This window comes from Phaenicophaeus curvirostris, chromosome 3, assembly GCF_032191515.1.
Source record: "Phaenicophaeus curvirostris isolate KB17595 chromosome 3, BPBGC_Pcur_1.0, whole genome shotgun sequence".
Lineage (NCBI taxonomy): Eukaryota > Metazoa > Chordata > Aves > Cuculiformes > Cuculidae > Phaenicophaeus > Phaenicophaeus curvirostris.
This window is the reverse complement of record NC_091394.1, coordinates 40,062,396-41,215,828: the sequence shown is the minus strand read 5'-3', so window position 1 is coordinate 41,215,828 and position 1,153,433 is coordinate 40,062,396. Positions and strand designations below refer to the sequence as shown.

General features: G+C 41.5%; 7 protein-coding genes and 1 long non-coding RNA gene across 12 annotated transcripts; 5 read left to right on the top strand and 3 right to left on the bottom strand.

Moving 5' to 3' along the window:
- Positions 1-162,007: 162,007 nt before the first annotated feature.
- Positions 162,008-209,281, top strand: KIAA0319 (KIAA0319 ortholog). Of its 3 annotated transcripts, none has more exons than XM_069853747.1 (20): positions 162,008-162,168; positions 171,145-171,917; positions 183,475-183,658; positions 185,797-185,901; positions 186,555-186,652; positions 187,034-187,121; positions 187,662-187,754; positions 188,330-188,462; positions 190,361-190,589; positions 192,755-192,878; positions 194,571-194,703; positions 195,592-195,740; positions 197,968-198,119; positions 199,209-199,347; positions 200,604-200,763; positions 202,009-202,151; positions 203,136-203,258; positions 205,073-205,163; positions 207,030-207,118; positions 207,956-209,281. In XM_069853747.1, the coding sequence occupies exons 1-20, from the start codon at positions 162,120-162,122 to the stop codon at positions 208,132-208,134; spliced, it is 3,234 nt and encodes a 1,077-aa protein (XP_069709848.1). In that variant the 5' UTR covers positions 162,008-162,119; the 3' UTR covers positions 208,135-209,281. The 3 variants fall into 3 exon arrangements, with proteins under 3 accessions (XP_069709848.1, XP_069709847.1, XP_069709849.1); XM_069853746.1 differs by having other exon boundaries at positions 207,027-207,118; XM_069853748.1 differs by lacking the exon at positions 171,145-171,917 and having other exon boundaries at positions 162,016-162,168; positions 207,027-207,118.
- A 6,203-nt stretch (positions 209,282-215,484) lies between these two features.
- ALDH5A1 (aldehyde dehydrogenase 5 family member A1) lies at positions 215,485-227,366 on the bottom strand. Its single transcript, XM_069853168.1, has 10 exons — positions 227,133-227,366; positions 226,508-226,591; positions 224,733-224,903; positions 224,326-224,442; positions 224,040-224,183; positions 223,017-223,160; positions 219,965-220,123; positions 218,502-218,671; positions 217,682-217,740; positions 215,485-217,529 (listed from the first exon to the last, which is right to left on the bottom strand). Exons 1-10 carry the CDS (start codon positions 227,364-227,366, stop codon positions 217,324-217,326), a joined length of 1,488 nt encoding a protein of 495 aa, XP_069709269.1. The 3' UTR covers positions 215,485-217,323.
- Positions 227,367-229,124: 1,758 nt separating this feature from the next.
- Positions 229,125-251,904, top strand: GPLD1 (glycosylphosphatidylinositol specific phospholipase D1). 2 transcript variants are annotated; one of them, XM_069853092.1, is made up of 25 exons: positions 229,125-229,338; positions 232,166-232,221; positions 233,140-233,218; positions 235,126-235,223; positions 236,393-236,503; positions 236,796-236,844; positions 237,348-237,402; positions 238,361-238,468; positions 239,199-239,226; positions 239,312-239,451; positions 241,062-241,127; positions 241,647-241,767; positions 242,307-242,446; positions 243,082-243,268; positions 244,042-244,152; positions 245,177-245,251; positions 245,660-245,816; positions 247,316-247,457; positions 248,007-248,112; positions 248,207-248,300; positions 248,894-249,070; positions 250,043-250,203; positions 250,442-250,468; positions 250,561-250,611; positions 251,816-251,904. In XM_069853092.1, exons 1-25 carry the CDS (start codon positions 229,242-229,244, stop codon positions 251,891-251,893), a joined length of 2,514 nt encoding a protein of 837 aa, XP_069709193.1. In that variant the 5' UTR covers positions 229,125-229,241; the 3' UTR covers positions 251,894-251,904. The 2 variants fall into 2 exon arrangements, with proteins under 2 accessions (XP_069709193.1, XP_069709192.1); XM_069853091.1 differs by having other exon boundaries at positions 229,126-229,338; positions 241,644-241,767.
- Positions 251,905-252,799: 895 nt separating this feature from the next.
- Positions 252,800-712,846, bottom strand: MRS2 (magnesium transporter MRS2). 2 transcript variants are annotated; one of them, XM_069853744.1, is made up of 11 exons: positions 268,973-269,104; positions 264,862-264,935; positions 262,992-263,028; positions 262,251-262,363; positions 261,613-261,786; positions 260,775-260,905; positions 259,976-260,092; positions 257,830-257,982; positions 256,623-256,740; positions 255,740-255,853; positions 252,800-254,620 (listed from the first exon to the last, which is right to left on the bottom strand). In XM_069853744.1, exons 1-11 carry the CDS (start codon positions 269,082-269,084, stop codon positions 254,510-254,512), a joined length of 1,254 nt encoding a protein of 417 aa, XP_069709845.1. In that variant the 5' UTR covers positions 269,085-269,104; the 3' UTR covers positions 252,800-254,509. The 2 variants fall into 2 exon arrangements, with proteins under 2 accessions (XP_069709845.1, XP_069709846.1); XM_069853745.1 differs by lacking the exons at positions 264,862-264,935; positions 268,973-269,104 and adding an exon at positions 712,842-712,846 and having other exon boundaries at positions 262,992-263,029.
- DCDC2 (doublecortin domain containing 2) lies at positions 279,065-332,347 on the top strand. The gene is made up of 10 exons (XM_069853090.1): positions 279,065-279,494; positions 284,344-284,395; positions 301,000-301,076; positions 301,190-301,321; positions 304,559-304,705; positions 305,789-305,843; positions 307,587-307,788; positions 320,330-320,430; positions 330,360-330,704; positions 332,150-332,347. Exons 1-10 carry the CDS (start codon positions 279,202-279,204, stop codon positions 332,258-332,260), a joined length of 1,515 nt encoding a protein of 504 aa, XP_069709191.1. The 5' UTR covers positions 279,065-279,201; the 3' UTR covers positions 332,261-332,347.
- NRSN1 (neurensin 1) lies at positions 345,144-348,164 on the bottom strand. Its single transcript, XM_069853088.1, has 2 exons — positions 347,750-348,164; positions 345,144-346,747 (listed from the first exon to the last, which is right to left on the bottom strand). Exons 1-2 carry the CDS (start codon positions 347,936-347,938, stop codon positions 346,349-346,351), a joined length of 588 nt encoding a protein of 195 aa, XP_069709189.1. The 5' UTR covers positions 347,939-348,164; the 3' UTR covers positions 345,144-346,348.
- On the top strand, positions 448,279-452,475 carry LOC138718580 (uncharacterized). The gene is made up of 3 exons (XR_011337106.1): positions 448,279-449,363; positions 449,939-450,013; positions 450,418-452,475. It is a non-coding gene; the product is annotated as an uncharacterized lncRNA (long non-coding RNA).
- A 354,523-nt stretch (positions 712,847-1,067,369) lies between the features above and the next one.
- On the top strand, positions 1,067,370-1,076,070 carry PRL (prolactin). Its single transcript, XM_069853167.1, has 5 exons — positions 1,067,370-1,067,397; positions 1,068,940-1,069,121; positions 1,069,521-1,069,628; positions 1,070,613-1,070,792; positions 1,075,603-1,076,070. Exons 1-5 carry the CDS (start codon positions 1,067,370-1,067,372, stop codon positions 1,075,792-1,075,794), a joined length of 690 nt encoding a protein of 229 aa, XP_069709268.1. The 3' UTR covers positions 1,075,795-1,076,070.
- Positions 1,076,071-1,153,433: the final 77,363 nt, after the last annotated feature.

Below are 1,153,433 nucleotides of genomic sequence, written 5' to 3'. Positions count from 1 at the left end.
GCAGCTTCCCTGCGGAAGATATTCTCTTTGCCAAAATCGCCTTATTAGCCGCAGTTAAGTTACAATTCAGTACACTGTCCTACAGCTTGCTGTTAGGAGGGAATCTGCAGCTTGCAGTGAAAGCGCTTCCAGAGGGGAGTGTAATGAGGGCAAATATTTGATGGTAGCAGCTTCCCTGCGGGAGATACTCTCTTTGCTAAAATCGCCTTATTAGCCTCAGTAAAGTTACAATTCAGTACCCTATCCTAAAGCTTGCTGTTAGGAGGCAATCTGCAGCTTGCAGTGAAAGCGCTTCCAGAGGGGAGTCTAATGAGGGCAAATATTTGATGGTAGCATCTTCCCTGCGGGAGATACTCTCTTTGCCAAAATCGCATTATTAGGCGAAAGTAAGTTACAATTCAGTACCCTATCCTAAAGCTTGATGTTAGGAGGGAATCTGCAGCTTGCAGTGAAAGCGCTTCCAGAGGGGAGTCTAACCAGGGCAATCATTTGATGGTAGCAGCTTCCCTGCGGGAAATACTCTCTTTGCTAAAATCGCCTTATTAGCCTCAGTAAAGTTACAATTCAGTACACTGTCCTAAAGCTTGCTGTTAGGAGGGAATCTGCAGCTTGCAGTGAAAGCGCTTCCAGAGGGGAGTCTAATGAGGGCAAGCATTTGATGGTAGCAGCTTCCCTGCGGGAGATAGTCTCTTTGCCAAAATCGCCTTATTAGCCTCAGTTAAGTTACAATTCAGTACCCTATCCTAAAGCTTGCTGTTAGGAGGGAATCTGCAGCTTGCAGTGAAAGCGCTTCCAGAGGGGAGTCTAACGAGGGCAAATATTTGATGGTAGCAGCTTCCCTGCGGGAGATAGTCTCTTTGCTAAAATCGCCTTATTAGCCTCAGTAAAGTTACAATTCAGTACCCTATCCTAAAGCTTGCTGTTAGGAGGGAATCTGCAGCTTGCAGTGAAAGCGCTTCCAGAGGGGAGTCTAATGAGGGCAAGCATTTGATGGTAGCAGCTTCCCTGCGGGAGATAATCTCTTTGCCAAAATCGCATTATTAGGCGAAAGTAAGTTACAATTCAGTACCCTATCCTAAAGCTTGCTGTTAGGAGGGAATCTGCAGCTTGCAGTGAAAGCGCTTCCAGAGGGGAGTCTAATGAGGGCAAGCATTTGATGGTAGCAGCTTCCCTGCGGGAGATACTCTCTTTGCCAAAATCGCCTTATTAGCCGCAGTTAAGTTACAATTCAGTACACTGTCCTACAGCTTGCTGTTAGGAGGGAATCTGCAGCTTGCAGTGAAAGCGCTTCCAGAGGGGAGTCTAATGAGGGCAAGCATTTGATGGTAGCAGCTTCCCTGCGGGAGATACTCTCTTTGCCAAAATCGCCTTATTAGCCGCAGTTAAGTTACAATTCAGTACACTGTCCTACAGCTTGCTGTTAGGAGGGAATCTGCAGCTTGCAGTGAAAGCGCTTCCAGAGGGGAGTCTAATGAGGGCAAACATTTGATGGTAGCAGCTTCCCTGCGGGAGATACTCTCTTTGCCAAAATCGCATTATTAGGCGAAAGTAAGTTACAATTCAGTACCCTATCCTAAAGCTTGCTGTTAGGAGGGAATCTGCAGCTTGCAGTGAAAGCGCTTCCAGAGGAGAGTCTAATGAGGGCAAGCATTTGATGGTAGCAGCTTCCCTGCGGAAGATATTCTCTTTGCCGAAATCGCCTTATTAGCCGCAGTTAAGTTACAATTCAGTACACTGTCCTACAGCTTGCTGTTAGGAGGGAATCTGCAGCTTGCAGTGAAAGCGCTTCCAGAGGGGAGTCTAATGAGGGCAAGCATTTGATGGTAGCAGCTTCCCTGCGGGAGATAGTCTCTTTGCCAAAATCGCCTTATTAGCCGCAGTTAAGTTACAATTCAGTACCCTATCCTAAAGCTTGCTGTTAGGAGGGAATCTGCAGCTTGCAGTGAAAGCGCTTCCAGAGGGGAGTCTAATGAGGGCATATATTTGATGGTAGCATCTTCCCTGCGGGAGATACTCTCTTTGCCAAAATCGCATTATTAGGCGAAAGTAAGTTACAATTCAGTACCCTATCCTAAAGCTTGCTGTTAGGAGGGAATCTGCAGCTTGCAGTGAAAGCGCTTCCAGAGGGGAGTCTAATGAGGGCAAATATTTGATGGTAGCATCTTCCCTGCGGGAGATACTCTCTTTGCCAAAATCGCATTATTAGGCGAAAGTAAGTTACAATTCAGTACCCTATCCTAAAGCTTGCTGTTAGGAGGGAATCTGCAGCTTGCAGTGAAAGCGCTTCCAGAGGGGAGTCTAATGAGGGCAAGCATTTGATGGTAGCAGCTTCCCTGCGGGAGATAGTCTCTTTGCCAAAATCGCCTTATTAGCCTCAGTTAAGTTACAATTCAGTACCCTATACAAAGCTTGCTGTTAGGAGGCAATCTGCAGCTTGCAGTGAAAGCGCTTCCAGAGGGGAGTGTAATGAGGGCAAACATTTGATGGTAGCAGCTTCCCTGCGGGAGATACTCTCTTTGCCAAAATCGCGTTATTAGGCGAAAGTAAGATACAATTCAGTACCCTATCCTAAAGCTTGCTGTTAGGAGGCAATCTGCAGCTTGCAGTGAAAGCGCTTCCAGAGGGGAGTGTAATGAGGGCAAGCATTTGATGGTAGCAGCTTCCCTGCGGGAGATATTCTCTTTGCCAAAATCGCCTTATTAGCCTCAGTTAAGTTACAATTCAGTACACTGTCCTACAGCTTGCTGTTAGGAGGGAATCTGTAGCTTGCAGTGAAAGCGCTTCCAGAGGGGAGTGTAATGAGGGCAAAGATTTGATGGTAGCAGCTTCCCTGCGGGAGATAGTCTCTTTGCCAAAATCGCATTATTAGGCGAAAGTAAGTTACAATTCAGTACCCTATCCTAAAGCTTGCCGTTAGGAGGGAATCTGCAGCTTGCAGTGAAAGCGCTTCCAGAGGGGTGTCTAATGAGGGCAAACATTTGATGGTAGCAGCTTCCCTGCGGGAGATACTCTCTTTGCCAAAATCGCGTTATTAGGCGAAAGTAAGTTACAATTCAGTACCCTATCCTAAAGCTTGATGTTAGGAGGGAATCTGCAGCTTGCAGTGAAAGCGCTTCCAGAGGGGAGTGTAATGAGGGCAAACATTTGATGGTAGCAGCTTCCCTGCGGGAGATAGTCTCTTTGCTAAAATCGCCTTATTAGCCTCAGTAAAGTTACAATTCAGTACACTGTCCTAAAGCTTGCTGTTAGGAGGGAATCTGCAGCTTGCAGTGAAAGCGCTTCCAGAGGGGAGTCTAATGAGGGCAAATATTTGATGGTAGCATCTTCCCTGCGGGAGATACTCTCTTTGCCAAAATCGCATTATTAGGCGAAAGTAAGTTACAATTCAGTACCCTATCCTAAAGCTTGATGTTAGGAGGGAATCTGCAGCTTGCAGTGAAAGCGCTTCCAGAGGGGAGTCTAACCAGGGCAATCATTTGATGGTAGCAGCTTCCCTGCGGGAAATACTCTCTTTGCTAAAATCGCCTTATTAGCCTCAGTAAAGTTACAATTCAGTACACTGTCCTAAAGCTTGCTGTTAGGAGGGAATCTGCAGCTTGCAGTGAAAGCGCTTCCAGAGGGGAGTCTAATGAGGGCAAGCATTTGATGGTAGCAGCTTCCCTGCGGGAGATAGTCTCTTTGCCAAAATCGCCTTATTAGCCTCAGTTAAGTTACAATTCAGTACCCTATCCTAAAGCTTGCTGTTAGGAGGGAATCTGCAGCTTGCAGTGAAAGCGCTTCCAGAGGGGAGTCTAACGAGGGCAAATATTTGATGGTAGCAGCTTCCCTGCGGGAGATAGTCTCTTTGCTAAAATCGCCTTATTAGCCTCAGTAAAGTTACAATTCAGTACCCTATCCTAAAGCTTGCTGTTAGGAGGGAATCTGCAGCTTGCAGTGAAAGCGCTTCCAGAGGGGAGTCTAATGAGGGCAAGCATTTGATGGTAGCAGCTTCCCTGCGGGAGATAATCTCTTTGCCAAAATCGCATTATTAGGCGAAAGTAAGTTACAATTCAGTACCCTATCCTAAAGCTTGCTGTTAGGAGGGAATCTGCAGCTTGCAGTGAAAGCGCTTCCAGAGGGGAGTCTAATGAGGGCAAGCATTTGATGGTAGCAGCTTCCCTGCGGGAGATACTCTCTTTGCCAAAATCGCCTTATTAGCCGCAGTTAAGTTACAATTCAGTACACTGTCCTACAGCTTGCTGTTAGGAGGGAATCTGCAGCTTGCAGTGAAAGCGCTTCCAGAGGGGAGTCTAATGAGGGCAAGCATTTGATGGTAGCAGCTTCCCTGCGGGAGATACTCTCTTTGCCAAAATCGCCTTATTAGCCGCAGTTAAGTTACAATTCAGTACACTGTCCTACAGCTTGCTGTTAGGAGGGAATCTGCAGCTTGCAGTGAAAGCGCTTCCAGAGGGGAGTCTAATGAGGGCAAACATTTGATGGTAGCAGCTTCCCTGCGGGAGATACTCTCTTTGCCAAAATCGCATTATTAGGCGAAAGTAAGTTACAATTCAGTACCCTATCCTAAAGCTTGCTGTTAGGAGGGAATCTGCAGCTTGCAGTGAAAGCGCTTCCAGAGGAGAGTCTAATGAGGGCAAGCATTTGATGGTAGCAGCTTCCCTGCGGAAGATATTCTCTTTGCCGAAATCGCCTTATTAGCCGCAGTTAAGTTACAATTCAGTACACTGTCCTACAGCTTGCTGTTAGGAGGGAATCTGCAGCTTGCAGTGAAAGCGCTTCCAGAGGGGAGTCTAATGAGGGCAAGCATTTGATGGTAGCAGCTTCCCTGCGGGAGATAGTCTCTTTGCCAAAATCGCCTTATTAGCCGCAGTTAAGTTACAATTCAGTACCCTATCCTAAAGCTTGCTGTTAGGAGGGAATCTGCAGCTTGCAGTGAAAGCGCTTCCAGAGGGGAGTCTAATGAGGGCATATATTTGATGGTAGCATCTTCCCTGCGGGAGATACTCTCTTTGCCAAAATCGCATTATTAGGCGAAAGTAAGTTACAATTCAGTACCCTATCCTAAAGCTTGCTGTTAGGAGGGAATCTGCAGCTTGCAGTGAAAGCGCTTCCAGAGGGGAGTCTAATGAGGGCAAATATTTGATGGTAGCATCTTCCCTGCGGGAGATACTCTCTTTGCCAAAATCGCATTATTAGGCGAAAGTAAGTTACAATTCAGTACCCTATCCTAAAGCTTGCTGTTAGGAGGGAATCTGCAGCTTGCAGTGAAAGCGCTTCCAGAGGGGAGTCTAATGAGGGCAAGCATTTGATGGTAGCAGCTTCCCTGCGGGAGATAGTCTCTTTGCCAAAATCGCCTTATTAGCCTCAGTTAAGTTACAATTCAGTACCCTATACAAAGCTTGCTGTTAGGAGGCAATCTGCAGCTTGCAGTGAAAGCGCTTCCAGAGGGGAGTGTAATGAGGGCAAACATTTGATGGTAGCAGCTTCCCTGCGGGAGATACTCTCTTTGCCAAAATCGCGTTATTAGGCGAAAGTAAGATACAATTCAGTACCCTATCCTAAAGCTTGCTGTTAGGAGGCAATCTGCAGCTTGCAGTGAAAGCGCTTCCAGAGGGGAGTGTAATGAGGGCAAGCATTTGATGGTAGCAGCTTCCCTGCGGGAGATATTCTCTTTGCCAAAATCGCCTTATTAGCCTCAGTTAAGTTACAATTCAGTACACTGTCCTACAGCTTGCTGTTAGGAGGGAATCTGTAGCTTGCAGTGAAAGCGCTTCCAGAGGGGAGTGTAATGAGGGCAAAGATTTGATGGTAGCAGCTTCCCTGCGGGAGATAGTCTCTTTGCCAAAATCGCATTATTAGGCGAAAGTAAGTTACAATTCAGTACCCTATCCTAAAGCTTGCCGTTAGGAGGGAATCTGCAGCTTGCAGTGAAAGCGCTTCCAGAGGGGTGTCTAATGAGGGCAAACATTTGATGGTAGCAGCTTCCCTGCGGGAGATACTCTCTTTGCCAAAATCGCGTTATTAGGCGAAAGTAAGTTACAATTCAGTACCCTATCCTAAAGCTTGATGTTAGGAGGGAATCTGCAGCTTGCAGTGAAAGCGCTTCCAGAGGGGAGTGTAATGAGGGCAAACATTTGATGGTAGCAGCTTCCCTGCGGGAGATAGTCTCTTTGCTAAAATCGCCTTATTAGCCTCAGTAAAGTTACAATTCAGTACACTGTCCTAAAGCTTGCTGTTAGGAGGGAATCTGCAGCTTGCAGTGAAAGCGCTTCCAGAGGGGAGTCTAATGAGGGCAAGCTTTTGATGGTAGCAGCTTCCCTGCGGGAGATACTCTCTTTGCCAAAATCGCCTTATTAGCCTCAGTTAAGTTACAATTCAGTACCCTATCCTAAAGCTTGCTGTTAGGAGGGAATCTGCAGCTTGCAGTGAAAGCGCTTCCAGAGGGGAGTCTAACGAGGGCAAATATTTGATGGTAGCAGCTTCCCTGCGGGAGATAGTCTCTTTGCTAAAATCGCCTTATTAGCCTCAGTAAAGTTACAATTCAGTACCCTATCCTAAAGCTTGCTGTTAGGAGGCAATCTGCAGCTTGCAGTGAAAGCGCTTCCAGAGGGGAGTCTAATGAGGGCAAGCATTTGATGGTAGCAGCTTCCCTGCGGGAGATAGTCTCTTTGCCAAAATCGCATTATTAGGCGAAAGTAAGTTACAATTCAGTACCCTATCCTAAAGCTTGCTGTTAGGAGGGAATCTGCAGCTTGCAGTGAAAGCGCTTCCAGAGGGGAGTCTAAGAGGGCAAGCATTTGATAGTAGCAGCTTCCCTGCGGGAGATACTCTCTTTGCCAAAATCGCCTTATTAGCCGCAGTTAAGTTACAATTCAGTACACTGTCCTACAGCTTGCTGTTAGGAGGGAATCTGCAGCTTGCAGTGAAAGCGCTTCCAGAGGGGAGTCTAATGAGGGCAAGCATTTGATGGTAGCAGCTTCCCTGCGGGAGATACTCTCTTTGCCAAAATCGCCTTATTAGCCGCAGTTAAGTTACAATTCAGTACACTGTCCTACAGCTTGCTGTTAGGAGGGAATCTGCAGCTTGCAGTGAAAGCGCTTCCAGAGGGGAGTCTAATGAGGGCAAACATTTGATGGTAGCAGCTTCCCTGCGGGAGATACTCTCTTTGCCAAAATCGCATTATTAGGCGAAAGTAAGTTACAATTCAGTACCCTATCCTAAAGCTTGATGTTAGGAGGGAATCTGCAGCTTGCAGTGAAAGCGCTTCCAGAGGGGAGTCTAATGAGGGCAAGCATTTGATGGTAGCAGCTTCCCTGCGGGAGATAGTCTCTTTGCCAAAATCGCCTTATTAGCCTCAGTTAAGTTACAATTCAGTACCCTATCCTAAAGCTTGCTGTTAGGAGGGAATCTGCAGCTTGCAGTGAAAGCGCTTCCAGAGGGGAGTCTAACGAGGGCAAATATTTGATGGTAGCAGCTTCCCTGCGGGAGATAGTCTCTTTGCTAAAATCGCCTTATTAGCCTCAGTAAAGTTACAATTCAGTACCCTATCCTAAAGCTTGCTGTTAGGAGGCAATCTGCAGCTTGCAGTGAAAGCGCTTCCAGAGGGGAGTCTAATGAGGGCAAGCATTTGATGGTAGCAGCTTCCCTGCGGGAGATAATCTCTTTGCCAAAATCGCATTATTAGGCGAAAGTAAGTTACAATTCAGTACCCTATCCTAAAGCTTGCTGTTAGGAGGGAATCTGCAGCTTGCAGTGAAAGCGCTTCCAGAGGGGAGTCTAATGAGGGCAAGCATTTGATGGTAGCAGCTTCCCTGCGGGAGATACTCTCTTTGCCAAAATCGCCTTATTAGCCGCAGTTAAGTTACAATTCAGTACACTGTCCTACAGCTTGCTGTTAGGAGGGAATCTGCAGCTTGCAGTGAAAGCGCTTCCAGAGGGGAGTCTAATGAGGGCAAGCATTTGATGGTAGCAGCTTCCCTGCGGGAGATACTCTCTTTGCCAAAATCGCCTTATTAGCCGCAGTTAAGTTACAATTCAGTACACTGTCCTACAGCTTGCTGTTAGGAGGGAATCTGCAGCTTGCAGTGAAAGCGCTTCCAGAGGGGAGTCTAATGAGGGCAAACATTTGATGGTAGCAGCTTCCCTGCGGGAGATACTCTCTTTGCCAAAATCGCATTATTAGGCGAAAGTAAGTTACAATTCAGTACCCTATCCTAAAGCTTGCTGTTAGGAGGGAATCTGCAGCTTGCAGTGAAAGCGCTTCCAGAGGAGAGTCTAATGAGGGCAAGCATTTGATGGTAGCAGCTTCCCTGCGGAAGATATTCTCTTTGCCGAAATCGCCTTATTAGCCGCAGTTAAGTTACAATTCAGTACACTGTCCTACAGCTTGCTGTTAGGAGGGAATCTGCAGCTTGCAGTGAAAGCGCTTCCAGAGGGGAGTCTAATGAGGGCAAGCATTTGATGGTAGCAGCTTCCCTGCGGGAGATAGTCTCTTTGCCAAAATCGCCTTATTAGCCGCAGTTAAGTTACAATTCAGTACCCTATCCTAAAGCTTGCTGTTAGGAGGGAATCTGCAGCTTGCAGTGAAAGCGCTTCCAGAGGGGAGTCTAATGAGGGCATATATTTGATGGTAGCATCTTCCCTGCGGGAGATACTCTCTTTGCCAAAATCGCATTATTAGGCGAAAGTAAGTTACAATTCAGTACCCTATCCTAAAGCTTGCTGTTAGGAGGGAATCTGCAGCTTGCAGTGAAAGCGCTTCCAGAGGGGAGTCTAATGAGGGCAAATATTTGATGGTAGCATCTTCCCTGCGGGAGATACTCTCTTTGCCAAAATCGCATTATTAGGCGAAAGTAAGTTACAATTCAGTACCCTATCCTAAAGCTTGCTGTTAGGAGGGAATCTGCAGCTTGCAGTGAAAGCGCTTCCAGAGGGGAGTCTAATGAGGGCAAGCATTTGATGGTAGCAGCTTCCCTGCGGGAGATAGTCTCTTTGCCAAAATCGCCTTATTAGCCTCAGTTAAGTTACAATTCAGTACCCTATACAAAGCTTGCTGTTAGGAGGCAATCTGCAGCTTGCAGTGAAAGCGCTTCCAGAGGGGAGTGTAATGAGGGCAAACATTTGATGGTAGCAGCTTCCCTGCGGGAGATACTCTCTTTGCCAAAATCGCGTTATTAGGCGAAAGTAAGATACAATTCAGTACCCTATCCTAAAGCTTGCTGTTAGGAGGCAATCTGCAGCTTGCAGTGAAAGCGCTTCCAGAGGGGAGTGTAATGAGGGCAAGCATTTGATGGTAGCAGCTTCCCTGCGGGAGATATTCTCTTTGCCAAAATCGCCTTATTAGCCTCAGTTAAGTTACAATTCAGTACACTGTCCTACAGCTTGCTGTTAGGAGGGAATCTGTAGCTTGCAGTGAAAGCGCTTCCAGAGGGGAGTGTAATGAGGGCAAAGATTTGATGGTAGCAGCTTCCCTGCGGGAGATAGTCTCTTTGCCAAAATCGCATTATTAGGCGAAAGTAAGTTACAATTCAGTACCCTATCCTAAAGCTTGCCGTTAGGAGGGAATCTGCAGCTTGCAGTGAAAGCGCTTCCAGAGGGGTGTCTAATGAGGGCAAACATTTGATGGTAGCAGCTTCCCTGCGGGAGATACTCTCTTTGCCAAAATCGCGTTATTAGGCGAAAGTAAGTTACAATTCAGTACCCTATCCTAAAGCTTGATGTTAGGAGGGAATCTGCAGCTTGCAGTGAAAGCGCTTCCAGAGGGGAGTGTAATGAGGGCAAACATTTGATGGTAGCAGCTTCCCTGCGGGAGATAGTCTCTTTGCTAAAATCGCCTTATTAGCCTCAGTAAAGTTACAATTCAGTACACTGTCCTAAAGCTTGCTGTTAGGAGGGAATCTGCAGCTTGCAGTGAAAGCGCTTCCAGAGGGGAGTCTAATGAGGGCAAGCTTTTGATGGTAGCAGCTTCCCTGCGGGAGATACTCTCTTTGCCAAAATCGCCTTATTAGCCTCAGTTAAGTTACAATTCAGTACCCTATCCTAAAGCTTGCTGTTAGGAGGGAATCTGCAGCTTGCAGTGAAAGCGCTTCCAGAGGGGAGTCTAACGAGGGCAAATATTTGATGGTAGCAGCTTCCCTGCGGGAGATAGTCTCTTTGCTAAAATCGCCTTATTAGCCTCAGTAAAGTTACAATTCAGTACCCTATCCTAAAGCTTGCTGTTAGGAGGCAATCTGCAGCTTGCAGTGAAAGCGCTTCCAGAGGGGAGTCTAATGAGGGCAAGCATTTGATGGTAGCAGCTTCCCTGCGGGAGATAGTCTCTTTGCGAAAATCGCATTATTAGGCGAAAGTAAGTTACAATTCAGTACCCTATCCTAAAGCTTGCTGTTAGGAGGGAATCTGCAGCTTGCAGTGAAAGCGCTTCCAGAGGGGAGTCTAAGAGGGCAAGCATTTGATAGTAGCAGCTTCCCTGCGGGAGATACTCTCTTTGCCAAAATCGCCTTATTAGCCGCAGTTAAGTTACAATTCAGTACACTGTCCTACAGCTTGCTGTTAGGAGGGAATCTGCAGCTTGCAGTGAAAGCGCTTCCAGAGGGGAGTCTAATGAGGGCAAGCATTTGATGGTAGCAGCTTCCCTGCGGGAGATACTCTCTTTGCCAAAATCGCCTTATTAGCCGCAGTTAAGTTACAATTCAGTACACTGTCCTACAGCTTGCTGTTAGGAGGGAATCTGCAGCTTGCAGTGAAAGCGCTTCCAGAGGGGAGTCTAATGAGGGCAAACATTTGATGGTAGCAGCTTCCCTGCGGGAGATACTCTCTTTGCCAAAATCGCATTATTAGGCGAAAGTAAGTTACAATTCAGTACCCTATCCTAAAGCTTGCTGTTAGGAGGGAATCTGCAGCTTGCAGTGAAAGCGCTTCCAGAGGGGAGTCTAATGAGGGCAAGCATTTGATGGTAGCAGCTTCCCTGCGGAAGATATTCTCTTTGCCGAAATCGCCTTATTAGCCGCAGTTAAGTTACAATTCAGTACACTGTCCTACAGCTTGCTGTTAGGAGGGAATCTGCAGCTTGCAGTGAAAGCGCTTCCAGAGGGGAGTCTAATGAGGGCAAGCATTTGATGGTAGCAGCTTCCCTGCGGGAGATAGTCTCTTTGCCAAAATCGCCTTATTAGCCGCAGTTAAGTTACAATTCAGTACCCTATCCTAAAGCTTGCTGTTAGGAGGGAATCTGCAGCTTGCAGTGAAAGCGCTTCCAGAGGGGAGTCTAATGAGGGCATATATTTGATGGTAGCATCTTCCCTGCGGGAGATAGTCTCTTTGCCAAAATCGCATTATTAGGCGAAAGTAAGTTACAATTCAGTACCCTATCCTAAAGCTTGCCGTTAGGAGGGAATCTGCAGCTTGCAGTGAAAGCGCTTCCAGAGGGGTGTCTAATGAGGGCAAACATTTGATGGTAGCAGCTTCCCTGCGGGAGATACTCTCTTTGCCAAAATCGCGTTATTAGGCGAAAGTAAGTTACAATTCAGTACCCTATCCTAAAGCTTGCTGTTAGGAGGGAATCTGCAGCTTGCAGTGAAAGCGCTTCCAGAGGGGTGTCTAATGAGGGCAAACATTTGATGGTAGCAGCTTCCCTGCGGGAGATACTCTCTTTGCCAAAATCGCCTTAGTAGCCGCAGTTAAGTTACAATTCAGTACCCTATCCTAAAGCTTGCTGTTAGGAGGGAATCTGCAGCTTGCAGTGAAAGCGCTTCCAGAGGGGAGTCTAATGAGGGCAAGCATTTGATGGTAGCAGCTTCCCTGCGGGAGATAGTCTCTTTGCCAAAATCGCCTTATTAGCCTCAGTTAAGTTACAATTCAGTACCCTATCCTAAAGCTTGCTGTTAGGAGGGAATCTGCAGCTTGCAGTGAAAGCGCTTCCAGAGGGGAGTCTAACGAGGGCAAACATTTGATGGTAGCAGCTTCCCTGCGGGAGATAGTCTCTTTGCTAAAATCGCCTTATTAGCCTCAGTTAAGTTACAATTCAGTACCCTATCCTAAAGCTTGCTGTTTGGAGGGAATCTGCAGCTTGCAGTGAAAGCGCTTCCAGAGGGGAGTCTAATGAGGGTTAATATTTGATGGTAGCAGCTTCCCTGCGGGAGATAATCTCTTTTCCAAAATCGCATTATTAGGCGAAAGGAAGTTACAATTCAGTACCCTATCCTAAAGCTTGCTGTTAGGAGGGAATCTGCAGCTTGCAGTGAAAGCGCTTCCAGAGGGGAGTCTAATGAGGGCAAGCATTTGATGGTAGCAGCTTCCCTGCGGGAGATAGTCTCTTTGCCAAAATCGCCTTATTAGCCAAAGTTAAGTAAAAATTCAGTACCCTATCCTAAAGCTTGCTGTTAGGAGCGAATCTGCAGCTTGCAGTGAATGCGCTTCCAGAGAGTAGTCTAACGAGGGCAAACATTTGATGGTAACAGCTTCCCTGCGGGAGATACTCTCTTTGCCAAAATCGCATTATTAGGCCAAAGTAAGTTTCAATTCAGTACCCTATCCTAAAGCTTGCTGTTAGGAGGGAATCTGCAGCTTGCAGTGAAAGCGCTTCCAGAGGGGAGTTAACGAGGGCAAACATTTGATGGTAACAGCTTCCCTGCGGGAGATACTCTCTTTGCCAAAATCGCATTATTAGGCGAAAGTAAGTTACAATTCAGTACCCTATCCTAAAGCTTGCTGTTAGGAGGGAATCTGCAGCTTGCAGTGAAAGCGCTTCCAGAGGGGAGTCTAATGAGGGCAAGCATTTGATGGTAGCAGCTTCCCTGCGGGAGATAGTCTCTTTGCCAAAATCGCCTTATTAGCCTCAGTTAAGTTACAATTCAGTACACTGTCCTACAGCTTGCTGTTAGGAGGGAATCTGTAGCTTGCAGTGAAAGCGCTTCCAGAGGGGAGTGTAATGAGGGCAAAGATTTGATGGTAGCAGCTTCCCTGCGGGAGATAGTCTCTTTGCCAAAATCGCATTATTAGGCGAAAGTAAGTTACAATTCAGTACCCTATCCTAAAGCTTGCCGTTAGGAGGGAATCTGCAGCTTGCAGTGAAAGCGCTTCCAGAGGGGTGTCTAATGAGGGCAAACATTTGATGGTAGCAGCTTCCCTGCGGGAGATACTCTCTTTGCCAAAATCGCGTTATTAGGCGAAAGTAAGTTACAATTCAGTACCCTATCGTAAAGCTTGCTGTTAGGAGGGAATCTGCAGCTTGCAGTGAAAGCGCTTCCAGAGGGGAGTGTAATGAGGGCAAACATTTGATGGTAGCAGCTTCCCTGCGGGAGATAGTCTCTTTGCTAAAATCGCCTTATTAGCCTCAGTAAAGTTACAATTCAGTACACTGTCCTAAAGCTTGCTGTTAGGAGGGAATCTGCAGCTTGCAGTGAAAGCGCTTCCAGAGGGGAGTCTAATGAGGGCAAGCATTTGATGGTAGCAGCTTCCCTGCGGGAGATAGTCTCTTTGCCAAAATCGCCTTATTAGCCTCAGTTAAGTTACAATTCAGTACCCTATCCTAAAGCTTGCTGTTAGGAGGCAATCTGCAGCTTGCAGTGAAAGCGCTTCCAGAGGGGAGTGTAATGAGGGCAAACATTTGATGGTAGCAGCTTCCCTGCGGGAGATACTCTCTTTGCCAAAATCGCGTTATTAGGCGAAAGTAAGATACAATTCAGTACCCTATCCTAAAGCTTGCTGTTAGGAGGCAATCTGCAGCTTGCAGTGAAAGCGCTTCCAGAGGGGAGTGTAATGAGGGCAAGCATTTGATGGTAGCAGCTTCCCTGCGGGAGATATTCTCTTTGCCAAAATCGCCTTATTAGCCTCAGTTAAGTTACAATTCAGTACACTGTCCTACAGCTTGCTGTTAGGAGGGAATCTGTAGCTTGCAGTGAAAGCGCTTCCAGAGGGGAGTGTAATGAGGGCAAAGATTTGATGGTAGCAGCTTTCCTGCGGGAGATAGTCTCTTTGCCAAAATCGCATTATTAGGCGAAAGTAAGTTACAATTCAGTACCCTATCCTAAAGCTTGCCGTTAGGAGGGAATCTGCAGCTTGCAGTGAAAGCGCTTCCAGAGGGGTGTCTAATGAGGGCAAACATTTGATGGTAGCAGCTTCCCTGCGGGAGATACTCTCTTTGCCAAAATCGCGTTATTAGGCGAAAGTAAGTTACAATTCAGTACCCTATCCTAAAGCTTGATGTTAGGAGGGAATCTGCAGCTTGCAGTGAAAGCGCTTCCAGAGGGGAGTGTAATGAGGGCAAACATTTGATGGTAGCAGCTTCCCTGCGGGAGATAGTCTCTTTGCTAAAATCGCCTTATTAGCCTCAGTAAAGTTACAATTCAGTACACTGTCCTAAAGCTTGCTGTTAGGAGGGAATCTGCAGCTTGCAGTGAAAGCGCTTCCAGAGGGGAGTCTAATGAGGGCAAGCTTTTGATGGTAGCAGCTTCCCTGCGGGAGATAGTCTCTTTGCCAAAATCGCCTTATTAGCCTCAGTTAAGTTACAATTCAGTACCCTATCCTAAAGCTTGCTGTTAGGAGGGAATCTGCAGCTTGCAGTGAAAGCGCTTCCAGAGGGGAGTCTAACGAGGGCAAATATTTGATGGTAGCAGCTTCCCTGCGGGAGATAGTCTCTTTGCTAAAATCGCCTTATTAGCCTCAGTAAAGTTACAATTCAGTACCCTATCCTAAAGCTTGCTGTTAGGAGGCAATCTGCAGCTTGCAGTGAAAGCGCTTCCAGAGGGGAGTCTAATGAGGGCAAGCATTTGATGGTAGCAGCTTCCCTGCGGGAGATAGTCTCTTTGCCAAAATCGCATTATTAGGCGAAAGTAAGTTACAATTCAGTACCCTATCCTAAAGCTTGCTGTTAGGAGGGAATCTGCAGCTTGCAGTGAAAGCGCTTCCAGAGGGGAGTCTAAGAGGGCAAGCATTTGATAGTAGCAGCTTCCCTGCGGGAGATACTCTCTTTGCCAAAATCGCCTTATTAGCCGCAGTTAAGTTACAATTCAGTACACTGTCCTACAGCTTGCTGTTAGGAGGGAATCTGCAGCTTGCAGTGAAAGCGCTTCCAGAGGGGAGTCTAATGAGGGCAAGCATTTGATGGTAGCAGCTTCCCTGCGGGAGATACTCTCTTTGCCAAAATCGCCTTATTAGCCGCAGTTAAGTTACAATTCAGTACACTGTCCTACAGCTTGCTGTTAGGAGGGAATCTGCAGCTTGCAGTGAAAGCGCTTCCAGAGGGGAGTCTAATGAGGGCAAACATTTGATGGTAGCAGCTTCCCTGCGGGAGATACTCTCTTTGCCAAAATCGCATTATTAGGCGAAAGTAAGTTACAATTCAGTACCCTATCCTAAAGCTTGCTGTTAGGAGGGAATCTGCAGCTTGCAGTGAAAGCGCTTCCAGAGGGGAGTCTAATGAGGGCAAGCATTTGATGGTAGCAGCTTCCCTGCGGAAGATATTCTCTTTGCCGAAATCGCCTTATTAGCCGCAGTTAAGTTACAATTCAGTACACTGTCCTACAGCTTGCTGTTAGGAGGGAATCTGCAGCTTGCAGTGAAAGCGCTTCCAGAGGGGAGTCTAATGAGGGCAAGCATTTGATGGTAGCAGCTTCCCTGCGGGAGATAGTCTCTTTGCCAAAATCGCCTTATTAGCCGCAGTTAAGTTACAATTCAGTACCCTATCCTAAAGCTTGCTGTTAGGAGGGAATCTGCAGCTTGCAGTGAAAGCGCTTCCAGAGGGGAGTCTAATGAGGGCATATATTTGATGGTAGCATCTTCCCTGCGGGAGATAGTCTCTTTGCCAAAATCGCATTATTAGGCGAAAGTAAGTTACAATTCAGTACCCTATCCTAAAGCTTGCTGTTAGGAGGGAATCTGCAGCTTGCAGTGAAAGCGCTTCCAGAGGGGAGTCTAATGAGGGCAAATATTTGATGGTAGCATCTTCCCTGCGGGAGATACTCTCTTTGCCAAAATCGCATTATTAGGCGAAAGTAAGTTACAATTCAGTACCCTATCCTAAAGCTTGCTGTTAGGAGGGAATCTGCAGCTTGCAGTGAAAGCGCTTCCAGAGGGGAGTCTAATGAGGGCAAGCATTTGATGGTAGCAGCTTCCCTGCGGGAGATAGTCTCTTTGCCAAAATCGCCTTATTAGCCTCAGTTAAGTTACAATTCAGTACCCTATACAAAGCTTGCTGTTAGGAAGCAATCTGCAGCTTGCAGTGAAAGCGCTTCCAGAGGGGAGTGTAATGAGGGCAAACATTTGATGGTAGCAGCTTCCCTGCGGGAGATACTCTCTTTGCCAAAATCGCATTATTAGGCGAAAGTAAGATACAATTCAGTACCCTATCCTAAAGCTTGCTGTTAGGAGGCAATCTGCAGCTTGCAGTGAAAGCGCTTCCAGAGGGGAGTGTAATGAGGGCAAGCATTTGATGGTAGCAGCTTCCCTGCGGGAGATACTCTCTTTGCCAAAATCGCATTATTAGGCGAAAGTAAGTTACAATTCAGTACCCTATCCTAAAGCTTGCCGTTAGGAGGGAATCTGCAGCTTGCAGTGAAAGCGCTTCCAGAGGGGTGTCTAATGAGGGCAAACATTTGATGGTAGCAGCTTCCCTGCGGGAGATACTCTCTTTGCCAAAATCGCGTTATTAGGCGAAAGTAAGTTACAATTCAGTACCCTATCCTAAAGCTTGCTGTTAGGAGGGAATCTGCAGCTTGCAGTGAAAGCGCTTCCAGAGGGGTGTCTAATGAGGGCAAACATTTGATGGTAGCAGCTTCCCTGCGGGAGATACTCTCTTTGCCAAAATCGCCTTAGTAGCCGCAGTTAAGTTACAATTCAGTACCCTATCCTAAAGCTTGCTGTTAGGAGGGAATCTGCAGCTTGCAGTGAAAGCGCTTCCAGAGGGGAGTCTAATGAGGGCAAGCATTTGATGGTAGCAGCTTCCCTGCGGGAGATAGTCTCTTTGCCAAAATCGCCTTATTAGCCTCAGTTAAGTTACAATTCAGTACCCTATCCTAAAGCTTGCTGTTAGGAGGGAATCTGCAGCTTGCAGTGAAAGCGCTTCCAGAGGGGAGTCTAACGAGGGCAAATATTTGATGGTAGCAGCTTCCCTGCGGGAGATAGTCTCTTTGCTAAAATCGCCTTATTAGCCTCAGTAAAGTTACAATTCAGTACCCTATCCTAAAGCTTGCTGTTAGGAGGCAATCTGCAGCTTGCAGTGAAAGCGCTTCCAGAGGGGAGTCTAATGAGGGCAAGCATTTGATGGTAGCAGCTTCCCTGCGGGAGATACTCTCTTTGCCAAAATCGCCTTATTAGCCGCAGTTAAGTTACAATTCAGTACACTGTCCTACAGCTTGCTGTTAGGAGGGAATCTGCAGCTTGCAGTGAAAGCGCTTCCAGAGGGGAGTCTAATGAGGGCAAACATTTGATGGTAGCAGCTTCCCTGCGGGAGATACTCTCTTTGCCAAAATCGCATTATTAGGCGAAAGTAAGTTACAATTCAGTACCCTATCCTAAAGCTTGCTGTTAGGAGGGAATCTGCAGCTTGCAGTGAAAGCGCTTCCAGAGGGGAGTCTAACGAGGGCAAGCATTTGATGGTAGCAGCTTCCCTGCGGAAGATATTCTCTTTGCCGAAATCGCCTTATTAGCCGCAGTTAAGTTACAATTCAGTACACTGTCCTACAGCTTGCTGTTAGGAGGGAATCTGCAGCTTGCAGTGAAAGCGCTTCCAGAGGGGAGTCTAATGAGGGCAAGCATTTGATGGTAGCAGCTTCCCTGCGGGAGATAGTCTCTTTGCCAAAATCGCCTTATTAGCCGCAGTTAAGTTACAATTCAGTACCCTATCCTAAAGCTTGCTGTTAGGAGGGAATCTGCAGCTTGCAGTGAAAGCGCTTCCAGAGGGGAGTCTAATGAGGGCATATATTTGATGGTAGCATCTTCCCTGCGGGAGATACTCTCTTTGCCAAAATCGCATTATTAGGCGAAAGTAAGTTACAATTCAGTACCCTATCCTAAAGCTTGCTGTTAGGAGGGAATCTGCAGCTTGCAGTGAAAGCGCTTCCAGAGGGGAGTCTAATGAGGGCAAATATTTGATGGTAGCATCTTCCCTGCGGGAGATACTCTCTTTGCCAAAATCGCATTATTAGGCGAAAGTAAGTTACAATTCAGTACCCTATCCTAAAGCTTGCTGTTAGGAGGGAATCTGCAGCTTGCAGTGAAAGCGCTTCCAGAGGGGAGTCTAATGAGGGCAAGCATTTGATGGTAGCAGCTTCCCTGCGGGAGATAGTCTCTTTGCCAAAATCGCCTTATTAGCCTCAGTTAAGTTACAATTCAGTACCCTATCCTAAAGCTTGCTGTTAGGAGGGAATCTGCAGCTTGCAGTGAAAGCGCTTCCAGATGGGAGTCTAACGAGGGCAAATATTTGATGGTAGCAGCTTCCCTGCGGGAGATAGTCTCTTTGCTAAAATCGCCTTATTAGCCTCAGTAAAGTTACAATTCAGTACCCTATCCTAAAGCTTGCTGTTAGGAGGCAATCTGCAGCTTGCAGTGAAAGCGCTTCCAGAGGGGAGTCTAATGAGGGCAAGCATTTGATGGTAGCAGCTTCCCTGCGGGAGATAATCTCTTTGCCAAAATCGCATTATTAGGCGAAAGTAAGTTACAATTCAGTACCCTATCCTAAAGCTTGCTGTTTGGAGGGAATCTTGGGCTTGCAGTGAAAGCGCTTCCAGAGGGGAGTCTAATGAGGGCAAGCATTTGATGGTAGCATCTTCCCTGCGGGAGATACTCTCTTTGCCAAAATCGCCTTATTAGCCGCAGTTAAGTTACAATTCAGTACACTGTCCTACAGCTTGCTGTTAGGAGGGAATCTGCAGCTTGCAGTGAAAGCGCTTCCAGAGGGGAGTCTAATGAGGGCAAACATTTGATGGTAGCAGCTTCCCTGCGGGAGATACTCTCTTTGCCAAAATCGCATTATTAGGCGAAAGTAAGTTACAATTCAGTACCCTATCCTAAAGCTTGCTGTTAGGAGGGAATCTGCAGCTTGCAGTGAAAGCGCTTCCAGAGGGTAGTCTAATGAGGGCAAGCATTTGATGGTAGCAGCTTCCCTGCGGAAGATATTCTCTTTGCCGAAATCGCCTTATTAGCCGCAGTTAAGTTACAATTCAGTACACTGTCCTACAGCTTGCTGTTAGGAGGGAATCTGCAGCTTGCAGTGAAAGCGCTTCCAGAGGGGAGTCTAATGAGGGCAAACATTTGATGGTAGCAGCTTCCCTGCGGGAGATAGTCTCTTTGCCAAAATCGCCTTATTAGCCGCAGTTAAGTTACAATTCAGTACCCTATCCTAAAGCTTGCTGTTAGGAGGGAATCTGCAGCTTGCAGTGAAAGCGCTTCCAGAGGGGAGTCTAATGAGGGCATATATTTGATGGTAGCATCTTCCCTGCGGGAGATACTCTCTTTGCCAAAATCGCATTATTAGGCGAAAGTAAGTTACAATTCAGTACCCTATCCTAAAGCTTGCTGTTAGGAGGGAATCTGCAGCTTGCAGTGAAAGCGCTTCCAGAGGGGAGTCTAATGAGGGCAAATATTTGATGGTAGCATCTTCCCTGCGGGAGATACTCTCTTTGCCAAAATCGCATTATTAGGCGAAAGTAAGTTACAATTCAGTACCCTATCCTAAAGCTTGCTGTTAGGAGGGAATCTGCAGCTTGCAGTGAAAGCGCTTCCAGAGGGGAGTCTAATGAGGGCAAGCATTTGATGGTAGCAGCTTCCCTGCGGGAGATAGTCTCTTTGCCAAAATCGCCTTATTAGCCTCAGTTAAGTTACAATTCAGTACCCTATACAAAGCTTGCTGTTAGGAGGCAATCTGCAGCTTGCAGTGAAAGCGCTTCCAGAGGGGAGTGTAATGAGGGCAAACATTTGATGGTAGCAGCTTCCCTGCGGGAGATACTCTCTTTGCCAAAATCGCATTATTAGGCGAAAGTAAGATACAATTCAGTACCCTATCCTAAAGCTTGCTGTTAGGAGGGAATCTGCAGCTTGCAGTGAAAGCGCTTCCAGAGGGGAGTCTAATGAGGGCAAGCATTTGATGGTAGCAGCTTCCCTGCGGGAGATAGTCTCTTTGCCAAAATCGCCTTATTAGCCAAAGTTAAGTAAAAATTCAGTACCCTATCCTAAAGCTTGCTGTTAGGAGCGAATCTGCAGCTTGCAGTGAATGCGCTTCCAGAGGGTAGTCTAACGAGGGCAAACATTTGATGGTAACAGCTTCCCTGCGGGAGATAGTCTCTTTGCCAAAATCGCATTATTAGGCCAAAGTAAGTTTCAATTCAGTACCCTATCCTAAAGCTTGCTGTTAGGAGGGAATCTGCAGCTTGCAGTGAAAGCGCTTCCAGAGGGGAGTGTAACGAGGGCAAACATTTGATGGTAACAGCTTCCCTGCGGGAGATACTCTCTTTGCCAAAATCGCATTATTAGGCGAAAGTAAGTTACAATTCAGTACCCTATCCTAAAGCTTGCTGTTAGGAGGGAATCTGCAGCTTGCAGTGAAAGCGCTTCCAGAGGGGAGTCTAATGAGGGCAAGCATTTGATGGTAGCAGCTTCCCTGCGGGAGATAGTCTCTTTGCCAAAATCGCCTTATTAGCCTCAGTTAAGTTACAATTCAGTACCCTATACAAAGCTTGCTGTTAGGAGGCAATCTGCAGCTTGCAGTGAAAGCGCTTCCAGAGGGGAGTGTAATGAGGGCAAACATTTGATGGTAGCAGCTTCCCTGCGGGAGATACTCTCTTTGCCAAAATCGCATTATTAGGCGAAAGTAAGATACAATTCAGTACCCTATCCTAAAGCTTGCTGTTAGGAGGGAATCTGCAGCTTGCAGTGAAAGCGCTTCCAGAGGGGAGTGTAATGAGGGCAAAGATTTGATGGTAGCAGCTTCCCTGCGGGAGATAGTCTCTTTGCCAAAATCGCATTATTAGGCGAAAGTAAGTTACAATTCAGTACCCTATCCTAAAGCTTGCCGTTAGGAGGGAATCTGCAGCTTGCAGTGAAAGCGCTTCCAGAGGGGTGTCTAATGAGGGCAAACATTTGATGGTAGCAGCTTCCCTGCGGGAGATACTCTCTTTGCCAAAATCGCGTTATTAGGCGAACGTAAGTTACAATTCAGTACCCTATCCTAAAGCTTGATGTTAGGAGGGAATCTGCAGCTTGCAGTGAAAGCGCTTCCAGAGGGGAGTGTAATGAGGGCAAACATTTGATGGTAGCAGCTTCCCTGCGGGAGATAGTCTCTTTGCTAAAATCGCCTTATTAGCCTCAGTAAAGTTACAATTCAGTACACTGTCCTAAAGCTTGCTGTTAGGAGGGAATCTGCAGCTTGCAGTGAAAGCGCTTCCAGAGGGGAGTCTAATGAGGGCAAGCATTTGATGGTAGCAGCTTCCCTGCGGGAGATAGTCTCTTTGCCAAAATCGCCTTATTAGCCTCAGTTAAGTTACAATTCAGTACCCTATCCTAAAGCTTGCTGTTAGGAGGGAATCTGCAGCTTGCAGTGAAAGCGCTTCCAGAGGGGAGTCTAACGAGGGCAAATATTTGATGGTAGCAGCTTCCCTGCGGGAGATAGTCTCTTTGCTAAAATCGCCTTATTAGCCTCAGTAAAGTTACAATTCAGTACCCTATCCTAAAGCTTGCTGTTAGGAGGCAATCTGCAGCTTGCAGTGAAAGCGCTTCCAGAGGGGAGTCTAATGAGGGCAAGCATTTGATGGTAGCAGCTTCCCTGCGGGAGATAATCTCTTTGCCAAAATCGCATTATTAGGCGAAAGTAAGTTACAATTCAGTACCCTATCCTAAAGCTTGCTGTTAGGAGGGAATCTGCAGCTTGCAGTGAAAGCGCTTCCAGAGGGGAGTCTAATGAGGGCAAGCATTTGATGGTAGCATCTTCCCTGCGGGAGATACTCTCTTTGCCAAAATCGCCTTATTAGCCGCAGTTAAGTTACAATTCAGTACACTGTCCTACAGCTTGCTGTTAGGAGGGAATCTGCAGCTTGCAGTGAAAGCGCTTCCAGAGGGGAGTCTAATGAGGGCAAACATTTGATGGTAGCAGCTTCCCTGCGGGAGATACTCTCTTTGCCAAAATCGCATTATTAGGCGAAAGTAAGTTACAATTCAGTACCCTATCCTAAAGCTTGCTGTTAGGAGGGAATCTGCAGCTTGCAGTGAAAGCGCTTCCAGAGGGTAGTCTAATGAGGGCAAGCATTTGATGGTAGCAGCTTCCCTGCGGAAGATATTCTCTTTGCCGAAATCGCCTTATTAGCCGCAGTTAAGTTACAATTCAGTACCCTATCGTAAAGCTTGCTGTTAGGAGGGAATCTGCAGCTTGCAGTGAAAGCGCTTCCAGAGGGGAGTCTAATGAGGGCAAACATTTGATGGTAGCAGCTTCCCTGCGGGAGATAGTCTCTTTGCCAAAATCGCCTTATTAGCCGCAGTTAAGTTACAATTCAGTACCCTATCCTAAAGCTTGCTGTTAGGAGGGAATCTGCAGCTTGCAGTGAAAGCGCTTCCAGAGGGGAGTCTAATGAGGGCATATATTTGATGGTAGCATCTTCCCTGCGGGAGATACTCTCTTTGCCAAAATCGCATTATTAGGCGAAAGTAAGTTACAATTCAGTACCCTATCCTAAAGCTTGCTGTTAGGAGGGAATCTGCAGCTTGCAGTGAAAGCGCTTCCAGAGGGGAGTCTAATGAGGGCAAATATTTGATGGTAGCATCTTCCCTGCGGGAGATACTCTCTTTGTCAAAATCGCATTATTAGGCGAAAGTAAGTTACAATTCAGTACCCTATCCTAAAGCTTGCTGTTAGGAGGGAATCTGCAGCTTGCAGTGAAAGCGCTTCCAGAGGGGAGTCTAATGAGGGCAAGCATTTGATGGTAGCAGCTTCCCTGCGGGAGATAGTCTCTTTGCCAAAATCGCCTTATTAGCCTCAGTTAAGTTACAATTCAGTACCCTATACAAAGCTTGCTGTTAGGAGGCAATCTGCAGCTTGCAGTGAAAGCGCTTCCAGAGGGGAGTGTAATGAGGGCAAACATTTGATGGTAGCAGCTTCCCTGCGGGAGATACTCTCTTTGCCAAAATCGCATTATTAGGCGAAAGTAAGATACAATTCAGTACCCTATCCTAAAGCTTGCTGTTAGGAGGCAATCTGCAGCTTGCAGTGAAAGCGCTTCCAGAGGGGAGTGTAATGAGGGCAAGCATTTGATGGTAGCAGCTTCCCTGCGGGAGATATTCTCTTTGCCAAAATCGCCTTATTAGCCTCAGTTAAGTTACAATTCAGTACACTGTCCTACAGCTTGCTGTTAGGAGGGAATCTGTAGCTTGCAGTGAAAGCGCTTCCAGAGGGGAGTGTAATGAGGGCAAAGATTTGATGGTAGCAGCTTCCCTGCGGGAGATAGTCTCTTTGCCAAAATCGCATTATTAGGCGAAAGTAAGTTACAATTCAGTACCCTATCCTAAAGCTTGCCGTTAGGAGGGAATCTGCAGCTTGCAGTGAAAGCGCTTCCAGAGGGGAGTCTAATGAGGGCAAACATTTGATGGTAGCAGCTTCCCTGCGGGAGATACTCTCTTTGCCAAAATCGCGTTATTAGGCGAAAGTAAGTTACAATTCAGTACCCTATCCTAAAGCTTGCTGTTAGGAGGGAATCTGCAGCTTGCAGTGAAAGCGCTTCCAGAGGGGAGTCTAATGAGGGCAAACATTTGATGGTAGCAGCTTCCCTGCGGGAGATTGTCTCTTTGCCATAATCGCCTTAGTAGCCGCAGTTAAGTTACAATTCAGTACCCTATCCTAAAGCTTGCTGTTAGGAGGGAATCTGCAGCTTGCAGTGAAAGCGCTTCCAGAGGGGAGTCTAATGAGGGCAAGCATTTGATGGTAGCAGCTTCCCTGCGGGAGATAGTCTCTTTGCCAAAATCGCCTTATTAGCCTCAGTTAAGTTACAATTCAGTACCCTATCCTAAAGCTTGCTGTTAGGAGGGAATCTGCAGCTTGCAGTGAAAGCGCTTCCAGAGGGGAGTCTAACGAGGGCAAACATTTGATGGTAGCAGCTTCCCTGCGGGAGATAGTCTCTTTGCTAAAATCGCCTTATTAGCCTCAGTTAAGTTACAATTCAGTACCCTATCCTAAAGCTTGCTGTTTGGAGGGAATCTGCAGCTTGCAGTGAAAGCGCTTCCAGAGGGGAGTCTAATGAGGGTTAATATTTGATGGTAGCAGCTTCCCTGCGGGAGATAATCTCTTTTCCAAAATCGCATTATTAGGCGAAAGGAAGTTACAATTCAGTACCCTATCCTAAAGCTTGCTGTTAGGAGGGAATCTGCAGCTTGCAGTGAAAGCGCTTCCAGAGGGGAGTCTAATGAGGGCAAGCATTTGATGGTAGCAGCTTCCCTGCGGGAGATAGTCTCTTTGCCAAAATCGCCTTATTAGCCAAAGTTAAGTAAAAATTCAGTACCCTATCCTAAAGCTTGCTGTTAGGAGCGAATCTGCAGCTTGCAGTGAATGCGCTTCCAGAGGGTAGTCTAACGAGGGCAAACATTTGATGGTAACAGCTTCCCTGCGGGAGATAGTCTCTTTGCCAAAATCGCATTATTAGGCCAAAGTAAGTTTCAATTCAGTACCCTATCCTAAAGCTTGCTGTTAGGAGGGAATCTGCAGCTTGCAGTGAAAGCGCTTCCAGAGGGGAGTGTAACGAGGGCAAACATTTGATGGTAACAGCTTCCCTGCGGGAGATACTCTCTTTGCCAAAATCGCATTATTAGGCGAAAGTAAGTTACAATTCAGTACCCTATCCTAAAGCTTGCTGTTAGGAGGGAATCTGCAGCTTGCAGTGAAAGCGCTTCCAGAGGGGAGTCTAATGAGGGCAAATATTTGATGGTAGCATCTTCCCTGCGGGAGATACTCTCTTTGCCAAAATCGCATTATTAGGCGAAAGTAAGTTACAATTCAGTACCCTATCCTAAAGCTTGATGTTAGGAGGGAATCTGCAGCTTGCAGTGAAAGCGCTTCCAGAGGGGAGTCTAATGAGGGCAAACATTTGATGGTAGCAGCTTCCCTGCGGGAGATACTCTCTTTGCCAAAATCGCCTTATTAGCCGCAGTTAAGTTACAATTCAGTACCCTATCGTAAAGCTTGCTGTTAGGAGGGAATCTGCAGCTTGCAGTGAAAGCGCTTCCAGAGGGGAGTCTAATGAGGGCAAGCATTTGATGGTAGCAGCTTCCCTGCGGGAGATATTCTCTTTGCCAAAATCGCCTTATTAGCCGCAGTTAAGTTACAATTCAGTACCCTATCCTACAGCTTGCTGTTAGGAGGGAATCTGCAGCTTGCAGTGAAAGCGCTTCCAGAGGGGAGTGTAATGAGGGCAAGCATTTGATGAAAACAGCTTCCCTGCGGGAGATAGTCTCTTTGCTAAAATCGCCTTATTAGCCTCAGTTAAGTTACAATTCAGTACCCTATCCTAAAGCTTGCTGTTAGGAGGGAATCTGCAGCTTGCAGTGAAAGCGCTTCCAGAGGGGAGTCTAATGAGGGCATATATTTGATGGTAGCATCTTCCCTGCGGGAGATAGTCTCTTTGCCAAAATCGCATTATTAGGCGAAAGTAAGTTACAATTCAGTACCCTATCCTAAAGCTTGCTGTTAGGAGGGAATCTGCAGCTTGCAGTGAAAGCGCTTCCAGAGGGGAGTCTAATGAGGGCAAATATTTGATGGTAGCATCTTCCCTGCGGGAGATACTCTCTTTGCCAAAATCGCCTTATTAGCCGCAGTTAAGTTACAATTCAGTACACTGTCCTACAGCTTGCTGTTAGGAGGGAATCTGCAGCTTGCAGTGAAAGCGCTTCCAGAGGGGAGTCTAATGAGGGCAAGCATTTGATGGTAGCAGCTTCCCTGCGGGAGATAGTCTCTTTGCCAAAATCGCCTTATTAGCCTCAGTTAAGTTACAATTCAGTACCCTATCCAAAGCTTGCTGTTAGAAGGGAATCTGCAGCTTGCAGTGAAAGCGCTTCCAGAGGGGAGTCTAACGAGGGCAAATATTTGATGGTAGCAGCTTCCCTGCGGGAGATAGTCTCTTTGCCAAAATCGCCTTATTAGCCTCAGTTAAGTTACAATTCAGTACCCTATACAAAGCTTGCTGTTAGGAGGCAATCTGCAGCTTGCAGTGAAAGCGCTTCCAGAGGGGAGTGTAATGAGGGCAAACATTTGATGGTAGCAGCTTCCCTGCGGGAGATACTCTCTTTGCCAAAATCGCATTATTAGGCGAAAGTAAGATACAATTCAGTACCCTATCCTAAAGCTTGCTGTTAGGAGGCAATCTGCAGCTTGCAGTGAAAGCGCTTCCAGAGGGGAGTGTAATGAGGGCAAGCATTTGATGGTAGCAGCTTCCCTGCGGGAGATATTCTCTTTGCCAAAATCGCCTTATTAGCCTCAGTTAAGTTACAATTCAGTACACTGTCCTACAGCTTGCTGTTAGGAGGGAATCTGTAGCTTGCAGTGAAAGCGCTTCCAGAGGGGAGTGTAATGAGGGCAAAGATTTGATGGTAGCAGCTTCCCTGCGGGAGATAGTCTCTTTGCCAAAATCGCGTTATTAGGCGAAAGTAAGTTACAATTCAGTACCCTATCCTAAAGCTTGCCGTTAGGAGGGAATCTGCAGCTTGCAGTGAAAGCGCTTCCAGAGGGGAGTCTAATGAGGGCAAACATTTGATGGTAGCAGCTTCCCTGCGGGAGATAGTCTCTTTGCCAAAATCGCCTTATTAGCCTCAGTTAAGTTACAATTCAGTACCCTATCCTAAAGCTTGCTGTTAGGAGGGAATCTGCAGCTTGCAGTGAAAGCGCTTCCAGAGGGGAGTCTAACGAGGGCAAACATTTGATGGTAGCAGCTTCCCTGCGGGAGATAGTCTCTTTGCTAAAATCGCCTTATTAGCCTCAGTTAAGTTACAATTCAGTACCCTATCCTAAAGCTTGCTGTTTGGAGGGAATCTGCAGCTTGCAGTGAAAGCGCTTCCAGAGGGGAGTCTAATGAGGGTTAATATTTGATGGTAGCAGCTTCCCTGCGGGAGATAATCTCTTTTCCAAAATCGCATTATTAGGCGAAAGTAAGTTACAATTCAGTACCCTATCCTAAAGCTTGCTGTTAGGAGGGAATCTGCAGCTTGCAGTGAAAGCGCTTCCAGAGGGGAGTCTAATGAGGGCAAGCATTTGATGGTAGCAGCTTCCCTGCGGGAGATAGTCTCTTTGCCAAAATCGCCTTATTAGCCAAAGTTAAGTAAAAATTCAGTACCCTATCCTAAAGCTTGCTGTTAGGAGCGAATCTGCAGCTTGCAGTGAATGCGCTTCCAGAGGGTAGTCTAACGAGGGCAAACATTTGATGGTAACAGCTTCCCTGCGGGAGATAGTCTCTTTGCCAAAATCGCATTATTAGGCCAAAGTAAGTTTCAATTCAGTACCCTATCCTAAAGCTTGCTGTTAGGAGGGAATCTGCAGCTTGCAGTGAAAGCGCTTCCAGAGGGGAGTGTAACGAGGGCAAACATTTGATGGTAACAGCTTCCCTGCGGGAGATACTCTCTTTGCCAAAATCGCATTATTAGGCGAAAGTAAGTTACAATTCAGTACCCTATCCTAAAGCTTGCTGTTAGGAGGGAATCTGCAGCTTGCAGTGAAAGCGCTTCCAGAGGGGAGTCTAATGAGGGCAAATATTTGATGGTAGCATCTTCCCTGCGGGAGATACTCTCTTTGCCAAAATCGCATTATTAGGCGAAAGTAAGTTACAATTCAGTACCCTATCCTAAAGCTTGATGTTAGGAGGGAATCTGCAGCTTGCAGTGAAAGCGCTTCCAGAGGGGAGTCTAATGAGGGCAAACATTTGATGGTAGCAGCTTCCCTGCGGGAGATACTCTCTTTGCCAAAATCGCCTTATTAGCCGCAGTTAAGTTACAATTCAGTACCCTATCGTAAAGCTTGCTGTTAGGAGGGAATCTGCAGCTTGCAGTGAAAGCGCTTCCAGAGGGGAGTCTAATGAGGGCAAGCATTTGATGGTAGCAGCTTCCCTGCGGGAGATATTCTCTTTGCCAAAATCGCCTTATTAGCCGCAGTTAAGTTACAATTCAGTACCCTATCCTACAGCTTGCTGTTAGGAGGGAATCTGCAGCTTGCAGTGAAAGCGCTTCCAGAGGGGAGTGTAATGAGGGCAAGCATTTGATGAAAACAGCTTCCCTGCGGGAGATAGTCTCTTTGCTAAAATCGCCTTATTAGCCTCAGTTAAGTTACAATTCAGTACCCTATCCTAAAGCTTGCTGTTAGGAGGGAATCTGCAGCTTGCAGTGAAAGCGCTTCCAGAGGGGAGTCTAATGAGGGCATATATTTGATGGTAGCATCTTCCCTGCGGGAGATAGTCTCTTTGCCAAAATCGCATTATTAGGCGAAAGTAAGTTACAATTCAGTACCCTATCCTAAAGCTTGCTGTTAGGAGGGAATCTGCAGCTTGCAGTGAAAGCGCTTCCAGAGGGGAGTCTAATGAGGGCAAATATTTGATGGTAGCATCTTCCCTGCGGGAGATACTCTCTTTGCCAAAATCGCCTTATTAGCCGCAGTTAAGTTACAATTCAGTACACTGTCCTACAGCTTGCTGTTAGGAGGGAATCTGCAGCTTGCAGTGAAAGCGCTTCCAGAGGGGAGTCTAATGAGGGCAAGCATTTGATGGTAGCAGCTTCCCTGCGGGAGATAGTCTCTTTGCCAAAATCGCCTTATTAGCCTCAGTTAAGTTACAATTCAGTACCCTATCCAAAGCTTGCTGTTAGAAGGGAATCTGCAGCTTGCAGTGAAAGCGCTTCCAGAGGGGAGTCTAACGAGGGCAAATATTTGATGGTAGCAGCTTCCCTGCGGGAGATAGTCTCTTTGCTAAAATCGCCTTATTAGCCTCAGTAAAGTTACAATTCAGTACCCTATCCTAAAGCTTGCTGTTAGGAGGCAATCTGCAGCTTGCAGTGAAAGCGCTTCCAGAGGGGAGTGTAATGAGGGCAAACATTTGATGGTAGCAGCTTCCCTGCGGGAGATACTCTCTTTGCCAAAATCGCATTATTAGGCGAAAGTAAGTTACAATTCAGTACCCTATCCTAAAGCTTGCTGTTAGGAGGGAATCTGCAGCTTGAAGTGAAAGCGCTTCCAGTGGGGAGTGCAATGACGGCAAACATTTGATGGTAGCAGCTTCCCTGCGGGAGATAATCTCTTTGCCAAAATCGCCTTATTAGCCTCAGTTAAGTTACAATTCAGTACCCTATCCTAAAGCTTGCTGTTAGGAGGGAATCTGCAGCTTGCAGTGAAAGCGCTTCCAGAGGGGAGTCTAATGAGGGCAAGCATTTGATGGTAGCAGCTTCCCTGCGGGAGATAGTCTCTTTGCCAAAATCGCCTTATTAGCCAAAGTTAAGTTAAAATTCAGTACCCTATCCTAAAGCTTGCTGTTAGGAGCGAATCTGCAGCTTGCAGTGAATGCGCTTCCAGAGGGTAGTCTAACGAGGGCAAACATTTGATGGTAACAGCTTCCCTGCGGGAGATAGTCTCTTTGCCAAAATCGCATTATTAGGCCAAAGTAAGTTTCAATTCAGTACCCTATCCTAAAGCTTGCTGTTAGGAGGGAATCTGCAGCTTGCAGTGAAAGCGCTTCCAGAGGGGAGTGTAACGAGGGCAAACATTTGATGGTAACAGCTTCCCTGCGGGAGATACTCTCTTTGCCAAAATCGCATTATTAGCCTCAGTTAAGTTACAATTCAGTACCCTATCCTAAAGCTTGCTGTTAGGAGGGAATCTGAAGCTTGCAGTGAAAGCGCTTCCAGAGGGGAGTCTAATGAGGGCAAATATTTGATGGTAGCATCTTCCCTGCGGGAGATACTCTCTTTGCCAAAATCGCATTATTAGGCGAAAGTAAGTTACAATTCAGTACCCTATCCTAAAGCTTGATGTTAGGAGGGAATCTGCAGCTTGCAGTGAAAGCGCTTCCAGAGGGGAGTGGAATGAGGGGAAACATTTGATGGTAGCAGCTTCCCTGCGGGAGATAGTCTCTTTGCTAAAATCGCCTTATTAGCCTCAGTTAAGTTACAATTCAGTACCCTATCCTACAGCTTGCTGTTAGGAGGGAATCTGCAGCTTGCAGTGAAAGCGCTTCCAGAGGGGAGTGTAATGAGGGCAAACATTTGATGGTAGCAGCTTCCCTGCGGGAGATACTCTCTTTGCCAAAATCGCATTATTAGGCGAAAGTAAGATACAATTCAGTACCCTATCCTAAAGCTTGCTGTTAGGAGGGAATCTGCAGCTTGCAGTGAAAGCGCTTCCAGAGGGGAGTGTAACGAGGGCAAACATTTGATGGTAACAGCTTCCCTGCGGGAGATACTCTCTTTGCCAAAATCGCATTATTAGGCGAAAGTAAGATACAATTCAGTACCCTATCCTAAAGCTTGCTGTTAGGAGGGAATCTGCAGCTTGCAGTGAAAGCGCTTCCAGAGGGGAGTGTAATGAGGGCAAACATTTGATGGTAGCAGCTTCCCTGCGGGAGATACTCTCTTTGCCAAAATCGCATTATTAGGCGAAAGTAAGATACAATTCAGTACCCTATCCTAAAGCTTGCTGTTAGGAGGGAATCTGCAGCTTGCAGTGAAAGCGCTTCCAGAGGGGAGTCTAATGAGGGCAAGCATTTGATGGTAGCAGCTTCCCTGCGGGAGATAGTCTCTTTGCCAAAATCGCCTTATTAGCCAAAGTTAAGTTAAAATTCAGTACCCTATCCTAAAGCTTGCTGTTAGGAGCGAATCTGCAGCTTGCAGTGAATGCGCTTCCAGAGGGTAGTCTAACGAGGGCAAACATTTGATGGTAACAGCTTCCCTGCGGGAGATAGTCTCTTTGCCAAAATCGCATTATTAGGCCAAAGTAAGTTTCAATTCAGTACCCTATCCTAAAGCTTGCTGTTAGGAGGGAATCTGCAGCTTGCAGTGAAAGCGCTTCCAGAGGGGAGTGTAACGAGGGCAAACATTTGATGGTAACAGCTTCCCTGCGGGAGATACTCTCTTTGCCAAAATCGCCTTATTAGCCTCAGTTAAGTTACAATTCAGTACCCTATCCTAAAGCTTGCTGTTAGGAGGGAATCTGAAGCTTGCAGTGAAAGCGCTTCCAGAGGGGAGTCTAATGAGGGCAAATATTTGATGGTAGCATCTTCCCTGCGGGAGATACTCTCTTTGCCAAAATCGCATTATTAGGCGAAAGTAAGTTACAATTCAGTACCCTATCCTAAAGCTTGATGTTAGGAGGGAATCTGCAGCTTGCAGTGAAAGCGCTTCCAGAGGGGAGTGGAATGAGGGGAAACATTTGATGGTAGCAGCTTCCCTGCGGGAGATAGTCTCTTTGCTAAAATCGCCTTATTAGCCTCAGTTAAGTTACAATTCAGTACCCTATCCTACAGCTTGCTGTTAGGAGGGAATCTGCAGCTTGCAGTGAAAGCGCTTCCAGAGGGGAGTCTAATGAGGGCAAGCATTTGATGGTAGCAGCTTCCCTGCGGGAGATATTCTCTTTGCCAAAATCGCCTTATTAGCCGCAGTTAAGTTACAATTCAGTACCCTATCCTACAGCTTGCTGTTAGGAGGGAATCTGCAGCTTGCAGTGAAAGTGCTTCCAGAGGGGAGTCTAATGAGGGCAAGCATTTGATGGTAGCAGCTTCCCTGCGGGAGATAGTCTCTTTGCTAAAATCGCCTTATTAGCCTCAGTTAAGTTACAATTCAGTACCCTATCCTAAAGCTTGCTGTTAGGAGCGAATCTGCAGCTTGCAGTGAATGCGCTTCCAGAGGGTAGTCTAACGAGGGCAAACATTTGATAGTAACAGCTTCCCTGCGGGAGATAGTCTCTTTGCCAAAATCGCATTATTAGCCTCAGTTAAGTTACAATTCAGTACCCTATCCTAAAGCTTGCTGTTAGGAGCGAATCTGCAGCTTGCAGTGAATGCGCTTCCAGAGGGTAGTCTAACGAGGGCAAACATTTGATAGTAACAGCTTCCCTGCGGGAGATAGTCTCTTTGCCAAAATCGCATTCTTAGGCGAAAGTAAGTTACAATTCAGTACCCTATCCTAAAGCTTGCTGTTAGGAGGGAATCTGCAGCTTGAAGTTAAAGCGCTTCCAGTGGGGAGTGTAATGACGGCAAACATTTGATGGTAGCAGCTTCCCTGCGGGAGATAATCTCTTTGCCAAAATCGCCTTAATAGCCTCAGTTAAGTTACAATTCAGTACCCTATCCTAAAGCTTGCTGTTAGGAGGGAATCTGCAGCTTGCAGTGAAAGCGCTTCCAGAGGGGAGTCTAATGAGGGCATATATTTGATGGTAGCAGCTTCCCTGCGGGAGATAGTCTCTTTGCCAAAATCGCATTATTAGGCGAAAGTAAGTTACAATTCAGTACCCTATCCTAAAGCTTGCTGTTAGGAGGGAATCTGCAGCTTGCAGTGAAAGCGCTTCCAGAGGGGAGTCTAATGAGGGCAAACATTTGATGGTAGCAGCTTCCCTGCGGGAGATATTCTCTTTGCCAAAATCGCCTTATTAGCCGCAGTTAAGTTACAATTCAGTACCCTATCCTACAGCTTGCTGTTAGGAGGGAATCTGCAGCTTGCAGTGAAAGTGCTTCCAGAGGGGAGTCTAATGAGGGCAAGCATTTGATGGTAGCAGCTTCCCTGCGGGAGATAGTCTCTTTGCTAAAATCGCCTTATTAGCCTCAGTTAAGTTACAATTCAGTACCCTATCCTAAAGCTTGCTGTTAGGAGCGAATCTGCAGCTTGCAGTGAATGCGCTTCCAGAGGGTAGTCTAACGAGGGCAAACATTTGATAGTAACAGCTTCCCTGCGGGAGATAGTCTCTTTGCCAAAATCGCATTATTAGGCGAAAGTAAGTTACAATTCAGTACCCTATCCTAAAGCTTGCTGTTAGGAGGGAATCTGCAGCTTGAAGTGAAAGCGCTTCCAGTGGGGAGTGTAATGACGGCAAACATTTGATGGTAGCAGCTTCCCTGCGGGAGATAGTCTCTTTGCCAAAATCGCTTTATTAGGCGAAAGTAAGTTACAATTCAGTACCCTATCCTAAAGCTTGCTGTTAGGAGGGAATCTGCAGCTTGCAGTGAAAGCGCTTCCAGAGGGGAGTCTAATGAGGGCAAACATTTGATGGTAGCAGCTTCCCTGCGGGAGATAGTCTCTTTGCCAAAATCGCGTTATTAGGCGAAAGTAAGTTACAATTCAGTACCCTATCCTAAAGCTTGCTGTTAGGAGGGAATCTGCAGCTTGCAGTGAAAGCGCTTCCAGAGGGGAGTCTAATGAGGGCAAACATTTGATGGTAGCAGCTTCCCTGCGGGAGATTGTCTCTTTGCCACAATCGCCTTAGTAGCCGCAGTTAAGTTACAATTCAGTACCCTATCCTAAAGCTTGCTGTTAGGAGGGAATCTGCAGCTTGCAGTGAAAGCGCTTCCAGAGGGGAGTCTAATGAGGGCATATATTTGATGGTAGCATCTTCCCTGCGGGAGATAGTCTCTTTGCCAAAATCGCATTATTAGGCGAAAGTAAGTTACAATTCAGTACCCTATCCTAAAGCTTGCTGTTAGGAGGCAATCTGCAGCTTGCAGTGAAAGCGCTTCCAGAGGGGAGTCTAATGAGGGCAAGCATTTGATGGTAGCAGCTTCCCTGCGGGAGATAGTCTCTTTGCCAAAATCGCCTTATTAGCCTCAGTTAAGTTACAATTCAGTACCCTATCCAAAGCTTGCTGTTAGAAGGGAATCTGCTGCTTGCAGTGAAAGCGCTTCCAGAGGGGAGTCTAACGAGGGCAAATATTTGATGGTAGCAGCTTCCCTGCGGGAGATACTCTCTTTGCCAAAATCGCCTTATTAGCCTCAGTAAAGTTAAAATTCAGTACCCTATCCTAAAGCTTGCTGTTAGGAGGGAATCTGCAGCTTGCAGTGAAAGCGCTTCCAGAGGGGAGTGGAATGAGGGGAAACATTTGATGGTAGCAGCTTCCCTGCGGGAGATAGTCTCTTTGCTAAAATCGCCTTATTAGCCTCAGTTAAGTTACAATTCAGTACCCTATCCTAAAGCTTGCTGTTAGGAGGGAATCTGCAGCTTGCAGTGAAAGCGCTTCCAGAGGGGAGTCTAATGAGGGCAAGCATTTGATGGTAGCAGCTTCCCTGCGGGAGATAGTCTCTTTGCCAAAATCGCCTTATTAGCCTCAGTTAAGTTACAATTCAGTACCCTATCCTAAAGCTTGCTGTTAGGAGGGAATCTGCAGCTTGCAGTGAAAGCGCTTCCAGAGGGGAGTCTAACGAGGGCAAACATTTGATGGTAGCAGCTTCCCTGCGGGAGATACTCTCTTTGCCAAAATCGCATTATTAGGCGAAAGTAAGTTACAATTCAGTACCCTATCCTAAAGCTTGCTGTTAGGAGGGAATCTGCAGCTTGCAGTGAAAGCGCTTCCAGAGGGGAGTCTAATGAGGGCAAACATTTGATGGTAGCAGCTTCCCTGCGGGAGATTGTCTCTTTGCCAAAATCGCGTTATTAGGCGAAAGTAAGTTACAATTCAGTACCCTATCCTAAAGCTTGCTGTTAGGAGGGAATCTGCAGCTTGCAGTGAAAGCGCTTCCAGAGGGGAGTCTAATGAGGGCAAACATTTGATGGTAGCAGCTTCCCTGCGGGAGATAGTCTCTTTGCCAAAATCGCCTTATTAGCCTCAGTTAAGTTACAATTCAGTACCCTATCCTACAGCTTGCTGTTAGGAGGGAATCTGCAGCTTGCAGTGAAAGCGCTTCCAGAGGGGAGTCTAATGAGGGCAAGCATTTGATGGTAGCAGCTTCCCTGCGGGAGATAGTCTCTTTGCCAAAATCGCCTTATTAGCCGCAGTTAAGTTACAATTCAGTACCCTATCCTACAGCTTGCTGTTACGAGGGAATCTGCAGCTTGCAGTGAAAGCGCTTCCAGAGGGGAGTCTAATGAGGGCAAGCATTTGATGGTAGCAGCTTCCCTGCGGGAGATAGTCTCTTTGCTAAAATCGCCTTATTAGCCTCAGTTAAGTTACAATTCAGTACCCTATCCTAAAGCTTGCTGTTAGGAGCGAATCTGCAGCTTGCAGTGAATGCGCTTCCAGAGGGTAGTCTAACGAGGGCAAACATTTGATAGTAACAGCTTCCCTGCGGGAGATAGTCTCTTTGCCAAAATCGCATTATTAGGCCAAAGTAAGTTTCAATTCAGTACCCTATCCTAAAGCTTGCTGTTAGGAGGGAATCTGCAGCTTGCAGTGAAAGCGCTTCCAGAGGGGAGTGTAATGAGGGCAAACATTTGATGGTAGCAGCTTCCCTGCGGGAGATACTCTCTTTGCTAAAATCGCCTTATTAGCCTCAGTTAAGTTACAATTCAGTACCCTATCCTACAGCTTGCTGTTAGGAGGGAATCTGCAGCTTGCAGTGAAAGCGCTTCCAGAGGGGAGTCTAATGAGGGCAAGCATTTGATGGTAGCAGCTTCCCTGCGGGAGATAGTCTCTTTGCCAAAATCGCCTTATTAGCCTCAGTTAAGTTACAATTCAGTACCCTATCCTAAAGCTTGCTGTTAGGAGGGAATCTGCAGCTTGCAGTGAAAGCGCTTCCAGAGGGGAGTCTAACGAGGGCAAATATTTGATGGTAGCAGCTTCCCTGCGGGAGATAGTCTCTTTGCCAAAATCGCCTTATTAGCCTCAGTTAAGTTACAATTCAGTACCCTATCCTAAAGCTTGCTGTTAGGAGGGAATCTGCAGCTTGCAGTGAAAGCGCTTCCAGAGGGGAGTCTAATGAGGGCAAACATTTGATGGTAGCAGCTTCCCTGCGGGAGATAGTCTCTTTGCCAAAATCGCCTTATTAGCCTCAGTTAAGTTACAATTCAGTACCCTATCCTACAGCTTGCTGTTAGGAGGGAATCTGCAGCTTGCAGTGAAAGCGCTTCCAGAGGGGAGTCTAATGAGGGCAAGCATTTGATGGTAGCAGCTTCCCTGCGGGAGATACTCTCTTTGCCAAAATCGCATTATTAGGCGAAAGCAAGTTACAATTCAGTACCCTATCCTAAAGCTTGCTGTTAGGAGGGAATCTGCAGCTTGCAGTGAAAGCGCTTCCAGAGGGGAGTCTAATGAGGGCAAACATTTGATGGTAGCAGCTTCCCTGCGGGAGATAGTCTCTTTGCCATAATCGCATTATTAGGCGAAAGTAAGTTACAATTCAGTACCCTATCCTAAAGCTTGCTGTTAGGAGGGAATCTGCAGCTTGAAGTGAAAGCGCTTCCAGTGGGGAGTGTAATGACGGCAAACATTTGATGGTAGCAGCTTCCCTGCGGGAGATAGTCTCTTTGCCAAAATCGCCTTAATAGCCTCAGTTAAGTTACAATTCAGTACCCTATCCTAAAGCTTGCTGTTAGGAGGGAATCTGCAGCTTGCAGTGAAAGCGCTTCCAGAGGGGAGTCTAATGAGGGCAAGCATTTGATGGTAGCAGCTTCCCTGCGGGAGATAGTCTCTTTGCCAAAATCGCCTTATTAGCCAAAGTTAAGATAAAATTCAGTACCCTATCCTAAAGCTTGCTGTTAGGAGCGAATCTGCAGCTTGCAGTGAATGCGCTTCCAGAGGGTAGTCTAACGAGGGCAAACATTTGATGGTAACAGCTTCCCTGCGGGAGATAGTCTCTTTGCCAAAATAGCATTATTAGGCCAAAGTAAGTTTCAATTCAGTACCCTATCCTAAAGCTTGCTGTTAGGAGGGAATCTGCAGCTTGCAGTGAAAGCGCTTCCAGAGGGGAGTGTAACGAGGGCAAACATTTGATGGTAACAGCTTCCCTGCGGGAGATACTCTCTTTGCCAAAATCGCCTTATTAGCCTCAGTTAAGTTACAATTCAGTACCCTATCCTAAAGCTTGCTGTTAGGAGGGAATCTGCAGCTTGCAGTGAAAGCGCTTCCAGAGGGGAGTCTAATGAGGGCAAATATTTGATGGTAGCAGCTTCCCTGCGGGAGATACTCTCTTTGCCAAAATCGCATTATTAGGCCAAAGTAAGTTTCAATTCAGTACCCTATCCTAAAGCTTGATGTTAGGAGGGAATCTGCAGCTTGCAGTGAAAGCGCTTCCAGAGGGGAGTGGAATGAGGGGAAACATTTGATGGTAGCAGCTTCCCTGCGGGAGATAGTCTCTTTGCTAAAATCGCCTTATTAGCCTCAGTTAAGTTACAATTCAGTACCCTATCCTACAGCTTGCTGTTAGGAGGGAATCTGCAGCTTGCAGTGAAAGCGCTTCCAGAGGGGAGTCTAATGAGGGCAAGCATTTGATGGTAGCAGCTTCCCTGCGGGAGATACTCTCTTTGCCAAAATCGCCTTATTAGCCTCAGTTAAGTTACAATTCAGTACCCTATCCTACAGCTTGCTGTTAGGAGGGAATCTGCAGCTTGCAGTGAAAGCGCTTCCAGAGGGGAGTCTAATGAGGGCAAGCATTTGATGGTAGCAGCTTCCCTGCGGGAGATAGTCTCTTTGCTAAAATCGCCTTATTAGCCTCAGTTAAGTTACAATTCAGTACCCTATCCTAAAGCTTGCTGTTAGGAGGGAATCTGCAGCTTGCAGTGAAAGCGCTTCCAGAGGGGAGTCTAACGAGGGCAAACATTTGATGGTAACAGCTTCCCTGCGGGAGATACTCTCTTTGCCAAAATCGCATTATTAGGCGAAAGTAAGTTACAATTCAGTACCCTATCCTAAAGCTTGCTGTTAGGAGGGAATCTGCAGCTTGCAGTGAAAGCGCTTCCAGAGGGGAGTCTAATGAGGGCAAACATTTGATGGTAGCAGCTTCCCTGCGGGAGATACTCTCTTTGCTAAAATCGCCTTATAAGCCTCAGTTAAGTTACAATTCAGTACCCTATCCTACAGCTTTCTGTTAGGAGGGAATCTGCAGCTTGCAGTGAAAGCGCTTCCAGAGGGGAGTGGAATGAGGGCAAACATTTGATGGTAGCAGCTTCCCTGCGGGAGATACTCTCTTTGCCAAAATCGCCTTAATAGCCTCAGTTAAGTTACAATTCAGTACCCTATCCTAAAGCTTGCTGTTAGGAGGCAATCTGCAGCTTGCAGTGAAAGCGCTTCCAGAGGGGAGTCTAATGAGGGCAAACATTTGATGGTAGCAGCTTCCCTGCGGGAGATAGTCTCTTTGCCAAAATCGCATTATTAGGCGAAAGTAAGTTACAATTCAGTACCCTATCCTAAAGCTTGCTGTTAGGAGGGAATCTGCAGCTTGCAGTGAAAGCGCTTCCAGAGGGGAGTCTAATGAGGGCAAACATTTGATGGTAGCAGCTTCCCTGCGGGAGATACTCTCTTTGCCAAAATCGCCTTAATAGCCTCAGTTAAGTTACAATTCAGTACCCTATCCTACAGCTTGCTGTTAGGAGGGAATCTGCAGCTTGCAGTGAAAGCGCTTCCAGAGGGGAGTCTAATGAGGGTTAATATTTGATGGTAGCAGCTTCCCTGCGGGAGATAGTCTCTTTGCCAAAATCGCCTTATTAGCCTCAGTTAAGTTACAATTCAGTACCCTATCCAAAGCTTGCTGTTAGAAGGGAATCTGCAGCTTGCAGTGAAAGCGCTTCCAGAGGGGAGTCTAACGAGGGCAAATATTTGATGGTAGCAGCTTCCCTGCGGGAGATAGTCTCTTTGCTAAAATCGCCTTATTAGCCTCAGTAAAGTTACAATTCAGTACCCTATCCTAAAGCTTGCTGTTAGGAGGCAATCTGCAGCTTGCAGTGAAAGCGCTTCCAGAGGGGAGTGTAATGAGGGCAAACATTTGATGGTAGCAGCTTCCCTGCGGGAGATACTCTCTTTGCCAAAATCGCATTATTAGGCGAAAGTAAGATACAATTCAGTACCCTATCCTAAAGCTTGCTGTTAGGAGGGAATCTGCAGCTTGAAGTGAAAGCGCTTCCAGTGGGGAGTGTAATGACGGCAAACATTTGATGGTAGCAGCTTCCCTGCGGGAGATAATTTCTTTGCCAAAATCGCCTTATTAGCCTCAGTTAAGTTACAATTCAGTACCCTATCCTAAAGCTTGCTGTTAGGAGGGAATCTGCAGCTTGCAGTGAAAGCGCTTCCAGAGGGGAGTCTAATGAGGGCAAGCATTTGATGGTAGCAGCTTCCCTGCGGGAGATAGTCTCTTTGCCAAAATCGCCTTATTAGCCAAAGTTAAGTTAAAATTCAGTACCCTATCCTAAAGCTTGCTGTTAGGAGGGAATCTGCAGTTTGCAGTGAAAGCGCTTCCAGAGGGGAGTGTAACGAGGGCAAACATTTGATGGTAACAGCTTCCCTGCGGGAGATATTCTCTTTGCCAAAATCGCATTATTAGGCCAAAGTAAGTTACAATTCAGTACCCTATCCTAAAGCTTGCTGTTAGGAGGGAATCTGCAGCTTGCAGTGAAAGCGCTTCCAGAGGGGAGTCTAATGAGGGCAAACATTTGATGGTAGCAGGTTTCCTGCGGGAGATACTCTCTTTGCTAAAATCGCCTTATTAGCCTCAGTTAAGTTACAATTCAGTACCCTATCCTAAAGCTTGCTGTTAGGAGGGAATCTGCAGCTTGCAGTGAAAGCGCTTCCAGAGGGGAGTCTAATGACGGCAAGCATTTGATGGTAGCAGCTTCCCTGCGGGAGATAGTCTCTTTGCCAAAATCGCCTTATTAGCCTCAGTTAAGTTACAATTCAGTACCCTATCCTAAAGCTTGCTGTTAGGAGGGAATCTGCAGCTTGCAGTGAAAGCGCTTCCAGAGGGGAGTCTAATGAGGGCATATATTTGATGGTAGCATCTTCCCTGCGGGAGATAGTCTCTTTGCCAAAATCGCATTATTAGGCGAAAGTAAGTTACAATTCAGTACCCTATCCTAAAGCTTGCTGTTAGGAGGGAATCTGCAGCTTGCAGTGAAAGCGCTTCCAGAGGGGAGTCTAATGAGGGCAAACATTTGATGGTAGCAGCTTCCCTGCGGGAGATATTCTCTTTGCCAAAATCGCCTTATTAGCCGCAGTTAAGTTACAATTCAGTACCCTATCCTACAGCTTGCTGTTAGGAGGGAATCTGCAGCTTGCAGTGAAAGTGCTTCCAGAGGGGAGTCTAATGAGGGCAAGCATTTGATGGTAGCAGCTTCCCTGCGGGAGATAGTCTCTTTGCTAAAATCGCCTTATTAGCCTCAGTTAAGTTACAATTCAGTACCCTATCCTAAAGCTTGCTGTTAGGAGCGAATCTGCAGCTTGCAGTGAATGCGCTTCCAGAGGGTAGTCTAATGAGGGCAAACATTTGATAGTAACAGCTTCCCTGCGGGAGATAGTCTCTTTGCCAAAATCGCATTATTAGGCGAAAGTAAGTTACAATTCAGTACCCTATCCTAAAGCTTGCTGTTAGGAGGGAATCTGCAGCTTGCAGTGAAAGCGCTTCCAGTGGGGAGTGTAATGACGGCAAACATTTGATGGTAGCAGCTTCCCTGCGGGAGATAATCTCTTTGCCAAAATCGCCTTAATAGCCTCAGTTAAGTTACAATTCAGTACCCTATCCTAAAGCTTGCTGTTAGGAGGGAATCTGCAGCTTGCAGTGAAAGCGCTTCCAGAGGGGAGTCTAATGAGGGCAAACATTTGATGGTAGCAGCTTCCCTGCGGGAGATAGTCTCTTTGCCAAAATCGCTTTATTAGGCGAAAGTAAGTTACAATTCAGTACCCTATCCTAAAGCTTGCTGTTAGGAGGGAATCTGCAGCTTGCAGTGAAAGCGCTTCCAGAGGGGAGTCTAATGAGGGCAAACATTTGATGGTAGCAGCTTCCCTGCGGGAGATAGTCTCTTTGCCAAAATCGCCTTATTAGCCAAAGTTAAGTTACAATTCAGTACCCTATCCTAAAGCTTGCTGTTAGGAGGGAATCTGCAGCTTGCAGTGAAAGCGCTTCCAGAGGGGAGTCTAATGAGGGCAAACATTTGATGGTAGCAGCTTCCCTGCGGGAGATTGTCTCTTTGCCATAATCGCCTTAGTAGCCGCAGTTAAGTTACAATTCAGTACCCTATCCTAAAGCTTGCTGTTAGGAGGGAATCTGCAGCTTGCAGTGAAAGCGCTTCCAGAGGGGAGTCTAATGAGGGCATATATTTGATGGTAGCATCTTCCCTGCGGGAGATAGTCTCTTTGCCAAAATCGCATTATTAGGCGAAAGTAAGTTACAATTCAGTACCCTATCCTAAAGCTTGCTGTTTGGAGGGAATCTGCAGCTTGCAGTGAAAGCGCTTCCAGAGGGGAGTCTAATGAGGGCAAATATTTGATGGTAGCATCTTCCCTGCGGGAGATACTCTCTTTGCCAAAATCGCATTATTAGGCGAAAGTAAGTTACAATTCAGTACCCTATCCTAAAGCTTGCTGTTAGGAGGGAATCTGCAGCTTGCAGTGAAAGCGCTTCCAGAGGGGAGTCTAATGAGGGCAAGCATTTGATGGTAGCAGCTTCCCTGCGGGAGATAGTCTCTTTGCCAAAATCGCCTTATTAGCCTCAGTTAAGTTACAATTCAGTACCCTATCCAAAGCTTGCTGTTAGAAGGGAATCTGCTGCTTGCAGTGAAAGCGCTTCCAGAGGGGAGTCTAACGAGGGCAAATATTTGATGGTAGCAGCTTCCCTGCGGGAGATACTCTCTTTGCCAAAATCGCCTTATTAGCCTCAGTAAAGTTACAATTCAGTACCCTATCCTAAAGCTTGCTGTTAGGAGGGAATCTGCAGCTTGCAGTGAAAGCGCTTCCAGAGGGGAGTGGAATGAGGGGAAACATTTGATGGTAGCAGCTTCCCTGCGGGAGATAGTCTCTTTGCTAAAATCGCCTTATTAGCCTCAGTTAAGTTACAATTCAGTACCCTATCCTAAAGCTTGCTGTTAGGAGGGAATCTGCAGCTTGCAGTGAAAGCGCTTCCAGAGGGGAGTCTAATGAGGGCAAGCATTTGATGGTAGCAGCTTCCCTGCGGGAGATAGTCTCTTTGCCATAATCGCCTTATTAGCCTCAGTTAAGTTACAATTCAGTACCCTATCCTAAAGCTTGCTGTTAGGAGGGAATCTGCAGCTTGCAGTGAAAGCGCTTCCAGAGGGGAGTCTAACGAGGGCAAACATTTGATGGTAGCAGCTTCCCTGCGGGAGATACTCTCTTTGCCAAAATCGCATTATTAGGCGAAAGTAAGTTACAATTCAGTACCCTATCCTAAAGCTTGCTGTTAGGAGGGAATCTGCAGCTTGCAGTGAAAGCGCTTCCAGAGGGGAGTCTAATGAGGGCAAACATTTGATGGTAGCAGCTTCCCTGCGGGAGATAGTCTCTTTGCCAAAATCGCGTTATTAGGCGAAAGTAAGTTACAATTCAGTACCCTATCCTAAAGCTTGCTGTTAGGAGGGAATCTGCAGCTTGCAGTGAAAGCGCTTCCAGAGGGGAGTCTAATGAGGGCAAACATTTGATGGTAGCAGCTTCCCTGCGGGAGATTGTCTCTTTGCCATAATCGCCTTAGTAGCCGCAGTTAAGTTACAATTCAGTACCCTATCCTAAAGCTTGCTGTTAGGAGGGAATCTGCAGCTTGCAGTGAAAGCGCTTCCAGAGGGGAGTCTAATGAGGGCATATATTTGATGGTAGCATCTTCCCTGCGGGAGATACTCTCTTTGTCAAAATCGCATTATTAGGCGAAAGTAAGTTACAATTCAGTACCCTATCCTAAAGCTTGCTGTTAGGAGGGAATCTGCAGCTTGCAGTGAAAGCGCTTCCAGAGGGGAGTCTAATGAGGGCAAATATTTGATGGTAGCAGCTTCCCTGCGGGAGATACTCTCTTTGCCAAAATCGCATTATTAGGCGAAAGTAAGTTTCAATTCAGTACCCTATCCTAAAGCTTGCTGTTAGGAGGGAATCTGCAGCTTGCAGTGAAAGCGCTTCCAGAGGGGAGTCTAATGAGGGCAAACATTTGATGGTAGCAGCTTCCCTGCGGGAGATAGTCTCTTTGCCAAAATCGCCTTATTAGCCTCAGTTAAGTTACAATTCAGTACCCTATCCTAAAGCTTGCTGTTAGGAGGGAATCTGCAGCTTGCAGTGAAAGCGCTTCCAGAGGGGAGTCTAATGAGGGCAAATATTTGATGGTAGCAGCTTCCCTGCGGGAGATACTCTCTTTGCAAAAATCGCATTATTAGGCGAAAGTAAGTTACAATTCAGTACCCTATCCTAAAGCTTGATGTTAGGAGGGAATCTGCAGCTTGCAGTGAAAGCGCTTCCAGAGGGGAGTGGAATGAGCGGAAACATTTGATGGTAGCAGCTTCCCTGCGGGAGATAGTCTCTTTGCTAAAATCGCCTTATTAGCCTCAGTTAAGTTACAATTCAGTACCCTATCCTACAGCTTGCTGTTAGGAGGGAATCTGCAGCTTGCAGTGAAAGCGCTTCCAGAGGGGAGTCTAATGAGGGCAAGCATTTGATGGTAGCAGCTTCCCTGCGGGAGATACTCTCTTTGCCAAAATCGCCTTATTAGCCTCAGTTAAGTTACAATTCAGTACCCTATCCTACAGCTTGCTGTTAGGAGGGAATCTGCAGCTTGCAGTGAAAGCGCTTCCAGAGGGGAGTCTAATGAGGGCAAGCATTTGATGGTAGCAGCTTCCCTGCGGGAGATAGTCTCTTTGCTAAAATCGCCTTTTTAGCCTCAGTTAAGTTACAATTCAGTACCCTATCCTAAAGCTTGCTGTTAGGAGGGAATCTGCAGCTTGCAGTGAAAGCGCTTCCAGAGGGGAGTCTAACGAGGGCAAACATTTGATGGTAACAGCTTCCCTGCGGGAGATACTCTCTTTGCCAAAATCGCATTATTAGGCCAAAGTAAGTTTCAATTCAGTACCCTATCCTAAAGCTTGCTGTTAGGAGGGAATCTGCAGCTTGCAGTGAAAGCGCTTCCAGAGGGGAGTGTAATGAGGGCAAACATTTGATGGTAGCAGCTTCCCTGCGGGAGATACTCTCTTTGCTAAAATCGCCTTATTAGCCTCAGTTAAGTTACAATTCAGTACCCTATCCTACAGCTTGCTGTTAGGAGGGAATCTGCAGCTTGCAGTGAAAGCGCTTCCAGAGGGGAGTGGAATGAGGGCAAACATTTGATGGTAGCAGCTTCCCTGCGGGAGATACTCTCTTTGCCAAAATCGCCTTAATAGCCTCAGTTAAGTTACAATTCAGTACCCTATCCTAAAGCTTGCTGTTAGGAGGCAATCTGCAGCTTGCAGTGAAAGCGCTTCCAGAGGGGAGTCTAATGAGGGCAAACATTTGATGGTAGCAGCTTCCCTGCGGGAGATAGTCTCTTTGCCAAAATCGCATTATTAGGCGAAAGTAAGTTACAATTCAGTACCCTATCCTAAAGCTTGCTGTTAGGAGGGAATCTGCAGCTTGCAGTGAAAGCGCTTCCAGAGGGGAGTCTAATGAGGGCAAACATTTGATGGTAGCAGCTTCCCTGCGGGAGATACTCTCTTTGCCAAAATCGCCTTAATAGCCTCAGTTAAGTTACAATTCAGTACCCTATCCTACAGCTTGCTGTTAGGAGGGAATCTGCAGCTTGCAGTGAAAGCGCTTCCAGAGGGGAGTCTAATGAGGGTTAATATTTGATGGTAGCAGCTTCCCTGCGGGAGATAGTCTCTTTGCCAAAATCGCCTTATTAGCCTCAGTTAAGTTACAATTCAGTACCCTATCCAAAGCTTGCTGTTAGAAGGGAATCTGCAGCTTGCAGTGAAAGCGCTTCCAGAGGGGAGTCTAACGAGGGCAAATATTTGATGGTAGCAGCTTCCCTGCGGGAGATAGTCTCTTTGCTAAAATCGCCTTATTAGCCTCAGTAAAGTTACAATTCAGTACCCTATCCTAAAGCTTGCTGTTAGGAGGCAATCTGCAGCTTGCAGTGAAAGCGCTTCCAGAGGGGAGTGTAATGAGGGCAAACATTTGATGGTAGCAGCTTCCCTGCGGGAGATACTCTCTTTGCCAAAATCGCATTATTAGGCGAAAGTAAGATACAATTCAGTACCCTATCCTAAAGCTTGCTGTTAGGAGGGAATCTGCAGCTTGCAGTGAAAGCGCTTCCAGTGGGGAGTGTATTGACGGCAAACATTTGATGGTAGCAGCTTCCCTGCGGGAGATAATCTCTTTGCCAAAATCGCCTTAATAGCCTCAGTTAAGTTACAATTCAGTACCCTATCCTAAAGCTTGCTGTTAGGAGGGAATCTGCAGCTTGCAGTGAAAGCGCTTCCAGAGGGGAGTCTAATGAGGGCAAGCATTTGATGGTAGCAGCTTCCCTGCGGGAGATAGTCTCTTTGCCAAAATCGCCTTATTAGCCAAAGTTAAGATAAAATTCAGTACCCTATCCTAAAGCTTGCTGTTAGGAGCGAATCTGCAGCTTGCAGTGAAAGCGCTTCCAGAGGGTAGTCTAACGAGGGCAAACATTTGATGGTAACAGCTTCCCTGCGGGAGATAGTCTCTTTGCCAAAATCGCATTATTAGGCCAAAGTAAGTTTCAATTCAGTACCCTATCCTAAAGCTTGCTGTTAGGAGGGAATCTGCAGCTTGCAGTGAAAGCGCTTCCAGAGGGGAGTGTAACGAGGGCAAACATTTGATGGTAACAGCTTCCCTGCGGGAGATACTCTCTTTGCCAAAATCGCCTTATTAGCCTCAGTTAAGTTACAATTCAGTACCCTATCCTACAGCTTGCTGTTAGGAGGGAATCTGCAGCTTGCAGTGAAAGCGCTTCCAGAGGGGAGTCTAATGAGGGCAAATATTTGATGGTAGCAGCTTCCCTGCGGGAGATACTCTCTTTGCCAAAATCGCATTATTAGGCCAAAGTAAGTTACAATTCAGTACCCTATCCTAAAGCTTGATGTTAGGAGGGAATCTGCAGCTTGCAGTGAAAGCGCTTCCAGAGGGGAGTGGAATGAGGGGAAACATTTGATGGTAGCAGCTTCCCTGCGGGAGATAGTCTCTTTGCTAAAATCGCCTTATTAGCCTCAGTTAAGTTACAATTCAGTACCCTATCCTACAGCTTGCTGTTAGGAGGGAATCTGCAGCTTGCAGTGAAAGCGCTTCCAGAGGGGAGTCTAATGAGGGCAAGCATTTGATGGTAGCAGCTTCCCTGCGGGAGATACTCTCTTTGCCAAAATCGCCTTATTGGCCGCAGTTAAGTTACAATTCAGTACCCTATCCTACAGCTTGCTGTTAGGAGGGAATCTGCAGCTTGCAGTGAAAGCGCTTCCAGAGGGGAGTCTAATGAGGGCAAGCATTTGATGGTAGCAGCTTCCCTGCGGGAGATAGTCTCTTTGCTAAAATCGCCTTATTAGCCTCAGTTAAGTTACAATTCAGTACCCTATCCTAAAGCTTGCTGTTAGGAGGGAATCTGCAGCTTGCAGTGAAAGCGCTTCCAGTGGGGAGTGTATTGACGGCAAACATTTGATGGTAGCAGCTTCCCTGCGGGAGATAATCTCTTTGCCAAAATCGCCTTAATAGCCTCAGTTAAGTTACAATTCAGTACCCTATCCTAAAGCTTGCTGTTAGGAGGGAATCTGCAGCTTGCAGTGAAAGCGCTTCCAGAGGGGAGTGTAATGAGGGCAAACATTTGATGGTAGCAGCTTCCCTGCGGGAGATACTCTCTTTGCTAAAATCGCCTTATTAGCCTCAGTTAAGTTACAATTCAGTACCCTATCCTACAGCTTGCTGTTAGGAGGGAATCTGCAGCTTGCAGTGAAAGCGCTTCCAGAGGGGAGTCTAATGAGGGCAAACATTTGATGGTAGCAGCTTCCCTGCGGGAGATACTCTCTTTGCCAAAATCGCATTATTAGGCGAAAGTAAGTTACAATTCAGTACCCTATCCTAAAGCTTGCTGTTAGGAGGGAATCTGCAGCTTGCAGTGAAAGCGCTTCCAGAGGGGAGTGGAATGAGGGCAAACATTTGATGGTAGCAGCTTCCCTGCGGGAGATACTCTCTTTGCCAAAATCGCCTTAATAGCCTCAGTTAAGTTACAATTCAGTACCCTATCCTAAAGCTTGCTGTTAGGAGGCAATCTGCAGCTTGCAGTGAAAGCGCTTCCAGAGGGGAGTCTAATGAGGGCAAACATTTGATGGTAGCAGCTTCCCTGCGGGAGATAGTCTCTTTGCCAAAATCGCATTATTAGGCGAAAGTAAGTTACAATTCAGTACCCTATCCTAAAGCTTGCTGTTAGGAGGGAATCTGCAGCTTGCAGTGAAAGCGCTTCCAGAGGGGAGTCTAATGAGGGCAAACATTTGATGGTAGCAGCTTCCCTGCGGGAGATACTCTCTTTGCCAAAATCGCCTTAATAGCCTCAGTTAAGTTACAATTCAGTACCCTATCCTACAGCTTGCTGTTAGGAGGGAATCTGCAGCTTGCAGTGAAAGCGCTTCCAGAGGGGAGTCTAATGAGGGTTAATATTTGATGGTAGCAGCTTCCCTGCGGGAGATAGTCTCTTTGCCAAAATCGCCTTATTAGCCTCAGTTAAGTTACAATTCAGTACCCTATCCAAAGCTTGCTGTTAGAAGGGAATCTGCAGCTTGCAGTGAAAGCGCTTCCAGAGGGGAGTCTAACGAGGGCAAATATTTGATGGTAGCAGCTTCCCTGCGGGAGATAGTCTCTTTGCTAAAATCGCCTTATTAGCCTCAGTAAAGTTACAATTCAGTACCCTATCCTAAAGCTTGCTGTTAGGAGGCAATCTGCAGCTTGCAGTGAAAGCGCTTCCAGAGGGGAGTGTAATGAGGGCAAACATTTGATGGTAGCAGCTTCCCTGCGGGAGATACTCTCTTTGCCAAAATCGCATTATTAGGCGAAAGTAAGATACAATTCAGTACCCTATCCTAAAGCTTGCTGTTAGGAGGGAATCTGCAGCTTGAAGTGAAAGCGCTTCCAGTGGGGAGTGTAATGACGGCAAACATTTGATGGTAGCAGCTTCCCTGCGGGAGATAATTTCTTTGCCAAAATCGCCTTAATAGCCTCAGTTAAGTTACAATTCAGTACCCTATCCTAAAGCTTGCTGTTAGGAGGGAATCTGCAGCTTGCAGTGAAAGCGCTTCCAGAGGGGAGTCTAATGAGGGCAAGCATTTGATGGTAGCAGCTTCCCTGCGGGAGATAGTCTCTTTGCCAAAATCGCCTTATTAGCCAAAGTTAAGTTAAAATTCAGTACCCTATCCTAAAGCTTGCTGTTAGGAGGGAATCTGCAGTTTGCAGTGAAAGCGCTTCCAGAGGGGAGTGTAACGAGGGCAAACATTTGATGGTACCAGCTTCCCTGCGGGAGATATTCTCTTTGCCAAAATCGCATTATTAGGCGAAAGTAAGTTACAATTCAGTACCCTATCCTAAAGCTTGCTGTTAGGAGGGAATCTGCAGCTTGCAGTGAAAGCGCTTCCAGAGGGGAGTCTAATGAGGGCAAATATTTGATGGTAGCATCTTCCCTGCGGGAGATACTCTCTTTGCCAAAATCGCATTATTAGGCGAAAGTAAGTTACAATTCAGTACCCTATCCTAAAGCTTGATGTTAGGAGGGAATCTGCAGCTTGCAGTGAAAGCGCTTCCAGAGGGGAGTGGAATGAGGGCAAACATTTGATGGTAGCAGCTTCCCTGCGGGAGATACTCTCTTTGCTAAAATCGCCTTATTAGCCTCAGTTAAGTTACAATTCAGTACCCTATCCTAAAGCTTGCTGTTAAGAGGGAGTCTGCAGCTTGCAGTGAAAGCGCTTCCAGAGGGGAGTCTAATGAGGGCAAACATTTGATGGTAGCAGCTTCCCTGCGGGAGATAGTCTCTTTGCCAAAATCGCCTTATTAGCCTCAGTTAAGTTACAATTCAGTACCCTATCCTAAAGCTTGCTGTTAGGAGGGAATCTGCAGCTTGCAGTGAAAGCGCTTCCAGAGGGGAGTCTAACGAGGGCAAATATTTGATGGTAGCAGCTTCCCTGCGGGAGATAGTCTCTTTGCTAAAATCGCCTTATTAGCCTCAGTTAAGTTACAATTCAGTACCCTATCCTAAAGCTTGCTGTTAGGAGGGAATCTGCAGCTTGCAGTGAAAGCGCTTCCAGAGGGGAGTCTAATGAGGGCAAACATTTGATGGTAGCAGCTTCCCTGCGGGAGATAGTCTCTTTGCCAAAATCGCCTTATTAGCCGCAGTTAAGTTACAATTCAGTACCCTATCCTACAGCTTTCTGTTAGGAGGGAATCTGCAGCTTGCAGTGAAAGCGCTTCCAGAGGGGAGTCTAATGAGGGCAAGCATTTGATGGTAGCAGCTTCCCTGCGGGAGATATTCTCTTTGCCAAAATCGCCTTATTAGCCGCAGTTAAGTTACAATTCAGTACCCTATCCTACAGCTTGCTGTTAGGAGGGAATCTGCAGCTTGCAGTGAAAGCGCTTCCAGAGGGGAGTCTAATGAGGGCAAGCATTTGATGGTAGCAGCTTCCCTGCGGGAGATAGTCTCTTTGCTAAAATCGCCTTATTAGCCTCAGTTAAGTTACAATTCAGTACCCTATCCTAAAGCTTGCTGTTAGGAGGCAATCTGCAGCTTGCAGTGAAAGCGCTTCCAGAGGGGAGTCTAATGAGGGCAAGCATTTGATGGTAGCAGCTTCCCTGCGGGAGATATTCTCTTTGCCAAAATCGCCTTATTAGCCGCAGTTAAGTTACAATTCAGTACCCTATCCTACAGCTTGCTGTTAGGAGGGAATCCGCAGCTTGCAGTGAAAGCGCTTCCAGAGGGGAGTCTAATGAGGGCAAACATTTGATGGTAGCAGCTTCCCTGCGGGAGATACTCTCTTTGCCAAAATCGCATTATTAGGCGAAAGTAAGTTACAATTCAGTACCCTATCCTAAAGCTTGCTGTTAGGAGGGAATCTGCAGCTTGCAGTGAAAGCGCTTCCAGAGGGGAGTCTAATGAGGGCAAGCATTTGATGGTAGCAGCTTCCCTGCGGGAGATACTCTCTTTGCCAAAATCGCCTTAATAGCCTCAGTTAAGTTACAATTCAGTACCCTATCCTAAAGCTTGCTGTTAGGAGGCAATCTGCAGCTTGCAGTGAAAGCGCTTCCAGAGGGGAGTCTAATGAGGGCAAACATTTGATGGTAGCAGCTTCCCTGCGGGAGATAGTCTCTTTGCCAAAATCGCATTTTTAGGCGAAAGTAAGTTACAATTCAGTACCCTATCCTAAAGCTTGCTGTTAGGAGGGAATCTGCAGCTTGAAGTGAAAGCGCTTCCAGTGGGGAGTGTAATGACGGCAAACATTTGATGGTAGCAGCTTCCCTGCGGGAGATAATCTCTTTGCCAAAATCGCCTTAATAGCCTCAGTTAAGTTACAATTCAGTACCCTATCCTAAAGCTTGCTGTTAGGAGGGAATCTGCAGCTTGCAGTGAAAGCGCTTCCAGAGGGGAGTCTAATGAGGGCAAGCATTTGATGGTAGCAGCTTCCCTGCGGGAGATAGTCTCTTTGCCAAAATCGCCTTATTAGCCAAAGTTAAGTTAAAATTCAGAACCCTATCCTAAAGCTTGCTGTTAGGAGCGAATCTGCAGCTTGCAGTGAATGCGCTTCCAGAGGGTAGTCTAACGAGGGCAAACATTTGATGGTAACAGCTTCCCTGCGGGAGATAGTCTCTTTGCCAAAATCGCATTATTAGGCCAAAGTAAGTTACAATTCAGTACCCTATCCTAAAGCTTGCTGTTAGGAGGGAATCTGCAGCTTGCAGTGAAAGCGCTTCCAGAGGGGAGTCTAATGAGGGCAAATATTTGATGGTAGCATCTTCCCTGCGGGAGATACTCTCTTTGCCAAAATCGCATTATTAGGCCAAAGTAAGTTACAATTCAGTACCCTATCCTAAAGCTTGATGTTAGGAGGGAATCTGCAGCTTGCAGTGAAAGCGCTTCCAGAGGGGAGTGTAATGAGGGCAAACATTTGATGGTAGCAGCTTCCCTGCGGGAGATAGTCTCTTTGCTAAAATCGCCTTATTAGCCTCAGTTAAGTTACAATTCAGTACCCTATCCTACAGCTTGCTGTTAGGAGGGAATCTGCAGCTTGCAGTGAAAGCGCTTCCAGAGGGGAGTCTAATGAGGGCAAACATTTGATGGTAACAGCTTCCCTGCGGGAGATAGTCTCTTTGCCAAAATCGCATTATTAGGCCAAAGTAAGTTACAATTCAGTACCCTATCCTAAAGCTTGCTGTTAGGAGGGAATCTGCAGCTTGCAGTGAAAGCGCTTCCAGAGGGGAGTCTAATGAGGGCAAGCATTTGATGGTAGCAGCTTCCCTGCGGGAGATATTCTCTTTGCCAAAATCGCCTTATTAGGCCAAAGTAAGTTACAATTCAGTACCCTATCCTACAGCTTGCTGTTAGGAGGGAATCTGCAGCTTGCAGTGAAAGCGCTTCCAGAGGGGAGTCTAATGAGGGCAAGCATTTGATGGTAGCAGCTTCCCTGCGGGAGATAGTCTCTTTGCTAAAATCGCCTTATTAGCATCAGTTAAGTTACAATTCAGTACCCTATCCTACAGCTTGCTGTTAGGAGGGAATCTGCAGCTTGCAGTGAAAGCGCTTCCAGAGGGGAGTCTAACGAGGGCAAACATTTGATGGTAACAGCTTCCCTGCGGGAGATACTCTCTTTGCCAAAATCGCATTATTAGGCCAAAGTAAGTTTCAATTCAGTACCCTATCCTAAAGCTTGCTGTTAGGAGGGAATCTGCAGCTTGCAGTGAAAGCGCTTCCAGAGGGGAGTGTAATGAGGGCAAACATTTGATGGTAGCAGCTTCCCTGCGGGAGATACTCTCTTTGCTAAAATCGCCTTATTAGCCTCAGTTAAGTTACAATTCAGTACCCTATCCTACAGCTTGCTGTTAGGAGGGAATCTGCAGCTTGCAGTGAAAGCGCTTCCAGAGGGGAGTCTAATGAGGGCAAACATTTGATGGTAGCAGCTTCCCTGCGGGAGATACTCTCTTTGCCAAAATCGCATTATTAGGCGAAAGTAAGTTACAATTCAGTACCCTATCCTAAAGCTTGCTGTTAGGAGGGAATCTGCAGCTTGCAGTGAAAGCGCTTCCAGAGGGGAGTGGAATGAGGGCAAACATTTGATGGTAGCAGCTTCCCTGCGGGAGATACTCTCTTTGCCAAAATCGCCTTAATAGCCTCAGTTAAGTTACAATTCAGTACCCTATCCTAAAGCTTGCTGTTAGGAGGGAATCTGCAGCTTGCAGTGAAAGCGCTTCCAGAGGGGAGTCTAATGAGGGCAAACATTTGATGGTAGCAGCTTCCCTGCGGGAGATACTCTCTTTGCCAAAATCGCCTTAATAGCCTCAGTTAAGTTACAATTCAGTACCCTATCCTACAGCTTGCTGTTAGGAGGGAATCTGCAGCTTGCAGTGAAAGCGCTTCCAGAGGGGAGTCTAATGAGGGCAAGCATTTGATGGTAGCAGCTTCCCTGCGGGAGATAGTCTCTTTGCCAAAATCGCCTTATTAGCCAAAGTTAAGTTACAATTCAGTACCCTATCCTAAAGCTTGCTGTTAGGAGCGAATCTGCAGCTTGCAGTGAATGCGCTTCCAGAGGGTAGTCTAACGAGGGCAAACATTTGATGGTAACAGCTTCACTGCGGGAGATAGTCTCTTTGCCAAAATCGCATTATTAGGCCAAAGTAAGTTTCAATTCAGTACCCTATCCTAAAGCTTGCTGTTAGGAGGGAATCTGCAGCTTGCAGTGAAAGCGCTTCCAGAGGGGAGTGTAATGAGGGCAAACATTTGATGGTAACAGCTTCCCTGCGGGAGATACTCTCTTTGCCAAAATCGCAATATTAGCCTCAGTTAAGTTACAATTCAGTACACTATCCTAAAGCTTGCTGTTAGGAGGGAATCTGCAGCTTGCAGTGAAAGCGCTTCCAGAGGGGAGTCTAATGAGGGCAAATATTTGATGGTAGCATCTTCCCTGCGGGAGATACTCTCTTTGCCAAAATCGCATTATTAGGCGAAAGTAAGTTACAATTCAGTACCCTATCCTAAAGCTTGATGTTAGGAGGGAATCTGCAGCTTGCAGTGAAAGCGCTTCCAGAGGGGAGTGGAATGAGGGCAAACATTTGATGGTAGCAGCTTCCCTGCGGGAGATAGTCTCTTTGCTAAAATCGCCTTATTAGCCTCAGTTAAGTTACAATTCAGTACCCTATCCTAAAGCTTGCTGTTAGGAGGGAATCTGCAGCTTGCAGTGAAAGCGCTTCCAGAGGAGAGTCTAATGAGGGCAAGCATTTGATGGTAGCAGCTTCCCTGCGGGAGATAGTCTCTTTGCCAAAATCGCCTTATTAGCCTCAGTTAAGTTACAATTCAGTACCCTATCCTAAAGCTTGCTGTTAGGAGGGAATCTGCAGCTTGCAGTGAAAGCGCTTCCAGAGGGGAGTCTAACGAGGGCAAATATTTGATGGTAGCAGCTTCCCTGCGGGAGATAGTCTCTTTGCTAAAATCGCCTTATTAGCCTCAGTAAAGTTACAATTCAGTACCCTATCCTAAAGCTTGCTGTTAGGAGGGAATCTGCAGCTTGCAGTGAAAGCGCTTCCAGAGGGGAGTCTAATGAGGGCAAACATTTGATGGTAGCAGCTTCCCTGCGGGAGATAGTCTCTTTGACAAAATCGCCTTATTAGCCTCAGTTAAGTTACAATTCAGTACCCTATCCTACAGCTTGCTGTTAGGAGGGAATCTGCAGCTTGCAGTGAAAGCGCTTCCAGAGGGGAGTCTAACGAGGGCAAACATTTGATGGTAGCAGCTTCCCTGCGGGAGATACTCTCTTTGCCAAAATCGCCTTATTAGCCTCAGTTAAGTTACAATTCAGTACCCTATCCTAAAGCTTGCTGTTAGGAGGGAATCTGCAGCTTGCAGTGAAAGCGCTTCCAGAGGGGAGTCTAATGAGGGCAAATATTTGATGGTAGCATCTTCCCTGCGGGAGATACTCTCTTTGCCAAAATCGCATTATTAGGCGAAAGTAAGTTACAATTCAGTACCCTATCCTAAAGCTTGATGTTAGGAGGGAATCTGCAGCTTGCAGTGAAAGCGCTTCCAGATGGGAGTGGAATGAGGGCAAACATTTGATGGTAGCAGCTTCCCTGCGGGAGATAGTCTCTTTGCTAAAATCGCCTTATTAGCCTCAGTTAAGTTACAATTCAGTACCCTATCCTAAAGCTTGCTGTTAGGAGGGAATCTGCAGCTTGCAGTGAAAGCGCTTCCAGAGGGGAGTCTAATGAGGGCAAGCATTTGATGGTAGCAGCTTCCCTGCGGGAGATAGTCTCTTTGCCAAAATCGCCTTATTAGCCTCAGTTAAGTTACAATTCAGTACCCTATCCTAAAGCTTGCTGTTAGGAGGCAATCTGCAGCTTGCAGTGAAAGCGCTTCCAGAGGGGAGTCTAACGAGGGCAAATATTTGATGGTAGCAGCTTCCCCTGCGGGAGATAGTCTCTTTGCTAAAATCGCCTTATTAGCCTCAGTAAAGTTACAATTCAGTACCCTATCCTAAAGCTTGCTGTTAGGAGGGAATCTGCAGCTTGCAGTGAAAGCGCTTCCAGAGGGGAGTCTAATGAGGGCAAGCATTTGATGGTAGCAGCTTCCCTGCGGGAGATATTCTCTTTGCCAAAATAGCATTTTTAGACGAAAGTAAGATACAATTCAGTACCCTATCCTAAAGCTTGCTGTTAGGAGGGAATCTTCAGCTTGCAGTGAAAGCGCTTCCAGAGGGTAGTCTAACGAGGGCAAACATTTGATGGTAACAGCTTCCCTGCGGGAGATAGTCTCTTTGCCAAAATCGCCTTATTAGCCTCAGTTAAGTTACAATTCAGTACCCTATCCTAAAGCTTGCTGTTAAGAGGGAATCTGCAGCTTGCAGTGAAAGCGCTTCCAGAGGGGAGTCTAACGAGGGCAAACATTTGATGGTAGCAGCTTCCCTGCGGGAGATAGTCTCTTTGCTAAAATCGCCTTATTAGCCTCAGTTAAGTTACAATTCAGTACCCTATCCTACAGCTTGCTGTTAGGAGGCAATCTGCAGCTTGCAGTGAAAGCGCTTCCAGAGGGGAGTCTAATGAGGGCAAATATTTGATGGTAGCAGCTTCCCTGCGGGAGATACTCTCTTTGCCAAAATCGCATTTTTAGGCGAAAGTAAGTTACAATTCAGTACCCTATCCTAAAGCTTGATGTTAGGAGGGAATCTGCAGCTTGCAGTGAAAGCGCTTCCAGAGGGGAGTCTAATGAGGGCAAGCATTTGATGGTAGCAGCTTCCCTGCGGGAGATAGTCTCTTTGCTAAAATCGCCTTATTAGCCTCAGTTAAGTTACAATTCAGTACCCTATCCTAAAGCTTGCTGTTAAGAGGGAATCTGCAGCTTGCAGTGAAAGCGCTTCCAGAGGGGAGTCTAACGAGGGCAAACATTTGATGGTAGCAGCTTCCCTGCGGGAGATAGTCTCTTTGCTAAAATCGCCTTATTAGCCTCAGTTAAGTTACAATTCAGTACCCTATCCTACAGCTTGCTGTTAGGAGGCAATCTGCAGCTTGCAGTGAAAGCGCTTCCAGAGGGGAGTCTAATGAGGGCAAATATTTGATGGTAGCAGCTTCCCTGCGGGAGATACTCTCTTTGCCAAAATCGCATTTTTAGGCGAAAGTAAGTTACAATTCAGTACCCTATCCTAAAGCTTGATGTTAGGAGGGAATCTGCAGCTTGCAGTGAAAGCGCTTCCAGAGGGGAGTGGAATGAGGGCAAGCATTTGATGGTAGCAGCTTCCCTGCGGGAGATAGTCTCTTTGCCAAAATCGCCTTATTAGCCTCAGTTAAGTTACAATTCAGTACCCTATCCTAAAGCTTGCTGTTAGGAGGGAATGTGCAGCTTGCAGTGAAAGAGCTTCCAGAGGGGAGTCTAACGATGGCAAATATTTGATGGTAGCAGCTTCCCTGCGGGAGATAGTCTCTTTGCTAAAATCGCCTTATTAGCCTCAGTAAAGTTACAATTCAGTACCCTATCGTAAAGCTTGCTGTTAGGAGGGAATCTGCAGCTTGCAGTAAAAGCGCTTCCAGAGGGGAGTCTAATGAGGGCAAACATTTGATGGTAGCAGCTTCCCTGCGGGAGATAGTCTCTTTGCCAAAATCGCCTTATTAGCCTCAGTTAAGTTACAATTCAGTACCCTATCCTACAGCTTGCTGTTAGGAGGGAATCTGCAGCTTGCAGTGAAAGCGCTTCCAGAGGGTAGTCTAACGAGGGCAAACATTTGATGGTAACAGCTTCCCTGCGGGAGATACTCTCTTTGCCAAAATCGCATTATTAGCCTCAGTAAGTTTCAATTCAGTACCCTATCCTAAAGCTTGCTGTTAGGAGGGAATCTGCAGCTTGCAGTGAAAGCGCTTCCAGAGGGGAGTCTAATGAGGGCAAATATTTGATGGTAGCATCTTCCCTGCGGGAGATACTCTCTTTGCCAAAATCGCATTATTAGGCGAAAGTAAGTTACAATTCAGTACCCTATCCTAAAGCTTGATGTTAGGAGGGAATCTGCAGCTTGCAGTGAAAGCGCTTCCAGAGGGGAGTGGAATGAGGGCAAACATTTGATGGTAGCAGCTTCCCTGCGGGAGATAGTCTCTTTGCTAAAATCGCCTTATTAGCCTCAGTTAAGTTACAATTCAGTACCCTATCCTAAAGCTTGCTGTTAGGAGGGAATCTGCAGCTTGCAGTGAAAGCGCTTCCAGAGGGGAGTCTAATGAGGGCAAACATTTGATGGTAGCAGCTTCCCTGCGGGAGATAGTCTCTTTGACAAAATCGCCTTATTAGCCTCAGTTAAGTTACAATTCAGTACCCTATCCTAAAGCTTGCTGTTAGGAGGGAATCTGCAGCTTGCAGTGAAAGCGCTTCCAGAGGGGAGTCTAACGAGGGCAAACATTTGATGGTAGCAGCTTCCCTGCGGGAGATACTCTCTTTGCCAAAATCGCCTTATTAGCCGCAGTTAAGTTACAATTCAGTACCCTATCCTAAAGCTTGCTGTTAGGAGGGAATCTGCAGCTTGCAGTGAAAGCGCTTCCAGAGGGGAGTCTAATGAGGGCAAATATTTGATGGTAGCATCTTCCCTGCGGGAGATAGTCTCTTTGCCAAAATCGCATTATTAGGCGAAAGTAAGTTACAATTCAGTACCCTATCCTAAAGCTTGATGTTAGGAGGGAATCTGCAGCTTGCAGTGAAAGCGCTTCCAGATGGGAGTGGAATGAGGGCAAACATTTGATGGTAGCAGCTTCCCTGCGGGAGATAGTCTCTTTGCTAAAATCGCCTTATTAGCCTCAGTTAAGTTACAATTCAGTACCCTATCCTAAAGCTTGCTGTTAGGAGGGAATCTGCAGCTTGCAGTGAAAGCGCTTCCAGAGGGGAGTCTAATGAGGGCAAGCATTTGATGGTAGCAGCTTCCCTGCGGGAGATAGTCTCTTTGCTAAAATCGCCTTATTAGCCTCAGTTAAGTTACAATTCAGTACCCTATCCTAAAGCTTGCTGTTAGGAGGCAATCTGCAGCTTGCAGTGAAAGCGCTTCCAGAGGGGAGTCTAACGAGGGCAAATATTTGATGGTAGCAGCTTCCCTGCGGGAGATAGTCTCTTTGCTAAAATCGCCTTATTAGCCTCAGTAAAGTTACAATTCAGTACCCTATCCTAAAGCTTGCTGTTAGGAGGGAATCTGCAGCTTGCAGTGAAAGCGCTTCCAGAGGGGAGTCTAATGAGGGCAAGCATTTGATGGTAGCAGCTTCCCTGCGGGAGATATTCTCTTTGCCAAAATCGCCTTATTAGCCGCAGTTAAGTTACAATTCAGTACCCTATCCTACAGCTTGCTGTTAGGAGGGAATCTGCAGCTTGCAGTGAAAGCGCTTCCAGAGGGGAGTCTAATGAGGGCAAGCATTTGATGGTAGCAGCTTCCCTGCGGGAGATAGTCTCTTTGCCAAAATCGCCTTATTAGCCTCAGTTAAGTTACAATTCAGTACCCTATCCTAAAGCTTGCTGTTAGGAGGGAATCTTCAGCTTGCAGTGAAAGCGCTTCCAGAGGGTAGTCTAACGAGGGCAAACATTTGATGGTAACAGCTTCCCTGCGGGAGATAGTCTCTTTGCCAAAATCGCCTTATTAGCCTCAGTTAAGTTACAATTCAGTACCCTATCCTAAAGCTTGCTGTTAAGAGGGAATCTGCAGCTTGCAGTGAAAGCGCTTCCAGAGGGGAGTCTAACGAGGGCAAACATTTGATGGTAGCAGCTTCCCTGCGGGAGATAGTCTCTTTGCTAAAATCGCCTTATTAGCCTCAGTTAAGTTACAATTCAGTACCCTATCCTACAGCTTGCTGTTAGGAGGCAATCTGCAGCTTGCAGTGAAAGCGCTTCCAGAGGGGAGTCTAATGAGGGCAAATATTTGCTGGTAGCAGCTTCCCTGCGGGAGATACTCTCTTTGCCAAAATCGCATTTTTAGGCGAAAGTAAGTTACAATTCAGTACCCTATCCTAAAGCTTGATGTTAGGAGGGAATCTGCAGCTTGCAGTGAAAGCGCTTCCAGAGGGGAGTCTAATGAGGGCAAGCATTTGATGGTAGCAGCTTCCCTGCGGGAGATAGTCTCTTTGCTAAAATCGCCTTATTAGCCTCAGTTAAGTTACAATTCAGTACCCTATCCTAAAGCTTGCTGTTAAGAGGGAATCTGCAGCTTGCAGTGAAAGCGCTTCCAGAGGGGAGTCTAACGAGGGCAAACATTTGATGGTAGCAGCTTCCCTGCGGGAGATAGTCTCTTTGCTAAAATCGCCTTATTAGCCTCAGTTAAGTTACAATTCAGTACCCTATCCTACAGCTTGCTGTTAGGAGGGAATCTGCAGCTTGCAGTGAAAGCGCTTCCAGAGGGGAGTCTAATGAGGGCAAATATTTGATGGTAGCAGCTTCCCTGCGGGAGATACTCTCTTTGCCAAAATCGCATTTTTAGGCGAAAGTAAGTTACAATTCAGTACCCTATCCTAAAGCTTGCTGTTAGGAGGGAATCTGCAGCTTGCAGTGAAATCGCTTCCAGAGGGGAGTGGAATGAGGGCAAGCATTTGATGGTAGCAGCTTCCCTGCGGGAGATAGTCTCTTTGCCAAAATCGCCTTATTAGCCTCAGTTAAGTTACAATTCAGTACCCTATCCTAAAGCTTGCTGTTAGGAGGGAATCTGCAGCTTGCAGTGAAAGAGCTTCCAGAGGGGAGTCTAACGATGGCAAATATTTGATGGTAGCAGCTTCCCTGCGGGAGATAGTCTCTTTGCTAAAATCGCCTTATTAGCCTCAGTAAAGTTACAATTCAGTACCCTATCGTAAAGCTTGCTGTTAGGAGGGAATCTGCAGCTTGCAGTAAAAGCGCTTCCAGAGGGGAGTCTAATGAGGGCAAACATTTGATGGTAGCAGCTTCCCTGCGGGAGATAGTCTCTTTGCCAAAATCGCCTTATTAGCCTCAGTTAAGTTACAATTCAGTACCCTATCCTACAGCTTGCTGTTAGGAGGGAATCTGCAGCTTGCAGTGAAAGCGCTTCCAGAGGGGAGTCTAATGAGGGCAAGCATTTGATGGTTGCAGCTTCCCTGCGGGAGATATTCTCTTTGCCAAAATCGCCGTATTAGCCGCAGTTAAGTTACAATTCAGTACCCTATCCTACAGCTTGCTGTTAGGAGGCAATCTGCAGCTTGCAGTGAAAGCGCTTCCAGAGGGTAGTCTAACGAGGGCAAACATTTGATGGTAACAGCTTCCCTGCGGGAGATAGTCTCTTTGCCAAAATCGCATTTTTAGGCCAAAGTAAGTTTCAATTCAGTACCCTATCCTAAAGCTTGCTGTTAGGAGGGAATCTGCAGCTTGCAGTGAAAGCGCTTCTAGAGGGGAGTGTAACGAGGGCAAACATTTGATGGTAACAGCTTCCCTGCGGGAGATACTCTCTTTGCCAAAATCGCATTATTAGCCTCAGTTAAGTTACAATTCAGTACCCTATCCTAAAGCTTGCTGTTAGGAGGGAATCTGCAGCTTGCAGTGAAAGCGCTTCCAGAGGGGAGTCTAATGAGGGCAAATATTTGATGGTAGCATCTTCCCTGCGGGAGATACTCTCTTTGCCAAAATCGCATTATTAGGCGAAAGTAAGTTACAATTCAGTACCCTATCCTAAAGCTTGATGTTAGGAGGGAATCTGCAGCTTGCAGTGAAAGCGCTTCCAGAGGGGAGTGGAATGAGGGCAAACATTTGATGGTAGCAGCTTCCCTGCGGGAGATAGTCTCTTTGCTAAAATCGCCTTATTAGCCTCAGTTAAGTTACAATTCAGTACCCTATCCTAAAGCTTGCTGTTAGGAGGGAATCTGCAGCTTGCAGTGAAAGCGCTTCCAGAGGGGAGTCTAATGAGGGCAAGCATTTGATGGTAGCAGCTTCCCTGCGGGAGATAGTCTCTTTGCCAAAATCGCCTTATTAGCCTCAGTTAAGTTACAATTCAGTACCCTATCCTAAAGCTTGCTGTTAGGAGGGAATCTGCAGCTTGCAGTGAAAGAGCTTCCAGAGGGGAGTCTAACGAGGGCAAACATTTGATGGTAGCAGCTTCCCTGCGGGAGATAGTCTCTTTGCTAAAATCGCCTTATTAGCCTCAGTAAAGTTACAATTCAGTACCCTATCCTAACGCTTGCTGTTAGGAGGGAATCTGCAGCTTGCAGTGAAAGCGCTTCCAGAGGGGAGTGGAATGAGGGCAAACATTTGATGGTAGCAGCTTCCCTGCGGGAGATAGTCTCTTTGCCAAAATCGCCTTATTAGCCTCAGTTAAGTTACAATTCAGTACCCTATCCTACAGCTTGCTGTTAGGAGGGAATCTGCAGCTTGCAGTGAAAGCGCTTCCAGAGGGGAGTCTAATGAGGGCAAGCATTTGATGGTAGCAGCTTCCCTGCGGGAGATAGTCTCTTTGCTAAAATCGCCTTATTAGCCTAAGTTAAGTTACAATTCAGTACCCTATCCTACAGCTTGCTGTTAGGAGGCAATCTGCAGCTTGCAGTGAAAGCGCTTCCAGAGGGGAGTCTAATGAGGGCAAGCATTTGATGGTAGCAGCTTCCCTGCGGGAGATAGTCTCTTTGCTAAAATCGCCTTATTAGCCTAAGTTAAGTTACAATTCAGTACCCTATCCTACAGCTTGCTGTTAGGAGGCAATCTGCAGCTTGCAGTGAAAGCGCTTCCAGAGGGGAGTCTAATGAGGGCAAGCATTTGATGGTAGCAGCTTCCCTGCGGGAGATAGTCTCTTTGCTAAAATCGCCTTATTAGCCTCAGTTAAGTTACAATTCAGTACCCTATCCTAAAGCTTGCTGTTAGGAGGCAATCTGCAGCTTGCAGTGAAAGCGCTTCCAGAGGGTAGTCTAACGAGGGCAAACATTTGATGGTAACAGCTTCCCTGCGGGAGATACTCTCTTTGCCAAAATCGCCTTATTAGCCGCAGTTAAGTTACAATTCAGTACCCTATCCTAAAGCTTGCTGTTAGGAGGGAATCTGCAGCTTGCAGTGAAAGCGCTTCCAGAGGGGAGTGTAATGAGGGCAAACATTTGATGGTAAAAGCTTCCCTGCGGGAGATAATCTCTTTGCCAAAATCGCATTATTAGGCGAAAGTAAGTTACAATTCAGTACCCTATCCTAAAGCTTGCTGTTAGGAGGGAATCTGCAGCTTGAAGTGAAAGCGCTTCCAGAGGGGAGTCTAACGAGGGCAAATATTTGATGGTAGCAGCTTCCCTGCGGGAGATAGTCTCTTTGCCAAAATCGCATTATTAGACCAAGGTAAGTTTCCATTCAGTACCCTATCCTACAGCTTGCTGTTAGGAGGGAATCTGCAGCTTGCAGTGAAAGCGCTTCCAGAGGGGAGTCTAACGAGGGCAAACATTTGATGGTAGCAGCTTCCCTGCGGGAGATAGTCTCTTTGCCAGAATCGCCTTATTAGCCTCAGTTAAGTTACAATTCAGTACCCTATCGTAAAGCTTGCTGTTAGGAGGGAATCTGCAGCTTGCAGTGAAAGCGCTTCCAGAGGGGAGTCTAATGAGGGCAAACATTTGATGGTAGCAGCTTCCCTGCGGGAGATACTCTCTTTGCCAAAATCGCCTTATTAGCCTCAGTTAAGTTACAATTCAGTACCCTATCCTACAGCTTGCTGTTAGGAGGGAATCTGCAGCTTGCAGTGAAAGCGCTTCCAGAGGGGAGTCTAACGAGGGCAAACATTTGATGGTAACAGCTTCCCTGCGGGAGATAGTCTCTTTGCCAAAATCGCATTATTAGGCCAAAGTAAGTTTCAATTCAGTACCCTATCCTAAAGCTTGCTGTTAGGAGGGAATCTGCAGCTTGCAGTGAAAGCGCTTCCAGAGGGGAGTCTAATGAGGGCAAATATTTGATGGTAGCATCTTCCCTGCGGGAGATACTCTCTTTGCCAAAATCGCATTATTAGGCGAAAGTAAGTTACAATTCAGTACCCTATCCTAAAGCTTGCTGTTAAGAGGGAATCTGCAGCTTGCAGTGAAAGCGCTTCCAGATGGGAGTGGAATGAGGGCAAACATTTGATGGTAGCAGCTTCCCTGCGGGAGATAGTCTCTTTGCTAAAATCGCCTTATTAGCCTCAGTTAAGTTACAATTCAGTACCCTATCCTAAAGCTTGCTGTTAGGAGGGAATCTGCAGCTTGCAGTGAAAGCGCTTCCAGAGGGGAGTCTAATGAGGGCAAGCATTTGATGGTAGCAGCTTCCCTGCGGGAGATAGTCTCTTTGCCAAAATCGCCTTATTAGCCTCAGTTAAGTTACAATTCAGTACCCTATCCTAAAGCTTGCTGTTAGGAGGCAATCTGCAGCTTGCAGTGAAAGCGCTTCCAGATGGGAGTGGAATGAGGGCAAACATTTGATGGTAGCAGCTTCCCTGCGGGAGATAGTCTCTTTGCTAAAATCGCCTTATTAGCCTCAGTTAAGTTACAATTCAGTACCCTATCCTAAAGCTTGCTGTTAGGAGGCAATCTTCAGCTTGCAGTGAAAGCGCTTCCAGAGGGGAGTCTAATGAGGGCAAGCATTTGATGGTAGCATCTTCCCTGCGGGAGATAGTCTCTTTGCCAAAATCGCCTTATTAGCCTCAGTTAAGTTACAATTCAGTACCCTATCCTAAAGCTTGCTGTTAAGAGGGAATCTGCAGCTTGCAGTGAAAGCGCTTCCAGAGGGGAGTCTAATGAGGGCAAGCATTTGATGGTAGCAGCTTCCCTGCGGGAGATAGTCTCTTTGCTAAAATCGCCTTATTAGCCTCTTTTAAGTTACAATTCAGTACCCTATCCTACAGCTTGCTGTTAGGAGGCAATCTGCAGCTTGCAGTGAAAGCGCTTCCAGAGGGGAGTCTAACGAGGGCAAATATTTGATGGTAGCAGCTTCCCTGCGGGAGATACTCTCTTTGCCAAAATCGCATTTTTAGGCGAAAGTAAGTTACAATTCAGTACCCTATCCTAAAGCTTGATGTTAGGAGGGAATCTGCAGCTTGCAGTGAAAGCGCTTCCAGAGGGGAGTCTAATGAGGGCAAACATTTGATGGTAGCAGCTTCCCTGCGGGAGATAGTCTCTTTGCCAAAATCGCCTTATTAGCCTCAGTTAAGTTACAATTCAGTACCCTATCCTACAGCTTGCTGTTAGGAGGGAATCTGCAGCTTGCAGTGAAAGCGCTTCCAGAGGGGAGTCTAATGAGGGCAAGCATTTGATGGTAGCAGCTTCCCTGCGGGAGATATTCTCTTTGCCAAAATCGCCTTATTAGCCGCAGTTAAGTTACAATTCAGTACCCTATCCTAAAGCTTGCTGTTAGGAGGGAATCTGCAGCTTGCAGTGAAAGCGCTTCCAGAGGGGAGTCTAATGAGGGCAAATATTTGATGGTAGCATCTTCCCTGCGGGAGATACTCTCTTTGCCAAAATCGCATTATTAGGCGAAAGTAAGTTACAATTCAGTACCCTATCCTAAAGCTTGATGTTAGGAGGGAATCTGCAGCTTGCAGTGAAAGCGCTTCCAGAGGGGAGTGGAATGAGGGCAAGCATTTGATTGTAGCAGCTTCCCTGCGGGAGATAGTCTCTTTGCCAAAATCGCCTTATTAGCCTCAGTTAAGTTACAATTCAGTACCCTATCCTAAAGCTTGCTGTTAGGAGGGAATCTGCAGCTTGCAGTGAAAGAGCTTCCAGAGGGGAGTCTAACGAGGGCAAATATTTGATGGTAGCAGCTTCCCTGCGGGAGATAGTCTCTTTGCTAAAATCGCCTTATTAGCCTCAGTTAAGTTACAATTCAGTACCCTATCCTAAAGCTTGCTGTTAGGAGGGAATCTGCAGCTTGCAGTGAAAGCGCTTCCAGAGGGGAGTCTAACCACGGCAAACATTTGATGGTAGCAGCTTCCCTGCGGGAGATAGTCTCTTTGCCAAAATCGCCTTATTAGCCTCAGTTAAGTTACAATTCAGTACCCTATCCTACAGCTTGCTGTTAGGAGGGAATCTGCAGCTTGCAGTGAAAGCGCTTCCAGAGGGGAGTCTAATGAGGGCAAGCATTTGATGGTAGCAGCTTCCCTGCGGGAGATATTCTCTTTGCCAAAATCGCCTTATTAGCCTCAGTTAAGTTACAATTCAGTACCCTATCCTAAAGCTTGCTGTTAGGAGGGAATCTGCAGCTTGCAGTGAAAGCGCTTCCAGAGGGGAGTCTAATGAGGGCAAACATTTGATGGTAGCAGCTTCCCTGCGGGAGATAGTCTCTTTGCCAAAATCGCCTTATTAGCCTCAGTTAAGTTACAATTCAGTACCCTATCCTACAGCTTGCTGTTAGGAGGGAATCTGCAGCTTGCAGTGAAAGCGCTTCCAGAGGGGAGTCTAATGAGGGCAAGCATTTGATGGTAGCAGCTTCCCTGCGGGAGATATTCTCTTTGCCAAAATCGCCTTATTAGCCGCAGTTAAGTTACAATTCAGTACCCTATCCTAAAGCTTGCTGTTAGGAGGGAATCTGCAGCTTGCAGTGAAAGCGCTTCCAGAGGGGAGTCTAATGAGGGCAAATATTTGATGGTAGCATCTTCCCTGCGGGAGATACTCTCTTTGCCAAAATCGCATTATTAGGCGAAAGTAAGTTACAATTCAGTACCCTATCCTAAAGCTTGATGTTAGGAGGGAATCTGCAGCTTGCAGTGAAAGCGCTTCCAGAGGAGAGTGGAATGAGGGCAAGCATTTGATTGTAGCAGCTTCCCTGCGGGAGATAGTCTCTTTGCCAAAATCGCCTTATTAGCCTCAGTTAAGTTACAATTCAGTACCCTATCCTAAAGCTTGCTGTTAGGAGGGAATCTGCAGCTTGCAGTGAAAGAGCTTCCAGAGGGGAGTCTAACGAGGGCAAATATTTGATGGTAGCAGCTTCCCTGCGGGAGATAGTCTCTTTGCTAAAATCGCCTTATTAGCCTCAGTTAAGTTACAATTCAGTACCCTATCCTAAAGCTTGCTGTTAGGAGGGAATCTGCAGCTTGCAGTGAAAGCGCTTCCAGAGGGGAGTCAAATGAGGGCAAACATTTGATGGTAGCAGCTTCCCTGCGGGAGATAGTCTCTTTGCCAAAATCGCCTTATTAGCCTCAGTTAAGTTACAATTCAGTACCCTATCCTACAGCTTGCTGTTAGGAGGGAATCTGCAGCTTGCAGTGAAAGCGCTTCCAGAGGGGAGTCTAATGAGGGCAAGCATTTGATGGTAGCAGCTTCCCTGCGGGAGATATTCTCTTTGCCAAAATCGCCTTATTAGCCGCAGTTAAGTTACAATTCAGTACCCTATCGTAAAGCTTGCTGTTAGGAGGGAATCTGCAGCTTGCAGTGAAAGCGCTTCCAGAGGGGAGTCTAATGAGGGCAAACATTTGATGGTAGCAGCTTCCCTGCGGGAGATAGTCTCTTTGCCAAAATCGCCTTATTAGCCTCAGTTAAGTTACAATTCAGTACCCTATCCTACAGCTTGCTGTTAGGAGGGAATCTGCAGCTTGCAGTGAAAGCGCTTCCAGAGGGGAGTCTAATGAGGGCAAGCATTTGATGGTAGCAGCTTCCCTGCGGGAGATATTCTCTTTGCCAAAATCGCCTTATTAGCCGCAGTTAAGTTACAATTCAGTACCCTATCCTAAAGCTTGCTGTTAGGAGGGAATCTGCAGCTTGCAGTGAAAGCGCTTCCAGAGGGGAGTCTAATGAGGGCAAATATTTGATGGTAGCATCTTCCCTGCGGGAGATACTCTCTTTGCCAAAATCGCATTATTAGGCGAAAGTAAGTTACAATTCAGTACCCTATCCTAAAGCTTGATGTTAGGAGGGAATCTGCAGCTTGCAGTGAAAGCGCTTCCAGAGGGGAGTCTAACGAGGGCAAACATTTGATGGTAACAGCTTCCCTGCGGGAGATACTCTCTTTGCCAAAATCGCATTATTAGGCCAAAGTAAGTTTCAATTCAGTACCCTATCGTAAAGCTTGCTGTTAGGAGGTAATCTGCAGCTTGCAGTGAAAGCGCTTCCAGAGGGGAGTCTAATGAGGGCAAATATTTGATGGTAGCATCTTCCCTGCGGGAGATACTCTCTTTGCCAAAATCGCATTATTAGGCGAAAGTAAGTTACAATTCAGTACCCTATCCTAAAGCTTGATGTTAGGAGGGAATCTGCAGCTTGCAGTGAAAGCGCTTCCAGATGGGTGTGGAATGAGGGCAAACATTTGATGGTAGCAGCTTCCCTGCGGGAGATAGTCTCTTTGCTAAAATCGCCTTATTAGCCTCAGTTAAGTTACAATTCAGTACTCTATCCTAAAGCTTGCTGTTAGGAGGGAATCTGCAGCTTGCAGTGAAAGCGCTTCCAGAGGGGAGTCTAATGAGGGCAAGCATTTGATGGTAGCAGCTTCCCTGCGGGAGATACTCTCTTTGCCAAAATCGCCTTATTAGCCTCAGTTAAGTTACAATTCAGTACCCTATCCTAAAGCTTGCTGTTAGGAGGCAATCTGCAGCTTGCAGTGAAAGCGCTTCCAGATGGGAGTGGAATGAGGGCAAACATTTGATGGTAGCAGCTTCCCTGCGGGAGATAGTCTCTTTGCTAAAATCGCCTTATTAGCCTCAGTTAAGTTACAATTCAGTACCCTATCCTAAAGCTTGCTGTTAGGAGGGAATCTGCAGCTTGCAGTGAAAGCGCTTCCAGAGGGGAGTCTAATGAGGGCAAGCATTTGATGGTAGCAGCTTCCCTGCGGGAGATATTCTCTTTGCCAAAATCGCCTTATTAGCCGCAGTTAAGTTACAATTCAGTACCCTATCCTACAGCTTGCTGTTAGGAGGGAATCTGCAGCTTGCAGTGAAAGCGCTTCCAGAGGGGAGTCTAATGAGGGCAAGCATTTGATGGTAGCAGCTTCCCTGCGGGAGATAGTCTCTTTGCCAAAATCGCCTTATTAGCCTCAGTTAAGTTACAATTCAGTACCCTATCCTAAAGCTTGCTGTTAGGAGCGAATCTGCAGCTTGCAGTGAATGCGCTTCCAGAGGGTAGTCTAACGAGGGCAAACATTTGATGGTAACAGCTTCCCTGCGGGAGATAGTCTCTTTGCCAAAATCGCATTGTTAGGCCAAAGTAAGTTTCAATTCAGTACCCTATCCTAAAGCTTGCTGTTAGGAGGGAATCTGCAGCTTGCAGTGAAAGCGCTTCCAGAGGGGAGTGTAATGAGGGCAAACATTTGATGGTAGCAGCTTCCCTGCGGGAGATACTCTCTTTGCTAAAATCGCCTTATTAGCCTCAGTTAAGTTACAATTCAGTACCCTATCCTAAAGCTTGCTGTTAGGAGGCAATCTGCAGCTTGCAGTGAAAGCGCTTCCAGAGGGGAGTCTAATGAGGGCAAACATTTGATGGCAGCAGCTTCCCTGCGGGAGATAATCTCTTTGCCAAAATCGCATTATTAGGCGAAAGTAAGTTACAATTCAGTACCCTATCCTAAAGCTTGCTGTTAGGAGGGAATCTTCAGCTTGCAGTGAAAGCGCTTCCAGAGGGGAGTCTAATGAGGGCAAGCATTTGATGGTAGCAGCTTCCCTGCGGGAGATAGTCTCTTTGCCAAAATCGCCTTATTAGCCTCAGTTAAGTTACAATTCAGTACCCTATCCTAAAGCTTGCTGTTAAGAGGGAATCTGCAGCTTGCAGTGAAAGCGCTTCCAGAGGGGAGTCTAATGAGGGCAAGCATTTGATGGTAGCAGCTTCCCTGCGGGAGATAGTCTCTTTGCCAAAATCGCCTTATTAGCCTCAGTTAAGTTACAATTCAGTACCCTATCCTAAAGCTTGCTGTTAGGAGGGAATCTGCAGCTTGCAGTGAAAGAGCTTCCAGAGGGGAGTCTAACGAGGGCAAATATTTGATGGTAGCAGCTTCCCTGCGGGAGATAGTCTCTTTGCTAAAATCGCCTTATTAGCCTCAGTTAAGTTACAATTCAGTACCCTATCCTAAAGCTTGCTGTTAGGAGGGAATCTGCAGCTTGCAGTGAAAGAGCTTCCAGAGGGGAGTCTAACGAGGGCAAATATTTGATGGTAGCAGCTTCCCTGCGGGAGATAGTCTCTTTGCTAAAATCGCCTTATTAGCCTCAGTTAAGTTACAATTCAGTACCCTATCCTAAAGCTTGCTGTTAGGAGGGAATCTGCAGCTTGCAGTGAAAGCGCTTCCAGAGGGGAGTCTAACCAGGGCAAACATTTGATGGTAGCAGCTTCCCTGCGGGAGATAGTCTCTTTGCCAAAATCGCCTTATTAGCCTCAGTTAAGTTACAATTCAGTACCCTATCCTACAGCTTGCTGTTAGGAGGGAATCTGCAGCTTGCAGTGAAAGCGCTTCCAGAGGGGAGTCTAATGAGGGCAAGCATTTGATGGTAGCAGCTTCCCTGCGGGAGATATTCTCTTTGCCAAAATCGCCTTATTAGCCGCAGTTAAGTTACAATTCAGTACCCTATCCTAAAGCTTGCTGTTAGGAGGGAATCTGCAGCTTGCAGTGAAAGCGCTTCCAGAGGGGAGTCTAATGAGGGCAAATATTTGATGGTAGCATCTTCCCTGCGGGAGATACTCTCTTTGCCAAAATCGCATTATTAGGCGAAAGTAAGTTACAATTCAGTACCCTATCCTAAAGCTTGATGTTAGGAGGGAATCTGCAGCTTGCAGTGAAAGCACTTCCAGAGGGGAGTGGAATGAGGGCAAGCATTTGATTGTAGCAGCTTCCCTGCGGGAGATAGTCTCTTTGCCAAAATCGCCTTATTAGCCTCAGTTAAGTTACAATTCAGTACCCTATCCTAAAGCTTGCTGTTAGGAGGGAATCTGCAGCTTGCAGTGAAAGAGCTACCAGAGGGGAGTCTAACGAGGGCAAATATTTGATGGTAGCAGCTTCCCTGCGGGAGATAGTCTCTTTGCTAAAATCGCCTTATTAGCCTCAGTTAAGTTACAATTCAGTACCCTATCCTAAAGCTTGCTGTTAGGAGGGAATCTGCAGCTTGCAGTGAAAGCGCTTCCAGAGGGGAGTCTAACCAGGGCAAACATTTGATGGTAGCAGCTTCCCTGCGGGAGATAGTCTCTTTGCCAAAATCGCCTTATTAGCCTCAGTTAAGTTACAATTCAGTACCCTATCCTAAAGCTTGCTGTTAGGAGCGAATCTGCAGCTTGCAGTGAATGCGCTTCCAGAGGGTAGTCTAACGAGGGCAAACATTTGATGGTAACAGCTTCCCTGCGGGAGATAGTCTCTTTGCCAAAATCGCATTGTTAGGCCAAAGTAAGTTTCAATTCAGTACCCTATCCTAAAGCTTGCTGTTAGGAGGGAATCTGCAGCTTGCAGTGAAAGCGCTTCCAGAGGGGAGTGTAATGAGGGCAAACATTTGATGGTAGCAGCTTCCCTGCGGGAGATACTCTCTTTGCTAAAATCGCCTTATTAGCCTCAGTTAAGTTACAATTCAGTACCCTATCCTAAAGCTTGCTGTTAGGAGGCAATCTGCAGCTTGCAGTGAAAGCGCTTCCAGAGGGGAGTCTAATGAGGGCAAACATTTGATGGCAGCAGCTTCCCTGCGGGAGATAATCTCTTTGCCAAAATCGCATTATTAGGCGAAAGTAAGTTACAATTCAGTACCCTATCCTAAAGCTTGCTGTTAGGAGGGAATCTTCAGCTTGCAGTGAAAGCGCTTCCAGAGGGGAGTCTAATGAGGGCAAGCATTTGATGGTAGCAGCTTCCCTGCGGGAGATAGTCTCTTTGCCAAAATCGCCTTATTAGCCTCAGTTAAGTTACAATTCAGTACCCTATCCTAAAGCTTGCTGTTAAGAGGGAATCTGCAGCTTGCAGTGAAAGCGCTTCCAGAGGGGAGTCTAATGAGGGCAAGCATTTGATGGTAGCAGCTTCCCTGCGGGAGATAGTCTCTTTGCCAAAATCGCCTTATTAGCCTCAGTTAAGTTACAATTCAGTACCCTATCCTAAAGCTTGCTGTTAGGAGGGAATCTGCAGCTTGCAGTGAAAGAGCTTCCAGAGGGGAGTCTAACGAGGGCAAATATTTGATGGTAGCAGCTTCCCTGCGGGAGATAGTCTCTTTGCCAAAATCGCCTTATTAGCCTCAGTTAAGTTACAATTCAGTACCCTATCCTAAAGCTTGCTGTTAGGAGGGAATCTGCAGCTTGCAGTGAAAGAGCTTCCAGAGGGGAGTCTAACGAGGGCAAATATTTGATGGTAGCAGCTTCCCTGCGGGAGATAGTCTCTTTGCTAAAATCGCCTTATTAGCCTCAGTTAAGTTACAATTCAGTACCCTATCCTAAAGCTTGCTGTTAGGAGGGAATCTGCAGCTTGCAGTGAAAGCGCTTCCAGAGGGGAGTCTAACCAGGGCAAACATTTGATGGTAGCAGCTTCCCTGCGGGAGATAGTCTCTTTGCTAAAATCGCCTTATTAGCCTCAGTTAAGTTACAATTCAGTACCCTATCCTACAGCTTGCTGTTAGGAGGGAATCTGCAGCTTGCAGTGAAAGCGCTTCCAGAGGGGAGTCTAATGAGGGCAAGCATTTGATGGTAGCAGCTTCCCTGCGGGAGATATTCTCTTTGCCAAAATCGCCTTATTAGCCGCAGTTAAGTTACAATTCAGTACCCTATCCTAAAGCTTGCTGTTAGGAGGGAATCTGCAGCTTGCAGTGAAAGCGCTTCCAGAGGGGAGTCTAATGAGGGCAAATATTTGATGGTAGCATCTTCCCTGCGGGAGATACTCTCTTTGCCAAAATCGCATTATTAGGCGAAAGTAAGTTACAATTCAGTACCCTATCCTAAAGCTTGATGTTAGGAGGGAATCTGCAGCTTGCAGTGAAAGCACTTCCAGAGGGGAGTGGAATGAGGGCAAGCATTTGATTGTAGCAGCTTCCCTGCGGGAGATAGTCTCTTTGCCAAAATCGCCTTATTAGCCTCAGTTAAGTTACAATTCAGTACCCTATCCTAAAGCTTGCTGTTAGGAGGGAATCTGCAGCTTGCAGTGAAAGAGCTTCCAGAGGGGAGTCTAACGAGGGCAAATATTTGATGGTAGCAGCTTCCCTGCGGGAGATAGTCTCTTTGCTAAAATCGCCTTATTAGCCTCAGTTAAGTTACAATTCAGTACCCTATCCTAAAGCTTGCTGTTAGGAGGGAATCTGCAGCTTGCAGTGAAAGCGCTTCCAGAGGGGAGTCTAATGAGGGCAAGCATTTGATGGTAGCAGCTTCCCTGCGGGAGATATTCTCTTTGCCAAAATCGCCTTATTAGCCTCAGTTAAGTTACAATTCAGTACCCTATCCTACAGCTTGCTGTTAGGAGGGAATCTGCAGCTTGCAGTGAAAGCGCTTCCAGAGGGGAGTCTAATGAGGGCAAGCATTTGATGGTAGCAGCTTCCCTGCGGGAGATATTCTCTTTGCCAAAATCGCCTTATTAGCCGCAGTTAAGTTACAATTCAGTACCCTATCGTAAAGCTTGCTGTTAGGAGGGAATCTGCAGCTTGCAGTGAAAGCGCTTCCAGAGGGGAGTCTAATGAGGGCAAACATTTGATGGTAGCAGCTTCCCTGCGGGAGATAGTCTCTTTGCCAAAATCGCCTTATTAGCCTCAGTTAAGTTACAATTCAGTACCCTATCCTACAGCTTGCTGTTAGGAGGGAATCTGCAGCTTGCAGTGAAAGCGCTTCCAGAGGGGAGTCAAATGAGGGCAAGCATTTGATGGTAGCAGCTTCCCTGCGGGAGATATTCTCTTTGCCAAAATCGCCTTATTAGCCGCAGTTAAGTTACAATTCAGTACCCTATCCTAAAGCTTGCTGTTAGGAGGGAATCTGCAGCTTGCAGTGAAAGCGCTTCCAGAGGGGAGTCTAATGAGGGCAAATATTTGATGGTAGCATCTTCCCTGCGGGAGATACTCTCTTTGCCAAAATCGCATTATTAGGCGAAAGTAAGTTACAATTCAGTACCCTATCCTAAAGCTTGATGTTAGGAGGGAATCTGCAGCTTGCAGTGAAAGCGCTTCCAGAGGGGAGTCTAACGAGGGCAAACATTTGATGGTAACAGCTTCCCTGCGGGAGATAGTCTCTTTGCCAAAATCGCATTATTAGGCCAAAGTAAGTTTCAATTCAGTACCCTATCGTAAAGCTTGCTGTTAGGAGGTAATCTGCAGCTTGCAGTGAAAGCGCTTCCAGAGGGGAGTCTAATGAGGGCAAATATTTGATGGTAGCATCTTCCCTGCGGGAGATACTCTCTTTGCCAAAATCGCATTATTAGGCGAAAGTAAGTTACAATTCAGTACCCTATCCTAAAGCTTGATGTTAGGAGGGAATCTGCAGCTTGCAGTGAAAGCGCTTCCAGATGGGTGTGGAATGAGGGCAAACATTTGATGGTAGCAGCTTCCCTGCGGGAGATAGTCTCTTTGCTAAAATCGCCTTATTAGCCTCAGTTAAGTTACAATTCAGTACCCTATCCTAAAGCTTGCTGTTAGGAGCGAATCTGCAGCTTGCAGTGAATGCGCTTCCAGAGGGTAGTCTAACGAGGGCAAACATTTGATGGTAACAGCTTCCCTGCGGGAGATAGTCTCTTTGCCAAAATCGCATTGTTAGGCCAAAGTAAGTTTCAATTCAGTACCCTATCCTAAAGCTTGCTGTTAGGAGGGAATCTGCAGCTTGCAGTGAAAGCGCTTCCAGAGGGGAGTGTAATGAGGGCAAACATTTGATGGTAGCAGCTTCCCTGCGGGAGATACTCTCTTTGCTAAAATCGCCTTATTAGCCTCAGTTAAGTTACAATTCAGTACCCTATCCTAAAGCTTGCTGTTAGGAGGGAATCTGCAGCTTGCAGTGAAAGCGCTTCCAGAGGGGAGTGTAATGAGGGCAAACATTTGATGGCAGCAGCTTCCCTGCGGGAGATAATCTCTTTGCCAAAATCGCATTATTAGGCGAAAGTAAGTTACAATTCAGTACCCTATCCTACAGCTTGCTGTTAGGAGGGAATCTGCAGCTTGCAGTGAAAGCGCTTCCAGAGGGGAGTCTAATGAGGGCAAGCATTTGATGGTAGCAGCTTCCCTGCGGGAGATATTCTCTTTGCCAAAATCGCCTTATTAGCCTCAGTTAAGTTACAATTCAGTACCCTATCGTAAAGCTTGCTGTTAGGAGGGAATCTGCAGCTTGCAGTGAAAGCGCTTCCAGAGGGGAGTCTAATGAGGGCAAACATTTGATGGTAGCAGCTTCCCTGCGGGAGATAGTCTCTTTGCCAAAATCGCCTTATTAGCCTCAGTTAAGTTACAATTCAGTACCCTATCCTACAGCTTGCTGTTAGGAGGGAATCTGCAGCTTGCAGTGAAAGCGCTTCCAGAGGGGAGTCAAATGAGGGCAAGCATTTGATGGTAGCAGCTTCCCTGCGGGAGATATTCTCTTTGCCAAAATCGCCTTATTAGCCGCAGTTAAGTTACAATTCAGTACCCTATCCTAAAGCTTGCTGTTAGGAGGGAATCTGCAGCTTGCAGTGAAAGCGCTTCCAGAGGGGAGTCTAATGAGGGCAAATATTTGATGGTAGCATCTTCCCTGCGGGAGATACTCTCTTTGCCAAAATCGCATTATTAGGCGAAAGTAAGTTACAATTCAGTACCCTATCCTAAAGCTTGATGTTAGGAGGGAATCTGCAGCTTGCAGTGAAAGCGCTTCCAGAGGGGAGTCTAACGAGGGCAAACATTTGATGGTAACAGCTTCCCTGCGGGAGATAGTCTCTTTGCCAAAATCGCATTATTAGGCCAAAGTAAGTTTCAATTCAGTACCCTATCGTAAAGCTTGCTGTTAGGAGGTAATCTGCAGCTTGCAGTGAAAGCGCTTCCAGAGGGGAGTCTAATGAGGGCAAATATTTGATGGTAGCATCTTCCCTGCGGGAGATACTCTCTTTGCCAAAATCGCATTATTAGGCGAAAGTAAGTTACAATTCAGTACCCTATCCTAAAGCTTGATGTTAGGAGGGAATCTGCAGCTTGCAGTGAAAGCGCTTCCAGATGGGTGTGGAATGAGGGCAAACATTTGATGGTAGCAGCTTCCCTGCGGGAGATAGTCTCTTTGCTAAAATCGCCTTATTAGCCTCAGTTAAGTTACAATTCAGTACCCTATCCTAAAGCTTGCTGTTAGGAGCGAATCTGCAGCTTGCAGTGAATGCGCTTCCAGAGGGTAGTCTAACGAGGGCAAACATTTGATGGTAACAGCTTCCCTGCGGGAGATAGTCTCTTTGCCAAAATCGCATTGTTAGGCCAAAGTAAGTTTCAATTCAGTACCCTATCCTAAAGCTTGCTGTTAGGAGGGAATCTGCAGCTTGCAGTGAAAGCGCTTCCAGAGGGGAGTGTAATGAGGGCAAACATTTGATGGTAGCAGCTTCCCTGCGGGAGATACTCTCTTTGCTAAAATCGCCTTATTAGCCTCAGTTAAGTTACAATTCAGTACCCTATCCTAAAGCTTGCTGTTAGGAGGGAATCTGCAGCTTGCAGTGAAAGCGCTTCCAGAGGGGAGTGTAATGAGGGCAAACATTTGATGGCAGCAGCTTCCCTGCGGGAGATAATCTCTTTGCCAAAATCGCATTATTAGGCGAAAGTAAGTTACAATTCAGTACCCTATCCTAAAGCTTGCTGTTAGGAGGGAATCTTCAGCTTGCAGTGAAAGCGCTTCCAGAGGGGAGTCTAATGAGGGCAAGCATTTGATGGTAGCAGCTTCCCTGCGGGAGATAGTCTCTTTGCCAAAATCGCCTTATTAGCCTCAGTTAAGTTACAATTCAGTACCCTATCCTAAAGCTTGCTGTTAGGAGGGAATCTGCAGCTTGCAGTGAAAGAGCTTCCAGAGGGGAGTCGAACGAGGGCAAATATTTGATGGTAGCAGCTTCCCTGCGGGAGATAGTCTCTTTGCCAAAATCGCCTTATTAGCCTCAGTTAAGTTACAATTCAGTACCCTATCCTAAAGCTTGCTGTTAGGAGGGAATCTGCAGCTTGCAGTGAAAGCGCTTCCAGAGGGGAGTCTAACGAGGGCAAACATTTGATGGTAACAGCTTCCCTGCGGGAGATACTCTCTTTGCCAAAATCGCATTATTAGGCGAAAGTAAGTTACAATTCAGTACCCTATCCTAAAGCTTGATGTTAGGAGGGAATCTGCAGCTTGCAGTGAAAGCGCTTCCAGATGGGTGTGGAATGAGGGCAAACATTTGATGGTAGCAGCTTCCCTGCGGGAGATAGTCTCTTTGCTAAAATCGCCTTATTAGCCTCAGTTAAGTTACAATTCAGTACTCTATCCTAAAGCTTGCTGTTAGGAGGGAATCTGCAGCTTGCAGTGAAAGCGCTTCCAGAGGGGAGTCTAATGAGGGCAAGCATTTGATGGTAGCAGCTTCCCTGCGGGAGATACTCTCTTTGCCAAAATCGCCTTATTAGCCTCAGTTAAGTTACAATTCAGTACCCTATCCTAAAGCTTGCTGTTAGGAGGCAATCTGCAGCTTGCAGTGAAAGCGCTTCCAGATGGGAGTGGAATGAGGGCAAACATTTGATGGTAGCAGCTTCCCTGCGGGAGATAGTCTCTTTGCTAAAATCGCCTTATTAGCCTCAGTTAAGTTACAATTCAGTACCCTATCCTAAAGCTTGCTGTTAGGAGGGAATCTGCAGCTTGCAGTGAAAGCGCTTCCAGAGGGGAGTCTAATGAGGGCAAGCATTTGATGGTAGCAGCTTCCCTGCGGGAGATATTCTCTTTGCCAAAATCGCCTTATTAGCCGCAGTTAAGTTACAATTCAGTACCCTATCCTACAGCTTGCTGTTAGGAGGGAATCTGCAGCTTGCAGTGAAAGCGCTTCCAGAGGGGAGTCTAATGAGGGCAAGCATTTGATGGTAGCAGCTTCCCTGCGGGAGATATTCTCTTTGCCAAAATCGCATTATTAGGCGAAAGTAAGTTACAATTCAGTACCCTATCCTAAAGCTTGCTGTTAGGAGGGAATCTTCAGCTTGCAGTGAAAGCGCTTCCAGAGGGGAGTCTAATGAGGGCAAGCATTTGATGGTAGCAGCTTCCCTGCGGGAGATAGTCTCTTTGCCAAAATCGCCTTATTAGCCTCAGTTAAGTTACAATTCAGTACCCTATCCTAAAGCTTGCTGTTAGGAGGGAATCTGCAGCTTGCAGTGAAAGAGCTTCCAGAGGGGAGTCGAACGAGGGCAAATATTTGATGGTAGCAGCTTCCCTGCGGGAGATAGTCTCTTTGCCAAAATCGCCTTATTAGCCTCAGTTAAGTTACAATTCAGTACCCTATCCTAAAGCTTGCTGTTAGGAGGGAATCTGCAGCTTGCAGTGAAAGCGCTTCCAGAGGGGAGTCTAACGAGGGCAAACATTTGATGGTAACAGCTTCCCTGCGGGAGATACTCTCTTTGCCAAAATCGCATTATTAGGCGAAAGTAAGTTACAATTCAGTACCCTATCCTAAAGCTTGATGTTAGGAGGGAATCTGCAGCTTGCAGTGAAAGCGCTTCCAGATGGGTGTGGAATGAGGGCAAACATTTGATGGTAGCAGCTTCCCTGCGGGAGATAGTCTCTTTGCTAAAATCGCCTTATTAGCCTCAGTTAAGTTACAATTCAGTACTCTATCCTAAAGCTTGCTGTTAGGAGGGAATCTGCAGCTTGCAGTGAAAGCGCTTCCAGAGGGGAGTCTAATGAGGGCAAGCATTTGATGGTAGCAGCTTCCCTGCGGGAGATACTCTCTTTGCCAAAATCGCCTTATTAGCCTCAGTTAAGTTACAATTCAGTACCCTATCCTAAAGCTTGCTGTTAGGAGGCAATCTGCAGCTTGCAGTGAAAGCGCTTCCAGATGGGAGTGGAATGAGGGCAAACATTTGATGGTAGCAGCTTCCCTGCGGGAGATAGTCTCTTTGCTAAAATCGCCTTATTAGCCTCAGTTAAGTTACAATTCAGTACCCTATCCTAAAGCTTGCTGTTAGGAGGGAATCTGCAGCTTGCAGTGAAAGCGCTTCCAGAGGGGAGTCTAATGAGGGCAAGCATTTGATGGTAGCAGCTTCCCTGCGGGAGATATTCTCTTTGCCAAAATCGCCTTATTAGCCGCAGTTAAGTTACAATTCAGTACCCTATCCTACAGCTTGCTGTTAGGAGGGAATCTGCAGCTTGCAGTGAAAGCGCTTCCAGAGGGGAGTCTAATGAGGGCAAGCATTTGATGGTAACAGCTTCCCTGCGGGAGATATTCTCTTTGACAAAATCGCCTTATTAGCCGCAGTTAAGTTACAATTCAGTACCCTATCCTAAAGCTTGCTGTTAGGAGGGAATCTGCAGCTTGCAGTGAAAGCGCTTCCAGAGGGGAGTCTAATGAGGGCAAATATTTGATGGTAGCATCTTCCCTGCGGGAGATACTCTCTTTGCCAAAATCGCATTATTAGGCGAAAGTAAGTTACAATTCAGTACCCTATCCTAAAGCTTGATGTTAGGAGGGAATCTGCAGCTTGCAGTGAAAGCGCTTCCAGAGGGGAGTGGAATGAGGGCAAGCATTTGATGGTAGCAGCTTCCCTGCGGGAGATAGTCTCTTTGCCAAAATCGCCTTATTAGCCTCAGTTAAGTTACAATTCAGTACCCTATCCTAAAGCTTGCTGTTAGGAGGGAATCTGCAGCTTGCAGTGAAAGAGCTTCCAGAGGGGAGTCTAACGAGGGCAAACATTTGATGGTAACAGCTTCCTTGCGGGAGATACTCTCTTTGCCAAAATCGCATTATTAGCCTCAGTTAAGTTACAATTCAGTACCCTATCCTAAAGCTTGCTGTTAGGAGGGAATCTGCAGCTTGCAGTGAAAGCGCTTCCAGAGAGGAGTCTAATGAGGGCAAATATTTGATGGTAGCATCTTCCCTGCGGGAGATACTCTCTTTGCCAAAATCGCATTATTAGGCGAAAGTAAGTTACAATTCAGTACCCTATCCTAAAGCTTGATGTTAGGAGGGAATCTGCAGCTTGCAGTGAAAGCGCTTCCAGATGGGAGTGGAATGAGGGCAAACATTTGATGGTAGCAGCTTCCCTGCGGGAGATACTCTCTTTTCCAAAATCGCCTTATTAGCCTCAGTTAAGTTACAATTCAGTACCCTATCCTAAAGCTTGCTGTTAGGAGGGAATCTGCAGCTTGCAGTGAAAGCGCTTCCAGAGGGGAGTCTAACGAGGGCAAATATTTGATGGTAGCAGCTTCCCTGCGGGAGATACTCTCTTTGCCAAAATCGCCTTATTAGCCTCAGTTAAGTTACAATTCAGTACCCTATCCTAAAGCTTGCTGTTAGGAGGGAATCTGCAGATTGCAGTGAAAGCGCTTCCAGAGGGGAGTCTAATGAGGGCAAGCATTTGATGGTAGCAGCTTCCCTGCGGGAGATAGTCTCTTTGCTAAAATCGCCTTATTAGCCTCAGTTAAGTTACAATTCAGTACCCTATCCTAAAGCTTGCTGTTAAGAGGGAATCTGCAGCTTGCAGTGAAAGCGCTTCCAGAGGGGAGTCTAACGAGGGCAAACATTTGATGGTAGCAGCTTCCCTGCGGGAGATAGTCTCTTTGCTAAAATCGCCTTATTAGCCTCAGTTAAGTTACAATTCAGTACCCTATCCTACAGCTTGCTGTTAGGAGGCAATCTGCAGCTTGCAGTGAAAGCGCTTCCAGAGGGGAGTCTAATGAGGGCAAGCATTTGATGGTAGCAGCTTCCCTGCGGGAGATAGTCTCTTTGCTAAAATCGCCTTATTAGCCTCAGTTAAGTTACAATTCAGTACCCTATCCTAAAGCTTGCTGTTAGGAGGCAATCTGCAGCTTGCAGTGAAAGCGCTTCCAGAGGGTAGTCTAACGAGGGCAAACATTTGATGGTAACAGCTTCCCTGCGGGAGATACTCTCTTTGCCAAAATCGCATTATTAGCCGCAGTTAAGTTACAATTCAGTACCCTATCCTAAAGCTTGCTGTTAGGAGGGAATCTGCAGCTTGCAGTGAAAGCGCTTCCAGAGGGGAGTCTAATGAGGGCAAATATTTGATGGTAGCATCTTCCCTGCGGGAGATACTCTCTTTGCCAAAATCGCATTATTAGGCGAAAGTAAGTTACAATTCAGTACCCTATCCTAAAGCTTGCTGTTAGGAGGGAATCTGCAGCTTGCAGTGAAAGCGCTTCCAGAGGGGAGTCTAATGAGGGCAAATATTTGATGGTAGCATCTTCCCTGCGGGAGATACTCTCTTTGCCAAAATCGCATTATTAGGCGAAAGTAAGTTACAATTCAGTACCCTATCCTAAAGCTTGATGTTAGGAGGGAATCTGCAGCTTGCAGTGAAAGCGCTTCCAGATGGGAGTGGAATGAGGGCAAACATTTGATGGTAGCAGCTTCCCTGCGGGAGATAGTCTCTTTGCTAAAATCGCCTTATTAGCCTCAGTTAAGTTACAATTCAGTACCCTATCCTAAAGCTTGCTGTTAGGAGGGAATCTGCAGCTTGCAGTGAAAGCGCTTCCAGAGGGGAGTCTAACGAGGGCAAACATTTGATGGTAGCAGCTTCCCTGCGGGAGATAGTCTCTTTGCTAAAATCGCCTTAATAGCCTCAGTTAAGTTACAATTCAGTACCCTATCCTAAAGCTTGCTGTTAGGAGGGAATCTGCAGCTTGCAGTGAAAGCGCTTCCAGAGGGGAGTCTAATGAGGGCAAGCATTTGATGTTAGCAGCTTCCCTGCGGGAGATATTCTCTTTGCCAAAATCGCCTTATTAGCCGCAGTTAAGTTACAAATCTGTACACTGTCCTACAGCTTGCTGTTAGGAGGGAATCTGCAGCTTGCAGTGAAAGCGCTTCCAGAGGGGAGTGTAATGAGGGCAAACATTTGATGGTAACAGCTTCCCTGCGGGAGATACTCTCTTTGCCAAAATCGCATTATTAGGCGAAAGTAAGTTACAATTCAGTACCCTATCCTAAAGCTTGCTTTTAGGAGGGAATCTGCAGCTTGCAGTGAAAGCGCTTCCAGAGGGGAGTCTAATGAGGGCAAATATTGGATGGTAGCATCTTCCCTGCGGGAGATACTCTCTTTGCTAAAATCGCATTATTAGGCGAAAGTAAGTTACAATTCAGTACCCTATCCTAAAGCTTGCTGTTAGGAGGGAATCTGCAGCTTGCAGTGAAATCGCTTCCAGAGGGGAGTCTAATGAGGGCAAACATTTGATGGTAGCAGCTTCCCTGCGGGAGATAATCTCTTTGCCAAAATCGCGTTATTAGGCGAAAGTAAGTTACAATTCAGTACCCTATCCTAAAGCTTGCTGTTAGGAGGCAATCTGCAGCTTGCAGTGAAAGCGCTTCCAGAGGGGAGTCTAATGAGGGCAAACATTTGATGGTAGCAGCTTCCCTGCGGGAGATACTCTCTTTGCCAAAATCGCCTTATTAGCCGCAGTTAAGTTACAATTCACTACCCTATCCTACAGCTTGCTGTTAGGAGGGAATCTGCAGCTTGCAGTGAAAGCGCTTCCAGAGGGGAGTCTAATGAGGGCAAATATTTGATGGTAGCATCTTCCCTGCGGGAGATACTCTCTTTGCCAAAATCGCATTATTAGGCGAAAGTAAGTTACAATTCAGTACCCTATCCTAAAGCTTGATGTTAGGAGGGAATCTGCAGCTTGCAGTGAAAGCGCTTCCAGAGGGGAGTGGAATGAGGGCAAACATTTGATGGTAGCAGCTTCCCTGCGGGAGATAGTCTCTTTGCTAAAATCGCCTTATTAGCCTCAGTTAAGTTACAATTCAGTACCCTATCCTAAAGCTTGCTGTTAGGAGGGAATCTGCAGCTTGCAGTGAAAGCGCTTCCAGAGGGGAGTGTAATGAGGGCAAACATTTGATGGTAACAGCTTCCCTGCGGGAGATACTCTCTTTGCCAAAATCGCATTATTAGGCGAAAGTAAGTTACAATTCAGTACCCTATCCTAAAGCTTGCTGTTAGGAGGGAATCTGCAGCTTGCAGTGAAAGCGCTTCCAGAGGGGAGTGGAATGAGGGCAAACATTTGATGGTAGCAGCTTCCCTGCGGGAGATAGTCTCTTTGCTAAAATCGCCTTATTAGCCTCAGTTAAGTTACAATTCAGTACCCTATCCTAAAGCTTGCTGTTAGGAGGGAATCTGCAGCTTGCAGTGAAAGCGCTTCCAGAGGGGAGTGTAATGAGGGCAAACATTTGATGGTAACAGCTTCCCTGCGGGAGATACTCTCTTTGCCAAAATCGCATTATTAGGCGAAAGTAAGTTACAATTCAGTACCCTATCCTAAAGCTTGCTGTTAGGAGGGAATCTGCAGCTTGCAGTGAAAGCGCTTCCACAGGGGAGTCTAATGAGGGCAAGCATTTGATGGTAGCAGCTTCCCTGCGGAAGATATTCTCTTTGCCAGAATCGCCTTATTAGCCGCAGTTAAGTTACAATTCAGTACACTGTCCTACAGCTTGCTGTTAGGAGGGAATCTGCAGCTTGCAGTGAAAGCGCTTCCAGAGGGGAGTGTAATGAGGGCAAACATTTGATGGTAACAGCTTCCCTGCGGGAGATACTCTCTTTGCCAAAATCGCATTATTAGGCGAAAGTAAGTTACAATTCAGTACCCTATCCTAAAGCTTGCTGTTAGGAGGGAATCTGCAGCTTGCAGTGAAAGCGCTTCCAGAGGGGAGTCTAATGAGGGCATATATTTGATGGTAGCAGCTTCCCTGCGGGAGATACTCTCTTTGCCAAAATCGCATTATTAGGCGAAAGTAAGTTACAATTCAGTACCCTATCCTAAAGCTTGATGTTAGGAGGGAATCTGCAGCTTGCAGTGAAAGCGCTTCCAGAGGGGAGTGGAATGAGGGCAAACATTTGATGGTAGCAGCTTCCCTGCGGGAGATACTCTCTTTGCCAAAATCGCCTTATTAGCCTCAGTTAAGTTACAATTCAGTACCCTATCCTAAAGCTTGCTGTTAGGAGGGAATCTGCAGCTTGCAGTGAAAGCGCTTCCAGAGGGGAGTCTAATGAGGGCAAGCATTTGATGGTAGCAGCTTCCCTGCGGGAGATATTCTCTTTGCCAAAATCGCCTTATTAGCCTCAGTTAAGTTACAATTCAGTACACTGTCCTACAGCTTGCTGTTAGGAGGGAATCTGCAGCTTGCAGTGAAAGCGCTTCCAAAGGGGAGTCTAACGAGGGCAAATATTTAATGGTAGCAGCTTCCCTGCGGGAGATAATCTCTTTACCAAGATCGCATTATTAGGCGAAAGTAAGTTACAATTCAGTACCCTATCCTAAAGCTTGCTGTTAGGAGGGAATCTGCAGCTTGCAGTGAAAGCGCTTCCAGAGGGGAGTCTAATGAGGGCAAGCATTTGATGGTAGCAGCTTCCCTGCGGAAGATATTCTCTTTGCCAAAATCGCCTTATTAGCCGCAGTTAAGTTACAATTCAGTACACTGTCCTACAGCTTGCTGTTAGGAGGGAATCTGCAGCTTGCAGTGAAAGCGCTTCCAGAGGGGAGTGTAATGAGGGCAAACATTTGATGGTAACAGCTTCCCTGCGGGAGATAGTCTCTTTGCCAAAATCGCCTTATTAGCCTCAGTTAAGTTACAATTCAGTACCCTATCCTAAAGCTTGCTGTTAGGAGGCAATCTGCAGCTTGCAGTGAAAGCGCTTCCAGAGGGGAGTCTAATGAGGGCAAGCATTTGATGGTAGCAGCTTCCCTGCGGGAGATAGTCTCTTTGCCAAAATCGCCTTATTAGCCTCAGTTAAGTTACAATTCAGTACCCTATCCTAAAGCTTGCTGTTAGGAGGGAATCTGCAGCTTGCAGTGAAAGCGCTTCCAGAGGGGAGTCTAATGAGGGCAAGCATTTGATGGTAGCAGCTTCCCTGCGGGAGATATTCTCTTTGCCAAAATCGCCTTATTAGCCTCAGTTAAGTTACAATTCAGTACACTGTCCTACAGCTTGCTGTTAGGAGGGAATCTGCAGCTTGCAGTGAAAGCGCTTCCAGAGGGGAGTCTAATGAGGGCAAACATTTGATGGTAACAGCTTCCCTGCGGGAGATACTCTCTTTGACAAAATCGCATTATTAGGCGAAATTAAGTTACAATTCAGTACCCTATCCTAAAGCTTGCTGTTAGGAGGGAATCTGCAGCTTGCAGTGAAAGCGCTTCCAGAGGGGAGTCTAATGAGGGCAAGCATTTGAAGGTAGCAGCTTCCCTGCGGGAGATACTCTCTTTGCCAAAATCGCATTATTAGGCGAAAGTAAGTTACAATTCAGTACCCTATCCTAAAGCTTGCTGTTAGGAGGGAATTTGCAGCTTGCAGTGAAAGCGCTTCCAGAGGGGAGTCTAATGAGGGCAAGCATTTGATGGTAGCAGCTTCCCTGCGGAAGATATTCTCTTTGCCAAAATCGCCTTATTAGCCTCAGTTAAGTTACAATTCAGTACACTGTCCTACAGCTTGCTGTTAGGAGGGAATCTGCAGCTTGCAGTGAAAGCGCTTCCAGAGGGGAGTGTAATGAGGGCAAACATTTGATGGTAACAGCTTCCCTGCGGGAGATACTCTCTTTGCCAAAATCGCATTATTAGGCGAAAGTAAGTTACAATTCAGTACCCTATCCTAAAGCTTGCTGTTAGGAGGGAATCTGCAGCTTGCAGTGAAAGCGCTTCCAGAGGGGAGTCTAATGAGGGTTAATATTTGATGGTAGCAGCTTCCCTGCGGGAGATAATCTCTTTGCCAAAATCGCGTTATTAGGCGAAAGTAAGTTACAATTCAGTACCCTATCCTAAAGCTTGCTGTTAGGAGGGAATCTGCAGCTTGCAGTGAAAGCGCTTCCAGAGGGGAGTCTAATGAGGGCAAACATTTGATGGTAGCAGCTTCCCTGCGGGAGATACTATCTTTGCCAAAATCGCCTTAATAGCCTCAGTTAAGTTACAATTCAGTACCCTATCCTACAGCTTGCTGTTAGGAGGGAATCTGCAGCTTGCAGTGAAAGCGCTTCCAGAGGGGAGTCTAATGAGGGTTAATATTTGATGGTAGCAGCTTCCCTGCGGTAGATAATCTCTTTGCCAAAATCGCGTTATTAGGCGAAAGTAAGTTACAATTCAGTACCCTATCCTAAAGCTTGCTGTTAGGAGGGAATCTGCAGCTTGCAGTGAAAGCGCTTCCAGAGGGGAGTCTAATGAGGGTTAATATTTGATGGTAGCAGCTTCCCTGCGGGAGATAATCTCTTTGCCAAAATCGCGTTATTAGGCGAAAGTAAGTTACAATTCAGTACACTGTCCTACAGCTTGCTGTTAGGAGGGAATCTGCAGCTTGCAGTGAAAGCGCTTCCAGAGGGGAGTCTAATGAGGGCAAATATTTGATGGTAGCAGCTTCCCTGCGGGAGATACTCTCTTTGCCAAAATCGCATTATTAGGCGAAAGTAAGTTACAATTCAGTACCCTATCCTAAAGCTTGCTGTTAGGAGGGAATCTGCAGCTTGCAGTGAAAGCGCTTCCAGAGGGGAGTCTAATGAGGGCAAATATTTGATGGTTGCATCTTCCCTGCGGGAGATACTCTCTTTGCTAAAATCGCATTATTAGGCGAAAGTAAGTTACAATTCAGTACCCTATCCTAAAGCTTGCTGTTAGGAGGGAATCTGCAGCTTGCAGTGAAAGCGCTTCCAGAGGGGAGTCTAATGAGGGCAAACATTTGATGGTAGCAGCTTCCCTGCGGGAGATAATCTCTTTGCCATAATCGCGTTATTAGGCGAAAGTAAGTTACAATTCAGTACCCTATCCTAAAGCTTGCTGTTAGGAGGGAATCTGCAGCTTGCAGTGAAAGCGCTTCCAGAGGGGAGTCTAATGAGGGCAAACATTTGATGGTAGCAGCTTCCCTGCGGGAGATGATACTCTCTTTGCCAAAATCGCCTAATAGCCTCAGTTAAGTTACAATTCACTACCCTATCCTACAGCTTGCTGTTAGGAGGGAATCTGCAGCTTGCAGTGAAAGCGCTTCCAGAGGGGAGTCTAATGAGGGCAAGCATTTGATGGTAGCAGCTTCCCTGCGGAAGATATTCTCTTTGCCAAAATCGCCTTATTAGCCGCAGTTAAGTTACAATTCAGTACACTGTCCTACAGCTTGCTGTTAGGAGGGAATCTGCAGCTTGCAGTGAAAGCGCTTCCAGAGGGGAGTGTAATGAGGGCAAACATTTGATGGTAGCAGCTTCCCTGCGGGAGATAGTCTCTTTGCTAAAATCGCCTTATTAGCCTCTGTTAAGTTACAATTCAGTACCCTATCCTAAAGCTTGATGTTAGGAGGGAATCTGCAGCTTGCAGTGAAAGCGCTTCCAGAGGGGAGTGGAATGAGGGCAAGCATTTGATGGTAGCAGCTTCCCTGCGGGAGATAGTCTCTTTGCCAAAATCGCCTTATTAGCCTCAGTTAAGTTACAATTCAGTACCCTATCCTAAAGATTGCTGTTAGGAGGGAATCTGCAGCTTGCAGTGAAAGCGCTTCCAGAGGGGAGTCTAATGAGGGCAAGCATTTGATGGTAGCAGCTTCCCTGCGGGAGATAGTCTCTTTGCCAAAATCGCCTTATTAGCCTCAGTTAAGTTACAATTCAGTACCCTATCCTAAAGCTTGCTGTTAGGAGGGAATCTGCAGCTTGCAGTGAAAGCGCTTCCAGAGGGGAGTCTAATGAGGGCAAACATTTGATGGTAGCAGCTTCCCTGCGGGAGATAGTCTCTTTGCTAAAATCGCCTTATTAGCCTCAGTTAAGTTACAATTCAGTACCCTATCCTAAAGCTTGCTGTTAGGAGGCAATCTGCAGCTTGCAGTGAAAGCGCTTCCAGAGGGGAGTCTAACCAGGGCAAACATTTGATGGTAGCAGCTTCCCTGCGGGAGATATTCTCTTTGCCAAAATCGCCTTATTAGCCGCAGTTAAGTTACAATTCAGTACACTGTCCTACAGCTTGCTGTTAGCAGGGAATCTGCAGCTTGCAGTGAAAGCGCTTCCAGAGGGGAGTCTAATGAGGGCAAGCATTTGATGGTAGCAGCTTCCCTGCGGGAGATATTCTCTTTGCCAAAATCGCCTTTTTAGCCTCAGTTAAGTTACAATTCAGTACCCTATCCTAAAGCTTGCTGTTAGGAGGGAATCTGCAGCTTGCAGTGAAAGCGCTTCCAGAGGGGAGTCTAATGAGGGCAAACATTTGATGGTAACAGCTTCCCTGCGGGAGATACTCTCTTTGCTAAAATCGCATTATTAGCCTCAGTTAAGTTACAATTCAGTACCCTATCCTAAAGCTTGCTGTTAGGAGGGAATCTGCAGCTTGCAGTGAAAGCGCTTCCAGAGGGGAGTCTAATGAGGGCAAATATTTGATGGTTGCATCTTCCCTGCGGGAGATACTCTCTTTGCCAAAATCGCCTTATTAGCCGCAGTTAAGTTACAATTCAGTACACTGTCCTACAGCTTGCTGTTAGGAGGGAATCTGCAGCTTGCAGTGAAAGCGCTTCCAGAGGGGAGTGTAATGAGGGCAAACATTTGATGGTAACAGCTTCCCTGCGGGAGATACTCTCTTTGCCAAAATCGCATTATTAGGCGAAAGTAAGTTACAATTCAGTACCCTATCCTAAAGCTTGCTGTTAGGAGGGAATCTGCAGCTTGCAGTGAAAGCGCTTCCAGAGGGGAGTCTAATGAGGGCAAATATTTGATGGTTGCATCTTCCCTGCGGGAGATACTCTCTTTGCTAAAATCGCATTATTAGGCGAAAGTAAGTTACAATTCAGTACCCTATCCTAAAGCTTGCTGTTAGGAGGGAATCTGCAGCTTGCAGTGAAAGCGCTTCCAGAGGGGAGTCTAATGAGGGCAAACATTTGATGGTAGCAGCTTCCCTGCGGGAGATAATCTCTTTGCCAAAATCGCGTTATTAGGCGAAAGTAAGTTACAATTCAGTACCCTATCCTAAAGCTTGCTGTTAGGAGGGAATCTGCAGCTTGCAGTGAAAGCGCTTCCAGAGGGGAGTCTAATGAGGGCAAACATTTGATGGTAGCAGCTTCCCTGCGGGAGATACTCTCTTTGCCAAAATCGCCTAATAGCCTCAGTTAAGTTACAATTCACTACCCTATCCTACAGCTTGCTGTTAGGAGGGAATCTGCAGCTTGCAGTGAAAGCGCTTCCAGAGGGGAGTGGAATGAGGGCAAGCATTTGATGGTAGCAGCTTCCCTGCGGGAGATAGTCTCTTTGCCAAAATCGCATTATTAGCCTCAGTTAAGTTACAATTCAGTACCCTATCCTAAAGCTTGCTGTTAGGAGGGAATCTGCAGCTTGCAGTGAAAGCGCTTCCAGAGGGGAGTCTAACGAGGGCAAACATTTGATGGTAGCAGCTTCCCTGCGGGAGATAGTCTCTTTGCTAAAATCGCCTTATTAGCCTCAGTTAAGTTACAATTCAGTACCCTATCCTAAAGCTTGCTGTTAGGAGGCAATCTGCAGCTTGCAGTGAAAGCGCTTCCAGAGGGGAGTCTAATGAGGGCAAATATTTGATGGTAGCAGCTTCCCTGCGGGAGATATTCTCTTTGCCAAAATCGCCTTATTAGCCGCAGTTAAGTTACAATTCAGTACACTGTCCTACTGCTTGCTGTTAGGAGGGAATCTGCAGCTTGCAGTGAAAGCGCTTCCAGAGGGGAGTGTAATGAGGGCAAACATTTGATGGTAACAGCTTCCCTGCGGGAGATACTCTCTTTGCCAAAATCGCATTATTAGGCGAAAGTAAGTTACAATTCAGTACCCTATCCTAAAGCTTGCTGTTAGGAGGGAATCTGCAGCTTGCAGTGAAAGCGCTTCCAGAGGGGAGTCTAATGAGGGCAAATATTTGATGGTAGCATCTTCCCTGCGGGAGATACTCTCTTTGCCAAAATCGCATTATTAGGCGAAAGTAAGTTACAATTCAGTACCCTATCCTAAAGCTTGCTGTTAGGAGGGAATCTGCAGCTTGCAGTGAAAGCGCTTCCAGAGGGGAGTCTAATGAGGCAAATATTTGATGGTTGCATCTTCCCTGCGGGAGATACTCTCTTTGCCAAAATCGCCTTATTAGCCGCAGTTAAGTTACAATTCAGTACACTGTCCTACAGCTTGCTGTTAGGAGGGAATCTGCAGCTTGCAGTGAAAGCGCTTCCAGAGGGGAGTCTAATGAGGGCAAATATTTGATGGTTGCATCTTCCCTGCGGGAGATACTCTCTTTGCTAAAATCGCATTATTAGGCGAAAGTAAGTTACAATTCAGTACCCTATCCTAAAGCTTGCTGTTAGGAGGGAATCTGCAGCTTGCAGTGAAAGCGCTTCCAGAGGGGAGTCTAATGAGGGCAAACATTTGATGGTAGCAGCTTCCCTGCGGGAGATAATCTCTTTGCCAAAATCGCGTTATTAGGCGAAAGTAAGTTACAATTCAGTACCCTATCCTAAAGCTTGCTGTTAGGAGGGAATCTGCAGCTTGCAGTGAAAGCGCTTCCAGAGGGGAGTCTAATGAGGGCAAACATTTGATGGTAGCAGCTTCCCTGCGGGAGATACTCTCTTTGCCAAAATCGCCTAATAGCCTCAGTTAAGTTACAATTCACTACCCTATCCTACAGCTTGCTGTTAGGAGGGAATCTGCAGCTTGCAGTGAAAGCGCTTCCAGAGGGGAGTCTAATGAGGGCAAGCATTTGATGGTAGCAGCTTCCCTGCGGAAGATATTCTCTTTGCCAAAATCGCCTTATTAGCCGCAGTTAAGTTACAATTCAGTACACTGTCCTACAGCTTGCTGTTAGGAGGGAATCTGCAGCTTGCAGTGAAAGCGCTTCCAGAGGGGAGTGTAATGAGGGCAAACATTTGATGGTAACAGCTTCCCTGCGGGAGATACTCTCTTTGCCAAAATCGCATTATTAGGCGAAAGTAAGTTACAATTCAGTACCCTATCCTAAAGCTTGATGTTAGGAGGGAATCTGCAGCTTGCAGTGAAAGCGCTTCCAGAGGGGAGTGGAATGAGGGCAAATATTTGATGGTAGCAGCTTCCCTGCGGGAGATAGTCTCTTTGCTAAAATCGCCTTATTAGCCTCAGTTAAGTTACAATTCAGTACCCTATCCTAAAGCTTGATGTTAGGAGGGAATCTGCAGCTTGCAGTGAAAGCGCTTCCAGAGGGGAGTGGAATGAGGGCAAGCATTTGATGGTAGCAGCTTCCCTGCGGGAGATAGTCTCTTTGCCAAAATCGCATTATTAGCCTCAGTTAAGTTACAATTCAGTACCCTATCCTAAAGCTTGCTGTTAGGAGGGAATCTGCAGCTTGCAGTGAAAGCGCTTCCAGAGGGGAGTCTAACGAGGGCAAACATTTGATGGTAGCAGCTTCCCTGCGGGAGATAGTCTCTTTGCTAAAATCGCCTTATTAGCCTCAGTTAAGTTACAATTCAGTACCCTATCCTAAAGCTTGCTGTTAGGAGGCAATCTGCAGCTTGCAGTGAAAGCGCTTCCAGAGGGGAGTCTAATGAGGGCAAGCATTTGATGGTAGCAGCTTCCCTGCGGGAGATATTCTCTTTGCCAAAATCGCCTTATTAGCCGCAGTTAAGTTACAATTCAGTACACTGTCCTACAGCTTGCTGTTAGGAGGGAATCTGCAGCTTGCAGTGAAAGCGCTTCCAGAGGGGAGTGTAATGAGGGCAAACATTTGATGGTAACAGCTTCCCTGCGGGAGATATTCTCTTTGCCAAAATCGCATTATTAGGCGAAAGTAAGTTACAATTCAGTACCCTATCCTAAAGCTTGCTGTTAGGAGGGAATCTGCAGCTTGCAGTGAAAGCGCTTCCAGAGGGGAGTCTAATGAGGGCAAATATTTGATGGTAGCATCTTCCCTGCGGGAGATACTCTCTTTGCCAAAATCGCATTATTAGGCGAAAGTAAGTTACAATTCAGTACCCTATCCTAAAGCTTGCTGTTAGGAGGGAATCTGCAGCTTGCAGTGAAAGCGCTTCCAGAGGGGAGTCTAATGAGGGTTAATATTTGATGGTAGCAGCTTCCCTGCGGGAGATAATCTCTTTGCCAAAATCGCGTTATTAGGCGAAAGTAAGTTACAATTCAGTACCCTATCCTAAAGCTTGCTGTTAGGAGGGAATCTGCAGCTTGCAGTGAAAGCGCTTCCATAGGGGAGTCTAATGAGGGTTAATATTTGATGGTAGCAGCTTCCCTGCGGGAGATAATCTCTTTGCCAAAATCGCGTTATTAGGCGAAAGTAAGTTACAATTCAGTACCCTATCCTAAAGCTTGCTGTTAGGAGGGAATCTGCAGCTTGCAGTGAAAGCGCTTCCAGAGGGGAGTCTAATGAGGGCAAATATTTGATGGTTGCATCTTCCCTGCGGGAGATACTCTCTTTGCTATAATCGCATTATTAGGCGAAAGTAAGTTACAATTCAGTACCCTATCCTAAAGCTTGCTGTTAGGAGGGAATCTGCAGCTTGCAGTGAAAGCGCTTCCAGAGGGGAGTCTAATGAGGGCAAACATTTGATGGTAGCAGCTTCCCTGCGGGAGATAATCTCTTTGCCAAAATCGCGTTATTAGCCTCAGTTAAGTTACAATTCAGTACCCTATCCTAAAGCTTGCTGTTAGGAGGGAATCTGCAGCTTGCAGTGAAAGCGCTTCCAGAGGGGAGTCTAATGAGGGCAAACATTTGATGGTAGCAGCTTCCCTGCGGGAGATACTCTCTTTGCCAAAATCGCCTAATAGCCTCAGTTAAGTTACAATTCACTACCCTATCCTACAGCTTGCTGTTAGGAGGGAATCTGCAGCTTGCAGTGAAAGCGCTTCCAGAGGGGAGTCTAATGAGGGCAAGCATTTGATGGTAGCAGCTTCCCTGCGGAAGATATTCTCTTTGCCAAAATCGCCTTATTAGCCGCAGTTAAGTTACAATTCAGTACACTGTCCTACAGCTTGCTGTTAGGAGGGAATCTGCAGCTTGCAGTGAAAGCGCTTCCAGAGGGGAGTGTAATGAGGGCAAACATTTGATGGTAACAGCTTCCCTGCGGGAGATACTCTCTTTGCCAAAATCGCATTATTAGGCGAAAGTAAGTTACAATTCAGTACCCTATCCTAAAGCTTGATGTTAGGAGGGAATCTGCAGCTTGCAGTGAAAGCGCTTCCAGAGGGGAGTGGAATGAGGGCAAATATTTGATGGTAGCAGCTTCCCTGCGGGAGATAGTCTCTTTGCTAAAATCGCCTTATTAGCCTCAGTTAAGTTACAATTCAGTACCCTATACTAAAGCTTGATGTTAGGAGGGAATCTGCAGCTTGCAGTGAAAGCGCTTCCAGAGGGGAGTGGAATGAGGGCAAGCATTTGATGGTAGCAGCTTCCCTGCGGGAGATAGTCTCTTTGCCAAAATCGCATTATTAGCCTCAGTTAAGTTACAATTCAGTACCCTATCCTAAAGCTTGCTGTTAGGAGGGAATCTGCAGCTTGCAGTGAAAGCGCTTCCAGAGGGGAGTCTAACGAGGGCAAACATTTGATGGTAGCAGCTTCCCTGCGGGAGATAGTCTCTTTGCTAAAATCGCCTTATTAGCCTCAGTTAAGTTACAATTCAGTACCCTATCCTAAAGCTTGCTGTTAGGAGGCAATCTGCAGCTTGCAGTGAAAGCGCTTCCAGAGGGGAGTCTAATGAGGGCAAACATTTGATGGTAGCAGCTTCCCTGCGGGAGATAGTCTCTTTGCTAAAATCGCCTTATTAGCCTCAGTTAAGTTACAATTCAGTACCCTATCCTAAAGCTTGATGTTAGGAGGGAATCTGCAGCTTGCAGTGAAAGCGCTTCCAGAGGGGAGTCTAATGAGGGCAAGCATTTGATGGTAGCAGCTTCCCTGCGGGAGATATTCTCTTTGCCAAAATCGCCTTATTAGCCGCAGTTAAGTTACAATTCAGTACACTGTCCTACAGCTTGCTGTTAGGAGGGAATCTGCAGCTTGCAGTGAAAGCGCTTCCAGAGGGGAGTGTAATGAGGGCAAACATTTGATGGTAACAGCTTCCCTGCGGGAGATATTCTCTTTGCCAAAATCGCATTATTAGGCGAAAGTAAGTTACAATTCAGTACCCTATCCTAAAGCTTGCTGTTAGGAGGGAATCTGCAGCTTGCAGTGAAAGCGCTTCCAGAGGGGAGTCTAATGAGGGCAAATATTTGATGGTAGCATCTTCCCTGCGGGAGATACTCTCTTTGCCAAAATCGCATTATTAGGCGAAAGTAAGTTACAATTCAGTACCCTATCCTAAAGCTTGCTGTTAGGAGGGAATCTGCAGCTTGCAGTGAAAGCGCTTCCAGAGGGGAGTCTAATGAGGGTTAATATTTGATGGTAGCAGCTTCCCTGCGGGAGATAATCTCTTTGCCAAAATCGCGTTATTAGGCGAAAGTAAGTTACAATTCAGTACCCTATCCTAAAGCTTGCTGTTACGAGGGAATCTGCAGCTTGCAGTGAAAGCGCTTCCAGAGGGCAGTCTAATGAGGGTTAATATTTGATGGTAGCAGCTTCCCTGCGGGAGATAATCTCTTTGCCAAAATCGCGTTATTAGGCGAAAGTAAGTTACAATTCAGTACCCTATCCTAAAGCTTGCTGTTAGGAGGGAATCTGCAGCTTGCAGTGAAAGCGCTTCCAGAGGGGAGTCTAATGAGGGCAAATATTTGATGGTTGCATCTTCCCTGCGGGAGATACTCTCTTTGCTAAAATCGCATTATTAGGCGAAAGTAAGTTACAATTCAGTACCCTATCCTAAAGCTTGCTGTTAGGAGGGAATCTGCAGCTTGCAGTGAAAGCGCTTCCAGAGGGGAGTCTAATGAGGGCAAACATTTGATGGTAGCCGCTTCCCTGCGGGAGATAATCTCTTTGCCAAAATCGCGTTATTAGGCGAAAGTAAGTTACAATTCAGTACCCTATCCTAAAGCTTGCTGTTAGGAGGGAATCTGCAGCTTGCAGTGAAAGCGCTTCCAGAGGGGAGTCTAATGAGGGCAAACATTTGATGGTAGCAGCTTCCCTGCGGGAGATACTCTCTTTGCCAAAATCGCCTAATAGCCTCAGTTAAGTTACAATTCACTACCCTATCCTACAGCTTGCTGTTAGGAGGGAATCTGCAGCTTGCAGTGAAAGCGCTTCCAGAGGGGAGTCTAATGAGGGCAAGCATTTGATGGTAGCAGCTTCCCTGCGGAAGATATTCTCTTTGCCAAAATCGCCTTATTAGCCGCAGTTAAGTTACAATTCAGTACACTGTCCTACAGCTTGCTGTTAGGAGGGAATCTGCAGCTTGCAGTGAAAGCGCTTCCAGAGGGGAGTGTAATGAGGGCAAACATTTGATGGTAACAGCTTCCCTGCGGGAGATACTCTCTTTGCCAAAATCGCATTATTAGGCGAAAGTAAGTTACAATTCAGTACCCTATCCTAAAGCTTGATGTTAGGAGGGAATCTGCAGCTTGCAGTGAAAGCGCTTCCAGAGGGGAGTGGAATGAGGGCAAATATTTGATGGTAGCAGCTTCCCTGCGGGAGATAGTCTCTTTGCTAAAATCGCCTTATTAGCCTCAGTTAAGTTACAATTCAGTACCCTATCCTAAAGCTTGATGTTAGGAGGGAATCTGCAGCTTGCAGTGAAAGCGCTTCCAGAGGGGAGTGGAATGAGGGCAAGCATTTGATGGTAGCAGCTTCCCTGCGGGAGATAGTCTCTTTGCCAAAATCGCATTATTAGCCTCAGTTAAGTTACAATTCAGTACCCTATCCTAAAGCTTGCTGTTAGGAGGGAATCTGCAGCTTGCAGTGAAAGCGCTTCCAGAGGGGAGTCTAACGAGGGCAAACATTTGATGGTAGCAGCTTCCCTGCGGGAGATAGTCTCTTTGCTAAAATCGCATTATTAGCCTCAGTTAAGTTACAATTCAGTACCCTATCCTAAAGCTTGCTGTTAGGAGGCAATCTGCAGCTTGCAGTGAAAGCGCTTCCAGAGGGGAGTCTAATGAGGGCAAGCATTTGATGGTAGCAGCTTCCCTGCGGGAGATATTCTCTTTGCCAAAATCGCCTTATTAGCCGCAGTTAAGTTACAATTCAGTACACTGCCCTACAGCTTGCTGTTAGGAGGGAATCTGCAGCTTGCAGTGAAAGCGCTTCCAGAGGGGAGTGTAATGAGGGCAAACATTTGATGGTAACAGCTTCCCTGCGGGAGATACTCTCTTTGCCAAAATCGCATTATTAGGCGAAAGTAAGTTACAATTCAGTACCCTATCCTAAAGCTTGCTGTTAGGAGGGAATCTGCAGCTTGCAGTGAAAGCGCTTCCAGAGGGGAGTCTAATGAGGGCAAATATTTGATGGTTGCATCTTCCCTGCGGGAGATACTCTCTTTGCTAAAATCGCATTATTAGGCGAAAGTAAGTTACAATTCAGTACTCTATCCTAAAGCTTGCTGTTAGGAGGGAATCTGCAGCTTGCAGTGAAAGCGCTTCCAGAGGGGAGTCTAATGAGGGTTAATATTTGATGGTAGCAGCTTCCCTGCGGGAGATACTCTCTTTGCCAAAATCGCGTTATTAGGCGAAAGTAAGTTACAATTCAGTACCCTATCCTAAAGCTTGCTGTTAGGAGGGAATCTGCAGCTTGCAGTGAAAGCGCTTCCAGAGGGGAGTCTAACGAGGGCAAACATTTGATGGTAGCAGCTTCCCTGCGGGAGATAGTCTCTTTGCTAAAATCGCCTTATTAGCCTCAGTTAAGTTACAATTCAGTACCCTATCCTAAAGCTTGCTGTTAGGAGGGAATCTGCAGCTTGCAGTGAAAGCGCTTCCAGAGGGGAGTCTAATGAGGGCAAACATTTGATGGTAGCAGCTTCCCTGCGGGAGATACTCTCTTTGCCAAAATCGCATTATTAGGCGAAAGTAAGTTACAATTCAGTACCCTATCCTAAAGCTTGCTGTTAGGAGGGAATCTGCAGCTTGCAGTGAAAGCGCTTCCAGAGGGGAGTCTAATGAGGGCAAATATTTGATGGTTGCATCTTCCCTGCGGGAGATACTCTCTTTGCTAAAATCGCATTATTAGGCGAAAGTAAGTTACAATTCAGTACCCTATCCTAAAGCTTGCTGTTAGGAGGGAATCTGCAGCTTGCAGTGAAAGCGCTTCCAGAGGGGAGTCTAATGAGGGTTAATATTTGATGGTAGCAGCTTCCCTGCGGGAGATAATCTCTTTGCCAAAATCGCGTTATTAGGCGAAAGTAAGTTACAATTCAGTACCCTATCCTAAAGCTTGCTGTTAGGAGGGAATCTGCAGCTTGCAGTGAAAGCGCTTCCAGAGGGGAGTCTAATGAGGGCAAACATTTGATGGTAGCAGCTTCCCTGCGGGAGATACTCTCTTTGCCAAAATCGCCTTAATAGCCTCAGTTAAGTTACAATTCACTACCCTATCCTACAGCTTGCTGTTAGGAGGGAATCTGCAGCTTGCAGTGAAAGCGCTTCCAGAGGGGAGTGTAATGAGGGCAAACATTTGATGGTAACAGCTTCCCTGCGGGAGATACTCTCTTTGCCAAAATCGCATTATTAGGCGAAAGTAAGTTACAATTCAGTACCCTATCCTAAAGCTTGCTGTTAGGAGGGAATCTGCAGCTTGCAGTGAAAGCGCTTCCAGAGGGGAGTGTAATGAGGGCAAATATTTGATGGTAGCATCTTCCCTGCGGGAGATACTCTCTTTGCCAAAATCGCATTATTAGGCGAAAGTAAGTTACAATTCAGTACCCTATCCTAAAGCTTGATGTTAGGAGGGAATCTGCAGCTTGCAGTGAAAGCGCTTCCAGAGGGGAGTGGAATGAGGGCAAACATTTGATGGTAGCAGCTTCCCTGCGGGAGATAGTCTCTTTGCTAAAATCGCCTTATTAGCCTCAGTTAAATTACAATTCAGTACCCTATCCTAAAGCTTGCTGTTAGGAGGGAATCTGCAGCTTGCAGTGAAAGCGCTTCCAGAGGGGAGTCTAATGAGGGCAAGCATTTGATGGTAGCAGCTTCCCTGCGGGAGATAGTCTCTTTGCCAAAATCGCATTATTAGCCTCAGTTAAGTTACAATTCAGTACCCTATCCTACAGCTTGCTGTTAGGAGGGAATCTGCAGCTTGCAGTGAAAGCGCTTCCAGAGGGGAGTCTAATGAGGGCAAGCATTTGATGGTAGCAGCTTCCCTGCGGGAGATATTCTCTTTGCCAAAATCGCCTTATTAGCCTCAGTTAAGTTACAATTCAGTACCCTATCCTACAGCTTGCTGTTAGGAGGGAATCTGCAGCTTGCAGTGAAAGCGCTTCCAGAGGGGAGTGTAATGAGGGCAAACATTTGATGGTAACAGCTTCCCTGCGGGAGATACTCTCTTTGCCAAAATCGCATTATTAGGCGAAAGTAAGTTACAATTCAGTACCCTATCCTAAAGCTTGCTGTTAGGAGGGAATCTGCAGCTTGCAGTGAAAGCGCTTCCAGAGGGGAGTCTAATGAGGGCAAATATTTGATGGTAGCATCTTCCCTACGGGAGATACTCTCTTTGCTAAAATCGCATTATTAGGCGAAAGTAAGTTACAATTCAGTACCCTATCCTAAAGCTTGCTGTTAGGAGGGAATCTGCAGCTTGCAGTGAAAGCGCTTCCAGAGGGGAGTCTAATGAGGGTTAATGTTTGATGGTAGCAGCTTCCCTGCGGGAGATAATCTCTTTGCCAAAATCGCGTTATTAGGCGAAAGTAAGTTACAATTCAGTACCCTATCCTAAAGCTTGCTGTTAGGAGGGAATCTGCAGCTTGCAGTGAAAGCGCTTCCAGAGGGGAGTCTAATGAGGGCAAACATTTGATGGTAGCAGCTTCCCTGCGGGAGATACTCTCTTTGCCAAAATCGCCTTAATAGCCTCAGTTAAGTTACAATTCACTACCCTATCCTACAGCTTGCTGTTAGGAGGGAATCTGCAGCTTGCAGTGAAAGCGCTTCCAGAGGGGAGTGTAATGAGGGCAAACATTTGATGGTAACAGCTTCCCTGCGGGAGATACTCTCTTTGCCAAAATCGCATTATTAGGCGAAAGTAAGTTACAATTCAGTACCCTATCCTAAAGCTTGCTGTTAGGAGGGAATCTGCAGCTTGCAGTGAAAGCGCTTCCAGAGGGGAGTGTAATGAGGGCAAATATTTGATGGTAGCATCTTCCCTGCGGGAGATACTCTCTTTGCCAAAATCGCATTATTAGGCGAAAGTAAGTTACAATTCAGTACCCTATCCTAAAGCTTGATGTTAGGAGGGAATCTGCAGCTTGCAGTGAAAGCGCTTCCAGAGGGGAGTGGAATGAGGGCAAACATTTGATGGTAGCAGCTTCCCTGCGGGAGATAGTCTCTTTGCTAAAATCGCCTTATTAGCCTCAGTTAAATTACAATTCAGTACCCTATCCTAAAGCTTGCTGTTAGGAGGGAATCTGCAGCTTGCAGTGAAAGCGCTTCCAGAGGGGAGTCTAATGAGGGCAAGCATTTGATGGTAGCAGCTTCCCTGCGGGAGATAGTCTCTTTGCCAAAATCGCATTATTAGCCTCAGTTAAGTTACAATTCAGTACCCTATCCTACAGCTTGCTGTTAGGAGGGAATCTGCAGCTTGCAGTGAAAGCGCTTCCAGAGGGGAGTCTAATGAGGGCAAGCATTTGATGGTAGCAGCTTCCCTGCGGGAGATATTCTCTTTGCCAAAATCGCCTTATTAGCCTCAGTTAAGTTACAATTCAGTACCCTATCCTACAGCTTGCTGTTAGGAGGGAATCTGCAGCTTGCAGTGAAAGCGCTTCCAGAGGGGAGTGTAATGAGGGCAAACATTTGATGGTAACAGCTTCCCTGCGGGAGATACTCTCTTTGCCAAAATCGCATTATTAGGCGAAAGTAAGTTACAATTCAGTACCCTATCCTAAAGCTTGCTGTTAGGAGGGAATCTGCAGCTTGCAGTGAAAGCGCTTCCAGAGGGGAGTCTAATGAGGGCAAATATTTGATGGTAGCATCTTCCCTACGGGAGATACTCTCTTTGCTAAAATCGCATTATTAGGCGAAAGTAAGTTACAATTCAGTACCCTATCCTAAAGCTTGCTGTTAGGAGGGAATCTGCAGCTTGCAGTGAAAGCGCTTCCAGAGGGGAGTCTAATGAGGGTTAATGTTTGATGGTAGCAGCTTCCCTGCGGGAGATAATCTCTTTGCCAAAATCGCGTTATTAGGCGAAAGTAAGTTACAATTCAGTACCCTATCCTAAAGCTTGCTGTTAGGAGGGAATCTGCAGCTTGCAGTGAAAGCCCTTTCAGAGAAGACTCGAACGAGAGCCAGAATTTGAGGGTAGCATCTTCCCAGCGGGAGATACTCTCTTTTCCAAAACGGCGTTATTAGCCCAAGTTAAGTCACAATTCAGTACCCTATACTAAAGCTTTCTGTTAGGAGTGAATCAGAAGCTTGCAGTGAAAGCGCTTCCAGAGAAGACTTGAACGAGAGCCAGCATTTGAGGGTAGCATCTTCCCTGCGGGAGATACTCTCTTTTCCAAAATGGCGTTATTACCGCAGTTAAGTCACAATTCTGTACCCTATACGAAAGCTTTCTGTTAGGAGGAAAACTTGAGCTTGCAGTGAAAGCGCTTCAAGAGAAGACTCTAACGAGAGCCCGCACTTGAGGGTAGCAGATTCCCTGCGGGAGATACTCTCTTTTCCAAAACGGCGTTATTAGCCCCAGTTAAGTCCCAATTCAGTACCCTATACTAAAGCTTTCTGTTAATGGTGCTTCTGCAGCTTGCAGTGAAAGCGCTTTCAGAGAAGACTCGAATGACTGCAAGCATTTGATGGTAGCAGCTTCCCTGCGGGAGATACTCTCTTTTCCAAAATGGCATTATTAGCCGCTGTTAAGACACAATTCAGTACCCTATACTAAAGCTTTCTGTTAGTGGTGCTTCTGCAGCTTGCAGTGAAAGCGGTTCAAGAGAAGACTCGAACAAGAGCCAGCATTTGACGGTAGCAGCTTCCCTGCGGGAGACCCTCTCTTTTCCAAAATGGCAGTATTAGCCGTTCTTAAGACACAATTCAGTACCCTATACTAAAGCTTTCTGCTAGTGGTGCTTCTGCAGCTTGCAGTGAAAGCGCTTCCAGAGGGGAGTGTAATGAGGGCAAACATTTGATGGTGGCAGATTCCCTGCGGGAGATACTCTCTTTGCCAAAATCGCATTATTAGGCGAAAGTAAGTTACAATTCAGTACCCTATCCTAAAGCTTGCTGTTAGGAGGGAATCTGCAGCTTGCAGTGAAAGCGCTTCCAGAGGGGAGTCTAATGAGGGCAAATATTTGATAGTAGCAGCTTCCCTGCGGGAGATACTCTCTTTGCCAAAATCGCCTTATTAGGCGAAAGTAAGTTACAATTCAGTACCCTATCCTAAAGCTTGCTGTTAGGAGGGAATCTGCAGCTTGCAGTGAAAGCGCTTCCAGAGGGGAGTCTAACGAGGGCAAACATTTGATGGTAGCAGCTTCCCTGCAGGAGATAGTCTCTTTGCCAAAATCGCATTATTAGGCGAAAGTAAGTTACAATTCAGTACCCTATCCTAAAGCTTGCTGTTAGGAGGGAATCTGCAGCTTGCAGTGAAAGCGCTTCCAGAGGGGAGTCTAATGAGGGCAAGCATTTGATGGTAGCAGCTTCCCTGCGGGAGATACTCTCTTTGCCAAAATCGCATTATTAGGCGAAAGTAAGTTACAATTCAGTACCCTATCCTAAAGCTTGCTGTTAGGAGGGAATCTGCAGCTTGCAGTGAAAGCGCTTCCAGAGGGGAGTCTAATGAGGGTTAATATTTGATGGTAGCAGCTTCCCTGCGGGAGATAATCTCTTTGCCAAAATCGCGTTATTAGGCGAAAGTAAGTTACAATTCAGTACATTATCCTAAAGCTTGCTGTTAGGAGGGAATCTGCAGCTTGCAGTGAAAGCGCTTCCAGAGGGGAGTCTAATGAGGGCAAACATTTGATAGTAGCAGCTTCCCTGCGGGAGATAGTCTCTTTGCCAAAATCGCATTATTAGGCGAAAGTAAGTTACAATTCAGTACCCTATCCTAAAGCTTGCTGTTAGGAGTGAATCAGAAGCTTGCAGTGAAAGCGCTTCCAGAGAAGACTTGAACGAGAGCCAGCATTTGAGGGTAGCATCTTCCCTGCGGGAGATACTCTCTTTTCCAAAATGGCGTTATTACCGCAGTTAAGTCACAATTCTGTACCCTATACGAAAGCTTTCTGTTAGGAGGAAAACTTGAGCTTGCAGTGAAAGCGCTTCCAGAGAAGACTCTAACGAGAGCCCGCACTTGAGGGTAGCAGATTCCCTGCGGGAGATACTCTCTTTTCCAAAACGGCGTTATTAGCCCCAGTTAAGTCCCAATTCAGTACCCTATACTAAAGCTTTCTGTTAATGGTGCTTCTGCAGCTTGCAGTGAAAGCGCTTTCAGAGAAGACTCGAATGACTGCAAGCATTTGATGGTAGCAGCTTCCCTGCGGGAGATACTCTCTTTTCCAAAATGGCATTATTAGCCGCTGTTAAGACACAATTCAGTACCCTATACTAAAGCTTTCTGTTAGTGGTGCTTCTGCAGCTTGCAGTGAAAGCGGTTCAAGAGAAGACTCGAACAAGAGCCAGCATTTGACGGTAGCAGCTTCCCTGCGGGAGACCCTCTCTTTTCCAAAATGGCAGTATTAGCCGTTCTTAAGACACAATTCAGTACCCTATACTAAAGCTTTCTGCTAGTGGTGCTTCTGCAGCTTGCAGTGAAAGCGCTTCCAGAGGGGAGTGTAATGAGGGCAAACATTTGATGGTGGCAGCTTCCCTGCGGGAGATACTCTCTTTGCCAAAATCGCATTATTAGGCGAAAGTAAGTTACAATTCAGTACCCTATCCTAAAGCTTGCTGTTAGGAGGGAATCTGCAGCTTGCAGTGAAAGCGCTTCCAGAGGGGAGTCTAATGAGGGCAAATATTTGATAGTAGCAGCTTCCCTGCGGGAGATACTCTCTTTGCCAAAATCGCCTTATTAGGCGAAAGTAAGTTACAATTCAGTACCCTATCCTAAAGCTTGCTGTTAGGAGGGAATCTGCAGCTTGCAGTGAAAGCGCTTCCAGAGGGGAGTCTAACGAGGGCAAACATTTGATGGTAGCAGCTTCCCTGCAGGAGATAGTCTCTTTGCCAAAATCGCATTATTAGGCGAAAGTAAGTTACAATTCAGTACCCTATCCTAAAGCTTGCTGTTAGGAGGGAATCTGCAGCTTGCAGTGAAAGCGTTCCAGAGGGGAGTCTAATGAGGGCAAGCATTTGATGGTAGCAGCTTCCCTGCGGGAGATACTCTCTTTGCCAAAATCGCATTATTAGGCGAAAGTAAGTTACAATTCAGTACCCTATCCTAAAGCTTGCTGTTAGGAGGGAATCTGCAGCTTGCAGTGAAAGCGCTTCCAGAGGGGAGTCTAATGAGGGTTAATATTTGATGGTAGCAGCTTCCCTGCGGGAGATAATCTCTTTGCCAAAATCGCGTTATTAGGCGAAAGTAAGTTACAATTCAGTACCCTATCCTAAAGCTTGCTGTTAGGAGGGAATCTGCAGCTTGCAGTGAAAGCGCTTCCAGAGGGGAGTCTAATGAGGGCAAACATTTGATAGTAGCAGCTTCCCTGCGGGAGATAGTCTCTTTGCCAAAATCGCATTATTAGGCGAAAGTAAGTTACAATTCAGTACCCTATCCTAAAGCTTGCTGTTAGGAGTGAATCAGAAGCTTGCAGTGAAAGCGCTTCCAGAGAAGACTTGAACGAGAGCCAGCATTTGAGGGTAGCATCTTCCCTGCGGGAGATACTCTCTTTTCCAAAATGGCGTTATTACCGCAGTTAAGTCACAATTCTGTACCCTATACGAAAGCTTTCTGTTAGGAGGAAAACTTGAGCTTGCAGTGAAAGCGCTTCCAGAGAAGACTCTAACGAGAGCCCGCACTTGAGGGTAGCAGATTCCCTGCGGGAGATACTCTCTTTTCCAAAACGGCGTTATTAGCCCCAGTTAAGTCCCAATTCAGTACCCTATACTAAAGCTTTCTGTTAATGGTGCTTCTGCAGCTTGCAGTGAAAGCGCTTTCAGAGAAGACTCGAATGACTGCAAGCATTTGATGGTAGCAGCTTCCCTGCGGGAGATACTCTCTTTTCCAAAATGGCATTATTAGCCGCTGTTAAGACACAATTCAGTACCCTATACTAAAGCTTTCTGTTAGTGGTGCTTCTGCAGCTTGCAGTGAAAGCGGTTCAAGAGAAGACTCGAACAAGAGCCAGCATTTGACGGTAGCAGCTTCCCTGCGGGAGACCCTCTCTTTTCCAAAATGGCAGTATTAGCCGTTCTTAAGACACAATTCAGTACCCTATACTAAAGCTTTCTGCTAGTGGTGCTTCTGCAGCTTGCAGTGAAAGCGCTTCCAGAGGGGAGTGTAATGAGGGCAAACATTTGATGGTGGCAGCTTCCCTGCGGGAGATACTCTCTTTGCCAAAATCGCATTATTAGGCGAAAGTAAGTTACAATTCAGTACCCTATCCTAAAGCTTGCTGTTAGGAGGGAATCTGCAGCTTGCAGTGAAAGCGCTTCCAGAGGGGAGTCTAATGAGGGCAAATATTTGATAGTAGCAGCTTCCCTGCGGGAGATACTCTCTTTGCCAAAATCGCCTTATTAGGCGAAAGTAAGTTACAATTCAGTACCCTATCCTAAAGCTTGCTGTTAGGAGGGAATCTGCAGCTTGCAGTGAAAGCGCTTCCAGAGGGGAGTCTAACGAGGGCAAACATTTGATGGTAGCAGCTTCCCTGCAGGAGATAGTCTCTTTGCCAAAATCGCATTATTAGGCGAAAGTAAGTTACAATTCAGTACCCTATCCTAAAGCTTGCTGTTAGGAGGGAATCTGCAGCTTGCAGTGAAAGCGTTCCAGAGGGGAGTCTAATGAGGGCAAGCATTTGATGGTAGCAGCTTCCCTGCGGGAGATACTCTCTTTGCCAAAATCGCATTATTAGGCGAAAGTAAGTTACAATTCAGTACCCTATCCTAAAGCTTGCTGTTAGGAGGGAATCTGCAGCTTGCAGTGAAAGCGCTTCCAGAGGGGAGTCTAATGAGGGTTAATATTTGATGGTAGCAGCTTCCCTGCGGGAGATAATCTCTTTGCCAAAATCGCGTTATTAGGCGAAAGTAAGTTACAATTCAGTACCCTATCCTAAAGCTTGCTGTTAGGAGGGAATCTGCAGCTTGCAGTGAAAGCGCTTCCAGAGGGGAGTCTAATGAGGGCAAACATTTGATAGTAGCAGCTTCCCTGCGGGAGATAGTCTCTTTGCCAAAATCGCATTATTAGGCGAAAGTAAGTTACAATTCAGTACCCTATCCTAAAGCTTGCTGTTAGGAGGGAATCTGCAGCTTGCAGTGAAAGCGCTTCCAGAGGGGAGTCTAATGAGGGCAAGCATTTGATGGTAGCAGCTTCCCTGCGGGAGATACTCTCTTTGCCAAAATCGCCTTATTAGCCTCAGTTAAGTTACAATTCAGTACCCTATCCTACAGCTTGCTGTTAGGAGGGAATCTGCAGCTTGCAGTGAAAGCGCTTCCAGAGGGGAGTGTAATGAGGGCAAACATTTGATGGTAGCATCTTCCCTGCGGGAGATACTCTCTTTGCTAAAATCGCTATATTAGGCGAAAGTAAGTTACAATTCAGTACCCTATCCTAAAGCTTGCTGTTGGGAGGGAATCTGCAGCTTGCAGTGAAAGCGCTTCCAGAGGGGAGTCTAATGAGGGTTAATATTTGATGGTAGCAGCTTCCCTGCGGGAGATAATCTCTTTGCCAAAATCGCGTTATTAGGCGAAAGTAAGTTACAATTCAGTACCCTATCCTAAAGCTTGCTGTTAGGAGGGAATCTGCAGCTTGCAGTGAAAGCGCTTCCAGAGGGGAGTCTAATGAGGGCAAACATTTGATGGTAGCAGCTTCCCTGCGGGAGATACTCTCTTTGCCAAAATCGCCTTATTAGCCGCAGTTAAGTTACAATTCAGTACCCTATCCTACAGCTTGCTGTTAGGAGGGAATCTGCAGCTTGCAGTGAAAGCGCTTCCAGAGGGGAGTGTAATGAGGGCAAACATTTGATGGTAGCAGCTTCCCTGCGGGAGATACTCTCTTTGCCAAAATCGCATTATTAGGCGAAAGTAAGTTACAATTCAGTACCCTATCCTACAGCTTGCTGTTAGGAGGGAATCTGCAGCTTGCAGTGAAAGCGCTTCCAGAGGGGAGTCTAATGAGGGTTAATATTTGATGGTAGCAGCTTCCCTGCGGGAGATAATCTCTTTGCCAAAATCGCGTTATTAGGCGAAAGTAAGTTACAATTCAGTACCCTATCCTAAAGCTTGCTGTTGGGAGGGAATCTGCAGCTTGCAGTGAAAGCGCTTCCAGAGGGGAGTCTAATGAGGGTTAATATTTGATGGTAGCAGCTTCCCTGCGGGAGATAATCTCTTTGCCAAAATCGCGTTATTAGGCGAAAGTAAGTTACAATTCAGTACCCTATCCTAAAGCTTGCTGTTAGGAGGGAATCTGCAGCTTGCAGTGAAAGCGCTTCCAGAGGGGAGTCTAATGAGGGCAAACATTTGATGGTAGCAGCTTCCCTGCGGGAGATACTCTCTTTGCCAAAATCGCCTTATTAGCCGCAGTTAAGTTACAATTCAGTACCCTATCCTACAGCTTGCTGTTAGGAGGGAATCTGCAGCTTGCAGTGAAAGCGCTTCCAGAGGGGAGTGTAATGAGGGCAAACATTTGATGGTGGCAGCTTCCCTGCGGGAGATACTCTCTCTGCCAAAATCGCATTATTAGGCGAAAGTAAGTTACAATTCAGTACCCTATCCTAAAGCTTGCTGTTAGGAGGGAATCTGCAGCTTGCAGTGAAAGCGCTCCCAGAGGGGAGTGTAATGAGGGCAAACATTTGATGGTAGCAGCTTCCCTGCGGGAGATAATCTCTTTGCCAAAATCGCATTATTAGGCGAAAGTAAGTTACAATTCAGTACCCTATCCTAAAGCTTGCTGTTAGGAGGGAATCTGCAGCTTGCAGTGAAATCGCTTCCAGAGGGGAGTCTAATGAGGGCAAATATTTGATGGTAGCAGCTTCCCTGCGGGAGATAGTCTCTTTGCCAAAATCGCATTATTAGGCGAAAGTAAGTTACAATTCAGTACCCTATCCTAAAGCTTGCTGTTAGGAGGGAATCTGCAGCTTGCAGTGAAAACGCTTCCAGAGGGGAGTCTAATGAGGGCAAGCATTTGATGGTAGCAGCTTCCCTGCGGGAGATACTCTCTTTGCCAAAATCGCATTATTAGGCGAAAGTAAGTTACAATTCAGTACCCTATCCTAAAGTTTGCTGTTAGGAGGGAATCTGCAGCTTGCAGTGAAAGCGCTTCCAGAGGGGAGTCTAATGAGGGCAAACATTTGATGGTAGCAGCTTCCCTGCGGGAGATACTCTCTTTGCCAAAATCGCATTATTAGGCGAAAGTAAGTTACAATTCAGTACCCTATCCTAAAGCTTGCTGTTAGGAGGGAATCTGCAGCTTGCAGTGAAAGCGCTTCCAGAGGGGAGTCTAATGAGGGCAAGCATTTGATGGTAGCAGCTTCCCTGCGGGAGATACTCTCTTTGCCAAAATCGCATTATTAGGCGAAAGTAAGTTACAATTCAGTACCCTATCCTAAAGCTTGCTGTTAGGAGGGAATCTGCAGCTTGCAGTGAAAGCGCTTCCAGAGGGGAGTGTAATGAGGGCAAACATTTGATGGTAGCAGCTTCCCTGCGGGAGATACTCTCTTTGCCAAAATCGCCTTATTAGCCTCAGTTAAGTTACAATTCAGTACCCTATCCTACAGCTTGCTGTTAGGAGGGAATCTGCAGCTTGCAGTGAAAGCGCTTCCAGAGGGGAGTGTAATGAGGGCAAACATTTGATGGTAGCAGCTTCCCTGCGGGAGATAGTCTCTTTGCCAAAATCGCATTATTAGGCGAAAGTAAGTTACAATTCAGTACCCTATCCTAAAGCTTGCTGTTAGGAGGGAATCTGCAGCTTGCAGTGAAAGCGCTTCCAGAGGGGAGTCTAATGAGGGCAAAGCCCTTTCAGAGAAGACTCGAAGGAGAGCCAGCATTTGAGGGTAGCAGCTTCCCTGCGGGAGATACTCTCTTTTCCAAAATGGCGTTATTACCGCAGTTAAGTCACAGTTCAGTACCCTATACTAAAGCTTTCTGTATAGGAGTGAATCTGAAGCTTGCAGTGAAAGCTCTTCCAGAGAAGACTCGAATGAGAGCCAGCATTTGATGGTAGCATCTTCCCTGCGGGAGATACTCTCTTTTCCAAAACGGCGTTTTTAGCCACAGTTAAGTCACAATTCAGTACCCTATACTAAAGCTTTCTGTTAGTGGAAGTTCTGCAGCTTGCAGTGAAAGCGGTTCAAGAGAAGACTCGAACGAGAGCCAGGATCTCATAGTAACTGCTTCCATGGGGGAGATACTCTTTTTTCCAAAAAGCCGTGATTAGCCGCAGTTAAAGTCACAATTCAGTAACCTAAATATAAAAGCTTTCTGTTATGGTGCTTCTGCAGCTTGCAGTGAAAGCCCTTTCAGAGAAGACTCGAAGGAGAGCCAGCATTTGAGGGTAGCATCTTCCCAGCGGGAGACACTCTCTTTTCCAAAATGGCGTTATTACCGCAGTTAAGTCACAATTCAGTACCGTATACTAAAGCTTTCTGTTAGGAGTGAATCTGAAGCTTGCAGTGAAAGCGGTTCAAGTGAAGACTCGAACGAGAGCCAGCATTTGAGGGTAGCAGCTTCCCTGCGGGAGATACTCTCTTTTCCAAAACGGCGTTATTAGCCCCAGTTAAGTCACAGTTCAGTACCCTATACTAAAGCTTTCTGTTAGTGGTGATTCGGCAGCTTGCAGTGAAAGCACTTCCAGAGAAGACTCGAATGAGAGCCAGCATTTGATGGTAGCAGCTTCCCTGCGGGAGATACTCTCTTTTCCATAACGGCGTTATTACCGCAGTTTAGTCACAATTCAGTACCCTATACTAAAGCCTTCTGTTAGTTGTTATTCTGCAGCTTGCAGTGAAAGCACTTCCAGAGAAGACTCTAAGGAGAGCAGCGTTTGATGGTAGTAGCTTCCCGGCAGGAGATACTCTATTTTCCAAAATGTCGTGATTAGCCGCAGTTAATTGGTAAATCAGTACCCTGTACAGAGAAGACTCGAACGAGAGCCAGCATTTGAGGGTAGCAGCTTCCCTGAGGGAGATACTCTCTTTTCCAAAATAGCGTTATTAGCCGCAGTTAAGTAACAGTTCATTACCCTATACTAAAGCTTTCTGTTAGTGGTGCTTCTGCAGCTTGCAGTGAAAGCGCTTCCAGAGAAGACTCGAACGAGAGCCAGCATTTGAGGGTAGCAGCTTCCCTGCGGGAGATACTCTCTTTTCCATAAGGGCGTTATTACCGCAGTTAAGTCACAATTCAGTACCCTATACTAAAGCCTTCTGTTAGTTGTTATTCTGCAGCTTGCAGTGAAAGCGGTTCAAGAGAAGACTCGAACGAGAGCCAGGATCTGATAGTAACTGCTTCCATGCGGGAGATACTCTCTTTTCCAAAATGGCCTTATTAGCCCCAGTTAAGTCACAATTCATTACCCTATCCTAAAGCTTTCTGTTATGGTGCTTCTGCAGCTTGCAGTGAAAGCGCTTCCAGAGAAGACCCTAAGGAGATCAGCGTTTGAGGGTAGCAGCTTCCCTGCGGGAGATACTCTCTTTTCCAAAATGGCGTTATTACCGCAGTTAAGTCACAGTTCAGTACCCTATACTAAAGCTTTCTGTTAGTGGTGCTTCTGCAGCTTGCAGTGAAAGCACTTTCAGAGAAGACCCTAAGGAGAGCAGTATTTGAGGGTAGTAGCTTCCCTGCAGGAGATACTCTCTTTTCCAAAACGGCGTTATTACCGCAGTTAAGTCACAATTCATTACCCTATCCTAAAGCTTTCTGTTAGTGGTGCTTCTGCAGCTTGCTGTGAAAGCGCTTCCAGAGAAGACCCTAAGGAGATCAGCGTTTGAGGGTAGCAGCTTCCCTGCGGGAGATACTCTCTTTTCCAAAATGGCGTAATTAGCCGCAGTTAATTGGCAATTCAGTACCCTATACTAAAGCTTTCTGTTAGTGGTGCTTCTGCAGCTTGCAGTGAAAGCGCTTCCAGAGAAGACTCGAATGACAGCCAGCATTTGATGGTAGCAGCTTCCCTGCGGGAGATACTCTCTTTTCCAAAATGGCCTTATTATCCGCAGTTAAGTCACTATTCAGTACCCTATACTAAAGCTTTCTGTTAGGAGGGAATCTGCAGCTTGTAGTGAAAGCGGTTCAAGAGAAGACTCGAACGAGAGCCAGGATCTGATAGTAACTGCTTCCATGCGGGAGATGCTCTCTTTTCCAAAAAGCCGTGATTAGCAGCAGTTAAGTCACAATTCAGTACCCTATACTAAAGCTTTCTGTTATGGTGCTTCTGCAGCTTGCAGTGAAAGCCCTTTCAAAGAAGACTCGAACGAGAGCCAGCATTTGATGTTAGCAGCTTCCCTGCGGAAGATACTCTCTTTTCTAAAAGGGCGTTATTACCGCAGTTAAGTCACAATTCAGTACCCTATACTAAAGCTTTCTTTTAGGAGTGAATCTGCAGCTTGCAGTGAAAGCGCTTCCAGAGAAGACTCGAATGAGGGCCAGGATCTGATAGTAACTGCTTCCATGCGGGAGACACACTCTTTTCCAAAAAGCCGTGATTAGCCGCAGTTAAGTCACTATTCAGTACCCTATACTAAATCTTTGTGTTAGGATTGAATCGGCAGCTTGCAGTGAAAGCGCTTCCAGAGAAGACTCGAACGAGAGCCAGCATTTGAGGGTAGCAGCTTTCCTGCGGGAGATAACGCCATTTTGGAAAAGAGAGTATTACCGCAGTTAAGTCACAGTTCAGTACCCTATACTAAAGCTTTCTGTTAGTGGTGCTTCTGCAGCTTGCAGTGAAAGCGGTTCCAGAGAAGACTCGAACGAGAGCCATCATTTGATGGTAGCAGCTTCCCTGCGGGAGATACTTTCTTTTCCAAAATGGCGTAATTAGCCTCAGTTAATTGGCAGTTCAGTACCCTACACTAAAGCTTTCTGTTAGTGGTGATTCTGCAGCTTGCAGTGAAAGCACTTCCAGAGAAGACCCTAAGGAGAGCAGCATTTGATGGTAGCATCTTCCCTGCGGGAGATACTCTCTTTTCCAAAATGTCGTGATTAGCCGAAGTTAAGTCACAATTCAGTACCCTATACTAAAGCTTTTTGTTAGTGGAGGTTCTGCAGCTTGCAGCGAAAGCGGTTCAAGAGAAGACTCTAACGAGAGCCAGGATCTGATACTAACTGCTTCCATGCGGGAGATACTCTCTTTTCCAAAATGGCCTTATTAGCCCCAGTTAAGTCACAATTCAGTACCCTATCCTAAAGCTTTCTGTTATGGTGCTTCTGCAGCTTGCAGTGAAAGCGCTTCCAGAGAAGACTCGAACGAGAGCCAGCATTTGAGGGTAGCAGCTTCCCTGCGGGAGATACTCTCTTTTCCGAAATGGCGTTATTAGCCGCAGTTAAGTCACAGTTCAGTACCCTACACTAAAGCTTTCTGTTAGTGGTGATTCTGCAGCTTGCAGTGAAAGCACTTCCAGGGAAGACCCTAAGGAGAGGAGCGTTTGATGGTAGTAGCTTCCCTGCAGGAGATACTCTCTTTTCCAAAATGTCGTGATTAGCCGCAGTTAATTGGCAATTCAGTACCCTATACTAAAGCTTTCTGTTAGTGGTGCTTCTGCAGCTTGCAGTGAAAGCGCTTCCAGAGAAGACTCGAACGAGAGCCAGCATTTGAGGGTAGCAGCTTCCCTGCGGGAGATACTCTCTTTTCCAAAATGGCGTTATTACCGCAGTTAAGTCACAGTTCAGTACCCTACACTAAAGCTTTCTGTTAGTGGAGATTCTGCAGCTTGCAGTGAAAGCACTTCCAGAGAAGACCCTAAGGAGAGGAGCGTTTGATGGTAGTAGCTTCCCTGCAGGAGAAACTTTCTTTTCCAAAATGTCGTGATTAGCCGAAGTTAAGTCGCAATTCAGTAACCTATACTAAAGCTTTCTGTTAGTGGAGGTTCTGCAGCTTGCAGTGAAAGCGGTTCAAGAGAAGATTCGAATGAGAGCCAGGATCTGATAGTAACTGCATCCCTGCGGGAGATACTCTCTTTTCCAAAAAGCCGTGATTAGCCGCAGTTAAGTCACAATTCAGTACCCTATATAAAAGCTTTCTGTTATGGTGCTTCTGCAGCTTGCAGTGAAAGCGCTTTCAGAGAAGACTCGAATGAGAGCCAGCATTTGATGGTAGCATCTTCCCTGCGGGAGATACTCTCTTTTCCAAAATGGCGTTATTAGCCGAAGTTAAGTCGCAATTCAGTACCCTATACTAAAGCTTTCTGTCAGTGGTGCTTCTGCAGCTTGCAGTGAAAGCGGTTCAAGAGAAGACTCGAACGAGAGCCATCATTTGATGGTAGCAGCTTCCCTGCGGGAGAAACTTTCTTTTCCAAAAAGGCATAATTAGCCGCAGTTAAGTCACAATACATTACCCTACACTAAAGCTTTCTGTTAGTGGTGATTCTGCAGCTTGCAGTGAAAGCACTTCCAGGGAAGACCCTAAGGAGAGCAGCATTGATGGTAGTAGCTTCCCTGCAGGAGATACTCTCTTTTCCAAAATGTCGTGATTAGCCAAAGTTAAGTCGTAATTCAGTACCCTATACTAAAGCTTTCTGTTAGTGGTGCTTCTGCAGCTTGCAGTGAAAGCGGTTCCAGAGAAGACTCGAACGAGAGCCATCATTTGATGGTAGCAGCTTCCCTGCGGGAGATACTTTCTTTTCCAAAAAGCCGTGATTAGCCGAAGTTAAGTCACAGTTCAGTACCCTACACTAAAGCTTTCTGTTAGTGGTGATTCTGCAGCTTGCAGTGAAAGCACTTCCAGAGAAGACCCTAAGGAGAGCAGCGTTTGAGGGTAGTAGCTTCCCTGCAGGAGATACTCTCTTTTCCAAAATGTCGTGATTAGCCGAAGTTAAGTCGCAATTCAGTACCCTAAACTAAAGCTTTCTGTTAGTGGTGCTTCTGCAGCTTGCAGTGAAAGCGCTTCCAAGAAGAGTCTAATGAGAGCCAGCATTTGTAGGTAGCAGCTTCCCTGCGGGAGATACTCTCTTTTCCAAAATGGCGTTATTACCGCAGTTAAGTCACAATTCAGTACCCTATACTAAAGCTTTCTGTTAGGAGTGAATCTGCAGCTTGCAGTGAAAGCGATTCCAGAGAAGACTCGAACGAGAGCCAGCATTTGAGGGTAGCAGCTTCCCTGCGGGTGATACTCTCTTTTCCAAAATGGCGTTATTACCGCAGTTAAGTCACAGTTCAGTACCCTACACTAAAGCTTTCTGTTAGTGGAGATTCTGCAGCTTGCAGTGAAAGCACTTCCAGAGAAGACCCTAAGGAGAGGAGCGTTTGATGGTAGTAGCTTCCCTGCAGGAGAAACTCTCTTTTCCAAAATGTCGTGATTAGCCGAAGTTAAGTCGCAATTCAGTAACCTATACTAAAGCTTTCTGTTAGTGGAGGTTCTGCAGCTTGCAGTGAAAGCGGTTCAAGAGAAGATTCGAATGAGAGCCAGGATCTGATAGTAACTGCTTCCCTGCGGGAGATACTCTCTTTTCCAAAAAGCCGTGATTAGCCGCAGTTAAGTCACAATTCAGTACCCTATATAAAAGCTTTCTGTTATGGTGCTTCTGCAGCTTGCAGTGAAAGCGCTTTCAGAGAAGACTCGAATGAGAGCCAGCATTTGATGGTAGCATCTTCCCTGCGGGAGATACTCTCTTTTCCAAAATGGCGTTATTAGCCGAAGTTAAGTCGCAATTCAGTACCCTATACTAAAGCTTTCTGTCAGTGGTGCTTCTGCAGCTTGCAGTGAAAGCGGTTCAAGAGAAGACTCGAACGAGAGCCAGGATCTCATAGTAACTGCTTCCATGGGGGAGATACTCTTTTTTCCAAAAAGCCGTGATTAGCCGCAGTTAAAGTCACAATTCAGTAACCTAAATATAAAAGCTTTCTGTTATGGTGCTTCTGCAGCTTGCAGTGAAAGCCCTTTCAGAGAAGACTCGAAGGAGAGCCAGCATTTGAGGGTAGCATCTTCCCAGCGGGAGACACTCTCTTTTCCAAAATGGCGTTATTACCGCAGTTAAGTCACAATTCAGTACCGTATACTAAAGCTTTCTGTTAGGAGTGAATCTGAAGCTTGCAGTGAAAGCGGTTCAAGTGAAGACTCGAACGAGAGCCAGCATTTGAGGGTAGCAGCTTCCCTGCGGGAGATACTCTCTTTTCCAAAACGGCGTTATTAGCCCCAGTTAAGTCACAGTTCAGTACCCTATACTAAAGCTTTCTGTTAGTGGTGATTCGGCAGCTTGCAGTGAAAGCACTTCCAGAGAAGACTCGAATGAGAGCCAGCATTTGATGGTAGCAGCTTCCCTGCGGGAGATACTCTCTTTTCCATAACGGCGTTATTACCGCAGTTTAGTCACAATTCAGTACCCTATACTAAAGCCTTCTGTTAGTTGTTATTCTGCAGCTTGCAGTGAAAGCACTTCCAGAGAAGACTCTAAGGAGAGCAGCGTTTGATGGTAGTAGCTTCCCGGCAGGAGATACTCTATTTTCCAAAATGTCGTGATTAGCCGCAGTTAATTGGTAAATCAGTACCCTGTACAGAGAAGACTCGAACGAGAGCCAGCATTTGAGGGTAGCAGCTTCCCTGAGGGAGATACTCTCTTTTCCAAAATAGCGTTATTAGCCGCAGTTAAGTAACAGTTCATTACCCTATACTAAAGCTTTCTGTTAGTGGTGCTTCTGCAGCTTGCAGTGAAAGCGCTTCCAGAGAAGACTCGAACGAGAGCCAGCATTTGAGGGTAGCAGCTTCCCTGCGGGAGATACTCTCTTTTCCATAAGGGCGTTATTACCGCAGTTAAGTCACAATTCAGTACCCTATACTAAAGCCTTCTGTTAGTTGTTATTCTGCAGCTTGCAGTGAAAGCGGTTCAAGAGAAGACTCGAACGAGAGCCAGGATCTGATAGTAACTGCTTCCATGCGGGAGATACTCTCTTTTCCAAAATGGCCTTATTAGCCCCAGTTAAGTCACAATTCATTACCCTATCCTAAAGCTTTCTGTTATGGTGCTTCTGCAGCTTGCAGTGAAAGCGCTTCCAGAGAAGACCCTAAGGAGATCAGCGTTTGAGGGTAGCAGCTTCCCTGCGGGAGATACTCTCTTTTCCAAAATGGCGTTATTACCGCAGTTAAGTCACAGTTCAGTACCCTATACTAAAGCTTTCTGTTAGTGGTGCTTCTGCAGCTTGCAGTGAAAGCACTTTCAGAGAAGACCCTAAGGAGAGCAGTATTTGAGGGTAGTAGCTTCCCTGCAGGAGATACTCTCTTTTCCAAAACGGCGTTATTACCGCAGTTAAGTCACAATTCATTACCCTATCCTAAAGCTTTCTGTTAGTGGTGCTTCTGCAGCTTGCTGTGAAAGCGCTTCCAGAGAAGACCCTAAGGAGATCAGCGTTTGAGGGTAGCAGCTTCCCTGCGGGAGATACTCTCTTTTCCAAAATGGCGTAATTAGCCGCAGTTAATTGGCAATTCAGTACCCTATACTAAAGCTTTCTGTTAGTGGTGCTTCTGCAGCTTGCAGTGAAAGCGCTTCCAGAGAAGACTCGAATGACAGCCAGCATTTGATGGTAGCAGCTTCCCTGCGGGAGATACTCTCTTTTCCAAAATGGCCTTATTATCCGCAGTTAAGTCACTATTCAGTACCCTATACTAAAGCTTTCTGTTAGGAGGGAATCTGCAGCTTGTAGTGAAAGCGGTTCAAGAGAAGACTCGAACGAGAGCCAGGATCTGATAGTAACTGCTTCCATGCGGGAGATGCTCTCTTTTCCAAAAAGCCGTGATTAGCAGCAGTTAAGTCACAATTCAGTACCCTATACTAAAGCTTTCTGTTATGGTGCTTCTGCAGCTTGCAGTGAAAGCCCTTTCAAAGAAGACTCGAACGAGAGCCAGCATTTGATGTTAGCAGCTTCCCTGCGGAAGATACTCTCTTTTCTAAAAGGGCGTTATTACCGCAGTTAAGTCACAATTCAGTACCCTATACTAAAGCTTTCTTTTAGGAGTGAATCTGCAGCTTGCAGTGAAAGCGCTTCCAGAGAAGACTCGAATGAGGGCCAGGATCTGATAGTAACTGCTTCCATGCGGGAGACACACTCTTTTCCAAAAAGCCGTGATTAGCCGCAGTTAAGTCACTATTCAGTACCCTATACTAAATCTTTGTGTTAGGATTGAATCGGCAGCTTGCAGTGAAAGCGCTTCCAGAGAAGACTCGAACGAGAGCCAGCATTTGAGGGTAGCAGCTTTCCTGCGGGAGATAACGCCATTTTGGAAAAGAGAGTATTACCGCAGTTAAGTCACAGTTCAGTACCCTATACTAAAGCTTTCTGTTAGTGGTGCTTCTGCAGCTTGCAGTGAAAGCGGTTCCAGAGAAGACTCGAACGAGAGCCATCATTTGATGGTAGCAGCTTCCCTGCGGGAGATACTTTCTTTTCCAAAATGGCGTAATTAGCCTCAGTTAATTGGCAGTTCAGTACCCTACACTAAAGCTTTCTGTTAGTGGTGATTCTGCAGCTTGCAGTGAAAGCACTTCCAGAGAAGACCCTAAGGAGAGCAGCATTTGATGGTAGCATCTTCCCTGCGGGAGATACTCTCTTTTCCAAAATGTCGTGATTAGCCGAAGTTAAGTCACAATTCAGTACCCTATACTAAAGCTTTTTGTTAGTGGAGGTTCTGCAGCTTGCAGCGAAAGCGGTTCAAGAGAAGACTCTAACGAGAGCCAGGATCTGATACTAACTGCTTCCATGCGGGAGATACTCTCTTTTCCAAAATGGCCTTATTAGCCCCAGTTAAGTCACAATTCAGTACCCTATCCTAAAGCTTTCTGTTATGGTGCTTCTGCAGCTTGCAGTGAAAGCGCTTCCAGAGAAGACTCGAACGAGAGCCAGCATTTGAGGGTAGCAGCTTCCCTGCGGGAGATACTCTCTTTTCCGAAATGGCGTTATTAGCCGCAGTTAAGTCACAGTTCAGTACCCTACACTAAAGCTTTCTGTTAGTGGTGATTCTGCAGCTTGCAGTGAAAGCACTTCCAGGGAAGACCCTAAGGAGAGGAGCGTTTGATGGTAGTAGCTTCCCTGCAGGAGATACTCTCTTTTCCAAAATGTCGTGATTAGCCGCAGTTAATTGGCAATTCAGTACCCTATACTAAAGCTTTCTGTTAGTGGTGCTTCTGCAGCTTGCAGTGAAAGCGCTTCCAGAGAAGACTCGAACGAGAGCCAGCATTTGAGGGTAGCAGCTTCCCTGCGGGAGATACTCTCTTTTCCAAAATGGCGTTATTACCGCAGTTAAGTCACAGTTCAGTACCCTACACTAAAGCTTTCTGTTAGTGGAGATTCTGCAGCTTGCAGTGAAAGCACTTCCAGAGAAGACCCTAAGGAGAGGAGCGTTTGATGGTAGTAGCTTCCCTGCAGGAGAAACTTTCTTTTCCAAAATGTCGTGATTAGCCGAAGTTAAGTCGCAATTCAGTAACCTATACTAAAGCTTTCTGTTAGTGGAGGTTCTGCAGCTTGCAGTGAAAGCGGTTCAAGAGAAGATTCGAATGAGAGCCAGGATCTGATAGTAACTGCATCCCTGCGGGAGATACTCTCTTTTCCAAAAAGCCGTGATTAGCCGCAGTTAAGTCACAATTCAGTACCCTATATAAAAGCTTTCTGTTATGGTGCTTCTGCAGCTTGCAGTGAAAGCGCTTTCAGAGAAGACTCGAATGAGAGCCAGCATTTGATGGTAGCATCTTCCCTGCGGGAGATACTCTCTTTTCCAAAATGGCGTTATTAGCCGAAGTTAAGTCGCAATTCAGTACCCTATACTAAAGCTTTCTGTCAGTGGTGCTTCTGCAGCTTGCAGTGAAAGCGGTTCAAGAGAAGACTCGAACGAGAGCCATCATTTGATGGTAGCAGCTTCCCTGCGGGAGAAACTTTCTTTTCCAAAAAGGCATAATTAGCCGCAGTTAAGTCACAATACATTACCCTACACTAAAGCTTTCTGTTAGTGGTGATTCTGCAGCTTGCAGTGAAAGCACTTCCAGGGAAGACCCTAAGGAGAGCAGCATTGATGGTAGTAGCTTCCCTGCAGGAGATACTCTCTTTTCCAAAATGTCGTGATTAGCCAAAGTTAAGTCGTAATTCAGTACCCTATACTAAAGCTTTCTGTTAGTGGTGCTTCTGCAGCTTGCAGTGAAAGCGGTTCCAGAGAAGACTCGAACGAGAGCCATCATTTGATGGTAGCAGCTTCCCTGCGGGAGATACTTTCTTTTCCAAAAAGCCGTGATTAGCCGAAGTTAAGTCACAGTTCAGTACCCTACACTAAAGCTTTCTGTTAGTGGTGATTCTGCAGCTTGCAGTGAAAGCACTTCCAGAGAAGACCCTAAGGAGAGCAGCGTTTGAGGGTAGTAGCTTCCCTGCAGGAGATACTCTCTTTTCCAAAATGTCGTGATTAGCCGAAGTTAAGTCGCAATTCAGTACCCTAAACTAAAGCTTTCTGTTAGTGGTGCTTCTGCAGCTTGCAGTGAAAGCGCTTCCAAGAAGAGTCTAATGAGAGCCAGCATTTGTAGGTAGCAGCTTCCCTGCGGGAGATACTCTCTTTTCCAAAATGGCGTTATTACCGCAGTTAAGTCACAATTCAGTACCCTATACTAAAGCTTTCTGTTAGGAGTGAATCTGCAGCTTGCAGTGAAAGCGATTCCAGAGAAGACTCGAACGAGAGCCAGCATTTGAGGGTAGCAGCTTCCCTGCGGGTGATACTCTCTTTTCCAAAATGGCGTTATTACCGCAGTTAAGTCACAGTTCAGTACCCTACACTAAAGCTTTCTGTTAGTGGAGATTCTGCAGCTTGCAGTGAAAGCACTTCCAGAGAAGACCCTAAGGAGAGGAGCGTTTGATGGTAGTAGCTTCCCTGCAGGAGAAACTCTCTTTTCCAAAATGTCGTGATTAGCCGAAGTTAAGTCGCAATTCAGTAACCTATACTAAAGCTTTCTGTTAGTGGAGGTTCTGCAGCTTGCAGTGAAAGCGGTTCAAGAGAAGATTCGAATGAGAGCCAGGATCTGATAGTAACTGCTTCCCTGCGGGAGATACTCTCTTTTCCAAAAAGCCGTGATTAGCCGCAGTTAAGTCACAATTCAGTACCCTATATAAAAGCTTTCTGTTATGGTGCTTCTGCAGCTTGCAGTGAAAGCGCTTTCAGAGAAGACTCGAATGAGAGCCAGCATTTGATGGTAGCATCTTCCCTGCGGGAGATACTCTCTTTTCCAAAATGGCGTTATTAGCCGAAGTTAAGTCGCAATTCAGTACCCTATACTAAAGCTTTCTGTCAGTGGTGCTTCTGCAGCTTGCAGTGAAAGCGGTTCAAGAGAAGACTCGAACGAGAGCCATCATTTGATGGTAGCAGCTTCCCTGCGGGAGAAACTTTCTTTTCCAAAAAGGCATAATTAGCCGCAGTTAAGTCACAATACATTACCCTACACTAAAGCTTTCTGTTAGTGGTGATTCTGCAGCTTGCAGTGAAAGCACTTCCAGGGAAGACCCTAAGGAGAGCAGCATTGATGGTAGTAGCTTCCCTGCAGGAGATACTCTCTTTTCCAAAATGTCGTGATTAGCCAAAGTTAAGTCGTAATTCAGTACCCTATACTAAAGCTTTCTGTTAGTGGTGCTTCTGCAGCTTGCAGTGAAAGCGGTTCCAGAGAAGACTCGAACGAGAGCCATCATTTGATGGTAGCAGCTTCCCTGCGGGAGATACTTTCTTTTCCAAAAAGCCGTGATTAGCCGAAGTTAAGTCACAGTTCAGTACCCTACACTAAAGCTTTCTGTTAGTGGTGATTCTGCAGCTTGCAGTGAAAGCACTTCCAGAGAAGACCCTAAGGAGAGCAGCGTTTGAGGGTAGTAGCTTCCCTGCAGGAGATACTCTCTTTTCCAAAATGTCGTGATTAGCCGAAGTTAAGTCGCAATTCAGTACCCTAAACTAAAGCTTTCTGTTAGTGGTGCTTCTGCAGCTTGCAGTGAAAGCGCTTCCAAGAAGAGTCTAATGAGAGCCAGCATTTGTAGGTAGCAGCTTCCCTGCGGGAGATACTCTCTTTTCCAAAATGGCGTTATTACCGCAGTTAAGTCACAATTCAGTACCCTATACTAAAGCTTTCTGTTAGGAGTGAATCTGCAGCTTGCAGTGAAAGCGATTCCAGAGAAGACTCGAACGAGAGCCAGCATTTGAGGGTAGCAGCTTCCCTGCGGGTGATACTCTCTTTTCCAAAATGGCGTTATTACCGCAGTTAAGTCACAGTTCAGTACCCTACACTAAAGCTTTCTGTTAGTGGAGATTCTGCAGCTTGCAGTGAAAGCACTTCCAGAGAAGACCCTAAGGAGAGGAGCGTTTGATGGTAGTAGCTTCCCTGCAGGAGAAACTCTCTTTTCCAAAATGTCGTGATTAGCCGAAGTTAAGTCGCAATTCAGTAACCTATACTAAAGCTTTCTGTTAGTGGAGGTTCTGCAGCTTGCAGTGAAAGCGGTTCAAGAGAAGATTCGAATGAGAGCCAGGATCTGATAGTAACTGCTTCCCTGCGGGAGATACTCTCTTTTCCAAAAAGCCGTGATTAGCCGCAGTTAAGTCACAATTCAGTACCCTATATAAAAGCTTTCTGTTATGGTGCTTCTGCAGCTTGCAGTGAAAGCGCTTTCAGAGAAGACTCGAATGAGAGCCAGCATTTGATGGTAGCATCTTCCCTGCGGGAGATACTCTCTTTTCCAAAATGGCGTTATTAGCCGAAGTTAAGTCGCAATTCAGTACCCTATACTAAAGCTTTCTGTCAGTGGTGCTTCTGCAGCTTGCAGTGAAAGCGGTTCAAGAGAAGACTCGAACGAGAGCCATCATTTGATGGTAGCAGCTTCCCTGCGGGAGAAACTTTCTTTTCCAAAAAGGCATAATTAGCCGCAGTTAAGTCACAATACATTACCCTACACTAAAGCTTTCTGTTAGTGGTGATTCTGCAGCTTGCAGTGAAAGCACTTCCAGGGAAGACCCTAAGGAGAGCAGCATTGATGGTAGTAGCTTCCCTGCAGGAGATACTCTCTTTTCCAAAATGTCGTGATTAGCCAAAGTTAAGTCGTAATTCAGTACCCTATACTAAAACTTTCTGTTAGTGGTGCTTCTGCAGCTTGCAGTGAAAGCGGTTCCAGAGAAGACTCGAACGAGAGCCATCATTTGATGGTAGCAGCTTCCCTGCGGGAGATACTTTCTTTTCCAAAAAGCCGTGATTAGCCGAAGTTAAGTCACAGTTCAGTACCCTACACTAAAGCTTTCTGTTAGTGGTGATTCTGCAGCTTGCAGTGAAAGCACTTCCAGAGAAGACCCTAAGGAGAGCAGCGTTTGAGGGTAGTAGCTTCCCTGCAGGAGATACTCTCTTTTCCAAAATGTCGTGATTAGCCGAAGTTAAGTCGCAATTCAGTACCCTAAACTAAAGCTTTCTGTTAGTGGTGCTTCTGCAGCTTGCAGTGAAAGCGCTTCCAAGAAGAGTCTAATGAGAGCCAGCATTTGTAGGTAGCAGCTTCCCTGCGGGAGATACTCTCTTTTCCAAAATGGCGTTATTACCGCAGTTAAGTCACAATTCAGTACCCTATACTAAAGCTTTCTGTTAGGAGTGAATCTGCAGCTTGCAGTGAAAGCGATTCCAGAGAAGACTCGAACGAGAGCCAGCATTTGAGGGTAGCAGCTTCCCTGCGGGTGATACTCTCTTTTCCAAAATGGCGTTATTACCGCAGTTAAGTCACAGTTCAGTACCCTACACTAAAGCTTTCTGTTAGTGGAGATTCTGCAGCTTGCAGTGAAAGCACTTCCAGAGAAGACCCTAAGGAGAGGAGCGTTTGATGGTAGTAGCTTCCCTGCAGGAGAAACTCTCTTTTCCAAAATGTCGTGATTAGCCGAAGTTAAGTCGCAATTCAGTAACCTATACTAAAGCTTTCTGTTAGTGGAGGTTCTGCAGCTTGCAGTGAAAGCGGTTCAAGAGAAGATTCGAATGAGAGCCAGGATCTGATAGTAACTGCTTCCCTGCGGGAGATACTCTCTTTTCCAAAAAGCCGTGATTAGCCGCAGTTAAGTCACAATTCAGTACCCTATATAAAAGCTTTCTGTTATGGTGCTTCTGCAGCTTGCAGTGAAAGCGCTTTCAGAGAAGACTCGAATGAGAGCCAGCATTTGATGGTAGCATCTTCCCTGCGGGAGATACTCTCTTTTCCAAAATGGCGTTATTAGCCGAAGTTAAGTCGCAATTCAGTACCCTATACTAAAGCTTTCTGTCAGTGGTGCTTCTGCAGCTTGCAGTGAAAGCGGTTCAAGTGAAGACTCGAACGAGAGCCAGCATTTGAGGGTAGCAGCTTCCCTGCGGGAGATACTCTCTTTTCCAAAACGGCGTTATTAGCCCCAGTTAAGTCACAGTTCAGTACCCTATACTAAAGCTTTCTGTTAGTGGTGATTCTGCAGCTTGCAGTGAAAGCACTTCCAGGGAAGACCCTAAGGAGAGCAGCATTGATGGTAGTAGCTTCCCTGCAGGAGATACTCTCTTTTCCAAAATGTCGTGATTAGCCAAAGTTAAGTCGTAATTCAGTACCCTATACTAAAGCTTTCTGTTAGTGGTGCTTCTGCAGCTTGCAGTGAAAGCGGTTCCAGAGAAGACTCGAACGAGAGCCATCATTTGATGGTAGCAGCTTCCCTGCGGGAGATACTTTCTTTTCCAAAAAGCCGTGATTAGCCGAAGTTAAGTCACAGTTCAGTACCCTACACTAAAGCTTTCTGTTAGTGGTGATTCTGCAGCTTGCAGTGAAAGCACTTCCAGAGAAGACCCTAAGGAGAGCAGCGTTTGAGGGTAGTAGCTTCCCTGCAGGAGATACTCTCTTTTCCAAAATGTCGTGATTAGCCGAAGTTAAGTCGCAATTCAGTACCCTAAACTAAAGCTTTCTGTTAGTGGTGCTTCTGCAGCTTGCAGTGAAAGCGCTTCCAAGAAGAGTCTAATGAGAGCCAGCATTTGTAGGTAGCAGCTTCCCTGCGGGAGATACTCTCTTTTCCAAAATGGCGTTATTACCGCAGTTAAGTCACAATTCAGTACCCTATACTAAAGCTTTCTGTTAGGAGTGAATCTGCAGCTTGCAGTGAAAGCGATTCCAGAGAAGACTCGAACGAGAGCCAGCATTTGAGGGTAGCAGCTTCCCTGCGGGTGATACTCTCTTTTCCAAAATGGCGTTATTACCGCAGTTAAGTCACAGTTCAGTACCCTACACTAAAGCTTTCTGTTAGTGGAGATTCTGCAGCTTGCAGTGAAAGCACTTCCAGAGAAGACCCTAAGGAGAGGAGCGTTTGATGGTAGTAGCTTCCCTGCAGGAGAAACTCTCTTTTCCAAAATGTCGTGATTAGCCGAAGTTAAGTCGCAATTCAGTAACCTATACTAAAGCTTTCTGTTAGTGGAGGTTCTGCAGCTTGCAGTGAAAGCGGTTCAAGAGAAGATTCGAATGAGAGCCAGGATCTGATAGTAACTGCTTCCCTGCGGGAGATACTCTCTTTTCCAAAAAGCCGTGATTAGCCGCAGTTAAGTCACAATTCAGTACCCTATATAAAAGCTTTCTGTTATGGTGCTTCTGCAGCTTGCAGTGAAAGCGCTTTCAGAGAAGACTCGAATGAGAGCCAGCATTTGATGGTAGCATCTTCCCTGCGGGAGATACTCTCTTTTCCAAAATGGCGTTATTAGCCGAAGTTAAGTCGCAATTCAGTACCCTATACTAAAGCTTTCTGTCAGTGGTGCTTCTGCAGCTTGCAGTGAAAGCGGTTCAAGAGAAGACTCGAACGAGAGCCATCATTTGATGGTAGCAGCTTCCCTGTGGGAGAAACTTTCTTTTCCAAAAAGGCATAATTAGCCGCAGTTAAGTCACAATACATTACCCTACACTAAAGCTTTCTGTTAGTGGTGATTCTGCAGCTTGCAGTGAAAGCACTTCCAGGGAAGACCCTAAGGAGAGCAGCATTGATGGTAGTAGCTTCCCTGCAGGAGATACTCTCTTTTCCAAAATGTCGTGATTAGCCAAAGTTAAGTCGTAATTCAGTACCCTATACTAAAGCTTTCTGTTAGTGGTGCTTCTGCAGCTTGCAGTGAAAGCGGTTCCAGAGAAAACTCGAACGAGAGCCATCATTTGATGGTAGCAGCTTCCCTGCGGGAGATACTTTCTTTTCCAAAAAGCCGTGATTAGCCGAAGTTAAGTCACAGTTCAGTACCCTACACTAAAGCTTTCTGTTAGTGGTGATTCTGCAGCTTGCAGTGAAAGCACTTCCAGAGAAGACCCTAAGGAGAGCAGCGTTTGAGGGTAGTAGCTTCCCTGCAGGAGATACTCTCTTTTCCAAAATGTCGTGATTAGCCGAAGTTAAGTCGCAATTCAGTACCCTAAACTAAAGCTTTCTGTTAGTGGTGCTTCTGCAGCTTGCAGTGAAAGCGCTTCCAAGAAGAGTCTAATGAGAGCCAGCATTTGTAGGTAGCAGCTTCCCTGCGGGAGATACTCTCTTTTCCAAAATGGCGTTATTACCGCAGTTAAGTCACAATTCAGTACCCTATACTAAAGCTTTCTGTTAGGAGTGAATCTGCAGCTTGCAGTGAAAGCGATTCCAGAGAAGACTCGAACGAGAGCCAGCATTTGAGGGTAGCAGCTTCCCTGCGGGTGATACTCTCTTTTCCAAAATGGCGTTATTACCGCAGTTAAGTCACAATTCATTACCCTACACTAAAGCTTTCTGTTAGTGGAGATTCTGCAGCTTGCAGTGAAAGCACTTCCAGAGAAGACCCTAAGGAGAGGAGCGTTTGATGGTAGTAGCTTCCCTGCAGGAGAAACTCTCTTTTCCAAAATGTCGTGATTAGCCGAAGTTAAGTCGCAATTCAGTAACCTATACTAAAGCTTTCTGTTAGTGGAGGTTCTGCAGCTTGCAGTGAAAGCGGTTCAAGAGAAGATTCGAATGAGAGCCAGGATCTGATAGTAACTGCTTCCCTGCGGGAGATACTCTCTTTTCCAAAAAGCCGTGATTAGCCGCAGTTAAGTCACAATTCAGTACCCTATATAAAAGCTTTCTGTTATGGTGCTTCTGCAGCTTGCAGTGAAAGCGCTTTCAGAGAAGACTCGAATGAGAGCCAGCATTTGATGGTAGCATCTTCCCTGCGGGAGATACTCTCTTTTCCAAAATGGCGTTATTAGCCGAAGTTAAGTCGCAATTCAGTACCCTATACTAAAGCTTTCTGTCAGTGGTGCTTCTGCAGCTTGCAGTGAAAGCGGTTCAAGTGAAGACTCGAACGAGAGCCAGCATTTGAGGGTAGCAGCTTCCCTGCGGGAGATACTCTCTTTTCCAAAACGGCGTTATTAGCCCCAGTTAAGTCACAGTTCAGTACCCTATACTAAAGCTTTCTGTTAGTGGTGATTCTGCAGCTTGCAGTGAAAGCACTTCCAGGGAAGACCCTAAGGAGAGCAGCATTGATGGTAGTAGCTTCCCTGCAGGAGATACTCTCTTTTCCAAAATGTCGTGATTAGCCAAAGTTAAGTCGTAATTCAGTACCCTATACTAAAGCTTTCTGTTAGTGGTGCTTCTGCAGCTTGCAGTGAAAGCGGTTCCAGAGAAGACTCGAACGAGAGCCATCATTTGATGGTAGCAGCTTCCCTGCGGGAGATACTTTCTTTTCCAAAAAGCCGTGATTAGCCGAAGTTAAGTCACAGTTCAGTACCCTACACTAAAGCTTTCTGTTAGTGGTGATTCTGCAGCTTGCAGTGAAAGCACTTCCAGAGAAGACCCTAAGGAGAGCAGCGTTTGAGGGTAGTAGCTTCCCTGCAGGAGATACTCTCTTTTCCAAAATGTCGTGATTAGCCGAAGTTAAGTCGCAATTCAGTACCCTAAACTAAAGCTTTCTGTTAGTGGTGCTTCTGCAGCTTGCAGTGAAAGCGCTTCCAAGAAGAGTCTAATGAGAGCCAGCATTTGTAGGTAGCAGCTTCCCTGCGGGAGATACTCTCTTTTCCAAAATGGCGTTATTACCGCAGTTAAGTCACAATTCAGTACCCTATACTAAAGCTTTCTGTTAGGAGTGAATCTGCAGCTTGCAGTGAAAGCGATTCCAGAGAAGACTCGAACGAGAGCCAGCATTTGAGGGTAGCAGCTTCCCTGCGGGTGATACTCTCTTTTCCAAAATGGCGTTATTACCGCAGTTAAGTCACAATTCATTACCCTACACTAAAGCTTTCTGTTAGTGGTGATTCTGCAGCTTGCAGTGAAAGCGGTTCAAGAGAAGACTCGAACGAGAGCCAGCATTTGATGGTAGCAGCTTCCCTGTGGGAGATACTCTCTTTTCCAAAATGGCGTTATTAGCCGAAGTTAAGTCGCAATTCAGTACCCTATACTAAAGCTTTCTGTCAGTGGTGCTTCTGCAGCTTGCAGTGAAAGCGGTTCAAGAGAAGACTCGAACGAGAGCCAGCATTTGATGGTAGCAGCTTCCCTGCGGGAGATACACTCTTTTCCAAAATAGCGTTATTAGTCGCAGTTAAGTCACAGTTCAGTACCCTACACTAAAGCTTTCTGTTAGTGGTGATTCTGCAGCTTGCAGTGAAAGCGCTTCCAGAGAAGACTCGAACGAGAGCCAGCATTTGAGGGTAGCATCTTCCCTGAGGGAGATACTCTCTTTTCCAAAACGGCGTTATTAGCCGAAGTTAAGTCACAATTCAGTACCCTATACTAAAGCTTTCTGTTAGTGGAGGTTCTGCAGCTTGCAGTGAAAGCACTTCCAGAGAAGACTCTAACGAGAGCCAGGATCTGATAGTAACTGCTTCCATGCGGGAGATACTCTCTTTTCCAAAATGGCATTATACCACAGTTAAGTCACAATTCAGTACCGTATACTAAGGCTTTCTGTTAGGAGTTAATCTGCAGCTTGCAGTGAAAGCTCTTCCAGAGAATACTCGAACGAGAGCCAGCATTTGATGGTAGCAGCTTCCCTGCGGGAGATAACTTTCTATTCCAAAATGGTGTAATTAGCCACAGTTAAGTCACAATTCATTACCCTATACTAAAGCTTTCTGTTAGTGGTGATTCTGCAGTTTGCAGTGAAAGCACTTCCAGGGAAGACCCTAAGGAGAGGAGCGTTTGATGGTAGTAGCTTCCCTGCAGGAGATACTCTCTTTTCCAAAATGTCGTGATTAGCCGCAGTTAATTGGCAATTCAGTACCCTATACTAAAGCTTTCTGTTAGTGGTGCTTCTGCAGCTTGCAGTGAAAGCGCTTCCAGAGAAGACTCTCACAGGAGCCAGAAGTTGGTCGAACCTGCTTCCATGCAGTACTTGTGCCGAACAATCTGAAATTCTGAAGTGACACTTCCATAGCTATTCTGATGTTACAGTACACAAGCCGAGACTAAGAGATCTCCTAGTCTTGCTTTGCAGTGAAAGCGTTTAAGAGAAGACAGTGAGAAGCAACAGCATTCCATGCTACTGTCTTCCCTGCCGGAGACCCTCACTAAAGCGCCTTACTAGGAACAGTTAAGTCACCATTCAGTACCCTACACTAAAACATTCAGTTAATCGTGCTTATGAACCTTTCAGTGAAAATGCATAAAGACAAGACTCTAACGAGAACAAGGACTTGGTCACACCAGGTTTCCTGTGATACTTATGTTGAACGATATGACATTTTGAAGTGACGCTTAAACATCCATTCTGATGTTACAGTACACAAGCCTAGACGGAAAGTCCTCACAAGTCTTGTTTGCAGTGAAAGCACTCTAAGTGAAACATTCATAAGCAGCAGCATTCTGTGCTAGCATCTTCCCTGAGGGAGATACTCACATTTTGTATAGCGCCCAAATAGGTTCAGGGAAGTCATGGCTTAGTGCCCTAAACGTTCTGTTAGTTGTGCTTATGCAGCTTGCAGGGAAAGTGCTTCCAGAGAAGACTCTAACAGGAGCCAGAAGTTGGTCGAACCTGCTTCCGTGTGGCACTTGTGCTGAACAATCTGAAATTTTGAAGTGATGCTTCAATAGCCATCCTGATGTTACAGTACACTATCCGAGACCAAGAGTTTTCCTTGTCTTCCTTTGCAGTGAAAGTGCTCTAACAGAAGACAGTCAATTGCAGCATTCCATGCTACTATCTTCCCTGCCGGAGACACACACTTTTCCTAAAGCGCCTTACTAGGAGCAGTGAAGTCACCATTCAGTACCATATATAAAACATTCAGTTAGTCGTGCTTATGCAGCTTGCAGGGAAAAGCGCTTCCAGAGAGGACTCTAACAGGAGCCAGAATTTGGTTGAACCTGCTTCCATGTGGTACTTGTGCCGAACAATCTGAAATTTTGAAGTGACACTTCCATAGCCATTCTGATGTTGCAGTACACAAGCCGAGACAAAGAGTTTTCCTTGTCTTGCTTTGCACTGAAAGGGCTCTAAGAGAAGACAGTCAATAGCAGCAGCATTCCATGCTACTATCTTCCCTGCCGGAGACGCTAACTTTTCCTAAAGTGCCTTACTAGGAGCAGTGAAGTCACCGTTCAGTACCCTATACTAAAAAGTTCAGTAAGCTGTGCTTATGCAGCTTGCAGGGAAAGCGCTTCCAGAGAAGACTCTCACAGGAGCCAGAAGTTGGTCGAACCTGCTTCCATGCGGTACTTGTGCCGAACAATCTGAAATTCTGAAGTGACACTTCCATAGCTATTCTGATGTTACAGTACACAAGCCGAGACTAAGAGATCTCCTAGTCTTGCTTTGCAGTGAAAGCGCTCTAAGAGAAGACAGTCAGAAGCAGCAGCATTCCATGCTACTATCTTCCCTGCGGAGACCCTCACTTTTCCTAAAGCGCCTTACTAGGAGCAGTGAAGTCACCATTCAGTACCCTACACTAAAAAGTTCTGTTAGTCATGCTTATGCACCTTTCAGTAAAATAGCATAAAGAGAAGAGTCTAACGAGAACCAGGACTTGGTCGCACCAGCTTTCCTGCGATCCTTATGTTGAACGATATGAAATTTTGAAGTGACACTTAAACATTCCTTCTGATGTTACAGTACACAGGCCTAGACGGAAAGTCCTGCAAGTCTTGCGTTGCATTGAAAGCGCTCTAAGAGAATACATTCAGATGCAGCAGCATTCCGTGCTAGCATCTTCCCTGTGGGTGATTCTCACTTTTTTTATAGCGCCCAAATAGGGGCAGGGAAGTCACGACTTAGTGCCCTATACTAAAACGTTCTGTTAGTCATGCTTATGCAGCTCGCAGTGAAAACTCTTCCAGGGAAGACTCTAACTGGAGCCGTAATTTGGTCATAGCAAATTCTCTGCGACACTTGTGCTGAACGATCTGAAATTTAGAAGTGACGCTTTAACATCCTTTCTGATGTTACAGTAAACAAGCCTAGACTGAAAGTTCTATGCTTTTTCCTTTGCAGTGAAAGCGCTCTAAGACAAGACGTTCAAAAGTAGCTGCATTCCATGCTACTATCTTACCTTTCGGGAGACACTCACTTTTCCTAACTACGCCTACTAAGAAGCTTTAAGTTACAGGTCAGTACCCTATGCTAGAACGTTCAGTGATTCATGCTTATGCAGCTTGCAGTGAAAGCAATTCCAGAGAAAACTCTAACAGGAGCCAGAATTTGGTCAAACCTTCTTCCGTGCGGTATTCATGCCGAAAAATCTGAAATTTTGAAGTGATGCTTCAATAGCTATTCGGATGTTACAGTTGACAAGCCTAGACTGAAATTTCTACAAGTCTTGCTTTGACGTGAAAGCGCTCTAAGAGAAGACATTCAGAAGCAGCAACATTCAATAGAGAAAGATACTAGCATCGAATGCTGCTCTGTTTGAATGTCTTGTCCTAGACCACTTTCACTGCCAAGCAAGATTTGTAGAACTTTTCGTCTAGCCTTGTGTTCTGTAACATCAGAATGGCTATTGAAGGGTCACTTTGAAATTTGAGATTGTTCAGTAGAAGTCCCTCAGAGAAGCTGGTTCGATCAAATTCTGGCTCCTTGTAGAGTCTTCTCTTTATGTGCTTTCACTGAAAGCTGCATAAGCATGACTAACAGAACATTTTGGTACAGGGTATTGAATTGTGACTCTATTGCGCCTAATAATGCGCTTTTGGAAAGCTGAGTATCTCCCACAGGGAAGATACTAGCATGGAATGCTGCTGCATCTGAATGTATTCTCTTAGAGCATTTTCACTTCCAAGCAAGACATGTAGGACTTTCAGTCTAGCTTTGGGTACTGTACATTTGTGTACGTTTTAATAGACATTCTGATGTTACAGTACAGAAACCTAGTTTGAAAGTCCAACACGTGATGCTTTGCAGTGAAAGCGGTCTAAGAGAAGACATTAAGAAGCAGCAGCATTCCATGCTAGCATCTTCCCTAAGGGAGTTACTCAACTTTCCTAAAGCACCTTAATAGTTAAGTCACAATTCAGTACCCTATGCTAAAATGTCCTGTTAGTCGTGCTTTGCAGCTTGCAGTAAAAGTGCTTCCAGAGAAGACTCTACCAAGAGTCAGCATTTGATCGTAGCAGCTTCCCTGTGGTACTTCCCTGCCTCCCCTCCATCGTTCCAGAGACTAGCAGAAACTGCCTCACCTAGGGCTGCTAGTTCTGCAATGTAATGGACACCCCTAGACTGCAATGTCTAGTCACATTAAAATGTTAAGATGAGAATTGGGCCACTACACCTCGGGTGACTCTTATCACCTCCTCTACACACCAGGCAGAGCAGCTCCAACCAGACACAAATACACACAGAACACCAACACACACGACCTATGTCATGAACCGGGGACAAAAGAAGAGTTGCAGCAACAAGGAGGATTCCTGGACCATGCATGACAATGGGCAAGGTAATGGACAGGGCTCCGAGGATGAACCTACGGCAGCCCCGGAAAAGCAAAGAATCATGCATGGTTCCATAGATATGCAGCCGCAAGTGGCAAGATGAACAGGCAAGAAGCCCTTTTAAAGGCCTAAAGATGCAGAGGATGCGCAGAACAAGTCCCAGAACAGGGATCCAAGAAAACGGAAGACCAACTATCCCGGATGGTGAGGCAGGCTGCAAGGCCGCGGCAAAAGATGACTGACCGGATGCTTCCTAAACACAAGAGTGATCCACGCTTTAGAAATGCGAAGAAAGAAAAGCAGTGTCCCATCGACACTGCCTTGATGAGTATGAGCATTTGGGACCCTATGATGTGCGGGCATATGATATAAGGAAAAGCTAGAAAAACAGAAGGCTTAGCTCGCTGAAAAATGCACTGTCTGCTAGTAAAGGCCTTGAAGACCCTGGATGTTGATAAGGGAGGAGCTCATTAGCAGACATTCACTGATAAGGGAAAGCTGGAATGTGCACAATAGCAGAAGGCTGACTGCACCTGCAGCTGACTGCAGCTCAACCAGGAAGAGAATGCGCCTGCGCACAAGATTGGGTTCAGGAACAATTCATGAGGAAGATGAAGACTACTTCAGCCCTGAGCCCCAGACCGCAACACCACGCCTGCGCAAGTATAGAAGCAGCTTCTCAAATCTAATTATAATAAGAAGCGGGGAAAGGTCATGAATAGGTAATAGGCGCTTATGAATAGGCATGTCTTTACACTACAACTATCTGCTTGTTAGACCATACGGTGTGCAAATTAGGAGGATTACCCCCTCGCACCCACCGGCAAATAAACACGTACCTGCTTTATAACCCTTAACGGAGTTATAGAGTTTGATTCCGCAAAACACCTAGACATGGTGCCCAAGGCACGTCCAGCATGCCTTGAACACAAAAGAGGACATCAAGACCCACAGAAAATTTCAGACACTGCATGGTGACTACACAAACTAGACAACAACAGACACAGGCTGGAACTGCCCTGCCCATGCAGGGTTTGGGCTGAGAAGTAGGCCCCTCTTTCTTCACCTGACCAAAGAGCCCTCTCCCTGCACAGCCCTTTCCCCTAGGCTACCTTCAAAACCCCTCCCTGCTATCCCCAACCCACCTCCTGCTTCCCAACTCTGGTCACTCAACTTAGCTTTCAGAGGGCCACGACTGAAGCCGTCCTTGGCCAAAGCAGCTCAAATCATGTCAGCTAATGGAAATAAACCTGCAAGCACTGGGTTGCTCTTCAGCATCTGCAAGGAAAGCAAACAGAAAAACAGTGCCAAAACACGAGACCAATCCTGGCTTCAGGAGCATGATTCAAGAAAAGCAGTGCCCAATTGACAGTGTGCTGATGAGTATGAGCATTCAGGACCCTAGATATGGCATTCGAGGCACATCTGGCATGCTGTAAAGGATCCCTCATTACAACAGGATGTGGCCAAGACTGGGAGGACATACGTGAAAGAATCACCTTTTAAATGCCTAAAGACACAAGATGCATGGAAGGAGTCTCAGGTCAACAGGGATCCTTGAAAATATGTGACTAGTGATTGTGGCCGCCAACACAGGCTGCAAGGCCACAGGAAAAGATGGCTGACTAGAAATTTTGAAAATGTGAAGCCAAACCACACTTAGGTTATGATGCAAGAAGAACAGTGCCTAATTGGTATTGTACCTGTGAGTACAGGCATTCAAGACCCTCGAGATGCTGCTCAAGTCATATGCTGCATTCCTTTAAAGCAAAGCGGACATCAAAGCTTAAGAAACATGAAAGAGAAACAGAATATAAAGCACACAGCACAGACAAGCCGGAACGGCCCTGCCTAGAACATGCTAGCTTTGGGCTGAGAAGTAACACCCTCCATCTCTCCCTGCCCAAAGGGGACACTTCCTGCACAGCCCTCTCCCCTAGGCTACTTTTAAAACCCCTCCCTGCCATCCCCAGCCTTCTCCCCTCTGTCACACCCCACCCCTGCCCCCATCCCTCAACTTAACTTTCAGACCACCAGGAGACTTCCTCAGCAGAAAAAAAAACTCTAAGAGCATCAGCTCCCTTGGATGATCCTACAGTTGCCAGGTTCCGCTTTGCCATCTGCAAGAAAGCCAAAGAGAAAACTAAAATAGTGCCAACAGTCAGCATTGCACTGATCAATGTCAGCATCTTACATGACAACTTGCTCTGCCTAACTGCCATGTTCTTCCACTCACTTGCTCCACAGCAGTTCTAGTGTCAGATGCTGCAGCTGTTATCACCCAGAGTAATTAAATCAAGAGAATTACTGTCACACCTGTGAGAAGTCTGTCCCATGCTCCTTCTCCCTGCTACCCAGCTCATCTCAAATGCTCTTCCCATTCCCAAGGTGGCCCACACAGTGCCTGCCAAACCAAAAGTAAATACTATGTTGCCAAATAATACTTTGCTCTTCTAGACATACTCAACTTCCTCCTCACCATCAGCCCCACAATGATGAGAATAAGCCTGACTACCTCACCAGCACCCCAAAATTCTGTGCCATCTGCTAACTTCTCCCCTCCTCCTTACCACTGAAGTTGTAGGACCTGTAGTGGTGATACCCAGGACAAAAGAAAGATGAGCCATGGAGATCCAAATTCTAGGAAGTTACCAGTCTTAGTCACAGGAGTGAACAAAAAAAACTTGAAAAAATATTCTTATCAAAAACCAGTAAATATTATTAACACAGAAGACCTAAAACCACAGGGCACTCACCACACAGCAATGGAGACTGGAATTACAGAGGCAGTCAGCCAATGAAAAACTCACAACTGTGGGATTTGACTACTCTAGGACCTAAACTGGAAACTCAATGACTGTAAAAAAACATGGACAAGGTAGCAACTGCTGTAAGCAATAATAGAGCAAACCTCACTGGTAACTTCAGGAAAAATCCAAAACTCTATTAAATAAGGAGGCTTGCATGCTCACAGACCAGATGAAGAAGAGTTGCTCAGCTACTAACTGTTACAAGCCAAAATAATATCCAATCTCTTCCCCAAGAAATACCAAGCAAACAAGGGGCAGAATCCTGCATTGTAGATAGGCAGCAAGTCCATACCTTTAAGTAGCAAGGTCTCTGATATTCATAGAATCACCAGGTTGGAAAAGACCCACCAGATCATGGAGTCCAACCATTTCTATCAATCACTAAACCATGCCCCTCAGCACCTCATGCACCCATCCTTTACACACCGCCAGGGAAGGTGAATCAACCACCTCCTTAGGCAGCCTTTGCTAGTCCTCAATGACCCTTTCAGTGAAAAATTTTTTCCTAATGCTCAGCCTGAACTTCCCATGGCAGAGCTTGAGGCCATTCCCTCTTGTCCTGTCCCCCGTCACTTAGAAGAGGCCAGCTCCCTCCCCTCCACAACTTCCTTTCAGGTAGTTGTAGAGAGCAATGAGGTCTCCCCTCAGCCTCCTCTTCTGCAGGCTAAACACCCCCAGCTCTCTCAGCCACTCCTCAGAAGGCTTAGTCACCAGCTTCGATGCTCTTCTCTGGGTATTCAGGTGGATGGAGATAGGATGGACACAAATTTAGTTGAGAAACACAGTAAGTGGAAGGTACAGGAAGCAGAGATGTCAGATCCCTAGAGATTACTTTTTTTCTAGGGTAACTAATACTTTTCAACTCTTGTCTCAACCTCATCATTACCTCATCGGCCACAGAGAGACTAGAACAACGGACACCTGAATAGCACTTGCATCTGACCACCAAACTGACCCACGAAAGACTGATGAACCCATCTCCCTTTCCCCAAACCATTAAAGCCCTTTTCCACCCCTAAAGTACCAGAGAAGGAACCCTGCTCCTTCCTAATGGAACCCGCCATATATTTTAACCCCCTAACCCTTCTGTGCTACTGTTCCTTGAGAGCAGTGCTTCTGAACCTTTCCCAAGGTCCCCCTGGCTCCTTCTATCTTCCACCAGCCCACAGACTCAACTTCCTATCCTAGGCTGGCAAACTTAATTCCAGATCATTATCATCCACAAGGTGCTTGTTACAAACTGCACAGTCCCTAGGGCCAATACATCATCCCGCTCAGAATGAGGAACAAAAACAAATCATCCCATAATCAGAAACTCTAGGCAAAGCACCCAGAAAAAAAAAAAAAACAGAGAAGGAAATCAAACTGTTAAAACATTTTGCCTCCTCCAACACCCAATCCAAAATCACTGACAAAAAAAACCCATATTTACAGCTGCACATGCTGCTTAGCCTAGTCTTGTCCAACAGATACCTCAACTTCTTTAGAGAACAAAAAAAAAAACCAAACAATAACCCAAAAGAAAACAAAAAAAAAAGCTTACCAAATCAGCTTAATCTGCTCAAAAGCTACAAAGAATTGAAACAGCAACAAAGCCCAAATCTCATGGAAGACCAGAACCTAAATGACCTCCTGAGGCAAGGCCTGTGGCTTATATACCCCCTGGGCCTTCCCACCCACCACCTGTGAATGGGATGTGGTGAACCACCTCACAGGTATAAAAAGGGCCTGGGGAGCAGCTGTGTTTTATTGACTCTGTCTTACATTCTCAGTGACGACAACACTGCTACATGCCTGAAAGCATCCTTACAAGAAATAATGGTATGTGTGCTTTCACTGTATCATTTCTTGTTAGGACAGTGATGGGACTAGGTAACAAATGTTTTAGAGCAGGAATTGTTGGTTCCTTTCCTTTATTGTGCTGCTACAATTTTTGTTCCCTGTTATTCCAATATCTCTGCTCTTTTATTTTTCTGTCCTTTTTTCTCTCTCTCTTTTTATTTTTTCACGGTCTTCAGCATCTGTTCTCTGCCCACACTTTTTGTTTCCTTTTCCATCTTTGTTCTAATCTGCATTCCTCATTCTTTTCCTCCTCAATTTCACTGGCTTGATCCTTACAGTTTGTTTTTATTCTGTACCTGCAAATGCCTTGCTTTTCTTTCTCTCTCTTTTTTCTTTCTCTCTTTCCATTTCTCTTTTTCTTTCTATATCCCTTTGTATTGCTTACCGTTGCTGCTCCACCTTTTAAACTCACCCTGTAACTTGACACTCCACCTTGCTCCTCTTGCTGTTTCTGAATCTTTGTGCTAGTCCCTGCCCTTTTTTATAATTCTCTGTCTGTCTGTAGGACTCCTAGTTCCTCTCAAACAAGTCAACCTCACTGACACTTTCAGTGAAAATTTTTTTCCTAATGTTCAGACTAAACATCCCCTGGTAGAGCTTGAGGCCATTGTCTCTTGTCCTGTCCCCTGTCACTTAATAAGGTCTGCTCTCAGCCTCTTCTTTTCCAGGCTAAACAACCCCAGCTCTCTTAGCTGTTCCTTATAAGGCCTGTTCTCCAGCCCCTTCACCAGCTTCATTGCTCTTCTCTGGACTTGCTCGAGAGCCTCAACATCCTTCTTCTGGTGAGGGGCTCAGAACTGAACCCAGGATTCAAGGAGCAGTCTCACCAGTGCCAAGTACAGAGGGAGAATAACCTCCCTGGCCCTGCTGGTCACGCCATTTCTGATACAAGCCAAGATGCCATTGGCGTCCTTGGCCACCTGGGCACACTGCTGGCTCATGTTCAGTTGGCTGTCAACCAACACCCCCAGGTCCTTCTCCTCCAGGCAGCTTTCCAGCCAGATTTCTCCTACTCTATAGCACTGCACAGGGTTGTGCCCCAAGTGCAGGGCACAGGATTTGGCCTTGTTAAATCTCATGCCATTGGTCTCAGCCCAGTGATCCAGTCTGTTCTGATCCCTTTGGAGCCTCCCGACCCTCTAGCAGATCCACGCTTCTCCCCAGCTTAGTGTCGTCCTCAACCTTGCTAAGGGTGCACTCAATGCCTTCATCCAGGTCATTGATAGACATTGAACAGGGCTGGACCCAGCACTGAGCCCTTGGGGACCTCACTTGTAACTGGCCTCCAGCTGGAGTTAACTCCATTTCCCACCACTCTCTGGGCCCAGCCATCCAACCAGTTTTCCACCCAGGAGAGTGTGCGCCTGTGCAGTCCAGAGGCTGACAGTTTCCTAAGCAGAATGCTGTGAGAAACTGTGTCAAAGGCTTTACTGAAGTCCAAGAAGATCCATCCACAGCCTTTCCCTCATCCAGTAGCGGAGTCACTTTATCACAGAAGGCAATCATGTTTGTTTGGCAAGATGTGCCTTTCGTAAACCCGTGTTGTATGGAACTTACTGATAAGCTTCTTAAAATCGTACCTCAGAGAGTAAAATATTCACTGTATTCTGGACAAGTTTTTAACAAGGATTATTGGTACTTAATGGATAAATAATGTACATGCAGTTAACTTATATAATTTAAATCAAGCCTAGCCGTGCTACTTACATAAAAAACTTTCATTAAACCACCAACACATTACACTTAAGTCTCCCCGTGACAGCAGAGAACTTGGCTCTCTCGCTCCACTGTGTGTGCGGGGCACCCGGGCAGCAGTACCGCGTTTCGGTCACTCGGTGGCAGCAGAGAGATGGGTTTGACGCTTCGGGCTGCATTAGCGCGATTGTGCCACCCGGTGGCAGCAGAGAGACGGGTTAATCAATTCAGGCTGCGTTTCCCTCCGTCTATTTTTGCTTCTCTGTCCTTCAAATTCCCGTCATCCAAACAAAGATAAGAGAATCTCCTTCAAATTAGTAGGAAACGTTTTTACTTGTGCACCTGAACGGAAACCCCAAGGAAAGTTAGGACTTGCAAGGCTGTAAACAGCATCACTGGACTAAGATTTATAAATAATCAGGGTGAATCCAATTTATTTTAGTACTCTATTATTTTTACATGATTAACAGTCATTACATTACTAAATAATTAATCTTGTTATTAGCACATGATTAACAGCTATTTAAACGAAACTCTTATCTCACCAAATATAAATGCTATATGCTAAGCTGTTCTCAATTGTTCCTGTGAAATTCTGGCATAGAAAAGAAGCCTAGGCACCCTCTTAGTATTAAAATACACTATTTCTAGCAATGTTTACAGAAAGATGCATCAAGAGGAACAATTCTTTCAGAATTTATCACTCAAAATGCTTCTACAGACAGACTGTGCTGAAGTGAACACACATGCTTGTTTTAGGGGTCACAGGGCTTGTGTTGGGGCCTCCGGGTCAATTTTAGGGGTCTCTGTACTTGCTTTTTTGTGTCTCTGTTCCCATTTTGGGGACCACTGTACTTATTCTAGGGTGTCTTTGTGCATTTGGAGGGGCTGTGATCCCATTTTTGGGAGTCTCTGTGCCCATTGTTTGAGTTTGAGCCCATTTGTGGGACTTGCTGTTTTGGATCTCTGAGCCCATTTGGGGGGGGCCTTAGGTTTGGGGTTTGGGTCTCCAGACTTGGTTTTGGCATTTCTGTGCCCTTTTTTGTTGTCTCTGGGCTTGTTCTGTGGTTGTCTGTGCTCTTTCTTTGTGTCTCTACTCCTATTTTTGTGCTCTCTGTGCAGGTGTCCCCCCGCGCTGTATTAATCGTAGGCCTGGCTGAGTAAAGAGCTCTGACTAGAAATCAGGAAAGAAAGAGGAAAATATACCAACTCTGGCAGAAAGGGCAGGTAACTCCTGAGGACTACAAAGACAAAGTCGGATGGTGTAGAGGAAAGAATCTGAAGGATTAAAGACCAATTAGAACTCAGATTGGCCTGTTCTCTGAAAGATTATCAATATATTTTAAGAAGGATTTTTTATTATGAAGGAAGGAACCACGGAGAATTTCCATCCTTCACTGGATGCAAGGGGAACAATAGTGACCAAGGATGAGGATGGATAAGGTGCTTAAGGCCAACTTTGCCTCAGCCTTTAGTAGTAAGGCAAGATGTACCCTGGATACTCCACCTCATGAGGCTGCAGGTAGGGAGGAAGAACAGAACAAGGTTTCCTTGGTCCAAGAGGAAAGGGCTAGAGACCTGCTAGGCAAATTCAATATTCATAAGTCTGTGGGGCTAGAGGGGATTCGCCCAAGGGTATTGAGAGCTGGTGGAGGTGCTTGCCAAACCTTTTTGCATCATCTACCAGCAATCTGGAGGAATTCTTACCCCAATATTACTAATATGTTGCCTGAACTTCCCCCTTCATGCAACTGCTTGGCTGTGAATCTAATGATTAGATTTCTTAAGTCTAGCAACGGAGACAGAGCTGAAGTCGTCTCTGCAAAGAGTGAGAAAGAAATGGGCTTTAGCCCAAACTTAGAGTAAACCTTCACTAGTTGACATATGTAGTAGTAAACAAAATGGCTCCAGTAGTCGACTGGTACAGTCACACGTACCGCTGCTGAATCCACGTGGTTTCACAGAGTGGATCCTTATATCCAAGTTACTAGGACTTGTTCCAGAATTGCAACTGATAGGTCTTCAGGCCAAGAACCAGAGTATCAGTACCAAGGACCGGTTTAATGCTACAGCTATTTGCAATTTCCCAAGTGGAAAAGTACAGATCCCTCAGTACGTTGACTTAATACCATACTAACAAAATCGATTATTTATTCCAGAGTACAGACTGAATCTTGATGCCACATACAAATAATTCAATAATACATTCACATTTTAGGGCTACGAGCAGCAAAAGATTGTTCAAGTAGTGCATCAGTTAACAGCTGAAGGGGGAAAAAAAAGAGAAAAGAAAAAGAGCAGCCAATGAGATCTTTTCTGCTGGGAAAACAGACTGAGAAGGAATTGAAAACTGCAAGCTGTGACTTGGTATGATTACCTTCACTGCTCCAGGCCTACAGCTACTGCCCAAAATGTTTTAGAGATTTCAGAAAGCTTTGAGACCGATGGAAAACCAAGTGCCATATACTGCAAGGCTTGAGAGTGGATTTCTAGGCAGGATATCTACCATCACAAGAGAATTCAGAATTCCTAAAAGGAAGTTGCGGAGGGGAGGGTGCTGGCCTCTTTCCCAAGTGACAGGGGACAGGATGAGAGGGAATTGCCAGGGGAGGTTTAGGCCGGACATTAGGAAAAAATTCTTCACAGAAAGGGTCATTGGGCACTGGAACAGGCTGCCCAGGGAGGTGGACCTCCTTCCCTGGAGATGTTTAAGGGATGGGTGGACGAGGCGCTGAGGGGCATGGCTTAGTATTTGATAGGAATGGTTGGACTTGATGTTCCGGTGGGTCTTTTCCAACCTGGTGATTCTATGATTTTGTGAAACCTCTTTTTTTAGCAGTTAATTTGACTTCTCAGTATCTGACTTCCTCTTGTCCTCTTCCCTTTCTGTAATTACCTTTCTATTCTCTGACTTAAAGCAGCTTTGCCTGTACCCTGACTCAGTGTTTGTGACTTTTCCTGCAATAAGCTTGATGGCATCGTGTATAATTGCCTTTTATTCCAACACCTGTTCCTTTTCTTGCAATTACTTTCCAGGGTTCTCTCAGTGTGTATCTGCCATCTACATTCTTTCCTTTTCCCTGATTTAAAGATAAATAAATAAATCTGTCAGATACCCTCTCTGGGCAGTTTTCCAACATCCAAGAGTGAATGTGGGGCAGTAAGCTGGTGTGTATATACCTGCTATTGCCCCTATGCTTCCCGTTTGGATGCTGTAGCTGGCCACCATGAGGCAAAGGAGGGCTAATGCGTAAAACAGATGGAAGTTCAATTATCTCTGCACTTACTTTAGTGCCCTCTGCTTTGTCCCTGCTGTGTTCTCTCTACAGGCTCAGCAGCAAGGATACCAGACCCATACAAAAGATGCAGCATGAGAATTTAAGGCCGAAGTCTTGATCTGAAAACCTTTCTCAAAATAGCAACAGACATAATTTTTTTTCATTATGAAAGCACTTTACATGCTTTGACTACTCTCAGTCCTTAAGAAACTTCTTCCTTGAATGACATGGGAGAACAAAGAGTTTATGTCAAAGCCAAATCAAGGCTAGATCAGAATTCAGTAATTCCTTGAATGACATCTAAAACAGATACTGACTTAAGAATAACCTCACAGTGCAAGGATGTTTTAGTCCTTCAAAGATATACTCCTGGGGAACATTTGGTACAGTATTTGTACAACAGTGATCTATGTGAGGAGGTACAGGAATGTACACACATTTGACACAGTACACTGGCAATACAAAGTATTGCCCAGGGATGCACAAATGCTCTACATGCAGAACAACAGGACTCAATTACTTGATCTAAGTGTGATCAGAAAGGAAAAGGCTACAAAGAGAAGAGATCTCATATTTCCTTATCATATGTTTTGTATGTGGCTCTTTGCTTCATGTTTTATAATGATAAGACATAACTAATACCAAATGATTAATTTCAAGCTAGCTTCTCCAGGTATTAAATATCAAGTATTTTCTATATCGTGTAGGTAGGTTAGATTATCCAGCTACCCATAAACATTGTTTTGGTCTCCATGGCTACTCTGGTGATCGCTAGTGTTTTTCTTCTACAGCATTGGTTGCTAAAGATACAGATTGTTATTACATAAAATACAGCAGTTACAAGACAAGATTGCTGGGATACAGTACTGCATGCAGCAGTTAAATATAACAAATCTTGCTTTACACAGCATTTGAATCCTGAAGCATTCTCAGTGACGTTCTTTGAGTTGACCAGGTTAATGTTCGTTATAAAAGGCGAGGATGCTCACATAAGATATCCAACATAAAGATGCATATGGTATAATTACATCGCCTGAAATAAATCACTTGAGTAACTGTTGGCAAAGAGAGTCTGATCCGAGCTATATATATCTGAACTATATTATTCTCAAACAGAATTCCAACCCATATAACAGAAACTGAATCAGAGCAGACTGCTTTCTACATTTAAGGCCAGTATTACCTTAAAAACAGGGATAATCTCCTGCAGCCTAAACTATATCTATGTGTTTAATTCCTCTCTTTCCCCACCTGACTTTTTACAGAACAGCTTTCAAACATACTAGCAGGAGAAAAAGAACCCGGGGTGAGTTTTTTCTCACAGCCAGCACAAGCCACTAAAACCAGCACAAGCAAATAGTGCTCATACCATCTGATTTGCTGCATGCTCTCTTCTTCCTCACTAAGAAGAAAGAAATGTAATGAGATTTGCTTTCACCACTTATATCTCCTTCCTCTCCATAGTAGCTACAGCGAAAGAATTCATGGGGGAGGTGAAGACAGAGGGATAGCAATTTAACATTTCCAAGGATCCTGGACAATAAACCAGTTCTTTGTCAAAAAACCCACCAGTTTACATGGCCTCCTGCATTATGGGTACTTTGGTTATGTGTGCACATTCTGGACTAATTTGAAAGACACGAAAAAGACTGGTGACTGATGTCGTAGGGTAGGGTTTTAATTTGGGGAAGAAAGAAGAGAGAAAAAGAGGATTCAGACCTGTGTGTGACTTTGCATAATGTCTAAACTGTAGAAACATCTCTAGCATTGACTAATTGAACCCTCCCTTGAGGGAAAACAGCTTTTAAAACTCTTCTTGAACTACAATAAAAGCAATCATATTTAAAAAAAGAAACTAAGAGGGCATAAATGCTAAATGCTTTATTGACTACTGAATGGTAATCAAGGAGTACACCTTCAATTAAATACACTTTAAACCACTTAATAAGTAGCCAAATTGCTGACAAGGAAGAGTCAGAGCCCTTGTATCAGTTTGCCTCTTACATTGATGTAAAAGGTAAAATAACTGCTGACTATGGCAATTAAAAGTTGTAAGAAAACATCATACATACTTAAAGGGATAGAAACAGCAAAGTAAAACCAAGAAAAACATTCCTTGGGCTACAACTTATAATTTGATTTCTTTTTCTGAATCAATGATATGGTATTATGGCATCTATACATCCCAAAGGATTTATACAAATGTGTGAGTGTAAGAAAATGCACTAATTCTCTTCTACATTCTTAGTCTGTTTCGCCATTTCATAGCATCTCTGGAGTCTGAAGACTGTGAACAGGCACCAGGTGCTGTTGCTGGGTTTCTCAAAGGGGAACTGTATGCTCTGATGCCTTTGCTCTACTGTAGAACTGTCTTCTCTTCATTCAACGAAAAAGGCAATCTGTGTGCAAGAAAGTGAAGGGCACTGGATCGCATGTTCCTGGGCAGAGAGAACATAAAGGGACAATCACTGCTCACATCATCTCCCCCCTGATTTCACTATGATGACATATACTGCCTGACAGGACACACAGAGAACTTGTCTCTTTATGCCTCTGCTATGTGAAAGACCTCTTGCAAACATGCACAGATCATTCCAAAGCACTAGCATAGAGCATACAAGTGAATTATCTTTCCTGAAGAAGAGATGAGATAAAATCTGTGCCACGATATCTGGTGCTTTTGCAGTCAGTAAATTACGGATACAAGAAGTGATTACTATTAGAAAAAGCAGAATATTTTGATTTAAGTTTGAGTAGAGTTAAATTTTGTCTAAGCAGTTGTGTTTTTTTAAGAAGTTAGACAGACTGCGCCTCTGACAGCATGTTTTCTTTTACACAGTGTTTATCCAGACATTGTTCATTCTTTGAAGACGGTAACATCTCCTGTGCAGTGCAATCTGTGCTGTACAGGTGTGTCTTCTTTTGTAATCACCTGTGTTTGGAGCTTCTATATATCTTAAAAGGCAAGGTCAAGAAGAGCTGGAGCCAGCTCCAAATTAGCAGGAGTTTTGACTGTTGTGAAGTTTCATAACATTAAAATTAAACCTTGGAAAGTAATAGAATAGGCATAAGATTTCTGGGCATATTTATCCCATGCCTGTAAGTGAGATATACATTCTGTACTCAGTTCTTGCCTCGTTGCATACAATTGATGGAGATCACTCGTTGTGTTACGCAGGCCTGATAAAGCTTGCTTGTGTTCTAAAACTCCAAAACAAGTCTTATGGATTTTTATTTGCCTACATTTTCAGTATCATTTGGATTGCAGAACCATGCAAAGCATTGGAGGACAGTCCTCTTCCCTCACTGTGTCAATAAATCAACTCTCAATGCAGGCAGGAAGGTTGCGATGCATGAGAAATGTGGCTGCCTCACAAAGAAAATATGGCCAGGTTTCTTCTCTCTGCACAAAATTCCTCTTCAAAGTCAAGTGGCCTTGGTCAACACTGGAAAAAAAAGTATAGCAGTCTTCTCACCGATCCTTTTGGGTCTTTATTAGAATAATTCTTAGGAATTTACATGATCCTTTTTACTTCAAATAAGCAGATTTTTGTCTCCGTAAGCTGGTTGAAACAGCCAACACATGGAAATCACAGAAACTGAGGAATTAAAATAATTGGCATAACAACATATTGAAAAAAATATTCTAAAAAATATTAACAGACCACAGACTCCTTCATCTATATTAGGCTCCTTCATATATATTCACAAGCAATCCACTATTACTGTTTAGAAATTTAATTCCTTGCTTTACAGAGTAAGCACATGAGTTTTGGTCTCCCCATACTGAGGAAGATTTAAGTAGCTTCAGGAAATGTCATGAAGAGTATTGTTAAAAAAAGTGGGTAAGGTGGGAATGTGTACAGGAGGTAAAAAGAGGAGGTAAAAGCATTTGCATGCTCAAGAGATGACATTTTTACATCTTTGGAGCACTTTTTTTCCATAATCTTATAGCACCTGCAAAATAGCATTGACCCCAAGACAAGCACTGGCAATTCATTAAAGAGTAAGCAGAACTTAGCAATACACTAGCATCACTAGGAGGTGGAAGAGAAATTGGGACCTTGACAGGCCAGTGTAAATCAGCATGAAACCTTTGCAATTTAAGTTTGAAATTCAGAGTTCTTTGCATTTTATTTCACTTGAAAAAAGAAATGACTTGCTTAAAATGTTCGTAAGACAAAATTAAACCACCCCTCTATGGCACATGGACTTTCGTGGTAAGCAGAAAAGCAGCTCTTTCCGAATGGAAATAGGCCAATTATTTTGGAGTGCAGTTGTAAAAAGAAAAGAAAGGCACAAACCATTCTGCATGCTCTGACTGCAAACATGCCACAGTCCCTCAGCAGAAAATGTGAAAGAGGCAAGAACTAGGACAAAGCAAAACCAAAGACATAGAAATGCTGAATATTTGTTGAAAATCTGTGCTGAATAACAGGTACTCCTATGGAGACTTCAGAGATTATGCGGGGGTTTGCCAGCTAAGTAGTGTTGGGTCCCTGGCCTAATGTTTTGTAAGAAAATTGGAGAGGTAAGAATCAGGAGGAAGTTAGAAAGAGGACATGTATGCTGAGGGCTTGTCCCAACACAGCTTGTGCCAGACGGGTATTAACTTCCTTCTGCAGTCCCATGTAGCTAATCACTGTGGAAAAAAACTACCAGGAGCAGCGGTGTCCCCAAAGCACTGCACATGGACACAGAGCAGCCAAAAGCCGTGCAGGTGACAAAGGTCTGGAGTCCTTCATGCACCTTGATGATACAAAGGCAGTGAGATCCCACATTCTAGGGACCTTGGCAGACCAACAGGGATACTGCAGTCACCTTTCAAGCGTGGGAACACAGCATTGCGTGGCACAGAGGGCTCAGCTACCTTCTCATGAAAGCTTTTTGGTTCAACAACTTCAAACAAGAAAAGAAGAGAAGGCTGCGGGGAGATGTTATAGCAGCCATCCAGTACTTAAAGGGGGCCTGTAGGAGAGATGAGGACAAACTTCTTAGCAAGGCCTGTAGAGGAGTAGGAGTAACAGTTTTAAACTAAGGGAGGGGAGATTTAGACTGGATATGAGGAACAAATAGTTTACAATGAGGATGGTGAAACACTGGGACAGGTTACCCAGGGAAGAGGCAACTGCGTCATCCCTGAAGACATTCAAGATTAGGATGGATGAGGTTTCGAGCAACCTGATCTGGTTGAAGATGTCCCTGCTTCTGCAGGCAGGGGGTGGACTAGATGACTTGTAAATGTACCTTCCAACCCAAACCGTTCTATGATTCTAAGATCTTTTTTTTCCTTTAAGATCTTAAGACCTGGGAGCCTCTTGCTGCTTTATCTCCAGGAACAGCACCAAGGTCATGGTCAAAGTAAAACACTTTTGGGGTCATCCTGCAGGAGATTACATGGCCACACTGCAGCTGCACCCGCCATGTGAGCCGCCAGTGGCAGGCGGGGTGGATGGCACCAGGACCAGGACCAGGACCAGCACCATCTGTCCTTTGTTATGTACTGCCTCCTACTCCCAGCCTCCCTTCCCTGCCTCTTCCTCAAGATGCAGGTGTGGTGTTCCCTCGCCTTCCTGCCTGCAGGAAGCCCCCACCCTCCCTGGAACCAAACCTCCGTCCACGCTCAGGGGATGCTTCCCACCCCACTTATAGAATCATAGAATCACTAGGTTGTAAAAGACCTTTGAGATCATCAAGCCCAACTGTACCTGCCCACTACTAAATCATATCACTGGGCACTTAATTTACTTGTCTCTTAAATAACTCCAGGGATGGTGACTCAACCACCTCCCTGGGCAGCCTGTGCCAGTGCCTGAGAACCCTTTTGGAGAAGATATTTTTCCTGATGTCCAATCCGAACCTCCCCTGATGCTACTTGAGGCCATTCCCTCTTGTCCTTCTCCATTCCCTGGGTTGCTTCGTGGAGGTGGGGTTCCCTTTGTGCTGCCCAGGGTCTCTGTTTGAGCAGTGGTGCTACCAAGCAGTGATGGTGAGCAGTGCTGATGCTGTGTAGTGAGGCTGCTGAGCAGTGGTGGGCACTAGTGATGCTGCTGAGCAGTGGTGGGCACTAGTGATGCTGCTGCGCGGTGATGCTCAACGGTCATGCTGAGCAGAGATTGCTGAGCAGGGATACTGAACAGTGGTGATGCTGAGCAGTGATATTGAGCAGTGATGCTGAATAGTGATGATGGTGAGCAGTGATGCCGAGCAGTGGTGATGCTGAGCAATGCTGCTGAACAATTATGTTGAGCAGTGCTGCTGAGCAGTGATGCTGGTAAGCAGGGATGCTGAGCAGCGAGGCTGAGCAGTGATGATGGTAAGCAGGGATTCTGATCCGTGACACTGCTAAGCAGCGATGCTGAGCAGTTGTGATGCTGGGCAGTGATGATGGTGAGCAGTAATGGTGAGCAGTGGTGAAGGTGAGCAGTGATGATACTGAGCAGTGGTGATACTGAGCAGTGGTGGTGGTGAAGAGCGATGCTGGTGAACAGTGACGCTGGCGAGCAGCGGTGCTGAGCAGTGGTGATGCTGCGCAGCGTTTCTGAGCAATGATGATGTTGAGCAGGGTTGCTGAGCAGTGATGATGCTGAGCAGTGCTGCTGGTGAGCAGTGATGATGAGCAGCGATGACGGCGAGCAGTGATGCTGGTGAGCAGTGATGCCGAGCAGCTATGACGCTGAGCAGTGCTGCTGCGCGGAGCGCCCCGGCCGCCGCGCGCCGCCTCGGCGCCTGTTCCGGAGCCACCCGCGGCGCGGAGGCGGACGGCGTGGCCGAACCCCGCACGGCGCTGAGCCCTGCGGGAGGAGGGGGCTGCTGCCCACCCCCCGCCGCTGCCAGGTAGGCGCATGTGCGGATGGGGGAAGGCGTGCGGCAGGGAGTCGGGGCGTCCCGTGTGCTGCCCGGCTCGGGGGCCGTGATCATCCCCCGGGCTACGGGGACGCGAAGCAGCGGGGGCAGCGAGGGGGAAGCGGGGGGGGGAGCCGTGTGCGGGAGCGAGGGTCGGGCTCGGATTGTGGGGAGAAACGCGTGGGCGAGGGTCTTGCTGTTTAATTTGCAGAGAGATTTACATATATATATACACACACACACACATATACCAGTATAAACGTCATAGAATTGGTTGGTTGGAAAAAGACCTTTAAGATCATCAAGTCCAACCTCACCTGTCCACTGCTAAATCATATCCGTGAGCACCTCAACTACCTGCTTCTTAAACACCTCCAGGGATGGTGGCTCAACCACCTCCCTGGGTAACCTCTGCCATTGCACAATAGCCATTTTGGTGAAGAGATTTTTTCCTAATGTCTAACCTGAATATCCCCTGGTGCAGCTTGAGGCCATTTTCTCTCATCCTATCACGTGTCACTTGGGAAAAGAGACCAACACCCACCCCTCTGCAACCTCCTTTCAGGTTGTTGTAGACAGCGGTAAGGTCTCCCCTCATCATCCTCTTCTCTATGCCAAACAACCCCAATTCCCTTAGCTGCTCCTCATAAGACTTGGAACTATATATTTATATGTGTATTTATGTATGAATGATCACACGGCTTTGAGGTGGTGTTTCCTAACTGTGTGCATACATTTAGCTACATCTGATATGAGCTCAGAAATCATAATGTTGTTGTCTGTGTGTGCATACATATATTTGGATATTTGTACACCTAAAGAATGTAAGAATATAAGAATATTACCCTTGCCAAGTTGCTCTCCAGTCTTCTGTCGAAGTGCATGTTTGTTAGAGCCTAAGCATGTATTTATGTGTGACTGGTGAACATGGTGCTAATGTGTAGTACATGAAATGCTTTGTCAGATTGCAAGCAGAAGCTAAACAGAGCTAAGGAAAAGAAAATGCTATGTGAGATTTTTATATCACTGTAGTTTTGGCTGCTATTTACATTCTGATTGCTGTACAAAACCAGAAGACAATTCCATTAGTCCCCTGACCCCTTTCAGGAGCCTATCAGATAACCTACAAATAGTAACATAGTGAGGTAGCAAAATGAAGCATAAACTCCTTTGCCCTCTGCTCCTCCCTATCTATTTATGCCCTAGGAGCACTTTTATGTTCCTCGTGCTGCCTGGATGACAAGATAATGGAGTTGATATAGGATGTCCTGGCTTTTACACTGTTTGGGGTAGGTTCTGTATCCGGCTTTGCCTTTACACATCTTGTAACAGGAGACTGACCTTCAGGCAAACAACTCTTTGTTTTGTTTAATTATCAACATCTGTTTGGCAAGGTTGACTGTTGCAGTTGGTATTTCACAACTGTGCATTTTCTTGAACCAAACCTGAACTATTAAGAACCTGTCATAATACATAATGTTCGTAGGTGTAACTGCCCATACTGATTTTGGTAGCTTAGGTGGTGGGGGCTGAGCATTTTACACAGGAAAGTGTTTGTCTGAGAGGTGCAGGTAAGGCGAGAGCGTACGTGTGCAAGCTTCATGGTTTCCCTTAAGCCTGCACTTTACATTATTGAAGCTAATTGATGTTATGGCCATGGTCTGTGGAGGCTGTCCTCTGGGAATGCTTGCCCAGTTTAGTCTTTCCCCATCTTTTCCTTCAGGAACTACTGTGACTGGAGGTGCAATTTCATAATACTTCTGAAAGCTTCAAGTTTCACGTGCAAATCTGAATCTGTCACATCTTCTCTAGTTGCTTTAATAAGTGAGCTGTACTTGTATCTGTTCTAATAAGCTGCATGGAATGAAGAAGTTTTGGTGACCTGGAGATGCTGTGGTTTAGTTCAGCTTTGCATACAGCTGAGCTCTGGCTGTGTAGGTTTTGGATGCCACACAAGCAGGCTCCTAGTTTCAGTGTGTGAAGGTGAGGGAGTTTCCATTGACAGGTTTCTGAACCTGTTAATGAAATTTCCATCAGGTGTGCTTTAAAAACGTTTGATTCCCCCTCCTCCCTGCGTTTGTTGACATGGTATCTGTTTCAGGTGGAGACCTTCAGACCCTTTCCAGCTGTACCTTCTGTGATGTTGAATAAAGTAGGCTTGCTGTGGGCTTCTTCACATATTGGTTGTACGGATTTTGCTTAGAGGCTTTTCCTTTATGAAAGCACATGGTGATTCTTTATGTTTGCTAATTTTGATAATGGTACTAAGTGTATACCTTTAATATGAAACTGGCGATTGAAGATGGAGTTGTGATGCAGTGCTGTATATCCAGCAGTCTCCAATTTCAGTGATGTAGAGGGAGCACAGAACCATTGTAATGGATATTGTACCCACGGGGAGAAATCCTTCCTACTGTCAGGCAGGCAGTTAGCTTCCAGTTACTGTCACTAAGTGTCTTTCTGTAGAAATTTATAACCTAATTTAACTGCAGATATAGTTGCTTTTCTAATCTCTTCTAAATAGTACCTGATCTCTTCTAAATAGTGCCAGGGTATGACTTGTTTGTATTTTGCAGGATGATGAGACTTTGTACTGAGCAGGCAGGAATTCAGTCAGTCCAGTTGGAGGTAATATGAATGTGATCAGCCTGGTGCCTGTTTTCAGCTAACCTTGATGAAGGGGCAATTTAGCGTTTGTTTCCTGTGCTAATGCATTTTTCTTGGTAAATGTGTCCTCTGTGCAGTTTATTAACTCTTCTGCATGTTACAAGGAGTTCCACTGGTTATATATAGATGGATTTTAAAGAAATAAACTGTGCTCAGTCATCTGAGGTGGGCCTCCAGAGGTTTCCATCTTAGGGGAGTGTCTGTGTGCACACACGTGCTTTGTCTGTTTATAACACCGAAGTAGTTTACAGAACTACAGAGTTAAGGATGATTTCTGTGAACTTATGTCTTTAGGTCAAACAAGGATTTTTCCATTGTCCTGGCATGTGCCTCTACATTTTTCCGATGTAGTCCTGTCTTTCACAGACTACACTGATGGTGTGACACATGGGCTACTATTTTCAATTATGGAAATTGGATGATATACTTTTTGGGGAGTGGGTTTGTGCAGAGGATTAAGGGACAACACATGACCAATATGACCAAGTGAAGCCCTTTTAATCAGAGTTCACAACACATTTATATCTATCTTAGCTGAAGCAAGCCATTGTGTTACAAGCTGATTCGTCAATTCTCTTTTAGCAACAAATAATCATTATTTACGTACATTATTATACTTTCCCATGAGAAACAGCTATGTGAGCACTCTGGTCTACAAATTGATAGACTACGAAGTAACAAGTCAAGGACTACCGAGGAAAGCTTCCTGTGAGAAAGGAGAGGAGTACAAGACAGAGCAACTTTCTGATGATATAAAGAGAAACCTTATAGACAGCATGTCCTCTACTGTAACTGCTTCTTTTGCAAAGTTAGCTTTATTCAGGTGCAAAAGCTGGGTTGTGCATGTCTAAATATCCGTGCCCATTTTGATTTAAAAATTCTTCAACAGAGTTGTAGAAGTTCTGATTGCAGTTTTGCCTTCTCTGGCTTGGCTGCTTTTACACAAGTGATTGAAAATCACCTATTAGAAAATTACCTATTAGTAATTTATTCTTCTCTGGCTAAAATGGGTCAAAGACTTGAAGGATACTGCTAGTAAAAAGGAGATCTCTTTACAGAGTGGTCAAGTAAGCTTTTTCTCTGCAGGAGATGAGACTCACAATGAGCATAAAACTGGGCATGGCCATGTGGGTGATAAGACTTCCTCTTCTTCTCCCTGTCCCTTTCTTAGCTAAGAAAATTTACTCATTTCTCTGCTCTTATATCAACACACAAGATTTCAAGTCTAGAAATTGATGTGGAGCATCCAGCTACACAGGGTGTTTTCTTGAAGATAGTGAAATAGCAGGACATAAATTGAAAGGGTGTTTATGTACTTCACTTAGAAGATTTTGGCTTTTCTGGCTATCTGCTGTTGTACCCACACAACCTTATGCAAGCTTTTCTCTTGCATGGCATGTGGTTGGATCTCAGGCAGTGCCTGGGTGTTCAATACTCTAATCTGAAAAATGGTCAGTTAGCTTAGTTGGCGTTAGTACTTACATTGTTGAGCCAGTCTCTGCCAATGAATCTGTAAACAGCCTTTCAAGGCTACCATCAATTTATTGATGTATTGATGTATCAATTGTATTGATGTATCAATTTATTGATGTATTTAAGTAACTTCTAAGTCTGGTTTTATAACACCGTAGTCTTTTAATGCAAGAATATTACCTAAAATCCTAGTGTATCCACTTGACTTCAAGTGCCAGACTGTTGTTTCTTCTCCTATATGGTGTATTGTTAATTAGTGAAGGTTGTATTATTGAATCATGGAATCATTAAGGTTGGAAAAGACCTCTAAGATCATCAAGTCCAGCTGTCAGCTCAAGACTGCCATGCATACTAAACCATGTCTGCAAAATTTTTGAACACCTCCAGCGATGGTTACTCCATCACTGCCCTGGGAAACTTGTTCTAGTGCTTGACCACTCTTTCAGTAAAGAAATTTTTCCTAATATCCAATCTAAACCTCCCCTGGTGCATCTTGAGGCCATTTCCCCTTGTCCTATTACTTGTTACTTGGGAGAAGAGACACACAACCACCTCACTGCAACCTCCTTTCAAGTAGTTGTTCAAAGTGATAAGGTCTCCCCTCAGCCTCCTTTTCTCCAGACTAAACAACCCAAGTTCCCTCAGCTGCCCCTCATAAGACTTGTTCTCCAGCTCACTGGAAGGGAGGAGGTAGGGAAAATTGAGAGTAAAATTAAGTCAAGGAAGAAGGGAGAGGTGAGCGGAAAGTGCTTCTAAGATTTAATTCTTAATATTTATCATTATCCTACTCTGATTTGATTGAAAATAAACTAATTTCCCAAGCTGAGTCTATTTTGCCTGTGACAGAAATTGCTGAGTGACATTCCTGTCCCTATCTTGACCATAAGCCCGTCTTATATTTTTCTCTCCCGTGGCCAGCTAAAGAGGGGAGTGGCAAAGCAGCTTTGGTGGCATGGTCAACCTTGCACAAGACATAACGCCGTCGTTTTCAACAAGACCTGTGGGAGCCCTGCTGAATAAAGCAGAGAGACAGCTGCAGTTATAGATATATCCTGTAGCTGCAATAACTTCCCATCAGTAGGCATAGTTTTGTTTTCAACTATAGGTACCTATTGTTAGAAAATTGTGTGAGACAGGAAGGTGACTTTGCACAGGTCATAAGCATTGGATGGCTTTGTGATATGTTCTGCATCTGCTTAAGGCCCTGAAAATGGTCCCCTTTATTTAAATGCCTAGCCTGTGGCGGGTTTGATGCGGTGTGTTCATACAGTACTTGTTAATGTCAGCACTCCCAGTGTCTGCACACATACCAAGTTTTTCCCTGTGTTATTAGAGACTACTGCTACTGTCATGGAGTTCTGGTTTTCTTTCTCCTGCAGTATTAATATAATGTTTATGCTCAGCTGTTAACTAACTAGCTCAGATATTAATGCCTGTACAATACCTGATGAAAAAACTTGTTTGGATTCTTCACAAGGGATGAATGTCCTGAAGGATTGTCTTGTATTATGTTTAATAGGAACATTGATACATATATATGTATGTGCATGTATGTGTATATAAACACCTTCATTAAGTGTAGGATCACTGAATTGTTAATGCGTTCATTTACTCAGCCATCCTGCTTTTTATAAGAGACGCTGTCAGTTCAAAAATGGGAGGTTTGCTTTAGCTGTGACTTGAGCTTCAGATGCTGTTTCAGTATTTATTTTGGCAAGGTGCCTAGTGTGCTAATGACCAGAGGGAGATGAGAAGGAGATGAGAAGCCTCTGCTTGCCTTTCCCAGTGATGTTTTAAGGGCCTTCGCTCTCCTGGAGGTTCCTGGTGTCTGGCGTTACTCTCTACCTGCTTTCATGACATCAGTTCTTCCTGTCTCTGATTTCCTTAGGATGAAGGGATTCTGCTACACTTTTTATAATGCATCAGTGTACTGCCTTAAGCTGTATTTGTTATTCTGCAGCTCTAGGATTTGATTGTATTCCCGGTTACAGTTTATTCAGACCGTACATGTTCTTACTGTTATAGCCCTGGCCTAATTACATGTAAGAGGTGGCAATATAGTTCTACTTGGCCTTTCTCACTCTAAGGGAGAAAATAACTTGGGTCTGGATTGAAGTCCGAGTAAACCAAAATCACAGAATCATAGAATACCAGGTTGGAAAAGACCTACTGGATCATCAAGTCCAACTGTTCCTATCAAACACTAAACCATGCCCCTCAGCACCTCGTCCACTTGTAATGAGTAACAGAAAGTAATTTGCTGCTCAAGCCAACTAAATGAGCAGCGATCTTTCTGTTTCAAAGCACAGGAACATCTTGTTTGGTAAGAAGCACAGGAACATCTTGTTTGGTAAGAAAGAAGCCACAATGCTATCTTAACTAAATGCTAAAAGTTACCATGATAATATATGTTTTGTATATAGATAAGTATCTACTGAATTTACAACCAAGCCTTCTGAAACCTCCTGAAGCAAGAGTTAAGAGCAACAGATCACCTCGGGCCCCAGCAGATGTTGATTGGGTTGCTCAGCTTGCCTAACTTTGTGAGCCTTGGTGGAGCTGTGACTCCCAGGCCGCCCAGCGCTGCTTTTGCTTTCCTATCTAAATAAATAGTAAATTGATCCACGTTTGGACTTTGTGTTGTTAACTCAACTATAACACACTTGTCCCTTAAACACCTCCAGGGCAGGTGACTCAACCACCTTCCTGGGCAGCCTGTTCCAGTGCCCAGTGACCCTTTATGTGTAAAATTTTTTCCTAATGTCCAGCCTAAACCTCCCCTGGCAGAGCTTGAGGCCATTGAGCGGCTTGAGGCCACTCCTTGCTCCGACGTGGGGGTGAAGCGCTTCCCCCGCTGCCTCCTTGCTTGCTCGGTGGCTCCCGGGACCGGCGAGGCGGGGTGGCGGGGTCGCGCTTTGCCCGGCGCGGCGCGGCGGGGTTCGGGCCTGCACCGGGGCGGCCCCGCTCCTCGAGCCTCCGACCGGGGCGGGGTGGGGGGGGGGCCGGGAGTGTCCGGTGCGGTCCTCGCCGGACACACTTCCCCCGTCGGAGGCTCGAGGAGCGGGAGGCGCGGGCCCCGCAGGGTTATCGGGAGCAGGACGGCGGGAACGCCTCCAGATCGTGAGGGTGAAGGGAAATGGTAACGCGGGAGCGAGTGTCTCTGGTAGCGGTAACGTGGGAGGATTTAGACGAGGTGTTTGGAAGGAGTTCTTCCCCGTGAGCGTGGGCAAAGGTTGCCCAGGGAGGCCGTGGCTGCCCCATCGCCTAGAGGTGTTCAGGGCAAGGTTGGATGGGGCTTGGATGAGCCTGGTCTAGCGGGAGGTGCCCCTGCCCGTGGCCGGGAGTGGAACTGGATGGTCTTGGAGGTCCTTTCCAACCCAACCATGATTCTGTGATCTGTGATGAAATAGGAGTGATGATAGGAATGGTCGGACTAGATGATCTAGGAGGTCTTTTTCAACCTAGTGACTCTGTGATTCATTCTTTCTTGTCCTGTCCCCTGTCACTTGGGAGAAGAGGCCAGCTCCCTCCTTTCCACAACCTCTTTCAGGTAGTTGTAGAGAGCAGTGAGGTCACCCCTCAGCCTCCTCTTCTCCAGGCTAAACAACCCCAGCTCTCTCAGCCATTCCTCATAAGGCCTGTTCTCCAGCCCCTTCACCAGCTTTGTTGCTCTTCTCTGGACTCACTCCAGAGCCTCAATATCCTTCTTGAGGTTAGGGGCCCAGAACTGAACACAGTATTCAAGGAGCGGTCTCACCAGTGCCGGGTACAGAGGGAGAATAAGCACCCTGGACCTGTGGGTTACGCCGTTTCTGATACAAGCCAAGATGCCATTGGCCTTCTTGGCCACCTGGGCACACTGCTGGCTCACGTTCAGTTGGCTGTCAACCATTTGGAATGGAAGAGAAGGGGATTCTTTTTCGTTGGAAAGCTGTGGAGGTTCATGTGTTACTTGCCAAAAGATGTTGTGGTCCTGTTCAGTAATGGCATGTGTTTAAAAGATCAAAATGTTTGTATTTAGAGATCAGTTCAGAATCCCCCCTTCTGTTGGCTACAATGCCACCAAAAGCTGACAGCTGCAGTATTTTTAGCATACCTGCCTATACACTTCTCAATGCTGCTGTTCCTCATCTAATGGAGAGTGTGTTTGAGGTTCAAACTGTTAAGAGCTAAGAAACACCATAGCCATTGCCAACAGCACTGCCTGCTCATACAGGTACAGAAATAAGAGGCTTTGTGATATCAGTGAAGTACAGAGTTAGAAAACCAGTCTTGTGGCCTTATTTTTAACTGCTGGAATCTCATGGCTGGCTGTCTTCTTAAATTTTAATGTCTCTTGTGTTTGTGTGATGAAACTTGCACTTGTGTGAAACACTACAGTATTGCACAGTACAAGTAAGAGGAGTATTGCCTGCACACACTGCAGCAGTTTTTACTATCTTAGCTGTTTAAGAAAGCATGCTGTTTCTGCTGGTTATGTTCTCATCTGCGGATTGGAAGCTACACACTTAATTGTGTCTGAGCTTGATCCTAATATCAGGAAACGCAATCTCTTATTTTATGTAGTAACATCAATAGATGTGTAGCCACAAAGAAGCATGGGACGACACAGTGCTGCTTTTGTGTGTTCACTGTATCCTGGTATGATGTGTCCTATAAGGATTCAGTGAAGACTGTACATGCAGTCTAAAGTCTGGCATTTTGTAGGTTTGTTAACTCATAAATTTTTAAAAAAACAAACAAGCCACTCAAACTCCTGAAAAAGCCACAACTGTTCATTACAATCACCTGTGTTTCTGAAATCAGTACAAGTAATGCTGCAAAAAATCTGGATCACTTGCACAGTGTCTCAGTGTTGCCAGAAGTAAACATGTGGACTCCCCAGACAACCCTTTTGTAGGATTCAGAAGCTGCCTCCTTTTAGTGGCAGTGAGATTATAAAGTTGGCCTTACAGGGGGAAAAGGCCTGTAAAACAGACAAAATTATTTTTCTGCCTTCTGATGGGGTTTAATTCTGACCTCATGATTGTCTGCTACTGAGCCTAATGAAAAATGCATTAGGCTGAAAGTCTCACTTAGGTATCTGGTCCATTTGGCTGCTTCTGGAAAGGGTGACAGCAAATTCATAACATCTCAGAAACTTCAAGTTTCAGTAATAGGCAAATCGCCATCTTTTGGTGGATGAAAACTTTTCCAAATCTATGCAGATTTCCATAGAAACTGGAAAAAGGCTGTGTGTGAAAATATGGTTCTACCATAGTAGTATTTTTGCCTCTTCTCCCCCAAGGCTGCAGAGCTTTTTAGGGTATAAAAGGTCTAGCCCCCACCCCCTGATACTGTGTCTGTAACTCTTTTTATTTAATTAGTTAAGAAAAATGACTATAATCAAGATCAAATAGTTCCCTTCTGAGTTGGCACACAGCTGCATATGGTGCTGCCAAAGTTCGAAGCAATTCAGCAGATCATTTTCAGAAAGGCTGTTGAGGGTCTCATTTGTTTGTGCTTTCACATCTTCTACCGACAAAAACTGGGTTCCTTTGAGCACAGACTTGATCTCTGTAGAGAGCCAGCTCTGGTGGACAGGGTGGGTGCTGAAGCACAGTAATATTGTTGTTAGCTGAAAACTGCTTCACAGACAAAGCATTGTAGACTGTGCACACAAACAGTTTCCGACCAAGTGTAGGAAAACATCTATATTTAAAATCATATCCATTCATACCGAGTGAAGTGATTGAGTTGAGCCTTGTCTCACTGTGACATGTTAGAACATGTTCAGTACCTATCTCTTTGTCTCTCCCCTCCCACTACTGATGCCCAAACTAGAGGGTTAGTATCTTTTTTTTTTTTTTGTGTCATACTTCGTTTGTGTTAGTGAGTTGGAAATACTTAACTCAGTTGTCTGTTCTAGCTTTTCCTCTGTTCTCATTGTCAAAAACAACAGAAACATTCAAAAAAACTGTTGAAAGCGGAAATTTATAAAAAATTTATGGTCTGTATGGCTCTCTGGTTTAGTTTGAATGTTCTGAAATAAAACAATAAAGAAAACCAAACACTTTGAGTAATGTATTACAAAAAAATGTAGATTATCAGCATGGGCAGGTGTATGCTACTGAGGTCAGCTGGGAAGGCTTAAGAAGTGATCTGTTTTTGACCGGAGATCACTGCCTGCATAGCTGAAAGCCAGGATGGATTCACCAAGGGAAAGTCATGCTTGACCTGCCTTTTAGTCATTTCATTATAGAAATGTGGCTTGGTAGGTGTGGGGAGAACAGTGGAGATCACTTTCCTGGAGACCAGAAGCCTCTGCTTGCCTTCAGTAAGGCTTTTTACAATGTATTAAGGTTTAGCCCCCACACAGCCAATTTCAGCAGATAAAACTGAGCAGTTGGACTCCCAATTCCTTTCCGCACTCCACCCCCCCAGGGAAAGGGAAATGAGAGGAAAAAAGACTTGCAGGTTGAAAACTAAACTAAAACAGCTTTAATGAAATAGTAATAACAACAGCAACAATAATAAAAATATACAGATGTTTGAAATTGCGGCCCCACCCCTCAATGACTATATGTCACCACAGATACTGCAGGGCAGGTCGGGGAAAGGGTTGGGAGAGAGCTGGACACAGGAACTAGATTCAGGAATGCACAGATCCAAGACTGGGGCAACCAGACAGATGAAGTCCTCACTGGATGTCAGCCATTGCAGAAGAGAGCGAGACCCTCATGATCTCTCAGTTTTTTACCAAGTATGATGTATATGGGATGGAATAGTCTGGTCAGTTTGGGGTCACCTGTCCTGTCTTCCCCTCCCTGCAGGTGTAATCCTTCTTCATCTTTGACTTAGGGCACTCCGCAAGCTCAGGGATGGTCTTGGTTACAATAGGAATAAGTATAAGCAATGGCCTTTCTACATACCAGTGCCCCATGTTATCACTTATAGAGAGAAACACTGTCTAAAAGACATGCAGTTAACTTTCAGAAAACAAAGTTACTTAGGTGAGAACTAAATGAAGTTAGAAAACTGATTCTACTTTAGCTCAAACCAGAACACAGTGTCTCCCATAACATCTCCCATAGCTGTTGAAGTATGAGCTGTGTAAGCAAACAATAAGGGGGATTGAAAACTGGCTGGGTGGCTCTGCCCATTTTTTAATGATAAGTGGCACAAAGTCTATATGGAGGCCCTAACTAGAGGTATACCCCAGGGGTCAGTACTGAATCCAGTCCTGTTTAATATCTTTATTAATGATATGGATGATGGGGCCCAGTCTGTTCTCAAGAGGTGTCCAGATGATGCAGAACTGGGAGTAGTGGTGGATAGTCCTGAGAATTGTGCTGTCATCCAAAGGGACCTCAACAGGCTGGAGGAATGGGCTCACAGGAACCCTGGGAAGTTCAGCAAATGGAAGTGGCCATGGGAAAGAACAGCTGCATGGGGACCATCCATGCACATGGGATCTGTGGGTCCTGGCGGACACCAAGTTGACCATGAGACAGCACTCTGCCCCTGTCACAGAGAAGGCTAATGGTATCCTGGGCTGCACTGGGAGGAGCATCACTAGCAGGTTAAGGGAAGTGACAGTTCTCCTCTATTCAGCACTGGTAAGGTGGCCGCATCTTGTGTACTGTGTACAGTTCTGGGCTCCCCAGTACAAGACAGATACAGAGCTACAGGGGAGAGTCCAGTGAAAATGACAAAGGGACTGAAGCATCTCATCTGTGAGGAAAGGCTGTGAGAGCTGGGGCTGTTTAGCTTGGAGAGAACCCTTCAGTGTTTACAAACACCAGAAGGGAGGGTGTAATGAAGATTGAGCCAGGTGTTGCCCAGTAGCGGGCTAGCAGGCAACAGGCACAAACTGAAAGACAGGAGGGTCTCTCTGAGTACTGGGAATCACTTTCTCACAGTGAGGGTGACTAAGTACTGGCACAGGTTGCCTAGGGAGATTGCAAATTCTCCATCCTTGGAGGTATTTAGGTCTGTATGGACATGGACCATGGCACCTTGCTCCAGGGTCTGTAGGCAAGGTGATGTCCAGAAGTCCCTTCCAGCTTCAACCATTCTGTGGATTCATTGTGAGACTGCGTAGTTTTTTTCAGCACAGAATTAAACAATTTCATTTACATCACCTTTACAATGAGATAAAAAGATAATGCTCCAGGCTATGGGACCTTCAGGACTGACTTAGGCTGAAGTGCTCATTTCTGTTCAGTTGCTGATGATACTGTACTCCTGACACTGCTCAGGCATTGGTATTTCAGTGGCTGCTTTCTAAGCAGGACGCTTGGAATGACTTGGCTTAAGAAAACAAGAACTTTTGTGCTTTTTTGTCTATTACAGAACCAGATACTATACTTGATGGAAGGACAGAAAAGCAAGTGGGGAATGCAGGACAGTAAAAAACGTCCCTGTTGCTGAAGAGTTTGTATCATAAAAGTAGTACTTGGAAGCATCCAGACTACCTGTTGCTCTTTTGAAGGTGATGCCTTACTAAATTAGTCCCGTTCACCATAGAGGACCACAGCTATATGTGTTCTCTCAGGGGTTGCATCCTGAGAGAACATCTAACTACAGGTACCATAAGACTGTCATATTAGAAGCAGTGTAGTGTTATGTGGTGTGGTTTGGGTATTTTTGGTGACATTTATTTCTTGTGATCAGAGATAAATTTTGTAATTGTACAGCATATGAATAAACCGGGAGACCAGCTTAAGTCTTCAGTGTTCTAGCTGCTTTGCAGCTGCCTTAGGAAGAGGACTTTGTTGATTTTGGATAGAACAAAGATCACAAAAGTCAAGTTATCTTTTAAATCAAGTATGAAGCTTTCTGAAAATTAGTAATAGTTTTTCTTGATTTTGCAGAGAGCTTGTCCAAAGCCTTATCTCTTTGTACTCAGGACTCGGTTTTAAATCTAATTTATTCTTTTCTTTTCTTTTTTTCTTTTTTTTTTCGCTTTAGTGATCGTCTGTGGCCATTTTGCTTATGCCTTTGATACTGAAAATACTGGCAAATAAACTCTCTAATACTTATTTTGGAATTTTAGAAAGCAAGCATCCTTTATTGCAGCACCAGATGCATGAGGGATAATTCCACCTATCATGTATAGTGAGACAAGAGCTGGTTACAGAATATACTTGCCATCTACATGCCGGTGTATAACATTTCCCAGAAATCTTATGCATCTTCTTTTACTTTCCAAGGACAAATTTTAATGTTATTATGAGCTTTACAACAGCCAAATCTCCACTAATTGAGACAGTACCAGTTCTCTGTCTGACCTTACATTCTTTAGACAAAGAAACTATAAGCAAACAGAAACGAAACAGAAGACAACGCGTCTATTCAGCCCATATCATACTTAACACAAGATGTTATCATTTCTCAAGAGAACAGTGTCTGGAAAAACACCATCTGAAAAAAACCCATGCTATCAGAGGAACATTATGTCTGTAATTTCAAAAAAAATACAGTTACTTAAATGAGACTTAACGGAAGTTAGAAAACTGATTCTCCTTTAGTTTCATAGAATCATAGAATTGTAGAATGGTTTGGGTTGGACGGAACATTAAAGATCATCTACTTCCATCCCCCCATCTATGGCCAGGGACACCTCCCATTAGATCAGGCTACTTAAAGCCCCATCCAAACTGGCCTTGAACACCTCCAGGGATGAGGCATTCACAACTTCCCTTGGCAACCTGTTCCTCACCACTCTCATAGTGAGTAAATTCCTCCTTATGTTTAGTCTAAATCTGTTCCTCTCCAATTTATAGCCATTCCCCCTTGTCCTGTCACTACAAGCCCTTGTAAAAGTCCCTCTCCAGAGTTCTTGTAGGCTCCCTTCAGGTACTGGAAGGTCACTGTAAGATCTCCTCGGAGCCTTCTCTTCTCCAGGTTGAATAAGCCCAATTCTCTCAGCCTGTCCTCATACGGAAGGTGCTCTAGCCCTCAGATCATCTTTGTAGCCCTCTTCTGGACCCATTCCAACTGTTCCATATCCCTCTTATGTTGGGGATTTGAGAATTGGACACAGTACTGCGAGTGAGGACTCACAAGAATGGAGCAGAGGGGCGCAATCACCTGCTTCAACCTGCTGGCCACACTTCTTTTGATGTAGCCCAGGATATGGTTGGCTGCCTTGGCTGTGAGCACACATTGCCAGCTCATGTCAAGCTTCTCATCAATCAGCACCCCAAGTCCTCCTCCACAGGGCTGCTCTCAATAGCTTAAGCCAGAATATTTCACTTTAGTAGTAGTAACTATTTCTTGCATTATCTTGAGCAGAGTTAGTGTTTGTGCCACACCGCTGAGATCTTGTCAGAGCCCAGTGTTCTCTGACTGGGTTCTTTCAGGTATTCCATGTATAGAGGGCATAATATTTAATATCAGCTTTACTTATTTGGAGATACTTGATGTGACACAAGGTTTCTGATGTAGCGGAGCAGTACAAAACATACTGAAATCACAATGCAAATGTACATTACACTTGGCAAAATATAACAATGGCAGCATGCAGTTCAAGCACAGTACCACTGTGATTCCATTACTGATGTCTATAATAAGCTCACTGTTGCAACACTGGGCATCCTCCAGCACTCGGAAGGAATGCATGGGCTGAAACCAGCTAAAGCCCATAGCTGTCTTCAAAATTCTTTTGCTAGGTGTTTAGTTTTTATGCTGCATTTTGGGCTGAGCCACATATACATTTCCATTTGCTGGTCTGGCTAGATCACGGAAACATTTACAGTCTTTAATGATCTAAGTGGGAGAAACATTTTCACCATCTGTTGATCCACTCAACTGTTGACAAGTTTTTAACAATAAATAGCACCTAAAGCAAAGGCCAACCTTTGGTCCCTTTTGTGTTCAGATAAACACCTGCCTTGCTTTGCAAAAGCTGTGGTCAGTCACAGCCTACCTTATTCCCTGCTGAGCTGCGAGGGTTTCTTCTGTAGTTCAATCAACTTTAGCCAGAGTAGTGTGTCTAAGTAACTTCCTTCTTCCTTTTGGAAGGGAAAAAGGCAAGATGATTTTCATCGTATAAAATTATGCATGGTAAGGAACCTGCCAAGAGCAGCCAGTTAGCATTTCTATCACATATAGATACAGGCAGCTGAAGTATGATAGTCATTACTTCTACCAAGTCACATTTTGACTATCAAATGGAATTGACTGGGATACTCTGCCTTGAGAAGGGCTATTCTTAAAAACAAACAAACAAACAAATCCCAAAACATTGCCTGTGCTTTCATTTAAAGGAGTGGGTTTTGGCTGAGTATCTATTTAGGATTGTTTATGTGCAGGGAGTTGCGAGTCTGGCTAAAACAACTTCTTTTCTTGCATGAGTAGTGTTGCTTTGAACTATTTGTTCCTTAGTGGACCTCTTTGTTGCTTAGGCTGCCCTGTTTGGAGAATTTACTGTCCTGACAAGGAACGTCTACCTAGAAATTCTGGAAGCGTGTCTGCTTGGATCACCTTGATAGCTGGAAGAGAATAGCTTGAGGGCTGCCTCAAGAGCTGATTTAATATTGCATGAGTTTTAGCACGGACATTGCTGTCCATGATTCCTCAGCTAAGGGCACCTGCAAATTTCTGTTTAAAGTCAGAGCAAAACCTAGGGCTGGTTAACTGCAGACAGAATATTTGTGTGTTCTGAGATACCCAGGTGTGCAAATCTTTCTGGGACATTTCTGCATCTCCAATGAATGAGTTTTCCAGGTAGGTAATTTGTTCTGTACCTTCAGTTTGCCTTGTCTACTGTGTCATCCATCAAGAAGTCAGGAAGTAATAATAAAACCTGCATTTAACCTGCCTGTTGGCTTTTACTGTGACATTCTAATTAATGCTCACGTCTGACCTGTTTTTTCTGTGCTCTGTTGCAGTGCTCCATGGCCACAGCAGAGTACTGAGCAACATTAGTGGAAAACGACATTAAGACTTATAATTTCCACACAGCTGTTGGAAAAGCAGTTGTCACTGCCTTCCTGGTGCAGCATGGCATTTGGACTTGGTGTTCTCTGCCTGTTACTATGGGCAATAACAGGTAGGAGTTTACTTCTTGTGTGTCTGAGTCACAGAGAGCAAGTGAAGCAAATGCTCCTCAAGTATGTATGCAAGTGTGAATAAGGAGAGCTGGGAAATCTTGTGACTCCTCTGTGTAAAAAGTTCTTGTAAGGTGTAGCCTCATAGTTGGCCATTGATTGCAACAGAGGAAGGCAGTTTGGATCCAATTGGCTGTTTGGAGCAGATTTCAATAGGTCTGTTTCAGGGTAGCTGCCTGGGCGGGACAGGGTAGTGGGAAAGTTTGAAGAGTTTTACTTCCCTTTCCCTTGCAGGAGAGCAATTTAAGAATGATGCTTTGCTTCTGTTCTAAGCTACCTTTTTTTTTCATTCTGAAATATGATAAGATGGTTGATTGAGAAGCAGTAATGCATTTGTTTACATCTCTCACCTCACTATCTGCTCTACAGACACATATTTCCTTTTAAAGACCATGGGAAAGTCCTGTAAGTTTCTGTTTCAGCCACAGAGATAGGTAAATCATTTCCAAAATAAGACAAAAGAGAAATGATAGTAATTCTTAATACTGCCTCTGTGCCATAGGAAGAGCTAATCTATGCAGACAGTTTTGACATGGCAGCCACAGGACAATGTACGCAAGCATGTGGTTTATTTCTATAAAATATAGTGTTTGAATTCTAGTTGTGGAAACTGGCAGTATTTGTATTAAAAGGAATTGAGAAAATAAGTCAGTTATCTGGCTTTCATCTCCTGTAGGGTAAACAAGATTGGCTGTTCCATGAGGGAGAGCTTTGCAAATGTGCTAAGGCTTAACTTGACTACTGAATTTGGAAATGTTGGTTGGGGGTGATAAACAGTAACTACAGCTGTGCTCGTAGGTGGTTTGAAGTAATCATAGAATCATAGAATAGCTTGAGTTGGAAAGGAACATTGTTGTCTAATTCTAACCCTTGGATGTCATAGTGCCAAGCTTTTTGAGGAGAACATGTAGCTGAGATTTTTATTGCTGTAGTAAACAATGACTATGCGTTCTGTAAATAAATAAAATGGTCTTCTCTGAGATACTGAGTACCTATCCATGCCAGTATCTTACAAAAAAAAAAAAAGCACACCAGCTTTAATAGAATATCATAGAATCGTAGAATCGTAGAATCATAGAATAGTTTGGGTTGGAAGGGACCTTTAAGATCATCTAGTTCCAACTCCCCTGCCATGGGCAGGGACATACCACTAGATAAGGCTGCCCATGGCCCCATCCAACCTGGCCTTGAACATCTCCAGGGATGGGACATCCACAACTTCCCTGGGCAACCTGTTCCAGTGCCTCACCACTCTCAAATTCTTCCTTATGTCTAGCCTAAATCTGCCCTTCTCCAGTTTATACCTGTTCCCCCTCATTCTATCACTACAAGTCTCTGTAAACAGTCCCTCCCCAGCTTTCCTGAAGGCCCCTTTCTGGGGTTTCTTGGAACCCCCCCAAATGGAAGATTACTATAAGATCTCCTTGGAGCCTTCTCTTCTCCAGGCTGAATAAGCCCAACTTTCTCAGCCTGTTCTTGTCTGGACCCTCCTCTGGACCCGTTCCAACAGCTCCATATTCTTCTTATGTTGAGGATTCCAAAACTGGACACAATAGTCCAGATGAGGTCTCACAAAAGACGAATAGAGGGGCATATCCTTCACGTGCAAGTGGAAATGTTTGATTTCTATCTTCAATTGCAATTTTGCTATGATGTCTTGATTTATCTAAGATTGCATTCTGAATGCTGGCTGTATCCCTAGCCTCCCTCTGTATTTCAGGTAAAGGCACACAGCATTAGGGGTTAATACATTCTAGCATCACATATAATTTTAGTATAAACATTAGTATTTAGTTATTTCCATATGGATAATTTGCATTGTTTTCCATCCAATTAATATTAACTAAACTGGAAGATACTTTCTGATTTCCAGGTTATGTTTGCTGAAAAACATCAGTAGATGCTGATCTTTCTTAAGGACTTCTTTTTTGTGCAGGCTTTGAAATGAATTGACTCAAGCTCAGGAAGCTGCTAGCTGTAGTTTTTCTTTGTACGTGACCTTGTTCTTCTAAAGGCTACTTTTTCTTTTAAAAATAAAGTTTTTTCCTTACCACTTGCTTTAATTTAAGGTAGCGAGAAGGCTGACAATATAAGAAAGGTTTCTCATTGCATTGTTGAGAGAATAGAGAAATGGCCTTATTAATGAATATCTTCAGAAGGATATTGAAGAATATGCTCTGGTTTGTCAAAAGAAATTGTGGTGAGCTACTCTTTACTGTTTAGCTGACATTTATTTGTTTGGGTTTTTTTTTTATTTTGTGTGTTATGGTGTTTGACTGCTTTTCATGAATGTGATGCATTGACCTTGGCCAACTGACCGTCAGGTCACTTCCCCTTCTCAACAAGGTGGGAGAAAAATATGATTAAAAGCTTATGGGCTGAGATCAGGACAGGTAGATCACATACCAATTGCAGTCAAGAGCAAAACAGACATGATTTAAGGAAGTTAATTTGTTTATAATCAATCAGGGTAAGATAATGAGAAGTAAGAAGAAATCTAAAATCACTTTCCCTCCATTCCTCCCTTCTTCCTAGGCTCAGCTTCACTCCCAGTTCTTCACAGCCCTTCCCCTAAGCAGCCCAGCAGGATGAGGAATGAGTGTTGCAATCAGTTCATAATACTTTGTTTCTGCCACTTCTTCTTTGTCATACTGTTCTGCTGTTTCCCGACTCCAGTGTAGGGTATTTCCCACAGGATACAATCCTTCACAAACTTCTCCAGCATGGGTCCTTTCCTTTGAGTTCAGTCCTTCAGGAATGGATTGTTCCAGCGTGATCCCTTGCAGGGTCAAAGGTCCTGCCAGAAAATATGCTTCTATGTGGGCTGCTCTCCACAGGGCTACGGGTCCTGGTAGGAGCCTGCTCCAGTGTGGGCTCTTCACTGGGTGGATCATAGACTCCTTCAGGGCTCATCCACCTGCCCTGCCATGGAGTACTCCATGGGCTGCGGGGTGGATATCTGATCCACCATGGATCTCCATGGACTGCAGAAGGAAAACCTGTTTCACTATAGTCTTCCCCACAGGCTGGAGGGGAATCTCTGCTCTGGTGCCTGGAGTACCTCTTCTGCCTCATTCTTCACTAACCTTGGTGTTTGCAGGGTTGTTTTTCTCACGTATTCTCACTCCTCTCTCCTGGTTGCTGCTGTTGCACAGGGATTTTTCTACCTCTTTTTTTACATGTTATCACAGAGGTGCTACTAATGTTACTGATTGGATCAGCCTTGACCAGCAGTGGGTTCTTGGAACTGGCTCTGGCTGACAGGGGAACACCTTCTGGTGTTACCTCACAGAAGCCACTCCTACAGTCCATTTCTTCCCCCACCTCTGACTACCAAAAGCTTGCCATATAAACCCAATGCAGTGAAAAAGAAGGTGAGGTAGATCATCTAATTGATACATTTATCTACCACTGACTAATGTTTATGCATCTCAGGGGGCTTGAGCTTGGTGTAGCAATAGGTTTTCGTGTATACCATATGCTGTGCCTCTGTCACTTAGCACCACATGCAGTTTGGATGAATGACTTTCCAAACCTGAACATACAGCTCCTTGTTTCTCCATATAGGTGTTCTTTATGATGCCAGTCTCATTTCACTGGCTTGTATTCATTCGTTGAGGAAACCAGCTTATATTGAAATAGATTTAAATTATTCTAGCCATTAGTAAAAATTAGTAGTTTTTATGCTAACGCATCGAAGAATTATTTTTTTTCCTATAAGAGCTATAAGAAATTGCTTTCCATCACAGAAACTGCAGTTTACTTTGCAGCCTGGAATCCAGCACTTTGACATCAGTTCAGTCTAGCTCACTTCTTGGGGCAGGCAGAACTTGCAAATACTGCTATTGAAATGCATATTTGCAAATACAATAGTGTTCTCACAGCTGATTCTCAGCCTTCTCATACTGTGTGTTCATACTGCGGTGCTTTGTTCTGAGATTAGGCACTCCAAAAATATGCAAAGATGAATGGTAAGGTAATTGTGTGCCCAGGTGTTGTGCAGACTAGTCTCCTGCTTTTAACTCCATGCAGCCCAGGCATAGATTACATGACCAGAGTCTTTCCTGGACATCCTTTGCTTTACTCTAAGGGAGGGTGTTTCTAAATACATTACAAGCCATCGATTTTCAACAGTTTCACTGCTGCTGGTTGTGGACTTTGAATAATAAGGTGAAGACCCTTTTCTCCTGATGTATCTAACACATGAAACAGTGTTCAGGAGTGTCAACAGACACTTTAAAATGTAGGTATGTGTCGCGGTTTAACCCCAGCCAGCAACTAAACACCACACAGACACTTGCAGGATGCAGGGGGAAGAGAATTGGAAGGGCAAGAGGGAGAAAACTTCTGTTTTGAGATAAAGGCAGTTTGATAATTGAATATAATAATAATAATAATAACAACAACAACAAAAAGAGAGAGAAATAGAACCCAAGAAAGACAAGACACAAATGAAGAAACAATTGCTCACCACCAACTGACCAATGCCCAGTCAGTCCCCAAGCAGTGACCTCCCTGGCCAATTTTTCCCTATTTTATATGCTGAGTATGACATCATATGGTATGGAATATCAGTTTAGGTTGCTGTCCCAGCTATGCATCTTCCCAGCATTTTGTGCAACCCCAGCCTATTCACTGTGGGATGGGGTGATGAACAGAAAAGACCTTGACTCATCAGCACTGCTCAGCAATCATAAAAACATCCCTGTGTTGTCAACACTGTTTTCGGCAAAAATCCAAACCACCACCCCATATGAGCGATTGTGAAGACAATTAACTCTGCCCCAGCCAAACCCAGCACAATATGCCTTTGAAATGATAGTGGAACCACTAGCCTGGGGTCACAATGTGTTCTTTGTTAACTATTCTATCATGCATAGATGTTCTAGTAAGGTATTCTGGTTCACTCAGGTCTTTCAAGGGAGGCAAGATGGTATACTGCCTGAGTATGCTTTCTGAGATTATAGTGAGTTATACAGTATGCCACGTTATTTGACATTTTTCTCATCTCTGTTTGAAGTGGTCTGGTGTTTCCTCGTGGAGGGATGTAGTGGCTGCACTCATTCATTTACTTTTCTGGTCTCCAACTAGAAATATCCAGTGTCATTGATCATAGAATCATAGAATCATAGAACCACCAGGTTGGAAAAGACCCATTGGATCATCGAGTCCAACCATTCCTATCAAATACTAAACCATGACCCTCAGCACCTCGTCCACCTGCCCCTTAAACACCTCCAGGGAAGGTGACTCAACCACCTCCCTGGGCAGCCTGTTCCAGTGCCTAATGACCCTTTCTGTGAAAAATTTTTTCCTAATATCCAGCCTGAAACTCCCCTGGCAGAGCTTGAGGCCATTCCCTCTTGTCCTGTCCCCTGTCACTTGGGAGAAGAGGCCATCACCCTCCTCTCCACAATTTCCTTTTAGGTAGTTGTAGAGAGCAATGCAGTATCGCCAGTGCTGAGTACAGAGGGAGAATAACCTCCCTGGACCAGCTGGTCACACCATTTCTGATACAAGCCAAGATGCCATTGGCCTTCTTGGCCACCTGGGCACACTGCTGGCTCATGTTCAGTCGGCTGTCAACCAACACCCCCAGGTCCTTCTCCTCCAGGCAGCTTTCTAGCCAGACTTCTCCTAGTCTGTAGCACTGCACAGGGTTGTTGTGCCCCAAGTGCAGGACCCGGCATTTGGCCTTGTTAAACCTCATGGAACTGGTCTCAGCCTAGCAGTCCAGCCTGTTCAGATCCCTTTGGAGAGCCTCCCGACCCTCCAGCAGATCCACACTTCCACCCAGCTTATTTTTTTTATCCATATTTTTACATATATTTTTATCCAGTACTACAGACCTAAACATAATGATGTGACAGACAAGCCATCCATTGAGCGATCCAGTGTGCTCAGATGCTCCTCTGTAAATTAAGGGGAGAATGGGCAATGAACTGTTTTTACAGGCCAGATCTGGTCTGTGGTTTGGGCACATTTGGATTGTGAGCATATCCACAGCCTAGTTAAAAGAAAGGAGAAGAGGGTGCATGTCTTAAAGTGTAGGGCCTTTTTTTTCTTAACCACCCCCTCCCTCCACTCCCTTTTTCCCTTTCTTTTAGTAACACTTAGTTGATATATCAGTGACAAACAGGGGTGGTAACAATTCATGGAATGAAAACAATACTTGAAGAGAACTGTTGGGCCCACTGAACTAATTAGGGAGCTTTGGCAGATCCTGGACACGAGAAGATAAACATTATGAAGGCTGCTGTAATGGCCAGAAAAGCCTTGTAGCTCTTTGTAGATTTAACTAGAATACAATTGGCTCAAGCTTTGTGTTGAGTATTTGATTTAATGTAACTGAGCATTTTGGTTCTTTTGTCTATTTGTTTTCTCCGCCTCTTGCAGTACTTAATCTGCAGTCAGCATCCTTACTGAGGCCCAAAAGTGTTCTTTGGTATTGTGGATGTACCCTGTTTAAAGATCTATGAGAGTTCAGGAAAAGGGAAGCACCAAATAACCTAAAAGTAGCCTACAGGAAAAGAATGAAAGCACATTCTCAGTGTGTGGAGATGTTAGCTGTTGCTAGAGGAACTAATGCAGTGACAGTTCAGATACTGTTGATGTTCTCAGTAATATGGCTTTTCTGCTTTCCAGGACAGCACCTTCTGTAGGCCCTTACTAAAAAATCTGAAGTATAAGCTTTTTTCACCATTTTTGAAGCAAAGCGTGGCTTTTAGGGGTTTATAACTCTGTGGTGGAAATTGTCTCTAGTTTAAAAACTGTAGTTCAAGTTCCCTTCTGTGACTGCAGTTCCCACTGGAAGGACGGGATGTCATCCAGAGGGACCTGGATAGGCTGGAGAAGTGGGCCTGTGAGAATCTCATGAGGTTCAACAAGGCCAAGTGCAAGGTTCTGCACCTCAGTCTGGGCAATCCGCATTTTCAGTACATGATGCGGGATGACGTGATTCAGAGCTGCCCTGCAGACCTGGGGGCTCTGGTTGATGAGAAGCTTGACATGAACAATGTGCACTCGCAGCCCAGAAGGCCAACCATATCCTGGGCTGCATCAAAAGAAGTATGGCCAGCAGGTCGAGGAAGGTGATTCCGCCCCTCTATTCCTCTCTTGTGAAACCTCATCTGGAGTATTGTGTCCAGTTATGGAATCCTCAACGTAAGAAGAAGCTGCTGGAATGAGGAGGGCTACAGAAATCATTAGAGGGCTGGAGCACCTTCCATATGAGGATAGGCTGAGAGTGTTTGGCTTGTTCAGCCTGGAGAACAGAAGGGTCTGGGGAGATTTTATAGTGACCTTCCAGTACCTGAAGGGGCTACAAGAAAGCTGGAGAGGTACTATTCATAAAGGCTTGTAGTGATAGGACTAAGGGGGATGGTTATAAAGAGGGGAAGATTTAGACTAGACTTAAGGAGGAATTTCCTCACAATGGGCTGGCACAGGTTGCCCAGGGAAGTTGTGGATGCCCCATCCCTGAAGCTGTTCAAGGCCAGGTTGGATGGGGCCTTGGGCAGCCTAATCTAGTGAGGCATGTTCCTGCCCATGACAGGGGGGTTGGAAGTCAGTGATCTTTAAGGTCCCTCCCAACCCAAACAATTCTATGATTCTATTAAAAAAACAAAACAAAACAAAAACCAAACCAAACTTATTTTCAGTTTGCTCCCAGAACCTTTACAGCCTTTTAAAAATCATTTCAATGTGTTGTTATGGTGTTAGGAAAAACAAAACTTATTTCTTGGTGATACAGCATCAAAACTCACAAAAATGAGATGTTACTTGGATAGATGAAAAAAAAATAATTAACCCTAAAAATAGAATAGAACTCATTTGTTGTTTAAGGAAAGTGCAAGGAACAGATGTCAAGAAAGCAAGAGACAGTTCTGTTCTTCCTGTAGGAAAACACTGCCACACCTTCTATGTTGACATAGCTCAGAGAACGTGAATGTTAAGGATGTGCAAAGACGGCAGAGTCAACTTTGTCTTCTGTTACTCTGTTAGCCCCACAGTGGTGACATGTTGTTTCATTGGTTGAGTTAGCAAGTCTGGTTGAAAACCATCTTATGATGAATGTTCTGGTTTTACTTAACTGTTTTTTGAAGCATGATCCAATTTTTTCAAGTTGCATTTTTGAGAGAGGAATTCTGAAGAGCAGTTATAAAGAGGAAAAAACCACCTAGAAGAATGGTAAAAAATGAGGCATACATTATCTTGAATCCACACTTGATTTGAACACTTCACACTCAGTCTGTGATGTGCTATGAAAGCAATTATGTTGTCCTACAAAAAGATTACAACTTCACTGCAAAGGAAGGAAAGATGCTCCTTGCTAGAGCGAGCTTTTGAAATTTCACATGAACCAGTGGGTAAAGCAGCAAAGGTTTGAGAATTAGATCCAGCTTTTATTTAAAGTCCACCTATTCTGTTGGTGTGAGGGACTCTTCATGAGGTTCAAGTGACATGGCAGCTTTTTCGCCTATGTGGATTTTTCCTGCCTTCTCCCTCAAATGAAACAATGCCATGTTACCGCACCTTGTTTGAGTTTTGTTTTAAAACAGGGTTTGCTGACTGTGCTATGGAGGTATTGGAGGTACTCCATGATTTTTTATTTGTGTGTGTTCCCTGCTGTGTTCTTGTTTCTAAGTATTAGCAACTCACTTACTGTGAGTTTTGTCTGTATTTGTAGCAAGGGAGTAAGAGGCACTTTGGAAAACATGTCAAGCTTAGACTGCAAAATCCTCTGAAGTACAAATACTACTACAAAGGGACATGCTGTTAGTGAAAGCAAACAAGATTATTTAAGCAGAGTACCACCTGTTTTTATCTTGTATCCTGTGATAAGCCATTTTGGTCACAGTAAATGATATTATGGCTTGTTTTTAATGTTGTGCCTTATGTTGGTGGTGTTGTTTCAGGTTCCAGTTGTGAGCAGTGCAGAGAAGGAGCCACGTACTCAGGTGCAGTAATATCTCCCAACTTAGAAACCACTAAAATTTTGCGAGTTCCTCATGCTATGTCAGTGTCTGACTGCATTGCAGCATGTTGTGACCTCTCTGGTTGTGACTTGTCCTGGATGTTTGAACGACGCTGTTACATCGTGAACTGCCAACACAAAGAGAATTGTGAACCTAAAAAAATTGAAACTGTGAAATCCTATCTTACCTTTGTGCTGAAGCCTTCTCAGAGGCCAGCCTCACTGCTAGGATTTGGGCAAGTGATCCCAAGCATGATCCAGTCTGTGGGACTCCAGAATGAGCCATCTGAGGAAGTGAGTAGTCTGAAGGAGTTGTCTCTGCTTGGCAAAGATCCCAGCCTTGAGGAGATACCCGAATACACTGATGTTTATAAAGAATTGGAGCAGGACCCCTTTCAGGTGAGCATCAAACATGAGCAGAAGGAGGGCATGGATTATGCTGATTGGAGCCTGATGGTGGCAGGTGAAAATGGCTTCAACTCTTCCATGGGAGATGATGGAGATAACCAGGAAGACTTTGCGGAAAGGAAAGGGGAATCTAGCAAGATGGAAAGCCTTCTAAATAAAAACAGCTCTGAATTTAACTCTGTCACTGAACGCTCCATAGAGAGGTTGTCATCTGTTACAGAGATTACACCATTCCCTGGGAAGGCATTTGTAAGTGAAGCAGCTGTTCAGCCTCTCTCACAACCTGATGATCTTTTGCAAAAAGAGGTATGTTTGATCCTTGGGAAGCAGGCAGAGTATGGTATGGCCACTTTGCAATTGTTTTGGTTTTCAAATCAAATTACATCATGGCTTTGTAATGTTACCCTCACACTTAAATGACTTCCAATCCTGTTACAGTGGAGAAAAGTCTCAAGGGGAGAGGATTGTCTTAATAGGCAGATGAATCACTAAAGGGCTTTTTTCTATCAGATGTTAAGGAGCAGAACTCTTCTTTAGACACTGTGGGGTGTTCTAGGGAGGGTACAGATAGATGAGTGGCCTTGCACCTGATGTAATAGAGATGTTACAGCATTATTCTCTTCTGACCCTTGGTGTCTCAATTAGAAGAAGTTAGCTGAGCAATACGAGTGGACCCTCTAGGACCCGAAGGCCAATACCAGTAAACATAAGTTTCTCCATCAATAAAATAAAGCCTGTTTTATGCGTTTCAGTGCATAGTGGTGTTACAGATGTAATGGTGCTGAGTAAATATCATGCTTTGAAAACACGTAAGACAGGCAAGGTACACAAAGAAGGGACAGTGGTGGGTTTGGACCATGATGTACAGCAGGATAATAGGGAAAGGTGTTTTTGTTCTCAGAATCCTTTTCTTAAACCTGGCAATAGAAAAATAAGTTAAATACTTGAAACCTAATAGGGATACTTAAATAAAATGCACCTGTTCTCTGTTTATGCCAACCAGCTTGATCAGTTGGGACAGAGTAAGATCAGTTGGAAAGATGAAAAAAGCTGCAGAGTTAACGTTTACTGGGCTTGATACACATCCCTGCTAGACTGAAGAGGAAATTAAGCAATGTTACCTGAATTGCTCTAAATTCCACCATATTTTGTAACCTGCAACTGTATATTTCTTTCTGTAGAAATGATAACATATTGCCTTTGCTGTAGGGAAGAAAAATAAATGTAAATAAGAAGGTTGCACACAATCTGTGGCAGCTGAGTTTCTGGGAGAGAATGATTGAAATGACAAAAGTTTGTGTGGAAGATGGCAAGTTTTAAGATACAGTCTGACTTGGATATCATGGCAGCCTAGAAGCGTAGTGGTTTCTGGATTCTGCTTTAACATCTTCTAGATATTCTGAGAACTTACGGGATTCTTGGGGAGTATCTGGGAATGCTGTCAGGAACATGAGTGGTTTTTGCAGTTGGGAGAGGACAGCTAGAAGAGGCTGAGGCCACTAGCAGCTTCTCACAAGCCCTGCCAGCTGTTCTTGATCAAAGAGTGCTGGCTGTTTTTCCTTAGCTGGCCCATGATGCCAGAGGGTGGTGTAACCTTTCAGCGGGTAGAGATAGAGCCCTAGGAGCTCTCCCTGGAGATGGCAATGAGCTAGTCAAGGGTTAATATGGGTCAAGGCTGACAGGCCAGCTGTTGTGGGCAACATTAGGGTGGTATGTCTGCTCCATACTGTGTGGTCAGTTGCCTTCAGGCAACTGGGGAAGCCTCATATTCACAGCCCTCAGTCCTTATGGGGGATTTAAGCCACCTCAGTAGGTACTGGGAGGGCAAGAGAGCAGGGCAGAAGCAGTGCAGGAGGTTTCTGAAGTGCGTTGATGGTAACTTCAAGAAGTTAACAGAGTTGATTGTAGAACTGACAAGGAGAGAGGCTCTACTGGACCTCACTCTTGCAGGCAAGGAGGGATTGGTCAGGGATGTGGCCATGAGGTGGTGGAGTTCAGGCTCCTGAGCGGGGCAGGAATAAATCAAAAAGCAAGGTCACAGCCATAGGCTTCAGGAGAGCCACCTTTGGCCTGATGTGAGAACTGCTTGGAAGAATCCAAAGGGGCATTGTCCTGGAGATAAGTGATGACCATGAAAGCAGGTTGCTTTTCAAGGATCACCTCGTACAAGCTCAAGATAGCCCATAAGTTTTATGATTGAACAAGTTGGTCTAGAATGTATTGGCATGAGTCAGACACGATTAGAGCTTGTCTCTTATGGAAGAACATTTGATAACAGATAAAGTGCTGTTGCAAGTTCAAAAGTGGGTATGGCAAGCAGAGTTGATGACAGAAGACTGTTGACGGGAGCATGGAATCAAAACGCAGAGATCAATGTGATCAGCGAGTGTTCACTTTATTGAGCTTAGCTGTTTCTTTATAAACCCTTTTCGGTTACATAACTGGGTGCCCACGAGGGTATCTACAGTGTATTATTGGTTAAAGGTAGCTGTCCATAAGGCTATTACTAATATATTATTGGCTAAACTACTGCACATACTAAGAAACCAAGTTATACTAAACTTAACTATGTTGACAGTTCTCTTCAATTGTTTTTCTTTCAGCTGGTGCTTGTTCCCACAGAAGTAGCCACTACATTCCTCCCAACTGGCCCCTGTTTATCTTTCGGCTCTCTGTTTCAAGGCCTTGTTAGAGTTGTTCAGTATTAAACAATCTCACAGCATCCAGGCCTTGTTCTCTGTAAAATGTTCCAACAATTCCCCCTTTTTGTTTTTCGATGACTAAAGTGTTCAGGTGAAACATATGATTGACCTGACGTTGTATACACTGTAACACACAGGATAATTGTCAAAGCAATTAACACCATTAAAAATAACATTCCTCCTTTGACCAACAGTTCTCATACCCATCCTGTTATCCACCGATTCTTTCGAGAATCGATCACCCAGGGACATCCCTTAACTACCACCCATAGGATTAAGAGCATCCATAATGTTAACGTCCTCCTCATTCTTGTTGACTGCTTTCATGGCTGGGGCGTAACAGTTGTCATACAGCAACGTGGGCTTGATCCATCTCGCAGGTGCCCAAAGTGGTCCTTTATCTGTTAAAACACAAGCATAACCTCGTCCCCATGTTAGTAGCTTATACAGACCTGTCCATTGCCCATAATAACTGTTTTTCAAAAGCACTTTCACATTGTCTTATACTTGCTCTAATTTTGATGACATGGTTTGTATATGCTTCAACTTTGGCACAATTTGATCATCTCTTGCTAATCGCAAAAAATTCATTACATATTACACCTTTATCAATCTACTTAGCAGTGTCTCTCCTGATTCTCCCCCCCCCCTTTTTTTTTTTTTTTTGCTAACAATGTTTTTACTACTTGATGGGTATGTTCAATAATAACATGACTTGGTAAATGGATATCAATACTTCCTGGATAATCCACTAGATCTACTTGTAAATTCAAAATATTTGCCATGCACCACTTAGCATATTCTTTTATCATTGGGATATAAATGATTGTTGGCTCTTGGTCTAATAACTGAACACTTCATTGTAATTATCATTGTAATCATTTCAAATTTAGTGACTATGTTTTTTGGGGTTAGTGTGGCAAAATATCCACTCAATAATTCGTAATCTTTTGAATTTTCCTCTATCATTGCCTCAATTATCCCTAAAGGTTGTCTGCACTAGGACCCAGCAGTTGCTGATGAGGGACACTGGAATGCAGAGTGTTCTGACAAATTGTCATTCCCCTAGAGAGATAACACTGTTAACTCCTCTGGTCTTCTTCAAAGCTGAAAGAAAAAAAAAAAACTTAGAAAGGAAGGGGGGGGGCACTCACACACATACAGCTGCATGTTTTGCTAGGTATTTTAAAACTTTCCTTCTGAAGCCTTTCATTCCAAAGATCCCCAGGTAAATCTACCTGTTTGCCGGCTTAGTGGACATTTGAGATTGAAAGGTCTCAGAGATATATTTCTAAGATTAATCAAAACCAATTTGTAAGTCTTACAAACGTTTGAAGTACTTCAAACACACACACACACACAACCACTCATTTCTCAGCTAGCCGAATACATTCATACAATGTTGGTTATCACTATTGGAAGACTTTTTTTTTTTAAATTATCTACCATGCAGATCTTGAAATGAGCATAAATTAACTGGGAAATGTGCGGGAGGGGTAGATACTGTTTGTTTTCTCTCATGCAAAGAGTACATGTAAATGTGCATATTGAAAGTATGATACCAAACTGAACTTCCCCTGCGGATAAAACCTATGAGTGACTAGAGTTGAAGTCCTAACAAAGGACAATAGCTGCCCTATTCTTACAAAGTTAAAATGAAGGAAACTCAGCCACTGCTGTACTAAGCCTAGTTCCCATTTTAATTTCCATCTGCTAGGGAAAACTACCAAGCCTCTTTTAGTTACCGCCTGTGCTGAAGATTAAGCCATGGAGAGAATCTGCAGTAGCTCCATGCACCACCATGTTTTTGCAGTCTGGGTGTGTAGTAAGACTCGAAGCTGCCCTCCATTGTATTTTGCTGGCAAATGGAAGCCACATTAGCACTATGCTAAGCTTTAGCCAATTGTCAGGATCTCTGCCAACTGAACTGCTTATACTTAGAGAAGCCATACAACTTTGAATTCACCTGAAGTGCATGACAAAAGGAGCTGAGCAAATTTGTTCCCCATCTCTAAGAGATAATGTGAATACAGCTTTATGAAAGTTAACATTTCGCATCTTGCAGCAGTACCCATATCTATGGCCACACTTACTTCGTTAAATGTCTACTTCGATTTTACCACCCTAGCCAGAATTTTGTTTTCTCTTCATGCACTGCCTGTGTAGATGGGAGTTCATTGTAAAGTGAAATAGAAAGAGACCTAGTTCTCGCTGTGACACGGTAGAGGCCTTCCTGTGTGGTCTTGACATTATGCTGACATCTTTCCAGCACAGCTGTTGAGGTTTTTGTGGAAAGGCTGAGGAATAAGCTTACTTCTTCCAGTGAAGAAGGCATGAAGTTGCAAAACTATGTCAGACCTTAGCCCAGCTGGTAGCTATGCTGAAGAGCTGGTAAGACAACTGTGGTTAGAAGGTGTCCTGTCAGTGCTCTGTTAGCAGAACTGCAGAGGGCTGATGGGATAGAATTGAAAGGCATTCATGAAACGTATTGTGAAATTATTCAAAGAGCTCTCTATTAGTGTGGAAAAGGTGAAGAATCTGAAGAAACAGAAAATTTTGAGAACCTGCCAGAACCTGTGCATATTTTGTTTCCCAACTGGGAATCATTGGAATTTAGACATTCATAGAGAAATGTAGATGATAAGCAGCTTTGGCAAACACCTTTCCCTGGCCTTTAGCGGGTTCAACTTCAGTCCAGACACATCTCTACTCCCCTTCTTTCCACTGCATGTCATGCGTGGTGGGGTGGCAGGTGGCATAGAAAGTTTGGATCAGTGCATGACAGTTTCCTTTTGCCGCTTGTGGCTTCTTTCTCTTTTCTGCCATTGTTCCTTCCTTCTTACTTGTTTCCTCTGCTGTGGTGTGGGCATGTCTGTGGGCCTCAGTCCCCTGGGAGGCAGCATGAAGTGCCTCCTTTCAAGAGCGTGTCTCCAGCCCTGTGCCCAGTAATGTCCCCTTCCACATGTTGCCTCTCATGTCACAACCTCAGGAGTGAGATACCTGTGAAGTGTTACTTGTCTTTTTAAAATTCCTGGTTAACTACTGATCTGTTAAGCAAGGTGAGGATTTTCAAGTCTTAGCAGGCTGCAGCTGCTGCTGTGATGACAATGCAGTGTTTCAAACATTTATTCAATAGATTAGACTTGACCTGATTCTTAAGCTTATTGCTTTTGCAGGAATAATAGTGCAGTTAAAATGCATAAAGGTCTACTTAAAAAAAGCTTAAGGTGCTTGACAGAGTATATGTGATGAAAAGCCTTTTAATGTCTGATTAGTATGCCTTCAGAATTGCTGTTTGAGAGTTTAAATGTAGTGGAGTATCAGAGATGTTCATATCTTCCTTTGGCTTTGTTTCAGTTCTGAGGCCTGTGGTTGTTGAAGGGTCCTGTTTGGTTAAAAGTACATTGACTTGATTGCTAGCAAATGTGGGAGACCCCTGGAAGATGTTTTGATATTTAGATTTACCTCTCAAAAAAATGCTTATTTCTTTCCTGAAGTCTGCACTTTGTGTCATACAGGGTGATGGTTTGTTTTTTTCCAGCTTCTAAACACTATTAGTAGAGGTCATACTTGCTTGAAATCATAAGACAGATAACTGAATACAGAGAAGGAAAAAGAAGCAAACAGTTTGAAAGAGCGGAGTGTCACTGCTGACAGACTGCAGAAGAAATGAAAGCACCCCATCTATGGGATCATCCAGGGACTAGAAGTAGGGAAGGTTCCCCTTTGACACAGAGTCATAGAATCATAGAATTATTTTGGTTGAAAGAGACCTTAAAGATCATCTCGTTCCAGCCCGGCTGCCATGGCTAGGGACACTTTCCACTGGTTGCTCATCCAACCTACTCTTGAACACCTTCAGGGATGGAGTATGGTAGGAGAGGTTTTGGGGTAGCCCTCTATGTTAGCGAGTGCTTTGATACCCTTGAGCTTGATAATGATGATGACAGGATTGAGTGTCTGTGGGTGAAAATCAGAGGAGCCCACAAGAAGGCAGGTGTTGTGTTGGAAGTCTGTTATAGACCACCCGACCAAGAAGAAGAGGCTGACGAGCTCTTCTAAAACAACTGGAAGAAGTCTCGAGATTGCTAGCTCTTGTACTTGTGGGAGACTTTAATCTACCAGATGTCTGCTGGAAGTACAATACAGCAGAGAGGAAGCAGTCTAGGGGGTTCCAAAGGCATGTGGAAGACAACTTACTCACACAACTAGTGAAAGAGTCAACAAGGGAAGGCACCCTACTGGACCTTCTGTTTGTGAACAGAGAAGGCCTTGTGGGAGATGTGATGGTTGGAGGGTGCCTGGGGTAAAGCAATCACGAGATGGTAGAATCTACTTGAGATGAGGAGGGGGGTTAGCAGAATGGCCACCTTAAACTTCCAGAGGGCAGACTTTAGACTGTTCAGAAGGCTGGTTGCCAAGTCCCATGGGAGACGGTCCTTAAAGGCAAGGGAGCCCAAGAGGGCTGGGTACTCTTCAAGAAGGAAATCCTGGCAGTGCAGGAGCAAACTCTCCCCATGTGCCAGAAAATGAGCCAGCAAGAAAAAAAAACCAGCTTGGCTGAGCAGAGAGATCTGGGTGGACTTGATCATCCTGGGGATCTTTTCCAACCTATTGATTCTGTGAAAAAGAATGTCTATGAGCTTTGCTGAGGACTCTAGAATTAGACACTCACAAGTCTATGGGGCCGGATGAGATCCACCCGAGGGTATTAAGGGAGCTAGCAGATGTACTTGCCAAACCCCTTTCTATCATCTACCAGCAGTACTGACTGGCTGGGAAAGCTCCACTTGACTGGAGGCTGGTTGATTTTATACCCATTTACAAGAAGGATTGGAGGCAGGATCCAGGAAACTACAGGCCTGCCAGTCTGACCACAGTGCCGGGAAAAGTCATGGAACAGGTCATCTTGAGTGCTATCATGAAGCACATGCAAGTGAACCGGGTGATCAGGCCCAGTCAACATGGGTTCATGAAATGCAGGTCCTGCCAAACTAACCTGATCGCCTTCTACGACAAAGTGACCCGCTTACTGGACGAGGGAAAGGCTGTGGACTTCTTGGACTTCAGTAAAGCCTTTGACACAGTTTCTCACAGCATTCTGCTTAGAAAACTGGCTACCTCTGGACTGCACAGGCGCACACTCTCCTGGGTGAAAAACAGGTTGGATGGCTGGGCCCAAAGAGTTCTGGTAAATGGAGTTAAGTCCAGCTGGAGGCTGGTCACAAGTGGTGCTTCCCAGGGCTCAGTGCTTGGTCCAGTCCTGTTCAATGTCTTTATCAATGACCTGGATGAAGGCATTGAGTGCACTCTTTGCAGATGACACTAAGCTGGGAGGTAGTGTCGATCTGCTGGAGGGTGGAGAGGCTCTTCAAAGGGATCAGAACAGGCTGGACCAATGGCATGGTGTTTAACAAAGCCAAATGCCGGGTCCTGCACTTGGGGCACAACAACCCTGTGCAGTGCTACAGACTAGGAGAAGTCTGGCTGGAAAGCTGCCTGGAGGAGAAGGACATTGGGATGTTGGTTGACAGCTGACTGAACATGAGCCAGCAGTGTGCCCAGGTGGCCAAGAAGCCAATGGCATCTTGGCTTGTATCAGAAATGGCGTGACCAGCAGGTCCAGGGAGGTTCTTCTCCCTCTGTACTCGGCACTGGTGAGACCGCTCCTCGAATACTGTGTTCAGTTCTGGGCCCCTCACCACAAGAAGGATGTTGAGGCTCTGGAGCGAGTCCTGAGAGGAGCAACGAAGCTGGTGAGGGGGCTGGAGAACAAGTCTTACGAGGAGCGGCTGAGAGAGCTGAGGTTGTTTAGCCTTGAGAAGAGGAGGCTGAGGGGATACTTTATTTTATAGAAGGGACCTTAAAGATCATCTAGTTCCAACCATCATGCCGTGGGCAGGCCCCATCCAGCCTGTCCTTGAACACCCCCAGGGATGAGGCATTCACACCTTCCCTGGGCAACCTGTGTCTCACCACTCTCATGGTGAAGAAATTCCTCCTTAGATCAAGACTGAATCTGCCCTTCTCCAGCTTATACCTGTTCTCCCTTGTCTTATCATCACAAGCCTTTATGAATAGTCCCTCTCCAGCTTTCCCGTAGGCCCCTTTTGGGTACTGGAAAGTCACTGTAAGATCTCCTCAGAGCCTTCTCTTCTCCAGGCTGAACAAGCCCAATTCTCTCAGCCTGTCCTTATATGGAAGATGCTCCAGCCCTCTGATCATCTTTGTAGCCATTCTCTGGACCCATTCCAAGAGTTCCATATCCTTCTTATGTTGAGGATTCCATAACTGGACACAATACTCCAGATGAAGATTCACAAAAGAGGAATAGAGGGGCAGAATCACCTCCCTCGACCTACTGCCCATGCTTCTTTTGATGCAGCCCAGGGTACGGCTGGCCTTCTGGGCTGCGAGTGCACATTGTTCATGTCAAGCTTCTCATCAACCAGAGCCCCCAGGTCTGCAGGGCAGCTCTGAATCACGTCATCCCGCATCATGTACTGAAAATGCGGATTGCCCAGACTGAGGTGCAGAACCTTGCACTTGGCCTTGTTGAACCTCATGAGATTCTCACAGGCTCACTTCTCCAGCCTATCCAGGTCCCTCTGGATGACATCCTGTCCTTCCGGTGTCACTACTACACCACTCAGCTTGGTGTCATCTGCAGACTTGCTGAGGGTGCACTCAATCTCGATGTCAATATCATTGATGAAGATATTAAACAGCACTGGTCCGCTTGTCATGGAACTCAGCTGCACCTGGGGACTGAGTGCTCTTGCGCTTTATGGAAAGCATCCTTAAATATTTGCCAGCTCTGTTCTACGAGCTTTTTTTTCCTTTTCCTTTCAGTTCCCAAGCTGGAATTTACATTAATCTTGTCCTCCACATCTGCTCCAGCACATCTTTCAATAATTGTTTCTGCTTGAGAGCTTGATTTCTGATATTGCCCCTGCTGCAGTTATCTGCTGCCTGCTAACATCCTTAGTTTAAGCTATCTTTTTGGCTCTGACACTGCTTCAGACGTGACAGTTCCACAGGGCGCTTTTTTTGCCTGCAGAGTCTTGCTTAGCCTTGCTGATTGAAGAGATGACTGATGCCATTGCAGAATAGAGTGTCCCAGGAAAGGTACATTTGAAATGACTTTGTCCCCATCTGTTCTACAAAGCCAGGATGGGTGCTTCTCAGCTGATAGATAAGCAGAGTGCCACAAGAAGAGGAAAGCTGGAGAAAGATCAGAAAAGAAGATTTCCCTGAAATTCAAAAGGCAAGGAAACACTTTCTTTTGCAAAAATATTGGAAAGATGACCCTTTTGGAAGGTTTGGGATGGAGTGAGTATGTAAAGGAGAGTTGTCTGGAGGAAAGGGCTTTTGTCAAGGCACAATGCCCGACAGGCTTGAGCTTCTCCCTGTGCTTCATAATGTTGTCAAGGGTGAAATTCCTGTTGAGGGTCTAGGGTTGGCATGCTGAAGGCACTACCTTAGGGGAGCTGTAGTCACTGATCCTGCTGTCCGTGTCCCGACTGCTCGGAGAGTTGTTACTATCTGCATATTGAGCAGAGCTGGAGGTGTGACTATAAGGGTGCTTGCATCATCTGTGCTATAAAGCCATCTGGAGGTGCGCCTCTTGGTGTGTTCCCTGACATCCTTGTAGGGTAGGCAGCCACAGTCCCTGACAATACTGTTACTGTCCCAGCTGCACAGGTATCTTTTTCTGTCTATCCTTGTTGAAGCCAGAGACGGAGTTGCTGGTGACTTCCATGCTCTCTGTTTCCTCTCAGATTGAGAAGCTGCAGTCCATGGCATCACTTCCATGTTCCTGGCTGCAGAGGGAGCTTTTCCTCCTGCCTAGATCCAAGACAGAGCTGCTCTGATTTCCTAGAGAGGTGACAGACTCATGATTGAAAACGGAGCACCAGTAATATGAATTGAAGCTGAAAGCTGGGACTTGAAGCTGCAGCTCCAAGCAGAGAGAGTTCAGGGGGATCTTATTGATGTGTATAAATATGGTAGGAGTGAAGAAGATGGAGCCAGGCTCTTTTCAGTGTTGTGCAATAACAGGACAAGAGACAATAGACACAAATTGAAACAGAAGGATTCTATGTAAACACTAAAACTCTTTTTTTTTCTTTTTTTTTTCTTTTTTTTTTCTTTTTCCTGCGAGGATGGACAAACACTGAAACAGGTTCTTCAGAGGCTGTGAATTCTCTGTCCTTGGAGATACTCAAAACCTGACTTGGCATGATCCTGAGCAGCCTGCTGAAGCAGACCCAGCTTGAGGAGTGGGTAGGACTAGGCTATCTCTAGAGGTTCCTTCCCACTTCAGCCATTCTGTGATACGAGTGTGCATTTTACCAATACAAATAATAGCAGCATGTTCTGTCTTCGTGTGCCACACACAATAGCCGTAACTGGCAAAATGTTTTTCTCCAGACGTTAGGTCAGAAACTTGTCTTGGGAACGTAAGGGAAAAAATGTTGTCCTGTTGAGACTAATGTGTCATTGAAAGGTGATGGGGCATGAGAGAGAGTGGCAAGGCTAACAGTGCTGAGTTATTCCTGCAAAACTTGTCATGTCCTTTGTTGCATTTCTGATTTGCTAGCAAGGTAGGTCACTGAGAAGAACACTATTGCTTGGTGACTGAAGCAGAGAGATTTAGGGAATTTTATTAGTGGTGAGGAAATAAGAAGGCATGAGCAAGTTCTGGTCTGAGCAGATGGAGTAAGAGGCAAAGATTCTGCCATATTTGTGTGCGTACAGTGTGAAGATCATCCAACACACAGACTTTGTCACTGGCTTGTAGAGGTTTATGGCTATATCTACACCTATCCTACCGTTCTTTATTATTTTGAATACTGATGGCCTTAGTTGTATTCCAGGTTATCTCATTTCGATGTCCATAGCCTACACTGTTCTGCAAACTTGGAAAATGGAAAGTGATTAGCATTTCTTACAAAGCGTGATGGGAAAAAAAAAAACAACAAAACCACAACAGTCCTGCTTTGATAAGTGTTCTGTTTATGAAAAACAAACCTCCTAGTAACATAAACGAGTAGGCTTGCCCTACAAGCCATTTAAAAAAAAAATGGCATACCTCTAAATGTAGGAATGTGAAAAATAGCTTACCTATGACAATTCTTTCTGTATAATTATTTTTTCAGGCTGCCACACCTTCCCCTTCTTCAGACAAATTGGATTTCTCCCCAGGTGTGTCAGAGACAACCCAGGCTCCCACAATGACCCCAGAGAATGTCACTGAGGTTGGGATCATACAACTTCCCACTAATACTGCGTCATCTGCGCCTACGCAGCAATTCACACCACCTGCTACTGCTGCTAAAACAGGTAATGTTTCAACATAGCTGGAGTTTTGAGGGGTACCTGAAGGCTGGAGAATGGGTGGGGATGGCTTTACTACTGTCTGACTTCCAACCTGTTGTTAGTTATGAGCTTGCTCTTTATGCAAATGTAATAGTATCCCATCTTAAGCCTGTAGACTTACAGTAATATTGTAAACTCCAGACTCCTTAGGCAGTTACTTCTGAGGCAAAACTCTGACCAAGACTCTCTTTAAGAGGAGATAATAACTCAGGCAAATACAGTGAAGTAAAAAATAGATATTAAGAGACTTTTTAAAATGGATTGATTTATATATGCTTGGTGAGAAATATCTGAGGCTTTCTGGAGTTTCAGAACAGTCTTTTGTGGTCATAGTGTTATTATTGTTTGATTCCTCAGAACATTGCTCCCTCTCAGAAATTCTTCAGTAGGGTTCATCAGAACATTGTTGCCAGCTATCTTGCAGCAGCAAAGGTGGGACCTGAGGAAGTTCAGTCCTTAATAGGTGAAGAAGCCTGGCACTTAGCAGGGGAGAACGTGTCCTGCTTGTCCTGAGAGAAGAAAAAGTTTTGCTTTAATTTCAAAGCTGTGAGTAAGCTTATAAAACTTCCAGCTGCAGAGCAATGTTTTTATTTTGAAAAGGACATGTTTAACCAGTGTGTCCTCTGTAGTTGTGTTAGAGTATATGTGTATGTTTATCTCCTCTCTCCTGCTGAGTTTCCCACCTCCCTATGCACCCAGACAAAGGGTTAGAAGGGCCACAAAAAGCACAGATATGTGTTCTTCTGCACTCCTCATGTACTGAGGATATGGAGAGCTAAGCTCTTTGCTTCTTGGTAGAGCAAGTCTGTTTCGGGATGTTCTTGGCACCTCTGACAAACTGCAGCCTGCCATCCAGGATAGCGGTAGGAGGTTACAAAGTGATGAGCTACTAGAGATCCCTCTTCAAGGCAATGGATCATTACCATTGAATGTTGACTATGTAGCTCGTCCTCCTCCTGTGGAGCCTGGAAGAGGAAGCTGAATGGAAGGTTATGATTAATCTCACTGTAAGTACTGCTTTGTGCAAGGATTGCCTCCAGTTAATGTGTTGTCACCCCATCTTGGAAGTCTTGGAGGCAGTCCCTCCATCTCTCTTCTAGCCATTTGATTCTCGTGTCATGTGGAGGTCAAAGTACTGACCTGCACTCCAGCAGTGTCTAGGACAACTCCCATGAACAATTATGGAGCCTTGGGTGCATTTAAGCAGCAGTGACAGGAAGTGTGCTGTCCATGTGGCTGCTTCACTTCATCCATCCAGCTTTAGACCTCTCATCTGCCACTCTTGTTCATCTATTCAGAGTTTCTAAGTTGGACATTTATACACTAGTGAACGTTGCCTTTGGAGAATCATTGTTCTGTAGGTTCCAAGTAATATAAAGAAGACATTTAAAACCTTTGAAATATAGGTCTATGGGAACCTTTCCTGAAATTGTGCTTTAGTATGTTTCTGTTGGGGACTGGATTTATGGACTTCAGGATTTTTGGAAGAGGAAGGAGTTTTCACATATGAGAACTGGGAGGGTGTTGCTGGATGGCAAATAAATTGAATGTACAGTTTAGCTATAAAATATGTTTGCACTGCTATCCCAGTAGAATTTTTAAAAAGGACACTGAGCTGGACAGTGAGGCATGCCTCGCAAGTGCCACACAAATGCGGAAGTAGTGCTTCTTGGTGAAAGAAGATGTGATAGTAGAGTTCCAGTATGAACTATGTTTCTGTATTTAATGAGGTTTGTTCTGCTGCAGATAGGTTTTTAGTCTTCTGTAATTGCATATTTTTAAATTCCTGCACTTATATCTGCTCACTAAGAAAAATGCATAATTCTTTATGCAGAGCAATAAAGATATACTTGTGATACACAGCAATAATCAGAATGCTTTTCTCTAAGGCAGGAGTAGGAGAAATGACACTTCATATCTCGGGAAAAAAAAAATTTTGGTTTGGTAAAAGGTTATGTATTGACAACTTACTGTTTTTAATTATCATTTTCTAGTCACTGTAGAATATCATGTTTTACTTGCTTGATTACAAATAATATTTGAAGATACTAAATTTATATTTATCACATCTGTTAAAACATAATGTACTCATTCTGTCTTAGATACAGCAAAAGAACTTACTGTGTCTGCTGGAGAGAACATACAAGTGATGCTACCCAAAAATGAGGTTGAACTGAATGCCTTTGCTGTCCCACCACCGCCTACAGGTGAGTTGAACAGCGTTGGTGTACAAAGAAATGCGCACACTGTCAGCCTGTAAGTATAGACAAGACCTGAGTTAGATGAACATCTGCACTTTGGGTTAAAACCGTCTTTCTCATTTATTACTACCTTTTTTTTCTGGCTCCAACTGCAGAGAAGGTTTCCTCCTTTGGATTTTAGTGTTGGCTTTTTTTTTTAAGAGGCTATTATATTCAGCACCTGAACTCATTAGCCAGATGGCTTAACAGAAAACCTGTAGTTTCTACGTGAAGATGATGTGGCCCATGCTATGGCATCTTGCTGTAAAGCAGAGAGGCTGAAAAGTAAGTTCTGAATGCAACATTTACCTTAAAATTTCCAGCGTCTGACCTGCAGCAGCAGAAAAATGCATATTTTGTAGGTGGCAATGTAAAACACTTTCAGTTCATGTGAAGCTGACTTTTGTGATGTCCATTACATCCTTGCTGCTTTACCAAGTTACAGCACTGTGGAAGTTTAACATGTATTCATACTGCTTCATTTTGCAGGCTTAAACAGTAGCAGTCATGATTTCCTACTGTAGCATTTTGGCTGAAGGATGGTGAACTTGATTTCTTTGCTTCCTTGGCTTATCATGAAGGCAAATCTGATTATTCTTATGCTGTGTTATTGATCTTAGAAACAGCCTACACCTATGAGTGGAGTTTAATCAGTCACCCTGCTGACTCTGGTGGTGAAATGGAGTGTAGGCACAGCCAGACCTTGAAGCTCTCTCATGTAAGTGAGCTGTAAGTTCAGGCTCATTGTGTTTGTTTGGTCTTTTCACAGGAATCTAACCTATGGGGAAGGGCACCGTTATTCAAGGAGTCTAAATAACTGTTGGAGTATCTTCACTTCTGTGTGTCACCAAATCTTTGCCAGATTAGAAATGTCTTTTGTAGAGCGCTCTAATAAAAACAAGTAAAAATTCCTAAGTGTTTGCTTTGTATTCTCCACTTTTGGGCACTGACTAGTGGCCTTTTGTGTATGTGTTTATAAAAGGAGGTCTAGGTTTCATATATCCAGACTTTTCTGCGTTTACAACATGATTGGCAGATTTGTGCATACGGCTTTTGTATAATACCCCTTATAACCCGATTTGTTCTGTGTTTGTCTCAGTTATCAGAGGGACTTTATGCCTTCAAAGTGACAGTTTCAGGTGAAAATGCGTTTGGTGAAGGTTTTGTAAACGTCACAGTCAAACCAGGTAAATCAGTTGGCTAAAATAATGAAAGTAGTTTCTTCAGAAAAAGTAGTACTACTTATATAATAGTCTGTCAGTTACTGTCTGTTAAGGACATCTGGTAGTCCAGACATGCAGAGATCTTTCGTATTTTGATGTCTATAAAACATTTTAAGGAAGTAGAGTTAAGGATCTTACTCAATGTGTTTAAGTGCTCTCCAGTCTTTCACCCTCTTCAGGCAAGGCCTGAGATAACATCATGCCACCTTTTATGTTCCCCTTCTCCTGTGCAACATCAATTAGGTGCTGAATCAACAGTAGCTGCAAGTTGCAGTGCACAGGTCTGATCTGAATTACACCAGGTGGAAGTGGCTGTGGCAGAGGACTGCTGCATCAGTGCACTGCTCTTTAGTAACCTTTTCTTTCTCTTGTCCAAAAAGGAGAGCAGATGCTGCAAAGCTGTAAGTCCTAAATTTAAATTGCTGGAGAGTAGTGATCTATAGAGTTAACAGGTTAGTTTTGCCTGAGCTTTCACTAATTCTGCTTGCCCTGTCTTTCTCACAGCAGTCAGAGTCAACCAGCCTCCAGTTGCCATTGCTTCACCCGAAGTACAAGAAGTTTCTTTGCCTACAACTTCTACTTTCATTGATGGTAGTCGTATGTACTGGACCATTCTGTGCTTATACCTTGTATTTTTAATATCCTGTTATAATATTATTGTTTGTCAATTACAAGTGAAATTTCTTCTTCTCACTCCACTCAGAAATTCCTTGAATCATGATTTATTTTGGGGATTTGAGCCCAGCTATAAGTTTTTAATAAATAAAAAAGTGATAAAACGCAGCCTTCCACCTGGGGATTGAGGTGTCAACTTGGGGACAGAAGCTGCTTCATCCCAAAAGCAGCTACTCTTACAGCTTTTTCCTGTCCTGCCTGGGAGGCCTCTGTGCTATTACATTCATAATTACTGAGAACAGACAAATTGGAATGTGCAGTCTGAGACTGATTTTTATCACTGTGTGTGCAGAAATTTTTGTTTGTTTGTTTAGATAAACCATGCCAAATGTAACTTGGAATCTGTGGTATAACAGCTACAGTTCATCAACCCTGTTTGAATATGCTTTAAAAGTTAATTGTGAAAAACTGGTTAGAGATCAGTGCATGAAAGACTTCAGCATTCATTCCAGCAGCTGCTGCAAGAAACTGATTTGGTTTTTCTTTAATGAATGTAGAAAGTGTAGATGATATGAAGATAGTGAGTTACCACTGGGAGGAAATTAAAGGTCCCTTGCGAGAGCAGAAAACATCTGCTGACACACCTGTCTTGCACTTGTCTAACCTTGTTCCTGGAAACTACACTTTCAGGTACCTGCACAGTTACTTTCTCTTGGGGCTTTAACTATTTCTGTTATGTCACGTAAATGTTTGTTTCTCTTTGTGCTCACAGATGACCCCCTCAAACAAAAAACCTCATTTTTCTTCTGCCTGCTATTACTCTTTATCTTGCCCAGTGGTGAGATGTGGGGAATAGTTTTATTAAAAAGTCTTTGCAGTGATTTTGTGATACTGGTGTAGTGTACTATGTACTTTACAGCACATAGTTATGCATGACAAGGTGTCAGAAATTAAGTTCCTCCCACTCCCAGCAATAACAACTGTGGCAGAACATATTTATTTATTTATTTATTTATTTATTTATTTATATATTTATTTCCAGCTTAGAAGTTGGTAAGTGTCCTGGGATGAAACTCTGCAATCAGGCTGTGAAAGTCAGCCCCTGAAGTGTAAAGGCAGACAGAACAGTGCTGGGAGACTGATCCTTGCAAGGGGTTGTTGTATGCTGATTTTACTGAGTCATTTTGTTCTTCGTAAAACCCTTTGCCTTGGTACTGTTTTCATCCATTTATGCGTTGCTGAAGCTGGATTATGTCCACAGAATGGAAGCAATGTTTGTAGTTCTGTATGCTTTGTTTAAAATCAGAATTCGTTTTCTGAACATTTTAACTTAAAGCCTGCTCTGCGCAGAGGTAGACTTCCCTCTGACCCAGCCTTGCTTGTCTGGCTGCCAGTGGGTAACAGCTTATGTATCACTGTAGCATCAGCAGAATGTTGAAGTCAGTGTACACACACATTAAATATGGTGCTTTGCATAAGGTTCACCAAAAATTGCAGATCTTCGGCTTTCATATGATGTTTTTTATTGGAATTGCTCCGTATTGTACAGTGGCAGAAATGAGCATAGGATTTTCTTCTGTATTAAAAAGCACAAGCATGCTTACAAGCAATGCTCTATGTGTGTTACAAACCCTAGGGAACTAAGAAATCACGTTATATCTTTGTGACTTTGTGGGAGGCTGAGGTACTTGCACAATAGAGCAGTGTCTTTAGGCTTGCAGGAAATTAGCTGGTCAACCAAATCCAGTGCTCTTAATTCTCATGGATGTGCTCCCACTGCAAAGGTATGTGTTCTAATGACAGAATTAATGAGCACTAGTTTTTTTTCCACTCAGGGAAGGCTTCAGGAGTGGTTCCCTTCCATGTGATCAGATGTACGCAGTCTTCGCAACAGAGGGGAATTAGAGATGATTTCGGTTAGCACTGTGGAGAGCAGTATTTCATCATTTTCAGGTGTCTGCAGCAGTTTCATTTTAAGTTGATTTGTTGTTGTGTTTCTGAGAGGCAATAGTGTTTTTTCTAAACCCTGTACGTTTTTTAGTTCTATGACTTGACATTGGCAAAAATTGGAGGTCATTAAGCTCCATTAATTTAAAATTGGAGGTGAGCTCCATTAAAATTAGTAATAGTGTGTCAGAAAGAAAGAAGTTTAGAACTGCTACTGGATCATAAGCAGAGCTTCCAGAGTAGTTTTGGATACAGGTGTTAACAGGCCTGTTCCAAATGGCTCATGTAGGAATTCTGTGTTTTTTATGGAGTAACTTTTTAAAAGAATTTGCAGTGAAATCTATTTGAAATTGTTGTTTCCATTGACTGCAGGGAAGATGTTTCATCTGGGATCTAGAATAGCTAGGCTTTTTTTTTTTTTTTGCTTAAGTATTGGAAGCTGTGTTTGTAAATAGTCTTCTGAATTTCTTTCCTACCCTAGCTGAAAGATATGTGTTTCTGAAGCAGAAGTTCTTGAAATCTAATCAGTGGTTCTGTTTTAGGTGGTGTTTGAAAAAGCGCCAGAAAAAGCTAACGTTTCAACTTAGGGCTTGGCAGAAGTCCATCTTAACAGATTTCCAATACTTTTTGTCCTGTTGTAGACTTATGGTGATTGATTCAGATGGAGCAGCTGACTCCACCACTGCATCTCTGACTGTCAACAAACCAGTGGATTACCCACCTATTGCCAATGCAGGACCTAATCAGGCAGTCACCTTGCCTCAGAACTTCATCACGCTGAATGGAAACCGGAGTAGTGATGACCACAAAATTGTCAGCTATGAGTGGTCGCTCAGCCCCAAAAGCAAAGGCAAGGTTGTAGCGATGCAGGTATGTCTATGTCTTCTTGCACAGGACTAGAAAGCTCTTTTATCTTTGCCTCTAACATGAACAAACGCATAGCTAAATGACTACTCAGAAGCACTGAAATATGTAGAGTGTTGTGTTGTTACTCTTTATTTTTTTTTAAACTCTTTGATGTATTCAGCTCCTATTTCAGATACTACTTTTAATACCTTCTCAAAATATTTTTTATTCCTTGTGGCCATTTCTGATTCCTGCTGTTGTTTTTTCCCTGGTGGTTTGGAAAGACTTCAAGTTCACAGTGTCTATCCCTTAATCCTAGAGCGTGGTCCACCGGTTTCCATCTTCTGAGATGCTAGACATGCTAAAAACTGGTTTTGAGAAAATGTAGAGGTAGTCAAGGTTTTCTTATAAGGCTTTCTCCTGGAGAAAGTAGGGCTCAAAAAGAAAGTTAGTTTCCTTAGTGAAAGACAAGACAACTTTTGGCAGTGTTATCCAGCCATGCTCTGTAGTGCGGTTTTTATGGTCAGTAAAACATGGGTTTGCTGTGAAGGATATTTTTTCGTAATTATTTTCATGGGCGTATTTTATTTAATCTGAGAAAAATAGATAATTTTTAGTGGACTTGCACTCAGTAAGAAGTTGAAGATTCTTGTAGCTGTATAAGCAGTTGAGGTAATTAATGTAATGAAGCTCTCTGAAGCTCAGAAGCCGTTTTTTTATGAGACATAATTTGTGCTATGTTGCAAATACTTTAGACCTTAAGAACTCTAAAGAGAACACTTTGTAGATCTGCTTAGGAAAGGAGTAATATTTGTTGCAAGCATATACCATAGAGGCAATTAAAAAATTATGGAAGGGCTTATAGCATAATGGCTCATTTTGGTTCATCAACCAAGACAAACACTTTCCAAAAGCATCCACGCAACCTGAACTTCTAGTTTTTGAGAACTATTCCAACTCAAAGCAAACTTCCTGAAAGAAGGGAATGACTGCTTATTGGGGAGTGTAGTCATAGGACGAGGGGTAATGGGTTTAAGCTGAAAGAGGGGAGTTTTAGATTAGGTGGAAGGAAGAAATGTTTTCCTGTGAGGAGGTTGCCCAGAGAAGCTGCAGATGCCCCATCTCTGGAGGTGTTCAAGACCAGGCTGGACGAGGCTATAAGAAACCTGATCCAATAGGAGGTGTCCCTGCCCATGGCAGGGGGGTTGGAAGAAGATGATCTTTAAGGTCTCTTCCAACCCAAATCATTCTGTGATTCTATATCTAATGGAGTCATTAGCTATTTAATGTGGAAATGCAAGAGCATTTTACAATTTTTTTTTCAAGAGCCCAGTAATCTTTCTCTTGTCCCTAAAGGTGAGGACACTGGTCTTAGGTGTCCGCAGTTTCTGTTGATATGTAACAAGTGTGGCAATGTAACAAGTACCTCTGCTGGTTAGTTAATCATGTATCAAGTTCCTTAATTATCATTATTATTTTTATCAACATGATCACCACACCTCCCAATTACATTGTGATGTGTTATTCGTCATAAGAGAGATGTCACAAGCATTCATTTTATTGGCAAAAGGACCTGTAGCTAGGCTCAGTGGTTTTATAAACTTATATAGATATCAAGTATGTGCTGGAAGCACATACTGAAGACAGAGTTGTCTTATTTAGTATGTTTTTCCATAAGCCTGTCTGGCTGTAATCAAGTCAAAGCTTGGTTTTGTATTTAATGATTTTTTAATAAATATTTTTATTTATTACCTTAAAGAATGTCATGTTTGTTTTTAAAATGTCTCTAAGGAAATAGAGGAAATATTTTATAAGGAAATAGAGTTGTAGTAATTTCTATCACTGTTTAATTTCCTAATTGAGAAAGTTAGTGTTCCATGCTTTCCACAGTTATTGCTGTTCAGAAATAAAGCAGCATTTAGGCCAACATAAGAAATTCAGGTTTACTGACTATAGATATTTCTCTGGGTTGGTAAGGACAGTTGCTATAGTGAATACCTTATATCTGTCCATACATCAAATTTTCTTTTCATTGCCTCCAAGGTGCTTAAACTGCTTGCTCAAACACTGTATTTATGAGTTAGAACAAATGTTATTTTTTTTCTCCACATTTGCTCTGCAAGACCTTTCATAATCCATAAGCATTTCTGTTTTATTTTGTGCTCTCTGTCTTTTTAAATCCTGCGTAGGGAGTGCGGACACCATACCTCCAGTTATCTGCAATGCAGGAAGGAGATTATACGTTTCAGCTGACTGTCACAGACTCTGCGAGGCAGCAGTCCACGGCTGAGGTCACACTGATCGTACAGCCTGGTAAGTCAGCTGCAGGTGTGTCTGGATCCCTAAGGGATAGGTCAGCCTGATGCCTTCACGTTGTCCTCGAACACCTCATCTACCTGCATTGCAGCAGAGATGGCAGTCTGAATGTCCATTATCCCTGCATCAAGGACTCTTCCACCTCTATTTTCTGTCAAAACAAACAGTTAAAACAAGTGCAGAATCATAGAAGTTCCAGCTGGTGATCCTGAGGGCTCCCACCAACCTGATTTTGTAAGGCAGCCTACATAGAGATGTGCTTGAGCGTGCATCTAAAAGCTGAAGTGCAGCTCTTTAGTTTGATAATCTACGAAGTCTGTTTGACAATGCTGTTCAGAGTATCAGTCAGTGCTTTGCTCAGTTTTCTTATTGTTTCACAGTTCTCCTGCAGGAATACTTGTGCGATTTCAATTCTCACCAGAACTGCATTGTGCTTTCTAGGGAAAAGTGACAAGCAAGGAATTTTCCAAAAGCACATCTTTTTTTAGAGCTGGGAGTTGAATGATGAGTGGGTCCAAATGGTCTAGGCCTTATAAGATGATGTTTTTTTAATACTTCTTCTAGGTTTTTTTTTAATGTCATTTCCTGTTACATCCAAAGTGGCTTTTTCTGCCCATCTGAATGTCTCACATTACACCATGGGGCAACATTTTCCTCTTGTTGTTTATTACACACATTTTGTAGATGACCCCTTCTGGAAAAACTTTACAGTGGGTGTTTACTGCAGAAATCAAGAACATTAATTAGAAGTGCAGCAGATAGAGGTGCCTTTCAGTCCTGTTACAGTGTGGAACTAGAAATATGCTATTGTTGAAGTCATGTCTGAAAACAGAATAAATACTTATATGTCTATGGGCTAAATCCTCTGTGGCTGTAAATTGGCTTTAACTTAGTGGCATCGTGCTGACCTTGAGCAGCAGAAAACCTTGTCCAGTATCTTCTTTGCAGTTAAAGAACAGCAATATTCATCTGAGAGGTTTTGAAAGAGATGGAATGGTGGAACCAGGAGAATACCTCACCACTCCTTTTATAAAACACTTGATACAATGCATTGAGCATCCTGCAAGATTTCTAGAGTGTGGCTGTGCCTTTAGATATGACTGTGAAAAAGGGAAGTACTTGCTGTGGGATTTGGCTTGTTGCAGAGCTGATGTCTCTCATCTAGTATTTTCTGCTGACTTGTGCATGTTATACTTACGTCTTTTACCTATGAGCCGATAAAAGACAAGGCTCTGGGGAGACCTTATAGCAGCCTTCTAGTACCTGAAGGGAACCTACAAGAAAGCTGGGGAGGGACTTTTTATGAGGGCTTGTAGTGATAGGATGAGGGGGAATGGCATTAAATTGGAAGGAGGAAGATTTAGATTAGATAGATGGAAGAAATTCTTCACAATGAGGGTGGTGAGGCACTGGCACAGGTTGCCAAGGGAAGTTATGGGTGCCTCATCACTGGAAGTGTTCAAGACCAGGTTGGATAGGGGCTTGGGCAGTCTGGTCTGGTGGGAGGTGTCCATGCCCATGGCAAGTGGGTTGGAACTAGATGATCTTTAAGGTCCCTTCTGACCCAAACCATTCTATGATTCTATATCATATTGGTAATACAATATTCTGTGTAAAATCTGTCCTGTGATTGGCAGTTCTGTCAATGACTACCTGGAGAATCTCATACACTAAATATTATTTTTACAGAAAATAACAGTCCTCCGGTAGCAGTGGCTGGCCCTAACAAGGAATTGACCTTTCCAGTAGAAAGTACTACACTGGATGGAAGCAAAAGCGAAGATGACCAAGGCATTGTCTTCTACCATTGGGAAAATATCAGGTGTCTAGAGGTTTTACTAATCCCTAGTGAAACAGAGAACAAAGTGAAAGTGATAGGGTGCCAGAGCCTCTTACGCAATTGTGATTGGTGATGTGCTGTTTGAGAACGGCTTTGAGGATCTTCCCGCTCAAGTAGTCATAGCATAAGACGTAGGAATTTTAAGTTCTACTTGGAAAGCTTAGGCAGTCTGTGCCTATGTTTTGTAATGTGTCATTTTGGGGCCTTCTGTTGAAAGTTAAGAGAAAATGGCAGGAACTTCCTGTTAAAAAGTGATTAAAGGGCTTGGGTATTCTCCTGTAATGTACCAAGGTCTGCCATCAGTTGTGAGAACTATGGTTTCTCAGTCACTTGCTTGTTGAATAATAAAATAAATCGATGATCTATTTAGTCTGAGCTTCTAGGAGTAGGTCACCAAAGCTCTCTTGAACAATGATTGTAAATGTACAAAAGTTTGTAATTTTTTTGTATTTTTTATTTTGTATGTGCAAAGTTAACTTATCCGTGTTAAAAGGGCAAGGTGCTAGCCCATGCAGCTGTCATATCTATGGTATAGGAAGAAGTTTGCTGGCACCCTGTAAAAGTTGTGAGTGGCTCTTTGAGCAACAGCATTTGCATGATCCCGTGAAATAGCGCAGTGAGGAGGCTGAACTTGGGGTGTGTTTTCTCTTCTTCTAATAACTGAGTATGTGATGTTTGGGTGCTTTGAATGTCTTCAAAAAATGGATTTATGAATTCTCCAAACTAAACTCATGTAGTTCTTTAACCATTTGTGCTTATTATTGGTGGAAGAACTACAGTATACATAAAAGCAAATGGCATGAGCGATGCTGCTGAAAGAACAATTTGGCTCTCTGTACAGGATTATTTTTCTGAGATGTTTTGTTTCAGTGGACCAACCTCTGTAGAGATGGAAAATGGTGACAAAGCAATAGCAACTGTGACTGGTCTTCAGGTTGGTACCTACCGCTTCAGACTGACTGTGAAAGACCGACAGGGCTTAAGCAGTGCATCCATACTAACTATTTCTGTGAAGGAAGGTAAGCCTAGTTGCTGATTCTTAGGATATGGTAAGCAACTTTCTAATTAATTCAGTCACTGACAGAATGTAAAGGAAATCAGAAGAAAAATAGACAATATATCTGTTCTTGTAATTCAATGGTGTTCAAGAATATTTACTGCTATTTTGTAATAAAGTAGTGTTGTGAGTGACTGGTACAATTAAATTTGATCATTGCAACCTTTTCTAAAGTTACATATATGCAGAATTAGTTGTGATAAAAATGCTCCAAAATACTATTTTTGACCATGATGTGCACTTCATTAAGAGGGTATGTTTTTATTTTTACTCTTAGAGTTAAGATAGGAGCAGCAAAATATTTTTACTGTGGGTTTTAAATAACATCTGAGAAGTGAGGTCTCAGAGTATATCAATTTCCACTTAAAAACATTAAAAGACCCATTAATTTTATTTTTTTTGATACAGAGGAACGGTTGCTGTGGTGGATTTTATGGTTTTTTTCCCAAGATGCATGCTGTAGAAGAGACTTTAGGATAGTAATAACTCTTGCACAAGATCATAGAATCACAGAATCATTTAGGTTGATCTAAGATCATTGAGTCCAACCCTTAACCTAGCACAACCACATTCTCCAGTAAACCATGTCCCTCAGTGCCACATCTACTTGCCTTTTATATACCTCCAGGGATGGTGACTCAACCACTTTCCTGGGAAGCCTCTTCCAGTGCTTGACAAGCCTTTCCATGAAGAAATATTTCCTAATACCCTGTCTAAACCTGGTGCAACTTGAGTCCTTTTTCTCTCATCCTATCCCTTGTTACCTGGGAAAAGAGACTAACACCCATGTCACTACAACCTCCTTTCAGAATCTCCTGTTCTCTAGACCCTTCAGCAGCTTCACTGCTCTTCTTTACAGAGAAGACAGATTTCATAGCTTTAACTTCTGTTGCAACTTCAAGTTCTCAGGTGGTGATAATCCAGATATCATGTTGTTTTTTAGGGAGTGATTTTAGAAATCTCCATGGGCCTATGTCTCCTTTTAAAGAAGGTAGATAATACATTTCAAATCCTGTATAGTCCAGAGTTAAGCTTTCTGTTGCATGTCTTGTTTTTTTTAAGGGGAGCAATGCACTCTGGTTCTGCAAGTATAGTAGAGTTGCATTAGAATCTTAGCTGCTGATCTTCTTGAAAACAGCGCAGCCTTGTTTCTTTGTCACTTGATATGACTGCAGAACAAATGAATTTTGGAGAAGAAGCTGGACTCAGTTTTACCCACATGCAACACTAGTTAAACTGTTTCAGAGTTTGTTAGATGTTTAGGAGGAAACGCATGACAGCAGCTCTGCCCAGATGTGTGTCATTGTGTCATTCATGCTGTGAAGTGTAGCCCCAATATGTATGTACTACATACAGTCACAGGTTCAATATTGAAAATATTCAATGCCCCAATGGCCAGGTTTACTCAACTTGTTTATTTGGAAGAGGCAAGAATGTCAATTCTAAAGAACAGAGTTACAGCCAATGCCCTGGAGATCTACCCAAATTTGAATTATTTATGTCCAACATAATAATCATACCAGTGAGGTATTTCACTCAGCCTCATAGCTTCCTGGAGCTTTACCAATTCTGTTCTAAACAAAGTCAATGATATCTGGTTTCTGGGAAGACAGTATGTTCATGTTTCTTCGGTGTGTTTTGGCAGTACTCTGAATGCATGCCTTAATTTCACTGCTAGCAGTAGGCTAAAAGCATTTGGGAACTAGATTTACTTTAAGTTTCCTGATTGCACTTTGCCTAAATATTGTGAAGACGTAAAACCTTACACAAGCCTCTGTTGGGTACCAACTGATTCTCAAGAGAAGAGCCCAGCATGGTAATCTCATGCTTGATTATTTTTCTAAGTAGGCAGAAAATCTTTTTGCTTGACTGAGAAGATCTGATGCTTAAGTTATTGTGAGACTGTAAATAGAGTACCCCACAGTACTTTTTGAGAAAGACCTATTTGAATGGCACCTCTTATTGGTATTTCCCTCATGGTGCGGCTCTGTTTTTGTCAGGTTGTAATGATTCTGGAGACAAATTCTGTATACCTATTCATGTTTTCCCTGTACCTTTGACATAAAATTCTTTTGTTACTGCTTGTAATCATCAGATAAATAATTGCAGTGTGGGTGTATTGACAATGACATATCACATTTAGTATGTCTTGAAAGTAAATCCTTCTCTCCAACTATTTTTGTGACTAGAAAACAACAGTCCACCCCAGGCACATGCTGGAGGGAAGCATGTTCTAGTGCTTCCAAATAACTCTGTTACCTTGGATGGCTCAAGGTCTACTGATGATCAGGGGATTGTATCATATTTGTGGATTCGGGATGGTCAAAGCCCAGCAGCTGGGGTAAGCTTCTTGAAGGTTGTAACGAGTCAAATTCAGCTCTTGTTGTGCATCACTGCGGCAGAGTAAGCAGATACGACTCATACAGTGCTATGAGGCATGGTGTCTGTTTCTGGTTTGTCTCCCTTGCTCTTTCTAATGCTTTGATTCATGGGCCTTCTGATATTTTCAGTACAGCTGTAGAATATGATAGCTATATAAGAGGACTGCAGCAGGGTGGGCTTAGTTGGGAATGACTTGAGACAGAAGAAAAAAAGTTATGTCTCTTAAAGAGTAATTGGTGATAGTAACAAGCTAGCACCAGGTATCCCAAATGAGGAGTAGTCTGGGAGAGCAAGAAGCCCCAATAAAGACTTAAGATGAGGCAAAACCTGCAGTTTAAGATAAAAATGATGTTTGGTGCTAGATGTATAGTTACCTTGCCTGGCAGACTGTTATGAATAGCCTGAGTCATTAGAGCAGTGGAATCTGCTTTCCAAGTGGGGGCAGACAGCAGAAGTACCTCATGATAAACTGAAGTTTATATATGAGCTACTAAAACTGCAATAACTTCTATTTGCCTGTCTGCATAAAGTGTTGTGGACAGCTCTTTGCATTCAGGAAGACAGTGGCAAATCAACAAGAACTAGTAGAGGACAAATAGCAAAATGATAATAAAGCTTCTGGAAGCAATTCACATGAGGTTGTGAGAAAATTGAAAAAGTTTAGTTTAAATATAGCTAGCAGAGATGATAGTTGGAAATATTTGAACTCCCAGGAAAGGAAATGATTTGGAATATGCAAAAGCAGAACTAAGAATACTGGAGTGAAATTGAGAAATAATAATAAAGCTGTCAAATTTTCAAGCAGATGAGTACCTGAGAATGTCAGTTGTTCTGTCTGTTTTGGTTTTTTTAATGAAAATATCCATACTGTGTAGACGTCATCATTAACTGCCACTATTTGTGTTACTCTGCTATAAACTGTGAGTAGGTCACATTGGTCCCAAAAGCCAAAGCAAGAACTCATACTGTCATGCCAGATACGTGACTTGATAGTCACATGTGCAACTCACTGTGAGGGTATAATCATCTCAGTTCCTTTGTTTTGCAGGATGTGATCCACGGCTCAGACCACGAGGCAGTGCTACAGCTAACTAATCTGGTAGAAGGAACCTATACTTTTCACTTGAAAGTAACAGATGCTAAAGGAGACTCAGATATTGATTCAGCAACTGTTGAAGTGCAGCCTGGTATGACAATTAAAAGCTCATCAATACATTGTGAATACCTCAGTTTTCGTCTTCTTTTCACTTATTTATTTCCAGGTTGACAAGGTTCTCTTAAGTTAAAACGCAATGTGAACAGGTCTCTCTCTTCCTGCCTTCTTATTGTTCTCTCAGTAGGCCTGAGAGAAGAAGGTACGTCAGGATTCCTAACTATCTATCAACCCATTGCCTTACTGGAAGCATGAAGAAATAAAAATCATACTTCCTAGTTAATATTTTTATTAAGTTTTTGTTGCTTTTCATTCATTGTAGGTTTTTGTTTCTTTTTTTCTGGTTGTTCATCAGTTTGGTCAAAGAGATGGGATCTGAGCATTAAGTTTAGGTACAAATGCTGCAGTTTTGTGTTTGATAATTGAAAATGTGTCTTTATGCTTGTTTTCTGTCTTTCATCCTGAAGGACAAAAACAAACCTCAAAGAATTTCAGAGGTTTTTAAATTGTCTTTTGATGGGTTGGTATTGCTCATACATAAGAGTTGTTTTCAATGGCTATGTAATGAAAGCAAGCTGAGGTTTCAGGAAATTAGTATGAAATCTTAGGCCTGTCAGAGATTTCTTTTCTGTCTGGTTCCTGAGCAACGTTTCTATTTCTGTTCCTTGCTTTATTATTGAATGTAGTCACAATAATTGGCTCAGAATTCTCATTGGATATCTTTGAAGCCTGTTTTATTTGCAGGGAACTCTAGAAGTTCAAGTATTATATAACAAAACCCTCAGTTTGTGAAGGTAAACATATTTGTTATTTGGTCAATTGACCATCCTCATTTAGACTCCCTCACGTGGTTTTTGCATGCTACAATGTGAGTCCATCTTTGTCTCTGTTTTCCGGGGTGATTACCAGTAGTAGATAACTAGCATGGAACTGAAGAACTAGGTGAGTCAAATTTTTATCTCTGACCTTAAGATGGCAGCATTTACGGAAACACAATTTGCTGTTTTGCACAGGAGTATATTAACACTGAACTGAAGTACACACAGAAGTGCTTTCTTTCAACTGATAAGCTGGGTTGCTCTCTTAGGTGGCCCCAGGTTTGTTTCAGGGGGAATATGAAAATGTAGGCTAAGTACTTTTCTAAGAACACAAAAGGGTTGGGTTATAAAAGGTATGGGGTTTATGCAGGAAAATATATTACTAATAAATACTTTTGAGTACTGCATGTTGTCTTCAGTTGGTACTGAAATATTTGCTAGCATCTAAAAGGTTGTCATGTTCTTCTGTCAGATCCCAAAAGGAGTGGTCTGGTGGAGCTGATTCTGCAAGTTGGAGTGGGACAGCTGAGTGAACAGCAGAAGGACACCCTAGTGAGACAGCTGGCTGTATTGCTGAATGTTTTGGATTCAGATATCAAAGTTCAGAAGATACAAGCCTACTCAGATATAAGGTAAAAACATATCCTGCCATGACAGGAAGATTTGTGGTTTTCATTGACTATTTCATGGCTCATAATTAGTTGCACAAAAATCTTTTCTGAGATAACAAAAAAATGCCATGGCTTTCAACAGTATATGCTTTAAAAGGTGAGTTTCTGCTCTGGTAGAAAACTGATGAAGTAAGTTCTCTGGAGGCTCAGAACTGTTTTGTTTTAAAAAAATAATTACAAATTCTCAGTACAGTTGGTTTTTTTTTAAATTTATTCCCTTAAGGAAAGCATGTGGATCTATTTCAGTGTCTTTGTTCTACACAGTGCTGTTATTTTTCCCCAAATGCTGGATGGAGTGAGACAGACAGATTTTCTCTCAATGAAGCAAGTATTGTATTTCAAAATAACTTTCCAGCTGTATCTGATCAAACCTTTTTAATTTCCCTTTTCTTCTACTTCCTCTCTAAGGTTTTGATATTCGAAGCATTTCATAAACATTTTACCAGGTAACTGGTGACAGAAATCCAGTTTTGCAGGAAAAACTATGCAGTGGATACTCCTATATCTTACTCTGAATTGAAAATACCCCCACTAATTTGGTGTAGAGGGCTAGAGATAGCTGTGCGTTCTCAGCGAAACTTCTTAGCATAACTGGTAGAACCAACTGACATGAGTTATCTTCAAGTTACTTCTTGTTAATTATTTCATAATTTAAAACCATTTAATGCCTATTTAGTTCTCAGGGAACCTCTTAAAATCTACAAACAATTTGGAAAATCTAGCTGTAATATTTTTAATCACAGCTCCCAATTACTGCTCTTCAGATAAAGACGTTCCCTAGGGTGGCTGAGACAAGATGAGATCAACACCACCAAACTTAGAAAGGGAGGGAAGGGAGGTGAAGTTCTCCAACTCCCTTGCTTCTGAGCCTTTCCTTCTCTTTTATTCAGTTTCCTAAAGCTACTCAAACTGCTTCAGAGCACTTTGTGATGGATTCTAGATGAGAATGGGAAAAACAAATGAATATGTATTTCTCTTCAAGCAAGAAGACCAAGGAGAGAATTACATCTCAGAAAGACCAAGGAGAGAATTACATCTGCTTTTTTCCTTACCTTTCTTCTGTGAAACTGAGAAACCAGGGTGCTCCTGGCTCAGATCTTTATCAGTGGTGACATTTTCTTTCCAGAAACAAACAAAACTAAAGGCTGTAAACTGACAAAAGTGATCTTTGACAACAGTCATGACTTTAGCTGTTCTTTTCTGCAGCACTTCGGTTGTGTTCTATGTACAGAATGGGCAGTCTTCCAAGTTGATAAAGGCGTCAGATGTCTCACGAACTCTTCACATGCAGCTTTTGAAAGAGAAGGCTGACTTTCTGCTTTTTAAAGTCCTGCGGGTTGACACAGCTGGTAAGTTTTGGATTGTGCTTGCTCATCTCGGAACTTTGCAGGCATTTGGTTAACATAACACCTGGAAACAGTGCATGAAAGCCTTCTGTCTGCTGCCAGCTGCTGTCTGAGCTTAGATGTAGCTTTCTGAAAGATGATGTTGAAGACAATACTTAAAATGCTTGTTCATTTATGGTAGACTGGTGCCGGTTACTTGTGTTCTTCTTTTAAAAGACATCATTTGTAACAGCAGGCAAAAGCTCTTCTCAACTTGCTCTACATCAGGAAGGCCCAGGGAATGAGGATAAAGATATGCCACTCGAATCATCTTTTGTTGGAAGCTGAGCAATACCTAACATAGCCATAGTATAAAATGTTTCATGTCTCTAGTTCCTTCAAGTTAATATTCAGTAACAGACCTGTAATGTAACTTAGGTTTGTCTGCCTGTGTCAGGCAAAACTGTCAGGTCATCACTGTGTTACAACCTTCTAATTCTATTTTACTCTGCCTAGTCTTCCAATTTTACTTTAGTCTGATATGACACGTTAATCTAGCAATACTTTGAGTTATGAGGTATGTAAATGTTCTGGCCTCAGATTAATTTTTGAAATACTGAAATAAATTCTAGTTTATTGGTATGATGCTTGTCTTCTGGTACATGATATTCCTTAGTTGTAATATTTAGAAGTACTTACAAATATATAACAGAGAAAGGGATGGGTCTGAATTCCACAGCTTCAACTCATCTTTATTTCTGCTTGTAATAAACTGTTCTTGACTTGCATACAACTTCACTATTGTATGCATAACATACATTCTTGTCTTTCTCTTTACAACCAACACTGTTGAACTGTAAATCTATTTAACACATAACAGGAAACGAAGATTTAAAAAATATCAGAATATTATGCACTAGATGGTTCACCACCAATCTTATCTCACAGTAAGAGGATGCATGACAAGTTGTCCATTTTAGGCAACTGACCCTTTAATTTTGTTCTTAGCTTGTCTTCTAAAATGCTCTGGACATGGACACTGTGATCCCATAACAAAGCGCTGCATTTGCTACCAGCTATGGATGGAGAACTTGATTCATCGTTACCTAAATGATGGAGAGAGTAATTGTGGTGAGTTTAGTTCCTGTGGGCTGTGTTTCAAGAATAACTCATCATCTTGTGAGACTGTTGATTATTTACTGTCAGAATGGGGAGCACTTAGGAAGTAGATTCTGAGGGAAGACTAAAACAGTCACTTAATTTCCCAATTCAGCAATATCTTTCTGCAGAAAAATTTTTGAGTAACATCTTGAAATTATAATGTCTTGAGAGTCGTAGCCTCTGTATAAGATAGTTTTAAAATTTAAATTTTAAAAAGTATCACTATTTGAGGAAAAAAGCATGGAAACTTTGTCATGGGAGAGAGATCTTGCAAGAATTTGGGGCCAGTAGAAAGGGTTCTTGAATCATGTGGGCATTGTGAAGCTTTTGAGTAGCATTCAGCTACTCATTCCAAAGCTGAAAAAGAGGCAACAACTTAGATTCTCTGAGTGGGATGCTGCTGTGTCAGAAGTATGATCTCACCTAAGGAAAGAAAACACCAATGTTCTAGACTAGCCAATATCTTTACCTTTAAAACCTCAGGTTCTTAGCATGGGTAATTTCATTGTTTGTCTCAGTTTGGCTGTTGCACCTGGGAAATGCTGTTTAGTTCCACCAGCTTAATCATGTCTCTATTCTGTAGCATACCTGACATACCTAAGCTTCTCTATTTCAAATATATAATAGCTTTAATTAACTAAATTGGTCTTCTATTTAAGCTGGAATAAAACTCAGCTCTTAACACTGTGCAGGCTTGGAGAAGTCAGCTGAGCAATGAACTAGTCTTCAAGTAAATCTATAGAAATTTCTATAGAAAATCTATAGATTTCTATAGAAAACCTGTAGAAGGCTCAGAGGAGATCTTATAGCGACCTTACAGTACCTGAAAGGGGTCTACAAGAAAGCTGAAGAGGGACTGTTCATAAAGGCTTGTGCTGATATGACAAGGGGGAACAGGTATAAACTAGAGAAGGGCAGATTTAAGCTAGACATTAGGAAGAATTTCTTCACCATGAAAGTGGTGAGACACTGGAACAGGTTGCCAAGGGAAGCTGTGGATGCCCCATCCCTAGAGGTGTTCAAGGCCAGGTTGGATGGGACATTTGGCAGTCTGGTTTAGTGGGATGCTCCCTGCCCATGGCAGGGGAGTTGGAACTAGATGATCTTTACGGTCCTTTCCAACCCAAACTATTTATGATTCTATGAAATTTCTAAGGAGCTTGCTGTAAGCCATTAAGTAACCATGGGCCATGAATCAGTTGGTTAGTAGCTGAGGAATAATTGACCAAAATGGGACAGTAAGTTTTAAGCCTGACGCTTGGACCTCCTGCAGACCTGCCCTAATGCTGTGTTGTTCCATAGTGTAAGAATCATAAAACATTTTCACAGAAAGGGTCATTGGGCACTGGAACAGTCTGCTCAGGGAGATGGTAGAGTCAGCTTCCCTGGAGGTGTTTAAGGGATGGGTGGACAAGGCGCTGAGGGGCATGGTTTAGTATTTGATAGGAATGGTTGGACTCGATGACCCAATGGGTCTTTTCCAACCCGGTGATTCTATGATTCTATGACAACTGAGGTGGAAACCATGGCCTTTTGACTTTCAGTTATGGAATAGGCTTTGGGTATCTTTGTATGGTAAAAGGTATGGGAATACAAGAAGACTTTTAAATGTGGACTTTCACTGTAGAAGCTTAAGAATTTTTAGGGATTCTTCTGAGAATTCGAAGGTGCTAAGTTTTCCTCAGTTCCTGTTGCCACTCCCCATTCCTCAGGATTGGTTATTATAATAGAGTTGTATTAGAAATTAGTGCTTTATAAAGCACTGTTGTTTTTCTTTTTTTCAGAATGGAGTATACTCTATGTGACTGTATTTGGTTTTATTTTGATTGTGATCATGGTAGGGCTTGCCTGGTTCTGCATCTGCTGCTGCAAAAGGTACATAATTTGTGTTTCTTTTTGAAATGGGGTATATGGAAAAACTGCACACAACTGCTATGTTTTAGTCCAGTCTTTAGCACTAAACCATGGAACTCTTTTCAGACACATGTAGAGCTTCCTGTAGCTATTTCTATATAGACAGACTTTTGTTGAAAAAATGAGTATCCATTTGTGGCTCTGTGTTCTGCGTTTTGAAAAACAGAAAGCCAATACTGGTGTCTTCGTATTAAGAGACAATTTGTGTTAAAATGCTGAGAGTATACTGCAGATCTTCTTGTACTTCCACTGAATCCTCCAGCTACTCCATGCTAACAAAAAAGAGGCACGCCCTGCAGGTCACTGACAGAGGAGCATTTTAGGCCTTGGGAAGAGAGCTGCTCTCAACATGATGTTTCCCTTGGAAAGGAAGGGTGGACACATGAGCTGCATCTAGCTGATGGGCAAGGAGTACTCTAGTGATCTCAGCCAGGCAAACTTCTCGCTTCTTACTTTGTTAAACAATTTTGCCTACTCATTTCCCTCTCTGCCTCCCTTCTAGTCTTCCCTAGTGAGCTGATAAGAAATTCTCTTTCAAGTGACAAGCTTCTGCAAATTCTGTCACTGGAACAAGTGTTTCTGCTGCTGCTCAAAAAGCACAGCAAACAGATAGCTTGTTCAGGTGTTAGCAAAAAAGAAACACTGTCAAAATCTTTCTGTATTTTCAACTTTTTTCTGAGTGTCTTTGCAGTTTATAAAGGATGCTGTTTGAAGTGCATGAGTGTTTATACTGTTTTCACTTCTTTGAAGGAATAGTGTTGTTAGTAGAAATGTTTAAATAGATATGCGTCCCACTCCATACCCACAGTGTGCAGTGGAGCCTCACAGGCTTCTGTGGATTTGATGAGAAAGGAATTATTTGTGGAGTGTTTATGGAGTTCAGCTGCTTCTAGGCTTTCTCCTCATGTGGCTTGTGCCAGAGAGTGAGGGCTAGTTGATACAGATGCATGTGAAAAAGAGGAGGGAAGAACTGCACAGGACAGAATGTCAAGAGATGACCTTTGCCTTGTGGAAACTGCAGCAAAAAAACCACACTGTAGTTCCAGATTTGGCTTGAGACTGGAGGTTTTAAAGGCTTTGTTGAGTTGCCACATGAACTCCATTTTTTTATTAGACTGTAGAGGAGAGGCCAAGTGGCTGGCTGTTGCTGTAATGTCAGCTGAGTAGTGGCTTCTCCACTGTGAACTGTGTAATTCTCTAGCTCCGGGACTTCTCTTTCTGTATTAATGAGCAGATGCATAACTCCTGCAAATGAGTGAAACTTAACATACAGATGATGATGGTTGCAGAGGAAGCACGTGCTGAGAAAGGATTTAAATTAAGAAAGAACAGGTTGAGATTTGCCTTTATCCCTGCATATATATAAGGGAGCAAGTCTCCATTTTTGTCTGGTCTTCTCTGTAAGCATAACTAGTCAAGCACCACTTAAATTCTCTTAGTTAATACAAACAAACAAACAAACAAATAAATTTGGGGACTGACCAATTCTAGTAGAATTTTTATTTGGAAACATGAATGTGTCTACCTTGTGTCTAGTTACTATGTTGAAATTGTACAAACTGAACCCCTGTTGCCTATGAAAGCAAGTCAATCTTTCTTACTTTCTTCATCGTTGCATGTCAGAGAGAAAATAAATTTTACCCTTTGGTCCAGATTGTACAGCTTTATGCAAGTGTAAATTCGAACAACTCTTTTTAAGTGGAGGTGAGAAAGTACAATGAGGTTTTGTGTATTGGAGTATGCAGTTATGTGTATGAAAAGGGAGAGGGAGCAGATTTGTATGTATGTGAGAACTGAATATCTTTATGATAACTTACTTTTTAGGAGAAAGAGGATGAAGATAAGAAAGAAAACAAAATACACCATCCTAGATAACATAGATGAGCAGGAGAGAATGGAGCTACAACCCAAATGCGGTAAGCGCTGTCTGTTTAAGCTGGGAACTCATCTTCCAGGCTAGAATTGACACCTGCAGTCCAGAGGATCTCAAGAGCTGACCTACAAGTCCTGGGATTGGCAGAGGCAAGCACAGACAATGAAGTGGTCAGGGGAGAATCACTTCATTTTTTTCTTGAGGCTTTGGGATTTTTGGTTAATCTTCATTTAGAACATCTAGTTGTCCAACAGAATTCCTCCATTTAATGCCTCCTTCCCTGAACACACTTTAATTTGGAGCTGGTTTTATTGCTGTACAGCCATTGCCTTCTGGCCCATAAGTGCCCTGTTAAACATTAGTAGACTTCAGTTGATATGCTGTTTTCACATTTATTTTGACTTGCCCTGATTTTCAGATTTTAGCAGGGGAAATATTGGAATTCAGGGAAATAAAACCACCCTGAGAAACTGCAGTCCTAGAAAGACACTCAAAACATTTCTGTAGAAACCATGACCTTCCATTGCTGCTCTTGTCAATCAGATATTTGAGTAGACAGACTAGTTTCCAGATTCAAGCTATTAAAAGTAAATTAGCTATGTACTAAGGTTATCTAATTGTTTCAAATTTAAATGCATATATTCACATTTCAGAGCCATAAAGTGATAGGCTTGCAGGGAAGTCAGAAATGTATGTTCCAAAAGTATATGATACTTCCTAGGCCAGTTTTTATATCAGTGGTGGTAGTGGTGCATGCTGTTATGCTGGATTGCAGAAAATGTTTTTGCTTGTCTTTCATGTCACATCAGAAGAAAGGATGCTTTGTTGTTCCTAAAAAATGAAACCTTTCTAGTGAGCTTCTTTTGCATTTTATTGTCAGATATAAAACACAGAAGTACGGAACACAACTCCAGTCTGATGGTCTCCGAGTCAGAGTTTGACAGTGATCAGGACACTATTTTCAGCAGAGAAAAGACTGAAAGAGAGAATCCCCAAACCCTTATGAATGGATACATCAGAAATGGTGTTTCCTTCAACTACAGCTCTAAAGACAGATAACTGAATGACAGTAAAAGCACAGAAGATGCTGGTCTAATGTATCTGAAAGATGTTGGCCCACTTCTGTTTTTACAGAACTGAAAGCTTCCTAAAATATCAACTAATTGCAAATGAGAGGGTGAATTTCTAGCACAGTTAGGGGAAGGAAGAAGGAAGGATTAGATGGTCAGCTAACTCTTCTTGTCACCTTTAGAGGAACAAGGAAGTCCACATCTTAAGTCTTGCATGTTCCATGCTGAATGTGTGTCTGAAGTTCAGCAGGTCTTTTTTCCTGTGTCACTGGTCTGAAACTAGGCAGGGCTGTTACACAGCAAACAACAGTAACTGAGATGCATACAGATTCGTGTCCTGCGCCTCTGTCTCTTGGAGAAGCATTGTCATCATGATGCTGAAAGACAGTATAGATAAATTCCCTTACAACTATAGGTAGCAATATGTGACCACAGGGTCCATCTTCATTTTCAGTTTATGTTGGGAACACAAAGAGAGAGCATTTTTAGTGCATTGTATTTATCTCTGGTTCTGCTTTGTGACTTTCTTTGCTAGGGAGTTTTTAATTAGCAGTTGGGCTTTATCATATGTAAAGTAATGTGATACATCTGAGTCCGGTAGGATGCTATGTTCCTTGTATTTACATAGGAAGTATGGTGCCTGCACAGAAGTCCAGCCTTAGGTTTCTTCTGTAATTATGAAGAGGCTTTGCCTTTCTGGAGTCTGCCACATTCAGCCAGAAAACAGTAGCAGAAAGTTGAGAAAGACTCTATACAATGCACCTTCAGAAGCATTTTTAGCATCCTAAGCAGCATTTTGCTTAGGGAACACTTTTAAGGAGTTCTGGACCTTTTAAGGCTGAACCATCAGCTGACATGAGTTTTCATCTGACAGCCTCAATGCTCAATTAAAGAATGTACCCGGCATTTGTATAGTGAAATGCTTGTGGTGAAATATGTGAAGCAGGAGGTTCAACGCCTAACTTCATTGTTCTGGGTGATGGTCCTGAGGCAGGTTTTAGCTTGAACTTGAAATTGTTTTACTTTTTCTTTTGTGGCTGTTCAGTGGCTAGATGTGTTGGTCTGAAGAGATCCTTTTAGAAGATTGTGAAAGATTGCTGTGTTGGGGTTCTGATGTTTTGTTTGTAACCTGGATAATTTTTTTCCAATGTTCTTGTTAGGTTTTAAAACTATGCACCCAGTACTGCTTTTGAAATCCCACACTGAAGACTTGGCTTTTATACCTAAGCCTTGGTTGGGAGGGCATCTGTGTCAGTGGTATTGTCTGGCCACAACAGGCTTTCCTGGGGGCCCTTTACTGACACGCTTGGTCTGAGCTGGAGGGGTGATGTGTTGTGATGTAGAAAATTTTCCTCTGGGACAGCTTTTTTTTTTAAAAAAACTTTTTTAAAGCTTTTTAAATCTGATGGTGGAGAATCTATTAGTACAGAAAGGTGGAGCAGTAGAGAGAGATCAAGGGGAGCAGATGAGGGGAATCAAGGAGTAGCCATAGGCTGCCCCCATAATGAGGAATAATTTGGTGGTGAATTTTGGGCCTTCCTCTATCAACAGAGTAGTTCGGTTGAACACTAGTTTCTGTGCTTCTCTTGTTAATGGAGTTGGGCAAAACTCAGAACTGTCTGGACTGGAAGGAAACATTTTTCAAAAGTTGCAGCAACTTGACATACTCATAACTGGTTGCATGCTTTTGATTCTCAAATGCAGCCAGCAACAGTACCTAAGGTTGCTAATTCTGCACTGAGGAGCATTTATCCTGTGCCCAGTCCTGCGTTTCTCTGGAGAGCTGAGTGTGGCTGCAGGAGGCATAGTGCTGTGAGGGTCTATGAAGAACTAAAAAGGGGTAATGCAAGTGTTTTCCATGTTTACCCATACTCACTAGCAAGATGCAGTATATATGGTATGATTTGCTTTCTTCAGAAGCCAAGGTTCAGCTCTACGTGTATGGGAGTTTTAGGCTATTTATTGAAACAAATCTACTTTATCTCACCCTGTGTATGAATGTGTGTGTGTATTTTTAAATAACGTGGTCAATAAAAGCAAAGTCAGCTTTTGATGTCTTTCAATTTCTGCTCCAGGTGTGTTAACATAATAAATGCAAAGTTCACTTTAGAGCATTCCTGAAGAAATTTAGTTTTTCTTTTCCTTTTTAAATCAAAATGTTGGGCTTAATCCATTCTGCACAAATTCCCAAAATGTTCTAGCAGGAATCATGCTCTTCAAAACATGCGTTATAATTGTATAAGCAACTATAACTTCGCATTGGCCATGCTGCCATTAATGCTTCTGCTAAATACTGTATCCAGTGTGCCTTTATCTATAAATCTGTCTTTTAGAACATGTCAGTGCAGTCAGCAGCATCCTTCAGTTTTGTAAATTGAGTAGCTTGTGTGTTTGGGGTTTATTTTACGTTTTTAAAGCTGGTGCTGAAGACTAGGGGTTTTTTTATTCTTTCAAGAAATTAAAATTCAGACATCTTTTTTTAAAAAAATGAAGAACGATTCTCTAGCAAAACAACTACGGGAATCATAAACCTGCTTTCCTCAATGTTGCAGAATTCCCAGGGCTATTCCCCCCACCCCACACATGTTGTGGGCTCAGATCTTTGAACTGGTGATAAGTTTGTGTGCCATGAGAATGTATGCATAATTTCACTAAGTATTTCTCATTCTAACAAATAAGAAATGTGAGACCATCTTCTTATTGCATAAGGCCCTAGCAAGTGGAAGTTTGCCAAATTCTATTCTCTAGATGATGCTCTGACATCGTCATTGGTAACAGTATGTTAGTTATATTTTGAAAGCGGAATATAATTCAATTTTTTGAGGTTTTTAATTCTACTGGTTTGATTGTCCCATCTCCTTGGAAGGAGAAGTCATTCCTCTTACATAAGATCAGGCTTCATTTTAATATGAAACTTGCACAGAAGTTGAAAATAATAGTTTCTGGCTCTGTGAGGTTGTGCTATTATGTTTGTGTTGCTTGGCCAAGCATCATTTTGTCAGGAATTTAGGAGAGACTGTAGGAAGCCTAGGGTCTTGATTCAGTATAATTTTTATTTCTAGAACTGTTGCTTTCTTGTAGAATATCAGGCTATACCTGGAATGAAAGGGCTGGAAAACTAGCTGTTCGGGTGCAAACACAGTGGTAGAACTCTGATGCTAGCTTTCAAATTTGGATTATGGTTTTGAAGTGGGTTCTCAGGCCTCACGTTTACTTCCACACACCAATTTCCTTCATATACAGAAAGAGTACTGGCAGCTTCTTTGTGAAATAGAGATGGGGATATTCCCAACAGTTTCATCTACGTGGAAAAGCAGGAGAGCTTCTCTGGTATGGCTCAGAGTCCGCTGAAAATACAGAATAAATTCAGTCTGTCACTGATAAGATACTGCCTCTCTTTGAGGGCAGAGAGTGCGCTTATAGTTGCAGTGCTTCATAGCCTTGATGCAAGCAGTGGATTTTCCTTTGCATCTTGATTTTATATTTGTACATGCTGATGCATGCACAAGCAGAGATTCTCCAGCTGTGTGCAAAGAACCGCCTTTGCATTTTGAGTAAGAAGTCTACTTTGGAAAAATAACTTCCTTACCATTACTGCTTCAGGCATTAAACAGGTCCAGTACTCAGCTTCAGTACTCAGTGCAGTGTGTATGCAACACAAAACTGCCATGCTGGGGATAGGTCATCAGAGTGTGTTTAATTTTCTTAACCAAAATGCTAGTGCAGTATGAAGCAAAATTTACTGTGGGAAATCTGCTGAGATGCACATCCAAATTCTCTGTCCTATAGTTCAACCTTTAATATTAACTGAGTAGATTGCTGAGAAATTAAAGCAAAATGTGAATGGTCTAATTGCAGAGGAATGTTTATTTGGAGAGGGGGTAAAAAAGGTTATTCTTGTTTCATGTGCAAGAATATATTTCAGCTGTGTCCTTTTAGGTAAACAGAGTCTTACCAGTCTCCTTCTGTTAGGTGCATCAGATAGAGGTACTGTTCAAACCCGTATTTTGTGCTGTCAGCTGTGTTTGCTTATGTGATGCTAATTTTCCTTTTCTTTCTTGGTGGGCAAACAGAAGAGCACACACGTGAGGAACTTTAAAAGTCTGTGAACTTAACAGAGTGAGTGCATGCGTGTGTTCTTTATGCTGAATTTAAACTTTCCCAAGATGGTTCTGATGTTCTTGAAATAATTGAGGTTTTATGCAAATTTCTTTTCTGTTTTAAGCCTCACGTGAAACTAGTTTTGCCCCTCAGTGTACTGATAATGGGATGCACTCACCTGGAGCTTTGGGATGTTGGCAATAAAATGAGAGCTACTTTAGTCTTATGAACCATTTATGTGAGGCTTGAGAGGTAAACATTCCCCTAGAAAAAGGCAAATAGGACAGAAGTGAATTACAGTTTCTTAACATCAGCTATTGCTTCTCATTGATCCTCACTAGAATACTAATCCCATACTTCTGCAGCAAAGGAGAAACCATTCTGCAGACCTTTTAGGTACTGAACTCCCCAAGACAAGGGAGGGAACCTTAAATCTTAGAAACAGAATTTTAAAAAGGAAGGAGAAAAGACAAATCAAGTGCAGATAAGCTGCACATCAGCAGTTGTCTCTGTACAGAAGCACTTCTCCTTGTGGGTGGATGAGTGAGCTATTTCAGAATTTATATTAGGAATCTGTTTCTAGAAAATGTTATTTATTTTAAAGGTCAATGTATTGTAACGGGAACCATTTCTGACCTAAAATTACTACATTTATGTAGCTACAAATAAATTTTTGTCTTTCCTTCTAGTCACTTGTCAAGTACTCTTTTAGACTTGGTCCTCTGTATGGGACTCAACACTCAGGTCAGGCTAATAGAAATCTGTTTTTCCCATAGTTTATGTCTGCACTCGAGCATAAAAGCAGCGCAGTATCTGATCCCTTCCTACTGACAAAAGCAATATTTTATTTTGTTTTCAGATAGGGAACATAACTCAGTACATCAGAAAGCAGAAAAAAAATTATTGCAGTTCATATTAGGATTTTTCATTTACTGCAGGTCCTTAATTGATTTAATTGTGTGTAAATATTTTCCAGCTGCCATGCCACGTGTGATGATTTCACAAGTTCTGTAGCTTATTCTATAGCAAATCCAATACTTGACTGTTTGTAAGTACAATGGCTGTTTTGCAGTAATTGGAGATACCAGTGTGCTACAAACCCCAAAACACCACTGTTAGCCAAGGGTGGACTATGCTGTCCTTTTCTGAACAGGAAAAGAAAAATTCATCCATCAGCATGTGTGAAGTTTGTGCTAAATCACGGTAATAAAAAGTACCATAAGTGTCATTCTGTAAGAAAAAAGCATACATCATAAAAGCAACTTGAAATATATCTGGAGATGTGGTACCTCACTTGTTCATACTTCAGTCCTGCAAGGGAATGAATACTGGCTGCTGAATGAACTGATAAAATATAGTGTGTCTGTCCTTTATTGCAGAACAAAATCTGCTCATTGGTGGACTGTGCATTTTGGTAACAGTGGTAGCCTCCCCCTCCCTTTTGACTAGGCTGATGCAAGTCTCTAGACTTGTGCAATAGAAGATAATCAGCAGTGATTCCTGAACACCTTAAGCCAGCTGCGCTAAGCAGCTTCAGCATTCACTGATAAAATGAATAAACTGCCAACTTCTCATGTCTTGGAAGGGCCTAGGCAGAGTTGTGACATTGAAAACACTTTAAACAAGGGTTAAAATGTAACTTGGAGCTTCTGAACACCATATTTAAACCTTCTCTTTTAAGATAGCTCAACCATAAGCAGTTTGGTTATGACCAGTTACACTTATGACTCTGCCAGTCATAGTGAGACAGTTAATCGGTGCCAAGGCAAAGCACGGACCTCCTTTTACTTCCAGGACTGCCCAACTCCCAGCATGTGCCTGACTGATTTAGAACAGTAAAAACTGCTTTACTACGGGCAAACCATTTAAACGGCTGTTTATGTTCTGTGACGTAATCATGAAAGCACAATTAATCATCAAAGCATAAAATGGATCGGCTGCAGAGAACTAGCCTGCTTAAACCTTGCCTCAGTCTTCGTGACAAGATAACAAAGTGCTACTGTAAATGAAATGAAGTACTAGATATTGGTCAGGCTGGACAATTGTCTATCTTATAGAATCATAGCATAATTAAGGTTGGAATAGACCTCTAAGTTCATCAAGTCCAACCATCAGCTCAACATCACCACGCCTACTAAACCACGTCCTGAAGTGCCATGTCTGCACATTTTCTGAACACCTCCAGGAATGGTGATTCCACCACTTCCCTGGGCAGCCTGTTCCAACAATTGACCACTTTCAGTGAAGACATTTTTCCTAACATCCATTCTAAACCTCCCCTGGTGCAACTTGTGGCCATTTCCTCGAGCTCTATCACTTGTGACTTGGAAGAAGAGACTAATGCTCACCTCATTGCAACCTCCTTTCAGGTAGTTGTTCAGAGTGATAAGGTCTCCCCTCAGCCTCCCTTTCTCCAGTTCCCTGAGCTGCTACTCATAAGACCTGTTCTCCAGATCTTCAATGCTATTGGATCACTGTTAGCAGCATCAAAAGCCTCAATCACTTATTCTGAGCACCCAAGGCAACTTCGCCAGTATCACTCAGCAACAGACAAGCACTGCTTAGAGCAGCTTGCCAAAAAAATGCCATGTACGCAGTGGCTGGAAATAGTTTCTGCCTATTTAAGCTAAAAATGATAATGTCAAGTAGAACAGGTAAACAGTTTCTTAGGAGTTTATTATAAAGAGGGCAGGCAGTGGGCGTCAAACAACATCTGTTTAAAAGGGTAACATAAGAAAATAAAATGGAAATTGCCCATGACTAACTAGGGTTGGAAATTAGAAGACAATTTCTGGGGCTTCAAAACTCTATGAAATAAAGGGAAATTAAAAAAAAGCTTCCAAGAGGTCTATTTAAAACTTAATAAATGAATTAAAGAATTACAGAAGCAACCGTATTCTACAAGCAGGAAAAGCACTCTGATCCACAAAGCCCGTATCTTGAGGGAAAATGTTTGTTTCAGCATAAAAGAGATGCATACAAAATGACTGATGGCATAATAGTACATCAAACAAGCCTCATCTCTGATGCCTCATCTACTTGATTTAGACTCAAGAGGCTGTAACTGGAGTAACCAAAATCAAAGCCAAACCTCATAAACATGTAGATACAAAGAAGTTTCCTTTTTTTCCAGTGCTAAAGCTGGCAAAACAAAACATTCTGTGCAAATCTGAGATCAAACTTAATGCAGGTAACTGCCTGTCAGTTCAATGACTAAGGTAATAAACCACAAAATCCAGTGCTTTCACAGAAGTTATTTATTAACTGAAAACATTTTCCCATCACAGTTTTAATATCCAAAAATTGCTCGACTATCACAAGTGTAATCAACACAACTGAGGTGTGAGAATTCAAGTATATGTTTTGTTAAAGAATCATAGCTTTTGCTATGAAGACAACTTTAAGATTATTCTGTGCTTAACTGACATCGACCTTGATGACCCAAGGATACTATGCTTGAATCCAACCACAATCCAATCTAGAAAAAGGTATTTTTAAAGTTTATTACACACTTTAATTATGGTTTGTGCTTGTTATCAGGCATAATAAAACGTATTATTTGTTAGGAAAAAAGTAAATTCATTAATTTTAACAGTGCTATCTCGGAAAAGACATCAAGATTTTCAATACACCAATGCATCAGATCAGTAACTTTGCAATGAATACAGCAGTGGGTTAAAGAATTTTTCTTCCAACTGCACGGTCCCAAGAAGTACCCCCCATCCAAAACTGCACTATCAGACAGCAGTAAGTGACATGATTAATTTCAACCTTACACTGCAATTCACAGACAGATGTATTTTAAGCCTGGGCAATTTCAGTTGCAGATATTCTGCCTGTGTACAATACCTGTAGGTGTGCTTGCGTCACTGTTATGGTACAAAGGCACCAAGTTATGACTTTCTAGCTAGTTATTCTTTCCAAGAGACATGTATTAGCAACCAAGGCTGGCAAACAGCTTCCTCTTCCACAAAAGCATATTACTCAAATTCAGGCAGTCAGTGCACTCAAGTTTAAGCTTAGAACCTGGCTATAAGAAAGTTTCTTGCAACTAGTGTAGAAGTATGCCATCCTTTTTTTTCTTCTTGACAACAACCACATATTCTGCAACTGATAACAATATCAAATCCTCAGTCTTGTATGTGCATTTTGAGTGCATTGGAAACTGCTGAAAGGGCAGTAAATGTTAATGGTCCTTCAGTTGGCACAATGCCAACACACTCTACTGACAGATAATGTGCTCCAGACCCACCCAGTCTCAAGTGTTACATGACAAAAATATTTAAAAATAGGAAGTAGCAGTCAATGATACCTTGTGTGCACTTTAAAAAATTCCATGAAATTCAGTTGTGGTTTTCCTCCTTCCCCAACCCCACTCTGCAAAGCACTGTGTTTCCTGGCACTTCTTTGCCTGATTGGATAACATATCTTAAAATATCCTATTTCATGGGGTACATTTATCAGTGTATAGGAAAAACAGCTCTGTTGCATTATTTATTTTTAATAACTAATGGGTAAAGCTCCACCAATGTTAAAAAACACAAGAAATGAAATTAATTTCCCTTAGCTTTTGCAGTGCTGATTTAATTGCCAAATCAACACTGCACATTTTTTAAAGTGCTTCTTGCAACTGCCATTAAAATAGAGTTTAAACAGCATTCTTTATTTTGTAGCAAGGAAGCTTTAAACCACCTTCTGAAGATGACAAAATACTGAAGTGATGCATAGAAGTCAAACCTCTAATCACTTCTACTTTAATCTTCATTAGGCCACAAGTTCAAAGGTTTTTAAACCTCCCTCCCTAGAAGACATTCACCTGTATAAGAAACGTGCATTCTTACCTAGTACTTACTAAAAATGATGTACATTGTGATCACATTGCTGAAAACTGAATGTACAAATAAAGAACATGTAAAAACATATGGCAGCACAGAATATTTTAAGTACCTCTACACATATAGCACAGGGTTGTTTAAAGAAGGTAGAAGTTGCATTCATAGGTATTTCTGGTTCAAGAAACTTACTAGAACTACAGCACTCTTTTCCAGGCTGTTAGGGTTGTGCTTTCTGAAGATTTTTATAAGCCTCCAAAGCAGACATATTTTATTTCTAAGTATTCATCAATGCCATACTTTGAACCTTCTCGTCCTAAGCCAGACTGTTTTACCCCACCAAAAGGACACTCCACTGCGGAGATTATGCCTTCATTAACGCCAACCATTCCAACTTCCAGCTGTTCTGCAACTCTCCATATCTGAGCTGCATCTTGGGAGTAGAAATATCCTGCCACAAAGATATAGGCATGAAAATCAAAAACAGGAAGAACAACTGCAGAAAACTATGAAAAAGAAACTTACTGACATTAAAAACTGTGGCCCCGTAACAACAAAGCTCATAAAACCACAGAAACACATTTACCTGATAGAAATGCATACCTGCTAAACCCACATCAGCTGCATTTGCTATAGCAACAGCTTCTGCTTCAGTCTCAAATCTGTCAATACAAAGAGAAAAAAATACAAATGAGGCGCGATGTTCATCTACCATCTCACTGACTCACTGATAAGAAGCAGCCTTACCAGAAATAAGAGAGTCAAGATACAGTTTTTTCCCCCCAAGAGTGTATTTCAAACATCTAATGTAATTTTCACTTTGAAATAATGGAGGAGTTTGTAACTGCAGTTTAAATTAAGAGAAGGGTCAAGTAGTTTAGATTGCCTTTATCGTCCCTAGATACCAGTACATTTACTTCACACAGGTTAGCCCACCAGTTTCCTGAACTGCACAAGCACTCTCAGCTATGAGAGACAACCATATGTTCTTCCATCACATCCAACTGCTCTGGTTGGAGGCAAGGAAGGTTTTAAGGAGAAGAGAGCTCCAAGTCATCCTCTGTCAAAAAAATCAGGACAAGCAAAGTGCATGACAAACTGGAAAGTCCTGCCTCCTACTTCTTACCACAAATCATGAAGTTGATGGAGGTTTTGCTGCTACCTACCCTTGCTTAACTGCTAATGCAATTTAAAAGAAAATAGTTTTCAGTAAGTTGCAGAGGTGCTAAAATTGGGTCAAGAGAGAGAAACAAACGAATTGCATATCCAAAGTATGTTTTCACATGCGTACCTTAGTCTTATAACAAGATTTGTGTGATCATACAAAAATAACTTGGCAAAACTGTCATTCAATTCTTATTTATTCAAAATAACATTCCTTTTTTAAATTGTGATTTTTAATCTGGAAAATGAATAGTCTTACTTGATAACTGGTGCTAAAGGGCCAAATGTCTCCTCTTGGGTGCAAATCATCTTTGCTGTAACGTTACTAAGTAATGTTGGCTCAAAGAAATTCTTGCCTAAGCTGTGTCGTTTTCCTCCAGTCACAACACATGCTCCTTGAGAAACTGCATCATTAATGTGTCTCTCTACCTAAGGTACGCAAAGCAAAAATCTCAAAGTCAGCATTTAGGAATGAACAATAATATATTTTCTAATGAAGAAATACTAATCTCCAGTATTAAATGGAAGACTGTGAAGAAAAGCGCATACTTTGCAGAAGACTGCTTGCAATATTATTTAAAACTTTTCTTGAATTTTTATTTCTCTTGGCCTGACAGACTTTCAGAAGGATAAGGGCCATGGATATTTAAGATTCAACTTCTCTGCTGGAATGAAAAGACTACATCTAATGTGAGAAAAAGCCTTTGAGGGACTAAGAATTACACAGGATGTTGGTGATCAAGCACTATGAAAACAGAAGTACATGACTGTCATTTAAAGAGAAACAGACAACTTCCAAGATGGAACTCGCAAGAACATTTTCCAGCCCCTACATCTACAATTCATCCGAATACAAGAAAGCAATGTGAAAACCAAAGTAGCAGTCTCTACCTAGAACACTGTCCTTTGCAACTGCAGAAAGACAGTTAAGTGACTTGGTTATTTGTATATAACAGAGTTTGAGCATTTGTATATAGAGGTGTATACAATACACACACATTGCACTTTTGTGATGCTCAATGAGAAGGCATGAAGGAAAGAAATCAAAGCACTGCAACCTTTGTACCCTAAATAACTCCGGCAGCCTTCAAGTATAATGAGATACAAACCAAGCCTGCATATAACCGAGCCATAATAGAAAATATGAAACACAATTTAATAATCTTTAATCTTTGGAAAGGTGAAATATTATAGAAGCTGTGACACTGCAATTAAAAAAACCCATTTTCTGAAGTCATAAGTCATCCAAAATAGAAGACCCAAACCAGGTACATAAGGTTTCAGGTGGTTACAACATCCAGAGCTGTGGTATTTTTTAACCTCAATGTACTATTCTCTGTAGCTTTTGAGAAACAGAGCTGCTGTTCTTCAAAATAAGTTGTCATTCGCAGTGCTCCAGAATTGCAGAATCACCACACAACTCTCACAGCATATCCGATTTCAGTAAATGTCGTTGCGAACAGCTAGGAAGCAATCAGGATGGATGAGTTTCTTCTAAAGGAGGAATCCCTTTTTCCCCTCTACAGAAAAAGGGGAATGATACGTTAAGCGGCTGCATCTGTCCACCTGTATGCATACATGGAGGGCAGAACACACTTTCAGCCACACTGCAAGCATATTCTAACAAAACAAACATGAAAAAGTACATACAAATCTAAAGTTACTTTATGGATTGTAAAAAAGAAAACTAAGGCTCAAAAAAACTCAATCTTTTATTTATACCTTCTCCACTGCTTTTTCATTGATTAGTGGCCCTTGGGTAGTTCTTGCATCAAATCCACTTCCAACGTGCAGTTCTCTCTCTATAGCTTTAGCAAACTTTTCCACGAATTTATCATGGATTCCCTTTTGCACCAGGAAACGATTTGTGCAAACACAGGTCTGAAAACAAACATGAAAAGGAAAAAGAAACACTAGTTTATGCTGTATTTAATCTATCCATTAATTCATTCTGGCCTTTGTGCCACAGAACAGGTTACTACAGTGATCCGTCCTCTGCCTCTTCTCCATCACCCTAAGCTGTTACCTAGCTATACTGGTTCTTTCATCATGCCTCTCACTCTAGAAACACAACTTCAACAAGTTTTCAGTATATGTGAGTGAAATATGCCAGACTGCTAAATTTAAATCACTTACACTGAGAAAAGGTTTCATGAGTTCTGTGGACTCTGATATACGGATCAACCAAGGTCCAGAAGCTGCAAGAAATAGCTTCTAAACAGACTGCAGAATGCTGAACCAAGCATTGATTGGCCAAGTCAGTGAAAGATAACAAAAAATCTTTCTACAAATATATAAATAATAAAAGGCGGACTAGGGAGACCATACAGTCCCTATTGGACACAGAAGGGACAACAGTAACAGGGGATGAGGAAAAGGCTGAGGTACTTAATGCCTTCTTTGCCTCAGTCTTTAGTCGTAAGGAGGGTCGTTCCGTCTGTGTACAAACCCAGGAGCTAGAGGAGCATAATGAGGCTCCCGTGATCCAAGAGGAGGTGGTCAGAGCCTTGCTAGCCCGACTGGACAGTCACAAGTCTATGGGGCCGGACGGGATTCACCCTAGGGTACTGAAGGAGCTGGCGGATGTGCTGGCCAAACCCCTTTCCATCATCTTCCAACAGTCCTGGAAGACTGGGGAAGTCCCACTGGACTGGAGGCTGGCTGATGTTGTGCCCATCTACAAAAAGGGCCGCAGGGAGGACCCAGGAAACTACAGGCCTGTCAGTCTGACCTCAGTGCCAGGGAAAGTCATGGAACAGGTGATCTTGAGTGCTATCATGAAGCACATGCAAGAGAACCGGGTGATCAGGCCCAGTCAACATGGGTTCACAAAAGGCAGGTCTTGCCAGACTAACCTGATCGCCTTCTATGACAAAGTGACCCGGCTACTGGATGAGGGAAAGGCTGTGGATGTGGTCTTCCTGGACTTCAGTAAAGCCTTTGACACAGTTTCTCACAGCGTTCTGCTTGAGAAACTGTCAGCCTCTGGGCTGGACAGGCACACACTCTCCTGGGTGGAAAACTGGTTGGATGGCCGGGCCCAGAGAGTGGTGGTAAATGGTGTGAAATCCAGCTGGAGGCCAGTGACAAGTGGGGTTCCCCAGGGCTCAGTGCTGGGTCCAGCCCTGTTCAATGTCTTCATCAATGATCTGGATGAAGGCATCGAGTGCACCCTGAGCAAGTTTGCGGACGACACTAAGCTGGGTGGAAGTGTCAATCTGCTGGAGGGTCGGGAGGCTCTGCAAAGGGATCTGAACAGGCTGGACCGCTGGGCAGAGTCCAATGGCATGAGGTTTAACAAGGCCAAATGCCGGGTCCTGCACTTGGGGCACAACAACCCTATGCAGTGCTACAGACTAGGAGAAGTCTGTCTAGAAAGCTGCCTGGAGGAGAGGGACCTGGGTGTGTTGGTTGACAGCCGACTGAATATGAGCCAGCAGTGTGCCCAGGTGGCCAAGAAGGCCAATGGCATCTTGGCTTGTATCAGAAACGGCGTGACCAGCAGGTCCAGGGAGGTTATCCTCCCTCTGTACTCGGCACTGGTGAGACCGCTCCTCGAATACTGTGTTCAGTTCTGGGCCCCTCACCACAAGAAGGATGTTGAGGCTCTGGAGAGAGTCCAGAGAAGAGCAACAAAGCTGGTGAAAGGGCTGGAGAACAGGCCTTATGAGGAGCGGCTGAGAGAGCTGGGGTTGTTTAGCCTGGAGAAGAGGAGGCTGAGGGGTGACCTCATTGCTCTCTACAACTACTTGAAAGGACGTTGTAGAGAGGAGGGTGCTGGCCTCTTCTCCCAAGTGACAGGGGACAGGACAAGAGGGAATGGCTTCAAGCTCCGCCAGGGGAGGTTTAGGCTAGACGTTAGGAAAAAATTCTTTACAGAAAGGGTCATTGGGCACTGGAACAGGCTGCCCAGGGAGGTGGTTGAGTCACCTTCCCTGGAGGTGTTTAAGGCACGGGTGGACGAGGTGCTGAGGGATATGGTTTAGTGTTTGGTAGGAACGGTTGGACTCGGTGATCCGGTGGGTCTCTTCCAACCTGGTTATTCTGTGATTCTGTGATTCTGTGATAAGGCTGGAAGAGTGTCCATACAGCCCTACTCAGGCTGGAAAGGGATGCTCCTAAAAATTATTTGACTCTAACGAAAACACATATGTTTGAAGCAATGTACGCTTGAATCCTGTCTATCACTTTTTTTAAGCTAATCACTGTGGAAAAATCTAGCCATGAGTGTCTTAAGTTTCCAATCTGAGTGACAGTGTTTCAGTCCCCTCAACTCCTGCCGTGTGCCTTCAGAACACAAAGAGACTTGAATCAAACATGCAATCTTCCAGATACAAACATTTACCATGAGACTTGAAGCCATTATTTTAAGAGATGGCTAAGCATGTTATAAAATATAACCCTGAGAACTGAGGCAAGATGGTCGTCTTTTCACAGCTCTAGTTCACTAATTAATTTAATGCTAACAAAGCATATGACAAAATGCCTTATCACTTCTCCTCCTCTTGTGAGAGGCCCTAGTAAATATCTTCCTTTTCAGTGATATTACTGACTGCCATGTTACGTTGTGAAAATACATGGGATTTTACAGTGTTGCCATTTAGACTTGCTGATAACTGTATTGAACACTCAGAATCATGTGCGACTCTAGCATCTTTCGCTTCACAATGAATTTTTCTACAGTTTCCTTTGACATAAAATAGCTTATTTATAGCTTAAACTGTATATACAGCTCTTCATTTTCCAGAAACAAGTACAAAAAGGTTACTCTTACCTGGCCTGAGTTTCTATACTTAGAAGCAAGGGCTCCTGCAACAGCACAGTCCACATCGGCGCTGTCAAACACAATAAAAGGAGCATGCCCTCCAAGCTCCATGGAAACTCGCTTCACAGTGCCAGCTGCATGTTTCAGCAGTATCTACAGGCAACAGAGGAGACAGATGTCTGTACCTCTACCAGATGTGAATTGTGGAACCACAGATGGAAAGCAGTGAAAAAAATAACTCTGGCAGGGAATTTATCTGCACCTCCTCTGTAATGTTAGGCAATCTGTTTTCTCCTATGACAAAAATAAGGACTGATTTCCTTCATTAAAATCTTTAGAGATGAAATTTTGGCCAACAAATGACGAAGAATATTTTCATCAACTCCCATTCAGGTCAGGCTTTCATACACTAATATTGCTACACTTGTTTGCTACTCTTTTGTGCTTTGATCTCTTCTTTTTTGGTAATAAAAGTCTTGACTGGTCTTAATTTTTTTCATGATCTGACAGGATTTGCAATTAAGACTTCCTCGATACCAGACATTTTCTTCATTCTGCATACAGCCATCCCATAGAACTCTATCAGTTTCTAGCCATGCTCTGCAGTTTTATTGACTGATTTTGACAAGTTTGTTCTTTGACTAAAGTTGATAGGAGAGACTCAAGGGCCTCACTTCTCTAATACTCTCCACTGCAGAAGCCATTCCTGAATAGCACCTTTGAAACTCAATTTCAGTGTTCTTATTAGTATGTTGTCACCCTCTGATATGAAAGAAAAGCATGATGTACAGAACTGTTCACATTATAATTTAATAGAGGACAGTTATCCAGAAGCTGCGCACCTGCATCCTTCTGTGAAGTACTGATACTAAAGCAGACAGGCAATATCTCAATGATTACACAATTACGTGGACAACCAGTGTACAGTAGCCAGAAAAGAAGACAGCTCTGTATAAAGGCACACACTTTCCCCCTACCTTTCCAGTATAAGCACAGTAACAATCTTCAAAGATACCCTGTGCATTTACGTACCTTTCCTGTTGCTGTGGAGCCAGTAAAAGAAATTTTGGCTACCAGTGGATCAGTGCACAGAACTTCCCCTACAGCGGCTGTCTGTTGTCTGGAACAAGGAACAACATTATACACTCCCGCTGGAATTCCAGCCTGGTTGGCAAGCTGCAACAAAAAAAGCAGAATTTGCATTATGTGTATTTTGTATGAGTAACAGCCACTTCAATTTTGTTGAATTTTTAAAGCCCATCTGACTCCTCACAGCTACAGTCCACTGCTTAAAATAAAGCTTAGCATCAAAGCTCACCTCTCCAAGAGCTAGTGCTGATAAAGGTGTGTCCTCTGCAGGTTTCACTACCACTGTACAGCCAGCTGCCAGAGCTGCACCAACCTTCCGGGTAATCATAGCACTGGGGAAATTCCACTAGGATGAGAGAAAAACGGTACAATTAGACTTGGCAAAATTTTACCTCCCGTTTTTGCAAACATAGCTGATATTTTGTATAATTATGTGATAAGCTAAACATACCTACATGATGTTCTTTGTCCTAAGTCAATACCACAAAGAAGCACTGCCAATCCAGGAAGAAGAAAGTACAAGGCAGAAATGAAACTTTACAGGGGTGTTTGCCAGGGCTGGAGGAGGCATAAGGCCCCTTGTTGTGGGGTCAGCTGAAAACCTTCACAGTATTTGAAAAATGAAGTTATACTTACTGGGGTTATAATGGCTGCCACTCCTACTGGCTGTTTCAGCACCACGATTCTTCTGCCTAGTGCAGACGCTGGAATGACATCACCATAAACCCGGCGAGCTTCCTCTGCAAACCACTCCAGGAATGATGCAGAATACAGGATTTCCCCCTGTGCTTCTTTCAGAGGCTTCCCCTTTGATTAAATCAGATTGAAAACACACTGCAAGTGGCAGACTGAAGCAATAAAAAACAAATTCCAGCCATTGTGGAGTTTCTATTATTTTCAGAGCACTTCATATCTCCTATCATGTACACTGTGATCTCCAAAACAGACAATATGATTGCAGCAGCAATAGCGGTGAGGCTTCAATACACCATCATCAGCTGTCTGAACGTGAGCCAGCAGTGTGCCCAGGTGGCCAAGAAGGCAAACAGCATCTTGGCTTGTATCAGAAACGGCATGACCAGCAGGTCCAGGGAAGTTATTCTCTCTTTGTACTCAGCACTGGTAAGACTGCTCCTTGAATATTGTGTTCTGCATTGCTCTGCGATGCAAACTGAAGCACACTGAGGGAATGCAACTTGGAGACTTGCTTAAATTGTACTGCAATTTTTTTCGGGTCAAAAACTATGATACTATGAACCACAAACATTCATGCCATGAAGACCATGGCTTAGGTTGATGAATGCTTTTGCATACCACAAAGCACAATGTGGGCCTGATTTCACTGGACAGTTAGGTACTGTTGTCATCAAAATAGCACATTGCATGTACATTTTAGCCTACAGAAGAGAAGGCTCCATGGAGACCTTATATAGCAGTTTTCCAGTACTTAAAGGGGGCATACAGGAAAGATGGAGAGGGACTCTTTATCAAAGAGTGCAGTGACAAGACAAGGGGTAACGTTCTAAGCTGAGAGAGGAGAGATTTAGATTAGACGTCAGGAAGAAATTTTTTACTATGAGGGTGGTGAGGCACTGGAACAGGCTGCCCAGAGTAGTCATGGGAGCCCCATTGCTGGATGTGTTCAAGACCAGGCTGGATGAGGCTTTGAGCACCTTAATCCAGTGGGAGGTGTCCCTGCTCATGGCAGGGGAGTTGGAACTGGATGACCTTTAAGGTTCCTTCCAGCCCAAACCATTCTACAGTTCTACGATTCTATGTATGTCAGGAAGTGAAATGTTTGTCACATTACCTATTGACCCAGGATGTGAATGCTCAATGTGTTTTAAGCACCAAAAAACCAATTTGGTGGCTAATGGGTGGAACGCACACAGGCTGCTTTGATGGCTGTCAGTGCCACTGAAGGGGCTGGAGGACAAGTCTTACAAGAAGCAGCTGAGGGAACTGGGGTTGTTTAGCCTAGAGGTGGGTGAGGGAAGACCTTATCACTGTTTACAACTGTCTGAAAAGAGGCTGTAGTGAGGTGGGTGCTGATTTTTTCTCTCAAGTGACAGGTGATAAGATGAGAGAAAATAGCCTCAAGTTGTGCCAAGGGAGGTTCAGATTAAACACTAGGAAAAAACTCTGCATAGAAAGGGTTCTCAGGCACTGGCACAGCTGCCCAGGGAGGTGGTTGAGTCACCATCCCTAGGGGTACTGAAGTAAGTAAAGTGCTTAGGGATACGATTTAGTAACGGATAGGTATGGTTGGGCTTGATAATCTCAAAGACCTCTTCCAACCTAGTAATTCTATGATTCTATGGTTTATCCCAACACTGGCACCCCTGTGCCGCATCTCTGGGAAGGCACAAGGCAGCACCCAGCCCCACAGGGACACAGCACCCCATACTCACGTTCTCAGCCGTGATGATCCGCGCCAGCTCTTCCTTGTTCTCCATCATCAGCTCATACCACCTGCGCAGCAGCACACTCCTCTCCTGCCAAGCGAGAGAGCGCCCCTGTGGTCGTCTGGCATGGGCTGCCCAGAGTGGGGAAGTGCAGCCCTGGAGACACCTGGGGCAGACTCACAGCCCTCCCTGCCCCAGCTGCCCCCAGGCCCAGCGTCCAGTTCCAGGCACAGCCCCAGCTCCCGACCCAGCTGCCCCCAGTTCCCAGAGCTCCAGCCCCAGCTACAGAACCAGCTCCACCTCCAGCTCTAGCCCCAACTCCATCAGCCTCAGCTCCAGCTCCCACAGATCCGGACCCCCCCAGCTCCAGACCCCCCCAGCCCCAGCTCCCGACCCAGCTCCAGAACCCCCAAGCCCCAGCTCCCCACTGAGTACCTAGAGCTTCAGACGCAGCTCCCGCTACACCAGCTTCCACTCCGAGTACCCAGAGCTCCAGCCCCATCTCCCCTAGCCCCACCCCCAGTTCCAGCTCCCCTCAGCTCCAGCTCCAGCTCCAGCCTCGCATGCCGCCACACCAGCTCCCGACCCCACTCCTCCCCAGTACCCAGAGCCCCAGCCCCGCCTCGCTCACCCTGGCGGGGCGGCGGCCCCACTCCGCCGCGGCCCCATGTGCCGCCCGGACGGCCGCCCTAGCCTCGGCGGGGCCGCAGTCGGCCACACGCCGCAGCTCGGCGCCGCTGGCCGGGTCCCGCACGGCGAAGACGTTGGAGGCGTCCACCCAGCGGCCGCCCACCAGCGCGCCCCGCGGAAGCAACGCGGCTGGCACGCACCGCAGCGCGCGGCACGGGGGCAGCAGCGCCGCCATGGCCGCAACGCACCTCCCCGCCCCGCCCGCCGGAGGAGCCGCGAGGGTAGGGTCCGCCCCCGGGAGGGTGGTGGGTGTGGTCCTGCTGCGCCACCTGCCGGGAAGTCTCGGCACAGGCGGGAAGGCACGCAGACAAACAGACACAGACACGCAGACAGACACACAGAGGCAGACACATAGGAACATACACATAGGCAGGCACAGACATACAGACACAGCAGACACACAGACACACAAACACAGGCAGACATATAGAAACACACGCAGACAGACAGACATGGACACACGGTCACACGCAGACAAACACAGGCAGATACATAGAAACACAGGCAAACACAGGCAGACACACAAACACAGGCAGACATAGACACACAGACACACAGACACAGGCAGACAGCCACAGACAGACTCAGGTGCAGACACACACGCTTAGAAACATACACACAGACAGACACAGAATGACACACAGACACACAAGCACACCAGAGGCATGGACACACAGAGACACGCAGACACACACACACAGACACAGAGACAAGACATACACACAGATACAGGCCCACACAGAGACACAGACAGACACATAGACACTCAGATATACGGGCATGCAGACACAGACACAGAGATAGGCACACACAGACACCGCCCCCCCCATTCCCACACATACACACCCCTCACCATACCCGCACCCCAACACCTCTACATATACACACACCCCCGCACCCCTACACGCACAGACACACACACACACACACACACATACACACACACAAAACAATCTCTGGAGGGCTGATGGGGTTTTGGGCCCATTTTTTTTTGACTCCAGGAGCCCCAGCCCACAGGAGGCTGTAGCTGTGTATCCCCCAAGGAGATAAGCAGGATGTATTTTTCACCTTGTTTATTTACTACAAACACCCTGATCCCAGAAACGCAGAGACTTGATATCGTCTAGAGACATCCTAATATCTAACAGGAGATGCAGACACTTGGTATTATCTACAAACATCCTGACCTCTGCACAGGGACATAAACATTTAGTCTTAAGAAAATTATGAACTCAGGAGTTAATCAAGTCAAGGTAGAATTTGTGATTGTTTTAAGGATTACCTGAAGGACAACCCTATCCTAACTAAGGATCTGGAAAGGAAATAAACAATTCTGTGTTAAAGTAGAATTGTGTAACCTAATGGATATGTGTATTTGATAGGTGTAATCATTTCAGGGCTGCCTGGAGGCTGGCCAGGAGCAGTATGCCCAGCTTCTGCAGTCAGACAGGAGTTCATAGCCATGCGTGTTACAGAAGTCCTCCCATCATCTATGCCGCTTTCCCCCCTTCCCCCCTTCCCCCCTTCCCATCTCAAGGGCTTTCAGTCTGGCTCCTGAGACCCAAACATCTGTGTGCAATGTCGTGTCAACTCACAAAGGCTTATAAATTTATTTTGCCTGCATCTAACGAGCTAATGTGTTTGTCCTACTACTTCTTTGGCAACTGGCTTTAATATTTTTGTGAAATCCGACCTATTTGTTGTAAGGCAAGTGCACTTTGAGCTGGTCGAACTGTGGGAGGATGCTCCACTCTGCTGTGCTTTTGTATGTTAGCAGAAACCTCTCTGCTGCCATGCAGTGATGGCAGTTTCTTACACTGCTCAAACCCCAGGGATATTGCAGAATTCAAGAGCAGAGAACAACTCTTTTTTATATAAATTACTTCATCTGAGAAAGAAAAGCATTGATGTAGAACTGCCTTTCAAATACAGCAGTTGCTTACTTTGTCAGCAATGCATCGGAAAGAAAAAGCATGCTCCGTAACCCACATTTCAAAGGTCACAGCGCTACTGCTCCAGGCTTCTGAAAACCACAGCTCAAGCCAGGATCATGGCTGGGTTGAAGATTTGGTCTGCTTGGCTGTTTTTACTCTACCATTTCTGTCAAAGATGCATCCCAAGTGGAATTTCAACACATGTTGAAATAGGTAAGATGTTCAGAATGAATTTTCCTGTCTTCTGACTTGCTTGGGAAGAGAAGTAAATTCAGATTCAGCTGGAAAGCAAAGGCAGGAAATAATATTCAAGTGTTCTAATAATTTTTTTAAAAAATCTGAATAGCACATAGGATAGATGAGTAGTTCAGTTTTGAGCTTTGAAACTTAGCTGGTTTTATAAGCAAAATGCTTGAATTGATTTGGTTGCGTATTTTCTCATCTTCTAAAACACAAGCATTATGTAACTGGAATGTCTGTGTCTGAGAGACTTGCACAGACAGTGTTTAGTTTGGAGAAAGAAGAGGAGTACTTTACGCAGTCTATGGGATTGTTATATTTAAACTAGAGAATAATACAGATCATTCGTGGTAGCTCTGTTTTCAAGTCACTGTGTGATAGTTTTGCCATACATGCATAAAATATATAAAATGCTGTTATGTGTTTGTGTCTATTACTAACAATGATAATTTTGTTGTGTGTCTCTGGTAGGTTGCTATCTGTAGCTTTAACAGCCTAGATTTGTAGAGAATTAAGGAGAGAACCGAGTGTACATCAAAGTGGGGAAGTATTTGTTTTGAATTTCTTGTGTGTGTGTGCTATTTTAAAAATCTGCTTTCTGCTGTAATTCTTAAAAACACGCATGAGTAGTATGAGGTTATTCTGAAATTATTATTCATAATAAATTGGCAGTTTTAATTGTTTGTTCTTCCATTTCTCATTTTAAATCTGTTGTTCAAACAAACATTAAAAAGTATGGTGTTGGCTCCATTCAGGTTGTATTCTTAGACTTTAAATACTGAATATGTGCAACTTCAAACAAGTTAAAGGCTGGAATTATTCATGGCATTCATTGGAGACTGAGAATATGTTCCCTTGCTGAGGGGATATGTTCCCTGGTCAGCACCCTGCAACCATTCACTATTCCTAATCATATGTCAAGAAACAGACAGTAATCAGCAGGAGAAGTCACACTGCTTAGGGTTAGGCAAGTGCATACATCTTTGCAAGCCTGGGGCTCTGATTACTGAGCACGTGCTTTTGAAAGCTTGAAATAACAGGTTTGGCAGAATAGCGTGCATTTGCAAGATATCTGCAAAGAGAAACAAGAGCTTATGAATCTGCTCCAAAGCAGTCATTTGTTTCTAATCAAGGAAGAATACTGTAGAAAAACTGAATGTATGTATTAAAGATGCTGGTTGTCTGAGGAGTAGTATGTACACTGAACTATCGGAATGTAGTTTTGAACAAATTTTGTCCATTTGTCTGCAAATAACTTTACACTGGGAGCAGCTCTGATGCTGCTAAAATCAATGCTTTTAATAAAGTGCAAAACTCCATGATGGTAAGACTCTGTAAATTATTGCCAAATCCAAACACCAGAGAAAAAAAAATCAATGGACTGTAGAAAGGAACTCCTCTGACTCAAAACCAGCACTAAACTCTATCCTGGACAGACCTCTGAAAGTACTTTTAGCGTAGTGAAAAGCTCTGCCTGTTCAAAATGTTGATCATGTTCAGTGTGCTTGGCAGAGCCGTGTCCTACTTGCCCTGGCCTCATTTCTGGAGGCAGATCTGAGTGGGGAGGCTCTGCTCCCAGGGTGCTCCTGTTAGATCTGTGGGGCTCTGTGGGACTGTGGGGATCCATCATGAAATTTATCATAAAGGTGAACTTGTAGAAACCAGGCCCACGTAAGCAATGAATGGGGCTGGGGAGGTGGAAGACAGAAAAAGCAAACTGCCAAACTGAGGCTGTCCCACACTGGAAAGAGATGTGTGTTGAAATGCCCAAGTCTTATAATAATAGACTTTTTTCTTTTATATCTATTTTTAAGTTATCCCTGATTTGGTACCAGATTGGTCTAACCTATTTGTATAAGTATGGTTTAGATCAGAGGGTAAAATTCCAAGTGAAAGTCCATTCAAACTCACACAGTTTGCCTAGATCTTATTGCAGAATGATAGAGGGTTGGGTTTTTTTGGGTTTTTTTTGTGATATGGTGTATTTGGTAAAGATCACGTTAAGTTCAGCACATTCTGGATTATCTTGATTGCTTTTAGTTTTTAAATAGCTTCAAGTGAGGAGTAAAACTGTGTGGGAATAAAAGACAATAACCCATGCCTGCAGTTCCAACAGGATACTTTTAGAAGGGATGTTGGGTATTTTTAGAATAGTGTTAATAGTTTATCCCTGGAACCTAACATTAATGAGAAGGAGATTTAGATAAAGAAAAGTGCTGTCAGTTTCTTTCATTCTCTTGTTATGCTTGCTCAAATTTTTTGGCAGTAAACATTATTTACCTTGCTGACTCTAGTTTTTTGTTGGCTTTTGTGTGTGTTAAAAATTAATTAAACTGTTAAGCATCTGCCTTCATTCCTGAGGTACCTTTTCCAATGTTAAAGGCAACAATGAAACTGAAATAAAGTTCAGGTTGATCCTTTACTGCTAGAATTTTATGATCCGTGCTCTATATGTGTGTAGTCATGTCAGTTCACTGCCATATCTCAGTTCTAGACATGGGGAGTTCCTTTTCCCTGCAGTTTTGGCAGGTTTTGTCGGTTTGGGAGCTGGGGATTAGAAAAGACTGATGAGACCTCAGTGCCCAGATGTGCCACAGAAGCAGTATTTCCTTATCAGCTCCCTAGGTGAGGAAACATGCCCTCTCACATGCACAGAACTTTCTGAGTTATGTTTCATGCACATGTGCCACTTGGTTTTGATACAACAATGCGGTGTATTCTGGTTTTGATAATGCTTCTAACAAAACAAGAGCTTGGCTGCAGCACCTATTAACCAATACTTCACTATGTTGTTTTTCAGCACATAGAGCTCTGGAATTTTTCATTAAGCATGAAGGGAATGTTAATTATAGACAGGTAAGAAGCATAATTAATTTTTCATAATTTTCCCTGGTGTGGTTTTCTGTCCTCTTGCCTTTCTTTTCTTTATTATCTAATCTCAGTAATGTGTGTGTAAATATTGTGCCTAGGCTGTATTTTTAACTCTTTCATTGAAAAACAATTGAGTCCTGAATACTATTGCAAATGCATAGTAATTATAATAGTGTGTATATACGGTGTGTGTTTTCTTACATTTTTTCCCATCATTTTAAATCATACCCTCTTTGGGTATTTGTATTAGAAGAATCAGTAGAGGACTTTCAGAAAGGGGGTTTAATAAACATAAGGACAGCAAGATGTCAGCGAGTTTTTGAATTTAGTCTGTGACATGTATCATTTCTCGTTGGTGTAAATGATTTTTTCTGTTCATGGGCTGTAACCAGCAGAGCACTATAAGCTCAGTTTTCATGAACGCATAAACAAAGCTCATATATGTTTAAAACATTGTTAATATCCCTCAGCACAATGTAAATAAGATCGTTCTATCTAACTTGATCTTTTATCAAAGTAGATCACTCAAGGGAAGTATTCACATTGTACACAGCTGTTGCTGTGATTCAGAGGAGGCATGATGGCTAACCAGGTTCTGTGTCTAGTCCAAGAAAGTGACTTCACCGGCACCTAACTTAAATCATATGAATGCCTTCTTAAATGGCCTTTCAAATTATAGTGTATACTGATTACTTTAATTTTGCATTTGTATTTTGGCAAGTTGGGGAGTAGGGCAGGATGATGAGGAACAGTGATGACACTGAAATAACGTGTTTTACCAACCTAATAGTTGCATCTTGCTAAATATTTAATTTTTATCTTCAGTATTTGCAGTGAACTGTGGTTGGGTTTTTTTGCTGTGCAATAGCATTCCATTTCCTTTTTTCTCCATCCTCTTCCCAGTTATTACTAAGCCACCAAGATGCATTTCAGGCTGGGAGCGCTTATCCTGATGCTTTTTATCCCTCCATCTGCAAAAGTGGTAAGAAAAGCTTTCTAAGTGCAGTATTGTACCAGACGTATTTTTCTGTGAAAATCCTACAGAATTTAGTAGACTTGAAAATAGTTATATTGTAAGAAATTAAGTACGGCAGAAAATACCATCCTGCAAAAACATCCAGCATTTGTACTAGTATTTTGAGCCTTTTTGTAGAACTGTATAAGAAAATAACCATAGAATCATAGAGTGGTTTGGGTTGGAAGGACCTTTAAAAGTCATCTAGGCCAACCCCCCTGCTATGGGCAAGAACATAATTCAGCCAGATCATGTTGCTCAGAGCCCCATCCAACTTGACCTAGAATGGTTACAAGGACAGATCATCTCACTTCTCTGGGTAACTCATCCAGATTGCCTAAGTGAGGATCTTCTCTGTTGTTATGTCATGATGCTCAGTTCACATCCAGATTGCCCCTCTGCTCTGGCATTTAACACTGGTTTTGTCACTGTTCCTAGTCTTCTGCCTGGCTCTGCAAACATCTTATTCCAAACTTTGGTCTCACTTGCCTTGTTTTCAGGACTGATGTTCTCTTGGAATTTCTTTAGTTCTTACCTTAACTTGGTTATTTCTGTTTGCCTCATCTTTCCCTTCCAAGAGTTTTGGCTTCTGCCTTATACCAAATAGGCCAGTGATTAGAGCCTATCTATCTGCAGCCTCCAACCCACATTTCTTCACTGAAGCTGGGGTCCGTCTTGCCTTGTTTTATACGCGTGCCACTTGTCAGCAATCTCCTTAGTCAATTTGGAAGAAATAGGCACCTCTACAGATCTGAGCTGTTTTAACTGTGTGTGTTTAGATGAAGAACAAAGCTATCCAGACTGCCTTTACAGGCAGGAGACAAGCTTAGATGTAGAAGTCTGCTCTGTGAATGTTCCACTTTGGTCTAACAAATCTCATCCTTATGTTATCTAATCCAGCTGCACTGTAAAATGTCAAGAGGCCAGAGGATGCCTGAATAGTCCACAGGAACTGCTCTCTCTATTTCAGGATTTAATATACTTTCTGCAGTTTCAGAGTTGTGTCTGAACAAACACATAGTCTTCCGCCAAGTGTATTGGTGGTCCAAACAATCTCTCTCCTGCCTACTTCCTTCCTCCTTAGAGAATTTAATATTTTGCTGCTTGGTCATGTCACATCAGCATCACTTTGCTCTCAGGCTGATGTGGATACATAGCAATTTCTAGGCAAGGTCACTGTTAGATCCTACATAATCTCTTCTGCATACATCCAAGTGAGAGTAATAATTGATGATTCAAAGGAAAACCTGTTTTCCTGCTTTCCTCTGCCCTTCTGCTCTTGCACTGACTGTACCTTGGCAAGTTTGCCATACTTTTGAAAACTATGATGATGATTTTTGAAAACTATGATGATTTTTGAAAACTATGATAGCCCTCCTCCACGCGGTGGTAACTGATACCTGCTCCAAAGCATGATGTTTTGAGTTGACTGCCATGCCCCTCAGCTTTTCTGCCATACAATTTGATGCATTCATTTAGTCAACAGCTCGTCAGCTCTCTTTATCGTCTCTGCTTGGCAAACATTTTTTTCAATGTACTGTGCCTACTCGCAGGCACAAAGAGAGCAGGCACAAAATTTTCAGATGCTTCAAACACATCTAGGCAAGTTCTGAATATCTCCGGAGGAGACTCCACAACATCCTGGGCAGCCCATTCCAGTGCTCTGTCACCCTCACTGTAAAGAAGTTTTTCCTCATGTCCAGAAATCTCAAATACATCTCCTTTGACTCATCTCACGTAAGTGGATGTAAAATGTATCATCTGTATGACATGAAATTGAACAAAAGTCTATGTTTTGGAAAAAAAAAGAATTTTTTCTTTCTTTTTTCTTTTTTTTTTCTTTCCCGAATACTGATACAATATTATTGCAATAGGAATATTCCATGATGTGTCCGAAGACACTCACTGGTCGCCATTTCTCAATGCAAGTATTCAGTACATCAGAAGGAATTATCCCCAGCCTTGGGAAGGGGTAAGAAAATTGCATTAACTTTTTACTTTGCTTTCTGATATTTTCTTTACCTCCACTTGTTACAATTTCATCCTTTGGTAAATGTAAAAAAAAGTACCTGTCCTTAAATTAAAGTCTCCACTCCTACAGCAAAATTTGAAATCCTGTTTTCGCATTTATTAGACAGAAAAGCTGTGTTTTCCATATAAAGTCTATCCATTACCTCCACTGTGGTCTGGTGCTAATGATATATTTCTTAAGTCCCAAATTTCAAATGTGATTGATGGTCTTGCATAAAAGTCAGATCTGGCTGAGTGTTTACCACTTGAAAACCAGGCATGTTTTAGGATTTTCACTTGTGAAATATTAGACTTAGTCTTGATTTGCTCATTTATGGTATATGAGCTACATAGGAGAAGAGGAAAACCAAATTGTCAAAAGTAAGAATGATTCTAAAGGTAGTAGTATTTTCTTTTCTTTACTGGAGAATTTGCCGTTCAGTGTCTACTCAGGGATCATACAGGTACAGCAGCACTTGAAACTCTTTGCACTCTTTAAAACCTGAACAAGTCTGCCTGCCTTTTGACTGGCCATTGATGAGACTGATCTTGTGAACTCTTAATCCTTGGGAAGTACAAATTTGTTAGAAGCTATGATTCAATTCCATGTTTTTAAAAGCCCTTTGATTTCAGTGATTCAATGTAGAGAAATCTTTTTTGGAGAAATTGAATTTCTGTTGCTGTTAAAGTTACTCCAAATAACTTTTCTATTTATTTGAATAAGTTGAGTCATTTCATACCTGGGTTTTAATTAGGTGTTTTTGCAGTGAACAGCTCTTGCGTGAGAATATCTTTCTCTCTGTGCTAGCACACTCCTTGGAAGTGGAAAGTTTTTCCCCAGTCCAGAAAACCACTTTAGTACACATCCAACTTGAAGTACGCAAGTTGTCTTGACATCAACCGTGTAATTTTATGTCCTTGGGCTGTTTGAAGTGCTTAAAGTTTCTCAAGTCACAAAAAGTGACTCCAGCAGCAAGGATGAGTAGTCAACACTTTGTCAAGCTAAGTTCTTGTATTGTGAAAGTTTCTTCCCTATATCCTTGTATAATGCATTACCACAAAAAGCTCACCTCTTCCTAAAGACAGGAACAAAATTACTGGCATTACTAAAAGTCCGTTGTTGTTGTGTAGGCTACAGAGAAGCTGGTGGCTTTCCTGTTTGGAATTGCCTCACATATGGTGGCAGATGTTGGCTGGCATAGCCTGGGCATCGACCAAGGATTTCTAAAGGCCATGGGAGAAGTAAGCCTGTATTATTTTATTTTTTAATGTAACTGGATTTATGGAAATTGATAGCTTAGCTTTGGTCATGGTGGGGAGGGTAGAAAAAAGCTGGAGCCCTGTTTCAGGAGGATTTTCAGAGAGACTTAGTGTCACAAACTGTAAGAATGAAATTGGTCCGGTTTGGGACCTGTAAGCTTCAGGGCTGATTGGACAATTTGTTTGTGCTTGGACAATTTGTTTCTGCTCATATGTTTGTTTGGAAAGCTGAGAAAAATAAACAGGCAGCTCTCTTGTTTTTCTCTTTCTCCAGGTTGATTTTAATGGTTCATACTCAGAAGCTCACAGTGCTGGTGATTTTGGTAATCTTTCTGATAGCTGATTGTAGACCCTTCTATTGGGATAACTAGTCTTTTCTAAACCACAGTGGGTAATTCTGACTCTTACCCTGTGCAATGCAGGAGCCAATAATGTATCATATGGACACAAGGTTGTTACTCTCCTCCATCGTTTCCAGAACCCTGCTCTCCCTGTCCCCGTGTTCCATTTTTCAGGAGCTAGGGCATATGGGCACTTGTATTAAAGCCAAAACACGGGCTGAAGGATGCTAAAGTTTAACTAGAGTCACTACTGTGATTTTAAATTTTACTTTATTCTTACCCTCTGGAAGTATAAAACATGCAGCATGCTTTGAGGTGAATTGTTTATGTACTCTTAAGTATACAGCTGGAGGAGCTACCATGTGACCATAGATAGTATAGCCAGACGTAGCTTCATCCATGCTATTATCCATGATAGATACTTAATGAGCTTGGTTTGTTGGTCTTTTTGTTTTGGTTTTTTTTTAACGTTCTTCCATCTGCAGGAGGAGATGTGCTGAGTCAGTTTGAGCTGGACTTCAGTTATCTGGCATCAAATTGGTAAGATAATGAGGTTATCTTCTTTAATAATTATTTCTGCTTACTCTGTATGCTCACTGTATTTTAACAAAATGTTGTCCTTTATCTTTCATTCAAAAGAAACCCTTGTGGCTATTGGAATTTTTCTGAGTTTTGTATTCCTTACATGCATTTACTGTTCCCTGGTATGAAGAACTGGAAGGACAGAAGCAAAAAGAGTTTTACATATAGGAACACAACAAGAAAGATTAAGTTATTTATCTCTGAAGGGAATTACAAGTCATTATGTATAAAATAATTACTGGAATGTCCTAGCAATTAGTTAAATAACTCAGTTAGATAAATCTCTCTTGGATGTCTATTTAAAGTTTTAGAAGTCGAAGATGTTGATGGTTATAGATGTTGTGGGATTCAGGAGGGTTTTAAAATCATAAAAAGAAGTAGAAATTTTAGATTTACACAATTACTTTCTCAGAGCTTTTACCTGAGCTAAAGAAACCCGACCTCACATGCTTTTTTTCTGCTGATATAGTAGGTTACTTGAATTGTTTTGTGTAAGTAGGTATGGTTTATTTAGCTGTAGAAGGCACAGTTCGTTAATAAAATTCTGGCAGAGCTGTGGGAAGTGTCTATTTGAATAGGATTAGACTTGGCACAGAGGAGAGTTGGAGGACAACCTCCAAGATTATGTGATCACCAAGCCAGGGAACCACCATGGGGAGTGTGGAAATTCTGACAGCAGTAGCAGTAGGGGAATGGTTCTACAGGTTTCTGAGTTTGAACCTAATCAGGAGGAGAATGTTGTGTAGAGTAACTGCACCTACCACCCTGGTCTTTCTGACATTTGTAAATCTTCATGACCTTCCTTGGTCTTTAGAAATTCAGAATATTTTAAAGCAAGCTATTTTTATTTCAGAAACTGTAATCTTTTGTCATGTGATGTGGAAAAACTCTCGTCATACATTCATCTTGATTTTAGGTACGTACCTGCCAAAGACCTAGCGTCTATCTATAAGGAGTTTTATGGAAAAGAGATCATAACTGAAAGTACAATTACTGACTGTACTTACCTGCTATTTCTTGAACTGTAAGTTGAATAGCTTTTTTTTTTTCTGGCTTTTCTTAAGTGAAACATGTGTAGGAAAATGACAATAATCTTATTTGAAATGCTAGCTCAGAAATCTATGCATTGAGGCCAACAACATAGACTCCCTACCAGACCTCACAATCATAAAACTTGAATGTTTTAATGGCAAAAATACAAATTTGGACTTTTTAATGATTGTTAATGTCATTATTAGGCCACAGATTCAGCTTCTTAGCTATTCAGCACATTTATCCATTTAACATATTTACACCTATTTACGTGAGAATAGCTGTGCCTTCAACTACCATTGCAGTCAATCATGTTAGAAACGTAATTTTCATTTACTGAAGGAGTACTGTGCATACCTAAATAGACAGTTTACCTACACTTTATGTAGATCTTTTCAAGTTGAAGGATAATTTAAAAGAGACTTTTGGTATCTGGCAATACCAGCTTTTGAAGATTCGAAACAGACTAGTTGTATCCTTCATTTCTGTTAATTACCAGTACTCATGTAGCATTTATGTAAACTGTGAATCCCTCCACGTTAAGGGCATCAATCATTACTTCTCACACTACAGCTTTTAAAAATATATTAACATGTGACAGGGAAATGTAATGATTTGCATGGTACTTATCATACAGGAGCCTTGAAAGAACTGTTTAATTAATTAAATATTATTAAATGAAGCAGATTTATTTCTGAAAGGTTATCTGGGTTTTTTTTCAGGCATGGAGAAAGGCTTGCTGTTGGCAAGGTTGGTTTTCTGTTTTCTATATGAAAATGAACATACAGCACCAAGACAATGTAATCGATCTTACTGAGTATATTGCTTGTCTCAGCTTTTTCCAACATATGCTAGTAAATCTCCATTCCTGGTGGACAAGTTCCATGAGTATTTCCTCGGAGGAGTGGATGACATGGCGTTCTGGACAAACAATATTTTTGAGCTGACAGGCCATATGCTAGAGAATGGAACCAGGTATAGTGCTGTTTCCTGCAATATGGGAAGATTTGGTATCCTCCCCCCACCAGAACGTAGGCAGGGATTTAAAGGGAAATAGTGAGTGGAAGCCAGTCCACCAACGGGGCAGAAAATGAACTCCCTCCTTGCCCACAACTCCCCAGGTGTGTCCTGCACAAGAGATATGAGGGTCTAGCTGTGGAAGACTGACCAGAGGACAATGTGGGTGATGACTCTTCTACATCAGAGGAAGGACCAAGACCAGAATGACACCCCCCTCGTATTACTACAGCTGCCATGAGGAAGAAAAGGCAGAAAAGGCATATTTGTAGGAGAGTTCCTGCTGAGGGGAACAGAGAGTCCAATATGTCAAACAGACACTACTCACAGGGAAGTCTGCTGCCTCCCAGGAATCTGGGTTAGGGGTATCGCTAGCAAACTCTCCAGTCTGTTATGGCCCCAAGACTACTACCTGTTACTGCTCTTCCTCATGGGAGGTGACGAAGCTTCAGTACATAGCCCAAGGGTGATTAAGAGACTTTTGGGGTGGCTAGTGGGGGAATCTGGGACCCAGGTGATTATTTTCTCCCTCCTTCTGGTTGCGGGCAGTGACATTGGAAGGGGACAGACAGACCCAGTCTATTAATACATGGCTTTGTGGCTGGTGTCACTGTAACAACTTTGGGTTTTTTTGACAAGGGGTTGACCTGCACGGCACCTGGTTTATAGGTATCGGATGGGAGACACCTTTCTCAGAAGAAAAGGATGGTCTTTGCCCAGGAACTTGCAGGGTTCATTGATTGGGCTTTAAACTATATGTGAAGGGGGAGGGGCAGAATAGCCAACTTGCCAATGTCAAGCTGTGGGAAGACACACCGTGGTTAGAGGGTTGGGGTGCTGGTAAAGGCCCTCCACGTGCTGTCCAGGGGCATGCTGGGGCTGCCATGGCACAGCTGAAGTCCTTTGGAGATGAGTGGAAAGCTCCTCAGGTAGTAGGTGCCAGGAAGGAGAATTCTGCAAAACTCTCTAAATGAAATAAGGGGTGTTCCGCTAAGAAGGCGATGCGACTAACAGCCAGGCTAAAGTGCCTCCATACAAATACATGAAGCTTGGGCAGCAAACAGGAGGAGCTGGAAGGTGGAAGAGTTTGGAACTGGATGATCTTTATGGTCCCTTCCAATTCAAATTATTCTATGATTCTGTGATTTACCTTACTGTAAATAATATCATAAGACCAACACTGGCAATTAATTGACTCAATTATACAGAAGATATTACTGCAGCTATTTTGAGAAATTATGTTTGAAATAAAATCTGGAATCATCTGTTGTGTTCTTTGTTCCAGAGTGGCACTTTCAGTAAAAGTTATTAGCAGGACATGCTACATTCACTGTCCTTTAAAAGTTATATAAAGACATGTGAAATTCATATAGAACTTTATGAAGGTTATTAAAATAAATATGAAAGGGGTGTCTAAGGATTATAATGATGCTCTGATTTTGAGTAAGCACAGTTTCTTGAGAAAACTGATGACTTCTAACAGGGAAATCAATGAAGTTAAAAGTTTTATTTGTAATTTCACTTCCATTGCTGGAAAATCATTAAAATGCCTCTGGGTATTTCTTTAGTGGCTGCTTCTTGCCTGAGAACCCTCTGTTTATTAACTGCACAAGGAAACAGAAAGACAGCTACATGTAAGTATAGCTCTGAAGGTTCAAAGATTTACTGATGAAAAGAGGGTCTTCCAGTAATATGGACATTGACCTATTGAAAATTAGAAATCTTTTCACTGACTTACTTTTTTGTGTGTGAATATGAGATTCTCTTAACATGAATAAATAAGCTTCATATAGGGCAACTGTGCAGAACCCAGCAGAGACCTTTACCTTCCGGCCTAAGGAGAAGAATATTTACGTAGCACTTAAAGTCTGAAGAATTAGCATTCCACTTGGTTGTTGCTCTTTGTTCCACTAATTATGAAACTACTGATTCACGTTTAGCCTTACCATAGCTGAATTCTCTCCTTGCTGCATGTTACTCTAGAAAATCTCTCAAGTCAGCTTAACTGGTTTATCTTGAGAACTCTGTTTATACATGGGAGAAATGGCTATCTGATTGTATGCAATGTTTGCTTCTCCCAGCTTTGTCATAAAATACTCGAGTCATTAATTCAGTTACATTAATTGTTATTACTGCTTGCTTTCTTTTAGCAGAAACAAACAATCAAAACATCAATGTCACAAGAATACAGCTTCTTTGCTTACAAAAACACTTGAAAAGAATATAAATTATACAGAGAGAGGAGTTCACTTCAACATACAGTCTTGGGCAACAGTAAGTGAGAAGTGACAGATGTGTCAGGTAAAATTCAGCTTTGTATAAAATTACTTTAACTTCTGTCTGAAATGCTGAGTTGATGGAGCAGAGTCTCTGGATGTTGACAGTAGCCTCTGACTTCACTTCATGGAGATTCCAGAGTCATTGTTAATCTATATATTCATGTGTACATCATGAATGTTCAATTCTTACACTTTGCTAATTTTGTAGTAAAGTTGGAAAACATCTTTTGTCAAAAATGATGAAATATATCTTTAGTTTTTACACTTTAGTATTTACATTTTATTGAATGATATGATCACCTTTAGAGGTTAAGAAGTCCCAACAAAGCAGAGCAGTGAAAAAATAGCAGTGCTCCATTTAAAGCATACAGATTTTGTCTCTTTCTAAATGGTGCTTATGACATGAGTTAGAGTCCACTTAGATCAATGTGGTGATTTCCTCTGTTGGTGACTTGGTTTCTGTGGTGTTCCATGGTATTCTAGAGTTTCAGCCTGTGTCTTAACCATTCTTATGTCTCTTTATTTTTATTTCAGACTTCCCTCCGCTTGATAAACCGTGCTTTTACAACCAGTGTCTGGAGAGTGTTAGCAGCTACACATCAGAAATCTTCTAAGCACATCTCCAAGCCAGCAGCTTCATATTTTCTGACTTCACCGTATGCTAGACTTGGATGGTTTGTAATTATTTTCATCCCACCTCCCTCTTACTTTCTGAAAATTTTGACTGTCCACCAAAATATTAATGTTTGTTCTCTGGTTTCTCTTTAAAGCTGACAGTCAAAATTGATTAATGGTGTAAATCTGGCTGAATGGCTTATATTGTTTTACTTCACATCAGCCAAATTAAATACTAGTTAGTTCTTGTCTTTTCATATTTCCTGTCTGAACTTCAGCATGTTACTGAGACCTGTGATCCATTTACTCATCAACTGTTAAGTGAATCCATCAATTAAATTAGAGAATCAGTTAAAAAGATACTTAATTTCATCTTTTGTATTCCGTGTCATACAAAAGCACTTTCTTTTTCTCCCTACTGGAGAGGGGCAGATTTAGACTAGGTGGTAGGAAGAAATTCTTCACAATGAGGGTGGTGAGTCACTGGAACAGGTTCCCCTGGGAAGTTGTGGATCCCTGGAGGTGTTCAAGGCCAGGTTGGATGGGGCCTTGGGCAGCCTGGTCTAGTGGGAGGTGTCCCTGCCTATGGCAGGGGGGTTGGAACTAGGTGATCTTTAAGGTCCCTTCCAACCCAAACCATTCTATGGTTCTATGATTCTAATGCTATGATTTTGTTGGCTCCATCGCTATACAGGGCAATGATCTCAGCTGACCTAAACCAGGATGGATATGAAGATCTGGTGGTTGGAGCACCAGGGTACAGCACATTGGGCCATATTCAGATAGGAAGGGTATATGTGATCTATGGCAACCAGTCAGGTTTGCCGCAAGAGGACATGGATCTAGATTGGAAAGCAGACCAAATACTACATGGTCATCAGGTGAGGAGGCAAGTTAGAGATTTGTCAATTTTTTTTTTTTGTGGTAAAAACATGATAATGGGTATTAGAACATAATATGCCCTTGAATACAACTGCTGTAGAGTTTTGTAAGTCATGGTGTAGCACAATTGGATCCCTGCATTTAAGATAATATGATTTTCTCCACTTTTTTCATTTAAAATAATTAATTCAATATAATTTTTAATGCCTTTGAGGCTACATTTTTGCATGAGCGATAACCTCTCACATTGTTTTTCTTAGCTAAGAGTACACATTATATTAAAACAGAAATCTACAATTTGTCATGATGGTGACTGGCTTGTAACTGAGAAGCAGGATCAAATGATATTTTTGAGTAATAAAAATGATCCTTTATAGAAAATATCTTTATTCACAAAGAAAAGAGTATAGAGAGATGAGATCCGTTTCCTTTTAATCTGTTTCTGTTGTTGCGAACTGTGGATTAACAGCTGCTGTCTTTTTAGAGAGTGTTTTAGTGATCCACAGCTATAATGCTGTTAACAGGAAAGATCATAAGCTTAACAGCAGTGGTGCACTATGCTCAGAAGAGGAAACAGACTCCAAGCTCATGGGTGGTAGTTATTACTTTGGAGAACAGTGATGCTAAGAAAATTTTAAGAATTATTGGGGTAGATTTTTGTCATCTGTTTCCAGTTCTTCCCTGTGCTGTGATTGCAAATGTGCATTGGGTTTTGATGGTTTAGTCTCAAAAAGGTCTGTTATTTTCACTAGAGCAATCCCTCTTCTTTTAGCCTTCAGGAAGATTTGGTTCTGCCTTGGCCATCCTGGACTTCAATGAGGATGGAGTGCTAGACCTGGCAGTGGGAGCACCTTCTGTAGGATCTCAGTTTCTTACTTACAAAGTAAGTAAAACACATGAGTTTGTTCAGGTTTTTTTCCTCCAAGCAAAACATTTCTGTTGATACACGTTGTTTTGAACAGTGAAATGAGAATTTCTCTTGTTATTCAAGGTGACATTGTAATTTAACCACAAAGATTTATAACCTTTGTGAGTACTTTGATGAGAGCAGTGACAACTCTCTGTGTTTCTCTTTTGTTGGCCTTTTTGCACTTTAGTAATCCAAATCAGATTGTGGCTTTGCAGCACTTGTGTACTGGAAATATAAGAAGCCATGCATGAAATTCAGGTGTACCATTTTTATTTATAAACGGGGAGTTTGCAATGGACATCATGGGTCAGAGAGCCTTGTCATCTGCTGTCACAGGCCAACAGATGAGATATAAAATGTGATGTGTGACACAAACACACTTACTAAAATAATCAAGTTACAGAGGCTTAATGACTTGCAGGTTACCAAATAAGCCCATGTAATGAATGGTTCCTGAGTATTTTCAGCCCATGCATACCAAGAGACACAATGTTTTGGTTTAAACCACATCCATTAAGCTTAAAACTCTTCAGAATTTTAGGTAGTAACTGTTCAAATAGGAACTGAAATGATTTTAAGTAGACCCACTAGCTTGGAACATTGCATGTACCTGTTGTGCCTGGCACTGTGTGCCATTGCATTAAACAATAATTAACAAAATTTGAGCCACCTAAATATGTGTATAATGAATGTAAATATACAGTATACTGTCCTTGCTCCTTACCTGCAGTATGATGAATATATACTTGTCTGTACTTCTCTAGCTTATTGCCTGATTATAGCAGTAACCATTACAGCATGAGTATTCATGGATTTCGGGTGGAAATGACAGGTTTGACATGGAAAAGGTGGTCTTATGAGAAGGCTCTGACAAAATATGCAGTTGTATTAATAGCCCCTGCAGAACTGTTTCATTTCTTGTGCTCTGTCTTGGATTTAATACGTGGTGCTGACATGCAGATGCTCTCATGCTGTGTTTGTTTTTCCTGCTGTTTAGGGTGCTGTGTATGTCTATTTTGGCACTGAGGGAAGAGGCTTGTTGTCTCAACCAAACGTTACCATAGATTGTCAGGTACATTGATAATGCTAACACAGGGCTATGCAAGCAGGAGGTGAGGGGAAAGGGGCCTGTGGACTTCAGGAAGGAATGCTGAAATCAAACTAATTGCAAGGGAATTTGGACTGATGGGGTTGGTGCAAGCAAGTGCTTGCCTGAGTTGGTTGTATATGGGAAAGACATTAGTGCTCCAGTGTAGGGGAAGCAGCAGGGTGGGTAGGAAGATGCATAATTCTCAAAACAACAACAGCCAAACAAAATAAAAAAAAACAACCCAAAGAAAACAAAACTGAAGTCAGAGAGTGGGAGGGTAATTTGAGCAGAAACAGACAAAGGTAGCTTTTTAGAGCAATTTACTTCTATTTTGGTACAGAGTTGGTGGTTCCAGTTTAATTTCAGGCTTAAACTAACTGTTTATTGCAGTATTCCTACTGTAATCTTGGTTGGTCCCTCCTGGCTGCTGATGTTGATGGGGATGGAAGTGCTGATCTGGTTGTGGGCTCTCCATATGCACCTGGTGGTGGGCAGCAGAGAGGATTTGTGGTTGCGTTTTATTCTGATTTCATCAGGAATGAACAAGGTAATATTTATTGAGTAAAATAACACTTCCATATTTTATGTTCATTTGTTCCTGATTAACGGTAGGATAATTCAGGTTCAAAGAGATCTCAGGATATGTCTAGGCCAGCCTCCTACTCAGGAAGGGGACATCTATGAAGTCAGATCAGATAACTCAGGGCTTTATGTCCACTAATCACTGCCCTGTGAGGTTTTTCCCATCTGGTTGTCCACCCACCCAGAATGCAGTGTCCAAGCTTGTATACAACCATGTTGAGGGAGGCTTGAGTTGAAGAGAAGGCAGAGAAGGACCTGGCAGTGCTGGTTGACAGCCAGCTGAATATGAGCCAGCAGTGTGCCAGGCCAATGGCATCTTGGCATGTATCAGAAATAGCATGGCCAGCAAGACTGGTGAGGCCACACCTCAAATCCTGTGTTCAGTTTTGGGCCCCTCACTACAAGAAAGACATTGAGGTCCTGGAGCATGTCCAGAGAAGAGCAATGTAGATGGTGAAGGGGCTGGAGAACAAGTATTGTGAGGAGTGGCTGAGGGAACTGGGGTTGTTTAGCCTAGAGAAAAGGAGGCTAAAGGGAGACCTTATCACTGTCTACAACAACCTGAAAGGAGGTTGCAGTGAGGTGGGTGTTGGTCTCTTCTCCCAAGTGACAGGTGATAGGACAAGGGAGAATGGCCTCAAACTGCACCAGGGGAGGTTTAGACTGGGCACTAGGAAAAATTTCTTCACCAAAAAGGTTATTGTGCACTGGCAGAGGCTGCCCAGGGAGGTGGTTGAGTCACCATCCCTGAAGGTGTTTAAAAGACAGGTAGATGAGGTACTTAAGGATATGGTTTAGTAGTGGACAGGTACAGTTGGAGTTGATGATCTCAAAGGTCTTTTTCAACCAAACTGTTCTATGATTCTATGAAAGCCTTGCTAGAGCAGTGGAATTCAACTGTGTATTGGTGATACCATGGAGGACTTACTTGGCTTCTTTGAAAATTTGCACATGAACCTCAGAGGGTGATTTTTTTTATGATTCTGTCTGCTCCTTCATGTTTCTAAAGGGGAATGCTACAAGTGAATACAGCTAATGAGTACAGGTGATGAAGATTGTTGTGAATGAGAGAGGAAATGCCATGTATGCTGGTATATAAAGTTAGTAGGGGTTGGGCAGTGTGTGCAGGTATTCAGAGCTTTATCAGAATCCTGCAGTTGAGATTTCCAATAATTAATTTTTTTCCTTAATTTTTGTAGCTTATTCTAGGAGTCACTAGTGTAGGACAGGTTTGCCCGATAGCTTTCATGTGCTTTGTGTAGGCTTTTGGAAGGGTTTAGAAGCAGGCTGTGTTCACCAGTTGCAGATGGAGCAAATGAAATCAGCAATAACTGGTGATGTATCATGGATGGTGTGACTTTGCTTATAGAAACTTGTCAAAGGATCAATCAGTAGAGGGTTGTGAACAGATTTTTCTATGCCATGGTACACCAAGATTTAATTAATCTTTTCCTCGTCTGTCAGGACTTCTGTCAGTAAAGGATGCCAACTGGATGGTGGAGGGGGAAGAAAACTATGCTTGGTTTGGATTTTCACTTGACAGCTGCCAGCTGGAGAACATAACATTGCTGCTGATTGGTAGCCCTACGTGGAAAAGTTGCGCTGGGTTTGTTGTATATGACAGCTTACTCTCTCCTCCATTATACCCTACTTCTGCGACAGTTAATATGTGAAATAGATTAGACTTCCAGCTTTTCAGGAATTTTCCTCTTTTTCCTGCGTAGAATATTTTTATTAAATTAGTATCTTTATGCTTTCATGCTCCTTGTTGAAGGAGGGGGCTGGTCTTTAGACCCTTTATAGAGAAAGTCTTCTTTATTTAGAGACACTTAAGAATTTGTTGGGTTTTCTTCAGGAGGGCAGAGGGGATACAGAAAGGTAAGCATGCCTAAAACAATCCTATACATAGGCCTTAGTCTGAGATAACATTTTAAAAAGCAAACTGAACACATAAATTTATCAGATGATAAAGGATTGGCTAGGCAGACCAAGTCTGCACCTTAAATGACTTGTAACTGATTAGAACAAGCATAGGAATTGCTAAAATAGGCTTCTAGAATTTGGCAGTCACTGTTAGATCAAATAAAGAGGAGAAATATTTCTAGCTGAATGTACAAAACTATGTTGTTACATACAAATATATTTTGCATTGTAGTTCAAGCTGCAATCCTGTGTCATTGGGTGCCAGACAGAGTGTTGGGAAAGTATATGGTTATAATCCACCAAGTACCAAGCTCTGGTTTGCAGTGACTGGACACAAGGTAGGGCTCCTTCCATTGTATGGGACCTTATGAATAATTTGAAATAAAAAGACTTTATGTGGAAATGACATAGGTCTTCTAAAAAATCTAACAGGTGATGGGCAGAATGGGTTTGTCTATAGCCAGTGGTGTGATGTCTGTGGCTGGGATCACAAGGATGGTTTTGGCAGTGGGCGCACCTACTGCAGGTATGTCCTTCTGAAAATTGGAAATTATTTCTCTTTTGGTACATTTGTTTGTATGTGGCTGGAGGATAGATGCAAAATTAGAAGTTAGAAAAGGGACCTTTTAATTGCCATGTAATTTAGTCATTAAAAAATAATAAATTTTAAATAATCACCTACAAGAGCTTTACCTGTAGACTCCTCTGTGCTATGCCTCAACTTCAATGGGTTTTTTCCTTCCTTGTATTAGTTTAGTAGCATTATTATCTGCATTACTTATGTGGCAGTGATTTGCTAATAGACTACGTATTTCATGGAAATGAAACAATTGAGTATTTTGTCCTTACTCTGGCAGTAGGTAGCAAAGAATTAGGAAAGTCAAGATGCAGAACTCTGTCTTTAACTTGAATGTATTTTTCACCTACTACTATTGCTAAGAGATTGTTTCTATGGTAATTAGTGTTAATGCTATAAAACATTTGATCTGATTAATAAATTATATTATTTTTGTGCATGTTCTGTAATGCCATTCCTATCTGCTACCAAAATATTGCAAGCACCAAACCTAAGTTCCTATATGTGATGCTCGGCTTCTGTCACCTTCTTTTTTTTCCTAGACAGCCTATCTCGAATTTCATTTATGTCCTCGGCGCTGCATCAGGCTGGACTGGTTCTAGTGTATGATCTGACAGACAATACGAAGCCTTCGTTGCTCAGCACATTCAGTGGGGACAGGAGGTTTTCTCGCTTTGGAGGAGATGTATACTTAAGTGACCTGGATAAGGATGGATTAGGTAAAGATCAGAAGTGAAATATTTTCTGTTCTTTTATTCTGACCCACAAGCTTTGAACCCGTTTGTAGCTACTGTTCAATGACAGCTCCTCACGTTACATCCCTTTCCTGATATAGAGGGCAGCCCCTCCACCCCTCCTTCCTGGTCTGTCCCTGGTACTGGAAGGTTGCTCTATGTTTTCCTAGAAATACTTTATCCAGTACCTGAAGGGGGCATGCAAGAAAGCTGGGGAGGGACTTTCTACAAAGGCTTGCAGTGATAGGACTGGGGACAATGGGTATAAACTGGAGAATCATAGAATAACTGGGTTGGAAGAGACCCACCGGATCATGGAGTCCAACCATTCCTATCAAACACTAAACCATGCCCCTCAGCACCTCGTCCACCCGTCCCTTAAACACCTCTGGTGAAGGTGACTCAACCACCTCCCTGGGCAGCCTGTTCCAGTGCCCAATGACCCTTTCTGTGAAAAATTTTTTCCTAAGAGGGGCAAATTTAGGCTAGACCTAAGGAAGGATTTCTTCATCATGAAAGTGGTGAGACACTGGAACAGGTTGCCCAGGGAAGCCCCACCCCGGAGGTGTTCAAGGCCAGGTTCGATGGGGCCCTGGGGAGCCTGACCTAGTGGGAGATGTCCCTGCCCATTGAAGGAGTTTGGAACTCAATGATCTTTAAGGTCCTTTCCAACTCAAACTCTTTTGTGATTCTATGATTTTACTTTTGCTAGCAGGAAGACTGGTCACCTGCATATTCATAGAAGTGCTAAATACAGTCTTCTTCCTTGACTGACTTGTACAAGAATTCCATTGTGCCTTGTGGGGAGGCATCTCTAAAATCCTAATCCACGTAGTCAGAAATGTTGTTACTAATAGGAATTGTGGCATATGGAGTATGTAAATATCAACTCTCTCGTGTTTTGGTTTAGCATTATTTCCCTGCTGATGTGTTATGTCATCCTTGTAATATTTGCAGATGAACTGATTGTGACATCCCCCCTGCGAACTAACAGTTTCACCACAATACTTTTTGGTGGGGCAGCTGGCTGTGTTTACATTTACAATGGAAAGCAGGCATCCTCAGGGAATGTGACAGGCCAGTGCAAATCATGGATATCTCCCTGTCCTGAAGACTGGGTAAGAAACAGTGCAATCAGGACATGAGGTCAAAATGACAGCTAATTCATTATATCCTGTCATTCTGAGTTGGTATCAGAAAACAGGTTACTTACATTTTTGAATCTGTGTGATTTTGGTCCTCTTGTTCATTCTTGAATTACTTTGTTGTTTAGAAACCAGTTTATTACACTGGTCTTCTGCTCTCCTGTTGTGGATCTCTCAACTGACTTTTTCTCTTTTTTTTTGTCTTCTTCAGGCACAGTATGTCCTGACTTCTCCTGAGGTAAGTAACTAGAAAACAAACTACTGAGAGAAACAAAAGGGTCCCACTTTAAAAAAACTAACAGCATTATATCATGCCATGTTATTTTACAGGAGCTGTCACTTTTTGGGAGTTCTGTTGTCACTGTGAAATCTGAAAGAAAGGTGAGAAAAATTACTGTTGTTGGTTGCTTCATAATATCTTTCTACTGCCTTTCCATGTAACAGCCAAGCCATCACATGTATATCTTATTTGCAAGAAAGTCGTAAATGCTTTACATAGTTAACTAAGTTTTAATTTTATTAACTCTGTGAACTGGTAATTAACACCATTTTACAAGCAGATGAACTATGGAGTTGTCAAAATTTTGGCGTCCAAATTGAGAGACATCACTGTAGAACAGCCTGAAACTTAACCTACTTTAGAGTACTTCAGAGTTTGCTGAGATTGCAAAGTAAATCAAGCGTAGGTGCCAGCTGGCTTTGCACTGTTCACACCCACCTATGTGGAAAGTGGATGCTCAGCTGTGGGGTAAACCAGGCATCAAAACACCCCTCTCATTTAATATCTACAGGCTCGCTCTCCTAGCACTTGCTTGTAGTGAATGCTATTCATGTGTCAAGTTTTTCCAAGCAGAGGCCCAGTTTGCACTCCAATGACTTACGTTGTGTTTGTGTACCTGTTTCTCTTAATTTCCCTTAGACGCCCATTATTTTTTACTGAAAATCAGTCCCTGTGTTTGAGTGATGCACTGAGGAACCTTTTTTAAAGCTTGAAGGTTACTTATTGTGTGTTCAGCTGAGAGTCCAATGTTCTTCCAGCTCTGACATAACCTGTGTGAGAATGGTATCTGTGTGAGTACTGAGAAAGTCTCAGTACTACGCTACGGATGTGTGCCATGAGCCTTCAACAAATGGTGTTTTATTTCTTGCTGTTAAAATATGCAATGGAGAGACATCTGGAAATGCAAATGCTTCTAAACTAAATTAAGGTGCATAATCTAACACCTGAAACAAAGGCATTATGCTGCATGAGTGTGGGTGAAGCCGTTCTCCAGACAGCTTTCCTTTGCTGTAGCACCAATCCAATCACACTCCAGCTGCGTCTGTATTGATACTACCTCTGAGAAACACTCAGATTGTATTTGTCTGGTTCCAGCTTCTTCCAGTTCCCCAAATGAAATTAAATCTGTTGGCCAAATCATTTTGTTAACCGCTATTCCGATGAGGTGGGTTGCTCTCATTTCTCCTCATTACATTTCTATATGACACCAATGATATGGAGAAAATCTTGTTTCCACTAGGGAAGCTTAAGGCAATTGTACACCTGCAGCTGAATTTTGCTAACCTTTGTTCTGTGTCTCTGCAGAAAGAAGTTGTAGTGGCAGCAGAGAGAAGTTCAGCCAAAGCTCGACTTGGTGGAAGGCTCTTTGTCTACTCGTTCTAGAAGCCCATGGTCTTAAAGTGAAGAATCCCTGTAGAACCTATGTTACCTTCTTTAACCCATACTAACCAACACATCCCCTGACAGCAAACTTTTGATAAATAGCATTAAAGGAGGGAAGGATGTTCACTGGTTTTAAGTGAAAGGGAATATAAGTATGCATGGTGGTTTGACTTACAAACCTACCAAAACTGTGTCAATTGTGTAAAAACGCAATTTGATTCCGTTGTAAACAGCAGTCTCACTTAACCTTGAAGAAGCATGCTGGTGTGAAAACCATTTGCAGGCTGAAATGAGCAGGCTAGATTTTGATAGTAATATTTGGCTGTATAAGCAATGTTTAGCAATCACCTCTACTTGTCCATCTGTCTGTAGCAAGTCTTGTGGCCTACAGTTGGGGCACAGAACACCTGGGATCTCCCAGGGACAAAAGAACAAGCACGACTGATGAAATTCATAGAAAATGCTTTTGCTCATGGCTGAGACCACTCTGACACCCTTTCTTTATGTTTTCATGTAAAGTACCATGAAAACATAGAATTGTTAACAGCTTTTATTGTTAACACTATTGTCTTCAATTAATTAACACTAGTTTTGTACAGTTCAGGTTTAACAGTGTACAAATTATCTATTAAACAGCTTGAGCAGCAGGATGTGATGTTATTATTACCAACACTGGTCTGCAGACACAAGGGCAGAATAAAGTTTTCAAATGAAAATTGATGAAACCAGTACCTTGTATAGCAATTCCATTCTGAACATGCAGCCTCCACTGGCTTTGGAATTTTCTGTGTATGATGTCAGGAGTAATTTTATTGCACACTAATGCATTTTGATTATTTGAACTGTAGGAAACCCATAAAACATTTCTGTGTGTCTGTAGAAAGAAAAGCAGTCTTATAAAAGATGTGGCTTTCTCTCAGTGATTTTATTGTACTTAAAATCAGTTATGTACAGGACACTGAGTCAATACAGTTCCCAGAAGCCTCTCTGCACAAAAGACAGAGCTTAGAAAGCTTATGCAAAAGCTTCACAAACAAGCTGCAGCAACACAACTCCCCCCCAGCCTAATGCAACTACAGCTTGGTTGAAAACATCAGCATCCATATCCCTTCACGGGAGAATGAAAATCCCTTCACCCCAGTCCCATGGGGTTTGTCAGCCAAGGTCCATGAGTCAGTTTTTTCCACTGCATTGCTCAGTTCAGAGGTTTTTACATCTCCACCTGCCAAAAAAAAGGCTGCCAAAAAACCAGCTAAAAACCTCAAAAACATTACAAAATTTTCTCACCTTCTCAAACCTTTTCTATCTGTAGTTAAAGTTGCATACAGAGCAACAACACCTGTTTGAAAATAATAACGTACAACGGATTTTAACCAAACTAGGATCACAGGCCAGCACAATTGCTGTACCTTTTTATGTCCATTTTTGACTTTCTAGTCCTGGATAAAAATGTTCACAACTACAGTTCTTGTCTTTTCAGCCCCTGCCAGTACAGCGATTTAACTAGTGGCACCTAAGGAGCTGCTTGGTGTATATTACAGAGTCTAAAAAGAAATCCAAATTAAAACTAAGACACTTTCTGAATCAGATCATAAAGATTTTCAAGCTCCCTCTGCAGACTGAGAAACCAGTGGAGAACTATGCCCTAGGAGTTCAGAGATAAGTCCTAAGAAGAACTGTAGTAAGACTTACACTCCTTCCTTCAGTCCCTCATAGGACGCCAGGCTTCCACACCCATAAGTAACCTGGATTACTGTGGTGCAGGGTAGTCCATGCTTTGCCTTGTCTTGGAGAGAAAGCAGAGCCCAGCTTTAGAGAAGCCAGCAATTGCTCTGTTCATTTTTATTAGCATTTGAACAAGTCCTTATGAAAATATGAGTCGTCCTTAAACTGTGCTGTATCAATGCATGTTAAAATAGCAGCAGATGGTAAGCACAAGTGTGCATTATCAATAGGCCTGCTGTTCCTGTTACTGAAACTGCATGTTTTGGGCATAAATTTTTTGTTAAGGAATACCCAAGATAAGTAGAAACATTTTAAAACCTGTTATTACGCACTTAAAGTAAGGGAAACAATAGTTCCTGGTTACTGCCAATTTAGAGGTGATGCTTCAGAAGAGATGCAGGAATGCTTTTTGCTTTGGAAAATCTGTTCCCTGCAATTAAATAGGGCCTTAAAAGCCCATAAAAAGGCACTTTTTGGGGTGGATTTTAATTTGATATTTGAAGTCAGATTCCTGTATCTGCAGCTCAGAATCAGAATTACTGATAAATGCCAACCACTGTCATCCTTTAAGCTGAAAATAGTATTCTCTTTAAGAAAGGCCATTATGTGAAGAAGTATTTGACAGAAACACTTGAAATGAGAATGCCTCAAAAACAAGCACATATATGTGATGAAGGTGAGACTTCTGTCAAAAGCACATCACTGTTTTCCTTTGTGTTTCTCTCCTTGTGTGTGTGAGCATTAAAATCTCACTGAAGGTTTTTGGCGCAAAATATATATTAAATTAGAAAGGTTAGAAAATCTTGTGGTTTTCAGTAACGAAGAACAAATGCAAGGAAAGTGTTCGAAGTCCACCGCGTAACAACAAAAGTCTCTTCATTCCTGCTGTTCCTACTGGCTTGTTAATGTGCTTCTGCTCAGCCCAAATGTTTCTGCTTTAAGGTTGTTCTTTATCTCCACTCTTCCAGATGCTGGTTGGGATTTTTTCAAAAGTGCAGGAACCTAGGCAAGATACAAGATAGCTTGTGATTACATGAGAAGCTGCTCTATATGCAGCAGGAAGAAATAAAACTTCACAGAGGTCTGAACTCTGATTTTTTTCTGCTTTTATTTGGAGAACGATTTCTCTGGCTTATCCCTCCCTAATCCCTTTCAGTACATTTCTCAAAGCCAGAGTCACTATGTTCTGGAGTTGGTCTTGAGCAACTCTTGAGGATGACCCAGTTAGTTGTAGTCATAATCCACAATGAACTACTACCATGTGCCTATTAGCGTCACGGCATGGGAGGGAAGAAGGTATGATTGTCTAGGGCTCCCTTTCTTTTGCCTCTTGTAGCAATTTCATATTTATAACAGAGAAGCATCAGTGGATGCAAATGTTAGAGTGCAGAATAGCAGCACACAATGTAGTCTTTATGGGACTTTAGCAAGAAAGAGCAGTGAACAAAGAAAATGAGCCATACAAAATCTCACTGATCTGAAGATAGTCTCCTTGCAAGTCTTCATACAGCTTGGTAAAACAGGGCCCTATGATGACATTGGGCATCATTGGCAAAGACGGTGGGTAGTGTGTAAGTGAGGAGCTATTACAAACTTCGGTTTTGGAGTCAGGATATCACAACCTGTCATTCTCCAGGAATGTTGCAGCTAGTGCCTGTCCTCATCATCCCTCTATCTCTACCTTCTCTTTTATGAGACAGAGGGGGCACAGATACAGAGTTAGTACGTGGGTGGGAAGAGGAGAGCAGTATCCCTGATGTGCCTATGAGTAGACTGTTGTGGCAGCTGACAAGGTAAATTAGGGCTGCTTCTGCAATTACCCTCATATTCCCTTGGGCAGCCAGGTGAAAGGAATTATGGTGTGTCTCAAGGAACAGCCTGCAGCTTCTGGCAACCATGATCACTTTGTTACTTTTCAGTGTACTTTTGACAGTGCTGGGCTTCCCACCTCATTCAGTCCAGCTAGGGAGAACCTTCTCCCTTGTCAAGTCAAGAAGCAGTCACTAAAGATAAATTCCCCCATGCCCTGTGGCCCACCCCTCTATGATAGCTTATTTCCTGCTTTAGAAATGGACTGTACATGCAGAGCTGGAGGCAGAAACCCTAGCCAGCGATACATACATGAGGAGGTAGTGGAGGTTCTAGGTGCCGTCCAAGAAAGGAAAGCAAGCGGCGCCATATCAGACCGCTTCCCAGAAACATAATACCAGTCACCAGCCAAAATATCCTGGGATCCTACCAAGAGAACATCCTCATTAGTCATACAACTCTGCCTCAGAAAAGGGATTATCCAAAGATAATCTCTCATTCCCCACCAGTATTCTCCATCGTTATGGGAGAGAAATGGTATACTGTACCACAAACAGATAAGCCTTACTTTGGGAAAAAAGGCTGCTTCATAGCGAAACGTTTTATTTATGACTTGTCCTAGAGTATTCCATTACTACCTCATGCAGTTTCCATTCCTTCATCAACCCTTCTATTGAATGAATATGAGAAAGGAAGAAGGGAAGTGGTTTTTTTTGTTGTTGTTGATGTTGTGTTTTTTACATTGTAAATTTCTACATCCAGTCTCTACCCCCACCAGTCTGGGCATGGTACTTCCTTTGGTGTGCTGGAAGTGTCCTGGCTTCTTTCCAGATACCCTTCTATCTAGAAGACAAAGTGGGCTTTTCAGAAGAACATATGACCATTAAAGAAACCTGAATATTGTTTTATAGTCCATCCTGACTCAACCATAATGCTGTCTTCCCATTTCTTTTCTGTGGATGTTACATGGACAAAAAAGCTTGCAATACTGTGCAGTGAGCCATGAAATAATTTGCTTACAAAAAAGTGACTTCCTTAACACATGAATCGCTGAACTAAATTATGTTACTTCACACACTAATATAAATATGGAGCTTTACCTACGGAAAGAATGGAATTGTACTGAACATAAAATGCACTGTAAGAGCAGAGCCCATGTTCTCCGTCACTGATAAAAGCAGCATTCATTACTTACCTCTTCAAGAGATGACTCCAAGTTCATACCAAATGCAACTCCTATGAGTCCAAAAAGAGAGAGAGAGAAAGTCCCCATTGTCAGCTGCAAGTTCAGTCTCATCATCACATTACGGTGGCTAAAGATGGGAGAAACAACTGTAAGGGAAACTCAAAAACGTATTTATGGCATACAGCATGCGCTAAACCCAAATATTTCTACAGAGAAAATTCTGCTTGAATTAGGCAACCCACTGAAAAAACTCACGAAACAACGGCATAAACAAGGTGGTCATTTTGAAATTGCTAAATCGAGATACCCCTAAGGAAGCAGGTTCTGCTTAACCACTGTTAGACTTCCCAACATTACTCTATTCCTAGAGTTAAGTACACAGACTAAGAATAAATTTGAAAGGAAATCTGTGTTCTGTCACCACTAACTGGCTGTAATTTCTATGTCAAAATTCACAACCAACAAAAATCTACAGTTACCTTGCAAAAGAATATACTTATAAAGAAGCAGAGTTGGTAAATGGTGCAGACTACAAACTTGAGCCTGTTTTGGAGAAAAGGATTTTGTGGTTTCCTGATGCAGCATCCACCAATTGCTTCTACAGATAACTCCCAATGAAGAGAAGAAAGAACATGAAACACTAACCTCAGAGACAGAGCGGCACATGCTTGCATATGCAAGCTAATTATTTTTCAGTAAGAAAGCTGACTAGTGAATACTGTAGCATACGGAGAGGAAACACTAACTACAAAATTCTCCATTCTTGTATCACTCCATACAGTGATAATTCAACTTGTACTGAACACGTGAACAGTGTACCCTGTCTCTCATAAAATAAGAGTTGCAGTGTTGCTGAATTAAGAGCAAACTTTCCTGAGGATAATTTTATTTTGTTCCTAAAACTGCTGACATTTCCTCTACCAAACAGCTTCCCAGAAGGATCTTGGGAGAAGCTTGGTTTCTCCTGCTAGTAAAAAACTATGCCTAGCTAGAGAGGTTTTTATATATTCTAATTACAGTGTTCTGTTGCTTTCCTTTATCCAGTCCCACTAATAATGAAAGTGCAATGCAGATTCTTGTGCTGTGAATGCAAGTCCATTCAAACCCTCATGAAGATGGAACTCCTCAGCTTTCCTTGTAGGCAATGATTTAAGAAAGACTAGGCAGCATTAAATTCTGCTCAGCTTTTGGCAATCCAACTGATAGGGTAGCTAACCTGTCCAGATTGATAAAGATTATGCTTTCCGAGTCATCAATTAGTACTCTGAGTTCATGAGCTTCATTTGCAAGATCTTCTGCTTGTCTGTAGTAGTTCTCCAGCAGCAGCTCCATTTCCTCTGCATGGTCAATCCCAGATGTACTCTCCTCACTGTAAGTGACAATGTATATTTTCCTGGTTAGCTACATGTTGTATAGAAGTATATTACTGATGTGTGACAAGGCATACTAGTTGTGGGAATGGCCAACAAGAGTGCTGATGTTAGATCTCAAAATCTTTTAAACAAAGAACATCCATCACTACCAATGGCTTAAAACAAAAGGTATATTTTTGTATCTATCAGCTGGTCAGCAAAGGCAGTCAAATATTTTGAGTAGAGCAGTTACTACTTGATATGTTCAAGGCATGCACAACACCACAAATCTTACTTTTTCAGATATTAATAATAATATAAAAAGTTAAATGTTTATAGTAACATAGAATCTAAAATGTTGACAATTTTGAAAGGAGACTGTTAATTTCTTGGTGCCCTCAAGTGGTGGAGGCTTGTAACAGTCAAGAACTCAAGAATAAACCAACCAAAAGTCAACACACAAAGAATTATATGGTGAGGGATGTGTTTTAGGTTGCGTAACAAAATAGCATAGTTGTAAGTTGTAAGATATTTCAGCTATACACACTCATTACTGCAAAACAGTTTGAGATCATGAAGCAGCCAAAGAGCAAGTGTCAAATGGAAGATGGTGTGCTCTACTAATTGAATTTTGTCTGAGAGAGTTTCATTTTACTTCATGGTTCAATTGCTGGCACAGCAGCCTCCACTGAACAGGTACTTCTCTGGCAGGGTACTGGATTGTTCACTGTATATGAAAGCTGAGGTACCCAAGACCCACAAGAACTTGGAAAGCAGCAGCAAAGCAAAGAAGCATAGACTACTGCTATCCATCCTGTAGCATGGCTCCAGCACTCTTTATACAACCTCCTACCATCTCTCCTGCCCGTCTGCAACGGTGCTGTCTGAAAGAAGGGATGACTTCAGGTTTCTCCTAACATGACTGAAAGGTGACTTCGGTATCTTTCTTAGAAGTTCCCTACACATTATCTACCAAGAGGCAAGAAGAAATTTGCCAGCAGCTTGTATGAAGTACAAAAGGAAGGCGGCGAGCAAAACCAAGAAAAGACCAGCTGCTGGATCAGGAGCTACCTATAATTCAGAGTCCTCCAAACAGTCCCCCAGCAGACTCATTAGCAACTGAAACTACGTCCCATTCTGGAATACCAGGTTTCTGCTGCACATTTAGACTGAACTCTGTAGGGCAAGAAACTAATTCTATTTCAAGCACACAACACTGCGTGAACAGTATCAATACATGCAGTGTGGTTAGGCAAAAGTACTATTGAGCAACTTCAAAAAGGATCTGAAAGGGAGATTTTGTTAGCTGCTCACACATAAAACATGTCTGTATGCCCAATGTTTAAATACAATTCAGCCCCAAACATACTGGGATCTGATACACATTATCTTTTTTGCTTTTTAGTTTTCGCTAAAGGAACTGCTGCAGCTTCTGCTGCTGCATGGCCTCTTTCAGCAGAATTTGAGAATGCAATAGGAATATTTCTACATGTGCGTTTGTATTGAAATGCTGTTCTTCAGGTGCACAAGATTGCTCTAAGGCCTCTGTCCTTCAGGTTCTGCTGGTGAGCAAAACACTAGAAGCAAGGTGTTCACAATACTTCTAAGAAAGGAAGCGTGGTGTCTGACCTATTCAAGACAGGTTTTAAAACCAGTTGTTTTGATTTTTTTGTTGAAACTGAAAAAAAACCTCCCAGAAAGTGTTAATTTGTATTGCAAAAATAACATTTGCTTTTCCTCCTGCCATCCTCTCCCATCCCATAACATACAGTTCAAATAGTTCTTGGCATAGCAGGCCAGTTTATCTATTATAATATGACCAGCGCTAATGGAATCCCCACTCCAAAATGACAAATACAGTGACTTCTGAAGCAGCAAGCACGAGGGCTTTAAAAAAGTTAGAAAGTCTTTTTCCTTTCTGCTTCTTGGCAGGGAACACTCAGTTTAGTGTTCAAGTTCTCCTTAAACAAAACATACTTATAAAAGTAAGTGGTTTCAAAGTATACATACAACACCCGTGGATCAGTCCATTTAGATAGACAAAGCTCTTCTATTAATTCTTCTTCATCTAAGATCTCCAGTATTGTTTCTTTGAAAACTTTAAGATCCGTTTCCAGTTCTGACAAGCTGAAGAAAGAACAGTCAAAAGGTCAAGTAATCCCCACTGATACCAGTCCATACAGGTAATCTCTAAAATGAGTTCGCCAGACAGCACCCCACCTAACCGAGTGGGCAGGAAAGACTTCCTTGCAGGGTTCTAAGAGCTCCTTCAAGAAATTCTCTTGTGCCACGCACTTAGCTGTGGCATTGACCTACCTGGGGACCAGGTGGCAACAGATACCCAGTAAAAGGGATTCAGATGTGTCTTCTGGATATATTTGTAAGTCAGAGAACACAAGCACTCTGTGAGCAAGTAAGGAGTGCACTGTCATATCAGAGGGGCTAATCCTTGAGGGTACCAATGTATTAGTACTAGTAAGTTAAAGTGTAGATCCAAACAGCTAATCTTGTTTTACATTACAAGGAACACTTTCATGATGCTATTTTTTTCACTGAGATATTACATTGTTCTGTCCGATGCTATTTAACAAGCTCAAAAGTATTTCTGACAACTCAGAGCGTATTTCCCTTTTTCCATTTCCCCCCATTTCACTAGGTATTTCATAAACCGATTTTTGTTTACAAATAAGCTGCACCACCCAGCATCACAGTAATCTAGAAAATTAATATTAGGTACCATTTTTCTAACATTTCATTGTACATAATTTTCCATGATCACCTTCTAGTCTCACAGCTTACTCTTATTTACCTCTTGCCATTTTGCAGGAGAACGTGTAGTTTACTCCTATCCACAGACAAAAGCTTGGGGTCCACTAGAGCTTCCAGTGTCTCAAGGATCTGAGGCTGCAAAGTGTTAAGTCTCCCCTGAAGTTTGCTGATCTAGATAACAACATGATCCTTTCAGAATTAAAGCAGTCCCTTTAGAATGACTTGGGCAACTGATTCCTGCCCCTGAACACAGAATTCTCAGTACTAGGTAGCTAATACAACTTGCTTTCCAATACTTACGAAATGTAAGTATCGGAAATACTTACTGTAGGGATTCAACTTAAAAGATAAAGCCAGTGCAAAATGTAGTATTTTATCAAAGTAATTTGTGCTGAACTGAAACCCAATGACAACCACACCAATAAGGCTGATAAAGCTAAAACACTATTTGTCTACAAACGTCACATTAGCATTAGCAAGCATAGATTTTTAAGGACAGCTAGAACTCATTATCTGACTCCTGCCCAAAAGGTCAAAAAACCTCAGTGGTTCTGCATGTCTTCTATTTCAACTAAATCATGTCTCTAGAAAGGTAGGTACTCTGATTTGTTTTTTATCTGTCCAAGAATGATGAAAGCCATCACATCCTAATATAAGTTGTTACAAAAATAAAAATTTCTAATTAGCACTTTCTTGGGAGGGGAATGGAAACACACATAACACACACAAAACCATAAAAAAAAATAACCAACAAACCACAACAAAGAAAAGATCTCGTACAGTAAGTTATGGAGTACATACACAAATATATAGGTATAAATATTAACACAAGAAGCAACAACTTCCAAACCAATTTTAATAAATGCAACATAGCTCACCCGGTACTGCAGGATTGCTTCTATGGCTCGGAATTCAAAGGGCAGGGAATATGTAACTAGTTGACCTTCCCCAGCCAGCTGAGATGCTAGTTCATTGATGAGCCACTGTTCCAGATTTAAATTACGGTAATCCAGTATCAGAAGAAACTCTGGAGTAATGACAGCCTTCAAGAACTGAAAAAGATAGTACCTGTAGAGTCTGAAAATACAAATTCTCTGAAGATTTCTGTTTTCTTATGACTCTGCAGTGCATTTGATAATTTAGGATTTGATCAAGACACTCTTTAAACATCTTTTCAGGACGGAAAAAAAATCATGCTAACTGCAAACCAGTATATTCCTCATGGCTCAGACACAGCATTGTGCTAGTGCTGGTATGACTGAGAGGAGGCTACTCGTAAGCCTTTATGTCTATGACAAGGTTAGTAACGTTTCTCCTGTGCTGAACAAGGAAAGCAGTCATTAATATGTACTGTCGGTAAACCCATGCCTCCAACGGCTAGACAGAGCTTCCAAGATGCATTTTCTGCTGGAATGCATGTAATTGCAAGCTGGTATTAAAAGAACTGTGAAAGGAAATGCAAGCGCAAGAACAAGATACAGTTCAAGTTTACACTGAGCCATGGGGAAACCATTACCTCCACTCTCATGATGATCCTGTTGTTCCTAGTTCCAATGCTCATTAGGTGTTGAAATCTTAGATCTCGAGCCTGAAGACACAATTCCTGGTATAATTCTGTTTTCTTCTTTTCTATCAAAAAATATTTTTAGATGATGACATTCAGGGTATGAGAAAATACATACACTACATATACTACATATAGATAGTTATGAAATTACTTTTTAGTCTGTTAGTCACGCAAAAGAAAAAGAAACCGCTGTATATTTTTAAAACATTCTTTCACCCATTGATTCCTCCATGTAATTTATTATTTACAAAGTTTAAAAGACTGTATCTCGAGTGTAAAGAGAAAAATTCTAGATATAAGTGGAAAAAGCTGGCCATGACAATTCCATGTCAGAAACCAAGTGACTCATTTGAGTAAACACGTGTAAACCTACAGGAAAGGAAATACAACACAGGGAAAGCAGCAGGTCAGAAAGGTAAAAGATAAGTAAGAATGACCTTCCTATGAGAGATGGTACAAGTCTTTTTCAAAATATTACTTGAAAATATACAACAATTCTAGCAAATAAGACACTATGAACATCACTAGAAGGCAGCAACACAGAGAAAATGTTGCAACATCAGAAATAAACACAGTGAAGTATCCCAAATGTAACTTACTACCCCACACAGATTCCCCATTGGGCTTTTCTGTACTGGAGAAGGAAAAATAGAAAACTAACAAACAAACAAACCTACAATGAAAACTCACCAAAATAGGTGGTGTTTCCCTCTTTGTCAAACTTCATCTAGAAGAGTGGAAAATTTTTTTTTTTCAGAGAACTACTGTAAAAGAAGAACTTAAATGGAAAATACATTATGAAGAAAAAGTAACTCCTTATGCTCCTTCCTCCACAGTTCAACTCAATTAAGAGAAATATTGCACCAAATTACCATGTTCGTCACTGCGTTTGCATACACAACAAACAAAACCACTGTCACCTTTATGACTATGTTCCTACCTAAGCCTTGGGAAGGAGGTGATTTACAGAGGACCAGACTTGCTTAGGCATAAAAAGGCATCCTACATTTTGGATAACAAATGTTGCTATTTACTCTGGAGCAATCTGAAAAATTTACACATAAAGTTGAAAAAGTAGGTAATATCACAAATGGGGTAGTTAGGCCTTGTAGCCATGCCAAGTAACATATTAACCTGCTAGTCAGGTAGTAACCTGCATGATTCTTGCTTTACTGCTTGTCATTCAGATTATTCACTTAACACTTGTATCTCCCAGCAAAAACGTTCTATTGGAAAATCTGCAATGTTGAGTTTAATCAGAAACTTGACTATTTTGCCCATAAATCTTGTAGCTTAACTCCATATTTCTGGCTTTAAAAATTACTTTCAATGAACAAAACATATCTAAGCATACATTTCAATAGTGCTGCGGCAGGTGTTACACATCCTCTGGCCCCCATCCCCCAGGTTTTTCACCCTCAACAAGGAGGCTTTACCTTCCCTCGTATGTGCCAACAATGTCAATCTAGCAGTTTGCAAATGGCTTTCAGACCAATATTAAAAACATCGACAGCTTCTTTTTACCCAAATCCTTTGTCTGTTTGGAATTGTAGCTACCAAGATACAAGAATTAATATTTCATAGAATCATAGAATGGATTGGGTTAGAAGAGACCTTAAAGGTCAACCAGTTACACACCCCTGCTGGGAGGAGGGACACTTTCCACTAGGTCAGGTTGCTCAAAGTCCCATCCAACCTGGCCTTGAACACTTCCAGGGATGGGACAGCCACAGCTTCCCTGGGCAACCTGTGCCAGTGCCTCACCACACTCACAGGAAAAAATTACTTCCTAATATCTAATGTAAATCTACCTTCTTTCACTTTAAAACCATTACCCTCAGTCCTATCACTACACTCCCTGATAAAGAACCTCTCCTCAGCTTTCCTGCAGTCCCCTTTCAGTACGTGAAGGCTGTTATGACATCTCCCCAGAGCCTTTTTGAAGCCCAACTCTCAGCCTGTCTACAAATGGGAGGTGCTCCAGCCCTGGAAGACCTTCATGGCCCTCCTCTGGACTTGCTGTAACAGATCCATGTCCTTCCTTCGCTGAAGACTCCAAAACTGAACTCAGTACTCCTGACAAGGCCTCACAAGTGCACAGTAGAGGGAGAAAGTCACCTCCCTCAACCAGCAGGTCACTTCTTTTGATGCAGTTGGTGTTCTGGACTGCAAGCGCATATTGTCAGGTCATGTTGAACTTTTCTTCCACCATTCTCTGCCCAGCTTGTAATTACGCTTCAGATTGCCCAAACCCAGGTGTTTATAAAAGGCATTACCAACCCCTGACAAGCTCAGAAAGACTTCAGCACTTCTAAGAAATAACCTGCCTTCACAATTAAAACCAAAGAACTTCCAGTAGATGATTTATCTTAGAAAAACATCTTCACTGTGTACCATAACAGGTCTTCAACCAGAATACCTTAAACTAACAACTCGGAACGAGAGATATTCCCTGAGAGATAAATCCACCTGCTTGTGAGATGCTTTAAGAATAAGGAGTGCGCACCATCACGCTTCACAAGAGCTGCCCTCACTAGTGAAAGGGCCTGCCTTTACTTACCACAGCAAAAACTGGAGACACGCTAGCCAAGGTGGCTTGGGAGGCCTCCACTGTGGCATGCTGGTAACATTTACCTGAAGAGAGAACAAGACATTACTACTTACATCACCAGAACGCTCTAATTACGTGGTGCCTGGCTACAGCTACAGATATAAAAAAAGAAACAGCACAGACACATAACAAGCTCCCACAGTTACGAGGACCCTCAGAACCCACCACCTGACCAGCAGAGCCCAGGCCTGAGGCTACAGCCAGTTTGACCCCAGGGCCCCAGCACCCCAGCCCCGTCAGACTCCTAAGCCCAAACACCACCAGCCACAATGTCAGGCCCAGTACCAGCTGCCTGAGCAATAGCAGAAGAACAATACCCAGAGCTAGAACTCAACCCAGCTCTGCCAGGTTAAGTTCATCAGGCTACAGTTCCCGCAGCCCCAGTTCAAGCTCCCAAACTCTAAATGCCCCAGACAAAGGTCACCAGCAAATCCCCAAGCCACAATCCAAACATATCCAGCACAAAGCTGCCCCAGCCCTAGACTTGTGGCCCCCACTGCCCTCACCCACCAGCCCTAGCCTCAGGTCCAGCAGTGCAAATAGCCCCCATAGCCCCAGCTCCCCCCAAAAAAAGGTGACCGCTATCCTGAGCTCCCTGAGACAAAAGCTCCCCTGTAGCCTGACCTCACCACTAGACAAAGCTCCCCCAGACCAAAGCTCCCCAAGCCCAAAATTCCCCATAGCCTGACCTCACCGCCAGCTCAAAGCTCCCCTAACCCAAAGCTCTCCCAGCTCACAGCTCCTCCGTAGCCGGAGATCACCCCCTGCCCAAAGCTTGCTCATAGCCTGACCTCACCCCCAGACTAAAGCTCCCCCAGCCCAAAGCTCCCCCAAGCCAAAGCACCCCAATAGCCTAACCTGACCCCCAGCCAAAAGCTCCCCAAGCCCAAAGTTCCCAAACAGACTGACTTTACCCCCAGCGCAAAGCTCTTCCAGCCCAAAGATCCCCCGTAGCTGGATTGGACAAGAAGCCCAAAGCTCATGCACAGCTTGACTTGACCCACAGCCCAAAGCTCCCCGTAGCGTGTCCTGAGACCCAGACCAAACCTCGCCAAGACGAAATGTCCCCCGCAGCCTGAGTCCCAGCCCAAATCTCCCCAAACTCAAAGATCCCTTGTAGCCTGACCTCACTCCCAGCCCAAAGCTCGCCCACCCCAAAGCTCCCCCGTAGCCAGACATGACTGCCAGCCCAAAGCTCCCCCACCCCAAGGCTCCCCTGCAGCCTGACCTCACCCCCAGCCCAAAGTTTCCCCAGCCCAAGGCTCCCCCGTAGCCTGACCTGACCCCAAGGCCAAAGCTCCCCCATAGCCTGACAGCTCCCCAAGCCCAAAGCTCCCCCTGTACCCTGACCTCTCCCACAGCCCAAAGTTCCCTCAGCCCAAAGTTCTCCCATAGCCAGACATTTTCCTCAGCCCAAAGCTCCCCCGTAGCCTAACATCACTCCCAGTCAAAAGCTCCCCCAGGCCAAAGCTCCCCTGTAGCCTGACGCCTCCCTCAGCCCTAAGCTCCCCCATAGCCTGATGTCTCCCCAAGCCCAAATCTCCCCCAGCCCAGAGCTCCCCCGTACCCTGACCTCTCCCACAGCCCAAAGCTCCCACAGCCCAAAGCTCCACCATAGCCTGACATCTCCCCCAGCCCAAAGCTTCCCTGTTGCCTGACCTCAACAAAGGCCCAAAGCTCCCCCAATCGAAAGTTCCACCATAGCATGAACTCACGCCCACCTCAACACTCCCTCAGCCCAAAGCTTCCCCGTTGCCTGACCTCAACCACAGCCAGAAGCTGCCCCAGCCCAAACCTCCCCTGTAGCCAGACCTCACCCCCAGCCAAAAAGCTCCACAAGCCAAAAGCTCCGCGAGCCCAAAGCTCCCCCGTAGCCTGACATCACTCCCAGCCAAAAGCTCCCCCAGCCCAAACCTCCCCCGTAGCCTGACCTCACCTCCAGCCCAAAGCTCCCTCAGCCCAAAGCTTCCCCATAGCCTGACCTCATCCCCAGCCAAAAAGCTCCGCAAGTCCAAAGCCCCCCTGTAGTCTGACATCTCCCCCTGCCCAAAGATTCCCCGTAGTGTGACCTGAGACCCAGCCTAAACCTCTCCCAGATGAAATGTCCCCCGCAGCCTGACCTGAGTCGCAGCCCAAATCTCCTCAAGCCCAAAGATCCCTTGTAGCCTGACCTCACTCCCAGCCCAAAGCTCAACCGTAGCTGGACATGACTGCCAGCCCAAAGCTCCCCCAGCCCAAGGCTCCCCTGCAGCCTGACCTCACCCCCAGCCCAAGGCTCCCCCAGCCCAAGGCTCCCCCGTAGCTTGACCTGACCCCAAGGCCAAAGCTCCCTCAGCCAAAAGTTCCCCATAGCCTCACGTCTCCCACAGCCCAAAGCTTCCCCAGCCCAAAGCTTCCCTGTAGCCTGATGTCTCCCCCAGCCGAAAGCTTCCCAAGCCCAAAGCTCCCCATAGCTTGACATCTCCCCAGGCCCAAAGCTCCCCCAGCCCAAAGCTCCTGCATAGCCTCATGGCTCCCCAGGCCCAAAGCTCTCCTGTACCTTGACCTCTCCCACAGCCCAAAGCTCCCACAGCCCAAAGCTCTCCCGTTGCCTGTCGTTTCCCCCAGCCCAAAGCTCCCCCGCATCCTGTCCTCTCCCCCAGCCCAAAGCTTCCCCGTACCCTGACCTCTCACCCAGCCCAAAGCTCCCCCGTAGCCCAAAGCTCCCCCAGCCCAAAGCTCCACTGAAGCCTGAACCCACCCCCAGCCCAAAGCTCCCCCAGCCCAAAAGCTCCCCCATAGCCTTACATCACCCCCAGCTCAAAGCCCCCCTGTAGCCTGATCTCATCCCCAGCCCAAAGCTTCCTGAGCCCAAAGCTCCCCTGTAGCCTGACATTTCCCCAGCCCAAGGCTCCCCTGTAGCCTGACATCTCCCCCAGCCCAAAGCTCCCCTGTAGCCTGATCTCATCCCCAGCCCAAAGCTTCCTGAGCCCAAAGCTCCCCTGCAGCCTGACATTCCCCCCAGTCCAAGGCTCCCCCGTAGCCTGACATCTCCCCCAGCCCAAAGCTCCCCGGTAGCCTGACCTCACCACCAGCCCAAAGCTCCCCCAGCCCAAAGCTCCCCCATAGCCTGACCTCTCCCCCAGCCAAAAAGCTCCGCAAGCCCAAAGCTCCCCCAGCCCAAAGCCCCCCTGTAGTCTGACATCTCCCCCTGCCCAAAGATTCCCCGTAGCGTGACCTGAGACCCAGACCAAACCTCACCCAGACCAAATGTCCCCCGCAGCCTGACCTGAGTCGCAGCCCAAATCTCCTCAAGCCCAAAGATCCCTCGTAGCCTGACCTCACTCCCAGCCCAAAGCTCGCCCACCCCAAAGCTCCCCCGTAGCCAGACATGACTGCCAGCCCAAAGCTCCCCCACCCCAAGGCTCCTCTGCAGCCTGACCTCACCCCCAGCCCAAAGTTTCCCCAGCCCAAGGCTCCCCCGTAGCCTGACCTGACCCCAAGGCCAAAGCTCCCTCAGCCAAAAGCTCCCCCATAGCCTCACGTCTCCCACAGCCCAAAGCTTCCCCAGCCGAAAGCTCCCCTGTAGCCTGATCTTATCCCCAGCCTAAAGCTCCCCCAGCCCAAAGCTCCCCTGTAGCCTGATGTCTCCCCCAGCTGAAAGCTTCCCAAGCCCAAAGCTCCCCATAGCTTGACATCTCCCCAGGCCCAAAGCTCCCCCGGCCCAAAGCTCCCCCATAGCCTCACGTCTCCCACAGCCCAAAGCTCCCCCATAGCCTGACCTCATCCCCAGCCCAAAGTTCCCCCAGCCCAAAGTTCCCCCAGCCCAAAGTTCCCCCAGCCCAAAGCTCCCCCAGCCCAAAGCTCCCCCGTAGCCTTACGTCTCCTCCAGCCCAAAGCTCTCCCAGCCCAAAGGTTCTACCGTAGCCTGACGTCTACCCTAGCCCAAAGCTCCCCCAGCCCAAAGCTCCCTCAGCCTCATCTCCCCCGTCTTAACTACCCCTCCCCCCCCCCCCCAGCTCCACCCCCGGCCCCTTTGCCCCTCTCTGCCGTCCCGTCTCGGCCCATTGTCGCCGCGCACCCGCCCACGGCAGCGCGCTCCGTCCCGGCGGCCGCAGCGCTGCTCGCGGTCCGTTTCCGGCGATGTGCCCGCCGCCACGCAGGGCGCGGGTCAGCAGCACCGCTCGCAGCATGCGCCCCTCCCTCCACCCGGGCCAGCGCGCACCGCGGCGGGGAGGCGACGGGAGGGGCTCCCTCCGCGCATGGGCAGAGCACTCCTCCCGCTGACGGGATTTTCCTCTGGACGAATAGTTAATTTTAGATTGACGGGGGTTTCCAACTGCCGAGTAGTTCTGCCACCCGACCCTCCAGCCTTCTTTCCCCGCTAGAGGTCTTGCAATTACATTTGTTTGCCTGATTTGTATACCTAGAATAGAATAATAGAATCACCGGGTTGGAAAAGACCCACCGGATCATGGAGTCCAACCATTCCTATCAATCACTAAACCATGCCCCTCAGCGCCTCGTCCACCCGTCCCTTTAACATTTCCAGGGAAGGTGACTCAACCACCTCCCTGGGCAGCCTGTTCCAGTGCCCAATGACCCTTTCTGTGAAAGATTTTTTCCTAATGTTCAGCCTAAACCTCCCCTGGCAGAGCTTGAGGCCATTCCCTCTTGTCCTGTCCCTTGTCACCTGGGAGAAGAGGCCAGCACCCTCCTCTCTACAACCTCCTTTCAGGCAGTACTAGAGAGCAATGAGGTCTCCCCTAGAGATATAGGCTGGCTGGCTGCGATTTATAAATTTAATTTGTACCACACTGATAGATGTAGTAGTTACAAAAATATAATATTTTGATTTTAGCTAAAGTACAGTTTCATCTAAGTAATCTTTTTTCTAAAGTTAGAATGTTTGTCTGACAGCAGGTTTTGTTTTAGGCAGTATTTATCCAAACAATGTTCATTCTTTGTAGGTGATAACATTTTGTGTGCCGTATGATCTGTGCTGAACAGTTGTCTTCTTCTGGAATTCCCTCTGTTTGCAGTGTTTCCCCATCTCTAACGTAAGGGCAGGCAGAGGCTGGAATCACCTCCAGCTCATCAAGAGTTTTGACTGTAGTGAAGTCTGTTATAACATTAAGATTAGACCTTGGAAAGTAATAGAATATGCATAAGATTTCTGGAAATATTTATCCCATGACTGTAAATGTGAAATACATTCTGTCCTCAGTTCTCATCTTGGGGCACACAATTGATGATCGCTCCTTGTGTTGCCCATGCCCGATAAAGGGTAGATATGTTCTGAAACTTCAAAGTGAGTTTTAGAGAATTTATTTGCCCTCATTTTTGATATCAATACCAACTTCCACTATTATGTATTACTTGTAGACTCCAGCTTCCATGTGCAGAAGGATAATGTAGGCAGCAGGAACATCCTTTCTTTGGTTTGTTCTGCTGAAGTTCACAAATTGGCATGAAGGGAAAGCCTGTGCTCCAGGCCCTACAGCAGGACACCCGTATCACCATGTACTTAACAGCACTCATTGCTACTTAGTGGGTAAATAAAGGAGGAAGTGATTGTTCTGCTAATGAAATGATTTATACAGTGTGGCTGTCCCAACAGGAGTGCACAAACCCTGCTGTGAACACGTGTCTTGAATTTTGAAGACAAGGGGGTTGGGGCCAATATCTGCTCTCAGCTGAGCTATATGAGCTGAATGTGGGCAAAGTGCATGAGCGATCACAATGCCACAGAAAAAAGCCAAAAAATATGAATTTATTCCCGTTACCTCACAATGTGGGGTAATTCTGAAACAGCACCCAAGCAGAGGGAATGCAACTGGGACTGTAAGAACTGTAGAGCTCAGTCCTTGCTAATAAGTGTGAGAGCAAACTACTCTCTATTTATCAGAGAAGAGAAGAGTCTTTTTTGATGTCTCTCTCCACCAGAGCTGGAATCTCAACACGTTATAAGGCCTCAAGTTTCACAGGCCTGTGTTAGCTAAACATAAAAGCTCTGCTTGTTAAACACACAAGGTTAAACAGCAATGAGTGTGATATATGTGTTTTTCTGCATCCCAATTGCAAAGTCACTTGAGTGTGTCCATAGTTCTTCCTTACCAATCTTTCATTATATTCCCACATATATATAATATATTCCACATTATATTCCCACATATGTAAGTTAAAGGAATTTGAGGGAAGCCAGAGACTTCAGAATTTGAAGAAGCCTCCTTTCTCACACCACAGCATCTGCATTTGTGTCTGTTTCAGTGTACATACATTAGCACACATAGATGAGCGTTTGTTCAGAGTCGATTGACACATACAGAATCAGTAGGATGGTTTACACACAGTTCACACAAAGACAAATGACTTCATAAGGAAGTAATTAAATTAAAAAGTTCCTTAATAGTTATATACGACATTTGTGTGCAGACTGAAGCCATCAGAGGTTTTCAGCTTCAGAGTAAGCATGCCTGAACGCAAATGCTGGCCCCCTTTAGGCTTGATAAAAAGCTGTTATTTACTTAAATGGAGTATTTCAGCTCTAGTTTTGGGTTAATCACAGCAGGTGGCAGTATGTACAAGGCTAATTAATACTCTTGGCTGTCGGAGATACATAAACAAAATTTGGAAACACCAGGCAGCACAGAAAATACCCCAGGAGAGCAGTAAATGAACATGCACCATTGCTGGCAACTAACAACGGCTTATGTTTACTCTGTATGTTTGGAATGCAAAGGTAGGGAGGCATCTGAAGACTATCTGCCAGAAATTTACATTTAATGAATTTGCAACAGCAAGTCGCCCACAGCCGACATTTCATACTCTTCAGTAAAAAAGGGAAAGGATACTGGGTTTATCTATTTGTTTTCCATCTGTTATTCTGGCTGCTTACACAAAAGAAGTGTTGGAAATAAAATGGCATAACTTCATACTGAATATATATGGAATTTTGACATCGATGATAAAACAGGCCAGTACACCAGTAAGCACTGGTAGAGTATCTCGCTATAGCTGCATAGTCATTATTGTAATGGTCTGGAAGGGTAAACAATAACCAAATATCACCTCCGTCTGCAGAGGGGAGGGTAATGCACTGGTGTGAACTGGCAGCCAAGGATAAGTTATGAAGCATGGATTTAATGTCTGATTTTATACTATTGCTAACAAAAGTTAACTGGAGGTCTATTGTAGAACTGCCATCTATTTATTACAGCTCTGAATACCAATGAGTTGCTTGTTGCTTCTGCTTTATGCACATCAGGCATTCTGTCTGTCCTGCAGTGCCAGACTTTGAGAGTAGTTTTCTATATTTAATAAATAATAATAAAAAAAAGGGTCAAGCTCATCTGCTTTTTGTTGAAGAAGCTCATTGACACAAACAGGCAGGGTGGTTATTATCCATTCAGTTATCCAGTATTATCCAGTTAGAATGAGAGGATATTTCCGGCACAAGTTTGCTTAGCCATAAAATTGCCATCCAAAATACAAGCTGTTTGTGAGGTTGAATTACATTAGCAACTAATTCCACTGCTGGCTGAATGTCAGCACAGGCATGAGGGACTGGTCTAATTACAGCCAGAGAATAGAAAGGGCACAAACACCAAAGAAAAACACAGAAAGAGAAGGAAATATAGATATCATCAGAGGAATCCTTATAGAACTCTACTGAAGAAAAGCTCAGAGAACTTTTGGTAAATTTATGCTAGAAATGCATATAGATGTTTGTCTGCAGAGAAACCATCTCCCTGTGTATGATTTATACATTTAATCAATCCTGTTTATATACAAACATGTGCCTGAACTTACTACCTGTTTCTTCTAAAAGAAATGCTCGCAGGAGCACACTGAGAAAAACAAACACCATAAACAAACAAAAGATTAACTAAAAAACCCACAAGTTTCTGATGGAAGAAATGGGACGACACGCAATGATCAATATGATCCAAGTGAAGCCGTTTTAATTAAAGTTCACAACACATTTATACCTAACTTAGCTGAAGCAAGCCATTGCGTTACAAGCTGATTTGACAATTCTTCTTTAGCAACAAATAATCATTAGTTACATACATTATTATACTTTCCCATGAGAAACAGCTGTGTGAGTATTCTGGTTGACAAATTGATAGACTACAAAGTAACAAATTAAGGACTACCTAGGAAAGCTTCCTGTGAGAAACAAGAGGAGCACAAGATAGAACAACTCTCTAATGTTGCAAAGAGAAATCTTGAGGACAGCTTGTCATCTACAGTAGCTGCTTCTTCTGCAAAGTTAGCTTTAATTCTGGTACAAAAGCTGTGAGGCCTTATGTTAAGGTGCCTTTATTTCATTTAGCATAAGCTGCTCAGTGCTTGGGGTGCTCATTTAATGACCTCTGGTCTGTAACCACCCATCAAGTTTCCCTTCAGACAGTAGATGAGTGTCTAGTGGATGGTGAGTGCAGCTAAATAAGGACAGAGAGAAAAGAAAGACCCCATGGAAAACTTAAAATATACAACATTCATATTTAGAATAATTTCTTTTATGTGAATGACTCAGAAATACTTAGTTGATAATCTTGGGTGCCTTGATCAAAGGCAGCTACATTAACACACTGAAAAATCCTTGCCTACAAAGGATAACTTCACTGTAGTCTGTACAAGACCACATGAAATATAGGTTTCAACTCTTTCTCTACTTAAGCTAGCCACCTGGAGTTTGTTTCTCTTGGAGAACCTTTTCCTCATGTGCCTCTAAGGATGTGACAAAGCCTTTTTGCCTATTTAACCCTTTATCATTTCAGCTGTCTCAAGAATACTGTTATAAAAGAACTGTGTCCTCAAAAGCTGTAGCTGAAACTGTGATTTTCTGAAGTTTTGTTTGTTTGTTTGTTTTTTCTTTTTAAGCAAAAACAACAGATCCTGGTATTCTAAGGAGATTTTGGTCTGGCAATTGTATAAGTAAATTAAATTCACATAATGTCAATTTTAAAATTTACAACTGCATTGGTGTACTTATATTTTGTTTCTTCAACTTAGTATGAAGTGTGTGAGTGTTGAACCACCCAATATTCATGTACTTTAAACTGTCAATGCAGGCAGTCCAGTTACCCCAGAATTACAGATGGGAATAAAGTGGCTGCTATTTCTTGGTCTGATTTTTAGATATGCTACTCACAGCTGTAGATATAAAGTGTGATTCTCAGCACTGTGTGCAATAGAACAAGCTGAATTTCTTTCTGTGTTTAGAAACTTTTTTCTTATCCTTCCTGTACATTCTGTCAGTCTTTTCTTCAAAACTAGGACATGTTCTTGTCTTCATGACCACGTGTTTTGCTGTCACTGAGTTTTGTTGCCAGAGACTTGCAACAAGCTGCAAAACCATTCTTGGTCCTGGGATGGCAGAGCTCAAGCCATTTTGCTGCATAAAGAGGGACCCTGCTTGATGCTATGTTGCTGTGCCATGGCTCTGTTCTTGTCACATCCCCCGACATGTGCTTGTTACATGACCTCAGGTCCATCTCGTGTTCCTGACACACGACCTGACTGACCTGGTCTCATGCATCAACCTGAAGTAAGATGAGAGGTCTGACGTTACTCCATCATAGAGAGATTATGTGTTCCTGTGCATTTATCTCAGTTGTGTCAGTGGGTTCATCAGCTTAGCTCATTACTCTTGAGAACATGATAGAAGATAGCCTAGAAACTGAAACAACAGTGGGGACCTGGGAACAAGACGTTGGGCCCTGGAAAGGCTGGAAGGATCATATCCTCATGGATGAAGGTCCTGCTATCACGGGCAGAAGTGATCGAGCTTTTCTTAGATTTCAGGCAGTGGTGACTTTATATGATATTGGAAACACTCTGGTTTGGTTTTGTTCCTATTACTGACAAAAATAAAAGGATTTATTCTGAGAAGACTGGTGTGAAATAGAATGCTCTGTATCCCATAGTGGCTGGACAGTCATAGCTGCTTTTCAGAGGCTGAATTTAAAGGTGTTCCCTTAGGAATAAGAAAATGGTGAGATTCCACTGCAGCACAAGTAAAGGGATAGAGGACAGACATGCAAGCAGCTGAATTTGAAAGATGTAGGCTTCAGAGGCAAAAGTATTAGCTATGTGAAAGTTAATCTATGAATGAAATTCTGCATTGTAATTCTTCAAAGGATTCCTAATGTGCTGCCAGTTTCGGACAAAGGTTTTGCCCCCCATTTCTAGGTTGCTTTAAGGCTAGCAGTGCTCTGGTACTAGAAAGAGAATTTTACTGCAAACCACAAAAGTGATAGTAATTGCCATGGCTATGGGTAAAGACCAATAGTTTTTTGGAAAAGCACAAGTGTTGAAGAGGGTGCATGAGTAAGATATTCAGTGGCTTATTCCTATGGAAAGATGTTGTGTGATGGTAAATTAGGCGTAAGATCACCAAAAGTGGTGGAATCTGGCTCAAAATAGCAGCTACCTGATGCATCACTACTTGACTGCAGAAAGGTGTGAAGGTAACCATTTTTTGGTTTTACATGTAAGCATTTTTTAATACACATTTTCATTTCAGGTGGCAATAGATTGATGTTAAACTGTTATTCTGAGGATGGTAATATGCTTGGTTCTCTCCTTTATTATTTAGGAGAAAAAAAGCAGCAAGTAGGGAAATTTAACTATTAACCAATAATAGCATATTTGACTTCCCTCACTCTGGAACTGCTTTTTTGTAATGGTTAACTGCCGTGTTGTAACTCACAGCAGGGGGCTAACTTTCCCATCAGAGGAGGCAAGATAAAAGGAAAGAAAAGTTCCTTCCATTACATATTTTGAAAACCATTTGGAAGAACAATCATTACTGTACACTAAACTATTCCAGGTAGGAAGGTCTAGATCCGTTTTGGTCTTGCAACCGTCACTGGGCTTTTAAAGGAATTCGTGTTGAATTTAAGGCGTTCTCTGTTTTATTTTCTCTCAGTTTTTATGGCTTCTTGTACCACAGATGTGACAAAAATCCAGTGGAATCAAAGTCTCTGTACTTTATTGTGTATCTTCCTGGAAAGAGCAAAGAAGATGGCATTAAAAACTATAGCCAGCAGTCATAAGCATACTCATAAAGTTTTCAAGTAGGAAAAACTTACTTGTAGTTAGAATTTGTTTGGGCACATCAGAGATTCACCTGTTGATTGAATAAGCCTGTAAGATGCCTGTTTAGTTGATGATTTACTATTTTAAATAATTAATAAAATTAATGTAAATTAAATTAAAATGAAAATTAAAATAATTCTAATAAAATCTACTGTTCTGATAATGCAATACCTGAAGTTACTTCCCAAACATTGGACAATCTGGAGATGTCTGGCTGAGAATTGGCAAGGAAAATGCAGCTTCAAGTGGATAGTTTTTTAACGAAGTTTTAAAAATAGTTTAAGATGAAAATATTATCAGGATGATAATCTGATAATAATCTGATATATTTATCTGTGATATCTAAGGGAGACTTTTGATGATGGTAGAGGCTGGATCTGGTCCTTAATATATATATTAATGTATTTTTTGCGTATGCTATATCATATCTACTATATAGAATTATAGAAGTCGACTTAGGAAAGAGTGCAACTTTAACCCAATTTGATGTTTTTGCCCTTTGGATCACAAATGGATTATTTTACATTTTTTGTCTATTGTTCTTCTGTTTTATTCTGTTGACATATTTTGGTTAAAAAGAAATGGTCCCCAAGTATATTATTCTGATTTATCAGGCTACTCTTCGTGGTATGTTTTGAATTTGAGCTTGGTTTAGTGTGGCAAGTCACCTCGGAGTCTGATTAACTGAACTTATCCAGACAGAACTGCAGCTTTGGACCAGCTCAGCAGAAGTAATATTAGCTCTTGTGACAGATTCGGGATTCTTAAAAGAACAAACCATAACAGACTCACTCAACCAAAGAATGATAGGAGTACTGAAAATCTTTTAAATATTTCAGGAATGCAAGTAACTAAATAAACTTACCCAGTGCAGTTTAGTTTGTGTTACTGGCAAATTTTGCCCATTCACATGGTAGGATGGGGGAAAAGCACCCAAACAGTGTCTGTAACATACACATATCACCTCAAAAAGGCACTCAGAGGGCATCATGTTAGCAGGCACATTAAAAAAAATAATCAGTTGCCTGTACATATATGGAATTGATCCAAGTCCAAGAGCCTAATTTCAACCCCACTGATATTTTTTTTCCCTGCAAGATCCTGACCCAGCTTTATTTCTGAACTGCAGCAGATGTAAATATCAAATGGCAACAGGTGACCTTGAGGAAAGATTGTGTTTTCAAGTGGGAATTTTAGTAACTGGAAAGAAAGAAAGTAAGAACAGGATAAATAATGGCAGATGTGATTTTTCAGTGGTTTGTTTCCTTCACTCATAGACCATCCTACATACACAAGTGGTAATCGTTAGAGGTTAATAATGAATCAAAGGCAAAATCATGCACCAAATAACTAAAACTCCGGTGGAGAAAGCATACATCAGAAACAGCAAAGGAATATGTAAAGGAAGCTGGGGCAAAGGGCCTGAAGCACTCACTCATGCTGTAGGAATGTCCTTTTGGTGGCAGCTGCAGCTGGCCCTTGCCTACCCACCAGGCCAGCTCACTAGCATTTTTAATGACCTTGATTTGGAAGGTCTCATAAAAGATAGAATCACAGAATCATAAAGGTTGGAAAAGTCCTTTTGATCAAGTCCAGTTGTTAGCCCACCACCACTGTGCTACTAAACCATGTCCTAAAATGCCGTGTCTACGCATTTTTTTAGTACCTGCACGAGTAGTGACTCCGCAACTTCCCTGGCTGTTCCAATGCTTTACCACTCTTTTGGTAAAGACATTTTTTTCTAATGTGGAATCTAAACTTCTACTGGCACAACTTGAAGCCATTTCCTCTTATCCTGTCACTTTTTACTTGGGAGAAGAGACCAGCACTGACATTGCTACAGCCTCCTTTCAGGTAGTTGTACAGAGTGACAAGGTCTCCCCTCAGCCTCCTTTTCTCCAGACTAAACAGTCCCAATTCCCTCAGCCACCTCTCATAAGGTTTGTGCTCCAGACCCTTTACCAGCTTCGTTGCTCTTCTCTGGACACATTTCAGCCCCTTGATGCCCTTCCTGTCGCAAGGGTCCCAGAACTGAACACAGGGTTTGAGGTGGAGCCTCACCAGTGCTGAGTACAGGGGGAGAATCACTTCCCTGGCCACACTGTTTCTGATACAAGCCTAGATGCCATCGGCCTCCTTGGTGACCTAGGCACACTGCTGGCTCATGTTCAGCTCGCTGTTGACCATCACCCCCAGGTCTTTCTCTTCCAGGCAGCTTTCCAGTCACTCTTCCCCAAGCCTGTAGCACTGCATGCTGTTGTTGTGCCCCAAGTGCAGGTCCCGGCACTTGGCTTTGTTGAACCCTACCCCATTGGTCTCAGCCCATTGATCCAGACTGTCCAGGTCGCTCTGCAGAGGCTCCCTGCCCTCCAGCAGATCCACACTTCCTCCCAGCTTAGCGTTATCCGCAAACTCACTAAGGATGTGTTCAATCCCTTCATTCAGGTCATTGATAAAAATGCCTCCCCAAGCTCCTTCCCTCAGACACCATTGGGGAAATTAATTTGGCTGAGTTACATGCCATGCGGTGCCCCTGCCTCTGTCTGCTCTGCCCCTGCCCCTGTCTGCCCTGCCCCTGCCCCCTGCCCTGCCCCTGATCCCTGCACTGTCCTTGCTCCTGGCCCCTGTGCTGTCCTTGCCCCTGGCTGCCTGCACCGTCCTAGCCCCTGGCCCTGACGCAGCCGGAGGTCTGGGTCTGCCAGGCTCCTGGTGGGCTCTTGCTGGGCTGGGCAAGGGGAGAGGTGAGCATGTGTGGGATAAATTATCCTGAGGGAACAGGGTGGTAGTGGCAAGCTACTTTCTGTGATGGCAGAACTGGAGGATAGAGACCTTGTGTGGCTGTGGGTCCCCTGCAGCCCCTTTTCCAGCTGAGTTGGATCTCCTTTGGTACAATGCATTTTCTTCACCTGGGTTAACCTCCCCAGGCACCAGGGAACAGCTGGTTGCCTAGGAGGTGTCGCTCCTGAAAGGCTGAGCAGGGCTATGCCACCAGCCCTGGGGAGGCTCTAATCCCTCCTCTGCCTCCCTGGGGGTGGAACTGGGTGCTCCCCGTCCCAGTGTGGGTGTGGGAGCATCACCCCTGGCAGGGAGTTGTCAGAGCAGAGGCAAGAAGGTGCTCAGGCAGGAACTCTCTTCTGAGTAAACAGGTGCAGGCAGTGTGGCGCCTGAGTGGTTTGGGCTGCAGGTACGAAGCCACCGAGCATGACTAATCCTGGCACAAAAGGGTTGTGGCTCTCGCAGCCGGCAGTCAAGAGCGTGCTGGTGTATCGCAACGGGGACCCTTTCTTCCCAGGGCGCCGCATTGTCATCAATGAGAAGAAAGTGTCCAACTTCGAGGTTTTCCTGAAAGAGGTGACAGGTGGGGTGAAAGCACCCTTTGGAGCTGTGCGTAACATCTATACCCCCCGGGGTGGGCATCGTATTCGGCAGCTGGAGGAGCTTCAGAGTGGAGAGCAGTATGTGGCTGGTGGCAGGGAAGCCTTCAAGAAACTCAAGTGAGTGGCTAAAAAGTAAGATAAGTTTTATATGGAACTTTAATATCACCATTTGGGGTTTGGTACTATGGCAATACTTCAGAGGACCCCCCACCCCATCCCTTTTATTAGGCATTGCACAAAGAGGACTTAAAAGCTGTGACCCACGTGAAAAAGAAAGGTACTTTTAACAGATCACACTGCAAAAGAACTTAAGATGTGAGCCACAGAAAAGCTGGTGGTACTATCAGTTGCATAGTGCCATCTTCTTGATATTGACAGTAGAAAAGGAGAAACAGCCATTTAGCACAAAGAATATGCAGCAACGGCATGTTGTTGTGATGTGTGTGCTTAACTGAAGGGTGAGAGTCACTATTCATGCTCAGTGGTAACAGGGTTAAAGCCGTAGAAAGGTGGAGTGTTGACTGTCCTGCTGTGAAGTTGATGAGCCTGGGAATTGATTCCTAATGCTTCCTTTCTTGCTTACCTTTAAAAAGTCTAAAATATTCTGCCTGGCTATTCATCTCTCCATCACTTCTGTTCATTTTGAGTAGCTGTATAATCTTTTAATGATCAGAACAGCTGAGTCCCTCCTGTAATTTAAAAGATGACTGCTTGTTTTCTTTTCCCTGCCTAGACACCAAGGATTAATCTGGCAGTTTCTCTTTTTTTCAAGTGAGTGACTAGGAGAATAATGTAGAGGAGATCTGGGCTTTTAGGTGTGTTTCCCAAGTGGCTCTGCATGTGATCAGAAAGAGCTCTTAATTTTGGCAGTGAATTCCGTGGTTTTAAATGCCTAATTATATGGTTGGTTCTGTCATTGTGGGCATTTTTCCTAAAGTTGTATTAAAAAAATTCTCAGATTTAACAGTCCCTTTCTGGGGGTGGTTGGGAATTTATGTTGTAAACTATCAGCTTTAAAGGACCTCGCTCATCTTGGTTGTGTAGAGTGGAAGACACCACAGTTTTCAGGAGAGTTCATTATCTTTCAGGATGAAACTCTCTGTGTAACGAACAGATTTTCTATCAGCATTCTTACCATTTTTGTCACTGTCTGCTTCTGAAGATTAATTGAAGCTTCTTGCGCTTCAGTGGCAAAGCAAGGGAGAAAGGTGTATGACAGGTTTCCCTCCATACTCTCTTCCATGTAAAACGCAATGCTCAATTTTCAAAAACATATCTACTGTATCTTTTTAATATTAAAACCTGTGATTTGGTGGATGGCTTAAAGTTGTTAGTTGCCAGCACATCGTGTTTCACCTCCCTAAATGTGTTTTATGTTCAACAGATAGGCTAAAAGTAAGTAAGTACTGTGTCTAGAATTGGGCACTCTGGATTGATTTGAGGGTGGGGGGGAAACTTTTTTTTATCGTTAGTGTTGTATGGTCAGAGTTTTATGGTGAGAGCTTTTCAGACTTTTATGGTTGCAACATGCAACAAGGTAAGTAAGTATTTAAAGGCTAACAAGGAAAATACACTATGAAAAGCTAGCCTAAAGGACTCTGTAAAAGAAGGCTGTTTTATATATCTCTTGATAGTATGTGATGGTCCTGTGCTGTAGGGAGGATAAACAGGATGACTTAAGATCTTTTCCATTTCTGCATTTAGAGCTGGAGTTCTTCGCTGTTAATATTTATTTATGTAGTGCTATAAATGTTGGCAGTGATTTTACAAGCACTATTTAAGATAGGCTGAAGGGCTTAATGTTGATCTTGTTCTTAACAGGCTTGTAGAGAGAATGATAATTAGGGAGACGTCTTAGCCAGAAAGGTCAGCAGAAAGAAAAGGTTAATTGCAAGGGATGGTTTCTGGAAGGAATTGAAGGAATTAAAGAAAAGAGCGTATGTGTATGTGTCACAGGCAAGGATAAAGCAGTTGCAGCTATGGGAGTCCAGAGCATCTGCTCTAAAAGATCTGAATCTGGTCTGATGGCAAGAAATTTTACATTTTTTTAGCAGTGATGCTTGTTGAACACACTCATTGTTATGATAGACTATGGCAGGGCTGAACTTTGAAATGGAAGCTTGTGGCAGCAACATGTGGGAAGGTAATGAAAGGAGAGAGTACCCAAGGAGAAACAGAAGCTGGAAGTGTCATCGCTCCACTTTGAGCAGTGCATTTGTTTCTTCTCAGACGCCTTATACTGAGAACTGAAGCTTTTTCTTCCCTGTCTGCAGTGAATTCTAGACTAAACTGCGCACGCCTTTAGCATGTGAACCTCTGTCATTCCAAGCCCTGAATCTTAACATCTTCAGATAGATACTTCTGAATGTGTATAGTCAATATAATCGGCACATGTATATAATATTTTAAACAGAAAAAACAGCATTTAAAACTCTTCTTTTAGAAAAATCCACAGAAGTTTTCCTCAAAGGAAGAATTATTAACCAATATTGGGAATTTCCATCAAATATAGCATGTTTCAGAGCTTGTTTTGACATTTCTAAGCTTGCTAAGTGAATACAAGCTTTTTTAGTGTATATGGGGTGAGATGTGTTTGTATATTTTGTGTTGGCAGTTGTGAATGAGAATGCACATTCAGGCTACCACCCCTGTGGCATTCTTCCCTGACTCTCGGCTTCCTGAAATAAAACTGCCTATGCTGGAGCTGATTTTGAATTTTTGCTTTTTTTTCCAGCATGCTACTCTGCCCTCCTTCTTCCTTTGCCCATTTACTTGTATCTGTGCTCATTAATCACTGGTAGATTGTCCTCTCTCCAGCAGTGTCTCCAGACACCACCATAGTTTCACCATTGCTTTGGACAGTTGTTGGGTGAAAGTTTTCCTGCTTTCTTAGCAGTGGGAGTGCTTTTGTAAAGTTTTTTGTTTGCGATTTGTTTTGGTGCCCTTATCCCAATAAAAAGCCTTTGGCCCTCTTTCAACCTTTTCACATTTGTCGATCACTCAAATTTGATACCTGGCTGCCCAGAGCTCTGTATAAGGTGATTTTAAACCTTTGTCTCTGTATTTGCTTTCCTTTATTGATTTTTTTTTGTTCTTCTCAAAATAATTCACGTATGCCCAGAAAACAGGAACCACAGTTAGCAGCAGTTGTTATAGGCTGTTGGAACTGTTTTGTCTGGTGCATTTATTTGGTTTTGGTCTGATAGACTTCAGAACTTCTTATTTTTTAATCTTAAAAGAACTCATTTCTTTTTACATGGAGAAGCTTGCTACAGTTTGTTTTTAAACATGAGTCTTGGACATTGTTTTCCTACATATTTGCCTCTTCCAAAACATGGACGTGCGCTTTTTAGCATTGCCTGGAAGCACTGCTGTGTCTTACTGTCCTCCACATATAGAAGTCTTGAAATCCTAGTGACCATTCTGTGGCGGATTGATAAATTATTGTTATCCTTTCAAAGAATGAATAAGTTCTTTTCTTTTCTATCTTTCTTTTTTTTTTCTTTCATGCCTTAATTCAGATTACCTCTGGCAAATAAATCTTATCCCAGTCCTTAACTACAGAGCATGACATTACTGGAGAGCTGCAGATGTATTGTGGGCTTTGAGCTCTTTTGGTGAGCCTGCACCAATGTTTGCCATCAGGTATACCTGCCTTTTTCAGGTAGGGTCTTCTAGTATTAAAGCCTGGGAAAACACCCATGGTTTCCCACTCAAAGTGGGAATAGGGAGAATCTGTGACAATGCTGATTGATTATTGTTGGATGAAATGCTCCTTGCACAGAATAGGGCCCGCAGATGTCCTTGTTCTCATGTTTAGCTCTAGGAAGGTGGTGTTGACAGACACTGCTCTACCTAATTATAACTGCCCACAAAGGTGTCTCATTCTCCAGCACTTAGAACTAGAAACAGGTTGCAGTGTCAGCAGCTATTGAGAGCTGCATTCATGAGAAAAGCCTCTCTCACAGTGCTGGCAAGGGAAAGGAGCTAGCATAGTCTGGATGTTTGAATAGTTGCCTGTTTGCTGCTCTATCAATTACTCCTGCTTGAAGGCTTATTTAAATCCCTTTCTTTGGAAAGGCAATATATAGTTAACCCATCACTGTGTCTTTTAACTAACACTTTTGTGTTGATGCAGTGTTTTTGTGGGAATATGCGCTCTGATAGAGAGCAGTATTTTTCAAATAGATGACATTTTTTTCTTCTCTAGTCAAGGCTTGTGCTTTGTCTATTTATAAAATAGCTCTGAAGATGCTGCTGGCTCATCATAGCCATGAGAAACCAGGATATACAGTGTTCAGTTGTATCTATATCCTGTTAAACACAACTGGTGTAGATCCTTTTGAACTTTAGCTGATTCCTGGGTTAGACTTGGGTGTGGAGAAAAGTTTTAAATCTATTAGAGACTTACTATGAGAAACTGAAAGGCAAGAAGATGACTTTAAAAACTCTGGTATGTTGATATTGTGCTAAGATTTATTGATCCACTTCCCAGCAGTATGTGAGCTCCTTTCTAACAAGGTGGTTACTGGCGGTACATTCTAATCACCAGTGACTTGAAGGTAGATAGATGGTTCTTCTGTCTTTTGTATTAGCCCAGAGGGCTAGCTTGCAGATTTATGTTTACACTCCTGCAATAAAATCTTGAATTAGTTACTTTTTATGCTACTGTGACGCATGTTAAATTTTAAAAGCTTCATGCATGAAAAACTAGAAATATTTGTGTGTGTAATCTAGATTCTTCTGTAAATCACAGAACCACGGAATCACTAGGTTGGAAAAGACCCACAGGATCATCGAGTCCAACCATTCCTATCAAGCACTAAACCATGCCCCTCAGCACCTCATCCACCCATCCTTTAAACACCCCCCAGGGAGGGTGATTCAACCACCTCCCTGAGCAGCCAGTTCCAGTGCTCAGTGACCCTTTCTGTAAAAAATAATCAACACTGTTTTCCTTTCACAGTTATTTGGACATTGGTGAAACAAAGAAAAAAACTACTGAAATCAATAACAAGGTAGGATATCCAAAATATTAAAGAAGTAAACATGCAGTTTATGTTAGCGACTTGCCTGCATTTATGCCTGATTTATATATGTTTATTACATGTTTTGTTATAATAAATTTATGTAGAAATTTTAACATATTTTTAAAGCAATTATTACTCTTATTGCTCTGAGAATGATGCACTAGTTGTCTTCCACTTAGCTTTCTGAATGACTGCGTTCAATTAAATACCTTTGTGCAGAAAAAGATAACTGTGTTGTGTAAGAGTGTGCCCTACTCTGAACACCTTGATAGTTATCAGTAAATGACTAACATTTGTTTATATTAAATACAATAGTAGAACTTGTGCTAATTAAAAGATCAAAGGACCCATAATCTGATGTAAAGAATGTCTTGGACATCTGCACTGAACAAGAACAAGGACAAGAACAAGAACATATTAACATTAAGAACATATTAAATCAGGCCTTGTCATCATGGTTACCAGTTTGGTAGAGAAACACAAGGAAAAAGTGTTCTTAGACAAAGTACTGCATCACACACTTGTATAAACACAAAATTAGATCTCCAAGTAAAAGGCTACCTGCCTCTAGGAGCAGACCCCTACTCACTGAATAGGTGCAGTAGAAAATTTTTATGATGCAATCACATGTAACTTTATTACAATAATATGTAAATTGCTAGCTATAGAGGCAAGTAATTGGCGTGATAATTTAGGAAGTTTGAAACCAATGAATTTTCACTTGGTATTTCCTCTGGAGAAGGGACATTTTTGTTTGAGTAAAATCACACTTGATTTACATGCTTTTCCCTGTCACTGTGAGTGTCAGTTGCAAACTTCTAACTAGTTCTAGTCCATAATTCTCCAAACTCACTTGTTTCTCTTGAATAGTACTATGCCACAGCTTGAGGAAATAACTGCAGGGTTTAGAAAACTCTATGGAGTTTTGTGAGACACTTGACTCTACATTAATGTTACTACTTTCTTCTGAATAGCAATGATTCTCAAGAAACAGTTGAATTACAGCTTCTGCCCAGAAAGAAACATCAGCTCGCTAATTTTTCCATTTCTTTTGCCTTGAGCTCTCATACTGTGTTTGCAGTAGTTTAATGGTTTCTGTAGCAGTTGTCTTCAGACAATAGGACATGTTGTACTGGAAGGCTGTCAAAATTGAGGGCATAGTGCCATAATAAATTTGCTGTGATACTCAGATACTTCTTATGAAATATGATACCTGCATTTTATAATTGATCAGTACTTAATAACCAGGTGTTTTTTTTCAAACAGGCACAATCAAAAGGAAGATCAGATTCAAGTCAGAGATTTAATAAACTACAAGTACCATATACATTTAGTCCAACTTTGATTTCTCTCCCAGTTTGTTTATTTATACAGTCGACCAAAATGTTGTAGAGATATAATAGTGTTATTGTTTTTCTGTAGCCATTCATGTATCCCTGTTGTTGGGGCCTTTTTAACAAAGGAAAGAGAACAATTTTAAAAAACAGGAAAAATTAGTTAAATGCTGATGAAGCAGCCGACTTATAATGTCTTGCTAACATGCATATAAACGTGAGCAGCACACCTTCATACATGCACCATCTTCCCATGTCTTTTATTTGCAAATTCCATTTTGACCTCCAGCATTTTCTTTTTCCAGTCCTGAGTCTCCTCTGATCAAGTTACTTGCAGAGTGCACAGGCAGAGAACTAAATAATTTATCTCACTTTTAATTGTGATCTAAGTAAGAGATTATAATTTGGGGGGGAGGTAAAATGTTTGTACAGTAGTGGTATTGCACTTGCCTGAACCTTCAACACACAAAACACGTCTGAACCAGAAAACCCACCTCTGGATGTTGACCAGCCTGCTGTTTTTTCTGAACATCTAAATAGCACCATATTTTATGCTAAACCTGTATCTGGGTTAAAAATAGCTTTTCTGACAGAGCCAGGATGAGAAAAAGAGAACTTGAAAAGAATTGCTTCTAATTACCTCTGAAAAAACGATAATGTGCATTCATTGTTGTCACTGCCATTAATAATGTGTGGTGTGAGTAATTCCTTATGCCCTTTGCTGGGAAGAGTGTTGTCTTCATGGAGGAATCTTAACCAGATCTCTGATAACTGCCAGCTAGCAGGACAACCACAGGCTTGCTACTGTAAGGATATTTTTAAGGCTAATATTTTTGCAGCAAATCCTTAGAGATTCTCAATAATATAATATAGAAATTCTGTGCAGTTGCAGATGTTGTGGGTTGTTTTCCATTATTTCTTCTGGAATCAGTGCTTATTGTATATATCTTAACACTTTAAACTATCTCTCAGAGCTTTCAAGTAAACCATTATAAATCATCCATTATTTCATCTTCCTTTCTTCTTAACTGACTTATGTTTGCAATCTCCCTGGACTCTGTGGAGAACTTAATTTCCCATGTTGAGTTTAACTTGATGTGATTGATTTGTTTGGGGAGAGGAGTCATAAAAATGAGATGAAACCTAGTAATAGTCTACAGATTTTTATCTGGGCTTGTGAATAATGAAATTGATTTCATGCTGTAATAATTTAGTCCCAGGGATGAACTTTGAAGGGACTAGGAACAGAAGTCTTAATGTCTAAATGTATTTCTGTTAAAACAATATGAGGAAGCAAGTTCTCTTTCTACTTTTATTCAGGCGTTCACTTAGAAATCAAAAACCTAGGTATCTTTTAGAGTCAGGAGGGCAACAGTATTCTTACGTTTTTGTTCTCTTTGATACTGCTGCATTTGCATCAGCAAACAAAAACATCCTATTTTTCCTTGTGGCTTTGTAGCAGTCTTTGCTAGCCCACAAGGGTATTTTGGTTTCATAAGACATTATTATAGATGGAATTTCAGAAATAAAATAGTCCCTCTTTGTTTTTAGAAGAAGAAAACACTATCAGTGTATGTGTGAATGGCAGCATTGCTTAAGAATGTAATTTATGGCTCAGCCCTGCTAGCAAAACGAAGAGTAATTTGTGATTTGTCCCAATGACTTTAGTGGGAAGATTGCCATGGAGTTAGGCATGCACACATGTTCATCAGGTCTGAGTTTCATAGAATCACAGAATCATAGAATAACCAGGTTGGAAGAGACCCACTGGATCATTGAGTTCAACCATTCCTATCAATCACTAAACCATGCCCCTTAGCACCTCGTCCACCCGTGCCTTAAACACCTCCAGGGAAGGTGACTCAACCACCTCCCTGGACAGCCTGTTCCAGTGCCCAATTACCCTTTCTGTGAAAAATTTTTTCCTAATGTCCAGCCTAAACCTCCCCTGGCGGAGCTTGAGGCCATTCCCTCTTGTCCTGTCCCCTGTCACTTGGGAGAAGAGGCCAGCACCCTCCTCTCTACAACCTCCTTTCAGGTAGTTGTAGAGAGCAATGAGGTCTGGTGTTCTGGTCATTTCATTTGATAATTTGGCTCGCTGCGACTTTGTGGGCTACCAGATCAAGGACTAGTATTGAATTAAAAACTCACTGATGACCTCATAGGCAACTCCAAGCTAATATTAGGGTGGATTTTCAGATTGATCTTTCCTGGGGCGATTACTGTTCTCTCTGTGCTGATGCTGAAGTATTAACCTGCTTTCCTCCACTATCTCCACCATTTTTTGTCCCTCCCTTCCTCTCTTCCATGTGCTTCCTTCCCTTCCTTCTTCTGTCTCAACTCCTACATGTTTTTAGGACTTAATATTATTTGTCAGGGCTCCCACATTAATGCTCTGGACACCAATCCATTCTCATGACCTCAATAGTGCTGCTGTTGGCCAGAGACCGGAGATAGCAAAGACTTTTCTTTAAGCATGCTGTTGGTGATTTCCTCTCACATTTCTCACCTGGGAGCTGGCCTTGCCCTGACCATGGCCTCGATGATAAGCAATCACAGCAATAAATGGCCTTGTGCCACAGGACTCCTGAGTGGCGGTGGTGTGTTAGGAATTAGTGCAGGATTTTTTGTTGCCCATGGAAGGGGGTGGTCTTGGAGCTATTAGAGGTGGCTTCCTCTAGACCAAGTTTTGGAAGCACATATGTGATGACAGTTTTTCTGTACTTGTATAGTGCCCTATATGAAAGATGTGAAACCTTTAAAAAAGTGGCACAGAAAGAGTATTTCAGAAATACACATTGTGTATTTGTATGCAGCTATAGGTTTTATTTCATATTAGTTAAACTGCCAAATGTTAGACACCTGCATTGGGGAGTACTTTAATGTTGTTCTTTGAAGGCAGCATCTCAATTACTTTAAATTTGCATATACCTAGAAAATGTATCAAACTAGACTTAAACAAGAAAAAAATCATGTTCGAAACATGGTGACCTACATTCAGGAAGAATAAGTGGGAAGCATAAAGCATTAATTTCTTACTAAATTATCGTCTCTCTTTTCTCGTGGAGTGATGAGACAAAATAAAAAAACAACTAACAAACCACTAAGAAAAATTCTGAGAACTCATCCAATTAGGTGCTGAAATTCAACATTTGCGAATGGGCTCTGTCCCTGATGAGAGCAGTATCATTTCTCTTTTTTATGCTCTGCTTCAGTTTTAGCTAGATCTACTGAAGTACCATGATTGTGTTGCCTATAAGGTGTGCCTTACCATGCCTGACACATTTGGAGCTAAGGAAGCACCTGTCTTCTCTGGGTGTCCTCCACAGCTGACAAGAGGAACTCTGGGAAAGTATGGTCAAGAAGGCATTAACGCAGATGTGTTGTCATAACATAGGAATGAACTGACTATGGAATGTTGTGTAACTCATTAAGTGCTGTCTGTCTATTTAATGTAACAAGTGGAACATGCAAATAGATTTGATTGCCTGTAAGATGGGTCAGTGTTGGAATAGGTTGGGAGGACGCTTTTTTTTCGTCTATACAGATTTTTTTGTCTATACAGATTTTTTTGTCTATACAGTACCTTATTATAATATTAGTAGCTAAAAAGTGTGATTTTTCTGTTCCCATTTAGTGGCCTCTGCAACAAGCTAATCCCCTAGAATTAGTTTAGGCTTTTTGGGAATAGAGTGCGGGTAGAGGGAGGGGAAGTTCAGATTTTTGATTTCTCCCTCTTTCCACCAAGGACACTATTTAGGGTGAAAGGAGTCACTCGCACCAGAAAAAATGGGAAATTCTGTTAGTCTCAGCAGGTAACAGCCAGGCTCTTGGCCATTTTAAATTTTCTGTAGCTGCAATAATATCTCAAAGTTTTACCATTGTGTTACTGGTAGGGAAGGTGGTGAAAAGATTTCATCCTGACCCAAGCTAAAGCATTTATATAAACTATTCCTCAGGTATGATTGCATTCATTACTTCCCTTGGCAACTGAGGTTCTTGTTTTGCAAGAGAGATTCCTTTTGTACTGGAGGTGATCAGCAAGTACAAATACATTTTAAATTATGTGCTTGAGGAATTTAACAATTAATCTCTTGAAGTATGGGCCAACATAGTTACCATTTGTTTATTATAAACTTAATTGTTTGTAAAAGGTACTGAATGTTATTTTCCAATTATAACATGTAAAGTATGGAAATTTATTTTTCTAGGCACTCTCTCTGGTCTAGATGGTCTCTCCTTGTGCTCTCAAAAAGATGAATTTTACTTGTCATTGGGGCTGGGCAAGCTGCTGAATAATTAGCAGAGCTTTTGTATTTCAAAATCCTGTGGGCAGATATTTGTCTTAGATTCCTTTCATTTTGGCAGATGCCTTTCTTGTTTGATTTCTTATGAACAGCAGGTTTTTGAACGCAATGAAGGAACCAGACTTTGCAGTGTGTTATAGAAAAAGCAAGTAATTTCAGGCACTTAAGAAAAGTTCTATTTTAATATTGAAGGACCAGTCTCTTGCAACCCAAAGAAAAAAGGAAGGTCTGTATGAAACAGCATCTATTAGCAGAAGTTCATTGTAGGCCTGCATTAAACTGCTTTACTGACTGTATAGATAGATTTGCCTTTGGTTGATACCAGACAGATTTTCTTAGGTAGTAAATACATTGAATATTTTTGTCTGCACTTTTTCTACTTTTCTTCTTGGACATAGTGCTTGTGCTGCTGGTTCATTGTCATTTGTGTTCCAACTGGATTTTTTTTACTGACTTACATTCTAGAAAAGCATTTATAAAGTTATTTAAGAAAACATTACTTACATGTCTTTCTCTACGTAAGGCACATAAAAAGTTAGCTCTACACTATAGAGGCATGGATGATATAGACTCCTTTTCTTAGGTTCACTGCTGTTTTCGATGATGTTTAACCAATGAAAACCTCATGGTCCATGTTTTTTTTATCATTTGCCTGCTTATGGTGTGTTCATAACATTATTACCCATCAACTGAGAATTGCTGTAGGGTAGTTTGGCAACAGACATTGTAGAGCTGGTTGGTTGTAAGGGTTGCTTTACCCATTTTATTTGCATGGGTCCATTCTGGAGTGCTGTCATCTAGAATTACAAGTAGACGTTAGACTGCTGGATTCATTGGTGAGAGTCAGAGGCATTGATGTGAGGGATGCACCAGGGGCACTCTACCCATCACCCATCTCATCTTGTCCTATGTTTTGCAGTTCTAGGTTTCTCCCATCTTCAGCATGAGTAACCGTCTGCAGTTCTGTTGCTTTGTATGTAGTAGTTGTGTCCTGGCCAATTTTCTCTAGTGATTCACCACTTTTCCCTCCGCTGTTTTATGCAGACGTATTTTATTGTTCTGTAACTTTATTCCAACTGCAGCTTCTTCTGTCAGGTGGTTTAGGTGTGGCCATATTTAGACAAGTGTTCATAGAATGAAATAATTAATATTTTTACTAATGATTCTTCAGAGGATTAGTAAAGATTCCTCAAAGCTTTTGTTTGTGTATTATCTTGAATGTTTTCATCTGCATGCAACCACAGAACACTCTCTTTAGTAAAACACTTGGTAATTACGAGGATTTGAATGACTCCTTGAATATTTTCATTTCTTTTTCTGGTCTGGTGCCGGTCAGTGCTCACATGGAGCAGAGCACTTTTGCTTGCTAGGGAAGTTCACGGAGTATGTGTGTTCCTGTAATGAAGCATGACTGCACAACGGAACTGTGACTGGCAGGACATGTCTTCTACTTGTAGTCTCCAGCTGCAGCATATCATCTTAGTGCCAGTCCTGGTCTGGGGTCTTGTGGGGCAGACAAAGTTAACTGTCAGGTCACAGCGCAGGTTAGGCAGCCACTGTGTTCTTGGTGGGATTTTGGGTGAGGAAAGGCTCTCTGGTTGTCCAGTGCTGACAGAAGAGGCAGGCACTATGTCAGGAGGATGTGAGGTGGAAAATACAGTGCTTGAGACTCAGTAGATTTCAACTTACCACCAGAATTTTCAAAAAAAAAGTATCTGAGATCTTTCTGGGAAAGTGTTTTGAGTCAGTGTCATGGCTCTGTTTCCCTCTGTTCCACCATATTTAAAAATTTGATTGTTTTAGTATAATTTATCACAATAGTTTCTTCCGCATCCTTTAAGTGCATCTTTGCTGGCAGACCATGGAATTCACCACTCTGTTAGCAGTGATGGGATTAATTTGTTAAAATTGGATTATGGAAGTTAATAATGTTGTCTTGATTTCACAAGTGATTTTGATATATTTATGCAGATATACCTTGTTCCTAACATACTTGCTTGTTTTTTTCAAGTACATTCTCACGAAAAATCCCTGTATTTATAATTATTATCTATTTCAAACCTTATATTTATCGCATCTGACAAATAATATACGTGTCTAACCATGAGAAAAAGGTTGTCATTTTTCAATGAGTGGGCTCTTGATTCCTTTTAATTGTCAATTAGAAATGGTTCATTTATATTTTCTCTGCACAGGAGATCATTTTGTGTGGGTAAGAGAGTGCCTTAAAAGATACTATAAACTATCTCAGCATGTGCAAATCGCAGCCATTTGATGTCCAAATAATCTATCTTCACAGGATATTGTTCCCTAATTCTTTCCTAAGAATTAGAATGAAACAACCACATTTTGTGGTACTTAAAATTGCTGCACATAGAATATTTGTATATCTGGAAACATATTGTTTATAAAGATCCACTTCATGTTCTTGTGCCAATATGCAAAAGGAAATCCTCTTGCTATTCCATGTCTGACCGGTTTTATTTTTTCTACTGCTGGCATTACAGACTAAATAAGGAATTTCTAATTTTCCAATGCTGAAGTAATTTGGACTTCTTCTATAGGTGTAGTTTAAGGAATAAGACTATCAAAATGCAAAGATTAATAAAATGTGATATGCCCCCTAAATCTCCTGAGGAACATCCTTAATAGTTACATTTTATATGTCATTGTTTGGTATTTTGTATCCTGGTAACATAATTAACACAGCAAGACATTCAAAACAGGTATTCTTCCTGAGTATTCATAATCTAATACCAGGAGGAAATGGAGAAGAACTGACCAGACATTCAGTTAAAACATAAGCTGTGTCCTTTTTTTCTAAATGGGCCTGTGAACTAATAAAATTTCTCTTTACATAGTTCTATGTACTGGACTTGTCCAATTCTGAGTATTTTAATTAACATATTGCTTACAGATGGATTTAGTGGATTTTGGAGCAACAGAAAGACTTGTAGAGGCTTAGGTTCATGCCACGGGAGATTTCATTCTCTGTATTGAGTTTGATATGGAATTTGAAAGCTGGTCTCTGCCTTGATAATAACGTCTGCCTTGTTCTGTAGTGTACCTGCTCTTTCTGATCTGTGGAGAGGCTGGGAGGAGGGGAAGAGGTGCCAGTACTGAAGCTTTTAATGAGGCATGTTAGTCTCATTAAAAACTGTTGCTGCATACTAAATTGACTTTCTGGAAATGTTAACAACTTTTACCTTTGGTTAAAAATCATGTGGAAAAAATATTTTGGGCATTGCTTTTTGTTCTTCAGCTGTCACTTTTCACAGGTTCAGACCCTTTTGACCATCTACAAAGGCCGGAGGTTCCTTTTGGTTTAAATGAGTCTGAGGGATTTGGGGAAAATACACAAATTATGAGAGGCAAAAATGGTCAGAATTGGCAGTACTGTGTCGGCGACAGAAATGAGCATTAGAATCTATTTTGCTTGAATAAAATCTGCATTACTGATCCTGTTGTTGTGTGTGTTGTAAGCAGTGTAGGGTATAGCATTATGCAACTTGGAGGAGAAACAGGAGCTATTCTTATGATTGAGAAGCAGGATACGGGTGATCTATTTTGGAATACCACACAGGCTAAGTGCCCGGGCAGATAAGGCCATGCCACTGTCTGATTCATCCAAGCTGAAAATCTGACCACTAGCTCAATGTTCCAGAACATGACAGATTCCAGGTAAAACATTATTCTTCCCAGGGCTTAGCTAGATGGGGTGAGACTTAGCTCCTGACACATGTGGGATCTAAACACCATTTCACTTCCCATGGCTGAAAAGAAGAGCAATATACCTTGGGGATGAACAAAATGGCTTTCAACACTTTGGGAATTTTGTAGGAGCCTTGCGGTCTAGAAGGTTCCCTCAGTCAGTATGTGACTGTTTGTTCTGTTCATTTCCAACTCATCTGTACTTTATGTGAGCCGATAAGTTTGTGTACTGCTGTGGTGTTGTGACATATTTATGTAAGCTTGGAAATCTGATCAGTTATAGCAGTTTGAGTGGTGCTTTGTATCCGTATCAGTAGAAAGGCTACTAGCCTCTTGCTCAAGTCTGTCTGTACTATCCTTTGCAGCATCTAGTAATGCCCAGTAGCCAGGGAAACATAGATTATCCAGGTTAATTATTGTGTCAGAAACTATTTTCTTTGACCAAAAAGCTCGATGAGTTTAAATCTTCATCTTTCATCAAAGTGTATAAGAATGCCTGTTTAGAAAAAGTTGTGTTTCTATGTAATAGATAAAATATTTTCTGTGCTGTAATAGCTTTAGGGATCTTATCTTTCTAATTTGTTTTTGATCACTGAACCTTGAAAATTCCTTTCTTTGACATCACAGGATGGTGATGGTGTGTATAAATGGGGCTTTGGTTCTTCTGACCCCAGTTCTACCCTAGGGGAAGGCAAATATTTGTTCTCTGTTTTCCTGAGCACATTGATTAACAAACAGGCCATTGTAACAAAGTGGTAAAGCCATGGCTCATTGCATGAGCTGATAAATTTGGAATGTGACATTATGTTGAAATATCTTAAACTCTGAAAGGTTAGTTATAAAGTGACGTGACTAATGAGTGAGGTGTTTGTAGCACCCAACACTATGTTAATACAGCAATGGAAAAGCAAAGTCTTAAACCTGAATAAATCAAGCCAGCACAGAGCATCTGGTTCAAGGCGGTTATGTTTTTTGACTGGTTTGCTGCTGTAATAAATGTAAACCTGTAAATCTACCAGTTTTCTGGTAAGGAAAGCAAACAAATCAGGTAGTCATACCATTTTTTAGCTATGGATAACTAGCCTTTGTCTTCATGGCAGCCTGTGAAAGTGCTGCCATATTGAAAGTGCTCAATATTGAACATGTCTCTAATTATTTAATATACACAGGAGAGAAAAGACAAATGAAGAATGACATGTTTCTATTTGAAACTATTCTCAAGTGCATGAAAACTGATTTTTTAAAAGCTAAATATGCAGCATGGTATGTTCAGAGGATGATTAAAATACTCTTTAATGAAAGACATGCTTTTCTAATGTGCAAGAAACAATTCTCTGAAGTGTCACACACCCCTTAGAAGTCCAGAGTAGCCAACAGGAGGCTGCTTAGTTTGCTGGGTCTGCTTGACTTTCCAGTCTATATTTGAATAGAAAGTGAGGAAAGCATAATGTGACATTCATAGAAGCAAAAACATTATGTATGGGGATCAGCAAATAGGTTCATATCAACCAAATATACATAATTTTGCTATATGTCTATTTTAGTGATTATGGTTTTTCCATTTTACTGGTTAACAGATGACTGAAGAAGGAAGTGATTCTATGTATTTCAAACGAATGTGTGGGCTGCTCAGAGTCCTTACGTGAATAGCTGTTGTCAATGATGGTTTCCCTGTAATGCCATATATGCAATACTGTATTCCCAATGCAACATTGCTTTGAGTTAGAAGCATTGCATGAGTAAATATTCTCTTGAGTCGAGCACTAAGCCCATCCATAATGTTCTAAAAAGCAGTAACGTATTTTTAGTTAATCTTCTGTCTTTTGTTTGGTCAGCTGCCTATAAACACAATAAACTTTTTTGTATGAAAATTATATTAAATTGATGTATATGTATATTTATGCTTCATATAAATGTATACTCATGTGGATATGTGCACACTAATCCAGAATGGTTTTCTTAAAAAAGTTGTTTTTCATATCTGTATGTATGGTACTATACCTAAGGTAATGTTTTGGCTGCTGATCATTTTATTTTTATGTTGTTTTTGCCAACAGTCAACAGTGGAAGATGTAAGTACCTAAAGTAGATTGTGCAATATTTTGTATGTGTTTAAGTGTTTTGTCTGTGTTTGTTAAATTTTGTGCATATTTAGCATATTTTTCAGTGTAAGAGAAAAATGCATAGAATGTTATAAAGCATCTGTGAAAGAGGATTTTTTTACCATATTTCATTTAGATGCTGATCTGCATGTTAGCTTTGAGTTTCCAAAGGGGTGATAGGAGGCTTTCAGATGCAGCTAACATTCAGCAACTCAAATTCAAGCACAGTGAGATACAACTGAAGATGAAAGCTGGGCTCTATGAGACTCTGTAGAAAGTGTTCTGAAATATGAGTATTTACAGAGAGCTCAAACACTGCGGATGGATCCTCACTCCTAGAACCCAGCCTTTGTTGAGTTTAGCTACTTTTTTTTGTCCCAGAGTGCAAGGTGCATTACCAAGTTATTTTAGAGGTAGGAACTCCTCTCTGAGAAATACGCATGTACATAAAGAAGAAATCCTTCATGATGAGGGTGGTGAGGCACTGGAACAAGTTGACCAGGGAAGCTGTGGATACAGCATCCCTGGAAGTGTTCAAGACCAGGTTTGACAGGGCCTTGGGCAGCCTGACCTAGTGGGGAGGTGTCCCTGTCTATGGCAGAGCGGTTGGAACTGAATGGTCTTTAAAGTCCTTTCTGACCCCAACGATTCTGCTGCTGGTGTAAGGGGCACTGTGGGAAAGAACAAATTCTTTGTAGAGTAGAAAGGTAAAAATTATGGTGGTTTTGAGTGTCTGAGATCCCATAGTGTATTTCCAGCTGTGTTTTGTTGCCTTGCAGTTTCTCCTTTGATTGATAGCCTCCACCTTCCTTAGGCTTCTCTGAATTTCAACTGAGACAAATGCTTTCTCCTTCCCCTAACTGGAAATGCTTTGTGTTGCTGCTCTGTGTTGTGGTGTAATACCTGAGATGACTGTCTTATCACAGATTATGAAATGCTGACAACATTTGTCAGTAGGGTGTGGAAGCTGTCCTTGAATGCATCTTTTCAAACAAACTGAAAATTTGTGAAATTTAAAGATAAAATCATAATGGAGCCAGACTGTTGATTAACGTAAATCTGCTTACAATTGCTGACATAAATGGCAAAGTGCTGATTTAAATCAGCTGAAAATGTAGCTAGTGAAATGAAAAGAAAATAAAGGGGTTAGGGGTCCAGTGATGCTGGTTTCTTAATGTAAGCACAAAATTTCACCCAAGACTGCATTGTTGTTAAACTGTAACTCTGTGGTGCCAGAGGGGTCAGGCACTGCAGCACTGTGGTACCTCTTTCAAACAAAATAGGAGCAAACCCATGTGTTCTTTAATTAAATCCTGGATCAAGTCTTCTAGTGGGATGGTTTGGTACACCTCCATGTACTTCAAAGGAACTAGATTAGTTTACAGTGGCTGAGCACTTGGTCCTTTATTCATGTATGCTTCTGTATATTGAAATTATGTGGCTCACTTTAGAACAGGTAGCTATTTAGTTTAACATTGGTCAGATAAAAGTTGTTCTAAACAATACAAGATAGTAACTTGAAGACTAATGCCAAAAAGAACTGGACCTTCAGGTGAATTAGAAGAATGGTGTACAGGCTGTTTTTTCTGTTCAGGTTCCTCTTTTGTTCCTCTCTTTTTTAGAAAAGCCACAGTGCAGTACAAATCTAGCCAAACTGTTTTTTTTTTTTAAAAAGGTAGTATTAGAGCAGGCTAGTTTCTGCTGAGTTTTTGCTCCATTGCATTTGGAGAGCTTGATATGCCCTGCTGTAGCCAGAACATACATTGGGCATCTGTGACAGTTATCTCTTCTGCAATGTGGAATACAATATTATACTATATTGTAGTTGCCCGCGTGTCTGCAGGCATTGTGCACGGGTCATTTTTAGCATCTCTATGCAGGCACTTACCCCTGTTTATTTTTTAAAATTTTCTTACAATTTAGATATTTTTCTCCTCTCTCTCATTTGTGACATCAGAGTGTCACTGTGTTGTAGATGAATCTAAAGAGTTTATTTTGGCCCCTAAAGTAAATCAGGTATAAAAATTTCCTTCAGGAGGCAAGCAGTCCCAAACATTGTAATTACTGCTCCTCTTCCAGACAAGCAGCAGTGGCCTATACATATGCCTAAGAACATGTGGACCCCATGAAAGATGCAGTAAGCTTGTCCCTGCTGTTCATGCCAGGTGTGCCAAAAGACTCTTCAGAGTTCTATGCCACCATGTCTGCTTAATATAGTCTGGACTACTCTATTCCAAGCTCCCAGAAACTCAGATCTTGTCTATCCACTATGCTAAATACTTGCTGGTGTTTTCATAGCATCACCTTAGAGATTCCATTCACTGATTTTTGTCATGTTACATTAGCAAATGTAATATTGCATTAATGTATTCTTTTCACCTTATAATATAGGAGATATTAGTTTGTATTTTGTTCTGGTTTAGGCCATGCTTAAGTAGAAAAGACGAATATTAAGCCTCTGCCCAAGCTGGTCCCATCTTACAGACCCCTACAGTTTGCTTGTTTCAGAACAGGGCTGATTTGTTAGGGCACAGAAAGCTGCCAGAAAGATTAGTGTCTCCGTGAGAGATTAACCCAAAAGACAGTTGTGCAGGCTGGTGCCATAGTATCTGTTATTGGCAGAAATACAATCCTTCAAATAATAAATGAGCCCTTAACATCTGTCAGGTTGCTTGTTTTCTCAGAGGCACGTTGGCTGGGCTGCATACACGATGGCCTTCTGAGAAGCCTACACCAAAATTAATGGTTTCATCACCTTGCAAGAACAACTAAATAATTGGGCACACCTGGGAGTGTCATAAAGGGCTGCTTTCTGCTTAGCAAATGCTTTCTGACTGGTTCCAGGAAAGTGTGGATCACTGAGACCTGAATGCTGCAGACTGGATCAGAAAACTTAGTTTAATGGACTGCTCGGTTTGTGTGGGAGCTTGAGCATATATATCAACAATATAAGTGAATATCAGGAATGGGTAAGGAGTCGACTTTTAGAAAAAGCAGTATAAGACTTTACTAGTTATATATTGAATACTTTTAGGGGGGTTAGACTGGCAACCTAACAGTTATTCAAGAGCTGTAAGGGCAGCCTAAATTAAATCATTCCCATTTCAGATGCAACCTGTATTTGGAGCTTAAATATTAGGACCTGATGATATGGAAGTAATCAGTATTGCCTCGGCTTTCAGTAGCATTATCTTTAGAAAGCTGTCTGTTGGACTAACTACATTAGGCAAATAACCTTTAGTGGCTGATAATAGCAGTAGAAATGTTTTCAGATATTTCAGTTTAAGGTGTGTTTTCCTTTTCTTCCTAGAGATTCAGAAAATTTTCATCTAAAATTTTTGGTGACATAAATGACCAGTTATGCTCTGAAAAACATGCTTTAAATGCTTCTGCAAGAATGGCTGAACTCCGAAAGTATGGCAGTCTCCAAAAATTTCCCTCTCCGAATGATCTGTGTGATAAACAACCTCTTACTCTCGTCCTAAGCCTATAGTAGAAGGTGTGAATCTTCCATCTCATTCAGAGCACACAGGAATTAACTGCAAGTCTGTGAATTGCAATAACCTTAGCCATTAAGGCATAGCTTATGTACATTCTAGTACAAGATTTCTCATTGTATGAGGTCAAGACAAACACATATCCACTAAATAGATCTTAAGGATTAAATAAACTGCCTAGTAAATTGCTTGAAAAAGGGAAAGGTCCCCACCTATTCCATAAGCCTCTTTCCTAGCCTCGTCCACAAGCACTGCTGATGCAGCAGTAACATCTTTCTTGCTGTCTCTGGCCAAAATATCCCTTGGCACTGAGCTTTAGATCATCCTGCCCCTACTGCTTCTTATTGCTTCTGTTTAGTCACTATGGTGTGCAAAGGCTAGTTCTGCCTTCCTCTGTACGTGACCAGTGAACGCTTTTAAGTCCTCTGAATCTCAGAAAATGAGAGACTGGGAGGGCTACACTGCTCCCAAGGGCTTTTGAGAAAGGCAAGAAGCTGAAGTGTATCAAATTCAGAATAAATGTCCTTATTTTTCAACAGACATTGGAAACAGATTTTGTTCAGCAGATTTACCTGTTCCTGTCCTTCACTTGAAGTGTTTGTACATCAAGGAATGCCAGCTTTGCTTTGGTTTTGTTGGTTGCTTTTTCCAAAAGAGTTGTTTTACCTCCAGAATTTGTGCTGGTTTGAATGAACATTGTATATTTAATTGAAAGCATAATTTGTGCATGCTGGCTATTTAATCCTTTAAACTTTTATGGTGTTTTTCAGAAATGCAGACAGCTTGGTTTTGCATATACTGTGACTTTTTAACATTTGTTCAGATTTGACACCTTATTTTGATTTGCTAATTATGACTAATTGGAAAAAAAACAAACCCAAATAAAAACCCCCTTCCTAATGATTTTGGAGTTTGGTTTTATCCTTTTTTTTAAGAAAAAAAATGTGAACGTGTTTATAAATGCAACAGGAAATCCTAGGTAGGCCGTATTACATAACTTCTTGTTTAGTATAATGGCATTAATGATAAGCCACCTGACTGATCTCAACACAGTGTGTGTTCAAAAGAGTGCAGGGAATAATGCTGGGAATTAAGTATCCTATGTCTTATTCTGAGAGCTTAAAATTGGCAATTCACTGCACTTATGAGTCATTGCCCTAGAATGAGGGTAGTATTCAGCAACCTTTATAAATAACTGATGGATTTGAATGTAAAGTCCTGTACAAGAGCAAGAGTACTTATTCTGTAGCAGCAGAGAGAACTAAAGATGCAGGGGCCATAGTTATGAAAAGCAAGATCTAGGAAAGCAAGATCAGCATATATGGATGTTGTTTGGGTCTCTACGATCAACAGCTGAGAAGTCACCAAAGATGTCCGTACAGTTCTGACCTCCCAGTGGAAACCATATGTTGTGCCATACCGCACTGTGGTGTGGTATGCTATGCTATGGTTATTACTCAATGTAGATATACATTTGCACTAGTAATTATCTAGAACGTGAAGATGGAATGGAATAAAATGCATGTTTCAAAACAGGAGCTGCTTTCTACAGATACCCTGCCCTCCTTGCTGGTTCTTGTCAGGGCAAAGCCTTTCCCATTATGAAGACTAAGTTATTTCTAGTTCTTTTTGTCCTTGCAGGTCAAGCTGGTTACTCACAGTAGAATCACTGTGTCAGCACGGTTTCGAAAACCGCTCCAGGAGCCCTACACTATTTTGTAAGTAGATTTTTCAGTTATTGAACTGTCATTTTGGGGGGAGGAGAGGTTGCCTTAAGTTCAGATGAGTTTTAAAATGCTTCTCTAAATTATTTTACTTTGCTTTATTTCAGCCTGATTGCTAATGGAGATGTTCTTAGCCCTGTAGTGCGCCTTCTCATTCCCAGGAAAACACTGGATCACTGGGATCATGTTCTTGAAATGGTTACAGGAAAAGTTACCCTCAGAAGTGGAGCTGTTCACAGGTATCAGAAAGCTGGATATTTGCAAGATACACTGGATATGCATAGATCTGTTTTTAAAACTCCATAGGCAGATAAAATAGGTTGCTCCTGCATCATGGGTAATTCCACCATAAAAAAATATAAAAAAAAGCCACAAAATGGAAATATGTTGACTCCAAATAACCTTTGGGTTTCAACTGCTATTTAAAAAAGGAAAACCTCAATTTCTTTCAACTGTTATTTTTGGATTAAATATTTAGTTAACAGGCATGTAGGGATACAATAATAATGCAATGTATTTAGTGTTAATACTACAGACCTGAATAAAATAAATGAGCTCAGTAAAGCTGATGAAGATGTTTGGAATGTGCAAATGATAGATGTGATCCATGTTACCTTTTAATCCTGGTAGTTCTTTAAATTCATTGGGGCAAACAATTTCAAGGAAAATGTTATAGACTTGCTGGGTTTTGAAGACCTCCCAGCTTGCATATTTTTACTCCTATTATCTGGCTACTTAGCACTTTTATTTGCAGTGAAGTAAACCTACATGTGTTGCAGCTTTCTGGATCTGGTTATCAGCTCATGCACCTCGGAAGTGAGAAAAGGAACAACCGTTTACAACACAGCAATTCTTTCTGCTCTCAGGTTATTTGGCACCTTTAAAACCTTTCACATTTTATTCTCATTACTTGGTGCCACTCCTTGATGAAGCTGAATTATCTACATGAAAGCATAAATTATTCTCTACATAGCTAGAACAGCTTTTAAGAAGTTCCTTTCAGTGCTCAGTTTTAATACTTTAAAAATAAGATAATGTGCATCACATTTTGAACTATTTAATGCTTTCCCTTTCCTGATTTTATGTTAACTGAATTTCCATTTTCTCTTCCTCAAAATGCTAGGAATACATACGTTAGTAAAGTGATTGCTGTTCTTTAATAAATTACAAATTTTAACTGCTGGGGTTTACTGAAATGATGTTATCATTAGGGAAGGTCCTTTAAGACTGTTGATGCTGGGAAGATATAATTTCTCATTAAAGAAGGATAAGTGGAATTATGAGAGCCTGTATATATATATATGTATATATATATATGGCAGTTTTTCTTTTCCATGTTATTAAAAGACATATAAAGTTCTCAAGTCTTAAACCAGTTTCATGTGTGGCTTTTTTAAAAAAAAAATAATTATCATCTCCATCTGAATAGGGATGGAAGAAATATGAGAAAGGAGACAAGAGAAAGCTCTTCTGCTTGCCAGATGGTGCATTGGGATTGTGTTCATCAACCTGATGGGCCAGTACCTGGTGCATCGTCAACAGGGAATTGGTATTATTGGTCCTGCAAGTTGTATCTTTGCTGTTGCCTTTGTCAGACTGTATCATTGCTTTGTTTTGGTTGCCACTTACTGCTATTGTTGGTGCCTAAGATATGCAGCTTCTTGTTAGAATGCAACTCCCAGCCTTACCCCACTACATACAGCCACGTTCCAACCTCCTGATCCACACGATATAACAATATTAGAGCAATATTATCAACTTGGTCTGCATTAGTTGGACAGTTCCTGGGTTTTCAGTCATGGGGACATGAATTCCCTGTTCTTTCCAGATTACTGTGTAGGGACCAGACCACAGCTGACATGTAAAACTTGGTGTGAGAGGTGCCAGGAACTCATGGAATAGATCACTTCCAAGGTATCAGGAAAAGTCATTAAAGACCTCCCAAGTACTAAGTGATTTATAGAGGAATTTATTTCAGTTTAGAAATTCTGAGAGTATTTTGTCTGTCATAGCACCTCATACTGTTGTAACACATATCCAATGATGACATCATTGCTGAGGTTCTTTTTACTTCTTTGATCACTCTCTCTAATGAATCCCTTTATTGTCAATACACAGAACACACACACAAATAAAACAGCATGTTTGTTTTAAAACTTCAGTTGCTGATTTAGAGTCATTAACACAAATAAATAACCACGCAATTAACATTTTGAAGGGTCATCCCCCCATATTTTAATGAAACCTGTTTGAGTCTTCCACAATAATCACTGAGGTGTTCATTATTTTTATTCAAATTAAATTGCACATAGCATTAGGATTTGGCGTTACCTGCTGAGATACAAGGTTAGTTCCTGCAGTTTGCCATAAAAAATGGCAGAGCCATGTGAAGTAAAGAGGGGAAAAAAACCCCAAAAACCCAAGAATAGCAGCAGATGTAGGAAGAGAAAGGAGGGGCCTTCTCACACATACTGCTACCGCTGCCTGCACTTCCGGAAGATAACAAAGCGACAAGTGATACTGAGAGGATTAATTTACTGGAATTGCTGCAGCATTTTCCTTGAAAGTTACATAGTTGATTTTAACAATCCTTTTTGCAGTGGTCATATGCCTAAATATCCCAAACATTCTTAAGATTAGGAACTCTGCACGGGCCATTGCCTTTTGTCAAAATTAGCCAAACTTCTTGACATAATTTAACTGCATGCTTTGGAGCCTTTTCTAATATGCCAGCTAAGGATGTCCTCTCTCTCTCTTTTTTTTTTTTTTTAATGGGAGATACTTTAAAATCTTGCTCTCTGGAGCTTTCCCATTCAAAATTTGCAAGTAAATTCAGCTGTTTGCTGGCTAAATTGATGTTTGAGCTCGAAGTATTCACAGACGGGTCCTAGAGATTTCTATATATCAGGGAGACCACTACTCCAGTGTCAACTAAGGCTTTTACTATTTGCTAGGATTGTTTTCTGGTTTTTTTTGTTTTTTTGGTTTTGTTGTTTTTTTTCCCAAAATATTTGAAGCCCTTGGAGAAGCTACAATTAAAGTGGCACAGCGCAATTCTACTCATAATGCAACTATGATGTATTTTCTCACACTGTGTGTTAAGAATAGCACAGCTCAATCTGACTGATAATAGCAATGTGAGAAGTTACAGTTTAAAGACTACACATAGCAATGCAATCCGGATCATCCATGGGTCACCTGTATTGTTTTAGGCCTGTTGATCAGGCCCTGTCACTTCACATACATCATTAGTTTTATATAAACTGTGATTTAAGTCATTATTTTGTTCTGTCTTTCCCTGCCTTTTGGTTTTTTTATGTAGCGACTCATCATTGTATGGCATCCACTGCACTTTATTTGGTTTCGTATCTGGAAATTCAGTTTTATTTAGTGAGTTAAGTTTAATGTAGCTTTCAATGCTCTTAATACACCTAACTGAATGTTAAGTTTTATTATATTAAGCATTTTTATTACAGACTCTACACTTCAGATGGAAAACTCATTCAGAGTGGGTCAGACTTGGAGAATGGGCAAATTTATGTTGCAGCGGGTAGAGAGAAGTTTAAGAAGTTGCCGTATGGTGAACTGCTGTTTAGCAAATCTACAATGAGAAGGCCACCAGGGTAAGTTCTGTAGGTGTGTGATGTACTTGTCAAGTGCTTGTGAATGTCAATTTGTTTACGATGGACCATCAGGAAAGTACAAAATCATCATTCCAAGCATGAGGAATGGATAGATGGGTTAATATGGATGCAAAACTTCATTGACAACTTGTGAGAAAGTTGAGATAAAAAACAAAATGAGAAAATGGAAATTTGGAAGACTATGTCATGTCATAAAGAAGCCATAGATCATGTATCACAAAATTCATATCAAAGAAAGGATTATTTTGACTTTGCTTAATTTGTTTTTTCCTGGAATACAAACATATGCAGCTGAATGAGATTAGGTGGAGCTACATCAATCTAGATCCACCCTTGCTTGGTAATGTTTTGTGGAATATGTATTCGCTTAAGAATGCTTTACATTTGGCTATATTTTTTGTAAGGTAAAATTATAACTTTATAATTTTCTAAGCTGGGTGTCTATAAAGAGAAACTTGGACTTTTAATATCTTTGGAAACTATGAAAATTTGGAGCCATTTTATGGAAATAAATGCAAATTTGTCCCACAAACTGGTGTAGTTTAGAGTATTTGTCCCATATTTTGTCCCCAAATAAATTGGGGTGTGCTTTTTATTATTTTATTTTTAGTGAGCAATCTTAGACAATGTAAATAACTTGAAAGTATTTTGAGAAACAGCATTTGTGACAAAGGAATTTAAGAATGGTGAAAAGCTGTTATAGGTTGATCACTTGGTGTAAACACAATTTTGTTGAAATTGTTGGCCATTTGTTGTATTTTGTTGATCCTTGTAACTATGATAAGATCTTTCATGTAGTAGTACTCTTGCTACTGCCCTGCAGATTTTAGGAATATGAAATATTCATTGTGGGGAAATGTAATGCATTTGACTAAGTTAATGCTTATGCATTTAAATATAGTCTAGTGAAGAGAAATGAGTGATTCCTAGCAAAAACATGCAATGAATAAAACAATTAACTGTTGCCATAGTCACTTTGGTATTGTCTGATTTGGTTATAGATTCATAGTGTCTATAATCGTGGCAGCGCACACAATACTAAGATATGGCTTATTTCTGCAGGTCTAAAACCTCGGTACTACCTCCAATTCTGGGATCTCGAAAATCTAAAGGCAGTGTAAGTATCAAGTGCCATAATAAAGTTTGTTTGTCATTTTGCTTAATTTTGGCGGATGGAAAGTCCCTCTCCTTTGGGTTTTAATTAAATCTGAAGAGAAAGAATCCACAGCCACCTGGTGGTATGCTTATTAAAGCTTGATGAATCTGTAGCTATTTGCAGCATCAGTTAGACAAAAGAAATCTGAGAAAATATTATTGCAGTGATGGCTGCTTTAATTTTTGTAAAAACTTTCATAGCAAAGATCACCTGCTGCCTTGACATTTTTCCAATAAAATCTCGACAGCTGTATTTTTGTATTTGTTTATTTATTGATTTAAATTATACATCTAAGAGGAGAACATCCTTTTTATAAAACATCTTGCAGCAAAGGGTCTTTCTGCATATTGAGTCTGAATAAAGCCCTAAAATAGTTTCATACCTGATATATTTTGTCCTAGCTGACCAATGATATAGAGCTTGAGCCTCCACTGCTTTGTATTTTGTATGGCTATTTATGTGTGTATGAAATTAGACTGTGGATTCAAAACAGTGCCAAATCAGACTGTAACTATCTGTTAACACCAGTTCTGTACAAATGCAGTTTACCATACAAGTACAAAATGGAAGAATCAGTCTCACAGTTGGTCATTATAATTGTGGTAGTTGATTATGTCCATTTACTGTTTACAAACAAAAAAGCCTGGAGCCACTAAACAAAATAAGCAATAAAAAATAGAAGTCTGTTCCATTCTATTGAAATTAAGTAGAAAATAAAACCTCAGTGAAGAACATGCTTTCAAGTGATTTTTTTTAAAAATGTGAGCTTTGCAATTCTATAATTTAAAAAAACCCAACTTATTAATAGTTCTAATTTCTTGCATTTTCTACCATTGCTTAAAAGCATATTAAAAAAAAATATATGATATTCACTTTTATTCCATTGAGTTTGTAATAAAAGATGAGTGCCCAAAGCTTTTACATGTTGATAACGGGTGTCAAAACTTGAGACAGGAATATGTACTACTGTCCTTAAGTATCTAATGCAGCACTCACACTGGTATAGATCATGCAAATTTTTGCTTCAATTTAATATACGCTTTTTCACTATTATTGCTTGGGGGTAAAAGTATCCAGTTTGAATTAGAAGATACTGAAATATTGCAGTGATGTTATTGGAACTGTTTGAACATGTTGTGATGAGATCCACTTCGGAGGGCTGGAGCACCTCTGCCATGAAGACAGGCTGAGAGTTGGGGTCGCTCAGCTGGGAGCAGAGCTGTTAAAGAAGCATATTCATTTACGATGTTGATTGTGAACAGATTTAAACTGAAGAAAAAAATGTATAAATAATAAAATCTCTGGCTAGTACATGCAAGATCACACGTACTTCAAAGCTGTGAAAGTAAGGACCAGCTTTCTGGTTCAGCTTCTAGATACACCACAGAACAATGATGTCCTTGGATGTAATTCAGAGGGGATGTATTGGTCATCAAATTAAACATTATTTCCTTATAATAAATATGTTAATCTCTTCTGTGAGATATTGAAGAGCATTGTTCAGTTGTGTCAGATAGTAAGGTGATGAGATAGCTACAGTTTCCTGGACAGTTTAAGATATCACTTAACTGTACTGATTATAACTTAAAATGCTTCTTTAACGCCTGTTCCTAAACCTTAGTATTAAAAGGCTGAAACAATATTGAAATGAAAAAAAAAACTTTCTCATATTCAGCAGTGATAATTGCATATGCTTCTTTTCAGAGAAATGACCGGCAGTCTAAATCTACAGTTGAATCCAGTGACCCAGGAGAAAACAGTTCCACTACGCCACCTCCCAAAGGGAAAGACAAAACCCACCAGAATCCAGACGATTTTGTGTCCAGACGACACTTTTCTAATAACTCTACAAAAGTAAAACAGACAGTGAGAGTAACAGCTTCCACAGGAGTCCTTCAAGATAATGGTCAGTACCGAGATAAAACGCTGTGGTAGCATAGTAGCTTTTGATCTTCAGTTAAAACAGTGCAACAGTGGAATAATATGCTTGTGTAGCTCTCAAATCATCCATTTACTCTGGCTAACTGAATTTGCAAAAGTTTTTCTGCCTAGGAAATATAGTTACGTATAACTACTACATTCCTGGCTTCATTTTCACACCAGAGGAAGCTGTGTATGATATTTAGTGTACCTCAGCAGTTAAATTAAGGTGGTCCTGTTGCTGTAGTTTTGATAAAAGCATAATAGATAACATATTTTGACCATCTCCCCACTGTTCTACACTGCAAAATTATAAAGAAAAGGAGCTGGTCTGCTCAAAGGACCTTGCTGTCCCTGAGGACCCCTGGTTAGCTGTGTTGTTTTGAGCAACAAAATGACTAGACCCTGGGGGAATAAGACAAACACTAACTCCAGTTAGCTGATAGCTGCTGAGGCTAATCATACAGCTGGTGCAGGTATTTTCAGAATTTCTTCCCTATCATGCTGCGGCAGCAATTTAGAAATGCAGTTGTAAACATTGAAACTTATGCTTAATAGTTTAATTTAACCATTAAGGCAGGTACACTTTATTCAGCGCTGGAGAAGACTCAGGATTTGTCCTCAGAGTGCTTCTCCTGAGCAGTGATTTCACAGAAAATTTATACACAGAATTGTTTTCAAATTCATACATTTTCCCCGAAATGGCAACTGTACTTTATTCCGGGAATCTTATTGCATATCCAGGGGGAATGCAATTAGATTGGCTCGGAGTCGTTGAGGTGTGGCCATATCTGAGTGACCAATGTCAATGACTCTGGGTGACAAAGGATAAGGGTCGTTAGTTGATCTTGTTTCTAACACATTACAGTTGATGTTCCATCCCACCATTTACAAATCACCATTTCAACATCCTCTTTGAGAAACTGCTTTTCTTACCTTATGGTGTGATATTTCCCCCCTCCCCCATTCTTTTTATTTTGTGACTAGAAAATTGTTGCCCCACTATTGATAGCACTGACATGCTGGCATGGCTGTTTTTACTCATTAGTGATAGTTCCAAAAGTCATTAATACAGATCAAGTAATATCTGTCAGGAGAAATATATTATACTTTTCATAGCATTTGACATGTCTTTTCACTGCTGTTTAAATACTATTAACTAAGTGTGCAATAACAAATCACGGTCTAAAACTTCAGTGTTTGCCATTCAACAGCACAATTTTTTATGTCTGTTTGCCTAGACTCATGAGCTGTGGGCTTACTTGTGTCAGGGTCAGGTTTGTAAACTTGCACTTTAAAAGATCAATGAAATATAATCTTCTGTAAAATAATTGTCTTTTCAAGAGTAAGCTGTTGAATTTCAGGTTAATTTTAGTCTTGATTCAAATACCTTTCTATTCTTTTGCTGGTAAGTGGACATAATTTTAGTGAACTCTTTTTGGTCAGGTTTGTTTTCTTACTGAACAATGATGGTTATATTATCATATAATAGGATTATAACAAAAGTAATTTGCCCTTTCTAACTCATGGAATGACCAAATATATTCTTCCTGAAATCATCTCCACTTTTTGCAGATTGAATGGTGCATCCTAAAAACATGTGAGGGAAAGACTACCAGAGACTACCCCTCTTAGAGGGCTTTGAATGCTTGGCTTGCTATTTTTAAAGGCACAGAATTATTTCCTTAGGGACATGATTCAATAGTGGACACGTATGGTATCACAAAGGTCTTTTTCAACCTAGGGAGTCTATGAATATGTAAGGTGCAAAGAATGCAGCGAAAGGCTTTTACATTTAGGCAGTTGTCTACCCTGGACACCTTCAATTGTTCATATGTTTTCTTCCTAGTTTTTGTTTATTTTTACTTCTCTTGGGAAATGCTGATGTAGAATTCTTTATGCAGAGCTCAAAATCCTCATGTTCTGATCTAGTCTCCTGTTCAGAGTACTGAACTGCTCTGAACCTCTACTTATGACTAGGCAGATCTCAGTCAGACCTCTTAGATTAAGAACAGCCAAGCCACATAAATTTTCTTGTAAGATATAGTGCCATTATTGTGGTTTTCTGTATGCTACTTTTTTCTGGCCTGAGGATTTCTGTAAGTTTCTACAGATGTTCACTGGAAACCAACAGACCCCTCTTGCCAAGGTGAGAGGATTTATTTCTTTGCCTTTGTTGGCCTTGCATTAGGTTATCAGAGGTTTATGATTACTTTCTTTCATTTCCCAGCAGAAGGAAGAGTACTTGAAGCAGCAATAGTTTCTTTGTCCTTTCAGCAGGCGGTGACTAAGAGACAAATGTTACCTTGGCAGATAGTGGACAAATACAAGGAGATATTTACCACACCATATTTAGCGCTATTGCTGCTCCACCCGCTGACAGAAATGGTTGGAAATCCACTAGGTCTATTGAGGAAGTGACTGCTTGTTTCTCTCTTAAGCTTTCCCATGTTTTGTAATTAGGGTACAATTACTCCTTGGGTAATTAGGAGAAGGTATTCAAGGTAGCCAGTTCTCTGGTTTCAGCTAAAGTGTATGTTAAGAGAAGTTCTTCTGTTCTTTCTATGCTCCTCTGTCTATCCTCTGTGTACAAAGACCTGCTAGCAGAGGTGAGAATGGATGGATACTTTTTGTGCTGTTCTGCAAGTCTAGATAGACCTAGCTGGCCATGCAGGCACTTGCTAAGGGAGATGAAGTCTCTAGGCTGAATTAGCAGGCCCCAAGTGGTGATGTGAACTCACTGGCAGTACTGTGTTCAGTTCTGGAGTCCTCAGCACAGGAAGGACATGGAGCTGCTGGAGCAAGTCCAGGTCAGAAGGCTGGAGCATCTCCCATATGATGACAGGCTGAGAGAGTTGTTCAGGTTGTTCAGGCAACAGAAGAGAAGGCTCTAGGGAGATAGCAGCCTTCCTATTGTTGAAGGGAGACTACAGGAAAGATGGGGAGGGGCTCTTTATCAGGGAGTGAAGTGATAGAATGAGGGGTAATGGTTTTAAGCTGAAGAAGTTGAGATTTACATATTAGGAAGCTTTTTTTTTTATTATTGTGAGGGTGGTGAGGTCCTGGCACAGTTTGCCCAAAGAAGTCGTGGATGCCCCATCTCTGAAGGTGTTCAAGGACAGGTTGGATGTATGTTTGAGCAACCTGACCTAGAGGAAGGTGTCCCTGCCTATGGCAGAGAGGTTGGATCTAGATGATCTTTAAGGTCCATTCCAGCCCAAACCATTCTATGACCATATGATTTTTATTTTATATATTCCTGATGGACAGTAAGAAGGATTCTTGGCTTTTTAGTTGACTGCATTTGGCTATCACTGATGAGGGATTAATTTGTTTTAATCTGAAACCAATAAACTGTACAGTGAGTTTACACATGCACAGATAGGAGAGTACTGAAAGAGATAAGAAAATATTCATAGCAGATAATGTATTCCATATTCTTTGCTGTCCTTTTCCCTGCCAGTTTTAGCAGTTATATGGAATATCCTCTCTTTTGAGTGCCAGACTGTTTGAAAGTGATTGTTTCTGGAAAATTATGCTCATAGCGTATTTAAAGCTTAACCTAATCTTCCAACAGAGTTTAGCTGGGATAGTCATGTATTTACTTTGAATGTTTTTTTAATACACTGAGAATTTCACCAGCATGCCATTCGTATGACAGCTGATTCATGTCATAATCCTCTCAAATCAAGATGATTAAAGAATTTCTTAATGTTGAAAGCTTTTTGTGCAAGATTTAAATTCACCACTTCTTAGAGCAAATCCAGGCATACTATTAATGCTCTCATTGGACTCTCATTTCACTTGTAGAAATCTAAATAGTATTGAATATATTATATACAATGGTAATTGCACCTGGAAATGTGATGTTTAGAGCTTAGACTGGCACAGCTGTTTCAGCAGAGTTTGGGCTTGTGAATGTAACACCAAAGGCACATTTAATGATCAGCATCTTGATTTAAGGTTTGAAAACAAAACCAAAAATCAAAACTTTTTTTTTTTGCTTTGCACCACAATCTATAAATAACATGCTGTAGGAAGCTGAGTATGAAAGCAGCAAATTCAGAAGTATAATAGAAAATTCTTGTAAGGGAACACTCACTTTTATAGGCTATTTCATTCAAAGACAGTATTTTAGTTGGGGTCATATGGCTTGCAAAGTAATGCCCCACCCAAACTATAAAACAAGTTCTAGTGGTAATAGAATATGGAGTTTGAGTTCTTGCTATGATCTGAAAATGTACTATACTGGAGATGGGCTGAGCCACTACACTGTTTTTCAGATCTAGTTTTGACTATTGAGGTCTTTGCAGTTAGGAGTCATTTCAATTCCCTGATTTTGCTATTAGCTAAAAATGGAAGTAAAAGGCCAACTTGTAACTAAAGAGAAAGCTGCACAGAATATGAAGTATTCTAGTTGCTCCTGCAATCGTGTTCTGAATTACTTTCAATGAAGTTGTGACCTTGTCAAAGAGTATAAACCTGAACTGCTGATTATCTGCTGTGCATTGTGAGCTAAAACTGTTGTTCTTGTTTTCTTGCTGATAACTTCTAAGATTAAGAACCTATCTATAGTTAATACATAGACACATAGGCCATATCTCTGCTGCATTGTTAAAGCAGGCAAAAATTGTGTTGAAGAGAGAGATGTCATCTTGTTTCTTATTTGTGGAGACTTTACAGGACCCGTAGACTTACTCCTCACATAACAGGAGATAAAATGAGAACACTTGTTGTTGTTAGTTCATGTTGTTACAGTGCTAAATCACAATAGCCAGAATATACTAATGCCAGTGGGCAACTAAGATGATGCACCTTGCATCTTCTTCCTCTGAGTATATGGTGAATTTCTTTGGGTTTGCTTTTAGTAAAATGAATACATTGTAAAATATAAAGCAGGGAAATAGCACTTGGCAGCAGGAAAACCATGTTGCTTAGCTCGCTGCAGGATGGAATGTAGTTGTACTGTAGTTTGGAAAGACTGGACCAGGACAGATGTTTCAGGGCTTTTGCATTTTCTCTGTGACATTTTAGCCCTTAGAGCCCACATGTATCTAAGAGAAGGCTGAGTTTTGAAACAGACATGGAATTAAAAAGGTATGGCTGTATGGGAGTTGCTTTATTAATTTCAAAATGCAAATAGTCTTAATGATCTGTAATTTGTAATAAAAATGTGAATAAATTAGATGTTTAGAAAATAAATGCAGTGAATGGCCAAAGCAGAGAGAAGGAAGAAAAAGTCTCATATTATTATACCGTCCTTATTTTTGCAGCTATTTATACAGACGGATGAGCAATTGCACCTGACCAAGGAAGTTTTTCCTTTGCATTACCACATTTCTTATCAGTAAAGGAGACTGCTGCAAACAAGGTCAACCTCTAGAAAAAACTTTTGCAGTTTCTGTTGAGGTAGTCAGATGTAAGCAATCTATAATGATGCAAAATCTGATTAGAAATTCAATAATTTCTGAAGAGAGGAACTAATTCTTTAGAAGCTTGAGGCTGCAATAGTATCAGGTGAAGAAGGATACTTATCTTTTAATATTCTAAACAGTTTTATATGTATATTGCTACAGGTTTCTCTTTTAATGGCATTACTGTTTGATGACAGAAGTCACAGGCATGCACATGTATGCAAACCTATCACTAAAGCAGTGCTTTTTTATTGGAAATGAGCCTTGTGCAACACTAATCCTTTGAAATTAAAAAAAAAAACCCAAACACACAAGCCACCCAAACCCCAGAAATGTTCTCCCTGTTTTTCATAGCAATCTATTCCATTTAATGAGCCAAAGGTTTTTTTACATTTTGTTTTTAATTTGACTTAACATTTTTACGAGGCACCCTCTGTGGTAAGTCATATTAACTTCCTCGCTTACATACAGAGCTTGCAGTTAGTAAATGCCTCTGATTTCCATAAAATAATCAGGGCAGGTTACTATTACAACAGTTTTTTTATCCCTACTGCTAGACTTCAATCATTTTAAAATCTGAAATGTGTTAATGACTGTATAATGTTGTAATCTGTGCTGCAATAAATGTTTTACAGTTAGCACTGGTTAGGAAAGGAGCCTATACAAGATCTGTTAATTGCTATGCTTAATTATTTAAAAACTGTATCTTTCTTCTGAGTTAGTTCAATGTATAACTCAATCCTATTTACTGAAGTCATACATCTTTCCTGTTTATCCAAGTATTCAGAAGGATTCCAGTGAAATACTGAATGGCATGAGACAGAAAATGATCTTTGCACTTTAGGCAAGGTTTGTATGTACACCAATTCCTTGCTTCTTTCTGTAGCTACCGAACTGACTGCACAATGCACTGAACATCTGTGTATTGATACAACCAGTAATATGCATTCGGTAAAATATTGTTAGTGAGAATGTTCTGGACGTTTATAAATTTGCTGTTGCTGACAATTCATCTGCTCTGTACCTATTAGGAGATCAGCCAGAAGTATAACATATGTAGAAAATTCTCCTGGAATGATCAGTATACTTGGGGGCTGCAAAGCCACCGTTGCTGGCACGGGTAAGGGGACAGGGCAGTGTGGATAAGTCTGAAGATGAAGATCCTTGGCTATTGCAGATAGGTGCTAATAAATGATATTCCTCTTCTCAGGCTTTCCTTGAAGTAATATTCCTTTAAAAAACTTAAGTTGGCATGGGTACCTTCTCATTCTTTCAAGCCTCTGCTTTGATACTGCATATTCCTGCCAGCGCGCTGGACCACATTCCTTCCTTTAATTTCCAACCATATCACGTCATCTTCCCATTTGCCTTTGTACGGTTCTTCATTCAACACCTTCCTTCTAACATTAATCATCATCCTCTGTGTCCATGTCCTCCAGCTTCTGCATATCATTTCCAGTTTCCCTCCTGAAATCTGTTCTTTGCCCTTCTGCAGGTACTTCTTTCTTCTTCTTGACCGAATTCTACGGAACATGACCTTGCTTTAAAATAATCAGAAATAATAGGATATGTTTATTTAGGCTACCTCACTCATCTCTGTATAGGGTATGAAAACCAGTGGTGATTTTCAGCTCAAGACGTATGTTTTCACACTGTAACTCACAAACCCTGAAAAATTCCTGTCTCTTCACAGAAGATTAGGAGACTCTTATTCATATTTTGCTTGGCATATTGACATAAGCGGTGCTTACTGTCACATGTTGGCCTCTCCCTCATCTGACCTCCTCCGGATAGTAGTAAATTTACATGCAAAAATTGTAAATATTTCTGGCTCAAGTAAATTAGCAATACTAATAATGTTTACACTTTCAGCTATTTTCTCAATGCTTGATTTAATCAATTTAAGTTTTGTAGATTATTTTGCATTTTTTTATTTCTTTTTACCTTTGGTACAAAAAGAAGAGTTGTGTGTCCTAATATAAGACTAATTTAATTCCTTGCTGTATTCTTTGCAGTTTTTTATTTGTTCAAGTGTTACAACTTTCCAATTTTTCAGTTAGTGTATTTTTTTTTCTTTATTTGTTTTGACACATTTCAGACCTAAGTGTTTTTCTTCCTTCCCTGACTATTAATGGTACATGTGTTTTGGACATTTATCCTCTTTACTCATGTTTCTGCAGAGGCAGATAATTAATTTCCCCTTTGTTGCCAATTTTCTTATTTCCTTAATTTTTCTTTTCATTTTCTGACAACAAATCATTTCTGCCAGCCTTTCAGAAACCAAATAACTACTTTTTTTTTTGTGTTGTATGCAGTTGTTATATGTTATTCTTTAAGTACTTGTTTTCTGCAAAGAATATCACTGTTCTGAAAGTGGACTAATTTTTCCATTTTGTCTGAAAAACCTGCCATTTAAGGTTGGTTTCTTTGTGAATTCTGGTTGCTGTTATTTCCTGTTGCATCCTGCCATTTAGTTTTGGCATCTACAACTTGTTTTCCATGCAAGGCAATCAACACAGGTATCCTTGAGGGATGCTGGAAGGTTGTGCAGAACACTTTTCAACTAATCTCATTTAATTTATGACCAGCTTTCTAAGCGGACAACTGTTAGAAAGTCCTCGGAGAAAATTCCATGGAGTTTTCAATTTGTGCTTGTTGAATTCACCCTGTTACTACCTTTTTGGGTACACAATTTGAATGGGAAAGCTGGTTGCATGACCTGGGTAGAAATTTAGTGTCTTCTTTCCTCTTCCTCACACCCTCCTGGCTTCATGATTAAGGTTTTAGATATTACTGCACATCTATCTACTTGTGTTAGGATATTCATAGCATAGCCCTGAGGATGATCTACTCTTCTAAGGAGAGATGCTTTAGAACTGAGAATCCTCAGGTCTTTAGATGAATGTTGTGGATTTGGCCTTCAGGGCCAACGAATGTTCATCTCCCTGGTACCTCTTCTTTTGCCCTCTGGGAAAAGAACCTGTTGAGAATTACAATCTGCACCAAAGTCCTTGTACTCCTACAGGCCAGACAACCCCCATTTTGGTTGAAAGACTTGAGGATCTTGAAGGCAAAGGTGTTATTACAGAGCTGTAATGGAGTGATGGTGATATTAAAGGCACTTCTCTGTTTTATATTGCTTGACTTTCTGTAGTTCCATGAGACAAGAAATCTAGGACAAATTTATTTTCATAGTCACTTAAGAGAATGCCTTGAGTATAGGACAGTCATCATGGTGGCTGTCAAGGAATACACCACATTTTCCTCTCAAAATGTGGGGGTAATTATTTCTCAGTTGAATGTCTATGATGAGAGGTAACAATGATAATATCAGGTAAGGGAAACAGAACCTTCTGTCTCTGACAGAGATCAGAATAAGGGGAGATATGAAGTGCACTGATTATTTGAACAAGTACAAGTAACACCCATTCAGATGTGTTTTGTTACTACTCTCAACCACTCCATGTTTTTATTACTGAATTTGTCAAATAAACCTGTCTTGGCAAAGGAGATCTGTAATGAGGTAATGTCATGGTTTAGCCCTGATCCAGCTAATTTCAGCAGCTGAAACCGTGCAGTTGGGCTTTCAATTCTCTTCCCCCAGCCCCCAGGGAAAGTGGAAAGGAAAATGAGAGGAAAACTTGCAAGCTGGCAATGATAACTACAGCTTTAATGAAATAATAATAATAGTAGTAATAATAATGATGAAAATAATTAGAAAGTAATAAAATAGATACAAATATATGAGATTGCACACCCAGCCCATCCCTCGATGACCTTGTCACCACAAATGCTGCAGAGCAAACACAAGGGGATGGGTCCACAGCTAGGAGGGACCTGGATTCAGGAAATGGATTCAGGAACATACAGATCTGGGATCAGGAGTGACCAGAAAGACGAGGTTCTTGCCAGACATCCACCGACACAGTAGAGGGCAAGACCCTTGTGATCTCTCTATTTTCTATGGAGTATGATGTATATGGAATGCAATATTCTGTTGGTTGGTTTAGGGTCACCTGTCCTGTCCGCCCTTCCTTGCAAGTGTGGCGCTTTTTCACAAAGTCGAGGATGGCCTTGGTTTCTATAGGAATAAATATAAGCAATGCTTTTCTGCTTACCAATGTCCCATGTTATCAATTCTAGAGAGAAACTGTCTGGAAAACATGCAGTTAACTTTCAGAAAATGAAGTCATTTAGGCAAGACTCAAAACACAACAGACAGGTACACAGAGATTGTCATGGAATCATAGAGTAGTTTGGGTTGGAAAGGACCTTAGAAATCATATAGTTCCAACCCCCATGCCATGGGCAAGGACACATCCCACTAGACCAGGCTTCTCAAGGCCCCATCCAGACTGGCCTTGAACACCTCCAGAGATGGGACATCCAGATCTTTCCTGGGTAACATGTGCCAGTGCCTCACCACTCTCATAGTCAAGAAATTCTTCCTTAAGTCTAGTCTAAATCTGATCCTCTCCCATTTTATACCCATTGCCCCCTAGTCCTATCACTAGAAGCCTTTGTGAACAGTCCATTCCCCGGCTCTCTTGTAGGCCCCCTTCATTTACTGGAAAGTTGCTATAAGGTCTCCTCAGACCCTTCTCTTCTCTGGGCTTAACAACCCCAAGTAATTGTCCAAGATTTACCATACTGCCATACTTACTTGGTTTCAATGGAGCATACTACAACTGATGCATTATACTTAGTAGTCCACATGAAATAAAACCAAAATTAAGAAAAGGAGATTATTATTTCCATGCTAAGTATGAAAATGGGACCTTTTTTCAAGGTGTGTGAGGTGTTTAAGATAAGAATCCAACAAATTATACTAAGATCTCTGTGGGTCAAGCGCCAGTACTTTCAGAGGACAAGTTATATAGATCTTGAAGCATAGTGGGAAGGTTCTATTTTTGCTTCTTCGTTTCAAATTGTGAGAACAGCCTTTATTTCTGGTGCTCTGGTCAGTGGCCTGTCCATAGATATACAAGGCCTTCTGAATAAGCTGGCACCTCCCCTACTGTTAGCCATTTGCCGTGGTATGGTATGCCTCAGAATTTTATTGCCAGGGTAAACTGTTTCCTTGGCTCTTGCAGTAGCAAGGATGTAACTGGAAAACTAACTTCCAGAGCACTCAATGATGACTTTTTCTGCAGGTGGACTCCGGATTTCTTGAAGACTTGGGTTTTTTGTATTCCATTATTTTTCCTCCTTCTGTGGTTCTGTGAATGGTTCGGTGCTGCACTAGGGTTCTTTGTTTAACAGTGTACAGGAATGAAGATCAATTTGCATGGTCAGTTGATATTATCAAGTTCACATTCTTTTATGAAGGCAAAAAAAGGCAGTCCAAAACAGCACAAATATTTTTTCCTCTTCCTTATTATAGTTACTTATTATGTTAGACATGGACAAATCAGCAAAAAAATAATGCCTTTTCTAGGTAGATGGATAGAGAGGGAGATAGTTTGGAATAACATGTGATTTTAATTTTTGGGCTGGTTTCAGTCTGGGGGGAAGGGAGAAAGGAACCCTTAGCAAGTTTGCACCCTTGCACCCTTAGCAAGTTTGCGGACGACACTAAGCTGGGTGGAAGTGTCGATCTGCTGGAGGGTAGGGAGGCTCTGCAAAGGGATCTGGACAGGCTGGACCGCTGGGCGGAGTCCAATGGCATGAGGTTTAACAAGGCCAAAGCCGGGTCCTGCACTTGGGGCACAACAACCCTATGCAGTGCTACAGACTGGGAGAAGTCTGTCTAGAAAGCTGCCTGGAGGAGAGGGACCTGGGTGTGTTGGTTAACAGCCGACTGAACATGAGCCAGCAGTGTGCCCAGGTGGCCAAGAAGGCCAATGGCATCTTGGCTTGTATCAGAAATGGCGTGACCAGCAGGTCCAGGGAGGTTATTCTCCCTCTGTACTCGGCACTGGTGAGACCGCTCCTTGAATACTGTGTTCATTTCTGGGCCCCTCACCACAAGAAGGATGTTGAGGCTCTGGAACGAGCCCAGAGAAGAGCAACAAAGCTGGTGAAGGGGCTGGAGAACAGGCCTTATAAGGAGCGGCTGAGGGAGCTGGGGTTGTTTAGCCTGGAGAAGAGGAGGCTGAGGGGTGACCTCATTGCTCTCTACAACTACCTGAAAGGAGTCTACAACTACCTGAGAGGAGGGTGCTGGCCTCTTCTCCCAAGTGACAGGGGACAGGACAAGAGGGAATGGCCTCAAGCTCCGCCAGGGGAGGTTTAGGCTGGACGTTAGGAAAAACTTTACAGAAAGGGTCATTGGGCACTGGAACAGGCAGCCCAGGGAGGTGGTTGAGTCACCTTCCCTGGAGGTGTTTAAGGCGTGGGTGGATGAGGTGCTGAGGGATATGGTTTAGTGTTTGATGGGAACGGTTGGACTCCGTGATCCGGTGGGTCTCTTCCAACCTGGTTATTCTGTGATTCTGTGATTCTGTGAATGTGTTACTTGGAAATTGTTTTCTGTATGTACTTGTCTTCATTTTCCTAGTTAGCTGATACTCAAAGACCTGTGCTAGAAACTTTGAAGACTTCTAGTTATTATGTAGGTTTGGTGGAAAAAATAACCACTCAAACTAAATGGTGCTTTTTAGTGTGGATGTGGAGTTTCAGCTATAATTCTACTTGCACGCGTCCAAGGGTGAGGAGCTGTATTAATCCAAACTATTTCTGTTAACTGTTTACTCCTGTCCTTGTTCACCGTGTTTGTTGTTAATTCAAAGCCTGACATTTTTTGATATTTGTGTGTTATAATGCTAATGATGAGAGGCTATATATGAATTGTAGAAACAGAAGTTATGTGTTGTTGTAATGTTTTAAGTTCAGATTCACTGCTGACCTTTGTTAGATCCAGGCTTTGTTCATTCTTTCCCCTTTCCTTTTCCCAAATGGTGTAGCATGTAAGTATTTGTTATTAAAAAGGAAAGAAAACCAAACATACAATAATGGGAGACTGAAAACTACATTAAAACAACTGTATACGGAGTGGTGGGTCAGCTGAGAAACCTGCTCTCAGAAACAAAATTGAGTGCGGTTCAGTAGTTCTGCCACACAGTGTCACAATTAGACTTCCCTTCCTTCCACCCTGTATCTTTCCCATTGTAGGTGAAGATACTTACAAAGCCAGAAAAGAGCAGTCTGAAATGTGGGGGGCAGCTGAAGTGCAGGAAGATGAAGATACTTGTGTCGAAGTTCCACTGGACCAGGTATTGATCAAGGTTTAAACAAACAGCTATTTTTAGATTCACAGGTTATATTTTTCCTCAGTTTCTTTCAAGGATACCATTTAATTGTGTGGGGATGACTGTAACAACCCAATCATGTGGTTTCTTTCATGAGAGCTTTAGCAAATCTTCCTTTCTCTGTTAACATGTCACATATCAATTACATTTTCATTAGCTTCAGAACTGCTCCAAGAGTCCTCTTAGAACCTTAGAGAATCAGGAGTTCCTACTATCACAGCCTATCAAATAGATCCACCTGTGTCACAGTCTGTTTATGCTGATAGAGCAGTGGTAAGGGACGAAGGCACAGAATCAAGGTTAGAATTCCTGCAGTCCTGAGCCACCAACAGGTGTGGACTTTTTGATCTTTGGTAAAGCTGCCAGTACTTTCTTCTGTTGGAACAACATGGTACTTAGTTGGCCAACTTTTTGATTGTAAGACCGGGGTATGATAAATAGGGCTTGATAAATAAGCATTTAATTATATACCTTTTGTTTTACTTTAATTTGTTTTCCAAAAGAAACTCCTGTGAACCAAAACAATACAGGAAATAAGTAACTTGAAGTTTATGCAAATGAAGTGGAGAGCAGGCATGCTTAAATTATTTGCTGATAACTTACCTCTTCCTTTCTTTCATGCAAGTGAATTGCTCACAAGACAGTCCTTTTCATCTTAGGTGTTTGTAGGAATTTTCCAACTTGTTCCATATCACATCCAGTTCACAATGTGTTCCATTGTGCTTTTGGAGTCTGTTAACAATGGCCTGAGGCCAGCCACCTAGGCCACAAGATAATATTTCTGATCCGTGCTGCATTGTAAGGAATTGCAGTCTACCCAGTAGCTTTCTTCTGTTAAAAATCATCCCAACAACATAAGGGATTCTTGAGCATATTTCTGACTTCCTTGTGCTCAGCTCAGTGCTGAGTAACAATTGTAAATGTGAGACTGTAAACAAATGAGAAAGGGAGTTAAAAATAGTTTGGTTTAAATACCTTTTAACTACCCAAGGCAACATGATAGAGCACAAATAATTCATAAAAATTCTGGAGTGTGTTGGAAACGATTTTTTGATGTAGGTAGTGGTGTATGTGATTAAGAGAGGCTATCTGCTAGATTTGCTCGGCATGAATAGAGAGGAACTGCTTGGGGATGTGAATACTCAGTGGCAGCCTTAGTTGCAGTGATCATTAGACGACTGGGTTTTAAGACCCTGAAGGAAGTGGGGAAGGAAATTAACAAAATAAAAATCCCAGAATTCAAAATAGTAGACTGGCTTACTTGAGAAACTGGCAGGCAGGATCCTGTGTGAGGCAGCCCTGAAGTTCAGAAGAACACACAAGACCTCTGGTTGATCTCCAAGGGTATCTTCCTTAAAGCGCAAGAACTATCCACATGTGCAAGAAAACAAGCAGTCAGTGAGCATGGGTAAGCTAAGGAGCATCTCTGCAGGAGAGGCCATGCAGCTGCTGAGATGAGCAAGGTGACAATGAGTGAACAGTGCTCCTTTTTGGTGATGAAGGTTGACTATGCAGGCTGCATTTGTAAAAGCACAGAATCACAGAATCACAGAATCACAGAATAACCAGGTTGGAAGAGACCCACCGGATCATTGAGTCCAACTGTTCCTATCAAACACTAAACCATATCCCTCAGCACCTCGTCCACCCGCGCCTTAAAGACCTCCAGGGAAGGTGACTCAACCACCTCCCTGGGCAGCCTGTTCCAGTGCCCAATGACCCTTTCTGTGAAAAATTTTTTCCTAACGTCCAGCCTAAACCTCCACTGGCGGAGCTTGAGGCCATTCCCTCTTGTCCTGTCCCCTGTCACTTGGGAGAAGAGGCCAGCACCCTCCTCTCAGGTAGTTGTAGACTCCTTTCAGGTAGTTGTAGAGAGCAATGAGGTCACCCCTCAGCCTCCTCTTCTCCAGGCTAAACAACCCCAGCTCCCTCAGCCGCTCCTTATAAGGCCTGTTCTCCAGCCCCTTCACCAGCTTTGTTGGTCTTCTCTGGGCTCGTTCCAGAGCCTCAACATCCTTCTTGTGGTGAGGGGCCCAGAAATGAACACAGTATTCGAGGAGCGGTCTCACCAGTGCCGAGTACAGAGGGAGAATAACCTCCCTGGACCTGCTGGTCACGCCATTTCTGATACAAGCCAAGATGCCATTGGCCTTCTTGGCCACCTGGGCACACTGCTGGCTCATGTTCAGTCGGCTGTTAACCAACACACCCAGGTCCCTCTCCTCCAGGCAGCTTTCTAGACAGACTTCTCCCAGTCTGTAGCACTGCATAGGGTTGTTGTGCCCCAAGTGCAGGACCCGGCTTTGGCCTTGTTAAACCTCATGCCATTGGACTCTGCCCAGCGGTCCAGCCTGTCCAGATCCTTTTGCAGAGCTTCTCTACCCTCCAGCAGATCGACACTTCCACCCAGCTTAGTGTCGTCCGCAAACTTGCTAAGGGTGCACTCGATGCCTTCATCCAGGTCATTGATGAAGACATTGAACAGGGCTGGACCCAGCACTGAGCCCTGGGGAACCCCACTTGTCACTAGCCTCCAGCTGGATTTCACACCATTTACCACCACTCTCTGGGCCCAGCCATCCAACCAGTTTTCCACCCAGGAGAGTGTGCGCCTGTCCAGGCCAGAGGCTGACAGCTTCTCAAGCAGAATGCTGTGAGAAACTGTGTCAAAGGCTTTACTGAAGTCCAGGAAGACCACATCCACAGCCTTTCCCTCATCCAGCAGCTGAGTCACTTTGTCATGGAAGGCGATCAGTTTAGTCTGGCAAGACCTGCCTTTTGTGAACCCATGTTGACTGGGCCTGATCACCCGGTTCTCTTGCATGTGCTTCATGATAGCACTCAAGATCACCTGCTCCATGACTTTCCCTGGCACTGAGGTCAGACTGACAGGCCTGTAGTTTCCTGGGTCCTCCCTGCGGCCCTTTTTGTAGATGGGCACAACATCAGCCAGCCTCCAGTCCAGTGGGACTTCCCCAGTCTTCCAGGACTGTTGGAAGATGATGGAAAGGGGTTTGGCCAGCACATCCGCCAGCTCCTTCAGTACCCTAGGGTGAATCCCGTCCGGCCCCATAGACTTGTAGCTGTCTAGTTGGGCTAGCAAGGCTCTGACCACCTCCTCTTGGATCACGGGAGCCTCATTATGCTCCTCTAGCTCCTGGGTTTGTACACAGATGGAACGACTCTCCTTACAACTAAAGACTGAGGCAAAGAAGGCATTAAGTACCTCAGCCTTTTCCTCATCCCCTGTCACTGTTGTTCCTTCTGTGTCCAATAGGGACTGTATGGTCTCCCTAGTCCTCCTTTTATTATTTATATATTTGTAGAAAGATTTTTTGTTATCTTTCACTGACTTGGCCAATCCAATTTCTAGCTGAGCCTTAGCCCTTCTGATTTTTTCCCTACACAATCTCACTTCCCTCCTGTAGTCCACCCAAGAGGCCTGTCCCTTCTTCCAGAGGCCATAAACATTTCTCTTCTTCTTGATATCCCTCAAGATCTCTCTATTCAACCAAGCTGGCTTTCTCCCCTGCCGGCTTTTTTTCTGGAACATGGGGATGGCTTTCTCCTGAGCTGCTAGGAGCACAGCCAGTACATCAGGGGAGTGGATTATCTCCCTTGACTTGGCATTTCTGAGCTTGCATCTAGAATAATTTGTCCAGTTTTGTGTCCCTCCCAGTACAAAAGAAGTATTTCTAAACAGGAGAGAGTCCAGCACAGCAACACACCAAAACATTACATAAGAAGCTTAAGGAACAGCATTTGTTTCATGTTAAAGGCTAATCAAGAGAAGGCAGAATTTGCTGATAATAATAGAAATGTATTTAAAGTGACATTTTCTGAGATAGAAAAGTTTCTAACTTGTAAAGCTTTCAGAACGAAGTACCAATTTTTCTTTAATTTTACATAAGTTGTGACATACAAAAGATGCAGTTGGTAGTAATAGTATAGAAATAACATTGCAAGTTTGCATTGGCTTGTCTATTTCCACAAGCATGGTTGTTCTCCCACAACAGGCCCTTGAGAGGTGAGATAAACATAAAAGTTATGAGATGTGAGGTTGTATAGTGCATGGTCCCTACAAGGAAATGAGCATATTGTTGTGCCAGCCTACTTGGCTGTGGGGTATGTGGTACAGGCTATTAAGATTGAAGTGTTGTAGAATGAATCTGTTGGGTTTTGATTTCGCCTCCCCCCAGGTTCATCATCCCAATGTTCCTATCTCTTCTTTGCTTACTTGTAAAACTCATCGGATGATAACTTTGTCAAACAGGCACTGATTTGTTTGGTTTTTTTTTTTTTTTTATAGATGTACACACTCTTGGCTCTTTCACTAGCCATTTGTTTTCCATTATTACAGATGTGTCCACATTTAAATGTAATCCTGATGCCATGCGTTATTCTCCATTTCCTGGGCTTAGAAAGTATACTTTCTATACTTCCGCAACTTCATTAAAGCTTCTTTTTAAATGCATATCAGTCTTCCCATTGTCTCCAGGGATGCAAGACAGATCATATTGTGTTGCAGAGGGTGAAGTAAATTTTAATGCATATATAGAAAATGTTACAGAAAAACTCCAGGCATGATTGTCAGTGAAACAGATGGAGAAAAACATTTGCCTGAGATACATCTTAAGAGAGTAAGGATCTGATCAGATGTTTTCTTCTCTGCCATGGTCATCTTGTGATTAAGGAATTATGCATGCTTGTAGTTACCAGACAATGCAACTGAGGAATGTAGTTTGGAAAGCTGTTTTTGCTACACTTGAAGTTGCATAGTTTCCATTGCGTATAGACTTCTGGATCTCTGATCTTGTAAAAAATCAGACTGTGCACTCAGGTGCATTTGTTGCAAATAAATGAATAAATAATACATCCAACTCATAAAAATGTTGGAGTTTAAATGTGTGGTTAAATGCTTTCTTGCTTTCAGAAATAACACTATGTGGGATGTGTGTTAGACTGATGAACCCTTAACTATTCATTTGCTTGTTTTTAAGAGCCTGGGTTTTGTAAATGATGTGGAAGAGAAATGGGCTGCTGTCACTTAGCAACCCTGTCTGGTTCTGGAACAAAAGGTTTTGCTGTTGGAATCTGTGCAGTACAGCTACAAAGCATTCCTGACTGGGTAGGAGAAGGGACAGCTCTATTCTGGCGAGGTTTGGTGCAATCAAAGTGTGTTCCTGATGCTGTGTTTGTGAGACTCATGCTGGTGTTTGTGACTATTAAGATTTTTGTTGTCTACCTCATTGTTTGTCTGTTGTGACCATTATCCAAGTAAACATTTCCAAATGGCTTCAATAAAGCAAAATTGTGTTTTACATTAATGGCACAAAATAATTTCAGCTTTAAATGATTTGTAATACTGCACTTCTCAATATTCTGCTATCAGTCATGTACAAACCTTCTGAGAGGTTATATTAGCATCCCTAGAGGAAAAGAAGCCAAATGCCTCATTGTCTGAAGATTTCCTGACTTATTGCTTTTGAATGATGATGGCATATGGTAATATAGCTCTTAACAAATGATAGCATGATGAGGGTAATTAGAATACATCTTTCTTTTTTAAATGCTCTGCTTTTGCTGAGATTAAAAATAACATCAACCAATTATTGAATGCAAAATTAAATTGACTCTGTTCCTCATCAACCTGCTAGTAAGTTATGAGTTTTCAAGAAGGCAAGCTGGGGCTGCATTTCCAGCATGAATTTGAGAATTATGTGTCTGTTCTACTTGGCTTTTATTGAATACACCTTTCAATGTATACATACAAGTCTTTTATCAGTGAGGCTTTTTATTGCTAGTCCATTGCAAGCAAAATGCACTCACAGTTATGAAGGAACAGTTTGAAGACTATTTATGATAACTACTGTACTTACAATCGAGAAACTGCAAAAGCATCATCTTCAATTAAAAGATGCAGCCAGCAATACAAGAAAGAAGGTTACTTCCTATTTCCTTGCAATCATACAAAAGGCAAAATTACAAACCTTATTATGAGTAGTTCTGACTACTCACTCTGAGTGAAGGTAATCCATAACAGTCACCCAAAAAACCCTGTCCTAGAAGTCCCTTACTTCACTGTGAAAATTACTTCAAGGAATAAGAATATAATTACCTCATGCTTCTCTGGTCCTAGGTTTCGAATTGTCCTGGTTTCTTTTATGATGTGGACACATGACTAAAGTACACAGGAACATATACTCTGTAGTTCATTACTGTATACATGTTCAGTTACCTTGGGCTATAACTGTCTGGCCACTTTCAAGATGAATTTTAAGTGCCCTTTCTTAGCTGTTATGAACCTGGAACCTCTCATGTCAACATGCTGATATTAACATTTGATGCTTACGTTCATTTAGTTGTGTTTAGTTGTGGTGAGAGATCTCCTCAGGCCTGGAGATGCAGTTAGTTCTCTGGATTTGAGATGCCATGAGCTTTTACCAGAATCCCAAATGTAATGTACTAGTATGACTCCCTGTGAGCCAACGCAAATCTGACTGAAATCTGACTGTTCGGGTGGAAAGAGGAGAAGCAGAATCTCACATCTGTCTTGGCTCTCCAGCCAATGCATTCTGCATAGGAAGCTTTTACTGGGAATATCCTGTTTATTTAAAAAATGACTACTGAAAAGCTGAAAGGTAAGACATGAAATGTCACTATTTTTCCTCAAGTGTACAAGATCATTGCTCACTTCTAGAAAGAAGTCTAGTATTTTCTGCAAGGACATGTAGGTCTGAATCAGCATACCTGTTTTGCTTTCAGTACACCGATTCTGATTTATTCTGGCTGAGAGAACACAGTTTGCAGTAACTTTGATGTATACATAATTGGCATTTTGTACAAGTGGAGGCATGGCTGTTGTGTATCAAATTCAATAAAAAGGTTTCCACTTACTCCAGGGGACTTTGAATGCAGGTTTTAGCTCATTATTTCAGCTTCAATGAAATCACCAGAACTGTTCAAGAAACTAAAGTTATGCATGTACAGCATTTACAAGCTCTGAACCATTAAAAACCTCTAGGGTTGTACTTTTTCCTGTTTTTCTCCCTGCATGTATATATGTACGTAAATGTTCTATTTCCCTAAATATGAAAAATCTGACTTTTGCTAAGTATATCTTTTTCTCAGTGAAGGAGGCACACTTAAAGTAGAGAATACTAGTTTATGCACAGCTAGTAGAGCAGTAAAATCTCAGTAGAAGGTATAATGCCTTTTATGTAACGAGAAATAATTTAGTGGGTGATTTTGGCCTTCATTTCTCTCCCTACATCCCTGTCTTAGGTCTGCTCTCCTTTCTGAATTGAATCGTCTGTGGTCATATTGACATTTCAAAGCCTGCCTATGACTCTGCTGTGTGGAGCTATACTTTATTTTAGATTACCTTGTGGAAGATCTTTTCCTCTGAATTGGTGTTGATTTTAACTTGTTTGAAATGTCCATTCTAATGAAGTGCACCTTGAAAGATGCAAGATTAGATGAATAACACATTTTACTTTACAGTTATCAACTGTAAACCTTACTATTTTTTTCCTGTACTAATAATAAGCATTGTAGTAATATGCTCAGCTATCTTTAAATTTTTGGTTACTAGAAAATCATTATGCTTGCACTGAAGGGATTTGCTTTACTGACCTTGTTTTTACTGTTATTTTTCCAGGCATTTTAGTTTAATGGATCAAGTTAAATTAGTTGAAATTTAAATGTTACTTTATACCTGTTCCTGAGCTTCCAGAGAGTTTCTGGATATGGTTCAATAATGTTATTCAGTTTTAACTCTAAAAATTTACACACACACCTATTTTAGAGAGGCAAGGTGCATCTAAACTTCCTAACATCTTAGAAAGTTACTGCCCCTCAAATGTCTGTTGTGCTTCTATGCCAAAGACTGCTTCCACAGTGATGAAACCAGTAAAAGTGCATGCATAATGATTCATATGTTTACACCATGGTATAAAGTCTTCACACAGTCTTCTATAGTCCAAAATGAGACACTATACTAAAGCAGTTCAGGCAAGGGTAGGTATTCTCTTCTGATTTGAGCCACTATCAGGCATTAACAAAAAGCTGGAGATAATAATATCTTGGGTAGCTTCAACTGTTAACTGAGAAAGCTTGGATTTACTTTTCTCCTTTTCTTACTCTTTCTTCATGTGCTGTTTGCAATGTGATAGCAAGCAGGTGTTCTTAAGCAAAACCAAAATTGCTCACTTTTATCTAGTGTTGTCTGGTGCATTTAATTTGTCCTGCCCTCTCTGTTTCTGGTCAGAATCCTGAGCTGTTAATTTACTTATCAGACTGAAAAGAAATTAGTAGGTCACATGCAAAACTAGCACGTAGCTTCTGGGAATTTATGGATCCACAGATTTTTTGCTGTCTTCATGTGCTGGAGGTTACCCAAGTTGAGTTGGATTTGTTTTGGATGATGCCTTCTTTGAAGATGTTTTTAAAGACTTGGCTTAGTTAGTTTCTATTTTAGTGGTAATAAGGCCAGTTTGATGTTGCCAGATAAAAGTGAGTCAGGGAAGCCTGAATAAAAACCACACAGAGAGTCCTGTACTTCAAAAATTACTTATGAAGGCATTATTTATCTGGTCAGGTAACCATGTACTATTTCTAGTAATGTGTCATTCTATGGATCATTACAACACAATAACTTGTCCTTTTTGAAGTTGTGTAAATGTAGTACTGTGCACTGGAATAATAAAGTTGTCTTATGTTGCTACTTGGAAATCAAATTAAAAGCAAGATAATTCATGAAGAGGCTTCAATTGTTGGTGTTGCTGAATTGTCTTTTGCTAATATGTTGAAGGTGATGATAGAGCTCTTTTGAAATGTTAGTGTTAGAGAGGGGAAAAGATGTTTTAGCAGATAGCTGCCTGCATAAAGGAATTGCATGATATTTATGATAGTAAAATCCAAACACTTTTGATTAAGACGTAATCTCATTTTGTTTGGTTTAAATTTAGAGCCTGATGAGACTGTGTGGGAGACAGACACCTTATCACTCCTGTGGGACTTTTTTTTTCTCTTTATTTTCATTCAAACCTTAGCACAAATATATAAGTCATCTTGTCAGTGAGGACATTGGTTCACTGCATAGTCAAGTGAATCTTCAAAGATGGTACTGGAAGACAAATGGCAAGAACTAGACAGCATGTGCATCAGTCTTCCAGGTTATCATGATATGATGCTGCTAGCAGCTTTATCTATACTGAGTTTCTGCTTACACTTTTTCAATATGTGACAAGATTCTGTTCTTCCTATCTGTTGGTATGGCTCTTCGTATGAAAAATTAATTGCTAACTGTCAAAAAAATACTAAACATGCCACTCTACACAGAGTTCTCTGGGAAGGGGAATGATATTCTGGAAGTGACCAGTATATCTACCTCATCTCATTTGCTACTTTTCTGTGGATGCAAAGGAGACAGGCTATGAAATGGAACCGATTAGCATGGCCTGGCCTGGTTCAGAGGTAATATGCTTCCTGGGGAACAGTTTTGGGGCTAGTGTTTTTGATATTTTATTGTGACAGGATTTTATAGACAAGTATGTATTAAATGCTAGAATGGTGGAGAATAGCTGGAGCAAAGTAGGCATTGCTATATTAGTAAAATCTAGATCCTTTCAATTTTGAGTATGGTCAAATGGATTAACCCAGTGTAATATATTTAAATCTCACTAACACATTTTTTTGATGTAGAATAAGAATGCGTTATGTGTTGGTGGTACAGGGGCATCATCTTCTGTCCATGTAGACAAACCTCAAATTAGCATACCTGCTCACCAGTAATTATGCAATTGTGATATTGGTGTCTGTCACATTTCTGAATAGTGTGGAGCATTCTGATTAAAAATGCCTCATAATGATTCTGCTTTTCCTTTCACCAGAGGCCAGCAGAAACTGTAGATGAAGAAGAAAATGCAGTTGAGGAAAATGACAGGGAAGAGGAGACATATAAAGGAGAGGAAGAATATCCAGAAGTGAATAGAGAGGAAAGCGAGGAAACTGTTAAAGAAAGAAGTGAAATGGAAGAAAGCAAGAAGAAATTGAATGAGAATTATGAAAATAAGGCAGAAGAAACAGAAAATGTTGACCAAGCAGCAGAAGAGGAACTTATCCATTTAAATGGTCAGCAAAATGAAGAAACTGGTGAGGGAATGGCACACTTGAACTACCAAGGTGAACTTCAGCCTGAAGAAATAAAAGAAGTGGATTCTGACAGTCAGAACCAGGTAGGTGCTTATTCTTTCAGTTTGTTCTTCTTATGTTATTGTTTCTCATTCATCTCATCCTTAGGCTTTTCAATAGGTATCTAAGTAGCTCACTCCTAATAAGGTCCTGAGAGCATTTACGAGAACTTCAGTTAATGGTTAAAGCTGTTTTCCATCTGTATAGATCAGGCATATCAGTATATTATATACTCTTCAACTGAGAAAGAAGATATTTCTTGCTGTTGGATGAATCTGCATCTCCTGCTTTCCTAAGCATGCTGAATTTTGGAAAAAAAGTAATTAAAAATATTTCTTGCAGTTTCCAGATAAGCAAAATCATAGAATCATAGAATCACCAGGTTGGAAAAGACCCACTGGATCATTGAGTCCAACCATTCCTATCAATCACTAAACCATGCCCCTCAGCACCTCATCCACCTGTCCTTTAAACACCTCCAGGGAAGATGACTCAACCACCTCCCTGGGCAGCTTGTTCCAGTGAACATAATGATGTGAATATAGTGAATATAATGATTTTATATTTCCACACTACATTGTCCTTTAGGACAGAGCAGAAGCATGTGTTCATGAAATAATAGTGCCTCTTTATTTTATTGAGTTGACATTCACAGAAGTGGTATTTCATAAAGGGCTCTTGCCATTGCTTTGTGGAAGTTTAATCTCCTTTTCTTAGAAAAGACGATGGAAATTAAGAAGTCCTCAAAGCAAGGGACTTTAGCCAGCTTAAAAGTAAATATCCCATTAATTTAGGAAACATGGTAAGGTGCTATTGGCTTAGATGGAGACATACAGCCCAAAAAAATAAAGTGAACTTACCTATCTGACTGTGAAATAAACTGACTGGTGAACATGATGCAGGAAATGAAGTGTTTTGTTTGATGGGAAGCATCCAGATCTGGGAAGAGTGGGATTCTTGAGCATCAGAAGCAGAACAAATTGCTACATATTCCCTGCTGAAAACCAGACTCTCCCTCTGCTTCTTTTGACACTGGGAATTGTTTAATACACCACACAACTAGGCTTTCTTCTGTTTCTGTATGACATATAAGAAAATTTTCCAGTTAAGAGAGATGAGTAACATGATATTTTCTTGGGTCCTGAATTTACTCTGTTCTTGATATATTGATGTTTTTATTTGTTTTTAGAAAAGTTAATTTGTTTATGGAAGTGGAGAAAGTAAGTGAGCAGTCACATTAAATGGAAATGTAGATAACAATATTGGATGAAAGAACTGTGTATGTGTGTGCAGAATGTTTAATTTGAGTACCTCCTTTGAAAGGTATATAAGTAGAAGGTAAATAAAAATGTTAATGTGATCACTCCTGGAAAATATTTTTTCATGTTAAGAATACCTTGTGGAAATTTTAGTATGAAATGCTAGCAGAGTATTGAAGTGAAATCTCTGTAACCTGATGAAGCTAACAGTATCTATCCTTTTTCTATAGGGTGATTCCCATTTTGAAAAAACATCCACAAATCCAAGGGTGATGATCACCAGCCCACAGGAAAGTGAAAATAATGACCAAAGCAATGACTATGCTGCAGTGCATAGATAGAAAAATGTAATAAGCAGAAAATTAAAGATTAAAGCATTTTAAATATTATATAAAGCAGGTTATTTTTTGTGATTTATAACTTATAGTGGGAAGATAGTTTAAGGATCCACATATTGAGTCTTAAGATTATGATATTGCCATACTGAGTGATCTAGAAAGCAAACATTATTAGCTACTTGAATATCAAATTTTTTTTAAAGGTGAAATTTTCTGATAGAATTTGAGGAGGGAAATACAAGAGTACTGTATAGTGGCATTAGAAATAAATGAACTATTCTGTGACGTAAGATAGTTAGTGGTAATAGAGTAACTGCAAAAATGACACTGTTACAGAACAAGGAAAAAAATGCACCTAAACTGACGTTGAAATTTCTTTGCAGATTTGTTCAGAAAACAGAATCAATTTTTAACTTTTAATAAGGACATATCGTAGTTTTTCCTTTAAAATTCCATGTAATATAGATGATTTCCAGGCATAACATTAAGATATAATTAGAATATGTTGCTCACCTAATGGACTTAGGCCCACAATAAATAATGTACTGTAATGAGGTATCAGTCCTAATGTTGCTAAAAAGTGGATTTTCAATGTGTTAATTATGAATGCAAAAGTTAACAATTCTAAATAGCACTTACTTAGCACTACAAAAGTATGCAGACAGCCTGCAATACTGCAGTTTGTTCCTGCGTACAGCAAGGAGTTTTGTTGATTGTCCTGCTTTTATTCACTGAACACTGAATTTTTATCATAGCGGAAAAACCACAGAAGTATGTAGCAGATCAGTTTCAAAAGTTGAGTTTGAATGGATTTGTAATTCAGTCTATGTGAAATTTGATTTATTAATGAAAAAAAATGAACAGGCCTGGTTTCAGACTGAAATTGCCGTGAAACTATTGCTATCAATGGAGCCATTTTAATACAAAACATGTTAGGATGAGTCCACTAGTTTTCCATGGAAGTTGACCACAATTGCTGCATTTATGAATCCCTTATGTAGCATTAATTGTTGAAAGTTTGTCATAGTCTTTTTGAGCAATCTGGTTCCTGATATGCTGTGGCTTAATTTGGCTTAGTAAATAAGGCATTGATCTGCAGTATTAGTTCTCTTAATGACACCAAGCCAATCGGTCTTATTGTTTCTCTGTTAGTAATGGGAATAACTTGCAGTTCATAGAAATACAGCCATGAGCATAATTTCATTAATTATACAAAATTAATAGTGGATTTTGTTAATGCTGGTAAATTATTGCAGTAAGAAATTACATGTCCTTTTTTAAAATTTCATGCTGTTAGGAAAATAATTATTTTTATGAATAAATAGAACTTGAAGCACTGTTTGAGGAATGTGAAGAATCACCTGTCATGACTGAAAATCATACAGATATATTTGCTTTTTCTTGTAACTATTAAATATGTTTTTCTAGTGAAGTAAAAATACATGGAGATCCTTCAGCATGTTTCTGAGTACTGGCAATGTGAGTATGAAACCCATAATTTTACAAACCGTAGGACCAAGGTTAGAATGATTTGTCCTCTTGCATCTTTGAATTGTGTATGATTCATGAGTCCTCTGTTGAACTGTCTGAAAAAGATCTGAGGGAATACTGCATTTGTGATCAGTTCAAAATAAGCTCCTAATTTTTAGCCAAGATCTTAAGCAAATATGCATGCTTCTTTTATTTGGTATAACAATCAAGCCTATGCTCAAATATCTTTGATTCACTGGGATTTAAGAACATATTTAAAGTTAAGCAGAAGTGACCTTCCAACACTGACAACATGAATTTCATATTTGGTTCTTTTACACAGAGAAGTTAATTTACGTGCAATAAATAATTCTGATGTTAAAGTCAAAATTAAGTAAGGAGCATATACGTGGTCTTGCTAATAGTTTTTCTGTCTTAATTTCCTGTCTGTGACGGCTTAACTCAGTTTTACAGAAGAAATGCATTATTTTGTTGAGCTTATGCAGTGTTATTTATTAAGCTTAAATGCAACAGTTCTGAGGCTTTTTTCAGGCTTGTTTTTGTTTTAGTTTAAAAAGTAATTTGCTATTAAAGAGAACTAGCATACAGATTTTCCTGTGTTTTGTCTCATTTCAATGTCTGTTTGATGCTAGGTCTATCTTTGGGTGACTGAGTTTACAAACCTGGTGATTTTGCAGCTGGTAGGATTCTCCCACACCTAGAATTTCTTTTAAAAAGAAAAGAAAAATCTGATTTGGTAGGTTTTGTATTGTTGCTGTTAAAGAAAATATCCTGACAATGTAGGTGTTACACAGTTTTAAGTCTAAGTTATATATCGAAGAATAAAGGCAGAGGTAAAATGCCTGCTAGTTTTTAATGTCATTCAGGGTAGGGCTGGATTATCAATACGTGTATACTGTTCAGCTGATGCTCAGCAAATAACATGAGTTTTATCTGTTCACTGGCAATGCTTGAGAAAATTACCAAAACTTCTAGATGTCTTCCTGCTGAAATCCCTCATTTCAGCAAAGCATTACAGCAGTTGCTTAAATCACATAGAGCTGTGGTTTTCATTAAATTTTGTCTAATGATTTGTTGCTTTGACATATTGGAGCCCAAATAAAGTTACTTTCTACAAAGAAATGGGTGCTCAGTCCTATCTAAAGTAAAGCAAAACAAACCTGTGTGCAGAATTAAAGAAGTATTCTGATTACTTGAAAATATGGGGAAAGGATTGTTGCTTGGTGTTTTAATTAATTAATTATCCCAAAGGGCTATTCAAATAACCATTAGAAAATAAATGTACGTACAAAATAAAGTATCTTGAGGAAGGGTGTATTTATTAAGTAATAGCAATCACAATGACTTAATGGGATGCAGCTCAAGGATGTATTGTTTTGGGTGGCTGAATTGAATTAGTGGTTTGGACATGGCAATAGAAAATTAAGGTCTCCGCTATCTTTAGATTATTATGCATGTGCATATTTGTAAGCATTAGATTATAGGCAAGTGTGTGAACACTGCAAGTGAATGCATTTGCTCTATGTTCACACATACTGCACGCATAAATAATGTGCATATATCATAATCTAATCTTATTTTTAGTTCTATTTTTAGTGATAGAAAAATATTATTGATTGTATCTGAAAATTGCTATAATTATACAAGAAAATACAGCTAAATCTAGTAATAACTAGCCTTACAAAAAGGGTGTCGCATCTTTTTAGGTTATGCGTACAATTTGGTGCTTTACTGAGCCAAGTTCAGAATGCTTGAAGTCTTGAAGCAAAATGGAAGTAGCAGCCTAAAACCAATTGGGAGCTATGGTGGTTGTAAACAAGTGGACAGGATTTGTAAAATTAAGAAAGAAAGCACAAGACTTTACTACAACAAGTGATACCAAAACTTTCAAAGGTCTTCAGTACTAGCTACAGTTCAGGCAACACCCAATTTAAACAAAGGGGTGTTTTGAAACAGTAGACAGACTTCCAATAACCTATGGGGTTACTAGGAATGCCTTTAAATGTCCTTTTTTTTCTTGCAGTCACCTTGACTCTAATATTTGTGATTTTATAAATGAATCCCTAATTCAATTATACTCTTTCTTTGTCCTCAGTTCAACTGAAATTTGATTCAAAATACAGGTTTTATTAGTTGAGAGCTTCTACTCTCTAATCCTAAAAAGGTTTAAAAATCTCTTATTTGGTATAACCTAGGAGGAATCTAATTTTTTTTAATAAAATTATTCAAAGTTCTGTGTATGAAAAACATGTAGATTCATGATTACATTTAACAGATTTTCAAAGGCGCAGGGTTATGCATACTATTTAAACTGTGAACTTGGATTAGTGTACTTGCATTTCAATGTAAAAACCACTGCCAGGTCTCTCTTCTGTAAGCATTGCTTGCCTGGACATTAAGTGTCATATTCTGGACCCCAGCCACTGTGCTGGCACTGATATGCATGTGCAGCATGTGAAACAAGCTCCTGATCCAAGCTCCCCTATAAAATCACTATTGAAAGCATTTACATTTTCCATACTCCAAAACAGAACTTGAAAAAGCTTTCTCTGAGGCTAAATTCCTCTCCCAAACATTCAAGTTACAACGTCCACAGCGGTGATTTCCAGGAGAGTGGCCCTGCCCTGTTCCAGGCTTTCAGGCGTGTAAAAAGAGCACCAGCCAGGTCTGCAAACCACTGTGCTTAACACATTTGGCCATGGTTGTTATATTGGCTCCAGTCCTCTAGGTTCTCCAGGTCATGACTGGAGAGAAATTGCCCTCCAGAGGACAATACAAAATATTTGAGAACTGAGCTGAGTCATCCTTGATGGAAGAGAGAGAGCCTAAAACTGATGGAAGAGAATTAGCCTAAAATTGAGTGATGCAGAAAGATAATTTCTAGCTGGGATCTGCTTCAAAATCCTTCCCCTTTCTCTGCTACTTTGAAGAAGCAGACTTTCACAGGAAGGAGAAACTTTGCTAGTGCTTGCAATATAGCATAAATAACATAATAGCAAAGCACTGTTGACCTGTAACAACTTCCAGTGGTGTTGGATGGATGGTGATGATGGATTCATGTCAAAAATGTTGTTCTCTCTTCACTATGGACTGACTTTCTCCTGTCTGTTCAGAAAGGGAGAAAACGAACACGAAGAGTTATTCTGTATTTGCCCTTGCCATGAAGTGAGGTGTTTATCCTTTTTAAAACAAGCACGAAATAAAGTATAGCTTGCAGAGGTGGTATGTGAGTCAAAACCTGTGCTGTAAAGTGGCAGGATGCTTTTCTTAACAAAAAGCACATATCTATACAGTTGTGTGCTTTTTTTTTACCCTGTTACATGTGGTTTGGGGTTTTCTTCTCCTTTAGCTTGTTTCCTGAGGAATATTGGACATGTGAGGCTCCTTGAGAGGTGTGGGGAAAAGTTAGAATGGGACAGGGAGGTAATTGCATTGGGTCACCTCAAATAAAGGGGAAGGTGCTAAAACACAGAGGAAGGCCCTGGAATCATCAGCCCAAACTTTTCTACAGTCAGTGAATCACTGTTCAGTTGTCAGGGCTGTAGAGGCTGTAGTGGTATGAGGACCATCCTCTCGCAGTCTGCATGCAGGAAGGGAGGCAAGAGTCAAGGTGGGTGTTGTAGATAAAATTGGTGCTTGCGTTGTAATCTGACAATGACAGCAATTCTTGCCTCTAAGTCTAAAACACTTCAAGCCTCACCATTTAGAGTAAAATCACATTTTCCCCAGAGTAGGAGACTGTGTTGAGACATTGAACAAGAAGTGTTATAAGAAAAGCCTAAGATAAACTACAATTCTCAAGACTCACTGCATTGCTTTCAAATATTTTTAGCACAGCTCCCTCTCTCTTCTTTCTCATATTATCTATACCAGAAACTAAAAAACACTTGCCAGCTTTCAAATATGAAAACATTTGAGTTTCTTCCTCCTTCAAAAACTGTTCAACTCCACTGAATGAAACAGCATTGCTAGAAGCTCTTACTCCAGATCCAAATCATTATCTGGTAGGATAGATCCTGTGAAGATGCTGAAAAATACTAAGATCGCATCATTTCTTTTTAAGCAAGATTTAGAGGTAATCTTATTGAAACTAGTCATTAAGAAAACTGCTTCTAAATCTCGCCTTTCCCCCATAGCTGAAAAAGATTTGCCCACACTGTGAGTACATCTACTGTGTGCTGGTAGCTGATCCAGCTGCTTCCCAGGTGGCATTTATGACATGGTGACTTGGCCTCTCAGGGACATGGGGTCAGAATTGCGTCTATCAGTGTGGCCAGTACCACTGGCTGCAGTCTTTTCTCCTTCTCTCCCTTCCCATCTGAGGGTGAAGCAGCCTCCTTTGCCTTGCAGACTTCAACCCTGCCATAGCTGTGCCTCTTGTGGAGCTATGCCCCTTACTCTTGGCCTTGGTTCAGCTTTCCCAGCATAAGTGAATTGTATGTGTGAGGCTTTCTCACAGCAGCAGCCTGTGGATTGTGGCTGCTTAGGTGGAGATAAGCTGGTGGCAGTCCTTGGGAGCCCTGCTTGACAGGCTGAAAACAGCCAGACCTGGAAGGGAGGGATAATTACTCCAGCTTTCAGCTGAAGCAGTTGAATGTCACAAAAGCAACAGAGCTGGGGATTAGAAGTCAGTGCTTGAGGTAGGAGGGAACGGGTACCATCCCTTTGTCTTAGTGCTCACAAGGGTGAGTAGATTCTCCTCCTCTTGAGGGAAGAAGACATCTTCAGATCTCAGTGAAATGTAGATTTTTATGCTTGTCTCAGTCGGGAAGAACTTCTGATTTGACTGAATTAAACTTCTCTGCCTCAGTGATGAAGCGGTGGTGTCAGAGATAAGTAACCATGCTGCTGCACTTTGGATACCCAGCTCAATATCCTCATGCACAAATTGCCCTTGTTTCCTCTGATGCCACAGGTCATGGTTTCATTACTGCATACCATCTCTGCATCCTTCTGTTTCTCTGAAACATTTGTTTCTTGCATCTTGGTTGTGAGAAATGATCTTTCTAAAAACAATGCCTCTACTCTGCATTATTTCTTGGTGCAAAGCCAGCATTTTCAGAAAGCCTGAACCTTATACCTTCCTCTCCCGTTCTCTTATTGCTCTCACTGCCCCACCAATGAGGAAGTAACTTGGTAAGCCAAGAGCTAGGATTTGCCTTTGCTGGTTAAAAGGAGCCTCTCTCAGCAGTGAAAGAGAAGTGGCTATTTCTCCTTTTCATGCAACACAAGGCCTCATTCTAAATGACCAAAGACATCATCCCTCAAAGCATCCTGACCACATCATTATAAGCGGCTTATCTGAAGACAAAGAAGGTAGGGCAGCAAAACCTCTTGGGTGCTTCTGACTGGGGACCTCACCCTCAAGCACATCTGATGCTTGCAGATGGGCCCATATGTGCGAAGGCAGGCAGCCATCTGCTGTGGCAGCATCATGCTCACTCATGGGGATTGAAGTCTTCTCCTGGCAAAGATTTCCCAAGTGCAAGTTTCTGTGGACAACCTGATTTGGAAAGGGATTTTTGCATAAAAGGTGTGGTGGATTTTTTTGGGAGGGGTGGGTAGTTCATCCTGAAGGCCTTAAAGTTTGCTTTTTTTCACTTACCATCCGCACTAACACCTATCCACTCTTGCATTTACTGCTGCAGCTCTGCAGCAGGGAGAGCCACTGTGCTGCAAACAGACCTCAAACTTGGCTGCTTGGGGTGGACAGCTGCTTGGTTGGTGGATGAGGAAAGGAGATCATGGAGTTCTGACTGATCTAGTAATGTTTCCAGCTACTTTCAGACAAATGCTTACTTCTCTGAAGCCTGTTGCTTCCACCAGAAAATGAAAAGGACTATGCATATTACACCCCTATCAGGGCTCTCACATCCAAAGGAGTGACGGATGTGTCTAGCGCTCAGCTGCATGTACATCCTGTCACTCTTCGGCTCCATCCACCCATGGCTCATTTCCCTGGCACGTGGTGCTTTCTCCCAGCAGCTCTGCACCCACTGCTGCTCACCTTTGCTTACAAGCAATGAGCCTGCACTGCATTAATTCCCTTACATGTGGGATGCATATTGTAGCCTTTGACAGGTCCAATTTTTGTGCTTTGCTGTGCACATGCCTGAACGAAGGTATGACACGTGCAAGAGACACAGCTAGTGGCCTCCTTGCAGAGCAAATCTGGAGATACAGATCAAAATCTGTGTGACCCACAGCTGGGTGTTTTGAAGGTGAGGACTCAGTGGCCTAGATTACACTGCTCTTGGAGAATGGTTTGGGAAATGTCTTCTATATGCCTGGCTGGGTTGCTTGCAGATAGCCTGTATGCATACCAGGCAAGGACCAGCACCCTCTCAACATGGGTGCCATGCATGCTTCTGCAGAGGCAAAACAGTCTGGCTATCAGCTCTGGAGATACTTTTGAGCTGAGACTTTCAATTTATGCCATTGGTTCAGGAAGGGGAACTTCTAAGTGTTCTGGATGATGCTTTTCATACCTTAGGTAAGCATGAGTGGTGTCTGCATAAAGAGCAGTTTGGTTCAGAGGGCAATTCTGGGACACTCCTCAGAGGGCAGTCCCTGCTGCTGGAAGGATGGTGACCCAGAGAATGCTCCACGTCAAGGCACAGATTTGATGGTAGCTCGGATAGACACATGGTTAAACACAAGACACGTTTAAACCAAATAACTCAACCTATCACTTTCCACAGCTATGTGATCACCTTGAGGTCAGCACAAGCTAGTTGCAGCCCATTCTTTTGTAGAAGGCTGGTTACATACAGTGCAAACATCTCTGTTTAACGGGTATTCACTCTGAAGGACCAAGGTCCTACCACAGGCCACATCCTGAGTCCTCTAAGAAATGGTTATATCTTATCTTGGGGAGATCTGAGACCATGGCTTTTGGGGCATGTGGAAGTTCATATGGCATTTTTGGTGGTTTTGGAAAAATGCTGCAGCTGCCCCTACCCTCAGAGCTCAGCTATGGGGCAGAGCTGAAAGGAGCTGGCACTGGGTCCTGTGGCTATACAGGGTCCAGGAGACTGCTTCTGCTCTGCTTTGTATTGATGGTGTGCCTTGGCCAGCTCAGTCACCTCTGCTTTGCAACGGGGGGATACTGATGAAGATAGAGATGAGGACACTTAGTTGTGGCCTTACAAAGCGGTAAACCAGAGAGCCAACCAGCCTCCATATGATGGATACTGGGGGACTCTCAGGAACAACCTGTGCTTCCTGGAGATAGTGGCAAAGTGTTCAGCAGCCTTTGGAGTAAGTGTTTTTTAGCTTGACACAAATCTGCTCCCGTTTCAAGAGAAATCCCTTTACAAAGGGTCAGGTGAGAGCTGAACCCAGTCTGAGCAACAGCTCTCAGAAGAGATTTCTTTATTATAGTACATTAAAGGGAAAAATATGTCCTCACACTGGGATAAATGCACTTAATCCAAGAATGAAGTCCTCATGCTTGTCTATCTGGCTCCACTGAACAGAATATTGATGTTAAAAGTTAGGTTTTTTTAAAAAAGTCTAGTTCCATGAAGATTTTAGCCACCATACTTATGTTGTTCTGGTCAGAGGTTTTAGACCCGCAGCAAGCTTTTCTGTTTTTTCAATATTCACTGAATCTCTCTTCTGCTCTTCCTTGACCAGTATTGATGCTTAAAGCACTACATTTTGCCAGATCTCCTCAGGGATTCCTTCCCGATTACTTCTCTCCCCCTTCACTTCCTTCCTGCCTGTGCTTCAGACCTGCCATCCCTGTGCTGCTGTTCCAGGCAGGCACATTTTGCACCTCCTCCAAGACATGCCTGAGGCAGGGGTCCCTCCTGCCTCACCCCTGCTCCTGTATGGAAGATAGACGTGGAGGCTGAAGCAGGAAATATCAGGTCATAAGGTTCCCAAAGGAGGCAGGGAGAGAAAACACAGCAGATGCTGAAGTCATTAGGCGAGTAGAAGCAGGGAAATAATGACATTCCAGAAAAGCCTCTCACCGGCAGAACAAGCATCCTCCCAGCCTGAGACTGGAGGCTGCCTTTAGCTAGGCAATGGCTTAAAGTCCTGGATCTTGAGGCTGAAATTGCTGGAGCAGCGTAGCTAGTACATAGTTAAATTGACTAGCTTATTAGCAGTGTTCAAAAACGATCTCCCATCTTTATTTGCAAAAGTCTATGAATGGTGCATTATGGAAAGAGTGGGCCTGCAAAAACCAGCTGCAAATGATTAGACAAAACCATAAAAACAGTTACTTGCATGCTGCCTCTCCTGTTTGCAGGGCCATTAGAAGTATTGGCCTGACTTACTGTTAATATGCAGAGACTATTTTTGTAACCGTCCCTCTGTAAATTATCTGACAGCAAAACTGAGCTTTGCCCTGCTTAATGTATATCAAGTGAACTAAAGCAGGAAACACACACTGTGTGGTCTGCTGTATGTACAGATAAGAGCTGAGGAAAATCAGGGTGTGGATGGATTGTTTGCCCAGAGATTAGGAAGCTCAGAAGGAGCACACACTGTCTCTAAATATCAGAAGTAAGGGGAGGCCACATGGATATCCCATTTGCTATGATGTTCCTCAGGGACAAACTGTGCCATGGGGATGGTCTGGCAAAACCCAAACATCACTTCTGTTACAGGTCTGTGAGCATTAACCCCAAACGGCCAGCATGGGATAATGCTTTGTAGAGCTGCTGCTTCCTTCAGCAGTGGAAGTGGTGAGATGAGGAGGGAATGAGGCTGTGCTTCCAAAGCCTGCTTAGGGAGCACTGTATTGTCTCACCACCCCTGATCTGCAGTGAGCTGAGAGGGCAGCCTGCTATGTAATAGCAGGATGACTGGTCAGTGCTGAATGAGCCAAAGTGCCAATTCCTTTTTTTTACCAAAACTGTTTTAGCCCTTTTATAGAAAGCTGCTGGTAAAGTGCATCCAACTAAGGTTCTTGCAATCTTTTGCTGTCTCAGTTGGATTTCACATCCTTGGAGGCTGAACAGCCTCCCGCATCTGCAGGTTCTGCTGCTGCTTTTCCCCTGCCAGGCCCTTCTCTCTCTGCTGCTGCCACCGCTGCTTTCATGAAGAGCTGTTTGCTTGCACTTGCGCATGATTAAAAAATAATCTCATACTTGGAGACAGCAGGCTGTAGCAGAAACCAAGAATTAAATCTTCTTACAGGCAGCTCAGGAGCAGGGGACATTTCTGTGGCTCTGCCTTTGCCTGTGATTCACTGTGTAGTGGGAACAAATGGAAGATAAAAGGGTCAAGACAGCCTAGAGGGCAGAGGACAGCATAAATGCTGAAGACTTTTCTCCATTGTGTGGTAGGGGAAGCAGACCTAACCTTTCAGGAGAGCATGTCTTAACAAAAATGAAGTCTGTAATTACCACTCAGACTGAAAAATGTGATTTCGTTCACCATAGTTGCAGAGAAAATAGTGTTGGGCTATGGTTGCATTGCAATTTTAAGCCAAAAGAGGCTAGAAGAGCGGCAAGAAATAAGGTCAGCATAAGGAAACTGAAAGAAGCCTCTTGAGTGGGAAGGTCAGAGGGTTACAAAACAAGGAGCTTGGCTGCTCAAGCCATATTTTATTTGCACTAGTGAGTCTGTTAATGTGCCTTTGGAAAATGTAATGGCAGCCAGAGAGGAAGTCTAAGGCAGCTTCGGAGTGGAGAGTGCACTGCAGTTTGGTGTGGATGGGAAAGGGAAAAGGATTTATGGTAGACAAATGATCTGTGCAGGGACAGATTGCCCTCAACCTCAATGGAAAGTTCCCAGAGAGCTTGGCTGCCCCTCACTTCTCCCCAGTTGGAGGCCATATCACAGGCATTTTCCATGAGAACACCAAAAAGCATCTCCACTACTCTCCTGCTGATGCTCCAGTTCCCACAACAAAGGATGAGCATGTAAAACATTACAAGGAAATAAATCTTAAAAATTATTTTCATGTCTTAAAACTTTCCAATATGTGGCTTCTTAATAGTAGCAGAGTAATTTTCTGCTCAGTATTTGTACAAAAGCCGTCTGTGGAGGATTGTAGCCTCTGGAGGTCTCAGTTCTGGAAAAGCTCTAAGCAACTGAAACAAGGATTTAATGAGGTGAAATGTGTGTGGCAACATTAGCCATGACAGCATTATCATCCTTGGTACTGCTGATAAATCCCAAATACATTTCCCATTCCTTTTTCCCTAATACCTATGTAATGCCATGCATGACTCATCCTCTCTCATACTGTCAAAGCATGTTCAGTTCTGCAGGAGCAATGCATGATGTGACTGAACACCTGGTGCTTGCAAAAGCTTTACTCATTACCTGTTGGGTCAGCAGTTCCTAGGATAAAAATTTAGCAATACTTGCACATATGCACACATACACGTGGGGTGTGTTTTAACTGTATACCCATATCGCTACTTAAGGTAAACAAGCCTAACCTGTGTTTTCTTTTCCAGATGGATTTTCAGACTTCCAGTACAGCATTAACAGAAGTTTGGTGGAGAGAAGGGACTCAGTAGCAGCTACAGGAGACCTCACTCTCATCTACTTTGGTGAAATTCACTGTAAAACTTAACTACTTAACTGCACATTTTCTCCATGCACCACTTTTAATGAAAACTCTGCCTTGAAAAGGTCAGGACAGCCTGCCTCTTTGCTGCCCATGCACTGGTAGCCTGACAGCAGTGAAAGCTGATAGCAGTAAACAAAATTCCTCCCAACCTGAAAAGATAGTGCTGAGAATCCTCTCTACTTGGAATAACTAATGAACAGCAGCAACAGCCTGCCCCAGTCCTGTCGTGGGTTGTGAGAGGAATTGCTACCCATCACCCCTGTTCTTACTTACTTTCTCTATAAATAATATACAGCTCTGCACCTTACCACTCTTCTCATCTTTTCCTGTAAAGCACTGCTTCTTCCCCGAAATTACAATCTTATTTTTAAATATTGAGTGCAATGTGCTTTTGCATTTCTAATATATATGGACACCAGCAAATTGTCGGATGCCCCAAAACCTAATTTCTCACTCTGGAACTGCATCCATGTGATAAGGTCTTGACTGTCCCTCTTTTCAATGCGAATGTTTGGACACTGCTGTTGTGTTGCTAAGATAGGCACTTTCTTTTCTGAAGAAAATTTTACTTCAAATGCTGTTGTCAGCCATGATAATTCTCACAGATTCATTTGAAACTTCCAAACACGCATGTTCTGGCTTAAGTTGCGGAGGTATGAAATGAGTCATTTTATCAGCAATGCTAAGAACACAGCTGTTACCACATGTGTCATTATTGTGCTGGAACCTTTTTTATTCAGCACTAAAGTGACTTTCTTGCCTATGAAAGCTGAAAACATAGACCATATTAGGATGGTTTCAACCACTGATTTCTCCTTTCAAGTTGAAATATGAGATTTATAGAGAAACCTGTTTGACTAGAAAAAGACTTTTTAGGAAATCCATGGTTGGCTAATGCCTAGAATTTTATTCAATCCATTCAAAAAATAGACAGAACTATAAGGTGGCACGTGTTGTCAGAGAGTACAAATGTCACATCTTTCTTTATACAGCTTAATTTAAATCCATAGATTAAGACAGTGGAATGATTGCTCTGGGTGGAAAATAATTAAAGGCTTTTTGTGCAAGGACAAATCTTCAAGTAAACACTTACACAAATGTATCTAGTTAAGCATAACTTCTTCTATCCTCTATAAAAATATAAACAGCATTTCAAAATGTCTTTAGATTAGTGTTAGTTAAGGTCATCTAACACGTCATTAATGTACTGACAGAATATGGGGCCTGGGCATGTTGAACTGCATTTAGTACTCTATACCCAGCCAAAACTGAAATGTTTTGTATAAGCTTCAAATATAATTCAATATAATGAAAGAAAAAATATCAAACCAAAGATACATAAGTATGAGGTTCCTCCTCCCACATGAATTTGTAATTTTGTATGTTTTGTTAATATGGCAACCACTAAGACAAAAGTGGCAGTTTTGCACAGGGTAGTTGTAACTCAGGATCAAGTTTATCTTGTCGCTTCCCAGCAATGCTACTTTCTCGGAAAGACATGTACCAGGATTAAATTAAGGACACTCAACTCTCATGTATGTTTTACCTCTGCAGTATTACTTTGATACAGACTGTAGCATGTGACAGGAGGACAAGTGCAAATTACAAGGGCAGAATCTTGGCTTCCCAGACAGCAGAATCAGGTGGTAAAAGCAGGACTAAACAGTATTTTAAAGGCAAGAGGAAAATTAAATAAAAAGTGAACTCATTTACACTTTAAATGGCGGGATGTAGGTGGTTCCTGCTACAGCTGTCATAAACGCACCTTAGGTTTTCAAGGAATGCAATCTGATTAGCTAAACATCTAATTGTTGTTGCAAGGACTTATTGGTTCAACACAGATTAAAACGTTCGAATACACTGAATAAATTGGTCACAGGTCTAGTCACATAATTGGCTTTTTCCCAACCCTAAATTTGTATTGGAGCAGCTTCCCTATCAGCTGTGTGTTTGTATAGCAGAGCACTTGATGTTGGAATTGACTAGCATGTATGCCAACAGCAGCTGATATTTTCCAGTTAAAGTAATCTAACAGTGAGAAACAAAACCTAAGGAAAGGGTCAGGTTTCAGATAAAGGTTGGACATTTTGAACTTTGGACAAAGTGACAGGTATCTTTGAGTCTCCTGGTGCTGGCGCTTTTGTGACTGGGTTTGCGTGGGCTTTTAGATCAGCTATTCTCTCTTTAAACCTTTGCTGGAGGTACTTTTCTTCTTTGGAGTAACTTTTAGCAAAAGCAGACATCAGCAGACATGCTGCCACGGTGGACCCTCCAATGCAAAACAAGATTGCTCCTGCCAACTTGCATATCTCAAGGGACCCATTAAACTGAATGGCACGGGTATCCACCACAACAAAATCATCTTTCCCAAGAGCTTCAATTTTTGGTGGCACAAGAAAACCTACTACAAGAACCGATAAACCTATCAGCATAAAAGCCATCCCAGAGATGAGTCCGACCTGGAAAACAAACAAACAAAAATCCCAATTAATATGCCTTTCCAGTTTCCAGCTGGTGTCTCATGGAAGCATTTCGCTTTCACAGTGTCTTGCATGTACACCTCCCTCTTCTGAGAGAAGGCCAATATTTTTCTTCTAGGTCATATGTGACCCTAAGAGAAGTAGAATTAGACAGAGAAACTGTCTTTTTACAATTCATATTTATTTAATTCAGTATCGACATTTCTGGAAACCGTGGAATATGCATCTACAAGTCTAAGTAGCATTTCACGTCAAAATGCCCCATCACAGAGAGGATCACGGTTTAACACCAGTGCGGGGTGTGACTGACTATTTCTGTAGCTTTTAGGTAGTAGTTATCAGCAACAGTTCAGTCCCTGCTGACAGGCTGTCACCTGCTTGCTTTTACTGCATGAAATGTCCCTCCTTTGCAGGGATTAGAAGGAAGTTGCTATTGCCATGCACAGATCACAGAATACTTTTAGCATGTTTCACATGTAAGTGAAAAATTTGGTTCAGGCAGAATGGCCTTACTATTAGAGTGGAGGGGTTGGATTAGATGGCCTCACAGCCTCTGGTATTCTCTAGTTCCATCAAGTTCCCCGACCCTAATGGTTTTCTTGATCCTCAGGTCATGCACTCCCAGAGTTACTGCTGTTAACCTACCAGTCCTATTCCCAATAATCTGACAGGACTATTGTGGGTGCAGAGCAGAGGTAAACAAAATTTTTAAGCTATGGGGCGTTTCTCAGACCAGGCTTTGTTTCAGTGATATGGCTCCTTGTGACAGAGGAACTAGAGGGTCCAAATATCCAAGAACTCGCCTGGAAGCTGGCATATCTTGGTAAAAGCATCCTGTTTTCAGGCAGACAGTTACTCAGTCATGTCATGGAAAACTAAGCATCAGAAGGTGTTTCTAGATGAAAACCTAAACCCCTTAGTTAAATGGGAATGTCTTGAAATGGGAATTTCTTTCTCCAGTAAAGCAAAAAAGGGTAGTACCTTCCAGAATGCAGAGCTCCACCTGCTAGGCGATCTCTGGATCTGAAAATCATCCTCATACTCCCAAATTGAAGCGGTGCAGTCCTCATAAAACTGATGCAGGTAGGACCGAACTCCATAGCGTTGGTACCCTCCCTCAGTGCTGTCCTGCACATGCTTGGATCCGCAGATGTCAGCATAGGAGCTCATCCTTCCTGCCTGCAATGAGAGGTTTCATGCAAAGCAGATCATTATTGCTGTGGTGGGAGAGTAAAGCTGGTGACAGATTCTGCAGATAACATCAAGAAAAGCAGCCCAGGATAAACCTTTCCTTCATTTTTTTCCAAACCAAGAAATGAGCCTGGTAGAATTGCATGTGGTGACTCACCTCAAGTGAGCCCAGGGCACTCTGCATCTTGGTGCAGCACAGCTTAAAGGTGCTGCAGGGAACATTGCATCCCATACACATGGTGCCCACTCCCCATTTTTTGCACTAGTGTGCTACTGTGTTTCCATGGAGATGAAAAAACCCCAGAATATATCGGGTAATGAAAGCCAGTATCGCTTAAGGGTTCATGTTGTCTCTCATCCAGACTGCTTCTATCAGTTAACTAGAGCCTGCAACCTTAGGAACTTACCAAACTGCTGGGTAAATTGGGTTATTTTAATGCTTTTGCCCAAGCTTTTGAAGAGCTGAGCTAAGCATTGGTGAAGCATTCATAGCCATGAGAAACAAGAGGCAATAGAAGTCCTAGGCAGACTGAAACTGTATATATCCTGTACTTAAACATGGATAATTAAAAATTTTAAAAATGATATGCCATAACAGAACCCATCTGCTCACTGAAGAGAGTGAAATGGTAATACTAACTGTGGCAAACCACTGCTCCCTTGAGGAAGTCAATGCCTAAGCTCCTGCTGACTTTAACAAAATCAGAATTCCACCTGCTATGAAAATAACGAACAGTGTTCCCTACTTTTTCCACTTCATGGAAGTTCTAAACACAAAATTCGTATTTAACAATGCAGCTCGCAGGCCTGAACTTGCTTGCAGAGGTGCAATGCTACTGAATTCATTGAAGTAATACCACCCTCTAAAAAACCTGAGCAACGGGTCAACCTCAGTTAAGCTGACTGACTTCCCTTTAAATACATTCAAAAGTCTTAGTCCAAAGGGAACGGTTAATCAGTATTTGCATCTGAGTGTCACAGCTCAATTTATATCAGCTTTATGCAGTTCAACTGATTGTCACAGCAATTCTGCTTAGAGGAAAGGAAGGAAGGAAAGTTTGACTTGCTCATGGCAGCTAGGATCTTCCAGTTCTGCAGCCCTACAGCCCTTTAGGAATGGGTGATTTTGCTGGGTATGAAAAAACAGACTACGCAAGAAAAACAAACACTGCTACATTTAAATTAAGCAGAAACCAGAATGTATCAATGGGGAATGGCAACAGCCTGAGTTAATCTCTCAGCTGGCTCTGAAATCACTGCTGGTATAACGGTGATCTTCCAGCCTTTAGGAATCTGGTTATGGTTATGTTCTTTGCTCAGGGACGGAGAGGGATTGCATTTTGTCTTTATAAAAAACAGTAATCTTTTTTTTTTTCCTTATTTTGCATATTAGATATCCATTTACTTTGGGATTTCATGATCTCAACATCTTAGTTATAAGATGCATATCTCACTTATAAGTGCATATCTCACTCCTGCAACTCATGATGAGTTTCAAGACTTTCACAGAAACCATGGTCAAGTGGAGGAGGAGACCTGTGTTACGCTGGGGCCCTAGCAAGGGCCAGAATTCACTCCAGAAGATGGAGGGGGCAGGAGGGACCATGCTGGTGGCTGAGCTTCACGAAGCAGTAGTGGTAGTGCCAGGTACAGCTTCTGGCAAGAGCCCCTTCTTTGAACCCAGAACAGTCTTAGCATCCCCTGCAAGTTTCCCTTTTCCACTTCAGCCACTGTAAAGTGTTAGGAAATGTGAGTGTTAATATACTGAAAAAAATTAGTTTGTTGTACTCTTTTACAATGCTATGAGATTTTGAACACTGTAACTTTGAGTTAGTAAAAAAAAAAAAAAAAAAAAAAAAGAAAAGTGGTATATAATCTGAACTCTTGGGGCAAACACCGAAAGCTACTCTACTCTTTTTGTTTTCCCAGAGAGTCCCTCCTTCTGTTCTTCGTTCCCTACCTGAAATGAGAGGAAAAGTAGTCCTTTTTTTCTCACTGCCACCATTTTTTCAGCAGCTAGCTAGTCTTCCACAGGACAAGCACAGAAAAGCTCTCATAAAACCAGAGTTCTGTCCACCTCATAAAAATACTTTCAGGTGAAAGGATAGGATGAAGCATTGGTGTAGTTCACAACAGCTGCCGCAGTTTTCACAAACAGGATCTCACAGTCTGTACCTCAAGGATAAGAGCTGTTTATGTCCATATCCCTCAACTTGTTTTCTGGTTGTAAGCAACCACTCTAGCTCCCACAGCAGAAGAGAAGAAAGTAAGGAGTCCAACCAAAGCTCTGAAGAGACTCCTTCTCTTGAGTCCTCAACTTACATCTTCATTCTCATATCAACCCTACCTCGTTAAGTAAATTATGCTTTACTCCTTCCAAAGCTAATTTAGCATCACATAATGCACAGAAAGGGGGGCATTTTCCCCGGTTGTAAGTGACTCCATAAGGTCAACACAGGGAAGGACCAGACCTAACATGAACAGATAATGTGGCCTGCCAAAGCTCGCTTGCATTACTCCAGCTGCCACCAGGAGACGATTTTAAAGCTTCCTTGGTTTCTCCAGAATTCAGAAAGTAGGTGAAGCACATTGCTGAGTCTGAACCAGCAACTGTAGTTATTGCAATTAAATTAAGAAATCTCAATGTAACGTGACAGAAAGCTGTATAAACATTATCTTGCATTCACTGCATTATATGTAGCTTTAGTTAAGAGAAAGAAAGGAGGGTGTGAGTGTTTCTAATAGTTTGATGAAGAATTGCCTATAACATCTACACTGTCTGGAATTACTTACATTACACATAGATTCTTTTTCTTTAGCAACCTAAAAAGCTATTAGGAGCAAAAGGATAAATAAGAGCTGGGAGGTGGAACAGAAAACAAAAGAATGATCTTTTGCTTGAAAGAGTTGTGATAACATCAAGTAGTCAAGTAGTGTGACCTTTTAAAATAGGGGTGGGGGTGGGGGTGCTGCCAGCATCATGAATTCTCTTCAAACCCTGCGTAATATATATTAGTGCTACTGAACATTTTCCTTATGCTTACTGTCTTTCACTTAGAAGTAATCTTGTATCTTTTGCAAAATATTTTGTCCCTTTGAGAGAAGGGAAGAAGGCTTCCCAGCACTACGTGAGTCATTGAAGCAACCTGGTAATCTGGCCTAAGATGGCCTCTTTTCTTAGCTGCAATGTAAATACAATGATAATGTTCCTGCTACTTACAGATAGAGCAAAGGAACTGAAACAGTCAGAGCATGGTGGGAGAAAACAGTTCTCCATAAATAAGAAGGAAATGTGTCATAGCATCACTCTACATTGGATGAATAAATACTGCAGTAGCTATGATGTCTTGAGTGTTGATGTGTATTTGCATGTCTCACTTCCATGGCTGAGAAACTAAATGCTGAAATGCTGGGAAACTTTTGCTAAAAACAGAGTCACTGTTACCCCAATGTGTGTTAAGCATGAGCTTAGAACATGCATCCAGGCCACAGGAAGTGGTTTAATCATTAAAAGTTTTCCAGCGCCTAAACCCAGGGTGCCTAGGAACATGTGGGATGTATGATCACAGCTTCAGAGCACACCACTGCGTAGCAGCAATCCATCCCCTAGCAACTTTTGTTTCCATGGCAAAATGTCCTGTTTACTCTGAGCTTTACTATTCTCCACTGATCTGGGGAGATGTGACTAGATCGGTGAACAGGCACATTAAAAGATGAGCAAGCACCAAGAAAAATTACCCAATAAATTTTCCAACTATTTTGTTTCCTTATTGAAGGATTGGACACATTTTAAAAAAATGTGAGGAAGTGACACCTAAAAGGCAGGACAAAGCAAATAAGGATGTGCCACTGCTCAGCGACACCACACAGCCATCAAATGATGCCACAAGTCTGTTCACACTGGTGATGTTCTCCTCTCCCTTCTCTGGATTAACAGCCTTTGACCCTTCTACTCAGAGTGCTGTTTCCAGTCTTGACCTATAGAAACCAAGTTCCCACCAGACCACTGTTCCAGAGCGCATACTAGAAGAAATAACCTGCCTTTGACAGCAACCTCCAAGATGGCCCTTTTTGATGCCTCAACCGCCTGTTAGGCCAGTGTCCTGCACTTCCCCAGGCCAAGTCGTGCTGGCCTTACCCATCCCCTAAAACAGACACCAGCCCTCACGCAGCAAGGCAGGAGCACCAGGACAGGCGCCTCCATTTCCCCAAGGTCTGGGCTGCCTGTCTGCTTCGCAGGGAGACTCCTGCTCCCCTATTGTGCATTGGGGAGCCAGCAGGACCTCCTCCTGCACACAGAGAGCACAAGTTGGGGTCTTTCCTCCCTCCCTCCCGCTCCCCATCTGCCAGGTCACAGCCCCACATGTGGGAGTGGGGATGCCCCTCTGGCTAGGCACGGTGCATGCTCCATTGCCCAGCAATCTCTTTTCCTAATATCCAACCAAAACCTCCCCGGCCACACCTTCCTGCCATTCAGTCAGCCCCTGCCCTGCAGCACCCAGCGGGGCAGTAGCCTCTCCCAGTCTGGTCACAGAATAACCTGAGAAGGAAGGGACCTACAAGTCCATGGAGTCCAACTCCTATCCCTGCACAGGACAACCCCAAAATTCATTCCATGTGTTTGACAGTATTGTCCAAATGCTTCTTGAATATTGTCAGGCTTGGTGCCATGACTACTTCCCTGAGGAGTCTGTTCCAGTGCTCCATCACCCTCTGCATGCAGAACCTTTTCCTAATATCCAACTCAAACCTTCCACCAACCTCTGGGTGCCGAACCTTTTTCTAATTATCCAACCTAAATCTTCCAGTGCTCCACTACACTCTGGAAGCAGAGCCTTGTCCTAACATCCAACCTAACCCTTCTACCACCCTTTGGGCGCAGAACCTTGTCCCAATATCAAACCTAATCCTTCTAGTGCTTCACCACCCTTTAGGTGCAGAATCTATTTCTAATTATCCAACCTAACATTTGCAGTGCTCCACCACCTTTGGGATACAGAACCTTTTCCTAACATCCAATCTAAGCCTTCCACCATGCTCTGGGTGCAGAACTTTTTCATTATATGGAAACTAAACCTTCCACCATTTTCCTAGCATCCAAGCTAATCCTTGCGCCACCCCCTGGGCTCAGAACTTTTTCCTAATACCCAACCTAAACCTTCCAGTGCTCCACCACCCTCTGGGTGCAGAACCTTTTCCTAATTATCCAATCTAAGCCTTCCACCACCCTCTGGGTGCAGAACTTTTTCATTATATGGAAACTAAACCTTCCACCATTTTCTTAGCATCCAACCTAACCCTTCCACCACCCTCTGAGTGCAAAACCTTTTCCTAATTATTCAATCTAACCTTTCCATTGCTCCACCACCCTCTAGGTGCAAAAGCTTTTCCTAATTACCCAACTTAACCCTTCCAGTGCTCCACCACCCTCTGGGTGCAGAACCTTTTCCCAATTATCCAACCTAACCCTTCCAACCACCCTCTGGGCACAGAACCTTTTCCTAACATCTAACCTAACCCTTTCACCACCCTCTGGGTGCAGCTTTTTTTCCTAACATCCAACCTAACCCTTCCACCAGCCTCTAGGCACAGAATCTTTTCCTAACACTCAACCTAACCCTTCCGTCACCTTTTGGGTGCAGAACCTTTCCCCAATTACCTAACCTAATCCTTCCACCTTGCTCCGGGTGCACAGCTTTTTCCTCATCCCCACCCCATCACCCCCTCCTGCCCCCGGCTCACCCTCTGCAGCCCCCTCCCCCAGCGTATCCCCGTCCTGCGCCCCCGCCGTCGGAATCTCCGCGCACGCCCCCGCCCGGCGCACCCCCAACTCCCCGCGGGCGGCAGGGTTACCTGTACCTGTCCCTGTCCCTGCCCTTGCCCTCGGCCGGCCGAGCAGCCGCGGCGGTGCTAGCTGCAGCTGTCCCAGCCCAGTCCCATCTCCGCTCTGCACCACCGCCGGCCCTGGTCACCGCGTATTAAGCCGAGCCCAGAGCGCCGCTCGCTCCGCTCTGTGCCTGCGCACTGCGCACTGCGCTCCACCGCCCCCGCGCCCAGCGGCTGCGCACGGGACCGCCGCGGGGGTCTCCCTGGTTGCCCGGGTCTGGGGGACCTACCTGCACCCTCCTTCCCCCTCGCCTTCAGCACTGAGAAACGCCGGAGCGTGTGGCGATGGAGGAGACGCAGACCTTGCGGTTGTCTATATTCTTTTATTCAGCGCGGCGTGCAGAAGTCAAATTAAGAAAGTACGTTGGCTTCTCTCTTTCAACCTGACTTCTACAGCTCTTCGGTTCCCGAACTAAGAAAACAGGCTACAAAGATTACCAGAGAGCTGGAGCACCTCCCAGGCGAGGACAGGCTGAGAGAGTTGGGGTTGTTCAGCCTGGAGAAGGCTCTGAGGACAACTTATAGTGACCTTCCAGTGCCTGAAAGGGCTGCAAGAAAGCTGGAGAGGGACTGCTTACAAAGGCTTGTAGTGATAGGACAAGGGGGAACAGGTATAAACCGGACAGGGGCAGATTTAGGCTTGATATAAGGTCAAGAGAGTGGTGAGACACTGGCACAGGTTGCCTGAGGAAGCTGTGGCTGCCCCATCCCTGGAGGTGTTCAAGGCCAGGTTGGATGGGGCCTTGGGCAGCCTGATCCAGTGGGATGTCCCTGCCCAGGGCAGGGATGCGGTTAGAAGTAGATGATCTTTAAGATCCCTTCCAGCCCAAACGATTCTACAATTCTGTTTTGTCTATTTTGCACTCACACTCTCATTCCCAGGTGCGTTTTACCAACCTGACTTTCTCACACACTCAAGATTCTTGTTTGGAACACCTGGTCTTTTAATCGTGTTCATTCTGATATGCTTGGTACCGGGTTCATGCTTTATCTTAGTCCCAATTAACCTTCCATATACTTGGCACCACTCCCACAAGAGTGCTCTGTGACTTGTCCAGTTGAGTGGGCAAGTATCATAAGAAGTGATCTATGAGGTACAATGAAGGACTGAGATCCAGGGACTAGGGAAATAAATTGGGCAGCAGGAAACCAAAAAGTGGTCTTTAAAGAAAAACAGAGAACGGCTGAGAGTCAAGCCTGGGGTCTGTCCTGTTAACAACAGGTTGATTGTTCATATTGAAAAGATTTCAAGTAAGCAAATTTGGAGGATTAAGGAAACTAGCAAGGGAAGAGTTTGAGAGCATGATGAGGCACCAAGAGCTGGAGATGCTAAAATGTACCCCAGAAAAATGCAATATGTAATTCCTCTGTCTGGGGTCTGCCCTGTTAACAAAAGGTTGGTTGTTCAGATGGAAAAGATTTCAAGTCATCAAGTTTGGGTGATTAAGGAACCTAGCAAGGGAAGAGTTTGAGAGCATGGCAGGGCACTGAGAGCTGGAGATGCTAAAATGTACCCCAGGAGAAGGTAATAAGTAATTCCTCTGAAAAAAATAGTAAGAACATAAAGGACAACAATGCTAAAGAGTCATTTCTATGCTCTGTACTGAAATATGCACAAAGATAAGGGTATCTTAGCATGCAGAAAAAACAGAAGTGCATTAAAGCAAAATGGGGTAGTATTAGTCAACGGAAAAGGCTTCTTAAAGAGCTTAAATCACTGTAGTCCACGGAGAAGAAGGTGAGATTAATGGAGGTTTCATTAATAGTGGTGCCCACACTCCTTTGAAAAAACCCTGCATTTGATCACAACAGTAAGTTTGGTCAATTGCAAAATAGAAATCAGAAAACCAGCTATTGAAAAAGAGCGAGTAATGGATTTCATTTGGAGGAAGAAATATTGGTTTTGGTGGATTTCATCCTGCCCTTCCAAAGCTGTTACGCCTTTCTTGTTTCAAGTAATGAGTAATGATAAAAATGGTTCTCCTGACCTTAGCAGAGCTGCTTTCACAGCAGTATGTGCTGTTCAGTGGGTAGCGTTGGCATGCCCGAGCCCAAGGCAACTAACAAGGCAATAAAGTGGCATTTTTTTTGTGAAAAATTAGGAAAATAGAGTGAAGTGATGAATGAGTGAAAAGCAGAATAGATTATCAGTCTTAAAAGGAATTTCCTGATTAATTGTCCTGTAAGACTAATGTCAGATTTACACGTAGTATCACTGTCAGGACTGAATGCTGTTTTATCCTAGGTTAGGAAGATGCTTCCTTCCTGGAAGTGTTTAAGGCCAGGTTGGATGGGGCCTTGGGCAGCCTGATCCAGTGGGAGGTGTTCTTGTCCATGGCAGGGGGGTTGGAACTGGATGGTCTTTAAGGTCCCTTCCAACCCAAGCCATTCTATGATTCTATTATTCTGTGATTCTGTGTCTTCTACAGAAAAAACAATTAATCTATGTGACTTGTCCTCTCTGTTCACAAAGCTAGCTTCTTCTGATTACTTATCTACTGACAAAGGGAATAAATAAAAGGACCATGAAATACCTGTGTTAACCCAGAACAATTTTATTTCCTGACAAAGAAGTGATATGCTCAATGAACCAAGAGAAATTAAGTTTTCTAGCAATAGGGACATTTGTAGCAGTGCTGAAAATGATCTGTAAACTCCAAATCAAAACATTGAAGGCTAACCATTGATAATCTTAGATTGGTGCAAGTTGGTTTTAGTGCATTGTTAATACATTAGGAAAATCGTAAACTGAGTCTGTAATCAGAGCTGTTCTTGAAGCTTGATTATGAGAAGCATCAACAAGAAGAGTGTAAATGTCCTGTTCAGCCTTGAAAACAGTAACATCAATGCAAAGATCTTTTAGAATACCAGGACCTATGGGTCATGATGTGACTCATTGTGTGAGCTGTTGTTATTTAAAGCAGTGTCCAAACTTAAGCTTTTCCTCAGTTCTAAGCTTTCACAAAATTTAGACTGTATTTTCCTGAAGGCTTCAGCTGGGAGTGGCATGGAGAGCAAATGTGATATTCTACCTCAAAGTATAGATGCTGCTAACTTAATTTTTTTTCCCTTTGTGGAGAGGGAACCCAAACCTAGTGCTTTCCTTATCTTCCACCTGCTGTGCTAAAGGTTTGTGATGGACTGTAGTGAGCATGGCGAGGAAAAAATCCTGCATTTTTAAGAACTGGTGATGGTGCTGGTTGCCATAGAGTTTACAGTTTCCCTCTTGCTGAGAGGTGAAGGGATTGTATCAGCCAGCTTGCTTAGCTTCTGAGAGCCTGTGCTGAATAGAAAGAATCAGAGCTTCTGGAAAACACATTTCTATTGCAGCAAAATGCAGCAATTGGTATGAGACCCATATTCACTGAGCTGCAGATGTCTGTCCCTTTTTGCTTGACGATGGCAAGCTTCCAGAGGCAGCTCTTCTGTTTCATATGCTGTGGGAAGCTGTGGCCTTGAATAGTTCTGCTGGAGTGCCATTATTGACACAGTTACCTGTCCTTACCTTCCTCTCGCCTGGCTCACCTTCACCTGCGGAGCAAGGCCCATGATATTCCCACTTCCTGGAAAATCTTCATTTGACACAGAACCACAGGGAGCAGCACGGGCATCTAAAGGTGATCCCTTACATCTCCCAGACTTTAAAGGGCAGCATAAGAGAGGTGGGAGAGCTCATTCCACTGCAGAAGTGGCTGAAGAGGGCCATGAGAAGCAGGAACTAATAGCTGTCATTTGCTCTGCTTCTGGCTGTGAGTCTCTTTCAGAGACTGTAGCTGGTCTTGAGGTGTGGTGCCTCTAAGTGGGCAGAAATACTGGGGTGGACTAAGACAAAAAGATAGAGGTCAGTTCAGGTCTGTAGTGCTCTTTCTGTTGCCATTATGGCAGCTCAAAATGACTAGAGGAGGCAAAGGTGGTGGTTTCTCATCCCCTCCCAAGTTACATTCAAAGCAGATGCTCCTTTTGGAATGCCTTTTATCCACACTATTTTCTGATAGCAGAACTTTGAGGACAAATCAATAGCTGTCACAAGTCCAAATACAACATGCTAGCTTAAAAGACATGAATACCTTTGTGAACATGTTGTGTTCTTGTGTGCCTATCTCCTGCCTGAAATGAGATTAGTGTCCTCTTCCAGTGGCTTTTGGAGAGATATCTGCTGAGACAGGCTGGTTTTGGGGGAGGCAGCCTTTGCCATTCCCTCTACATACTGACTTGAATCAAGTAGTCATAGAGGGTATATTATAAAGAATATTTTATTTTTTAAAACTTATGATGCAGAGGGTGCATCATAATGGAAGAGGTTTGGGTTTTTTCAGACTCCAGGCAGATACTGCCAGCTGCTCCATTCCTGTTTTATCCAAAGTGATTTGCCTGTTGATACTACCTAAAAGTCTGTGCTTGGCTGCTTGTTTTTCAAATATTGTATTTCCCAGTGCTTTCTTCAGAATGTTCTAGCTATCAAAAAGGATTAATTATGATAATTTGTCATATTCTACCATCGTCATCTTTGTTTACAGGTTTATCCTTGTCCTCTGAGTCAAAATACAGAAGATGCTTTCTTGGCAACAAAAATCATAAATCTAGTTGTTTTTTTCTTACTCTGAAAATATATGGGCTAGGAACTGCTAATTTCCTTTTGCATTCTTGTTGGTGCTGGTGAATTTGAATTATGATACCAGGGAATATTTGGGAGCTGTCTAATCCGAAATGCATACAGACATGATTGAAGATGTGGCAACAACAGGGAGTTTGTATGAGGGAGTGAACATCTGCCTGTGAGGGGATGCTGGGCAAATAAGGATAGACAGGAGTAATTAGAAGTATTCCAGTGACCTGTCTTCACTCAGAGACTGCCTCCATTCATCATGTTTGTGTTTCCAGAGTTCAGTAACAAATTTGCTTGCACTTAATCCTGGTTATTTCCAAATAGGATTTGCAGATGCAGTGTGTCTGCAAGGTTTAGAGGCAAACCCCTTAATTTAGGTCCAAAAGATATGTCATAACATCAAACCCATCATTTTCTAGGAGTGTCGAGTGTTGGACAGCAAAAATATATGACAGTGAGTATTTGCAGCAGCTAGGAGTACTGCTAGACAGCTGTATTGTTTCAAAATACACTGCCTGTGAAGGTCATTGCCCAGGAACTTGAAAAAATGTATAAAGATTTTGTTTCTCAAGGGAATGTAATTCAAAGTCAAGGGCAAGTGGGGAAAAATCATTCAGAATCAGACTAAGAAATTAAGTTTTCTTGAGAGGAGATGTGGTTTCAGTTATGTTCAAGTGCTGAGCACCCCTGTCAAGAGCAGAATTTCAAGAGTGCTTTACTTCCAGTAGAACAGCCAGCCAGGGGCTGAATTTCCAGGTGTGCTGAGCTGTGGCTGCTATGTGCATGAGTTGCTGTGCCTGAGTGTGTTGGGCCATGTCAGCTGGGTTTCTCCTTCTGCTGTATTCCTGCCTTCCAGGCCTGTGAAGAAAAATGTGTGAACCAAAGTGTCTTTCAGTAACTCTTGTACAGCTGTGCTTTCTGTTCCCATATGTGGGGTTGCTAAAGATGCTCCATATACCACATGCCAAGTTCTTCTGTGGTTTGGTGCCCACTTGGAACTAGGAACATCTGAAAACTTGACCTCTACTGTGAATGCTGAGGGCCATGAGAGTAAAGTTAATAACTGCTCTTGAAGTGCACTGGAGTCTTAATGTTTTGTCTGGCTGATCACCCTCACAGAAGTCATTATCCTGCTTCCTGTCATCTTTTGATGAACTGGATGGCTTTCATAATGCAGCCATTATATGTTTACAATGCAATTACTCTGTGGTTGGTCTCTCATATACCTTTTTGTGTAATCCAAATGATAACAACATGGCAGAGTGAAGGTAGTACACAAATACAGTGTGATCATTGTTAATGATGTTTTAAAAGGAATATTTTTATTATAAGGCCAGAGATGGGAAGGACTACACTGTGATGTTGTTAGTGCTTATGTATACTGACAGTGTCTGTAAGTGGCTGTTATCACGTGGGAACCGCATTGTCTGGAGGATGCTGTACAAACCTCTGTGCAAAGACATCTTCTGGTTCAAATAGTTATTTGTTTTTGTTGTCTAAACCAGTCTAAATCTGTCCAGGGTGTTTGACAAGAGATGTGAAGGAAATGCCATCTTCTTTAGAGCCAATCCAGTAAATATTCTCTTCCACCTTTGGCTACGATGCAATTTTTAGGGCATGGGACTGAGGAACTTATAGGCAGGTGCACTCAATAGAGCAGGACACAATCTATTGTTTCTGAACTAAAAATAATTAAAGTTCTGTGGTGACGTTGTCCACTTTGATTAATTGATGATGTTCAAAAGTAAACAAACAACAATCACAGGCAGCCCAGTTCCACTTGATGGTGAGAGTTCACACTTGATGGTGAGAAGAGTAACCCTATACTCTTTGGTGTATAAACTAGCAAGATTCCAGTGTGAATATCATCCTTTTGACATTATCCTTAGATTTGCAGGCTGGCCATTTAAAAGATTGCTGCTTTTGTGAAAATGTTACAAGAACAGATTATTGATATAAATCTTCTGCTTCTGCCTATAGAGTTTTAATCCCCTTTTGATTTCTATAACCACATTTCACTGGGAATGTCGTGCTCTGTGCTTGTCAGAGCTAGTTCAGCAGAGGAACTTTTCTGAAGTTGTTTCTTAGATTGCCACCAAAACTCATTAGTTTTGTTGCTGCCCAAGCATCCATTACCTGCACTTAACTTGACTAATATTATTTTTCTTACAAAAAGAGTGTGATGATCCCTCATTTATTTGAGCAGAACAGAACAACAGTTGTATGCAGACTTCATGAAGAAATAGCACACATATTCCCTAACAAAAACTGTTTCAATGTCTCCTTCTTGCTATTTTCTTTCTTAGTGCTAAATGCTATTATATACTAGCAGCCTAAAGTTTGAAAGAGGAGTAATTTCTTTGAAGTCAGGGATCAGTGAAGAGTAGTGGGAAGTTTTATATCCCTTTAGCCACCTGTGTCTAATGGTGAACAGTTGCAGGTGCACATAGAATGGTTGTACAACCAGGGCAATCACATCAGGTCCTCTAAGCTCTTAGCTTCTCATAGCGTGCAGCCTAAGGACTTACAGGCTAGAGGAAGTCATAGCTACCTCTTTCTGTTTAACTGCAGTTAATGAGTGTTCCCATGTAAACTTTGGAGTACCACTGCTTTTTTAATCCACTTTTGCTTTTGGCAACTGCTGCAGTGTATTGTACTGTGTGAAAGGGAATCACGTTCCATGTATTTCTGCAGAATGACTTTTTCAGTGGGAAGTAAGTCACTTTTTCATTCTATGACCTTGTTTAATAGCATGCTCAGGACAACTGCTTGCTTTGGGTTATTTGTATAGCAGAGCTTGAAGACTAAAGCCGAGATCTTCAAAACTAGTTTGGGATCTGCCTGTTTGGGCAGTGGTATTTCACTGAGTAGAGCTAAGCCCTTTGGAACCGATTAGATGTAGTTGCCTATATGTCTGGGTTTTTTACCACACTGTGCAGTGCATTAATGTCTCAATCATTTTTTGCTCTGTGATAAGGTGATTGTGATGTCACTGACATAGTCTGATGAGTACTGACATAACTTGGAACTTTCCTTGGGTCACCAGATAAGCCTTTTTAGTTAGTTAGCCTTAGGGGTTTTGAATGCAAACAAACTGCTCTACAGCTAGAATTGGAAAAACTATCATCTCCTGTTCATGATTGATATAGAATCATAGAATAGTTTAGATTGGAAGGGACCATAAAGGTCATCTAGTCCACCACCCCTGCAGTGAGCAGGGTCATCTTCAACTAGATCAGGTTGCTCAGAGCTCCATCATCCAACCTAACTTTGAATGTTTACAGGGATAGGGCACACACCACCTCCCTGGGCAACCTGTGCCAGTGTTTCACCATCCTCAGCATAAAAGATTTCTTCCTAAGATCTAGTCTAAACATCTCCTCTTTAGTTTAAAACCATTACCCCTTGTCCTATTGCTACAGGACCTTCTAAGAAGGTCCCCATCTTTCTCCTAAGCCCTCTTTAAGTATTGAGAGGCTGCAATAAGGTCTCCTTGGAGTCTTCTCCAAGCTGAACATCCCAGCTCTCTTAGTCTCTCTTCACAAGGAAAGTGTTCCAGGCCTCTGATAATTTTTGAGTTTTGATTTTGAACGTGGGATACATACCTGGTGTTCAAAGAAAATTCTCTAATTCTGTGGCTATTGTAGTAGAGGCAATTTCTGGTTGTTAATGACTGTAATCTAAGTGAAAATAAGGTATTGTGATAAAGGGGTACAAAACTAATGCAGTGCTAATGCAGGCTAGAAATGAGGAACATTATTCTAAATGTAAGGCTAACTAATTGCTTTAACAATTTGACTAGGAATTAGGTAGATTCTTCTCCACTCTATTTCTTAATCAAGATTGGCAGGCTTTTTGGAAGATGCCTCAGTGCACAATGAAGAATGGGCTGAAATCATATAGCCTGAATTACGCCCAAGATAAGGTTTTTGTACTTTTCAGTATTGCCTTAAAAGACAGTAACACCTTTTATTACCTTTTGAGTAGTAATGTAGCTCTATTGAAGTAAACAACAAAATTCCCCATCATTTCAGTGGAGATTATATTCCATAAGTAGAAAGCGCTTCCTTGCTTTAGGCAACTGTGTGGAACAAAACCTGAGGCTGTCCTTGTCTGAACCTTGCTTGTAAGAATAAGGCTGATAGAAATGTTTTGCCAAGACGTTTGACTTCCTACCTGACTGTTGTAGTAATGTCATCCAGATGGAATTTCAATGCAGTTACGTGGAATAAAAGCCTTGTAGCACTTCTCAGTTTCAGATTCTTTCGAGCCTTAGGGCAGGCACATTTTCAAATGCCTCTACTATCTACTCTACTGAGGCAGGTTACCACAAAGCCTTTAGAATTAGTACACTGCGATAAAGGGTTGTGAGGTCTTCTAGACTTTTTTTTTTGTGTTATACAGAGTTGTTTCATGTTGTGAAATAAAAGTGAAGTTACTTTCAAGAGCAAGGTTTGTCCATGGGAGTGCTGGGTGGGTGGAAACTCATTTACCAGTTATGTGAGTTAGCTGTGATTTCATGTACTTTTATGTTAAGGTTTTGCACTTGACAGTGGTACCCCTTAAGAGAGAATGCTTTCATTGTAAGTTGACCATTATGTGCATATGCTTAACTCTGAATAAATATTTCTTCAGAATTCCCAGAGGAGAGTACTAGGTCATGCCAGTATCTTTAATGTTTACTGCTGCCTCCATCTGCTGCTGCTATGTTTTCCTCTCTTGAGATCCAGTTTGTTTTGCCTCTTATTCTCCTTACATATTAATTCTACTCATGCTGTGCTCCTGTTGATGAGGAAAATGTTGATACAGCAAGGCCAGCAAGGAACTTGCTCTTTGTTATGTGTATATACTTGTTTTAGTAATGTGTGAGTGTTCTTCTATTGTACTTTTTGCATGTATCTCAGTGATCTTTATCTTGGGACCTGTGAGGTAAATTAGGAAAACACTATACTGAAATTCATTGGAACCAAGACAAATTGGATTATGATATTAGTTCTTGTTTAATTGGATCAGGTATAGACTTCTGGTGTCTTCTGTCTTTGGAACATGTTACCTGTTGGTTTGCATATTTTACTTTACAGACCTTAAATGCATTTTGAAAGAGATACTGGGTACTATACTCTGTAACTATGGGGAAAAAGAACTTGTTATTCTTGGCTTTTGGCCTGGTGACTGATTTGTTTCATTTATTAAGGGCACAGTTTTGAGGTAGCAAGTTCTCATACTCACTGTTCTTTCATCTGAGAACATGCCAAACCCTGTGTCGTACCAAGGAAGTTAATATACTTCCCAAGAAGGAAGATGTCTTGCCAGCAATGTGTTTGTACCTCACAGCAGACAATTAGCTGAACAAATAGCCTTAGATAATGTACTGAGTGACTAGGGAGCGCAAATTGGAAAAAGATGCAGCTGTCAGGTCTTATTCCTTAGCCTTTTGGGTATCTTGGCCTACATCCTTCAAAACTCCTTTTTGTCCTTCTTGCAGCATGATAATTTGACATATGAATATGCTCAATGTCTGCTATATTTTGAGTGAGATAAGTCTGGAAATGAATAGAGAGGTAATGATACAAGTAGGGCTAAGTGGTTTGATATCTGGCAAAGAGTTTCAGACCCATGGATTTGGGTCTGAATCAACCTATAGTTTGTTAAATTATCTGTTTGTTTGCCTTTGTATACACTAGTGAGCTCTCATTACATACTGGCAACTGTACTGCTTTATGGAAAGGTATTGCATTTATCTTGAGGGCATGAGAAACAGTGGCCAAAATCAATGGCTCAAATCCTTCTGAAATTCATGGAAATATCTCAAGGTTTTTATGTTCCTAGACCAGGCAGTGGGTTAGGGAGAAGAACATGGCTGACAGCCTCATCAGGGTTGTCCAAAGTGGTGGTTAGTATAGATGACCTGATTTTTTTGTTTAGTGTTATATAGGCTTACTGAATTCTACTCCTAGCATCTAGTTCTTTTCTGCATACCAACACTGTATATTACAGTGTGTACAGTATATTACATTATAGTACCAACACTGAATATTACAGGAAATTTTGTTGAACTACACTTCTATTAAAAAATTTTGCTGTATTCCAGTGAGACACAACAGGATACCAAACAAGTTATGAACATTCCGATGTCTCAAAAACTCTCTAAGATATGATTTCTGGGAAAATGAAAGAAAAATAACATTTCATCCCAGGATCTTTGTACCTAGCTCTTGCAAACATCGTGATTTTTTTCATGGATGTCTCATCAGGGAGGACTCAAAAAGTACTAATTTGTTTCATATCCCTTTATGGAGTAAAAGAATATAGTTCTACTTTAAGTTGGTAAGTCTATGATGAATCTCATCTTCTGGGACCTGTTGCCATAAAGCCAGAAAGTCTGAAATTTTAATTGCATTGCAATAGTCTTCATCTTGCAAAAAGGCCTGTGTTTCAAGGTGACTGGATTTTGTGTATTGCTTCAGAAAAAGGTGGCAAGCCAGGGACTGGCTTTCAGACTGCCATGGGATTATGTCTCACAATACTGAAATAGATGCAACAGCTAGAACAGACCTGTAGTTTAACAAAGCTTCCAGTACACTGTGGTGATGCCGAGAGGCATATGTAATAATAATAAGTATCTTGTCTGGAGTATCTGTTCAGAAGGCTTTGCCAGGAAAAGAGCAAATGATCCAAATAAGCTCTTTTAGTAAGAGACCTACCTGAAGTTGAGTGGGGTATGGCCATACAGATAGCTACCTATCTGGTCATTTTTCTTTTTCTGACTGGGGACCCCAAGTATTCTTAACTGCATCAGAACTTTTTGCAGTTACCTGTTGTGGAAGTCATCTCCGCATCTCATGTCAAGCAAAATACTATTTTATTTTGCTCACTGTTGGAATCTTTCAATGACCTTTTAAGGAAGGGCTGCTGATGAGTGATGCCATTTGACTGATGTGGCTCATAAAAAGAAATGTATTGCTGTCATCTGTGTAAGGGAGGGGGGCTGATCACATTTTCTTCTTGCTGTGTCCTCTGGTGCCAGGAGCTATATTTGGGAACTGCCTTTCCTATCTGCTGACTCATCCAGGTCAAAAATAAAAAGAATGTTATGCTCTTTTTAGACCAAGGAAATGGTTATTATTTTTATAGTACTTGGCATGTCTAAGAAACAGAAGCAATTGTCTCTGCAGTTCCCAGTACTTCTCTAAGGTACCTATCTATCAGTAAATAAAACAGTCCAGATCCTTTACTGTGGTGTTAAGGGTAACTTGGTCTCCAGTATGGCTTCTCTCTGTAGGGTAACATGCATGTCTGTCCCGGCTCTTCCCCAATGTTTATGCTGCATAAGAGAAGTATGCTCTGTGGCCATGTCCTTGCATTGTCTGGGTGACATGGGCCAAAATGGGGTCAGGCACGAGGCCAACAAGTGGTATTATGAGACAGTGCTTATACCTGTTCCCTGGCTGGCTCACTAGTATAGGTAAGACCAGGTTCATACAAAGAGAAATTTGTGCAGTGACATCCCCCTTCTGCTGCTCCCTTCTGCTGCTCCCGTGTTCACATCCAGATCTTCTGTCTGAATCTAAAGGAAGATGACTTTTTCAGTTCTGAGCCTGGAAGAGCTTATCAATCAAGTGGCTAGAGAAGATAGCCCTCATGGTCAAGGAGTGTTGGAAGAAGCCTTGAAGGAATCCAACCCCTTTTTTGTCTGATGAAATGTTGGTTATATACAGCCAGAGGATGGTTTATCACTCAAGGCCTTTGCATACTTGACTTCTTTACCAGTTGTATAGAGGGGATCACCTTTCCTCCTTGAGATACTTTCAAAGGGTTCTGGGCCTGACTCAGTAGAGCTGAGCACAACTTACTATGTAAATTAATAAAATAATTAACTCCTTAATTGACTCACTTTTGAAAATCCTGCATTTTGTATTTTCTTCCATGTCACCTGTGCTTGTTAAATTCATTGCCAATCAAGAAATAAATTGCTTAATTGCACCAAGATTCTGCCTGAGTACTGGAAGTAGTGAAGTTGTAAATTATCTGGCCCAGGCTGCTGTGAAGTTATAATTGTATTTTAAGAGCTAACTGGATTACCAGAGAGGTGTCTTTCATTTGGCATTAATACCTTCCTCAGGTCACAACATCACAGTTCTCGTTGGTTTCTTCTGCATTTGATCTCTGTTCTTAGATTTTGTGTGCTTGAATTTTCAGTGATGTAGGCGAATATGTTTACAGGCATACCCACTTGTAAGTCTTATAATGACATGCAATACATGTGAGGTTCTTTTGAAAACATATGCTTGGTTGTGTTAACTTTTTTCCTTCCCTAGAGAGGAAATGATATAAACGCTGTGGAGTAATGACTTTCCTATTCATGTTTTGTTGTATTCAGACATTACTACAGACCTCACTGCGGTTAGCGTGGAAGATCCCATTTCCAATGGCTCAGCAGATATCTGCTGGAGAATCTAGGAGCCAAATACTGTATTATTTATACATCATGAGGAGCGTGTAGCCATAGTACTGGGGGAAGATTATGGAGCAGTTCATCTTGAATGTGCTCATCAGGTGTGTGCAAGACAACCAGGGCATCAGGCCCAGCCACCATGAATTTTTGAAAAGCAGGTCCTACTTGACCAACCTGATCTCCTATGGCCTGGTGACTGACCTAATAGATGAGGGAAGACTGTGGATGTTATTTACGAGGACTTGAGTAAAGCTTTTAACGCCATCTCCCACAGCATTCTCATAGAAAAGCTGGCAGCCCATGACTTAAGCATGTGTATTCTTCACTGGGTTAAAAACTGGCTGCATGGTTGAGCCCAGAGAGTTGTGGTGAAACACACTAAATCCATTTGGAGACTGGTCACAAGTGGTGTTCCTTAGAGCTCTGTGTCAGGGCCAGTTCTGTTGAATATCTTTGTCAATGATCTGGAGGAGGGTATTGAGTGCTCCCTCAATAAGCTTGCAGACAACATCAAATTGGGCAGAAGTGTTGATTTGCTTGAGGATAGGGAGGCTCTACAGAGGAATCTGGTCAGGCTGGATTGATGGGCTGAGGTAAACAGGATGAGGTTTAACAAAGCCAGGTCCTAGATCCTGCGCTTTCGTCACACCAAGTCTGTGCAACGCTATGGGCTTGGAGAAGGGTGACTGGCAAGCTGCCTGACAGAAAAGGACCTGGTAGTGCTGGTTGACGGTTGGCTGAACATGAGCCAGCAGTGTGCCCAGGTTGCCAAGAAGGCCAATAGCATCCTGGCTTGAATCAGAAACAGCATGACTCTCAGGACTGAGGAAGTTATTGTGCCCCTTTACTCGGCACTGGCAAGGCTGCACCTTGAATATCATATTCAGTTTTAGTCTGCTTGCTCCAGGAAAGACACTGAGGCAATGAAACTAGTCTTAAGCACAAGCCTCGTGAAAAGTGGCTGAGGGAACTGGCACTGTTTTGAGAAGAGGAGACTGAAGGGGGAGACCTTACTGCCCTATTCAACTACCTGAAAGGAGCTTGTGGAGAGGTGGGTGTTGGTCTCTTCTCCCAAGTGACTAGTGATGGGAAGAGACGAAATTGCATCAAATTACCCCAGGGGAGATTTAGATTGGGTATTAGGAAAAACTTCTTTACTGAAAGAGAGATGACGCATTGGAACAGGCTGCCCAGGGAAGTGGTTTTGTCTTCATTCCTGAAGGCATTAAAAAAAAAGTGTGTAGATGTGGTACTTCCGTCATGGTTTAGTAGGTAGGGGTTGATGGTTTGACTTGATCTTGGAGGTCATTTCCTGCCTTTATGATTCTATGACTCTATGGTCACTTAGGACCTAGTTTCAGAGCTGTGAAGCAAGTGCCAGTGAGTCTTGTTCATTGAAGCTAAACCACATAACTAAGGTTAAGTCAGACTCAAGCACATATGAGTCGCAATCACATCTTCAGATTTCATGGAGCATCTACCATTGCATAACTGTTCTAAGCTGAGTTTTTTTAAGGGTGATTTTCAAAAGGCTAAATCAAGTTCCTTCAAATTGGCACACATCCATTCTGAGGTGGTAAGAGCAAACCAAAGCAAGTCTGGTACCATTAGCAGCTACCTCATAAGAACTCTGAGATGATGGATGGCACCTCCAAGAACAAGGGAAGGGTAAGTGTAGGGTAGAATTTTTAAAATGGTTGAAGAAAGTTGGAGAGAGAATAGAAACTGAGGATGTAGAAAAGAGCTAAGAGACTACAAACAAAACTAAATATCAATGTGATGCTCTTTTATGGGGAAGATACCATTCCAAAGCTTCTAAACAGGACAACTGCTTACAAGGTCATGTTCCTTTTAGCAGTATTGAGGCACTGGTGAATTCTTGTGTGTAATCTTGAAATATCCAGAAAGAGTGTCTTGGAGGTTTGGAGGTTGTAAAACAAACAGCTTTCAGAAATTTGCCCTTCAAAGTAACTATGCAGGAGTTGTGCTCTGTTTAGAAAAGCAACTGAATCTGGAGCCTAAGACTTCTTAGTCCCATCAGAAACTGATGTGTGAACTGTGGCATATGTAGAAGTTAACATTTATTGATTCGTATTTTCTCATGTACTTCTCACAGTGGTTTTTTTGCAGATCTGTTAAGGACACTACAGCTCCTGTTCAAACTGGGCTAGTTTTGAGAACACCCAGTTTACTGTAAGATGATCATCCTGCTCTGCTGGTTGGAGAGCTTTTAGAAACATTTCTTCTCCAATGAGGTAGGATCTCTGCTCACTGCAAAGATTTTCTTGATTTTCAAAGATTTTCAAAGATTTTTCAAAGATTTTCAAGCATGTTAATATTTAAAGCTTGTGACTTTTGCTTCTCTTGCTTTCCCACTGCCTCATTGCCAACCCTCCCAGGCCCTCTGTATCAGTGGATACTCCAATACAGAGTGAATGGATTCCAGTTCTGAAAACTGCTTGCTGTGGGGAGAGGGCTTGGTTAGAATCTGAAGTTAGCAAGTAAGGCTTCTGTTCTTTCTCTCAGATTTTGACATGGCAGAGCTTGAACTCTTTTCCTTGCTTGTACCGGTTTCTTACAAGTGCATATTCTGTTTGAGGGAGGGATTTCTTCTGAATGTCTCTGCTCCCCACCCCAGTGTCTGTCTTTGTGCATCTCCTTCCAGTGTGGTTGGGTAGGCCTTGTGATGCAGGAATGAAACAAAAATCTGTAGGCTTTTGGTCTTGGAAGCCTCTAGCATAAGAAATGAAGTTGCACACAGCTTCAGTGTGTAATGTATGAAGGTTTTGATTCTTACTGGAGCTGGAGTAAGGTGATGTTCTGAGAGCAATCCATGACCTCTTGCACACAAAGCCTCTGTGTAGCGGGAAGTTGTACCTCCCTTTGTTCCTTATCTGTGGAATATCTAAAACAACATAGATGAAATTTGAAAGCAGGCCTCAAACAAATCCCCTCAAAAGCCATAGTTGCTTGCCTGCTTTATATGACATAAGCAACTGGCTTACCACGTCTCAAACAGATGATAGAGGAAGTATGGGAAATTTTAGTAAATGCAAGTGGATACAGAAATGTACCATTTTCAAAATTTAATATTGACACCAGAATCTGGCAGCACACTGCCTCAGTACTGTGAAGATAACTTTAAGAGACAAGCTTAAAAATTGAAGTGAGAATATAGTTTTCTTCATCAAACAAACTGTAAGCGTGCATGTGTTCTACAGCTAGGATGCCTTTGGGATAAAAGATGCCAAAAATCAAGTGATGGATGTTGCTGTAACTGTAGATGCTATAGGCACTTAGAGTGCTGTTCCAAATTCCATGGAACTAGTAGCTACAGCTTAGTCTGAACTGCTTTGGGAATGGATTTAAACTTCTCTTTCATCAGCAATAATCTCACTACCTGTAGCATATGATGTCTCCATCCCCGGTGGTTTGTAGCACAGTTCAACTGTGTAAGAAATGTGCACAACCTCCATCAAAGTAATTCGTGCTGGTAGCTTCTGTGTTTTTGGTGATTCATCTGTCTTATGTGTACCTGAGTCAGCCTCAACCCCGGACTGTTTATATCAAAGGTGCTTTTAATGGAAAAGTTGTTAAAAGGAAAAGTTGTTAAAAGGAAAGGGCAGGAACAGGAAAGATGTTGACTTGGAGTTTTGTATTTGAAAGTCAAAGGGGCATGTGCTTCTGCCATATTCACTGGAAAGAAAATTAATAAAGTAACCAAAATCAATAATCCATATGATAGCTGCTCCTTGGGTTCAAGGTTAATTGGGTGGTGTTCTGAAACTAAAACTAATACATGGAGCCTAAACTTGCTGAAAGGGCAGTTGCAGGCTAAGTAGCAAGAACTTGTAATTTACTTGGTGAACTAATACATAAAATCCAAGTCCAGATGGTCAAAAAGTGCTATCTGGTTTGTGTTTGTCTTTATACATGCATATGTTAAGTATATTATTTTAGGACATGCATTGAACTCATCACTGTTTTTGAGAAGGAATATCATGGAGGAATCTTCCATAACCACTGAGTCTGATTTCAAGGATGCTTGGAAAAATGAAAGAAACTGAGAGAGAACAGACCATTTTCTATATTTCTTTTTGAGTATTTAAATGTGTATTTAAATGAGTATTTAAATCATCATTAAGATGATTTTCAATTCTGTTGCTGGTTTTGGAAAACATAATCCTGAGTTTTTCTCCCTCAAGGCCTACAATGACATTCTGTTTCCCTTTATTGCTACTTTGTTTTCTTGAGGATTGCAGCCTGCAGAACTAGTTCTGTCTTGATGGTCCAGCTTTGTTACTTAGTGTAAATCTCATCTGCCTGGATAGGTTTTGTCCTCAAAAGCCTAAGAGACTATTTTTTTTTAGAAAAGCATGGAAGTGAGATTTTAACTATATCCTTTAAATAGTACTCTAATATTAACCTACCTTTTAACTCCGAAGGAGATATCACATTCTTTGAGTCTTTAGGCTACATCAGGCAAATTGCTGCAGTAACATCAAGCTGTGTGAAAATGTTCGGCTTCATTACCCAGATGGTAATTAGTGAAGTGCTAGAAACTATAGACATACTGCTTTTTGCAATTCACTTAATATTACTGATTCTACAACAAGAATGGTGGTGCATGACTCTGTGGCATTTAGAGGAACTAAGTCTGGTTTATGTTAAACTTGAGTTGAGGGAGTGGTATGATTAGGACCACTGTGCTCAGGCTCTGCTTTCTTTCTTCCCACAGTTGTAGCAAAGGTGAATGAAGTAATTGTATTTAGTTCTCCTTAGTGAGTCAGAGACCACTAAGAATGATAGGGAGGAAAAATACTTGAGAACATTGAATTGCTGACCAAGCGCAGTAGTCCTGTGATCTTACAGGAGTATAAAGGCTGGCTGACTCTGCCATAGGACTAATAATACGAGTGAAACTACTTTTCTGCTATTGAAGTTGATTATGTCAGTTCACTTTCATGCTAAAGTCTGCCAGTTTGTTGATCTGGAAGGGAAAAAGACCACCCTTCTGAGGTGGTATATTATTATTTTTCACACTCAAATTAGAAGTTACGTGTGCTGCAAAACCCACTGTTTTTCTTTGAAGTGAGAGAAGATGCTGGGGACTAGCTAAATGGTGGCACCTCATTTCCTTGTGGTGGAAAGTCCCTTGATTCTTGCTGCAGCCTGAGTGGGGACTTGCTGCTTCTCACAACACCCCTTCACATTCTGTGATCCCCACCTTTGCATGATCATTCAGTTCTGTCTGTGGACAATTTTCTTGGCCCTTTGAACCTGAGGAGAAAGCAGGAGGCCTATTTAACAAAATGTAATTTGAAAGCTGGCGGTACTACCCTAGCTTAGACAGGCTGAAGGTAGAAAAGGCAAGTTAAGGGTAGACTAACTTAGACAGGTTAAGGGTAGAAAAGACGACCCTGAGAACTACCAACCTGTCAGCTTCACCTCTGTAAGGTAAAATCATGGAACTTCCTAGAAGCTTCCTAGAAGCTATGCTAAAGCACATGGAGGACATGGAGGTGATGAATGGCAGCCAGCACAGCTTCACTAGGGGTAAATACTGTATGACCAACTTAGTGGCTTTCTATAATGGGGTAACCACTGCAGTGGACATGGGTAAACTGATGCATGTGATCTATCTAGACTTCTGTAAAGCCTTTGACACAGTCCCCCACAACATCCTTCTCTAAATTGGAGAGATATGGATTTGACGAGTGGACAATACGGTGGATAAGAAACTAGTTGAATGGCCATATTCAAAGAGTAGTGGTCAATGGCCCAAAGTCCAGATGGAGATCCATGACAAGTGGTGTCCCTCAGGGGTCTCTACTGGGACCAGCGCTGCTTAATATCTTCATCAATAATATAGACAGCAAGATCGAGTGCACCCTCATCAAGTCTGTAGATGACACCAAGCTGAGTGGTGTAGTAGACACACCAGAAGGATGGGATATCATCCAGAGGGACCCAGACAGGCTGGAGAAGTGGGCCTATGAGAATCTCATGAGGGTCAACAAGGCCAAGTGCAATGTCCTACACCTGGATCGGGGCAATCCCCATTTTCAGTGCAGAACAGGGGATGACATGATTGAGAGCAACCCTACAGAGAAGGACGTGGGGGTGCTGGTCGATGAGAAGCTTGACATGAGCCGGCAATGTGCACTTGCAGCCCAGCAGAAGGCCAACCATATCCTGGGGTGCATCAAAAGAATTGTGGCCAGCAGGTCCAGGGAGGTGATTCTGCCCCTCTATTCCTCTCTTGTGAAACCTCATCTGGAGTACTGTGTCCAGTTCTGGAACTCTCAACATAAGAAGGAAATGGAACTGTTGGAACAGGTCCAGAGAAGGGCTACAAAGATGATCCAAGGGCTGGAGCACCTCTGATACGACGACAGGCTGAGAGAGTTGGGCTTGTTCAGCCTGGAGAAGAGAAGGCTATGAGGAGATCTTATAGCAACTTTCCAGTACCTGAAAGGGGCCTACAGGAAAGCTGGAGAGGGACTATTCATAAAGGCTTGTGGTGATAGGGTAAAGGGGAATGAGTATAAACTGGAGAGGGGAAGATTTAGGCTTGATCTAAGGAGAAATTTTTTCACCATGAGAGTGGTGAAACACTGGCACAGGTTGCCGGGAAGCTGTGGATGCCCCATCCCTGGAAGTGTTCAGAGCCAGGTTTGATGAGGCCTTGGGTAATCTGGTCTAGTGGGATGTCCCTGCTCCTGACAGGGGGCTTGGAACTAGATCATCTTTAAGGTCTCTTCCAACCCTAACTATTCTATGATTCTATGAAGCTATTAGCCTCTTAACTGAATGTAAGAAAGAAGTAATAGTAGGCTATTACTAATGGAGAGGAGGGAGCTGGCCTCTTCTCCCAAGTGACAGGGGACAGGACAAGAGGGAATGGCCTCAAGCTCTGCCAGGGGAGGTTCAGGCTTGACATAAGGAAAAAGTTCTTCACTGAAAGGATCATTAGGCAATGGAACGGTCTGCCCAGGGAGGTGGTTGACTCGCCTTCCCTGGAGGTGTTTAAGGTGCGGGTGGATAAGGTACTGAGGGGCATGGTTTAGAGATTGGTGGGAATGGTTGGACTCGATGATCTGGTGGGTCTCTTCCAACCTGGTGATTCTATGATTCTATGATTCAGGAGTTCAGAGTGGGACTGGGCAAGAAATGAATATTAATTTAGGATGTTGGAGGTGAAGGATTGAATACCCCTTTAAAAGACCTACTATTGTTTGTCATGTAGATAGTTATATAGTTACAGGTAGATCCATACAACCCTATGAGAGCATGCTCTTACGGGAAAGTGTTGCCTTAGGGGTGTGTGCACATGTCTAGCTGTTAAACTGCTGTAGTACACCAGTTTAAATTCATACCTTGAGCTGTACAGAACACATTAGCCCTTGCACATTTTTGAGAGCTGAAAATAAAGCCTTGTAATTATTAATGATATTGTCAATTATGGAAATCATCTCCTTGTTCTAGTAAACAGTCCTGTATACAGAAGTGCTAAAACAGAGCCATTAGCAAGTTTCCATGTTGGAAACTTTTGTGTAAGGGCTAGTATAACCACAGGCCTGTAAATTGACAGGTATTTGGAAAGGGTGAAGCATTTTTACAGGTGACTAACAATTCCAAGTATTAGTGGAAAGCATTGCAGTGAAAATACCTAACCTAAAAGCAAGGGCTGTTAACTGGCAGCTGAGGATCTGAACTAGATTATTAAATAAGGGATGTGAACCTTTGCTCTGGGGCATAAGTTGTCTTAAAATGATTGAAGGAAAGGGGAAAATTGTGTAGCTGAGCATCACCTGGCAGCCAGGCATGGACTTTTTTGTTTCTTTCTCTAAAGTGCATATACATCTGAACTTGTTTCCAAAGCACATCTATATGCAGCTTCTCTGCTGCATGCTGAAAGTTTCTCTGTCCCTATGTGGAACATCCTGACAGGGTGCACATCTGTTTTGTTGCATTCAGCATCTTCTAGTCTAAATATAGTTTGACTGCTTTCAAAATAAACCTGGGTCTGCTACTTATTCTGATTCACCATTGTAAACGTAATTATTTGATGTTCTCAGTAAACAGACTGTGAGGCAGTTAGTGGCTATTTAAAAAGAAACCACTGCAAGATTCCATACTATCATCGTTAATTCTTTGGGATATGATCATGTCACCGCCATCACAATTTCATAATGAATGTTACTTAAATAAATCCAACCACCTCTCTATACCCGAAAGCCATATACCTAATTGCTGAGAATTTTTAGATGTTCAGTGTTCACCTTGGAAGATTTTCCACTGTAAAACACTTTCACAGTGTTTTCACAGTTGTTTCAGCATGAGGCAGACGGTATGTTGTACATCTTTATCACAATAGCATCTGTGACAGCATGGTGACTAAAATATTGTTTGAAGGTATCTATTTATTTGAATTTATAGTCTCAGATTCTTTGAACATGCCAATAAGGTGCATCCATATAATTATTAATGTAAACAGGCCAGACAGACATTTCACTATGTTCACAAATTCTTCTAGCTACCACAATGTGTCAAGAATGTGCAAGAGGGTATATGAAGTGCTGTTATGCTTTTTGCTTCTGTGGAACATCTTATTATATTTGTGATAAATGTTGACAGGTTTCAATGGTTAGCTGTTCATGACCACTGTCTCTCTTGCTGCTATTTCTATGGATGTTACCATGGGCACTGATGGAAGGAAATTCATGGGGAAAAAGGCAAGAGGCAGAAAATTAGGGACAGCAATAACTGTTATGGGCCAGGATGGTCTTGTAACTATTGAAGAGCTGTGAAGCTGTAATGGCATTGTATGGTATGGAAATGTTTAGTGTATATATTTTGTGAATATGGAGGGAGGAAATGATTCGTCCAGCCCAAAAGCAAATCTATGGCTGTAATTCTAATAATCTAGGAACTATGATTCAGTCGCACAGTGCTGGAATTAAAAAAAAAAAAAAAAAAAAAAAGAATTGCTCTCCATTGACAATACAGAGTATGTTCCCCTAATTCACTCCTTTAGGAGTGCCTATATATATATGTAATCACATTTGTTGCAGCATGGAGCATGTCATTGTGGAAATACTACAGCCCAAGCACCTTCACTGATGAGTCCTGTCTTGTCTGAGATGAGGATAGCACATTTGAGGAAGGAGAATTTAAGAAATGAAATTCCACACTCAGAAAACAAACATACAAACAAACCCAAATGAAATAAACCAAACCAAAAAAACCCAAAACCTCATACAACCCAATCCAAGCCACAAAAAAACCCCCAGCCAACCAACCAAAACAAAACAAAAAAAACAACAGCCCAAAACAACATCAAGCTTCCTACATGTTTCTTTGATGCTGCTGTGCAGTGTTGATTTCTGAAAATAATTGAAATACCACATAGTTCTGCTGATACTTGGAACTGAAGGTGTAGAAACCTTTTAACCATAGACACTGGTGATTCCTTTAGGCACAGATGATCCTCATGTGTTTGAATATATTGAGAGGCCACTGAATAAGACTTCTGATGTGTTCATTTTCAAGAATAGAAGTTCATGTTACCAAGCTTCAGTTCCAAACTGTTGCTGTCTTTCATAGACAGCACCTTGTCTACCTGCAACTTTTCCGCTGCTGTCGTTTTCATTTCCTGCCTTAAAAGCAGACCTCTTTTTTACAATGTGCGAGGTATGAGAGCTACTGTTAGTTTTCTCCTTGAGCACCTTCATTTGGAGTTAAGTTGCTGTGAATAACATGAGCTATACAGTGGAGAATGCTGTAGGCACCTGCCAGCATGGGAGGTGTATGTGAGGAAAAGCTGGAATGAGATTTAGAGACTATGTATAGGGAGGATTTTGAAAAGTATGTTGTGTGTAGGAGATGTGGCAGACAGCAATCCTTTACTGTCCTTCTCCATTTTCATTTTTCAGCCACCTTCCTTTTCTTCAAAATTAAGAAACTGTCATGGTGTCCTGACTCCTGTTTTCCTTCTGAAGAGCTTCTAATCCTCACTGCATAAGGCAAGTGGGTCTTGTTTGTTATAACTACTTGAGCACTTGACTCTGTCTCCTGACTCTTCACAAGTGGCAGTTAAACTACTGCCGAAGGCCTGGTAAAAATTTGTGGTAAGATAATTATTTGCAGTAGTCTAAAAATTAGCCTCCTGAGACTCAGAGATGTAGTTTTCCAATCTCTTTGTGGATACGTCAAAAATATTTCCCTAGTTTATCAGTACTACTCATTCCCCAAAAAGGGCATCACAGAAATGTGAAAGTAAGAAAACTAATTGTATGTCTCTTTGAATATCAAGAGCAAGTGTGTGTATACAGAGAAAAGTCTCTCTCTTACTTTAAATTTAGTATTCCCATCCTTAAACTAAGTTTTAGACATACCACACACATGAACTTGCTTTCTTCCCTCTGATTTCATGTCTCAATTAAGTTTCCCTTTTTCTGTGCTAGGGAATCCCAAATCACAGAATCACAGAATCACAGAATAACCAGGTTGGAAGAGACCCACCGGATCATTGAGTCCAACCGTTCCCATCAAACACTAAACCATATCCCTCAGCACCTCATCCACCCGTGCCTTAAACACCTCCAGGGAAGGTGACTCAACCACCTCCCTGGGCAGCATGTTCCAGTGCCCAATGACCCTTTCTGTAAAGAATTTTTACCTAACGTCTAGCCTAAACCTCCCCTGGCAGAGCTTGAGGCCATTCCCTCTTGTCCTGTCCCTTGTCACTTGGGAGAAGAGGCCAGCACCCTCCTCTCTACAACGTCCTTTCAGGTAGTTGTAGAGAGCAATGAGGTCTCCCCTCAGCCTCCTCTTCTCCAGGCTAAACAACCCCAGCTCCCTCAGCCGTTCCTCATAAGGCCTGTTCTCCAGCCCTTTCACCAGCTTTGTTGCTCTTCTCTGGACATGCTCCAGAGCCTCAACATCCTTCTTATGGTGAGGGGCCCAGAACTGAACACAGTATTTGAGGAGCGGTCTCACCAGTGCCGAGTACAGAGGGAGGATAACCTCCCTGGACCTGCTGGTCACGCCGTTTCTGATACAAGCCAAGATGCCATTGGCCTTCTTGGCCACCTGGGCACACTGCTGGCTCATATTCAGTCGGTTGTCAACCAACACCCCCACGTCCCTCTCCTCCAGGCAGCTTTCTAGACAGACTTCTCCTAGTCTGTAGCACTGCATAGGGTTGTTGTGCCCCAAGTGCAGGACCCAGCATTTGGCCTTGTTAAACCTCATGCCATTGGACTCTGCCCAGCGGTCCAGCCTGTTCAGATCCCTTTGCAGAGCCTCCCAACCCTCCAGCAGATCGACACTTCCACCCAGCTTAGTGTCGTCCGCAAACTTGCTAAGGGTGCACTCGATGCCTTCATCCAGATCATTGATGAAGACATTGAACAGGGCTGGACCCAGCACTGAGCCCTGGGGAACCCCACTTGTCACTAGCCTCCAGCTGGATTTCACACCATTTACCACCACTCTCTGGGCCCGGCCATCCAACCAGTTTTCCACCCAGGAGAGTGTGCGCCTGTCCAGGCCAGAGGCTGACAGTTTCTCAAGCAGAATGCTGTGAAAAACTGTGTCAAAGGCTTTACTGAAGTCCAGGAAGACCACATCCACAGCCTTTCCCTCATCCAGCAGCTGAGTCACTTTGTCATAGAAGGCGATCAGTTTAGTCTGGCAAGACCTGCCTTTTGTGAACCCATGTTGACTGGGCCTGATCACCCGGTTCTCTTGCATGTGCTTCATGATAGCACTCAAGATCACCTGCTCCATGACTTTCCCTGGCACTGAGGTCAGACTGACAGGCCTGTAGTTTCCTGGGTCCTCCCTGCGGCCCTTTTTGTAGATGGGCACAACATCAGCCAGCCTCCAGTCCAGTGGGACTTCCCCAGTCTTCCAGGACTGTTGGAAGATGATGGAAAGGGGTTTGGCCAGCACATCTGCCAGCTCCTTCAGTACCCTAGGGTGAATCCCGTCCGGCCCCATAGACTTGTAGCTGTCTAGTTGGGCTAGCAAGGCTCTGACCACCTCCTCTTGGATCACAGGAGCCTCATTATGCTCCTCTAGCTCCTGGGTTTGTACACAGATGGAACGACTCTCCTTACAACTAAAGACTGAGGCAAAGAAGGCATTAAGTACCTCAGCCTTTTCCTCATCCCCTGTTACTGTTCTTCCTTCTGTGTCCAATAGGGACTGTATGGTCTCCCTAGTCCTCCTTTTATTATTTATATATTTGTAGAAAGATTTTTTGTTATCTTTCACAGACTTGGCCAATCCAATTTCTAGCTGAGCCTTAGCCCTTCTGATTTTTTCCCTACACAATCTCACTTCCCTCCTGTAGTCCACCCAAGAGGCCTGTCCCTTCTTCCAGAGGCCATAAACATTTCTCTTCTTCTTGATATCCCTCAAGATCTCTCTATTCAACCAAGCTGGCTTTCTCCCCTGCCGGCTTTTTTTCCGGACCACGGGGATGGCTTTCTCCTGAGCTGCTAGGACCACCCTTTTGAAGAGCTCCCAGCCCTCCTGGGCTCCCTTGCCCTTGAGTACTGTCTCCCATGAGACTTCACCAACCAGCCTGCTGAAGAGATCAAAGTCTGCCCTCTGGAAATTTAAAAAATCTCTTCATCAAGTCACTTAGACCCTACCTGATTCCGTGTGGTACTTTGGTTTCTATGTGAATAAATGTAATATTTTATAATGATGTTTTACATCCATCTTTGACTTGTGTAACTTAATAAATAAGCCGCAGGGTAACAGTGAATTTATTTTCAGAAGCTTTAATAATGATACAGTGCTCCTGCTCTAGGAAATATTGTTTTAATCTGAAATCTTATGGTTTTAATGTGAAACCTCAAAACAATTTTTGCACCCTTTATTATAGCGTCTTTTAATTTACTTTTTTTTTCTCTCTTGACAAGGAATGTTTGTGACATACTGCGCTTATTAAAATTTCCAGTTGCGGGATCTGGTCAGTGTGGACAAGTGCTTTCTTGATGAAATTAAGTCAGTACTTCCTTTCACAGCATTTTCTCTAAGAAGATTTGAAGAAAGAAGAAGGGAGGGGAAGAAAAGATTGCTGGCTTAGTTGGAAACATTATAGAGGCACCTCAATAGGTCAAAGGAAGACAAAATATCATTCATGTTGACTTTTCTTGTTTGTTTTCTTTTTTTTTCACAAGAAGAAATAGGATTTATTGCTCCTTTCTGCTAAACATCTAAGTATACCTCTGCATGTTGGGGAAAGAGGGTTCTTCCATTTCCCTCTTGTCAGAAGCCCTTACTATTAAAATGTGTTTATTAAAGCTGCATGGAAATAATATGCTTATACAATAAAATATAAGGTTTTAAGCTGATTTAGCTTCCATTTTGGCCATGGAGAGGTAAGTGTGCCATGCTCCTAGTGGCTCTCCTCTGGTAGGTCCAAAGCACTTCTGCAGTGTGTGGTGGCTCCCACCTTGTCACATGGGAGAGTAGTGGGAACCTGTGTTTCCCTTTGCTTGCTGGATATTGTCCAGGGTTCCACAAAGCACTTGTCCAGAGTCTGTACAGAATTTCTGATTCTTGATTTCTATATCCAGCCAAAATTTAACTAAGAACACAGCTGCCTTGAAAGTGCTTTTTTTGTCTTTACTTTATTATTTATTTAAAAAGGCTTACATTTAAGAGCCAGGAGTCACTGTCCCAACACATAGTTTCCAGAGCTGTCTGGCAAGAGATATTAAATCTCTTGTGTGGTTTTTCCTGATTTGTTGTTATGAAGGACAAATGTGCTAGAATGTTACTGAATCTTTGTGTTATGTTTGGCTAATGAAACAACACTTAGTATGATAATCACTGTAGTGATTAACTGGAAACCTATATTCTGATTTTTTTTTTTTCAAATTTATAATGGCCATAGTTTGTAAGGTTTTTTTTTCTTTTTTTTTTTTTTTGACTAGCAATGAATCACGCTTGTGGTCTGGGTCTGAGATTTTGCCATGTTCAACATCAGAGTGAACTGTCTGTGCCTCCAGGAGAGGTGATAAATGCTTAGCAAATATGTGGAGGTATTCTCTTAATAGTAGAAATGCAAGCAAATGTGTTTTCTTTCTTGCTTTAAGAGTGAAGCCTTCTGTTCTCCATTTCCTGCCTCTTCTGAATTAATTAGGGCATGACAGTGTTTCCTAACTAATGAAGCAAACATTATTTAGGTTCATATGTGGAAAGCTTTCTATCACTGTATGGATTTTTACACAGTAGCAGTAGCTTTTGCCGCAGTATGATAAATAGGAGAAGCTGCATTATGCAGAGTGATAAACAGATTTGATTGAGCATTAAAGATTTTGTAAACACAGATCCACTTAGCTGCTGGTACATTTCTGTTGTTACTGGAATGCAATTTTCTCTCTTACGAGAGATCTTTAATGTGTGTGTCTCTACTTTGTGTCTAGGATCTTTTAAATCCAGATGCTTCTCAGAGCAACCTTGATGTACAAACAGACTTTAACCATGCTGGATTCAAAATGTGAGTTACTACCTGCTTTTCCAGCAATCTTTAGCTTTGCAAAGGCTACGCTGCAGAAACTCTGCTTCATGTTATGCTTAAGGGAGACAGTGATGTGCTGCATATTCAGTGGGAGGGCCTACGGTGTATTCTGGTTTTTTTTCTTTCTTCCTTTTACTTGCCCTGCTTAATTTCCCCTCCCATCCTCTGCTCTCGGTTCTGCCCAGAAAATAGCCTTGGGAAAATAATTTTGGTTTCTGTCTTTTAAATCAGCAAAATTTTCTTTTTAAAAATTCTCTGAAATATTTAATTTGTTCATCGATGGTTGTACCTGGGGGGGTAATGCATTAGTGCTTCCTGTGTTGTGGGTCAGGAGAGATGCTAACAGCTTCCAGTCCCAAAACACACTGTTCCATGAATATTAGTCTATATTCATGTTAATAACTCTTACCCATCGGTATATATTTTCTTAACTTCCTGGCTCTTCTGGCTGAAAGTGTGTCTACAGCTGTGAAAACATGCGACTTGACAAACAAAATATAAATACTAAAGAATTTTTTTGGAGCAGGATAAGTTTTCAGGACATTATTATTTATTCTAATTAATTTGCATTATTATATACTCATATATAAATTTTTCCTACTCCTGGGAGAGTTTGAACCCAAAAGAAGTTTGTCAGAGTTTTCCCACTGGAATGTTCACAGAAGAAGGGCTAGCTATGGATGGAAAAGAAGAATGCAGAAGTGACTGCATGGTTAGTGAACATTGGCCAAACAGAGTGCTCCATCTGTTAGCCCAATTTGTGGGCCTTCGACTGAAAATGACAACAGCGAAGGCAAACCGCTCAGTGAACAGATATGGTGATCATGGGCTTTTTGGGGCTGTGTCTTCACAGTACTGTGAGGTACAGTTAACGCTGCAAGACCTATGCTGTTGTGGCTGTGCTTCCCTGACCCTAGGGAGTGTGTGTGAGTGACAGTAGCTATTAGTGTTGGGAAGTGGATGTCTATGCTATGTTGGGAATATGTAGTGCGTGTATATGAGGTGTGACAAAAAAAATGCTACTAACCTTCCATCTTGGGAAGCAAGAGTGAGAGGAGAGAGACAAAGAGATGATTAAAGAACGTGTTTTGACCTATCACAGTGAGACAAGGCACAACTGAATCGCTTCACTCAGTATGAGTGGGCATGTACTCAAATATAGATGTTTTCTTATCCTTGGTTGGAAAATGTCGATGTGCACCAGCCCACAACTCTGTCTGTGAAGCAGTTTTTTGCTAATAACATCACTGTGCTTGAGCACCCACCCTATTTGTCAGACCTGGCTTCTTGTTCCCAAAGATATAGTTGATGCTGAAAAGAGCTCATTTTTTGTCAGTACAAAATGTGAAAGCAAAAATGAAGGAGATCCTCAACAGCCTTTCAGAAAATGATCTGCAGAATTGCTTTGAACATTGGCAGCATCACATGCGGCTGTGTGTCTACTCAAGGGGGAACTATTTTGAAGGTGACTGCAGTTGATTTTCTTAGTTTCTTAAATAAATGCTACATGCACAGTCTCGGGTGTATTTGTTTCAGACCTTTTATTATATGCTGTCATCATGATTTTATCAGGACAGTGTTGGCAGGCACTACCTTTTGCATTTCTTTTACCTTCTGTGTATTTTTCACTGTGTGTCTGTAGATCTAAACCCTTGATGTTTCTTCTCTGTCCTGTTCTGCTCTTTCTGCCTCTGTGGCTAATCCCTCACTGTGAACAGTTGGTGGTGTGTGTCTGTGGTGCAGTGGCAGAGTGCAGTCATCTGCCTCTGTGCATAGCTCAGCTTAATTAGAGGAGAAACTGGGTTACAGCCATGGACAGCAGGATACGTACTTGTATGCAATGAAGAGTCTCTCTAAGGTCATCTTATACCCGAGAGGCAAGTTTGATCCATGAGTTATCTAAATGTTAGTCTATTGCTTGAACTTTAATAGTGAGAGAAGAACATCAGTTCTTTGAGGGGATTAATCACACAGACTTCAATCTGATGGATCAAAGACATTTTATTGAGTTAGCTGTTTCTTTATATACCCTTTTTAGTTACATAACTGGGTGCCCACGAGGGTATCTACAGTGTATTATTGGCTAAAGGTAAATGTCCATAAAGCTATTGCTAACATATTATTGGCTAAACTACCGTGCATGCTAAAAAACCAAGTTAGACTAAAATTAACTATGTTGATAGTTTTCTTCCATTGTTTTCCTTTCAGGTGGTACTCCTTCCCACCGAACTAGCTCTTGTATTCCTTTCAGCTGGCCTTTGTTTATTTTTCAGTTCTCTGTTTCAAGGCTTTGTTAGAATTGCTCAGTATCAATCAGTCCCACAGCATCCAGGCTTTCTTCTCTGTAAAATGTCTCCACAGTTCTTTGCCTGTGCAGTAGGAGAATCCAGACGCAAAAGAGAATATGAAGCTCATGGATTCAAGCAAAATAGTAGGGGTGCAAGGCTCCCAGCTTGCTAGAAGATGTTGTTACTTGCAGTTGAATGAAAATATATGGAAGAGTGTCTGCAACATCCCTGTATGTAGGGCAAAGGGAGTCAGCATGACTTCCTCTTGACTGCCCTTAGAGATAAAGATTTAAACCCCAGACTGATCTTCCCTAGAAGTAGCTTATTGGATTCACTGTTTTGTTTCGGAAAAATAAGAATAAAAAACCCCCAAGGAAACAAAAAACAAGAAAACAAAACACCCCACAACAAACAAAACCAACAGGGAAAAAAAACTCAAAACCCACCCCCAAACCAAAATCCCCAAAATCAACCACCTCAAAACCAAATCAAGAAAGAAAAGATGTTGGTGGAGAGCATCATCACACATTCCTTTCAAAGAAGCAGTGACCTTGTGGGAGAGGACCATTCTGCAATTTCTGTGCTAACCACCTTCCCAGGGAGCTGTGAGACTGTTGCATTTGACCCCGTTCCACCCCACAAGTGGACGTGAGGACAGTAGGCACTGAGACGCTTCTCATTTTGCACCTGACATCATACATCAGACCACATTAACCATTGTACCCCAGAGTGGTAATGACTGTATCTTATACTCTCTGAGTTAATATACTCCCTCCAGCCAAAGTGATGTTTCACCTGCCTGTGTTTTTACTGTATGTCAGGTAGTACGCATTCTTGCCTCATCTGACTTGGGATAACAGCTTTTGTCAGCTGTCTTTCAAAAGCTCTCTCCCTTGCCCCTGTGACAAACCCTGTGTTCCCTGAAAGCTTCAGATAGAAAAAGAATAGTCTGTGGAGAAGTGTGCAAAGTGGGATAGTTGCTAGGTGCTATGTTTCTGCAGGCACTGACGCAGAGCTTCTTCAAGAAGAGTGAGAAATGTGTCACAGGGGCTATCAACTGACTAAAAGCCTTTTCATCTGAAAGCAATGTACCAGGAAAGAAAGTACCAGGGCTCTGAGGTGTCATTTGGTTTAGATGTGTCAAATAAAAATACCACCAGTGAGGATATCAGTATCCCCTTCTGCTGCAAGAAATGAAAAGCAGCTTCCACAGAGTTCTTGTTCTTCCCTGCACCCCTTAGGAGGTTAGGATTGTCAAATTGAACAGAAGACTCATAGAGATTAGTAGGCTTGTAAGCTGGATTGTTTCTTAATTTGCAATGTCGGTGTAGTCTCTGAAGGGAGACACTAGTTCTTCTGGGAGCCTTAGAGTGGGCTAATTTTGGGTGCTGGGACTAACAATAAAAAAAACCTTTCTTCAGTCTCAGCCAAGAGGAAAGCTATTTAAAATTCACAGGCTGTAGAAATGTCAAGAACACAGTTTTTGGCTTTCTCACCTGAGGCCACAGAGAAGACTGAAAAGTGAACAGCAGCACTGGGCAGTGTTTGGGAGATGTTCTTTGTCTTTTGCCTAAAGCTGACTTGGAAATGTTATAACTTTTTGGCCGTCACTTATACAGTGATGCTAGCGGTCTCATACAGAAATTGCTTCAAACACATATATCTTGATAGGTTGCAGTTTTAATGCTCATAGGCTGGGAAACATTGAGATATCTTTCTGGAAATAGAATTGTGTGGTTGTATTGTTACTAATCAATTATTTTTTAAAATGTTTTGAAACATCACCAAGAGTCAATATCTCCAACTAAATCATACCAATGGAAGGGCTCTAAATCTGATTTCAGTGTCCTGTATCTGTTTAGGTGAAATAATGGACTCTATTTCTTCCAACGAACTTGCTGAATCCTATGTTTTCTAACTGTTATTTTAGGCCCTTTTCACTGTCTGCTATATTAGGAAAGAGCAACATTTTTTATGCATAAATAGATGTACGATTCTGGAGTGGAAAGTATAAAGTAGCGGTATGGGTGCAACAGGGGGAAAAAAAAGGAATAATTCTCCATTATGCAGAGATTTGCAACAGTAGAGATTATGCAAAAAACATCTGAAGTCCTTCTGATGCTTTGGACTGGGATAATGGATAGGAAGTACTTAGCTAGCCAGGTTTATAGAATAGCCCTCCTAACAGAAAACAATATTAGGCTGCTCTGTGCTACTTCATCTTGAGTGGTGGAACTGTTGCTGCCACAGAGCTTCCTGCTGAGTGCGGTCAGGCTCTGGAAGCTGTGACCACCAGGGGAGGTTGAAATAGGTCTCTAAGGTTCCCAGTGGGAATCTGGGAACCACTCCTCCTTAATAAGTAGGCCCACTTGAACCTCATGAGGTTTAACAAGGCCGAGTGTGAGGTCCTGCACATGGGTCAGGGCAACACCTGGTATCCGGTAGGAGATGAAAGGACTGAAAGCAGCCCTGCTGAGAAGGACTTGGGGTACTGGTGCACTTGCAGCTGAGAAAGCCAACCATATCTTGGGCTAGATTGAGACACGTGTGGCCAATAGGCTGAGGGATATGGTTCTGCCCCTCTACTCTGCTCTAGTGAGACCCCACTTGGGGTATTCCATCCAGCTCTGGAGCCCTCAGCACAGGAAAGACTTGGACCCATTGGAGCAGGTCCAGAGGAGGCCACAAAAATGATCAGAGGGATGAAACACTCCTCCAATAAGGACAGGCTGAGATAGTTGGGGTTGTTCAGCCTGGAGAAGAGAAGGCTCCAAGGAGATATTATTGTGGCCTTGAAGTGGGCTTGTAAGAAAGATGACAGACTTTTTAGTCTAGGGTGTGTAGCGATAGGACAAGGGATAATGGTTTCAAACTAAAAGAGGGCAGATTTAGACTACATATGAAAGATAATTTTTTTTTACCATGAGGGTGGTGAAAAACAGGGACAGGTTGACTAGAGGGGTGATAAATCGTAGAATTATAGAATTATTAAGGTTGAAACGACCTCTAAGTTCATCAAGTCCAACCATCAACACAACACCAACCTGCCTACTAAACCATGTCCCAAAGCACCACATCTACATGTTTTTTGAACATCTCCAGGGATGAACACCTCCACTTCCCTGGGCAGCTTGTTCCAATGCTTGACCACTCTTTCAGTAAAGAAAAATTTCTTAGTATCCAATTTAAACCTCCCCTGGGGCAAGTTGAGGCCATTTCATCTCATCCTATAACTTGTTACTTGGAAGAAGATGCCCTCCCTGCCCCCCATCCATGGAACCATTCAAGGCCAGGTTGGATGGGTCTCTGAGCAACCTGTTCTGATTGAAGTTGTCTGTACTCCTTGGGGTGGGGGGTGGGGGCTAGAGGGCATCTGAGTGGACTATATGACCTTGAAAGGTCCCTTCCAACCCAAGCCATTCTGTGAGACTTCTGTGTCTTACGAAAAGTTTATTCATTGAGAGGCAGCTCTATCACTGGAACAGGGTGCCTAGGGTCACCCTGTCACAGCACCAAGCCTGTCAAAGTTCATGTAGTTTGGTTATAGGTAGTCAAGTGAGGACCAGGTAGTTGGACTTGATGATCCTCATGGAACCTTTCCAACTTGAGAGATTCTATGATTCTGTGTGCTCAGGTGACATATATACTTCCCTGTGTCTTTCAACTTATCTTTTTGGTTGATTTGTGTTGTTTGGACTTTTCATTGTTGTTTTCTTTTTAGATGCACCCTATGAGTTCTGTCACTGAATTGCCTCTGTGAATGTATCACTCATGAGAACAAGCAGCTGTGGGATATTATTTCTTTCTCTTTCCTTTAGGAACAAATTATTGTCGATTGGCTAGGAATTCCTACTATCTCACCAGCCCCTACCTCTGGCACAGAAGGGCATTAGTTTCTGTAATTTCTTCTGTGTAACACAAATTAAGCAATAAGAAACAACTTGAGAAACCTCCGTATGCATGTAAATGTCATGTGGCAGAAGACTCAGTCAAGTATCATAAATCTAAAGATTCAGCCTCTGAGCCTTCCTGTAACTGGAAGTGCCAGGCAGAGTTAAATGTGCCCCAGTGCTGCCAGGAGCTCCTGCCTGCCAAGGAAAAATGAGTCCGTTGGAGCTGTGGCAGGCAGGAATCATAGGGGATGTAAGGGAGGATCTTGGATGGGAGCAAGGCAGAAGGAGGTGGTGTGAGGTTTCCATGGCAACGAGGTGTCTGGCTATGGGTCATCTGTGACTCTAGTGCAGAAATAACTCCTCAAGCCTTTTGTAAATAAATGTGTGCCTGGAGCTTGATCCTTCACTGGTATAAGTTCAGACTCATGTGGTTGCTTCTGATATATGACTCATTCTGTGAACACAGAGCTTGTGGAAAAAAGAAAGAAATTACAGTTCCTTGATACTTTATGGTTTTAAGAAATCTATCTCCTCTTAAATGAGATGATTTTTTTTTTAAATGACAACATAGGTTCCTGAAAATATAATAATTTGTAACATGTTAGTTTGGTTTACAAGGTGTACCACATCTGTTATGAAAACATTCAATAACTTACAGAACATGTGAGCAAAGGTGGAACTATCTTAAATCAAATGTCTTTAACTTAAAAATTCTAAATTCTGGAAGGCATTCCTAAAACAAATCCTATTTTTCATCAAGTTTGATTAATTAAACAATAAATGCCTTGCAAGTTTCACTTAGTCCTGATGATCACAGCTGTAAAACTCAAATAGTTTCTCTATTAGTTCTTCCAGTCTCTAAGCTTTACAACCATGAGTAAGACTTCTTGCAGGTTTTTGAGTTCAGAGGTGGAAAAAATTGCTTTGACAAGTTAGGCTTGCTCACTGTCATGAGTGCTGGTAGTAGTACTCACCCCTGTAAAGTAACAGGACACTGTAAAATGAATCACAAGCTTTTTTGAGGATTCCGTTTTCCCCTGGCTGCTTCATGATTAAGTTCCTACAGTTGCCATGAAGCAGCTGATACAGAAGCTCATGCTGATGGCCATGAAGAACTTTAATATTCCAATATAACTGAAGCCATGAACTTTTTCGAAATGTAAAAGTGTCTTCATTTTTTTCACTAATTTAAGTGTTGGAAGCTGTTCAGCAGTCTTCCAGCACAATTACCTTACTTTTAGTGGAACTCTAATATGGCGTTTGCCTGTCAGGATTCCTGTACCTACATAACCTCATTTCATCTGAGATGGAGGAGGAAAAAGGGCCTTTTAGAACTTCTCAACCTCATGTGAGTGGTGACATTTTTCAACAGTTTTGGTTGGACCCTGGCATAAGGTAAAGATTTTCAGTGTGTATGCAGGCTCTTCTTTTCACTCTAAGTATAACAGACAAAATTAGTTGCATGTAATTGGATACATAAAGATCAGCTGTCATGATCAGATCTTCCTCTCATGACTGTGTAAGCGTATTTTTCCCTTACACCTTTCCCTTCCCTCTTCTACTTTTTAACCCACCTTGATATTTTGGGCAGAACTCAGTGCAACTTCTTTGGTTTTTTTCATTCCTCCCTACTGGTTATCATGGAGATGAACAGTAGTTACAGGGAATGACAGGTTATGGATTTGGTGTTTGTATGATCAATGAGCACATTTATAGTCTGTTTGCAACTGCATTTGGGAGCATGACTTCTTGGCTGACAAATAAAGGTGTCACTTTACTAATTACCACTCTGAGAATTAGATTTCTGCATGTGCAAAGTCTCAGAAAGCATTAGCAAATCTGGCACTTAAAAATGTTGTTCTCTGCTCAGGTCCTGTACTGTTCACAAGAGGGCAGGGAAAAGGCAATTTTGACACTAAACTCATCAGGCTATGAACACAGACATTTTACACATGTGGAAGCATTTGGGAGTTTGTTTGTGGAAAAAAATTTTATATTCTTCAAGGGGCCCAAATGATGTTTGGCTGAGATAATTTTGTGAAAGGTCTCAAAATTCAAAGAGACTGACAAAACATAATAATTGCTTTGGAGTGAGTTTTTCTTATCTCCATTTGCCTGGAACAAAACACAGCAGCCACCACTGACACTTCATGTTTCTGCACTGTACCTTTTCTTATGTACCTCTTCTTTGTTAAAATGAAGGCTGTAGAAAGAACCATCACAATACTCACAGCTTCCGATCATTAGGACAAACCATACATTGTGGGTGTTCTGTTACGCTTAGATACCCTAGTGACCTAGAAAAGAATTTAAAGGATCCAAGCAATAATGAAATTAAGGGACCTTTATGATAGGAGAGAGATATTTAGAAATAGTTGTGGAAACAGCCTGAACAAGTTCAAATGTGATGGCCCTACCTCAAAAGCATTTTTGGAAAACAGGAAGGAAACTTCCATGTTTGAATTGTTTGAACTCTCTTCCATTTTCATCATTAATGTTTAAAAATATCTTCTCTATAGTGGCTTTGTATAATCTTTAATTTCCTTGCATTATAAATATTTATTATCTAAACAATTACATACCACATAAAATCAGGATGTATGCATTGAACTGGTGATATAAGGTGATTTATTTTCCCACTTTCAGGTGGCTTCCCTGAAAGGAAATAAAGTGGAATAGTCTTATACCACATAAATATTGCTGTGAATGAATCCAGTATACAAGGATCAGAAGAACTGGAAGAAGACTAGCTAATTTTGCATGTGAAATTTTTACCCAGCAAATTAATCTGCAGGCGTAGTTACATGTGCTGTAAATAAAACGCTGTGTGAAAGCATCATATTTGAGAAATATCCACAGTATCATGAGATATAATTGGACTTTCAGAAACAAAGGAATGTTGATGTAAGGTTTCTTGTTTTGTTCCACACAGCTAACCTTTGTAAACATTTTTTTCCTTGGGAACTGTGCTAAATCTCAGGCATTGTATGGCTCTACTTGCGTCAAGCACTTTCATACAGATAGGGTGATGTTTTAACATCAAAAGTGTTTTGAGCAGTCATCCTTATCATGAAAGGCTCTGTTAACTGTCCTGTGAAATGAGCTTTTGGGAGTAAACAGCCCGGAACAGGGAATGAATTAGTTGCCTGCTATCAGCCCTTCTTTGACAGCTTACTCATATATAATTCAAGTCTGGCAATGTGTGGTAAAAATATACAGCTTGCTTGTGTTCATAGCCACTGTTTTTAGCAAACAGCTCTGCTGGGAAGAGTTGTCATTAGCAGAGCAATGATCCTGCAAACAGCTCTCTTGTAAGGCATCTCCTATGTTTATGTCTTAAAAGATTTTTTTTAAATAAAGATGTGAAATGGATTTAAAAATAAGAAAGAAAAAGTTTTTTCTTTCCTTTTAGGAAGTTGTTACCTGGCAAAAATGGGAGTTATTGCATTCCTACTGTTAAGAGCTTTAAACATGTTCTACTTACTGGGTGAATGAGCTGTGCCCAGGTACCAGCATGCATCTTCTTGTTCCTGTGCTCTCTGGGAGTCTTGCAGTCCGAGAGTATTTTGCTGGGGTGTTTCTACTTTGGCTTTCATGAATTCCTTTCCAATCATCCTGTGCCTGAGTGAAGATTGCCACATACTGACATACAGAATCAAGACTCTATAACTTATAATGTTATAAAGTAGGTATGTTTATTCAGCGCTGAGATGCATGGGAGAATTATTTCTCAAAAAAAACGTGCGTGCCCGTTGTGGCAACTTGTCTTGACTTTATACAGTGAACTGTCACATATTCTAAAAACACCTATACATATTCATAACCTTTCCCCGCTTCTTATTATAATGAGTTTGAGAAGAGTCTTCTTCCTGTTTGTGCCTGTGTAGTGTCTTCTCAGGGATGAAGTTGATTGTCCTAACTTCCTTAAACTTCAAGCTGTGCGGGTGTTCTCAGGATCCTTGCCATCCTTATCAGTGTTGCTTTCCACTCTTATCACAGGTCCAGATGACTTGTCCTGCTTATCAGAAATCTTCTAGCAGCAGATCCCCTTCCTACATAAAGGCTTATAGAAATAAGTTGCTTTAGCTAAACAACTGTCATCCTGTGTATTCTTTACAAGTGTGAGTAGCTTCTATTCTGCTATTCTTTAAGTGTCAGTTGCTTTGGCTAAATTATTACTATTCTGTTTACCCTTAAGTGTTAGTCCTTTTTTTGTGTTTATCTCGAGCTGCTAAACAATGGTTATCCTGTTCATCAATGGTTAATTCACCTAGCCCTGTATCAATCCCCCCTTTTCTAGAAAGTTAGTAAGTTCTTTTACTTCTCAACGTGAAGATCTCTTTTCTAACAACTTCTCAAAATATTTATTTGATTCTAACTTCTGGCAAAGTTGATGTTTCTTCCAAGTACTATATGTGTCTCCAGTACTTTGAAGGCACTACAGGGAACATTTGACCAAAATAAGGATCATTATTCCCAAAACCAATATGCCAGCTATTGTTGCAAACAGCTGTCTCAACCAATTTAGGCTCAGGAGCCAGGATGTAAGTTTTTCCCAAATGTTAGTGAATCCCCATGAGGTGTTATCCTGAGTTATCATATGGTTAATTCGCCTAGCCCCATATCAATACCACTGTGATGTGCTTGGGGAAGGAGCACCTTGTCTGCTCTGTGGCCTCCCTCCTCACTTTGCAGTATGGTATCTGGCATTTTTATGAGCACAGAGAAAACAGAACCAGGGCAGCACCTTGATTCCACTTGCATTGCTGTCAGGCAGCCAAAAGAGGTTTCAAAATGTCCTGTCAATTAATCTCATTGAAATTGTTGAAGGTTTGACTAACTGTGCCCTCACAGCTCTGTTAGCTTATTAATTTTGATTTGGAGTTAGGTTACTGGAACTGGCAGTGGCAAATTGCCTTCCTATCACAAGAACAGAAATGGTAAAACTGGGTGATGTCTCATACTGCAAGCTAGGTAATCTTCTGCTAAAGAAAAACCATGGTACTTGAAATTAATATTTTAATCCTGACAACCTGTGTATCCTATTCATAAGGTAATTTCATTGCTATCTATCTGCAAGCTGCTTGGTATGGAAGTGATTATTCAGCACTTATTTGACGGGCAGGAACTGAGACTTTCCTTATATAGCATTGGTAAAAGATGAAGCTGATGGAGCATTCAGGTTTCTAATCCAACACTTAGTCATCGTAAGATTCATCAGTTTTGATTTCTGGTATCATGGTTTCCTATGGATTGTTCTAAATTTAGCATTCAGCTTAATTCCATTCTCATTCATATTCAGCCCCCAGTGAAATATCATTGCCCTCCTACAGATTCATTTGATGGCATGAAACAGCAAACCAATTCATTTTCAAAGTGAGTATTTTAATTTTGAATTGTTAGTAATTGTAGTGTGTTCAGGACATGGTGATATGAAAGTGCCTGAGGTCTCAACAAGCCTCAGAAACCATCAGTGTCTTAGGAATTTACTGGAGTGCTAACTTGTAATTTCTACAGGTATTTCCTGCTTCCCTTCCTAGAAAGGAATTCAAAGATGTCAGGTTCTCATTTTTATAAACTATCTTGGCGGTGATTAAAGGGATTTCTGGTTTTGTGGTTTGGGGTTTTTTTTGGGGGGGGGGAGTGGGGGAGGGTGGAAGGGTGGGCAGGGGAGGCTGTCTCACTCTGGCTCCTAGATGGAGGAGGAGTGCTTCAAGTCTGTTGCTACCTTACCACCAGCCTGACAATGTTGTGCTCTTGCTCAGACTATGTCAGTGTTCATTCAAGCTTGTGAACATCAGGGATGCGGTTTGCAGACTAACTTGAATGATATGAGGCACTTGATAACTTTAATTATATGAGGCAAACAATCCTTCCTGAAATAAGAATGGCTGATGGCTCTCAGAGCTGTGATGAGTGAGACACAGTGCGCTTTAGATAATGTAATGATGGTTTTTACCTTTGTTGCCTATGACAAAATATTATCAACATTGAAGTATTGTCAAGAAATATTAGAATAGTGTCATGAACATTTTAATCTCCTCACCCTCCCAAAGAAGCTTGTATTTGTGGCTGTGAAGTTTGGCAATTGAACTGGCTGATGCGTGAAAATGGTTTCTGGTTAGCAGGAGAATCTTACTTATTGACTGTTTTTTCAGTAGCTTTTTCCCCACAGAAGACAAGATGTGAGTTTACTTGGAAAAAATTTGCAAAGGTGACACACATCTGTTGAAGCAAGAATTGTTAGATACTCCTCAGCAATTGCCTTTCATAGTCTTTAATTCATTCTTTAACCTCAAGACAATATAAAAGCATTTCTCAAGAGCATTAAACCTTGTCATGTTGCAAGCAATTGCATAAACGCATCCTTTGAATGATGACATCTCTTGCCATTTGTTTATATGTGCCTGTAGATCTGCAGCAACTGAGAAGTAAAGGTGTCTCCTGAGGGCTATCTGACAATGCACTGTCGCAGGCATGTACAAACATGATGCACTGGTTGTGTGTTTCCTGTTGGTATTAGACACAACACCAGAGTATGAAGAATGGAGACACTTTTGCCAGCACACAATTAGACAATTTTTTTGTAAAAGATGTGGGAGATCATATGAACTCTTCTGATAGCTTCTAGTATTACCTTGATAAATAACTTTATACTGTTTCTATAAAATAGAATAACTTGGTCTAAAATGCTCCAGTGCCATAAGTTTGAGTTACAGTTGACTTTCACATAGTTCTTCTATGTAGTATCTTTGTGTGTGAATTTTATATCAAGTTTGTAGCCAGGAAAGCAAAACAAGAAAGACTACAGGATGATAGTTGGTGTAGAGACTGGCAGCCCCTTGATGCAGGATGGGGCAAACCCTGCCACATTGGACTAAACAGTATATTTCAATGAGAATATTTTTCTTCATGTGGAAGTTGAGCTTAATAGGACTGATCTCTTTTGCGAAGTACTTTAATATATACTGATGAAAGAAATAGAATAACATATAGGGTATATTTAGAAGTGTTTAATTTGCCCTAGTATGTAAATTCTGCTGAGGCAGCAGCATTTTGAAAGGAACAGACATGATAGATAATTAATTACAAAATTAAATTTTGCTGTTCTGAACTTATTTTTCTATTAGATCAAGCACCTAGTAAACACACAAAATGTATTCTTGAACAAATGAGTTCTTGGAAATTTCCATGTTGTATCCAAGAGACTTGGACTTTATTTCATAAAGAAACAGCAAATTGCATCTCCCCAGGCTAAAAAGAGAAAAGAAACCTTTAATTGCTTTTCTCATGATATAAAAAAATGCCCTGAAATCTTCTTAACAACCACATTTACTCTATTCCAGAATAAAGAGACTCTTGATCTGTCAGCATGTTTTTTTGTTGTTTTGTTGTGGTTTTTTTTAAAGGATAAGGGGATTGAAGTAGAATGATTACATCCAAATACACAGAAATTGGTATTTTAAGTACTATAAAGTTACAAAGGAGTGATACAAAAAGGAAGTCATCCTGTTTTCATCAGAAGTCCTGGCTGACCTAAACTCTTATATCTTTAGAGATGGTGCAAATGAGGTCTGCTCTTGACATTAATTGTGTGGATCGTATCTGTGAAATTACATGCAGTTGAATAGTGGTTTAGCAAGTATAGCTGCAGAGGAATGCAGTCAGGGTCACTGGGAGCAAAGAATCTTGTTTACTAGAGTTGTTATGGGAAAAAAAGTCAGATGGAACATTTTTATATTAAGCCTTGCATCAGGGCTTTTATAAGGCAAACAAAATAAATCTGACACACAAAATCACAGCCAGTGTCAGATTGCTTATGGTGGAGCTCTGAACAGATGCAGACCTGAAGTTCCTCTAGATACTTAAGAAACTAACAAATCCACTAGAATGTGTTGCTTGTATGGGACATTTAAATCCATTAGACTTAAATTAATTGTGCTGCAAATAACGACATACAAGTAAATTTCCTATTTGCAACCTATAGGTTGCGTGGTGTCAAGCATTCAGTAATCCAAAGGAAGAGCAGATTTTGGTGGGAGTGACACTGCCTGTGGGAAAGACAGCAAAATGAGTTTTTACTGTCAATATGTTTCAGAGCTAATTAAAACTTAATTCATATTAAGGTAAATGGATGGCTTGGTTTACTTTTGCATAGTGAAGCTGCACAAATGCTGATTTAGGCCTTATTGTAGCATTTGCTTTTTGGGTAGTGTTGCTGATCCATTTTTCCATGTCTAGGTAACTATTATGCTAAGAATAAGTCTTAATCCACCAATTTTATCTAGAAGTTAGATCTGGAAGATACTGATCTGATCCACTTAATGAGATTTCTTTAGCTTAGTACAGTCTTGCTGTATGCAACCATGCTCTATTTCACTACAATATTTTCACATATAGTGGTTAAGACCTTGTATCTCTGATATATCAAGTGCAGCATATTGCCTCAACTGACTATAGTCTGAACTGAACTTTAATCACCCAATGCTTGATAAAACTTTACACTACATCGACAGTTTTTCTGAGTTGCCATGTTATTGCTTAGTAAGGTGTTCCATTCTCTTTGCTGCTAAGGACAGGTAATGGTACAAGACTTTAAACTAAGAAACTATTCCAATTATTTTTGGGAGCATTCTGTCTCCATTGTATATATAAGGTACAAAATTGTTAGATTCATTATAGCATGATATCTTTTCCTGTCTGAAGCACTGGAAAACAGGATAGTTCTGGCCATGCACATTTTGCACTGAGAAACTGTCAGGACGCAGGAAAAGATTGTTTGGAAGATGATACCCAATTTAAAAAAATGTAATATTTTTCCTCTAGGCAGTGGTAATGGTGTCTTCATGATCCAGATTTTTTTCTTAACCATTTCACTTCCCCTTTCCCTTCTCTACTTTGTTGTTTTCTGAAAGTGCTGCTTCAATTTCTCAGCCATAAACAAGTTTTCTTTTAAAAAATATTTTTACTATTCAGGTCCCCAGAAGTGATTTATTTGTTGTCAAGACCCCAACTCCCCAACTGCTTGCTAGTCCTGACGACTGTTTACTTGACATAGACAGACTTCAGTATTTTCTTATTTATCATTTTATTTATCATTCTCAGGGAGGTGGTTGAGTCACCTTCCCTGGAGGTGTTTAAAAGACGGATGGACGAGGTGCTGAGGAGCATGGTTTAGTGATTGATAGGAATGGTCAGACTCAATGATCCAGTGGGTATTTTCCAACCTAGTGGTTCTGTGATTTTGAGTGACAGCTTAACTATATTATCCAGTGCTGACTCTTATTGGATACCCCCAATTGTCCTTTGCTTGTTTGGCCCCAGCCCAATCTCCAAGCATCATGAAGGTCCCATAAATTTTGATCACTAGCTCTATAGCATAATTGATAAGAAATTCCTATTCTCGTTCTATGAATATCAGCATAAAGACTACTCGTGAGTTTAAATAATTGTGTTGTGTTGGAAACCTTCAAGAGATAGATGATACCACTGAAACGGTGTGTCTTTGCTTAAAACAGTTCTCTACATGTTTACTTTAGGACATCATGACTCCTGTGTTAGTTGTCTGGATTTTGGATATCTTAGTAGAGTTCTTTTGATGAAATTGGTTAATCTTTTGCCTCTCAGTGGAAAATGTGTCTTGTTCTCTTGTTTATTTGTGGTTTTGGTTTTTTTTTTGTTGTCCCCCACCCCTTCGCCCCCCACATTTTCTGCTTATGAGTGAATTTGTCAGAGATTTTACCTTTCCCAGAAAGGAGAGTGAAAACCTCATGGGCTGAGACACTACTTTTTTATAGATTACTGTTTATTTAATTTTCTGTAACAGGAAGTTTAGTTCTTCAAACATAAAATTGAAGAAACTGAAAAATTGAATTTTGTTTCCGGAATAATTTGTCTAGCTCTAATTTTTAAATGTTTAAGTGGGAAATAGGGAAAATGGGAAGCCAGAGTCTGAGGTCCAACCATGATGCTAAGTTTATCTCTTGTACCTTATTTTTATTCTGTTAGGAATAAGCTGGTTGGTTGTCAGCATTAGGCTGTCTGTGAGCTGTCGTGAAAGTAAAATCAGTACTGCTGTTAGGGCACCTCTCTGCCTCAGAATATAGGCTAGTGAAGCTGGATCCTGGGGGGCTAGCAGTCTGCTTTTGCAACCTAAGCTAGAAATTCTGCTCCTTGCTATGTTGTGTTATATAGATATACCAACTTGCTCTGAAGATAGGATTTTATAATGCAAAAAACCCAACCCAGCATCTACATGCAGTAAAAAAGGGTAACTATGGGCCACATGGGATCCACCTGAGGGTATTGAGGGAGCTGGCAGAGGTGCTTGTGAAACCTCTTTCCGTCATCTAACAGCAATCCTGGCTGACTGGGGAAGTTCCATTGGACTGGAGGCTGGCTGATGTTATACGCATTTACAAGAAGGGACAGAGAGAGGATCCAGGGAACTAGAGACCTGTCAGTGTGACCTTAGTGCTGGAGAAAGTCATGGAATAGGTCATCTTGGGTGCATCTTGGGAGGGAGGGAGGGAGTAGAGCAGCTGGGGTGGATGGGGAGGGAGCACAAAAAACCCCCCAAAACAAATGAGAAAATCCTTAACTTTCAGATTTGCTCACTGTCTCCGCATAAGTGGAATAAAAGTTCTGATTGCAGGAAGAACTGGAGATTTCTAGGCATTTTATACCTGCTGAGCAAATGATGCTGTTTTAATTGTCTATCAGAGATAACTCAGCCAGATCAGACTGTGTAAAATCATCAATTATTTATATTTAAGTTTTGAGCATTGCTGGTCTGTGGCAATCATTAAGTCTGGATGAAAAAATTACTGTGGAAAGGTGCTGCTTGCCTCTCTTGCAACTTCATTAAAATATTCACAAAGAATTGTGAATCCTTGTAATTTACATCCTTATAAACAAGGATGTTTCCTCTGGAAGAATCACAATCTAGGCATTTAAGGGACTATTCCTTCTTTAGTGTTCTGTATTCATTCTTCCTTTCTAATGCTTACCTAGCCAAATAGCAATGCTTGCTGTTGCAGTTGAAAAGACCCAAGTTCATCCTCATGTAAACTTTTGCTTTGAGTATTATGGTGGTTTGGTTTCCTTAACAATTCTTCCCTGCTGTTACACAAAATCAGGTTACTCATCTATGACTCACTAGCTTTCAATTCAAGTGCCATTAGAAATTAAATGAGATCAAAAGGTACATTCTTTCTTCTATCCTCTGGTCTAGGTACTATTATGATTTATATTTTTAAAGGGGTGATTATTTGGGAGATGTTTTTTTCTTTTCAATTTTTGCTAGTGATTTTGCAGTTACAGTCATGATGTCTTAAGGAGAGGTTGGTAAATGTACTACCCTTTTATTTAGCTAACTGTTGCAGCTAGAAAAGATGGTACTCAGTTTTCTGGATGCAATGGATCTTTCTACAGTGTCCAGTAAAGCCAAGAAGGTTACATTAGTAGCTGCAGAGTTTTGACAAGAAAATTCATGTAAACCTAGCTCCTTTGAAATGAGAACCATATATACAGAAAGTATGTGTAAAATCTCTCCTTGTTCTTTATCTGTAGCTCTTTTTCTATGTATTTCCACTTTTAACAGAGAATCTCTTGTGTAAAGTAGGTGGAATCCTACTCTGAGAAAACGGAGAGAAGTCTGTTCAAATGACCCTACCCAGTCTGTGCCAGATCTTGGCTTTAAAGCTAGGTTTTCAGAAACATATATTGCCTGCCACAGGAATGTGCTTACATTATTTCTTGCGTCTGTGCCCAATTGTTTTAGTCGGTCATCTGTCAATAAGACTTGTATCATAGCAGACAAAAATACAGAAGTTTCTGACACACACAGAGTTTCAGGGTGGCAAACAGTCTAAGCTTCAGTAATGTTGTCCTGTGCAACAAAAGGCAAATACATAATAAATTCCTGAATTGGGATCTGGCTTATTTTCTACAGCATCTGTGATGACTAGTATGTACCTCAGCCATCAGGCAGTATTTTCTTAGTTTTGACACTGTGTTTAGGACCGAATTCAGTTCCCATTATAGTGATACTTTGCATATGCTGTCTGTGGGTGTTTGTAGAAAATAAACTGTGTAGAAGATTTTATAGTACCCTGAGACTTAGAAATGTCTAAATAGTGGTGCATGACTTATGGATTTGAAATATAAGGTATCTGAACTGTAAATTGATAATGCTAATACCTCTGAAGAATTTCGCATCTACTCCACACTCTGCTTCTAAAGGGAGAAGGCTCTGCGCTCTCCAGCAAATTCATGACTTCAGTCAGGCTTTACCAGAGATGCTCCTGGTGTTGTGTTAGGTTAATGGATGCTGTATGGGGTTTGAGCCTTACCTCTTAGTTTTGACACAAGAAACTTGACTTTCCAAATTTTATGTTGGATTAATGCTGGAAGGCTTTTTCACATAGAATAAATCTGTTTCATCCCCGCCCAATATTAACTTATACTTGTCGACCTAAAAGCAATTGATGTTTAAAAGAAGCTCAAAAATGATCATCAAAACTGATGTTCCCAAAATAAATGGAGTGTCTTGGGAAAGTTGGGGCAATATTGTCAGAGAGCAAGAGGAACTATTTACTTTTTATATGTGTCCTTTTTTTCCCCAAACCTACATAGTGACAAAAGCTCATCAAAATGTGCATAATCAAGTGCTTCCAATGAATCACCAAATGCCATGAAATGTCATAGCAAAAAATTGTTCCTGGGGTACTCACTGAAAACATTCTGTCTGCTGATTTCCACTGCTAGACATGTCTTAAGGTAAAAACTGAAGTGGAGCTGTGGAAAAAGGAATCCTACCTCATGGGACATTTCCTCTCTGTCTCTTAAATTGCCCAATGCATTTCTTCCTACGATGAAGAATGCTGTGCTGTTGAAGAGGGTGGTTCTTTCACTCTGTGTCACTGAAATTTCACGAAGGTGGAAAAAGGTCCTGGAATTGGTCCTTTTAAGCGGATTTCATTGTAGAGACAAGTTCACATTAATACTTCTGCACTGATGTAGTTTGGTGTCTCATGATAATGGTACAGCTGAACAATAATGTTTTGCTGAAAAGCCAGACAAGGATCACTGATTAGCAAATAGAACACTACCAGATGACTAACAAAATGCTACCTGCCATTCTTTACCATAACGCTCCTAATATCATGTTTTAAATCAGTGTTCTTTCATAAAAATTACCTTGTGATTTCAAGGACTTTATTTAAGTAACATTTTGCTTAATTATAACTCAGGCTCATCCAACTGCACAATTCATGATTTGTTTTTCTTTTACAATAAATGTAAAACCTCAACTCTCTTTTTCTCTGTGGGTAACTTACTCTAATATTGTTGACTATGTCCACACCAGTCTTTCCAGTTTGTTGCTACTGAGCACCTTTGTGGAGGCATGTGCAGCTGCTTTGTGCATGTTTTCTTGCTTGCTCTTGTTTAATTAGCTCAATGTGGTGCATGACTGCTACAGGGCAGCTTGCTCCCTTAATTGCCTCTATTTGCTAGCCAGGCCTAGGACACATGCCCTAGCTGAAGGGAAGATCAGAGAGGCTGCCTCCAAGAGTGAGAAGACCAGCTGAGATTATAGAGTCTGCTAGAGGCTCTCAGTGTGGGGGTGCTGAGTAGATCTTTATCAGTATGTTGGTAGACCTAGAGATAAGGATGGTAGTTGAAGGCTGACTCTTGAGGGGCTTGAGAGTCTTTTGTGCTAGTGGTAGCTGAGAGTGTAAATGTAAATTTAGCTTGGAGAGAAGGCTTGGGAGAATCAAAGAAGTCAGAGGGGAGGAACTGTGGTGGTGGCCTCCTGTCCCAGTACATGTACAAAATGGAATATTTTGCATGGCTTTGCTACTAAATTTCCTCATCTTGTTTTCTTTAGCCTGTTGTACTTGTCCTTGGAGACTTCAGCATGTGTGGCAGCACAGCATGTTTGCTGCAATCTGCAACATTGTCACACTTTTTCCAGTGCTATATATTTAAAGGATGTAGTGTGGCACAAAAATGCAGCTGTGAAAGGAAAGTGAAAAGCACTAGGGACATTTATTTCCATCATCCTTGAGAGCTGCTTCATATTGACAACAAAGAAGTGTACCAAGGAGGGTATTTCTAGCTGAATCCAAATGTGGCACCTCTTAGTCCTGTTTTGGGTCAAGATCATGCAGTTTTGGCACAATCAACTGGAAACTGAAGATTAGTGCTCTAAAAATGATGAGTTTGGGGGAATTCTACACTGGAGTTGCTTTTCTCTAAGTTTTTCCATCTCTGAGGATCAGTCCATTCAGAAGTATAATGAAGGTAATTTGTACCTTTCTAAATTTGACACCCTTACAAATGTAAAGCAGTAGCTATGTCTTCAGAGAAATGAAAACTAACCCCCAAATCTTTCTGAAACCTAGTCCATGTGTATAAAAGCCTGGGTAAAAGGAGTTTGCCTCCAAACAGTATCCAAATCTCCTCATGTCTGTGCCCTCTCTGCTTATTAGTGTGCCTGACCCTTCCTGGCTGAATATGCAGCTGCAGATGCCGTCAGAGGAGCTGGTTGGGCAGCCTGGAGCCTGGTAGAGTGTGGTAGTGTTTTATCTTCTCTGTGCTGTGTCTTGCTTCAGCTGCTGCAACATTTCAAAAGGGCAGATTTAATGAGCTGTAAGGAGGGGGGGATATTCAATCAAATATTGAGAATACATTTTGATTCATTCAGGAACTGAAGTTAGCTGAAAAAAACTTTTTTTTTCTTAAATCCATAGTATTTTATTGCCTTATATTGCCTTTTATAGCCTAGAGTATGTAAATGCCTTTCAGTGGTGCACAAAGGAAAATGGTTAACAAGGATTACATTTTTCTGCTGACTTTAAATGAGTATTAGGCTTTGAACTAAAGTCTGTATTTTCTTCCTTTAGAGTGGGAGCAAAAACCCAGGCACAAAACGGTTGATTTCTCATTATAACCAATTTGGAATTAGCTACTTTCCTGAGGTTTACAAGCTCAAAGTGAATTCAATTATGCCAAGTATTTTTCTCATGTAATGTTCAAAAGTACATTAACTGCCCTCAACAAAACCTAGTAGAAAAGCAAACTCGCACCTTTCATTTTCTCTTTCCAGCTCTATCCTCCGCTATTATTTCTTGCTTATTTCTCTAAAATGCTGAGGTGATTTTTTTTCTCCTATCAATGGGCCAAAAACATAGAGAAATGAGGACAAATTAGCCCAAGCTTCTCTGAGAAATTATCCTCATCTTTTTCTCCCTGGATTGATGTCTCTTTAAACCTGATTAGAACCCAGAAGTGCTTTTACTTCTCTTACACTTTGTGAGTAGACCCAGTTGTTTCTGCACATGTGTGTCTAAGCCCTGTTTATAGGAATAATGTTTTGGGGTTTGTGTGGTGTTTTTATTGTTTCGGGGTGGCATAGGTTTTTGGTTGGTTGGTTTGGCTTTTCGTTTCTCACCAGTGAGTGCCTTCACTTTTAGTGGTAATAGTGAAAGCAGAAGATATCTCCTGAAATCTGAATGTCACTGCTATGATGTTCATTTGTTTTTCTCTTCTTGATCAGTTTTTTCCTTAGTACTGGGTTTTTTGTTTGTTTGCATTTGTTTGTTTGGCTTTTTCTCCTATAACCTACTGGCTTTGCCTGGTGCTGCTTCATCAATTTGGTAACCTGAGTGAGTCTTCCTTTTGCTTTTTCATGTACTTAGTATTATGCAAACAGAAAGCTACAAACTGTCTTAATGTAATTATAAGCTTAAAAATTAATGCAAACTGTTTAGAAAAATAAAAAATAAAAGACCTGCAATATGAATCATAGTGTGATAGAACCATAGAATGGTTTGGGTTGGAAGGGACCATAAAGATCATCTAGTTCCAACCCGCCTGCAATGGGCAGGGACATTCTGAACACTGAACACTGAACGCCCTGAACACTTCCAGGGATGGGGCAGCCACAGCTTCCCCGGGCAACCTGTTCCAGTGCCTCACCACCCTCATTGTGAAGAAATTCCTACTTATGCCTAGCCTAAATCTGCCCCTCTCTAATTTATAACCATTCCTCCTCTTTCTATCACTACAAGCTTTCTTGTAGGCCCTTTTTGTGTAATGGAAGGTCACTATAAGGTCTCCTTGGAGCCTTCTCTTCTCCAGGCTGAACAAGCCCAATTCTCTCAGCCTGTACTGATATTGAAAGTTCTCCATCTTCATAGTCCTCCTCTGAACCCGTTCCAACAGTTCCATATCCTTTTTATGTTGAGGGTTCCAGAACTGGACACAGTACTCCATGTGAAGTCTCACAAGAGAGGAATAGAGGGGCAGAATCACCTCCCTTGACCTGCTCGCCACACTTCTTCTGATGCACCCCAGGATACGATTTGGCCTTCTGGGCTGTAAGTGCACACTGCCAGCTGATAGAATCATAGAATAACCAGGCTGGAAGAGACCCACCGGATAATCGAGTCCATCCATTCCTATCAAACACTATCATGTCGAGCTTCTCATCAATCAGCACCCCCAAGTCCTTCTCTGCAGGGCTGCTCTCAATCACGTCATACCCCATCCTGTACTGAAGTTGGGGATTGCCTCAATCCAGGTGTAGCACTTAGTACTTGGCCTTGTGAACCTCATGAGATTCTCACAGGCCCACTTCTCCAGCCTGTCCAGGTCCCTCTGGATGATATCCCATCCTTCTGGTGTGTTACTACACCACTCAGCTTGCTGAGGGTGCATTCAATCTCACTGTCTATATCATTGATGAAGATATTAAACAGCACCGGTCCCAGCACAGACCCCTGAGGGACACCACTTGTCAATGATCATCATCTGGACTTTGAGCCATTGACCGCTACTCTCTGAATCCAACTAGTTTCTTATCCACCAAACAGTGTACCCATCAAATCCATATCTCTCTAATTTATAGAGAAGGGGGACTGTGGGAGACTGTGTCAGAGGCTTTACAGAAGTCTAGATAGATCACATCTGTTGGTTTTCCTGTGTCCACTGCTGTGGTTACTCCATCATAAAAAGTCACTATGTTGGTCAGGAAGGACTTGCCCCTGGTGAAGCCCCTGTCTGTCCTGAATCACCTCCCTGTCCTCCATATCTTTTAGCATAGCTTCTAGGAGGATCTGTTCCATGATCTTCCCAGGCACAGAGCTGAGGCTGACAGGTCTTTCCATCATCTTCCAGCACTCCTGGAAGACTGGGGAAGTTCCACTGGACTGGAGGCTGGCTGATGTTGTGCCCATCTACAAGAAGGGTCTCAGGAAGGATCCAGGGAACTACAGGCCTGTCAGTCTGACCTCAGTGCTGAGAAAAGTCATGGAACAGGTGATCTTGAGTGCTATCATGAAGCACACGCAAGAAAACTGGGTGATCAGGGCCAGTCAACATGGGTTCACAAAAGGCAGGTCTTGCCAAAGAAACCTGATTGCCTTCTATGACAAAGGGACCTGCTTACTGGACGAGGGAAAGGCTGTGGATGTGGTCTTCCTGGACTTCAGTAAAGCCTTTGACACAGTTTCTCACAGCATTCTGCTTGAGAAACTGTCAGCCTCTGGCCTGGACAGGCACACACTCTCATGGATGGGAAAACTGGTTGGATGGCCGGGCCCAGAGAGTGGTGGTAAATGGTGTTAAATCCAGCTGGAGACCAGTTACAACTGATGTTCCCCAGGGCTCAGTGCTGGGTCCAGCCCTGTTCAATGTCTTTATCAATGACCTGGATGAAGGCATTGAGTGCACCCTTAGCAAGTTTGTGGATGATACTAAGCTGGGTGGAAGCATGGATCTGCTGGAGGGTAGGGAGGCTCTGCAAAGGGATCTAAACAGCCTGGACCTCTGGGCAGAGTCCAATGGCATGAGGTTTAACAAGGCCAAATGCCAGGTCCTGCACTTGGGGCACAACAACCCTATGCAGTGCTACAGACTAGGGGAACAGTGGCTAGAAAGCTGCCTGGAGGAGAAGGACCTGGGGGTGTTGGTTGACAGCCAGCTAAACATGAGCCAGCAGTGTGCCCAGGTGGCTAAGAAGGCCAATGGCATCTTGGCTTGTATCAGAAATGGCGTGGCCAGCAGGTCCAGGGAGGTTGTTCTCCCTCTGTACTCAGCACTGGTGAGACCGCACCTCAAATACTGTGTTCATTTCTGGACTCCTCACCACAAGAAGGATGTTGAGGCTCTGGAGCGAGTCCAGAGAAGAGTGACAAAGCTGGTGAGGGGGCTGGAGAACAAGTCTTATGAGGAGCGGCTGAGAGAGCTGAGGTTGTTTAGCCTTGAGAAGAGGAGTCTGAGGGGTGACCTCATTGCTCTCTACAACTACCTGAAAAGAGGTTGTAGAGAGGAGGGAGCTGGCCTCTTCTCCCAAGTGTTAGGGGACAGGACAAGAGGGAATGGCCTCAAGCTCTGCCAGGGGAGGTTTAGGCTGGACATTAGGAAAAAATTTTTCCCAGAAAGGGTCATCAGGCACTGGAACAGGCTGCCCAGGGAGGTGGTTGAGTCACCTTCCCTGGAGGTGTTTAAGGGACAGGTGGACGAGGTGCTGAGGGGCATGGATTAGTGTTTGATAGGAATGGTTGGACTCGATGATCCGGTGGGTCTTTTCCAACCTGGTGATTCTGTGATTCTGTCAGTAGTTCCCAGGTCATCTTTTCTACCCTTTTTAAAAACGGGAACAATGTGTTTACAGGTCGGTAGTTCCCAGGTCATCTTTTCTACACCTTTTAAAATGGGGGCAATGCTACCCTTCTTCCAGTCGCCATGGTCTTCTTCTGATTGCCATGACTTTTCATATATCATGGAGAGTGGCTTGGCAACAACATCAGCCAATTCCCTTAGGACTCTGGGTTGCATCTCATCAGGTCCCATATACTTACGCTTGCTCAGGTTCCTCAGGTGGTCACCATATGATATACTGAAGTTGGGTTGCACATGCTGCCCAAGCAGCAAGCTGCTGTTTTTTGTCTCTAAGCTGCTGTTGGCTTCTTAGGCATTATTACTAATGTAAATGCTGATACTTGCAATTCTCATTCTGCATTCTAGCTCTGCTAGAGAGAGGCTGGGAGGTGTGAACATAGAAATTGTGTTAAAGGTTCAGATTGTGTTATCGCTCTCTGATAATCACTGATGTTTTACTGGAACAAAATGCAGCTAATGATGAGATAACAGTGTGACCAGAATTTCTTCTACCTTTTTCAGAAGTTGACTTATGCCCTGAATAATATAAACATTCGTGTCCTTCTTTTTTCCCCATTAAATGTAGTTTTAGATATTCTTATTAGGATTAGATGGTTATATAACTTCTCTGAAATCTTCTAACTCCTGACCTCATTATATATTTTATCAACAATTTTAATAAAAAACCCCTTCTCAACAAATTTCCAATTTGAAAATCATAGAATCATAGTATCACCCGGTTCTAGAAGACCTCTGAGATCACTGAGTCCAACAGTGTCCATCTGCCACTAAACCATATCCTTAAGCACCTCATCTATCCATCTTTTAAGCACCTCCAGGGATGGTGAGTCAACCATCCCACTGGGCAGCCTGTTCCAGTGCTAGATAACCCTTTCTGTGAAGATATTTTCCTAATGTACAATCTAAACTTCCCCTGAGGCAGCTTGAGGCCATACCCACTTTTCCTATCGCCTGTCACTTGGGAGAAGAAACCAGCACCCACCTCTCTGCAACCTCCTTTTAGGTAGTTGTAGAGTGATAAGGTCTCCTCTCAGCCTCTTTTTCTCAAGGCTAAACAACCCTAGCTCCCTCCACCACCCCTCATAAGACTTGTTCTCCAGTCCCTTCACCAGCTTTGTTGCTCTTCTCTGGACACTCCCCAGGACCTTGACCTCAGGGATACACAATTGTTGTATTTTAGCAAGCTATGCGTCATGTTTGCTTGAGTCCCATAAACTTGAGAAAACTTGGCAGTTTTCTTTTATGTTATCGAGTCTGTTTTTTCTCAAAGTTTTAGTAAGACATATTACTTTTGCTCCTTTAAGTGTTTGTGAAGTGTGTGGTTTTCAAGTGTTGAAACCTGTTCTCTGAAGAGAAATCGTATAGAAACAACTTCAAGTGTGAGGGGTAAACTGTGTGTTTCTAGCACATTGCTAGGCTAGGCACAATACGTTGCACTAACCTTTAGACAGTAGCTTAATGTCTGTCATGGCAATGTCTTGATTTGTCTATAGTCAGGTAACACAGCATTTTAAATGTATATTTATATCTCAGCTCTTTGGGAGAGAAGCTTCAAAGCTGGTATCTTAGTTAACTAATAAGTGTATACATTACATGGGTCTCGTGGAAGGGTGATTTGACTCTTGAACCCTGAGGGAGAAATTAATACCTGAGAATATGTGGATCCCAAATTCACATCTCTGGGGTTGAATTCCAGTGAGTAATGCTGAACAAATGCATTTGAGTTTGCAAAATGACTCCGTCCATTCTCCAGCTGGTGGCCATCCTATATGGAAATGTAAGCCCGTCTTCAACCTGCTGTAGGAGAGTTTACCTGAGCTACGGTGATTCATTTCAGAGCTGCTAATATCTCAAAGGGGAGAATCAGAAGGGATTATCCATGACAGAGAGTGGACTGGCATGCAGCTAAAAAACTAGTAGTTGAGGAAACGGAAGGATTCATCCCTCAGTTTTGATTGTCTTCTCAGATTAGCAGCTACTTCTACTCTGTGGTTACACTTTGCTTCATAATGAAGTAATATGTCAGAACTAAATGTAATGTTTCCTTACTGACCATAGCAGGTCATAGCTACCATCTTCAGTTAGAGTACTTGCAGGTACAGTGAGAGACTTCACCTTCCCTCTTTTTTTTATAGTGAAGAGAAAATGGCAACATTCACAGTGGAGATTGTAAAGTTCTCTCATCTGTATTTATTTAACTATCAAACTACTGCAACTTCCTCCAGAACCTTAATTAACTTCAATTTTTGGTGTTCAAATAAATTTTGAGAGATAAATCATAGCACAGTTTTACCTTATCCCATTGGGGTAACGTTGCTGTCCGTGCCACTTAGTTTCGGTACTAGTGTCATCTGGTGACTAAATGTTATTATAGAGTCCTTCCTTCTGCGGCTAGAAGGATGCAGGGTGACTTTGGCTTATGTCTCTGACTTTGAAGATCCTTTGAGGGCACCTTAGATCTTTGCAGAGGGATAAAGCTAATGAATTCTGGTAAAAGCAGATCTGAGACTGACACTTTAGAGAGGCTATTCATCTACAGTGAATTAATTTTAATGCTGAAATGATTACATGAAATACTACATTTCATAGTCTGTCAGAGCCGAATAAGGTGTCTTTGAGGTAATTTGGGCTGAGGCAACAATATAGTTTTGGAATCAGTGGTGGTTACTGTGTATTTCAGCTTGTCACTGTCTGGTAGCAGATTCAAAGCGTGGACTACTTGCCATGAATTTTCGGTACGTTTTTGCCATAGGAAACAACTGTCTAAGCTCTTTCAGACTCTTCTTACTCAACTCATCAGTTTAATAATGCACTGCCCTTTTATATGGTACCATATATGTATGTTTTGCTCAATAGCTCTTCACTAAGGTAATTTCAGAGTGTCTAAGGACACTCTGAAAGGAAGAGGTCTTAAGGAAGAGGTCTGACTAGAATATGGTCCAGAAATGGTTTGAAATTCTTTTTAAATAGGAGACTGAGAAAAAAAAAAAAGTTTCCCATCATCTTAACTGAAATATCATGTTCTTATTTTTTTCTAGGTACTTGTTACATAAAATAGTGCTCTGTCATCATGCTACAACAATGGCTTGGCTTGCAGCACATCAATATGCCCAATAGCTGTCATCAGCACCTCTATTTGTTCACTATTATTCCTCCTGCATTAATGCACTGCATTAATTAAAGGGTAGGGGAGCAAGAGAACAAGATACCTGGTAAAGGATGAGTCTGATAGAAAATGAAGAGAGTTAGAAATAAAGAGTGGAAGCAGTAACCTCTGCCTTCATCTCCAGAGATAGTTTTAAGTGTCTGTGTGAGCTGCCAGACTGTTTCCTATAGTGTTCACAGAACAGTGCCAATGTGCTTAGGTTAAATCCCATTTTTTTACCTTTCAGACTGAGGAGTTTGAGCTCACTTCTGTAGTAAAAGCCTTTATCATCAATCCCATGGGTGTTTCTTCTCTGTCTTACTAGGCAAAGGGCTGCCTCTCATATCTGGTATGATATTTTGACACAAAACTCAGTTAAAGCTAAGAGGCCTTTCTTAGGTGGGTTTCAGCAAAATGTGTAACTGGATAAAGTCATTTAGCCTTTCTGCTGGATAACTGCATCTATAACTTAGGAAGTCTACAGACAAATTCTGTCTTCTTGACAAAGAGCAAATTTCAGCTTAAATTTAGGAATGTATTACTTGAAAAGGCTGTACTTCAGCAGTGTAAGAAGTACTGTTTTATGATGATTAACTCTTAGATCTACTTTAGAGCAATTTTAAAAGAGGGAGAATGTGGGCAGGTACTAATTAACTGTCAAAATTAGTGTGCATCTTATTGTACATATTTAAGAAATTAATGACAGTGGGTAGTTAGAACTGTCTCATTACTACTAATTAATATAAGTCCTTAGTAGGCCATTGGCAAAATAAGAATGCCAGTTAAATGTGATGTCAATAGATTATAGGAGAATAGATATTCCTGAAGTCCTGCAACAATAGTGGGAAACAATCTGGGTTTTTTTCAGAGACATTTCAGTGCATCTCTTACTTGAAAAGCAAGTGTATATTTTTGTGGGAAACCTCGGCTGATCCGAGGAGTTAGAGTGTGTGAACTGAAACATTGGCCTTGAATAGATGCCAGTGAAGCTGGCATCTTGGAGAAGCTGGAAGGCGCCAAGAAGAGCCGAGTAAACAAGATTAGGAAGCTGCCAGGCTGCAGGTGGAATCACCCAGTTATGAAGTTACAACTGAGAAGGAGTCATCCAATTATGAACTGTCGTGTTTTAGCTAAACCGATCATGCATGGACACGCAGCTCGGGAAGGGGTATAAAAAGTCTTGTAAAATCAATAAAGATGGTCTTTTGGCCCACAACTTCTACACGTCGTGGATTGCCCCGACCGCGACATCTGGTGACCCCGACGTGATCGTGGCACTTGCACCATAGACGGTGGACCGGAGAGCTGTGAGGAATTGGACAACAGATCCGCAGAGCCATAGGGTACCCAGAGAAGCTGAGCGGTGGAGGAGTGGGGCTCCGGAGCTGCAAGCTGAGCGATGAAGGAAGAAAGTTTCCAATGCTGCCAGCTGACTGGTGGGAGAGAGAGTCTCCAGAGCTGCCAGCTGAACAGTGGAGTAGTAGGTCTCCAGAACTGCAAGCTGAGCGGTGAAGGAAAAGCGTTTCCATCGCTGCTGGCTGACCGGTGTGGGAGAGAGTCTCCAGAGCTGTTCATAGAAGAAAGCACCTGGATTGAGGTGAGCTGCTGGGAAATATGGGTACTTCCTTAAGTAAGGGGGAGACAACAATCATTTCTATGTGAGTTAAGTTAGAAGTCAGACTTGCGAAAATTGCTCCTGTGGAGTAAAGAACAGGGATATGAAGCAACTACCGTAAATCCTTTTAATGTTACTGTCTGGATGGAGATGGGCGATAAAATGGTTGACTCTGCTACGTGGGGGGGATAAAGACACAGCAGCACTTTTACCAACATGGCGTCTTCTTTATGAGACCCTGAATGATTTTAATTTGCAGTGGGACCAGGCAGAGGGCATCGCTCATGCTTTTGATACCATACAGCATTGTGCGCCTCCCATGTTGCTCTTTGCAGAGGAACTGATTCCAGGTTATAGGCTAGATTCCAGAGCACGCCCTAGAATTCATGACCCATGGAGGAGAGGGGAGCTTTGGGATAATTCTGATGATGGGATGTGCACAAGACACCCTTTCACAGCCGGCGGTAAAACAATTAGGATACCTGTAGAGCTGCCAGACAATCCAGAATCATTGCCATCTGATACTGATAGTATAGTTCTGGTAGAGCCGTCGGCCCCACCACTTTCTCTGTTAGACGAAGGAGGACATCAGCACTGCGTAAATTTGTCAAGGTACTCGCCACTCCCAGAAGAAAGGCCTGGCGAATGGGATGATGAGATGTTTGGGGGTGGGGAGAAAGAGAATGAGCAAAGACACAGAGTAAAACGACAGTCAGAAAAACCTCTTGGGGGTCCCTCTTGCAGAGGAATATCTCAATTAGGGAATTTGCCTCCCGTGCGTGTTACTATCCGTGCATACAATCCTTTGTCCTTTCGGCAGAAGGTAAAAGCACAGGCTTTATGAGAGGGGGATTAGAAGCTGTCTGAGATGATAGATATCCCGTTAGTAGAGCCTGCTGCTGATCCTTCTGTGGCACTGGCATTTCCCATTGTGAGGGGGATCCAGCGAAGGGGGTAATGGATGAGCACATACCGTACTCGTGGAAAGTGGTTCAAGATTTGCAGAAAACTGTGGCACAATATGGTCCAAATTCTCTGGAAACTATGCAGTTACTCAGGCTGTTGTCTATGGAAGAAATGACTCCTTTTGATTTTGCTATGCTAGCGCAGATAATGTTTCAACCAGTACAGTGCACTGTTTTTAGATCAATATGGGCACAGAAGGCTGAGGCCCAGGCACTTAGGCATTTACAGCTTCCACAAGACGATGTGCGTTTTGGTACTGGTGTGGATGTACTAACAGGGACAGGACAGTTTTCTAACCCACAGCATCAGGCACAGTGGCATCCGCTGGTTTTAGAGCAGGTCAAGGCTGTGGGTCTGGAAGCACTAATACATATGGCCGAATTAGCTGAACCTAAAGCAAAATATACCACAATTTGGCAGGGGACTACAGAACCGTTTTTACAGTTTGTTGAAAAATTGCAAGCTGCAGTGGAAAGGCAAGTGTTTGATGTAAATCTAAGAACTATGCTAGTAACTCAGCTTGCAAGGGACAATGGAAATGATGATTGCTAGAAGATAATTGAAGCGTTGCCGGGGACCCCACCCTGGACGCCATGATACAGGCTTGTGCCAAGGTGGGATCCGTAGGGCATACAGTAACATCCCTAGCCGTGGCCTTGGCTGCTGCGAAAACGAGGGATTTAAGATGTTTTGATTGTGGCCAGGTCGGGCATTTTAAATGAGCGTGCCCAAACAAGAACAAGAGAGATAACGCAGCTGAAGCAGCGGGTGTAGCAGGGATCACATATCTTATGTGTGGGAAAAGCAGCCACTTTGCAACACAGTGTTGGTTCAGAGGTTATCTAAATAACCAACCCTTGCAAGGGCAAGAAGAGCGCAAGGGGGCACACGCAGACAAAAATGCCTGCCGCATCAGCAATCAATCCATCCCGCAGCCATCCTCAAACACGGGCCTATGCGACCGGCTGTCAAGGAAAACCAAAGGATCAGCTGTCATGGTTGTATCCACTGCCGACACAGTAACTCTAACAACACAGGGAGTGCATAAGGTTCCCTTGGATGCTTGGGGACCCATTGGAAATGGACTAAGTGCATTATTAATTGGACGATCAAGTGCTACTATACAAGGACTTTTGGTACATGCGGGAGTCATTGATGCTGACTATGAGGGACAACTTTATGCTATGGTCTCAAGATCTGTTGGGTAGCAACACACAATGAGCAACCCAAGCACTATGGCTGGGAGGAGCTGGGAAGCCATAGCCAGGGTCCTCAAGGTTATAAAAGGTTACAACGACTCTGTTGTGTTATGCAAATTAGGAAGGTAACTGTTGAAGGCGGGCTAAAGTTAAACAGTTTTATAAAAGCAGAACGAACCCTAAATAAAATGGCTTCACTTGGATCACATTGATCGGTGCATGTTGTCCCGTATTTTCTTCCGTCAAATGGCGCCCAAACAGGAACCCTCGGATGGCCTGCCGAAGTTGCCTTGAACGACTGAAGACGCAGAGCAGGGGGTACGGAAAAGCCAACCGTTAGGTGAGTGCTGTCCCCGGCACTCGGGAAAAGATTTGGCAGAGCTGCGCAGCTTAAAGAATTGAGGGAACTCGCCACTGGCCAGGCGAGCGGTCGGGGAGGAGATGGGGCAGGCGCTTTCTTCCGAGGACAAGGCTCGGATAGAATCTGCGCAGAAGCTCCTCCAACATATGCTCTCAATGAGAGGAATTACTTACGAAAAAGCTGCGATGCAGTCTATGTTAAGATGGGCTTATCAAAGCGGCGTTGTAACAACAACCACTGCCCTATTTAAGGAAGAAACTTGGGAGAGAATGGGACAAAGATTGTTTGATGAATGCTTGAAAGGAAATAAGAGCCTTTGGCAGTATCTTACTCTTTGGCGATTAGTTAAAGAGACATTGTGTGATATGAAAGTCGAACGAGAAGTTGCGGCATCGGCTTATGCTGCTGTGCATAGGAATCAAGAGAACAGTGGTGGTTAATTCGCATCTGCATTATCGTTCCGTGAAAGTAATTTACCCACAAAGGCACCACCACCACCTCCCAAAGATTGGCCTTCTCGCCCATTTACCCCAGCGGAAGAACATGAGGAGGTTCACGCTACCAAAGGTGAAGGACGTAAAGGTCCTCCTTGGCCTCCTCCTCTGCCTCCTCCTCCAGAAAGTCCTTCAATTAATTCCTTTGAGGGTTCGTTTAGTGAGGACTCTGAACGTCCTGTGTCGCCCTCTCCGGAGTGCTCCAATTTCAGACAAGAATTTGATAAACTGCTGGCAAAGCTGGAAGAAACTCGACTTCGCCAGGAAAAGGAGAGCCAACCACCTCCGCCTGACTACCCAGGAATGCAGCCACGGCCTGACCCGACTGCAGTGGCTCTACCATCGATGGGGTTTGATACCGGGACTGGGGGGACAAGGTGGGGGGGACCGGGAGCGCGTTGGCAGGGAGTAATTAAGGGCGCGGTTTTAGAAGGGGTAACTGTGGAAGCGTATCCTGTATTGTTAAATACACAGACAGGAGCGAGTGAATGGGAACCATTCGATTGGAAATTACTAAAAGAAGTCAAGGCTGCTTGTACACAATATGGTTTGCAATCACCATTTACACAGGGTTTGTTAGATTTTATATTTACGGGTCATACCCTTTGTCCTGCAGATATTCGGCAATTAGTTATGTTACTATTATCCCCATCTCAGCGCCTTGCCTTTTATCAAGCTTGGGAACATTTGTGTGATCAGGAAGCAGCCACTTATTGTTGGGATGAGAGGGTGCGGCCTCATCGTGCCCCTGAGCTCCGAACCCTGTTTGAAACGGAGGTTGCTTATGAGGGAGAGGACAGGATTAGAGTTTCTCAGCAAGAACTTGAGGGACCTTACAGTCCGTTGGATGCAGCCCCAGAGTCCGAGCGGGTGGCTCGAGCGGGTCCTGTTGGTGAAACAGAAGGCATCACATCGCCGCTTTTGGACAGCAGTGGGGGGTGTTGTCAGACGGGTTTTTCTAGTTTGCAGCATGAGGCTCATTGTTTTTGGGAGGACGGGGGGGGGGGGGGGGGGGGGGGGGGTGGTGGTGGTGGTGATGAAATCGGATCCTATTCCCAATTCTGATCCCGAACTCCAGCCCCTGATCATTATTAATGACGGGGTGGCAGAACCTCATCTTGCTCTTGATGCAGATCCTGATTTCAAACTCCAGCCCCCAATTGTTATTGATAAGGGGGCGAAGTCTGAAACCTCTACTGTAGGGAAAGCAAATGCATGTGCCCTAAGGGAGCTGGCTGGATTGCAGGAGCTCGAGGGAGCGCTGTGCTTTGTGATTCAAGCAGGATTCTGCTGGGGTAGAGGAAATAGATTTTGGGAGCAGAATGATGAGATTGAAATCCCTATTCCTGGAATAGGAGAGGAGCTTCCCCGATATTTAATGCCTGGCCTGCCCCTATCTGACCTACGTTGGTTGGCAAAAAAGCGGCCTGCAGCCCCTTGGACAAAGGGACTAATAGCCGCTACTATAGCTCCCTTTGGAAAGAGGACCAGCCCCCCCCAAGGCTGAGAAAACTAGTGGAGCTATCGTTAGCCTAGCCAAAAAGCAGCCACTGGGCTTACTTTGCACTGCTCACGAAAAAAAACAAACAAGGGGATTTATTGGCTACTTTCTCCCTCAGCAAAGCATTATTAGGACAAGATGTGTTGTCTCAAATGGGGACAGGATTGGTATCAAATTTTGGGGAGTGACCACTGATGGGCAGCTGGACAAAATCATAGAAAACTTTTAAAAGCTAACGTAACTCGTTATGTGGCAGATGAGCCTTTGGAGCTAGTATTGTTAACTCTGCTCAAGATCAAAAATATCCTTTGACCTTTTGGGACAGACAGAACAAAAGTTTCAAATCATAGAATGGATATTTTTACCGTATCAACTGAAAAATACTATAACCACTAGACTTGAGCTGTTTGGTCAATTGATTATGAAAGGCAGGAAAAGATGTTTGGAATTGTCTGGGACTGGGCCTTCACGAATTTACCTGCCAATTAATAAGGGATATTTGGATTGGCTTACGGGACATTCAGAACCTATTGGGATTGCATTAGCAGATTTTATGGGAGAGGTTAGCAACACGTATCCAATTAGCAAATTGATTCCTTTGATACAAAACCAAACCTTTGAACAGATACTGATGCGATCTGAAACGCCAGTGAAAGGCATTACATTTTTTACAGATGCAGGAAAGAAATCTGGTAGGGCTGCTATTACCTGGCAAAAGCGAGGACAGTGGAACCAGAAGTTAATATTCACACAGCCAGGTGATTCATTACAAACTATGGAGCTACGAGCAGTGGTTTGGGTATTTCAACAATATACATCACAGCCTATTAATATAGTTTCTGATTCATTATATGTTGTAGGTACTGTTTGTAGAATAGAACGGGCTATGATAAAAGAAGTTAAAAATGCAGTTTTGTATGCCTTATTGTTACAATTGCTGTACCTGTTGGAGCAACGAGAGCATGAGTATTTTATTACTTATATACGAAGCCATCAACCTAATTTTGGCCTGGCAATCGGGAATAATCATGCCGATTGCCTTGTTGCTGCAGTTTGGAATGATCCTCGAACAAATCTCTTTTTACAAGCTAAAGCCTCACACGAATTTTTTCACCAAAGTGCTAAAGTACTTAAACGACAATTTAATATTCCTCTGTCTGATGCACAAGGTATAATCAATTCTTGTCCAGATTGTCAAAAACAAGGTATGGGATTAGGATTTGGAATAAACCCCAGAGGGCTTCAAGCCTTACAATTATGGCAAATGGATGGGACCCATATTCCAGAGTTTGGGTGATTGAAATATGTGCATGTCTCAGTAGATACTTTTTCTATGGCCATACGGGCCACGGCACAGACCGGGGAATCTGCAAAACACGTAATTAAACACATGTATGCTGCCATAATGGCACTAGGGATACCTCAAATGATAAAAACAGATAATGGGCCAGCTTATGTCTCTCAAAAATGTAAACATTTTTGTGTTCAATGGGGAATCCGTCATAACACGGGTATCCCACATTCTCCAACGGGTCAGGCAATCATTGAGTGTTCTCATGCAACCTTGAAGTCCCTTTTGCAAAAACAAAAAGGGGGAGGAGATGTATTACCCCCTAGTGAAAGAATTGCAAAAGCGACTTATGTGTTAAATTTTTTGCGCCTCACTGGAACTAGGAATAGCCCTCCAATTGTAATTCATCATCGATCACTAGAATCAGGATTGAATAACCAGGACCAGCAAGGTATCAAAGTACAATACAAAGACTGGGACTCAGGTGAATGGAAAGGACCTGTTGAACTAAAAATGACAGGAAGAGGTTATGCTCGTGTCCTAACAGATACTGGACCTCGCTGGGTGCCACAAAAGTGGATCAAGCCCTGGAAAGAAAGGAAGACGACGGAGCAAGAGGACCTCACATCGGAAGAAGAAACTGGGGTGGTCTTTTGACAGAAAAGGGAATTTGGAATAACGATTCTGAAAAGGCTCTTCCACCCAGATATTTTCTAATCTGTGGTGACAGAGCATGGGGGCGGAATACCCAGCAAACCAGTTGGTGGACCTTGTTATTTGGGAAAGTTAACGTTGTTTACACCAAGGATACAATATGTTTTTGGAGTTTTGAGGAAAAAATTTTTCGGTTTTGGAGTTTTGAGGAAAAAGTTTTTGCCGGTGTATTAGCCCCAGGAGTTGCAGCTCTTGAAGCTATGTCACAAGTCAAGAAGTGGCTTGTTGGAGCGTTAAAGCAAGGATTGTTTATCTTCATTGCCAGTATTGTAGTGCTTGGGTCGCTCAAAAAGAAAACGGGGGAATTGTTGGGTAGCAACACACAATGAGCAACCCAAGCACTATGGCTGGGATGAGCTGGGAAGCCATAGCCAGGGTCCTCAAGGTTATAAAAGGTTACAACGACTCTGTTGTGTTATGCAAATTAGGAAGGTAACTGTTGAAGGCGGGCCTAAGTTAAACAGTTTTATAAAAGCAGAACGAACCCTAAATAAAATGGCTTCACTTGGATCACATTGATCGGTGCGTGTTGTCCCGTATTTTCTTCCGTCAAACATCCACTCCACCTGTTACAGTGGAAAAAGGCACTCGCATTGCTCAACTTATACCTTTTATGAGTTGTGTCCCTAGGACTGAACAGGTCACCTGAGGCACTGGAGTGTTTGGATCCACCGGACAACCATAAGTGCTTTGGATGCAAACACTGTCTGACAGTCGACCACAAATGGTGTGTACATTATCCATGGATCAGGCATTGCCAATATCGTTGAAGGTAAATGGACTATTAGATACAGGTGCAGATGTCACTATTATTTCTCAACGAGATTGGCCTTCCTCTTGGCCTGTGATCTCTACCACTCAAGGCATAGTGGGCCTGGGGGAAGTCACCAACAGTTTCATGGCAGCGAAACCAGTACTCATCACCAACCTGAAAGGACAAAAGGCTACTGTTCGACCTTATGTGACTGTGGCCCCTTTGAACTTATGGGAAAGACACTGTCACAATGGGGGGTTCGGATAACCACGGATTTTCATTAGGGGTCACTGTGTTGCAGGGCATGAAGAGACCTACACTGGCTTTGAGATGGTTAACAGAGAAGCCGGTTTGGGTGAATCAGTGGCCTCTCAATTGTGAAAAACTTATAGCCCTGTGGACTTTGGTAGCAGAACAACTAGCTGCAGGTCATATTGAACCATCCCATAGCCCGTGGAATACCCCAGTGTTTGTGATTAAGAAAAAATCAGGAAAATGGCGATTATTACATGATTTATGTTGGATCAATGAGGTGATGGCAACAATGGGAGCTCTGCAACTGGGATTGCCCTCACCTACAATGGTCCCCATGCAGTGGGAAATTGTTGGCCTAGTGGTGGCTGCAGAGAAGGTACAACACACTCAGACATGAGGGCATTATTTAGGCATGAGGGTGCTTGACCGCACTGCGCAGCCACAAGCAATCCAGCTAATGATGGAAGTGAAAACCTTGAATGACGTACAGAAATTGACAGGAATCATTAATTGGTTACAGCCTTATTTAGGCCTAACTTCATCTCAATTGAGGCCCCTTTTAGAACTAATAAAAGAAGACACTGATATTACAGCACTGCGGTCTTTGACCTCCAAAGCAAGGCAAACAGTTGGGATGGTGGAATGGGCAATTCAGGAAAAGCATGTGTGGAGAATTGAGCTCACTGTTGCAGTTCAGGTAGTTGTTTTGGTTGATGACATGATATCATAAAGCCATGTATGTACTGAATTTTGTTAACATAATAGAGGATATGCAGGAGCCACCTATGGTTCGCCACTTTGAATCCCTACATAGTACGACCACTATTTCCCCCAGTGTTAAGGTTAAGGTGAAAGACCTGCAAAGTGTACAATAGTCACCTCCGTGTGATTTATTAACCTGGGGAAGAGGGTATGCTTGTGTTTCCACAGATAGTGGTCCTCGGTGGGTTCCTGCTCACTGCGTTCGGCCTGCTGTGGATGGTCCGTACAAGTGAAGAACGAATCTGCTTCGGTCCCACAACTGAAGCAGAAACACCTCCTCTAATACGTCATGCTCCTTTTCTGTTCTAGTTGGTTTTGCCTCTAGGGATCTTTCTAGTTTGTGGGGATAGAGCGTGGGGGGTGGAATTCTTTTGAAACTTAAGGATGGACTATGTAGCTTTGGGGAGCTTATGTCACCAACATCCAACCTTATTACAAAAAATTATAGCAGCCTCAGTATTGGCACCTGGGGTTGCTACGGCAGCCGCCTTAAAAAGCTAATGAACTTGGAATGTTGGCTAGGTAAGCAGACCAATGCTACATTGATTTCACTGAGTGGTTTGTTAACTGATGTTGATAATGTTGAGTATGCTGTATCACAAAATAGAACTGTAATAGATTCTCATTATTAGTCTAAGGACATGAATTTGAAGACTTTGAGTGAATGTGTTGTATCGGATAAGAAGAGAGTTATTATCTTTGGTAAGATCTAGATTGTTGATTTTGTTCGTTGTTGTGTTTGTGTTATTAATGTTGCCATGTCTTGTGTCTCTGTTGCAAGGGCCCTGCAGGAGAAGGCATGGGCAATTTTTGTAGCACAAATACAAAAAGGGGGAATTGTGGTAAACCTCAGCTGGTCTGAGGAGTTAGAGTGTGTGAACTGAAACACTGGCCTTGAATAGATGCCCGTGTATCCTTGGAGAAGCTGGAAGGCACCAAGAAGAGCCAAGTAAACAAGATTAGGAAGCTGCCGGGCCGCAGGTGGAATCACCCAGTTATGCAGTTACAACTGAGAAGGAGTCATCCAATTATGAACTGTCGGGTTTTAGCTAAACTGATCGTGCATGGACGCGCAGCTCGGGAAGGGGTATAAAAAGTCTTGTAAAATCAATAAAGATGGTCTTTTGGCCCACAACTTCTACATGTTGTGGATTGCCCCAACCGTGACATATTTTTATCTTAAATATTTATTTAATGGAAACCATGCTTAAGAAGTGCATTCAGTTATTCTTGAATGCTAGAAAATGAACTTATTGTGACAGATTGACCACTTTCTAATCATTCTTCCTGTATTTGCACATTTTTAATATTTTCACCAATAGCATGGAATAGCATACATGGAGAGTCTATATGCATAAGGGTTTAGTTAATATAAAGTCAACATGTTTCTTGAGTTACGATCTCCTCGTTCCAGTATTCATCTCTTCTTTCTCTATAGTAACTGCCATTAAGGGAGAATATGTCTACAGATCATGGAAAAATGGCCAAATATGAAAAAAATACTACAGAAGTATTAAAAATGAGATTAAGACCAAGAATGATTGGAGAAAAATATTTGGAGTTGTGTGACTAATCTATTAGCTTTGGATCAGTGGCTTTGAAAAATGGAAAAATATAAAAGCAGGTCAAATTGAAATCTACTTTTTTCCATTTCTTTGCTAAGCCACAGTTATCTGCTTTAGGTAAAATAAAATAATGGATTTAGCTAGAAGTGAGTTACTCTAATTAAAAGCAAATTTAAGAATTTTTAAGCCTTCATTTTTGAAGGAAAGGCTAAGATTTAAACCTTACTTTATTTCATTCAGAGATGGCATTTGAACCTCTCCCATCTCCCATCTCCCAGATGAGTGTCAGAAGTGTAATTGTCTGCTTTTGTCTGTTCTTTTAAATAGCAGTAGGAGAATATGCCTTGGATATAAAGAATATGCCAAGTGAATTGTCTTAACTTGCATGCCACTTGTTCACAGGAAAAAAGACCCCCTTCATCCTCGAAGGGACCTCCAGCGATCTGTAATCCAGCCCACAGTTCAAACTAGAGGTAGCTGTGGGGTCAGATCTGGCTTCATCCAGTTGGATGACGAAAACCGTCAAGGATGGAGGCTGCTGAACTTTTCTGGGCAGCCTATCACTATCTTCAAGAGGAAAAGTTTTCTCATACTTAGTATGAATCTCTCTCAAATGAATTTGTATAATCTGTCTCTTGTCCTCTTATAACTCGCAACAGAAGAGTGTGCCTCCATCTTCTTGGTAATCTCCTTAGAGATATTGACAGGCTACTGCTAGGTCCTCTTGAAGTCATAGAATCATAGAATCACTAGGTTGGAAAGGACCCACCGGATCATCGAGTCCAGCCATTCCCATCAAACACTAAACCATGCCCCTCAGCATCTCATCCACACATCTTTTAAACACCTCCAGGGAAGGTGACTCAACCACCTCCCTGGGCAGCCTGTTCCAGTGCCCAATGACCCTTTCTGGGAAATATTTTTTCCTGATGTCAAGCCTGAACCTCCCCTGGCAGAGCTTGAGGCCATTCCCTCTTGTCCTGTCCCCTAACACTTGGGAGAAGAGGCCAGCTCCCTCCTCTCTACAACCTCTTTTCAGGTAGTTGTAGAGAGCAATGAGGTCACCCCTCAGCCTCCTCTTCTCAAGGCTAAACAACCTCAGCTCTCTCAGCCGCTCCTCATAAGGCCTGTTCTCCAGCCCCCTCACCAGCTTTGTCACTCTTCTCTGGACTCGCTCCAGAGCCTCAACATCCTTCTTGTGGTGAGGAGTCCAGAAATGAACACAGTATTTGAGGTGCGGTCTCACCAGTGCTGAGTACAGAGGGAAAAGAACCTCCCTGGACCTGCTGGCCACATTGTTTCTGATACAAGCCAAGATGCCATTGGCCTCCTTGGCCACCAGGGCACACTGCTGGCTCATGTTTAGCTGGCTGTCAACCAACACCCCCAGGTCCTTCTCCTCCAGGCAGCTTTCTAGCCACTCTTCCCCTAGTCTGTAGCACTGCATAGGGTTGTTGTGCCCCAAGTGCAGGACCTGGCATTTGGCCTTGTTAAACCTCATGCCATTGGACTCTGCCCAGAGGTCCAGGCTGTTTAGATCCCTTTGCAGAGCCTCCCTACCCTCCAGCAGATCGACACTACCTCCCAGCTTAGTGTCATCTGAAAACTTGCTAAGGGTGCACTCAATGCACTCAATCCATTTACCACCACTCTCTGGGCTTGGCCATCCAACCAGTTTTCCACCCAGGAGAGCATTCGCCTGTCCAGTCCAGAGGCTGACAGTTTCTGAAGCAGAATGCTGTGAGAAACTGTGTCAAAGACTTTACTGAAGTCCAGGAAGACCACATCCACAGCCTTTCCCTCGTCCAGTAAGCAGGTCCCTTTGTCATAGAAGGCAATCAGGTTTCTTTGGCAAGACCTGCCTTTTGTGAACCCATGTTGACTGGGCCTGATCACCCAGTTTTCTTGCGTGTGCTTCATGATAGCACTCAAGATCACCTGTTCCATGACTTTTCCCAGCACTGAGGTCAGACTGACAGGCCTGTAGTTCCCTGGATCCTTCCTGAGACCCTTCTTGTAGATGGGCACAACATCAGCCAGCCTCCAGTCCAGTGGAACTTCTCCAGTCTTCCAGCACTGCTGGAAGATGATGGAATGGGGTTTGGCCAGCACATCCGGCAGTTCCTTTAATATTCTTGGGTGGATCCCATCCAGCCCCATAGTGGGTGTCTAGTTGGGCAAGCAAGTCTCTACTTCCTCTTGGATCATGGTAGCTTTGTTCTGCTCCTCTAACTCCTGGGTTTGTACACAGAGGGAACAACCTTCCTTACTATTAATATTGAGGCAAAGAAGGCATTAAGTACCTCAGCCTTTTCCTCATCCCCTGTCACTGTTGTTCCTTCAACATCCAGCAGGGACTGTATATTCTCCCTAGTCCTCCTTTTATTGTTAATGTATTTATATAAAGATTTCTTATTGTCTTTCACAGACTTAGCCAATTGATTTCTAGTTGGGCCTTAGCCCTCCTGATTTTTTCTCTGCACAATCTCATTTCCTCCCTGTGGTTCACCCAAGATGCCTGTCCCTTCTTCCAAAGCTCATAGACCCTCCTCTTCTTTTTGATGTGTCTCAAGATCTCCCTACTCAACCAAGCTGTTTTTTTCCCCCGCCAGCTCCTTTTCCATAATATGTGGATGGTTTTCTCATGGGCTGCTAGGATTTCCTTTTTAAAGAGCGCCCAGGTGGGCTCTCTTGCCCTTAAGTCCCATGGGACTTTGCCAACCATCCTTCTGAACAGTCCAAAGTCTGCCCCCTGGAAGTTTAGTGTGGCTAATCCCCTTCTTCATCTCACCTAGAACTGAAAAACCTATCATCTCATGATCACTTTGTCCCAGGCATTCTCCAACTGTCACATCCCGCACAAGGCCTTCTCTGTTGACAAACAGCAGATCCAAGAGGGCACCCTCCCTTGTTGGGTCACTTAGGAGTTGTGTGAGGAATTTATCTTCCATGCCCTCCAGGAACCTCCTAGACTGCTTCCTTTCTGCTGTATTGTACTTCCTGCAGATATCAGGAAGATTGAAGTCTCCCACGAGGACAAGAGGTAGCGATCTTGAGACTATCCCTAGTTGTTTATAGAAGAGCTCATCAGCTGCTTCTTCTTGGCTGGGTGGTCTCTAACAGACTCCCATCACAAAATCTGCCTTCCTGTGGGCTCCTCTGATTTTAACCCACAGGCACTCAATCTCCTCATCACCATAATCCATCTCAACGGTGTCCAAGTCCTCCCTCACAAAGAGGGCTACTCCGTCTCCTCTCCTACCCTTCCTATCCCGCCTGAAGAGTTTGTACCCCACCATAGCTGTACTCCAGTTATATGAGTCATCTCACCACGTTTCCGTGATGGCAACAACATCATAGGCTCCTTGCCCTATGACAGCTTCCAGTTCATCCTTCTTATTACCCATGCTGTGTGCATTGGTGTAAATGCACTTCAGCTGAGCTGCCAAGCCTTCAGCCCTCTTAGAGGGAGCAGAGTTCATTCCCAATTGCCTGGTAACTGGAGTAGCTAGCACCAGAGTGCCCATATCTCCCTTAGCACCCCCAGGTATGTTCTCCCCCACTTTCTGTGTGGTGATGTACTAGTGGTCCTCTCCAGCACACCCTCTCCCAATCACCATTGCCCCACGTCCAGGCTCGCTCCTGTCTAGCCTGGTCTCAATCCCCTCCCCCTTCACATCTAGTTTAAAGCTCGATTTATGAGCTTAGCTAAGTTTTTAGCAAGGGCTTTAGCCCCTCTAGGAGACACACGTGTCCCATTCTTAGCAAGAAAGCCTGGGGGTGCGTGAGCCACCCCATGGTCAAAGAAGCTGAAACCCCTTTCCTCACACCAGGCTTGGAGCCAGGCATTAATCAAATTCTTCCTGACTTCCAGCTCCTCTCTATTTAGCCTTGGGATGGAGCAGAATACTATTTGTGCCCCAGAGCCCTCCATCATTTTCCCAATGGCCCTAAAGTCTTCCTTGATGGCTTTGGTCTTTCTGTTTACTAGGTCATCATTACCAGTTCGGACTACTATCAGAGGATAGTAGCCTGTCTCGTGGACCAGGGAAGGAAGTTTTCTAGCTACCTCCTTCACTGATGCCCCTGGTAAGCAGCAGATCTCTCTGTGGAGCGGGTCCGGTCTGTAAATGGGTCCCTCTGTTCCTTTTAGGAGGGAGTCCCCTACAACAATCACCCTCCTCTTCTTCTTGATGGAGGATGTTTTTATCTTTTTCTGAAGATGGTGCGGCCTAGGGAAAGATTCTAGGCTGTGGGAGCCATCATCCTCATCCTCAGGATTGGATTCCACCTGCAGCACATGGTACTTGTTCACCAAGGGGATCTGGGGTTTTGCTGTCTGGTTGAGGGGAGCAGGTTTCCTTCGTCTGGCAGGAACTTGCTGCCATTCCCCATCTCTTTTAAACCCAACCTTGCAGTTTGCAGGTGGATAGTGTTTGGATATACCAGCTCCAGCAGGCTGCTGAGTTAGTGAGAGGGCACTACTCCACTGGTCTATCTCCCTCTCACACTCCGTGATGGTCCTAGCCTCTTTACCTCCTCCCTTAACTCCTCCACCATATGATGGAGTTCCCCCACTCAAGTGCAGCTTTCACAAGTGGAGGCAGTAACAGAGGCACAAGCTGGTGTGGGAGGGAGCACTGCCTGCAGCCCAGGGTCTGTGTAGCTGCATGCATCCACTGTGGGTCTGTCTGGGTCGCAGCATCCATCCTGCCTGCTGCAGCACACGGAGCAGCTTTAATCTTCTGCCAGGTGGCCACCATGGTCTTCGGTGTCTTCTGTCTACTCTCTAGGTCCTCTCTGCGCCCTGCCTTCGCGCCCTGCCTTCACACCCTGCCCACTCAAACTGCCCCACTCCTCCTCATGGTGCTCCCAGGGGGACCGTTTAAATCTCCCGCAGTAGCCGCCGGGACCACCCCCTCCCGTCAGGCACCGTGCGGGACCAGCATGTGCCGCCTGTCAGGAGCCCCGCCCCCGCCTGGGTTTTTCTGGGATTTTCCTGGCACAGCAAAGCTCCCACCGCCTCAAAATGTCTACCCCACCACAGAACTCACCATCCTGCTGCCAGGTGCCGCTGAAGAAGCCCTTTCAGCCCCTTTAGAATCTTTTATGTAATGAGCTGTGAGGGACAGCCGAAGAACCAGACCTTATGCAGCCTGGAAAAGAGAAAACTTAATGCGGACCTAAAAGTAGCCTGCCAATGTCTCTGAAGAGTTTATCAAGAGAATGGAGCCAGGTTCTTCTGTGGTGATTCATGAAAGGATGATACATCAGATACAAAGTGTCAAGAGATCTACTGATGCCTCTTCCAAACCTAGTTTTCTAGTGGTCTATTTTCTGTGTTCATAATAAGCTTCTCCCCACCCCAAGGACCCATCCTTGATATGCTACAAATGCTTAGCTATATGCTTTATGCTGATGTACAGAAGGGGATGGTGACTCTGACAGAGTATATTAACTCTTGGTTTGGAAAGAAGAAGGAAAAATACTGGGACAGGAACAGAAGGGTGAATTGTGAATTATGAATATTAATTAAAGAGCAGGAATATAAGACATTGTTTTTGTAGCATCACCTCTGCTACATACAGTGAATGCTTCTGGGAGCTGCCAGGCTCTGGTATTGGGCTCCAGGTGGCTGCAAGGGGACAGCAGTGTCCTTGGCAAGCCAGGACACTTGGACTCCAGGGACATGGAAGCTGTGAGAAAAGCTCCTCCCTGCTTCAGTGTCATTTACTTTGCATGTTCAAGGTCATGAGTCAGGTCCCATAAAAATCACCAGGCTTTTTTTTTTGTTTTGTTTCTTTGTAGGCAGGTAGGTGGAGGGGGATGTTATTTTAAAAAACAAGTGGAGTTGGAGGGGGATGTTATTTTAAAAAAGAAGTGGAGCAAAAAAAATGAAAAATGAAGGGAAGCAAGCTGTACATTCTATGACATTGCCTTCCTGTTCAGGATTTATATTTCTTGCCTTTATTCTGCTAAAAGTGATTGCAACCAGGAGGTTGCAATTTCTGCATTTTAGGATGTTTGGTAGCATAACAATCTATTAAAACAGGAGTGGAGATACGTTCATGAATAGTAAGTAGGATTTCTATTCTGGAAAACCTTTAGAAGTTATATATGCTTAGGTGTAGACATTTAAACACATAGATGTAAAAAGCAGAGAGATAAGTAAGCAGTATAAGTATGGTGATACTGGATAAGTTTCTTGTTCACATTTTCCTAGCACTTAAGAATATTTGCTTCTTCGGCTCCTATCTTTCACACAACTGAGAGGAAAAAAAATAACCAAAACAAAACCCAACAGAAAGGACAGGAAGAAATAAAATAAATGCAAGCACTTTGCCAGCCTCTGCCTAAGTACCACCACACCCATGCCTTGGCTGATAATTCATTTGGATAAAACTGGGAAGATGCCCCACACTGTCTGATAACAGGTGACATCATCACATGCATTCTTATCTGGCTAATAAACTTAAGTCACAGTTATGGAGTACCCAGTCCCATAAACCTAGGCCTGCTGAGGCATTACACCAGTCAGTGTACTCTGAGGCTGCTGAGTACCTCCCACTCACATGGGGCACAGACCTAGTATTGCCCTGCTCCAAGCACCTTATACTCTGTCAACCAAAGGTGGAATCATTAGTCACACGCTATGAATATGGTACCAAGCTGGACTATTCTAATCCTACCCAGCAGAGAGCAGCAAGGTGAACAAATATGTGTGAGTTAACTTGTCATGTAGAGTGGAAAGCAGGTTGCTCTAATAGCAGAGGATTCTGATTCAGAAATGCTAATCACATCACAGCCGTACTTAAGGTACAATGTCTAGACAGTGCTGACTCTATGTACAAGCATTAGCTATGTCAGAGAGCTGAAGCTATGTTTCTATAATCAAGGTCTACAATGTCTATGGTGATTTTTGGGGGTCCCTGGCTTATATATAAGCATATACACCTCCTCCACCTCCTCAACACAATTGGCGGAAGAGGAGGGGAGGGGCAAGATTCTTTAACCATCCGTGTATACATTTACCTGCTTTATAACCTATTGTGGCTGATAGAAATGGTGATCTATTTATCTATATAGTGCAAAATTAATTTTGCTACAAAAATACACATATACTAGATTTTAATTATGATCACTGCCTACAGCAACCTTTTTTAAGACAAGCATGTACCAGTATCTTTTTTTCTTTCCTCACAGACTGGGTTTACACTACACAGACAAGAGCAGATGTTTTTAACTCCTCAGTTTTACATTTCTCACAGCTACCTCAGTGTTTTGTTTTCACTACAAACCACACTTCTGTAAATGGGCCAAATGAAATATCACTAATTTTCCCACCAGCAGCACACCGTGACCTAGGGGCACAACAGCCAAGGACACATTAAGCTGCCTTAATGCCCAAGATTTGTCAGCTTCTCTTTGCTTGTCTCAGAAGTCAGCTGTTTGGTCTCTCAGAAGGCAAGTCAAGTCCTGCAATAGCTAGTGCCTATCCTGACACAAGAGCACCCTCAAACGTGGCATTTATTTGGGCAGCAGTGTTTAAGGAACTGAGAGCCACCAACAGCATCACCCAGCTCTCTGTGTTATTGTCAAGCAGCACAACAGACACAATCATTCAAAGATTTCCTTTTTCTTGCAAGTGGCATTTCTATAAAAAGCAATCCTGGACTGCTTTTTGCTTTTAAAAGGCCCAAGATGCATTGCAGTTTCCTTCCTTTTCAAGTTAGTACCTGTACCATTATGTTACTCTTTTCTCTTTTCAGCCTAATGGTCAAGTAAGAGGCATACTGTTGCCACTACTTGCAGTGTTCTATCTTTCTGGTATTTGTGATTCAATAGCCACCCTGATAAGGTCAGGAACAGAATAACTTCTGGCCAGTTCGACATGCATATCTTTAGGGAGAAAGGAAAGGAGAGCAGAAAATAAATGAGACCAAATACATGTCAGAGGATGAAAGAAGAAAATGAAAGGAGCTTGAAAATATAACTTGACAGTCTTAAATGCTCAGCAATAATGCTAGCAACACTTTCCACATCAGACAGAATAGCATGACCTGGAAGCCAGCAAGTTGTGCACAGCATTTTTTAAAATTTCAGTAGTTATCCACGATGAAGAAACAGAGCATTTCTAACATGACAAAGGAATAAATGCTTGGCGGATGTCTATCATGTGTGTACACTTGTGGTATCAGAGATTGGTTGGGCAAAGCTTATTTACGGGAGCAAAGAAAAACTAATGAAATCAAACTAAAATTGTGGCAAGGAAGCGCTATTTGTCTCCCCTCTCTGACCTTCCAATTCCATTTAAGAACTAAACAATGCAGTTCCTCTAAACCACTAACCTTTCCCAAAAGAAACCACAGTGTCTAACGCAAAGTATTTTCAGGCAGAGGAAGGCCACGGTGACTGGTAGAGGGACACAAAACATGAAAAATACACAAAACAACAAGTTTTTAAACTATTTAAGAGCCTTTTTTTTTTTTTTAATACTGAAACAGCTTTCTGCAGAGAAGCAAGAGATTTTTGCTCAAGCATTCATGAACAAGTTAGCTTGGGGCTAAGCTAGAAAAGATTAATTTTCAAGCAGGGCAAAAGCCATTCTTTTTCTATGGGCTCAATTTATAAATCATCATTCCTTTTCTGTGTTAAATTACAGAAAAGCTCTTATTATTGGAAGTGGAACAGCAGCCTTCTCACAACATCCTGAAAAATACTCTTTACTGCTTTGAACTCAACTACTACCCTCAGTCTGTCAAGTTTTAAGTGATCAAGCGTTGCATCACTTTCACATCTGCTGTTCTGTACTGCCTTCAATGTTCTGGCTGCAAATATTCCCAAACACTTGCAAGAAGTCTGACGACCGTCATGCTAAAGATATGAGTTGAGAGAAAGAGTGAATACAAGACATGATTAATTTAGGGAATTAATTTAGGGCACAAATTAGAAGATGATGGATCCTTTCTTATTCCTGTGGCTGAAAGCCCTTCTGTCTTAGGCTTTGAATGTAGTTTAAATTAAGGCATTGAAAGTGGAAAAACATGACATAGCAACTGCTGATTTTGTGACCTCTATGCAACTTCTTTATAAGGCAAATAGAGGGTGGTATTGTGAAGCAAGGCTAGATGCATAGACTTTTTTAAGCAGAAACTTAAATTCAGCTAAAGTTGTTTCTTAATGAAGGCAGAAGCCAATGGACAGCAGGACTGATGTGAAGATATAACAGAGTGAGACAGTATCTCTAGAATATTCTGGTGGTGCTGCTTCTTCCTTGACCACCTAAAAACCAAGTAATGTCCAATGAAGTTGCTTGACTTTTTTTCCTTACTTCCTCTCTTCTCTTCCACGTGCCTTCTTCTATCCTTTTACTAATCTGTTATTTTGAATTTAACATCCAAACAATACTTGGGTGTTACCTTATAATCACTATAATGCATCACTTTTAGAGCACTGCCACATGTTATTCCATTTTCTTTAGAACGGCATTTTCTTTGAGGCTGAACCTCAAAAATGCTTGGACTGAGCATTAGACTGGGACTGCAGTTATCCCACACAGACTTTTCAATAGCATCAGATTCAATTGGCCATGCCACAGCTCCTCTACTACAGTGGGCATTAAGGAGGTCCTATACTTTTACTTCAGAGGGAGGAGTATGGATTGAAAACCTCTGAAGCATGATTCAACTGACTTCTTACTTTTGTTTCCATTTGGAAAGGGGGATTATACTTTATATGTATGTATGCACAGATATAATTGAATCAGTGAAGACCTACCCCCAGGTATGGCTAACTGATTTTTCCTCATGAACTTTTTCCTCATGAACAGCTCAAAGAATGCGGTCTTGTGCAATTAAGGAACAAATGGCCCAGAGATAAGATCTGGCCATATGGAGATTGCATGTACCTTAGAGGAAGGGGGGTGCGTCTTCAAAGATGCGAAACGAACTCGGGGAGGGATAAAAGGGGTTGCTCAGCTTACCTAACTTTGCGAGCCTTGGTGGAGCTGTGACTCCCCAGCTGCCCAGCACTGTTTTTGCTTTCCTATCTAAATAAATATTAAATTGATCCACGTTTAGACCTTGTGTTGTTAACTCAATTATAACAATTTGGTGCTGTGACTTGGATCCAGACAGTTGACTCGGACCTCGACTCTGGTAGGGCGCCCCATCTTCGGATGGTCCCAGAGGAGAGTTCCGATCTAACTTACTTGGATTTTCCGAACTGAGATAGGAAAGCAAAAATAAAGAAGAAATACTGCAGTTCCCCATAATTTTCGTGCATGAAGAGTGAAGTGGATACTGCCTGGTTGCACCGGGTGAAGACTCGAAAAAGAGTAAAGTGGATACCACCTGGTTGCACCGGGTGAAGACTCGAAAAAGAGTAAATTGGATACCACCTGGCTGCACTGGGTGAAGACCCAGGATAGGGTAAGTATTTGGATACCGCTTGGCTGGGGATTTTTGGGTACCTGGAATGCAAGTGAGTGAGACGTCAAACGGACTTAAGGAGTCCACCGGACGAAGTGAGTGTGGACCTCCAAATAATGCGGTTCCTATTGTCTGCGAGGACGTGGGCCACAAACGGAGGGAAGTGAGAGGATTGTGTGTGAGAAGGCACTTTCGGAAGATGGGCCAGAAGAAGAGTAAAGTTTCTGGTTCCATGCAGGAGGAAGTGGTCGGGGTTGGCTCCCTGATATACCCCCAGATAGCCCCTTAGGATTAGTGATTAGACATTGGGATAGTTTCCCCTCTCGGAGAGGGAAGTCCAGGGAGAAAATGATTCACTATTGCATGGAAGTATGGGGAGGAAAGCAGATAAGGACAGGCTTATATTGGCCAATTTATGGATCCTCCAAGGATTGGATATGTCAGCAATTAAATATATATGTTAACAACAAGCAATCCTTTAATAAAGAGGAGAGTGAATATGCCTTTTTATGGATCCTGAGTACAACTCAAACAGTAAATTAGTTCCCATTAAAAGAAAAAAAGGAAAAAGACGAAAAGGGAGGTCGATGAGTTACTGGTGTCTCCTCCACCTTACGTTCCACTTCCTCCGCAGAGTCAGGACCCTGAACCAGAATCTCGCCCTGCAGCTCCCCAGAAAACGTGAAAAAAACTCCTCCTCCTGAAAAAAGAATAACTAGAAGTCAAACTAGAGAAAGAAAGGAGGAAAATTTATTATATCCACTAAGGGAAACGGCTATGGGGGGACCCCAACCTGGGGTAGGATTTATATCTGTACCTCTCAACTCAGGGGACGTGAGAGAATTTAAAAAGGAAATGGGGCGCTTATTAGAAGACCCACCAGGGGTCGCTGAACGTCTTGATCAATTTCTCGGTCCCAGCATTTACACCTGGGACGAGATGGAGTCCATCTTAAAGATTTTGTTTACTAATGAAGAGCGGGGAATGATCAGAACCGCAGGTATGAGGCACTGGGACCAGAGACACCAACATGGTCCTGCTGGAGATATAAAATGGCCCCTACAAAGACCCAATTGGGATAACCAGGATCCCGCACATAGAAATAACATGGTCGATCTCCGGGATATGATAATTCAAGGAATCAGGGATTCTGTACCCAAGGGACAAAATATTAGCAAAGCCTTTAGTGAACAACAGAAAAAAGATTAAACTCCTACCGAATGGTTGGAGAGATTAAGAAAAAGCTTACACCTATATTCAGGCTTAGACCCCGATAGCCAAGTGGGTCAAGCTCTTTTGAAAACCCAGTTTGTAGCAAAATCCTGGGTGGACGTAAAGAGAAAATTAGAAAAGACAGAAGATTGTCAAGAAAAAAAGGATTGAATGAATTATTACAGGAAGCGCAAAAGCTGTATGTGAGGAGAGAAGGGGAAAATCAAAAAAGACAAGCCCGAATTTTGGTAGCAGCTGTAAGAGAGGGGCAAACCCAAGAAAGAAAATTTAACCCGGACAGAGGATTAAATCAGGAAAGAAGGAGAGATATCCTCCGGGAAGGCCCAGTAAATCCCAGGAGAAATTTTGGCCCCTCGGCAATAGAATGTTTCTATTGCCACAACAAAGGACACCTGCAGAAAAATTGTCGTAAGAGGCTGCAGGATGAGGAAATCTTTAAAGAAGATTAGAGGGGTCAGGGGCTCTATTTGCTGGGAACTCCTAAACTTTCAGAGCCCTTGATAAAATTGGAAATTGGGTCCTCAGCATGAGGTGTTCGAGTTCCTTGTGGACTCGGGTGCCGAAAAATCAACTGTTCAGAGGTTGCCCTCTGGATGTGTCGAATCTAAAGACAAACTCCAAGTAATTGGTGCAAAGGGGGAACCTTACAAGGTATCCCTGATAAGGAATGTAACTATAGAAACTCCCAATAAATATGGGGTGGGAACATTCCTCTTGGTCCCGGAAGCCGACTACAACCTTTTGGGATGAGATTTAATGGTAGAATTGGGAATCAGTTTAGAAGCAAACCAAGAAAAATTGAAAGTAAAAATTATGGGTTTTTTTTTTGACCGTGGAAGATGAAGCCAAAATTAATCCGGACACTTGGTATAGTCCAAGATCGGTGGGAAGATTAAATATCAAACCGATCACGATCTCTATTAACGATCCAGACCGAACAATTCGGATAAGACAATACCCCTATCTAGAAAAAGGAGAGAAGGGTTGCAGCCAATAATTGAGAGACTTTTGGCTCAAGGACTTTTAGAACCCTGTATGTCTCCTCATAATACTCCTATATTACCGGTGAAGAAATCGGATGGGTCCTATCACTTAGTACAAGATTTGAGAGCTGTAAACGAGCGAACGACTACCCGGTGTCCTGTAGTGGCCAACCCCCACACTATACTAAACCAATTAAGTCCAGATTATAAATGGTATAGTGTTATAGATTTAAAGGATGCATTTTGGGCTTGTCCTTTAGAAGAAAAATGTAGAGATTATTTTGCATTTGAATGGGAGGACCCTAAAACACATAGAAAACAACAATTACAATGGACTGTATTGCCCCAGGGATTTACAGAATCGCCAAACTTGTTTGGACAGGCTTTGGAACAACTCTTAGAATCTTATGAATTAACCGAAGGCCTGATCTTGATACAGTATGTGGATGATTTGCTGGTTGCCGGGAGGACCCAAGAAGAGGTTAGAGGCAAAAGCATCAAATTGTTGAACTTTTTAGGCCTTAAGGGAGTGAAAGTCTCCAAATCTAAATTACAATTAACTGAAGAAGAGGTAAAATATTTGGGACAGTGGCTTACAAAGGGATACAAGAAATTGGACCCCGAAAGAGTAAAAGGAATACTATCTCTTAACTGCACCCAGTAACAAGAGACAGATAAGACAATTATTAGGATTTTTGGGGTATTGTCGACAGTGGATAGAGAACTATAGTAGCAAGGTAAAATTTTTGTATGAAAATCTGACCAAAGATGGGTTGGTAAAATGGACTCCCGAAGATGAGAGTTGTTGGGAAGTGATACAAAGAGATTTAATAGAGGCACCTGTCCTTAGTTTACCCGATATTCATAAACCCTTTCAACTTTTTATCAATGTAGACAATGGGACAGCGTATGGGGTTTTAACCCAAGAGTGGACAGGGCAGAGAAAACCCATAGGGTACAATTCAAAAATATTAGACCCTGTCAGCCGAGGGTGGCCCACCTGTTTACAAGCAATAGTGGCCACAGCATTATTAGTAGAAGTAGTCGGGAAAGTCACCCTGGGGCAGGGGGTGAATTAAAGGTATATACACCCCATAACATTCGCGGAGTACTGCAACAACGAGCCGATAAATGGCTTACCGACAGCCGATTGTTAAAATATGAAAGGATTTTGATTAATTCTCCTAAGCTAAAGATAGAGACCACCTCTATCCAGAACCCAGCTCAATTTCTCTATGGGGAACCCAGAGAAAACTTAACCCATGATTGCCTCCAGGCAATAAATTTACAGACTAAAATAAGGGAAGATTTGGAAGAAGAAGAACTAGACGAAGGAGAAAAATTATCTGTAGACGGCTCCTCAAAAGTAATTGAGGGACAAAGGAAATCAGGGTATGCTATGGGCATACCCTTCAGATAAAAGAATCGGGACCACTAAATAGAACCTGGTCACAGAATCACAGAATCACAGAATAACCAGGTTGGAAGAGACCCACCAGATCATCGAGTCCAACCGTTCCTATCAAACACTAAACCATATCCCTCAGCACCTCGTCCACCCGTGCCTTAAACACCTCCAGGGAAGGTGACTCAACCACCTCCCTGGGCAGCATGTTCCAGTGCCCAATGACCCTTTCTGTAAAGAATTTTTTCCTAACGTCTAGCCTAAACCTCCCCTGGCGGAGCTTGAGGCCATTCCCTCTTGTCCTGTCCCCTGTCACTTGGAAGAAGAGGCCAGCACCCTCCTCTCCACAACCTCCTTTCAGGTAGTTGGAGAGAGCAATGAGGTCTCCCCTCAGCCTCCTCTTCTCCAGGCTAAACAACCCCAGCTCTCTCAGTCGCTCCTCGTTAGACTTGTTCTCCAGCCCCCTCACCAGCTTTGTTGCTCTTCTCTGGACTCGTTCCAGAGCCTCAACATCCTTCTTGTGGTGAGGGGCTCAGAACTGAACACAGTATTCGAGGAGCGGTCTCACCAGTGCTGAGTACAGAGGGAGGATAACCTCCCTGGACCTGCTGGTCACACCGTTTCTGATACAAGCCAAGATGCCATTGGCCTTCTTGGCCACCTGGGCACACTGCTGGCTCATATTCAGTCGGTTGTCAACCAACACCCCCAGGTCCCTCTCCTCCAGGCAGCTTTCTAGACAGACTTCTCCTAGTCTGTAGCACTGCATAGGGTTGTTGTGCCCCAAGTGCAAGACCCGGCATTTGGCCTTGTTAAACCTCATGCCGTTGGACTCTGCCCAGCGGTCCAGCCTGTACAGATCCCTTTGCAGAGCTTCTCTATCCTCCAGCAGATCGACACTTCCACCCAGCTTAGTGTCATCCACAAACTTGCTAAGGGTGCACTCGATGCCTTCATCCAGGTCATTGATGAAGACATTGAACAGGGCTGGACCCAGCACTGAGCCCTGGGGAACCCCACTTGTCACTGGCCTCCAGCTGGATTTCACACCATTTACCACCACTCTCTGGGCCCAGCCATCCAACCAGTTTTCCACCCAGGAGAGTGTGCGCCTGTCCAGGCCAGAGGCTGACAGTTTCTCAAGCAGAATGCTGTGAGAAACTGTGTCAAAGGCTTTGCTGAAGTCCAGGAAGACCACATCCACAGCCTTTCCCTCATCCAGCAGCCGAGTGACTTTGTCACAGAAGGCGATCAGGTTAGTCTGGCAAGACCTGCCTTTTGTGAACCCATGTTGACTGGGCCTGATTACCCGGTTCTCCTGCATGTGCTTTATGACAGCACTCAAGATCACCTGCTCCATGACTTTCCCTGGCACTGAGGTCAGACTGACAGGCCTGTAGTTTCCTGGGTCCTCCCTGCGACCCTTCTTGTATATGGGCACAACATCAGCCAGCCTCCAGTCCAGTGGGACTTCCCCAGTCTTCCAGGACTGTTGGAAGATGATGGAAAGGGGTTTGGCCAGCACATCTGCCAGCTCCTTCAGTACCCTAGGGTGAATCCCGTCCGGCCCCATAGACTTGTAGCTGTCTAGTTGGGCTAGCAAGTCTCTGACCACCTCCTCTTGGATGCCGGGAGCCTCATTATGCTCCTCTAGCTCCTGGGTTTGTACACAGACTGAACGACCCTCCTTACAACTAAAGACTGAGGCAAAGAAGGCATTAAGTACCTCAGCCTTTTCCTCATCCCCTGTCACTGTTGTTCCTTCTGCGTCTAATAGGGACTGTATGGTCTCCCTAGTCCTCCTTTTATTATTTATATATTTGTAGAAAGATTTTTTGTTATCTTTCACTGACTTGGCTAATCCAATTTCTAGCTGAGCCTTAGCCCTTCTGATTTTTTCTCTACACAATCTCACTTCCCTCCTGTAATCCACCCAAGAGGCCTGTCCCTTCTTCCAGAGGCCATAAACATTTCTCTTCTTCTTGATATCCCTCAAGGTCTCTCTATTCAACCAAGCTGGCTTTCTCCCCTGCCAGCTTTTTTTCCGGACCACGGGGATAGCATTCTCCTGAGCTGCTAGGACCACCCTTTTGAAGAGCTCCCAGCCCTCCTGGGCTCCCTTGCCCTTGAGTACTGTCTCCCATGAGAGCTTCCAGCTCTTCCTTCTTATTCCCCATGCTGCCTGCATTGGTGTAAATGCACTTCAGCTGTGCTGCCGAGCCTTCCGCCCTCCTAGAGGGAACAGGGTTCGTTCCCAACTGCCTGGTAACTGGAGTAGCTAACACCATAGTGCCTGCATCTCCCTTAGCACCCCGAGGTGTGTTCTCCCCCACTTTTTGTGTGGTGAGGTACTGGTGGTCCTCACCCGCGCACCCTCTCGCAATCACCAATTCCCTATGTCCAGGCTCATTCATGTCTAGCCTGGGCTCAACCCCCTCCCCCTTCACATCTAGTTTAAAGCTCGATTTATGAGCTTAGCTAGGTTTCTAGCAAGGGCTTTAGCCCCCCTAGGAGACCCATGTGTCCCGCCCTTAGCGACAAAGCCTGGTCCGCACAGGCATGTTTATTATATGCCTTGCTGAGAGCCTTAAGGCTAATAGGGGACAAGATCGGAACTATATACACAGATCCAAAATATGCTTTTGAGGTGGTACATACTTTTGGGAAAATCTGGGAAGAGAGGGGTTTGATTAACACCCAGGGAAAAGGACTAGTTCATGAAAAACTGATTTTAGAAATTTTAAAAGCATTAAGGAACCCTCTCAAGATAGCAATAGTCCATGTAAAAGGACACCAAAGGGGATTAAGCCCTGCAATTAGGGGAAACAATTTAGCAGATGCAGAAGCAAAACGGGCCGCATTATTGGTGGCACAAACACAAACCATAAGAGAAGAACCCCAGGTATTAAGAGTAGAAATGACGTTTACTCTCCAAGAACTGGAGAAACTGAAACAAATTGGGGCCAAAAGGGATGGGGATAAGTGGCTGTCACCAGATGATCAAGAGATTCTTCCAAAAGGCCTAGCAAGAGGAATATTAAATAAACTACCCCTTAAAACTCATTGGGGGGTCCAAGCCTTAGTGGATCAATTTGAGACACACTATACTTGTATCGGGATATATGGCCTGGCTAAAAAGATTTTGGAAGGATGTTTGACTTGTCACAAAGTAAATAAGTGGCAACTAAGAGAAAAACCCCAAGGGGGGTGTGAATTAGCTAAAAGGCCATTTGAAAAGGTGCAAGTAGATTTTACTGAATTACCAAAGGTTGGGAGATACCAGTATCTATTGGTCTTGGTGGATCATCTTACTTATTTTGTGGAAGCCTTTCCCGTAATTAGGGCTATGGCAAAAACAGTAATTAAAATGCTCCTCGAAGGAATTATTCCTAGGTACAGAGCCATTGCTGTGATTGACTCAGACCGAGGCCCACATTTTATCTCTAAAATAATAAAAGGAACAACTGAATTATTTGGTACAAAATGGGAATACCATGCACCCTGGCATCCACAAAGTTCGGGAAAAGTGGAAAGGATGAATGGAGAAATTAAAAAGCATTTAACTACATTGATGGTGGAGACAAAAATGAGTTGGGTAAAGTGCTTACCACTAGCCTTATTCCATATTAGAACTCAACCAAGAACTGATACTGGTATATCCCCTTTTGAAATGTTATATGGGATGCCCTATGACTTTGGAATACTAACAGAACATCCAAAAGTCGAAGATAAAATTTTAACAGAATATATTTTGGAACTTTCAAAAAGAAGACGTGAGCTTAGAAGAAAGGGTCTGGTAGTACAGAGACCTCCTTTGGACATTTCTATACACCAAATAAAGCCTGGAGATCAGGTTTTAATTAAATCTTGGAAAGAAACCTCTCTAACGCCTCGTTGGGAAGGGCCTTTCATTGTTTTACTCACTACAGATACTGCCGTACAGACTGCAGAAAAAGGATGGACACATGCCAGTAGAGTCAAGGGACCGCTGCACCCAGAAAAATGGACTGTGACATCCGAACCAGGGGACCTTCGATTAAAGATAAGGAGGAATCAAAATACCGACGAATGAGTCACCCCAGGAGGAAGTAAGACGCAACCTAAATCGGTGGTTCCAAGTATTCCCCAATATCCCTTACAAAAGGTATATTCCGCACCTTGGAGAAGAGAAAGAACACCTAATCAACCAGGAGGGACCGGTTTATAGAAACTCACAAGAACTTCGCAAAATTTTTCTTTTTGTTGTCAACTAGAAGTTGAAATACTTAGAACTCCTAGGACTGAGAATTTGTTTGGAATACCATGCCTGAAACACCCCCTTTCGGGTCATTGGGCTTGGGTGATTTGTAAATGTCTAAGGTGTGATAAGAAGTGGCTCTGTGTCTCGTTTAAAAGACAGCCTTATTGCATGAAATGTTGCAGTAATACCATATATGTTGAAGAAGGAATACAGACAGAGATCTGTAAAATATTTTGTAGGTGGAAACAGTTGACACCTGAACTTTGGGAAGTATATGAGGTGGATTGGCAGAAAGTGTAAAAAGGTGTGCTGTGAGGTTTGCTTGGAAAAGGCTTCATAGCAAAACAAATGAATTCTGAAATAATTCAGTAAGAACCAGGGATCCTTTAAGCAGGTCAAGGGGGAGGATTGTGTTGAGTCCACACTGCACCATAAATACAGGAGGATTAAAGAGACAACCTAAGACTTCCCTGAAGATTACCTACTGCCGTCGAGAAGATAGTATTATCCCGTTGCTCTCTGCAAAAGAGTAGACAAGGAAGACGGAGAGGTATCATATAGTGGGAACATGACTCTATTAATAACACTGGTTGTCATGCCCTGTACGGTGACAGTGGGCTTAATGCAAGACCACTATCCTCACCAACCTTTCGAGTAGATCTAGTTCAACTGGAGGATTCGGAAGTGATAAAAACGAATATCACTGCAGGTGCTCCAGAATTTATTGTTACTAATTATTAATAAACTTGTAACCTTTGTTAAAAGCAGGTTGGAAAAGGTACAGCTAATGGTAATGAAGCAGTCAGAACTCGAGATGAAAATTTTACCCAACAAAGATCATGAGCTGACTGCCGCTTGTGAAGTGCTGTCCAGGTTTGATCAGCAAATTACGGATAAATAAGAGAAAAGGGGGGAATTGTAATGAGTAACAGAAAGTAATTTGCTGATCAAGCCAACTAAACGAGCAGCGATCTTTCTGTTTCAAAGCACAGGAACATCTTGTTTGGTAAGAAAGATGAAGCCACAATGCTATCTTAACTAAATGCTAAAAGTTAAGTATCTACTGAATTTACAACCAAGCCTTCTGAAACCTCCTGAAGCAAGAGTTAAGAGCCACAGATCACCTTGGGCCCCAGCAGACATTGATTAGTCAGCTCAAAGAATGCGGTCTTGTGCAACTAAGGAACAAATGGCCCAGAGATAAGATCTGGCCATATGGAGATTGCATGTACCTTAGAGGAAGGGGGGTGCGTCTTCAAAGATGCGAAACGAACTCGGGGAGGGATAAAAGGGGTTGCTCAGCTTACCTAACTTTGCGAGCCTTGGTAGAGCTGTGACTCCCCAGCCGCCCAGCACTGTTTTTGCTTTCCTATCTAAATAAATATTAAATTGATCCACGTTTGGACCTTGTGTTTTTAACTCAATTATAACAAGCTGAGCAACCCCTTTCATTTCCCCCCCCCCAAGTTCGTTTCAACATCTTTGAAGATGCCTCCTTGATTCCTTCGCGGTACATGCAGTTTCCATATGGTCAGATAATAAATCAGCTAAGTTTACAGAGTTGTCTTAGTTCAGCAGTCTTCAAGTTTGTAGTCCTGTGTTTTGTCAAGCAGCTGCTAAACCTCCTCTTCCTTCTTATCTCTGGGCAACTTGTTCCTTAATTGCACAAGGCTGCATTCTTTGAGCTGGCTAATCTGCGTCTTCTGAGGCCCGAGGTGATTTGTTGCTTTTGGCGCTTGCTTCCGGTGGTTTTAAAAGGCTTAGTTGTAAAATTCAGTAGATACTATCTATATACAAAATGTATATTGTCATGGTAACCTTTAGCTTTTAATTAAGATAACATTGTGGCTTCCTCTTTCTTACCAAACAAGATGTTCCTATGCTTTGAAACGGAAAGACCGCTGCTCGTTTAGTTAGCTTGATCAGCAGATTATTTTCTGTTACTCATTACAATATCAGTAGAAAGGCATGGTGAGAGCAGGAACTAAAGTTTCAATTGATCATTAGTTAGCATTTTGTGAAAAACGCTCCAAATCCATGCATTATTCCAGTATGGAACCAACTCCTCCTGAGACCAAGATTGAAAGCCCTTGAATTGCTACCCAAATCTGAGAGAAATAGTTTTGTTCTTGTGCATGCCTGAACTTGTTGCTATTTTTCTTTCTTTGTGATTCCATTTTTCATTATGTTTTGCTGCTTCTGTTCTGCAATTGTCACTCTGTTCTCTGCTGTCGCTTTATATGCCTCCTTCTTAATCAGCCTAGTCATCTTGTCCTTTAATTCTAGAGAGAGGCTGTTTGGGTGTATTTGAGCATGGGGACACTGTTTGATATGAACTTGCATAAAATTATAAACATCTGCAGGGACTGCATTAACTGTTTTATGTGAGAGCTTCTTCTACGTATCATGCATCACGCTTGATTGCCAGCTTTTGCCTGCTCATATCTTGCCCTTCAGTGCCAATGTTACTGCTGGTGGCATTCGTCCATGCTTTTGTGATGAACTGAAGATTTCACAAACTTTCTGGGGTTTTTTTGAAATTCTGCCACAATCCACCTTGAATGAAAGAATGCTACATTGGTACAATCTGGCATGTTTCTCTGAACATGCCATGTGCATGCTGATGGAGCTAGTGGAGTAATTCAGGCTTCACCCTCCTTTCTCTTTCTTGTACCAGATATGGTGCAAACTTCTTTGACTTGCCTTGGCAGGCCTAGGTTTAGATGGATGCCAGTTCTGAGTCTTCATTCAGCTTCACTAGGGACTCCACCTTCTCCTATTCAAACTCCAGCTGTGTGGTCAGGTATTAGAGTTGGAACTTGGAAGTGATATGCCTGCTAGATCTGCCAATGATGGGGTTTCCACCTGGGACGTGCTTTGCTCTTTTTCTCATTTCCATTTGTGTTTGTGAGGTAGGCTCCTAAGCTCTAGATAACATGTAGTACTCCTCAAATTCCTATAACTCTGTTCCATAGTTCTGTCTCTTAACTGACCTAAAAACTACTAAGAAAAACAAGACAGGGCAAGCTTTTATGCACCAGCTACTATAAAAATTGAAGTTATCTTTTTTTCTTGCTTCAGGGTACAACACTCTTCTCAATCTGCTTCTGTTGTCCAATATGCTTTCAGAGACTTTCAACTCTCATGAAGCTTTTTATTGCCCTGTTACTCTAGTTAAGCTGTTTCCTTGGCTATGTCTAGACTATGCAGAAGGGAGATGCCCGCTCTTGTGAGACTGGTGATATGACATGCACCATGTCTGTCTTGGCCTAGGAAATGAGGAGGGGGGGGTGGGGGGTGGGGAGTAATGGTAAAAATGTAAAATGGTAAAAATGTTATGTTTTCAAGTCTTACTTCAACAAGGAATTGCAATTTGACCCAGAGTTTGGGTAATTTTCTGGGTTTTGCAGGTAGCTATAACCCAAGTTTTGTGTTACACCTACTGTGGTAATTATCCCAGATCGTCTCTGGAAATTAGGGCTTCAGTACCTGTAGAGGTTGCTCTGCAAGCCAGGTGTCATAATAACAATTCCTGCCTTCCAATGCCCCTTATGCTTGCCTTGGTGTGTTCATGACAGTGGTCCAATATAGTCAATTTGCCAGGCCTCACCATACTGAAAACCCAGCCACTGCCCTCTTCCAAGAAGAATTTGCTTGTGTGGCTTGCTTGACTGCAGAACATGTTTAACATAAGCGAGTGACCTGTGTCATGACCTCCATGGTCAGGCCTTGATCACAAACCTGTCTGCATCTTGCATATTGCCCTAGATGTCCTGATGTTTTGTGAGCCCAAATAGCTCACCCTTATGCTCCCAGTGCAGGTCCACCTGATATCAATTTTGATAGCCTTGTCTACCTGTTCACTGTTTCAGTGTTCTTCACTTTGGGCTTTGGGCTTGTGAACATCTACATGGCATGCCTTTAGAACCATGTTTTCTACTTTGGCAGTGATGACCTGCCACAATGCAACAGCCCAAATGCACTTACCCCTGTGCTGCCAATCAGTGATCTTCCACTGCTGTGGCCACCCCTATAGGGCATTAACCACCAACCAGGAGTCAGTATAGAGATAGAGTATTGGCCACTTTTCTCACTCTAGGGCTAGTTGGGTAGCTTTTGGTTCTGCAATATGACTTGACTCGCCTTCTCCTTCAGTGGCTTTAATGACTTGTTGCATGGGACTCCACACAGCAGCTTTTCCACTTCTGATGGTTTCCTACCACATGACAGGATCCATTAGTAGACAAAGCTTAATGCATTTCATCTTCATTATATGGTAGTACCTCCTGGGCATGAGACAACTTCTCAGGCAGTGCTCCAAAATCTTTGTCTTCTGGCCAGTCCATGCTCTCTTCCAGGATTCCTGGGCAGTCGTGTTTCCCCAGCTAGCTTGTTGTGTGATCAATGCTATCCACTTACTCCATGTAGCGCTGGTTGTGTGATGTGTGGAGGGGATGTTTCCTTTGAACATCCAGTGTAGCACAGGCAATGGCGGCGCTGAGTGGAGACATGCTTCTGTAACAACAACTTCAGAAGTGACTTGACCCCCCCTCATATGCTGCTAGTTGTAGGAATCAGTGATACCAAGGTAGACCTGTTCAATACTCCTTTGACTTGGGGTCTTTGAACTGACCTTGGGTTGTAAGAGCAGGAAACTGAACAAAGAGGTGAACATCAGAGATGCAAATCAGGGTGGAGACAGCAATTGAATGTTGATGCTGGTGATTGCTAGCCGGTGGACAATAGGCCTGGGCCAATCAGGTTGCTATGGGAAGCGCATGGACAGATGAGCAAAGGTATATAAACCTGTAAGTTCCAACAATAAAGGTCTCTGCCTTTACATCTATCTGGAGTCCGTCTCGTTGATCATTCCCACAGCTAGTATCACTTTTTCAGTCAGGGTATAACGGGCTTTTGATTCCTGATATCCCCAGCTCCAAAACTCTAATGGTTGCCCTTGGATTTCTCCTGATATTTTCTGCCAGAGGCTCTAGGTGAGACTGCGCTCCCCAGCTGCACTGTAGAGTACATTTTGCATGGATAGTGCTGTCTGGGCAGGCTCAAGAGGCAGGCTCAAGAGCTACCACATGAACTGTTCCCTGTCTGACATGCTCAAAAATACTTGTTGTTGCTGAAGGCCCCACTCAAATTAATTCTTCTTTGGGGTTACTTAATAGAGAGTTGTTGTCTTGTTGACCACATCCATAGGCACGTGATGACATCCATCTTGCCATTTTATTCCTAAGAACCGAATCTCCTTTATAGGTCCCTTGACATTGCTTTTTTTCATGGTAAAAACAGCTTTCAGGGGAATCTGAATTACTCCTTTTTTTCCTTCTCAAACACTTTTTCTTTGTTGCCCCACATGACGATGTCATTGATGTAGATCTTCAGGGACATCTCCCTTTTCCATGGAAAACTGATTTTCTTCTTGTTGAAATGGTGATTTGTAAATGGTGGAATAGGCTGTAATTACATCAACTGTAATGTGTTAGAAACAAGATTAACAACTAAAGATAATTACAAGGACCCTTCTTGTCTGCAGAGTCATTGAGATTGACCACTCAGATATGGCCACACCTTAACGACTCTGAGCTGATCTGATTTCATTCCCCCTGGATATGCAATGAGGTTCCAGGAACAAGTATAATTGTCACTTAGAATTTGAAAACAATTCTGTGTATAAATTTCCTGTGAAATCTCTGCTTGGCAGAAGCACTCTGAGGACAAATCCCGAGTCTTCTCCAGGGCTGAATAAAGTGTACCTGCCTTAATGGTTAAATTAAACTGTTAAGTGTATAATTCTTTGTTTCATTGTGCAACATAAATGGCACTTTTAGGGAATTCTCAACTATAAACCTAGTTCAAAACTCATCGGGAAAAGATGCATGTTATAGCCTAAAGGTATATTCAGTGTGTGTGCACACAGGCAAAAATTATACTAATTTTCTTTATTCTCTTTGCTTATGCATAATCACGTTGATAAATTAATCATGTAGGAAATCCTCAAAAGCAGACTTGACAGTCAAGAGAAAAAGATCTTTAACAGATATTTTGCATTTCCTGTTTTCCTTAAGAACATTTTGATATGAAAAGTGATATGTAAGTGTGGGAATTAGTTGATAAGTTTTGCTGCAGCTGGTGTGCATGTTTAATTATCTTGCCATATAAATCTGTCATGTATCAAGAAATAATATGTAGATGATATCCAGACAGGATGCTTAACTATCTAACAAGATATAGTTGGCAATGATAACCTGACAGGAGTCTCCGGACATGGTTGAATATGTCAAAAAATATATAATGAGCAGTCTTGACGAGATTTATATTCTTTGTTTAAAACTAGTATATATACTCGCTGTTTTTGTAGGACTTCATGCCTTTTTTAGAAGGGCATCCAATTCAGCACTGAATTGTATAATAAAAATATTTTATCTTTGCTTCGAAGACTTTGTCCTTTTTAATATTTACCAGTGAAGGAGTATTTCTCACAGTAAGTATCTCAAAACTAATGAGTCAGGATTTGATGGCTTTGCTGCTGTTTTTATTTTTCCTGCAGTTTTTTCCAAAGAAATGACTATGTTCCGTAATGTTATGGTGTATTCAGTCTTGATTCTTCTGCTGTTCTTATTTTCTTGGTTTGGCTTTTATGTGTCTGCCTTCAGAAAATACAGCGCAATGTATTAGTTTTTGTTCCTTTCACCCTGTGAGGATCATTAAGCATAGAAAAGGAAAGAATGTAAAAGCCATTATGGCAGGCTGGGGGCCGGGCTGGAAGCTGTTCGCACATATGCACCCCCTGAGATGATGCACGGATGGGAGGGTACTGCATACACGCCCCAGGGATAAGAATACACAGACAATAAGAGATTGGTGGAATCTATCAGAATGTAACACGAATACAAAGAATGTACCCCTAGACCAGCCAATAAGATTGCAACTAACAATTTTGTATGTGCCTACTTTTACTATAAATGTAACTCCACAGGTACAGCCGGGGTCTCTCCCCTTGAAGAGCATCCCTGGCGGCCAGCCTGTTTTTTAAGCTCTTGCGCAAGAGAATAAATTTTGTACTTTATTTTTGTACCAGCTTGCCGTGCCGTCTCATTCTTAGATTCTGGACCCTAACATGTGGAGGCTCGTCCGGGATCTAACGGCGAAAACGGGACTCTGTGAATAAACCTCCGGAGGTGGTAAGTTCTGTTATCTGTTGTCTGTTGGAGCTCCATCTGTAGGCTCAAACGGAAGAAACTGGACGCAGTATTCCTTCCCAGAGCCAGAGTTGGTGAGGGGACGCCCCACCACTCCTGGAGGGGGAAGACAGGGGGTTTACCCCCCCCCCCCCGCCCCCCTCACGTTCTGAGTCTGTTTTTGCCTGCTGTGTGTGGGTTTTTGCCGGCTCTGTTCGGGTCTGTTTGGGTTTTTGCCGGCTCTGTTCAGGTTTTTGCCGGCTCTATTCAGCTCTGTTTGGGTTTTTGCCGGGTTACCCCCGGTCCCCTCCTGTTCTGAGGTCTTTGTCGGTTTTGGATTTATATTTCTGTCTTCAGTTGTTAACGCGTCAGGATCATCGGATTATCGGATATAGTTTGGTTATCGGTTGCTTGATTTTTCCCTGTGCTGCCTCATAGTTTTTTGTTTTTTTTTTTTTAAATGGGTCAAAGTAAAAGCAAAAAGGCGGCAACGCCATTAGAATTGGTCGCGCAGCATTTCAAAGATTATCAGGCACGAGCTGCGTCATCAGGGGATACGGTTTATGTAGGAAAATTGAAAATATTTTGCCAACTCGAGTGGCCGACGTTCCAGACAGGCTGGCCACCTGAAGGAACGTTCGCCCTCTCCCAAATTTATCTGACCCTAGAGATTAATTTATCTGACCCTAGATTAATTTATCTGACCCTAGAGATTAATTTATCTGACCCTAGAGATTAATGCAGAATCAAAGTCCGTTCTGCCCCCCACCACCCAAACGGGAAAAAATCCAAGCCTGCTTCTCCTCCTTGATTGCGAAATTTTCCCCTTTTCGGTCTGTAGGAGTCAAGAGTTAAAAAGCTTTCAGCGAGTGTTTGCCCGAGATCGGGGACTGGGATAGAGAGTGGGGTGGGGGGGGGTGGTGTGTTGCAGTCTTGATGTGTGGAGTTAAAAAAGAGTTAGAGACAGTATTGGCATTGGTGCAGTAAAAAGGACAATTTGAAAACGTGAAATAGTAAAGTTTATCTGCGGAGAGTCTGCTTGATACTTAAGGGAAAATATGGATATGGAAATAATTTTGTGTATATAAAGTTCTGAAATCACTGATTGACAGAGGCACTCTGAGGACAAATCCCGAGTCTTCTCCAGCTCTGAATAGAGTGTACCTGCCTTAATGGTTAAATTAAACTGTTAAATGTAAATTCTTTGTTTCAGATTTGGTGACCCAGGTGGGACCCTCTCTGCCCGTCTGCGGGACCCATTGGGGGCAGGACTCTCCTGGGTACCCCCGGGGATTTCTCCGGAGAGACTCTTCCTCAACTGGATCTGTGTGGGGACAGACGGGAACCCTCAGATAAAAAGGTACATTTTAAATTTCTTCCCCTTGTGGAGTGACATTAATCACAGAAATTGGAACTATGGCACTATATGTCGCTTTGAAGTGAATGTGTGGTCTCCATGTTTTGAAGTGAATAAGTTAATGTTGTTGTGTGTGTGTGTTATTTTTGTGGTGATAGTGTGAAAAGCCAAGCCCAATTATCAATACCAATTGGATTATTAAGCAGGAATGGTTTTAATAAACAATACCGGGGCATACATGGATTAAGTCCACCTAATGTGTCCCACTGATGGGCCCCCCACGGCTGCATGGCTTCTATGCAGGTTGAGCATGCTTGTTTGTGTGGGTTCCAGGAAATGCTGGTTAAACAGTTAAATGTCCTTTTGTTTTCCGGAAGTTATTAGTATACCCACATCGCAGTTTCTTTGTGTCTCCTGTTTGCCTCTGATGGCATTATCTCCACCCCCCCTTCTTGGGTCTTCAGGCCTGTCTTCTGTCTCTGCTGTGGAACTGTCCTTGTTTTCAATTGGTGAACAAGCTAAACTATCTAATTCCCTTCCTTAACATGATTTGTTCCTTCTTTCAGTGAAATGAGATATTTGTGCAGAATTGTATTTGTTTTGTTGTAAAATAATGATGAATCCTGTCCAGATTGTACATGGATTATTGTGGGTAACAAATGGTTGGGATCTGAGTTGTCCTGGATCTTACTCCAGGACAGCAAGGGAAGACCCACCTATGCAGTGCAAGTGATTTGCGGTTGGGGAGCCAGAACGCAGAACCCACAAGATGAGAGGCTGGCAGAGTGGCTGCGCTTTAAAGAAGAGCCAGCTGGGATATATTTTAGATCATTAAGATCTTAAATCATAAGGGGATCAGTGGTCCACCGAGTGCTGGGCAAACAGGTAAACCCTGATAAAAGGTTTTTAATAATCAGTGGTGGCTGGTGTATGAGCTCAATTGTGGGAAGAGTGGCCATAACACCTTCTTGTAATTAATGTTGTTCTTGAAGTGTGAGAACTGGGAGAAGTAATGTGTGTGGATATGTTTTCCAGTTTGCAAAATCACCTGGAGCGGCAAGAGAACGTGGCATGAGAATGGGGTCTGGAATTAAGAAATAATCGATGTGCATACTGTAGAGGAATCAGAATTGGGTGCTGTAGCTGAGCTTGAATGACTGGGGAATACGAATGAAAGGATTATGTTCTTGATAGATACGGGAGCCTCTGTGTAAACCAGCAACTGATTCCTGTAGGTGAAAATTAAATATTGTGATTGTAATAAGAGCTACTGGCCAAACTGAAATAGCATTCTTTGTGCAGTCTGCTAAATATGAATTGGAAAACAAGTGGGCACACATGAATTTGTTTGCTAGGAGCCCCTAGACCTTAATGAGAGGAGATTTACTAAAGCAGTTAGAGACTTGGGGCAGGAGGTACAGAATTTAAAGCTAGAGATCATCAACTAATCAAAATATTGAGTTTGTCTTTAAAACAGGTGGAAAAAACACCGGTAACAGCAGAGATTTTGGGACAGGTTTATCCAGTCATGTTGACTTCTGAGATATCTGGAAGGCTAGAAACGTGGAGCATGCGGAGGTAAATTTGGCCCGTGTCAGGTAACATCCAATGCGATTAGAAGATAGCAAGGGGGATAAAAATGATTATTGACAATATGGGTTATTAAAAGAATGAAAAGCAGAATATAATGCTCCAATATTTCCTGTAAAGAAACTAGATAAAAGCTACATCTAGTGGTAGCGAATCCCTGTACCTTGCCAACCAATTAAAAGATCAATTGTGGTTTACCGTACTGGATTTGAAGGATGCCTTCTTCTGCTTGATATTGGCTGAAGAAAGCCAAAAGGTGACTTACTTTTGAATAGGAAAACCCTGAAACTGGTAGTAAAACACAACTAACTTGAACAGTATTGCCTCAAAGTATTGAGAACAGCTGAACTATTTTTGAGAACCAGTTAGCATGAGACCTGGAAACATGGGACTGGAACCCTGCTGCCGTATGTGACCTCCTGAGAGTTACACAAACAGAGGAGGACTGTGAGCAATGGACCTTAAGTCTATTGAACTTTTGGACTGAGCAGGTATCAGGTGTTTCAGCAGAAGGCCCAGCCTATGCAGTGACAACTTACTTACCTTGGATTCGATCTCCACAGGACACAGACAGCCCAAAAGGAAGCTATTTGCTGTACACTCATGCCAGGAACTCAGAACCTTTCTAGGAATGACAGGTTGGTGTTGTTTATGGATGGACTCTTAATGAAACCATTGTATGAACCATTGAAAGAATATCCAATGGGATCATTGAAATTGGTTGGACTGGGAGGCAAAAAGGGCATTTGAACAATTAAAGCTCATGAAAGACAGGGGATGGCCCTAGAGGTGCTGACACAGCAGCTAGGCCCCTGCAAAAAGGGCTGCAGCCTACTTCTCCAGACAGTTGGATGGCCTGGATGCCTACGGGCAGATGCAGCTGTAGTTCTGAATATACAAGAAGCCCGAGAATTCACTATGGGCCAAAAACCACTGCCATGGGGTCACACACAGTCTCAGCGGTGTTGGGGTGGAAAGGTCACTGGCTTTCCCCCTCTAGATCAAGATGTGGATATAATCACCACTAACACTGTGAATCCAGCATCTTTCCTTAGGGGAGCTGCTTCAGAACCAGTGATATGCGGAAGATTCTTGGTACACTGACAGAAGCAGCTTCGTGAAGCAAGGACATCGCAAGGCTGGATATGCAGTGGCTACCACCAGAGGAGTGATTGAAGCCAGACCATTACCCCAGGAATGTCAGCCCAGAAAGCTGAAATAATCACCTTAACTCAAGCACTGGAGTTAGCAAAAGGACATCTTTGGAGTGGTGCATGCTCACGATGGTATATGGTGCTTGTATGGAGAGAGCAAGGACTCCTTACTGCCCAAGGAAAACACGTTAAACATGCAGCAGAAATCCTAAAGCTGCTGGAAGCTGTAAATCTTCCAGAAAAAGTGGCTATCACACACTACAAAGGTCACCAGAGAGGTAATACTGGCTGGAAAATTGGTAACAAATTGGCAGGAGATTTTGAGGCCAGGATGGCCGCAGAAAAATGCAGAAGTAATATCTGCTTTGATTCCAGACAGTAAACTTCAAATCCCTGATTCTGATTTAAAATTGGATAAATATTCAAGGGAAGATAGGAAATTGATTATCAATATGGCAGGAAAACAAAACAAACCCTTTGGGGTGTGAATAATAGGAATGCAAATAGATCTCTCTGAACTTCCAATAAAATGGGGGGGCGCACTGGTATTCATTAGCATTAACAGATGCTTTCTCAGGTTGGCCAGAAGCTTTTCCTTGCAGGACAAGTAAAGCAGAAGTCACATGAGTATTGGTTGAGATTATACCTCGTTTGGAGTGCCTGCAGCAATATTGCCAGGTAGAGGTACACATTTGTGCTAAAATGGTAAAAAGATTAGTGAAATTTTAAGAACTGATTGGCAGTTACATTCTCCATACTGACCACAGGCCAGAGGCCAGGTGGAGAAAGTGAATCATCAGATTGTTGCTGATAAAACAGCAATCAGCTCAGCTAAAAAAATTGACAAGAAGCCAATCTATGTTGGCATCGAGCATTTCCTTTGGCCTTGCTTGCGTTCTGAAATAATAGAAGTAAAGTATTAGCCCTGTGTACCAATTGCAGTATACAGGAGAAGATCTCACAGAATTAGGTGAGAATTTGTCTAATCAGCTAACAAAACTAGCTGAACTTGTTTGAGAAACAAACAAAATAAAAAGAAAACAAGCTGCATGGTGTAGAGGTTTAAGATCAATCTGTACATCCCTTTACACCCAGGGATGAGTTTTCTGTTAAAGATTCTACAGGAAAACCACCGGGAGAAGAGTGGAACGGGCCATACGAAGTATTGCTAACAGCCTTGGCAGCAATCGGGGTGGAAGAACTTGGATCAAGTGAAGAAAATCACCTACCAGTCAGTGGACAACAGAACGCTTAACACCTTTAAAAATTAAGGCTAACTAAAGTGAAGTGTAATATTATTGTTAATGTGTCCATTAAGAGGAGCCTTATTTTCGCATAGGTTGGATGTGTCTGTAAACATTTGGGGAAACTTGCTTGTATAACATACAGTAGTGTGGCCTTTTGTTTAAATGCCATTTTTTCAGTGTTCCATGTATTTTGGGAATCCCCGCAAGCATTCAAACCAATTCAAATTCATTTCTCAGTGTTGCAGTATTGCTAATAGGACTATGCCTGATAAACGCCCTCATGAGGTTAGTGCAGGATCGAATCGGAGACAACCCCCTCTATACCGAGGACGAAGAGTCAAAGAATTGACTCAGTCTCAAAGAAAAGGGGGGAATGTGAGGGTCATTAAGCAAAGAAAAGGAAGGAATGTAAAAGCCATTATGGCAGGCTGGGGGCCGGGCTGGAAGCTGTTCGCACATATGCGCCCCCTGAGATAATGCACGGATGGGAGGGTACTGCATACACGCCGCAGGGATAAGAATACACAGACAATAAGAGATTGGTGGAGTCTATCAGAATGTAACAGGAATACAAAGAATGTACCCCTAGACCAGCCAATAAGATTGCAACTAACAATTTTGTATGTGCCTACTTTTACTATAAATGTAACTCCACAGGTACAGCCGGGGTCTCTCCCCTTGGAGAGCATCCCTGGCGGCCAGCCTGTTTTTTAAGCTCTTGCGCAAGAGAATAAATTTTGTACTTTATTTTTGTACCAGCTTGCCATGCCGTCTCATTCTTAGATTCTGGACCCTAACACACCCTGCTCCCATGGGCTCTTTTGCTGGCAGTGACAGAGCAGCCAGAGAGATTTCTTCACATCTGCTCTGTGAGTCTGGTCGTGACCGCTTTTCTGTGGATGTTTCCAGCTTGAGAGCTTCTCTAAGCCATATATTACATTAATATTTAAAGTAACTCTGCCAGGGCAGACCTTTAAAGTTTAGGTGTGTTAAGTCCCATTGTAATGAGTAACAGAAAGTAATTTGCTGATCAAGCCGACTAAAGGAGCAACTGTCTTTCTGTTCCAAAGCATAGGAACATCTTGTTAAGAAAGACAAAGCCACCATGCTATCTTAATTAAATGCTAAAGGTTACCATGACAATATACATTTTTTATATAGATAGTATCTACTGAATTTTACAACTAAGCCTTTTGAAACCGCCTGAAGCAAGCATCAAAAGCAACAAATCACCTCGGGCCCCAGCAGGAGATTAGCCAGCTCAAAGAATGCGGCCTTATGCAACTAAAGAACAAGTTGCCCAGAGATAAAAAGGAAGGGAGGAAGAGGGGGATTTAGAAGCTGTTTGACAAAGCACAGGACTACAACCTTGAAGATTGCTGAACTAAGACAACTTTGTAAACTTAGCTGATTTATTATCTGACCATGTGGAAACTGCATGTAACCGGGAAGGAACCAAGGGGTGTCTTCAAAGATCACAGAATCACAGAATCACAGAATAACCAGGTTGGAAGAGACCCACCGGATCACCGAGTCCAACCGTTCCTACCAAACACTAAACCATATCCCTCAGCACCTCGTCCACCCGTGCCTTAAACACCTCCAGGGAAGGTGACTCAACCACCTCCCTGGGCAGCCTGTTCCAGTGCCCAATGACCCTTTCTGTAAAGAATTTTTTCCTAACGTCTAGCCTAAACCTCCCCTGGCGGAGCTTGAGGCCATTCCCTCTTGTCCTGTCCCCTGTCACTTGGGAGAAGAGGCCAGCACCCTCCTCTCTACAACGTCCTTTCAGGTAGTTGTAGAGAGCAATGAGGTCACCCCTCAGCCTCCTCTTCTCCAGGCTAAACAACCCCAGCTCTCTCAGCCGCTCCTCATAAGGCCTGTTCTCCAGCCCTTTCACCAGCTTTGTTGCTCTTCTCTGGACTCTCTCCAGAGCCTCAACATCCTTCTTGTGGTGAGGGGCCCAGAACTGAACACAGTATTCGAGGAGCGGTCTCACCAGTGCCGAGTACAGAGGGAGAAGAACCTCCCTGGACCTGCTGGTCACGCCGTTTCTGATACAAGCCAAGATGCCATTGGCCTTCTTGGCCACCTGGGCACACTGCTGGCTCATATTCAGTCGGCTGTCAACCAACACCCCCAGGTCCCTCTCCTCCAGGCAGCTTTCTAGACAGACTTCTCCTAGTCTGTAGCACTGCATAGGGTTGTTGTGCCCCAAGTGCAGGACCCGGCATTTGGCCTTGTTAAACCTCATGCCATTGGACTCTGCCCAGCGGTCCAGCCTTTTCAGATCCCTTTGCAGAGCCTCCCGACCCTCCAGCAGATCGACACTTCCACCCAGCTTAGTGTCGTCCGCAAACTTGCTCAGGGTGCACTCGATGCCTTCATCCAGGTCATTGATAAAGACATTGAACAGGGCTGGACCCAGCACTGAGCCCTGGGGAACCCCACTTGTCACTGGCCTCCAGCTGGATTTCACACCATTTACCACCACTCTCTGGGCCCGGCCATCCAACCAGTTTTCCACCCAGGAGAGTGTGCGCCTGTCCAGGCCAGAGGCTGACAGTTTCTCAAGCAGAACGCTGTGAGAAACTGTGTCAAAGGCTTTGCTGAAGTCCAGGAAGACCACATCCACAGCCTTTCCCTCATCCAGTAGCCGGGTCACTTTGTCATAGAAGGCGATCAGGTTAGTCTGGCAAGACCTGCCTTTTGTGAACCCATGTTGACTGGGCCTGATCACCCGGTTCTCTTGCATGTGCTTCATGATAACACTCAAGATCACCTGCTCCATGACTTTCCCTGGCACTGAGGTCAGACTGACAGGCCTGTAGTTTCCTGGGTCCTCCCTGCGGCCCTTTTTGTAGATGGGCACAACATCAGCCAGCCTCCAGTCCAGTGGGACTTCCCCAGTCTTCCAGGACTGTTGGAAGATGATGGAAAGGGGTTTGGCCAGCACATCCGCCAGCTCCTTCAGTACCCTAGGGTGAATCCCGTCCGGCCCCATAGACTTGTAACTGTCCAGTCGGGCTAGCAAGTCTCTGACCACCTCCTCTTGGATCATGGGAGCCTCATTATGCTCCTCTAGCTCCTGGGTTTGTACACAGACGGAACGACCCTCCTTACTACTAAAGACTGAGGCAAAGAAGGCATTAAGTACCTCAGCCTTTTCCTCATTCCCTGTTACTGTTGTTCCTTCTGTGTCCAATAGGGACTGTATGGTCTCCCTAGTCCGCCTTTTATTATTTATATATTTGTAGAAAGATTTTTTGTTATCTTTCACTGACTTGGCCAATCCAATTTCTAGCTGAGCCTTAGCCCTTCTGATTTTTTCCCTACACAATCTCACTTCCCTCCTGTAGTCCACCCAAGAGGCCTGTCCCTTCTTCCAGAGGCCATAAACATTTCTCTTCTTCTTGATATCCCTCAAGATCTCTCTATTCAACCAAGCTGGCTTTCTCCCCTGCCGGCTTTTTTTCTGGACCACAGGGATGGCTTTCTCCTGAGCTGCTAGGACCACCCCTTTGAAGAGCTCCCAGCCCTCCTGGGCTCCCTTGCCCTTGAGTACTGTCTCCCATGAGACTTCACCAACCAGCCTGCTGAAGAGATCAAAGTCTGCCCTCTGGAAATTTAATGTTACTGTCTTGCTAACCACCCTCTTCACTTCACCTAGAACAGGAAATTTTATAATCTCATGGTCGCTTAGTCCTAGGCGTCCACCTACCGCCACATCCCCTACAAGGCCTTCTCTGTTCACCAACAGGAGGTCCAGGAGGGCACCTTCCCTGGTTGGTTCATTCACCAACTGTGCAAGGAAGTTATCTCCCACATTGAAACGAACTCAAGGGGGGATAAAAGGGGTTGCTCAGCTTACCTGACTTTGCGAGCCTTGGTGAAGCTGCAACTCCCTGGCCGCCCAGCGCTGCTTTTGCTTTCCTATCTAAATAAATAGTAAATTGATCCACGTTTGGACTTTGTGTTGTTAACACAATTATAACACCATGGATAAGGAGACAGGTAAGGTACATGTCCTCTCTCCCCTCCTAACCCTCTTACTTGCTGCTATTATTCCCCAGTTCCCACTAGGCAAATTCTGACCCTGTTATTCCTATATCCTCAGCAACATAAGACTAAACCAGGGAACAAGTCAGTCTTTGATCTTCCGTGAGCACATCTATGCTTTTCCCTCCCCTGACTCCCAGTGAAGTGTCATTGCTGTGCCTGGATCACCAGCAACGCCACAATCTGTTGTTTTACTTGACTCAGAAATGGTATGGGAAAGATTGTCAGCAGCTGATTCAAAATCGTAGGGGACCACTGTGGGGTTTATTGCTTCCTTTTGCTAAGCAGAAGCTCTTGGTGCCAGAGACTCCATGGGCTCCTTGCTGGTCACCTGCAATGCATCATGGATGTTCCATGCTGCTATTAGAACTGGGCAGCAGGTGGTAAATTAAAGCATTTATCTGCCAAGAAGAAAAAAAAGGTGTGTCATGTTGTTTTGGTTTGGTTTTTTTGTTTCTTTTTCCTATTGCTTTGTGGCTGATGAACAAAGAAGATGTGACAGGTGCTAACACCACTACTGCTGCCTTTGGAGCTCTTGTCCTGTTTCTGTTATTGCCCTTACTGTCTCTTACAGTTGCCTTGTTCCTGTCACCTGTACAGCTATACTAGAAAATTGTCTAAGACATTTCTGCTGGTGGAGAGCTAACTGTATTTAGGTTATGATTAAAAGGCAATCAGGGTAGTTGCCTTCTCTTCTTGTTTCTCTTTGATTTTGTGTTTTAGTTTTTTTCATTTTTTCTTCCCCTCATGTCTCCCCTGGTTGTTTTTGTTGTCACTAGACTGTCTCACGCTGTTCTCAGCCAAATTCATGTTGTCTTAAGATTTGTTCCTCCAGACACAATAATGCAACAAAGAAAGGCTTCCTTGTAATTTTGCTTTCTGTATCTGAAGTAATTTCTAAATAACAGTATCAATGCTAATATTAATTTAACAAATTAAATTCGACATTTTTACTGCCTTTTTAATGCATGCTGATGAAATATTCCCATATATTCTACAAAAACTCTCTCTCCTTCCCTTCTTCTACTCTGTTTAGGCTAATAGTTAAATTTCTGAATTCCTTCCTATCACACTATCTCCAATCAAGTAAGAAGACTTTTTCTTTAGGAACAGCTATCTAATTGTTTTGGCTGGGAATAGCTATAATTGTATTCTGTGGTCACTGATACAAGTAAGTGTAATTAGATTTCCAGTTTCATGGTATAACTTCATCATCATAGAAATAAGGAAAGACTTCCTATGTGTAAGACACTGGGAAATTATTAGAGTAGAATTTTATTAAGTATTTAAATGTGGTACTTCCTGTCATGTTGTCAGAGCTGATGCACGTATTTATCTTAGAGTCAGATGCTACATGTGTTTGTGGTGGCAAATTCTCCAGCACTTTTCAGGAACATGTTTAATTGCTGGTGATCATTTTGGACTGGAATTTTTGGCTTGGCATGAATTGATGTCTTCGTAACATCATTTTCCACAGGCAATTAGCTCTGATTAGCAGCTGATATAAGCCCATGAAAGAAAAGATCTGTAGGGCTGGGGTAAATGGGTGGAATATCACAGGAACTGACATTTCCTTTGTACTGTACAAGTGTAGTTTTTGTGTTGTTCAAAGTACGTTTGAACTTGACAGAGCCTTGTAGATATCAAGAGCACAATGTAGAATTAAATCAAACTTCCAATAATCCAGGAGATTTGGGATTGATACGGATTTAAATACCAAAACACCAGAGATGTTCATGAAGGATTCAAACTTTTCTGTCTATGGACAGTAATCAAAAATACTTTGTCAAGTTTTTTAAATTCAAAAAGTAAGAACTTTGCAAGGACACTTAGTTTTTCTACAGACTCATTCTAAATGTGCCTTGCACAACTTAGTCTTTACATTGTTTATGATACTCTCCTCACTTAACCTATGACTAAGATATCACTTGAAACATCAGAGAAGCTTTATGGAACTATCTCCAAGGAAAAGACAAATAAAATATCTCTGAGCACTCTGACTTAAAAACAAGGCAGCCTGAAAAGAGGTAATGTATGTACAGTACATGCTCATGTTGCAGTGGCTGAAGTTTTCAGACTCTTAGGAGGGCATAAAATGAGCCCTGAGAAAGATGGCAGTTCTGTTCCTCTGATGGGATGAAATTCCATGCTTTTTTTTGGCATTGATTTTCCCAAAGCAAGTGTCCCCTGTATTGCTACATGATGGCAAAATGAGGAACCTGAAGCCCTGTCTCCAGAGCAGGGGAGTCTGGGGTTTTCATCCTGCTGCAGTGATGTAGTTTCTTATCTGTATTTCTGGTGTGAGTTTTCAGAGCGTTATCACGCTGCTGGTGGTGAAATTAATGGCTAGTGACAAATTACATGCAGGCAGGATTTCTGAAGCCCTAGAGCACAGCTGACCAGATTGTTAATTTTAGAATTTAGGCTTTAGTGATCTCTTGACTTAAACATACCTTCCACTGAGAGTATCAATGAAAGTCAAGTCCCTTTGGGCATAATTGTAGTCTGCTATGCCGACAGGAAATAAATGAACAAAGAAACAAACAAACAAGCCAACAAACCAACCAACCATAAACTCCAGACAAAATAACTGGCATTATGAGAGCCCCTGTGAATCTATACCTGCATACCTGTGTCTGCCTCAATATTATTTCCTTGCTTTTTGAACCAGTAGATGCCAAGATATATGGATGATGGCAGGATCTGTTCCTCCTTTCCCTTGTTCGAAGCTACCCTGTGAAGCTTCGCTTTAGTGAGCTGCAGGGACTGCACGACCTGTGAACAAAAGCTCATGTGTAGTTAGCAAGGGTGTGGGGAATGGGGTCCCAGGTTTGGCTTAGCAGATTGGCTCGTCAGCTGATGAGTACATATTCACCTGTTGTCTCTAGTGGATAAATGGAATTGTTGATCCTCATCTTCCCTCCTGATGTTTGCAATTGTGCAAGTGATGCAATACCACTAGTGGCTTGAGACCTTGTCCCATGACCAATGCCCGTGGAAAGATCACCTCAAGGGAAGTCCTCCTTTAAACAGAGCAATATCTGGGCAAAGAAACTCCCTGTTACGGAGGTAAAGAACTGGCTTGCTTATACAGGCTTGCTTATACATTGTCTATGTAAATGTTTATGTGTCTTTATTTTAATTAGGGAAATTTACTTGGTGTACAGCAGATGGGAACTTGCATCTGTCAGGTTTACTGTTCCTATGTGCTCTGTGGGCTGATGTGCCTGTTTTTGGAAATTCATGTGTTATTCTATGAAGGCAGCAGCTGAACACAAGAAAGATACTGTTTTACCAAAAAAGCACTGCTTAAGCATTATAATAATCACAACAAATATATCTGTAACAGAAACTTAAGACTATAATTGCATTTGTGTTTCAATATTTTACACTTCGTCAGAGTCTTTTCATGTGTTCACCAGGACTGATTGGCACAGGAACTTATTTCCTGGCTGTTTTTCACAGCAAAGAGACTGATCTGGAAGCCACCTTCAAGCATCCCACTTCTAGGTGGAGACAACAACTATTTTCCCCTACTCTCTCACTGTATGTCTGACCATTGCCTGTTGCAGTCTGAGTGATTTTGCCATTATATTAGGTGCATTGGGTTCATAAAACTTGTCTTTTTTACCTGTTGGAATGTTTTCATAAAAGCTAAAAAGTGTGTGAGTTGTGACAGACCTAAGAAAGGGGATCTATCTATGGCAATTTCCTGGGGAAAACGTGCTGGGCTGTTGCCTACGTAGCCTTCTGCTTTTTAAACAGTTTGTAGAAACACTTCTATTGTAGTTTATTGAGAGGGGAAAGAGAAAGTTCTTTCAGGCTTCTCAAATGTGGACCTGTGACTAGGGGGTATCCAGAAAACCTCACTCATTCAAACATGGTGGTGGGGTAGGATAAATGAACAAAATTATTGTCCCACTGCAGGAAAAGTAGATTGGTTTTGTAGTAAATATTCACTATTTTGTCCTTATTAGTCTATATTATTCTTCCTAATAATATTTTACATAAAATAAAACAATAAAATAAAACAATAAGCTAGAGTCGGCCTTATTTTAAATGAATTCAATGATAGAGGCAAAGTGAAATAAAATTTTGTGTAATCGCTTTATCCTATATAAAAGGTATAAAAGGCTCTTTTATTCGTTATAGGCAGGTTTATCATCAAGGAATATAAGTCCTTGAGAAGTTACTTTTGATTTATACAAGACACTTGAAATGTGCTGATGTAGTAGCATTGAAGAGCAAAATAGATTGCAAAGAACAAATTGTTTTTCAGCTTTTTGATGGTTCTGAAAAACAGAAAAAACATTTCAGAAATGAACTTTTTCAAGTCCATCAGCTCTTCTGATCTGACATGAATTTTTGTGTTCTGATTGTTCCCTTGAGTACTTCTAAAACCAAAAAGTGATCTGTTAAGTGTGAAGAAACTGTTAATTTTGACCACTTTGGGGTCACATTTTGTCCGTCCTCCTCAGTCAGCTACTAGGAAAAATATCAAATTGTATAATTGCAGACAGGTTTTAAATTTCCATTAAGTTAAATGAATATCCATTGCATTTGGAAGAAACACTGGTCATTATGGCATTTATTTCCATTGTCCACCATTTGAAGTTCTGCATGTCTTCTTTTCCTCAGAAAAGAATAGCCTCCTCCACCTGGCTGATCATGACCAGTCAGATACCTGCTTGGTCCATCAGTTACAAGAAAGGGCGAGTGGGCCTATATAAACAGATTGGTCATAATGCTGGCATAATGACTGCCTTGAAAAATAGACATTTACAGTCTACATGCAGATTCACTGGATGCAATGTGAAAATAACTTAGCTGATACATCTTTGGCGTATTGGCACATTAAATGGGCCTGGAAACTCAGCTATTATTTTAACTCAGTGTAGACTATACTGGTACAAGCCATGACCAGCCAGTTTATCCAGGAGAACACTGTGGGAAATAGTGTCAAATGCTTTGCTAAAGTCCAGGTAAACAATATCCAGGGCCTTGTCATCATCCATTAAGTGGGTCACCTTGTCATAAAGGAGATCAGGTTAATCAGGCAGGACCAGCCTTTCCTGAGTCCATACTGTGACTGGTCCTGATGCCCTTGTTTTCCTGCACCTGCCATATGATGACACTCAAGATTATCTATTCCACAACCTTCTCCAGCACCAAGGTCAGACTGATAGGCCTATAGTTCCCTGGATCCTCCTTCCAGCCCTTCTTGTAGATGAGTGTCACATTTGCCAACCTTAAGTCAAGTGGGACCTCCCTGGTAACAAGGATTGCTAATAAATGATGGGAAGTGGCTTGGTGACAACTTCTGCCAGCTCCATCAGTACTCTTGGGTGGATTCCATCCAGTCCCTAGATGTGTGTAAATCTAAGTGTCTTAGCAGGTTGCTAACTATTTCCCCTTGAATTATGGGGCTTCATTCTGGTCTCTGTCTGGACTTCTAGTTCAGGGGGCTGGTTTTCCAGAGAACAGTTGGTCTTACTATTAAAGGCAAACTGAGGCCAAGAAAGCATTTAGAATGTCAGCCATTTTCTCAGCCTTTGTCACTGTTTTTTTCCCACATCCAATAAAGGATGGAGATTCTTCTTCGCCCACTTCTGGTTGATAATGTATTTATAGAAACATTTTTTCTTATTGTCTTTTACAGCAGTAGCCTAATCATGTTCTAGCTGGGCTTTGTTCCTTCTGATTTTCTCTCTGCATAACCTCACAACATCCTTATAGCCCTCCTGAGTAGATTGGCCCTTTTACCAACGCTCACAAACTCTCCTTTTTTCTCCTGAGTTCCAGACAACGCGATCTGTTCAGCCAGAATGCTCATCTTCCCACCCAGCTCAGCTTTCAGCACACAGGGACAGCCTGCTCCTATGCCCTTAAGATTTTCTTCTTGAAGAATGTCTGTCTTTCCTGGACCCTCTTGCCCTTCAGATCTGCCCCTCAGGGCACTCTGTCAAACAGGCTCCTAAACAGGCTGGAGTCTGCCCTCTGGAAGTCTAAGGTGACATTTCTGCAAACCTCCTCCCTCACTTCACCAGGAATCAAAAATTCCATTGCTTTGTGATTGCTATGCCCAAGGCAGCCTCCAACCATCATATCACCCATAAGTCCTTCACTGTAATGAAATGACAGGTCCAGTGCATTGCCTCCCCTAGTTGACTCACTTATTGTGTAGGAAGTTATTTTCCCCACACTCCAGGAATCTCCTAGACTGTTTCCTCTCTGCTGTCTTGTATTTCCAGCAGGCATCTGGTAGGTTGAAGTCTCCCATGAGAACAAGGGCTAGCAATTGTGAAGTTTGTCCCAGCTACTTTTAGAATATTTCATCTACCACTTCATCATGGTTGGGTTGTAACACACTCAGCAGGATATCTGCCGTGTTGGCCTTTTCCCTGATTCTTAGTCAGAAACACTCAACCCTACAGTCACTGTCCAAGCTCTAGACAGCCAAACCACTCCTTAACATATAGGGCTACCCCACTCCCTGTCTTTTCTTGTCTGTTCCTCCAGAACTGTTTAGAGCTCTCCATTGCAACACTCACATTGTGAGTCATCCCACCATGTTTCTATGATGGCCAATATGTTGTAATTTTCCTGCTGCACAATGGCTACTGACTCTTCCAGTTTGCTGCCTATGCTGTGTACATTTGTGTAAATGCATTTCAGTTGGGCTATTGATTCCACCCTAATTTCCTACATGATCATTCTCAAGTGCTTCCATGATTTCTAATGCATAAATAATCCTTACATCTTTGCTGCTACATGGATCTTCACAGAGACACCAGACTGAAAAACCTCACTAGTACACTGTCCCTCAAACATTGGCGTGCTGCCCCCAGGCTTATCTCCAGCATGCCTAGTTTTATTCCTTTCTCCCTTCAAACCTAGTTTAAAGCTCTTTCAATGAGCCCTGCTAGCTCCTGCACAAAGATCCTTTGTCCTCTTTGGGACAGGCATACATTATCTGTCACCAGAAGGCCTGGTGTCATGTAGCTATGACCAAATACCCCCAAATTTTCCTGGTGACACCAGTATCAGAAGCAGGTATGGATCTGCTAGCTCCTCCTATTTCTTCCCTCATCATTCGCTACAACTGGAGGGATAGAGAAGAACACTACTTAGGCTCCTAATCCTGCCAGTCCTCCCAAGGCCTGTAAGTCTCTCTTAATTGCCCTTGGATTTCTTGGTACAAGAGGCAGGTTGTGCACTTAAATGTGTCCATTAAAAAAAAAAAAAGAAAAAAATGTGTAAAGAGGGAAACGGGACATTATCTGGGCTCTCCAGAAGAAGAGAAAGTACTGTGAAAAATGTCAGTTGCCTGTTATTTTTGAGAAGCTGAGTGACTCACATTCCTGGTAACTAAAGCTTGACAATAAGTTGCATCTCAGGTGCCTTGCTTGGAAAGATATCACTGTGTATAAGATGCTCCACATGTTCAGTACTGCACAGATCTCTGGAGCAGGGTGTCAAGTGCCTGGAGTGCAAGTCAGTGTGTGCTTTCCTAAAAGTGGCAGAAGAATGGGTGGGAGAGGACGTATAGGGAAGAATGGTGAAAATAAGGTCGTAATAGGCCTGTAAAGAGGCTTCAGATAACTCAGCAGAGTTTGGGTAAGAACTCAACAAGGAAAATTGCCAGTTCTCTGGAAGCAAAACAACATTTTGAAGAGGCAGACTGTCTGCTGCTGTGTTACAGCCTGACATGAGTAAATTGCAAGCTGAGATAAATATGCCTAGAAATACAGAAAAGAGAGATGTACAACATGGAATGATTAACTATCGAGTACAATTCATGCCAGTCTTGATTGTGTAAGTAAAGCAGCAGTAAGAAGGGCATGCTGCTTTTGCAGTCGATCTGTTTATGGGGAGCAAACCACCAGAAAATATTTGGTTAGTAACTTAGCCTCTGCGTATTTTAAATGTTACAAGGGTTTCTTACAGGGATGGCAATAAGGCAATGCTTATTCGGAAAAAAAGCAAGTGGCTTTTTTTCATAGTATTGATAATGAAATGAAATAATAGCTTATGCCTTGATTCAAAATGCCTGTGCTCTGACAGGATCATCATAACAGTCCGTGATGCTTGTACTGTTTAAATAAATCATGGAAATTGATTGTAAGGAGTATTAAATATGTAAGGAGTAAGGAGCCTAGGTCTCTGGGAAATGGTTTGGGTTGAAGTGAAGTTTTCCACAGGTTTGTAATCAGAAGTAAAAAGACTCACAAAAACATCCTGCAGAAAAGAAGTCTTTTGCTACAGGCATATATGCCTGAAAAAGATCATGTCCCACTTTTCACTGCAGCATGGATTGTGGTCGAAAAATATTCTTGGAAACTGATGCTGCAAAAAAAGAATGCTAGAAGAAATTAATGGTGTAGAAAAAGTGTCAAGGGCCTTCTTAAGGGAAGATGAACAAATTTCCAACCTGAAATACATATTTTCCCAGACAGGATGCCAACTAGACTGAAAGATCATAGCCAATTGTAGTGTTTTATTTAAACAAACAATCTTCCAGATTCATATCAATACAAAAAAAAACCCCAAATCCCAAAGCATAGCAGTACTAGGGGCATGTCCTGAATGCCCTTGGTGGAGGAGCCAGGAGACAGCTTAATTCCATTGCTCTGCAAAAGTCTCTCTTGTTTACTACCCCTTTTAAACATGCAAATCTGTGCATTGAAGTTGCTGTGAACACGCAGATGAAATAATTTTCTTTGCTGGGAAAGCAAAGCAGCTCGATAATGGACAGAAAGGTAAATCCAAGGTGAGGATCAAAGCTGGTGGAGTTGGAATCATATGACTTCAGGAAAATATAGCAGAATAAATGGAGGTTGCCCTGAAAGCATTACTGAAAGCATTACACAGGAGTTCAAATGTTTGGCAAACCTCTGTTTAGAAAGTCTGATTATTGTGTAACATTGCTTGAAGAGAATGAAAGAAATCTGAAATAATCTAAACCCAGTTCCTTACATGGAGTATAAATTTGGTGCTGCCAGTCAAAGGGAAGGCTTTCCAGGTAATCAGATATTTAAGACTCTAGACAGAACAATTCCATTTTGGTACCAACAGTCTGGGGGTGTATTTTTGTGTTGGATGTGGTATTTAGAACTGAAAAAACCACAAAGACTGTAATTAGTGTGGAAAGATTACATTAAATTATATTTTCTGTTAATTTATGGCAAAATAGAGCATCTTCATCTTAGTGCATACAAATCTAAAGCTGGAGGAAACATTAAGAATTTAAAATTCTCTTGTACTAGAAGAATAGTATCTTCGCAGCAGTGGGTAAAAAAGCACCTGGCTTAATGGATTCTGAGGGTTTTGCAGACACTCCAGTATTGGTACAGTTAAGCATCAGTGAAGCAGCAGTCACTTCATTTTGATAGGAATGGTTGGACTCGATGATCTGGTGGGTCTCTTCCAACTTGGTTATTCTATGATTCTATGATTTTATGCAGGTGTACATGAGATACATATACTTGCCTGTCAGTAGCTGATATAGGGGCCATCAGCTTTAACAGAACTATTTTTAAATTATCCAAGTGGCTGGGTGCCTCACAATGTTTATCCCATTTTTTAAATATCCAGTGTTTCACAAATCTTAAGTCTAGTTCATGAGCTGAAGTTGGAATAGCAAGATAAGTGAAATTCAAATATAGGCTCTTACTGACCTTTCCAGTATATTTTCATGTGGGTACTGGAAAAAGCAGTCAGGACTGACACAATTTTCTTGCTTTGCCATATGGCTGTCCTTAGTCCTGTTAGCAGTCAGGCAATGTAGGTGCAAATGTAACTTGTCTTAATGTTCTAATCCTGAAATAAGAATAGCAATATATAGTCTTTCCTTTAAATATCAACCATTCATAAATGTGAGGCATGTTTTTCTCAGCTTGTTATTGCCCACAAAATCCAGTGCTGGCATATCTATAGCCTTTCTGAGAACTGTTGTCTTTATTTTAGGAAAAAGTTTACAGGATAGTCATGTTGCAAGTTAGTAGGGCAGAGTACTGACTTTTTTTTCTGTGCCTTATGCTCTGTTTAGTAGACTTTCGCATCTAGGAAAGCTTATTTATAAAGACTCCCTTGTGGCAATTTCACCATGAACATCTAACCCATCAAGCTGTGAGACCAAATTTTTCTGCTTTGCAACAAAGGACCCTGGTTTCCTCTCCTGTAAAATGATGTTGCGTTGCTGAATCTTTGGACAAGCCCCATGGTGTTCTCTGGTGGAGTGGAGGAATTCTCTGGAATGCAGAGATTTCTCAGGGTGGCTGTGTGAGAAATGGGTTTAACTGTAGCTGTCTAAAATCTGTTATTGTTTAGTTGCAAGGGCTATAGGATTCAATTTATACATTTACACCAATGCACACAGCATGGGGAATAAGAAGGAAGAGCTGGAAGCTGTCATAGGGCAAGGAGCCTATGATGTTGTTGCCATCACGGAAACGTGGTGAGATGACTCATATAACTGGAGTACAGCTATGGTGGGGTACAAACTCTTCAGGCGGGATAGGAAGGGTAGGAGAGGAGGCGGAGTAGCTCTCTTTGTAAGGAAGGACTTGGACACCGTTGAGATGGATTATGGTGATGAGGAGATTGAGTGCCTGTGGGTTAAAATCAGAGGAGCCCATAAGAAGGTAGATTTTGTGATGGGAGTCTGTTACAGACCACCCAGCCAAGAAGAAGCAGCTGATGAGCTCTTCTACAAACAGCTGGGGTTAATCTCTAGATCAATGCCTCTCGTTCTTGTGGGAGACTTCAATCTTCCTGATATCTGCTGGGAGTACAATAGAGCAGAAAGGAAGCAGTCTAGGAGGTTCCTGGAGTGCGTGGAAGACAACTTCCTTGCACAGCTGGTGAATGAACCAACAAGGGAAGGTGCCCTCCTGGACCTGCTGTCTGTGAACAGAGAAGGCCTTGTGGGGGATGTGGCAGTAGGTGGATGCCTAGGACAAAGTGATCATGAGATGATAGGGTTTTCTGTTCCAGATGAAGTGAAGAGGGTTGTTAGTAGGACGGTAGCATTACATTTCCAGAGGGCAGACTTTGATCTCTTCGGAAGGCTGGTTGGCAAAGTCTCATGGGAGACAGTACTCAAGGGCAAGGGAGCCCAGGAGGGCTGGGAGCTCTTCAAAGGGGTGGTCCTAGCAGCTCAGGAGAAAGCCATCCCTGTGGTCCGGAAAAAAAGCCGGCAGGGGAGAAAGCCAGCTTGGTTGAACAGGGAGATCTTGAGTGATATCAAGAAGAAGAGAAATGTTTATGGGCTCTGGAAGAGGGGACAGGCCTCTTGGGTGGACTACAGGAGGGGAAGTGAGACTGTGTAGAGAAAAAACCAGAAGGGCTAAGGCTCAACTAGAAATCAGACTGGCAAAGTCTGTGAAAGATAACAAAAAATCTTTCTATAAATATCTAAATAATAAAAGGAGGACTAGGGAGACCATACAGTCCCTATTAGACGCAGAAGGAACAACAGTAACAGGGGATGAGGAAAAAGCTGAGGTACTTAATGCCTTCTTTGCCTCAGTCTTTAATTGTAAAGAAAGTCATTCCATCTGTGCACAAACCCAGGAGCTAGAGGAGCAAAATGAGGCTCCCGGCATCCAAGAGGAGGTGGTCAGAGCCTTGCTAGCCCGACTAGACACCCACAAGTCTATGGGGCCGGATGGGAGTCATCCAAGGATATTGAAGGAGCTGGCGAATGTGCTGGCCAAACCCCTTTCCATCATCTTCCAACAGTCCTGGAAGACTGGGGAAGTCCCACTGGACTGGAGGATGGCTGATGTTGTGCCCATATACAAGAAGGGTCAAAGGGAGGACCCAGGAAACTACAGGCTTGTCAGTCTGACCTCAGTGCCAGGGAAAGTCATGGAGCAGGTGATCTTGAGTGTTATCATGAAGCACATGCAAGAGAACCGGGTGATCAGGCCCAGTCAACATGGGTTCACAAAAGGCAGGTCTTGCCAGACTAACCTGATCGCCTTCTGTGACAAAGTCACTCGGCTGCTGGATGAGGGAAAGGCTGTGGATGTGGTCTTCCTGGACTTCAGCAAAGCCTTTGACACAGTTTCTCACAGCATTCTGCTTGAGAAACTGTCAGCCTCTGGCCTGGACAGGCGCACACTCTCCTGGGTGGAAAACCGGTTGGATGGCCGGGCCCAGAGAGTGGTGGTAAATGGTGTGAAATCCAGCTGGAGGCCAGTGAAGAGTGGGGTTCCCCAGGGCACAGTGCTGGGTCCAGCCCTGTTCAATGTCTTTATCAATGACCTGGATGAAGGCATGGAGTGCACCCTTAGCAAGTTTGCCGACGACACTAAGCTGGGTGGAAGTGTCGATCTGCTGGAGGGTAGGGAGGCTCTGCAAAGGGATCTGAACAGCCTGGACCGCTGGGCAGAGTCCAATGGCATGAGGTTTAACAAGGCCAAATGCCGGGTCCTGCACTTGGGGCACAACAACCCTATGCAGTGCTACAGACTAGGAGAAGTCTGTCTAGAAAGCTGCCTGGAGGAGAGGGACCTGGGGGTGTTGGTTGACAGCCGACTGAATATGAGCCAGCAGTGTGCCCAGGTGGCCAAGAAGGCCAATGGCATCTTGGCTTGTATCAGAAACGGCGTGACCAGCAGGTCCAGGGAGGTTCTTCTCCCTCTGTACTCGGCACTGGTGAGACCGCTCCTTGAATCCTGTGTTCATTTCTGAGCCCCTCACCACAAGAAGAATGTTGAGGCTCTGGAGCGAGTCCAGAGAAGAGCAACAAAGCTGGTGAGAGGGCTGGAGGGCAGGTCTTACGAGGAGCGGCTGAGGGAGCTGGGGTTGTTCAGCCTGGAGAAGAGGAGGCTGAGGGGAGACCTCATTGCTCTCTACAAGTACCTGAAAGGAGGTTGTAGAGAGGAGGGTGCTGGCCTCTTCTCCCAAGTGACAGGGGACAGGACAAGAGGGAATGGCCTCAAGCTCCGCCAGGGGAGGTTTAGGCTGGACATTAGGAACAAATTCTTCACAGAAAGGGTCATTGGGTACTGGAACATGCTGCCCAGGGAGGTGGTTGAGTCCCCTTCCCTGGAGGTGTTTAAGGCACGGGTGGACGAGGTGCTAAGGGGCATGGCTTAGTGTTTGTTAGGAATGGTTGGACTCAATGATCCGGTGGGTCTCTTCCAACCTGGTTATTCTATGATTCTATGATTCTACGATAAGTGAAAAATTCAAGTTTGTTCTGTTGTAATTGTACCTAGGTAGCAGGGCTGTGCCTGTCTACATGCTTGTGCTTAAGTCATAACAGCCTGGATAGTTCAGGAACTCTCTGCCTTGTCATCTGCACCAATGAGATAATGGACTGTTTTGGGATGCTAACCTTATTTGAAACTCAGTAATTGACTGAACTCCTAGATATCTTCACAGCAAAGTATTTAACTGATATTTGGAGTAAGATTTTACCAAGTGTTTCATGCACAATCTCTCTGTATGGAAATTTCAGACTGTCCTGAAATTTTTCTGTAGGCATCTTTTCCTGTGGTTAGACTTGTTCCTTTCCTGGAAGACAATGCTTAATGTGCTGACTGGAGAAGGTGGCTCTCCTGGTGGCACCCAAGTGTTTCCTACTGCAAAACAGATCAAAACAACACCTGTAAACAGTCAGTAGAAACTGTTCCTACAGATGTAGAGAAATGTTCATGTAGTACAGTGTAGGTAAGATGGTGAGGACCTATTTTGTGTTCATTTTGAGATAGTGGCAATGGATCATGCATATACTGGAGTGGTCATGTAGGGCTATGGGCCAGCAAGGTAGAGCAATCTGCAGAACCTCAGTTTGGGGAATCTCACTCAATCCAGGTGAAGGCATCAATGCAAAGGACCCTTGCAACAGACTTCCATCACTGTTTGGACAGCCACCTACCAGCCCCTTTGACAGATTTAATTCCCCAGGTGCAGATTACCCTGTGCCAAAATTCCAGCAGTAAATCAGCTTTTTTCTATTTGTTTTTTTTTTTAATCAAACACTTGGAGTGTCTAAGCAACAGGTTATTTTTGTGAGTCTCCTTAAGTCTCTCAAGTTTAGATCAAATCCACGGCTGACAGATTTGTAATGTTTTTTTTCCCTGTCTTGTCTTGAGGGAAAGAGAGTTCTAGAGAGGTTGCTCTGAATTTTCTTAAAGGAGATAATAAATTGCTTTCCACCAGCTTCAAAGCAATAGTGAGTTGTATTAAACAATTATGCACAAATGGTAGTGCAGAATTAAGGAGCATCATGGTACAAGTGTAGAAACAGTCTTAGGGAAAAGAAGGCATAATAGTGACTGCTTATACAACTGCTTGCTTAAGTATTTGGATGTATGGGTGGCTTGGGGAAAAGCATGAAGAATATGATGCACTTCGTAAACAGGATTATTGTGTTTGCTGTTGAGAAGATAGACAGGACTGACTAGAGATGAGTGGAATATCTCCAATGAATTTCACATCTAGACTCTAAGGTATGGGCTTTACTGTTTTGATGAAGGGCTATCCCTATTTATTTTATTGCAGTAATATTTTAATTTTTCTTACTAAATACATCTCTGTCCAGTGCTAGGATCTCCTATGTCTTCCTTGTACTCTCAGAGTTTTGCAAAGCTCTGCATCATTTTAACTAAAGGCCACATTCAAGTGAGTGCACTTTAGTATATGTTCTTATTTTGATTTCATTCTGGTTTCTATTTGTCCCAGATAATACATTTTAAATTTATAGCAACTAAATATTATTTCTATTAGCTCTAAGTGTGGCAGAATCAATCACTAATTAGGAAAAGAGTAGCAGCATATCCTGTTCCTAACAGAGATTATTTCCAGGTGCCCTGGAAATATAAACTGGAGAATCATAAGATAAAAAATCATTGGTCTATTTGCCCAGCCTCACTTTGGGTCAAGTTTCAGATTTTCTTCTATTCTTTACTTGCTCTACTATCTCCACTTTGCTGTCTGGAGAAGGAACACAAACCCACTAAAGCTGTTTGACATAATCCACTAGGACTTCAAGATTTCTTTATCTTTTCCTCTCAGTTGAAGTGATTTGTTTTTCCAATTCCTATCATTAAATTCATCAGTTTTCTTTACCCATTAATGATTTTTTTTCACCTATTATGTGAGCTCAAGACATTGTCTTAAAGATGCTCACTGGGACTAGGCAGCCAATAAGAGAAAGAGTGTATGTGTAAGAGAAACTTTGCAGTCTGTCTTTATGTTTGAGACAGTTCACGTAGGTAATAAAATGGAAGGCCTGAAAAGAGGGACTAAAACAAGACACCTCTTTACCCTGGTAACTCTTGAAGTGAATTAAAGACCAGCATTGGTGGGTCAGCACCACAGTCTGCTGAAGGTTTGGAGGAGGACATCTAGGTGATTAGTGAATATTTTGAAATAGGGGATTCAGGATAAACGTGTCTTTAAATATAACACTGACTGCTGATGGATTCACTGTGTTGCCTCTATGGTACTGTCTTAGATGCTGTGATGTTTTCTGAGTCTTCAGGTTGACTATCTGTTAACCTTGCAGTGCATTCAGTTACTGCCTGCAGTCCTAGGCCAAACAGTCCTCTAGAGTTTGTCTTCCTTATATTATGCCAAACCTATTTAGTTATTTATTTTAAAATCATTTATGTTTGCAGACTGTGTGTGAGGTGACATAAATGTTGAGTGAAGTGCTATGAACTGAAAGGTGAGAGGCAAGCAAGAGTGCTGTTGAAAGCGTGTTAGTGCTGAGAGCTGCTACGTGTTACTGGAGTCCTACTTAATTGTGAAACAGTATGATTTAATGATGGCAGTACTTGTTTAACAGCTACATGCTGATTTATCTTTGTATGTTTTTGCCTAGCTCAACAAAAGCATCCTGGAGAGGTGGGAGACCACATCGTTCTAACTTCAGCAGTGAAGGACTGCACAGTGCTGAACCCATCTGTTTGTGACTTTGTCTCAAATGTCAAATTCCTACTGCTGAAAATGCAAACCCCATGGTTGGGCTATCCCATGGGAGGGGATGTGCATGCTTTCTCACTAGTGGTAACTTTGCGGTTTGTTGGGGAACTGAAAACACCAGAACATGTGCTTTTTGGTTTGGCTTGATGTAGTGTACAGTGAAATACATTGGCTACCATCTAAGGCTGTGGGCATGTCATCTTCCAATTATGTTGACTGTAGAGGCAGTTGCTGCAAGATACGCACCATGCTTGCTTTCCATATGCCACTCTCACTCTGATTTGTCAACTTAGGCAGGGCTAAGCACAGCCTAACCCCACGGCAGTTCAAATCAATGAGGTCAGCAGAAATGGAGTTTGAAACAGTCTTAGTAAAACTGGCTCATTTGATTGAAACAAGGTTAAGAAGCAGCTCAACAAGATAAGATTCCTAGTGCCTTTTTATTGATTGTCTTTGCATTCTTTCTTTTCCTTGGATTTTTTTTTTTTATTTTTTTACCATGATTAAGAACGGTCAAGATGAATCTACTCTTTCCTTCAAAGCTTAATTATTTACTCTCAGAAAAAGCATATAGGATTGGAGGAGTTTTTTGATCTTTTGATTGAGAGAAACGGCTACTTATTTCTCCCTTGTTAAGTTTTTTATGTCCACATCAAAAGTTTTAAAAGCAATGTTGTGAGTGTTGAAATGCTTCAATGTGGCAGTGGCTTTTTCTACTTAGTTGATGCAACAGTTGCTTTTCCTTCATTACTTTTTATAAAGGATTTTGGTAAATAACAATTATAAACTCATTAGTCTCGTTATTCTAAACAGAGCAGACAAATGGATATTTCTTCTGACAGGTTTGCATGTAGTACATGACTAATAGATGGAATTTAGAAGAGGTTTTGGTTGAGATATTTCATAGTAATTGGGCTACTCAAGAAAATAATTTACTCAGTCTTATTGACAGGAGAATGGAAGCTTCCATTCTACTAATCTATTATGTAACACAGACATGTTGATTGGGAGATTTTGCTTTGAATCTTTTGTCTAAGCGTCTATAATTAAATTGTGCAGTAATGAGCTTAACGACACCCATTGAAAGACATGACCCTTTTACAGGACAGAAAGAGTAAGTAGAATGGCTTGACAATCTGAGTCTTTTTCAAAATTAGCGGAAATGGACTCAAGCAACTAGCATGAATAAAGGGATGTGTAAAAACAGAGAGGGAAAGTTTCTTGTGGAAAGTTAATCAGTCTTTTCTTGATTTTTTTCTGGATTTTAATGGCTTTGGATAGGTCCAAAGGAGAGTTTTGATAATTCTTCGTTGTTTTAAAACATAGCTCAACACCACCTTTGGGAAGTATAAAGTCATGTCTAGTCATAAGGTAGACACAGTAAACAGAAGTGATAAATAGGAGTGTTTCTGCAAAACATCTAGCCAGTGAAGCCACTTGTTGACAAGGAGAGAAAACATGTAGTGAGGGGAAAATAACAGAGAGACTATTTAACAAACAGGTACAGGGGATGAGCAGCAGTTGATTTAACTGAGAATGCTAGAGGGGGCTGTAGCCTCACATTATCATTGTCATGTGTGGAATATACATTTCTTTATCATATATTGTGTGCATATCTGTTGGTACTGTATCCAGATATACTGACCTTGCATCTAAGGCTGAGTTTATTAATTGATAGTTTGATTGATTTAAAATTGAATTATTTATAGGGCCCTTGCACCAATTGAACACAACTTTCAGAAAGAAAAATAGGCTTTCTTGAATTTACATGCAGAACTGTAGTTTATGGCTTCAAAGAGATGTTACTTCAAGACATACAAAAGATTGCTGTAAATTAGTGGAATTACTGTATGTGGTTTATATGAGGAATGAAGAATGTGAAACTGAAACCAAATCGCATATTTACCCTGAGAAAAGGAGTTTTGCGATCCATTCGCTTTCTTTCATGGGTGTGTGTGGAGGTAGTTATCTCTTTTATGTCCTACTTGCCTCATTTAGATCCCGGTATGGTATGGAAATCGATACCTGGACACAGCCTGAAAATCAAGAGTCTTGGTGTTTTGCCCCAGAGAGGACAGTCTGAGAGACACACAGCCAGTCTCACTCTATTCAATTAGAGTGGAGAATTGTGTCCATGATCCTAGGCAGCCTGTTTGCTTCCTCTGGTGAGACTGTTGTTCATCAGTATTAGACTTGGCATAGAACTAGTGTTGCTGTGCAATGTGCAATCATGTGCTCTGTCTGCAGAGTGACTGAAAAGTTGAAAGTGTGGGCAGATTTTGTAAATTGGGGAAAATGGGTATAAATAATTGATTGTGTCTAAAATAAAGGACCGATTTTATTCCTGTCATATTGCTGCGTCCTGCGGCAGAGAGAGAAGACAGTGTCCTCTCTTTCATGGGACAGGACCCAAGGCAGGATGGTTTGTGCTGGTCCTCAGGGAGTGCTGACCTTAGCAGCCAGCACCGATGAGTGAACACGGTCAAAAGTGTTCAGAATTCACCCCCTGGGTGCAGAGGACATGGAGGCAGTTGCATGCCTATGTTTGGAAGCAGATTACAAAGTCTAAAATTCATGACAAGTTAGACACTTCTGGTCAAGGAGACTCGTGGTGTAAGAAGGCAGCATGAACTAAAGCTGCAGACACAACCTGAATGTAATATATTAGCACATACTACCAAAGGCACAGTCAACAGAACAGCCCACAAATTCAAGTTAATTTTTTAAAACAACTTAGTGGATTATTATTGTGTACAAGTGTTTTTAAGTGATGATGTTATGCATGATCCCTTTGCCATAAGATAAATAAACAACAAGCCTTTTCTTAATTTGGGCCACACACTGTGGGTGTATGTGCTTGTTTAAGAGGATTGTTTTTTGCTCTAGTCCTTCCTTTTCAGAAACAGCAACATTAGCTATGTAACTGCTTGTTTACACACACAGTTTCTTGACCCAGAACAGATATTTTCAAGATTATATCAAAGTAATGAGGAGGTCTGCAAAGCCTTAATGGATTCTGAAAACTCAGATGAATTACCTCTACCCGTAACTTAAAGACTGTGGATGTTTCTTCCTGAATAAGTTACTGAAAAATGATAGATGCTCTTAGGAGAAAACCTTAACTCTGCTATAACATGGAAGCAGACCACATTTCTTTCAGTCTGAGAAACTGGGAGTTTTTGGACACTGGGGAAAGAACTTTAAATAATGAAAATCTTGAAGTATTTTCCATTCAAAAGTACAGATATTTTCATACTTTCATCTTTCTGATTACAATTTTAAAGTTAGATAGAGGGGGTTTTACTCAGTTTTTACACAATTCTGTTTAGATTATACTAGGGAAAAAGAAACTGAACTTTTCAAATGTGTAAGTTACAGAGCGTCTGTTTGCCTGTGATTAAAGTGGGTTCAGCTAATGAATAATCAATTTGCTTTGCAGGATGCTTAGAGTCACCACATCCTTGATTTGAGAAAATCCTGTCTGGCAGCAAAAGATGCGGTGCCAGCAGCTCTTTAAATTCCAGCTCCCGAATCCCATTTCCTGCCCTTCTCTGCTGTAGCTTGATAAAGGCCCTGCTTTCCGGACCCCACAGCTCCCAGTCCACCTGTCAGGAATGCCACTGGATGGCAGCATTTTCCCATGCAACTCTGCAGAGAGACAAGTGAGCTGATTAGTAAAGGAAAAAATGTTGGGTCTTTTTTTTTTTTTTTTTTTAAAAAAGTCAGTCAGGAAGGAGAAACCATGTTAAATGCAGAGTCTAACTTTTTTTTTTTTTTTAAGTGCTTTTCTAGTTAGGGGGTCTATTCTCAAGCTGGAAGCTGTCTTCAGCCTCTGAGAAGAGGGGCAGTGTTCCTGATGTCTGTCTTCACCATTATAACCAATAATTTTTTAGCTGCTTTGATTTACGCTTCAGAAAGCAAGTTGATTTTCTTGTCTTGCGGTTTGCCCAGACACTTAGATGCATGAACATTACCATAAGCAGCTTAGTTCATTTCCATCAGCTATTGGCTTTATTGTAAATGACCTGACACCTTCTTTCCCACTCTTGGAATACACTGAGGGCACCACAACAATCTTCTTTCTCTTTCTGCCCTTTGGGAATGGGCATTTCCAACATGTCCTTCTCCCGGCATTCCCTCAGATATATCTTAGGCTATTACCTAAGATGACTTAAACCCTTACTTAAAGTTCCCAGGAGGTGGTCCATGGCAGCAGTTTCTCTGCAATGATTTCCTGGCTTGCCTTCCAAGGTTGACCCAGCTGCTTCTGCCTAGCCGTGTTTGGCTCTTCCCCATCAGGTTGTGAGTTGGAAGACAAGGTACAAAACAGGAGAGAGCTCAAGCTGCTAAGCTTAACAAATGATTGGCAAAATAGGTTGTCATAAACTCTGTGGACTTATGTTCCACTGAAGATTTATGGAGAGAAATATATGTAAGCTACTGTTGTCAATTAAAGATTTGAACCAATTAAGTGGGGAGATGTATGTGTATATGTGTATAGATGGATATGTATAAATGAAAAAAAAAATTGATCACATGCACTGACACAGACAATGGGAAAAGAATCAGCCTGGGAAGAAGTTAGCAAAGTCTCAAGCTTTGGAGGTATTCCCTTTTAAAAAAAAATCTATTTTCTTTTCATCTTCTCAGTAGCTGGGAAGATGTAATTTGGTCTAGTCCAGCTGGGGAAAAAAAGGCAACATTTAGTCAGATCAGCTCTTCTGACCATGATATGAGGTAGAAATGGCTGCAGCTAATCAAGAGTAAGCATCTCAGAATACATGATCTTTTCTAGCTTAGCCCCAAGCTAACTTGTTCATGAATGCTTGAGCAAAAATCTCTTGCTTCTCTGCAGAGAGCTGTTTCAGTATTACAAAAAAAAAAAAGGCTCTTAAATAGTTTAAAAACTTGTTGTTTTGTGTATTTTTCATGTTTTGTGTCCCTCTACCAGTCACCGTGGCCTTCCTCTGCCTGAAAATACTTTGCGTTAGACACTGTGGTTTCTTTTGGGAAAGGTTAGTGGTTTAGAGGAACTGCATTGTTTAGTTCTTAAATGGAATTGGAAGGTCAGAGAGGGGAGACAAATAGCGCTTCCTTGCCACAATTTTAGTTTGATTTCATTAGTTTTTCTTTGCTCCCGTAAATAAGCTTTGCCCAACCAATCTCTGATACCACAAGTGTACACACATGATAGACATCCGCCAAGCATTTATTCCTTTGTCATGTTAGAAATGCTCTGTTTCTTCATCGTGGATAACTACTGAAATTTTAAAAAATGCTGTGCACAACTTGCTGGCTTCCAGGTCATGCTATTCTGTCTGATGTGGAAAGTGTTGCTAGCATTATTGCTGAGCATTTAAGACTGTCAAGTTATATTTTCAAGCTCCTTTCATTTTCTTCTTTCATCCTCTGACATGTATTTGGTCTCATTTATTTTCTGCTCTCCTTTCCTTTCTCCCTAAAGATATGCATGTCGAACTGGCCAGAAGTTATTCTGTTCCTGACCTTATCAGGGTGGCTATTGAATCACAAATACCAGAAAGATAGAACACTGCAAGTAGTGGCAACAGTATGCCTCTTACTTGACCATTAGGCTGAAAAGAGAAAAGAGTAACATAATGGTACAGGTACTAACTTGAAAAGGAAGGAAACTGCAATGCATCTTGGGCCTTTTAAAAGCAAAAAGCAGTCCAGGATTGCTTTTTATAGAAATGCCACTTGCAAGAAAAAGGAAATCTTTGAATGATTGTGTCTGTTGTGCTGCTTGACAATAACACAGAGAGCTGGGTGATGCTGTTGGTGGCTCTCAGTTCCTTAAACACTGCTGCCCAAATAAATGCCACGTTTGAGGGTGCTCTTGTGTCAGGATAGGCACTAGCTATTGCAGGACTTGACTTGCCTTCTGAGAGACCAAACAGCTGACTTCTGAGACAAGCAAAGAGAAGCTGACAAATCTTGGGCATTAAGGCAGCTTAATGTGTCCTTGGCTGTTGTGCCCCTAGGTCACGGTGTGCTGCTGGTGGGAAAATTAGTGATATTTCATTTGGCCCATTTACAGAAGTGTGGTTTGTAGTGAAAACAAAACACTGAGGTAGCTGTGAGAAATGTAAAACTGAGGAGTTAAAAACATCTGCTCTTGTCTGTGTAGTGTAAACCCAGTCTGTGAGGAAAGAAAAAAAGATACTGGTACATGCTTGTCTTAAAAAAGGTTGCTGTAGGCAGTGATCATAATTAAAATCTAGTATATGTGTATTTTTGTAGCAAAATTAATTTTGCACTATATAGATAAATAGATCACCATTTCTATCAGCCACAATAGGTTATAAAGCAGGTAAATGTATACACGGATGGTTAAAGAATCTTGCCCCTCCCCTCCTCTTCCGCCAATTGTGTTGAGGAGGTGGAGGAGGTGTATATGCTTATATATAAGCCAGGTGTTATAATTGAGTTAACAACACAAAGTCCAAATGTGGATCAATTTACTATTTATTTAGATAGGAATGCAAAAGCAGCGCTGGGCGGCTGGGGAGTCGCAGCTCCACCAAGGCTCGCAAAGTTAGGTAAGCTGAGTGACCCCTTTTATCCCCCCCTGAGTTCGTGTCACATCTTTGAATATGCCCCCCTCCTTCCTCTAGGGTCTTCACCCGGTGCAACCAGGTGGTATCCAATTTACTCTTTTTCAAGTCTTCACCTGGTGCAACCAGGCAGTATCCAATTTACTCTTCTTGCATGAAAATTACAGGGAACTGCAGTATTTCTTCTCTCTTTTTGCTTTCCTATCTCAGTTCGGAAAATCCAGGTAAGTTAGATCAGAACTCTCCTCTGGGACCATCCGAAGATGGGGCGCCCTCCCAGAGTCGAGGTCCGAGTCAACTGTCTGGATCCAAGTCATCGCACCAAATTGTTATAATTGAGTTAACAACATAAAGTCCAAATGTGGATCAATTTAATATTTATTTAGATAGAAAAGCAAAAGCAGCGCTGGGCGGCTGGGGAGTCGCAGCTCCACCAAGGCTCGCAAAGTTAGGTAAGCTGAGCGACCCCTTTTATCCCCCCCTGAGTTTGTGTCACATCTTTGAAGATGCCCCCCTCCTTCCTCTAAGGTACATGCAATCTCCTTATGGCCAGATAATATATATCGGCTAAGTTTACAGAGTTGTCTCAGTTCAGCAGTCTTCAAGGTTGTAGTCCAGCTTCTCATCAAACAATTCCTCCTCCTTATCTCTGGGCCATTTGTTCCTTAGTTGCACAGGGCTGCATTCTTTGAGCTGGCTAATCAATGTCTGCTGGGGCCCGAGGTGATCTGTGGCTCTTAACTCTTGCTTCAGGAGGTTTCAGAAGGTTTGGTTGTAAATTCAGTAGATACTTAACTTTTAGCATTTAGTTAAGATAGCATTGTGGCTTTGTCTTTCTTTACCAAACAAGATGTTCCTGTGCTTTGAAACAGAAAGATCGCTGCTCTTTTAGGTGGCTTGATCAGCAAATTACTTTGTTACTCATTACAATTCCCCCCTTTTCTTTTATGTACCTGTAATTTGCTGATCAAACCTGGATAGCACTTTAGAAGCGGCAGCCAGCTCATGATCTTTGTTGGGAAAAATTTTCATCTCGAGTTCTGACTGCTTCATCACCATTAACTGTACCTTTTCTAACCTGCTTTTAACAAAGGTTACAAGTTTATTAATAACACAAGGTCCAAAGGTAAGAGCCAATAGCAACATGACGAGAGGTCCTGCCAAGGTAGAAATCAAGGTAGTTAACCATGGTGATTGATTAAACCAAGATTCATACCAGGAAGCTTGGGTTTCCCGTTCTCATTTTCTTTTCTCTAATCCTTCTCTTAGTTTAGTCATTGAATCCTTAACTACTCTGGTATGGTCAACATAAAAACAACATTCTTCACCTAAAGCAGCACACAATCCTCCCTGCTGTAGAAACAAAAGATCCAACCCCCTTCGATTTTGTAAGACTACCTCTGATAATGAAGTCAGTGATTTTTCTAAATAAGAAATAGATTTCTCTATTCGAGCTAAGTCCTCATCTACCACAACTCTTAGGGAGGTTAGGCCTTGATGTTGTTGGACCAAAGAGGTTACTCCTGTAGCAGTCCCCGCAACTCCCAAACCAAGTAGGGTAGCTAGAGTGATTGCTGTTATTGGCTCTCTTTTTCTAATTTCATGTCCCAAATTGTTCCAGTGTAAATACATGGTCTCTTCTTCATGTAAGAGGATTCTAGGTACCACAGTAACCTGTACACAAAATTCTGACTCGTTTCCCTTGAGGACATCTATAGATAGACACGGTGTTAATCTAGCTATAGAACATACCCACCAAGCCCCTGGACTTGGTAAAACCCATTTGACATCTCGCTTGAAATTTCTTTTATGATTTTTGCATAATGCCTTCCATCTTGTTTTTCCCACACACCAACCCCTTCCTCTCACCTGTTGGAGGGTAATTCCTACTTTTCGTTCTTTCCAATTGCACTTGGGGGGGTTGTCCTTGGTAGATGTACGGAAAGGGGATGTTAGGGCTATCCCTTCATAAAAAGGAGGTTTTATGTCATAACATAACCAACAAGAATCTGTAAAGTTAGGATTGGTTGTATTCAAAGCTTGGTAGGCTGCTCACATCACAGACCATAAAGGATTACTTTCTTCCGTTGTACTGGAGATCCTTAGAGGTGCCAGGGTAGTAAAACTCTCCTGTCTAGTAATTGTTGGGTTTATACCTATAGCAGTGTTAGTCTGTTGCTTCTTTTTCTTTTCCTTTGCGATAATTCAATTTGGCCCTACTGGTGGTGGCTGGGGAATTACTGGATTCTTTCGAATCATGATCATAGTCCCTCTGTCAGTTCCTGGTTCCCAGAACCTCACGCCCCACACTTTCCCTATTATCCAACCGTTATTACCTGGGTCGAGTATGCTTACTATTAAATGTTTGCATGTACTCGAATAACAAACACCTCCAGAGTAAGCATACTTAGGCAGCTGGCACTGGGGAGGTCCCCACTTAATTTGAAGAAATTTATCTCTAGAATCTATACCCCAATCAGTTTTGGAGGCTATTGTTTCACAGCCCCAATAGGCACAATAATATTGTCCAGGTTGATTGCAATAGCTTTTCCCGGGATTTGAGCTTGGACACCAATAGGTGCATTTTAAATTTGTGGCTCCCATATCATATAATCTATCAGGATTACATTCCTTACCCAATATTTGTTTAAATAAATCACAATTAGTAACAATAAATTCTGGAGCGCCTGCAGTGATATTTGTTTTTATCACTTCCGAATCCTCCAGTCGAGCTAAGATCCACTCGAAAGGTTGGTGAGGATAGTGGCCTTGCGCTAAGTCCGCTGTCACCGTACAGGCCATGAAAACCAGTGTTATTAATAGAGTCATGTTCCCACTATATGATACCTCTCCGTCTTCCTCGTCTACTCTTTTGCAGAGAGCAACGGGATAATACTATCTTCTGGACGGCAGTAGATAATCTTCAGGGAAGTCTTAGGTTGTCTCTTTAATCCTCCTGTATTTACGGTGCCGCGTGGACTTAACGCATTTCTCCCCCTTGACCTGCTTAAAGGATCCCTGGTTCTTATTGAATTATTTCAAAATTCATTTGTTTTGCTATGAAGCCTTTCCAAGCAAACCTCACAGCACACCTTCTTGACACTTTATACCAATCAGCCTCATATATTTCCCAGAGTTCGGGTATCAACTGTTCCCATCCACAAAATATCTTACAAACCTCTGCTTGTTTTCTTCCTTCAGTAGATATGATACTATTGCGACATTTCATACAATAAGGTCGCCTTCTAAATGAAACACAAAACCATTTCCTATTACAATTTAAACATTTACAAGTTACACAAGCCCAATGACCCGAAAAGGGGGGTGTTTCAGGCGCGGTATTCCAAACAACCTCTCAGTCCTAAGAGTTCTAAATATTTCAACTTCTATTTCACAACAAAAAGAAAAATTTACAAAGTTCTTGTGAGTTTATATAATCCGGTCCCTCCTGATTGATCAGATATTCTTTCCCTTCTCCAAGGTGTGAAATATACCTTTTGTAAGGGATATTGGGGAATACTTGGAACCACCGATTTAGGTCGTGTCTTACTTCCTCCTGGGGTGACTCGTTCATCAGTATTTTGATTCCTCCTGATCTTTAATCGAAGATCGCCTGGCTTGGATGTCACAGTCCAATTTTCTGGGGGCATGGGTCCCTTGACTCTACTGGCATGTGTCCATCCCTTTTCTGCAGTCCGTACGGCAGTATCTGTAGTGAGTAAAACAGTGAAAGGCCCTTCTCAGCGAGGCGTTAGAGAGGTTTCTTTCCAAGATTTAATCAAAACGTGATCTCCAGGCCTTATTTGGTGTATAGAAATGTCCAAAGGAGGTCTCTGTACTACCAGACCCTTTCTTCTAAGCTCATGTTTTCTTTTTGAAAGTTCCAAATTGTATTCTGTTAAAATTTTATCTTCGACTTTTGGATGTTCTGTTAGTATTCCAAAGTCATAGGGCATCCCATATAACATTTCAAAAGGGGATATACCAGTATCAGTTCTTGGTTGAGTTCTAATATGGAGTAAAGCTAGTGGTAAGCACTTTACCCAACTCATTTTTGTCTCCACCATCAATTTAGTTAAATGCTATTTAATTTATCCATTCATCCTTTCCACTTTTTCTGAACTTTGTGGATGCCAGGGTGTGTGGTATTCCCATTTTGTACCAAATAATTCGGTTGTTCCTTTTATTATTTTAGAGATAAAATGTGGGCCTCGGTCTGAGTCAATCACAGCAATGGCTCCGTATCTAGGAATAATTTCTTCGAGGAGTATTTTAATTACTGTTTTTGTCGTAGCCCTAATTACGGGAAAGGCTTCCACAAAATAAGTAAGATGATCCACCAAGACCAATAGATACTGGTATCTCCCAACCTTTAGTAATTCAGTAAAATCTACTTGCACCTTTTCAAATGGCCTTTTAGCTAATTCACACACCCCTTGGAGTTTTTCTCTTAGTTGTCGCTTGTTTACTTTGTGACAAGTCAAACATCCTTCCAAAATCCTTTTAGCCAGGCCATATATCCCGATACAAGTATAGTGTGTCTCAAATTGATCCACTAAGGCTTGGACCCCCCAATGAGTTTTAAGGGGTAGTTTATTTAATATTCCTCTTGCTAGGCCTTTTGGAAGAATCTCTTGATCATCTGGTGATAGCCATTTATCCCCGTCCCCTTTTGGCCCCAATTTGTTTCAGTTTCTCCAGTTCTTGGAGAGTAAACGTCTTTTCTACTGTTAATATCTGGGGTTCTTCTCTTATGGTTTGTGTTTGTGCCACCAATAATGCGGCCCGTTTTGCTTCTGCATCTGCTAAATTGTTTCTCCTAATTGCAGGGCTTAATCCCCTTTGGTGTTCTTTTACATGGACTATTGCTATCTTGAGAGGGTTCCTTAATGCTTTTAAAATTTCTAAAATCAGTTTTTCATGAACTAGTCCTTTTCCCTGGGTGTTAATCAAACTCCTCTCTTCCCAGATTTTCCCAAAAGTATGTACCATCTCAAAAGCATATTTTGAATCTGTGTATATAGTTCTGATCTTGTCCCCTATTAGCCTTAAGGCTCTCAGCAAGGCATATAATTCACATGCCTGCGCAGACCAAGTTCTATTTAGTGGTCCCGATTCTTTTATCTGAAAGGTATGCCCATCTATAATAGCATACCCTGATTTCCTTTGTCCCTCAATTACTTTTGAGGAGCCGTCTACAGATAATTTTTCTCCTTCGTCTAGTTCTTCTTCTTCCAAATCTTCCCTTATTTTAGTCTGTAAATTTATTGCCTGGAGGCAATCATGGGTTAAGTTTTCTCTGGGTTCCCCATAGAGAAATTGAGCTGGGTTCTGGATAGAGGTGGTCTCTATCTTTAGCTTAGGAGAATTAATCAAAATCCCTTCATATTTTAACAATCGGCTGTCGGTAAGCCATTTGTCGGCTTGTTGTTGCAGTACTCCGCGAATGTTATGGGGTGTATATACCTTTAATTCACCCCCCAGGGTGACCTTCCCGACTTCTTCTACTAATAATGCTGTGGCCACTATTGCTTGTAAACAGGTGGGCCACCCTCAGCTGACAGGGTCTAATATTTTTGAATAGTACCCTATGGGTTTTCTCTGCCCTGTCCACCCTTGGGTTAAAACCCCATACGCTGTCCCATTGTCTACATTGATAAAAAGTTGAAAGGGTTTATGAATATCGGGTAAACTAAGGACAGGTGCCTCTATTAAATCTCTTTGTATCACTTCCCAACGACTCTCATCTTCGGGAGTCCATTTTACCAACCCATCTTTGGTCAGATTTTCATACAAAAATTTTACCTTGCTACTATAGTTCTCTGTCCACTGTCGACAATACCCCAAAAATCCTAATAATTGTCTTATCTGTCTCTTGTTACTGGGTGCAGTTAAGAGATAGTATTCCTTTTACTCTTTCGGAGTCCAATTTCTTGTATCCCTTTGTAAGCCACTGTCCCAAATATTTTACCTCTTCTTCAGTAAATTGTAATTTAGACTTGGAGACTTTCAATCCCTTAAGGCCTAAAAAGTTCAACAATTTAATGCTTTTGCTTCTAACCTCTTCTTGGGTCCTCCCGGCAACCAGTAAATCATCCACATACTGTATCAGGATCAGGCCTTCGGTTAATTCATAAGATTCTAAGAGTTGTTCTAAAGCCTGTCCAAACAAGTTTGGCGATTCTGTAAATCCCTGGGGCAATACAGTCCATCGTAATTGTTGTTTTCTATGTGTTTTAGGGTCCTCCCATTCAAATGCAAAATAATCCCTACATTTTTCTTCTAAAGCACAAGCCCAAAAGGCTTCCTTTAAATCTATAACACTATACCATTTATAATCTGGACTTAATTGGTTTAGTATAGTGTGGGGGTTGGCCACTACAGGAAACCGGGTAATCGTTCGCTCGTTTACAGCTCTCAAACCTTGCACTAAGCGATAGGACCCGCCTGATTTCTTCACCGGTAATATAGGAGTATTATGAGGAGACATACAGGGTTCCAGAAGTCCTTGAGCCAAAAATCTCTCAATTATTGTCTGCAACCCTTCTCTCCCTTTTCTAGATAGGGGTATTGTCTTATCCGAATTGTTCGGTCTGGATCGTTAATAGAGATCGTGATCGGTTTGATATTCAATCTCCCTACCGAGTCTGGGCTGTACCAAACATCAGGGCTAATTTTGGCTTCATCTTCTGTGGTCAATAAGCATAGTTTTACCTTCAGTTTCTCGTGGTCTAGTTCTAGGCTGATTCCCAATTCTACCATTAAATCTCGTCCCAAAAGATTGTATTCTGCTTCTGGAACCAAGAGGAATGTCCCTACCCCACATTTATTGGGAGTTTCTATGGTCACTTTCCTTATTAGGGGTACCTTGAAAGGTTCCCCCTTTGCACCAATTACTTGGAGTTTGTCTTTAGATTCGACACATCCAGAGGGCAACCTCTGAACCGTTGATCTTTTGGCACCTGAGTCCACAAGGAACTCGAACACCTCATGCTGAGGACCCAATTCCAATTTTATCAAGGGCTCTGAAACTTTAGGAGTCCCCAGCAAATAGAGCCCCTGACCTCTCTAATCTTCTTTAAAGATTTCCTTATCCTGCAGCCTCTTACGACAATTTTTCTGCAGGTGTCCTTTGTTGTGGCAATAGAAACACTCTATTGTCAGGGGGCCAGCCCTTCCCCTGGGGTCTGTTGGACCCTTCTGAAAGCTATCTCTTTTTCTTTCCTGATTAAATCCCCTGTATTGATTAAATCTTTGACCCGGGTTAAATTTTCTTTCCTGATTTTGCCCTTCTTTTACAGCTGCCACCAAAATTCGGGCTTGTTTCTCTTGATTCTCCTCTTCTCTCCTCACATATACCTTTTGCGCTTCCCGTAATAATTCATCCAATCCTTTTTCTTGCCAATCTTCTATCCTTTCTAATTTTCTCCTTACGTCCACCCAGGATTTTGCTACAAACTGGGTTTTCAAAAGAGCTTGACCCACTTGGCTATCGGGGTCTAAGCCTGAATATAGGTGTAAGCTTTTTCTTAATCTCTCCAACCATTCGGTAGGAGTTTAATCTTTTTTCTGTTGTTCACTAAAGGCTTTGCTAATATTTTGTCCCTTGGGTACAGAATCCCTGATTCCTTGAATTATCATATCCCGGAGATCGACCATGTTATTTCTATGTGCGGGATCCTGGTTATCCCAATTGGGTCTTTGTAGGGGCCATTTTATATCTCCAGCAGGACCATGTTGGTGTCTCTGGTCCCAGTGCCTCATACCTGCGGTTCTGATCATTCCCCGCTCTTCATTAGTAAACAAAATCTTTAAGATGGACTCCATCTCGTCCCAGGTGTAAATGCTGGGACCGAGAAATTGATCAAGACGTTCAGCGACCCCTGGTGGGTCTTCTAATAAGCGCCCCATTTCCTTTTTAAATTCTCTCACGTCCCCTGAGTTGAGAGGTACAGATATAAATCCTACCCCAGGTTGGGGTCCCCCCATAGCCGTTTCCCTTAGTGGATGTAATAAATTTTCCTCCTTTCTTTCTCTAGTTTGACTTCTAGTTGTTCTTTTTTCAGGAGGAGGAGTTTTTTTCCACGTTTTCTGGGGGAGCTGTGGGGAGAGATTCTGGTTCAGGGTCCTGACTCTGTGGAGGAGGTGGAACGTAAGGTGGAGGAGATACGGGTAACTCATCCTCCTCCTTTTTAGTTTTTTTCCTCTTCTCTTTTAATGTGAACAAATTTGCTGTTTGAGTTGTACTCAGGATCCATAAAAATGCATATTCACTCTCCTCTTTATTAAAGGGTTGCTTGTTGTTAATGTATATATTTAATTGTTGACATATCCAGTCTTCAAAAGACCCATCAATCAGCCAATATAAACCTGTCCTTATCTGCTTTCCCCCCTATACTTCCATGCAATAGTGAATCATTTTCTCCCTGGACTTCCCTCTCCGAGAGGGGAAACTATCCCAATGTCTAATCACTAATCCTAAGGGGCTATCTGGGGGTATATCAGGGAGCCAACCCCCACCCCTTTTCTCCTGCATGGAACCAGAGGCTTTACTTTTCTTCTGGCCCATCTTCCGAAAGTGCCTTCTCACACACAATCCTCTCACTTCCCTCCGTTCGTGGCCCATGTCCTCGCGGACAATGGGAACCGCACTATTTGGAGGTCCACTCTCACTTCATCCGGTGGACTCCTAAGTCCGTTGGACGTCTCACTCACTCGCACTCCGGGTACCCAAAAAACCCCAACCAAGCGGTATACTTACCCTATCCTGGGTCTTCACCCGGTGCAACCAGGTGGTATCCAATTTACTCTTTTTCAAGTCTTCACCTGGTGCAACCAGGCAGTATCCAATTTACTCTTCTTGCATGAAAATTACAGGGAACTGCAGTATTTCTTCTCTCTTTTTGCTTTCCTATCTCAGTTCGGAAAATCCAGGTAAGTTAGATCAGAACTCTCCTCTGGGACCATCCGAAGATGGGGCGCCCTCCCAGAGTCGAGGTCCGAGTCAACTGTCTGGATCCAAGTCATCGCACCAAATTGTTATAATTGAGTTAACAACATAAAGTCCAAATGTGGATCAATTTAATATTTATTTAGATAGAAAAGCAAAAGCAGCGCTGGGCGGCTGGGGAGTCGCAGCTCCACCAAGGCTCGCAAAGTTAGGTAAGCTGAGCGACCCCTTTTATCCCCCCCTGAGTTCGTGTCACATCTTTGAAGATGCCCCCCTCCTTCCTCTAAGGTACATGCAATCTCCTTATGGCCAGATAATATATATCAGCTAAGTTTACAGAGTTGTCTCAGTTCAGCAGTCTTCAAGGTTGTAGTCCAGCTTCTCATCAAACAATTCCTCCTCCTTATCTCTGGGCCATTTGTTCCTTAGTTGCACAGGGCTGCATTCTTTGAGCTGGCTAATCAATGTCTGCTGGGGCCCGAGGTGATCTGTGGCTCTTAACTCTTGCTTCAGGAGGTTTCAGAAGGTTTGGTTGTAAATTCAGTAGATACTTAACTTCTAGCATTTAGTTAAGATAGCATTGTGGCTTTGTCTTTCTTTACCAAACAAGATGTTCCTGTGCTTTGAAACAGAAAGATCGCTGCTCCTTTACTTGGCATGATCAGCAAATTATTTTGTTACTCATTACACCAGGGACCCCCAAAAATCACCATAGACATTGTAGACCTTGATTATAGAAACATAGCTTCAGCTCTCTGACATAGCTAATGCTTGTACATAGAGTCAGCACTGTCTAGACATTGTACCTTAAGTACGGCTGTGATGTGATTAGCATTTCTGAATCAGAATCCTCTGCTATTAGAGCAACCTGCTTTCCACTCTACATGACAAGTTAACTCACACATATTTGTTCACCTTGCTGCTCTCTGCTGGGTAGGATTAGAATAGTCCAGCTTGGTACCATATTCATAGCGTGTGACTAATGATTCCACCTTTGGTTGACAGAGTATAAGGTGCTTGGAGCAGGGCAATACTAGGTCTGTGCCCCATGTGAGTGGGAGGTACTCAGCAGCCTCAGAGTACACTGACTGGTGTAATGCCTCAGCAGGCCTAGGTTTATGGGACTGGGTACTCCATAACTGTGACTTAAGTTTATTAGCCAGATAAGAATGCATGTGATGATGTCACCTGTTATCAGACAGTGTGGGGCATCTTCCCAGTTTTATCCAAATGAATTATCAGCCAAGGCATGGGTGTGGTGGTACTTAGGCAGAGGCTGGCAAAGTGCTTGCATTTATTTTATTTCTTCCTGTCCTTTCTGTTGGGTTTTGTTTTGGTTATTTTTTTTCCTCTCAGTTGTGTGAAAGATAGGAGCCGAAGAAGCAAATATTCTTAAGTGCTAGGAAAATGTGAACAAGAAACTTATCCAGTATCACCATACTTATACTGCTTACTTATCTCTCTGCTTTTTACATCTATGTGTTTAAATGTCTACACCTAAGCATATATAACTTCTAAAGGTTTTCCAGAATAGAAATCCTACTTACTATTCATGAACGTATCTCCACTCCTGTTTTAATAGATTGTTATGCTACCAAACATCCTAAAATGCAGAAATTGCAACCTCCTGGTTGCAATCACTTTTAGCAGAATAAAGGCAAGAAATATAAATCCTGAACAGGAAGGCAATGTCATAGAATGTACAGCTTGCTTCCCTTCATCTCCACTTCTTTTTTAAAATAACATCCCCCTCCACCTCCACTTGTTTTTTAAAATAACATCCCCCTCCACCTCCCTGCCTACAAAGAAACAAAACAGAAAAAAAAGCCTGGTGATTTTTATGGGACCTGACTCATGACCTTGAACATGCAAAGTAAATGACACTGAAGCAGGGAGGAGCTTTTCTCACAGCTTCCATGTCCCTGGAGTCCAAGTGTCCTGGCTTGCCAAGGACACTGCTGTCCCCTTGCAGCCACCTGGAGCCCAGTACCAGAGCCTGGCAGCTCCCAGAAGCATTCACTGTATGCAGCAGAGGTGATGCTACAGAACCAATGTCTTATATTCCTGGTCTTATTGTTAGACGGTGCTCTTTGCATCTAGCACAAACTTTATAGGCTTTTTGAAAGCATAGACTCAGACAAAAAATTGTAAGGACTGACAACTGACCTGTACACTTTTTTTGCAAAGTCAGGGAGGCCTTGTCAGTCCCTTTGCAGAAGACTTGTAGTCTGTGCCTGGGGTAAATCAATAAATGTGTAGACGTAGTAGCACGCACAGACTATGTGTCTTACCTTCAACCTCTGTTTGCAGCCTTGGCAAAACCCTCTAAGGGGTGATTTTCCTAACTCTATTGGTCTACCTCCTTTGTTTCCCTGGTGAAAAAAATGAGAGCTGTCAGAGCTTGGGGAGAAAAGTTTGAAGGGAATGTGCCTACGGCCAGTGTCAGGGAAGCAGCTACAAATGTAGGCTACTCCTCATACCAGTCTTTGTGCAGAGATGTAGCATCCAGCCACTCTGCAGCTCTTCAGAAGCTGTCCTAGAGGTAACAGGATATGATGAAATAACTTTTAGCCTCACTTGGAGTCTTAAGCCTGCAATAGCTGTCGGTGACTAGTGAGAGAGAAATTACATATTTTTCCAGTGCTGTCCTTTGCAACAATTATGTCTTAATAGAGGGCATAGTTAAAAGTAGGTTTAATCGCAAAGGGGTGGTTCATTTCCTCTAACTACTGTACCTGTCAGTTACTCTGTTCTTCTTCCCTCAGCCTCACTTCTTCCATTCCTCTTTCACCTCAACCTATCCCTTGGCAAAGTTACCTTTGCAGTTATCGCCTTCTCATGGCAAGGATTAGTCATTTATTGGAATCTGCACACCTTACAGGAGTGCAGTGTATATTATGAGTTTTATTGCAATGCACCACAGTATAACATTTCATTAAACAGTGCATGTCATGGTTATTTGCTGTTATTCCCTAGGCCTTCTTATGCAGTTTTATCAGTCTCAAACAGCAATAAAATAAAAAATAAAATAAAATGGAATAATGTCTAAATACATGCAGAGGGGTCAAGGGACCCTATGTGCTGACTACAACAACAAATTTATCATCTCATTTATGTGTGGATGGGGGAGCAATTTCTTCACTGTATTTTAATTAACTATGTTTCACTGCATGGTAGTAAAGATAATAAGCATAACATTAGTGCAACTACTATGCTATCAATTGCTTGTCACAGCCTAATATTCTCCAACAATATAGCTTCACAATGGAAACATGCACAACAAAAGAGAAGCTTGTTCTGTTAATTTACTACGGCTGTGTGTTTTTGGAAGGCCAGTATGCATTTCTGGGAGACTGAATAAAATAGAAAGATGTATGCATAGTTGAGGATAATATTTTTACTGGTGTGGGATTTGTTTAACAAAAGTGTTCCTTCAGGAAAATAGAACCATGATGCTAATGTTATACCTCATTTAATGCTAGCATATTCAGTGACATTTCATAATGTACATCTGTCAGCCAGAGATATAAATGAATGAGGTGAACCATGCAATTTACCCTCAGGAAGTTCCATTAGAGCCCCCAAAGTATAATATTTATGAGGTCAGAATCAATTAATCAGACAGCTGTATTTGTTTTTCAGCTCAGCATGCTCTTCTGCACCAAGCCATTGCATTAAGAAAGTCTTTATGATTTGGTAAGAGGAGTCAGTTTGTATGTACTGCTTGTAGTCTGTTTTGTAAATCAATTGATTTCCTTACACAACTTATACTCAATACAAACACAAACCTTAAGTTAAAGGAGTGCAAAAAAAAATTTATCAAAATACAGATCAGAATACAGCACTTGTATATCTTCTGCTCATTGCTGCAGTCTAGCCCCATGCAAATCTGTTTAAAATGAGAAAACAACCTGGGAGAAAGCAGCACACTTCAACCAAAGATAACTCCAGCAAGTGGAAAACCTTGTGGGGGTTGGAAGGAGAAAATTATTAATTTTAAAAAGTTGAAAACTACTGATTTCATCAAAGGAACACAACTTAATACAGAAAACCCACAGTACATTTTGAAACGTGTTAGCAAAATCCTTTTCCTTTGCAGCCATGATCTGATGCTTGTTACTTGAATTCCCTCTTCTCAGTTTGATTGACTGGTTGTTATGTATGAGTATGCCTGTGTTTGTTATAAATTGTAGTTTTCTGGGCTATTTTCAGATGTCTTGCAAACTGCTTATAACACTTACGGAAGAGCTTACTCTTGATTGTGCCAGGCAGTGATGTTGTTTTAGGACTGAACTCTTGGGAGGTGCAGGTGCACTGCGCTCCAGCTGAAGGCTCATACACAGGTTGTTCTGGCTTCTGCAGCTCGCTTGCTGCTGTGCTGCCTGCCAGGCATCAGCCTGGTCAGTGCTTGAGGTGTGGTCTCTTGGTTTCTAAGAAGTGGAGCCTTTCTTGTGAAGAGATTTTTCAAACACTTAACCGTAATTTAGATCTGGGGAGCTTTCACTCTGACTCTGCATGCAGAATGAATATTGATCTTCTTTTGGTTTTCTTTTCTTTTCTTTCCTTTTTTTTTTTTTTTTTTTTTAGCAAAAGATGAGTTTGCATTGTCATAACTGATACCAACATGTGATCCAGCGTTTCTTAGAAAATTAGTTTATTTCAGATGGTTCAAGAATTACCTGTTCATTAACAGAATGGCTTTTCTCTTCCCAGGGCATTTCTTGAGGATGAAAGCATAAGCAGAAAGGGCATATCCAAAATCCCTGACAGAATTATTTCTAGCCAAGAAATAACTGTGAAAAAGTTCCAGAAAAATGCTTTGCCTTCACGGTCTTTGAGTAAAAATCTTAACAACTAATATATTTTTTATGCAAATCTTCCCATTTTGTTGTAGGGAGATGAATATCTCATACTTCATATCTGGTGTTTTGCTCTTGAAGTATGAGGATGGTAAAATATAGTTGGCATATTTTGCAACCAAAACTACTCTTAGAAAATGCTGATTCCTCTCCAAACCAATATACCCCAGGATAGGAGTTCAGGGATAGAGAGCAAGGAGGCCTGAGGTCCCCGTGTACCACATACCCCTGTGTTCATAAGTGCTTTATTCAGCAATGAAGAGCAACCTCAATGTACATCAGAAAGCCAGGAGAAGACCCAGTTTGGAAGAGAAGCTAGAGCCTGAACCTTCCGTACCTAGTGTAAGCTCACTAGATATTTGTTGTACAAATGGAGAGGAGGAGGAGAATTCTGACGTTTAGCAGTTTTGGTAGCTGAATGTGACAGAGCACTATCAGCCATAGAAGAGATTAGCAATCTAAGTTATCAGGAATATAGAAAAGCAAGTCTGAGTACTTGTTTTATAAAAGTCAGTGCCAGTGACTTGAATGCTGGTGCTGTTTTCATTCCCAAGTGAGCATCCCTGCAATCCCTTAGGGATTTTCTTCTTTACTGGGGGCTCTTGTACATCTGAATGAAACAAATGATAAAACCTGGAAGCAGAAATCTGCCTGCCCTTGTGGCAGCTAGAAGTACAGTTAGGTGTTAAGGCATTCTCCACTGCAGTAGACGTGAGTCGCTTTATCAAACAGCTAGCTTATCAGCAAATGCAGTATTTTTTAATACACGATGTGTGCAGAGTCTAATTTGCTTATATTTATTCTGAGTACCTAGTTGTATCAAGACACAGTGAACATCAGTGTGTTTCTTGTTTTGACTTCTTTAGGCTAGTGAGCATTCTTGATATGGTATCATTGACCAGTTGGAATTCATGATATTTTTCTGTGTGTGATTTTGCACGTCTGCAATAAGAGTGAATACCCTTGTTTGCATATGAATGAGTATTCCTATGGGCCTTTATTCCCAGCATTTATGCAAATACAAGCTCATACATGTGAATGGTTGTGGAAAAGGGAACAAAAAAAAAATCAAAATAAAAGACTGGATTCATGAAAATGTTTATTTTCTTATATTTGTCCTGCTCCCTTTGTCTCTTCTGTTGGACAAGGGTTTAAAAAATTTCCCACATTGAGTGTGAGAATGATTTTGGTATAAGGCTTTCTAACGTGACCAGAGAGTAGCAGGAAAGAAGAAAGAATACCTCATCTGCATGGAGGAAATGTCACGTAATTACATCCAGTCAATACTCCAAGTTTTTCTGCATCATCTTCTAGTGCAGGGCAACTTGACGAAGCAACATGATTGATGATTTTAGAACAAGATGAGGAAGAAATTGCTTCCTTATCCAGACTATTATTACAGGCTACTCTGTGCCAATGGATAAGGCAGTTTATACTTTGCCTTTGTTTTCTGAAAGTGGTATAGTAAAAAGATTTCTTACTTGTACAGGTGAACTCTCCTTCTGCAATTCATCCTCCTGTCCATTGATACAGTCCCTGCACCTTGTAGCTGGGGACTGTCTGGGACACTGCTAGCTGGCTCTGGCTCAGGTTGCAGGTGGTGCCAGGGAGCAATATGCTCAATAGACCTTTTTACAAATAAATGTTTTCCAAAGTGGAGTAAGCAACAGAGTTATGAATTAGCAAAGGACTAAAAGATGCTACAAATGACTACTGGTATTTGTCTAGTGCTTTTTGCAAGACCTGAAACAAGTGAGGTAAGGTGTTGCCTCTTGATTTAGTACGGATCCTTCATCTCCCACAGGAGCACTTCTTGGAAGCCTCTTTTAGACTAATTTATATGTGCCCCCCACCAGGCTGTATGCACATTTATTATGGAAGTACTTAGCTTTTATTATGTAGGCCTGCCTTTTAGGGTTCTAATTTTAAAATTTTATCTGTTTTAAGTTTTTATGTTAGGATGTGCAGCAGTTAGTTACTGAGAAACCACCATGACATTCCACCCAGTAACTGAAGATAATGCTTCCTCTGTAGATCTGTTTCACTCTACCATACCAAACCTGCTGGTTTGCATTTGGTATGTCCTGTGACTAGAGATCATTGCTCATGTACGCGATGACCCCTTTTAACACTTAGAACTACTGGTTAGCTGCTTGCTCTACAGCAAAAGCTATAAGATAGTTACTTTCTCAAATGTCCTTGAGAAAACCTCTTGCAAGTAACTCCTGGTGGCTCCTGCAGAGCCTCTAAAGCTGTAAAATAAACTAATATTTGGCTTATAAATGATAAAGTGGAGAAGAAAAATGAAACCTTTGTAGAGGGGAAGAAGACAGGAAAATCTGATCATGGCACATTCTTTAAACAAGACCCCAGAAAAGTTAAATTATTGTATTTTGCTTGACTGAGATTTATATGTATTTTATATATATATTTATATATATATATTTGTGTAGAAGGATAGCTTAAGAAGGCTTTGAAAATTAAGTAAGAATAGTATTTCTCATCCTTTTCCTTCCTGAGCAAGGAGAGCAGTGCTAGAAAGTTTGTGAAGGTAAGAAAAGAAAGAAAAAAGCAACAAAGATTTCACAAATGAACATATTTTTGGCCATCTGGGATAGGGAATGGTATTACAGACAAGGAGGATCTGAAAACTGAATATCAAATAATAAATGACAGCAAGCTGAAAAGAGGAGTCAGGGAGTTGCTATGAACAATCAAGCAAAACCAGGCAAATGAGTTACTACATGCAGGGAAGGATGCTGAACAAAGAAAGATATTACTCAAAGGTTCTTTTAAATGAGAGTTACAAAAGTCCCCTGTCTACATCTAAGGCAGAATACAGGGAGAACTAAAGAGAAGACTAGGAAAAATATGCTGATGAATAAATAAACCAAGGGAAATTCTAGGACAGAAAGGTCTACTGATAATTTCATGGGGGAGGTAATTCACCTGACTGTTTAAAAATTGAGTATACTAATACTGTAAGGGAGGGTACAATCTCAGCCATAGTGCTGGGAAGGATGGTCTAAAGGCTTTAGAAGAAAAAAAGAAGGAAAACAGCTTATGGTCTATCCAACATGCTGAACGTAGAAGAATGTGCCAATGGGTTTAGTGCTCTTCAAGTGGTTTTGTAGTGAAGTAGAAAGCCAGAATAGGGCTTTTCCATTTCAGTGACTCTAGAAGAGATGCATGAGGCTGCAGAAAGTGGCAATGAAAGAAAGAAGGAAAGAAAACAAATCTAAAAATGATTAACACTGTCCTAGGAACTGGAGGGACAAATCTGGGGAACAGTGCTACACTGACATGTGGCTTTTGTATTGCAGCCAGCGTGTACATGGCAGAGAGTAAATCTGGTCTATATATAGTCAGCAGAAGACTGTATGGACAAATGTACCTCTATTTATATAAGATAATACTGAAAACAAAATACAAGGAAAACTCTATGGAAGTCGTGCAGAAAGTTTGTGTCTCTTTTCAGTGAAACACATACATTTTTTTGAAGTCTGTAAAATCTACTGTAATGAGATTAGCATGTGATATTTTTAAAGTGAAGTAAATGTGTTTCCCTTATGCTGATTTATTTGGATAGGTTTGTAAACAGAGCTATGCATTTTCTATATAGGGAGGTAAATTCAGATTATCCTGTAATTTCAATTTATTCCGTTTGTTCTCTAATAATTTGCTAAAAGAATGACCTTAGTCCAAATTAGTTTAATTCTCTGTGAGATAATTCCATGGCTGAAAAAGCCTGTATTTGAATCAGTATTTGGTTGTTTTTCAAAAAAATAGACTGTACATCAGAATTTCAGTTGCCAAAGATCAGAACAGAGTCAGAACAATGAACTGATTTGTTGCTGCTCTTCTAGTCAATGACAATGTGAAAGTGTTAGGAAAGTTACACTTAAAGTATGATAAACACTGATCATCGACTAATCAAGAACTAAGACTGAATGTAAAAACTGCATGATTCTGTTGATTCTTAACGTATCCTAGCAACAGACCCCAAGGTACTTGCTCAAAGGACCTCATGTGATAAATAGGATCCAGGTGTGCTTAGGAAAAGTACGTACTAGCTACCCTACCCAAGTAGAACATACACCTGCAACAGCCAAAAGACCATCATAAATAAAGACAGAAGAATAGATTTCGGGAGGCAAGAAAGATATAGCTGAGCGGTCAAGTGGAGATAGGAGCAGATCCAGCCAAGAAAAATTGACGAGTTTGGCAAAAGAACAAGAAGTGAAAAAGACAATGCGAGGAAGACTACTTACTTCATCTGAGGAAGACTACTTACTTCATCAGGACGACCACCAGAGGGGGCTACGCAGGCGCAGTAGAGACACAATAAGGCGATGAAGTAACCTACCTATGCATATGTATTAGATAATGAAGTAACCTGTTGAACATACAATAGATTGCGAAACTTTTAGAGAATAAAAAGCGGACGTGATGTGACGGTCTTTGGAACCAGATTTGGGTGCGTACCCCTGCTTCCCAGGGCCTCAAAATAAAGCACCACATATAACCTCCTAGTGTGGTTATGTGTTTGTCATTCTGCTAACAAAAGGATCTTAGTAGTCTAATGAAGGTTTGACAGAGACAGCTTAAAGCCAATCCAAAAGTGCCATCCTTTGGCAGCTGGTTGAATGGTTGGACTTGATGATCCGGTGGGTCTCTTCCAACCTGGTTATTCTATGATTCTATGAGTCTATGTATTGGTTGTTCAGTAAAGACAATTGTTTCTGAAGCAATCAGCAAGATTTTCTGAAAGTTATTACCACTGACCACTTTTTGTTGAAATGAAGCTGGTTTTAATATACATTCTTATTCCATTACTATCTCTCCTCTTGTTTTTTAATGTTTACACCAACATGAACTTCACTGAAATCTAACAATTCTCTGTATTTAATGTGATGTAACTAGGAGAATTGACTTGGGACTGAGGTCTTGGCGTGTGTGTCATCTGAGTCCTGTACCACTTGCACCATTGCATCAAATTTTCTCTTCAGGAAAAGGGAGAAGTGAGAGGGGAGGAGAGACATAATATATTTAAGGTTTCCAATCTGTGTATCCAAATGCTGGATCACCTTACTGGACTCGATTTATATACCACAGTTGTAGCTAGATTATCCATACGGTTAGTGCACCTCCTCCCTCTCCCAGTATCTTAAAAGAGAAGCTGATATCAGTGCAATTATGCCTTAACAAAAGGTACAGTTCATTATTTTTGACAAAGCAGAGAAGTGACAAAGATCCACTGAAATGGTTTTTAGCATGTTTGCATGAGCTGAGACAGTAAGCTCTCTCTATTTTTGTATAACCTTCCTGACTGAATATTGCAGCCAGTTAGTACCAGCTCCTGTTGGTGACTGAGAATTTATTTTTTAAATGCAAATTGCCTTGAAAATTTTGCTGAATAAAGACTTTTGAGAGTTATCATCTACTGTTCATTAACTGGTATGTTCTTGATTGCTGGGTTCTTTAACTGGCACTATATTTTTAACCATTTCTTAAACAAACCTAACATGTCTTGTACTAGCAACTTCCAATTTAACTTTCTAATGCATATTTTTATTTGCTTTTACAGAATATCTTCTCTTCACAAACAGAAAAAAAATTCTTTTGTGTTTCTAAAAAAAGCAAAGATTTTAAGTATCTTAGAAACTTGAGTTCATTAAGACTCTAGGAGTTGATTGTGCCAAGCTGAATCTCAAAAGGATGATTTAAACTGTTTGCACATTACTGCTTCAGCTTTAAGCTGGGATGTAATGTTTGCAGTGCTAGTCTCCAGATTATGAACGAAGCATTGTTCTGCTTTTACATATGAATAAGGAGTATGCCTTACTTAGAGCAACAGCTCCCCTGATTTCTAAGGTTATTGTATGCAGAACAAAACAGGTTTTGGAACATGGGATCAGACCATTGGTGATATGTTTTCTGTGCAGCCTCCAGCTGCACCACCTGCCTTCTTCAAGCTCTGGAGCTTTGAATGCTACAACATTGCACATTTCAACTGAAAGAGAAGTACAGCAGGTAATTTTGTGGATGTTTCAGTTGTAACAGACACTGTGGATAACTTTGTGGTCTCTGTACATTGCCAGAGCAACACATTGCCCAGGTGTAGAGAAGTTGCATGGGTAGGAGGGTAACACAGAAGCCGAGAGGCAATGAGGCCAGGAAGAATTACCTGCAAGCTTTTTAATCTGGACTGTGTGCTGCAGCCCGGGGAGAAGAATAAAGTGCTGTGTGATACACTTGTGATCATCTTGTCCTTCTTAGCTGCCTGACAGGAAGTTTTTGCAGCTCCTTTTTTCCCAGATGACAGGCTCCTTTGTTTTGATCTAGTCCATTTTATGAGAGTTGGATGTATGTGAGCTGGACTCAGGTGAACCCTGTTCAGCTCCATAGGGATACGCAGTCACTTTGTCCCTTGAATAGCAGCTTGTGTCTGAGTCAAAATGCTGAAACCATGGTTTTGTAACTCGTGAGTTTTGACACTTAGGTACGATCACTTGCAAATATCAGTGCTGCAGTACCTATTTAGAGTGTAGTTTCAGAAGCTTTCTTTGTGGAAATCTCCTTTTCCCTCTTAAGTTCTCTCTAAGAGGAAAGTTATTTTGAATGGCTCTGTTTATGAGAGATGAGGGAGTAAATATTTCTGCTCTGACATCATTCTTGCTGCTGCTACAAAGCAGATAAAACCTCACCTGAAGGCTGAGGTGTGATACCTGGTTCAGAGGATTGTATAGCAAATAGGCAAATCTTTTTCTTTTCATGCAGGGACTAGCCCTGCTCAGGCATACTGTATAGGAACATGTTGATGAATAGAACAGCTTTTAAATTCATAGTCAAGAGGTGGTATAACTTGACAGAAGCTTGCCGCGCATTAGGTGAGGCTGAGGGGCTGTTGCTCCCCACATCCTGTGGCAGCCTGGGCTGGCTGTCCTCACTGATCCTTCCGTGAATGCCTTGGGCTGAGTACAAAGTGACCCATCTTCTGCTTGCTGCCCTCCCGTTTTATGGCACTTCAGTTAAATTGGGCAAGTTCTTCTTTATCACACATGGAGAAGGAAAGACTTAGAAGTGTGCTGAATGATGTTTAGGCCTTGCTGCAGAGGTTCAAGGAATCTTAGATTTTAAAATAAATTATGTGAACGATGTGTGTGGTATCCACACTTTCCAGACTTGCAGAGACAAAGACCCCCATTTGCAATGGCTAGAGCAGGAGGTCCTGGTTCATGGTTCTGTCTGCTGTAATGCAGACAAAAGATATTAATCACAGAGAAGCTAGACTAGATGTGTTTCAGGCACTCTGCTAGCCCATCCCTCACTAACCAGTTCATAAAGCTCTCCAATGGTAAAGATTCCAAATGCTAGACAGGAGTCTGTAGTCAGGTCCTGGATGATCTGCCTTCTTTACTCTTTACCTTCTGATCTTTTGGCTTGCCTGCTGATTTTTCTGTGTCAGTTTTTCTTGCAGCCATTGTTGATTTTTCTCAGTCTCTTGAAGGGCCTCTTAATCTGTATATGATTAGAAGGAAACCCAACACATGTTTCATACAGTGTGAGCAGCTCCGTACACTTCAGTGTACTGAGCTCATAATTTTCTTTCTAAACAGGAAGGAAAAAAAAGGAAGAAATAAAATAAAGTAATCTTACATTTGCTCTTAATTTCCTTGAAATATGCCCTCAGAAAGGGTAATAGTGGTCTTAATGTATATAGCTATCTTTAAAAAAAGAAAAAAGAAAGCACATTATTTCTAATCCTTACTTTACCCTTGGAACTGGATGAGTATTTCAGAGTGTGTTCTGTCAAAGATTTCCTGACAAGCACTGATACTTGCTGTGAATCTTAAATTTCAGTCTTCAGTAAATTAATTAATTTCAAAGAATTAGACTTCTATTGCAGATGGTTTTTTTCTGCCTTATTTCCCTTGAATCTTATAATTGCATCTCTGTCCTGTACTTGCAACACATTCATAGTCTTCCTTTGCTTTCATCACACTCCAGCAATTTTAGTTTGTTTTCATCAGCTGCTTCTAATCCTTTTGACTTTCTTTACTTAAATCAGAAATGGAAACTTCAGTGGCTAGATAATATAGTAAGTGATAATAATATGTAATGATGCTTTCATTCCCCTTCTTCCTCCCGTCTGCTCCTCCACACATTCACATGAGAGCAAAAGTAAACAAAGAGCACTTGTATACAAAAAAGTAAAAGATCTTTATATTTTGCTGAGCTTTCTTATTGCTGAAATAATTACTAGATTAATACTGGGGTCTGTGTACATGCTCAAGGAATAGGACAGAAGAGTCTTGAGATTAAGGGCTGCAAAATGTTGTTCCTGGCCCCTGTGGTCTTAGCTCCCATATAGATGAGATTATAGAATCATAGAGTAATAGAATCACCAGATTGGAAAAGACCTCTTGGTCATTGAGTCCAACCATTCCTATCTGCCACTAAACCATGTCCCTGAGCACCTTGTCTACTCATCTTTTAAAAACCTCCAGAGATGGTGACTCAACCACCTCCCTTGGAAACCAGTTCCAGTGCCCAATGACCATGTCAAAACTGAAAAATTTCATTCTGATATTGTAAGGGACTGTTACCATTGAACTGCTTTGGCTCAACATCGCTGCCAACCCCCCCATGATCTCGTAAGGGATCTTTATTGCAATGAAGAGCTGATCTCGTAAGCGCTGCCAAACCGTCCCCAACGGAAAAACTATGACATCCACCCGAAGCGTGCTTATCAAGTTGAACGCCAGAGCACGACAATGCCTTCCTGGACCATGACATCCACCTGAAGTGTGCTTATCAAGTTGCACCTTGGCATGACAATGCCTTCCTGAAAATGGGTGGACTATTTGGGGAAATCATGGACTGGGGCGATAAATGGGGGAGCCTCTGGCTTCTTTGCTGCTTGGTGGGCTCGGGGTGTTCGGCTTCTTCGCTGCTCGGTGGGCTTGGGATGCTCGACTTCTTCGTTACTCGGTGGGCTCGGGGTGTTGTACTTCTTCATTGCTTGACCTCTTCGTTACTTGGTGGGCTTGGGGTGCTGGACTTCTTCACTGCTCGCTTCTTTGTTGCTCGTGGACTCAACCTTGTGTGTGTTGCTGCGTGTGCCTTCCCCTGCCTTCCTGGAGCTTGGAACATCATTGTCACCCCGTGGCTGTGTCTTCATCATCACCTGCACCGAGATCGATCCAACGAGACATCGCTGGATTCATGGTGGTGGTAATTAGCTGCATCTCTACCGTCTTCTTGCTTAGGGATTCTAACTTTTCTTTTCTTTTCCTCTCTGTCCTGTCACTGTTGTCAGTTGTTAAAATAAAGCTCACAAGACTGTACAGCATCTGACCTCGTTTGTGCCTTAATCTTGGTCTCTTGGGATAGTTTAAGAACCCTCCCTGATATTGGATTGGGACATCTTTCTAGTCTGAGCCTCCCTGGTGAAGCTTGAGGACACTACCTGTTGTCCTCTCCCCTGTCACTTGGGAGAAGAGGCCAGCTCCCTCCTCTCTACAACCTCCTTTCAGGTAGTTATAGAGAGCAATAAGGTCACCCCTCAGCCTCCTCTTTCCAGGCTGAACAACCCTGGCTCCCTCAGCTGTGCCTCCTAAGACTTGTTCTCCAGCCCCTTCGTCAGCTTCATTGCTCTTCTCTGGACATGCTCCAGAGCCTCAACATCCTTCTTATAATGAGGGGCCCAGAAATGAACACAGTATTCGAGGTGCGGTCTCACCAATGCCAAGTACAGAGGCAGAATAACCGGCCTGGACCTGCTGGTCACACCATTTCTGATACAAGCCAAGATGCTATTGGCCTTCTTGGCCACCTGGGCACACTGCTGGCTCATGTTCAGTTGGCTGTCAACCAACACCCCCAGGTCCCTCTCCTCCAGGCAGCTTTCTAGCCACTCTTCCCCTAGGGTTGTTATGCCCCCAGTGCCAGACCCGGCATTTGGCCTTGTTAAACCTCATGCCATTGGTCTCAGCCCAGTGGTCCAGCCTGTTCAGATCCCTTTGGAGCCTCCCGACCCTCCAGAAGATTGACACTACCTCCCAGCTTAGTGTCATCTGAAAACTTGCTAAGGGTGCACTCAATGCCTTCATCCAGGTCATTGATAAAGACATTGAATAGGGCTGGACCCAGCATTGAGCCCTAACGGATACCACTCATGACTGGCTCCCAGCTGGAGTAATTCCATTTACCACCATTCTTTGGGTCCAGCCATCCAGCCAGTTTTCCATCCAGGAGAGTGTATGCCTTTCCAGGACAACGGCAGCCAGTTTCTCAAGTAGGATACTGTGAGAAACTGCGTCAAAGGCTTTACTGAAGTCCAGGAAGACCACGTCCACAGCCTTTCCCTAATCCAGTAAGTGTGTCATGTTGTCATAGATGGAGATCAGGATAGTTTGGCAGGACCTGCCTTTCATAAACCCATGCTGACTGGGCCTGCTTACCCAGTTATCTTGCATGTGCTGCACAACAGCACTCAAGATGACCTGCTCCATGACCCTCCCTAGCACTGAGGTCACACTGAGAGGCCTGTAGTTCCCTGGATCCTCCCTCCGACCCTTGTAAATGGATTTAACACCAGCCAGCCTCCAGTCAAGTGGAACTTCCCTAGTCAGCCAGGACTGTTGGAAGATGATGGAAAGGGGTTTGGCAAGCACATCCGCCAGCTCCCTCAAATACCCCTGGGCGGATCCCATCTGGCCCGATACACTTGTGAAAGTGGCTGAGGGCATTGTTCTGCTTTCCCTCCCTGTCTTCTGGCTTATGAGGCTGAGCACCCAGAAAACATCTTACCTCGCTGTTAAAGACTGAGGCAAAGAAAGCATTAAGTACCTCAGCCTTATCCTCATTCTTTGTCACCATTGTTCCCCTGTGTCCAGTAAAGGATGGAGATTGTCCTTGGCTCTTCTTTTGTTGTTAATATATTTGTAGAAACACTTTTCTTTATCTTCTACAGTTGGCCAATCTAAGTTCTAGTTGGGCTTTATGCCTTCTGATTTTCTCTCTGCATGATCTCACTTCATCCCTGTAGTCCTCCTGAGAGCCCTGCCCCTTCTTCCCAAGCTCATATACATTCTTCTTTTTTCCAAAGCAGATCCACCCAGACCTCTCTGATCAGCCAAGCCAATTTTCTTCTGCACTGGCTCATTTTTTTGGCATGCAGGGACAGCCTGATCTTGCACCACTAGAATTTTCTTTTTAAAGAATATTCAGCCCTCTTGGGCTCCTTTAACCTTCAGAACTGCCTCCCAAGGAACTTGACCAACCAGCCTTCTGAATAGTCCAAAGCCTGCCCTCCAGAAGTCCAAGGTGGCCATTCTACTGACCTCCATTCTTACTTTTCTTAGAACTGGGAATTCTATCATCTCATGGTCACTATGCCCCAGGTGTCCTCTAACCATCATATCTCCCACAAGGCCTCCTCTGTTCACAAGCAGCAAGGCCAGAAGGGCACCTTCCCTAGGCAGCTCACTCACCAGCTGTGTCAGAAATTTGTCTTCCATGCACTCCAGGAACCTCCTAGACTGTTTATTTTCTGCTGTTTTACACTTGCTAAGTTGAAGTCTCCCAGGTTCTAGCAATCATGAGACTTCTCCCAGTTGCTTGTAGAATATCTTATCAGGGTCTTCTTCCTGGCTGGGTGGTATATAGCAGAATCCCACCACAATACCTGCCTTATTTGGTTTCCACTGATTTTTACCCATAGACACTCCATCCTATTATCACCATCATTGAGCTCAAGGCTGTCAAAACACTCTTTAACATGGAGGGCCGCCCCACTACCTCTTCTTCCTTGCCTATCCCACCTGAAGAGTTTATAGACAGCCATAGCAGCACTCCAGTTATGCGAGTCGTCCCACCATGTTTCCATTACGGCAATTATTTCAGGATTTTCTTGCCTTACAATTACTTCTAGTTCCTCCTGTTTATTGCCCATGCTACATGTATTGTTGTAGATGCACGTCAGTTGGGCTGTTGGTCCCGCCACGCTCTTGAGGGGAATAGTCTTAATTCCTAAGTGACTCCTTGCTGTGGTTGCTAACCCGTCAATAACCTTTGCATCTTTGTTGCCACTTGAAGTGCTATCTCCCACTTCCTCTGAGGTGGTAGACCAAAGGGCCTTGCTAGCAGCCCATCCCTCAGACAGTGGAGGGCAGTTAACAGGCTTTTTTCTATCAAGCCTGATTTTTTCCCTCCTCCTTCACATCTAATGTAAAGCTCTATTGATAAGCCCTGCTAGTTCTTGGTAAGCATACTTTTGCTCCTTGGGGACAAGTGTACCCCATCCTTTGTCAGCAAGGCTGGTGTTGTGCATGCAAACCATAGTCAAAAACCCCAAGGTTTTGCTCCTCACATGAAGTTCAGAGACAGGTATTTATTTCCTGGCTATTTCTACTCCTTCCCTTATCATTCCCTGTAGCTGGAATGACAGAAGACATAGATGTGCTACCTGTGCATCTGATTCCTTCACTATTTGTTGCAAGGCCCTGAAGTCCCTTTTAGTTGCCCTCAGATTTTTTGTTGGGTTTTCATTACTGCCTACTTGTAAAATCAATAGTGGATAATAATCCATGGGCCTGACCAGGGTTGGACATCCCTGTCTCACCTGACAGGGTTCCACATCTCTAGCCAAGGCCCCAAGTAGGAAGTAGACCTCCCTATGTAATGCATCTGGTCTACAGACTGGGCCTTCTGTTCCTTTTGGAAGGGCGTCTCCTATGACAATAACCTATCTTTTCTTCTTAACAGAGGTCATTTTGATGGATGGCTTAGGGTTTCTTAACCTGTGGAATATTTCTAGGCTGTGAGACCTATCATCCTCACTGAGGTCATATCTACTGTGCAAGGGAACCTGAGAGGCTGAGGTTGAGACAGGGGAGACACACCTGATGCACTGGGCAGGAACCTGCTGCCATTCCCTTCCATCTCCTAAATGTCACTCTTCAGCTGAATGGAGAGAGGATGAGGAGTCCTCTGTCACACGAGGGATGCCTGCCTGTTGGGTCTGAGACAGGCAGCATAAGGTGTTATTCCTGTGGTCGACCTTCCTCTTATTCTCCCTGGTAGTCCTTAATCTGTTCACCTCCTCCCTGAGTTCCATCACCAACTGGAGGAGTTCCTTTACGCAAGCATACATCCCACAGGTGAAATTCCCAGTGCAAGATGGGGTTATGCACTGCAGCTCAACATCTGGGTGGTAGTGTGCACCCACTGGGGCTCTGTCTGGGAGGCTGCATCTGTTGCAGCTGGTGTAGAGCTTGGAGAGGCCTTAATTTTCTGCTGAGTGGATACCATCGTTCCTTGATACTTCTAGCCAAGGTCCAGCACCCTGCCCATGCCCTTACCTCACAAAATGCCTCGTCATGGCCTTCTGACATGCCTTGCTCCTTTTTGCCGTGCTCTTGTAACTTGCACTCCTTAGGGACATTTAAATCTCCCACCAGTGTTTCTGGGAATGTCCCCTCTCTGTTGGCTGCCCGTGTGTGAGTTGCTGCATCCAGGAGTCAGGAGTTGCTTGCCTCTAGCTCCCTCCTGGGCTTCTCTTGCTCCAGGGACTGCCAGTCTGCCTTGATCTAGTGCTCAGCTGCAGAACTTATGATCCCTGCTGCTGATTCTTGCTGACTGAGTGTTGCTGCTGGCTTTGCTGCAGCAATCTCCCACCGATGCTTCTGGGAATACCCCTTCCACAACAGCTGCCCATGCTGATTCTCACCGACTAAGAATGTGTTGTGCCCTTTTGTTTGGCTGGGTACATGTTTAAACCTATAGAGAGGTTCAGCTTGTTTTATGTGGACAACATGTTGGGTGGTTAATGTCTAAGATATTCTTTGCATTCTCCCTTGAGAATGACCTCTCATCCACAGACAATGTAATGATGAAAATATATCCTTTCAGATGTAATGTGAGGGCAGAGAAAGAGAAACAAAGGTCATCACTCTTTTTAGATAAGTGAAGTATAAAAGAGGTGCCTTCTGTAGAGGCAAATGAATTGTATGAATTTTTCAGTGTTAAATAACAAATTATACAGTCTCAGTCTGTCATACGGCAGTTTTCTTAAGGCTTGTGTGTACTCAGTAAATTGACTTACATAATTTTCTAGGTAATAAATGGACCTGTACTACAGAGAAATCTCACTGGAATATCAGTTTTCCTTTTTTACAGTGCAAGCAGGTCTAAATCTGAGCAGGCAATGGGAAATTATTTTGTTATTATGAAGTTGTTGTCTCAAACACATCACAAAGACAATAAAAAAAATAAAGACAACTCAGTGTGGTCGTTGCTTTTATCCATGTTGCATCTATCTGGTCTCAAAAGTCTTTGGTTTTCAAGGCTTCAAACAGGAAAGTTGCACAAAAAAAAAAGTCAACTTAAAATTAAAAATATTTCAAAAGACTAATAAACACATTTGATCAGATCATCCCATAGTGCTGAGGGATTATATTTTCCTCCGTTTAGAAATCTGGAGCCAGTCAGTCAAACGTACAGCCTGTACAAACCACTTGAGCCACCTCAAGTGTAAACACCTATGGGGTGTTTACAAGTCTTGTCAATGGATCATTGTGATGGATCTCTGTTATTGTACTGTATTCTGGGTTACAGGCAGAAAAAGCAATAGGCAAGTAGATATATTGGGCACTTGACTGCAGGCTGCAGTGCCGTAGCACTCTGCTTTGAATGTCTGATGTTGTATTGTTTGAAAATGAAGCCTTTTGTTCAATGAGGTTTACAGACATGCGACGGAAGAAAATACGGGACAACACGCACGGATCAATGTGATCCAAGTGAAGCCGTTTTATTTAGGGTTCGTTCTGCTTTTATAAACTTGTTTAACTTCAGCCCGCCTTCAACAGTTACCTTCCTAATTTGCATAACACAACAGAGTCGTTGTAACCTTTTATAACCTTGAGGACCCTGGCTATGGCTTCCCAGCTCCTCCCAGCCACAGTGCTTGGGCTGCTCATTGTATGTTGCTACCCAACAATTCCCCCCGTTTTCTTTTTGAGCGACCCAAGCACTACAATAATGGCAATCAAGATAAACAATCCTTGCTCTAACGCTTCAACAAGCCATTTTCTTGACTTGTGACACAGCTTCAAGAGCTGCAACTCCTGGGGCTAATAAACTGGCAAAAAATTTTTTCTCAAAACTCCAAAAACGTATTGTATACTTGGTGTAAACAACGTTAACTTTCCCAAATAACAAGGTACACGAACTGGTTTGCTGGGTATTCCGCCCCATGCTCTGTCACCACAGATTAGAAAATATCCGGGTGGAAGAGCCTTTTCAGAATCGTTATTCCAAATTCCCTTTTCTGTCAAAAGACCACCCCAGTTTCTTCTTCCAATGTGAGGTCCTCTTGCTCCATCGTCTTCCTTTCTTTCCAGCGCTTGATCCACTTTCGTGGCACCCAGCGAGGTCCAGTATCTGTTAGGACACAAGCACAACCTCTTCCTGTCATTTTTAGTTCAACAGGTCCTTTCCAATCACCTGAGTCCCAGTCTTTGTATTGTACCTTGATACCTTGCTGGTCCTGGTTATTCAATCCTGATTCTAGTGATCGATGATGAATTACGACTGGAGGGCTATTCCTAGTTCCAGTGAGGCACAAAAAATTTAACACATAAGTCGCTTTTGCAATTCTTTCACTAGGGGGTAATACATCTCCTCCCCCTTTTTGTTTTTGCAAAAGGGACTTCAAGGTTGCATGAGAACACTCAATGATTGCCTGACCCGTTGGAGAATGTGGGATACCCGTGTTATGACAGATTCCCCATTGAACAAAAAAAGTTTAAATTTTTGAGAGACATAAACTGGCCCATTATCTGTTTTTATCATTTGAGGTATCCCTAATGCCATTATAGCAGCATACATGCGTTTAATTACGTGTTTTGCAGATTCCCCGGTCTGTGCCGTGGCCCATATGGCCATAGAAAAAGTATCTACTGAGACATGCACACATTTCAATCGCCCAAACTCTGGAATATGGGTCCCATCCATTTACCATAATTGTAAGGCTTGAAGCCCCCTGGGGTTTATTCCAAATCCTAATCCCATACCTTGTTTTTGACAATCTGGACAAGAATTGATTATACCTTGTGCATCAGACAGAGGAATATTACATTGTCGTTTAAGTACTTTAGCACTTTGGTGAAAAAATTCGTGTGAGGCTTTAGCTTGTAAAAAGAGATTTGTTCGAGGATCATTCCAAACTGCAGCAACAAGGCAATCGGCATGCTTATTCCCGATTGCCAGGCCAAAATTAGGTTGATGGCTTCGTATATGAGTAATAAAATACTTATGCTCTCGTTGTTCCAACAGGTACAGCAATTGTAACAATAAGGCATACAAAACTGCATTTTTAACTTCTTTTATCATAGCCCGTTCTATTCTACAAACAGTACCTACAACATATAATGAATCAGAAACTATATTAATAGGCTGTGATGTATATTGTTGAAATACCCAAACCACTGCTCGTAGCTCCATAGTTTGTAATGAATCACCTGGCTGTGTGAATATTAACTTCTGGTTCCATTGTCCTCACTTTTGCCAGGTAATAGCAGCCCTACCAGATTTCTTTCCTGCATCTGTAAAAAATGTAATGCCTTTCACTGGCGTTTCAGATTGCATCGGTATCTGTTCAAAGGTTTGGTTTTGTATCAAAGGAATCAATTTGCTAATTGGATACATGTTGCTAATTTCTCCCATAAAATCTGCTAATGCAATCCCAATAGGTTCTGAATGTTCCATAAGCCAATCCAAATATCCCTTATTAATTGGCAGGTAAATTCGTGAAGGCCCAGTCCCAGACAATTTCAGACATCTTTTCCTGCCTTTCATAATCAATTGACCAAACAGACACTAGCTTTTAAAATTTTTTCTGTGATTTTGTCTAGCTGCCCATCAGTAGTCGCTCCCCAAAATTTGATACCAATCGTGTCCCCATTTGAGACAACACATCTTGTCCTAATAATGCTTTGCTGAGGGAGAAAGTAGCCAATAAATCCCCTTGCTTGTTTTTTTTGTGAGCAGTGCAAAGTAAGCCCAGTGGCTGCTTTTTGGCTAGGCTAACCATAGCTCCACTGGTTTTCTCAGCCTTGGGGGGGGCTGGTCCTCTTTCCAACAGGAGCTATAGTAGTGGTTATTAGTCCCTTTGTCCAAGTGGCTGCAGGCATTTTCTTTCCTCGAATTGGGGGGCAGCTTTTGCCCGGGGGCTGCCGCTTTTTTGCCAACCAACGTAGGTCAGATAGGGGCAGGCCAGGCATTAAATATCGGGGAAGCTCCTCTCCTATTCCAGGAATAGGGATTTCAATCTCATCATTCTGCTCCCAAAATCTATTTCCTCTACCCCAGCAGAATCCTGCTTGAATCACAAAGCACAGCGCTCCCTCGAGCTCCTGCAATCCAGCCAGCTCCCTCAGGGCACATGCATTTGCTTTCCCTACAGTAGAGGTTTCAGACTTCGCCCCCTTATCAATAACAATTGGGGGCTGGAGTTTGAAATCAGGATCTGCATCAAGAGCAAGATCAGGTTCTGCCACCCTGTCATTAATAATGATCAGGGGTTGGAGTTCGGGATCAGAATCGGGAATAGGATCCGATTTCATCACCCCGTCCTCCCAAAAACAATGAGCCTCATGCTGCGAACTAGAAAAACCCGTCTGACAACACCCCCCACTGCCGTTTAAAAGCAGCGATGTGATGCCTTCTGTTTCACCAACAGGACCTGCTCAAGCCACCCGCTCGGACTCTGGGGCTGCATCCAACGGACTGTAAGGTCCCTCAAGTTCTTGCCTAGAAACTCTAATCCTGTCCTCTCCCTCATAAGCAACCTCTGTTTCAAACAGGGTTCGGAGCTCAGGGGCACGATGAGGTCGGACACTCTCATCCCAACAATAAGTGGCTGCTTCCTGATCACACAAATCGGGCGGAGGTGGTTCAGGTGGACGGCTCTCCTTTTCCTGGTGAATTCGAATTTCTTCTAGCTTTGCCAGCAGTTTATCGAATTCTTGTCTGAAATTGGAGCACTCAGGAGAGGGCGACCCAGGACGTTCAGAGTCCTCACTAGATGAATCCTCTACGGAATTAATTGAAGGACTTTCTGGAGCAGGAGGCAGAGGAGGACCTTTATGTCCTTCACCTTTGGTAGCGTGAACCTCCTCATGTTCTTCCACTGGGGGAAACTGACGAGAAGGCCAATCTTTGGAAGGTGGTGGTGGTGGTGGTGCCTTCGTGGGTAAATTACTTTCACGGAACGATAATGCAGATGCAAATTAACCACCACTGTTCTCTTGATTCCTAAGCATAGCAGCATAAGCTGATGCCGCAACTTCTCGCTCAACTTTCATATCAAACAATGTCTCTTTAACTAACCGCCAAAGAGTAAGATACTGCCAAAGGCTCTTATTTCCTTTCGAGCGTTCATCAAACAGTCTTTGTCCCATTCTCTCCCAAGCTTCTTCTTCGAATAGGGAAGCCCATGTTAACATAAACTGCAACACAGTTTTTCCATAAGTAATTACTCTCACTGAGAGCATATGTTGGAGGAGCTTCTGTGCAGATTCTATCCACGCCTGCCCCATCTCCTCCCCGACCGCTCGCCTGGCCAGTGGCGAGTTTCCTCAATTCTTTAATCTGTGCAGCTTTGGAAAATTTTTTCCTGAGTGTCGGGGACAGCACTCACCTACGGTCGGCTTTTCCGTACCCTCTGCTGCATCTTCAGTCATTCAAGGCAACTTCGGCAGGCCATTCGAGGGAAGAAAATACAGGACAACACTCAACGATCAATGTGATCCAAGTGAAGCCGTAGCCGTTTTATTTAGGGTTCGTTCTGCTTTTATAAACTTGTTTAACTTTAGCCCGCCTTCAACAGTTACCTTCCTAATTTGCATAACACAACAGAGTCGTTGTAACCTTTTATAACCTTGAGGACCCTGGCTATGGCTTCCCAGCTCCTCCCAGCCATAGTGCTTGGGTTGCTCATTGTGTGTTGCTACCCAACAGACATGTTTGGGCAAATAAAGTTTCTAATTTGAGTGATCTGATTGCTGACTCTAAAATGTTTGTACATTACACTGTTTAATTACTTCAGTCTAGTAGTTGTCTAGCACTGTCTCAATCTGTTATATCTGCCAGAACCAAGGGGGGAAGGAATTTATCTGGATAGCATTCACTGTGCAACAACTGTATGAAGCCATAAATGAAGATGCAATGTTTGTCCATTTTAGTATTTTTTTGTGATAGTTCCACAATAGCATAAAATAAAAAAAAAATCACTGGAGGTTCTCTCTAAAGTTTTATGGTTCTTGACAGCAGTAATATGTAGTCTGAGAATGCAGTTCATAAAATAAATGCTAACAAAATACAAACTAGCATAGTCTCTTCATTGTTCAGACACAGCTCTTAAAATGAAAGGGAATTGTGTGTGAGCATAAAGGGAAGAATATATGCAATTAGCTACATTGTGCACTCCACTCTACTTAATTCAAATTGTAAGTGAGAGCACAACTTCCATTAGGTTTATATATAGCTCCATATAACGCTCAGCAATCCTGCTGCAGTCATGCACATTCTGTACAAGGGGTGAAGAAATGACAAGGCTGGCTATCTTTTCAGGACATCACACTCCCTAGTATTAGTGTGTGTGCTGTTTGCAATTTGTTGCTGTGTCGGTGATGTCCGCCTAAGAAAAGAGCTAGAATGGGAATAGAGGCTCTACATAAAGCTATGCATCTCAATCTTTTTTTAAATCAAAGACTATCAAACCTTGTGGCAAAAATTACAGATTGTTGTCCCAATATTTTCCCTTTGACTTCTGAGTTAGTTATGAACTTTGGATGTTCATCTACTACCTGTCGGAACACATCTTTTCTGCAAAGGTTTCATAAGGCATCATAAAATATCCCAAAGGTTACTAGGTTTGACTAAGAGAAGGAACACCATTTCTTTACAGAATTCTTTCTTCAAGAACAGTATGTCACATAGGCCAGGAAGCTATGAAAGTCAATGTGCTTGAAGTTTCCCTCTGTTACCTTCACCGATTTAATGAGATCACCACCCTGGCAGACACAGAGAAAGCTAAAAAAGAAGCATTTCTTGTTTACACTGAGTTGGGCCTTGGTGTCACACTCTTCTCTGTAGAAGTGGCTTCTGCTGTTGCTTGGGAGCTTTGGATACGAGATTATAAATGCTGTGGGAATAATGTTATTTATATTTTTAAGAATGCCATGTGGCACTGGTTTGTTTTGGAAGAGCTCCATGTATAAGGGAAGCAACTGATCTTTCTGTAATTTCTCAGACCTAGACTCCTGTCCTCCCCTCCCTCCAAAACCTCATCTCTTCACAGCTGAAATCCTAGTCTTTGCTACAAGTCACAGTCTGTGTTTGTTTCTAAGGGATCTTTCCTATGTTGCAAGACAAGAACTAGCAGAAATGTAAGCACTGAAATATATTCCCTGAAGCTGCTCTAAAATGTTTATGCCAGTGGCAAAGATCCTATTTGACATTTCAGCACAATGGAGTTGAATGCAAGAACCACACGTGACTGCCACACATGCTGCTGATATTTACTTTCTTGCACTGGTTGGAGGAGGAGAAAACTCCCATTGCACTTGATCTTTGCTCCTAAATTGCCAGACACTAGATTCCTGTTTTAGTTAGGCTCCACTGTTAAACTACTTCAGATCACTTGGACTGCACCTCAGGTACCAGACATATAGACATTCCTGAGCTGTTAGGTTGTGTGCTGCTCCATGGCCATATCTGAATTCCATGCCAGGCTCCCCACTCAGGCTGCAGGTTCTGAGTGTGATGTATGCTTGTTTTCCATGCACAGCCTAGAAGAAGGGTATGGGATTTCTGACCAGGTCTTCCACATAGAAGATGGCAAGGCGGGGACCCCAAGACATGCTGCTGCATCATGTAGATATGGATGTTATTTTTAGTAGGTCCTTCTCATTTCCCCAGTATACATTCTTCTCCGATATAGTATTTAAATGAAATCTAATTCGACTGCTAGTTACCCTCTTTCAGATCCTTTCTGCATATACCTAAATCCCTTTTAAATATCCCCCTGCATCAATCATCTCTTAACCTGAATCTGGGGGCTACTTTTAATTTGATTTGGTTAGCCAGTTGTAAAGTCAGACTATGTTTATCTATTTGCCTTAAACATTTTGTCTGAGGACTACCCACTTACGGCACCAGCTTGTCTGTAGTGCCACGGTTCAGCAGGGGACAGTGCAGGAGCAGCCACAGCTCTCCCTTGCTGGGCTGAAGTCGGGCCCCAGGGCTGGCTTTGGCTGGGGGAGGGGATGCAGCCATTGCTGCTGCCCCCACTACCCCCACCATCTGCTGGCTTCCGGAGCCTGACAAAAAGACACTGATAAAAGGACTCTCAAGGGAGGGGTCTCGTGCTCACCTTCATGCTTGTACTTACTCACACACTTCGATCGGACCAGCCTGGACCATGTGGCCTGGACCACGTGTTCCCGAGATCATCTGCTGCCTTCGATGTGGTGATTTCTTTCCTTCTCTCTCTCTCTTTCTCTCTCTCTCTCTCTCCCCCATTACCTTATGGTGTGCATGTTGGATCGGATCCTAGGGACTTGGGTTGTTTTCAGGGATTCATTTCTGTAACTTTGGGTGGTTGCACTCCCCCGTGTCTCTGTTGTGTGCCCCAGTATCTTGATGTGTTTATGTTTGCTGGAGCCAGAAATAAATACTGTTTTGATATTCACCCTGGGAGTGACCTTATTGGCCTCCGGATCACCACACAGACAAACGAATCCAATTCCCCCCCAAGTCAGGGCAGGACACGAGCGTGTGGCTCGTGGGTCCGGGTTGTGACACCAGTCCATAGGAACAAACTAATGCTTGAGTTGGCCCTGTTAGCAGCTACTAGTGTGACCACATTACACCATATTTTATCCATGTTCTTTTCTTCTGAGGTTTTTTTGGCAGTTGTGGATGGCCTTGGATCTAAAAGTAAAATACATGACAGTCATGTTGTCTCCCCATTTCACCTCTAAATAATTTTTGAAAGCAACAGAAGTTTTTAATTGGCAGTGGAGCTGAACAAATTGAAAACCCAAATCAGACCACGACTTTTCAGACCTGGAAGTACTGAAGATGAAAATGTACCTAGAAATAATATTAATGGCTTGGTTTTGACCATATTGGAACCTACTAGTCTCTTTGCAGCCTTAATTATGACTGAAAAGATTTTAATTTTCTCCAGTCTTGATTTTGGACTTTATTATTTCTCCTTTGAAACAGACTCCTACAGAAATTCATCACAGTCATCTATTCTTATTGCTACAGGTAAGATCTCTCACTTCCCCCTTTCTTTTTCTTCTCTATAAACATGTGAAGGAATTCCCAGTCATTTCCATTCTCATCAACTATATCTATTTTTATTTCAGTATTAGGACTGAAATAAAATTAAGACTGTCCCAATTGGTTAAACACACTACAGAAATTCACCGTTTTTCCTTAAACAAAAATTAGTTTACAAAAATCCTGCTATTGTTTTTCTATTGGGCATAATTTTCATAAATCTAACCCAACTTTGTCACTTGGAATTTTTCTAATGTACTAAGATATTTTCTAGTCTTCTTTTGACTAGGTTAATTTTGAGGTCTGCTAGAACCATAGAATGGTTTAGGTTAGAATAGACCTTAAAGCCTCTCATGTTCCAACCTCCCTGACATGGACAGGGACACCTTCCGCTGGATCTAGTTGCTCAAATCCTCATCCAGCCTCACCTTGAACATCCCCAGGGATGGAACAACCAGGACTTCTCCGGGTAACTTGTTCCAGTGCCTTGCTATCCTCACAGTAAAAAAAATTTTCTTCCTGATGTCTAATCTAAATCTCCCCTCTTTCATCTTAAAACCATTACTCCTTGTCCTAACACTACAGTCCCTGAGAAAGAATGCATCCTGAGCTTTCCTCTAAGCCCCCTTTAATTACTGGAGGGCTGCTATAATGTCTCCACGCAACCTTCTTTTCTTTAGGCTGAGCAATCCTACTTCTCTCAGCCTGCCTTCATATGGGAGGTGCTCCCAACCTCTGGTCATCTTCATGGTCCTCCTCTGGACTTGCTCTAACGGGTCCATGTTCTTCCTGTCTGAGGATTCCAGAACTGAACGCAGTACTCCAGGTGAGTTCTCAGAAGAGCAGAGTAGAGGGACAGAATCACCTCCCTCGACTTGCAGGTCACTTTTCTTTTGATGCAGCACAGGATACAGTTGGCGTTCTGGGCTGCAAGCGGTCATTTCTGGCTCATTTCCAGCTTTTCATCCACCAGTATCCCCAGGTCTTTCTCTGTAGGGCTGCTCTCAATCCATTCTCCACCCAGCCCACAATTGTGCTTTTAAGAGGTACCAGTAATGATGAGTAAAACAGTTTGGACAAAATGGAAACTTTATGACTTATTCTAATGTATCTATATCAAAAAATATTTTTGAAACTGTAAAAGTTGATAGGATTTTTTCATACTCCTTTTATTCACTTAGACCCAAACAATTCAAGCTCTTTGCAAGACCTGTTTTCATAAACCCAGCATTTGGATAGTTGAGGTGGGTTCTGGAAGTCTTTGGAAGTTTAGCCACTGTTTTACATCAAGAGAATGAAAGCAGCACTAGAAGCAGCAGTATTCAGTAATTCAATGTCTCAGTTGAATTGAGTTTGAGAAAGTATTTGCAACTGATTTATTATAAAAAATCTCAGAAATGTTCACCAAAAGAGAAAATTTAAGTGCAAACATTGCAGAAAATTTGTAGAAAATTAGTTAATTTTTTTTTAATTAGACACTATGGAAGTCCGTAATGTCTCTTTCATTTCCTTTAAATAGTTTGTCTTTTTGATTGAATTATTAATATTGAATAAACAGAAGGAGGGGAAGGGGAGCAGGCAATGATTGATAAAGGACAATTCACAGGAATATGTTCATTTAGCTCATTCAGGAAGCAGCTTCAGCCTGCTGATAAATACTTTGAAAATTTTGATCAGTTTAGTGGGAGTATGTGATAAAACAGGCTAAATTCAATAACTGTATTGCAAAATAGGGATGGTCTGCTTGGATTTCCTTATTAACCAAAGTGAGGTTTGTTTTTTTAAGGGAAATACAGCTTTTGTGATGTACGGGATGGTGGATTAGGACTGTTAAATCATAAGTTTTTCAGTTCTATAGACTTTATAGAATTTGGGGTTTTCTGAATTTAATTTACTTAGCATTATTAGCTGCTTAGCATAAAGATACCAAGCTATACACAGAGAGGGATAAAAAAATAACTTTTCATTTACTCTGAAATTGTATAACCCATATATTAAGTTGCATAGCCACCATTAAAATAAAAAAAATAGTTTCATAAATATGTTATTAAATGGGTAAGGTCAATGCTCCCTAAGAACTGACGCTCTGATTCAGGGCAGAAATTAAATTTAAATCAGCATCAGGAAGTGCAAGTAGATATTGGCATACAATTGCCATCAGGTGACTTAAATGTGTGTCCCCTCATCTTTCATGACTTGGTACATAAATAGAAAAAGCAGAATAATAGGTCAGAAAGTTAACTATTAGCCATGTATCAACACTCACTGAGAAGTGATGATTGGCATTTCACTGGTTTGGCAGCTTTCTTGTGGTTCTGATAAAGCAGGTGTTTTAGGCCAATCGGTATCTCATACAGCCTTTAAATAAACTCGTCTGTCACAAGTATTCATGTTTGGGCAGCAGTTCTGTGCTTGTACGGTGGCACTGAATATGTCAGGAGATGATTAGTGCCACCTTGCACAGACAAGCCTAGGAAAAAAATTACTCAGGATTGTTAGTATCCTTGTCAGTGTAAATCGACAGACATCTTTTGACAAAGTTGAAGCAGCGGTGGGGGAGGTAAACATGCTGTATAAGCTAGTATAAATTCAGGCTGTGCAAAATCCCTGTGGGCTCCAAAGCAGAACGAGTGTTTGAAGAAGATTGCAAGTGGTCCTGTGGTGATGGAGGATGAGAGGGATGAGCATCTGACCAGGTATAAAGGGGTTAGCAGATGAAATGGTTTGCTTCTGACAGACAAAAATCACAAAAGGCTTTTAGTTAACAAACTACTTAACGAAGAAGCACAGAGAACAGAAATATTAGCATTGAATCTCTGCCCTCTCACAAGGGGCTTTGAGTTTGTGTGTGTTCTTGCTTTATCACTGCAGAACAGACACGGTTCTTTCACAGGAAAACTCTGGAGATGAGCACTGACTGCATTAAAATGTCATCTCACAAGCAGGGGTTTTAAAATCGGATTTTGACAAAGTACTGCCTAGGCAGGCCATGAATAGTACACAAAAATGTAATGAAAAAGGAGACCATCTTACTTACGTAAAATAAATGGATTTCATTAGCCAGCCTTTAAACACACTAGTTGCTGAGGGACTGAAGTTGCAGGTAACACTCATAAGTTTTTTTTCTAGTGGGATGTTTTACTTTTTCTGCTGCAGGTTCACACTTAATGTGAAGTTTTCAGAATAACTGTAGGTTTAGATGACTAAGCACTCTTGAAGGTGAAATAGATACGCTTTTAATTTAAAAAGGATAGCATGTCTTATTGGCATAAAAAATATATACAAATCAAATGATCATGGAAGATGATAAGTGGCATCAAGGTAAATAAACCTGGATCTTCAGTAAAGCTTGTATTCATTTAAAGTCTGCCTTCTGGTGACCTTACCCTTGACAGCTCTAGTATGTTTTCAGTTTTGCTTTTTTGCCTTTTTAATGTTTACTAGGATTTAATTGTTTATGAAATACACATAGCCTGAAGAGGCCTTAAATTTTGTTTGCTTCATTTCCTGCCCCTGAGGAGATGGTGATAATATTTTATCTTCCTAGTGTACTTTGAAGATAAATAAACTGGAATGTGTGATCTCAAATAAACAACACTCCTTTTCACGTAGGTATTTAGAAGAAAAATATAGGCCTGTATCCCCAAAATACACCGAAACTGGGGCTGTTTATGTAAGATCACAATCAGTATAAGTGTAGTTTAAGATTGCAAAACATCCCTAGAATAAAATTCCCCAGAGTTTAAAACTATGTATTCAATGTATTCTAATTTAAATGTGAACCCCTATTTCTGTCTATGGACTGTGTGTCTTAAACCCATAACATAGCTCGAGGATTACAGGCAACTGAGAACTATGAAATCTAGAGGAAAAAGTCTGGTGGAAGGTTATGTTAAGGAACAAAATGGAGAGGGAGAAAATTCAGCAGTATTCAGCAGTATTGTTGGACTCGGTGATCCGGTGGGTCTCTTCCAACCTGGTTATTCTGTTATTCTGTGATTCTATGTATTATGCCATGTATTCTATTAGCTCCTTAAGTCTTTCTCAAATCCCTCTTGTCCTACTGCTTGCTCTTACTTATATGGATGTGATGCTCAGATGTTGCCTCACTGCAACTACCAGTTTTTGTTTACTGATTTCACCAAAGAATCTATCTCACGTCACCTTTTTTTTGAAGTTACCCATGGATGTTACTGTTGGCTTCCAGGGACTTCAGAGAAGATTTGACCTGTACCTGCTGAAGAGGGCTGGAAACTGGAAGATCCAATTCTTATTTTGTGCTGGTGCAAGCAAGACTGAACAGCACTGAATGATATTACTTAACCCTCTTAACCCTTCTCTGAAACTTCAAAAGGAAAAAAAAATGTAGCTGTTTAGTAATAACCTAGATAATGGATAATTGGCAGTATGACAGAGACCATTAAAGGGTCCATTCTAACTGCATGGTCCAATGAATATGATAATCTTTTGTGATAAATACTCAAAGAAGTCTCAGGGAGATGGCAGTTGCTTGTATGTCTGCTTAGATGCTAAGATCTGTTACCGAAAGTGTAAACACTGTCTGTCTGTGGATACAGTGCAGTTTGCATAATTGAAACACCAGAGGGGACAAATTTGTTTTTAAGGAATTGGCAATGATACAAAGTGTTCAGCCCTCAATGTTCAAAAACTGAAATTAGCTTAAAAATGAGACTTGACAAAATAATCATGGTTTCCTTACATTTGCCTTCTGAACCATTATATTTGGGTCACATATTGTTTCCCAGAATTATATGACTTGTAGCTTGAGAAATACGTATTATTGTCTGCTGGACAATGAAAATGGGAGAGCTGGCAATAGCCTAAAAGTGACATTGAGTCTTAAAAAGAGAACTGAATTCTATAGTTTTCAAAACAAAACTGTCATTCAAATCAATGGGACTTCAACAGAGCAGATGATTAAGAAGAAAAGAAATCTTTTGATATCTGGAAACTAAAATTTATGCTTAGAAATAGAGATACAAGGGAAAATTTCAGTTAGCTTTCAGCTGCAGCCTCTCTCCCATCTAATCTGGTAGCTGTTAATTCATCAGGATAACCTCCGAGAGGATTAGTCTATATGAGCCTGTACAATGGGCAGGAGCAGCACTTGGTGCTGTGCTGCTGCTCACCAGTAAAGGCAGAGTGATTGCAGCTGTGGTGGGTTTCCTAGGCAGCGCCGGTGCTGGGGCTGCCATCCTGGGGCAGGATGCAGGTTTGGCTTATCTGTGTTTTCAGGGAGGCAGCAACAGTGCCAGTGTCACTCCAGGATGAAGAGCCTGATATTGGGACCTCCACAGAATGTGGTGGCAGAATAAATGGGTGGGAGGCATGACAGATCTCTCCGCACCTGCTCCCTCCTCTCAATCCCTGGCTCCGCTGAGGACTGGTATCTCCTCTCATCCCTCTGTTCCCTCCTACTTCTGTTTATTTCTTTTTTTCTTGTAAAATTGATTTAATCCTTCATATGCTCGTCCCAGCTTTTGGGAACTTGTGATATATGGGAATGTAAAGTCATTCTTTCCAATTGTAGCAAAACCCGTTGCAGGCACAGAAAAGGCAAAAGGTAATTAACCAGAAGCCATTGTGTGAGTGCTAGGCTGAGAAGCGTGTGTACAAGCACACACCAGGTCCCATGTGAACTGTGTAAAATGCAAGGATGTACATTTGCAATGATAATATGTTTGCATGTCTTGGGCTAGATCTTTTTCTGCCTAGGCACATAGATCGGTTTCTCCAGACATGATTAATATTTGATCTAACTTCCTCATACCTAATCCCTCTAACTGTTTATAGCCACTGCATTTCAGTTCCCATGAGTCTTGCATGCTTTTTTTAGATGAATGTTTATTCACTGCATTTCTGAACAATATTTCTGCTGCTTTGATGTTTCCCAAATGGATTGGTAAGGCTGCTGAAGTGGCTGACCCAAAGTCACAGCAAGCCTGAGGCTAGCACCTGGGTGTCAGTAGCCATGCTGCTTTTCTCCTGTTCCTGGTGTACAGGATAACAGAGGGTCCTGCAGCTGCAGGGGTCTTTTGATAGTATCTGCAACAGCAGCAGTGAGTCCTTGGCTTTAGTGGGGCCTGGTCAACTGAAACAGCTGTTGCAGGATCTCCTTCAGACTGTTGTTGGCTATTTAATACTCCACCAAGACAGAGTACAGAACTACAGGTTGGCTACTGAAGTAGATGGGAATAGATTTTCAAATCAGAGATGAAGAAAGATAAAAGCTGTAATAGCATTTCTTTGTCCGTGTCAGTTTGAAAGCAGGCACAACTATAAGGAAGACTGAGATTTTGTAGGGCACCTAAGGACATAGTTGTGGTTTTCAGCTGAGACTCAGCAATAAAATGAGAAGTGGAGTAGAGGGGATTCTGTTAAACTGACTTGCACGGGAGTCGTGGCCAGTCAGCTGTGGGAATGAGGCGCAAGTAAGTGATGAGAGGGCAAAAATGGACGAGGAGGAGCTGACAAACTATGGGAACAAACGTGAAAAATGCAGGGTTGGAGAACAACTAGACAGCTAGATGGTTTAAAGCTGTCCACGTTCAGATGTTAAGACCCTTTGCAGACATTGACGACCCTTCCAACATTCAGTCCTTGGTCAGAAAGAAGGAACTTTTATTTTTATGCAAAATGAGTAAGTAACTGGCTAATCCTCTGTTTCTTCTGTTGTCCTCTGTCTCGGAGCTAGCAGTAGTAAAGATCAAGAGGAAAATATTTGATCAAGTCACTGGTCTATTAATTGTAATGCATGTTTGAGCAACAGGTAGTAGTGCTGACTGCATACAGTTGCAAAAATTAAGTGTTCTTAGAACTGTACGCTGTGAGAGAGGGTAGATGCCTGACAAATGCAAAACTTTTCCTGTCTTCTGCAGAACTGTGTAGATTATGTATAGCAACACAATATTATTCCTGGCAAAATATTCCTGTTAAGATATTGCTCCTTGTAAATCATCAGAGAAGGTGAGAAACAAATGCTTGTGCTGCTAAGACAAGCTACACAGGCCCTGCTTAAGAAAATGTTGCTCTAAAACATCTTGACGCATTCAGGAAATTTTAAGTTGCTTTGTACCTTGTGCAGTATAGACATTAATAGTATTTTGGGGGTGATACCCTCTTGTATAAAAACATCAGCTTTCTCAGCTTATCCTAGTGGAATCTGTGTGCTACAGTTGTGCCTTCAACTTGGCTGTTGCAGGGGTCTCTGCCTCTGTTCAGATTCCTTCCACTCGCAGTTACCCTTCTCCACTGGAGGAGGAGCTGTTTGCAGAAACAAGCTCGCCTTCTCCACCCTCCAACCTCTCCCTAGTCGTCAGGGCTGTAAAAATCCATAAACAAAGCACTGCCTGCTGATTTCAAACCTGCTACATGCAGCACACCAGCAGCCACCCTTGATGCAAGATGTTTTAGCTCCAGCTGATAATTCTGCTCCATTGATTTATGCATGTGATTTGGGCAGAAGCTCTGTCTGCATTGCATATATGGGCTAGCTCCCTCTCAAGAGCTGTCAGAGCACTGGTGCAGAACAGCAACGGATGTTGTGCCTCTTTTTCGATACCTTTTCTTAAATAATAACAAATTCATTTTCAGGATAGAAACCAAACCTGTTAGCACCCTGTTGATGGGTTTTGAGTGGCCTTATGAGGCAAAGTATATACTGCCTGAGTTCTTCCCGCTCTGTCTCTTTCCAGCTCTTCCCCTAAGCTGTAGTAGTAATTGTTTGTTTGGGATGCCTGTGATAATCATAACATAAAAAGACATCACTTTCACTTACAGAAGAGCTCCCTTATCTCCCAGCAGGATGAAGCCCAGAGTCCAAGTGCCTCAACCACTGTCACAAGGTTGGCTATCCAAGAACAATCGATTTCTAAATGTGCCTGAACCTTGGGTGACCTGAGATATAGCAGCAAGTATTACAAGCTGGGACATCTGGTGGAAAATAAAACTTCTTTTTAAATTTGTTTTTACATGAAGCAGCTGTACTTGAGCAGATAACCAGGGGCTGTACAATCAGAGTGTGAATAGCTGAATTAGCAAATTATATTAGGCTTCTTAGGCACTTATTTAAATGCTGCATGCTCTTTTAAAATTTTGCTTTATTAACATATACCAAAACCACAACAGTGTTGGCATTATGGTTATTAGTGACTTATTTGCTTCATTAAAATTTACAGCACGTCTTACATTCACCATCTGGGACAGCGTCTCCCATGTTTATGGTTAAAATGTAACTTAAGGCCAGGCCTAATAGTCTGAAATAAAAGATTTTATAAATAAAACTTCCTTTAGATGTCAGTGTTACATCTTTTCTCTTGTGTGCGAACAGAATGCTTTTTTGCCCAGTGACTGTGGTGCAACTTAGTGCTAGTATACAGGCAGCTGTTTCTCAAAAGATGATATTGCATATGAGGAAAAGGTCAATCTTGCATTTGCTTGGAAAGCTGCAGCTTATGGAGTATGGCTGTGGAGGGAATTAGATTACTCAGAGGAACTTTAGGCTAAAGGACCTTCTGGGTCTAAACCCGTTATTGCAAGTAATTACTTTGGATAATCCCTTTCCAAAGAACTGGAGCAAGAATAAGGAGTGCAAGAGATATGTGAATGTGTTGAAAGGGAGCATGGCTCTGAACCCAAGCTGATGTACTGAGGAGAACTATTAGACATTCTGGGGGCCTGAAAGGGTCAAAGACAGAATAATGAAAGCCAAGAGCCTGGAGAGCAATATTCTGTCTGGCCTGAAAGGGTCAGGAACAGAATATCATGCCAACAACAAAGCTGCTCCTCCTGAAAGGGAGGTTGTGGACTATCAGGGCTCTTGGCAACATGCTTAGTTTCTCATCATTCCAGGGCCCGAGTTAAATATATTTCCAGGGCACCTGCAGGTCTAAGATAAGACCAGCACAAACAGAAGAATGTGTGAATCCTTGAACAGACACGTAGTCCCTCACTTGTAGAACTTACATAACTTGTATTCTCACGGTAAGAATAGCCGTAATGTAAACAGCGCACTCAAGCTTGGTAGAAACTGACAAGCTCTCCCAGGAGAGTATAAAAACTCTGGTTGAGGAATAAAGAATTGCTACTTGCCACCAGAGCAGTAGTCCGTCTAGTCTCTCTAAGACGTCCCTGTGAGCTGGTCTCCGTCAATGTACCTCTTCAGTTTCCGAATTTGAGTCGCCTTACTCTTAAACATTTCAAAGCATGGGCAGAGGATGATCAAGTATGTCTTTGCTGAAATGCATACATACAGCTTTTAATTCTTCCTCCCTTTTTCCACTCTTCACATACTGTTGAGTAATAAGAATGGGAAATGCGCTTTCTTGTTTATTCAGAAATGTGAAAAAGTTGTTGCGTGATGAGCGGGCAAAGTGAGGGGAGGAGGAGGAGCATATGATATACCAGTACTAAGAAGACATACCTTCTCCAGCATTTTGAGTCTGAAGTGTCAATTCAAAATTCAAAACAGTTTTGGTTTTTTTTTTTGTTTCCCCTTGGGAGGCTAAATATTGACAAGCTAATTCAGTGTTTGTTTATATCATCCCCCTCCTTTCAAAGTCTCCAAAGGAAATATCCATTCTCCACAAAACAAAATTTTGTAACAAAAGAAGTAATAAAAATTAGAGTCCTCATCAGCTCTATAAGCACTCAGATCTTAATGGGTTTACTGCCTAAAAGTGGATTTCTTCTGTGAGACTGGCTGGCACAATCAAGTATTCCAAGATCTTATGGGTTTACATGTGCACTTGTGACTTGTCCTTCACCTCATTTAGTTTTTAGGTGTGCATCTCATATAACAGAAGAGTAACAATAACTTGGATGTTACTGGAAGTCATGTCCTTGTATGTTTGTTATTTCACATGGACACCTAATTGTGACAAATATTCACAGACCCTTTAGATTTCACCATAATTTTAGAAAGGCAATTATGTGAGTAGAACTTTCTGCCTTTGCTGCTGCAACTCTCCCTTTGCTTCAAGATTAAGTCCATGTTACCTCTTTTCTTCTATAAAGCTATTGGGGCTAAAGGATGGGTATTTTTTCGTCTTTCCCTTTTTTCCTTGCATCTGACAAATAAGACTTTTCAATTGATCGTTTACAGGTGGAGCTGCCAGAACTACTTTAGAAGGGAGAAAAATATGGCTATGAACGATCAGTAACAATCTCATCTAAATTCCTGAAGTTTTTATCTTAGAATCAGATTTCCTGTCTTATTTACCTTGAAAATTCACATACAGTAAATTATGGATAAAGAAGTTACAACTGATGTTCCCCAGGGCTCAGTGCTGGGTCCAGCCCTGTTCAATGTCTTTATCAATGACCTGGATGAAGGCATTGAGTGCACCCTTAGCAAGTTTGCGGATGATATTAAGCTGGGTGGAAGCATGGATCTGCTGGAGGGTAGGAAGGCTCTCCAAAGGGATTTGAACAGGCTTGACCACTGGGCTGAGACCAGTGGCATGAATTTTAACAAGGCCAAATGCCGGGTCCTGCACTTGGGGCACAACAACCCTATGCAGTGCTACAGACTAGGAGAAGTCTGTCTAGACAGCTGCCTGGAGGACAAGGACCTGGGGGTGTTGATTGACAGCCGACTGAACATGAGCCAGCAGTGTGCCCAGGTGGCCAAGGAGGCCAATGGCATCTTGGCTTGTATCAGAAACGGCGTGACCAGCAGGTCCAGGGAGGTTATTCTCCCTCTGTACTCAGCACTGGTGAGACCGCTCCTTGAATACTGTGTTCATTTCTGGGCCCCTCATTACAAGAAGGATGTTGAGGCTCTGGAGCGAGTCCAGAGAAGAGCAACAAAGCTGGCGAAGGGGCTGGAGAATAAGTCTTAGGAGACACAGCTGAGGGAGCCGGGGTTGTTTAGCCTGGAGAAGAGGAGGCTGAGGGGTGACCTTATTGCTCTCTATAACTACCTGAAAGGAGGTTGTAGAGAGGAGGGAGTTGGCCTCTTCTCCCAAGTGACACGGGAGAGGACAATAGGTAGCGTCCTCAAGCTTCACCAGGGGAGGCTCAGACTAGATATCAGAATGAAATTTTTCAGTTTTGACATGGTCATTGGGCACTGGAACAGGTTCCCGAGGGAGGTGGTTGAGTCACCATCCCTGGAGGTTTTTAAAAGACGGGTGGATGAGGTGCTGATGGGCATGGTGTAGCGGTTGATAGGAATGATTGCACTCGATAATCCTCTGGGTCTTTTCCAGCCTAGTGATTCTGTGATTCTGTTAAGTGTGTAAAATATATATAATATTAGTTGTGCTGTGTAAATTCAAATAGGGAGCAGATTTCAAATGTAATTTCAACTTTTCTAGTTTTTGTGTAGATTGAATTCGGCTGGAAAATGAATAGTCAGTTTTTTTTGGTTTTCACCCACAGGTGTAATTTCATATGGTTTATTTTCTAGTTATAATACTTGGTTACTCCTAGTATCTACAGGTAAGTGTCAGAACTTTGGACATTTCTTTACTTCTGTGTAATTTTTATTGACACTAAAATGGTTATAAATTCTATATAAGTGGCAACATTCTTCAGCTTCTTGGTAAACAGGCTTTGTTTCCACTTCTCTTCTCCTTAGACTGCTAAAAGTGATTCTTGTTCTCCTAAGGTGACCACAGGGCACTACCAGTTTTCTTTTCTTGCAATGTTTACACTTTTTACAGTTTGAAACATGTATTTCTTGTCTTTGTCTTGTAGGTTTCTTGGCTTCTCTCAACTATCAGTTTCTCATGTTTCTCTTTAGCACTCTCTTTTTAAAGCCCTTTTTCTTTTACATCTTCCTTTCTTCTTTTCCCACTACCTACCCACAGCCCTTTTAGCTTTTCAAATACTAATTTGACCTAGAGTACAGAAAGGCCACCATCCTCGTCTTCGTATTTACCTGTGTTATTTTACAGATACTTTAATGCAATAAATCTGGCAAATGAGGGTTGTCTGTTTTTCTGTTGAGTCGGTTTGCAGGTGGGTTTTTTTTTTTTCCTCTTCCTCATGCAGTGTTAGACTGGGTGCTAAAAATATGAGAATGTTTGAGCTGCTCAGGAAGTCTTAAGTGCTCTAATGAATAAAAAAAAAATATGAAAATGAGTTTGTACTACAAAATAATTTTTAAAATCCTAATCAACATTTGATTTTTGGATATGCTGGCCCTGAATAATGCAGAAAAGGTGTGTGAAGATAAATGAAACTTTGTTTGCATGTGATGTGAAATACTACATGCTGCTAGAGACAAGTAAGTAATTAATGATAAATGATATATTTTTTATTGCTTCTGAACACTTGAGCTCTAATTGAAAACCATGCTAGGGCTTGCTCCTATTAAATGAAAGCTTAATGTTGTTCACCTGATTTATTTTAGCTGTGAAGATCAATACTTAGATACAGTTACAAGCAGAGCTGAACACTAAATTAAGTACAGGCTCATGAGAATTAACCTAGATGTTTTTACATTATGGAAATACCATTCTAACATGCTGCCCTATCTTGTGCATTTTTTAAAGCAATATTGTTAAGCTCAACAATTTTAAAGGTCTTTCTTCCCCTGGCCTGGGCAATGATTGTACCTCAGTCTTATGCCTCATAATTTGAGCCTCTGCTCTCAGTAAGCTGGACCTGAAGTATGGCTGCCTGCAGTTGAGTTGTACAACATGTTATTGCACATAAAAGATGGGAAATTCCTGTATAATCTATATTTTGAAGCAGTTATGGGAAGTGTGGGAGATGTGCAAGAGGGGGAAGATAATCTGAAAAAAGATGAAACAAATACAAGTTCACACTCATGAGTAAAACTTCCACAAGTATTCTTTTCCAAGATGGGATAATTCAAAGTGCCTGGTTGATACTTGTTCTTGTCATTCACAGAACAAAATAGAAACAGTCTTCCCATCTAGATGAATTTGAATATTACTTCAAAACAAAACAAACACCAATAAGCATCAAAACCGAAGATCTCAGTTGGCATAAACTGTCAGCCCATCCCTGGGATTTGGCAAATAAGATACTTGATAGAAGGGATGTGGGACAGAGTACAGTAGACAGTCATTCAGATGCTAGGCTTGCAAGGAGGATGATGGTGGTGTGATTTGTTCCTGAAAATGTCGTGGAAAAGATCAGCATCATCATACAATGATTTCCTTTATTATTATAAAATTTACTGACATAAAACTCAAAGGGAAGTCTTTTAACCTGTGGCAAAAAAAAAGTGGACTGTTGAAATTCCCATCTCCAGGGACAATCTAGATGGGAGGCTGCAGTAAAATGTGAATTTTCAGTTTCATACATGAATAATCCCATCTCTTTGCGACAGAGCATTTAGCAAATATTTAAAATCTAGTGTGTGACCCTAATGATCTCCCATTTGATAAAGCATGCTTTTTATGTTAGAGTTTCATTGAATGATACTGATGCTATTTTAGATTTTTTTTTTAAATCTTTCATTTTAATATTTATAATCTTATTAACTCTGGAACAATTTGTGAGTTCTGACTTGGTAAATACCTGAATACTCAAGAAATCTTGAATATAGACTTTATATCAGAATATATGTCATTCACAGGCTTGGACATCCACCTGTTCTTTTCTCATTTGTAACTATATTTTTGTTAAGTTCCCTCCCCTTATTTCTGAAGTAATATATAGTCTTTCCATTTGTAACTCACTTTTCAGTGAAAACTTTTTTTTTAGAATATAAAGCATGAATTATGTTTGGCAATGGATAAGTATAAAACTGAGGGAGATATTAATTTTATAATCCTTTAAGCCCACTTTGGTATTACAGAAAGCACTGACTGATATATACTACTTTTTTCCAAACTGTGTAGTATTTACTTGATGTGCTCCAAAACCCTCAGTTTCCATCTTCATGTGAACACTAAGTTTAGAGGCAGAGGGAGAAGCAGGGAGGAACAACTATATGGAATAAAATCAGACTGGACCTGACCCCTTGTCCTCTTTATTGATGTAGAATAGGAGCCAGGAGGCTTCAAGTTCCTCCTGTGACTGCCAGGATTGTGAGCTTGGACAAATAATTTCGCTGCTCAATGTTTCTCATCTTCCACTTTTTCTCTGTTTCCTTTATTTGGACTACAAATTCTTTGGTGAAGAGATGCTGCTTATTTATTTCAGAATTGCATATGCATACAGAGGCAAAGTTTCCCCAGTATCAAAGGTGACTGCTGCGTGTACTGCTCCTTCATAGATGTAAAGTAAATAGTTTTATCTTACACCTGCCATGAACTGCTGACATACTCCTTCAGTTGTGGCTGTTTTATGCCCTTTAAAATCTCCTGTATGTTTCTTTAATATTCAGGTTTTAAGAAGTCTTTTCAGCTGATATATTAGCTTATTTTTTCCTGAAAGTTCCAGAGCTGTTCTGCCATTAAACAGGTTAAGAAAGGAATTATGAGCTTCTACTGAATTCCCAGTACTGAAGGGCCTTGCAAGAAGCTCATATTTTTTACAAAAGAAAACAAACCAACCCTCACTGCCTTGAGGATCTTATTCTTTTGGAAAATTTACATCTTTCAGCAATTTGTAGTGATATTCAAAACTCAGATATAGAAGGACCAAGGCACAGAAGCTGTATCATGGAAGACTTCGAGAGAAAGACTACTCAGTTTTCAGAAGTTCAGAGGAGTCCAGAAAACAGCAGGCTGCTTAAGGTCTGAGGTGATATTCTGGTTGAAGTCAATGGGAATTTTGCAACAAAGATACAACAATTAAAGATCACTCTCATCAGCCATTTTTTTTTCCTTAAAGTGGTATTTACATACCAACAGAATGTGTGGTCTGGTGCATGGGGAAAATGTATTTGCCTGTTACACAGACATATTCTCCTCTTCCCTGTCTTCATTGCACCATCCATCTACCTATTTCTTCAGAACAGTGGTTTCTCCATACTATACAGTTAATTTTTTTCACCTGTTAAGTTTTTGAAAGAATTATACCCTCTATTACGAATGCACTGTTATCTCTGAGTAATAGAAGAAAGACACATTTAGCCAACTTTTTATCCATGACAAATAGTTCCATAGTTAACGGTGGCTTGGAGACCAGTGCTACTTTTGACTTTTCCTCATCGTATAGCTTTTTTTCCCCCATTTTCAACCCCATTTTACCCTTTACTGTAGGGCCTTTGAGATTGGATGGGAAAAAATAAATTGTGAGGTTCTTGGCCATTATTGTAAAATGAAATCTTGGAGAGCTTTATGGGGTCTACCAGCAGCTGTTAATGAGACTTTATTAACCTTGGATAATGTAGCATGAAATATTATGGTATAAATAAATGTGGTGCCATGCCCAAGCTGCCTAATAAGTGGCATGATAGAGGGGATTGTGTGCCTAGGGGGTTGTGACATAGAGCCTTTACTGTCTAAGTCACTATTTAAATTCATCGAGGGCTGGCAGTGACTGAAGGCCTTTATTACCCAACGGCTCTTAAATAGGCTATGTGAAATAAATTGGAGGTCTCGGTTCATTTCCTTAGGGAAAGAGGTCTATGTTCCAGCAAGGCTCAGCACAGGAGCTGCACTTGGAGAGAACATGGCCACTGAGTGGCTCTTTTGCTTCATACGCTGTCCCCTTGTTCAGGACTCCAAACAATTGCCATACTGTGGTATAAAAATTAATAGTATTTGTTCTTGCAGAGGCTCATTCTTTGGATGAGCAAAAAACTTTGTTTCAGAGCATTACCAATAATATCCTCTACAGGCTTCTCCATACCCTGCTCTGATACATTAATGTGGTATTTAATAGTACTCTTGTTACAAATAGATGAGATAACTTATGGAAATAGGTATAGCAATGGTAAATATAATGAAGAACGAGGTCCTTTGTAATTATTAAATTCAGTTAAAAGGAATGATGATTTTTTAGAAACTCTTCCTTGGTAGTGAGGAAGAAGACAGGCAGGTTGTTTCTAACATTTAAGTGGATTATCATCATCTAGTCTAGTTAAGTGGCATGTTATTCATCTTTAATAACCTGGAAAAATGAATTTGCAATTGTATAAATGATTGATTAACGATTTTTTCAACAGCCTTATCTCAAGAGAATTAAACATATAAACCTGCAAGGAAACTAGTTTAAATTTAAAAAAGGAAAAAAACAAAAAGGAAGATGTATGAATGGACTGTCTACCCAAGAAATTTAGAAGTAAAACTGAAAATATTTGAAAGAAAAGGGAGTGTCTCCCCTCCAAAAATTATGATTTCTTCCTTTTCAATCATGCTGACCTTTGTAATGTCATCCTAATTTTTTTTGTTTTCAAGTAGTCTGTGGCAAACATCATGCTAACATCTTCCTCTTAGAATCATAGAATCATAGAATAACCAGGTTGGAAGAGACCCACCAGATCATCGAGTCCAACCATTCCTAACAAACACTAAACCATTCTCCTTAGCACCTCATCCACCTGTGCCTTAAACACCTCCAGGGAAGGGGACTCAACCACCTCCCTGGGCAGCCTGTTCCAGTGCTCAGTGACCCTTTCCGTGAAGAATTTTTTCCTAATGTCCAGCCTAAACCTCCCCTGGTGGAGCTTGAGGCCATTCCCTCTTGCCCTGTCCCCTGTCACTTGGGAGAAGAGGCCAGCACCCTCCTCTCTACAACCTCCTTTCAGGTACTTGTAGAGAGCAATGAGGTCTCCCCTCAGTCTCCTCTTCTCCAGGCTAAACAACCCCAGCTCTATCAGCCACTCCTCGTAAGACCTGCTCTCCAGCCCCCTCACCAGCTTTGTTGCTCTTCTCTGGACTCGCTCCAGAGCCTCAACATCCTTCTTGTAATGAGGGGCCCAGAACTGAACACAGTATTCGAGGAGCGGTCTCACCAGTGCCGAGTACAGAGGGAGAATAACCTCCCTGGACCTGCTGGTCACGCCGTTTCTGATACAAGCCAAGATGCCATTGGCCTTCTTAGCCACCTGGGCACACTGCTGGCTCATGTTCAGTCGGCTGTCAACCAACACCCCCAGGTCCCTCTCCTCCAGGCAGCTTTCTAGACAGACTTCTCCCAGTCTGTAGCACTGCATAGGGTTGTTGTGCCCCAAGTGCAGGACCCGGCATTTGGCCTTGTTAAACCTCATGCCATTGGACTCTGCCCAGCGGTCCAGCCTGTTCAGATCCCTTTGCAGAGCCTCCCTACCCTCCAGCTGATCGACACTTCCAGCCAGCTTAGTGTCGTCCGCAAACTTGCTAAGGGTGCACTCAATGCCTTCATCCAGGTCATTGATAAAGACATTGAACAGGGCTGGACCAAGCACTGAGCCCTGGGGAACCCCACTTGTCACTGGCCTCCAGCTGGATTTCACACCATTTACCACCACACTCTGGGCCCGGCAATCCAACCAGTTTTCCACCCAGGAGAGTGTGCACCTGTCCAGGCCAGAGGCTGACAGTTTCTCAAGCAGAATGCTGTGAGAAACTGTGTCAAAGGCTTTACTGAAGTCCAGGAAGACCACATTCACAGCCTTTCCCTCATCCAGCAGCCGAGTCACTTTGTCATAGAAGGTGACCAGGTTAGTCTGGCAAGACCTGCCTTTCATGAACCTGTGTTGACTGGGCCTGATCACCCGGTTCTCTTACATGTGCTTCATGATAGCACTCAAGATCACCTGCTCCATGACTTTCCCTGGCACTGAGGTCAGACTGACAGGCCTGTAGTTTCCTGGGTCCTCCCTGTGACCCTTCTTTTAGATGGGCACAACATCAGCAAGCCTCCAGTCCAGTGGGACTTCCCCAGTCTTCCAGGACTGTTGGAAGATGATGGAAAGGGGTTTGGCCAGCACATCCGCCAGCTCCTTCAATACCCTTGGATGAATCCCATCCGGCCCCATAGACTTGTGGGTGTCTAGTTGGGCTAGCAAGGCTCTGACCACCTCCTCTTGGATGCCGGGAGCCTCATTTTGCTCCTCTAGCTCCTGGGTTTGTGCACAGATGGAATGACTTTCTTTCAATTAAAGACTGAGGCAAAGAAGGCATTAAGTACCTCAGCCTTTTCCTCATCCCCTGTCACTGTTGTTCCTTCTGCGTCCAATAGGGACTGTATGGTCTCCCTAGTCCTCCTGTTATTATTTATATATTTATAGAAGACTTTTTTGTTATCTTTCACAGACTTTGCCAGTCTGATTTCTAGTTGAGCCTTAGCCCTTCTGGTTTTTTCTCTACACAGTCTCACTTCCCTCCTGTAGTCCACCCAAGAGGCCTGTCCCCTCTTCCAGAGCCCATAAACATTTCTCTTCTTCTTGATATCCCTCAAGATCTCTCTGTTCAACCAAGCTGGCTTTCTCCCCTGCCGGCTTTTTTTCCGGAACATGGGGATGGCTTTCTCCTGAGCTGCTAGGATTTCCTTTTTGAAGAGCTCCCAGCCCTCCTGGGCTCCCTTGCCCTTAAGTACTGTCTCCCATGAGACTTTGCCAACCAGCCTTCTGAAGAGATCAAAGTCTGCCCTCTGGAAATGTAATGCTACCGTCCTACTAACAACCCTCTTCACTTCATCTGGAACAGAAAACCCTATCATCTCATGATCACTTTGTCCTAGGCGTCTACCTACTGCCACAACCCCCACATGGCCTTCTCTGTTCACAAATAGCAGGTCCAGGAGGGCACCTTCCCTTGTTGGTTCATTCACCAGCTGTGCAAGGAAGTTGTCTTCCACGCACTCCAGGAGCCTCCTAGACTGCTTCCTTTCTGCTGTATTGTACTCCCAGCAGATATCAGGAAGATTGAAGTCTCCCACAAGAACGAGAGGCATTGATCTAGAGATTAACCCCAGCTGTTTGTAGAAGAGCTCATCAGCTGCTTCTTCTTGGCTGGGTGGTCTGTAACAGACTCCCATCACAAAATCTACTTTCTTATGGGCTCCTCTGATTTTAACCCACAGGCACTCAATCTCCTCATCGCCACAATCCATCTCAATGGAGTCCAAGTCCTCCCTTACAAAGAAGGCTACCCCGCCTCCTCTCCTACCCTTCCTATCCCGCCTGAAGAGTTTGTACCCCACCATAGCCGTACTCCAGTTATATGAGTTGTCCCACCACGTTTCCGTGATGGCAACAACATCATAGGCTCCTTGCCCTATGACAGCTTCCAGCTCTTCCTTCTTGTTCCCCATGCTGCGTGCATTGGTGTAAATGCACTTCAGCTGAGCTGCCAAGCCTTCATCCCTCTTAGAGGGAACAGAGTTCATTCCCAATTGCCTGGTAACTGGAGTAGCTACTGCCAGAGTGCCCATATCTCCCTTAGCACCCCGAGGTGTGTTCTCCCCCACTTTCTGTGTGGTGATGTATTGGTGGTCCTCACCAGCACACCCTCTCCCAATCACCATTGCCCCACGTCCAGACTCATTCCTGTCTAGCCTGGGCTCAACCCCCTCCCCCTTCACATCTAGTTTAAAGCTTGGTTTATGAGCTTAGCTAGGTTTCTAGCAAGGGCTTTAGTCCCCCTAGGAGACCCACGTGTCCCATCCTTAGCAAGAAAGCCTGGGGGTGCGTGAGCCATCCCATGATCAAAGAATCCAAAGCCCCTCTCCTCACACCAGGCTCGGAGCCAGGCATTAATCGAATTCTTCTTCCTGGCTTCCCGCTCCTCTCTATTCAGCCATGGGATGGAGCAGAATACTATTTGTGCCCCAGAGCCCTCCACCATTTTCCCAATGGCCCTGAAGTCATTCTTGATGGTTTTGGCCTTTTTGTTTACTAGATCATCATTACCAGTTTGGACTACTATCAGAGGATAGTAGTCTGTCTCATGGACCAGGGAAGGAAGTTTTCTAGCTATCTCCTTCACTGATGCCCCTGGTAAGCAGCAGACCTCTCTGTGAAGTGGGTCCGGTCTGCAAATGGGTCCCTCCGTTCCTTTTAGGAGGGAGTCTCCTACAACAATCACCCTCCTCTTCTTCTTGATGGAGGATGTTTTTATCTTTTTCTGAAGATGGTGCGGCCTAGGGTAGGATTCTGGGCTGTGGGAACCATCATCCTCATCCTCAGGGTTAGATTCCACCTGGAGCACCTGGTACTTGTTCACCAGGAGGATCTGGGGTTTTGGTGTCTGGGTGAGGGGAACTGGTTTCTTTCGTCTGGCAGGAACTTGCTGCCATTCCCCATCTCTTTTAACCCCAACCTTGCAGTTTGCAGGTGGACGGTGTTTGGACACACCAGCTCCAGCAGGCTGCTGAGTTAGTGAGAGGGCACTGTGCCACTGGTCTATCTCCCTCTCACACTCCGTGATGGTCCTCAGCCTCTTTACCTCCTCCCTTAACTCCTCCACCATGTGAAGGAGCTCCCCCACTCGAGCACAGCTCTTGAAGAAAAGTAAACAGAAACAGGTTTAGAACTTTTAGTTTGAAATGTCATTGAGTATGTAGATTTAAAAAATTCTAAATATAAAATTGTTGCCCAAAAATATTTGCCTTTGAAACTTCTTTTTTTCTTTTTTACAGGGAATAAAATTTCACTAAAATATCAAATGGCAGAAATTTGTAGATTATTGTACCATTAAAAAAAAAAGAAAAGAAAAAAGAATGGAGAACAACATACACCACTCTTGGAAGTGAATGTAGTGCCATAGTACCAAGTCCTAGCATTATACCCTAGGACTAGTGTATAACAATATTTTCTTAAATATTATTTATCAGTAGTATACGGAGATGTAGAACAAGATTATGGTGGCATTTTTTCTGTGCTCTCATTCTTCAGCAAGTCTTGTGATAAAATGTACAAAGTAAGCCTAAAGGGTAATAAGTCCTGGTGGACTTCAGGGTCGCTTAGGTTCTACCATGAAAATGCTGTCAATTAATCTCAAAATAGGACAGCAGACAATTACTAGATAAAAATAATCTATCAACCTCCTCAAATAAAAATACCCACAAATCCTTCCAAACATCTGGCTTTCCTTACTTGGAGAGGAAGTAAACGGTTTGCCTTTACTTATTTATTTCCCTGCTCCTTTCAAATCAAGACTATAGACCTGACCAGGAGACCTCAGCTGGGGCTTAATTAGAGGAGTATGGACTGAGAAATGACAGTTTCAGTACTGTTATGCTGCTGTGCCACAGCCTTTACTTCTGTTTCTGCTGTAAGTATAATTAATACATATCCTATACCTAGTCTTAATAGTGGCAGCAACTCTAGCGTGGAGACATTACTGCTTTGTGGCCCAGAGAGAATGCTTATGCATTTCTGGGCTTGGTGTCATCCGTCAGGAAGATTGGACTTGTCTGTGTGAAGGGGCATTATGCAGGCAGTTAAGGCAGTTGTTTCCACCTGTCTTGTTGGAAAGTGATCATTTTTCAGAAATATATTAGATACATTGCCTCTTTTTTTCAGAGCTCTATTGCTCTTTCTCTCCTCATGTATTAACTAGGGTACCATTATGGCATTCCAAGTTTCTGCAGAAGTCACAGGGAATCTTTTATTATGTCTCATTGGCTATATTTTCTTCATCTGGGACCCAAAAGGCAGAATATTTTCTTCCTGATGTAGAACAGCAGCAGCTGCAGAGCACCTGCCAAGCCACAGTAAATGGCAATGTAGCATGGTCTGTGATACTAATGAAAGAGCAGTCTCTGGGAGCCACTTTGACTTCTTTGGAGGTAAATCAGCCACAAAGCTCTGAGCCTTATTCCCTTATTTGTCTCTCAGCAGAGAGCAGGAGGTATGTGTCTGTTAACTTACCTGTTTTTTCCTGATACAGTGTCAGTAGTTGACTCACAATATAGATCTTGTAGCAAGGAGGGACTTCTCACCAGGCTGGAAGAGTTCTTTAAGTGAGTGGTTGATTGGTTGGGTTTTTGTCACACCCCGGCAAAGTGAAATGTGTCTGCCTTTGGAAAGCTTTGCAAATGACAAGCAAGACTAGGAGCCACTGATGTGGGTGTGAGAAGGTCTGGCAGAAGGCTAGAAGTTTAATTCACAGGATTTATGTTTTTGAGGCAACCAAAACCTACCATACAAAGGGTGAGTTGTTGTTGCCTGAGGGAGAAGACGAGTTTGTTCAGCTTTAAACTATGGTTACTGTAGAAGGAGCTGGGTTTGGAGATGTAATGGGTGGGTACTTAGACACCGGGTAGCTGCTAACAACGGAGAAACATTGAAATGCTTTTAGAAGATAAATAGAAGAAACTCTCTTTATTTAGCTTGATTTTTATTTGTCCTCCTTCTCTAACACTCCTGCTGTCCAAATTCTCACTGAGAGCAGGATTAGCATCTAACCAGGGATTTTTCTGTATAAAATGAAGTAGAGTTGTGAACAACCACCTTTTCCCCAGCTATCCTCACAGCCCAGGTGTGAAGGAATGGTGAAAGGAAGATAGATGCACATGTGTGCTCAAGGTAAAAGCTATGGCAGTGTTTCTGTCCCACTTTAATAAAGAGAACATTGCTGGCTCACGCTGTTAAATGCACGTTCATAAATTGTGCATGAAATTACACCATTTGTATGCAAAGTTGGACATATGGCTGGAATAACTGCCAAGATACCCTGGTGATAAGCACAATGTGTGTGCCTAGACAGAAGCTGATTGAAGTTGGTAGACAAACTACTGCATTACATCTCTCTCAACTGTAAACAGGACAACCTTAAAATACACTCCCATGTATTTATTCTATGCTGTTGCACCAAAAACTAGTCCTGAAAATATGTAGGATTTTTGGTAGAAGTATATAGTATACATATAAAAACAAATAAGTCTCATTACTCACACTAAGTAAAACATTTTTCTTCTCTTACAGTTTTTTTTTTCTTTTCTGTGATTCTTGAAATAGCAGGGAAGTAGGAATGGCCTTTGAACTTTCTCTTGTGATAAGACAATGCTTTCTTTTCCTGCTCCTTTTTCATGCAGTTTTGGGTAGATTCATGAAAACATACGGCCTTCGTTGCTCACCAGAGCAGCATCAGTCAGTTCCAGGGCACATACGCTACATATGCTACTTTAATGCTCCGTTGCTGCAAATTATTGGAAGTTTTATTCAAAACAATTAGTATTCTTTTGAAGAAACAGAGTACAGCACCAACTTGTGTTGTTGCTCTAAGTTACTTGAAACATAGAAAATACAAGTTTTACTTTTGGGCTGTGGTATATTCTTCTTCTCCATATCCAAGGCACGACGAATAACCCCAAATGGGTGTTTTCAAGACTAATAGCTAAGGAACCAAAGTAGTTCCTTCATCTCACTTTGAACTAAAAGTAAGCTATGTTTCTGAAAGTGCGATGTCCAAGTGCGTGCAAAGCCAAGGAGGTGAAAATTCCACCAAGTGACCATATTCAGGAATGAGAAGCCCGCATAGGTTTTTACTCATTAGCTTCTGGAAGGTATCATTTGATGGAAGTGAAGGGGGTATTAATGTTCCTTTGTCACTGTAAGTTCCCTTTACCCTATACATATAAACCATATTAAAAAGTTATCTTCTTGTTTTACTATTTAAATGTGTATGTCACAGGTTTGCACTGATAATTTGCTTTTAAAACTGCTTAATCTACTCATATTGATATGTATTTATGTTTAATTGTCAGTTTGTTTACATATTTGGCATTGTCTATTCTCTAAATGAATGATTTTAACAGTAGTGGGACTAAACTAAGCTGGAAAATTGCTTTTGAGATGAAAGGGAAAAAAATGGTTTGTAAATTAGTCTTCTGTGAACCATGGTCAAAACAGATATTTGCTGAGTGACTTTAAAGAACAAATGGGCAAGGCAGATACTTTGACAGGTAAGCTTTCAGAGACAGTCCAGCTGGAAAGGCTGTTCTACTCCATTAATATTTTTTTCTAGAGTATTTACTTATATGCTTTTCCTGATACAATCGCACAATTGCTTTCAGTCTCCTGTTAGGCCTGGCTTAAAGCAGATTGTCAGAAAGTGGCTAAATTATTAGCTTTCATGTCCAGCAACATTTGCCTGAAAATACATGGTCAAATTTCTGTTTCTGTGCTTTAACATAGGCCAAGAAAGAGCAAGGGTTTTTTTCTCAGCTGTAGCACGGGATTTCAGAGGTCTTGTCAAGACTGGTCACTTGGATGAATGTTGTTGCAGCCAGGTTTTCATATTAGTTCTCATCAGTGCCATATGCAAGCACCTGCATATTAGGATTGTGGCTGTGGTGCTGATCACCTGAAATAGCCTCCACTGCTAACAACCCTGTCTTTTTCTTTAGTTTGATATATCAAGTCATAAATTATCATGAATTTAGATAAGAATGGCCATGATGGTTGTTTCCACTTCCTGTTTGTAGATAATATTCCTCCTATAGCTTACATTCTACCTTACATTCCTTCTATTTTGCAGAAAAAGCATATTTGCACCAGACTTTGCTGGATCAAATGCATCCAGTCTTCTTAATTTTCTGTTAAATGAAATACATAATGCCTTTTGTAAGCTGGCCTCTCTGCTCCATTTTTATTTAAATCAAGCACCAATTTAGATTAACAAAATTAGCAGGCATACTGTGTCTTTTACAGAGTCTCAGTTCATTGTGAAACATTTTCAGATTCCAAATATGCTTAATGTTTGTGCATTGCTGTGGTAACATTACTCACCAGTTGTATGTTGGCCATATGAGTACTATAAAATCAAACTTCTTTTGAAGTGATTGGTCATAAAACATTCTTTAGACTTTTTATCTCATTGGTACTGGTGGGGAATTAAGCAGGTATTTATGTGGACATTTTTTGTTCTGATAGAGGCATTTTGTTGCAATTTAGAAGGAGTAGTCATTAGTTAATAAGAATTTTTAAACCATGTTGTTTCAGTGCTCAGCCCTTCACCTTGGAATAAGGGCAGATTTTCTGTGCTAAATAAGAATGTAAGTACTGCATCAGTTCAGATTAAACAGTACCTGCACATAAGACAAAACTGTAGTGTCAGGGAGCACAAATTCAACATAGCAAGCAGAGAGCTGCAGGAAAACCTACAGAATAAATGCAGACAGAAATATAGCCAGTAATATGGAACATTCCACTGAGGTCTACGGAGTCTATGTATTTCTGTCTCTACAGAGAACATTTCTCCAAGATGTCTCTGTAACTTGGAGGAACATCTTCCCGCATCAGCTACTGCGCCAATATGATGGACATACAGCTGCTCCTGCAGCCCAGCATCTTTTCTCCAGAAAGTACTGAGGTCATGAGAAAGGATGTGTTTGTCTTGTGGTGACTTTGCCATTAGTAAAGATGTTTTGCATCTGAGTGCTTCTCAACAGCAGAGACTTGGTCTTTTCTGTAATGAACTTGGGGGTTGACATCATTACTCTCAAGTGCATTGGGACATCAGGATTCTGATCTCAGCTGAGGCCTTTTTTCTTTATTATTTTTTCCAGTAAGTATCTCAAGCCAAAGTTGACTCTGTGCCTGCTTAGTTATTGGAGCACTTCCCAGGCCACCTTATGTTTTTCATAAAAGAGTATGTCTATTAACTTGAAAAATACATGTAAGGATAATTAATGTTTCTCCCGTCTTCCTTCACCATGTTGTCCCTGCTGTTTAGTTTAGTGCTAGCTGAAATAGCACCAAGAGGATCCCCCTGGTTTTGCTTTCCATAGAAATTGCAGTTTTTCTTTTACCCATATCCACATTCTGGCTGCATTCCACTCCTTTAGCTTTTGCTGGCTTTCTTGCATAATTTCTGAAGCACGTTTGTCTTAATTTGTATCTTTTTCCAGGAGAATAGGGTCTTAGAAACTGGAGATTAAAGACAGGAATGTAGAATTTGGGAGTTCAGTCCCCAGTAGAGCTGTATAGAGAGTCCAGGCAGTGGCTTGTGGATGAGAAATCGGGAATGGTACTTTGGCTGCTCTTATTTGTTTTATCAATCAACACTCCCTGTCCCTGAAGTTGTATGCATAACAAAATTATCCTGGACACCAGTTCCTGGATTGTAAAGATTTACCTGTGCAGGCTAGAAGAGGTATAAACTTCAAGTATCTTAGGTAAACCATATTACAGCCTCGTGAAGCCACATATTTAGGAAAAATGTGGCATAATTTAATTTTGCTTAATTTGTTTCTGCAACAAACTAAACTAAAACAAATTCAGGTCATGTTTATTTTAGGCTTTTAATGCGGTTCAGTTAATCCACTTGAAAGGATAATTCAGATGAATTTTCCTGACTGTGCCATGTGGATGAACCATAACACAGCACCATGACAGTAAGTTATCTGGAGACCAAAACATATAGTTAGTCTTCCCTCAAGAGACAGAAACATATAGTTACAGTAATGAATGACAAGTGACTACATACAGAAAAAACATCAGTTAGTCAACAGCAGTAGGAGCACCAGGTGCCAATCAGAATCAGATGAGGCAGAGAGAGGGTTGTAGCATATATTACGTTGGGTAAGTCTCCCACATCATGGACTTGCTCACAATCTAGCAAGCCCAGCGTAGAGACATGATTGACCAGATAGTTTTCTTGCTGGAAGATGGCTCAGCTGAAAGAAAGGGCTAAGAAAGAATAGGTTTTCTGGAATCTTTGTTGTGATCAGGGGAAATTGCATTGCACAGGAGAAGTAAATAGATTTTGGAGGCTGATCCAGAGTCTAAGTATGGTGTTGGCACTTCCTAGGGGAAGAAAGTAGCATGGATTTTAGTTGAGTATTTCAGACATCTCTACTCCCGTTTGTCCTACCACGTTGTAGAGGGAGGCAAACCTCAGTGGCACTTCTGTTTTTGAAACGTGGTCCTTGTTCTATCAGCTAATGCTACTGAAAATAAACATCCAATTTGTGGACTATGAATTTATGTTTTTACATTCATAATATGAAGAAATTGAAATCTATGCATTTCTACACTGAAGATTTGCTTCAGTTCAGACCATATTGCTTCCTAAAGTACCCTTTTATAGTTACAATTACAATTGCTCTGGAACAGAACCCATTTAAGCTCGGGTGGACACTCCTAGAAAAGCTAGCTGCCATTTTATAAGAAGCTACCGATGTGACCTGTCAGAGGAGTATGATACTCGCATTGTCATTTTTTCTTATATTTCTGGGAAGTTTTTCCCTCAGCTACCATTTGAGATATTGTAACAACAAAAGAATAAGGCTCATTGTGGTTTAGTATCAGAGAAACAGCAGGAGACATACTTGCAGTTAATCTTAAAGAGGTGACTGATCAGGATATCCTGCCTTGTATGCTTCATTTATACTAAGTAAACCTTTGCACAGCAATCTGTGTGATGGATGAAAAATTGGATTTTTCTTTTTTTCTCTCTGCATGTAATGTACAAAGGTTGTGTTTCTTTTAGAGATTTTGCTCAAACAACAGAGGATAAGAAAGTTTGGCAAACTTGTTGTGACAGCATCCTTGGAAGCTGCCTGTTGGGGAGAGACAGGGGTACAGAAGATGCATCTGACTGTGGGATCTTTTGTTGTAGGTCAGCAGAAGGCCAATTCTTGCAGTATAAGTTCACTAACCTATCATGTTTGCTGGAATGAAATAGCTTTTAGTTTGCACAAGTTTTCTGAGTGGGTATAAAGGTCTACTTCCTAATAACTCAAGGGAATAAATAAAATAGAGAAGCAAGAATTATGCCTGCTTCCGAATAATATGCAGCTGATAATAAGCAGAGTATGCTTTCCCTGGAGCCATATGTATAAAAATATAGGAAGACGAGGCAACACTACATACATGTGTAATGCTAAAAACATCAAGTTAGAGTCCTTGGGGGTTAGGTCAGTTATTAGATAGCTGTTACAAGGAAATCCCTCACTACCCTCTGCCCTGGATTCTGTACGGATGGGTTCTTATACACACAGGACTGTGTGATGTTATGCATTTTAGTTATAGGGCTTATAAACAGCAAATAGAGCAACAAAGAAATGAAATGAAGTATGCAGGAGTTAGAATGTCCTCTTCACTGATGTGAATAGATTTTTGTTGTTTCAGAGCAATGGTAATAAATTCCAAGAGGAGCAAAACCTCAAGCACTAGATTAATAGTATTAAACCCCCCCTCCATGATTTAACTTTTTTTTCATGCAGTAAAAATCTCTATTCTCCTCTGTTCATTGGAGTAAATAGCTGCATTTTTTTCTCTACAGACTGGAGATGGTGAATTGAAACAGCCATAATGAGAGTGGCAGCCAAAACCTAGGGCATTTACAAAGGATAATTGTTGCTTGGATGATGAATATCAACTTTCTATTAACATGAAAAAATTACATCTTACAGAGATATTATATGCATTGTTATTCATAATGAAGCATGACAGAATAGATTTTACTCTCAGCTGCTTGTAGAATCAAATCTCGTGAGCCATTCTTTCTTCAGAGAAAAGTGAAGCTGAAAGTTAGGATGAAGATTTCTATGCAAAAATAGCATCTTCCTCAGATCTGCTGCAGCACTAGTGTGGATAATTGCAATGTAGGAAAAAGAGATGGGAAACATAAAGTTCTCTGGGCACTGAAAGATTTTCCAGTTCCCCACACACTTGTTATTCATCAGCATCGTTTCATTAAGAATGTCCCTGCCATGTAAGTGGGTTGGAAACTTCCAAAATACTTCCTCCAACAAGGGATTGAGATCTTAGATCTGACATAGCATTTGTATTTCAAATGACTGCAGCAGGCCAGCCTCAAATTCTTAAGGACTGAGGAGGAAAAAGAAACACGTGCAATTCGGTTGAAAATAATGAAAGTATAATTCAGATAATACATCTTGTGTATATGATATTCTGGCAATGTATTTTCATGGAAAGAAAAAACAATGCATTTCCAGTGTCTTAGTTTTGCTTAAGTCTTGCATAAACACTAAACTTACTCTGTCTACACAGATGTTTCTAAAGGCTGTTATTAAGAAAAAAATGCTGAATATTGTCATCCACAGCAATCACACACAAAATTTGTTATAAAGTTTAGGGCCTGTCTTTGTTTAAGGTAACAATCTTTGTGTGCTGTGGTCTGTAAGGCATTAGAACTTGACTTTGATGTCAAGAAAAAAATCTCCCAGGAAATGTATAGGCTCATATGTAACCACAAGTTAAAACCAGAGAAAGTAATAATTGAACATTCAATGCAGGGCTTAAATTTGCTTAGAAATGAGAAGCAACATGAAAATACGGCTTAAGGTGGTCTGTGGCTTCCTTTCAAAAGCTCAGGTGGACCTTCAAATGAAAGTTGAACAATACTGGGTTTAGTTTACCTGTATTTACCACTTGTATCATTTACTTGTATTTACTGATTCTAGGGCAGCATGTTTTAGCACTTCCTGATATCCAGAAATGTGAATCTGGCATGTTAATTTTGATGATGCTTTTCCTGCTGCCATTTTGAGACCTGGCAGCTTGGGGAATGGATGTGCAGAAATTTCTCTCCAGTTTGTTCTTTGCCACAGATGCCACTCTTCTTGTCCATTACTTGGAAACCTCTGTGGGGCTTTTGGGTCTTTGGAAGCCCAAGAGACAGATACAACTAAGAATATTCTTGCTATCTATGCTTGATGAGGTACTGACCTTTAGGTTTGGGGTATTTATTTTAACCAAGTAGGACATGCCTTTACCACATCAAAACTATTTCAGTTCAACTGCTATCTATAAAATTTACCTAAGCCGATCTGGGGAACACACCTAAGTCTCTGTCCAAAAGTGAGCAAGAGTATTTTCCCTGCAATGTGCACATGCAGTAGGAGTTACTCATATCCTGATCCTAAGCACTGGCTGTTTCTTTCTTGGCATAAGGTTTTACAGTGCTGAAGACTGGCCTCTAGAGAAAACAGAGTGCAACTATACTTTTTATCTAAATGTTATTTGTTGCAAGCTTGTTTAATAGATTAAATTTTCTTCTAAATTTATGTGACCAATTCGTGATGTGAATGTCTGTAAAGGCAGGGAAATTTTTTTTTTCTATCTTATATATAGAACTAATTTATATTTTCTGTTTTTCATGTCTGTTAGCCATAATTTAACATGGTGTCATGCTTTAGAAGTGGGACAAAGAGGCTTTACTTTATTTGCTGGATAATTTATTTCTCCTTCCCTCTTCATCATATGTATACTTTTTTAAAGTTGTCCTTTTACCTTTGCCTTCTACCTGTCTGAAGTCTTTAGGGAGCAATTACTTTTCACCTGTGAATTTCTTGTGGCGAATGTGTCTCTTCCAGTTTGCATTTCCATTATAGCTTTTTAACTGAAGTATGTTAGGATGTGTTGGTTCTACATTGCGCGTCCCCTAGGATGTTTCCTGTCTTCATTTTCTCTTTATTATTTCATAAGAAAAAATGAAGCTATTTCTTTCTAATGAAACACCGTGGTATTGGGAATTGGTTTTGATATTGCCATGCTGGTTTTTCTTAGCACAATTTACCACTGAGGGAATAGATATTTACTGCTGGAAGTCCTAAGTATGTGAATAATAGCATAAATTACCTGCTTGAGAAATATGAGTGAGACAAGACGATTAGAGGGACTGAAAATGTCTTCTTTGATAAATTACAGTTGCACAGTAACAGAAAAGAATTGGTTGTCTAATTCTCACCTCAGGTGTGCGTATAAATTTAGAGGGCATCAGTAATGTCAGAGGTATTTATCCACGTTTCCAATGCATACTACCACTATCATTGGCCACTGCTCAGTAAGGTACAGCAGCAACTGAACCCATGGGAAATCTCCTATCTACCACTTTGTAACTTTGCTATTTGCTTGGGTGACATAGAAATACTGAAGCTCTGAAACAGATTTTTCCTGCTAAGCTGGGTATTTTTGATTACAGAAGAACCAAAGTCAAGTTAAAGAAAATAATTTAAAGTTGGAAACAGTTCTAGCGAATTGCCATAGGCTCTCACACATTACTTTCTAACTTAGACTGATAGATGAATTTCTAGTAGAAAAATGATATACTGGAATTCTTGGAGAATCAATGTGAAGATTATTTAAAATGATCAAAGCACTAAAAATGTAAGTTGCAAATTTCAATCCTTTAAAATTTTAAACATTTAACTTTAAGTACATGTGCTTCTGGATGGTTGTAAAAAAAGTTGTTGCACATACACAAATCAATAAAAAATATAATTAAATGAAAAGGCAAAGCTACCATTTTAGGCACATCAAATATTTTAACCATTATGTGTGACACTATCTGTTTTTTTTCTCCTCTTTCTACTTCTAGTTGAGATTATATTCCCTGCTGTCTCCCCACATATTTTCCTGTGATTATTCAATGTAAAATGCATCCCATACACTTTGTGACAAGGGCCTTCCAGGTGAAATTCCTTAGTAGTAATGTTCATATTGTGACCATGCTGCACGTGATTTAGGCTCTTTGCTTCTCTCTTAGTGAAATTTAAGATTTGAACAGTTTGTGGTACTTGTGATGTATTGCAGTTTGGCTCATACTGTCTGCCTAGCTTCAACTACAACAGTCTTACTGAAATAGCAGTTTAGCTTAGTTGATATATTAAAATTTGACACAAACACTTTCCAAGTTTATTTATGAGTCAGTGCAAGCCCTTTATTTGTAATAATCAATCTTAATCTGTAAAGTATATTCCATAGGCTAAAGTTCCATTGGTTTTGGTAGTCTGTGGATGAGGCACTTTTTTATATGTGTTACTTCTGTCAAAGGAATTTACTTGTCCAGTGCAATCTGCTGCATGTCCTCAAGTACTTTCTGCAGAGCCTTGGCTAGAGCCTCTCCTGCTCCATCCTGCATGCAAAAAGTTTTGCCTGGTTGAAAAGTAACAATTTTTTTTTTATATATATATATTTATTTCCTCTTACACTTTAAGAATCTTGGCTCTAAGACACACTAGGTGCTTGAATCTAGAGTCAGAAGTGCAGCTAGCGATAACAAATGGATGTAAATCAGAATCCTCCTTTTGCTATACTGCATTGTAGATTCATGTTTGTTAGCTCCAGTGCTTCCCCTTTTGATTCATATTTGAGTAATCACTTTGAAACACAACTTTGTAGCAACAGAACAAAAGATTAAAAGGCAAAGTTAAACTTCTTTTTGTTTCATGTGAATGTGATATACCCTCATTGCATTGTAGCGTGGTATTAGAGAACGCACCAGTGAATAATACAACATATGACAGATTCTTGAAACAAAGATCACTCCAAACTGAGCTAGGTGCTTTCAGATCTACACCAAATGTTTCTGAGAGGAGAAAATGAGATGCTGAGGAGCAGCCTGTGGTACCCTTTCTTTGCTGGGCATGGAGAAGCTGGGTATTTCTAATAGCTTATTTGTGGTTTCAATGGAGTTGTAAGAAGACATGGGATTTAACACAGCAAGTAAGGTTTTTATCTGCCAGGGACCAATGTATAGCATGTCTGTGACTTCACTGGTCAAGTGTTGAACAGCCTCTTTGTAGCTTCTTGAAAAAAATGTTTCAAAACTTGTTTCTACCTGTTCCATGGGTTTTGTTTGTTTTTGTTTTGGTTTGTTTTGGGTTTTGTTGTTGTTGTTTTTAACTACTATTACAGAAATGAATGTAACTGCTTTTTCAATTTCCTTGCTGAAACATGTAGCTGAATCTCACAAGGTTTGTGTCTAAGCAAGTGCACGGGTGGGATTGGCACAGTGTATCTGCTGCCAACACAGTATGAAACAGGAACACAATAAATGCAGCAGGAAGATGGTAAAGGAGATTGTCTATCAAATTGGTTTCAAAGCTAATTTTCTCAAACAAGTTTACTCAAAGGAAGCTGCATCAAAAATAATGTGGTTTCATGAATGAGGAAGGGAAAGACGCACTGAGTTCCTACTCTCTGTTCAAACTATCCATAAACTGAGGCTTTCAATATGAATGAAGAGCAGGGCTGTACTAAGTGGAAGTTTTGTTTCTATGAGATTTGTATCCAGGCTTTTAGCTACTGTAAAACAGTGAAGTTCTGCTGGAGTAAATGTTTTCAGTGGAGATTTGCTGGCTTACAGCAACATAGCCCTTCACTGTAGTGGCAACATTGTTAAGTGTTATACTTTCCATTATTAAATGTCCATATTAAAGGATTATTTAACTCTATGAGAAAAAGCATATTGTGAAAAAATGTTGAAAAATCTCTTTGTGAATAATTTTCTTCTGTCCTTTGGGATCTACTTTGTTGCATGTATCCCAAAACTTTTATGAAAAAAAAAACCCACATCACAGAGCCATAGTTTTCATCACAAAAGGAAAAAAAATAGTCTTCCTTCTCCCCCCAACAAAATAAACTGACGTTGAACCCCAGAGGCTGAGTCTCATTAAAAAAAAAAAAAAAAAAAATAATGTGAGTTAGAAAGGGTTGAGATAATTAAGAAAAATTTTCGTTAAACTGGTGTAATTTTTCAGACAACAGACTGCTTAAGGAACAATATAGATATGAAGGTCTTCCATCAGAATTTGAGATATTGGTTTCTACAAAGCTGACAGAAATACAATTATGCTTTGCAATCGTGTTTTCTGTGTCACATCGCAGCCCTCAGAAATTCAGTATGCAAGAACTGAGTGGAGCTTTTTTTTTTTTTTTAACCCTGTGGGCTGTCTTCAGTTTGCGATTATAAGTTTTTCAAAAAGAAGGAGCTTGCCATGGTAGCAAAGTCAGTGAGAAGGTTTTGGCAGGCTACTCAGGTTATGTTACTTTGGTGTCCCTGTTGCATTCCTGCCTTTGTTGTTCTGAAGAATTGCAATGGGAGCAAGGCAATGCGAGGTCCTGTGGGTTATAAAGCAGTGATTATACAGAGATCATGTTTGAATACACAAATATACATACCTATAAAGAGATAAATCTAATAGCTTAGTACTTATGAGAATACGGCCTTTGGTGGCATCCTTAATATTAGTGCTTATAACAAGATAAGGCGCAATGCTCATGTCCCCATTGGAAGTGGGTCTCTTGAGATGTTTTGTGCCCAAAGCAGATTGCCATCTTTCATTCAGTCTTGCTCTGCTTTCTTAGGGAGATGTTTTTAACCTTCTAATGAGTAAGTGCTAAGGGTCTGATGTAATTCAGGAAGTGTTATGCCTAATATGTGTTGGTTAAATAACATTCCTGAGTGCATGAACCACCTTGGGACCATTTAGTTTTACACCAGAGCTCTGGGGTTTCGCTCTAGGAGATGGTGCTGAAATCAATGCCACAGCAGCCAAAGGTAGCTTGTAAAGTGACCCAAATGGTCGTCTTCTGTTTATAATCCTTCATCACCTCCTTTTAGAGACGTTAGCAGTGATAAAAGTAGTGCAAGAAGGGAAGCGTTTCCCCAGAAATATAGCAACATGGAGAAAACTTCATGTAGCCAGTGGTGCTTAGTTTCTAATGTCCTCTTGCTTTTTTGTATTTGTTCTTTAATTTAGCAGCACCTGCCTTTAAGTGAATTAGACCAGTTGTCGGAAACTGAGATTTGTCTGAAGTTTTGACTTGCAACATTACAGTGTTAGATACTTCATAACGATGAATATCATAAGGTTAAATATTGAATTCACTGAAAAATCTGTTTCTGAATGTTAAGGTCACCTAGTCTCAATAGCTCACTAGCTTGCTTTTCAGATCTGATTAGTGTTTGTTGACACTGAGAACGAGGATGCTGCTTTAAATACAAGCCCTATTTCTTCCCCACCTTTTCATTCCATTGCACAAAGCCATTCAAGCATAAAACATCCATTGCATGCCATTGATACATTATGTCCAGAAACTGCTATGAACTTCAGTTGGGTAGGAAGCTTGTAAAACATGCATTGGGAATTGTACATTTGAAGGACTTTGTGTGATTAAGCTGGAGGTCAGTTGTTATATAAAATCCAGTATGCAATGGCTCATTCTTTTACAATTAATCTAGTTTTAAGAATTAAGAGCTTTAACCTATGTTTGAAGGGTTAAAAGGATAAAACCAGGCTCACTGGAGAGATGCCTGTGCGCATCAAGCCAGAGTTTGAGGGACAGTGTGCTAGTGAGGTCCTTTGGCCTGCCATCTCAGTGGAGGTAGAGGATGTAGATCCATAGAGTAGCAAAGACCCAGGGACCATTAATGTGTTAGAAACTACAGAAGAACCTGAGAACAGTCACATAGGAATCGGGGTGCTCCCTGAAAAGGTTGCGGGATCACAAGCACAGCTGAAGTGTTTCTACACCAATGCATGCAGCATGGGCAACAAACTGGAGGATCTGGAAGCCGTCGAGCAGCTGCAAAACTATGATATATTTGCAATCACAGAAACACACTGGGATGACTAATAAAGCTGGAGTGCTGCAATGGAAGGCTATAAATACTTCAAAAGGGATAAGCAAGGAAGGAGGGGCAGTGGGGTAGCCCTTTATCTTAGGGAGCGTTTGGATTGTCTAGAGCTTGATGATGGTGATGAAACAGTCAAGTGTTGATGGGTAAGAATCAGGTGAAAGGCCAACAAGACAGATAGTATGCTGGGAGTCTGTTATAGACCACCCAGCTAGCACGAAGAAACAGATGAAGTATTCTGCAAGCAGTTGGGAGGAGTCTCACGATTGCCAGCCCTTGTTCTCGTGGGAGACTTCAACCTACCAGATGTCTGCTAGAAATAGAAGACAGCAGAGGGGAAACAGTCTTGGAGATTTCTGGCCAGCAGCTTACATGAAAGATAACTTCCTGATACAGTTGGTGAGTGAGCCAACTAGGGAAGGTGCCCACTAGTCATGTTATTTGTGAAGAGTAAAGGATTTGTGGATAATGTGATGGTTGGAGGCTGCCTTGGGCACAGTGATCATGAAAAGACACAGTTTTTGATTCTTGGAGAACTGAGGAGGGGGTTCAGCAGAACTGCCGCCTTCCAAAGGGCAGAGTTTGGCCTATTTATGATCCTGGTTGACAGTCCCTTGGGAGGTAGTCCTGAAGGGCAAAGGAGTCCAGGAAGGATGGACATTCTTCAAGAAGGAAAGGCACTAGAGCAGGTTATCCTGTGTGCCAAAAGTTGAGCTGGCAGGAAGGAAGATTAGCCTGGCTGAACAGAAAGAATTGGATGGAGCTCAGGAGAAAATAAAAGACTTCGGAAGAAGGGGTAGGCAACTCAGGAGGACCACAAGGATATTGCAGGGAGAAAGTTAGAAGTGTCAAAGCCCAGCTAGAAATTGATCTGGCTACTGCCATAAAAGACCATAAAAAGTGTTTCTAGAAATACATTAACATAAAAGGTGAGCTAGGGAGAATCTCTGTCCTTTATTGGATGCAGGGGAAACAGTGATAAAGGATGAAGAGAAGACTTGAGGTAATTCATGCTTTCTCATGCACAAGGCTATGGGGCCAGTACCTCAAGGGTACTGAGGGAGTTGACAGAAGTGCTCATTAAGCCACTTCCCTTCATTTATCAGCAGTCCTAGTTAACTAGGGAGGTCCCAGTTGACTTCAGGTCAGCAAATGTGATGCTCTTCTACAAGAAGGGCTGGAAGGAGGATCCATTAAACTACAGGCCTATCAGTCTGACCTTGGTGCTGGAGAAGGTTGTTGAATAGATCATCTTGAGTGCCACCATAGGGCATGCACAGGACAACAAGGGGATCAGGACCAGTCAGCATGGGTTAAGGAAAGGCAGGTCTTACTTGCGTAACCTCATCTCCTTCTATGACAAGGTGATCCACTTAGTGGATGACATCAAGGCTCTGCAGGTCACTTACCTAGACTTTAGTAAAGCCTTTGACAACATTTCCCACAGCATTCTCCTTGATAAATTGGCTGCTCAAGTCCTGGATGGGACTGAAAAACTGTCTAGATGGCTGAGCCCAAAGAGTTGTAGTGAATGGGATTAAATTCAGGTGGCAGCTAGTCACAAGTGGAGTTGCACAGAGCTTGGTGTTTTGGTGGTTCTGATCAACACCTTTATCAATGACCTGGACAAAGGGATCAAGTACAACCTCATTAAGTTTGCAGACTGGACTTGCAGACCAAGTTGGACCGGACTGTTGATCTGTCTGAGGGTAGAAAGGCTCTGCAGAGGGCTCTGAGCAGGCTGGATTTATGGGCTGAGGCCAATTGCATGAGGTTCAACAAGACCAAGTGCTGCCTGCTGCACTTGGGTCACAACAACCTGATGCAACTCTACAGGCTTGGGGAAGAGTGGCTGGAAAGCTGCCTGGCTGAAAAGAACATAGGGCTGTTGGTCAACACCTGCCTGAATATGAGCCAGCAGTGTGCCTGGATAGCCAAGAAGGTCAACAACGTCCAGGCTTGTATCAGAAACAGTGTGGCCAGAAGGAATAGAGAAGTGATTGTCACCCTATAGTTGGCACTGGTGAGGCCACAACTTGAATCCTGTGTTCAGGTTTGGACCTTTCAGTACAAGAAAGACATTGAAGTCCTGGAGCATGTCCAAAGAAATGCGATGAAACTAGTGAAGGTCCTGGAGCACAAGTCTTATAAAGAATGCTTGAGGGAACCAGGATTGTTTAGCCTGGAGAAAATGAGTCTGAGGGAAGACGTTTTTGTTCCCTACAACTACCTGAAAGAAAGTTGTAGTGAGGTGAATGTCTCTCTCTTTTCCCAAGTAATGAGCAATAAGACAAGAAGAAATGGCCTCAAGGAGCATCACAGGAGGTTCAGATTGGCCGTTAGGAAAAAATTCGTCATGGAAAGGATTTTTAAGCATTGGAACAGGGTACCCAGGGAAGTGGTTGAGTAGCCATCCCTGGAGATTTCTAAATTTAGTGGTGGGCTTAGCAGTGTTACATTTATGGTTAGACTCAGTGATCTTGTAGGTCCTTTCCATCCTAAATAATTCTATGAATTAAATGTAATTAAAAAAAGTTAAAATTTTTCTCAGTTTTATGTTGCAAGATTAAGACATTGCCTTAAATATAGAAACACTGGAAGACATTTAATGTAGAATTTTTTGAACTATCTATCATATATTTATATTACTCTGTTTTCAGGAACATAGATATTGGATCTAGTTTATAACCTACTGCTCTAATGGAGCAGAATTGTGAAAGCTGGTAATGGGCATCATAAGAGACATCATCCCTTTGTGTTCTTCAATATCAATGAGTTCAATAGAGTTAGAAAGTCCTTTTGGCAAGAATCCAGTCTTTATTCTCTAGTACGGAACATGACATTGCTACAGTATTGAGACTATTTATGGTTACTTTAATCCTTTCTTCAAAGTGCTCTGTAAATATTGGTCATATAATTCCCTTTGTGGGGTAGGTTTTTCGTATTCCCGTTTAATAGAAAGCAGCCATTAAACACTGAAGAAAGAGTAAACATCCTTCTGTCTCTACTGTCCTTTCTTTCTACAACATGAGTATGGAGTAGAATCTCTGAGAGGAGAAGTCCCAAGTTTCAAGTCAGGAACACAACTCCTTACGATAGTTTTCAAATTAGAAGCCTTTTAACTGGGGGTAAAAAAAAAAACCCAACAACCCAGGCCTTAATTGTTATTTTTAATAGAATCTTCACTAATTTAAAAATAATCATTAATGTTGGAATTTTATGCGTTGTAATGTTCTAGAAATTTGGATTTCAGTAAATGAAAACATATTTGTAGGTGTTTCTTCTTATCCTGGCTCCCTTTCTTACTTTCCTCCCCAAATTAAAACGATTTTACAGAAAACATACGGCTTTAAAAACCATAAAAACAGAGCCCTGGCATGATTTCTGGTTGTTATTGTAAAGCTTTTTATCTGTGTCTCATTGTCTCATAAAGGATAATACTGTACAGTCACAGTGCTGAACTGTTCATTTGTTTCTGAGAAAAATAAAAACACTTCTAGGTCATGCAGTTGCTTTGCACACAGTGGCGATGAAGATTGCTCTGGTACTCACTGTTCCCATTGCTATGTGCCGCCACAGCTGATACTCAGAAACTACGCAGGCCCTGATCCGTAAATGTTCTCAATCATTATTAGTCTCAGTTACTTCACACTGACTTTTCAGTGCATAAAAAGAAGCAATTACCTTTTTGCAGAATGAGGATCTTAATATGTAATTACGTATGACCAGGTCTTGCCCCGGTCCCATGAACAAAAATAAACCATAGGTAAGCATAGAGCTCATTAATATTTTCTTGAGTCCTTTCACCCTGGTTCAGTCACTGTCACTGGGTGACAAACGTAATTTTTTATGATTTTTTGTAACATTTCAAGAGTTTGCATATTTCTATTCTGTCTGAATGACTCTGGTCTTGGTTATTTTATATTACCTTGAGAGTCACAAGTGGAATCAGACCCAGCTAAAATTATGTAAATGTCAATGCCAATAAAATAAACGATTCTATTTTTGCAGATTTTCTTCATCGGGATTGAGTTTGATTGTGGATGCTTGTCTCCATGCACAGTGATTCTGAGCTAAAGGCTGAAAGTGTTCTTAGAGCAAAGAAAACACATTCTGAATCTTTACTGTAAATTATACACTATACAAAATCAGGCTGAATTGTTCAAACCCTTGGACAATTACAATGTTATTCTACTCACCATGCTGAGTAGTGTGTAATTATCATGGTTAGCAGCACTTTGTGTGCTCTCAGTCCTGAAGGGCGATGCAGGCTTTACTGAACAAAAATAAACGCAGATGTAAGGCCTTATTTTGTTTTCTGACTCAGCAACTGAAAATACCCATGAACTGTGAAGGAATTTTTTTCTACTTGTTTAGTTGATATAGCATGAATTAAAACACTGCTATTGATGAAGCATGCACTGCGCTATACATAATGGATAGTGCAGTTCCTTGTTGTTTAAGGAGTTGTAATACCAAGCTTTATTTCTAAAATTAAAGAAAATTAAGGTTGATGAGGTTGTACCTGAAGCAGGAAGATCCACTTATTAAGAGTCATTCTTTTTTTTCATTAGTTTTTCTAGTTTACAGAATCGTCTTTCTCCCGTTAAGGCAATGACAGATTTCCTTGCATCATCAATCACATGTGAAACAAACTTCACTTGTAAACCCACTTGTTTTAGAGGGTTAGTTTACCAGTTCTCTTTATAAAAATGAACAGTCTTTCTGACTAAGAACTTCCCAATAGAATTAAATTCCAGGAACTTTTTTTGGCTAATGAGCCAAGCTTTCAAATCTCAACAACTTCCGTGTAATGCTAGAAGACTTGAATCTAAATTCTAAGTGCTTCTGCAGACTTTGGGTAGACTTACCTTCCACTTGACAGCAAGCCTTGGAACAAATGGCTCAGGAAATCAATAAGGGAAGACACCTTTGGCTTGGACAGTTACAGCATACACATGGGATTCCAGGTAGCATCAGGCTGTTGCTTTGTGGTAAGTCCTGTTTAATAAAATCTAAGTATTTATGGAGTTCACATAAATATGATATAAGAATGCTAAGGAACAGTCTGAAAGATGGCAACATCTGCCCTGCTTGGATGATCTGTTAGACATTGTAAAGTCTTTCTTCCCTCAGAGAGCTGATCCTTGAAATGGGAAGTCCTCAGTGGGTAGTGTTAGCTAAACATAGTTTTAGCTAAATTGTGCACACCTGCCTGGGTCTTCCTGAATGTGATACTGGTCACAGCATGCTGCTGTAGCAACACACATGAAAGACTAAGGCTCTGTGCACAAACCCTTGTCTTAAGGGTGGCAGCTGAGGGAGGTGGAAAATAGGATTACTTGCAGTCTGTTCTTTCCTTTGCATGGTAAAAGACATGAATTGAAAGAACTTGTAGAAACTTATTGTGTGCTCTGAAACTGCTTCTTACTCTAGGCTGTGTCTTAAAGGTATGTGAGGTTAACAGTGGAACTCCTGATTCTCTGTACTTGGGCTGCTCTGTTGCTTTTTGGAAGTGTTTTCTTTCAGTTAATGCACTCAGAGCTTTGCCTCTGTATTGACACAGGTGTGCTCACTTTCTTTTCCATCTTGCCTATGCTTTTATGCATTTATTTTAAGTAGCTCTTGCCAAACAAACTTGATTGCCTTGTATGACAAAGTGACTCAGCTACTGGATGAGGGAAAGGCTGTGGATGTGGTCTTCCTGGACTTCAGTAAAGCCTTTGACACAATTTCTCACAGCATTCTGCTTCGGAAACTGTCAGCCTCTGGCCTGGACAGGTGCACACTCTCCTGGGTAGAAAACTGGTTGGATGGCCGGGCCCAGAGAGTGGTGCTAAATGGCGTTAAATCCAGCTGGAGGCCAGTTAGAAGTGGTGTTCCCCAGGGCTCAGTGCTTGGTCCAGCCCTGTTCAATGTCTTTATCAATGACCTGGATGAAGGCATTGAGTGCACCCTTAGCAAGTTTGCGGATGACACTAAGCTGGGTGGAAGTGTCGATCTGCTGGAGGGTGGGAAGGCTCTGCAAAGGGATCTGAACAGGCTGGACCACTGGGCAGGGTCAAATGGCATGAGGTTTAACAAGGCCAAGTGCTGGGTCCTGCACTTGGGCACAACAACCCTATGCAGTGCTACAGACTAGGAGAAGTCTGTCTAGAAAGCTGCCTGGAGGAGAGGGACCTGGGGGTGTTGGTTGACAGCCGACTGAACATGAGCCAGCAGTGTGCCCAGGGGGCCAAGAAAGCTAATGGCATCTTGGCTTGTATCAGAAATGGTGTGGCCAGCAGGTCCAGGGAGGTTATTCTCCCTCTGTACTTGGCACTGGTGAGACCGCTCCTTGAATCCTGTATTCAGTTCTGGGACCCTCCTCACAAGAAGGATGTTGAGGCTCTGGAGCGAGTCCAGAGAAGAGCAACGAAGCTGGTGAAGGGGCTGGAGAACAGGCCTTATGAGGAACGGCTGAGGGAGCTGGGGTTGTTTAGCCTGGAGAAGAGGAGGCTGAGGGTAGACCTCATTGCTCTCTACAACTACCTGAAAGGAGGTTGTGGAGAGGAGGGTGCTGGACTCTTCTCCCAGGTGGCAGGGGACAGGACAGGAGGGAATGGCCTCAAGCTCCACCAGGGGAGGTTTAGACTTGACATTAGGAAAAAATTTTTTACAGAAAGGGTCATTGGGCACTGGAACAGGCTGCCCAGGGAGGTGGTTGAGTCCCCTTCCCTGGAGGTGTTTAAGGCACAGGTGGACGAGGTGCTAAGGGGCATGGTTTAGTGTTTGATAGGAATGGTTGGACTCGATGTTCTGGTGGGTCTCATCTAACCTGGTTATTCTGTGATTCTATGATTTTGATTCTTGGTACATAATTGCAGTTTTCAAAAAATGGAGTTTTCTCTACCTTTGATATGTCCTTGTGCCAAGCCAGTGAATAGGGCTCACTTTAACTCCATACTCTGTAGTGTTCTATTCCATACATTTTTTAAAACTGAGTTGATATTTTATTCAACTTAAAATTCTTTATTTTATTTTACTGTACCATAGTCTGTAAGTGCAAAAACCTCTGCAGTATAAGGCTGTTTTCTCACTAATATTTTATTTCAATGAAAGTTCAGTCTCAAAGAGACCAAATATATTTTGTATAGGAAAAAAATGAGTTAATGGGTATCTTGGGGGTATATTCATTGTATCCTGTTTTCAAATTTGACTTGCTTAGAATGGAGTATCCTAACTTCTAAACGGACTTTTTCTACAAAAAAATTGGACTAATTTTCCTGTGTATGTGCATTTTTTAGAGAAAAATGATTGAACACACACCACACACACACTGATTGAGTGGCTGTTATATGGGATGTTTATTTCAGAGTGCTGCAATTAATCATGCAGAACTGAAAAATTAACCTATTAACTGCATACAATTAATGAATTCTTTTTACAACTGGGCAGAAAACCAAAACATACTATTAGACAGTAGCTTTATTGTAAGGCTTTACAGGTGCTGTGAAAAAAAATCAGTCCTGTATGCCACAGTTTAACACTCACTTTCTATTCAAACTAAGTTAGCAGGAGACAAATTGAAGTCTCTTCTCAGGCAAAGACTTTGAACTGCAACTTGAAAACCAGTCAATAGTCACAAGCTTTCTGTGGGAGAAGCCAACCACATAGAAAACAATGTGGAGCTAAGCCGGGAGCTGTTGATCCTGTGAGGACCCTGGAACAGACCAACTCCACAGATGATCACGCAGAATCACTAGACTGGAGAAGACCTCCAGGTTCATCAAGTTCAACCATTCCTATCAACCACATTACCATGCCCCTGAACCTCATACACCCGTCTTTTAAATACCTCCAGGGATGGTGACTCAACCACCTCCCTGGGCAGCCTGTTCCAGTGCCCAGTGACCCTTTCCATAAAAAATTTTTTTCTGATGTCCAGCCCGAACTTCCTCTGGGGGAGCTTGAGGCCATTCCTTCTTGTCTTGTCACCTGTCACTTGGGAGAAGAGGCCATCACCCTCCTCTCTACAACTTCCTTACAGGTAGTTGTAGAGAGCAATGAGGTCTCCCCTCAGCCTCCTCTTCTCCAGGCTAAACAACTCCAATTCCATCAGCAGCTCCTCATAAGATTTTTTCTCTACCCCCTTCACCAGCTTTGTTGCTCTTCTCTGGACTCGCTCCAGAGCCTCAACATCGTTCTTGTAGTGAGGGGCCCAGAACTGAACACAGTATTCAAGGAGCGGTCTCACCAGTGCCGAGTACAGAGGGAGAATAACCTCCCTGGACCTGCTGGTCACACCATTTCTGATACAAACCAAGATGCCATTGGCCTTCAGTTGGCTGTCAACCAACACCCCCACGTCCTTCTCCTCCAGGCAGCTTTCTAGATAGACTTCTCCTAGTCTGTAGCACTGCATAGGGTTGTTGTGCCCCAAGTGCAGGACCTGGCATTTGGCCTTGTTAAACCTCTCAGCCCAGTGGTCCAGCCTGTTCAGATCCCTTTGCAGAGCCTCCCTACCCTCCAGCAGATCCATGCTTCCACCCAGCTCAGCGTCATCCGCAAACTTGCTAAGGGTGCACTCAATGCCTTCATCCAGGTCATTGATAAAGACATTAAACAGGGCTGGACCAAGCACTGAGCCCTGGGGAACACCACTTCTAACTGGCCTCCAGCTGGATTTAACTCCATTTACCACCACTCTCTGGGCCCGGCCATCCAACCAGTTTTTCACCCAGGAGAGTGTGTGCCTGTCCAGGCCAGAAGCTGACAGTTTCTGAAGCAGAATGCTGTGAGAAATTGTGTCAAACGCTTTACTGAAATCCAGGAAAGCCACATCCACAGCCTTTCCCTCACCCAGTAGCTGAGTCACTTTGTCATACAAGGCCATCAGGTTAGTTTGGCTGGACCTGCTCTTCACGAACCCATGTTGATTGGAATGATGCCTGCTAAGGAAGAAAAATAGCTCCTGTTAGCTGAGTAGGAACCTTTTGTGTTTGTGAGTAATGAGGTCCTGGACTCACAGCCCCTTTTATGTTCAGCTGTCAGACACCATCACTCATTGTGAGCAGTGATGCTCTCTTACTTCTGGCAAAATAATCTCTTAGCTCCTGCTAAGCATAACCGCTCAGAGTCACATGGCACCTTGTACTGCAGGAAAAGTAGAAAACATCTTGACTACCACTGACTTTGGAGGTTATCATCACTGCATTAGCTTTAGTAGTGTGGCTGAGGAGTACACAGCATAGCAGTATGCCCTGAAATATAGGACTTAAAATTACTCTCCCTGTTGTATTTTCTGTTTTTCTCTAGGCAGGTGACTTAATGGGATGCCTTTGATATGGATTTAGAGGAGTCTGGTGAAAGCCCACAGTTTGTCGTCAGTTATGGAGGTGGCTGCAGAACTGATCAAGCTCCTCAGATACAGGGGCTTCTACTTTTTCTGGTTTGGCAGTTTTTTTCTGTCTCTTAAATCAGAAATCTGTAAATGAAGCAATTGGCACATATTTCTACTTTTTTTTTTCTGCAGAAAACTGGTTGATATCCAGTGGAGCTCAGTTCACCAGCCCTCAACAGAATCTGGCATTGGTTTGCCATCCTGAAACCTCAATATTAGTTTTATTCGCTTTCAGTCATCTCTAACAATCTTGCTCAAAATATGACTTCTGAGATTTGCCCAGAGTATTGTACAATGATTCCTGTGCTGCTTAGTAAACTGAGGAAGCTGTGTCTGCGCTTGCTTACAGCATTCAGAACCAGAAATTTAAAACTGACAAAGCTACTTGTGCTTGGGCAATGATATCTAAACTCATACAGACCAGTTTTGAAGTCATTTCCCCGATTAGTAAGTATCTTCTGAAGCGGTCTACCTGGATTATACTCAGCTCTTGCAGTGGTATGGGCTGTAGCCATGCTGAGGGCTTGTTGTAATGACACTAAAGTAGATTCTGTGAAACACTGAAAAGATGACATTCAAGCATCTGTTACTGCTAAGTAAACTTTACTAATGAATAAGTGGTTCCTTGAAGACTTGTCAGTGGTTATGCTTCATACTTTTGTCGGTCTTCTGTATATATATTTTTCATTCCTTCCTCCTGTAAAAAGAAAATAACTTCCTTCCCTGACCTGCGGGTAAGAGAAAAGCTTTGAGGAATCCCATTAATAAACTTGCACCCTGCACTGAACAGACAAGAACTGCCCTGTGTCTCACAGTTTTCCCAGGATAATTTTTTTGATTTGTTTTCCACAGAACTATCTGGTGAATAAACATGACTGTTCCGCATTTCCCATCTCTCACAGCTTGCTGTAGGTGACCAGTCAGCCAGTTGGTGCCAGATTAATAATGGAAAACAGACATTTTGTCCAAGTCAGCTGTGAATGATGGGACTCTCTGCTAATTCCCATGAAAGCTAACTAATCTGCCAGTTGAAATATTGCATTTATAATCCAGGCTGTCACTGGGAGCAGATTTTTTTTTAAAGAGCAAAATAAACCACACACATAATCTTCATTGATTGGAGGGAGGGAGAGTGATTTCACCTATTTTCCTAAATTCTATACCACTGAGGCCACTTTTTTAGCCCAGTGGAAATGCATGGACTCTGAATCAGCCTTTCTTCTCATGGCCATGCAGCAGTTTCTGCTTCCTCCTTGCCATTTCCAGCAAGAACAAATTCAATACATAGGGAGGGCTGTGTGTGTGTGTTGAGGTTCATTTTGGATTTTTTTTTTTTTTTTTTTTTTTTGGTGAGAGACTGTGCAAAACTTACTTGAAAGTTGGACTCAAAGTTGGAATCAAGTGATATATTCTTGGCAAAAGTATTATCAGAATCACAGAATGACCTGAGTTGGAAAGGACCTGCAAGGATCATGGAGTCCAACTCCTATTCCTGCATAGGACAACTCCAAAATTTGCACCATTTGTCTGAGTGCATTGTCCAAATGCTTCTTGAATATTGTCAGGCTCAGCTCCAAGACTATCTCCCTGGGGTGTTGTTTTGGCAGTCCACCACCCTCTGAGTGAAGAACCTTTTCCTAATATCCAACCTAAACCTCCTATGGCATATATTCCTGTCATTCTCTTGAGTCCTATCATTGGTCACCAGAGAGAAGAGATTAGGTCCTTCCCCTTCCCTTGTGAGGAAGCAGTGAACTGCTTTGAGGTTTCCTCTGTCTCCTTTTCTCCAGCCTGAACAGACTAAGTGACTTCAGCTGCTCCTCGTAAGACTTCCGCTCTAGACTCTTTATAAGGATCCCAAACTGAAGCTGGGAGGGTTTTGTTTGGAATCTCCCAGAGCTGAGATTAAGATGCGACCAAGGTCAAATGCCATACATCAAAAATCTCTCTTCATTGCAGAAAGGCAGTAGATGAAGACCCAGATAAAAGCAAATGGCAACAGCAATAAGAGGAACAAACATGAGAAGTTAACCAAGGGCTCGGGATAGGGTCACAAGAATAGTTGCCAGCATAGATCCACAGCTTCTTCAAGGGTCGGTGTCTTGGGGATCCTATGAAGAGCCAGTGGTGGGCAGAGGCATGCATACAGGCTTTTTTGAGTCCTTTTATATCTTCCCCCGGTCCAGGTTGTCATGTAGCATAAGTCCTGTACGTCTTTGCACATCTGCACTTGTGCATTGCTACCCGGTGTGTCCAGCAGTCACATGCACCCTCGCATTTTGTCAGGAGAGCTGCTTTTCTGACTTTTTGGTTTTGGTGGCTTCCTGTGCTGTGTAACAGTTTCTAAGAACCTTTGAGACAGATTTTAATTTGGCTTCTCACACCCTTCACCAACTTTGTGGCACTCTCAAATCAAATAAGCTGTAAAAATTATTCAAAAAATGGCCAAACTATTCACTCCAGTGAACTGCTATTATTTTAGCTTGATATTATTTATTTTATTACTCATCTGTGACAAAATTGTAGATAGCTATACAGAAGCTATATGCAAACACACCTTTAGGAATGTTATCCTGTTTCAAGAGAGAATGTTTGAAAGAAAGAAAAGACTGACCTACCACTAAAGCAATTCAGAGTTAAGCTTACTCTTATTGTCTTCAGGTATTGGAGAAGATGCCAGGCAATCTGTAGCAGAATTGTTTGCTTTTTTTTGTAAGCTTTTTATGGGGAAGAAAAACTCCATACAACCTGTAAAGCAAACATACAAATATTACTGACAGTGGTGTTTATTTCTCTTTCACAGGAATAGTTCCAGTCAGTAAGCTATAAGGGATTTAAGTTCTAAGCAAGCCTACCCTCTCCCCTTTTGCTTTTGTGTGAAGAAATAGGTACCATGTTTGAAGGATCAGCTTCTGTATACACATATATATGTCCACATATGTTTATTAGCAGCAGAATACTCAGGCATGCCTTTAGAGACAACTTTTGATAAAGAGAAAGTTATGGCAAAAGGCACAAAAACTTAGTTGTGTGGAAATGTGTTTTGTAAGAAAAAAATCAAAACATTAAGGATTATTAAGGACTGGCTGTATACTCATGACACATCCAGCAGCACATCAACTTGCAGTGAGAAGTAGGAACCTAGTGCAGTGGCCTTACAGAGATGAAGTATAACTTTGATTGGAACAGTGGAACTTCTATTTTGCTTTATCAGTAAACAGAGCGATATGAAGGTCAGGAGTGGTCTTCATACTGCATTTGGCTGACAGACATTCCAGCCATATACTGGATAAAGCTACTCAATATCCTTTTGTTCTTCTAGTATCTAAGAAACTGAGAATGATCAAAAGTACATGCCGTTTAAACTTTTTGGTACCAATTTCTTGTTTTTTCCTGTTCTGAGAACCGGAGGAATCTTTGTCTTAAAAAGTCATTATTTGGGATGAGTGCAGTAGGTTTTGTCACCTGACCATCTCCAGCTCCGTGTGCCTTACTCAATGACTGGTTGACTTTGAATACTTGTTTTAAAGGCAACATGCAACAAAATCAAACAGAAGCAAATTACTTTGACTCTTGGAAGTGGCAGCAGTGCTGGAAACAGCAAGCTGCCTACTTTGCCCATGTTAGTAAACAGAGTTAGAGCTTCCTAAGCAGCTGTTCCCTGATATCCTCCTGTGCAGCTCTCTACTTTCACTATGCACATGGATGCAGGAGGGTATATTTCTGGGAGGGCCACAGGTTTTGTGGTTGGTCTATGACTTAGCTTTCCACTAGGTATATCAGGAGAGGGCCCTGTTTGTCTGTTTTCTGTGAACCTATGCATCAGCAGCACAGGAAGGTGGAGGACAGTTAGGGACTGCCTGGGAGGAGAAAGCAGGCAGCAGGGTGAAGAATAGCTGCTTGCAGTGGAAGATCAGAATTGGTGAGCACTGTGTGCGAAGTAGGAGCAGGCATCCCTGGATCCCAGAAAGCCTGAAGGTTATGTTCAACAGAAGGGTCAGGTTGTACAGAAGACAATAGCAGGATACAAAAGCTCTTCTAACAAGCCAAATCAGTTAATCAGGTATATATATGTAATAAATACAATTTTATGTAAGTAACTCAAAGTATATTATTCATAAATTTTAATTACTCTGCAGATCAAGATATATGCATATGGATAATTAGATATTATTAATTTGAAGCATGAACCATTATTTAGGAAGCCTGTTAATTGTCATGTAACTTTGTAAGCTATCATTTTAACTGTCAATGACATTCATTTATATTTCTCAGCACTTCATGACATATTTTCTATTAAAATAACTATAGGGAAGTTAGTTCATAAACAAATGCAATGCAAGGATACTTTTATCTTTAGGCTACAACTTGCTGATCTTAGCCAGAAGTCATTAAAATTTGTTGCTAAAGATCAATACTGGCAGAAGAACAAATGTCTCTCAGGAATAAATTCAGGCTGGCAGTTAAAAGACATTTTCTAACCTCTGGAATTGTAAGCAAATTGAGAAGGTTGTGGAACAGTCTTGAGAAGAATAGTGAAATAGGATAGTTGCAGTTTTTTGAAGATGAAACCTAATTAACTTCTACATGGGATTTTTCAGGATGATTATCTGCAGCAACAGGAGGCTGAAATAAAACAGTTCACACTGTTGTATTCAGTCCTTTGTGCAATGGGAGAGAACGTGATGTCAGTCTATAAAGATGAACCTCTATGTTATGGAACAAGGATGATGAATATAGAGGGCAAGAACAGGATGGACATGGATCACTTCTCACTAAGCAGAGGTGAGCTATTGCCCAGCACAGTCCTGCTCTATCACAAATAACAAGGAATTTACACTGACATAAGTCTTTTAGCTGAGAATTGGCTTCCAAGATTACCTTTACAGATTACTTTTCAAGTCCTTCCTAATGCTTGGACTACTGACTCTTAGATGCAAATAACAATTTGATAAGGATTAACAGAGGAAAGATGAGCCTGTGTGGCAATTTTAGCTAACACTGCAAGAAAGGCCAAAGTTGTTACACCACAATGTCAACAGTTTTGTGTCAATATAATTCATCAAAGCTAGTCTTGATATGGAAGGCTTACTGACAGGGCAGGAACACCGCATTTGTGTCTTCTGACCCAAAGCCATCTGAAATTTAAAATATACCCATAAATGTCAGGTAATTGACTGGTGAGAAATTGTGTGGGCTCTATTGAATTCAGTGGAGTTGTGATCATTGATATTTGCTGGTGGTCTGCCCCAAAATGTATATTCATTGCTTATGGGTTTTTCTGCATGAATTCTTCAACAAAATTGATTCAAAAAGAGGACAGACAAATTCATTGAGACTTGCATTGGCAGCTGCTGACCACTGCAATTAATATCCAGCTTTTGGCTCAGAAACTCTTAACCTGATGAGCAGAAAAATTTAGAGGACTGGTGGGCATGAAGATGCTTAGTATGCTCATGTTCCATTTCTTATACTTTTCTCTAAACATTTTCTTTCACCAGTTATCAGAACCAGGACTCTGAAATTGATAGCCTACAAGCTTCACTCACTATGAAGTCCCTACATTTGTTCCTATCTTTTAAATACCTCTTTCTGTCTGACTTCTTTTGTTCTGAAAGAAATATATGTGAAAAGTTGAAAAATCAAAGTATGAGTTTGCATTTTCAAAACTGTAGTTTGTATTACCAAATGACATTAAGGAATATAGATGATTATTCATCTTCCCAAGTTTCATTTCCATTAAACTACTCCTGATAAAAGAAATTAAATGGAAATATTTATTAATATTTTGCTGTATATAGGATTCGTTTGTCAAATCTGTTGAGTTGCCAGGAGTTTTTAGTGTAAACATTGCTTCTAGTAACTTTGCCATATAAAATGGATCAGTCCACCACAATCTCGGGAGCAGATCAGTTAGGCGCTAAACTCTCACTGATGTTGGTGACATCAGCATATTGTAAAGCTGAGTCTTTTATTTACCTAACAAGCTTGATATTTGATTCAGATCATCATTGGATCACTAAATGTGCTTAAAACACATGTTTTTTTTGTTGTTTGTGTTTGTAGCTGGTATTAAAAATGTCATAGAAATTAAAACTGTGAAATGCTACCTAATCAGGTAGTCTCCTGACCTCCCGCTTATCACAGACTGTTACTTTTAACCAGAACTGTAAAAGCTTGGGGTAGGTCAAAATGCTTGTGTTTGTTCTCTCCCTCCCTGCTGCTTGAAGACACATAGGTGGTAGAAAACAGTGTAGTATTTTCTCATAACCTAGGCTATTTTTTGTTTCTAGTTTCTTCTAGTTTTGAGAAGCATTTCCTTAAATCTATGTCACTTTTCAGAGTTAAGGGAAATATTTAAAATAATGAGTTAATTTGAAAGGGATCTTTTTTTATAAAGGTCTTTGTATGGATGGGAGCACTGGTCCGGGGCTAGGTAATTTTTTTTACAGTCTGCATAATCCTGGAAGGGCAAAGCCTGAGAGAAGTAACTTGTTTTCTCTGGGTTAATGGCTTTCAGCTGGATGTCTGTGTGCTGAATAATGACTGAACTGTGACATCTTTTCCCTTGCAATACGTGAATTCATGTAATGGCACTGACATACTGGAAGTTGGAAAGAACCTCCCCACTTGAGTTGTTCAAACATGATACATCCTGCCAGAGGAAAGTTAAATAAGGAGATGTGACAAAAGAGGAGTATTCAAGGAACATGATAGTGTGTTCCAAATGTGAAGCTTCAAGGAGACTTTGGTTTTGACATCACTTGTGCCATTCGTTATTTAATCATTCCCATTCTGAGTGTTTTTTCCAAAGGGAAAAACTGCTCTTCAGTTTTTGAGTCCTACAATTTTGATCTTTAGTATATATTTGTACTACTGAGTGATGTGGAAAAATAATGAACAGTAGAAAGCTTGGAGTACTCTCTCTCTAAAATTGCTGAGAGCAAAATTTGAGAAGTAATTAAGCAGCATGTAAATTTGAAGGTCCCTCACTCGTTTAGTCATGAGATTACATTATCTAAGTTACAGAGACATTTCTAGAAAACATCCTGGTGTCCCTACATCAGGGATCGTTGTCTGGACACATGGATATGAGATAAGTATCCTGCCTGTACCATGAGGTATACTGGTTTGTGAAATTGCTTTTTTGGTTATTAGAGTCAGGAAAATGTATTGGTAGCAATTAACAAGGAAGCAAAGAGCTTGTCACAATGCAAGGACTGATTTGAAAATTCATTTATTTGATTTAGTTTCACATTTCAACACTATTTTTGTAAGATGAAATCCTCTGCCTGCCTCCATGCATCTTGCCCTTTATTGTTGCTAACCTGTATGATGGAGGGTGATCATACTGTGAAGCCTGAAACTAGTTATTATTGGTGTGATAGATTTCCTTTTAGTTAGGCTAGCTTTTGCTAGGCTCCTTTTGTTTTGCATTCAAAGGCTTCCATCCTCATCTGCCAGCCTCCTAGGTGCAAAGAGGTATTCCAGTTAATGTGAACAATGGCATTAAGAATGCCGAAAGCAGGAGTGGGAATTCATGAGGTCCCATGTGAAAGTTTATTGGCCGCCCAGAACTGCACTCCAGAAATGACAAAAGCTATCAGTCTTGTGGGTGCAGACCCTTTCAGTTATCTGACAGTAATAATCCCACCCCTAACTCTTTGGTAATGCATTAGCATTAACTGTAATCTTTGACTTTAGACAGGCTCTGCATTACAGCATGATGGTTCCTACCCTGTAATTGTAGGATCCTCATTAATTAAAAAGAATATTATGACATTGTAAGCTCACAAGAAAGACAATTCATGACTGACACAATAATGGCCTAAATTATGCTGCTTTGATGATTAGAGGTGCAAAATTGCTTTTTTATTTTTTTTTCTCTTGTGAATATAGGATTTAGCAGCTGTAAGAAAAAAACTGTATAATGAAAGTAGGGAGTGTTCAGGGGCAAGGAACACCAGCTCTATCCATAAGGAACCTTTATTTCAAAAGAAAATTAAAAATCTGAAGCTGTTTTGGTGGTGATTTTTAGAGATAAATCTGAATTTAAATCAGGATCTTAAGGTAGAAATATGCAAGAAGCACATTGCTGTAGCACACTGTTTAGTAGTTTGCTGCTGTTACCCTTCAAAATTACAGAAATTTATATAAGGTTTTTGCCAGCTTGCAAACAGTGTTTTGTCATATATGAAAGTATTAATACTCAAACACATCTCATAAATTGAATGCATATATATATTCTCCTTCATTCAAAAGCAGACAGAGGTTTTGAATGATAAGTGGAAGACATGAAAAAAAATGTTGAAGCCAAGTCTCTTCTACTGATTTTGTTTCTAGAGGAAACCCAAAAGCTGTTTCAATAAGCACTGGTTTAAGTAAAGCCAGTCTGGCAGGAACTCTTAGGAAGACCCAACATCCCCTAAAGAGAGAAGACTGACGGCTGAAGGGATGCTGATAGGTGATGTGCTCCCAGAGAAGGATCTTGTACCTGTTTATTTGTGCATACTGAGCCCTGTGCATACTGAAGTGCTGTGATTAATGGGGAAATTAATAAAAATGTTGTTTTCTCTCCATGCATTCCTTTCTCCAGGACAGACTGACTGCAATACTCATGATCCAAGGAACTAAGAACTTAAATGAGCACTGGGGACTCTGGGAAAGTCCCAAAATGTGCCTTCTGACTTAAGCTCTTCACATGCACAGGAGTTAAGTAACTGTTGTCTATCCATACATATTTAGATATCATTTTAAGTATAGCCCTGACTACTAAGACAGCCACTATTCTTCTGAGCGTGTTAGAAATTGCTCTCTTTTCTGAAAAAAGGATAGTTGAATACTGTCTGAATATGTACTAAAATCTCATCTCTTCTGCAGATAAAGCGTTTTGCATGCTGTACCTATACCCATTGCTTTTGCTTGCTTGAGATGTGTAGGATTATCAAAATTAGCCTATAAGCATGACTGAAAAGGAATATAGCAACTTTTGTTAAAAAACGTTTCTTGATATAATGTCCTTTTTTATTATTTTGTTACATAAATGATTTAAAACAAGTGTTTATACAGTTTCTTTTAGAACTGGCCCAAAGGCAGTTCTTGAAATCCTTGTGTTCTTCATGTTTCATGCGATGATGTAGATAATATGTGCACACTTTGGAATTACCTAGGAAATAATCTGAGAGGATATCTAAAATTTTAATTTTCCTTTGAATTCAGGAAGGTTAGACTGAGATTCAGGGAGGAACGGTCACAGAGGCGAGATGGAGTAGGAACCACTGAAGTGCCAGAGCAAGTTACATGTGTCCACATTAGTAATTGCTTGCTTTTATTGGCTGTGCTTTTGAAGTGAATCTCCCACCTGCCCACCTGTGCTTGCATTTGCATCAGGTAGCAGCCCTGGCAGATGCAAACTGAACTTTTCCATGAGCTTCACCCAGAAGCTGAGCTTCAATAAGTTTTCAATCCATAAGGACAGACTGGAGTTAATTCAATATGAACTTTCCCTGAAATTCACGTAGCATGAATGTCAGGTCTTCAGCTTCAAAAGTTTTGGCCTGTAAATCCATTCCTATGGGGATGTGCTACTTGTTAACAAAGGTACTGTCTTGGCTGTTCCTTTCCAACTGAAATCCAGTGGCATTTCACAGTATCTCAAAACTGGTCTGTGTAAATATCATTAAGAAAATGGCCTCAGTATCTGAGTATTTTTTATACATAACTGGCATACATTTTAGTTTCTTGTAGTTGTGTTTTTGCTTTCTTCAGGACTGAACGATGGGGAGTAATTTTAAGTCTCAGCCATTTCTTTAGCTCGAGAATTAGTTTGTTCTTTTGGGAGGCCTCCAGAAGTACACAGCATTTGGGCTGTGGGACTTCTGTGCTTGTTTCAAAGATAGTATGAAAACAGCAGTCCAGATGGTTTCCATAGTATAAAGGCAAAATTGTGTGGAGCAGACAATTCCTTCTGAGAGATTAAAATATATATATATTTCTAAAATATTTCTACTAAAATCTCAGTCCCTGATTTTTTTATTATATTGGACCTATTCTAGCAACACCTGAGTGAGGCTCTTGTTACAGGTGGCCAGTGTCACTTTCTCCAACTTTTCTCCTTGGAGGGAACTGCTATGTACCACTGCACTGACATATGGTCAGAGAAACGGAAGAAAAAAAGATGGTCATCTTAATCTGCTTCAACTTTAAGAGTTCCATTTCAATGGCCTTTTATTCAAAGTTTTATTTGGGAAGGTAGGCTTACTGAACTACCATATAAACAGTGAAATCTAATCCAAACACACATATAAAACCAAGCCCGAAGTACAAAGCTACACAGAAAACATTGTGCACACTAAATATGTTTCTCAGATGCACAACTTCTTAGATTTTAATATCCACAGAGCTTTAAAATTTTAAATCTCAAAAATAAAAATTATTTCTGTTATTGGAAACAATGAATTTTTGCTATTGTCCAACTATGCAGATTTGCATAATGTCACTAGAACAGCTCAAATACAGACTTAAAATGAATGATGCGGTCGTGTTGATGCTTTTTTCTCTGTTAGTGGGAACTGGTCTTCCCTGATCTTTTTAATTGGTTTGTATGCTGCTTAATGAGCAGTATAACTGATGTCAGAGAAAGATGCACTGAAATGAAAGAAAGGGCATAAGAAGTAGAACAGAGATGATTTAAGTTGGGTGGTGGTGGCTGTTCTTCCCACTTGCCCTTCCAAACACTGAAATTCAAGCTATATTGATAAACATTGATTATTTTTAAAGGGGTTATGCCCCTTCCTAATAACATTTTAGTAATATGATTATTAAATTTTATCCAAATATCATGATGTATAATATTAATTTGTTAAATGATACTCTGTACTAATTGTATTAACAATAATTATGTGTTTAAGATAATAACTACAACACCAATAAAAATGATAATAATAAATGACCACAAAGACAGCCCAGCTGTTTTTCTCATCAGCTGAAGAAGTTTTCTTTTATGTCTTATCAGCAGTAAAGAATATGTAATGAAAACCTTTGGAGACTTACTAGTTGAAGGGAAGAAATTACTTCCATCATATACTGCAGAATGAAATCCATGTAATCTCTTTTAACTCCTGGGTGATCGACAACTTGGATGGGTTGAAGATTTCAATCTACATAAACAGTGCAGGTGCTGTTCTTGTTTTCATTAAATGTTTCTGCTTTTCAATAGACTGTGACTACTTTGCCCAAAATTCAAAATTGCCTTTATCAAAACCACTGCTCTAGTAGATATACATATGACAGGAAAAGACATCATTTAGCAAGAATTTACAATGATGCAAGTATAGAAATACTAACAGAGGTAATTACTTGCCAAAAGCCCTTATTAAAGCTTTAGTATATTAGTCTCTTTAATTAGCCATCCTGTATGAGGACAGCATCTGGCTCTTCAAATCTCTTCTCAAGAAGGCACTGAGTTAAAAGTCCTGGTTTGTACAGACTCAAATTTTTATGATGTATGCATACTTCTTTTAAATTGTAGTAGGATGAGCTTTTTCCTTATTATTTAAATTTTCAGGTTTATACGGATCTCTAGATCTATTAATTTAACTATGATATATTAGATACTCCAGCTTATTTTTACTTTTGTCTTTCTTTTCCAGATCTTTCTTGTTCCCTGTCACAGCAGGATCAAGTCTAATTCTGTTTTATGACATGAATTCCAACTCCAACTAATCCTATTAGAAGCTTCAGTTATTTGAAAACACGTTCATCGGCAAAGACTCTGAAATGTAAAAAGTCTTATAAAGACTTTTTGGAGTCTTTGCTTTGTTTTTTATTTTTACTTTACCTATTGATATATCATTGAAGAAAAAGACTGAATCAAGTCCTTTTTAGGACAATTCCATGAAAAAAGGATGTTAAATTTTAACACATTTTTGGAATTTTTTTTGAGCCTTATGAAGGCTGATATCTGACAACAGAAAACAGACAGATGAGTCAAGCTTGACTGCTTGACTTGCCTGTTCATCAGACTAAAGCAATACGTAAATACTCCAACTCTGCTACTTTCTACACAAAGATAGTTTCATATCTTTTCATAACTCAGCAGTCATGCTGAGTTAGTTTGCAAATCCAGATTCCTCTATCATGTGTTTTATCTTTCCACAGCATTGCTAAGGACAAGAAAATAATCAATTCTGAAATGAGCACGAGGTAGAATTAGCAGTTTATTTAATACAGAACATTGCAGTGCAGATCTCGCTTGCAGTCTTGCCCTGGAAGCACTGTGTAACAAGTACAATCTTTTAGCTACATGTAATTACTGATCCAGAAGTTTCATCATCTCATTAATAATTTCTATTGTCTATTTATTATGAATATCTATATTTTGCCATGATAAATTTATTTTATGATATTTCATAATGGAGATGTCATTTCATCATGGAATCAAAGATTTTTTAATATCAAGTCTTGATGAACTTGAATGACTCATAATAGCTGGACTGCAGCTGTGAAGGGGTATAAACTCCTCAGGCGTGACAGGAAGGGTAGGAGAGGTGGTGGGGTACCCTCTATGTTAGAGAGTGCTTTGATACCCTCGAGATTGATTATGGTGATGACAGGATCGAGTACCTGTGGGTTAAAGTCAGAGGAGCCCACAAGATATTGTGGCAAGGCAGCTATTATGATGGGAGTCTCTTATAGACCACCCAGCCAAGAAGAAGTAGCTGATGAGCTCTTTTATAAACAACTGGGAGAAGTCTCAAGATTCCTAGCTCTTGTCCTTGTGGGAGACTTTAATCTACCATATGTCTGTTGGAAGTACAATAGAGCAGAAAGGAAGCAGTCTAGGAGGCTCCTGGAGTGTGTGGAAGACAACTTCCTCACACAACTGGTGAGTGAGCCGACAAGGGAAGGCGCCCTTCTGGACCTGCTGTTTGTGAACAGAGGAGGCCTTGGGGGGGATGTGGCGGTTGGAGGACGCCTGGGAAAAAGTGATCATGAGATGGTGGAATTCTCAGTTCTAGGTGAGGTGAGGAGGGAGGTTAGCAGAACAGTAATACTAAACTACCAGAGGGCAGGCTTTGGACTGTTCAGAAGGCTGGTTGACAAAGTCCTTAAGGGCAAGGGAGCCCACGAGCGCTGGGTGCTCTTCAAAAATGAAATCCTAGCAGCTCAGGAGCAAGCCGTCCCCATTTTCCAGAAAAGGATCTAGCAGGAAAAAAACACCTTGGTTGAGCAGGGAGAACTTGAGGAACATCAGAGAGGAGAGGAAAGTCTATGAACTTCAGAAGAAGGGACAGGTGTCTTGGGTGGACTACAGGGAGGAAGTGAGATGGTACAGAGAAAAAATCAGGAGGGCTAACGCCCAACTAGAGCTCAGACTGGCCAAGCTGGTGAAAGATAACAAAAAATCTTTCTATAAATGCATTAAAAATAAAAGGAGGACCAGGGATAATATTCAGTCCTTATTGGATGCAAAGGGAACAACTGTGACAAAGGATGAGGACAAGGCTGAGGTACTTAATGCCTTCTTTGCCTCAGTCTTTAATAGTAAGGGAAGTTCTTCCCTGTGTGTACATCTCCAGGAGTTAGAGGAGCAGAGCAAAGCTCCCATGATTCAAGAGGAGGTAGTTAGAGACTTGCTTGCCCAGCTAAACACCCACAAGTCTATGGGTCCAGATGGGATTCATCCAAGGGTATTGAGGGTGCTTGCCAAACCCCTTTCCATCATCTTCCAGCAGTCCTGGAAGACCGGGGAAGTCCCACTGGACTGGAGGCTGGCTGATGTTGTGCCCATCTACAAGAAGGGTCACAGGGAGGGTCCAGGGAACTACAGGCCTGTCAGTCTGACCTCAGTGCCAGGAGAAGTCATGGAACGGGTGATCTTGAGTGTTATCATGAAGCACATGCAAGAGAAACGGATGATCAGGCCCAGTCAACACAGGTTCATGAAAGGCAGGTCTTGCCAAACAAACCTGATCACCTTCTATGACAAAGTGAATCAGCTACTGGGTGAGGGAAAGGCTGTGGATGTAGTCTACTTGGACTTCTGTAAAGCCTTTGACACAATTTCTCACAGCATTCTGCTTCGGAAACTGTCAGCCTCTGGACTGGACAGGCGCACACACTCCTGGGTGGAAAACTGGTTGGATGGCCGGGCCCAGAGAGTGGTGCTAAATGGCGTTAAATCCAGCTGGAGGCCAGTTAGAAGTGGTGTTCCCCAGGGCTCAGTGCTTGGTCCAGCCCTGTTCAATGTCTTTATCAATGACCTGGATGAAGGCATTGAGTGCACCCTTAGCAAGTTTGTGGATGACACTAAGCTGGGTGGAAGTGTCGCTCTGCTGGAGGGTAGGGAGGCTCTGCAAAGGGATCTGAACAGGCTGGACCTCTGGGCAGAGTCCAATGGCATGAGGTTTAACAAGGCCTAATGCCAGGTCCTGCACTTGGGGCACAACAATCCTGTGCAGTGCTACAGACTACAGGAAGAGAGGTTAAAAAGCTGCCTGGAGGAGAAGAACCTGGGGGTGTTTATTGACACCTGCCTGAACATGAGCCAGCAGTGTGCCCAGGTGGCTAATAAGGCCAATAGCATCTTGGTTTGTATCAGAAATGGCGTGGCCAGCAGGTCCAAGGAGGTCATTCTCCCTCTGTACTCGGCACTGGTGAAACCGCACCTTGAATACTGTGTTCATTTCTGGGCCCCTCGCTGCAAGAATGATGTTGAAGGCTCTGGAGCGAGTCCAGAGAAAAGCAACGAGGCTGATGAGGGAGCTGGAGAACAGGCCTTATGAGGAATGGCTGAGGGAGCAGGGGTTGTTTAGCCTGGGGAAGAGGAGGCTGAGGGGAGACCTCATTGCTCTCTACAACTACCTGAAAGGAAGTTGTGGAGAGGAGGGTGCTGGCCTCTTCTCCCAAGTGACAGGGGACAGGACAAGAGGGAACGGCCTCAAGCTCTGCCAGGGGAGGTTCAGGCTGGACATCAGAAAAGAATTTTTTACAGAAAGGGTCATTGGACACTGGAACAGGCTGCCCAGGGAGGTGGTTGAGTCACCATCCCTGGAGGTATTTAAAAGACAGGTGAATGAAGTGCTGAGGGGCATGGTTTAGTCATCGATAGGAATGATTGGACTCGATGATTGTATGGGTCTTTTCCAGCCTAGTGATTCCATGATTCTGTAATCGCGCTTTGGAATTTAAATAAGGAACTCTTTTCCATAAAAGAGTGGCTGTTATTCGGAATTAGTGCGGTGCAAGCCTGAATGCCCATTTAAAGGGTGCATAAATAATTTTAGCACCTTTTATCTGTCTTTTTCCATCTTGTGGCAGGACCTAGGCTGTTTCAGGAAAGAATGGATTTAAGAGATCTGTCCTTCTAATGCAGTTTGGAAGAGGAGTATTATAGATTTGTTTGTCCATGTTTTCAATTTAGTTCTTACTTCTAGCTTGTCCATCTGACAGCAGATCTCATTTGCTGATGTATTTTTATCTAAAAGGTAATATTTAAATCAAACTGCTCCCAAACCTGCTTTCTTTAATTCTATATTTTGAATGTAAAGTGTTTTAAATTAGAGATGTTTTCTAACTCTTAATTTTTTTATTGAAATCCATTTTGGGACAATGATTCATAGAAAAAAAAAATCTTAGATAATGGCATCCAAGCTTGACAGTAAAGATAAAAATATACTAATTTTTAAATTCTGAAACTCATAAAGTTGCTACATCTAGTTTATTCTGCACTCCCCAGAGCATTAAGCTGTTTAGTGTAAATCTAATTTCCCACCAAACAGCTCAAGACAGTTAGTGCTCAGTTCAGTTCCAAATAATTAAACACACTGTTATAAATTGTGATGGTCTGTGTATCTCTTTAGATAAACCCATTTTCCAATACATGTGTACCAACCATGAAAAAATAAGAGGCTGCTGTTGTACAAGGACCGATTACAATGGAAGTAAAGGTGGAATTAAATGAACATTTGCTTCAAGGGTCATTAATAACAATTAATAAGAGAGAAAGCCTTTGTAAACTCAGTGAATGAAGCATAAATTGAAGGAATACAGGCATAAAGAATATTCTGTGTCATAGCCATTATAGATACACAGCAGACTACCTCTTTGAATCTAAATTTTTCATGTCACAGTGGTGTGGAGTGAGATGGATTTTCTAGGCCACCTAATCTGCCATTATCTAAGGTCAGAAAAGGGGCTGTCATTTTGACTTTAGCATATTAATCTGGACAAAATAGGTCAGATGAGCTGAGAAATTCAGTTCTGCAGTTCTACTGTATGTATAGCATAAAAAAAGAATTGGGTACTCTGGAACCTGTCTCAAATCTGTACGTAAGGTGAGATAGAATTTCAGTTTACTAAATTCAGAGCAAAATGAGCCTAAGACACCAACATGGCAATAACATGAAAATTGAAACGGAAGTTCTGTCTTCAAACTGCAAATACCCTGTGACCTTTAGGAGGGGGGAATTACTGAGGGTAATTCACTATTATACAATAACACATAACTGTATGTATTATATACTACATAAGTAATTGTGGCCATTAAATTGACATAAAATTTTCATAGACATTTTCAGAAGAAATAGTTCAAAAAAAATTCCGAAATTGACAAAAAAAAAGATACTTGCAACTTAGAAATGGCTTTGAGAAGTTGGGGGGAGTTTCACCACTGACTTCAGGAGGCATTAAAACCAGGCTTTTACCCCAACTATTCATAATGAAAGTGTTCCTTTACATTTCTGGGTTCTTTAGCTGGGAAGTATAAGCAAAGGGATTTTGGCTCTGGGACCCAGGGATTTCCAAAAGTCAAATGATTGCTCACTACCAGGATGCCCATTTAAAAGCTTACTTACATGGGAGCTTTTTGTTTTCTCCCATGCCTCAGTCAAGGATGTCTCTGGTAAGTTCTGCTGGAGGAAGTTGTCTCAAGACATTCTGTAACACACCTGCTTCCTCCAACTGACAGTCTGATATCTCTAGATTTGCTGAAGGTGTATTTTCTTTTTCCGTAAGGAAATGCATTTCACAGCAATAGGATCCAGTTTAAGAGTATACTGTCTGTCTGAGGGAGGAGAAGTCATCCTATCTTCAACAAATTTGGAGAGTGCCTTACAGAGTGATGGTACATACCTCTGTTGTTGTTATTTGTAACACACCAGTCTCTTAATATCAGAGCTGCATTGTGCTAGACATGGAAGGAGACAATCATCCTTTGAAGAACTGATGTTCCTAAATCAGGAAGGATGGTCAAGAAGGGAGGATGTCCCTAGGATGATGTATACATCAGTGATGGAGCTGACAACTGAGCCTTGTGCTGTAAGCCTCCTGGTTTAGTTCCTGTGTTTGCTCTTGTGCCTGCAGTGAAACTGTGCATGCCTCTTTTAGCCCTTGGAGGTTTAGACTATTTTTTGGCAGGTCCTGTATTACTAGGTGCATGGGTAAAATTCACTGATGTGCCAAAAAGCAACTTGAGACTGAAAGACCATTGAAGTTCCACCTTTTGAATGCATAAGTAGGATGAGTGCATGTCAGTTGCTTTGCAGAACAGGGAGTCTTGCAGATCAACTGACATGCAGTTGTCCTACTTATTTTACTACTATGCCACCACAGGAAGTTTTGCAAATCCTGTGGATCAGGCTAAATTCCTTGAATACATTCTTGTTCTTTAATTGTTTTACCCCTGAGTCACTTCCTCCTCTGAGGTGTTCTTCCCTAGTTAACTGGTGATGCCTAGCACAACCTCGTAGTGTTTATTAATATTACATGCAGGGAATGAAGAGTTTTGTTTTGTACTATACATATTGGATTTCTAATTAATCCAGTGAATTTCACCTTAATGCAGCTGATTTACCAATATTCACAACAGTAAAAAACACTGAAGCTAGGTCTTTGAACTTAATTTCAATTTGCACAGGAGTTTTCAGTGGCAGTTTTCTAGATTTTGCATTACAAATAATCTGTCACAGAGAAACACATAAGAAAAAGTCAAGATTTTGATTTTACTCCCCTCCCTCACAAATCAAGTGGCAGAGCTTATAACACAATAAATAGCCAAACTTACTAAAATAGCTCATAGGGGTATCCAGAGGGAAGGAACGATACAGCAGAATAACATGGCTCTGAGCCACCTGTTTCTTCCCTTCCATTTAGTTTGTTCTTTTCACTGTCCATCCTTTCTGTTTTTCTCTGCTCTTTTTGGCTCTACTCCTTTAAGAAAGCATGCGAGATTTGCTCATAATATTATAAACTATAACATATCCCTCCTGTGGCAAAGATTAACAGCAGTGCTATCGCTTGGTATGGCATAACGAACAGCAGCAGTATCTTGACAGGCCTTGGAATTAATCTCTTAGCACTTAGGCTTCAGGTATAAATTCTTCTCAGTGGTGAATTAAATCCCTTGCCTCTCCTGTGCAATACGTGTGTTGCTTGTGCGTCTTTTATAGGCAATAAACTATGCATGGAATAACCTGTGGTTCAACATGAGTATGGCTTGGTGGGAAAGGGAAAGGAGGGAAGAAAACCAGTGAAGGAGCCATAAAGATTTCTAGAAAGCCAAATGAGCATGTAGTTTTCTTTTCTCACTGAGGCTTGGCCAGATCCTTGGCTTTGCTGGACCTGATTCCTCACAGCTCTGATGGAAATAAACCATTTGTGCCTGACAGTATCATCCTTCTACCTTCCTCCTTCACTCACTCCAGCACTCTGCTAATTCAACCTCTGTCTAGTGACAGTCCCGTTACATGAGTGGGTGATGCAACCATCATATATAACTTGAGGATAAAGTCTTGTTTATGTTTCATTTGTAATTCCAGGGTTCTGGCAGAAAAGAGCTGCCTCAACTTTTTGCTCTGAAAGCTAACTTCTTTTCTTGCTTTTTAAAAGGTCACAACTCAGTCCAGGTTTTAGAGGTTATTTTATTCTCCTCTGGGTGAGTGCCATCTGCACTCAGCATACAGGTTTTAACCTGATAATGGTTTGGTAATAGTTTTCTTCAAGCATTCAATATCTATATTTTCTTATTCAGGGAGGGGCATAATTTCTCACTCGTTCTTGTGTTGGATAGAATAGAGACTGTGGCTTGATGGGTTGATATAATGGAAGCTTGAATTTTAGACTATGGATATTTATTATATCTTTCCAGAGGAAAAGGTTGATAACTGTCAATGAAAATGTCATGGTTTTTAGACACTCTCCTTTGCTAGAAGGTAGTTGACCAAATGCAGTACTCAGATATTTTTCTAAAATATCATAGCAACACTGCCTTAGATCCTCAACTTAAAAAATGAAAAGTCTGCGAAGATCTACATAGCTGTTTAATCTTGCCATCAAACTAAAGTGTACTAGGCTAAGGACATGAAGCTAAACCTTTGTAAGCTGCTACAGGATCAGAGCACATGAGTGAATTCATATATTTAAAAAAAAACTGTGGCAGTGTAAGAACACTTTCATTCCCAGAATCCAGCTAAGCCTGAGAAAAAAAGGAATACAGCAAAAAAATAGTGTTTTCTCAGAAGACCCAGTGCAAACCAAAAGACATACCTTTCTAAACGAGTTATTTCTGCATAGTTCAGACATATAAGCAATTGAGTCAGTGATGTAGCCAAAAAAGCAAAAATGGGCATAAAGATTTCTGAATGGCTTAATTTTGATCCAGGTTACAGACAGTCCTGGAGTGGACAAAATTTTAAGTCTCAAAGATGATGAGACATGGCTAATAATTAAGAAACCATTGTGCTTTCTTTCCCATTGTTTCTCAAATATGTTAGCAAACTAGATTTTACATTATCACCCTTAAGTCTTTCAATGCATTCAGGAAAATACATCAAATGTCTGCTTAGCAAGATAATCATGTGCGTAGAACTCCCTGTAGAGGAACTGCTTTGATGTGCTTTGGGTTGAAGCAGAACTTCAAATGCCTAGGCCTTTTACTTTCCTTTGGAACTTTAATTGTATAGCTTTAAAATTACTCCCCCTCCTAACTTTAGACACTGTGCTGTCATTCACCCCCTACCTTTCCCACACATGCGTATATGGGGTTCTTTCTAAACTTTCTGAATCCACTTGTGATGTGCAACATGAGTCCAGGAGGCAGCTTAGGCAAGTGGAGATGGTCCAAAAGGATGTGGTGTTGATGGGATAGCTTTGCTAGATTGCAGCCTCCTTGTGTAGTATGACGTGGAGCCCCTCCAAGACTGGTGCCTCTGTCCTGGAACACTGTTCTTTCAGTGTCTTTACACATGTATTCCTTAGCTTTTTGCAAGTAAATGTGACAGCTCTGTTCATTTCATATTTTATTGTTTCAAGTTCTGCTTTTTATTCCTGCCTAATGTGAAGTTACCTAAATCCCTAGGAACTGCTTATAAATTGGAAAGAGATGTGGGTGGGAAGGCCCCCTTTCTCCCATGAAAGTGCTTGGTGGAGAGAAGCTAATACCTTTTCAGACTCCAGACTGTGCTTGCAGTTGTTGGAGTCCCCTGTAATGATTCATACACTATTGTCACCTTTATAACATGATTGCTAGTATAGCTTCTTATATAGCCTCACGCGTATATATTGTTTATTTTCTTTGAAGTGATAATGTTCAGATATTAGCAGGTTCTGTTACAGCCTTTCTGAACTATCCTATAAATCACATTCATACAGGATGTAATCTGGCTCTACTGCAGGCTTCCCTTGGGGAAACAAGCACTTATGCTGTACACCATGTGGGATGGCTGAGCTTTAAAACTGTATGATTTCAGAGGGGCTCAGTGCTCCGTGTGCTGCTCGGAACAAGCAAACACATAGATCCTCCTTTCTCTCTCCAACCTCTACCCGAAAAGCTTGTGGAGGTGCCTCATTAACCCCTGTTATTTAGTTTTGAGGCAGGCGGCCAAGGTCTCCCCTCCCCATCCCGGCTCTTGCTGGTGAGTTCCCGTGGGATGAAGCCCCTCCCTGCCCCCACGCCCCCGGCTTCCCCTGGGTAGGTGTCCCTGTCACTAGATGGCAGCAACGCCACAGCTTCATGAAGTAGCCTTTTGGCATCATTCCATACCTCCAGTCCGCTCCAGTCCAGGACAGCAAGATATAACAACAACAACAATAATAATAATAATAATCATCATCATCATCCAATAAAAACCTTCTGCTATACATGACTCGAACAGAAATGCTGTGATATTCTGAAATCTGCACAGCTTCATCATATATATATGTATCACACATATATATATATCACACATATATATATGTATCTACAAGTGAATGCAAATATATGTGTATGTGTATGTGTATGTGTACGTGTACGTGTATGTGTATGTGTATGCATGTTTATGCCTAGGATTTTCTTATAATTAGTGTGAAAAACGTTCACAAGTTGGATAGGCAAATTGAGGCACACATCTTGTGAAGCAGCATCATTTATGTATTTATTTGTGATTGCAATCACAAATAAATCACAAATCACGACTCCTTCTGGCAAGAAGGACTCCTTCTGGCAAGAAGGAGTGCTCAACCTTTGTGGAAAACCCCACAATCTTTATACTATTCCTTTCAAGGCAAGACCACCCTCTCTCCAAGTTTACAACCTATCACAAAGCTATTACTAAGCTACTTTTTAAATATTAGATTTCTTTACCCAGTCTGTTGTTTATATGTTCTTACATTCCTAAGCCTATGTTGTACTGTACCAGGAAGGTACCAGGAGATAACATTTCTCTTCTCCAAACTACTTGTTCAGCCTTTCCTTGGTGAAAAACACCTTATTCGATCATATTTTGCAAAAGTGTCATAAGTTCAGTTCAGCAAGGCCCTCCATCTTAATGCTAAAACTTCTGTCTTGTAAAAAACACAAGTACCCGAACTCTCACATTAGGAGGTAAAACACTAATAGCCAAGTCTGACTCTCCTGGAGTCACAGAAAAGGGAGAGTCAGAGCTGGGATGGGCCACCTTTCTGCTTGCAGGCTTCCTTGAGTCCCTCCGCAGTGTTGGCCCTTAGTGTCCTTTGTCACAAGCTTCTGAATAGTAGCGCTGGAAGGCTAATTCTCTCCTCCCCCACAGATCTATAGGAACCAGTCAGCCAGCACCGCCTGTTCTACTGATGACACTTCGTGGTAGGAACATTTGGTAAGGGAAGACAACTGCTTATTTGGAAGATGCTAAAATGTGGTGGTGATTTTTTTTTTCCAGAAATCCCCCAGCCTATTTCCCGGACCAGTTCACAGTCTGTCACAGCTGCAGCCAATTCCTGCTGTTGTAGGAAGGCTCAGCTAGTTAATAAATATGCCATACGTTTCATTGAGCCCAGGATTAAACATCATGTCTGTGTAAGACAATGTCACTTTTTCTGCCACGTGCTGGCCATGTCCTCATCCCCACTATGACCACTCACATGTACTAAGTGTGATGCTCTAAACCTTCTGCAGCAGACAGGCACAGGAGTGTGTGCATCAGGAGAAACACAAAGGCTTAGAAGAAAAAAATGTTGTGGTACTCATCCTTGTGGGTCAGTGCAAGGCTGGAAGTTGAGCATGGTGGGAAGAAAATACAGAGAAAGCATTTCTCTTAATGAATCTATTGGCATCTTCAAAACAATATAGATAAAATATATAACTTGGGAAAGAAACTGTGAAAAATAACCTCTGCTCTCAATGTAGCACATAGACCTTTACTCATGCGCGCTTGTAAGTCTACTGAGTTTAGAAGAAGCTTACCAATTTTTTGAAAAAGCTGCACCTGAAATTTGAAAATACAGACTTGTGGTGACATTTGGTCAGTGAATCAGGGTTGTTTCCTGGCTGCAACTTATCACCACACTGTCCAAGATCTGCTAATCCTCCTTGTCTGAAGCATGAAAGAAACAAGAAAAGGGCTAGGGAATACTACTTCGACATACAGCACCCAGATAGGTAGAAACAAAAGAAGAAATTGTGGAGGCTTTGTACTGCAACATGTTCTCTTTGAGAAAAAAAGATCCTGCATAACACTCAGGCTTGGAGAGGTCCCTGGCCTAGATGAGGGCAAGGATGCTGCACCCATTGGAGTTCTTGGGTCTCTGCCTGTACTGACCTGTCTGCTCAGGCAGCAGCACTGAGCAGCTGCATCAGGCACTCATGTTACCCTAGTGCTCCTTAGGGCCCAAAGCCAAGGGTTTATACTTGGCTGGGACCAATTCTTTGAGAAAAAAAAACACCGTACTATTCTTGTCTTTTAATCTAGCAGCTGCAGGAGTGACAGTGCGCTTTTTATTTGGCTGGGTTCAGGCACAGAGAAGGACAAAGCCCTTTTTTGCAATGTGAGTGTATTGTATGTGTGACTTCGTTACATGAGTATGCTGTGAAGAGTTCTTGCACACACAGCTTTTCTCCAAGTCCTCTATTAGACTATTCAGCTGAACAAAATGTGTTGCCTCAGAAGACTAGATGCATGATACTTACTGGTGTGGCTTAGAGGTCACAACTAATGAATTGTATTCCTGTTCATTGTGGTTTAGAAAATAAAATATATACCACTCTCAGTCCCTGGACTCTGCCTTTACTGCAAGTGTAATCAGTAGTGAAATAGCAGTGGTGTTCCAGCTAAATTGTGCCTGCATTTCGATGTCACTACATTTTAGCTGAGGTGAAGAATGCTAAGTTGCTTGGAACATGGATTTTAATTTTTCAGATCAATTCCAGATACTTGGTATAGTTTGTGAGTTGTTTCAATATCTTTGTTAAATTGTGGTTTAAAAATACTGTAGTATGATGTATACTGCTTATGATTTAAAATTTCTCTTTGACTAAAATTTTTCTAATATATTTTCCGATTGAACATGTGTGATTCTTTGGTGTGAGCAGGTTGTACAAGTGTTTGTTTAAAGCATGTTAGTGGAATAAATACTTAGTAAGGTTGGGCAAAATCCTTGTCTGATGTGGTGTGACAGCAGGTCAGGACTGTTCATGATGCAAGTGAAAAATGGCTTTATCCAAGACAGTAATTTACTTAAGAACTGTACTGATAATTATGTCACCTTTTATCACAACTTTATGACAGTGTCTACCTGATATCCTGGTTACTACCAACAGATGCACTTGTATCATACAACAAAGACCTTTGTTCTCTTACAGGAAGCAGAGCCTAGAAAATCAATTACTAGATTTGCTCTTATCAAAAGATCATGCCTATAGCAGATGGTTAAACACTTGCTAAAAGGCACACAAATCTGAGAAAAATACAGATCACTTGGGGCCATATTCTTCCCTATCCAGAGGTAGCTCTTGGTTAACTGGTATTGTCCTGAGTGTTTGCAGAGTTTGTGGGTTATCTACTGCCCTTTACTTAATCCACATGATATTTTACCAGCTGAGACAGTGGTTCATGTCATGCTGACACAGAACAGTCTGTTCTGTGATATAAGACTGAGTGATTACTCACAATTCCACATGGCAAAGAAACTGGGACACGTGTTGTGTGTTGATAGGCACTGGAAAAAGCAGAGAAGTCTCTCCTGGCAGCTTGTGTGGGTGATACGAAAGTGGCAAGGAATCCTGGAAAGTTTCCCAAAATTTCTTGTTTACAGATTGTGGCAACATGGGGATTCCTACAGTCCTGGACTGTGTCTCTGTCTCCTGTCCTTTGCCAGAAGGCACTGGTTAGTGTTTCACTGTTCAGTGCCTTGGCCCTCAACACTTTTACCCTTCAAAAGATTTTAGCAGGTTGGTGGGAAACACATCCCACCTGCTAAGATACTCCAAATTTGTCTTGGTTTCTAAGCACCGAAGAGATTAATCTGTAACTACATTATTAAGATTATTTCTGGGGGTTTCTGGGAAAGAAATGTGCTTTATGCCCAGAACATTGTTTCAAATCTTCATCAAAACCTGAAATAGTGGGTTTGGTTTGTGTGTTGTTTTTTTTTTTTAAAAAAGCACCAAAAAAGGTACATCAAGTGCATCATAACAGTAATCTCCTGATTACAAGATTGGAAATACAGCTGTAAGAGACTGCTATTAAGAGCAGGAAAATGAAGACTCAGCAAGTGCCCACTGTGTCTCCTGTTCCTGCGGATCCTGAGGACTCCTCCGGGGCATCTCTCAGCTCCAGGCACCAAAAGGGCACCAAAGTGCTGCTCGTCTCCCAGGCTGCCTGTCAGAGTGCGTTTCTTTGAGGTACAGCCCTGCTGTGGGGTTTTAGGGATACATCTGCTCCTAATGTACTCTCTCAGATGTCTGATACTAATCTGAAAGCTAAGAGATGAATTCCCCTAGAAGCAGATTGCTTAGATTTGAGAACTTTGAGATATATTTTCTTCAGGATGGCCTATGTTTCTTTTCTCAGTGTCCCTCAACCCGATGAGTATATAGAATCGTAGAATGGTTTTGGGTGGACATTAAAAATCATCCAGTTCCAGCTTCCCAATCATGGACAGGACACCTTCCTCTGGATTGGGTTGCTCAAAGCTTCATCTAACCTGGTCGTGAACATCTCCAGGGATGGGGCATCCATGACTTCTCTGGCCAACCTGTTCCTGTGCCTCACCACCCTCTCAGTAAAAAATTTCTTCCTAATGTCTAATCTAAATCTTTCCTCTATTAGCTTCAAACTCTTACCCTTTATCCTATGACTACACTCCCTAAAAGCCTCCTTTTCATCTTTCTTGTAGGTCCCTTTAAGTACTGGGAGGTGACTACAAGGTCTCTTTAGAGCCTTCTCTTCTATGGACTGAACAACCCTAATTCTCTCAGCCTGTATTCATCTGGGAGATGCTCCAGCCCTCTGATCATCTTTGTGACCCTCCTCTGGGCTCTAGCAGATCCACGTCCTTCCTATGCAGTACTCCATGTGAGGTCTTATGAGAGTGGAGTAGAGAAGGAGAATAATCTCTCTTGTTCTACTGGTCACACTTCTTTTGATGCAGCCCAGGATATGGTTGGCATTCTGGGCTGCAAGTGCACATTGCCAGCTTATATTAATCTTCTCCTCCACAAAACCCCCCCAGTCCTCCTTTCAGGGCTGCTCTCAATCCATTCTCTGCCCAACCTGTAACCATGCTTGGAATTGCCCTGGTGCAGGTGCAGGACCTTGCATTTGGCCTGCTGAACTTTATGAGGTCAGCACAGGCCCACCTCTCAAGCCTGTCAAGGTCCCTCTGTATGGCATCCCTTTCCTCCAGTGTGTTGACCCCACCACACAACTTGGTGTCATCAGCAGTCTTGCTAAGGGTACACTGAATCCCACTGTCCATGTTTACAACAAAGACATTTAACAATATTTGTTTTAATACCAACACCTGAGGAACACTATTGATCACCAGTCTCCACTTGGACATGGAGCCATTGACCACAAACACTTTAAGTGAGACCATCCAGCCAATTCTTTATCCACTGAGTGATCCATCCATCAAATCTGTGCCTTTCCAATTTAGAGACAAGAATATTGTGCAGGACAGTGTTGAATGCTTCACACAAGTCCAGGTAGGTGATGTCAGTTGCTCTTCCCTTAACCACCAGTGCTGTAGCCCCATTGTATAAAGCCACCAAAACTGTCAGGCTCAATTTGCTCTTAGTGAAGCCATGTTGGCTGTCACCAATCACCTCCTAATTTGCCATGTGCCTCAGCAAGAGTTTTCAGAAGGATCTGCTCCATGACCTTGCCAGGCACAGAGGTGAGACTGACCGTTCTGTAGTTTCCTAGGTCTTCCTTTTTTACTTTAAAAAAACCCAGGAGTTATGTTTCCCCTTTTCCAGTCAGTGGAAACTTCACTGGACTGCCACAACTACTCAAACATGATGGAATAGTGTCTTAGCAACTTCATCCTCTGATTCCCTCAGGACCCTTGGATGCATCTCATTAGGACTTTTGCACCTTCTGGTTCCTTAGACAGTCTCCACCTGATCTCATACAGTGGGCAGTTCTTCAATGTCCCAATCCCTACCTTTGTCTTCTGTGACTTGGGTGGTGTGGCTTGAGCCCTTGTTAATGTAGACTGAGGCAAAAATGTCATTGAGTACCTCAGCTTTCTATGTATCCTGGGTAACCAAGTCTCCTGTTTCCTTCAGGAGAGGGTCCACATTCTCCCTAGTCTTTCTTTTATCACCAACACAATATCAGCTTCCTTTAATCACCAAGCGTGGCTCAGTTTTGCTCTCTTACATTCTTCAGTATTGGGTGATTACAGAAAATAAAATGATTCTCTGAATGTATGTATCGGTATTAAATATCCTGGCTGATGTAGCTTGTGAAGTGAAGCAGCATCATTGCCAGTTTGTGCTGCTGAAGGACACTTCTTTGCCCCCAGTTTCTGCCTGGGGCTGCCAGAAGCATTGTTAAGCATGGTGATTTTGTTCATTGCTCAGATGGTTTTGGTCTGACACTTGCTAATCTTGCAGGGAGGAGTGCATGGAAGCTGGGCTCAGAGGTGGAGATCGCTCACAAGAAGCCATAGGCAATTTGAGAAAAAAACAGGAAGACCCCTGAGTCCCAGTACATAATCATAGTTAAGTAAAGACAATCAAAATTGAGCTTTAAAGCAGAAAGACACAGTTTGTTTAGGAAGGACACACTGGCAGAAGGTAAGGAAATGAGGTGTGAATAAAAGGATGGCTACACCAAACTAGTCCAAGGTGTGAGGAAAAATAGTCCTCTTGATAGTCTCAGGGTAGTGGAAAAAAAGAAAAGAATGTAGGTATTTTTCAAGGGTAGGCATCTACTGTAAGTCTATAATAAAACAAGGGAATTTCCATCTCACTAAAAGTATCAGAAGGATGTGTTCTAATTGCTTGCCTAGTACATTGGTTTACAGTATAAACCAGTCAGTAAGCTGCTGATGGAAGGTTTGATCAACATCTGATTAAATTCCATTTAATTCATTTTGCATGTTTCTCTTACTGTTACATTTTGAGCCTGTTAGTGGCGTTAAACTAACCATATTTATGTGTTCATCTTGTATTGGATAATGCATCTTATTTTGCAGAACAATTCATCATCTCTTGTAAAATAAAAAATTATTTTCATTGAGAAAATAAGCAGGAAAAACAGGTGATCAGTTTTTAAGAAGAGACACAGTTTTTAAGAATGATCACAGATCATGTTAACTTTCTTCTGAGTGACTGGACTGCAAACTAGCTCAGTACCTAAAGAAAAAATGGTGAAAACAAATTACCTCTTATAATCCCTATATTTCTTTAAAAGACTTTGGAAGAACTTCATTCAAAGTAAGTAGTAATCCCAAAAAGTAAACAGAGTAAGGTGAAAATTGATGGATTTTCTCTGTACTTGCTTCAATCACTGGGAAAAATGTACAAGATTATACAAAGAAAGCTGAAATCTGGGCACTGCATCTGGCAGAGCTACTGTTTCCATTATCTGCCAGACATTGTGGCATATTTTGCTCCTAGTAGTAGTAGTGTAAATTATTGTTATTGAAATAAAAGTAGTTACACTGAAATTAATCTGGAATAATCTAGTCCAGACTTCCTCTCCTTCCTTTTCTGAAGTAATTTGGTTTGCATAATGTATATACAATAATTAATTTAAATTAACGTGAAATAGCCCACTTATCCTTGAAAGGATTTGGGATTAGAAGATTTCTTGTCCAATTTTTTCAGGATTATTTCTGTTTATATGGCAAAATCATTTGAAAAAATAAGCCAAGACAGCAGAAATAAGAAGGAAGTCCACCAATTTAATATTGAATAGTTGTTTTGTAGAAGTTTGCATTCAAGTTTATTATTTTATATTGATTTATTTGTCTGTATTAGTTAAGAAAATATCTTTGGCTCTCTGTGATGGAGGACATGGCTTTAACAGTCAAAGTGCCATGTCTGTTGTCTGCAGGCAGTGGTGTACGTTGTGCTACTCATCAAGAAGTGATTTTGTATTGCTGATATTTATCAATATTTGTCACTTGTAAACTGTGGCTTCTAATACAATATTTATATCAACTTTAATGGCTAGTGGCTATGTACATACCTACACAGGAGAGGGCTTTCTGTTTGCTTGGGCAGTAGGGATCTGAGATTGCAGGCAGAAGTGTGCATTGATCATGTTGGTGCCCCTGGGCTTCATTGGGTACTTAGTGTAGGGACTCTTCAGTGTGTCTGCGAAGAGAGAGGATGAGTGCAGCCATACATAGTGGGTCTAGGTTCTTGGGTTTGGTCATGAATGACCATGGTTGGTTTCCACAGAGTCTCTCATGTGTCTGCAGCAAACCCCAGCTTTTGTGGAGTATTGTTTGATTTGGCACACAGCAAATGCATGGAGCTAGCCCCAATTGGGCATGGCAGCAAGATGAACAGATCAAGTGGAAATACTGCATACTGGGGTATGCAGACAGTGCTCCTGGTGGCATCAGCATGGATCCCATATGCCCAGCTGGATGATCTAGGTGCACACCCAGAGCATCTCCTCAGTGTTTCCTCTGCTTTGGGGGTGCAACGTGGAGACACCATCCCTGGCTTTGCGTGGGCATATCTGACAATAAGCAGTATTTAACTATTCTGGTGCCATTCTGTGCCAAATCTGCTGCACTCCCTGCAGAGCTGAGTGGGCCTGGGAGCTGTTTGCCCACATTTACGTGGCACATGCACCTACTAACCTGAGCAGGCAAAGTTGACCCTGGTACGTGAGAATCCAGCTTTAGGTAAGTAGGAGCTAACTGCAGGTACTCTTGTGCTAAGGAAAAGAACACCCCATCCAGTAACTGTTTAACTAACTTAACAAAATGTATTTTAAGTAGCAGGTGAGAGGTAATGTTTCATCATTACTGCTGCATCATCATGTAGCACATCATCCTAGCACTGACACTATCTATAGTGTCTCAGAGCTGATTCTTGGCTTTCCACACACACTTGTGTCAGGAAATTGCATCATCTGACATCAAGGATTGTTCCTGCAGTTTCTTATGTGACATAGAAATCAAGGCTCTACAGAATCAATTGCACCTACCTAAATATTTCTTTTTCTGTATTTTTTGCTGGTGATTTCCACCCTAAAAGCCTGAGGCTTGAAAGCTTGTTGGTAAAGAAAAGGTGAATCTTTTCAGCTGCTTATTTACAGCACTGAACAGGAACACAGCCCTTTGCACAGCATTTAAATTAACTTTGCTCAATTCTTGCTTTTAATTTTGCTCTAACATTTATACAAGTATTTCTGATGTAATTTGGAAGACCTGGTGATCAGTCAATGATGTAGTGAATCTGCTGTTTTTCATGAGTAGAAGTATCAAATATTCTCCCTCTGTTTGCAAGGTGATGCTCTCTTCTTCATAGCTCTGCCCACCATGAGCATGCCAACCACTACAAGGCAAAAATGTTCAGGATAATTTTCAGCCTGCTTTGCTTTAATTGATTTTATGCAGCTTACTGGGTATAATTATAATATTTTTTCATAATCAAGGCTTTTTTAAACAAAATCATGCATACAACATAAATCCAAATTGCCTATTAAAAGCTAAATTGAATGAATATACCCAAGCTGAAGGTATAAGGTTTGCTCTCTAAACCATTTAGAGTTGTGCTTAGCTGAACATCGATGTGAGGAAGAAGAGTTAGCTTTACACTAGTTTTATGCCTCTCTCCCCAGGGTCCTCTGGGAGCAATGCTGGTCCGTGACCTCCTTACAGTGAGCTCGGATCGCTCCTTTATGCCTCATTTTCTATGGCTCCCAGGAGACTGATGTTCTGGAGAAGAGTGTGGTGTTAACAAGGGCTCTCTCTGCCTGCCACCCCTTCCTCTTTGTTGTGCCTCTTGCAGTACAGACTAAAACGAGGTTTTTAAGTAGCTGGGAGTCATGCATGTGTAAGGCAAAGCGTTCTCCAGCTGAGCTGGTTGCTTTGTGGTTCTGGTGAAGCATAGAGCATCTGGGACAGGGCAAGGGGGATGAGGTTAACCTGCAGCACAGCTAGATGTATTGACTGAACATGCAAGGTTTTGCTAGCTCTGTGTGTTGCATGGCAGATCCTAGAGAGAATTCCTAGTAGGAACTAGGTTTTGCAGAAAGCTGAAATGAATGCTACCAGAAAGAGTGGCATAGAGTCTCATGGATGCTGAAGTGAGTCAGTAAAACATTCAGAGAGTGACTGCAGTTCCTGGACATGATACCAAGTGCAAGCTGTTGTCTGAATATGCAACATTGTGGACTGATTCCTATTTTTCCTTTGTTTTTAGATCTGCCTTCCACCATCTTTTTTTCATGGTATTTCAAATATACTTGCTACACCAACATATTTAAAAGAACTGAAAATCATAGAAATTAGAAAAGGGAAGTACTGTTAACTCTAGACTGAGTGTTGAATCAGAAAAAAGAGCTCAGATTTTTAGTCTGAATTTTAATGTTGTGTTACTTGTCTTCCTATAATAAAAGCATATGATTCATTCTTATGCCAAGGCAGATTTATTCTTGCTGTACTATACATTCTGGTGTGCTTTGTCCTGTCTATATGCAAATACCTTGAGTGATGGTATTTCCATCTATACCCTCCAGAGATTATTTTGTAGGCGGATACATTGTATTGTTAATGCATATTTTTTCCTAATAAATAATTCTGCATGAGGTGTACTTCCTTTCTTTTTTTTTTCGTTATATCTATCTCAAAACCTTTTCCTCTCTTTGTGATTATTCTTGGACATTTTATCATGTATATTTGCTATAGCAGGAAAGAGATCACTTTGAAAGTGAATTTCCTATAATTACAAAGTGAACATATATTTCCTATGCTTGTGGTGGAACAGCTAATGACTAAGTAGCTGATAAAATACGGTCTATTCTCTACTCATATTGTACCCACTGTTTATTTTTAAATCTATTTATGTCTTTCCCACCCATGTTGCTCTTGTGTTTCTTATAACCCTTGGGGGTCCTGAATAGAGACATGCTAGCTGAAACATGAAGGCAGGACAAGATGAAGATATTGCTTCCTACCATAATCTGATGTAGGAGACCTCCAGAGTGAATGGCAAAGAGGATGCAAGGAAAAGTAGCGATGCCTTTCGCTCATTGAGTTTGAACTCTGATGTTTAACACCTTAATCCTCATTCCAAAGCTTTTACCTTATTGCACATTAAAGGTGAGACAGCTAGTGATACTACTACAGAACCCATGAGCTACTTCTCTTTGCAGTAAGCTGCTGATGAGTCCCAGTGGCATGCTTCTAAGGACTGAACAGCCTGGCTTTAGATAAATACATACAGAAAACAATAAGATCTTAGAGAAGACCAGTCTACAGCATGGCAGGGGAATGGTTTCAGTTGGTATGAGACTGAGTGACGCACAGCTTAACTCACAGTCTGTATGTGTTATGCTTGGGTCGAGGGGAGAGGAATGTCTTTTTCAAGCATCTGGACTTTGCCAGGAACAAGCACTGTGGCTGAAGTAATTTTACCTGTTGGAGCTTCAGATGAACAAAGCAGGGAGAAAGGGATACTCCTGAGTATGTTTTCCATCCACAATATCAGGTGGAGAATAATGGAGCAATCCAGAGGCAAAGGACTATACTCCAGTTAAAAGCAGCTGGAATTTTTTTCTTTGATTATTGCATTAAGTGTTAAGTTTAAGACAGCTAAAGAATGGATGTTTGAGCACTGGCTGACATGATTGGCAGGATGGCTGTAAAGTCAGGGCCATCTGAAAATGAAAATAACCAGTCTGTGCTGCATGTGACAGAGGAAGGGAGCTCATGAAGGGTGTAAAGGAGGGAAAGCTGTGGTCAAAGGAGCTTCAGAGCATGGTCTTTGCAGTAGCATTGTGGAGAGATCTCAGCTGCACCAGAATACATTGTTCAAGGCCAAATGTTTTTCAAGGAGAATGTGGGAACTAGACATGGTGTGAGGGGAGTTCCACCTTTGCAGCTGCTTTAGAGGAGACAAAAAATCCAGATGTTAGCACTATCACTCTGACATATCCTCCCCCCCAACAGAAGCTGCTGAAGCGGGCTCCTGCTTTACCGAGTCAGCGATGTGGAACGGAACCAGACGAAGGTCTGGTGGCCACTCCATATCAGCGGCCATCTCAAAGCCCATCTGTACAGCAAAAATAAGTCTGGGAGAATGGGTGATTATGTCTCTGCCACTTGTTTTGCCTATCAGAATGACCAAACTGGCCCATGGTCACCCCCCTCTCCCACATACCAACACAGGTGTGCAGATATACATCCTAACTGTGAAACAAAACAAGGCTTAGAAGTTGTCCTCAAAACAAAAGTATTAATAAGATTTATGAGTTCCTCGTGATGGGAACATCCTGATCTATGACCCTGGAATCATCTGGATTTGTACACACTGGTGGGGGCTGCACGGCAATCCATTGTTTCTCAGACCACTGGCACTACTGATAAGTTTGGGCCGACTGGGACCCCAGATATTCACAGAATCACAGAATCACAGAATAACCAGGTTGGAAGAGACCCACCGGATCACCGAGTCCAACCGTTCCTACCAAACACTAAACCATATCCCTCAGCACCTCGTCCACCCGTGCCTTAAAAACCTCCAGGGAAGGTGACTCAACCACCTCCCTGGGCAGCCTGTTCCAGTGCCCAATGACCCTTTCTGTAAAGAATTTTTTCCTAACGTCTAGCCTAAACCTCCCCTGGCGGAGCTTGAGGCCATTCCCTCTTGTCCTGTCCCCTGTCACTTGGGAGAAGAGGCCAGCACCCTCCTCTCTACAATGTCCTTTCAGGTAGTTGTAGAGAGCAATGAGGTCACCCCTCAGCCTCCTCTTCTCCAGGCTAAACAACCCCAGCTCTCTCAGCCGCTCCTCATAAGGCCTGTTCTCCAGCCCTTTCACCAGCCTCGTTGCTCTTCTCTGTACTCTCTCCAGAGCCTCAACATCCTTCTTGTGGTGAGGGGCCCAGAACTGAACACAGTATTCGAGGAGAGGTCTCAGAACAAACTATAAAAGACTGACAGGAGCAAGCAGAAATTGGAGCTACCTCTCAGCTGGCCTGAGACCCCCCTACCCACCTCCCCACCCCCGACGTCATTTGCAACCCACGGACACCGACCAGGAGCATTTGCAGAAACTTCACTCGCAGCAGATTCGAGGAAACATCTAAAGGCTATCACTGAGCTCTGTACAGGTCGTATGGTCCTTTCCAAACCCTTATAGGATGCTAATTTTGGTCTAGACTTAAACTTATATTCTTGACTTAGAATTGTAACATTATAGGTAATAAACTAAATGTTTAAATATAATTCTGGGTCCTGCTCTGTCTACCTTCAGGGTGTGACAGACTCCAACTACATGATCATTTTCAGGCTGAACAGGCTGTCATCAAAAGGGTTACCCCACTGTGTATTCCTCTCAATTCCATGAGTTTTCTTGGAGCCATGCTGCCAGCAGTGGTGGATTCTGCTCAAACTTCACATGTGAAAACTGAGTTACACTTTTTGTGGCTGCTTACACTTAGGTTGGCTTAAAATGACAGAAGCTACCAACTTGGAATGCTCTCCAAAGATGATACTTACGCTGCAAGCCTCAGTGACATGCAGAATATTGGTGTTGTCTGCAGAAGTTGAGAAACCATAACTTCAAATGACAGCTGAACACCCACAAGGGTATGTCATAGAGACAGGCCCAGATTTTAGCCTGTAAAGGAGGAGACAAGACAGGACAAAGTGAGGTCTGTGGGTCATCAGGACAGAGAGAGCATATGAATTAGTATCGGTGCATAAAATTATTTCTGTTTTTTTTCTTGCGTTTATCAGAATTCATTCCAATATGTCAGTTGATATATTTCTGTTAGAGTATTGTTTCACACTCAGCATATTGCAGCAGATTGATCTTCATCAAGACCATGGCGTGTTGTCCTGTATCTGGAGATCTAAACTGTGCTGGCCCCTACTCTGATTTTGGGGTATCATAAATTCATGCTTTGTTTGCTCTTTTCCATGCTTCTGCTCCGTGCTTTTATATTTTGGATTATTTCTCTGCTAAGAGATTAGCTGTTCATTTTCCAGGGTGCATTTTTTAATTCCTCCAGGGCCTCTGAATTATTTCTTGCTGTCCTTATCCTGATGTATACAGAGCTTCTCATTGTGTGAGTGAAATGAGGCTTATATAACCTCACGATGTATACACTTTATGACATGACAACCCTTGTGATATGACCACATAAGGTGAATGAACACAGAAGAGAGGATGTTCCTTTTCAGCAATAACAATCATCTGAATGTTCCAGATTATATAAGGTGATCTTTAAACTGTGTGGCCTCTTATAGTCTCTATTTACTTCCATATATACCTTGGGAGGTTTTTAAGTGTTTAGCTCCTATTTCCTTGATGATAAAATCTTATGGATTTTGTATTAAATTTATGAGGAGCCAATGATATGTTTAAAACTGTGCTGTCAGTATTGTATAGTGACTGAAATGACATGACAGTTGTATTATAAAGCATCACAGATTACTGCAAACATGGACTGTATACTATATTGTAAAAGTTATCATTTTTATAAATTACTTAGACATACTCTGAAAACATATTTAATATAATGAATAGCCTTTGTCATTAAATAAAGGCAATTTTGCAGGCTATTGACAAGTTATTACTATTTAAAGAGCCGCTCAAAATTAATGACGCTATTCGTAGATATACAATGAACAATCTAGTAGACTATTAGTAAAATACTGTACATTTGAGAGGGTATTTTTCAAATAAAATTTAAAATTGCATTTCTGTTAGGAATTTTCCAACATCTTTTAAAAAGTATTTGGAATAAAAACTGCCTTGTAGCTTGTTTTTCTTATCTTTAAATATATTACAAACAGAGGCACTTGGTGTAAGAAAAAGAATGTTCCAGTTGGAACAGAAGTAGTAGGTTATGTGATGAAAAGGTCATCTCCAGCCACACAGAGGAGTAGACAGGCACAGGGGCAGGCTGGGAAACCTGGATAACCCTCTGTCCTGGCCACTCTTATGGCTATCCCAGGGGAGTCTTAACCCCCTATGGTGAAGATGAGTACATGGACTGTCTCTCTGGAGCACTCCACAGGCTGCCCTAGGAGAATGAGGCTCAATAGAGGGTGCAGGGAAGAGCCTTTTCAGATTACATCAGAGATATTACATAAGGGGAGGCATAGGTGGGAAAAGGGAGGGATAAAAGAGGAGAGGTATGGGAATAGCCTGGCCAGCCAAAATGGAACAGGAAACTTCTGTCGGTGCTACGCATGATTGTATGAATGCTGTGTGTGTCTGTGCTGGCCTGCATGGCTGTTCACATGCATAGGGGTATTATGTATGGGTATTAATTTACCTGTGTGCCCCTTGGGAATCCATGCTTAGCCTTACTACTGACTGGACCTGGGGTGATGTTTCTCTGGCAGTCTTGCCTCGATCTGGCTACCAGGTTCAATATCCCTGCTACACTGAGTACCCTGAAGGAACCACCAAATGCATATCATACAATGCTTTCTGTCAAACATGCAGGCTTCATTTATTATTGAATATACCTTAGCACTTTCTTTGAATGTGTTTGTTCACTTGCAGTGAAAATGTCTTAGTGTGCTAACTCAGATAAAGAAGCTTATGGAGTAAGTATTGTATTAGTATTGTTTGATATGCTGTACTTACACATGTGTAGATGATATCGATACATTGTACATTGTGTATATTACTACTGTTTGATATCATAGAATCATAGAATCATAGAATAACCAGGTTGGAAAAGACCCACCGGATCATCGAGTCCAACTGTTCCTATCAAACACTAAACCATGCCCCTTAGCACCTCGTCCACCCGTGCCTTAAACACCTCCAGGGAAGGGGACTCAACCACCTCCCTGGGCAGCCTGTTCCAGTGCCCAATGACCCTTTCTGTGAAGAATTTTTTCCTAATGTCCAGCCTAAATCTCCCCTGGCGGAGCTTGAGGCCATTCCCTCTTGTCCTGTCCCCTGTCATTTGGGAGAAGACACCAGCACCTCCTTTCAGGTAGTTGTAGAGAGCAATGAGGTCTCCCCTCAGCCTCCTCTTCTCAAGGCTAAACAACCCCAGCTCTCTCAGCCAATCCTCGTAAGACCTGCTCTCCAGCCCCCTCACCAGCTTTGTTGCTCTTCTCTGGACTCGCTCCTGACCCTCAACATCCTTCTTGTGGGGAGGGGCCCAGAAATGAACACAGGATTCAAGGAGCGGTCTCACCAGTGCCGAGTACAGAGGGAGAATAACCTCCCTGCACCTGCTGGTCACACCGTTTCTGATACAAGCCAAGATGCCATTGGCCTTCTTGGCCACCTGGGCACACTGCTGGCTCATATTCAGTCGGCTGTCAACCAACACCCCCACGTCCCTCTCCTCCAGGCAGCTTTCTAGACAGACTTCTCCTAGTCTGTAGCACTGCATAGGGTTGTTGTGCCCCAAGTGCAGAACCCGGCACTTGGCCTTGTTAAACCTCATGCCATTGGACTCTGCCCAGCGGTCCGGCCTGTTCAGATCCCTTTGCAGAGCAAAAAAAATATGTTGTGCTGTAGTTTTTTCCACGTTTCCTAATAGTGTCAGTTAATATCCTATCACCTAACTACATTTAGGCTTGTATTCTCGCTCTTGTCTGGTACTTTTTGGTGTGGTCAGCATAAAAAGTAGTAAAGCATAGCAATGTTAGACAGCTGAAAGCCCCACTGTTTTAGAAATCTGAGGATGAGCGCTTTCTCTGTGGAAAAAATGCTGCTCTTTTGCCTTCTTTACATACAAATAAAGTGCACATTTGCAAGCAGAGCAGACTGGGACAGGAATTCCTCCATTAAATTAACTTATACACTTCCATGTGGGTGGACTGAGGCAACCTCTGTGCCTTGGGTACATTCATAGGTTCCCAGTGCAAATCATAGTATGATCATGCATGGCAGGCAGCATCCAGTTATTGACAGTTCCTCGTGACTGTGCATTTGGGTCTCACACTAAAGTGTCCCAGGAGCACTCAGAAACTGGACCTCTGAGTGTAAGGTATTTTTGGCCAATGTATCTGAATCTGAGGGAAAAGACAAGATGAGCAGGAGGCTGGAGCATAGTAGTTTGCCTTCCTACTCTTGACCCTTCCTGCTAGAAGTTTGGCTAATCTGTCCCGGTGTATATCTTACAATCCAAATGATTTACCCCCACCTCCTGCAGTGTAAATCATCAAGAGTTGCAGAGAAGTGACTTTTCCCTGCCCTATGTATGTAAACGTAAATTTTATGTGCAAAAAATTGGATGATAATACCTTAGAAGTGACCTCGGCAATTACTTGTTTTGATTTCTTTTTTCTACTTGTTTCTTATTCTGTGCAGGTTCTAGGAGACAAAGGCAGCTCTCTGTTATTAATTACTGTAAGTATCTTGTAAGCAGCTGGAACAGCTTTTTATGCAACCTGATTTGAATACATTCCAGGCTGCAGATAGACACTTATTTTAAAGGCACAGCATGCTCATTGTGGCTCTCTGCCAATCAAACAGTTGTCACTTGCTAGACAGTCCTAAACAACTTCTGCTCCTTCCTCAATTTACTGTCTGTCTGACTAATGGAAATGGCAGGGCTTCTCCCCTTCACTCTCTCCTTTCTTGTCCCCTGAACCAGTGTCAACACATGGCAGGAGAATTCAGTCCCTGCTGCTGAGAACAACGCACTGTTTGTTCTGCTGGATAAGGACCTCTGAAATGGAGCAGAACAGATTATCAGTGCAATTCTGCAAGAATCCTCTGCTTTCCACAGCTCTTTGGGGTGGATATGGAGGTGAAGAGGGCTTAGTTGGTTTTATTTTGCTTTTTTAACTATCGAAGCTCTTTCAAGACTGACAAAAATTAAATCCAGATCGGTTTTTTCTTAACTCTGGGCAGCCAGATTATGTATAGACTGTGTGAGTATTATGGTCTGGCCCTGTAACAATAACACTCAGAGACCTAATCTGAAGCAAAGCTAACATGATAAGCACATGGAAATATTTATTTTTCTGTTTTCTGTGACACGGTTATGGGGAAGCTTTACTACTATATCAGATCAGCAGTGAATTACCCAACATAGCTCAGCAACCCTGCAGAAGGCTCAACTGAACATTGGCATCTTTTGTTCCATCTCCTCCCTTACCTCTTCTTGGACTCCTTGCTTGCTTGTTGGGCTGTAGTCTCCAAGCATTTTGAAGTAAGTGCTAGAAATGTTCTCCCTGGACTACTGAAAATATTCTGACTTCTGGTTTCTGATTCTGAGACTTTGACCCTTTGGGATTCTTTATGGTTCTATGTACATTTTAAAAACTTTTATTTAGCTGATCAGTTTGTCTTAATTCATTAAAAATTTGTCTGCTGGCCATCTAGGGCAAAAGCACATAGTGGTATCAATCCTGCACTTTATGGTTCATTATTTTTTGTGGTTTCTAGTTTTTTTCCACTTACATCTTCAGGCAAGTATTGCACAGCCAGCTTTGCTGAACTTTTGACCCTATGATGAAGAAAAAAGTATCTTAACTCTAACAGTTGAGATTCTTAATTATATCCTTAATATTGCTAAGTGTAAAATTCTTTTATTTCTCTTGGAAACAGAAGTCTTCCACAGCCAGCAGTCATCTCAGAGTCTTTGGGTGCAAGATACTTTTTCTTGTCTCTTTATTCTTCCTATGTCTGGCTTAAGGGAGATGCAATACTCCTACTAATTAATGAGGAGAAAAAGAAGGGAAAAGAAGGATTTCCTTCCATGTCTCTTCTCTTCACTCTACATTTTGCCCTTTGGAAGAGTTCAAGCTGCTGAAGGAGAGACTGGTCATGGTATGAAACACTGTTTTCTCCCCCATCCCTTTTCCTGTTTACTGTTGCCTGTTAAAGCTATTACCTAGGACTTTATTTGAAGAGTAGTTTTTATTTAAATAATTATTTTCCATGATAACACATGGTCTGCCAACAATGCCTTCTTTGTGTCTATGGTGTCCCATGCATGGTATTCCTTATACTCTGGTCAGTGGACAGTTACAGAAATGAAGAACTAGAAAATGCCCTGTTAAGTTGTTCAGTGCATTTCATTGTCAATGTGGATATAGGATATTCTGTAGTTCTACCTATATAATATCAACTATATTCTTTAATATTTCCAGTTGTTTAGTTTGTTTTCTGCTTACCCCTCTAAGCCCCAAACACTAAGGTAGCACACTTTTAACCTTTTCCATTTTTCTACTACCATTAGCAAAATAGATGTCACTCATAAAACTCTACTCTGCCTCTCTGACTCATTGTTTTGTGAGACTACCTCATGATTGTAAGTCTCCTTCATCTATTCTATGACACCATACTGAAATTCTCTCCATGCTTGATGTTTATGCAGTTCAAATATGTTTAAATATCTGTCTATCCACCTTTGTCAAATGTCTGCCCTCAGCTTCTTCATTTTGAACTTGCAAGGCAAGTTTTCCAGGCCCTATGTCTTTGTGTTTGATTTTGGCTTTTGCTCAGAAGTCACAATCTGTCAGTGTTAGAGCTAGTTGGGAACTTTCCAGTGAAAAGCTTCTTTGTTTTGTTTTTTTAATTGAAAAGTGATTTTTGTAAAATTGGAACCAATTATCTTGCAGAGGATATTGAATCCCTCCTCCCTAAGATAAGTTGGTTTAATCTGGAGAGACACGTTTAGTTTTTTGAAACAAAATGGAAGCTTCTTGTTTCTGGTTAACTGTTCATAATATCTAAACTGTTTTAAAGTATTGTTTTACGGAAGAATTCAGACATCTAGTCACAGAACAGCTCCTTGTATGGTTGAAACACTGTATTGGAATCCCAACAGTGGAAAACAGTGGAAGATCATGGGAGATATAAATTGGCCGAGGCGTCCTTCTGCAGGAAAAAACCCACAAACATTATGTATAATGGCTAGTAAGGAAGAAAGGGACAATTATCAAACTGACATCAATACTGATGGTATTGGCTGCCTTTCTCAACGGCAGTGTTATGGAGTAGTTACAATCCAGGCAGCTGTAAATGTCTCCTAGTTTTGAAGTCAGGAATGCTTTGAGCAGGTTCTCACTGCTGCAGATCAGCAGTAAATTCATTCATTACAATTATTATGGTTTCCCAGAAAGATACATTTAATTAAGCTGCAACCATCACATGAATTTTAAGGGAAACTGTTAATGTTAGCTTATTTATTCCATGCACCATTGAACACACTGCCAGTACTGCCTATAATAATACAAAAATGTTATGATTACTAAGTGCGTGCTGAAAGACTGAAGACATTTTGTCACTTGGCATCCATAAATTTTAAAATATGTTGGCTATGGTTTAGCATTAAAAAAAGCCTAAAAAAGAGAAATGATTGTTACTACACACTGTAGCAGGGTAATGGGGTGATTGTTTTAGCTGGCTCTAGCACCTCTTTCCAGGCACTATGTTTTCTTATTTCCCTCTTTGCCTGCATTGGGCTGGCTTATATGCATTTACTGCAACACAGGCTATGCAGAGGAAATGAAAGCTGGAGGATGGAAATTCAAAGCCCTAGGATTAGCAATAACAAATTCTCAATTATGCTGCAATGGATGTGTTTCTTCAGGAATCCCTTTGTATACACAAAGATCCTTGAATGAGTTCATTTTTTCCTGGTATGTAAAAATGTATTTCACCACTGCTCAGCCAACACTAATGTATTTACTATTCATCTGATACTAGACCAGGCTTTAAGCTGTGTAATGCTTTCTTTACAATTTCATTGCTTATTTGTTTTAATGAATACCATGAGTGGGAGTCTGAATGCAAACCTGTTGCTTTACTCATGCTTGGCAGGAAAGTCTTCAAAAGAAAATGCCTTTTTCTTTTTTTTTTTATCCCCGAGGTGCTAGACTTCTGGCTGTAAGTTATTTAAATCACAGTATTACTTCTTGTCCTTTTCCAGATATTCACTTGCAAAGACACCAGAACATTTAGCATTTTGCAAAATATACCATTTTAAACATTATTTTACATCATGGTGGTAACATAAATACAGGTACTATGAAAATATTATTTCATCACTGCTTCAGTTCACTCTAGAAAATAAATGCAACTCATCACTGCTAGCGTTCTTTATGAATTACCAAATATGAAATTAATTAATATTTTTGAAAGCAATGCCTCTGAAAAGGGCACAAAAAAAGAACCAGATGATATCTGTGTATGGTGTTGGATGTACAAAACTCAATTTGACACATGGAATCCAAAGCAGGGACTACCAAAAAGTGAAAACAAAGTTATTTTTTCTTTAGCTTATTCCAGTGAGACCTAGAATAGGGTATTTCAAATACCATTCCATAGTTATTCAGTAGAAATACTGCAGGAAAATAGATAACCTAATTTCCCAAAGGAATTATGAGAAGGAATTAGGACCTAAGGAAACTCAGCCTGTTGCCTCTGTACAAGAAAAGAATAAAATAAATGAAATGATGTAATCATTCCCCAAAATACCAAAACGGGAAAAAGATTCCTGATAAATAGATGTCTAATCAATAGATTACAGTATAGCATTGTACAAAGCTGAAACAAAGCATGACTCCATAAAAATCAGAAAGCAATGGACTGTGGCAGTTAACAAATCCAGGCATTTGTTGAAGTGACTGAGTGATGCTGCCTAATTCAATCTTTTTGTCCAAAGGTGTGATAACAGATCAAGTCATCTAAATGATCTTTTCTACCAAGAGGAACTTTGAATGTGCCTTTTTGTGTCAGCTGGGCTGGGCACCAGCTACCCTCTAAAGCTGTACCTCCCCACCAGGGCTCAGCTGTAGCCAGGAAGAGTCCCTGAAGAAGAAACCTTGCCCCACCACCGAGCAACAGAGTGGCAAGAAAAAATTGGCCTCCTTTCCATCTGGGGCTCTTACTGAAAAAATACATGCCCACTTTCATTTTCCAGTTCTTGTGCAGTTTGATTTTGTGGACTCAGAGCTGAGTATTGGTCCTGTGTGAGCAGCTGAAGTGTTGGAGTTTGGCCTATATTCAGCTACAAGAATTTTAAAATGAAACATTGAGAGAAATCAGCAGGAGAGTGGAAAAATCATGCTATATTATTCAGAACATGTTCACCCTCTGTGAAGTTAAGGCTAATGATAGTAGGCTTGCACATTGGTAAAAACAATAGGGTTTATTTACAGAGTGTTAAGTTTCTGTTGTTGTAATGCTAGAGCGTTTAAGTGCAGTAAAGTGGCACAAGCCAGGCCAAACCTTGATAGGCATTGTGACAACTGGAAAGTGTAGAGGAGAGAAATGAATGGTAGAGAAAGCAACACTGGAGCTGCACTGAGCATAAGCTCTGTGAAACAAAAGCACCTTGTGTGGAAGCTCCCATGCAAATGTTCCTGTACAGGACTTCAACACATCTTCTGGTTCACTCGGACTCTTTGAGGAGCACCAGGACAAAGGGCTGTCTCTAGCTGTTCTTGGCTGCTCTTCAGGTGAAAGGTAGTACAGCTATGTATGCTTTTGCAAAAGGATCATAGGATCTTTTCAAATACTATTTTCTCATCAAGAATATGGGAAAAACTGCAATATCAGATACAACGTGAAATCAGCACAGCTTACTTAAATCTAATTTTGAGGAAATATTGATTATGGAGAAAAAAAGGTGTTTTTTTTTACTCATGCGGAAGAGGGGTGACTGAGACTCTGAGCCTTACTGTGCACTCCTAGTCTGTTTGGTACGTTTTTCAGTGACTCTTCAACGCAAAATGGCATAAGCAAATTCTATATCTGGGACCAAAAAGCAGATATACCCTCAAACTAGAGCCTCTGCTGTTAGCCAGACCACAGAGTCAGGCTCTGCCTTTCTTAATCTCTTTGTCTTACTTACCCCATAAAGATGAGGAGTTGCAAGAAATGGAAGCAGTTTGATCCCATCTCAGTCTTGGCTGCCTTTTAGGATATGGGAGCAATCACATCAAGTCCTCTCAGGCTGAGAGAAACTTTAAAATGGTTTCAAGTTTCCTATGTGAATGCTATACTTAAGAAATTGTTTTATGAAAGTGGAGAGTAGCAGAATACTTCATGATGGGCCATTGAATTGAAATGTCTGAGCAAATTAATGAGAAATCCACACGCACAGGGCCAGTCTGGGGTCTGAAGTGGCATTCAGGAGTCTCTACTTAGGTGCCTAGGGAGCTCACTAGCCAAAGTGGAGATGGGTTACTTTCAGGTACTTCCAAGGTACTTCCAAGGCTGAGGAGATGTCCGAAAATAACTTCTCAGAAATCCTCTACAAAGATATAGCTTCAAGTTCCTCTCAGGTCAAACTAAGTCAGAATTTAAGTGAGACCAATCAATCTTCAATATTTTTTTTTCTGTTGATCTTTATATTCTGCCCTCCAGAACGACTTATTTATATTAAAAGAAAAACAATGGGGTTTTTTTTGGTTTTTTTTGGTCCAGTAACATAAGGGAAATGAAGAAACCTGAATGTGGCCAGCAGATATTTTGGAGGTATCCCCAAAGTTCATCATGGACATGAGAACAACAAATTGCCAACGCAGGTCACCTTGGGTGAGATTGTCGTACCTATTGTCACCATTTTATACTGGTCAACAGGACTGATGTTGAACTGAGCCCTGCAGTTTCCTGGAAAGTCTCCATCAGTGCACCTGCTGCAGCAGGTGACCACACAGTGTCTTTCTCAAGGTCCTGGGAGGGCACAGGCCTGGGCTATGACACTGTCTGACTGGCTTTCTTGTCTGACTGGCTTTCTGACTGACTGACTTTCCCCAGGACACAAGATGGTGTTTCGGTCTGTGAGATATATTGCTCCCACCAGAAGCAAGTGCCTGCAGTCAGGAACTTCACCATCTCAGCAGCTAGGAAATCTGCTCTGTGTAGCTGCACTAGTAGGTCAGCCTGGTGTCTTTATCTCTGATAAGTTTAAATTTCAGTGATTACTGTGTAGATATATAGCTGCTGTGACTGTGAATGGTGACATCAGCCCCAGCCCCAAGCTATTTCCCAGGCACTGGCTTGGTCCAGGAGGCAGACCACTGGCCTGGGACTCATGAGGTGTGTGTGGGTCTCAGCACCTCTAAGCAAGAGGATGCCCTTCCTTGTAGCACCTGCTCCCCTCCTGCTTTCCTCCCCAGCGTGCTTGCACCGAAGCGTTTTCCAGTGCCACCATCAGCATGGGGAAGACGGTCTTGACTAGTGTCTCAGAGTACCGGTGTAATAAAAAATGACATTAATGACCGTGGCTTTTCATATGGCAAACAAATTTCACTAAAGAGGCTTCATGAGTATGGATATATTTACAAGGCTTCTGCAGTTTTTTGAAAGAGGGAAGAAATTTCATGTGAAGTAAGGACAAATTGTTTAATGGGATTTTTTATCCACAGCTTAAATGGAGGCTTCAGAAACAGACACCTTTAAATGAATGCTAGCCATTTTCTACTGGCCTTTGGATATTTCAGTCCTGCTTTGGAAAAATCATGATTATTTTTTATTATTTCTTACTGAAGTGGCTTTTTATTTAAACAGATGATTTTGTTTCAAAGATGGAAATTGTTCTTTTTTTTTATTATTTTCAGTAAAATGCCAGGCTCTAGTAAAGAGAAAATGCAAATCAAAAATCACTATCTCCTCTTTCTTGCATACACAAAAATCTTTTGTTCCTGAACAAGAATTAAGTGAGGGAGAAAAAAAAATATCCCTACCCCATGACTTAAAAGGAAATGTAGCAAAACTTATCAAGCTCTCCCTCTCTTTCCTTAGTATTTAGAAAGCTCAATTATGTTTTCTCGTTGGCATTAAGGTTCTTAATTATGCATTTGTCTGTTTATTTTGAATAACTGAAAGATTGTGCCAAAAAAAGGAAGCAGAGAGGGAAAGAGAGAAAGAGAGAAGGAAAAGACAGAAACTCATTACCTCTTGCAAACTGCTAATCTTTGTAAATAGCTACAGAGGGCAGAGGAGACTGCAGAAAATTGCTATCAAGTATGAAGGAATAAAAATACCGTAGAATACTAGACTACGTTACCAAAAGAAAAAAAAAAGTAAAAAAATATTCTTGATAGTAAAGCAAGTAGACTGGAAAGAGTAATGGAAATGAAGCACAGTAAGGGGTCCTGGTAAGTCCCGTAAGCACAAGAATAAGTAAAGGGAGACAGGGAATGGGGAGAGAAATGGATTTTTATTGTTATGTGCTGAACATATTGGCAGAACCCATCTATATCAGAGGGTGCTCTTGGTGTCTTATTAGCAGGACTCTATGAAGTCTCGTTGTTATTCAGATTTTCATGTCACCTCCCTGTCTCTTCTACACGTCCTTCTTTTGCTGGCTGTGAGCTGTGATGAGGAGAGCAGCTCAGCTTCCCAAACCAACTGGCAGGAGGTCAGAAAGCACCAGCCTGGCCACCTTGGAGGGGGCAGCTGTGACTTTTGGCTCTGATTTTGACTTTCAACTCAAACTCTTCATCCATAGCTGTGCTCTTGAGGAAGGATCAGTATCAAAGATTACAAAAGAGGCTCAGTCAGATGCAGATAGGAAGCTCCAGACTTTGAAAGTAATATCAAGGTATCAGACTTTGCTATCCCTGCTTCATGAATTCTTCATAGCACTGGCCTCAGTGATCCCAAAGACATTTAAAGTGTTTATTGCTTGCTCAACAACTGAGGCTAAAGCCAAGTCGATACCAAGTGAATTTTGTGCTAAATATTAGCACTCTAGCTAAGAAAGCTTTCCCTCTCAGATTTTACCTCCTTCAATATTAAAGAAAGTCACTGGATAGGAACATTGCTCCTAGTGATTAACAAAGAGATCTCCTAAATCAGGACAACATAATTTAATCACTTACATTTCACAAGAAAGATAATTATCTGTGCAAGCAAAAGAAAAAGGAACTTCATTTTACTAAAGAACAATTTAGAAAAAGAGGCTCAGATTGCAGAAAAGTTGTGTCCTGTAGTCTGGGATATTTTTCCTAGTTGTGTTTCTGTCGTTTTAGGTTTAGAGATTCAAGACTTTCCTTTGATTGCATTCTGTTTTTGAAAATGCTAAACTGATATAAAATTATGCAAACAGTACCTGATGCCTTCAAAAATACAGGAGTAACCTTTGTATTGTCTAAAAGCCGTGATAATACACACTAACGTTAACTTTCATCTAAGTTTCCAAGGGAGTATCTTCAGTTCCATATCTAAACCTTTGCATGTACAGATATTGTTTATGCGTACAAAAACTAGAAGTAGCCAGTTGCCCAGGCACACCGGCAAGATGTAAAAATCTTTCCTTTTTATGAGAATTCACTTGATCACTTTCATGTTTTGGAAGGAATTTTTTTATTCAAAACCAGAGCTGCCTCTTTTGACACGGAGTTTCAGCCCCGCTAGTGTCTAAATTTGACTCAGCTTAAGGCAACAACGTGTTATGCAGGACTTGGCTCAGCCTCTGCTTAAGGTCTGGTACTACCTGCCTGATGGTGTCAAATCATGTTGATTCTGGATAATTCTCTGTCCTAAATCCTGGATGTATAGAAAATGTCCCTATTAGGTTCAGTGGTTTCATTTCAGAAGGGTATCTAAAACTGAGTACTTTTTGATTGTCCCGAAAAGAGAAAAGAATTGGAAAAAGTACAATTCATTGCAATTTTTTGGTTGTTCAATAACTGATTGTGATTCTGTGGTCTGACATCCCTTTTCCTGGGAAAAGGGAAAAAAATTCAGATTATGAGTATGTGCCATCAACCCATCACAAAGGTACAATCTGCCGCTTCATTCTGACTCTTACGATTTTTTTTTTTTATTTTATATATCTCAAGTTTCAAGACATTTTTCTGAAATTTTGTTTCCCCACAAGAAGCCTTGCTGGAGAGATATGCAGCCTTGCCAGATATGTGTTTTATGTAAATCTTAAACTGACAGTTCAGTACCAACACTTCAGATCTCATACTTACTTTCCTTAAAAAAAAAAAAAAAAAGGCATAGTTGGCCTTCAAGAAATTTCCATTCTGATATGAAGCAAAGTACTACAATGAAGCAGCATGACCTTCTTTTAACCCTTCAATAAAATTGCTCTTTGCTTCCTAGACTGGAACCTTTCCAGCAGTAGTAGTAATCATGCAGGAGCAGAACAGAACTATTATGATAACAGAATTGCAGTGGTGTGTTCCTTGGCACAGATACCCAGAGATTTATTTGAAGAGCTTAATGTAGTGTCAGATGCCTGGACTTTATTCCAGGAGACCATGCCCACAATGTGTATATGGCAGAGACATAAGTCACAGTGCTGTCAGGTTGCTTGCAGTAGTATTGCAAGATACAACGTGGTAGTGTTAGGGCTGGTGAAGCGCTGCGCTTTGAGCACAATAGAGGTACTGTGCTGCCTGTGCCAATGCCTTGCAGCATCTCCTCCGCATGTGCCTTTATAACCAATCATGTTTCACTAGCTGGAAAATTAAACCTTTCACTTTCTTTTGCTCTCCAGAGGGAGAAGTTAAAAGCCTTATGCCGTCCTTGCTACTTTCCCCTGTAGTTTCATATCCAGCCACCCTTGTGAACAGTGCTATTCTTGACAAGGTAGACTAAACTTGGCACTCCACATTTTGAAAATCAGTTACTTTTGGTCCTCTGGAGGAACTGAGCAATGCCTGAGTTCTCCCACTCTCACTGGCATGAAGAAAAATTGAAATTATGGTCAGCTGTCAAACTCCTTTTTTTGCCAAATGGCAGTTTAGTGCAGCACTGTAGATTTGCCAGGCAATTCACATATTCCTCAGAAGGGAAGGAAAAGGTAAAATAAAAACTTGTTCAGTTTCCAAGACTCTTTGGGAACCCATTGAATGAGCTGTAAGAGCTCCAGTGAACCTGAACTATTGTTTGGTCTGATTGTTATTCTAATAAACAATGAAAGGTGCAGGGTCCAATGGCAACAAAAGAAACCATGAAGTAAACCATGGATAAAATAATGTAGTCATAAATCTACATAATATTAGCTTCCTGTATTTGGATTTTTTTTCAGCGCCTAGACAAAGACAAAATGTGCTCTTGATAGACAGAACTTGTAGTTTAAGAATGAGAAGAACTTTACAGAAAAGGTTTTGTTGCAGGAATGATAGGAAGGCTAGGGTTTTTTTTTCCTAATGGCATTTTAGGTAACTGGCATTTTGATGACTCAGTGGAAAATGATTTATGAAAACAGCTGAACTAGAGATTAGAGAGTTCACATGCTTCAGTCAAACTCCACTAAGCCTTCATTCTGACAGCTTTCACTAGAGATCTGAATGAATGTCACTTCTATAAAAACATAAAGCCATTTTCTTTCTGAGTTCAACATCATCTGCTGGTAGTATCGATTGTTAATCGGTTCCATTTTTAAAACAAATATGCATCAGCCCACTTTCCAATAGCACCTTCTTTCAAAGAGGTTTTCTTCCATGCAAGGCAGCTATTTTCAAACACTGACTTCAAGTTAGCCTTGAGATTTTGTGCCCAGGTGATTTTCAAGAGCATGTGTTTGTTTGCAAGGGAGTAGAATAGTCCTCACTGGATTTATTCCCATAGTTCATAAAATATGTGTTATATGAAGTACAATTATATATATGCAACCACAGCTGCAATGTCCTGTGCTACAGTATGATGTGTATTGGAAAGGTAGAACATTGCAGACTCTATCTTCTTCCCCTTTTCTTGATGCTTCTTTTTCACTATAGGACTTCATATCCCTGTTCTACTTAATCCCACTTCATTATTTTAGCAAGCAGCCAGAGAAAATAAAAGCCAATCTGGTTCAGAAGGCCAGATTGGACATCCAGAGAAAAACAGTCTGAGAATGATAAGAAAGAGGACAAAGTTCCATTGAGTTGGTGAAAAATAAATATTGGAAGCTTCTGTCCTGCTCCTAAATGCTCGGACAAAAGCTTCCCAGGAGAAACTAAAGCATAATTTCAGAATTTTGTTGTAATCTGTAAAATTTTCATGTATGTCTTCTTCCTGTTCTGGTAAGACAGATTGTTTAAAATACCTTTAAATTAATAACTACTGTGTCAAATTAATAACTACTATGTCAGCCATATTTATGACTCAAATGAAATGAATTAGTATGTAATACCATTTTATACTATAAGAATAGAAAAAAAAAGAATGATACAATCCACTAATGTTATCTCCATGATCATAGTAGATATGTCAACGAGGGCTGACTTTCTGAAACAAGTATAACACAAAGAGAATATTGTTCTTTGGAAACACAGTGCAGCAACTGTGATGAAAATCTGTGATGGAAAGTGAACAGTGCATCATAGACATGGATCAAAGGTTTTCTTTGCAATAAAAATAATACTCGTATAAATTTGTTGAAGACGAGTGATGCAAACCTGTTGAATTTTGTATTTGTATTTGATATTCTTGCATGGCTTTTATGCTCCAGAAATCCTAGGGATTTGCAGGAGCTCCAGACTCTGCAATATGCCATCGAAACATAATACATGAATTGTTCAGCTGTGATTTCTGTATACAACCTGGTTTGATTAAAAGAAATCACATTTGTGTGTGAAAAATCTGAAGAGATACAGAAATCGTAAAGTACTCATCAGCATGCCTAAAGAAGTTACAGAGTTGGCTTAGCATATAAGGAGTCACTGACATTCATTTAGGAAAAGGTCATTTTAACTACCATGTCACAGTTCACAATGGCTAAAATTGAACTCTTTGCGTTGAGACTTATCTATAAGTTGCATCCCACTTTAGATTCAAACATATTTTCAATTATCTATAAGCTAAGCATTTTCTTGCCCTTTCCTTCTTATAAGAACATACTGGACATCTAGGTAACCTACAGCGTAACTGATTTTCTCATATCCTTCTTTAGGGCTGAGGCACAGGAATAAAACTTTAACCATAGACATAGATTTAGATAAATTGTTATATTTAGAAACAATTATGGAATAGAACTTAAAGTAGTACAAACATACATGGCAGGCAGATGATGCTTCATGCTCACTAAGAGCGTTTGAAATTATTTTGAACATCAAAAGCCAGAAGTTCAAACAGTGCCCATGAAAACGTCAAGTCAGATAATAATTCAATAGGGTACATCTTAACCCTAGCAGTAACAGAGATAGTCTGGATACTAACATCCGTTATTCAGCCCATAAAAAATGATAAATATGAGCAAAATTAGGCAAATAACAATAATACGAGACATTTCTTTCCATATGCTAAAAAGCAGTAGGAACCTAGAAAGCTAATCTCAGTTTAATAGCTACCAATGAACTGTTGCTTTTTTACTAAATAATTTTCAATCTCATTTCCTTCTAGTCAGTTAATAAGACTAGATATAGCCTGTAATAGAGTTTAGATGCTTCATGCAAAATCAGTTTGATAATCTGTCATCTTGTCAGTTTTGCTCATACATGTGTCCACCTAACATGATGGCGACCTTCTGTGCTTTATTTCTACCCAGATGTAGCTTAGAACCAGAATAGTTTCATAGTCTCATCTCTGAGCATATCCAAAAACTGATTTCTCAGAATTCATTCAGTACAATCCCACTTGACAATCTACAAATGTAATCAATAGAGTTACACATTGGTAATTATAAGAGCTCCATCTGCATTGACATTTGCACGTATCAATTTATCATTTCATTTTCATGCATACCAAGAGAAATACATTTACCTTTCTGGAGCATTCTTTCCGCAGACAAGATTAATAGTAATTTAATTCACTTTAACCATAGTCTAAATTAAATGTCTCCAAGACAATGGAGAATCAGGGAGGTTTGTGATGAAATCAATCCAATTCCTGCTGTTTCAGCAGTATAGGTTTATAAATAATAGGAAGTTAGCAATATTGCTTTCTTTTGTCTGTGCTCTTAGGGTGGGGAGAATGTTGCTTTTTAACTGGGCTAAAATTATTAGAGCAACCAGCAAATACTGGAGCCCAGAACAGAACACAGTATTCAAGGTGCAGTCTCACCAGTGTCGAGTACAGAGGCAAAATAACCTCCCTGGACCTGCTGGTCATGCCGTTTCTGATACAAGCCAAGATGCCACATATGTCAATTAATATAGACACGGTTCTATATAGGCATAGAAGAAGGTTATCTATCTCTGTCTGTCTATCTGTCTATCTATCTATCTGTCTGTCTATAAATAGACACCTACAGATACCTGTCTAGATAGATATCTATAGCTCTAGATGGATATCCATATAGATCTAGATAGAAACATAGAATCATAGATGTCTACATCTATATCTAGGTCTTTATTGAGATCTAGATATATAGTTAGATATAAATATCTATATAGATCTGTCTATCTACTAGCAATTGATAGAATATTTGGATATTTGTATGTGTATTTATATCTTGATATAGTAGATAGGTAGACATATAGATATAAATATCTAGATATTTCAATATGTACATCTTTAGATAAGTCTATCTGTATCTATGTAGATATCTATATGTCTATATGTATCTGTCTTGCAGAAAGTGGTATCTCTCCCCCTTATGGAGAAGCAGGTGGTGTCATGAAACTGTGCCAGTGTGTTGTAGGAGTGTGACAGGGAACAGATCTCACAGTTCACTCTGACTCTGGATTTGGGGCCATAGCTTTGTTCATTTGGGCAGGAGGAGTCATAGAATCATAGAACCACCAGGTTGGAAGAGACCCACCGGATCATCGAGTCCAACCATTCCTATCAAACACTAAACCCTTAGCACCTCGTCCACCCGTGCCTTAAACACCTCCAGGGAAGGTGACTCAACCACCTCCCTGGGCAGCCTGTTCCAGTGCCCAATGACCCTTTCTGTGAAGAATTTTTTCCTAATGTCCAGCCTAAATCTCCCCTGGCAGAGCTTGAGGCCATTCCCTCCTGTCCTGTCCCCTGTCATTTGGGAGAAGAGGCCAGCACCCTCCTCTCTACAACCTCCTTTCAGGTAGTTGGAGAGAGCAATGAGGTCTCCCCTCAGCCTCCTCTTCTCCAGGCTAAACAACCCCAGCTCTCTCAGCCAATCCTCGTAAGACCTGCTCTCCAGCCCCCTCACCAGCTTTGTTGCTCTTCTCTGGACATGCTCCAGAGCCTCAACATCCTTCTTGTGGGGAGGGGCCCAGAAATGAACACAGTATTCGAGGAGCAGTCTCACCAGTGCTGAGTACAGAGGGAGAATAACCTCCCTGGACCTGCTGGTCATGCCATTTCTGATACAAGCCAAGATGCCATTGGCCGCCTTGGCCACCTGGGCACACTGCTGGCTCATATTCAGTCGGCTGTCAACCAACACCCCCACGTCCCTCTCCTCCAGGCAGTTTTCTAGACAGACTTCCCCTAGTCTGTAGCACTGCATAGGGTTGTTGTGCCCCAAGTGCAGGACCCAGCATTTGGCCTTGTTAAACCTCATGCCATTGGACTCTGCCCAGCGGTCCAGCCTGTTCAGATCCCTTTGCAGAGCCTCCCTACCCTCCAGCAGATCGACACTTCCACCCAGCTTAGTGTCATCCGCAAACTCACTAAGGGTGCACTCGATGCCTTCATCCAGGTCATTGATAAAGACATTGAACAGGCCTGGACCCAGCACTGAGCCCTGGGGAACCCCACTTGTCACTGGCCTCCAGCTGGATTTCACACCATTTACCACCACTCTCTGGGCCCGGCCATCCAACCAGTTTTCCACCCAGGAGAGTGTGCGCCTGTCCAGGCCAGAGGCTGACAGTTTCTGAAGCAGAATGCTGTGAGAAACTGTGTCAAAGGCTTTGCTGAAGTCCAGGAAGACCACATCCACAGCCTTTCCCTCATCCAGCAGCTGAGTCACTTTGTCATAGAAGGCGATCAGGTTAGTCTGGCAAGACCTGCCTTTTGTGAACCCATGTTGACTGGGCCTGATCACCCGGTTCTCTTGCATGTGCTTCATGATAGCACTCAAGATCACCTGTTCCATGACTTTCCCTGGCACTGAGGTCAGACTGACAGGCCTGTAGTTTCCTGGGTCCTCCCTGCGACCCTTGTAGATAGGCACAACATCAGCCATCCTCCAGTCCAGTGGGACTTCCCCAGTCTTCCAGGACTGTTGGAAGATCAGAATGACCATCAACTGCTTCACCTGGAAAATGAAATAATTCATGATGACAAAAGGATTGAATTTACTGTTTTCTGATCAGTTGCTCTTGAGATGACTTCAGTGACTCTATTGCTTTTCCGCAGGGAAGGTAAGCTGGGCAAAATCTGTGTTTCTTTCTTTGTAAATCCAGCTTGGGACAGGCATCTCTGATGGTGACCCAGGCTGCCAAAGAATACAGTACAAGCTAACCAAGAAGTCAACCAGCTTTAGAAAGCTAACAAGGCAAATGGCAAAAATCATGTTGCAGCACTGTTTTAAGCACAATAGGTTTAATGAAAGCTGAAGGTAAAAGTGAAGATCAGGAGTCTGTGTTCTAGCTCAAAGATTTTCTCAGCCTCTGCCAAACAACTTTTCATGGTAGTCTCTTTTTCTCTCATTCTCTTCTTCCCACTCAGCAGCCTATCCCAATAGTTAACATGAATCCTGTGGCACTGTAGACAGTTTTTGCTGAGTTCTGAATACATGTTCATAACTGTAATGTGCCAGTCTAACAATGGTATGAGATTCTCTTCAGGGACTGCTAAATAGCATCTCAGGATTATGCAACATCAGGTTATTAAATCTGAATAAACAAACACAACTGAGTTGGACTGCAGAAACTAGATGCTTTTCTATTCTTCATGCATGCACATAACACTATCATCAGCACTAACTGGAATTGTGCATGTAGATGTGACTGTAAAAGCGACAGCTGGCTGTATGTCTCTGTTAAGTTATTTATACTGCTGGAAAGATGGAAATCTTGCAACTTTTACTGGCAGAATATACTTTTTACCCTCCTTAAAACAAAAGCATCAAAACGGTGAATTATTTATTTAGTAAGGGCTTGTCAAAGAAATAGTGGGCTTTGGTACACTGAAGAGACTGACTTCCAGTGTAAAACCAGAAACAGTTTAAAGAGTTATTGGTGCAAAACAACCTTAAAGCATATCTAAAATATTATACACAGCTGGCTTAGCAAATGTATACATAGATATAATTTTTAATAATTTCTGTGGTTTAGTGCACATTTTCAAGACATGTACTGTCTCCTCCCTCCCTCTAGTAATTTGCTTGATTGTCCTTTTCTCTGTGTAGAAAAATATCTGATCAAGTTAATCTTAACACTGGCTTTGTAATTGTGAACCTCAGGCTTCAGATAGCATCTTCCTTGTCTATTCTGGATACAGTTTTAGCTTGTCACTATAGTGCTGCAGTGCGTGTTTCTTTCTTACTGCTCTTTTCTTCCTGTGGTGTGGAGAATAACGGTAAAAGCACCAGGTGCTTGTGATGGGAATGCAATCGTCCCCTTGAACTTGCACTCTTCCAAGTCCAAATGGCTCCAGTCAATGAGTAGCTTATGTAAAATAGGCACTACCTTTCTTGAATGCTGCCACACTGTTAAGATATGTCTGTCAGGCTCTATCAAGTGCAGGCTGCCCATAGGGTGTGCAGGGCAGGGGGATGGAAGCTGACAGGGATCGCCAGCAGGGTGCAGCCTCTCTGTACCTGAGAGAGGTGACCACAGGCAGCCACACGCAGACCCAGCTCCCAGGAGGTTGGGCAATGTCCTCCTGGCCCTGACAGGGAGGCCAGAAACAGACCATATGTAATGCATGGTGCACTTGGGAAACCCATATGATGGAAACCCCGAATACACAGTGACAGGTAGCGATCCCACAGTTGCACACCGTAGAAAATCCCCTGAATTTTAGATGTAATGCTGTGTGCTGCAGTTATAATATTTTGTAATATACCTTGCTTGATTCCTTTCCTTGAAAAGTACTGAACTTCCTTCAACAGGGCTGGTAGAGGGAAAAAAACACTAACAGTTTTATTACATTTTTATAATTCATCCTTTGTCTTTTTAAATTTTTATGTCATTGGCCAGCTGAAGAAAGTTCCCTCCAAACACTAGCTGCACTGCGTTCACATTCCTTCCCTTCAATCTCAGTGACTTGGCTTTCCTTTCCAGTCCTTAACTCTTAAATATATTAAGTCTCTTTTCTTTGAAAATCAATGTGGTTTGGCCTTGTTTGGCTACCAAAAAATAACATTGACTGCCTGGATGACCTTGAGTGGAGCTGGCTGGCTTGTTAACAAGATAAAGTCTATTACTTTCTATGACTTGGATGGTGTGGAAAGTCAGAGATGCTTTTAATTTTGAACTAGTCGTAATGATGATTCAGTTATTCCTGCTTGGAGTAAAGTTGGTTTTGCAAGGTTTTCCTTAAGGAGAAACATTATTTTATTATTTTATTCTGTGAATACATTTGCACCCATACCATATACAATTCAATCAAATATTTATATTTGTAGGTATACTATTGAACAGCTATGTTATTTTGAGTTCCCATTTAGTCCATCAAGATGGGACTTTTGAAACGAGATTGATGGATAAATGTTCTGAGATAATTATTCATTCCGTATTTTTAAGTGAATATGAACAAAAGCCTTTGAAAGCATTTTATGGGGCCCAGAGGATGTATCTTATTGTTCCCATAACACATTATATATATGTAGGCTTTTTATGCTAAGAATATTTGCAACATTAGATGACATTTAAGATATTAAGTAGTTATTTATGATTCATGTAGTGTTATTTATAAAATTCTTATCTTTTCAGTAATTTTTATCATTGACCTGTCAAAAATATTTTTCAACAAACTAAAACAACCAAAATTTTGCTGAAGAATTTCTCTAGCCCTCTACCGTAAGCACGGTATGTGATAACTGGTAGTGAGACAGGATGTCTGTATGTGTAAGGCAAAGGCTGAGGAATCTGAGAAACAGGAATAGTACGGAAGCACCTATCCCTGCCTATGTAAGTAAGGCAGTACTCTCATCCTCTAAGGCTAACTGGAAATGAGCTTTATCCATTGGTTTAATAAAGCCTCAAGAACAAAGAAATTTAAATGCGATGAATTGATTTACCCCCCCCATAATTAAAAGTATGATAACAGTGATCTAATTTGTGAGGGCAATAATCAATATATAAGGAGATCAGCTAGAGTGCAACCATCATAACCTACTGAGGATATGAAAAATCCTGAGAATATCTCCAACAGAATTTGTATAATGCCTTGTGTTGAAATCAGTGACACTCTGTCTGCAACTAAGGGAAGAGTAGCATGTGGTTATCAACAAATTAGGCTTTTAATAATAAATAATGCTTTGGATTAATAAATTCTGGGCTTAACCACTGTGTTCTTCCCTGTACTCAGCACTGGTGAGACCGCACCTCAAATACTGTGTTCAGTTCTGGGCCCCTCACCACAAGAAGGATGTTGAGGCTCTGGAGCGAGTTCAGAGAAGAGCAACAAAGCTGGTGAGGGGGCTGGAGAGCAGGTCTTATGAGGAGCGACTGAGAGAGCTGGGGTTGTTTAGCCTGGAGAAGAGGAGGCTGAGGGGTGACCTCATTGCTCTCTACAACTACCTGAAAGGAGGTTGTAGAGAGGAGGGTGCTGGCCTCTTCTCCCAAATGACAGGGGACAGGACAAGAGGGAATGGCCTCAAGCTCCACCAGGGAAGGTTTAGGCTGGACATTAGGAAAAAAATTCTTCACAGAAAGAGTCATTGGGCACTGGAACAGGCTGCCCAGGGAGGTGGTTGAGTCACCTTCCCTGGAGGTGTTTAAGGCACCTTCCCTGGAGGTGTTTAAGGCACGGGTGGACGAGGTGCTGAGGGGCATGGTTTAGTGTTTGATAGGAACGGTTGGACTCGATGATCCGGTGGGTCTCTTCCAACCTGGTGATTCTATGATTCTATGAAAAGCCACCCTGTAACAGGCATGGGTTGCTAAAAAATTACACTGGAAGCTATGACTTTCCCCCAAAACTTACACAGCTAAAGCTGAATATATATGATGGATTGAGGTTAAGTGAATGTGATATAAATATTTATAATACATATTTATATTATACATATTTTACATAGAACATGGGCAAAATGCCCCAGTAGAGGACATTTTGCTATAAGGTACCATAAAACACTGATAAATCTAGCCTTTTTTCTAGTTTAAATGTTATTATACTGCAGTCAAATGCAGAAAAATGTATGCTTTAAGTTGCAGGGTTACAATAAGGGCTTATTTTAGGGCTGATGTAAAACTACATCAGTCAAAGATAGAAAACCACTTAATTCTGCATAGCATCTTCTACCTGAGTAATGATTGAGCTACAGCCAGTCTAGGCAGAGGTTCATATTTAATGTCTAGTGCTCCACAGCTAAATCATATCCCCAGGTTATCTTAACTATCCCCAGATAAATTAATTAAATATTGATGACTATGACTTTGGGCTTGAAAAACTTTGGCAAAGAGAAAAGCAGATTGCATGTGAATGGAGAAATTCATCATAATGTCACTGAATACTTGGGGAGTGGAGTTCAAGCTGATTTACTGCAACATTGTTTTTCATTTTTACTGGACACTGATTGGGCTTAGGCGAAAGCAATCTCATCATAATCTCCAGTCAAGCAGTGAAAATGGCATTGCTACTTCATAGGCACATTTTTATGGGGGTTTGTTACTGCTGTAGCATACAGCTTTTTGAGGCTGTCAGCTCTGTTGGTATATATCTCAAAACGTGCAGAGCTATAAGACTACAACAGAAGCCACAGCATGGAGATGTCTTGAGAATTTCAGCAACAGGAAGCATTTGTTTCCTTTCAGGATAATATAGACTGCATCATGAGCAGATAGTGCCATGCATTCAGAAGTCCTGAGGTAGATCCCTTCTGATGATGAGCTGGTCTTAGAAATGTGAGACTTTGAACAATGATAAATAAGAATCTTTCTCAGCTGCAAGATACCAAAAAGTCACAAAACTTGAAACAAATGCCATAAAGTGGCAAAACTGCAGATGTGAATAATATGCTTTTTCCAGTCAGCTACGCTGGGGAAATTCTGAAGTAGATGTCTAATATGAGGGAACAAGACCCATCCTATGGGTTGGGATTCATAGTGCAACTTCTGTGCTCCCTCTTCACCATCTTTGTTCAGGTCATTTGTTCTAGAGTTCATGCAAACTAAGAGATCAGTAAGGGAGATTGAAGTTAATGTACCCAATTACTTTAGTAGCTGAGGAGACAATCCCTGATATTTCCAATAACCCAATGATGGCAGAAAAGTGGATAAAAAAGCTGTAATCCCTCAACTTGCTACTGCTTTTTGTGTAATAATTTGCCTGCCGAAAACTTATGGCATGAACTCTTCCACACCTTGCTGCTTGCACGGCTATTCATGTTTGGAGAGCTGACACCAGGACGTGATTCTGAGACTGAAGGATGTTTCCAATGAGAGAGGCTGAAGTCTATTTAAGAGCATAATAGGAGAGCGTGTGGCATAAATTAGCCTAGAAGAGCGCTTTCTGCTCCCTTTGCTTGTGTATGCAACCGACTCCTGTGATTCCTCCACCAACACCCCTCCCTGTTTAAAAGCACTGTCTCTTTTGTAGGTTTTGGCTGAGCTTCTCTACTATCCACCATAACTCCTCTTGCTCTCCTGTGATGATCTATCCAGGGATTAGTGCTGGGACTCTAGCGCAGTACACAGAGGTTACCCCAGGAGGCTGAGGATGCTTCTGCACACCTAGACTTCTCACTCTTGTGTTTTGCCAGCTCACTTGTATGGTGTGGGCTCCCCAGCACCTCTCTGGCCCTGTCTGAGGCTGCAAGTTTTTGCTGTGTGGAGATGAGCACTGCACTCCAGCTGCCACCCTGAGCTGGCCTCTGGGCACACAGGGGCAAGGGCCAGGCAGCCAGAAGCAGCTGCTGGGCAGGGGTGTTGTGGAAGGAGCCTGGAGTGGTTGAGATTTGACTCTGACTCACCCATACCACCTGAGCATGGTGGGACTCCCCAGCAGCTACATACTGGCTGATTTCTTCTTGGGAGCAATAAATTAGTATGGAATGATGGTGACCCTTCAGTCTGTGGTTTAGGAAAGAAATGAAGAAGAAATTTTAAAAGTACATCAGAGGAAGAACAAGAATGGAATGTACACTTCCAGTGGTGTTTACTAAGAAATTAAGGGAATAAGACCCCAAGAGTACCACAGACTTTTGTTCCTCATAGCTGAAAAGCAATAACATTTTTTGTTTGTTTGTTTTGTTTTGTTTTAATCCAGAACAAAGGCAGGTGATGGAAGTGGGAGAGAAAGGGACGTGTCTCCTCTGCACCTCTGTGCATGACTCAAGCGGACAGCTTGAGCTCACAGCAGGTGATGGTCTCTTCCCTTTTGCACCAGAGAGCCTGCCTGGCCGTGGGCAAAAGCAAGACTCTTCCACTTTGTGATGCTTCCCTCAGACAGAACCCCTTTCTTATTAGAGTCTGCAGTAACTATTTCTCTTTCTGAGTAAAGTATGCTTTTGAGAATACAGGCTATTTGTGCTGTGCTCTTAATAACCTTTCTGCTGCATGGGGGGTGTGAAATGTCAAGTTATAAATACCATGAAATGAACCCCCAAAAAGCAGGCTAGAATACCACATCATTATTTTTGCCAGCCAGGGTAGTTTGGCCAAGCTGTTAAAAGTATCGATTTATTTAACTTCACTATAACCTATGGAAGTATGTGTGCATGAATGTTTGATCAATGTTAAAGCTATTGCTTTGGAAATTTAGGATATCACATGTTCTTCCCTTAAATTAGTTGCATTTGTAAGAACAAGAAATTGTAAGGATTTTTCCATATGGCTTAGATTTTTTTCATGCTGCCATTGGAAGGGTAGTATTTTCTCAATAGTTGACAAATTTTTCTCAGCATTTTGGTTTTAAAATGAATACAGAGAGTAGATTTTTTTCTAGTAACAGAGGGAAGTATTTAAATTTAAATGTTATCATTTATAATTTTTGCTGCTTTTTAGGGGGGAAATGGATAAGGTAAGAGAGACGGAAGGCAGAGAAAAACTGATAGGTCCGGTGAAAACAATGCAGTGGGAAAGAAAAATTATAGCACTACTTAATGAGGACTTAAAAAAAATACTATGTCTCCAGCCCTCTGATCATCTTTGTGGCCCTCCTCTGGACTTGCTCTAACAAATCTGTATCCTTCTTATGTTGAGGATTCGAGAACTGGACACAGTACTCCAGGTGGAGTCTCACAAGAGTGGAATAGAGGGGCAGAATCACCTCTCTTGACCTGCTGGCCACACTTGATGCAGCCCAAGATACGGCTGGCCTTCTGGGTTGCTAGTGTATATTACTAATTCATGTCAACCTTCTCATCAATCAGCACCCCAAGTCCTTCTCTGCAGGGCTACTCTCAATCACGTCATCCCCCATCCTGTATTGAAACTGTGGATTGCCCCGACCCAGGTATAGGATCTTGCACTTGGCCTTTTTGAATCTCATGAGGTTCTCACAGGCCAACTTCTCCAATTTATCCTGATCATAGAATCCCAGAATCACAGAATCATTAGGTTGGAAAAGACCCACAGGATCATCAAGTCCAGCCATTCCTATCAACCACTAAACCATACCCCTCAGCACTTCATCCACCCATCTTTTAAATACCTCCAGGGATGATGACTCAGCCACCTCCCTAGGCAGCCTGTTCCAGTATCCAATGACCCTTTTCATGAAAATTTTTTTCCTAATGTCCAGCCTGAACCTCCCCTGGCAGAGCTTGAGGCCATTCCCCCTTGTCCTGTTCCCTGTCACTTGGGAGAAGAGGCCAGCACCCTCCTCTCCACAACCTCCTTTCAGGTAGTTGTAGAGAGCAATAAGGTCTCCCCTTAGCCTCCTTTTCTGTAGGCTAAACAACCCCAGCTCTCTCAGCCGCTCCCCATAAGACTTGTTCTCCTGCCCTTTCACCAGCTTCATTGCTCTTCTCTGGACATGACCCAGAGCCTCAACATCGTTCTTGTAGTGAGGGACCCAGAACTGAACACAGTATTCAAGGTGTGCAAAGGACAGAGGGAGAATAACCTCCCTGGACCTGCTGGCCATGCCATTTCTGATACAAACCAAGATGCCATTGGCTTTTTTGGCCACCTGGGCACACTGCTGTCTCATGTTCAGTCGGCTGTCAATCAACACCCCCAGGTCCTTCTCCTCCAGGCAGCTTTCTAGCCACTCTTTCCCTTGTTTGTAGCACTGCATGGGGTTGTTGTGCCCCAAGTGCAGGACCCAGCATTTGGCCTTGTTAAGCCTCATGCCATTGGTCTCAGCCCAGTGGTCCAGCCTGTTCAGATCCCTTTGCAGAGCCTCCCTACCCTCCAGCATATCAACACTTCCACCCAGCTTAGTGTCATCTACAGACTTACTATTGGTGCACTCAATGCTTTCATCCAGGTCATTGATAAAGACATTGAACAGGGCTGGATCAAGCACTGACCCCTTGTAACTGGCCTCCAGCTGGAGTTAACTCCCTTTACCACCATTTTCTGGGCCCGGTGATCCCTCTGGATGACATCCTGTCCTTCCGGTGTGGCAACTGCACCACTCAGCTTGGTGTCATCTGCAAACTTGCTGAGGGTGCAATCAATCTCACTAGCTATATTATTAATGAAGATATTAAACAGCACTGGTTCCAGTATAGATCCCTGAGGGACACCACTTGCCACGGATCTTCATCTGAACATCAGGCCATTGACCACTACTCTCTGAATATGATCATTCAACCAATTCCTTATCCACTGAACAGTCCACTCATTAAATCATACCTCTCCAATTTCGAGAGGAGGATGCTGTGGGGGACCACGTCAATGGCTTTACAGAAGTCCAGATACATTGCATCCATTGCTTTTCCCATGCCCACTGATGTGGCCACCCCATCACAGAAAGCCACTATGTTGGTCAGGAAGGACTTGCCCCTGGTGAAGCCATGCTGGCTGTCTTGAACCACCCTGTCCTCCATGTGCTTTAGCATGGCTTCTAGGAGGATCTGTTCCATGATCTTCTCAGGCACAGAGGTGAGATTGACAGGTCAGTAGTTCCCAGGGTCATCTTTTTAACCCTTTTAAAAAATGGGCACAATGTTACCCTTCTTCCAATCACCAGGGACTTCTCCTGATTGCCATGACTTTTGAAATATCATAGATAGTGACTAGACCACCAGACCAGCCAATTCTCTCAGGACTCTGGGATGCATCTCACCAGGTCCCATAGGCTTCTATATGTTCAGGTTCTTCAGATGGCCACAAACCTGATCTTCCCCTACAGTGTGAGGGGCTTTACCCCCCTAGTCCCCTTCTTGTTGTCCATTTACCCAGGAGGGGTGAGGAAAGCAGTTGTCAGTGAAGCCTGAGGCAAAAAATAATGTTGAATACTTCAGCCTTCTCCTTGTCTGTTGATACAAGGTCACCATTTTTGTTTATTGGGGAGTACACTTTCTTTAACCTTCCTTTTCTGGTTGACATACCTATAGAAGCCCTTCTTATTATTCTTTGCTTCCCTTTGCACGTTCAGCTTGAGCTGTGCCTTGACCTTTCTGATCCAAACCCTGCGCAAATGGGCAATATCCCTATATTCTTCCCAGGTTCCCTCTTCCTGCTTGCACTGTCTGTGCAGTTGCCTCTTGCTCTTCAGTTTGATCAGCAGGTCTCAACTCAGCTACAGTGGTCTCTTCCCTTCCCTGACTGATTTCCTGCATCTGGGGACTGAGAGCTCTTGGGCTTTATGGAAAGTATCCTTAAATATTTGCCGGCTCTGTTTTCTCCCTTGTCCCCAAGGACCATCTCCCATGGGGTCCTACTGATTAACTCCTTGTAGAGCTGGAAGTCTGCTTTCCTGAAATTTAGGGTCCTGACTGTACACCTTCCTTGTCCCATATCCCTCAGGAAATTGAATTCCACCAATGCATGATCACTGCAGCCTGGTGGTAGAGATTTGAGAGGCAGCAGATAGGCTAAGGACCATCAAGGAGTCTGAGCAAGAGATTGACTGGTGGAACCACACGCTGAGCTCTCTGAAACATGAACACAACCGCCAGAAAAAGCCTCTGCTCAAAGGGATTCAGTATTCTGCCCCATCAGGAGGTAGATAGGGACTTAAAGGGAAGTAGCTAGTGGAAGCAAGTCCACAAACAGGGCACCAAGTGAAACCCCTCCTTGCCCATGCCTCCTAAGTGCTTCTGCACAATAGACATGAGACTTTAGCTGTGGACAATGTGGGTGCTGACCCACCTAAAACAGAGAAGGGGCCAAGTCCAGAACAACCCCCACCAAATTACTACAACCGCCAAAAGGAAGAAAAGATGGGTCATAGTCCACCCCTGCTGAGAGGAACAGAAGGTCTGGTATGTCGAGCAGGCCCTACTCACAGGGAAGTCTGCTGCCTCCTAGGAGCTTGGGTTAGGGGTATCGCTAGCGAACTCTCCAGTCTGGTATGGCCCTCAAACTACTACCCATTACTGCTTTTCCTCCTGGGAGGTAACAAATCTTCAGTACGTAGCCCAAGGGTGATTAAAAGAGACTTTTGGGGTGGTTTGTGAGGGAATCTGAGATCCAGGTGATTTTTTCCCCCCTCCTTCCAGTTGCAGGCAGTGACATTGGAAGGGAACAGACAGACCCAGTTTATTAATACCTGTCTCTGTGGCTGGTGTCACTGTAACAACTCTGGGGTTTTTGACAATGAGATGACCTACACAGCATCAAGTTTACAGGTATCAGATGGGAGCCACCTTTCTCAAAAGGGAAGGTCTTTGCTCAGGAGCTTGAAGGGCTCATTGGCAGGGTGTTAAACTAGATGTGAAGGGGGAGGAGGATAGCATCAGGCTTGCCAATGTCAAGCTGTGGGAAGACACACCATGGTTAGAGTAATGGTGTGCTGGTATGGGCCCAGCACCAGGGCATACTGGAGATGCTGCAGCACAGTTGAAGGAAATTTCCATGAAACACCTTAAGGGAAATAAGAGACGTTCCACTAAGAAGGTGGTATGGCCAATAGCCCAGCTGCAGTGCCTCTATACAAACACATGCAGCTTGGGCAACAAATAGGAAGAGCTGGAAGTTACCATGCTACTAGAAAGCTATGATCTAATTGCTGTTACTGAAAATCGGTGGGATGAATCGCATGACTGGAGTGTGACTATTGATGGCTACGCTCAGAAGGGACAGGCTGGGAAGGAGGGGCAGAGGCGTTGTCCTCTATATCAGGAACTGGATAGATAGTGAAGAGCTATCCCTGAAGAACAGCCATGAAGAGGTCAAAAGCTAATAGGTGAGAATAAGAGACTGAGCCGACAAAGGGAACCTTGTGGTTGGTGTCTACTACAGGCCACTTGATCACGGGGAGCCTACTGATGAAGCCTTCTTCCTCCATCTGCAGGAGGCTTCATGCTTGCAAGCTCTCACCATACTGAGGGACTTGAACCAACCTGAAGAAGTAGCATGGCAAGCTGTAGGCAATCCAGGAGACTCCCTAAAGTGCATCAAAGATAACTTCTTAACCCAGGTAATAAAAAAAGACTTGCTCCCACCTCAAACAACCGTTGTCACTGCTGCCCTCTGTTTCCAGTGCAAGGTGGTTGCAGTTCCTGCAGCCAGAGACCTGGATGGCTGCATGTTTCCCTGGCAGCTCAGTCTGGGCTGACTCATCCCTCCTACGAGGTGAAGGGATGCAGCCTCCCACTGGGTGGACATCACGTCTGGGCTCTCTCTCACTGACTGAATTTACCTCCTAAGCTCAGAGAGACTGCACCCTCCCTGCTCACCCTGCCTGCCCAAAGTGCCTAGCAAACTGCCTCGCTACGCCCTGTTTTCCCACATCCATTCAACGGGCTCCTTAGGGACTGTTTAAATCTCCCACTGATGCTTCTGGGAATGCCCCCTCCACATCAGCTTCCCATGTGCAAGCTGCTGCTTCCAGGAGCCAGGATTTTCTTGCCCCTAGCTTCCTCCTGGGCTTCCCTCACTCTGGGGAACAACTGTCTGCCTTAATCTAGAGCTCGGCTACAGAACTGACTGTCCCTGTTGCTGATTCTTGCCATCTGAGTGTTGATGCAGGCTTTGCTGCATTTAAATCTCCCATTGATGTTTCAGGAACGCCCCCTCCATGTCAGCCACCCACTTGCAAGGGGCCACTTCAGGGAGTCAGGAATTGCCTACCCCTGACTCCCTCTTGGGCATCCCTTGCTCCAGGGACTGCCTGTCTGCCTTGATCTAGTGCTCGGCTGCAGAATTTACAATCCCTGCCTCTGATTCTCACTGATTCAGTGTTACTCAAATATGGGGGCATGTGTATACAAGGTGAGAAAACTACTTGGAATGATTAGTTCATATCATGCTGCTAATTGCATTTTAACTGCAAGGCTGTAGCACACCTGAGGTTTATTTTACTTTTGTTTTCTTTACCTAGCAATGAAATTTAGTGGGTCACAAATGATCACTTGTTGGAGCTGCCTTCCCTTTGTCTTATTTCCTTAACATATAAAAATAGTCTTCAACAAGAGCCACAGCTTTGGCAAATTTGTATCCTTTACCCATCTCCTGAATATGAATAAAACACTGAGAATAAGCTTTATGGAGATTAAGCATCATTGTTTAATACAACTGTCTGGTTCAAACTCTTCCGGAATAATGACAGACTGTTAAGTCAGATCAGCTAGTGTGTTCTGTAAAATAAGACTAAAAGCATTGAGAACATAGTCTTTCAGGAAAGATGCGTGGCTTTTTCAAAGGGAAGTCTTGTCTCAGCAGCTTGCTCAAGCTCTTGGAGGGTTTCAGTGAGCGTGTCAATACACACATGGATAAAGGATTTCAGTGGGGAAATAACACAGAGTTTCCAAAATGTCTTTTAAGGTTCCACACCGGTGGTTATTACAGAAACTAATTTCCCATGAGTTTGGAGGAAAGGGTCATTTACAGAATGAAACCTGGTAAAAGGGTAGAAAGCAAATAGCTGTCTTGAAAGGTGACTATTTTGGATGCATATGAGTCAGCTGTTTGTTTCCTCAGGATCAGTGCTAAAACCAGTTTTATTCAGCACCTTCTTCAATAATGTGGTTGTGGGAATATGCAGTGCAATCTCCAAGCCTGCAGCTGTACCTAAGGTCTCTGAGATAGCCAAGCACCATGCAGATGGCAAGGAACTCCAGAAGGATCTCAGAAAACTAAGTGCAGGGGTAAAAAGGTAGCAAAAGAAAACCAATGCAGATAAACATGAAAGAATGCATCTGGAAGTAAAATTATCTAAATGGGCTAATTGCACAGCGTTAAACAGAGAGATGGCATTTATGGCTCAGGAAAGAGATCTCAGTTGTCACCAAAATCATCAGCTCAGCATGCAGCAGCAGCCAAAAAATGTTGGGCATTGTCAAAAAAGAAGAAGGAAGGAATTGCAAAAGAGCTTGATGCAATCACATCTTAAATGCAGTATGTACTTTGGATTTCCATGTCTCAAGAAGGATATTGTGCAGCTAGTGTGGAGGAGGGCAACAAAAAGTCGAAGGGGTTGGGACAGCTACTTTACCAGGAGACACTAAAAAGTTTGGGACTGTTCATCTTGAAGAGATGACTGGGTTAGGAAAGATGATCAAGGTTTATGAAATCATAAAAACCAATGGATAAGACAAACACAGAACTGCTCTTAGCCACACTCCATGACAAATCAACTTGAAAGGGTATCTTTATACAGTGCGTCATGAGCTTTTGAACCTGTGACCAACTGAAGCTGTAGAGGCAGACAATACCACAAGATTCAGAAAAGAATTAGAGGAATTAATGGGCAGCAGATCTGAGCTAAGATATGTAGTGGAGTAGTCATAGAAGTGTCATGGAACATCCTTAAAACAGTCCTTCTGGATATTCAGGGAGTGTAAGAAGAAGCAGCCACAAAAAGTGGCAAAGATCGCATTTTTTCTCAATTGCACTGTCATTTTGACAGAGTTGTATGTCATTAGCTTTACATAGGAGGTATTTTTATATTCTTAGAAATAAAAAGAACAAGATGTAATTGAGATGCGAAGAACTTTTCAAAGTTATTCTGCTATTCTTCTGGGCTAATGGTCCACATTTTTAATGTCAGAGTGGCGATGATGTTAGAAAAACTCTATGTTAACCTTATAATGCTGCTCTTTCTCAAGAAACAATACTTCCATGTTCTTTCTATCTGTAAAAGACTTCCCAGATGTGTCTGTAAGACTTGTGCCATGCCAGGCCACATCAGACTCCATTTGAGAAAATAAACCCTTTCTGGTTTTGAATGCAGCCTAGAATAACAATCCAGGGATATTGAAAGCTTGAACTTTTCCTTGAAACCTGAGTTTCAGAGACAAGAGGTGTTTAGTTTTAAGGTTATGATTTAGAAATATTTCCACTGAATCACTTCCGGTCATACTTAAAACAGAATTGCACACAATTTAACATCCCCTCCCCCCTCAAAATAACCTTTACTCTTTTTTTTTCTGCTAGAAGAAAGAGAAACAATATACAATCAAACATATTCAGGAGCCCATCACTGTGCATGGAGAAAGCTCTATGCAAAAAATGGGCATAGAAAAGCTGGCATAAGGGCTCACTGCATCATAAAAGATTATTTTAAGAAGGGGACAAGTTATGGAGGGGCTTGGAAGTGAAACCAAATGTGTCATAGAGGGAAAGATGCCATTCGGAATAAGTGAAGAAAGGTTTGATAAAATCAACCCAAGAAGCCAGGAGAAAGGACAGCATCTTTCTAGAGAGATATTTGCTGATATTAAGGGCAAGGGAAGGATCACTGCAATATTCATAATGGGGAATGAGAGTTTCTGCTCTGAAGGAAAGGCTTTAAGAGCATTTAAGCAGAAAATATTAACAACATACATCAATTCATAACCTAGATGTAGTAGCATAGTATGGAAGATGTCCTGCAGCTAGAGGATTCAACAGCAGGCCAATGATAATGATGGTTTCTGTATCGATCAAGGAAGGTGATCTAAGGAGGGCTGTAAAAGGCAATCAGGACACCTTTGGCAGTTATCCTAAACTTAGGGTGATGTAGCATATCCACAAGGAAATATTAAGGACACCAACTGAAATGTAGGCTAGTGGATTTGAAGCATGTCCTGTTTAAATATCTGTCTGCTTTTGAATTCTATTTATATTTTTTTAATTTTTTGTTCTATTTCTATCTGTATTCCTCATATAGTCTACACCACTTTGTTGCTGTTGTATATCCAAACTGCAGATTTCGAGCATGTTTCATTGTGCTCAGAATTTTAAATACACAAAGGCACTCCCTTCTCATCTTGTTCTCAAGACAGTTCTTAATTTTTATAGCATCACCACAGTATCTGTGTACAAATGTCATCAGTGTCCAGAGTTTGAGAAGACTGTCCCTATCACAACATTTCCTCACAGCTCACTGGCTTTCTGAAGCCTGTCAGAAACTTTCTGGGATGTTCAGCTATTCTGTCAGCAGTTCATGTCTGAACTAAAACAGACAAAGGTCTGGGACTTGACCAGCAGATGTAACTTTTGGTTCTTCATCAGTCAGGCTCTGGGCAGTCCTTAACTTTTCACATTTATAAAGAATTTCTCATTGAGCAACTGTGGATGACCTGCCATATGGCTTTCCCACAACATCAAGTTTTTCAAAGCTTCAGAAACAGTTACCAAACATTTGAGCACATTTAGTAAGTGCCATATCCTATGTCTTCACATTTCTGTGTAATCCAGCTGAGTTGTTCTATCCCACAGTTTTTAAATGTTTGAACATCAAATTAGATAGCATATATACTTCTCTGGCTTGTTTCCTTTTCTTGAGCCAGGAAGAGCAAAAGCCACAATACAGGATATGTGACCCTTCCTCCAGTTTTTTAAAATACCACATGTTCATAGTTGCTCTCCTACCTGGCAAAAAAAGCATGGCCAGCAAGTCAAGGGGATTCTGCCCCCCTATTCCTCTCTTGTGAGACCCCAGGTGGAGTATTGTGTCCAGCTCTGGAATCCTCAACATAAGAAGGATATGGAACTGTTGGAATGTGCCCAGAGGAGGGCTTACAAAGATGACTGGAGGGCTGGAGAACCTCCCATACGAGGACAGGCTGAGAGAGTTGGGGTTGTTCAGCCTGGAGAAGAAAAGGCTCCAAGAAGATCTTATAGTGACCTTCCAGTACCTGAAGGGACTGCAGGAAAGCTGGAGAGGGACTTTTTACAAAGACTTGTAGTGATAGGACTCCGGGGAATGGCTATAAATTGGAGAAGGGCAGATTTAGACTAGACATAAGGAAAAAATTCTTCACAATGAGTGTGGGGAGGCACTGGCACAGGTTGCTCAGGGAAGTTGTGGCTGTTCCATCCTTGGATGTGTTCAAGGCCAGGTTGGATGTGGCCTTGAGCAGCCTGGTCTAGTGTGAGATGCCCCTTCCCATGGAAGGGGAGTAGGAACTAGATGATCTTTAAGGTCTCTTCCAACTCAAACCACTCTATGATTCTTTGAAATGCAGGTCTGAAGACTCATTTTAGTGAAGAAGGCCAGGACCATTTTTCTTTGCATTCCCAGGTGGAATAAATCCACCTTTGAGTGAGTGAGAAATAGAGTGTATTTTCATGTTCTCCAAAGGTTTTGTTCTCTTGATTCAGGTAAGTAAAACTTAGACTGTCTCAACATGTGAAAAAATGGAAAAATTGCCTTACACCGGTGGTCTCTTGCTGTTGTATTTAACTATCATTTATGATGTGCAGTTTTATTTATCTCAGTTCCCTGCAATTGTTAATGTTCATTCCTATCTTATTTAGTTAGAGTATAGTGAGAAAAGGTGATTCGAAACATCTTTCTTTTGAAAGAAAGCGTCAGAATCACAAGGGGACAATTTGCAGTCGATGGGAGTTGAAAGTTACTGCTGTAAGTGTTGGCTTAAGAGGCTGTATGTCCTTGTAGCTCAAAAATCTGAATGTTCATCAAATGAATTGCTTTGCAGGTTTGAACCTGACCTCATAAATCCAATTTCTTTTTCCAGACTAAGATCTTTCTTATCAGAGGTCTTTCTAGTAACCAAACCAAACCAAACAACAAACCAGACTCAGTTCAGCTATGTGGGTTTAAATCTTTATGAGTCTTTAATTTACTTATTAAATGAAATCAAATTCAGAATTAATATTAAAGGGAATCTCCACATAGGAACAGTCTAGGAAAAATGTTTAAACTTATTCAAACCATTGTGTCAATAGGCATGAATTAGACAAATCTACTCTTTTATACAGTTTCAGGGAATGCAGGAAAAGGTATATCCATACAAGAATGCAACTTCTTCATGGGGAACTATGATAAAATGCTACTATAATCCCCTTGATCATTGTGTGTAGATAGTGTATAGATAGCAGTCAGACAAATGGGCACAGAATAGGCACTTGGCTTAGAATATTTTAAAATTACTTCATGATATAACATAACCTAAGAGGAAATGTGCCTCTGTTCCTTGAGGACTGAATCTCTGATTAACAGTTCACTGTAGTTCCACATGCCTCAGCCCCTTCTTGATTTTGGGGGCGGGGGTGGGGTGGTGGAAGGAGAAGGAAAAGACAGCTGTTGTTAATGTGGATTTAAAAGCACATGACCTTGAAATGACAGGATGAAGCTGTCATTTCTACAGCCTCCTGGATTCTGCAGCAAGGATGGTTGGTGTGAAATTTGCTGTGAGAAGAAGGAATGATTGCCGAAGGGACAGTGAGGATGTAGGCTTTGGTTTTTGTTTTGCTTTTTAGGGATTATTTGGCTTTTTTTTTTTTTACCAGCCTGTGTTCTCCCATTCTTCCCTTTTCTTTCCAAAATCAGAATGCAACTGGCAATCAACACTTGCATGAAAAACAGTGCTGAAGAAGCACTTGGATTAAGCTTTGTGTCTTTTAGTGAAGCCAGAGGTACTGGCTCAGAAAGACTTTGACCTTTCTATTAAATTTCATTCAAAAATCTAGTCCGTTTTTTTGCCCTCCTTCACTGATAAATACTGCTTATCATTTGTTTAGGTCCATCCATTGGGTCACCCTGCATTCTTTTAATGTGACACTTGTCAGATGATCTAGTTTTGCTTATTTAAGGGAATATGAAGAGGACTTTTCACCCTCTTTGTTTTAGTCCTTTTCTGAGAAGAACTGAGGTGAGCTGGAGGCTCTATATGTCTTGGATAAAAAGTTAGTCTGAGGAAATTCTCAGGATGACGTATGGAAATATATGGGGATTGTGTAGGACCATGGGCAGTTATTTGGAAAATGTAAGTAGGCATTGACAGGAAGGGAACAAGTTATGCTTGTATGTTATCAAATGGCTGGCTGCACCTTAGGCTCATCACAATCAGAGTTTAGAGATTTTGACTTAAAAAGAGAGGCTAAGGACGTTTTTTCCAGTAGCCCTGCCTAATCGTGTGTCAAAGCTGAAAGCCTACAAAAGGCTGTGAGCCCCAACCCCCCTAAGGCAGGGCAAGCTGAGATTTCCTTAAATGATCTGAGCACTTGAGCATAAGAAGTGGATGTTCAGGTAAAAGGGTAAGTGGCTGTTTATATGCAGTCATAAAACAAATTCATCCATAGATCAAACTCACCTGCAGGTTCACCTACCTTCCCATTTAATAGGTCAGAGATACTTGGAGGTGCTTGTAATACTTATCCCTATAAAGTGGGAAGGCATGTATTTCTGGCAGATAAACTTGCTCAGGCCCTGAGATTGTCAGATGGCAGACAATGCCTTTAAAAAAACCCTGTTTTTTAGAAAGTAGCTAACATAAGTGACCCTGTGTCATTTAAGACAGATTATTTGAGAACTTTCTCTCAAATAATATATCTAGTATATGTCTAGAAGGAGTGTTTATCGCAGAGTGGATGAGAAGAGTCATGTGCACACACCATCAGGTTGGTATGAGCCGGACTGTATGTGAGCACCACAAGACACTGACAGTAGGAAAATAATCCAAACTCTAGAAATCTTAAAGAACTTCTCCAATATTAATGACGATCCATATAACCTACACTTTGTTGCATCAGATTTCACCATTTTTCCTGAGTTGTGTGGTGTTTTCAATGGTCAGAGTTGGTCATAACCTTTTGGAAGTCCAAGCACACTTTGTCCCGCTATTTAACTTCAATGTTTTGCATGACAAACCCTCTGATGTTTGCATTGTGCGAAACACATTCTGTGTCTGCACAAGGCCTGTGTTGAAGTAGTTTAGTGGGAATGAACTGAAGTATGTGGGCTGGTAAATCCATGCCTCAGAAAGCCAAGAGGTCCACAGACCCTAGCGGTGCTCAGCCTTGCTGTTCACTACACCCCACACAAGCTATTTGTAGGGTAGAATTTACCTTTTGCATTGTAAAAGTTCACACATGCTGAACACCCTGTTTTAAAGATTTACGTTGAGTGTTTGCAACATGTAGGCCTCCTCCTGAATCTGTTAGCCATGGCTACTTTAATATGTAGTAAATCAGTTTTGCTATTGACAACTGCCTCATTCACTGTGAGTTGTCTTTGTTCTTTATTCAGCATTTTAAAAGATGAAATTTATAACTACATTGGGAAAGCACATTTTACTTTAGAAGATGAGGGAATTCTGCCACGAGATGCATCATTTTTACTGAGTGAATTCTGAAAAGAAGTTTAATCAGCCTCCAATAACTCCTATCCTAATTGGTTGTATATATTGGTATAATGCAATTTTGAGACTAAAAAAAAGGCAAAGTGTAGGCTTATAATTGCGTGTCCTGACCAGGGATGGCAGCTATAGTCAATTATGTGGAATCCTGAATGATACCAAGTGGAGCTGAAGTTAAAAGGAAGCACAAACATTTACACCTTGACTGCAGGCCTGAAGGTACATGTGAGGTTAAATTTGCAAAATGTGGCCACTTCTTGGTCTTCCAAACTGAGACACCTTTATCTTCTCTGGGGTCTTAAAAAGAATCTGGCTGTGGGGTTGAGGCATCTCTCCACAGGTGAAAAAAGGTGTTGTAGTTTTTTCCTATGTGGAAAAAAATATGATTTTTTTATATAATACTAAAATGTTTAGTGAGATGCTGTATTCTTTAGACTAACATTGATATACCAGAGAGATTAAAGCATTGCAGTATATTTTATCAACTTGCTTGTATTCTGAACCTATGAAATCGTATTTTCTCTTGTTCTTCTTCAATTTATGATTTATTTTTCTCCCAGTATAAATCAATTGCTGTTCTATGGATTCATGGCAGGTATTCCATCTTGTTTTTCAATATGCTCTGTCTAGAACAAATATGTAGTCAGTCATGGACATATAAAATATTAATCATATGTATTTGAAGGTATGTTGCTATAGCAATTTCTTTAAGGCAAGGAAAAATCAGCGTATAGCAGGCAAGGGATATGAGAACAGTAGGAATTACAACACTATAACGGCACTATTAACATGTTACTGCACTGTAATGATATTATTTCCTAACCATTTGAGTCCCTAGCTGGCTAATTTTCAAGTTAGAATTCTTCAGCAGGGATTTTATAAAAGACTCCAACACAAAAGGCACTTGCAATATGAAGAACACATTAAGTAACATGAAGAAAACATTTTTAATAAGAGAAAGTGGGTAAACATGCATTGTATCTTCTGTTCACACTTCCCAGATCCCCTCTCTTTCCTGTTTCAATGTGATCTACCCTAAGGTGCTGAACATGACAACGTGAATGGAGGAGATTAGCAAGACCTGATTTAAACAGAAATGCTCTGAGTTAGCATGTAAAGCTGCAAAGCAGGAGAGCTGGGACAGTCACCAGAAGATATGGAAATGTAATTTCATCTTGTATTACAAATTTAACTGGAAAATTTTAAAACCAAAACAGAAAAGACATTGTCTCTGACAGGACTGTAATTATCTGGAGGAGAAATGAGGCTGTAAGTTATGGTCCAGTTCATGTCTGAAAAAAGGATGCAACGGTAAATTAAATTGATGGGGAACATGGACTGAAGCATAGCGTGAAAGAGGAGCTAGTCAGACATGGATACACTTAGCCTGTATTAAGGCTGCTTAATCCTCTGGGTGTATTAGTATTTCCTTCATTAGGGGGAAGGTAGGATCAGCTTCAAGTAATTCCACTTTTAGTACTTAACTCTTTGAGTTTGATGCTTTCCTGGTGTAGATGTTTGCATTGCATTGTAAAACATCCTGAATTGCCTAGAACAGATCTTGTTGTGCTATGCCCTGTGTTTTAATGTCTTGAGGCACAACTACCTTAATATCACTTCTTTGATACACTCTTTACAGAAAATTAAAATCTCAAAACCAAATGAACACTGCAGTAGGCCTTTGGATTTGTTGCATTGATTTAGTGTCTGAATGAAGAAGAAAAAACATTTATATCTGAATGGATGGTATCAAACAGTGAAGATCAGAGAGAGCTAGCTATTTGTCATACACGTCCTTTCTTTTTAATTAAAGACAAACATGAGCCTTCAAGAGAAAAAAGCAGCAAGAAGTGCAAAAAGTTATTAAGTTAATAACAAACAACCTTTACAGGTTTGTTTTACAACAAAGTGAAGTAAAAAGCAAGGAAAAAAAACCTGAGAAAATGTAACATGTTAAAGAAAAAAAAGAAAGCAGAAAGAGACTGATTTTATTGAACATGCTTTCCAAGATGGAGAAAGTTTTCAAAAGGAGGGGGGAAGGAAGCAGATAGATTTGAAAAAAATAGAAAAGAGTTTAAAAGGACACACTTCCTGGTTTGGTCTCCTTAGGAAATGTGTGAAAAGAAGCTGAACAGACAGCTTAATTTAAACTGTGATAGAAAGAAGTACATCAGGAAAATATGAATACCTGTGTGTTTGGAAATGAACAGCTGTGCTTCACCATTGAACTCTTCTGGTAAGCTGCAACTTGCACCCAGATTTCACTTCCCAGTTAACTAAAAGCAAATATTCAAATGCCTGAAAAAATCATTAGAGCTATCAGCAATATCTAACATTGTACAGCACAAGACCAGGCTGCACTGCAGATCAAACCGTTTTAGTGTCGTATAGTGCCAAGCTTGTGTCAAGAAACTGTGACACCAAAAACATATGACCTTTCTGTAAAGGAAAACCTCTCAGCATCCAGAAGGTATCAGTTGACCCCAAAAAAATTATCTAAGTGCCAAGCATAAGTACCAACGAAGAGGTTGATCTTAAGAATTGGAATTTTGCAAGCAGCCTTGACTGGTGAAATGTCTGTGATCAGTTTGCAACATATGGGAAGTGAGTGTGCACAGCATATGTGCATTCCTGTAAGAATTATGCAAGTAGCTGCACTGTGAGTCTCATTACTGCTGTGTGTATTATATATATATACACACACACATATATATTCATATATATGTATCTTTGAATAGCAGGTGCAGTATCTGTGAGTACCTCCTACATATATACATATATGTAGCCATTAGATGTGAACTGATTTTTTTAAAAACTTTAGCAAATGTTAATATTTTCCAAATTTAAATATATTAAGTTCTTAGATGAATCTTGTACAGAAAGCAGAACCTGTACACAAAGCTATTCCTATCTCTCTCTTTCAATTACCTCTCCCTCTCAAAGTCAGTTCCAAATGTCTTGAGAACGTACATTTTCCATTTTTGTTAGAGACCTACTTCCATTCATCAGGAAACCGATTTTTACTCGTCTTCTGAATGATCTTTTAAATCAGGTTTCATTACTGTATCTAACATAATACTGTATTATTTTGACATAATATGCAGACGCAAATGGAATATAGGGTTGAACATAGAAAACATTGAGGAAGGTATCTAGCCAAAGCGTATATCTACTACATGCTGTTTATTCAGTTTTTTTTCCTATGAGCTATAGTGGACACTTACATACCAACTATCTACTCACATTGCCCCTTCAAAGGCTCCACCCTGTAGGAACTCTCTGGAACTAATTGAGAGAAAAATCTGGTCCCATTAAAAGGTTTGAGAATTTTGCCGCTGGCTTCACTAAAGTCAGGATTTTGCCTTATATATTTGTTCAAGAACAACAAAGCCCTTTAACAACAGTACACTCATTCCTGCCCCTCCAGCACCACTGCGCGCACTCACAAATGCTTGCACTCGTGCTACTTCCTTACTTCTATTCATAGCTTGGCTGAGTGTGTTAAGAGAGATGTGCCAGCCAGCCTTATCACGAATGGCCTTTCAATGAACTAGTCAAGGATTTAAATTATCCAAGAACTGAGGAAAAAGCATTTTAAATTTAAGACCCTTTTAGGCAATTAAAACCTGACATGTTGCCATTGAAAACAGCCCAGGGAAAAAGCGATTTCAGCTCTTCAGACTCACCACTTACAGGGAAAGATAATGGCATTTCAGGCACCCCAGGTACTGTAGCTTTCAGAGGATGCTTGGATGTCAGCTTCGTGGATTGATTCTGGCTGTGCAGCATCTCGAGTTGATCCTCCAGGCATGAGAGAGTGTTTGGTCACTGAACAAACTGGATTACTGTATCCATCTTGGGCTAGTGCTAGTCTGAAACAACAGGGAGGAGGTGAGTGAGAGAGGAAGATTTCCACTACTAAAGAGATTTGTTTCACTAGAATAAATGTTTTCATTTATGCATTTGCTTTTTATTTTTTCCTCTCTTTTTTTTTTTAAAAGATGTGATGTTATTTACTTCTATTTCAGAGAAAATTAAGTTGAATGCCTTGATACTCAATACATGGAATGTTTACAAATTAGCAAGTAATCTGCCATTAAAAATTTGCTAAATAGCCTGTCAAAAAATATTTTTAAAAAGGTGTTTGCTGAGATACACTACTCTGCAATAGTGGAAAATGTCCACCTACCTCTTGTTTTCCAGTTAAGCTCTATCTGTCTATTACCAATGTTCTCAGCTTTTATAGACCTAAATAAAGCATGTATTGGATGCCTAGTCTCCTATTCACACGTGGGAGAGTCAGTCCTCCCCTTTACTGAGTGCCTCATGTTGTACATGATCTGTTAGAACAGGTTGGGCTGGCCAGATCACAATATCTTGTAGCCAGCTCAGGAATGAAGTGTTGGAGATGACTGCCCAATCTCCTGGAGCACAGGATCAGAGGAGTTGCAAAATGCTGGCATCTGCTATGCAAGTATTAGTAAGGCTGTTTTGTGAAAGTTCATGAGGGTTCAGAAAGAAGACCTGTTCTACATCAAAACAGCTGCTGTTTAGCCAGAGACGTCCTTTCAATCTATTTGCTTTATCTCTAGCAAATGAATCCGTATGTGTAGTTAAGATTACTTAACAGAGTAAACTGAAGTTTTAAGGATGCAGAACAGTTCTGTTTTGGAGTGATCTGCAGGAGTAATCTGGCCTGCCTGTCCACTGCTATGAATCCCTTGAAATTCATCTTCCCTTACAGCCACCCTCTAAAACTGCAGAGGGCAGCAGAATTTTCTTACTTTTCTAGTTGTAAAGTACTGTTCATGAAATAACTGCAATATTTATAGAGAAAAAGACACTCATGAAAACTAAATCCTTAAATTTGGCTTCATTTTTCAGAAAGATGTAGCCTTTTGTAGCACATTCCCAGATACTAGGTATGATGATGATGGCATGAAGCTGGCTTCTGAAGCAGTTAATGAGGAGATTGGGAAGCTGATAGGACTGGAGCAGATATAATGCCTCTGGCTTGAAATGACTCATTGTGGCTGTTCAAATGCAGAGTTGTTTGCCTCCAGGTGATTAGACACATCCATGGTTTTAACTGTCTTTACTTCTCATTCTCTGGGTTTTTGTGTTTTTTTGTGGAACTCTGTTAAATGCATCTATTTATGAAGCAGTCAACTCTCATGCATGATAGCCCTTTTGTGCACTAAATAACCTTTGAGAGTTGGAAGGAGCAGTATCATGAAATAGTGAAAAGGGTTTAAAACTTCAGCTAGACTTTTTATGCCACCTTGTGTTTGAGCCAAAAGTAAAAACTCCTCTTGATGTTTATGAAGGTTTATCTATAGAATGCTAGAAAAATGCTTTCTTAAAAAGCAATTATTAAAAGTACCTTGCATGTTACCTCTTAGCCTTCAGCTTTGAAAAATACCAATATTACAGAATCACAGCAAATCAAGAGATATGGAGAGCACTACGTAGATTAATATTAATATTAATTTCTGTATTGCATATTTTTGTTTTTAAATTTTCTATTCCTTTCAATAGGAAGAAATATGTTCAATATTCCTGCCATGAACTGAAGCACTTATAAATCTAGACAGCCTAATGATATATTTCACGTTGGTGTTATGCCATTGTTGCTGCGGTTACAGAAATGGAAGATGTGAAACTGGCCAGTGTAGCTATACATTGCCTTTATGTATTTCAATGCAGGCCAAGAAAAAGAAACTGCTGACCTCTAGTATAACTTTGGCTAAGGGCTCCTATTCCCAAAAGCCATATCTTGACTTTTCAAGCCTGTATATATTTGTAGCCCTAAATTTTGGCATTTAAAAATGTATAAAAGATATTTTGTTTAGGTTCTGTTTTATCCTGAATCTGAATATCCACATTATAAGAAGAGTTTGGAAACTAAAAAATTAAAATTCAGTAATGTATCTGAAACACTTACTGTAGTTTTTAAGTATAGTATTGGAAATGAACTGGCTCATAGTGGAAGATTACTTAGAGGCTCTGTTGCCATTATAATTTTTATTCCCATTTAATGTTTCTAGGCAAGTCTCACTGCTCTGAGACCTACTTATTCCAAATAGCAATGATAAGACTTTACGAATCTGAGAACAAGTCAGTTTGAACTGAATTAAATTTGCAGTCATGTCAGCACTCAATCTCTGAATATTAGCTCATGGGGAACAATGAAGTTATCTATTGCACTTCAAAATTAAATAATCAAGACCAATCCTTTTCCCCCTCTCCCCCTTTCTTTACGGCTAATAATTGTAATAATATACTCATATGCAGGCAGTGTTATTATCTGATAATGCCTGAAATTTGAAATGGGCCTATTAGCCACCCGAGGTGAAACATAATTGCCCAGTTTCTGTCCACTGTCAGATGGCAGATGATGTTTCTAAATGTTATTACTAAAGTATTTTGATTTTTCATATGGCAGAGAAATTAAATTTCAACTGAGTACTGCAGGAAAACAATCCATTTTGAAGAGTGTTACTGTTTGTGGAAGTTCACCATGCTGGTACTGTTACCCATGTAATCTTTGGTGAAACTGGTGCTTCGAATGCATAATTAAAGCTCAAGAACATTGTTGCTGAGAACTTTAGTGCGGTATGTATTGTAGTGTGTATTTGCATTTCCGAATAGCAATAACCCTGTGTCAGCTGCCTAAATGTGTGAGACCTGAGTCTGTTTAATTGCTGGGCTATTTATTAATTGGCATAGAGTAGTTTCAGATCTCTAGTATTAGTCACTGTGAGTGAAGCCAATGACTTTGTTGAAGAAAGGACTTCTCCTTGTCCTTGTAGACAGACAAGCACAAGAGGAAGTGAGACTTAACTTCTCTTCACCCATTGTTAAGGAAAAAAAATGCATACATTCATTTATTACTAAATCCTGAGAGTGTAGAGATGAGCCACATGTCCTTCAGCTAGGAGAAGGCTTAGCTGTTGTATACTAAAGAGTACTTGATTTTGGTAATGTAGGATTATTTTTTTTATCTTTTTCAGTTTCTTCAAGAGAAATCTGTTTTGTTCCTAAGTCTGAGTTCTTTATGCTACATGTTTTAAGTGCTCAGATCATATTATCAGCTGCTGCTGGGTTCTTTGCTCTGAGTCGGTGGTCATAGATCTGCCTTAAACTTCTTGGGAGCTCAAAATAAGGGAAGACAGCTCATGACCCCTTAGCTGGGAGACGGTGTCAGGTGTGGGACTAAAAGCCAGCAAGACTGATGTGATAACAAGGCCTGGTGCAACCAACAATGGAAGTGTCACTTGCAAAAAATAAAATGGCTGCAGCTTGAATAACTCCGTCTTACACCAAAACCTTTGGGACTGCCTCCCTGTGGATCAAGTCTAATAACACTGGCTGGGTAGAACAGTCTTTGAGGCTTAATGTATCAGCCTCACTTACAACAGCAGGAAGAAATCATGCTTTATAATAATCAGAATGTACTGGTACTTAGCATCCTTGTTCTACTGCCTAAGGCAGGCATGAAACAGTAGTCATTCCACTGTGTTGTAAGAATGCTTTGTAAGCATTGTAAGTGCTTTTGTAGCACAACTGAAAGTTAAGCTCTTGGAGAGCTGGCTTTTTAAGATTTTTCTGGTTTTTAACTAAGGTTATGGTCAGTTCATCCATATAAACCTTCCAGATGCTGTGATTCTCTCTGCGGTGTCACAGTTACACAAAGCTCGTTAACATGTGATGGGTTAAGCATTCAGTGTGGTTTAATCTCCTGCAAAATAAACTCTGCCTTCAGATCTTTTATTTCCCTTTCCTTGAAGGAAAAAAAGCACCCACAACCTTCCCCCAAAAGTGATTTGAAGTGATTTCTTTTGGAGGAACTCAGATTATACTGTTTCATTTTCATATTAATAAGTAATTTGAAAAAAATAGTTTATTGTTGAAGGTAAAAATATTTCAATTTCTTTCCCTCTTTCCCAGATGCTTTGTGAACTCTTCTTCACCCAGAAAAGTACATAAATTACACTTTCTTACCAATCCATAAATCAAAGGTTTGAATGAGCCAATGATCTTTAGCACCAGTTAATAATAAAGTCCTACACTGACCTAACATTTTGTTGTGTTTAATCACAGAGTGTGGGAAGTGGCAAGTCTGGCTTTATTTCAAGAAAGCTCAATGAAGAGGCCAAAGAGGCAGGCATCCTCTGGGCTTTGAGAGTATTGCTTGTGATGGCAGCAACTCTCATTGCAGAGAGCTCAGCACAGTAATGGTGATACTCAAAGGTAGGCTTGAAAAAGAATCACAGAATTGGTCAGGTTGGAAAGGATCTTTAAGACCATCAAATACAACTGTAAACCTAACACTGCCATGTTCACCACTGAACCATGTCCCTAGGCATCACATCTACGCATCTTTCAAATACCTCCAGGGATTATGACTCCATCACTTCCCTAGGCAGCATGTTCTGACGTTTGACAATACTTTCCTAATATCAAGTCTAAACCTCCCCCAGCACAACTCAAGGCCATTTCCTCTTGTCCTGTGACTTGTTAACTTGGCAAAAAGAGACCTACACCTGCCTCATCACGATCTCCTTTCAGGTAGTTGTAGAGAGCAATAAAGTCTCCCCTCAGGCTCCCTTTTTCCAGACTAAACAACGCCAGTTCCCTCAGCTGCTCCTCATAGGACTTACACTCCAGGTTCTTCATCAGTTTTGTAGCCCTTTTCTGGACATTCTCCAGCAACTCAATGGCTTTCTTGTATTGAGAGGCCCAAAACTAAACATGGTATTCGAGGTTCATCCTTGCTATTGCTGAGTTCGGTGGGATATTCACTTTCTTAGTCCAACAATACCCCCAGGTAATTTTCCACCAGGCAGCTTTCCAGCCATTTGTCTCCAAACATGTAGTGTTGCATGTGGTTGTTGTGTCCCAAGTGCAGGACTCAACTCTTCGCCTCATTGAGCCCCTTAGAGTTGGCCCTTTGCTCCAGCCTGTCCAGATCCCTCTGCAGAGACTTTCTACCCTCCCACCTAACTTGGTATCATCTGCAAACTTACTGAGGGTGAACAAAGAGGAACATCCTAGCTCTGTGTTTTGTTTTGCTTTTTTTTATTGCAAAGAATAATTAGTGAAATCATGATTAGGAAATCCTGAGAAGAGGAATTCAAAACCAGGTTACAGAGCAACAGGACTGAATTTCAGAGTGGGGAAGGTGAAAGCAGTAGAGGGTTACAGTACTGATTCAGTATATCATAGACATAAGAGTGTGACCAAAATGCTTTATCCTAACAATTTGTCAAATAGCATTGTTTGGTGACAAGAAAAGGAGGTGTTTTCTTTCTAATATGGAGAGAAATCATGCTACCATATTTCTACATAATGAAACCTTGTTCACAAACTCTTTTAAAATAGAGAAGACTTATTTTTGGAAGGGTTATCATAGAATTGTAGAATAACCAGGTTGGAAGAGACTCACTGGATCATCGAGTCCAACCATTCCTATCAAACACTAAACCATGCCCCTATGCACCTCGTCTACCCGTGCCTTAAACACCTCCAGGGAAGGTGACTCAACCACCTCCCTGGGCAGCCTGTTCCAGTGCCCAATGACCCTTTCTGTGAATATCCCTTGAGGCCATTTCCTCTTGTCCTGTCCCTGTCACTTGGAAGAAGAGGCCAGCACCCTCCTCTCTACAACCTCCTTTCAGGTAGTTATAGAGAGCAATGAGGCATGAAGGAGGACAGAACCCCACTATAATTTGTAGCATTTTAGTGTTAATGGACTTGACTTGAAAACCCTTTGTATATAATAAGAATAAGAATAAGACGAGTTTTGGATCTGAACCGAGTTTCCAGTTTTAAGAAAAATGCATTATCTCTAGCAGGTTATACGTGAATATAGCCTTTTATTCCTTCTTTGTGATTTGTTGTCCCATACTTAGGATCAGTTTTAATGTCCTGAGCAGGTAAAGTGCACTCTTGATGATACTTTTGTCTATACGCACACCCTGGACACTGAGAAAGTAAGTACAGTAGTCTCCAGTCCTTTAAACACAAGGATGTCACACCCAAATACAGGATACACAGGAAAGAAGGAGCTTTGTTTGCCCTTCAGTTCATTGGGAATTTGTATAAAGCTGGGAAATTTCAACTCTGAGGTCCTGATTCTTCTCTCAGGGCATCAATAGAAATGTGAAGAGCTTCACTGGAAACTAACTCTTCCACAGGATTTTTGGAACAGTCTGGATACTGACTGTGACAGGTCTGCAAAGTTTACACCTCTTGCTAGCCTCTTTCCCCTGGGCCTTGTTCCTAGTCTGTGCAAAATGGGGAGGATCAGTACAGCTGAGGGTTAGGCTCACCTCATCTCAAAAGAACTTTATAATTGGAAGACTAGACTAACTTACAAGTTATGAACAGATGAACAGCTAGCGACTTGAATTAATTTTTAATATTCATCTCCTGATTGTTTTGGAGAGGAGGTTAACAAGACTACTCAAAAAAAATCTGTCTGAATGCAGCATAATCAAGTGTGCTTTGGCAAAGTTGTCACCAGCCTGCCCAGAAGCCCTTCACAGAACATCAAGCTTTAAGACTGGTATAGCTTCCTCTTGGAAGTGGCGTTTGATAAGTCCACAAACTTCAATGCCAGTACTGGAAAACAATAAAATAAATGATCAGCTATAAAGCAGAAAGAAAGAAGAAAAAAAAAGAATAGAAAAATTATACTCATTGTAATTGAGACAGCTTGTTGAGGGACACAAAAATCTAATAAATTGTTTTTGTATAACAATCAGTTGTCACATTGGGCTCTAATTGAGCAGCCAGATGGAGCCTTCTAATTGTAGACTGTAGTAGTAATATTCCTGGGACACACAAAACTACATGAGGCAATGAACATCAGATTCATCTTTCCATTAACATGTAAGGAGAGCTCCACTTAACAGGCAAAAACAGATTCCCAAACTGAACATATTCAAGTCAATGTGTTTCTCTTCCATACACAGCAGACAGAAACCTTTCTTCTAATGCATTCTTTCTCAGCTTATAGGTGTTGGGAAATGGTTAAGTGAACAAGGCCCTTGAAGGAGCTGTATAAACAATCTTGCTGTTAAATGATGAGCTAAGAGCAGGTGACTGTACAAGCAATCCTTTTTGATAACATTAAGCCTTACTCTAAGATAAGTCAGCACATAGTTTAGAACATTTTAATTAAAACAGGGCGTTGTGTCCTTGAACATAGAAACTGTAGCAGGATGTTAGAAGCAAAATAGTACGTAACAGTTAATGAATATTAACATGGGGGCAATATGAATATAGCTAATGAATATGTATTTGCATGCTGTTACTAACCAATGGAATTGTAATACGATGATGTAATCGAGTATAACGAAAGTATATAACCTAAGTTCTTTCGAATAAAGTTGACCTTGCTTTATCAATCATATTGATTTGACCACTTGGTTCCCCCCGCCGCGGCATATAGGTATTGCAAAGTGCTCTGAAGCTGGGTCATAGGTAGCTTCCAAATGCTCAGGTGACATGGAGGATCTACAAGAACGTAATTTCTTTTCTAATATGTTTGCATATGATCCATATGCACGGCACATTTAAAAGGACACTGATGAGGCATTTTTCATGAACATTCAGTTCCTTAATGTTTATAAAAGCTTCTTGGGAAAACTGAAACTGAAATCCATTTCTTGAGTAATTTTTTTTTCTCCTCCATCTGGAAGATTTGATTTACTTGGCTGTGGGCTTTCTATTAGCAGAAGAAGCAAGTGATAATAAGGAGCTGAGAGCATTTAACAATTTATCACTAAAATTAATAACACTGGGTACAAGGTACTACTGGAATTTTAACCAAAAATAAGCAAGTCCCATTTTGGGTCTGCAAAACTTGGCAGCATTTTGTCAAGGAGGATATTGGATCCAATAAAGTCAAGAAATTAAAAATACCTTCCAAACCCCTTTGGTCTAAACACAAACTGAATTTATTTCCCTATATCTGTTCCCTAGGGTCTTCTCAGTCCAATGAACTTCATAGTCTTTGGAAAGTGCTAATCAGAGCCCACCAATACCTGTTTTTAAATATATCTACTTGTTGTCAGGTGGCCAAGTAAGTAATAGTTTTTATTCAGACATCTGGGAAAGCAATTGAACTTGCGTATTCTCTTCCTGGCTTCCAATAATAATTAAGGCAATAGTAATAATTCCTGTAAGATTTAATGACCCCTCTCTTCATTGGAGGGGAACTGCTAAGGACAGCTACTACTGCTGTGATGCATGAATTCATCATGATGCCCACTGGGATGGGGTATTTCAAATGGCTGTGTGCATTACACATTTGCTGTGGGCGGCCATCCTTCTGCTGAAGCATTGATCAGCCTCTACATCATCTTCTTCTGGGTAGATATCAGCCTCTGGTTTGTTTTAGTGAATTATTTGGCTGCAAATAAGACGTATTATCTTCATTGTGAAAGCATTTTTTATAATCTCCCTCTCAAGTAGTTTTTGAATAGCATTTCTTTCTGCTATTTTTCCCCCCAGTTTTCTCTCATTTCTTCTCCTTTTTGCCTTCTTCTACTCTGACTCCTAGTTTAATGGTTGTGCAGACTACTTATTAACAGCTGTCACATCCTTTCTCCTCTCCTCTCCTACTTCTTGTAGCTGAAGATCTCAGCTACAAATATTTGGTTTTCAGCCTGTAAGGATATGCTCTGAGGACTACATAACAGCTAGTAAGGATCAATCCATGATGTCCTTTCACTGCTGTAAAGCAGTATTTACAACTAACTACAAAACTGAAGTTGTAAAAATTCGTCTCTTACCAGAAGGCAACTTCATTTCACTTCTTGGGAATTTCTCTACATTCCATTTCACTGTAATATGAACAGTTACAGTTCTGTTTGATCCTTTGACAGTAAGGCTTTCTACTAGGAATATGCTAAAAAAGGATGGATTCATTTGAATTGGTTTTTATTTTATACATATTACTGTATTGAAGTAACATATATATTACTATTTTGTAGTAATTTTAATATAATTCTATATTAAAACAATGCATTGATAACAGAAAGTAATACTTAACACATCTTCAGTTACTAGCCTGTCTGACAATGTATTAATTGTCAAAGACATGGAACCTTATTATTATCTAATCAATTCTTAATTATTGAGCTAAAATGATTGAGTCAGTGCTTTGTTCCTTTCAGAAATCGTCAAAAAAGAAGCTTTCCTAACGTCTCAACCAAGGACTTAAAACCTTCCACATACCTACAGACAGCAAGGCTGCAATCTTTTCAGTATTTTTCAGCCTCTTTTTTCTTTTGCTCTTTTCTACTACCCTGAATATGTAGTCACGGATTCCAGAAATCCACCAATTTTTCATCATTTGTTTTTTGGTCTCGGCTAACACTTTCTAAATGTGACATGTTGCAGTTTGGGTAAAGCGCACACAGCGATTATGAGAGAAAAAAATACTTTGCTTTAAAACGCTGCTGACTTGTTTCATTTATATGAAAATATTCACAAAAATTTACTTTATTTTTCAGGGTTGGAACAGCCCTTCAAAGCAAAAATGCTTGTCCATTGCTATTATGCAAACGTACCTCAGTTTTTGGAGTTGCATTGGTTTACAGAATGCCAAAATAATAAACATTGTTAATATGTTTGAGGCCTTAGGCCTCATATCCAACCTGATCAGCCTGGCTGAGCCTTGAAACAATTTATTAGAATCTCACCTCGCCAAGCTCAGTATTGGCAACTGTGGAGAACAAATAGAAAAATACCAGTGAAGAAGGCTTCTATGGGAATCATTAACGATACATTCATTTGCATGTCTTGAGCTGTCTGGAGTTGGAAATTTTCCATTGATGTGATTTTCCCAGGGAGATTTACAATTTTTAAAAAGCTTTCTCATGGCAAAATTTTTATTTGCAGTTCCTCATTCCCTGGATGACCACTGCAGAGAGCAGAAATGGAATTTTGCCTTTGAACTGAGGAAGGAAGCTGTATATATGGCCACCCAGCTGTTGATCTGCATCTATTGGATTTAATACACTTTTCTAGTCAGTAGTGGAAATGGCAAATCTGAAACATCGAAATAATAAACATACCCAGATTAAAATGTAGACTCTTGGCCAGACGTCTGATAACAATCTCCCAGTCCATTTGGTCCAAGGGTTTAAGCATATAACAAATTAAGCAAAACTTCTGTCTTCTGTCACTGAAGGCCACCAACTCATCTTACTGCTATCTGAAAATAGAAATTTTATGTGCCTTCATGTAGCCTATCCCATCTTCATCAATTTTCTCTCTATGGAGCTACTTTTCTTTCACTTGGTTCCCACTAAAAATCCACTGCAAAACACAGATTTAAAAGGAAGAGAAAAAAAATTGTGTGGCATTGATAGTTTTACTTCAGAAAAAATTACTTGTGAGCATGAGTTTACCTGAACTTCAGGTCCTAGGCATTTTCTAGGAACCTCATTTTAGGGAAAAATATGAGCACATCATTGACATTTTGATGTCTGCTGCTGTCTCCATCAATGCTGTTTTAGAATCCTCTGTCCTTGCATGTAGCCTGTTCCTCAGTCTTTACTTTAGAAATTAGATTTATTTCATGAGCTGAAAGTGCAAAAAGGGACCCTTAGGTAGATCAGAAGCATTCACATCACTTTCATTGTAATATCATCCTAAATCACTTTATCCCTAGTATAACGTTCCCAAAAATTATTTCTTACCTGAATGATCTATATTGCAACACATACAGATGTATCACAAGAAAAAAAGGGAATAGTTTTAGTTTAGTTTGTATTCCTAGAATATTCCTCCTATAAAATTAATTTAATGTAACACACACATAGAAAGCAGCAAAAAAATACTAAATTAGTGATTCAAACTCTTTTTCCAATTAAGTTGTTGTATACTCAGAGCAATTCCACAGATTGCTGCATTATTACTTTTCATTTATTCCAGTATAATTAAGAAAAACTTATGTCATCAACTCTAATGAAAACCACAGTCTGAAAATTTAAACTAGAGGTATATAGTTTCAGTTTCTAACTTAATGAATTACAATATAATTCACTATCAGAAGAAGCAGAGATTTAATACTGGTATCCTTTCATTGTCTTACCTAACTTTATATAGTAGATATGCATTCAAAAAAAATTAAGTACTAAGACTCAAACAAAAGTATTTTTATTTTTAGATTCTATACAATGTTTGCCTGTCAGTTATTCAACAGTTAATGTAGCTAACCAGATTTCTAGCCAGAAAGTCTCAGAGCGGAATGTATAAATTATATCCCACTAAGCTTTCTCATATTCAAAAATAATCACATTCTGCTACTTTTTCCTCATCCTCATACTTTACTTTCCTGATACTTTTCTCAATATGCATTTGTTCTGTGAGTTACGACTCTGTACGCCTGCTCAAGTCATCACTTTGTTTGCTGCATGTACAAAGTTGCACTTATCTATCCCTCATTCTAACAACCTGGCAAGGATTACTGCAAATTAGCCAGACTCATAAAAGTAAAAGTCTTATTGTCATTAATCCTTCATTGCGTATTTGAGTCAGTCAAGCTTTATTCTGAATTATTTCAAACACATTCTTATACTTGCTGAGGTTACTAAAAGCTCTGTCCTGTAATAGGCAACTTTAGATGGCAGTATAAGCATGGCTTGACATGAGATGTTTTGGGTAGTCCCAGAATCTTCACTGCCACTGATTCTTGCTGAGAGCGAAATGCCTGCCTGCACCTCAGTCTTTGAAGCCAAAGTAAATGTTGCTAGACAGTTAGTCCAGCACCTTGCACCCTGCTACAAAACCTAGTAATAAACTAGCAGAGAAGAGAGGATAAATGTCAACTCAGAGAGAAAGGCTGCTGTTTCACTGCAGGAATAATTAGATGGACCTTTCTTAACTTCAGAACTACTGAGTAAAATGCTTGAAAATGCTTGGAAAAAAAGAGTGCCCTTTGTGCTGCTCTCAAGAGTCAGTGACTGATGGCTTTTATTGCAAAGGCACATTTCCCTCTGTGATTAAATATGTATTACAGTGAGAGGCCCGCAGAAGGACTAAGTGCCTCCAATTAACTGTTGTAGAGGTTCATAAGGGACTACAGTACATGCACAAATATTTTAAAAGATCAGGCCAGAGCAATGTCCGTATCAAGCCATCTACCTGTAGATCAGGGTGTATTGGTTTTGGTAGGCAGATACATGACTGCTTACCAGCAAACATAACCTCCACTTTATTTGCTGTGAATCAGTGTGGGAAATACAGCTGAACGCAGGAATAAAAGCTAAGTATGGGAATGGGGCTGAATTATATGGACAAATGGGCCTGGGTGTTTTCCCCTTCCCCTCTTCCTTTCTTTCTCCTCACCCACCCCGACTCCTTGCCATCGGCTGAGTACAAGACCTTCAACAGAAAGGAGTGCATCAAGGGCGTATCAGCAGCTGAAGTGGGGGAAGGAGTCTGGGAGCAGGCACAATCAACTCCTGGTACCGACAAGGCCCTTGACAAGAACAAGAGCCTAATTATTTTCTAACAAGATGGATTGTAGCTGCTGACCTAACAATTCAGCCTACAGATGACCTGCACTCATCATTGTAATATCATTATAAAACTAAAACACACCTATACACTGAAGGCTACCCACCTCCTCCCCACCTCTGAAGCAAAACACTCCCATGGCCACACCTGCTGGGTTTGTGCAGTTAAGTTTTGGCACACTGAGCGAGAATTCTTTCTCCACTGATCAGCAATTAATATAGTGATTACATTCACTCAAGCTTCTCCACCCCTAGGTGGAAGCTAGAAGCTTACTATAAATAGTGTAAACAAAGGAAAAGTTTTGGTGGGTGGGCAGGCATGAAGAAAAGAAAAATGTCACCAAGGCTCTAGAGATCAGCTGATGAGTTGAACCCCATACCCCACCCTCATGGGAACTTCACTGGGATAAGCAAGAGAGTGGAGGGGAAAATGTGATAAAAATTTTAAGGATCAGCCAACAGGCTGTATTCCGTCCCACTCTTCCCCCCTCTCTGGACTCAATTGGGGTAAGCACTTTGTGTACGGATGTTAAGTATACATCTTAACATCAAGCTAATTGTTAGCATCTCTCTCTGTACTCTAACCCTATCTACGTGTTATCTTTACCTGTGTCTGATTGTTATTGCTTCGCATGCTTGTACACATTTGGGTGTAGTATCATAAACTGAGTTGTTCAATGTATTTTTGCAAACATTACGTTCTCCACAGTTATTAATGAACCTTATTAAGTCATTATCTGTTATTCTTAACAAAATCAACTTTTTTTGTACATGTCTCTGCAGTTGGTTACAACTGTTTAGGGGGATTAAAAAGGGAATCTTCATTTCAACCAGCTAGGCTAAATTTATTGCCTTTGCAACATTGTTGAATTTAAAGTTATTTGGAATGTGACCGGCTGGGTGATTATCAATTAGCCTTATGTGATTGTTATGTTACCTATTGCATATGTAGCAAGCTGGGTGATTATTAGTTACCCTTGTGTCATTGATACAGTTCTGGTAGGCTGGGCATCATACCTTTGCATCACTGTCAGTTTGGAGGACTCTGGCTGGCAGGCCGAGTGATGATATTTTCCACTCTTGCAATAAATACTGTTAGGCAAAAAGAGTCAGACTGATAAACTCTCTTTTGAAGTCTCACGCATATGTTTTCAAATTTACCTGCTCGTAATGTTAATCATGTCCTCCTCAAAACATGACACTTAGCTATAAATCAACTGGTAAATTATCACATTAATCAATCATATGAAGAGCTCTGCTTTGCCTTGTGACTATGAGGTGCTAAAATCTATTTTGTTTGTCCAGGATATTGTTATTTTTTCCAAGGTTCACCCACAGTAAAGAAATTCATATTTAATTCTCTCGAGTAAGTGGTGCCTGAATTTATAAGGATTTAGCCATACGGGAGTCCCCTGTGTCTGCTTTCATCAAAACACAAAAGATGGGACATCTTGTCCCAGGTCTGATATCAAGACCATTTGGAGGTCATGAGAGGGAATGGATAATGTTCTCCCAGGCTGGCTGCTGATCCAGGGCATAAGTGGATCCCACTCAATATGAGTGGACGTGTGTTCAAATACAGACATTTTCTTACCCCTAGTCAGAAAATGTCAGTGTGTGCCAGTCCACAACACTGTCTCTGAAACATCGTGCTGGAGCACCCACCCTATCCACTGGACCTGGGTCCCTCTTTCCAAATATCATGTTTGTGCTCAAAAGTACCCATTTTTTTCTTTGTCTGCGGAAGATGTGAAAGCAAAAACAAAGGAGATCCTCAACAGATTTTCAGAAAATTATCTGCAGAATTGCTTTGAACATTGGCAGCTGGGTATCAGCTCAGAAGGGAACTATTTTGAAGGTGATCATAGTTGATTTTCTTAATTTGTTAAGTAAGAAGAGTTATTGGAGCACTCTAAGTTGTTTTGTGTCGGCTTTATGTCTTACTGGAATGGATGATCATTGACAAGGCTTTGGAGTTCATGGTCACCCACAGTTACATCTCTTCTCTGTGAAGAACAACTCTAATTTGGGGTTCATCTAAAACCTACAGCTGTGGAATTCATCTGGTCTACCCTGGGAAGAGCCCCTGCAGACCCTAGGGCTTGCAGTCTTCTGACTGCCATTCTCATCCTTCTAGCCACACCTTGTTTGTGGTAGTAGAATGAGATGTGAGCAAAAAACAGAAAAAAGAAGAAAGCATAAAATAGACAAAACCTGGAGCAGTAACTCTGTGGCAACAGATCTGGAGAATCAGAATAATAATTTGGTTTATATTGTGGTGTGGCAATGTAAACAAATACAGTCTAGAGGTGATCAAGAAACCAGTTAATCAATAGTTTACCAAACACATGCCTAAAACTAAAGTATGAAACGAAGAGATTTTTACGCAGTCCTCTGAGATTTAGCAACATGTCCTTATAAGGTGGCACTAAAGCTCACAGCAGTTTAAGGTGAGTGTCAAATAGATTAATTGCAGCTAAGACTGGGACAATGAGAGGAGTACATTTCAGGGAAGGGTTATAAATTGCTGGGTTTTGAATTAATTTCCTTTAATAATAACTCTGTTTTAAGTTTCTCCATCCTAATGAGATAGGCATGAGTATAATTTAAACTTAGACTCTGTATGCAGGATCTCCCTAGGCAGACTCATATTTTGGGGTACACCATAATAAATTTGTAATGGTACGAATTCCCCTCAGCCATGATGAAACCTGAATTTACTGTGCTTCTAACCCTGTATGGGAATTGTGTGATGTTGTGAAAAGCTCCCTGTGGGGCACCCAGTCCCTGAAGGAGCAGGACCCAGGAGGAGAGGAGCTAAGCTGCAAAAGGGCATTATTAGCCATTAGCTGCATTAAGGGGCAATGCCTAGAAGCAGCAACGTCTCATTAGCATTCCTGAGACCCGGTGTGAGTAAAGGAGGAGAGTCAACTGCTGTGGACTTCTGGAAGCACTTGCCTTTCAAGCTACAAAAGGGCTGTTTATGCTTACAGGAGCTTTCTGCATGAGCCTGCTTTGCAGTTATGTGCTGAAAGATGTTTCACAGTGTTGATTATTTCTGGTGGGTGACAGGCCCCTTATTTCAGCAGTTTTTCCTACAGGAGTGGAATAGTTTTTGGTTTTTTTCAGACTAAATAGAGAGGAATTTATGGTAATGTGAATACTCTGAAGCTTAAAGGAAAAGTTCAGATAAGAAGAAGTCATTAACACTCCTTACCTTTAGCATGGAGAGGCACCTTCAAGGGTAGGAACTCCTGAAGGAGGCGGGAGTTAACCTGGTAATGGAGCTTATGTGAAGCACCTTTTGTAAACTGTTCTCCTCGGAGCTGAGGAACGGCAATCCTCTTTCCTCTCTGGTTGAAGGACCCCTTGGGTCTCAGCAGTGAAACACCCAATATGTGTGAGAAAATATGCAGAGCAGTATAAGGCTAGCAGTACAAGGCTTTTCTTTTGCCCAGATAAAATGGAAATTATGCTGTAATGTCTCTGCATGAAAGCACTATGTCTCCATATGCATTTGTGCAGCCTTGCCCACGCTGAAGTTGCTGTGCTGGTCAGGCCCTCTGAAAAACATACAGAGCAGATGTTGAAAATACTAATAGCACCTACCTGCATTATATGGAAGAAATTAGTTTTGTTTATTTGTTTTTAGAATGGTAAACAGCCTCAGCTGTGTCAGAAGACTGTGCAGCTTCAATGTAGACAATATGTAATATGTGTGGCTGGTTTGGGCATGCAGATATTTTAGTCAATGCATGCAAATCAGGACATACCCTCTTTATAGGCAGTGAATGCAAAGAAAGACTTCACTTTTGGATCACGCTAAAGAAGATAGAATGGATGGGTTACATTAAAACTTCTAAACAACTTTTTTTATAACATGCTAACAATGCTCTCATTTCTATTACCTGTTTATCTAAACACAGGAAACAAAATGCTATGCTGGCAACCCACAGACTGTAAGGCAAGAGGAAGCTGTGCAACTTAAATGTGTCAAAAGCAGTGCCTTCCAGGGCTGCTGGGAGTAGCAACCCACTGAGAGGGAAACTGGGACTTCTGTGGGCCTTGCTGCTCCCAGGTACAGATGAATTAGGTTGTTATTTCTTTGTATGTGTAGAGATAGATTTAAAAGTGTGTTGATCTTGTAGTTGTAATGATGTTTGTTTTCAGTAAATCTTACTGAGTGGATATATGCAAAAGTACATTCCAGGCCGCATCCCATTTTACAAATTTAATAAATACATACCTACATGGAACACTTTTGCAGGTTCAATCCTAGTGAAATGTCTAGCTGTCAATGCACACCAAAGCCAAAGAGGCTATAAATCCACCTGTGACTAGCTTGGCCCACAGTAAGAAAGGCTTTCCTTTGGATTATGGTCATAGTTATAATAATATCAGAATAATATTTATCTTTTTCTCCACTATAACAGGCACCCAGCACTGTGGGAAACCCACTCCTTAACACAACAGGCATCTCAAAGGAACCATAATTTACCGTTTTAACCCTATCACTATCCATTATCGCTAACCCTATCACTATACCGTTATAACCCTATCATATACTCAGCACTGGTGAGACTGCTCCTCGAATACTGTGCTCAGTTCTGGGCCCCTCACCACAAGAAGGACGTTGAGGCTCTGGAGCGAGTCCAGAGAAGAACAACAAAGCTGGTGAAGGGGCTGGAGAACAAGTCTTACGAGGAGCGGCTGAGAGAGCTGGCGTTGTTTAGCCTGGAGAAGAGGAGGCTGAGGGGAGACCTCATTGCTCTCTACAACTACCTGAAAGGAGGTTGTAGAGAGGAGGGTGCTGGCCTCTTCTCCCAAGTGACAGGGGACAGGACAAGAGGGAATGGCCTCAAGTTCCACCAGGGGAGATTTAGGCTGGACATTAGGAGAAAATTTTTCACAGAAAGGGTCATTGGGCACTGGAACAGGCTGCCCAGGGAGGTGGTTGATTCACCTTCCCTGGAGGTGTTTAAGGCACAGGTGGACGATGTGCTATGGGGCATGGTTTAGTGTTTGATAGGAATGGTTGGACTCGATGATCCGGTGGGTCTCTTCCAACCTGGTTATTCTATGATTCTATGATTCTATCAAATTCCATGGTAGTATATGGCTATGACAACTTGAACATGCTCATTCTCATTTAAAACGGTTTAACTTCAGTAGTAGCAAGAGATCCTGTGCAGGGCTGGGATGATAAGCATACTCCAAGATGTGGCCAAGGGCCAAGGAACTGCTGTCTCAATGCTTTACATTCCCATCCCTTTCACAATGTCTTCAATAAAGCTGTGTCTCCTAGGATGGACCATAGTCTTGTAAGCTACTAAAGTTCACAGTAGGGGAATTAACCAAACTGAGGAACCCTGGGGGGATCTGAGAGTGTTTTCTTTCGTTTTCTTTTTTTTTCCTTTTGGTTGGAAAGGGAAATTGTCTGTAAAAAGTTCCTGTATTAAGCAAAAAAGATTAAAATTCTGCCCCCACCTTTTGGGGATTTTTTTGGTAAGAAATAATGTTGAAGAGACAGATTCTAAATATGCCTACATGAGTTAAAAAAAATGAGAGTGGAAGAGGGATAAAGAAAGAGGAGGTAAATAGTGGCAGGGAACCTGGATTGAAGGGTAAATAAGGCCAGCTATGGAGTTTAAATGAGGAAGGCTGTGAGCAGTAAGTAGAATGAGATTTTAAGAGTCACTATGTTCCTTGGAAAATAAAATGTAAGACAAATGTGCCTGTAAGACAGAAGTTTCTCTAGTCAGCTTACCCTGTTTTCAAGCATAATTATTCCTGTCTCTCATGTTTTACAAATACATTCCTTAAATAGAAATCAGAAAGGAGAAGGAGCTGCAAAACAAGGAATGGTATCCTTTAAAAACTGAGAAGAGGGAGCACAGGAATTGCCAATAAGAAAAGGAGTGCCCAGACTCTTTCACCTTTCTAGTTTTACAGAGAAGAATAAAAGGAAATGCTTGCTCTTGCTGATGAAACTTAGAGGATGCAGAAGTCAAATCCTCCAGCAAAGTAGATATGTTGCCAGAAATAAAGAGAATTCCCTCAGGTCTTAGCTAGGTCTTTCATCTGGAGATGTCAAAGCATTCTTTAATGCTTCAAGAACTGCTTTTAGCTGACATCTGGGACAGTTACTCATTAAAATTACTTTCTAGAAATATTTTGGCACAAAGATTTTCAAAAGTTAGATCTAGTAAAACTAGTGGTAGTTGTGTTTTAGTTAGAGGAGAGGTAACTTTCTATGAAAAACCCCGTTGTCTGAGAAGTAAAACTGTGTGTGATTCAAATTTCTCACAAACTTAGGATGAATTCTGAAAATTCTTTTTGCTTAAAGCTTTAATAATGATACACTGGGGACAATCTAGCTAAGGAAACAGGTGGAGAGAGTACCAGTTATTCCATCACACACCTTTAAGATTTGTAACAAATTCAGGCAATAAAATTCTACTTCCTAGTGGAGAAGAGAGAACAAATGAAATAGCTGCATGATGCAAGTGAGAGTAAAGGCAAAGCAGAGAGCTGAGCAAATATATAATGCCTGTAACTTCAAATTCAAGTACCTAAAGCTGACAGCTTGGAAGAGAATGGATGTATGTGCTGTAGTATGAAATACCATAAGCATCTTGCACGTGTACAAGGTGCTTAGGCTCTTTTTCTGATTAATGAATATCTAAGAACTTTATCAATATACAGGATGATCCAAAGGTACTATCTATATTACTTAACAGTTTATGGGATAAAACAAGATTTGCTTCCTTTTTTTAATGGTGGACTGTATAATGGAAACTCCTTGCAGTTTTTTCAGAAACAGTGAAACTTTGACCTCAGTGAGGTTATTGTCTTAAAAAGGCTAAAAATTGGCATTTTACATGGATTTCAGCCATAAGCTATAACTAAGAAGCAAACTTTTGAACTAACACAGGGCTTCAGGCCTCAGAGCTCCTGTGGGGGAATACATTGGGATTTTGTCCCTTCCTTCTGAGCTAGAGTGCTGGGCTAAATACATCTCCAGCACCTAGAATGGGCTGTTGTTCCTACTAATGTTCACAGTGGCAACTGGAGAGCTTCAGCTCTGTGCAGACCTGGGTAGCCCAAGCATGCATTGCACAGTATTTGTGCAGTATATACACAGAGTGACTGCCAGCCTGGCACAATGTTTAAAGGAAAGTGAGTAAGAACTTTCCTAAAATTCACAAATGTCAATAATATCTTAAGAGAACAAGGGATAATGGGAATAAATTGAAATGAGAGAAGTTCAGACTGGCTAGAAGGAAAATCTTTTTCCTCATGAGCAAAGCCAAACAGGGCCATGGAGATGTTATACAGTCTTTGAGCAGGTTGTAGGGCTTGATGTCCTCCTGAAATTCTTTCCAACCTCAGTTGTCCTGTTATCCCAAATGTCAATTTCCCAAGTTCATAGATGTTCAAAATAAAAAACAAACCCTAAAGAAAACAACCAAACAATCAACCACACAAAAACCTCTCAAACAAAAACCAAAAGAATGAGAAGGCTGCGGTGTTTCCTTGAAAACTAGAAAAAATGTTGTGTGCAAAACACAGACAAACAGTATGACACACTTTATACTTTATATATTGAATTTAATCAAAAGAAGATAAATTGTTCTTTTAGCAAGAGATCAGAGAAAACAGAATAGAACTGGATCAAAAGTAGGCTCTATACTCGCATTGATTAGAATTTCACAGATTTAGTCAGAATGAACCAATGTTGTAAAAAAGTCACCTTGGTCAAGTGAAATGATTAAATGGAAACGTATTTAAAACAAGTAAAAAGCTTGCTGAAAAGATATGACAATCTGACAGAAAATAAGCAGCTGGTAACAGATTGAAGTGAGAGTAGCTACAATGAAGAAAGAAAAGAAATGGAATGTTTTAGTTTGGTCTCAGTACAAAAGATCAACCACAAATTCTGGGTTGGACTCGCAGCAACTTGTTCTAGAAACTTATTGCAAAAGGTGCGTAAGTACCGTATAATGAGCCTTCTTGTTATTTTAACAGTACTAGAAGAAGGGGACTTAAGATAATGTTTTTAAGGCACTTTGGGAACTTGACGAATTCATTATTTTATTATGACAAACACAGTTTACATAAAATTAAAATTTTCCCTAGCTGGATCACGTGGAACCTGAAGTTTGTGCACTTGGTTGAACTTGAGTGGCATCTTTTAAATCAGATTGGCACAGGGTATCATTATACCTGCTGTCAGGATGGGATCCTATCCACCAAGAAGACCATGGACATGGGAATGCAGATTGTGATTCCCAGGTTTCAGTGATCTCCTGCATGATGGATAATACTGATCTGTGGTGAACATATGCCCATTCATGCCAAAAGTTCCTAGGCTGCTAAGTGAAATGGGAAAAGTTTTCAAAAAAAATATTTTTAATCGCTTGGCAATGTCAAAATTAATTTTGATATTTCTGAGACTTTTCTATGAAAAAGAATGCTTTCATGAATCATTTGAAGGTGTGGAATTTTCATTTTACTTCTGGATTCAAACAAACACTGAAATATGCAGATTATCCATGGGATTAAAACTGATTTATACTGGCTCTATTCTGTAATCAGTTTAGGTACAAAATTTTAATGATTCACATAACTTCCCGAGATATGTCAGATATTTTTGCTCTCTTATCGGTACCTTCAGCACAGTGAAATGGATGAAGTTCCCTAATCTTAGCCTTGCCTGCAGTGACTTTGTCTAACATTGGTACCTTTTGCTTTCTTGCCTCTGAGTGGGCATGTTAGATCTTACTTAATAGAGCTATGAAGCATAGTTGTTTATCAAGAGCACTTTTCATAGTGGAGATAATGGTTTGTGTAACGTTGAGTAACACAATGTGAAGTTGTGATTAGGATGTCTGGGCTGTTAGTTGACACTTTGGTGTCCTAGATGAAAATCCACTGTTTGGCATTCCAGTGGGGGCAGGTTTTCTAGCTAAAAAAAGTGCAAGAATTTATTAATTGCAAAAAAGCATTTGAAAGACTCACCAATATTTGCTTGTGTCATGAGATCCTTTAATGAGCCTATCAACAAGTTTGCATGTGATTTGTCTTACTTATTGCTAAGACAAGTGCATTTAGATACTTCTCTGTATCCCAGTATAAATTCTATCTCCTCTTCACTTTTCTTAGTTTCAATTTTCAAATGAAAAACAATTGCTCACCGCCAACCAACTGAAATCCATACCTGTCTGAGCAGTGGAAAAAAATCTGGCCAACTGTCATCTATTTATATGATGAGCATGACATCATATGATATGGAATATCCCTTTGGTCAGTTTGGGTCAGCTGTGCTCACTCTCAGTTTCCTGTACACATGCAATCTCCTCACTGACAGGGCATGAGAAGCTGAAAAGTCCTTGACTTAGTATAAGCACTGTTCAGCAACAACTTAAACATCACTGTGTTACTGACATTATTCTTAAACTAAATCCAAAACAGAGAACTATATTGGCTATTAGGAAGAAAAATAACTCTATCCAGAAACCAGATCAACCTGTGAATGCTTAACTTGGCAATAAAAATGACCATCCTTCTAGAGATGTTAGATCTCCATCTCCAGATGGACCTATTAAAGTTTCCTTCAAGACAGACCTTCAGCTTGGTGAAATAAATGGCCACCTGATAGTTTATAAGCAATCTTGACAAGAAAAGAACAAGAGTCGTCATTGGAATATTCCCTAGCATGCAAATGACTTAGAGAAATATAGTGTCTTACTGACAACACAAACTATGCAGTCTTAATTGAAAAGGTTTTTCAGCTGCAAAAAAGTAGAAAATACTTGGTTAAATTATCATCGTATATCAAACGATACATCAAACAATGCCTCCTACTTCTATCTATCTTTTTTTATACCTTGCACATGAAATTCAGCAAAGGTGTATTATCAGCAGAAAATTCTAAAATTAGATAACTAATTAAACTTCATTAATAATAATCTCACTTTCATTATTTTATCTTTGATATACCTGTTCTGTTCTACCGCAGCAGGATTTATTGAGAATAAATGTTCCTATTGGGCTCTGCTTTTATAAGTTCTGAACGCAGAGTGAAGATGGATGGAATAAGATATGTTATGTGCATAAGAAAAAAGGATGAAATCATGGAATCATAGAATGGAAGGGGTTGAAAGGGACCTTTGGAGATGATCTAGTCCAACACCCCTGCTAAAGCTGGTTCACCTAGACCAGGTTGCACAGGAATGTGTTCAGGTGGGTTTTGAATACCTCAAGAGAGGGAAACTCCACAAGCTCCCCGGGCATCCTGTTCCAGTGCTGTATCACCCTCGTGATAAAGAAGTTTTCCTTCATGTTAAGGTGATTTACAGATGTCTAAGATTCTTAGAGTAACATATTATTAAATTATTATATGTGAATTTTGATTTTAAAAAAGTTAAGTTCTTCAAGTGGAAAATGAAGGCACTTTATACCACACAGATTTGACCACAGTTGCCTGTACTCTGCTGTCACAAAATGACATAGCAAATTGGAAGCCAAAAAATCAGTGCTGAAAATATATAGACAGGTGTTTCTTGAAGAAGATTTTTTTTCAGAGGACCTCTTGCACTTTAAGAAAAGAGCACTGTATCTTCCCTGAAGGTGTGCTACCATTTCTTCAGTACCTAAACACAGATGTGAGAAGTGCCCCAGGGTGATTACTACAACTGCAAAATGTAAACGGCAGGCTGGTGCTATTCATTTAACAATTTCACAGAAGATTTAACATTTCACAGAAGACAAGTGTCACTATGCAACTGCCATTCAAGTCCAGTGGAGTACGCATTTCATTTTGACTCTGAGGTGTCAATGTGCTGATTAGTTTTCTGATACAGCTTGGTTGTCAACATTTAAAACATTTCCTGGAAGAAGAAAAATAATTTTGAACAGAAGGCATCGTGTTATACCTATATTTATACATATTTCTCTGCACCCTCAAAACCTAGTTTCAAAGTAATTTATTGGGAAAGCTGTCACCATCACCTTGGAAACTGGTCCATTGAAAGCACGTATCAATCAGTCATCTCAGAAGTATATGGCTTTTCTTTTCTCTTTCTCTTTCTCTTTCTCTTCCTTTTTCTTTTTTTTTTTTAAAAAAAAAATTGTGTTTGAATAATTTCATGCTTTCCCTGAAAAAGTTAAATTCAGCATGGGCATTTTAGAGGGTGGCATCTCTCATCAACCACAATAACTGACAGATTTCAGGTTTTTTTTAATTGCAAGTGATTTCATAGAATCATAGAATAACCAGGTTGGAAGAGACTCACCAGATCATTGAGTCCAACCATTCCTATCAAACACTAAACCATGCCCCTCAGAGACACGTCCACCAGTCCCTTAAACACCTCCAGGGAAGGTGATTCAACCGCCTCCCTGGGCAGCCTGTTCCAGTGCCCAATGACCCTTTCAGCGAAAAATTTTTTCCTAATGTCCAGCCTAAATCTCCCCTGGCGGAGCTTGAGGCCATTCCCTCTTGTCCTGTCCCCTGTCACTTGGGAGAAGAGGCCAGCACCCTCCTCTCTACAACCTCTTTTCAGGTAGTTGTAGAGAGCAATGAGGTCTCCCCTCAGCCTCCTCTTCTCCAGGCTAAACAACGCCAGCTCTCTCAGCCGCTCCTCGTAAGACCTGCTCTCCAGCCCCCTCACCAGCTTTGTTGCTCTTCTCTGGACTCGCTCCAGAGCCTCAACATCCTTCTTGTGGGGAGGGGCCCAGAACTGAACACAGTATTCAAGGAGCGGTCTCACCAGTGCCAAGTACAGAGGGAGAATAACCTCCCTGCACCTGCTGGTCACACCGTTTCTGATACAAGCCAAGATGCCATTGGCCGCCTTGGCCACCTGGGCACACTGCTGGCTCATATTCAGTCGGCTGTCAACCAACACCCCCACGTCCCTCTCCTCCAGGCAGCTTTCTAGACAGACTTCTCCTAGTCTGTAGCACTGCATAGGGTTGTTGTGCCCCAAGTGCAGGACCTGGCATTTGGCCTTGTTAAACCTCATGCCATTGGACTCTGCCCAGCGGTCCAGCCTGTTCAAATCCCTTTGCAGAGCCTCCCTACCCTCCAGCAGATCCATGCTTCCACCCAGCTTAGTGTCATCCGTAACCTTGCTAAGGGTGCACTCAATGCCTTCATCCAGGTCATTGATAAAGACATTGAACAGGCCTGGACCCAGCACTGAGCCCTGGGGAACCCCACAGGCCTCCAGCTGGATTTTGCACCATTTACCACCACTCTCTGGGCCCGGCCATCCAACCAGTTTTCCACCCAGGAGAGTGTGCGCCTGTCCAGCCCAGAGGCTCACAGTTTCTCAAGCAGAATGCTGTGAGAAACTGTGTCAAAGGCTTTACTGAAGTCCAGGAGGACCACATCCACAGCCTTTCCCTCATCCAGCAGCCAAGTCACTTTGTCATAGAAGGCGATCAGGTTAGTCTGGCAAGACCTGCCTTTTGTGAACCCATGTTGACTGGGCCTGATCACCCGGTTCTCTTGCATGTGCTTCATGATAGCACTCAAGATCACCTGCTCCATGACTTTCCCTGGCACTGAGGTCAGACTGACAGGCCTGTACTTCCCTGGGTCCTCCCTGCGACCCTTCTTGTAGATGGGCACCACATCAGCCAGCCTCCAGTCCAGTGGGACTTCCCCAGTCTTCCAGGACTATTGGAAGATTATGGAAAGGGGTTTGGCCAGCGCATCCGCCAGCTCCTTCAATACCCTAGGGTGAATCCCGTCCGGCCCCATAGACTTGTAGCTGTCTAGTTGGGCTAGCAAGTCTCTGACCACCTCCTCTTGGATGCCGGGAGCCTCATTATGCTCCTCTAGCTCCTGGGTTCGTACACAGATGGAACGACCCTCCTTACGACTAAAGACTGAGGCAAAGAAGGCATTAAGTACCTCAGCCTTTTCCTCATCCCCTGTCACTGTTGTTCCTTCTGCATCCAATAGGGACTGTATGGTCTCCCTAGTCCGCCTTTTATTATTTATATATTTGTAGAAAGATTTTTTGTTATCTTTCACAGACTTGGCCAATCTGATTACTAGCTGAGCCTTAGCCCTTCTGATTTTTTCCCTACACAATCTCACTTCCCTCCTGTAGTCCTCACAAGAGGCCTGTCCCCTCTTCCAGAGCCCATAAACATTTCTCTTCCTCTTGATTGATTCCTTCCTCTTCTCTTTTGATTTAGATCATAAGCTTGTATTTGGGATGGTTGCACAGGAGGAAGGAGTTCCAGTCTGTGCTTCACAGGCTGCTTCTGTTTCATGTGAAACAGTCTTTGATGGTTAACCTATCTACCTGGTATCTACTTGTCAAGTCACTTTTACTGTCTCCTTTTTTTTTGCTGTACGACTGGAGAGTACCTTTTTTCCAGAACAGCTGGTAGCTTTAACATCCTTTGTGAAGAGATGTAGCCATTAATCCCCTGGATTTTCTGCATTTTTGGAAGATGATTTATTTATGTAAAAGGATAAGTCCATGTCCTACCATAGTTGTGCTCTCCAAGGGGGAAAAAGGCAAGCCGTTTTGTTTTTTGCAAGGGAAGAGCTGAAGATCTCACTTTGAGAGAGGTGATTGTCTTTTGTTTGCACTGCATAGGACCAATGGTACTGGGCAGAGCACAGGATTTAAGATGCCTACCAGATCACATCAGCCTTCTTGCACTGGACACCTATCAATGTGATGCCTGGGGGAGATCCCTAAGTACCTCAGTGTTACTTTTTCTGCTCCAGGACATCAAACCCTCAATCTGATCACTTCAATGTTCATCAATGCAAACTAAACCCAATTTTGGAACTGAACTTTAATCAACCAACACTTGTGAGTACAAGGCCTATTCTTAGATGGGACTTGCAAATATGAGTTACAAGATTTTTTCTTCTGGATAAGTAGAATAAAGATATTTCTCTACATTACAAGGGTATCCAGAAGAAAAATACATAGACAGCATCCTTTTTGCTGAAGTATCCAAATAGTTTCTATGGAAATAGTACTGAATGAAAGTGGTTATGAGTCTATCTTGCGTAAACTGCATGTTCTGCATTTTTTTCCAGGGATGCCATCAATTTCTGTTGATGATATTTCTGTTCTTACTATTGCTCATGGTTATAGGTAGCACCTTAAATGCCTTACAGAAAGAGGACTTTAATTTGACTATGCTCTCTTGGCAGTGCTCTGTACAGGGTTAGATTCATTTTCCCTATGAAGTCAATTACTTAGTTTCCCCATTTGCATGTTGATATTTTACAAAGCAACAAAGGACAGGTGAGTGTTTTAGAACCTGACAGTAAATGCAGAGAAATTGGTGAAGAGACTCAGCAGCTTTTAACTCTTTGTTTTAGATCAGGCTCATTTCCAGCTTGGTGGTGTCTGTGGGCAGATTTTTGCCCAGGGCACCTCTCTGTGGCCAGGGGAAGCGGGGCTTGAAGACTCACTGTCTTAATTTTGCACACAGCTCCTTTCAAAGAAGATTGCACTTACACGTGTGGATATTTACATGACTCCAAACACAGGCACTGTCAAGCCATTAAGCCCAATCTACTTCCAGAACAGACTGATAGCCTTTCTTCTGCCAGGTGATTTTGGTGGCTTTCTTGGCAATCTCGTTCCGACAGGGTGAGCTGTGAAAGTGTTCATGAATTTATGCAACTTTACTTTGCTCTAGGATACAGATGTCCCCACAGTCCTAATTCTAGGGTGATTGTTCTCAAAGAAGTGGTTAAAGCCCCTGTGGATATACCCATCTCTTTGGGGTGACAGGCCACACAGAAATGAAGTCATAGTCAGAAATCACTTGAGGTGCTATTCTAGGCAATTAGGCTCTTTCTCTTTTGTTCAGAAGCTCTACAAGATGAGCTTCTCCATTCAAAATCAGGAGCTACAAATCATTGCCCTGCAAGGCCCATGCAATTCAATGGTAGTGCAGTCCTGGACCAGGGATCCCAAGAGATGAAGTTCACAATGCCGCTCCCTTTCCCATGCAGTCTGTGAAGGACCACATTCTTCAGAACCTAAATCAGCCATGCGGCAGAACAAGAATTAGCAGACAGCAAGTTTCTTCTGCCTCTGAAGTGGACAGTCCCTCTGGCTACAGTACTGCCTTAAGAGTTTTACTAGATCTACACTTGAGCAAAATCTGCCTATGGAAGAATTTCCATTTGTGCAGATGGTATCATTTGGCAGACCACTCTGATGTTGGCAGCATTGTAGGGGTCATATTTGTGCACAGATGGACAGTTCTTCATCTGTTTCTTTATTGTAATAGACCCAAATAGGTTTTCCCACAATAGTACATATGCACATTACAATCCTTCTTGTTCCCTGTCAAACAACTTATTCAGTGAGAGGACCAAAAAAAAAAAAAAATTCTCTCTCTCTTTGTTCAGATAACAAGTCCTCTTTTATCTCTATATTTGTTTTGGGAATGCAAGGTGAAGACTAAGTATTCTCAATATTCCTGAGCCATAAAGTCTGATTGCATAGAAGTCATCACCAAGATGATAGTCAGAGCACCACTGGGAGTTCAGGGAGTCCTCATGCATGGATCTTTTTTTTATGGCAAATACTTCTTGTACATTGCACATATTAATCACAGCCCCCTCATAAACCACGAATGCTTACAGCTGACATATGAAAGGACATTTGGAGGGACTGGAGTGGCTGGGGAATTGATAATTCTGAACTGGTGATTTTGAATCCAGAGCAACAATTCAGCTCTAGTAGTAATGACCAAAAGCTGTTACCATTTGACAGCTGTTGAGAGGATTATGTTAAATGTGCTCATTACTTAGTAGAGGGATACTCATATTTTCTGAATCATCTATTGTCACTCTCACTTGCAATCTTGGTGTGACAGCAATGAACTAGGTAGATATCTTCAGAAGCTGCCCTGCCAGGACTGATTTACCGTCCAGCAAAAGAACATTTTGGAAAACCTACACTGCTTCTGTTTTGCTTTACACAAGCACTTGCTTTGTTAATAGAAAACTTTATCCCTACATGCCTTACAATTTATTGATGATAAACCTGTCATCTTGTGAAGAGATTTTTTCAGTTTCCAAGTTGATAGCAACTTTGACTTTTCCTTCTTACTTGCTATCTACTCGATGCAGTGTGAACTTCTCTATTCAGATGTCACAGGTAGTGCAAATATTTCAGTATGGACATGGTTCATTGTATAAAACTGTTTAAGAAGTTTATGCTCTGTGTAAATGAGGCCTTCCCCAAAGAGACTTAACCACAGACTGGTTGTACAGATCGAAGTGAACAAGCTAGCTCACAGATTTCCTGTTAAAATAATGTATTTGCAGAGATGGGTTCTACAGAAGATTTTGCTTCCTTCTTTCATTTCCCAAATACTGAAATGATAAATAAATTAATAACTGTGTACCTTAAGAACCAAAGAACACTACACTATGTGTTATCTATTGCCATAGTAAAATGCCAAAATATTCTTCTGCCCAACAGAAAGTAACAAGAACTCAAGATATAGGTGTCCTTTTCTCTGAAGATAAGTAGCAGCCATGCAGAAGCTGAACTGTGTCGCAAGTCAGAACAAGCACAGGCTGATGGTGTTCTTACCAGAAGAATTAAGATGATCTGTTAAAATAAGTTTTAAGCAACTGATGGTAGATCCAGGTTTGTAAAGCCCAATGTCCATCAAAGATAGCATGGTAAGAAAAAAAAGGAAATTTTAATAATTTAATTTTAACTCAAACAAGCCATCCTAGTCAATTTTAGAGATACAGCAGAATGCAGAGGAGAACATAAATTAAATAATTCCAGCACATTTATGAAGAACTACTTCATATTTTGAGAAACAGAGAAGGACTGAGGCAATGTAAAGGTTGCACCAATACTAGCTAACTACTCTCAAGCCTTGCTATCTGCCCTATTCTGTATCACTTTAATGGCAATGGAAATAGTTCTATGGCTTTGTATGTAATAGCTGGTACTCAGCCAAGACTGTGACTTAGTTTGACTGAGGTCAGTCGCAAAGGCAGTTTACGTAACTGAAAAAATAGAAACCAAATGGCAAGTAAAAATGGAAGCATCTTTCAGTTTTCAAGGATAAAAGCAGATTTCCTTTGATGACTCCACTCTTCAAAAATATTAGATCAGTACAAGATCAAATTATATTTAGAGTGAGTCTAGACTAAATAATGATGCATTATAGGCCTAATTCTAATTGTACGAAATACAAAGGATGTGTGCAAGGTGGCATGTAGAGCTGGTGTTGTGGTTTAACCCCAGCTGGCAACTAAGGACAACAGAATACTTTCTCACTCTCCCTCAGTGGAATAAGGGAGAGAATCAGAAGGGTAAAAGTGAGAAAACTCATGGGTTGAAATAAAAACTGTTGAATAGGTAAAACAAAAGCCACTTGTGGAAACAAAGCAAAATAAGGAATAAATTCACTACTTCTCATTATCAGACACATGTTCAGACATCCCCAGGAAAGCAGGGCTCCATTATGCTAATTGTGAAGACAAAACGTTGTCACTCTGAACACCAACCACACTTCTTCTTCCTCTAGATTTACATTGCTGAGCGTAACTTCATACAGTGTGGAATAACCGTACAGTCAGTTGTAGTCAGCTCTACCAGCTGTGTCCCTTCCTAACTTCTTGTGCACCTCCAGCTTCCTTACTACTGGGACAGTGTGAGAAGTCTTGACTTTACTGCTCAGCAGTAACAGAAACATCCCTGTATTATCCACACTGTTTTCAACACCAATCCAAAATGTAATCCCATAGAAGCTTCTACGGAGAAAATTAAGTCTATATCTCAGCTAAAACTGGCACAGCTGGAAAACCTGAGGTGGTCTGCCTTCAGCTGCACATACCTGCCCATGGCAAAGTCTTGAAGTAGTCTGAGAAATGGAAAAAAGAATCCTGCTGATATTAAAAGAAGAAAAGAAAGGAAGCGGCAAAGAACCTGTGCACAGGTAGGCACCCAGAGCCGAAATAGTGGGTGAATTCTCTGTGTCCCAATGAGTTGCTTTGAACGGACTACTAACCTGATTGCCTTCTCTGACAAAGTAACTCAGCTACTGGGTGAGGGAAAGGCTGTGAATGTGGTCTTCCTGGACTTCAGTAAAGCCTTTGACACAGTTTCTCACAGCATTCTGCTTCAGAAACTGTCAGCCTCTGGACTGGACAGGTGCACGCTCTCCTGGGTGGAAAACTGGTTGGATGGCCAGGCCCAGAGAGTGGTGGTAAATGGAGTTAAATCCAGCTGGAGGCCAGTTACAAGTGTTGTTTCCCAGGGCTTAGTGCTGGGTCCAGCCCTGTTCAATGTCTTTATCAATGACCTGGATGAAGGCATTGAGTGCACCCTTAGCAAGGTTACAGATGACAATAAGCTGGGTGGAAGCATGGATCTGCTGGAGGGTAGGGAGGCTCTGCAAAGGGATCTGAACAGGCTGGACCACTGGGCAGAGTCCAATGGCATGAGGTTTAACAAGGCCAAATGCCGGGTCCTGCACTTGGGGCACAACAACCCTATGCAGTGCTACAGACTAGGAGAAGTCTGTCTAGAAAGCTGCCTGGAGGAGAGGGACGTGGGGGTGTTGGTTGACAGCCGACTGAATATGAGCCAGCAGTGTGTCCAGGTGGCCAAGAAGGCCAATGGCATCTTGGCTTGTATCAGAAACGGTGTGACCAGCAGGTGCAGGGAGGTTATTCTCCCTCTGTTCTTGGCACTGGTGAGACCGCTCCTTGAATACTGTGTTCAGTTCTGGGCCCCTCCCCACAAGAAGGATGTTGAGGCTCTGGAGCGAGTCCAGAGAAGAGCAACAAAGCTGGTGAGGGGGCTGGAGAGCAGGTCTTACGAGGAGCGGCTGAGAGAGCTGGCGTTGTTTAGCCTGGAGAAGAGGAGGCTGAGGGGAGACCTCATTGCTCTCTACAACTACCTGAAAAGAGTTTGTAGAGCGGAGGGTGCTGGCCTCTTCTCCCGAGTGACAGGGGACAGGACAAGAGGGAATGGCCTCAAGCTCCACCAGGGGACATTTAGGCTGGAAATTAGGAAATTATTTTTCACTGAAAGGGTCATTGGGCACTGGAACAGGCTATCCAGGGGCGTGGTTGCGTCACCTTCTGTGGAGGTGTTTAAGGGACAGGTGGATGAGGTGCTGAGGGATATGGTTTAGTGTTTGGTAGGAACGGTTGGACTCGATGATCCGGTGGGTCTTCTCCAACCTGGTGATTCTATGATTCTATGATTCTATCAGTCCATACAGTGTGCCCAGCAGGCCTCATAAGGATGATAACCTGTGAAATCTGCTGAAACAGGATGTTAGGACCTTACTGTTTGTTGCCTGTGGCCATCTGAGTCCCTCCCACAAAGGAGGTTCGAATTTGCAGGGTCCTGGGTGCTCATTTGCACATAGTCACCCCACGTAGAAACACATTCTCTTGGCACCAGCTTGTCATTAAAAGAGGTTCCTAAGCTTCCTCTCCTGTAGTAGGTGACAAACATACCAGGATGATCTGGTATTTCTATCTACAGCAACTGCATAACCCCAAGCAGAGATTAAGAAGAGCTGAGGAAGGGGTAAGGATGGTAACCTCTCACAGGGCAGTGATCACTTTGAGGACAGTGAAGGACATTTTGACTCTGGAGTAAGGCTTTTAGAGCAGCTGATGTGGCAGCTGGTCAAAGTACATCTGGTGGTGCCCACAAGATGGCAGGAAGGAGAGGATCAAAAAAGATTGGGAGCTGTTAGTCTAGAGACAGATATGTCACAATACTGAGAGAAAGGACTCGAATGAGAAGCATGGTAGTTGTAGGCCATATGAAATATCTCTTTTGGGAACCATGGCTGATGAGGAAGTTGCCATGATCCCTGTTGTGCTGACCACAATCCTGCTGCTGAAATTTGTCAGCAGTAGTTTTGCTGCTTCTCCACCTCCTCACTCTCACCACAAAACAATGAAGTGGTTTTGTGTATCTTGAAAACAGCCTTTCTTGCAGGTGCTCACAATTTGGGTTCAAAAGAACCTAGATAAACCAATATTTGTCTCCAGCTTCTTGTCTATACTGTCAAGATGTTATATAGTTGGTCATGTATGAGCTCTGTGGCAGTGTGTATCAGGAAAGCCAGTCAGAACAAACAGAAGAGCTGTTTTTTTAATTGTGTAGTCCACAGAAACAGCTTCCAGCATGAAGGTGCCTTGTGCTGCACACAGTACATGGATGCTGGAGATTCCCAAGGTCTTGCCAAGGGAGCAAGGCATCCTGCTCCAGGGAATGTAGAGGTGAATACATTCACATAATAGTAGCCGACCTTGTGCTTAGTTTTTGCCAGTATGAGTTAATTTGTAAACTGTCCCACAATGGAATACATGTCTAATACAAGAGTCTTTACACGTGTTTAACGTAAAGCCAAATTGAAGTAATGAGAAATGATCTTGTGTTTTTTTATGCCGCAAATGTCTGAGATGTTCTGATAGACACCCAAGACAAGGATTTTACTCAGCTGTGGATATTTGTGTCTTGGAGAGAGGGGAGAAGGGAAAATATTGGAAGATAAAGGCAACTAGTAGTATAATGGTGACATTTGTCAGAATTTCCATCATCAGAGTCTGTTTACAAATTGTAAATATTCCCTCTGGGCTGAGACTTAAAATTCAAGGTCATACACAGGAAATTATATTTATCTTTGCTAAATGAAAACATTGGTTCAGCAGCTTTAAAAAATTTGTAGCCACAAGAAAATCCTCTGGAGTTCAAGAAGTTCAGGTACTTCTGACTTCCTTTTTTTTTTTTTTTCTAGTCTACATTTTCTTTCTGCCTAATAAACATGGCATATGCTGAATATTTTAAAGCCTTGACCCATTATTCTGACATTAGTAGTGAAGAAGTATTGAGAAATAATGTACTGAAAGTCTTTCACCTATGAATGCACCTGATGACATTTTCTGTTATTTTTCTTGTCAAGCTCTATAGTAGTCAGTGTTTCTTCTTCATATTTATAACAGGATTTTATTACAAATAAGTCTTATCACTATGCAAATAGAGTAATTATTTGGTTCATATTAACATTTCGCTCTCTACACAATAATAAATATATCTTTAAAGTGCTCTGGTTTTGAAGGTAGTATAGCAATTACAATGCACTTAAAGATTCCTTCTTTGCATGTAAATTATCAGGATGAGGAAAAATCTGAGGAGAAACAAAATAATATGTAATTTTCAATTATATATATATGTTATTATTTTAAGGGTCTTCCAACATTTTTTGAATTCTGATAACATGTTGTTATTCTTCTTGTGATTTAGAATATAATTTCTGGTTTAGAATGTAATTTACAATTTAGATTACTAAAAAGAGAGACTTTTAGAGTCTCCGTTATCTCTTTCCCCTTTAATTCTTAGCTAAGCATGAAAGAATTCATCTGTATGTGGCCAGTCAAATTGTCTGTGAATAGTTCTGGCAAAAAGTTCTTCATTTCCCAGAGTATTTTAACTGATATTTACTGGAGCTGATTGAATCCTGTCCACTTACTATATTGACGTATTTTGATGGTATGGCAGAATGTATTATTCACTTGATCTCCTCCCTGTAATAGACTAGTTCTAGTTTTTGCTGAGAGCGATAGATTTGATGTGAATTCACTTACCTAAGAGCTGTCTGTGGTTTGATAAAACTTTTTCCCTTACTTATTCTGATCAGGATAATAGACACTGTGACATTGTTCAAAATAGGCTGTTTGATTCAGGGTTTTGCTTCCCTTCCACTGCGTGTTTAAGAAAAAGATCCTCTTTTCATATTGGTCTCTAAAAACTGGGTAAATTCTAGAGCTTTCTTCTTTGAACTCAGAGTATGGATACTAGTGCCTGACTCAACTCTTCCTCTTCATTGGAAGTATTTTCATTAATTGAATGGGTAATGTGTATCTACTTGCCTATTGACTGAACAGCACCTGTAAAGTCTAGCCAAATTCTATATACATACTGTTTTCTTCGAAGTGTATTAAAAACCAGAAAGAGAGTTACGTTTTACTTTAAACATAGCCTTCTTTCCTAACTACTGGCTTTTTCAATGCCCATTATACCAACATTTTACTTGCATGACCCCAGAGGAGGCTGCTTGCACAAGCTGGTGAAGGACTATTTTGCCTACCCTGATCACTATCCAAAGGGTGCATAGAAGTATATTGCAGTTCTGAGAGGTGAGGTGGCTATGCCACCCCAAGCATTTCAGCAATATGCAATTTCACATAGGAAGGCAGTGTATCTTTCCTCATCTATCAGGATTTCTTGACTAAATTGTCACTGGTAGCTCATTGTGGAAGGAGGAATTTACACAGAGAAGACAGAATGTCCTGCCAGAAGTTGATAAATTAAGCCATGAATCTGAGGGCCGTCAAGATCCCAGACACAGCTTATCACAGTGGTGATTAAGAATGATGCAAAAAGTCAGTTTTGAAGGAAAAGACTAGACTTAAAGCAGGAGGCTGTGATGAGATCCTCACTTTACCCAGGTGACATAAGTACATGTGGTCCAAATCCTGTGTTGCACAAGGCTGCTAAAGAGGTGGATCATTTTTCTTTGTATGCACCAGAAGTGGCATTAAGACAAGAACAAGAACAAGAACAAGGACTGAGAGTAAAAGGGAATTTGAAGAGTCAGGCAAACTATTTCATAATATTTTATGTGGTGGATCCTGTTCTCACCCCTCAGTGTGGAATGAAAAGTATCACTAAAGCATGCTCCAGAAACAGAGATGCTGCATAGCCAAGTACTGGATTTGAATGAGACCTTTCATCACCCGAAACTAGTTCAGACATTCCACCATCCCACTGGTTCATTGGTAACTGTTACCTTCAAGACTTCTTCAGGATGTGGAGCTGTGGTGTCTCCTGCCTTCAGCAGCTGGCTGATTTTTGTCAAGATGTTATTTCAGGTGTTGCTTTAAAAACAATGACTATAAATGCTTTTGACTTAGGATGTATTTATGTTCACTCCAGTGAACATGACCTACCTTAGCTATCATTAAAGCATCATACAGCTTTCATATAGCTTATACAATGATACTTATTATAAAATTAACTCAAATTTGAATTGCAAACCCTACAATATAGTTATATCCCTAGCATATTTGCCAGTAAGATGACTTCATTCAGAGGCAGAGAAGATGTGATATACAAAATCAGGCATCCAATTTATATGCCTTAGTTAGGAGGTTAATTGTCTCTGTATTCATGTTATAATCAATATTGAGAGGGGAAAGCTCCTTAAAGGGCGATTTTGTTCTCTCAAATGGAGCTACTGCTCTGAGTTACTATTCAGAGGAGATTTTCTCTACAGTGATTGCCTTTAGAGACTAGCTGACTAACACAGGCATGGAGGTGGACTCTTGAATTTAGGAGATACCATCCTCCCTCTGTGACAGCTGCAAGAATCTATCATAGTGCAAAAGCAATGGACCATACCAGAATAGAGGGTATAAGACTTAAGCCAAAACTTCATAAATATGAAAGTTATGGTCTAAAGATGGTGACTACTCAAGTATTACTAGGATTTTGAATGAAAAGACAAGGAAAAGTTTATATGCCGTCTTGTTCTTTTATAACTAAATAGTTCTAGGGACTTCACCTTGAAAACTCTGCTATTATTGCTGTAGCCTGTAATACATATGTAAATATAGGTACTGTGGCAGACTGAAGATGTATACAAAGGAAGTGGTGAAGAGCAGGGGAAAAAATATTTCAGAATATCATGATGCAGACAATGTGATGGAATAAAGGTCAGCTTAGGTTACATCAGACCTTCAGGTTCTTATTTCAAGTCAAAATCAATTTCAAGTAAAACCAAATGAAATCATGCTGAGAGAAAGGCCATAGTAATATTTTAACACTCCATCATATTGAAACACCAAAAAGTATTGACTGATCTTCCATATTACAGAAAATATTCAGTTTGTCTATTTGAATAGTCTAGTAACATTTAATAATTCAAATTAGTAGACTATAATGAGGAAATATAATGAGCCCCACTTAATTAAAAATAGTTTATGCTAAGTCAGTATTTCATATTTTCAAGTCAGTTCTTTACAAAAGAAATGAACATTTGTAGACATCTTTTAGTGAGCTGTGGATTTAAGAGTTTTTTCTTTCCTTCAACTTTTCTCCCTAGTTAAGAGTGAAAAAACTACCTTTTTTTCTGCATTTTCCTGTAACAGCTCCTTTAGATGTTTGTGTAGACACCATGCAAAGACCTCTAGATCTACAATGTAAGGAAGTGTAGTGGTAGATTTTCAGTAGAAAATTTCCAAAGTGGTATTAGATGAATTCAAGTTAAAATTAATACTCCAGGAAAATCCACTTCAAAGCTCCCATTGAATTCCTGTAAAGCCAAGGTTTCATACTTTTGCCAGGTCATCTCCTTGGCCTGATCAACTTTGAAATGAAACTCAGTTTGCAAAGCTCTTTTGCTCCTAAAACATCCTCTGGAAGTTTTAATATGTTTAATAAGAAATGCAAGAATAAGTAAAATAAAGCTCAGAAAAAGCCAACAAATTATTAAATTGTCTCCAGTAACCAAAGTTGTATTGCGTATGCTTTTTACAGTAATTATTATACATACACAAGCCAATTGACCTTATGAACTTACTGTCAAACTGATAACGATGAATATCTTAGCTCAGGCTCAAATCCTGCTGTAGATTAACAATTAGAGTACCCAGACTGGACTGGGAATTCTCCTGTGCAGAAAGCAGCAGGTTTTTGACTAAAAAAGCAGTGTGTTTGCAATAGTCTGTCTAGCCTACCTGGTCCTCACAGTTGTTTTGCGATAGTCTCACTCCCACCTCCCTCACTAACAGAAGACCCCTATGGATTAGAGAGGCATTTCCTTCTCTTTCCAGCATTTCAATTAAAGGGTCAGTCACTTCCGCAGATCATTCTCTGATAAACAGGATATCTTCAGCAATTAATAATAAAATGTTTCTGGCAAAAATGGAGGCTCTATTTTAAAGATATTTATAGATTTTTCCAACCTGATGGCAAATGTCAGTTATAATGGGAAAGCATTGTGGATACTCTGTAGATACACTACTGTGGGGGACTCATTATTTCACATGATTATAAGTGTGGTACAAGCAACTCTTTCAGGACAAGGGCTTGTATCAAGTAAACCTGGGGGAAGTAATTTCATAAGCAGTAAAATCTGGAGAGATTTGAGCCATCTTTATTGCTTTCCTGCTTCCACACATCCCCCTCCAAATCCCTCTTATTAAGAAATTCACATCTGAGAAGATAATTTAGGATTAACTACAATATGAACTACATTTCTGAGTTGGCCAGGGAGGATACCTGTTTTTATGTATATGTATTACAGAAGTAATTTTGTACTGTGACAATGAGAGTCTCCACCATTGCATTTTTTTTCTCACATGCTTTTTCAACTTAGGCTTGTAAAATTGGCATGGTCTGATTGGTATGCAGGCATCTGAATGTTATTCCTCATGTGCTATACTGACACTGACCATGAAACTATGAAATGGCAAAAACACAAGCCCAGTAGAAAGTGCGTTCGTGTGTGGAATTACGTATGTGGCCCCTGGAGTCCAAGGTGAGGGAAGTTCAATTCTTTCCAGCTGAACCAAATTAAGAGGTTAGGGCAGCATATGGAAGCAATGAAGGAAGGGGAAGCTGGAGAACGTGGTTGGAGAGTTGTGGGAGGTCCAGTGGAAAGGCTGAAAGAGTGGTAGAGGTCTTTTGCCCCTTAGCTGAGGCCAGGGAGAGGAGCTCAGGGACTCACCAGCTGATTTCTCTGAACAAGGATGGGAAAAGGAATGAGACAAAAAAAGCCGAGGACCGGGGAAATAAGACTCTTAACTCCTTATCTCTCCAAATGAGACCTAGTGAATAAATAGACAAGTGGAAATGCAGGCAGATGATGTTTAGGAGTGGTGGTGGGCTGTGCTGCAAGGAGAAGGAGCTGTTGGTGGAAGGAACCCTTGCTTCACGGCTGTGTGTGCCGCAGTGCCCCAGGCAAAAGTCCTGGAACTAGAAGGGTGACATAGTACTTGAATTGGTTCCAGCATATTCCTTAGTACTGCAGGAGAGTAGTTTTTTTTCTGACATATATTTAATTTGTGGTGGCCTGTAAGCTTATAATGTAATGATAGCTCCTGGGTGGCAGTCATGCACAGACTTTGTCTTTTCTTCTTGTTTGTAGCTTGTGTTATGTGAGGGCATGTGTGAAGTGGAAGCTTAGCAGGCTTTCCTGAGCTCTCTCAGCCACTCCTTATAAGACTTGCTCTCCAGCTCCTTCACCAGCTTTGTTGCTTTTCTCTGGACTCACTCAACATCCTTCTTGTGGTGAGGAGCCCAGAAATGAACACAGTATTCAAGGTGTGGTCTCACCAGTGCCGAGTACAAAGGGAGAATAACCTCCCTGGACCTGCTGGTCACGCCATCTCTGATACAAGCCAAGATGCCATTGGCCTTGTTAGCCACCTGGGCACACTGCTGGCTCATGTTCAGTTACCTGTCAACCAACACCCGCAGATCCTTCTCCTCCAGGCAGCTTTCTAGATAGACTTCTAGTCTGTAGCACTGCATAGGGTTGTTGTGCCTCAAGTGCAGGACCCAGCACTTGGCCTTGTTAAACCTCATGCCATTGGTCTCAGCCTAGTGGTCAAAGCCTGTTCAGATACCTTTGGAGATCGTCCCTACCCTCCAGCAGAACAACACTTCCACCCAGCTTAGTATCGTCTACAAACTTGCTAAGGGTGCACTTGATGCCTTCATCCAGGTCATTGATAAAGACATTGGACAGGTCTGCAGCACCTTTTTGATGTGGTTTTGCCATCACAGTGTGATTTGGAAATGCCTGCCTTTAATAGCCACAGAATGCAAATAAATAACTCATACGAAATTGTGTGTGAGTAACTGTGCATTGAAGAGTTTAATATTTTTCAGCCTGCTGCTGAGAGACAAGCCAGTCAGACTATATCAAAACCAAACACAGTATTTGCAAGATTAAACAGCAGTGGATTTGCACATGTAATAAAACTGCTGCATTGAGTTTAATCCATATGTAATTGGGAATAGATAAGGCTGGAACTGAATGACTACACAGGATCTGCTTCATCTAGAGGAGGAGACAAGAGCAGCCTAGAGCAGAGAGGAGAGGAGGTTCTGCAGTCTGCAGTACAGCTGCTGGAATAAGAGGTGGGTTTGTGTTGGTTTATTGTAAGAGACATTAGAATGGTGATGTAATGTTGATGAGCTACGTGTATGGTAAAGGGCTTGGCTATTCAAGAACTTCAAGTATAAACAGGATGTTTTCCTCCCTTGGCTATGGGAGGTATAGTTCTAACTGGGTTTAGTGTCAAGAAGTGTTGCCGATATTTCCAGGCTGTCCTTATGTGTCCTGTCTGACTATAATACAGTAAAATTGAACAAAGAGGATAAAATAGCTGTTACTTTATTGTTCTGCCCTTTCCCTAAGAAAGACTTATGAATGACCCAAACTCCTCCCTTTACACTTCAGAAGTTATAGCACCTTGGCCAGACAGTATCTATGTTGATTTTAACTCTATTCGCTGATAACTACTTAGCAAAGGAGTGTGGCGCTTGCCTCCTTTTGAGCTTCTTTTGCAAATCTGATGGTATTTGTCGAGTTTGGATTTTGCTCCTATGAAATGCATGAATGTATATCATGTAATTTGAAATACATGAGAAGATGTACAAACAACATTTAAAATTATTTTCTTCGTTCTATGGGATGCAACTTTTCGTATGCAGTTTCTCCCTCTTAAGCGTATTTAATTCTCTCTCTCCCTAATACCCATTTTCAGCTGTTCCTCTTCATTGGCTTTTGTTAACGCATCACTGCTCTTGCTAATGCATCACTGCTGCTTTTGGTAGTTCTGTCCTATCTGAGTCGGCACCATCTTGTCTCTTAGAAAGGTCCCTCTGCTGAGCTTTCTGTCTCTATCCCTGCTGTCCTACTTATCCCCTGCCTATGTCCCTCTGTAGTCCTAAATGTCCCTTCTGTCTTTATGGTTTCTGTTCTGTGGTTACCACCAGCACATAGCAGCTCAAGATATGCACTAAATCCATGTACAGCCAATCTTTTCCACTTATACTTAATAGACCCAGTAGGCTTGTAAGGATATTCTTAGGAAGTAGTGGAAAGATTTAACAGATCCTTTAATATATTTAGCTCAAATTCAGACAGCCCACCCTAATTTCCAACTGTTAGAGAAACTAGAGGATCAAAGGGCCAACACTTACCACACAGGACTTTGTTATCCCAGTTCCTGTCTTTCTTTTGATTCAGCTAGCATGGCTCGCTTTTATTTGAGAATCAGATTTCGCCATGACTTTACATGGCTTCACAGCACATATCTGGAATTAGGAGACTTGTACTAACTTTAAGCAGCCAACAAAATAGACAGACAAAAATGCAGTAATTCATTAACTGGCAGAAATGGTGTTAGGCCTGCTTTCCAGCCCCTGACTATAACAGGTTTGCCTGCCCTGGTGCTGGAAAGCTTGCTGTTTCCCTGACCAAGCATAGATGTAGAGGACTTTTTTTAGAGATTTGATGCTTAATGCACTTGCCTATGTGATGCTGCTCTCTGGAAAAACATTCCTAGGTGTGAAGTGTCGGAATCATATAATCATAATCACTAGGTTGGAAAAGACCTTTGAGATTATCAAGACCAACCATACCTGCACACTACTAAATCACATCCCTAAGCACTTCATCTACCCGTCTCAAACTCTTCTAAGGATGGTGACTCAGCTGTCTCCCTGGGCAGCCTGTTCCAGAGCCTGACAACCCTTTCAGTGAAGAAACTTTTCCTGATGTACAATCTGAACCTCCCTTGGTACAACTTGAGGCCATTTCCTCTCATCCTTGTCATCTATCACTTAGGAGAAGAGACCAGCACTCACCTCTCCACAACCTCCTTTCAGGCAGTTGTATACAGTGATAAAGTCTCTCCCCTCAGCCTTCTTTTCTCTAGGATAAACAACACCAGTTCCCTTAGCCTGTCCTCTTAAGACTTGTTCTCTAGACTCTTCACCAGCTATGTTGCTCTTCTGTGGACGTACTCCAGGACCTCAATGTCTTTCTTGTAGTGAGGGGTCCAAAACTGAACACAGGATTAGAGGTGCAACTTCACCAATACTGAATACATGGGCAGAATCATTTCCCTGGTCCTGCTGGCCATGATATTTCTGAGACTGACCAAGGTGCTATTGGCCTCCTTCGCCACCTGGGCACACTTCAGGCTCAGAGTGAGCCTACTGAATCCAGAAACTGGTTTTGACAGCCTCTGCTCAGATGCTGCTCAGTTGTGTAGGCTTATTACATTTTGATTTACAGAAGCCTCTGAAGCGCAGAGCTATTTCTCTCTGAATGCAGTGAATTATCTTAGTCTGGATCAGGATTAAGCAGCTTCCTGTTCTCACATTGAGACCCATTAAGGGTATGAAGGGGAAGTGATTTCTCTGCCTGTGTCTTCTTGGATGCATCTGTCATAGAATCATAGAATCACAGAATCATAGAATAACCATGTTGGAAGAGACCCACCCACCGGATCATCGTGTCCAACTATTCCTATCAAAGACTAAACCATGTCCCTTAGCACATTGTCCACCCGTGCCTTAAACACCTCCAGGGAAGGTGAATCAACCACCTCCCTGGGCAGCCTGTTCCAGTGCCCAGTGACCCTTTCTGTGAAAAATTTTTTCCTAATGTCCAGCCTAAATCTCCCCTGGCGGAGCTTGAGGCCATTCCCTCTTGTCCTGTCCCCTGTCACTTGGGAGAAGAGGCCAGCACCCTCCTCTCCACAACCTCCTTTCAGGTAGTTGTAGAGAGCAATGAGGTCTCCCCTCAGCCTCCTCTTCTCCAGGCTAAACAACCCCAGCTCTCTCAGCCGTTCCTCATAAGGTCTGTTCTCCAGCCCCTTCACCAGCTTTGTTGCTCTTCTCTGGACTCACTCCAGAGCCTCAACGTCCTTCTTGTGGTGAGGGGCCCAGAAATGAACACAGTATTCGAGGAGCGGTCTCACCAGTGCTGAGTACAGAGGGAGAATAACCTCCCTGGACCTGCTGGTCACACCGTTTCTGATACAAGCCAAGATGCCATTGGCCTTCTTGGCCACCTGGGCACACTGCTGGCTCATGTTCAGTCGGCTGTCAACCAACACCCCCAGGTCCTTCTCCTCCAGGCAGCTTTCTAGACAGACTTCTCCTAGTCTGTAACATTGCACAGGGTTGTTGTGCCCCAAGTGCAGGACCCAGCACTTGGCCTAGTGACTTCATGCCATTGGTCTCAGCCCAGTGGTCCAGTCCGTTCAGATCCCTTTGCAGAGCCTCCAGCTGGAGGGTAGGGACCCTCCAGCAGATCAACACTTCTACGCAGCTTAGTGTCGTCTGCCAACTCGCTAAGGGTGCACTCAATGCCTTCATCCAGGTCATTGATAAAGACATTGAACAGGCCTGGACCCAGCACTGAGCCCTGGGGAACCCCACTTGTCACTGGCCTCCAGCTGGATTTAACACCATTTACCACCACTCTCTGGGCCCGGCCATCCAACCAGTTTTCCACCCAGGAGAGTGTGCGCCTGTCCAGGCCAGAGGTTGACAGTTTCCTAAACAGAATGCTGTGAGAAACTGTGTCAAAGGCTTTACTGAAGTCCAGGAGGACCACATCCACAGCCTTTCCCTCATCCAGCAGCCGAGTCACTTTGTCATAGAAGGCGATCAGGTTAGTTTGGCAAGACCTGCCTTTTGTGAACCCGTGTTGACTGGCCCTGATCACCCGGTTCTCTTGCATGTGCTTCATGATAGCACTCAAGATCACCTGCTCCATGACTTTCCCTGGCACTGAGGTCAGACTGACAGGCCTGTACTTCCCTGGATCCTCCCTGCGACCCTTCTTGTAGATGGGCACCACATCAGCCAGCCTCCAGTCCAGTGGGACTTCCCCAGTCTTCCAGGACTGTTGGAAGATGATGGATGATGTCAGTCAAGTAGATGTTTCCCAAGATTACCCAACACACCGAGCTCCTTGGAAATGTACTCAGGGTCACCACTTGCTTTCAAACTGTAGTTGAGAGCAGTGCAGCTATAGGCCCCTTGTTTTACTCAAGTAGATTCCAAGCTTGTGGGCAATTTTCTGGATGGCGAGGCTAGATGGATGCTTTCTTGACCTCTCCAGCACATCCACCTCTCAAACTGAGTATCTGTGTTGCAAGGACTTTGCAAAATATTTGAAGTTTTATTAGATAACTGTTTTGACTGAAATTGTAGGGCAGGATTTTTAAAAGCTACACTGTTCTCTTATGGTCTATATTTTTGCTAATGTTTTGTGTATGAGAAGCGTACAATCATTTTGCAAATAGATTGTGCTTAGTCACAATTACAATAAAGTGTAATTCAATGCTGCTGGTTATGTTATTTTACGCCTCTTTCTTTATTATTTTTATTATTTCAGTGCCAAATAATTTGTAGATTTTAGTTTGAGTGCTGTTGGCTGTGTATTCTCCACAGGACTAAAATGAGAAATTTAGTAAATGATTATGTGTTTTACATGATTAAATTAGTTTCTTACCTCAGTGCTGCTAGCTTCCCTCACACACCATTTAGTCTGAACTTCTTCAATTTTGTTTGAAAACTGTTACTATAGCATGCATCTCTTATTGAATGTCCATATTATGGCATGATGGTGGTTGAGCTGGTGGCAATTACATGAGCATTGTGGGCAAAAAGGATGACAGTGTATCTAAAAATTAAAGAAAAATTTAAAGTAAAGTACAGGATTTTTAAAAAAGTAATTGCAAATGCATGATCCCTGTGGAAAAAAACAACAACAGGTGTCAGCTTTCCACATGAGATTTTTTTCTCCCTAGTGCCTATGCTGGGGAGTGTAATAATGTGGCCTTATGCATTTCTCGTAACTATCTCTCCCTAGGCTGGTGAAATGCAATGGAAGATTGGTTGTGAAGTCCCTGATTCAGCTGATACTGTGACCATGGCATCATCTTATGCAGGATGGTTCATGACTCTGTTAAATTCTCAATCCATATTTGTTCTTTAGGCACTCCTACTCAATGTGCAAAGTTTGTTTAATAGGTAATAGAGTAATAACACAACAGAAAGGGCTGGATCAAATAGGAGGAAAAAGTGCTTGTGGTGAAAGCGTCATGGCAGCAATTAGGCAGTTAGTATTTCTCAATATATTATGGAGACATAAAATTTGAAAACCAATCTTGATGATTGTTTCAAGGTGATCTAGAAATTGGTCTGCAGTGGATTTCTTTTGGAAGGTGGCTTCTGGATGAGAGATACTCTCTTACCCTCCCCTTGCCATGCCCTGGCTCAGAACCCTCAGTGCCAGTGTATGAAATTCAGTTTTAGTTTGTCATCTCTGCAACCTGTATTGCTTTTCAGGAACCCCTTATCTGTGAGTGAATTCTGGTATTGAGATGACATTCCTAGATGTTATCTCTGCTCGCGTTGTATTGGTAATGATATACCAGGGAGTAAGGACTGGGCTGTCATTTGTGTGTCCGAATAGTGATTGTTTATATTTTATATAAACTAAAATCACATCATATTCTCTTGCCCCTTTCTCCATTTGTTTCTCCTAAGGAAGCCAAAAGCAATGTTATGGAATGTTACTTTCCTAAGAGATGGTTTATATTTAATACCTATCCCAGGTAGGCCATAGCACACATATGGAAGAGATTTACTTTATGGGTTAGTTTCACCTAGCTGCTTATAACATACTAAGGCAAAAATTTTAGGAAAACTGAATGCTTTTATGACTTCTAGTCCATTTGATTATGGCTTATAGTGGATTTTCTCCCTCTAATACACCTGTTCTGGTCTGATCCTTTCACTTTTTAAGACCATATTGTTCTAGTCTCAGAGTAATTTTGTTGTATATGACTTCTCTTTGTAGCATTCCTCCTTTCACTCTATAAGCATCAGTAATTTTTTGTTTGACATAATGCACTTCTTGACCAATACAGCCTGGAAAATGTGTGTTATCAAATTAAATAGACAGATGGATTGATGCAGCTCAACAATTACTAATTGAATACACAGAGTTTTTTCTTCTATGTTCTTTACCTTAACGGAATACTGCACACAGTGTTTAGGTGCTCCTGATCAGGTTTTCCTTGCCTTCCACTGTAAATCAGAAATTCTAGGAAGTAAACTGTTTGCACCCTCAGCAACATTGCTGATGGCACCAAGCTGAGTGGTGTAGTTGCCACACCAGAAGGGTGGGACGTAGTCCAGAGGGACCTGGGCAGGCTGGAGAAGTAGGCCTGTGAGAACCTCATGAGGTTCAACAAGGCCAAGTGCAAGGTCCTACATCCAGGTCAGGGCAATCCCCGATTTCAGCAGACAGTGGAGGATGACATGATTGAAAACTTCCCTGCAGAGAAGGGCTTGAGGGCGCTGGTTGATGAGAGGCTCAACATGAGCTGTTGAGAGGCTCAACATGAGCTGTTACTGTGTGCTCACAGCCCAGAAGGCCAACCATATCCTGGGCTGAATCAAAAGAAGTGTGGCCAGCAGGTCAAGGGAGGTGATTCTGCCCCTCTATTCCTCTCTTGTGAGACCTCATCTGGAGTATTGTGTCCAGTTCTGGAATCGTCAACGTAAGAAGGATATGAAGCTGTTGGAACAGGTCCAGAGGAGGGCTACAAAGATGATAGGAGGGCTGGAGCACCTCTCATTCAAGGACAGGCTGAGAGAGTTGGGGCTGTTCAGCCTGGAAAAGAGAAGGCTCCAAGGAGATCTTATAGCAACTTTCCAGTACCTGAAAGGGCATCTACAAGAAAGCTGGAGAGGGACTATTTATAAAGGCTTGTGATGATAGGATGAGGGACAATGGGTATAAACTGGAGAGGGGAAGATTTAGGCTTGATATAAGGAAGAATTTCTTCACTATGAGAGTGATGAGGCACTGGCACAGGTTGCCCAGGGAAGGTGTGGATGCCCCATCCCTGGAGGTGTTCAAGGCCAGGTTGGATGGGGCCTTGGGCAGCCTGATCTAGTGGGACATCTCCCTGCCCACGGTAGGGGGCTTGGAATTAGATGTTCTTTATGGCCCCTTCCAACCCGAACTATTCTATGATTCCATGATTCCATAATTGTATGAAAGTTTTCTCTGAAAGGACTGAATGGGTCCTCTCGCTAGATGTGTAGTACATCTACACTAATTCACACAGCCTGGGCAATAAATGGGAGGAATCAGAAGCTACTGTAGGGCACAGAGACTATGATGTAGTTGCCATCACGGAAACGTAATGGGATGACTCGTATAACTGGCTTCTTCGGCAGCATCTAGCAGCAGGACGGTGAGTTCTGTGGTGGGGTGGACTTTTTGAGGCGGTGGGAGCTTCCCGGAGCCGGGAAAATCCCAGAAAAATAAAAAACCCAGGCGGGGGTCCTGACAGCCCCCACACGCCGGTCCCGCGCGGTGCCTGACGGGAGGGGGCGGTCCCGGCAGCTACCGCGGGAGATTTAAACTGCGCCCCTGGGAGCACCGCGACCTGGAGCGTGGCAAAGAGGAGCGGGGCAAAGAGGAGCGGGGCAGTTTGAGCAGCAGTTTGAGCGGGCAGGGCGCAGAGAGGACCTAGAGACTAGAGAGAAGACACCGAAGACCATGGTGGCCACCCGTCAGAAGGCTAAAGCTGCTCCGTGTGCTGCAGCAGGCAGGGTGGATGCTGCCACCCAGACAGAGCCACAGTGGGTGCATGCAGCTACCCAGACCCTGGGCTGCAGGCAGTGCCCCCCTCCCACACCGGCTCGTGCCTCTGGTCCTGGCCCCACTTGTGAAAGCTGCGCTCGAGTGGGGGAACTCCTTCACATGGTGAAGGAGCTAAGAGAGGAGGTGAAGAGACTGAGGACCATCAGGGAGTGTGAGAGGGAGATTGACCAGTGGAGCAGGGCCCTCTCACTAACTCAGCAGCCTGCTGGGGCTGGAGTGTCCGAACATCATCCACCTGCAAGCTGCAAGGTTGGGGTTACAAGAGATGGGGAATGGCAGCAAGTTCCTGCCAGAGGAAGGAAACCTACTCCCCTCACCCATACAGCAAAGCCCCAAATCCCCCTGGTGAACAAGTATCAGGTGCTGCAGGTGGAATCCAGCCCTGAGGATGAGGATGGTGGCTCCCACAGCCTAGAATCCTTCCCTAGGCTGCACCATTCTCAGAAAAAGATAAAAACATCCTCCATCAAGAAGAAGAGGAGGGTGATTGTTGTAGGGGACTCCCTCCTAAAAGGAATGGAGGGACCCATTTGCAGACCGGACCCGCTCCACAGAGAGGTCTGCTGCTTGCCAGGTGCATCAGGGAAGGAGGTAGCTAGAAAACTTCCTTCCCTGGTTCACGAGACGGACTACTATCCTTTGATAGTAGTCCAAACTGGTAATGATGACCTAACAAACAAAAAGGCCAAAGCCATCAAGAATGGCTTCAGGGCAATTGGGAAAGTGATGGAGGGCTCTGGGGCACAAGTAGTATTCTGCTCCATCCCAATGCTAAATAGAGAGGAGGGGGAAGCCAGGAGGAAGAATTCGATTAATACCTGGCTCCGAGCCTGGTGTGAGGAGAGGGGCTTTGGTTTTTTTGATCATGGGGGGGCTCATGCACCCCCAGGCTTTCTCGCTAAGGGCGGGACACATGGGTCTCCTAGTGGGGCTAAAGCCCTTGCCAGAAACCTAGCCAAGCTCATAAATCGAGCTTTAAACTAGATGTGAAGGGGGAGGGGGTTGAGCCCAGACTAGACAGGAATGAGCCTGGATGTGGGGAGTTGGTGATTGGGAGAGGGTGCGCGGGCGAGGACCACCAGTACCTCACCGCACAAAAAGTGGGGGAGAACACACCTCGGGGTGTTAAGGGAGATGCAGGCACTCTGGTGTCAACTGATCCAGTTACCAGGCAGTTGGGAACGAACCCTGTTCCCTCTAGGAGGGCTGAAGGCTCGGCAGCTCAGCTGAAGTGCATTTACACCAATGCACGCAGCATGGGAAATAAGAAGGAAGAGCTGGAAGCTGTCGTAGGGCAAGGGGCCTATGATGTTGTTGCCATCACGGAAACGTGGTGGGACGACTCATATAACTGGAGTACGACTATGGTGGGGTATAAGCTTTTCAGGCGGGACAGGAAGGGTAGGAGAGGAGGTGGGGTAGCCCTCTTTGTAAGGGAGGACTTGGACATCACTGAGATGGATTGTGGAGATGAGGAGGTTGAGTGCCTGTGGGTCAAAATCAGAGGAGCCCACCAGAAGGTAGATTTTGTGATGGGAGTCTGTTACAGACCACCCAACCAAGGAGAAGCAGCTGATGAGCTCTTCTATAAACAGCTGGGGTTAATCTCTAGATCGATGCCTCTCGTTCTGGTGGGAGACTTCAATCTGCCTGATATCTGCTGGGTGTACAACACAGCAGAAAGGAAGCAGTCTAGGAGGTTCCTGGAGTGCGTGGGAGATAACTTCCTTGCACAGTTGGTGAATGAACCAACCAGGGAAGGTGCCCTCCTGGACCTCCTGTTGGTGAACAGAGAAGGCCTTGTAGGGGATGTGGCGGTAGGTGGACGCCTAGGACTAAGCGACCATGAGATTATAAAATTTTCTGTTCTAGGTGAAGTGAAGAGGGTGGTTAGCAAGACAGTAACATTAAATTTCCAGAGGACAGACTTTGATCTCTTCAGCAGGCTGGTTGGTGAAGTCTCATGGGAGACAGTACTCAAGGGCAAGGGAGCCCAGGAGGGCTGGGAGCTCTTCAAAGGGGTGGTCCTAGCAGCTCAGGAGAAAGCCATCCCCGTGGTCCGGAAAAAAAGCCGGCAGGGGAGAAAGCCAGCTTGGTTGAATAGAGAGATCTTGAGGGATATCAAGAAGAAAAGAAATGTTTATGGCCTCTGGAAGAAGGGACAGGCCTCTTGGGTGGACTACAGGAGGGAAGTGAGATTGTGTAGGGAAAAAATCAGAAGGGCTAAGGCTCAGCTAGAAATTGGATTGGCCAAGTCAGTGAAAGATAACAAAAAATCTTTCTACAAATATATAAATAATAAAAGGCGGACTAGGGAGACCATACAGTCCCTATTGGACACAGAAGGGAAAACAGTAACAGGGGATGAGGAAAAGGCTGAGGTACTTAATGCCTTCTTTGCCTCAGTCTTTAGTCGTAAGGAGGGTCGTTCCGCCTGTGTACAAACCCAGGAGCTAGAGGAGCATAATGAGGCTCCCATGATCCAAGAGGAGGTGGTCAGAGCCTTGCTAGCCCGACTGGACAGTCACAAGTCTATGGGGCCGGACGGGATTCACCCTAGGGTACTGAAGGAGCTGGCGGATGTGCTGGCCAAACCCCTTTCCATCATCTTCCAACAGTCCTGGAAGACTGGGGAAGTCCCACTGGACTGGAGGCTGGCTGATGTTGTGCCCATCTACAAAAAGGGCCGCAGGGAGGACCCAGGAAACTACAGGCCTGTCAGTCTGACCTCAGTGCCAGGGAAAGTCATGGAGCAGGTGATCTTGAGTGCTATCATGAAGCACATGCAAGAGAACCGGGTGATCAGGCCCAGTCAACATGGGTTCACAAAAGGCAGGTCTTGCCAGACTAACCTGATCGCCTTCTATGACAAAGTGACCCGGCTACTGGATGAGGGAAAGGCTGTGGATGTGGTCTTCCTGGACTTCAGCAAAGCCTTTGACACAGTTTCCCACAGCATTCTGCTTGAGAAACTGTCAGCCTCTGGGCTGGACAGGCGCACACTCTCCTGGGTGGAAAACTGGTTGGATGGCTGGGCCCAGAGAGTGGTGGTAAATGGTGTGAAATCCAGCTGGAGGCCAGTGACAAGTGGGGTTCCCCAGGGCTCAGTGCTGGGTCCAGCCCTGTTCAATGTCTTCATCAATGACCTGGATGAAGGCATCGAATGCACCCTTAGCAAGTTTGCGGACGACACTAAGCTGGGTGGAAGTGTCGATCTGCTGGAGGGTCGGGAGGCTCTGCAAAGGGATCTGAACAGGCTGGACCGCTGGGCTGAGTCCAATGGCATGAGGTTTAACAAGGCCAAATGCCGGGTCCTTCACTTGGGGCACAACAACCCTATGCAGTGCTACAGACTGGGAGAAGTCTGTCTAGAAAGCTGCCTGGAGGAGAGGGACGTGGGGGTGTTGGTTGACAGCCGACTGAATATGAGCCAGCAGTGTGCCCAGGTGGCCAAGAAGGCCAATGGCATCTTGGCTTGTATCAGAAACGGCGTGACCAGCAGGTCCAGGGAGGTTATCCTCCCTCTGTACTCGGCACTGGTGAGACCGCTCCTCGAATACTGTGTTCATTTCTGGGCCCCTCACCACAAGAAGGATGTTGAGGCTCTGGAGAGAGTCCAGAGAAGAGCAACAAAGCTGGTGAAAGGGCTGGAGAACAGGCCTTATGAGGAGCGGCTGAGAGAGCTGGGGTTGTTTAGCCTGGAGAAGAGGAGGCTGAGGGGTGACCTCATTGCTCTCTACAACTACCTGAAAGGACGTTGTAGAGAGGAGGGTGCTGGCCTCTTCTCCCAAGTGACAGGGGACAGGACAAGAGGGAATGGCCTCAAGCTCCGACAGGGGAGGTTTAGGCTAGACGTTAGGAAAAAATTCTTTACAGAAAGGGTCATTGGACACTGGAACAGGCTGCCCAGGGAGGTGGTTGAGTCGCCTTCCCTGGAGGTGTTTAAGGCACGGGTGGACGAGGTGCTGAGGGATATGGTTTAGTGTTTGGTAGGAACGGTTGGACTCGGTGATCCGGTGGGTCTCTTCCAGCCTGGTTATTCTGTGATTCTGTGATTCTGTGATTGTTGCTATTATGGGGTATAAACCCTTTAGGCAGGACAGGAAAGGTAGGAGAGGTGGTGGGGTTGCCCTCTCTGTTAGAGAGTACTTTGGCACAGGATTGAATGTCTCTGGGTAAAAATCAGAGCCCACAAGAAGGCAGATGTTGTATTGGGAGTCTGTTATATACCACCGAGCTGAAATAAGAAGCTGTTGAGCTCTTCTACAAAGAACTGTGAGATGTCTCAAGATCGCTAGCTCTTGTCCTTGTGGGAGACTTTAATCTGCCAGATGTCTGCTGGAAGTACAATACAGCAGAGAGGAGGCAGTCTAGGAGGTTCCTGGAGCATGTGGAAGACAACTTCCTTTACACAACTGGTGAAAGACTCAACAAGGGAAGGTACCCTCATGGACCTTTTGTTTGTGAACAGAGAAGGCCTTGTGGGGGTCAGAGGACAACTAGGGCAAAGTGATCATTAGATGGTTGAATTCTCAGTTCTATGTGAGGTAAGGAAGGGTGTTAGCAGAATGGCCACCTTGAACTTCCAGAAGGCAGACTTTGGACTATTCAGAAGACTAGTTGATGAAGTGCTATGGGAGACAGTCCTTAAGGGCAAGGGAGTCCAATTGGGCTGGGTGCTCTTCAAGAAGGAAATCCTGGCAGCTCAGGAGCAAGCCGTCCCCATGTGCCGGGAAATGAATGTCGTGGAAAAAACATCTTAGTTGAGCAGGGAGATCTGGGTGGACATCAAAAAGAAGAGGAGTGTCTATGAACTTTGGAAGAAGGGACAAGAAGGGTGGAGTAGAGAGAAGAAGTGAGATTGTGCAGAGGGAAAATCAGGAGGGCTAAAGCCCAACTAGGGCTCAGAGTGGCCAAGCTGGTGAAGGATAATAAAAAATCTTTATATGAATACATAACAATAAAAGGAGGACAAGGGAGAATATTCAGTCCTTACTGGATGCAAAGGGAACAAATGTGACAAAGGATGAGGACAAGGCTGAGGTACTTAATGCCTTCTTTGCGTCAGTCTTTAATAGTAGGGCAAGTTCTTCCCTGTGTGTACATCTCCAGCAATTAGAGGAGCAGAGCAAAGCTCCCATGATCCAAGAGGAGGTGGTCAGAGACTTGCTAGCCCAACTGGACAGTCACAAGTCTATGGGGCCGGACGGGATTCACCCTAGGGTACTGAAGGAGCTGGCGGATGTGCTGGCCAAACCCCTTTCCATCATCTTCCAACAGTCCTGGAAGACTGGGGAAGTCCCACTGGACTGGAGGCTGGCTGATGTTGTGCCCATCTACAAGAGGTGTCGGAGGGAGGATCTGGGAAAATACAGGCCTGTCAGTCCGATCTCAGTGCTGGGAAAGGTCATGGAACAGGTAATCTTGAGTGCTATCATGAAGCACATGCAAGAGAACTGGGTGATCAGGCTCAGTCCACATGGGTTCATGAAAGGCAGGTCCTGCCAAACTAACCTGATCGCCTTCTATGACAAGATCAGCCGCTTACTGGATGAAAGAAAGGCTGTGGATGTAGTCTTCTTGGACTTCAGTAAAGCCTTTGACACAGTTTCTCACAGCATTCTGCTTAGGCAACTGGCTGCCACTGGCCTGGACAGGTGCACACTCTCCTGGGTAGAAAACCGGTTAGATGGCCAGGCCCAGAGAGATGGGGTAAATGGAGTTAATTCCAGCTGGAGGCTGGTTACAAGTGGTGTTTCCCAGGGCTCAGTGCTGGGTCCAGTCCTGTTCAATATCTTTACCAGTGACCTGGATGAAGGCATTGAGTGCATGCCTAGTCAGTTTGCAGATGACACTAGTTAGTGCTGATCTGCTGGAGGGTATGGAGGCTCTGCAAAGGGATCTGAACAGGCTGGACCGCTGGGCAGAGTCCAATGGCATGAGGTTTAACAATGCCAAATGCCAGGTCCTGCACTTGGGGCACAACAACCCTGTGCAGTGCTACAGACTAGGGGAAGAGTGACTAGAAAGCTGCTTGGAGGAGGAAGACCTAGGGGTATTGATCTACAGGTGACTGAACATGAGCCAGCAGTGTGCCCAGGTGGCCAAGAAGGCCAATGGCATCTTGGCCTCTATCACAAAGAACACGGCCAGCAGGTCCACGGAGGTTATTCTCCCTCTGTACTCAGCCCTGGTGAGACCGCCCCTTCAATGCTGTGTTCAGTTCTGGGCCCTTCGCTACAAGAAGGATGTTGAGGCTCTGGAGAGAGTACAGAGAAGAGCGACAAAGCTGGTGAAGGGGCTGGAGAACAGGCCTTATGAGGAGCGCCTGAGGGAGCCTGGGTTGTTTAGTCTAGAGAAGAAGAGGCTGAGGGGAGACCTCATTGCTCTCTCCAACTACCTGAAAGGAGGTTGTAGAGAGGAGGGTGCTGGCCTCTTCTCCCAAGTGACAGGGGACAGGACAACAGGCAGTGTCCTCAAGCTGCACCAGGGGAGGTTCAGACAAGATATCAGAAAGAAATTTTTCACAGAAAGGGTCACTGGGCACTGGAACAAGCTCCCGAGGGAGGTGGTTGAGTCACCATCCCTGGAGGTATTTAAAACATGAGAAGATGAGGTGCTCAGGGACATGGTTTAGGGGCAGACAGTAATGGTTGGACTTGACAATCCAAGAGGTCTTTTCCAACCTGGTGATTTTATCATTCTAAGAGTCCCAGTGTGTCCATCCATCAGTTTATGAAGCTGACAAGTTCTAGGTATAAAGCTTGACTCCCTTCCCAGCTCCTTCATGGAACTGTCCTAGAAATGGGATTCACGGGGGAAAATGGGTAGGTGTGACTACAGGGAATTACAGTACAAACGAGTTTAACTTGTGGTCTGAATATTTCATGTCTTGCCAGGATGAGCTGTTTTTTTACAAATTATATGCTCCTAAAGTGCATGTACAAACCTAATAAAATATTTCAAGGGCACAGGGACCATTGCCCTTGCACCTATATCTTTAAATGTTTCAGTGAGGTAAATCAAGTATTTCTTTCCTAAAAGTAATTTCAGAAAATTATAAAAGTAATGATTCAGAAAACTATAGTTTTCTGCAGTAAAGGAGCCATTGAATCAAGGAGACGAAGCTTGTCTCTGTGTGTCTATAAATATGTGCATATTGCCCCTTCTCAACCCTGTCATTTGGGGAAAAATACCCCATCCAGTTCTTTTTTCACTTTGTTTCTTAGTCTAAAATAGAAAAGATAACAGCTTTATTATCAACACTTTTGGAATGTAAGATGCTGAAGCTTGTAATACATTGTACAAATAAGATGCTGCAAATTTTCAGCTCCCTGCTGGTGTGTGTATAATTTTCATTGGCTTTGATAACAAAAAAATCTGCAATCACATTGTCAGTGGAAGGTACAAAATTCATGTTGGCAAAGAAGGATATTTATTTGCTCATATGGATATAGAATCATAGAATCACAGAATCATAGAATCATAGAATAACCAGGTTGGAAGAGACCCACCGGATCATCGAGTCCAACCATTCCTATGGTTTATATGGTTTATAATTTGTTTTTGCAAGCAAATGCAAAATATAATTTATATTTTTCTGACTGATGTTCTGCATTCATGGTAAGTGAAGTTGTTTTAAACATTTGTCAGTATGATCTGACATTATCACACACTAGTAATTACTATGGATGATCAAAATAATTGCAGAAAAAACTACCTAACATAATTCAGACTTCAAATATTCATAGATGTCTAGGATGGTGAGTTGTATAGTGGATTTCTATAATTTAAAACTATTTACATTGAAGTCTGAAACAAGTCTGTCATGACCCAGAGTCAACATGATATCTTCTTGGTATGCTTTACATGCTGATAACAGTTCATCTGCACCGTAAGGTTTTGTCAAGTTATGTTCATTTTCTATAGGTCTTAATATATTTGGCAATTAGCGTTCAAATTACTACTCTTGAACTAGTGTTGAATTTGCGTCACAAGAACTCTAAATTGAGCGATTTCACCAACTGTTGCTGGATGCTGTAGCAAACACTTGAGCTAAATAGGGCTCTTGCATGTTGGGAGTTGTAATTTAATAAAAGGCAGGCAGGCTTGTCTTCCTCCTGGGAAAAGATGGAAATATATTAGCTTGATATTGCTATAATTTTAAAAGTTCAGGTAGGGAGAAGGCATTCTAAAAAATCGTAGAATCATAGAATACCTAGGCTGGAAAATACCTTTGTGATCATGAAGTCAAATTGTTCCTGTCCAAAAAAAGGATTGGTTTGTCCCCTGCTTCCTTCCCCTTGCCTGTTGAGTCAAATCCTTACCAAGATTTTTCTTAGCCTGCTTTAGAATCATAGAATCATGTATTAGTTAGGGTTGGAAGGGGCCATAAAGAACATCTAATTCCAAGCCCCCTACCGTGGGCAGGGAGATGTCCCACTAGATCAGGCTGCCCAAGGCCCCATCCAACCTGGCCTTGAACACCTCCAGGGATGGGGCATCCACACCTTCCCTGGGCAACCTGTGCCAGTGCCTCATCACTCTCATAGTGAAGAAATTCTTCCTTATATCAAGCCTAAATCTTCCCCTCTCCAGTTTATACCCATTGTCCCTCATCCTATCATCACAAGCCTTTATAAATAGTCCCTCTCCAGCTTTCTTGTAGATGCCCTTTCAGGTACTGGAAAGTTGCTATAAGATCTCCTTGGAGCCTTCTCTTTTCCAGGCTGAACAGCCCCAACTCTCTCAGCCTGTCCTTGAATGAGAGGTGCTCCAGCCCTCCTATCATCTTTGTAGCCCTCCTCTGGACCTGTTCCAACAGTTCCATACCCTTCTTACGCTGACGATTCCAGAACTGGACACAATACTCCAGATGAGGTCTCACAAGAGAGGAATAGAGGGGCAGAATCACCTCCCTTGACCTGCTGGCCACACTTCTTTTGATTCAGCTCAGGATATGGTTGGCCTTCTGGGCTGTGAGCACACAGTGACAGCTCATGTTGAGCCTTTCATCAACCAGCGCCCTCAAGTCCTTCTCTGCAGGGAAGTTTTCAATCATGTCATCCTCCACTGTCTGCTGAAATCGGGGATTGCCCTGACCTGGATGTAGGACCTTGCACTTGGCCTTGTTGAACCTCATGAGGTTCTCACAGGCCCACTTCTCCAGCCTGCCCAGGTCCCTCTGGACTACGTCCCACCCTTCTGGTGTAGCAACTACACCACTCAGCTTGGTGCCATCAGCAATGTTGCTGAGGGTGCAATCAATCATGCTGTCTGTATCATTGATAAAGATATTAAACAGCACTGGTCCCTGTACGGACCCCTGAGGAACACCACTTGTCAGGGATCTTCGTCTGGACTTCGAGCCATTGACCATTACTCTCTGAATATGACCGTCCAGCCAGTTTCTTACCCACCAATCCGTCCACCCATCAAATCCATTATACATACTGTAAATATTGTATTTTGTCAGGAAATCTGGTGGGAGAAATTGTCTCCCTCCTGCAAGTTGATCATAAAGAAGTACGCCGCTCACAAGTCTATGGGACCAAATAGGATCCACTCAAGAGTACCAAGTGAGCAGGGAGAGGAGCTTGCCAAGCCACTCTCCATCATTTATCATCAGTCCTGATCAACAGGGGAGGTCCCAGAAGACTGGAGGCTTGCCCATGTGACACCATTCTACAAGAAGGGCCAGAAAGAGGACCAAGTGACCTAGAGGACTGTCAGCCTGACCTCCCTAATACTAGGGAAGATTATGGAGCAGTTCATCATGAATGCACTCACTAAGCATGTGCAGGACAACTAGAGGATCAGGACCAGCCAGCATGGCTTCATGAAAGGCAGGTCCTGTTTACCAGCCTGATCTCCTTCTTATGACCAGGAGATCCACCTGGTGGATGAAGGAAAGAAAGTGGATGTTGTCTACCACAATTTCAGTAAAGCCTTTGACACTGTCTCCCACAGCAATCTCCTAGAGAAGCTGGCAGCTCATGGCTTAGACAGGTGCACCCGTTGCTGGATAAAAAACTGGATGATCAGACCCAAAGAATTGTGGTGAGCGGAGTTAAATCCAGTTGGCAGCTGGTCACTAGTGGTGTTCCGTTGGGCTCAGTATTGGGGTCAGTCTTGTTTAATATCTTTATCAATGATCTAGGCAAGGGGATCGAGTGCTTCCTCAGTAAGTTTACATACAACAATAAACAGGGCAGAAGTGTTCAACTGCATGAGCGTAGGGAGGCTCTGCAGAAGGATCTAGACAGATTGGATTGATAGGCCAATGAAATGTGGTTCAATAAGGCCAAATGCTACCTTCTGCTCTTGAGTCACAACAACCCCGTGCAACACTACAGGCTCAGGGAAGAGTGGCTGGAAAGCTGCATGGGGCAAAAGGACCCAGGGGTGCTGGTTGACAGTGGCTGAACATAAGCCAGCAGTGTGCCCAGGTGGCCAAGAAGGCCAACAGCATCTTGTGTTATATCAAAAATCATGAGTCAGGCAAGACCAGGGAAGTGATTCTGACCTTATATTTGTTGCAGGTGAGGTAGCTCCTCGAATGTTGTGCTCATCTTTGGGTGTCCCAGTACACAACAGGTACTAAGCTGCTGGAGCGTGTCCAGAGGAGGGCAACTAGGCTAGTGAAGGGTTTAGAGCACAAGTCTTATAAGGAGCGGCTGAGGGAACTGGAGTTGTTTAGTCTGAAGAAGAGGAGGATGAGGGGAGATCTTATTGCTCTCTATAACTACTAGAAAGGAGGTTGTAGTGAGGTGGGTGTTGGTCTCTTCTCTCAAATAACAAGTGATAGCACAAGAGGAAATGGCTTCCTGTTGCGACAGGGGAGGTTTAGATTATTACAAAAAATTTCTTTACTAAAAGAGTGGTGAAGTGGAACAGACTGCCAAGGAAAGTGGTGAAGTCACCATCCCTGAAGGTGTTCAAAAATCTTGTAGACTTGGTGCTTGAGGACATGGTTTAATAGACACAGTGGTATTGCGTTGATGGTTGGACTTGATGATCTTAGATGTATTTTCCTACCTTAACAATTCAATGATTCTGCTTCAATGTATATTCAAACTCTTTTAGCATTTTTATCAGCTAAAAGAAATGGACCTAGTCACCTTGACAGACAATGAATTTACCTGTGAAAAAGTCAAATCTAACAGATACAACTTAGGAAGAGTACATTTTTTTCAGTCTTATTTGCCCTAAACAAAGCTACAACAGGGCTCTATTGTAGCAGCTGACATTTGTCCAAATCCCAGAACTCTACAAATAAAAAATGCTAATTAAAAATAGCAGGCTAGGTGACACTTTCAGTTTTGCTGGACACGTATTTTCTAAATGTCATCTCAATCTATTCTATTTGAGGTTTCATGTCTCTTACACCTCAAACTACAACAAAGTTTCTTGTTATGAAGCTGAACTTACAGTATATATCAGATATTTAGGTGCTTTTTCTGTGAAAGTAGTCACAGAGATGGCTATAAATAAGAGAATTAGGAGCTGAACTGTCCCATCCAAAGAAATAAATGAGTACAAACCCCAGCTGTCCCAGCAGATGGACTTAAGTTCCATTTAGAGTCCTATTTCAGGATGTAATTACAACAAATAACATTAGTAAATGCTTTGTTAAGCAATTTATGTTTAAATATGTTAACCAGACCAGTTTCTTTTATAAGGCACAGTAGTCCAGGCTAATAAATGGAAACACATTTTTTATGTTTTGTCAACAAAATGGAATTTGAATGAAAATGAGATTTGAATATGACTTCTTAAACACTCATGACAAATATGGTCTTACCACATGGATAAATTTTCCCTTGCCCTGCTTTAGTGCTACTAGGTAGCCTTTGCAGGGATTGTAAATACTTCCTAAACACAAGTCATACTACTGGGATGACAGGAATGTAGTTAACCAAATTTGACTCTCTAATTAGAAAGAGGACCGGGGACCACTTTTTTTCAGAAGAATTCTGCTTCAGTCAGGAGCAATTTACAGACAACTCTGCTTTCCGTAAAATGCCACCTTATTTATATTTCTAACATTTCTGGTTACAATCCCCTTGCCAATTGGAATTCCTTGCACCAGGTGAGTCCAGAGTGCTTTAGACAGCAGCTATACAGAGAACAGAATCTGTTTTAATCCATGACTTTTGATTTAAATCTATTTCTAGAAATGATATTTAACTCCTGTAATGCTGGATCAATTAGTCTTTGATTTGGAGTTGAAAAGAAAGAAAAGGAAGCACCGTTTACATTAAACTTTCGGTTTCTTATAGAAAGAGCAGGAGAGAGGAAGGAGTCAGATGGAAATAGACACAACTCAGTTTGGGGGCCTAAGCTGTCCACAAGTCCACAGCTCTCGAACCCCTTACAATCATGGCAAAGAGATATATTTTTAAATTAGTTATTCCAATCCACAGCCCCACCCAAGGTACACTTAGTTAAACTCATATTATGTGCCTGCAGTTCAAGGAGCCAAGGATTACACCTTGCTCTCCCCAGCCCCTGGTCAACATTGGAAACCATAACCATTGCTGTATTTGCTATTCTAACAGAACACAAGAGAATAAGGATAGATAGAGAGAAACTTCTCATCCTAGTAAGAAGTCAGCTCCCTGCCTAGATTTTACTTACACCTTTGCAAAGCTTGTGAAGCTTTACATCTTCTACAAAGATGCTTTTAGGTAGCAGAGATCTGACACAGACACACAAGACTTTTCTATTGCCTGACATACTAAGGACTCTCTGAAACTTATTAACTGAACCGGTACCTTCATCATCTTTGCAATGTATGATATCTAGTGGTATTAATATGGATTTACTTATTGCCACAGAATATTTCAGAGTTTTGGTTTTATTTTTATTGTAACAAATTCCCCTGCTCCCATCCTGAAGGATATTAAAAGCAGCAGGAAGGTAGGATACTCAGGCTAGCACTGACTTTCCCTCACTGAAGCCAGACATACTCCTTAGGAAGTGCTCATAATGATGGAAAAAAGGCAGTGTGAGAAAGACCTAGTCACTATTTATGGACACAATGGTCCTTCTTATTACTCCCTACAACCACCTGAAAGGAGGTGGTACCAAGGTGGGTGCCAGTCTCTTTTTCCCAAGTAAAAAGCAATATGACAAGAGAAAATGGCCTCAAGTTGCACCAGGGAAGGTTTAGACTAGTTACAAGAAAAAAATTCTTAGTTGAAATGGTTGTCAAGCATTGGAACAGGCTGCCCAGGGAAGTGGTTGAGTCACCATCCCTGGAGGGATTTAAAAGACATGTAGATGTAGTGCTTAGAGGCATGGTTTAATGATGGATCTGGCAGTGTTAGGTTTATGGTTGGACTCAATGATCTTAAAGGTCTTTTCCAACCTAAATGACTCCATAATTCTCCATTTCTCACTCAAATTAAGACTCCTGCTTTAAACAGCGGGGATCAAGCTCCTTCCCAGTTTTAAAATGTGTACATTTCCAAGTCTGGAAAGGTGTGAAATACTTGGAAAAGAGGACAAATGGAGATTAGATCTTTCACCTGTATGTAAATTAAGGAACAGCCTTGCAACATGAAGTAACATCTGCTGGGTGAACTATTTTTTTTTGCCATCTAACAACATTAGATCTGTCTCTACATGCTCAGAACCTCTCATCATCATGATTGGATTGCACTGTGGTTGGACCCAAGTTAGAAAAACATTTGTTAAATAAATTAAAAAGAACATGTGGAGTAAGAGTATGCAGTGCACTCATTCATCACTCATATGCATGGAAAAATGTTCTCTGAGTTGTTATAAACTTCTTGTGAACTGGTGATTAACTCCCATGTCAGAGCCTTGACAGATGAGCACTTGACTCTGGAGCAGCAGCAATCATCTGTTGGAGTTCCAAGTCCTATCCTGAGCCTTCCTCAGAAGACCTACTAGAAATTAATTCCTCAAATACAGTTTACCTTATAATTATTTTCTTCCTCTTTTAACAAACCATAAATCTGTGGGCAACAGTACCCATTACTGCCTTGTTTGCCTCCAGTGTTCACAAGGGCCCTGCAGGCTTCATTAACTGTTTTGAATAGTTATATTTTGACATCTGGTTGCATGTTTTTAATACCTAATGGCTGCAAAGTCATTTTTCACTGTAATGGTAGATTCATCAAGAAGTGAATCAACAGCTAGATGAGATGTCTTATCCACATAGAGATTGTGAATTTGCAATTTTGTTCCAGAAGTGTCAACATAGAAACTAGAAAAAAAAAAAATAGAGGCCCTGAAACTAGGAATAATTAGTCATCAAACAAATACTGGGAACATGGAAAATATTGCATTTCCATATACTTTATCACCTTGTAAATCTCATTTTGCAGTGCCAGGGTAGAGGAAGCTTGTAGCTTGCTTTTATACAACTGTGCCATACTTCCTTGTTAAGGCTCAATCATTTTGAATACAATTACAGAAGAAGAGAAACAGACTCAACAGCTCCACTAATTCTTCTCCTCCTTCTGGGTGCTCAGAAGTACTTTACCTCTTATTTGTCTTTTCTTCTTTAACACTGGCCTCAAAGATGACCCCCCTGATCCTTCAAGCAGTTCCCTGTGTGCCATGCTATGAAAGACTAGGGTCAGAGTGTTAAGCAGAGATGCTCCATCCCTTTTTTCTCAGAAATACTCCTCCACCAGACAGAGTGATACTGAATCATTGGTCGGTTTGCCTCTCTCACCTCATTTCGTTTGTTCTTCTTAATGTCTTTAGCAGAGAGCTTGCAATACTACACATCAAGTGATTTTTTTTTCTGATACAGGTCACCCGAATATTGCATCCTAATTAGAAGACAATTACACCATGGTAAATGACAGCTAGATGTGCCCTGTTATTCTAAAACAATAAACATTAGCAAGCTTTTCTGAAGATAAAAGGCAAATAGATACAAAATCCAGAAGAGTGGAGTATCATTTACCCAGAAGCTTCACAGAATCACAGAATCACTAGGTTGGAAAAGACCCACAGATCATCAAGTCCAACCATTCCTCTTAACCACTAAGCCACGCCCTTCAGCACTTCATCCACCCGTCCTTTAAATACCTCCAGGGATGGTGACTCAACATGCCCCTGGGCAGCCTGTTCCAGTGCCCAATGACCCTTTCTGTGAAAGTTTTTTTTCTGATGTACAGCCTGAACCTCCCCTGGCAGAGATTGAGGCCATTCCCTCTTCTCCTTTCCCCTGTCACTTGGGAGAAGAGGCCAGTTCCCTCCTCTCCACAACCTCCTTTCAGGGGGTAGAGAGCAATAAGGTATCCCCTCAGCCTTCTTTTCTCTAGGCTAAAAAACTCCAGTTCCCTCAGCTGGACACTTTTTCCAAAATCTAATGGGATTTATCCCAGAATGTGTTGTGCTTGCACAATCATAATACAAAGACAACACTCAGATATGGTTTTAAAAGTACAAAATATTACACAATCATAAACAGTTAGTATTTGAATTGTGAGTGAGTGAGGGACACAATAAAAAAAGGCTCATGACTTCCCCAGCAAGTCAGTTCTGAGTATAGCTCCAATCCACAGTCCCATATTTGGTTTGCTAAGAGGTTTTTCTTAGAGGTGTGTAGATGCCAAAGATTAAATAAGCTCCTCTGTATGTAGATATTGTACAATTTCAGCTTATGTTATTGCATGTTTTTTTTCAGCCATAATAATTATACCAATCCAGAGAAGAACTTTAAAATTCAACTGAATAAATTTATGTGTAGTGTACCATTAGAATATGCTCCATCACATAATAGAATAAAGCAATTTTTGAAATGAATCTGTAGAAAGGATTCATTAAGATAAAGTCCCAAGATCCCACCTGAGGCCAATAAAAATTCTGTGCAAACCTCTTCAAATTAAATTTTCTTCTTGAACATATCCTGTCTAATTATGTTTAATATTATCCTCCTTAAAGAATTCTGATTCATCAGTGCTATTAAGTGAGGGAAAAGGAAAATGAGATGCTGTGGACCGGATACACAGGTGGTAAGAAATCAGTATACTTTCCAGAAGTCAAAAGAGCTACAGTGATTTGTATCGACTATGGGTTTGGTATATACATAGGAAAACACATGTGGACAGATGTACAGAGAATTATATAAATATCTGAAGTTACACCAGCAGAAATGTAAGTCCACAGAGTTACACCACCAGAGAATTTGACCCAAAAGCTCTAATGAGCTGAAATTTATGAAAGAGCCACAGCTGTGTTGAGATTTGTTGTCTTTCACTCTCTAGAACTGAAAATAAATGTAAGAAACAGAAGTGCTCTAATTAGATATTTGGCTTTAAAAATCAGGAAGATATCCAGCTACTGTTTCAGCACTTCTTTGTTCTTGGGAGTTAGACTAACAAAGATATCATAATTACAATCATACTACATGCAGTTGAAGTGCACAGCACATACTGGTAAACCAAGTTGAGGGATTGAATTAGATTCCAGCTAAGTTGTTTCACTTCTTGTCTGTAATGAATACCCCTTTCTTTCTTTGTTGTAATTCATATATTAAGTGCAAATTTAGACTGAGATTTTCAAATGCATCTCACCAAGCTGCAACTTAAACACAAAATTTCTTGGTAGGGCCTGTGTTTTGTTCCACTGAAACTCATACATCATCACCCATCCACAGCGACACAGCTGTCTACAGCCCAGACTGCAAAGCTACTGCTCAGGACTCATACTGGCTGTCTCAGTTTCTATGAGTTATGCCAGTCATCCTGTGAGGTTTTGCTACACCTTCGGCTGTCCTCAGCCTGCCATTCGCAACCTCTGCACCCACCTTGCCTCCTCATTTATGAGACTTTGCTGACTTCAGGCTGAAAAAGAAGATCACAGAATCACAGAATCACAGAATAACCAGGTTGGAAGAGACCCACCGGATCATCGAGTCCAACCGTTCCTATCAAACACTAAACCATATCCCTCAGCACCTTGTCCACCCGTGCCTTAAACACCTCCAGGGAAGGTGACTCAACCACATCCCTGGGCAGCCTGTTCCAGTGCCCAATGACCCTTTCTGTAAAGAACTTTTTCCTAACGTCCAGCCTAAGATGGAAGAGAATTTATGGCTATCAGGTGCCCAGCTTTCTGCCTTTACCAAATAACAGCATGTGTGAACATGTAGTGCAAGACCTATTCTATACCACCTCTACCTCTTCAACATCTATTCTGTGTTTTGAAGGGGGCTTCATCCTTTCCCAAACTTTTAATCTAGGACTTCAGTCAGCCTTCTTAAAGCTGAACAGAACCTCTTCAGGAATTCCACTTGAGAATCATAGCCTGAGCGTAGCCCTGTTAAATGAAGGACAGTTTAAAGGAAAACCCAAGTGGAACAGGGTTGCTTTTTCTCTTCCAGATTACAAGTATTTTGTCCAGCAGCTCAGTGAACACAGCACAGATGTGGGTGGCAGAAAATCCAGGTTGAGTTTCCTTTCTGTAGAGGGAAAACAATTGCCTGTCTCACTGCTGGAAACTGCATGCTGCCCTGTGTTGTGCAGAGCACTACTAGGGTTGCTAGTACAGAGAGAGGCTGCCTTGGAGCACGCACAACCACCTTGCCTGGATACTAGAGGGAGATGCCTACACTTCAATTCCTCTGCCAGGGTATGATTTCCTTATAGAAATCGATCCTTGGCTGAAAGAGTTAGGTAAGCCTTAAGTAACATCCAAGGCTGCTCAAATTTTTCACACATAGAAGCACATAACAGCAGGAACAAAGGGCTTCTCCACTTCACTGAATTGTTTCTCCCAGTAATCAGGCCATTTTTTATGAGAGATACAGACTTGACCCCCAGCTGCATGAGTGACAAGTCTCCAGCTCCCGTGTTCTGAACATGCACTCCAAACACTGATTTATCAGAGACAGCAGCAATACCAACTCCTCAGGACTGAGGAATGACCGAGAACTTGCTGCAGTAGAAGCATCCAGAAAATGCTCATTATACTGAGCTCCTCACACAAAATGGCCCATTTTGTGGATTCTTGCAGGGCACAATCCTGAACAATGTTTATGCCTACCAAAAGCAAGCAATTTCTGTGGTCAGTCAGAGGCAGAACATAATGTGTCTCCAGCTTCTTCCTGTTTTCTGTTTTTATGTCTTATACTAAGTCTTCACATATACTGTTATTTTGTAGGTGTATCTCATGTATGCAATGAAATTTTTAGCTCATAAATTACTTCATCTTCAGATCCAAATTCTCTTCAAGACATTTCAAGAGCTTCTAGTTGCTCTGAAGATAGCTTTTAACCTCCAATGTACTTACAACTATTATTACTAAAGTATAACTATTTGGAAATAAATGCTGAAGGTAAATGGTGCTGGTTTTGCAAGAAGCATAATTTTACTTGGAGTGAGGCATTGGAATGATTTGTTAAATGCATTAACACATAACTTTAATTCATTTCCTCGGCTCTGGAGATACTTCTGTAACTTCATCAACAGGTCACAGCCAACATCCTTATATATCTCACAGAAGATAGTTATTCTTGCGGGATGATTTAGGCTCTGTCTCTGATGGCAAAAGCATTTGTTGCATGGTATGATGTGTTATTCAGTATTTGAGTTTACTACACAAATATTCAAGAAATATACATCTCCAAATACAGATGTAACTTCCTGTAATATTGTCTACAGGGAAGATGGATTAATGATTTGCTCCATACCATTCTATCAATTACATTAATATATACTGGTATTTACTGATGTGAACAAAAATATATTAGACCTCTTCCTAAGTTCACTCATACTTAAAAAGCAAGCCAAGCCATAACTATTTCCTAGGCTTGAGTGAAAACACAGCACATCGATGAAAGATAATATCAGCAGGCTTAGTGGGCATTAAAGTGGAGCTGTTTCTAGGGTATTTTGGAGGAAGATAATGTTGCTTCATATAGTCCCATGTGAATATTTGGGACCAAAACCAATTATTCCACCACTTTGTTTTCCTTCACCTTCACATGTTTTCTCACCAGACTGGTAAAATGTTTCCAAATGGACCTGCTGTCTTCTTTCCTAATGCCTTAGAGTGACGGACTTCGAGCAATTAAAGCTTTTTAGGCAAGATGGTGTTTTCTCACACCCATCCCCCCGCCATAGTTGCAGGGCTTGTGAAACAGGACACCCATGGCAGCACCCGTGCACTTGATACTTCACATCCCTCCTGGCAGAGAAGATTTCATTTAAGATTTTTCTCCAGAACAGCTTGTACAACAAATAGCTTTTAACATATACAATTTGCAAAGTTGCCAGTTTATCATGAATAAAGCCATTTGTAGTCTAGTCATATCATAAAATCTTGTTAAAAGAAACAACACAAAGAGACTGCTCACTTTCAGTTATGATGCTTTTGAATTAATTTAAATCCAGATTGCCTCATGAGTATTCTTTGTTCCAATATGAAAGAGTTTACAGTGATAAATTGCAGCAGCATCTCTTGAGATCTCGCTGATACAGTATACTGTGGCAGAAGTTGAGTCGGCTTTCATTCTGAATAGGTGCTGTAGCTGTAGCTCACACAGATTTTGTGATTTGGAGGACAGTCAACTGACAAAGTTAATGAAACCAGGGTATTTTATGGCACATACAGGTGTTGGGTAATGTCAGAGATTGTAGGGGTGAAACCAACCAAAAGAAATAGAGAAAATCCAGTAACCTGCTCCCCATCTGAGCCATCCTGTCACCCTCAGATAGGTATTTACTTCTGAGTGTTGAATAACGATCTACAGAGACTGACTCTGGGTTGCTTTAGCTATATATTCTGTGCTGAGCCATTTAATGCATACAAGTTCTTAATCTACTTCTAAATTTACTGTCAAAGTAGCTGTTACAGTCAAATATCATTAGTAAGATTTTGTTAATCAGCAGAATAACCACAAAACATTTCAGCACCCTCTCAGATACAGCCTCAATTAAGATTAAAGAGGATATGTTGCATGACATATCACCCTGTGAATTCATGCTTCCGTGTGAATAGTCAAGGACATGTCAGAAAGGGAAAGCAAGCATTTGCCATTCTCACTGAAATCACCAGATATTCAAGAAGTTCCAGCTCCTCTGTTGGGCCAGGTCCTTACAGCTGTACAATTCAATAGCTTGCAAGATTTTCTGTAGCCACAGAGGAAGAGGCCACAGTTCAACAACTCAGCCAACATACTGGTGTCTATAAGCTTATGATAAGTGTTTAAGGTCTTGCATGGTGCTTCTAGACCCCGTCACAGAGCAGAAGAGTCACAGCTGTTACCTCACACCTAAAATATTTTTCATATTTAATGAAATTAATGAATTTGATGGGACACTAGGCCAAATTAATCTCTAGTCCCCTTCCATCAAACTGAATTTAACAGGGATTAGTTGAGGCCCATGAAATTACCTCTTAATTAATCTTGAAGGGTTGGGATTAACCCTGCTGTTAATGGTTAGAAACGAGCATGTTTGTCATGGGAATTCCCATACCATTGGCATCACAAAGTTCACTTTGGCCAAAACACATCTGAGACAACAAAGCAGATTTCTCTTGGCCCCCCAGCATCTTGCAGGCTTCTGGGTGCTGCTTATATTAGGAAAAATCAGGGGTAGAACCAGGAATACCATTCCTAAAATATCGTCTATTAACATGAAGCCCTGAATACATGCGCAGCATGAAGGCAAGCAGTAGGAAGTAATTCCTTTCCTTCTACTTCCGAGCACCTTTTCAAAAACTGTCCTACCCAAAATCTTGTTGTGTTTTATTCTTAAAGATTGTGGCAATGTTTTACTCCTGGGCTTGATTTCCTAACTGTATTCTCTCTGTGTTTTTCCAAGAATGTCTACATTTCAATCCAGGGTGGTAAGCAGAGGTGCTTGATTTAGCAAGGATAACAATAGCAGAAACAACATTCAGCACACCCTTGCCTACACTTTACCTGCCAGCAGCAGTTACTATGCACAAAGGTCAAAATGCTGTAACTGCTGCAATGAAACTTACTCTTAGGCATCTGCACAGACTCCAATATACCTCTCCTCTCTCCTCCTACATACACAGAGATAATGGATTAGTTCCTTCACTCATTTGATTTGTATTCAGGGACTCAAGAAAGAGCCTTCAACCTTACAAAGGCATTCAACAGCCTGTGTTGCACACAGGCTGATCCTCAAGTACTGTCTGGCTTTCTCTTGGGCTGCTGGTAATGAAACCAGGAGGCATTTGATTGTCCATCATTTGATCCAAATGAAAGCATCTACTGTAGCAAAAAGTTTCAATAAAATAACACTCTTTTATTGAAGGTGTAAGAAGATATAACCGGGCTCACTGGATATGAGACTAGGGGTGGCATGCAGATGTTGAGGGTGAAATCAATAGCCCAGCTCAAATGCATCTACACCAATGCATGCAGCATGGGTAACAAACTGGAGGATCTGGAAGCCATTGCACAGCAAGACTTAGTCACCATCACAGAAACAAGGTGAGATGACTCATAACTGAAGTGCTGTAATGTGTGAGTATAAGCTTTTCAGAGGGATAAGGAAGAAAGGAGAGGTGATCGTGTGGCTCTGTATGTTAGAGAGGATTTTAGTTGTATAGAGCTCAATGATTGTGATGGTAAGGTAGAGGTAAGGATGAGGGGGAAGGCCAACAAGGCAGATATCCCACTGGGAGTCTGTTTTAGACCACCCAACCAGGACGAGGAGGTAGATGAACCATTCTAAAAGCATCTGGCAGAAGTCTCATGATTGCTAGTCCTTGTCCTCATGGAGGACTTCAACTTACCAGACACCTGGTGGAAATACAACATGGTGGGAGGAAACAGTCTAGGAGGTTCCTGGAGTATGTGGAGGACAACTTCCTGACACAAATAGTAAGTTAGGCTACTACAGGAGTTGCCTCCATTGATCTGCTGTTTACAAACAGAGAAGGACTGGTGGGAGGTGTGATGGTTCGGGGCTGTCTTGGGATTAGTGACCATGTAATGACATAGTCTTTGATTCTCAGTGAAGTAAGGAGGGGGGGTCTGCAAAATCACTCTCATGGAGTTCTGGGGGGCAGAATTTGGCCTGTTCAGGACACTGAGAAAGTCCCTTGGGAGATAGTTCTGAAGGGCAAAGGCATCCAGGGAGGCTGGACATTCTCCAGGAAGGGAGATTAAAGGAAAAGAAGCAGAGTGTCCCCATGTGCTGTAAGATGAACTACCAGGGAAGATGACTAGCTGGGCTGAACAGGGAGCTGGGACTCAGGATAAAAAGGAGAGTTTACTGCTTTTGGGAGAAGGGGCAGAAAACTAAAGAAGAGTACAGGGATCTCTTTAAGTCATGCAGAGAGAAAATAAGAAAGTCAAAAGCCCAGCTAGAACTCAACCTGACCACTGTTGTAAGAGATGACAAAACATGTTCCTACAAATACATCAACAACAAAAACAGACAGAAGGAGAACCTCCATCCTTTATTGGTTATGGGGGGAAACATTGCCACCAAGGATGAGAAAAGGTCTGAGGTACTTAATGCCTTCTTTGCCTCAGTCTTTAATAATCAGAGCAGTTATCCCCAGGGTATTCAGCCCCCTGAGCTGGAAGACAGGGATGGAGAGTAGAATAAACCTCCCATAATCCAGGCGAAAGCAGTTAGCGACCTGCTATGTCACCTGAACACCCATAAGCCTATGAAGCCAGACGAGATTCACTGGAGAGTACTGAGGGAGCTGGTGGAAAAGCTTACCAAGCCACTCTCCATCATTTATTAGCAGTCCTGGTTAACCAAGGAGGTCCCAGACAACTGGAGACTTTCTAGTATGATGTCCATCTACAAGAAGGGTGAGAATGAGGATCTGGGGAACTACAGGCCTGTCAGCCCGACCTCCATACTGGAAAGATTATGGAGCTGTTCATCCTGACAGCACTTACCAAGCATGTGCAGGACAACCAGGGATCAGGCCCAGTCAGCGTGGGTTTAGAAAAGGCAGGTCTTGCTTGACTAACCTGATCTTCCATGACAAGGTGATGTGTTTAGTGGATGAAGGCAAGGCTGTGGATGTAGCTTACCTGGACTTTACTAAATTTTTTTACACTGTTTCCCACAGCATTCTCTTGGAAAAACTAGCTGCTCACGCCTTGGACAGATGTACTCTTTGCTGGGTAACAAACTGGATGACCGCATCCAAAGGATAGTGGTGAATGGACCTAAATCCAGTTGGAGGCTGGTCACAAGTAGTATTCCCCAGAGCTCACTGCTGGGGCCAGTTCTGTTCAATATCTTAATCCATGATCTGGACAAGGGGATCGAGTGCACTGTCAGCAAGTCTGCAGATAACACCAAGTTGTGTGGAAGTGTTAATTTGCTTGAGGGCAGGAAGGCTCTACAGAGGGATCTGTGCAGCCTGGGCTGATGGGCTGAAGCCAATTGTATGAAATTCAACAGGGCCAAGTGCTGATTTCTGCACTTAGGTCACAACAATCCCACATATTGCTATAGGCTTGGGAATGAATCGCTGGAAAGGTGCCTGGCAGAAACGGACCTGGGGGTGTTAGTTAATAGGTAGCTGAATACGAGCCCTCAGTGTGCCCAGGTGGCCAAAGAGGCAAACAGCATCCTGTCTTGTATCAAAAATGATGTGGCCAGCAGGACTAGGGAAGTGATTGTCTCCCTGTACTCAGCATTGTTGAGGCCATACCTCAAATACTGTGCTCATTTTTGGGCCTCTAACTACAAGAAAGGCATTGAGGTGCTGGAGCATGTCTGAGAAGGTCTACGAAGCTGGTGAAGGGTCTAGAGAACAAGTCTGATGAGAGGTGGCTAAGGGAACTGGGATTGTTTGATCTGGAGAAAAGGAGGCTGAGGGGAGGCTTTATCACTCTACAACTACCTAAGAAGAAGTGGTAATGAGATGGTTGCTGGTCTTTTCTCCCAAGTAACAAATGATAGGATGAGAGGAAATAGCCTCAAGTTGCAGGGGAGGTTTGGATTGGATATTAGGAAAAAATTGTTTACTGAAAGAGCATTGAATCATTAGAACCAGCTGCCCAGAGAAGTGGTAGAATCACCATCCCTGAAGGTTTAGCAGGCATGGTGGTGGCGGACTGATGATTGGACTTGATGATCTTAGAGGTCTTTTGCAACCTTAATGATTCTACACTGGCCAGTCTTCAGTATAATCCAATAAATAGATCACCACAGGATGCTGTACATGTCCTGCTTACATGCTTCATATTAAATATGATTACAGAAGTGGGTTATAAACAACATCTAACAAAACAGTAGTGTAAAGGAAGATTGTTGAAATAAACAAGCATGTCATGGCTCTTCTGCAGGTTGGTGTTATGAGGCTCTGAAAATGAATAAAACAACGTATCATCCATGCAAAGAAGAAACAGAGAAAGTGGAGCTCTCAGTCTTTACTTCTGTGGTGGTCTTGAAACAAACAGAAAAGCAGGCTTCTTTAAACATCACTCCCTTTCAAATTTGCAACACTTACTAAAATAATGTTTTATTTGTGCGAGAGAACCCATTATGACCACTGGTCAGACCAACAGCCAGAGGAACAGCTAGAGGAGCATCTTTCCCTAGTGCAGGCATGCTCTTTACATTTCTCTTTAAACTATGAAGATACCCAGAAAAATGGAATTTGTACTAAAGCACACCTCCAATTTTTCAAAATACGACATATCTGTATTTGCTCTCCTACCTGGCAAAAAAGCTTGGCCAGCAGGTCGAGGGAGGTGATTCTGCCCCTCTATTCCTCTCTTGTGAGACCTCATCTGAAGTATTGTGTCCAGTTCTGGAATATTCAACATAAGAAGAATATGGAGCTGTTGGAACAGGTCCAGAGGAGGGCTACAAAGATGATTGGAGGGCTGGAGCACCTCTCATACAAGGACAGGCTGAGAGAGTTGGGGCTGTTCAGCCTGAAGAAGAGAAGGCTCTGAGGAGACCTTTTAGTGACCTTTCAGTACGTGAAGGGTGCCTACAAGAAAGCTGGCAAGGACCTTTTACTAAGGTTTCTAGTGATAGGACTAGAGGCAATGGCTATAAACTGGGGAGGGGCAGATTCAGATTCAGCATAAGGAGGAATTTCTTCCCCATGAGAGTGATGAAGGACTGGCAGAGGTTGCCCAGGGAAGTTGTGGATGCCCCATCCCTGGAAGTGTTCAAGGCCAGGTTGGATGGGGCCTTGGGCAGCCTGATCTAGTGGGACGTCTCCCTGCCCATGGTAGGGGGATTGGAACTAGATGATCTTTAAAGTCCTTTCCAACCCAAACTATTCTATGATTTTATAGTGCAACCTTTGTGGTTGCAACAATTTTTAAAAGTATCTTTTTGCTTAGAATCAAGCTAAAAACATGAAGGAAACACAAACAGAAGAAAGCAAGTGCACTTACTTAGATCTTGAATTTGCATTCAGTTTAAGGATGGAAGAAACTAACTTTTCTTTCTTTTTTGTGCAGAGTATAATTGGGGGAGGAGGTAGGTTGAGGTGGGCAGAACTTGAGTTTGCTGCTACAGACTGTCAGCTACCAGCAAACAAGCATTTAATTTAAAATATTGTTGAAAAGTTGATTTCAGCCCTGTTGTATATGGTATGCAGATGGGATGACACTTTTTGTTCAAATAAACAGAAGAGGCAGTTAAGTCCTTTTTGGAGTAAGAGACCTGAAACAATAGGAGGCAACATCTAAAGCACAAGCTCAATTAGATGCTGAACGATGTGGATAGCAGAGTTTCATAAAACATTGAAGGCAAGCATAGATTGGCTAAGTGGGGTTTAATGTTTGGGTTTCTTCTCTTTCTTTTTTTGTTTTTTCTTCTCATTGTAATTTGAGTTACCTGTGAATGAACCAAGATGAGACCAGAAGCAGAGGTGGTGGCAAGAGAAGGTACAGAAAACAGTCCTGAAGTGTCCAGTTTGTTACCCAGGGTCCTGGATACACTGGACGAGCAAAGACATGATGGCAGGCTCTGCCTTCCTGCCCTGCAGTGCTGCGTAGGAGCCCGTGGCCCCACAGACTGTTCCTGGTGCAGATGACTCCCTCAGTCTGTGAAAAAATAACTGGCAGCCAAAGACTTGATTTGTTTTCTGATTTCAGGCACCCTGTCAACTCAGCCACACAGAAGAATGCAGTATGCTAACATCTCTGATATGATAATCTTTTTACAGTTGCAATTAGTTTCATGACAAGAATGATCCTATACCTATTCATCCCAGTGGAATAACAGACAGGGGATGTACAGGAATATATGTACAGCACAGGAATATATGAAGTCCTCTTGGAAAAGAAATTTTGGAATGATATATTGGTTCTCCTCAAGAATGTCATACTGGCATACGACATGACAAATGTTTGCAGTCTATGGAATGTGATGTATCTTCTTTTAAAATAATCCTCTGCACATGTTCCACAAATGCTATCCCAGTAGCACAGAGAGATATAGTCTTCATCCTGCCTTTTCTCTTTTTTTCCTTTCTCTTCTTTTTTTTTTTTTTTCCCTGAAGGAGCCAGATGCAAACATCCTCTCCTACCAGTTCCCTGCTAGAGGGCAAATGTTTGGAAACACCATTTTTTAAGCTATTTAGGGTGACACCACTTCTTATTATGTTTTCCCATGAAATGTGGAAGTAATATTTCTCTTCAAAGACCTGCCCATCTTGGAAGAGCTGCTCCATTTAATGGAAGCCAAGAAGTGGCTGAGACATTAACACCCATCCTCAAAATCCTAAGCTCACATCAATGACAGTGCACATGACTAAACATTTCTTTTAAAGGTCAAGTAGATGTGAACAGTTCACCTTGGAATAAAAGATTATTGTTTTATTACTGTTAACATTATGACATTAAAAAAAATGAATAATAAACCTTCTTTTCTGAAGGTGGAAATAGAACACAGTTACACAATGTTTCTGTGAAAGGTTTGACACCATCAACTACCATGTACAAATGCAAAGGAAGTTGTATGTAAGGGTCAGAAAAAAAATTTAATAATTTAATCACTTATCCTCAGCCTGCAAGTAGTTTTGGTGGACCTAACATTGTATTATGCAAGCACAAAATTATCACAGCCCTATTTGGTTTCTTACACTGTCATAGATGTGTCCCATACATAAACCATGAAAACTCTTTGGACCTCAGTTTACTGTCTCTAGAATGGGATTAGCATTGTTCCCTTAACATGTAAGGTTACTATGAGAATAACTACAAAGGTAATAATGGGGTTGATACCATCCTGCAAGTGCTGTGTGTTACAGAAAGTTACAGAATCATAGAATCACCAGGTTGGAAAAGACGTCTTGCATCATCAAGTCAACCATACCAATCTGCCTCTAAACCATGCCCCTGAGCACCTGGTTTACCCATCTTTTAAACACCTCCAGGGAAGGTGACTCAACCACCTCCCTCGGGAGCTTGTTCCAGCCCCCAGTGATCCTTTCCGTGAAAAACTTCTGATATCCAGTCTGAATCTCCCCTGGCACAGCTTGAGGCCATTCCCCCTTGTCCTGTCCCCTGTCACTTGGGAGAAGAGGCCTCCTTTTAGGAAGTTGTACAGAGCAAAACAGTCTCCCCTCAGCCTCCTCTTCTCAAGGTTAAACAACCCTAGTTCCCTCAGCCTCTCCTCGTAGGACTTGTTCTCCAGCCCCTTCACCAGCTTCATTATAATTCCCCGGGATCTTAAAGTCTCCAGATTCAAAATAAGGAATTTAATGTATTTTTGTTCTACTAATGAACCTTCTCAGGACATTAGTGCAATGGGGATAACTATATAGAAATCAAAACACCTAAATAAATAAAATTAAGTAATAAATAAGTAAATAAAACTGTGGATATATAGAAAGAAGAAATCTCAGAACTTCAGCCCCCAGTCCTTCTTATTTTCTGAAATCCTATTATGTATGATGATTTGTGGTGGTTATCTTGTTGAAGCTGGGATTATCAAAATATATAAGAAACAAAGAACTTTATTATGGAATTAAATATCTTTAACTAAACCAGATTACATTGAGGGGAAGACAGGGAGAATAGCTGAGCTTTCTGACCCACCTCATGCCTGAAATATGGCCTGAGTAGGATCCTGAGCATATGTCAGCCTTTAGATCAGTCTAATAAGAGGTACTACTTCTTTTTATACAACTTTGTCATGTGCAATATAGTACACAGTTAAAATCCATAAAACAAATTCCTTACTTATAGAGCTGGATAAATAATAGAGCAAAAATGTTCAAGAAAATATTGTGGTTAAGGTCAAATAAAACCAGAATTTTTTGAGGGTTTTGAGTGAAATGAAAAATATAAAGTCATATCAGTTCAAATTCTTCCTGGGTTGAAATAAAATGTTTCTTTCAACTTTTAGTAACAGTTTGCATAATCACATTTCTACATGTCCTTTTCAATAGAATTATTAGGTTAAAATTAAAGGCCTTTACAACTAAGTCATATTCCTGGCATTAAACATTTTGCTTAAAATATCAAGGAGAAATGTTTTAGCTCCCTTAATACATATTACCCTTATCTCTATTGATAGTAACCATAGTCCAAAATCGACACATTTGCAAGTAAGATTTGTTCTCTGCAACAAATCTCTTTTTTAGCAAAGTTGATATTAAAATACCCTCCCCTTAAAAACAGTTTTATTAGATCCTTAACTGCATTGAACTGTTAAATTACACATAAAACACACTAATGCTGATATGTCTTCGGGTTTCTATCTGTGCATATAATGGCTTTGCACTATACTCTTGCCTATATATTGGCACATTTACTTCTGCTTTTGTTGATTTTATGATATACTGCCAATATTTTCCAACTTCTGCAACCTGTGGTGAAAATTCCTGTAGGAACAAATATTTACCATTAATAAATTTAATGAACCTCTATTTTATTTTCCTGGGATTTTCTGTCTCAAAATCTTGATGGCATAGCTTTCAGAAGAAGAGGGGAAAAAAGAGAAATGGACTTGAGAGTCTTATACAAAGCCATGAAGCTCTGAATATTTAGGCAAAAATCGGATGTTGTGAAATCATGATCAGAATGAATTCCATTTATTAATATTCCACTGCAAAAACAAAGATGGAATTAGATGCAGGCAGAGTGAACCTTGAACTTCTTCACTACAACAAGTTGTTGCTAACTTAGTGAAACATTCCTTATTTGAAATGTAAATCATGAGAAGTTCCCATAGCAAGTATTCCCAGGGTTACCTCATCTCTTGTGTTAGATATGCTGGAGCCAGTAAAATGTAATACACTTCCAGATGACTCCTTTTCATCCAGCAATAAATCTGAGGTTTGTTTAAAATGCTTTGAACATCAGAACTCATGAAACTGAATCATTAGAGTCAAGTATGAACTTGGTATATTGTACTTTCCATGAACCTGTACAGCAAAACCTGCTAAATCTCTTAACAAATACACATCAATTAAACCTAGGGCTGTGAAGACTGCCTTCACCACTCTGCTCTGGTTCTTAGCCCTGATATGTGTTCCTTTCCAGGCTGTTCTGATGTAAATCATCTCCGAGACAACCTGCTTTTACCAAGTACATATAATGATAGGGTGAAGGGGAATGACTATAAATTAGAGAGAAGATTTAGACTAGACATTAGGAAGAAATTCTTCACAATGAGAGTGGTGAGGCACTGGAACAGGTTGCCCAGGGAAACTGTAGATGTCTCATCCCTGGAAGTGTTCAAGGCCAGGTTGGATGGGGCCTTGGACCTAGCCTGATCTAGTGGGAGGTGTCCCTGCCCATGGCAATGGGGTTGGAACTGGCTGATTTTTAAGGTCCCTTCCAACCTAAACTGTTCTATGATTCTGTGATCTCTTCCTTGCTCCCCTCTTCTCCATTCAGATATAACATTGCAGCTGAGCATCCCTGACTTATCTGTCTTCCATAGAAGTCCTTTAGAATGCAGGTTTCAAAAGTAATTGATACCAATGACTTTACTTACCTCTTAACACTTATAATTACCCTACCAAATATCTAGATTTAAGGGAGTGACAGAATATTAAATGAATATTTCATTCTTGTATGAATATTTCATACTTTTATGAACTATTCTAATCAGGTGTTGATTTTTAAATTTTATTTTTAATAGTGGTTCCCTTTGCCAACACCAGCTAAGCTTTTGGTTTTTATGTTCCATTGATTTACACAACAGACCACTACATTACTGATTCATGATATTCTACTGTGGCACAATCATTAGCTAAGAGCATGTTATGACTGCTGTAAGTCTAGGTACAATAGGCCATAAAATCATGGAAGATTCTTTTTTAAGGTTTGAGGATACCAGAAATGGAAAAGTATGTAGATGTTGGGTTTTGTAGGCTGGGGAAGTGTATGGATCCTGTAGAGTTGGAAACCTCTTTTTAAACCAGTTACGGACTGCTAAAAAAGAAAAACTGATTCGATGGTGTCTGCAAGATTTTATGGTTTTTAATTTCCCCTGAAATTTATGAAAAAAATTATTTTTCTAGCAGGTATGTTTGATAAAATCACCAGCTGTGAAATAATATTTCAGAATATTTGCAAGATGAGAGCTATGTGGCAAGAACTTTTAATGATGATGAGTTGGTCACACCCAATGACCTCCACGACCAGTCACAACAAAATCCAAACCTTAGCAGCTGTTTACAGGAAAGGTGTAGATTAATGACATTGAATAATGAAAAAAATTGTTCCCAAACTGATTGCAAATAGTTTTATGTAGAAAGTGGTCTATACCATGGTTGTACCAAATTTTTACTTTCCTTTCATTTCAGAGGTTGACTTTACCCACTTTTTCTAGTTTGCAGCTTTGTTCTGTAATTGTGACTGTTACTTCTATCACATAAATTGTGACAGACCTTAAGTATTTTTAGTAGGAATTTTCAGAACAGAGAGGAAATGTAATAAAGTAGGTGCAAAATGACCTGACCTACTGGTAATACACAGTAAGATTTTAACAGAAAACACATCTAAAATGCATAAAAGAAAACAAGTAAGTAAGTTGCCTTGTCTGTTCATTGTACTTAAATCATCTCTTGCCATTAGAAATGAAGGGTACATTTCTAGAAAACTAGTTGTGTAAGGCAAGGGAGCCCAGCTAGCTGTGGAGAAGGAAGATTTCTCATCTCCCTTGATTTTCTCCTCAAGAGAGTTAGTGACAAACTAGCTTGACAGCATCAACAACCTGACTCATTAATGAAATATCTGTTCTGTTCCTTATGTAAATACTTCCCCTCTAGTAAACCCTTTTTTGCCTCTCAGAGAGTCCTAAATTACGCTGAGTTAATATTTATCTGAAGAGAATTTGTGAAAAAGGCAAGCCTCGAATGTCGTTGTGTACTTCCTAGTCCAAGAGAACAGTTTGGAGCTACCAGGAATAGGTCCAGTGATTCAATGCTTCTCTTTCAAAGATAGATCAACTTTGTACTCTCTTTAAATGAGATACATTTGCATTAAGTGGGCACACCACTGTGCCACATGACTGCTGTTTGGATTCCTCTCTTGTTAAAGAGTAGTTTGACTAATGATTCTAGATCATACCAGTGTGGTAGCCCTATGACGTAAAGGAGCTCTGAAAAATCCTAGTGGTCACTTACATTATTGCACTAGTTTGTATATATGAGGGGTTTCTCTTGGTCTAAACAAATAAAAACAAATGAAGAATACCTGTAAGGAAAACCAGCAACAAACATGAATGCAATTAAAATATAAAATGAGTTAGTTGTTGTTTGATATTATCGTATCATAATTCTAGGTAATTACATGACCAAACTTTTCCAGACTATTGCGAGATGATACTTCACAGAATCACAGAATCACAGAATAACCAGGTTGGAAGAGACCCACCAGATCATTGAGTCCAACCGTTCCTATCAAACACTAAACCATATCCCTCAGCACCTCGTCCACCTGTGCCTTAAACACCTCCAGGGAAGGTGACTCAACCACCTCCCTGGGCAGCCTGTTCCAGTGCCCAATGACCCTTTCTGTAAAGAATTTTTTCCTAACGTCTAGCCTAAACCTCCCCTGGCGGAGCTTGAGGCCATTCCCTCTTGTCCTGTCCCCTGTCACTTGGGAGAAGAGGCCAGCACCCTCCTCTCTACAACCTCCTTTCAGGTAGTTGTAGAGAGCAATGAGGTCTCCCCTCAGCCTCCTCTTCTCCAGGCTAAACAACCCCAGCTCCCTCAGCCGTTCCTCATAGGGCTTGTTCTCCAGCCCCCTCACCAGCTTTGTTGCTCTTCTCTGGACTCGTTCCAGAGCCTCAACATCCTTCTTATGGTGAGGGGCCCAGAAATGAACACAGTATTCGAGGAGCGGTCTCACCAGTGCCGAGTACAGAGGGAGGATATCCTCCCTGGACCTGCTGGTCACGCCGTTTCTGATACAAGCCAAGATGCCATTGGCCTTCTTGGCCACCTGGGCACACTGCTGGCTCATATTCAGTCGGTTGTCAACCAACACCCCCACGTCCCTCTCCTCCAGGCAGCTTTCTAGACAGACTTCTCCTAGTCTGTAGCACTGCATAGGGTTGTTGTGCCCCAAGTGCAGGACCCGGCATTTGGCCTTGTTAAACCTCACGCCATTGCACTCTGCCCAGCGGTCCAGCCTGTTCAGATCCCTTTGCAGAGCCGCCCTACCCTCCAGCAGATCGACATTTCCACCCAGCTTAGTGTCGTCTGCAAACTTGCTAAGGGTGCACTCAATGCCTTCATCCAGGTCATTGATGAAGACATTGAACAGGGCTGGACCCAGCACTGAGCCCTGGGGAACTCCACTTGTCACTGGCCTCTGGCTGGATTTCACACCCTTTACCACCACTCTCTGGGCCCGGCCATCCAACCAGTTTTCCACCCAGGAGAGTGTGCGCCTGTCCAGGCCAGAGGCTGACAGTTTCTCAAGCAGAATGCTGTGAGAAACTGTGTCAAAGGCTTTGCTGAAGTCCAGGAAGACCACATCCACAGCCTTTCCCTCATCCAGCAGCTGAGTCACTTTGTCATAGAAGGAGATCAGGTTAGTCTGGCAAGACCTGCCTTTTGTGAACCCATGTTGACTGGGCCTGATCACCCGGTTCTCTTGCATGTGCTTCATGATAGCACTCAAGATCACCTGCTCCATGACTTTCCCTGGCACTGAGGTCAGACTGACAGGCCTGTAGTTTCCTGGGTCCTCCCTGTGACCCTTCTTGTAGATGGGCACCACATCAGCCATCCTCCAGTCCAGTGGGACTTCCCCAGTCTTCCAGGACTGTTGGAAGATGATGGAAAGGGGTTTGGCCAGCACATTCGCCAGCTCCTTCAATACCCTAGGGTGAATCCCGTCCGGCCCCATAGACTTGTAGCTGTCCAGTTGGGCTAGCAAGGTTCTGACCACCTCCTCTTGGATCACGGGAGCCTCATTATGCTCCTCTAGCTCCTGGGTTAGTACACAGACGGAACGACTCTCCTTACAACTAAAGACTGAGGCAAAGAAGGCATTAAGTACGTCAGCCTTTTCCTCATCCCCTGTTACTGTTGTTCCTTCTGTGTCCAATAGGGACTATATGGTCTCCCTAGTCCTCCTTTTATTATTTATATATTTGTAGAAAGATTTTTTGTTATCTTTCACAGACTTAGCCAATCCAATTTCTAGCTGAGATACTTCCTTGTGTTAATAATAAATACAAACCTGCAGAAAAAGTAAACATCTTGCAATTGAATAATGAGCAGAAGTGGCTTGTCCTGTAGAGAAAAATACTTAACCTTGAGATCTATGTGCTGTGTTTGCAATGAAGGACTGCCCACTATAGGAGAAGATAAGATTCAAAACCACCCAAGGAACCACAAGTCCATGGGGCCTCATGAGATGCATCTTAGGGGCCTGAGGAACTGGTAGATGAAGTTGCTAAGCCACAATCTATCATACTTGAAACATTGTGGTAGACTGATGAAGTTGCAAGCATATGAAAGACACGGACCTGCTCAAGCATGTTTGGAGGAGGAAAATGATAAGGTGGCTGGAGCATCACCAATGCAAGGACAGGCCAAGAAAGTTGGGGTTGTATATTCCCAAACTCATGACAGCTGATGCTGCCTTGCTGAACTTTCTTTCTGTTCTGAAGAAAAAAAACCTACACAAACTAAAGCATAATGATTATAATGCCTTCTGAAAGCAGCTCTTACAGCAACAGAGGAAATATTTTCCACTGCACTAAGGACCCAGCCCACAGACTGGCTGCACTGAGACTACCACGGTGATACAGCCCTTCCAAGAGTACAATCCTAGGAAATTACACAAATGTTGGACCAAAACTACTGTGTTTCCAAAGTATTGGTCAGCAGGTAAAACCAAGATCAACATGGAACCACAAGCATTTGATATCAGTTCCTAAGGTCATCCTATCGCATCCAGTTGAAACCAAGTAGCTTATTTCGTTTAAGGAAGATCACTGATTGTGTGCAGATGCAATCATGGATGGGGATATGTCCATGTTCTCTTACTGAATATAGATATTTCCTCACAGGAGTGGTGGTCTTTAGCCACTCTACTTGGCAGAGACCTGGCTTTTCCCTCTACTTTTTCTTCTGGAAACTTTTAGAGTTTCTTGAAGTGGAGGGAATGTAGAGAAAACTCAACATGTGGAAGATGGAAAATGGCATTTTTCTTCTAGACTAGTGCATCTGTGCACTTTAGTCCAGTTTACACCACTGTAAGGAAGGACTAAATGTAATTCAAGAAATAATGAGGGCATGTTTTGGCACTTTGGTGTCCTATTTTAAATACATATACTGACATATCTTTGAAATACAGTAATTCTGATAGTGGTCACTGACTGCTTTCTGTGGTAAAGGACTTGGTCCTTTACAAATGACTGAGCAACATCAGCAATTGGAGATTTGTCTATTCTTTTCCTTCTTGAAAAGCAACCACAATTTCAAACCACTTCAGACATTGTAGAGCTAGCACACAATAACTGAGAAAAGTATTTGAGTAATTAGATCTCAGACACAAATAAGGAAGGGTGTTTTTTTCATGGATACACCATTACTTTGAAATTTTCCCTTCAGTTAAAGTGGATAAAAGTTTACATTTCAGCTATTCAAGTGAAAATTTAAAATAATTCCAAACCGAACTGTTAGGTTTAGTCTGAAGTTTATAACAACAGCCCTGACATCACTTCAGATAGGACTCTACAGATGCTCTGGTGTGTGAGCCAGACAGCAGACTAGAAAATTGACAGCAGCTAGAGCTGCCCCAGGGACCATGTCTGTAAAGATGCTGCAGGCACAAGTAGTGAGTGGAGGAGTGGGAAATATCTTGTGAACTGCTTTTGCAAAATGCGCCCTTAGAAAGAGATGCTTTGATTTCAGGAAAACTGAGAGATTCAACAGGGACAAGTGGCTCAGCAGGACATCCTCATGGGAAGCTGAGGTGGGTATCAGGGCACTCTCCACGCTCCATCCCTTAACTGAAACTTTTTAAAAATAAGAGAAACTCCAAGGAGATAACACCACATGGAAAACTTTGAAGGTAGCTCTACAATATTTTTTAGTTGCTGGGTAATAGGGTTTTATGACAGGAGTTGCAAAACAATATTATTAACAACTGGGGATCCCAGTTCATTGTGTAGTGATGGATTGGTGCCTCTCTTAGATGCTCTCAGTCCACATATAGCATGAGGATCTTTTTCCTTTCCTTCTTGTGTTTCTTTGTTGTTTCTTTTTTTGATTTTTTTGCGGGGGGGTGCGTGTATTTTTTTGTTTTGCTTTTTTGGGGGGAGGGGAGGGCAGGGGTTTTTATGGCCTTGCCAGACACCTTGCTCAGAGTTTCAGTTCATTCTTCCCATGATTGCCATCCCAGGAGAGCTCAGTTTGCACCTGTTGTGCCCAGATAGCATCTTAAGGGCAACACACAGCTGGCAAAGGGCAGCTGAGAGACCCCTTAACCTCTTGTGGGGCAACCGCTTACCATGTTGGGAAACAGTCATGCCATGGCCCAAGCCAGTCCCACAGCACCAGTAAAACGCAGCACTTAACAGCTCTAGATGCCCTCCTCTCAGCAGCACCACCATCCAAGCACCCTCCAAGGGCCTCTGTTCTACCCTCTCCTTTCTTCCTCAGAACATTCTAAAACTAGTGGAAGACTCCTGAATAATAAGGTCCTTTTCTGAAAGCCCACCTGTCTGAAAAGCATCAAAAGAGCAGAAAACTCTTTTCCTCTTCATCTGAAGAATCTCAGAGTGTTCTCTGTGCATATGTTTATTTACAAGCTCTGTTCCCACGCCCAGTTTCTCGCAGACCAAGGTGAGATGATGACTCAGGCTGATAAATCAGCAGAATCTGCTTAACTTTTTCCACCTGGATCAATTTTAGCTAACATATCTCTGCTTAATTCTTTAAAACAAAATTGAAACATTTTCTTCTTCAACTTCCTTCCTACGAGACAGAAACGCACAACGACAGGTGAGTTATCTATCCATTCCTGGGTGGAACCTTACTGCCTTTGAAACCTGCAAACATACAGGGCCAAGACTTCAGGTGTACTGGGTTACAGATACAGAAAATACATTGACAATAGTTCTGACATTGTGGGGTTTTTTTTCTTTTTCCTTTTTCTCTGAGCATTACGTATATCCTTCCTGTTAAGTCTGTCTTTTCCAGACTGACATTTAAAGGGGATAAAGCTCCTGGAGCTGCTTTCCCTGGTATTGAGCAGGGTCATGATTGCAGGTGGCCCTTCTGGACTTGGAAAGGAGAAGGAGGAAGCAGATTAAGAGAAGAAGGTGGGATCAATAAGTGTTTGGTGAAGAAAGCAGGTATGTGTGAAGGCAGATGTCACAGTGTTTTCAGGCTGCTTTGAAAGAAAAAGAAAAAAATAAAACCCAAGTAAATAATTATGTAAGACATCAGTTGTTTGAGGAAGAAGTGTTGGAGTGCCTAGAAAGGTAGAATCCTCAGTTTTTTTCACCCATAGAGTAGGTAGTTGTGGGGCTAAAGTATTGAATTTATTTTAGTTTTGAAGCATAGCAAGTATTCTATCAAATAATGTATATGCAATTCCAGGAATTTTCTCATTTGTTAAATGTGTATATGAATTATTTATTTGTTTACAATAAAAAATTGTGTGCATATAAGAAGAATCCTCTTTTTCAATCTACACTGAAAACAGTCTTTGGTGGGTAGCTATTCTAGTTACCACATTAATTTATAATTTTATACATTATAAATTGATTAAATTAAATTATAAATTATATATTATATATTATAAATTATATATTATTAAAATAAATTATAAATTAATTTATAATTTTATAAATTAATGCTACTTGCTTTTTACTTTTTTATTTTTATAAGGCTGGATATTTTTTTTTTATCTATTTGACAAATAAACCTGGAAGGAATTGCAATACAACATGATTACTGGGAAAAATAATTATTATGGAAAGTAATGTTAAAATCCTAGAAGGAATTACTGGGTTTTGTGCATACTTTGTAAAAGGGTCTCTCTGGTCCCCAGCTATCCCAGCCTAATTGTGATCTGGAGCTTAAATTATTCAAGTAATGACCCAAACACACACACACACACACAAAAGAAGAGTTAGTATTGGTACCGTATCACGTCTGGAAAAAGTCAAAATTAAACAGCAGGTCATTTACCCCATGGTGGCATGAGGATATTGGGTTCAGATAGATTTAATTTATCAATAGGGTCAGGCTGCACTGAATATAAAATCAAATTACACTGACACACATGTTGAAGTCTGAGAGAAGAAGGTGTAGGCTGACTGAGGAAAGCAGCCCATCAAGGGAGGCTTTGTCTGGGTTTGATTGGGTAAAGCAGCTGACATGTGGCCATCAGATACTGCAGCTGGGCAACTGCATGATAGGAGTTTGACAGCTGACTTTATTAGGGTCCCTAAGATATACACGAGGAGGAATTTTCCTTTTAATTGAGCTGGGCCAGGAAATAATACTGAGAGGGCAAATGGGATTGAAAAGGATTGAAATGAACCTGGAGGCCAGATAGGTGAACTTAACACTCTAATGATATTTGAAGTGTATATTTGTATGTATGATGTGTACATTTATCACCAGTCTTAAAATCCATAAGAATTAAACTTTCTGCTGAAATATATATGCAGTAGAGAAGTTGCTATGAAAATTTCTACCCAGATGTGATGGAGAGTGAAAACATACATGGATCTGGGAGTGCCATGGTTGATCCTCTGCATGAGCATCCTTGAACAGTTCATCCTCCTGGGAAGGAATCTTGCCTTTCTGTTTGCGTTTAATAACATAATTTCCTGCTTATTTAACAGGTAAAGTGAAATCTGTCGAGCAAATTCTGCACTTGTGTGCAGTTTTTCTGCTTACTACTTGGTGGGGTTTTCAGGAATGAGTCTTGGAGCATTCATCATTGTGAAAAGCTAGACTATTGAGTCCAAATATTACTGCAATATCTGGGTTTAGCCTGCCTAGTCTGGCTTTTCATCTGGTGTCGCCAAGTATCTGGGTTGATTTTTAAACACAAAGTGGAACTGATGTGTACTTGGAGGGGAAGAAGGAGTCCTTCAGTCCATCCTGAGACAAAATCTTAGAATCATAGAATCATAGAATAACCAGGTTGGAAGAGACCCACCTGGTCTTTCTTGACAGAAAGCAGGTCTCCCACAGAAGGATAAAGGAATTTGGGTGTAATATAGACTGTATTTATTCAGTGTCTCTGTCAAAGTAGCCTTATGTGATGCTCAAACTAATTAATATACAAAAAGAACGGTGGAACAAACCTGTAATCCGAGACCTCTAGCACCAATGACACTTAAGATATATGTATCAAGTGAAGAACAGACTCTGTTGTGCTCTCTCAAAGCATAAATGTGATCAAAGAATGCACTAGATCGGCCCTTAAGCAATGACCCTAACCTTATGCCTCTCTTCCTATCTCCAGTATCCCCAAAGCACTCAACAGATGTCAAATATAGTTAAAATGGAATGCATCCATGCACCTAATTTGGAGACAGAATAATTGCTGGCAAAATTTGCCAAATTATACTGTGCTTGTTCAAAAGTTACCTCTACTTGCAATAACATTGACTTTTAGAATTTATTAGTATTGATCAATGATTACCAAAGTTTTAATAATGAGACACCAGCTACCACATTTAGTACTGAAATGTGTAGAAGCATACATTGTGAGCTTTCTCAGTCCAGGAAGTCTGTTGATTTGGTGTCTATACAGCTCTTAATTTGATTGCCACCCCTAAAACCCATTGCTATTCATGTAATGTGTAAGAGCAGCACAATGGTCCAAAATCTACTTTACTGTTAAAAAGTATCTGTCTGTCCTTTATAGCATATTTACAATGTACAACAACAACAACAACAAAATTCCAAACGATAGTCGGTTTATGTATTAATGCTTTTAAGATTGTCCTGGTCTCTTCATGGAACTTTCTGTCTTCTAGTCAAGCAGTTTGCTCATGCTACTTGGGACAAAAAGATAGTGCTACTTTCTTGGTACCTGTTTTGGTTTGAGAAGTGATAACACAGGGCATTGGTATGCAAATATACAGGCCATTGTCCTCTGTTATCACTTCTAGAGAGGAACACTGTGTCAAAAAAACATGCAGTTAACTTTCAGAGAATGAAGTTACTTAGAGCAACTGAGTTAGAGTCACAAAACTCACTCTATTTTAGCTCATCTTCATTATTATTATTTCATTAAAGCTGTAGTTTTAGTTTTCCAACCTGCAAGTCTTTATCCTCTCATTTTCCTTTCCCCTTTCCCTATGGGTGGGGAGAGGGAAACTGGGAGTCCAAATGCATGGTTTTAGCTGCCAAAATTAGCTAGCTTGGGGTTAAACTGTGACAGTAGTCTTTTCTGTGAAGCTCTACAGGGCTTTCATTTGACCCTTGTATTAGACCAGGAGATGTCTTTTCTCCCTTAAGACACAAAAAGATATTTAGGCAGCCAATGTCCATGAAAACTCTGTAGGAACTGGAGACAATTCCAGAAACCTCCCCCTCTGTTTGATAAGCTTCTTGAAAGGAAAACAGGGAGGGCAGGACGAGAAAGGGAAAAGGTCATAACTTTCTGTTTATAGAGGTGGGGATTTTCTCACCGTGGTGGTTTGGAGGTCTTGATTCCCAGAAAGCCAAAAAGCCGTTCATGGGTTAGGAGACTATTTGCCAGAGAAAGCAGATCTGATCTTGTATTACTTTTCTAGTGCTATTTTTAGCTTACACTGCAAAAGAAGGCACTGAAACTTCTCCTCTATGCTGAAACTCCTTGTTATCCAGAGACTTCTTCCTGGTATGCTGCCCACATTATTAACACATTAATGACCAACTTTCAGCCAGAAACCTCTAAAAACCACGGGCCAGGCAATTTTTTTTCAGTTCTGGTTTCTGATTGAGATGATTAAGTAGTTCCCTCCGTGAGACTACTCAGGTCCAAAACTTTATATAAATACTTCTGTGATCTGGTTAGGCTTGATGCCAGGCAGGCTTCCTGATGTGAAGTCTGTTTACAGCTGGAGTAGGACATGTAGGAGGAGTGAAGAAGGATGACTTATCTAAAATCTGGTTTGATGCCTAGAAAATAGGCATATTATGTATAAAGAAAACTACATCTACTTAGATTACTCCAATGTGTTTTACTTACTTTTCCCTTTATCTGTAGGAACACTGAGCCAGGATACAGACACATCTGAGAAAGATTTGGGAAATATGTCTTCTCTTTTGCTTCTTAGAATAGGAAGACTGAGTCTGGTACAATATTGCTCAATGTTGTCTGTTTCATTAATCCTTTTTAATGGCATATAGAAAGTAAATATTTTCCAAGTAATGGCATTACTACAGGACAGATTAGTAGTGTAGAAATCTACACAGTAAATTCACAGCAGGACATATTATTTAATTGTATTTTGTCTAGTTGAATGAATTGAAAATTACAAAAAGAAAATAAAGGATGTTGAGCTAAGACTGCAGATCTCCCAGCCTAGGTTTACACTGCAATGCTAACAAGCATTTAAACAGTCCAAAACCTTTGAGCCTAATCTTTGTGTTGCTGGTGCAAATGCCAACAACAGGAAATAATTACATTTTTTTTCTTAGCCCAGTATCTTTGTGAAGAAACTCAAGCTGCCTATCTCCAAATAAAAGATTGAGGAAGTTGGATTCTAATTGCATTTTGGAAGTAGATCTAGAATCCAGCAAATGATATCGGCAAGGCAAATTAATTCCTAGTGTAATTACATTGATGTCAGTGGAGTTAATCCAGGGACAAATTTGGCCCTATGTCTTCAAGCATTGTTTACAAAGAAGAAATCTAAACAACAACAAAAACCCTGTGCTGAATCAGAAAGCCACCATGTCTGTTGAAATTTTTCCCATTGTAATGGCCAAAAATAAAAAAAAAGATGATACAAAACATCACAGTATTTGCATGCAAGGTGGAAGTATGGAGATATGTTCTTTTGTTTGCTGAAATCTTAAATTCCAATTGCAATGTATTTACTTCTCTCATTTTTTTTTTAATACAAAGTTCTTAAAATACTTTGCAAAAGGACAGTTTTATTCTCTCGAAGGAGACCCTGTAAGTTTCACCCAACAAATTTGGGGACAGAGTTGGAAGCAGGAGTCAACTAGCCCTTATTGAGACCAGGCTCAGTGTTTGCTGTCTGTACTAAGCTCTTTGATTACTCCCTTTGATAAGGGAGTTTCAGACTAAAGAGACTAACTTCTAATTTCTAAGAGTGGCTGATACAGGACACAGTGTCTGCACTTGCATCATGTACCTTGATAGATGAGCTCAGGTCACACTAAACCAAAATCACCAACCACACAGGTTTAAAGGCAGTCTTTGGAGTAAGCCAATGGTGAAAAACTGGCCCTAACCTCCGCTTTAGAGCAAGTTCAAGTGCACAAGTCTGGTTGTTTCCCAGCTGCCTTACTAGTTAACTCCTGTGGCCTTTGTTAGGTGAACAAAAAATATCATCAAGTCTTTCCTCGTTCCTGTCTGCAAAGGCAGAAGATGTTTGCAATCAGCTTTATTAGAGGCAACATAGATGCATGTATCCAGCCCAGGTCTGTATGCAGACTTTAAACTTTCCAGCCTGTTCAAGTACAACAGAAAAAATCATTTGCATATTTAACTTTGTCAAGCCTGAGTGCTTTGGTACAGTTTACAAGAGAGGTCTGTATATTGTATCTGGCTCTTGGAAACAACATGCCACCTCCACATATAGACCCTGGTTTATAGGTTTCAACATCCATAAAGCAGGGTCTAGTCCAGCCAGAAAAGACAGCCAGCTAACCTATTAGCTAGTAAAGCACATATTTTGTTTGGTTGATGTGCTGTTTGGCTCAAAGAAGTTAATAGATATGCTGATAAAAAGGATTATCACATTAATTTCTTCAAGCTGATATAACTGAATGCAGTGTTGGAACCAGCAGTTCTTAAATTAAATCCACCGTTTGGTGATGGAGTCAGTAGATTAGTGACTAGACCTTCAGCTTTCCAAGTTCTAAGTGAAATGATTGTAGTAATACAAAAAGGGTTCTGGAAAAACTTGCTTTTCACTTGCTAATTTATCTTCATGATGTATAAGGAGTTTGGTTTGATTTCTTTCCAGTAAGGTATGTGTCCTTATGTGCTAAATGTTTATTAGAGAGCAGAATTTTTATATCCAAGTTGGAAGGCAGATGGTTAAACTAAAAACCCCACAGCTTTCCATTCTAATACCTAAATAATGGGATCTTTATGTTTTACTTCTTCAACACTTCTTTAAAGTTGTTCTTCAGCAACCTGCTGCACCTGCAGTAACCATAGGCAGCTCTCTCTAACTCAGTGCTTTTGCATATAGCCAAGGTTCATAAGCTCCTGAGTGCTCATTTTTCCATCACTCTCACTTGCTTTCTATGCCTGCTGATTTCAGAAAAATTAACAGGTGTTAACAGCTGTTCTGACATAACAAGTATGTCCAGTGTTTGATATCACAACAATGAAAATAAGTATATGCTTTAGTCTTACTGAAAAATAAGACTTTTAGGTGCTGAGCATTTTGTGAAATATAGCCCCTTACAAGCTCACAACTGGTTATAAATTATAAACCCATTTTATATTACATGAGACAAGACTATGTATTAAGTTCACAAGCATAAAACATGGTAAATGGGTAAAATGTTTTGCATAGATTACACATTAACACACAGTTAATAGTCCCTTCCCTATTTAACTGGAAATGCAAAATGCTGGAAGTGAGGCACTAAAACTTTCAGCACCCATGTAAATACCAAGTCAGAGGGGCCACCTTTGTTAGCTGACTCCTGCTTCAGTATACTGAAAGCAATTAATTTGTTAAAACACTGCTCCTACAGCTACTAAAGTATACCCAAATTCTCTCCATTCCTGTAAAGTTACGATTTGCCTTATTGCTCTGACTAGTGAAAAAAGAAAAAGGAAAAAAAAATAAAAGACGATTTCTGCCAGTCAGCCTCATCTGAGTTTTATTCTTTGACTGTCAAATATATATCATACATATACTGTGTCCCTTGGAACAACAATAATTGATCCAGGCAGCTGAGTCTTGCTGTGGGTATCTACAGGGGAGTAGAGTCACCATAAAAGACTCATCAGGTTCAGCTTAGTTCAGTAGACATCTGTGCAGCAAAGGGCCTCGTGATGATCCTGGCAGCAGCTCTTTTCATTTGGGTTTGGCTTTTTGTGCTGAATGCTTTTTGTACTGAGTCCCTGTACCAGCCTGTCTCAGCACTTTCAGAGCCAAAGCTTTTTCTTTTTGTAAGGTCTAGGGTTTTTTTATAGGCCACTAGGTCTGACTGGAGCTGTATCCAAAATTACAGAAATCAGCAGCCACCTGTCACCAGGACTTTGTGTAAAGTGGAGGGGCAGCGGAGTACGTTGGAAGAAGGTGGCATGGGGAGATGGAGAGAGCCCTCTCGTTGCAGAGGATTTCTGAGAAAAGGACGCTCTGCTTATTCAGTTGAAAACATGGGAAAGTATAACAATAGTGGAAACATTGGAAGGACTGGGAGAAGGGGAAATGGAAGAACCAGAAAGAAAAGGATTGGGGGCTGAAAGAGATCCTGCACAAAAAAAGTCTCATAAATTAATATTTTCAGATTCCTTTATCACTGACAGGGTTTATTCCAGGTACTATCAACTCCCAGCTTGAGAGTACACTCCATGTGTTTCTTGCATTACTATAATTTGGAAATAATGAAGAACTGTCTCTTCAGACTCAGTGAAGACTGTATTACCTACCCCAGTACTAGGATGGGTACCAGGAAAACAAAATATCAGTTGCATAGGTTTCTTGATTCAGCCACATCAATTGCACTTTGGACTTTGTGGTCATGCAGATTCGGTAGTCTTCTCATACAAGTGATTTAGAGTTTCTTTTTGACTTGTGGTATTCTTTACTGATCTGAAATGTCAGATCTGTTTAATGTACTGATCTGTCTAATGAAGAAACTGTTATTCCAGAGGATTAGCTTGTGATCAGGCAACATGGCATAAGACATTTGTGGAGAAGATGGTTGCTCCTTTTGGATATGCTGTGTGCTCTAAACCCAAGATCTAGTTAGGGGATTAACTTTTAGTTTAGTTACATTAAATGATGTGAATCCGAAACACCAGTTCTGTTCCACTGTTATTAAAAGTAAGTTTTTACTCTGCATTGACTTGGTCTCAATCTTGATAAATTCAGTAAGAAAACTGGGACAATTTGACCTTAAAATAGATACATTAACTAGAATGTAAAACACGATGAGATTAATTTTCTTCTCTGTAACTCAGTAATTTTGTGAGTGGTACAAATGAAAGGACATTCTCTGTTTAGCAAAAACTTCCCTTGCTCACCTGATTGTCCTACTTTAGTTTTCTTTGTTTCACTTTTCTGACCCAATGTAAGACCTTAAGAGTGTGGGACAATATGGGACAGAAATGTATTCAGTCTTCAAAACAGTAATGTGGTGGTGAGTGCTCTAAAGTCAGGATAGTAGAACACCTCTTGGCTATTTAAGGGGGATATAAATCCCACTGATGAAAAATTGGGCCAGCCAAAACGTGTTCCTTCTCATGAAAATATGTACAATGTATGTAGTTAATGTATAGTTAATAGAGGGGGTTGTGTGGACTTGAAGATACAAATGACTATTTCTTGTTTTCACTGATGAGAAGCTACTGCTGTAGTTGTCATAAGGCTGGAATATTATTTCAGCTTTCCTTCAGTGTAATACTTAAAATCAAAAAGTAAAAAGTTGCAATGTAATACATAATGACTATTAATTTCAATTCCTGCTTTCACCTTTAGGTTTATCAAACTCTGGAGTCACAGATGGGGTGAAGAATTGGAAGGGGAAAAAATGTAATACTTGTGGGCTGGGATAAAGACAGTTTAATAGAACAGAAAATGGAAAAGAAAAAATAATAGCAATAATAAGAATGTACAAAGCAAGTAATACACAGTGCAATTTCTCACCATCTGGAAACCAATGCCCATCCCATTCCTGAGCAGCAATCCCTTCTGCACCCAGTTGCTGAGCATGACATCATATGGTATGAAATACTCCTTTGGCCACCTTGGGTCATCTGTCCTGGCTGTATCCCCTCCTAGCCTCTTCTGCACTCCCCCTGCCTTCTTGCTGGCAAGAAGTATGAGAAACTGAAGAAAATTACTTCTACCCCAGATGAACCCAGGATAGTCAGTGGCTTGTCACTACATACATAATAAGGTTTTTAATTTTCTGTAGGCATGACTGCATCATACAGCATAAATACAGGTGTGTGTTACCTAGTTCAGTTTTTCCAATGGTTTCAGTAACTAATATGCCTGAGAATCTAGGAGGGCTCAGGAATTTACTTTATTCTCTGCAGAAATAAGAAATTGGTTCTGTAAGAGATAACATACCAGAAAGAACACTATTAATGAGAAGATATGGGGGGAACACACTGCTGATGACTTTCTTATCCACTTAGAACAGCTTTGTTTTGAGAGGTAATCTCCACCAAACTAACGTTCTTCTTACAAGACCTACTTAATGCCAGTGGAAGGCAACTTGACAGAGCATCTTCATGCTTGTTAATGTTATGTGTTTGTCTTTAACTGGTAATGTTGTGTGTTTTGCTTAAACTGGCAATTTAGAGGGCACCAATGCATTCATCTTCTTTCTTCTCTGCTCTTTTCTATGTAGTCTGTACTAAGCCGCACACTAACTCAGGATTTTGCCCTTGGTTTCCATCTAAATGCATGACAAGAATTATTCAAAATATATTATAGGATTTTACTAAATGCACCTGAATTGCCGCAGTTTTTATTTTATTTTAACCTTTGAATGATCCCTCCCTGTACATTAAGTTCTTTACAAATACTGAAATCATTCAAACTATCCTTGTTTCCTTTCTCAGAAATCTTAATTAACCATGGGTTAAAACAAGAGAAAAGAGGAGGTGTAAGTGAATCAGGCATAGCCAATATTGGAAACTCCTGTTCATTGCTGGCACCTGCCTGTGGACAATTTAAAGAAACATTGCAAGAAAGAAGCTTCCTCCTTCTTTCTTAAAAGAGTCTTAAGGTGTTCCTTAAATTATTTTCTTCTATTTTAAAATGAACTAGGATAACCTGAACAGCTAGAATTCTTTTAAGTTCACCGAATGACAGCAATTGAGTTTGTGTTATTTGCTGACAATTTTTTTTATGATTCTTCTCAAACTTTATGTAGAAGTGTCATGGTAGTCATATAAAACTTTATCTTCTGAACAAACTTATTAGTGAGAAGTATTAAAATTAAATTAAAATTAAAATTAAATTTTGAGGCTCTACTCATTTGTCAGCTATTTGGGAGTTCTGAAAAAAACTTTTTCTTGCTCCAATTTTGTCTTTATATATATCTCTGTCTCTATATAGTGCTGAAGCTTTCATCTTCTCAGTGAATTAGAAAATATTTGAGACAATTTATTAAGTTTATTCTCCTGCCTTAACCTTAATATTTTCAATTTGCTTTTGAAAAAAAAAAATCAAATTGGTTCAGATATCTTCCTCAACCAAATACGTATTTATGAAAATACCAGTTTTCATTTAACCATAAAAGTGGCGTTCTTCAAAGATGAAGGTTTGTATATCTGTAAGAGACATACCAACATTGTTGCAAAAATAAACTCACCTAACCTTCCCCTGCAAAGACTAGTCTCTATTTCAAGATGAGATTAATGACTTGAGCATGCCACAGGTCTTTAGCTGACACCCAACAGCAGCCTAAAGGCCTCAAAGGCTTCTTGTAATCATAACAGATACCTGTTCCTGGCTTGCCAGTCCCATGGCAATTCCAGTTTGCTGTGTTAGAGCATTTGTCTGTTCTGGTCAGTGCCAGAAAAACCAGTAGCCTCAAGAATTAGTTTTTTGATTAGTCTGAAAATTCAATGATCTAGCAGAAACCATAGAAAAGCTCCTGCCTGAACAAAGGATGGTGATCCTGTTTTACAACTGTCTTTCATGTTACACACCCACCTAGAAGAAGACACCTAAGATGTGTCAGTTCTCCCATATTTCTTTCATTATACTTACAATATCTATTTCAATTTGAGGAAGAGTGAGGGAAATGCAGCAAAGGCAATATTCAAACAAATATATATGATGCTTTTGTTAGAGGAAAGGTGTTTTGTCAGGGTTTAATTTGGGAGTAGCTTTCCTTCTTACTAATTCTCAATCCAGGCAATTTTACCTCTTAAAATGTATATGGATGCTGTATTTAAAACACAGTCTGAAATTTGATCTCCAGGGCAGATATGAAACCAATAGTAAACAAATACTTTGACAATGGCATAGGCATAAGTAACTTCTGAGTTTTAAACAGGCTGAAGATGGAGAAAACACACTCTGAATTCCTTAACATTAATCTGAATTTAAACTGTGTGGTGCTGAACCTTTGCAAGTGGCAGCAGATGGCTGTGCTGAGCACGTTAAGAGGAAATGCTGGGGCTCAGAAGAAGCCAGGGACTAATGTGGTGGATTATTACCTGGAAACTTCTGGTCAAGGATCGAAGGTGATCCTGAGAAGACACTATGGGAGTGATATAAGAGGATAAAGTTGGAGCAAGATGGCTTTAATAAAAACACAAACAAAAAAACCCCAAACCAAACAGCATAGCAAAGGAAGATCTTTGAAGCTCTCTGAGATTCTCCTTGACATTTTTCAATGTTAAGCTTGTAAGTGTTATGTAATCTTATGATCCATTCTTTGACATACGGTTAGGCTGCTATGTGGCATAGTTTCTTTAATGAGCTATTCCAGATTTTAATCATCCAGTTTCTGCCAGAAGTAGGTGGAAGTTTGGATAGTCCTTAAGAAATGGGCTGAAGTGTGACACACAATGAATGGCTCTAAAGACGTATCAGATGACCATACAAAATCAGACCTCATGTTACCATATTTTTGGTACAGAGAATGTGTATACTGATTCTAGTTCAGGGGAATTTATGAACGGGGTACAGTATGTTCTCTGCATGCTCTTACAGGACAGATCTTACAGCAGCATTCATGTCTACTGCTTCTCTGAACACTAAAATGCAAATTGTGTGCATTTAAAAATATTTTATTATTATTATTATTACTATTGCTATTGGCTTGATATACTTACATCTAGAAAGATCCCCTGTGTCTGAAGATGTGGCTTTAGGCAAGTCAACTTTGGGTTTGAAATAGCCCAGTTTAAGGTCCATAGAAGTCAAGGTCTTGGCTGACATGCTGAGCTATAAACGTTTCTTCACACTTCACGCATGAAGACTTTGTATCCTAAGAGCACTTGTAAAGTAATGTTTATAGACATGTAGCTGAACACATAACCAAATGGGTCTGAAGAAAACCAAGGAAGGATCATTCTCACTACTTATTTCTGTTTCTTCTTCCTACCAGCTTAGATCCAATGCCCCACCCCGGGGAAGCAAGCTGTGATGTGGCTATGCAGCTGCAGGGCAGGCTGTATGTATTAGCTGTGGGAGGGTGGGTGTTCTGGGTCACCCTCCAGCCTGTGCTCAAGCCAGTGATGCCACTCTTGGTCTCCCAGGAACTCTAGACCGTGCTGCCCAGCTAGATGCTCACACATCCTCTGTTGTGCTACATTTGTCCTGTTTCTGTGGCACCTTGAGAGGTTCCTTGACCCTTGTTTCATCTTTTGCTGTTGAGTGAATTATAGCAGGAGAAAAAACAAAGAATTCATAACAAAAACAGAGGGGAAAGAAGAGTGTCCCCATTGAAGTTAATAATCAGCAGGGTCCAAATTACCTCTTATTAGCATTTATTTTAAAAAAGAGGCAGGGTATAATTTCACGATAGATTCAGATTTGGAGAGGGACTATAATCAGCCTCCTGAAGAGCTCTGCCTGAAGTACATGGCTGCTTATTTCTTTTCCAAATTGCACCACTCTCTTTTCCCACTCTTGCACTTCCCTTCCCCACCCCATCTTTCTTCATCTCTTTGAATAATGCAATTACTTTGTATAGCCCAGACAGGCCTGAAGATTAGGGTGCCTGTTTGTGGAGTAGGGGGCCAGCTGAATAGGCACAGGAGGCTGGCTCCTCTGGAAAACAAGGCACTGGGAACTAGGCCAACTGTGAAGAGCATGTGCTGGGAGGAACTGAATAGGCAAGCAGCCGGCCATCCCATATGTCAGGCTGTGCCACAAAGACTTCTCTGCACATCTACAATGACAAACAGGATTAATGAAGACAATTAATCTGGCATACTTTAGCAAAATCAAGCACTGACCCCCAACCTCTCTCTCCAGCATGCAGCAGATGCCACGCTCCAATTCAATGGAGCTCAAGTGCTCCCTTTTTTGCTGCTGAAAGGCATCCAAAGCCTGAATAAGGCTGGCGTGAACTAATTGCAAACACTATCTGATGGTGACAGTCCTAATCAAATGAGATGAGCTCACCTTTTCTGTGAACTTCTAATGCGGAAGCTGGCGGCAGCTCTCTGTCAGCTGCTGGGAGAAAGAGAAATGCATGGGTCTGAATGTTTTTGCCCCTCCTTTCTCCCCCTCATCTCTTTGCTGCCTGACGGAGGAAGGAATAGCCCATGCATCTTTTCTGCTTTAGCCTTTCGAGTGTTGCATCATGGGAGGGATGGAGGAGGGTAAGCATTGAAGCCACCTCTGTGCAGAAGCAGGTCTCCACTCAGCAGCTGCCAAAGAGACACAGAAAGGCAGCATACCGATGCTTGCTGCCATCCTAGAAACCAAGCTAAACATCCAGAGCTGAGTCCTTGGCTTATGCCCATGGAGCTGCAAAAACACACTCCGTATTTGATCCTGTCTATGGGATGTTCCTGTCAGCTCTGTAGTACAGAGGGTAAACTTATGGTCATTAAGATCAGTCATATCTTTTTCATCTCCCTCGTGCTTGTTTTATTTTACTTACATTTCAATATATAGGAGTTTCAAAAAGCCTGTCCAGTTGACCTTTATAGAAAATGAAAAGTGCAGTTCAATAAGAGAGGGGGGGAAAGCAGGGGAAAACTAACAGTATATTAACTTATTACTTTTGTATTTACTTTACTGTTGTTCAATTAAGCAGCTCAGATGCTTGCTGCTCAACCTAGTAGGCACAGGGCTCTGTACTACAGAAATCCCTCATGAGTAGTATTCTCACAAACCCAGGTCTTCCTTTTGAATTCAGTCAGCTCACAGCCTGTGCTCCTGTATTTGTATCCTCTTGCTTATTACTATGGATTGACTGAAGGCTAGCATAGGCATAAATGAATGCTTTTACAAGTATTCCCACCCTCCCGCCCACAAGATTTCAAGTAAAAGTTTTATCCATTTCAGTTAAAATTTGGTAAAACCTTCTCAGTTTTATTAAATAGAAAAGAACTGATAAACATAAAAAATAGCAGTGAGCTTTTCAACACAAAACACGTGTTGTAGGATATTCTACAGTTTTGTAAAATTTCCACAAATAAAAGGGTTAAAATGTTTGATTTGGAAAATACTGCAAAAACTTCTCATAATTATTTTTTTTCAATCAGAGAAAAAAAAAATCTCTTCTTCCCATACACATGCAAAACCAAAATTAAGTTTAAAAAAATTCTTCATAACTTCTGTATTTTCCAAAATTATTCTGTGTGAAAATGGACAGCATTTAGTCCTAAGTGACATTTGCAGTTCCTCATAATCTGTTTTCTGATAGGAAGCTGACATCTAGATACTATCTCTCTACCTGCTTTTATAATATAATGCCTGATGGGGCCGGATGGGATTCATCCAAGGGTATTGAAGGAGCTGGCAGATGTGCTGGCCAAACCCCTTTCCATCATCTTCCAACAGTCCTGGAAGACTGGGGAAGTCCCGCTGGACTGGAGGATGGCTGATGTGGTGCCCATCTACAAGAAGGGTCAAAGGGAGGATCCAGGGAACTACAGGCCTGTCAGTCTGACCTCAGTGCCAGGGAAAATCATGGAACAGGTGATCTTGAGTGCTATCATGAAGCACATGCAAGAGAACCGGGTGATCAGGGCCAGTCAACACGGGTTCACAAAAGGCAGGTCTTGCCAAACTAACCTGATCGCCTTCTATGACAAAGTGACTCAGCTGCTGGATGAGGGGAAGGCTGTGGATGTGGTCTTCCTGGACTTCTGCAAAGCCTTTGACACAGTTTCTCACAGCATTCTGCTTGAGAAACTGTCAGCCTCTGGGCTGGACAGGCGCACACTCTCCTGGATGGAAAACTGGTTGAAAGACCGGGCCCAGAGAGTGGTGGTAAAGGGTGTGAAATCCAGCCAGAGGCCAGTGACAAGTGGGGTTCCCTAGGGCTCAGTGCTGGGTCCATCCCTGTTCAATGTCTTTATCAATGACCTGGATGAAGGCATTGAGTGCACCCTTAGCAAGTTTGCGGACGACACTAAGCTGGGTGGAAGTGTCGATCTGCTGGAGGGCAGGGAGGCTCTGCAAAGGGATCTGAACAGGCTGGACCGCTGGGCAGAGTGCAATGGCATGAGGTTTAACAAGGCCAAATGCCAGGCCCTGCACTTGGGGCACAACAACCCTGTGCAGTGCTACAGACTAGGAGAAGTCTGTCTAGAAAGCTGCCTGGAGGAGAAGGACGTGGGGGTGTTGGTTGACAGCCGACTGAACGTGAGCCTGCAGTGTGCCCAGGAGGCCAAGAAGGCTAATGGCATCTTGGCTTGTATCAGAAACAGTGTGACCAGCAGGTCCAGGGAGGTTATTCTCCCTCTGTACTCAGCACTGGTGAGACCGCTCCTCGAATACTGTGTTCATTTCTGGGCCCCTCACCATAAGAAGGATGTTGAGGCTCTGGAGCGAGTCCAGAGAAGAGCAACAAAGCTGGTGAAGGGGCTGGAGAACAAGTCTTATGAGGAACGGCTGAGAGAGCTGGGGTTGTTTAGCCTGGAGAAGAGGAGGCTGAGGGGAGACCTCATTGCTCTCTACATCTACCTGAAAGGAGGTCATAGTGAGGAGGGTGCTGGCCTCTTCTCCCAAGTGACGGGGGACAGGACAAGAGGGAATGGCCTCAAGTTCCACCAGGGGAGATTTAGCCTGGACATTAGGAAAAAAATTTTCACAGAAAGGATCATTGGGCACTGGAACAGGCTGCCCAGGGAGGTGGTTGAGTCACCTTCCCTGGATGTGTTTAAGGCATGGGTGGATGAGGTGCTGAGGGGCATGGTTTAGTGTTTGATAGGAATGGTTGGACTCGATGATCCAGTGGGTCTCTTCCAACCTGGTTATTCTATGATTCTATGATACTTCACCAATTTGAATAATTATAACTTTCTTCTTAAGGTAAGGGTAGTAAGGGACAAATACACTTTGTGCGGAGAAGGCACTGAGGAGCAAGGGGTTAATGCCTCCCTTGACTGATGAAAGCAGCCTTGTTAGCGTTGGGAACTACCCGGGTTACTGTTTCACTCTGCTCATGAAATCACCGTCCCTCTGCACGCAATCATGCAGCGGTAGCTCAGCTGAAGTTTCATAGGTGTCCACTAACAGCTGAGATTAGTGCTGAGTGATGGTGAGTATGTACTTGGTAGAAGCCACAGTGGATTTGATTTTCATTTTCACTATCACTTCCCAGCATAAAGTGTCCTAATTTAAAAAAAAAAAAAAAGACCAGCCCTGAAATAATAACTTTGTGGGCTGACACCTGCAAAAGCTGTTTCTGTGAGAAGGGAGCTTTCACTGGAGCAGTGCTCTCCTGCCTTTAGCTGAAAGAAGTTCTTATTAGCAGCACACTGCCAGTGATGTCCCTCAAATCTGCTAATGTTGCTTCTTCCTGTATATCAAGAATGGGATGTTTAAATGCTAGTTACAGGTAGAAGAACAGCTGATTTTGACCTTACGACGTATACTCCAGCAACATGTTCCAGCATCTGAGAAATGTAGTACTTAAAGTGGGTCCAAGAGGGAAATCAGACAGCAGAGTTGAGATAGCTCAAGGTGCCCAGCAAAGGCCAGCTGCAGACCATGCAGCAACTCATTTCTGTGATCCCTTGACAACCCACAGCCCAACACTTTTCAGAAATCAAAGGCCAGTTTGTTTTTTTATTCAGAGTGCTAAGGTCGATTTCTAAGTCATTTCTTGTAATTAAGTAATATATGGAGTTAGGAGAACTAAACTGTGCCTAATGGCTGCTGCGTCAGCAAGAAAAACCTTGTGCAATGAAGGTGAAGGAATGAACCGCAAATCCTACTTTAAAATAAGAGAAGAATAAAAAGAGGGAAAAGGGAAGAAGAGCACAACAAAGAGAAACTCAATTCACTGCAGCTTAAAGCAGCAGTAGAAGAATGAAGTGACAAGATATTGATCTGAAGTACCTGGAGAACAGGAGAGGGCATTTGCATCTCCAGGTTGTAAGGAGAGGAGCTACCTTGCAACCTTGCTGAGGGGTGATGGGGGAAAGAGCATCCCCAGGGCAGCCAGAGGGTGGCACCTGCACTGAAAATGAGCACAAAGCCGTGGTGACACCAACTTACTTAACCAGATAACTGGTAAGGCGGAGAATAATTTACTTCATGGTTAGATTGGGAAAGATAAAAACTGCAAACCTTTCAACTGCACTTAATTAAAACCTTTCTCTAAAAAACACAGATGCTTCTCACATGATTTTTACAGTGTTTTTGGATCAGTTCTTTAAGTGTCAGTGGCATACATCATTGCCAGAAGTACTAAGATGACTAAAAATTTGAAAGGTGGAGCTTTAGTGATATAGGAGGGAATTTCTATTAGCAGAAGTAGGAGCTTGTTCTTAAAAGAAAGACTCGTGTCAAATGACATTGTCATCTGGTTTGCTGTGGAGTACCCACTGTTTCCTCTAAAATGCACTCTGTGTGTAATTGAAGAAAAGGCTGAGTTGGATCTTCAGCTTGCATTTGTGAGCATTGACACAAAAAAGGGTATCTGTAGGCATAAAGATTCCAGTATTGCACGTATGCTGGGGCAAATGGCCGATGCCTTGGTGTACCTGCGATATTAGCAGCAAGCAGGGAGCAAACGGATGATGTTCTCATGCTTGTTGCAACCTTGGAATCTTTATTAAGACCCATTGGTTAATAGGAAAGGAATGCACTAGGCAGAAAATATGAAGATAAGGGGCACGTCTGCAGGAAACAGGGGGGTTGCACTCTGTTGCTGTACTGCGGGATTCTCACGTGTGGAAATTCACTGGGATAGCTGTTACTGTATACAGAGGCACTATATAAGGTTTGCATTCTCTAAATAAAGTTGATCTTGATTGTTGCCCCCATTGACAAGGCCCGTGCCTTAGTCGCTACAGGTATCCCCTTCTCTGCTGACCCCTAAGGAATTGCCACTGCCTCTAGATGGCAGGAGAAAGCTTGACCTACTTTATCCTGGCTACTCATTGCTGTCAAGATGATTTTTACATCCATAAAAGAGTAATCACTGACTTCTTATTTTGAACTCATACATACACAGTCTAGTGAATTGGATTGGAATAACAGAAGCTCCTACGTTTCCCAGTCCTCATACCAGGACAAGATCAACTTTTTTGAAGGCTAAATAAATGTACCTCACCATTTTTTATTTATTTTTTCCTTTTTATCCTTTCTGGACTCTAACAACCCCCTTCATCTCGGGTGACACAACGTCCTAAAAATCCATCAGAAGATTTTTCTTCCTCTCAAGTTCTCAGTAGCTGCTTTGAGGTCTCCTGCTCAGTTGATACTGACAGCTTTCCCCTTGGCCAGAATACAGAGTCTAATTCAGATGCTTTACATGTTGGAAAATCATTCTGTGTTGCATCACTGTAAAATGTGGTGTTTTGGTCACCGTAGTGTACTTCCAATGTGGCTGACAGAAATCTGACCAGTACATGAAACCTTGTTACTTTGTTTTGCTAATGGTATTAATAACTCACTACATAGGAAAATTAAACCAAATTTACTTGAAGAAAGGATCAATTTTGCCCAGTACAATAGTGAAATGAGTTATAACATCACCGAGTACTGTTTGTAGTAAAGAAAAGAAAGCATTCTGTTGCTGGAGGAATGAAATGTGCATGTATGAATGTGTAAAGAAAGTGGCCGAGCTTAGTGGAGTGGGCTTTGATTCACTCACATGAAATATTTTCCTTCCACCATGAAATGAGGCTGGATTTTCTTGGCTTAAATGTCAAAGAGACTAGCACCTATCTGAACATAATAGATACCTCCAATTTCTTTTGATTTACAGCCCCCTAAATATAGAGGTGCAGATCCTGTTGAAGTAATTTAGGCCAACTGACATGGGTCTTCCTTTCCTATTTGGGTTTTACAAACCTCTTAGAAGCAGCTTAGGGCACACTACAAGTCCACAGACCAGTTTCTGGTTTAGACCATTGTCCCCAGCACATGGCTTTCAGGGAGCATGCTGTTTGTGGCACCTCCTAATATTATTCTTGGCTGTGGCATACCAACCAGAGAAAGCACAATAAAGTATTGCTAGTATCACATCACTTGCTCAGGAGATTTTTGATTTGTTTTTTTTTACCTCAAAGCCACTAAATGCTGGTAGCCCATGGCTAAGGTACTTTTCAGGGCTCAGTAGGAAACAACTAGTTTTTTTGGTTCAGCTAGAGTTTCAGAAAACAGAAATGCTATGGGGCTGAATGCAGAGTTCAGTTTAACCAAAAAGAAAATATTTCTATTCTGAGGTTTTAACAATGTTTTATAACTAAGATGCAGCAAATAATTGTGGATTTGCAAACCAAAATCCTACATTTAGAAAATGTCCAAAATATTCTGATTATTTCAATAAGTATTTTAATTCTTCTTTTTGTGACACCATGATTTGCTGAAATTTAAAGTCTGCAAAACATCTTGGTTGACACAAATCTGTATTTCTTCATGGATGCATTTCAGCCAGAAAAGTTTACTTAACTGCAAGTACTTGATCACTTAAATAAACATAAGTATCTTCTTGTCATCACAGCAAACTCAGACAGTCTAAGGAGAGCCTTGGCATCGCACTCAGAGGTGGAAATTGCATTCTGCTCCCCTTAGCATAAAGCTGCAAACAATGAGTTAGTGAGAAAGATGCTTTCTTGAGAGGATGCTGTGTGTTCTCTATCCCCACCAGCAGTCACATAGCTATTAATTTCATATCTTCTAAACTGACTGAGTGAGTGGGACACAGGCTTTCCAGAGAGGAATGTGGGAAACAGTAGAGCTTTTCTTCATTGGGTTGATTTTGAAGTCCCTGTACTGAAAACAGTATACAAGCCATGTCTGAGAAGAATACAACCTCTAGCTGGATTTCTGAAGGACCTAGAATCTCAACAATAAATTACAAAACTTAAATGCCATCTGCATTTATGTTAATTATCAACCATTTGTGTGCTCTGAAATGCATTGGGGAGTAAATACAGAACAAATTTAAAATTCACACTTTGTAGTGTGAACAAAAGATTTTCCTTTTATTATTTTTTTTTACCTCCCATCCTTTTAGCCTTAAATTGTTATAGCACCTAGTGAACATTGAGATAAACTGCTGTTCAGGTAATTCACTGTCAAAAATATTGAACGTACTTTAGTCGGATGGCAGTAGTAATGGTCTTTTCAAGTGCAGCTACACAAAAGCTGAGCCTATCAAGATTTTTTGGCAGGCTCTGCGTTTAACTTGTCATGTTATATATTGCAGCAATGCAGTTGAGGATCAGTATAAATCAGTTTACAAACCTAGAGGAAATGGGGGAATGTGCTTCTGCAATCTGTCAGCAGCAGGAATGCCTAACAGAAGGTGGCAGCATTTTAACATCATTCAGTCCAGCAAAAAGAGACCGAGAAAATCAACTCAATCTGCATGTCCAAAAAGCTGCTCTTCAGCTTTCACGCAGAATGTGCCCACTACGTCCCTGAATTTATGGGTTTGATGAATTTACGCGGTAGGAAGGTGAAGTTTTGATAACTCTTCAATCTTCACAATGTAAATGTGGGAAACAGGCAAAGTGGGTTGTGAAGTGGCAGAAAGTGGAAAATATGTTACAAAATATGGCTGTCCAAAGAGTCAGAAAAAGCCAATCCCCAACTTGAGGGCAGTTTTGAGGTAGCTCCATTGGTAATTGTGAGCAAGAAAATATGTAGCCTCTAATGATTTTTCACAGAAACAGTCAGTGGGCACTGGAACAGGCTACCCAGGGGGGTGGTTGAGTCACCTTCTCTGGAGGTGTTTAAGGCATGGGTGGATGAGGTGCTAAGGGGCATGGTTTAGTGTTTGATAGGAATGGTTGGACTCGATGATCCAGTGGGTCTCTTCCAACCTGGTTATTCTATGACTCTATGAATTATTGGAACTAGATCTCATACCAATTTCACAGAGGACAACTGTCTTGTTTCATAGCTATCGCACCCTGTATTGTTAGCTCTCATGACATGAGCAAAATGCTCTCACTGTGTTCAAAACCCAAAAGGAAGAGAGGGAATAATAACAGAATTTAAACTAAAAAAAACCCAACCAAACAAAAAAAAACCCACAAAAAACAACCCCCCCAAAACCAAACAAACAAAAAAAACCAAACAAAAGACCAAACAAAACCCCCATGTCTCATAAGATTAGCTTAAAGTCATATGGCATATTGCTGACTGGGAAACTGGACCCAGCACAGAAAGCCAGGCATATCGCTGTGTACTCTGATAGGGGTGGAATTAAGTGGCTGGCTTAATTCATAGCCATGAGCACAAAACAGTGTTGTTCATTTGGGTGAGATTATTTGCTGTTTTACAGCTCAAGTCATTTGCTGAATGGAACTCTTAACTACTTAAGAATTAATCCAGTGTCCAGTGCAGTTTGATAGTGAAACTCTGACAATTGGATCATAGGTGTTCTTAAACCGTATTTTTTTTTTAAACATGAAACTGCTTCAGCTTCTAAGGTAGATATGGATTGCACTAAGGAATACTGTACTAATGGCTACCACAAGGACTTCCTGTGTTGCCAACACTTAAAGAACCTAATACCCATTACACTGAACCATTACATGATCTTTTCAGTCTTTCTATTTTAAATGGGTTTTGCTCTGAAACCGGTTAAAAAATGTAAAGTCTCTCTGTGCAGTTTCAAAACAGAGTAGATTTAATTTCTATATTTTGCATATGGAAAATAAATTGTAATTTCAAAGTATTTTTCCACTGTATTCACCTTGGAAGCTTGGTTGCACCATAATTTAAACAGGGGGCAGATTACCAATGGGAAGCACATCTGGGAGGAGTTAATCTAGAAGAGATATGAAAACTTTCAGGAACTGAGATTTTGAAGGCTTAAACTCTGGAAGCAGACAGACAGTCAACACACACCAATGGCATTCAGTAGATTGATCTCCATGTATATTGAATGCCTTTCTGGAAGTCCTAGAGAGCTGACAGTGGAAGTGAGAATAGGATTTCATTCTGACGTCCAGAGAGAATTCTTTCAGACCACAATTTTACATTTCATACCAAACACTTAGTTACTGTATTTAGTAGTCTCAGCCAAATACACACAGGTCAGGAATAGAGCTAATAGGCAGAGTATAATGATTTAATTTTGTTTGGATTCTCAATGCACCTTCCTGAAGTTCCTATTTACCATGTTGTGGCTTAAATACCCAAACAGGAAATCAGTTCTGAGGACAAGCTTACCATTTCAACCTTGTGGAAACATTCGTCCTTGCCCGCCTCCCAGAACTATTCAAAGAATGCCTTGTTTCTGGTACAGACAACACAAGTAAAAGACCTGTGAGGAATACTTTGTGGAGAGAATGATTCAGTGGGGTGACAACACTCACTCTAATTAAAAACACTTGCATAAAGATTAATACAGTTATCTGCACACCTAAAATCAGAAAGTTCTGCTTAATTTGTATGGTCTCCTGCAGTCAGTCCTCTCACTGAGTGTTGTGCCTGAGTTGTTACATGAGTCTATTAGATAATTACCTATTAGAGTGATTCTTTCAAAATTACTCTAGCCAAAATTTGACATAAATAATCTCAAATGACAACAATTATAAAAATCACTTTACAAAAGAATGACCTTTACCAGAAGAAAAAGCAAATTTAGGCTAAATTGATTCAAATGACATACAGGCAATCAAGGAGGGAATATCTTTTTTCTTGTTATTGTAATAAAATATCTGCAATGACATAGTTCTGTCAGACGTACAAATGCCATGTTTCATATTTTTGTCAAGGTTTTTTATTATTTTTGTGGTTACTCCATGCATAAAGAATAAAACTTCACACATGACTTCTAATATCATCATTAAGGTCTTTATTAAAATTCATTCTATCATAGCAGATGCATTTTAATCACCATATCTTTTAGTTCAGCTCTGCAGCATTGTTTATATTGCTTTAAATTAAGCTGCTTCTTACTAATGGCAAGATCTGTCAATCCTCTAAAAAGCAATGTATGAAAAGTATCATTAAGATCTGTGAACTAGATGGAAGCAAAAATGGAACTCAGTGGAGACAAATATATTTCAATAGGTTTTGAAGAGGTAGTGGATTTTACGCCCTCTGCATTTGGTAAGGCAAATTACGTCTGAGCGTGAGCCCTTCAGGATTTTGTACTACGTGAATAGTAATTACCTCAACAAGTGATAGACATTTCTCTCCAACTCTGGATAGAAGGGAACTGGCCTATACTGGAGTCAGTTTGTGTTTCAGTTGCTTGTAGGCAGCAGCTGCTGTAACTGTGTATATGCTAATTTATGGCACAAGAGGACAAGCTTTAGATGCGACAGCTCTGTTTTCAGACAGTAATAAGGTCGACCTATGGGAATCATGGTCCTCTGTGTGATTTCTGAAAGACTTGAACAATTCTTGCCAGGTATTTACTGTTGATGCTGAGGAAAATCCCTGTAGGATAAAAGACCTTAAGTAATCTCTACTCAGGGGTCTAACAGTGCATCTTTATCATTTTCCTTACTGTATCAGTTATCTTACTGTAGATTTAGAATATCATAGGTCTCTTCAAAAATTACTTATTTTGGGAAGATACAGTGAAAAGGGAGGAGGAGTAATAAAAAAAAAATTTGAGGTTTAATCACTGTTATACACCAGAAAATCTTGTCTACAGAAACTAAGTGCCCTATTACATCTAAAAAAGACTATTGCAAAGATTATCTAGGAGTTCTGGGGTTACTTTCCTAGCTGATCAGCCACTGTTCTCTCTGAAAGGATTTATCTTTCTGACCAGTGGTACCTTTTTTTAACTTGAGAACTTTGAGGACTTCACTTATTTTCCTAACTTCAGCACTTTTCTAACTTAGCATTTCTATTGGGTAGTTTCATGACTTATGAGAGACAAAAATTGGGTAGACGTTCCTGACAGAATGCAGAGAACCATCTCTACGCCATTGCAGGAGGACCACTAAGAGCTCATCCTCCTCTTTGAGCTAAGGCATTTTGGCTCCCATGTACTCGGTTGACATGAGACAGGCAAACTGTTGCATTCTACTTGTTTTATGACTTGATATATTTAGCTTCAATTCCAAAGCAAATATTTAAAAATCATAGGCTTATTTTGAAAAATGGAGCTCCTAAGAATTGCACAGAAAGCTAGTGTGTAAAGATAATGGTTTTATAACCTGAAGGAGGTAAGGGCACAGGCAATAATGTGTTTTAGTGTGAGCAGAGACATCCCATCTATTAATCAAACTCGTGCTCAGTATATGACTAGTGCTCCAGCAACAGCAAATATTTTTTTGCATTTTAGTAAGTATTTTTGAAAATTCGATTCTGAGGCCTGCCAAGTATTGCAAAGTTTATTGCTGGTCAGTGCAATGAAAAAAAAGTAGTTGTTTATCAGGACATACAGAGAAGAAAAAGGCTCAAGGAAGGGATTCTCAGACCTGTGTAGTTTGCATTCATTTCTTTTTTTAAAATGCATATATTGTGTGCCTATGTATTTATGACAAGATGCTTGCTCTTGGATTTAAATCCATAGTGGGTGTTGCAGGGCCTACATAATAAGCACCATAACATGCACAGTATCTTGATTATGGCCATAAAGGCTCTGTATCCCCAAAGGCAGCATTAAAGTAATTTGGAAAAGAAAGACCTGAATGTGAATGCTGAAACATTATCTGTGTTTTTTCACGGTGCAGAGAGGTGTAAATAAGCGTGAGCCTCCTCTGGAGTGCCTAGGTGGGTAGCTTTGAGGAATCTGAGTTTGCACAACAGGCCTCAGCTGCTGTCATAGCCTCTGCATGTGAAAGGCTTGTCTTTTACCCCATTTGAGGTTTGGAAAGAGGGCTTCTGTGCACTCTGAAATATAGACAGAAAGGGCAGCATGGTGGGTTTTAACTCATGAGTTTGGCCTGCCATCAGGAAGGGCTGTGATGGTGAGAGTGGGTCCTTCTCCAGCTGTGCCATAGGGCTGTAGGAGTGGTTGTTTGAAGGCTCATTTCCAATATTGTTACAGGTTGTAGCTTTAAAGAAGTCCTTAATTTCAAATCAATGTATTGGATGGTGACCTTCATTATCCTTCATCTGTGGATAGAAATATGGCTTATGTCCACAAGCACATAACTTGTCACCAAAATCATATTCTTGTTCTCCAAGTATTTATTGACAAATCTAATTTTGAAGCTATTTTCTGTATGCCTGATCTTGTAAGTGCATTAATATTCTGGCTAACATGTTGTTTTTAAGCAAACAGATCCATTTTTTCAAAAGGGCATTAGAGTGGTAAACCTATAAACTGAAGATGACTTTCTAGTCCGGGCAGTAAGACTTCTGACAGCTTCCCAAAGGTTTCTTTCCTGTTGCACTTGGTTTTCACTCAGATAAAACCATTTTCAGCAGAGCTACGGCTGGAATTAGTGAGGACAATTAAAATGCAGTAAATAACTATTTATGCCATGTTCCTCTATGGAATCAATAAATCAATAAAAGGAGGTTGTAGAGAGGAGGGTGATGGCCTCTTCTCCCAAGTGACGGGGGACAGGACAAGGGGGAATGGCCTCAAGCTCTACCAGGGGAGATTTAGGCTGGACATTAGGAAAAAATTTTTCACGGAAAGGGTCATTGGGCACTGGAACAGGCTGCCCAGGGAGGTGGTTGATTCACCTTCCCTGGAGGTGTTTAAGGCACGGATGGATGAGGTGCTAAGGGGCATGGTTTAGTGTTTGATAGATGGTTGGACTCGATGATCCAGTGGGTCTCTTCCAACCTGGTTATTCTATGATTCTATGATTCTATGATTCTTTGATTCTGGAAAAGTTTGGGGAGGAATGAGATTTTAACTTCCCTAGGCTGCATGCCTTAGTAGTTAAAGTACAAGAGAGACATAGAATGGTTTTTTTCTACATCCAGCTTTGCCATATTTAGATTAGGCCTTGGCTAGTTGCATCAAAAAGTTGTGCCTCAGTTCTACCCCTGTAAATAATGGAGTAAGCCTCCTTATTTCCTTGGGAAAGTGCTGTTAAATGATAAATATCTTAAGCAAGAAGATTTTCCCACACTGTAGCCCCATCTGCACTGCAAAGGTGAAATGGTACATCAGGCAGGTTTCAGGGAGGAGTAAGTTTTTTTGTAGCTCTTGGTATTCTGTAATAGAAAGTGACTGGATAGGGCTGCTGGCAAATTCACAAGGCTTTCTGCCTGCTGTGTCAATAGAAATCAAGGGATATGGCCATTCACAGTTGAAGATCACCACCCTCAAAGAGTGTTGTAAACTTCAGTACAACATTTCATTTGCATTTATTGAGGCAGTGGGCAGATTTGCTATAGTATGGGAAGGGTCAGTGTTAGCATGGAGCTTCTCACCCACAAGGAGTAAGATTATGAAAAAATGGGTGACTGAAATGCCAGCAGTTTCTTTACTGAAGTTGGAGTTTGTCTGTAACAATACTGGTGGGATATGCTCAATTTTATTTTTAGAAGTTCATACTCAATCAGCTCAGTATTTCCATTAAGAATACAAACAACGCAAATCTGATTTGTTTTTCACTTTTTAAAATGGATCTATAAATTCATTATGATTTTGCAGGAAGAAATTTTATTTCTTAAATAGATAAGTGCACTACTCACCTAATTTTTGCAAAGTCTGTATCTGCTGTGTGTTTTTCTAGCATTATGCACTGAGAGGTTATTGGCAATAATTCAGTGAACTGGGGAGCAGAAATTTGGTTAGTTACAAAGATATTCCCCTTCCTTTACACAAAGAAAAAGCCTGCAAACTTGACTGTCTCAGAGATGCAGAAGTACCAAGTGTTTTTTACAGTAAAATGTAAGAGAATGTGATATATACTTATACTGTGTACATGTACTACATATACACACCGTACTATGCTACATGTGCATATGTATATCTATATTGAGGCAACTGAGCAAAGCCGGGACCCTAGAGTAGTTTCTGGCTTGAAAGCTGCTGACTGAAACACAACATGAACACACAACACAGTGCCTCAGAAAAAGTCCTAGGCTGGATCAGGCAAACCTTGACTGAACTGCTCTTTGTGAATGATTCTATGAATCTCTCTGCAGTGATACAAAAGTACCTGGTGATGAACTTGGACAACAGGTTCAGTTGTCCTATCACAGCTGCCATTTAAGTGAGCTGCAAGAAGCAATGAGACATGTAACTCTGCCAAAGCAAAGGCTCATGCACAGTGGCTCAGCATCTTGCTCCAAATTTGCCTGAAAGCAGTGAACAACCTGTTGCTGTTATCATTTCAAGGCTGGAATAACTTTCAACATCAATATTTGGTTAGGAGAGGTGACATGACAGTTATTGGCTCAAAGAATGCCAGAATAGTTGGAAAAGTGGGATATCAATCTTGGGAATTTGTTGTCTCTTCATGACTGAGATAGAAAGTACAACCTACCATCAGCACTACCTGCTTCTGGGCACTGCTTCTGCCTTCTCTGAGTCACTCATGGGTCTGTATATATTTCTTTCAATTCATCATTTGGACTCGATGATCCGGTGGGTCTCTTCCAACCTGGTTATTCTATGGTTATTCTATGATCTTTGTCCTTTATGTCTCATAAATGTTATTTTTATAATCTGGAAAGACTCAGCACAAGATTTCTGGATTTTCTATCTCACAAGAATTATGCTTTATTTACAGCCACTTCTGAGAGTGGAAACGGTTTTAAACAGACTATGATGCAACAAACATGGACTCTGTTTTTTTTGAAAAAAACAGATCCATGTCTTAAGAATGGGAATTCAAGGAGTTCCTTGAAGAAGACATTGGCAACTGTCAAAAAGCACTTTAACATTTTGAAAGTTGAGATGCCTGTCCTAGGCTTAGAGAAAGGTTTTGCTGAAGGGAAACACCAAATCAACACATGAAATTTTTTCTTAAAAGAAGGCGTGTTTTTGTGAAATCTAGGACCTCACAACATCACTGTGGAAGTCACTAGGTTTGAACATTTGTGTTTTATGTTCAGTTTCCTTCACACATGCAAATTAAAGAGAATGAAATGGGGAAAGGGCTGCAGAGAAAACTGGCCGAAGTGCCTCATTATGTCCTCCAACCTAAAACCGCAAGAGAGTAACTTTGATCCTACAAGTTATGCTTTTCACTTGCACTTTCCTTCCTGCATATTTTGTTAATGCCACATGAAGTGCTGTGTCTGCAGGATGTCTAAAGCACAGCACACATAAACACTTGATTAGATATTATGATGTCGCCTATCAACAACATTCAGACAATGAAAACCTGCATCTGCAGGGATGAAAGCTATTCATCTTGATATTTTTCTGACTTGACTTAGGAAATATGTTCTTATAAGAGATTTGTCTCTGAATGAATCAGATCTTAGACACTAGTAATCCTAACACTAATGTTAAGAATAGCGTTTCTTCTGATTTTACCAGTTTCTCCACAAATCACTAATGCCACAGGGCTCTGTACTGCCCCTCCATCATGCTTTGCACACTGAGCAGCACTGCTGTGTTCGTTCCTATTCATGTGCTCTTTCTCTGTCAGACTGTATTTTTCATGATAGTATCCAAGCCAGCAGATGTTGCACAGCTTTAACTTCAGCAGAACAGGCTAAATAAGATTTTTCGTTTTTGTTCAGTTGTCTCTTTCTTTGTCAGTAGTAACAGAATACAATTCTTCTCTGCCTTTTGTTGTTTCACACCTGACAGTTTCTTTCCCTTTGATTAATTGGAGCAAAAGTCTCTGTTACTGTGGAATAAACAGTTACTATTCGTAATCTGAGCTTTTGTAATGAGCCCTATATGCACTTCACGATGACTTATGTTAATGTGTTTTACCTTGCAATGTGGGGAGATGAACTGTACGGGTTGGACGATTTTGTCACCTCTGTTGACAGACCAAACCTTGTTAAGGTGATGTAACTGAGTTATAAATCTGTCAAATGGCAGAGTCCTCAATTCCAACAAGTGTCCAGAGATGTGTGATTGAAAGCAGGCCACTCAGTTCAAAGAAAGGACCTCTTCGTGTATAAGTGTTGATGCCAAAGTTTTGATAGAGGCCTCTTAGTCTCTAATGGGCACCTTGAAGCAACACTTGTACTTTTCAGCCCAGGCAAAACTGCTGCATTGGCTGGTAAAGTGAAGCTACTAGATTTCAGTACTTACCATAAAGTTAGCATAAAAAGAAGAGGTTGTTGTTATTATTATTATTACTAATTTTATTTTTAACCAGGTTGAAGAGGGGCTGAAGGCTGACAGTAAGGAAGGAAAGTAACAAAAGTACAAGCAGTAAAATAATTATATGCTTGCCAATTCCTTTCTTTCTTCTTAAAGACTCACACACATTTTGTCTGTGAAAAGTTCATTTAAAGCTGCCTCTTCAGTGCAATAGGAAAAATAACAGTTAATTCAACATTATAATACAAAATCCAGAATGTTTTCAAATTCCCCTCTTTTTTGTGTTTTAAGATTGACAACTACGTAATTAAACATAACAAAGAGATAAAGGATTTAACAAGATTTAGCACAACTTGGGCAACTTGTCGTAGCAGAGGAAAGGAAAGTCAAGTCAAGGGCAGATACTAAATGAATCTGTGGACTTATTCATCAGAAGTATGTAGACTTAGTCTGAAAGACTATTTTAAAAATGGAAACAATTGCAGAGCTGCACCACAAAGTATGCTACAACCGGCAGCCAGGTGCTGAGGTCCCAAAAGCGATAGTGAGCAGAGGAGCCAGCTTGGGATCCCCATTTGTAGAGGAGATAAGCACAACCATTCCTCCTGCAGCAGCAGCAGAGAACTGCAAAGCACTTTTGCTTCCAGGGACATTTCAACAGTAGCTTCTTTGACTTTCCCTATCCACAATTTATGTTTGGAGGTATGCTGGATATGTACTCTGTGATGTCATAGACTGGTCTGTGCTCTATACTATAGTTTCCATCCTAGATTTAGAAACTGAGCTCCTCTCACTAAGTCATATCAAGCTCCAACTTCAGGTAAATTCAACCGAAAACCTATTGCATGAAATTTGCTATAGAGAAGTAAGGAAAAATAAAGAGAAACTCTGCATCTTCAAATAAGTGACTTGCCTTCCTGTGTCTGTATTGTTCCCTTCAGATCCTGTTCTTCAATTTATTTCATTTTCTGCATGTGTCTTTTCTTTATGTAAATAAGAATAAAATTTTTAATTCCATATAATATTTTCCTTCACAGGTTGGGAGGGAAAAAACTTTGTATTTTCTGACTAACCTTAGTACTCATTACAAATATGTTCTGTCTGTTTGTTGAAGTAGAAGAGAAGTGAACACTAACAAAAATGTCCTTACTCCTTCTTTGTGGGAGCTCACAAAAATGTTTCCTCCCTATGTGAAAGTCTCATTGAGTTAACCCATTTTGTTAAATCCTGTCTAGACACATTTCCAGTGCTTTAAATTCCATTTGAGCTTAACTCAGTTACTATGAAGCTGAAATACAATAGGAAAAGCACAGATGAAAATATGTGGCATATCTCTACCACCATGAACATGTCTGCAGTCCTACAAGAAAGGGGAAACTCTGAGTCTTTAGCTGTACAGCCAACAATGTTGCTTAGAGTAAGCAACTTTTATTCCTTATTTCATTTTAACTGTCAAGCACTGACTTTAGCTCAGAATAATTTCTTTTAAACTCAGAGGTAAAGAGGACCTGCAGAGTTGCATGGCATTTTCCCTATTCCTTTCTCAATTCTTTTACATTGCTGCTCTGATAACTTCATACCATCATACCTTGTGATGTCCTTTCTATGTACATCAGAATTAGACACCTATTTAATCTTCCTTACAACTGCTGCTATAAAAATTCCTGTGAATATAACAGATGCACGTGTGCTGCCAGGATAAATGGGTTGTAGACACAGAACTGTCGTCTCATCTCGCCTGCAGGAGTTCTCCATGCGATATGACAGCATGGCTTCTTGCCAACACTTAGTCAATATTAGGAAGTGTCTTGCTTTCATTTTTTAAGATATTTGAATTTCACCACTTCTGCAGTTCTTCCTGTGACTTAAATAATGATGGGACAGATCTGCTCCCTGGTGTTTCCTCCACCCCGAAGTCACAACTGCTTTGTTCCTAGAGTAAGAGAAAGCAGCTGTGCCCATGGCATAGCTTCATTCCTCATCTATCAAAGGCACTGCACTGAAGTGGCTGGAGGAGAAACTGGGTCCATTGGTTTTGCATCAGGAATGCTGAATCCAAGGAGCTGAAAATGGATTTGAGGTCTTTTGCCTTTTCCACAACTACCCTGTTACTGTGCCTGTTACATATAACTGATGCGGGCAGACATCGCCCAGTAGGACATGTCATTTAAACAACTGCCTTTTTGAGTATGACCTTCTAAATCTAGCACTATTCAACTTGCTTTATTAAGTTCATTATATCCTGTAGTATCCAAAAGGCTCCAGAAAAAACTTTAAAAATTATTTGATGAATTCCTTACCATAATTAATGTTTCAGTTGAGGCTAACCCAAAATTCTTCTAACACCTAGTGCTTCCATACTTGAGAGGAAAAAAAAAAAAAAAGATAAACTGATCCACATAGCTACAGCGGCCAAGCCCAGGACAAATCAATTCTATCTGCAAGGTTTTAGCTTCTGGACATTCTTTGGCCATGGTTTGGGAAGAAATTTAGATGGGGAAACTTACAGGATTTCCTGTCAGAAGGCCTCTCTTGTGGTGAATAAATATCAGTGTCTTTGCTTTTTTCAATAAGACTTCAGCTGCAAAGTCTCTTGAGTACTTGTGATAAAGTTGTGACCGGCTTTTAAGCACCCCAGAAATTATTTCTTTAGAAGAAAAAGAAACTGTACTGGAACAAGACGTTAGTTACTTCTGCTAAAGCTGAGGTCTTTGTATTCTTTGAAATACCAGATTTGCTCTAAATTAAATGTTCTTCAGTTCCAGTCATAAATTGTAGTCCAGATACTTAGGTAATACAAAATATCATTATTATATGCAGAGCTATATTGTTGCAAGGAATTTACCGGCAGCTTCCAGGTTTGACTGCTGGTGATTGTATCTGAACTGGTAGAATTGAACTTCAGTCATAACTGATAACTGATCTATCTCATAGTCTTTTCTTTACTCAAACAGCATGTCTAGACAAAATTCTCGTTGACTCTTACTATCAAAAATCTGCGAGATTCTCCTCAAAGATGAACAGTTCTTTGTATCAGTCATTACAATTACAGCTTTATTATCTTTGTGGTGAAATGGGTAACTAACTGTCCTTGACAGAATAAAGGAAATGTGATCTGCGATTTTACAGGCTGTGTGTGTGCTATGTAAGTACATATTGTTTGAAGTAAGCTCCAGATACCAAGATCAACTCATGAAGAATACAAGGAGAAACCCAATTAATGCAGAAGAAACCATGCAGTCTCAGTAGTGGAGAGCGTGTTCTTCAATGCCAGTGAAACGATCTGGTTCCTGCTATATTTAAGCCCCAGTGCAGGGATTGAGGACAGAAAGGAGTCAATGGCATAGTTCCTCCTGATGCAGTGCACCAGGACAGTGTCTCACCGGCTGAAGGACTAAGCAGGCTTGTCAACAAAACTGAATTCTGCAGAGCTTTTAAACATGTTACCATCATGCCAAAAATATGGCAATATATAATGAGAAGAAGCATGGATTACAACAAGGTGTGAAACAGAAATGAAAAAAACCCCGTACTCACAAGCACACAATGGTTATTGTTCAAGCTGGTAAATCAAGCACTTCCCATGGCAAAAAAATCATTCTTTTTGTGACTAATTTCATCAAATTTTCACTTTGTGGTCTGAAATATTCTATGTTCAGTGAATCCAAAAGGCTATTATTATAAATTTTTACTATTATTGCTCTAAAAACAATATGTTCAGGCATTTCCCAGAACAAGGCTAGGGTAAAATCCATTGTGTTGCCTGCTTTAGCCATGAGAATTTTAACATGTGTTTCTTTTAGCAATGTTTATGATATGAAGCAGGAGTTTGAGCTAATCTGTGTTTTCACGCCCCGATGTAAAGACATCCTGAATCTCACAGTGTCTTTGGAAATTTATTGGGTAAAACGGAAACAGCCTTTTCTGAGTACTTACTGCAAATTAAATCTTTTGACATTTCCACCCACGTTAATTATAGTCCAATGGTAGTTGTGGGTGACGGGCATTTTCCTTGTGACCATAGAGCTGTAATTTGCTAGAGATACTGGAGTCGGCAGAAGCTGGGAGGTGGGGTGAGGGAAAGATCTAGCAAGGACAAAAGTCTAGAGTTTGAATCTGTGGGATGTAGGTCTTCTGGTAAAAGAGATGCCTGCAGCTAAAGGACACATATCTGATGGGGATGTAGAAGATCTGAGAGGGACTTGGAATACATGCAAAGAAACAAAGCGTGGAAAGCAGAAAGAGGAAGACACTGCAATTTTGAGATGAAGAAGAGCACAGCTAGGACTGAAAAGGATAGAGCCTGAAAATGCTGGACAAATAGTACTGAAAATGGGAGGTAAATAAGAAGAGAAAACAATCTGGTGAGTGAGGACCATGTGACTGGGATGCCTGAAAAGCAAAGAATTGTCCTGGCCCTGTACCAGAAGACTGGAGCAGGGATGAGAAAGCAGGGAGCTGGAAAACTTACTGAACTTACAGAGGAGGAGAGATAGCGTGGGAGAGGGAAGAACTCTACCACCTGGGTAGGAATTAATGGGTCCAGAAGAGGGAAGGGAAGGCTAGAATGTCTCTAACACTGTAACAGGATTCCTACCACAGGTTGGTAAGCAAATGCAGCATATTTCATTCAAAATATAACTTCTTTTTCTCCAAATAGAAATAATATGTATGTCTAATATATATATGTGTATTCACCTTCAGAGAATGGAATTTTGGAAATGTCAACAGTCATCTGGTGCTTCAACTGCTCACTTGACAGGAAAGATTAAAACTGGCATTTCCAAAATTAGCTTGAGTCTGGCATTTCCCCGCTTTTGCAGCCTGATATTCTCAAATGTTGACTTTATGCAGGCATGCATGTGTTCCTGGTTGTAAGCCCATGTCAGAGAATATATGAATTTCATAGTGCTATGCATCAGCAAAAGCATAATGATTGTATCCATATCTGGCTTGTAAATGGATTTACATTAGTATGAAGTAAGTTCCAGGAATTTTTCTGATGCAGATAATTTACAGGACATAGGATTTTTCTGTAATGAATTGTATGTTAGTTATGATATGGATACTGTACTTACTTCCTTATATTTTTATCTGTTTCTAATCACTAGTCTCAAAACAGACAGAGCTACCTTGTCTTGGCAATCATCAGATCTGTTATTAGTCTGTGACTAATAGACCTCTTAGAGGTCTTTTCCAATCTCAATAATTATGTGATTCTATGATTCTATAATATTATATAAACTTGGGAAATTACTATAGTAACTATTTCACAAGATTGGAGATGGATTACTATATTTGTAGAATTTTGAGAAATCACTGTTTAACATGAATTAATGGTCTTTTAAAATATATGTTTACACCAAAAGTATTTCTTATAACATCACCAGAAACAAATGGCTTTCTTTAGCTGCTGTGCTAAACAGATTGCATATGATTATAGGGAGGGTGAATTTTATTATTATTTTTGTATCCAAAATCCTGATTGGAATTACGTCATCTAGGTTATTGCTTTCCGGATATTTCTGTAGTTCTTTTACCCAGGATCTTGGCCAACATAGCAGGTTAGACATTAGTTGTTCATTTTCCAGTACTCTTGGCTTCAGCAAGATTTATTTTAGCAGGAGCTTCACTACCATTTACTTTCCAGCCATGGAAACATCCCCACTTCACAGCAACAACTTAGCTACACTGAGAGGTGAAAAGCTGAAATTCCAAAATGAAATTCGGTGGGCAAGAATCCATGGGGCAGGTGGTGGGATGAAGCTGGATAATGAAATCGGACATTGCTAAACCTGAAACAGAATTAGACAGTGCCACCTCAGGAAAAGTGAAGGATTTATTGCATCATAGCCTGGCAGTAGCCTTTATGAGTAACATACACATTTAATGGAGGTCTATTTCCACTATGCTGGAACACCACTACCAACGTTTCCTTCCTTCCTTACCAAGTCATACTTAACACTGATAATATTTCGGAAGCATGTTGTTTAGCAGCCATGTGAAAGGGGAGAGTAGACATTTAAGTAAGATTTGTTGCCTCTCTGTGGCTTCCTTGCTATGTTGCCAGCAAATACAGATTGTGCTTGTAGTGTTGTTTTTGCAAGACTGTTCCCATAGAGGCTGAGATGAACTCCTTCCATAGGTACCTGCAAATAGGCATCAGGCACTGCACATTAGACCATCTTTGAACAAAACATAAAGTTAAAACTTAAAAACTAATATCATCTGTGGGTAGTAGTAGTGCCCCGTCTGTGAAATGTAGTTTGTCTCTTTTTCTTGTTACTAATAGTTTGTGAAAATATCTATATTCTTGCATTTATTTGAAATAATTTTTGATCAGAACAAAGATCTGCAAATCATATTCTCTGGAATATTCTCTGAAGTGTGTCCAGAGAAGAGCAATGAAGCTGGTGAAGGGGCTGGAGAACAAGTCTTATGAGGAGAGGCTGAGAGATCTGGGGTTGTTTAGCCTGGAGAAGAGGAGGCTGAGGGGAGACCTCATTGCTCTCTACAACTGCCTGAAAGGAGATTGTGGAGAGGAGGGAGCTGGCCTCTTCTCCCAAGTGACAGGGGACAGGACAAGGGGGAATGGCCTCGAGCTCCGCCAGGGGAGGTTCAGGCTTGACATCAGGAAAAAATTATTCACGGAAAGGGTCATTGGGCACTGGAACAGGCTGCCCAGGGAGGTGGTTGAGTCACCTTCCCTGGAGGTGTTTAAAAGAGGGGTGGTTGAGGTGCTGAGGGACATGATTTAGTCATTGATAGGAATGCTTGGACTCAATGATCCTGGAGGTCTTTTCCAACCTTGTCATTCTGTGACATGTGATATTATTTTTCTGAATATCTGAAATTGACATTCTAGTTCCTTGACTTAGAGATGGTTTGGTGTAAAAACTTGTTCCTGGACAGAATAAGCGCCATTCCTAGATTCAAAGCATATGGTACAAATTCTCAGGTAAACAAATACAGAATTGGATTTCTTTGACCGGTTGTCAATATTTGTTTAAAATATTAATGAACTTTCTTGCCACATGCACTTTGCATTCACTGCAACAAGGGTGTATGGTCTGGGTTTGATCCATCCTCCTCCTTTATGGCATCAGGCTTCCTGTAATATGAAGCAGATTGGGAACAACTGAGCTACAGTATTATTGGAAAATAAACACAAGCTAAGTGAATTAATTAAAAACATTAAACAAACATTTACATAAAATCTTCTGCTGTATTTGTCTACCTCTTATTCAAATCGCTGACCGAGAGGGAAATGCTCCAAGCCAAATTGGACTTGAAACCATTTACATCCTTGTTCTTATACGAATAACCTTGTAGATTTATTGCTTTTGCAGTGTTTTATTGCTGCTTGCACACTATCTGGGGCTTTTGGAATTCATGATTCTACATTCCTATATGAGAAATGCTCATCTGCTTTTGTGATAATCTTACAGTGTTTCCCATAATATTTCCCCATATCCTATATTCCATATTTTGTATTAGAAATGAACGATGTAATAATAAGCAGTAAACCTCATTGTCATTCATTTGTGTGAATACAACTATTCCGCATTTGGAAGTGTACAAAAAATGCTAATAATCGCTTGTAAAAAGCAGACACTGGGTGCTGTTAGTATTCTTTGTCACAAAAGACGTCCTCATTTGCATTTCTATCTTCCTTCTTTGCTGCCTGCACAAAGGGAAGTGCAGATGCTATGATTACTACAACTTGCAGTCATCATGAAGGGCTAGAGTCCTCTCAGGGCCCCTGTGACAAACGTTTTTTAGAAGCAAGGAGGGCACTCTGAGCTCACACGGAGCAGTTACTTTGTGGTTAAAGCAGGACTCTTGCCTTCTCTCTGTGCTGTGGTCTTACCCTTGGGCATCGTATGAGCACAATGGTAGCAGGCTGCAGAGCCAAATAGCTGAAAGAGAGCATCTTTCCAGGAAATGCCGAACTCAGCTTAGGGAACCTGGAAGCATCACGGGGCCACGTACCAAGCTCTCTGTTGAGGTATTCTGTCTGTTAGGCCCACAGTTGCATGCTTTGGGCCAGATCATTTATGGGAGAAGGGAGGGAATAAGGGGACAGGTTTCCCTAATTCCTTCATGTAAGGAATGTTCCTGCATCCTCCCAGTTCTGCTATGGAAGGGTTCAGGTGCCCATTACTAAAATACCAGCTAAGACACCACTTGAAAGGAACAGGTATTTTACTGAGAATGTTCACTTCTTCATTTTTCTCCATTAATCTTCTTGGCTGAGTCACAAGAAGCATTTAGCAGAAATTTCTTTGGAGAAATAAACAACCTGCAGCAATGTACTAAGGGTAGGTGTGAAAGTATAGGAAGGCGGCAACAAGGAGAGACAGACCAAGATTTGCTAGAGTAAAGCATTATGCTACTTCCAGCTTAGTTATTACAGACATGGACTTTTTATATTGTTTTTCCTCTCCATAGAAAATGTTGAGACATATCTGAGACCTAGTATTTATTTTGTATCTAGAAAATATTCACTTAAGGGTTGCTAATTTTCTACAGGCTTGAATAAACCTTTCCATAATGGGTAGAAGTTGATACTTACCTTGGGACACATTAGAGACTCTTTATGCCGGCTTATGTTTGGACCCATTTTGTGAATAAGAAAGCAATGATATTTGCAGGAGGGAGAATTAAAAAGAGAATGTCTTTTACATCAGAAGGAAATTACTTCTCAGACAAATTCATTCTTTCACATCCTGCCTCTGGCCTGTGACTGGAAATATTCTGCAATTGTGTCTTTTTCCTTAGTACAGTTTTGGTAGCATCAGTGGTTATAAAATATGCTGGTTTTAGTGTTGAAGGATACTTGATAAAGATAACAAAATGTCATGTATTTCATTAACAATGAAATATAAGACATCAACTTTCTTTGACTTCAAGAGGCAATGAAATAAAAACTTCTGGACTTATGGACAAAATGGCTTAGCATCAATGGCCTTATCTCCATGGACAACATACCACAGAATGGTTGAAAAAGGAAGAGACCTCTGGAGTCGTCTAACCTGACCCTGCTGCACACAACAAGGTCAAATACAGCAGATTGTTCAGGGCGATGTTCAGTTGGGCTTTGAATATCTCCAAAGATGGATGTTCCACCACCTCTCTGAGATACCTCTTTCAATGTTTGACAATCCTGACAGTAAAAAAAGAAAAAAACCTTTTTTCTTATCTTTAAATCAACTTCCTTGTATTCCAGTTTACACCCATTGCCTCTTGACTTGTCAATGGGCACAGCTGAGAAGAGCTTGGCTTTATCTTCTTTACTGCCTCTCTCCCCTTCAGGTATTTATACACTTTGATTAAATCCCGTTTTGGAGCCTGCTCTTCTACAGGCTGAATAATCCCAGCTCTCTTCAGTTCTCCTTGTGAGTTGCCAGTTGCTCCAATACCTTAATTATTTTTGTGTATTTTTGCTGAATCCACTCTAATACATCCATGTTTCTCTGAGTTGCATTAACAGCTGGAAGAGTTCATCTTCTAGGGTATGATCTGTGCCTTTCCATCAGCAGTTTAATTTACTGTACTGGCAAGCTGAAAACACTTGCACATAATGGCTTAGAATGTACAGGCATAGTGTCCCATAGTCTGTCACAAATGAACTCATACAACAGTACACAAAGCAATGCAGCATGTTGAACTGTCATCCAACCTGCTGAAATCCAGCCTGGTATAACACTAATCCAGCCTCAGAACTTTGCTATAAGCCTGCTTTACCTGGCCCAGAAAAGTCTCCAGTTACTGTACAGCTAAAGGATGCTTACAGCTAATGTTGTGATGTTAGTCTTGGGGACTAACGTCTGTTTTGAGGACTTGGATTGGCTGTAATCAAGTGTGAGCCATTTATCAGCAAAATTCAACCTTTTCCTGCATCCTGTCTATTCTACTTTGCCTGCACATCTTGGGGAAGAGCTGTCAGGATTCTGTGCTAGGTTGTTCTGCTGTCATTTCCAGCAGGACAGTTCCTTCATTTATGGGGATGGTGGAGGGGAGTCAGCCACCAAGTATTTCTGCCAGCATCATCATTGCCAGGTGGACAACTTTCAGCCTAAGCCACAGTACAGCATTAGTCTTTAACCTTCACAGCTAATCCTGCAAGCAAGTATGTGCGTGCACTGCTGTGATAGAATTATGACTAGGGGTATAGCCCAAAGAGTGCATCTTCCTCAGTTTTAGCCACATTTGGATTAATGCCAGCTTTCATCCACCCTACTATAAAGAATATGCAAAGTATAACTTTCCACATGACCTTCATAGCACAAAAGTATATGGGTGTTAGTTCACAACACACAGCCACACTCATATGTACACTCACCAAATTATTTGGCCTTTGGGGACATCGATTAAGACCTTTTCACACTTTCATACTTCCAAATACTGAAATGAATAAAAATAAAGAGCAAAAAACAGTCGTGAGAGTACAGTGGCATCACCAATGTAGATTTGTAAATGAGACTACAACCAATGTTCCCAGAGAGTTTTTGTTTATATGTTATTCAAGATCAATTCAGACAACCTGAATGGACTTTAAAAGCCTCTTGATTGCATATGTGCCATGAATGAAGACCAGAACACTACTTAAAGACCAAAAAACTGCCTCTTTAAACATCTTTCAGGAGACAGGTCTTTGCAATCTTCTTAAATCCATTTGCAATTAAGTGATTTTTTTCTTTTCCTAGGAGGACAATCCAGTAATTTTCATCTGTCTGAAGATCAGGTTCAGTGAAGGATAAGAGGCTCTTTAAGTCTATGCTGATTGCCATGCGGCTGGACACAACTGCCATGAACCTCTGAGCTGCTCTAAGCTATGCTGATATGACAGACACCCACTTCAGCTCTCCTCTTGTCACCTTTTTCCTACCCACAGGGGTCAGGTGGGATAAAATAAACTTCTATCTAGGAGGAGTTTTCAGATGTAACTTTAGGCAAACTGGCATTGTCTCAGCTCAGGATCAGTCCCAAGGTGTTTTATCTGCTGGATCAGCTGAGTAGAATGCAGTTTGCCAGATGTGGCTCGTTAGTGATTTAAAATTGAACATCCCGTTTGCTTTGAATGGATATCAGTCTGTGGTAGCACTTAAAATCAGAGGTTTCTCAATAGCCTCTGGGCAAACTGTCCTCTATCCCCTGTGCCTATGCACTTCATTGCTTTAGGTGGAACTGTGCCAGATTACATCAGCTGAGAATCAGGCACAGGCTTTCCAGTGAGGAAAAGAGAAGTGAAAATGGTACTCAGTCATGCTCAAATTAAGTAAAATATAAATTCAGTCTCTTTCTCTCTCACACACACAAATTGCATATAAGTTCCTTTCATACCATCTGGTAGAACGTAACAATCACTCAGACCCATTCTTTGCCTATGTTAGCAGATCTTTCTTCAGCAAGCATGCCAACCATGTATATTTACCATTCTGGCACCAGGTCTATGTCCAGCGATTGAAAATGTCTGTTGTGATTTTCAGCATGGTGGTCCTCCTGTGTCATTTTTTTATACATGTACCTTTACGTGGTTCTTCTGTTTTAGAGAGTCAGGTGCTCTGGAGTGGGTGCCAAGTAACTTCTACTTGGCAGAAACATATTAAAAAAGTGTAGGGACACTTGGTTGACATTATCTGCCAATAAGTAAAAGAAAGACAAAAAGATCAACACACTGTCAGAAAATGCAGAAGCAATTTGGGAAAGAGTGCAATATCCTGAAAATCTGTGTTTGAGAGAATCTGGGAAGAGTGTTCATGAAGACAGAATGAGCAGAATGAAAGTCATTTGTATGCTTTTGAGTCACGGTAGTGTATAGTATTTTGCGCAAACAAGCTAGTAGTTCACAGTACCACTTACTGTATTAGTTTCTCAATGTGATCTGTGGCTCATGCAATATAAGATAGTTAAATGTACTTCCTGAAATTCCATTGCTAAATGAGGGATTTCAGATATTAGCTGCAGCATCATATTTGCTTGCTGTACCAGTCAAAGGCGCTCACCAACTTCGTTGTCACTTCTGAGAGCTAACTGCTATGGGAAAGTAATACCATATGTTAATCCTCATAGAAACATTTTCAAAACCTGTGCTATGAAACTAGCAGCAATTTCTTTTTTGGGGTTCCACCCATTTCCTGTTTCCTTCTCTTCCCCATTTCTCTATATTTTCTTCTCTTTTTTTTCTGACCACTTATGCTTTCCCATTCCAACCACATCTTAGTGTTTCACTCTGTTTTGTCCAGAGAAGTTTCCCTTTACCCTCTGTACAGAGCTTGCAAGGGGAGAGCCTAATGTAATGAGCTGTCTAGGGTAGAAAGTGTCTGCAAGGTAGAGCCTGAGCTGCTGGTAATCTCCTCAGCAGTGAAATGGGAAGAAAGATGAGTTTGCTAGTCTGGTGATCTGGTGACCTGGTTCAAATTCTATTTCTCCTGCAAGCTTCATACTAGTGAGTCTCAACAGGTCCTTTACAGCCAGATTGATTTTTGGACATTTATGCAGATGTAGGACTCCTCACAAGCATGTGACGAATTCTGAAAATCTGGCAAGGAACCATCTGCCTTTTTTAAGTGACAAAATACACTTCACCTGGTGGATGTTTTCTTCTCACACCGCCTCCATTCCTGTATGTAAAATAGGACTAATAGTGATTTCTTGCCTTGTAGATGGGACAAAACCACTATTGGTGGTGGAGTTGTGCAAACAGTGCTGCACTATACAGGTGCCATAAGGGAAGAGAATAATCTGCCATATTTGACCGTAGGGTATGGAGACACTCATGTGTAGCTTATTTAAGGCCTAGTCTCATGAACCGCTCTGAAATAAAGGAATAGCCCTTGTACATGAAAACAACATTATATCTATTTATTTAAAATGAGGGTGGGTTTTTTGGGTGATGAGAGAAGAATATATATTAAAATATCCAGACACAAACACTTTTCAATATTTTTTTTGGCACAGGTAGGCTCTTTTCAGCTACATTTCCTTTCTGAGCAGAGGTTACATACAACAATTGGATGAACAGCGGTAGAAAACCCTCAGGGGGGCGTTCTTGAAGCCAAGCCTGCATGAGATCATGTTATGAGTGTGGCTTGGCTGTGCTTTTATTCAGTAGGTCATCTCATTCATTTAAAATACTAATCATTTTAACAGGGGATAACTTCAACTATCCAAAAGTATAGCAAAAAGTAACCTTGCAAGGTTTTCTGTGACTATTGCACAGAAACATCCATTTCTGTGCTAGCCGATTGGACACAAATTAGATTCTGCTGGTTAGACAAATGGATAAAGTAAGTTTAATACAAGCAAATGAGATTATTCGCTACGGTGATGTCTTTATCGGGTTTATTGTTTTTGCCTAAATATGCACTTTAGAGGCTGCTTTTAGATTGTTAACTTTTGGGAAAAAGGCCATGTAAACATCTGCATTTCTACAATTTCTAACTCGCTGAGGGCCTTTCTGGGGTCTCTGGATACTGCCATGACATAAACATTAAATACAATCTAACAGATTAAATATCCTGGGACAAGTTAGCCTGTTACTACCCCTGAAATGTCTACAGAGCATTTCCTTCCTTGTTCCACAATAATGAAGGCTGGACCAATTATTTGCAAGTTCAAGAGGTAGTACAGGCTCCTGGCTAGAAAATGTACTTGGGCACAATCAGCTGAAAACTTTGAACTGCTTCTCATAGATAAAAATTAGAAATGTTTACAGCCAGAAATAACAAGCTGGGAAGTTAAATTAGAAGCAGGGACCAAGAAAGGCTTTGCCTAATTCTGGTTTCAATCAGTGACTGCAGCAGTCATCAGGAGCAGGCACTGCTGTGGGTTTGAGAATGACGACTTTATTTTAAGTAGACAGAAGTTGTTGGCTTGACCCAATTGCTGACAACCAGTCTCCCCTTAACACCCCACATGGGGCCAGAATCTTAAATCTTCCTGTAGTTTTTATCCAGTCCCATTTCAACTGCAGTCAAAACTTGAGCAGACATGGCCTCAGTATTTGGCCTACACTTGTTGCAGGCTCTTTTGGTCTCTTAAAACCACCACAGAAAAATAAATCATAGTGCCCAGGTTTTATTCTCAAGCCACAAACTCCTCTGCACTGTTGGCCTGTTTTTTTCTGCGGTGAGTTGAAAGTGGGATAAAAATTACGTGCCCCTATGTTGCTAGCTTCTTTCATTTCTTGGGGTCCAGTTTCAATAAAATAACAGATTGACAGTCTTGATCTCATGCAGCAGGGAGAGTATATTGTATAGGAGCTTGATCCTGCTGGGGGTGGATCAGTTTGGGAACAAACAAGGTCCCTTTCACTGGAAGTAATGAAACTAGATTTTACTCAGCTTTTCGGAAGAAACCATGCTAGCTTCCCTTGGGCAGTCTTCCCAGTCTGGCTTCTGCAGTGCCAGGCCTCCAGACAACCTAAACAATGTAAATATTTAAATATATGATTTAAAAAAACAACAGGGAGGTGAACAGCTGAAAGGAGAAGCAGCCACAGAAGAGAGAGGCTAACAAATACATGCACACACACATTAGAATACAATGGACAAGAAAATCAGCACAAGAAAAGTTGAAATTGCTGCTCTCCATCAAGAGAAGAGATTACATGATGGCTATGATTGAGCCTGAGGACATAACCATAGGATGGAGGAGAATCAATCTTGTTATTTGTGCCACTAAACTGGAATTGTGGAAGGTTTGCATTGGTCAGTTTTGTTTCCCTGCTTTATACTTTTTGTCCTCTGCTAGGGCACCTGGTCTCAACCTGCCTCAAGTTCCCCATTCTTTATATGGATCCATAGGGAGGCTCTTTATTACTAAAGAGGCTGACATTCCTAGATGCTAGTGAAAAGGCAATAATCTCCATCATGTGGTGTCATATATCCAAGTTGCTCAGTGGAAATGATTGACTTTCTTTTTTTATTTTAAATTATGACTTCTTAGCAAACACAGAATGAATCTGAATTTCCAATTCCCACCTGATTACTCTATATTGTTTCAATAATGTGCATCTGAGCTTCATTAGGTATATCAGTGTGATATCTGTCCTGAACAGCAGTCAATAAAATCTGAAGAATTTTCAGACCAACTTTAATTTAAACCAATTTGGTTTCTCTTTCCATTGGATAGGATGAGTTAATTTAGAGAAAGAGGTAATGTTCCATTATGGACAGGCTTATTCAAGTGAAATTTTCTTGCTGCTCTTAAGCTGACCTTTCACAGTGATAATGTATGTGCCTGCCTAGATACAAGGAAAGCCTTTTGTGCACTCTTAGAAACAAATTTCAGTGTTAAAGCTGCTTTTTCTGAGTCCCCCACAGATGATGTCTGATGCATCTTGAGCTTTGTGCCTCTAAAACACTTCCATGAATATAGAAGTCTGAGTGTCATTGCACTGTATTGGGTTGTAGCTAGAAAGTTCAATAGGAAAATAGACAGAGCTGTTGGAACAAGTATTAGGGTTTTTTTTAAAAGGCAAAGCTATTACTGCTGGCATTATTCCATATGATTTCAACATGTGTTCCAATGTATATGCTTTTTCAAAGGTCTAACAGTTAAAAGCTGGGTTTGGTTTTTTTCACTTCCACCCATCAGTTTCTCTTGGTTAATGTGAATATTGTAGAGCACATAAATTTGCTCACCACAAAAGGAGCTAGAATGGCTTTTGTTAACTGCCACTCCTCTCTTTGTCCCAATCTAACCTTCACCTAGTGCTGTAGTGGAAGTGGTTTGGCCTCATTCAGTAGAATTGGCTTTTAAGGTCCCAGGCAGTATACAAATATGCTGTTAACTGGTTAACTGTGGCCTCTGACCAGGCATCCTCCTGCACCTCAGAACTGCTGGTAGCTTTGGAGCTTCACAGGTGGCACCACCACCTCCCCTCTGGCCTCCTCAGAGCCTGACCAGATATCCTCAAGAGGAAGAGCTGGTGCTTGAGGTCTGGACTGCACTTGTAGGTGCAGTGCTCCCACTGTGACAGCAGGTTAGGTTAGAAGTGCTGCTGCTTCCATGCTGTATAATCCACCTCTTCAGGTGCTGGGTTCCTCCCCAAAGCATGTCAAATAAGAGAGATTGAGAAAGAAGTGGTTGATGTCAGGTTTAACTTTTGCTTTGGAGATGTGATCGTGACTAAGCTCTGTCACTACTGGCCCCACAGGATTACGAATAATATTTGCACCTCCAGATGCAAAATGAATGACGTTGTTAGAGTTTGAAATTCCATTTAAAATAGGTTGATAAATCAAGGGAAATGGACAAATGTAATGAAGGTATGCACATTCCGAGTACTGAACAGTGTGTTTATGTAATTCCCCTGAATGCCTTCTAAAGTATTAGTGCCAAGGAGATAATAATTAAGTAAGCTATTAGTAACTCAGGGACACTCCCTGTCTTAAATGTACTTTTGCCTTATAAATATAAGGTCACAGCTTAAGAGCAAAAAGACTTATTAAAAATGAATATTACAGAGAGCACCTGCCCCTTGCCACTACTCCAGCTGTGTTTGAAAGGTAGTACTTATTTTCCTTAATAACAGAGTTTAAAAAGGGACATAATTAAATAAAAAGCTATGGAAATACATTGAACATTGGAGTCTAACTTAAACAATTACCATCATTGTCAGTGAGCTTTCTATCTTACTACAGGTTATTCTTGTAAAACAAACATTTGCACTATTTTAGACAGACAGGAAAATTCTGATGCCAGTAGGAGTATTTTAATCATTCAGCCAATACAAAAAATTACTATTATTGAACTTCCAAGTGTCTTTTTGAGGATGTCACAAAAATCAGTGAAGAAAGAAAACAAGATCTGATTTTCTCTGACCCTTATTTTAAATGTAATAGCTAGAAGGAATGTTATAAATGACTTTTTTTCATCCTTTTAAAATATTAAATTTATTTATTCCTCTCTGTGGCTTGGAACTGACCTTTAGAGTCTAGAAAGCAAAACTGTCTGTATTATCGATTTGTTTTCCTTTTACTTTGCATTTACAAGTCCCTTATTCATGTTCCTGCTTAAACAAAACTAGGCTCTACTCGCCTAAATCCAGGAATATAATTAAGGTACCAAAGTTCAGAGTATGGTTGGTCTACCTGCCTTATACTGTCAATTCACACAGATAGGCACTTAATACTTAGGTGCCATGTAGAGGTGTCCTGACTCTCTCTGTCTTGACAACAGAAGGTACCTAGGGTGACATTATGCCTAGGCTATGTGTCTCATTTATGTACCTAAAATTAGGTGGAATTAATCTGGACCTAAGAGGCTTTATAGTTTAATTTACTATTCAATAATGTATTGGCTGTTGGCAATGAAGTAATTTCCTTCTCTTTAAAAAAAAGGGAAGTGTATAAAATGTGTATATTATCTTCTATATATATTAAACAGAACTGGCCCCAACACTGGACCCTGGGGAACACCACTTGTGACCAGCCCCCAACTGGATTTATGTCCATTCACCACATCTCTTTGGATTCAGCCATTCAGACAGTATTTTACTCAGCAAAGAGTACATCTGTCCAAGCCAGAAGCAGCCAGTGCTTCCAGGAGAATATTGTGGGAAATGGTGTCAAAGGTTTTACTACAGTCTAGGTAGACAACATCCACAGGGTTTCCCTCATCCACTAAGCATGTCATCTTGTCATAGAAGAAAACCAGGTGTCCTTCATAACCCATGGTGACTGGGCCTGAACACCTCATTATCTAGTAAGTTCCACATGATGGCACTCAAGATGATCTGCTCCATAACCTTCCCTGACACAAGGGTCGGGCTGCCAGGCCTGTAGCTTCCTGGATCCTCCTTCTGGCGCTTCTTGTAGATGAGAGTCACATTTGCTAATCTCCAGTCATGTAGGGCCTTCCTAGTTAGCAGAGACTGCTGATAAATGATGGAAAGTGGCTTAGTGAGCACTTCTGCCAGTTCCTTCAGTACTCCAGTCACTTGCATTCTCTTATGTATATTCAAGGATAAGGATAAAGCTCTTGCCAGCTACACAAACTAATAAAAAAAATATTTATCATTTTTTGTTCTGTAATAATTACATTACCCCAAATCCCATGAAATCCTAGCCTGGAGAAATTTTGTAGTAGCTTAAACTCCTGCAAAAGTTCATCTGCTACCATTCATGCTATGGTCTCAAATCACTTCCCTATAAAAGTCAATTTATTGACTAGCTTATGTTCATTTCCAGGTAGAGAAAGTATGGATTAGCTAGTCAAGCCACCTCTGTGCTCTTAGTGCTATTTGTACAATTGCTTAAGAGGTCTTAATAGTAAAGCATTCCAGGTCTAGGTATAATAGATCACATCCCCCACAGTCCTGTCTGTGGGAGAACATACTTGCTCTTGCTATGAGAAAGAAGGAGAAACATCTCATTGTTTTTTACATTTGAAGAGGAAGACTTCATCTAGATGAAGAGGCTGGTGTGCTGCAACTACCTGCGGTCCTGCCTCTTGGTTGCCTATGCAAGGGATCTGGCTGGAGCAGCCCATGCACCCTCTACCTGGGTGTCACCTCCTGCAGCACCCAAATCATGGGGTGCTGGTGTAAACCTCAGATTCACTGTGCAAACATCAGATAGCAGCATAGGCTATGGCTGCACCAGGCATCTCAACACAGAACAACAGTCTACTAGAGGTAATCAAAGAGAGAGATGATTAATTATTCTAGTATTAGCCAGTTTGTTAGCATGATTAGTATAACTGGTCACTTAAACAACAAGAATGTCACTGTAAACTAAACAGCCAATTTCTCCTGAAATTTTCATAGGAGAAAAATATAGTTGTTTTTACATGGATATACCTGGAGAACAGCGCAACACTAGAATGGTAAGGATTCTAGCACATGTATTACTGGTTTTGGACTTCTTAGATGTGACTTCTTATTTGTCTAAATAGCAAATATAAAATTTCTGAAAATAGGTCTCCTTTTCTTGGCTACTTTTTCTAGACATGGCGTCTCTGAAGGTAGTAAAATATAGGCCTAGGTACATGGAAAGATAAGTTCCTTAACAGTTGACTTAGACCTTTAAAAGTATTGTTATTGGGATGAGAACAGAATACAAATATAGCTAGATTACATTAGATAACTAAGCACTTTTAAAAGATAATAATTTTTTTTTTATTTGTTAATGAACAGTTAATAATTGTGACATGCTGAACATACGGTTTTCAAATGTGGTTTTATAGCTTAGATTTCAAAAATCATATATTTAGATTTATACTTGGCAATTAGAAGCCTAAATATAGGTTAAATATGATAGAATTTATTTTCTTTATATCTGTGTCACTTTGCACACTGAATGGACTGTATATGTTTTACTCCAGCTTGATTTATCATAGTCTTTTTTAACCATAGTGGGTCCACCATTAGAACTTAAGATACCAAAGCTCTCAATGGCTGGGAGACTGCATATTCTGATATGAAATCATATGTTTAACTCAGATTCCTTTCCAGCAGAGATATGTGACATGCCAGTGTGGGGGGCTTGTATACTGAGCTCATTTGTATGCTGACCTCCCTCTGCTTCTGCTTGAGTGTAAACTTTTCTCAGATTCATTTTCTCAGAAGTTTTCAGAAATTGCACCCTCAGTTTATCTTAATGGTTTATCCAACATGCTGGGAACATCTTTTAATGCTGTTTTAACCTTGTTGAGATTCCGTAGGAATGGGTAGAAAACTGTGGACGCATTCTGCAAAGCAACACGTTATACTCTGCTACAGTCTGATAGGGGAACTTTGACATGATATGTATTGGGTATGTGCATATGACCCTCCATGTCTATCAATCCCTGCTGAAGAGTGGTACAGCAATGCCAGTCTTCAGTCTCCCACAGCCCTTCCCTGCATGGCCACGGGTCCTATCAATCCAGGCCCAGCCCTGGGCTGACATCCCAGACTGTCCCCATCACCAGGGAGGTGACTTTTAGTCCGAACTCTCGGCTGAACCAGGCTATGGCCTCTAGGTTTGTCCCACTCCCCCACTGGGGTACTGTAGGTCTAGGTCCTTACAATCAGGTTGCCACAGATCTTAATTAACAACAAGCATTTAACTCTTTTTGCTCTTGGTACAGGCTCAGAACCTACATGTGATGCACCTTCTGGTGTTTGTCTTCTTTATTTTTCATTTGTTTAAACAAAATGTTCATCGACCCATGACTGTTTAGCGTCTTTTATGATTCACCAGCTTATTAAGGCTTAAATTGTGTGGAGTAGTCTCTTCTCTATTTATTATTCTCCTCTTGAGATATTTAGTACTGCACACAGTATATTAGCCTATGTTTTTTGGAAAAGTTAAACTACCAGATAGAATAGACTCCATCTGATGGACTGGATTAGTGGACTAAAATAAATCCCTGGTGTATTTTTGTTACGTTCTTTGGAGTAACATCAAAAAGGAATTTGACCCATAGAGACAATTTTCCTGCATTTGCAGTAACAATATTATCCTTTTAGTGAATCAATAATGAAAATGTATGTTACACATGCATGAGTTCACTCCATGGAGGCATTTGTCACCTAAGTCTTTGCATTAAGATGTGTTAGTCCATATCAGTAATTTATTAATCAGACCATTTTATTCCAACATACTATTGGGTTATCAGCATACTCTACAGAAGTTGTCCTTGTTGACAAGTGAGATTGTTCGCTGGCCTCCTCTATGTACCATAGCTTATCATTATAGCATTGCCAAGAAGTATAGTTTGATTCTTGTGCAAATTAGGCCTTAACTTCCAACAGAAGTACTCAGAAGGAATACTGTATGTCAAATAGTCATTGAATGTAGGAGTATGGGATAAATAAAGACAAATTTAAATTTTATAAATTTGAGGAGATTGCCCAACCTGCTTATTCAGCTCTGAAAATCAGTAGTTTTTACCACTGTCTATTATTGTAGAGAGTTCTTCCTGCATAATCAGAACGTCAGCTAGCAAATTTTACACAGATATATTGTGTGATTTGGTTTGAATAGGATATAACACCTGAGCACCTCAATATAAATTCCTTGTTTCAGTCTAATTTCAGTTTTATCTGAAACAGTAAAGGATTGTAAGAGTGGGGAACATACAACATGACACAACCCTGCCTGGAGGAGAAAGACCTGGGGGTGTTGGTTGACAGCCGACTGAATATGAGCCAGCAGTGTGCCCAGGTGGCCAAGAAGGCCAATGGCATCTTGGCTTGTATCAGAAACGGCGTGACCAGCAGGTCCAGGGAGGTTATCCTCCCTCTGTACTCGGCACTGGTGAGACCGCTCCTCGAATACTGTGTTCAGTTCTGGGCCCCTCACCACAAGAAGGATGTTGAGGCTCTGGAGAGAGTCCAGATAAGAGCAACAAAGCTGGTGAGGGGGCTGGAGAACAGGCCTTATGAGGAGCGGCTGAGAGAGCTGGGGTTGTTTAGCCTGGAGAAGAGGAGGCTGAGGGGTGACCTCATTGCTCTCTCCAACTACCTGAAAGGAGGTTGTAGAGAGGAGGGTGCTGGCCTCTTCTCCCAAGTGACAGGGGACAGGACAAGAGGGAATGGCCTCAAGCTCCGCCAGGGGAGGTTTAGGCTAGACGTTAGGAAAAAATTCTTTACAGAAAGGGTCATTGGGCACTGGAACAGGCTGCCCAGGGAGGTGGTTGATTCACCTTCCCTGGAGGTGTTTAAGGCACGGGTGGACGAGGTGCTGAGGGATATGGTTTAGTGTTTGGTAGGAACGGTTGGACTCGGTGATCCGGTGGGTCTCTTCCAACCTGGTTATTCTGTGATTCTGTGATTCTGTGATATGAATATTAATTATTAATGACTAGTGATAGGTATTAATAGGTATCAATATTTATAGGTATCAGTGTCATTGATATAGGTATTGAGAAGTAGTGATTTCTGTTAAAATTGATAGTTTTTGATGCCTGTAACTATTGAAGGCCACGGATACTAACAGGTGTCAATGTTTCTTAACGCTTGTCAAAATTGGAAGCTATGGATAGAAACAACTCAAATTCCTATTGATATCAAGACTTATCTTTGCCCAGTGATAACAATAGTTTTGGATATCAAACTGTATCAATGCCTATTGTTAGGTATTGTTACCAACAGCTGCCATTTTGTATCAATTGATAGCTATTGATGCGGGTAAGGTATAAATACAGAATCACAGAATGACTAGGTGGTAAAGGACCCATGGGATGATCAAGTCCAACCATTCCTATGAATCACTAAACCATGCCCCTCAGCACCTCATCCACCCATGCCTTAAAGACCTCCAGGGAAGGTGACTCAAACACTTCCCTGGGAAGTCTGTTCCAGTGCCCAATGACCCTTTCCATGAAAAATTTTTTCCTAATGTTCAGCCTGAACCACCCCTGGTGGAGTTTGAGGCCATTCCCTCCTGTCCTATCCCCTGTCACTTGGGAGAAGAGGCCAGCACCCTCCTCTCCACAACCTCCTTTCAGGTAGTTGTAGAGAGCAATGAGGTCTCCCCTCAGCCTCCTCTTCTCCAGGCTAAACAACCCCAGCTCTCTCAGCCATTTCTCATAAGGCTTGTTCTCCAGCCCCTTCACCAGCTTTGTTGCTCTTCTCTGGACATGCTCCAGAGCCTCAACACCCTTCTTGCGGTGAAGGGCCCAGAACTGAACACAGTACTTGAGAAGCGGTCTCACCAGTGCTGAGTACAGAGGGAGAATAACCTCCCTGGACCTCCCTGGTCACACTGTTTCTGATACAAGTCAAGATGCCGTTGGCCTTCTTGGCCACCTGGGCACACTATTGGCTCATGATCAGTCTGCCGTCAACCAACATCGCCAGGTTCTTCACCTCCAGGCACCTTTCTAGCCAGACTTCTCCTAGTCTGTAGCACTGCATAGGGTTGTTGTGCCCCAAGTGCAGGGCCTGGCATTTGGCCTTGTTAATCCTCATGCCATTGGTCTCAGCCCAGCGGTCCAGCCTGTTCAGATCCCTTTGCAGATCCTCTCTACCCTCCATCAGATCAACACTTCCACCCAGCTTAGTGTCATCCGCAAACTTGCTAAGGGTGCACTCAATGCCTTCATCCAGGTCATTGATAAAGACATTGAACAGGGCTGGACCCAGCACTGAGCCCTGGGGAACCCCGCTTGTAACTGGCATGTGTTTCATGATAGCACTCAAGATCATCTGTTCCATGACTTTCCCTGGCACTGAGGTCAGGCTTGCAGGCCTGCAGTTCCCTGGATCCTCCCTGCCACCCTTCTTGTAGATGGGCACAACATCAGTCAGCAATACCTGTCAATATTGAAAGATAACAACCCCCATAAATGCCTATTGATATCAATAGATATCCATATATATTAAAATTGACCAGTATTGATATCAAAAGACTTTGAGGTCTAAATAGGTTTTGAACTATGTTTTCATAAGTATCAGTGCCTATCAGTTGTAGGGTGTCAATAAATATACATCTCTATCAATAGTCCAACGGGTCTATTGATGCTTAGTTTTACCAGTAGGCATTGATGTCAACTCTTTTCAAAAGGCATGAATACTTATCAATATATATTCATATTCACAGGTAGTACTAGGTATCAAGTCAATAGGTATCAATGTCTATTGATATCAATATGTCTATCAGTACCTATATTTGAATCAATAGATATCAATGTCTATGGGATTGTGCAATTGAATTTCTCATGGTATATCTTGTCCTTCATATCTGTGGGAAAAATTACAACCATTTATGTATCTGAGAGACATCTGGGATTGTGGGAAGGAAACACAAAACCAAGTATAAAGACTTTCTTTCTCCTTCCTTAAATGCATAATACAATAGGGACTGTGTAGTGACAAATCACTCAGTATGGACACACATAAACTCAGTTAAGACCTTTCCTGGTATGTCAGTTAAAGCAAATGTTCTATTTTTGTTCTATTTGGCAGGACAGAACAAGTAACTTGGCTAAATATTCAGAATGAGTGGTTTCTAATTTTACAAAAGAAATTAATTTCTACAGAGTACAGCATGGCTTGCCCCTTGATATTTCATGGAAATCAAATAGATCTATGAGCACGTGACACTCACAAATATGACTTAAAACATAGATCTGAGGGACTTGCTGTTTTGACCTGAGTCAGGAGGGGGCGAGGGGAGAAGTGATCCAGTTGATTATGTACATATAAAAGGCCTTAGGCCATAAACCAGGCACACCCTTAATGATGTCAATGTGTTTGGCTTACAGGGGAAATAAAGCAACGTTTTATTACATGCTAAGTGAGAATCTTTGCTTGCCCAGATTGAGGGAAAAGTGCAAACAGGTGCTGGCTCAGCAGGAATGGAAACTCAAGAATAATAGAGGCTTTTTCTTAGGCTCAAAAGCATTCTGAAAGACTGAATTTCTGTCAGTAGCTTAATAAAGAATTATTTACCTCTCGATCCAGCTATGTCTGGGTTCAAGGCTATCTGCAGAAGCTTTTGGCTGTGTGGCTGCTCAACACCATTTCTCCATCTCTGCCTTTTGCTCATGCACAAGCTGTTGCAGAAGGAACCCCTCTCAGTCAAGGAAGCAGGGGCCCCTCTCTTCCCCGACTTGCAGGGGAAGAAAGGAGTCATTATTGACACATGCAAGTGATTTGAGAAAAAGACTCAGTTGTCTGGTGAATCAGGAAATGTCAGACTTTCTGAAAGGTTAATGGGAGGCTTTAGAAACACATTAAATCTAATCTTACAGCATGAATGCTGATGACTTTATGTCAAGATCCTAGAAATAAGGAAGGACTAGAAAGAATACTTTGGGTGAAAATAAGTTTTGACTGGGGAGACAGGAAAGTGCTCCATTGCAACATATTGCTGAATATATCCTTCCATTTAGAGCCTGGTACAATATGCTAAAATAGGACATACTATGAAACTACTTGAACTGAAAGCAATGCTCAGATTTTTTTTTGTATTTACTGAAATTTAGTTAAATGAATGATCTGATCAAGTCTGGAAGTGAATTAAATTAATTTATTTCAAAATTACCTACTCTTAATGGGCTGCATAAAGCTCTGGTCACTGCAGTGACTGGCAGAGAATTGTTAACCTAAGCTTTCCACTTCAGTCAGAATCATTTGTGCCTCTTCTGGTTTAGCTGAAGAATCATTAAATATGGAATTCATAAATAAACACACTTTACATGCAACCTTTCTCCCTGCCATTTTACAATCTTACAGGCATTAACAGATGGAGAAGCATAGGACATATGGGAACAAGCAATGGAAGTTTAGTTAAGTGGTTTTAGTTGCATAATTGACACAGTTTCGTGCCATTAGCTTTTTAAGCAATATCTTCTAATGTATCTTCAGGTTTGAATTTTATTTTTAGGTCATTAATATTTTGCTTTTGACTTTCTTTCATAGCCTTGCTGCTTTGGAGACATTTACCTTTGCTAGTCATTAGCAGGTTTTTACAATGTGGGCATAATTGCTTAATCCTGTAATAGAAACCTGCTGTGTGGAGAGTGCTATTTTTACTGTATATACTTTATCTCGTAGAACAAGGCAGTTTTAGAAGGGGATACAGCTGCCATTAAACCTGTAAATCTCAATGAGAGCTGTGAATAGCTGTTCCCTGCATAAGGATGTGTCCTGTGGTTCTACTATCCCAGCCTGGACTCTGAGCAACACCAATCTTTAACAAATCAATATCCTTACCTCTCCTATTTTGATTCTTTTTTCTTCCCTCACTTTATTCATTGCTCCTGCAAAGAAACAGAACCTGTGTCTACACTGCCCTGTGGGTGTGCAAATCAAGATGCTGGCAGAAACACAGCAGTGCTCCCAACTGCCCTGTGAAACTCTACATCTTTCCAGGGAAGCAGGGTGCCAAGGGGGAAGGTAAGGTGGGGGACAGTGGCCCATGCTGCTGCAAAGCTCATCTCTGACAACCTTCAGGTTAAAGTTAGCCACTGTGACTTATGGGGTTTGCCGTTGTCACAGCAAGCATCCAAACACCCTGGATGAGTCTACACATTATTGCTGAGCCTCATGCTGCACAGCTTGCCCATCAGGATGTCTGTGCTATGGCTACCCTCTTCACATCCCAGAACGAAGGTGTGTCTTCATTCTCACTTGTTCCTTTTCAGTAGGTCTTGCTGTAAAGGGTATGTAAGAAACATTTTTAATTTGCGTGTGCTTGAAGCCGTGTGGGGTGGGGAGGAATACATGCTCAGCAAGTTGCTTTTTTTGGTATAAAATCTGTCCATACAGATCTGCCAAATGTTAGGGTTTCTACATCTCATTTTCAGAGCCACACGGATCTTAGCCCAGTGTAGGTGCTGGGTTATTGCTCCTACTGTTCTTCTCCCAACACAATATAATTACAATCAGATTAAACTATACATGAGAAAAAGTGCTTTTGGACTTGATTTATAAATGTCTATTCTGTTCCCACATCAGTTTGATGAATGCTCGGCTCTAGTTCATCTGTTAATTTCAAGATTAAAGAGAAAAAAACATACAGCAATGGTCTTAAGCAAGAGCTACTTTTATTAATATATCCTTAAAAATGCACATTTTTAACAGACTGGACATTTATATCAAAGTATAATTTTACAGCAGCAACCATTCAAATATTATTCATCTGAATACTTGACACATCTGTGCACTTATCAAGTCATAAAAAAATCCTTAAGGAGGCTGTCAAAATTTCCTTGAATCATCCCAACCTGCGTGTACCTCAACCTCAACACTCTGGGAGAAGGCTAAGATGACTATTGTTGATTTATAGGCAGACAGCTTGGAGTCTCCACCAGGGATTCAGTAAATCATGGTGACTGTGTGATGAAAGGGATAAAGCACAGTAATTTTCAAATGCTCATTCATGCACACCTTCTAGGAAATCTGCAGAAAGTAATGGGGAGGTTTATATTTATTCCTCCTGACCTACACTTCCATTAGAAAATTTTCCAAGGTTCTCAAATATATAAAGATTGAAAACCCATTCAGTACTGACTAGGCCATGGGGGTAGGTAGAAACCTTCTCTGAGAGTCAGTGCCAAAGGAAGACCAAAAGGCTCCTGTACCCACACACACACAAAGTTGCTTCGTTGAGAATAAAAACTAGAAATCTGAGCAACCTACATAAACACAAAATGAGTAACAAGAGCTGAAAGTCGATTACATTTTTGAAGATTTGTTCCAAATGCTCTACTTGGGTACTGTGTCCCTTGGTGGAGGGTTGCTCCTTCCAGATTCAGTAAGGCAGCAGCTGTGGAAACTGTAGCAAAAGCTAGCTGGTCCCCTGAGGCTGCTCCTCTGCCCCTCCAGGCCTGGCTGATTCGTTTTGCTCAATTCAGTTGCCTCAACACAGGTATCTAATGTGATCTGGGACATGGTGGGGTACCATAGATGTCAGCAGAAGGCCGGCCAGCAAAACACAAAAGCCTGCATCCTGCAGTGGCAGCTGGAGATGGGCAAGATGCTCTCAAATGGATCTTCACTATGGTATTTAGGTAGCTCAGCTGACCTGCAGGTAAAAAGGGATCTTGTTGCCACTTGCATATGTAGACATGGCAGTACAGGGAGGGATAGAAATGGTGAGAGGCCTGAGCTGATGCTTGTTTCTCAGTTTTGTAACATTGATAATAACACAACAGGTATGGGGAAAGCAGAAGCTTAAAAAGAGAAGCACAAAATCTGTACTGAAAACCAAAACACCCAGCCAAATGATCTATAAGGAAACAAAGCTGCTATTCACTGACTTCACTATATAAAAGATAATAGAGCCATGCTTTATCTGTTAAGCTCATGTTCCCAACATTCCTGAAACTCAAAAGCTGTTTGGGATGATGTATTTATCTTGATTTTCAAGAAAAATGAACATATCTGTGCCTCAATAAAATCCATTTAATGTAAAATTTAGTACACTGTAAATAATAGAAAATTAATACAGAACTACCATCCAGCAGTAGCCACTCTAGAAATTCTCTGTTTCATGTCTTACTGATTCAGTGCTTTGTAGTTTTGTGGTATATGCCAATACATTTTGTACAATAGTCTCTGTACTAACAAAATTATTTCTTCTTTTGAGCTGGGGTCATAAGAACATATTCAAAACCTGTCTACAGAAGAGACTGTAATTAGATCCAAAGATATTCTTCAATCTGATGTGTCTCATGTCTACTAGCTAATTCAACCCCCCCGAAGTATACATATATGTAAGTACATTTGTACATGTATGTCTCATATATTTCTCTAGATACGAGTATGTGCATGTACATTTGCTTGTGTATGACAATTACTGTGTATGTAGTAAATATTCCTTGGTACGTGTAAGTCGGAGTACTATATGACATCTATGAACTTAAAACCTGGATTCAGTAGATAAAGTCATGAGAGTGCTCCAAAGATGTAACAGTTGTCTGAGACGCTAGAAAAGGAGATAATCGTGAACATCAGAATTCTCTGTTATTCTGAGGACTCATTATTTTACCATAAAATCATATTTTTTTTGGCAAGAGGTCTTCTAAATCTGATTCTTTATAAACAATAATTATATGATAAAAACTGAAGAGGTGTTCAACACTAGAATTATGTCTGCATTTTTTATATTGATATATGTGGGAGTTTTCCCAGAAAGAAATGTGTTTGCCAACTGAGTTGTCTCAAATATCCTCATGTATAATCTGGGGCCATGGAATATTTTTCCAAGGAGTTGGAGCATAATGAATATAATTATTTAAAAATACAACAGAAGTCAGTTAACAAGCATACCAGGGTCTGTTCCTGTACTCTGAGCTAAGCCACTCCCACAGTGCTTTTTCCTCCCTTTATTGTGTATCCTAGTTTGGAACTGTCCTATCTCTTAGTTATTGTCTATATGTTAAGGCCTATTTAGAGAGTATTTTGTTTTTTAAGGGAGATGAGGGAATGCTAAAATACTTAAATACTTAGGTTACAACTTTCCGGTATCTCCTGCCTGCACAATGTTCCTTGAAAGCAAACACTTTATGCAAAACAGCTGGCTAAGTAAGTTAATTTTACTTTACATTGCAGGGTAGCCTATTGAAAATGATTAACTTGACTGTGATGGAAAGAGAAAAATAATCTGAAAACATATGGCAAGTTGCAAAGCGATGCCTGACATTTTCTTCCTTATAGGATTTAACTCAGAAATGGGTGCTCATCTATATAAAAGCACTTGATGCAGATTTTTGGGGGGGTTTATTTGTTTTTTTCCCTTTCCCTTCCCCCACTCCTGCTCCCATGTTTTGGCTCTATAATACTCCTGCATTATTAGGAAAAATTGTGAGAGAACCAGCTGGGCATGGTGCTGTGTTGAAAAGGTGTTTACTGCTCCAGGATGGCTTATTGTGTTTTGTACATGCATGTTTGAGGCTTGAAATATGTGGAAATTCATTTCCTATGTTCTACATAGCTAAAATGACAGTTGAAAAGTAATTTAGGGACATGAAAAAAAAAGTCAAATTAATTTTAAGAAGTTAAAGGAACTTTAACATAATTTTTATATTATGCCACTCTATTCACTGGATAAGAAGTTAATGTGTTTCGGTGAAATTTTGTGTGGAAAGTCTTACTATATATTTTTTAAAAATAAGAGAGAAAAGCATTGTGTACCTGTTATATGTGTATAATTTATTCAGACATTTTGTCATGTTGTCTGTCGGGAGAATGTAGAAAAATACATATTTCATACTCTCTATTTCTTACATATCGTTTATTAAGTGATATTATAGTGTATAAACAGAACAGAGAAAATCAAAGAAAAGTATTAAGAAAAACAACCGCAAACAAACTTTCTCTTGTAGTAAAGTTTCTGTTTTGTCTCCTTTCTGGAGAATTTTTTTAAAAATCCATAAAATACCAAACAAGAAAATGTGGTTGAACAACTCTCCCTCACCCTCTAGCTCAAAAATACAATTCATAGAATCATAGAATCACCAGGTTGGAAGAGGCTCACCAGATCATTGAGTCCAACCATTCCTATCAAACACTAAACCATGCCCCTCAGAGACATGTCCACCAGTCCCTTAAACAGGAACGGTCCCCTCCAGGGAAGGTGAATCAACCACCTCCCTGGGCAGCCTCTGCCAGTGCCCAATGACCCTTTCCTTGAAGAATTTTTTCTTAATGTTCAGCCTAAACCTCCCCTGGCGGAGCTTGGATCCATTCCCTCTTGTCCTGTCCCCTGTCACTTGGGAGAAGAGGCCAGCAGCCTCCTCTCCACAACCTCCTTCCAGGTAGTTGTAGAAAGCAATGAGGTCTCCCCTCAGCCTCCTCTTCTCTACACTAAACAACCCCAGTTCCTTCAGCTGCTCCTCATAAGGCCTGTTCTCCAGCCCCTTCACCAGTTTTGTTGCTCTTCTCTGGACTCGCTCCAGAGCCTCAACATCCTTCTTGTGGTGAGGGGCCCAGAAATGAACACAGTATTCAAGGTGCAGTCTCACCAGTGCTGAGTACAGAGGGAGAATAACCTCCCTGGACCTGCTGGTCACACCGTTTCTGATACAAGTCAAGATGCCATTGGCCTTCTTGGCCACCTGGGCACACTGCTGGCTCATGTTCAGTCGGCTGTCAACCAACACCCCCAAGTCCTTCTCCTCCAGGCAGCTTTCCAGCCAGACTTCTCCTAGTCTGTAGCACTGCATAGGGTTGTTGTGCCCCAAGTGCAGGGCCTGGCATTTGGCCTTGTTAAACCTCATGCCATTGGACTCTGCCCAGCGGTCCAGCCTGTTCAGAGCCCTTTGCAGAGCCTCCCTACCCTCCATCAGATTGACACTTCCACCCAGCTTAGTGTCGTCTGCCAACTCGCTAAGGGTGCACTCAATGCCTTCATCCAGGTCATTGATAAAGACATTGAACAGGGCTGGACCCAGCACTGAGCCCTGGGGAACACCACTTGTAACTTGCCTCCAGCTGTGTTTAACAACATTTACCACCACTTTCTGGGCCCAGTCTTTCAACCAGTTTTCCACCCAGGAGAGTGTGCGCCTGTCCAGGCCAGAGGCTGGCAGTTTCTGGAGCAGAATGCTGTGAGAAACTGTGTCAAAGGCTTTACTGAATTCCAGGAAGACTACATCCACAGCCTTCCCCTCATCCAGCAGCCGAGTCACTTTATCATAGAAGGTGACCAGGTTTGTTTTGCAAGACCTGCCTTTTGTGAACCTGTGTTGACTGGGTGTGATCACCCGGTTCTCTTGCATGTGCTTCATGATAGCACTCAAGATCACCTGTTCCATGACTTTCCCTGATTTCAATCAACATTTTTTGCTTTCTGACCTTACTTTTCATCTTGATTGAAGTAACAAGTCCGCCTTTCCAAGGACTGAGGTTCTTAATTGTACCATTTCTTCCTTGAAGATACCTATAATACTGATTTTAAGGTTGCACTGAGGGAGAGGTCTTTCTGTCCGCATCCATAGCCTCTCTCTCTTTAACCCTTTAACTGCCTTTTTCTTATTTTTTCTTAGAATTTTTTTCTGCTAATATTTTCATTTCATTATTTTTAGTACAATTTTTGCCCTTTTATATAAGGGATCAAAGCATTTTTAATGGAAAATATTTTGTGGATTATTTACATATCTATCAGTAAGCTGAGGAAATACATGCTATCCTCTGCTCTTGAGATTTCTGAATTGTGGTTGTCCTTCAAGCAGTACACTGTTCATCACGTTTTCAAAGATAGAAATGTGATCCTCCCAATATTTATCTAATTATGTCCATCATTAAATGCAATGCTTATAGGCAACAAGGCAAAGAAATCATGTAATCTATGGCAAAATGGAAAATCTGAATTACGTTTGAGAAAGGGAAGCATTTTAAGCCACTGTCTTTGTGTTATTTATGTCCTGACATTGTTTGGTGCTGCAGAGAAAGTCTTATCCTCAAGGAACAGATATCCTTGGATTGGGCAGACAGGATCTTCACCCTTCATGTCACATTACTAAAACTTGCTCAAAGTATAGCTCACATATGATTTTTATATATAGCCAGTTGCTCAAAGTTTTATCTAGTGTAAGAAAATGGAGACTGCAGCTAGCAGCCAGCAGTATCCATTAGAATAAAAGTATGCTAAAATTCTGTGTGAAGTAGTAATTTTGGCTTGGCTGAGTTTCATTCACCATTTAGGAAGGTGACAAATTTAATCCAATGCCTATGTCTGTACTGCACAGAGGTAGAGCTCATGTTGCACGACATCACTGTAACAGAATTATGCTAACTATAGTAGTATTTTCTAGATTTCCTAGAGGCATAACCCAGCCCTAGAGGCAAACTTCTTCCTTCTCACTCTTGGGGAGGATTTCAGATTTCAGCTTTTCTTAATACTGCCGGATACTCTCAGTTTTGCCGTAGAAATATATAAAGCAGCATAAAAGAAATTTTGGTTTGGTGAATCGCAGCAGTTTTAAGAATAGAATGAAATCTTCACAGCACTGACCCAAACATCTTTGTAAACCCTCTGCTTATTTGCAGTCTTTATTGGTGTGCAAAGGGTAAGCAGCACTTCTTCCCCTATGTTTTCCCTGTCTCAACTGGCATTGCGATTTAGACAATAACATGCATAGCACACGATTGATGAAGCCATGCACTGAGCACAGGACATCTGTGGGACCACAAAGAACTGCTTTCTGTGTATGTTACTGCATGTTCAAGAAACTTCATAAACTGATAATTTGTTAAGCTAATTGATTTTCTTCGTGTAATGTTAATGTAACCTTCAGTTTTAACAGTGTCCAGATTTTTAGCAACAAAAAAAGACTAGTAGTCAAATCCCAAAAGGTTACTTAGGTCTGCAGCTCACTACTTTGTCCTTTACTGAGTATATTAATATTACTCAGAAGTTCTTAAAATGTAGCTCATCTTAAACAAACAAAAAAAAATGTCCTTTCAGTTTTTTAGGCCATTTACAATTGAATCTCATACAAAAAACTGTGCAATGTAAGCATCACAGCAGTAACTATGTCTGTTCTGTAAGGAGAGGCACATAAATGAGGAATGATACAGATGAGTGCTTTCTCTGATTCAGCTCTTGAGAGGCACAGAAGTAAAAAGGTAGGATCATTGGTAACTGGGTGGTTCCTATAGAACAGTCAAATCTGGATCTTTATCTTTGCTAGTGTCTCTGAGTCATTGAACTAGGAGAAGGAAAGTCATAGGTTTTGAGAATAATTGGCTGGATTTTGACCCCTAGTATTAACTACAAAGGGAGTGGAGAACCTGTCTTAAAAAAGAACTTTTTATGTATGAGATATGGCAAGTGACATAAGGCTGAAAAATTGCCATGGCTGTAGGGGTATGACCCTTTACACACCAGAAGGAAGGGCATTGCTTTGTAGGTAAGAGGAAGAGATGGATTTCTCTAGTGGAAGAAAATGGGAAAATTATTCCAAAGTGAGGCAGATGGAAGGCAGTGCAACCTGACTTAATTCCCTCTTCCAAAATTCTGCAGGGTCAGATCTCTTATCTTGTTGGCACAGTATCTAAATGGGAGCTTTAAGTTAGTGCAAATACAGTGGCCTAAAGCCACATAAAATAGGAAAACATGCTTTTGTATTTGAATCAGAGGTTGATATTACGGCACCCAGCAGTTCTACTGACTGCTCATCTTTGATAACTGAGACTCTGATGATATATATATATCTGATTTAATTCAGGAGTGATTCCAATTAAAACAGGAGTGTATTTTTAATAGTCATGGAAAAGAGAAAGTAGCAGAGTGGCGATTTAATGTATACTGCACCAGCTTTCTGACATTCTTTGATTGAGGCTTGTGGATGAAGTCAGAAACACAACACTAGGACACATAACAGAATCATTTAGCTCTAAGCACCCTAGAGCACTTCTGTTATTTCAGACTGACAGCTAACTAACTCTCTTTTACGGACATTTGGTCAGAGAGATATATAGCCACACTTCAGTGTTTTAGTTATCATAGCTGATTAACATAGCAGGAGAATTTAGGAGAAAAAAAGATTAATATCAGTTGCTTTTAATGATGATAAGCACTAGTTACTCGCTGGGGGAAGAATCAATGAACAGCAATTTTCTATGCACTAGATGCAAGTCCTTTTCTTGCATGCACTCAACAACATGTGTAAATTTGGAAGGCAAATATCCCAATTTTGAGCTGTAAAAACTCCAAAGTACAACCCTGCTACAATCCATCAGTGCCATGGACACGTCTCTCTGTGATACTAATTACCACCTGTATGGGTGTGGTAGTATGAGAATGGTCCTGTTTAAAATAATGAGTTGCAAACATGCTGCCATGTTGGTGGCCCTGTAAATAGCACATACAGATGGATATACAGCAAGTATGAAAATTGTTTGTTTGTTGGCCTATTAAAATGAATAAAATAAAAAGTGTAGTATCTTCTGTTTTACAGCCCTGGATGTGCTCCATATGGGAGGGATTTCTTTAACAAGACCAAGTGACCAAGTCTGCGTTTTAGTGGATGTCATCAACACACTTGATCTTTCCAAAGACAGTAGATGCATGAAAGTCTTAGGAGTCTTGGGCAACTGATAAAAAGCATTCAGCTGGTCAAGGTTCTTTCCATTCTAGCAAGGCAAAATTTAAGGGCACATGATCAGTATCATGCTTGATCTTGACACTGTGTATCAGCAGCCTTTGCAGGCCCGCAGATCAAGATCCTATACACACCATACAAAGCCATCAGAAAATGCATCTCATTTCCATAGCAATCTCAGTATTTTATAAGCTCTTATGCTGTGTACTGAAACATGTATATGATATAATAAAATCTGGAAACTGCTATAGTGGAAGAATCATAAGACAAAACTGACACACTGTACAGCAGCAGAATGTACTGCGATAGCCATGAAATATTTGATGTATTTTATTCTGCATGCCACTGTGTAGCCGGTTATGAAATATATTTGTTCAAACAGTTCAGTATACAAGTCATACGATACAATATAGCTGGCTTCCTTTATTGTATAATGAAGCTTGTATGTGACAGAGTGGTAACATTCAGCAGTCAATTATCATTCCAAATCTGTCTTCCTCTTTGCCTCTTGTGTTGAGTGACATTGCAGGTTACTTGACAGCCTTCCAGTGTATTGCTTTTCTTCATCTCAGCCTGTTGGTAATACTTCAAGAATTAAAGATCACTATAAATAAGAATGAGTTGGAGGCAATTATTTGTTACTGTTCCACAAACAACTTAACAAGACATTTCTCTTGCCTCTGAAAGAATTTCATAGATTTTAAGATGCTAAAGACAAAGATGGAGCTTTTCACTTCATTCTATAAATAGATCCAAGCATATGAAACTAAAGAAATAATAACACCGGAAGGCCAGCAGTTCTAATAATAATTGAGGTAATTAGACAACTAAACTAAGTTACAAAGAGGACTGGTGGTTAGATTGCATACAAATTAGATACTACTAAATTGCCTCCTGATGAGTAGCTAGGGCTGATAACCACTTCTTTGACCACCTTGGTCAGATATTTCCTGGGCAAATCAGAAAACACCAGGGTAAAAGTTATGTTGTTCATGTATCAACTGACATAATGAGATACAACTCATGTGAATACATTTTACTGATGTTGTAAGCATCCCAAATTGTTTTGGAAAGAGAGTAAATATTTTTCAAAGTGATTTAGTAACAACTTCTGCATTACCAATGTAATGACAGACAACAACCACAGGGAGACAAAAAAGAAGGAAATTACCTGAAAAATAAACACTCATCAAAAATTTATCATGGCAGTAACTCATGAAGACATAGTTCATTGCCAAAGAAATAATTTAAAAGCAACGCGAATGTTCAGATAATATATGATAGCATTCTAGGGTACCTGCATAATTTTTATATCTTTCTCTCATAATTTAAAATTATTATTTTTATAACAATTTTTAGATATGCAGGAGCTCTCTTTTCTCACTTAAAGAAAATCTTCATATTATGGTGTTTTTACATACAAAGGACACACTTGAAAAGTGAGATAACTAAGCATTTTTTGCATAAATTAGAAAAAGGGTTATTGTCATTTAGGCATAATGTGGTGGCTAAGAGCTATTAGAACACTTTATCGTGGTTTGGTATGCCTTCATTGTTAACTAATACAGTAGCATTTTTTAGAGAACTGAATGGAACAGAAAAGAAAAATCTTTATTGCTTGTCAAGAATCTCAAACAGCAAGCATTAACATCAGAAGAAAAAACACTTTTGGCAAGATTTGGCTGAAATGAGACTGTCAGACCATGGATGGTGTGAGCAAGCTGAGTGATACAGAGCATTTTGGTGGAAGCTGGGAAAGCTCCCAACATAATGAGTACATTTAAATCATAGAATCTTAGAATCATAGAATAATCAGGTTGGAAGAGACCCACCGGATCATCGAGTCCAACCGTTCCTATCAAACACTAAGCCATGCCCCTCAGCACCTCATCCACCCGTGCCTTAAACACCTCCAGGGAAGGTGAATCAACCACCTCCCTGGGCAGCCTGTTCCAGTGCCCAATGATCCTTTCTGTGAAGAATTTTTTTCCTAATGTCCAGCCTAAATCTCCCCTGGTGGAACTTGAGGCCATTCCCTCTTGTCCTGTCCCCCGTCACTTGGGAGAAGAGGCCAGCTCCCTCCTCTCCGCAACCTCCTTCCAGGTAGTTGTAGAGAGCAATGAGGTCACCCCTCAGCCTCCTCTTCTCCAGGCTAAACAACCCCAGCTCTCTCAGCCGCTCCTCATAAGGCCTGTTCTCCAGCCCCCTCACCAGCTTTGTTGCTCTTCTCTGGACTCGCTCCAGAGCCTCAACATCCTTCTTGTGGTGAGGGGCCCAGAACTGAACACAATATTCGAGGAGCGGTCTCACCAGTGCCGAGTACAGAGGGAGAATAACCTCCCTGGACCTACTGGTCACACCGTTTCTGATACAAGCCAAGATGCCATTGGCCTTCTTGGCCACCTGGGCACACTGCTGGCTCATGTTCAGTCGGCTGTCAACCAACACCCCCAGGTCCCTCTCCTCCAGGCAGTTTTCTAGACAGACTTCTCCTCGTCTGTAGCACTGCATAGGGTTGTTGTTCCCGAGGTGCAGGGCCCAACATTTGGCCTTGTTAAACCTCATGCCATTGGACTCAGCCCAGCGTCCAGCCTGTTCAGTTTCCTTTGCAGATCCTCCCTACCCTCCAGCAGATCGACACTTCCACCCAGCTTAGTGTCATCCACAAACTTGCTAAGGGTGCGTATTCTTCAGAATACAGTGTAGAGAGTTCAGGGAAATCTTATTACTATTTCAGTGTGCATCTTTTTATATGAAATATACATCTCGTTTATGCAAAGTACATTTTCAGGAGCTCACTCATTTCTGAGGCTAAGATAGAAGTGTCTCAGCATTAAGCCTGAATATTTAATTACATCATAAATATCATATATTTCAGTACATAATGGAAGACAGATAACTAAATATTTGATTTTATGGCAGCCATAATGAGCCCTTATATGAAGAACTGTTTTCATCATCATGACCCAATTACCAGTACTCTGAGGAACTTGACAATAATTTCAGGATCTAGTAAAATGTATCTATATTAGTGTTGGATGTTGTAGGAATGTGCCAACATCTCTGTTGTGGTCTATGCCTAGCCTTCATTAACACCAAAATGTCCTGCTGCTTCCTGAGTAACAGATAGATTCTCTGAGAACTTCCCAGGTTCATGCTTACTTAGTATGTCAAGATCCTCTTCCACCTCTGATTACTCAACTGGCTGCTCTGCTGGATCTCCATTTCATTCATTCCTTCTCTAAAAATGGAAAATATCCTGTCTTCCCCTAGCAGCCAGCTACTGAAGTAGCTAAATATCCTGAGACCACTTGATTCAGAGGCTAGTGCTCATTCCTGCTCAAAATTTTGCTAGCTTTGTATATACGGCACTCAAGCAAATGTGATCTTTATAATAAGAAGTAGCTTCAGACTACAAAGTTCCTATGGCTACTCATATTTTGTTCAGGTGTAGAGGTATGTATGTCCCAGACATTAGCCCAACTACACTAGAAAAAAAGACAATGGTTTGGTTTATTTACCCTGTCTGTCTACAGTGGTTTAATCAGTGCTGTATTATTTTACTCTATGTCCTCCTCATTCTTTGATTACAGTGCAAGATTAGACCAGTGAAACTATTCCACACATTTCGTCTGTGGGATAGCCTATTTGGCATGTGCTGCAAGTCTCAGAGCAATGCTATTGCAGGGGAAGTGAGAGAGAAAAATTTACCAAAACCTCTGGGGAACAGGTAATGATGCTCTGATGGTGGAAAAATTTAAAGCCACAGCTGTATTTTAAGGTGCCTTTAGAGACTGCATTGCAGAGAAAAACTAGGGCAAAACTGATGCAAATAGTAATAAGACTGAACCAGAAGGATATTAGACACAATCAGTGGAGTAAAATAACAGGTTGCCTGCTATTAGGTCCTCATCATTGTATAAAGCTTTAAGGGAGGACTGACAGAGAACCATCTTACTTCAGGAACTTGGGTTGAGAGGACATTGTTCTGCCTAATGTCATAATGTCCTTATGCAAATGCAAGCAAGCTGAGCTTCCGTATTTGAACTATCTATGTATGTGTCTCTGGTTCCTTTTCTCCTTTTTTTCTTCTCCTTTTCTTTTTCTTCATTCCTTCTTTCTTTCTTCTTGATCACAGAACCCTGATTGCTGTGTACATTTCTGACCACTGTCTTGTTAAACATGTTTCTTTTTTGTCCCTTTATAGCTCCAAAGTGGGAAGAACACTTTAAGCCACAACACCCTGGATTGGCAGAGTACTATAGCAGCCATACCCCTTGAGAGAAGGAACTTGAGTGCAGGAGTGGATCTCCTGTTTCTCAGACCAACACATGCTTAAGCACAGGCCTTACTGAAGTAAGTCTCATAGGAAAGTCCTATACTGCAGAGGGAAACTGCTGTGCCGGAATTTCAGATCTTGGTTGATCAGGAAGCAGTAAGAAGTTCTTTGTGAAATTTGGTGTTACAAGAAAACATTAAGCATGTTCATGCCGAATTGGTACAGCTAAAACCAAATAGCAGCAAACGTACCAAACTGCAGAACATGTGCTTCATGCAAGTGCAGAGTATGCCTGGGTAGGACTAATGTTCTTGGCTTAACAGCACAAGGATATTATAAATGCAAGGTCATAAATTAGGCTGTATTAATTCTCCTTCAAGCTGTAAGTGGTTTGCGAAAAGAGCTTCTGTGGGCTAGGATTCCCTTTTGTGTGTTAATTTCCACATTTGTAAGGGCCAGAGATAGAAAGTGTGTTCAAATTCAAGAGGAGTTTGAAGCATCCTTCCCTGCATAGGCAAGCATAGGCCTGCATGCCTACATATTGTGAGTCTGATCTGGTGGGTATTAGTGGAGCGTTGCTACACTTCCTCTACATCAGTGCAAAGCTGAATTATTTGCAGTATGTTTTGGAGTCAGTCCTTGCTCAGGAAAGCTAGTAATTTTAGCAGAAAATTTGCTGGAGAAGATACTAGAGTGCTTGAGTCCATTTCCTTAAGAGTCACAGCCCAGGTGACATCGTGCACTGTGCACATTTCAGTGAGAACATATCTCATCTGTGCTGCTGTGCTGTCCTCCATGAAACTGTTCACCCAGGGAAAAGTAGAGATGGGCTTAGGTAGATGCATGTCTACTGATACTTCAGAGCTGATAAGCATGAGCCAGTAAACACAACATAACATAAAATACAGGAAAAGAATAACAAAAGAAACTGTGCAAAGAATAATTAAACATCAGTCTAGGAAGGAAAAAGAAGCCAGAGCAAATGCAGGCCTGCTTTAAAGGGATAAAAAATACTTCAACGAGGTGCAAGCAGTTGTCTCATCAGCCATGGTGTGTGGGGATGAAGAATAAGCAAGAGTCTTCACATGACTACCCAGAAATGCCCCATTCAGAAGCAGCAACTACTCAGCATAGACTGTAACTTGTTTCTTTCTTAGACAAGAAACAAACAAAGAAACGAGGGGAAAGTGCAGCCAAATAACTTTTTAAAACAAATTCTGCTCTGTTCACAGGGGTTTAAAAGAACAGCCATGTCCCTTGACATTTTGGAAGTGGTTGTTTCGGTAGGATTAGCAGAACATAATTTTGTGCTAGGGGGTCTTGCTCGAATTGGACTTGCCGTTACTTTGTTTTTTCAGTACCAACTGCATATGCTGACTACAAAACTCAATGTAGCTACCAGCAATGTGTTGTAGACAATTAAATCACTAAGCAGAAATTTGTGGGTTAGTAATTTTCTCATGGAAGCTGCTGTTAAAGGAAATGTAGCAAGACAGAAGTTCAACATCATAGAGTTGCTTGGTTGGAAAAGAACTTTTAGATCGTCAGGTCCAACCATACCTCAGCACTACTAAAACATATCACTGGGCACTTCATCTACACATCTTTTAAATAACTCTAGGGATAGGGACTCAGCCTCCTCCCTGGGCAGCCTGTTCCAGTGTTCAAAAACTCTTTTTGTGAAGAAATTTTTCCTGATGTCTGTCCTGATACAACTTGAGGCCATTTCCTCTTGTCCTATCACCTCTCACTTGGGAGAAGAGACCAGCACCTACCATCATGGCAGGGTGGAGTATTTAACCTTTATCTATGAACAGATCCACAGGGTCTAGCCTAGACTGGCACAGGAAGAGACAACCATAGACTCTGGTCACTGAGATGTGAGTCAACACTGTCACAAAGAACGATGAGCATAAGCTTATCTTTCATCCACATTTGGGCAGCTGACTGTGGCCTGAAATTATAAGGTAAGGTTAAAAAAAGCAACAAGACAGAGCTAGTAGAGGTTTAGCACAATTTCCCAAAGCACTATATATTTATTTGTGTCTGAGTTTGAATATACAAGACTAACGTTAGTTCCTGGTTTTGAAAATGTTGGCCTTAATCTACATAGATCATAATTTATTCCCTGCCCTGCCCCCTCTGCTCTCTCCCATATTTTAACAGATGGAAAAATCATTTTCCAGGGTTAATATTTTCCAGGTGGAATGCCTCCAAACTATAAAAGTGAATTTCTCACAATCATCTATGGACAGAATTAAAACCAGAACTTTAAATGAACTGGAATTTACCTTCAGAAAATTTCAGTTAGATGAGCAGCAGGCAGTAGCAGGCCTGCAAGGGGAATGATTTTGTCTTTTATTATATTTTTCATTTTGCTTTTGTTATTCATAAAGTTCAGTGAAAAACTGGAGAAACAGTGGCCCTGCTCCATCTTTGCCCCTTTTGTGTATTTAGACAATAATTGTAACACAGGCTATAGCTCCAAAAGTTCAGCTACTCATTTTAATAGTTTTCAACCTGAAATCATGTTTACAAGCAATCTTGTTTAAATGTAGCCCTGCAATTCATTCTGCCAACTACAGACACCAGAAAAGTCACCAGAAGATTACTCCTAATGCAAATTATCCATCCTGTGGCATAAAGTACATCACAGAGATTTAGTTACTACTGTCGGTGGGGAAAACGGAGTTCTGTGGCCAGAAATATCACACAGATTGGCCTGTTTGAAAATCTGCTGCACCCTAGGCTTTCAAACTTTAAAAATGGATGAAGTGATTCCAGCATGACCCCTGCTGTGTTAGAACGGATCCTGTCTGTGCATGCAGTGTTTGTCATGATTTACCTCTTGCAATTCCTGGCTTGTATAACAGACAGCAATTCTGAAAATGAATTACTATTGATTAGACATCCTGCACTATTGAGTTCTAGGCAATTTTATGAATTTATTTATTTGAATAAAAGCTTTTAATGACTCCTCAAATTTCAAATGGCTCTAGTAAAACAGCAATTCTTCTTTCCTTGTTTCCTGTTTGTGAACAGCAGATACATACTTTTAGAACAACTTTATGCCAAATATGACTTGTTGTTACCTTTAAATGGACAGAGCTACCCAATTAAAATTACAGCCTGGGTTTTGGAAGGAGCAGAAGAGGCCTTCTCTGGGGGATACAGTCTGTGCTCAGAGTGCAGGGGGAGCTCTTGTCTCTCTGCTGGGCAGCTGGAAGGGGTCAAGCCTGGGACCCAGAGCATCCCTCCAGCAGAGAATCCCTCCTTCCTCTGAGCTCCTGGCAGCTGGCTGCAAATAAAGGACTACCAACAACACAGCCAGGGGGCTGGGCCCCTTAATTACCCCTTACACTCTCCTGCCAAAATGAATACTCTGCTGAGAAAGGAGGATTAGGTCCTGCTCCATTAAAGATGGGATTGTATGGAAATGAGTAAAGGCCCTAAACAGGGAGCCTAAGGTTTAGAACAGGCTGTGTTTTAATATCTAAACCTTGCCTTGTCTTATTAGGCATATCTTCCTACTGTAAAAATAAACTCTGAGGTAAGACGTAATCTGGCACTGAGCTATGCTCTGATGGAAACAAATGGCAAAATGCTCATTGGAGTCAGGGTCTCTTCTCTTTTTAAAAGCCTAGGAAATTTCTGCAAAGGTGTTTCTAGTGCATTTATATTAATGTTATTTTAATAGGAATTTTTACTGAGTAAACTAATGTGTGAGAATAGCATGCACATTTCAAAAACCATCAGCCCACTTCCTTCCATCAGAGGAAATGGATTAATGGACGTGAACAAAGGAATAGCTTGGCTTTTGAAATACGATAGCTTCAGGAGACTGACACAAAAATAGGCTGAAAAAAGTCCTCAAAGACACCTATATAGAACATTTTTAAGGCCCGGACATAGCTTGTATACAGAAGATCCTCCTTTCATTTGGCCAAAAAGAAGGTGTTTACACAGCAGAAAGGAGAAGCGGTGGGAGCATGGTTTCCTGTGATTATTTCCAACCATAATCAATGTGGTACTATTGTACTGATGTATCAGTTCTGTAAGCAGCCTTAAATATGCTAGCTATGGGATAATAAAATTTTTAAAGGAGGGACAGGGAGAAAGAGGCAGAGAAGGAAGAAGAGAAGGAGCTCAGGAGGGGCTGCTTTATTGCAAGCAGAAAAACAGGTTCCTGAAAGATGGACCTGGGCTTAGGCAGGCACTTAAAACCTTTAAACAAGCTCCAAAGTGAATTAAATTATCTACCTTACTGTAAAAATATGTAGTGATAAAACAGGATGTTTATGACACAGACTATATATGGTTTTAGTTGAACTTTGTCAGAAACATGTACCTCCATGAATGGATGCTGAACTTAAGTGCTCCAAGCAAAAAAAAAAGCAAGCAAGTGGTTACAACTCAGTCTTCCAGAAGTTTATGAAAATGTAAGCTTTTTAATTTTTCTTATTAGGTGAGTATTTCATACCCTAAAGGGAAATCAGAGTAAGTTTTCACTGTAAGAGTGGATTTGAATATGGGCTCCTGCAGTGTCTCCCTTAATCCCTGAATGAGCATAAACAAGGCAAGTGAGAAACCAATGGGTGTTCTGAACCCTTAACAAGTTGTTTTTCTCTCTGTGATGGTGGGTGTTGCTCCCATCACAAGGTGAAGGTCCAGTCCCTCCTACTTCCTTCCCTTCTCTCTCCCCCCACATTCTCCCCCTCTTTCCCCAACATTCAGAGTCTGGCATTCAAATCGAAGGTTTGCTTTGAAGTCATAATTTAAAATGGGAAGTTGATAACTATTTTCCTCCCAGTGCTTTAGTGGTGATGAATTGGTGATCATGAAAAGGAAGTGACTTCTTTTTTTTTTTCTGTGCCTTTTTTTTTTTCTCCGCCTTTTTTTTTCCTCCTTTTTTTCATTTACATGCAAACACTAAAAGTCAAAGCTCCATGCCGCAAATATGTGCAAATTCATTTGCTGGCTGTGTGTGCTACTGCAAATCCTATGGAGATAAGAAGCTAAAGCAGCAGGGGTGCAGCAACATAAGCTCCAAAGCTAGACATGCAATTTAATAGGCAACAAACTTAACAAAGGGCAAAGAGATATTTAACAGGGAGGTGAAATATTCCAACCACTAAAAACCAGTAAATTGTTGTGATGGCCAGAGGTTTAGCACTGTATGTCAATATACAATATATACGGGAAGAAATATTGAGGTTTGCCCAGGAATTAGTTAGGCCAATAATTTTTTCAAGCAAAGAGATGTTCTGAGGGTTGGAGATTGTTGCTGTTGTTATTAACAGAATTAAGTAAAATAATTTGAGAAGGAGGGGAGAGCTTAGTAATTGGTGCTGAGTGCCCAAGGTCATCACTCTGTTCATCATAAATTATGGTGTTTAACCATAAGCAAATTAGACCATGTCAACCTTTTAGGAGGCAATTAAAGCAATAGGTTTTTCTGTGGCTTGTTTTCACATAAGTGAGGCATGATTCCACTTCCACCTACCTCTAATGGACAGAAGCATACCTCTTGTCTTCAGTGCAGCTGCAGCTGACTTTCACCACTATCAGCTGTAACTGGGTCAGGCCCATAATATGGGGCATAAATCATCTTCAAAAGGAAAAAAATTCCTCTTCTAAACATGTATTGGTCCTTATTGAAACAACAGTTCCAGTGAAGAACTGATTCTGATGCAGATTACTAACACTTAAAGATGAAGAGACTGGAAAGTCTGCTGAGTGCTTGCAGTCATAGCAGTTGACTGGCCTTTTTTTTCCCCAGCCACCTGGATCTTCAGTTAGGCATGTTAAGAGACTTCACCTACATTGCAAACTGGCTGTTTTGTTTCATTTTCTATAGTTCATTTGTATCCAATCAAGTTGCAACAGGATTCATTGCATTTTATGAGAAATACACTCTTCTGAATCAGATACCTGTTTTCGATTTGGAGACTATCTGATTCCAATGGCAGAGGTGACAAGAAGAAAGAGGACAGGAGAAGCTAGTACACGTAATATACATTTCTGCCACACTAACAGAGATATTAGGTTCTGAATCACTGGAACTTTAGAATTTTCTTATATTTCTCAAATTATGATGATGAAAGAAGAAGTGAAAAATTAATTATGCCTTTATTTGAGGATATTTGAAAAAATAACTATTGTCTTTCTCTAAGAAAAATAACTGGGTTTTGACATAAAAGTACTCATACTACAGTACCTCCTCAGAGTCACAGTCTTCTACGGAGCCCACTATCTGGCTGCAGAAATATTACTGACGTACAACCTAAGTTGACATCAGACTCACTTGATTGTTAGAGTGGGATCATGTTCAGTCTCAGCATCACCTACTGTGTCTTTCAAGTGTCACATAGGGAGGAACTGTGGACAGTGTTGCTGTGCCATTGAAAAAATCTTTGTTTCAAAATCATGTCATGTAAATACCATATTTTCTGTACAAAGTTTTGATGTAATTCATATTAGCAAGAACATCTGCACAGATATATCTGTGACAAAACAGCAGTGTACCGTGTTCCTAACAAGCAGAAAGAAAAATTGTATGGTATTACAGCATTAATACTCTAGACCTCTGCTTCAGTTCAAAACCAATGTGCCCAGATTTAGTTGATCCATTTGAATTATGGAGAATCTAGACCTGTGCAGATTACCATTTTCAACTTGCTTACAGGCATTTGGAAGACATCAGGAACCAACAGGATTATGCGTATTCAGGGAGTTTTCAAAGGCGAACATATCTGCTCCTTCCTACCCACAAACAAACCACCCACCTATAAAGAGCCCACCTATATACAGCCCACCTATATTCCCTGAGTTCAGCACTTTCATTCATCTCATCAGGAGTTAATAGAAACCCTCGAGAACTGCAATTTGAGCCCTGAGAAGTGGGCCTGTGCCTGAGAAAGAAAGTGCTCAACAGCTGGTGCCACTCCTGAGGACAGCTGTTAGTGTGACAGTTGAACAGAGAGCCTTCCTCTCCCTGACCATCTGTCAGTCCAGTGCTGAGAAAATCTACCTCGCAGACCTCGTTCCTGACCAGGTGGCAAACAGTCTCCTATCCCTGAGTTTACCCAGAAACTAACAAAAGCCACTTTCAGGGTTGCCAGATGTAGCAAGATAGAAGTGGTCCAGTGTACAGAGACAGATGTACATTTATTAAATAAAGCTATATTTCATTAGAAAGCACCCTATAACTAAACCTGAGATGTTCTATGAAAACAAACCAAGTTTGGCCAAATTTTGAGTGACCAGTCAGTGGGCTTGCAAGGAAATATTGTTGGGCAGATGTTTTACCACAGAGAGCTAAGCACAAAGCGAGATCAGCATACAAGACCAAACTGTCAAATATTCAGTAAAATCAAGTTTTACTTAACTTATTATAACAAGAAGGATAGCAAATTATTAGTAGTGTTGAATAACAAGTTAACAATAACAGCTTTCAAGGAAATGTGTCTAATCATTACTACAAGAGAATAAGTACAGTAATTAAGAAAGATATATGACCAATTGCCCTGTTATCATCATCATCCAGATGCACGATCACCATGGAATTCCATTTTCCAGCAAAGATTTGGAGAGCATGTCCCAGCAACTGGTGGGTCCTACACAGCGTGTCCACTTATAGGTGGGGCGTCTGCAAAGGGTCCAGCTTTTATATTGTTAAATAAACAACTTATATCATTCTAAAAATACAGTCTCTGCTCTCAGCTGGTCATTGGCCCCCTCCTCCTGGTGCATGGCCAAGGCCCCAAAAGAGGAGATAAGGAAGCAGCTGGATATCTCTTGTCTTTAAACTAATGGAACTGTTGAGGTGCAACACTGCTTAACAGCACTTCTCTTTTCACACAGTGCTCATGCTTATGCTGAGTCAGGGTGTTGATGGTCTTTTTCTTGAACTGTATATGCTAGAGAAACTACAATTAAGGTTGCACAGCCCAATTCTACTCCTAATGCCAACTATGATACATTTTCTCACATTCTATGTGTTAAGACCAGCATAGCACAATTCTACTGATAAAAGCAATGTGAGAAGTTACATATTGACGAGTACACATAGTAATGCAATACGAATCATCCATGGGCCAGTGATATTGTTTTAGGTCTGTTTATCAGGCCCTGTCACTTTAGTAGGTTGCACTGGATGTTAAAGAATCCATCTTTCTAGCCCTACCTAAATATGTTCCCTAAACTCTGCCACCTGAAAATCTGAAGAGCTACCTGAAGCCAAACAGCTCCAGGACCTGCTTTCCTCAGTTTCCATGAGTGAGCCTGTAAGCCCTAAAAGGCTGTAGCTGCACCTGAAGTTTGTGTACATGCAGTCCTGCATACCACCTGTACCATCGCGGTGCCACCACTCCTGACATGATGGAAGTGGCTGGCCTCAGTTTGCCTTGCAGGCAAAGGCTGGAGCCAGGGTGCCAGAGAAAAAGGCAAACTCGGCCATCGCCCAGTGTGGCAGATTTCTACTGACAGCAAAGTGATCATGACCAGGCTGCTGGTTCTGCCCGTGCCAGATCCATGGGAAGTCAAAGTTGCTGCTCGAGGGCAAAGTCAAAACCAGCAGCTGTTGCTCTTTGATGCCTGGAGTCAAACTCCTACTTGCAGGAGGAGACATGCCAGCCCTCTGTGGCCTCCCATGGCTCTACTTCCCAGATTTGCTCTCCTTGCCTTCCCTTCCAGTAGCTGGAACATCCCAGCTCTGACACCAACCCCACCTCAGGATAGGAACATGCAATTTAACATGCGCTGCTGTGAAGTTTTGAGTCAGCCCTGCCTGCAACAAACTCCCTTGGAAAGCAGAGACTATCATAACTTCAACATCATGGCTGTGCACTTTCACCTTCGCTTGCCTCCTTGAAAACATACCTGGAAACACATGTCTTTGCAAACGTCATATTAAAATAACACTCCTTCCCTGGGGAGACAATGAAGATACAAACAGCCTGTGACAGATGTTAGCTATGTTGCTGACGGTTTTTCTAAATGGCACTTGCAAACCAGGGAGATTCTCATGGTACGAAAATCTATGTAAAGTATGAGAATTAATTATTACATGAGAAAATACACATTAAAAAAGGGAAGTAAACAGAATTATTGTCTCAACATGTGCAGTTCAGAACCATTTGTGAGCTGACATATTTGAAAGAAGTGAGGAAGAGTGGACTTTTTGTTAAATCACTGGAATCAGAGATGAAGGAGATCTAGATCTGAAGCAGAGCTTAAATGGACTTTCCCAACTCTGCCTCAATTTCCTTACATTTCCTTAGGCAAAGTATTTAATTTCTCTGCACTGGAATTCCTCATTTGTAAAATAAGGGTAATACTTCCTTCTTCCGTCTTGTCTAATTCGGCAACCAGAAGCAAAGCCATAAAAGAACTTAGCTATCTAAAGTGAAATTTAAGTGACTGAATTAAAATAAGAGTCCTCAGCAATTTCTCACAGCTGCTGCCTAGAGCAGGAGATGTCTGAAATCTGTAAACATATACATTAAGTAATAACATGTGCTTCCATGTTCTCACTTAGGCACTAGAATATTGAACCTCTAGGGTACCTGAATTCCCTTGCAGATTTAACCGCCCTCTCGTTGAGCTTCTAGGTCAGAGATTTATGTGATCGTCATAACAGTTATCATTTAGGAGACAGAAATCACCGGCTTCCAGGAAACGTACAGTTGAGTTGCAAACTTTCTTCGAGGGGCAAGCAGTTCATCTGATAAAAAGATATTTAAAAGTCAGAGGGCTTAAAGTAAATTCGTGCTGAATGAAAGATGCTGTATAAGAAGGACTGTGTGAGCACAAAGGCTCTGAAAGAGTAGAAGCATGCTTATGCTATTTGACAACATCACCCACAATGTGTCATTATAGATATTGATGATTATATAGCCATAATCAAAGTGTTGTGCTTAAAAAGCTAAATGCAGAAAGAAGTGTCAGATCATTAGCACAGCTTTAAGTTAAATTGGTTACTTTGTGTCTGGTTATGTAGCCATATAGCCAACATAAGAGCTGAGGCAAGTATTTGACATTCCTTGCTTAAAAGAAGAGTCACTACATTGAGTCATCAAAGCAGAGCTGCTTGCCAAAAGCATAAAACCCTAATGTGTTTTACAAGAAAATTACGTCACTTTCAAATCAATGTTGATAATACAGGTGGCATTTATAAAAGGTAAAGTCATTCATATTAACAGTCATCTCCGGTGACTGTCAAAAGAGATTATGAACCCACTGTCCAGAAAGACATTTTGCCAAAGCAGGCTTTTGTTAGAATACGACAGGCTGACAAATTAGAGCGACTTTATTTTGTCGTAACAATTTCTTCATTTGGACTTAAATACTGACACAGAAATGCCTTGTTTTGTGCACATAATCAGGACCATCCAGGCATCTACTTGTGTTATTCACATGCTTTTTCTTGTGATGCTCACAAGATTAGCCCTGGCTATGTGCATGAATGCAGGCATGGACTTGCAGGGAAAAACAGGTTTGAAACATCACATTTGCTATGAAGGATGAAAGAAAAGTCTAGGAAAATATCATTCTCAATATGTCTGCAAGTCCAGGTGACAGTATGGCTTAGTTGCAATTTACAAACATGAATGATTTCATACTGGAGAACTAAGTACAGAACATAAGCAGAAGTTGTGATCTTTTAGAAACATGAACATACATAATGAGATTGAAATACAAAATGTACTTGATGAATATGTGGAAATAAAATTCCAAACACAGAAGTAAAAGGACTGAGAATTAGTGCTAATGACAGAGACTCACTGGTGAGCATGAGCAATGAAATTAGGCACGCACTTCAAGTATGAGCTGACATGAGAGAATTAAAACCACTCTAACAGTCAATGCATTGCAGAGGCAGGGGAAATATTTTAGGCATCAAGGTTGTATGAAAAGCATCATCTGGAGTATGCACCACTACAACAGATACACTGTGATGTATAGGAAATGTCCCCAGGGAGGATCAACATAATTCGGGTAGGACTTGAACTAGAAAAATAAGAAATCACTATAAGACTCAATCTGGCTAAACAATGACAAATATTGTGGTGTTATACCAACATTTGGGAAACAGATTAATATTTTAGTGTAACTAACAATTGACATTTAGCATAGCCTAAGTAAATGGAAGGAAATCAGGAGTGAAATTTTAAGAATTTCAAGAAAAACTTCTTGACAGTGAAATATATTAGATTGTGAAGTAATCTCCCCAGGGAAATAATGAAAGCATTGTCACTTGGGACTTTTAAAATTACACTGAAAAGAAACCCAGAATACAGTATCTAGTAGAGAAAACAGTCTTTGAATTGGCCTGGGGAGTTGAATTGAATGACTTAATTGGCCTTCACAATCTCTGATTTCTGCAGGACAAACCATGCCCTATGTGCTTTCCACGCAAGGGAAAATGCAAGATCAGGCAGTCTTTGCTCTGGGTATTGAGTTTCGGCTGTGCTGAGGTGGGAAGAAAGTTGAGCTCCCCAGCCTGATCTGGCTGTTTCATCCTCCCATGCATCCATTAATGCCCGTTACTTCTCTCGTGAAATCCCCATAGCTCAGTGGGAAGCAGCAGTGGAACCCGGATCAATATATTTCAGTATGTTGCAGCTTCTCATCTGTGGGGGATTTGTGGCAGGATTTTTTTCCATGCACCACTTCTCCACACTTCTAAATTTAGAGGATTCTTATGTATCCACACATTTTCTATAGAAAAGTAATAAACTGTGACTCTTGGGCCCTACATTTCTGTCTAACTGATCAGAAGTTCCTTCTTTCTGTCTGAGCCCAGCAGCTGATATTCTTCATGCTGTTTCTTGGCATGACTTTTGTCGTTCTTTGATCCAGAGAAAGATTCAACTCGTGTTTCAAGTTTCTACATTACATTTCTGCTAAACAGAAAGAGAAAGGAAAAAAAAGGGAAAAAAGAAATAAAAGAAAAGCAGTCATTTAGAGCAATAAAGCTATAACCATAGAAAGGCTTTTGTAGTGTAAAACCAGTAACCTAAATTGTCTGGTATAATGTGACTGTTTTCAATGATGCACCAGCACGTTAGGGGAGGTTCTGCATGTAATTTGGGATTTGATGTAGCAGAAAAGGAAGCAGACCTGGAGCATGAGATACTTTTGATACTGTGTATTAGATTTTGTTAAATTCAGTCAGTCTTAAGTTCATAGACATAAATTCAAACAGTCTTAAGTTGCACTGGATTTGTACCGAGGCCATAGACAAGGAAGTGGGACGAAAGCCAAATGCCACTTTTGTTTCTGTTCATTTTGTATGCAATGGTGATTTGGCAAACTAATAACAGATAGCAAATTTTAAGCATGTGAGCATCCCTATCAAAACCATTCTGTCTCAGCAAGTGCTTAATTAGTCTTCATTTACAGAATGGAGACCAGCAGATCAATATAATCTTGCCATTATGAAAAGTATTAGCATTTCTTGTAAATGAGAAAGGCTGACTGCTACTCAGAGAAACTGGGGTTTTTCTGTGAGGACTATCGGATGAAAACAGCTAGTAGATGGACAGCAATCATACTATCCATCTGAGCACCTGCTTTACATAACAGGAGCTGAATTTTCCAAAAAGACCCACCCAGCTGCAAGCCAGGCTTTTCTCCTGCTCAGTGTTCTTCATGCCCTTTTTGCTGCGTCCTTTAGGTTCTTCCTGCTCAGCTGTTGCAGACCTTATTCGGAGTCATCTCAATTTCTCTTTCTAATGTTAGACTGTAGTGCTTAATACCTAGGTTTGGAAGCCACAGGAGGCACAAGATGTTGAGCTGCTGCAGTAGTAACCATTAAGGTCTCAAGCCCGAACTTTGGGTATCTACTTCAAATAACAGTAAGGGAATGGAACTGTTTGGCCCCAGGTTGCCCCTGGGTTGAAAATGGGCTCAGATTCTGTATATCTCATAGCAAGCATTTATCTACTACCTACCAGCTCTTGGCTATCTTAGTGGAACAGGTTGTGTTGATATCCTCTAATAGTGTTTGAAACCAATGGGAACCCTTTCCTCAGTTTCAGTGGTCTTCTGAGGAAGTCCTGCATTAACAAACATGCTAAAAATAATGGGATCAAAGCATTGCTTGCAGTCAGGACATCTGGTTCAACATATGTACATATACACATATATTTAGATATGTGTGTGTGTATATATATATTAATTTCAAATACATTTTAAATAGTTCATTTATACCTAGTTTACCTTTTTCCCTTTTCCATCATTCCCATGCTGAAGAACATGGATGCAGTACAGTGCTTGAATCTGCTGCTGAGTTTATGGACACAGATTGTAATGTTACCTGCCTTTTATGGGTGTTTTTCTTTTTTTAGAGCATAGCACTTTCCAAAGCAGGCAAGTGCCGCTTCTCCTATTTTACAGGTGGAGAGTCTTGCACTGTGGAATAGCTATGCTGGATAAAGAACCGAGGCTTCAGCAGGTATATTGCTTTTCCAGGGATTTCAGTGAGCATATTCATATGCTTATAGTTAAGCAAAAACTTTACCACTTCCCTTGTTCTCAAGCAATCTCCCTTCTTCCTACCTTCCTTCCTAAAACCAAGTCAGAAATGCTCCCCCTAGAAGGTATGCTGAAACTAGACTGAAAAAAAAATTAATAAAAAAAGGCATGAATGAGCATGTGAGAGGTGCTGTGGAGTATTAGCAGAGCCCGTCTTTGTGGGCTTGAAAGCCCATGATAATGAGTTTCTTCATCAGGGGCTGAGGGAGGCACACATGCAAAGGAGGGTCTTGGGCTTTACGTTTCATTAAAGAAAGGTTTCAGCTTTTTGCCTTGGAAAAAAAGACAGCTTTGAAAATGGAAAGCAATGCAAACTGATCATTATAGTTGAAAGCACCATCATTAAAAAATCTCTCGTCATTCACAGGCTCCTGACAGCTGGTCTCTGGGGCCTGAATAAACGTAGCCAGCACTGCATGGATTTTGGGGAAGACACTCTTTGTTTCCCTAGCTGCAGAGCCCAGGGAGAAACAGTGCCTCTGGGCCACCTCGGGCCCCCCAGGCTACCTTCCAGCTGGCTGCCTCCAGAGAGAGTGGTCCCTGCCCGCCTCTGCCAGCAGGACCGCTGCCTCGGGACAATACCCTGTTGCAGGGTTTAGGATGCTGTGAATACCCAATAGCCAGCTTTGTCCCAGTCCCCTTCTCCACCTCCTCCTCCTTTCTCTGCCCTCTCCCAACCTCTCCCTTTTCTCTGACACCACACTTCCCAATCCGAAAGTGGTTTGCTGCAGTCAGTCCTCTTATCCTGCCATTACGCCTGGCTGAGCCCAGAGTCCTAGCAGACCCCTCGCCCCATGGAGACAGAGGGCAGATGCTAAGCTTTATTCAGTGTGGCACAAAACAAGCCTGTCCGCTTCCCAGCCACATGGGCAATAGAATCATAGAATCATAGAATAACCAGGTTGGAAGAGACCCACCAGATCATCGAGTCCAACCATTCCTATCAAACACTAAACCATGCCCCTTAGCACCTCATCCACCTGTGCCTTAAACACCTCCAGAGAAGGTGAATCAACCACCTCCCTGGGCAGCCTGTTCCAGTGCCCAATGACCCAAATGCTTAACAGGCTTTTAAAATCAGAATGGAAGCCCATCTCCTCTAACCCACCTGTTTCTGGTGTGGTCTCTGGCTAGGTGCACCTGTGTTTCCTATCTGTGTGCTGCTGGCTTGTCTCCCAAAGCTACTTAACTCCCTGATCAGATGCGTAACCCTATCTATTCTCTGCCAAGACAGACTATGTGTCACTGTTATTCCAAGGTGTCTGCAAACGTGATGCCAACAAAGTAAATATTGCAAGCGTTTCACAGAGAAAGAGGTGAAAGGATGGAGAAAGAAGAGAGAGAGAGAAACTTGAATGGAAATAAAAATTTGACTGCTTTTCCTTGCATGTTGCTTACTAGTGAGCAGAGGGTCTGGAAGTCAGGAAGAGTAGGGAGAAGGGGGAAACAAAAAATGAAATGTGCGAGGAAGCCAGTCCTACAGACAACTCTGAATGAAGCCCACAAACAGACATCTGCATTGAGCCATCTAATAAGAGAGCAGGGCTTTGTGCAGTATGGAAAAGAAGGAGGCTGTCTTATGTGTATTTAATGTTTCAGGAACACAGGGTCTGAGAAAAGATACTGAGCATTTAATGCCTTAAGGAAACAGCTGAAGACAGGAGTTGTAACTGCTGAGATTTTTCATCCTTTAGAAAGAAAAAAAGCAAAGGTCTAAGGCTTTGGATTATCTTTTATATTTTTTTTCCAAATAAGCGTTCAAAATCATTCAGGTGTAAATGCATACTTCACAAGGTATAAAATATTTTCCTGGAAATTTCTACATGGCAAGAGTCGCTATCCAGTGGGTTAACTGCTACTGTGGAAGGACTGTCAAGATGGCATATAGTGATACTAATGTGACACCGTCAGCTGCAATATAGAAACAGAGATGCAGGTTTACAGTGCAACGTTGCAGCAACCTGTACTTGTCATTAACAGTCTGTGGAATACTGGAATTTTGAAATAAGGAAAATAAAGTTGGGGTGCCTTATAGAATTACAACCTCTCTTAAATTGTTGCTCTTTTCTTTCTCTTTTTCTTCCTTAATAACTGCATGGAGGTCAGTGATTTAGAGTTGTTCTGGTTAACATTAACACTACACAATTAAACCAGACTTCCTCACAGCAAATTCTTCATTTCAAAAATTTCTTCCCATTTAGAATATTTCTTTTAGCCTTAGAGAGGTGAACTGTGATTAAAATGAAATATTTCATTATTTATTTATTTATCATTTTATAATGGCAGGAACAGGATCACTGTTCTCTGTGTCACCCTGAATTTCTTTCACAGTAACAGACTCTAAGCAAATCCATAGTACTTTACTGTCATGGGTGGAAGGATGGAAGAAAAGAGATGGAGGCCAAGAGAGTTGGAGGAATGTGCACAGGATAGTTTATAGGCAACCAACCATTCCGAGATGGGAATCTGGAGGTGGAACTTTGGATTCCTGAAATAGAGTAAGTTCTGCTGATGGTCAGTGACACTTGCGTGGGACTGATGCCTCCCACATCCAAATCAGTAAATGTCTGATCCATGCAAGCCCACTCCTCAGATGAGGCCATTTCTCAGATAGAAACCATTCACAACAGTGTACAACTCAAGTCAGAAATTAGTGCCAGAATTAAATTTAAACAATCGGTTCTAAATAGAATTGTTGGTTGATGGATCAAATTCATTACTAAATTTATTCATCACAGTTCTGTGCAACAGGTTTGGGGATCACTTCAGCAATTTCCAGTAAGGAAAGGAAGAAGCTTGAGATAATGTTATTTTCCTACAAGTTCCATTTTTTTAATTCTCAGAACTTGCTCAGGTTGCAGTTTCATGTGAGTAACCATAACTGATGGCACTACAGAACCATCATGTAACTTGTATTTTCAAAGTCAGTAACATATACACAAACAAGGCAGGTCCTCCCATTCTGCCTTGGAGCAGTGTGGACAGAGAAAAAAAATGCTCAGCAGAGTTAAAAATGCTCAGCACTTGCAAAATGAGGACTATATGTTACAATGTACAATGAGTATTTAATAAAAAAAAAAAAAAGAGAAGGTCTTCTTTTTAAAAAGTGAAACAAACCCACACTGATTTTGCAGTCTCCCAGAAAAAACATGGATACATTTTGCTTTCTGGTAGCAGATTAGAATTTTAGGGCCATAAAATCAGTATCCACTGATATAGTAGTATGTATAGCCCTAAAAAGGGGTGTCAAAAGGGTACATAACTAAAGCATCACCAGAGACACCCAACAGGATGAGATTTCTATTTACTGGTAAATCACCATGTCTTCTCCTAACACAATGACATCAACACATCCTGTGTGAAAAGAATTCAAAATTTTGCCTCAGAAGCAACAGATACAAAAAAATATCTATAACTGGTTCCCCAGCTACTCTGCTGTAAGTGCTCTATGACTGCTTTGTCTTGTTTCTTTTAACTTGCCTGCTGGTAATAACCAAGATACAGGTTTCCTCTCTTTTGTTGTGAGTTTCCCAGTTGTTGTGGAAATCACCAAGGAACTCAAACTCCTTCCTGGGTTAGTGTTAATTTCTCAGTACTCTTATTGCTGCTTATAAACAAGCAAGAAATGTTTCTGCTTTAGGGAGCGCCTGCTGAAGCCAGGTACAGACTACTCACTGAGTTGACTTAATGGTAAAATACTATGTAAAACCTAGGTGTTTTTTCCATAGTGATGATGTTTCCCCTGAGAATGTATAATTTTGGACTGCTGAATGTTTATATAGCCTTGAATGTGAAAATGGTGCTGGAGAAATGTTCCCTGTTGAAATCATCCTAATAGTCCAGTAGAATGTGTCAACAGACACTACTGGCTTTTTTCCTGATCCCACAAGCTCGCTTGTGTTAAGTTCTACAGCCTGTCATCAGCTCAAGCCCATCCCACTGTCTTGTGGGGGGAACAGATTTCTGTTGTGGGCACATGGCTCATCTCTTTACACTGGATTTCACCACGTCGTATATCCAGCTTAAAAACGTGAGTTGGGAGGGGGTGCCTAGCATTCAAGCAGACGGAAAAAAAGGGAAATCAAAGCTTCTTGTAATCAGCTGACTCCTCTAAGCCAGGAAAAACCCTACGCTCAGAGACTGATATATCTGTATTTAATTATACCTAAGGTGTAGATGTGTGTTAATTTGATGCACACAAACAAAGTAATTTTTGTTTCAGATCTGCAGGCCTGCGAGAACATCTGTGGGTGTGGTAGGTGGCAGTAGGAGTGTCTGTACGGCTGTCTGAAGATGGGGCTCTGGAAGTCATAGAATCACAGAGTAGTTTGGGCTTGAAGTAACCCATAAATGTCATCTAGTCCAACACCCCTGCAATGAGTAGGAACATCTTCAGCTACATGAAATTGCTCAGAGCCCCATCCAACCTGACCTTGAATGTTTCCAGGGATAGGGCACTACCACCTTTGCAAGCAACCTGTTCCAGTGTTTCACTGTCTTCCATATATCTGGTCTAAACCTACCGTCTTTTAGTTCAAAACCATTACCCATTGCCCTATGTCAACAAGCCTTGCTAAAAAGTTTGTCTCCATCTTTCTTAAAAGACCCCTTTAAGTATCGAAAGGCCACAATAAGATCTCCCAGGAGCCTTCTCTTCTTCAGGCTGAACAACCCCAACTCTTTCTAACTGTCTTCATAGGAGAGGTGTTGCATCCCTTTGATCATTTTCACGGCCCTTCTCTGGACCCACTGGACCAAATCCTTAACTTTCTTATGTTGATGACCCCAGAGCTGAACACTGTCAGTCCTTTCTGCCAGGGTTTCTTTCCTACTCATTTCTGTGCTAACTCTGTGCAAGTTCTGTAGCTGGTAAGGTAGCAGAAGCACTGCTTGCCATGCCTCATAAAATCTGCATGCTAGCCAGACAGGAGGGAGTGGCTGAGAATCCTGACAAGTCATCTAAACCTGTTCAGGACATCACATTGAAGACAGGACGGTAAAAATGCCAGCCAGTGACAGTCACTGTCCAGCCAACACCAAGTCATCTTTTGTTTCTGCCAAGAAATGAAAAGATTCATAGCACAGAAAAAAATCCTCCTGTCTAAAACTCTCTTGTTAAATTCCAGGCTGTCAGTGTCATGTGAAACCTTTCTTCTGCTACTCAGCCACATCACAGACTCCTGTGCATTAGCTGACAGTGATGTGACATTTCTCTGACTTCAGGTACAGCCTGGTGTATGGGCAGTAGGGGAAGAAGCAGCCCTGATGCTGTACGACATATTGCAGACATAATGGCTCACCTCAGGATGCATCCTTCATGAAACACCCTATGTTTCCCCCCTGAATAAATTAGTTACTTCCCATACATAGTGCTAGACTTCCCTGCTACATCCACTGAAGCACTCAGGTTAACTGAGAGGCTGCTAATTGCCAACATAACTGCTTTGCCATCCAGTTAGGAGGTATGACAGAACTTCAAATCCTTACTGTGGTGAGGAGGCAGCTCCATCATGTGCTCCAACAGTGGCTCTACTGAAACAGTGGAGAAGCCAGCCTACTTTCAAAGACCTCTATGAAAGTAGTCCCAGAAAAAGCTTTTAAGTGTCAGTCACAGGTACCAGAGGTGGAGGCAGCATTGCTTTGCCCCTAGGACAGTCACCTGGCACATACCTCTTCCATGCTGTTTGGAAGGTCTCAACAGAAGGAATATGAATGGTGTGTGTTGTGCAGGGGCTGTGACTGACCAGAAAGTGCATTAGTATCACTTGCCAGAGAATTTTATAGCATCCCAGACCATCTATTACATCTCTACCCTAAGAAAGGGTTGATGGTCTCAGTTTTTATTCTTGATCAATGTTTGTCCTCAAAATTCTCCAGTGCTGGCAAGTGCCAGCTAGTCCAATCTAGTCCAATGGCACCCTGTACCTTCTGTTAGAAATTATTATTAACATCTTTGCTGATCTTTTCCTGCTGTCTTCTAAGAGGCTGAATTATTGTCCTCCTCTCTTTCCCATCCTGTTCCTCTTTGCTGCAGCCTTTCGTCTGTCTGAAGGCTGTTTTCATGCCATTCCTCCAATTTTCTCTTTTGGGTGAATAACTCCAACTTGCTCAATTTTAATTCACAGGTCATGTTTTCTAGATTGCTGAATAATCTGGGCTTGCTCTGCTCAATTGACCCACATCTTTACAGAAGGTGCAGGGATCTCAGGTGAGGCTGTAGGATAGCTGAGCAGAGTAAGAAAAATTACTTCATATGCTCCGTAAGCAAGGCTTCATGACTTGTCTTACCATGACTTTTTTCTGTTTTTACAGCAACATCTCAGTACGATCCATTTAGAGACATAACAACTCCACAGAATCACAGAATCACAGAATCACAGAATAACCAGGTTGGAAGAGACCCACCGGATCACCGAGTCCAACCGTTCCTACCAAACACTAAACCATATCCCTCAGCACCTCGTCCACCCGTGCCTTAAACACCTCCAGGGAAGGTGACTCAACCACCTCCCTGGGCAGCCTGTTCCAGTGCCCAATGACCCTTTCTGTAAAGAATTTTTTCCTAACGTCTAGCCTAAACCTCCCCTGGCGGAGCTTGAGGCCATTCCCTCTTGTCCTGTCCCCTGTCACTTGGGAGAAGAGGCCAGCACCCTCCTCTCTACAACGTCCTTTCAGGTAGTTGTAGAGAGCAATGAGATCACCCCTCAGCCTCCTCTTCTCCAGATGCCTTCCGCTGAACAGATACCCAGCCAGCTGCTCCTCACCCTGTACTTGTGTCACTGGCTATTCCTGTCTAAGGGTGGGATCCTTGAAACTGGAAATCATGGCCCAGGACCCTTGCCAAGACAAAACAGGATGCATGCTATATTCATTTGTATATAATTATCTAGAATGGATTGTTTCACAGACACATTTAATTCTGAGCTCTGGGAATGATCCAAGGGCTTGGCTGGCTTTGGGTTCTGTGTCAAAGTGATCTTTTTCTTCTGTGCTCTAGCAGGAACCATCTTGAACAATGCTTTTGAGAGGGCTGGTTTTCTGTAAAGTTATATTGAAAAATATGTACTTCTTTGGTACTTGGATCTGTTAATGAGACGGCATAGGTTTTACCAGTAGGATCAAAGAAAATAAAATAGTCTGTAGATTCTGTCAAGGAGAAATAGTCAGCATTTTCTTGCAGTTAAATAAATAAATAAATAAATAAGCAGTTTCCTGAAACCTCTGGTAGTAAGTGTACTTTACTCAAAAAACCAAACAAACAAAAAAAAACCCAGCCCTACTGTGAGTATGCTGAATGATGGATTCCTGATCCTCTAGGTATGCACAGGAACATGCACAATATCCCTTTCCATAGCACCCCCCAGATTTTAATATTTCTGTATATGGCTAAAGGGAGACAAAGAGATGATTCCATGCCGTTATTTACTATTTGCATCTTCTCTTAATAAGAAAATTTATTGCCTCAAGAGAGTAGAATGGATGCTGGTATAAAGGTTACTATGGCAGAAAAAAGTGGAAAAGAAAAGATTGAAAATTATCTACTTTTTTTCTCTCTTTTTGTTGCCTGGAGCTGCCCTGTTTTATCAGTAGGGGAAAATAAGGGTATTAGTAGCTTTCCATACAGCTGTTTTCTTACTATAGCTTTCATAACACTGGAACAGAATAATGGGAATATTTGACCTTTGACTGAGAGTAGATTTGTCATAAAAAGCATGAAAAAAACCTATATTCATATGACATATTGTCTCAACCTTTCAGCCCCAAAACAGATTTCTTCTCCTCCCTTTTTTTTCTTCTCCTCCACCCATTTCCCAGAGCATCAAGTGCAGCATGAAAGGCCATAGTGATGCCTTTGCCCCTGAGGAAAGACACCTCAGCTGATATCAGTCACACTTAAGCATTTCATATAACATCACTCTCTGCTTTGTCTGGGGTAGTCAGAATGCTAAGGACAGGGGAGACAATATGTTGCTCATTCTTACTTAGGCAGGTGGAAAGAGGTAGCTATCTTCTTGTGGTTGTGATCTATCTTTCTAGCAAGCACGTCCCACTGTAGCTGTGATAGGCTTTTGGCTCACTCTACAAGTGGTGAGTGTGTTTTTCAAAGAGAAGTTCTTTTCTTTCTTGCAGACAGAGGGGGTGGGGAGAAAAAGGACATTACAGCCGTCCTATTCTTCCCATGTGGATCTTTTTTTTTTTTGTTCCATGTGTTGTACTAAATTTGTAGTTATTGCCCACGTGAGTGGGATAGTTGTGGGTAAGTTATGGCTTGCATAGACTTGACACTTAAAATGAAAAGCAGATGGCCATGCAGATTTGAATTATCCTATAATATTTCATGATATATATTCTATCTTCATGGGTTAGTATTGTTATATATTTCATAGTTATGATTTCCATGCTATCAAACCTCTCATTATCTGCCAGTGCTATCCAGCTATAAATGCCAAAGCTCTCCAGCAGCCAGTGCATCCTTTTTTTAGGCTTATAGTTGTGTGTTCCGTGAATATTCAGGATTTAATGGTGCTGAATAAAACAGAACTGCCATCAGGCTCTCACAAAAACCCCAGCTAGGCTATTGATAGTGTAAGTTTCATTTAATTCCTTGACTCAACACCCATGTCTAGATGTTTCCTGAGCAATGCAATAAACACTAAATGCAGTGCTCAAATTGAATATTTAAAAGTCAATCAAGCTTGAAATTTAATTTTATCTAATTGGTTTGTTACATTCACACCCAACTGAATGACATTTAGAAAAACCCAACCACCTTATATAATTCCATATTTACTCAAATCACAAGATGGATTTTTTTTGTAACTTCCTTTGATCTCACTTTAATGCTTTACCTAATTGACTACCCCCTCTGCCACAGGTATAATACAGTGTTTTGGAATCCATCTTTGTTCTACTGATACACAGTCTGTCAAAAAAATCTCGTCTTATTTATCTTCGAATGCTGGCTGCCTGAAGGAAAATCATATGTACTTTTCTGAATCAGGTTTTGCAAGTCGGGAAGGGGTTTGGTAATTCTGTGACATTTATAGAGAAGTGTTGAGTGAGCAATTACACACAACACAATATTAAGTTTCATTGGTCCTATAGAAAACCAAGGGCTGGTACTTCATATTCTTTAGTTTCCTTTACAGTTTCCTTGTTACTTAATTATGTACACCGACTGAGAGACAAATTAGTCTCATTTATAGCTGTTGGGTAGTATTATTACAGATTTCCAGGACTGTCCTCTGAAAAAGTTGTGCCACAAGCTAAGTCAGTGATGCAGCCTTTTGCAGAATAATGGGTACATTGCCTTTCACCTTAACACAAACAAAAACTTTAGAAGGGTTTCTGAAAAGCATAAAAAAATTTTAAAGGTGTCACCAATAGCATATAGGTTAAGTTTGCAAAGGAAAATCTCTTGCCGATAAGAAAGAGAAGACCATGGTACAAAAGTTTAAAAACAAATGTACGACCCAATAACAGAGATGAAGAATTCCCATTACATCTCTCATGACACCAAATTCCAGGGAATTTTCAGGGATGGATACTTGGAATTCCAAAAAGTTGCTGCAGGACTTTTGGGGCACAACAACCCTATGCAGTGCTACAGACTAGGAGAAGTCTGTCTAGAAAGCTGCCTGGAGGAGAGGGACCTGGGTGTGTTGGTTGACAACCGACTGAACATGAGCTAGCAGTGTGCCCAGGTGGCCAAGAAGGCCAATGGCATCTTGACTTGTATCAGAAACGGTGTGACCAGCAGGTCCAGGGAGGTTATCCTCCCTCTGTACTCGGCACTGGTGAGACCGCTCCTCGAATACTGTGTTCAGTTCTGGGCCCCTCACTATAGGAAGGATGTTGAGGCTCTGGAGCGAGTCCAGAGAAGAGCAACAAAGCTGGTGAGGGGGCTGGAGAACAGGTCTTATAAGGAATGGCTGAGAGAGCTGGGGTTGTTTAGCCTGGAGAAGAGGAGGCTGAGGAGAGACGTCATTGCTCTCTCCAACTACCTGAAAGGACGTTGTAGAGAGGAGGGTGCTGGCCTCTTCTCCCAAGTGACAGGGGACAGGACAAGAGGGAATGGCCTCAAGCTCCACCAGGGGAGGTTCAGGCTGGACGTTAGGAAAAAATTCTTTACAGAAAGGGTCATTGGGCACTGGAACAGGCTACCCAGGGAGGTGGTTGATTCACCTTCCCTGGAGGTGTTTAAGGCACGGGTGGACGAGGTGCTGAGGGATATGGTTTAGTGTTTGATAGGAACAGTTGGACTCGATGATCCGGTGGGTCTCTTCCAATCTGGTTATTCTGTGATTCTGTGACTCTTTACCAGAGGCAGAGCAATACTGTTGTGTCTGTTAATGTGGAGTAATGCACTCCTAAAGAGTGCATTACATAAATAATGCTGTGCAAAGCCACATTAGTTAAAGCTTTAAAAGATGCATCAGAAGATATATAAAAGCCAGGATGTTGTGTCCTTCTATAACTGCTAGAGAAAACATTTATAAGAAGAAATTTATTTGGAGAGCAAGTTTCTGGGGCCACAACTGCCCACTGGAAAAGGATAAGCCTGATGTTTCTTGCTTTTTCCCTAAAACAACTAAGGTCAGTTATTTCTGTAAACAGGTTACGAGACAAGCAAACAGCATTTTGGATTGCATATGTCTTTTTTTTATGTACTTTAAAGCATTAATAGTCTTTGTGGATGTCTTACATGATATCACTCTAATCTCAGGCAAGATTCCACCTCAGCAAGCACCTGCTCTTCATTTCACACAGGAAAATCTGAGGAGCCAGCAGCATGGAATTATTTTATTTTTATTTGAGCATTATTTTTCTTGATTCTCCTTTCCTCCATACAAACAGCTATACAAAAGAGACATAGTCCTGATGAAAAAGTATCTAGGGCACAAATGCTGCTGAACATAAATATTATTTTTTGGCATATTAGATCAGAGCAGATATCTAGTTCACCTTTAAACTTAGTAAGAGCTATTATCTCACCTTGATATGTGAATCTTTATGCATTTAACTCTCAATGTAATGAGGTCAAAATACAGCCTTCTGTTCCTGGACCCTTGTCAATTTCTCTTATTATACTAAGATGGACAGTACCTCTTTATATATGAATAGAAAAGTGATTGCATAAGAATATAGCTATGCAGAAACTACTTAAGGAGTACCTAAGAGTGAAGTGTGTTTATGTGTATAATATTTACACCAAGGGCCTTAAAATTCACTGCTGTAGTGACTGACTCATGCCTGGCTGGCTTGCGACAAACTAGGACACAGTAAATACAAACAGCACTTCAGACTTTTCTTGTGTTGTTTTCACTTCCTGCAAAAGGTATGCTTTCATTTTTCTAAAGTTGAAGTTTTTAAACTGTAAGATTGACAAGAGAATCCTCAGAGATGGAAGAAAGGCAACGGTGTTTAACAGAGTCAGCAGGCACTTGGGAGCAATACTTTCTGGAGAAGTGTGAACAGCTTCATTTATCTCAGAAGAACATTGGCTCTGACACCTAATGATGACAATTTAAATAAAGCCATTAACTGTTCCAGGCTAAGTGATTTGAACAGAAGCATTCAACTTTGCCTTCAATCCAGTGTTGATGGTTATAAGAATAATTATAGATGGCAAATACCTAGCACGTCATCTTTTCCATTTCCTGAAAGACCAGTCTAGGTGATTTCCTAGTGCACTTATGCTTCAAAAACATATACTGGAAGATTTCAAAGTTATGCTGTGACAGCAGTAGCATATTGAGATGAGCAGGTGCAAGCTTCACGTCCCCTTTTTGGGACAGATCCAGCCCACCCAGGATGGAGTTTTGGGACTGGAGTGGCTGCAGTTAAGGAAAGAAGAGGAACATTGTGACCCTAAACACAGATGGCTCTTGGCTGGGTGTTTTGCGTGATTAACCTAAGCCTAAGTAGCATGGAGAAAAAGACTGGATGGACCCTCGAGGCAGTGATGCACAAAAAACACTTCCCCCACCTTCCCTGACTGCGGTAATGCAGTCCTGCCTCTCTGCAGTATGGTGTGTATCAAATATCCAGCCAAGGTACAGCAGTATTTGATGTACTTTGAAATGCAGTTCAGAGTCAGCCTCTCAGAAACCTGATATGCTTTTAAACTCCTCAGATCTCCCATTAGTAAACTCAAGAAGTACAAGTAATGACTTTCCTTAATCAATTAGCTTGTCTGGAGAATGTTTAAGTCTACACCTACACTAAGTGTTGAACCTATCATAGAATCATAGAATCATAGAATCACCAGGTTGGAAGAGACCCACCGGATCATCGAGTCCAACCATTCCCACCAATCTCTAAACCATGCCCCTCAGTACCTCATCCACCCGCACCTTTAACACCTTCAGGGAAGAGGACTCAACCACCTCCCTGGGCAGACCATTCCATTGCCTAATGACCCTTTCAGTGAAGAATTCTCTCCTTATGTCGAGCCTGAACCTCCCCTGGTGGAGCTTGAGGCCATTCCTTCTTGTCCTGTCCCCTGACACTTGGGAGAAGAGGCCAGCACCTTCCTCTCTACAACCTCCTTTCAGGTAGTTATAGAGAGCAATGACGTCTCCCCTCAGCCTCCTCTTCTCCAGGCTAAACAACCCCAGCTCTCTCAGCCGCTCCTCGTAAGACCTGTTCTCCAGCCCCCTCACCAGCTTTGTTGCTCTTCTCTGGACTTGCTCCAGAGCCTCAACATCCTTCTTGTGGTGAGGGGCCCAGAACTGAACACAGCATTCGAGGAGTGGTCTCACCAGTGCCGAGTACAGAGGGAGAATAACCTCCCTGGACCTGCTGGTCACACCGTTTCTGATACAAGCCAAGATGCCATTGGCCTTCTTGGCCTCCTGGGCACACTGCTGACTCATGTTCAGTCGGCTGTCAACCAACACCCCCAGGTCCTTCTCCTCCAGGCAGCTTTCCAGCCAGACTTCTCCCAGTCTGTTGCACTGCACAGGGTTGTTGTGCCCCAAGTGCAGGACCTGGCATTTGGCCTTGTTAAACCTCATGCCATTGGACTCTGCCCAGCGGTCCAGCCTGTTCAGATCCCTTTGCAGAGCCTCCCTACCCTCCAGCAGATTGACATTTCCACCCAGCTTAGTGTCATCCGCAAACTTGCTAAGGGTGCACTCAATGCCTTCATCCAGATCATTGATAAAGACATTGAACAGGGCTGGACCCAGCACTGAGCCCCGAGGAACCCCACTTGTCACTGGCCTCCAGCTGGAGTAAACTCCATTTACCACCACTCTCTGGGCCCGGTCTTTCAACCAGTTTTCCACCCAGTAGAGTGTGCACCTGTCCAGTCCAGAGGCTGACAGTTTCTGAAGCAGAATGCTGTGAGAAACTGTGTCAAAGGCTTTACTAAAGTCCAAGAAGACTACATCCACAGCCTTTCCCTCATCCAAGAGTCTAGTCACTTGGTCATAGAAGGAGATCAGGTTAATTTGGCAAGACCTGCCTTTCATGAACCCATGTTGACTGGGCATGATCACCCTGCTGTCTTGCAAGTGCTTCGTGATAGCACTCAAGATCACCTGCTCCATGACTTTCCCTGGTACTGAGGTCAGACTGACAGGCCTGTAGTTCCCCGGATCCGCCTTGTTCCCCTTCTTATATACAGGCACGACATCAGCCATCCTCCAGTCCAGTGGAACCTCCCCAGTAATCCAGGACCGCTGGAAGATGATGGAAAGGGGTTTGGCAAGCACATCCGCCAGTTCCCTCAAAACTCTTGGGTGGACTCCATCCAGCCCCATAGACTTGTAGACATCTAGCCGGGCAAGCAAGTCTCCAACCACCTCCTCTTGGATCGTGGGAACCTTGTTCTGCTCCTCCAACACCTGGGGTTGTGCGCAGAGGGAACAACTTTCCTTACTATTAAAGACTGGCTTGTTTAAAACTGCCTTTTAGTTGTTTAAAGAAAAAAAAATCTTTTGGTGTATTTGGCTGCCAGATCATGGGGGTAAAATAGTTTTCTTGACATGACTTTTGTGTTGCCTCACATCTGTGTATCTGGCTTTCTAACACCTAATAAAGTAAAAACAATTGCCTCAGCTTCTAATGTGTAATTCCAAATATCAGTCGATTATGGCTCTGGCTGTTTGAGCATCTGCACTTTGGTGGATATTGTTCTTGGGCTTATTAACTTCATACCATGAGTCTATCCTGAAAAAAAAGAGAAGCACAGTTTTCAGACAGTGACATTTTCTACTGTCTCTGAGGAATGAAGACCCACATTTGATTTGGATGTGGATTATTTAGAAGGAAAGGTAATCCTGAGAGTTCAAGAGCAGCTTATGCTTTCAAACTCCACTAGGGCATGCCATTCATTTACAAGTATTTTGTTTGCTAAAGCGTGTGAGTGAAAAGTCCAGATAGTGAAGTAATTGCCATGAGAGAAATTAATATAAATGTGTTCATTAGGTTAGGAGTTTCTTCTATGATATTTTGTGGGTGCTCTTTGTGTGTCCTGTGTCCTTTTACTCAGAGTAAATGGACAAAACAGCCTTCCACAGAGGGAACGGCTCATTTGCCTTTTTCAAAGAGCTGTGCTCTGCATCCAGGCCTGGCTGTCCTGGCAAAATCAAAGCTGTTCAGTAGTAGATACCTCTGCTGTGCTCTTAGGCTGAAAAGGGTGCCCCCAAGGCAGTGTAAACAAGGAGACCTTCCAGTGAAAGCAAGGAGCACACTGAAGGAAAACAACTCCCATCTCCTAATGCCACCAACAAAAAGCAGGAATGTATGTAGTTGTTGCGTCAAAAGCAAGCGACCATTCTGCAGTGTGACAAAAGATGCTATGTGCATTGCAAACTCATCTAAGCCCCCATCATATGGTTTGAGAAAATTAACTACATATCTTACAGATACTGAGAAATTAAGCAGAAGCTTAAACTCTACTACATTTTCTCTTATGCTGTAAAGATGAAAACCTTTATTTCTAATTTCTTTAATTTATAATAATATGTCCATCTATACAGAAAGATAGGAAAGAGGAACAATACCCTTAGAAGTGGAACTAAGCACAGTTATCATTCATTGTCATTGGATTAATTTTATTGTGGTTAACTTTGTTTAATGGTATCTGGATAAAGCACTGGTAAATGAATAGGAGGACTGATTTAATCATTGGGAAATCACTGAGAAAAATAAGAACAAACTTATAAGAACAAATAATAAGAGATCAGAAGTTACAAGGATTAAAAGAGAAGGTACTATGAGCTCTTAAATTGCTATACCTTTTCTCTGCTGAGTCAAAAACATCTATTATTTGCTTGAGTGATTTAATCTAACAAGGTCTAGGATACGAATGAACATTTAGATCATATGAGCATTCCAATCCTATAGATATGAATGTTCTTCATCAGAGTGACCAATCAACTGTAATGATGACTCTGTAGTGTTGGAGAGCCTTACTTCTCTGTTAACTAGACTCCCATTTACAATTTAGCCTGCATAAATGAAAGCACAATTATTCCTCCTAGAGACAGCCTCTTAATTGGTCTTAATTACCTGATTCATTAATTTCACAATGGATCCTGTTTGCTCAAAGATCTGTTTTCAGTTATGACCTTAGGCTGGCAAAACTGTGATGCAGTCAACAATATATTTGCTACAGATATATTGCCCAGCTTACTCTTTTTCATAAAAAGTACACAGGTTTATTCCATTAAGTAGCATCACGGTTCATGAATTTTGAAGGCACAAATATCCTTTTGTTAAAAATTTTCAAGGTGCTGGATTCTGCTTTCAAAGTTGATAATAGGTCCTTCACAAGGTGTTGAAGCCATTCATGACACAGCTATCACTCAGGCATTCCATTTGAGAGTTTATGGATCTTGGAAACTAATTTAGTGCTTTGCAACAGGATCCTCAAATTTAAATATGATTTTTTCTTCCTTAACACAAAGAAATAAGAAGCACTCAGATTTGCTTAATTTTAATGTATAAACAATTGGGGGGGGAAGTCATATGAGAATAAATTATTGGTCTAAATTGAAAATTATAGTCGCCCTCCAAGATCAAACTATCAGTAAATTTATTTCTCCATACTGAAAAGAGGAAGAAGGAAGAGTCAAGACCTTTGAAATCCATCAAAACAAAATCATCATTTTGTCATAAGAAAGAATGAAAATCCATCCACATATTGCAATTGTTTGCGTACCATCTGAGTTGTCCTGAGGGCCATTTGTGGTAACAATATGGATATTTCAAGAGCACCCAATATGTACAGTGGACTCTAGTACGCACTTTTGAGTGATCTATACAGTGCCTTGCTCCCATTTGGCATGTCACAAGTCCACCAACGTATTTCTCACAATTGTGGCATGGCCCTTGCTCTTACCTCCCCAACGCATGCATGATGGAATGAATATTTTCCAGTAACAGTAATCTTGTGAACTCCACAGTGAATGCTGGATAGTTTGATCGCAAAGGTGAACATGCTGTGCATCCTGAATGCTTCTGTGATACCCCTGTAGCTTAATTGCAGTGTAGTCTTTACCAGAAAACCAGTGAACTTGAGCAGTTTGCTGAGCAATCACCCTGTGGTTTTCTGGCATGACAACTTTCTGAAGCCTAATGGATTTATAAGGAATAACTATGCAGGTGATGTTTGATAGCACAGAATTTTCACACAGTTCTGAGAGAGACAATTTCAGATGGGCAAGGTAGTCATTTAGGGCTGGAAAAAGAATACGCTAACAGTTGAAGCAGGTTTGTTAATCAAGAGGCCTGCCCTTTGGAGCTTCCCAACAGTAGTAGGAGATTGTTCTTGGTGTTACTCCATAAGGCCAAACTAACCTGATCGCCTTCTATGAAAAAGTGACTCGGCTGCTGAATGAGGGGAAGGCTGTGGATGTGGTCTTCCTGGACTTCAGTGAAGCTTTTGACACAGTTTCTCACAGCATTCTGTTTAGGAAACTGTCAGCCTCTGGACTGGACAGGTGCACACTCTCCTGGGTGGAAAACTGGTTGGATGGCCAGGCCCAGAGAGTGGTGGGAAATGGTGTGAAATCCAGCTGGAGGCCAGTGACAAGTGGGGTTCCCCAGGGCTCAGTGCTGGGTCCAGCCCTGTTCAATGTCTTTATCAATGACCTGGATGAAGGCATTGAGTGCACCCTTAGCAAGTTTGCAGATGACACTAAGCTGGGTGGAAATGTCGATCTGCTGGAGGGTAGGGAGGCTCTGCAAAGGGATCTGGACAGACTGGACCGCTGGGCAGAGTCCAATGGCATGAGGATTAACAAGGCCAAATGCCAGGTCCTGCACTTGGGGCACAACAACCCTGTGCAGTGCTACAGACTGGGAGAAGTCTGGCTGGAAAGCTGCCTGGAGGAGAAGGACCTGGGGGTGTTGGTTGACAGCCGACTGAACATGAGTCAGCAGTGTGCCCAGGAGGCCAAGAAGGCCAATGGCATCTTGGCTTGTATCAGAAACAGCGTGACCAGCAGGTCCAGGGAGGTTATTCTCCCTCTGTACTCAGCACTGGTGAGACCGCTCCTCGAATATTGTGTTCAGTTCTGGGCCCCTCACCACAAGAAGGATGTTGAGGCTCTGGAGCGAGTCCAGAGAAGAGCAACAAAGCTGGTGAGGGGGCTGGAGAGCAGGTCTTATGAGGAGCGGCTGAGAGAGCTGGGGTTGTTTAGCCTGGAGAAGAGGAGGCTGAGGGGAGACCTCATTGCTCTCTCCAACTACCTGAAAGGAGGTTGTAGAGAGGAGGGTGCTGGCCTCTTCTCCCAAGTGGCAGGGGACAGGGCAAGAGGGAATGGCCTCAAGCTCCACCAGGGGAGATTTAGGCTGGACATTAGGAAAAAATTCTTCATACAAAGGGCTGCCCAGGGAGGTGGTTGATTCACCTTCCCTGGAGGTGTTTAAGGCACGGGTGGACAAGGTGCTAAGGGGCATGGTTTAGTCTTTGATAGGAATGGTTGGACTCGATGATCCGGTGGGTCTCTTCCAACCTGGTTATTCTATGATTCTGTGATTCTAAGGCAATGGTATTTTAGGTTTACAGAATGAGAAAGAAGGTAAACATGGTAGAGGCACTTTAAGAAATCCATTTATCCAGATCCCTGATGAGTTCCTTCTTAGACTGGTCTCTGCTTTTCAAGCTTAGAGCTGGAAGTTTGAAGAAAAGGGGAGTGGTGAGGGATAAAGGGGCTGACAAGACTATGGTGTAATGGAGATGATTGATGAGAGCAAAATCAAAACGACATACCAGAAAGTTCAGACATGATTTGTATTTTGGGCTGTCAGTTACAGTGAAGCACTGAATTATTTGCTTCATAATGTACTGTAACCCTAGAATGTTTCTCTGTTACTTGATTTCCCCCTCTTTCTCCACTTCACCCTCAAATATTTGCACCTTTTTACCTCCTCTGATCTGCTATTAGCTCCATGAACTACCATTCACATGGTTTCGTGACTCACATTGTGACTGGGGAATCTTTTAGTAAATTGCAAGAAATCAGATTTATTCCAGCTCCAGATCAAGTACCCAGTGGTTAACAACACAGAGAAGTTTCATAGCTTTCTACCCTATCTTCACATATCAGTTCAACCCCTACTGACTCAGTCCTCTATAATATACAATATGTATGGTATACAATATGTAGTGCAATAGACAACTGATAATTATGGATGCAAATACAAGCTCCTGAAATTAATATCTAAATTGCCATCTTTATTGCAATCCATTTTGGCTTAAGTAAGTCTGAGTGCTGTATGAGGAAGTGGCCCTTGCCAGCAGAAAAAAATTAAGAGCTTGTATAGCTACCAGAATGAATGGCTTGAGATTCAAATGGTGGATTGTCACACTCCCAGGACAAGTTCCGTAACATTTACATTCCTTACATTTAGTCCTTTATTTTCCTATTTCCACCCTACACATTCAGAGATAACGTATTCACAGGGATAGTTAAGAACAGAAACAGACTCAAAAGACAGTGTCAGTAACCAAAAGAGGTAAAAACAATATCCACAACTGCAATACAAACCTATCTGGAAGTATGTGTTCCACATTTTTGCTCTACCTGCAATAATCCAGGATGATAATGTAGGAGAGCTGTTTCAATATTTAATATGAAGAAGCATATGAAGCTAGCTGTAGGTGTTATGGCTCGGTTGTTTTTGGTATCCTTTGCCCACTCCTTGTGAAGACATTACTCCCAATTAAGTCATAGATACAGACTTATGCCTTGGATTTGGCCATAATTCAAAGCACTCTTGTGCTCTTGTGTGCAGACACTTGGTTTGTATCATCTGATGTACCATTGATTCTTTTTTTGGCTCACATGCATATTGTATCATGTTGGCTCATTGTGCTATGCAGTGAATTATGGTGAGAAGCAACATAACAGATGTAACACAATGTAATAACAAAAAAAAAGACAAGTAATTTTCTAATCAATAAGACAATCCATTTGGGGAGATAGAAGGGATCAGTTTGGAAACATGATTTATTTTTCCTTTACGCAATACATGAAGACCTTTACAATTATGAGTCTCATGAGTCTGACTTGCTAGAAATCTCCTGTGTGTAGGTCATGTAGTACAGGTGATTGATGGCTGATGGTTTTCTGCAGTGCTATCTATGGTCATGCTCTGCAGAACATAAGGGGTCTGCTGCACAGACAGTAGTTCCTCAGGTGGTGAAGTATCCCCTTTTTTCGCTTTTTACTGCAGAGATTAGGTTTCCATCTGCAGAGGACCTGGCCCAGTCAACACGATCCTGCCTATTTTAATAATTACAGAGTCTTAAGGGGATAGTGGAAATAGTCAGTATGGAAATGACTCAGGGGGAAAGGTGGTATGGAATCTTCTGTTGAAAAGTCTTGATGAGTAGAGAATTTACAAAAAATAGTGATAAGCATGTGAACAAGTATAGATACGCAGCAAATGTATTTATGAAAGATAAGATTCAACATAAGATGAATAAGACAAAGCTATAAAGGGGACTTTTATTGTTTCAATGTATTATTGGTAAAGTCAAATCTCCCTCAGTTCCTATGTAGGTTTGGAATTTGCAAGGTGAAGGTTTGTTTCTGTGTACCCTTTGTCAGGTGACACGCAGCAAGAATTGTCAGCTGATTTAGAGGAAGAATCTTTCTGTTACTGCCTCCTAGTCTCACTTGCACACATAATCTTTCCCCAGGTTTGCCAGTTCTCTCACTTTTTTGCAGCCCACAACTGTAACTTCTCTTGTTCAGCATGCTTTTGGATGTCTCCTGACTTGCTGGGCTTTGGCTGTCTGCCTGCCCATTCCCTTCCCTCCAAATCTTCCCCAAATTAAAGTGTTTCCACTGCTGTTCCCTTCTGAGATTTAGCTAGTTATCCGTGCCTCTTGGGAAAGAAAATAAATCAGGTTTTTTGGGTTCCTGTATCATACCTTAAATGCTGAACTGTCATGGATGTGACAAGTATCCATTGGAAGTCCCATGAAATGCTGTACTCTGGAAGCACCTCCTCAAAGTAGGGAGGAAATGTCATATTGTTGTTATTATTTCCAGAACTTAAAGAAAAAAAATAAAAAATGCCAAAGTTATAAATCAGAGGCCCTAAAAATCAGGTACATAGAAAACTTTATTTGAACATCCATCTATATTCCTTTCACATGCACAGACATACTTTACTTCAATGTTTGTCATATCCCTGTTTAAAGATAATTTTGTATCATACACTTTTTACAACACTCACTTTGATTAATAGCTAGATGACAGGTAGGCCAACAGAACAAGAAGACACAAATATAAGAAACAAACAGCAAGATTTAGCTCTTCTTCTGGCAGGACATGTAGCTTATTTGAAACAAAGAATCATACCGTCAGGTTGCTATCTAAGACTGGTCCAGTCTTTGCTTCAGGCCGAGTTTTGTGTTAAGGTAAATCCTGACCATTAGAAATCCCTTGTTTACAGTAGGCATGCTTGGTAATGTACGTAGGGTTCACTGCACAGCTTTGGCTCCAGGAAATCAGGAAAGTTTAGCCTTATTTCAATATCAGACCTGTAGAAGACTTTTTAGTTAACTCAATATTAATGACTGCTTTAAAGAGGAAGTTTAGAACTGGTGAGTGCTGGCATCAGTTGCACAACGTCTGTTTTCTCAGAGAAAACATCTTTCTACACAAAAGTTTCAAAATACAGACAAAGACTGATGGAAGGAATAAAGAGTTTACAGATATTACAGAAGAAAATAATTATTCAACACATTGCTGTTGTTTTTTTTTTTTTGAAAAGAGACAACAATGCTTAGGATGTTTCTGCTATTTATGCTTTCTGCTTTAGCAATGAAATATTTCATGATAAAACTGTTGCATGATTTCAACATTTCACAGCAGCACTAATGAAACTAATTGATCTTTATATATATAAATATATATATATTTATAATACATAGATGCACATAACCATCGCTACCCATGCACAGAAGACAGAGAAAAGAGTCTAGAGGACTGGACTATTTTGTGCAACAAGGGTCTTTAGAGAGAAATGTGTACAGGTCACGTAGAATTTTCAGGTGCTTGGTCATATTATTCAAGTGTGGCCATCATCTGGGTCCCACACTGAACAGTAATCCCTAGACCAAGCATGTTGAATTAGAACCACTTGTGAGACCAAGAATAGAAGTCAATTTTGATAGCAGCCATTATTCTGGGGGGAAAACCACACAAAGCATGGTGAACATGTCAGGATGCAGTTTTCATAAACTGTTTTTGTACTGGGGACAGAAGAATCAGTAGTGGTATGTTGTTTTTCATTACCTACACCTCCACCATCTTCCACTTTGAAAAACTTATCACTGTTTTTATTGGGTCTTTTAGACAGGTGCTGTTAAAAGTATACAGCTCCTGTGGCTTTGCCTCCTTTGTGGGAAACTGGAGTACAAGGACATAGCCAAGATGTATGCTGTGGCAGTGAGCTGGCAATGGCCAGAAATCCCTCACAATCCATAAACTTCACTTTTGGGTTTTCAACGCTGACATCAGATGATACTTAGAGCAATTGGTTATCTGCGCCACCCTCCACCTGATTTTACAAGGATGGCTTGGAAAACAGCTCAGCTGCCATAAATAATTTAATGGAAACATAGAGCATCACTGTAACAACTTTTAATTTCTTCAGCTGCTCCTGTTTTTTCCCCATCTATGCCTCCCACATCACCCCTCAGAATCAGTAAACAGAAGAGAGGTAGTGTATTTTTTTTTCACAAAGGCCACACATACGGGCACTTAGGACTGCTTGCAGGACAGAAGCCTGTGAAAATTAGGACAATCTGTTTTAAGGAGGCTGAACTCTCCATAGAAGAGACTTGTTCTGCATTTTGCCATAGCACTAAATGCCATACAGTGCCTTACACAGGCAATACATAGGACCCTTTGTGAAAGTACGAATAGTATTCAAGAAGCCATTTATAGCACACAAGGATAATAAGTGCTGTAGTCCCACGATAACGATGCAATTATAACTAGTCTTTCCTGGTATACATGTTCTTTAAGTCTTTGCAGACCACTGATATATAAAAAGCAGATTGCGCTAATCCTGCTGGAGAGATGCAAGATACAATCCCCTTGTCTGTTGTGCAAGAAACCAAAGTGGGCCATGATGCTGTGTTCAGGCTCCTGTGAGGTACACTGCAAGTCTAGCTGTGGGGAGGGATGAAATGGTGCTGTTCAAAGAAGTTCGTGTTTGGGGACAGGAAAGATCCATGGAAAAATGAGAGGGAAGAAAGGGAAGAAAACTCAGGCCTGCCACCCTTCGCATTCCCAGTGTTTCCAATGAGTAAGTGCATATTAAGTGACAGTGGGGCTGCTCAGTCCAATTTTAAATGAACATTGTAAAGTGGGATTTTGACAGCTTATTAAAATATAGGTATAATTCCAAATCCTCTGTTTAGTTGGTTTAATAGTTAATATTTCTCTGTTGGAATAGCAACACATGATGTCTGTCAGCAAGCAAGACACGCTAGCCCAAGGCTGATTTTCCAAAAATAAATTAGCAGCCTGTATTTGTCAGGACTGTGCCAGTGCCACGTTTCTACATGGGCACTTTTTAACCTGATGATTCACACAGCTGAAACTTGTCTAAGAGTCAGTGAAGTCTTCTTGGAATCTGAAAGAAACTCTCTTCCCCACTGTGGCGTAACCAGAGCAGCTACTGGCAATGGTCTTTCAAAATAGTTCACAGGTTTTCTTAGAAGAGCACTGAAAATTCAAAACTTACCAAAGTCAGACAGATACACCGGGGGGAAAAAACACAGGTAAGTCCATTTTAAAATGAAAAGACGGTTATAATAAATCTTTGTTAAGAGAAGTAATTTAAAGGAAATAATGTGCTTCAATCAATAACTGACCGCAATTTCAACAGTGACTTTTACCAGGTTCATGAATGTTTTGGTATGTGATGTCTGGTAAAATCATAGCCTGACTGGATTTGGGTTTTTCCCTTTACAAAAAAAGGTAGTAATGTCCTAATGGACACTACTTCAGAGAACCTAACGGCTTAGGAGGCAACTTTGCTGACTCCAACATTTACTCCATATAAAGTTATTATTTAGGTAAGCTTGCATTTTCTGTCCCTCTCCAAGTTAAAACTTGTGCAACATATGTGTATGTGTGTGCCGTACTGGAACATTTATTAACATGCATATCTCTGTAGACATTTCAGTACATACACATGATTTCCAGTTGCAGTAGGACTGACAGCTGGGACTGGGGGATCTTCTTTGGAAGAAAGAGCAGCAGTAAGTATCACTTTATGAGTGTTTTCTAGTTTTTGGAGGCCTTTTTAATCACTCATATTGTATATCTATGCTACTTCTATTTGTGAGTATCACAAGAGCATCCCAGGGAAGGGTTCACAGTTTCTTTTTTCTATTTATAAAAGTAATGAATTGTGACCAAGTTACAGAGCTATTGTAGTTTGAACATCGGAAATTACATAGAATATTCCCATTTCACTGCAAAAGTGATTGTTTAATATCTGATTTTTCTTACAGAATGGAAATCCATAAGGACACCACTGTCTGCATTTCAGCTGAGGGAACATATGAAAAACCAAAACATAAGGCCGTGGAAAACAGCTCCTTTTTAGAGATTGTGAAGTGACAGTTCAATTTGTCATTGCATTTAACGCAGCTGACTACTAAGGAAAATGGATCCTCTGTCTACAGTGGTCATGCTCTAAAATGAATCATTTCACTATATCCCACTGTTAACAAGATTTATATATTCTGTGAAAAGCAAGGCGTTCCCATCAAAACCGGTCCAATTTAATGCAATAAGTTACAGGCTTTGCCCGTATTTGTGGGAATAAGATTCTGCCATAGAACTTCACTTCTTAGATGGGACTTTTATTTTCAGTTTCAACCCCAAATTCACTCACAGGCAGTTTGTGTTTACTTATTTACGTGCCATCACTATACAACTTCACTTAGCTATCATTTCGCTAGGCCAAAATAAGTTAGACTTTCTAACTATTGCTCTATTCATTCTGTCAACTCCTTTTTCTCCATCTATTCCTCCTTTATTTCAGTACATACATCCTAATCATGGAGCATCATAAATGTACACAGTATCTCCTGTGGAGTTTTGTGTTTCTAGAAGGCCAGTAACAGTATTCTGGGATATACTCTCAGTTCAACACCACCTTATTTTCTAAGGAAAAGTTGTTTTTCTTCTCAACAGTCCCTTATTTTACTGACCCTAAGGTGCTCGGCCTTTGTTATCTCTTCCTTAAGTCAAGTCTGAGAGTCAGCAAGACTATAATTACTGTACAGCAATACAAATTACCACAATTGCAATTGGATTTATTGGATGAAGAAAAGAAGTACAAAACTGTGTTTACAAGATAGGACAAAACCAGCAAAAAAACACCCTGAAAGAGAAGATTTCTTACTCGTTTTAGGAAAGTGCTGAGTATTGCGCTTATTGCTACATCACGTAGAAGTTATATATGTCATTGTCCAGTTTAAGACTGTAACTATAATATCTGTTGTAACAATTATCCATCTTGCATTCCAACAGAAGTGGTGGTTTTATGTTCAGTCTGATATTCCATACATTGTGTTTCCTTTACTGAAGAAGACTGTATCGTTGCTTTATGATGTGTGCTGGAGGCACTTTAGAACCAGCTTCACAAAGCATTAAAGATATGGGAGCATGAGTAAATATTTCAATTACATGGAATGGACAGAAAACATTTTTTATTCCCCATCCTTCTCCCTTGCCACTGAATGACCAATAGAGCTTGTCTTTTTGCCATTGGTTCTGTCATGGAAAGGTCATGATTTTTTCATATGCCTAAGTCATTTTAAGAACTAGCATAGTAACCTATACTGAGCAAAACCGATTATACTCTGTTCTTGAAAGTACATACTGAGAGGTAAGGTGTGGGTGCATTATAGAAATTGAATTTGTACTTCACTGTGCAATACTGTGTAATATAATACATTTTATATGTACTTTGATGTCTACTTTATAGATAAGAATTGTTTGAGGAACTCAATAGCACCACTCACTCCTCCAGGTTGTTTTACTCCTCTTTTTTCCCATTTGTCACTAATGTGCATAACACAGGGATAAAGGACTTGTAGGAACCTCCTGCTAACAAAGCTGAATGCCAGACTATGTCAGCATCCCTTTAAAAATCTCTTTCACCAGCTTCTTATGAACAAGTTTCTTCAGAGAGAAGTCCTGCTTTAAACATTGGCTGGGCTACCCTACCTTCACTACAGTTGTGCTTTGCAGTATAACACCACAAAAACGCCATATAACTACAGCAATAATAAAGAGATTAAACTGCCATGATAATTTATTTTTATATAAACTACTGATTCTTTACAGATTGACTAACATATCCAGGGATTTCTTACTTCATTCCCAGTGAAAATTTCCCTGAAGACACTAGACTTAGAGAGATTTTGTACAAAGACATATCTATAGATCCAGAATATATTTGTCTGAAGTTTAAAATGCATTTGTTTCTTCTCTTCAATAATATCCTGTCATTCGAGTTAAGTTATTTTATTTTCAGTAAAATCTTTCTATATCTCAAATCCAGGCCTTTGCTCTTTTGCAGCAGTGTTATATAATTCTTTCTTTCTTTCTATCAGATCTTTCAAGGCGTGCTACATAACAGCAACATTGAAACTGCACTGAAGGATTTGGAGGTTTTTATATTTATAGACATGTTACAGATAATTTCACCTGAGCGCTTGATTGAGTTGGAATATGTGTATGCATTAGCAAAAGTCCATGTTGATTCTAAAGTCCTCACACTGGCATAGGAGTGTTCTTGGGCTATATTCAGAGCTATGCAATATGCTCAAAAAAATCTGACGCTATGCTGCAACACTGTCAGAAACAATCATCGCTGTAAAGCAGGTGAACCACGTCAGGGATTTACTTTGGGACCGTACTGAACTCCCAGTATACCCAGCCATATCTCAGGGCACAGAAAGGAAAATAGTCTGGTACAGAAAACAGACAGAAAATCTGAACATGTGGGAAAGGAAAAAGAGAGAGATAGAAGTCCTTAAAATATTCAGACTCAAAACTCCTCTGACATCTCATGTTTTCCCCCCATTTAAGCTGATTGCCCAGAATGGCAAGGAATTCTCTTGAAACACTAGGCTGATTCCAGCTAATTCCAGTTTCAATAGGAACTATGACTATGCACTGTAATATTGTTTCCAGGGAGAAAGTATCCTGACATTCAGCCATATATCCTACTTTTAGAGGACAGGCATCAGAGTTCTGGCAGAATCCCACTTTTAAGTATGTGTCTTGCACATTCATATCAAATGCACTATGTCACATGCATGTCTCTTATCTTATGTGCCAGAAATATCCCTTGGAAATATCACAAGAGAGTCAAAGAAGAACTAACTGATTTTCTGGTCTACAGTGGACAGCTGCAAAGGATCCAGTATATCTCAAGCAATTTAGCTATGCAGGGCAGAAGTGAGCATGTTTTAAAGTTGTTTAGCATATTCACTAACAGCATCAAAGCCTGTTGGGTTCTGTCTGGTAATGGTAATACAGGAACCAAAGTGAAATAATTATGCCTGATAATGTTGGCTCCTTGAAAACATCTTTGTAATTAGAAAATGTGGAAAAAAGTCTAGAGCACCTGGGTTAAACTACAAGTGCAAATATGAGATGTACAGATACAGATGATTTTGTTAACGGTTAGATGAAATAAAAACAACTGTCATCCACAATGAATGCTCTCAGTCTTTCAGCTGTTGTGCAAAGAATATACATATGCATTTTCACTTCCCTTTATTGAATTTGCTTCACCTGGCTGCTGTTATTCTCAAAGCAGGGAGAAGCATTAGTGTGACAACACAGGACATTTCCACAAAGACGTTCAATGGTTTCAGAGGCTTTTGCTATATTTCTAGAGATGGTAGAAATACCCATTTACTTCAGGAGACAGCAGCCTTCAGACCCAACATGAAATTGTACTGGGACTGCCATGATAACTCACACAACAGAGTTTGGAATGCATATACCTAAACATGCTTATACCAAGGAATGAAATCTTGGCCTCACTGGAGTTGCCACTGACTCAGGCATTGATCTCAATGTTACTATGATCCTAACAGTCATTTTAGAAACGTCAAGCATGACCCATGAGTCTAATGGGTGGAAACATTTTCATGAATGTCAAATTTAAAAATACCATTTTTACCTCAAGCACATCACTTGCTTCTATACTTATCCAAGGTGCAGGTTTTTACAACACAGAATAGGACATACTACAATTTGATTTTTACGCACATAGCTCTGATAGAGGGATCCTTGATAGCTGGAATTATTGCTAGGATGTGGCAAAGCATTAAGGAGTTACAGTTTCATTCCTGCCCAGATATGCTATTAACAAGAACAAGCTGTGCAACAGTAACATCAATTAGTTAACTTGGAAAGCATAAAAAAACTTTTATGTGATTAAGACTTGTGCTCTAATACCCAGCACTGCTGTAGTGCACAGCAGCCTAAGGAAATGAAACTAAAATCTGCTCATCTACTGCATCTCTATTTGCTTCCACTATTTTCACAGAGGTCCCACAAAAACAGCTGCAAGTCAAGCACTTACACTGGAGAGCAATGTAAATTCTCCTTCCTCTAGTCTCCATCGTGTGCTTTGCTATCAAACAATGCCAAAGTCAGAATACAAATAAGCCTAGAAAATATATAAAATACACATATACATTTATGCACATGCTGTATACATTAGCCCAAGTGCATATGGTGTACTAAACTGCTAAACAGCTCTCTGCATAAGCTTCACAGGAACAGAGACACTGTTATGAATTACTCCCCTCCATTTTGTTCCCCATACACTCAGACTATTGTAATATCTTCTCTCCCAGCAGTGTGTCCTTTCTCTTGACCTTTTACCCTCTCTGCTTCAGCCCTTCTATGAATGGCAGTGAAACAAAGGGGAATAAAAATCAAGAGAAGAGTAATTAACAAGACAACAACTGTTCGGCTCCTTAGAGATATCTTTAGAGTGACTCTCTGAGATCATCACTGCAATAGAAGAAACCAGTGTCAAGGATAAACAGGAATGGGCAAAACTGAGGAAAAAAAAAAGAGATAAGCTAGACACTGCCTCAGTTACTTTTGAGGCTTATTTTGTTAGAAGAATATGACATCAGTGAAATGAAGAGATTATGCAATTTAGGCTGTGAGGAGAACTATTAGACATTCTGGGGTCCTGAAAGGGTCAAAGACAGAATAATGAAAGCCAAGAGCCTGGAGAGCAATATTCTGTCTGGCCTGAAAGGGTCAGGAACAGAATATCATGCCAACAACAAAGCTGCTCCTCCTGACAGGGAGGATGTGGACTATCAGGGCTCTTGGCAACATGCTTAGTTTCTCATCATTCCAGGGCCCGAGTTAAATATATTTCAAGAACACCTGCAGGTCTAAGAGAAGACCAGCACAAACAGAAGAATGTGTGAATCCTTGAACAGACACGTAGTCCCTCACTTGTGGAACTTGCATAACTTGTATTCTCACGGTAAGAATAGCAGTAATGTAAACAGTGCACTCAAGCTTGGTAGAAACTGACAAGCTCTCCCAGGAAAGTATAAAAACTCTGGTTGAGGAATAAAGAATTGCTACTTGCCACCAGAGCAGTAGTCCGTCTAGTCTCTCTAAGACGTCCCTGTGAGCTGGTCTCCGCCAAGGCTGGCATTTTGTTTCTCAACTACAGCTGTTCAAGTGGACTGTATAGTTATAACCATACTTCAGCTCCCTAAAATCCCATGTAGTGTGCTTGGACAGTATATCAAAAGAGTGATATCAGGAGAAGAGTCTGTTAATGCTCATTTTTTTTCAATTCAGTATTGCAAAATGACATTAAAAGATGCTGTGGATAGACCATTGAGTGCCAAGAAGGTACTGAACCTCATATATTTAATCTAGTTGTACCTTTAGTAATACAAGAGCTAATACAGACCAGGGAATTCCAAATGTATGCCACAAGCATGCACATATATTGCAGCAGTAAAATCCAGTAGTAAACCCTAGTCACTATTAATAGGATTTGGATAACCAGAGGAAGAGACCTTGGTGCTGAAATTATATTAATTTTTTTGAAAACATGTTACGTAATGGGACTATGTGAAAACACACCGATTGATGTGAATATTATAGTAGAAAAAATGACAACTTCAGTGAGACTTCCCTGAAAGTTAATATTTGTTTTAATTTACTACCCCCTTGCTTGTCTCAGGGAACAGTTTTAAATGAAAATCACATGCTCATATCTTCTAGCTGGAGTTAAGTATTAAGAAAGCAAGTTTTAAGATGTCTGTTGTGGGAACAGAAAGACGTCCTACCAGAAAGCCAAAAGACTTCCTTCCAGGAAGGCATGACAGATGGGCATTTCACAGAGAGGCCCTGCTTTGAGAATGATTCTTCTCGCCCAATTTCTTCATCACAAAATTGACCATTTTACATGTCCTTTGATGCTGGAAGCTACCCTATCCTAGCCCCACCCTTGACCAATGATTATATTCCATATAATCACTCAATATTGCATTTCTGGTTTCATAGAATCATAAAATCACAGACTGGTTCGGGTTGGAAGGGACCTTAAAGATCATCTAGACCCAACCCCCTTGCCATAAGCAGTGACACATTCCACTAGATCAGGTTGCTCATAGCCTCATCCAACTTGGTCTTGAACACCTCCAGGGGTGGAGCATCTATGAATCATAGAATCATAGAATCATAGAATAACCAGGTTGGAAGAGACCCACCGGATCATCGAGTCCAACCATTCCTATCAAACACTAAACCATGCCCCTTAGCACCTCATCCACCCGTGCCTTAAACACCTCCAGGGAAGGTGAATCAACCACCTCCCTGGGCAGCCTGTTCCAGTGCCCAATGACCCTTTGTATGAAGAATTTTTTCCTAATGTCCAGCCTAAATCTCCCCTGGTGGAGCTTGAGGCCATTCCCTCTTGTCCTGTCCCCCGTCACTTGGGAGAAGAGGCCAGCACCCTCCTCTCTACAACCTCCTTTCAGGTAGTTGTAGAGAGCAATGAGGTCTCCCCTCAGCCTCCTCTTCTCCAGGCTAAACAACCCCAGCTCTCTCAGTCGCTCCTCATAAGACCTGCTCTCCAGCCCCCTCACCAGCTTTGTTGCTCTTCTCTGGACTCAACATCCTTCCTGTGGTGAGGGGCCCAGAACTGAACACAGCATTCGAGGAGCGGTCTCCCCAGTGCCGAGTACAGAGGGAGAATAACCTCCCTGGTCCTGCTGGTCACGCTGTTTCTGATACAAGCCAAGATGCCATTGGCCTTCTTGGCCACCTGGGCACACTGCTGGCTCATGTTCAGTTGGCTGTCAACCAACACCCCCAGGTCCTTCTCCTCCAGGCAGCTTTCTAGACAGACTTCTCCTAGTCTGTAGCACTGCATAGGGTTGTTGTGCCCGAGGTGCAGGGCCCAGCATTTGGCCTTGTTAAACCTCATGCCATTGGTCTCAGCCCAGCAGTCCAGTCTGTCCAGATCCCTTTGCAGAGCCTCCCTACCCTCCAGCAGATCAACACTTTCACCCAGCTTAGTGTCGTCGGCAAACTTGCTAAGGGTGCACTCAATGCCTTCATCCAGGTCATTGATAAAGACATTGAACAGGGCTGGACCCAGCACTGAGCCCTGAGGAACCCCACTTGTCACTGGCCTCCAGCTGGATTTCACATCATTTAGCACCACTCTCTGGGCCTGGCCATCCAACCAGTTTTCCACCCAGGAGAGTGTGCGCCTGTCCAGTCCAGAGGCTGACAGTTTCCTAAACAGAATGCTGTTAGAAACTGTGTCAAAGGCTTCACTGAAGTCCAGGAAGACCACATCCACAGCCTTTCCCTCATCCAGCAGCTGAGTCACTTTGTCATAGAAGGAGATCAGGTTAGTTTGGCAACACCTGGCTTTCGTGAACCCTTGTTGACTGGGCCTGATCACCTGGTTCTCTTGCATGTGCTTCATGATAGCACTCAAGGTCACCTGCTCCATGACTTCTCCTGGCACTGAGGTCAGACTGACAGGCCTGTAGTTTCCTGGGTCCTCCCTGCGGCCCTTTTTGTAGATGGGCACAACATCAGCCAGCCTCCAGTCCAGTGGGACTTCCCCAGTCTTCCAGGACTGTTGGAAGATGATGGAAAGGGTTTTGACCGGCACATCCGCCAGCTCCTTCAGTACCCTTGGATGAATCCCATCCAGCCCCATAGACTTGTGGGTGTCTAGTCGGGCAAGAAGGCTCTGACCACCTCCTCTTGGATCATGGGAGCCTCATTATGCTCCTCTAGCTCCCTGGTTTGTACACAGACGGAACAACTTTCTTTACAATTAAAGACTGAGGCAAAGAAGGCGTTAAGTACCTCAGCCTTTTCCTCATCCCCTGTCACTGTTGTTCCTTCTGCATCCAGTAGGGACTGTATGGTCTCCTTAGTCCTCCTGTTATTATTTATATATTTATAGAAGGATTTTTTGTTATCTTTCACAGACTTAGCCAATCTGATTTCTAGTTGAGCCTTAGCCCTTCTGATTATTTTTCTACACAATCTCACTTCCCTCCTGAAGTCCACCCAAGAGGCCTGTCCCCTCTTCTAGAGCCCATAAACATTTCTCTTCTTCTTGATATCACTCAAGATCTCTCTGTTCAACCAAGCTGGCTTTCTCCCCTGCCGTTTTTTTTTTCCGGAACACAGGGATGGCTTTCTCCTGAGCTGCTAGGGTTTCCTTTTTGAAGAGCTCCCAGCCCTCATGGGCTCCCTCGCCCTTAAGGACTGTCTCCCATGAGACTTCGCCAACCAGCCTTCTGAAGAGATCAAAGTCTGCCCTCTGGAAATTTAATGCTACTGTCCTACTAACCACCCTCTTCACTTCTCCTAGAACAGAAAACCTTATCATCTCATGGTCACTTAGTCCTAGGCGTCCACCTACTGCCACATCCCCCACATCCTTCTCTGTTCACAAACAGCAGGTCCAGGAGGGCACCCTCCCTTGTTGGTTCATTCACCAGCTGTGCAAGGAAGTTGTCTTCCACGCACTCCAGGAACCTCCTAGACTGTTTCCTTTCTGCTGTGTTGTACTCCCAGCAGATATCAGGAAGATTGAAGTCTCCCACAAGAACAAGAGGCATCGATCTAGAGATTAACCCCAGCTGTTTATAGAAGAGCTCATCAGCTGCTTCTCCTTGGCTGGATGGTCTGTAACAGACTCCCATCACAACTGACTTGGGCAACCTGTTCCAATGTCTCACCACTCTCACAGTAAAAAATTTCTTCCTAATATCTAATCCAAATCTCCCCTCTTTCAGCTTAAAATCATTACCCCTTGTCCTGTCACTACACTCCCTGATAAAGAGTGCCTTCCCAGCTTTCCTGTAGATCCCCTCCAGGTACTGGAAGGCTGCTATAAGGTCTCTCTGGAGCCTTCTCCTCTCTAGGCTGAACAATGCTAACTCCCTCAGCCTGTCCTCATATGGGTGGTGCTCTAGCCTCCTGATCATCTTCATGGCCTTTCTCTGGACTCACTCTAACAGTATCTATTAATACAATTCTACCTATTCAGTATCTATTAATATAATTGCTTCTGCCTGCTGAGGAAAGATAGACCAAGTTAGGTAAAGAAGGGCTGCAGCCAAGTGGAACCGTTATTTATTAACTGGGAAACTCAAAAAAAAGATGCCTCAGAGAGGGAGACTGTCCCTTGTCTGCTCAACATGCCCTTCCCTGACTTCTCCTTACATGCAGTCTGAGTCATTCTTCCATGCAAAGAGATGGAAAGAAAAGCATATTCTGCAGCTTTTTTCTCTCTGTTCCTGTTTTTATGGTTTTGTTGGGTTTTTTTTTTTTTTTTTTATTTTGCCAATCAGCACACGGTCCAAGGAAAGTAGGAGAGAAAAGTGGACATTGGTAGAAGTCACTTTTAAGGGGCATTTTACAGGTGCTGCCATACTGCAACATGACAATTTTTGGTTAAACACTACATACTTTTATTTTTCTGCTTGCTTGCTACGTGTTATGAAAGACCCCTGCTGGCTACAGGAGGCAGGCGCCCACTGCTGGTACGCAACCAAAGGAAAAAATTAAGTTGCCAGACGACTCAGGCTATTATGTGGCCATTTTCCAAAGCGATGTCTGGCTACCGGAGCCCTGAACCCCCTTACGTCAAGTGTCATGTGACAGGGACAGAGGTAGGGGAGGTGATTCCTTGTTTCTATGATTTGTAAAAAGGCAAATGTTTATCTCAGTTTTGGCGCTGAGAGGAAGAGCAGAGCGGGTTCGAAAAGCACTTTGCATGTTAGTACTTATAAAACAATGCTGTTATTCTCACACACAGCAGGCAGTAAGCAGCAGAAACAGAGACATAACAACTTAGCAATGCAAAATGAGTTCCAGGTATCTGGTACTTGTACCTTTATTTTTTTTTCCTTTTAAAACCCTTCAAAACACTGAACTTAATGGGGTCAATCTGACCAGTTCTTGAGTGTTCACAGTGGTAGGAAGTCTTTGTGACTCACACTTTCAATCAGAACATTTTAGATTATTCAGATACAGAGGGAAAACCACAACACACTGTTTATTTGCATTCATTTTATGACCCCAAAGGGATCTGGTTTTCATTATTTGTATTAAATTTAGTGTGTTTTAAAATGTTTTATCCAGAAGATGAGTTTCATCATATAGTACCCAACCCAAATTTGTTTACTTCCATTATATTTGACTTATCTTTCTGCCTTTCTTTTAAGACATGAAATTATGTTTCTGTGGAATCATGCATTCATAGAAGCAATGCAATACGCCAATTATTTGAAATTCAGAGTTAATGGAACAGGTGCTTCAGCATCATGACTGCCAGAACCCTCTATAATGGCAGTGGCACCTCAAGATGAAGTAGATAGATCAAACTCAACATCTCAATTCCTCAAGTAGCATCTAAAAGCCTGTACTCCATACCAGGTGCTCCTGTGGAGAGGGTGGAGAGAGACGGGCATTTCTGAATCCAAAAACCAAACACGCAGTCTACAGGAATGCACATCATTCCTGGCTCTACTGGAGGTCAGTACAAGCAAACAACTGCAGAAACAAGCCACACACCTGCCACAAGGAAGGCTAGCAGTGACATTGGCCTCCAGGCTTTCTTCTGCCTCCATCAGCATTGGGTCCTAGGCAAGAAGGAGACAGGTCCTGCACATGCCTTCTTCTAATGCCTAGAGATCAGCCTTAGCCAGGATATCCTGTGCTAGCAAAACCCCTTTGCTAGCAAAGTGACACAGCACTGTCATGGGAGCTATATTACAAGGGCTCAAGAGCCAGAGGTGGCCACAGTCAGGGGCATATGACTAACGTAAACATGGCTTATCAGACGTGCACCACCCTAATGGTTGCATGGGGTTTCATGGTCAGAGCTGGCCTGTGACTGCCGACTGGGAGCACTGACAAAACAGTGGTGGTCCCCAGTAAACCTGCTTTCTCCATCTGTTATCTTCAGGAATTTGGTGCATGTAATGATTTGGCCAAAATATGGGATCTGAATCTCACACTGTTCCTCAAGTTGAGTAAAGTATATTCTTTTTTCACATGACTTAAATATCCAGGTCCCATGCACTAAGCAGATGCCTTAGGATTTAGCTTAAAAACATTTGGTGAAAAGTGGGTACAAAACAACTGCAGATGACTATAGAAAAATTTTATGAGTCTATAAGCCACCTTGCAGTTAACAATACAAACAACACTTAAAACCCCTAAACAAAAAAGCTTAGCTCTCTCCACTAGTTCTACCACGTGCAATTAAGCATAATACATGTATACCAAGGGATTGTTCATTCCAGCAATATTGTATGTTTCAATTGTTAGAACAAGAAAAAGTTATTACTCTTCTGACATGCATTAAATTTAATAATAGTTACCATGTTGGAAAGAATAATGGGAAATACCTTCCTTGGATTATGAGAGGGAAAGAGCTAATATCTACCAGAAAATCCTATTATGACCATTATATATGACTCTAGGTTGGATTTATTCATAGATTGCACTGATATTACTAATAAGGCTTCAGGCAGCCATACATGAGCTTTTGTAAATTGTGATCAGGCCTCAGTCCAGTGGCTACCAGGTAATGGATTAATGAGCTGTCAGTATTAAATTCATTCATTTCGCCTTATCATTTACAGAGCAGATGAACTCTAGCTCTACCAGTCTGTGCGTCCAGCTCTGAAAGACTTGTAACCTTTTGCACAGAAATAGAAGGAGCAGTAGCAGATTTCATTTATCAGGAACAACATTTTGTTCATGACCTCTCATCTCCAGCACATAGGCAAACTCAATCTGCTAATGCTATCAACCCTGTACATTTTGTGCAGACTGAGGTGGAATGATGATAAATATACTGAAATAGGGTAGACTTTCTGTAACTTGAAATTAAGCAAGGCCTTGAAAGAAAAAACATGTGCATATAGGCATGTATTTGTTCAAAGCACATAGAAATTGACTGGACTGCATTCTCCAGATTGCACATATATTGGTTTCAGTGGAATTGTAAGGTGTGTACGTCAGTGTAAAAATTGCCTTATCCTTCTCCAAAGTCAAGACAGTCCAGCTGCCTCTGCCACATAAACAGTTTAAGTTCAGATACAATTAAAATATGTGAATTAATTTGACTGATTTATTAAAAAAAATTTAAAAGTAAAACTAAAAAATCTGGGAAGGTTTCACTGTTATTTAAAAATAAGAATGATAACCTCTAGTCTAGTCAGGATATATTGTCCCTTTTCCCCCTCCTCTTTTCACTATACTAAAGACAATAAAATATTTGACTGGAAAAGATTAATAAGGATGGGAAAGAGTACTATTATGAGCTCTAACTCAACAGCTTGTCTAATTGAATCTCCATATGCCAAAAAAAATGAAAACAAGCAGGAGTGTTTCCTTTCACTAGGCAGGGCCTCGGTGGGGCTACTTTTTCTACCATCTCCCCATCCAATACTACAGTATTCTCATCACAAGCTAAAACAGTACTGGACAACTTCCTGGGGGAAAAATAATGATCACTATATAAAGTGAAAATATCCAACCTCTCTGCAACAGCAGACAGCTTTTCCACAGGTTAAGATAAAGAGGAGTAGCATGAGATTTGCTGAAAGTGTTTAGTACTACTTCTCATCTTGTCTTACTATGGCAGCAAGTATTGTCAAGAAGTAATTTCACCAAGAAGCTAAATTGTGAGTCATCATGAAGAATTAAGCCATTGCTATTGTCAGCAAGGTTACTGATGGCATAATACAATACACAATGAAAATTTGAAAGACATGATAAATCTGTCATCAAATGAAACTTTTCCTTTTGTGGACGGGGTTTTCCCCCTTGTTTTTTAGAAGACTTAAATCTAAAACAAATTAAAAGAAAAAAATCAAAACCAAACGCTACAGGTAAAGGAATTCTAAGTGTAGCCCATAAGAAAAATCATCCTGAAAATACTTATTTATTTTGGACGGTAGCTAGAAAGTATGAATTAGAGTGAACATCTCCAAAACAGAGCAGCCAAATCATTCCTCACGAACTATGTATACTTACATTTCTGAGACTCAGATATGTAGTAAAACCACCTCTATTTTAATTCTGAAAGCACTACTGCTCTGAAAGACACTCAAAAAGAATTCAGAAATGCTGTACCTGAGTAGTGTGGCCTTTAGAGGCAGGTGTAATATAAAACCATTTCATTAAAAGCAGGTGACATCAGGATCCAAAGAGAAAGATCTATGTTGGAAATGACTGAAAATTAGCACGTATGATCTGTTGCCATCACCTTTTCCAAAGAATGTGGCCCATCTAGACCTTAAAATTGTTCCCCAAAAGGGTATTCAGACACACATGTTGCACAGAGAATTGTGAAGTCAGCTGATGTCCATTCCTAATTCTCAAGCAGTGACACCACAAAGAAGTCCACATTCACAATTCTTTGAACAAAAATAATTTCTTGTTTTATACCATCACAAGGATGAACACACTCACATAGATCCTCACCTCACTCCATAATTGAAATTATGTGCAAATTCAAATGGTATTAAAAATTAAAAGGAAAGATACTGGTTTTAGAAAGTTACTTACAATAGCAAATAAACCCATTTTCAGCCTTTTGGAGCAGATATGTACTTTCTTTCTGAAAATCTAAAAGCTATGCTTTCATAGGACAAGTAGCCCGATTGTTTCCTTAATGAATTTGAAAGTAGAAGTTTCACTCATGCAAGTAAAGAATTAGTACTTGAAGTGGCACACTGTCAGATATCATTATTTCTTTTTGCATTTTTGCTTCTCTTCCTCCTCATCAGGCTAATGTTTTCTATGTGAAATTTTGAAGAAGTTGAAAAATAAACTGGCAAGATTAGTCCACATTTATCTGACTTGTGAACCACTGCTTTTAATACTTTGTGCATAAATAATAATATATATAGTATATTTTTTAAAAAAAACAGTTTTCCTAATTTTTTTTTCCACTCTTGTGGCTAGCACTCACCTTTGCCCCTGCTTCTAAAAGAAATGTTTGCTCCAAAACTATGCTAGCCATCTACTGTTTTGTTTGCACTCTATTCAGAAGCTTGCATAAATATTCAAGATATACAGCAAAAGAAGGGAGTAAAATGCCTAATATTCTACTTTACATTAATGGGATTCCTTGAAGGACTGAAACAAAACTTTAGCCATGGAAAGGGTTTCACACGCTTTCACAGACCACTGTTGGTAAGCCATGTGAATCGTGGAGGCTGGATCTGTGCTCCTTTCATCTGCCCTCTTTCAGTATGTTTGTTTTCCAAGGACAATGCTCTGTCCTGCAGCATAGCTTACACTGCTGACTGCAGCTGGCCTGCTCTTATTCCGGTTCCTCCTGTGCACCACTCCTCTTTTCTAACCCCCAGCCTGCCTGCATCATTCACTTGCTCATCTTAGTCCGTGGGCTCTGTCAACCTCTTTTCTTTAACTAGCCGGCTTGTTATACCTTCCTGATTAATAACTTCTTCCCAGTCCTTGTATATGAAAGGGTAGTCTATGTAAAATGCTTTCAGTTTGCTGGCTCAACAGTCTTATGCAAGAACCACTTATTCCTTTCCTAATCTGATTAATGAATAATTAGATAAATAAGACTTTCTCCAGCCAGCCAGCTTCAGTGTGTGCAGGAATGCTAACTGCGAGGTGTGCGAGATAAAGACTCAGTACTTTGAATAACCACACATATACCTAGAAAGCAAGCTAACTTCTTTGAGCCAACAACCTTCATGTGTCACTGTTGACTGCGACCCACAGCACACAAGTTACCCATATTTTGGAACTGTTCACAAGTCAAAACATTCAACTTCTCTCTTGGTTTCCTAAGGAAACAAAGCCTACACAGTCACACTCTCACTGTTTCTACCCACAAGCATCTAACAGCTGCTTTGGCATCGGGATTTGATAAAGGGTTACCCGCTTTCACATGCTACCAGCTACCAACAAAGACCCAGGCTGACAGCTCTGCAAGATGGGGATAGCACATAGGCATAAATACACATAATGTAGCCTATTTCCATGAATCGTGACTACAGAAACATGAGAGAATCTGTACGTGTCAGGGAAGAAGCCTACTGAAGACTGTGGGAAACTTTATTGTCTTTAATAGCCCTTTCACAGAATCACAGAATCACTAGGTTGCAAAAGACCCACTGGATCATTGAGTCCAGCCATTCCTATCAAACACTAAACCACGCCCCTGTGCACCTCATCCACCCGTCTTTTAAATACCTCCAGAGATGGTGACTCAAGTACATCCCTGGGCAGCCTGTTCCAATGCCCAATGACCCGTTCCTTGAATTTTTTTTTCTGATGTCCAGTCTGAAACTCCTCTGGCAGAGCTTAAGGCTCTTATCCTTCTTATCCTGTCCCCTGTCACTTGGGAGAAGAGGCCAGCACCCTCCTCTCTACAACCTCCTTTCAGGTAGTTGTAGAGAGCAATGAGGTCACCCCTCAGCCTCCTCTTCTCCAGGCTAAACAATCCCAGCTCTCTCAGCCACTCGTCATAAGACCTGCTCTCCAGCCCCCTCACCAGCTTTGTTGCTCTTCTCTGGACTCGCTCCTGACCCTCAACATCCTTCTTGTGGTGAGGGGCCCAGAACTGAACACAGTATTCGAGGAGCGGTCTCACCAGTGCCGAGTACAGAGGGAGAATAACCTCCCTGGACCTGCTGGTCACACTGTTTCTGATACAAGCCAAGATGCCATTGGCCTTCTTGGCCCCCTGGGCACACTGCTGGCTCATGTTCAGTCGGCTGTCAACCAACACCCCCAGGTCCCTCTCCTCCAGGCAGCTTTCTAGACAGACTTCTCCTAGTCTGTTGCACTGCACAGGGTTGTTGTGCCACAGGTGCAGGGCCCAGCATTTGGCCTTGTTAAACTTCATGCCATTGGACTCTGCCCAGCGGTCTAGCCTGTTCAGATCCCTTTGCAGATCCTCCCTACTCTCCAGCAGATCAACACTTTCACTCACCCTGTGAGTTCTATGGCAAGCCTCCTTTGCAACAGACCCTTGTCCAAAGTAGTACCAAGCTAAGATCTTTAAAGGATTCAAAAGGATTTAGGAACACAAATGTATCCGAAGGTTGATTGCGCTTCCTTAATGCTTTCAAACTACTTCTAAAAATCCTTGTTCAACAGCTCTGTGAGGTTATTTGGTTTGGGTTTGTGTTTTGTTTTTTTTAACTGCACACCTTTGCTTTTGTTTCTCTTTTCGGCTATAAAACAAAAGGACCCGCTTCTCTTCTCATGCAACTGCTGGATGAAAACTGATTCTACCCAAACAATACCCAAAATTTGGCCACAATTCATCACGGAATTTAAATACTACTATAAAGATAATAGGGAGTAATAATATATCACTAACATTTAAAAGCATTAGCTTTAAATACAGAAAATCTTCTAGGATTAGTTGATGGTAGTGCATTTTTCTCACACTCTGCCAGAAGTACCTGATCTCCTCTCTAGACACTTTTTCTCAGAAAGCAATTGATGATTTTTAATACTTGAATTTAAGAAGTTAATTGCTCTGCTGAAGTAGCTTATTATACAAGTACTGGGACTATGCCTATCTGCCAGTTGAATACACTAAAGCATTCAATTTAAGCTATTTAAATTAAAATATCATTTTATAATGTTGTTTTGATTGTGATTGCAATTGAGATTTTAAATAATTTTGACTTAATTTCAAGGGAGACGGATTAATTTTGTATATTATCAAATAGTAATCATTTCTGTGTGATTAACATTTAATTTATGTCTACACTTTTAGTCCTTTCCTTCCCTATAGCCATGGTTGTATTGTACTTCTTAAAAAAGCTGAGCAATGTACAGTGGAGATGAAGTGACAAAAGCATATTGAAAAGAAATCCTACATCTGGATCTCTACAAGAAATGTCACTGTTGTGTTTTATCATGCAGACAAAAAGACAGCTCCATAATGGTAAGAAGACTGTAATAGAGACAACTAAAAAAATCAGAGTGTACTATAGTGACTTGCTAACCAAACCAAGACTACCAGAAGACAGGTCTAGATTACTCTTTTTTTTATTCAGGAGACAGTAATACAGATATAATGAATCTAGAACTATCCTCTGCAGCACAAATGTCTACTTTCTCCGCTGTGCTTTCTCAATACTCACTCCAGGACTCATAAACCACTTTGAGAAGTTATGAGATAGTACGCTCTCCACTGCAAATTATTATTAATGAATGGAAGTGGGCATTTATTTCCCATTTTGGTACCTAGTATTATTTTTTTGGAGGAGAAGGTATAAAAAGTAATTTAATTATCAAAAACATAAGTACTCTACATTGACTTTGGTGAAAGGCTCTAGCTAAATTTAATAAAGTGGGGAAAATAAATGTCAGGAGCAGGAATTCAGATATTTTTTAAAGTAACCTTCCTCATTTTTCAGCTAAGTTCACTGAGGGACAGATTTTTGAGGTGAATTACCTGGAAGCAGTCCAGCTCAAATAACTTGGATTGCTTACGGAAAGCTGCAAGAAAATATAAGTCTTCAAACATACTTTTGAAGTTAAAGGGTTACTCTAAATTCCCTGAGTTCTTAGCTAAATGGTGAAGAACAAGTATGGACTACGAATTTAGCTTTTGACTTACACTGTATTTCACCCAGGCAAATGTTCCATAAAGTACACAGTAACAGTTGTGATTAGTGTGGTTAGCAGCAATCTGATTGAGCTCATCAGAAGCAAGTACCAAGCAGGAATTTACATCCTGTCTTTGTCTTGGGACTTGAACTTGAGTTTACACATGTTCTCTCTGCTAAGGTTTATAAATGAATCCATGGATGGTTTGTCAAGGCACACACCATGTATCATTTTTTCCCATCATCAGCTTTTTCCTGCTACTAGTTCTTTTTACAGTTAATATGCTGTAAACCAAAATACGTACATATAATATAGAAGAAGAAGAAGAAAAAAAAATCTGTAATGTAAGGGCACCAGTACAGCAGCTGAAGGAATTTAGAAAATGGCAAATCTTTACAATGATGCAGTTGAAGCAGGAACAACAAAATCCAAAAGGCAAATTGTTTTTATGAAAAAAATCCTGCAGGTGCAAGGTACAGCAACCATATTTAAAGTATATGTTTTTTTTCACTTCAGTGACCAAGGTATAGAAGAGCTAGCTTGAAGGATGTTATTTAAGAAGAAGATTTTTACATTTTGATATCGAAGTCAGGAATATCAAGGAATATCCTGGTAAGCTTGCCAGTAATGAAAGGAGATTGGCTGGCTGCAAAATTAGATACTTTATCTGATCATCTCTCAAATGCACAAGGTTAAATTAATCGTTACTTACATAGTTTTGAATAGATTTTCCTTTCCCAAGAAAAGTATAGAGAGCATAGGCAGGCATGGTTGGCCAAGTGTCCAGGTAGGAAACACTCCAGAAACAGGCTGCAACATTCAGTGCTGGAACACCTACTGAAGATGCCCCATCAGTTATCTCAGTAACAACTTCTATGCTTAACTGCCGAATTAAAGGTCCATTTGATGGACCTTTGTAACTCTAAACCCAGCAAAGGCACAGTATTTCTGCTTACAGCACAGAAAGAGCTAAAGAGAAGATAATGACATATTGTCCCTAAGCTGTATATGGATAACATTATGTTGTATTGGGTGTTTGTCTGGGAGTTTTTTATTATTTTGCTACAGTGATGTTTCATTTCATTATTATTTCAATGGTAAAATTGTAGTAGAATGCTGCAATACATAGGGTTGGAAAAATCTGGGGTTTTGTTTATTCCATTTCATGACACGTCATGCTCACCTAGCATTTTGTTACTAATTTTTAAATTGAGAAGGACTGAGAGTAGAAACCTCCATCTGAACCTCTTCTGGGTAAGGAATATTCTGGGTAAGGAATTATTCATCATTGGACAAATGTTTTCTCCTCCAGTTTTTGCAGATCTAAATCTGCCATATCTGCTAAGTCTTCATCAGATCTACAATTACACCCTACTCACTTCTCTGTTATAAGCTCAGATTCTTCATATGTTTATCAAAATACAAGAATAAAATTTCCTTCAGAAGGCATGCAAATTTTATCAAAGAAAAGAAGAGTGCAGATCTCCATTACAAAAATGGGCATTGTGCTTCCTTTAGTCCAGTCTGCAGAACCCCAGATGAAAAAACAGCAGGGCAGCAGAAGAAATCTCTTTTAAGGTTAACAGGTATCTTTAAACACAAGTTTTACCTCACCAGCCCAAAGCTTTGATTTGCACCTGAAAGGCAAACCCCAAGCATGAGTCTCTTGAGCTTGCTCAAGAAAATTTTACTTTAAAAAACCTGTCTGGTGATCCTATCAAGCTAAAAATATTCCTCACTTTTTATTTACTTTGGGAAATTTTTCAATAAAATTCCAGTTATTTAAATGGCTGCGCACTGAAAATAAAAGGTTAGTTTAATGTATTTGTGTGAACAAGCCTCATCTGAGACATATCAGTTTGTCTAAATATAGATACGTCATTCTACCTGGGCTGTGAGAAGGAAAAGTCAGTACTGGAAAATGAAGGTACTGACCTTCACATCGCACAAAAAAAACCACAAAAAAAAATAAAACAAAACAAAACAAATGATAACAACAAAAAAACAGTTAAAAAAGAATTGGTAGCATAGGACCAAATCCTGAGGGACTTGAGTGTCGCATCCAGATTGTTGCTAATTTGGCTGAAGACGCTGACACTTGACATCTAACAAAAAAGCTACCTATTGTCATATTGCATTTAACCACATGAAATACTGTCATATTCTGTAACTCTGTGCTATAGCATTCTGCTGTCCCTGCTACAGTGAGGATCTTAGTCCCAGTCCAGGTCTTCCAGATGGCTCAGATGGCTTCATATTAAAAATGGACTGACAAACTGACAGAGAATTTGGTCTTTTGCATGGCATCTAGCAGTTGTTGTATCCACAGAACTTACATGCCTGAAGCTTCTTAATAAATAACAATGGGGGGAGGAGTAAAATTAACTCATTATCTTCATTTCTCTGTTGCTTTTTCATTAATACATGAAGTAATCTAGAGCTCTTTACAAAGTTGTTACACTCAACCTTTGCAACCTACGAGGCTGTTAGGCAGAACAGGGTGTAGTGTTCAATGTGACAAGCATTTGCCTTGATTTCCAATTCTTTATAAGGCTGTCTGAATTAGACAAACAGGACACCTCAAGGCATTGTACACATGTAGGATATCATTCTTGTTGTCCACTTTGGGGATGACCTAAAGGTCTCTGAAGAACTTTCAGTTAGATGAACTTTCAGAAAAGAGCTAGTGTTAGAGATATATGGACCAGTATAGTAAGAAATTAAGTAGAAAAAAATCTGCATCTTCTATTAAAGACAATAGAAAAATCCTACAGCACTACTCCACACAGGGCTGTTTTTGATTTCTGGACAATTATATTCAGGACATAGTTGAGTATTAATCTTACAATTTACCATTTTAATCTCTGTCATTTATTGTCTTATTTACTAAGGTACTACACTATCCCACACTTTTGTACAGTCACAGAGATTAAAGTCTTATGTAAAGGATGTGGGTCAAAACAAATGCTTTCTTCCTGTCTTTGCCTTTTCTTGACCTACTGTGAGGAGAGTTGCCTGAAGGACTTATCATCCAAATAAAATGGGGTTTTTTACTGTCCCAGCCTCAGAAGCTTTTGAAGTTAATATATGCTTCTTTCTCTCTGGTTACATGTAATAAGTTTTCCAGAAATCTCTCCAATGCACATATGTGTGTGTGTGTATACATGCACACCCTTTATTATCTTGGCAAAGAAGCAAGGATAAGAAGTCCTAGTAACAAATTATTTAGATAAGAGCTACAAAGCTATAAAAGACTGAAAAGTTATCTTGCTATTGTATTCTTTTCTCCTTCTTAAAACATTTGTATTCCTGAGAAGCACAAGAAGAGCAGCTTTGGGGAATGAAGCCCTTCCTACAACCTCGGAACAGGAATAGAATGGGTTATCATTGTCATCACTATACTGCTCCATCCTGCCCTTTCTTCCTTGTGTGATGAGTTCAGTCCCCTGTGACTTCCCTAACCCACTGCCACCTAGGTTATTCGAAGCAGCAACAATTAACATAACTTATTTACCTGTCTCTCGGAAATTAGATTGAAATACAACCATGCTCATTTCAGGTAGGTCAAAGAGCAGCTATCAGATTATTATCATTTTCAGACTTTGCAGACCAGGCTCAGGAGTGGAGGAAGGTCTCCTGTTGAAAAGCTCCCTTGCACAACCTGTGCTTCAAAAAGCAGTAAAGAAGCTGAGGTCTAATAAGCTTACTATAATTAACTGCATTATGTGAAAGAACTAAGAAATAGAGGGGCAGAAGGAGGAGAAATGAAGCAATAAGTGTGTCCCCTGGATGAAGCACCCAAATATCGGCATACTGAGATCTGTTTGGTAGTAGATGCACACAGCCTCTGGAAGGAGGGTAGCTGAGAGAGCCTGCCCTGTGGCTGGCTTACTGCCCAGAAAGCCTGTGACATTTTCTGCCTGAGAATCTCCTGAAGTCAACTTTCAGGATGTGGCCCAGCCTGTGAGCCTGTAATTACAGTAAGGACTAATTGCCTTGGTGGTGTCCTCAAGCTGACAGACATGGGTGACAGACATGGCCTGTTCCTCCAACAGGACTCAAGGTCAGCATCTAAGGCAGTGAGGGAAAATACAGGTGCAAGGAAAAATGTTGGGTCTCTAGGCATCACAGCCCTGCACACTTATCCCTGCCCTCCCCACCTCCATCCTTGCCACCTGCATCAGCATTTCCCAGTTTTGCCCTTGCTTCTCCAGGTTGGGGGAAAAAAACATATACCAAGTTTCCCAATTTTAAAAAACACTATTCTAACAATGAGCTGTTGCTGCACCTGCTTCCTTAGCAGTGTGCAGCTAAGGAAGCAGTCAGCAAGTGGCCACAGCTCACCTCCTGCTTCAAAGGCAAGCCTGGCCTGTGATGATTAACTCCAGAAGAACACAATGGTCAACATCTGAACTGTCTGTGTGCCAAGTGGTGTGTTTTCCTTGTTTATCTTGCACGGCAAGGTTTAGCACTGCTTTTTCACAAAGGCCGTGCCTACTCCGAATTCCCAGACGGTGAATCAGCCACTGGTGAACCTGCAAAGCCACGTGATGGAGGGTGAGGAAACTTCACCCCCTGGAGGGGTCAGGCAGGTGTGCCATTGGAGCATGTCCTGATTTTAAAAAAACAAACATATTTCCTACCACCATGCTCTAGCCTCAACCAGCAAGTAAACAAATCAGGAAGGCTGGTGTTTGGTGATAGCTCCCTGCCTGTCTTTCCAGTCTTGAGGGCTGCAGCAGCAAAGTGTCTGCTTCTCACCAATGCTTGGCATTTTATCCTTGCAGTATAGACACAGGATTATTCTATTTTTGTATCAAGGCTGAGTAATCTATGTACATTACAGGGCTGTCATCTTAATTCACAAGCTACCCAAGCTCTCAGGCTGAAGTACACAGTGCAGTTGTGCTGTCTCCAGCAAAACTCAACAACAAGAACAAGACTTTGAGGTCATGAGCAGCCAGTTGGAAATTAGAGCAGCCCTGAGGCTAAGAAAATTCAGAGGCAGTAGAAAGCTTCAGCTAAGAAAGATAAAAGCTCAACAGTGCAAGCAACAGCCGTACAAAATGGGGAGGGTGAGCTACAAGGACGCTTGTGTCCCACAGCATTTGCCATGTCAGCGATCAGCTTGTTAGAAGTGAAAAATATGATGGTGATGAAATTTTGTACTACCTTTCCTCTTCCCATTTTCATAGCATGTAGCAATGACATAAGCAATTAATTTTTGCTAGGATATTCGGTAAGGATATCACATCATGCTGTGAAGTAGGGGAATTTATTATCACTGCCAAAGATGGCCCCAAAGTGCCTGGAATAACCTTTGTAACATACAAGATTAACTAGGAAATGTGAGCATTTGATTTCCTTATTATGCTGTAGAGGAGTTTTGCTCTAACCTTTAGCCTGTGTATGTCTTATCTTCATACCACTGCTGTGTTATGAACCTAACTGTAGGCAACACCAAGTGATGTCAAACTTAGTATAAGTGCTATCTCAGTGTCTGTGACACTGCTGTTATGCCACCCTGTAAAGTTCTGCCCAGATCTGCATAGCACTTCTTGGTCCCAATGTCCTTCTACCTTTTTTCTCTGAGACCTTCTTCATCTTTTCAGAGCTTGCCCTTTTTTACATGTTGGGCATAAGGCAAGTGATTATCATGGTATTGTGAGAATAGGTCCCAGAATTGGGATATGAAAGGGTAGAGAGCCTGGAAGAAGGTTAATGAAAAGAGGTCAACATCCTCAGGCCATCATATAGTCTGACCTATCTTCTCTTATCACCTCTTCATCCAAAATCACCAAACGTTGTCCTGGCCTCCACAACAGGATGACCTTGATTTCTTTGCGGGTCTGGCTCCTGTTCAAATCTCACTGTAATCAAGGTGGCAGAAGGAGAAATGTTCCTGCCTTTACTCCTGTGGACCATGAAGAACCGTTTAGAGGAGATCTGTGGGGACCAATCAAGCTAGTGTACCTTTTAATTTGTTGTTTGTTCATTTACCTCGTTGTAATTGTACATAAGGTTTGTTATTACAATTTATTAAAGAATTAAATACAATGCAAGTTTTGTCTTTAAGCTGAGTGAAATTTTGTTTGGTTCCTTTACCACAAAACACCACTTTCCACCATCTCCTCCCACAGGCAGGATTAGTCTGGACTGTGTTGAAAGGTATGACCTCCAGGCTGTGGATGCTAGAGTTTTGCCACACAATATACATAAAGTCTCAGAGACTAATTATGTTGTAGCTTGTTTTTAACAACTGTCAAAGTGGGAAAAAATATCAAGCTGTCAGTCTGGATACTGAACCTTTCTTTGCAAAACAGAGGAACTTTATGAGGAAACCAGTATTCACTGTACAGTATCACAGGTGTCCAATGATTTGTATGATGGGCATACAGATTACCGGAAGGCTTCCCCTAGAGAAAATCCTGCTGGAAATCATGGTTTCCATCCCCAAGCCTCATTCAACCCAGCAGTTTTTCATTTTATAAGTGAACATATGGTTTAATTTGAAATCATGGTACGCAGTCTAGCTTGTTGAATGGCCATTTTTAGAAAGCAATGGTAACATATGTGGGATACTGCAGTTTTGGTTTGGTTAAAGGTTTTATTGAGGGTGGGGTTTTGTTTGACAAGTGGAGCAACACAAGCTGGATGTATTAGACCACTTCAGTCATGTCATCATTTATGTTGTCAAGGATTTGGACACAATGGTTTGTGTTCAAAAAGGATGCAATGAAATATTTATGTGGAAAACTAATCATTGCTTGTATTTTGTCATGACTCTTTACATGGCATATCCTATGCTTGGTTTTGTTGGGGAAAGAGAGTGAGTTGGTTTGCTTTTAGCTGTCTAGCTCTGACATTGGGTCTGATTCTGCTCCTGCTGAAACCTTTGGGTGTTTCACCATCCTTGTGAATGGACTGAGAGCCAATATGTCTACAAATGCAATAACAGAAGCCTCAACTCTACAATGAGCTCTGAGCAGGATGAATTCCATCTCCATATATGAGACCTTGCTCAGCTGCAAAACATGTCAACGTTAAGCCAGATTTTGTGCAGACCAGCTAAATAAGAGCAAAGCTTCTTTAATTTTGAGGTATTGCTTTAATACTATAATGTCTGCTGTTGTTTTTCAGACTCTGAGAAGCACATCTGCCCAACGAAGGAAACCTGCTCCCCTCACCCTGACAACAAAACCCCAGATACCCCTGAAGAACAAATATGAAGTGCTGCAGGTGGAATCCACGCCCGAGGATGATGGCTCCCACAGCCTAGAGTCTTTCCCTAGGCTGTGCCATCCTCAGAAAAACATAAAAACACCCTCCATTAAGAAGAAGAGGAGAGTGATTTTCATAGGTGATTCCTTTCTAAAAGGAAGGGAGGAACCCATCTGCAGATAAGAACCGCTCCACAGAGAGGTCTGCTGCTTACCAGGAGCATCAGTGAAGGACGTAACTAGAAAACTTCCTTCCCTGGTCCAAGAGATGGACTATTATCCTCTGATAGTATTCCAAATTGGTAGTGATGACATAGAGAACAGAAAGCCCAAAGCCATTAAGAGAGACTTCAGGGCTCTAGGGAAAATGATGGAGGGCTCTGGGCCTCAAATAGTATTTAGCTCCATTCCAATGCTAAATACAGAGGAGCAAGTAGTCAAAAAAAAGAAATTGATTAATGCCTGGCTCCAAGCCTGGTATGAGGAGAGGGACTTCTGTTTCTTTGATCATGGGATGGCCCACGCACCCCCAGGCTTTCTTACTAGGGATGGGACACACGTGTCTCCTAGGGGGGCTAAAACCCTCGCTAGAAATCTAGTCAGGCTCATTAACTGAGCTTTAAACTAGGTGTGAAGGAGGAGGGGGTTGAGACCAGGCTAGATGGGAGTGAGCCTGGAAGTGCGACACCAGTGACTCGGAGATGGTGTGCCGGTGAAGACCGCCAGTACATCACCACAGAACAAATGGGGGCGATTATACCTGGTGATGGTGAGGAAGAAATTGGCACTCTGGCGTTAGCTACCCCAACAACCAGCCAACTGGGGATAAACTATATTCCCTCTATGAGGGCTGAAGGTTCGCCAGCCCGGCTGAAGTTTCGCCAGCCCAGCTGAAGTGCATTTACACCAATGCACGCAGCATGGGTAATAAGAAGGAGGAGTTGGAAGCTGTCATTGGGCAAAGAGGCTATGATGTTGTTGCCATCATGGAAACGTGGTGGGATGACTTGTATAACTGGAATGCAGCTATGGTGGGGTATAAACACTTCAAGTGGGACAGGAAGGGTAGGAGAGGAGGCGGGGTAACCCTCTATGTTAGAGAGTGCTTTGATACCCTCGAGCTCGATTATGGTGATGAGGAGATCGAGTGTCTGTGGGTTAAAATCAGAGGAGCCCACAGAAGGTAGATATTATGATGGGAGTCTGTTATAAACCACCCAGCCAAGAAGAAGCAGCTGATGAGCTCTTCTATAAACAGCTGGGGATAGTCTCTAGATTGATGCCTCATGTTCTCATGGGAAACTTCAATCTTCCAGCTATCTGCAGGAAGTACAATACAGCAGAAAGGAAGCAGTCCAGGAGGTTCCTGGAGTGTGTGGAAGACAACTTCCTCACACAACTGGTGAGCAAACCGACAAGGGAAGGTGCCCTCCTGGACCTGCTGTTGGTGAAGAGAGAAGGCCTAGTAGGGGATGTGGCAGTAGGAGGATGCCTGGGACAAAGTGATCATGAGATGATAGGGTTTTCAGTTCTATGTGAGGTGAGGAGGGGGGTTAGCCGGACAGTCACATTAAACTTCCAGAGGGAAGACTTCAGACTTTTCAGAAGGCTGGTTGGCAAAGTCTCATGGGAGCCAGTCCTTGAGGGCAAGGGAGCCCATGGGGGCTGGGAGCTCTTCAAAAAGGAAATCCTAGCAGCTCAGGAGAAAGCCATCCCCATATTCTGGAAAAAGAGCCAGTGGGGGTAAAAACCAGCTTGGTTGAGCAGGGAGATTTTCAGAGATATCAAAAAGAAGAGAAATGTGTATGAGCTTTGGAAGAAGGGACAGGTGTCTTGGATGGACTACAGGGAGGAAGTGAGATCATGCAGAGAAAAAAAACAGGAGGGCTAAGGCCCAACTAGAAATCAGATTGGCCAAGTCTGTGAAAGATAACAAAAAACGTTTCTATAAATATATTAACAATAAAAGGAGGAATAGGGAGAATATACAGTCCCTATTGGATGCAGAAGGTACAACAGTGACAGGGGATGAGGAAAAGGCTGAGTTGCTTAATCCCTTTAATAGTAAGTTTTAGTAATAGTCTTTAATAGTAAGGAAAGTTGTTCCCTGTGTGTACCCACACAGGAGGTAGAGGAGCAGAACAAATCTCCCTTAATCCAAGAGGAGGCAGTTAGAGACTTGCTTGCCCAGCTAGACACCCACAAGTCTATGGGGCTGGATGGGATCCACCATAGAGTATTGAAGGATCTGGCGGATGTGCTTGCCAAACCCCTTTCCATCATCTTCCAGCTGTCCTGGAAGACTGGAGAAGTCCCATTGGACTGGAGGCTGGCTGATGTTTTGCCCATCTACAAAAAGGGCCGCAGGGAGGACCCAGGAAACTACAGGCCTGTCAGTCTGACCTCAGTGCCAGGAGAAGTCATGGAGCAGGTGATCTTGAGTGCTATCATGAAGCACATGCAATAAAACCGGGTTATCACTCTACTGGGTCGAAAACTGGTTGGATGGCCGGGTCCAGAGAGTGGTGCTAAATGGTGTTAAATCCAGCTGGAGGCCAGTGACTAGTGGGGTTCCCCAGGGCTCAGCGCTGGGTCCAGCCCTGTTCAATGTCTTTATCAATGACCTGGATGAAGGCATTGAGTGCACCTTTAGCAAGTTTGCAGATGACACTAAGCTGGGTGAAAGCATGGATCTGCTGGAGGGTAGGGAGTATCTGCAAAGGGATCTGAACAGACTGGACCACTGGGCTGAGACCAGTGGCATGAGGTTTAACAAGACCAAATGCCAGGCCCTGCACCTGAGGCACAACAACCCTGTGCAGTGCAACAGACTAGGAGAAGTCTGTCTAGAAAGCTGCGTGGAGGAGAGGGACGTGGGGGTGTTGGTTGACAGCCGACTGAACATGAGCCAGCAGTGTGCCCAGGTGGCCAAGAAGGCCAATGACATCTTGGTTTGTATCAGAAATGGTGTGACCAGCAGGACCAGGGAGGTTATTCTCCTTCTGTACTCGGCACTGATGAGACTACACCTCAAACAATTTGTACTGAGGGGAGACCTCATTGCTCTCTACAACTACCAGAAAGGAGGTTGTGGAGAGGAGGGAGCTGGCCTCTTCTCCCAAGTGACAGGGGAAAGGACAAGAGGGAATGGCCTCAAGCTCCGCCACGGTAGATTCAGGCTGGACATTAGGAAAATATTTTTCATGGAAAGTGTCATTGGGCAGTGGAACAGGCTGCCCAGGGAGGTGGTTGATTCACCTTCCCTGGAGGTGTTTAAGGGACGAGTGAACGAGGTGCTGAGGGGCGTGGTTTAGTGTTTAGTATTTAGTATTTGATAGGAATGATTGGACTCGATTATCTGATGGGTCTTTTCCAACCTGGTGATTCTATAATTCTATGACTGTTGGTACAGTTTGCCTTCCTAAACAGTGGTACTAAACTCTAGCTCAATCTCCTTCCCTTGAAGAAAACAAGTTTCTAATCTCTTCTCTGTTGATGCAAGGGCTAAGAGCCAGTAGAGCTCTGGGCTTATAATGGCCTTGAAGAAAATATAAAGCAGATATATTTTTATTCATAATAAAAACCGTAAGCACATTTTTTCTCGTATGCCGTTCAGATTCCGCATTGGATATGCTCCATTTCAAATAAAGGCAAGGAAGTGTTTTGCAAACAGCTATAGTAATCACATTCACCCCAGACAGAGCACTTTCATCCCAGACCTAGGACCCCACAAAAAGCCCATGCTCCATTTCAAATAAAGGCAAGGAAGTGTTTTGCAAACAGCTATAGTAATCACATTCACCCCAGACAGAGCACTTTCATCCCAGACCTAGGACCCCACAAAAAGCCCAACTATTTTCCCTGTGCTGGTCCTTCACCCATGTCACTTCTTTAACTGTGCCGCCAAATCCACTCATCAGAGGATGCAGGAGTAGTCTCTTATCCTTTGGAGGATGGTTTTCCTTTACAGTGCTCAGCTGGAAGGGGTGATACTTCCTTTAAAGGCCTTTTCAGAGAGAAGTGTTAAGGCAGTCCCTGGGGTGTGAGAAAACAGGAGGTGTAACTGGAGTGCAGAAGAACAGTAACAACTGCACACAGCTTCTGCCTTCTTACATAGGGGGAAAATAGTTGTGCTAGGCTTTCACATACCTTCCATCTCCTGGATTTCCCTCAGGGGTTCTCTAGGCATGGAGAAGGCTGAATTTAAAATGGATGTTAAGAGACAAACTGGAAAATATTTAAGTCTTATTACTGGTCTTTGTGAAGACCTATACTTCATAACATGTATAAGGCTATGAGCATCTATTGGCTTGTCTCTTCCCTGTCTCAACCTACATTAAAGGGGATATAGATTTAGAAACGGGACATTTTACATCTAGAAAAGGAAAAGGGATTGAAATCATGCCTTCATCAAGCACAGAAAGGTCAGACTAGCCAAGTTGTTAATGTCCAGGATTACTGGAAACATTACCTAGAGTAATGGTATTCTAAAACCCACTTATCAAAGGATAAAAGCCTACAGCTGAGGTATTTTTGAAAGTTAGACCCAAATAATGGTGCATTCTGGTGTGACAGAGCAATAAGAAAACAGTCACAAAAATGAGCTGACAGTAAGAAGTCAGGTCACAGTCACGTTCTTCCATGTCAGTTTCTTCAGTCACAATGAAGCTTTAGTCAAAACAGCCTTCTCCAACAAAACAAAAGAAGTGTCAGTGTACATTACAAATCAGTCACTATTTCTTCATAATAGCTTCCTAATCCATCTGAAACTTTGCTTTTCATGGCAGTGCCTTTTCACTAGCCATCCTGGTGTAGAGTAGTTCTTCATATCCACTGAGTATGTTTTTATGTATTTACATTGGCACTATTTTTTCAAATCTAGGGTTTAGATTTCTGTATATATGTATGTAAAAATTATGCTTAAGAGTCTAGATTAAAACTCAGCCTCCTAGGAACAGGAAAAATAGTGTTCCAACTACGGTGTGTTCTCTGCCACACCTCTTCAAAGACACTGCTCATGTAGTGAAAACTCCTGCCCAGCATGCATTATTCACTCCTTGCTGTGTCTTTACTTCCAGAAACATGAACCTGTTGCAGATCTCAGCTACACCTATCCCCAAAACAAAATAATTTTAATTTATTTACAAATCAGTTTTGTGGATGTCATAATGTCTGTCACATTTAGTTCTATCTTAATTGTTAAAAGGGATTTCTAGGAATAGCACAATGGAGGAAAGAGAGCTCCTTGCTTACTCCATTTTCCTCTGAAACAGGTAAAAGCTGTGCACTCAGGTTTTCCTTTATGCATCACTCGAAAGAATGTGACACAGCTGACCATGTTGTATCACTTCTAAGCATAGTGTCAAATACAGAAGACTACATGAAGAGGTTTGTAACAACATTAGTAATAAAAGATGTGGTGTAGATAAGGCAGGGTTTTGTAGTTACATTTTTGAGTCATAATGTGAAATGAATGAATAATGTTGAGGAAATTTTCTTTAATTATCATGTTACTAACTTAGTTTTGATTATTAACGGTGATAATTTGATTTTAGTGATAGTTCTAATACTGGGGAGATTTGCACAGCAATTAGGAAAATCATGAGATCCTGGAAATTATTCTGTAACATGCTTACAAGGTCATGGGCAATAATGTTCCTTAATTTGAGTATCTAAGCCTCAAAAAACAGAGAGACAATTATCATCTTTCTTAATGATGTTGGAGTTACAAAAGCTTAAACTTTCAGAGTGCTCTTCTGCCAAAGCACTGTATTAAGTATGAACCAAGAATAAACTCTCTAGGATACTGTGTAATGTGACTCAGTTGTCCTCGATAGAAGATATTCAGGTGTCTGTAAGAACAACTGGTGTTCAGAAACATTTATAAGAATAGTTCATCTATTCATGAGCTTCATTTCCTTTTTAATGAACAAAATCATAGGCAAAGACAAGAACTGAAATTCCACCATTCAGAGTAACACCCAATTTGCTTATTAAGTTAGAGATCTCTTCCACATTTATGATTGAATTTAGGAGATAATGTCAATGCAATTGAATGCTGTGACTGGATAATAGTCAGCTGCTGAAAGACAAATGCCAAAGAAGAAAAGAGATATCTTTTAGAGAAAAACAACTATTTTTCTAATGATCCAAGTGTACTCCCTTTACTGAGATGCTATTATTTGTGAAATGCAATAAATAGGTTTCTTCTACTAATGATGAGTGAAGAGAAAGTATTTGCTTTTATACTTGATACCATTTGACTGAAAAACTACATTCTTGTTAGCTGAAAGATAGAGCAAGTCAGTGAGAACTTGGGCTGTATTTCAGCTCCACAGATGCCTGTAATTAACATGTTCCGTCTCCTTTAACAATTACCTAAACATCAGTCATACAGATCAATGTCTTGAACTATCTGAACCAGGAGGTCATTCAGAACTGCAGAAATGTTCAGTTCAGGATCTGACCAGGACTTCTGCTGGCTGACACAGAGTTTATATGGTATAATTGCTACAAAGATTGCATTAAAGGAGAAGGGAAGTTAAACATCAAGCACTGGGATTTCAAGTTCCAGAATTTAAAACAATAAAAGTAAGATCTGGGAAACATAATTCAAGGTCTTTCTTCATAGGCTTTACACCACAAGTCTGTCTTTTGTTTCGCATTATAACAACTTGACTAGTATTGCTATTTGCCACCTCTCCTTTCCCTCTTTCTGCCTCTGTTACCTGTCTTCCCTTTTGTTTTTTTCCCTAGTCTAACTTATCATTCCACCTTTGCTTCCCTTCTTTTTTCTTAATCCTTTAGTGTTCACTGCAGCAGGCACAATGAAAGCCTTTGGGATCTCAGTTCTCCTGTCTAAGCACTGTGACAGCCAGCCAGCAAAATGGCAGATCTACATTAGCTTTTGCCTCCCTCTCTCAAATGTACATATTCACTTTGCTGCTATAAAAAAAAAAAAAATCCAGATATCAGTAAGGAATTTTAAGCAAGATGCTTAGTGTTTTATGCAGGTGAATGTGACAGCCAGAATCTAACCTGTCTTGGGAAACCAGTGATTATCTTTTTTAAGGCAGGGTGAAGACAAATGGAATCACAGTCATTAAATGTGAATAGAGGATGCTGTTGTTACAAATTCATGTGCACATGAAAACACATTAACAGCACACACAATGCCAAGGCTGCTCTGCAGGATAGGGTTCCAGAGTGGCTGCTTTCCTAGATGTATTCATAGCAGATGTTTTAACTTTGACCTCACTGGGACAACTTGTTGCATGGTGGGTAACTGGTCACCAGTGTACGTTATCTACTTTGTTGTTAAAGCAATCTTGAAGGCAGCATGAACAAATTCTGAGCTGCCTAATCTCACTAAGAGTTGACCATATAGTTGAAGTACATCTTGGATTCATACTGGCCAAGCCACATGCAAACAGACCATACTGATAACGAGAAAGATAGTTATTCTGATGCTACTGACAGTCAGTTTGCAGGATCAATATGCAGCATGTGTCAGGAGCACATGACAATTAGTCGAAGATGAAGATGGAATTTTGTGCTGTATGACCGCACTAAGGGCAAGGTTGCCCCGGGTGGACCACAGGCATATTTGTCTCAAGCATAGACAGAACACAGTAGGGCATTCTGTTCTTCTGGATAGCTGAGAATGTCAGTGCATTGCAGACATTGAAGGAACATCATAGCTGCTAGGTGGCCATTATTAGGATGGTCAACAATGTTTTAAAGGGTAAGTGACACTTCAAATCCAACCAGTCTTGCATGCAGTATAAATGCACTCAGATGTCCTAGAAATGTGCTAGGTGATCTGAAGCATCTACATGGAGGAATCACTTCAAGCTTGGGACTTTATGACTGCGACAGCACTTGAAAGACCACTTGAGAATCAGGAGGAACTTTGGGCTCAAAAATGTTACAGGCAGAGCTGAGCACAGCTGCTAGCCATGATACCTCCAGCCCTAGAGTACAGACACATTTTCAAGTGTGTTGTGGCTCAGCTGTTGTAATAGCTGTGCATGTAATTTCATTGACAGAAACTAATGGAAATATTGACTAAATTGGACAATTCACACAGCTAGATACTAGAACAGTTACAGGTATGGCACAAATCTCTTGCTTTCAAATTTCCAACACAATGGGAGATTTATTTTTGGTATAACCTTGCCTTCACTTTAGACACCATCATACCTCAAAAATCATGTAGATGTTTGGTTGTCTTAGAAGAAGAAGAAGAAGGGGAAGAAGGGGAGGAAGAAGGGGAAGGTGAAGGAGAGGGAGAAGGAGAAATACAATAATAAGAACAACAACAACAAGAAGAGGGAGAAGATGGTTGTACCACATCTTGGAAAAATACAGTTGAGTGTTGATCAGCATCCAGCAGGATGTGTGGACAGACAGACAAACCTTCAGTAAAAAATCTTTAAATATATAATCAAGTAAATCAAGGGAAAGTGATATACAGCTTGTTGGTTTTGTCAGTTTTGCATAACTCAAATATATAAAAATATTTCATTTGTAGCTGTATCCAGCTGTGCACAAGGCACAAAAGATAAATTCAGATTTAAAAAACCCACTGTACTCTACCCCATTGACAGGGATTACAAACAATGTCTACATTCTTTCACCATGTTCAAGGCCGTGTAATTTCATATGGTTATAATATGCTTTAAGCATCTCTGAAAGCATTCTGAATCTTCCGAAAAGTAATTTATTATCAACTAAAGAAAACCAAAGGGAAGTTGCAGTCTTTGTCAGAGTTTGAAAATTATTAATAAATGAGTGTCTTTGGAGATTGCAAGCACCCTTGGCAGTAAAGAGGCTTGACGATTTTGTTTTTTCTTCAGTGCAATGAAAGCAAATGTTTTCTATTGGGAATATTCTTAATTCACTGTTGCAGACTTTAATACCTAAACCAGTACTAGATTTTAATGCAATGAAGTCAAGTTATTCGTAGGAATTATTTTTTTTCATGAAGTTTTCCATAAATAAACAAAACAATGGGCAATGCATAATTCATGTATTTTACAGGGAAAAGGACACATTCTATTGACTTGTAAAAGTGAAAAAAGAATGCATGGTGTGAAATTGTCTGTGTAATATTGGATTGAATTAAGTGTTATTAAAAGATGGTGTGTATTAGAGACGTAAGTTTCAGGAAAGAAAACAACTGAACCTATAAAGAAAAAAAAACTTTTGAGAAAAAGCAGAAGACTGAGGAATGCAGTGTAAAAGGTTTTATATAAAATATTTTCTGTCAATGAGAATAGTGAGGTCATTTTTAGAAACTTGTAAAGTGATATTACTGCCTGTCCACTTCAATCCATCAAATTAGTTTGATAATTATAAAATATTTTCAAGAGTGGCATCGAATTTAATAACCTGGAAAATTTGACTGCTTCAATTCTCTTATATTGTAAGTTTATGTACCAATACACTGAAGATTTTTTCTTTATATCATATAGAGTTAACTGATCAGTGAACAACACAATAAATGAAGCAAGAAGGGAACGCCAGAGGTCATCTAGTATACTCCCTTGAAGGAGCGACAGCAGGGCTATCTCCAAAGCTAGAGCAGGTTGCCCAGAGCTTTGCTCAAGTGAACTCTGAAATTCTCCAAGGATGGAGATTTCACAGCCTCTATGGCAAAACCATGAAGATGTCGTATTAGTATTCCAAGTCATGCATTTTAATAGAAAGATGTGGGGTTTGTGTCTGTATACCAAATTCACATCCTGTTTATACGCCACCTAGACTTGTACAAGTCCTGAATTTCTTGCTCCCAGGTCAATATATATTTGAGATATTTTCAGCATTTTACTTATTTGTTTGTGAAAGACATATTAACAGACAAAGGATATAATGCACCTAGGACACATTCAGTGTGTACAGCAATGTAATGCTGAATTCATTTCTGTACAGGTGAATTTCTTTAACATTGCTTGAAGGCATTTATAATTATTAATATAATAATTATACTGAGTAGTAGTTTCTGTGGACTAAGTATGTTATTTTAAGTCCTTTCCCCCTTCTTGCAGTAGCAAGTTTAATTTCAGTGAAAAATTACCAGAAAATTCTTAATTTCATTCCTTTTTTTTTTCCCTAAATGAAAGTGAAAAATCCTGCTTTTCTCCAAGATATGTAAATAATCCGTAAACACTAAGATGTCCCTTAGTTGACTAAATCGTCCTTAAATTGACTTAAATTAATTTGCTTTGTCATACTAATTTGTAAATGGTGGAGAGGAATCTAGCCTATTCTTTGAGAAATAATATTTTTGATATTTGAAAGAACATCTGTGTCTTTGAAAGATGGCATGCATTATTGTAGACACAGATTTGAAAGATCTGTTTTAGAGGTGATGAGGAAAGACAAACCAAATGGTGATAAGTTTTTAAGGCACTGATGAGAATCTAAAGCCAATCAAGTGGTTCTGTCATTTTTTATTTTGTTGGTGGAGGAGGAGATACTGCACTAGGTAGTGCATTGAAAACATCACATGCACAAAAGGTGGTGAATTTGCTTTTTACTATCTACCCTAATTTCAGTCAGCAAGGTTAAAATCTATTACTATATGCGTGCAAAGCCTGAGTCTCCTAAAAACAGATAGTATGTTCCAAGTGCTCTTTCATCTGCTACAGTAGACCAAGGTTACATTGCTAACCCTTCAAGAAAGAATTTAGCTTAATGGTGGTGGGTTTGTCTTTTCTTGTTCGTGTTTGTATTTTTATTTTAAAGCTTCTATATCTGTGAACGCTAATGTTTTCCCTGTCACTCAAATGGCCAATATTCTCCATTGTGGCAATGTTATTTACTCACTGTAACAGTAAACCATGACTATCTATAGCATGGATGCTGCACACTGAAATTCATATGATTACATTAGTTAATAATGGGGGATTTTATGTGCTTTTCCTTGTTGCTTTTTCAAACAACTTCTCATGAAAATTTTAGATGTCTCCTACTCAGTAAGAAGTTATATCTCCTTGTAGATGCCTCTGTCCTCTTATCATATATGGCATAAGATCTGTCCTTTCTCACGCTCCTATTTAAAAAAAAAAAGTCCTGTAATTACATTTTGAAACCTCTGTTCACCTGCTTTTGATAAAACACACGTAACTACAAAATCTCTCAAAAGCTACACACAATTGTGATTAATGGCAGCCAGCACAGCTTCACCAGCAGCAAATCCTGTATAGCCAGCTTAGGGGCTTTCTATGATGTGGTGACCACATCAGTGGACATGGGTAAACCGATGGATGTGATCTCTCTAGAACTCTGTAAAGCCTTTGACATGGTCCCCTACAACATCCTCCTCTCTAAATTGGAGAGAGATGGATTTAGTGGGTGGACAGCACAGTGGATAAGAAACTAGTTGGATGGATGTATTCAAAGAGTAGTGATCAGTGACTCAAAGTCCAGACAGAGATCTGTGACAAGTGGTGTCCCGCAGGGGTCCGTACTGGGACCGATGTTTAATATCTTCATCAATGACATTGACAGTGAGATTGAGTGCACCCTCAGCGAGTTTGCAGATGACACCAAGCTGAGTGGAGTAGTTGCCACACTGGAAGGATGGGATGTCATCCAGAGGGACCTGGACTGGACAATCTGCAGAAGTGGGCCTGTGAGAACCTCATAAGGTTCAACATGACCAAGTGCAAGGTCCTACACCTGGGTCGAGGTAATCCCCATTTTCAGTACAGAATGGGGGATGGCGTGATTGAGAGCTAACCTGAAGAGGGACTTGGGGTTGCTTATCAATGAGAAGCTTGACATGAGCCGGCACTATGTGCTCACAGCCCAGAAGGCCAACCATATCCTGGGCTGCATCAAAGAAGCATGACCAGCAAGTCAAGTAAAGTGATTTCTGCCCCTCTATTCCACTCTCAGGAGACCCCACCTGGAGTACTGTGTCCAGTTCTGGAATCCTCAACATAACAAGGATATGGAACTGTTGGAACGGGTCCAGAGGAGGGCTACAAAGATGATCAGAGGTCTGAAGCACCTTCCATACCAGGACAGGCTGAGAGAATTGGGCTTGTTCACCCTGGAGAAGACAAGGCTCTGAGGAGATCTTATAGTGACCTTCCAGTACCTGAAAGGAGCCTTTTAGAAAGCTGGAGAGGGACTGTTCATAAAGGCTTGTGGTGATAGGATGAAAGGGAATGGGTATAAACTGCAGAGGGACAGATTTAGACTAGACATTAGGAAGAATTTCTTCGTCTTGAGAGTGGTGAGACACTGGAACAGGTTGCCCAGGGAAGTTGTGGATGCCCCATCCCTGGAGATGTTCAAGGCCAGGTTAGATGGGGCCTTGGGCAGCCTGATCTAGTGGGATGTCCCTGCCCATGGCAGGGGGTTGGAACTAGATGATCTTTAAGGTCCCTTCCAACCCTAGCTATTCTATGATTCTATGATTCTGTGGTTCCTTTTAATGAGACAGACCAAGATGGTGTTTAACTATTGACACTGGCATGATCCATTCTGCTATATAGCGATTGAGTTGTATACCTTTCTGAATGTATTTAGAAAAACGTTGACCCAACCAAACCCCCTTGCTTCAATTTCTTGAAGGATGGCTTTGCTTTGTTCTCACTTCAGTGACTCCTCGAACTAACCAGCCTCTTCTGTATCAAGGGAGGAAAATCCTTCATAGGGGTGCCACAGGAGTGAATTTGAAAGGAGCGGCCTCACAATTGCTGTAAACTGCCCTCCACTAATTTCAGTAGAACTCACAGATTTTCATCTGAGATTTCCTGAGGAAAAAATTAGTCCAAAGAGCTCTCCACTTTTCTGGCTTACCTGCAATACGTGCAATCTACCAAGGCTTAAATGGTGTCTCACAGCTTGTGCTATGGAAATGATATGTTCATTCTCATTAAGTGCAGAGCATGTCAAACACATCAGACCTACTGTGCAGATGATCAATTTAGTGAGATTATTTGCATGCAAGATTTAGCGTAATGCAAACATGCGAACACTTGCCATCTGCAAAGCACCACAGAGTAGTCTACTTCCAGTTAAAGGACCTAAACAGAAGTCCCCAAAGTCAGCAAGGAAAAAAGGTGCTTGCATGACACATTATCAGCCTGATCCACCTCTTTGTGAAGACGACTCCTTCCGGTTTAGTTAAGGGTGACTACCAATGTATCGCCTTCCACAAAAGAAACATGAGTAGAGTTTCACTACCCAAGCCTGTAGTGGTTACTAAGAGATGATATATATGTTCCTTCCAATATGGTAATATCAGTAATTACACGGTTTCCAAAGGCGTAAACGTCTGTGTGGGTTTAAGGGCCACTCTTGTTAGCAGAAGTTTGCTATTCTTTCATTTGGATTTTTTTATTTATTTCTTTCCCCTAATGAATATATTATAATTTTCAACAAAAAGAAAATGTACAAAACAATATTTCGTACAATCCCCCAAAGGACTTCCCCAGGGAACCCAAAAGTTCAGAAGAAAATTGCCTCGGTAACTTTCACTATGCAGTCAAATATCTTTACTGTGGCAGAGTAAATACCATTTACTCCAGCAATAATATAAGAAATAATAGTATTGATTATTACAATTCCATGAGCAGGGGGAAAACTGTATGCTTAATTGCATTCTTTGCTGTGGATTTCAGAAAGATTTATGGGTTTTTTTATAGTTTATCCAAAACAACTGGTCGTGACTATAAAATTATGAAGACTTGGGCACTAAAAACATTTTAACTGTGGACTGTACTCCAATTTAACACTTCAATGTCTTTGGCTATCCCATATATTAATTAAGCCACAGCTTCTTTTCTTTATAATGGTTTGAGAGATGGCAAAATAAGAATGCAGCCTCTCAGTCTGCTTTATCCTCCCTTCTTGGGTTTAGAAGATGGAAGATGGGGTTGCTTAGTGAAATACACCATCTCCCTGAATTTACATAGGTTTACATCTCTGCCTCCCACGTCAACCTCTGCTGAACTCTCTTGAAATAAGGACTCAAAATCAAGGAGAGGGAGGAGTACCTTTTCCACACAATGCAGCCACTTCTGATGCTTCTGTTGCAATGGCTTCTGTCCTCACCAGTCTTCTGTATTGTGTGATCTGCAGGAAGGGATTTATGTATGAATCTGTATAAAGTGAGGAGGAAATCAATACTTCTCAACTATGCAGTAACTAGGACGATTTATTTCTCTGGGGGAAAAAGTGCATATGTACATACATAAGCGCAGTTGCAGCTGGAAGAAAAATGCATGGGAAGGGAGAAGGTATATTCTTTATTTATTTTCTTCCACTACTGGAAAGCCATTCCTTTCATTCTTTAGTACTTATGTACAAGCGCACATGCCATTTATCTTCTGAAACCTCCTTTTGCTATTTCTTGAATTTGTCCTGATGTTCAAGTTCACTTGACAATTTGATTAATCATTGTGTTAAATCAAGTATAATTAGATCCTTGATCTTCAGGCAAATCATGATCAAGTGTAGGGCCTCTATTTATCCACCGGCTTGCCTGGGTTTGTTAAGTTATGATTACTTGTATCCGCATATCCACAAAGCCAAAGCATGTCGCTTTGCTTCTGTGTTTTCATTTGCTCAGTGTATACTCTCCTGATACCTAAATTTAGATTCAGTAGCAATTCATTCTGCAACTTATACTGCTGACCAGGTAGACAGTTCTGTGGTGATAGTCTCTCAGATGTGCTAAACAACGTGCAAGACCAAGAAGTCATTAATGTATTAAACTTAACACATGGAGATCATGACCCCCTGGATGTGTTTCAAATGTACGTATAAAATAGGAATGTAAGTTCTTTTGCAATCCTAACTGCTCTCTATTTATGTTTTCTAGTTGGGATTGAAAGTTACTGATGATACTGACTTGATCTCAAGCCACTCATGCCAGGATTGATTTTTTTAAAAGGGTGAATACCCTGGACTCAATTCTGCAGATGCTTCTTATGCATATGCCTACGTTTAAGGCACATGAATAGTTCCATTTAACACAAAGATCATTCTCATGCTCACAGGTTGAACATCTAATCAGCTGCTTTGCTGGAGCAGGGCAGGAGCATGCATCTTTTTCGACAGCTTTTCACCCACAACAGTTTAATTATCTTATCCAATATCTTGTTGCTTGGCTTCCAGGTAAGTCACCTAGGCCAAAGACTCCTCTCTAAATCTTCCTTTCTTTTCTGTTTGGAGCTTAATCTCATTTTTCAAACACCGTAACTGCTGATTTGCTAAAAAATGTGGTTTGGATTGGCTTGACATTATTTAAAATTGACTTATTTTCTGCAAGTTACAAGAAACTTAAAGAAAATTAAGTAGGAATTTTGCATGAGTCTTAAGTTAGATGCATATATCCAAACAATCTTCTTGACTTATGCTTTGATTGCACATCACTTGAACTTTAACTCTCTTGATATGGACTGATACAAGGAGAAAAGAACTACAGACCTATTGTGTCTGTGTTTTTTCCCTGAAATATGGGGCATATGCCACATAATAAATTTAAACCTAAATCTGTTTCACTAGAATTTAAGTGTAGTCAGTTTATTTTGAGTTTGCTGTGATTATTAATACACATCTGCCCATTCTTGTGATCAAACCAAAAAAGCTGAAATGTTATCAATCTGTAGCTGCTAGATTGCACACTCGTAAAGTACTTCTAAGACCCATATGCCAAGTCCTTGCAAGTTTCTCATGTACACAAGTCTTGGCTTAGATTAATATATCATGTAATGCATAGATAATAGAATCACAAGTAGGATAACAGGTGGCCAAGCATCACAGAAGTCCAGCAGTAGGCAGGCCTCTCTGGTGAAATTTAGTTTATCTGAGGTGTAGTTTATGAATGCTCTTGCAAGACTGCTACACAGTTCTGTACCTAGAAATACATTGGTAGCTGCCTGCTTCCTACTGTAAGCAAAACCATAGACCACAACGCTGAAAAATCAGTTCAGGGAAGTTATTTGTGACAAAAATGCATTCTTGCTTTACAGTGTCTAGCATCCTCTGCCTAACCCAAAACCACAGAGGTAGGGTGACAAATAAGTGTCTCCCTCTCTAAGACCACAATTAAGAACTATATTAACAAGGCAATAAAAAAACTTGTCATAAATTAACTGCTTGTTTTTTTCATGGAACATAAAATATTTTCATCAGTTTCAGCCTATTCCACCTTCTACACTAAAATACTCCAAGATTATGCCAGCTGCTTGGTCTGATGGGGAAGTCTTGCTCTCCATCTTGGAAGACTGGTAAGGATGATAGCCACCCATGGCATGAGATACTTAACCTCTGTCCTCTTCACCCATCCACAGTGCTGCAACAAGGAGACAGAAAGCTTATTAAATACATTCCTGTTCCTATGTAATTTCATTCTGTTTCTACAGAAACAGACTGAAAATATCATCCTTGCAAAGATAAGAAGGCAGCAGGCTGAAGCATGACCTTTACTTCCATACAGTCATTTTATTTTGGCTATATATTAGTGAACTGCAAGATCCTAAAAAGCAGCAGGTATGGAGCTCATATTCTTATGTTAGTGGTTAATTGTTTACTATATATCAAATTCAGTAAACTAACTCTCTTGCTGTGAAATTTCTTGGTACAAATGTGCATGCATGTGCATATGCGCAGATATCTCTGTGTGTTGAACAGCTTCCTGGGTAAAGTGATGCTTTGGCAGTGTGTTTGCTGGAGCAACTGGTGTTCACACAGTTCCAAAGTAGATGCAAGATATCTATACACTGCTTTTTTATCTCTTAAACCAGATTTACTGTGAAAATATGTGCAGCGTGTGATGGTGGGTTTTAGTTTATCTATTTATCTCTACCGAGTCTTGGATTTTTGTCCTTGCTTTACTTGTTTGTGAGCCTCCTGGTAATGATTCATTAGCATTTATTAAGCTGATAAACAGCTTCTATTCTCCAGTCCTGTTATCACTTTCTTTTACATTTCTTGAATCAATTATTTTTATTCATTGATCCAGCCTTGAAAAAAACATGTTTGTATAACCTGCACAGTAAAATGAAACACCCATTAGAAAATATTTGACAAGAAATATCTGCCCCAGTCCTTTGGTGTGTTTTCTTACTATCCTAAGCATATATTTTGGAACTAAATCCTGCACCTTTAGACTGCCCAACAGCTAGATACAAATACATCCATCTATCTGTCTTTCCTTCTATCTACCTATCTAGCTATGTATCTTCTACTTACTGCACATTTTTTCTAGATAGTTTATTTTTGCAGCAGAAATTTTTAATATCTAAAATGAAGTCAATAAACAGTTGAATATGCTGTTTTCCAAAACTATCCCCAAGAAGGACAGACTTTGGGAAATTTTCTTTAAATGCTCAGATCCTTAGTACACCATAGTCTCTGAAAAAAAAAAAAGAGTGAAAAATGAACAAGTCATGGATTTTCAGTGCTCTAATGACTTATACTAATGTATTCCTTCATCTAAATACAGATTTCTATTTAAATTCAGTATGCAAGGGTATTATGAATTCTAGTTTAATAGATTCCAAATAATTGCCCTTTAAAAATGATGAATAGCTGTTTAAAGCCACTGATAAGAGTATACTGTTTCTTCTCTAACAATGGGCCTTCCACATTAACTGTATCACATATGCCTGAAATTAGTTTATTAATTTTTTTATTAATATGCAAACTACAAGCTGATGGCAGATGGAAAAGAACCCCTCATTCTAACACCAAACCCTACAAGAAAAAGCCTTGTCTCTGCTACTGTTCTTGTACAGGGACAAAAAAAGATAAGAAGATAGCTTTTATATTGAAGGCAGGCCACTGAAATGCAGATGATGCCATCCTCTCTTGTACTCAGTTTTCAGATTTTCTGGCATAAAAAGAATAATATATATAAAGTTGAATTAATGACCAGATTTTGCACAACTGCGTTCTCTGTGCTGTTCATCCTGTCTCTGACTTTAAAACAACCATTCTGAACTTGTTCTTTCATTTCAAAGATGAGCATCCAGAAATACTGAAATTAAAAATACATTATTCATATATTCAACATAGGAATGACCTGACAAAAATTTCACTTAGCAGAGTCGATGGTTTCCTCATAGCATGTGAAACCCTTTGGAAACACCCAGTAAAATAGATTAAATGAACTTATAGTTGAATTTGCAGTTAGGCGTGCAACATGATATTGGATGTTTCTGAGGTTGTATGTGTTTCGTGTGCTAAACACACCTGCTGTACTTACATGCAGCACTTGGGAAAATATGTGAAAGACACGAATGTATTATATTAAAAAAATGACACTAACAACTTTTCCTTTAAAAAACAGAATTGGGACTGTGAAGTATTATCTCAAATACTTACCAAGATATACAATGGTATCGGACACTGACACCAGTGGTTTTGTCAAATAATTGAGTAAAACTGAAGTTACAAAAAAGTGCAGCATATATATGTTTTTCACTACATAACAGTTGAGTTCAACCAAGCTTTTAGACTACTAGCAGAAATAAAACACTTGCTGGGTGAAAAGTAGATAGATATATATTTAAAAAAAATTAAATTGCATTAAGAAACAGTATGCCCTGTTATGTCCATATCATGCAGTGTAACATCCTCATACCAGTGCTCACTTGCTCTGTCTGTCCATACTTGACTGCATGCAATTGTGTTTGGGTACAGAGCCTGCATCTCAGCTAAATGTTTTCATCTGGAAAAATATTTGCCAGCGTCCTTATTTGCTAAAGCTAGCAGCAAAAACGTAAACCTCTTCATTGTTTACTAGAAGTTAGAAAGTTATTTTAAGTATTGTTTTACTTTCCTCATTTTCATCTTTCTTACCTACAAGCAACATAGATTAGATTTCCAATTAATTTTCTCTTGACATGGTTGGCAACTTCACAAGAAGTCCTAAAAGTGGGTTAAAGCAGTTTTGTGTCCTAACCATAGTTGTGCTTATAATGCTTGGCTCTGGTCCCTTTAGCCTTTTCTTTTTTCCTATAGGAGCAGGGCAGTTACCCCTCTCTCAGGCCCTTTGGGGTAGGCTTTCTTGCCCACACACCACTGGTACCCAGAGAAGAATGGTTCTTGTGTTTGTCTGGCTACCTGCATATTGCATCCGTTGCTCCATTCATCCTGTCTTTTCAGGTCTGCTAGCTGCTGTACAACTTAGCTTATGTGTTCTACTGCAAGGGGTTTTCTGAAGCCAGGCGCTTTTTGAAAAGAGGGTATTTGCACTAACAATACCATGTGAGGAGGTCTGCTGGAAACAAAATCAAAATTCAGCTGAGCAAATCTTCTTGAACAACTAATTTCTTGCAACCAACACCTCCTATCATTACCATCTGCGTACTAAGCTATGGCTGAAAATGAGTGCAGCTCTTTCTTTTCACTTGCTCCTGTGTACAGATTCCTCATATCACTTGAAGTATATTTTGTTTTCAAATCTAGGCCGAATAGAGACCCTTAAACAGAATTTGGCATATGAAATGAGAAAAATACATTTGTGTTAAATAAGGGACAGAAGGCCAGCCATGGATCAGATATCTTGCAACCCAGATTGGATTTGTACTGAAAGCTCATCAAAATGCATATCAGAAACATCTCTCCATCAGCTGCTTTATCAGAACTGAGCAGGGAGAGGAAGGCTTACTTAACCATGGCTGATAGCTGAAGGAATCATTCTGGAAATATTTGTGCCTAAAACAAATCTCTAGTGGATTAAAATATTGAATATACTCAGTGCTTGTGCATATGTATGCACAAACCCACAAATATAAAGAGGTCATACATACGTACACATGCCTGAATTAATGTATGTTTCTGTGCACAAGCAAACATACAGACATGGTCTGTGCTACATCTTCTGTGTGCATGTACAATATCCTACCCATAGGAATAAAAATAATTAGTCTACGCCTGCAAAAAAACAAACCAAAACTAGCCACATGGAAAAAAGGAAGAATGTTCTATAAGCCACTACTCAAATCTCCCACTTATTTGCAATTTTTTTCAAATATCTAGCTAGATGATACATCAGTCACTATTCCATTAATTTATAATCTTCATTTTGCTTTCTTGCTCACATGCTTTGTGTATAATTAATAATAATATTCAAAATATGTCTCTCCTTATTGCATTAGGTCTGTACATTCAGCATCTTCTGTTTTGCACTATTAAAACACATTCCTCTGTCAGAAAAATTATACCTTTGGATGCATTCAGCATACAAACTACCACAAAACAGGGGTTCTCCTTCTACTCCTCGGTCTTAATCACTGCCTGCTTTCCAAGCCTTAGTGCCAAGCAAGCTGGCAGAAGCCAGATTGTCTCTGAGTGTTGACTCCATCCATAGGTTAGAACAACATGCACAGGGCATTTTTGTGGACCTCTTTTATTGGTCTGGTTTCTTTCCACACAAAAAAACCAGCTCTACAGAGCAGTTTGAACAGAAGGTCTCATGTCACATCTTGTCACCTGTAGTCAGGGGTCCTATCAAACATCTTCCCATGTGCCTCCCAAGTGTCTGAAGTAGCTCCCTGATACGAGTCAGACATCATTTTTGTCATGAGGCTCCAGTCAGAGTACATCTCACTCCAGGGATTTACCCAAACATACAGGTAGCAGAAAAATGAAAAGAAATACATTTACTCCTTCATATAATTTCAGAGCTTTATTATTCTTACCTGGAATGTAAAACTGCTCATTTCACATAACTCTGGAAAATGAAGGTCAGTGAAGGTCCTGTTAATGAGCTGGGCTTAGTAAATCTTTTTACCAGATTTCAGTTTGGGAGTATCATCCCTTTATGGTATTTGCCATGGGACACATGAAAAAAAAAAAAGCTGCATAAATAACATTCATAAAATACATACATTAGGGTTTAATATATATGCTACAGATAGGAATGTCCCTACATAATATCTGTGAATATGACTTCAGTGTTCTATTTAATTGCCCCAAAAATCATTATTCTGAAAATAAATATATGACCAGTACCCCTTAACGAAACCACTGCCAGTATTAGTTTACAACATAAGTGACTCGATCAAGCAAAAGAGAAAAAAATTAAAAAATGTAACCAGAATTTTTTGCTTGACTGATGAAATCCAAAATGCCTGCTACAAAGATGTCATAAAATTCTGTGTTACTTGCCCTAACTCTTTCAAGATGAATACCCAGCACACTGGAATTGGTTACAGTTGTACAATATTTAAAGGACGCTGCTTCTTTAGCCATGACTTTGTTGATGTACTTGCTACAATTGCATTTGTCCTCTTCAAGGTAGCTATCCATAAAAAGCTGATGTTGATGGAGATGAAAATTTTAAGACAAGATGTGTTAGCAGGTCAAGGGGTTAGCTGAGGGCCAGAAACTGGTCATGAATGCTCTTCTAGCTTGAAACACAAGCATAGCAAGTAGCCATCTACTACAACAGAATCTCAAACTCAAGCACCAGAGAACCTTAGTCACCCGGAAGCATCAGTTTTTGTTTTGTGTTCGAGTGACTCTCTCTCAAGCTCAGTCTCGTCTGCCTGTCCTTATTTAGCCCTGCAAGGCCAAGCAAGGTCTTCCATCTCTCCAAAAGCCAGACGTGACCTCATTGCTACCTCATCCAGCTCAGTCTGCTCCTGGCTGGTATTCACACACATCTCATCCTAGCAAGATCTGAAACAGTTGTACTGGTTTCACTGGTCCCTTTGGTGGTCATGAAACAGCTGTAACCTCATGGAGCCCTCCACAGGAGAACATCTATATCAGTATTTTGAGCCTCAAATCACCAAGGCATAGAGAGGGCAAGCTGCATTAGTCTCGCTGAAGGCAATTAATCATGTTTCATCTAGGATGTTAATAAGGAAATACAAGAAAAACTCATACTTCAACATTAATTTGTGTAACCTCACCAGTCTAAACTGGATGGAAGTGTTGATCTGCTGGAGGGTAGGGAGGATCTGCAAAGGGATCTGAACAGGCTGGACCGCTGGGCAGAGTCCAATGGCATGAGGTTTAACAAGGCCAAATGCCAGGTCCTGCAATTAGGGCACAATAACCCTATGCAGTGCTACAGACTAGGAGAAGTCTGTCTAGACAGCTGCCTGGAGGACAAGGACCTGGGGGTGTTGATTGACAGCCAACTGAACATGAGCCAGCAGTGTGCCCAGGTGGCCAAGAAGGCCAATAGCATCTTGACTTATATCAGAAATGGTGTGACCAGCAGGTCCAGGGAGGTTATTCTCCCTCTGTACTCGGCACTGGTGAGACCGCTCCTCGAATACTGTGTTCAGTTCTGGGTCCCTCACCACAAGAAGGATGTTGAGGCTCTGGAGGGGGCTGGAGAGCCGGTCTTACGAGGAGCGGCTGAGAGAGCTGGGGTTGTTTAGCCTGGAGAAGAGGAGGCTGAGGGGAGACCTCATTGCTCTCTATAACTACCTGAAAGGAGGTTGTAGAGAGGAGGGTGCTGGCCTCTTCTCCCAAGTGACAGGGGACAGGACAAGAGGGAATGGCCTCAAGCTCTGCCAGGGGAGATTTAGGCTGGACATTAGGAAAAAATTTTTCACGGAAAGGGTCATTGGGCACTGGAACAGGCTGCCCAGGGAGGTGGTTGATTCACCTTCCCTGGAGGTGTTTAAGGCACGGGTGGACGAGGTGCTGAGGGGCATGGTTTAGTGTTTGATAGGAATGGTTGGACTCGATGATCCGGTGGGTCTCTTCTAACCTGGTTATTCTATGATTCTATTCTATGATTCTTTCAAGTCTAGTTAAGTTCATGGTGACTGGGTTGCTTCTTTAAAATAACCCACTAAGGAAGACTATTTCTAAAACAAACCTCAGGAACATGTTAATATGAAAGAAGGACTTGCATTTGAGTGATTAGCAATTACACATCCTGCAGTTAATAGGCTCCACATATGTTAGCATATACATTAATCTGTATGTTAATCTCTGCTTTTCTGAAGATCTTCTCTACATTACCATCCTCACCCTGGGGGATGAGGAGGAGATAGAAATTCACAGAAGAAACAATAGCATTTATATAAGAGAAACACCAACTGATAAGCACTAGCTGTGCACTCATTATAGTGCAAGAGAAATTAGAAAGGAGGGGAGTCTTGGAAGTAGGGAAAAAGAAAAAAAGTGAACTCTGTGTTGTTTGCAGAATGCATTTTTCATGGAGTCTGCAAAGTGTTTTGGAGGGGAGTTTGCATGACTGGATTTTGTAATCCTCGTAACTTGGAAGTCAATAAGATAAATGGAGGAGAACTAAACAGCTAGTGGCCTTAACCTTGATAATTCCTTGATAATAAAACCCTTTTAATAAACATAAAAAGGCACCACAGCAGAAACTCCAAGTCCTACTTTTGATGTAAGGATATTTACCTCTGTATCTGTTACATTTCTTGGGTTTTATTCTCCTCCTATCTTTTAAACTTGATCTTCCTGGCTACCCATACAGTTAGTTGCTTTTTACATTTATTCTTCAGCATTGAAATGTGCGTGTTTGTATGTAACACATATGCAGACAGTGGGGACATACATGTAGTTTCGCTTTGTAGTGGCTCCCAAGAAGATTTAACAGAAAATTACTGTCAGCCTAGAGCCACTTTGTTCATCCTTAAAACACGTTGTTTTCTGTGTGGGAAATTCACATTTGTGGAACATACACAGGGAAAGGAAAAGAAGGAAAATGTCATTTAGTGAAAACTTACTTTAAGACAGATTTTGCCAGTGATGGTGGGAACAAATGAACTATTTAAAAAAATGAAACAAACGGCACCGTTTCTTAGCAGTAATTCTCCTTCACTGGTTAGTCCACCAGAACTGGGATTTGACAAGTCTTGGTTTATATAATAAATATTTGATCAATTTATACATTTCTACAACATAACAATAAGAATTTAGAAGTTCAAGATTTAATACCCCTTGATATATGCAGGGGGAAAAATACATTTAAATCTCTCATTTGTTTTCCAATTAACTGTTCCTTATCTGTGCATTAATATTAAAGGCATCTCAAGAATAATTAAAACAGATAAGCAATTTATAAAAATCTTCACATTTCATGCTAATTATCATAATGTAATGTTACATTTCTATTAGCAGCTTTCGTTCCCTCCTTCCAGCCTTTACTTCTAGCAACCCCGAGGCCTTAGCCAGTCAGCGTGCTATAAATCTTTGTTAAAATATGACATAAGGCTAAGAAGTTTGCAACTAAGCAAATTGGACAGTGATGGAACTCTCCTTTTTTTACCTTTATTTCCAAACAGCCAGTTTGCCATCAAATATGAAAACAATGATGGAATATGACAAATATGAAAACTTCTCACTGTGAAGACTAAGGGGTTCCCAGGGCATATGATTGTGAGTACAGACTTTGAAGGATCATAGCCAGGCCATCAGAAAGGCAAAGGAGAGCAACTTGCCTCTATGCCCCTGCCCCTACAGAACCAACTTACCTAGTACCATCGTATCACGCAATTACATTCACAAGTAATTAAGTCCCATCTGAAAATAAGCTGGCTTGTTTGTTCCAGTCACCCTATGCAAGATTATTATAGGGATTTAAAAATAACCATTCAAAGGGGAATGCCTACGGATGTTTAACCATCAAGTCAGAGAAGAGAAATAATGCCATGTGGTGTGAATTTTGGGGTTATCCTATGCATGGATGGGAATTGGACTCAATGATCCTTGTGAGTCCTTTCCAACAGGACATTCTATGATTCTATGTAGCATTACACAGGATCTCCAACACCTCCATTCCAGCCACCAGCAGAACCAAACATGCAGTCAAGCTAAACAGCATGGTCATAGTGAGCAGTTTGGAGTAAGAAATAAAAACAAGTACAAAGCCTACATCTTGTAAACAGTTGACATTGATAAAGAAGTTTCCTATGCCAAAATATAAGAATTCATATCAGCGAAATTATGTCTGTGCTCAAGTATTTAAAGGAACAGCACAAATTTGTCAAATGGATTATCTAGAATGAACAACATGATCAGCTCTCCTGGTAGCAATACAAAGGGGTAGCACACACAGAGGCATGCACATGTGTGCGCTTCCTTGTACTTTGACACTGCATGGAAAAGAAAAACATTCAAGTGTTAGTTGCATCTCTCAGCAGTCTCTTCCGCTCAGCCTTGGGCAGTAATTTGTGTCATAATTCATTTAATGTGTCTCCATACGTTTCAAAAGTACGTTCATCTAAGCTTTCAGAAATAATAATGCAGTTTAGGTTTCATTTTGTTTTTATTCCTGAAATAGACTGATATGAGGTCATAGAAATGAGACATGAAATAAATATCTTCCTCCAGTACTGAGTCCTGAAACCTTTCTTTAAGAAGGACAGTACTTCGGTACATCTCCTCAGCTGCTATCCAGTCTATTGATTCAAAGCTACAATAATTGGTTTTTTTTAATAGCATTTAATGTATCTTTATTTGTTGCAACACTGATAGCATTCAGATTGCATTAGATGATGTTCTAGATAAGACATCTTTTTAGAACGTCTTACTGAGAACCCATTGGGACTGGCATGTAATTGAAAACACTTAATGGAATATTTCAGGGCATATCACCAGAGAATGAACAAGAGAATAGTATTTCATTTTAAAACGCCATACAAAAATCACTTCAAATGATCATAGCTGAGGCTTAGTGTTTAAAAGGATGAGTATTATAATTTACATAGTCTTTCTGAAATTTTTTTCTCTTTGTTACATTTGACAACTCATTCACTGTCTTTTCAGAAATGCCTGACATTCCTTTTAATTAAGTAGCAAGAGGTGACAAACGATACATATCTAAAATATTGCTGACTGTGTTGGGTGTGTTTTCAGCCTCGGGACCAAATCCCCAGTTGATTCACTGACTTGGGAAGAAATATAAGCGCTTGCAAGTTCTGCCTTGATCTCCTATGTTATGGTACAGATGCAAATTATTATACTCTTAGTTAGGACTTCGTTTGCATTGTCCTTATTTCTGTAAGGCCATAACAATATTTAGGACTTTAAAGGCTCAAAACTGTTCAGTTCTGGGGTTTCTGAGGACAATACAGCTAAATCCAAACAAGACTTGAATACTGTGTTCAGTTCTGGGCCCCTCACCACAAGAAGGATGTTGAGGCTCTGGAGCGAGTCCAGAGAAGAGCAACAAAGCTGGTGAAGGGGCTGGAGAACAGGCTTTATGAGAAACGGCTGAGAAAGCTGGGGTTGTCTGTCTAGAAAGCTGCCTGGAGGAGAAGGACCTGGGGGTGTTGGTTGACAGCCAACTGAACATGAGCCAGCAGTGTGCCCAGGTGGCCAAGAAGGCCAATAGCATCTTGGTTTGTATCAGAAACGGTGTGACCAGCAGGTCCAGGGAGGTTATTCTCCCTCTGTACTCGGCACTGGTGAGACCACTCCTCGAATACTGTGTTCAGTTCTGGGCCCCTCACCACAAGAAGGATGTTGAGGCTCTGGAGGGGGCTGGAGAGCAGGTCTTACGAGGAGTGGCTGAGAGAGCTGGGGTTGTTTAGCCTGGAGAAGAGGAGGCTGAGGGGAGACCTCATTGCTCTCTACAACTACCTGAAAAGAGGTTGTGGAGAGGAGGGTGCTGGCCTCTTCTCCCAAGTGACGGGGGACAGGACAAGAGGAAATGGCCTCAAGCTCCACCAGGGGAGATTTAGGCTGGACATTAGGAAAAAATATTTCCCAGAAAGGGTCATCAGGCACTGGAACAGGCTGCCCAGGGAGGTGGTTGATTCACCTTCCCTGGAGGTGTTTAAGGCACAGATGGACGAGGTGCTGAGGGGCATGGTTTAGTGTTTGATAGGAATGGTTGGACTCAATGATCCGGTGGGTCTCTTCCAACCTGGTTATTCTATGATTCTAAGACGCTTTTCAAGCTGGAGGTTTTATCATTAATTTCTTGAGTGCTTGCACAGGCCCAGACAAAAGGAAATGTCCTTCTTCATCTGTTTTATGTAAACTGAGGAACAGAGAGTTTAAGTGGGCTTTCCTGTGATCACACAACAGGCTACCTAGAAAACTGGGAACAGCAACCAACCTATATGCCCCCATCATCGATAGACTACAGGAAAAGAACCCCTGCAGGCAGCATACACATTCATGCTGAAAATTTACCACTGAAGTTCTCTCTCAAGCACTTTTGAACAAGGAAAATTTTTGCACAAGAAAAAACACTTGGACGAGGTAAAAAATTTTCCACCAAGAATGTTGTAGTCAGGAAGACCACTAAAAGACATCTTCAGTTCACACAAAAATCTCTAAGTTAAACAAATAAAATCAAGAAAACTCATTTCAGATGAAAATCTTCAGAATGCAACTGTCTTTGTTCACAGAGGTAAGTATACAATATTTTGTTGTTTCATGCTTGGCTAACCTCATACTAGGAGCCTGTCTTCATATATGTGAAGAATTACAAGGGAAAGACATAACAGTTTTGTTGTACCTCTGCGACTTAACAGCCTTGAGCACTCAAATCTTTTTACTCTGATTTTGTAGACTAATATTGTTTAATTACTACTGACATTTTAGCTCTCATTAATGCTAAAACTCTTCATGCCACAAAGACATGTGTCACACAGCTTCATTGCACTCTAACAGCCAGCAAAGAATCCACATGAGATAAATTATTGTGTTTGGTTTAGCCTCTGCTCCTTTTGCTATCTCCCTGGTAAACTGCATTTCAGAGGCAAACAGCACTGGATTGGTTTTATGCTGGCAATGGGCAAAAGCAACAGATCCTTTTTGTGGCCTGGCATTAGAAGTCAGTGCTAAATCCAAATAAAAATCTTTAATTCAAAATTCCTTGAAACACTGTTTTGACATGCAGCTCCAGAACAAAATGAGTTTGACCCTTCTTTGTAGGTAACTCTTCTAAGAGGAATCTCTTAACATCATTCAGCCAACATCTTAAAGGGTGTAGCTTATCCTTTGCCTGTAATCCTTCACCTGGATTACATATGTGAATGTATAACTGCCTGCAGGTTTGAAAACCACATTAGTAAATACATCCCTCATAAATATGCAGCAATGACAATAAAATATAGCAAATATTCTGAGAACTACCTCATCTTTCCCACTTATCACTATCTACAAGAATCTGTGCTGCTATCAGCTGATATTCCCTGCAGGCAGATTTTTCCTGCTGGGTGCTCTGAAAAGACAAGGCTCACTGGAGCTATTCCCTCTTATTTTCTGTTCTTTTGAGTCTATTGGAATGGTGACCCTGAATCTGGAAACTGAATGTAGTGAGGAAGCCACAAGCACCAATACTAAGGTGGCTTATCAGCTTGATTCCTATTTTGCAAAGGTTGGCACCAAGCATTCCCTGATGCTGAGAGATCTCATCTTACTGAGATAAGCCGAATGTGGAAAGATCCTGAGATGAGCAGAAATCTCTATGCCAGAATGGAGATCAGAAATCAACACATTCAGATTTCAGCCTATGGAAAATAAGTTGAATGTGTGAGCTATCTGCATTCATGGTTTTGCCACTGGTGATGGTGGGGATTTATCACCTACTTAAGCAGCACCATCCTATTCTTTTCAAAATCAAATCATGATCTTCCTAGCTTATAAAAGCAAAACCGATGGTGTCAGTTACACCATCACTAATAATTAATGCCTCTTTCAGAATATATCCAAACTTGTCAAACAAAACAATCTTCTAGATAGTGTCCTCTCTGCCTCCTGCAAATCCCATGCACGTTCTCACTAAATGCTCCTGCCATTGGTTTCTGAGGCAAACCAATCAAGATTGAATAACACAGAGCATATGCTCACATCTGGGACGTATCAAAGGCAGGTTTTGAATCAGGGCATAGCACAGAGTTGGCTAAAGTAACAGTGATGAATATTTTCCTCATGGCTATGATTTAAAGCCCAGGTTTACATTATTTGATCTTATCTGCTTTTGACAAAGTCACAGGTACCAATGACCTATTTCTGGTTATGGTGCCATGATGGAGTGGATGTTGCCTTGAGGTCACACTCCACATATTCTCCAGTATCTGAGGTGATGTACACAGGCAAGATATAAAAAATAAACAGTCAGTGTGGTGAATCTGCTATGTAATTTCATATACCCATCACCAGGGAAGGGATTTGCAAGGGTGTATGTACAGTGCTGCTTGCCAATAGACACATATTGTTTAACAGTCACCTCCAGGCAGTAAAACTGGTTGCCAGTTCAAGTGCCAGGTAATTTTATAGGATAATTATTAGCCTTACTGAGGTTATTAGAGACTGGCTACTGGGGGATTTGTGAAGAGTGAATTTTTGCTATCCGCCTGAGGAGGAAGTATAGCTAATCCCCTCAAACATTTTATGCTGAGCTGAAGATTATCCCCTCCTTTTAGATACTAGAAAAATCTTCCGAAAGGATCAAATTACATACAATTTTTACAGTTGTGAGAAAGCATTTACAAGATTTTTCTTCCATTTCACCACTACTTACCCACTACCTCTCATACCCACTCTTCTTTCCAAAAATATGTTAGCAAAACACAGTTCTGTTTGAGTCCTTTCTGATACTGCCATCTTCTTAGTACACCGCAAGCAGTGATGGAATCTCATTATACCTTCTATGGAAAATGCTGCTAAGGATGATAGCAAAACACCCATATGCTAAGGCAGTCAGCACAGCTCTTTCAAGGTCCCACTTTCTCCCCTCCTCCTCCTTCCCACACTAAGTAAAATTTGTTGTGCTGAGGATATAGAAAGCTTTTATTTTTAACTTCTTATCAAGCCACTGGTGACCTACCACCGCAAAGCAGTGCAGTAACCTTCCTCTCCTTCTCACCACTATCATTCAGCATTACCCCTAATGATGAGCTTTCAGTACCTAGCCCAAAGCCAAATGCCACTATGGAACATTACAAGGCCATATACTGTTAAAGAAAGTGAGAGCAGGCAAGCTCTTCTGCATCCACCAGGATCAACTTGCTTAAAAAAAAGCATCACGTGTATAGTACTGAAAAGAAATGGAGGGTAAGCAGAGGAGAAGAAATTAAGGAAAGCTGTACCCCAAATTTTTTAGGATCTCCTCAGTCTTTGTGTAAAGGGAAAGGATAGAGTATCACCACAACATGCCCTCTTGCATATCTTATTCCTCAACACTGATGTCTCAGCCCTGCCCTAACACACAATCGTGTGTTTGCACATCCTTTTTCCTTGGGGGTCCAGCACAGTGACTTGTGAGGAACAATTGCAGAAATATTATCTCAGTATCCCCAGAGACGCTAGCATATTTATTCTAAGCCCCAGCTGATGAAGCTCCCACTCATTAAGCTCCCGCCATGTACATGCATCCGTACATATTGGTGTTATCTGCCCAGGTGGAAAGATGGTTTCCTGATGTGAATCACTTCTGACAAGTGTCTGCCACTAGGGAAAACCAGCAACTTTCAATATTCTGTCCTTTTATTAATTTGTTACCCATCTTGTGACTGCTTCACCTACTCACTTCCACATGTCCCTTTTTGAAAAAGCATGGCACGATTCAAAGGGATGTCCATTTAATCATCTTGCTTTTTCCTTGTCTAGCCTCCAATCTTCCCCTAGCCCCAGATCTTCTCCTAGCCCCAGATCTCCTCCTAGCCCCAGATCCCACTCTCGTTTGTCCCGTGAGAGAAAAAAGAATGTACTGTGCTGTTGTCTTCCCTTTCAATGAATTGCTAATATTAGTGCACACAGACTTGCATTCCTCATACTGCTGTTTTTCTCTCTACACACCTTATGTCTTGATGCACAATCAGGAAATATCTTCTTCAAGGACTATACAAAGGCAAAAATCTGCTTTCTGTTGTACCAAAAGGGGTAAATCTATGTGACACTAAGGCTGCAGAAAATGCAATCACCCAGATTCCCACTACCTAGCAACTCCTGCTTTACGTGGCCACAACTGATGGAGTGACCCCTGAAGCACATGGGAGTTGAGCGAACACTTCAGTCACTGCCCTGATATCCCATAAGAATTTTCTTCATTTTTTTTTGTCTTAGTACAGTTTGGACTTTTCTGAATGTGGCACTAGATTAAATGTGAATTTTTGTATTTCTGCTTTCTCACTTTACCTAAGCATGTTCTATTTATGTGCTACTTTTTTTTTTGCTAGCAATAGAGACCTTACATATTCCAGAAACTAAGAGGCAGGGACGGTTGTACCAATGTATTCTCTTTTCTAGAGCATCTGGTGTCTTTGCTTCATTCCCTAATTTTATCTTAGAGCTCCCAAAACTCTAAATGTCTTCTCTCCTTTTACATTCTATACTATAATGGAAAAAGAAGTCATTTGTTACCTCTTTGCCTTTTTTTATAGAAGACTTGGTAAGAGCAACCCTTAAGAAAGAGGTTCAAACTACTCTCTTGTTCTGATGGGCTGACTTAATTTGTTGAAACCCTCAAACCTCCTACCAGCCAATTGTGAAAATTAAACTAAGTTTGTAAATTATTGACTTTTTTTAGGTAGAAGGGGAAAGAAACTATTGCAGTCTCTGCATTCATAGGCTCTTAAGGAATCTGCATGTAGCTATAGGTCCTGCTTAATCACAGTCCAGAGCCTACTGCCCATACAAAGCAATATTATTAATTTCATTGAACTTGAGGCTGACATGTGTCAATTCTTTTCCTTGGTTCCTTTCCTGGATTTTTTGCTTAATCCAGGACATGACTTGGTAAATGATTTCTTGCTTTTGTTTTATTTTACCCATTTTGTTCACCTGAATTTTTTTTATCTTGTTCAGTCTCTGGAGTGAAGCTGTGCATATTCATACAGTGCAAGTCTGAGCTCACGTAAAACCTTTAACTAATTTCTAAGTAAATACCACCCAAACGAAAAATTTGAACCATCAGGTTTTGTCCCACAAAGACTTCCTGGCTGGCAGGTAAAAGGTGTGAGACTTGCTCTGTCATCTGTCTTGGAGGACCCAAACATGTTGTGTTGCTAAAGGAAAAATCAAAAAGTAGGTAGTTTGTGTTGGCCAGGGGAAAGGGGTAGGGTAAGTCAATCCAGACAGGAAAAATGAGTGACAATAACTGTGTCACAGGACTGTGCCTCTGAAGATACTTTTCCAATGGGCTGATCCTCTCTTGTTAGTCAAGAACACTCTTTTACCCTTAAAGGAGCCACCTGCAGCAAAAAAATCTCTTTCCTGTTTTGTAAAGAAGTATCCTGAATATATATTACACCAAGTTAATAACGCCTGAAACAAAAATTTTATATAACTTGTGGTTGGAAGTGAAAGCCTCCAGGGAACTTTATTTTATTTAATTTATATATTGCATCTCATGATCAACTTTTAGGTTAATGTGAAATAAATTTCAACATATATTTCAGTGTGACATGTCAGTTGTATCAACGTTATTGCAAGTCCTTCATCAATTAGCTCCATTCCAACACTAAGGAATGAAAAGCAAGAGATCAAAAAAAATCAGTTGATTAATACCTGGCTCTGAACCTGGTGTGAGGAGAAAAACTTTGACCACTGACTGACCTACACACCCCCGGGCTTCCTTACTAGGGATGGGGCACGCTTGTCTTCTAGGGGTACTAGAGTCCTTACTAAAAATCTAGCAGAGCTCATAAATAGAACTTTAAACTAGATGTGATGGCGGAGGGGGGACAAAGCCAGGCTAGTCAGGAGTGAGCCTGGAAGCGGAACTCCAGTGCCTGAGCGATGGTGTACTGGCAAGGACCACCAGGATGTCACCACACAGCAAGTGGGGGCAAGTACATCTGGTGATGGAGAGGATGAAACTGACACTGAGGGGTTAGATAATCCAAGGACCAGTCAATTGGGAATGAACTCTATTCCCTTTAGGAGAGCTGAGGATTCACCAGCCCAGCTGAAGTGCATTTACATCAATGCACACAGCATGGGCAGTAAGCAGGAGGAACTGGAATTCATTGTAGGGCAAGGAAACTACAATTTAGTTGCCATCACAAAAGCCTGGAATGACGACTTGTATACCTGGAATAAAATGTAGGGGTATAAACTCTTCAGGCAGGACAGAAAGGGTAGGAGAAGGGTGGGGAAGCCCTCTGTGTTAGAGATTGCTTTGATACCCTTGAGCTTGATTATGGTGAGGATGGGACTGAGTGCTTGTGGGTTAAAATCAGAGGAGCCCACAAGAAGGTAGATATTATGATGGGAGTCTGTTATAAACCACCCAGCCAAGAAGAAGCAGCTGATGAGCTCTCTTATAAACAACTGGGAGTAGTCTCGGGATCGCTACCTCTTGCCCTAGTAGGAGATTTCAATCTTCTGGATTTCTGCTGGAAGTACAATACAGCAGAAAGGAAGCAGTCTAGGAGGTTCCTGGAGTGCATGGAAAACAACTTCCTCACACAACTGGTGAGTGACCCGACAAGGGAAGGCACCCTCCTGGACCCGCTGTTGGTGAACAGAGGAGGCCTTGTGGGGGATGTGATGGCTGGAGGACACCTGAGACAAAGCGATCATGAGATGGTAGATTTTTCAGTTCTAGGTGAGGTAAAGAGGGGGGTTAGCCGGACAGTTGCATTAAACTTCCAGAAGGCAGACTTTGGACTGTTCAGAAGGCTGGTTGGAAAGGTCCCATGGGAGACAGTCCTTAAGGGCAAGGGAGCCCACGAGGGCTGGGCACTCTTCAAAAAGGAATCCTAGCAGTTCGTGAGCAAGCTGTCCCCATGTTCTGGAAAAGGAACCGGTGGGTTAAACAGCTTGATTGAGCAGGGAGATCTGGGTGGACATCAAAAAGAAGAGGAATGTCTATGAACTTTGGAAGAAGGGACAGGTGTCTTGGATGGACTACAGGGTACAGGGAGGAAGTGAGATGGTGCAGATTAAAAATCAGGAGGGCTAAAGCCCAACTAGAGCTCAGACTGGCCCAATCTGTGAAAGATAATAAAATATCTTTCTATAAATGCATTAAAAATAAAAGGAGGACTAGGGAGAACATACAGTCCCTATTGGATGCAAATCGAACAAATGTGACAAAGGATGAGGACAAGGCTGAGGTAGTTAATGCCTTCTTTGCCTCGGCCTTTAATAGTAAGGAAAGTTGTTCCCTCTGTGTACACACCCAGGAGTTGGAGGAGCAGAACAAAGCTCCCATAATCCAAGAAGAGGCGGTTAGAGACTTGCTTGCCCAGCTAGACACCCACAAGTCTACGTGGCTGGATGAAATCCAAGAGAGCTGGCGGATGTGCTTGCCAAACCCCTTTCCATCATCTTCCATCAGTCCTGGCTGAATGGGGAAGTTCCACTGGACTGGAGGCTGGGTGATGTGCCCATCTACAAGAAGAGCCAGAGGGAGGATTCAGAGAACTACAGGCCTGTCAGTTTGACCTCAGTGCCAGGGAAAGTCAAGGAACAGGTGATCTTGAGTGCTATCATGAAGCACATGCAAAAAAAATGGGTGATCAGGCCCAGTCAACAAGGGTTCACAGAAGGCAGGTCTTGCCAAACTAACCTGATCGCCTTCTGTGACAAAATGACCCGGCTACTGGATGAGGGAAAGGCTGTGGATGTGGTCTTCCTGGACTTACAGTAAAGCCTTTGACACAGTTTCTCACAGCATTCTGTTTAGGAAACTGTCAGCCTCTGGACTGGACAGGTGCACCCTCTCCTGGGTGGAAAACTGGTTGGATGGCCAGGCCCAGAGAGTGGTGGGAAATGGTGTGAAATCCAGATGGAGGCCAGTGACAAGTGGGGTTCCTCAGGGATCTGCGCTGGGTCCAGCCCTGTTCAATGTCTTTATCAATGACCTGGATGAAGGCATTGAGTGCACCCTTAGCAAGTCTGCGGATGACACTAGGCTGGGTGGAGGTGTTGATCTGCTGGAGGGTAGGGAGGCTCTGCAAAGGGATCTGAACAGGTTGGACCACTGGGCAGAGTCCAATGGCATGAGGTTTAACAAGGCCAAGTTCCAGGTCGTGCACTTGGGGCACAACAACCCTATGCAGTGCTACAGACTAGGAGAAGTCTGTCTAGAAAGCTGCCTGGAGGAGAGGGACCTGGGGGTGTTGGTTGACAGCTGACTGAACATGAGCCAGCAGTGTGCCCAGGTGGCCAAGAAGGCCAATAGCATCTTGGCTTGTATCAGAAACGGTGTGACCAGCAGGTCCAGGGAGGTTATTCTCCCTCTGTACTCGGCACTGGTGAGACTGCTCCTCGAATGCTGTGTTCATTTCTGGGCCCCTCACCACAAGAAGGATGTTGAGGCTCTGGAGTGTGTCCAGAGAAGAGCAACAAAGCTGGTGGAGGGGCTTGAGAATAAGACTTACGAGGAGCAGCTGAGGGAACTGGGCTTATTTACTCTAGAGAAGAGGAGGCTGAGGGGAGACGTCATTGTTCTCTACAACTACCTGAAAGGAGATTGTGGGGAGGAGGGTGCTGGCCTCTTCTCCCAAGTGACAGTTGACAAGACAAGAGCGAATGGCTTCATGCTCCACCAGGGTAGTTTCAGACTGGACATCAGAAAAAAAATTTTCACGGAAGGGTCATTGGGCACGGGAACAGGCTGCCCACGGAAGTGGTTGAGTCACCATCCCTGGAGGTATTTAAAAGATGGGTAGCTGAGGTGCTGAGGGGCGTTGTTTAGTATTTGATAGGAATGGTTGGACTCAATGATCTTGTGGGCCTTTTCCAACCTAATGATTCTGTGATTCTGTGAATTAATAAAGCCAGTCTGGGTCTTTTAGGCTGTTTTACTCCTTGTAGAAGTCTGTTCCAACACACAACAACTGTGATAACTAGTAGTATTTTTCTATATGTTTGGGTTTTTGAGGCCATTTCACACACAATTACATTCTACTTGTTATCTGGTCAACAATTTCCCTAACTTTAAAAATTAAACCTGGCTGCAGTTGTCTCTACACCTGATATATGTAAGTGAAGAGTCACATCACTCCTTTTGTTGTTATTTTGCCATGCTAAAAAATATCATGCATTTTCAATCAGATTTGATCATCATCAGTGCAGCCTGTTCTCTGGAAGCCCTTCTTTACACCCATTCCAGCCTGAATTACTTCTGCTTAAAAAAGGAAATCTTAGGAATGGCTGCAGAGCATCAGATGCAGTTTTCCTCATGGTACAACAGTCTGCAGTGTACACAGTACAACAGCACAGATATTCTTCATATAGGAAGTTACTTTAGGGAAGTAGCTCCCTGAGTGTCATTTCACATGGCTTAAGTGTTCTTTCTAGATTATTACATTATGAAGTTTCTTCTTTTTCCCCAGGCCTTATTTTGTAATAAATATATATACTTTATTATTATATTTTTAACCAGAATCAAGTCTAGGTGTTGTTATTGTTTTCCAGACTTTCCCGTTTTACCGTGTGGGAACCACTGCTTTCTAGCCACATTTTTTTCACTATGAATTTAGAAACAACTTTCAACTTGGTTACATTATCTGATATTTTCTTGATTCCCAGATATTTCCTCTGCTCTCTGAATGTGTGAGCCCCAGAAACCTGTCTGTTTGTCCAAGAAAAAATGGTTTAAAATCACCACAGCTATTGACACAGCAACATTCCATTGAGCAATGGTACATCCAAAATACTAAGGATGAAGCCAACACCCTACCCAGGATCAGTGGGGTGAGCAGGTGTTTGAGAACATGAAAAAAAAAGTCATAGTCCTTTTCCTTTGCATAAATAGAGAATTCTACTTGGAGACTGCTCATCTGGGAACTTGGAAGTCAAAGTCCCAAGTGCTGCATTCAGTCAAAAAGTTTGAGTCAACAGGACCTTCTTTTAGTAAACAGGGAGTTTCAATGTATAAAGAATCTAAGCCTATTAATCATTCCACTCTTTACACATCTTGGCTCATGAAAGTCTTTATTTTTTTCCTTACTGAATCCTAAATAAGACTCTGACTTCCATTGCATCCAATGTTCAGGGGGAGTTCTTTCACTGGAATAAAAACATTGGCATATGTGTTTATTTCAAGAAAATGCATCCACTTCTGGTTCTTCTGTTTCCTCGATTTCATTTCCTGAGATGTAAATCTCTCGAGTGCCTGTGTAGTGTAGTGTTTTGCTTTTTTTTTATTATTATTTTTTAATCTTCATTTAATACTACAGTCCAGACTCACATTCATCAATTTTCAGCCCAGCTGAGCTTAACTAAACTCACTATTACCTTCCTCCTGTTGTGTGTGTCTAAATATGGTAGTGTCTTTTTTGTATGAAAAGCTTTGCCATAAGACTGTTAATCTCACCTTGTGTCATTATATCTTTTATGGAAATCCATGATGTGCAGAGGTCTTTACCATCTGCTTCCATCAGAAGGGTTATCTCAGTGTCTAGACACTATAGTTATAGGCTTTTTAGGGTTGCTGATTGATAGACAGGGCTTTGAACAGCTTGCATTTAATCCTCTTCAGATGTGAATGGATGTTTTCCTGCAGTCTGGGATGAAGTTCAGGATTGTATTTCAAACAAATTTGTCCTGGAGTGTAAATGGGACAACTTTGGTTAACAGTGCACTCAAACAGTGTGATCAAAGAGTGATTAAATATGGGATCAAATAATACGAGCATGAGAGAGAGTCAGAGACAATTGTTTTGGTATAGGATATGTTTATCTTCTTTTTTTCTAACACAAATTAAAAACCTTCAAGCAGGGTAAACATTATTTATACACCTTTAATGACAATGGTTTCCTTCAAGGAAAACTGTTATCGAAAACATAGAAGAGCAAAATAGCAAGGGAATATGTGCCTATGCACACATAAAACTTTTATCACCTCTTCTCCAGCCCCTTCACCAGCTTCATTGTTCTTCTCTGGACTCGCTCCAGAGCCTCAACATCCTTCTTGTGGGGAGGGGCCCAGAACTGAACACAGTATTCGAGGAGCGGTCTCACCAGTGCAGAATACAGAGGGAGAATAACCTCCCTGGACCTGCTGGTCACGCCATTTCTGATACAAAGCATGTTCGTCAGGAAATATTTCAGTAACTGCATAATAGGAGAACCTACAGGGCTGAAGGAAAGTTTAATTTGCTGCCTTTTCAGTCATTTAGCTGTTGAAAGAGACTGTTAGAATGCAATGTACATTTAACACAATATACTGTATTGAGTTCACCAACACACCCAATGCAGGCTGCTGTGCAGCTATTGAGCTCATCAAGAGTGCTGTATTCCTGTCTGGCAAGCACACATCCCAGTCTTTCGTCGTCAGGCCTGTAAACCATCCAAGCCTCTTCCAACACAACATAGTCTTTCAATGAGACTGCATTTTGCCTGCCTAAAGTCAAACTAGTAAATTATCAATGGTAAGCCAAGCATGGGTTCAGGTTCACACCATTGCACAGAGAAGCACGATTCAATTATTCCAATAGAAGTTTTACACCACTTTTCCTGAAACAGTTTTCTTTAAAGGTTCCTTGAATGTTTTCCTCTATAGCATGGCAAACTGAGAATTGCTCTAACTTGTGCTGACAGCTAACAGTGTCAAGATTCCATATCTGCAGGTGAGGATAAACAGATAAAGGATTTATGAGATATGCTTTTAGATGTATGACAGTCTTGCATGAAGGAAGAGCGGATCCCTTGTCTTTTGTAGCATCACAGGAAACTGATGCAAGAATAAGCAGCTCTGGGACAGACTAAGCTATATGTTTCCCTTCAGCAGGGATTTAGAAGTCAGATCGATTGGAAGGACAGGGATTATTACTTGTGTTTTGCAGCCAGTCAGAAAATGCATGGTTGCTGGTCTGAGATGCTGTATGGCAATCCGTGTCTGGTTTTCATAGCTATTCCTTGTAATTGTTACCTCACAGAGAATAGCAGTCAAGCTAGGAAAAACCACATGTCTATTAATCTAAGAAAGTTTTATTTGTTTCTTATTAAGTGAAAAACTTAAAATAGGATAATTGTGAGAACAATCTGCTGTAGAAAAAAAAGTAATCAATCGTAACTCAGAAAGAAACACCCAATTTGGTGGTCTGCAATATGATCAGAAATAAAGGAAAGCAAATATACAGAATGACTACAGGTATCCATTGCAAAAGAGTCTGTGAAAGAAGGGCTTATACTCCTGTTCCTGTGTGGGTTACAGCTCAGATTTCAAAGCTCCAGCTTCAAAAAGTGTCAGAATCTGTTAAACATGTAACTGTTCTTAACCAACAGGCATATCATAACTCCTCAGGCTGTAATTTATCAGCCATTTAAATAGAAAGAGATTGATCATGAGAGGCCTCACAAATCCTATCCCACTGTCAGTATTCAATAATGTTTAAACATACTGAAGAGTTTGTGTTGTCCAAAACATTGGGATGCTATGATTTAGTGGCTAGGATTGATTATGTTTCTGGTAGCACAGATGGCAGAAGAAATGGTCAGGGAAATTTCTCAGTATAGAGGAATAAATTCTCAGCTGCCATGCCAGAGTGTGAGGGTTCTTTGCACTAGGTAGAAGACAGCACACAAACCATGTTTATGGGGGCATATCTGTTGGATTTGTGACCATGTACACAGTTCTTCCCCTTCTCTCTAAATGCTTGCAGACTATATTCTCCTAAAGAAAGCTTCCAGTTATCAGTTAAAAACAACCACAGTTCCCACTAAAATGGTGGGAACAGCCAGCCAGTTAACTGATGAAAGGAAGAAGTTAGTTGCATCCAGTCACTGCTTGACAGGTCTTGCTAAACATCAAGTTCTAAGCAGTCCAGCATGGAAGCAGTAGGATGAGGGAAGAAAGCATACTAATCTGCTTCTCTGTCGGATCAACATAGAGTTCAGGGACACGCTTGCATTCTTTGGCAGATAGAAGAAGGGAGACAAAAGGAGAAAGAGTAGAACCAAGAGCCATTGCAAATTTCATTCATCATCAGACAGCCTTCTTACAGCATCGTACCATTCAAAAGTGAGGTCCAACCTTCAGGCAGCAGAGGGCAGGTGAGAAATGTTGGTCATTTCTGAAACAAAACTTGCTTACATATTTTTCCCAAACTGCTATATCATTTTTGCCTCATGGGGATCTTTGCCAGGTTCAGACAGAGTAGATAAGGCAAAGATCTCCAGTCTACACAGAAAGAATCATTGCCATGATCCCAAAAATCAGAACATACATTTTCCCAAATTGCTTGAACTTTTGCACCCACTTCCACAGCTTAGATTGCCTGCAGTCCTGAGAAGGCTACTGACAAATATGGCATCTGAACACTCTACTGAGCTTGGCTTTGTTGAGTAACAGCTCCATTCTGAAGCCAGTTGCCACAGGTCACACAGACACCAGCAAGGTTAAGATTGTTTGCCACGAATAGTAGGAACTATAAAAGGCCTCCTGGCCTCTCAATGCCCTGCCCTGTAAAGTAAACTTGCATTTCTTTCTTATGATTTCATTTTTTTTATGAACAGACTAATGTTATGTTTTATATCATCACATTTATGCTAGTATTCTAGACTAAATGCAGATATTTCATTACTTGGGTTTGTTGAGTAGTGATTTGGACCCAACACCAATTCTTCCTGAGAGAATAGGGACCATATATAGACATGTTTCCTTTCCTGTTAAATAAGAGTTCGGTACAATTTGCTCAAAAGATACCATCTATTGACAGCAGAGAATAGGCAGAACTAACAAAGGTAAAATCATCCATTTTTTCTCTGACCTCAGTTTGCTACAGATCTTCACTACTGTGGGGATGTTTTCTTACAAATGTAATTATTTTACAGATGTAATACAGTGTTTCTCTTTGCTGCTGGAAATGTAGAAGCTCCTGCTGGCTTGGAGCAGAGACTCTTTCTTTTGGCGTAGAACTTCCCCTGATCCCTTGCTGGATGTAGAATACCTCACAAAGCTGAGAGGCCTCACAAATAACATCTTCCTGTTACCTTTGTTCACGAGACAGGAATTTTCATGTGATGACAGTTAAATAAGTGAGAAGTCTCACTGAATCACACTGTGGAATTTTCTCCATGCTGGAGTGAGATAGCGTGCTGTAAAAAGCTGTTTGAAAATGAAGAAGTCTTATCTGAAATAAGTGAGAGCTGACAGGTTCGGTCCTGTATGTTACATGCTTTTGTAAACCAGAGAGATGCTTTCAGTGACGATTTTCTATGCCCCACTAGAAAAATAATCTTTTGCTTTACATATATGCTGTAGACTGCTTAACTGTAACAGTGGATGGGATCTATGAGGAAAGCTACAGTTGTAAAGCAAGAGAGAAGGGGGGGGGAAAGGCTTTGTATACTTTAAGGATTACATTTCACGCTATGGAAGGATAAAAACATAAGTTTCACTAAGTGCTACTAACAAGACAGAAGGCTGACATTTGAATCTAAATTACATACTAGGTGCATCTTTCTAAGCTGCAGGGCTTCAGGGTTCTCCTGCTTTCCATAAAGCTTAGCCTATGAATTGTGGGGAAACATTCAGCCTACCACTATATTCCACTTTGTCATCATCCACAAGAACTCATGGCTTTAGCACTGGAGAGGAAGGAATCACTTCAGTGACAAGGAGGAAGGGATGCAGTTGCAGAAGTAATGAAACTAAGTTGCAATGGGGGATTTTGTTTGGGCTTTCAGGAAAGTCCAACCTCAGGCTTCAAATTCTGTGTTTCAGAAGCCAGTTTTCTACCACAAGAATGAAAACCAGTCTTTCAAATTCCAAATCTAATAAATCTGAGGCATCTGGTCTGTGTACTGCAGACAAAACATATTTTTATTCCTAGGAAAAATAAAAGCTAACAATTAAAAATAAAAGCTGTAACTAGAACACACAATTTTCTTCTTAGAGGAAAATATTAAAAAACTTATATATGGGGGAACATATGAGCTGATACATTATCGTTTTCATCTATTTATTGCTAATTTGGGGTCAGATGCTGATGCCTTTACTCACAATGAGTCAACTCTTACTCTTTAAGCCGCTCTATCATTGACTGAAGCAGATTTGCAAAAGGAGTGAAGTATTGCTTGTGTACTCCTTAGGAGTGTCAGCACCTAGCCTGGAAACCTAATTTACAATATACTTCTGAAAACAGAACAATGTTTCAGTGCTACCACTTTTGATTGTTAAATTGCTATGACAAACTTTGCCAACTGGCCCACACATACACGAATGTTTCCATCCAGCACAGAGTGGTTACAGAATAAGCTTTATATACTTGCATGTGCAAACACACACACATAATTCAGCGTTTTGAAGAAGAACCAACTTGAGCAAAAGACAATCCAGAAGCTTTTACCATCAAACTGAAACAAAGGTTTGGGTAACATGGTTCTGCTTTTACAAAACAGTACATCCTAAATGGAAGCATGGCTGTTTGACTTCTTTTTGGAGTGAGAAAGCATCCAGGTGCACTCCTGTTAAGTGGATTACTGGTGAGGATGCTGGCAAGCTGATGAAAAAATTGCTCAGCAGCAACAAGTCTTTTGAGAGATCAGGTTAATGGAAAACACGATCTAGAACCTGCAACAAGTGAAAGCATTTCCTTGTTAACCCATCTCTAGTATTTGCTGTGTTTCATTTGCTATCTGCTTCACCGGCAAAATCAATAGCACATACATCAAATCATAATAATGAGAGACAGGACATAGTGAAGGTTCATCTCAGCTTCTCCAGGCCCCTATCTCTGCGTCAACAGACACAGAATTGCATCTGTTACAGTGTATCTACTAGTTGTTCTTTACTTCTTATATGTTTTCACGCACAGAACAGCAGAGAATGAAAACTCTGAAGGCACCAGAATATCAGGCAAAAAGACAAATGATCAGTTCTGCTTCTAGGGAAGCCAAAGGCTACCAAAGACCAAGAACACCCAAGCAGACACAGGGATTCATTTTAGGGACTGGAGCCACATTAAATGTTTTTTTTTCTAAACAAAAAATACCATGAATTTCTTTGATATTTGTGTTTGGGGAAATGACTGTAGTAGCTTGCTTTTCTGATTGACTAAATCCCTTGAAGTGAGTGAGTGCCAGGACTGAAGAGCTACCACTCAGGAGAGACTTACTAAACTTACTAGAAATCTTTCCATGCTTTATCTTATTTGTCTGTGTCCTGGTTTCTTCTGTGAAAGTCACAGGATCACAAGATTACAGACATGTTCAAATTAGAAGGGTCCTCACATGTCTCTAACCCAACTTTCTACCCAAAATGAAGTTTCCTGTAGGACCAGGTTGCTGAGGGCTTTATCCATGTGGCTCTTGAAAACCTCCAAGGATGGATATTGCAGTCTTCCTGAGCCTCTTCTCCACTGCTTGGCTGTCTTCATGGGAAATAAATTTCTCCTTATACACAGGCCGAACTTCTCTTGGTATAACTTATGTACACTACTTCATCATCCCTTCATACATTATTGTTAAGAGCCTGTCTCTGTCATCTGGAGTCCTTCTGAGGAAGACAAATGTACCAGCAGGTATATTCCCTGAACTAATATAATGAAAACTTCTACAACTGGATTTAGTATGAACATATTATTTGCTTTATGGCAGTACTTATTTTCTGAAGTTTGAGTGTTATGTGTAAAGTACTACAGCCACCACACTACAGCCAACTGACCAATTCTGACAGGATATAGAAACACAGTCCTTCAAGAGATGAAACACTTACCAAAAATAGAACAGTCGGACTAGTGGTATGCAAAATCTAATTCAAATAATTATTTTCTTTGTGGGTCTTCAGAGACAAATAAGTACACTGAAATCCTCCAAATATTTGACACTTGCATGGCTACCACCACCCCATCACCTCCATGTTACAGGTTTTTTAATGCTTCTTTCACAAAATCGACTTCACATCAATATTTTCTGCAACTTCTTTTGAAAACAGACACGAACTAGGTAGGAGTACAGGAGATGGAAGATCTTCATACATGTAAAAATGAAATGTTATAAAGCAGATGGTGATCAGTTAAGTCAATTAAAAGGAGACATTGATTTTCTTTGTATGAAAAATACTAGAAAACATTCCAATTAAGAGGATAGCTAAGGATGGATCACCCGGGCATTCTGTGAGAGTAGAGTAGGCTCAGTAGTGCCTTTTAAGAACAGGTTAACATCTGTTGGAGGTGAAGGGTCTACCATGGGATACTTTTGCTTCAAGGCAAGAGTTAGATAGAGATTGATTTTTGTCCATATGCTAGTTTTGTAATGTCCAGCCTGGTCTTATGGATCCAGCTTTTCTTTGTTACCTCAAAGGGTTAGCTGCCAGGCTTTTAATGTCACCAGTGCATCTGCAATTCAGGAGTAATTTAAAAAAAAATCAAAACCAAAACCCAAAAGATAACAGTTTGCTGGAGGTAAAGACTAGAAAAATCATGAGGGTAGTGCAAGGACAGAAAGGACAGCAAATGAGTAAGGAGGACTAAGACCTGAAGGAGACCTGAAGGACAACAGAGAGATGAATGCCAAGAGGGGTAAGGCAATTCTTGAGTTTGCTGAGTAAAGTGGTAGACAATATTGAATAATATCATAAAAGCATCTCAACCCATAAGACTACATTCTTATTGTCCACAGACTCACAACTTCACAGAAAAGCTGTGGAAGGGACAAAACCCAAAAGAAGACTGAGAAGCTTCGGCTGAGAAATGCTTCTATTAGCAAAGACTTTGCACTGCTGGGTAATAGGTATCATTCACCTACATCACAGACAAGATAGATGGGAAACAGAACTCTCGGTTCTTGGGTGGCAGGACTAGCTCATATTCACTTTGAAGCCCAGTAGAAAAATATTTCTTTAACTGTGAAGTTGTACATTAGCTCTTAGCCAGAAGGCCACATGAAAGAGGATCCTGGCTCTACCATATCTCTTGTCCCACAAAATCTGACTCTTGAGCTACTTTTTCAGGATATGTTCAGGTTGGCAGGACAAAGTCTTTTACGCAAATTAGAACAGAATCTGGTAAAGTACCCATGCTTAGAAATCTGTACTTTGTGTCACACAGGAGGAATGGTTAGCACTTAGATTGCCTGGCTCCTGTAAAACTCTAAGGGGAATAGCAAAAGAGTCATTTGCATAGCTGCAAGAGGATTAAAACTGTTAAGTAATTGAATGAAGAATGAAAATAAGTACAGTCACCATGAAACAAGACAATTCAAATCCAGAGAACTTTTTCGACCATCTGCAGAACATTTAATTGGTATTAAATTGGAGATTGTAGAGGATAAACAGAACTCTTCAGTTCTACCATGGAAGTCTAACCACAGAGAAAAGGAAAAACACAAGTGTCCTTATAAAGTTGAAGCCTATGGGTTTGGATTAACAAAATGACATAATAGGGTTTTTTTGATCAAAAGTTCAGTTTGGTTTATTTGCAGCTTCCCCACACCTCTCCTGCCAGGCTTTGACTTAAAAGGACAGCAGAAGTATCAAAATAGCTCATATATTCCTGTTCTCGCAATACTCCTGGCCCAACCAAAAGCAGGATACTTCTCCTTCTCCTGACCACTGGCTGACTTAAGTCAGTTCTTCCAGAATGGTTATTTAAGAGGTGTGACTGTCAGACCCAGCCAAGCAGTGTTTACTTCTTCTGTCAATCCTCTTTCCCAGAGATTGGGCAGTGCTTTGTCAGCCTCCCTGGGCAATAGGCAAGTCAGCTACTTTATTGCAGCACTGTGCAAAGTGTTTCCTCCCACTTCTTCTTGTGCAGCCACATGTTATATATCCTCTAATTTGGGGAAGAGCTTCAGACATGGATCAAAGCTCCTAATAGAATCATAGAATAAATGAGGCTTAATAGGCTAACTACTTCAAATGTGATTGAAGTTACAAGAAACCAATCTTTCTCCTTAACCAGGCCTGGCAGTTCCAGGTTAAAAACTGATTTTGTGAGGTTAGATGATGTTTTTCCATGTTAGTCTAGATTCTGCATTTTTTTCCCCTGATCCTAAAAGGTGCAAATTACACATTTCCTGACAGAACTCTGCCAAGTCATCAAACAGACAAGCTGGCAACTTTAGGGACTGAGCAGCAATTTTAAGCAGAATAGAAGGAGCCAGCCAACTACTCAATTCCCTTCCCCCTTCCACCAAATCTCCATGATAATTTTGTAGGTCCTAGTATTTTTATTCACCTTTTATAACCAGTAATTTATCAAGTTTGTCTTTCCCTGTCACTTGCAGGCCTGCATATCGCATTGATTTAAAACAGAGAAGACACATTAAACTTAAGAGTATTCCCTCGCAGCAGATACTGGATATAATTGCAGTGTTCTTCATGTTCATCTTTGAAAGTACTCCACATATTAAAAATAAGAAACAGGATTATTTTTTTTGTGCTAATTAAGAGTTATTGTGACAGATGGTGGCCTGAATGTACACTAGGGATAGAACAGGTATATGTTCATATTTTTTCATCTCTGTAAAATATGCCATGTTATTGTTATGTATTTGTGATCAGCCAGGAGTAAGTTCAGGGCAGGAGAAGACTTCCAACTGATGCTACCTGGAATATGATGAGATTAAATTGCAAAAAAATAAGAAGAGAAAAGACAGTATTCAGGAGACAAGTTGCAACACATGTTGGATTTTTAAAGCATCCATAATTTTCTGCATTAGTGAGGCTAAGACCATTTGCAAGGCCCATACCACCTGGTGGGAGGCAGCTTTCCTAAAAGGAAGAGTTAATAATCAGAAGGAACCTACACAGAGGTCTGAGTAATCAGGAGCACCACAGAGAAGGTGCACAGGGATTGAGCATTCACTGCCTATCGCAGTATGAGAGCTAGGGGATCTCAAACAAAATTAATAGATGGCGAGTCTGAAATAAACAAAAGGAAGTTCCTTTTCACCCACTACACTATGGATGTTGTAGATGCCAAAAGCTTGCACAGCTCCAAGAAGTGATTAGACATGATAAGACAAAAAAAGCTAAATAAAGGCTATGAAGCACAAAAAATTTATTTTTGTTGCAGGACATCCCTGAGCCATGGGCAGTGGGGGAAGCATCACTGTAGCCTTGCTTGTTCTTGTAGCCTTCCTGATACATCACCAGGCTGACGGGAACCACCAGGCTGTCCCAAGCCTAGCCCCCGTGGTGAAGCAGGGAGCACCTTGAAAGGCCTGCTCAACACAGGACCAAGAGGAGCATTTACTGTGTGTAGGGAAGGAGAGCGTTTGTGGCCAAAACAGTATGAGCAGTCACCCTGTGAGAGAGGGTTATGTGTCCTGCCTGAGGCATGGAGAACCTACAGCTTAGGTTTAACTGTGGTGAACCCTGGAGCATTTTTAGACTTGCTTGTCAGCTGAAGCATATCATAAATTAAAATATAGACCTAAAAGCTTCTCCATTTTTTTTTCTGTTCTCCTAGTATACATCCACAGAAGGCAATGGGAGCTCTGCTGTTAGCTGCCAGGGCACAGGATCAGTCAAAAAATGGAGGGATGCTGGTACAGGGGATTTCCCTCTTGTTTATGAGTTTTTTTCTTTCCTTATATTCTAAGACAGAATCACATGGCAAATACATTACCTGATGGATTAATATGAATGCAAGCTCTACTCCAGCTCCTGGAGGTGCCCATCTGATCTTATTCAGCACAGATTATATGATTCTGAGGTCTCCGAATGGCAGAAGCCAGAAATACCCTGTAAAACATAAGGTACATCTAAATACATTTGATTTTGTAAGGTGGTGTTAATATTCAAAGAACATGAAAAATGCAAGTTCATCATCAAGTATTCCTAAGACTGATCAATGTTGATTTATGAATGCATGCATAATGTATCTCTCAGCCATAAGTTCATGGGTTATGCACCTGTAATGAAATCTGTGAAAACTTAAAGAAGAATCTGTCATCCTATCAGCCTTGAAAAGCTGAGACAGCAGAGAAAGGTACTGTGATAGTGGAGCTGTAGTTCCACTTTGCGTTCTACCTAATGATTTTCCTTCTGCCTTTTCATTATTTCAGCTACTTTGCAATTTAAAAATAACTATAACGCAGCAGAATAAAACGCTGTGTTTCTAGAGCTCCTTTAAGTAACTGGATAAGAATATTCCTTATGTCCTCCCTCTAGACAGTAATGACTTTAAAAAAAGTAATTCTCACCCCCACTCCTAATCTGGTTTAAAACTCAAATATCTCTTTTTTTTCTTTGTGACAGGAATTAAGAAATTATTAACTTCATGATGGATAACTTATATTTTGGGCACATATATGTAACTGAAGTAACATCTTTCCATCAAACACCACACTTTCTCCAGAAAAACTCATTTAAAAGAGACACACACACAACCCTTTTTCTTGAGCAGGAATCTCTTACCTCTCTAAAGCATTAAATATGTTGGTTCTTTAAAATACGTACTGCTGTATAAATCACTGAACAATGGAAGGCTCTTAAGAACCAAAAATGCAATGAGATTTACTGCCATGGATGTATATTCTTTCAAGATTTGTCCAACCACTTTTTTTTTTCCCCTTTCCATTTTCCCTTTTTCTTTTCAGTATCTGACAAATAAGCTTTCTTATTCTTGTCCCTGCAGAGGGCAACAAAGAGCTTTGCTGCTTGTCAAATGATTTGATTTGCACCCTAATGAAATATTGTAGCCAACTGTACCATCCTCTGGATACCAGGCACTTCTGAGGCCTCAACAGTGAGCCTGGAGCTCTGAGCTGACCCATCACCTTTCTGAAGATGATGTTGCTGCCTGGCTGTGGGTGCGCTTCACTTGCTGGTTGGCCAGGTTCCACATCAAAGGCCTGATTGATCTGACTTATTGTCCCATTCGTCTCTCAGGGAAATGTATAAACTATGCAGAAAAAGGCATGCAGGCAGGAAAGCTAGGTCTGTAATGTCTCAAAACATCATATAATGATGTGAAGGGGTTTTTTTTTTCCTTTAATGCAGTTGTTACAGTAGTAGGCTTTCAAAAATGTTGAATCAATGAATCGGGTGTTTTTGATAGAGTAGCAATACTGATGTAGCAAAAGCATAGGATAATACATAAAATAAAGTTACATGTAGAAACAATTTTCAGGTTCTACACTGCTTTTCTGTAGGTGCTAGAAAGCCTGAAATATTTAAGTGCATGGTAGTTCAAGCTGTATTCTGCTATGTACAGTTTATTGTTATCCATATCAGTTCTTCCCTGTCATCTAAATGTCTGTGTGTATATTCGTGTGTATGCATGCCAGAGTGAAGGAAGGCAGCATTTAGTCTGCTAGAGTGGAAGTTTCCAGTGTGCCATATGCATTACAGCTTGCAGCACAGCTCATGCCTGCAGGGTGACAGGTTCCTACCCTGTACCTCTTTATTATCATGAACCCCTGACAGTACAGTGAAAGTTTCAGACAGCACAACGAGCTGCATGAGTCCACATCTCATCTGCATGAATGAGAGTTATCAGTCATCAGGTAACGGATTATATTAGCAACTTTGAGAGACATTGAGGAATAAATGGCAGAACCTTAAATAATCAGTAAAAAAGACCTGATGGCATTTTATGCTGGATGTGAGAGTAATGATCCCTGGCTACATTCAGCTGCATACAGCTGTGAACACATTCATAGATGCCTACCAACAGATACCTCTACATTATCCAAATACCTACCAATCCTAACCAGTCTCCAGAAGTTTTGTGGGTTTTAGTTTGTTTTGGTTTTTTCTTTTCAAACTATAGCTAAGACTAGGGAGTTGAAGAGCAACACAAGACAGTGCAAGCCAGCCCCATACTGCAGAGGCTTGTTACAGAAAGGCAAGACAAATGTCCTTTGATAAACAATACTCCATCTATGACATCTGCTGCAAAGCCTTGCTCAGACCTTGTTGCTGAGATGACCTCAGGATAAGGGCAGGAAAGTAGGTAGAAGGCAGCAATATCTATCAACAGAACAACTGACAGGATTGGGTAGGGAAATCCAGGAAGACTTTTGGCCATACCAGTCTTTTTCCAGGTCTAAAACAGTCTGGGAGAGTTCATACCACATTCACACAGGAAGGAAGGGTAGCCTCCCACAGGCTTAGAACATTGTGGGTCAGCTACTCCCTCACGTGACTCAGATTTTCACATGTCATACAACCTACAGATTTGCAAATTCAGGGACTAAAGCATGTTTAGAAACTTCAGGGCCTGGAAAAAAGACATCTTGGAAACAGGGAAAAATTGGAGGGAGGGAAATATTCTGAGTCAGAATGAACAAAGAATGTTTAAAGTAATGTTTACAGTGATACTGGAAATTTTCTTTAAATGGATGGTTTTTCTGAACATCTCCTTCCATCCTCTTCCCTTCCAGACTTTCCAAGGAAAATATTTGCTTTCAAAACTTGCAGCATTTCAAAAATTTTTACACCTGTAGCCATGTTGGAACTGGGGATAGAACTGGGGCAAAGATCTGGGCAAGTAAAATAAGGCAGACAGGTAAAGTAAGGACTGCAAGACAGAAGCTTGAGGCTAGGTTTCTGGCTGGTACAGACATAGACCCTGACCAAGTCTGAGAAACAGTGTTTATTCCTGGAAAACCGCTGTGAGGTTGACAGCCTTTGCAAGTGTGGGTGACTTTCCTTGGTTTAATGCTGAAGACCACAAGCATCTTTCTGTAACAACCAGGTCAGGTTCCTACCATTCAGAGCAAAGGGATAAAATAAGCTACAGTTTTAGAATTAAAAGTAAGCTAGAGTTTGTCAAAAGTTTACTGGATCCAGCCAAGAGGCAGTGCCTGGACTCAGGCAGACAGCAATCCTCTCTAGGGAGAGGATACTTGTGTTACTCTTCATGTTACTTCATGTTACCTGTGTTACTCTTCCATTGTTTCTGCACATGAGTTTTCCTATCTTTATTAGAGTGCTACAACACCACTTGCTGGGTTTATCTCTGAAAGGTGCATACACTTGAGTTCTTGTTTTGTAAAGGTCAGCACTACTCTTCCTTATTATATTCAAGTTTTAATTTTTAAATCCTATCTTCGGGATATGTCAACAAATACACTCAGAAACACTACTGTGTAGGGAAACACCATCTTCAGCATTTGGAGCAGCCATTATTGTTATTCAAAAGTAAAGTACCTGTTTTCATTTATTTTATGTACTAATAATTCCTAAATTACTATCTATATTATAGCTAGTTAAATCAGAAGGCTCTTTTGTTCTTGAAGAAATTAAGTTTCATATTTATAAACACATAATAAAGGCAAATATTTTATATGTTCCCCAGATTCCTGGATTTTCCTTTTTCTAAGAAAAAAGTGCCCTCTGACAGCTCTCTTTTCCTCCAGAAGACCTGTAGGTATTCTGCCTTTTCTCACAGTCACATTTGCCTAACTCAAATTGACCTATGATAGCTGTCTGTGTGCCCACATTAAATATAAGGTAACTTGCACTCACCATAGTCTTAAAGCATCAGAGAAAGGTACTTTAGCCCAGGATAAGATTCCACAACCAGTTTCTTTTAGCCATGGAGACGAACTTATTGGAGGCCTACTTCCCCCTGTAAATAATAAGAAGTTTAATTATAGTTCACAGCCAGATATGATTCAGAAAAACCTTTCCTAATTTAACTCCCTCCTTCAAGAACGTGGTTTTTGGAAACGCAATTAAGACCATGTATGACCTGTTTTAATAGTGAGGGCAGAACTTGGGAAAAATAGTGTCTAAATTCATGGGGTTTCGAACCTTTAAGTTATTTTTATAGTGCAACAAAGGTGCTGCTTGTTAGGTTCCACAGATGATAGCCACAGTTGAAAGCATGCAGGAAGGGTTGACACAAAACAAACGTGGGGAGGGTAGGAATTATTCAGTTGCAGTGCTCATTGCAGAAACATTTATATATAGTTTCTCTCACATTTCCTCCTCCAGAGGCAAGGTTATACAGTGCCCCTCCTTACAGCACTTCACAAGTCTGTCTTCACTTTGCAGCATTTTCATAAATATTTTCTCCATACCTTCTCGTGCCTACAGGTCTGTAGCCCCATAGTAGTTAGAAAGATTTGACAGCAGTAAGTTAAACTCTGTTAGCACACACGCATCCTCATAAATTCACTCTGGGGAGCCACACCTTGAGAGTGAGCTGAACTTTATCTCAGTTACAGCCTCAGGTAACTCAGGGTCAGGGCTAAGAATAACTCCTTGACACACAACCAACTTACAGTACTTGCAGACTTCACCATTGTTTGTGTAGGTACCACAACCACACTGTGGGATTTCTGCTCACAACATCCATGCAAACACATCTCAACCTTTACTAGGTCTCTGATGCTCTCAGTTACAGCTCAGAAAATAGCTGGCAGAAGGAATTTCATTTTAAATATTTCTACTAATGCAAAGTTAATTTCTTGGTGATGGTTTCTACAAGCCTTTCATGATTATGTCATACAAATCCTTCTAAACTCAAGTTCCCTGGCATGAAAATACAAAGCATAAAATTCTTCCTTCTTTATTCACCCTCAGCAGATTTCAGCTGAGTTGTAACCCGACTGCAGGCATTAACTATTCAAACGGAGAATTTAATTTCTGCATTTATAACTCACAGTTCTCAGTGGGAATTGTTACATAAGTCACACTGTTTTGCCTTTGTTCCTGATGCACAATATAACAGTGTGGCCATACCAGAGTGAAATTTTCATTTTACACCTACATTTGGACTTCAAAATTTGTTCTCCATTGGATTATTACTTTGGCCACTGAAAGAGAGATGGAAATAATAACATAATTAATAAATAAAGCATACATAGTTAGCTGAAAAAATTAATTAAAATTGAAATATCCTAAATATAACAATTGGTGACTTACACGACAAATGCACTTTCTTTAAACTATTCTGACTGGATATTCTAAAATACATACAATTGGCAAGTCTTATTGATTATCCAGTACAACTGCATCAGTAGAAGAAGAAATATACAAGTGAGGCCAGAGAAATATGCATAGATCCCTCTGTCTCTAAAGAACTTGGCATCAAGCTACAGCTCTAGCTTCATACAAATATTTTTTTGTCAAACCCAACTTACGTATTTCTACCTAATACACAGGCTCTTTGATCTCCCACTAAACTAAATCAACCTCACAAACACACTTCTGCTCTACACGAAACAGCTTTGAAATATTACAGGTGTCATCAGGAATGGCATCCTGATGGGTTTTAGGCAAGATTCATTTTGGCAAAAGATTTCTAGCAGCAGGCTGCAGGTTTAAATTCCTCTGGGTATCTGCCCTAGGCTTCTTGGAGTTGCGCTGAAATATCTAACTACATCCAGGTTCAGAGAAGACTGAATTTGCTTTCTCTGGCCCAGAAGGATCGAGCTGGGAAGGGGAGCAGCAGGGAGCCAGCAAATCCCATGGGAAGTTTCAGAAGCACAGTCCTTTCCAGCCCCAGGCACTGGAATATTTTGAGGATGTGGGGTTTAGTTCATATGAGAGGTATAAAATGCACAGATGTTTTGTTGGCCTGTCAAACTGTTCCTGTCCCTCACACTGTCTTACACTCTGTGTAGCCATTTAAACCATGGAAAGAGCAAGTACAGCATTTGGCTTCAGCCAGAAGCTGTATTTAACCGAAAATTTACATCACTATCAATTACTAGGCTGGGGAAAGCAGTGGAAAATCAGGCCTTTGGTTAGGCTGTATGGGTAAAGCAAGTGAAGTGTTTTGAAGCAGCTCTGTCTGCTGGCTGGCAGAAGGATGCACAAGCCCATTCCCTTGTTCCAGTACTCAGCAGTGAACTTCATATAACATTGACTGAGATTTATGTATGGCATTTATTTTAATAGTGCTCAGTGAAAGCAATCCATATTTTCTCATAAAAAGCACTGTATCCAAGTGAAAAATAAAACCAAACTATTTTTCTTGGGTAAAAGAAGCCCAAACAAACAGGCCATACTGTTATTTTTCTCCATAAGTATTAAACTCAGAGGAAGGAGTTCCTGTAGATTTGCTCAAGGAAAATTAATCTTCTGTGGTATTTCACCATGCCATAGCACATTCTAACTTTCTCTGTCAGCAAATACAGCCTTGTGCTAATGACAAAGCAGACCTGCACCATGAACAGGAGCTACTTTTTTTCTGAGGAAGAATAACACTTTTTCTCCTTTTTTTTCTTCCCCCTCACCTCTAACCCCCTGTATGCTCTACTTTATTGAAAGGTCAGAGGTTAGGACTTTATATTCCTCCAGACCATGAATTCTAAATAGCATCAGCACAAATAGTTCAATGACCCCTGTGTGTTCTGAAGCTGCTGAAAAATGAAAACAACTGTTAATCTGGGGTCTGAGTCGAACTCTCTTTGCTGATCTATACTTATGGAGCACATTAGGGCCACTTACAAAATCAGACTGAATGGTGATCTCTGACTTCACTCCATTTTCAGATGGCCTTGCTTCATTTTCTGGAAGCATGGTCCTGCCATTGGCCTCACAACATGGGGGCTCACAGCTAATTCTCCTTTGGTGCCCACTGCTGCTCATGTGCAACTTACATAAGCCAGAGCAATCGCTAGCACACAGCAATGGCAGTGCTCCAATTTAAAAGTAGATGGCTGGAGTAGGTGTTATTAGTACCCTGTGTCAAGCTGTGATTGCTGACATATGGCTGCAGGCTGAATAGCATTTTTGATTCAGGGCAGAGAAAGAAAAAGTTGAAAGAGAAAGAAAAAGAAAAAAAAAAGAAGATGAAACAGGCATGATCTTACCATTTTCTGATTTGAAATGTCTGGATTAGAAATAACTACAGCCAAAAAGAAGGTTGGATGTCATTGAAACACCTATAGGTATCATCTTCTGGATTCCACGATGGTCCTGTTCTTAAGCCAAAAGTCCTAGTCCAGTTTCATTAAAGCCACATATTCCATGGCAAACCAGTTTTTTTGCAAAATGCTGCTGCTGAAGAATACATTCTTCTTGGTAACATGACAAAAGAAGTAAGAGAAATATTTTCTGTAAAAATTAATATTAAACAACTGTAGGGTTCGTGAATTTAATCTCATCATTCTGAGACAGACACTTCATTTTTTGTTTTCTTTTGCCCTACTCTTTTTCCTGTTCAATGTCTCTAATGCACTGTTGAGATTGGAGGATTAGCACTGGTCTATGAATGTGAGCTGTGTGAAGACTGTTACAAAATATACCTTTTTTGGTTTTTTCGGAAAAATCTCCTGGAGTAAAAGTCATATGTGTCACATTAGTTCTATATGAGTATTTCTAACTGCAAGACTGCCTAGAATGTATGCATTGTGCATACACAGTGTTATGCAAGCAGGAAAAAAAGAATAGATGAGACATGATAGACTATCAAAGTCTGCAATGAGAAACGAACAATTAAATAAAATTCTCATTTGAAACAATCAGGTCTCAAAAGAGAAGAAAAGCCAATTAGCACTTCATTCAGGATGAGCTGTACAAATTTCTAAGCGTACAAGTACATAAAGTCCTGTTATACTAATGTATTGTAATTCACTGCTTGTGCACTTAAAGGTAATGTGCAATTTTCTCTGCTTCAGGGCTCCTCAAGCAAAAAGGCTGAGCACTAGGGGTCAGAAATCACTAGACATTCTCTTTCATAAAGCAGCAGTTGTTCACAAATTTCCTGCATACTTTGAGTACAATTAGTTTCGATTGGTTTGGTATTTGCTTTTGGGGACATCATCTAGCATTGTATTTTCAACAATGAAACTAATGTTGGGCCACTTCAGTATTTGCCATTTTCTTTGTTTCGGGTTTCAAGGTAAATCTAAGTCAATTGATAAGGTCAATGTGGCGGCTAGCACTTCCTTTCAGAATAACAAAAAATCATACATTGTTATTATGCATGATTGTCATATCATTTAGATGGGTCTGGCCTATGCTGACTGAGTTATTCAGAAAATAATGTCTTTTATATTGTGGTGGTTTTACAAAGTCAGCATTTACTATAAGTTCCTAAAGTGTTGTCAGCTGTCACTCAAAAATCCACTATCCATAAGTGGGTAGATTAGCTGTAGATGCATATTCACCTTTAAGCTATAGAAATCGGTAAGACTGAGGAAGAAAAACCTGATGTGGGGTAAGGGAGGGAAAAGAGAAATCAATCTATAGGAGCTGAATATCACCAGCATTGCTGGAAGCAAAGTAATTTCAGTTAAGGAAATAAAATTTAATTTAAACATGCGTTCTCTAGAATTTTGAAACTTGCTGTCCTTACTCATGTTTTGAAATCCATCAGTGCATTGTTGACAGTGCATTGTACAAACAACCTTACTCTAGAAAACTCCCTCCCTATCTGACAGCCTGAATCCTGAGTGGACTCACCCAGCCATCCAGGAGCTGAACTGACTGTCAGTAGAGAAACGTGCATAAGATTTAACACTTTTTGTGTCAAACCCTAAATAACAAAGTATTAATCCCAACCTATTTTGCCTTGGTCCATAGGACAAGCTAAGTGATTAACTTAGTCTTGAGAAGGCAGTGGGTTGTCAGTGGTTATTTTGCAGAACTGTCCAGGAAAAAAAAATTCCTTTGAGTGCTTCTTGTCTACATTCCTGGAATCCTTTAAAAACTGTTTCACTTTCACTTTATTCTAATTTTGAGGGGGTTTTGCATGTCTGTCTTTCTTTTTCCTTTGATGTTCTTTTGGGTATCTATAAAGGAAGATAGTCTTGTTCAGTCTTGTTCATGTTATCTTAAAAGTCATCGGCAGGTTTTGAGTTCAAGTACCAAATATTTATGTAATCTGTATGAATTATCTATATGTTATTATGTAATTTATGTATTTCTGTAATTATGCATGAGGATAGACATCATTATAGTAATACAAAGAAGTATTAATACTGCATAATAATACCAAAGTGTATAAAAATATAGAAACTTTTAAGAAGCGTTTTTTTCCTATCTTATATAGTGCTGTGGTTTTAGATGGAAGAACACTGAAAGAACAGTGAAAGAGGAGCTGAATGTGAAAGGAGGACCCTCCTCCCCCCCAAACAATAATTAGCTTTAATTACTATTGTGTCTCTTTCCTCATGAATTGGCAAAAAAACTTTGCATATGTAAAATATCACTCTTCTGTGAAATACTTTTTTCTGTTTGATCTACTCTGCATAAAATTTGTTTGGTATTACTTGGATGGTACTCTAGTAGTCTTGTCTTGAACAGAGTTTATATGAACACTGTATTACTCACCTTGCTTTTTTTCAAGGCTGAAGTTTTAATTTAGGTCTAAACAGCCTTTTCATGTGGGCTACTAATTGAAGGGACTCATACAGATTGCCCTCCCCTGACTTCCCAGCAGAAGCAACACATAGATGCGAGAAATCCAATACAGCTGGTACACACCAACGCAAAAGCCGAATCTAGAGAAAAAAGCATTACAGTTAAGCAAGAAGAAAGTGCTGGAAGTGAGGCCATGTTTCTTGTAACCCACTTCCAGGTCCGTTGACTGATTAATACAGACTGACTTACCACCTGACAACACTGAGAAGACAGAACTACAAATCCTACTTCCTAGAACACACTGTAGCTTTTGAGCAAGAGGGGTCAAGAGTGTCATCTGAGATGGGGACAAGATTTATTTTTCACTGCTTCACTTTGAAGTGCTTCACATGTTGTCAGTTTGCATCTCATTTTACTCCTCTCATTCTACCCTCAGAATACTCATTCTACCCTCAGAATATAATAGAAAATGTAGGTCTAGGTTGAAGGGATGGGCGGTTATGGAGAAGAAGACATTAGTTTAATGGAAACAGGCTATCAGAAACAATTTTCAGGAAGCAATAGAAAGACAAGAAAAAATATGAAAAGGAAGAAAATGTGCATCATCATCTCTGCCTTTTAAAAATACACATCTTCCATATTGAGCATCAACTGCTAGAAAATTATTGATCTTACACCACCATCAGCATTTTTCTTCAGAAAGATTTCCGGAAGTTTGTTGAATGAGTTAGAGATGTGGAATTTATGTAAGCTATTTGGAGCAGGAGCTATCTTTTATGTATGATTCTATTTGTACAATATCTAGCAATACAATATCTATACAATATCTAGCAATACAATATCTAGCAATACAATACCTAGCAATACAGTATCTAGTGTTTGTAGATGTCTAGCCAGACAAATGGAGTCATTGGGTAGCATCTCTTAAAATGCAGTACTCTTAGTCTAGATGAAATTTATTCATCCTTGTATCTTTTTTCACTTCTTCATTTTAAAAGCATAATGTCTCTAAAAAGAAAGCGGGGGGAGGGGGGAAGATCTTCCCATACATGCCTCCAACTTTGTCATCATTGATGTACATTGTTGCAAATACTATTTGATATAAGCAGTCCTTGAACCCCCAGGAAATAAAAGTGACTATGGAAATAATCACAGAAGCAGCTACAGATGAATGAAAACCATGGTCAGCTACATTTTTTCCCAAAATTAATAGATAAACTAAGTATTCACTGGAAAAAAAAACAATCAAGGCCTCCAGGCTGTCTCTTTCTCTGGGTCCTTGCATTAACATTGATTTCTATTGATTTAAATCCTAAAGTGTTTCACAGAATCACAGAATCACAGAATAACCAGGTTGGAAGAGACCCACCGGATCACCGAGTCCAACCGTTCCTACCAAACACTAAACCATATCCCTCAGCACCTCGTCCACCCGTGCCTTAAACACCTCCAGGGAAGGTGAATCAACCACCTCCCTGGGCAGCCTGTTCCAGTGCCCAATGACCCTTTCTGTAAAGAATTTTTTCCTAACGTCTAGCCTAAACCTCCCCTGGCGGAGCTTGAGGCCATTCCCTCTTGTCCTGTCCCCTGTCACTTGGGAGAAGAGGCCAGCACCCTCCTCTCCACAACGTCCTTTCAGGTAGTTGTAGAGAGCAATGAGGTCTCCCCTCAGCCTCCTCTTCTCCAGGCTAAACAACCCCAGCTCTCTCAGCCACTCCTCATAAGGCCTGTTCTCCAGCCCCTTCACCAGCTTTGTTGCTCTTCTCTGGACTCACTCCAGAGCCTCAACATCCTTCTTGTGCTGAGGGGCCCAGAACTGAACACAGTATTCGAGGAGTGGTCTCACCAGTGCCGAGTACAGAGGGATGATACCCTCCCTGGACCTGCTGGTCACGCCGTTTCTGATCCAAGCCAAGATGCTATTGGCCTTCTTGGCCACCTGGGCACACTGCTGGCTCATATTCAGTCGGCTGTCAACCAACATACCCAGGTCCCTCTCCTCCAGGAAGCTTTCTAGACAGACTTCTCCCAGTCTGTAGCACTGCATAGGGTTGTTGTGCCCCAAGTGCAGGACCCGGCATTTGGCCTTGTTAAACCTCATGCCATTGGACTCAGCCCAGCCCAGCCTGTTCAGATCCCTTTGCAGAGCCTCCCGACCCTCCAGCAGATCGACACTTCCACCAAGCTTAGTGTCGTCTGCAAACTTGCTAAGGGTGCACTCAATGCCTTCATCCAGGTCATTGATGAAGACATTGAACAGGGCTGGACCCAGCACTGAGCCCTGGGGAACCCCACTTGTCACTGGCCTCCAGCTGGATTTCACACCATTTACCACCACTCTCTGGGCCCGGCCATCCAACCAGTTTTCCACCCAGGAGAGTGTGCGCCTGTCCAGCCCAGAGGCTGACAGTTTCTCAAGCAGAACGCTGTGAGAAACTGTGTCAAAGGCTTTACTGTAAGTCCAGGAAGACCACATCCTCAGCCTTTCCCTCATCCAGTAGCCGAGTCACTTTGTCATAGAAGGCGATCAGGTTAGTCTGGCAAGACCTGCCTTTTGTGAACCCATGTTGACTGGGCCTGATCACCCGGTTCTCTTACATGTGCTTCATGATAGCACTCAAGATCACCTGCTCCATGACTTTCCCTGGCACTGAGGTCAGACTGACAGGCCTGTAGTTTCCTGGGTCCTCCCTGCGGCCCTTTTTGTAGATGGGCACAACATCAGCCAGCCTCCAGTCCAGTGGGACTTCCCCAGTCTTCCAGGACTGTTGGAAGATGATGGAAAGGGATTTGGCCAGCACATCCGCCAGCTCCTTCAGTACCCTAGGGTGAATCCCGTCCGGCCCCATAGACTTGTGGGTGTCCAGTCGGGCTAGCAAGTCTCTGACCACCTCCTCTTGGATCATGGGAGCCTCATTATGCTCCTCTAGCTCCTGGGTTTGTACACAGACGGAACGACTCTCCTTACGACTAAAGACTGAGGCAAAGAAGGCATTAAGTACCTCAGCCTTTTCCTCATCCCCTGTTACTGTTGTTCCTTCTGTGTCCAATAGGGACTGTATGGTCTCCCTAGTCCGCCTTTTATTATTTATATATTTGTAGAAAGATTTTTTGTTATCTTTCACTGACTTGGCCAATCCAATTTCTAGCTGAGCCTTAGCCCTTCTGATTTTTTCCCTACACAATCTCACTTCCCTCCTGTAGTCCACCCAAGAGGCCTGTCCCTTCTTCCAGAGGCCATAAACATTTCTTTTCTTCTTGATATCCCTCAAGATCTCTCTATTCAACCAAGCTGGCTTTCTCCCCTGCCGGCTTTTTTTCCGGACCATGGGGATGGCTTTCTCCTGAGCTGCTAGGACCACCCCTTTGAAGAGCTCCCAGCCCTCCTGGGCTCCCTTGCCCTTGAGTACTGTCTCCCATGAGACTTCACCAACCAGCCTGCTGAAGAGATCAAAGTCTGCCCTCTGGAAATTTAATGTTACCGTCTTGCTAACCACCCTCTTCACTTCACCTAGAACAGAAAATTTTATAATCTCATGGTCACTTAGTCCTAGGCGTCCACCTACCGCCACATCCCCTACAAGGCCTTCTCTGTTCACCAACAGGAGGTCCAGGAGGGCACCTTCCCTGGTTGGTTCATTCACCAACCGTGCAAGGAAGTTGTCTCCCACGCACTCCAGGAACCTCCTAGACTGCTTCCTTTCTGCTGTGTTGTACACCCAGCAGATATCAGGCAGATTGAAGTCTCCCACCAGAACGAGAGGCATCGATCTAGAGATTAACCCCAGCTGTTTATAGAAGAGCTCATCAGCTGCTTCTCCTTGGTTGGGTGGTCTGTAACAGACTCCCATCACAAAATCTACCTTCTGGTGGGCTCCTCTGATTTTGACCCACAGGCACTCAACCTCCTCATCTCCACAATCCATCTCAGTGATGTCCAAGTCCTCCCTTACAAAGAGGGCTACCCCACCTCCTCTCCTACCCTTCCTGTCCCGCCTGAAAAGCTTATACCCCACATAAGCTGAGATCACTGGTAAGTTTCAGCTGAGATCACTGGTAATCCTACCTTGTTTCCTATAAAACAAAAATGTCTTCGTTTTGAAGACAGTGTGCACTCAAAAAGTGGGAAAATAGGATGGTGTTTATTGGCACAATGAGTGGCAGAACTGGGTGCAAAACCTATGTTTGCCCACTTTTACCCCAGCGCCCTGTAACAGTCCTGTGCTGGCTGTCATTTGTCTGAATTGCCAGTCTATCTGGACAGTAAAAATCCTGTCTTAACTAAACAGGTGTGTGACAAATCCCTGTACTTGCTTTCCCTATTGCCATAAATGCCGGATGCTCTCCTAAAGCAGTTGTGCAAGTTGACACAATGCGCACAAGACTCGCATTTGACCGAGTTGCCCGGTGAAATTGGTAGTCAGTGAGATCTATGGGATAATATCATGACCACATGATGAAAACTCTGGGTTTGGAAAGATGGCATCATGATTTCCAGATTCTTGTCCCAGGGAAGATCATCTGCGGCCAACGTCCTAAAACTGTATTGTGGCTAAAGACCAATGAATTCTCAGAAACAGCAAATCTGCCCAAAAATGCAATTGCATGGCTATGAATGGAAAGATAATTCCAGATGCAAGAAGAAATTTTAGAAAACGGAGTTTAAAAAAAACATACACACCCATTGTAACAAGGTTCATTTCTAAAAGGTTCAAATGACATTTTTTCACACAGTTCTTGCTGTGGCATTACAATAAAGCCTCTCCATGCTGCTTCTGTTTTGGCAGATGCTCAGTAGCTCTCCCTCTCTTCTTCTTTCTCTGTCAGCATCTGGCTGCAGCATTCCCACCTCTGCAGCTGCTTTTCAGCTATACACACAGATGGGTAGAGCACGGGTGACACACAGCCACCAGGAAACTAGGCAAGACAGGGAAATGTAGGCTGGAGAAGAGGTTGCAAGGGACCTTAGAGGTAATTTCCAATCCTTCAGGGTGGGAGGGAAAGGATAAGAGTCAAGTTTGGCAGCTGGTGGAGGATACAAAGAAAACACAGATGTGTCCATGTGGTGCGAAGGCTGGAGGACCAGGAGAGGATGCACGAGGAAATGTGTTGTGTCATCCACCAAACTAAAAGAAACTCTGGAGAGATCTCAGCTGTGGGCATGCCTATAGCCAGTGTTAATTCCTAGAGGATGCAGAGACACTCCTTCGTCAGTTCCATGTCAGGTTCCAGTGAGTGGACAGAGTTCAGTGTTGCGCACATCTTCTTTGGCAATTTACATCAGAGGATGTGGTGGGCCAGTAAGGTAATCAGAACATCAAGGGTAGTTTCTGTGCCTCTACACAGTGTTTTCTGTCTTTCTGTGAAACAACAGCTCATAATCCCTTCAAAAAAATCCTGACTGTGGACTGGGAGCAGCTTTAAACCAAAACACCTGTGTGTCATGCACACACACCCTTGCCATTATGTGCAGAGGCAGCTACTTCTCCACAGTGCATACCAAGTGTTTGATCCCAGGTAAAGCTGAATGGATAGATCAGCTTTTTGGAGAGACTATCTAAGACTGCCCTTCTCCCATCACTGGATGGCCTTTCTCTGTCCCTGCTCACACTTCTCTGCCTTCCTCCAGCCTCTTAACCCCATACAATGGTGATGGAGTTGAATCCCAGTGAAACAGCTGTGCTGGTGAAGACTTTAACACATTCTCAGTCTGGAATGATTGTCTTTCTCTAAAGCACACTAAGGCCTTTGTGGATCAATCCTTACCTAGTAAACAGCTGCCACTGCTCCAGAAAGGGACAGGCAGAAGTTAGCTGCTGCTGCAGCTGCTGGAGTTGGTAAAACCCCTTTTTTACCAACTCAGTTTTTTGAGAGATTTCTAACAAGCAAAACCAAGGCAGTTTCTTTGTAAGCAGGATTTCTTTCTGCCTTCATGAGGTCTACAAGCTGCCCCTCCTTCCATTGGCATTAATCTTAAAATATACAGTATGAAGAGTCATGACAGTGCCATTCTGGTTACCTTTTAGAGTAGGCTTATGATGTAAAGATGTTATTAATTCAGAATGAGGGAGGCACATAGGTGGGACAGATCAAAGGAAGTATACGTATCAGGATCAGCAGTAGGAGAAAGCTGCTTTACATGTTCCTGAGTGCAGCAAGGCATCTTTCCAAGCACTGGGAGCACATGCACAGTCCCTTCCTTTCACAGCCCTGTGTTCAGCTGCCTCAGCATCTTCAGGACATACCTCAGTACTCATCCCCCTCGCTCCTGAGAGCCAAAGTGTACAGAGGCAAAAGGAGGAGCAGTTCCCTCTTTGTCACTAAAAAGAATGTGTATCCTGCCTCAATTTTAAGTGTCTCCAAGACTCCCACAAGACAGGATGACTTTATATTGCCTCCTGTTCAGGCTAGTGGCTAAATATTACTCTTTGGCCTTCTGACTGTTTTTAAAGCATTCGTTTTCCTCAACTGTGGTGGGATTGCTGGGGTAGCAGTGGGATGCTGACCTGGAAAGAATGAAAATGGTGGAATATGCTTACCAAGCATATTCAAAAGACAAACTTTGGAAAACCATGTTTTGTTTTTATGTCTATACATTAAATTAATCTCTCCAGTAAGCCAGGTTTGCTCAAGAATGTGATTTTTAGAAGGAGTGGTGATTAAAATTCCTTATGTTCTTTCCACCCTCAGACCTGAGGCCAGTGCATCCTAAGAAATAAAAGCAAACCACAAACACATGTGCACACTGTGAGCATCCAATCACCTGACATCAATCCATGGGTATTTAGTTATCCTCTTTTTCAGAAGCACTGACTGTCAAAAGTGATGCCTCTGATGTCTTTATGGGGATGCTTAACAGAAAGACAGACAGACAGACAGACTAAGGGAGGGGGGAAATCTGCTCCAATGCTTACCATGTAGCTTCTGTTTTTCCAAGCGAGTCCTTTCTAAAAGTCTTCACCAGCTATTTGAAGGAGTGTCATTGCTGGAGGGGAGGAGAAAAGAAACAGACTTTCATTGCTTTTAATGTAATAGTTAGAAAGTACAAACCTTTTTTCCAGCCCTCGTGTCCTATCTATTCCTTTTACTGGCTTTTCACGTCTTGGGCTGCCTGTAGTCAAAATAACACTTTGAACAGGGGCCTCGGTTGTCCATGACTTTAGTCATGAACTTAAATCACACTTAGCCTCCCAGGGACCTTTGTTTTTTCCTGAGAGCAAAATATTTCCACATGATTTGGGTTTTAAAATGTGATTTATTTATTTTTTTTTAATTGGAGCTCTCTGCTGAATCTCTGTGATACTCAACCACCTAACCATCTTAGGCTTCAGTGGAAATCCCACCCTCAGCCAGATAAAGCATAGTGTTTTAGATGAGGAGTGAAGTTAGCATTCACATGGTTGTCTGATCCCAGATTTTGTTATTAGAGGATAGACTTAAAGAACATGGGACTGACCAGCGGAATAAACAACTGGAACTTTCTCACTCTGTTAAACAAAATTACTGTACCCAATTACAAAGGCAAGAAAGTGAGGTCAGAGCAGAGACGAGAAGCTAAAAGCCAGCTGCTGGAATACAAACTATTTCCTTCCCGCATTTCAATTGAAAGACCTGAATGTCCTCCTGGATCTCAGTGAGGAATGGAAGTAGAATCAAAATGGTAGGAAGGAAAGCCATACAAAAAAGTGGGGTGCAACACTCTTCTTTTTTTTTTCCCTTTTTCACACATTTTAGAAGAAACTCCATTTCTGTTTTGAGAAATATGTTTTGGCTCTTATGGACTCATTTGTACAGCACAGTTTGAAGAGGGCAACTACAAGGTGAAAAAGTAAGTAAGATGGGAAACAAAACAGTCATGTCTAAAAATAATTTTAAATATAAAATTACTCTGCAGACTCAGTTGTGGTCTTCAGTTTTATTTAGAGAATTAGCAACATGAGTTTGAGGAAACTTGTTTGCATGTAAGAACTATAAATATGCTTATAAAATAAATCTAACCTTTAATCTGTCGGGAATCCTACTGAAAGCTATGCATGCATCTACATATATATATATACACACACACACAAGTATGTGTATGTATGTGGAGGTGGGGATGGTATTTAGACATGGTAATGGAGCAGTATTGGGACTTTCTTCCCTATTACATTATACTTCTCGCTGAGAGGGAAGGTAGCAGTTGTTCAGCAGTGTGATATGACTAACATGAGAACCTTACACATCAGAGGCACTTAGCATATACCCAAATAATGCAGTAAAGTGAAGTTAAAGAAGTACATAAAGCTGCATCATTAATTAGGTCATCCGTAATGTCAATGTGAGTAAAGACAAAAGGCACCTTGTTTTTCTTGTTTTCAGTATGAGCTCCATGCTTAAATGTTGGCTCAGTGGGGATGCAGAAACACCACTTTTTCTTGAATTATTAACAGCCTTTATTCAGTATCTCGACTGTGTCTCAAGTACTAACTCAATCCAGTTTTGTTTAAATAGTAAGGTGTAATGAGCCGATTGCCTCTTTTTTTTTTTTTTTTAATGTGGCCTTGAAGAGTAAAACAAGTTAAAGAGCTTTGGCTTAGTTGAGACCTAAGATTATCAGGCTTTAGCTGCACGCAAGCAAATTTAGCAGTGAATAGTAACTTAGTCCAGTCTAGGTCAATGCTGAGAAAAGAATATTTTGGGGAAGAGGCAAACCCCACTCTACAGCTTCTGAAAACTGCAGCTAAAATTAGATGATGGCTGCTAGCCAGAGAAAGAAGAGATTTTTTCCCTGTTTAGCACTATACCCCAAACCCATGTTTTCAGGGAGATTTGATACTGTTGACTGGGATTTCTATAAATCTGTCAGATATTCAAGAAAAACATAAATCTTCCCACTCAGCTGTGAGCTGAAAGTTGAGAACTCCATCACAGAATTTAATATGTTCTGGCTTGAAGAACATTTATGAAATAGGCAAAGTATTCAGCTGTATTTAAGAACTCCTAGTCTGACCCTCAGGTTTCAAAAGTGGACTGAATTTCAAGAATAATTACTAGCCATTCTGTAAAAATCAGGCCCCCTTCTCCTTTCTGAGTCTATTGCATTAGATCTCCAAGATTTCATGTCTCTTCTGAAAACCTTAAGTTTTCAAAATATACAGCTGCAAAAAGAAAGCCCAGGAATTTAGTCCTTGGTGCCCAAGTGTGAAAGGCGAAAGGGCAATCAGAGTTCAGACCCGTTACTTTTGAGGGGCCAGAGCTCTGAGTCACCAAAACGGTGGCTGAAGCAGCATATTTGCACAATTCCTCTGACGAGAAACCTAGAGGTCAGATTGGGAAAATTTTGGTTCTCATAGGAAAAACTTTGGTAAACATGTTTCACATCGAACATGGTCCACCCACACAGACAAATGCAGTTTACAACCCTCTTAGTTTATCTCCTTATTTAGTAAGGAAATACATATATAAATACAATCTTTTTAATTTTCTTGTGGCTGAAGTCATCTTAGAGGCTTCCAAAATGACACCACTGAAGAGTGGAGTCTATCCTCAAATTCTGGTTAAAAAAAAAAAAAAACACAGGAAAGGCAGCACCTCCCCTGAGGAACAGAGTAGAATAATTGAGCAATATTTCCAAACAAGTGAACAAAAATATACAAAGGAACCACTACAAAGTCGGTGCATCTCTTCTCATTTCTTCTGGATATTTAAGCCAAGCCAGATGCTCATGCAGCCACAGGGAAACAGTCCAGATGTTTAGGCCATTTTCTTTTTGCATTTCATGATAAAGAAGTGTGAAGAACAATTCCTTCTCTAAGCTCCTCAGTGTTTGTGTATTGTTCTACACAGAGTAGTTACTGACAGCAAAGGTCCCACTGCTTTTTAGTTTGTTATTGCTGTTTTGAGGAATGGAAAATCTCCTTTTGGGATGAGAGAAGAAAGGTTTCTTTGAGGACAGGTGACAGTGGTGAGACAGAAAACCCTTCCCCCTCCCCTGACCCCTTCATTCTCTTTCCTACCCAAAAGGATCTGGGGTTTGTAGTGAGTACCCATGCTGGAACTGACCCAGCTGTTGAGCATTTACCAGTTATTATTTAGTACGAGAGAGCCTCCTAGCATGCTGTGAAGAGCTGGCAAAAAAGAAAACTCATCATAAGTTATTCCTGCCCTAATGCTGAATAACTGCTTTACAGAACTCCTGGGAATGTACAAGATATAACCATGTGCAAAATTATAGGTGCCAGAGAAATCATATCCCTCTGTCAAAGCTGTATTTATCTTACAATCTGCTTTTTTAATAGAAAGGTCATTTTAATTAGCAACAGCAGGCAGGGAATTATTGTTGGTAAGCACAGCCCCATATTGATGTCTACTCTATACGTCAGTGCATAAGCGTTAACATCGGTCAGATAATCTTGCTGGCAAGCAAAGAAACAACTATCATGTTACTTGAAAGAACTGAAGTTATATTGTAAAGCAGTCATTAGTCCCCTTGAATCTGCTCATAATGATGAATGCATCATTCTGCCTGCATGTAACTTGTGTAACAAACAGCTCAGCCAAGTCTTTTTGAGTTCTGTTATTCTGTTTTAAAAAACACTGACATTTTCTTAAACAGACATAATTTACAATTTTAAATAACATAACAGTGCATTGGTATGTAAGGGCCAGCAAGCAAACAAGACTCCTTTCACAAAGATTAAAAAAAAATAAAAAACACTGTCTCATGCTCTCTGAGGTCATCACAGCTTGAAACTGGGTGGCAGGGGAACTAGGACATTTCTGTGACATATCTTTGGCTTTGAAATATGTATTATGCTGCCATAGCAGAAACTCCTAGTACAAACAGAGTTAAAGGCAATATTCAATGCCCTCTGGGAGCAAACAGCTGCCTGTATCTACACCACCTTATTAAAGCACCTCAGGAAAAAGGTTTGGGGTCTGAGCATCCAAAGCTGTTTTGATTCCTGGTTTATATTCCCAGCTTGCCTGAGTTGCCTTGACCACATGGGAAATACCAGGAGCACTCAGTTCTCACAGCACCCACCAAAGTATCCCTCACACATCATCTGGCTAAATCACCTGGTTGGATACCAGTGCCTGGAGTGTCCTCCACTTCTCAACATGTTTGCACAGGATGCCCCTCACCGCTCACATTCCCGGGCAGAAATCACTTTCCTTCATGGGATGCGTTCAGCTAGAAGGTGTACTCTGCATACCCGTCATCTGTATTCCATACAGCTGTAATGGAAAGCACAAGGTGGTGCTCATGGACTGACCATTGAAGTCCTCACATACAGTGAAATATTAGTAAATAAGATGAATTATGGCCCTGGTACAGCTGGGCTTCTCTACTGCCACTGTGCTCCCCAAACAAGTCAACTTGTCTCAGTCTAGCAACTGAGGACAGATCATAAGCACATGACATTACAGACCTCCAGGATAAAAATAACGGTGTGTTTGTCAATGCTGAACCGCTGTGGCACATGTCTAGACGAGATCAGGATGACAGCTAAGGAGTGGATGCACTTTCCTCTCCAGCCTTATGCAGAAGTTGCTGTAAAGGGCCATTGAGTGGGGCTTTTATGTGGAATTAGCTCCTTGGTCTCTGCTTTTCCATGTTCAGAGGACAATAGACTTCCCCCTGTGGGAGACTGTAACATACATAAGATCAAACTGTTTCCTGTCACAAGGTGTTCACTGAGGACATAAGTCTCGAATCACAGCCCCTGTGTTAATATAGCCAAAGGGAACTATCTTACCCTTGACTATCTTGGTAGTCAGTTCATTTCTCCTTCAGGCAGAGTACCTGGCAGCCCTCTGTTCCTTCAATTCACCCTCCAGTCTTTATAGGTTGTATTCTAGACAAGGAGGTCAGCATGGAACTGTAAGACACAAGCAATGAGAGGCAGCTGTCTGTCTGTAGGATGTGTGGGATCGATACGAATTAGGTCTAGGGCTTGTATCTAGAAGTTCCAAAGGGCTTGTCGGGTACAGACGTTTGGAGCAGCCCTTTGTAATGTGCATAAGCTTGCCTGTAGACTCATGAAAATCTTACAGGCTGGATGGCACATACCCTACATTCTTCTGTGAGGAAGCTCCTTAGGATTAGCCTAGCAGAGCTAGCAGATACAGCCAGAGATTTTTCATCTGAGCTTGATCCTTCTTCAGCTGAGGCCAGTAATTTACCTCCCGCTCGTTTCAAGACACAAGTTCACACATTTAAACTCTGATTCTCCTCCTTAAGAAGCCAGAGTGAAGTTTTCTGGAGCAGATTCTCTTTTAGTATTGGTGCTCTCCTGCCTCTGTTCTTCCCTCTTAGACCTTTAGCACTGAAGAAACCCAGCGCAGACCTACAGTTCTCAGGTTACAATACTATGGCTTTACACAAATTACTAACTGATGTCACAGCTAAATAAACAAACACATATGTAACTGCCTAAGACAAAATAAATAAATAAAAGTCCCTCTTTCCCTAAGGATTCTCAGCTCTGGATTAGGGAGGTCCACAATCCAAAATCCTTCTCTGAAAGTGCTGTTTTTCTATTCCACCTGGTCTCTGGGACTGCAGCAAGAAGAAACAGCATTTTGTCAACTGCGGCAGCCTATGAACAGTATGTGACTGCTACATTAAATTTGTGATGGACTGAAAAGAGCAAGTGAAAAACAAACTTCAATGCTGACATTATTAAATAAATGAAAAAAAACACTGTTTGAGGGTAAATCTTCCTCAGACTCCCAGAGCATCCAAAGTGAGAAATGTGACTAGCGCAGCCTGGAGGGCAGGGAAACATGCATTAAATACTGTCCCATATACCTAAGTTCTGCATTTGTAGCTCAGACTTTCTGTGTCACAAGTAAAGTCTATTTAAATATTGGAGATTATTTTTGTTATTAACTTTTAATGGACGTTGGGTCACATAAATACTTAAAAGCCAGCATTAATAGGGGGACAAAACCAATGTGTTTACATTCTAGGATTCAAATGAGCTCATAAGTGTCCTAAGCTATTGTAGGAGGTGTTTCATGACTGAGCAGAAACAGGAAACATGGTGACTCACACATGACAATCCATACCTGGACATTTCTAGAAAATTTTGCTAATGTGAGTAGCTCAAATTGTTCAGATAAGACTTAGATAACAAATTCAGGGGTTTCATCTGAAACTCAAGCTGTGAATCTTTTCCAAAATACCTTAAGCTGGGGTACATGCCTTGTTTTTTGGTCATGTTCAGCCTTTTGGTCATGCTTGTATTTTACTGAAGATGCAAGTATGGTAATATTTTCTTCACTCCTTCTTTCCCAATTTTCTGAAACTTCAGCCCAAATCACTAAAATAACATGATCCACAGTGGAAATTGTCATATATTTCTATTGTCTACAGACTAGACAAAATTTGAAATCATATCTGAAATTTAAAAAGAACTGGCAGAATCTGAATTGAAGTTAGTATTAACTAGAAACTTCAGCACAAAGTATATACTTCTGATCAAAGCAGTGCTATATACCCCATGAAAGCTTTTGAAGAATATTTAGAAGTAAAACAAGTGGGAAAAACATCTCTGTGCCAAATTTTGGACTGTTTATTAAACACACATCAAGGCAAAGCCATAAAGCAGCCTATTGCCTCTATCTTCTGCCAAGAGCAGCATTCCCTCTCTCTCCCCCTCATTTTTTCCCTCCTCCCTCCAAACTAATGAGATTAAGATCAAGAAAATTCTATTCAGATCCTTGAAGCACTTTTCAAGTTTGTGGAATGTTGTACTCGTGTGTATACACAAAAAGGTGCTCATGGATACAGAGCTTTAGATGTAACAGGCTTGATGTGCCCAAGTCCCTTCAGATGCTTCTGCTGCCACTGCCACCAACGAGCAATTGCAGGACTGAGGAGACAGGTGACTGAGGGAAGCAGAGAATTTGGTAGCCAGTGGAAAGCTAAAAAGCAGAAATGGGGTCACAGAGGGAGGGGAGAGAATGGTAGCATTTGCTCTGAATGCCAAAAATGTCTCCCTACAGCTGTGTGCTAATGTTATGATTATTATTTTGGCGAAGGCCTTTTTGTTTTCTTTCCCAAGTTGATCCTGCTCCCTTCTTGTTCAGGTATTGAGTTTGTACTGGGCCAAAAAAGCAGAAGAAACAAGGCCATCAGTCTTAGATTTGCTGTGGTCTATCCAAGATATATAACACGGGGCAGTAGAGAAAAGCAAGAGGAGAGGAGAAAAAGACCATGTTAACAGTCACAACGTGAGTAAGGACCTTTGACTTTTCTAATAGTTTTAGTTCGGGGTGAAAAGGTGACAGGGATGAAGAGAAAAAGGTTGAGTTCCAGATTGTCTCTGAAGTAAATAACTGCTGCAAATAACTCATGTATCCAATTAGCCTGAAGCCCTCTGAAGATATTTAAAACCTCTTAGTACAAGAATCACAGAATCACCAGGTTGGAAAAGACCCACAGGATCATCGAGTCCAACCATAATATTTTATTGGAGGAGGTTATGGTCAAACCCTTCTACTCTTCCCTCTCACTCTTCCTTCTTCTATCAAACTACAGCATGTATAGCATTAAAGACCGTTTATAGTTGTCACTAGATCGCATCAGCTGAATCCCTCTGCACATCACGTGCTGAATCAACAGCCCTCCAAACAGCACTCTCCATGACAGGCACCAATGCTTAGAGGTGGCAAGGCAGTTTTAGTTTCTTGACAGCCTGAAAAACACCTTATATACAGTTAAACTTTTGCTCTTGAGCAAAAATATTCCTTAGATACTACATTCCTCAGATGACCACAAATTATTCCTTTTATTCTTTAGAAAATAAAGGTCTGCACTCTGAGTAGTCTCTGCATCCCTCCTGCAGTTGGGACCCCCTGCAAAATAATGCTTACAAGCACGTTCGCTCAAAGCTCTCTAGCATGAGGAAACATGATAAATTAAGAAGTAGTATAGGTACAGCTAAGAGTTGAAGCTGAATTTGTGAGTATCCATCAAGCATGTTGTTAGATTACAAACTTAAGAGGAGGTGATCAGTCTTAAATTAATGTTGCAGTAGTCCCAATTTCCACTTTCTATTTACATTATTTTTTTGCTCATTCTATTATTCTGACTTCTATTTTCAGATGTTCTACTTAAAAGTCACAATAGCATTTAACATACTTTTTCTGCTTTGCAATGTCTCTTTTCTGTCAGTCTTTATTTTCTTGAATCTGAGACAGCTGCAAAAATTTTTTTCCCTGAGGGTCTTGACCCTGAAAACCATCATAAGTCAGAAAAACTTAAGAACATGTTTAGCCCTGGGGTTAATTTTGACATGAAGTACAAGGGTAAGCAGTTACCTGAAGCTGAAATAAGTTCATCTGCTCTGCCAAACAGGTGTAGATTTTATATATGTAGAGATAGAGATAGAGATAGAGATAGAGATAGAGATAGAGATAGAGATAGAGACAGAGACAGAGACAGAGACAGAGACAGAGATAGAGATAGAGATAGAGATAGAGATAGAGATAGAGATAGAGATAGAGATAGAGATAGAGATAGAGATAGAGATAGAGATAGAGATAGAGATAGAGATGCATTAGATATACATACATGCATATAAGATAAGTGTCCTGGTTTGAAACTGAACAGTTTTCCACAAGGACAACTGCTAGCTCATGGAAAGTATTTGGCAAATTATAACCCCCATCTTGGATATCTAAGACATATTACATTCATCACCATCATGCATCTCACTATCATCAAATAAGACCCTGCATAAAACACACTGTCTCTTCATCCGTACACACAGACTGGGGGTTCTTCCCAAACTGTTTGTTCATTCCTCTGCTGTACTGGACCTTTGCAGAGTGAAGCAGCCACTGCAGTGGAAGGACACCTGGCCGAGGAGCAGCAGGACAGCAAGAGGAAGAAGGACATCCTAGAATTGCTCTGGCACCAGGCCATAGGTATTATATCTAGAACATGTCATAGAATCATAGAATCATAGAATAACCAGGTTGGAAGAGACCCACCGGATCATCGAGTCCAACCATTCCTATCAAACACTAAACCATGCCCCTTAGCACCTCGTCCACCTGTGCCTTAAACACCTCCAGGGAAGGTGAATCAACCACCTCCCTGGGCAGCCTGTTCCAGTGCCCAATGACCCTTTCTGTGAAGAATTTTTTCCTAATGTCCAGCCTAAACCTCCCCTGGCGGAGCTTGAGGCCATTCCCTCTTGTCCTGTCCCCCGTCACTTGGGAGAAGAGGCCAGCACCCTCCTCTCTACAACCTCTTTTCAGGTAGTTGGAGAGAGCAATGAGGTCTCCCCTCAGCCTCCTCTTCTCCAGGCTAAACAACCTCAGCTCTCTCAGCCGCTCCTCATAAGACCTGCTCTCCAGCCCCCTCACCAGCTTTGTTGCTCTTCACTGGACTCGCTCCAGAGCCTCAACATCCTTCTTGTGGTGAGGGGCCCAGAAATGAACACAGTGTTCGAGGAGCGGTCTCACCAGTGCCGAATACAGAGGGAGAATAACCTCCCTGGACCTCCCTGGTCACACTGTTTCTGATACAAGCCAAGATGCCATTGGCCTTCTTGGCCACCTGGGCACACTGCTGGCTCATGTTCAGTTGGCTGTCAACCAACACACCCAGGTCCCTCTCCTCCAGGCAGCTTTCTAAACAGACTTCTCCTAGTCTGTAGCACTGCATAGGGTTGTTGTGCCCCAAGTGCAGGACCCGGTATTTGGCCTTGTTAAACCTCCTGCCATTGGACTCTGCCCAGCGGTCCAGCCTGTTCAGATCCCTTTGCAGAGCCTCCCTACCCTCCAGCAGATCGACACTCCCACCCAGCTTAGTGTCATCCACAAACTTGCTAAGGGTGCACTTGATGCCTTCATCCAGGTCATTGATAAAGACATTAAACAGGGCTGGACCCAGCACTGAGCCCTGGGGAACCCCACTTGTCACTGGCCTCCATCTGGATTTCACACCATTTACCACCACTCTCTGGGCTCGGCCATTCAACCAGTTTTCCACCCAGTCTGCTCACTTAGATGATGCCTGAAGCTCTGCAAAACAGCTAAGCTGTGTTGCCTTCACACAGGCTCAGTAGAGCTTCTCACTGTGAACCTGCAGAAGAAAGCCACCCAGATAGCCACCCAGAGAGCTTCTTCAAAGTTGCAGTGTGAGCACTTTTACAGCTGAAGATTGCTTAGAAGAGCTTCTATTGGGGTTTCCACCCACTGCTACTCATTGTTTGTACTGAGATTTAGGTGTACCTTCAAAGACCCATTTTTCCATTCAACTCACATCGTAGCTTTCTCTCAGGCTGCACACTCACATATGCCTTTAACAGAGCTTCACTCCACCTGGCCCCCTTCACTCTGTCGGCTGGAAAGTCTGAAAGATGGGAGTATTAATTTCAGGCATAGGACAGATACAGTTTTCAAACCAGAGCTGTTTCTCGGGCAGAATTCACAAAATTGGGCAGAGGAGGTTGCATCTGCTTATGCTATCAGTCTCTGCCAGATGCTGGGCTTGACCCATATGCTCCCTCTGCCTTTTTTTCTGGATGAGTTACTTTGCCCTGTGCTCAGTTCATTGCTTTTGCTGAACTGGTTCTCAAATGGTCTATTTTCTCCTTGCATTGCACTGGGAGCTTGAACTGTGGCTTCTGCTGGGAGAGGATTGCCTAAAAAAGCTGGGCTTTACAAAGCCTGTATCCATTTGGGGATTCACACATTAAATCCCTTTAGATATGCCAATGGTATCAAATGCATTTAGGTACTTTGCAGAACAGAGACTATATTAACATTAATAAGAACTATTTCAACAAGAAAGTTATAGTAAAACTGGGAGGCATTTTGTTTTGTTTTACTTCTAATTTTGCAGTCTGGTCTCAGAGTAAGACCTTGGGTGAGAAAGTGGAAAGGCAATTACTTCCAGTATACGAGATGAATTTGCCAGAGGAGAGGAACAGAATGTTTGATGCATTCCCCAAGGCTAATGTTCCACAATTATAAAAATATACTACCTTCCCTGTAACTCTGTGAATATAAAATGAAGCAGCTTGCCTACCATTAATTAGCTATATTTTGTAGCTTTATGGATATTGAACATGGTGTGATAATTTGCATATATTAGCATGTAATTTACATGCTTACTTCAAGGTATCCCTTTTTATTGCCATTACCTTTTGTGGCCTATTTCTCTAATGACTGTAATAGAATACAAAAGAGATCTCTCATTGTGTTTACCCTGTTATCTTATACATGAGTTTCATGAGAAGTGGGAATTTTCATGCAAACGGTTTTGCTTTTAAGCCTGAGCCACTTTGTTACAACCCACCCTGCTGAATTCTCAAACGCTGCCTATATTTCTTTAGCCACTGCTCTTTTGTTACCCACATAAGGACACACAATATTTTGAAAGTCAGCTACAAATGTAGAAATTTGCTCAGTTGCCTACACTAAAAATTAAAGTCAGGCACAAGAATTAATGGGTCCAACTCTATTAGCACCTAAAGGGACAGAGAGAGAAAAATAACCTGCAGCTGGGAAAAGCTGAGCAAGGTCAAAGGGCAGTGCCTGCATCTGCATTCACTGAGAAGTGGCAAAGAAAAATAAAGGGTCTTTTTTTTGTTGCAGCTCAGCATTATTTTAGAAAGTGCAGATACTAACTTAATTACCACAGTTCCCTTCTGCACTGGAGTACTGCAGCAGGCTATAAATCAATACTTAAGGTCACATTGCTGAAAGCACTGAAAAACAGTCTTTTCTCTCACTATAGTGTGTTGTTTGCCACTCCTGCATTAGTGTCACCAGAGTTCAATATCAGATAGGGGACAGGGTTAAATCATCACAAAAGAAATCAGAATTGCAAAAAAGTAAAGCGTAAAGCAAGCAAGTCCAGCATATCGCTGATATCGTGATTGCATGAAACCTTCCATTCTCTCCAAGCTTAAAGGCAGGAGATGCATCAGCAGGTGCCCAGGAGTCTGAAATACATTTCACTCTGTGCTGAATTCTTGTTCTGGAGGCCACGTTGATATAAGAAGAGCAGATCTGAAAAAAATGTCAATAATTTCTGCTGAGCAAAGTTTGACAACTTTACCATAGGTCTGAAATCAATGCCTGCACGACACCTTATTCCAATAACTTCTTGGGAATGGGGCTTAGAAGTTGCAAAAATAGATTTTTTTTTCCATTTGCTTTTCTACTATACGGGCTGACCCAAATATTTCACACCCTTTGGAAAAGAAAACAATTCATATGACATTGTGAAGACATGGAAAAAGCCACTTCTAGCTGACAAACAGCTTGGCACAGCATTGAATGCCTTAGCCACAGGGAGGCTCCTTTTTGTTTGTTTGCTGTAGGAGAAAGGAAACCTCAATATACTTTAAATCATAGGAGAGTAGGCAATGCTTAAATGTCTTACTGCACAATATTTATAACATTATTTACTACAGTGACAGTTATGAGAACCCAATTAACTATGCATTCAGAGTTTTACTATATTTATTTAGATTTGATCTCTTCCCATAGCTCATCTCAGTCTTCAAACAGCTGCATTCCAGGCTTTAAGAAACGGTTACACAGCTTAAAATGTGAAAGTGGTTGGGGACAAAACATTGTGCCAGGACTCCAGAAAATAAAACACGGATTTTCAGAAGAGACCTGTGATACACTGAAAGTAAGATTTAAGACACATCCTAGGAAAACCCTAAGGGAATTTTTCCTACACCATGTAAACAACTAAGCTTTTTTGATAATGACTTTTGCTGTTGCATGCTACAAGTAGCATGAAAGTAAAAAAGCCAGACTGGACCTTGGTTGTTATTGTCATCTCAAATTTGCACCACTGCATACACTTCATTTCTACCACAGAGGAAGCCTTTTTTCTATGCAAAGAGGGGTTATGCTGATCATTAATCACAGGCTTACTCAAGCAGTGCCATCATAAATACTAAATATGCATAAAATTCACAACTGAAGCTACACTTACAACTTTTTCCCATTCCACAGACCATCATATGCAGAAGTGCTGCAGAGAACATCAATAACACACACAGAATAAATACAAAACCAGCACTTCCTCATATCAAACAGATATTGCTTGAGGGATGAGTTAAGAGTTTGTTTCAAAATTCTTGAATATTGTACTTTCCATCCTTAATACACGTGGATGGTCTTTAGCTGTAGTAAGTGTATAATTTCAGATTTAAAAGAAAAATATCCTGTAATAATTTTCATGTTACTTGTATTATTTTTCTACATGCACCCTCATAAAAGTACATTTCCTTTACATTCAGTGCATCATATTTAGATCTACACTTGCTACCAGTTAAAGGAATTGCATAAAGTTGGAAATACCATTAACTAAAAATATTGAATGTACATCTATGTATAAATATGTATTTCTATGTCTGGTAAGTATAATGCTGTAGAATTTATTATTCACTAATAAATAAGGAAGGACGGAATGCTGTTATTTCTAAGTATGTCTCATCTATATTCCTTCCTTGCCTTGATAATTGCACAATGTGAAATTAACAGTGCTTCTGTTTACAGGTGCTACGGGTGCATATAAATATCTGTGGATTTTGAGAACAAGCAACAAGAATTTGAAATACATTTGTATCTACATCTGGCTCTTCCGCGGATTTTCAGTGTAATCTTAATCATGTCAGAGAAAATATACTCCTTATTTAGGTGACCCATAAAATGGGATGAGGTTTTAAATTTACATCATAGTGATGTGATGATACTTAGTTACTACAATTAAGTCATTTATGTTTTATGTATTTTTGCAGAAGAGTTTCTGCATGAGATACCCGTTCCATCAGGGTATGAAGGGGTTGTTAAAACAACACCAGATAAACTACTCACAAGGACCTGGAATCACCAGAAGGGTTATTGATTCCAAAAAGTTTAGAAACTGGAACATATTCTTAAGCACCATCTACTGGTACTGCAAATGGTCAAAAATGTCCATAAAACCATCAACAAATATGTCGGTCTTCAACAGGTTAAAATTGTACATAGAAATACATGTTTTCTATGTTGTTTTACAGTTCATTTGCTTTGGTTTTCTTTTTGGGGGTGGTAAAAGACTCAGATGTCTAAAAAAATGGAAATACCTTGACCAAAGTGGAAAATATAATGATTTGAAATGTACTGCCACAACATTTCCCAACATACATAGTCAGCTTTCTTTTTGCTTAAGGCTCATCAACTGGTAGACCTCTTTGGCCAGCCTGCATCTACCACCCTCCACTCCATTTTTTTCTCCCCTGAGACAAATTGCAGATGTACCCTAAGCAAAAATCCCTAGGGTAAAGAGGTATGAGCCATCAGAAACAACATTGTGGATTAGTTTAGGAAGACAGATAAAGCAGGCAAACATTTTTAATGATGAGTATCTTCTAACACTTCAGCATTTCTTTGTAACCATTGACCCATCCTCTCATTTATTTATTTTTTTGTGGTCTGCTCTGTCTACACAGCTAGCTGTCCCATTGGCAGAAGAATCTTCTTCTCCTCATGCTTATGTGCAAATTTACAAAAGAAATACCATAATCCTACTCTATGTAATTAGGTCACAAATACTACTGTGATAAAGGTAGATACATACTTTTCTTAACTAGTTATCAGAAGAGGGAACGAAGAGAGGAAGGACATGTACAAGAATAATGACAGAAGTGGGAATTTTTTTTAAGAATGTTCTCCTATATTCCTGCCACCATATCATGCCCATTCATGCTCGCAGACATGACTCATGCACTTTACACAGCTGCAACTATTTGTGCAATTATCTCTCCATTTTTCAGTGTAATAGAATCTTAGACTCATAGAACAGTTTGGGTTGGAAGGAACCTTAAATATCATCTAGTTCCAACCCTTCCTGCCATGGGCAGGGACACCTATCACCAGACCAGACTGCCCAAGGCCCCATCCAACCTGGCCTTGAACACCTTCAGGAATGGGGCAGCCACAGTCTCCCTGAGCAACCTGTTCCAGTGCCTCACCACTCTAACAATGATGAAATTCCTTTTTATGTCTAGTCTAGCCCACTTTTCTTTATTTCATTAGCAGGACAAGGTATCACCACAGGTTGGTTTGTTGATTGGTTCAGTTTGTTTTCCTCCTGATTGTGTACACTGTGGCTTTTTTAATAACATAGATCACATAAGATTTTGTTTCAAAAGAGGATTGTGTACTTCATTAAGGACAAAACATGAAACTTACCTAAAGTAACAGACATACACATATACATGCACAAAGCAATGAATGAGATTAAACCTTCTGTGACAGCACCATTTTCCATTGTATAGGCAATCAGAGATTCCAATGCTTTTTATCAAAGACAACTTCTTTCTCCCGCTTCGAGCTTTAAATAAATACTTGTGCTAACTGTGGATAGCAGCAGAATGCACCACTGAGTGTTTCAAAACTGGTATGGATGTGGAAGGGAATAAACAAGCTGTGGTAGATTAAACACTGTGGAGTGCTGTTTTTCTATCACTGTCAGAATGTATAATAAAGAGCCCCATGCTATTTTACTGTTTTTGTCTTTGTAATGCGTGCCAGATACCTATAATTTATGACACAGAACCATTGCTTCATGAGTTGCACTTCCTTTTAAACTGATGCTGAACTCTTTAGTGGGGGAAATGTGGCAGGTTGATAGTGGTTTCTTATCTGCAGGTTAAACATTGTCAGAATAATTCATGGTCAGGCAACTGTTAAAACTGTAATGTTTTTATAATTAGAGCTGGAATGGACTGTTCACTAAGGATTTCAGATCCAGCAAACAAACCCCCATCACTGCCAGTCTGAAGCTCATTGCCTTCCTATCCATCAGGTTTCAAGAAGGAAATATTCTGAAACTCAGTCTGCTGAGCTTTAGGGAAATGTCCCCAGCACTGAAGGTAACAGTGCTCTGAAAAGCCAAGGATGACCATATTTCCAGTCATCACCATTCAAAAGTAATGAATCCAAGCTCTAGAAAGAGATTTACATAGAAATTGTTAACAATTTTTGGGTGCAATGTTATTGCTGTGTTTGTCCTCTCAGCTTTAAATCATTAAGATATGTGCTGTGAAGCTTTTTGACTATCAACATCTGAATCTTGATTTACAGTTCCTTGAGCAACAGCTACAAGTCCTTTGAAATTCTGTAACTCAAAGAGATGGAGATACAGAAAGCATACTGTGAGACTCATGACAAAAAAATCACAAAAGCTCTCTCCATAAAGGTCACAATCCACATAAGGATTTTCTAACACAAGTTTAACTGCTCTTTTGCTATACCAACTTATATCAACTGAGAATCTGGGTTTTGTGTCTAATTTCAACAGTCCATATACTCCAACAACTGTGCAAGTTACCTGTTGATGGGTATTTTTCTATGTTCCTCAAGAACTGGAGTATGCTCCCGTATTCTGTACAAGGAGGTGAAAGTGTAATCAGTGCCTGTATTATAACTGTCTGTATGTTTGGTGAATTCCATCCCAGATAGGTTTACCCCAAAACTTCACTCGGAATGTGCAAATATTCCAAGGGAGTATTTTCTCACAATTGAGCCCAACAGCAATAAAATCAACCGGTTTCTTTAACACTGCCCTGTTATGTCCATCCATTCATTGGAATACAAGTTTCTTGTTTATTTTCTTTCTCTACTTTTTTCACAGGACCAATGGAAATTTCTGAAAGACCTAATTAGAGCTTGGCCACAGCGAGGAACTTGTCTTATATCTTTCCTCATATCCTTCCTTCCAGCAGATGGGTTGCTTTTTTTCTTTCCAAGTTTATTAGAAAAATTAAAAATTCAGTGTTTTTTTAAAAAGAGGGAAAAAACCACTGTAAATAAATAAGTAAGCAAAATTACAAGTATTTTTAATATTGCATGAACACTTATTTTAAGAATGATATTCATGGAAGAAGTATGATTGTTATATGCCTAAAATTCCCAAATGGTATAATATAATTAAAGTAAGAACTGTTGAACAAATAAACCTGTTAAATACACAATATTTCCAGGAAAAATGGCTATGCATTTATCACCTTGCCACTGTAACTACACTCACTCCTGCTCTTCATGCATATATTAATATCTCACTAACGTTATAAAGGCTGAGACATAAATTACAAAGCACTGACATAAAGGAAGATTTTTTAGTTAGGTAGAGTATAGTGGTAGCAAGTAATAGACACTTCTAAAAAATATAAATCTTAACATTGAATCTGGTTGCTGCTTTTATTTGGATAGTCATTCGTAAAGTTCTGAGAAACTCCATCCCTCTTAAACAGTAGTTAATGAAGGCTTGGAAAGCCTAGCTAGAGTGGGTTTCAGACACAGCAGGTCAAGAGACTCAGCCTGGGATTCTGAAAATAACAGAAGTGTTAAACAGAAGTCTTAAACAGTAGTTAATGAAGGCTTGGAAAGCCTAGCTAGAGTGGGTTTCAGACACAGCAGGTCAAGAGACTCAGCCTGGGATTCTGAAAATAACAGAAGTGTGAAACTCACATAAGTTTTTCAGTTTATCTTGAGAAAAGGGCAAGGGAGCCCAGGAGGGCTGGGAGCTCTTCAAAGGGGTGGTCCTAGCAGCTCAGGAGAAAGCCATCCCTGTGGTCCGGAAAAAAAGCCGGCAGGGGAGAAAGCCAGCTTGGTTGAATAGAGAGATCTTGAGGGATATCAAGAAGAAAAGAAATGTTTATGGCCTCTGGAAGAAGGGACAGGCCTCTTGGGTGGACTACAGGAGGGAAGTGAGATTGTGTAGGGAAAAAATCAGAAGGGCTAAGGCTCAGCTAGAAATTGGATTGGCCAAGTCAGTGAAAGATAACAAAAAATCTTTCTACAAATATATAAATAATAAAAGGCGGACTAGGGAGACCATACAGTCCCTATTGGACACAGAAGGGACAACAGTAACAGGGGATGAGGAAAAGGCTGAGGTACTTAATGCCTTCTTTGCCTCAGTCTTTAGTCGTAAGGAGGGTCGTTCCGTCTGTGTACAAACCCAGGAGCTAGAGGAGCATAATGAGGTTCCCGTGATCCAAGAGGAGGTGGTCAGAGCCTTGCTAGCCCGACTGGACAGTCACAAGTCTATGGGGCCGGACGGGATTCACCCAAGGGTACTGAAGGAGCTGGCGGATGTGCTGGCCAAACCCCTTTCCATCATCTTCCAACAGTCCTGGAAGACTGGGGAAGTCCCACTGGACTGGAGGCTGGCTGATGTTGTGCCCATCTACAAAAAGGGCCGCAGGGAGGACCCAGGAAACTACAGGCCTGTCAGTCTGACCTCAGTGCCAGGGAAAGTCATGGAGCAGGTGATCTTGAGTGCTATCATGAAGCACATGTAAGAGAACCGGGTGATCAGGCCCAGTCAACATGGGTTCACAAAAGGCAGGTCTTGCCAGACTAACCTGATCGCCTTCTATGACAAAGTGACCCGGCTACTGGATGAGGGAAAGGCTGTGGATGTGGTCTTCCTGGACTTCAGCAAAGCCTTTGACACAGTTTCTCACAGCGTTCTGCTTGAGAAACTGTCAGCCTCTGGGCTGGACAGGCACACACTCTCCTGGGTGGAAAACTGGTTGGATGGCCGGGCCCAGAGAGTGGTGGTAAATGGTGTGAAATCCAGCTGGAGGCCAGTGACAAGTGGGGTTCCCCAGGGCTCAGTGCTGGGTCCAGCCCTGTTCAATGTCTTCATCAATGATCTGGATGAAGGCATCGAGTGCACCCTGAGCAAGTTTGCGGACGACACTAAGCTGGGTGGAAGTGTCGATCTGCTGGAGGGTCGGGAGGCTCTGCAAAGGGATCTGAACAGGCTGGACCGCTGGGCAGAGTCCAATGGCATGAGGTTTAACAAGGCCAAATGCCGGGTCCTGCACTTGGGGCACAACAACCCTATGCAGTGCTACAGACTAGGAGAAGTCTGTCTAGAAAGCTGCCTGGAGGAGAGGGACCTGGGTGTGTTGGTTGACAGCCGACTGAATATGAGCCAGCAGTGTGCCCAGGTGGCCAAGAAGGCCAATGGCATCTTGGCTTGTATCAGAAACGGCGTGACCAGCAGGTCCAGGGAGGTTATTCTCCCTCTGTACTCGGCACTGGTGAGACCGCTCCTCGAATACTGTGTTCAGTTCTGGGCCCCTCACCACAAGAAGGATGTTGAGGCTCTGGAGAGAGTCCAGAGAAGAGCAACAAAGCTGGTGAAAGGGCTGGAGAACAGGCCTTATGAGGAGCGGCTGAGAGAGCTGGGGTTGTTTAGCCTGGAGAAGAGGAGGCTGAGGGGTGACCTCATTGCTCTCTACAACTACTTGAAAGGACGTTGTAGAGAGGAGGGTGCTGGCCTCTTCTCCCAAGTGACAGGGGACAGGACAAGAGGGAATGGCTTCAAGCTCCGCCAGGGGAGGTTTAGGCTAGACGTTAGGAAAAAATTCTTTACAGAAAGGGTCATTGGGCACTGGAACAGGCTGCCCAGGGAGGTGGTTGAGTCACCTTCCCTGGAGGTGTTTAAGGCACGGGTGGACGAGGTGCTGAGGGATATGGTTTAGTGTTTGGTAGGAACGGTTGGACTCGGTGATCCGTTGGGTCTCTTCCAACCTGGTTATTCTGTGATTCTGTGAAAAGAAAGGAAAGAAAAAACAGTATGTCATTTCTGTTTTAAGTGTAAATAAAGGCTACTATTTTAAGATTGTTCAGATTATTTCAGGAGGTTCTGCCTCACCATTGATTGGCTGGATCTGACTTTGATTGGCTATGCTAGCTATTTGCAGAAAAAAAAATGGTCAGGAAATTCATTCCCATGGGATGAACTTTTCTGAACCTGGAAATGAGCGAAGAAACTTGGAAGTAACTTTTGATCATTTGGATGAATGATGCCAAAGCTGCCTTCAGCACACTACCGTTCTTATAATGTATGCAGTACTCAATGTGTTTTGAGACTCGAACCTGTTAAATACTGTTTCGGGGCCTGAGAAGTCCCTGGGAATGTGAGATTTGGCTGAAGAAAATTAGGGAGACTTTTTCACATCAGGGAAACGTTTCACAGCACATCATCTTAAGGACCCACTTATAGAGGGCTTATTAAAAGTTAATATTTGACTAATAGTTGTTACAACACAGACATGAGTAATAGATGTTACACAGGGTTATAGGCATCTCGTAAGACAATGTCTATACTCTTACTGTTCCAAAATATCAAGTGCGTTAGAAAATTTAGGCCACAAAGTCAAGACAGTGAATATTTAACTGAGACCAGCTGTGTGTATTTAATCACTCAAGTCAGGTACTATTTTCTCAATGCTCCCTGCCTCACCCAGAGTATAGGAAAGAAAATGCCTCCACAATGGGAATCAATATTCTCTCCACAGTGCCCCATATGCTAACTTCGGAGCAGAAGACAGCACATCAGTCTTCTTCTACATATCAATATCTTCATTGATGGTTAGCATTTTGATATTTTTACTGTTCTCAGGTATTAAAGGTTCAATCTTCCAAACACCTCAGTGGGAGGCGAGCGTAGGATTTTCCCCATTAATAGATTAGGCATATACAGAAGTTCAGAGGAGTTCTTCATTCATGAGCTGGAAAACCTAAGATCTAATTTTTCAGGTTCTTTCACCTGTTATGTCATTCTACACACTGACAGATTCAGAAAAATTAAAATTCAGCTGTTAGTGCTTAACACCTTACAAAGCTACCATGGGGTGCCAGAAGCCGACATTGGAAGAAAATGAGACACCACTGACAAAATGCATATTTGTTTCCATGTATTTCCCAGAATTGTGCAGAAACTGTGTCCTAATAAAAAGGGTAGAATGCATCTTGATGGCAATTGTTACTCTGCCTTTGCCATGAAGTCTTGCAATTTCTTCCTGTCATCTTGTCACACTCACTGCACAATTTCCAAATTGTGCTATCAGAGAGACACAAATGTTCTGGTAAACGTTTAGTTCCTTGAACAGGTTTATTCAGTCCTATTGAATAACACAGAAGCAATGTGAGGAAACTCATGATCACATGCATAAGCAACATGAACCTGTAAAAGGACTCAAATTCAAATTTCATTGACAACTTGAGGGCTAATACCCTTGGCTTCTGACAACACAATAATGCAACCTGAGTTAAAAATCAAACAAAAATACGTGAACATTATGTTAAAAATGAATACATAAAACTGCATCGAGTGGAAAAATGATGGGGCAGCAGTCTTTCCCTCCACTACATTGTCTTTTACTGATTAAACTGAGTAACCAACAGCAACAGGAAGCAGGAGACTGTTAACCTCAGTTATTTGCCTTTAGCGATGGGATGAGAACAAAGCTTGACAGTGTCTTTGACAACTACTTGCTTCACAACTTGAAGTAATGTTGCAATTCAGGAACCTCATGTGCTTTTCCAAACCCATGAAAGTACAGTGTAGAAAGCTTCCTGCTGTTTTCTCCCATGTCTCTTTGTGTTCCTGTCTCCCTAACATCTATGCTATCCATCCTCATCCGTACAGGCCTGAGTTCAGTCTCTGTCCCATCCTGCTCTAGTTTTTCCTCCCTGCTCCTTGAAAAAGCAAGGGCAATTGCAGACAATAAAACATCTGAGGAATACAGAATTTATGCCAAATTTGTTGAAAATGCAGTTCTTTAGACTGAACATGTCACCAAATTTGGACAAATTTCACATTTCAAATGACTCCTCCAAAGCATAGAGGTGCCTTATTTCCTTCACATCAGATTTGGTTTAGATGAAGCCAATCTACTTTCATGACTGATTTTATTTATTTTTTTTTTACATTGGCTTTGAGCAATTGTTGTGTACAGACCAAAAGTTTTTGTCATCAAATGGGTGACATTTCAAGAATGCATTTGTCAGGATCATCGATGACACCTAGATAATAGGGTAGCTACAAACAAATGAAGAATAGAGATTGAAAAAACAGTAATTTTCTTGGTAAATTACCTGTGCTATTTTAGCAATGCTGTTCTCTTTAGCAAACTAATAAGTTCAAAGAGCAAGTTTGGGAGGGAGTGTTTGGTTTTTTTTAAAAAAAAAATGCTTATTTACTGCTTTTGAAATAGATTTTCATTTTCTTACACTTCAGGTTTTCTTACTTCAAGAGTGCTCCCATTAAAAGATGCAAAGGAAAATACTGCATAAGAAATGTTATCAACATGTAATGATTATTCCCTGAAAATCATTCTTCAGATATATGAACATAGACAAAAGCACCTTTAGTCTTCAACTGTTTACAATAGGTTTGGCTACTATATGAATTTGACTTGAATACAGGAAATTTTCTAATAAAGCAAGAATTTATAGGTTTGATTTATTACTGTAGATCCAAAAATATTGTGCTTTCAAGTTCAGATAAGATATTATGTCATAGAACACTGAAAATTTCCTTTTTTTTCCACTAAAATAATAAAATTCCTACTTTTAAAAGAAAAAATATCTAACATCTTACATTTCAAGTAATGGAAAAGAATATCTTCACTTATACAAGCTGCAAACATTGTCAGAAACTCTAGAAAAGCTATACTGATTTGCACCACTGTCCCTAAGAACAGCCTTGTGGCTTAGAGCAATAATGATCATTAGAAAATACAAAGAACAATATTTTTTCGTAAAGGTGCTCAAAAATGAAATTTAGGGGAAAATTCTCTGGCATAAATGACACTGTCAGAGAATAACATACACCACTGGAATAACAACCATGCTGTCAAAACATAGCCAAAGGAACACAGTTTGAAAAGAATTAGAGTATCATTATCAATGACATGAAGAAAAAAAGATAAGAGCAGCTTAACTACTGCCTGTCATTGCACGCACCTAGTTCAGCACCCAGCTTAAATAGTATTCAGGCAGCTGCCTGTGGATATACCCAATATCACATGTTAATGTAAAAGTTAAGATTGCCAAGATAACATTTTTTTTTCCTTGTTCATTTGAATGGAAATGCAAGAGGCTATGTTAAACTTCTTTTCATGTTGTGTACTGTGATTGCAAAATTGAATACCAAGGTGTTCAGGCTGGTTCCATGGCTGACAGCTGCCCCACGCTCTGCAGTGTAGTTGAAAAGGAAAGACACCCAGCAGGACTCAGCATATGGAACAGACTTCAAGTTCTTACTAAAAAGACTCCTACCTTTTGCAATGTTAATGTCATCCACACCTTTTCACTTCTTAGTAGCTCAGATTTCCCACCTCTAGAATTAATATGAGCACTTGTCTACTTGGATAGTATTGGAAAGGAATTTGATATCTGCCTGTCACAAAGAAATTCTGTTCAACACATAGGGCAAAGGCACTTGAAATAATGGGTCTGGGTTCTAGCCCTGATTCTATAGTAAAGCAATAGGAAAACAATGGGCAAGTCCTTTTTATCTTTTCATCTCTTTGCTTTCCTTCCTCCACCTTGTATTAGCTACTAGAGAGTTTATGGAGGGACTATCCCTTGCTGTGCACTTTCATTTATTTCTTTTTTCATGCGTTGTACAGAAGAGTCTTCTAATGGTGACACTGTTCAGAGCATCTGTCCCTGTAATTTGAAGAATTTTTTAATTATTTCATGTAACTGCAAAATAATTGTTTTCTTCAATGCACTAAATATATCAGACTGCAACCTCACAAGTCCCGAAAGGAGTGATAAAAGAAACACAGTGTAAAATTGAAATAGTCAACTTGACAGGCTACTATAGCCCAAGAGGAATTACAGTCTGTCATTCAAAAAGTCAAATACACGGTAATTAAATGCTAGAAAATATTTATGAGATAAATAGCAGTATTCAGAGTTCAGATAAAGAGGCTGCTCTGAGGCATGACACAAAATGGCATCCGTTGAAATATTTCAAGCACAGAGAAATCTGAGATAACATTCTTTGTTTCATAGGTATGGCAGTCTTGATCATTTCCCTTAGTAGATGGATTAAAACGTTGACAGATGACAATCCCTTGCCAAAGTAAATGAAGGATCACATTTAGATACGTAATTACTTGGTTCTGAGACATAAAAAATACAAAAAAAATGTAAGCTAAAACACAGAATAAAAGACGTAGTTGGGTAATATCAAATTGTTCTTTGACATTTTACCAACTGTCAGAAACTCAAAGTGGCGGTGCATTTCTATCAGTAAAGATCACAATTGTGATGAGGCTTTGACTCTTTCTCTTAGTTTAGTAAATACCCTTTGTACTATACAGCTTTCAGCTATAACAGGTGCTTGGAATTATCTTCTTCAAGTAACACTGACTAGTTTGCATGTATGCAGATTCTTCAGTTCTGTACAATGAAATAGGCAAGTCCTGTTGTAGTGTTGAAGACTTGGCATGAAATCCTAACCCTACGGAAATAAATGGGAATTATTCCACAAATTTTGGTAGGGCTTGGGTTTCACCTCTGGATGAGACAATAACCTCTTGATACTTCATTTGATTTCTAACCATTCCCTCAAGTCAAACAGGACGTAATGTGTTTCTATGATACTCCTCAAAGCCACTGGGTTCATTTCAATGTGGTGAGAGATGCCGGCCATACTGGAAGATTTTCAAATTGACTCCGAGAGATACAATAGCTTAATGTCCAGATAATAAACTTTTCTTTACACTGAGTGCATTAGGGAATATTTCAGACATGTTTTCAGGACAACCCCTTTTGTTTTGCTAATAGGATTCATGTACAAACTTCCAGTGGGAAAACATCAGTTTTACAGATCTGTCCTCCTAGGTATAGCTGGATTCAAGCTACAGACTTTGGAACATCATCCAAACATTTCCAAACTTCAGCAGTGTTTGAATCAGGGAGTTGGACTGAAGTCATTACAGAGGTATAGGCCAAGTTAGAGATTTAAACTTCCTACACTTTCAGGGACAATTTGGGATTTTCCCTTAGGTCCAGCTCTGTTTCTCATTTACGAGCACAGTCATTTAATGTTTTGGGCAGGCAGGCAGCACCTATGTGCAGCAACATAATACAAGCACGTGTCAGTCAAGGAAACTACACTCATGAAAAACTGTGAGATTAAAAGAAACTCTCTAATAAGCTTTAGTTCATCTACCAAAGAAATTCACAAATTTCTGCTTCAGTGCACACCTCAGGCAGACAATACAACTCTATCCATGTCAAAATTAAGGCTTCATTTTCTACTTTATAACAGAATGTGATATCTTGCATCTAAGGATTGTCAGCTTTGACATATTGTTGGGTTCGTTTTAATATTTGGCTTAGTTTAAATTTAATAATAAAAAGCGAGGTAATTCTCTTAGTTTTTTTGAAAATATGTATGTTTCGATCCACTCCTTAAAAAACTGTCATCCAATAAAAATAAACAAGAAATAATTCAAAGAAGCCTTGAAAATTTGGATCAAAGGACCTCTGTGAGGTTTTAAAGTGATGGATTAAAGTCTTCTGAAACATATGCTGCTCAATAGTCTTTATCAGGTCAAAAGTTTCAAAAGTAGAATCTCTTCCTGGAAAACACATAACAGATGTTGTTGTTCCTTGTTTTATGTACTATATGTGAGTATCTAAGAGAGGGAACATGAAGGAAAAAAAGGTAGCAAAAAGCCTTCTGGAGCTACCCACGTTCCTCCTGGATACAATATCCAGATTTATGCCAGAAAAATGGCCCACACTGAAAGTCATAACTTCATGTACCTAAATAATTAAAAAAATCCCACCCTAAGCAAACAAACTGTCCAAGCAGAAACAAAGAGCCTAAAGCACCGCTCTGAAAAAACAAATAGCCATAACCAATTACAATTTCATGCTCACTGAAATTTTTTTTTTTTTCCATGTCGATCTTTACTCACAGGGAGTGAGAGTGTAGGGAGACAACAGCAAGGTGCAGGTACTGCCTAAAAGGGCACCAAACACAAAATGATGGCTGAAGACTATGGCTTCAGTAAGCTTTGGGCTGGGCCTTATCTCCAAACAGAGGATTTGTCACACAGCTATTGTCTCTCTCCAACTTAAAAGAAAAAGCCTAACCTATTTTAGCCAGGCCCAGAGCGCAGTGGTAAATGGCATTAAATCCAGCTGGAGGCCAGTTACAAGAGGGGTTCCCCAGGGCTCAGTGCTGGGTCCAGCCCTGTTTAATGTCTTTATCAATGACCTGGATGAAGGCATCAAGTGCACCCTTAGCAAGTTTGCGGACGACACTAAGCTGGGTGGAAGTGTCGATCTGCTGGAGGGTAGGGAGGCTCTGAAAAGGGGTCTGAACAGGCTGGACCGCTGGGCTGAGTCCAATGGCAGGAGGTTTAACAAGGCCAAATGCCGGGTCCTGCACTTGGGGCACAACAACCCTATGCAGTGCAACAGACTAGGAGAAGTCTGTCTAGAAAGCTGCCTGGAGGAGAGGGACCTGGGGGTGTTGGTTGACAGCCAACTGAATATGAGCCAGCAGTGTGCCCAGGTGGCCAAGAAGGCCAATGGCATCTTGGCTTGTATCAGAAACGGTGTGACCAGCAGGTCCAGGGAGGTTATTCTCCCTCTGTACTCGGCACTGGTGAGACCACTCCTCGAATACTGTGTTCATTTCTGGGCCCCTCACCACAAGAAGGATGTTGAGGCTCTGGAGCAAGTCCAGAGAAAAGCAACGAAGCTGATGAGGGGGCTGGAGAACAAGTCTTATGAGGAACGGCTGAGGGAGCTGGGGTTGTTTAGCCTGGAGAAGAGGAGGCTGAGGGTAGACCTCATTGCTCTCTCCAACTACCTGAAAGGAGGTTGTAGAGAGGAGGGTGCTGGCCTCTTCTCCCAAGTGTCAGGGGACAGGACAAGGGCCAACGGCCTCAAACTCTGCCAGGGGAGGTTTAGGCTGGATGTTAGGAAGAAATTTTTCACAGGAAGGATCACTGGGCACTGGCAGAGGCTGCCCAGGGAGGTGGTTGAGTCACCATCCCTGGAGGTATTTAGAAGATGGATGGATGAGGTGCACAGGAGCATGGTTTAGTGTTGATAGGAATGGTTGGACTTGATGATCCGGTGGGTCTTTTCCAACCTGGTGATTCTATGGTTCTATGATTTCCCTTCTTTACCTCTACCAGCAGTAAATAAGGGTGGCAAAGACCATCTCAATAGCTTCTATCGGTTTTCCTCCACAAATGTAGTAGCAATTTATATTATTTTCTGGATGGCATAAAAACCTCTAAGTGGTACAAATGTTCATGAAGATTTGTATGCCATGCATGCCATCTAAAATGCTGTAGTTCTGTAAGGTTGTAAGAGAGAGGCACTTCATGTGTTGCACAAATGAACAATCAGTATGAGAACAGAGTACTGCTGCTGTAACATTCTCTTTTAGGAGAAATATATGCTTGTGAGCAATAGCTCCTGTCATAAAAATGCTGTCATTGTTACATACCCAGGGTATTTTCAAAACTCTGCCTGATGCACCGCACAGTTTTCTTTGAGAAGGACTGGAACCAAATGCCTCAGAGGCCAGCTAGAGGACTACTCAACATGTTATTTTGCCAGAACTGCATAGTTCTATTAAACAGATTGAAGTAATCTGTTTCTTTCATCCTACACAGTTGGATTTCAGTGCAATACTTTGGCCCATCTCTGCTTGTGGCACAATGAGGCAAATTGTGTGGAGCAGGTGGTTCACCTCACTCATCATCAGTCCAAGCTAGATGACAAGGGAGGCGGCTCTTGAGTGATCTCTTGCAGCCTGGCAGCAGTTCAGTTCTTTCCAGTGCTTCTTGCAAAGATCTGGCAGGATCTAAGCACTTCAAAAAAACCCTTCCCTTGCCCCCCAAAAACCCACAAGAATTTCATTTTGTGTGAACTTTACCCCATAGCTCAAGAGGCTCTGATAGTTACAATCAGGCTGAAAGCACAAGGTCACTACTTGTGTAGTTCGTTTTGACACAGGACTGTGGGCATACATTATAGAAGAAAGCATAAAGTAAGCACAATATTAATGAACTAGCAGTCAGGCAGATTTGTGGATGTTTTACCAAGAGGCAAAATTAGAAAAATATATTTATTTTTCCTTGAGACTACATAGGGAACTGACATCCCAGAGAAACCAAGGGTCACTAAACATTTAGTGTATAGCATCATACTCACAAATCTTTAGAGACTGTTTAGTGATACGGGGCTAGGGGGACTAACAATCAATGACAACAGGGGCATTCTGAGTATTCAGAGTCAAATGGCATGAGGTTTAACAAGGCCAAATGCTAGGTCCTGCACTTGGGGCACAACAACCCTATGCAGTGCAACAGATTAGGAGAAGTCTGTTTAGAAAGCTGCCTGGAGGAGAGGGACCTGGGGGTGTTGGTTGACAGCCAACTGAACATGAGCTAGCAGTGTGCCCAGGTGGCCAAGAAGGCCAATGGCATCTTGGCTTGTATCAGAAATGGTGTGACCAGCAGGTCCAGGGAGGTTATTCTCCCTCTGTACTCGGCACTGGTGAGACCACTCCTCGAATACTGTGTTCATTTCTGGGCCCCTCACCACAAGAAGGATGTTGAGGCTCTGGAGCGAGTCCAGTGAAGAGCAACAAAGCTGGTGAGGGAGCTGGAGAGCAGGTCTTACAAGGAGCGGCTGAGAGAGCTGTTTAGCCTGGAGAAGAGGAGGCTGAGGGGAGACCTCATTGCTCTCTGTAACTACCTGAAAGGAGGTTGTAGAGAGGAGGGTGCTGGCCTCTTCTCCCAAGTGACGGGGGATAGGACAAGAGGGAATGGCCTCAAGCTCCGCCAGGGGAGGTTTAGGCTGGACATTAGGAAAAAATTCTTCACAGAAAGGGTCATTGGGCACTGGAACAGGCTGCCTAGGGAGGTGGTGGATTCACCTTCCCTGGAAGTGTTTAAGGCACGGGTGGACGAGGTGCTGAGGGGCATGGTTTAGTGTTTGATAGGAATGGTTGGACTCGATGATCCGGTGGGTCTCTTCCAACCTGGTTATTCTATGATTCTATGATTCTATGATTACTCTTCCAGTTCCTTCTGGTCTGAGTTCTTTAAGTATCAGATAGGATGGCTCTTTTTACATCCCAATATTTAATTAACTCCCCACTACTGAGAGTAGTGTTACTTCCAAGGAAATAACAGCAAAATACACAGGGAAGAAATGAGGGCTCCTTCTGTTAATAGAAAGGTCCCATTGATGGCCTTGGGTTGTTAAGAACAAAAGCTTTCAGACCTCTGGATCATTTGCAGTCTTAAAAAAAGGATCATATTCACTCAACAAAGTGTCTACATAAAGAAATGGGGCACCCTATCATCATGAATAAAACTAATCAGCATTTGTATTGGCAACAAAGAATCTAAGGATTTAATGGATACAAAGAAGAGACAACCTTACATATAACCTAACAGATTATACTCCAACTGTATATAGCGCACATATCCTAACTCGAGGAAAGAAAGACAGACGTTGCCCATGCAAGACTTGCTTAGTATTTTATGGTTAGAAATTATTATGGGAAAAAATAGGAGGTTTTGATCTGTTCTTCAAATATTAAGTATGAAAAGACTGTTCCATTGGTGACAAAAGACCTTCAGCTTCTTCAGTGTTGCATATTCTACCAAGACGCAAGGCAAGATACCCTGTCCCTTCCCTTTAAAGATTCCCAAGTTAAGACAAAATGGAAAATTGTAAAAGATCTTGTACCCCAAGGAATAAAAAACATTTCCATGCCACACTGTTCACAATTCTTTTCAAAGAAAATTCTTTTAATGAAAAATGGCTCTACCTCAAGTTTCAGTCCCAAGCAAGCTGAAATACAGTTTAGCCAAAAAAACCTCTATGACTAGTACACAGAGTAAAAAGACATCTCTTTTTCATGATTTAGTTTTTATTTGAACATTATCAAAATTAATACATTTTTCCATAAATGAAAACGCCATAGAACTTGCAACTGTTGAATGAAACTGGCGTCCTGAAAATTTTTACAACTGAAAATTCAGAAAATTCCCAGCAGTCACAATGGAAATTAGAAGTCTTCCAAATCTGTTAATGACAATGGTAATCTTGATAATGGCAGTGCTTGCAGAGTACCTGCTTCTCAGCCATGTATACAAGCTATGTCTATATTAGGATTTAGTACAGACCAAAAGATTGTCGGTACTGAGAACCCAGAATATACATAGTTCAAGGGGGGTTTTATCTTACATACTTACTCATCTAGCAGGTTGAACTGTGGTTAGTAATGGAAGGAGGTCTTATCTGCTCATATAATACATCTTTTGGTTTAGTTTAGTTTAGTTTGAACAGAATCCGGCTACAGTGCCCGAGACATCTGTGCAATGGAAAGCGCTGCACAAGAAGTGGGTACAGTCTGGAGACTTGCTTCTAGAGGGTATACATAAGCCAAACAAAACTGCTCATGCAGATACCACTCAAACAAAAAGATGAACAATAATTTTGTCTAGGCAAGGAAGAATAAAAAAGCAGGGTACGCTGGCTTCACCTTCTCTGCAGTATTTCAACCCTTTTGTGCCCATCCAGGTGATTTTCAGATACACAGTCCTGCTAAACTGGGGAAACTCCATGTCTACTGGAGCCAAGGGAAGGACAAGCTTTAGTGATTTACTTAAGTGAGTCTGTTCTTTGTCACAAATAGCTCTATAAAGCTAAAAGAGACTGGTTGTTTTCCTACACACCAAATCATGTGTGTCTTCTGTGAAGTATGACTACAAAAATAAATATGGCAATTGAAGCCGTCCATGTTTTTATGGTCTTTGCTGGGAGTCCTGACAACAAAGCAAATAATCTTATTTCATGCATAATAGGAATAACAATATAAAAAAATCACATTTACAAATCCAGCTGAGGCTAAGTATGTGGGTCCAACCCAAAGCCTGCAAAAACTAACACTTCCACAGCTCATCTGACTTTCCTCTCCTTTATTACTGGATGATGAATAATTAATCATCAGTGGAGAATTTGTGACTTGATTGTGAACCACTTTCTGTCTGATTTGCTGTTGAAATCTACTTCTGATAACTTGTTGCCTCACAAATTAGGGAAAATGAACTTTTTTTCCAGGCCATGAATATCTGCAGAAATTATTTTTGTCAATACTTGGACTGTTTTCTAAAAAATTAGTATTGGTATAATTTAATAAGACAAACAAGAAAGTCCATTACACTAGAAAAAAAAAAAAAGAAAACAAAAAAAGAAATAAAAAAGTCACTGAAAACAGAGTCACCTATAGTTTCTCAGCAATTTAAGACAAAATTATCATGCAGCCCCAAGAAGGACATAACTCAGTTCTGAGTCATCATCAAATCTTCTTCTTGGGTCAAAAAGGGAAGGCCTTGGGAGGAACAGCGCGAAAACCAGGGCTGTGAAACTCAATTTGGATCACACAGAATTAAGGAAAGGAGGAGGCGGACTAGAAGGATCACTGGCATATGGAAACCTATATTATATTTTGGGGGTACTTTCATACTAACCTTATGCTATAAGACAATAGAACTTCACTCAACCCGTTTGTCCATAGTAGCTAGTTCTGGACATGCCTGTGACATGGAGGACAAGTTTTACCAGGAGCAGCTGAGGGAACAGGGGTTGTTTAGCCTGGAGAATAGGAAACTGAGGGGAGACCTTATCACTGTCTACCACTACCTGAAAAGAGGTTGTGGAGAGGTGGGTGCTGGTCTTTTTTCCCAAGTGACAGGTGATAGGACAAGGGGGAATGGCCTCAAGCTGCACCAGGAGAGGTTCAAAAGGAAAAAAAAATTCACCAAAAGGATCATCAGGCACTGGAACAATCTGCACAGGGAGGTGGTTGAGTCACCATCCCTAGAGGTATTCAAGAGATGGGTAGGTACTTAAGGATATGGTTTAGTTTCAGATAGGCATGGTTGGACTGGATGATCTCAGAGGTCTTTTCCAACCTGGTGATTCTATGATTCTATAACATGGGGATCATAGTTATCAGGCTCCCATCCATCCCACAATTTTGTCCTCATCTCCCAAAATATCAGACATGATGAGACAGCCAGTCTCTTTCTGTGCCTTATTCTCTGTGGAGGATGCACCAAGACATTTAGGAAGACAGTTTGGTCTCAAAGTGGAAATATTCCATGGTAGTCATGTTTCTCTTGGTAAGGCAGAAATCAGAGTTTGTTTGGGGATCACCTTCTTTTGAAGACAGAGGATATCCCCCCTTGAATGCTGGGTATGCCGCCCCTTTTCTGTGTGAGTGAAACGGGAAGGACTAGGCAATGAACCTCTATTGGCAAGACTTGTTTCCTTGTCTCCTATTCATGTGTTTTAGGCCACGGAAGTGGGAGTGTAAAGAGAGCAAATGGCCTTAATGGATGCATGGGCCCATAAAAATCACCCAGACAAAAGAAATTCTGCCAATCCAGCTTCATTGCTTTGCAAACTTCCCTGGAAAACAGCAAGAATTTTGACCAAATTATTTTGTTCTGAAACACAAAATAGAGATAGTTAGAAAAAAAGTTCAGTGAAATGTCTTTCTATTATAGGTTCATAAGAGCAACAAAAATGATATATTCTGTCTTTGAAACACATACTTTCCAAAGGAAAGGAAAAAATTATTTTTAAAGTTTTTCATAAAGTCAAAATGTTCCAATCCAAGCTGTTCAGAATGGCACATTTAATTTATCTCTCCTGAAATTAATTCTTATTGGTAATTTCTACATTGCAAAACAAAACCACAAAGTAATATTTTGATTTTTAAGAACCTTTTTAAATAATTTAATGTGCCATGAAACCCCAAATTGATTGTTTTAACAATTTTAAATTAAAAAAAAAGTTTATACTTTTGTTTTTATTGTGGTACAGTATAAAAGAAACAACGAATTGAAAACCCCAGCTGTTACCGAGCTTTCTTGATTCCTCTGATCAATTCAGCATGCCTTTTGCATCCTTTCAATAATTTAATAAAGATTCTTTCAAGAGAATACCCCACATAGATCTTAACAATGGCCGCAATGCTTTCTCACTCCGGATACTTATTCCCTTCCTTTTGCTGCATGTCATCCCAATTTGCAGTTAGATTTCTAGGATGGGAACAGAAACTGTGGCCATCTTCAGACTGCCAAAATCACTGGATTTTTAGTACATGTCACAGAAATTATTCCAGGTTTCCTGTATTAAAATACAAAAGTATTTGTTCTCATTAATTTGGCCAGAGTCTAGATTCCATCTTCTGCCCAGAGATGTAATTATAAAACTGATACTGCACTGTGCGTCAGATGTACAACATGTGGCTGTGAGAACACAGATTCCCTTGGACTTTCATCTTTCCGCAGCCAGTCATGCATGTTGGTTTTGCTGTCACACTCCAGTTTCCCAGACAGGCAAAGCCCAAACTACATTGGAAATTCTACATTTCTTCTTCACATAAGGATATTCACAAAGCTGGTGAAAGGGCTGGAGAACAGGCCTTATGAGGAGCGGCTGAGAGAGCTGGGGTTGTTTAGCCTGGAGAAGAGGAGGCTGAGGGGTGACCTCATTGCTCTCTACACCTACCTGAAAGGAGATTGTAGAGAGGAGGGTGCTGGCCTCTTCTCCCAAGTGACAGGGGACAGGACAAGAGGGAATGGCCTCAAGCTCCGCCAGGGGAGGTTTAGGCTAGACGTTAGGAAAAAATTCTTTACAGAAAGGGTCATTGGGCACTGGAACAGGCTGCCCAGGGAGGTGGTTGATTCACCTTCCCTGGAGGTGTTTAAGGCACGGGTGGACGAGGTGCTGAGGGATATGGTTTAGTGTTTGGTAGGAACGGTTGGACTCGGTGATCCGGTGGGTCTCTTCCAACCTGGTTATTCTGTGATTCTGTGATATGCAGGACCCATACATTCAGCATAAAAATACCATTCCCTGCAGTGCAAGTGTGACAAACATATAGACAGCTTTTGCAACAGACTGAGAGAGTAAGAAAGATGTGTTCAGCATCTACATAAATTGCAGTGCTCTGCTGACCACAGAATTTCATGAGAAGGCATGCAGTTTTAGGTTCAAGTGGGCACTGAACTCTGGCAGTCTGTATACTACCACCAAGAATCTCAAAGAGGAGAGCTACAAACTAGCTCCAGTGAATAGGGTGCTCAAATGGGAGCTCGCAGCACTGAACAAGTTGTGACTGTACTACCAGCTACCAGCTATTGCCAGTTACAGCTGGCAATTGTGCAGGTATCTTCCTAGCCTGTTCCAGTTGTAAGACTAACTCATCTGATAATCTTTCCTTAGGGTTTTAATGACCTATAAATCATGTCAGGATCCTAACATATGTTTTGTCTTTCTCTCCACTAAGATTTCCTCAGCGACCTTTGACAAGGTATTTTGTTTACACTTACCAGAGATCCCCATCTATAAAAAGAGGTCAGCACTTACCTATTTTATAAGTTCTGTGAAGGTACATACCTAACACAGAGCAAGGCACTCAGAAGCCTGGGCAGAAGAGGTAAGAAAAGCAACTAAACACAAAGTAGCTAAACTACTTCGTTAAATGCTTTGTTGTGCATTAAACTTTGATTGTTCATGAGGGCAAATCTTGCAAGAACTTCAAAAATTTCTATAATTTGAAAGTTTACATTAGGACAGATTCAGAGAGACAGAGATGCAGGCACACACACACACATCCATGCATTCATTTGCAAGTGCAAGCTCAGGTGTATGTGAAGTGCTCATTTTTATTTGCAGGTGCAAACATTTTCCAGTGTTAAGGCTTACAAATCAGGAAATATTACACATTTCACAAGGGTGTAAAAAAGTTTTGATTTCATGGTAAATATTTCGTGAAACAAAGACCAGATGTTTGCCTTTAGCTCCTGTTTTTACTCTGACTTACTTCCCCAGCTGGAGTTATTAATTATACCTTTTATTCTCCTAGTGCAGCTCCTAACTCTAAAAGATTAAATGGATTGATTAGCACTGTTTAGCTTTTCCTAGGTGGTTTATTGAATATCATGTTTAATATTCTGGCACCTCACAGATGAAGCTAAATTCTTGGAGCCTTGAAGAAATATGACTTTTTTTTTCCCAGAGAGTGAGAGAAGGGCATTCGTTACATATTTATCAACACATGACATTGGACATGTCTATTTATTCTTTAACACACTCTCACAAACACATAGCCTATCCTAGACTGTAAGTTATTTATAAATGTTTATACTTAGCTCTCTTGGAAACACCTCCTGGAATTTTTTTCCTAAAAGCAGTGACTAAGAGGGTTACAGAAATTTGTGGAAACCTTAGAGTCAACAGAATATTCTCACATGATTTTTCTAACTCTTTTACCTTCTCGGAAGCATGTAGAAAAGAATTCAATGAAGTACATAATTCATTGGATAAGGAGCATTTAATTCTTCATCTTGGTGCAGCTTATACAACTGTACCTATGCCCATGAGACAAAATCAATACTTCACCATAACAGATCTTTGATATGACTCCATGAATGACTGGTTAAGTTAGTGCCAAGAATTTTGTTTTCAAATTGCCAAACAGCCAAATTCTAAAGCTCTCTGCTCAACTGAATTTTGAGCCAACCTTCGGATGATGGCTATCCCAATGTTTGCATTGGACCAGTATCTAAAGCCAGAAGGCTGATGTGGCATTGCTGTGAAACAAAAAAAACCAAAACAGCCCTACCCTTAACACACACAGACTGTGCTTGCAAACAGCTTTCTCCCTTTTCCCTCCTACCCTTAAAGACTAACCTGGGTAGCTACCTAGCTAGCTGAAAGTACTTTTAAAAAACCATCGTTGTAAAACAATTTAATCTATGTTTTTCAACACCTTTTCAGATTCTGAAGTTTTAAGAACTTTTAAAAAAATGTTATAAGGTTTCTTTTCATGTGTTTTCTATCTCCAAGAAAACATAAAGACAACTGACCAGCCACTTACTTAAAGAAAGAAAGAAGAAATAATGTAGAGGCCAACTATAATTTTAGAATACAATAAGAGGTAAATAAGAGGTCCTGTCTTTGAATCCAGAGGCAGCTAGTCTTAGAAATATGCTATTTGTTCCAGTTTGTACTCACAAAAACATATAAATGCCCATAGAGGAGGGGCTATGTCTGCATGACAACAGAGCACAGGGGTGAGGGCACTGCATGAAGTGTGCTGTCTGGAGGAGCTCAAACTACAATGGTGGGAGCAGCAAAGTCAAACTCTGAGTAAATTAGGCAGACCCCTTTTTCATTCTTCGCACCATATGCAAAGCATCCTGCACACTGGATGTGGGACAATATCAATACACCATGTTTATCTACATATGCCAGGAGCTCTGACCACCGGCACAAGTGCAGTAGCAATTAAGATTCACATAAGTTTCTAAACCTGAAATGACTTTTATTTGTCATGGATTATCCCCTCACCTCGCTCCTCCCTGTTGTTTCTTGCTCTGATTGGTTTCCTGTTCCATTTACTTCCAAAGTGACCCCACAAGCCCCAGAAAACCAAAACCAGATGTGGGCCTAAAATGCTATTTTGTGTCATTTCAGCAGCCCTTTGTTTTGCTTAGTTTGTTTAGCTCAAGGTTGCAAGAACTTTGGGGCCAAGGATCTCAATTGCTCTTTGTTTACATCTCATCTGCTAAAGGACCTCCTCCTATTTTGTGGGCTCTTGCATTCTACCACAATAAGGATAACTATTAATAATATGACCTTCAGCGAGCTGGAATGTATTCAACAATTTAAGGCATTGACACTGGAGAAATCCTTATGAATGTCTGAGATCATATAACCCTTCCATTTATTTTCAGGCCTATCTCCAAGCTGTGGTTAAGCAGCTATCATTTCTAACATTTGCATTCCTCTTACCCCACAGTGTGTGGGGGGGATGGTACTATCATAATTATACTACATTCTTCTGGGTTCCATAACAAGCTATTATTTTGCTAATGGAATATTCAAGCAGTCTGCAGTAATTTATCAAATAGTCCCAAGTCCCATTTTCTCTGTGTGAATCTTTTTGTTCACAGGTAAATTGATGTGGGGGGGGTTATCAAGGCTTTTTTGTAATTCAAATTAACCATTCCACCCTCCTCTCTGAAAAAAACATCGTTAGACACAGAATGTTATTTTTTTTCTAATTATGTTTAGAATTAGAATTGTGCAGGCTTCCTCTGAGTGGCGATTTCTGTATTTTAATTCATTCTTACAGTGCTTTTGCATTTTAACACCTGATTTTGAAAATTTGCCTAAACTAAAGGGGCGCAAAATGTAATTCCCTTTCTCCTTATAACTATTGTCTGTTCCACTGTCAGATTAAACTGCCAACAGTGTAGAGTGCCACTGAATTGGAGATGAGAGATTAAAAACATCATTTCTTTACTTACAGTAAAGAAAGCCTAAACCCAAGACCTGGACATGTACATGGACCACAGTGAACATGCAAAATCACACTTCTCTCCCATTTTGTTTTGCTCCATGTTAGCAGAATAGGAAAGAAGAGAGTATATGTGTATGTGTGTGTGTTTGTGGGCATATGTATATGTATGCGGGGTAAGAGAGGGAGCTAGAATGCAATAAAAGAACAGCAAGTGCAAATAATTTCTGTGAAATACAATATTTGTTTCCTTCTCAAAAACTGTCTCTGCCACAGTTCCTCACTTATCTCTTAACTGCAGTTAAGAAATTAGTGGCTGGCAGTGGAGAGTTTTGGCATAGGATCACCGAATGTTTGAGGTGAGAAGGGACCTCTGGACATCCAAGATCACAGATGACAGAAAACTGGGAGAAGTTGGTATACCCAATGGTTGTCAGCAAGAGCATGTTGCTCAGGGCATTTTCTGGTTTTGAATATCATCACGGATGGAGACTCCATAACTTTTCTGGGCAACCTGTTTCAGTGCTTGACCATCCTCACTCTTAAAAAAGGGGGGTTTTAATCTTTAAATGGAATTTACCTCAGTTAGAGCCCATTGCCCCTCTTCCTATCACTGAGTACTGCTATGAAAAGCTTGTCTCCATCTCTTCAATTCTCCTTGTTAAGCATTTATATGCATTGGTAAGATCTCCCAGAGCCTTCTCCTCCAGGCTGAACAATCCAAGCTCTCAGACTCTCTCTGCATGTCAGATGCTCCAAGGCCTTTATCACCTTTGTGGCATTTCTCTGGACCCACTCCAGAGTGCCTATGTCTCTCTTGCCCTTGGAAGCCCATATCTGCACACAGCACTCCACATGCATCTCATCAGGGTGAAATACGGGGGAAAGACCACCTCTCTTGACCTGCTGGCAATGCTCTTCCTAATGGATTCCAGGATGCTGTTGGTTTTCTTTGTTACAATAGCACATTGCTGGCTCACGGTCAAATTGGTGACTTCCAAGACTCCCAAGGCTTTTTTTGATCATGCTAATTTCTGACCAGGCGGCCCCTGCCTGGTCTGGTTCATGGAGTTATTCCTCTCCAGGGGCAGGACTTGATATGTTCCTTTCTTGAACCTTCCTGTCATCTATTTCTTTAGCCTGTTCATGTACCTTTGGATGATAGCATAACCATCAGGTGTGTTTACTACTCCTCCCAGGTTTTTTTGTCATCTGCAATCCTGCTGAGGATATGCTCTGTCCCATCATTGAGGTCATCAATGAAGATACAAAATACTGGCTCCAGCTTTTAGTTCATGCCCTCAGAATAAAGTATTTCCTCCCTCACCTGCTGGATGACTACTGCACACATGGTAGCAAAAGATCCTCCTAGTAGTGCACAGAGTTGACTTTGAGCCTTCCATTCCAAGAACTCACATCAGATGTATGCATCCATCATATATACACATGCCTTATAGACTGGGTATCCTGACAGTTTAGCATGGAAACAAACAGGTCAGATAATAGTAATTTTTACTCAAATGATACCAATAGTATTAACCGCACAGCAATAGTATTACCAATAGTATTAACTTAAGTTAATTATAAATAAATAAAAAATATAAAAATAAAATAAATAAAAAATATTTTAAAAGTTAATAATAAATAAATAAAAATAAATAACAAACTTAAGTTAATTATAAATAACTTAAGTTATTAACTTAGTACCAATACCAATAGTATTAACAGCAGAGAGAGCTGGGGAGGTGGGCAAGAATTTGCAGCTAGGCTAGAAATTCCTGCCAGAAATATAGCCAACAAGGCAATGTGCAATGTGGAAATTTTAATCCTGAAGTAACATTTTGCTACAAACAAGTGAGCAAATCTCTTGCAACTCCCTGTGTGCAAACATTTTTTTTTAATTTCCATCTTAGAACATATGTTAGATCTTACGCTATTTTAAAAAAATTCCTTGAACTGTAGAACAACCTTTTATAAATATGTCATCTGAAGTGGTGAAATAACAGGAGACTGCTCTATTGCCACATCATTAATTGAATATAAATATCCTGAAGTTTTACCTCACTAGCCACATAATTAGTTGAAAAAAGTTGTGCAATATAAATATTTGGTTCATAAATAAGACATAAATGTCTTAGAACATTTCATCCTGCTGATAGCAGCTTAGGTTAAATGTAATTTAACCTCTCCGTGCTTCCAGTAGCTTCATGGCATCAAGGTTAAACCAGAATTGAGTTATTTGCTTAGCCATCTTCTAGAGTAAAGGCTGCAGTCACTGAAAACCTGCAGTCTCTGCTTAAGATAAAAATATGAAAAAGTAGTTTATTGAGGGTCTTCCCCTAGATTTGTATTTGCTTGTTTGGAAGTGTGAGGTTTGGTATCAGTTTTGCTGGACCAGAGAGATAGAAAAATGAAACAAAACTAAAGGCCTATATTTTGAAACTGGAGAAGTTAAAAAATGGACATACACTTTGTGGCCCACAGTAACACTTGTATGAATACAATAAGTATCTTACCACTCCTTTAGAAAGCTACACAAGCCATTATCTATTCTATATCCAAAAAGTTACTTTTAATTCAGGATTCTTGTAGGTGAAAACAGATTTAGAGTACCTATTTTGCTGACAGAGATCAGTTGGTCAAAGGTTTCTCCTCTTCATACTGTTACCAAAAAAAAAACCCAACCAAACAAAAAAAACCCCAACAAGAAAAAGTTTATATCAAGATATGCAATTAAAAGCATGCCTTGGCTAGCACAACTGCATATACTCAAAGGAGCCCTGGGGAAGCTTGAATAAGTCTTGGCAGCACTGCAGCTTTGCCTGTGGAAAAGCACAACAAACAGGAAAGTATTTGCCATCATAACTGAGTGATGCATCTATTCAGACGTAATGCAGTTTTGTCCTGAAATTGAACTAAACACAAGTGCAGCTTAGCAAGACAGGAAGATATTAGACACATCTAGAAGACATTTGGTGATTCATGAGTGCACATAATCCACCCTAGCACCCTAGTTAACTAGGGATGGTCTTCGAAACATGGAAATCTGTGCACTGAAAATTATGCTAATACATTTTGCAACAGTCTGATGAACAAGACAGCAGAAAGCAACAGCTTCAGGCTCTAACAAGTAAAGCTGAAACAGAGCGGCCTGCCTAGAACTGAGTATTCCATTTCTAATCCTGAGAGGTAGTCCACTATTTATTTGTAGCATGACAAAGTGGTACAAGGGCTTTGTGGTAGGAGGATAAGGAAACATCATATCTTCATCAGCAACATAAACCTCTTTTTTATCCTAATTTATATGAGTATTAGAGCAAACTAGAGCACACCATGTGTACCTTCACAATTCTGCTGTTTCAGCTGACTAGGTTCCTGCTTTTCAGCTCATTTGATCACTTCTTATTATCCACAGATGAATCCTATCAATTTTGATTTAAACCTAAACTGTAGAGGGGTACATACACATAGAAGAAGAGTGGTCCAATGATGAGGGCATTATCCCTTGGAGACCAAAGCTACAGTTTCAGCTTGGCCATTGATTTCTGGTCTCATAAAGATCATTAACCAGATAGGGGAACACAGAGAGAATATAATTTCCCCCTTTTACCAAGGCGAGCAAAGGAAGAGTAAAAATTGTCAGCTGCTCATACATACAGATAGGTTAAACTGTTAAAGATACACTGTCAACATAGTCTGTACTCAATCGTGTTTCAATCATAGGCGTTTGGGGCCAGACACAATAGTCGGTACTTCTACCATTGTTGACACAATGACACCATCATCTTACTTGTCCCATTCTGCCACAGAATATATTATTATTAGCTTGACTATCACAGCACAATTTTGAGACAAATATAATTCTACTTTCTAGAATTATCTCATACACAGAACGAAATACCTCTCTTCGGTGAGCTGGATATGCAGCTGCAATGTTGTCCTTTCATCAGACATTTTCTGTGCAATTACATGTTCAAAAGAAAAGTTTCAAAAATAACAGCATTTTCACATGTACCCCCTGCCTTTTTTCAAAAGATTCCCAGTTCAGTCAAGACTTACTCTTTCTGTCTTCCATGCTGATGTAAAGGGATTTGATTAGTTAATGTGGACGGGAAGGATGAAACTGGTTGCTCTGCTAATACTATTGCTTAGACACAAAACTTTTGAGGATCCACTCAATCTTTTAAAACCTATCAGTTGTAAAATGCAGTCAGAAAGTCTGTATTCACTGAATACAAGAAGTACTGGGAACACTAAAGGCTGAAAACAGTGCATTTAATAATAGTTCAGGAGTTCCAGTGAGTGGGAAACCACACAATGATATATCTGCTAAGTTTTGCTCTGCCTCATTACTCATGAAGGGACCTAAACGCTACCTTCTTGCTGGAAGTGGACCAGCGGAGAGTGGAGAGAATCTCAATCCTTTGAGTGGCAGAGGCTTCCCTAGCACTTTACAAAGATCATAGAATCATAGAATCATAGAATAACCAGGTTGGAAGAGACCCACCAGATCATCGAGTCCAACCATTCCTATCAAACACTAAACCATGCCCCTTAGCACCTCGTCCACCCATGCCTTAAACACCTCCAGGGAAGGTGACTCAACCACCTCCCTGGGCAGCCTGTTCCAGTGCCCAATGACCCTTTCTGTGAAGAATTTTTTCCTAATGTCCAGCCTAAATCTCCCCTGGCAGAGCTTGAGGCCATTCCCTCTTGTCCTGTCCCCTGTCACTTGGGAGAAGAGGCCAGCACCCTCCTCTCTACAACGTCCTTTCAGGTAGTTGGAGAGAGCAATGAGGTCTCCCCTCAGCCTCCTCTTCTCCAGGCTAAACAACCCCAGCTCTCTCAGCTGCTCCTCATAAGACCTGCTCTCCAGCCCCCTCACAGATGCAGCACAAGCAAACACATTGAGCTCCCATGACTAGCAAGGTTGTCAAATCCTTTTTGAAGAGAGGCATATCCCTCCAATATTGCTCAGAGGCAGGGTTCTGCACCACTCAGAGGCAGCATCTGTGGCCTGTTTATGAAGAAAACAGGAGCTCTCCTGTTTCCTGTGAGAGATGATGGACCAAGATTACAATCTTCACTAAAATCTTCCTAAGTCCAAAGTAACATTCTCCTGCCTTCATCTCTTTCCCCATCTCTTGCCGTTGCCATGGACTGGTTAATGCAGAATCCAACTGAAAATATATGATACTAAGAATTTAAACGCATGTATGTTCAGCCACCACAGTTAATGTGAAGGTCTTCCACAATGTTACTGTTTCCTCAGCAATATTGAACAGTGGAATTTATAGGTGGCCCCCAACAGAAAAGTTCACTTTGTCATTTTACATTTGACATCCCAATAGTTCAGGAGAGGAGAAAACTTTCGGTTTGGCCTTGATACTGTAAAAGGGCTTATTTGAGCCCCACTACTGAAACTGTTTCAAATGAGGAATCTCAGTCTTGCTGAAAATCCTTTCCTGCAATCTACTTTCAAAATCAATATGTCATAGTGAGTTATTTCGTTAAGTATTCCTCATGCTCTGTACACAGCTCATCTTTGAAGGTATCTTCTAGATATGTCTGCTGTCTGCAGTGCTGCTAGTAAAAGAACACCTGGCGTTTTGTCATGGAGACATGCCATGTGGTCTCTTCCCTAGTATTCTTCATAAATATATATTACAAATGCTCCCATTACTAAGGAAAAGAAAATTGCCTTTTGGTCCTTAGTAGGACATATTTGTTCCCTTCACCCCTTCATTCCGAAGCTGACCTCTCTCCTACAGGCAAACATAAAGATAACCTTAAGTGACAATGAGACAAATTTCATTTTATTGTGAACTGCTTTTTCAATTACTTTTCCCCTCTCTGTTTTTTCTGTCTGAACTAGACTGGCTGTTACTCTGACTAGGTCTCCAACCTCCAGATTAAAATATGTAAGTTGTTATCTTTCCTTCCACTTAGACCTGTGTCAGATACATTGTAATCATGAGGAAATGTTTGATTTCGATTTTATGAAAGTTACTTACTTCTGTCATCTTCCTTAATAAAATACAACCAATTTGACATGATGTAATCAATGTTCAGGTACAATATAGATCAGAGTATCTTACACTAACTAAAGCAGTCACTGGTAAAAAAGAATCAAACAACAATTTATGAAAATCTCTAATACCTGCTGCCTTCTACATTTCACCTCCCACATTTAAATTAGTATTAAACGTTATACTAAAACACAGGGAAGAAAAGTGGGTGAAACACATCAAATTTTGCACCTCCTTCAGATAACTCCCACTCAAGTTTTTAGACTGATACTAATGATCATTGGCTTAAGATTTTACAAAGAAATTACTTCCAAAATCCAGGGATATATTCCAGCTTTCAATTACTGTAAAGAAAATATAGCTGTTATTTTTAAATTACAGAATTGTACTGCACAAAGAATGGCTCTGTGTGGAGATTTTTTTTTCCTTTCTTTCTAATTCCTCTTGGTTTTTAACTAGTTATAAAACAACCTGTTCAGTAGTATCATCACTATTAATGAAGATATACCAGAGGTCTCTAGGTACACAGGGATGTCAAAACACAGTGTCAAAAGAGAGAGACATGGTCAAAGCGAATTCTTTTCAGATTTTCCAGGGAAAATTGGAGACATGTAGGGAAAAAGGCGGGGGGGGGGGAGGCTATTTCCATAAGAATATAAACACAAATCACTTTCTGTCCCAGATACTATTACAGCATAACATAACAGCTGAAAAGCTGGAATTCCATAAATGCAGTTCTACATAATTGATCTAATTTTACCAACACGTGATATGGAGGGTGCACTGCTTGAAACAAAATGCATGTGTTAGTGGGAACATGAATAAAAGAAATAGGTAGTTAGAAGTCATGGTAATCTTTCCCAAACACCTGGGGAATTTTGCATTTACAAGAAGATCCACTCAAAAAGGTTATATCTTGTCAACGATTAGCTAATAACATAGCCTTATGAAAAATATGAATAGAGTTTCCTTGTATTTCATTTCACCTGCTTGTACATCTACAAATGGAGAAGTTTTCTGAAATTTTGTAACGTGGTAGTTTTGGCAGGATATCATTAAATGTGTCTAACCTTGCTCTAATGTATTCTCAAGAAGCTGAGCAACAGCATGCTAAGAAATTGTTCCTGCTGACAATTGCATGTTATTCCTCATCTAGCTGGGATTTCCACCTGCACTGCTTGTCCAAATATATGATAAGTAAAAATGCTGCAATGACATGTCACCAGATCCTTTCGTTAGATTCTGAATGTGCCCATTATACCAGCTTTTTCACTAAAGAATTACTAATATTCAGCAGAAGGTACAATAATTGTATAAACCATGGTGACTTCATTGCTTGCCTAACACAAAATTCTGTAATACAAAAAGAGATTAATCTGATTTCAGTGAGTTTGGTGACTAATAAGATGCAACCCAGTAATTATACACCTAGGAATGCATTCAGGTCATTGTGACATATTCTCTGTGCAACCATAACCACATCACATGAGGCCATGTACATAAAATTTATGTTTGCCAAAAAAAGCTCCAACAGAAACCCAGTTTGGTACTTAAGCACAAATAAGCATTCCTTTGGCAATTCAGCTGAATACTTGAGAGGCTGCAGGCTTTTGCTCTGTACCCACCAAAGCAAATCACATAACTTTACGTGTCCCCACAGGCCATTCTGACCAAGCTGCAAGTCTTGCAACCCACCTTCTTTCCATGCCTGGGACTTGTTAGTTTTATGCCTAATTAGTAACAAATTAGTCTTATGCCATGGCTGGTTTTAGAATCACAGAATCACAGAATAACCAGGTTGGAAGAGACCCACCAGGTCATCGAGTCCAACCATTCCTATCAAACACTAAACCATATCCCTCAGCACCTCGTCCACCCGTGCCTTAAACACCTCCAGGAAAGGTGAATCAACCACCTCCCTGGGCAGCCTGTTCCAGTGCCCAATGACCCTTTCTGTAAAGAATTTTTTCCTAACGTCCAGCCTAAACCTCCCCTGGCGGAGCTTGAGGCCATTCCCTCTTGTCCTGTCCCCTGTCACTTGGAAGAAGAGGCCAGCACCCTCCTCTCTACAACCTCCTTTCAGGTAGTTGTAGAGAGCAATGAGGTCTCCCCTCAGCCTCCTCTTCTCCAGGCTAAACAACCCCAGCTCTCTCAGCCGCTCCTCATAAGGCCTGTTCTCCAGCCCCTTCACAAGCTTTGTTGCTCTTCTCTGGACCCCTTCCAGAGCCTCAACATCCTTCTTGTGGTGAGGGGCCCAGAAATGAACACAGTATTCGAGGAGCGGTCTCACCAGTGCCGAGAACAGAGGGAAGATAACCTCCCTGGACCTGCTGGTCACGCCGTTTCTGATACAAGCCAAGATGCCATTGGCCTTCTTGGCCACCTGGGCACACTGCTGGCTCATATTCAGTCAGCTGTCAACCAACACCCCCAGGTCCCTCTCCTCCAGGCAGCTTTCTAGACAGACTTCTCCTAGTCTGTAGCACTGCATAGGGTTGTTGTGCCCCAAGTGCACGACCCGGCACTTGGCCTTGTTAAACCTCATGCCTTTGGACTCAGCCCAGCGGTCCAGTCTGTCCAGATCCCTTTGCAGAGCTTCTCTACCCTCCAGCAGATCGACACTTCCACCCAGCTTAGTGTCGTCCGCCAACTTGCTAAGGGTGCACTCGATGCCTTCATCCAGGTCATTGATGAAGACATTGAACAGGGCTGGACCCAGCACTGAGCCCTGGGGAACCCCTCTTGTAACTGGCCTCCAGCTGGATTTAACACCATTTCCCACCACTCTCTGGGCCTGGCCATCCAAACAGTTTTCCACTCAGGAGAGTGTGCGCCTGTCCAGGCCAGAGGCTGACAGTTTCTGAAGCAGAATGCTGTGAGAAACCGTGTCAAAGGCTTTACTGAAGTCCAGGAAGACCACATCCACAGCCTTTCCCTCATCCAGCAGCCAAAAAACACACTTTATTTTGCAATTCTCATTTTTATCAGACAACTGAAACTAACTACTTATTGTCAAAGGGGGGAAAAAAAACAACAAAAAATCAAAGAGAATCAGAGGTTCATACTCAAGGAAGCAAATAGAGTAATTTAGTCCAAAAAGCTGTTTCAGTCCAGAAATCCAGGCTTCACTAACATGACTAGCTTAGCCCCCCAAGAAAACATGTAAATCTGAAAAAAAATTTAACACTTCTATCCTTGCAGCTTCTCTCTGGCTTAAGACACATGCCAGGCCTAGACAGATAAAAACATTGCTGTTCACTGTAAAAATAATCTCAGTGTCTGAATTACTATACATATTTCTGAACAGTGTATCACAAGTCTTTAACCACTATGGACTCCTTGAAACACTCTTGGAACAAGCCACATTCATACATGCAACACATACCTTCAAATTTGTGTTATAGAAACATTTGATGACTGGCAGCAACAAAGTCCTCCAACTTTTTTTCAGAATCTTTGAACTGAAAAAGAAAATACACACAAAAACTTTAATGGTGATGTGAGGCCAGATGGGCACTCTCTGATGCCAAAAAGAGAGATGGAACAAAATGCTCTGGAATTCTACAGGGACTTATCCCCAAAGAGCATATGCACAGCCCAATCTATGCCACCTGGTTTTGTTTTTTATTGAGTAGCTTGGTCACAATCCCAGTGATCTTCTTTGTTCTCCTTCCCTTCAATCCATACACTATCCTCTGCATCCTTCGGGGAGGTTGGCACTCATTCCATTAATGATCCATGTCAGGTAACACCAACTCTTTCTACAACATGGCTAGATGCCCAGCTGATCTGATCCAGAACTTAGAAATTTTACATATCTTCACAAATAGTCAACAGATTGTAAGAATTATTCATTAAAATCACTAAGTATTACAGTTACAGTGCTAAGGTAAAGAAAAAAGATTCAGCATCCTGTTATCAGTCCCTCAGCCTGCTAGTTCATATATATTATACTGCCTGGGATTTCTTATTAACTACAGCATTTCTATTTAAAATCCTTCTTAAAAGTGTAGAAAACCAATTTTAAAGGATATTCCAATATAAACTTTGTTACAATTTACTTAATATATTAATCTTGAAAACTTTTACTGGTTATATTAATTAGATATCATTAATAACTCCAGTATCAGCAATGAATTTCTGTTGACCCTTAAACTAAATATGATTAACTTCACTCTTTCACAAGGACATAATTTTGAAAAAAAAAATAGCAAGCACGAGACTAAAACCTATTATAATATTAAAAGCGTCATTTTGTTTATGATTTCATGTTTCCCACAGCATTCTCCTGGAAAAATTGGCTGCTAATGGATTGGACAGGTCTTCTCTAGGAAAAAAACTGACTGGATGGCTGGGTCCAGAGAGGTGTGGTGAATGGAGTTAAATGCAGCTGGTGGCTGGTCACGAGTGGTGTTCAGGGTTTGGCCTGGTTCTGTTTAACATCTTTATCAAGGATCTGGCTGAGGGAATTGAGAACATCCTCAGTAAGTTTGCAGATGACACCAAGTTAAGTGGGACTACTGATCTGCTTGAGGGAAGGAAGTCTCTGCGGAGTGATCTGGACAGGCAAGATCACTAGGCTGACACCAACTGCACAGGGTTCAATAACTCAGTGTCAGGTCCTGCACTTGGCCACAACAACCCCATACAATGCTACAGGCTTGGGGACGAATGGCTGGAAAGCTGCTCGGCAGAAAAGGTGTTGGTAAATAGCCAGCTGAATATGAGCCATCAGTGTGCCCAGGTGGCCAAGGAGGTCAGCATGATCCTGCCTTGTATCAGAAATAATGTGGCCAGTAGGACTTGAAAAGTTATTGTCTACCTGTACTTGGCACTGCACCTCGAGTGCACCTTGAATAATGTGTTCAGTTTTGGGTCCCTCACTACAACAAAGACATTGAGGTCTGGAGTGTGTCCAGAGAAGGGCTACAAAACTGGTTAAAGGTCTGGAGCACAGGTCTTCTGAGGATCAGCTGAGGGAACTGGGATTGTTTAGTCTGGAGAAAAGGAACCTGAGGGGAGACTTTATTACTCTTTACAGCTGCCTGAAATGACATTGTAACAAGATGGGTGCTGATCTCTTCTCCCATGTGAAAAGTGATAGGATGAGTGAAAATGGCCTGAAGTTGCACCAGGGGAGATTTAGATATTAGGAAATATTACTTCACCAAAAGGGTTGTCAAGAATTGTAACAGGATGCTCAGAGAAGTGATTGAGTCACCGTCCCTGGAGATGTTTACAAGACATGTATATGTAGTGCTTGGGGACATGGCTCAGTGATGAACATGGCAGTTTTAGGTTGGACTTGATGATCTTAAAGGTCTGAAACAGTCCAGTGATTCTGTGAAGTTTTGTACATGCTTCATTTCCCAAAGACTTACATTAGAAGCATACCATAACCACAGATACCCTTTTCAAGGGATAGTAAGTCACCCGTTGCCTTTCTTGCCATTGCTTTCAGCACAATACAGAGAATACCCTCTCTTTCACATACAGGGATTGTTCAGTTCATGATATTGCATTAAATCCTATGTAACCAGGCTTAATGCTAAATATTCATGCTCATCTGAAAGTTGCCTCAACCCCATGTATGTTCTTTATTGTTTACACTCCTGTCTGCTCCTTTCATTTGACCTAACAGTCCCCAGTGCTTAATCAAACAAATGTGGACATGATAACAAAGCATTCACTACTCCCCTTCTCTACAGAACAGATGATGAATCAAACTTCCGTCACACAGTCACTCCCAAATGGAGAAGTCTTTACATGATCAATTGGCACTTCACCAAAGGGACCCCTTGTCCTCCCAGCTCCAACTCTTCTAATTGTTTTCTGTTAACTACCTGCAACAAAGCACTGCTGACCTCAACTTTCAAACTTCAACTTCCAGCATCGATCAACAGTAAATAATGGATAAATCCTTGACAATACATTTCCATGTTATATCAGTTTTTCTTCAGATAGTGTATTGAGTCACAAGGATGCAGTCCTGTCCCTGGAGACCATAGAGGTCTTTGAAGTTCCTGTAAATTGAAAGCAATCCGTAACTTTATGCACTTAAATAATCTTCCCACTCATAGGGACACCAGACAGTTAAAAGCCAATGTCTGGGAGCGTTTATATAATTGTAGGCAATTCACTGCACAGCTTTCAAGCTTTCATAAAACCGGTTAATTCAGGATAATATAGTAGACTCTGAGCTGAGAAATGAACTGTCATATTTGTAGAGTCTGCTATGATTTTATATTGTATTTATATGGGGAAAAAACAGTATAGCATGCTTTTGGATTTTTTACGCTTGAGAAATGGATACTGGGGAATCACTGGCCAAAAAGCTACAGCTAATTATAGATAAGGCAATATGTTACATAAATACCTTCATATATAATAAGTATAATTCTTCTAATTCCAGGACAGTATCCACTCATTCTTTTTCATTTTTACAGCAGTCACCACTGCCTATTGAGTGTTATAAGTTGTTTTAAATAATGCGGTTACTTAGCTATTTGTCTGAGAAGAAATAATAAAGAAAAGCCTTCAGAGATGTGATTAGCTCTAAAGATCTTGTTAAAATTGGGAGACAAAAGAGAGATAGAGACTTCTACCAGAATGTGGGAGAGTCTTTATATATGACGGCTGCAAATATTTCAGTTAAGTGGATTTTATTTTGGATTCTATCTGGTTTCACTTACATCATAATTGAAGGGAAATTGTGAGAGAAAATAAAGAACTTTCCCATGCTGTGCCTAAAGCTTTTTTCATGATTAAATGTCATCATGTCTCCAGAGTACCAAAAATACTGGTGAAGGCCATCTTTATTTTGAAAAACAAATACGTATGAGAACTGGTTGTAGCTGGACACAGTTTTAAACTAGAGCAGGTCTGCCATCAGTGTAAGTTCTATTATGATGTGCCCTGGAGAGTTAGCATTAGAATCTTCAGATAAAAACAGTAAATGACTTTTAAATCCAGCTAAAACATCCCCTCTGTGTGGAAGACTGGCCATATTACTTGTTATTGTTATAAGCGAAAATACCATTAGATGCATAACTGTAACTTACCTCCTGAGAACAGAGCCAATTCCTGCTCTCACTCCAACAGATGTACCTTCCATTTATCAGTAAAACCAGAGTCAGCCCTTAACAGGAAAAGAAAGCAAGGCAAAAAAATTTCAGAGAAATGCAAGTAGCTTAGGAAAGCATGAAAATGGGACACAGAAAAAAAAGTCTCACTTTTTCTCTAGCTGATGATGCCTAATCAGGAAGTTTCTCTCATTCCTACTGACATGGCTGTGATTGAATTAAGAACCTGTCCCCATCTATTGAAACATTTCATTCCCATCCCATATGACTCACTGTCTAGTCATCAAGTATATACATCAACCTCTGTGTTTATACCTCATATACGTACCAATACATTCAGTCCTAAAAGCAGGAAGCCTTAATTGTTCATTTTCCTTGTATTTTACTGTGACATTTCTATGTTCCTTTTAACTTGGTTCTGAATATTTCTGTTGTTTGCAATCTAGTTTCTTTGCTAGACTTTCAAAATCTAGTCAACAACAGGCAAGCTTTCTATAAGACATCCCAATTCTTTCCTCTCTAGCAACAAGGGAATATGGGTGGTGGAAGTCAAAGTGTAGCCAAAGTGTAGTATTAAAGGAAGGTGATAGCTATCAACATGTCAACGTGAATTCAAACTGAATGAACAGAGCTGTCATAAATAATCTACTTGACTCAGCTTCGGGTTTTAAGGTAAAAAGCTGTTGCCTCAGTTTGTTTGTTCTCACTAAAATATTAAAATTGACTTTTAATATCTCATTGGTCATAACAAAGGCCAAGTCTGTTAAGCAATTAAGAGATTATTATTTTATTATTTTATTTAATTAATTTTAGAACTCAATCATGATACTTTGCAGAAGATTTTTTTTCTGTTAGCACATGCATTTGGACACTATTTTATAACTTTCTACTGCGTTTGGATTTCAGAAGTCTTTATTCCCAGCACTAAAATCTCACAGATTCCTATTATCTCATTTTCTCTTTTTTTTTTTTTTTTTTTTGGCCTTGCATTTGGACCCTAGCATTCTCAAAAGGCCATTTGGCTTTTTACATTAGGCTTCAAGGCTTCAACCACAGACTAGGTTTCTAAATAATAAAATACAGAAACTTGTAGTCCATACTTGTCCACAGTCAGGGAGACAGGCTCCACAAGCCAAATATATACAGTGGGAAAGTATAATTTGAAATGTTCCAGACTAAACATTTTAAAATCAGACAAAATAAATATTTCAAAGCACTAACCTGTAAACCATTCCTTGAAGATGTTGCTGCTGTAGTTCCTTGTTAAAAGATCACGTACATTTAATGCTTTCAGACATCCTACAGATAGTACAAGCAGTGCACATTGGTTCACAAACTATTTGCTGTCCTTCAGCATAACCTACTATATCCAGTGCTATACCTTTGAAAACTGGAGTTTCAGTAGTTAATGGAAAGCCTGCCCTTGCTAGAATCAATTTATCAGCTGATGCCCTGTGATTGTGAGACATTGCAGTGTTCTGATTTGTTCTGAGAAGCATTTAGTTTTAAGGCAAAAATCAGATTTTTTTGCACAGAGCAGATGCGATGTTAAGGTTCCACAAACATTGTCCTCATTTTTCATGAGCTCAGCAAAACTGAACCACAGAGGCATTCAACTTTCTTCTGGATAGCAATTGCCAGCCCAGGATGCCTTAGGGAGTACCAAGATTCTAGAAGAGACACACCTTATAAGAATATCCTCCAGTGCCATTTATCAACACTCATGTGTCCCTTACTTCTGTATGCATCAAAATTAAATGTATTTTCCCTGAATATTTGGTTATTTACTTTTTTAAAGTGTAATATTTTGACCAATGAGTACTTCTAGCTATATGAAATAAGAATATTAATCTCAGATTATTAATAATAGGAATTGTTACTACTATAATTTTACAGATAAAGCTTCTGAGACCTGCAGGGATTACAGTATCGAGTGTCTGTAGAGAGCAAAAAACAGGCACCACCCTCTCAAGGCCACTTGCTCCATCTCCCTCCAGGAGAACAGGAGGTTCGGTTGAGACAAGGAAAACCAACTGCAGGGAGTGATGCAGGCAGAGCACCCAAGAGGATAACAGAAGCTGCACTGCTGAAGCTCTCAATCATGTTGTAGCATTCATTATAGCTCACAGCTCAAGCCTTGTCAGAACCAGGGTATCAGGAGCTAGCTGAAGTAAGAGCTTATAGTAGTACAGGTACATCCTCTAAAACCATAGAATCATAGAATCACCAGGTTGGAAAAGACCTATCGGCTCATCGAGTCCAACGACAATGAATTACCACTTCTCCCAGCTACCTGTATTTTCCAAGGCTCTATGCTTCTCTCTCCAGAGCATCCAGGCTCTCAGCAGGCTTAGAAAGCAATAATAAAGGTTATCAGAACATATTGTATTCTGCAAGCTTTCTCTCCAGAGGTTTGTGAGGTCTTTTTGAGAGATGGGGATGTTGTTAACTATAGGATTAAACTCAGTATGATATTCAGATCTACAGGTTCCTTAAAAATTTAGTATCATTTAACCTTCAGCATGCAGATCTGGCTATATCATCCATGTCTGCTGGGGAGGGGCTGTGGGTGTCCATATGTTATCGGGGGGTTCCCATTGGTGGGTATCCATGTCTGCTGGGGGTGCGTGTCCCATGAGTGCACATGTTCCCAGCCAACACACATCTCCAGAGATGATGCCCCAGCCTGCCTCCTACCGTCCCCAGTCTGACCTGCATCTCCACTTCCTTTTCCCACCCCATCTCTATGCCTAAGCCCATCTCAATGCCCCAGGCTAACTCCATCCATCTCCAGCCCATGCACTTGGGGCACAACAACCCTATGCAGTGCAACAGACTAGGGAAAGAGTGCCTAGAATGCTGCCCAGAGGAGAAGGACCAGGGTGTGTTGATTGACGGCCAACTGAACATGAGCCAGTAGTGTGCCCAGGTGGCCAAGAAGGCCAATGGCATCTTGGCTTGTATCAGAAATGGTGTGGCCAGCAGATCCATGGAGGTTATTCTACCTCTGTACTCAGGACTGGTGAGTCCACACTTTGAATACTGTGTTCAGTTCTGGGCCCCTCACTACAAGAACAATGTTGAGGCTCTGAATCGTGTCCAGAGAAGAGCAACGAAGCTGGTGAAGGGGCTGGAGAACAAGTCTTATGAGGAGCAGCTGAGGGAGCTGGGGTTGTTTAGCCTGGAGAAGTGGAGGCTAAGTGGAGACCTTATTGCTTTCTACAACTACCTGAAAGTAAAGTTATAGAAAGGAGGGTGCTGGCCTCTTCTCCCAAGTGACAGGTGATAGGACAAGGGGGAATAGCCTCAAGCTGCACCAGGGGAGGTTCAGACTGGATATCAGGAAAATATTTTTCACAGAAGGGTCATCAGGCACTGGAACAGGCTGCACAAAGAGTTGGTCACCATCCCTGGAGGTATTTAAAAGATGGGTAGACGAGGTGCTCAGGGGCATGGTGCAGTGGCAGACAGGAATGGTTGGACTCGATGATCCAAAAAGTCTTTTCCAACCTGGTGATTCTATGATTCTGTGAGAGCAAAAGTTAAAGTATTTTGAGATTATTCAGGGCCCCAAGCAAGTCACTGACCTGAGCATTAAAACTAGTAGTTCAGATAAAAAATACCAAAGTTGGATTTATTATTCCAACCAGAAAAATGAGATTTCTGTTTTAAGAAGAAAGAAAAAGTAAGACTTGTGGCATAGAAGCCCAAGGAATGGTCTGATAAAAAAAAATTCTTGAAATCACATTACTGTAGATATCTGCAGTTTACTTTCTCTTTCATGATCCAGTGCGAAGTTTATCATGCTCTCTGTGTCACAAACATAAACCGAGAGGTCACACAAGCTATTTCTGGAGCCTTCAAAGAGATCTGAAGGAGTCAAACTTTTCCACTTGCCAGTGGGAAGGATATCAGTATTCTTCCAGTTTGCTTTCCAAATTGCTTTATCCAGCTTTCATAGGGAGAAAACATTGTCCAAAACAAAGGAATCATTAAAAGATGTGACACTTGTACCAACAAGGAACAAGTATACACTACAACTATTACTGTTACCTGCAAAATTAAAGACTGGGCAAAATACTTCTCTCATTCAGTAAGACATGAAAGCTGTGATTCATTTCATAGCTTCACTCCGGGGTTCTGTAAGTGAATGATTCTTGTATAATAGTACCATTTACTCTTCCAAAATTAAATCTGGTGACCCCACTCATGTAAAACTCTCAGAGTTAAAACAGATTTGTGATTTGGATCTACTACTGTGGTTGACACATTTCTAAGAAGGGAACACTCAGGGAGATGGTACTGTCTCTGCTTTAAGACTCAGTAGCAGAAGAGCAGGCTATAAACATGATAACATTGCATGCTGAAGCAATTTTACAGTATTTAATTGCATATTACTAGGGACCAGGTCATAAAGTAAGAGGAGTGGCATGTATTATGGGATTGTTTATACAAGCCAACAGACTATCACTTCTGATAATTCCCTCTGTAATACTTCCAACTTTCTAAAATATTCACGGTGTACATTCTTTCTCTGTATGCTCTGGATTTCCAGACTGACACTTTTTCTTCTTTTTCCCTAGGGAAACTGATTTTTAAGAATAAATTTTGTAATCAATCGTTTCAAAGACAAATTATTTACTGCATTTTAAATGTGAAGTGTAATCCTCCTATAGCTTCAGGTCATATCTGAAAGAGTAAAGGTTTAATATGACTCTGTATTCCAGATGAGGTAGCAGAATACCATTTGCTTTAAGAAGTGCCTATGTGTCTGTTTTCCACATTCTTCTAATGAATATCTCATATGGGTTTTAATGCAAGCAAGGGTAAACCATAATGTAGGTAGGTGTAATGGATACAGAGTAGCATATTGCTGCTGAAAAGCCAAGTAGATGTGGCCAAAGTGGGAGAAGCAGTGCCCCTGTGAAACTTAAGCAGCTCTAAGAAAACTAACAGTTCAGCAAGCTTTATTAAGTACTATGTTATTGTCTCCTTTGTTGCCACTGTTGAAATATGCTTGCATGTTCTCTATCAGCCTTTTCACTGTGTTGACTGAATGATATGCTCTGCAGTCCTGAATAAAAACAAAACCAAACCAAAGATCACTTCTTATTTATAGCTTCACTTTGTTCATGAAGTATTCCAGATCACCTCATCAATAATGAACACAGCAAATCATGTATTCCACACATTGTAAAACCAAATTATTGCAGCTTTTCAGTTAAGGAGCCCAAGATCCTCCTTAACTTTTTCATAAATAATACAAATAATTGTAGTTCAGGGACATTTCTTTTGATTTGCAAAGTGTTCTCTGCATCTGCCCTACAAATCCTTTACTAACTTGAAGCTAAGGAAACACAGAGCTCCAAAGTACCCACCACCAAACAGAAGATCCAGAAATTTAGTTGATATTTCATCATTCTATTCAGCATCAATTATCTGAAGAATTGACATTGTCTTTTGTCACTGTGGCTGCCTAGCTATGCATTTATAGATCAGAGTTTTGAGGCTGAAAAGAAAGAGACAAGAAAACATTTCATGCAACACACCAGGTATTCCAAGGCTACAAAGTCATTTGATGTGGCGGACATTCCATTTTTATGTCAAATTTGAAGTATGGCTGGTTTCCATCTAAGTGCTAAGAATAAATTATGTTTATGCTTCAGTGAAAGCCCTTAAGCTGCAGTCTTCTACGAACGTGTTTGAAGCTTCCCACAATCCAGCAGATGTTTAGTCTTCCTATATATATATTTTTTATCCGATAAAAAATAAAGCTCTTTCTTCTTATGCTTTTAGAGCTGCTTAAAAGTCTTGCTCATGATATTTGTAAGATTGCATGAGAAGACACCAGGACAACTCAAAGTCAAATCTATGTCTCATGGAGATGGAGTAGACTGTTTCCCCTTATCTATTTGCTACAGTTCTCAGCCTAGAGAACTGTAAGAGTGGTACAGTAGAGTTCCTTGCACAAAACGCGTGGAAGCAACTTCAGCTGCCCTCCTATGAATAATGAGAGCTATGGCAGTGAGGTGACGGCAATGGTAGCAGTATAGTACTTTGTAGCTCCCACTCTTGAGCAAGTTATGGAAGGAAAAAATAATTCAGCCCTTGAGACATTTGCAGTGTTATTAATTTTTCCTCTTTTTTTTCAGAGCCCCAGCATAGCTGCAGCAATGAACTATTTATGCTGATACAGTTAATAGTACCCTAAGCATAAAAGTGGAGTCATCAGTAATTTAAAGTGCTTTTTAAAAAAAAATGAGAAAAAGAATAAACAGTTGCCTCCAGTAGAATGTCAACCTAAAGGATTCATTAGGCACACCTCTCTGAAGACAGTTGCTGTTATGACCATGTGGCACGCATAAACAGACAGGTACAGCTAAGAGATGATGGACATAGTCAGAATATTGTTCTCCATCATTCCCATTCACCTTTTTCATTATTCTTCACTTTTTGACTATGACACAAAATTATTTAGTGGCACACTTATGTTATCATATCCAAATTATCATATTCTGCTTTCAGGCACTATGGAGATTTCATAGCTTGTTCCAAACATATTGGTTTTATTACGGTGAAAGTTTTTTTCCTCCAAGCAGCCTCTGCCTGAGGACTTCCCCCTTTTCTAGATGTTTTCCTGTTGAGGACTTGTAAAGGTAATGGTCTGTGAGATGGAAAACAATGAAAGAACATATTCTTTGAGGTCAAATTGTCTGTACTGCCCTTTTTCCAGAGTATTGAAAATGAAGGCCAAATTTTCAGTTCTAGCTAAAATTCAGAGAGTAAATTGGAAAGGCTTCAGCAGGTATATAGAGTGTACTTTGGCATTTCTTCTTCCTCATTTCTCGTTTTGGTGTATACTCAAAAGCAGCTCTGTCTTGCTCAGGCTAATGGGGGTAATAAAGGCCTGAACTTAAAATTGAGGTTCACAGTAACATCAGCATGGGAACAGTTCTAGTCATACCAGAGACCTCAGCTAAGCTGATTCTGCAGGAAAAATTTCCACATAATTCAATAGTTTGATCCAGGACTGTAGTCTGTCTCTAGAACTTCAAAGTTTTACAATGTCAGTATGTCAAATGCAGAACTGCTTAGACTATCTCCTTGAAAAGCAATCTCCCTATATAAAAACATTTCACTATATCAAGCTATCAAGCGTTGGAGGAACTAAAGAAGCCACTAGGATATCAAGCATGTTGAAGCCATGCTTGTCTTTGAAAATACTTTGAAATATTCAAGGGTGGGTTACGATTTTTCTTATCTAGTCCTGTGATTCTCAGTTTTGTTCACCTTTGTAATATTCACACAGGCAATGTGGTAAAACAAAATTTATCCTGAATTCTTCATGAAAGAAAAACTATTGTTTATATTTGAGGGGCAGGGACTAATTGGACTTTGTTAGGCCATTCCTGTTTCTCAGACACCTTACTGGTCTCATGTTCATATGACAGCCACAAACTTTACTACTATTTCTCTAGTTACTCAAACACACAATGGTCAGCTTTACTAAGTCAAGAATTCATCTGCAAGTAAGGATGCCATGTTCCATTTAGCTGCATCCTAATTGTTTTCTATTGAGTTAAAAAATAGAAAAATTGTCTGCTAATTTTCTGGTTTTAACTGTTTCACAGTAAAAAGTAATAAATAATCCAATTTCTAGTATCTTTATTTGAGAGCTTAAATTTAACAAGTTTCCTTCAGAAATAGTTGTGGATTCTTTAAAGAAATATTGAACCATCCAGACAAGTAAGAAAATAATTTCAACTAAAAATGTCAACCAACAAGTTTCTGACAGCTGCAACAAAGCAATTGCAATATAGTCATAAAAATACTTATTTTTAAAAAAAAATAATGGCAGAAAATACATTTGAGTATGCTATTATGCCTTGGCTTTAGCATCCAAGCTAAAGGATAAACAAGAACAAAAAAAAATACATATATACAATGCAAGCCAAAAAGGCAGCAGTATGTAATACAGATGAGAAGGCTGGTAACAAAAGCATGAGAAAATGCACCAGGGGGTAAAAACTCATGATTGACAAATACTAAGCACCAAAAGGACTGCATGTGAAAGGGAAAAAAACAGGACTTGTTGACAAGTGAGGAGCAGTAAGCGATGAACTGAACATATTTTTTTTAATGAGGTGTTAAGTAGATCAGCTCAAGAGGTTGGATAATGACTGTGCTGATGACCTGCCCAAGGGTGTGAAAAATGTTGATTAAGATGACATTTGGGAAACTCAGGAAAGGAGTGAAACACAAGATAAGATAGCTTCTGAGAAAAAAAGGTGAACTACTTGGACCACTCAGATAACTTTTAGTGCTGTTAGTGCTGCAAGGATTGCACAGCTTGTTAAGGTAGCACATTATTAATAAGTATGAACAAATTTAAAGAAACAAAAGTCCTACCTCATACCAACTCCCTCACTCCCAGAGAAAACTTCTGAAAATGCTAGTGCTCTATTACTCTTCTTATCTTCAGGTCTTGGTTAAGCAACGCAGCTGAATGCACCTACTCAGCTAATTTCAATGTAATTAATGCATAAGTGCACTAGACAGTCCTCACAAGGTAACAGGTATTCATCTGAAAGAGTGTGTCATGATGTCTTATGTTTTAAGTGCTCCACAGAAGTAGATGACAATATCAATAGCAGTAAACACAGATAGTAAGTTTTCTGCCTTCTGGCTTTTACCAGGTTTCCTTCAGACAGTGAGGGATAGGACATTTAGTTAAGCCAGTCCTTACATCATAGCTAGCAGCAACTCAACAGGGAAAGACAGGATGTGCTTCATTGGTTGGATGTCTGAATACTTTCACACCCCTGTAGGAGCACTGGGCATCTTTTACTGCTCATTCTACTCCATGTCCACAACATCAGTGTCCCTCTGGAGAGCTGGGGGGACAGATCTACCACCAAAAAGGCAGTACCATGCTTGCGTGCAGTGTCAATTTTAATGGGAAAGAAAGCAAGAAGCAGGAGCATTGTTAGGTTGCGTTAAAAAAAAATTAAGTATGTCTAAAATAGCTAGTGGTTGTTTGACAGTGACAAAGGCAAAGGAAGTTTGTGGTGGGTGTTCAAGGATGACAAGGAACAGGATATGTTTATCTGCAGAGATGCTAAATATAAACTCTGAGGTAGATCAGGAATGAAAGAAAACTCATCTATAGAAGGTATCTGTAGAAGGTCAGGGTGCAGTATAAAAGTAGGGAAAAATACATGTTCCACTATTCACACAGAAAAAAACAGAAAAAAATTTATGCCACTTCCCCATGGTTTTTCTAGGCCTGTAAGTATGTGTGCATGTGTGTGCGTGTGTGCATGTGTGTGCGTGTGTGTGCGTGTGTGTGTGTGTGTGTGTGTATTAAAAATAAGGTACCTTTACAAATTGAAGTTCATTTGTACTGGAAACACAGACAAAACACGCTGAAGAACCAGTGGCCCACAATGCAGAAATATTACTCTGTGTAAACAGTATTTTACAGAATAAAAGTGCTACTAAAATCACTGCAACATATCTGAGTCTGGCTGCTCTCATCAGATAAGATGAATGGAAGTATTAGGAATTTAGACTTGTCATTTTTGTCTTGCGGTGGAAGAGAAGATGGTTCTGAGTTCTGAGAACATCATCCAACCTTGCCACAAAATTAGAAGAAAGGGCTGTATAAATATACAATTAAAAATTTCCTTTACAACAGAATTTGAGATCCTTCCAGCATGACAAGCCACATCCTACTAAACTTGAGATTAAATACGAAGTTTGGTTTCAAAGAAAATTTCTCAAGTTTCATGGCCTATGAGTTATGTCATAAAAAATTAAGAGATATTAATGTCTCCCAACTTAACAAATTGTTACACAAAGGCTAGGCATAGAAATTCATGAAGCAACTTAAAATTACTGAAGAGGGTTATGACCTTATTTCTTTGTTTCTGTGGTTTTAATTCATTAAGCAATTGGATTTTTAGTTAATCATATGATCCATTTCTGATCACAGTTCTTTCTAAGTCCATTTCCCAAGTCTTATATTTCAGGTAAGAATCCAATGATCTTTGTTTCAAGTGACAATGAAATCCACACAGAAATCTCAAACATAGACAGTTTACACTTAACTGCTTGTTTATCTTGATCATCACAGCCACATTTAATCTGGAATCAACTGGCATTGATTAAAAATGCAAGGTAATCTCAAAGGGAGAAAGTAGGATAGATGAGCAGGTATAGAGCGTGGTGGGGGGGAGGGGTTGACCTAGTTCAAATCTGGCTTTACAGATGTCCTGTGAAGAAAGCACTAACAGTACAGTGAGCTGATGAAACAGCAGGATGAGCAGATCCATTTTTGTTGTAATTTCTGCTACCACACCCATCTTGTCAGCTATAAAGTATTAGAAGTATTAAAAGCTACTAAAGGAGACTTTCCCAGTCTTTCCACAGAGGTCTTTCCACATCAGCTGAAGCTCCAGCCCAGCTATGCTTGGTCTGGATCAGGTGGTACACAAAGGAATCAACAAATTCAAAATAGAGGAACAGAAGAGCAAGAAGAGGGAGAAATGCTGAGGAGAAGAAAGAACAAAAAAACCCCAATAACAACAAAGAAACAATGGAAGTTTTCAATTTCCATTTCAAATAGAAGTGCTGAATGTTTTCCCAGGAAGCATGTCTTTATGGACCACCTGAAAAATATATGTTTTATATTATTATTATTATACTATGCAATCACCAGGACATTATGTGGCCAGAGGAGCTTGCACAGCAGGAAATAGATAATAAGATCCACTAGTTTAGTAATATTCAATAGTTTTAGAGGGGTGTTTTTTCTGCTGCCTTTAATCAGAACACAGAAATCAGCAGACAAGCCACCTGTGATGAAAGGCAAGTAGAAAAATTGAGTTTGCTATTGTTCTTACAACTGTTACACAGGTATCCGACAGCAGCTAAGTTAGATCAAAGCAGAGAACAGAGGAGAATGGAAACAAAGAGCCGCCAAAGCAGGAATATACGTGAAAAGAGATGTAAGCTAACTAACCACAGGGACATAAAATTGATATCGACCAAAGCTGCAAAACAATGGCACCCACTGGCATCAGACATGTTGTTTTATTTCAGAATTACAGAAGAAATGGAAACATTAAGGTGTGTCATGAAAGAAGGGGTTGTAATGAAGTATGAAGATGTAACACGAAGAGCCTCTTGAAAAATTAAAGTTGCAAACACGGAAGGTAAGACACTCTCTGTGTTTTCACCTGCATAAAAATTATTTAGCATAAACAAACAGGGTTTGGCACAATAAAAAAAAGCAATCCTAGCATAATGTATGGGGAGCAGAAGTGGAACTGGTATGCCCTTTTGCTTCTTATAGGTTACTGTACTAAATCTCAGGGATTGTTAACTATTAGAAACAGGCATCCTTCACCAGTTTTTCCTTTCCCACTTCAGGTTGCTGTCATCCTAGTAAATCTATATACAGGGAGTGATGTGTATCATAATTTGTATGCCAATCATACTCACCCCAGGCCAGACAACCTTGTCTTACAGAAAGCCCTAGAGAGCTGGTAATTGCAAAAACCTTCTCTTGGATATTCCTCAACATTGATCCCTCCATTAGTGGGAAAGTCAGTTAAGCCAAAGGGCTCTTCCCAGGCAACCAAACTTAGGCCTAGACAAAACACTGCAGATAGGCCATTTCCATGGCTCTGTGGTGGGGAACCTTTAAGGGATTCTCCTGTTTTCTAAACAGTAAGCAAGTTCAGTCTGGGAGTTAATCCAGCTAGGACAATCACAATTTTCAGTTTCTAAATCAAGTTGTTCAACCATGTGTAACACAGAAAGCAATGCACATGGTTGCCTATCAATGGAAATCATCAAAGAAGAGCCCTTTCTTCTGATACTAAAATATAAGCTTTACTAGATCAGTTTGATGGGGAAAAAAAAAAGAAAAGAGAGAAAAAAATAACAATAACATCTTCTACTCCTCTCCCTTTGTTTGACTTCAAACTGTAAATTCTCTAGCTTTCCCTTACCTCACTTCTTCCCATCAGTTTGGCGAAAATGATAGCAACTCTTCACCAATGCAAGAAGCACACAGGGTCACTCACCTGCTGAAATGTACAGCAGAAACAGCATCGGAAACATTATCAGCTGCCTGCTCTGCCTCCTTTGTCATTGAAACAGCAATGAGGTGGCAGCTGAAAAGCAAATAAGATGGATGGGAAATGGCTCTGCACTGAAGGTTGCAGTATCATGTCAGGAAAAGTTCAAGTAGAGGATGTCAGGGTCAAGGTCTGCTTCTTCCCTATGACCTGCCCTTCCAAGATGTCATTTTGTAGTCAGTAGCTGCGTACATGTGTGACTATTAGAAAAAGGTACTGTCAGTAGGGGTTTTTTGTCAGATTAATTGCTGCACACTTTATTTAGGAGCAACTTAATCACACAGAGCATAAAAATAAATGTGTTCAGCAGTTCAATTTATTTTGAAGACCTGCTTAGCCTGCTGTAAGGCTACAGTTTCAATCATAAGATGCTTTTCTCTTCAACAGATACATTTGCCAGAAATTCACTGGAAAAATCTTCCTTTATAGCACATAGCCAGTCTGATGAGGACTTGGCACTGTTGACATTGGCTTCACTGAATGACATGGATCCCAGCCTCACCAGTTCTTTTTTAAAACTCCAATTTTACATTGGTTTTGAGGAAGCATTAACTAGTAAGTCTGAAACTGAAAAAGAATAGAGAGCAGAGAAAAAGAGGTTTAAAATGAAAATTATGGGGCCTTTAAAAGAAGCTTACACTGAAATTCTTTCCTCTGCATCATGGCTGCATGCCAGAGGGAAAAAAAAAAAAGAAAAACTAAACCAAAAAAATGGAAACTCCCCTTCTGTATGCGAATGTGAATGTGAATGTGAATGTGAATGTGAATGTGAATGTGAATGTGCATGTGAAATGTGAAATATGCAATAACAGTTCTCATTACTTCACATGTGGAGCATGAAATAGCTCCTGCACATTGAAAGAATTTATAACTATACGGGAAAGAGTTTTGGAAACTATTAGGAAATGATTGCTTTACTTGTCAACCAGTGAACTCCAAAATCTCTTTGGAGAGCTGGAAATGATTTAATTTTTCAATTCATCCTTTCAGTATTATTAAAACAGAATATGTCAGAACACCTCCTGATCTTCCCATCAGAAGTTGACAACACATCTTGAAAAAAATTATGAACATTTCAACAATATAACTGCTTAACAATAATAAGGTAGTGACATAGAAGTATTATTGTTTATCTGTTTTATTATTTTAACTGAATTTAATGGCTTAATTATATCACAGAAAAATGGGAAATAAGTTATTATTATTTTCAGTTTAATTGATACGTTAAAAAAAAACATGGTCCAATTTTCTGAGAAAAGACGAACCAGTTTTGCAAAATAGAGTAGTCTTAGAAAAATGTGGGCCCATGGCAATGAACTCCCAACTAAAGCAATATATTTTTTAATGAGGTGCTGTGTGCATCACACTTTGCTTTGTTAGAGAGTGTGGTCTCATGTTCCTGAAATTCCCTGCATGGCAATGTGTCTGTCATTATTCCCCCATTCCCAGCAGAATCAGCAGACCTAAACAAACAAATCTTACATCTGACATTGTGTGTAAGCCTTGAGTGGTTGTTCTTAAGATTTTTATATTCCCAGAAATGTTACTGCATTATTAAGTAAACAAATGCTTTGCAGAATGTGGAAGGACACTCTCTAAAAACAAGATTTAGAAAGATCACTATTACTATTTCTTCTGCTGATAACAATACTATTCTGGTAGAGAGTGATGCAAATGAACTTTGATATAAAAGACATGATGAACTGGTTATTGTTTCAGTGGTGTTAGGGAAGCTGAGAACTGAAATACCCTTTTACCTTCCTCCTACAAAACATAGGAATGAAAGTCAGATTGACTGGAGTGGAAGTGGGATTGAAATGGGGTTTGTAAAGACTTGGAGCCACAGGAGGGATACCAAAGCAGAGAAGATACTGGCAAGCTGAGGGAGGGCTGATGGGTCACTGGAAACAGGGGACAGTAGAAAAGAAGGCAGGGGGGTAAGAGCTGAAGGTAAAACCAAATTTCCAGATGAAAACTAACAAGCTACGTCATGCAATGATGAAAAAGGAAGATTAACATGTAGATGTGGACAAACAGTGAAAACTAAAAATACAGGAAGTTTTTGTGTGCAAAATATTAGCTTTCAGGTATCTCTTTAGTTATAGACATACACGTGAAGCCTTAATCATATTTGCTCCACTTTCTGATCCCCGTATAAATAGTATCCCAGAAAGGAAGGATATGGCCCAATTGTACAAGACCTTAAACATCAAAACACATTCAAAATCAATATAAAGAGAAGGAAAAGACAGAAGAAATTGATGGAAGTATCAGGAAAGTTTATTCCACTGTCTTTGTTCAATGAGAAGCAAGAAGAGATAAAATAAGTTAGAGTCCTTTGGAATCTGAAACACTGTTCACATTGGATATTTAATCTGATTCAGTTCAGTTACATTTCAACGAGCACTCTAAAGCCTAGTTTTAATAAAAACTTAACTGTATCTTCGAGTGTGGAAAATTGCACGGAGCATCCACGAGGAAAATATGTGTGGTTTTAGGATTTTCTTGTTTGTATGCAGAACTAAATACCTCAAAAGATTTTTTTCTTATGTTGAGCTTTCTCTTCTTATTTGATTTAAAAAAATATATATATTTATTTCATTCTAAGTTTGAATGCCAGCAAATGCCATAGTCAGGATGTGGCAGTTCATATTTTATCTGAGCAGGTTTGCCTGTTCCTGAAGAATATCTGTAAACACAAAACAGAAGAGTGAGGCTAAGAATAAAACACGAAGCACATATGCAAGATAGCCAGTAATACAGAGAAGAGACTTCAAACACAAAGTAGCATGCCTGTCACTAGCACAGCTTTAAAATCAAGTAATACTGCCATATCTCCAGTTCTGCCACCACTTTTAATTAAATAAAAAAGTTCTGATATTTTCTGTTTTATTTGTATATACAGTAGAAGCATGAAATCCAGCCAAATGAGGAAAGAACAGTCTGCCTTCCAAGAGACAAATGAAAGTCCAAACACTTCAGAGCTGGCATGTTTTATTCCCAAACCTGAAAGCTAAGTGAAAAATCCCTTTCTACAGCACAATTGACCCACTTCTGTTCAAGGGGTTTTAAGTACAAAGCATTTGACAATATCCCACATGACGTTCCTGTGTCTAAATTTGTGAGTCATAGATTGACTGACAGGCCTCTGAGTGGATAAGAAATTGGCTGGATGGTCGCACTCAAAGAGTTATTGACAATAGTTCAATGTCCAAGTGGGGACCAGTGATGAGTGGCATTCCTTAGTGGACACTGCTAGAACCAGCGTTGTTTACTGTCTTTGTCAGACATGGAGAGTGGGATTGAATGCACACTCAGCAAGTTTGCTGACACCAAGCTGTGTGGTGTGGTCAACATGCTGGATGGAAGAGATGTCACCCAGAGGAACCTTGACAAGCTTGAGAGGTGGATATGTGTAAACCTCATGAAGTTTAAAAAGGCCGAGTGCAACGTCTTACACCATGACCATGACAATCCTAAGCACACAGGGAGGCTAGGAGGAGAATGGATTGAGAGCAACTCTGAAGAGAAGGACTTGTGGGTGTTGGCAGTCGAGACGCTCAACAGGAGCTGATCTCAAAAAGCACTCCCTGTTCCCTGGAAACTTCAGTCCACATCCTAGATCAGCTCCTGTTGTGAACACCCATTGGAGTGAATATTCCAGAAAGACAATATCTAAAATAGATTTGTTTCTGTATCTGCTTAGGTTGTTTTCCAAATGCTGAAGTCTGTTATCCAATTGACACCTAAAACTCAATCAGAACGTCCTCTAAACTAACAGCATAGGAAGGACATGGATGTGTTAGAGCAAGACCAGAGGAGGCCACTAAGATGATCAGAGGACCAGAGCACCTCTTATATGAGGACAGGCTGAGAGAGGTGGGCTAGTTTAGCTTAGAGAAGAGAAGACTCCAGGGAGACCTTAAAGCCATTCTCCAGTGCTTAAAGGGGGCTACAGGAATGCTGGGGAGGGGCTCTTTATCAGGGAGTGCAGGGATAGGATGAAAAGTAATAGTTTTAAGCTGAAAGAGGGTAGATGAGATATTAGGGAGAAATGTTTTATTGTGAGTATGGTGAGGCACTGGAACAGATTGCCCAGAGAAGTCACGGATGTCCCAACCCTGGAGGTGTTCAAGGGCAGGTTGGATGAGGCTTTGAGAAACCTGATCTGGTGGAAGGTGTTCCTGCCCATGGCAGGTGGGTTGGAATCGGATGATCTTTAAGGTCCCTTCCATCTAAGACCATTCCGTGATTCTATGATTCTGGATTTCCAGCTTTTTTTTCCTGGTGTAACCATTTAACACATTACTTGGATCAATTGAATACACTACTTACAATCATTCAAAATCATTCCTGTTTCTTGCCCTGTGTCACTACAAATCAAGGACATGAAGCATTTACAAAAGAAATATTTGTAAAGGGACTTCACTGCATAAAGAAAGGACAGTAACAGAAGACAGCAGTAGGCATTTTGGTAGGTAAGACTCTTATTATGTATGTAGGACTGTGAATATTTAGACTTACTTAGACTCCTGAGAATTACAAGCTAGTCAGGCTGATGCCAGCTGTAGAGCTTTTGTTTAGTATGATCTTGTAGCCTATTTGTTTTAACCAATGCTGAATGGATTTAGAAAAAAAAAAGCAGTCTCAGCATGTTCTATCTCATCTCAATTTAGAACAAAGAATCAGTAACAAACTTATAAATGATCCTATGAATTGCTTTTAGAGAGTTGTTTGAAATCAATCCACAGTTGCCCAAGAAACAATATGAGAACATACTTATTCTTCTCAATATGTGGCTTTTCTGCTTTTATATCTAGTTGTAATGCAGGAAGATTGGGGGAAAGAAGAAGAATAAAAACATTTATTTTGTCACTTTCTTTGTTTTATTATGTATTTGAACTTGTGTTAGATATACCTTTAAGCTTGCTTTGAGTTTGTGATTTTCTTGCTGGAAAGCTGATCAAGTTACCCTTACAAACTAAGTACTTGCATAAAATTCACCTTGACTCCAGCTGAGATTGGTCACAAAGAAAAAGTTAAAATCATAGCCTTAAAGCAGGGTGCAATAGATTTGCATGTACGTTTTACATATGCCACTTTTATATAAAAAAAAATCTGCCAATTTTCTGGACTAACACAAAAGTTTACAGGAATGGTCACTAGGCTTAAATGAAAGTGAAATATTTATATAAGCATTTTCAACCTATTAACTTCATGTAGTTTTGCACTTCTTCCTATTGGTGCTGAAGCTATGAAAAGTCGTAGTACATGCTGGATAAAGCAAACTTTCAGCATTCACACTCCATTAATTAATTCATCACTTAAAAGCTAAGTATTGATCTTTTAATGGTTCTACAAATCTGTTTAAGCTACTATGATGTAATTAAAAGGATGTGTGTTTACTGTAGATTATCTAACAAGTACAAGGATTGTGCAGTCACCAATAACATAAATCTTAGCTCAAAGCAGACAATATAGAAAATGACTGAAAATGTTTTTTCACTAATTGTGTAAACTACCATGAGTATTGTCCATCTGGATTATTAAAAGCCTCCTATAGTACTAAAAATAGAAAGATCTGATCCTCCTTCCATTGAAATAAGCAGATCTTGTGCAAATTCAGTGGTGGGAAGTCAGCTACTTAACATAGGTGTCCACAAGGATGATAAATTTCAAATCTCAAGCCGAGCCTTATAGAAAAATTACTGTGGTGCATAGACTCCTAATAATCTATGCAAAATACTAGCAAAAAAACCCACACCATAGTTCCCACAGATGGCATTTGATTATCAACTAAAATCACACTCAAGAAGTCAAACTAACACATGAAATTAATATTAACTTCTTCCATTAGAAGAATGAAGACTTATAGTTAAATGCATAATGATGTCCAACACGTCTTGTGTGAGTGAGAGAAAAGCCCCAGCCAAGTCAACCACTGACATGTAGGTTATATAAACAATAACAGAGGAGCAACCTAATAAAGAGTACTGTCTAGATACAGCTGCTCTGCAAATACAAGTAGACTTCCTACCTGATATTTACACTGTGAAAATGAAATATGCAGTATATATCATTGTCACTACCAGGAAAAGGAAAAGGAAAATGAGGCAGGAAAGGGAGGGGAAGTGTGACCATAGATACAAACACAAGAAATTTAAGATTTAATGCTGGGAGGGGATGGGACAGAAATTATACAAGACAAATGTCTTGCTGATACATTAAGAAATGAGTATGGAAAGGTCCATGAGATCTTGACCTCTGAGCAACTTCTGCAACCCTCTACCTGAGAAGACATCCTGCAGCTAGCTTTGCCTGCAATTCCCTAGCTTTTCAATTACTATGGAAAAATAATCTTGCCATGTATACCTCTACAGTTGAAATGTGGACTGCAAATTTCACCTTATAGCAGCCTCCAGAGGGAGGGCTTCAACGGGTCTGCTGAGAACTGTTACTATTATTACTCAGTTTTTAAATGAAATCCAACTGCTAATGGGAGAAGGGAGGGTATTTGAAAGTACTCATCATGCAGACATAAAAAGACACCAGAATAATCTGTGTATGTCTTCTGACAACATTAGTTAGCAATATGGCTTAGTTAGACTTTTAAAAATAATTTTTAAAAAAGCAACAGAAGTTTATTCTTAATAGTAAAAATGCAGAAATTTTTAGACGTTTAATAAAAAACACATGAATATATGTTTTTCAATGACATACTTAGGTTGAAGGAAGGATTTTCCCGAAGTTATAGTATTTTTTTGTTTTGCTTTGCTTTGCAAGTGTAATAAAATTTCGCATAATCAATCTTTTTCACCAACCTAATGTTCTACATTTACTGATAGGAGGAAAAAAGCGTCTGATTTTTATACCAGTGGGGCTCACAAGGGACAGACATCCCAGTATTCAGAGTCCATTCCCTTGAATGGTTGTGGAAGACACCGGCTAGATAAAAGCAGCTCCACACTGTGACAACGGAATAGAAAAAAAACAAGGAGGTAATTATTGTATGTGTGCACAACACAAAGTCTGAATCAATAATTAAAGAGTTAATTACCTCACTAGTTATGGATACAGACTGGAGATTAATCCCTGTAAATAGGCCGAGAGACAACTATGCTCCCTGCATGCAGCATGAGATAACCAGCCCTTCTCTGCCTGCGCAGATGGGGATTCACAAAAGTTGCTACGCTCCCAGGGGGTAAATCATTTAGAAATGATCAGTGGCAACACACTGCAATAACCAGCAGCAATGTAGTAATGTTCAACACCTCTGTATGTCCAAATTGAGAATCCTCTAGTAGTGATAATAATGTAGTGTTAATGCATTCTTTTGCAGAAAATCAAAATTAGTACTACTAAGTATATCAAAATGGCAGCTAAGAAAATTAATTTGCTCTTTCCCCAACGCTATATGCTGAAAGCCTGTCTCTATGCTATAGAAGTTGAGCCATGGTTTTAATAAAATCATAATAGGTGATCTGGCAAATAAGTAATTTTAAAATACATCAGAATTCCTTCCAGAATATACTTTTTGCCCATTTTCTCATACTAAATCCTAGTGCAAAATCAGCAAATACAAAAGAGAAAACACCCACAAATTATAGTTGAAGTATACCTCATGAGATTGGCAACAGAATTAATTAATTAATTGCTTCAATTTTTTCTCCGTGCCTGGTTTTAACATCTTCACATATGGAGCTTTTATTTTTAGTCTTATTTCCAAATGAAATATGGCTTACAGAACTGTTACTCTCTTGTAGATAGGGTGTAGTTATTGAGATTCAAACTATACTTACCAAAGCCAGAGTCCTGGACTGTCAATTACAGTTCCTATGGCAGAAAATTCCAGCCCACAGCAGAATCTGTTCTGGAAGAAAAAGGCATACAAACTGATTTTGCTTTGTATGGGACATTATATGTATTACTTACTATTGCCAGCCTCAAGCTTTTGAAACCCATGAGTCCAGCCACAAAACATCATGAGATTAGCTGTAACATGAGTTACTGAAAAATGAATAATTACATTTGTGTGGCTTATTAGCCTTTCAGTGCAGGGTGAGTCAAGGTCAGGTTTTCAAAGCTCTCGTTCACAAACACCAAGGCTACAGACTCACTTTTTTCCAAGTGGAGATAAGAAACCCTAGAACTTGGTAACATTGGGACTTTTCAAACATCACACAGAGCTATGCCAAATGTGAGGGGTTTTTCCTTCTCCCTTCACAGCGGTGATGAAGGCCAGTTGAGTGGCTACTGAAGCTTACCTATAGCAAAGGTCCCACCCACTATGCACTGGGTCTGTAGACTGCCTCGGCAGCAACAGGGAGCCAAAAGATACTGGAGAACTGAGTGACCAGGGTATGCAGCCACCAAACAAGTACTTTCAATCATGGTGTGAGCAGATAGGCATCTTTAAAAGGCCTCTCACCTCCATGCTAGCCCAGCATTAGCCCTGCAAAGAAACTGCATTAGGCCAAGGGAGTGGAATTTCAGCCACGATGTTTCTTTGCAAAAATATTCTTCTGCAACTACTCTTCATTCTTTTCAGAATATTTGGGCATTCAGAAAGGAAACACAAGCCTTACCCCTAGAAATTAACTACGACAAAGTCAAAATATGCAGAGGTAAATCGAACACTATTGCACAAAATTAATTTTATGTGAAAAGCTCTCACCTTCTTGCACAACAAGCACAAAACTTTCCTAAATTCTGTAGGCTCCTAAATTTCTTTTATGGTTAATTTTAAGGACACCAATACAGAGCATGTGACAACCAGCTTTTTATATTGCTGCTCCATGCTCATATTGTTTGGACTCCCCATTTAAGCCTGGGATGCTCTAGCCATTAACATGCATCACACAGAGCCATTCTTCTTTTCTTTCTCCTGTGTTTCTTGTTGGGTGGCATATATTAAAAATCGTTCTGGTGGGTGTTGAAATTAAAACTTCTCCACAGAGGCAATTGGTAAAAGTCTCAGGAAATACTTTCTGGTGGTTTTTTTTCCTTCTTTATTCTTCGTGAACACAATTTCTGTTCATCAGAACCAAAACATTGTATGGTAATGGACCACACCTTGTCAGCTATGTACAAAGCATCTATTTGGGGTAAAGGAGACCATTACATACAGTGAGAGCAGCTATTCACCTGCTGCTCAGGGAAGTTACAAAAATGCCAGCTCTGCTTCATTCAGAGTGGGGACTTCTAGCTGAGGCAACATCCTAGATGCTGCTTTTTTTCCTACTCTACGGAATCATCTAAAATTTCAAAGTGCAACAAGAATATTTCTGAATTTTGAAAAATTCAGTACGTGATCACTTCTGAGCTAATGCAGAAACAGTTTTTAACTTTTCATCTAAGCCTCACCTAAGTAACTTAATTTTCTGAAAGTTAACAACATGCCTTTCAGGCAGTATTTTTCTCTTTGGGTGATAACATCTGATTGTTTTAGTTATGATTAAACTAACGGGGCATTGGTATGCAGAAATGCCATTGTTTTCATCTATCCCTATGGAGATGAAGGTCATCCTTGAGTTTGTAGAATGTCATTAGTCCAAAGGGTAAAAAAGAGTCTCATATGCAGGGAGGAGCAGACAGGACAGGTGACCAAAAACTGACGAACAAGTTGTTCTATTCAATACAAATCATACCCAGTATAAAGCTTAGGGACCACGAGGGTCAAGGTCTCTTCTTTGATGGCCAGTATCCAGTAAGGACCTCATCCATCTGTCTGCTCCAATGTGAATCTGTGCCTTCCTGAATCCAGTTTCTGAATCCAGCTCCTGTCTGCCATGAGTTCAGCTCAGAACTTTATGCATGCCTGCCCTGCAGTGTCAGTGGTGACACAGTCATCAGTGGGTTTGATTTTGTATATTAGTATGTATTTATTATTTTCTTATTAATATTATTTTCCTTATTATTATTATTGTTTCATTAAAGCTGTTTTAGTTTTAGTTTCTAGCTCACAAGTCTCTCTCCCTCGTTTACCTTTCCCTTTACCTTACCGAGGGGAAGGGTACACTTCATCACAATTGTCCGCATTTACCTGCCACCGAAGCCAGAGGTTGAGGCTGAACCAGGATAGCAGGATAAATTTACCTTTCCTGTTCTCATTAACTTGCAGATTAGCAATTTAAGATATTTAACAGCTTTCAGATTTATACAGATATCAGCTATCCCTGCTAGACACAAATTCAGTATCAAGAGACTCAGTTATAATTTGGAATATTGTTTCCAGAAGTAACTTCAAGAAACTGTACTCCTCATGTTATTCTAGCTCCCAACTTCTATAAATTACTTTTTTTTGCTCTTGAAACTGTACTCCTCATGTTATTCTAGCTCCCAACTTCTATAAATTACTTTTTTTTGCTCTTGTTTACCTTCCAGTTTCAGATTTCACCTAGAAACCTCGCATTTCTAAATCTTGCAGTTCTCCACTATGTTTTACATCAGGACTGCTTGACCTGCAGGCCAAATCCTTCATGCCAAAATTACTCAACTAAGTTCTGACTCACTGCACCTGACAACCTCTCTCTCTCAAGAGCTCTGTGTCCTCTCTGCCATTACAGTGACCAAACAGCAGACATTGAGCTAAGAGTGTGTACCTATAGGTAGCAGGAGTACATGAGCATGTCACATCCCATAAAAAGCATTAATCTCACTCATCTCCTGTATCGTGTCATGATAGTATTACAAGAACTAGAATAAAATAATTCTCAGGCACTTCAGAAGCCCAGGATTAGTATAACCCACTGCCTTCATGCTATACAACCATCTTCTCCTAATATCACCAGTAGTGAGCTCATAATATGCAGAACAGGATTGCAGCACAGAGCCACATCGTAGCAAAGGACAATTCCAACGAGAATGAAGCCTGGGCTAATTTCGTACATGCAATGTACCAGCTGTATCAAGTTTCTGATAACTGCACTTTTTCTACATGTAATGAAACCACATGAAACTTGATAACAACAGGAAAAAAAATAAGCATTCTTATATCAGTAGTTAACAAGAAGTACACTGTAGTAGTTTTGCACTTGTATTTCTTACTGTCCTGGGTTTTCACATTCATATAGTTAAGATGTTATGTGTTCACAAATAGAAACTTCAAATTCTCTTTTAGGTTTTTCATTAGCACATACAGAAGTGATGCCTTATAAAACCATATGGTCCAAGAAACTACAGAGAGTACAATAGGGCAACAATTCCCTGAAGCTTTGCTACAGCTCCTCCTCTTTGGTTCAAAACCTTTGATTTGCTTCAACCTGTTACATATATGTTTTTGTGCAACTTTACTTCTTTCTGTGCCCTCTTCAGAGAAATGTTTCTGGGTCTACTGGTGATTTATAGTAACTTCTCAAAATAAACACATTTGTTTTCCTTGTTTGCCACTATATTATACTGCTGTGACAGACTCTTTATTATTCAGCCTCACCCAATTCTTTCTTATTTGTCCATCACAACACTGCTGGATAGATTTCCTGACTATCTAAAACATATTTCCCTCCTTTATTGCAGAAGTCTGAATTTAGCTGATCTAATATGGCTGATTTAGCCTTCCCTAAAGGAAACATATAATACCTTACAGAAATAATGTGGCTTTTTATATAAAAATCCCACTATAAATGATAGAAAACTAACTTGGATATCCTGCTAACACATGAAAAATAACTAACTCAAAATAACTTTACCCATAAGCAAAGACAAACATGCATGGCATTCTTTGTCTTCACCTGTTCCTACATGAAAACAGCATTCATGGGAAGTGCTGGAAAAGGAGATTTGGAAGCACAAGTCCTGATTTTATCTATACAGTCAACAGAACACAGACTTCCATAACTGCACCTCTGCAGAATGAGCTCAATGAATGAACAGGTAGTCCCTTCTGTATGCTCTTTGATTTCCCCCAAACCCTGCTCCAACCACCTGGAGTCCATTGCAACAGTAGTTGTTTGCAAACTTGCATCAAAGTACAAAAGCAGGCCTACTGACTATTTTGTTCTGATAGCTATTTTTAATCTTTGTTAACCTAGATTAGTCTTCTGGGAAGAACCTAGATCTTTTCCTTTTCTGTCTTGAGCTGTCCTTCTGACACCTCCCAGTTCATGAATAGCTATACTCAATCTCAGAGTGCTTAAAACATAGCTTTCTATCTTAAGCTGAAACTCAACCATCTCCTCCATCAACTGTGTTTTAAAATCACACCAACTTCTACCTCCCTTCAGTATGAGATACCAGCCTCTATCAGCTACTTGTTTGAAAACAGAAAAAGGCAACTATTTTATCTTATGCTGCCCTTCACATGTAAGAGACTTCCTGTCAACACCAACAGTACTTATGTATTATCTGTTTTCAAATCTCACCTTGAAAATATTCTTTGTTACTATGTGCAAAGCAAAAAAACCCTAAAAGTAAGACAATTTTAGACAGGAAAATAAAAATTTAGTACATTGAACAAAGAAATGTGTAAAATATATAGTGGCTATTTCCATTAAAAAAAAATGTTGAATGAGCTTAGGCTTACTAGAAAAACATAAGGAAAAGAGATATCTTGTCAATTTAGAAAATCTTGACTCAGTCTTGTCTGACTCTACACTTCACAAAATACTAACAATTAAATTGTCTCTTCAAGTTTTCAAAATCTTGACCCTCTTAGTTTTACATCTTCCAGCTTTCCTGTACAAGAATGAAGGCTAAGAATTTAATTTTTTTTTTTGATGGAAAGCAACATCACAGGACTCCAGGAGGGGAAACTTCAACAAACGCATCAAATACCACAAACCTCATGATGCAAATAATCAGATTTGCTAGTGCAGGAAAATTGGAAAAGGTTCTCTAAAACAGCCTGACCTACATATTTCTCTTCTTTTTTCTAGGCCTCACTAAGAAGACAGACCTTTCTTGGTAACATTGTGAGGTTCACTAGGAGGTTAAAAACACAGAGAGTTATCTTTAAGCATAGAAAGAGCAAAGTTTACTGTGTAAATATTTACACTGTGAGCTGACCTTCTGAATTTAACTGCTAAAGAGTTTGGGGGGGTTGTGTTTTGGGGAAGGAGTCCTGGAAGCTGAGTGGAGTGGGAAAATAAAGAGAGGGCCGCAGCTGAACAGAGTAAAGGGGAGAGAAAGAGAACAGTTTCTCAGGTCCATGAAAAGGACCACACAGCTTCAGAAATGGATCGCATGACACCATGCTCTGAGCTTAGCAGGCATCAGATTTTGTGACCCAGAAGATCCTTCCTATGTCTTATCAGGACAATTTCTTAAAAAGAAGACAGAACAATTACTTGAGAGTGCGTAGACAGAGGGTATCCCAGGGGCATGAGGTAATACTCACACTATACCACCCTTTGAACTACTAAGCCACAGACAAGATCTTGTGAATGACTCCTAATTCAGGGGCCTGAATTCTTCTTAGGTCAGGCTGTTCAATGGGATCCAGCTGCCTAAACATAGTTTTATTTTAGACACCCAAGGGCATCCCACCACCAATCCAGAAAACGTATGTAGGTCTTACATCTCATCTGTCAGTCACACAGGAATGTTTTAGATGCTAGGATGCCACAGATGGCATCTGATATATTTATATGTTTCACTCTGGAGGTGGATATAAAACATACTGGCTCCCAGAAAGTTTTGAAGGCCTATAGAGTGAAGTATCTCATATGCTAATATAGAGCATACAGATTGTAATACATTAAGAAATAATTTCTCATATTTTCAGAATTCTGAACACTGAGGACCTGTTTCAGCTTTCCACACATGGCATATAGTGCCTAGGATATTTAGGATGTCCTGGGATGTATCCAGGTAGGAATAACAGATACTACACAGGACCTGAAAGAAATGTATTGCAACCTGGCTATAACCCAGGTAGAGAACTGTAAGGTAAATCAAACCTCTGAATGTGCAACTGACTGGTCTTTTTAACTGTAGAAATTTGACACCTGTTATTTAACTTTAACATTAACAGTGACCCCTCACCTGTCCCCTAATTTCTGCCTACTTGCTGTGATGGAGTGTGTGGTTTGTGATAGGGATTGGCAAGGATCTATGCTGGTAATACTAATGGTCTGCAATTTACTTACAACTCAAATGAACTGTGAGCCTCAAACAACTGGAAAATGGATATTTCCTGGTCAAAACATGACAACAGATTTTGTGTAGGTGTGGATATGGGAACAGCACGTGGAGAGAGGTCTGTGTAACTTTCCTGCTTGTAAAAAAAACAACACACCACCACTGTCTATTAAGGACAGTGATGATGAAAAGTGTGATATAACTTTCACTTACCTTATGTTGGAATTTTTTCTGTGCACATCAGAGAAAACTCTGGAGGTGTTTAAGGCATGGGTGGATGAGGTGCTAAGGGGCATGGTTTAGTGTTTGATAGGAATGGTTGGACTCGGTGATCCGGTGGGTCTCTTCCAACCTGGTTATTCTATGATTCTATGAAGTCACTCTAAAAGACCCTAGAAAGTGAAAAAAACAATGAAGTTAGAAGAATGTTTTCCACAAAGCTAAGGTAATGTTATTTGTCCTTAGAGAATGAGTTTACACTGTAATATAAAATCCCAGACATCACTTTATCATTTTTTTATTTTATGTTTGGGGTTCACATGCAGAGACTCATTTTCACATATGAAAGAATATAGATCCAGTTTGGTCAGCTGGATTCCAAGAGTTATCACACTCCTTTTAATCCCAGTTCACACCGTGTCTGCCTGTGTACTTCATAAAAGATATTATTCCTCCAAAAAGCAGTCACTGGGAACAGAAAAAACAGTTACACAGAACAAATGCGGGGTATGGGGGAAGCATTCAACATGTATTGCAGGTGCAAATGTTCAGTTAAGCTTTATTATATATTTCTGTCAACATTCATTAATTTCAGTAGCCTGGAGTCACAGAGACAGATAGTTCAGATTTATTTTTTTAAAAAATTAATACCTCCAGGTTTCTTTTCCTCATCTATTTTGGCAATAGAGAAAAAGACTGTACTGACAATATCAGGACCCTCTCTCAGAGAGTTAAGAATTCAAGCAGAATTACAAGGAATGGGTTTTAAGTAAGGCAAGAGCAAGAGGGGAAAAAAGCAACATGGTGCTCCTTTGAACTCTGACAAGACAGATGAACCTTCAGCTAAGATACTTGAAAGTGAGACTGATAGCTTTCCATGGCAGAAGTTTGACTGCAAGTTCAGACCATATATGTCAGAAGTTGATGTGAGGTTTAAAGTAGAGAAATACTGAGTTGTCTAAGAAAAAGTTATAGTGAGCCTTCCAGCAGGAAAGGCAAATAATTGCAGAACTAAGGTATCAAATACCTTTTAAACAATATAAGATCCTTGCAAGTCTTCATGCTTTCCAGCTGTGGAGAGATTCTCCTCTTCTTTAATAATGCAGTTAAGGCACTGCACACTCACCATGCAGTGAGGACTTGCACAGGTATTGAGTAGTACAGAAGTCAATAAATAAGTAAATTCCCCTCCCTCTCATCTCTAAACAAAGTTGAGAAAGTTCTGTCTCCTGCTGCTGCCCTAGATATATCCACACTCTCACCCTCTCTGGGCAAATTCTTAAAGTGTCCTACACAAGGGATGTAAAAATTTGCTATGAATCAGGCCCTAAAAAATTAACAGCAAATCCCATGCTGAAATCCTAGAGGCAGAGTGGAAAAGATTTCTGGAGAATAACGGGAATTCTGCCAAGAATTTTTAAGAGCTTGAATATCTTGGGGGAATATATAAAAGCAACCTCATGATTCAGCTAACCAAGGCAGTAAAACAAGTTCCCAAAGGCGAGGAGCAGCATTTTGAATACATTTGGGCGCTCACTTTAATTCCTGTGTTTCATTTTTCCTTTTTCTGTCCTTTTCCAAGTTCCTTTCTACTTTGCAGTTAGAAAGGTAGGCTTTATAAGTTACTTCTCCTCACCCAGCCAACAGGGAAGGGTCATAAGTAGGGCAGCCAGTTCCCTCTTCTTTGAAAGCTGTATTACTGTTCTTCTTTAGATACACATCCTCCCGCTTAAGCCCCAGCACAGTGTGAGCCCTATCACAAATTTATAAACTTCAGTTCTGTACTGTACACTACCTGTTGCAAAAATGTTACAGTCATCTTAACTCAAATGTAGGAAGCATGCCATCATCCTCTTTCATGGTTAAAACACGGCAAAGTATCTATGGCAGTGTCTTATAAAATGGTGTTTAATTTCCAGCACACAAAAGACCATGACTGCACCACTTTAAAATGCTTGTATAAATTTTCTGTTCTGGAAGCAGGATCTCTCCACTCTGAGGAAGCCTGCCTGACCTCCATGAATAATGAACTCTTTAAGAACTTCAAGAAGAATCCTCAAAGATTTATCAATAAAGTGATACCAAAGGGAATGACAAGAAAACAAGATTAAAGAAAACTCTCTGATACAGTCTTAACAAAGTTGATTTGATCACCTAGAATTTTAATAGATTTAACTGACAGTGGCTAAAGCTAACTCACACTTCAGGGCTTGTGTGATCCTTGTTAAAGTATTTTATACACATGTGAACAGTCTCAAATCATTTGAGTTTTCTAAAGTATGTCATATTTGGCTATTATTTAACAAAACTTGGTGGACATCAGAACCTTACTGATTCTCAGAGCTATCAAGGTAATAGCATGTTATAATCAACAAAAAGAAGAGCTTATAAGAATGAGAAAGCATCAGTCATCAGCTATATCTATGTTAGCAAGTAGTCTGACAGAGCAGACAATAGATGGAAGCAGTCGTTGCTGGTACCTCTGCCCTATACAGAGTTCAGAGGTTTTATTTCAGACTTTGTCTGATCTCATGAACCAAATGACTCTTCCATGTACATTGTTCAACACTACCAAAAGGACTAGTCCTTGGGGTTGTAGTGCATCTGATATGCGTTTGGCGCAGATCTTTCAGTTCGTCTTCTTAATAAATTTAGGTCCACACCTGAAAATAAAAATGTTTTTGAAAGGCAAAAGAAGACAATTCTTTCATTTTTCAGCTGAAAACAACATGAAAATAGAAACTTCATCTTGTGCTCGCTAGATTTTGGGGCATTTTGACACTCTGCTAGCAGCTTTGGGTTCTAAGGAGAATAGAATAGCCGTGCAAATGCCAAAGTTGCATGACCAGAATGGTAACACTTTCCATGTCTAAAGCAGTTTTGGAATAGAACGTGAAAGGCTGTAACACAACAAGAATTTCTACTGAGCAATAACATAGAACAAGAACACCAAGTGGCCTTTCATGACTAACTGAATTTCAAAAGAAAACTTGACCAAGTCTGCCACTGAATTCCCTAGAAGAGGTCCCAGCTGTTCACTGTATCCAGTACTTCCAGGAAGATAAAGAATCTTTAGCTATCACTAGGAAACCATTAGTTATTCCAATTTATGATCTAAAAATAGTTTGTTCCTAACAATAAATCTTTTTTTTTTCCTGAGGTAATTTATCTCAATTATGAGAAGCAATGAAATATTACAGCACGAAGAAAGAAGGGAAACTCAGCATCTGAAGATGCTCCCCCGGAACAACGGAATACAGTCAAGGAGATAGAAAATAGTTACATCATCCATAAATGCACCATAATCTTCTTATGAATAGCAGGAAGTACACTACTAGGACTTGCATCCGAAATATCTAGTACATTTAAATTACATGTCCAGTGCTTGATCTCCTGCTCTCCAAAAATACAGAATGAGCAGTCAAGAATACAATTGCGGAAGCCATAAAGAAAAAGTGACTCAAAGTCCCCAGACAAAGCATTTTTGAGTCACACTGAAATTCAGCCCAGGAACCAACAAATTTAAACAAAATGTTACACCAGCCATGCAATGGGCTTAGTGCACTGCAGGTGGCAAAGTGAAGACATAAAGAAAGGCATGTGAAAATTAGGCCTCTCTAGTAGAGACTATGCCTTCACAGAACTAAGAAAGGGCTATGCACCACCTAAAAGAATTTGAGGAACAGAAAACAAAGGAGTTAAAATTATCCCATTGTTACCCTGCAGAGCACATTTCATTAAAAAAAAGATTGAACTTTCATCAGCGGGCACACAAATAAGCTTCAAAGTGATCAAGAATATGAGAGCGTTTCTACAATCAAATTTCTGCTTTATAAACAAAATGTCTAATTTCAGTCTCATTTGAGAAAAACAATATTTAACCCAAGAAAGAAAGCACATGAAGGAAGACATACTTAGCAACATTTAAAAAACAAATAAACCCACTGGGGAAAATTAGCCTATTCACAGACCTTAAATGATGCACAAATTAAAACACTTCACAAAATCAAGGTCTCAGTTTGCTGAATCAGACTTCCCAATTTGCAACAAATGAGCCTGAATAAGAGTTGTCAGGTGTTACTTGTATATTTAACTACAAAAGGCCCACATTTAGTGAGCCCTGCAGAAAAATGGGTGTTTTTTTTAAAAAAAGAAAAAAAAAAGAGCCATCTCATTCTTTTTGCATTTATACCTGCATAAGAAATAGAAGACAAAGCAGTTTCACTTCCACCTGCAATTATTAATATCAGCATAGGAGTTTATTACAGGAATGTAATCATAGAATGGTTTGGGTTGGAAGGGACTTTAAAGATCATCTGGTTCCAACTCTCCTGCCATGGACAGAGACACATTCCACTTGCTCAAAGCCTTACCAAGGCTTGAACACCTCCAGGGATGGGACATCTACAGCTTCTCTGGGCAGCCTGTTCCAGTGCCTCACAACCCTAACAGTGTTAGAATTTCTTCCTCATAGCAAATCTGAACCCACTCTCTTTCAGCTTAAAGACCCCTTGACCGGTCACTACATGCTGTTGTATAAAGTCCCTCTCCTGCTTCTTGTAGACGCCCTTGGGGTATTGCAAGGATGTTATAAGATCTCCCTGGAGCCTTTATCTTCTCCAGGCTGAACAACCCCAACTCTCTCAACCTGTCTTCATAGGAAAGATACTCTAGCTCTCTGATCGCTTTTGTGGCCCTTGTCTCGACTCATTCCAACAGGTCCAGGTCCTTATGTTAAGGGCTCTCAAGCTCAAAGCAGTACTCCAAGTGGGGTCTCACATTAGCAGAATCACCTACCCCAATTTGCTAGTTGGCTTTCTGGGCTGCAAGCAAACTTTGCCAGCTCATGTTGAGCTTCTCATCCACCAGAACCCCAAATCCTTCTCAGCACAGTTACTCTCAATCCATTCTTTCATCAGCCAGTATCTATGCTTGGGATTGCCCAGACCTCGGTGCAAGACCTTACACTTTCCCTTGTTGAAGTTCATGGGATTTGCATAGAACCACCTCTCAAGTTTCTCAAGGTCCCTTTGGATGGCAACCCTTCCCTCCAGTGTGTCAACTGCACCACACAGTCTGGATTCACTTGCTGAAGGCGCACTCAGTCCCACTCTCCACAAACAAAGATGTTAAACTCCACTGGTCCCACTACTGACACCTGAGAAACGCTACTCATCACTTGTATCTGCTTGGGCAGCAAGCCATTAACCACAACATCTTGAGTGTGACCACCCAGCCAATTCCTTATCCACCAACTGATCTATCTGTCAAACCAATGCCTCTGCAATTTAGAGACAGGGAAGTCATGTGGAACAGTATCAAATGTTTTGCACAACTCAGCAATGAATTTCAATGTGAATGAAACTAGTGAATCCAAGCCTCATTGAGTAAAAAAACAACAAACAAAACCACTCTTCTGCAATATCTAGTGTTTGCATTTTGTCCTTTCATAGGCCCCTCTAAGTATCTTAAATTTTTCAATTCTTAATTCAAAGAAAAAAATGGAGACATTGAACAAGGGCAGAATACTCCTTCCCTCCCCCTCTAGTGATGTGATTTTTTTACTATTTTTAGCACATCCTAACTGAAGTATTCTTAATTCACTTATCAAGAGAAAGGTCCTTACCTAAGAGTTCTCCACAGATAGGATTGTCTCTGACAGTAGTAGGAGTTTCTCCTGTGACACTGACACATTTACTTCTCTAATCCTACCAAGAATTCTTGAAAAGACAGTAATAACTAGACCACTCTACAATGCTGGTACTCCATGAGTAACTGAATCAAATCCAGCAATGATTTCAAAGCTAGGTGTATGGCAATTTAATGTTGCTGAAAGAACACCAGTGGAAATATTCTCAATGCCTAGCCCAACGGTATCCCTTACATGAAACAACACATGCATTTAAGTACTGAAATTGCGAAGTTGGTTCTGTTAATAAACACAGATATTACAAAATCACTGAAATTATTTTTTCCAGTTTTGGCAATGAGGCTACTGAATTATTCATATCAATAATGAAAGCCTTTGGTAATGCACCCACCACTTGGTGACAAACAGATCAATGGTTTCTGATAGATTGTCAGGCAACAGACATTGTCTCCACAAATGCCTGTAAAAAGCCACAAATCTCACCTTTGGTTAAACCTTTGTCAATCTCTTACTAAACTCTTTCAACTGCACTATTGAATACCATCTAGATGAAATGCATCTGAGATGAGCAGTTAACTGAAAATTGTATTTAGAACGTGGTTATTAGCATTCACAGTCAAACAGGACATTTATTAAAGATAATCTCCCGAAATCCATGGTATTATATAGTTTCACTAACAAATGTAGTAAAGAATATCCTTGTGACCTCTGAAAACAGTATCAAACAGGGTGAGCAACAGCACTTCTAATAAGAACACTAGAATGCAAAAGATCTTTGTCCACCAGAGCACTGAAATACAGATGAAATACTCTGAAATACTGATGAGGTCAGAAAGGAGTAGTACAAACTCCTCCACTTAAATGTGAATTAGCAACTCCATAAAAATAGTAGGGGGGAAATCCAGTTGATGCTTGGCTTTGGAGAAGAGGATCTGGGGGATTCCAAACTGCATATGAGTCAACTAAGTCGGGCTGTTTCAAAAATATACAATACACGAGTTAAAGATGTCAAAATAGGAGCATTATAAGAAACACAACTTAAGGAATCCTCTCACTTTTCACATTCAGGAAAACGTTGCTAATAATAAGGTGTTAAAAAAATAGAGAAAGAAGGTAGAGAACTCTATAAGAAGAAACTTTTTTAGCATTGGAGATAAACAAGTAAGATCTTATGGTCTCTTTTTGCTGTTGTGTTTCTGAACATATGAGAAAAGAATGGCATTCTTCACCTTTTGTCAGAAGAGCTGTAAAAGATCTCCTCTCCTCTGCTAAGTGTGGAAGAAGGTAAAATAAAAAGCGTCAGATGGGCATCTTCTCTGAGTCTTTGAGAGAGTGTGTGTGTGAACTTACATAACTTTCTGTGTGAGAGTGTACTTACCTTCACATATGTGCGCTCCTACATACATGTGTGCTACATGTACAAGCCTGTGTTTATACACATTCTTATGCAAATGTGGTATCATTAGCTGTCTGAAATTTAGTTTTAAAAGTATTTAAGAAAGATTTCCCTCCGTTGAACCTCAATAGTACAAAAGGTTGGAGCATGTAGGGAGAGTGGCATTCAGGGATAAAGATGGTATTCTTGCCCACATTTTTGTCCCAAAGTGCAGCAGGTTTAGAGAGGTATAAAAATAAATGTGACAGGGTAGTTCTTGTGTCATTTACATCTACATGTAGCAGTGAATGCATCAAAATGACAGCAGTATAAAACGGACTTGAACAGAGAAACAATCTGAAGGTTCATTCCACAAGGGTGAGTAAGACTATTCAACAAGTATGCTCGATGAGACTTGCACATAATAGCCTAATAGTGGAACCAGAATATGATACAAAATAAATATCAAAGCCATGCAGACTATATCTAAACCTGGTGAATGAAGAAGATAATTATCGCCAGTATTCAGACCAAATGTTTTTCATTTACACTTGGCAGCTCCTTTACTCCATTTTGGAATATCTAGGCAAAGTTTTCCTCAGCATTGTATTCCCACTCTATAGTTTCAGTGCTCTGGGTTGCTGCCCAATGAAAAGCTAATCAACTATGTACATTTCACTTAATCATACCAATACATCACCTCTACTTGTGACCACAGAGCCTAAAGAGTGGCAGCATGTGAGAAATCTGAGAGCACACTGAAATTTGATGGGAGGACATGAAGGAAGTTAGGTAATTTTATTATGAGAACAAAGTTACTTAATTAAATCCCTTTAAAAGTTTATGAGAAAGAAGTTTATAGGCTGACAAGGCCAGGAAATAAAGTTTTCCCCATATGGAATGTAGTAAAGTCCAGCCATAATACTTGAAGGAAGGACAGAATGGGAAGTTACCCTAAAAATATTTAGCTGCTTCCAGCAATAAAGAAAATCATTTGCAATATTAAAACACCCTGGGGAGATATATATATATATTTATTTTTTTAAGTGGGCCACACTCTCTGGAATAGTATGCCCTCTATTGTTGCTTCAACAAAGATACGGTGCTGAGGTTGGAGAAAGAATAAAAACCACAGCTTGCACAGGGCCCTTGGATTCTCTCAGCTGAAAGTCCCTGAAAACCTTCTCTTCCTTAAATGTGCTTAAGGGTCTCATCATTCCCAGTAGCAACTGCTTCTCAGGCTGCACATGTGCCTTCCCCAAGTGTGAGTATGTTCCATTCCCTCAGAGCTCCCCAGGCTCGCCGGGCTGCACATGTAGAACCCAAACAGGTACGTGCCAGACCTAGGCTGCTGCAGCTGGCAGAGCTAGAATTTCACTGTAATGATTGGAACTGTGACCAAGAAACTGTCTCTCCACCCCTCTTGGTAATCCCCCTGTTAGCAGTATATGGCAGGAAACCATGTCATTCTGATGTAGGGAGGATAAGAGGAAAAACTGAATAGTAAAATCAGTGAGTGGGGAAGAAGAAAAACAGGCATAAAGATATGTCTAGTCAAATACATTATGAATTGGGAGAATGTGGGGAAGCAAAAATGGAGAAAATTATTCCCATAAGGTAAGGGAGCTGGAGGTTGGAGAAGATGCCTGGCAAGGAAATGGAGACATGACAGAAACAGTTTAGAAAAGAAACAGTAAAAGGCATCAAGATGGAAAGGGAACAAGTAGAAAAGTTTGTGTCCAGCAGAGAATGTGATCCTGCAAATACTGAAATGGAGCACAGCATCCCACGTTGTTTGACCACTACAAATGATATTATCAAAATATCTTGTGCTTATCTAGCTATGATCATTCACACAGGAACACTTTTTACAATTATTACTCACCTTAAGCAGAAGAAATCTTAGCAGTTCACCTAAAACATTATGCATAAACATTCCAGAAGGCCATGGTCTCATATTCCAAACAAGGAGAAAATATACATCTACACAAAGAATGAGCATTGCTTAATTTGTGAAGTCAAACATTTAGGAAAAAGAGATTGCTAGAATCAAATCATAGAATCATAGAACAGTTTGGGTTAGAAGGGACCTTAAAGATCATCTAGTTCCAATCACCCTGCCATGGGCAGGGAAATCAAGGCTATGCCTGTCTTGTGTAAGCCTCTCACAGATGCATAAGACAAACATACAATGTTTCAAGGCTGCCTTTGTCTTAATCAAGAATCATGATGCATCAGACCTAAACTAACACACTACCCTTCAATATTTTGCATTTCTTGTTTCTTGCAGATGACTATTATCTTTTCTTTTTCTTGTTCATTTTATACTCTTGTAGCAGATGCAGAGGAGAAAGGGCAAAATTCTATAAACCAACACCTTTTCCTGTAAGCATCCTCATTAATTCTCAAAAATAATGTGTGCGCCTGTGTTCATGCTACTGAAAAAAAAATAAGCAGGTTTTGTCTTTGGCAGAAAGATGGTGGCAGCCCAGTCTAGATCTCCATAGCTAAACTCTTCTCTCTCCAAAACAGACTGGTTGCATCTCAACTACCTATTAGGAAATGACCTGGGTCCCCAGCTTGTGTTCAGGCATAACTATGCAGGTGTTCTTCTGTTTGAATAAAAAAGCATGCCAAAGGGGTCATGCTAAAATTCACACAGTATGGAGAACTGCAGTCCCATGCTTTAGCTCATATACCTTCCCTTTTTCATTTAGTAGACTACCTGTAATGACTAAGACCAGAATTACATGAGAGAAGTTCATGTTATGTCAATAAAAAACTGTCACAATGTACACATAGCATAGCATCTTCAGAACTGATGTTTCCAGATAAATGTACCTGTATTTGAAGCTTTAATAGTGTGCTTTTAACACCAGTTGCCTGTGTGTTGTGTAATTCATATGGGGACACCAAGTCCTGTGTAATAATTTGGTTGGAAAATTCCCAAAAAGACAAAAAAATATCTAAAGGAAAAAAAATTATAGGACTGAAAAATTTAAATTCACCTCTTAGATAGTATTCAGGTTTTATGTCTTAGCATTGAACAAAATGCATATATTATGCACATGTAGCACTAATTCCTGAAATAATATATGTACCATGGCACATCAACCTGCAGACAAGCAATTGGCAGGTAGTTTTTACAACAGCAAGATCAATCTACAGTATGGGATGTGTTGATTGCTCATGTCAGTTCCTTTGAAAATTTAAAATGATAGTAATCAACACTATAAATCTCATCTAAGTATAATTAGAACCAGCCTAAGAAATTACTTCTAGGGCACCATTATGAATTTATCTCTTTAATACAATTACGGAATTTATTTATTTTAAAACATTATGGAATTTATCTCTTTAAAATAATAATCACAGAGTTAAGTACAATTCATATACCCATTTGCTATACTGAGAATGCATAATTCAAGTATGTAAGAATACTGAATGTCTTTTCCTGTTTAAAAGTTCGATAATAGCATTTTCAGACCTCAAAGTTTTTTCACGTTATACTGAAGGCATGGAAGCATCCTCTAATGCAGCACTGCACTGAGATGAAGGATTATTTATAGTACCACCACTACACAGAAGGCATCCATTGAGGGATGCAAGTTTTGTATTACAGAAAGTGCAGGTTATGACTACCACAGGGCCCTGTAGGGAGTATTATGATAATGAGACAATTACGATCAACTGACTAGAACTAGAGTTATCTCCACAGACTTTTTATTTTTTATGACCATATTAGGAATTCCAAAAGATGATAAATTTGTATAATCTGGCCCATTGGTTCATTCTTGGTAATTTACATCTTATTTCCCATGGGAACTGTCTTGATGATTTTTTTTTTTTGAGCAAAAGGAAAGCATAGCAACATGCAGTGAGTAAAATCTGAAGGTGTCTAGAACTGTCTTCTTATTAAATAGATCTCAATAAAGATACTCATATAATTCTAAAATAAAAAGAAAGATATTTAATCCCCAGGTAAAAACACAGCATTTCAGAGGAATGAGCAATTTTTTCCTTTTCAGAATGCTCCAAAGTATAAATGTTCACAGTCAGCTACCTCCCATGGAGCGCAGGCTTCAGTTAGAGAAAGCTAGTACAGCTTGAAGCTTGCTGGTGTTCTGCAGTGAGTGCCTTCGTTAAACAGTAGCAATTATATGAAGAACACTGACAACAGAAGCTACTTCTAAATCCATGTCTGGAATAACCCAGACACATAAAAGATCAAGGGGTTATACCACTAAGATATAAATTATATTAGTATCTATTATTACAGTATTTAGAAGTCAAAGACCCTACACCTCTCTTGATGCCTATAAAAATCAGCAAACTTTGTTCCTTATTTTTCTACTGCAGGTTATTGATCTTGTAGTTTGCTTCGTGCAAAAGAGATTGCTGAACTCAGCAGCCCTCAGAAAGGCCTTGTCAAGGACCTACTCATGTGAAGTCAGGGGCAAAACTGCCCCCAGGGACTCACATACAGCATTGTAAAGTTCATTCTCATACGGAATGCCCTTCCTTCCCTCAAGGAATCACTTCATTCCCTCATTAATATTTTATGACGTGAATCTTAGAAATGGGAAACGCATGTTTGGAATGATATGTAGCAATAAGAGTAAGATCCCATTTTTATGTAGTTTTCCATTACATGATCCAGCTCATGTATTTAAAACAGTTTTGGTACCATTCTCTTCCAATTTTATTTTTTTAATAATCAGCTGAAGAATTTTTCTCATTGATGTATTTTATCTTAATTGTTAAGAAGCCTCTGTTTAATTCTCTAGATATTGTAAAACATAATATTAGTCATCTAACAACTTGGAAAAATAAGATTTTAAGTATAATTCTTCAGGTAGTATTGTTCTCCCACAAAGTACAAGCTATTTTTTCTGTGCTATTTTACACTTTGTATTAACTCAGCATTAGTCATGAAGTAATGGATGTACATTGAGATTTCGATTTTGTTTACTTTGGTACATATTACTGATCTTTAATGGAATGCATTGATTCATCAACTTATGTCAGTTATAAATATAATTTAAACAGCTACACCACAAATTCACAGATACTGTTTAAGATATTTAAGGAGTAACAGGGAATGAGTCCTTCACAATGTTAGTCTTGCTCTATGATGCTATGCTACTGTGGTAAAACATTCCACTTCTGCTCACATGGAGAATAGTGCTGTTGACTTCAGTGTCACAAGAACAGGTATTGAAGAATGGAAGACACATCCCTACTCAACACTCATACCTGAAACTTTCTTTGTAATTCCTAACTACTTTCTTTTTCTTAAGAGGTGCAAACATATGTTCAGCTTAAACTTATGAGCAGTCTCACTTAAGACAATATCTACAAATATCGAGCACAACAGTCAAGAACATTTTAACACAAGTAACTACTCCACCAGGTGCAAAGCTCCATCAAAAACACATTCATTAAAATAACCTACATACAAGGGTTTCTATTTGTTTCTGTCTACTTCATAGGGACATCATGAATGGTACACAGGGTGGAGAGTTACCAATGCCCAAGCCTGTTATGAACAGGACATATAGTGCTCAAACGGCTTAAAGTCCATGAGTAAAAAGGAGATGGGAAAAAAAGGAACATTTTTAAGATGTTTCCTATTTCAGATTCCCTTGCACTCAGCTGAATGTATCTTTTTGGTTATTTGTTAGAAGCTAGCAATAAGTAACTATGCCCAAAGGGAACACGTATTCTAGTTAAAGATTGGCTAATGGCCTCATGAGCCAGGTTTTACAGCTCTTAAAACACAGCAAGAGAAATATTTATACTGAACTTGTTGCATCGGGACTTCAGAGAGCAGGACAGTCATTTCTTGCAAAAGTATTATGTTTAGCTGGAGACAGCAGAGTTACATTAAGAGGGAAGCAGGGACTTCTAAAAATAAAATGCCTAGAAAATAAGATGAAAACAGAGAAACGTTACATTCTCTATTTGAAGTAATTCATTTTTTCCCAAAAATGTTCCCAAGGCTACAAAATGTTTTATGTGTCCTTTGAGTTTTAAACACCATAAGTACAGTAGCAGATGTCTGTACTTTTAACCAAATCCTCCAATGATTGGAAATGCTACTATATTTTTTTCTGTGTATGTGTGTGTATAGAAGGGAATATTATTTATAACCATCTAAGGTCAATGTCATTCAACACATCTGTGTTACAGTTGTTCTATATTAATCTAATTGTTTTAGCAACATTGGAAAGTTTGTTCTTAACTAACATATATATTTACATGTTCCACAGTTCCAGCCTATTTGATAATAAGGTCCTGCAGAAGAATGTTTCAGCACTATCCTTTACACCAATATTAAAAAAAAAAAAAAATCACCACAAATACATACCTATTCAAGGACCTCCCAGTATTATTAAATTCTCTCAGAAGTCTCAGTCTAGCTAAATTGATGTAGGATTTGAAGTTGTAAAGCTAGAGAATGTAATTTCTGCAAAGAGAAACATACTAGGAGATTGTAGAGAAGAAAGATTTCATAGTATCAAAAAATGAACTGGCCAAAAGTATTAGAGTAGGTAAATAAAAATGTAATAGTCATTTAAGCCACCAGGAACTGGGATGGAGAGTTTACACTGTGTTTTGTTCTGGAAGGCTAATGTCCTTGCATCTGGTATACTTGCTTGTATCCAATCAACAATGTGTTACCTCACAAGCAATGGCAATTTCTGGTGCTGATATTTTAAAATAAATTCAGGAAAGACTAAGTAAAGACACCAGCTGATTAGAATTTCATTTCTGAAAGAGAGAAGCACTTCTTCAGTGAAGTCACAAACTGTAATATGACTTCAGTAGTTTTCTAATAATGTACCCCAGTACTGTACTCCTAAGAAAGCTGTGTTGATAGATACAGAAAACATAGCCTTATGGTTTACTTTGTGCTTGTGTGGGCATGTATGGCTATATATGTATACACGTGCTTGTATGTGTGTGTGCATGCATGATTCTTTCCTTTCCTCATTTATTTTTAAAAGAATTGAAATATTTGCACAGCATCTTAATTTTGGTCTAACTTTTAGCTCCAAATAGGAAAATAGCCTTCTGACCCCCTAGAGATAAGATAAATTGGAGTGGCAGGAAACAATAATATTAAGAGACTTCAACAATGCCTGTGTATATTGAGGGAATCAACAATAGAAACCCTTAAACCTGGGCAGTGCTTCAGGCATTTCTGAAACTATTACTCATCTAAGTAATACACAGGTGTAATTGTAAAGTCTGTCATTAAAACCAATTGCCAATGGATTTCCAGCACCTTTCTTCACAGAAATCTGAATGCTGAGACCAAAATCCTGCATCCTTCTTCCCAAAACTGCCAGTAGAAACTAAAGCTACAAATCAATAATTTCCACAAAGGTCAGGCTGATTGCTACACTGCGGGATTAGGCCATTGTAAAAACAGGCTCAAACTGACATCACAAGCAGATATCTGAATTTTACTCCAGGATGAAATCATAGTCCATTTCTAATTGGACCATTCTCCTGTTTCCATATAGAGGTTTCATATTACAGACTTAAAAATTTCAAACCAATAGAGCTCATAAAATTTGAAAGTAATAATCTATATGCATGTGTTTATGAAACACTGATAGTTGTTTCAGTCCTTTGTATACTTCTTACCACTTCACTTCAAATACATATACATTTTTGATTGCCTATCTGCTCTGTATTATCATTAATATCTAAAGACTTGCATGTGTCATTTTAATTATAAATAGATGTAATTATGTGTAACAAGCTCAAATTCTCTCTATCTTCCATAAACTCAGGCTTCTGAACTCTTCAGTTGAACTATGACTGCTTGTTTAATACACTCAGTTTGCTGAATTCTAGTGCTTTCAGAGCTTTTATACTAATGCTTGAAACTTTAGGCAAATTAACATCACACAAGATATAAGCCAAATATCTGTTGCTCAACAAACATGCACACATGCACAAGCACATATCCCTGCTGGGAAACAAGTCCCAAACAGAAGGTTTTTACATGTGAAATCTGAACTCAAGACCTTGCATTTTGGGGAGATGTAGACATAGTGTCAGTTGCTGAGATTTGTTTTGAAGAAAACTGTGCCTTTTGAGAGAAGAATGTTTCAGAGACAGGTCATAGGCTTCCAAAAAAATCCATAATCCTATTCCTGCACTGACATGCCTAGTGACTGCTGAGGCTTAGGCAGAAGAAGCTCCCCTGCCACTGACACTTTCAGAGGTATTCACCAAAACTACTAGCAGCACACAAAGCAAAAACATGCTTAGGAGAGCTCTTTAGCTATTCTGTCTCTTTTCTACCTAGTTCCTTATAGCTGGCAATCGCTCATTGGTTACTATCTCAACTGGCTTATTTTGTTTGTTCTGACTGAAAAAGCCCATCTTCTCAGGAGATTGCCAGTGCAATGTAACAATCTGCAGCACTGACTTCTCATTAGTTTTTCTAATTTGAGCCAGACATTATGTCCCAGAAAGAAACATTCACTTTAAAGGGCAGTAAATCTATGCAAGAGGCCAGTACTTCTGCACCTGTGTCTCTAGCCTCATATAAATCTAGAGATGATTAAATTGGTCAGCCACATCATCTTTTCTCTTTGAGGGGTCAGCAGGCCTCAGTACACAGGGATAAGACACAATGGAACTAGCTTCATTTTCAACATTGCCCTCTCGTCATATCAATTTGAGCAAATCAGTTTGAATAAATTTGCAGACTGCCCCGTTTTCAATTCTACAAACTGGAGATTACATAACTTTCTGACATTTGTAAGGCACTCTCAGTAACTTAAATGAAGAGAGACTGGCTTTAAAAGTTGATTTTAAACAAATTTCAAATAAGTTTCAGGAATATCTTCCAAATCCCATTGTACAGCAGTGGAACTTGAATACCCAAATCTTTCTGGCTTCTTTATTGAAGTCACTTTTCCTGCCCAACCATAGTCACACACTTCTGAACTTCACAAACCTCTGCACTTCGCAGGCAAGACATTCCTCATTAAGCTCTCAAACAGGCCATTTGCACTCTGGCTAGTAAATACATCCAGAAAAAGACAAAGTTATAACTAGCAGATAGAAACAAGGAGGTTTATTCCTCATATATTAAATAAAATGTGAACTTTGGATCACGTAGCTGCTATTGAATCTATCACATGCTGCAACTGTACAACAGGGCATGTGTTCTTGTCTTTTCATTCCAGTTGTCAGCTGTCCATCAAATTTGTAAAGATGGAACTCAGATTGTGAATTATTCTACCACCTTTATCATTTATTTACGCATGTAGGGGGGAAATGCAGATTTCTTAAAAAAAAGCTACTAATACATAGTATATTTTTTTTATGCACTGAAACTCAGCTGGTAAGAAATTAATTGAAATACCCTTATTTTCTGGTATTTATAGTCTTTGGAAAATCCTGCTTGTAATCACATCTTTTAACATCTGTCTGTGTACTTTAGTCAACAGAAAGACTATCTAACACTGCACTGTAGTTTATGTCTGGCCTCTAGATGATAATACAATGCTTTTAACTCTCTGGCATTTAGTAGCATTTTACATGCAAGCAACTTTGAACTATACTCAAACCATTTGGTACAGTAGCTCAAAAGCCACAGAACAGTGACTCTTCGTTTAAAGAAAACAGAAGCATAGCAGGATCAAGACCTTTTTCTCTAGAAGGTTTCTACATCAAATGGAATGATATTAAGCACAAAAGAAAATTGTTATTAGAATTGGTTTGCTGCATTTCCTAATGAAGACCCTTTGACAAAAGTGGATCCAATTTAACTCCTCAAATGTATAGCAACAGCTCTCAAAGTCCTCACCCTGCTTCCTCAGATTTCTCCACCACCATGAAGTACCCTTCATTCCACTTCAATCTGCATTATGACAGATTTATGTGGCTGACTGGCAGAAAACCATCAGTAAAATGTGATGGTTATCAAAGACAGCCCTAGTTGCAGTATGCACTTTCTTAATGGCTCAGCCTAATTGCCATGACATTGTCCAAGTCATCCCATTGAGAAACAATGACCTCTCACTTTGGAGAGCACTTGTATCTACCCTTAGCCTCCTGTCAGAGCAGACCTTGGCTATTCCGTAATCCTTCCTTTTCCCATTTTATCTCAGATGCTCCTCCATTTAGCATCTTGGGAAATGACTTAATGTTGTGATAACGTTCTGACAGGTACTAGAGCCTTACACTTTAAAAGTTACCAATTTCTTTTCAAAAATTCAATAGATCAAGATAATGAGTGGTGAATTGTTTTAATCTATAGAAAGGAAGTTACATTTTTTAATTCTACATTTTTCACCTGATGGATGCTAGCGGTGAATAGAGTTAAATCTAACTGGAGACTGGTCACAAGCGGTGTTTCCCAGGGCTTGGTGCTGGGTCCTGTGCTGTTCAATATCTTTATCAATTACCTGGATGAGCGGACTGAATGCATCCTTAGCAAGTTTGTGGACAATGCTAAACTGGGAGGAAGTGCTGATCTGCTGGAGGATAGAGAAGCTCTACAGAGGAATCTGAACAGGCTGGATTGATGGGATGAGGCCAATGTGATGATGTTAAGAAGGCCTTGTGCAGAGTCCTGCACTTGGGACACAAAAACTCCATGCAGCACTACAGGCTTAGGGAAGAGTGGCTGGAAAGCTGCCTGGCAGAGAAAGACCTGGGGTCAACAGCCAACTGAATATGAGCCAGCAGTGTACCCAGGTGGCCAAGAAAGCCAATAGCATCTTGGTTTGTATCAGAAATGGATTGACCAGCAGGACCTGGGAAGTGATTCTGCCCTTGTACTCGGCACTGGTGAGGCCACACCTCAAATGCTGTGTTCAGTTTTGGGCCACTCACTATAAGAAAGACACTGAGGACCATTAGCATGTCCAGAGAAGAGCAATGAAGCTGGAGAAGGGGCTGGAGAACAAGTCTTATGAGGAGCTGCTGAGGAAACTTAGGTTGTTTAGCCCGGATAAGAGTACGCTGAGGGAAGACCTTATTGCCCTCTACAGGGCTTAAAAGGAGGTTGTAGAGAGGTGAGTGTTGATCTCTTCTCTCACATCATAGGTGATAGGAAAAGAAGGAATGGCCTTAAGCTGTGTCAGGGGAAGTTTAGATTGGAGAAGTTTGGCTAAAATGCTGCCCAGAGGAGAAGGATCTGGGGGTGTTGGTTGACAGCCGACAGAACATGAGCCAGCAGTGTGCCCAGGTGGCCAAGAGGGCCAATGGCATCTTGGCTTGTATCAGAAATGACGTGACCAGCAGGTCCAGGGAGGTTATTCTCTCTCTGTACTCGGCACTGGTGAGACTGCACCTCAAATACTGTGTTCATTTCTGGGCACAAGAAGGATGTTGAGACTCTGGAGTGAGTCCAGAGAAGAGTGACAAAGTTGGTGAGGGGGCTGAAGAAAAAGTCTTATGAGGAGCAGCTGAGGGAGCTGGGGTTGTTTAGCCTGGAGAAGAGAAGGCTAAAGGGAGACCTTATTGCTCTCTACAACTACCTGAAAGGAGATTGTAGAGAGGAGGGTGCTGGCCTCTTCTCCCAAGTGGTAGGTAACAGGACAAGAGAGAATGGCCCCAAGCTCCACCAGGGGCGGTTCAGGCTGGACATCAGAAAAAAAAAATTCATGGAAAGGGTCATTGGGCACTGGCAGAGGCTGGAGGCTGCCCAGGGGTGTGGTTGAGTCACAATCCTGGAGGTATTTAAAAGATGGGTGGCTGAGGTGCAGAGGGTCTTGTGGTGATCTTGTGGGTCTTTTCCAATCTAGTGATTCTGTGATTCTGCGACACTAGGAAAAATTTCTTCACAGAAAGGGTTATCAAGCACTGGCAGAGGATGCTCAGGGAGGTGGTTGAGTCACCATCCCTGGAGGTATTCAAAAGGCAGATGGATAAAGTGCTTAAGGATGTGATTTAGTAGTGGACAGGTATGGTTTCAATTGATGATATCAAAAGTCTTTCCAACTCTAGTCAGTGGTAGCCACCCTGCCATGCTCATTTCATGTTACACTACACTGTCATACAGAAACTCCCATCTAAGTTGTTTGGCAATAAGTACAATTAGAGACATATTATCTTTAAATAATTAACAGATTAAGAATTCACAGATGGTGCCCCCCCAATATTGGATATATACTGATTTCTTCAGGATGTGAGGCTACAAAAAAAAAATTAATTATTGTTGTCAATTTTGCAGGTGATACATGCAGGTGATTCATGTCCCTGGCAGTAGGTGCAAAACACTGGTCTGTTGGAAAGGTTAACTTTCAACCCCACCTCCAGGTTATTGGTTATAAGGATGTCTAGACAACTGACCTGCTTTGCCATGTAATCTGTTTCCTACTCCAAAGACCAAGGGAATCTCCTGGCTTACACGCTTTTATTCTCTCTGATGAGCTAACTACTCTGTAGCACATTTCTGTATTAAAGTAGCTGTCAAATATCCAAACTGGGGCTCCTATAACCTGGAAAAGACAATAAGATAATGAATTTATTGTGTGCCCAAATGTGAATGTCTGTACTTTGTTTGTATGAAAGAATGACTTGCCTGGAAGGTGTACTCAGCATTATTCAGTGGCCTACAGCCAGGTAAGTCCCTGTAAAATGGGGAAGAGGTAGAAAGTAACACTGCATCTTTTTTTTCTTTAGTTTTTCACTCCCAGATGCTGCCAAAGACCTCAGCCTTTGTGGTCCATAGATAAACATGTCAGTGTTTACAGTTGTGTGGAAGATTATGGGAGATGGGAGGAGGGAGTTCACATTTGTGTTGTATGAGGTAATCAGTTCCTGTATGTACCTCAGGATGATGTTACAAGACTTGAAAAAAACAGAGATTATCTTATGCTTTCAGCTCACACAACAATTTCTCTGAGCATATAGATCTATAGTTACACACAGTGTGTCATGGATCAGCAGGACAGCAAAGTCTTTCAAAACGTAGGTATGGAAAATAACGACAAGACAACCAGCAGCTGAAGAACAGTCATGGCTAAAGCTTCTGACAGCTCTTCAGGCTAGAAAGAGTGTTTTTCCTGACAGCCCCTTTAACATTAACTACTTCCATATCTTGATTAGACGGTGACAGCACATCAAATGAGGGGAGAATTCTAGCAGGCAGCACTGAAACAGATGGCACTGTCACAGTACTCCTCCTGCCAGCTTTCTGGGAAGAAGCTCTCTCAGTTCTGTAGTAAAAATGGCATGAGTTCAGGCAAATTACTGTACCACTCTCTGCTTCAGAGGAAAGACACCTCAGAAGCAGTGGATGGAGCATGGCACAGAAACAAGCAGAGCTGCATGGGAGAGGCTATGGGCAAATTTGAAATCCCACATACTTACTGGAAATCTATGGAATTTAGGTTCATTTCCAGTGGGAAATATGAATGGAAAACATAGCAAATCATGATACAGATTTGCAAAATTAAAGCCTATTTTTGAATCAAAAGACACAGTGATTTATTTATTCTCCCTGCTAATGCTATTCTAAGCATTTCTTTTTAAATATTAGCTTACTTTTTCACAGATGCCCTTTGGTAGATGGAATAAGAGCCCTACCATGCTAGAGCAGGAAAGATTTGTGAGGCAACAGCATATGTCCACTTACAAGTATCTTTGGTTTCAACATCTTTTTACTTATTTTTCCTTTCAGATATGTTTATTTCACTCAAGTTGTCATAGTATGGTAGAGCACAATTCAATGCAATCTTCAGGCTGTAAGACTGACCACATAAAATAGGAGCCTGGGGTTATCATTCAGTCCTTGCCACTTTTCTCATTTTTAAGAGGACACATGAAGAGTATCTTTGGGTGTTTTCCATGTAATATCTCTAGTGCAGCCAAATCTCACATCGTAATTACAGGAAAGCAGGTGTTATTAAAACAAACATTACTATGCATGGAAAAAGCAAGAGCGAACAAATTCTAGCCAATGTAAAAGACTAAGGTATGTTAACTCAAGTAAAGGATTTTCCAGCAACAAAACCGGTCCAGATAATGAACAGGGAGAGTTTTTCTTCTCCCATCTCATAGTGTGGAAATGCTTACTATATAAATTTCCCCCATAAAAAAACCTAAAAATTATTCTACAATAAAAGCTCCAAATAGCTTTCTATAATACTGTTAGCATAGCATTTTAGACTATTGTGAAACAGTGCCATTTCATTTCTAAGAAGTATTAAGTCAAGACATACATGGTAGGAAGGCAATCTGTTTCACCTGTCTGCCAGCAACATTAATTGCCAGCAACATAACTCAGCTCCGAGTGGAACCAATCACAACCATGTCTGCCTGCCTTGTCAGATTTTCCACTGCAGCAACCAACTGAGGTTTAATCAGATGCTAGCTGGAGCACAAGGCAAGAAAACTATGAACTTTGCCAGCATGCAATTCAGCTGAAATTTTTTTTTTTTGAGCAATGTTGATTCAGCAACGTGAGTTTAAACTGGACTGGAGCTGTAAGTAAGGGGGATTTCAGTCTGGAAAGAGACACCCTAGAGTTTGTTTCTTGCATTGCAGAATCCTGGCTTTCAAACAAGGCAATAAAGTTAGCAACAGGCAGAAGGTCAGAGCAGAACGTGCAGTGTGTCAAATGATTCAGAGAACAAACAGACTCAGGAAGGGCAAATACACAGGCTCCAGAGGCAACACAATAGACTGACCTTCTCAACTTTCTTTCTTCAGCCTACCACGTCACAAGACTTAAATGTGGGCGAGCAGATAAAACAAATGAAAGACAGATCTCAGCAAGTGGTCGAGTTTTCAGCTACTGGCAGCTCAAGCTGCCTTGTATGACAGAATTCATTTCAAGATTTTTCCAAACAGAATATTGCATTTTACTTATTATTCAACAGCAAATTAAAATGAAACCAAATGTTTAACCTGGAAGAGCCCGCCACACTCTTGATTAAACCAGAGGGAAAGAAAAAAAAAAAAAGGCAATTATTTGCACAGCTGGGCTACTAATTAGGAAATAAAGGCAACACAATTGATGTCTGAGTAGTAACTACCACATCCTACTCCAATGTGGTCTTTGAATAAAAAAAAAGCAAGAAGTACTGAAGCAGTGTTGAACAACAGCTCTTTAGTTAAAGGCTGGATCTCCCACCATAGGCCCACATTAGCTTAAGGTTTCCATTCCTAAAATTCTGCTGTAAAATCTCCGTGAATACAAGAGAATTAGTGTACATGAAAACAACACCAAGCAGTTAATAACTGTCATTCCTTTGGAGAAACAATTTCAAGCCAAGTGCACAAATATAAGAAGTTCCCTTTATATATCTGAGATCTGAAGCCAAGAGGTACTGGATAAGGGTTTCACTACCCTTGAAAACGTTCTCCAGCAACAGAAGTGGACCACGGACTAGAAGGAAATAAAGCAAGACAAAGGAGGTCCTCTCCCCTTATGCTGAGCTGACCCTGGACTGATGACAGCTTCATTTTCAGCTTGGCACAGGATGAGTTTGGAACTCCCTCAACTGTGTAAATGCTCCCCAAAATCCTGTGGTCCGCTTTTGACCTGAAGCAGAGTGCAGCAGTGTGGGTGAATCAGATCAGTTAATACCTTGTCAGAATTGGAATAAAATAAAACTAAAAAAAAATCATAAAACAAAAAAAATGGAACACAAAAGAGAGAGAGAAGGGGATGGGGAAGGAGAAGGGGAAGGGGTTGAAGAGGGAAGAGGAGGGGAAGGAAGAGGAGAGGGGAAGGGGGAGGAAAAGGAGGAGTAGGAGAAGGAGAAGGATAGAGGGAGAGGAGAGAGAAGAAGAATCCCGCACAGCTATTAACTAGCTCCACATGCAGATGGTTTGGGGCTAGCAGTGACACGGCCATGGATGAACCAGCAAGCCCCAAAATCTCACGCTTCATTCTGGGGAGTGATATGCCCCTGCACTGCAGTGCCCAGCATCCCAATTCCTGGAGAGCAAAGCAAGCTCTACCTTGCTTTCCTCCATTGTAGTATGTTAGTTTGCATTTCAGATCACACAAAAATAGCTCAAATTGCTTCTTGACTTGAGGCGTCCTGGCAAATACACTCTTATTTTAATAGTGCTGCACCTGTCAGATTTGAATGCGTGCTCCATGTATGGCAAAAGTAAGTTGCATCCCACACTAAGTGACTATTGATAATTAAGAGCTCACTACAAGTAGCTACATACACAGGCATATACTGAACTGTTAAATCACAGTGGCCCAAAAATATCTACAGCAAGCACAATTGGTGCCTGGCACCAAGTTGTACCTGAAGCTCTGGCTCTGGTGTCATTTTTGCTCAGAGTTCAAAAACCTCAAATGCCTTTTGGCAGAATGGCCCACTTGAGTTAAGAAGATATCCAGGTCTGATTTAGAGGTGTTTATAGTGACCAAGCTGTCACAGATACATTCTATAGGTAATCTGAATTCTCTTCAAAGAAAAGATTTGGTCTTTTCAATGTGTCCCTAAATCTTGTCCTAAAAGAAATATTTCCCAGTTGAATTCACTATGCCTAAGGAGATATATCACTTAAAAAATTATACTGTTGAAATCTTGGACACAGGCTGTAATATATTTTCTCAATTTGTATGTGCTGCCTAAATAACTTTAAAACATTACAGCAGTCAGTGTCAATTGATTCCAAAGGATTATAATCATACACTACAAGACATAGAGATGCCACACTGAAGCCATGTTGCTGTGGGATACAGAATATTTTGGGCTGGGGATGTATGGGTTTAGTACATCTTTTTTTCATTCTAAAACTGCTGTCATATTTTGAGTCTTACAGAATAGTGGCTTTGCAAATTATGTTCCCTCATAAATGAAACTGCTTAGCAAAAGTGCTTAGTAATGATTCTACATTTTGATTTAAGCACAAACCTTCTTAATTTGTTGTATCATCCTGTACTCCTTGTGGAGCTAGCCCATTTTTCTAGTTTCCCTTTTAGTTGAGATTTTCATGCAATCCTTCCACAGGTTTGATTTTACCTCCAGGATTCACAGAAAGAAAAGTATTTTTCCTCTGTCACAGGAAGAAAAAAAGTTACTTTTAAAATGAATAAGGATCATTACACAAAAAGTAGTCTCTGCATAGATTTTGTCACATTCCACCCAAAAGGAGTTTCTAAAATAAAGTGTGGCCCATATACTAATCTAATGCAATGCTCAAAGTGGTAGTAATACTTTTCAGAGGATTTCTAAGAACAAATTTGTTAGTATTTACACAATGCTTTCAGAGCAGCCTTTCTGTTTTGCCTTGTTTTGCTGGTTATCTAAAAAGAAGGCTTAGCATGAAAGCACAGGCTTGATCCCTTGGGAATGTAGTGTGTGTTGCATAAACAAGTGGTTCTACATGATCAACTATTAAGACACGTTTTAGAGGGGTTTAAAGCCAGCTTTAAAAATACAGTGTTTCAAATCTGCGTTGTGATCTGCATAAATACATGAATTAAACTAAAGAAAGAAAGAAGTGGAGAAATTTATTTAGTTTCTAAATGTGTTTTTGTAGGAAGCTAAATTCTCTGAAAACTTTACCACATCAAAGTGTTCCTACTCTCCGTGCACACTTGGAAGAGAACCTACTATGCCTAGGGGTTTTCACAGTGTAGATGCTGCATTACTAAACTGTTGGGACTGAGTAAAACTGATGTAAAGGTCCAAAGTCAAATTGTTCTTGTTTTTATTGGATTGCACCTGTGCTTTAACATCAAGTCTGTTTTTAGCATTTAATTTGACACTAATACAAATAAATCATATAAGCTTTGTTATTAATGGATTTGCAGCATGCATGCATATCACACACACCATGACACCCTTCCCATTCACATTAATCATAGGAGGATTGGACAATACATTGGACAATAAACCACTTTTTTTTTATGGGTTTGTGCAAGTTTGGATTTGCTCAGCCCAGAATTCCTTTACCTAAAATCGTTCTCTACCTGATTTATGTTTCAGCACTTTCCTAAGACGTCCCCCATCCTCTAAGATTAGGTACATTGCTGCAATCCAGCTTACTATTCCAAGTGACTGCATGCCTGAATCAAGTATTAAACTCCATCTTAGGGCAATTTATGTTCCCAGAAAGCAATATAAAAGCTTTCATTTTCTCTTCATACTTATGTCCTATGAGTCTTGACATTTTGTACCATTTAAATGATAGAAACAGAAAATGGAATCTACTCATGCAAATCATATAGTTTTGCACTCACACTCGAGGCCACATCTCCCTTCCCCGCCATCTCCTTGAAAATATAGCAAGAAAAACCTCATCCTACATTATTTTTAAATGTATTTTCCTTCCAGACAACTTCTATGTATCCCACAGGAACAATTTAGAAATGGATATGATGAAGCATATTCAGAAGCAAAATCCACACTTCCAAAGAGTGGGCTCAGATTTCGCCCCCACCCCATCTACCTGCTCTCCAGCCTGTGGTCATTTGCAAAGTTTAGTTACTGCTGCCTTTCCATGTTTCTACCTGTAAGGTGCTGATGCCCAGCTTGGTGAGAACTCAGAGTGAACTTCATAGGGAAGTGATGGTCCGAACCATTCACAAAAATCAAGAAATCTGTGGCATAAATCCATAACATGAAATATGCTCATTCTTTTCAAGTCACTCCTGTTGAAAAACAGTTTACTGTTTCCTATGTAGCTGCAATTGTCATTTGAGTCTTTTGTTCTACTTGTCTTTTTTCTGTGAACATTAAAAATCACAGGTACCACAAAGCATACTAGAAGTGTCACTTGATGCATGTGTAAGTAACTTCATGTGAACTTGGATAAATCTAAGTGGACTGGCTGACACAACATTCAACAACAAAAAGTTGGATCATCTCTTAACCAAGAAAAGCTTTACTCTAACACCTGCAAGATTTCTTCTCACAATATCTCACCTGGTGGAATTGGTGCTTGTGGGTGATAAGGGTCTTGGCTATCATACAGTACGTTTTCCAGGCAGCAGGAAATTTTATTAACTGTATGTTTGACTGAACTCTAGCTTTACAGAGACAATGACCATATTGAATGATTGCTGTTAGGTAGATGAGCCTGCCTGTGATTCTGGACCCAAACAGGTGTTGTGCTCTCATTGTAACTTTGCTATGGATTACTAAATCTCAGTGTTGTCTTATTGTCAGACTAATACCCTACACTTGGAAATTTGGGGTCTGAATATTCTGATTGAATTCCAGATTTTGTGGCCTTGCTTTAAGGTTTCTAACAACCATCTCTAAATAAAATTGAAATCCCAGATATACACATATCTTGGAAGACAGATGATTCAAGTGCCAGTTTAAACACAACTCAGATTCCATTGATTAGTAGTTGCCAAGAAACTACGGACACACTGACATCAATGGCAAAACTGAAACCACAGCTTTTGGCCTCACTTTACATGGGTTTATCTTACAAGGGCATGTCATAGTAGGATGAGGGAGAGTGCCTTTAAATTGGAAGGGAGAAGATTTAGATTAGACGTTACTTAGAAATTCTTCACAATGAGGGTGGTGAAACACTGGAACAGGTTGCCCAGGGAAGTTGTGGATGCCTCCTCCCTGTTCAAGGCCCTGTTCAAGTGTTCAAGGCCAAGTTGGATGGGACCTTGAGCAGGCTGGTCCAGTGGGAGGAGTCCCTGCCCATGGCAGGGAGTTTGGAACTGGATGATCTTTAAGGTCCCTTCCAAACAAAACCGTTTATGATTCTCTGTTTTAGGGTGATGCAGAGGCATGACAGTTCATTATGTACCATAGTTTCATAACAGGCTTCAACGTGCATAGACCCAGTCTCATGCTTAATATAAAGAATACTCTTCTACTTTTTTTTTTTTTTTAGTTTAGAAGTATTTGTATGTGATTTTTAGTCCCAAAATGGCTCGTACAATACTGTTGTCAGTGAAAGATGATTACTGGATTGCACAGCACTGACTCAGGCACTCTGTGAAAAAAACAGGAAAGGCAGTAGTCACGTATCTCATTTTGAAGTTATTATTTCATTAGTCTAGGAAGGAGGAATGTGGCAGAAACAGTTGTCAATCAATGCCTTGCATATCAGAGTTTTTAAAGATGAAAAAATGTGGTCACAAAAAAGAAGTATGCTTCAGGTTTACCAAAATGCTGGCATACAAAGACGAAGTAGTTCTCTGGTATCTGAGACAATCAATGTTTATATAAATTAGTTTGTGATCCATATTACTCAACTGTATCATTTTATTTTATTGGACACATTAATGTGAAATAAAGACCTAAAAGTTCATTGTATACAGCTCTTCCAGCAGAGAAGAAATAAAAAGTAATTAGAATAGCTGACTAAAACGATTTAAAATTTTATCAAAACCTCTGGCTTCTATAAAGTCTGCATTAAATGCTATTCATCTGAATATTTCATTCACCTCATTCCTTATTTCCTATAGAAACAGAATTAATGTAACTGGTTTTTAAGCATAATTAACCCTATGTTATCACAAGAAAGAAACGCTAAATGAAGTACAATACATATGGCAGGAAAATAGGCTGTCATAAAATACTGCCTCAGGACTATATCACACCACTCTAAGTCAGATAACAGCAAACAAGAAGTATGCCTCGGATAGTCAATCTATCCTTTTCTAATTAAGATGGAGGTGACCTCATTCTTGTTTCCACATACTCATGAAATGATTCTAATTTCAGAGTCAAGCAGTGATCTCGCAAGAGTCAAGATATGATTGCTTAGGTCTGATATATCCAGGTCAATACACCTTAAAACTACATGCTATGTTACTACATTATTCATTTTTAAAATATTTAATGTTCCTTTCATTTGCTCTGTTTAATAATACTATCCAATAGACATGTAGCTTTCAGGGCGGGGGGAGGTGTCTTTTTTTTAATTTTATTTTATTTTTTCCTAATACAAGCCTTGAAAGCTTTAGACCAAGTATCACCAATTTTTGCCCTTGCACCATTGGCCATAGTGGAACTTCATCAGTCCATATCAGTAGCTCTGTCAACCCTCCTCTTCACAGTGAGAAACCAAAAGTCAGTGAAGTTAAGTAGTTTTTAAATCCATTCTACAGGGAGAATTTTGCCATGACCAGTTGCTCCTTTCTAATGAAGATAGTCCTGCACAGTTTAAATCAGCACACAGTGAGCATACCGGTCAGATAAATTCTAGGTTATAGCAGTAGATTTGTCCTTTACTCTGGAAGGAGCCTTTACTCTGGAATAGTCCTTTACTCTGGAATTTTACACACTGACCCCTGAGTTGGTGCCATTGTAATACCTTCTATTTGAGAAGCAATGAGCCCATGACAGTCATCAAACATGTCTCCCAAGAGACATGAAAAGCAGATGTGCAATTTGCTCTGTTTTGCAAAGGGGTAACTGAAGAAAAATGGTTTTCTCAAAGTCAGAGAGGCTTTAACAGAACTATCAAAAAAAACACCCAGTTTCCAGTCTTTAAACACAGAATCTATCTTCTGACAACTTCTCAATGAAAGGCAAGAACAAAATGCTGAAAAGGATTTCCTTCTTAGAAAGAAGGACGTTTTTGTGAATTAAGAATTAGGAAGGAACACCAGCCCTTAGAAGCAGCGTCCATCTTAGAATATCTTGTTCCCACTACTGATAAGAAATCTGCATCATAGATTGACTTTTGCCCTAATGGACCCAATTTTCTCATTTCAGTTTGAATCAACTATTATACTGCCAAGGTGGCAGATCACATAGCTGCTGTTACTTGCAATAGGAAAAAACACAAAAAAAAAATCCCCAAACACAGAAAACCTTGCACAATGAAGGATTTTTAAATGCTGTTTCCCATTGTCCCAGTCAACCTATTTCAGAGCAAACAGTATCAAAAAGATTTAGAGATCTGAATAAACAAGGAGACGTAGACGCTGCCTTTAAAGATTTTTTTTCAAACATAGTGTTGTAATTGGAATCAACAGAATAGTCCAGCAATTCTGTCTTACTGTTAAAAACATGTGTGAAAATATCGTTCTCCAGGACGACCACATGTCCAAGGCAGTCAATGATTTGCAAGAAATTTCCCCCGTCTGCCTCTGTATCTCAATTTGCTTAAACTATTGTGCAACAGCCAGTTTTGAGCACAGCTCTAGCACCCAGAGAAGACCTGCAGCATTTTTTAATAGTTTCTTAATGTCTCCTGTGGACTGTGGAAGGAGATCCTTTCTTTTCTGCATGTCCATCCTTTTTTTATTTTTTCTGTCGCTAGGTCTATACAAAAACTTCCTCAGGGATTCTTGGAGGAAAACATATATTTTCCATACACTGGATCACAGTAAAACTAGTGCCATTCACACTGATGAATTGTAAGACATGGTTAATGGATGGAGAGGACTATGATCTCAGTGAGCTGTTGTTTTACAGATCTGGCCAGAGAGGTTTAAAATGCTAGTGCTCACTGGTTACTGACACCATTCCTGTGCTGATAATTACCATCCACTCAGCCAAACAGCACAAATAAACCAGCAGCCTAGCACAGTTATGCCAGACAGCTTTGTCAGCATGTTTTTCAATGATGGGATTCAAATAAGAGCTTTAGATATAGCATTTGCCACTCATTCCAATATCCTATCACTCTTCCTTTTCTACTTGCAGCCTTATTTATGCATGTTGGTTGTGGCATAACCCGTAGATGGGACTTTTTCGGCTTGAAAATGAGATACTGTCATATATGTCAGAGAAGATCAAATGAAGCTTTCCAATATACTGCCCCAGAGGTATTAGCTTCTTAGAGTGGCTCTCCTTTTCCCGAAGGATTGTAATAATCTGCAGAGAAAACATGAGCCTGGCAGTCAGCTCCAACTGTTCTAGCAGAAGTCTGGGGAAGATCCTGGTATTATTTAATGACTGTAGCTTTTGGCAAGGGTTTAACATGCACATTTAAGTACTGGTTTTACCTCCATTTTTCTGCATGTTAGATTGTATCAAGTAGATACAAAAGTAGAGCACAAAATGTGGTTATGTTTTCTCTGAGAAATTCTCACTCCCTCTGGGTCCAGCCTTAACTAAGAATCATTATTTTTCACTTGAGGCATGTTCTCCTTTGCAAAGCTAACAATTTTATAGTCATAAACAGAGAAACAGAAATAATCAGTGCTGCAAGTAATACAAGAGCAATAGGCCCTTTAACTACCAAAATGTCGTCTGAAGGTTGCTCTTTTCTCCACTTATAGCTCCACAGGGCTATAATTTACTTCAGAAATTTTGTTAAAGCACATGAAAGTGGAAGTTTCTCAAATCAAGCCAACTGAACCATTTTCAAACAGCAATCCTAGATATCATTCCACAGACCACATATGTCAAAAAGAGCACTAACATAAGAGATGAAAAATTCCATAACAAAATACTTGCCTCTATGAAGCAATTTGTCCCTGCACTCAATGACATTAAGTGTGATAGAAGTTGTGACTTGAAGTTCAGCAGAGGATAATGTCATGAAGAAATTCTGTAATACAGCTATTCCTAGCTGTAAGTTTAGCAGCAAGATCCTGATTCAGATTGTAAATGGATTTGTCGGGAAGTATCCCACTCCGTCACAAATGGGCAGAAGACAACAAAAGTCACTGCTCCCTCCTATGCCTGCTCCTCTTACATCTGCACACAAACACAGAAATAGTGCTCATGAGAGGTGCTTTAGACAGCTATAATAAATCAGCAAAAGTTACTAGTCCTTCGAGCAACAGAGAAACTGATAAACAACTGCTGATTGAGGAGATTCATGGACAGTGTTTTGTGTACCAGGAACATCAAAGCAGAGCATATTTTGGTATTAGCTAGTTATTACGTGGTGTCATACATATTAAATCAAAGTACTCAAATTCACACATTGTTCACATGCTAAACAAGGTAGACTCAAAGAATTGCTTTTGATCTGTAGCAGAGCAGTGTTCATAATTCCCTCATCAGTAGATCTGGGCTAAGAAGACTTCTAAGAGCTCAAGGTAACACACTAGTCACAGCTCCAGGCAGCATTCAAGAAACACAATCACTATGTGTTACGTGCAGCTGAATGAGGCACTGCTGCAATACATTCATTAGCTTCTCCCTGCAGAGGAGGCCACAGTAAGCTGAGAGAAAGGCCCTGACCCTCTTGCCTCTGTGAAGGCAACCAGATAAGACTTCACACTGGTTTTGAGACCTGCAAACAAGGAAAAATAAAAAGAAACGAAAAAGCTTCAACTAAGTTCTAAGAAATGGACTAATTCACATAAAACACATATCACAACAGATGCATCAATAAATACAGGGAAATCATCTTGTCAGCAAGAAGTCTGGAGAAATGTATGGGTATTGATTAAAAGGGAAGCAAAATACTGATCTTTATGTCATTTTCGTATGTGTTTCTTTAACGGCCTTCACACATGAAAATTACTCAGAAATGCATACCAAAAAATGTATGTCTGTAATAGCCACTTACTGGCATACTTACAGATATTGTTAAGGCCTATATCTTTATCTTCAGATTTTAAAAACAGCCTTAACTAAAAAGCACACAGATACTCTTTTTTAAAGAAAATTAATCTTACATACAGTTACTTGCAAATGTGAAAGAGAACAGTCACTATTTTCTGCACGAACTGAAGACATCTGGATTATTTTATCCTCCTGTTGTTGTCTGGCTGTGATATTGTTGAATACATGAACGTAAGGACTGCCAGAAATTAAATCAATTCTAGAACTTGCATTATATGAACAAACTGGAAAAAAAAGGGAACATAAATCATGATTCTCTTCCCTTTCCCCATCCCCTGCTTTAATAAGTGAACTGTCAGGCTTCTTGTTCCTAATTCATTAGATACGTTTTAAGCCTTTCTGGTTTGAAAAATTCCACTATAGTTTTGAGAGTTTTTTATATCCTAAGGTTGGCTGAAAAACTATGTGTTCTGAAAGGGTTAACTTGTGGAACACACTATAAAAGGCAGCAGTAAAAACTGCAGCTCTGTTCAAAAGGCGACTTGCACTTCCAAGGTAATAAAAATTAAATAAACCACTATAGAGTAGAAACATAAGCTTAGAGAGGTCTTGAAAGAAACCTGACCTTCTTCCATTGCAGAATATAGAAGAGCTATTCTAATTAAATTACACCTTTACTCTAATTCCTAACTCTGGTTAGTTTATTTCATCCCAAATGTATGTTTTATTGATTGATTAGCATCAGTCAAAATTTTCTATGGCTCTCTTTGCAGATTATACCTTTAGCTTGATCAAACTGTTTTTTTCAACAAAACAATTGTGTTTATCCCTTAGCTACACTGAAGCCAACTTTTAAATCTTTGGCCCACAAGACTAATCCACAACCATAATATTAGTTATATTGTTTGAATTATAAAAAAAAGCTCTGAGCAAACTATTTTTATTCAGACACAGAGAAGTAATCAGCTCTAACATATTCTCTGACTGCAGTTTTCTTCCAACAGCTGCTAGGCAATTTTACTGGCAATGAAGTTTTAAGAAAGTAAAACACAAATCTGCTCATGGTCAGCTTATAATTAACTTTGCCCAGTCTAGTCACGATCACAGTGACCTCATGGGTCTACTGAAGCAGGAGGTAGCTAGAGTCACTGTTGAGGTAATCCCAAGATATACACATTCTGACTTTGTATCAGAGACAGCAGATTCCTGTGGGCAAGACTCTTCAACATAATAAGCAGCACGAAAGCCACAGCTTCCAGATCTTGTGAAAATGTATCACAGTTTGTGGATTAGTCCCCAGTTCTCCCTTTTTCCCATGGAAAGGAATGTAAACCTGGGAATGGACTTTGAACAAACAGCAGTATTTTTGGTATCCACGTGCCAAGGCAAATCAGGCATAATTCAATATTAGGCACAGAGAATTATTTTGTCCTGTATTCAGTACTTTGTTTTGATTTAATAAGGAAATTATCAAACAGATAATATTTAGAAATTTGTGCACAAGAGACACCAGTTTATATTCAAATAAACCAGCTTGATGTGCAGGGTCAGACCCTGCCCCCACTAGTCCCCAGCTTTCCTCCTGCATGACAGGAATTGCCAACTTCTTTTACTAGCAGGCATCCACATTCTTTCAATAAAAGTTAGTATAGTAACTGGCTTTAGTCCCCCAAAAATCCTGTGTTTTCCAGGTCCAACACTACCTGCCTATTTGACATCTTCCACTGTCCCAGAAAGGAGCAAAAATAGGATTGTTCTCTTTCTTAGCAAGTCTTTTTTTTGACCTGCAATACATGATTTGGGAACAAAACAAACTATAAGTGGAAGCTGAGGCTTATACCTCAGATTTTCCAAGGCATTTAGGCATGTGAATTTTATTTCTGTTAAAATGGGACTCTCGGAGATGCATACTCTGTAACAGCTTCATTCCTAGTGCACTATACACAAGGTTAGTTTAGTTAATTCAATAAGTGATAGAAGGGACCTTAAAGGGTTGGAAGGGACCTTAAAGATTATCTAGTTCCAACCCCCCTGCCACAGACAGGGAGACATCCCACTAGATCAGGCTGCCCAAGACCCCATCCAACCTGGACTTGAACACCTCCAGGGATGGGGCATCCACAACTTCCCTGGGCAACCTGTTCCAGTGTTTCACCACCCTCATCGTGAAGAATTTCTTCCTTATGTCTAGCCTAAATCTGCCCCTCTCCAGCTGATAGTCATTGCTCCTAGAACAATCACTATAATTCTTTGTAAAACATCCCTCTCCAGCTTTCTTGCAGGCCCCCTTCAGATACTGGAAGGTCACTATAAGGTCTCCTTGGAGCCTTCTCTTGTCCAGGCTGAACAGTCCCAACTGTCTCAGCCTGTCCTAACTGCAGAGGTGCTCGAGCCCTCTGATCAACCTTGTAGCCCTCCTCTGGACTCATTCCAACAGTTCCATATCCTTTTTATGTTGAGGATTTCAGAACTGGGCACTTTACTCGGGATGAGGTCTCACAAGAGAGGAATAGAAGGGCAGAATCACCTCGCTTGACCTGCTGGCCACACTTCTTTTGATGAAGCCCAGAAGACGGTTGGCCTTCTGGGCTGCAAGTGCACATTGCCAGCTCATAACAAGCTTCTCATCAATCAGTACACCTAAGTCCTTCTCCACAGGGCTGCTCTCAATAACGTCATCCCCATCCTATATTGAAACTGCACATTGTCCAGGTGTAGGACCTTGCACTTGGCCTTGTTGAACCTCATGAGGTTCACATAAGTCGCACCAATAGATAAAATTGGCACTTACTAATCATCAGAAGACAGCCAAACAGTAAAATTTGAAGTGACTTAGCTGAGGTGAGGCGGAGATTTTATATAATTCATTGCAAGTTAGAAACACAAGGAACTTATAAAAAAAAATAGCAGGGGGGGAAATAACAATATTCTGAAGACCAGAAATTAAGTCATAACGATCTGAGAGGAAATACTGAAAAAACAGTCAGAAAATAAAAAACTTCAAATTATTAAAATTCCTGAATTTGTAAACACAGTAGAAATTATTGTCTTGGTGTAGGGAAATTCTCCTAGCAGGGAGAAGTGAAAAGTCAAAGGATGCAAAAAAGAGCAAGTAGAGAGTATGACATAAACACGACAGGGACAAAAGGAGGCCCAACATCCTTGAGTGATAAAATTATTTTCTTCTTTGAAATTTTTTTCAAGCAAAAACCAAAAAAAGGCCTTTTAAATTTTTTTTCCACCTTTGGACATTTGTCTTATTAAAAAACCAAACAAGAAGAAAACCCAGAGGAAGATTTATGCTGATCAACATAAAACAAAATGAATGCATGTATGCCAGTAGCTGCATGCTTGTGGCAGTCAGGACTTTGGATTTACAGACTGTATGGGAAAGTATTCCATCCCATTAACTCCATGAAAGAATAAATGAAAAACAGAGGATTCTCATATATTTTTTTCTGTCACTAATTTGTATTTTACCCTCACAATGATAATATTTTTATCTTATCATTGCAAGGATGTCCAGAGATGCAGGCATTTATGCCTAGGAATAAATAATCAAATACAGTTTATATAAAGGAAACTCGAAAGTTACCTCAATGAATGTGACGGAAGAAAATACGGGACGACACACACCGATCAATGTGATCCAAGTGAAGCCGTTTTATTTACGGTTCGTTCTGCTTTTATAAACTTGTTTAACTTTAGCCCGCCTTCAACAGTTACCTTCCTAATTTGCATAACACAACACAGTCGTTGTAACCTTTTATAACCTTGAGGATCCTGGCTATGGCTTCCCAGCTCCTTCCAGCCACAGTGCTTGGGCTGCTCATTGTATGTTGCTACCCAACAATTCCCCCGTTTTCTTTTTGAGCGACCCAAGCACTACAATAATGGCAATCAAGATAAACAATCCTTGCTTTAACGCTCCAACAAGCCACTTCCTTGACTTGTGACACAGCTTCAAGAGCTGCAACTCCTGGGGCTAATACACCGGCAAAAACTTTTTCCTCAAAACTCCAAAACCGAAAAATTTTTCCTCAAAACTCCAAAAACATATTGTACACTTGGTGTAAACAACGTTAACTTTCCCAAATAACAAGGTACATGAACTGGTTTGCTGGGTATTCCGCCCCATGCTCTGTCACCACAGATTAGAAAGTATCCGGGTGGAAGAGTCTTTCCAGAACCGTTATTCCAAATTCCCTTTTCTGTCAAAAGACCACCCCAGTTTCTTCTTCCGATGTGAGGTCCTCTTGCTCCGTCGTCTTCCTTTCTTTCCAGGGCTTGATCCACTTTTGTGGCACCCAGCGAGGTCCAGTATCTGTTAGGACACAAGCAGAACCTCTTCCTGTCATTTTTAGTTCAACAGGTTCTTTCTATTCACCTGAGTCCCAGTCTTTATATTGTACCTTGATACCTTGCTGGTCCTGGTTATTCAATCCTGATTCCAGTGATCGATGATGGATTACGACTGGAGGGCTATTCCTAGTTCCAGTAAGGAGCAAAAAATTTAACACATAAGTCGTTTTTGCAATTCTTTCACTAGGGGGTAATACATCTCCTCCCCCTTTTTGTTTTTGCAAAAGGGACTTCAAGGTTCGATGAGAACACTCAATGATTGCCTGACCCGTTGGAGAATGTGGGATACCCGTATTATGATGGATTCCCCATTGAACACAAAAATGTTTAAATTTTTGAGAGACATAAGCTGGCCCATTATCTGTTTTTATCATTTGAGGTATCCCTAATGCCATTATAGCAGCATACATGTGTTTAATTACGTGTTTTGCAGATTCCCCGGTCTGTGCCATGGCCCATATGGCCATAGAAAAAGTATCTACTGAGACATGCACATATTTCAATCACCCAAACTCTGGAATATGGGTCACATCCATTTGCCATAATTGTAAGGCTTGAAGCCCTCTGGGGTTTATTCCAAATCCTAACCCCATACCTTGTTTTTGACAATCTGGACAAGAATTGATTATACCTTGTGAAATGATTCATGTGAGGCTTTGGCTTGTAAAAAGAGATTTGTTCGAGGATCATTCCAAACTGCAGCAACAAGGCGATCGGCATGATTATTCCTGATTGCCAGGCCAAAATTAGGTTGATGGCTTCGTATATGAGTAATAAAATACTTATGCTCTCATTGCTCCAACAGGTACAGCAATTGTAACAATAATGCATACAAAACTGCATTTTTAACTTCTTTTGTCATAGCCCGTTCTATTCTACAAACAGTACCTACAACATATAATGAATCAGAAACTATATTAATAGGCTGTGATGTATATTGTTGAAATACCCAAACCACTGCTCGTAGCTCCATAGTTTGTAATGAATCACCTGGCTGCGTAAATATTAACTTCTGGTTCCATTGTCCTCGCTTTTGCCAGGTAATAGCAGCCTTACCAGATTTCTTTCCTGCATCTGTAAAAAATGTAATGCCTTTCACTGGCGTTTCAGAACGCATCGGTATCTGTTCAAAGGTTTGGTTTTGTATCAAAGGAATCAATTTGCTAATTGGATACGTGTTGCTAACCTCTCCCATAAAATCTGCTAATGCAATCCCAATAGGTTCTGAATGTCCCGTAAGCCAATCCAAATATCCCTTATTAACTGGCAGGTAAATTCGTGAAGGCCAAACATCTTTTCCTGCCTTTCATTATTAATTGACCAAACAGCTCGAGTCTAGTGGTTATAGTATTTTTCGGTTGATACGGCAAAAATATCCATTCTATGATTTGAAATTTTTGTTCTGTCTGTCCCAAAAGGCCAAAGGATGTTTTCGATCTTGAGCAGAGTTAACCAATACTAGCTCCAAGGGCTTATCTGCCACATAACGAGTTACATTAGCTTTTAAAATTTTTTCTATGATTTTGTCCAGCTGCCCATCAGTGGTCATTGCCCAAAATTTGATACCAATCCTGTCCCCATTTGAGACAACACGTCTTGTCCTAATAACGCTTTGCTGAGGGAGAAAGTAGCCAATAAATCTCCCTGTTTGTTTTTTGTGAGCAGTGCAAAGTAAGCCCAGTGGCTGCTTTTTGGCTAGGCTAACGATAGCTCCACTGGTTTTCTCAGCCTGGGGGGGCTGGTCCTCTTTCCAACAGGAGCTATAGTAGCGGCTATTAGTCCCTTTGTCAAAGCGGCTGCAGGCATTTTCTTTTCTCGAATGGGGGGGGCAGCTTTTGTCTAGGGGCTGCCGCTTTTTTGCCAACCAACATAGGTCAGATAGGGGCAGGCCAGGCATTAAATATCGGGGAAACCCCTCTCCTATTCCAGGAATAGGGATTTCAATCTCATCATTCTGCTCCCAAAATCTATTTCCTCTACCCCAGCAGAATCCTGCTTGAATCACAAAGCACAGTGCTCCCTCGAGCTCCTGCAATCCAGCCAGCTCCCTTAGGGCACATGCATTTGCTTTCCCTACAGTAGAGGTTTCAGACTTCTCCCCCTTATCAATAACAATTGGGGGCTGGAGCTTGAAATCAGGATCTGCATCAAGAGCAAGATCAGGCTCTGCCACCCCGTCATTAATAATGATCAGGGGTTGGAGTTCGGCATTAGAATCGGGAATAGGATCCGATTTCATCACCGCATCCTCCCAAAAACAATGAGCTTCATGCTGCGAACTAGAAAAACCCGTCTGACAACACCCCCCACTGCCGTTTAAAAGCAGGGATGTGATGCCTTCTGTTTCACCAACAGGACCCGCTCGAGCCACCCGCTCGGACTCTGGGGCTGCATTCAACGGACTGTAAGGTCCCTCAAGTTCTTGCTGAGAAACTCTAATCCTGTCCTCTCCCTCATAAGCAACCTCTGTTTCAAACAGGGTTCGGAGCTCAGGGGCACGATGAGGCCGCACCCTCTCATCCCAACAATAAGTGGCCGCTTCCTGATCACACAAATGTTCCCAAGCTTGATAGAAGGCAAGGCGCTGAGATGGGGATAATATTAACATAACTAATTGCCGAATATCTGCAGGACAAAGGGTATGACCCGTAAATATAAAATCTAATAAACCCTGTGTAAATGGTGATTGCAAATCATGTGGTGTACAAGCAGCCTTGACTTCTTTTAGTAATTTCCAATCGAATGGTTCCCATTCACTCGCTCCTGTCTGTGTATTTAACAATACAGGATACGCTTCCACAGTTACCCCTTCTAAAACCGCGTCCCTAGTTACCCCCTGCCAACGCGCTCCCGCCCCCCGCCACCTGGTTCCCCCAGTCCCGGTATCAAATCCCATCGATGATGGAGCCGCTGCAGTCGGGTCAGGCCGTGGCTGCATTCCTGGGTGACCGGGCGGAGATGGTTGGCTCTCCTTTTCCTGACGAAGTCGAATTTCTTCCAGCTTTGCCAGCAGTTTATCAAATTCTCGTCTGAAATTGGAGCACTCAGGAGAGGGCGACCCAGGACGTTCAGAGTCTTCACTAAACGAATCCTCAAAGGAATTAATTGAAGGACTTTCTGGAGGGGGAGGCCAAGGAGGACCTTTATGTCCTTCACTTTCGGTAGCATGAACCTCCTCATGTTCTTCCACTGGGGGAAATGGAGGAGAAGGCCAATCTTTGGAAGGTGGTGGTGATGGTGCCTTCGTGGGTAAATTACTTTCATGGAACGATAAGGCAGATGCAAATGAACCACCACTGTTCTCTTGATTCCTATGCATAGCAGCATAAGCCAATGCCGCAACTTCTCGCTCGACTTTCATATCACATAACGTCTCTTTAACTAACCGCCAAAGAGTAAGATACTGCCAAAGGCTCTTATTTCCTTTCGAGCATTCATCAAACAGTCTCTGTCCCATTCTCTCCCAAGTTTCTTCTTCGAATAGGGCAGTGGTCGTTGTTACGACGCCGCTTTTATAAGCCCATGTTAACATAGACTGCAATGCAGTTTTTCCGTAAGTATTTACTCTCATGGAGAGCATATGTTGGAGGAGCTTCTGCGCAGATTCTATCCGCGCCTGCCCCATCTCCTCCCCGACCGCTCGCCTGGCCAGTGGTGAGTTTCCTCAATTCTTTGATCTGCGCAGCTTTGGAAATTTTTTTTCCCGAGTGCCGGGGACAGCACTCGCCTACGGTCGGCTTTTCCGTACCCTCTGCCGCGTCTTCAGTCGTTCAAGGCAACTTCGGCAGGCCATCTGAGGGTCCCTGTTCGGGCGCCATTTGACGGAAGAAAATACGGGACGACACACACCGATCAATGTGATCCAAGTGAAGCCGTTTTATTTACGGTTCGTTCTGCTTTTACAAACTTGTTTAACTTTAGCCCGCCTTCAACAGTTACCTTCCTAATTTGCATAACACAACACAGTCGTTGTAACCTTTTATAACCTTGAGGATCCTGGCTATGGCTTCCCAGCTCCTCCCAGCCACAGTGCTTGGGCTGCTCATTGTATGTTGCTACCCAACATGAATGAAGTTCAGAAGAAGCAGTTATTTCATGTCTGAAGGGGATTTGATTTGTTTATTCAAACTTTCCTCTTGTTTATTCAAACACTTCTACATGACCTGAAACTAACATCCCAAAATTCTGCAAAAAAAATCCCAATTATACTAGTATTTCTGATCCATCCATAGCCAAGAAATACTTGAAATCTCATTTTGAAAGTATTTTTCTCCCATTATACCCCGTCTGCTTTTTTTCAGTCAATTGTATGGAGAATATCTAACAGAGAAGGTAATAGTTTGAAAATGCATAGTCATAAAAGATACATCATTGGTTATTTTTATAGCCTAATTCTGCTCCCAGTGTTTAAAAGAACGCTTATGTTTCATTAATGATTTGCTCTGGGCAAGTCTTAGGCATCTCACCGTGCATCTCCGTTGCTCATAAAGTACCAGTATTTCACAGTGAGTTGCTGGTTAGAAATCCTTTACAAGTAATGTCATAGGTAAACAGACATAGGCAAAAGCAGATAACTGCATGTTATGGGATATGTTGCTGGGCAGAAATATTATTTGTACATGCAAACCTATGAATTTCTGGAAAAACTAGCATTATGCACGTGGACCCCAGTTCTAACAGTCACTGCATAGTTCAAATAAAATTGGCATGATCAGCACATCAAAACAGTGAAGTTTTGTACCACTCTGAACCAGTGTCATCACAGTGAGAACAAACTTACCTGATATTTGTATTTAGATGCTGCTTTTGTTAACAGTGACTTATGTCAACTCTTCATATTTGAATCAAGTACGGCTTCTTTCAAAGCAGGTCTATGGTTCTGCTCTTGATTTTAGCTAAAGCTGCAATGAACCTTAGAGCTATGTGCCCTTCCATTTTGAGTTTACCTTCTAATCAAAAGCTGAAGATATATGACTGATTTCGGGATTTGAATCCAGTCTATCTGACTTCAGTGTACTCTGAGTGAAGATTCCAGTTTTCAGTCTATTTTCCTCCTCCTTGTGCCAAAGTTTTGACACATTGACAAATATAAGGGACATGCTGAGGCACCACATATGGAAGAAAACCAGGGACAGATGGGAGAAGGAGTTACAGTACAAATTGCTGAGCAAGAAGTAATGTGAAATAACATATAATGCATTTATCTATTATACGGTACATTTATTTGCAGGGGTTTTTTTCATCTGAAAAGAATATACATCACAAGCTGCATTTTCCCTTCATTTATTGTTTTGTTTCTTTACATTGGTTAGCAAAATAAAAACTTAACATTGCAAGGTTGGTTTTTTTTAAAACCTAAGTCACTGATACATGAATCCATGGGATATAACAGCATAGTAGCCAAGTAAGATGTATGAAGGGTGTGTGTATATTCCAAACCAAATATACAGACTTATGGGTATATGTGCATTTTGCATATGGAACAAAAAATAGCAAGATCTACCCCAGTTCCTTAGGGAGCATTATTATGATGGAGTAACTCCAAGGTATATAGAGCAGAAAAACAGTTAACTGAGCTTCTCACACTTCTTCCTAGAATTTCCTCTCTTTGGTCAGTTAACTGAGTTGAGCACCTGAAACTGCATTTCATTCCTTTCAGCTTCGATCTGTAGTGGTTCTATCAAAGGAGGGAGACAATACATATTGTCCAAAAAATTATTAATGTCTACCCACATGGAAAAAAATCTCTCTTGCTATTTCCCTCCATATACAGAATTATCTAATTCACTATCTCATGGTTGAACAGTCTCTATAATGTCATATCCAAGTAAATCAAAAAAGGCTATAATAATCCCTTTCTTCACTCCTTCGCAGCTTATAAGAGGCACATCTTAATTCATTTGTAGCACATCCATTTTCATTTGCATGACTTAGTGTGTAGCAAGACTGTTCTATAGAGAAAAGTGAAGAGAACTGACATGTATGAGAGAGCAGGGGAAGAAGTGGCTCACTGAAATACCAAAAATCATTGTAAACCCTGGATGGCCATGAGGTTATTCAGTCCATCTGCGCTGAATTTCCTGGGTTACTGCAATGTATTACAAGGATGTGCTTTGATGTGTCCCACATAAATGTCCTCACCATCACACCCTCTTCCTTTCCCTCCACTTTCCACCTACTCCTGGCCCTAGGACTCCACAGCAATGTCATGCTGCATGCCTTCCTGCTCATATGAGCAGCAGTTGTCAGAGAAATGAATCCAAAAGAAACGATCAGTAAAACCAGAAACAGCTGTAGCAATTTTACATGGCATGGTTCTGATTTCTGGGTATATCTTCCACACACATGCTCTCTTATTCTTTTCTTCTGCCTTACCTAAGTATTAAGGTTTCATATGGTGTTGTAGAAAAACCGCCGTTAAGACAGAGGTGATGCAGCAGGGTAGTTCTGCTCACAGATTTTGTCATTTGGAAACTGGTGTTGCTTAGACATCTCTTTTTTAAAGTGACAGAAAATTGAAATAGATGGGTAGAGAGAAGAAAAATTATTAGTGGGTAGAATCAAAGGGGACTACAGATTCAACAGACAGATGTACATTTTTGCACTGAGAGGTATGACTATACTTTAAAACCTGGCCACTTACACACTTCGACAGAAGGGCAGGTTGTAGTTGCTGACACTTGGACTACATCTTTTTTTGTGGAAAGCATCTGAACAGACTTTCCTGAAACACTGTGTATCAGTGTTATTTACCTATTGTGTTATTTACAGCAACAGAAGGAGACCTGCTTTGTTTTAGACAATGAATGCTGGCACATAAGCTTGGTGTCACCCTCTGTTATCACTCTTAGATGAGCTTTCAAGATTTCACTCTCCACTGAAAGAGCACAGAATGCTTATGCTTTTAACAGTGTCTTAGCTGAACTTAGGTGATAGAAAGACATAGAGGTGATCAAGGTAGAGAATTTAATAAATGTATTTAATAAACACAAGATTCCTTAGGAGGGAAGTAAGTAGTAGGTTTGAAAGATACCAGTTAAATACTTAGCAAATCTTACAATTAGCTGATGTGTTTCAGTCTAAGGCATGATCCTGTCATAGCGGACAAGGTAATTTCTGGATCAGTTATCATAGGCAGAATAGACTAGTGGTGACATAGATTTTGGTTCACAGCAGCCATTTCAGAAAGTAACCAGAATAAATGCACTTCTCTCTAATTGCACTGTGGATATATCATAAAACCTTATAACTGTCCTGAGCATTTATCTGACATCAGGCTACACAAGGAACTCACACAATTTATACAAGATCAACTCGCAAAACCCCTCCTTTGTTCTACATAGAAATCCATTTTGCCAGAGTAGGAACTTAAAGTAAAATGATAAGATAAATCTAAAATATTCCTAATGTATTTTCAGGGTTCTAAGTGAAAGGAAAAAAAAATATGATTGAAGCTGTCTAGGTGATTTTCTTAAAGGTTTTAGCTAGTGAAAAAAAATATTAGTGAACAGATGGTGTGATGACAGGTACCTATTTTTCCTAAAAGTTGAAATACTCTCCAGAGAAATGAAAAATCTGAATTCAGTTCTTCGCTTCTGAATGCATAATCCCCAGTGAAGTACCCTAAATACTGTGTCATGTGGCATTCTGAGAGGGATTTTTAAAATCACCATTAAAATACTAACCAGTAAGGTTTCAGCTAAGCACTTACATTATATTATCCTCTAAACGAATTTTAATGTGGTAATACAGACATATCTTTCAACCTTACCATCAAGGTATTCCTACAGGAGAGTCCCTCCTTCAAACTCACGTTCTCAGCCAGTGACAAAGAAGACCTGAACCCAGGACTCTGCAATACAGCTTTCTCTCCTCACCCCTGGACTTCAGAGGAAAAAAAATGAAAATGCCCTCTGTTCTTTGGTTAGAAAGCCTTTTACTGTTATTAAAAATACTTAGAAGAAGAGTGAAAGATTGACTTCTAGACATAAATTCTAAATTTCTAAAGATATACAAAAGTTTAGTCATACCTTTGTATGACCTTAACACAGGAAGAATCATGTAAAATAGAATGATGCTAACATGGCCAAGGACTGGCTAGTTTATTGTAGTGATTTCTCAGTGACTTAAAAAATCTGTCGAACAGCAAAGTGCACACAACACAGTTTGAGCTTGGTAAGTATTACAAAAATTTTATTTAAACCTTTGTAGTCTGGAGGTGTCATAGAAGCAGCTTTTCTTTCAGGCCACATGACACCTTTTCCATTTCCTTTTCAGTTACAATTCAGAATGTTCAAGAGAACAAAAGAGTAAAAACAAACTAATTCTTCTCAAGTTGTTCCATTTGGGACAATTTAAGCCATAGGCAAATATGGGGAAACACACTTTACCCAAACTTGCAGCATTGTGATCGAGAAGTGTGCCCTAGGCTGAAAAAAATAAATAAATAAGAGGACTAGATTCTGCCCACACATAATTAACTAAGTCACATATGTTTGAATGAAAACAGAATTTGTGTTACTATTACCAAAACCTGTATTTCACATTAAGTATTTTTTAAACCAAAAGTAGCTCCATTGTGTTTCTTACTTCCAAGGTTTTTTCAGCTGAAGCCAAATATGGTGCCTCTCAACAAACCAGCTGTACTTCAAATGCTTCTAATTGCATTATATTACTTCATGTTTCCTTAAAAATAATACTAATATGGGCTATTTTCTTTTCAAAACATTTACATCTAATTAATGATCTCAATATGTCAGCCTTTGACTTCTATATCCAAAGAGTTAAACAACACAATGTTCAGGGAGCAAGAGCATTTGACACACTAAAACGGACATACCTTCTCAGGTATCCCATGGCCAACCAGCTACCAGTTACAGATTCTCTGGTATTTACAGAAACAGTGAGAAATAATGCTGGCATTTCAACCAAATACTTCCTTTCTCAGTACAACATGTCCCAGTGGCCAGGCTATGTGGAGGCATTGGCCAGGTGCTGAACCATGTTATGCTGGCCTCTGGCCATTCTGATCTGACGTAGTAAATTATTTTATTGACTTATTCACATATTAAGCAATTAAATAACAATATTTTATAAAGCTGAAGAAATTTGGGTGGGAATTACCTAAAGTTAACCTGGAATACAAACTTCTAGCTCAAATGCTTTGTTAATGTAACCACGAGGCACAACTTGCTCTCTCATGAAGGTCAAAATAGAGAAGAGATTGCGAAGCTCCCTGGAGTTCCCTTGAACTGTGGTGTCATATTCAAGGCTGACCCACAACATGCTCTGCATTACCACCAAGAGCTCACTTCTGCCAGTTACCAAAACAGAATAGACAACTCGGTTTCATGCAACTTGTGCTCTGATTAAAAACGACCTCAGAACTCCACAATAAAAGCACAAATACAAGGATACTGAGGAGAGCTGGGCTGCAGGTTGCTGTGAAATATAGGCAGTGCATAATTAGCTGCAATGTGGAGAGATGTCCCAAGAGGAAAACCTAAGCTTGGGTTATGGTATCCTGCATATCTAGGCAAAACGAAGCACTGTCACAAAGTGGCTCCAGCATCTCCGTTTTTTGTATTTTCACGTGTTAGGCAGCATGATATGGCTACAACAGAAATTGTCACGGATCCAGCACTTACTAAAATGGAAGTATTTTTTGGTCTTTCTTCTTCACATGAAGTGCTGTTCTGTTGGCAGATCCTTTGTGGAAAAGCACCTCTGCAGCCAGTCATAAATTCTAACATCCTGTGATAGGGGCATAATTTAATGGCAGTCTTCAGGGGCTCGGTATCCAAAACTTACATTACTCTTAGTTTATTCCCAGGATAAATTGATAAATACTGTCATAGTGCCTATGCTGTCGTTGGTCAGTTCTGGAGCAGGTGCACTAGAAGCTCAAGGGGCTAGCCTGGTACTCAGGAATGCATTACAGTTCTGGGAAGCCATCACCAATAGTACTACTCTATTTACCACACATTAAAATGAGGGGGCTTTTTCTCTATGTAGCATGTAGGTCAAAGCCCAATAATAATAATAAATTCCAAGGTATATAAAATTATTAGAATTCAGACTGATAATGAATATATGGCAGTCTACATTTCTTGCACTCCAAATCTGTCAGGTATGTGATCATAAAGTCTGTGCTTACCCTCTGGGTCTGATTCGATCTCATCTAAAACTGCTAAGAGCTAACCATTAGGCTCAAGCTAGTTATCTAAGATCCATCTCTATTAGAGGAAGGGAGGAAGCAAGAGAAATTTCCATAGTACTCAATCCATTGTAAGATATGTCTGAGACGAGTAGCTTGCATTGTCCTCTGGATGTGCCCCATGAGCATTACAGAAGATAACTAAAGCTTCCTCAGATGAGATATCCAATTCTGAAGTTAGAAAAATGGATGTGTAGACAGTAAAATGAGCTTGTTAAAAGCATTAATTGCAAAGCAAAGTTAAAAAGCATAAATTTGTGCAAGAATTACTCTGTCTTACTTGGCTAATTATAGTATAGAAGATGTGATCTTTGGCATGAGCTAGTAACCATATACACAGCTTTCAGGAGCAATTGTGTATTGCCCATTTTGAAGCCCACAGCAGCCTTCTGTCTCTATTACTATAGTGGCTAGTTCAAGCTTGTCACCCCCTAGTCTGCAATCAACATCGATTCACTTTGTAGGCATATGTTCAAGGTTGCAGAGAGAAGGTTTTGGTCACTATGCCTTTTTTTACAGCTTCCTTAAGCTTTATGGTCAAAACACAAGAAAGAAAGTAGTTTTAACAAAAGCTCTGTAGCCCCAGTTGTTGACAATCGAGTGGATTTTTGAGCATGTGTAATTTCTTAGGCTGTTAGTGAAAGGTAAATAATTCACACTAAAACATTCATGTTTGGTTAAAATTACATTCTGCAAATGGGTTCCTGAGGCCATCACATAACAGAGGTTGGAAAAACAGCCTGATGGCTCATGCATGTTTGGACAGAGATACTTTTTTCACATAGGAATCTCATAAAATGTGAAAGGCAGCTTTGTGTGTATTCCTGTAAAAGTAAGAGTGGCAGGAGGAAAGGGATATGCTCATTCCTCTCAGGGAGGGCCCCATGATCTTTAGACTGATTTTGACCTTCAGTGAAACCTGAGCAGATGAGATCATGGTTGCTACTGTACTGCAGATGGGAATCAGCTCAGTCTTGGATGAATGCATCTTACAGACTGTAAAGTAGTGGCAGTTTGAAAGGATGCTTGAAAAAGATTTGAAAAAGATTGAAAGATTGTACTTGAAGATTGTACTTGAAAAAGATTTTGAACATCTCATTGAAACACCTTGAGGAATACTCATTAGAAAAAGAAACTTCTAGGAAAGGCCCAGAGATTGTTGTGAGAAAGTCTCTTTTTCAGCTCCATGAAACTTGTCACACCTGAGCTCAGCTGCACTCCTATAACTTTCACTGCCAAAGATACTAAATAAATAATACTAGTTCTGCCTGAAATGGTAGAGAAATCTACTGTTCAACAATGAATACAACCTGAAGAAACTAAGAAACAACACACAGGACAAGAAGTCTGTAGCTATATTTCAAGTCATGCTCATGTTCTTCAGGACTGTCAGATGACCTTGTCCCTCTGACACTGAGACTGTCCTCTCTCCCTTATGGCCACTGAGAATTTCTGAAGTACTTTTACTAACTCTCTATGGCTGTGCCCTGGCTTCTGACAGCATTCCCTCCATTATTCATCACATTAGCCCAAACATGTTTATCTTCAGGGTAAAGTGTAAGGTTCATCTGTTCATTCAGGTTTATGCCAGTGGAATGAATGCAAAGCCTTGACCATGAGTTTGCTTATACAAGGAAAGCAGCGTGTGAATTTACAAGCTACAGTATGAATTTACACCATGGTGTCTCTACCCTTTATGTGTACTTTTACATGCAGCTGAGGAAGCCACTTCATACAAAGGAATTCTTAGCGTGCACTCTCAATGTTCATAGGAGGTTTTAGTGCAGAGCAGCTAGTGCAGCATCATTCCACATCTTAGTTTACTGCTGGTAACTTACCTGTATAGACAAGCCTTTGTGGTGTGAATTTGCCTGATTTCTAGAAAGCAATGGCCAACAATTAAAAAAATCAAGTATTTTTAAAACGTCAACAGGAATAAAAATTACCCAAAAGAAAGTATTGCTTCTCTTAATGAAAAGATATACTTTTGTTGTTACATGTGTACCTAGATAGCCACTATTAGAAGTGAAATTAATTTGCTGTCTAAACAAGCTTTACTTATGAACCAATTGTTCCGGTTTGCACAGTTTAGGTAGTATAATTCAGTATCTGGAATTACTCCTCACTTGTACAACAGCATTTCTCTGCCTAAGGAAAATGCACATTCCAAGAATTAGCAAGGAAGCTAATACACAATGTTTCAAATTCATATTCAGTACTCTGTGAACTCAGAACAATCAGCTTGTTGGCATGTCTTAAAATATGCAGGTGCCTGTGTACCTCTGTGGCCAGAAGCAATCCTGATGTAATTTAACAGAGATCCATCTGCTTCAACAATAGTCTGGCAATTTAGATATGTAAGAGTATGGCCTTATTTATTTCCGAGAGGGCATAGTAAGGTAGCACGTGCATGCTCTTCATGACAGCATTTTCTTGCTATATCCCAAGTAAAAAAGTCTGTTCTTTAAGACAGGCTGAATCAGAAAGAAATCATCTCCCACTCTCAGTTAATTCATTCTAAATTCTTCATAGGTCAGCATCCACTTCAGGGTCTTTCAAGCACATGTTGCTTCATCTGTATTTGTCTTTGAAATTATAAACTCCTCAGGGTGTGCTCTGTGCTTATCTGTGTCGTGTTCAGTGCTGATCACATCATTAGAGATTAGCAAATAATTCTTAATATTAACAATAATAAATAATATGTGGCAAGATGCTCTCACACTTTACTTTCGCCTGTGAAGCATGAGACAAGAGAAGATGGCTTGGAATGACCTGGCAAGAAGCAGACTTTTCCTGATATTGGAAGGTCAGGTCCCCAGAGAAAGGACACTTCAACACCCAATCAACACACTGCAGGCAAGCAATTCTTTTGTAAGCTGTTCACTTTGGAAGAGTGATAATCTTTTCTTTCCCTGGATTCCTCTGTATGCTGGGCTTTCTCCTCTCTTCTCTGTGCGTAGCAAGCCAGCTGGGGTAACTGAAGTGCAGTAAAGTAAAATAAGCAGATCTGTAAAGCACTGAGTCCAGTCATTTTCCCCAGGAGGATCCGTGCAGCTGTGAGGCTTTACTAGGGATTGTAATTAACACATGAAGCATGTTTATGAACAAAGTTAAGGAGGGAAGGAGAGATGTTTCGGCCTTGAACTAAATGGTTTTGAAGTGGCTCTTCTGTACGAGCTCTTTTGACAGTGACCATAATTGAGTAAAACCCTGAAATGAAAAGGAGTCTAAGACTTCTTGCCACCTCCTCCTCTCACCCTGAACTAGTTCCTAGTACAAAGCATGTGTTTCTATTTAATACTGCATAAGAATCAATTGATGCCTGATTGTAATTCACATGTTTATTGTTCTTGGAATTATTAACATAATTTTTTAATTAGGTGTAGCTTATTTCTACCTCAGATAAATAAAATCCTTTCTTCATTTCTTATGATCACATTGCCAACACAGATTCTTGAGAAATTCTCTATAATGTCCTAAATTCAGATTGCAGCCTATTTCTGATTTCCTCTCCTTGTTTATGGACCAAATCCTTCAAGTTCTTCCACAATTAAAAACAAAAATCACCCATTTGCCTTCGTAATGATTTTAACAACAAAAACTGAGAACATGATAGATTTAATCCTTCACTGATTTCCATTACTTTCATATCAGAATAGCTCCATGAACATTCCCACTGCATTCCTTGTGTCTTCCAAGGACACTTTACGTTTATGCCCTCATCTCTGATTTTGGCTGACCTTAACTCAGCTATGCAAACTCAGTTTACATCAGGATATCCTTCTGGATTAGGCTTAGGACAGAATTTGGATTTTTACTTCAGTGCTCACTAAGGTGAAGTTGGAATTTAAACTTCAATGCACCCATATTTTACTAGTATTCCTATAATATTTAAAATCATAGAAATGTGCTTTGATTAACACATTGATTTCCACCATCTTCAAAAACTTGTGAAACACGCTTGCTCCCTATATAACATTCTTATATGCAGTTCCACCTGTAAAATTTAGTCTGAGCTCCCTTAATATTCCATAATGTCTAGTCAAGTGTTCTGTAGCAAAACAACATGTGTATTGTCTGTTCAAGTAGAGTACGTGAGTGGGAGTAGTAACTTCCATAACTCCTAAAATCCTGGCTTTACAGCTTCAGTGCACAGTGCTCACAGTTCTTTCTCTACACAACCAGGAAAAACAAAAATTTCAAAAGAAGCAGGATGCATCACTCAAGAAACACCTGGGACTATCTTCTTTCTGTTGACAGTTTATTCCAAGCATACTGTGTTGTTTTGGTGTCACCTTGTTTTTCTATGATGCATTGCTTTATTGCCTTTCCTGAGACTCCCTTGATGAACTTTTATTTGTGTCATCTAATGTGTCTTGTATTCCTCTGTTTTCCAAAATTTTAATAAATTTTTGTGTTATTAATAAAGACAAAATATTTTCTAAATAACATATGCTAAGGAACAGTAGAAGTACATAACTTCTCTGCCCTCCTGCTCAGCAATTATTAATCCTAGTGTATATGACACAGCTAAATGAGTCATAATGTCAAATGCATTAAAATTCTTACCTTCTTTCTTTAGAGACAGATCATATAAAGCACTATCTGCATGTACAGCGCTAATAAATACTAAACTAATAAGAAAATGAAATGTCCTTATAATGCGATCAAGTGACCATTTTGTTTAGCATTCCTCCAAGTCACTAAGATATTCAGGCATTTGGTCAAAGGACTCACAATATAATCAGAATGATGGTAAGCAGACTGATTATCCTATGAACATCTCTTTGAGCAATCAGCCAAACTACAGAGTAATGTGTTCAGTTTCTAAAAAATTAAGATTAAATGCTTGTGGCATTTATATGCCTGCTAGCCACAGCACAGGTCTGAGTAATAGTTAGGGGACTGGTTAAAAGCTATTGATCTACCGGTTGTAATCAGAGAGAGCTTCGCTGTGGGAAGGTCAGTATTGTAAATTTGGCAAAAAGCTGTTAGGCAAATCCACTCATCATAGCTACACAATATTAATCAATTCTTTCTGTCTCTATTGTTTAGATGTGCGTTTCTTTCACTGGTAATACTGAGGCAAACACATATTACATGGCCAGCTCTTCAGAGGTTTAGCAGCACACATTTTAAAGGAGAATTTGCCTTTTTTTAAAGGAGAGTGTGCAAGTATCACACGTTTCTTGAGTCTTTAGACATCTCTTTGGGATAACTATGGGCACTGGACTATACCAGATGGAGACATGGTCATGACTTATTTAAGGAGTGCAGAGTTAGGTATCCACAGTTGTGTGGGTCTCCACCCCACCCCACCCATTCAAACATCCATGAGAAAGCTGAATTTGATATGTGCATTGCTACCTTAGGTAACAGGCTGAAGTTCCACCAGGCACCTGGAACCATTCCTCATGCCTGCGGGGGAGAGTGTCTTCCTTATTCCTCACCACACAACTTCTCAGTACTCAGTTGTTTCCAAGCCTTCACTGCCAGCATACTTAACCTTGTAATTCAGTCATCAAAATCAGAGCTGGAGTCAAATTTAACCAGTCCACATGCAGGTTTTGTGTGTGTGTGTGTGTGTGTGTGTGAATTTTATCAGGCCTTAGTGACAAGTTACCAGCAAGAAGAACACATCTTTGGAGCTCTGCTTAAGGGAAGATGCAGGGGTTTTTTGTTTTTTTTTAGTTTTGCTCCTTAGTATTCCAGGAACAGAAAGGTTTTCTGAATTAATCCATTACTCTCTTCATTTGCAATTTTCCATAAACATAACAAAAATCATACATTACACTCCTAGTGCTGCTCCCTGTGCAACTGACCATTCCTGGGAAAGATGAGAAACACTAGGAAAATGATACTTTTCGAAAACTGTTTCCTAAATACGTCAGTCTTTTGTCATATTCATATGTTCGTGTTTTAACATTCTCCAACAGCCATAGCTTTGCTTGATTGCCTAGAACCTCAGCAGCACAATGCACACTCAGCTCTGAGTCTCTTAGAGGGAAGGTGACAGTCCTAGGTGATAACTCTCTGCTTCACAGTTCAAGGCTTCATAACCTCTTTGCAAGTGACTCAATCCTTTTCTTTCCTGGGCAGAAACTCAAGCCTATTATGAGAGCTATGGATTTAGGAATACAATGAGCACCTTCATGAGGAAATTTGGCTGGGTGGTGAAATCTGCTTTCACAAATGTAACTTGTTACGGCCTTCAAAAGGTCTCTCCTGTTTATGAAAATTACAGGATTGAAAAAAAAAGTAAACTGAGGAACAGTAGACAAACCATTTTCTTATTCAGAGCTCATAGTCTGCCCTTAAGCCTACAGAAAGTGGCATAAAAAATTAACTACAAAATCATGACAGACTATTGAGTGTGGCTTAAGCTGTGCTGCAGGCTTATGTATGTGGTTCATTTTACACATAACAACTTTCTCAATGAAGTTTCTTCACCTAAGTTATATCAAAGCAGTTATTTGTGGTCTTAAGTTTAAACACTTGACTCTTTCCAGGAGCAAATATGAGTCTACAACTGCCACTTTACCTTTCCGGCTCCTTCCTTCCTCAGTCCAGGGCTCTGTTGTCATTCTCAGTGGAATTTGGAGTAGAACTTTTCTGATGCTGAACCAGAGCCTTTATTTGTTTATGGGACAGAAGATACCTTAACAACAATAGTGGAAATCCCATTACGTAACTGCACTTGTATTTTCAATTAAATTAATTTTTTTTTCTTTTTTTTTTTTTTTACTAAGCGGGGCACAGAAAATAGTCAATACTTGCTAGATCTTTTGGGTCAGATCCAAGGAATTTATGAAAAGAGTATGGAAATTTTCATTTGTTCATCTCCCTCCCTCCCAATAAATTCTTTTCCTCAGGTTTTGGGTTTTTTCCTACATGTTAATTTATCAGTAGGAAAGTACAGGAAAGCAGAGGAAGAGGTGAATGTACCGCTCACTGCTTCACATACCAGTAAGCAAAATCCACCAGTCAGGCAGGAAATCACCAGCTGCCCACTCATCAGCCTGAGCAACTGCAGAGCTCCTGTGAGTGGTGTTCTTTTGTCCCACAGATCAGCCAGGATATAAGACTTCATTTGCTCAACCCTGCTACTAGCAAGGGGTGAGAGAAAGAAGCAGAGGAACAGCCCTTTACCTGTGCTTGCCCTTTACCAGCCATTGCATACTACAGTCATGCAGCAGCCCTGGATGTGCCCTGTCTGGGTACACATTTGTCGTTTAAAATTTAAAACACATGCTACAGCAAACAATGGTATTATCTCCTTGACATCTATACACAGGTCAAGATCATTAAAACTACTCCAGTCTCCTCATCTGTTTCCTTCTGGGAACAGATATAAATGAGGTTTACATTAGATTATTTCTGACTAGTTCAGTTGCCAAATGTTTGGAGACTGCAAGTGCCCAGAAAAGCTCAAGTCTATTACAAAACTGCACAGAGAAGGGAGGTTTTCTCAAGGTCTCTACTGCTTCTTTCTATTTACCTCACACTTACCTTAAATAAAACGTCAGCTGAAGGAACTTGGCATCTCCCACTAGGCACTCAGTATGTGAAAGGACGATTCTCAGAGAGTCAGCACCTAAAATCCACACGTGAGATCAAAATCAACACTTTATGTCCTGAAGCAACTCTGTGAGCCAGGGCAGACTTTGGAAAATGAAAAGAATATGCTGCCTGTGACCAGTTCTGCTAAACAAGAAAGCAGCTGTATTTGTACAACTGACTCTAAGACATTCAAGTTTTGCAGGCAGACACCATTTTCTGACATCTGGGAGGGAAATGTGAATTCCAAGCTTGCCGCATATAGGGTCCCAATCACATCTAAAATTTAACAGCACTACTTGATCTGAGTCCAACTTACTTTGAAATTGAGGTTTATTATTTTGAAAAGGACACAACTGAGTATCAGAGAGCAGCACTGCAATATGAATAGAAATGTATATGTAGATTAGGCTTGGAAGGGAAGTAGTTTTCCTGTGAGACCTTGGAGGGAGGGGGAAAAAAGGCTACTTAGCGTATATATACAAAATGAAAAATGGAACAGAAGAATGGTATCTTTTGGCTAATTGCACCATATATCTGAGAAATTGAAAAGAACAAAATATGTTTAGCCTCTTAAGAAAGAAAAGCAATATGTTTCCCAGGTTACTAGCCCGTAAAACAAAAAGCAGGCACAATGATGAACTCAAACACTACAGTAGCCCACGATTGTCTGCATTGGGTTGAAAGTGGAACCTTAAAGTGATAGAGACTGTAAAATAAAGGGGAGAAAGGAAAAAGAGAGGAGAGATGAGGGAAGTGTTCTGTTACAAAAGACTTGCCATCAACTCCTGCGCACACATGCTTCACTCACCTTCACTAAGAACTGCTTTCATCTGATCCAGTCACGATCTTTTTTCCATCTCAGCTGTCACTGATTGGAGGTTTTTTGTCCTCTCAGATGGCACATGCCAGGTGTCAGACAATATATTTTTAATAATTTTTCCTGCTTCGACTGCACTTCTGCTCTCATGTACTCTTTCCTCCAACCCTATGGAGACATGGGAGAACTAAGGGTGGAAAGACAACGTCTTTTTTTAATTAAAATAACTTGTAAGGGTTTATGAATATCACCTGAAATCAGCCTCACAGAGCACTGGCCAATATTTGCATTTCTATAGCCTAGCATTGTTTGGGTTGGCAATTCTGGCAGTTTTTTAACTACCTGCAGCCATGCACCAGTTTGACCTTTTGCATGCTAAATTGCATGCACTGAATTAAATTTTCCTCTCTCTCTAACTGAGATAAACAAGGTCAGTTACATGACTCAGGCTGCCCTTTTCCTCCTGCCATTCCATATGCAAAGTCAATCCTAGCCAGTTAATCCTCTAACTTAAGAGCAGCCTTCTGTATTTTTGCAAGTCATTAGAAGGATTTTTTTTTTCTTTTAAGCAGTTGTGGGCTAATAATGCATATTCAGAAATAAGTGCAAGTAGCATTGTATTAATGGAAATTTCCTAATAACACATCTGCATGAGCACTTTAGAGGTAAGAGAATGAGCAATGTTTATTACTATCTCTTTATAAATCTGATGAAACAATATCATAAACTACAATGTCTACTTAACATAATTCACCAGAGAATATGGGAAACAAAATAAAGGGGGAGGAGAAAAGATCATGTTCAGCAGGTGACCAATTATCTTTCTGTATAAGAGGAACTCTTGCATCAACTCCAGCTATTCACAGTTTTCAAATTGATTTGAGAAATATTTAAATTGCATCATTACTCAGATATTTTCATCATAGTCTCAAATGAAATGATGCAAAACAGTGACACCTTTCCTGGAATGAGATGAAGTTATTCTATCCCCAACCACACAGACTTAGTAATACTTATTCCCCAGCTAATCATCAGGAAATGTAATCAATTCACAGACCACATCGCTGAATTTACACAAATGAAGATTACAGGGAAAGCAACAGGTTGGCCTGTGAAAGAAAACAAAAGTCTCTCCTTTATCTCAGTGGAAACTAGAAAAAAATCCTATCATTCTAACATGCTTTATACTTTGCTCGATGTTGAAATAAAAAACTTCAGTTGTGATGTGAAAACAGAGAAAGGGAATTGGTGCTTTCTATCTTAGATTACATGACATCAGAGAGGAAATACTCCTTGCTCATATGTGCAAAGGCAATTTCAGACCCTGGCTTCTTTGAATGAGTAAAATAGGAATAGTAGTGACTAGCTAAACCTCAGTGAATTGTAGTTATGTACCATGAGTTCCAAAAGCCTTGTAGCCAGAAGAAAATTTTAGAAGAAAAAATACTCTGAGACTCCTTGTTGCTCAAATTGATCAGCTCAATACCTTTCAAAACTTCTAAGAGAATGGATTTTTCTGGAAAACTGATTTGCAAACACTGTTCACTATCACTCTGACAAACTCTTGTTGCAAACACATCTCTCCTCTCTTTTATAATAACACATAAAACGGCAGTGAACTTGCAGTTTATAGCAACAGTGTTCACAGAGAAGTGTTAACTGGAAAGCATTTCTGAGTTTATGTTTTGATGAAGATTAAAAAAGAATTAGTTAAATATTTCTGCTTTTTTTCAAACAATTGAGGTGGCCTAATTTTACTCTGTACTTCATCTACCCTTTCCACACAGGTTCTCCCACTGAGAAACAGAACAGGAGCCAGCACGATGTGACTAAATATTTTTCCTTTAGCCACAAATCACGGTTTGAAAATTTCAACTCTGCTTACCTGATATAAACAAAAGCAGATGGTAAATCAGATGTTTACCATGATTGCATTAGGATATATAGGGCATAACTGTTTGCTTATACAAGTCACTCTTAAACTTTTTTAATCCCTACCTTTTTTTATTGGTATGTACCTGTGGGTACATAGACTTCTGAACTTATCAACAGAAACCGATTACCACAAAAGAGGATGTTTTTAACTGAGGACAGTAGTTTCCATTTATTGCATGGACTCACTCCCATTTATTCAAGAACATGATGACATATACAATCAGTTCCTTGTTGAATCAAAATGTATACACATAAATCTTCATAAACCCTTAAATATCACCTATACAGAGATACTAATTTTCTCTGTAGTTTTGCAAAGACATTCCAAATGTATATGCTGTAAGAAAATAAATTATTTTTCTTGATTTGGCATATCTGAAAAGAAAGCCAAATGACAGTGTCATATTCCTACCGTATACTGCACGAAGCCAGGCTTCTCTGAGTATGAGTTGCACTTAATCATCCTAGAAAATGGTTTAGCCAAGAGTTTACTACTTTATTATCATAATCAAGCTAGGTGCTATAGAGACAGAGAAGTAAGAGATAAATGATTCTTCTTACTCTTTAAGAAAAGTTATTCTCAAACGGGGAAAAAAATTATTATTTGATTTGGGTTTAGTTGTCCCACTACAGTACGTGTCCATAAACATTCTTTTTTTATTAACCAGTGTATGTTGAAGGCCTTGCTTCATTTATTAATTGTAAACATATGTGTAATTTGCAACCACAGGTGCCCATATATCATTGATACATAAAGAACAACAAACACAAAACCCAGGCAGTAGGGCACTAGGCGCTATGTTTAAAAAAAAACCAAAACCAAACAAACTAAAAAAAACCCCAAAACAGGTAGACCAAATTTCTAGAGGATGTCAGTACTGGAAATAAAAGAGAAGTTGCATTTCTCAAGGTCCTATCCCATGAGATCAAGTTCAAAGATTCCATGAAACAGCCCCTGCTGGATCATATAAACACTAGGTGAAGAGACCAGAAAGGAAAGGACTAGCTTAGCCTCGATGAAAATAATTTTAAAAGGCAAATCAGCATAGCTGTGAGCAATAGGTAAGATTCACTTGGGAAATTCTCCTAGATACCCATCATAATTTGTTTAGTCCATAGTTCAATATTCTTGATATAGTTTCACATCATTCTCCTTCTATACTATACTGAGACAGTGAAATCTGTGTCATCTAACATAACATTTAATATTTTGTAAGATCTTTACTAGGTACATATACCAGAAACAAGTTGAGCAAAGCTCATTGACTTGTTTTCACATATATCTGTTGGTAAGTATAGATGTGCACAAAGTAAAGCCGTACACAGTTTCACAATCTATATTATTGTATCTATTATGCATAAATATAAGGCACATTAAGTTGAATTGTGCTGTCAAATGTTTCACAAAGTCATGATTTCAGTTTGTAAACATTGAATGTGTACTTGCATCTGTAAAGCAAAGTAAGAGAAACCATAATGTTAATTAATTAATAGTAATACAGAAACATTTTCCTTTATATTCTGGTTGCATTATTCCTGTAATATGTTATTGCCACATGATATACATTTGTCTGCCTGTAGACCATATCTAAACCACTTCTAGATCTCAGAAATAATTCCATCAGGAGCCTGGGGTACAAAGTTGTCCTAGGAACCACCCAGAAGTAGCCTTTGAGGGAGTAACAGAAGCATACAGATCTTAACACTGTAGCAGGATGCATATGTTTTTTCATTCCAGACCTATCCTCCCATCACTCCTCACATATGCTTGCACTTATGACCTGAGCCTACAGCAGTGGGGGAGGAATTTGTACTGTATACCACAATGTAACTGTTCCCCAACAAAGCTGTTGCCTGGTGCATCTATTTTTTTCTTTTTTCTTTTTCTTTTCTGGGGGAAGGAGAAGGCAGGGGAGGAGTACTTTTGCAATGGAAATAAATTATTACTGGTCCTGGGTTCTGTTTCACTTTGGTTTAATTAATTAGCCACAGGTGGAGAAAGTATTCTTTCACACCAGTCTCAGACCCCAGGTTGAAAGTCAAAAGAGCTTTAGCCTCTTGAGTAATATCTTGATTACTTGATAGCTCCAACAGCTGAGATATTTTTTTCCACAGTTGGTTCCTGGTAGTCTCACACAAGGAGTCTGAGATTGAATAAAAAGAGGATGACATCTTGGGTCTATGGAACTGAATGACAAATCTCTCACTGACTCCAAACAGCCAGAAATTTTAGTTTAGGCTTCCAGAGCAGCGCAGAAGGTGTGAGCAGTTCCTTCAACACTGATCAGTTTTTCACCTTTCTTTTTTCTCATTTTTCTTCCACTAAATTTCTTAGAGTTGGATAATGCAGAAGTATTTTCTTCTGTGGCACCTAGATTTATATATGAAAATATTACAGCAAAAGGATCCACAAAATACTCCAGTATTTTCAAGCTTTGGCATATGCAATTCTATCATGGAAGTGGATGTGAAAATGTATAACTACCTCACTTCTATGTTGCAGGAATTACATGCCCATAGGGAATGTGCAGTTTTCTGAGAAGCCTAACTTTGCTCTTAGGCAAGCAAGATGAGTAGAACTGGATCAAAGGATTAGCAGCATAGGTCAAATTAACTTCTGTTGTCTCCATGATAGGGAACCAGCATCTTAGTAGCGGAAGGAAGGCTCATAGGGCTATCCACCTGTAGTCAGAGCTCCAAGTTCAGTGCCTACTTTTTTGCCTGTGCCTAAAGATGGCCTGAGATGCAAGTGAAGCAAAGAACTGAATGAGGATATACCCAGAACTATTTCTACCTTCTTACTCCTAATGAAGTCTTACCTCTCCTATTCCTCAACTTCCCCACCAGAAAAATGGGTATAAATCTGTCCACTTCCTAGGAAGACTAAAAGTGTGACTCCAAACAAGGTTATTATCTTCACGTGCTAAGCACTACAACAGCACATAGTTGATGCGACCCTCAGATTAAATATTTTGCAGTTTTAGTTAGCAATGTAAAGGGTGACAGAGAAGACTGGTAAGTTCAATTTCTCTGCAGACAGAGAACTGCAGCAGAAACTTGCCTGCATAGGAACATATAGGAGTTTGTGGGAGAGTCAGGAATTTAGCCTAGATCTCCGTGATACCACTTCAGTTCTTTCACCATGGAGTGTGTTACTACGGAGAAAAAACTTTTATCTCTATTGCAGACTTTTGGCATAAGCCTGAACAAGCAGCAAAACTCCTATTTATTCTGAAATAACAAGGGCAGAGCACATAATACTGTCTTTGAAGAGCTCTAAGCTGCCAAGTGAAGAGCAAAAATACAGAATTAGCATGTGGATTAGTACTGAGCTAAAAATTGAATTCCATGCCATTTAAAGCTTTATTTCACAGGCACATATTTGGTTTTTTACGTATGAATCTTGGCAATTAGGAACTGAGTCAGTAAGTTCCGAACCAGCTTAATTCAAACTGTGCAGAGCAAGGTATATGAGGTGATGGTAGGAATTAATAAGGCACAGGACAAGCTAACACTACCAAGTATGACCTTTGACAGAAGGGTCAGGAGTCACAGAGCAAATCTAGGAACAGACTGGCTCTCTAAGCCTTCTCACTGGGCTACAGGACTGATGAGCTCTGCCTAATCTATTTCTTTCCTCCTGGAAACAAAAAAATACAGCTTAAGTTTTGCTTAAGCTATAACAACTCTTTCAGCTCCTGCCGTAGACATAAATTAGGCCGTGATAAAAAATGCTCTCATTCATGCTACAAGGTTGGCCATATCAAAAGAGAATTAACGAAAGAAAGAAGAACTAGATGATATGTTTTCCCAATTATAAAACTGAGGCTTTCATGCGTTCATATACATTCTTTAACAAGTCAGCTCTTCTTAAAGGCCAGCACGCTTATAAACACTTCAGTGAAATCTTGGGAAGAGAGTAACTTTCAGCTCAAACAACTGATTATGTGCAAATAAATCTATTGCAGGTTTTCAAGCATACAATTAAGCCTTAACAGTGTGATTTTAGGTTTGATTTTGAGAGTCAGATACACAGTGCTGGAATAGCATTGTTGCTGGTTAAATACTTGCATCACCAACAAGGGAACAGAAATGGCCTAACCTGAATCCCAAAGCTAGCCTAAGCAGTGGAAATTAAAAATGTTTTTCATGGAAATGACTGCAAATTAACCAGAACAAGAATATTCACTCATGTAACTGACTACTCATTTTGAAGTAATGAATGCATTTAAGAGTAACAGTTTTTAATTGCAAACTTATGAAGGGAAAAATAAGTAATATGCTGAATAAACTGTTCATTCTGAATTATTCATCCAGACCTAATAACTATCCATCTCCATGAATATTGTCGTAAGGCATAATCAGCTAGCATAAAACATGAGAAAGAAATGAGCCACAGAAACGGCAGTTTCAGTGCTGAAGGTCAGACTTCATAATGCTCTGGAAACCTTCCTAGCTGCAGATGCCACTGCAAGAGCAAAGCTTTAACTATGTTTGCTGCTGTGCATCATGGTGGAGACTCATACAGCTAAGTCATCTTCTAAACTTAAAAGCAGTGAGACACTTATTTTCCCCTCCTCTCATTTTTTTCCCCCCTTCTCTTTGGAAACCCAGAACCAAAGGCATGGGAGAACGTCTGACCTGAACTGCTGCACAAGCAATACCTACAGGCTAAACACTGCTGCTATATGTCTGCTATATGTCTGGGGGAAAAGGTGATGGGCCTGTCTCAAAGGAGCACCCAGCCATCATGTCTGAGAGCTCCTCTCAGGCGTCCTCAGTCTAAACATTTTATGGAGCAGGGAATCAGAGGTCACCAACTGTCAAAACACAGCACAAGTCACACCGTACGCCAGCAAGGAAAGTAAGCAGACAGCAAAGGCAGAGTTCTGGGGCTGCACTTCTTAATGTATACGGCAAACAGTAAAACCACCCTTAAAGAATAACAGGATTTTTCCCCTTAAATCTTTCTGATTTTTACAAGTTGAGCTCAAAGTCAAGGGGGCATGAGTTTTAAAAGATCAATGCACATGTGGAATTAGACTATTTTAGATGTCTTTTGTTTTTTTAATGGAAGGAAACAACTACCAAACTTTGAACTGCCAAATTTAACCAGCAGCAAACTCCAAAGCACCAGGTGGTTTCATAAACCCAAAGGTTCATAAATCTTTCCTATAGAGTTTCCAATTTCAAAAAAGAGATTTTTTTTCTTTGTGGTTATTTTTCAATTTTTCTCATTCCCTCCTCTCCTCTATTTCCTGCCTTTTGGCAGATGACCTGCCAACCCGTGACAGCCTTTTAAGCCCGCCGTGTCAGCTCCTGCTGACACTGCCGGAGACTGGCTGCCCATTCATGGGGCAGCAGGCTGCGGGCATGACTTCATCTGACGGGAGGAATCGCTTGGAATGGGGCTGCACAGGGGAGCTGTGGTTTCTATTTTTAAACACTGCCTGTAATGTTGCTTAAAAGAGTAGAAAGAATTCAAGCGTTCAGTGAATCTGTTCTCCTCACTGCTTGGGCCTTTAAAACAGTAACAGTAATAATAACCAAAGCAGAATATCCATCAGTTTCCTCAACCTACAGCCTATGGCCTACATACAGTCCACCAGGGCAATACATCAGTCCTATGGGGTAACTTGGGAGACTGCCAGGCACAGGTTGGGGTTTTGAAGTCAGATAAGTCACAGATGGCTTATCTTCATGAAAGATGGCAGCTGGGAATAAACTTCTGCTGTAACCAGAGCAAATCACCTGCCCTGCACCTTTGCTTCTGCTGTATGTGAATGGCCACCGAGAAAGGCAGCTGTCAAGCACAGCGTGATCTCTTCTTGCAGCCAGAACCTGCCGGCAGCTGTTCTGTTTGCAGGAGCATATAGAGGTTTACCTGTGCATGGATACAGTGGAGCGTGTGAGCAGTAAACTTCCAGGAAGCACCAAGCCTTCTATACTCTCTGTGATGTGAGAAGAGCAGCACTACCATATGCAATCCTCCTTACCATTAAAAGAAGTCAGCCAAAAAGACCGGGTACCGTTCATTTAGTTGCTACTCTCTAATCAGGATACACATAAACAAATGGTCCTCTGATCTTCTGAAACTGCCCGAAATTAAAGCAGAAATTATGGTCATAGTCTTTCAGCTTCTTTCCTAATTACACCTCTAAAAACAACTCACTTTCACACATGCTTCAAATCATACAATAACAAAATCACTCAGGTTGGAAAGGTCTCAGAGGTCACCTAGTCAAACCCCTGACAGCAGGCTGCTACCTCTGATCCACAAGTTCTCCTGCATAAAGGCAGCACAGAGGGCAGACTTACAAAACAGCTGTGGAACCACTAGGGACCCACACATAGCTCGGTAGAGACAGATCACACAGAACTGTCCAACAGCGTCACAGATTTGGGTAAGGTTAGGTTATTAAATCTCCAGCAACTTGATGGGTGAGGTTGTTGTCTTGTCAGATTCAGTATAGAAATTGCTTTACATGTCCTTAAGCAAGACTTCGTAATAATACCATTCCTGTGAATTAAGCCTTCAGATATATGTCACCCACTTTTACCTATGAAGCTAATGAGGCAAAATTGTTGTGGAATGTGACCAAGGCCATATAGGAAGCCTAGATCAGTATCACAATTGGGATTACGTAGCAGAGGCTTGGCCTAAGCGCTCTAGCCCCTTCTGTGGTTCAGATTATTCAACTACCCATCTCTGTTTCCTAAGCCATGCTATCTGATGAGGTATGGCACAGGCCCAGATACATGAAGCTAGGTGAAACAGTACTTTAGATACCAGCAAGGTATCAAGCATTGTTTGCTGATCCTTCAGCTGGGCGATACTGTTTTGTCTCAAATAAGTTTTCCTGACATTTTGTTGGAGCTTTCTTTCACTCACATTCATCCCGTGTCTTTATCCACCTCACATATTCTTTGCCAGAAAACCAAATAAAGCAATTGCTTTGTTTTTTAAAGGAAAACAAGAAAAGCTTTCATGTTTCTCATATTTTATGCTGTTGTAACTGCATTGATACTGTCCCATGTGCAGACCGTCCAATAATAACAACTGAATCTTCTTTTATTTTGTAGGCTATTTAGGAGCCATTTGAGGCTGTAACTACAGTTATCCAGACAGCTCCCACCACATATATGTGGTGTTATTTACTCAGCCTCCTGATTCATTAAATGTATTTCCAGCTCCTGAGAGGTTTATTATCATTCCCCTGCAGCATCTTCATATTGATTATAATTTCAAAATTCTCTGCTGGAGATCAATGAGTATCCACGAAATTAGGTGACAGTTAATGGCTACAAAATTGAAACACTGCAAGTATTTGCTGTCTACAGCCATCAAAGTAATAGAGAGATTCCATCTTTCTTCACTTGCTCCCTAGAGCTAGCTCTGATTCTGTGTTGAACTCCAGGAGAAGAAACAGAAGAGCAGGCAACTGGTAGACAATAGACCTAAACTTAGGTTGTTAGCAATGACAAACACTACACTTAAAATTTTCCAGCATAGTGGACAGCATGAGAGAGAAGTTATTAATTTCTACCATAGCTCCTACAAAACCTGTATCCAGTCTTCTGCTAACTCATGACTGTTAAAAGTATTGTTTTCTTGATCCTGTATCACTAAGAATTATTGGTTTTATTGAAAAACATCTCTCAGGTTAAATAAAGATTATAAATGTTGCAAAAAGTACTTATCTCTTCAATAATTCTTTCTGTCATTTCTTTGCCAAACCCTCTCAGCATTGTTCAAACCAGTAGGTTTGGCTACCATTTCAAAGTAAGGATCTGAAAGTTAGTTCTTTCTTAGATCTACAGAACATCACTTTAGAAGGGGAGATGTATCAAGCTGTACCTCACAGATTCCAATAATTCAGTATCATATTGAGACTCTCCCAGGAAAAATCACAGCATTTATCTAACACTAGCCATAGCATCATGTATCCTACATGTATCATGATGTATTGAAAAACCTGGTCTAAGTTTACTTGACAATGTGCTAATGGTAGCTGGTCTCCCATTAACACAAAATACAGTATGAAAGCAACAAGAGTCCAAGTAATGGCAATATAAGCAGCTAGAGGACTCATTTCATTGTTTGCGTAAAACCTTACTCTGTCAAAAGCATTACAGATCAACATGGAGTGGCCTACTAATTTTTCCTGTACCTTTAACTGAGTCTGACAGCTGTTATGTGGAGTGAACCTCTCAGCTGGGTTTATATGCACACATGCATGTATGGGATGTTTCTAGGTACGCATATGGCTAGATGTGTCTGTGCAACAAATTTCTGGACTGATATAGATCATTTGTCTGGAAGCAAATGAGGTATGTGTGTGAGTTGCATGCAAGTATATGCATTATTACATCTAGATACATGAAGACTGGTGGCAGACTAAGGGATTTGGGGAGGGTAAACAATCTTTGTCTTGCAGGAGAAAGTAGTATACTCCTCATCTGGTGTCACAGCAGGGTAGGAACAGAAGGTATATGGAGCTCAGAAAGGAAAACCAAAACCAGTACAAATGCAATAGGGTTGTATGATCCATGGATGATTCTACAGAACTTAAAATAGAGATGTAGGATGGAACGTATATTTTATGTACAGAGTTTATGGGCATGACCTATGAGTTTAGATACAGGGAAGTCATACCCCATTAAGGTCACAGAAACAGTCCCATTTCCAAAGGTATTAGAAGACATAGTGCTAAAATTCTTCCTGCAGAAATGGAGACGTGCACTATTGATTTTATCCTAAACCTCTAGATGCACAATCCCTTAGATTTATCACAGAATGGAAACGTTAGGGTCGTCTCCCTCCAGAAAACACAACAAACAGAAACATTAGTAGTATATTTTTCTTAAGAGATTTATACTAACTAAAGACTTTTTTCTTCCACTGTCATTTTAAGGCACGTATGCAAAATGCAATCCTGGAGAGTGTGAGAGCAATTGTGTCTGCTTCTATTCAGAGATGAGTAGGCCTTTCTGACCTGACATTATTAGGAAAAAAACCTTCAGTCTAATCATTTGCCTCCACAAAATCATCAGTAGAGACCACAGGCCTGTCAAACAAGTTCACTCTGTTTCTTGCCGATTGATCCTTTTACTCATATTTTAAAAAAAAAAAAACAAACTGCAGATTTCATTTCAGAAGGCAAAAGGCAATTTGAGATTCTCTCCAGATGTCAAGGATTTTTGTTGCCTTTTCCCCTATCCCAGACGCATGTTCTGAATCAAAGAATATAGAGACAAAAATAAGACAAATAGAATTTTTTTTTAAAAAATACCCAACTTTAAAAGATGAGGGATCTAAATTAGAAACCTTTGTGAAGTGAAAGATGGCTCGAAGGATTGAGCAAGAATAGTCAGTTACTGCTGGCAAGTTTACAGGCTTGGAAGGTCCTTCATATCTAGCTCAGTTAGAAGAGTTAACAGCAGCTCTACCTCACACTGAGGATTTATATAATTAATGAACTCTTTACTAAACCAAATACCTGCAGCTTTCATTACTGTCAGTGTAGCTAAGAACCTTCAAACTTGTCCATACATGGTAGAGAGCACAGCAAAACTGGAGCACAGCAAAAATGTCTGGCCATTGCCTTTCCATTCTTGTGACCATCACTATTTCTAACAAGGTTTATTTCTACTGACACTGTTTAGAAGGAACATTGTTTGGTTATTTTTTTAACACTCATAGATTTCTGGCATGCATCCAAACATGTAGGAAAGAAGATTTTGTAGAAGATAAATTGACTACCCCAGGAAGAATGTTTGAGATTTCTTTATCCGATTTACCTAAAAAATATTTATCTCATCTCCAGAATAAGTTTGGTGTAAACAGAAAAAAAAACTTCTGCTACTTGGTCATCCTATTTCAATCATTTGGAATCCTCATCTCACAGCCTCCTGCAAATAATGGATCCAGCTACAGGATCTGTCTATACACATGCTCAGGAGCCATAATGGCAAAATGTGCTGCAATCTGATACCACACTGTTTCTCTCAGAAACTTTTGCAAGCCAGCGTGCAATACCTTTTTGCTCCAGTGTTATAAAGACAAGAAAGAAATAGTTAAGAAATGAGAGCTTCTGTTCTTTGATAATCTTTAGCTGTAATCTGGCTCCCTTTCTCTCATGCATATATTAAATATTATTTAATTATAAGATTTAGAGAAATATTACAGATTAGAAATACTTAACATTATGATTTCATCCCTCACAAGAAATGCAAATTATGTTACTTTTCATATAGTTGTGGCCTCCACTTCTTGAAGGTTGATTTAAAGACTCATAAGGTTAACGAGTTTGAGAGGATATATGCTCAGCAAAGCAGAATTTTTGTAGAAAATTTGTGGCAGGGGATTATTTTTAAAGGAAAGAATGTCATAATCTGAGTAAATCTTCAGTCTTTTAATATTAATGACTTCTAGTCTATAATGTTAAAAAATTACCTCTGTCTATTATTTTTTATGAAGGATTAATTTTATTCACTATGAACAATTGATCTTTTCTGGTGTCTACAATGTAGAATGATATTGATATTTTTCACAGGCATAAAGCCAACACTCTTGAAATATGGTCCACAAGGAATACTGTCCCCCAGCTTTGAAACTGGAGTGAAAATAGAAAAGCTATAAGGAAAAAGCGATGCAAAGATTGCGCTGCACTCCACTCCCTCCTATCAGTTTGTTGGGGGGGGGGGGGGGGTGTTATGGGGTGTCCCCTAGAGAATACTGTAACAACATCAAAGCCTTCATCCCTTAGGAAGAGCTGTGTTTGAAGTATCTCAAATAATCATTTTAAAATCACACTTCAAAAAAACTAAAGTCAAATGCACAGATAACAACCAAAAAGGATAAAGACATCACGGCTGGGAATACGTAAACTGCCATGTCTTGTGTCAATCTTTCATTATTCAGAGGCACCTTCTCAAATATTCAAACACAAACACACATACTTCAGTGGAATTTTTAAACACAGTTAAACAAGACTATACATTATGCTTTTGCAATAGAAAATCACAGATTTTGTATGCATATTTATAATAGCCATATCTTTAACAAGAAATTGATGGGTTGAATGCTTACAGCCCACAAGGCTAACAATATCCTGGGCTGCATCAAAAGAAGCGTGGCCAGCAGGTCGAGGTAGGCAATTCTGCCCCTCTATACCACTCTTGTGAGACCCCACCTGGAGTATTGTGTCCAGTTCTGGAATCCCCAACATAAGAAAGATATGGAACTGTTGGAACAGGTCCAGAGAAGGCCACAAAGGGGGCTGGAGCACCTCTGCTATGAGGACAGGCTGAGACAGTTGGGACTGTTCAGCCTGGAGAAGAGAAGGCTCCAAGAAGACCTTATAGCAACCTTCCAGTACCTGAAAAGGGCCTACAAGAAAGCTGGAGTGGGACTTTTTACAAAGGCATATAATGATAGGATGAAGGGAAGTGGCTGCAAATTAGAGAGGGGAGATTTAGACTAGACATAAGGAAGAAATTCTTCATGATGAAGGTGGTGAAGCACTGGAACAGGCTGCTCAGGGAAGCTGTGGACACCCCATATGTGAAGGTGTTCAAGTCCAGGTAGGATGGGGTCTGGGGCAGTCTGATCTTAGAACTGGATGATCTTTAAGGTCCCTTCCTACCCAAACCATTCTATGATTCTGTGATCCTATGATTCTATGTCTTCAAGTTTAATGAATACACTGTACCAGATGGCATTAGCAAAGGGTCTGGAGGAAAACAAGCAACGATTCATTTACCTCTTCCTGACTACAAAAATATATGGCTAATGTAAAAAGTCACTCAGTACATCTGACATTACTGCTCTTGCTCAGTCATGAGGCAAGTCAGCCATTTATTACATAATGACTGGGCACTTCTGATAGTGTCAGTGACATTTCCATGACAACTTTGGCCTCCGCTTTGTAAATCCAAGATCAGGTTACAGACTGAGGACTTAGGAAATTGGTAAGAAAGCTCTAAAGTAAAAAAGCTGTGATTACATGCAAATATATTCATTAAGGAAGAGATTGAACAGAAATGCCTCTTCAATATTTTTTAATGAATTTTTAAACGAATTTTTAAACATAGAAATGTGTTGTAGGTGTGCAGTTTAATGTATTTGACCTTTATAAGGTATTGGTAGCAATGCTTGCTACCAAAAATGTTTTATTGACTTGTTTTTTTCTATTTCAGTTTAAAATATCTACTTCAAACTATTTGGCTGTTTTAGTTTTTATTAACACACATTTATTTCTTCTTATCTTATTCTTTCCAGAATATCTATTATTTTATTGTATTTAAGGTATAAGAGAATCATACCAGATACCCTGAGATAGCTGACAACCTCGGAACTGAATATAACACGGGTTGTGCCTGCAATATACATCAGTATGCATTTCCACACATTTTTCACCTTGTAACATAAATTTCTTTTTAACAACGCTGAATATATAACCACATAATAACTCCTTTCACATTTTTTTCCTCGAAGGAAAAAATATTAGCTTTAAGAAGGCAGTGAATACATTTTACTAAAATTATTTAACATGTCTTCCAAAAATCTTTCACTATTAACTTCTAGCCTGGGTTTAATAAATATGACAAGGTTAATTAAAATATATAAAATGTAGTAGACTGGAAAAATAGTTCTAATGTTCCAAATTTCCTGTGGGTCAGGGAATGCCCAACACACACACCCCTAATTCCTTCAGTATTTTTAATTGTTTAATTTTGTTTATGTATTAGGATTAGAGACAGTAACAAACAAATGAAGAAAAGAAAATGTGCTAGATTTTGGAATAAGTAAGAGAAACTTTTGACACTGAACGCTTCCCTAAAGACAATTAAGAATAGGTCACATTGTTTCAGTAGCACTTCTATCCCATTATGAAACAGAATTTTGAGCAGCAGTATGCATTGCTCCCTCTGATAGGTGAACAACTAAAGGTGAGATTCTCCCAAAGAAGTAAGGATGTTAGCACTGATCTCTGCCTGCTATTTGGCTTTCAGCTAATACCACACCTTCAAAAAAAAATTTCTACTCACCTTTTCCTCTCCATTCAATCCTTATGTACCTGGAGGAGATTATCTGACCAAAAAGTATTTCATATAAGAAGAAAAAGTCCATCTTTAGTATGGTGCACTTTTTCTAAAACACGGGGCAAAATCTTTATTTGCCATTTCAGGATACTGTTAGCACTTACTATTAGTAAAATCAAACACTGCAAGCTAAAACAGAAGTATATTTACCACAACCCTTGGCTCAAAATCTCTGTGTACACTTCAGTGCCCTTTTCATTGTATTTGTAATTTTAAAAAAATACATCCTCTTAGTTCTACAGACTCTAGTTCCACAGAACACTTAAGGAAATATTCTTCTAGTGATTCATTTATCCATAGTATTAAAAATATGCAAATATTCAAACCAGGTTCCTATTTTCCTGCTCTCCACTAGGAGGAAAATTGTAGCCTTCTCATAGCAATTTTGCTGTTAATGAATTACATACATATAATACTTAAAACAATACCAATGATTACAGAGTCCATTAGCAAGTTCATGGCATGCCTACCTTAAGGAAATTCTTGAAACTCATTCATTTATCCTGAAGGATAATCAGCTGAAACCAGGATTTCATGGAAAATAACTTACTGATTGTAGCAGAACATGGTCAAGGCAGAACATGGTCAAGGCAATTAAAGCCGAAGTAAAAGTAAGTGTATGGGAAAATAAGCAAAAAAACATACAAAGTGTTTAAATGGTTAGGTCTTCAGCCTTTAGAATTATGATGCTCAATATGCCTCAGAATCATCATACTTTTTCCTGTACCATTTCAGTGACGCTTTTATAGCAGTAGACATATCTTACAGGTCAAAGTGTGTAAATACTTACATGCTTGCAATATTTCTCTGTTTGGACTGTATTGTAGCTTGAAGCTTTGAAGAACAGGCCAAGTATGGCCCAGTATGTAATTCCACCATCCCAGAAGTAGAATGTCTCAAACTAGATAGACAGAAGAAGCTATTATGACTGTTCAGATCCTCAACTGTACAGCAATGCTGCCAGGAATCTATTCTAAAGTTTTTTTGGAGGCTGGAGATTAACTTTTAAAGTAATTAGTTTTCAAGCTCTGAGAAAGGAAAAACTTATTTCATGTTTAGGATAAATAATACTGCTGCCATATGACATGAAATGCTGAACCAGCAGAGGCTCACTCTGTCACTTCACATTTATACAAGAAGTTTTGTAGGATATCTTTGCCCTAGCAGATGTCAGATCATTATCATCCAACCTTCACCAGTCAGATAAATTCGGTATCAAGTATCAAGCCAAGATTAAGTACCATAACATGGTCTCTCATTAATTCAACTGGATTGCCATAATACAGTTATGTGTGACCCAGATCAAATCCATACTGCCAAGTTATTTGATAATACACAGACATAACATTAGTGAACACAGAGTCACAGGTTTCAGACAATTTCAAGTATCAGGACAAATATATATACCAGCTAGCTTTTACTCTGTTCTTTGCAAATTCCCCTGGGGTTTTTTTGCTGTCATTAGCTGGAATTCTGCTTGGGATTCACACTTAATATTTCATGGTGCACTTGGGCAAAGGTCATCATACTGCTAATGTTGATAAATTATTTTTGAAACATGTTCTGCCATTTTATTTCTCTGTCTACTTCTGAAATTGTAAGAAACCACACTGGTACTTAAAGTAAACTGAAAAGCTTCCAAAGATTTCCACCTTCTTTTTTCCCAGCTTTTTTTTCCCACCTTTTTTTTATAAGGGGATCATTTTCCCTTATATTCTTACCTATTTTTTACCAGCCTTTATGTAGAGATCACACTAAGAAAATACTCAATCCCTATTTTACTGGTTTTGCTGAGAAAAACATTTGGAGAAAATGCTTTTTGAATTCTTCTGTTCCCTTTATGAAGAAGATGGAGAGGAAGGGCCCTTGTTTTACAGAATCCCAGAAAATCAGTTGAATTTTTCACAGAAGTTTCGTGGAGATTATAGGGAGTAATCAGAAAAGACAAAATATTTGTCATTTGAAGCTATCTAGATTGCTAAAATATTCTGTTTATATTCCTCCTCAAAATGCATTTTTTATATGTTTGAGAAGTCAAAGTGCTCTGAGGATTTGGTTTTGATCCAGATTAAATAATTCAGCATCTTTCCAAAGCCAGCCATTAAATGAAGTTGACTGGATAACTGTGTAAACTATTCTATAAAAGGAAGTCAAGAGCAACCGTATTTTCAGAATTGTACTGCAACTTACATATGCAGAACACGAACACATAAAAACTTTTGTTTCATTGTGTATCTGAAAGGTCAGACAATCAGACCACACATGGGAATATTTTTCTGCCCATTCACTTTTGCATGCTCAATCATCTGCACACATAACCTGAGGATAATCTTAGAAAAAGACAGCACAAAAAAAGGCATTTGCAACTTCTGCATTAACTAGTGTTCTGTTATTCAATACAGACATTTCCAGGTAAGCAAAAGACAAAATCAAGTGATATTACCCAGTCTTCAATTCACCCACTTGAAATAAGAATTCCATGGAGAACTACTCTATTAGAAAAGATATTTAATTCCTCTGCAGTAGCTATCAATCAGACACAACACTTTGCATATAGCAAAAACTTTAAGTAAAATAAAATGGAATAGGAATATTTGATCTGCAGGTACTGATCAACAGTTCTTAATCAAAGTATGACAGTCTAACTCATGGTCTGCAACATGATATGATGTATAAAGATAAGATTATTGAGAAACAAGCACTAAATGCTGTTATCTGTATTACTGATATGTCACATGTAATGCCTATGAAGCATGAGTAATGAGCAAAAAGCTATAGAGTCTGCATTTAATAATAAAATCTACATATAGAAAGTCCTTCCTTCAGCACATTGCTTACAATGGTTGATAACAATTTTACTTCCAGAAAAGTTCTTGAAACAAATGCAATAACTTAATAAAAAAAACCACACACACACACCAACAAACCACAACTAAATTCCTAAGTAAAAGACAAAGGGAGATGGAAACAAATTGCTAATATTAAAAAAAGAAGAAGAAACAAACATCAACCAACCTGTGCTTTGTTGTTCCTGAAGTTGTTCCATGAGCTTTCTCCTCTGTACTGATGACTGTCCGGCTATTTACAGTGCTGTCTTGAACTACTTGCAGTAGAAACGGCGTGGCCAGCAGGTCCAGGGAGGTTGTTCTCCTCTTCTGCCCCTGTACTCAGCACTGGTGAGACCGCTCCTTGAATACTGTGTTCAGGTCTGGGCCCCTTGCTACAAGAAGGATATTGAGGCTCTGGAGCATGTCCGGAGAAGAGCAACAAAGCTGGTGAAAGAGCTGGAGAACAAGTCTTACAAGGAGCAGCCAAGAGAGCTGGGGTTGTTTAAGCCCCGAAAAGAGGAGGCTGGGGGGAGACCTTATTGCTCTCTACATCTACCTGAAAGGAGGTTGTAGAGAGGGAGGAGATGGCCTCTTCTCCCAAGTGACAGGGGACTGAACAAGGGGGAATGGCCTCAAGCTGCACCAGGGGAGATTCAGACTAGATATCAGAAAGAAAATTTTCACAGAAAGTGTCATCAGGCTCTGGAACAAGCTGCCCGAGGGGGTGGTTGAGTCACCATCTATGGAAGTATTTAAAAGATGGGTAGACAAGGTGCTCATGGACATGGTTTAGGGGCAGACAGGAATGGTTGGACTCAGTGACCCAAGAGGTCTTTTCCAACCTGCTGATCCTATGATTCTATGATTCTACTGTCAGAATTAGGATGCTACTAAGGTCTAGGATCAGCTTCCTTTACCAAGGTTCACAAAACAGTCAGATAAGAATGGTTGACAAGTTCTATATTACATCTTTGGAGGATACAAAACCAGACCACTTTCAAAAGGAAAAGATGAACACTTTCAGCTACTTTTAAAGCTTTAAAACATTTAAGCAGAACTCATTCCCTAATTCATGAAAGAAAATTAGTTTTGACCTACTTATTTCTGATTATTGTAACTATTCCTCTCTTCTCTCACCTTTGTTTTCTTCTTGGTACTAATAAGAAATTACGGTCTTCACTTCAAGTGCAGGTCTGGGAATCAGGAATTTGGGTTTCTTTCCCTGCCCCCCCAAGACCTCTGTGCAGCCACAAATAAACACCTTAACCTCTGCATCAGTTCTCACACCTGATGAAAGAGTTTTACATTTGCATTTATCTACTTTACAGAGAGTTTCTTCTCTCTACCTGCCTATGATTCATAATTGCTGACAATTTTAATCCATTCATGTAAGCGAGGTATTTGAGGATTTCAGGATGAAAGGTGTAAGAGAAAAGTATATTATTTTGTGGTGAATGCTTTAATTAAAACATCATGCAATGGTTTCACATAAACCACTCTTTCCTATGATCTGTGTTTAAGGTGCCTGTCTACCCTTATACAGGAAAAGACAGGCTGTTCTCAAAGATAAGTCGTGTGAGCACCTTGATTTAGCTGATGCGTTCAGGCCTGAGAGAAGCTTCCTTTCCCAGTTATGGCAAATGGAGCCTATGGATTTTACCTGCTGCCTTTGTGAATATCTTTCTTTGTTATCTAGCCCCTAATATTAACTGCTTGCCTTATTTTGGCCTCACTACCAACTTCTCAAAATGCCAAGAAAAGCAGAGTAGAAGATTTTTAAATTAATCTGAACTAAATCAAGATCATAAGCCATGTGGCTGTGCTGTAGAAGATAACTGTTTTTCTACCATCCATTCTACAGTTTTGGTTGCGGCCCTAGTCTAATTTTACTGCCTTCATCTGATTGCCACTTTTCCCTGCTGCAGGCAAAAACTACTTCATTTATTCATCACAACCTCAATTTCCAAACAAGTTGTAGCCTCCAAGTGGAACAAACTGTTCTTACCAATCATCCTAGAACATATCAGATGTAGATCACTTGCTACACGTTCTGGTATATTGTTGAAGCATCACCTTTTACTACTCTACAAGGAAAGCCTTCCATGGTTTACCCCCTAAATACTCCCTTTCTTCTTTGTTGTTTATGATTGCTTCAAGAATCATGTCCATAGTGATGAAATAATAAAGGATTAAATGTTACATGCATACCTGTTCTGTAAGTACGGAACAAATTGTCTAAGGGCAAGAAAATTCATTAACACTGTATATCTTATTCATTATAATAATCTAATTTGGAAAGTCTTTTCATGAGTAAATGAACCTGAAAAACAGATGAGAGATTACACATTTGCTAATATATTCATACAGATTAGATTCACTCAACAAGAAAACAGAGCCAACCTGCTGAGTCTAGTTTGTAGATTACGACAGGTACATCAGATCTGGAAACAAATCCCACTAACTACGACAGTGTATGGTGGAAATGCACATCTTTTATGCAGAGAGTTTTCAAGTATAGAAAACAGCCTCATGGTTTTTTTAGAAGGATTGGGTTTTTTTTATAATGCTGACCTATTCATGCAGCATTTGTAAGACATATTCCTTTTTCTTCTTTGATTGTTGCAAAATACTGCTCTTCTAGTACAAGAACTGCCCCTATTTCTCTAAACATCTCTCAAACTGAGAATCAATTTTGTCATGATGTGTGCTATGTAATACCATTTTTAACTATATACACAGAATGTCACACCTATAACTTTACAAATAGCAACCTGCCTTTCCAGGAGCCTCTACTCCCTTTCTCTGGATAAATGTCAGTACAATTTATGCTTTAACCAGGCTTGGATGGCTGAAGAAGGAAGGACAAGAAGACACCTGTGGAGATGGGCAACAGCTGTTGAGAAACATTGAGAATACCTGTCTCAGAACTGACAACTGGAGCTTTCTAGGATCAATGGCATTTGCACCTCATTCAGGGCAAAATGTTGGTGATCTTATCATTCAGACATACTTAGGAGCCCACAGCTGAACTTATTAATGAAATTCCCTCTCACAGTTAAAAATTAAAAAAAAAGCAAAAAATACTGAATATGAATGTGGAAGAAAGGCAATTTGATGTTTGTAATTATCAAGGTAAACTCCACGACCTGCTGAATGTATGCAAAATGGACCATGGATGGTGCATATAAAAGTAGCATGAGCAGAGAATAAAAGCAAGTATTGAGTCTTCTTTCTGGGAGAGTAAGGCCTCATACAGGTTCCCTACCATGAGCAGCAAGGACGCTTCACTGAAAGGTAACATTTTTGCCATTCTCTTGCTGATAACTTTAACATTTCCCTAAATTTAGATTGAATTAGGAACTGAAATAGAATAGCTGTAGAAACTGACGTCTTCCAGGAGCTCAGTCTTCCACTAATGGTGGAACCTGCCTCCACCTAAAATTTTTAGTCTCCAAAGTTTGGAATTAGAAGGCAGCTTGATACCTTCTTTACTCAGACTTCTGTTTCTGAAGACTACCTTTGCATTAAGCAGCGTCATAGAAAATTGGTTTAAAGAACATGCCACCTGTGCACAAAAGCCTGGATTCAGACTGCTTTGCTACAACACTCAGAATGACTCAGGCAATGACTAAAAGTCATTATGCACAAGTCTAGAAGTTATGTAGTAATTTTGAAATTAATGTTTTCATAATCATCTTCAACTTTCTAGGCCTACAAGTCTCAGGTTTTCTTATTCCTAGAATTATTCCCCTGACTACTTTCTTGGCTGCAGCATGCAGCATGTGCCTTGTTCATTGGGGAGGGGGAAGGCTTATCTCAGTACTATGTAAATACACTTCTCTTGAATTTAGAGCTAGAAAGAAACTTATCACAGGATAACATTAGGGACAGCTCTCCTGATTTATGGAAGTACATTTTAATTTAGCATTTAAAATCAGTCTAGTGAGCCAATACAGGTAGCAGGCCAATCTCCACAACAAAAACTCTGAGAGCGCAAAGCAGTGTTCTTTGAATAAGTATATTTATTATAAAATATTTGAGTTTAATTTTTTCCATTGTTCTTCTGTGCATATTTTATTTCACTGAATAAAAACTTGGTTTTGTTAAGTTTATATTAAAAGTTTTAAACAGATGAGGTTGTGTGTTTTAAATAATAAGAAGTCCTCTATATCAGTTTCAGAAGCTCAGGAGAAAAGCCAAATATCCTCTCTGATTTCTTAGCAGTAGGCAATTTAGGGTTAAACTCTAAACAGGAAAGCAGCACAGCTGCTGGAAATTGTGTGAAGGAACTCCCAGGACAATCAAAACCTTAAGAGAGCCACATAACCACCCTCCTAGAAAATTAATTTAAACTCCAAATGTCTGCAAAGAAGAAAATTACGAGTGGGAAGGAGGAAGAAAAAAAGAAAAAGGCCAATATATTTTCCAAACTTATATACCTGTGCAGATATAATTATATATCTTATGTACCTATATTTACACTGTGAAGAAGTTTGATTTTTTACTTCCATTTATCACTATGAAATAAAATCAGGCACAATAGTAAGAGACTTCAGAATACAGTGTACAGTACAGCACAGGTTACTCTGTCTCCTCAAAATCTCTATCAGGCTCTGACACGCAGTCAGGATGACAGAGGGGAGAAAGGATAACAGAATTACAGCGCTTCCCTCCTTCATTGATTTTCAGCAGCCAGCACAGGGTATATTCTGAGCCATATGACAGTATAGATAAAATAACCCAGTAACCCAGTCAGTTACACCTGGCTCTGACAGCTAATTCTAAATGAACACAAGTCAATGTGATTCCATTTTGCTTTATTTTAAACCTGGACAGATTTGTTGGTGGTGGTCCTTCTAGTGTCCAACATGCTCCTGACAAAGGAAGGAGTGACATCCTTGCCAATCTGCTCCAACGGATCCGTTAATTGCCAAGTTTCCCTTGGGGAACTTTTTGACCGGGCAGTTAAACTTTCACACTACATCCACTTCCTCTCTTCGGAAATATTCAATGAATTTGTAAGTACTCAGCCTTTTCCTGAGAATGAGAACATATAAAAACGCAAGTTAGTACTTTTTAAGCACAAACATGTTAGCATAAAAAATCTTTAAAGAAGTAAATTAATATGACTGTGCAGTGACAGTCTCAATGGCAATAAAATCTCTGTGTAGTGCTGATGATCAACAATATTCCCAACATCTCTATTAAAAAATACCATTTTCCCAGCATTCTTTATCTGTGGGACAAGTTTGTGTTTGCTGGATGCCAGTTTCACTCTAAAGACTCACCAGAAACTTTTGACCTTTACAACACAAAAGCAGTGATAAAAGCAATGGAACAATTAGTTAATACGGTGTTTGAATTGAAGCTGTTCCTGCCTATCTATTTCAATAATGCCTGTCCTTGCTGATCTGCAGGATGAACATTATGGTCAGGGCCGACATTTTATTGCAAAAGCTATTAATAGCTGCCATACCTCCTCCTTAACCACTCCTGAAGATAAGGAGCAAGCTCAGCAGATTCACGTAAGTGCAATTTCTGATGTCATTCAGTGTGAGGTAGAGTGTGGGGTGGTGGTGGTAGGTTAAGGAATAGAGTGACAGCAGGCAGAGAGAGGGAGAAAGCAATCTGAAAAAAAAACAGGAAAAAGAAAGCACCAGTCAAGAAAAGTTGATTTAACATTTGCTAATACTAAGTTATAGACTATACAGAATACACAAGTATCAGTAACTTTCTTCCCTTCAGTTTCCCGTATGTTAGATTCAGTCATTGCATCTTATTTCCAATTACATTATAAAACCACAGAGTAATGCCAGTTACCATGCTTGTACAGCACAGAGAACACTACAGCCTTTGAACATTATCTTAAAGCATCTTATAGACACCTATTATATTAACAAACATAAAAAATCGCTATATAGTGACTAGGGTACATAGGTAGAGATAAATAGTTTTCTAGTAAATGAAAACACTAATACTATGAAACAAATGCAAAATATATTCTTGCTGTTGTCTGCAGGCAAAGCAGATCATATCATCATCCAAATACAAAGACTCCAGTGCAAAATACTGCAAAACATACTACATAAATCAATTTAATAATTATAAACCTAAGTGAAGTTGAAGATCATCTTGTTCAGCCTACGCTCACTGATACAATTTGAAAATATTCTGGAGAAAAAAACAAGCACAGGTTTATGAATAAGGGTGTGCCAGGGAGAGAACTTTATCAATTTCAGGTGGTGACAGCCTTGCAATCCCAATATCATAATTTTCTGTTACAATAGTGTAACTGGTTGTGCTAGTATTGTAAAACGTGATGACAACAATGATAAACTTCAAAAACGCAATTGCACAAAAGGTTTGTAAGACAGGGCTATAGAATATTCAGTGGTAGGTGCTGGAATAATCAAATCACTATGTCTGAGGACATTGCTCTAAATGCTTCCTATTGCTGCCAGTACTTAGTCTTCCTACTCTAACTACTTTTTCTTAACATGGGTGAGTAGCATGAAGCCCTGCTGAATTTAATTCTGGGAATCCTACGCTCCTGGAATGATCCCCTGATCCATTTGGCTTCTGAAGTACAAAGAATCAAAGAAGCTCCAGACACCATCCTCCGGAAGGCTGTAGAGATTGAAGAACAAAACAAGCGGCTTCTGGAAGGAATGGAGAAAATAGTTGGGCGGGTAAGCATTACATCTTTAACATCCTTCTAGCCTGTTGCTATAAGAATCATAGAATCATAGAATAACCAGGTTGGAAGAGACACACTGGATCATCGAGTCCAACCATTCCTATCAAACACTAAACCATGCCCCTTAGCACCTCGTCCACCTGTGCCTTAAACACCTCCAGGGAAGGTGACTCAACCACCTCCCTGGGCAGCCTGTTCCAGTGCCCAATGACCCTTTCTGTGAAGAATTTTTTCCTAATGTCCAGCCTAAATCTCCCCTGGTGGAGCTTGAGGCCATCCCCTCTTGGACTCGATGATCCGGTGGGTCTCTTCCAACCTGGTTATTCTGTGATTCTGTGTGATTCTGTCCCTTAGGAGAAGAGGCCAGCACCCTCCTCTCTACAACCTCCTTTCAGGTACTTGTAGAGAGCAATGAGGTCTCCCCTCAGCCTCCTCTTCTCCAGGCTAAACAACCCCAGCTCCCTTAGCTGCTCCTCATAGGGCCTGTTCTCCAGCCCCTTCACCAGTTTTGTTGCTCTTCTCTGGACTCGCTCCAGAGCCTCAACATCCTTCTTGTGGTGAGGGGCCCAGAACTGAACACAGTATTCGAGGAGCGGTCTCACCAGTGCCGAGTACAGAGGGAGAATAACCTCCCTGGACCTGCTGGTCACACCGTTTCTGATACAAGCCAAGATGCCATTGGCCTTCTTGGCCAGTTGGGCATACTGCTGGCTCATGTTCAGTCTGCTGTCAACCAACACCCCCAGGTCCCTCTCCTCCAGGCAGCTTTCTAGACAGACTTCTCCTAGTCTGTAGCACTGCATAGGGTTGTTGTGCCCCAAGTGCACGACCCGGAATTTGGCCTTGTTAAACCTCATGCCATTGGACTCTGCCCAGTGGTCCAGCCTGTTCAGATCCCTTTGCAGAGCCTCCCTACCCTCCAGCAGATCAACACTTCCACCAAGCTTAGTGTCGTCCGCAAACTTGCTAAGGGTGCACTCAATGCCTTCATCCAGGTCATTGATAAAGACATTGAACAGGGCTGGACCCAGCACTGAGCCCTGGGGAACCCCACTTGTCACTGGCCTCCAGCTGGATTTCACACCATTTCCCACCACTCTCTGGGCCCGGCCATCCAACCAGTTTTCCACCCAAGAGAGTGTGCGCCGGTCCAGCCCAGAGGCTCACAGTTTCTCAAGCAGAATGCTGTGAGAAACCATGTCAAAGGCTTTATTGAATTCCAGGAAGACCACATCCACAGCCTTTCCCTCATCCAGCAGCCGAGTCACTTTGTCATAGAAGGCGATCAGGTTAGTTTGGCAAGACCTGCCTTTTGTGAACCCATGTTGACTGGGCCTGATCACCCAGTTCTCTTGCATGTGCTTCATGATAGCACTCAAGATCACCTGCTCCATGACTTTCCTTGGCACTGAGGTCAGACTGACAGGCCTGTAGTTTCCTGGGTCCTCCCTGCGACCCTTCTTGTAGATGGGCACAACATCAGCCAGCCTCCAGTCCAGTGGGACTTCCCCAGTCTTCCAGGACAGCTGGAAGATGATGGAAAGGGGTTTGGCCAGCACATCCGCCAGCTCCTTCAATACCGTAGGGTGAATGCCGTCCGGCCCCATAGACTTGTGGGTATCTAGTCAGGCTAGCAAGGCTCTGACCACCTCCTCTTGGATCATGGTAGCCTCATTTTGCTCCTCTATCTCCTGGGATTGTCACAGACAGAATGACTTTCTTTGCAATTAAAGACTGAGGCAAAGAAGGCATTAAGTACCTCAGTCTTTTCCTCATCCCCTGTCACTGTTGTTCCTTCTGTGTCCAATAGGGACTGTATGGTCTCCCTAGTCCTCCTTTTATTATTTATGTATTTATAGAAGGATTTTTTATTATCTTTCACAGACTTGGCCAATTCGATTTTTAACTGAGCCTTAGCCCTTCTGATTTTTTCTCTACACAATCTCACTTGCCTCCTGTAATCCACCCAAGAGGCCTGTCCCCTCTTCCAGAGCCCATAAACATTTCTCTTCTTCTTGATATCACTCAAGATCTCTCTGTTCAACCAAGCTGGCTTTCTCCCCTGCCGGCTTTTTTTCTGGAACATGGGGATGGCTTTCTCCTGAGCTGCTAGGATTTCCTTTTTGAAGAGCTCCCAGCCCTCCTGGGCTCCCTTGCCCTTAAGTACTGTCTCCCATGAGACTTTGCCAACCAGCCTTCTGAAGAGTTCAAAGTCTGCCCTCTGGAAATTTAATGCTACTGTCCTGCTAACCACCCACTTCACTTCTCCTAGAACAGAAAACCCTATCATCTCGTGATCACTTTGTCCTAGGCGTCCACCTACTGCCACATCCCCCACAAGGCCTTCTCTGTTCACAAACAGCAGGTCCAGGAGGGCACCCTCCCTTGTTGGTTCATTCACCAGCTGTGGAAGGAAGTTGTCTTCCACGCCCTCCAGGAACCTCCTAGACTGCTTCCTTTCTGCTCTATTGTACTCCCAGCAGATATCAGACAGATTGAAGTCTCCCACAAGAACGAGAGGCATTGATCTAGAGACTATCCCTAGTTGTTTGTAGAAGAGCTCATCTGCTGCTTCTCCTTGGCTGGGTGTTCTGTAACAGACTCCCATCACAAAATCTAACTTCTGGTGGGCTCCTCTGATTTTACCCCACAGGCTCCTCTGATTTTAACCCACAAGGATTTTAACCCATAAGGAAGACATTTGCAGCAATAGGCCCTCTCTACCTGTAATAGGAAGGGAAACAGCAGATGTGAAAGAAAAAAGGACCCAAGATAGCTGAATCTGACAACTTTTCAGCTTTCTTCTTTCAGCTTTCTTCTCTTCTGCTATCTTGCAATTTCTAAAGAGACTATGTGATGTGACTGGCATAGCATCATCCAACATACTCCCACTCCTGCTTCAAAGACAGGTGTAATCATCAGGATTGGTAATCATTATTCTACCTTTGAATATTTTGAATTTGAAATCCTGATTTTTTAAGGCTCCATCTGTGTTTTTTCCCATGCAAGTATTTATAGGTATATTTTAGCATATTTATACACATTAGTATACATATAGGTATTGTGTATAGTTTTCAGAAACAGATACTGTGTTTAATATTATCCTGGAAGTCTGGACTATTGCAAAGACATGGCCCAGAGAAAAGTAATCATGGTATCTTTCATTTCTCTTTTCACACCGTAGTGGTTCCCCTGAAACTCCTTCTTTGATTTGGTTTCCCCTACACTCGTAAGGTTAGACAACAAAACCCATACTCAAATATCCCTTGTTATCAGTAATTTATTGAAAGCTTCCCTGAATAAAATCAGCACTAGCTTGTTTATTTTTAAAGGGGGCTCTGTTAATTCCTGCATATATCATTCTGTCAGTAAACTAGAGGTTAACAAGAGACTTTACTGGCTTTTGCTTAGGATCTGGGCAATTAAACAGGATCACTGTATCCGCCACTTTCCTCTGGTGGATACTTTCTATGGATAACCAGGTAAAGGAGAGAGATTTTTACTAAAACTGAAGTAACTAAATCTTTTCAAGGCCTCTGTCCCCTATTAGTTCTGGGTGAAATCAGTCAATAGACTTAAAAGTTACTGGAGAGTAGTTAGAGGGAGTATAAAAAGGACATATAAAACAGATCACACATGGCCTCCCTCTCTCTCAGTTAGGTGTCTCATTACTCAGCAATCTTAGTCCATCCAGGCCACAAATGCATTTATACATCTTTATCCCATATCCATGTGTAAAAAGGGTGCAGGTAAGGATCCAAGCTAACAGTAGAAGTCAAGCGCTGCTACAGTTACCCTGTCACCACCATCTCATTCACATTATTTACTTTAGGAGTTTGAAGGTAGAACTGGAATATTTATTAGAATGAAAGCACGTTTTTGACTGATAGTAGGTTGACCTTTTTTTTTTTTTTGCCTGTTGCTTAAACTGAGTCATAGAGGCTCCACAAAAACTCTTCTATGTGCTTTTACAAAGTACAACTGGTGGTTGTGAGGATGGACTCAATAATTTTAAAGGTGTTTTCCAATCTAAATGATTCTGTGATTCTTTAAATGATTCTGTGGGAAATAAAGGAAAATGCAGAAGCACCAGTAGACACAGACTTAGTTCCTGCTATGAAAGGTAGGTTTCTGTGATCTGACAAAATTAATGACTGCCTCTTTCAAACAAGGAGACCTAAACCAATTAAACTTCAGATATTAATGCACTACCTGAGTTCATGAGCTCCTACACGTAGCTTTGTAAAATTCGATGTCACTGCATCACTCAGCAATTTATTTTTTTAATGGAATATGAGGTACAATGAATCTGCAGTTCTGCTGTAGAGAGGTTTGCCTGGTAACATGTTCTTGAAGCTGCCTGTATCAGAGAGACCACCTAAGAGAATGGTCGAGACAAACCTATGTGTCTCTACACATAACGAAGTTCCAGGCACAAGTGCTAACAAATATTTCCAGGTGGAAGGAACAAAAAAAACCAAGTCACTGATGAGTCTATGCATGAAAGAAGGTTTGATTTCTCTGCAAAGTCAGATTCCACTGGACATTGGTTAACACGCTAGTTCTCTTAAAATACTACTGACACAGTTAAGCTTTTTACGTATTTTAGGGAAATAAACAGAAAAATATGACAAATTCATTCAAAATTCTCATGAAGACACTGAATATTATTCAGAATAGTGAGAACCATAACAGGAAACACTTTACAAGCCATACACTAGCAACCAGCATTCCTTAAGGCCAGTTTTTTAAATCCAGTTAAATTCACTATCATGTACTACAGTATCATTTTCTGTCTTTAGGTTCATTCTGGTGAAGTTGGAAATGAAATTTATTCTCAGTGGGAAGGCCTTCCATCCCTGCAACTCGCTGATGAGGACTCCAGACTCTCTGCCTTTTACAACCTGCTGCATTGCTTCCACAGAGATTCCCACAAAATTGACAACTATCTCAAGCTTTTGAAGTGTCGCCTAATCCATGGTAGCAATTGCTAGGTACTCAAGGGCATAAACACTTAATGAAATCATTCATCATGGTGTTCTTGTTGCTTTGCCCCTTTTCATTGCAAACATGAAGAAAAGTCACACTTTTCAGCACAGCATCAGCAGTAACTTTCAGGCATGTTTGTGTGAATTCTGGCTGCAACTATTAGCACCATTTATCTTCATGTTTTAAAATGTTATGAATAACTTGTATCACAAGAATATACTTTTCTGCCTAATCTCCTCACCCAGTAGCATATCAGCCGTAACCAGATGATGCAGATACAAATAAAAATGCTATTAAATCCAAAAGTGGTATTCAGTGATATCAGTGAATGAAAAATAGCTGGTACAGTTTATACCTTCAGTATTAACTTCTCATTTTGGATCTCAGTCTCCAGTTACTGATACATGACAGGCTATCTTACTTCCATGGCCCTCTATCACACCTCCAAAAAAAAGAAGAGGAGAAAAAAAAAAAGAGGGACATCAAAAAGCAGGTTATTTACATATTACACTAAATTACCCTAAACTAAAGTACAGTCTGAAATCTAACCTACTTGGATTGATGCATTTACTCTGTGCAAAAACTGTCTCTGTAGGAGAAAGAAAGGTAGGAAATCCATCCTGGCTAACATAGCCATTGATTCCCCATGCAGTCCATGGACAGAGAAGACACATCTGGAATTTTAAGGACAGAGATATAGGTATAACTGTACAGCTATATCATTGACTGTTTTGATAAGAGGTATTTCCAAAGGAAGGTTCATCACATTTGAGGTAACTAACTAAGGGCAAAGGAACCAAGAGATTTCAGTAGGTCCCAATGGGAAGTGCTGGGCATCCATTCAGGATCATATACACCTACTCTTCCCATTCCTTGCATGTGGTGTGGTTGTTGCAGTTCCTCTGAAAATTTCAAGCTACAAAAAGGCACTAGCTGAGCTAAAGCATCTGCTGTTCTAACCCCAAAGTGTCTCCATTCACTCATAACAGTACAGTTAAGCACTGGGAAATTGGAGAGACTAAAATAATTGACTACTTTGAAATAATCTGGCTTAGTCACACAACAAGTAAGAAGCCAAAGAGCAGCTGGAGCCATTGACTATATCTATATACTGTCTCTGCAAATCATAAACAAATCCAGTCTTGGCTTCTTCACACAGCTTCAGGAAAGAGGAGCTTAAAAGCAAACCAGTTCTTCATGGGTTTGGCTGCCTACTAGGCAAGACTATTACATTGCTCCAGAGTTGAGCCAGCTTGAAGAAAGAGCCAAACACCAAAGAAGATAGGTTTGAAGGTTTACCATAACAGAATAAGCACAGTCATAATAGGTATTTACATATGAGATTAGGTAACATAACCTTCTAGAAAGGTCTCATTTCAGCCACCTCTATAAGGATGTAATTATACTTACACTTTTAATTATGTGCGTGTGTGTGTGTATATTAAATGGGCTTTTAATAACTCCATGTTTTCAATTATGAATTGCCTCAGACCATCTGGATAAATGTATGAGTCCATTTTTAACATCTAAAATCACCTGTACAGCAAACAAATTCCTTGTTGGACAGTCATAACTGATATCTTTCATCAGCTCTGAAATACACAAAATTTGGGGCATATGCAACAGCAGTTTAACAACACACAGCTGTACAACACCACAGTCAAGGTAGATAATGGGTAAAATGTGTCAGGCAAAATGCAAACACTCAGACTAGAATTAAACCTGATCACAATATTCAGTTTTCTCTTATAATGTCAATGGCAAAAAAAAGTATTTAGGAGGGAGAAAAAATATTGTCTATAATTTTCACAAATGCTCAGAATTACAGTATGAGTTCTTATTAAAAAAATAATGAATAACGAGACTAGTCTGTACTGAGCTGGAAAAAATTGTTATGCCTCACTGAGTAAACTCCTACCTCAGAATCTCTTTACAATTCAAAATGAACTTGATTTATACGGCAGACATTCATAATTTTACACTTACATGACTAGATTTAAAACGATTACTTTCATTAACTGTTTATAAATTACGATTGTTTAAAACTTGCATGCACTGGTCTTATCGTAGCCTGGTTTAGTACAACTATGAATTTTATAAAGAGAAATGGAAGAGAGTGACAAAAAAGATTCTAAACAACTGAAAAGCTATTGGGCTTGCAGCTGTTTAGCTAAGGGGTATTTAAAAGTGATCTGGTTAACATTCTTGAGTCATCACAGATGTCACAGAGAAAGACACTGAATCCTATGAATGCATTCAAAGCTACACCTTCATTTTTAAGTGTCCTGGTTCAGACAATGACTACAGACTCGAAATGTTCAAGACACAATACAGGCCAACTAGAAAGTCTCTTTTTTTTCAGCTGCTAATAGGTACACTCCATTTTTATCTCACTGATATTTTATTATTTAGTGCATGTTTATAAGACCTATGCAACTATTGTCTTTCATCCAATAAAAATAGTTTTGTATTCAACCTTTTATTTTATACAAAACTGAATTGAGAACAAGCACGTTCTTTCTAAATGAAAGCAACTGATATCAATAAGAATTTTATTCCAAGTGCTTTAATTTCTGGCTACTTCATCTTTCCCAGAATCAAAAATGGCTTGATTTCTAATTATTTATTCAATACCCTAATTTACCATATATAAATCTCTGTTGGATTTTTTACTTCTATTCATAGAATCATAGAATAACCAGGTTGGAAGAGACCCACCGGATCATCGAGTCCAACCATTCCTATCAAACACTAAACCATGCCCATCAGCATCTCGTCCACCCGTGCCTTAAACACCTCCAGGGAAGGTGACTCAACCACCTCCCTGGGCAGCCTGTTCCAGTGCCCAATGACGCTTTCTGTGAAGAATTTTTTCCTAACGTCTAGCCTAAACCTCCCCTGGCGGAGCTTGAGGCCATTCCTTCTTGTCCTGTCCCCTGTCACTTGGAAGAAGAGGCCAGCACCCTCCTCTCTACAACGTCCTTTCAGGTAGTTGTAGAGAGCAATGAGGTCTCCCCTCAGCCTCCTCTTCTCCAGGCTAAACAACCCCAGCTCTCTTAGCCGCTCCTCATAAGGCCTGTTCTCCAGCCCCCTCACCAGCTTTGTTGCTCTTCTCTGGACCCCTTCCAGAGCCTCAACATCCTTCTTGTGGTAAGGGGCCCAGAACTGAACACAGTATTCGAGGAGCGGTCTCACCAGTGCCGAGTACAGAGGGAGAATAACCTCCCTGGACCTGCTGGTCACACCGTTTCTGATACAAGCCAAGATGCCATTGGCCTTCTTGGCCACCTGGGCACACTGCTGGCTCATGTTCAGTCGGTTGTCAACCAACACCCCCAGGTCCCTCTCCTCCAGGCAGCTTTCTAGACAGACTTCTCCTAGTCTGTTGCACTGCATAGGGTTGTTGTGCCCCAAGTGCACGACCCGGCACTTGGCCTTGTTAAACCTCATGCCTTTGGACTCAGCCCAGCGGTCCAGCCTGTCCAGATCCCTTTGCAGAGCTTCTCTACCCTCCAGCAGATCGACACTTCCACCCAGCTTAGTGCCATCTGCAAACTTGCTAAAGGTGCACTCAATGCCTTCATCCAGGTCATTGATGAAGACATTGAACAGGGCTGGACCCAGCACTGAGCCCTGGGGAACCCCACTTGTCACTGGCCTCCAGCTGGATTTAACTCCATTTCCCACCACTCTCTGGGCCTGGCCATCCAACCAGTTTTCCACCCAAGAGAGTGTGCGCCGGTCCAGGCCAGAGGCTCACAGTTTCTCAAGCAGAATGCTGTGAGAAACTGTGTCAAAGGCTTTACTGAAGTCCAGGAAGACCACATCCACAGCCTTTCCCTCATCCAGCAGCCGAGTCACTTTGTCATAGAAGGCGATCAGGTTAGTTTGGCAAGACCTGCCTTTTGTGAACCCTTGTTGACTGGGCCTGATCACCCGGTTCTCTTGCATGTGCTTCATGATAGCACTCAAGATCACCTGCTCCATGACTTTCCCTGGCACTGAGGTCAGACTGACAGGCCTGTAGTTTCCTGGGTCCTCCCTGCGACCCTTCTTGTAGATGGGCACAACATCAGCCAGCCTCCAGTCCAGTGGGACTTCCCCAGTCTTCCAGGACAGCTGGAAGATGATGGAAAGGGGTTTGGCCAGCACATCCGCCAGCTCCTTCAATACCGTAGGGTGAATCCCGTCCGGCCCCATAGACTTGTGAGTGTCTTGTTGGGCTAGCAAGGCTCTGACCACCTCCTCTTGGATCACGGGAGCCTCATTTTGCTCTTCTAGCACCTGGGTTTGTACACAGACGGAATGACTTTCTTTGCAATTAAAGACTGAGGCAAAGAAGGCATTAAGTACCTCAGTCTTTTCCTCATCCCCTGTCACTGTTGTTCCTTCTGTGTCCAATAGGGACTGTATGGTCTCCCTAGTCCTCCTGTTATTATTTATATATTTATAGAAGGATTTTTTGTTATCTTTCACAGACTTTGCCAATCTGATTTCTAGCTGAGCCTTAGCCCTTCTGACTTTTCCCCTACACAATCTCACTTGCCTACTGTAATCCACCCAAGAGGCCTGTCCCCTCTTCCAGAGCCCATAAACATTTCTCTTCCTCTTGATATCACTCAAGGTCTCTCTATTCAACCAAGCTGGCTTTCTCCCCTGCCGGCTTTTTTTCTGGAACACAGGGATGGCTTTCTCCTGAGCTGCTAGGATTTCCTTTTTGAAGAGCTCCCAGCCCTCCTGGGCTCCCTTGCCCTGAAGTACTGTCTCCCATGAGACTTTGCCAACCAGCCTTCTGAAGAGATCAAAGTCTGCCCTCTGGAAATTTAATGCTACCGCCCTACTAACAACCCTCTTCACTTCTCCTAGAACAGAAAACCCTATCATCTCATGGTCACTTAGTCCTAGGCGTCCACCTACTGCCACATCCCCTACAAGGCCTTCTCTGTTCACAAACAGCAGGTCCAGGAGGGCACCCTCCCTTGTTGGTTCATTCACCAGCTGTGGAAGGAAGTTGTCTTCCACGCCCTCCAGGAACCTCCTAGACTGCTTCCTTTCTGCTCTATTGTACTCCCAGCAGATATCAGGCAGATTGAAGTCTCCCACAAGAACAAGAGGCATGGATCTAGAGATTAACCCCAGCTGTTTATAGAAGAGCTCATCAGCTGCTTCTCCTTGGCTGGGTACAGACTCCCATCACAAAACCTACCTTGTTATGGGCTCCTCTGATTTTAACCCACAGGCACTGAACCTCCTGATCACCACACTCCATCTCAACGGAGTCCAAGTCCTCCCTTACAAAGAGGGCTACCCCGCCTCTTCTCTTACCCTTCCTGTCCCGCCTGAAGAGCTTGTACCCCACCATAGCTGCACTCCAGTTATGTGAGTCGTCCCACCACGTTTCCGTGATGGCAGCGACATCATAGGCTCCTTGCCCTGCGACAGCTTCCAGCTCTTCCTTCTTATTCCCCATGCTGCCTGCATTGGTGTAAATGCACTTCAGCTGAGCTGCCAAGCCTTCAGCCCTCTTAGAGGGAACAGAGTTCATTCCCAATTGCCTGGTAACTGGAGTAGCTAGTTCCAGAGTGCCCGTATCTCCCTTAGCACCCCGAGGTGTGTTCTCCCCCACTTTCTGTGTGGTGAGGTACAGGTGGTCCACACCAGCACACCCTCTCCCAATCACCAGTGCCCCACATTCAGGCTTGTTCCTGTCTAGCCTGGGCTCAACCCCCTCCCCCTTCACATCTATTTTAAAGCTCGATTTATGAGCTTAGCTAGGTTTCTCGCAAGGGCTTTAGTTACCCTAGGAGACCCACGTGTTCCGTCCTTATCAAGAAAGCCTGGGGGTGCGTGAGCCACCCCATGATCAAAGAATCCAAAGCCCCTCTCCTCGCACCAGGCTCGGAGCCAGGCATTAATCAAATTCTTCTTCCTGGCTTCCCGCTCCTCTCTATTTAGCATTGGGGTGGAACAGAGTACTACTTGTGCCCCAGAGCCCTCCATCACTTTCCCAATGGCCCTGAAGTCATTCTTGATGGTTTTGGCCTTTTTGTTTGCTCAACCATCGTTACCACTTTGGACTACTATCAGAGGATAGTAGTCTGTCTCGTGGACCAGGGAAGGAAGTTTTCTAGCTACCTTCCTTTAAGATTACTTAGTGATGGGAATGGGAAGATCCACATGGCTGAAATATAGGCTCAGTTCTGTTGAAAATGGTATTTAAATTAACATAGATGGCACTAGATTTAAGATAAGACCTTGTGACACCAAACCTAAGTGGTAAGAAGTTCAAACCAAATCATCATTGGAAACATTCATCACTGAACACAACACAGTAGTAGAGATATACAAAACAAAAATCGAACTTGCTGTTCATAACTTATGTCTAGACTCTAGGACTATATCCAACCATTTGAGAAAACAAATAATTTTGAGGATGATTTTAAAGCCAGTAAGGGAAGATTTTACTGACCGTATATGTCATTTGGAATCAGCTGCTTAACTACAAAAATTCTCCAGTGGTTTAACATCCAGAAGGAAAAAAAAAGATATTGTAACTCAGCAACTCATCTGTACAACACTTGCACAATATCATTTCAAAGGCCACTAACAATTCTAATAACAAGGGATGTGGTGGAGAAACCACATGAACCATCTAAGTTTCACCTCTGAACAAGATAAATTCTCTGAGGGCTACATTTTAAACTAAGTCTGCTTATAATAAATGAAATGTTTACAAACAATAAATTATGTCAGAGATGTAAAATCAGTAATGATGCTTATGTATATGCCCATACAGTACAGAAATGAAATACTACAATCATGCATGGGAATAACATCACAGGCAGACACATTCCCACTGGAATTACTGAGTTTACTGATCTGTAAAGCTATTTACACATATGGCTATTTCTATCTCAAGCTCTTAAAAACTTCTGCCTGCAAATTACTTTGATAAATCTTGAAGACTGAAGCTGAGACTCAGTGTTCAATTACATTGAAATTCAAGACTAACTACCCATAGTTTATTATAAGTGTTAAATAGAGGTTTAAAACTACTTTTGAAACATAACGACACCTTTTTGACGTTCCTTATGCTAATATCAGTCATTAGGAATGGAGCTGAACTCAAATAAACATCGGTCTTAGAAAACAGCGGGAATGTCAGCCAAGGTTTTTCAACTTTTTTCCCCCAAACAACTCAATTACTATCTGATAACATTTCAACAGTATCTACTATCATTGGGATTTTAAGGCTATGTATAGATATATACCTCTATAAGTGAACAGTAAAATTGTACAGTTTCTCATAGGGCTTTTTCATTTTCTTTCATGTATTAAGTTATGAGGGGGAAATGAAAACAGATGAGTAACAGCACCTAATGTCCTCTGAACTGTATTGTTTCTTTGTTTGTTCGTTCATTCGTTTGTTTGGTTTTATGATCCCTTAGACACATTCTGCAGATCACAGAGAAAATACAATGCCATTTTAAAGGAAAATACAGAATCCACCTTTCAATCTATAATTTTATCGTGCACTAGGGGAAAAAACAAACCCTGTTTCTGACTTTGTTACTAATTTTTTTTCATATCACTATGTTTATGCTCTTTTACTAATCCAAGAAGCACAAGAATCTCATGCTAACATTCTGGTTTTGGTGGGAAGAATATATTGCTATGGCATATTGCCTTCTAATTTATGTGTCCAAAAAAGAGTTGCAGGATGTAATCGCTTTTTGTTCTTTTCCTCATGAAGAAGTTCTGAAGTTCTTTCATTGAGTGGCAACATTTTATATCAGTATTGCCCAGCATATATTATCTTCTTTGTCCTCAGTATGCAGTGCAAGTGGTAACAAACTAAGTGAAAGGAGGTTATAAAAAGACATTCAGGGTCACAGAGATACTTGGTTTCTGGCTCCAGAAGTACTGATGTATTGGAAGATGAATGTTCATTTTTTACCTACTGTTGACACTGAGCCCCACTAAAAGTCCTGAAGGTAAGTCTCAAACGGAGTCCTTTACTGGCAATTCCTATATTTCATAACCACTTAAAAAATTATGGCATAGACACTCATCAAACACTTTTTAAACAAACACTTCATCACGTTTCATCCAGTCTGCTACCAGAAAGTGTTTTGCCAAGCATAAAAATGATCAGTATTTACCAACTATATTTAATAGTAGTAGTCCCTCAAAAATTCACTTTTCCTGTCAAACACTAATTATGGGAACAATTTTCCCTTTTTAATAAATGAAAGAGTTCATTACACTGAAGAGTTCAGATGACTTATTAGTTCACGTGAGTGACAGTGTGAATCATCAAAAATGCTAAGAGCACTAACCCTGGCATATCAAAGAAGCTATAAAACTCATATCATTTGTACCACTTACAACATGTTGCAAAGGAATTTGTGGGATACAAAATATATAATATGCATGTATATTCAGTGAATAAGAATTAATTTGAAAATAAAAAAAGGGGGTCCCTTCCTAGCAAGGTCCTGCTGTTTGCTTATCACACAGAATCACAGAATCACAGAACAATCAGGTTGGAAGACACCCACCGGATCATCGAGTCCAACCGTTCCTATCAAACACTAAACCATATCCCTCAGCACCTCATCCACCCGTGCCTTAAACACCTCCAGGGAAGGTGACTCAACCACCTCCCTGGGCAGCCTGTTCCAGTGCCCAATGACCCTTTCTGTGAAGAATTTTTTCCTAACGTCTAGCCTAAACCTCCCCTGGCGGAGCTTGAGGCCATTCCTTCTTGTCCTGTCCCCTGTCACTTGGAAGAAGAGGCCAGCACCCTCCTCTCTACAACGTCCTTTCAGGTAGTTGTAGAGAGCAATGAGGTCTCCCCTCAGCCTCCTCTTCTCCAGGCTAAACAACCCCAGCTCTCTTAGCCGCTCCTCATAAGGCCTGTTCTCCAGCCCCCTCACCAGCTTTGTTGCTCTTCTCTGGACCCCTTCCAGAGCCTCAACATCCTTCTTGTGGTAAGGGGCCCAGAACTGAACACAGTATTCGAGGAGCGGTCTCACCAGTGCCGAGTACAGAGGGAGAATAACCTCCCTGGACCTGCTGGTCACACCGTTTCTGATACAAGCCAAGATGCCATTGGCCTTCTTGGCCACCTGGGCACACTGCTGGCTCATGTTCAGTCGGTTGTCAACCAACACCCCCAGGTCCCTCTCCTCCAGGCAGCTTTCTAGACAGACTTCTCCTAGTCTGTTGCACTGCATAGGGTTGTTGTGCCCCAAGTGCACGACCCGGCACTTGGCCTTGTTAAACCTCATGCCTTTGGACTCAGCCCAGCGGTCCAGCCTGTCCAGATCCCTTTGCAGAGCTTCTCTACCCTCCAGCAGATCGACACTTCCACCCAGCTTAGTGTCGTCCGCAAACTTGCTAAGGGTGCACTCGATGCCTTCATCCAGGTCATTGATGAAGACACTGAACAGGGCTGGACCCAGCACTGAGCCCTGGGGAACCCCACTTGTCACTGGCCTCCAGCTGGATTTCACACCATTTCCCACCACTCTCTGGGCCCGGCCATCCAACCAGTTTTCCACCCAAGAGAGTGTGCGCCGGTCCAGGCCAGAGGCTCACAGTTTCTCAAGCAGAATGCTGTGAGAAACCATGTCAAAGGCTTTACTGAAGTCCAGGAAGACCACATCCACAGCCTTTCCCTCATCCAGCAGCCGAGTCACTTTGTCATAGAAGGCGATCAGGTTAGTCTGGCAAGACCTGCCTTTTGTGAACCCATGTTGACTGGGCCTGATCACCCAGTTCTCTTGCATGTGCTTCATGATAGCACTCAAGATCACCTGCTCCATGACTTTCCCTGGCACTGAGGTCAGACTGACAGGCCTGTAGTTCCCTGGGTCCTCCCTGCGACCCTTCTTGTAGAAGTTATAATTCGAACAAGTAGGAATCAGAAACATGTAAGGCGTGGTATACAACATAACTTGTCTCTCTGAGATTCTTTTCACTTTGTTGTTAAAGTAGAAATAATTCCTGAAATATATGTGGATACTATGCTTAACTTCACTGACTTCACGTTTGAAAGCACCGCGCATGATTTGCAGGACTAGGCCTATAATCATACACAACAATAAGCTCTTTCTTTAGCCAGATGATTGAAATAACAACAATCTTCCCCAGGAGCCATTCTTGGGAGATTTCCAGCCTAATTTCATGGACAAAAATAGTTCATCTAATTCAAAAGAGTTTTCAAGACTTTTGATGATTATCCAAGCCTAACTAAAGCCTCAGAACCTTTTGGATGTTCTAGCGTTCTGGACCTACAGCATGTGTACTATAACTTAACAGATGAAAGCTACTTGAATTAATTTGATTTGCACGGTATCTTCATGAAACGCATGTGACAGAGACCATGTGTTCTCATGTCAATGTCAATGTAATGAGCAGCTCAGCTATTCTTTAAAGTGGCTTTTGTGTTATTTGAAAGGAATCTGTTCCTCTGCATCCATGCTGCAGCAAGGTGAGAAAAAAACAGATTCTGTTCTTTAGCATCTTGTACTAGAAAATACAACATCATATTAGAAAATCCTCTCATGCTCTCTCAAGGGTTATGTGAAGGAAGAAACTAATGCCAAGTTGAGTTTATCGAAACACTAGTTTTTGATGGATAGCCCTTAAAAAATGTAAAGCACAAAAAAATCAGAAATCGTTTGCAAGAAGTTTAGGATACCCATGCATTTTTATTTTCACTTGAGATTGCACCTAAGTGAAAGCAAGGTTTAAGTGAATATAAGACATTAGAAAACTCATACAAAAGTAAATCTTGAAGCCAACTGGTATTAAAGCATGGCATGCCTGGTATAGCCTCTATATCAAAGGGATTATGAATTCTGTCCTGGTCCAAATTAAGGGTAATATTATATACCTGTTGTCATGGCATAAATCTGACTAGCGATAAAACAGCAGAATGCTGGCGCTACAGTCTTGAACATGCACAACACAGTTTTGGGAGATGGTCAACAAAGACCATCTGCTATCATCCAAGCTATGTACTTAATCATAGAATCATAGAGTGGTTTGGGTTGGAAGGGATCTTTAAAGATTATCTAGTTTAACTCTCCTGCCATGGGCAGGGCTACCTTCCACTCAAGTTCTTCAAGCTTCATCCAACATGGCCATGAACATTTGTGATGATGGGGCATCCGCAACTTCTCAGGCCAACCTGTTGCAGTATCTCATCACTCTCACTGTTAAAAACTTCTTCCTTTTATCCAATCTAAATTGATCCTTTTTAGGTTTAAAACTGTTCCCTCTTGTTAATATAGGACAAGACTCATCCTTTATATACTGAAAGGTCACAATGAGCTTCCCCTGGAGTCATCACCTCTCCAGGCTGAAAAACAACTCCAACTCTCTCAGCCTTTCTTCATAGCAGAGGAGTTCCAGCCCCCATTTTTGTAGCTTTGCTCTGGATATGCTCTAACAGGTCCATGTCTTCCTTGTACTGGGCAGCCCAGAACTGGACACAATATAGGCAGCATCTCACAAGAGCAGCTAGAGGAAGAGAATCACCTCCCTCAACTTGTTGGCCATGCTTCTTTTTATGCTGCCCTGGAGAACAACAGCTTTGGTGTTTATACAGAGTGTGATTGACTTTCAGGTCTGAAAGCACACATTGCTGGCTCATGTCCAACTTTTTATCCACCACTACCCCCAAGGCTTTCTCCAAATTTAATTATCCCCCAGTTTGGACTGATGCTGTGGATTGCCCTGAATCAGGTGCAGGACCTTGCATTTGGCCTTCTTGCATGGGCCTTCCCCTCCAGCCCATTAAGGTCCTTCTGGATGGTATCCCTTCCTTCCAACAAATCAAAAGATGAAAAATTAGTTTTCATTTTTCACAGATTAAACATTATTTTGACAGAATTCTAACCTAAAACCAGTCAGCAAGGCTTATTTTATGTATCTTGAATTGTAGCCAAGGCAAACTGTATTAAAACTTAGTCCTCAACATAATAGATTTATACATTGAAAAAGGGAGCACTTATAAGGTTGTCTTGAAAGTAGAAACTTATTTTATATTAATCCATAATCAGGAAGCTGAGACTTGTAAAATTGTTGTTGGTTTTTTATAAAATATAAAGAATATCACAATCCTATTGTACATATTGAAGGCATAAGGAAAATTGAATAAATCTTTCCTAAAGCTAGTTATAAGCAGGTAGATATTCCCAAAAAGATCATAAAGTTAAGGACAGCTGAAAAAAATGCCTGCCCTTTTATCATCAGCAAACTAGTGGATTTTGAAATCCTAATGAATCTGAACCCAAACTCTGAATCACTTGTATAAGTAGCCATTACAAGAATGTAGGGTGCTGAAAACTGGAAACAGTGAAGGACTGAGCCTGATTTAATACAGCTCCATGGCTGGAAGAAAAGGCCACACTGAAGCTCTATGCCAGCACTAGGCATTGTTCACCAAAAAGCACAACACTCAGCATGACCCATCCAGACACACAGTGCCTAACCTGCACAGCCCTCATTACTTCTCCAACACACTGCAGACACCCTGAGCACCCTTGCTTTCCAGCACCATGGCTGCGTAGGCCTGGGCAAGCAAGCCAGGGAAGGGGACCAGGGACAAGAGCCTGGTTTGAATGAAGGCAGGTTAGCTATTAACCCTGGTAGAAATGGGGAGAAGCTGGTGGGCCAAACTGCCTGCTGGGGGTTGCAAGAAAACTCATGCCTACTGCTGCCCCCAGGGCCTCCCATGCAGGCTGAGAGGTTTGGGGGAGCTGAGCCGGCGCAAGGATCCTTCATCAGGCTACAGAGAGCCAGGCGTGTATATACTTCATGGTAAATAAATAGGGTCGGGGGTGGGGAACAACCAGTGTCACTCCACTATCAAGTTCAGAACATTCAATGGGTAGCAGGGGTTTTTGGGGGTGGTTTTTTTGGGTTTTTTTGTTTTGGGTTTTTTCAATGCAACTGACAAAATCTGGCAACAAGGCACTGTGTAAAAAGTGACATTTTGACTCTAAGGAAGGAATTATTTGCAATTTGTTTTGAACGGAAGCTTAGTTCATGTCAGATGTGAACCTGCAGACAATCATTAGTTTAAACTGCCTTCTATGTGTTTAAAAATTTCAGTCAATTTAGAGCTGATCTGAATTGCAAATTGGATGGTAATGAGCCATTAGGGAACAACATATCTCTCTTTCACACTTGCAACCCTCGGCTTTAAGGGGCCCCGACTACACTGAAATACAAATATACCACTTTAGTCATGCATGTTCCAAACAAACATGGAAATGGAGAAGGTCCAGAATCAGAAAGCAGCAGTTGGAGAAAAAGACAGGAAGCCACCACTGGAAAGAAGAAATGAGTTTAGACCCTGCTCTGAACAAGAGGCAGGCAGGCAGTTTTCCACAGAATAAATAGTCTTGCTGGTGGCACAGTAATACACAGGCCAGGCATCTGACAAATGCTTGGTTATTTGGATTTCTGAGGATATGAGGCATTTCTCATGCTGTGTGAATCCATTTCTGTGAATGGGTGTGGCTTTGCATGTTTTTCCTCAAAATTAGTTGTCTAATGACCTTCCGTGTTCAAAGGAGTGAAAACACAATTATTTTTTAATTTTTGAACTTTCAGCTCAAGACAGAGCTCTGCAATGCATAGATCCATTGACTGAGAAGACACCTGCATAACTAAAACAAAGTTAACACCTTTTACATTATTGCATTAAGCATCATAGAATCTATCCCTAGTATATTTTCCCACTGAAAAACATAAATTAGAATCATAGAATCATAGAATAACCAGGCTGGAAGAGACCCACCGGATCATCGAGTCCAACCATTCCTATCAAACACTAAACCATGCCCCTCAGCACCTCGTCCACCTGTGCCTTAAACATCTCCAGGGAAGGTGACTCAACCACTTCCCTGGGCAGCCTGTTCCAGTGCCCAATGACCCTTTCTGTGAAGAATTTTTTCCTAATATCCAGCCTAAATCTCCCCTGGCAGAGCTTGAGGCCATCCCCTCTTGTCCTGTCCCCTGACACTTGGGAGAAGAGGCCAGCACCCTCCTCTCTACAACCTCCTTTCAGGTACTTGTAGAGAGCAATGAGGTCTCCCCTCAGCCTCCTCTTCTCCAGGCTAAACAACCCCAGCTCTCTCAGCCGCTCCTCATAGGGCCTGTTCTCCAGCCCCTTCACCAGCTTTGTTGCTCTTCTCTGGACTCGTTCCAGAGCCTCAACATCCTTCTTGTGGTGAGGGGCCCAGAACTGAACACAGTATTCGAGAAGCGGTCTCACCAGTGCCGAGTACAGAGGGAGAATAACCTCCCTGGACCTGCTGGTCACACCGTTTCTGATACAAGCCAAGATGCCATTGGCCTTCTTGGCCACCTGGGCACACTGCTGACTCATATTCAGTCGGCTGTTAACCAACACCCCCAGGTCCCTCTCCTCCAGGCAGCTTTCTATACAGACTTCCCCTAGTCTGTAGCACTGCATAGGGTTGTTGTGCCTCAAGTGCAGGACCCAGCATTTGGCCTTGTTAAACCTCATGCCATTGGACTCTGCCCAGCGGTCCAACCTGTTCAGATCCCTTTGCAGAGCCTCCCTACCCTCCAGCAGATCAACACTTCCACCAAGCTTAGTGTCATCCGCAAACTTGCTAAGGGTGCACTCGATGCCTTCATCCAGGTCATTGATGAAGACATTGAACAGGGCTGGACCCAGCACTGAGCCCTGGGGAACCCCACTTGTCACTGGCCTCCAGCTGGATTTAACTCCATTTCCCACCACTCTCTGGGCCCGGCCATCCAACCAGTTTTCCACCCAGGAGAGTGTGCGCCTGTCCAGGCCAGAGGCTTTACTGAAGTCCAGGAAGACCACATCCACAGCCTTTCCCTCATCCAGCAGCCGAGTCACTTTGTCATAGAAGGCGATCAGGTTAGTCTGGCAAGACCTGCCTTTTGTGAACCCATGTTGACTGGGCCTGATCACCCGGTTCTCTTGCATGTGCTTCATGATAGCACTCAAGATCACCTGCTCCGTGGCACTGAGGTCAGTCTGACAGGCCTGTAGTTTCCTGGGTCCTCCCTGCGACCCTTCTTGTAGATGGGCACAACTACTGATGTACTACTTAGCTTCTAATGTTTCATAGGTGGAAAGAATTTTTTCTACAGCCACTATATAGCCACTCTTGAATAGCTGCCACTGTTATTTTACACTGCCTCACAAAATTACATACTTTATAAAACTCATCTATTTCATGGTTTCTTGAGTCTGCAGCTGAGGCTGACTCTATGCCTCACCATACCAGCTGATAAACAACATACTCTCTAGTTTCGAGTAGTTTCCCTTCCACCTAAGAGGAAGGGAGAAATGCAGACTTATGAATTGCATCTGTAAAAGTTGAGTGGCAGTACCTTACTACGAACTAGTGCAGTAGATGTTCCCACCCCATCCAACACTCTTGCAGCTCTACAAATAAACAGTTTCCTAATAAGGTTCTGGGATTTCTTTCCTCCTGAATCTGTATATGTAAATATAGCTCCTGGAGATTTTATTTCTAGAGAATCTGTCTGTTGAAGGGGGAGATAGCCATCAGATACTTACAGCAGACCATAGAAGCTCTGCAGAGTCTCACTATATGGGAGGCCCAGCTGACCCAAATGCTGCTGTGTTAGCACACATGCTGGGCTGGATTTCTGCAGAACACACCTTCGTTGTTAGGAGAACATTAAAGTGGATATTCCATTAATATTTTCATGGTACATCCACTCAATCCCCTCTGCTTTACAGAGATAACACCTTAAAATTGTTGACTGCAGGTGAATTGGGATATTAACACAGCATCTCACCTTTCCTAGAAGGTTCATGCCAGCTCTTGTCCAGTTCGCAATACGCTGAAAAGGGGATTGCTTGCATAGCACCTTTTATTGAACTGCCATGCAGTGGAAAGGAAATAAGCAAGGTCAAATAAGTCAAAATTAGACTGCTGACCCAGAGATTTTGCATAAGATGGGGGAACCTAAGCAAGGAAAATGCAACTCAGGTAAAACTGTGTGAGCAGATGAATAGTACAAGAGCTCAACTAACCAGCTTCCCATGCAGGACTGAAAAAAAGCCTCTCAGACTGAGCCTCTCTGCTTCAATCTGTACCTGCTAGCCCACATCTAAACCAATCTTAACATGGGATAATTCTACTGGCATAAGCTTCTAAATCTTGTTGTGTATATATATATTTAACACTTAGAAGAAATTCTATTGTATGAATATTAAAAACAAAGGGATGAAAGATTTTCAGTATTCAAAATTTCGTATAAAAAAGGACATAGCAACATAAGTAAGCTTCAGAGAGGCAAAACCTGAGGCTTTGGTTTGAATTATTTGTTCAAGGACAGATACAACTAAAACTATTTGAGCACGCCATCTTTGCAGACAATTCTGCACTTGCAAAAGTAAAGAATTATGAATTCTTTATTTCCGGGGAACATAGCAGACTCGTCTCCCTCAAAGCCACATGAACTAAATTAATCCTTTCCAATTATCCTTGCAGGGCATATTTGGGGTAACAATTCCCTACTTTCATAAGAACACATGTGGAGCTTCCATTCATTTTAGTGAGATAAGAGACGTCCAATCTGGATCTTTGAAAAGGTCTGACATTCAATATTTATTATTATAGCAAAGATTAAGAACAGTCCTACTGAACAGTAATATCTAAAGACTTATTCCTTTCAGAAGTGATATTACGGCACAGGACAATTAACATATTCCCAGAAGTATATCTTTTAAGCAAAAAATTTCCTGAGTAAAATACAGAATTAAATATGGTATTATATGTTAATTCAGATGGAAATAGAGTAGTTAAATACTTCCAAACCTTAACTCCAGCTATTTACAATTTCCTCAGCAATAATAATAATAAAAAGAATATTCACGCTTTCCCGTTATTCCATCAGGGTTAAGCAAGACAGTGCACAGAAGAAAATACTGTAAAAGGGAAAAAAAATATAGAAATCCTTTGCTCTCTGCTCCTTTTTCATCACTTTAGGGAGCTCTGTATTTTTGCCTCCTTAGGTGTAGTATTCAATATTCATTGCATCAATTACTCTGGTAAAGTCTGTACATGCCAAAATGCACACTTGTTTACACACATTATTTTATTTTCCACACACAAATTGTTTAATCATAAATGGGTTCTTCCATGTACAAGTTACCCCCTGCACATCTACATGCATAAGGTCACAGTTTAAAGACATATATTATTTAGGGAAACTGTTGGGATTTACATATCTGCCCAATTAATCCTTGAAGATTGACTTCCAAGTAGAGGGTTATTATCCACATTGGACATAGAACCATAGAATCACCAGGTTGGAAAAGACCCACCGGATCATCAAGTCCAACTATTCCTATCAAATACTAAACCACCCCCCTCAGTGCATCGTCAACCCATCCCTTAAACATCTCCAGGGAAGGTGACTCAACCACCTCCCTGGGCAGCCTCTGCCAGTGCCCGATGACCCTTTCTGTGAAAAATTTTTTCCTAATGTTCAGCCTGAACCACCCCCGGCAGAGTTTGAGGTCATTCCCTCTTGTCCTGTCCCCTGACACTTGGAAGAAGAGGCCAGCACCCTCCTCTCCACAACCTCCTTTCAGGTACTTGTAGAGAGCCATGAGGCCTCCCCTCAGCCTCCTCTTCTCCAGGCTAAACAACCCCAGCTCTCTCAGCCGCTCCTCATAAGGCCTGTTCTCCAGCCCCCTCACCAGCTTTGTTGCTCTTCTCTGGACCCCTTCCAGAGCCTCAACATCCTTCTTGTGGTGAGGGGCCCAGAACTGAACACAGTATTCGAGGAGCGGTCTCACCAGTGCCGAGTACAGAGGGAGAATAACCTCCCTGGACCTGCTGGTCACACCGTTTCTGACACAAGCCAAGATGCCATTGGCCTTCTTGGCCACCTGGGCACACTGCTGACTCATATTCAGTCGGCTGTTAACCAACACCCCCAGGTCCCTCTCCTCCAGGCAGCTTTCTAGACAGACTTCTCCTAGTCTGTAGCACTGCATAGGGTTGTTGTGCCCCAAGTGCAGGACCTGGCATTTGGCCTTGTTAAACCTCGTGCCATTGGACTCTGCCCAGCAGTCCAGCCTGTTCAGATCCCTTTGCAGAGCCTCCCTACCCTCCAGCAGATCCATGGTTTCACCTAGTTTAGTATCGTCTGCAAACTTGCTAAGGGTGCACTCAATGCCTTCATCCAGGTCATTGATAAAGACATTGAACAGGACTGGACCCAGCACTGAGCCCTGGGGAACCCCACTTGTCACTGGCCTCCAGCTGGATTTCACACCATTTCCCACCACTCTCTGGGCCCGGCCATCCAACCAGTTTTCCACCCAGGAGAGTGTGCGCCGGTCCAGGCCAGAGGCTCACAGTTTCCTAAGCAGAATGCTGTGAGAAACTGTGTCAAAGGCTTTACTGAAGTCCAGGAAGACCACATCCACAGCCTTTCCCTCATCCAGCAGCCGAGTCACTTTGTCATAGAAGGTGATAAGGTTTGTTTGGCAAGACCTGCCTTTTGTGAACCCATGTTGACTGGGCCTGATCACCCGGTTCTCTTGCATGTGCTTCATGATAGCACTCAACCTGTTCCATGACTTTCCCTGGCACTGAGGTCAGTCTGACAGGCCTGTAGTTTCCTGGATCCTCCCTGCAACCCTTCTTGTAGATGGGCATAACATCAGCCAGCCTCCTGTCCAGTGGGACTTCCCCAGTCTTCCAGGACAGCTGGAAGATGATGGAAAGGGGTTTGGCAAGCACATCCGCCAGCTCTCTCAATACTCTTGGATGGATCCCATCCGGCCTCATAAACTTGTGGGTTTCTAGCTGGGCAAGCAAGTCTCTAACTGCCTCCTCTTGGATCATGGGAGCCTCATTCTGCTCCTCTAGCTCCTGGGTTTGTACACAGACGGAACAACCTTCCTTACTATTAAAGATTGAGGCAAAGAAGGCATTAAGTACCTCAGCCTTTTCCTCGCCCCCTGTCACTGTTGTTCCTTCAACATCCAGCAGGGACTGTATATTCTCCCTAGTCCTCCTTTTATTGTTAATATATTTATAGAAAGATTTTTTATTATCTTTCACAGACTTAGCCAATCTGACTTCTAGGAGGGCCTTAGTCCTCCTGATTTTTTTCTCTGCAAGATCTCACTTCCTCTCTGTGTTCCACCCAAGACACCTGTCCCTTCTTCCAAAGCTCATATACATTTCTCTTCTTTTTGATATCTCTCAAGATCTCCCTGCTCAACCAAGCTGATTTTTCCCCCACCGGCTCTTTTTCCAGAACATGGGGATGGCTTTCTCCTGAGCTGCTAGGATTTCCTTTTTGAAGAGCTCCCAGCCCTCGTGGGCTCCCTTGCCCTTAAGGACTGTCTCCCATGGGACTTTGCCAACCAGCCTTCTGAACAGTCCAAAGTCTGTCCTCTGAACTCACCTAGAACTGAAAACCTTATCATCTCCTGATCACTTTGTCCCAGGCATCCTCCTACTGCCACATCCCCCACAAGGCTTCCTCTGTTCACAAACAGTAGGTCCAGGAGGGCACCTTCCCTTGTCAGTTCGCTCACCAGTTGTGCGAGGTTCCTTCTTCTCCAGGAACCTCCTGGACTGCTTCCTTTCTGCTGTATTGTTCTTCCAGCAGATATCTGGAAGACTGAAGTCTCCCACAAGAACAAGAGGCATCAATTTTGAGACTATCCCCAGCTGTTTATAGAAGAGCTCATCAGCTGCTTCTTCTTGACTGGGTGGTCTGTAACAGACTCCCATTGCAAAATCTACCTTCTTGTGGGCTCCTCTGATTTTAACTCACAGGCACTCAATCTCCTCATCACCATAATCAAGCTCAATGGTATCAAAGTCCTCTCTTACATAGAGGGCTACCCCGCCTCCTCTCCTACACTTCCTGTCCCGCCTGAAGAGTTTGCACCCCACCATAGCTGCGCTCCAGCTATGAGTCATCCCACCACGTTTCCATGATGGCAACGACATCATAACCTCCTTGCCCTATGACAGCTTCCAACTCCTCCTTCTTATTACCCATGCTGCATGCATTGGTGTAAATGCACTTCAGCCTTCATAGAGGGAATATAGTTTATTTCCAATTGGCTGGTCATTGGGGTAGCTAACTCCAGAGTGCCAGTTTCTTCCTCACCGTCACCAAGTGTAATTACCCCCACTTGTTCTGTGGTGATGTACTGGTGGTCTTCACCAGCACATCATCTCTCAGTCACTGGCGTCCCACTTCCAGGCTCACTCCCATCTAGCCTGGTTTCAATCCCCTCCTCCTTCACATCTAGTTTAAAGCTCGGTTAATGAGCCTGACTAGATTTCTAGCAAGGGCTGTAGCCCCCCTAGGAGACACGTGTGTCCCATCCCTAGTAAGAAAGCCTGGGGGTGCGTGGGCCATCCCATGATCAAAGGAACCGAAGCCCCTCTCCTCACACCAGGCTTGGCGCCAGGCATTAATCAATTTCTTCTTTTTGACTACTTGCTCCTCTGTATTTAGCATTGGAATGGAGCTAAATACTATTTGAGGCCCAGGGCCCTCCATCATTTTCCCTAGAGCCCTGAAGTCTCTCTTAATGGCTTTGGGCTTTCTGTTCTCTATGTCATCACTACCAATTTGGAATACTATCAGAGGATAATAGTCCATCTCTTGGACCAGGGAAGGAAGCTTTCTAGTTACGTCCTTCACTGATGCTCCCGGTAAGCAGCAGACCTCTCTGTGGAGAGGGTCCAGTCTGCGGATTGGTCCCTCCATTCCTTTTAGAAGGGAATCCCCTACGAGAATCACTCTCCTTTTCTTAATGGAGTATGGTTTTATGTTTTTCTGAGGATGGTGCAGCCTAGGGAAAGATTCTAGGCTGTGGGAGCCATCATCCTCATCCTTGGGGGTGGATTCCACCTGCAGTGCTTGTATTTCTTCTTCAGGGGGACCTGGGGTTTTGTTGTCGGGGTGAGGGGAGCAGGTTTCCTTCGCTGGGCAGGAACTTGCTGCCATTCCCCATCTCTTGTTCCCCTAACCTTGCAGTTTGCAGGTGGGTGGTGTTTGGACACACCAGCTCCAGCAGGCTGCTGAGTTAGTGAGAGGGCACTGTGCCACTGGTCTATCTCCCTCTCACATTCCCTGATGGTCCTCAGGATCTTTACCTCCTCCCTTAGCTCCTCCACCATGCAAAGGAGTTCCCCCCCACACACACAAGCACAGCTTCCACACGTGGAGCCAGGACCAGAGGCACGAGCTGGTGTGGGCGGGGGCACTGCCTGCAGCCCAGGGTCTGGGTAGCTGCCTGCACCCACTGTGGCTCTGTCTGGGTGGCAGCATCCATCCTGTCTGCTGCAGCACCCGGTGCGGCTTTAATCTTCTGCCGGGTGGCCACCATGGTCCTCGGTGTCTTCTGGCTAGTCTCTAGACCCTCTCTGCGCCCTGCCCTCTCGAACTGCCGCTCGGACTGCCCCGTGACAATAACGTGACACGCTCCCAAGGGGCCGTTTAAATCTCCCGCGGGACCGCCGGCACCGCCCCCCCGCCAGGCCCCGCGCGGGCTCAGCGTTTCCCGGTTGTCAGGAGTTCAGCGCCACCTGCCCCGCTGCCGCCTGGGGTTTTATGGGATTTTCCCGGCTGAGGGCAGCCCCCACCGCCTCAAATGTCCACCCCACCGCTGAACTCGCCGTCCTGCTGCAGGATGCCGCCGAAGAAACCACTTATGGCTATAAAAATCACAGAACAGAGTATTATTGGTAGTAACACTGACCTGACTTGAAAACAGAAATGAGGAAAGTTTTGTTCTTTGCAGCTCCAATTGCCTTGCATCAGCTAACTGCATCACAGGTTTCAGCACAAAGTAGAAACTGAACCATCTGCTATGCAAAAATTGGCATAATACAGGCTAGATGATTCATGAGAGGAAAGCCCTATATACTTTCTCAGAGCAGAATTGAGTAAAGTGGGGAGCAGAATTATCCCATCAGTATAATTAATATTCTGTCTCTCAGTGCACTCTACATATAACCCAAAGATTGGCTGGGTCCACTGAAGGTTCAGAGAAAGAAAGAAATCGCAAAGAAATCTGATGTATATACTTCACTAGGACTTCACCTACAGCATTACTTATATGAGGTTCTGCGCTGAGATTATCCTCCATCTTGACAGACTAGATGCTAACATACAAGTACCCTCATTCACCTTGTGCAACTCCTTTGGGCTGGTGGTAATGATATCAACTTGCCATAGTACAGCAGATGTAAAATTGCCAGGAAGTACAGAACTGCAGCGCAGAGATATCCATTCTCTCAAGTAAAAGCAAGCAAAGACAAGTTTAGATGGTATGCAAAACCACAATACTTGAGAGTAGGTCCCTGCAGAGACCTTTTATACTGCAATAAATTTTAATAAACATACTCAAGGTCCAAACTGTAAAAAAAAAATTCCTGGCTCTAAATCTATCTCTGTCATTGCTAATAGATACTGAAGAGTTTTCCTAATCAGTAGCTCAAATGGTAAACACAGCTCTTCTGGAAATGTCTTTGTGTGAAAATACATATAGTACTCATTTATTTAGAAGGATTTCATGACCTTTTCCAAATAAAGGACGTGTAAAGAAAAGCACTATGTGCTGAAATTCATTCACACTCTTACAGAAAACAGGTGATTGTCACCACAGTACCCCCAGAGAGAAGACAAAAATTTCTGAGCCAAAGTTCCACCTCTTACAGCATTGCTGATTTTGGAGTACCCAGCTGACGTCCATCTAAGCTGCTTGGTGGTGTCCTGTTACTGAATCCATACTTATGCCTGTTGTGGTAGACACAATCTCCTCCCTTAAAGTTGGAGGTAAACGTGGTATTACATACAGGAGGTGAGGCATAAATAGACTTGCATAAAGGCTGGACATTAGGAAAAAATTCTTCACAGAAAGGGTCATTGGGCATTGGAACAGGCTGCCCAGGGAGGTGGTTGAGTCACCTTCCCTGGAGGTGTTTAAGGCACGGGTGGACGAGGTGCTGAGGGGCATGGTTTAGTGTTTGATAGGAATGGTTGGACTCGATGATCCGGTGGGTCTCTTCCAACCTGGTTATTCTATGATTCTATGATTCTAAGGGGAATGGTTTAGTGTTTGATAGGAATGGTTGGACTCGATGATCCGGTGGGTCTCTTCCAACCTGGTTATTCTATGATTCTATATGGTTTCCGCAAAAAAAAAAAGATGGAAAAAATTAAGGCAGCTGTCTCCCACAATCACCACCTAGATGCAGGAAGGGGGACATCTGCATGAAGAGTGCCTCTTCCATGCATATGTACAGAATTCAATCCAGCCCTTCATTTCACATATTCTGAACATGTTTTTTCTTCAACCAAAGAGTGAGACATGACAGAATTCATGTGGATTTGAGATAACATGTGCCTTAGGGCTAGTAACAGAGGGAGGTGAAGGCAAGAACCCTAGATATGAAGGTGAAGACAACAATGCAAAATACAGTTCATCTCATGCACACACAAGCTTAGCAGTCCTGTTACTGTGAACATTAAAAATAAGTAAATAAATAAATAAAAGTCCTTTCCCTGATAGATCTGTATAAAATTCCCTATCCTCATTGATACAAAGTAGAACGTAAAGCTAGAAGTTGACAAAAATAATCACTAAAGAACTCCTTTTAATGCTTAGCAGATCATGCTATGGTAATGTACTGAAAGGAATTTCTGTGTTCCTGTCTCACAGTGTTATTAAATGACTGCTTGGAGACAGAATGAAGCCATAACATCTGTGGTAACTGCTGTGGTCGCTGCTGTCCTCCCTGATTCATTCATACTGCACTGGTGCATAAATGGGACTTGCTTTCATCTGACATTTATTTTCATTCTATTTCACTAATGCACAATGTTAAAGTGGCTTATTCTTGCTAACATGTTCAAGCCTCAAAAATGTCAGTCATCTACACATAGTTTTTCCCTCAATGCTATGAAATGACTTAAGAAGTGTAGATTAGACACACAAATAAGTGTTTGTGCAAGCAAGGCCAGGTCTCACGCCTTAATACATGTATAAGGAAATATATATTTTCTTAAATATGTATTTTCTTATTAAAATATATAAGAAGGTATGTATCTGTTTCACACTGAAGCACCAAATTATACTGAGAGTAGTTGTTCCTCCAGTGGGTTTTCACACTCTGCCAAGCAAGAGACAGAGCAGTCCTAACATGTTAGCATCTAGAGTAAAGTCTCTCTCGCTACTTCTAACATGCTACTGTTTAACAAAAAAAAAAATCAAAATAAAACAAATACAACTACTATAAACATTCCACAGAGCTACTTCACAATTTTAACTTCAGCTTCATAATAACTTGGTAAAATGTGTTTATTCCATTCTTGAGGAACTTTTACATAGGAAAAAAAAATGTTATTTACAGACTGACATCTCTTTCTTCCCTCCCTCTCTAAAAATACAACCTGCAAGAAAGAAATGTAAGATCTGTTATGGTATAAGAGAAGAGTTTGGCTTTATTTTTAATATTGTAAGGTGGTGGAAGCTGGGAGTGCTAGGGTTTTGTTTGTTTGTGTGTGGGTTTGTTTTGTTTTAATAATATAGCAAAATACAAACTTTCACAGATGATGACAATCCATTTCCCTACGGCTTGAGAGGCCTGCAGCACAGAAGAATGCTTAGAAACTGTCTATTCTGTAGCTGGGCTATGTTTGACAAATACAATATACCTAAGAAATGGGGAAATATTACTTGAAATACCAGAGACACTTTCCAAGATGAGCTCTGAGGACAAGACATCCACTGGAGAGGCAATCAATTTGTCCATGTATCTTTGTGCCTTATATGACTCTAGCAAATACTGTTCCCAGATACTGATGCTCATCTTAATAGCCTCATCCACCCAGAGAGCAGTAGTACAAAAGATGAGGTATCTTCATGATTCGACAAGGTACATAGTGTTTTTATAGAGCAGTCAGCTGGCTTACTGTCTGGAACAGCTGAAGAAGACTGGTGTTGGAAGTACCAAGAAGGCTGGACTTCAGCAAGACAGTGGGCAAGCAGAAGGCCAATAGCAGACTGGATCCTTCCTGTTGAAAAAAACTGAGAAAGATGAGTAGTTCAGAGGTAGTTATGGAGCATGCACTACCAGAAGAAGAGAAATTTATGAGAGCAGATATATGTTCTAAGGGTTAACCTTAAACACAGCTGTGCTGGCATATAAACCTAACATACTCAGTCAGGTGATTTATGCAATCTAGAATACAGAAGAATAAATGCCTATCTTCTGGCACTAAGTCCATTAACATTAGAATTAGATGTGTTCTATAACCAGTATGCATTATTTTACCCATCATTATATATTTATTTCTTAAGCAGATATTTGTTTAAATGAGCTTCAGTGAACATAAAAGACCTGAATAATTTGGTATGCAATAAATGTGTCCTTATAGTCTTATTATTTCCTTAAATAAGAAAAAAGAATATGATTAGATTAGCTTAAATGACAATTCAATGCTTTATATCAGGTTCACTAGGTTACAGGGGGAAACTTTCATGGACTTTCAAATGAAAGGGTTCGAAAAAAAAAAGACAGACTTTATAGTTAATTAGTTGACTGGATTATTCAATCCTTGCATGAAGGCATGAGCTCCACTTTGATGAAGAAGCAACAACTGACATAAGTTAATGCCTTGGAGATTCTCCTTTAAAAATTTTAGACACTTGTTAAAATTATAATTGCATTCATATAAGATTTCCTGTATTTAGAATAATGTGGGGTTGATATTTTTTGTCCTGGTAGGGGTTTTTCAGGTAGAAAAGAGAACAGAGTAAGATGAACAAAACACAATTGGATAACGTGCATCAGGAGCATTTGTGTAGGTGCTGTAGAAAAGACTTTGCAAAAACATTACTTTTCTCAAAGGCATTTACGGTATAAGAGTAGGACAAAAAATAACAAATGGCAATAGACAGGACAGATTGAAGAACGAAGAAGCAGTGACACAGTTGGTCAGTGTGATAGTCGGCATTCTCAGCACACCCCTAGTCTGACAGCTGTCAAAATTTTAATAAACTTCACAGCAAAAGAGAGTTTTAAATAGGCAGCTAAGGAAAATGTCTTACAAAAAAGTGAGGTGAGACAAACTAAAAATCTAAAATCTGGTTTTTTTGCTCTGAAACCCTTTACTTTTAAGAAAACAAAAATAAAAAGGATTGTTTGTTTTCCTGATGGATCAATACTCCAGCAAAACAAACTTTCTTCTCGTGGTCTGCATTATCTTAATGCATTTGAAGAAACCCTTCTTTTCACTTCTAATTCCCTTACCCTTTAGAGAACTGACACGCTGTCCCTATAAGAAGAAAGCTCCATTTGCTCTGAACACGTTTACCATCTCCAGGCACACCAGACATTTGCAGGGTTTCAGCTGTGAAGGAAACTTAAATATGTTCACATGATAAACAGCTGCACTGTGAAAATTTCTATGGGGATGGGGAAATATTCTTAGACCCCTACCCATCAGCTCTGCACATTGTGAAGTGATTAAAAGAGTTACCAGGAAACCAAAAGTTACTTAGCGAATTAAAAAGGCAAGAATTTATTTTCTATGAAATTCAGGGGGAATGAGATTATATTATTTCAAGACTCTTGTACAACTATTCCTAACAGCACTGTTTTTTTCGAAATTAACCTAGGCAGCAAAAAATCAAAACTGGATTTTGAAACAGGAGTAGTATGACCCATAATGTCTGAAAACCTACCAGTAATCCTTCTAGCTATACATAGAACCATATACAGTTTTTCTAAATCTTGTGAACACTTCATGAGCTGTTGCTACACTTACTAAGCCAGAACAAAATACAACAGACTTTCCAAACCAAAGCTCCATCATTTAGCTCTCCACTTTATATACAGAAGTCATTAGGACAATATTTGCAGTTAAATCACAGACACTTAAAACACACATTTAAATAGTACATTAGTGTTTGCAAAGAGCGAATGTAAAAAGACTTATGCAAAATAAAGTTTCATTTACAAATTAAGAAATTAGCGTCACTGTTTGTTTCCCTTTAGTGTCCACACCTTCCAAACTTTTCTGCATGTAAAAGTGGATGAAGAACAAACATCTTGGGAAGTGTACTATTGATCTAAATCTGTCATAGAATGCCCTGTAGAATAATAGAAATGCTGGGGGATGGAGATACCAGTAAAATCTTTGCTACAAACACCCATTTACCTTCCTGATATACATGTAAAAGCATGTCTCACTCTCACATTTCATTATTGACAAGTAACCTCAAGTAACAAGCATATTTATTTGACCAAAAAGAAAAAAACCCTCATTTTTCTTAAATCCAGTAACAGCGGAGAAGCTTGGTTTTATCTGCAGAAGCTAAGATGACTTTAGACTTTTGAAAAAATTGCTCGGATGCATTTTTAACAATAGGTAATTTTTCTACAATTTTAGCATTTTCATCATTAAATCAATTGCCATTATAAACTTTCATTAGAGGAATCTTGAGCCAGTAGTGTGCCCAGGTGCCCAGGAAGGCCAGTAACATCTTGGTCTGTATCAGAAACAGTGTGGCCAGCAGGACCAGGGAAGTGATTGTGTCCATGTACTCAGCACTGGTGAGACCGCTCCTTGAATACTGTGTTCAGTTCTGGGACCTCGCTACAAGAAGGATGTTGAGGTTCTGGAGCATATTGAGAGAAGTGAGACAAAGCTGGTGAAGGGGCTGGAGAACAAGTCTTATGTGGAGCAGCTGAGGAAACTGAGGTTGTTTAGCCTTGAGAGGAGGAGGCTGAGAGCAGACCTTATCACGCTCTAGAACTACCTGAAAGGAGGCTGTAGAGAGGTGAGTGCTGGTCTCTTCTCCCAAGTGACAGGTGATAGGACAAGGAGGAATGGCCTTAAGCTGCATCACAGGAGATTCAGATTGGACATTAGGAAAATATTTTTCACCAAAAATGTCATCAGGCACTGGCAGAGGCTGCCCAAGGAGGTGGTTGAGTCACCATGCCTAGAAGTATTTAAAAGATGGGTAGACAAAGTACTTAAGGATATGGTTTAGTGGCAGACAGGCATGGTTGGACTCAGATCTCAGAAGTCTTTTCCAACCTGATGATTCTATGATTTAGTTTTTCTCCCAAAGAAAAAGAATTTGAAAGAATCATGGTTTAATTTCAAGCCAGAATGCTGAATTGAACTTTTCACATACCTTGGGCGCATTTTAGAAAGTGGCATTACCCTGTATTGGAGGGTAGATAATACAAAGCAGAAGTATATAATGCAATGGTTTCAGATTTGCTAAGGAAGAGTTTGGGGTGAATTGGTATTGTTGCTGAGCAAACAGTGATGCTCTGTCAGTCTAATCTTTGCTGTTTGTTCTATGTATGGAGGTGGGAAATGAAATTATCCAGGTCTGAAAAAAACGTAAATTTTTATACTAATAGTACAGGGATCAGTTAAGAAAAGAAAACTTATTACCTTTTATAAATCAAGTCAGCTTAAGATAAAGTATAACTACAAAAATTAACCTCAACCTTTGAGAAAAGAGTGCACAATTTTATGGGGTCTCCTGGAAGCACCATTCCCCCCCATCTATCCTGCTGCCTAACCCCCCCTCACACCTTTTCTTCAATGAAATCTCCATAAAAGGGGAAGCTGAATGATAGAATGCACTTGGATTTTGACCTTAAAAATCAAATAATGAACCCTGACATCTTTAGCACATTAAAATTATTAATTATATTTTTAACTGATGTTTTAGTTATTTTAATTGTTACAATGCAATAGCTTTTAATCAGATTGACTTAATTAAACATTCTCTTTCTGACACAAGGTGTGTTTCTAACCCACATAGCATGAGTTATAGCAAGGTAAGCAGGAATAACTGATCAGGTTTTCCACACACCTAGAAATCAGTCTTCAACATTCCCTCTGCTGTTTATATTGGACAAGGAAGAAAATACATGCTTCTGAATAATCATTTAGAGTCTTTTCCAGGCCTGCAAGTATTTTCCATAGCTTTCTACTTGATATTTCCTTCTGGATCACTCAGTTTGTCCCTGTGAATGTTACATCTGCAAGTGTCTTTTTCATCACTTCTCCTTTGCAGTGCATTATACACTGAACTTTATAGTCTCACTGACACCCAAATGCAGTTCTTCTACTTCCACACCTCACATCAAAACTGAATTCTTTTGTGGCCACTGAAGTGTGATGCTCTTAGCTGTGCTGATTAGCATTTGTGGTCATGCGGTGTCTCACTAAATGCAGGAGAGCTTTCTCTAGCAGACAGATTTTGTTCCAATCTAAGCTCCTAAACTGACTTCTAGGAAATGCAGAGGTAAATAAAGACAAATACGTATGCATGTATATCCACATTTCTACGAACTTTTTCAGTTAAAATATTAATTGTAGTAGTTTGTGTTACTTTTAAGGGGAATGTTTCAGTTCTGCTTTTCAGGAAATCTAATTTCCTTTTGTACCTTTTTAACTTATGAACTTTTATTATGTAATATCTGGATGACTAACTGTCCCTGGTGCTTTTGGAAAAAACTGCTTACACAATTCCGCCTAATTAACATGTATGCCCTGACATACGTCCTCCAGAATGTATGGGGAATGGGTAGTGGTCTATTTAAATGTAGGACTGAAGGATTATTAAGATTAACAGCTGTTCATGAAGTATTGGAAAGGATGCTTATAAAGGATGTGAATTATTATCTGTATCAGTTTGGGGCTGAGAGAAAAAGAGATGCCTCCCATAAAATCAGTTTAGAAGGATAAAAGAGAAAAAGAATCACTTTGTTTAGCACTATATCTGAGATAAAAACAAATGCACATACTGCTGCCAATACAGCCCTTTTACTGACATGCAGGAAACATGAGAGATCCTCAAGAGGAAGTAGTGGGAGTATTTTAATGACATTTTTGTTTTTTAATAATACTGGTTTTCCTCTTCTGATATTCTCAAGCCTCACTGAAACCTTACCCATGATAAAAGGGAGAGATGTTGAAGTGGGATACGTGCTTTTGGGATGTTTGGATGTTACATCAGTTTGTCCATGTGGAGCTATTGCTCTCACTCTGTCAATGTTATTGACCCACCTAACAGGGTGGTTCTGGGGAGGGAAGACAAGTAAAGAGAGAGATTCTTCAGTAAGGACCACAAATGGTGGCCTTTATAAAGCAACATGTATGCCAAGATCCTCAGAGGAGAATCAGACATTAACACTAGAGAACAAACATATTCATCAGTCCTTCAAATACACTAATGAAAAGAAACTACATTTCCTTCACTGAAGTATTTAAAATAGTAAAAGTTTGAAAGCTCCCCAAATGGAATCCAACTATTCTCACAACCAGAGGCTAATTTCCCCAACTCACTGAGCCATTGATGTCCTGCAACCATCTGAGAGGTTTTGTACTCTAAAATCTAGGGCAGCTGACAGTCAACAGATCTACTTTACTGGGACGATTTGCTGTTAATTTTGTCGCTTCTGTTTTCCAGTGCCAGCCAATGTTTCCCAAGTAAATTTATCTATGAATTCATGTAAAGATTCAACTTAAAGCCCTTAGCATCTCTTTTCACTTCTTTAGATGCAGTCCTAACTCTGTTGACAAGTAAGCATTTTTTGATGCAAGATAGCATTCATTTATACATTGTTAAATTAATGCTAATATCCTGATCACCTTAAAATGCTGAGTTGTTACCCTCTGCATGTTACCCTCTGCTTAAACGATCAAAACATGACAGCAGCAGTGTTATTTGTTAGAAAAAGTATAGAAAAATCAGACCAGTACACAATGATGCCACATTGAAATTCTTTGTCCATCATTGTCTCAGTGATAATTTAGGACCAAAAAGCAATACACTTTCATTGGAAATCCAGAAAGAGCATGGAGAGGGGAAGGAAAGAAAGAAGGCCAAGAGAGAGGTAGGAAAGCAATTTAATCTCTGACTCATCAAAGTTTTTCTGATGCATGTGTAACTTTAGGAACCTGAATAGCTCACTGAATTAATACAGTGCTAGCTAGCTAAAGTCAGAGTCATCAGTCAATCTTCAGAACTGGACCCCACACTTCCAGTATTAACGTGTTGGCCACAAATTCCTTGTGCAAAGGTGCTTTTGTCACAACAGACAGGCTTTTCCGACAAAAATAAGCTTGAGATCAAATTAGTACCATGAATAGCAATTAGCAGATGGGAAAATAGTCTCATTTTAGTTAAAATCCATAACTTCACTATCTCATCCGTACCACTTACCGATTTGCCCTTGAAAACCTCCTGATAATATTTAACTTATCTTTCTCAAACTGTATATTCAATACAGCTCAGCAGTTCTAACTATTAGGGATCTATCTGCTTACTGTGGTATAATCTATCTGCACACAGTCTCATTTATGGGAGACTGAAGCATTCAAATGTCTCCACTGCAACTACTGAGAAAACGCCCGCTATTGCAAGATCAAAGTCACTGTTATTAAAGCTGTCATCAGTCATGTAGGAATGGTTGGACTCAATGATCCGGTGGGTCTCTTCCAACCTGGTGATTCTATGATTTTATGATATTTGCCAGTCATAAAAAGACTGATGCTCTTCAGACAAAAGCAGCTGTGATTTATCCTCTAAATAACTTTTAAGGATTGTAGAAAGAAAAGTATGATATAAACATGTTGCATTCTTTCATGATGCCTGCACTGGGCAATGCATATAGTTATAAAAGTAATTTAGTCCTTTTTTTGGAGAAAAATAGTACACTTACAGGAGCAACACAGTAATTTCAGACTAGATTCTTAGAGTAAATAATGAGGCATGTTAATTAAACTCTTGAATACATGTTAGACTTGAAATAAAAATATCTTAGGCTCATTGGTTTGGGAGGAGATTTCTTCATTCTTTTTAAGTCAGGCACCGGTCCATTTAGAGCAAATTATTTTGCTACTGTGTCATTAAATATGTTTAATCTCTTTTTCCTTTTTTAAAATCTGCTCATTTGAATAGTCTCAGCATGACATCTCACTGAAATATATTTCAGCTATGGTTTAGAGAATGGACAGGACTTACTTAGCCAGTCAATAATTAATTCAAAGTGGTGACCAGATACAGTTCTACACAGAACATAAAATTTGCACCCTACTAGGCAGAAAGTAGTCACAGCCGAGATTTCCAGAGCGAGATCTAATATTCCACATTTTTCCAAAGCAAAATAAATGTCTTTTTTTTATATCTCTTATTAAGAGGTTATCCATAATATTATCCCCACCTCGAAGAGGACCCACATGATTATTTTTCTTGGATTTCCTAACATATACCAAGAGACAAGCATACCCTCTTTCTATGAAAAGAACGTACTGCTAAGATTACAAACACAGACAAGGGAAACAGTATACTTGTCATGGATAATATCACCAAATATCATCCTGAAATGGAACAATTATTGTGTGGTGCATACATCAAAATACATCAAAATTCTAGTATCTTCTGAGTCCAGGTTGTTCATTTAAAACAGCTTCCAATTAAAAAATTTAAAAAGTTTAGATGGAAGATAGGTTTGACCGTACTTCAAGGAAAAGCCTAAATAAGAACACCGCTCTGAATTACAGTGTGGTTAAAGTTATGTTAAATGTTTTCTTGTACTTTCAAGGGCTGGATTTCAAAGTGATCTTTTTTACCAGAATAAGTTGTACCTAGTTTTAAAAGAACCAAGTGTAAATAGCTTCACGGTTAGAGCTAACTAGATAACATGGATCCATAACCTATCTCAATATTTCAACTTCTAAATTACCTAATTGTTTAACACAGGTATTAAACCAAAACCAGGTACGAAAGTGAAATCCAATATTTTCTCTTCTTCTAACTCCTGTCACTACATAGTCCCTTACACAATGCATGACACATCACATTAATGCTGAAAAGACTACCGAGGATCCCACAGATAAGATTCTTTTTATGGAGAGAAGTTGTAGAAACATTCTGATCTTCAGCCAAACTCTTCAGTAATTTATGAAGAGTTATAGCTAGCTACAGATGGTTGCATTACTGAATACCTGCACAAACTTCTTCCAGCTTGGGACAATGCATTAGTTCAGTAGCATCTTTGCCCGCGAGAAACCTCATTTTTAAATCTTGATTTTTTAAAAAAATGTTTTTTTTGTAAAGTTTAAAAAATTCAAAAATCATTTAGCACTGACTCCCAGTCGCACATAATCTTTCAGCAGGATATTGGCCAAAGTGAGAAGCTGGCCATTTGTTCTTATGTTGCATCATTTTTGTTCCTTATTTAGTATCACGAAAATGGAAGGATTTATTCTTATCGTCATTTCCATATATGCTTTTCTGTTGCCAAAACCAATTTGAATATGTGTTCTGAGCATTGTTAAGCTTGGCCTTGAGGGAAAACAAAATTGAGCAGGCCGGGCATTGCAATGCAGTCAACATCGGTGAGTCAAATTAAGTTCTGGCACAACCTTGCTGGCTAGCATCAAGCAGGGAAGTGTTTGTGCAGGGGGAGCAGAAATGGAGGTGGCACATAGAGGAAAATACAGAAGACTACTAAGGTGATTTTTTTCAAGGATTCCTGCAGCAGCAGCTCAAGAATTGAACAATAACAGTATCAAAAGTAAACATGCAAGTATTTGTCTTGAGCTGAAGAACTGAACCTAAATAATTAATGTACTTTTTACATAGAAAAATTTACCTGAAAAGCACATTACTCACTCTTATTCCCTTTTTAATCCTGAACGTGACAGAAGTTTGCAGGATAGCATTCCACAAATAATGGGTGATGAACAGGAATGCTTCAATTAGTTAGGGAGGCAAAACTCCTGGAACTACAAAACTTTGTTCTCCTGAACTAGGTACACTTACTTCAGCAAAAATTTACATCAAATACAAGCAACAGAGAAATTTGCTGGAATAAGTTTTATTTTCCTTAATCTAGATGATTCAAGCCCCTCTTACATATTCAGTGACTTGACCCAGAGAATAGTTGGATCCCCAGTCAGTGTTAGTCAGCAGAGTTTCAGTGAATTTCATGGCTATGTGTCACTGTGCTGTCTAAGGATCCACCATGGCACAGCCACAGAAATTCAGCAAATAACTGCTTTCCAGGCAATTTTATCTGAGTCATCCTTCTGAACTCTGCCTACAGGATTTTTCTTTAACTTAAACTTGAAATCCTAAAACATTAAAGAACAGAATGCATCAACTTAATTGGAAACAGTTTTACCTCAACACATCCTGTATTTGTTCAAGGACTTAGAAGAAAATCCTATGCTTTGAAGCACTCTGACAACTTAAGATAAATTTCAGCATTACTTTTCTAACAGAATATAATTGAAAACATACTTCAGCACAGACTCTAATCGAAGACTGGGTAGAGATGTGTTCAATCCACAATTCTGGATCTCAGCATTCCCACGTCTTGAAGAAATCTCAACTCTGACTCAAATTGTCTTCTCTATCTATACTGTGTTCAGTTCTGGGCCCCTCACCATAAGAAGGATGTTGAGGCTCTGGAACGAGTCCAGAGAAGAGCAACAAAGCTGGTGAAGGGGCTGGAGAACAGGCCTTATGAGGAGCGGCTGAGAGAGCTGGGGTTGTTTAGCCTGGAGAAGAGGAGGCTGAGGGGAGACCTCATTGCTCTCTACAACTACCTGAAAGGACGTTGTGGAGAGGAGGGAGCTGGCCTCTTCTCCCAAGTGACAGGGGACAGGACAAGAAGGAATGGCCTCAAGCTCCGCCAGGGGAGGTTTAGGCTAGACGTTAGGAAAAAATTCTTTACAGAAAGGGTCATTGGGCACTGGAACAGGCTGCCCAGGGAGGTGGTTGAGTCACCTTCCCTGGAGGTGTTTAAGGCACAGGTGGATGAGGTGCTGAGGGATATGGTTTAGTGTTTGATGGGAACGGTTGGACTCGGTGATCCGGTGGGTCTCTTCCAACCTGGTTCTTCTGTGATTCTGTGATATACCAAGCTAAACCAATTTCAATACTACTGAGCTGAGTTCATCACTTATTAAAAATCATTGGTTTTACCATTATTAAAGTGTTCCTTTTCATCACACTGGTGTATAAAGTCCCTGTTTCTCCCAATACATCTCAACACTAGTGTCAAATACCTGTATATTGTAAAAAGCAGTCCCTCTCTCCAAAGCTTTGACAACTTAACAGACAAAACTGGCTGACAGATAAAGGGTGTATTGTTATAGCCATTTACAGCTGGGAAAACATGCCTGAAGATGACTAAAAGCCATAATCCCAAGGGAGGTCAAGGATCAGATTCTCAAATGCTCAATAATCAGCATCAGAGCCACACTTTCATAGGAGAAAGAGAAGAAAATAAATAAAAGGGGGGAAAAAAACAAAGAAGGAAAAAAGGGTACAAGCCCTGTACTTCATACTTTTATTGTAGATTTTCAAAAGACCTTTTTGCCCATCTTGAAGGTCTGGTCACTTAGACATCCATTTGAGTGCCTAAATTGGAACTTATCTCTCTAGGAAATCTCTCTTCTAGTCTGGGAGCTACTGCTGCTTTGAAACATGGCAGTACACAAGTCACCCAAGGTCACAGAGGAAATCTCTTGGAGAGCTAGAAATTTGTACATATCTCCTGTGCCCTAACGACAAGACTATCCTTCCTGTCACTAACACCACAGTGTATTTCTTTGTTTGGTTTCTTTCTAGTTAGATATAACAAAATGGGCCTTTTTCTTTATTCAGCCGTAACAGTAATATGACATTATGAGATTGGCACTTGTCATTCACAGGGAATGCTCCTTTTATGCTTGCCCCCAAAACACAAACACACTTAGTAGATTGTCATCTGTGGATTACACTAGAATCTCTGTATTTTAGAATCTTTTAATAGCAGCCTCACAAGAATAAATTGCCCTTTATATATATTTTTCAGGATATGAGAGGCTGACAACTTGCAGATTGATCCCAGACACAATTATTCCCCTTTCCCACAATCTTGAGGCAGAGAGGAGGGGGAAGCTTTTTGGTGAAGATCAAGATAACAGCAGGTTGTTCATATCATCTCCCTTAGCAGCTGCTGCTACCATGTGAATGTCTAAATACTGGAGTTGTAAGTCAGTAACCACTGGCTACCATCATGTGTGGTATCAGATTTAAGTGTCCCTACAAGACATCTAGAGTAGAATGGCAGCAAGTTGAATACTCAGGCACAGCATCATGTTTCTTTTGTCACTTTTTGATTTTATTTAGAGGGACACATGTAATTACTCACCATTTCAAGCTCTGAATAATATAGGGGGATGCCACTGTACTAACCAAGACAATTATATAAATATTCACTGGATCTGCACAAATAAAAGAATGTGTTTGAGAAACGCCTGATATACAGAACTCCATTCATTTCCAAGTTACTATTTTTGTATTTATGTTATTTGGTCTTGCCTTTTTTTGAAAAAGAAATCAGTTTCTTCAAACCTTGCCCTCTTCTACATGATTTTTTGATCAATAGTCCTTTGTTTTGCTGCAAGGCCTTGGCAGCAGTGGACTGAACGACTACAGCTAATCTTTGTCTAATGTTTACCTTTAAACATTTTGGGTCTTGGCACAGATTTGAGACATTTTTTTTGTTTAGGTTTTATAACTAAATGATGAGCATTTCTTCTCCAGAAATCCCTGAGTTTTCAGCCTACTGCTCCTCTGCTCTGGCAGTCACCCTCATCTATAGCCCACAAAGTACTTGTACTTTTCTGCTTCACCACCTCAGAAACTAGTGGATTACCTCAGCTCTTCTGATACATCTTTTGGCAAGTCAATGGAAGTCAGGTTGCCAACTATTTTCGTGTGGAAAGCAGGCCTCTCCTCGTCTTTTTAAGTGTAGAAAACATTTTTTTTGTGGGGAGGGGACTCAAGAAGTCTTTTTGTCAGATTCTGCATGGAATTTAAGAAAACTAAATCCAACTGGGCTTTGTCACTGTGCTGTCTTCTCACAGGAGTTTCACTGGCAAAAAATTGTGGCTGATTTTCAAATACCAAATCAATATGAGACAGTATTTTTCCTGTCCTTAAGAAAGCTTCTGACCCTGTATATTAAGATCTATTTTTATTTCAGGCATTGCATTAACACTACAACCCTGGCAGCTCCTGGAACAAAACCATTAGACACATGGGACCCTTCCTTCCCACCAACTTTATCTCAACAAGTACTTCGTTTAAGGAAACAGCCTAAAGCATGACTCATATCCCAGTGAGAGTCAACTAAGTGAGAGACAACTATTTGAAAATCTGAGGGCTGCTATAACTGACCAGGGCAAGGGCAAATGTATAAAAAAACAAGTCTAAGACTACAATTGCAGATGCAAAACTAATTAATACTCCCTTAGAGAGAAAGCCACATCTGCCAGGCTGACCAAGCCTCCACAGGCAATTTGGCTGCTGTGGCAGCACAAAGACAGCCTAGGGCCAGTCATGAAGACTAGGCTTATAAGCTGTTTAAAGGGTTGTTGACAGTGGCGAAACCCTTGGGCTGAGTATTTCTGTTACCAACCAGGTCTGTCCTTTACTAATGGTAACTTACCATTTTCTCTGAAGCAAGTTTTCACCAAATTTGAAGGTCCTCTTGGCATACTTCAAAGATGTAAAGTTAAGCTGAAAAAGGTATTTTGCATTGCTTTGGTTTTCATTTTTTTAGGGTTCTTTCTTTTTATTAATTAGCACACAAAGAATTAAAAAGCCTGCCTGTAAAGTTAGAGGTAGTCATTGAAATTACCTTTAAACCTACTGAAAAATTGATTGGAATCTTAAAAAAACATAAAAATTGCACTCAGTCTTGCCCTTTTTCCTGTCCCTAACAGCAACTGCTGAAAAAGTGCATGTTACCAGCTACTGAAATGCTACATAAATGGTCTAAAATAAATCAAGAATTTATATCCAAGTAGATATAACCAAGTCAAACTCACTTTCAGCTTCAGAATGTGCAATAATATATTAGTAAGTGACTGATCTATTGCTTATCAAAAGAAAAAGAAATACAAGAAAAAGCCTTTTCACAGTTCTATAGAAAGGCACAATATTTTAGCAATGAATAAGAAGTCATGTAATGGTTTTACAGCTTTTGAACTTTCACATGTTTCAGATTTTTCTAACGCTTGTGCGGATTAAAGAGATTCACATCTCAGTGGCTGGGGCACCTCACATTTTTTCTGGATCAGGTTTAATGCTTTCCATGCTGTAGAAATTTCACTTTGTATGAACACACTCTGAATTTAAGGAATTTTTCATACTTAGGTGCATGTTTTCCAGTGTGTTTCTTTTTATGTTAACTCTGTCAAAGGGCACAGTGTCTGAATCTTAAGAATGAGTGACTCCTTCAATTTCACACATCAATACTCTGGGCCTTTTTGGCATGCTTTTCTTTTCAAACTCAAAAAATAAATTAAAAGGCGGGGGGAAAGTCAGGACACAATAAAATAGAAGACATCCATATTTTTTCACTTCTATATATTATGTCAATCTAGACCCCAGAATAAAGAGACCAACTTATTTCAGTAATGTGCAAAGTTCATGGTTTTAAAGCTACAACTACACCCTTTTCATCTCTTTAAAAGGCATTTCAAAGCAGGGATGTGGGACCTAAAGAAAGAGAAGTCTCTGATGTCCATCCAGCTTACAGAGGAAAAAAACCCTGCATTTTGTACCCTTTGACATAGGATTAAGGAGTGACAAAACGCTATTTCATTATTTCTAAAAAAAAAGGCATATGTGCATGCTTGAATATTCTCTGTATTCTAGTGGCTGTCAGGAAAGTGTGTGTACCACCTAGAACCCAGAAATAATTATAGACCTCATAAATGCCAGCATGTATGTTAATCCCTTATGGCTCAATGACAAGGGAAACCAAAAGTTTAAAAGAATTTGCACAAAATAGGCATTGACAACCCAAGACAAACTCCTTGGAGCCTGTGCTAAAGTGAATCTAGTTGATGAAAAGAAGATGAGGAGGAGACAGTTCTGGTTGTAGACCAACAGAGGAAGATAATTTCCGACAAAGCAAGTAATGGGCAAGTGGGAACAAACCAAAAGACTACATTGGAAAAACAGAGCTTCTTTTGACCATCACTTGTAGTTATGCCCATTTAGGGTATTTCTGGAAAACAAAAAAACAGCTCTTAGATGATTTTTGCCTACATCCAGGGAAGTAAAATTGCATACATGTTCTGTATGAACATTGCTGCAAAACTGCCCCAAAAATAGATTTAACTTCTATTACCAGTCACTCGCTCATATGGAACTACTTGTCAGCTGCTGAATTCTGACCATGCAACTTTGGCCTAAAAAGAAATATAAGTATATATTAAAAATACACATTTTCTGCCCAAATAATAACTTTTACATACAAGATCATAACTTTTATAAATAATAATAAAATCTGTAAAAACCTCTTCATTTTACTTTGGAAAACAATAAAAAAACTGCTTTTCAGGAACTTCAGTTTTCCACAGGGACATTTATTACTGAATTGGTATTTGTGACTTTGCTCAGTTCTTTTCATTCAATCTAAGAAACTATAATCACCGCAATAATAATGTAAAAAAAAAAAAGCCACTTCATGGAATGACTTTTTTTTCAATAATACATCAATTCCTCATAATTAATATCAGGTGATGTTATTTTCTTCTAAAGTTTTTCAAATCTGCCTGTATGTCTAAGTATGCTTTCCAACCATAATGATTGTATGATTCTGTGACTCTAAAATGCCTTAAAATAAAAATGTTTTTCAGGAGGAATCATATGTTCAATGTTCTGATTGCTTACATCTGCCTTAGAGCCTACAATATAAGGTTTGGGGTACAAAAAACGTTTTGGCAAATCAAAACACTAAAGACCAGTGAGTACATGCATACATCATAAACATACAAAGGAGCATTGAGCTGACTCATCAAGGGTGAAACAAAACCCGTAAAACCATATTTATTAAAAAGATGTTTCTCCCTAAGAAAACAGTGCTCTTTTTCTTCTGTTTTGTTCTCCTCCTGATGTGGTTTGCAGTGTAACGGGCAAGTGATTGCAGCAAGCCTAGAGTTTTGATTTACTTTATTTGTCTCCATCATTATGCAGCACTGGAGTACAGCCAAAACTTCATTGCCTTGCATTTCTTCTGTCTTTCTCTGCAACAGAAATGATCAACCTATCTAGAAATCTTCAACCACAGGACACTACTGTTCCAAATTCCTGGCCACCTTCCCATTTTTTGGTATGACCCAAACTCCTGTTAAAGTCAACATTAATATAAGGCGGCCAAGACTACCTAATGCTATCAAGAAGCCAAGGTTTATGGGAGAGAACTTGTTTAAATAAAGAGTATTACCTCTCCTTACAATCACCACTAAGCTGAAACCAACATCAGTGAGGCTGAGCAAAGAAAGTAACTACCTGTCAACAGCACTCTGGAGAATCCCTTTGGAGAGTGGTACAAGCAGGTACCATGTCCCAGTTCTCCAAAGGCTCCAACAGTACCAGGTTTTCACTTGATCTTATAGCTCTAATTTCAGATTACCTACTGTTTAAAAACACACAATCAAGTGTTTTCAGCATTAGTTCCCTGTCCTGCTTCTTAGGAACACATCATAATGTCATCATCATCTTTCCAATTGGGGTCCTTGGCCTGCTTCTTCAAAAAGAAATTAGTTTACTCTCATAAAACAGTGGAAAACATTTCAGAGGGCAGGGCTTATTCTTCATGTCTCATGTTCAGCTAAACTCATATCAAATATGAGCTGACACTACAACTGTAAGCATCAGAGGAGACTATTTTTTACATTTGCAAGTACTTCACAATCACAAAAAAGTTGGGAATAGTGAGTATAGTGCACTGTGCACTGAAGTGCACAGGAAAGTCTGCTCCTTTATTTAAAGGATGTATCCATAACACTCACACCACTGGAAAGGGTTGGGGGAAAGAATGGAACTTGTGGTCTCATCTATAACTTGAACTCAACTGTAAGTTTGAGTTTCAAAGGAATAATATGAAGAGCTGCTAAAGATGACCTCATTAGCAATTTTATATCAGCTAAATATGTGCCTGTGCGTAAACACAGAAATTGCAGGTGAGAGCTATAGTATACTGCCATAATTAAAGGTCATGAACAGGAAATTTAAACTAATAATCATCAGCCATTTGTTTCAACTATAACCAAGCCAAGCATGCAGCACAATGCACCCCCTCCTCCATTCCACAGGTTTTCTGAATGATATAAATATTGCACAAAATCTACCACCGATGTCCACCACTGTCATTATTTCAGATGCCTCCAACCTTGAAATGTCAATAAAACGTTGACCTAAAGCCTAATTACTGTGTCTGTATAGAACAAAGAGAACAGGGCAAACCCAAACACAACTGTGGTATACCTACCTCCAAATGAATAACTCCATTGAATATTAGTGTGAATACTGTTTATGCAACACTAAAGTATAAAAACACAAAGCCAAAGGAATCCACCATATGTCAATTATGATAACAGTGTAAGGTGCTAGAAAGCTAGAAAGCCTTTCTTTTTAAAGATTGTTAAGTTCTGCCTCCCTCTACATTTCTATGAGCCCTAGCTTTCTAGGTTGAGATACAAGACATCTCATTATCTGAGTTTCTGTAGTCTGTTAAAAAGCAGACTCTCCTTGGCATATTTGTATTTTTACTTGTTCCATTTCATCAAAACTAAAGGCATTTTATGATGAAAGAAGTATACAGAAAAGCATAACTATGGAGACTAACTACAACTCAACCTTATCTGCTTGGCAGTGAAGTAATATTTCCCCACATTTTCTCAGACTCAAGAGCAGATTTATAGTATATTGCTCAAAAAGAGCAAGCATTCAAAGCATTTTCAGAGCAACAGAGTTAAACAAAAAAAAAGGTAGAATACACTTTGGAGAACAAGCACAAAACCTGACATGTTCGGGGGGAAAATACAAGAGATGAAAGCCTGGCTCCACTGAATTCCAGGATAAAACAGCCATTGGTTTCAACAGGGTCATGATCTCTGTCACGATCTGAGTCTGGATTCACTTTTGAAGTAGGTGTGGCCTAGGAGCAGGAGGGAAGAATTAACGATAATATGAAATATATCTCTCCCTCTTAAACAGCCCATCTTGCATTTCATCTTGCATTGCTATTGACTACAAAAAGTGCATGAGCCATTATGAAACACATCTATCTAGGCACACTCTGCTTTTCACCACACTGTCCTTTTTGCCATCTTTGTATTACACACTGTCATGATTTTTTGCTGTTGCTGGTGGTGAATGGGATGACAGCTTTAAGACAATGGTTATGCTATGCACCAGAACTGCGTGAATCTTGTGGCAAGTCACTTTTCATCATACACAAACCAGATCATACATCTATAGGCACAGGCTTTGGTACTACCCTGAGACAATTGTAACTACATACTACAAGCTTCAGAGCTGTATTTGTGAAAGTTATGCTCATGTCTTGTATACACAGTCACATACGTTACATGTATAGAGTGTGTCTGACTCTGTAGGCACGTACATCCATGGACGCAGGAAAAGGATAATTGTGGAAGCCACAGTAACACTACTCTGGGCTGATGGTAGTATGTCACAGAATTTGTTTCCATGCTAAAGGATCACAGAAAAAAATCTTGTAAGGATCATTTTAATTTGTAAAATATTTTTATTCCCTATTGTATTGCAATAAAAGGAATGGGCCAACTGACAGTCTTTTAAGAAATATAATACAGTTCCTTGTCCTTTTGGTTTGAAATTGGAACTGAAGCACATTTACTGCAGAAGAACTGATCTTTATGGCCCCTGGTAGGAGGTGAAGGCTGGGAGTCACCTCACTCCTGGCAGCTGTAATACCTTCAGGGGAAACTAAAATTGTCACTGTATATCTTGCATCCTCTGACCGCTTTCAGAAAAACAGAATGTTGCAATAACTTCACAAAATGCGCAAGAAACCCTCAACCAGCCAAGACTTTGATGTCAGGAATACACCAAACAGCACAGCCATCTCACAGCTGTAAATGGAGAAGGATTCTGGGTCTTTTGCTGGGGGGAAAAGAATAAAAATAAAAATTATTGCTTGCATATGCTGCCAGTAAATCAGCACTTGCTTAGCCACCCTAGAGCTTTCATAGCTCACAGGAGAGGTCATGGTACAAGAATGTTGAACAACATAATTTTCTGCAGGAGGTGTACATTGTTGTAACAATAGAAATCTCAGAGATTATGAGAAAATGATTAACATGTTTTTTCAAAGGAATATGCACAAATGACAATATTTTCAACACAGACATATATTTCAAACTCCTCTGGCATCCTGTTTCTTATGCTTTATACACACACACACAGAGCTCAGATTTAGGGTTTGTTTCATTAACCCCATATTTCTATTACTTATAATTTCCCAAAGCATTATGATCAGATTATTCATGCATCCATTTATTTGGAATGATTCCCGTTAAAGAGATTTTCAAGAAAAGTAACCTAATGTTGAATACAAATTATGATGCACTACATTTTTTATATTTAATATGTTACCTGATGGCTGTTAAAGTGTCTGATTTGATATCGGTTATAAATGTTCACAGTACTGAAATCCCACACATCAAGGATATAACTCTTTTCCATAGAGTATGTGCTTTACGTTGCTTGTTGCTTTTCTTTGGATTCCCTTTTTCTCAGCAGGAATATACCAAAACAGAACAACACTCAAATAATTTTTCTAGAAAATAAGTATCCGCTGAAATTAGTATAATGTTGCATGTTCTTTTCGATTTGTTTAAGTCCAAGTTAGCTAATATTCCAAGTGAACTGGGTGAAACTGCAACTCGCTACAATTAACAAGTGCAAGAATCAAACCAGACAATTGCAGGTAGGCTGCCAGTCATCCAGACAGGCATGCAGGCTGCTCCCACCACTCTAAAAGGTATCTCTTTCATCCAAGTACAGCACACGAAGCCATTTCAGACACAAATGAGCTCACTACTTTTCACCATTAAGTCATATCTTTATTTTGCAACTCCAGAGACTTTTGGGTCCCTCTCCCTCATCCCCAGCTGCCTCTTGCTTTGAAACGTCCCAGTTCTTCCAGTGTGAAGTTGTGATGCGTTAGCATGAAAAATTAACTTAAAATTATATGCATTACATTGTAACTTCTTTGGATGATAAAGTGTCACACAGATGGGAATTATAAACAAAACCCCTCTATATTTAGTGAAAATAAGAAAAGAAATATTCAAAATTACATCAAAGGATTCTCCACTGAATATTGTTTTTATTTGCTTCCTGAGGAAGCACAAAGTTCTCTGAAATGATAACACTATTTTAAGCTGATGTGGATAAATAAAAAAAAGCCATCTAGAGAATTCAACTTCAAACCAAAGCCTGAAAAATACTCCAAATCCAGAAGAGGTTCTCTAACCAATCTCACTACAGGCCAGGCAGCAGTTCTTTGCTAGGAATGAATTGCTGATACATCTGTAATATGAAAACACATTTTCAGATGAACATGACACACAAAACTGCAGCATACCCTGGGCGTCTGTCTGCATACAGGAGACATAGTCTGGGGCTTAATTTCATCCACCAACATAAACATAGGACTAATTTTGTGAAGTACAGGTAGCTAAAAATAGCCAAGAGTAATGTTATGCAATAAAACCTGGTATATGTTTCCCCTTTGCACATGAAAGAATCTGGCATAGCTTCAAACAGTAAGAGGTGGCTGTCTGAGCAGAGCTCAACAATACATTCATTTAATTCCCTTCCAGAGAGAAGGGAAGCATTTGAATCGCCCATACATTAAAGATGCATGCCCACTGCCACATCATTTCAACACCGTAACTAGTAAATGATGATCAAAAATTCACAATACTGCTGCCCTCCCCAGGGGGCGGGGGAAAAAAAAAACAGGTCAAAAATAAATGGAAACAAACTGTCTTCTGCTCCTTTTTATGCATTTGAGAGGGAGAAAAAAAATGAGGGAGATAAATCTGCATAATACTGAACAGAATCTCTTTAATTCCAGTCAGCTTTTATCATTCAATCACCAAGTCTGCATGTGGAAAAATTCATGCTAATTCCCCCTAGCAACAGCCGCAGCCTATCAGGGGGAGCCTGCACCAGGCAGCTGCCAGCCAGCAAGAATAACTCTAAGTAGGTCAGGCCTGCATTTCTAAAAATGCCACGGTCTAGTAACCCCACTGTCCCGTCTGTCTGCCCTGCCCCATAATAACCTCGATTGCTCAGTGACACAATGACATACTACCCTGTTAGAGTGCAATCAAATCACGCCACATTATTCTGCTGCAAGCATCACTGCTGGATGAAGGACCCGTCAAGGGGCAGCATTAATCAGGCAGCCATTCATGTCCACTAGCATTTCACTTTGGAGATGGGGCCTGCATTAATGACCAGCTGTTTGAACAAACACAAACAAAATAATGTTTTCCATAATGTTCTTTGTGTTGGCTGCACAAAATACACTATTCTAATCAGGCAGGTTATGCTCATTGACTAAGCCTAAGTTGTAAATTAAACAGCCCTAGGCAATGCCAGCTTTTGTAACCTTCTATTAATTAAAGTAAGTATATTTAAATTATTCAACACACAATTCAAAGAGCTATTGGTTTAATATACAAAGTCATCTCCTCCTACAAATTTGTGTTCACAGCCCCCCCCAGCCCCCCACCAAAAACCCACCTCACTGTTAGCATAATACAATCTACCTATCCTGGTAAATTAAAGACTGACATAAACAGAGCTGAACTGCAAACGACTTCTGCTGGGAGCAGGCAACCATGCCAGGCTTCTAGCAACTGGGCAGCATGAACACGGACAGACATGCACACTGAATATTGTGGAGTGGTATTGATAAAACCTTTGCACTGCTGAGTTGCCTGTACAGACTTAATAGCAATAATAGCAGAGGTTGGAAATCTCCTGGAGCGGTCTAGGCATGTGCCTTTAAGAGCACATAGCCCCATGCATCCCTCTTCCTCACACAACCCTGGGGACTTCTGTGTGGCTGCAAGATGCTGCAGGAAGCCCTTTCCCTTCCCTCCTCATTCTTAACCACAGAAGCCTTAATATAAACCACAGGAGACCCCAGCGAGTCTCCTCAGGGGTGGTAGTTCAGTATCAAATCTGCAATGCCAGAACAGAATTTCAGCATGCTTGCTTTGTGTTTAATTAGACCCTTCATTTTAAACACCTCCGTGCAGTTGCTCCCATCAGAGCATGCCCCCATGACACACAGCTCCCTGTACATGATACAGTTGGGAAAGACATTTTCTAGGATAGATGACTCATCTGCATTTTTTTGGAAAGATTCACACTTTCACTCAGTGAACATGTGCCCTCTGACAAACTGATAATTCAGCCTCCACTGCTGCAGAATTCAGCAAGCCTTGTACATGTAATCCATTCACATCAGGAAGAATGTAGATTTATTAATCTATTTTGCCCTTTCTTGTTTGAACCAGGTTATAACTGTCTTCCATTGCATTGTGGCACACATCTCATAGCTGTTCTTGGAAAGACAGAGTCACTGACGTAATCGTGGATTTCTAATTGCAAGCTGCTGACATTTTGCTTGTCTCTGCAGCTTTGACTCTTTGAGTTAAGAGTCTCTCTTCCTCCTCCTTGCTTGCTTTAAACTGCCTGTGTTAGAAGTACATGACAGTTTCAGAAAGGTATGGAAGTGGCATAAAGCCCTTTGCAGAGCCTGCCATATTGCCAAAGTTATTTTTTCTTTAAGCAAACAGAAAACTACAGTTTGGAAATAATAAGCCTCCCCTGCCCACAGCAGAAGTATGTTATCCAACAGCTGACGAAATATAATCCAACATACAGGGCTGCCTTTGTAGGCTGGGTAACAAATAGTGGAAGGGCCAGACAGGGTAGCTCACCATGACTATTGGGAAATTCCCTCATACACATTTTAGGTTGACATTATGGTCTATGGATTTATATGAAAGGAAGAAAAAAGGAGGAAAAAAAAAAAAAACCTTTCCCAGTAGGCAGCTGCTAGAAGCCACGCCAAGCCCTGCTAGCTGAATGCAGCACGTATTTTGCCTGTTTCTGCATTGTTCAGACATGGCCAAGCCTAGTTGCCTACCAAACTAAATATGCCTGTACTATGAAAAGCCTACCTGCTCCAAACGCACAGCCTCTCCCATGCATGTTTGGCAACAAAGAATACACTGAGGTACATTTCGTAGCAATCTACTGCCAAATGCGAGCATTGGCTTTTTTCAAGAGATGAATAATCCTTTTTAATTAACGGCTGGTTTTGAAATTCTTTAAAAAAAAAAAACGTAAATATAACACTGAATATAAAAGCTCAGTTGAGCATTTAGCCATCTGATGACTGTGGTAGCCAGCTGGTCTAGAAGTCATCTGGGATGCATTTATTTTGATTAGATTGATCACATTTCTATTTACAGTATAGAATTTTTCACCATACCGAATACAGCTGTGTTTATGAAGATTTTACAACAGAGAAAAAGACACCCCCCAGTTTTTCTCAGCACAGTGACGAAGAGATTCAGTGCTTCAAGGTGTTAAGCAGAAAGTTTAACATTTCTTAATAAAATTCTACATAGAACTGTTTTCACAAAGTGTCACTTCAGTCAGGATATGGGTATAGAGCTATAGCTGAAAACACAAGCTGCAAGCAAGTCTGACCCAGCAAAGTGACAACCTTCCTCTGTAAATTGGTCAGAAATGTCTTTATGTCATGTCTATTTGCTCACGCACATACAGAAGCACATGTATACATATACATACACACACAGAGTGCATGGCTGCTTTTTTCCCGGGGATATCACTGCAGCCACCTAGCTCATCAGTTCACTCCTTGACAGCATCAGGAGTGTTCGAGCTACAATTTACAGTCCCTCCATCCACATATTGCTTTGTTAATCATACCACCCTCTCTGCAATGAGAATGCACAGAATCAGACAAACAGCATGCAGCATTTCTTCTTCCTTTGCATTTGCATTCGCTCACTCGCTCTTTCTCCCATGGCTTTGCCTTGACAGGCAGACACAACCAATACCTTATTTATCCATCTCCAGCTCAACGCTGAGGTGAAACCCGACTGCAGCACTGTGGCTTCCCCATGTTAATCCTCTGGAGCAGCAGAGGCTGGATTCTTGCTGCTGATGCCCTTGTTGAGTGCTAGATTGCTTTACATAACATTTCTTTAAGCTTGCACCCACCCCATCCTAGATTAACAACCCTCCTTTCTCCTTCAGCCACCCTCCCCCCAAAAAACCGGAAATCATCACTCATTGCAACCCTTTGCTTCCAGAACCAACAGAAAAAATGTGGCTCCATCGCTCTTCTTCCTTAGCAATGTGCAGACGAGTGAGTTTCAAGTCAGCCAAGCCGGGGTGAAGCACAGGCAGCAAAACTGTAGCAGCCTCAGCTGCAGCAGAAACAGCAGCAGTCGCCCAGGTAAATGGAGGAAAAGCAGGCGGTGTTGAGAGTGGTGCAGCATTGTAGCTGTAAGGAAGGACTCTTCTTCAAAATGATGCAGCTTTATGCCTGCAGAAATGGAGAAAAAGCAAGACCCAGAATTAAAAACAAAAGCCAAAACAGTTAAGAAAAAATAATAGCTATAGTAAATGATTGCAACTTTATTTTTCTGGGCTTTTGGGATTTTCAGGGGGGTGTCTCTTCCCTCTCCCTCCCCAAAGTCTCCTGTATTGCTGGATGCTACTGTCCAACAGTGCAGAGTCACAAAGGCTCACTCTCCAAAGCGCAGTGAGACCAGCATCACATGAGAAACCACATGACGCACCCAAATTGGATGCTGATGCAGTCCACAATATCACTCAAGGGGGAAAAAAATCTCAACCGAAACATGCCCCTCTCTAATGGTTAGAAAGAATTTCCCTTTAAGGAAAAAAAATTAAAAAAGACAGAAAATAAATATCTCCCTTTCTATCTGTCTTCAGCACTAATGCTTCAGAAGGCAGGAAAATGCTGTTCCACAGACACTAGCTGGATGGCAGCAATATTACTTCCAGGCTACATTATTCAAACCTGATTCCACTCAAGTGAATTCCTGAAAAGCATACTCCATACTCCATAACATAAACAGGCTCAGAAAACCAACTCCAGTATCGTTCCCTGCAATCTGTATCTAAACTCGTGTTCTGAATAATTTATTTGAGACTAATAAGACATTTGCTACAACCACTCCTTTTTCCACTCAGTCCCAGGTTCATGAGTGACTATAGCAAGAAACAGAGGGGCATTCACCTTTTTCATAACTGGTAATTTTAGGAAATTCATTGTCCCACAAAATAATCAGGAAAAAAATGAGCAGAAGGGCTTTCTCCTCATGTATGGACACAACATAATTTCTGGTTTGCAGACAGTAGCAACACTTCCCTGTCATCGCTGACTCAAAAGCTTTGAATCCAAGTCAAGATGCAAACACTCTTGCCTGCCAATTCCTGCAGAGGTGTTGTGCCACACTGTTAAACGCAGAAACATCTGGACACCTTGGCAGTCTCTGAACAAGAGTGTGCAGCTCCGTAATGCTGTTCACTGTCAGGGCACCAAGCAGTTAACATTCTTGGCTGCTTTACCATCTTGCTTATAGGCGCATGGAACCGAGGTTTACTTGAGAAACAAAAGAAAAAAAGCTGACCTTGGTGATCGATGGAATTGCTGCTTCACAAAGTTATTATCCAACAAACAGTTAGCGGTTTGAAGTTTGTTTTACTCTTAACATTTGTTCAAGTGACAGAGTAGGTGGCACAGAGTCCTCCATTCCCTTTGTTTCCAAAAGCCCGGCAACACCTCACAATGCTGTGCTCTCTGGCTCTTTACAGTCAAACCATACACGGTGTCAGAAAAATGTAAGAAGATAGCTGTCGTGAATGTGCACAGCTGTTTTGCACAGGATCCCTTTGCAAGCTCCAAAGTTATATGATGGGGATCAAGTACAGAATTCCCCAGAAGAGAGAGAGATGCCTAGCACTCACACAGGGAAGTGCAATTGGAGCAAAACCTGAGTGCTCTTCCATGCTGATTTCAACCTTCCCAACTGTTCACGCAATCGCAGATTGCAAAAATTTGCACAAGGCAGTGGTAGCTTGTTTTCATTGGCTACTATCACAAAGGGGTTTTGCAATGGGCTGCACCTAGGAGTTGCTTAAATTCCACATAAAATCTAGTTGTAGCATTCACCCTCATCATGCAGCCAGTGTCCAGGAGAGCTGTGGGATTGCATGTACACAAATAACGAGATTACCAGAGTCATGCAAAGACATTTTCACCTGTGGGGTCAATGATTTCAGGATTTGAAAGTCTGCTGGAAAATGATATTGGTACACCCAAACTTGTATCGTAGAGGATTCATTCAACACTGTCTTTTCAGATGCAGTGCCAACTAATCTGGAGAAGAAAGGCTACAGATGACTTTTTCTCAGTCCAAAAGATAAACCTTACTGAAGGGGGGGCTCAGTGCAGCAAAATAAGTATCTTCACGGCTTAGGATTACAAGGTAAGAGGAGCTGTCCTAGTGACCAGTCTCATTGTTCCTAACCTATAACAATTATAACAGCATGGCTCAGAACAGCTTCTCACCTGTTCTCACTAGTTTTTAAGACAGAGCTGCAGGAGTTCTTGAATCTGTGAGATGAAGAATTTCCCCATTTGGTATTAATAGCTCATTTGTCTATTCTGACTTAAAATCACAGATTTATTGATTGGAAGGGTACTCTGGAGGTCACTTAGTGAACCCCCTGGCTATCATTAACATTACATCATGTTAGCTGCAAATTCATCCTGAAAACCTTCAGAAATGGAAATGCCATAACCTGTCTGAGTAACTTCTTCCAGTGCTGCATCTCCCTCCCTGGGAAAACAAATGTACAGGAAATAAATGTTCTTTCTGTTTCTTACATTCACTGCTTTGCTAGTGCGAAATACTGAATTGCATACATTTTCCTAGATTAAACACTAAAACCAAAGAGAAGTGCTCAAGGAATGAAGAGACTTTTCATACCCATTTAACAAAGTTCAGCTCAAACCTCCAAATTGCCACGATCTGATGATCATTTTGATATCCAGATACTTCCAGTTCAACTATAAGTGAAACCACTAAACCCTGAGTGAACACTCTAGTAATGATTCCAGTGTTCTGCCATGTGTTACCCATGAGAAACAGGAGAAAAAAACAGACCAGATGTGTAAGAAACTTGAACTACTCTTAGAAGTCAGAATTAGGGCTGAATCAACATGGTACCTCGAAAGTGCTCATTTATTCAGAACACATACTTTTCAAATAGACCCGAAAACGAGACCCTCCAGTATTTACAAATACATTAGCCTCTTAGAGTTTCAGCTCTTCCAGATGATAGCACTGACCACATACATTTCCATTTGCCAGCTCTTAATTAAAATATTTGAGATTCTGTTTCCAATGTGAGTACAAATGCTATGTTTAAAATTTGAGTGATGTATTCCCACTATTCACTCATGTTTGATCGTCATATGCTTGGAAATGCCGATGTACTTTAAAGGACTGAGTCTACATATCTTAAGCCCTGTGCTGTTGGACCCCTGCACACTGTTTGCATGAAGACTTCGGCAGCAGTCCTGGAAGGTAACAGAAATGTGGGCATTCAACAGAGCAGAATGTGATACATGCATGAAAATGTCACCAAATGATAACTAACACTGAAAAAATATGTAATTTTCTCTACATTTGTGGAAGCTTCCTAAGCTTAATATGCCCGTTATTATTCTGACTTACTAAAAACTGTTTTCTCCAGTTAAGTTAGCCCTGGGACCAAACTGTTCCCACGGTTCAAAAGCAACTGATACAATGTACACGCCAGGGTAAAAGGGGTCAGGTCATGAGTTAATGTAGAGTATTGTAATTAGTGTAATGACGTAAAAAAGAAAATAGAATTTGTACAGAGGATTTGGAATTGTGCACTAAAACACATATCCCTTGAGCACATAAGCTGCACAAAAACAGGAATGCTTTACTGGCCCACTCTTCATTTAACTTCCTCTCTTCTTAATGTTCCCTTCTAATTTCCTGGGAGTGTAAAATAACACTCTTTTGACATAATTGTGGAATGTTTAATTGCTACAAAACACATCACCTAACTTAAATCACCAAAAAAATCACCACAGAACTGGGTCACAAATATTCCAGTAGATTTACATTAATTTTACATCAGGACTTTTTTTGACTCCAAAACTCAAATGTTGCTTTGTTTAGTAAACCTTCAGTAAGAAGAGAATCTAGTCTTAACACACAAATGCCTCATGTAAATATCCAATTTGCCTTTAAAAATATTACAGCTGCTATTTTTGGTTTGGTGAACACAGAACACTTAGGAAAGGTGATGCAAATGCTGGAAAACAAGGAAGTTGTGTGACCTATTGGTTCTTCATACAAAAAAAAAATCTACAAATTCTAATCAACCTGTGAGAAAGCTGTGCGAAAAAGAGGTTACATTGAGATCAGAGTTGCACACGCAATGGCTAGAAGTCTGTGAATGGCCCTGAGCCACTCAATCAATTAATATCATACCTATATAGAAATTAAACTTTGGGGGTTGTGTTTAAGATTATAAATTATATGCTACTCAGGGAAAAACATACAGAAACATATTACAACCAACTCCTTAGTGAAACTGCTGACAAAGCAGTTAATTTTTGGTCTTGGGCAAAGGACTGGTTTCCTTTTGTTGGTTGCCCAGTTTCAGATGGGTATTTTACATGAAACACACTACAAGTTCAAAGTAGAAGAACTATGTTTTTTCACCTGTTAGTGGTTTCAACTTAGACTTCAGCATTACCATCAGGAAGTCAGTTTTTCCATGCTTGTAAATGTAAACAAAGGTTATATGGCTGGTCTCCAAAAGTGCTAGAAGGTCAAGGACCAAACTGCAAGAGCGACAGACTGCTTCCAGAAACCAGTCACAACACCGAAGTGAGAGTAACCAAACATTTAAACCCTGTTTTATGTTCTCATCCCTCAGTTGCTTGAACAGTGCAATGAACACATACAAATGCAGCAACACATACCTTTTTTTATACATATTTATACAAATACACATACTTACAGGCGATGTCTCACACAGAAAAGAATGATACTAACCTTATAGCTCAGGAAACAAGACTGCAAAAGGACTGACGAAGAAGTGGTTATAGAACACATTTTAGCCTGTCACAGTGAGACAAGGCTCAGCTTGATCATTTCACTCAGTATGAGTGGGCATGTCCTCAAATATAGATGTTTTATTCCCTTCAGTCAGAAAATGTTGGTGTGCAAGAGAGAACAGCAAATTAATATAAAGTCTGTTGTGAAACTGAAGAAATTCATGACAGAAACTTTTCAGTTATTGACTGAGGTTTACAGTGAAGAGATTCCAAAGATCAAGTCAGTGCTCAAAGGAACTCAGTTTTTGTCAGCAAAAGATGTGAAGGCAACAGCGATGGAGATTCTCAACAGCCGTTCAGAAAATGATCTGCTGAATTGCTTTGAAAGTTGGCAGCATCGTATGCAGCTGTGTGCCAGCTCAGAAGGGAACCGTTTTGAAAGTGATTGCAGTTGGTTTTCTTAATTTGTTAATAAAGATAGTTACAGGCACGGTCTCATTTTTTTTGTCAGATCTCATATATGTATACTTACATAATATATATACACACACATATCTACATCACACATATATAGGGCGCATATCTGGCTGAAATAGCAACTGAACAGGCAGGGAGAAGAGCCAGTAGCATCATTGTAATTAAAAAGTGGACGGAAGGCAATGTTAACAGGTGCTTTCATCTCTGTCCAACCTCAATCCCACTTCTGCTTGGCTTTATTTTTCCACACATTGTAAAGTTACAGCAAAATAACATTAGGCATTTCTGAGAAAAGTCCTTCTCCCCAAGCAATAGCATTTCTATTGATAGTTTCTTTGTAAAGCATTAGCATTTCCAAGGGTTGTAGCCAGAAGTTATAATTTCATAAACATATATCTTGTTCATGATGGTGTTACTTTTTGCTGTTCCTAAGGTATGAGCCCAGATTTGCCAATGTTGTAACTTTTTTTTTTAACATCTGAATCTCTTTTCAAAAGCTGAATATTATTTTATTGAACAGAATTCACCTCCTTCTGCCCTTATGTGAGGCTTGTAACATTACCTAACTATACACAAATTCTGTATCTGCATTTTTGTCTCCAGGCCCCCAAGATGAGGTTCAACAGATGAGTATTTACAAGTACAACTGAAGTCAGTAGAAGTTGTGTTGTGATTAGTATCACATAGTGCATCCCAAATTGAATACCCTAAACTGGTGGAGACTCTGCACTACTGCATCTATACTTCAGCTTTGTCTGTATAACAAGGATGATATCTGCCCTTCATCTCATGGGCATGTGACAAAGATTAATCAGATTGTGGATCAGTAACATAATGCACGCATTAGCTGATGACAGAACACATCTCTCTTTGGAGTAGAGACCTCAGAGTGCAGTAAACAGAAAGACTGAAAACAAAGGGGTGGGTCTACATCCTGCTCAAGGAAAGAAATGGGAACTTCTAGGAAAAGAAAGCATATATGATCAGGCACACAGACAGTGAATGATCATGTACACACTGCTAGGTGACAATTTTATGGCTGGTGTTTCTTCATGTTTAAGTATTTGTGCCTGGAACCTTATAAAAGTTCTTCTACCTTACCTATGCGTGTAATACCATACACTTTAGGTCATTATCTATGCCACAGGAAGTAGCTGGGTGGATATTTCTGTTGAACTATAAAATTTAATCTTTCAATTATTTTAACAAACACTTCCTATATGGCAGTCCACCGAATCAGCTACTGTACTAAACAAGCAATATTTATCACAGAAGTACAACCTCTGGGATTAAAAGCAAAGTAACAACACAGATTAAGAGGGAAGATTAGAAGACCAAGTGTTATCAGGAATGAAAACAAAATCAAAAGAACAAACTGAAGATGAATAGCAACATCTCAGATTATTAAAAAGCTCTAAAATTAGATATATTTAAGCTCAAGTACTAAGCACTTGCTTACATTCTACTATCTCCCGTATGATATAAGTACATTTAACTGGACTTTGCTGGTAAAGAACATTTTCTGAATCAGGACTACAGCATCCAGAGTACAGATGCTATACTAGCTAAGCAACATAAAAGCCTCAGATGCACATTATTAATTTGTGAACTGCAGATACATTTAATTGTAAACAAATTGTGAGAAACTTTGAGGAGCTCTAAAAATACATATGACCAACAGGGTGAGAGTTTCTTTGTCTTGCATCTGATGTCAAGTCATCATTTGAAAATGTTTTCTGCACTCAATTGCCATTTAAAAAGTTGATTTGGTTCCTCTGACTCTGACATCTGTGACTAGACTCAGCTTTCAAATATCTGTTTTCTCTCATCGTTAGCATGTTGTCCTGCATTTTTAAGCATTTGAAAGTATCTCAAGGCAAAACCTTTTGACTTACTAGAATGAAATATGATCTATGAAAACATTATCATTGTGTAAACCAGACTAGACATTGTTAAAAGACGTTTTGACTAAGCCAGCCTTTACTGTAAGCTTAACAATAAGTTAAGGTGATACACACCAGGTCACGAGGTCACATACCTTTTTTATTGCTAATGAAAGTTGACCATTTAGATTTAGCACATAGGAATCCCACAAACACTCTTTATCTCTGCATATGACAAAATAACCTTTACTTGTAAGCTTACAGACACAAAAATTAGGGCCGTGATCACTGCTACTGAGCCTTCTCTTGATAATCCTAAACAAGCCCTGCAGAATACAGTATCTGTATAAACAATGGTGCAGGTAACAAAGCCTTCCACAGCTACAGGCTCCTTGTGATAGCCTGGTTGCAACAAGCAGTGGTGGCTTCTGCTCTGTAGTGGTCACCCCTCACAACACACATCCCCAGACCTAATCCTACTCATAACTTTGATTAAAAGGAAACATGAAAAGTAAACTCCTGGAAGAATGAAATGAGAACAATATGCAGTGTCTGTAGTGTGTTCTTTGTTTTATACTGTACCAGTGGCAATAAATCCTAAATTACATCTTCCTTCCCCCAAACTACAGAGAATGATCTCCATGAAAGCAGGGTTGGTATTTTTTCCCTAAACTATGCCTTCTTACTCCAACTATCTTCACCACATTGCCTAAATAAAAAAGACACATTATTTATGGGTGTACTTTTCCAACAAAGCCTACTCAAGTTACTTATTTACTGCCTTTGCCCCCCTTAAACTAGCAAAAAAATTATTCGGACTTTAATGAATTTGAATTTCACATATGGCACCATATAGCATCAAAACATCTGCATACATGTAATGCAAGAGCCTCTTTGCTTATACTGAAACCAACTACCAAGCTGCTCTTGCAAACTTGATTGACTTGCTCTGTCCAGACTTGATTTCTTTTAAAAGAAAAATATCACTGTGTTTCTCAGTTTTACAAAATGAATGGCCAGTTGCCTGTAACATGAAAATATTTTCGAACATCCAATTCTTGTCAGAGGTACCAGTGTGACAGATTTGTCTCTAAATGGGTAACATTGGTATATTCTTTTCTTTCCTAGAATTACTTTTTTAAAAGCACTCTCCCCAAGAAACACAAAATTCCCAAAGACCCAACCCAAACCAACCAAACAAAAATAACTTTTTTTTTTTTTAAACAAATGGGTAGGATGAGAGAAACGCTTGTGTTCACTGTGCCAGCAACAGGCCATCCTGCAGCTCAGCTCTCAGCTCAGTCATAGCACCCTAATGCCAATTCCTATTGTTAAGATAACCAATTTAAAATAAGCACTTCAGTTACAGACAATCTGGGTCTAAGCTGCAACAAATAACTGTCAAATATAACTAACTGAAGGGTGGTAGATTTAAACTAGACATAAGGAAGAATTTCTTCACGCTGAGGGTGGTGGAGGCACTGACACAGGCTGCCCAGGGAAGTTGTGGGTGCCCTATCCCTGGAGGTGCTCAAGGCCAGGTTGTATGGGGCCTTGGGCAGCCTGATCTACGGGGAGGTGTCCCTGTCTGTCGCAGGGGGGTTGGAACTAGGTGATCTTTAAGGTCCCTTCCAACCCAAACTATTCTATGTTTCTATGATTTTATATACATATATACTTAAGCACAAAGGTTAATATGGATGTTTACTTGTGCTGCTTCACTGTCCTTTTATTGACCAGAGACACCTTCTTAGTCTCAAAGAGCTCCATCTTCCTGTTCCAGCTTCCCATGTTAGCAGACTGAAATTAAAGGTTATCCTCATAAGAAGAGTAATATCACATAATACCCTCTATCACAGGCTGGAGTTTCTCCAGCTGATAGAAAGGAATGACTTGCATCCACAGAAACATTCACTATTGCTCTCTTAATATAACATGCCAATAAACAAATTAACTGCAAAAACATGACAACTAGTCTTTTCATGCAGTATTCCTTCAAACCTAACAGATTCCGCGTTAAATAGCAATTTTCATTGCAGTTGCATATTGAAAGGAAAACTAGCCCCAAAACAGAAGTATGCCATTTGTATCATCCTTGCTAAAATGCTGTACAGCAATACTTACTTCAAAGTCAGTGAGGCTGATAAGTACAGCCCAGAAAATAAAAGCAGATAACAGGGACTCTGAGATGCCCAGTACTGTGGCTGGAATAAACACAGATAGCTGAATATGTTTGCTATCGGCCCACATACTGAACATTTTACCAAAGAGTTAATTAGACACTGCTCTTTTAAGATGGACAACCCGGTGCAAAAATACTCTACGCAGAAGTTACAGGCTTTTATTTCTTTATACAGGACTGTATAATTCTCACTAAAACACTTCTAGTATGCATTTCAAGAGAAAGTAAGTTACAAATGCTAAGGAAAATTTTCTTTTATAAAAGACATCTAAAATAGAATACTAAACTGTCTTAGCATCTCTTTGAAAAAAGGTAAAAAAAGAAATAATCTAATTTTTATAAATAATTTTCTTCTAACCTGTACTTACAGACAATTTTAGTCACTGATCACTGAGTTGTTACATCAGAGAATTTATGTTGAGTGTGCATTCACCCACATTCCACATGTTTATTCCCTTTTAGATAAAGCTTTTCTTCTGAATTTACTGAGTTTTTATCACACTTGAGGAACAGTCATTTTTTTAATGTTTCCACTTTAGCTTATTGATTAACAGTTGACAGTGGACAGTTGAACACTGTCCACATTAAGAATGTAGGAAAAGGCACCTGTAAAACATGAGTATAACTCAAGGAATATAAATTTGCACAGCTCCAAAAGAAAGAGGTAACCAGTGCAAGATAACAAGTGGTGATTATGTAAAAGACAACTATTCCAGGAAAACCTAAAGGGCAAGCATTCTCTGCTTGAAAAACAGAGCCAGGAAGACACTATGCAGAGATAAAAATACCACATTGTATGCACAAGACTGTAAAACCCTTCCACGACAGCATATTTGTACAGTTTATGTCTATGGCACATACTTTCTCAGAGTATAGGTATACTTTAATGAATAAACACACAAATGCAAAAGCAGATAAGTATAGGCTTTCCACTTCATTCTCTTCAACTTTGAGGTTTGGCCAAAGTGCAAAGATATGGAGACATGCCAATTTGTTTGGTGCACAGAAGGCCTAGTGGGAGTAGAGCCCACTCTCCTGTCTGCTCTGCTTTCTTCACTTACCTAAAAAGGGGCTGAATTTGATACCCTGTCTACAGTATCTGCAGAAAATACATACATCTACAAGCCACACAGATCCTTAATTGGCATCTGACATCAACTCGTATCTATTTACACATAAAATACATATTCTTTGGTGAGCATATCAAATACTTGTATACATTCATTGCTGGTTTTACAGTACATGCTTTTAAAGGGCTTTTTTCAAGATTAAAAAAAAAATCAGTTGAAACTGTATATGGAAAAAGAGAAAAATCCCACTCGAATTAATCCTACCTAAGCAAAGATTTTTTTAGAAATGGGTTCATGGTTTCCTGCCAAATGAATGGCTGTATAACATTCAGCTGTAATTTAAACCTATATTGTATTTAATAAAACCACAGTGTGTTCTCTTGTCCTATTAAAACTGCATTCGACCTTACCAGGTCTTAATAATTTGTATAAAATTGATTGCTACAGTTCTTAGTAAAAGTTCTAATTGCATTCCCAGTATAACTTAAGAAGATAACCTTATCTTAATTAGTGGCATGCTACAGAAATGCTTCTGAAAGCCACAGAGGATTAAACTGCATTTTTAAACAGAAGCTCTGGGGCTGATCTTTAGTCGTAAGGAGGGTCGTTCCGTCTGTGTACAAACCCAGGAGCTAGAGGAGCATAATGAGGCTCCCATGATCCAAGAGGAGGTGGTCAGAGACTTGCTAGCCCAACTGGACAGTCACAAGTCTATGGGGCCGGACGGGATTCACCCTAGGGTACTGAAGGAGCTGGCGGATGTGCTGGCCAAACCCCTTTCCATCATCTTCCAACAGTCCTGGAAGACTGGGGAAGTCCCACTGGACTGGAGGCTGGCTGATGTTGTGCCCATCTACAAGAAGGGTCGCAGGGAGGACCCAGGAAACTACAGGCCTGTCAGTCTGACCTCAGTGCCAGGGAAAGTCATAGAACAGGTGATCTTGAGTGCTATCATGAAGCACATGCAAGAGAACCGGGTGATCAGGCCCAGTCAACATGGGTTCACAAAAGGCAGGTCTTGCCAGACTAACCTGATCGCCTTCTATGACAAAGTGACCCGGCTACTGGATGAGGGAAAGGCTGTGGATGTGGTCTTCCTGGACTTCAGCAAAGCCTTTGACACAGTTTCTCACAGCATTCTGCTTGAGAAACTGTCAGCCTCTGGGCTGGACAGGCACACACTCTCCTGGGTGGAAAACTGGTTGGATAGCCGGGCCCAGAGAGTGGTGGTAAATGGTGTGAAATCCAGCTGGAGGCCAGTCACAAGTGGGGTTCCCCAGGGCTCAGTGCTGGGTCCAGCCCTGTTCAATGTCTTCATCAATGACCTGGATGAAGGCATCGAGTGCAGCCTTAGCAAGTTTGCGGACGACACTAAGCTGGGTGGAAGTGTCGATCTGCTGGAGGGTCGGGAGGCTCTGCAAAGGGATCTGAACAGGCTGGACTGCTGGGCAGAGTCCAATGGCATGAGGTTTAACAAGGCCAAATGCCGGGTCCTGCACTTGGGACACAACAACCCTATGCAGTGCTACAGACTGGGAGAAGTCTGTCTAGAAAGCTGCCTGGAGGAGAGGGACCTGGGGGTGTTGGTTGACAGCCGACTGAATATGAGCCAGCAGTGTGCCCAGGTGGCCAAGAAGGCCAATGGCATCTTGGCTTGTATCAGAAACGGCGTGACCAGCAGGTCCAGGGAGGTTATCCTCCCTCTGTACTCGGCACTGGTGAGACCGCTCCTCGAATACTGTGTTCAGTTCTGGGCCCCTCACCACAAGAAGGATGTTGAGGCTCTGGAGAGAGTCCAGAGAAGAGCAACGAGGCTGGTGAAAGGGCTGGAGAACAGGCCTTATGAGGAGCGGCTGAGGGAGCTGGGGTTGTTTAGCCTGGAGAAGAGGAGGCTGAGGGGTGACCTCATTGCTCTCTGAAAGGACGTTGTAGAGAGGAGGGTGCTGGCCTCTTCTCCCAAGTGACAGGGGACAGGACAAGAGGGAATGGCCTCAAGCTCCGCCAGGGGAGGTTTAGGCTAGACGTTAGGAAAAAATTCTTTACAGAAAGGGTCATTGGGCACTGGAACAGGCTGCCCAGGGAGGTGGTTGAGTCACCTTCCCTGGAGGTGTTTAAGGCACGGGTGGACGAGGTGCTGAGGGATATGGTTTGGTGTTTGGTAGGAACGGTTGGACTCGGTGATCCGGTGGGTCTCTTCCAACCTGGTTATTTTGTGATTCTGTGATTCTGTGATTTTTTTTTTTTTTTCCATTTCACATCCAACACATGAGCTAGCACTAAACTATCATAAACAAAAAAGAGAAATAATCAAATTGAGAGAGAAAAAACAATACTGCTGCCACTTCCTCTGGCCAGTGCAAGTTTCCATGCATAAGCTGATCTCTGTGCACAGGCGCTGCTTCAGGGACTCCTCTGCCTGGAGAATAAAGGCTGTGCTTATATGAAGTGTATGTCTCTGGTAACACCTTGACACACAGCACATTCATCTCGAATCTCAGAGAAGCACCGATGCTGCGAATCAGCTGGGTGCAGGACAGGAGCAGGATGAAGAGGTAGAGGCTGGGACAAAAGGAACTATGCCCTTTTGAGAACCTGGGACAAAGCTCCACGGGAATGCAGAACCCAACTCCAGCACATGTGGCAAAAGAAAAATATTCTGCTCAATTAAAGATTAAATTAAAACAATTAGAATAAAAAAACAAACCCCAGTTCAAACATGTTTCCATCCCAAAACCAAACTAACCTGAACCATTCACATGGATAATAGGAAAGGGGAAGGATAGCTGGGGAAGGACTCTTTATCAGGGATTGTAGTGACAGAATAATTTTTACTGTGAGGGTTGAGAGGCACTGGAACAGGTTGCCCAAAGAAGTTATGGGTGCTCCATCCCTGAAGGTTGGATGGGCTTTGAGCAATCTGATCCAGTGGGAGGTGTCCCTGCCCGTGGCAGGGATGCTGGAACTATACAATCTTTAAGGTCCCTTCCAACCTAAACTATTCTATGATAATATACTCCCATCATCCCATCAACAAGGTCTCTGATGGCAGAATCAGAAGGAACTTTGAGAATGCATGTTGTACAGCTGCCGGATATGTTCATCAGCCAGCCAGATACTGTCTAGCTGATGTGGCTTCGGTAAGCATACACTTCACAACATGGCAAAGGACTACTGCTGCTTTGTAGGAGTCAGTAAAATTTGGTAGCAAGTGACTAACAGCCTTTTATCCAAATCCTTCTTTGCCTTGGGTTTCGGGGAATTTTTTTCATTTGTTGGCTTTCCCACTGTTTAAGGATATCCATATTGTGCTGTGAAAAAGCTTAGTAAACAAACGCAAAAAGGGTTTCCAGCAGTAGCTGTATAAAACATCTACTCATAGAAAGCAGTATAGGAACTAGCAGACTGCAATAGTTTTTTCAATTCTCTGTGCTACAGTTCTGTTCAGAATTAATTTTATGAATCCCATCTTACTCCATCAACACCAACAAAACCAACCACACACACATACACCCAAACAGCCCCCACCTTGGACTCCATTGCTGATGATTACGCACTATTGCACAGCTCTAGTGAGGTACCAAGCAGTAAAGGCTAGGATTAGGGTGCCAACAAATTACTTTTTGTAACTGTATGTTTTCCAAATTAACTTTAATTCCTAGCTTTTTATTGCTAAGGAAACATATCTTGCTTTTTACCAGGTTGATTAGTTATATTACTACAGACCCTATAAGGGTCAGATAGCTCTGAAAGCATCTGTGTGAACCTATCCATACGCACACAGCATTACAGGATTCTCCATGCTGTGCCGGGGCTCCATGGTGCCAGTTATGACACTTAAGAATGGACACATATAACTCACTACACATCCATATGTATGCAGGCATCCCTTCATGGTCCTCTGCAATTCCACTTTCACATATGCATAAAATTATTAAACTTCCCCAGAAATGGTGAGACCTCCCTCACAGCTCTTGCATTTTCCTCTTGGTAGCAATGCACTTTTGTAAGGTGAACATGCATTTGTTGACCATTCATTATGTGCTTTAAAGAGAATGCCCACAAAGCAAGAATCTGGATTGCTTTTTGTTCAGTATAGCTGAGAGATGCTTACAGAAGACTTTTTTTCCTCTTGTTAATTAGTCAGGCTTTCGATAGGAGACTTTAAGTTGCACCTCAGTATTTTCTTTAATGCTATGGAGTGGAAAGAGAGGAACTGAATGAAAATCATCAGTTATCCAAGACTGCCTGCCTGATGTTTCTGCCTATGGCAATGCACAAGCAGAACTATCAGCCTTGCCTCTGGTGTCATCCCTGTCAGTCTGTTAGCTAGTCCTTATAACTCCATCCATCACCTCTATGAAAGTCACTGCCTTCCTTTTACCAAAGATAATGTATGTTATTGGGATTATATCCACTGCATGTGGAGTCATTAAAGAAAGATAGACCACAATTTATGACTCAGTCTGCGGACGGCAGGGCATTATTTTAGCCATAAAGTCACAATCTGCAAGGAGAGTGGCCAAACCAGAGAAGCCATTAAAGACTTATAATTAGCATCAATCTATATGACACTACTGTTGACATCTTTATTACTTTAAATACACTAATCAAATACTTCTGCATTCAGATACAAAGACTGATACACAGACAGACACAGAGAACACCCTACAGAAAGCAATGTTAAATTATCTGTTCAAAAATTATCTGTTCAAAAGGTAACAAAACAATAAGCACACCAGCATAATCATATGGAAATGCAGTGCACTGACTGCACAGAAACTGTTTTCAGCTGGGATACTGGACTTGGGATGGTCAGGCTTGCATATAAGATACACCAAATACATACCTGCATACCTCAGCCATGTAGTCAATTACTGACTTTCCTAAACTGAGAGAACAAATATCCCACAGACAAACTTTGTCTTAGGGTATTTTTGCATTAGAAAAATAAATGGCTCAGTATCTCTTCACAGCACTGTACCATTTTCCAACTCTACTTTTCCCTACACAGGAAGTATAATGGCCCTCAACTCATTGTCATCTATTGAAGAAGGACATCTGTGATCCTCCTCATCTTCAAGGCTCTCATTTCCATTATAGAATTTTTGCGACCAATACTGAGCTGTTGCTTTGTTGATGGTCTTATGGCCTAATGCTTGGTTGATATTGCCAGCAGTTTCTGCTGCTTTATATTCCCTTTTGAACTCATGTAACAAAATCATTTTTTCCATCTGTAATTTGACAGCATAATACAAAATGGAATAAATACTGAAAGCAAACCTGTTAGCATTAATGCATAGAGAGAATTTTGTGCCTTAAAACGGTATACTACATGAACACAGTTAAGTAAAAGTTTAATCCAAAATAAGCATCACAGTTTGCAATGACAAAAATGGCAATTATTTTTGCAGCAGCATAATATTATTTACATACTCACTACAGTGAATGTCGATATTACATAATTGCAACCAGTTTTGTACTAGATAGATACTGAAATACGCTATTTCTATTGCTGCTCATACAAATCATTCCAGTACTAATGAACATGAAGATGTTTCACTTCTCTACACCACCTCTAAGGCCACATCCTCTTGTACTTCACTGAAAACACTTTGGAGCAGCAGCACCTTTCTCCATAGGATGTCTGCTCTGACATTCATGAAAAGAGAATTCTTGAATGAGCACCTGCAATCAAGTAAATGCATGGTAGCATTTTGCAGAAAACATAGTTTGGAAGAAATCAAATATTGGTGCTTCCAACATTAGACAAGGTTTTAAGAATTGTTGCTTATTTTCCTTTACTATCGGAGATATTAATACTTACCAAAAAAAAAAAATCTATATAACTGCACATTTATTTAGATCCTTTTTAGTTGTAATTAATAGCGTATTGGAATACAGAAGTTATTTGGAAAGTACATGTACTGTTTCCCCTCACACTTAACTGGCAATAGCATTGCCTTTGCTCATATTAAATAAAAAAATGCTACCCTATACCTAACATGAGGCTTTATGCTGTGCTTATCCTGGTGAGTGCTTATTTCAGAGAGGTCAGTGGCAGCCTGCCAATCATCTCACCCATGAGGGTGAGATGCAATGAGCATGAGGGTTAGAAAACTTGTGCAAGCACACTGATAAATGGCACTATCCCTTCAACAGCGAGCCAAGCAGACAAGAGGACTAAGCTGCACAGCATCCCTGAACCACCCAGTCTCTCCAGCAGCCAGGAGAACTCAGCAAACTCAGTCAGTGATTTCACTTATCCTCCTCAGCTCCATAGCAGGGAACTACTCTCCCATGCAATGTAAAAGCCTTACAGAGCACTAAGTAATGAGAAAAATGCAGTAATTTGTCTATTGAAAATCCAATTAGTTTAAGCCAATATTTATCAGATCACTCTCCTTAAAACATTTTATTTCAATTTTAAGTGAGTTACAGTAATTTGGATTGGACTGTCCTTCTCTAATGAAACTGCCAAGACTTTCAGACGCTTTAATTCGTTTCCAAACACAGTGGAGCCCCATAAAACAAGCAGAAAGAGACTGTTAAACGTATGCAGGGTTCCAGTGCATTAAAACAAACTAATGTATCAAGTGACAAACGTAATGAAAGCTTTGGAGTGGAGAGCGTGGGTGGGAATTCAGATTGAGGCCTGAAAGCATACACTGTAAACTGGGCAGCCAGCCATCTGTCTACCAGGATGTTCTCTGCATCCTGCTGGAAAAGCAGCTTCTGCATCAGAGGTCTGCCCAGCTCCCTACTGTCTACTTGAGACATTCCTGTCCATCACCATTTACTGACGCAGTGGGAACACGTGCCTTAATCCAAGCAGAGGATTGTGAAAGATCCTACAATTATTCCATTTATTTGTTTATTTATTTATTTATTTATTTAATATTTCCTCTTGGCTGACCCTATCGTTTGTGAAGAACAGCACAAACGAGCAGAAAGCCACAGAAAGTTTACTAGCTCTGAGTCAGCGGCAGGCCTGCTGGTATCAAAGCCCAAGTGATGTGTCTGTAAGAACGCAGCTGGCAGTAAACAGGAGTCACACGCAGGGGAAATGACAGTCATCAGGGTGCAGCCGCTTCCTGCTCCAAGGTTTTGGCCTCTGCCAAAACAAAAACAATACTTAAAACTGAGCAAACATCCTCAGTGACAAAGGGGAAGGCTGCGACTCATAACGGTTTTGTTCACAAATATCCAGCTCACTCAGCATCTCTGCCCAAAAGAGGCTGATGTTTTATTTTCCACAGACTGACAAATTTACATAACAACATAAGGGTCAGGCATCGCACACTCACCAGTGTATAACACACCACACAGCAGTGTGTGTACAGGTTCCCCAAACTAGTTTACATGTGTGTTAGATATGTTTTGGATAATTATCTATGCCCTAAAATTTCATAAATGCTTTTGCCTAAATAGTCAGGCAAGAGGCAGTAGGAACTGAGAGGAAAGGGTACTTGAGAAGGGATGGGTGGATGGCACAGTGGAACAGAAAATACCAAAAGGAAAGGTGAATACACAGAGAGCATATGATGATGGGAGAAAGAAGAGATAGAGCAGTTCTAGAAAACAGAATGAGGAATCTCAGGGATCCCATAAAGCTTTCATGAATTTCTCATTCATTCACAGCTCATGTTTACATTTATGTATCTTAAGCAGTAGTTTTGAGATTTAACTTTGTTATCACCACAAAGTGTACCTGCCGCCTTCCCTCTAAGTTTTTGTGTGACCCTACATGGTCAGCCCAAGGGACACTTGCCCTGGCAATGGTATAGCTTTCAGCAAAACCTGGCTGAAATCCTGCATCTTGTCTACTCTTCCTCTTCACCTGAGGACACTGAATGACTTTATCTGTGAATCTTAGATTTTGTATCTCCCCATGCAAACCTTTAGGATGCTTCTAAGTAAAAGGTGCCACAGAAATGCAAAGTATTCATGCATTGCACTTTCTAGTACAACCTGAGTGCTGACTTGTGAAATAAGGAAAACACATAGCAAATATTATTTCTTGGTTGACACCCTCTTTCTTCCTCTTTATCAGTTCCCTTCTACACCCCATGCCCCTCCACATTGCAATGCACATCACTACTGCCAGAGCAGTGTGAAAATGTATGCAGCTACAGCACTGGCCTTTTACAGTTGTCTGAGATGAAGGTATTAATTATCAACTGGGATTTGAAAATCATAACCAGGAGACAGCCGTCGCGACAGCTCTGCAGCATAATGACAAAATATGCAAAGCAATGTGGAAGAGAAGAATGCACTCCCTCTCTCCTGTGCAATTGAGAGGCATGCTAATAAGCATGTTCATTTCAATGGCTTTTATTGTAACAATAATTTTCTTGCTCAGCTGGATTTTTTTTATTGTATTCCTTAGCATAATAATATTAATCAAGACACTACTACATGGCACTGTCAAAAAAAAAAAGCACATCCTGAGTGAGCCTACTTATAATGGAACTACTAGTGTATGCTTTAAGATTTAATGTGGGCCATGAAATCACATATACCCATGCATGCATGTGCACACAAGCACTTACACAATGAAATAGTTCAGACATGGTGGAAGAGAGTAACTATTTCTTTTATTTAAGCCTTTAAATCAATATTTAATGCAATCAGTTGAATAATAAGACTCTCCATAACACAGGCTTCCTTTGAATATACATGGGCTAAAAAGATTACATTTAACTGAAAATGTATGTGCTGGGTTTTTAGTTACTTTGTGTGACTGCAGCAAAGGTAAAACTTCAGCAGGGCTTCTTTTGAGCCTGTGTGTGCACAGAGCAAGTGCATGACATTTCACATCAAATGCAGGTACAAGATTTTGCAGAAATGGTATTCAGTCCTTGCATCTGCACACACAAGCACTCTTTGGCCAGCAACAGTTCTGCAAGATTGTCCTGCCTCCAGTGGTATCTGCACACCCCAACACTTATGCACACGCTTGAAATTTTCAATGTTCAGATGAAATACACACATAAGAGAAGCTGGCCTTTGAAAAAACAAGGCACAGCTTGCAGCACACAAGCCCCAAAGGCCAGCACTATCTAGAGCCCATCAACTGAAGCCAGCTCCAGGGTGGCTGCTGGATTCTCATCCCTGTTGCTGCCTTCACCTCCACTGGAGTGAGTACTGGAGGAGTGACCTGGTAGAGTTCAGCGCTGGGAACTGCTCCAGCAACTGTGTCCTGTCCTCGCTTTACCCCTTGGACTTGCCAGGAATGATGACAGCTTTGAACTGCCTGATGGAACATGAGGGCTGATTTCAGCTGGCTCCTGCACATGACAGCGCGCTCCATGCCTGCACCACAAAAATCCATGGGAGTTCAGCTATTGAATTCAAGGGCTGCAGGACCAAGTCCCTTGGAGTGACTCCTTGTATAACCAACTCAAGAAACAGTTTGTGGTTTCCTTTAAGAGCCATTAGAGAGCTTTACATAGTTTTCTGTCTAGAACTCAAAATACTGGTATCATAGACAAACCCAAAGCTTAATCACAGCATACATTTGATATTTGTCCACAGTTAAACTTCCTAAATTAAACTTTCCCAACAAACAGGACAAATATTATGCAGCACAATAACACACAGCTGAAGACAGCATACATGCCTCCAAGCAGAGCAAAACATGCATCTTATAAAAAAACAGCCTCTTCAGAGACGCAAATATCTTAATTACATGTAGTTTTCCAAACAGTTGTTTCAACATGAGCTCTTTTACCGGTTATTTCATACTTACAGAGGTCACAGTACTGCTTACTGATTAAAGGCAGGGAGTTAACTTTTTTTTTTTTTTCAGAATTTCTATTTTATTCCAGCTCTGCTTATTCCAGCCCAGAGCACTTGGCATTAGGAGTTGTGACAATAATTCCTTGTACAAACTGCAGTTCACACAGTTGCCGTTCTTTTCTCTATATCATACTCTTACAGCTACAATGATAATAAGAGAAAATATAACTTATTGATTGAATGTCACTCATTCCAAGGCCATTGCAGCTGGATAAAAATCCCAAACCCCGAGTGTCTACATTTTTAGCACCTGGAAAACATGTGCATTAGGAAGTGTGACATATTCCAGAAATGATAAACAAACACTGCCAAGTTCTTTCACTGGTCTACAGAAAAAAACAGCAAAGATGCAAAAAATGTCCTGCTTTATATCCCAATTATCCCATGTAACTCAGGCCTTAAATATTTAATACTAAGCAAAACTGCATCTCTACACCTATACCTTTGCACAGAAACAAACCCCAGTAACTACCACCAATAAAATATCTCCTCTTTGTCCTATATACATTTCTAAAATACAAATCACATATACATTAGCTTCAAGCTTAAAACTGAAGCTGCCCACAATGCATGAAAATCTGACGGCTAAATGCGCTCCAAAGTAATGGGATAGTTTGCAAAACTGCCTGCCACTCAGGCCCTCTCTACTTGGAAAGAGGCCTATGTGGGGGAAAAGGGCCTTAGCTCTACCTACAGATATTTTGCAAGGGAATGATAAGCTTTAGGATTTGTTTTTCTCTCTTTCAACTACTATTTTAAACCTTAGATTATTTTTTTCTTCCTGTATGAGAAGTTTGTTTGGACTGTTTGGTTTGTTGGGGTTTTTTTCCTGCCTGAAACACTGAATTTGCAACTTCTTGAAACTCTCCTTGAGTGACTGCAACAGCCAACTAGAAAAGCACCATTGTAAGCTTTTGATATCACACTGTTAAAAACAGAGGTACTGTGTTGTTGTGGTTAGGCTTTTTAAATTGTTTTATTAATTTATTTATTTATTTATCTATCAATTTATTTATTTTCTATTTTTTCTTCAAGGTCACAGAATCACCAGGTTGGAAGAGACCCACCGGATCATCAAGGCCAACCCTTCCTATCAAACACTAAACCATGCCCCTCTGCACTTCAGCCACCTGTGCCTTAAACACCTCCAGGGAAGGTGACCCAACCACCTCCCTGGGCAGCCTCTGCCAGTGCCCAATGACCCTTTCTGTGAAAAAATTTTCCTAATGTCCAGCCTTAATCTCCCCTGGCAGAGCTTGAAGCCATTACCTCTTGTCCTGTCACTTGGGAGAAGAGGCCAGCTCCCTCCTCTCCACAAACTCCTTTCAGGTACTTGTAGAGAGCAATAAGGTCTCCCCTCAGCCTCCTCTTCTCCAGGCTAAACAACCCCAGCTCTCTCAGCCGCTCCTCATAAGGCCTGTTCTCCAGCCCCCTCACCAGCTTTGTTGCTCTTCTCTGGACTCGCTCCAGAGCCTCAACATCCTTCTTGTGGTGAGGGGCCCAGAAATGAACATAGGATTCGAGGAGTGGTCTCACCAGTGCCGAGTACAGAGGGAGAATAACCTCCCTGGACCTGCTGGTCACACCGTTTCTGATACAAGCCAAGATGCCATTGGCCTTCTTGGCCACCTGGGCACACTGCTGGCTCATATTCAGTCGGTTGTCAACCAACATACCCAGGTCCCTCTCCTCCAGGCAGCTTTCTAGAGAGACTTCTCCTAGTCTGTTGCACTGCATAGGGTTGTTGTGCCCCAAGTGCAGGACCCGGCATTTGGTCTTGTTAAACCTCATGCCGTTGGACTCAGCCCAGCGGTCCAGCCTGTCCAGATCCCTTTGCAGAGCTTCTCTACCCTCCAGCAGATCAACACCTCCACCCAGCTTAGTGTCGTCCGTAACCTTGCTAAGGGTACACTCAATGCCTTCATCCAGGTCATTGATAAATACATTGAACAGAGCTGGACCCAGCACTGAGCCCTGGGGAACCCCACTTGTCACTGGCCTCCAGCTGGATTTCACACCATTTACCACCACTCTCTGGGCCCGGCCATCCAACCAGTTTTCCACCCAGGAGAGTGTGTGCCTGTCCAGTCCAGAGGCTGACAGTTTCTCAAGCAGAATGCTGTGAGAAACTGTGTCAAGGGCTTTACTGAAGTCCAGGAAGACCACATCCACAGCCTTTCCCTCATCCAGCAGCCGAGTCACTTTGTCATAGAAGGCGATCAGGTTAGTTTGGCAAGACCTGCCTTTTGTGAACCCATGTTGACTGGGCCTGATCACCCGGTTCTCTTGCATGTGCTTCATGATAGCACTCAAGATCACCTGCTCCATGACTTTCCCTGGCACTGAGGTCAGACTGACAGGCCTGTAGTTTCCTGGGTCCTCCCTGCAACCCTTCTTGTAGATGGGCACGACATCAGCCAGCCTCCAGTCCAGTGGGACTTCCCCAGTCTTCCAGGACTGTTGGAAGATGATGGAAAGGGGTTTGGCCAGCACATCCGCCAGCTCCTTCAGTACCCTAGGGTGAATCCCGTCTGGTCCCATAGACTTGTGACTGTCTAGTTGGGCTAGCAAGGCTCTGACCACCTCCTCTTGGATCATGGGAGCCTCATTATGCTCCTCTAGCTCCTGGGTTTGTACACAGACTGAACGACCCTCCTTACAACTAAAGACTGAGGCAAAGAAGGCATTAAGTACCTCAGCCTTTTCCTCATCCCCTGTCACTGTTGTTCCTTCTGCGTACAATAGGGACTGTATGGTCTCCATAGTCCTCCTTTTATTATTTATATATTTGTAGAAGGATTTTTTATTATCTTTCACAGACTTGGCCAATCCGATTTCTAGCTGAGCCTTAGCCCTTTTGATTTTTTCCCTACACAATCTCACTTCCCTCCTGTAGTCCACCCAAGAGGCCTGTCCCTTCTTCCAGAGCCCATAAACATTTCTCTTCTTCTTTATATCCCTCAAGATCTCTCTGTTCAACCAAGCTGGCTTTCTCCCCTGCTAGCTTTTTTTCCGGACCACGCGGATGGCTTTCTCCTGGGCTGCTAGGATTTCCTTTTTGAAGAGCTCCCAGCCCTCCTGGGCTCCCTTGCCCTTGAGTACTGTCTCCCATGAGACGTTGCCAACCAGCCTTCTGAAGAGATCAAAGTCTGCCCTCTGGAAATTTAATGCTACCGTCTTGCTAACCACCCTCTTCACTTCACCTAGAACAGAAAACCCTATCATCTCATGGTCACTTAGTCCTGGGCGTCCACCTACTGCCACATCCCCTACAAGGCCTTCTCTGTTCACAAACAGCAGGTCCAGGAGGGCACCCTCCCTTGTTGGTTCATTCACCAGCTGTGCAACACCCGACAACACCCGACTGGTGCAGGAAGAACTTCTTTTACAAGCTGCTAAATCCATTCAGGCAACAGTAGTTAGGTAGACCTGTTGGGGATGGTGGTAATGGTGTTGCTGACATAGCTGCTGGCTGCTCCATTTCTACATATTCAATGCCGCACAAAGTGTCTGTTTACTGATCTTCAAGTTTTATTACATGTCCATTGACATGATATTTAAATGCTGCATGAAAAGAAGGAGCACAGTAAACATAGAATCATAGAATAACCAGGTTGGAAGAGACCCACCGGATCATCAAGGCCAACCCTTCCTATCAAACACTAAACCATGCCCCTCTGCACTTCAGCCACCTGTGCCTTAAACACCTCCAGGGAAGGTGACCCAACCACCTCCCTGGGCAGCCTCTGCCAGTGCCCAATGACCCTTTCTGTGAAAAAATTTTCCTAATGTCCAGCCTAAATCTCCCCTGGCAGAGCTTGAAGCCATTACCTCTTGTCCTGTCACTTGGGAGAAGAGGCCAGCTCCCTCCTCTCCACAAACTCCTTTCAGGTACTTGTAGAGAGCAATAAGGTCTCCCCTCAGCCTCCTCTTCTCCAGGCTAAACAACCCCAGCTCTCTCAGCCGTTCCTCATAAGGCCTATTCTCCAGCCCCTTCACCAGCTTTGTTGCTCTTTTCTGGACTCGTTCCAGAGCCTCAACATCCTTCTTGTGGTGAGGGGCCCAGAACTGAACACAGTATTTGAGATGCAGCCTCACCAGTGCTGAGTACAGAGGGAGGATAACCACCCTGGACCTGCTGGTCACACCTTTTCTGATACAAGCCAAGATACCATTGGCCTTCTTGGCCACCTGGGCACACTGCTGGCTCATGTTCAGTCGGCTGTCAATCAACACCCCCAGGTCCCTCTCCTCCAGGCAGCTCTCCGGCCAGACTTCTCCTAGTCTGTAGCACTGCATAGGGTTGTTGTGTCCCAAGTGCAGGACCCGGCACTTGGCCTTGTTAAACCTCATGCCATTGGACTCTGCCCAGCGGTCCAGCCTGTTTAGATCCCTTTGCAGAGCCTCCCGACCCTCCAGCAGATCAACACTTCCACCCAGCTTAGTGTCGTCCGCCAGCTTGGTAAGGGTGCACTCAATGCCTTCATCCAGGTCATTGATAAAGACATTGAACAGGGCTGGATCCAGCGCTGAGCCGTGGGGAACACGACTTGTAACTGGCCTCCAGCTGGATTTAACTCCATTTAGCACCACTCTCTGGGCCCAGCCATCACACCAATTTTCCACCCAGGAGAGTGTGCACCTGTCCAGGTCAGAGGCTGACAGTTTCTGAAGCAGAAGCAGAATGCTGTGAGAACATGTCCATGAGTTAGGAGCAGAATTTCACCCCTGGTAACAGAAAGGCAGCTGTACTAACAATCTCTTGTCAGGCTTGAAAGAGCATGTCAACCCAGGACTGCCACCTTCTCTTTAGGAAGGCTCTCACAGATACTATAGAGAAGAAAGTAATAATGAAGACTTTCCATGGAGACTGTGCTCAGATATAAACACCACCCTGCACTGCAAATGGCAGGTCTGCTAGCTGCTGTGGTGGCCTATCCATGCAGCTGCTCCCTGGTGGACTTCAGAGTTACTCCATGTAACTGTATAGATTCAGCTTTGCTCACAACATCACACCGAGAACAGAAAGAAGTACAAATATGAGCAAAGCTTCAATTTTTGTGTTTTCCTGAGCACTTTATAGATCTAGTGTCAACAAAGACATGCCAGTTACAGAGCAGACCTACAGAGCACCTACATCTCTAGTCATACTGTATCTCTCCCATGCTGGATTTAAAGCAGAATAAAACATTGTTGCAATGGAAATAAATATTGGAATAAATTTAAGCAAGTATAAACACTACCTATATGCTGACTGTATTTAACCAAGGCATGCAGGCTTACCATTTCAGTCACTCCTCATCGGCTGAGGGCACCCCCGTAACAGCCTGAACGTACAGCATGCCAGATCCAAATAAGCCTTGGCACAGGCCCAGCCTCACAGGCCTACATTTCTTGGCTGACTGAAATTCAATGTGCACTTGTGTTAAGAGGATAGAGAGGACCTAAGAGGCAGGGGTAAATGGATGCAACATTTGGATACATAACTGATGACTCCCTTTACCCAGTCCCAAGTGGTAGTACAACAATTTCTAAACACTGGCACCAGTGTGCTGGCAATACCTGCTTCCAACAGCTGCCTGCAGGCATCCCACAAGAAGCAGTTGTGTCCCACAGATCCTCTTGCAGAAGAGAAAACAGGCAATTAAGCAAGGTAGTCACAGGGTTTCAAAATACAAGCCCCCACCTTGTTACATTCATGGAATGCGGGTATGGTCTTATCTCAATATGTCATTTACATGTCACAATAACTGGCTCACAATATTTTCATTGCTTTCAAAAGTAGTTGGTCAAAGACTGCATTAAGTGGTCTTATGACTATGGCAGTAAGTGGCTGCTAGTAGAAATTTTTGTACAATCCACTTCAGAAAAAGAAGTCCCATTCTGCACCCAGAGACATCAGCCCAAACAATCCAGGAAAGTAAATGTCCTCTTTTCGTCATCAACTATGATTCCCAGAGAGGAAAAAAAAAATTCTCCAAAAAGTGATATTATGTGAAAGCAATTAAAAAAACCCCAAACACAAACCCCACCCAAACTCAAGAGCTATGGTCTAGCCTCTGGCAAAAAGTGTCTTTCCTCAATCAGCAGGTAACTTTTACAGTTATTCAGAGGAAGTTTTTACAGCACCATTTATACCATGGCCTGAAAAGAAATATAGACCATACCCATCCAAGTAGGCTATAAACTGTGCTAACCAACTTTATAGCTATTAAATCCTATTAGCCTCCCTTACACAGTTTAAAGTCCTTCTAAGGAATTTAACTCTATGAATACACTCATGCAATGCACAGAAGATATAAGGATTTGTCTTAAGAAGCATTTGGTTCTTCAATAAACTTACAAGTTCCCTACATGTCAGTTCAGCAAGCTGACATCCAAAGAGGAGTAAAATCAAAATCCTGGTATTTTAGCAATAATAAATCTTGGAATTATATTGACCAATACATTGTTTTCTCTATTGATAACATAATCTGATGTTCACAGAGATTGCTTAGACATACTGAATATTCCATTGGTAGGGAGATTATATAAACACACATAAGATTTCAATAATATGATAAGTTTGACTTTCACATAGTTCCATAAGCAAATGCAGTAAATGTAATTTAAAAAAAAATCCATTGGGGGCCCTTTCTAAAAAGACCTAAATTGCTCTGATTTTACTGGGGATGGGAGGAGAGAAGGAAGCTTCCATGAAAGTCTCACGGCATCTCACTAAAGATAGCAGAACTGAGCCTAATAATCCATCTTCATTTTAAGTTCTTTTTTTCAAGAGCTAATTCCTTCAAAACTAATATAAGAAGAACCCAGTCTACCTCTGAATTCAGCAGTTCCAATGTTCATGTATGTACCTTATGAAGTGCAAGACCTGGTTTAATTATGCCCAATTAGATGTTATTTAGTTTTATCTTTTGACAACTAACCCTTTTCTGATGGCAGTACTTTTATAGCAGATGATCCTTTTTCTATTTTCTAAACACTCTGGTTCACTACATAAATGTAAATTACACAACCACAAGTAGCAGAAAGTCAGAAAAGGATAAACATACACCAGAGCAGAAATTAAATCTAACCAGTTCTATACTTCAAACATAAAAAGGTAGTGAAGTGATTACTTAAATAGCTGTAAGTATGAACTTTCTGTTATTGTCATGGTACAGTTATCACAGATACAGGAATTACATCGCATATAATTGAATTCACATGCATAGGCATATTTATCGTTTCTTGATGAAAATCCCAAAGAAGGAAAATAGAAAATAACAGGGGTTTATATCACGTCAACTACTCATAAAGAGAAAATGGTGTGTTAAATTCACATGCCAATTAAACTATAAGATTAGAAAACTAGTTAACCCAAAATCTGGCTTGAAAAGAATTGCATTGCTCTGATTTTTACAGCCAGTGTTAATGGAGAGAAGAACTGAGGCAGTTTTCCAAAGTTACCTCAGGTGGATACTTACTACAGACAAATCCTATTACAATAGACACTTCAGTATCGCTACTCAACTTGGAAAATTAACTCAGGAAAAGGTAAGGTGGAACAGGGCCATTGCAAACCTTCTTCCAAGAGAAGCCACAGACTAAGGGGAAAAAAAATGTCCTGGCCTGCTCACATGAAGTTCCACATGAAGTAGCTGGGACTTGATATAGAGTCCATCTTCTTGAAGAGTTCATCACAAGTTTATTCTGAATTACCACATTTCTTTTGCAGGGATAGGTTTAACATCACTTAACTTAGGATATTTAAGTCTATTTATAAACACAAGGAAATATATTTAAATATAGTATTTATTTATTTATTTTAAATAAAATGAGTGGTGTTCTACCGCTTGTTTTCGAACAAGAACAGGGGGAGGGAGCTTTTAATGTAGGGTGAATGGGCCCTAAGGTGGGGAGGGGGCCATTAATGTGGGGTGAAGGGGCGCAACGCGGTGGGTAGTGGGGGTGATGCGGGGCCGTAAAACGGGGCGAGGGGCCTGTGAATACAGGGTGAGGGCACCGTAGCACGAGGTGAGAGGCCTCAATGCGGGACGAACGGGCCACAAGGTGGGGCGAGGGCGTCCCTTAAGGGGGGGCGCGGGTTGTAACGCGGCGCATTGGGCCCTGACGCGGTGCAGTGGGGGGTGCGGGGCTGTAACGTGCACGGGGAGGGGTTAACGTGGGATGCGAGGGTGCGGTGTGGGGTTGAGGGGCTCTTAATGCCCAGTGCGGGTCTGCACGCAGCACGATGTGGAGTGAGGGGGTTAAAGGAGGTCTGAGAGCGCTGTAATGCGGCGCGGCGAGGGCTGTGGGGCTCTTAACGCGGGTGCGGGGCCGTAGGACGGCGCAACGCGGCCTGAGGGAGCCAAAAGGCGGTATTTTGGGGTGTAACACGATGGAATGGGGCGTGACATAGTGTAACACGACATGGTTGGGCTCGATGATCCAGGAGGTCTTTCCCAACCTGTGATTCTATGGTTCTATGGTTCTAAGAAGAATATGTGGTTTACAGAACACTCTGGATAAAGTGTATTGCTGTACCAGGCAACTTGTCAACAGAAAACTACTTTATGCAAAAAATAACAAAATTCCACATCAAAACAAAAATTTGTGGCTGCCAAACAAACCATTAACACAATGGCAAGAGCCGGGGCAACGGGTTACTGTATCCCAATCCCAAGGATGATGAGTTCTGTAGTGAGAGCTATAATTTATCAAAGACATAGCAACAGATAATGGCAAAAAACTAAAGAAATTGAAACTACAAATATATTATTACTTCTCAATGTAAAATGCAACTAAGAAATTGCTAGAAAATCAATAGGTTCCAGATCACTTTGGTTGATAAAAGAACTTCAGATAAGAACTGTGGGATTTAATTTACTGAAGGAATTAGTCACTTAAATTCTCTTGTATGGACGAATCAGCCTTTTCAGTATGATCTTCCTTAGCTAAAAACACATGTAAAGCAACTTGCAAAATTTCTTTTTAATCAGTGGCTTTGATCAAAGATGAAATAGTGGGGATGCTACTGAGTTGTTGTGCCTTTAAATCTTT

Bases quoted from the DNA above. Each gene is read 5' to 3' on its own strand.
- KIAA0319 (XM_069853746.1), top strand. From the start codon at position 162,120: ATGGCATTTGGACTTGGTGTTCTCTGCCTGTTACTATGGGCAATAACA. The intron at 192,879-194,570 runs GTAAGTCAGCTG...TTATTTTTACAG, and splicing joins CACACTGATCGTACAGCCTG to AAAATAACAGTCCTCCGGTA. The intron at 207,119-207,955 runs GTAAGCGCTGTC...TTTTATTGTCAG, and splicing joins GGAGCTACAACCCAAATGCG to ATATAAAACACAGAAGTACG.
- ALDH5A1 (XM_069853168.1), bottom strand. From the start codon at position 227,366: ATGGCGGCGCTGCTGCCCCCGTGCCGCGCGCTGCGGTGCGTGCCAGCC. The intron at 220,124-223,016 runs GTAAGAGTAACC...GTTTGTTTTCAG, and splicing joins AGTATAGAAACTCAGGCCAG to ACCTGTGTTTGCACAAATCG. The intron at 217,530-217,681 runs GTATGCATTTCT...TCTTTGTGGCAG, and splicing joins AGCTGATGTGGGTTTAGCAG to GATATTTCTACTCCCAAGAT.
- GPLD1 (XM_069853091.1), top strand. From the start codon at position 229,242: ATGGCTGGGTTGAAGATTTGGTCTGCTTGGCTGTTTTTACTCTACCAT. The intron at 232,222-233,139 runs GTAAGAAGCATA...TCCTCTTCCCAG, and splicing joins GGAATGTTAATTATAGACAG to TTATTACTAAGCCACCAAGA. The intron at 241,768-242,306 runs GTAAGTGAGAAG...TTTTTATTTCAG, and splicing joins ACATACAGTCTTGGGCAACA to ACTTCCCTCCGCTTGATAAA.
- MRS2 (XM_069853744.1), bottom strand. From the start codon at position 269,084: ATGCTGCGAGCGGTGCTGCTGACCCGCGCCCTGCGTGGCGGCGGGCAC. The intron at 264,936-268,972 runs GTGCGCGGCGAC...TTCTCTCTTCAG, and splicing joins GAGCGCGCTGCCGTGGGCGG to GTAAATGTTACCAGCATGCC. The intron at 263,029-264,861 runs GTAAGTAAAGGC...CCACTCTTCTAG, and splicing joins TGTCTCCAGTTTTTGCTGTG to ATGAAGTTTGACAAAGAGGG.
- DCDC2 (XM_069853090.1), top strand. From the start codon at position 279,202: ATGACTAATCCTGGCACAAAAGGGTTGTGGCTCTCGCAGCCGGCAGTC. The intron at 304,706-305,788 runs GTAAGTTCTGTA...TTATTTCTGCAG, and splicing joins ACAATGAGAAGGCCACCAGG to GTCTAAAACCTCGGTACTAC. The intron at 307,789-320,329 runs GTCAGTACCGAG...TTCCCATTGTAG, and splicing joins AGGAGTCCTTCAAGATAATG to GTGAAGATACTTACAAAGCC.
- NRSN1 (XM_069853088.1), bottom strand. From the start codon at position 347,938: ATGAGCTCCTATGCTGACATCTGCGGATCCAAGCATGTGCAGGACAGC. The intron at 346,748-347,749 runs GTACTACCCTTT...TTTGTTTTCCAG, and splicing joins GGAGCTCTGCATTCTGGAAG to GTCGGACTCATCTCTGGGAT.
- PRL (XM_069853167.1), top strand. From the start codon at position 1,067,370: ATGAGCAGCAAGGACGCTTCACTGAAAG. The intron at 1,067,398-1,068,939 runs GTAACATTTTTG...AAACCTGGACAG, and splicing joins CAAGGACGCTTCACTGAAAG to ATTTGTTGGTGGTGGTCCTT. The intron at 1,070,793-1,075,602 runs GTAAGCATTACA...TTCTGTCTTTAG, and splicing joins TGGAGAAAATAGTTGGGCGG to GTTCATTCTGGTGAAGTTGG.